This window comes from Hippopotamus amphibius, chromosome 4, assembly GCF_030028045.1.
Source record: "Hippopotamus amphibius kiboko isolate mHipAmp2 chromosome 4, mHipAmp2.hap2, whole genome shotgun sequence".
Classification (NCBI taxonomy): Eukaryota; Metazoa; Chordata; class Mammalia; order Artiodactyla; family Hippopotamidae; genus Hippopotamus; species Hippopotamus amphibius.
Genome location: NC_080189.1, coordinates 53,720,608 through 54,874,040, shown reverse-complemented (window position 1 = coordinate 54,874,040; position 1,153,433 = coordinate 53,720,608). Strand labels below are relative to the sequence as shown.

The 1,153,433-nt window shown below is 35.9% G+C and overlaps 2 protein-coding genes, 2 non-coding genes and 1 pseudogene across 4 annotated transcripts; 1 reads left to right on the top strand and 4 right to left on the bottom strand.

Moving 5' to 3' along the window:
* Positions 1 to 583,597: 583,597 nt before the first annotated feature.
* On the bottom strand, positions 583,598 to 1,071,871 carry ZNF804B (zinc finger protein 804B). Its single transcript, XM_057732211.1, has 4 exons — positions 1,071,764 to 1,071,871; positions 674,526 to 674,669; positions 592,786 to 592,916; positions 583,598 to 587,258 (listed from the first exon to the last, which is right to left on the bottom strand). The coding sequence occupies exons 1-4, from the start codon at positions 1,071,869 to 1,071,871 to the stop codon at positions 583,598 to 583,600; spliced, it is 4,044 nt and encodes a 1,347-aa protein (XP_057588194.1).
* Positions 860,415 to 860,525, bottom strand: LOC130852721 (U6 spliceosomal RNA). Its single transcript, XR_009053448.1, has one exon. It is a non-coding gene; the product is annotated as a U6 spliceosomal RNA (small nuclear RNA).
* LOC130851641 (S-phase kinase-associated protein 1-like) lies at positions 983,077 to 983,901 on the bottom strand (annotated as a pseudogene).
* Positions 1,030,482 to 1,031,335, top strand: TEX47 (testis expressed 47). Its single transcript, XM_057732212.1, has one exon. The coding sequence runs from the start codon at positions 1,030,577 to 1,030,579 to the stop codon at positions 1,031,333 to 1,031,335; it is 759 nt and encodes a 252-aa protein (XP_057588195.1). The 5' UTR covers positions 1,030,482 to 1,030,576.
* Positions 1,071,872 to 1,111,704: 39,833 nt separating the features above from the next.
* On the bottom strand, positions 1,111,705 to 1,111,777 carry TRNAG-CCC (transfer RNA glycine (anticodon CCC)). The gene has a single exon. It is a non-coding gene; the product is annotated as a tRNA-Gly (tRNA).
* Between the last annotated feature and the right edge of the window lie 41,656 nt (positions 1,111,778 to 1,153,433).

Here is a 1,153,433-nt window from a genome sequence, read left to right as displayed (position 1 = left end):
GAGTATTTAGTTGATTGACATCAACCAACTTACTTATCTTTGAGGTCTTTGTTCTACTTACCTGGTCTCCAGTTGGATCTGGACGTGCTGTACATTTACTGTTGTTTTATAATATTTCCTGTCTTCTTTTCCTCAATGTGATAAGATTATCAAAATGTCTTTTGGACATTTACCATAAAATAAGTACATTCTAGATGATAAAAAACAATAATTATGTTTATGTCTGCTTTATATTGTAGAAGATTTCTCATACATTACCAGTTTAAACCTCATAATCATACTACATTGTAACTTATGATACATTCATTTTATCGATGAATAAAGGGAAATTTAGAGAAAGAGGTTATGCTGCTGATGCATGGGTTTCAAACTCAAATATTCTGACCTCTATTCCAGTGTATCCTCAACTACTACTTCACCCTCTGAACAAGGCATTGTGCTAGCCTTCAAGAAGCTTCCTGCTTATGCTGAATGAATAAAATGAACACAGTATAACTACATAATTAGGATGTGATAAGTGCTCTCCAGAGGTGTGGCAGTGCAGTGGAAATTAGAAGGTATGGTGTGTAATTGTGTGTCTGAGTGCTAGTTCAAAGCAAGACGTATAAGAAAGTCATTGATATTTATAAGGAAGATGTATCTTAAGAAATAGGCTTTGGTATGTGTAGTATTTGGAAAATAGATACTGAGTGAAATATGATGGCAGACAGAGGCATAGCTTGGGGAAACAAAGATTGTACAGTTTGATACAAAGTACACATGGGGATTTGTGAGGGATTAGTGGAGATTTATGGTATATATCAAGGAGAGCTGTGATTACCATGCTGAGGATTATGTCCTTAAAACTGTTTTCTGTTTATGGGGAACTTGGTTTAATGGTGAAAGGTGGAATTAGATATCATGTTTTAACGAATTCATTTTTTTCCTTGGTTGAAGAAGCGGTGAGATTGACATGTAAGCTTTTTCGCTGGGGCTGATATTAATTAATTTGTTTTTGATTGTGATGTTCCAGGCAGCATTTGTTTATATGCTGGTGTATGGGGAGTTTGGAGATTTCTAGTTGTTTGTGTGATCCAATACTCTTGTTTCCACTCTAGATACAGATTCTTTAAAAATAGTCACTGGAGAAAAGATCAGTAGTGCTATAAAGACCCCTCACTGGGATTTTAATTAAAGATAATGTATTTATGCACCAAGAAGAAGGTTATTAGAAATTATTAATAACACAATTTAAACTCCGGAGGAAGAATTTTATATTTTTCAGTAACTTGTCTTTAATATGGGTGCAATTTACACCATTTTCACTTTCATTTTATCTAAAGCTTTGGTAATTTTCTTTTGTTTTTCCACTCAATGATTATATTGACCAGCTTCTTACTTTAAAGATTTGTCTCTTTAAGACAAATCATTACGATCAGTTACTTGACTAGCTCCTTGGTTGATCTGTTAACTCTGTAAAATGAACTGTTTAGTCCCTTGTAGAAAAAAAAAACCTACAATATCTAAAATATGAATTAGCCCTCTTTTTCTTCCTCTCCATTTTTGTGGGTGCACTAAATGTGCAGAGGTTGTTGCCTTTGTCTTATCTTTCCATAAGACTTTAAGGATTAAGCAATTCCTAGCAAAAAAACAAGCAAAATCATCCTACTCCTCAAAGAATTCAAATGAAACCTGGTAATGAGATGAAGTATAAGCCCAGGACAGTGGGGAAGAACCAAACTAGGATTGTAAAAAACAGCCCACGTGATGGTGAGCATTTTTGTGCAGTATTGAATTCAAGCTAGAAAGGTACTCTGAAAATATTTTGACGCAGTTTTTTTTTAAAGAAAAATGTCAGGTACTGAAGCTTTTAAACTTTTATTCGTGCACTGAACAAAAAATTTAGAAATATATATATGTAGGCTATGGGCTGTTTTGAACTAGGAATAAAATCTGAAACATTTTATTTGATGGAGTACTTTTATAATCAAGTTTCCAAATTAGAATAAACCTTTCAAAGCTCAAATAATCCTTGGACTATGATTGGGTTTAGTTCTATTGGTACCTAATATTTTTAAGCTTTAGTGGATAATATAAAATAAACTTGATTTTCTCTATAAGTCACTTTAAATTTTGAGCCATGGCTTTTAGTTTTTCTAAGAGCTAAAATCAAAAAATACATCATGCACCTGTACAGTGCTATCTATCCCTGTTTAAGAAGATTTACAGAGAAACTTTGTGTCTTCTTATTATAGCTAGAAGCACCACTTTTGCATTATTTGCAAACAAAAAATTATACCCATATCCTGTTGTAAATTCACTGTATGATTCTATTAATTTGTTACTTTCCAAAATACAGTTTTCTTGAAAAGTGAAAAATTTTTATCTAAATTGTCGTGTCTTTCATAAACAGTCACTTAAAGGTTTATTTGTGTTTAAATATTGTCTCTAGTTCCTTGCAAGTGTCAGACAATGACATCTCTGAATTTTGTTTTCCATCTATTCACTGATGATCTCAAATTTGTATCTCCCGAATTACTCTCCTCAGCTCCGCAGTGACATAAACAGCATCTTATTTGAGATCCTCATTTGGAGATCTAATAGGCATTTCAGACTTAATGTGTCTAAGTAGAAGTATAGACGCTCTAGTCTCTCACCTCAATCCCAAACCTAATTTCTTCTAAACTATTATATCTCAGATTATATGAATTGCTCAATCAAAAGACCAAAGAAGAGAAAAATCAAGAAGTCATTCTTGGCTCTTTACTCTCTTTCATATTTGCATACAGTATGTCAATAAGCTATACCCCACCTCTTCTAAAATAACTGTATTCAAAGTCTGACCTCTTCTCTTTATTCACCTTGCCACAGCCAGTCCAAGCAACCATAATTCTTGCCCTGATTTCTACAACAGCCTCCTGTAAACATTCTTCTGAAAGCTTTCCAAAGACTTCACAATTGTGCATGAAAAAAACCAATGCCCAAGAATCTTAGCACTCACCAATATCCTAGTTTCTTTTTTTGAAAGAACAGAAATTTATTTCTCATGGTTCTTTTTTTTTAAATTGAAGTGTAGTTGATTTACAATCTTGTGTTAGTTTTTATATATATAGAATATATATGTATTCATTCTGTTTCAGATTCTTTTCCCTTATAGGTTATTACAAAATATTGAGTATAGTTCTCTGTGCTATACCGTAGGTCCTTGTTGGATATCTGTTTTATATATAGTAGTGTGTATGTATTAATCCCAGACTCCTAATTTATCCCTCCCCCCTACGTTTCCCCTTTGGTAACCATAAGATTGTTTCCTATGTCTGTTTGGGTCTATTTCTGTTTTATAAATAAAGTCATTTGCATCTTTTTTTTTTTAAGAGTCCACACATAAGTGATGTCACATAATATTTGTCTTTCTCTCTCTGGCTTACTTCACTTAGTATGATAATCTCTAGGTCCATCCATGTTGCTGCAAATGGCATTATTTCAGTCTTTTCTGTGGCTGAGTAATTTTCCATTGTATGTATTTACCACATCTTCTTTATCCATTCATCTTGGACATTGAGGTTTTTTCCATGTCTTGGCTATTGTAAATAGTGCTGCTGTGAACACTGGGGTGCATGTAATTTCTTTTTCTTTTTTGGGCATGAGGCTAAGCTACATTTTCCACCTACCTTATGGAGATGGACTGAGTTTGGGCAATGGAATATAGGCGGAAGTAGTGGACATCACTTCCAGGTCTGGCCCATAAAAATCTCCCATACAGGATCCTCTACTCTCTCTCCCTGCTGTGTGGCAAAGTTGGTGACCATGTGTTAAAAGGTGGTATTCCCACAAGATGAAAGGAGAATGGGTTCTTCAGTGTCTCCATGGAGCAAATCACCCCATCCTAGCCAACTCTTACTGGAATGTAAAGCGTGTAAGACATAAAACTTTACTTTGTTAAGTCACAGTTTTAGTCCCCATGTCATTCAGCTTCTGTCCAACTCTCCAACCTCATTTTTTTTTTTTTTAACACTCCCTCCTTTCTCACTAGGCCCCAGTTACTCTGGATTTCTTCCCATCCTATGAGTTCACACAGATGAGAACCTTAGCACTTGCTATCCTTCTGCTTGGATTGATCTTCCCTTCACATCAAAACATGACTACTTCCTTCTCTTCAATCAGATTATCATCTCAAACGCCATGTCTTCAAAGAGGCCTTCTCTAACCACCCAATCCAAAACAGCCTCTCATACTGGTCACTTTCTATAACATTACACTAATGCATCGTCTTCTCAGCAATTATGAGTACCTGAAATTATCATATTTTGTTTGTGTTTTGCTCCTCAATTCCTAAAATGTCAGCTCAATGAGAGGAAGCATTCTTTTTTTTAAACTGAAATGTACAGTATTATGTTAGTTTCAGATGTACTACCCAGTGATTTGACATTTGCATACATTATGAGATGGTAACCATGAGAAATCTAGTAAGCATTAGTCTGCTTACAAAGTTATGGTGATATTATTGACCATAAACCTTCCATATGCTATGTATTACATCCCTCTGGCTTATTTATTTTGTACTGAGGTTTTGTACCTTTTAATCACTGTCACCTGTTTTGCTGCCCTCTTCTGGATAATCATCCATTTGTTCTTTGTATCTATGAGTCTGTTTTCATTTTGCTTTGCTTGTTTGTTTTTTTAGATTCTACATTTAAGTGAGTTCATGTGGTATTTGTCTTTCTCTGACTTACTTTATTCTCTGTCTGACTTAATCAGTTAGTATAATACCCTCTAGATCCATCCATGTTGTTGCAAATGGCAAGTTTCATTTTTTATGGCTGAATAATATTCCATTGTGTGTGTGTGTGTGTGTGTGTGTGTGTGTGTGTGTGTGTGTGTACACAAGGGTGAATCAAAAATTATCCACACTCTGGCTGTAGAATTTATTTTAATTAACTTTTAGAAAAGATAAATACATCATTTTTTGACATAATCTCCTTGCTTTTCAATACACGTTATCCATCTGTCAACAAGCTTTCGTATTCCCTCGTTAAAAAATGTTCTAGATTGAGCTGCAAGCCACAAATGTATGGCTGTCTTCACTTCTTCATCAGAAGTGAATCTTTGTCCTCACAGGGCTGCTTTCAGGGGCTCAAACAGGTGAAAGTCCAGTGAAGCAAGATCAGAACTATAGGGAGGATGCTTTAACACCTCAAAACGAAGTAATCCATGACAGACTTAGGTTTCGAAAAGTTTGTGCGAGGTGAGTACCTAAACAACTCACAGAAGAGCATAAAGAGAAGTGTTTAGATATCTGCAAACAAAATTTGGACTGATAATCTAAGGAAGATGAATGTTTCTTAAAGAGAATCATTACTGGTGATGAGACATGGATTCACCACCAGAAGCCTGAGAGTACACAGCAGAGTATGAAATGGAAACATCCTCAATTCCCGACCTAGAAAAAGTTCAAAAGTCAACCATCAGCTGGCAAATCGATGCTTACAGTTTTCTGGGATTCTCAGGGGCCAGTATTGGAACGTTATCAGGAGAAAGTTCAGTAATCAACAGTGCTCATTACAGTGAGTTGATTATTGAAGAGCTGAAGCCTAAACTTCAGATTAAATGCAGGGGACTGCTATCCAAGGGCATTGTGATCTTGCATGACAGTGCACGTCCGCACACTTCTGCCCATAATGTTGACACTCTGCCAAAACTTCCTTTTGAGGTGTTAAAGCATCCTCCCTGTAGTCCTGATCTTGCTTCATTGGACTTTTACCTGTTTGGGCCCCTGAAAGCAGCCCTATTAGGATGAAGATTCACTTCTGATGAAGAAGTGAAGACAGCGGTGCATTCGTGACTCACAGCTCAGCCTAAAACATTTTTTAATGAGGGGATATGAAAGCTTATTGACAGATGGATAAACAAAGGAGATTATGTCAAAAAATGATGCATTTGTCTGTTCTAAAAGTTAATTAAAATAAATTCTACAACCAGAGTGTGGATGATTTTTGACTCACCCTCATATATATACACACATACATCTTCCTTATCTATTCAGTAAGCAACACTTAGGTTCCTTCCATATCTTGGCAATTATAAATAATGCTGCTAGGAACATTGGTGTGCATGTCTTTTCAAATTAGTGTTTTTGTTTTCTATGGGTAGATACCCAGAAGTGGAATTGCTAGATCAGATGATAGTTCTATTTCTCATTTTTTGAGGAACGCTATACTGTTTTCCATAGTGACTGTACCAATTTATAATCCCAGCAAATGTGTACAAGGGTTCCCTTTTCTCCACATATTTGTCAACACTATTTATTGTCTTTTTGGTTATAGCCATTCTGACAGGTATGAGGTGATATCTCATTGTGGTTTTGATTTGCATTTCCCTTATGATTAGTGATGTTCAACATCTTTTCATGTCTTTGTTGGCCATCTGTATATCTTTATTGGAAAAATGTCTATTCAGGCTCTTTGCTTATTTAAAACTGGGGTGTTTGTTTTTTGATATTGAGTTTTATGAGTTCTTTGTATATTTTGGATATTAATACCTTATTGAGTATATTGTTTGCAAATATCTTCTCCCATATTTAGTAGGCTGCTTTTTTGTTTTGTTGATGCTTCCTTTCACTGTGTAAAAGCTTTTTGGTTTGATCTAGTCCCATTAAAAATATTTGCTTTTGTTTCCTTTGCCTTAGGAGGCAGATCCAGAAAAATATTAAGAACAACATCAGAGAGCATACTGCCTATGTTTTCCTCTAGGGATTTTATGACTTTAGGTCTTACATTTAAGTCTTTAATCTGTGCTGAATTTATTTTTGTATGTGGTGTGAAAAAGTAATCCAGTTTGATTCTTGTGCATGTAGCTGTCCAGTTTTCCCAACACCATATATTGAAGAAACTATCTTGTCCTTATTGTATATTCTTGCCTCCTTCGTCATAGATTAATTGACCATATGTGTGTGGGTTTATTTCTGTGCTCTTTATTCTGTTCCATTGATCTACATGCCTGTTTTTATGCCAGTATCATACTGTTTTGGTTGTTATAACTTTGTGGTGTACTTTAAAATCAGGTAGCAATGATACCTAAGAGAAGGGATTCTAAATGTTCATTGTTATAGCCTAAAATATTACATTGCATGTAGTATGCTCTCAATAAATATTTTAAACTGATTGACTGCTATACAAGTATATGTTATTTGAAGATAGGAATTGTATCCTGTAGCTCAAATGTGTATAAAGCATATATCTCATATAAATCATAATATTTCATGTAATTGCACATAAATAAGGTAATAATATAAAGGCATAGGATTTGGATACAGAAATATGCAATTCAAATTTTGAACCAATTGTGTGATCCTAAGAAATTCTTTCTTAGGCTCTATTTCCACTATTTACACATGGAAATACTATAGTATATACCTCATTATGATGGCAATTTCATGATATATAAAGTTTGTTAATAAACAATATCAACTGTTAAGGGTTTTTACATTGTAAGAGTTAAGGCCACAAAGCTGTTTTTAAACATATGCAAAATATTTTGTGTGCTGGCTAGACACCTTGTATGTATAAATACTTTGTGGGTAGACAGTGCTGATAAATTATATGTATTTCAATTAGAAATATTATCCCATATTATTAAAATACAAAGTTCTCGGAGGTGTGTAACAGTCTCTCTCAGTCATCACAGTTTCTTGGGACTTTAAAAGGAAGAAATTGCTTTCCATTCAATGTGTATTTCTGTAGTTCATTTTTTTCTTTAACATGCTATTATTCCTGTTTGGTGAGGGTGAATGAAGTGTCAATACATGGATGAAAACTTGAAATTTTTTTCTGGTAGACATTAAAATTTCTTTTCAGTGGTTCTATTTAGCATTGTTCTTAGGGGTCCATGCTCAATTGTCCTTTATTGGCCTCAAATCTTCCCAGATTCACCAAAGCAGGGGAAAGCAGCATCATGGGATCAAATATTTATTGTTCATAAGCAAGATTTAGAATCAAGCTTTTATCTGTGCATACTTTCCCCAGGAAACAGCATATATTATAGCAAATAGAACACATAATGACTGTTAAATTCCTATGAAAATGTTCTTTGAGAAATTAGGCTTTGTTGCTGGTAAACACTACTATTGGAAAGAAGGGAGACTTGTCCCCTGAAACTGCCTCATTGAGGAAGTGGGTTATGCTTGGTTGTTTTCACTCTTTGTAGTTTTGCTCTGGAGTTTGTAATAAAATGATCAGAATATTTCTGCCTCTCAAGAGGTCCCCTGTTTGGCCCTCAAATGAAGTTGTAGGTTATAGGTAGTTCTCTGTGTATCTGCTTCATAAGACCAAGTGGCCATGCCAGCTCAATTTTGGGACTGGAAAAAGCCTTACATTACTCAGATTTTTCCCTCTTCAGCAAAGGGCTGAAATGCAATGCAAGGTATATTTTAATTGAATTTTTTAAAAGCATTGCCTTAGGGGAAGGAATAAAGGAAAGAGTAGAATATTCTTTTGACTGGTTTCTGTCTCCAGGTGTGCTGAAATATCCATCTTCTTGTGTATTAAAAAGACAATCAAATAGGCCTGGTCTTGAGAAGAGATCATTTGTGATTTTCACAAGGCTCCCAAACAAAGTTGTTTTTAAATGCCGTTATGCAGGTTTTCACAAAGCAAGAGTTAAGAGCTTTGTCTCACTTGGTAACACTGGCAAAATTTTTTTCTCCATTTTGTTAATGAAATCTACAAATCAAGGAACATTTGAATAGAGACTTAGGAGGACACTTCTAATAATGTTTTATGATACTTATTTAAAAGAACATAAAGGAACCTGAGAGATTTCATGTCAGGTGGAATTGAAATGCATTATTGCATATCAGTGAGAATATACAGGAGGTTTTTTCATAAATTGGATTCCAGCTAACCTAATACCTTGCTATAAGAGGGCTTTTACCTTATGGATGTGTATTATTAGCAAATTTTATGGTGCTAAGTATATTGCATTTATAAGTCTAGTGGGGCCTGATCCAGCTTTTAAAAATTGTGCTTAATTAAACACCAGCGCCTCATTGAGCATGCTTACTCTGGAGGTAGGAAAAGAATGTGATCCCATGAGCCAGTACTGTGGATATCTTGTGGCTTAGGTATGTGAGTTTATGGTTCATTTTGAGCAAAGAAGCCCTATCATGGCTAACTTGATCTGTTTCTTTCATACATGACAGTTCTTGCTGCATTAAAAAATTAACTTTTACCAGGAAAAAAAAAAAAACCAAAAACAAAATTCAAAGTGGTCTCAAATCCCAGCTGCTAGGATAAATCCCACAGACATTTTGGAAAATGTTTGTGAATGCACATGGTCAAAATATTTAGATGGTATAATGTGCTCTAGGAAACATCTAGACAGACTTAAATGTGTCTTGAGGTAGTCAGGAGAAATTTTTCTTGATATCTGCCATGATTTTTGAACTATTTTCTAGCCAATTCATTTTTGTTTATTTTTATTCTTAACCTTTTGCTTCAAAGGAAATTGCTTATTATAGCTACTAGTGCTTGATGTATTTTCTAGTCTTTTCTTGATAAAGTGTCTAGCAAAATAAGAATAACTCTATACCAACAGCTATGAAATACAGGAGAGCTTTACTGAAATTTATTTTACTCCATGGTATTATTTCAAAGTGGGCATAAAATCTTTCCTTCAAAATTGGATGGTCTTTGAATTGTTCCATTATCCAAACCTAATTTCAGTGGGGAATCTGATTCTGGATGATTGTATAGTCATAAGATAGTTCTTCATTCTGGGAAGGTTTTCTTTTTATTATTTTCTGCTTGTGTTTGTTCTAATTTAATTACTGGAAAAAGAACAGCAACTATCATTGTGACTTTTTCTTTTCAAATGTTTCCACTACATCCAGGTAGCTAGTGGGGTATTAAGCTATTTCTCCTTAAGCTAAATGAGTTTCAGGGTCACTTTTATCTCTAAAAATGGTGATATTATGAAAAGTTTCATTTTGGATTTTCTCTCTACTTGGAAAAAACTGCTTTCATGGGAAGCATTTGCATTTCAATCACTTGGAGGGTTAGCCTGTGAGAACCACCTTTTGTTCATGGTTAATTTTAGTGGCTTCTTTCATTTGCTGTTATCTAGACAGGCATTTCCACTTGGCTGGCTTCTATCTCTTCTCTCATCTGGTCTTTCATGAGGGCTGGTTGACCTGAATGGGTTCTGTTCTCTGTCTTTTATTTTGCACATGCTCCCATGACTCCCTCTGTCAGTTGGTCTTGGTGGTGGGCATTTTTTTTGTTCTTGGCAGAATTCCCCATGTGCAGTTGGGGTACATTGCACATATCTTACAAAGACAATGCTGAATCTCCTCCTGAATCTTTTCAGCTCCGCTTCAGCCAACCTTCACTTCAGGCCAGCAAAACTTTTATTCAGTGGCAGCTGGGTCATTTTATAGCAGGGATTGCTTTTTAAAAAATTTAGCTCCAAAAGTCAACTCTAGTGTTGAAAAAAATAAGATGAAGATTCAACTAGTTAAATTTCCATATTTTCTGATGTCTTTGGCATGCATAAAATTTAGTATTAGACCTAGTCTTTGATGAAATAAAATGAAGCTAGAAAATATCTCTTCTTCTGAGGATAATATTTCCTCTAAATATCAGTTATCTGCTTTTGTTTCCTTCAGGTTTTACTGAAGTGTAATGACAAATAGAAACTGCATCTATTGAAGGGTTATAACTTGATGTTTTGATATATGTATTCATTGTGAAGTGATCACCACAATCAAGCTATTAACATGTCCATCATCTCACATAGTATTTTCTCTCCCTCCTGCCTTCATTCCTTTCTTCCTTTCTTTTTCCTTCTTTTTCTTTTTCTTTTGGTGGTGACAGCACTTAAGAGCTACCCTCTTAGCAAATTTCAAGTATCCAATACAGTGTTGTTAACTATAGTCCAGAACTTAATCATTTTGCATAATTGAAAGTTTGTGCCCTTTGACAGACATTTCCCTATTTCCCCTCCCCTGATCCCTGGCAATCACCATTCTTCTCTCTGCTTTTATGAGTTTGACTGTTCTAGATTCCACACATAAGTGAAATCATTTGCCTTTCTGTGTCTTGCTTATTTCACTTGCTGTATTCCAGGTTCACCTATGTAATAAAAAATGGCAGGATTTCCTTCTTTCCCATGGCTGCATAATATTCCATTGTGTGCATATATATGTATATCATATTTTTTAGGCATTAATCTGCTGATGGACATTTAGGTTGTTTCCATATCTTGGCTTTTGTGGGTAATGCAGCAGTGAACATGGGAGTGCAGATATCTCTTTGAAATACTGATGTCATTTCCTTTGGATGCATACCCAGAATTGAGATTGCTAGATCATAGTTCTACTTTTAAGATTTTGAGGAATCTCTGTACTGTTTTCCATAATGGCTGTATGAATTTACATTCCCACCAATAGAGCACAAGGGTTCCCTTTTCTCCAAATTCTTGCTAACACTTGTTATCTTTTGTTTTTTTGATGATAGCCATTGTAACAGATATGAGGTAATATTGCATTGTGGTTTTGAGTTGCATTTCCCTAATGATTAGTGATGTTGAGCACATTTTCATATAGCTGTTGGCCATTTGTATGTCTTCTTGGGAGAGCTGTCTATTCAGGTCTTTGGCCCGTTTTGAAATAAAGTTATTTGTTTTTTAACTATTGAATTTTATGGGTTCCCTATATATTTGGATATTACACCTTATCAGATGCATGGTTTGCAGATATTTTCTCCCATTCCGTAGGTTGCCTTTTGACTCTGTTGATTGTTTCCTTTGCTGTGCAGAAGCTTTTTAGTTTGATGTAATCTCATGTGACTATTTTTTTTTTTTCTGTTGTTGGTTGTATTTTTTGTGTCATGTCCAAAAAACTGTTGCCAAGACAAATGTCAAGAAGCTTTTTTTCTATATTTTCTTGTAGGAGTTTTACCACTTTATGCCTTACACTTAAGTCTTTAATTCATTTTAGTTGTTTTGAATATGGTAAGGGTTGAATTTCATTCTTCTGTGTATGGATATCCAGTTTTTTCCAAAACCATTTACTGAAGAGAATATTTTTTCTTGGCCAGTTGGCCTTAATGGCCTAGATTGATTTCTGAGCTCTCTGTTTTGTTCTGTTTATCTGTATGTCTGTCTTTATGCCAGTTCCATACTGTTTTGATCTCTGTACCTTTGTAATATATTTTAAAATCAGGAACTGTAATACTTCAGCTTTTTTGCTCTTGTTAAAGATTGCTTTGACTGTAGGGAGTCTTTTGTGTTTTCATATGAATTCTAGAATTTTTTTTCTATTTCTAAAAAGGATGTAATTGAGATTTTAGTAGATTTGCATTGAATCTGTAGATTATTTTCAGTAGTTTAGACTTTTTAACAATATTAATTCTTTCAATCCATGAACAAAAGATGCTTTCTATTTATCTGTGTCTTCTTAATTTCCTTCATCTATGTCATAATTTTTAGTGTGCAAGTCTTTCACTTCTTTGGAGAAGTTATTTTCCAAATTTTTTGTTCTTTTTGTTGCTATTGTGAATGGGATAAAAGTGATGTTTTTTGGATGGTTTATTGTTAGTGTATAGAAATACCACTGATTTTTGAACATTAAATTTATATCCTGCAACTTTACTGGATTAGATTTTTAGTTCTAAGAGTGTTTGTTCTTATTGTTGAGTCTTAAGGGTTTTCTACATATATAATCATGTCATCTGCCAACATAAATAATTTTATCTCTTCCTGTCTGATTTGTATGCCTTTTATTTCTCTTTTTTTTCTTATTTAAGTTCTCTCACTAGGATTTCCAACACTATATCGAATAGAAATGATGAGAGTGTGCATCCTTGCCTCGTACCAGATCACTGGGGAAAAACTTTGTTTTCCTCATTGATTATGATGTTAGCTGTGGACTTTTCATATATGGCCTTTATCATGTTCCTTCTATACATATTTTCTTGAGAGTTTTATTTTTGTTTTTGTTTTTATCATGAACAGATGTCATATGCTTTTTCTGCATCTATTGAGATGATCATGTGGTTTTACTCTTTTATTCTGCCACTGTGGTGTATCATATTAATTGACTTGCATATGTTGAACCATCCTTTCACTCCAGGAATAAATCCTACTCAGTTAGGCTCCATAATCCTTTTAAAGTGCTATTGATTAGATTTCATTTTTGAACATTATTTTTTTTAATTTAGAAGTTTTTTAATTTTTATTTTTACTCTTTTTTTGGCTGTGCCAGCATGCAACATGTGGGATCTTAGTTCCCTGACCAGGGATCAAACCCACACCCCCTGCAGTGGAAGTGTGGAGTCTTAACCACTGGACTGCCAGGGAAGTGCCTTTAAACATTACTTTTAATTCTGTACTGAGATCTCTTTATATATATCTCTATATACTTACTTACTCACCATCTATCACAATTCAACATGGTGCTCACTTCAGTCTCATTCCAAACAGTTTATTGAAAGATGCTTCTTTCCAAAAAGATGCTTTAAAAGGTGCATTAAGGATACTTTAAAGTCTCTTCTATAAAGTGACTTAGTTTTACTTGAATTTGAGTAACGATCATGTCACTTAGTAGATAATTGACCCTGGGTAAGCCACTTAACTTCTCCATTTCCTTATCCATAAAATGGGGACAATGGTCCTAATCAAGTGCTTTTGAAAGTACCAAATGGAATAACATATGTGAAAGTGTTTTATAAATAAGAGTGCTGTATAATGTTAACTATTATTGTTATTTTGGAGCAGATTATAGGATTTAGAGCTTTATGTTTTTAAATATCTCCTAAAAATTGCTTGCACGTTGCAACAGGAAAAGCATTCACCTGTGTAAATTCTTCAGTTCTTTTAAGTTCTTCTATTGTTTTAGACTTTATCCAGGAAAAAATGATTAGCTATTGAGAGATTTGAAACAAGAGAGTGATGTAATTAGTCCTATGCTTTTGAAAGTTCACTCAGACTGCAGAGTGAGAATGGAATGCGTGGTAGTGGGAGTGGTGGCAGAAGTGAGGATACCATGTGGGAAGCTGTTAGAGTCATCACACAAGGGGATAATGGCATTTTGAATTTAGCAGCAAAGACCAATGGAAGTGCCAGCTTTGCAAAATTTTGAGGAGGTGGCACCAACCAGATGAGGAAGAAGAAGAGTTATAAACAACATACAGGTTTTTGGCTTCATCAGCTAGAGAGAATTTTGCAGCTTTTTCCTGGGATGGGAAATGTAGGAGGGTTTTAGTTGGCAGGAGTTTGCTGCTTTTCACAGGGAAGGGAAATACAGAAAGAGGAACACATTTGTGGGATCAGTTATTGGTTCATTTTTGTACAAGTGGAGCTTGAGATATTTAAATGGATAAATGTCTTTACAATTGCATAACTTTTCTGGAACTCAGGAGGACACTGAACTAGTGTGGTAATTGCAGTCATGAACATGAATGAGGTTATTTAGGGAGAGAGTTTGTAGACTAAAAGAGTAGAGGGTAAGAGACCATGAACATTTAAGCAATGAATAGAAAAGGTCCATTTTCTGCATATCCCATCTGAGAAAAAGTAGCCAAGATCATGAGGAAAATGTGGCACCACTTACATCAAGGTAAGATAGAGTTTTACATAAAATGGAGTGCCCAATACTGTTACGTGCTGTGGAGATGTCAAATAAGACCTGCACATGACTATTGGATTTACTGAAATGGAGGTCATTGGTCAGCTATGTTAGTGAACTGATGGTAGACACCTGACACAAGTGGGTTGAAAAGTAAATAGGAGGTGAGGAAGTGGAAACAAAATAAGTGGACAACTCAGAGAACTGTGGCTGTCGTATAGTATGTTCTTTTTTGTTGAATAAATGAAGAGAAATGACAGACAAGGCAGATGTGGAGGGAGACATAATCTTTTTTTTTTAATATAACAGAAATATAAGCATGTTTAAATTTTCTTTGGATGAATGACAGAACAAGAGAAAATAATAGTAAGGAAAAGGAGAGAGGGGATAAACAGAAAGGAGGAACCTGTGGATGGATCCAGAGCACGGAGAGAGGCATTAGTCCAAGGAAGTTCCTCTTCACTGTGAGAGGAAGAAAAGAAAAAGAGTGAGCATGGTTGCAAAGAACTGAGGTGATTTCCTTCCACTGGCTTCTATTTTTCTCTGTAGAGGAGAAAGGAATGATGAGGGAATTGGTAGCATTTGAGGGTAATGGAGAGGTTTGAAATACATGCTTTGAAGAGTGAATGAGGAAACTTTTTGATGAAGAAGATGTCAAAAAGCTTGGCAAGCAGCAGAAGCACTTTGTTAACATTGGAGATCTAAAATGTGTTGTCAGGGAGATCAACTGGATGACTGGTGATGACCTAGAGGGGTGGATAGGGAGGGTGGGAGAGAGGCTCAAGAGGGAGGGGATGTGGGAATATATGTATAAATACAGCTGACTCACTCTGTTGTACAGCAGAAACTGGCACAACAGTGTAAAGCAATTATATTCCAATACGGATTTGAAAAAAAAACAAAGAAAAAACTAAAATGTGTTGTGATACCAATGTACCTATTTGTGCAGTTTTTTTATTGAAGTATAGTTGATTTACAATATTTTATATTAGTTTCAGATGTACAACATAGTGATTCAAAAATTTTAAAGGTTATACTCTGTTTATAGTTATTATTAAATGTTGGCTATATTCCCTGGGCTGTATTCTTACAGCTTATTTATTTATACAAAGCAGTTGTACCCCTTAATCCCCTGCCCATATCTTCCTTCTCTTCACTAGTAACCCCTGGTTTATTCTCTATATTTGTGAGTCTATTTCTTTTTTGTTATATTCACTAGTTTGTTTTATTTTTTAGATTCCATACATAAGTAATAACATCCAATATTTGTCTTTCTCTGGCTTATTTCACTAAGCATAATACTCTCCATGTCCATCCACATTGTTGAAAATGGTAACATTTCATTCTTTTTTTTTTTATAGCTGAGTTGTATTCCATAGTATTTGCATACCATATCTTCTTTATCCATTTCTCTCTTAAGAATATTTGGGCTGCTTCCATATCTTGGTGATTGTAAAAAAAAAATGCTGCTATGAACATAGGGGTGCATTTATCTTTTCAAATTAGTGTTTTCATTTTCTTTGGATATATACCTAAGGGTGGAATTGCTGGATCATATAGTAGATCTATTTTTAATTTTTTGAGAAACCTCTGTAATGTTTTCCACAGTGGCTGTACCAATTAACATTCTCACCAGCAGCATGCAGGGCTAGTGGTCAGTGAAGTTGGGGTCAGGAGGTCCTGGGACTGGTGTCTGCCCATTGGTGGCTGAAGCCAGGTACTGAGCCTAATGCCAGTGTACTAGCAAGCAGAGCCAAGTCCTGGGGTCTGGCTGCAAGGCTTAGGGGTCCCAGAGCGTGTGTCTGACCACCAGTTTGTGGGGCAGGTTCCTGAAACAGGTGGCTGCAGGGTTTGGGGTGTCTTAAAGCTTGAGTTGGCCTGTTGGTGGGCAGGTCTGGGGCCCAGCTAGTCCTATGGCTGGTGCTAGCTGGTCGGTGGTTGGGCTGGGTCCTTCCAGGGCAGGCTGTGGGGCTGTATTTGTCCTGGACCTGGTCTCTGCTTGTTGGTGGGTTATTCTGCTTCTGAGGCTAGAGCAGGGTTGCTGGTGGGTGGGGCTGGGGCCTTCCCACTGATGGGCAGAGCTGGGGTTCAGGGTTTCCGGCTGCAGGACCCTCAGGGTCCTGGGTCTAGTGCCTGCACCCAGGGTGTGGGGCCAGCTCCTGGGCCCTCTGTTGGGCAGGGTTGTATCCAAGGGTGGCAGTGGGCTCAGGTGGTCTTAAGGCAGCCTGTCTGCTGGTGGGTGGGGCTGTGTCCCCACACAGTTAGTTGTTTAGCCTGAGGCTCCCAGTAATGTTGCCTACAGGCTGGTAGATGGAGGTGGGGCTGGGTCCTGAGGCTGATAATCTAGAAGGAGGATTCCAGAATGGTGCTTCCCAGCACCAGTGTCCACATGGTAGAATGAAGCTCCCCAAATGGTTGCCACCAGTGTCAATGTCCCTAGGTGGGCTCCAGTTGCCTCCTGCCTCTCTGGATCACTCTCCAAGATTAGCAGATAGGTCTGATCCAGGCTCCTTTCAAATTATCGCTTCTGCTGTGGGTCCCAGAACATGTGAGATTTTGCATGTACCCTTTAAGAGTGGAGTCTCTATTTCCCACAGCTCTCTGGGACTACCAAAATTAAGCTCCACTGGTCTTCAAAGTCAAATGTTCTGGGGGCTTGTCTTCCCAAAGCAGGACTCTTGGGTAGGAGAACCTAATGTGGGGCTCAGACCCCTTGCTCCTTGGGGAGAACCCCTGCAGTTGTAATTATTCTTCCATTTGTGGATTGCCCACCCAGGGTTATGAGTCTGGACCATACCACTACTCCAACCCTCCTACCCCTTCTTGTGGTTCCTTCTTTATATCTTTAGTTGCAGAAGATCCTTTCCAGTAGGTTCTGGCCTTTTCACTAATAGTTGTTCTTTTGATTTCCATTTGCATGGAATATCTTTTTCCGTCCCCTCACTTTCAGTCTGTATGTGTCCCTAGGTCTAAAGTGGGTCTCTTATAGACAGCATGTATACAGATCTTGTTTTTTGTATCCATTCAGCCAGTCTGTGTCTTTTGGGTGGAGCATTTAATCCATTTACATTTAAGGTAGTTATTGATATGTATGTTCCTATTGCCATTTTCGTAATTGTTTTGAGTTTGTTTTTATAGGTCTTTTTTCTTCCCTTCCTCTTTTCTCTTCTCTTGTGCTTCTTGACTAGGGAAGTTCCTTTAGCATTTGTTGTAAAGGTGGTTTAGTGGTGCTGAATTCTCTTAGCTTTTGCTTGTCTGTAAAGCTTTTGATTTCTCCATTGAATCTGAATGAGAGCCTTGCAAGGTAGAGTATACTTGGTTGTAGGTTTTTCCCTTTCACACTTTAAATGTATCCTGCCACTCCCTTCTGGCCTGCAGAGTTTCTGCTGAAAAATCAATCGCTGATAACCTTATGGGGATTCTCTTGTATGTTATTTGTTGCTTTTCCCGTTGTTGTTTTTAATATTTTTTGACATATATACACTACTATATATAAAATAGATAACTAATAAGAACCTGCTGTATAGCACAGGGAACTCTACTCAATAATCTGTAATGGCCTGTTGGGAAAAGACTCTTAAAAAGAAGAGTAGATATATGTATAACCGATTCACTTGCTGTATACCTGAAGCTAGCACAACATTGTAAATCAACTATACTCCCATAAAAATTAATAAGAAATAGTTGTTCTGTAAATAGTTGTGATTTTTGGTGTGACTGTGAGTGGAGGTGAGCTCAGGGTCTTCCTACTCTGCCATCTGGGGAACTCTTTCTCAACTATTTTTTCAGTTTTGCTTGAAATGCCTACCAGTCTCTGGGTGCAGGCATAGGGAAGATGAGAAGTTGGATTGATCCTGTTTTGGCATTTAGTTAGGAACAATTGAAAGAAGGAAACTAAGAGATAGCTGTTATGGATAATGGCAAGAGAGTTGTTGATGTTCCATGAAGTCTCGGGAAGATAGAGAAGAAAGTAAAGGCTGAAAGTAAGAGATAGGTCCCCATTGAAAAAATCAAGGACTAGTGGTCTTGATAAGTCAAAAGAACAGATGCTTGGATGTAACTTGTGAGAGATCCTAGAGGAAAGCAGGCTGAGGTCAGACAGAGTAACGTTTTAGTTTAAGAAGTTTGTGGTAGACCAGTATCTTACTAGGTACTGGTGAACCTGGACCAGGGATGAGGTCCTGGATGTGACTGTTGGAGTGAAGAGGAAATGGATGTTACTGGAACTGAGGACGTTAAGAAATGATAGGATTAGAGTGATGGGTAAGAAATTCTTTCCTTTTTGCAGCTACCAAGAATGATGGCAATGCTCTGGATATATAGGGAGACTGTGATGAACCCTAAAGTTTTATTGTATCAGACAGAGTTACCAGTAGTTAAAAGATGCATAGAATTAGAGAGAGAAATAATGGTATAATTCAAAGTAGGGAAAATGGAAGTCTTGGGTCAAATTTGGACCATAAATATGCTTTATTTGGTTAAAATTGTTTTTTAAAAATTTGATTAAATTGTTATAATTTAAATTTAATTTTCATACATATGCACACACACACACACAAGCACATGCTCATACAGTCACCAGGTACACACACAGTGAATTTCTAGATTTGCTTACAAATTAGAATAATCTGGCAACAAGAGCTAATTTTCTTAAACGGGAAGGTAAGGTGGGTGCTTGATAAAAACTTGAATAAATTAAAAATCAATTTAGCAGTTAAAGAATGTTTTCCATTTTGCTCTTTCTTTATCAATAGGAACATGCAGTAAAGTTAAAATTAACTGGACTAATCTAATTGCATAGATTTGCATAAGACATGAGAGTGGAGGTCTGCTAAAATATGGTAGAATTTTAAAGATATAACATTATTTCATTTTCATATTATATGCTATACAGTTGACCCTGGAACAACATGGGATTGAAGTGCAGAAGTCTACTTATATGCAGATTTTTTTCAACAAATATATTAGAAAATTTTCTGAAGATTTGTGACAATTTGAGAAAACTTGCAGATGAAGCACATAGCCTAGAAACATGGAAAAAATTAAGAAAAAGTTAGGTATGTCAAGAATGTGTAAAATACATGTACATAGTAGTCTATCCTTACATAGGCTTAAGGCAAGTGATATTGAATATAAAATTAATAATGTGGTAGTTTTATTACTGTTTGATAACTTTGCTTCCAAAGAATTACATTACTGAACAGTATCCTCCCCCCGCCCCCTTTCTCTTGTAGTTGAAGAAACTGTGTAGCAGCCTATCATCATGCAAGGAAGTGTATTTTTTTAGTGTAATAATGTTTCCAATACTGTATTGTGAATATGACTGTATACTGTATGCCATAAAAATTCTGTGACAGCTTATTCACTAATGTGTAGGCTAGGCTACCATGCAGCAATTATATCAATTACACTAGGTAATCAGAAAGCAATCATATGGCTAGTTCTTCACTATCAATGGATAAATCATTATACCTGTAAACAAATATGAGTTTTTTCACATTACATTTTCATTTTTGATGTCTAGTGTTGGTAATGGGTATGATATCTACAGCATTTTATATCATTTAAGACAATACTGATGCAGGTGTTGACAGGTGATCTTGTAAAGAGAAAACATAAACTTATGGTATTGATAATTATAGTACAGACTGTAAGTGTATTTTCTCTTATGATTTTCTTAATAACATTTTCTTTATCTAGCTTTCTTTATTATAAAAATACAGTATATAATACATATAACATACAAAGTGTGTGTTAACTGTTTATGTTATCAATAAGGCTTCTAGTCAACAGCAGGCCATTAGTAGGTAAGTTTTCGAGGAGTCAAAAGTTACATTCAGATTTTCAACTGCACAGGCAGTTAGTGCTCCTAACCTCCACATTATTCAAGAGTTTCAACTGTATGTTCTATATATTATAATATTATCTTATGATTTCTTAACAGATCATTGGCAGACTTAAAGAATTTTCTCCTTCAATGCCTTTGATAATATTGTTCCAAAAGAAATTTTGTGCTCTTTACTAGAATATTTACCATTCTATTTTTGAAAGGTCATAGGTTTCTTTGCTGCTACTGGACTTGTTTCCTTATGGACAGAGAATTTCAAGAGGGTTGGTTTTGTTTTGTTCCTTCAAGATAGTCCCTTTTCCATCATGAATGCATCCTAAAAGGAAATTTTGTGTCTGATATAAGATTTAAGGATTCAACTTTTGTTTTTCTGACTTTTTTTGGAAACATATTTCTGTACTCTTCCTGTATTCCAAAATTAATCATTTTTTCTGCTTTTCTAACACCGGAGAAATCTTGTCCATAACTTTCCATAAGGGAAACATTAGTATTTCACAAAAATTTAAAAGTTATCTATATTTATTTGGAATGATGCTGTGATGGTTAATTTTATATGTCAACTTGACTGGGCCGTGGGGTGCCCAGATATTTGGTCAAAGATTATTCTGGATGTATTTGTGAGGGTGTTTCTGTACGAGATTGATACTTAAGTCAGTGAACTAAGTAAGATAGGTTGCCCTCCCTAATGTGGGTGGATCTCATCCAATCAGTTGAAGGCCTGAACTGAACAAAAAGGTTGACCCTTCTTTGAATAAGGGGGTACTCCTCCTGCCTGACTGTTTGAGCTGGGATTTTGGTCTTTTCCTGCTTTCAAACTTCAACTGAAAAATCGGCTCTTCACGGGCCTGCAGCCTGCTCGCTTTTAGACTGGAACTTATGCCATTTGCTCTCCTGGACCTCAGGCCTTTGGACTTGAGCTAGAACTACACCACTGGTTCACCTGGGTCTCCATTTGCTGACTGCAGATCTTGGGACTTGTCAGCATCCATATCATGTGAGCTGATTCCTTATGATAAATTCCTCTCTATATAGATATACTGGTTTTGTTTCTCTGGAGAATCCTGACCAATATAGATGTCAAATGAATGTAAGGCACTCACCCTTTCAAAATATGTATGTATGTATGTATGTATTTAGAGTGGAAGGCAGGGGAAAGCAGATATTTGTGGAAACAGAGCCTGAACATAGATGCTATTTTATGTTTTACAGAACCAGTTCTCAGCAGGTGTCTTGAGTGGTCCGCATTAAGTGAGACTACATAATAGATGCTTACATTTTAAATTTGAACTTTGACTTATTCCTTTTACAATGTAGAGATAACTATCTTTTATATTCTAAAGATTTACTGTCTTATTGAACTATTCAGTGTGTTTTGTTATAAATGGTTGCTTCAGATAAATGATTAGAAATTATTTTGATAAAAACCATACTTTCTTTTTTCTAATCTATCAAACATTTATGTTTTTTCTAAGAATCATGACAAACACGGAATTCAGTATTGAGATTAAAGTGCTTCACTTCTTTTTGGATCAGATGTCAATGAGACTACAATGTCTTCCTTAAAATTTTTTTTGATCTTTTGTGATCAAATAGTATTCTCAATAGTTTCAAGAAAGGCCTTGCAATATAACTTATTTACTGGGAAACAAAGGTATTCCTTTAATAAGTAAGTAGTCTGACAGATCCAAGATAAGCCTTTCTCAGACTGATAATAATTTTATTCAACCTTTCACCCAAGTCAGAATCTTCTTGTTTTTGAACTACTCTGCGAATTTCAAGTTGTATGAATTTTTTCTAGGTGGTTTACTAGTTCACTAAGGAGATAAGTTAACTAATGATATCTCTAACACAAATTTAAAAGGGATCATGGTGCTTTTGAGAATTTAATTTTGTTTCATTTTTGTTTTTGGTCCTGAGGAGTGATATATCCATTTGTTACTTGGTTAAAAAAGCGGTGCAAGTATATAGAAAACATATGTTCCAATAATTTTAAACAAATTCACAAATAAAGATGTATCTTTGGTTCTGCTCCTTTTTCTGTAATTGTGTTTTTTAGAAAAATTTCAGCTCCGATCATGAGCATTGAGTTGTTCGTTTGATCCTAAATTTTTTCTTAAGCATATGATTTTGCCCAAGTGTTTCCTCACATTTTGTGGTGCTAGATGCTGAATCGCTTATGGAGACCACTTTTAGCTTTGAAAACCTGGTGTAGCTTGATGTTCAGATGCCATTTTAACCTGGAAAATCTGTTCTGTTTTTTTTTTTTTATTTTCAAATTCCCTACAACACCCTGGAAATATTTTTATGGCTGCCAGATTACAGTTATTAGATGGTGCTGAGGTATCTTGATTTGATGTAAAAGGAATGTTTTTAGCAAGGTTGTCCCTAGGTGTATAGGGTCTTATGTGTTGTGGACTGAATTGTATTCCCCCAAATTCATATGTTGGACCCCTAATTACCAATGTGGCTGTGTATGGAGATAGGACTTTTAAAGAGGTAATTACAGTTAAATGAAATCATAAGTGTGGAGCCTTATTTCAATATGACTAGTGTTCCTCTAAGAAGAGGAAGAGACACAGGGGGTGCACTTACAGAGCAAAAGCCCTTTGAAGACACAGTGAGAAAGTTTGATTAGTTCCCATTTATTTTTTGCTTTTTATTTCTATTGCTTTGGGAGACTGACCTAAGAAAACATGGGTACAATTTATGTCAGAGAGTGTTTTGCCTGTGCTCTCTTCTAGGAGTTTTATGGTGTCATGTCTTATATTTAAGTTTTTAAGCCATTTTGAGTTTATTTTTGTGTATAGTGTGAGGCTGTGTTCTAACTTCATTGATTTATGTGTGGCTGTGCAGCTTTACCAACACCGCTTGCTGAAGAGACTGTCTTTTTTCTATTGTATATTCTTTTTTTTTTTTGACAGACATATTATGCTTTCCTGACTATTCTTTTTTTTTTTTTTAAGCTCTTTATTGGAATATAATTGCTTTACACTCTTGTACCAGCTTTTGAGATACACCAAAGTGACTCAGCTGTATTTATACATATATCACCATATCCCCTCCCTCCCGCGACTCCCTCCCACCCTCCCTGTCCTGGCCCTCTAAGGCATCACCCATCATCAAGTTGATCTCCCTTTGTTACACAGCAACTTCCCACTAGCTATTTATTTTTACAGTTGGTCCCAGCTTCCCCTTCACCCGCCCCACCCCCCCCAACCCCTTGTTCTCCAGTCCATTCTCTGCGTCTGCATCCTTATTCTTGCCCTGTCACTGGGTTCATCAGTACCATTTTTTCTTTTTTAGAGTCCGTATATATGAGTTAGCATACAGTATTTGTTTTTCTCTTTCTGGCTTATTTCACTCCGTATGACAGACTGTATGTCTGACTATTCTTTATACTTAGCAAATCACAAGATATTTGAGATACTGGAATAATAAATTTGTGTTCTCTGTAGAAAAATAAAAATTTCTTAAAACTTATTACCTTCCCATTAACAGAAATGGAGATTTCTTTCTTAACATCATTTACTAGATCTTCCTTTTCATTACTTTGTTGGCATTCTTTGTGAATAGAAGAAATTATATAAGGTTTGGTGACATCAAACAGTTCAGATTGAAAAGCATGTTTTTGTACGAACATTTCACAATTTCCTCTGTCACCATTCTCTGGCTGAGTGGTAAAAGCAATAAGTGTAGCAGAGGCTCCAAAAGAGGAAGTAGAATCCACATGGAGAAAACCAAGGTGAACAGAAGTAGGCTTATTTTTACTGCAGCAACGCTCGATGCTGGTGAAGTTCACAGCTTATCTTGTTAATGAAAGAAAGATGATCCAGTAACCATCCTGGGGATAGCTCATGTACCACAGACATTCTCTTCCTCACCGCCTTCCTTGTCAGAAAAGTGCACACCGCCGTCCCACACTTGGCTCGTGAAACAGCACCCATCTAAACAGTGGTCCTGAGAGACATTCCTTTCAGGGCAAAGGAAAAAAAAATTCTCCTTTCTAAGAGTGAATGGGAGTGGCCATCTTGCTGTAGGGAAAAAGCGTTTCCAGGGCTGCCTGGAGCACTCTGCTCTGGGGACACAGAGCACTCGGGTGGCCACAGCTAAATTTACGGGTCGGATCAGACTTTACAGGGTACGCTTACAGCGTCCAGGAGCCGCCTGTGGGCCCCGTGAGGCAGCCTCCGTTGTATATTCTTTAGGGTGGCAGAATCTTTACACTGTTTAGAGTGCTTCCCCTCTAATGACATCCAAAATCATGCCTAAAGACTTTGATCATTTACAGGTAAAGAAACGAAAGAAAAGTTTATGCTCTATGCTTACTTTTTTTTTTTTTTTGATTAAAAGATGTGAATATATGACAAATGGATTTTTCATTTTTGTTCCCTGTGATACAATTTAAGTGATGTAATATCAATAATCATTGTTGGTACTTTCCTTTTTATTCTGTGAACTGGAAGGTGCCATTGTTGACATTTGTTTAGTATTTAGTCATGTTTACAGATAGATTAGAGTCTTAAAGTTACCACAGCCCCCAAACCGAAAGGAAAATTTCAGCCTCTGGCAAGAAACTGTTTATCACCTGAGATATCTTGTTGACTTGAATTTTGGATCATGAGAAAGAGAGTAATGGTGGCCTCAAATGCCTCAAACACGGGCTTCCAGGGTCTGGTTGATTGGAAATGTAGCCCAAAGAATGTGAAAATTTTTAGCTGAGAAATGAGAAATGTCTTTCAGTGTCTTGAAACCATGTAGAAAAAATGCTCTGATGTCATGAATGTGCTATCCTGTGATATAATTAATAAAATGCCCTTAACACTGGACTAGTAGTCAAGAAATTTTTGTCTTGACTTTGTCCCTAACTTAAATATATCACGTGCTTCAGCCGAGCCTCAGTTTCCTCCTAAGGGTAAATGAGAAACTTAAGTGAGACTGTCTCCAAGGTCTCATTCAGTTTTTGCATTTTGTAATTACCTATTTTAAAAAAGAAATTGTCTTGGAATATACTTTATATCAAATTACAATTTTAAAAGAATTAGTCCCAACTCAAAATTCAACCTCCTTCGAACCTAACAGAATAAGTGCTTGATATTCCCACTTGTGTGTTACCATAGCAACTTGCACATGTGTCTAGAATAACCATCATGCTGCATAGCCATCTGATTTATGGGTATCACTCTCTCCTGCTAGGCCCTCTGCTTCTCTAGGGCAGGTACCTAGTCCTTATTCATTTTGTCTGTGGGATTCAGAACAGGGATCATAATGTAGTAGGTCCTCAATAAATACTTTTTGAATAAATTCATTTAATAAATGCACTATTTCTCACAGTATGTTCTGTGTACATAATAGTCCACTGAGATACTCTGCAAAAGGGGTTCTGTGATATCAAGTTTGTTAAATACAACTTTTCTTTCTGTATGAATATTTACGATTAACTCTTTGAGGAGATCTGCAGAAAGAAAAACAACTTAATTCTGTGTAAGCTGGAATTTTGCACACATTGGACTATGAAATTATTTAAAGTGAAAACAATGATCCATGCAAGATGCTTTGTGATGCAGTACATTAACGAATTAAAACTCAGTTAATATGTTCTTTAGTAATCCTGAAGGAAGTCCGTATTCTTAAGTGATGTACAACATCAGCTATGATACGATCTCTGGCCTATCTCATATCAAAATGTTCTCTCTGGGCATTATTACTCTAGTTTCACAGGACTTCTAAAATCAGCAAATAACTTCTGCTCAAGGCCTTTGCACAAACCTTCCCTATCTTCTCAGACTGTTGCTAAACACATCATGTGTCTAATAACCACTCATTTTTCATTTCTCTATTGAAATTTCATTTCCTGAAAAAATTCATTGTTCTCTCTTATAGAACCCCTTTACTTTATAGAATTTATCACTATTGGTGCTTCGTTTAATGTTTGTCTTCCTCATTAGACTCTGTAACAATATTGGTCATATATATTTTGTTCACCATTTTTACCCAGCTCCTAGTCCGTAACATGAGTTTAATAAATACTTTTTGAATGAGGATAAATACATATTTTTTTAATGATAAATATTTCTCTCCCCCTTTAGATGATAATGTGCGGGAGGTTAGGGGCTGTGCATGTTTGTTTACTGCTGTATTGCCAAAAATATGAGTCATGTTTGATAAATACTTGCTGAGTAAACTAGTTGTTTTATTCCATCAGTTTGAGTAAACTAAGTTGAATGATGAACTTTTTTCTCCAGTTTTATTGGGGTGTAAGTGACAAAAATGTAAGGTATTTAAAGTGCACAACAGGATTTGGTATATGTGTACATTGTGAGATGATTCCCCCATGAAGTTAGTTAACAGATTCATAACCTCACATATTTATCTTTTTGCTTTTGGTGAGGACATTTAAGTTCTAGTCTTAGCAAATTTCAATTAGACAATAGAGTGTTATCAACTATAGTTACCATGTTATATGTTGGATCCTTGGAGCTTATTCATCTTATAATAGAAAGTTTGTACCCTTTTGCCAACCTCTTTCCCTGTTTCCTCCATCCCCTACTCCCTGGCAACAACCTTTCTACTCTGTTTCTGATTTCAACTTTAAAAAAATATTTCTTTAGAGTCCTCATATTAGTGATACCATGGGGTATTTGTCTTTTTCTGTCTAGCTTACATCACTTGGCATAATGCCCTCCAGGTTCATCCATGTTGTTGCCAATGACAGACTTTCTTTTTTTTAAAGCTGCATAATATTCCACTGTGTGTAATTTTCTTTAGCCATTCATTTATTGATGGACACTTAGGTTGGGCATTCTGAATAATGCTGCTGTGAATATGGGAGTACAGATATCTCTTTAAGATAATGGTTTCATTTCCTTTGGATAAATACCCGGAAGTGAAATTGCTGGATCTTGTGCTAGATCTATTTATAATTTTTGAGGAACCTCTATATTATTTTCCACTGTGGCAGTACCAGGATACATTCCCACCAACAGTGTACGAGGTTTTCTCCATAACTTCACCAGCATTTGTTATCTCCAATGTTGAACTTTAAATGGTGAAATTTTGGTTATTTTTTATTCTTTAAAATATTTATTTAACATTCTAACTGATAGAATACTAGGAAACAGGATTTTCATGGGAGGGTGAGAAAAGAAAAATGAAGCAAAACAAATTGTCTGGTTTATAGTTTAATAGAGTGGAATTTTGTCACTAGAACAGAATTTAAATAGAAACCCAAATTTTGGAATTTTATGCTATTTCTATACTAAGAAATTCCTATATGAAGCTGAATGTGCAGGAAGTAGAAAAGAATTCAGAACTGTGAGAGCTTTATTAGCTTATCAAATATTTGTTGAGACCACAAAGACTTTTACAGTGTGTTCAGATGGATTGGGTATCGGGGTGAGTGTCAGAACTACAAAGGATCACAGTTTGTTTTTCATTATTAACAGTGATAATAATATAAACACCAAAGTATCAAGAGACTGGAACAATTTTCTCAACTCTAAGCCTCAGGAATTTCACTGTTTCTGAGGCGGGTGGGGATGAACAATGGATTAGCCCCTTTGAGGAAGAGGGAAGCTTGGCCCCAGTGGAATGGTGACAGCGCAGTGCTTACGGGTACAACTGGAAATAGCCCTGTATTTGCTGATCTCTTCTTTTTTTGCTGTAATGATGAGTTTCTCTCCCTCTCCAACCCCTCCACCTCCTAACCTTTCTTATCAGCTTGGTACTTCAGAAAATATTTTAGTCTAATTTTTTAGTCAGGGTAGAAAGTTCAGGAGCTCTTATTTCAAGATTTATTTCCTGGGGAAAAAATGGAATTAGTGTGTTAAATTTCTCTAGGCAAGTTCTCTTGAAACAGGGGTGGGGTGGATGCCATTCCATGTGCTTTAAAGCAGTCATTGCTAATGAGAGCACTTCCATGATCATATATTAAGCAGTTTCTAATACCCAAGATGAGTAAATTGCAAAGAAAATATAAAAAAGTATAGATGCAAGAGAGGTTAAAGTCAGTCTATTTCCCATTTCTGGGGAATTATATATGTATAATTTCTGAAGGCTTTTAGTTGTCTGCCAGTCCTGAAAGCTCCGAATGCCCTGTGAAAGAAGAAATGACCTTTTCTTTAGGGGTTTCTTTTGTCTAAAGTGTGAGGTGCAGAGAGCATATCACTATTTTGCTGTAAATCACACCTTATCTGGGTTGTTTTCATTTAACCAGTTTTGGTTTAGAACGTACTTAATGCTGATGTTCACAACTGATGTCCCATTATTGGCTCTTAGATGCTGACTCAAAGCCTTTTAGCAGGGTTTTTCGTTACTTGAAAGCATCACTTGTTTTTTTAGTAAACATTTCTTGAACTCTGGCTCTGTGACAGGTACTCACTGCTCTGAACGAACAGGCAGAAAGCCCTGTCCTTGTGGAGCCAAATAAAGAGAGAAAGTATACTATACGTTGGATAGTGATTATCGCTTAGAGTCTACATCAGGGAAGGGATCTGTAAAATGTCAGGGGTGGACAGTGAAGGGGTCACTGAGAAGTAGACTTTTATGTCAAGACCTAAAGCAAGTGATAGAGCTAGCTTTCCTGGGGAGAGCAACCAGGAAGATGGAGGAGGCAGTGTGCTGGCTGAGATGGGAGCTTGTCCCTTGGCTTCAAGGAACAGAGCGAGAGGCAGCCAGTATGTCTGAGATGGTGTGAGTGAGGAAGCACAGTAAGAGATGAAATCAGAGGGAATGTGGATCTCACATTGGGCCTTAAGGTCTGTATATTAGAATCACTTGGGGAGCTTAGGCCGCATCCTGGACCAATTAAATTATAATCTTTTGGGGATGAACTCAGGCATTGGTGGTTTTGAAGTCACTCAATGTGCAACCATGGCTAAGAAACACCATTATTAGGAGTGAAGTGATATGATCCGAATGGCATGGTGGGATATCCATTTAAAAAGGTTCACATTAGCTGCTAGCTTAAGTGTATTCTGAATGGAAAAGAGGAGGAATTGTTACTTGGGAGGTTATTGTGAAATTCCAGGCAAGAAATGGTAGCAGTGTGGGGGTGGCAAGAAGTGGTAGGACTCTGGGTATACTTTGCGCTCAGTGATATATAAATTGCATCCCCTAAAACTTCTATATGCTAGTCTGCAATAAGTAGCTAATATGACGAAAGTATGTGAAATTGCCTGGCACTGACTCCTTGGTATCTAGCGTAGGTACGATGGTTCCAAATAAGGGGAAATGGCCATTGGAGATTCTGGCAACATTCTGATTCTTGATCTGGATAATGATCGCAGGTGTATCAGCCTGTGAGCATCCGTCAAATCATACATTCAGGATTTCACCACTTTTCTGTGTATATTTTATACTTCTACATTTAACAAGGTGGAGGAACCTATCCTAGAATAAAAGAGACTAAAGAGACTAAAAACGCATGGGTGATGCCTCTCTCTTGTTCGGTACCTCTAGGATGGCGCAGCTGATTATGGACATTTGGGCATCCTTGCTTTCCAGCCCCCTGATGAGCGACACCTTTCTGTGTGCCAGTTTTCTACAAAGACCTTTGCCATAATCGCAAACGTGTAAGACTTCTGTTCTGTTGTGACGAGGTTACTCAGATGAAGATCTTTCCCTCGTTAGTAGTGGATCTGGTGGGATTGAGATCCTTGTGGAAGTGAGATGAGTCTTTGACTTGGTGGGAGGGAAAAGGGGGGCATATATAAGGTCACCAAAAGAGCAGAGAAATCAGTTAATTTGAGAATCTTGCTCTCTTGACTACTGACTTTGCCATATGACCTTGCGCTTTACTAATACTGCAGTCTTAAAAAGTGACTCTGTGCTTTGAGGGAGTTCGGCGAAAGTTAATATTTAAAAAGAAGCGATACACCTCAAAGACTCAACTAGTGCAATTGGACCACCTTCTGGAATGCACTAATGTGCTTTTTTTGAATAGACTTAAGCAAAGTTTGCGTTTATAAACAAAAATGAATAGAGTGAAAGATTCCTCTCTTGTAGAGAGAAGTTAACATGCCGGACATAATTCATGGGGACATTTATTTGTTGGCGAATACAATGCATTAAAAGAGAGCATTTGCAAGAAGCCAAGTCACAACGCATACCTTGGCATTATTTCATGGCTTTATACCTAGAAAGAGTAAGCTTGGAGGGACCTGCCAGCATTTGCTTGGCATTGTGAGTAGGACCCTTGAGGGGACAAGTTGGATGTTAGTGCCTTGTGTGATATAACAGAGAGAATCATTTGGATAATGACACTCAATTCTGTTCTGTTCTCTATTCAAGTACCTTAAGAGCTGGTTTTGAAGGTAGAGTTTTTCAGGGCCTGAAAGGGATGCCTGTATATGCCTAATTACCTTCCAGTGTAATATCTGATAATCATTACATGTCAGCTAATCAGCTTAAAAACAGTCTCAAAAAGGATTTTTCTGCTGTTTGTTAAACCCTGCCTTTTAAAGGTTAAGAGGAAGCAGAGAGGAAATCTTTTCTATACTGAAAGAGATACAAAGGTACCAATCATTGGCTTTTGCTGGGCTGACAGTGCACTTAACTTCTGCTGCAAATGCATTTTATTGTAATAGGATGATGGGAAAAAGATGTTTTGCAACACACATGCAGGCAAATATTACACCACAGGGCTTGTATTAATTGCCATCCAGACCATATGCTCTGCTTAATCAAATGCATTGTCTTGTGAAAATTGCTTTCCCTGGTAAACCTAGTGTAGCCATCTTTCATTTACTTCCTTTTTAGGATTTAGTCTAGACACTCAAGCTAACCAGTAATACTAACACTTAATATATTAAAAACATTGTCATTTTCTAGTTCTTCCTAGACTTGAAACATATAGTAAAGAAAACATTGGCGGTTTTGAACATTGTTTATATTTTTGCTTAATTGAATGGAATTCTGTGGGCTTTAAGAATGTGATCATCTGTAACTTTCAGGTTTAAATTAATTTTTTTAACCCTTTACCTGCTGAATAAACTTTAGATCGTTATAAGTAAAATTCAAAATAGAAACAGGATTTTCCCCTTCAGTTCTCACTCAGCGGTATCAAATGCGGTCAGTGTTTTTGGAGCTTCCATGGGAACAGAAACTTGAAGATAGGATATCTGTACTGGTTCTGGATTATCTGAAAGTATTTTTCTGATCTCATGAAATTCAACAGCATTAATGACACCATTGCCAGTGATAAAGTGGACGCTGGTGGTCCATGGCACGCTATGGCAAGATGCTGATGCTTGATATTGGAAAAGGCAGTTTGATGTATGAGTCTTTTGACTCCCATTCCACCTCTTCAAGATGTGCCTTTGGCCTGGGACACTTTCTCACTGGGAGAAAGAGCTCACACAGCCTGTGCCAAGCTTATCATTTTGCACGGGGATATCTTTCTCTGTTGTTAGCCCAATGTATGTTCTTTTGTTCTGCTTAAGTGTGAGCATCATACAGAACCTGGCTCACCCCAAAGCAATGTCTGTCCTCTAAGAGGAGGGGGTAGAATCCATCCACTGAGGCATGAGAGGGATGCATGTGAGCCAAATGTCCTGCGTCAGCTGGCAGGAGAGACCCTTTGGCCATGGGTGACTGACGTCCACTATTGAAGCTGATCTTGCTGTGTCTCTTCTCTATATGAGTAAAGCATTGTTCCAGGCAGTGCCTGGCTCTGTTGTATTCTTCCTAGTCACTTGGATACTAAGATGCAATGCGCGCAAGTGTTCAGAGCCCTCCCCTGGGACTGGTAACTGGTAACCGGTGTTCTGCTAGACGCTGGGCTATGTCTAAGTGTAGGGGAGAACTTGAAGAAAGAAAATGGTGGTCTCAAATCTCAAGATTCAGAGACTAGACTAAAATATGTTTATGATTGCCCTAAAATTAACTTTTACTTTTTGTAAACATAGGGCTAAGCTGTCTGAAAACCAAACCTAAAGTCTAGTGCTGAAGTTGCCTAAATTTCAATGCAAATTGAATTCACAACCTTGCAAAATTTCTTTTCTTTTTTTTAATTTTTATTGGAGTATAGTTGATTTAAAATGTATTAGTTTCTGCTCTACAACAAAGTGAACAGTTATACATATACATGTATTCACTTTTTTTAGATTCTTTTACCATATAGGTCATTACAGAGTATTGAGTGGAGTTCCCTGTGCTATACTGTAGGTCCTTATTTGTTGTCTGTTTTATGTATAGTAGTGTGTAAATGTGAATCCCAATCTCCCAATTTATCCCTTCCTCCCCTTATGCCTGGTAACCATAAGTTTGTTTTCTATGTCTGTGACTCTATTTCTGTTTCATAAATAAGTTATTTGTATCATTTTTTTTAGATTCCACATAGAAGCAATATCAATGATATTTGTCTTTGTCTGACTTATTTCGCTCAGTATGACAATCTCTAGGTCCATCCATGTACAGCCTTGCAGAATTTCTTATGTTGATTATATTGATTTGGAAGAAGTGGGAACCAAAAAATTGAAATGAGGGCATATGGACAAATCCTGATAAAGCGGAGGACATTGGACCCTTAGATTCTGCTGAGCCTCCTTTGCTAGAAAAAGAGGCTCTTTATCCATTGTCTGTGGAGGGTAGTCTCTACTTGTCTGAAGAACATGAACCTCCTTTGAGGTAAAAGCCTTGCAAAGCACTGCTGATTCTTCCTCCATCCACTACCTCCTAGATCTGTAATCAGACTAAAAATCCTGGTGCCAGCCTAGAGGGTTAGGTACAAAATATGGCACATGAAATAGTGCCACACACACCAAGATAACTGCGATTTTACTAATTATATTGACAGAATCCTGGAGCACATGTGTGGGAATAATTCTAAGGTAGTTGAAACAGCATGAGAGAAATATAATCTTGTTTTGGGCTGAATTTGTTGATCTGGATGAACTAAGAAGAGATTCTGGATTTAACATTTCAGCTTAAGTAGCTAGGATGACTCTAAGAATTTGCTTGGTTTGTGTACTGAAACGGGGGCCTAAAGATGACCTACACTAATTGAAGTCGAAATTTCAGGAGTCTCTTGATGTACTGTAGAGAAAGAAATTCAAAGGCTTAGAAAGACCGTTATGCAAGATTGCATTTGTTTTGTAAGACCTATGTACCCAACCCTGAACTATGTCCCACAGGAGAGTCCAGAGGACACTCACATCATCTAAGCTCTAAGAAATATATTTGTAAAGGAGCTCAGTATCCCTGGAGAGCTCTGTAGTGGCAATTCTCTATAGGTCAGGACTGACAGTAGGATGCTGTCATCAAAGTGCACTCCTCGAATTCAAAGGGGATGTTGAACTCCCTGGAGGGCAGGGACCAAAAGGTGGCACTTGATTGTCAGAAGTAAGGTGGTGTAGTTACCATACTGGACAACAGAACTAAAGCAGTAACCAGAATTTGACCTGGAAAGAGAGAGAAGGATCTTTGATGATCATGGTATCTATAAAATGGACGTATTTTTACAGGCTTCTGTAGTGTTACTTGAATTGTTTAAGTGGCAAACTCTAGGTCTAGAAACAAAGATCTGTCTTGAATAACAACAATAGAGTCATTCCTCTCAATCCAAGCACGAGCCAGTTTCCAGACCCAGATTACCTTGAATGAAGAGAAGGCCAGGTCTCCTTGAGGAAGGATCCCTTGACATAGCCAGCATTTTTTACTGGAAATCTTCTCAACATTCCTCAAGGGGACCTATTGCTATTTACCAGGGTGGTAAGTTGAAGAAAGGGAAATAACCAGTATTTGGTGGGGATGACTGGATAGTGGTCTCACGACAGACACATTCCTAGAAACCCCAAATGCCACTGTGGTCCACTAGTCAGAGAAGGGGCTTATGGATGCAGTGTAACCAATGAAGTTTTGATTTGGATATTGGTGGGACCATGGGTCCTTGAATCCATCTTGTGGTTATTTCCCTGGTTTGCGAATGCATAGTAGAAATAGGCGTACTCAGCACTGGCAGAATCCCCACATTGGTTCCTTGACTGATGTGGTAAGGTGGCTATTTTGATAAGAAAGGTCAGGTGGTAGCCCCTAGAACTTCTTCTGTCTACCAAAATCATAAATCAAAGACAATAGTACACATTTGAAGTGACTGTAGAGAATATGGCCACCATCATGTGCTTGAAAAATGGTGACTCACATCCCCACAACTAGCATATTGGCTCAGCTGACAGATGGATCTTGGAGAATGTCAGTGGATTAGCATCCGCTTAATTGGATGTTAACTCCAATTCTAGCTGCCGTTCCAGATGTGGTTTGTTTTTGGAGTAAACTGCCATTCCTTCATAACTTGGTATGTTGCTATTTACCAGGAAAATGCTTTTTTTTAACCCTCTATAGTAGCTAGAAGAGGCCAGATAGAATGGTGAAACTGTCACTGCACCAGCTAGCTGACAGTACACGGCAGGGCTGGGGCAGTATCCTCCATGATGTGGAATATGCCCTACATCACTGTCCGATACATGGTCCTGTTCTTCTGAAGTCAGGATTTGTGGGTCTTGGAATCAGAGGGTGAAAATGAGAGTGGGTCCTCTCATAGTTCTCCTGGTGATCCATTAGCAAAATGTTGGTTCCCTGTCCCAGTGATTTTAGGCTCTGCTTGTTTAGAGGTCTGAGTTCCCAAGGGAGTAATGCTTTCACTGGTGGACTTGTGCTGGTTCCCTTAATCTGGAAGTTGATACTGGCCATTGGGGTCTTTCATGCTAGTGAATCAACAGGCAAGGAAGAGGGTGCTGTCCTGGCTCGGGTTGTTTATCATGGTTATGAAGAGAACAAATGTGTTGCTATCATGCTGTGGGGGCTTGGAGGAGTATGTCTGGAATACAGACATCCTTGGGGTGCCTCTTTTCTATCACCTGTGATAACAATGAGAAAACTATAATAATCTGATACAAGTGGCCCAAATACTTCAAAAATGAAGGTTTGGGTCATCTCACTAGGTGAGGAAGCTTGAGCAATCAGAATGCTTTTGAGGCAAAGGGAATATCTAATGGCTAGTGGAAGAAGGAAGGTATAAAACCAGTTACAACTACATGACCAATAAGGAATGAGAACTGTCATAGTTATGGTAATTTCTTGCATGTCTTGATATGAATTTATTTGCATATTATCTTATCAATTGTAATATACATATTAATCCATTCTCTTCCACTGCTTCCTCTTCCATGCCTTTGCTGTCTAACATAAGATGTATTCACAAGTGGTTAACCTATACCACAGAACATCAAATAGGGAGAATGATGCTGATCTGCTGGCTCATCTTGTGGGAGTAAGACATCATCTGTGCTTGAAGATTCTCCAGATTTCCTCCTTTACTGTCTCTGAGTCCCAGCCCAGGCATGTGTGTAGCTCTGTGATGAAGGGTACCAGCTTCAACTGTAGGTCGCCAGTGAGATTGAGGTTAGAAGCATTGAGAGACAGACACACATTCCACTGGCTTCACTGATCTACCTTCGTCCTTGCAGATTTCAGTCTGTCTTGTTCTCCTCCTTTTTGCATCCAGCTCTTCTTCCCCATGGTGGGCCCTGCTGACCTACGGCGACATTGGTTTCATCAGCACATACAGAGTCAACAGTCATCCGTAGATTTCTTCATTAGGTCCCTTCCTGTTCAGTGGAGCTGGGCCCAACCTTTGCCTTCTGGACTTATACTTCCGTCTTCTCCACAGTTGGGTAAAGTCTCTTATCTATAATAAATCCTCTAATTAATAATACTCAGTTTGCTGGAACCCTAATAGCAGTCATTCTGATTGTTAATATTTACCATGTTACCAGTGTTGCTATAGTTTAACTCTTCCTAAATCTGAAATTTAAACTATAAAAAAATGGATGTTTTGAGTACTATATTAAGATTATGGTTTAATTACAGAAAATACTGTTGACTTTAAAAAATGCTCAACATTTATAACTGTGAGGCTCAAATTAGGATTTTATTGATTCTTCATCCATCACCTGCTAAACCAAACAGACCATCCTGAACAAAATTCAAAATAGAAACAGGATTTTTTTTTTCTTTAATTCTCACTCCCTGCAGCCAACTGTGGGTTGTGATTTTCTCTCTTAGTTATAGTGATGACTTTTGGGTGAACCTGTAACTCCCGTGCATATGTTTTTTGAGGTTGACATTGAGTCCAGTATTATAGGATCATACGGAGAAAGTGTCAGCTTTGCTGTGGTGGCTTTTTGTGCCTGAATTGTTAGAACATATTTAAATGTTAGTAGTTCTCTTAAGTACATGCGTTTCATTGTGCCTGGAGCATAGTATTTTTGCTAGGCCAAAGACCACACATTAGAAAAAGAAATGAAGAGAATTTCTTTATGCTTTTAGCCACTGTAGATTTGATGTATTACATTACATGCTTTAAAATTTAACAGAGTGTAATGCTCCCCTTCACTGTATCTTTCACCTAGCAAGAAATCTAATAAATAGACTTATTCTGGGCCAGGTAGTTTCATCACAGCAGAATCCACTTTTGACTCAAAACTAGTGTATTCACATTATGCTGCAATAAAAGAATTGGGCTACGTGAAAGCTGTTAAGTAAATGTTATAATGGAGGGATCCTAATGGTGATCAGAGTTGTATCAAAAAACTTATTATAATGATATATTTGCATTAAACCTCATATGTTCTCTGGATATCACTGTGAATCATCCTTGTTCATATGAAATTTTAAAAAATTGCCTTATATTGCATAGAGCTTTAGGTAACATTATATCTTGGAGTATAAAAAAAAAGATTTTTTATTTTCCTAAAAGGTAAAATTTGAGACAGTTTTTAAGAGGTCAGGGAATGTATTATTTTTGCCATACATATGGGAAAGAAAAATGTCTCCGCACATTTGGGATGGAAGTCCTTCAAAAGTCAGAAGTAGAGAGGAAAAGCATTTCTTGAGCTTTGGCCTGATTAGATGCAACTATCATTTGATGTAGCATTCAACCATTTACTATGTGAGCCAGGCTGGATGGAATTCAGCTAAAAAACAATAAAAGTAAAAAAAAAAAACCACCATAATAACAGTTGTCTGTAATGTTTATTAAATTGGTCAAGGACTTGAAAGTAATATCTTTGATAGATCAGGTCATAAATTCTTTAAATTTGACAGTCTACTCAAAAGAAAAATGCAGGCTTTCAGACAGCTGCCAACTGTTAAAGAATTTTTATCACTGACTAATCTTACCTTGTGATTTAGGAGATGCTAGGGATTACATGAGGCTTAAGTCAGACCAGCTTCCATTACTTTATCCCCAGTATCTTCTTTTCAGTATTTTGCTGCCATCAAGAAGTTACATAAATATTCCCAGGGTATAATCAGTCAGGCAGCCCATCTTGTCCTTTCAGCTGGCTGTGAGGTCATTCTGGGGAAAATGAAGGCTTTAGAGGATAAGGCTATGTATTGCAGAAAGCATTAAAAAAAGGTATCTCCTCATGTGCTAAAATATATTTTACTAAAATGATAAAAATCATTTCTCAAATTGCAGATGTTGGACTTTATCCCATCTGGGCTTATAAAGATGGTGAAAATATGGTTATGTTTCTGGACAGATTCTTGCTTTCTGTTCATCTCTTCAAGCTCCAAGATGATGAGAGGAAAATGAAAATCTTGTTCCGTTTTCTTCCCATTTCAATACTAATAGTATATGACACAGTTTCCTTTAACTCTATTTATACTTGAATTGGTATTTTATTTCCTTTATGATAGGCCAAGTTATTTTTATACCTAGATTCTCTCTGTTTTACACACACACATCCTTTTTTTTTTTTTTCCTCAAAAGCAAGCACTGGGAAATCTTCATGTGTACTATCTTTTTGAATATAAGAGCAAATATACATGGGCTGAAAGAGAGTCCTAGTGTTTACTGCATCTTCTTTAAGATACGGATAGCTTCATAGGTAGGACCTTGTTGTTTATCTGTTTTATATATAGAAGTTTGTATCTGCTAATCCCAAACTCCTAATTTATCCCTTCTCCCCATTTTCCCTTTGGTAACCATAAGTCTGTGAGTCTGTTTCTGTTTTGTAAATAAGTTCATTTGTATCATATTTAGATTCCACATGTAAGTTATATCCTATGACATGACTTTTCTGTCTGACTTACTTCACTTATTTTAGTAATTATGAATAAAGCCATGAGAAGTATTTGTGCAGGCTTTGGTGTGAACACAAGTTTTCATTTCTCTTGTTATAGAGTTTGTCATAAGTATTTCTCGTGATTTTTTAATTAATTACATTCTACCTTCAAATAATACTATACCACTTTACATGTAATGTAAAGATCTTCCAACAGTGTATCCCCAATCTTCCCTTCCATCTTTCGTGCTAGTTTTGCCACACATTATACTTTTATCTATGCTGGGATCCCACAAAACATGGCTACCATTTTTGCTGTAGACAATCATTGGACTTTGGAAACATTTGAAACTTGAGTTTTAGATTAACTTTGTTTATGCCAATGTTAGTGCTTTTTATTTCCTGTGTAGATCAAAGTTTCTAGCAGTATTACTTTTACCCGAAGAACTTTAATCTTTCCTATATTGTAGGTCGGCTAGTGATAGACTTTGTTTCTGTTTATTTGAAAAGTCTTTATTTCGCCTTCATTTTGTAAGATATTTTCATTGTATACATGATTCTGTGCTGACAGTTTTTTTTTTCCCCTTCAGTACTTTAAAGATGTCACTCCATTAGCAGTTATATTTGATACAAAAAAAAAAAATTGACTTGTAGAAGTGTTTAATAACTAAAATGAGTAGAAAAGTGACTCTAAGGAATATAGAACTTGCTACTACCGTAAAGCCCAGGGAGCGTAGCCAAAGAAGGAGTAAGGAATTTGGAAGCCATACCTTCCTACCACAAGAGGTTCAAACATTATGGGAAAGGGTGTGGGTGTGGATTGCTAGATGGTGGAGAAGTTCTCTCTGGCAACGAGAGGTGAAGCTGGTCTGCAGAAGGCTGCCCTCTGGAGTGACAGGGAAACTGGCTGGAGAGTGAGCACCCATGGGGCCAGCTGCCATACCAGAGGAAGGGAGAAAAATCACCCTGCAACCGGGTAAATCTGGGCTGTTTCTTCCAGTGTCCCTCTCACCCTCTCTGTTGGCAAAACCTAACATTGTGCCAGCTAACAAAGGAGAGATGTTCATAGGGGTTTTGCTTTACTTTAAAAACATGGGACAGAGAATTGTGGATTTGGAGTTAAGAAGCAGTATGTTGACAACCAGCACACATGCCGAAATAAACTATGATACCTTATACAACGAGGTATCATATGAGACTTGTCCACATAACAGCTAGAAAACTGGACATAGAACAGTCTTCCCTGAAGGCCTCAGTGAAGAATCTTCCCTTGCCTCTTCCAGCTCATACCTGGTGGCCCCAGGTCTAACTCCAGTCTCTGCCTCCATCTTCACGTGGCCTTCTTCTCTGTGTGTGTCTCTGTGTCCTCTCATCTCCTTATTAGGAAGCCCACCTTAAATCCAGAATGATTTTATCTTTGGAGCCTTAACTAAGGCAAATATCCTATTTCTAAATAATGTCACGAGTTCTGAGCGGACACAAATTTTGGGGGGCCACTATTCAACCCACCATAATCATTTTACAAAATTCAACTGCATTTGTATGTACTAACAGTGAACAATTAGAAAATACAGTTTAGAAACACTTATAATCACAATTAAGAATAAATTCAATAATGAATGTGCAAGTCCCTTATGCAAAAATTTACCAAACATTGGTGGGAGAAGTTAAAGAAGACCTGAACAAATGAAGAGATACACCATGTTCTTAAATTGAAAAACCCAGTATTGTTAAGATATCAACTCTCCCCCACATTGATCTGTAGATTTATTGCAGTTTCGATCAAAATTCTGGCAGGCTTTCTGGCAGAAATCAACAATTTGATTCATCAACTTATATAAAATAAGCAAAGGCTTGGAATAGATACAAGAAAATAAGAATCAATATGTACATGAAAGGATGCTCAACATCTTTAATTGTCATGGAAATGCAAGTTCAAACCACGAGATACTGACAGACATCCAGTAAAATTGATAAAATAAATAAGCAAGTAAATAAATGAATATATATAATAATGTTTTCGAACCCAAGTTTGTGTGCCCAATGCACAGTGAAACTAAACAAACCAAAATATTGGAGTTTGGAGCAGAGACAGGTGTATTGCAAGGTAGAGCAAGGAGAACATGGCAGCTCATACCCAAAAGATCCAAACTCCCTGATGGGTTTCAGGGAAGAGTTTTTAAGGGGAAGGTGAGGGAGAGGAGTCTCAGGGGTGTGATCAGCTTGTGCACAATTCTCTGATTGGTTGATCGTGAGGTAACAGGGCTGTGTCACAGGGGTTCATGTTATCCGTCCTTAGGCTCCAGTAGGTCAGGGGGCTACGTGCTTGTGATCATCCAGGAGTTAACGTCTTCCATTTGGTGGGGGTTTTAGCATCTGCAAAACAATTCAGGAAATGTGCATCAGAAAACTGTTATCTTGGTACTTAAGGGAGGAACTTAAAGATTCTGTGACTGATACATGGCTGATTACTGTTTATATTGTTACCACTTCTCCCGGCCCAAGTGCTACTTTTGTCACTACATGTTCACATCCTTTCAATCATTAATTCTTTTTTTAATAATATTTATAAGATTCTTTTTTTAATTAATTAATTTATTGGCTGCATTGGGTCTTCATTGCTGCACATGGGCTTTCTCTAGTTGTGGCGAGCGGGGGCTACTCTTCGTTGTGGTGCGTGGGCTCCTCGTTTCCGTGGCTTCTCTTGTTGCAGAGCACAGGCTCTAGGTGCATGGCCTTCAGTAGTTGTGGCACACAGGCTCTAGAGTGCGGGTTCAGTAGCTGTGGTGCACGAGCTTTGTTGCTCGGCAGCATGTGGGATCTTCTTGGTGCAGGGATCGAACCCACGTCCCCTGCATTGGCGGGCGGATTCTCAACCACTGCGCCACCTAGGAAGTCCCTCAATCATTAATTCTTGACCTATGCTTGTGTGACTCAGGAGAAGCTCGGGAGACTATAGCTTTTCTACAAATAAGAGGGAGGTGGAGGACATGGGGAGAAGGGTCTGTCCCAGGAAAGCCCCAGCGGGTCCTTCTAGGTTACAATAGCAATTGTTGGTCAGGATGTGATGCAGTTGGAACTCTCATAAATTGCCGGTGGGAATGTAAAGGGTACAGCTTTGGAAAGCCACTTAAAGTGGGTTCTTAATGAGTAAACATACACTCATCATATAAGCAGAGGTTTCACTCTTAGGCATGTAAGAAAGAGAAATGAAAATGTATATCCATCTAATAATTTGTATATAAGAATGTCCAGAGTAGTTTTATTCATAAACTCCAAAACTGGAAACAACCCAAAGGTCCCTCATTAGGTGCTTTGATAAATAAACTTGTACATCTGTAAAACGAACAACTATTCAGCAACGAAAAGAAATAAAATATTGAGACTAGATAGCAAAACAAATGATTCACAGAAACATTATGCTAGATTAAAGAAGTCAGACATACAATGCCTACTGTATGATTTCACTTATATGATAGTCTAGAAGAGAGAAAAATAACCTATAGGGTTAGAAATCACATCAGTGGTTGCCTGGGGTGATCATATTGATGGTTGACTAGTGGCATAAGGGAATTTTTTGGGGTGATGTAAATGTTCCATGTTTGATGGATATAGTAAATAAATATATGTGTATTAAAATCTCATTGTTCTATGTACTTAAAATAGGTGCATTGTATTTTATGTAAATTATAGGATTACGTGGTTTATTAAAAAAAATCCAAACAACCTGAGAATAATTTCAGCTCAGTGTTGAGAATGAATGCCAGGTTGCATGCTCTTCACAAGAGAATGGGGCTTGAAAAAGTGGGGAAAGAGACACTTTTATCTCCTTAGTAGGGGAGTGTGGCTGGAGGTACATAGGACTCCAGTTTGGGTGATGCTGGAACCCCCTCCTGCCGCCAGAGCCCATCCTGAGTACATAGCACTGTGCGCTATGCTCCCTCTTTTCCAGATGGTTTCTTCTTGCACATCACGTTGTAATTTACATCTGTGTCCCTAATAGGCTGTGAAGCACTCTTTCATTTATCTCTTATTGTAGGCACCTGAAGTGGTTGGCTCTAGGTCAACGTCTGTGAATGCATGAGCTCACAGGCCAGAAAGATCAGAGCTGCGCTTAGAATTTCAGATTAATAACTGCACGACCTACTGGCTGTCACACCACTGTGTTCTCATAATAGGGTTTCTAGCAGAACATTCAGGTCAAGTTGAAATAAGAAAGAGTCAAAGTAACAGTGGAGAGAGTAAACTGTTTAAATCTCAAGCTGAGTTATTTCTGGTTCAGTTTTGGGTTCTAGGGGATGAAGTCTATTAGTCCTTTGATATAATCTAAACTGGCCATTCCTTTTGGGGGAACAATCAGTGTTTAACTTGCCAGCACAGAAATTCTTTGCTGCAGTTAGCCTCACCTTTGATGACCCTTGATCAGATTATAGCAACCAGTTGCACTTAAGCTGGAAAACGTCTCAGAAGTAGAAGCTACTAGTACGTATTTGTTCTCTTTGGCAGTATTTTACCCTGTAACTCTGTGTTCTAGACTCTGCAGTGATTGCTTTTGCCCTTCTGGGGAAGTTCAGAGAGCTGACTTAAATCTGAGGAGTTGCACTTGACTAGGGGTTCTAACCACCTTGGAAAGCACACAAGCACCATTTCCTAATGCTTTATTACGTCAGCAGGGAGGTCACCCAGGGAGCTGCTGCTTACAATTGTAAAGCTGAAACTCTGCATTATTTTGGGAAAAAGGAGAAATTACTTTCCTTGAAATGTTCTTTTGAGCCAAATCTTTTGACCTCCGGTATAAAAAGCGTAGTTGTGGCAGACACTTTTTGTTGTCTAACAGCATTCTCTCTTTTGTTAACAATCCCCTGATTCTATTCAGGCCGCAATTAACCATCCTCAGGTGAAGCTGGTTTGTCTGAAACAGCGTGGCAATCCCATGCCCTTCACCACTGATTGGGCAAAGCATGAGCATGTGACCCACTTCTAACCAATGAGAAATAACGGGGAATCTGCTGGGGGTCGGATTTAAGGAAAACTTATTTTCTCCTTGATAAGAGAGAGCGCTGCCTGAGGTGGGGGTGTTTTTCTTCCCCTCTTTCTTCTTGCTTTGGATGCCAGCACCTGAAATGCATCCCCTGCCCCTGTGCTCCCTTAGGGAGACCATGTACTCACACCTCATCTCTCAAGGGGATATGCTGCTTGGAGATGTCAGCCAGCACCTTGAGGCTGTAAGGAGAAGGGTAAGAAAATCAATCTCTTGGACCCAGTGGTTTGGCGTCTTTGCACTATTGAACCAATCCTAGACTTGCTACTTCAAGTTTCTTGTTACATGAGGAAATGGGATAGCTTTATCATTTAAGCTTCATATGATCAAGCATTTTGTGACTTGCGGTGGAAAGCGTTCTGACCGCTGATTCATTGTTTAATACAGACGAGTGGTTTCCTTCTCTCCTTCCCTCTTTGTCCTAAACAGAATGTCATCCTCACTCTACTGCTTACAACTGAGTTTCAGTGAAAAGTTAGAGTTGCTGCATCTTTATTCCTTTGAAGTTTTTAATATTCTTGGGAGTCTTTAGAAGATGGAGTCGGTACGAAATAATGATCTAATTATACATTTCTTGGTGTCTATTATCACTCAGTGAAGATATGTTCAAATGACAGGCCCTTAAGCCATTGTTTATTTTTCATGCTTATATTTAAACATTGCTCTTCATGCCCTTCCAGTCTACAGTGACAGGGAAGAACTAGAGAACTGAATAATTAGAACCTGGTGTTTCTCTTGGTGTTTAGCAAGAATGTGTGCATGTGTGTTTTCCAATCGAGATGACCTTTAATACTTAGAATATACCTTTACTTTGCCCCTATTTCATGTGATACTTGTTCCAGGATTTCCTTTTCTCTTATTTTTAAGGAAATGCACCAACTTTCCAGAGCCTTTGGAGACTGCTGTAAATCATTTACACCTTGACAAATGCCTGCCTGGTGTGCAGGGAGCAGAGCATGTGGGGTGGGGCAGGGGGTGGGGCCACTCTTTACTCTCACTTGTTGGCAGCCCAACGGCACCTGGAGGTAGAGGGGAAAAATCCTTGTCCCCTATAACATATGCTTAAACCAGGACAAGTACCTTTTGAATATTTGGAAGATTTATTTTTCTGCCAGGCATAGATGGCCGCCATGGATATGTTAAACCCTGGCCAGAAAGCTACACGACCCTTGGTACTGCTGTTAAGGCAGAGTTATTTACATTGAGATGCATTCTGTTTTATTTCCCCCTTTTTTGGTATACATGCCCTTTCTTCAGGTAGCTGGAGTATTTCTGCGATATGCAGTGTGTCTCTAAATACTTCATTATTGCAAACAAAAATATCCAGTGGCCTTTCCGTGGCTCAGGGTAACCAGTGGCTTTGTGTGGATCCCCAGATCTCCTAAGGATAGTTGGTTAATTAAGGAGTTGAAGTAGAGTTCACAGTGATGTTGGTGTGACACTTTTTTGCTCAGGTTTCATTTGGGAAAAACCCTCAGGATTATTAAACATGTACTTTAGTCCTAGTCTCTGATTGCATGGACGTCTATATTAATTATGACTTGGAGGCATGTGCTTATAAATCACACACAGATTAAAAATACAAAATATTTTTAAGAGATAATTTTTTATTACTCAGTAAAACATGCAAAGTAAATTATCCCAGATAAACTTGATATTTTTATTTTAGTCCCTTATCTCTAAAGAGTAATTATTATATGGAGTGCAATTTGACTATCATATTGATTTTTTTAAAGCTTTCATTGACTTTATACCTGAATATTACTACTTGAGGCTAAAATAGAATGGTAGTCTTTATTTCTGATAAATGACATCTTTTCATTTATAAAGGGGCCGTGAGTTTCCAAATGAAGTGGTGGTCAAGGCTGAGATCATGATCAAGCATCTCCAGTGACCTAAACATGATGAATAATGTTGTTTCTAATGAAGTTGGAGAGGCTGTGCCAGTGGTTTTGGAAGGAAAATGGAGAGTTGGGTTTTACCAGGAACAAGGAAAGAATGTAGTAAAATGAGAAAGAAGTTCGCAGAGATGATATGATTTAAGAATTTTTACTTTTAACGATATTTTTCTATATAATTCGATGCTTAACACAATCCCTTGTGGGGGCTTGAGACAGAGGCTATTTACTAAAGAGTGTGGAAGTATTTCAGAAGTCCATATGGTCATTCCAGTGAATGCCAGCTAAATAGTTGCACTGCCTTCTTGTAGTAAGTCTCTCAATGCTGAGAGCTCAGAATAGCTGTTGTACTCTTGGGGTACAACAGAATACAGGGTGCTGGTGCCTCTGCTCTACTTGAGTCTCTTTTGGTTCCTGAGCCAATAAATGCATTGTTTTAGCCTCCATTATTACTTCTGTAGGCCCCCTGGTCTACACAAAAGTTTATTTTGGTTTTTGTTTTGTGTTGTTTTTGTCATGGTTATAATTATTTAAAACTATTAAAGCAGAGTTGGGTAAATGCTTAAAGTATAAATTCAAAAATGCCAAACTCAATGGAAATCTCTTGACTGTATCTTTCTATTATAAAATACTGTCTTTTCTGTCGGTGCTGTGTGTTAAGGAAAAAATCATTTCCCAACTCAGAATCAACTTAACCTGAAGTCTCATTCTCTCCTTAGACCACCTCTATTTTGCTTCCCTTCTCACTACTGCACCAGAATGGCCGACGACCAAAGACTCCTGTCTCCAAAGCCAACACACAAATTTGTCATCTTCCTTGACTCTCGGCAGCATTTCACCAGTTGACTTTCCACCCATCCTCAAAGTGGTCTCTTCTCTTAGCTTTTGAATACTGTGATCCCACTTTTCTTCCTTCTTACTGTTCATTGTCACCTTCTGCTTCTGTTCTGACCTCTAAATTTTGGACGGTTTCATAACTGCCCTTTTGTTGCTCACTCTGCATTTTTCCCTAGGTGATTCTAATTTACTTCCTCAGCTTTCAACAATATATTCTCATACCTCCCAAATTCGTATATAAGTCTTCTGAGCTTCACATTTTTTAGCTAGCTGTGTGACATCTCTGTTTAGGTGGCTCCAAATAACTTTGATCTTAACATAACTGAAACTGAACTGTTAATTTTTTGGTTGTGAATTTATTCTTCTTTCAGTTTTCTGTACCTCAGCAAATTCCAGTAATACCTTTGCATTTTCTCTTGTTAGAAATGAAGGAATTAACTTCAATACCAATTTTCCCCACACTCTCATATAAATCCATCACCAAATTCCAAAGGTTTTGCTGCCAAAGCATATGTGGAATCTGACCCCTTTGTCCACTGTCACCACTAGGGTACTGAAAGCTAAAAGCATGTCCCCTTTAGCCACTATATTAGCTTCATATTTGGTTTTTCCACCTCTAATCTTGCCAAATTGGCATCCATTCTCCACAAAGCTAGGCAAATAAATCTACTTAAAATAGAAATCAAATTTTGTAGTCCTTTTCTGGGTTACTCTGTGTTCTCCAAGTGGTAGGTACCAAGGTACGACTAAATGTGGAGTTTATTAGGGAAACTCTCAAGAGAAAAAATGGAATGGAGCTGGGGAAGGTTAAAGGGTCATCAGACTATGATGTAGGCTGATTCCAAGAGAAGGAGAGAGGGAAAGAAGGCTGGGTGTTAGCATCTAAAGACAGTGGTCAACTAATGTGTCAAGGCTGTGGAACTGTCTTTGAGTCAAAATAGCCCATCAAGAGTCTGTGTCTCCCAGGAATTGATTTGCTTTGTACATCTGCTGCATTCAGTCACTGGCTTAAAGTAGCCTGTGGAAAGTGTGGCCTTGGGATATACGCTGCTGTGGATATCAGAACATCATAGCTGAGGTCTTTGGCCAATGATGCCACCTGTAGTTGGAGAGCTGTGAGGCATATTCTTATGGGCACCTGTATTGGTTCTCTAGGGCTGCTGTAGCAAATGACCACAAACAGACTTAAAACAACAGAAATTTATTCTCTCACAGTTCTAGAAACCCAAGATCAAGGTGTTGGCAAAGGTTGGTTCCTTCTTGAGGCTCTGAGGGAGAAACCATTCCACTCCCCTCTTCTAGCTTCTGGTAATTGCTGGCAATCTTATGCATTCCTTCACTTGTAGATGTATGACTCTAACATTTGGCCCCATCTTCACACTGCTCCTCTCCCTGTTTTTGTGTCTGTGTGTCCTCTCATCTTCTTATAAGGACAAAAGTCATTGGATTTAGGGCCCACCCTGGTCCCGTATGACCTCATCTTAACTAATGAATCTACAAAAACCCTCTTTCCAAATGGGTCACATTCTGAAGTTTGGGATGGACATGAATTTATGGGGAAACTCAGTCAATCTATTGTATTGACACACCTCTTTAAGTCTTAAGTAAATAGAGCACAAACAGATGAAAATGAGTGAGTTTTAATAAAGGTGAGTATTATATAAAAGATGAATTTGGGGTGATGTAGGAATGAAAGGGAATGCCTCAAGTCAGTGGGAGCACCCAAAAAGAGGCTCTGGGAGTCCTCAAGATAGAGTATGAAGTTCTGAATGGCATGGGAGAGATGATTTAAAGTGAAAATATACAGAACCTGATAGCTGACTAAATAGAGGAAGTGAGGGAAAGGTGTAAATGCTTCATCTGATTGACACGCAATAGTGGTAGAGGAAAGGATGTTGAGTAGGACAGCAAACAGATGAGTTCTCAGCAAACAGATAAGTTAAATTTGGGGTATTTTGAATTCTGGAGGTGGAAAGATACCTAGGGGGAAATACCTAAGAACAGATGATTAACATGGGCTAAGGTTAAAGATGTTGAAGTCATAAGGAGCTCCCCAAGAAAGGAGGGGTGGGGGGCTACCATGCATTGTTAATCTTAGCAGTCTTGGATTAGAGAATAGTTAGTATCCCTCTTCCCTAGACACATAGGTACATTTCTGAATGGTGAAAAGTCATCTTTGCCCTTCTGTTTATCGCACATCTATTAAACAAGGCAAAGCAGCAAACATGAACCAGTCACTAAACTGGGGATAAAAGCTGAGGGTTTTTACAAAACAGTGAAATGTATTCCTGTTCTTGAAGAGCAAAGGATCCTGGGCAGAGATCTTTCTTTAATTCCTTATGTTTCTGCACTACAGAATAATGCAGACTCTGATGTACAGTGCAAAATCCTAACATAGATCCGTTCAGTAGATTTCAAGCGAAGCAAAGCTCTGTTGGCCTTCGTGTGTGTATTTTGCACAGAGCTGAGCTGTTCTGCAGCGTTTTCTTCCACAGTACTTCTATATTCTCAAGCAGGGCAAGGTCTAAATCAGTTTCTCAACCTTGGCACTATTGCTGTTTTGTTGTGTGTGGGTGGGACTGTCCTATGTGTCATAGAATGGCTAGCAGAATCCCTGCCTCTACCCAGTAGCTGCCATTAGCACACCCCCTCCCCTAGCTGTGACAGCAGTATCATCTCTAGACATTGTCCAATGTCCCATGGGGACAAAAATCATTCCTCGTTGAGAACCTTGGGTTTAAATCATGGCTGTCACACTCAAGATATACTTGGTCTGCAGTGTTAGAGCTCTTAACATGTTAACATAATGAAGGAAATGGGCTAAATACATTACGTATCGGGTAAGGAGGATTTGATTTAAAAGCTCTGGATACTGCCAGCTTTGCTGAGGACAGCTGTAAGGCCGCCACGGTGCAGTAGTTATACTTGAAGTCTTTTGATCACCAGCAAGTTTTGCTAGAAGGACACGACAACAAATGGCCAATCCTTTCTCATCCCCTGGATTTTAGCCAATCAAATGCCTAAGAACTGTCAAATTAGCCTATTTCATGTGTCATCTTGTTTGTAGTTTGCTAAATGTCTTGGTTAGAATCTCTGAAGGCTAGAAGAGCCCAGGAAGGCTTTTAGATTTACTCAGCTCTCCTAATGCTCAGTCTCATTAACATAAATTATGTAATTGACATCTTCTACCTGTTAACAGTATCCATTGCTGGGTTTCTGAAACCTTTTCTGAGTTGCAGTTGGGATTTCTTGGCGAGATTTGTTGATATTTCTTTGCTCTCACTTAATAGTCTCATCACGGCAGGTTTTCTCTCCCCCCCCATTGTGAGTTCAGCAGAGCTAGCACCCCGGCAAAGCATGCTTTCTCATTCCTAATTCTCTTTTAGCTTTTATTTGTAGCTTTATTCTGTGGGGGATCCTGAACCCACAGCGAATAAAATGTGGCAGATATCAAAACTGCTGACACTCTTTCAAAGCAGATTGAGAGAGCAGCCAAATTTCAGGGCTGTGCTTAATTTGAAAAATTGGGGAGGATGTCTTGCATGCAGGGAAGCATCTGGGATGTTTGAAAAATGGCCTTGGTGTTCCTAGCTGGAGAGAGGAGGTTGTTGACCAGTGTGGGATGAGGTGGGCGTGCTGCTCTGCCTTCAAGCATTTTTTTTTCATTCTCTTTCTTTTTTTAAAAAAAAGTATGTATCTTCTGCTTCTGTCATTGAGAAGCTTTAAAATATCATCATGTGTCTTCCTACCTCTGTGGACTTGCTGGAAGGAGAGTAGCTGGAGTGGCTCAGATGCAGGGGTACCTGGCACAAGGTGCCCGTCGTCCATCACACTCATTCCCCACCGCTGTTACAAATGCTGAATGGCAGCCTCGAAAGAACTCTCCCCATGGTGTCTCCAGCAGGAGATTCCTTGACTGTATAATAATCAGATCTGACCAGATGGTGATGAGTCCGGGAATGCTTTCTGAATGGATGCTTTTTAATCATTTCTGCTAGGCTTCTTCATTCTAAGTGGACCAATCTGCCTTAGGCTGTGCAAGTTATAAGAAATCTCATGATTTGGACTAAAAGACTGCTACTAATTGTGATTTCCTATAGTTCAATGGGAAGATAATTTTCCCTGTCTGCACTAATTTTATTTAAGTGGCTGAAGTGAAAGATTGTGACAGATTGACAGCCACTGTCTAAAGACCTGATACCATAGACTCAGACCCTCTCAGTGCCTTTGTATACATCTAGCCTATATCAGAAAGATCACTGCTAGGGTCTCAGGTCTGTATGTCATTCCCATACCCTCTGAGGTTTGAGCTTCTGAGTGAGTGAGTGAACTTCATGTCTGCGGGTGCTGTGGGCATCACTCAGGTTCCTCTTCAGAGTCTCATTTGCAGAGCTGTTGGCTGCCCATGGCTCACAGCTGGGTCCCCTCCAGAAGGGGATCACCCTCACCTCCCTCAGCAGAAGGGGACTGCTTCCACCAAGATCACTTTACCCCCCTCATCTCCCTGAGGCACCCATCTCCAAGGATTGGGCTAGGCAGGGTTCACAGGTCCTTTGCATTAATCCTGAACAGCTCTAAAGCCCCACCTCTGCTCCAGAGTTCCGTCAGGGGTCCGCTGAGGCCTCTGTGGCAACTGTCCAGCAGTTTGTCTTCTCCCCCCTGCCCGATCCTGCTGGCCTTACTCTAGCACAGTTTTACCTTTAGACACTCCCCAACTAACTTCCTGCGCACACATCTCTGTCTCAGAATCTGCTTCTGGAAGCCAAACTAAGGCAGCCAGTTAGAGAAGAACAGCAGTAAATGTTGTGTCCTGTGTTCGTTCCAGGGACGTTTCTCTGCTGCAGCCTAGGAATGGTTTACCAGAACAGGCCGGTATTTTTCTTTTAATACTGGAGGTAATGATTTTTCCCCATTAAGTGAAAGGTTATGAAAACCATGCAGCAGACATTAATCGAGCATCTTATTCATGCCAGGTATTGGGCTGGACATAAAGATGACAGAGTGTCTGCTCCTGAGGAACTCACAGTCTAGGGAGAAGACAGTAAGGCCCTTTCCCCCCAGACCTATAATGGACTGTGTCAAGAGGTAATGGTGAGGCGGGGAAGACAGGGCAGGAATACACACAGAGCCAGATGACATAATCACAGCCTGTAGCCACCCTACGCCCCACGCGTCTCACCCCTCTCCCCACCCCTTCTCAATCCCTCCCCCCTCTCTGCCATGCCCCCACCCCCATCTGCAGTGCACTCTCTCAGAGCTGTTCAGGATATGGTGCTTGCCATAGTATAATTCTGCTTTTATTACTTGGAAATAAACTAATTTTGTGCTGGCTGGTCTTAACTTACTCTAGATGACAAAAATGCCATTATGTGCTCTACATTTTTTTTTTTTAGAGAGATCTGCTCTATACTGGAATGAGCATAGCATTGCATTTCAATGCAAATATTTCCTCTACTCTGGTCCTTTATTACCAGAACTGGTTGAACAAAAATTCTTATTCCTTTTGGTTATGCACAATGCTCACGTCTTTATGAAAATAGTTGTCTACATTTGTGTTTGTCTTAAATTGAAGTTTGGACATTTGGAAGATGTGAATAGAGCAAGTAGGATTCTTCAGAACATTACATCTGTTTATCATCTATTTTATATCATTAACTTCATGATGCTTTCAGTGGGAGTGAGACTTAAAAATACTAAAGGCTATTTAGGATGAAAACTGTTGATTCTAAGAAGTTATAACTCCCCTCAGATTCTACTGCAATTCTATTCCTAAACTAGTTACATGAATGCATTTGAAAGCAAATTGTGTATATTTAGGATATTTAATGTAGGTGACATATAGTCTACTGAATATGGCAATAAAGAAAAGCAGAAAATATAATTTTGTCAGAGATTAGTGAGAAACAAAAAATGCAAATGAAATCCTTTAGATTTCTTATTTTTTTTGCCAATGTAACTCGACCACACATGATAAATAAGAATCATTTTTAACTCCATATTAAAAGGGGTAAGGTGTGTGGAACTGATGGGGTAGAAGATGATCAATCACCTTTGGAACAGTAAAGCAAGAGAACATGTTTTATGCAAGTGCTTACTCACAGCAGAGTCTGCATAGTGATCTAAGGCACTCAGTTTTTATTTCAAAGTAAAGCAGAGCAGGGTGGAGTCATAGAGCAGTGAGGATTCATAGTCAGTTAAGGCTTCTGTATTTTTTATTATCTCCCCCATGATTTTTCATCATGCTGTCACGTTTTATGCTGCCTGCCTTGCTTCTGCCTTTTTATGACTGGCAGCTGGTCAGGGCACATAGCCCTTTATTGCAGGAGACATCCTGCTGATTGGGAGATTGTGGTCAATTGTGAACAATCCCCGCAGGTAAGGGCTCTGACACCACACTCGTAATGCATTCCTTTACTAGAGCATCAGGCACAGCAAGAGGGTGGTGGGCTTGGGTCGGGGACAGGGAAGAGAGGACAAAATGTTGGAGGAGAGAGAATGCTAGGTCCAGGCTCAAATTAGTCACCTGATGGGCAGCACCTACAACATCTTTTAGCTTCCTGCAGTTCCTTTGACCACAGCTCAGGAGCATGTGACTCTGCTTCTTCCTTTGATTTATCACCTAGACCATCCTGAACATGCTTCTAGAAAACCCAGACCAACCTTTCTGTACTATTGGACGCTATTCTGTATAATTCGATACTGTCTATTCTGTGTCCACTGATACAGCTCTCCTTTACTCTGATGACCTCAGAACATAGGTGTGGACCCAATTCCTTTGTCTTTCCTGTAAAGCAGAATTTTTCCTGATTGTGGGCCATGTCCCAAAGGTGGCACAGGAGATGACTCACAGAACATTAAATAATATCCCATCACATGGTGAAAATTCTATTGTATCTCCTTTTATAATTATTTTTAATTTGTATTCTAGATTGAGGCAAGTTTTTCTTTACAATCTTGCTGAAAAAGATATGTTTTCACAAAGAAAGAACAGCTCTCAAGAGCTGAAGCACATGCTGAAGTTTCACAGGCAATAGTGAAATATTTGATTGGATTAAATATAAATGTTTAAAATTGTATTTACTTATCTAAAGACTTTATTTTTTAGAGTAGTTTTCGGTTCACAGCAAGTTTGAAAGGAATGTACAGAGATCCCCCCTCCCCGCCCGCCCAGGCCCGGCCTCCCCCACCATCAACACCCCCCACCAGGGTGGTGCATTTGTGACAACTAATGAACCTACATCGACACATCATTGCAATTTAACTTTATGGTCATTTTCCATTTATTATGACGTGTAGTATAGTTTTTTTTTTTTACAGTAGTGATATAAAGTTTTGTTTCAAAATAAGGTAAAAAGAGGCTAGTTCAAAAAGAACTATTAAACAAACAATGGTACAGGTGGTACACTAACATGGCAAAAGTCCTGAAGTCCTTGAATAACTGAAGTTTGAAAACCACTGATGTTTTTTGTTTGGTTTGGTTTTTGCTTTTGTTTCTCTGCATAGGATTCTGGAGTGAATCCTGTTTGTCTCCATGGCTTTAAATACTGCCAATATATTGAAGTCTCTCAGATACACGTCTGTCTTCTGAGATTCAGGGTCATTGTTGTATGACAGAGTGTCCACAGGCTCACCTGATCAAATGTGAACACACTTTCTTCGTTACGAAACTCTTCCTCCTCTGGTGTTCTCACTCGGTGGCATCCCTCCTCTCCTGCACACCGCCCCCTCCCCCCCCCAAGTCAGCAACCTGAGGGATTTCCTTAACTCTCCCTCTCCCATCCCTGTGCTTCCCATATGGAATCCCTTTCCAAATTCTATGGCTTCTTCCTCTTGAGTCTCTTTTGAATCTGTTCTCTTTAATCCATATCTATCAGCAATGCCACAGCTTTGGCCCCCACAATCTGTCTCTTGAACCAAAACACTTGCTTCTTAACCGAATTCTCTGTCTCCTTTTATTGACTCCCCTCCTGTCCACTCTGCTCCCCACTGCCTAAGTTATTTTTGAACTGTAGAAATCAATCCATGTCACTCCATTGTTTAAAACCCTTTGTTGGTTTGCACCTTCTTACTTGAAAATGGTATAAACTCCATTCCTTGATATGCGAAGCCCTTCATGGTCTGCCTTTTGACCAACCATCCATCTTCTCTCATCTCCTGATAAACCCTTCTGATTTTCCTCCTCCCACCATATATTATAGCAACATTTATGGTTTCCGAGTATACTAGGTTACGCTTCTTTGCCTGTTACACATTAGTCCATCTACTGAAGGAGAAGTCTAGTGTTTCATCTATTGAAGAAATAGTTTAGAGCAAACTATTTGGGTTTGCTGCCTACCACTGTCATTTACAATTATGCAGTCTTGGCTGAATTACTTAACCTTTCTATGTGTCAACTGCTTTATGTGTAAAGTAAGGATATGTGCTAAGGATCTCACAGGTTTGTTTTGAGGATTCAATGATTTAAAAATATGAAGTGCCTTGAACAGTGCTTGAAATAGGAAGTGATATATATAAATAGGACTTACTACTGTCACTCTAAATGCCTTTTCCTCAAGTCACCTGAGTGAACTACCATAAATTCTTAACGACAGATCTAGTGTCACCTCCTCTCTGCAGTCCTGATTTATATCTCCTGGGGTATGTCTTTTCCCTCACACTGAGCCCCTACTGTAACAGTAATGCACTTATTTGAGCAAATATCATACTTCATTGCACTTTTTTTTCCTATTTCTCCCACTACTAGATTGTGAGCTCCTTAGGAGAAAGGTTTGTGTTTTACTTATTTTGGTTTGCAAGGGGTACGTGTTCAAGTTGTCATATGAGTGAATAGCTAAATGATTGTTTAAACATATTCTACCATGGAAAATTTGAAACCCACTCAAAAGTAGAGATTCTCATACAATGAACCATTGTATATCCTAAACCTAGCTCCAACCATCTACATACTGCTATTATTTTTTTGTCTGTTCTCTCTTCTTTATTGGTAGAGTATTGTAAAGCAAATTCCAAATATATTTTTATTCATAAATAAATCAGTAGGTATCATTAATAGATAAAGAATTAATTTAAACTTAACCATGATGAACAAATTGACAGTAATTCCTTGATATCATCTAATACCCATTCCATACTTAATTTCCTCAATTGTATCCAAAATGTCTTTGAAGTACTGGTTCAGTTGCATTAAGATTCTGCGCATCAAAGTATATATATTGCATTTAGTTAATGTGTCTGTAAACTCTTAAATTTAAAGAGGATCTCCTCTCATATCATTAAATTTCGAAAGAAACTAGATCATCTGTTCCTTAGCATTTCCCACATTTTAGATTTAGCTCATTATATCTTTATGCTGGTGTTTAACATGTTCCTCTGTTTCTATATCTTGGAAAGTTATACCTAGAGGATTGATTAAATTCAGGTTCCATTTTTTAAAGGTGAAGAATACTTCATAGATTCTAGTGTACATTTTCTATCACATCGTATCAGTGGTAACATAGTATCTGTTCAATTTTAGTGATGTTAAAACTTATCAGTGGGGACTTCCTAGGTGGCACAGTGGTTAAGAATCCGCCTGCCAATGCAGCGGACACGGGTTCGATCCCTGCTCCAGGAAGATCCCACATGCCCAGAGCAACTAAGCGTGTGCCACAACTACTGAAGCCCACACACCTAGAGCCTGTGCTCTGCAACAAGAGAGGCCACTGCAGTGAGGAACCTGCGCACCACAACAAAGAGTAGCACCCGCTCACTGCAACTAGAGAAAGCCCGTGTGCAGCAACGAAGACCCAACAAGCCAATTAAATAAATAAATAAACTCCACTGAGAAGTTTTTTTTATAAATTTAAGTGGTGTCAACCTCATTCATCTGTTTAAAAAGACCCTCCTCATCCTTTAACTCAATGTTTTAGTAGTCTATGAATGACCATAACCTCGAGCCATTATTTTATTAGGAATTGCAAAATTGTGATTGTTAATTCTAACATATCTTTTGCATGTATTAGCTGTGATTTTTGTATAAAGATAATCTTTCCCTTATTAATTATTCTGTTACCTTAAAATACAGTTCATAAAGGAAGGGAAGAATAAAGCCATCAAATCTTCCTTTTGTAAATTTTCACAGTGATGGCATGGTGCTCTGATAATTCCATGTCAGTGTTAAAGGTGATCAGTACAGTTTTGGACCATGATTTTGATGTGGTTCGTTCCATTGTAATCAGTATTTGTGATAATTGTTCCACCTTTGGTCTATGGGAGCTGTTCAAGGTATTCCTGGTTCCTTTTGACATGTCTTCAGAAGTCTTACCTAGTTTCGGGTACAGAAAGATAACATCTTGTTCATTTCTTGCCCCAGACCTAAAATGATTGGTTTCTCTAAGGAGATTTACTTCCCATAAGTAAGTTCCCACATTGTTCAAGGGTCATCTCTGTTTTTACTGTTGAGTTTTGAGTGTTCTCTGGATGTTGTAGGTATGAATCCTTTATGAGATGCGTATTTTGTAAATATTTTATCCCACTCTGTAGCTTGTCTTTTCATCCTCTTAAGGGTGTTTTGCAGAGTAAAAATTAATTTTTATGAAGTCAAATTTATCAGTTTTTTCTTTTATGGATTGTACATGTGGTATCACATTTAAGAACACCTTACCTAGCTCTAGATATCCAAATTTTCTCGTATATTTTTCTACATATTTTTATAGTTTTAAATTTTAGATTTAATTATGATCTGTTTGGGGTTAATTTTTTTTTGTACAAAGTGTGAAACTTAAGCAAAGAGTTTTTTGTTTTTCAATTTGATTGTTTTTTGCTATAGATGTCCAGTTACTCCAGAACCATTTGTTGAAAGGGCTATCTTTCCTCTACTGAATTACTTTTGCATTTCTGTCAAAAATCAGTTGTGCATATTTGTATGCATCTATTTCTGGGTTCTTTATTTTCTTCCACTGGTCTGTGTGTTTATTCTTTGGTCAATACCACATCACCTTGGTTCCTATGACTATGTAATAAGACTTGACATTGGGTAGACTGACTCCTAGCACTTTATTTCTTTTTGAAATTGTTTTAGCTATTCTAGTTCTTTCACCCTTCTATATAACATTTAAACTAATCTTGTCTATATTTACAAAAATCTTGCAGAGATTTTGATGCAAATTGCATTAAACCCATATATAAATTTGAAGGAGAATTCACATCTATGCTATTTGAGTCTTCTAATCCATGAACACATATGCTTCTCCACTTATTTGGCTCTTCTTTGATTTCTTTTATCATTGTGTTGTAATTTTCAGCATACAAGTTCCACATATGTATTACATTTAAATCTTTTTCGTTTTTTGGAGGAGTGAATATAAATAGTATATTTTATTTCAATGTTCACATGTTCATTGTTGATAGAAATACAATTGATTTTTGTATGTTTATCTTGTATCCTTTGACCATGTTGAACTCACTAGCTGTAGAAGGTTTTTGTGTGTTGATCTCTTGGGATTTTCTACATAGACAATTATGGCACTTACAAACTGGGACAGTTTTTTTTTTTTTCTTTCTTTCTGTTCTATATGCTTTTTATTTTATTTGACTTGCACTGGCTTGAATTTCCAGTACTATGTTAAATAAGAGTGGTGAGAGTACACATCCTTGCCTTGTTTGCATTGGGAACAAGGGAGAAAATGCTCTATCTTTATTGACTATAATGTCAGCAGTAGGATTTTGTATGTATTCTTTATCAAATTGAGGAGGTTCTCTTTTTGAACTTTTCAGCGTTTTTCTCGTGAATAGAATTTGCAAATTGTCAAGTGCTTTTTCTGCATTGGTATGATCATGTGTTTTTTCTCTTTATCTTATAATTTGGTATAATACATTGATTTTTTTTTCCCCCAAATATTGAGCTAGACTTGCATGCCTGGAATAAACCCACTTGGTGATGGTATGTAATTATTTTATATTTTGCTGAATCCTATGCATTAATATTTTATTAAGGAATTTTGTATATATACTGAGGGACATTGGTATATCTCTTTCTTTTTTCATACTGTTTTTCTGATTTTGGTTGCAGAGTAATACTAATTTCATAAAATTAATAAAAGTGTACCCTCTTGAATTTTATGAAAGAGATTATGTAGAATTGGTGTTAATTCTTTAAACATATATTAGAATTGTGGGGAAAAATACCAATGTGGGCCTGAATATTCCTTTTGGGGGAGTTATTATTTTTTATTTTTTTTCTTCCCGTTTTATTGAGATCGAATCAACATACAGCCCTATGTAAATTTAGTGTATACAGCATAAGGATTTGACTTACATACATCATGAAATGATTATCACAAGTTTAGTGAACATTCATCACCTCATAAATACAATAATAAAGAAATAGAAAATTTTTTCCTTGTGACAAGAACTCTTAGGATTTACTCTCTTAACAACTTTCATCTATAAAGTGTTATACAAAGCATTAATTATATTTATCATGTTTTACATTACATCTCTAGCAGTTATTTATCTTGTAACTGGAAATTTCTACCTTTTTTACCACCTTCATCCAACTCCCGATCTCCCCATCCCCTGCCTCTGGTAAGCACAAATCTGATGCCTTTTTCTGAGTTTTTTTGTTTTTTGAAGTATAATTGACTTATAACACTGTATTAGTTCCTGGTATACAGCCTAGTGATTTGCTATTTCTGTACATTGCAAAATAACCACTATAAGTCTAGTTATGATATATCACCATAGAAAGGAATTAACATTGACTATATTCTCCACACTGTACACAGACATATATATATACATATATATATGATTATTTCAAGTTGCTGACATCTTAATTTCAAATGCGTTTTAACAATCCTGCATTTTTACTCCTTATTACATCTTTACTGTTTTTGTTTTGTGTATTCCTTAAATACTTACTGTGGATATTGATGATTTTACTACTTCTGTCTTTGAACCTTCTTACTATCTTTATATATAACTGATTGCCTGCCTTTATTGTATATTTGCCTTTACCAGTGAGCTTTTTCCTTTTCATGTAATTTTCATGTTTCTGGTTGTGGCCTTTTCTTTTTCACTTAGAGACGTCCCTTTAACATTTCTTATAATGCTGGTTTGGTGGTGCTGAACTCTTTTAGCTTCTGCTTGTCTGTGAAACTCTTGATCTCTCCCTCAAATCTGAATGAGAGCCTTGATGGGTAGAGTATTCTTGGTTGTAGCTTTTTCCCTTTTATCACTTTAAATATATCCTGCCACTCCCTTTTGGCCTGCAGAGTTTCTACTGAAAAGTCAGATGATAGCCTTATGAGAGTTCCCTTGTATGTTATTTGTTGCAGTTCTCTCTCTGCTTTTAATATTCTCTTTTATCTTTAATTTTTGTCGTTTTAATTTACAGTGTGTCTTGGTGTGGTCCTCTCTGGGTTGGGTCCTCTTGGGACTCTCTGTGCTTTCTGAACTTGAGGGTCTGTTTCCTTTCCCAGGTTAGAGAAGTTTTCAGCTAACATGTCTTCAGATATGTTCTCTGTCCTGTTCCCTCTCTCTTTTCCTTCTTGGACCCCTGTAATGTGAATGTAATATACTTGGTATTATCTCAGAGGTATCTTGAACTGTTCTCATTTTTTAAAATTCTTTTTTCTTCTTTCTGTTCAACTTCAGTGATTTCTGCTACCTGTCTTCCAGCTCACTGATCTGATCCTCTGTATCATTTGGTCTGCTGTTGATTCCTTCTAGGGCATTCTTCATTTCAGTTATTTCATCCTTCACCTCTGGTTCTTCTTTATATTGTCTAAATCTTTGTTGAAAACTTCTCACTTCCTCTGTCACCTCTTCTGGCCTGATTCGCTGTTTTTATTTCTATGGATCTGGTAGGTTGGTTACATTTCCTGACCTTGGAGAAGTGGCCTTTTGTAGGCGAAAACCTGTGTCCCAGCAGTGCGCTCCCCTCTGGTCACCAGAACTACAGACTGTAGGCGTGCTACCTATGTGGACGGTGTGGGTCCTTCTGTTGTGGCAGAATAGTTACTGTGTGCAGTCTGGTAGGCCTGGCTGGCCCCGCCCACTTGGTTGCCAGGCCCTGCCTTGTGCGGAGGCTGCCAACCACTGGGCTGGGTTATGAAGCTGCTGGCTGTAGGCCTCTGTAGGGTCCCAGGGCTAGTGCTGCCTCACTGGTGAGCAGAGCTGAGTTCTGGAGTGGGTGGTTGTGGGGCCAGGGTTCTGGATTTCATGTTGGCCTGCTGGTGCACAGGGCCTGTTCCTCACATGGCTGGCTGTGGGATTTGGGATGTCCTGAAGCTGGTTTGGCCTGCTGCTGGGTGGGCCTGGATCCCAGGGTGGCTGGCTGGGGGGACCCAAGGTCTCCCAGAGGTGGTGCCAGCTGGCTGGTGGGTGGGTTGGGTCCTGGTATGGCAGGCTGCAGGGCTGTGGTAGTCCTGGGGCTGGTGACTGTCTGCTGGTGTGTGAGGCTGGTGCTAGTCCACTGATGGGTGGAACTGAGTTCCCAGGTCTCTGGCTGCAGGATCCTAGAGGTCCCAGGGCTAGTGCCAGCATACTGGTGTTGGGGGGCATATTCTGGGCCCTCTGGTTGACAGGGCCGGGTCCTGGAGTGGCAGTGGTTCAGAGGGTCTTAAGGCAACAGGTCTGCTGGTGGGTGGGGCTGTTTCTCTGCCAAGCTGGCTGCTTGGCTTGAGGCATCCCAGTACTGGTGCCTGTAGGCTGATGGGCAGGACTGGGTCTTGGAGCTAATAAACTGTGAGGAGGATTCCTAAACTGTGCCTGCTGGCAGCAGTGTCCACATCATAGAACGAGCTCCCAGGAAGGCCCAGGGAGTGCCAGTTGCCTCCTAGAGTTGCTCCAAGATCAGCAGGTGGGTCTGCCACAGACTTCTTTCAGATACCTGCTTCTGTCCTGGGTCCTGGAGTGTGTGAGATTTTGTGTGTGCCCTTTAAGAGTGGAGTCTCTATTTCCCACAGCTCTCTGGGTGTCCTGAAACTAAGCCCTGCTGGTCTTCAGAGCTAAGCATTCTGGGGACCTGTCTTCCTAGTGCACGCCCCTGAGCTGGGGAGCCTGATTTGGGGCTCAGACCCCTTGCTTCTTGGGGAGAGCCTCTGCAGTTGGAATTATTCTCCTTTTTGAGGGTCACATATTCAGGGGTATTGATCTTGACTATACGACATCTACACCCCTCTTACCTGTCTCATGATTTCTTCTTTATATCTTTAGTTGTAGGAGGTCTTTGGTGTTTGTCTTCCGGTTTTTCTCATCAATGGTTGCTCTGTAAATAGCTGTAATTTTGTGCCAGTGGTAGGAGGTGAGCTCAGAGTCTTCTTACACTGCTACCTTGGCCACTCCCTCTCATCCCCCTTTTAGAAGTTTTTAAATTACAAATTTAACTTCCTTTAGCATTCTTTTAGATTAGGTATACTGGTAACAAGTTCTTTTAGTTTTCATTCATCTGAAAATGTTTTGATTTCCCCTTAATTGCTGAAAGCTGTTTTCACTGGATATAGGATTCTGTATTGACATTTCATTTCTTTCAGCATTTGAAAAATGTTGTGGCATTTCTTTCTGGGCTCCATCTTTTTTGATAAGACAGACACTGTCATTGAAATGCTTTTCTCCTACAACTAAGGTGTTATTTCTCTCAAGCTGTCAAGATTTCTCATTTGTTTTTCTTTTTCAGATGTTTCACTACAATGTTTATTGGTGTAGATTTCTTTGAGTCTGTCCAAATTTTAGACCTAAACTTGACTTCTTGAATATGTAGCTTTATGTCTTTTACCAGTTTGGGGGAATTTTCAGCCATTATTTCTTTGAGTACATTTTTAGCCTCGCTCCCTTTTACCTCTGCTTCTGAGACTATGACTTCTTGAATGTGAAATGTTTTGTTATAGTCCCACGGGTTCCTGAATATCCTTGTTTCCCTTCCTTTATTTCTCTATGGCTCAGAGTTAGTAGTTGCAGACAACAGTCTTTCCCAGTTTCTGAGAGAGAATTTTTTTCACAGAATTGTTGCAAGGACTAGAGATACAAGTTCTAGGTTAAGCTCCCAGAACCACTCTCAGATTCACGCTGCAGTTTTCATCCCATTCATGAAGTTATGGTTGTTCTCTGACCTAAGAAGCCACATAGTATTTGATACTTCTGTACTAGCAAAATACATGCCCCATGTCCATCATGTGTGCCCGTGTAGCTTACTTCTGAGTCACAGTCTCGTACTAGTTCATTTGATTAGTAGGCTCAGACCTGTATCTGCCCCCATGCAGCAAGGGCATCTGAGAAACGTAAGCTTTGTGGTTTTTTTTTTTTTTTTTCAGATGTATTGAGATATAATTGACATATAACATTGTGTAAGTCTAAGGTGTACAATGTGTTGGTTTGATAGGCTTAAATGTTGCAAAATGATTACCACAGTATGGTCAGTTACCACCTCCATAACCTCACATAATTACCATTTCTTTTTTGTGGTGAGAACATTTAAGATCTATTCTCTTAGTAGTATAGAATATAATATATAATACAGTATTAGAATATAAGTATATATATATATACTTATAATATATATACAGTAATATATACTTTTAATATATATACTGTAATAGAATATAAGTGTATAAAACAGTATTGTTAATTATAGTTACTATGCTGTGTATTACATCCTTAGAACTTACTTATTGTATAACTAGGAATTTGTACTGTTTGACCAACATCTCCTTGATTTCTCCCACTCTGCTCTCTCTCCTGGCAACCACCATTCTACTTCCTGGTATTTGTCTTTCTCTATCCGACTTACTTTGTTTAGCATAATGCCCTTGAGTTCCACTTACGTTCTCGTAAATGGCAGAATTTCTTTTTTTCTTGTGGCTGACTAATATTTCATTGTACCACATTATATCATATCTTTTTTTGTCCAGTCTTCTGTAGATGGGCATTTAGGTTGTTTCCATATCTTGGCTATTGTCAATAATGCTGCAGTAAACCTGGGAGTACAGATATCTCCTTAAGGCCCTGACTTTCTTTGAAGATATACCTAGAAGTGGGATTGCTGGATCATATGGTAGTTTTATTTTTAATGTTTGAGGAACTTCCATGCCACTTCCATAGTGACTGCACCAATTTAGATTCCCACAAACAGTTCACAAGAGTTTTTTTTTTTTCCATAGCCTTGCTAACACTTTTTCTTTTTGATGATAGCCATTCTAAGTTGTGTTTCTATGCACTAGCAAAGAAATACTTGAAAAAGAAACAAAGAAAATCCCACTCAAATAGCATCAAAACCAATAAAATGTTTAGGAATAAATGTAACCAAGGAAATGAATGACCTGTACATGGAAAACTATAAGACCTTTATGAAAGAAATTGAAGACAGAAGTAAATGGAAAGATATATCATGTTCATAGATTGGAAAATTACTATAAAAATGTCTATATTACTCAAAGCAATCTATAGATTTAATGCGATCCTTTCCAAAATTCCAAAGCCATTTTTCACAGAAATAGAAAAAAAAACTTAATTTATGTGGAAGCACAAAAGACCCCGAATAGCCAAATCCATCCAGAAAAAGAACAACATAGTTAAGGGGGCCACACTTCTTGATTTCACACTATGCTACAAAGGTACAGTAATCAAATCAGTATGATACTGGCATAAAAATAGACACTTTGACCAATGGAAGGAAATTGGGAGCCTAGCAATAAACCCTCACATATATGGTCAACCGGTATTTGACTAGGGTCCAACAATATGCAATGGAGGAAGGATAATCTCTTCAATAAATGGTGTTGGAAAGACTGGATAATTACATGAGGAATAATGAAATTGGACTCTTATTTTATACCACTCACAAAAATTAACTTGGAATGGATTAAAGACTGAAACATAGCACTTTTAAAAAGTATTTTTTCCCTCTGTTATTCAGATTGGATAATTTCTATTGCTTTATCTTACAGTTCACTGATTCTTCCTCTGTCCCCTCCATTCTCCTGTTCCACCCAGCCCTCAAGCTTTTTTAGTTTTGATTATTGTACCTTTAAGTTCTAAAATTCATGTTTGATTCCTATGACATGCTGTTTAAACATGGAAATTCATTCTTTTATTTCAGGAAAGTTTCTTTGCATCATAGTTTTTGGCATTCTATTCCACTGATTTTGTTTTCTTTTAAGAACTCCTTATACATCTATGTTGGTTTATTTTTGCCTGTCTTCCATATTTATTATTCTCCAATTATAAAATTTTCTATTTATATTTTGCTCATTTATTCTTTTTTCCCCCTCTTTATTTCTACAATTGTTCGTACTGTGGTGTCTTTCTTGTATTCATTCTAGCTTAATCTTTTTTTCTCTCCTCTTATCTACATCTGGAGCTAACTGTCCTTAAATGTCTCAACATTTATGATGTTTTAAAATTCAAGTTTGTTTTATTTGGCAGCTTCTATAATTTTCCTTAGGTTTTTTTGGATAATAGTAGGTTCTGCCTTTTGTTCTATAGCCATATTTTTCTGTTGTGACTTCATTTTCGTAAGCATATAATTTAGATTTTATTTATCCTTGTTTGTCATATCTTAAATTGGGTTTAAGTGTAGTTCTTCTAATTGTTAATTTTAAGTGAGAAAGACTTCTTTACTTTTAGGAGAAAGTGCCTGTTTAGCAGAACTGAAAGTCAGTATTGCTTTTCTGACTTCATAACTAGGTTTCCTCTTTTGTTTCACTGTGATATGTTAAAGATTTATCTACATACCTGTATTGCTAATATTTTGAGACTCACCTCTTCTGCTTTCTTTCATTAGAATCTTTATCTCTTCTCTGTTTTACACCCAAGAGTTGTTACCCTGAACAAGTGGTTTTTGTTCTGACCAGATTCTCTTCATTGTAGGGTTTTGACTGTTTTTGACATCCCGGAGGGCCAGGTTGCCCCAGTAACCCCAGAAGTCTCCCAGTTACTGTGACTATCCTAAGTTTGGCCATTTGAGTCCACCGCTCTGAATGGAGACCTCTTTTTGAAATGAATTGCTGAGTTTCTTGGCTTTTAGAGCCCGCTGGAATTCCCTTTGTATTCCCTTTGCTTATTCCTGCATAGCTGCTGCTCCTCTAGAATCTTGCTGCTGTCAGTGTTTTAAATACACTTGCTCTTATACTAGGATAGATGGAATAATTTATCACCTTGTTTTGCAATCTATTCTGTTTCCTGCTGCATAACAAATGTGCCCAGAGCGTATTGCCTTAGAACAACAATTTATTATTATATTTCATGATAGTTTTGGGTCATGGATTCAGGCATGACACAGTATGGGTGTCTCAGTTTCACAGTGTTGCAACCTCAGGTGAGATGACGTGAATGGTTGAGAGTTGGAACATCTGGGGCTTGCCAAGCATCTTTTTTTTTCCTCTTTCTTTCTCCACATGGCTGACATAGGCTTCCTCAGACTAGGGTGGCCCCAAGGTATTTGAAGTTCTTCCAAAACAGCTAAAGTCTCCAAGACACCAAGATGGAAGCATCCAGTTCTCTTAAAGGCTAGGCCTGGCAGTGGCATAGTAGCACTTTCACCTACTCTATTTTTCAAAGCTGTCACAGGCCAGCCCAGATTCAAGGGCAAGAGAGATAGACCCTGCCTCTTGATGGCAGAAATGTCTAACAGCTGTGGCCTCTTTTAACTCACCATAATATGCTAGTTACTCTGTTAGTTTTTTAAGAGTAAGAGTTCTATTGAGATACAATTCACATATCACACAATTCATCCTTTTAAAGTGTACAATTTAATGACTTGTATATGAACAGAGTTGTGTGACTTTTGTGCAATTTCATAACATTTGTTACCCCCACAAATAAACCCTGAACCAATTAGCAGTAGCACCCCATTTCTGTCAGCTTTTTCAACAGCATTGGGGAGATTGAAAAAAACATAACACCAGCCCCACCACCATTTTGCTCAAACTCGTTAAGATTTTTTTAAAAGGGAATATTTCTGGTTTCTGAGATACGTATTATTGAAACCAAGGCAAAGATACCATTTTGAAATACAGCAGTAATATGAAATTTTATTTTCCCTATTACCTACCACGTTATAGGGAACAAATGAAATGAAAATAGTTTTAAAAAGTTAAATCCACTCTACATGTATTATTTATTATAACTTAAATATTAAACACAAGAGGAAAATGAAGTGTTTCGAGAACATTACCACCGATTTTGTATATTTCTCAGTAGTTATAGTATCAGTCTTCCTGTATTAAGTTATGAATATACATATTCCTTATCTTTAAAGCAGTGAATTCGAAAAATTTTTCCATTATGGTGAATGTTCATCCATACAGTTGTTTTCCCTTCTGAACCAGTTTGAAAACTATAAACTTAAAAATCTAGAGAACAGGGAACTAGAATTAGAGAGTATGAGCTGTGCAGCAGAGCCTTGGCAATGAGAGCGTGGTCCTCTAGTGCTGCTGCTCCTACCCCACCTCTCTCCTCTACACCCCCTTCCTCATCCTGGCCTGGACCCCTGCAGCAAGCCTACCTGGGTCACAGGTGTAGATGAGGCTGTGACTGACACCTTTCCTAAATGAGGGCCCATCAGGAGGAGAGATTTTTCCCTCACCTATGATTAGGGTGATCATATAATATATCCTACCAAGTGTGACGCTTTTGTCATAGAGAAACACTGAACAGAACGGGCCACTGGACTGGCAGATACACACTGTGCCCATCCTGAGCCATCAAGATGTGTGGTTCCTGCTTAATGCTTGATTTTCCTTGCTTTTAAACTGCCTCTGAGTTGCTTGCTAACTGAAGAGTTGGGTGCTCTTCTCTCTGGGTACATTCTTTCAACAGAGAGATAAGTCAATTTCGGCAGTGGCAGCTGGGAAAGAAAATGGGTTTATGGAAAGTCACACCTCCATCGATATGTACTGTGAGTAAGAGCATATATTCAGATATTTACTTACTCATTTGAAGATAAAGGGTCAGTGATATAGTCATTAGATAAACTATTTGGCTAAGCTTGGAAGGTGCATTTTTGTTATTGAATTAACATGTAAGTTATTTTGTGTTCTGTAAAGTTATCCATAAAAAAATCTCCAATAAAACATGAATGAGTATTCACTGTCAACATTCAGCTAAAAGTCTCTCTCCAAACCTTATTCTTCATTTCTCTCTTGTTGGAAATGATCTTGGGCTCAGTATTTTTCTTTAGTTTCCTTTAAAAATGAGGATAATACTGGTCCCTAATTCCTAGGGTTAAGTCATACAAGGTGAGGTACAAAGCACCTTCTATAAACTCGAGTCTTAGGTAAATGCTAACCACATGAAAGGTGTTATTGTTCACTAGTGAAGCATGTGAGCCCTGAAATGAGGAGTCTTGGGCCTAAATTCCTGTTTCATAACTTATTTATTGTGTACCTTACAGATGACTTAATCTCTCTAAGCCTCAGCTTTATCTATAAGCTGATAAAACCAATAACTTCCTCATATGATTGTTGTAAGATTACTGAAGGAGATAATATATGTAAATACTGCAGCCTAGTGCCTGGAAAACCTAAGCACTCATAGATGTTACCTGTGGTTATTAATGGGGTTGTTAGTCCTATTAACAAAAAGTGGGAAACAAGATAAGAACATTTCATATTAATTTCAATGAGGTTTAATTGGGGTCATTCTTGTCAGCGTGTCATTTTAGTCCAGAGAAGTCTCACAAAGATTTGAGAGTCGTCCCCCCCACCCCCAGGCTTTATTTCTGTCCTTATCATGTGTAAATATGGTTTTCTTTGCTACTTTATGGGCTTAAATTCCGGAGTAGTAAAAGACCAGTAGGTGAAAAAAGGATTATCTGTTTGTTCTGTCAACCTGTGCGACATTCAACACTACCATCAGGGAAACTGGGCTTGTCGGATGCACCAGAATAGAGGACAACGTATTTGCTCTGTCTCCACCCCTGGCCCCAGCATACTTTTGGCCACTAAACCTGCAAGAGCCTGGACCCTTGGCCCAGATAGGATTCAATTCCCAGAAGGAAGAGGTGGCCTCCTGCCACTGACCTAGAATTGTGGCATTGTAATGTTCTACTATTTGATCTTCTGATTTCTCAGCCACATAGTGATCACTTAGCGTTTGACACTCATTACCGCAGTGTGGTTTCATCTGTTTCATACCACTGACCTAAATCCTCTTCAAAACAGACTATAATGTCAGAACTCAGTTTTTAATTCAAGATTAAAGACTTATTTCATAGCTGGGTTGAGGCTAATTTGAACTCCTTTTTCTATAAAAGAATCTGTAGATAACTAGAGAGATAGTTCTTTATTTTACGTTTGTTTAAGCACTCAATGTATGTGTTACAAAAAGTCTCTACATTCAGATATATAAAGAAACAGCTTGTTCATTTCTTATAAATGATCTGATCTTTGTCACAAGCTACTGACTGGGTTAAAACAGTCCCCTTCAGTGGTTCAGTTTTTCAGAATTCTGCTTCCTTCTCATATTTCACCCTAAGGTGGAGTCTCAGTATACAAAGGAGCTCACAGTCCTCATTGGCTCCAAAGAAAGGGCCACAGCTCTCTGTGTGTCCTTGTGCTGTTCTCTGGATCTTTATCACATTCTGCAGCAATGATGTCTCTTAGCCTGTCATATCTCGATTTGTTGGCATCCTCTGCTGAAGTTTGAGGTTGAAGGACGTGGAGTCTCTCCTCTCTTGGCTTGGACAGGACTTATGGTCCCATCAGCAGTCTTGATCCCACCTTAGCTCTTCCAAGTACAGTGGCTGCCAATGAGGTCTGGCTGTGATTCCTCTTCATCTCCAGCCTGCATGGTCTGCAGCCCTCAGATACAGGTGTCGACCCCTTGTTTATCATTCCTTCAATTAATTACCAGACATCCCATCAGTTAGCTTCCACAGCCCTCCTTAGGGCATATGAAAATTTCTGGATTCCTTCTACACCACCGTAGCCAAGCTGCAGAGCTAAACTCAGGCTCTTTCTCTGCTTAACAATACTATGCCACTGACTTTCACTCTAAAAGAGCTTCCCTAGGTTGCCTGGTTTCCTCCCTAAAGTGGTGAAGCAAAAGTTGGGGAGAAGCCCTCCTCAGCTACTGAGAATGGAGGAGTAGGATTTTTCTTAGCTCCTGATTAATGGATATAGACTATTTTCTTTCCCTTCGAAAGAAAGAAAGGAACCCTGAGTTCTGAATCTCCTGTTAGCACACTCTAGCACTCATTTTTTCTTCTTTTTGAAGTTATCTACTGCCCGTATTTCACTTCTCATTTCCCGAAAAATTGAGCTCCTGTATCAGTTTCTTCCTCCTACACAAGAATTATCACAATTCCTGGTGATGTCGATATCTATAAGGATCATCCATCCAATATCCTAACCTCTCACGACCTTGGCCTTTTATCCTCCAATAATACTGGCCCTATTTCTACCACTCGCTCTTGTTTATAGCCTGTATTTTGTCATTATTATTAACTACATCCCAACTATCATTTCAATTTCTAGCTTCCCATTCTCTGACCACCACTTCCTGCCTTTCTAGCTGACCCTCTTTAATAGTCCAACTCAACAATCCTTTTATACTCAAGGACTTGTAATTAGCTTATCTACCACCTTTCCATATCCTTAACTCAGCAAATGCCCTCACACCCCTATTTATACAATGAATAGTTCATGTTTCATTATTAGAAACATTCCTATAAAACCGCAGGTTACTTTATCTCTTGTTTTACTATACTGCCATAACTATAGTCAAATCCAACTGTCTGCCACGTGCGTGCCCATATCGGACAACTTGAACATGGCTGGAGAAAAACTTACCATCATGCTCACTGGTCTCGTTTTAAATGTATGACAACTAACCTCAAGTGGGTCCTCGTGATGCCTGATAGCCATATTATATTTCCCTAGTATATTCACCCCCTCAGTCTTTAGATAACTTTTCAGACCTTTTCCTTTCCTCTAAAACTTCTATCACCTCTTCCCTCATCATCATTCTCTGCTGCTGATAAAATGAAAGCAATCAGAAGAGAATTTGCCTCAGTTTACTCAGTCTAATCTCTCTACCTACGCTCATCTCTTCTGCCTTAACACATTTTTTCTCCCAGTTTTATTAAGATACAATTCATATATAGTAGTGTATACATTTAAGGTGTATAGCATAATGATTACCTTACATGCATCATAAAATGATGACCTTAATAAGTTTAGTAAATATCCATCATCTCATACAGATACAAAATTAAAGAAATAGAAAAAAAATTTTCTTTGCAATGAGAACTCTCTCAACTTTCATATATAACATACAGTGGTGTTAATTATTATCTTTGTCACATTGTACATTACATCCCTAGTTCTTGTTTATCTTAGAACTGGAAGTTGGTACCTTACTGACTGCCTTCATCCAATTCTCCTACTCCCCTCCCCCACCTCTGGTAACCACAAATGTAATCTCTCTTTTTTAATGAGGTTTTTTTTTTTTTTTTTGGAAATATAATTGACCTATAACACAGCGTTAGTTCCTGGTACACAACATAGTGATTAAATATTTCTATACATTTCAAAATGGTCACCATAAGTCTAGTTACCGTCTTAACTCTGTATGAATGAACTGTCTAAATTCCTAGCAAAGGAAACCCATCTATTTGTACACAAGATCTCATTCCCTTATTCTCTTAAGAACTTCACTCTAGCAATTGTCATCTTCTATTCTTGCATCATCAGATTTCTGTCTTCATTGAACTTTTCCATGAGCACATAGCAGTTTATTTTAACAAACCAAACCAACTGCTTCTACTTCTTCCAGCTATTACCTCTATTCCCTTTCACTTATATCAAAGCTTCTAAAAAGATCTAACTCTATGCATCAACTATTTTTTTTCCTGTTAGATTGAACCTATTCCAGTCAGATTTTATTTTATACGCAGAACTATTTTAAGAGCATTTGTGGAGGTCACCAATGATCTCCAAGTTGCTAAATCCCGTGGCATTTTTTAGTCCTCATCTTATCTGACCTCTCTACAGGATTTGAAACAGTTAATTACTCCCTCATCCCTGCAAAACTTTCTTGCTTTGGTTCCCAAGATACTATACATTTTGTTTACCTCATATCTCAACAGCTGCTCCATTTGAGTCTCCTTTGCTGATGCATCTTAATCTCTCAAACTTCTCCAACCTCCAGGGCTGAGTCATCTGACCTTTTCTCCATCTATGTAGAGTCCTTTGGTGATATCATCCTACCTAGTGGCTTTAAATGCCATCTATATGCTGACAGTTCTCAAATTTATATATCTTGAGTGAGACCTTCTTCTTTACTTCATAATCATACATTCAAATGCTGACTCATTTGGATGTCTTACAGACAATTCAGAATTAACATTATCTCTTACTCTGAACTCTATCTCCTGTTGTTCCCAACTCAAAAGCAACATCCTCCTTTCACTTCTTTAAAGTAACTTAGGTTCATCTTTGGCTCCTCTCTTTCCCTGTTAATGAATGTCCAGTCTGGCAGTACATCAAACAGGCTCAACCTTAAAATTAGCTATCAAATACAGAAAATTTAAACCACCTCCACTGCCACCGTTGTGCTCCAAGCCACATATCACCCATGCTTTTTGCAGGAGCCTCCTAACTGGTTTCCCTATTCATGTCCTTGACTCTGCAATCCTATTTATGGTGAATCTGCCAGACTGAGACTGTGAAAACACATAGATCACTATTCTGTATGGTTCTGGAGTGATGGATATATGACTCTATATATTTATTAAAATCTGTACAAAATACATTTCACTCTATGCAAATCCAAAAAGCAAAAAACAATAAAAATAAAAACACAGATTGTCACTTCTGTCTCCAAAGTTTGAGCCGAAGTCCTTATAATGGCCTCCATGTTCATTCTGCTTCAGTCACACTGAACACTTGATGTCTTCAAACACACAACGTATGCTCTAGCTTCAGGATCGTCACACCATAGTTAAAGAATGTAAATCCTAATATTGTTAGTTTAAAAAATTCGTTTTTATATTTCGTCTAAAATGTCAGTTTTTATAAATGGTCAAGGGACATTTAAAAACGAGTATTATTTCTTTGCAGGTCTATGCATAAATCTCTAAAACCAATCTTATTAATTATATAATTTGTTACCAGTCATTATCTCCATAGACTCATTTTACTTATGACTAATTAATCTGTCAAATACCAAGGAAGGAGTATTAAAATATTGCACAACAGGAAATGCTGTCTCTCTAACGTGATCAGGACTGGAGCAAATAATTAATCCAAAATGTCTGTTAAGACAGAGGATAAAGAGAAAAAAAATACAAAAGACCTTTTATTTTGACTTAAATAAAACATGGATATACATTTAGTTGCTAATCTTTTGATACACATTTAGTTGTTAATCTTTTGTTCAAAATCTTTCTTAAAAGTACGGGCCCTATATTGGCGTTCTATTATTTGCCTGGTTTAAACCACACCCACTATGTAAGGTCTATCACTTTTAATTGCAGATTTTTAAAGTGGAATAAGAGTTTAGAGACATTTTTGAAAGTGATTTGAGTGTAGAATAATGTGTAGGTTTTTAATGTCTGGTCTCCCAATAACTTACATTTGTGTCCCCACACCTAATTTTACAGGATTTTTAGAGAGTCACATTGATAGAGGCTTTGCAAACTGTTTGTTTTAATTAAGTATAAACTATTTTCACATTTTCTTTAATCATGCTATTTAATACAGAATATCAGGTCCAATGTCAATATCAAGTACAACAGATGTAAGCATGTTTGAGAATAAATATAACTGACCCTTGGTAAGCGTACAACTCAATTTGTGGGAGTAGAAAGGTGTGAGCATGCAGCAGGGGCTGTGCGTTGGTGGTCAGTGTTGAGACGCTATGGTTGTGTCAGCATGTTTTGCAGAGGAATGGAAATTGTCACTTAATCTAGAGAGTCAGTTAAGAGAGCTCTTACTGTATTATTATGTTTCTGTTAAGGTCAACTTTTACTTCCAACCCTTTTCTGTTTGCTTTATGTTTTATGTTTTATTTGATGCATAAAAGTTGATGACAGTATCGCCTTCAAGTGTTGTCCTTTTGTTCATAAAAGTAACATTCTTTGTTCTTTTGCAGCTTTAACCTTAAACTTGAAATTGTCTCTTAGTGCTGTTGCAACTTTCTGTGTGTGTGCGATGCTCCTTACCTCTTTGCTTTTTCTTTTATGGCTGGAGTTCCTTTGATATTCTTCTCTTCTGTAATTTGGAAGGCCTCCAAATTGATAGAGATCGATATTAAGACTTGAAAAAACTTTCAGGATTCTGTGTTACTTAAGATACCAACTTCAATAACTATCAATTTCTCTTTTATAAGATGAAGTGTTGAGAAACTTCCAATTTCTTCAGTCTCTTATTTAACTTGTATCTTGTAACGTATTTTCCATAATTGCTATGATTCTCCACACTTACACACACGTGTGTGTTTATATATTGAATATATATTTTTAAAATTTTTATATGCTGAACTTTTAAAGTTTTTTTTGAGTATAGTTGCTTTACAATGTTGTGTTAGTTTGTGCTGTACAGCAAAGTGAATCAGCTATACATATACATATATCCCCTCTTTTTTGGATTTCCTTCCCACTTAGGTCACCACAGAGCATTGAGTAGTGTTCCCTGTGCTATATAGGAGGTTCTCATTAGTTATCCGTTTTATACATAGTAGTATATATATGTCAGTCCCAATCTCCCAGTTCATCCCACCCTCCTTTCCTCCCTTGGTGTCCATATATTTGTTCTCTGTGTCTGTCTCTATTTCTGCTTTGCACATAGGTTCATCTGTACCAGTTTTCTAGATTCCACATATATGTGTTAATATGATATTTGTTTTTCTCTTTCTGACTTACTTCACTCTCTATGACAGTCTCTAGGTCCATCCACATCTCTTTAAATGGCACAATTTTGTTCCTTTTTATGGCTACTGTGTCGTCTTTATCCATTCATCTGTTGATGGACATTTAGGTTGCTTCCATGTACTGGCTGTTGTAAATAGTGCTGCAATGAATATTGGGGTCCATGTGTCTTTTGGAACTATGGAGTCAGGTTGCTGGGTCATATGGTAATTCTATTTTTAGTTTTTTAAGGAACCTCTGTGTGTTTATATATTTAATGCCCACTATGAAATTCCTCATTCATGGGCTGTTTGTTTTGATTCATTTTTGTTTCATTGGTATATATCTCCAAATAGCTCCCTTCCAACCCCCACCCACAGCAATGGCACATAAATGATGTACTTTTCACATCGTGTTTTTATCTGAATGTTTTTCTTCCTTTGCCTGTTTTTCAGAATGACAACTTATCAGACTGTAGATTTCATGAGTTGGAACTCTTCCATTTTAATATTTGCAAATGTTGGTAGAAGTTATATAGCATTTAATACAGTCAAGGAGAAAAAAACCTATGTGATCAAATTGCTTCTCTTTTTCCTTATAGGTGAGATTTTGCCCCCCTAAAGGCTTGCAGGCTTTTTTTCCTTGCCCTTAAAATTGAATATTTTCACCAGATTGAAACAAGATGACAGTTCTCACTTAATAGTTTCACCTAGTGCAGGGTGAATACTTTTTAGTTGTAGATTTGATCAGAAACATGTTCTTTCAATACACTTGTTATTATTTCCATTCCATCTGTTCTGTTTTTTTCTGCACGAAATCTTATTCCTAAATGTTGGATTTCTGCTGTCTATTCTCAGTGTCTCTCATTTTTTTCCTTACACCATATTCTGGGTGAATTTTAAAGCCTCTCATCCAAAGCAGTGATTGGATTTTTGACATTGTTGATTCTACTTTTCTTTTTAATGGCTTCTAAGCTTATATACTTTCCAATACCACTTAAAACTCTTTGGAGATTAAAAAAGTTTTTTTGGCTTAACCCTATCATACTCCTTTTTATGTAAGTTTATTTGCTTATCACTCATTGAGTCTGTTTATTTAATTTCCTTGAGAGAGCAAAGCTTTTTTTGTTTAAAGTTTTCTTTTTTAAAAAAATTCATTTCATTGAAGTATAGTTGATTTACAATGCTGTTAGTTTCTGCTATAGAGAAAAATGATTCAGTTATACATATATATACATTCTTTTTCATTCTTTTCCTTTATGATTTATTGCAGATATTGAATATCATTTCCTGTGCTATACAGTAGTATCTTATTGTTTATCCATTCTATATATGTTTAAAGTGTTCTTCTGCTGTCTTTAACGTAACTTCAAAAGCATACTTTTGCACCTGTACTTTGCATGTTATGTTTAGTTTAACTTTTATGTTGCAGGTTTTCTACATGAGTTTTTGTAGGGCTGATGTTCTACTGGGGAAACTCTATTTAGATCTGCCGTTTGCTCCAGAATAGTAGAGATGAGGTGGATTCTTCTCGGTTTTCCTTTTTCTTTATCAAGGTCTCATAATTATGCCCTTTGAAATTTAACTGAAATGCCAGATTTTATAGGTAAATGTTACACGTTTAGTTATTAACTAGCCTGAGGAACTGTGGGAATATCAACATTTGTGATGACTTTGTTTATAACATTTGTGATGACTTTGTTTCTGTACAGTTTACTTTTAACATCTGTTGAAACGACTAAACTAAGGGCCAATGTTCCTTACTTTGTCTTATCGTCATTCTGTCCTCAATTCCAGAATTTGGCTCTGGAGTTTGGCTCTGTATAATCCTTCTACTTGTTTTTCAGCTCGCTTAGTCGAGGGCCTGCTACATTCCTCATCCCTCTGGGGACGTGGTTGAATACCTTCACTGTAAATCCCCCTTCGTGGCCTTAGAGTCCTGTGAGGAAGGGAGCAGTGGTACATCTCATGTCTTTCTCATGGAAGCACAATTCCTTCAGCCTTTACTGCTTCAAATTAAAGCAGTTTGACAAATTGTTTACTTCTTGCAGCACTGCTCTGTTTTTGTTGGCTTGTTAAAGGAGTTGTGCTCCAGCCCATATTTTCTTTTATTCTGTTTGGATTATATCTTGCTGGCATTCCTATGTTGGAGTTTGGTACCGTCCCTTGTTATTAGGGTTCTTGTATCTCTTTGGTTATCACAACTGGTTTCTGGCTTGGGGAATTGGAATATACTCATTGATTTCTAGTGCATTATCTTTCCCAGAAGACACCTTCAATAGGAATTTTGTTGCTATCTATAGATCATTTTTATTCACCATCCTCCTTCGCCTGTTTCATCAACTAATTAGTTTTCTCTTTTCTCCTTAATGCCTAATTCCTCTAGATTTCTTGTAGAGAGTCATCTCAAGCTGGTAACTTTCTTTCCATACTTTTGAATATATCGTGACTGCCAACCCATTGAATAACCACTATTGAGGGAAATTACGTCCTACAATGAAAGCATGAAGCACAGTGCTTGCTGTGTGGGACTTTCTCAGTAAATGTGAGTTCCAGTTCCCCTCCCTCCCCAGGTGCTTTCATTGTTTAGCTCTTCTCCAGTTCTCTACATCCTGAAAATAATTGCTGACTAATTCCCTCTAAGCAAAGCTCTCTTGGGCCTTTGCTCTCTTGGTACAGAACCACTAACAAACTAGTGAAAAATTGTTTCTGCTTCTTCATCGTCTACTTGATTTCTTTGTGCATTTCTAGATGACATATAGCCAGAACGGTTATAAGAATAGAATAGATACTCAGGAATAGAATTCAGTAATAAAGTAGGAGTAATCTTTGCCTTTTTGATTACTGTGTTATTCTATATCACTATTTCATCCTCCATGGCATTTGTCTTCCTTCCACTCTTCCTCATGTCTTGGGAGGGGGGTTTGAGAGTACCTAAGAAATATTGAAACTATTTTTTGAAAAGGAAATCCCATGGAAAATTAAAAGTAATGTTTGCTTGACATTTTGGGGTTTCATCTGAGATTTTTTTTCAAATCTGAGTGAAATATTTTCTGCCATTTTTGAATTGTGTGTGGAAAGGAAAATACACTTGTTCTTTAAAAAGTGTACTGAATCTTTTAAAAAATTCTATATGCAGAAGGCAATTAACAGTTACATTTCAAAATTGCTTTAGGACAGAAAATTAATCTGGAGTTAAAGAGAAATGATGCATTATCTTATAAAAGATTAAGTAATAATGTCTGTGTTAGCAAAAAAGTATATCGTAGTTTAACACAATCTCCATGCCCTAGTTAATGCTGAAATTGTTGAACTCGTAAGTCTCAACTTAGATCAGAACAAAGTATATAATGAGTCAGAAAAGGGATCTTGTTTTGCTAGTGAGAAATGTGTGTACTCCAAAGTGTTCTTCCTTTCAAAAGTTCTCCCTTTTCAGTGTGAAGGATTATTTTTTCAATGATTTCTTTGTGATCTAAGCTAAACTACTCTTACAGCAATTTAAAACTTTTTCCTATACTATCCTAATTCTGTGGAATTGGAGATGTCATTTGACTCCAGTAGCTGCTGTCTGCCCAATCAATGGATGCATTTAAAGGAACCTGAGAAGAATACCACACAAAATGCCTTTCCGTAGGACTTCTATTCTTCTCTTCTGGTTAAAATTGGAGACTATTTTTTCTTCCTTCCTTTACTCTCTCCTGCTTATTTTAGAATCTTCTTTCTTATGTAGTTTAATACAGATAACCATATATATCACAGGGAAGAGTTCAAATTAACTGCAGAATAATCTTTGTTAGGGATACAAACTTCATAAAATCATCACTGCATATTGATCATGATTTTTATTTATTTTGAAGTGTGTCTAACTTTTTTCCAAAAAGCGTCGGTATGGACATACCAGTAAATTCTACATATTAATATTCTGTCCTTATATTATCAAACATTTTAGAAAAATATAAGAAAGACAGGATTCAAAAATTTTAAGCAAGACCACTACAATTTTCATTAATGAGTATTACTACCTCTGATTTTGGAAATTTCAAGCAAAAATACTGTACTAACAGGGTCTGGTGGTAATAGAGGCAAGTCCAAGTTTCTGTTCATTGTAGTTACATGATCATGGTGAAATTTAAGAATTTAAGTCTATGGGCTTTGTGTAAAATATATTCAAAAATGAAATTAATGTGTTTAGAAAATATTTGTAGTTACATATACTATTGTATCATGATACAAGATTTTTAACAAGTACTATTTTAATAATAAACTTAAAATATCTTGAATGTTTGGACATCTCCTGAAATCTTTTTAATGAAAGAAGCCTTTAGTTGTGTCATGCAGAGTTTCTTCCTATTTAGCATCTTTTTCTATTCTTGTGGTAATATAATCTTTCATGGGAGAAAATCCTTAAGATTCAGGTTGAAGTCCTTGGCTCCCAGCGACCACAGGTGGTATACATGCCTTAGGTCTGGACCACCAGAGCATTGCACTCTGCACTCCTTACCAGCTATGGTGATTCATTCAGAGGTGGACATGTGACCCAAGCGCAAGCTCTCCCTAGGACATTTTTTGAAATTATAGATGAAGAGGAGGGGCACTTCTTGCCTGAAATTGCAAGTATAAAAAACCATTAATTATGAAACTTGTCGGGGGTGCATTCTTGCCACTTATTGGAAGAGGAAGACAGAATGGTCATTCCAATGGCTTTGTTTGAAAGCTGGATTTCAATAATCCACCCAATAATCCATGGACTTCGTAGGTATACATAACTATGCTTTTTTTTTTTTAAGTTGCTGCCGTGTTTTGCTTGAATTAGTTGTTTGTTTCTTTCACTTGATTAATAAAGTTCTAAGTAGTGCAAAACATGGCCAGCATAGTGGTTAAAGAATTCAGATTCTGGAGCAGTTGGCCTTAGTTTGAATTCCAGCTCTGTACTCAGAGCTGTGTGACCTTGGCCAGGTCACTTAGCTTCTCTTCCTCTGTTTCCACACCTGAAAAATAGACATAATCATAGTACCGACCTCAGAGGGTTGTTACAATTTTGATAGAGTTTCTATTTATAAAGTGCCTACAAGAGCTCCTGGCACATAGTATGTACTGTATAATATTTGTTAAATAAACACAAATCATTGAATAGGTAGGTTCTTCATATTATAGAAGGAGGGTTGGCATTGTTGTCTTTGATTTTGTAATTCTTTTAAAAAGGGCCGAGAATATGCAGAGAACACTGCATTTTGTTGTTGTTGTTGTTGTTGGCAGCCAGATTCCTCATTATCGTGATAAAATTTAGGCTCAGCACAATCTATAATGATTCTTTAGATTCATCACATATGCTCTTTTTAAAGTATCATTTTTGTTACTTTAGTGGGCCATTTGGTTATAAGACTTGGGGCGCCAGCTAAAAAGACTTTCACTTCATGAACATTAGTTTTCTCAGTCCTTTGAATTAAAGCAGGTTTCTTACAGCTCTAAAATCTGGTACAGATACACTTAAAAATCAAAAATCAGGTCCTTGGCACATACCACGCACTAATACAAGTAGTCTGTGTCTCTGCTATTGGTCGACCACGGTGCATTGGATCCATTCTGCTGTAAAGAGTGCATTCAAGCATTTTGAAGGGAAGCACATTGTGACAAAGACTTTAAATAGCAAAGTCCCTCTCTTTCAGTGCATGTACTTTCTTGTTATAGCTATGGATTCTTTATTTTCTGCATGTCCTTTGACTGTAACATTTTTAATAAATAAGGGAAATGATTGTAAATATATATTTTTTGAAACTGAGAGAACTCAATTTAGTTAATTTTTTAGTCTACTTTTTTTTTTCATGGCTTCTGTTGAAGTAATTAAAGTTTATTTAATAAAGCTTGTGAAGTTGCATTCTACACCTTTAAAGAAAAGTAATCATTTTATGTCTGTAGGTAGGAAGCAATGTAGCTTTGGAGATATTAATCATTGCATTTCATGTCATGAATAATATATATAAATTCTTTGTTGTACTTTATCTGATAATGTATGTAAGCAGCATGTTTACCCTTTGCTTGAATTAGTTGTTTATTTCTTAATGCATATCATAGCTCTTATGATGTATTATGTACAGGCAGTTCTGTTTATTCTTTTAGACCTTATGATAAAATCCTGCTACAGTGAAATGAAAAACTGGTAGTCATGCTCAGGGATATTGGAGTCTCTATTAAAAGACAAGCCTGGTCCTGATCTTAACTTTTGCTGGGCTGGAGGTACAACTAACAATAGAGATTGACATACCATATATCTAAAGATGTAAGTGTTACAAATGAAGCTAACAAAATTACAAGAAAATATGTGCTATCTTCCTACCTTGATGAATACGCCTTCACAGTGAATTGCAAGATCAGTTAGAACTTGAAATTCTTGGAATACTTGGAGCTTCTAGGAAGAGCCAGACACATGGCCTGTGGCTTCTTACTCATCTCACCAAGCTCTCCATCCTGAATCACAGGGTGCTTGGTGCCTTGTGCACACATGTGCACACTCCATTCCCCATAGACAAGCTTCCTCTACAGCTGCCTCCTTGCACACACGTCTTTTTGGCCACTTTCTGGCTTTGCAATGGTGGTTTCGCTTACCCTCTGGTAAGAGGCCTGTGCAAGTCCTGGAAACATGCTAAGGCTGTTTCATCAGCTATTTCCAGGGTCCCAAGGCCCCAGAGCCTTGGCCCTGCAGGGCCCTTATCTGTGTGGGGACATAGCTGGAGGAGGTTAAGAGCAGACTGCAAAGACACTAGCTCAGACCAGGGCCCCTCTTGTCTAAGAGGTACTTCTGAGAGTCCAATCTAGAAAGTTAGTCTTCATTTACTTTACTTGATTGTTGCATTGTTTTGAAGGTTGAACTTTTGCAATCCAAACAGAAAAGAGAAGCTCTGTTCATTTACTCACATGCAGTTATTTTAGAAGTAAAAGTGGGTTACCAAGGAAAATATGAGCTGGGCTAATATACGTAATAAACCATATTTAAGGGACTTTTATCATGACAGTAAATACACTTCTTTGTTTTTTGTGCAGTGTGGGTTTTACTTGAAATCGAAATAGCAAAATTCAGCATGATGTTCTGTTACCTGTGAGTCATTGGACATTGGTAGTCTTCACAAAATGCAAGTTTTTATGTGTGAGCATATATATTTTTTCACTTATAAATTTTTTTATAGAGGTTTTAGGTATTAAACTGCCAAGAAGATTCCCTTTGATATGTAATACAAAAGTCAATTCCATAGATGAGAATAAATAACCAAAAGAATTCAATAACTCTGCATTTAATTAGATATTCGATTCACTTGTCTTCAAACCTAAACATATATTTAAGTAACTAAAAATAATAAATCAATTTTTAAAGCTGCCAGTAATTTTGCAATAGAGAGAATAACAATACCCTTTCTAGGATTATACCATAAGAAGAGGCCACATCCTTCCTTTTTTTTTAAACTTTGCTGGAATATTCTATCACCACTGTTGCCTAATCAGTTTGAGAGAAATATTTGCTCAAATCAACTATAGATTACTGTACTCCATTTCAAAGTGAAAATTTTATTACAAGTATATAGTCAAGGATTTAGTCTTCCTCGCTCCTGGTATTTTATCAAACCACATTTAATATGCTCATTTGAAAACATCCCTTATTAAATAAGAAGGATGCTTTTTGCTTTATGTTTTATAATTGTCAAAGACAAAATCAGGGACTTCCCTGGTGGCGCAGTGGTTAAGAATCTGCCTGCCAATGCAGGAGACACGAGTTTGATCCCTAGGCCAGAAAGATCTCACATGCTGCGGAGCAGCTACACCCGTGCGCCACAACTACTGAAGGCCACGGACGGAGAGCCTGTGCTCCGCAGCAAGAGAAGGTGCTGCAACTAGAGAAAGCCCACGTGCAGCAACGAAGACCTAATTCAGTCAATAAATAAATAAATAAAATAAATAAATAAATTTATATATATATAAAAAGAATTTTCTGTCTGGTCGGGCAAGGGCTCTTCATATGGCTGTGTTTAGTAAGAAGGCAGACGGGCAGGTTACTTGAAGGCAGGTTGTAGTTTCACCTGTGTAAGATATATAGACAAATGTATGAAGTGAGATCCTAAGGCATAGAACCCTTTGCAAAAATTATTTTGGTGAGATATTAGGTCATTTTTTCTGCATCAGTTTTGCTGTATTTTGGTGCTTACTGACTCCAAGTCATAGAAGCTTCTGCTCTAGGCATGCAAAAATTACTTCGAAAAAGTGCACTGTTTGCTTCTGCAGACTTGGTTTTAAAGAACCACTTGTATCATTTGTGAGAGTATCCCAGAAATCAACGTTACGGCAGGAACTTGGTCTCAATAAAGTCCTGGCCTCATCTCTTCAGTCAGAGGATTACATGGGGGAATTTCTCATTAATAATACACACTGATTGGTGCCTCAGTCCACGCATGTGCTGGGAGAGGGAAATTTTATTATATTTGGAAGGTAAAATCCCCACTGACTAGAATCCAGAAAGGATATACTCAGCTGTCATTAAATGCATTGACAGTGCAGTGACATTTATGTGCACACATTTCGATCACTGAAAGTAAAATAAATTACATGAAGTAATTTCAATTACTTTATCAAACACATTTGCAGGATTTCATGACATTTAAATAATTACACAGGGCTGTAGTAAGGAACATGTGTCTGAAATGAGATTCAGTCCTAAGGGAGTCGCACAATTTTTTCTCTGAAGAGTTTCTGTACTGAGAGTGAAGATAAGTGTTCAGTCTTTTGGAATCTTGTTAAGTGCCATTAATTTTCAGCAATAGGCCAGGCATCGTGGATTATGGGTTTTTTTTATAGGAACTACTATATTTTGAGTATTAGCAGATCAATGACAGTTCCTCTGATTGCAAGTTATTATTATAGAATTTTTCTTCTTTCATTAAAATGATTTAAAAAATAACTGGAAACTATGCATCAGATTTTTGATTTATGAGGCCAGAATTGGATAAATTTTCTGGGCCATTATGGTGGTGGGATGAGTCTAAGGGTCAGCCTTGAGAAATTTGGGGCCTTCTTGAACAATTTTTTCCTGTTGAATCTACGTTGTGATGCACACAGAAGGTATTTTGAAGTGAATAAAGTCAGTTGCAAGAGTTGTCTGGAGAGGAATGGTAATAGTGGTGATGGAGGGTCAGGAGTGGCTTTGACCATTTGGAGCATCAGCAAAGAGATGCTGCATTATGTCTCTCAACTCCAGGAGCTGATAATCAGGCCCAGCCCAGAGACCAGCCCCAGGCTGCATGCTACCGGCCACACCTGAAAGACTGCTTGGTTGACGACTTTCACTCTTTTCCATTGATGATGATTTTCTTAGGGTGTTCTTTATCTAAATTTCAATTTTTATAACAGCCTCCAAAAGAGACTCCAGTAGACATTAACAGAACCCTTAGCTTCGAACGAGTGGTTTTAGAATATCAGCAAGAAAAAAATGAAGTAATGATGTTATACACAGGAGTAGAGTTTAAATAAATATCCAGTTAGAGTGAGTCATGGTGAGCAGAGGGGTTGCAAAGGCAACTTTAGGAGAAGAGTTGGATAATTATTCATGAAAGTTTGCATTATGGGCTTTGGATTCAAGAGAGATCAAATTCCAGTTTTATATCTCACTAGTTTTTACAGAAATAAAGAAAACTGCTTTCTTTGAACCTCAGTTCCCCTCAAGGTAGAACAGGGATAATGTCATTTCTCAGAATTTTTGTAAAGTTTGTAAACAATATATCCAAAATTACTAACATAGTATCTTTTATGTGAGCACTTAGTGTATCTGTTATATCAAAATGCTAAGTGAATAGAAGAGATTCAGAAAAAAAAAAATGCGGGTATGGTGGAACTTAAAGAAGAAAGAAGCATTTGTAATGAAAAACCCAGATGGCTATTATATATGGGAATTCAAGATAAAGGTAGGAATGCTAAGATTTGGTAGAGAGATATTAGGAGGAAATAGATAATAATATAGGCTTGAAATCCAAATTACTTGTGTTCAAATCTGAGTTCTACCATTTAACAGCTGTGCTTTGTTAGGCAAATGACAAGCATTTTGTATTTCAGTTTACTCATCTGTAAAATGGGGATAATGGTAATCATACCTACTTGATATGGTTGTTCTGCAGTTATTCTTAGCAATCCTGGAAAAGCAAAAAAGAAGAGTATCAAATAGCACCCAAGAGTGCTATTTGGGTGCTATTTGATATTGTTCTTTTTTGCTTTTTCAGACATAGTAATAGGGGAGATTGTCTTATAACTATAAAAAAAATTGTTCAACAATTTATTGTTGAAATAAATATCAATATTTATTGATATTTATAAATATCAATGAGTTGATATTTATAAATCTAAATCCTAGCACTTAGAAAGCACTGAGTAAACATTAGTCTTCAGCATGATTGCTTAGACTCTTGGGAAGATTGTCTTGTAACTATAAAAAAAATTTCACCAAAAGGTTTTTAGTTTGAATGTAAAAAGTTGTAACAGACCATCAGTCTCTAACAGCCAAAACAAACCAGATAAACTATAAAAATCATAGTTAAAAAAATCTGTCATAAAACTGAGCACATAAAGAAACACAAACAAATAAAACAGAGTGTGAGGAGCCCTTTATAGGATAAAAGAATTACCACTGCTCTCATCCCTGGAGGAAGTATCTACCAAAGATAGGAGAGGGGAAAACCAGCTGAATTGCTAACATAGCTGTGTATGGGCGGTTGTAATAGAACTACAAGGGACCCCCACCATAGAGCAAGTCTTCACTCACCACCAATTGGAAATAACATTTTAAAAATGTGCAATAGCTTAAAAAAATCAGATGAGAAAAAAATGAACTAATGATATTTAAGATTGCCATACTAAAAACTATAAAATATTACTAAGTTAAATAAGATCTAAAAAATGGAGATATACTGCATGGTTCTAGATTGGAAAATGAAATATTGCTGAGATGCCTATACTTTCTAAATTGATATATACATTGAATGCAATTTTTATTATAGTTGAGCTATTCTGAAGAAATAGACAAGATGGTTCTAAATACATACAGAAATGCAAAGAAAATAGGATAGCTAAAACCATCTTGAAAAAGAACAAAAGTTGGAGGACTTTACCTGGTTTCAAAATTTATTATAAATATACCGTGATCAATGCAGTGGTATTGGCCTAAGCACAGACAAATAGAATAATGGAACAGAATAGAGTCTAGAAACAGACCCATACATATTCAATCAACCGACTTTTCTTTTTTTTTAACAAAAGTGCCAAAGCTATTTTTGGGAGTTGTTCCAATTTTTGCAAGTTGTTCCTGCAATATCTGTTGAAAGGACAGGTATTGCAGGAACTACTTGGTATCTGGGAGAAAATATGTTTTGATTCTGATTACATACCATACACAAAAATTAATTCTAGGTGGATCATAGATCTAAACCAGATTAAAAGTTTCTAGAAGAAAACAGAAAAATACATTCATGACCTCAGGTTAGGCAAAACTTTCGTGTATAGGACACAGAAAACATAAAGCATAAGTTGATTGTTAGACTTAGGCAAAATTAAATTCTCATCAAAAGACTCCATTAAAAAGTAATACATACACCATGAACTAGAAAAATTTATAGCATCTTACAAAGGATACAGAATACTTAAAGAATTCCTGCCAGTCAACTATAAAAACAAATAATCAAATAGAAATATGTACAATAAACTTGAATAGATAATTCACAGAAGTACATTAAAGTATTTAGTGTTATTAGTTATGAGGCTATGCAAGCTAAAACAAGAATAAGGTGCTACTAAACATGCCCTGGAATGGCTAAAATAAAAAAAGACTGAAAACATCAAATTTTGGTGAAGATATAGAGTGATAGTACATCTCATACAATGGTGATGGGAGTGTGAGTAGTAAAACTACTTAGGAAAACTGTTTGGCAGTTTCTTAAAGTTAAACATACACCTCCCCTATGACCCAGAAATAGTTCTCAGAGGTATTTACCATGACTTGTAGAAGAATGTTTATAGCAGCCGTATTTACAATAGCCTTATACTAGGATGAACTCAAATGTCTAACAACAGGAGAATTGATAGACAAGTTGTAATATATCCATAGAATTGAATACTGCTTAGTAATAAAAGGAAAAACTAAAGATACACAGAACAATATGGATACATGTCTGTGTTATATTGAACAAAAGCTACACACAGAAGAGCACATATTGTAGGACTTCATGTGTATGATATCCAAATACAGACAAAAGTAATCTATGGTGATAGAAATCCCATGTTAGATGTAGGAATAGGGAGAGAAATGACTGGAAAGGAGTGCAGGTGAACATTTGTTCTACTATATATTTTTTGAATGGTAGTTGCATGGCTGTATTTAATTGTTAGAGTTCATCAAACTGGACATTTAAAGTTCACACATTTTATTGAATGTTAATTATATTTCAATAAAGTGAAAACCTGCTGAGAAAAGTATCACATTGTTGGTTAAAAAGAAATCACAGAACAGTCAAATGATTTTCATCTCTGAATGATGAAAAGAGTTTTCCAAGGATAACATATAAAATCACAAAAATGATTATTTGCTTTGTTAGCAGAATAGAATCATCCCCTAGTACAAAATCCTTTTTGTCCTGAAATGTTACTACCTAAGCTCAACCTTCTTGAGTTGTGTCTCTTGTTCCAAGTGTATTCTAATCTTCAGTGTAGCCAATTCATATAGCTAAATTATTAACATTTCTGCTCTCTTTGTTGTAAATAAAACAAATGTTGCAACAACTTAACATTTTATGCATCTTAGGTTTTCATCAGAAAGCAATTCCTTGCAATGCAACCTGTCATGTTTTTATTATTTGGTACCTTGCTTTGCCAAATGTGTAATGATGGCTTTGTGTGTGTGTGTGTGTGTTGGCAGGCAGTTAGGAGGTAGAAAGTGAGAGCTTATTGGACTTCAGCGAGGTTGGATGAAGGATATTTGAGTCCCTAAATAAGGAAAAGCCTAATGGAAGGGATTTCTCTACTTAATGGAATACGATAAATTCTCTGAGTCTAAGATGTTCCCTAATGGATTGATAAATAATTTTATGTACTCCCCTAACTGAGAAACACAGTTTTCTGCTGCAGTTTTAAAGAACTATCAGATCTACTACAAAATATGTACATCCTTCATCGTCAACCTGTTTTAAGAGCATCTAATTGTTCAAGTGCTTTGTAATAATTTTTGTTACTGTCTTATAATGATGTGGAGTGCTGAAGTCAGGAGTGATAGCAATGGGGGCACCTCGGTAAGCTTTTTTTATGCTGCTTGTCACTCCAATTCAACCTTGAGCCTGATGAGAAGATATTCTCCTTTTCCTAGTTTAGCTGAAAAGCATCTAAATATATTCTAAATATGTAATTTGTGGTGCTGTGCTCATTTAAATCAGATCACCTTGAAATTCAAGTTACATATAGCTCTTAGCAAGATTTTTTTCTCACTGGAACTTTGGAGAAAAAGGCATAATGAGTTCTGATGCATTGTTGGATTCAGTTCCTGTAGTGATTTAGGATGTAGCAATTAGGTATTGTGGAGCCACGTACATTCTGAGGGAGAATTTCTTGTTTGGGAGAGTATTCTGCCGTGGGATCATAACAATGGGTCAGAAAATATAACAGATGCCACTTGTATCTATTACGTCTTTGTTCATTACCACCTCCCCCAAGTGGGTCTCTTCCCTTTTTTGAGTGCCTGATGCTCAGTGGTGGATGGGTTAGGATGGATATGGGCATAAGAGGCTTCCTCCCTAATTTATCTAACTGATGCTGGGTGGCCTACCATATACCTAGATAGTATAAAAAGTATGTGTGTGTTTCATACATATATTTCAATATACTTTTTATACATTTTTATATATATGTATGTGTATATGTACAGATATGCCCATATACATGTAGATGGTTGACTGACCAGGTAAGAATTATCTTTCAGCATCAATGGCCAGTTCATAGAACATTTTTTGGAGAACAAATTAGGAAGCTCAATCAAATTACAAATCTTTGACCAAATAACTTTACCCCTAAAAATCTACCCTATGGAAATTTTTGTACATTCTTAAAGAATTGCAAGCTTTTTATAATGCCAAACATTTGAAAGCAACTTAAATGTCCATCAATATGTTATGCTACATTCCTTCCATCAAATATTCTGTGGTTACAAGAATAATCATGTAGATTTCTATGTTGGAAAGAGATCTTCAAGACATTGGTAAAAGGAAAATGTAATTCCCTGGGTGCTGTGTGTAGCGTGATCCCATGTATGATGAGCAAAAGGATCATGTAACCACTCTTCATGTGTGCACAGCATGTTCCGAAAGGAATTTTAAACTGTCTTGTGTTCAAGAAGAGAGGAATTAGGCAAGGAATGCTAAAAAAGAATAATTCTTTTTTCTTTTATGTTGAATTTTAAGATTGTATATATGTATTACTTGTTTAAACAGGAAAAAATGAATCATTTGCGAGATTTCTTTTACAGTAATGGTGATCTATTAAAGAAGAAGTGATTTCCCAAATTAGAACATGGTTAACAGGAATGAACATTAAATGATAACGTAGAAGATATCGAAAAGATTGCTATTTAAACTTATAACTCCAGAAGGTGTATTATTTTTTTAAGCTCTTTATTGGAGTATCATTGTTTTACAATGTTGTGCCAGTTTCTGCCGTACACCAAAGTGAATCAGCTGTATTTATACATATATCCCCATATCCCCTCCCTCCCTTGACTCTGTCCCACCCTCCCTATCTCACCCCTCTAAGTCATCACCCATCATTGAGTTGATCTCCCTGTGTTATGCAGCAGCTTCCCACTAGCTATCTATTTATTTGGTAGTGTATATATGCCAATGCTACTCTCTCACTTCGTCCCAGCTTCCCAAAAGGTGTATTAAAACATCTTAAATTTTTCATTGAAAAGCTATTTTTTGTAAAGAGTTGAAAAATTTGATATTTGACTATTTCCTTTTCAGAGTGAGAGGTATCTGTACTACCTATGTTTTATAAGTGAGTGAGTGTTTGTAAAGCGTTCTGTAGTGGGTTCAATGAGGGATCTCCAAAAGATACATCCAAGTCCTACCCTAGAACCTGTGAATGTGATCTTATTTGGAAGTAGTCTTTGTACATGTAACTAACTGGATCTTGGGATGAGATTATCCTGGATTATCTAGGTGGGTCCTAAATCCAATGACAAGTATCCTTATAAGAGTTAGGCAGAGGAAGATTTTATAGACGGAAGAGAAGACACACAAAGGAGGAAGCCATGTGGAGATGGAAGCAGAGATTGGGGTGATGCGGCTACTAGCTAAATAAGACCTGAGGTCACCTGAAGCTGGCAAAAGCAAGGAATGTTTGTCCCCTAGAGGCTTCACAGGGAGTGTGGCCCTGTGGACACCTGGATTTTAGGCTTTTGGTCTCCAGGGCTGTAAGAGAATAAATTTCTGTTATTTTAGCTTCCAGGTTTATGGTGATGTGTTACAACAGCCACAGGAAGCTAATATACCATACATCTCCTAAATAAAAACATTCAGAAGAGGTGAGAATTTTAAAACTTAGATTATTTCAAATTTCCTCTTATATTTTGAAAAAAAAAAGAAAAAACCCATCAAGTCATTATGATTCAGGGAAATAATGTTCAAGGAAATGAACATTATTCCATGTGTTTCCTCGGGACTACTAAATATTGGAAGATTCCTTAGGGATCAAGTAGCCCAGCAATCGTGCACAGAAGAGTCCATAAGGTGTCAGGAAGGAGTCTTGGGTGTTGGAATTGGGCTGGGTTAGGGCAGAAGTGAGTAGTAAGTGATAAAGTGAAGTGTCTAGTCTACCCAAAGGCACTACAAATCAAACAATTAAAAACCCTGTGAAGGCAAAAGAGAAGTATCTGGCTCCTGTGTGCCCATTAAAACTCGGGGGGATCTCCTTCCAAAATGAAGAAAAAGAAAATGAGAACTGGAAGACAGTAGGCTGTCCCTGCCATGACCTAAGCTAGCAGCTGAGCTGGGATAATAATCCCTGGTTCCTCCCTCCTACTCTAGGGTTATTCCGACTCTTGTTCTCTTTATCTCTGCAAAGCAGATGGAAGGAAACTAAGATGTATTGACCAGCATGTGTCAGACACCATGCCAGGTTCTTTCACATATGTAATCTCATTTAATTCTCACAACAGTCCCCTGAGGTTGGTTGCCTAAGATCCCTCAGCTACTAATGCAGGCCCCTCTGGTTGGGGAAACTCATGCTGTTTCTAAGACATAACACTGCTTCCAAAGGAGGGCATAACCAGCCGTGAGACTTTGGGGGAAATACAAGTATGTTCTCTTTCCAAAGATATGTCATAGTTATTTTTAATGATCATATTAATTTTGAATATGATTGAATTAGGAAAGTGTAATTATTTTGCTGCAATACAGTTACCTCCACTAATTTTTTTCTGTTACATATCATGTAGGTTTTTCTCTTATCTTTTTGGCTTTATAAGAATTTCCTTTCCCTTCATAAATCCAAGATAGCACACGTATTGCTTAATTTTTTTCCTTGATTATTCTCCAGCTGCTGAAATCATCAGATTACTTTTGGAATGTGATCTAATTTCCTCTGTACTTGCTAAATGCAGCAATTATTTTGTATATCTGCCTTTTTATTTAAACAGTTTTACCTTTAACAGCTTTGTCTTGTGGATTTTACACATGCTTAAAGAGCTAAGCCTGGATCTGCTGGAAGACAGTCATTTTTTTGTTGTTGACACATGGGGAAAATGTACTTTTAGATAATGTATTTTGGGAAAGGCGTCTTTTGCCTGTAGTCATCCTGCCAACGACATAGGAATTTTCTAGTCATTGTCCTCATTTAGTTAACCAATAAATATTTATTCATGGCCTATTTTGTGCTCAGCATGTTACTTGTAGACCATTTTAGATGTTTTAAAAGAAATAAAGAAATATAAAATATGATTGCAGTCTTGGTACATTTGCAACTTAGCTATGAAAATGAGACTAACCAAGAATCAGAGATGTGGTTGCCTAATTGAGCATTAGGAACTCAGAAATTAAGCAGCCCAGTATGAACTAAAGTAGTTAGAGATTTCATGGAGATTGTGGAATTTGAGCTAGATGTATAAAAATGAGTAGAATGAATTGGAAGGAGATAAGTTTGTTTTATTTATTTACTTTTGTGGAAAGAATAGAATTAAAAAGGTGAATGTGAAAGTTTGTGTATTTGGAGCATAGTGAATGGATGGTTAATCACCAAAAAGAAATAAGGAAAGTAAGGAATAAGGGGAATAAGAAGTTAGGTATGGCAGCCAAATGGTAAAACAAATGCTTTAAAAGCCAGTCTAAGGAATTTAGATTTGAAAGCAGTAGAGGATAATCTTCTTATGCTGGAAAATGAAAAAAATGAAAGGAATTTATAAAGGAGATTTAGCATCAAAACATATGACAGATGGATTAGAGTAGAAGCAGGGTCAGTGTTAGAGTTAAGTAAGTTTAGCAGCTAAAGTACTGCTGTGCTAATCTGGTTGTGGTATGGGGGGGGGGGGGTTAGATTAGGGTGGTGGTAGTGGGGATGATGGGATAACAGAAATTCTTCCAGGAGGCATTAAAGGAAGAAACAGTGAGCCTTGTTTAGAGATTAGAGAATGGAGATGCCTGAAGGCAGCTGGAAAGGACCTATGATTGAGTAGGGGAGGAAACGCAGGCCTGATAACAGATGACACAGCTGAAGTAGTGAGTGGGTATCAGCCCAGGACCTCTGTACTTAGGAACCTCATAGAGAAAAGGAGATGTTGCATAAGAGATGGAAGGAGCCTTTAAGTAATGTACCAAAGATGCCAAAGGATGAGAGAATTTCATGAGTGGGTGCTTTGTAACATCAAACATTATAAGATGTTGAAGAATATGTCTGAGGATTGATTCCTGCCAAAGCCATCAATTTAGCAGGAATAGATCATTGGTAGTCTTCAGGGAAATAGTTTCTGTGGAGTGGTATGCACTGAAGTAGATGGTAAAGGGAGAAAGAAGGAATGAGAATCATTAAAAAGAGGAGAGGAGAGAGGTAGATCAAATATTTGAATAGCCTGGCAGCAAAATCAGAGTGGGGCATTTGTTACTAAGTAAATAGATTGGAATAAAAGAAGGCTTTTATGATAGCTGACATCCAGGATGTTACCCAGTGATCCTTACTTCCTGCTATTCATACCCTTGTATAGTTCTCTCTTACATGAAATGATGCTGACTTGAATGACCAATAGTATGAGGGTGAGTCAAAAATTATCCACACTCTGGCTGTAGAATTTATTTTAATTAACTTTTAGAAAAGACAAATGCATCATTTTTCGACATAATCTCCTTGCTTTCAATACACTTTGTCCATCTGTCAGTAACCTTTTGTATTCCCTCACTAAAAAATGTTTTAGGTGAGTTGCAAGCCATGAATGCACTGCTGTCTTCACTTCTTCATCAGAAGTGAATCTTTGTCCTCGTAGGGCTGCTTTCAGGGGACCAAACAGGTGGAAGTCTGATGGAGCAAGATCAGGACTACAGGGAGGATGCTTTAACACCTCAAACCGAAGTATTTGCAGAGTGCCGACAGTGTGGGCAGAAGTGTGCGGATGTGCATTGTCATGCAAGATCATAATGCCCTTGGATAGCAGTCCTCTGCGTTTAAGCCGAAGTTTAGGCTTCAGCTCTTCAATAAGCGTCTCACTGTAATGAGCACTGTTGATTGTTGAACATTTTTCCTGATAATGTTCCAATAGTGGCCCTTGAGAATCTCAGAAAACTGTAAGCATCAATTTTTCAGCTGATGGTTGACTTTTGAACTTTTTCTTGGTTGGCGATTGAGGATGTTTCCATTCCATACTCTGCCATGTACTCTCAGACTCGTAGTGATGAATCCATGTCTCATCACCAGTAATGCTTCTCTTTAAGAAACTTTCAACTTCCTTAGAGTATCAGTCCAAATTTTGTATGCAGATATCCAAATGCTTCTCTTTATGCTCTTCTGTGAGTTGTTTAGGTACCCATCTCACACAAGCTTTTCAAAACCTAAGTCTGTCATGGATTACTTCATTTTGAGGTGTTAAAGCATCCTCCCTAGAGTCCTGATCTTGCTCCATCAGACTTTCACCTGTTTGGTCCCCTGAAAGCAGCCCTATGAGGACAAAGATTCACTTCTGATGAAGAAATGAAGACAGCAGTGCATTGATGGCTCGCAGCTCACCTAAAACATTTTTAAATAAGGGAATACAAAAGGTTGCTGACAGATGGATAATGTGTATTGAAAAGCAAGGAGATTATGTCAAAAAATGATGTATTTGTCTTTTCTAAAAGTTAATTAAAATAAATTATACAGCCAGAGTGTGGATAATTTTTGACTTACCCTTGTGTATTGCAAAAATAATGGTGTGTGACTTCTGAGGCTGCGTCATAAGAGACATGGTTGGTTCTGCTGTGTTCTCTCATAGATTGCTCATAGTGGGGCAAGCCAACCATCATGTCATGATGACACTGAAGCAGCTCATGGAAAGGAACCTGAGGACTCCTCCCAACAACTGGCACCAGGTTAGTGAGCTTTCTTAGGGACATATCCTTCAGGTCAAATCAAGCCTTCACGTCTGCAGACATGGCTGACATCCTGACTGCAACCTCATAAGAGACCTGAAGTCAAAACCACCCAGGTAAGCCACAGCTGAATTCCTGACCCATAGAAGCGATGAGATGATAAATGTTTATTGTTTTGAGCCACTAAATTTTGAAGTGATTTGTTATGTGATGTTAGCTAACTGATACAGATTTCTTTAGGTACTTTCCTTCGTGTGTGTGTTCATCTTTTTTTTTTTTTTGGTTGTTTTGTTTTTGGCTGGTGGAAACCTGAATGTGTTTTAAGGTCCTTATGGATACTGGAATAATTCAAGATGAGAATATCAGGAAGAGAATTGCAAGACTAAGCTTTGAGTGGCTGAAAAAATTGGGTGACTAAAAGCTGGGGAGCTGATTTTCAAAAAGCAAAAGTGGCCTATTTTCTGAAAGTAACGGGAAGTTTAAAATAGATGTAGGATAGACTCCATTGCATTCTGAGATGAGGACAGGAGTGCCTGAAATAATTCACATAAGATCATTTCAACTTACTAAGCCCTCTATGTGTATGCATTTGTGTTTTTATGCTATGCGTTTATGTTTTTACCCCATGCATTAATGTTTTTACCTAAAGAGGCTAGTAGATAATTTACTTACCCATAAAAAGACATTCTCTGTGATGGTATGCTTTTAAGGAGAATGGTGAGAATGTTAATCATTCCTCACAAAGGTCAGGAATTGAAGTGATCCACTGAATGCATATGCAACACTTTATAATGAAGCAAGTTGTTTTACTTTTGGTTATCTCCATAATTTTTCTACAGAGGTTGCTTATCATTTTTTTAACCCATTAACTTACCTTGGCATCAGGAAAGTATGTGCATGAATTCTGTAGCTCTTCTTTGCCATCTAAAGAGCAAATGGACTTTTGAACTTGTGTCTGTGTTCTAAAAGGATACTAAGCTGTTCGTCTAATAGAGGGGGTTGAGGAGCAGCACAGATGAGATGACATAGATGAGATTTGTGACTTGATTTTGACCCTGTACAGATTCTCAGATTCTGCTGTATGCTCTTCAATATTGATTGAACATAATCCATTTGTAGGGTGCTGTATGAATACCTCTAAAGGTGAAAAATATCGATCAGAATGGAATCTTTCCCCAAGTAGTTTATGGTCAAATATGATTGTTATAGGCAGGGATGGTCTGGATGTCAGAGAAAAGGAGTAAGAGTGCACATAGGCCCTGAACGTCTCACATGATTATTGCATAGGAGTTCCTATGACAGGGTTCTTTAAACTTAGAGTGCTCTTTGGGATGAGGTGAAGAAATGAGGGAGTGTGTTATCGTTCTAATGTACATTCACAAGCAGCACTTTACCATAAGAAATATTGTTATTGATGACCCAGATGGCCTCAACACTCCCCTCAGCTTGACTAATTTAGACTAAACTTTAAACTTCCTTGCTACAGGCTGCTGATCTCCATTTTCTTAGAGCCTTTAGTTTAGAAATATTGAAATTGTACAGTAGTGCTCTGCCCCTTTGAAAATTATGTAAATCTTCTCCCAGCCTTTTGCCACTTTAATAAACTAGGAAATGTCTTAAAGACCGCGGGGACTATGGCTTTGAGATGTAAACAGCAAAAGATCACCTCTGTATCCCAGTAGGAGAGAAAGGAGCCTAAATTTGATGGGTACCAACTAGCAAACCCAGATGGCCTAATCACAGGCACTGGAAATCTTGTTGCACACATTTCTTTGGTCAGCTTACCCCCTCACATCCTCCAGTGCTTTGCTACTAGTTTACCTCTTCACTTAAAAATCCATCTGCCTTTTGTCTTAGTGGGACAGAGTCTTTCTCGCCTATTGCAATAGCCTGAATAAAGTCTTTGCCTGCTCAGCTTTGGTACAGTTTTTGCTTTAGTAGCAGTTTTTGCTTTGGAAATCCTGATGTCGTCTGGCCTTGCATACCAATCTTAGTGAAAATGACATTTAGATGAAATCTTCTTAATCCAACTTCTTCGATGTGATGAGAAACAAATAAATGCTCAATTAAGTATTTAGATATAAATTGGGATAAGAATTTCCAGGAGTCTGGAAATTGAATATTGGACATTATTTCAATTGACAAAGTAATAATTTGGGTGAAAAACAAAAAAGCAAACTTCACAGAAAGGTAAACAATGAATAATGAATGTTTCCCCTATTGCTCTTCTCTAGTTCACTTCTCAGATATAGCACTTTCAACTGTTTTTAACTTTTGTTATTATCATAATGCTAAATAATACATGTCTATCAATGTTATTTAATTTATCAACCCTTGGTATTATTTAATGACATCCCATAAAAACCAACAATTAATGTATTTCAATACCTTCTTCTCCTTCACATGTTCTACTCTTGGTTTTCTTATATATATATATATATTTTTTTTAATTATTTTTTTGGGGGTACACCAAGTTCAATCATCTGTTTTTATACACATATCCCCGTATTCCCTCCCTTCCTTGACTCCCCCCCCCTCGAGTCCCCCCCACCGTCCCCGCCCCAGTCCTCTAAGGCATCTTCCATCCTCGAGTTGAACTCCCTTTGTTATACAACAACTTCCCACTGACTATTTTACAGTTGGTAGTATATATATGTCTGTGCTACTCTCTCGCTTCGTCTCAGTTTCCCCTTCACCCCGCGCCCCCTCCCAAACCTCGAGTTCTCTAGTCCATTCTCTGTATCTGCGTCCTTGTTCTTGTCACTGAGTTCATCAGTACCATTTTTAGAGTCCGTATATGTGAGTTAGCATACAATATTTGTCCTTCTCTTTCTGACTTACTTCACTCTGTATGACAGATTGTAGTTCTATCCACCTCATTACATATAGCTCCATCTCATCCCTTTTTAGAGCTGAGTAATATTCCATTGTATATATATGCCACATCTTCTTTATCCATTCATTTGTTGATGGGCATTTAGGTTGCTTCCATGTCCTGGCTATTGTAAAGAGTGCTGCAATAAACATTATGGTACAAGTTTCTTTTGGGATTATGGTTTTCTTTGGATATATGCCCAGGAGTGGGATTACTGGATCATATGGTAGTTCTATTTGTAGTTTTTAAGGAACCTCCAAATTGTTTTCCATAGTGGCTGTACCAACTTACAGTGCCACCAACAGTGCAGGAGAGTTCCCTTTTCTCTACACCCTCTCCAACATTTGTTGTTTCCAGATTTCGTGATGATGGCCATTCTGATCGGTGTGAGGTGATACCTCATTGTGGCTTTGACTTGCATTTTTCTGATTAGTGATGTGGAGCATCTTTTCATGTGTTTGTTGGCCATCTGTATGTCTTCTTTGGAGAAATGCCTATTTAGGTCTTCTGCCCATTTGTGGATTGGGTTATTTGCTTTTTTGGTATTAAGCTTCATGAGCTGCTTGTATATTTTGGAGGTTAATCCTTTGTCCGTTGTTTCATAGGCAAGTATTTTCTCCCATTCTGAGGGTTGCCTTCTAGTCTTGTTTATGGTTTCTTTTGCTGTGCAAAAGCTTTTAAGTTTCATTAGGTCCCATTTGTTTATTCTTGATTTTATTTCCATGATTCTAGGAGGTGGGTCCAAAAGGATCTTGCTTTGATGGATGTCATAGAGTGTTGTGCCTATGTTTTCCTCTAGGAGTTTTATAGTGTCTGGCCTTCCATGTAGGTCTTTAATCCATTTGGAGTTTATTTTTGTGTATGGTGTTAGGAAGTGCTCTAATTTCATTCTTTTACATGTTGCTGTCCAATTTTCCCAGCACCACTTATTGAAGAGGCTGTCTTTTTTCCATTGTATATTCGTGCCTCCTTTGTCAAAGATAAGGTGCCCATATGTGTTTGGGCTTACTTCTGAGTTCTCTATTCGATTCCATTGATCTTCCTTTCTATTTTTGTGCCAGTACCATACTGTCTTGATCACTATGGTCTTGTAGTATCGTTTGAAGTCAGGAAGCCTGATTCCACCAACTCCATTTTTCCTTCTCAAGATTGCTTTTGGCTATTCGGTGTCTTTTGCGTTTCCATACAAATCGTAAGATTTCTTGCTCTAGTTCTGTGAAAAATGCCATTGGTAATTTGATCGGGATTGCATTGAATCTGTAATTTGCTTTGGGTAGTAGAGTCATTTTCACTATGTTGATTCTTCCTTATAAAGAAATTCTTTTATAATTATTCTAGTGGTTACCTTTTTCACCTAAAATAATTTTACGACCTCAATTTCTTGATCTGACAAGTAAAGATGATTGGTTCTCAAACTTTAGTATGCATCAAAATCACCTGGATGGCTTGATAGAACTCAGGTTGCTGCCCCCCACCCCTAGAATGTGATGTCGGAGGTGTTGTGACTGTTAAATTAACAATTGGTAAGTAGAGCCCAGGGCTGAACTGTTGGGCTCTTGGATGTTGAGCCAAGATTCAACAAAAGACTAGAAGGGAATTGGAATAGAGAAGTTTATTACTTACAAGTCCTAAAGGAAGTACATGGGATGCCTCAAGCGACCACAGGGGAGGTCAAGGCAGCCAGAGAGCATGGCAGGAGCTGGGAACATACCTTTTTTAGAGTGGGTAGGTGGAATGCTTCGGGATTCTTGGGTTAAGGCCCAACTGGTCAATTCAGACCCGAAGGAGCAGGGTTTTGGTAAGCTTTTCAGGGGGTCTTATCTAAGGGGTGCACAAGAGGAATGATCCCCTGGGAGGTGGGGGGGTGCTTATCACAGGAGCGGTTGAGGGAGTCACATTTACTTGTGGCTCTGCTTTGTGTTTTTCAGGGCATTTGCTTAGGGAGGGGCTCGTGGCAGTTCAAGGCCACTTGGCCTCACAAAATGAGTGCTGAGCAGCAGTACCATGGCGTCGTTCAGCTGAACTTTCAACAGCAGGTCTGGGCTGAGGCCTGAGAACTTGTGTTGCTAACACTGCCTTAGATAGTATTTACTGAGTCACTGTCATATAGGATGAAGAAATTTGTGCATCTACACTTCTTTTTACTCTTCATTCCTTTTCTGCATCAACTTCTGTCAGCTCTACCATCACTTCCAGATTGTCAATATGTGTAAAATTACATTATTGTTATTATACTTATGTGTCCTGTTATTTGTATATACTTCAAAAATCTGAAAACCAATCAACAGTATTTACAATATAGTAATAAAGTTAAATAGTGATATTTGATCCATGAAGAAGAAAATATAAGCTATGTATATAGGATCAAAATTATGAATGTTTGGAGAGTCTCTATTTCATTGCTACCTTCACTTTCACGTGTTGGTTCTGGCTCTGAGCCTTGAGTACCTTTTCCTCCTGCACCTCCTGGGGATGTTCCAGGTCGTGCACCAGGTCTGGGGCCTTCGTGATGCAGAAACTAAAGGAAAGGAGAAGAGTTATAGGTCAGAGGGCTTGTTAAGGCTGGGAAAGAGTTTTAGGAGAAGTTTGGAGAGAAAGAACAGAAATAATTTTGTGTATAAGGGAGTTATCTGGAAGATTTATAGAGTTTGAAGAAGAATTGTTGTGTATACAGGGTGCAAGAAGTGCCGAGAAAGATTCTGACAGTGACTTTTTAATACAGGTTTTTTTTTTCAAGTTCTGTATTTCTCTTTCTTTGTCTCTTTTGTCGATTGAAAGGTCAAATGATTTTGATTTCTTTATTGAGAAGTTCCAGACTTTTAATAAACATAATTTGTATACTGAAATTTAGCTGCTTCTTAAGGATGCTTGAACTCTGAATTCCTTTTCTCATATTTTATTTTTGATGAAGGAAGTCTTTTTAATTCAGAGATGTAGATTTCTTCCTCAGATGTTGTTCTTAGGAATGCATAAAACAGGAATTATAAGTGTAGTAAATTGGTTAATATGATTCTTCTTGGTCTCAGGGCCATTGTATACTCCTAAAAACTGCTGAGGATCCCTAAGAACTTTTGTTGATATGAGTTCAATCTATGAGTATTTATTGTATTAAAATCACAACTGAGAAAATTGAAAAATATTTACATATTAATTCATTTAAAAATATTAATACAAAAACTATATTGTTAACATAAACACTATTATAAAAGTTAACTACACTTTTCCAAAATAAAAAATACTTATTAGAGTGGAATTGCTTTTCATTTGTGTAAACAGCTTCAATATCGGGCTTGATAGAAGATAGCTATATTCTCATATCTGATTCTGCATCATTCTGCTGCCATATATTGTCTTGGTAGCAATACACAGAAAAAAAAACTGTTTTTACACTTATGTAACTGGAAAAGGGAGAAGTGTTTGAATAGATTTTTTAGGTACTTGTGAATATTTTTTAATACTATGCTGAAATTTAATAAATAGTTTCTTAAAGTTTAGGTGCAGTGTGGAATCTGAAACTATGCTGTATTACCACAGGCTAAGTGGTTGGCAACAGAATTTTATTCTCTCACAGCTGTGGAGGCCAGAAGTCTGAAATCAGGGTGCCTATTGGGTGGCACTCCCTCTGAGGCTCTAGGAGAGATTCTGTTCTGTGCCTCTTTGATCTTTTCATGATTGTTGACATTCCTTCGTTTGTGATCTCATGACTCCAATCTTTGCCTCCATGGTCACATTGCCTTATACTCTACTGCCGATAAAAATCTTCCTCTGCCGAACTCTTATAAAGATCAGTTTCATTGGATTTAGGGCCCACCCAGATAATCCAGGATAAGCTTCTTCTCTCAGAAACTTTAATGTAATTATATCCTCTGACATGTAATTCACTTTTTTAATCATATAAAGTCCAGGTGCTTGGGATTAACACATGGACATATCTTTTGGGGGGACCGCCATTCAACCTGCTACACAGGTATCAGTGACCTATTCCTACTCTATCGCATTAAAATTCGTTGGTTTATCCTGCAATCTGAATTCTTTTACCATGCATGCTATTTTAACATCATACATTAGTCATTTGGAAAAATACTCATTCATGAATTACGAGGATCTTCCAAATATTGACACATTTTATTATGTAGTATCAAAAACCGCTGCTTATTAATATCAACACAGAGCTTATCAGAAAAGTGTTTGAAGATTGGGAACATTCATAGTGGCAGATACAAGTTTTCCAATTCTAATTTTCACTTGGAAGCACCAATTTTATCGCTGGCAACAAATCTAGTCAGTTCTTTTTCCTTGAAGTGGCAGGCTTACTTTGCTCATTTTTAAAAAATGTTCTACCAATTATCTCCAAGCCGAATAACTATCATTTGTTTGTCTGTCATTCTTTGAAGCAAAAATAGTATTCCGTGAGAAAGTAGCTAGTTCAGCTCACAACTCAAAACAATTGCATGAGTGCTTTTCCCAAAAGCAACCATCATACTTGGATGCAGCGAAGTCCTTTATGTATAATTCCCCCATATCAAACAGAATAATTGAAAGGTGCATACCAAAGAGTTGAGATTTAATACTATTGATTATTTCTACTGCTTCTTCAAGGATATCTTTAGTGAAATTGGCTTTTCTCCCTTATTATTTTGGTACTCTGTGTGGGAGTGAAAAATAATACTACCGGTACAGCTTGATGCCGCCTGATTCATGTGAAGGTGCCAGCAGTTTTACCCATAATTGCTCGGCACATGTCAATGTAGTGAAATAAGGCAAATAGTACATTAAAATGATGAAAATATTGTTTTGACCTTGCAGAACACTGAAAGGTCTCAGGGACCCCCTGAGAACTTCTGAGTTGAGGTGTTCTCAAACCTCTTTGCATTCAGACTCTAGCTTTGTAAGATTTAAGGTTTTTGATGCCTTTTTTCTATACAGAGTTATACTCTGTATCATCAATAGCATTAATAGTATAGCATTTCTGGAAGGGATGCTCTACTGTATCCTCTGCAGTTTTTTCCCAAACTAATGATATCCATCCAATATATTTTGACATTAAACTCTTTCTGTTGACACTTTCTGTAAATAACATGAGAATTTCAGACGATAAGCAGGATACATATTCCTCCCTTACATAGTTCCTAAGTTGTTTATGATGGACAGTTAAGGGGTAGCAGTTCTCTAGTCTTGCCACTAGGGCTGGAAACTGAGGTCATGCTTATGCAAGCAGTGATTAACATTCATGTGATATTGAATCATGTGTACAAATATGGTATGTTGTCCCTTTTGTTCTAACTGCTTCTGTGCCTTTCAGGAGCATTTATAGCTTTCCTCACATAGGTTTGGAACATTTCTAAACTTGAAAATATTATCCTAATGGGGTCATCTCTTTCATTATATCCTCTACTTGATTTTCAGTTGTATTTTTATATATTATATTCCTTCATAGAGAGATTTAACATCATATAAATTAATATTTTATAAATTAGCAAATTAATGCAGTCTCGGTGGAATTATCTGTTTTTTGCTCTCTGGGGGTAAACATGTTGATTAGCCATTTCATTTGGAAAAACAAATAAGCAAGTACAGCCATGAATGTCCTGATGAAGAGTAGTGGTATGAGGAGTGAAACAGCTCTATCAGATACTAAAACATATAAAGACCAAAATAGTGTATTATGACGTTCAGACCAAGAGAAGGGAATAAGAAAATCTGTAAATAGATTCTAATCCTTCTGAAAATTTGTAAAGTCAGCATATCAAATCACCAAGGAAAAGATCCATATTTTTAAATAAGTGATGTTGGGATAACTGATTAGACATATAGAAAAAATAAAAATTCAATTCATTCTCACACCATACTTAAAGAAAAATTTCAAATGGATGAGAAATATAAACTTAAAAAACGAAGTACACACAAGTACTGGAAGGAAACCTTGAGTGTGTTCCTCTGTAGCTTAGGAGTAGAGAAATTTCTTAACTATGATTAAAAGACAGAAGCAGCAAAGACTGATATATTTGACCACTTTAAGAAAATTTGAATGACAAAAGACTTTTAAACAAAATCGAAGATAAATGATAAACTAGAGAAATATTTGCAATTTACTTCAAAAATGAAGAGGTTCTGAAAATAGAGAAGAGAAATTACTGTAAATGTAGAGAAAAGTTAGCAGTTCACGGAAGAGAGGTTAAATGGTTCTGAAACGTAGGAAAGGTTTCTCAACTTTGCAAGAAGTAAAAGGCAAATTGAAACTACAACGAGATTCCATTTTATTAGACTGACAAAAGTTCAAATTTGATAAGAGGCCTGTGGGGAAATAGGTGTTCTCACATGCTACTAGTGGGAATACAAAATGATAAAATAGCTATTATGAAGAGAAGCTTTGCAATGTTTAGTAAAATCATGTGTGTCTTTAATTTTTGACTCAGAAATTCCTCTGATTGAAATCTATTGCAAAGATACTCAGGCAAAAAGGTGCTTGCGTAAGACCCCTCATTGTAGGACTGTTAATTTTTCCAGTCCCCTTTGATGTATATTTGGATTTAATACTATGTAAAAGAAAAAAAAAAAAAAACTCTTAAAGCCACACAATAGAGTTTTATTCAGTTGTAAAAGAATGAAAAAATTCTCTCTATGTAGCTATGAAGTAAAATAACAAGGTAGAAAAAAATGTATATAACATTATTGCTTATATATATATTTAGATATATAAATACATATACATATAAGCCTATATACATACACATGTATATATGTATGTTTATACACATATGCATATGTATATATATATAAATCTTATATATTATATAAGCTTATGTATGTTATCTAAAAGTTATAAATATGTGTATGTATAAATATGTATATATAAGTTTTCTTATAGTAAAACAATGTTTGAATAAATCAGAACATTTTTTAAAAGGTGAACAATATGTGGGGGGCACATAAATAGACGCCAAACTGCTTTGAATATACCACATTTTATGGATTTGACTTTGAAACCAGGTAAATGTATTAATTTTCTAAACTCCTGTAAAAATGTATACAAAGAAATGCAAAAGCATTACACAAAATTAAAAAAAAGAACTAATGAATCTAATTTTGATTCATGATTATATAAATCAAATAGGAATTATTATAAGTGATTTTAAATTCTGGCAAATTTACCATAGACCCTAGTAGATTATATTCTAAGGAAAAAAATTATATACTGTTGACCTTTGAACAATGTGGAGGGTTGGGGCAAGTGTCACTTGAGCTGTGGAAATTTAGGTATAACTTTAGTCCACCCTCCGTATCCACAGTTCTGCATCCTCAGATTCAACCAACTTTGGATCCTGTACTATGGAGTATTTACTGTTTAAAAAAAAATTTCGTGTGTCAGTGGACCTGTACGGTTCAAACCTGTGTTGTCCAAGGGTCAGTTGTACTTGAAAATTGTATTTTTTTTAGTAGTTGTACTATTCAGTACAATACTATGTTTGTTATTCTCTTATTAGTTGAATAAAAGAACTAAGGAATACGTTAATGCTACAAGGAACCAAAGTTTTTCAGAATGAGGGAAAAGCAATAAAAATAATTTAAATTTGAATAGAAATAACATGAACTCACACTTCATGCTGCATTTGCTTTTAGGAAATACACATCTCATTGCTTTGTCTACTGAAAGGCCTAGAAATAATGAACTCTGTAGCAATAAACACCTGTAGTACTCAGATTACTGTCTCTAAATACTATTCCCTATCTTTTAAAAAAAAATTTATTTTGTTGAAGTATAGTTGATTTACAAAGTTGTGTTAACTTCTGCTGTGCAGCAAAGTGATTCAGTTATACATCTATAGACTTTTTTTGTATTCTTTTGCATTATGATTTATCATAGAATATCAAATATAGTTCCCTGTGCTATACAGTAGGACCTTGTTTATCCGTTATATATATAATAGTTTGCATCCGCTAATCCCACACTCCTAATCCATTCTCCCTCCTACCCCTTTGGCAACCACAAGTCTGTTCTCTATATCTGTAAGTCTGTTTCTGTTTTGTAGATTTATTTGCATCATATTTGAGATTCCACATATAAGTGATATATGGTATTTGTCTTTCACTACTTACTTCACTTAGTATGATAATTTCTGTGTCCATCTGTGTTGCTGCAGATGCCATTATTTCATTCTTTTTGATGGCTGAGTAATATTCCATTGTATATATGTACCACATCTTCTTTATCCATTCCTCTGTTGATGGACATTTAGGTTGTTTCCATGTCTTGGCTATTGTGAATAGCACTGCCATGAACATTGGGGTGCATGTATATGACCCTGAACGTGCCTGATCTTGTCCCTATCTTTTTAAAAACTAAAACATCTGGGAAAAATGAGAAGCTTGAGCATAGAGCAAAGAAAGCTGTCAAAGACTTCTGTTATAGTTTTCTGCTTAGGATACACTGTGTTTCTTGGATGTCTTGATGTATATATTTCTTTCTTTCTAGAATATACTCAGGCTTTATTTAGTTCTTAAATATTGCCTCTTCTGGGCTTCCTAGGTGGCACAGTGGTTAAGAATCTGCCTGCTAATGCAGGGGACACGGGTTTGATCCCTGCTCCAGGAAGATCCCACATGCCGCGGAGCAACTAAGCCCGTGAGCTACAACTACTGAAGCCCACGTGCCTAGAGCCCATGCTCTGCAACAAGAGAAGCCACGGCAATGAGGAGCCCGTGCACCACAACGAAGAGTAGCCCCCACTTACCGCAACTAAAGAAAGCCTGAGCATGGCAAAAAAAAAAAAAAAAAAAAAAGACCCAACATAGCCAATAAAATTAAAAAACAAAAAAAGTTAAAAAAAAAATTGTCTCTTCTCCATTTACCTTTTGTGATTCCAGCAAATGTCTGATTCCTCATTCTGTCCTCCATGTCTTCTAATCTTTCACATTTTTCATCTCTTTCTCCGTCTCTTGTTTCATTCTGGATAGATCATTTGTATGTGTCTTTTAGCTGGCGAATTCTCTTTTCTTCTGTATCTTTCCTGCTGTTTTAAACAGTCATTGAATCATTTATTTCAAATTCACTTCTACAAATCCTATTTTGTCAATTTTATGTATTTATCTCAGAGTTTCTTGATTTATGCTTATCTTTGCCATTGCCCAGTTCATTTAAACATTTCATGCATGGTTCTTCTGAATGCTTGGACCGACCATTTAAAAAGCGTCAAGGACTGCAAGTACTAATTTTTTTTTTTTTTTTTTTTAAAGAGACCGGGTCTCGCTTTGTTGCCCAGGCTGGAGTGCAGTGGCTATTCACAGGCGCGATCCCACTACTGATCAGCACGGGAGTTTTGACCTGCTCCGTCTCCGACCTGGGCCGGTTCGCCCCTCCTTAGGCAACCTGGTGGTCCCCCGCTCCCGGGGGGTCACCATATTGATGCCGAACTTAGTGCGGACACCCGATCGGCATAGCGCACTGCAGCCCAGAACTCCTGGGCTCAAGCGATCCTCCTGCCTCAGCCTCCCGAGTAGCTGGGACTACAGGCGCGCGCCACCGCACCCGGCACAAGTACTAATTTTATGTTAATCTATGATTTCTTATTTTTGCTGGATTTGACTTAAAGTGGCTTACTTTCTTACATGTGTGGCAATCTTTGTAAAGTTAGGCATGCTTTTTTCTCTGCAAACTTTGCAAGCCTACTCGATAGCCTTTGTGCTTCTTAAGGGTTTTGGGTTCAGAGCAGATAGTTCAGTCTCGGCTTCTCTTCCAAGAGTCAATATCCCCAAAACTGTGTTGCTGGAAGGCTTGTCCTCAGGGCTTGCTTGCTTCTTCCTGCTGCCCCACATCAAGGCCAGCTCACTCTTCCTTACTGTTTGCCTCTCTGGCTCTGAAGTGCTGACTCCACGGTTCCCACATGGTCCTCCGGGGCATAACTGCTCTAGTTCCCAGCTGCCAAAGCCTTGGTGTTAGAATTTTAGGACATTAGAGCACTTTAGTTCACATCTCTGCTTCATCATTTACATACTGGTGTTAGCCAATACTCATAATTTTCTGTTTAACTTCATAAATGAGACAGTATAGTCATAATTACTTTATCTAGGCGCTAACATTTTTTACACTCATTATTTTTTCTTGTGTAGGTCCTGATGGGAAACGTGGCTAATTTGGGATATATAAAACATTTAAAAGATTCTAAAAGACTTTGGGTCCTTATGGAAGTCATTGCTGCCTTACACATTAATGGATATTTTTCTAGTATATTTTAGTAAGTAAACACAGTAAAATCTTCTTGCAGTGGGTCTGCAGGGGACAGGAAAATTGTATGCCAGATAGAGGATTTTGCTTCATGCCAGGGGCCTCTCCCATAGACTTTATTTCAGTGATGAAATCATGGCCTGTAGCTTGAGCCAGCAGTTTACAGATTAGTAGACAAGAAGATTTATTGAATGAAACAGTAAAAAGAAAAAGCCGTTTTATAATATGTGATAGAATAGTCTAACCAAAAAATTGTTGTCTCCCCTAGTCTATACATAAATCAGTGCCTTATCATTTCTGTGCAGTCATGCTTAATATTTTCTGCCCTGGAATTATGAGCAAAATCTTTGTAATACCGGCCCTAGAACACATTTTTTTAAGTCACATCTAATGAGCATTTAAGAAAATGCCATTCTCCAATTTTTTTCTCGCTTTTATTCTGACTCTCTCTGTTAGAAACTTCCAATCCAGTAACTCACTGTGTATCATGAACAGAATCTAAGCAGCCCTGCGCAGATGTCTCATCCTCAGCTGTGACACATGAGTCTGCATGGAGGAAGTAGGAAGGTCAAAATCAGCACTCCAGCCTTAATGTTACCAGGACCTGTGTTCTGTTGCAGGAAGTAAAATTTTAGTGGTGGTTATTGTTAAGACTGGGTTAGATCTGTTTGAGGCTGCTTTGGTTTTGTTCTTCTCAAACTGACCCTTAAGGGGTAAATATTTTTCTGTTGTTCACAGTTCCGGTCTTCATTCCCATCTCCTTCCTTTCTCTGTTTCTCCTGCTGCTGCAGTCTCATTTCAGAAATTGCTGTTGACAGGAAGCAGTGTGTGTAACATGAATTATCTGTCTGGGTCAGATTGCATTCCCATCATCAGTAAGATGGCTTAGAATCAGTTTAATGTTCCTTTAAAATTGTGAAAAACAGTGGAAATGGAAGATAGAGACTATTCAGGACTCTAATATTGAATATGTTAGTTCCTTGGTGTGGAAAAAGATCCTATGTTCGGGCCAATATTTCTAAAGGAGGTGATGTTTGAGAGAGAAAGTCGTTTTCTTGTTAGTAAGGCAAGTGATAAGTAAAGCAATTAATTTAAAAATGAAAGCAAAGAAGCCATATTTATACCTCAAATTTGTGAACTATTTCATATAAAAAAGAAACTTGTGTAAGTATAGAGGATAAAAAGTATTAAGAGGTAAATATACAACTTGAAGACTAAATACATCCCTATTTTCTCATGACCCAGGCTAAGAAATAGAACATTATTAGCACCATAGAAACACCCTGGATGACTTTCCTTGCTTCCTTCCCCCTCGTAGCTTCCAGGAGGACATCACCATTCTGAGATTCTGAATCTGTGATAATTAATCTAACACATGTCTTTATAATTTTATAGGAAACATGTCTCCTTCAACAATGTACCATTTTGCCCTTAAAAAATTGCATGTATGGAATCATATTGTATGTATTCTGTGAGTTGCTTGTTTGTTTTTTTCCTATTAATGAGCTAGTTCATTTTTTTTTTTACTATCCCAAAGTACTGTATGTTTATCTGAGTATACATGAAAATATACATATGTGCATACACATATTTTCATGCACATACGCACCATGATGGTTTATTTATGCATTCCACTGGTGATACATATCTGCAGTGTTTCCAGTCTTTTTTGGTGATGATTAATAATCCTGCTGTGAATAATAATAACAGCTTTATGCTATAATACCTCCTATGAGCCAGGGACTGTTCTAAGCACTTTAGGTGTATCAACGCATTTAAATATCAGCACAAACCTGTAGGCTAGGCTCTATTACTATTGCAGGAGGGGAGACCCCTTCCAGAGCCCGAGAGGGGGCTCTTGTCTAACACTTGGAAATGAATTGTCTGAGGAGACACATGTGCTGACAAAGCAAGAGACTTTATTGGGAAGGGGTGCCTGAGCGGAGAGTGGGAGGGTAAGGGAACGCACGAGGACTCCTGCCACGTGTGGGTTCTGTGGTGATGGGGTGGGTTTCTGTGTTGTCTCTGGCCAATCACTCTGACTTAGGGTCCTTTCTGGGGACTCACACATCTCTCAGTGAGAGAATTCTGGGAGGTGGGTAGGACATGTGGACTGGCGTTTCCTTTCGACCTTTCCCATATTCTTCTGGTTGGTGACCACTTGTTAGTTTCCTGTCGTAAAATATCTCATCCAAGTTGTTACTGTCTGCCTGGCCAGGGTGGGTGGTTACAATCTGTGTTTCCCCTGACATTACCAATTTATAGATGAGGAGACTGAAACATAAAAATGCTAGTAAATTAACTAAGATACAGTTGCCAAACAGCAGAAATGAGATTTCAATGTCGAGAGCCTTGCTACATAGTCCGTTGTCTTAGCTACCGTGCTGTGTTGCTTGATTCTAGCAATGCTTCTGAAAAACATGTACAAATACGTCTCTATACGTGACACACAGACATGGGACTGCTAGATTGTAGGGCCTGCACACGCTCTGTTTTATGAAGTAATACCACGCTTTCCCAAGGGATTGTTCTAATTTACCCTCCTACTAGCAGTGGATGAGAATTTTTGTTAATGCACATCCTTGCCAAAACTTGTTATTATCTGGCTTCTTAAATTTTACAACCCTTGAGGGTATGAAGGGGTATTTGATTGTGATTTTCATTTTCTTTTTTAATAAGGCTCGATATTTTCCATATGTTTATGTAGGGATTTTGTGTTTTCTTCTCTGGGAAAAGTCATTTTTTTAAATCAGTGTTTTTCTAACTGTTTGTCTTTTCCTTATTGATTCATAAGATTTTTTTTTTGATAATATGCCTTTGTAGTTTATGTATGTTGCTAATATCTTCTCTTAGTTTATGGTTTGCTTTTTTAATTTTGGTGAACAAAAGTCTTAGTTTTACTGTAGTCAGATTTATAATTTCCTTTTTGGTATGCATTTTTGTATTTTAAACTCAGACTTATTTTTCTTCATGGTATTCTAATAGTTTTTTTTAATAGATTTTCCTTTCAATTGTAAGTGTTTAAACTTCATTTTTTGTTTGTGATAAGGTAGAAATCCACTTGTATTTTCTTTCTACATGATAACCAATAACCCTAGTACCATGTATATAATGAAGAGTCCATCTTCCCCATTGAACAATGATATTACATTATTAAAAATCCCGTGTATACTGAGTAGGTGTGCATACATGCATGTGCATTATGGATTCATGGTCTCTTTCCCTTTATATGTTTTCTTTATTGTCTATCCAAAATTGATAATTTTCTTTACAAGTCTTATCTAGTTTTTGTTAAATTTATTTCTGGGTACTTGGTATTTTTTGTTGCTATAGGAAAGTGATAACATTAAAAATTTATATTTTCTGACTATTTTATGTTGATATATAGAAATACAACTATTTTATATTTTTATTTAAAAAACTTTGTTTTGATTTCCAGCAATATTCTGATGTTCTTATTAATGCTAATAATTACCTGTAGGTTATTTTGTGTGTTTTAGGTAGATAATTATATTGTCTGAAATAATGACTTTTCTTATTTTTTCCAATTGTGATTTCTTTTAATTTTCTTCTTTTGTATTCTACTGGTCAGAACCTGTAATACAAAGCTGAATAGGAGTGGTGTAGCAACCATTTTTGTGTCTGAAGAAAATTATTTTATAATGTCACTAGTAAGACATTTACTAAAGATTTTCATAATGCCACCAATCAAATTTAAAACATTTTTTCATTTTTAAGTTTATCTTGAGTGAATATTGAATTTTATTGACTGATTTTTGTGTAGTTATTGAAACTGTTTTATCACTTTTTTTCTCGGTCGGTGGTAAATTATGCTACTTGATTTTATAATATTACACTAACTGTGCATACTTAATGTTAAACAGTATATTTTCTTTCTTCCAGACCAATTCATATAGATGTACCAAATAAAATGCAGGACACACAGTTACATTTAAACTTTAGATAAACAAAATGGATTTTTATGTGCTAAGTCTGGCAACCCTATAAATTCATGAACATAATACTTTTTTTATCCAACAGATACTGTTGTTCTGTGTCTAGCTTATTTCACTTAGCTTAATGTCCTTCAGATTTATCCATATTATCACAAATGGCAGGATTTCCATCTTTCTTATGGCTGAATAATATTCCATTGTTTGTGTATGTCACAATTTAAAAAAACCTATCCATCTGTGGATGCGTATTTAGGTTGCTTCCATGTCTTGGGTGTTGTGAATAATGTTGCAGTGAACTTGGGAGTGCAGATGCCTCTTTGAGATCCTGATTTGAATTCCTTTGAATATACACCCAGAAGGGTTGCTGGATGACATAGTAGTTCTATTTTTTAAGTTTTCCAGGAACGTCTGTATTCTGTTCCATGTGACTGCACCCATTTACATTCCCATCAGTAGTATACAGTGATTCTCTTTTCTTCAGATCCTCACCAACACTAGTTATCTCTTGTTTTTTGTTAATAGTTATCCCAATTGGTGTGAGATGATGTCTCACTGTGGTTTTGATTTGCATCTCCCTGATGATTAGTGATATTGAGCACCTTTTCATAAACTTGTTGAACATTTGTATGTTGTCTTTCAAGAAAGATCTATTCAGTTCCTTTGCCAACTTTTTATTTTTTGGTTTTGTTTTGGTTTTTGTTTTTTGAAGGCTGAAGCTCTATTGATGACTCTTTACAAAGTTTAGATTTTTAAAAATAGGTAATTTAAATCATTGTTATTTCTGCATTCTTTTTTTAAGAACTTTTATGAGATATAATTGACATACAATAAACTGCATATATTTAAAGTGTACAATTTGATATATTTTTTTTCTTATTAGTAATGTGTATATGTCCTTTGCCAACTTTTAAATGGGTTATTTGGTTTTGCTATTGAGGTCCCTATATAGTTTGGATATTAACCCTTTATCAGATGTGTAGTTTGCCAACATTTTCTCTCATTTTGTAGATTGCCTTTTTATTTTTTATCGCTTTGCATAACCTTTTAGTTTGATGTAGTCCTGCGTGTCTATTTTTGCTTTTGTTGCATGTGTTTTTGGTATCATAACAAAGAAATCATTGCCACAGTCAAAGTTTAGAAAATTTTCCTTAAGTTTTCTTTTAGGATTTTTAGGATTTCAGGCCTTATATCTAAATCTTTAATCCATTTTGATTTAATTTTTGTGCAGAATGTGAGAGAAGGGTCAAATTTTGTTCTTTTGTATGTGGATAATCCAATTTTCCTAGCACCACTTATTGGAGAGATTACACTTTCCCCATCGTTTAATACTTGAGACCTTTGTGGAAGATCTGTTGACTGCATATGCATGGGTTTATTTCTGTGCTTTTTTGTTTCATTGACTTATATGTTTTTTTATGCCAATACTATACTGTTTTGAAAACTGTAGTTTTGTAATGTATTTTGAATTCAGGTAATGTGATGTTTCCAGCTTTTTTTGTTCTTGCTTAAAATTTCTTTGGCTCTTTGAGGTCTTTTGTGGTTTCATGTGAGTTTTTTCAACTAATGAATTATAACTGACAAAATTGTATGTATTCAAGGCATACAACTTGATGTTTTGATATATATACATATATATTGTAAATGATTACTGCAGTCAAACTAACATATCCATCATCTTGCACAGTTAACATTTTCTCTATTTCTCACTTTTTTTGTGTGCTTAAAGTTTACTCTTAAGTTTATAATACAGTGTTGTTAACTATAGTTATCATGCTGGTACATTAGAACTCCTCAATTTATTCATCTTGCATCACTGAAACTTTGCACCCTTGGACCAACATCTCTCCATTTTCTTGTACCTGCCCCTAGTTCCTTACACAGTTGTCTCTTGGTACCTGAGGGGCACTGGTTCCAGGACCCCCACAGATGCTCAAGTCCCTTATATAAAATGTGGTACAGTTGATCTGCCATCAGTTGAATCTGCAGATGTGGAACCCACAGATATGGAGGACTGACTAGATAATTTGGATATTAGTCACTTATCAGATGTACTGTTTGCAAATATTTTCTCCCATTCCATAGGTTGCCATTTCATTTTATTTGTTTCCTTTCCTTTGCTGAAACACTTTAGTTTGATATAGTCTCCCTCATTTATATTTGCTTTTTTGTCTGTGCTTTTGGTTTCTTATCCAAAAAAATCATAGCCAAGACCGTCAAGAAGCTTTTTCCCTATTTATGATTTCAGGCCCTATCTTTAAATCTTTAATTCATTTCTTTGAAGTGTATTTGTGTTTTTCCCCACAGCTTTATTGAAATATTATTGACATATAACATTGTGTAAGTTTAACGTGTACAGTGTGTTAATTTGATGTCTTTATATGTTGCAAAAAGATTATTACCAGAGCATTAGCTTACACATTCATCACATTACATAATTAGTATCTCTTTTTTTGTGGTGAAGACATTTAAGATCTACTCTCTTAGCAACTTTCAAGTATATGATAATGTATTATTAACTATAATCACCATGCTGTACATGGTGTTTGTGGGTGCATTGTTCTGTTTTTACCCCATGGAAGAACTCATTCTCTGAGGGGATCTCTCATGTTCCAAGGGGATCTTTGTTAGAACTGTGCTTTGCCAGGTTGGAGGAGGGGTGATACAGATAAAGTGAAACTTTGCTTCTTAACATTGGCAGTGCATTTTTTTCCCCTTCATTTCTATGCTTTACTGAGGGAAACCTCTTACTTGGATTCTGGAGTTCTTGTAAAGGTATTTTCATCCATGAATGATTGTTAAATCAGTGTTTCTGTTGGGGGAAGAGTACTGAGTCCTTCTATTCACCATCTTGCTAATATCACTGCCCTGTTTAATATTAATTACAATGATAATAGCTAACATCTGTTGACTACTGTGTGCAGACACTAGGTATTATGTAATATAATCTTTGCAGCAAACATATAAGATGCTATTTTTATCCTAATTACCAGTGATAACATTGAGATTCAAGGTCACATAGCCTTACATGGTGGAGCAGTAACTCTGACCTTGTATGACTTTAAAGCCAATAGTTGTAAACTATATGATGTATCAACTCTATGTCTTCTGTAGTATCTCTAAAACTCTGTGGCAAAGTGAAAGTGTTGCACATTGCTTTTGGGTAGGGAAATATTTCAAACCAAGTATCTTGGAAAAGCTCATAGATTAAATCTACAACCTTTATAGTTAGAGTATATGTGTTTCCGAATGGTTACTTATTGTCAAAATAAGTTTTTTCTTTGCTGGTTTTATATATTGATATATTTTAAAATTACACTGTTAAGAAAAAGTTGGTGTTTCCCTCTAAAATGATTTTAGAGGTCATACTGTGTATATGTGGTGGGGGATTCAGAAATAAGGTACTTTAAATCTGGCGTTGAGTTTCTGGTTGTAAGGTGCCTAATAGAACTGCTGATGGAATAGGGAATATGTTCAGTTTATATTTTCATTATATTTCTTTGAGGGAAGCCTCCTATTCTAAAACAGTTGTTTAGATGTACTATACAATGTTTTCTTTCTCTAATTAATTCCTTTAAGTAAAATTCTTTTATTTTGAATTACCGTCTTTACAGAATATGAAAAGATATTAACTCTTGGGAGGAAACTTCCTGACTAATGTGAGATATTTGTCTTTTTTAAAAGCATTTATTACGAAGTATTTAGCTGAGAATAATGTCATAAACATAGCAAGTTTCTGAAGTGGTTAGCCCCACTAAAGCTGGAAAAGGTTGGTGATTCATAATCTCAGAGAACACAGAGGATGGGAATGATTAGTTCATCTTTCTTCCTTGATGAACTCGTTCCATAGAGCATCAACGAACAGATTATTCAAAGTTTGAATTACAGCTTTTCCTCTTGTGTAAAGAAATCCTTATATACTAAGCATATCATGGTATTTTTTTTTTCCCTTTTGGCCACTAACTTTTTGTCTCAAATGAAATGGATGGTTGCATTCTGGTTTGTTTTCTAGCATCAGTGTAGGTAATTGAAGTGAGAACAAACTGTGTGGTCCTGGCAGTTCTGGATTAATCAATTAGCATCTGATGCTTGGGATAAAAACGTTAGTGTTAACAAGCCCAGGCCTCAAATACCTTTCTCCCTCCCACAACCAGACACAGCTAAAGAAACGGCCATCCAAGGGTAATGATTATCCATCACCGTCGGCCTGGTTTGAGTCCAGATGGCTGCCCTGGAAGGAACATTGCTGTGCACTATTTACTGCCTCCCCACCGCTCCATTTCCTCTCACTCATGTGGTTTCCATGCCATCGTGCCTTTGCTGGCTGTAGCATCTATCTCTAGGAATCTCCTAAATAAATAATTACGTTTGCTCTTAGGTTGTCTCTTATTGATGCTTCTAAAATGTTTTCATTCCTATACCTTCAAGGTTTAGCTTTTAGTAGTTGTAAAGAAGCCTTTTCACTTATGAAGCTTCAATTGACTTCAGTACTTACTCATTTAGAGGGTGTATTATCTTGTTGCTTTTTTATTGTAGAGCCATTTATCATATAGTCAAATTATTAGTAACTTCTGGAATTGAGTGTGAAATGAGGATTTTGAAGGCTCTCCCCAAGCTCTTTATATTTATTTATGAAGAACTTTCCCCAACGAATGTTATTAAATATATGTCCTTTCGCCTTGAAGTACCATAAATAATCATTGGTGCTGTCATGCTGTTTGGAGGACAAACAAGTGGTGCTCTTATGTGTTTTTCTGAGAACACATGGATGTAATTATTTACAGAAAAATGATTGGAGAAAATAGAGACTTGAGGCAGAAATGTTTTAGATGTTTTAAACCCTGGGTCTAAATGTTTGCGTATGTTTTATGTGTTGTACGTATGGTGTGGTGTCTAGGGAAATGCAGCTCTGGAAAAAGAGAATATCCAATGTAGGATTTCTTTGGGGGCATCTTTATTGGGGTTGCCATAAATTTGCTCTCCATATTGGCCAAGAAGGAGGAAGTAAGTACAGATTTTTGGACTTAGTAAAAATCTTTTTGATCGACCAGAAATACTTCATTTGATTGTTCTTTTTATCATTAAGTCAAAAAAAGAATAGTATTTGTTAAATTAGGAACAGTTGGGGCACAAAACACAATGTCACTGTTCGACAGTAAGAACGATGAATGGTAAACTATGTAACCAAATTTTGTTGTGAGTTGCACAACCAACACGTTGATCACGTGCATGGTTATGTTAGCAGGATATTAATTCATTAGCGCTGCCAAAGGGACTACATTCTGTGAGAGAGCTGACAGGTTCCTTACATGTGGTGGAAATGCAGGTGTTTGCCATTTGTTATATTTTCCCCATTTTACTTCCTTGACTTGTTGAGAAGCGTTTTCTAACTTTATTTAGAAAAAATGGATTCTTAATACACATATGGAAAGAAATATCTTAGAGCTGTTAAACTGAAGGGGAAATAGAGTCTGAAAGAAATCCAAGCGCCCCTCCACTGCCAGCAGAAAGAAGACTATCACTGATATTTTTTCCTTTGGGAAAGAATTAGGAAGCAGAATGCTTTTAAAATGTGACATGACATAAATATGGCTCTACTTTGTCTTATCACATTATTCTGGGCAAACATTTTACTACATCACAAGAATTGTCAACAGAGCCTCTAAAGACTATATAAACAGAAAGCAGAAATATTGACTAAGAGGCAGAAACAAAAATAATAAAAATCCTGCAGAGTGAATGCATTAGATTTGTTACTTTTTTTTTTTTCCCCAGTCAGGAGCTTCTGAAGGTGAATGTATCTTGTTTGTTTAGTGGGATCTAGAAGAGATCTAGATACTTTAGATTTTGGAAGAAAACCAAACTAAAGACGGAATTAGACTCAGGAGTCAAAAGTTAGGAAGGAGCAAATGTTCTGGAAAGAAGTGGAAAATGAAGATTTTTTTTTTAAAATGTCATGGAAATGATGCTGTGTGACTTTGGCTAGTTGCTTGTCTTCTCTGGGTCTTCAACTTCTTTATCTGTGTAAAGAGCAGTGGTGATCCATGCGGGAGTGGGTAGTAATCAGAAAGTTCTGCTGGGTGCAGGCTATAAGGGGATGTATCAACTGTAGAGAATTTAAACTGAAATTCAGTTTTTTTTTTAATCGCCTTGCACAGTCAATTCTAAATGATATTAGTGAGAAAATACCCCTTACCACAGGGGAGGGCCACTCTTGCTGGCTACCCTCCATCTTTTTTATTTTTTTAATATTTATTTATTTATTTTTATTTGGCTGTGTCGGGTCTTAGTTGCGGCATGCAGGATCTTTTCATTGCGGTGTGCGGGCTTTTCTAGTTGTGGCTCATGGTGTCTCTTGTTGTGGCATGCAGGCTCTCTAGTTGTGCACGGGTTCCAGAGCGCACAGACTCAGTAGTTGTGGCATGCAGGCCTAGTTGCCCCTCGGCATGTGGGATCTTAGTTCCCCAATCAGGAATCGAACCTGTGTCCCCTGCGTTGGAAGATGGATTCTCAACTACTGGACCACCAAGGAAGTCCCAGCCCTCCATCTTGCTATGCCATTTTCTTTTCTACATCTCATTTATGTTGGTCTTGGTAGTAGAAGCAGTGTTGAATATTCATAATTTTGCTGCTAAATCTAAAGAAATGAGAGCTAATGCCTTTCTATATTAATGATAAAACTACAGCATGACAGAAACAACAAGGAGTATTGAACAATTTTGATATCCTGGGTACTGTACATAAATAATTGCATTTCTCTTTACTACAATCACAAAACAATTGTTACTACATTTTCAGTTGAGAAATTGGAGAACTTAAGAAATTTGCCCAAGGACATATACTTTATTGATATAGGTGCTGATATTCATGTTCAGATCTGTCTGATTTCAAATCCTACATTGTTTCCATTATAAATACATGGTTTCCTACTAGCTTGGTCATCCTTGGAGAATGCTTTTTGAAAAAATTTTATTTTATATTCTAGGATGGTTGATAAACAATATTGTGTTAGTTTCAGGTGTATAGCAGAATGATTCAGTTATACACTTACATGTACCTATTCTTTTTCAAATTCTTTGCCCATTTAGGTTATTATAGAATATTGAGTAGAGTTCCCTGAGCTAAACAGTAGGTCCTTGTTGGTTATCTATTTTAAATATAGTAGTGTGTATATTTCAATCCCAAACTCCCAATTTATCCCTCCTCCACCCCACCTTTCCCCTGTGGTAACCATAAGTTTGTTTTCTAAGTCTGTGAGTCTGTTTTCATTAAGTAATATCATATGATACTTGTCTTTCTCTGACTGACTTCACTTAGTATGGTAATCTCCAGGTCCATTCACGTTGCTGCAAATGGCATTATTTCATTTTTTTAATGGCTGAGTAATATTCCATTGTATATATGCCTCATCATCTTTATCCATTCCTCTGTCAATGAACACTTAGGTTGCTTCTATGTCCTGGCTATTGTCAACGGTGCTGTAATGAACGTTGAGGTGCACGTGTCCTTCCAAACCATGATTTTCTCTGGATGTATACCCAGGAGTGAGATTGCTGGATCATATGGTAGCTCTATTTTCAGTTTTTTAAGGACCCTCCATACTGTTCTCCATAGTGGCTATACCAATTTACATTCCCACCAACAGTGTAGGAGTGTTCTCTTTTTGGAGAGTGCTTTTTAATGAAACTTTGCTAATAATTCTGTTCTTTTTCTTCTAGCTCCTATTCCCCTTTCATTTTTCCATTCTCTTAAGAGGGACTCTAATAGTCTCTTTATCTCTTGACTCCTTTGGCAAGTACCTCAGCTTGCCCTAAGCCAGATGTGGCTTTCTTGACAGATCTTGTAAGGCACTTGTGGCAGTTTGGGAAATAGACATGCAATGCACAAGTTGCTCACCTGTCCATTTGAGTGGAAAGTCAATGATGAAAGTGGGTCTATGGGTATAACCTAGTTTCCTCTTGTTAATCCTGATAGGTCTGGTGTTACTTGTCACCAAGGGCACCTTCTTGCTGAATCCCAGTGCCGCTTGTCGTGGACTGCATGTTTGTGTTCTCCCAAAATTCATACATTGAAAGCCTAACTCCTATGTTATGGTATTTGGAGATGGGGCCCTTGGGAGGTAATTAAGTCATGAAGGTGGAGCCCTTATTGTGGGATCAGTGATCATGTAAGAGACATAAGAGAGCTTGCTTCTCTCTCTGCTGTGTGAGGAGATAGCAAGACAATCACCATCTCCAACCCAGGAAGAGGGCTTTCATCAGAACTTGACTATGCTGGCAGCCTGACCTCAGATTTCCCAGCCTCTAGAACTGTGGGAAGTAAATTTCTGTTCTGTAAGCCACTCGGTCTATGGTATTCTGTTATGGCAGCCTGAATTGACTAAGACATCACCCAATGGGATTCTACCTGCATGGAGAATCAGCATCAAGGAGGATGGAGGAAGGCTGTCATTACTCTTTTTTGACTTTACTTTTTAGAGAAGTTTTAGGTTTACAACAAAGTTGAGAAGGTGATACAAAGATTCCTCATAGATATCCTGCCCTCACATATACATAGCCTCTTCCATTACCAATATCACTTACCAGGATGGTACATTTTTACTTTTTGTTTTACATTATTTGTTTATTCAGTCTGAATTCAAATCCTGATTTCACCACTTCCTAACTGTGTAACCTTGGACAAATTCTTTGATCACTCCAAGACTTAGTTTCCTAGTTTGTAGGATAATAAGAGTAACCATAAATGAAGCAATCTGTATAAAATGCGTAAACCTGGAACACACTAAGTGTTCAATAAATATTATTTTTATTTATCTTCCATACATACAAGCCAATTACAGCTGCTTTACAGAAAATTCTCTAAGGCTTAACCTTTATATCAAATGGAGTTTATAGAACCTGCTGCAACTTACTTGCCCAGTGTTTGCAATTTCCTTTTAGCCTACATTCTACTGACTGCAGCATCTCTGCACATAAAAGGGATGTCAGCCTGATCCCAGGATAGAGCAAACATATGGATGGCCATTATTAAGCACCTAAAAAGACAAACTTGTAATAAATCATTCCTTGAAACAAGCCTTGTTTTGTGCACTGAAACTCTAGATAGTTGCAGAGATGAGGTTCTGCCTTACATAACAATTTTTGACTTGTACTTGACCTTGCTGAGCTTTACTTTTTTTCTCTTATAAGAGAAACAGAGAGAAAAATCACACCTCCTTCCCCAAGGCCGATGCAAAGGGACTAAAAATTAGAACTTGGACAGCTGTACCACTTCTCGGCACTAGTGCAAAAATTCGTAATCTTGAAGAGAACCAGCTTCTACTGGATCCCAGCAGAGTTAGGGGTAGAAAGAAGAAGGCAACCCCCCTGCTTTCCTAGAGCAGTGCTAGCCAAAGCATCTTGGAATTCCCTCTCTCCTGTGATCTTCTGTAGCATTTCACCTATATTACTCTTAATGCATTCATATACCTTACTTTGTAGTACGTTATTTGTATATTGATAGAAATCTCTATTTGATGGCAGACACCTTGAAAAAAATGTCTCATTCATCATTTTGTTTTCCAGCAGTGGCTAGCACAATAGCTTCTACATTGTCTAACGTGTAACAGTAACTGAACAGAGATTTGTAAAACAAATGAACAAAATAAGCAAAAAACAAAAAAAACAAACCAAAAAACCCCCACCGAATAAAAAGACTATACATTTTAAGAAGGATCAGAGAAAATCTAGGGATGAGATGGGTGCCAGAGACCACTGGGCATCTCAGGTATATGGGGAACAGAACGTCCATTATAGTCATCATAGGTTATACCTGCATATTGTTTACATTTTCTAAAGCACCTTTACATTTGTGATAGCTTGTGATACTCAATAAAATCCACGAGGTAGGTGAGACAGATAGAGGGAACTTCTTTTTAAAGATGAAGAAATGGAAGCGGGGAAAGGTTAAATGATTCTCTCAGTGTTATACAGCTAGTAGCAGCTCTGGGGTAGTCCTAAGGTTCTAGAACACCCAGTTTTGCAAGGTTTCTGCCTTAGGTAGGGGCAAGGCGAAGGGGGGTTCACCAAGGACTCACGTCAGGATCGCACCATAAATATAGGTCTCTGAGTGGGCCATGATTTTACACTAAAGGTCTTGATAATGAAGTCAGGAGGCGCTAGCATGAGCATCAGACAGCCCTTCTAGCCAGCAGCTCATGAGAAGCTTCACCAACATGCCGACCCGGGAAGGTGCACCACAACACATCCGGCTCTTGGGAGTCTCTTTCTCCCCTAGGCCATCGGCCTCATCTTCTGAGAGTTTTGACCACTACAGACTTCTTCCAGATCTTTCACATACCTTCTCTCCTCCTGAGTGTTATCCGCTGTTCCTTCTCCTATTCCCTTGTTACCACATAGAACAATCGAATCCTTTGCCCACGTGCCCCTTGATTTACGTGCAGACAGCTCTCGGGACCGCTTCCTGCCTTGAGTTGTAGCCCAGTTTTTAATTTTTAATTTCAAGAATTCTTTGTGTATTTTCGATAACAGTCCTCTGTATCCTTACCTTTTTTAAAAATATTAAGGGGAACAGGAAAATGATCGTATTGATTTTATTCCTTCTAACCATGTTTTGGACTACAGTGTGATCTGTGGTCCCTGAAGAATGTAATAGGCTGAACTGCAAGTCTAGGCTGTTGTTTTAACTTTAACTTGAATTGCAATGGATTAGCAACTATGAACCATGATTAAATAGTGATTATATAATGAATATGTGATGTTACTGAATAATCACTTAAAATCTAATTTTGAATATTTTAAAATATTCTTTACATAATTAAGGAGATAACTGCTTTTGCATTTCCTAAAACTGGTACAAAAGAATCCCTCCGTCCATCACAATAATGGCTATTTAAAATTAGTTTTAATTTCTTCCAACTATTTAATTGTGACTATTTTAGGTCTTTACGAATGCAAAAATCCCCAATCCCTATGCTGTCAGCCTCATGTGACCCCTAATATTCACAATGGTGACACAATCAAAATGCGTGACCAGATAAAATGGGGTTGGAAATAGCAGTTTCCAAAGGGCATAGAAAATGTGTTCTGCATCTAAGGCTACATGTTGTGATGCATAAAGCAACTTGCAAAGGGCCAATAACCAGTATCATTCAGGTGAACGATTACTTCATAACTAATTTTGTTACTATGTATCGTATGAGATATCACCCTGGTTTGCTATCTTACAATACAAAAGATGATTAGACCAAATGCAGTATTTTCTCAAGCTGTGTTTTTGTCTATATTTGTATCCATTTGTCTGTCTCCATCCATCCATCCGTCCTGAGTTAAAATATTTCGTAGAGAAAACAGGCTTATATGCCTTTGTTATCCATGGACTACACAACACTAAAGTGAGAAAAAGAGGTTGATATCTTGTAAAAGTGGAATGCAAATTATTTGTATGTACTATTTGCGGGAAAAGACAAATATATTTAATAAGTGGAGGAAAACAAATGCGGACTATTAACCTATATGCTGCATACTCTCATTGATTCTTTATTTCATGTGACTTTGGGGAGTGGAGAGTATCATCTTACTCCTCATTTTTCCTAGCAGAGAGTTTCTGCTAGCTTTAGGACTACTGGCTCTTTTGCTGACACACCACTTACCCCTTCTCACTGACTACAGGTTGGAGAGAAAGAATAGAGAAAGCCAGCCCAGCACTTTTCTTTCTTTTTTTAGGAGTAGCTTCATCCAATTTTGTTCTTTTCTCTCCTGCACTCAGGTGAAGCCCCATGGATGGGAAAAGCCTGCAAGTCCTGCCTGTTACTTGGTGTTGAGTCTGTCTACTTCAGGGATGGAGTGCTGGGAAATCCTTTGGGTACAGATTTAAAGCTACATTCCCTAATCTGCTTTTTCAGTGACAAAGCTGTCATTTAAATCCCCATCTGTCTATCTCCTGTGCTTTATTTTTAATTGGTTCTGAACCTAAGATGGGAAGAAAGGAATATTATATATTGACCTCATAAGAGCCCAAAGGTGTTACTTTGAAATCGCTGAAGCGTATGGTTCTGTGAAATGTGGGAAATAAGGCCACCGTGTTGGAAATTTAGATGAAAATATGACTGAATTACGTTCAAATTAACACCATTGTATTTCTAAAAAATCCATTTAAAATTTCTACAATCTGAACTAATTGAATATAAAATCCAGAATCTAAAATACATTTATTTTGGCATTCTTCATCCAGATCAGATATAGAGAAACTATTCAATTTCAGTGTATAAATCTCATGAGTTACTACTTCGAAGATAGTGATTTAGGCTTTAGCCTATGTTGTGGTTCATTATACAGTTTGTTTAATCATTCAGAAAAGACATCCTATGAAAGCCCTTTCCTATTGGTTCAATCTTATTGCCTTTTTCTCTAATACCAAGTTAATCTAAGAACTAGTGCATGGTATTTTTGTATGAAAAATTCCAAATAAAAAAAGACATAATTTTGTTAGGGCTTTTAAAAGTTTTTACACTTATTTAAAAAATCAGGGAGTGTTTAGACTCTTGAGAAGGACATTTTACAGTATGTTTCACATCTTAACAATACTTAAGGAGCTTAAGACAACTTTATTAGTATTCCTCATTTAATTAAATTTCTTCAATTTTTTTGTTACCTATTTTTAACATTCTGGCAACAAATTGAACTTTTCACTTTTATGGTCAAAGAATTGAAAAAATCGAGGAATTGGATTGCCTTGCCTTTCAATATTTTGTGTATTTGGTATTTCTCCTAGTAAAGGAATATTCTTGAGATGCCAGATTTTCTGATTATATTTACCAAATTACATATGTGTTATTGCAAAGAAGTTCTGCCACAAAGAATTTCTGCCACAAAGAAATCCGCAATGAAAATATCAAAGGGAATTAAAGTGCTGTTTATAACACGAGCTAGCTCCATTAATCTGCGGGCAAAGGGATTGAGCCATTATGTTCCCAGATGGCATCAGGCAATGAATGAACAGTCCTTGCTAAAGTGTTAAGTAATTCTTTTTTTTTCCTGAAGGTTAGGTCTAGGAGCAACAAATTGATGCTGTTTAATTGAAGTCCCTGAGAAGCATTTTAACTCGTTTAAATCTTTATGCCCCAAGTCATTAGGTCCCTGTTAACTAGCAGAAAATGTTTAAAGTTTTAAAGAGATACATCCTAAGCTGTCTTCGGGGGTGAAAACAAGAGTTAAACTAAGTCTATATACACATTTGTTCCGCAGATTTGTAGGCACAGTTGATTTTTCTTGAGTGTTTAGTCTCTCACGTGGATATTTTGTGAGGTGAGCATGTGATTGTGATTGTTACAAATGCCAAATTTTCAAAACGTATTATGTTTCCTGACCAAAAAAAAAAAAAAAAAAAAAGTATGACCATGCAATAGGAAGTTCCTTTTGTCTATCCCTGTGAATTCTCTTAGCATTTTTTTCTTACAGTGATTATTCGACCCTCAGAATGTACTACCTTACCACATTCATATTGTGCAGCAGAAAGAGCAAAAGCTTTGGAATCAGACAGACCTGGGGTATGTCTAGCACATGTGAGGTATTAGACTTGGACTATTTTCTCTTAACCGATGTGAATCTCAATTTTCTTAGCTGTAAAATAGAACAATAAATACATCACAGAAAAGTTGCAAGGATTGAATACATTATATGATGTCCCTAGCAAAGTTCTTGACATGAAGTAGGTGCTCATTTAAAAATAATAAAAGTCTTGTATTTCCCACTAAGGCATCATGTGCTTGAGGAAAGCAACTGTGCTGCTTTTTTAGTGTTGGAATAACTATCTGTGGCTGTGGCTGTGTTCCCTTCAGGAAGATGCCTTTCCTGGCACAGGCAGAGCTCTCATAAGGGTTTGCAGTGACTGAGGAGATAGTGCACATCAGACTTCACTGTAGGACTGCCTTGTGTTCTTTGATTTGCCTCCTTTGGCTGTAGATGGAGAAGAAAAAGATGATGTTGGAGAGGTTTCCTGTCTTACGGGCACCCTGGGCATCCTGCAGACCACAGTTCTAGGACTCCATTGCCTGCAGGGTTCTGGTTACATCCTGGCAATTAGAGGCTTTCATGAAGCTTCAAAATGCGGAATGGGAGAAACCGTTTTCCAGATGCATCAGGTCAGGCACACGGCATACACCGATGGCTGACATGGGTTTTGCCTGCAATTTGGGGGCCTATTCCTCAAAATCTCTACTTTGATGATGCAGGCAGATGAGATTACTGATGACAGCTGCCTTCTAACCCTGAAACTCTGATTTTCTGGGAGAGCTCACAATGTCCAGAGTAGCTTTTTTTCTTCTGATCAAACTTTAATAGATACCTAGTACTACCTTCTTTCAGTTTAACAGCTGACATAGGCAACTTGTTCTCCATTTTTTATGAGCCAACAAACTAAACCTAAGCCTGATGGGTGTACCCAAATTCATTTGAAAGAAAAGGAAAGCTAACAATTTATTACCTTCAATTTTGAACTGATTATTTTGATGATAATATCTTGTTCATGGTAAAACTAAGTGAAATTTTGAATAAATTATTGGAAATAATCAGTTTCAGGTTAATAAGGCATTTGACTTTGGTATCCTCTGCTCTCCCATGAATTGATTTTTAGTGAAAAGGAGAAAGGAAAAAGTTATTAATTTGAGGAACTTATTTTGGTAAACAGAGAGAGAAGGGATGGTTCAGACTGCTTTTTTTTTTCCCCCAGGATTGGGAGATACTTCAATGCATTTTTGGATGCTGTAGCTTGTAAATACTTACTTGTATAAACCATGCTAGAATGTTTTCTGGGAAATACACATAGAATTAAAAAAATAAATGAGTGACTTCAGTAATTATGTTTTTCAGACCATAACATACAATTAGAAATTGGTTAATGTAGGAATATTCATAAGCATTCTACTTCTGAGTTGGCTATCCATATCTGATAGCTGTACCATTACAGGCTGATTTTCAGCCAGAGTTGAGGGTAGAGTGATGACTTGGCTAAAATCTCTGATTCTGAAAACTACAGTCTTCTGGGGAGAAAAACTTTAGTGTAGATGTTGATATCATATTTATAAGAGTGTTTTTAGGACCTGTTATTTGGGAATGATAAAGACTGAGGGTAACAAAATGTCAAAAAAAATTTTAATACCATCCTTCCTAAACATCTCATAAAATTGTTCACATTATACAATAATTTTTAGATCAATCTAAGATTAAAGCAGATGTTTATGAGATTATGGAATTAATAGTTCCAAGGTGTGCTGCTGAGCTGCTAAATGAGTTGGTCAGTGTCCGTCAATCCATGATGCCATTGTCTTCCAATACTGACCCAGGTGTCACAGTGGCCATCCAGAGGGGTAAGAGTATGTTTGCACGTAAACCCATGCTCATTTGAGACTTCATACCTGCTTGTGAAGAGTCAGTATGATGTTCTTCATAACATATAACTTTAAAGCATTTTTTATAACACTTTACATCACACCTATACATTCATTATTTTATGTTTCTCAATCACCTTGCAAAATAAGCAAGAAAGATATTTTCATCTTTATTTTAAAAGATGCAGAATCCAAAGATCAAAGCACATCAGTGTCTTGGCCAAGGTTATCTAGGAAGTTTAAAGGAAGGACGGAGGGTGGAATCTGGGTGCCCTGATCTCTAGGCCATTGCTTTTTCTACTGTCATCTGAGCAGCAGTGATTGGTTTATTTTAATTTCGGGGACTGGGAATCTCAAGTGTGAGAATGACATAGCTCTAACACAGAATATTAATAAAAAAAGATATCACTAGTAGAAAATAATTGCAGGTACTCTAAAAGATATGAAGCCCCATATTTCAAATTTTCTCTCAAACTTCAGTGTCATAGCTTTTTGTTCAGCCAAGAATGTGCTATTAGTCATCCATTGTTGCCGGAACGAGCAACTTCAAAGAAACCATCAGCCGTCTGGCAAGGCTTTCCCCCCAGCACTGATCCAGTGAGTCTTTGCCAGGCTATTTGCACCATCTGTTGGGCATGAGTCAGTGAAGGGAGGATGGGTGGACAGCTGGAGCTGTCAGCTTTGAAATGCCACTTACTGGGGAAATACCAGAATTCACAGCAAAAGGCATCAACGCAAAGTCCCCTGCTAGTCCAACAGTAAGACTGGTTAAATATGGTGGCATTTCTGAGGAAGTTCTTCTCCTTCCAGACTCTCAGGTCCCTTTTTTATCCTCCCAGTCTCCTTCTGAGGGAAGGTTTTGTTGTGCCTTATGAAAGAGATGTGAGCAGAGACTTCATGTGAGTGTAGTAGGAAATTGGGAAGCAGAACATCTGAAACCTCTTTGATTTTGCATTAGAGGAAGAGCTCTCCATTCATACTTGTGTTCATTGACCTTTTAACTCATTCACTGAATGCTTGCTGTACTCCAAGTGCTGATGGAGGAAAGAGTGATAACTACCGTTTACTACCAGTGTACTTACCATGTGCAGTGTGCTTTAAATACGATAATTACTGTTGGCAAGAATACAATGGTACAAGAAGTGTTGTCTCATTTTTCCATGACCAGTAACCAGTTCTGTGACTGTAACCAATTTTTAAAATATCCCAGGATTTCAATCCCTGGTAAGTCTCTTTCACTTATCTGGTGATTTGGCACAAATTTACTTAAGAGAATTCTAAAAATTAAGAAGTGAGAGAGTAGCATTTGCATATATACACTACGAAATGTCAAATAGATAGCTAGTGGGAAGCTGCTGCATAGCACAGGGAGATCAAATCGATGATGGGTGATGACTTAGAGGGGTGGGATAGGGAGGGTGGGAAGGAGTTGCGGGAGGGAGGGGATATGGGGATGTATGTATAAATACAGCTGATTCACTTTGTTGTGCAGCAGAAACTGGCACAACAGTGTAAAGCAATTTTAAAGATTTTAAGCTCCTATAAAGGGCTTAAAAAAAAAAAAGAATTGAAAGTTCTCTGCCCCTCAAACTTCACTCTTTGGAAGTCACCACCATTAATAACACAATATCTTACAATAAATTATTTTAATTAAAATGGAATCTTAACAAACATAATGGATTGGAGGTTACTTTTATTAAAAAATGTGTTATAGACATCTTTCTAGGTCACTAGATTATATTTACTCATTCTTTTTTACGGCACACTTAATATTCCATAGTGAGGTTATATCATAAATTTATACTAGTTTCATTTTGATGGCCATTTCAACTGTTTTCAGTGTATTGCTTTTACAAAAAAAGCTATAATGAAAATCATGTTTTTATGGCATTCATAGTAATTGATTGAAACATAATTAATGAAAAATACCAAATATTCTAATGCATGAAATTATTCATTCAAGTCTTTATTCATTACTGTGAAAGGTTGGCCTGCCTACTCTTCCTTTCATAGGGTTTTGCCAATGTCTTAAGGAGAAAAAGTTGTGTTGATTTGCATTTACAAGGGGCTCTGTCCAATCATGGTGCTCTCTTAAATGAAAGAGCCTTGTATTTCAAAAATTAAGTTATATAAAAATAAATCACCCAATTTTGTTAATTCTATTGGCCATACTTACATTAAAATGAAAGCTAGTCATAAGGGAAGAGCAAACAGAAAGACTATACAGTCCTGTTAGCATTCTTGTATTTGTTAATATCACTGAGATGGAAATTGATGAGTTTAATCACACAGGAAAATCAAATCCTAGACAAAAACCTCTTTACGATTGCTTGTAAAAAGAGAATTTCAGTGGAAGGATTTATATCCTAAGAAATATAGTAATTTTAATGGAAAACATTTCTCAGAAAATCAAAATACGTAGTTTAGAATATTTTTAACTTAGTGTAAATGTCTAGTCAGGCAGATCTAAACTACATTCTAGTAATCTCATCTGAATCAACTGTTTTTTTCTATGTCATTCAATTAATGATAATGTTGCTTTTTAAGTATTTATGATAAGTCCACGCAACATATTTGGTACACTTTATAACATAGCTCATAATTTGCAGGCTATTCTGTATGACATCACTTAGCATAATAGCATTGCAAAAACTGTACAACATATACTTGTCATTTTAAAATCTTTTAAGCCAAATCCTCTTATAACACAATTTCATTTAGTGTTATTAAATGTCTATTAAAAGTTAAGCTGCATTAATTCAGTCACCTCAGAAGGTATTTAGGTTAGTAAGATTCTAGATTAAACAAATAGTACCTTCATCTTTGAAATAAAAACTATTTTTTTTGGTCATAAAAGCCAAAAAGAGTTTCAAGTACAAAAAAAGTCCTATTATTATTCTTATCCTTACCTTTTTCGTGCACAATTTTGTAGTTTTTAGTCTTACTCTGTGAGTAATTTGGATTTGGATCCTAGTTTTCCTATATATTTATAGCATAGTTTGCCTTGTCTGTTGGTTTATGGTATTCATGAACATAATTTTTAATTATTGCGAATTTTTTGTTATGTGTTCATTCATCAGTAACCTAAGTCATTTCTTTATTGTTGGACATTCATTTTGTATTAATTTTTCACTCATAAGTAATGTTGAGAGGGTGAATGCTCATGTATATGTGGTTTAAACTATTAGGAGTTATTTTCTTAGGACATATTCCTTGAAGTTAAATGTCTAGATTAAATGGAATTGACATAAGTAAAATATTCTGTTTTATTTTAACAGTGTAAATATATAAATCCACCATTAGGTATCAAATTGCCCTAAATATGTGTGTGTGTGTATATGTGTATGTATATACTTGTGTGTATATATATGTTTGTGTGTGTGTATATATATATGTTTGTGTGTGTGTGTGTATGCACATAGCCAGTGTTGACTATATAGCTTAATACTCAATCTAGAATGTATGAAATATTAAAGCCTACATGGGGCAAAAAAAAAAAAGCCTACATGGGGGTTCAAGATATAGAGTTGGATGTCATAGAGTCAGTCAGTCTTTCATGCATCAACATTTCACCATACAAGCATTCCAAAGAACAAAGAGATTTCCATGGAGTGGGATGTGGCCAAAACCACCAGTGTCCTATTGCTGTTACGAATACTTCTCTACAAGAAGTGATAGTTAGATAATTTTGTATCTGTTCACTAGCCATATCCAAAATATTTTGCTTTCATTAAAAGAAGGAAGGTGAAACAAAAGAATTGAAAGATTTCTAAAAATTCTTTTATAGTGACAAGAGTAAGTGACAATTGATATTCAGTTTTCTTTCTCTCTCTTAGCACTGCAGGTCTCTTAATTACTCACCACCCCCTAAACCCCAAAGCTCCAAACAAATCAAGCACATCTATACACCCATCCACATAGGACCTAAAACACCATCTAAGGCTAAACCAAAGATATGAGCAGTAATTGGAGAAGAGAAGCTTATAGGGTGGTGAGCTCATTATACTTTTCTCCTTTTCCAGTTGGGTTTGAAACATTTCTTTTCACTTATTAATTCAAGCCAGAGTAGCCACCCATCAGCAGGGGTTCAGCTCAAGCTCCTTTGACTAGGGGTACGATTTCTAGCAATATACTTGCAATAACAAAATTTAATTAAAGCAAAAGCAAATTACAGATCCATTGGAGTTCATTATAATGGGATTGTACCCATGTTTGTATTTTACCAAGAATATAAATCAACCTGGTAGAGGTTTCCTTCATCCTCCCTTTCTGGTAGCCACCTGCCAATTTAATTTATATATTCTGATCTCATGAGAGGGTACTTAGGAAAGCCAGTCCTGTCTGTGTGTAACAGTATTTCATGACAGATATGAAGTGTTTGGTACTTGTTTGATAAGATCTTCACAAATGAGAGGAGATACGATGGTGTAATTTTTCTGTTATTATGCTGTAACACACTTTGAACTAGGAAAATACTTTTGAAGAGGCTATCCTTTGTCTGCAGCATGGAAATCAGAATTTAGCTTGCAAGAGACATTCAGGATGAATTTATTTTCCAGAGGAAAGATAATAGGCAAAATAATCACTCCCTGGACAGATGAAGAGGGCTTTATGAGTTCAATCTGCCTTAAATAATAATAAACAAATATAGCTCTTATTATATACCACATGCTTTTTAGGCTCTTGTATTTATATTAATTCAGTTGATCCTTTCCACAGCTATGTGAAATGGAGATTTTGTTTTGGATGAATAAACTGAGGCACAGAGAGGCTAAATAAGTTACCTGAGGTCACACAGCTATCAGATGGTAGAGCTGAGAACCAAATCCTGGCAATCTAAGTCAATGCATCCTCTTAATCACTGCTCCCATTGGGAGGCTGAAGAGATGGAGTACAGGGAGAAATGGTACTGGAATGTCTAGGCTAGCTGCTTGCTATTTTCCAAATGCAAATTATACCTAAGAAAGTATGAGGGACCAATGTCTATGTCATAGGCCAGTGAAACAGGTGCATAGGGCTGTGCTTCTCAAAGTTCAGCATGCACAGGAATCATCTAAACAGCTTGTTAAAACACAGATTTCCAGGCTCCATTTTCAGATATTCTGCTTTACAAGATTGGGCACAAAGATTTGTATGTCTACTAAGTTCTAGATGATGCTGATTCTGGTTTAGGGGTCACATTTTTAGCAGCACTGGTGTAAAGGACACCTGGAACCTGGGGATCCCAGACAAGTGGCATCCCTAATGGGGTGAGATACGACGCTGGCTAAGAATTCAGAAGTCATCCAGTGAATAAAAAGAATGGCAATGGCTGACGAGATGGCCTCTGTTTTTGCAATAGAGATTATTTTACACATTCAGTCATTTTAATTTAACAGGGCTTTCCAGAAAGTGGGGAGTGAGTGAGGAGTTCACAGCCCAGTAACAAAGGAGTAGAGTCATACCAGTGAAGGGATGGAGATTCAACATGACAGAGTCAAAAAGGAACTTCTGGGTCCTTTCAAGATTTAAGGCAGGCCAAAGACTCCTAAGTCTTACACTCTTTCTCAGGAAGTGTTTAGGTATCAGTCTTTATGATTTGAGGTGAATGTTTGCTAACTGAGGGTTTCAGAATGCTTGTGAGTTAGTCTTGCTACTACAAGTTTGTTAAAGAGTCTCTTATGTTCATTATACTTAGTGTTTTATGGCCAGAAGTTTCTTTTTTCCTTTCAACTTTCTCTCATTTCCTTGTTTTTAGAAACATTTTGCAGAACAAACTAGGATGTGCTAGACTTTGCAGGTAGGTAGTGAGGCTCACGGAGTCTGTGGTCAAGCAAGCACTAAACACACAATGTAGCAAGTGCTCCATGAATTAATTACAATAGTGATCAGCTCTGAAGGAGATGCTGGGGATGGGGGTGGAAGGTTGTGGTGGGACATCTGTGAAACACTGGACATCATTGCTTATGATGCCACATCTACTGCAGGGAAATCTCCATATTAGACAAGGTCAGGCTGCCTTTCTCTGTGGTATCTATCACATGATTACATTGTAAAGAGACAATTTGTTGTGACTTGGGTTTGAATTATTTCACTCTTGAACAAGAAAGAGGCCATATTTCAATGGACTTGTGAATGCTCATCTTAAATTCCCTGCCCAACCCCCCCAAACACATGTGAATGTCTAAACTCCTCAACGATTACTGTTTATTACATTTCTGGTGGCCATATAACCTACATACACATGGCTCTGTTCTGTTGTCTGTTTCGATTGTAAAACTGCGACAGGTCAGGGGCCCAGAGCTATGCAATTAATTTTCTCAGCACCGAGAGCTTCATGCACGATTAGGTGCTTAAATGCTTTTTCATTCTAGGGATGATGCTCGTTGAAGTTTTTCTATGAATTTGATTGATGGCCTAAATGATGCTTGGTTTTACACAGATAATATTAATGACTGTGTTTAATACAGTGTTAAGATGATTGTGCTTATAAGCCAAAGCTTCAAAAACTAGTGAGAAAGCCATAGGTGGCACACATTGTCCTTTTGTTATGTTATAGGGCCATGTGTTTATGTAGAGTTAGTTATTTTTGATTAAATTTCTGGGTTGTGCTGGAGGGTGAGGGATAAATGTGGAGCATGGCAAGATGTCACAATAGGTTTGTTAAATAGACATTAACATTAAACTTTACTAAATATCACAAATAGAAGTAAAATCATGTTCTAAAGTGGCATGATTATCTGTATAGACATTGAATCTTTTCTCTATATAACTGATAGAGTTGTAATCATTTTTATGGCCCCTAGTCCTCTGATAAATACTACATATTAATATATAATAATATGTAATATATATTAAAAACTGTGTTAATTAATATATTATGTATTGAAATCAGTATGAAAGTGCAAACTTAGTTCTCTAGGAAAATAAGCAAAAATCCTCCTTTGAGCAAGAATTAGATAAACAGAAACATTTTGAAGACATTGAAGGTGTTCTATAAATTTTATACTTTCTTAACTATTGCTTTTCTATTATATTTTGTGATGCATATTAAAATTCCAAAGAACATTTTCTGGGACTTTTGAAACAATGCTGAGTCTTGGTGTTCACTTAACTATAATCTGCTAGGAGCTTGGCATAGCGTGTGTCAAGCTGCTTTAGCCTACAGAGGCTTGGAAGGGTCTGCATTTCTAGAATTGCTCTTTTTGCAACAAGAAACTGTCTTGTCTGGCCATTCAGAAGGTGTGAAATCTGATCATTCAGTGTTCTTCTTTTTCCTTCCAGTACTACGTTTTCCCTTATTTCCTTATTCTATTTCTTAGCTAACACCCATATCTGGGACAATTTGCTGTCAAACTTGGAAAGCACCACAGCTACTTTATTTAGAGTAGTGCCTAAAATACACATTTGTTCAGCTTTTCCTCAAGGGTGAATCCAGCTCAACTAAACCTAGACATTGTGGATAAATATTTTCCTTTTTTGATGATTCTCTACTAAAACTATCAATCCAAAATGAGTCTGTCCCACGTTTGCTGCTCATTTACTTGATTTCGTTTTGCATACCTAGAGCTTGTTAGCTTGGATTAGGTCTTGATTTTTCCAGCTCTGTGATTTTTGGATTTTCTCAGTCTGAGTCCTTTTGCTGACATTTATTTTGTACAATAAGCTTTCACGACTCTCAATTCTGTCATTTGTAAAAAATAACATGTTCTTATAGGTTATTGTAAGGACCAAATAAAATTAATGTGTAAAAAAGTGCTTATCACAATGATTGTCATAGAGCATAAGTATTCAGGAATTTTTTTATTTAGTTAAATAAAATATATGTGATTTGGGAATCATAAAGGGAACATTCAGATAAACATTGAAGTCTCTACCTGATAGAGTAATTAAGAGTCAAATTTGTAGATGTACCTAAATTTTAAGAAGTAGTAAAATATGGAATGTCAAGTAGGAATGAAAAGTACATAACAACTTGAAGGGTAATATACTAAATATTTAACATCTAACATCACACTCAATGGTGAAAAGCTGGAAGCTTTTCTTCTAAGATCAGGAAGAAGGTAAGGATGCCCACTCTTTTATTTAACACGGTATTGGAAGTCCTGGCCAGAGCAATTATGCAAGAAAAAGAAGTAAAAGGCATCCAAATTGGAAAGGAAGATGTAAACTGTTTATCACTATTTGTGGATAAAATGGTTTTATATGTAGAAAACCCAAAAGACTCCACCAAAGAACTGTTAAGAGTAATAAATGAATTTAGTAAAGTTGCAGGATACAAAATGAATACAAAAATGTACAGATGTTTGTATATTCAGTTGCATTTCTGTATACAAACTATTAGAAAGAGCAGTTAAGAATACAGTTCCACATAGGGTCAGTGGGAGGGAGGCTCAAGAGGGAGGGGATATGGGGATATATGTATACATATAGAGGATTCACTTTGTTGTACAGCAGAAAATAACACAACATTGTAAAGAAATTATACTCCAAAAAAAGATGAAAAAAAATACAGTTCCATTTGTAGTTGCATCAAAAGTAGTAAAATACCTAGGAATAAATTTAGCCAAGAAGGTGAAAGACCTGTACACTGAAAACTGTAAGATATTGATGAAAGAAATAAAAAAGTATTCTATATATTCTATATTTGTGGATTGAAAAAATTAATACTGTTAAAATGTCCATACGCTCCAAAGCAATCTACAGATTCAGTGCAATCCCTATCAAAATTTCCACTGGCATTTTTCATGGAAATAGAAAAAAACCTATCCTAAAATTTGTATGGAAACACAAAAGACCACAGATAGCTAAGGAAATCTTGAGAAAGAAGAGCAAAGTTGGAGGCAACACACTCCTTGATTTCTAACTATGTTACAAAGCCATAGCAATCAAAACAGTATTGTACCACCAGTATTGTACTCCCAGGTAAGCAGATCAACGGAACAGAACAGAGAGCCCAGAAATAAACCCACTCATATACAGTCCATTAATTTACAACTAAAGAGGCAAGATGATACAATGGGGAAAGGACAGTCTCTTCAATAAATGGTGTTGGGAAAACTGGAGAGCAGAATACAAAAGAATGAAACTAGACTACTGTGTTATACCACATATAAAAATTAAATCAAAATCGATTAAAGACTTGAAAGAACTGAAACCCCAAAATGCCTATAAGAAAACATAGGCGGTAAACTCCTTGACATTAATTTTGGTGATGATTATTTGGATTTGACTCCCAAAGTAAAGTCAAAAAATGTAAAAATAAATAAGTAGGACTACATAAAACTAAAAAGCTCCTATGCAGCAAAGGAAACCATCAGCAAAATGAAGAGGCCGAAATGGGAGAAATTTGCAAATTATATATCTGGTAAGAGGTTAATATCCAAAATATGTAAAGAACTCATACAAGCCAATATAAAATTGAAAAAACAATCTGATTTAAAAAATGGGCAATGGATCTGAATACGGATTTTTCCAGAGAAGACATAGAGATGGTCAAGAGGCACATGAAAAGATCTTCAACATCACTAAACATCAGGGAAATGAAAATCAAAACCATGAGGGGATATCACCTCACACCGGTTAAATGAATGGCTCTTATCAAAAGGACAAGGAAATAACAAGTGTTGGCCAGGATTAGAGAAATGGTAACCCTTATGCACTGTTGGTGGGAATGTCAATTGATGCAACCACTATGAAAAACAGTATAGAGGTTCCTCAAAATATTAAAAATAGAACTACTATATGATCCAGCAATTCCACTTCTGTGTATTTATCCTAAGAAAATGAAAACACTAATTCAGAAAGATATTATGCACACCCATATTCATTGCAGGGTTATTTACAATAGCCAAGACATGGAAATAATCTAAGTGTCCATCTAAGGATGAATGGATAAAGAAACACAACATACATATGTAATGCAATACTATTCAGCCATAAAAAAGAATGAAATTTGCCATTTGTAACAACATAGAGCATTATACTAAGTGAAATAAGTCAGAGAAAGACAAACACCATGTCATCTCACTTATATGTGGAATCTAAAAAACAAAGAAATAAAACCAAGGAGACTTCCCTGGTGGTCCAGTGGGTAAGACTCTGCGCTTCCACTGCAGGAGGCACCAGTTCAATCTCTGGTCGGGGAACTAGGATCCTGCATGCTGTGTGGTATGGCCCGAAACAAAACAAAACCAAGGTAATAGATATAGAGAACAGATCCTGTCGCTGCCAGAAGGAAAGGGAGTAGACGGAGGGTGAGATGGTTGAAGGGGGTCAAAGGGAACAAACTTCCAGTTGTGAAATAAATAAGCATAAGGATGTAATGTACAGCATGGTGACTATAGTTAATAATACTGTACTGCATATTGCAAAGTTGCTAAGAAGAGAGTAAATCTTAAAAGTCCTCATCACCAGAAAAACATGTTTTTAACTACATAAGGTAACAGATGGTAACAAGATTTATTGTAGCGATCATTTCACACTGTATACAAATATTGAATAATTGTGTTGTACACCTGAAATTAATATAATCTTATGTCAATTATACTTCAATTAAAAAATTTAAATCACATGTTTGCATGATTTAACATTCATATAGTTAAATTTGTAAATCAAAAGTTTTCCTAACACATTTCATTTTGAAGGGAAATTTTCAAATTTTAATTATTTCAGCAAATAATTATTACATTCTCTTTATGATAAGCTAAATATTGTAGATAGGGTTAAAATTCTTTCTTTATTCAAAATCAATTTTCAGTTCCTTCCCTAGAGTTAAAATAATATTTTTTCTGTTTCATATGCATTCATCCTTCTATTGTTTGTGTATATGCAGAACAAATGGAAACATTAACTTAAAATGTATATAAATGGTATTGTGCATATATTTTGGGAACTTAAATTTTTTTACCCAACAAAATGCCTTGATGAGTTTTCCATGTCAGTACATAAAGATAGAGCTTTTAAACTGTTGCTTACAATGGATATACTACTGAATTATATTTTCTTTAGTAACCCAGGGGAAAAAGGGCTCCTGACCTTGGCCTCATGTATAACAAACTCAAATAATACATTGATTTAGGAACTGAAGGACACTTGACATTTTGGATCTGGTACTCAGGGCTAGAAATAACAATTGTAGCCCTCAACATGCATTTCGTGACTAACCCAATTCAGGCCCCAGCAAAATGCCTTTCTAGCTCTTCACCTATATCCACGAACAAAAAGTAATATTTCTGAAGGATATAACACTGTGAGTGGTTCCTCTGCTAATATTAGAGGTGGACACTGCTCCAGAGTGGGAGAGGCTTTTGTCCATAAAATCGCTGACATAAGAGAAAATAAATTGACATATCCAGTTCTTCTCAGCATATGCAATAGATTTTTGCAAAGTAAAATATCATTTCAAACAGTTGAGAATGCGTATTTTGTGCTATTACCATTCATCCTGTTCCAATTCAAAGTACTATAAAGTAGCATTCACAAATGTGCTGCGTGGTGCCTGGGAACATTTTACAGGATTAAACAATTCATATTACTATTAAAAATCCCAATGTATCATGGGTGAAGTAGGATACTAATTGTTTACATTGAAAAGATATGGAAGTTAAATCACAGAGTTGAAAATTATTTTATTTTTCTGATAGTATTTATTGAGATATAATTAAATTTTCAGAACACCAGATTTATTGTTGGTTTTATTTAATTTTGATTTAAAAATTAGTTAAGTTACAATTTAAACTTTACCTTTTTAGTATTTAATTTCAAATATTTTAAAAGTAAAATAACATTTTAAAAATAGAAATTTATATTTTGATGTTTTTACGTTTATCTTTATATTTGGGAGGAAAACATACTAAATTTTTTTTACTCTATAAATACAACTATTTCATTTTTAATACTTTCAAAAGAATAAAGGTCAAGATAATGGTGGAAAAAATGAAAGTGGAGTTTAGAAAAGAAACAAAACTGGAAAGAAAAGAAAAATCTTCAAAGAGTCAGTGTGATTAACTTACTAAAACTTGGAAACAATAGGGTAAGCATTTTATGCTATTAAACCAAAATTACATAAAATTTGCTAATAGGACACTACAGACTTGTGATTTGTTGAAAGTAAGTATTGAAAATCTCACCAAATTCAAACCTGCAACTTGAGCAGGTCAGATAAAATCCCTGCAGCTTATATCTGTTACTGAATGAAGGTTTAATTGTTGATCAAAATCATAAGAATAGAAAAAAGAATTATTCATATTGAATTCCCAAATGAAAATAAAAAATGCAGCTCTCCCCAGCAGAGTTTCTTCTTTCAGAAAAAGAAAACCAGTATCATAAAGTTGGCAACTTAGAGAAGAGAGAGAAGGCCATCTTACTCTGCTTCCTGGAAGATGGTCCTGGAAAATGGGTGTCATAGTTTTCTGACAGCGTGAGGATATTTATTGCAAAACATAGTCTGAATAAAATCAGTATTCATAAATTTCTGTTGAACGTGGCAGGAAATTCATATTTAATTTTGTACATATTTTGTAAATGGAGAAGTAGAAATAAATTAGAAACTGGCTTTTCTGTTTTCAGCACAAAAATAGTGTTTTGTTATGGTGTTGCTCGTTTCATAATTAATCTTCAGAATAAGCTTTGTTCAATGATGTAGAGGTGACTGAAAACAATTCATTTCTCAATTAAAAGAACATAAAATATTATTTGCACATGAAAAAGCACATGTGAATTTAGAGCTTAGAAAGCTAAACAAAGAGCAAATAATAGTATTCAGCCAGTAAACACTGATAAGGAACACTGGTGTGATGTTCCTAAAAGGATAACATATATCCAGTATTTAGCTAAGAATAATGATCCTTTTTGTAGCACTAACAGATTGGAAAATGTCTGGGTGTAGTAGAAAGGATTTCAAAACTTGCTAGAATGGCTGAACATGAAGGATGGATTAAAAAAAATAATAAAACAAATGATTGACTATTTAGGATGGAGAAATCAAAATGAGATGGTTAATTTGGTAGTATATCAAGTGAGACATGAAATTAAAGATACAAATGTTTGTAAAGCAAATATACAATCAATGAGAGTGTATCATTAATAAAACTTATGCTTAACCATGAACTTTTATTATGCACGTGATCTAATTTCCAAGAGAGGAAAAACAAGGAAGTCAAAATTAATGACTTGTTCATTGATTGTACATCTGTTATAAAAAGTATAATTTTCAGCTTAAGAGGAAAATTGCAAAAATGGTTTTGAATATTAACTATTAAATCATGATGAAGAGTAAGTTTCCATGATGCTAACAACTTTGGTAAAGAAAAAGGTGTACAAGAATCTTGGTCAAAATATTTGTAAATATTCTATGGCATATTTGGCAACATAGGATAAATTTATTCCCATGAGATGTGGCTCAGCTGTGCTAAGAACAAGTTGAAAATCATACCTGATCTTTGTGCCCAAACATTAAATGTCTTCATGAATCACATGACAGATATGACATAAAATCTGTTGGATGCATGGTGAGAATGTCATCATCCTATTGAATACTGACAAAACAATTTAATTTAGATAAGATGTGAATGAAATGCAGTAGAATAATTGTGTGAAACAACAGCATATCTCCAAATAAATGCTGAATGGTCTTTGATGAAAAACTTATTTTGAATGTGTACTACCCACAGTCATTTGATTATGAACTATTGCATATTATTAAAAATGTTAGCAAAAGTGTACTAAATATCTAAGTGTGGATATTTCAACCTTTTAAAGATTAGATTTTTTTATTTTAGAAAAAAACCTTTAATAGAAAGAAGCAAACTGATATATATAAAAGTAACATTTGAATTAAATATAACAAAAATGTGTGTACCTATAAAGGAGGAGATGTATGAACAAATAAACCTGAAACTAATTTCTCCTGAGACCATTTCTATTGTCAAGGTATAGTCTCAAAAAGGTACTTGAACAAATTTGAGCAACATGCTACTATTTTTTGATTTTCAGAAAATAATGTCTTAGCATTGACAACCTTGAAGAAAGGATTTAACATTTTATGGGCCTAGATATTGATTTAAGTGATGTTAAAAGTCATGCTGTGGTAGTCATTTACACAACTAAATTAAAATGTTTTGTAATATACTCTGCAACAATGATAATTTATCATTGTTGTAATTCATTAGTGTTTGGATACCATATACATATAATGTAATATCTGTAATCTACATATAACTTATCAGTTCTGTTAATAATTCCAATTTATATCTCCTCAGCAGTGAGAAGTGTCTCCTACTAAAAATAAACAAAAACTGTGTAAGAACTACACTAACTCCAGAAGCCTATCTACTTTGATATTAATGTCAATAGAACAAAAGTTTTGTGAAAATCTGGATTATGGCGTAGTCTAGTTAATGACTTAACTGAAAAAAAATCAAAGGTCAGTTTTATAGAAAAAATGTGTAATAATTCATGGACTATCACATCTTTGTTTAATGCAAATATTACTAGCCTATTAAAAGACCTTTTAGACAATGGCAGTAATAACTACACCAGTCACTTGTTGATATTGTACTAACTTTCAGTAATATAAAAATTTAACTCTACACATGGTTTTCAGTTTCGAGGTTATGATGGTCTCTATCAAGACAGGAGGGAAGAGCGTATTTTATTAAAAGTTACAATCTTGGTTAAAACGTTTTCTAAGATGTAAGATGAAACCTTTTCAGATTGCATAGATACTGCTGAACTGCTCTTATTTTAGTTTCCTTTCCTCCCCCACCCTGCCCAGTGGTGCACAGGAACACCTTTGCCAACGCTCAGATAGTCAATCATATCTTCTGCATCTCTTCCTTGCTAAACTTTATTATCTTTTAATTGTATGTTAGAATCTACAGAAAGTTGTAAAATTATAGTCTGCTTTTAACTTTATCGGGAATGTTTCCAACATTATACTATACTTTAAGTTTCTGATAGATATTCCCAATCAATCGAGAGAAATTTTCTTCATTTTTCTTAAATTTTAAGTTGATGCTTGCTTGTATGTTTATCTTTGCATTTGAGCTTTACACTTAGGGGAAGTTCTGAGATGAGTTGAAGCAGTTTTTCTCCAACCTCTGCTCACAGAGATTCAGAGAGGACGAGAAGCCCAGACAGTGCTGGTATTGGATAGCTTGCTGTCTGCATGTTTCCCTTTTTTACTGACATATAAATAAGTGTATTGAAAGTTTAATTATGGATGGGATATTTACATAGTTTCACAGTTATAACCCTCCCCCCCCAATATTTATTAACTGTAAAGGGGAGAAAGAGTAACTTTTTAGTGGAGAAGCCTGGTAGACACCACCTAATAAAATGATCAAAGTTACCATTCCTCTAATAAGGCCAATCAAAATGTGTATAAATTTATAGGATGCAATGGAAAATACAGTGTTAACTTCTATGATACTCCTCCTATAAAGATTCGTAACCTGAATCTGATTGTGAGAAAATGTCAGACCAAGCCAAGTTGAGGAACTTCTTACAAAATAATTGAACTGTAATGTTGAAAAGTGTCAAGGTCATGGAAGTCAGGAAAAGGCAGAGGATCTCCGCCAGATTAAAAGAGAATGAAAACAAATGCACATGTGATTCTGAACTACTTGCTTTGCTGTAAAGGACATTATTGAGATGAATGCTGACCCTTGACTGAGGTCTGAGGATTAGATGGTAGCAGCATATCATTGTTACATTTCTGATTTTGATGGTGGTTTTGTGGTTATGTAGGAGAACGTCCTTGTTTTCAAGAAAATACTAAAGATATTTAAAACTTTAGTATATTTTTGTGTGCATTTAAAAATTTTTAAAGTATTTAGGGTAGAATAGGAAATAAGGATGACACCTTATTCTCATATGGTTCAGGAAAAAATAACAATTCTATTTTTTTTTGCAACTTTTCTATAATTTTTGATGATTTCAAAACAAAATAATTTTAATTCTGTTGTATTCATATGTATAATTAAAGCTAATGTTTATTAAATATTCCTTTAAGGGTTTACCACATAGTAAGTTATTCAGTCTTTGTAGCAACCTTGTGAGATAGATATGATTATCAACCCTATTGTACAGAATGGGAAATCAAAGCATGGAGTCAGATAACTTCCTCATATTTATGTGGCGATAAGTGTTTGGAACCAAGGCATCCTCATGGCTAAACCCTCCTTTGTAACTACTAACCTTCCCTGCCCCCTGACAATTCAGACTTTGTTTCTATAGTCATGTCAGTCATCTAAATTTTTTTTTCTATAATTTGGGTCTGGGGAAATTCCCCTTGATCTGAAATTTTTTTAAGAGCTTTGTTTCCATTTATGAATCCCAACGTTTCCTAAGCCAGAGCCTCCCAACTCATGTAGCATGAATGGGTCACACATGCATTGAGGCAGTGACCCCTCAGCCCTGGGTGGGGCGACTAGTAAGACCAGGGGCAGTCACACCCCGATGGCCAGGTCCTGTGGCCCCTGAGAAGTCGTGCAGACATATCATTTGCTAGGAACACCATGATCTGGGATAGGGAAGTGTTTTTAGGATAGCATTCCTCTTCCCTTCAGCCTTTTGCTATATTGGATGATGAAAACATATTCACCTCTCTGAAGTGAATTCACTTCATCTGTCTATAGACAAACATTCTTCAGGAAACCCATACCAAGTAGAATAGAAAATTAAAGGCAGAATTGATTTTTATTTCCCATTAGATGTTCTGCTTTCTTCTCATTGCACAGACACTATTTTATTTAGGTGCTAAAGATTTAAAATTGTTATTTTCATCCCTCCTGTTGCTGTCTATTAGAGATGTGTGCAACCCATGTACTTGTGGTGTCTTTGTTTAATCAAGATTCAGTTTTGTAGTTGCAGCAGGTTGAATCACAATGCAATTGCCAGTTGACAAGCAGTAATGTAGTACTCTGTAGAACTGAAAAAGTACTATAAAATACATTTTCATACATAGTATTTGTTTTCATAGACTGGAAAATGTATTACTGCACTGTGGTGAAGAAATGATTACCTTTCCAAAATATAATTTGGTTGATAATCATAATCTCTATTAAATAAATATTCAGACAATCCTGCATCCATCACCTTAAATCCACTTAAAAAGCCTTCTACAATTCCAGAATGTGTGAATAACTTTTATGTTTAATATAGAAACTAATGTTGATGTCTCCCCTGATATGAAAATGAGAAGTCTAATTTTAACTAATTCTGTCAGCGTTATAAAGTGACTAAAAGAAGGCTAGTGCTACTGGTTTATAATGAATGTGTTACTCAGGGCTGCTTCTGAGTGGAAAAGTGATCATTAGAGTAAGGAATATTTTCCTCATAACTTAAATGTTAATGCCTTCTTTTTTTGCCCCTGAATTTTCTGGTAAAGCATTATATTTGAGAAGGGCAAGCCAATTTTAGAAGAGTTATATTACGGAGATAGAAGACAGATATACTGGCAATTAAATACAAGCATTGAATAAAGTATTTTATTGATGACTTGTATAATCATTGATCTGCCAATTATGATTGGTAACTGACAAAGGATAAGGAATCACTTGCCTTTAATTTCTTGCCAAAAATAAATTTCTCTTCAAGCGAATAAGAAATAGGGATTAAGCTGCAAACAAATAGTCAATACATCTGTTCAAAGGCAACAGCTAACTTCAAAAATAATAAATTGTGGAGAAATTAGTAAGTAATGTAAACGAATAGAGACTAAGAAAGTTACACATCATGTTGTCATTTCTTTCCTAAGTACTCCTTATAAATTAGAGAAATGTGCCACTTTGGAGTCTCCTTCCTTTACAAAGGCTGTGTCTTTGTGACCTAGAGTGTGAAAAGCAGAAGGAAATCAATTAACTGATTCATTTGTGAAATACTGCCTCAGCCCCAACTATGAGTTAGGTGCTAGGAAGGAATTCTAAACAGGACAGCCAGCCGTAGTCCCTATGCCCATATATGCTCAAGTAACCTAAAGATTGGTGGAAGATAGAGACATGTTGTCAGACAGCTGATACAGGGCGATAAATGCTAGGCCAGAAAGAGCACTAGGAGCCCTAGGGAGCAGCATGAGAGAGGTATTCAACGTTGAATGGCAGTGTTGCAAGTGTCTTGTTAGGAGGTCACAGAAATCTTTCCTTGGAAAGTGATGGCCAAGCTGAGTCCTAATGTATAAATAGGAAATAGGTGAAAAGGGGAAGTAGCATATGAGATAGCCTGCAGGCAAGAAAAAACACAGCATGTTTAGGAAGATAAAATAGCTTTGGCCAACTGACTTTACATTTCTTGAACAGTCTCTACCTCTCCATATTTCTTCTTTGCCATAGGTTTATTTTCTCACTGGATTTATGCTCTAGACCTTTTCTTCTCATGGAAGATGTCTGGAAAGATTTCATGGCTTTTAAATGTAGCTCTGGTGTCAAGAGATCAGGTTCACCTTCATCCAGGTGAAGGTTTTGCATTTTTGTTTGGCCAGTGTGTATCAGGATCCTTGAAACGGCCGCAAGATACACAGAACGCATACCTCCGTGTTGGGGGGATACTCTGTTGTCAGGCTCATGCCCTCCTCTGTCTCCATGATAACCACACTGCTTGTTACTGGATATGTGGTTAGATGATAGCAGGGAGATGAACTGCAAAGGATATTGACAAGATACTGTAATATGAAATAATCTATATAAACTTCTACTAAAGCGTGATTCATTGACCTGAACTTGAGCTGAGATGCTGTTTTTTCCTAGGGTGCCATGAAATACACTATCACCACAGCACCTCAAGAGGCTGTGGCTCCTAAGACTGGTGGCAGTTGCATTTCAGCATCCTTTGTTTCCCAAATAAATTCAGGGGTCTTCAGAGAAGGGTCTCAACTTCCTCACACTTCTGTTGGTTTCCATATGTATTTGACACCTTCCTATGTTTCTGTTCCATTTTTTAGTTTCGGTATTGCTTGATTCTGCTCAGATGTCAAACATGCCAGTGATGGCACGAATGTTAGCTGGAGACATTACTCTTGCTTCCTCTGCTCATTGATGTTCATGCCAAAGATGCAGATGCCCAGCTATGCTGTTACTTATTAGAGCAAAAGTTGCAAGAATTTTCTTCTGTCATTACATAGGGAGGAAATACACTGTTAGTCTTAAGGTCCCATTAGGTATTTTGGTTGCCCACATCAAGCTCTTGCCTTAAGACTGACTTATTGTTGATTTAAATTTTTCTTTTTATCATTTGGGTGCTGCTACTAATCCACACCTCTATGATCTATTGTGGTAATGTTTTTTCTGTAGCTTCAGGGCCTTCCATTTAACCTGTTACATTTATCTTGTTATATTTGGCTCAACATTTCAAGCTATTCTGATCTTTTTGAATTCCAAGAGTGAGCCAGTATCTTTGGTATTCTTCCATTCTGTATCACCTGAAAATTTGGACATACATTCTTTGCCTTTATCCAATTTATTGCTTAATAAATTGAGCAGTCCAGGGCCATAGATAGAGTCCTGACCATGGCACCAGCTCAGCTACGGTGGTCTAGTTCAGCTGGAAGCCAATGCCCACTGATAGTGAAACAACTGGGGGATGGAATGTAGATGGCGCTAGGTTTCTGGCTTTGGCTGGTGCTTATTGAGCAATGATTTGTTCTGTATCCACCACTGTGAATGTCTCAAAACACTCTCCCTCCTAGTCTTTCCCTTGACTTTGCTTTAAAACTCTCAGGATAAGGATATTCTTGTTACAAGTTTCTTTCCCTGGAAAATGGGGCAAATCAACTCTCCCTAACCTTTTAATGAGAGTTATTCTCAGTGATTCAAGGCACTTTATCCACCTAAGATTTCTCAAAGTGGGTTACTTTGTTCAGTTTACCCTCAGTAGTACAACTGAGTACAACGTGACCTCTCTCGTTGAACAAGCAGAAACATATCTATGAATTTAATGTCTCATGGTCTGCTTTTACTATGAAGTCTGCTTTTTCTTGCTCACTTGGGTGTACTTAGTTTACTGTGGATTTTCTCATTCACTTAAACTTTATCTGACAACATGTGGGGCTTGGACAGGCTTGGCATAGGAATCCCACATTTAATCCTGAAATTGCCCACTTCTTTAGGATTGGCCAAGGAGCAACATTGTCGTAAGTGACCAGGTAAAGTCCAGGCCAGTGGCTGCGAGCTGACAAGTTGGAATTGTATGGTAGGATGCTGTCCAAGTAAACCATGAGCGTTGTTTCCAGAGGTGATGCAAATTGCCCGACTCTTCTCTTCACTCTCATCCCTGCGATTGGTAAGCCAGCTCACCTGCTCTTTCCTAGGTCAGCCTAGAAGGCCTTTCCTAGAGGCCTTACCAGAGCTGTCTAGTAAAGTGGTTCTTCTTAACACAATATGTGCTGTATGGTCCTTGAACTAAAAAACAAACAAACAAACAAACAAAAAAGGATGCTGATTTAAAAGAGCTGAGGTGGAACCTGAGAATTTTTTATTTTAGACAGCACCCTTCTTGACTGTACAGCTCAGCCATATGAACTACTGCTTGTATATTCAATCGGGGAACTATTTGTGTCAGGTGGATTATGTTTCAGGTATCTGAGAGACTCCCCATAGATTGAAATAGACTTCAGGGGTCCCTGCTCCACACTGAAAACGGTTGACTTGGTTGCAAATTCAGTCACCCATCCAGTGCTCCAGTTTCATGAACGCAACTCTACTAAGTGCTGGGTAAGCCTCTAGGAATAGGAACTGTGTGACCTCTCAGAATATCCTCTTCCATTTTGGCTCTTTCCTTATGCTTATATTACTCTTTTGTTTATACATGTTTGTCTTTTTATCTCTCAGTTCTTCACAAAAATAGTGGTGCAGAAAGTTGTTTAATAATTTTCTCTTCAATGGAATTGAATACCATTGAAGGAAAGTGGGGAGGGGGAGAAGAAAAATAGTTTGTTTCCTATGCTTTATTATTTATCATTAGTGTTAGTGTTATTCATATAATGATTCTCGTTCTCCCTCTGTAAATGTTTTATGTGTTGGGCTGTTGCATAACACTGTCTCGGACCTCGGCCTGTTGCAAGCAGAGGTAGGCAGTAAGGGGATTGCTATAGGAGAGAGAAGCCAATCATCAAATTTATTTTCACTTGAGCAGGATGTAAATACAGATCTCCACGGCTGAAATGATTATTTCTGCTGAGTCATCTAGCCCCTTTTATTACACCAATGAATAAATCTCAAAATAATTTCATTCTTAAGCGTATGATTTTAGATACCCATCTCCAGGGGGCGCCTTATGGAACACTCACTTTGCGTAGCCTGGGAGGGGTCCTGGAAGACCCAGGAGAGAGTTCTGACTGTTTCAGTAGCCCTGTTGCCGGTATGTTTCATCATTTCCGTTTAAAAATCATGCAGTGCCATAGACATACCATAGGCCCCAAACTCAACTTAACATCAGGTTTGCTTTTTTAAAGCCTTAATTAGTAGATATGCTGACGGATTTTATCTTTTCAATATTGGTGGTCAATAAAATCTTTCCTGTGGTTGGAACACAGTGTTTTTGAACTGTTTGATATCTTTGATCTAAAGAAAACTGTTCCACATAAAATAATTACTCTTTCCTTTTTAAGAAGAATGCTATAATTGCAAGATACTCTATTTGGGTTGTTTTACAAACAAATAGAAAGCATTCTCAAATAAATTAAAATCTAGATCAATATCAGATAATCAGCAAATAGACGTAGCAGTGCAGCAGATGGCTCTTATAGCCCAGAAATTAATACAAAATGATAAAGTAGCACTGCTTCTGTCAGGAAATCCAGTCAACATTTATGTCATAGCACCCCTATGGTCAAATAATATTAAAATTGTCTATGGGCTAAAAGAGAAAGAACTCCCTAACAGCTTTGAAAAGTAATGTATAATTGCCCAAAACAATTTTAGCAAAAGACTTTCTGTGCCATGATGATGTTTAGTACATTTTGAACTGGCCTCATGAGATCAACACAAAGCTTCCTAGGAATAATGTTCTTTCATTTTCTTTGTACCATCTTTAAGGGCATATAATACCATTTCTGTGTTCAACAGTCGATTGTGTTTTTTAAGTGTGAAGAAATAATCTCTTCCTATTCCTATCCTTCAAGTTGGTCTGTGGCAAGACCCCTTTAAGTAGTCTTTGAAAGTATTACTTGAATATAACATTTGGATATTTCTAGTTTACATTAATATAACATACCAAGACATGAAAATAAATTTAACCACTGAGACAAATTTTATAATGTAGAGGGGGAGAGACAACCTTATAATATAGTTAAGAGACACTGACTACTTCAAAATAGTAGTCAGTGGGTTTAGCCAGGGCCAAACTCTACAGTTTGTATAATAATCTATATTGGGTATGTCTTAAACTTTTGTACAGCACACAGAAAATAGCAAATTGAAACAGATATGTTTGTATTTGGTATTTTTTTGTTTATTTGTTTGACACTTATCAGAAACACTGAAATACCCTCATATCTCATTAACTCAAAAATGAGAAAATTGACGCTAATCATCTTTGTTTCTGTGGCCTCAGTGATAATAGTAAGTAAAAGCTGTACAGTTATTTACACTGCATTGACTTCCAAATTAGAGCGGGAGGGATGAAAAATACCATTATCCTAGTAGAAAAAATGACCTAGTAGCATAATACAATTTTCTATTAAAAATTATAATCTTTGCATCACCATAAAAATCCATTTCAAAGGTGTCATTATCTTTGAATCACCTGCCTGGTGCCATCAGAGACGATGAAAACAGAGCCAGCCTAATTGTCATTTTATCTGCTCAATGAGTTTATAAAACAATAGAACATAGTTCTTTCCATTGCTCCTGCTGCAGGAGGCCCTGTCATTTGGCAGTAAAGCCTGCATGCTGAGAGAGTTGGTAAGTTGATGTACTGCATCCACCAGATGTGATGCTCGTTGAGCTCGGCTTTTCAGCCAAATCTGGAAGATTATTCATAGGAAATTAGATTGTAAATGCAGATAGAATTTTTAATATTCCTGCTGTCCACATTTTTCCAATTGTATAATGGGATGATAACTAAGCTTGGGAAGGCTGAGTCCTTACTCATCATCATATAGAAAACCTTGAAAATGAGGGCAGAAGAAATCATTTCTGCTCTCTGTGCATCCCCAAGGAGAGTAAGGCAAGTGCAAATGGATTTGCAAAATGGCTCCTGCTACCCCATGCTGGCAGCATAATTGCTTTGGTAGTACTCTTGCAGAACTGTCTGTGATACCTAGGAATTGTGTTCTATCCTCTCAAATTCCTAGTGTATTTTTTAACTACGTCACAATCCAGGGAGAATTAATGCAAAAGCATGGTGGCTGCCAGATTGACCTCCCTCTTTGTTTTACACTTTGCAAATCCTTTCCTGCTCCAATCTTGCATTAGTCTTGCATCATACCTTAGCTTTCTATTGGAAGAAGTGGGCAAATGCTTTCCAGGCTCAATAAGACTATATCATGTGGTCTTTAACCCACATTAACCATGTTGGGTTCTTATAAAGATACAGCCTTATTGAATTCTACCATTCCTGTTATGGGTTCAGGTATTGAATTATAATTTTAGTGTCACGTTTATTCTAACACAGTTTATTACATTTTACAAAATTCTAAGTTATGTTCAACATTCATGGCTCTATTATCTGAATGGTTGTATTCATATATTGAATATATCCCATTGGATAGAACATTGTTACTTTTAAGACCCCCCTTCTTGAAATTCATTGTTATATTTTTCTTTTCTTTTGCTTTTTTTCCCCATTCTCATAGCCTATTTCTTTCCCGTGACAAATTAAAGGGTTAGAAATGTAACCCAAATCCATTTCGTGGCAGGAGTGGTAGTTTGTTCTGCAAGATTCATTTTCCTTCTATTCTAAGGCAGTAGAAACCCCAGTTTTTAGGTTGGTACATAATTGCCCAGAATAAAGATTCTATTTCCCAGCCTCCTTTACATCTAGGTGTGAGCATGTGACTGAAGTATAAGCAGAAGTGTTCTTTAGTGGTTTCTAGGGCTTTAGGTAAGAGATAGTAAGGTTATGTCCTTTCCTCACTCAGCATCTCTTCATTTATCCTGTTGCTCTTAATGAGCAGATGTGAGTAGAATCTGCTGTTTGGAACCACATAGATTAGGTCCTGAGGGATGGTTGGCCATCAGACTTAAAGCAGCTTGGTCTCCTCTGGACTTGGGGAAGCAAAGTATCAGTTCTAGACTGTCTACCTCTAGTAGATTCCATGGAGATGTCTGCATGACTTCTGAGCTCTGTATGGTAGAGGGTTGAAATTAAAATTGAAATTGGGTATACCATCTTCTTCTAGACAGAGAGAAAATAGTATTAAAAGCAGTGGATCAGGGTAGATAGAGATACAGAATGTGAAAACATTTTCTGGACCTGACTGGATCATAGGAGGTTGTTCTGGTCTTGTTTTAGAAGGTAGTATCAGAAGATGATGAATTACAGATAGTTCATTTTATGGTTTGATCAGTCAGGCTACAAAAAGAGTTGTAGCACTTTTGGCATCTTAACATATTTTATGAAATAAATGGTTAATTAAAAGTTTCATTTGATAAGATGATTCTATTTATTCCATTTTTCTTGATGACCTTCTTCTTGGAAACAACCTCTGCCATTCTAATTGCTTTTTAGGTTGGCTGTACAACTGCAATCTGATAAATTTTTTTTAATGTACTACTACATTTGCACTGTTTTGTTTTTTTTTTCATGTCTTTTTTCCCCCCCTGTTTTTCTCTTGTTTTGTTAGGGTACTTGATTGAATAATATCATAAGAAAGAACACCTGGCAGGTAAACATTTTTGGTTCTTTTGATGTCTGAAAATATCTTCATTTTCTCTTTATACTGGATTCACAGTTTGGCTAAATATAAAATATATAATTATATGACCAAAATAATTTTTCCTCAAAATTCTGATACTATCTCACCATCCTATAGTGTCCGATAAAATTGAAAATGTTGTGCTATTCTCATTTTTAATCTTTTGTGAGTCATCTCTCTGTCCCCTTCCCTTTCTCCAGAAGTTTTACTGTCTTCTTATCCTGACTATCCTAACATTTCATGATGAAGTGCCTAGTTGGATTCATTCTTCATTTATTCTACTCAGTGCTAGGTAGTACTTTTTATTCCTTTATTATTTATTTATTTGGAGTTCTTTATTTTATTGAAGTATAGTTAATTTACAATAATAGTTTCTGATGTAACGCTTAGTGATTCAGTATTTTTGCAGTTTGTACTCCATTAAAAGTTGTTATAAGGTAATGGCTGTAATTCCCTGTTATATAATATATCCTTGTTGCTTATCTACTTTATAAATAGTAGTTTGTATCTCTTAATCCTATACCCCTAAAGTGCCCCTTCCCATCCCCTGTCTCCACTGGTAAAATCACTGGTTTGTTTCTTATATCTGTGAGTCCACTTCTATTTTGCTATGTATATTCATTTGTATCATTTTTCAGACTCCACAAATAAGTGATATCATATAGTATTTGTGTCTCTAGCTTATTTCACTAAGCATAGTATTCTCCAGGTTCATCCACTTGCCTGCAAATGGCAGAATTTCATTCTTTTTTATGGAAAAGTGATATTCTGGTGTGTGTGTATGTGCACGCATGCATATATACACCCCCCCCCCCCACCCCGCCACGTCTTTATACATTCTCCTGTTGATAGACACTTGGGTTGCTTCCTTATCTTGGCTATTATAAATAGTGTTGCTATAATCATTGGGATGCATGTATGTTTTCAGATTGGTGTTTTTGTTTTTCTGGATTTATACCCAGGAGTAGAACTGCACCAATTTATATTTTAACCAACAGTGAAAAGTGGTTCCCTTTTCTTCATATCCTTTCCTACATTTGTCATTGGTAGACTTTTTGATGATAGCCATTCTGACCAGTGTCAGGTGATATCCCACTGTTTTCATCTGCATTTCTCTAATAATTAGTGGTGTTGAGCATCTTTTCATGTGCCTGTTAGCCATCTGTATGTCTTCTTTGGAAAAATATCTGTTCAGGTTTTCTGCCCATTTTCTGATTGTGGGTTTTTGTTTTTGGTTGTTGTTGTTTTTTTTTTTTTTTTTGATATTTAGCTTTATGAGCTGTTTGTATATTTTGGATATTAACCACTTATTGGTCATAAAATTTTCAAATTATTTCTCCCATTCCATACATTTTCTTTTTGTTTTGTCTATGGTTTCCTTTGCAAAAGCTTTTAAGTTTAAGTCCCATTTTTTTTTTTTTCCTTTTTCACTTTTCTTTCTTTTGCCTAGGACACAGATCCAAAAAATTACTGCTATGATTTACATCAGAGTGTTCTGCCTATGTTGTCTTCTAGGAGTTTCATGAATATCATTCTTATTTTTAGGTCTCTAATCCATTTTATTTTTATAAATGGTGTAAGGAAATGTTCTAATCTCATTCTTTTACATGTAGCTGTCCAGTTTTCCCAGCACCACTTGTTAAAGAGATTCTTTCTCCATTGCATATTATTGCCTACTTTGTTATATATTAATTGATCCTAGATGCATAGGTTTATTTCTGGGCTCTCTATCCTATTTTATTGACCTGTGTCTGTTTTTCTGCCAGTAACATACTGTTTTAATAACTGTAGCCTTGTAGTATATTCTGAAGTCTGAGCAGGCTATCCCTCCAGTTTTGTTCCTTTTTCTCAAGATTGATGTGGCAATTTGGGTTCTTTTGTGGTTCCATATTTATGTTCTAGCTCTGTGAAAAATGTCCTGGGTATTTTGATAGGGGTTACATTAAATCTGTAGACTACTGTGGGCAATATTAACAATGTAATACTTTGTTACAATATTAATTATTAATAACAATATTAATTCAATCCAAAAGCATGCAATATCTTTCCATTTTTTTGGTATCATCTTTAATTTCCTTCATTAGTGTTTTGTAGTTTTCAGAGTGTAGGTCTTTTGCCTCCTTGGTTAAGTTTACTCGTAGGTATTTTATTCTTTTTGATGCAATTCTAAATGGATTTGTTTTTACTTTCTCTAATAGTTCATTATTAATGTAAAGAAATGCAGCAGATTTCTGTATATTAGTCTTGTATCCTGAAACTTTGTTGAATTCATTTATTAGTTCTAACAGTTTTGGGGTGGAGACTTCAGGGTTTTCTATATAAAGTATCATCTCATTAGAAAATAGTGACAGTTTTACTTCTTCTGATCCAATTTAAATGCCTTTTATTTTTATTTTTTCATGTCTCATTGCTGTGGCTAGGACTTCCAATAGCACGTTAAATAGAAGTGGTGAGAGTAGGAACTCTTGTCTTGTTCCTGAGTTTAGAAAAAAGGAGTCTTTCAGCTTTTCACCATTAAAGATGATATTAGCTGTGGGTTTGTTGTAAATGGCCTTTATTATGTTGAGATATATTCTGTCTGTACATACTTTGATGAGAGCTTTATCATGAATAGGTATTGAATTTTGTCAAATGCTTTTTCTGCATCTGTTGAGATAATCATGTGATTTTTATCCTTTTTTGTTAATGTAGTATATCACATTGATTGATTTGGGAGATTGGACCATCCTTGTGTCCCTTGAATAAATCCAAGTTGATCATGGTATATATGATCCATTTTATGTATTGCTGGATTTGGTTTGGTAATATTTTGTTGAGGATTTTTATATCTATAGTCATCAGAGATATTTCCTACAATTTTCTTTTTTGGTAATGTCTTTGTCTGGTTTTAGTATCAGGGTATTGGTTGCCTCATAGAATGAATTTGGGAGTGTTCCATCAGATTTAATTTTTTGTAATAGCTTGAAAAGGATAGGTATCATTTCTTCTTTAAATACTTGGTAGAATTACCTTGTGAAGCCAAACAGTACTGGATTTTGTTCGCAAGGAGGTGGTTTTTTTTTCCCCCCAAATTCAACTTCATCACTAGTGATTGGTTTATTCAAATTGTCTGTTTCTTCTTGATTCAGTTTTGGCAGTTTGTTTGTTTCTGGTAATTTGTCTGTTTTATCTAAGTTGTCCAATTTGTTGGTATACAACTGTTTGTAGTAGTCTCTTATGATTTTTTGTATCTCTGTGGTATTAGTTGGTATGTCTCCCCTTTCATTTCTTATTTTGTTTATTTCAGTCCTTTCTCTTTACTTCTTAGTTAGGCTGTCTAAAAGTTTGTCAGTTTTGTTTATCTTTTCAAAAACCAGTTCTGGATTTCACTGATCTTCTCTATTATTTTCTTATCTCAATTTTATTTATTTTCTCTCTGTTTAATATTTCCTTCCACTTGCTGACTTTGGCTTTGCTTGTTCTTTTTTGAATTCCTTTAGGTGGTAGGTTAGGTTGTTTATTTGCGATTTTTCATGTTTGTTGAGGAAGACCTGCATCACTATAAACTTCCCTCTTAGAACTGCTTTTGCTGTGGCTTATAGATTTTGGAGCATTGTGTTTCCATTTTCATTTGTCTCAAGATATTTTCTGATTTACTCTTTGATTTCTTCATGATCCATTTGTTTTTTAGTAGCATATTGTTCAGTATCTGTGTTTTTTCTTTACCCATTTTTCTTTCTGAAATTGATTTCTAGTTTCATATCATTGTGGTTGGAAAAAAGCTTGATATAATTTCTGTCCTCTTAAATTTGTTGACACCTGTTTTGTGGCCCAGCATGCGATCTATCCTGCAGAACGTTTCATGTGCACTTGAAAAGAATGTGTATTCTGCTGTTTTTAGGTTGTAATGTCCCATACATATCTATTAAGTCCAACTGGTCTGTTGTATCATTTAAGACCACTATTTCCTTATGATTCTCTGCCTGAATTATCTGTCCATTGATGAAAATGGGGTGTTAAAATCCCTTACTGTTATGGTATTATTATCAGTTTCTCTTTTTATGTCTGTTAGTATTTGCTTTATATATTTAAGTGCTCCTTTATTGGGTGTATATATGTTAATGAGTGTAAAAACTTCTTGTATTGATCCCCTTATCATTATATCATGCCCTTCCTTGTCTTTTCTTGTAGCCTTTGTTTTAAAGTGTACTTTTTCTGAAAGTATTAACGCCACCCCCACTTTATTGTTGTTTTTGTTTGCATGAAATATCTTTTTCCATCCATTTACTTTCAGTCTGTGTATCTTCAGCTATGATTTGAGTCTCTTATAGTCAGCATAAGCATCTGGCTTTTTAATCCAATCAGCCTCAGTAGTAGTTTTTAATAAAAAAAACTTCATGTTACTATTCACTTTTAAGAAAATCCCTTCTCTGTTTCCCCCTGATTATTTACACATCTATTTTCTGTTTATTTTTTTAAATAGCATTCCTATTAGATCTCCTGGATTGACTTCATAAAAGTGTGTCTCATTTTTATTCTATTTCTCTTTTTGCTCAGTGGACTGAGAAAGTTCTGAAATTTTGTTATTCAGTTCAATAATATTTTTCTCTACAATCTTATACGCTTTTAGGCATTTATTTCAAAATGGTTTTCTGTTGCTTAGTGTATTCTGGTTTCCTCTAGTGTGAGTTTTAAATTTTTCTATTTATCATGGTCTATTTCTTTCATGATGCTGTTTTTCTTCATTTATCTTGTGATTATACACAATCGATTTGTATTTTAGAATAAAGGCATTTATTAGTTATTTCATGTGGAAAGTAGGTTACCAGGTCAACTGCCAGGCTTCTGTTGTGGGTGAGTAAAAATATAGTCAGCTATTAATCTGGGAAACCCCTAAGTGACCAAAAAAGACCTTTGGTTCTATATGTTGAGTACCAGTCTAACCTAGTTTTATCTAGGCTGTTAGTTCAGTTTCTATAAAGATGAGCCCTGTGTTTTCAGACCTGGAATTAAATACCTGTTGCCCTTGGTTTGTGTTCTGGGGAGTAGAGAGATAAGGAAATTTTGGCTCCTTATTTCTGTGTGTCTCAAAAGTTATAAAAAGAATGCCTCAACTCACAAATTCTATGGACTATTTCCTACATGCCTCCTAAGAGCATTAACTTTTTTGAATCCTACAGCTAATACCTTAAAACAAATTATCTACTCTTGTTTTGATTAATTCAAAACTAGTGTCATTGACCAGTGTTTCTTCCTGTTCCCAGTATTACAAATGTGGTATTTCTAAAATGACCAAAATTTGATCATTAATTAATTTATCCATTCATAAAATATTTATTATGTTCATAATGTGACAGCGTTATTCAAGCATTTGTTTTTTGTCCTCAAGGAGCTTATTTTCTAGTGATAATGTGTGATGGTCAGATAATAAACAAGTAAACAATAAAACATTTGATTTTATATGAGATGACTCAATATTGCATAGACAGCAATTATTTTTTATATATACTTATACAGTTCATGAAATTCTAAAAATCTTGAAGGTATCTTCTTACCTTACTTTTATTTTTAAAGCTTATATGTAATTCTACAACTTCTACCAAAATCAACATACTGATCAATGGAAAAACAGAGAGGGCATAAACATACTAAATATTATTTATTATAAGATAAAATTGGTATTTTAGATCAGTGATGCAAAGATAATTATCTTCTCTGTAAAATAAAAGCACAATGAGCATTCAGGGAAGAGATTGTAAGATGTATAGAAATGATAAGAGAGATGAACTTATGGACTTCAAGAAGAGGAAAAATAAAAATATGAAATGTCAGGGAAATGAAGACCAAATCAGAATAAGCACAAAGAAAAATAGATAACATTGAAAACATAATAAGAGGAATGAGAACAAAGCAAAAGAAAATAAAAATGAAGAGTTAAAAGGGGCCAGAGACAAAATGATAAGGTTGGAATAGAGGCAAATGAGATTCAATAGATGTGCAAGTGGAAACCCAGGGGGGGGACACAAATAATGGAATAGATAACTATTTAAGCAATTACATAACAAAGCAACCAATCAAACAAAAAAACCCCAAAAAACTGTTAGAGAAATAAAGTGACTTTGCATCTACAAAGTGAAAATGTATACTACTTTTTCGAAACTACATATCTTTGTGACTTTTCTAGACTTCAAATTTAAAAACATAGACATTAGTTTTATATATTTTCCTTGTTTTGCTTTCGAAGTTTTACATTGATTTTGTATTATTTTTAAATTAGAAAAAAATGACTATGGCAAACCAAGACAAATGAGAAAAATGTTAGTAGCTTTAACATGGATTGAGAGATAAGCTGTGTAAATGTGGTAAAGATTGCTCATAGACTATGTACCTCTCAGAAGTTGATGCAGAACAAAAATTATCGACAGTTGTCTTTAAAATGAAAAGAATGTAATCTATTAGGAAAATGATTGGTTTTAGAGAGGATTTTTATACAGTATGAACACTGTGTGATGGAGATATAGTCTTTGCCAGTAAAATGATGTAGAGCAAAGTATTGTTCTGTAACAGCATTTCTGTGAGCAGCTCTTTGATGGCCTTTCTTAATCCAAGGGTAAATAAGAGGACATAGAGAAAGATATTTAACTAAAAATTCTCCAAAATATTAACTCATTCAACCAACATTTTCTTATGTATTTGACGGTAATAAGCTTGCAGGTTTTTGCTAACAAATACATATAATCTATATATTCCTTATTTTTAATATACATTTACTTTAGCTTCCTTTGCTGAATCACCTGGAATCAATGTATATAAAATGCTTGACTGGGTCCAGGTAGTGGTCCATTCAGACTATCAGTTAATCTCCAATGATTTCTCTAAAACCTGCGGTTAGTAACACTGGACCATTTCAGGTTTTACAGACTTTGATGATGTTTGAAATGTTTTGAATTCTTTTGGAAAAGATGACATATAAATATAATTCAAGATAACTTTTATTCTTGCCATCATATAAATTTGATAGCCTTGGAACAGTTATTAAATATACCCAGTCCTCACATGGGACTCATGCATTTTATTTTGTAAGCACTCTAAATCTTTGCTGATACCCTTACAATGGAATTTGATTGTCTGGATATACTTCCTCAGTGTGTTTTGCAGCATTTTCACTTATCCATCCTAACAGACATTTTATACATTGCATGGCAGTTTATTATAGTCTTCTAGCAGTAGCTAAGTGCTTTACTTACTGTTAAATGGTAAGGCTGTATGGGAAGCCCACTGGCATGAACTGTGGAGAGTCAGCAGTTTTGAGCTTGGTAAGTCAAGGCTGTGTCTGAGAGCTGTGAGGAGACTAAATATTTTATTCACAGAGTAATTCAGTGTATGTCTGAGGTTTCTTCCAAGAGTATGCCTATCAGGAAAATGCTGAATACATAGTATTAGCAAGAGGGAAGCAATTTTAGCTGCATGTATCTCTGCCAAAGTGAGTTGGCCAGCATCCTGTAAGATACACTTTATAGAAAAGGGAACAGTGTAACTCGTCACTTAAAGCTAAAAGCTAAAGACTGTGAATTCCATATCTTGAAGTACCCCCCCCCCTTTTTTTTTTTTCAAATTATAGGGTGAGGAATGTTTAGCCGTTCCAGTGACTGGATAGACTAGCTATCTAAAATAATTTTTAGTGCTTTGCAATAGCTGTGACTTCCAGGGCAAATCATATTCATTTTGAAATTTAAAATATCTCTCTCCGTACCCATGTGAAGACTTTGGTTTGAACATTTAAATACTGTTATTTCTGTCATTAACTAAACTCCGAAAGAATTTGCCTATAATATCTGAAATTACATTAAATAAGAAAATAATTATTCTTTTGCTCTCAAGTTCTTGTTACACATTTGGAGACAAGTATTCAATGTCTGTACTTTACAGAGGAGAAAAAAAGGCATAAAAAACTCTCCTAAAATAAATATTAACTTCTGTGAGGCTCAGGTTTTATTCATAGCGTGGTTTTTATCTGTGGGTTGAAACCAAGGCTCAGTCTCCATTTGGTGGCACTTTGGAATCCCTGGGAGCTTTAAAATGTCCTGCCATGTGGAGTCCAGACCCAGAGTTTCTGAATTAATGATTCTGAGGTATGTCCTTGCCATTCAGCAGATGCTTAGAAGAGGAAGCTAAGATGCAGATTCTAGGTGACCCTTCAACTCTTGTGATGATGTTTCTACTGTTTGTCATGACATATACAACCCCAGGTTGTGCAGGGTCAAGAAAGAGCGGATGAGGAAAAAAGTCTTAACTGACTGTAGAAGTGGGACGGATATTTGTCACTAGTGTGAGGTTTTTCCAAAATAGCTTACTTTAAGCTATGCTACAGAATCATAACCTTATATCCATGTCTAAACAGGAAAACATTAGTAAAATCTCGAAGGATTCTGTATACCAACAAAATTTGATTGTATATTGGGTGATAATTCTCTGTGGATCTCTTGTTGTCTGCATGTCTCGAAAGCAGAGGCACCAACTGTCTTTTTTCCAGACTTTGTTTTCTAGGATTATTTAGTGAACAGCCTTGCAAGATAGAGTAGCTCCCTCTGGAGCAAAGGGCCGGCATGCTTAGCATCCACTGTAGAAGAAGCTGGTTCCCCAACTCAAGATTTCTCTCCTATATTACAATATACAATATAATACAGTGTACCGTATAATACAATATAATACAATACACACGCCACACGGTATTCAAGCATTCCTTGGGGCCTATCTGCATCATCCCTGTAGGACGTGGGACAAAAGGAGCTGATACAAATGTGCCAATGCTCATGTTTCTTGCTGTGTCATGAGGAATAAAAGTCCTTTGTTTCTGGTCCAGGATTCTCATGTCTTCTTCAAGCATTCATGAATGGTAGCTGTCTAGCTTATTCATTTCCTAGTGGGTAAAATCTCAGACTCCTCATAGTTCTTGACAGGTAACACTGGTGCAATATTTTTAATGATTTAAAGTTTGAGTCAGGGATTATGTCTGGTCATGGTGTCCTTAATGTATCAAGACTATATAAATTGTTTTAACCAAATAAAAATCAGGGAATACTCTACTCCCTGAGCCCTTTTTGAGGCATCTAGAGACAAAGAGCTTCATTTAACTAAGACATGACTGGGGAAGTTGAGCAAAAAGGACTGGTGGGAATCATTCAGTTTATTTAAGTGGAGATCTAAGAATAAAACTAAGGTGAGGACAAGTGTTAAAGGCCAGTATTGCAATGCTATTGTTGTGATAAATAGAAACACACAAGTAAAAATTTTGAGGTAAATAAAAGGATGAAGGGAAATGTAGAATGGGCTTATTGATTACTAATAGTAAATAGCAGTAAAAGGATATTACTTAAAGTTAATTAACCCTAGCGTTAGATGCCTAATTAGGAAAAGAGAGGGCCTTAGGCATTATAAAATGTACAAGCATAAAGATAACTACTAAAGCAGTAATAAAAACTTTACTGTTTCTGCTTTGTAATAAGCTCATTTGTATCATTTGTTAGATTCCACATATAATTGATATTAAATGATATTTGTCTTTCTCTGACTTACTTCACTTAGTATGGTCATCTCTAGGTCCATCTATGTTGCTGCAGGTGTCATTATTTCATTCTTCTTTATGGCTGAGTAATATTTCATCGTATATATATACCACATCTTCTTTATCTGTTCATCTGTCAGTGGACATTTAGGTTGCTTCCATGTCTTGGCTATTGTAAATAGTGCTGCTGTGAACACTGGGGTGCCTGTGTCTTTTCGAAGTATGGTTTACTCTGGATGTATGCCCATGAGTGGGATTGCTGCATCATATGGTAGCTCTATTTTTAGTTTTTTAAGGAACCTCCATACTGTTCTCCTTAATGGCTGTACAAATTTACATGGCTACCAACACTGTGGGAGGCTTCCTTAGAAGAGAAGGTTTTTTATATTGACTCACAAAACACGGTTAAACTCTAAAATAAAGTGATACAGGGTGGCTAAAAATTAAGTAATGGGCAAGGGTGCAGCAGGTAAATGCAAACAGTAAGGAAGCAGTGTTGTGATACTGATGTCAGACAAAATAGAAAGCAGGTCAAAAGTAACAAATGAGAAAGAGAAGGAGACTATATAAAGTAATGGTTAAAAATCACACTGATGATCAAAGCCTATGGAGCTCTTTAGACCAAACAGACAGCAAAAACTTCATAATGCAGGAAAAAAATAGACTAATATAAAACAAGATTAAGTAGACTTTAACATTCTTGGTTTAACACAAAAATGGGTAAATACATAGAAGGTCAAAACAAGATCACCAATATGGTAAATGTTATATAGATGTGAATCAAATGTCTTATAAGTACATGGAAGATTTATAAAAATTGACCATGGTAAATTCTATATAATAGAAAAAGTATAAATAGCATTTTCATACCATTCTACAATAACTAAAAATTTTGGTTAATAACAGAACCAAAAAACAGGAAGTCCTTTAACTTGAATATTTAAAAATTCTCTGTTAAGTGTAGATAAAATAAAAGCTGAATTTTCATAATTTCTAAATAAAAACAAAGTTGTGTTTTAGAATCTATTGGGTACAACTTAAAGCAGTGATCAGGGGAATATTATTCTAACTTTTTTTGTCAATAAAAATGAAAGAATGACATACATAAGGTATATTCCTAATTAAAACAGTTTGAAAACAAATGAAAGGTAAAGAACAGAATAAATATAAAAACTCAATGAGACAGAAAACAAAAATATTAGAACAATAAAATTCTGGCTCTTCAAGAAAAATTCAATAATATAGATAAAACCTTAACTAGTCTAGTAAAAAAAGAAAAAGGGGGTGGGGATAGGGAGGGAACACAAATATGTAAAATAAAGCATGAAGGAAAACATATCTGAAAAAGAGGGAATTCCAAACACCTCTTTCAACATATATTTGAAATTTTATATAAATTGTATTTTCCTAGTAAACTGTACTATCTTCAAAATTGGCTTCAATTGAGATTGCAAGTTTAAACAGACCAAATTTCTATGGAATAAAGAAAGTAATAAACTATCCCACAAAAAGTTTACCTAAGGTGGTTTCATTGCAGAATTCAAGAAACCATCAAAAACTAGATGCAATTCTATTAAATTATTTCGGTAAATAGAAGAAAGAAAACTTCCAAATTATTTTTGGGGCAAGTATAACACTGTCCCTAAACTGACAAACAATGTTCAAAAAATTAATATCAGTGCAACAATTCTCAATAAAATACTAAGAAAATCTAACAACACATTAGAAGTAATAAACTATGATAAATGGTGAGGCGCTGGATGACTTCCTCCTAAGACTGAAAATGACACAAGGATGTCCTCTCTTGCCACTCCCATTCAACATTGTTCTGAAAGTCATAGTTACTGCAATAAGAGAAAGAATACAAGATACACAGATTGGAAAGAAGAAATGAAACTTTTTGCTTGCAGATGATAAATTGTTTATGTAGAAAATCCCAAATCTTTAAAAAAAAAAAACCTCATGAACTTGCAAGTGTAGCAAGACTACAGGACCCAAAGTCAATATATAAAACCAATTGCTTCCTTATATACAAGGGATGAAAATGTGAAATTTAAAAAATATCATTTCCAATAGTACCAGAGGACCCCCCACTTAGATATAACTTTAAGAAAATAGGTATAGAACCTATACATTAAATGTTACAAACTGTTGTTAAAAAATCAAAGCAGTTTTAAATAAATGCGGAGAGCTAAGTTCATGTAATAGAACATTCAGTATTAATAAGATATCAAGTCTTCTCAACTTGATTTCTAAATTCAACACAATCCCTATGAAAATCCCAGTAAAATATTTTGTAGAAAGCAAACTGATTCTAAAGTTTATATGAAAAGGCAAAAACCCTAGAATAGTAAATACAGTACTGAAGGATAACAAAGTTGGAAGACTCTAGTACCTTATTTCAAGATTTAAAATAAAACCACAGTAATCAAGATGGTTCTGTTATATTGGCAAAAGGTTAGATGCATACATCAGTGGAAGAGGATAGAGAGCTCAGAATTAGATTTACATAAGTGTAGATTTACATAAGTATACTAATTTTTTTTAAGCTCTTGATTGGAATATAATTGCTTTACACTGTTGTACCAGCTTATGAGGTACACCAAAGTGAATCAGCTGTATTTAAACACATATCCCCATATCCCCTCCCTCCTGCGACTTCCCACCACTCTCCCTATCCCAGCCCCCCAAGGCATCACCCATCATCAAGTTGATCTCCCTTTGTTATACAGCAACTTCCCACTAGCTATCTATTTTACAGTTGGTAGTATATGTATGTCTATGCAACTCTCTCACTTCGTCCCAGCTTCCCCTTCACCCCCAACCCCGTGTCCTCCAGTCCATTCTCTGCATATGCATCCTTAATCTTGCCCTGTCACTAGGTTCATCAGTACCATTTTTTTTTTTTTATTTTAGATTCCATATATACGAGTTAGCATATACTATTTGTTTTTCTCTTTCTGGCTTACTTCACTCTGTGTGACAGACTCTAGGTCTATCCACCTCATTACATATAGCTCCATTTCATTCCTTTCTATGGCTGAGTAATATTCCGTTGTATATATATGCCACATCTTCTGTATCCATTCCTCTGCTGATAGGCATTTAGGTTGCTTCCATGTCCTGGCTATTGTAAATAGTGCTGCAATAATCATTTTGGTACATGTTTTTTTTTGAATTATGGTTTTCTCAGGGTATATGCCCAGTAGTGGGATTACTGGGCCATATGGTAGTTCTATTTTTAGTTTTTTAAGGAACCTCCAAACTGTTTTCCATAGTGGCTGTACAAACTTACATTCCCACCAACAGTGCAGGAGAGTTCCCTTTTCTCCACACCCTCTCCAACATGTGTTCTTTCTAGATTTTGTGATGATGGCCATTCTGACCAGTGTGAGGTGATACCTCATTGTGGCTTTGACTTGCATTTCTCTAATGATTAGTGATGTTGAGCATCTTTTCATGTGTTTGTTGGCCATCTGTATGTCTTCTTTGGAGAAATGTCTATTTAGGTCTTCCGCCTATTTGTGGATTGGGTTATTTGCTTTTTTCGTATTAAGCTGCATGAGCTGCTTGTATACTTTGGAGGTTAATCCTTTGTCCGTTGTTTCATTGGCAAGTATTTTCTCCCATTCTGAGGGTTGCCTTTTTGTCTTGTTTATGGTTTCTTTCACTGTGCAAAAGCTTTTAAGTTTCATGAGGTCCCATTTGTTTATTCTTCATTTTAATTCCATGATTCTAGGAGGTGGGTCCAAAAGGATCTTGCTTTGATGGATGTCATAGAGTGTTCTGCCTATGTTTTCCTCTAGGAGTTTTATAGTATCTGGCCTTACATGTAGGTCTTTAATCCATTTGGAGTTTATTTTTGTGTATGGTGTTAGGAAGTGTTCTAATTTCATTCTTTTACATGTAGCTGTCCAACTTTCCCAGCACCACTTCTTGAAGAGGCTGTTTTTTTTCCATTGTATATTCGTGCCTCCTTTGTCAAAGATAAGGTGCCCATATGTGTTTGGGTTTACCTCTGAGTTCTCTATTCTGTTTCATTGATCTTCCTTTCTATTTTTGTGCCAGTACCATACTGTCTTGATCACTGTGGCCTTGTAGTATCATTTGAAGTCAGGAAGCCTGATTGCAGCAACTCCATCTTTCCTTCTCAAGATAGCTTTGGCTATTCGGGGTCTTCTGCATTTCCATACAAATCGTAAGATTTCTTGTTCTAGTTCTGTGAAAAATGCCGTTGTTAATTTGATAGGGATTGCATTGAATCTGTAAATTGTTTTGGGTAGTACAGTCATTTTCATAATGTTGATTCTTCCAATCCAAGAACATGGTATGTCTCTCCATCTGTTTGTATCATCTTTGATTTCCTTCATCAGTGTCTTATAGTTTTCTGCAGACAGGTCTTTTGCCTCCTTATGCAGGTTTATTCCTAGATATTTTATTCTTTTTGTTGCAGTGGTAAATGGGAGAGTTTCCTTAATTTCTCTTTCTGCTTTTCCATTGTTAGTGTATAGGAATGCAAGAGATTTCTCTGCATTAATTTTGTATTCTGCTACTTTACTAAATTCATCAGTTAGTGCTAACAGTTTTCTGGTAGAGTCTTTCGAGTTTTCTGTGTGTAATATCATGTCATCTGCAAAGACTGACAATTTTACTTCTTCTCCAATTTGCATTCCTTTTATTTCTTTTTCTTCTCTGATTGCTGTGGCTAAAACTTCCAAAACTATGTTGAATAATAATGGTCAGAGTGGACGCCCTTGTCTTGTTTCTGTTCTTAGAGGGAATGCTTTCAGTTTTTCACCATTTAGAACAAGGTTGGCTTTTGGTTTCTCGTATGTGGCTTTTATTATGTTGAGGTAATTTCCTTCTATGCCCATTTTCTGGCGAGTTTTTATCATAAATGGATGTTGAATTTTGTCAAAAGCTTTTTCTGCATCTATTGAGATTATCATATGATTTTTATCCTTCAATTTGTTAATGTGGTGTATCACACTGATTGATTTGCATATATTGAAGAATCCTTGCATCCCAGGGATAAAACTCACTAGATCATGGTGTATGATCTTTGTAATGTGCTGTTGAATTCTGTTAGCTAGTATTTTATTGAGGATTTTTGCATCTGTATTCATCAGTGATATTGCCCTGTAATTTTCTTTTTTTGTGACATCTTTGCCTGATTTTGGTATCAGGGTGATGGTGGCCTCGTAGAATGAGTTTGGGAGTGCTCCGCCTTCTGCAATATTTTGGAAAAGTTTGAGAAGGATAGGTGTTAGCTCTTCTCTAAATGTTTGATAGAATTCGCCAGTGCCACCATCTGGCCCTGGGCTTTTGTTTGTTGGGAGATGGTTAATCACAGTCTCAATTTCTGTACTTGTGATTGGTCTGTTCGTATTTTCTATGTCTTCCTGATTCAGTCTTGGAAGATTGTGTCTTTCTAAGAATTTATCCATTTCTTCCAGGTTATCCAATTTCTTGGCATATAGTTGCTTGTAGTAGTCTCTCATGATCTTTTGTATTTCTGTGGTGTCTGCTGTTACTTCTCCTTTTTCACTTCTAATTCTGTTGATTTACATCTTCTCCCTTTTTTTCCTGATGAGTCTGGTTAATGGTTTATCAATTTTGTTTATCTTCTCAAAGAACCAGCTTTTTTTTTATTTTTTGGGGGTACACCAGGTTCAATCATCTGTTTCCATACACACATCCCCGTACTCCCTCCCTTGCCCGACCCCCGCCTCGAGTCCCCCCCACCCTCCCTGCTTCAGTCCTCCAAGGCATCTTCCATCCTCGAGCTGGACTCCCTTTGTTATACAACAACTTCCCACTGACTATTTTACAGTTGGTAGTATATATATGTCTGTGCTACTCTCTCGCTTCATCTCAGTTTCCCCTTCACCCCCCACCCCCTCCCATACCTCGAGTTCTCCAGTCCATTCTCTGTATCTGCATCCTTATTCTTGTCACTGAGTTCATCAGTACCATTTTTAGATTCTGTGTATGTGAGTTAGCATACAATATTTGTCCTTCTCTTTCTGACTTACTTCACTCTGTATGACAGATTGTAGTTCTATCCACCTCATTACATATAGCTCCATCTCATCCCTTTTTATAGCTGAGTAATATTCCATTGTATATATATGCCACATCTTCTGTATCCATTCATTTGTTGATGGGCATTTAGGTTAGTTTCATTCATCTTTGCTATTGTTTCCTTCCTTTCTTTTTCATTTATTTCTGCTCTGATATTTATGATTTCTTTCCTTCTGCTCACTTTGGGGTTTCTTTGTTCTTCTTTCTCTGATTGTTTTGGTGTAAGGTTAGATTGTTTATTCGATATTTTTCTTCTTTCTTGAGGTAGGACTGTATTGCTGTAAACTTCCCTCTTAGAACTGCTTTTGCTGCGTCCCATAGGTTTTGGGTTGTTGTGTTTTCATTGTCATTTGTTTCTAGATATTTTTTGATTTACTCTTTGATTTCTTTAATGATTTCTTGGTTGTTTAATAGCATATTGTTGAGCCTCCATGTCTTTGTATTTTTTATAGTTTTTTTTCCTGTAATTGATATCTAGTCTCATGGCATTGTGATCAGAGAAGGTGCTTGATATGATTTCAGTTTTCTTGAACTTACAGAGGCTTGATTTGTGACCCAAGATGTGATCTATCCTGGAAAATGTTCCATGTGCTCTTGAGAAGAAAGCATATTCTGTAGTTTTTGGATGGAATGTCCTATAAATATCAATTAAGTCGAGATGGTCTAATGTGTCATTAAACCTTGTATGTCCTTCTTTATTTTCTGTTTGGATGATCTGTCCATTGATGTAAGTGGGGTGTTCAAGTCTCCTACTATTATTGTGTTACTGTCTATTCCCCCTTTTATTGCTGTTAGCATTTGCCTTATGTATTGAGGTGCTCCTATGTTGGGTGCTTCGATATTTACAACTGTTATATCTTCTTCTTGGATTGATCCTTTGATCATTATGTAGTGTCCTTCCTTGTCTCTTGTAATAGTGTTTACTTTCAAGTCTACTTTGTCTGATATGAGTATTGCTACTCCAGCTTTCTTTTGACTTCCATTTGCATGGAATATCTTTTTCCATCCCTTTCCTTTCAGTCTATATGTATCCCTTGGTCTGAAGTGGGTTTCTTGTAGGCAGCATATAGAAAGGTCTTGTTTTTGTATCCATTCAGCTAGTCTGTGTCTCTTGGTTGGAGCATTTAATCCATTGACATTTCAGGTGATTATTGACATGTATGTTCCTATTACCATTTTCTTAATTGTTTTGGGTTTGTATTTGTAGGTGTTTTCCTTTTCTTGTGTTTCCTACTTAGAGAAGTTCCTTTAGCACTTGTTGTAAGGCTGGTTTGGTGGTGCTGAATTCTCTTAACTTTTGCTTGTCTGTGAAGCTTTTGATGTCTCTTTAGAATGTGAATGAGATTCTTGCTGGGTAGAGTCTTCTTGGTTGTAGGTTTTTCTCTTTCAGGACTTTCCGTATATCCTGCCATTCCCTTCTGGCCTGCAGAGTTTCTGTAGAAAGGTCAGCTGTTATCCTTATGGGTTTTCCCTTATATGTTTTTTGTTGCTTTTCTCTTGCTGCTTTTGATATTTTTCTTTGTGTTTAATTGTCATTAGTTTGATTACTATGTGCCTTGGAGTATTTGTCCTTGGGTTTATTCTGTATGGGACTCTCTGCACTTCTTGGACTTGATTAATTATTTCCTTTCCCATGTTGGGGAGTTTTTCCACTATAACCTCTTCAAATATTTTCTCAGACCCTTTCTTTTTTTCTTCTTCTTCTGGGATGCCTATGATTCGAATTTTGGTGCACTTACTGTTATCACTGAGGTCTCTGAGACTGTCTTCCATTCTTTTTATTCTTTTTTCTCTTTCCTGCTCTGTGGCAGTGATTTCCCCCATTCTATTTTCCAACTCACTTATTCATTCTTCTGCCTCAGTTATTCTGTTTATACCATCTAAGAATTTTTAATTTCACGTATTTTATTGTCCATTACTGTTTGTTTGCTCTTTAATTCTTCTGAGTCCTTATGAACTGTTTCTTGTATTTTCTGTATTTTGTTATCAAGATTTTGTATCATCTTTTCTATCACTACTCTGAATTATTTTTCAGGCAATTTTCCTATTTCCTCTTCATTTATTTGGTCTTGTGGGTTTTTTTCCTGCTCCTTTGTCTGCATGGTGTTTCTTTGTTTTCTCCTTTTGTCTAATTTATAGGATTTGCTGTCTCCTTTCCCTATGCTGCCTAGTAGTAATTCCTCTTGTTTCTGCCCTCTACGCACTGTGGTGGTGTTTGTCCAGTGTCTCGAGTAGGCTTTCTGGTGGGGGGGAGGGGTCTGGCGTCTGCTTTCCAGTGTGTGGCTCTGTGTCTTTTCTCTCTGATGAGCAGGGCCATGTCAAATGGTGTGTTTTAGAGTATCTGTGAGATCAATATGGCTTTAGGTAGTCTCTGTGCTGATGGGAGGTTTTGTGTTCCTGTCTTATTTGTAGTTTGGTATGAGATGTCCAGCACTGGCAGTTGCAGGCAGTCAGATGAAGCCTAGTCTTAGACTCTGATACAAGGCTCTGTGAGAGTTCTCTGTAGTTAATCTTCCCTGTGTCTGAGGACTCCCTAGTAGTCTAGCATCCTGGATTCAGTGCTCCCTCCCCAGAGCCTCCTACTTGACTTCTAATGAAGTAGTCCAAGATTTAGAGGTTGCTTGTCTTGGCAATAAAGGGGTTTAAAGAAGACTGTCCAAGCCCCAGACTAATGGCAGAGTGTTGAGTCAAACAGATAGTAAGTCAAGGAAACACATACATGTATAAGACACACAAGTACTGAATCCAGTAGAACATAAGGCACTAGAAAGACCTGACAGAAGAAACCCAGTGTGCTATCAGACAATCAAAGAGAAAACCAACAGAAATTCAAAACCAAAACAAAACAAAACAGAAACAGAAACAAACAAGAAAACACCACACACACACAAACACAAATGCAGGGAGATTTTGAAAGCTAGGATGAAATATAATAAAGAGCAAGAGTACCACCAGACAGACTGAAGATTCTCAGAACAAAATCCGACAATTATACTTAGAACTAAGATAAAGCCAAAGCCTAATAATAAAAACCAAAGCAGTGTGTCATCTGGAGAATAAAGCAAGGAAACAGAGCAGACCGATGATATTGCTTATAAGTATATTAAGATGAAAATAAACTAAAAAAGTATAGAAGACAGGGCAACAGAAGAGTGTAGTGTGACTGGAAATATGAAAAGAAAAAGAAAGAAATAGAAATGTATAAAAGAGATGAAAAGAAGGTAGGAGAGATACAGTCAGCACTACAAAAAACTTAGCTAGAAATAGAATATATAAAAAGGCTAAAAATAAAAATAGAATAAAAAATATGTTATAAAACATGTAGATCCCTTAGGACTAAGATCGTAATTAATAAAAATTAAAAATTAAAAAAAAAAAACACCTAGAACTACCCCAGAATGGACCAGAGCAATACAATTGATACTAATATTTCTGTTTCCTTGGGATCTCAGCTATAAGTGTCCCTCTACGCCCCTTGGGCTTTTTGTGTTACTCTGCGACCAGCAGAGCTTCCTTTATTTTTCACCCGTAAGCACTGGTGTGTGGGGAGAGAGAGGGTACAATAGTGGCTCCTTCCCCTGGGAGTGATTGTGCAGTGGCACCCTGCCTGGGTCACGGTGGCTCAGTTGGCCATGGTGGTGCCTGTAGCAGAGGGACACTGGCGGCTCAGATGTAAACAGAATGTCTCCAGAGCTGGGTCACTCTGTGGCTTTTGGCTCTCGGCTGCAGGCACTCTAGGCCAGCCCCACCCGGGGGCCTTTCTTATCCCTGAGTGTGTTAGCTAGGCCCACAGGGTCCTTCCTTTGTCTGTTGTAGGCACCGAGAGAGAGGCTACACCCGCGGCTCCTCCCCCCTGCTTATGAGTTAGCAGTATTGAGCCACTGCCTTGGCTGTGCAGCTTTCCTTGACTGGCATTCTCTGCTGCGGATTTCTTCCCTCCTGTCCTCTCAGTTCGTCTCCCCACTGCAGACAATGTTTCTCACCCTGAACCAGTTCTCTGCTTCTCACATTCCAACTCCCAGGCCCCCGTTCTGTTCGGCTGTGAATCGACGTCTCAGTCCAGACACGCTAAGCTGTGGTACGGACCCTCCGTGTGTTTCTCACTCTTTCCTGTCTGCCACAGCTCAGCCGCTTCACCCTCTTTGAACAGTCCCAAATGCCTCCCATCTGACCCAGGGAAATTCCCCATTGGGAATGGGGTTTCCCCATCAGATAAGGGGGGTTTCCCCGTCAGATAAGGAATGTTTCCCTGAATTCGGCAATCTCCCCTCTGTTTCAGATCCCCGCACCCCAGGGTGTGGGACCCAACCTTTTCCTTTCTTCTCTTCCTCTTTCTCCTTTTTTTTTTTTTTCTCCTCTGTCCTACCCAGTTATATCAGGATCTTTGCAGTCCTTTCTGGTGTCTGAGGCTGTTTCCTGGTGTTGAGCTGGTTCTCTGTGGGAATTGTTGTGTCTTTTGATGTATTCCTGATGCATCTGTGGAGAGGGATGCATTCCATGTCCTTCTACTTCACTGCCATCTTTCTTCCATCAGTATACTAATTTTTGACAAAGACATGTAGGCAATTTCATGGATAAAATGTACTCTTTTCAGCAAATGGTGCTGAAAATACTATGTAACTATATGCAAAAAATGTACTTGGACACAGAGCTCATACTTTATATAAAAATGAACTTGCAATGGCTCATAGACTAATGATACATTAGTAACATAAAATGCAAAACCATACAATTTATTGGAAGAAAATATAGGAAAAAATCTACTGATGAGTTTTCAATAAATCAAAAGCACAATTCATGAAAAATTGATAAGTTGGACTTTATTAAAATTAAAAACTTCTATTTTGCAGAAAAAAATCAGGAGAATGAAAAGACAAGCCACAGATTTGGAGAAAATATTTGTAAATAACATATCTGATAAAGAATTTTACTTAATATATGCAAAATAGTTTTTAAACTCAATTGTAAGAAAAGAACAACCTGATTAAAAAATGGGCAAAAAAACGGGCCTCACCAATGAAATGATAAATAATTATATAAAAAGATGCTCAGTATCATATTAACATGCAAATCAACATCAAAATGAGACATTAACAATATAAATGGTGAGCATATAGGGACTTGGGAACTCTCATACACTGCTGATGGGAATGTAAAGTGGTGGGGCCACTTTGGAAAATATTTTGGTTGTTCTGAAACAGAAATATCATATGACCCCACAATTTAGCATGTCTAAAGAAACAGTTGTACATGAATGCTCATAGCAACATTATTCATGCTAGCACCAATATAGAAACAACCCAAATGTCCATCAGTTGGTCAATGTCAAATGCGGTGTATCTATAGAATTGAATGTCATTTGGCCGTAACAAGGAATGAAGTACTGGTATGCATATTAAAACAGTGAGATATTATTTTTTATTACCTACCTATTTCCTACCTCTATAGGTATTACCTATTATTATTAGCTATTATTACTGTTATTAGCTATTATTGGCTATTATTACCTACCTATTAGAATGGATAAAATCCAGATAACTGAGAATGCTGACTGCTGGTGAGGATGTGGATACATATACACATATTTTCTTGCTCTCTTGGCTGAGAGGGCCTGGAAGAGATAACACTTTGCAGCAGTGAATATACACCTAGCACCCAGATCTTGATTTCTAATATTCTCAATAAAAAGGAATAAGGGTGCCTTGGAGAAATGACTAATTCAAGAGCTGAAGCCAGAAATATACAAGATGAGCCTAGACTATCTTGGAGAGAGAGAAAATAAGGAAGTGCTCAAGAAAACAGTGATGGGGTATGTTAAAGGGACACAGGAGCCAAACGAAGGAGCTTGCAATAGCCAAATTTGAACAGTGTAATTATCATCTTGTTATTGAGTTATATGCAAAGTAAAAAATAAAAATACATGAATCAATTTATGTAGACATTCCATCCTTAAGGAGGTGAATCATAACTCCTTACTCCTTAGAAGGTGGGTTACACATAGTAACTTCCTTCCAATGGGAATGAAAGGGAAAGAGAGTATGGGTGGAGAGTATCTTTACAGTGGAGTAATCTGATAAACACTACTTCAGTGATCAAGGTTACCATCAACATTGATAAATCATAATGATAATGTTTCCTTGACATGATGTCATATGAGAATGGTGTTTGTTTATGTGGTTTTCCTCCTTAAAATCTATAACCCCAGTTTTATCATGAAAAAAAACATTAGACAAATCCCAATTAAGAGAAAATTTACTTTAAAAAAGACAGTCTGAGACTTCAAATTTAAAAAAAAAGGGGGGTAGGGGGGACAACTCTTAATAGCCAAGAGAAATTTAAGAGGACATGACAGCTAAATGTAGTATCCTTACGAAATCCTGGAGTAGAAAAGGACATTAGGTAAAAGTGAAACCCAACGAAATCTGAATGAAGTGTGGAAACTAGTTAATAATAATGTATCAGTACAACTTCATTAATTGTCACAAATGTACCATACTAATGTATGGTGTTAATAATGAGGAAAACTGGGACTTCCCTGGTGGTGCAGTGGTTAAGAATCTGCCTGCCAATGCAGGGGACATAGGTTCGATCCCTGGTTGGGGACGATCCCACATGCCGCAGAGCAACAAAGCCCGTGAACCACAACTACCGAGCCTGTGCTCTAGAGTCCATGAGCCACAACTATTAAGCCCATGTGCCGCAACTACTGAAGCCTGTGTGCCTAGAGCCTGTATTCCGCAATCAGAGAAGCCACTGCCATAAGAAGCCCACACAAAGAGAGTAGCCCCTGCTCACCACAACTAGAGAAAGCCTGCACACAGCAGCAAAGATCCAACACAGCCAACAAAAAATAAATTAATGAGGAAAACTAAGTGAATAAACTATAAAACTATAAAAATATAATATCTTCATGAATTTTCTCCATATGCACATCCTTTGACAAGCAGTTCCATCCGTTTGGATTTACCTCGATGGTCATCTCCACAGATAATAAACAACACATTCAAAGTGTTATTTACTATGGTGTTATTTGTAACCCAAGGATATTGACTACACTTAAACACCTTTCATTTTGGAATTTACATTCATAAAATTGAGTGTGATGCAGCAGTGACAGGGAATGAGGATGCCATGTATAAACTGAAATGAAGTGTGATCTCTAGGATATAATAAGTCAAAAAACTGGCTTCAAAAGAGTATATATAATATGGTACTTTTTTTTTACAAAGAGGAAATAATATATACATATTAACTTATTTCTGCATAGAAAAACACAGTGTTAAAATAGAACCTGAAGAAAATGGGGATAGGTGGGAATGGCAGAATATAGAAGGTATAAGGAGACAATTGAAGTTTCTCTGACTATGCCTGTTTACATAGTTTGACAATGAGTCACGAATGTGTTTCACATATTAAAAATAAATAAGAATCAAAGGAACTTTACAGATACACAAAAATGAATGTACTGAAATGATAATTAATCCAGAGTAAATAATTATTTCAAGGAGCTGTTGAACACAGTACTCTTGCTGTATGCTTCTAGGACATGTACAAAACCTTCCAGCAACTATAAAGAATATTAGACTTTAATTAGTATGTTTGCTGTTTGCTACTGGTATTGGTTATATATTTCTAAAACTATTCTGTATGTATTGTAGGATAAAGTAAATGTGTGTAATATTGTTGGACTTTTACTATGGGTGAAAGGAGATGCAAATATGGAAGAACCGTATGTTGAAAAATATGTATATTCATATATATTCTATATAATGCTTATATACATATGATACTATATACTTCAAAAAATATATATAATTCAGTAGTTATATGTATGTAACTCAACTGTATATACATGTATATACATATATAATTCAGCTGTGTGTATGTGTTCTAGCTCTGTTCCTGAAAGTGTCTAGAAGCCATAACATCCCAATTGCAATGAGCAACTAGTACCATCTAGTGATACATCTGGATTTTTAAATACTATTCACTACTAAAAGGAATTTGGACTCCTTGGAAAAAAAATGATTTTATATCTGGGCAAAGGAAACTACAAGTTGAGTTGGAACATCTTGTGACAGAGGGCATGGAAATACTCAAATTCATGGCAAAAGAATGTCGAAGCCAGGTTAAAGGAGTCTAAATTTGGCAAAATTGAGCTTCAAGAAGAATAATAATGATAATGGATTATAATGTATTGAATGCATAAAAATGAAACATGAATTCATAGTAATGCTGAAGGAAAAAATAAAACAGGAAAGATAGTGTGAGAAAAGAGAGGTGGTGGAAAAGTTTTTACAAAAGAATGCCAGCTAATAAAAATAGAAGGGATGACAAAATTAGAAGATTGCTATTGTTTGTAACTCCCAATTTGATTCAAATGTGGATAATTAGTTCACTCTCCCCACAAATTACTTCTTGATCACAAAGGGTAAATTTGCCTTTATGGCAGAAATCTTAAGTAATCAAACTTTCCATTGCCCATGGTGGGACAGCTTGATAGGTGTCTTCTGATGCAACACAGTGGTACACAATGTCACCAGTGTGGTGTTCTACCCAGAAAACTTTGACCTGAATCTAGATACAACATGAATCAATAATGTGAACTCTTCTGCAGGACAACTGACCTGAACTCTTAAAAGGGTTCAATGGCATCAAGAACAAAGAGAGGAAGGGGAATTGTTCTAGATTCAAGAAGACAAAGGCGATATAACAGCCAAATCGAAAGTGTTAATATTGATTGGATCCCAGATGGGAAAGTAAGATATATTTTGAAACAACAGGGAAATTTTAGTGTAGTTTTTTTTCCTTAGATGGTATTGTATTAATGTTGGTTTTCTTAGATGGAATCATGGTATTATGACTGTATAGGAGAATGTCATTGTTCTTAAGTTCATGGTTAAGTATTTTGGGATGAAATGTCACGATGCCTAAAATCTACTTTAGAATTGTTTGGAAAAGTGGAAGCATCTCTCTTTCTCTCTCTTTGTGTGCATGCTCATTGTGTATACGTATGTGTGTGTGTGTGCACGTATATTATATATTTGTATGTGTTTAGGGGTGTGTGTGTGTATATATGTTTATGTGTATAAAGAAAGGGGGAAGGAGGGGAAGAGGGGAGAGAGACAGGAGTTGGGGGTATGATGAGTTAACAGTTGGTCAAAAATATGTAGGAATTCATCATGCTGTCTTTGAACTTTCAACACTGAAATCTTTGAAAATAAAACAGCAAATTTAAACAACAGCAAAAGAGATTCTCTAACCAACTTCCATATCCTTCTTTTCTCCTTAATGAAGTTTCCACTGCAAGACCATAACCCTTGTCTTTGGTCATTTAGAAACTTATGCTCATGGAAACCTTTGCTCTGTTAATAGCTCTTATAATATTAACTTCTAGTGAATTTTTCATTATGTCCTTGAAAGGAAATAAGTGAATTGCCAGATGAAAGCCCATTAAAGTGATTCCTTATTGCAATATTTAACACATTCTGGAAAGTGATATGAGATCAGTAAAGTGTGGCTTGTCATTCTCTGCTTTTTGTCCATTCTGGATGTTACCTGGGAACACTGGAGAATTCGTGTAATTAGTTATGGTAGAAGTATCAGAGTCTAGAGTTGGCATGTCTAATATGTCTTCATTATATCTCCCAATATACACTGGGTGGTTTTTCAAATACTCTTAAGTGAGAGCCTGGAATATTTTAATTTATAATATCATTTTCCTGTGCAATAAAAATACTCTCAAAACCCCAAAATAGCATTACATTTTCAAACTGAGAATTATTATAGACAACACATTTTCTGATTTCCTCAATTGTATAAAGTCACATTTAGGTAAATTTAAGGAAACTTAATTTCTTAAAAAAATAAAATCAATTAGGCAAGATTTTCTTTTTAGTTATGGTATGCACGTGGGATCCAGTTTCCCACCCAGGGATCGAACCTGGGCCCCCTGCATTGGGAGCACGGAGTCTTACCCACTGGACCATCAGGGAAGTCACTAACATTTTCAATATTTCATGAAAGCACATATGTACAAACTACTAGATGAGGTAAATGTGTTTTTACAAGGAAGAAGAAAATGCAATGCAATTCATAACAGTTAATAGATACTTGATCTTACCTAGTCTTGGGATTTAAAAATTAGAGCCAATTAAATAGAGAAGAATAAAATCCTGAATATTTTGCTTCTTGAGATCTGAAATGATTTCTTTTTGCTGGCATTTTTCCTTATTAATATGCTTAATACTTCTTAATGTCATTATTCTTCTCAGTGAGAGGCAGAGATGTAGCATTTGAAAACAACTTGAAAGATGGTAACTGTCAGTTGAGTGTTGACAATGCTTGTTTCACTTCTTTGGGGACTTGCCTTCAACATCGAGTGTGGGAACATACTTGTCCTTTCAGAGAAACCTCTAAGGAGCTTGCTCCTAGGGATGAGAGAGATGGACGAGCTTGTTCCCTGAGAGATGTCTGATGAGTCCAATGCCTCATGATAGAAATGTCTATGGAATTTATGTCCCTGTTGGCTTTTTTCATAACAGACATTCCATGATCTGGTATGCCTGTGAAACATTAGTAGCCTTGTCAAAAAAATACTAGAGTTATACAGTTTTGGTAATAACTTAAGCAAAGATTTAAGCAAAGATGCTTTAAGTCCGTCAGTCTCTGTCTGTCTTTTTCTGGAAGCCAAGAGATCTTGAAGTTTGGAAGCCACCATACAAAGTTAGACTTTAGTAGGAAAGGTATACAACCTACTGCTGAGTAAGCTTTTCATAATCAAATCTTTCTGCATGTCTGTTGCGTTGTTTAGCAAAAATAGTGCAATTTCGGTAAAGAACTTTCCTGCTATTTAGATATCATTTCCTTGATGGAACCTCTATATATCACAACCAGATACAGGAGAGAATGGAGACAATGCACTGAATTCAAAGGGTGAACTCTGTTTTCCTCAGTGTGGCATCCTTGGAAGTGTGAAGAAGATGTAACTTTGGGTCATTATGTACTTTGTGAGTGCAAAATTCATAGTTTGTTTGTTGCTGAGCACACTAGGAAAATGTTTTCCTTGCGCACTGCTGGCCCCTGTGACATTTATATTGGGTTTCAAATCGTGTGGTCCTTTAACATTGCATTCATATCAACTTGTGGCTTTAGAAAAGGCTAAAGATAGAGATTTGTTCTGTTGTGATAATCCTCCCAACATTGAGCTAATAAAAACTAATTATGTTGTATGGCATTTCTTACATTCCATTCAAGCCAGTGAAAATAGCTTATAATCAGAATCATGAAGATTTAATTTCTTAAAAGGCTGCATTTCTTCACTCGATGAATTTTTATGGTGTCCACTGTGTACCAGGTACTATTCCAAACTGAGTGAAGTCTAAAAGGGAAATGGAAGAATTTTCCTCTGATAGTGAATGTAGTTTTTACTGTACTGTGTGTTTTTAAAGTGAGTGAGTCTTCATTAAGAATTGAAAAAAACCACAATTTTTTGACAAGTCAGGATAAAAATAATCACTGCTGTTAGTGTATATATACTATACCACTAACAACCTGGAATTTATATTGTTGCTTTGTTGACCAGTTTAGTTATTTTAATATAATCTGGTACCTTGACCTCGATGGTTTCAGCATCTGTTTGGTTTCTGCTCTAGACTACTGGCTTTAAATTTGATGTCTTTGTCTAACACAAATCCTAATCATTTAAATAACATTGAGGATTTTCTAGGAATGATTAGTTTTTGTTTCCTAGGTGTGTTCAATTTTCTGGATTCATTGATGGCAATCCTGATGAGATTGACATCACAGAATAAAGTGTGCAATTTCTTAATCTTTGGAGAAATATAGTGATTACAGTCTTATTAGAGAGATGCCACACAGCAGCTACTGAGCAACTTAATATTTGCTGAATTATTTTTCACATGCCATGGTACAGTTGGAAATGGCATTCTTCTTTGTAAAAATGGGATGGAAACTTGTATATTTTATCTATTCATCAGAGAACTTCTCAGTGTAGAAATTGGAAAGTTGATTTTTCTAAAAATGTGAGTGAAAGAATTCTTCTAAATATTTTCAAAATACAACATTAGAATGTTTAAAAAAAATTTTCCCAGAGTTTAGAATATTATTTGAATGTGGCTGTATTTTACATATTCCAGTTTTGAAGTAGGCCCTAAGACCTGATATTTCCACCAATCATTGCCTGACTGGAAGTGATTTCTGAGGGGTGTTCATAAATAAGTATTTAAATCTTTTGGCCAATCTCAATAGAATCTAGACCAGTGTGTGAACATGATTTGGGAGTGTCCTCCATCTTCCTAGGTAATCAATTTGGAAATGAAAGAACTTTTATCAATTTATAAAACTAGCAGAAGAAGTATTTTGAAGTTTAATAAAGCTTTTTGAAGTAAACAGCCCTGAAGATGAAGCAGACTATCTCAATGTGTTTAGCTTCATGGCTAAAAGCAACATTATGTACAAAATTATAGGGTCTGAGCTGTTTTGCCAGAACCATGATCTACTTGGCTATCTAGAGAAATGTTAACAGCTTTTTAATGGCTCTGCTAGCTAGGCAAATCATATACATTTAAGGTAAATGAAAAAAATTTTTTTTCTGTCAGTCATTTCTTTAAGAAACTGCTTTCAAAGGTATTTTGTATATTTGTACTTCCAAATATTAGTCTGAAGCTGAAAAATAACTTTGCTCTCAAGAAATTATCTAAATTTTTTGCCTTCGGTGTGGGGAACTGAGTAATGGAAAAAGGAGAGAGGCATTTGTTTCAGTCATTTTTTTTGTGCCTTTTATGCAAAAGTTCTGTAAATGTGTGTGTGTGTGTGTAAACTAGTAAGGAATGGGTAAATCATTTGGTTGTGGTGACTCATCCACCAAAAGTATATTAATCTAGGTAGTTCTGTTAAAAAGAGAAAAGTAAGATGTTTTCATAGCCAAAAATGTAATTAAAGAATCGATCACTATTTCGTGTGTCTAGAATTCCATTTATTCTTTTTAATATTCAGGCTACCACTGAAATCAATGTCCAATAAGATTTTAGATTTTAAGAAAAATGATTCTCTTTAAAGCAGTGAAAGAATAGTCTCCTGAATGAGTAGGATTCTGAATCAAAAAGAAAAAATGGTCTTCCTGAAGGACAGGCATAGAAGCGTGGTCCACTGTAGCCCCCCCGTTCAAAGGAGGGAAGGATGTTCCCCATTCAGATAGAACCCCTTCTCATGATAGTGGCCTCTGAGGCCCCTGGGATCTGTTGCTCTGCCTGGACTATTTGTAGTAAATTTTGAAACTGGGAAGTGTAAGTCCTCCTTACCAGCCTTCTCAGAAAAAAAATGACCTCTTCCAGCATTTTTGTGAGGCCCACAAAAGTGCTCAACAAACTTAAACATAATGTCACCTGTTCCTGTAATTTAGTCTTCCTGGATCCTAAGTGACAGTTTATTGTGGAGGTTAAAGCTTACTTTTAATTATTTAATTTTACTACTTAATATTTTGATGTGCGCAATTCAAGGACGTTTCGTATGTTTGTGCAGCCGTCACCACTGTCTAATTCCAGAACAATTCGTCACCCCCAAAAGAAACACCATACCCATTAGCAGTTGTTTCCCATTCGTCCCTCACCCTAGTCCCTTGTAACCAGTAATTTACTGTCTCTGTTTTTTTCCTATTCTGGAATGTCATATAAATGAAATAATATAATATGCATCCCTTTGTGTCTGCCTGTTTTTTTACTCAGCATAATGTTTTCAAGGTTCACTTATATTTTAGTGTGTACCAGTACTTCATTTCTTGTTATGGCCAAATGATATTCCATTCTATAGATATACCGCATTTTGCATTCATCAATTGATGGACATTTGTGTTGTTTCCATATTGCTGCTATCAAGAATAATGCTGCTATGAGCATTCATGTACAAGTTTTTCTTTAGACATGTTGAATTGCTGGGTCATATATTTCTGTTTCAGAACTACTAAAATATTTTCCAAAGTGGCCCCGCCATTTTACATTCCCACCAGCAGTATATGAGGATTCCAATGTCTCTACATTCTCGCCACTTATACTGTTAATGTCTCATTGTAATGTTGATTTACATGTCAATAACAACTATGTTGAACATCATTTCATGTGCTTATGGCCCACTTGTATATCTTCTTTGAAAAAATCCACTATTCATATACTTTGCCAATTTTATTTAGGTCTTTATTGTTGAGTTGGAGTTATAGGTGTTCTTTATATATTCTGGATACTAGCCGCATGAGCTAGAGGTTTTGCAAATATTTTATTCCATTCTGTGGGCTGTCTTTTCATTTTCTTAATGGTATCATCTGAAGAACAAACTATTTTAATTTTGATGAGGTTTAATTTATCTGCTATTTTTCCTTTGTTGCTTGTGATTTTGGTATCATTCTAAGAAACCAATAACAAATCCAAGATAATGATTTACCCCCATTTTTGCCTGTGAGTTTTACAGTTTTAGATATTATAGTTAATTCTGTAATCCATTTTGAGTGCATTTTTTGTTTCTGGTACAAGGGAGGGATGTAAATTCATTCTTTGGTACTATATGGATTTCTGGTTGATCCAGTACTATTTGTTAAGGAGCCCATTCTTTCCCTATTGAATTGTCTTGGCACCCTTGTCAAAAATCGATTAATCATAGATGTAAAGGTTGATTCTTTTTACCTCTTAATTCTATTCCATCTATGTCTATCTTTAAGCGAGTACCACCCTTACTGATTACTGTAATCTGTAACTTTGTAGTAAATTTTGAAACTGGGAAGTGAAAGTCCTCCAAAGTTGTTCATTTTTTTTTTAACTTGTATTTTGCCTATTCTGGGTCTCTTCCAACTCCATGTAAATTTTAGGATAAGCTTTCAATTTCTGCAAAAAATGCAGGTAGAATTTTGCTAGAGAAATTAAATTGAATCTCAATTTAGGGAGTACTGCCGTCTTAAGATTAAATTTTCCAATCCATGAATACTAAATAAATGTGTTTACATTTCTTTGATTTTTTTTCCCCAATTTTTTTCCAATATTTTGAAGTTTTTATTGTAGAAGTTTTATACTTACCTGGTTAAATTTATTCCTAAATATTTTAGTCTTTTGTAAATGGAGTCGTTTCTTGATTTTAGATTGTTCATTGCTAGTGTATCAAAATACGACTGATTTTTGTGTATTGATATTGTGTCTTTCCACCTTGCTGAACTTGTTTGTTAGTTCAGTAGCTTTTTGTGGGGGTCTAAGGTTTTGAATGTAATGATAGTACCATCCTCTTTTTTTTATTCCTTCATCTGTGTGCGTGTGTGCGCTCACGCTTATGTGGACTAAACCCACTTGATTCAGTTTTAGCTTTTAAGGTGTAAGGGTTAGATTGAAAAACTTATTATAGCTCACACTGTCCTCTTCTGACTTATGATCTGATTTCCACAGACATAAGGAATAAGCATCTATGGCTTGCCCATTCTCAAGGGCACTGCTGGCAATATTGCGGGGCTCTGGCAGTGGGTGGTGGTTGCAGCCTCAATTCTAAAGCCTGCAGCCTGATGGCTATTTGCAGATGAAGTATCTTAGTAGAGTTTTCAAGTCAGTCATGACTAGAATGATCATATAATTTATCATCACCCTGGGACACTTTTGAAACTTAATGCGGGGTGGGGTGAAACATATGCTATTAACTACTATGCAGTACAACAGGCACAAACTTTGAATATCCTGGGTAAAAAGGTATGATCATCCTGTCATAGCAGATTGTCAACAGATGGGTTTTCAAGTGTAAATTAGACAAAATGAAGAGGGTAAGTCAGGGACAGAAGGTGCCTATGGGTTCATGGTGGGGAACAAGGATTAGAAAGGCCAGATCAAGAAGGATGCTCTACACTGATACCCACTGGCTAAAAGCATGGGCCTTAGAGACTGATTACCTAGGCTAAAGTCCTTCCTCTGCTACCTACTAGCGTGTGAATTTGAGCAAGCTGCTTAGCCACTTGGTGCCTTGGTAGACTCAAATACAGAATGTGTTTAATAGTAACCTTACCTCATAGAGTTGTTATGAGGATCATATGAGTGAATGTATGTAAAGATATAAAATGATGCTCGCCGCATAGCGTGCGTTGTATAAACATTGTCCATTAATATTAGCTAAATACTATAGCAAATGATTTTGTTTCTTGGGTAGGAGTATGGGCTGAGCCAACTCCAGGAGCCCACTAGGTAGTGAGACTTTGGCAAATCCATGTTGCTGACTGGATTACTGCTGAGAGGAACCTGTGGTGAATTTGCTATGACCAACCTCTTCATTGCTGGTCTGCACTGAGCCTCTGCATGCTTTTATTTTTAAAAATATTGTAGAAGCTACTTCTCACTTCCTTTTTAAATACAGCTTTGGGAGAGAGGGTCTAAAAAAGCTTGAAAGGGACTTGAGTTTAATAATGTTCAGCATGGACTTTGTGGTATAAAATTCTCAGCTACCCAGAAACCAGTTCCATGGAGTGATATGTTAATTAATATTCTGAGGTCTAATTTCTGACTGTTAAACTGAGAAGCACTAAGTGTATGTCTCCTCTTTTCCAGTAGCATGTTACTGAAACAGATGCTTTTGGAGGGCTACGTACAAGTTAACTTTTCTTTCCAGGTTGGATAGCTCTTAGGTAATAATCTGGAAAAGTCAAATGCAGTATTTTCTTTCTCAGTTTTAGTACTTTCTTCTCTTCCTTATAGAAGGAATGCTAGCCATTAGAGTGGATAGGGATTCAAAATTTAATATGGGGCTTTTCTCATACTCCAATTGGTGGTATATCTGACATTAGAGGACTTGGGTATTGATTTAGAAAACAGACTTCAATTCTTTATTAGGGCTCATTTTATAATGGGCAGTAACTATTTAATTGGTAAGATTTTTCACTTAATTCTTTGCTCTTATATGACTACTGGTATGCATTGACTTATAACTTAAAAAAACGGCTCTCAGGACTTCCCTGGTGGTCCAGTGGTTAAGATTTCACCTTCCAATCCTGGGGGTCTGGGTTTGATCCTTGGTTGGGGAGCTAAGATCCCATGTGCCTCGTGGCAAAACAAAACAAAACAAAACACAAAGCAGAAGCAATATTGTAATAAATTCAATAAAGATTTTAAAAATGGTCCTCATCAAAAAAAAAAATCTTTAAAAAACAAAGGCACTCAACTTTTATTGAGTTTAAAAATTAGCTGTTGGTCGTTCCATTTGAGATGTTTTTCTCTATAAAGAAATTTTCATAGGACTTCTTTATACCTTGCTTCTATATTCAACATAAGATTTGTTTTATATTGTAAAACAGAACTAGTTTAAAGAGAGTATTGCCACTTCCACCTTAGAGCATAGGGACTTTGTCCTTCGTAAGGCCCCTAGTGTGATTTTATTGGTTGTGAAAATTTTCACTTGAGTAGCCATCCTCGGTCGTAAGGAGAAGGAAAAATTGAACGTTCTACCTTGTGCAGTTTGATAAGAGATTCTCTCTTAAGTATGCTGAAATCTGGGAAGGGGGAGCCCAAATAAGGCAGCTGTGGGGTCTTCTGAGCGGGAGGGGACAAGTATCACAATTCTCTTTCCCCAGGACTTGTGGCCAGGGAGGTGAGCCAGGGAGTGTCCGATGTCCCTGATAGGCCCAGGGATTAGAGGAGAAATGAGTTCCCAGAAGTAAAATCCCTTTGAGGAAAGAATATTTACGCTGACAGCTTGGAATCAGCATAAGAGCTTATGGGGAGGAGTGATTTCAGTTTACAATTTACCTTTAAAAAGATTTAGATTACAATTAAAATTTTCAATAAACTCTAAATGACCGCTGAGCTAGGTTTACCAAGTTTAAAATAACCAACACAGGGCCCAAGCATATGTAATGTACTAAAATTTTTATTTAATTTATATAAATGAATAGACAAATTATAGAATCAAGACTGTTGGAAACTATGGAAAGGAAAACTCTGCTGTTGTTACAGCCAGTTGTATTAGATGCTGTGAGCAGAAGCCAGGTGGCAAAGATTCTCTTCTTGACTAGACTTTAGTCAGCCTCCTCTGAACTCTCTTCCCAGCCAGACCATGCCTTTTGGGCTTCTGTTTTCATCTTTGCATCGCCCAGTTCTAGTAAGAATTCTGCTGAGTCACTAGCATGACTCCCCCGCCCTTGATAACTGATATCTGATCAAATTCCTTATCTCCTACCCTTGTTACCTGATCACTCTGGCCTGCCTTCAGCAGGGATCCTGTCACCTTGGTTTAGCTAGAATCCATCCTCACCCCAGATGTTTCCTCTCAGGAAATTTCTATCCCCTGACCCTCACCCTGCTCCTTGCCTATAAATCCCCACTTGCTCAATACTTGGAATTGAGCCCAGTTCTTTACTGAAATCGTTTCCCCCTTACTGTAATAGTTCCTGAGTAAAGTCTGTGTTTACAACTTTCATTGCTGTCCAACTCTGATTTCCTTTGATGTAGCTAAGGTTGGGAGTAACTCAGTACATATTTGTCAAATATCATTCATTATGTCCTTAATCCATGGAATTAAGTATTATTAGTAAACCGATCCGAATCCTGCCCTTGTCACGTCGTACTTACTGTATTTGCTGTTGATGATGACCATGGACCAGGCGTTAAGTATAAGGCAAGGAAAGGACCTGGAAATGGGAAAGAAGATAATCTAAGTTCTTGCATAAACACCATTTGAAAATTGGTAAATATGTCAGTTGTTATTGCTTAAGTCAGCAGATGTCAACACATAGCAGTTTGGATGTGCTCTCTGTCCACCTGCTTCTGTTCCCTGGGTTTGACTCAGACCAAGGGCCTGGCTCGCCTCAGAGCTGCCTCGGCCTTAGGGGAGAACAAAAAAGCCAAAGGGGGGGTCAGTAAGGGTCAAGAGCTGTCCAAGCTCAAAGCTCTGGGTAGAGAGATGGTTAACAGCCCTCCTGTTTTCATGGCTGAATATAATCAGGGTCCACACTGAAACAGCAGTGGGAATTCTCAGCACAAAATGGTGATTGGCAAGTCAGGAGAGCTCCAAATCCGACTGCAGAATATTTTCGCCAAACCATCTTTTCCCAGCTGTCACTGTAAGCCCTTCCTGCTTGGAGGTGCTCTGGTAGAGTCAGAGGAACAAAGGTTTGGGGGTAAAGAGACCTGTGCCCTCCATATCAGTTCTGCTGTTCATTAAATGCCAGACTAGGATGCATATAATATGCACCTCTGTGCCTCAGTTTTCTCATTTGCAGGCAGGCGGCTGGGTGACAGGTGCCCACAACAATGCCCTCTATTACTTACGCAGCAGATATGACTGAGCACCAACTACGTGCCACACATAAAGCTGGGCACTGGGTGCAGCAGTGGAGCTTGCAGCCTGGTTGGAAATGGACAAGCAAAAGACAAGTGAAAAAGCAGATAATGTAATTTTGAATTGTTTCAATAGCCAGGAAGAAAAAACCGTAACACAGGACATGGATATAGACAGTAACTACGGCGCCTTAAATCACATGACATGATCAGTCTGATCAACCTTTCCGTTGAAACCTAACAGGTAGGCTTTTGCCTTTCACCTCTTGTCCTCAGCCTGTTAGGGAAAGAGAGACCTTGACCAGGTGTATCACAAAGTGAGGATGTTGGGTCAGATTGGGTGTGACCTTACCAGTTATGAAAAGGAATTTGGATTCATATGTAAAGTAGGGGAAGAATGGATTGGCGTGTGGTTAACATCAAACCTGTAATGGTAGTGGTGATGGTTATTATTATTCCTGTTTTAGTTATTATTATTCCAATCTGACTTATGCGGTATCACCCATGTCTTAAAGAAGTAAAAGGGGAACACTGTACACTGTAGATAAAAAAAACAAGAACACCTGAATGAAATTTCACCAAAGAGCAGTAACCCAATTAATATATTTGGCAACAATTTAGTCTGTCAGCAGTTTTCTTCAATTAAAACAAACTGAGATGTAACAAAATAGTGCCTCCAAAGAGATCATTTAAGTTTTATTACACAGCTACCAGCCTTTCCTCTAGTTCTTTAAGACAGGGGGACCCTTTAAAAATGTTGCTTGTATCTACTTGGGGAAATCCATTGGTTGTGGCAGTGCAATTAGATAATACATGTAACTAAACGTTTCTAGGCCTAAAGCAAAAACTACATATATATTCATTCATAATGAATATTCATAATGTGACAAATGCCAAAATCAGGTCCAAAGAGTAAGATACAAACATATAAAACATTCTGTGGATGGTCACGACATGAGAGGAAGCAGGTATGTACACATACACAAATAGAGCCTGAAGAGGTTGCCAAGCTGTAATTTTCCATGTCCAAATTATATTGGCTACAGGTGCATCTGTGGCTCTCAATCTTCAGTATACAGGTAGAAAAAACATTTCTGATTCAACGATTTAAGGGTGGTTCCATTCCTTTGTGCCACTGATTTGAAGAGGAATATGACAGAAATACTTCGATTTCAAGCTCTGGTGATTCTCTGTAGAAATGGTTTGTTTGATGTGACTGTATGTGGCACAGTAGGGAGAGGGAGGGGCAGGGTGGTGTGCAAGGGAGAGGGTCACAACATAGAAATAGGTAGCCAGCTTTGTTAAATCCACATGTCCGTGCATATCAAACATGTATATTCCTTAAGTAACGCGATCTTCCTAGCAACTTTCTGCAGGAGGATTGCAGAACTGATTGACAGATTTGCATAATGAAGAAAAATTCAAGCAGGTTGTTTTGCTTTGTAAAAGCATGTGAGCTGCCCTTACTGACTGCCACATTTCAAACAGTTAATATGAAAAAAGAAAAGAAAAAATAGCACAACATGGAGGACTACATAGATAAGACAAGAGGGAACTACACCCAAGGATCTCTACCAGTCCCAGGATGAAAAAATTTCCTGAAGACCTCAACTCAGAAAGGGTATCGTTATTTTTCTTTTTAAGATCCATTTCAGACAGATATATTGTAAAATTCTGGCTTTTATATATTGTTTTATTTTCAAAGACCTGACTTTGAGAACAAGGTCATATAATTGAAATTTGCAAAACTTGGCATCATGCTGCCGTGGAGAATGCTATTGTAATTTTTCACAATCTATCAGGAAAATGTATTCACATTCGACCCTTAGGTAGTATGCAGAGACCTTGGGATTTCATTGTGACTCTCCTGTTAATCACCAGTGTCTCCTTGGCTTTGTTCCTTTGCTCTTCAACAACACTCTTCGAGCGTCGATAATGAGAAGTTACTAACAAAATGCACACTACACCAGAACATGTTTCTGACATGCAAAGCTTTCAAATAAAGATCGCTTTCAGCCAAGGTCTCTAACTAGAAAACTGCAGTGATGAAGCTGCTGACAGTGACCTTTCTAAACCCCAAATCTGATTATATTGCTTCCCTATTTAAAACCCATAGAAAGCTTCCATTACTCTTTGAGTGACACCCACACTCCTTAACATAGTCTACAAGGCCTCGTGTGCCCCTTGCTTATTTTCCCAACTCATCTCTTGTCATCAAGCCTGAAGCTCTTCCTCCCAGATATACCAGCTGTCTTCCTTTTCTAGTACACCTTGGCTTCACCCCTCTAAACTACTGCAGATTTACTGCGCAGAATCCTCTTTTCCCATTTCCGTGCCTGGATCACTCCTACCTTTGTCCAGGTTACAGGTGCCCTGTCCCTTCCTATAAGGTGCTCTCCTTGATCCCATAGGTAGAATAGACATCTTTCCTATTTGCTTCAAGCCCAGTATTTCCAGTGTCCCTGCACCTTTCACACAGCATTGCACCTGCCTCTTTATTGCCCTATGACGTGTTAACTCCACAGGGGTGGGGGTACTGTCTCTTTCATTCATTCTGGTATCACTGTGTCTAGCCCAGTGCTTTGCACAAATTAGTACCCTATGAACAATGTTTGAGCAAATACATAAATGAAGGAATCCATCTTGTGCAATTCTACTAAGTTTATAGTACACACATAAAAATTCTCATCTGGGTGTCAATTTCCATCAGCCAATAGATGTGTTCTTTGGGGGCTTTGCTAAATTTCTTGAAATAACATCATTTGCTAGCTCCATTTGCTCAGCAGTCTCACTTTTTGCAGCCTGATCTAACAATCTATTGATAGAACTTTCTCACTATTTAACAAGTGAGGTTCTCTTTGATCAATCTAAAGGCCTGTTCTCAGGCCTGATCTAACTTCATACCAGGGATATCTTCCTCTGCGTGTTCCAGATATACCAGATGCTATATTTACTTGAAGGGCCAAATTATGGTAGTACAAACTCCCACTGGCCTGGTTGTCAGAAAATCAACTTCAAAATGTTCCCAGTCATTTATCCCAAAGAGTTGTCTGTCTAGGGATGAATTCAGAAAGCCAGAACTGATCTCTTTGCCTCTCATCTGGTTTTTTCCCTCTTGTTTTGTTTCTCATTTGTCAAAGCGAAGCCTCAATGAAGACTCTATTTTCCCCGTCTGTCTTAAGAAAACTAAAGTTCATTCCAAGTGCCAGTTCCAGATGCTGCCAAATATCTGGTCCTCAGAGAGCAGAAGTACTGGTCAGTTTCAGCAGGAGTAAACAGAAAGGGAAAAATGGTCTTCTCTCCAATGCTACCCATGTGTCACCTGGCTTTGTACTCAGAGCCTCACAAAATCTCTCGGGGAAACTTCTCTCTGTTTCTGGCCATGACTCTTGGCCCAGTATGTCAACTTCCACAGTCTTTCCCAGAAAATGCTATTGCCATCCTTCACAGAAATCCCGCTCTTGTATACATACGAAGCCAAACATATTCCCTATATAAAAATAACCACAATCCGTTGAACCCCTACCCACTCTCTCTTCTGATCTCCCAACCAACTAAATTTCCTTCTTTTCCAAGGGATGTAACAAACACCATAACGCAGTGTTGATAACCACGTGGTATGTGAAGTGGAGAGGGAGGTGTGGTTTGTAGCAACAATATCTAGTCCTCTTTCAGTCACACAGGGTGTTGAAATATACCTGTTGCACACTAACAGTAGTGCAGAAGTTTTGAAAGTGCAGTCCAACTATATCAGACATAAAAAATTCAATATATACAGTTGATCCTCATTGTTCACAGATTCTGTATTTGAGGATTTACTTACTCACTTGAATTTCTTTATAACCCTGAAATCAATATACTCGTGGTGTTCTCACGGCCATTGTCAGCCATGCACAGAGCGAGAAAAAAATTGAGTCACCCAAGGTGTTCAGTTTCCAGCTGAGGCCAAACAAGGTGATGTCTGCTTCTTGTTTCAGCTCTCATACTGTAAGCAAGCGGGGCTTCTTGTGGTCTACTTTAGTGCCATGTTTTTCACATTTCTTGTTGGTGATTTTGCTGTTGAAAAGGGCCTCCAAGCATAGTGATAAAATACTGTCTAATGTTCCTAAGAATAGGGAGGCTATGATGTACCATATGGAGAAAATACATGTGTTAGATAAGCCTCATTCAGGCCTGAGTTATTGTGCTGTTGCCCAGGAGGTCAATGTCAGTAAACCAATATGTATTAAATAAGAGTCATTAAGTGGAAACATACATAGAACAATGTATGTTGCAGAAACTCAACCCTGTGTTTTCACTGGGAGCAGTGGCTTAGTACTTGCTAATTCAAGGTGACTTTATAGGACATAACTGCATAAATACTGAGAATCGATTATTTACATATCCAAAAAAGTGTTAGTTTTTGAAATATGTGCTGAAGCTGCCATTTTCCCTTGGTCTGTATGCTCAGCAGTTGGTGGTTGGCAGTGATGCCCGTGTCAGCCAGTCAGCATTTGGTGACATACTGAAGTCCATGTGTGTCTGATTAAATGGACTTATATGTCACATTATATCACTTTAGTGAAATGAACGCTCACAGATGTGGGCAAACAACTTAACAAATATTCACACCCGGAAGTGAAGGATGGTATGATATTTGTAATACAAGAAATAAAAATGAACAAAAACAAAAAAAGTCAGAACTTACAAATTTATTAGTAGTATGAGCTTTTGGTCAACTCCTTTTTAAGAAGTAAATGAAAATCTTACAAGATTTGACACACGTGGTCTTCTCTAATTAAAATTTGCAAGAAATATTTTACACATATATAAATATATATGTGTGTATTTTTATATACATTTACTTAAAATTACTACCATGTATTTCATGACTTTCACCCTAAGTTGATATTTTGCCTTTGGTATTTGCAAATGATAGTTGTGTATGTTAATCATTTATAGATTTATAAATTATAATTTAAAATCTTTTTACTGACAGGGTAAGAGGATCATTGGAGTAATACAGTTGGAATATTGTTGGAATATATCCAATATATATGCCAGTATATAATATCCAATATATAACAGTATACTAGAATTTAATCTGCCAGTACTGACGATCCAATATATTGGAGTATTATAGTAGGAGAGAAGAGGCCACAAAAATCATGGCTTTTTATAATTGGACACATGATCTACAATTTTGTCTGTAAGTGTATATTTGAACATGAACCCTTATACCTGTTCAAAGTCATTAATTTGTAAAATTCTGGGGAATTTAGTCCTGGTATTGGTGATAGCCCTGGAAACTTTATATTTTTTCTCTTGTGCTCATTTCTGATGTGGAATTCAGCAGTTCAGTTCCAAATGCCAAATTACACTTAAGCCATAATATCTCACCTCTGTGTGTATTTCTGTAGAGAAAAAAGAAGGAAAAGGAAAAACCTTTAAAATTCCTTGGATGGGAATTTGATATTTTGCAAAATACTGGTCAAAACCAATTGATTGGAGGGTAAAACGCATAAAATGGTAGGTTGTTACCAGCTCTGCAGGAAAATGTGAGGGCTTCAAGAGAATCAACCAACAAACCTTGATGTATTTGAGAGTGTTGTGAAATGGATTTTTATTTTCTAAGAACTTCAGGAAGCTCGTGGAGAATGTGTTCTGTGCAATCATTCCCCTGCGTGTTTCTTTACCTTCTACCATATAAGCTGCTTGCCTCATGTGCAGGTTCAGCTGTCTACCCAGCCTCTGCAAATCCTCTCCTGCAGGGCAATTTTAACATACTGAGAGGTACCAATTTGTCTTATTCTTACTCCTGTGGAGAAAAAAAGTTTATATCTCAGTCCCAGTCCAAACACTCAAATTTACATACTCACTAAGACAAAAGACCAGGTATTTCTGTTCTGTAATTCCTTGTACCCTGGGAAATTAACAGCTTTTCTGGTTTTAAGAGCCATCAAGGAGATAGCCTTCAGGGAGACATAGGTCCTTAAGGGAGAAGGATGGAATTTGCAGTTTGGAGTTGAAAACCACATAGGATGAGGGTAATTTCTCCCAGGTGAGGAGGAAAAGATTCAGGTTGAAGGCGTTCTAGTAACCAGTCCTTTTGGAAGCCTTCTGAGAATGGCAGGGCCTACAAAGGGAGCCAGGCTGGTTACCCTCAGCTGTCTTCCTGATACATTTTGTGCTTTTCTGTGCTTCCACTACAAGCTGGCTAAGGGGAGGTGATGGCAGGCAAGAGGACAGGAGGAAAGAGAAATCAAAGTATTCTTTCCTGCTTCCTTCCTCTTTTGGTGCTGTGTCCACAGCTGTGGCTGTGTCTTTCTACCACTCTGTGTGGTCCTTCCTCCATGGTCCAGCTCTCACTGGGCTCCTATAAAACGATTTCCTCCTCTTTTCTTCCTGCACCTTTTGGTCTAGTGGTGGTATTGGCTTTCTTCGGCTAGCCTCTGGGAGCGTCAGCCTCTTTTGTGGATTCCTTTCATTTTGGCCATACCTCTATAAATATTCCTTTCATGAAACTATTTTTAATTGAGTCATTTACCTGCGATTCTGCCTCTTTCTGGCTCCCTCACTGGTATGGTTCCTAGAGAAGTAGGGCACTAGCAGCTTGGGTATGAGGTATCTTGACTTGGAAGCTTGACTGCCCCTTTGCAGAAGCTTGGCACACTCCTGATACTGCCCAGTCCATGAACAAGGAGCAGTGCAAGAGACCGGTAGACTTACAGTCAGCATATCCGGAGTTCTTGGGACACTTTACAATCACAAGGAGTAGAAGAACCATAAAAATGACCAAAATTAGATTTATCATTTGACCTTGATTTGTGATATGTTTTGCTACTTGGGTTTCAAGGAACCAGTGCATGCCTGCTTGACTCATTTCTAAAGCATACTTTTAGCTCTGATGTAGAAGTGGCAATTTGAACACTATGACCAGTCCTTTTCTATGTGTAAGTGAAGTTTTATCGTTAGCGTTTTCTTCACATAATTGTTTATGGCTACTCCAGGGTTTTGAAAGAGATGCCATGTTGTAGTTTAAAGGGCCTGATTGTGAGACTGGCCTACGTGTCTGTGAATATCTGCTCCCTGATTTGTAGAATAGAGGAAATGATATCAAACCTGAAGGATTGTTTTATCTAAAGCTCTCAAAAAGCACTCAAAATATTACTTCCCTTTCTTTTAATTGATATATGTCTCTTTATGCTCCATGAAAATCATGAAGATGAATTGTAGGTGGTGGCTGGATTCACTTGAGGACCAAGGTTGGACACTGGGAAGGATAATTACAATCTGTGGGGCTCTGAGGTGAAGGGAGCAGGTTGAGAGTATGTGCTCTGTTCCCAGGGTGCCTATAAATCCATCTTCAACCCATACTAACAGTGTGAGACTTGGTGAGGTATGCATCTGCCCCTTGGTTTTCTCATCTGTAGGGGGGATAATAATACAGTGGGAATAATAATAGTTCCTACTTTATGGGGTTATTGCAAGAATTGAAAAAGTTAACAAACGTAAAGTGCTTAGAACAGTGCCTGGCTTGACAAATGCTCAGTAAATATTAGCCCTGATTATTATTTCATGGCATCATAGCCTGGCTAGTTGTGCTATTTAAGGCATGTGCCTTGTCACATTATATCTGTCTTCTCACATTTCGTACAGTGCTTGGTATCTGATAGACAGTAAACACATATGAAAAGCATAATGTCTTGTCTGAAAATTTCCAGAACTTCTGCGAACTGTTACATGAACAAGCAGATAATTGCTAGAGCTCTATGGAATCATATTGACTGTAGGACGCATTCTTACTTGCTGCTTCCTAGATGCTTGAGTAGAGAGCCACAAGGACCAGAATATATAGAGAACACAGAATGATGGGTGCTGTGTAATAAAGTCAACAAAAACAGCTCTCTGAGACTTCTTTTCCCCTAACATTCTAGCAGTACACTAGGCACTATACACCAATGTGTTGTTCATAGTTCCAATTTATTTTAACTTGTCTGGCACTCTTCTTCCTGCACGTAAAAGAATATGAATACAAATTGGGTGAATACCAAAAAAAGTATGTATCCTAAACTCCAATTGCAGTCCTGAGTTATATGAGACCATGTAACTCCATTCCTACACAGAATTATAAATCAAGCTTCTGGATGCTACAGTGTCTTAGGGTACAGTGAGGGAACCTGTACAACCTCTACTGACTAAAGAAAAAAGAGAAAAGGGTGTTCCCAGTCAATCATGAAGTAGTCTGCCTATTAATAGATCTTTGTTCTCATTCAGGGACCAGATGAAGATTTATACTCATATCTAGTTGTCATTGCACTTTGTAGGTTACAAGGTCCTGTAACATACATGATCTCACTTGTCTTTCACACAGCAGCCCTGGGGGAGAGACAAGGCAGGCATTAACCTTACTTTACAGATAATGAAAGGGAAAGCTAAGTGACTTAACTGAGGAGCTATAGAAATTGGGATAGAGCACAAAAGCCCAGATTTTTAGACCCCAACCAATGTTCTTTGCTCCCCCACATCACACACTTACCTCACCGTGGCATTGATGTGATTTTGTGAAGAAACAGATGACTTCCTTGTTCATCTGCTCAATAGTAAGCTGTGTCCTCAGATGTATAAATTAAAAAAAAAAAACTTACAAATACAAAGCAAATTTTCACTCTGTTTATCAATAAATATTGAGCACCCTCTATTTGTAAGGCATTATGCTAGATCCTAGGCAATACAGCAATGCATAAGATAGATCCCAAGGTTGCCCTCAGTAAGCTTCCAGCCATTAGAAGATGACAGCATTAAACCATAACAACATTGAAATTGAGAATATTTAGTTCTGTTATTTTCTTTTACTCTTCAGGTTCTTTGAATTTGGAGGAATTTCAAAGATTGAGCTTTAATGTATTATGCAATGTATCTTAGGGATTAAAATATTTATGAAAATATAACAAGTAGATGGACAAAACATTGTTCTAAGAAAACATTTTGTTTCTATTACAGAATCATTTATCATAGTGTTAGTTAATACAATGTGATAAATAAAATAATTCTTAATATGCCCTTTATTTTTATCTACATTTTACTTTAGAAAACTCTATATAGCTCTAAAAATATTCATTTTATTACTGCAAAGGAGAATAAAAGGCATTTAAAAAAGTGATAATATTCCAGTCCAAATAAAAATGAAGTAAACAGAAAACAGCAAATATACATACACTTTAAAAACTTAATCTAGTATGTTCTCACCTATTCCCAAAGAGGATTATCAGTGATGATATGGGAGACCCTGACTAATGGATTTCCTGAGAGACAACAAACCATAACTTATGGAGTGGGGTACATAAAACCTAACAGCTTTGGGACTGTCTTCCCCTACTGACTGCTGCTTCTCTCTTATATCTGTATAATAAAAGAAATAATCACTACCACTTATAAGTATGAACCAGATAATGTGTGAGTGCCTTACATGTATGAAATACACAGTGTATTTTCATATGTAAACTTTCTCAGCAACTTTGTGAGTTTGTCTGGATTAAGCATTATTGTCCCATTTTACAGTGAAGCAAATTGAGGCTCTGAAACTTGTAAATTCTCCAAAGTCAAAGAGCTTGTAGGTAGAAAAGACAACTTTTAACCAAGTTATTATTTCCCAGGCTAGTTTTTTTCACCACATTTTACTACTTGTTTATGTAACATTTGATTTTTTAAAAAATCTCAATAAGAAAAGGTCTGTTTTAGCTATCATCATAATCATACTACAAAATAAAGAAGATTGGCTATGGAAACTAATGTCCTGAAACTCCCAAAACCTGGGATGTCAGTGATTCTGTTAGCAATTACTGTATATGTCTCTTGATTTGAGATGTAACTCTGGTTAATGGAAGAATATGCCATGGAATGCATAGAGTATCAGTTGTCAGACTAAGAAGTACTGACAACAATAGCCTGACTAATTACATCTGTCATGATCTTAGAGGAGACTTGGATTATGAGAATAAATATCGATTGTCATATTATAAGACTGTAGATGAAAAAAAGGCTGTAGATGAATTTGTGAAAATCTAAGATATTACTTGGAACCTTTTTTTTTAAAATATAAGACTATAGAACATTTTCTAATTTACTTGTATATATTTATGAGGCGGAGTCAGTGGTGCAGATGAAGTCTGAAATAAACATTCATTTATACATTTTAGATTCATGATGTTTTAATATAAGTATATATGCATTATCATAATTATTTTGAATATTTAAAATATAGAGTAAAATGGTATCAAATGAAGAATATCTTTAAAAAATCATAACGTGATGAAAGACATCTGGAATGCATTTAATAAAAGGAAATAGATAAAGTTTCTTTTCTAGCATTTCGTGATGTTACTATTTTATGAAGTCTAGGTCAATTATTGTGATGACTTTATGAAATATTTTCCTTTCTTAGAATTTGGTACAAATATATACAGTGCTTTACTTCCTGCATAGGTAATCTCTGTGATCATAGAATGAGATTTCAGTGTACGTTTTGTCATGAGACTCCCAATTCACTTAAGAGATCTATTTTCTGTCTTTCAGTATAGTTTCTTTAACACTGGTACAAAATAAAGTCAGTACATCACAGTATAATGTGTATTAAATGGATTGTTTATCCACTGAAAGTCTGCACACAGGGATTGCTGTTAAAAACCTACATTAGTGCCTTGGATTGAATATTGCATTAATAGTTTTAAAACTCCATTTTAAATGGAGAAAATATTGCTAAAACTTGTTGCTGTTCCTCTTCATAAATGTGTTAAAAATATCATATATTATCAGTTGTATTTTTCATGTTGTTTCTGTACAGATGACTTTCTTAGGTCAAGGTGTGACTGAATCTTATCATATGGACACCATTTACACTTATCAGTGCTGCCGTACCTCACACTCAGAATGTCCAGAATTGAGTCCATCATCTTCCTCACTAAATTGCTTTCACTTCTTTTATGATCATAGTCTTCTTTTGTATTTTTTGTCATTACTTCATTTTCCAGGGCTAAAAATCTTGAAGCTATCTTTGGTATCTTTTCCTCCTTCATTGTGCCTATTTAGGCAAGACCTATTTAGTCAATAGTCAAGACCTACCAAAAAAAAAAAACAAAAACAAAAACAAAAAACAAAACATTTGAAATATCTCCTGGATTTTCCCCTCCTTTCTTTGTCCACAGCTATCACAAAATTCAGGTCCTTATCCGCTTCATGTGTGTTCTCCTAAAGGATTACAGATCTCTCTAGCAACCCCATCCCCAACAAAACACCCATACTACAATCCATCATGCATCTTACTCCTAGAACCAATTTAAAACACCAGATTTACAATATTACTCTTCTGCTATTGCCAACTACATATTAATTTTAAGATCCTCATAACATGACCCTAATTTATTGATATTTATTTGTCACTATTTTAAGCTATTTTCTAACATGTATTTATATTTCCAGTCCAGACTACCCTTCAGTTAAGTCTCCAATGACTCTCTCATAAGCAGCTGATACTTTAGCCACACATATCTGTGTTCCTGCCATTTTCTGAATGGTCCATGGATTCTTACCCATTCATTTATTTGTATATGCTACTTATTCTGCCTAGAATGCTCTTCTCTGCCTCCAACTGTCAAGTTTATAGGCATTAAGAAGCCTTCCCTAAACATCTATTCACTCTCCAGAATTTGGTTTTCATTTTTCTGTGCTCTTCTGTATACAATGAGTGTATTCATATAAAGAGTGTATCTCTCAGAAATAAAAGGAATCCAAATTGGAAAGAAAGAAGTGACTATTTGCAGATGACATGATATTATACATAGAAAATCCTAAAGATGCCACAAAAATACTACTAGAGTTCATCAATGACTTTAGTAAATGTGCAGGATACAAAATTAATATACAGAAATCTGTTGCATTTCTGTACACTAAGAATGATCTGTCATAAAGAGAAATTAAGAAAACAATTCCATTTACCATCACATCAAAAACAAATACCTGGGAATACATCTAAGTAGGTAAAAGACTTGTACTCCATAAACTATAGGATACTAATAAAAGGAAACTGAAGATGGCATGAACAGATGGAAACCATGTTCATGGATTGGAAGAATTAATATTGTTAAAATGACCATACTACCCAAGGCAATCTTACAGATTCAGTGCAATCCCTATCAAAATACCAGTGTCATTTCTCACAGAACTAGAACAAATAATTTTAAAATTCTAATGAAAACACAGAAGATCTTGAATAGCCAAAACAATCTTGAGAAAGCAGAACAGAGTTGGAAGTATCATGCTCTGACTTCAGAGTATACTACAAAATTATAGTCATCAAAACAGTATGGTACTGGCACAGAAACAGACACATAGATAAGTGGAACAGAATAGAAAGCTCAAGTAAACCCACCCACTTATGGTCAATTAATATGACAAAGGAGGCAAGAATATATGGTGGGGAAAAGACAGCCTCTTCAGTAAGTGATGCTGGGAAAACTGGACAGCTACATGTAAAGAATGAAATCAGAATATTTTCTAACACCATATACGAAAGTAGACTCAAATGGATTAAAGATCTAAATATAATACCAGAAACCATAAAACTCTTAGAAGAAAACATAGGCAAAATACTCTTTGACATAAACCATAGCAATATTTCTTTCTGTTCTGTCTCCTAAAGCAATGGAAATGAATAGAAATAAAAGCAAAAATAAACAAATGGAACCTAATTAAACTTAAAACCTTTTGCACAGCAAAGGAAATCATTGACAAAATGAAAAGACAGCCTACTGAGTGGGAGAAAATGTTTGCAAATGATATGACTGATAAGAAGTTAATATCCAAAATATACAAACAGCTCATACAACTCAATATCAATAAAACAACACAATAAAAAAATGGGCAGAAGACCTGAATAGAATTTTTCTGAAGAAGACATACAGATGGCCAACAGGTATATGAAAAGTTGCTCAACATCATTAACCATCCAAGAAATGCATATCAAAACCAAAATGAGATACCACCTCACTCCTGTCAGAATAGCTATCATCATAAAGAACACAAATAACAAGTGTTGGTGAGGATGTGGACAAAAGGGAACACCTGTACACTGTGGGTAGGAATGTAAATTGGTGCAGCCACTGTGGAAAACAGTACAGAGCAGTTTCTCCAAGAACTAAAAATAGAACTACCATATCATAGCAGTTCCACTCCTTTGCGTATATCAGAGGAAAATGAAAACACTAATTTGAAAATAAATGTTCACCCCAGTGTTAATGGTAGCATTATTTACAATAGCCAAGATATGGCAGCAACCTAAATTTCTATCAACAAATGAATGGAAAAAGAAGATGTGGTATATATATATAAGTTTAGATGAAGTCATGAGGGTGGAACTTCCGTAATGGGATTAGTGCCCTTATTAGATGATGAAGAGGCCATAGTTCTCTTTCCACCATGTAAGTATACAACAAGCAGGTGCTTATTTGCATACTTGGAAGAGGAAGCAGATTGGCTGGTAACTTGATATTAGCCTTCTAAACCTTTAGAACTATGAGAAATAGAATTCTCTTTATGCCACCCTGCCTGTGGTATTTTTATTATAGCAGCCTGAATTAAGACATGTAGAGATTTATTTTAAGGAACTGGATCACATGATTCTAGAGCTTGGCAAGTCCAAATCTACAGTGTGGGCTGCAGGGCTTGAAAATCCAAGATAGCTGATGGTGTGTTTCCAGTCTGAAGGCCACCAACCTGGAGACCCAAGAGAGCTGATAATGCAGATGAAATCTAAAGGCTCACAGATGAAAGTTCTGTCAGGCAAATGAAGTCCAAAGGCAGTCTGCTAGAGAATCTCTTGCTTGAGGAATTTGGTCTTTCTGTTCTCATCAGGGCTTCAGCTTATTTTATAAGGCCCACCTGCATTATAGAGGGCACTATGCTTACTCCGAGTTCACCAATTTAAGTGTTAATCTCATCCAAAAAAAAAAATGCTTCCAAGTTGACACATAATATTACCCATCACAATTGATGAGGGATCCTAGTCCTCTGTAACGTGGCAATTTAAACATTGATAAGACAACTTTGAATTGCATACTGTAAGGTCAATGTAGTATTCTCAGTTTCTTGGTGTTAGCAAATGAGTCTAGCGTACAGCCTACTGCTAGTGCCATACAAATGCCTGAGAATTGGGGGATATTAAAGTTCTGGAAATATATTTATCTTAAAAATAAAGGATCTGTTGGATTCAACATGCTTTTATGTAAAAAGTCATGGCTTATATTTTAGTAGCTGTTTTCATCATTTATAGTTACACTGTGAAATGAAGGCAGGAAATATTTATATACTTTAGGTTCCTTCATATCAGTCACTGATGAATACACTTGAAGTTTATATGTAGTAATATGTAGCAAAATTCTTAAAAGAAAATATGTTGATGTTATATTTGCATACAGTTGCTTAGGATCTGAATGTAGGGACTAGAAAATAAGGGTAATGACCTCTCAGGAGAAACGGAAGGAGCTGAATTTTCTGATTTGGCACTGGATAGAGAAATAGTAGGTGAGAAAAGAGCCTCAACCCCACCTCAGACTTGGGGCTTCTCACAGCTATTCCCTGGTAAACAGGCAAAAAAAAAATCCCCAAACAGTTGGTTGTCAAGTGAGCAGGAAAGAGAGCATGTAGGCTGTACTAAGAGAAAAGCGTGTGGTGTGTTGGCTGATGGTGGTGAGAGCAGGGCAACCAAAGGAGCACTTATGGAGAAGATCCCAGGACTGTCTCATGAGACACCTTCATCTTCCCATACTCCCAGCACACCAGATCTTTATGGGCTGTATATACCCAGAGCCTGGCCCCCATCCAGGGGAGGAGTTTACTGTGGAGGAACCTTATCCTGGGCATAGAAGCAACAGCGATGTGGCAGGGCTCCAATTCTCTTGGTGGTGCTGTGAGCAGTGAGAATCTGTCATCACAGTGATGTGGGAGCATGTGAGAAGCAGGGGAAGAAGAAAGAGCAATCTTCCAAGGATATTTCCCACTTGCTACCTTTTTGAGCCAGGAGGAGGAATTTGGAGGCAGTGATCCATCAGAGAGCTGTTACACTGTTGATCTGCTAGCTGTCTCTATTCCTATCCAAGGTGTTCTGGGAAACTACTTGTAGCAATCATTTATTCATTAATTAAATTGTTGACAATGTTAGGATTATCCAAATGGGCATGTATGTTAGAACTCTTTGCTGCATAATATAGAAACACAACTCAAACCAAAGTAGCATCTGTTAAAAAAAAAAAAAAAAAAGGATTTATTGGATTATTTACCTGAAAAATTCAGGGATTTTTCTAGCTTCAGACATGGCTGAATCCAGGGGCTTCTCTCTCTTTCTCTCCACCCCTGCCCCCCAACTACTGACACCACATTCCTCTGAACATTGATTTTGTTCTGAAGAAAGTTTTTCTAGTTTGCTGGAAAAGATGGTTGTTGGCTGCTCTAAGTCCTTCCAGCCCACAGTTAGGACAGAGGTAGGAAAATAGGGGATAGTTGAGATTTCTTGAGAGTTCTGGCTGCAAGCCCCCAGAAAGGACCCCATTTGAAAAGCCTGTGCATATACCCAATTTTGAATTTATTTCTGTGGTCATTCAGTACTGGGTCACATGCTAACCCCAAAGAAGACATTTTGAATGAACAATAGCATATTTCCAGTGGAGCAGGGAATATGTGATTTGAAGATATATCATGTATATTAAATCAGAGCAATACTCTAATAATTATATTCTATACTCAAAATATTAATTCTCTAGCAGAGTGAGTTGACTCTGGAGTAGCTTTGTAAAATAAATTGAAATTTCCTTTGTTTGCCTTTTAAAATTGGACAGTTTTACCCCTAAAGGATGGTTTAAATATAAATTACATAAGATTTAGACTGATGACTTATCTGAATGTATACAGAGTAAACTTCTGCCTTTTATAGTAGCAGTCGCTATAGCTGCTGTCTTTATATTGAGTGATACCAAGAGTTTACCCTGCAGATGAGTCTTAGGCCAGGGAGAAAGGGTACAAGTGTTCCTGTAGATCTTGAAGCTACTAACTATGGCACTTTAATCAAGTAAGAGTGCATATAGAGTACTTAAAATGTGCCAGACTCTGTCTATTCTAAGTGCTTGATGTATGTTGATTCATTGACTCCTTACAACAACCCTATGAGATAAGTACTGTTTCTACACCCCCCCCCCACCCCATTTTATAGATGGGGAAACTAAAGCACTGAGAAGTTGAGAAACTTGCCAAAGATCACATTTAGTAAAAGACAGAAGTGAGACTTAAGCATTTTATCTTCAGAATCCATGCTTTTAACCACTAGAGTCTTTGATTTCTGCAGATCACAGAGAAAGGAAGGTGGGTGTCCTGTACTATTCCTCACTGCCCCCTATCACCTAGCAAAGTCGTTCTCAAATTCTGGGACTCTATGAAACTCTTTGAGTTTCATTTTTAAATGCAATTCATTTGTCTCAAAATGGTTTAAAAATAGGGAGATTTAAAATTGACATATCAAATTTTAACACTTTGGAAACCAAAGTATTAGCCAGTTTTGGGAGATTACCTTGACGTTGCTCAGCCATTGAATTGAAATTTCTGCTATTTCTGTGCTCATAATTGAACTTATAAATGTATATGAATTATTAAACTTTTCACATTGCATTGGTCTTGTAAAAACATTTGGTCTGTGTACATTTGAGTACATGTTAGTAAATGTCCACAATACTCAAGGCTCAGGCATATTTGCATCTGTTTCATATCCACCAGTCATTTATAACCATTTTCTTTTAATAAAAATCAAGTAAGATTTCCCTGCACACATTAAACTTGGAAGTCAATGACTACCACATCCCACTCTTTGGAACACCATAGAGAAAGCAATAAAGTAAGCATTCAGTGAGCAATGTGGAGTTTCCTGATGACTTGGAAAAGGAGAGGGCTTATACCACATACCACACAGAAAATGGCTTGGGATTCCTCTTCAACATTTTGAGTTTCCAAATCTCTTTTAACCCCCACCCCATTATGTATGAGGTCTGGAGGGAGGGAGATGAGATGAGGTAGCATCCCAGCACCCTTGGCTTCAGTATCTTTGCCTCTTGAATTTTCATTGGGCCTTACTAAGGCCTGCCCTCCCTAGAAAGTTACATGGGTTGATTAAAAAAAACAAATAAGACTTTTTCTCCTGCATACTTTTCTCTTAATTTGTATCCAGTACTCTTCTCATACCAGAAAAGTATTTGGTCATGATTACACCTTAAACTTTTAGTTATGATTCTCTTTCCAAAAATATATACTTCGTGACTTAAGAAAAGTGTAAAAAAAATTAAAAACAATCCTTTAAAAACAAACATTACATTAATTCCATTAATCCTGCATGTACATTATAACTGTATCAAAAAGCATGCAAAGGAACACGACTTATACTTACAACTTTCTTTTGGGTAAGGAAGGAAGCCCAGGCCCTTTTTGTTTCAACTGTAGAAGACAGACACACTGATTGCGTGGTCATGGCACTTCCCTGCATGCCAGGACACCAGAATGTTACTGAACATACACACACCAAGCCATGAAAAAAGAGTGACTATCCAGTCTAGGCTGCAAGCAGAATATCAGATCTGGGCAAAATGGGTGAGGGGGTCAACTGCATGGTGATGGATGGCAGCTGGACTTGGTGGCCACTTTGTAGTGCATCTGGATGTTGAATTATAATGCTATACATCTGAAACTTATATATAATAATAATAATAAAAAACCCTTCTAACATCCTAAAAAAAGAAAATCAAATCCTTAGTTAATGCCAATTACATTTCTTTATGTCAACTGATATTCTATTTCATTAATGTTTCACTATATTTGCTAGAGAGTAAAATACAAAACAAATCTAAACTGCTTATCTCTGTAAATATTTGGAGCTATTTTATTCAAATATTCATAGCAGTAAGCAGCAAAATAAATAAATAAATAGTTCTCAGATGTACCAACTGAGAACATGAGTTGGGATCAGACCAACAGAATTCTTCTTACTGTTAGTTTTGGCTACTTCTTCATTAATGATCATAGAAACACAAGTCTAGAATAGTTTTTAATAACAGGCCACAGTGAACACTGATAATGCTTTTTATTATAGGCATCCACTATTTAGTTCTGTGTTTTTGAGATATATTGTAATCCCTGAAGCTAAACTACTTTTTAGTTTTTATCATTATTATAATAAAACTTATAATTTACAGTAAGGGTCATGTTCCTTCTGATAAGCTTTAGCAATTTCTTTGGTTTTCAATCCTATTTGCTGGTTTCTCTCTATTCCATTTGCCCTTTGATGTTCACCTTTTCCCCTCAGATATGCACGTGTTGTGTGTATGCATGTGTGTGTGTGTGCACATAGAAATCTAATTTTTAAAGGGGAGTGAATTTAAACAGAGACTTTTTTTTTAACTTTTTATTTTGTATTGGAGTATGGTTGATTAACACTTGTGTTAGTTTCAGGTGTATAACAGATTCAGTTATACATATACATGTATCTATTCTTTTTCAAATTCTTTTCCCAATTAGGTTGTTACAGAGTATTGAGCAGAGTTCCCTGTGCTATACAGTAGGTCCTTGTTGGTTATCTATTTTAAATATAGCAGTGTGTACATGTCAATCCCAAACTCCCTAACTATCCTCCCCTCCCCACTCTTCCCCTGGTAACCATAAGTTCATTCTCTAAGTCTGTGGATTTTGATTCAGGAAGTCCCTTCACTTTCAAGACTCATTACTTAATACGGGACATGTACACAGCTAAACAAGGACATTTTAAAGACATTTTTGGGCTCAAGATACTGGGGTAAAAAGTGTACAGCAAACTTATTTTAAGTTGATTCCACAGAAATGTCTGCTATTAGAGAATGCTTCCAGGGAATTAAAAAAAAAAAGAAAAGCCTTGTTTTGTTACATTCCAACTGCAAATAAATTCTTACCTTTCTCTTCTCTCTGTTGTATGATGACAATTAAAGGGGCCTCAGGCTGATTACTGGAATAGTAAAAATCGGAGACGAGAGAACTTATCCTGACTATTTCCCAGTGATCTAGAACTTATATTTTAAACCATTCTAGAAAGTTCTATTTCTGGATTTTCTCCATTTTATATTATATGCATAGGTTACTTTTCATATTCTAATTTATTGAATATTTTATGTGTCTACTCCCTCATGCTTTAAATAATTACTAACCACCATTTCTGTGCCAAGTAGTTCTAGGCCCTTTAGATAGATGAATAAAATACAATCCCAACTCCAAGAAAATGTGAGTCTAGTGGAGAAGCTCACAGTTTCACTGTGCTTACAGGGTCAGTTTAACTGCTTGTTTGAAAGGACTTTGAAAAGCACATAATCTTAGCAGGCAGTGTTGAAAATGACCACTGGGGTGTACTAGTTTAGTTCTCACAAGAGAAATTTTGCAGATAAAATAAACAACCCCCTGCGCCCCCACCCTCAGCCTAATTTATGTCTGATTTGAGTTAAAGTCTGGGACATCTGTGTAGATTAAACCAGTCAGATAATCACTAATTCCTGATCCTTTGGCTCTGTATTATAGCCAAAGACAGTTTGTAGGCTGATCAGAGGCCTTTGTTAAAGGTTTGTGCTGAGATACTTGTGATGCATTGCATTTCAAAGTTGGGTCAGAGTGTTCAATAAATTGATTTTTCTGTCCCTTCTATTTCTTGTTCTAGAACTCTGCCATAACCGGATACATGTGGCTTCTGTTCTGTATGGGAAAACCTGTACCTTGAATGAGGCAGGCTTTTGAAGTTTTCATGAAACGGTTGTGTTGATTTCCTCTTTGTTCAGTGTAGAGGGTAGGATGTGTCTGGCTCATCTAATTTAGACACATAAAAGTCCGATCCCAGTTCTACTTTCGAAGACCATCTAGGCAGCTTTTTATTCCCCAAACCCAGGAGCCCTCAGTGAAATCAATGGGGTTGGCAGGAAATATCTGTGAAGAGGTGAGGTTAGCTTGTTGTGTGCAAGACATTTTTCTGAGACCTGGACAAGAGAAAAACAGCTTCCGCAGGTGATATTTTTTACAGATATAAAGACAGACATTTTGAGGGCTTTTGTGGAATGGTTGAGATGTATTCGAAGATAGGACATGTTAAATATTCTTATAAAATGATATAAAAACCAGTATGGATTTAAGTATTTTTCTTTTAGTTTTAATTGACCTCTAGGATTAGAAATGTAAATGACTTGAGACACAGTTTCTATTTTCTTTTTTTCTTTCTAAGAAAGATTGGGGGCAACATGTTGTTATAAACCTTTCTTTATCTTTCAGTTTCAGAAAATGGGGATATGTTAGAGGCTCATACTGGTAAATTGCAAATGCAAAAACTCTTTGATGAATGCTGTTATTCTAAGATAGAATTTGAGTCTAGTTATAGTGAAAAGAAATACAGTTTTCATACAGGGTCAATATATTGGGCAAGGTGATACTATGAATAAAAGTTCAAGTACCTTCAATTGAACCACTAGCTGTTATTTCTTCTATGGTAGTGTAACAATTTTCCAGTCAATAGTGTATAAATATTTTTAGACACTGCACAGTCAGGTACATTCTATTGACCAAAAGTAAAGATCTGCCTGTCATTAGTTCACTAAAGAGCAAGGTGAGTTTCATTAACCATTTTAAAAAATTCGCCAACTCAATAAGTGGTTATTTTATCCATGTTGTTATTTAATATTTATGGTGTCAAACTGAACCTCAGTTATATCTATGCAGTTGATGTAAAGTACAGAACTATTAACTCTTATCAATTTCATCACTGTCACAAGGTTTAGTGTGAAGTAATGACATCAAGGCCCATTCCAGTCCCTGCATCTAACCATCCATCTATAAAAACTAGGGCTCGTAAGCTTTTTTAAATTTCAGGTGCCACAGAACCTGAAACCACTTGTCTGGTCATTGCAGTGCAGTGGTTTTCCAAGTGTGGCCCTTGACCAGCAGCCTCGGCAGGAGCTAGGAACTTGTTAGAAAATGCAGATTCGCAGGCTAAACCTCTGAAGGACTGAATTAGAAGCTCTAAGGGGGAACCCTCCAGCTGATTCTGATGCATGCTAGGAGTAGAAAATGGTGGAGAAATGAACCTTGCCTGCATTTCTCAGCACTCCTGAAAAACATCCTCCTTAGACACGGAAATTTCTGTAATGTAAAGATAGGGAGTATTTGCTTTCACTTTCCCTAGAAATATTTTATTCCTCACACACCATGAGAATTAGATCTGTAGCCATTTGTCTGTTACATTGCTCTGATCTTAAAGGATAATAAAACTTCTCATATCCTCACAAGGGCTAAATGATGACAGCCTAAAGCAGGTCCCTAAGGTAAGCCCTAAGGGCGCTGAGGAGATGGTAAGGCTGTTTTCCTAGGTATTCACATTTCAGAAGAAATGAAGCCCCGGACCTTGGGGACATCTGGAGGTCACAAAAGCTGAGAAACATGAGAGTGTCTGACTCCTAGAGAGATTTTATTTGCATTATTTATTTGCATGAAATTGAGATACAAGGAAGTTAAGTAACTTTCCAAAGATCTTGTGAATAGTGACGACAGAGTTCTCTTACTGAAGCGCATTTTGTTTGCAAGGGAGTCCATGCTGGAGGGGAAGGGGAACAAGCTGCCTTCTCCTTTGCAGAGAAGAATCACTTTTTCCTCATCCCTCATCTAAGGAGTGTCTGGCTATCCATGTAGGAAAACTGACCTGTTTCTCGTGTTGCTCTAGGAGTGAGGACTAAGTGAAGGGGGGGGGGGGGGGGCACACACGTTATTTACATGATTCACTTAAGAATTTTTCTAGATTTCTTTATCTTAAGCCCCATTCTATCTACATTCATACTCATCAAAAGCAGAATATCTGCATGTATACAGTTAGTATTACTAGACAGCACAGAATCTAAAATCTCACTCTGAAGTACCTCTAGTTGGCTACTTCACTGCTTTAAATTTCCCTAAAAAAATTGAGTAAGGACTTCTTCCAATATGCATAACCAGAAATGCTCAAATGACCGATCCTTCTCAGAAAAAGGGTAAGGCCAGTTCCCAGAAGGGATTTGATTTTACCTGTAGGATACGGGGATGGTTTAGGATCATTCCCCTACATCCCATGGCAGTTTGCCTGCTATTAAATTTGAGGATCAAATCTCTATCTCTTGTATTAGGAAAACACTGCCGCCTGCAGCTCTAACACAGCAGTAGGGCTTTACTACAAATACGATTCGTGTTTTCTGGGATATCCTCCATTTCTGTAGATGTTCACTCTAGGATTTCATAATCACATAGAGAACTCTAGAGATGAAGGGCCTTCACTGGATGTATAATTTAGTGCCATCATTTTTACTGGTGAAGAAATTGAGACACATGGAAATGAAGTAACTTTCCAAAGATCTTGTGAGAAGTAACTACAGAGTTAGTTCTAGTTCCAATCTCTTTGACTCTTTATGATCTTCTTCAGTATAATGTACTGCATGTATGAATGGAAAATCTCCTGTGAATTCTGTCTATTCAGAAGTACTTCTATCTGTTTGATTTTCTCTGGATTGGGGATGTTAAGCAAAGGATCTTCCTTACAGGTGCTTTGGACTAACAGTGGCAGAATCGGGAAGGCCTAGCAGTGGTGAGGCTCTCTGCTTATTTATACCCCAGACACCTCTACGCACATCTTCTTTTGGAGGCTTATCCTAGAATTTCTAATTTCAGGTGCCACTGTTGCTTAAGTTTTCTAATCCTCAAAATACCTTTATTTAAAACACAGGGATACTATTTTTTTAGGGTTTGGTAAAAATTCATAAGGGAACACATGTAAAGGCAAAAAGGAGTTTAGCAAATTGGAATTCTCCAAGCCATCTACGAAGAGGTTGTAGAGCTCTGGACACAGAAGCAGATAAACATGACATTATAATCGTCTTAAATCTTAAATGGCACACTGTGGATCTGCAAAGCACACAGAAGCCAAAAAAAAAAAAAAAAAAAAAAAGACTGAATAACAGGTACAGAATTAAATGAATAAGAATGATAACAGATGCATGAATGGGGGACTTCCCTGGTGGCACAGTGGTTAAGAATCCGCCTGCTAATGCAGGGGACATGGGTTCGATCCCTGCCCCAGGAAGATACCACATGCCACGGAGCAACTAAGCCTGTGCACCACAACTATTGAGCCTGTGCTCTAGAGCCCATGAGCCACAAGTATTGAGCCCATGTGCCACAGCTACTGAAGCCTGCATGCCTAGAGCCCGTGTTCCACAAGAGAAGCCACCACAATGAGGAGCCCGCACACCACAGTGAAGAGTAGCCCCTGCTCACTGCAGCTAGAGAAAGCCCGTGTGCAACAACAAAGACCCAACACAACAACAACAACAACAACAGAGTGAATGGAAATAAGACTGTTAAGCACCTACTTTTTTTCTATCCTTTCATGGACTGTAAGCCTTTTAGATAGTTTTCCATGGTTTAAAATAATTTTAGTTCTCAATGTGTTGGTAATATGAACTAGCAGGGACGATAACAAGGACTCAAGATCCCCAAAATAGTCCAAATATAAAAATAAGATATAAAATAAAAATGCGAAGGTTGCATGCAGCCGAAATCTCACGCTATAGCACACCTAGGAAATAGTGTTCCTTTCACTAGAGTTTCGAAAGTAAACAATGACAGGCTCTTAAACCAAGTGATATAAATTTAATATGATTCAAGAACTATACTGTATATGAAATCGGAGATAAAGGCAGTGGAAGAAGGAGCCACTCATTTTTCTCTATTCTAATTATCTTCGTTTCAGTGGATTAGAAAATGGTAAATGTAGAAGTCAAGTTGGAGATGGTCCTGAGCTCAATCGCCTGCCAAGTTAAGTCTGATAAATGGCAAGTGTGTATAATTAATACTGTCATTTTTCCCTAGACCAAAGGGCGACTGCAGTAACCACAGATTGTAATTGCCATCGTTGTCACATAAAATGTGCTATTATTAAGTTCAGGCTGAATTTTATTGCTGGGAATGCTCATAAATTGAGCGGTCAGTCATTTAAATTACCAAGTAGAGAGCTTTGTGGCTTGCTCTAAAACTACTTTCTAAGACAATGTATTTGACTTTGGACCTCTAGAAACTAATTGCATTTTTTGAACAGACAGTAGACAGGCTGTAACCTATAAGTGAAGATATTCTGACAGACATGTCATGTACACTTATGCATGTTCCTAGGAATCTTACATTTTTATTTCCAAAATTTTTGGTTGTAGGGGCGAGAGAGGAATGAGGAGTAGATGTGAAATGACATATGAGTGGGAGAGATCATTTTGAAAGCACACGTATTGCTTTCTTGCAAGATGCCTACTTTCCAGAAGGTGATGTTGATCAAAAATTAAAGAGTGCAGGATGAATATTATGATGGATTTGTTGCTCATGTCTTAGAGAAGGATAGTGGGAGAGAAATTCAAATGGAGTAGCAGGAGACGAGGAACCAGCTAGCAATACGTTAAAAAGATTAATAGTGACTAATAGGATATTTGGTGATTCCATTTAGTATTAGTTCCATTTCTTTGTATATTTAAAATCAATGTAATTAAAACAACATGTATTAAATATATGTTTGCCTAAAATACTGTGCTAAGTACTCTGATATGAAAATTATTGATGAGACACATGACCTTATCTTTGGAATGTTTAATTCTATTTACATTTTTCCATTTTAAGTCTAAAAATAGAATTTTATGTTAAATACAAAAATATTCTAAAAATACAATTTAAAAAAATATGGAGGAAAAAAATACCCACACCTCCTTCATACTGGTACCAAAATTGTTGCTAGTTTAATGCATTTCATATATATATATACACACACACATATATAGATGAAGTTTTATAATTGTAATCAGTACTTAGGCAACTTTTAGTCTGTGTTTTATGGTTTGTGCATCTTTTCTCTGATTTTCTAGATCTTCACACAGCTGTCGATTTCATCCTTATTCAAGTCTCAAATCAAATATCACCTCCCCAAATCATTCCTACTATATAAGCCTACTTTCTGCCCCAGCATTCTATCATACTATCCTTCACAGAATTATTATATTCATAGTACTTAGTTCTATAGTGAATAATTTTGCTTAATCATTTGTTTATCTTTTGTCTTTCCTCTCAAAACATAAGTTCTGTGCAGCAGGGACGTGTCTGCCTTATTCACTACTGTATCCCAGCCATGAAAACAAGGCCTGACATCTATAAATAAATATATATTGAGTGAATAATGAAAAATTTACCTTACCATTCTTCCATTGTTGGGCATAATTTATTTCAATTTTTGTGTTACTATAATTTATGTACTTAGGGATATCTTCCATGAATATAATGATTTTCAAATTTTAGATAAAATGTTAGAAAAAGCTTAGAAAATAATTCCAAATGTTAGATAACAGGTCTAAGAGTCTGAAGGTGTTTGTGTCTTGATGTGTGTATTCACATATATTCAACTTGTTTTTTAGACGGCTTGACCAAATGCCAGTAATCTTATGTGCGTGTTTACTTTTTGTAATGGTTTTACCTCTTCTGTGTATTATAATTTTAGAAAATTTGCTATTAAAGTGATGGTCAAAAACAATATACCCAAACTTGTTTATTTTACTTTTCTCTGATTTTTAGCAAGTTTGCACTTTCATTTTTAATATTTTTAGTATTATTGATAAATAGGATTTTCTTTTATAAATTTGTTTGTAGTCATTCCTCTATTTTAACATTTTTCTCAATCAATATGAGCTCTTGTGTACTTTAACTCTTTGAGTGACAAACTTAGTTGTATTCAATTAAACTGTTACTTAGAAAGGTGACATGCTGTGAGTTTAACTGGCATAATAAGGACTGCGGAAGCTTCTGTTAATATCTCTCACATGGCGTGCTGAAGGAGCTAACAATTACAGCCCCCACTGCTGAGCACCTGTTAGGTAGGTTATGTTGGATTCTGTGGTCAGTGCTATGTATCATTTAATTCTCACAACAAATCTGCAAAGTTGTTAGTTTATACGTATATAAAGATGTGAAATTAAGGCTTAATGACACACCCAAGGTAACAGCATTACTGAGTGCTGGGACCATGATTTAAATTCAAATCTGTTTTCTCCCACAGTCTGCACACTTTCTAGTATTCCAGGAAATTACCCTTGAGGTAGACATGTAGACATCTGACTAGCAGGGCAGAGTGACACAAATATCCCGGGAAAAGATACTGGAAATGAAACAATCTGGGAACACTGACTGATGATATTGAAATGTGCACTTTTTTCAATTTATTTGAATTCTCACATGTTTTATAAGTGCACAAATGCATTAACGCCTTCATTTCTTTAATATGTAAGTGCTAAATTTGTAATAATGTGGTTTAAATTGATAACTAAAATAGTGTCGTCTTGCTAGTTGAACAAAATATTGAAGAATGGTTTAAAGATGTTCTGGTTCAATTGTTTGTACAGTATTTTCACTGAAGTTTACATGGTATTTTAAAAGATGATGTGAAAAATGTTGTTTCTAGGACATATTGACAGTTAAGATCTTGGCTTCAGAACTCCCAGTGGGATTTACTTACTCTCTCACATTCTATTCCTGGATGAATCCATTTAGAGAATATATGATTTCCTGTGCTTACACTGGCAGCATGGGGTTGTTTGAACATCGCTGGCCTGGGTATTATTAGCATTATAGTGACAAACAAATACTAATCAAAGACTCACATGGCATAATCCCTACTTTTAAGACATGAAATCATATACTTGCACAGAAGTTCTGATGTAGGGAATAGAGAAAGTGGAAAAAAAAAAAAAAAAACAACTTTTTTTTTTTAAATGATTGATCTCATGCAGCCAAAGAAAAAATGTCTCCAATAAGACATGCTTTCCCTGAGTTGCTCTGAATATCTTTGTGTTGCTAAAGAGACATAGTAGCATTTTATGTGTTATTTACTGTGGGGGAGAGAGAGAGGAGAATCTCTCAGAAAAGCTGAACTGGAAATGTCTCCCCATGTTCTTTGCCCTTCCCTTTGTGTGTATGGAGGGGGGTGAGTATATGGGCAGACACTTGCAGAATTAAGAAGACCATGATTGCCTTCCTCACATCCTTTAGGTGTCTCTTTTTAAATAACCTGAATTGATAAATTTTTTAAAAAAATCTTATTGGAGTATAATTGCTTTATAGTATTGTGGCAGTTTCTGCTGTACAACAAAGAGCCACATATGTACATATATCCCCATATCCCCTCTCTCTTGAGCCTCCCTCCCAACCTCCTCATCCCACCCCTTTAAGTCTTCACAAAGCATCAAGCTGGTCTCCCTGTGCTCTGTAGTAGCTTCCCACTAGCCATCTATTTTACATTTGGTAGTGTGTATATGTCGATGCTACTGTCTCACTACATCACAGCTTCCCTTCCCCCAGTATCCTCAAGTCCATTCTCTACATCTGCATCTCTATTCCTTTCCTGCCACTAGGTTAATCAGTACCATTTTTCTAGATTCCATAAATATGTGTTCTCATATGGTATTTTTCTCTTTCTGGCTTACTTCACTCTGTATGGCAAACTCTAGGTCCATCCACCTTACCACAAATAGCTCAATTTCATCCCCTTTTTATGGCTGAGTAATATTCCATTGTTTATATGTGCCACATCATCTTTATCTATTCATCTGTCAATGGACATTTAGGTTGCTTCTGTGTCCTGGCTATTGTAAATAATACTGCAGTGAACATTGTGGTACATTTATCTTTTTGAATTATGGTTTTCTCTGGGTATATGCCCAGTAGTGGGATTCCTAGGTCATTTGGTAGTTCTATTTTTAGTTTTTTAAGGAACCTCCATACTGTTCTCCATAGTGGCCGTATCAATTTACATTCCTACCAACAGTGCAGGAGGGTTCCCTTTTCTCCACACCCTCTCCAGCATTTATTGTTTCTAGATTTTTTGATGATGGCCATTCTGACTGGTGTGAGGTGATACCTCATTGTGGTTTTGATTTGCATTTCTCTAATGATTAGTGATGTTGAGCATCTTTTTACGTGTCTGTTGGCCATCTGTATGTCTTCTTTGGAGAAATGTCTATTTAGGTCTTCTGCCCATTTTTGGATTGGGTTGTTTTTTTGATATTGAGCTGCATGAGCTGCTTGTGTATTTTGGAGATTAATCCTTTGTCAGTTGCTTCATTTACAAATATTATCTCCCATTCTGAGGGTTGTCTTTTTGTCTTGTTTATGCTTTCCTTTGCTGTGCAAAAGCTTTTAAGTTTCATTAGGTCCCATTTGTTTATTTTTGCTTTTATTTCCATTCTTCTGGGAGGTGGGTCAAAAAAGGATCTTGCTATGATTTATGTCATAGAGTGTTCTGCTTATATTTTCCTCTAAGAGTTTTATAGTGTCCGGTCTTACATTTAGGTCTTTAATCCATTTTGAGTTTATTTTTGTGTATGGTGTTAGTAGGTAGTGTTCTAGTTTCATTCTTTTGCATGCAGCTGTCCAGTTTTCCCAGCACCACTTATTGAAGAGGCTATCTTTCCTCCATTGTATGTTCTTGGCTCCTTTGTCATATATTAGGTGACCATATGTGTGTGGGTTTCTCTCTGGGCTTTCTGTCCTATACCATTGATCTATATTTCTGTTTTTGTGCCAGTACCATACTGTCTTCATTACTGTAGCTTTGTAGTATTGTCTGAAATCGGGGAGTCTGATTCCTCCAGCTCTGTTTCTCTTTCTCAAGATTGCTTTGGCTATTCGGGGTCTTTTGTGTTTCCACACAAATTGTAAAATTTTTTGTTCTGTGAAGAATGCCATTGGCAATTTGATAGGGATTGCATTGAATCTGTAGGTTGCTTTGGGTAGTATAGTCATTTTCACAATGTTGACTCTTCCAGTCCAAGAACATGGTATATTTCTCCATCTGTTCATGTCATCTTTGATTTCTTTCATCAGTGTTTTGTAGTTTTCTGAATACAGGTCTTTTGTATCCTTAGGTAGGTTTATGCCTAGGTATTTTATTGTTTTTGTTGCGATCCTGAAGGGGATTGTTTCCTTAGTTTCTCTTTCTGATTTTTCATTGTTAGTGTCTAGGAATGCAAGAGATTTCTGTGCATTAATCTTGTATCCTGCAACTTTTCCAAATTCATTGATTAGTTCTAGTAGTTTTCTGGGGGTGGTGGAGAATGGGGCTTAGGCCGAATGAGGCAGAGGTGCCCAGGAATGCCTCTGGTTCTGGGGGCAAAGGACCAGGTCCAAGTACCCAGCAGGATCCCTGGGCCCGAGTTGGTGTGAGAAATACTAGGCACTTCCCCCAGTCCTCCAGTCTCAGAAGGTCCCTCCCCTTTGGCCTCTCTTCTTCCCCACCCCCTCCCTCCTATTCCCCTAGGACCTTCACAGCTGGAGGGGGCACTGGAAGGCAGGAGACCAGACTCTGATGCCCAACAGGCTTCCCAGGGCCAACTTGGCTAGGGATATGCCTGTGGCACTTCCCCAGATCTCCCAGTCTTGGAGGGTCCCTGTCTGCCTCTCTTCCTCTTCCCCCTCCTCCCTCCCTACCACTCGCCTAGGTCCCAAGCGGCTGGAGGGGGCCCTGGAGTATGAAGGACCAGGTCCATGAGCCCAGCAGGCTTCCCAGGGCTAGTGGGCAACAGAAATACCTTCCCCGCCTTCCTCGATCCTCCAATCCCAGAGGGTCCCCTCCCCTGCCCGCCTCTCCTCTTCTCCCCATCTTTCCTCCTACACCCCTAGGATCAGTACGACCTAGAGGGGCCCTTGGAGAACTGAAGATCAGGCCTGGGAGCACAACAGGCTTCCCGGTGCCAAGTGGGTAGGGAGATTTCCCACAGCATCTTCCCTGATCTTCCAGTCCTGTAAGGTCCCCCCCACCACTTTCTGCCTCTCTTCCTCTTCCCCTTTTCTCCCTCCCATGCCTGTAGGACCCACGCAGCCAGAGAGGGCCCCAGAGAACAAGGGACCAGATTCAGGATCCCAGTAGGCCTGCCGGGCCCAAGTGGGCAGGGGAAAGGCCCTCTGCACCTCCCCTGGTCCTCCAATCCTGGAACATCCCACCACCAGTCTGCCTCTCTTCCTCTTCCCCTGCCACGTTCCTACACCCCCAGGACCAATGCCTTTCATAGGAGGCCCTGGAGAGTTGGAGACCAGGCCGGGAGCCCAGCAGGCTTCCTGGGCCAGTGAGCAGTGGAAATGCCTTCAGCTCCTCCCCCAATCATCTGATCCCAGAGGGTCCCTCCCCCCTTCTGCTTCTCTTCCCCCTCCCCATCCCACCACTTCCCTCCTACACCCCTAGGACCAATGGCCCAGAAGGGCCCTTGAGAGGTGGAGGACGCGCCTGGAAAGGAATACCCCGCGGCGCCTTCCCTATTCTTCAGGTCTTGAAAAGTCCCTTCCCACCCCCACTTTTACCTCTCTTCCTCTTCTCCTTTCCCCCTCCCTCCCACACCCCAGGACCCATGTGCCAGAGAGGGCCCCGGGAGAGTGAAGGACCAGGCCCGGGAGCCCAGTTGGCTTCCCTGGCCAAGCGGGCATGGGGAAACACCCTCTTGCCTCCCCGTCCTGCAATCTCAAAGGTTCCCCTACCAGTCCGCGTGTCTACCTCTTCACCCCTCCTCCCTCCCTCCTACACCCCTAGGACCCAGGCGGCCTGGAGGGATCTTGGGGGGTGGAGGACGCCACTGGGGAGCCCAGCAGGCTCCCAGGCCAACTGGGCAGGAGAAACCCAGATGTGGTCCCCAACCCCCCTAAACCCCAAGGGTCTCTCCAGGCAAGAACCTCCCCCTTCACCCAGCCACCCCCCAGGGGTGCCCGTCCTGTCTGGCTTCCACTTCTCTGCTCCCCCCTGACTTCCCTTATGTCCTACCCGGTTGCTCAGGGGTTCCTGTGGTCTCCTTGGGCCTTAGGTCCCCCACCAGCCTCCAGCAACTGATCTAGTTGTGGGGAGACGCGAACTCTGCGTCTTCCCATGCCACCATCTTGATCAAATTGATAAATTTTTATCATGTCCCGAAAAAGTCTGAGGAAAGGAAGTCTTGCTAGTCGTCTGTTGGCCATATCTTGTAGAGCAGCCTTTCTCGGAATTGAACTTTTTTTGCTGTGTTCCTGAAAAATAATGCAATAGCACTTCCATTTTGATAAATTTCTAAACTGCCCTTTTCACCTTTCTTTATCTTTGATGCCTAAACTCCATAATTTCTTTTAATTTGCATATATAGTTGAATTTATTCCTGTCAAATGTACGTGTTGAAATAGAAAGAGTAGTTTATTTTTACAAAAATGTGTCAGTGTTCTGGAGGTAAACAAAATGTGCTGGGATGTGAGGCTAGGATGAGCTGTCTTAACCAAGCGTTGATCTGGGTATCAGATGATGTGAATTTTAATACCAATTATACCATTGTATCTTGGATAAAAAATTTGATCTCTTTGAGTCTCTGTTTTTTTATCTATGAAAGAAGTATGTTAAACTAGGTAATATCAAAATAATCACAGAATCCTCAATTTCTGTGACACCATCACTTCCTTTAGAGAGGTATATGTGGAAACGAGACTCCTGTATTCTGTAGGGAGCAATCATCGTATGTTGCATAGCATAACACCTCTGACCTTTCCCAGTCGTTTTACCTACAGTAGTTCATTACATCAGTATTACAGTGCTGTAAGTAAGGTTGGGTGATACTATTAGCCATAGAAAAAGGTACAGAATCTGAGGCTGAGATTAGTCATGACTAATCCAAGGCCACACAATGAATTCCAACCAGAGCTGCATGCCCTAGGTTCACTAATAAAGGTTTGATAATTTGTAGCATCTTGCTGTGTTAGAATACCTACTGGCTTCCCACTGAATTTGCTTCTGCTCGAGGCAAAAAAATTTCTCCTTAATGTGGTTTGCATCCGTGATTCACTAACTAGCACTTACTAACTCCATATTAGAGGAAATACCTCTTGGTGACCAGAGCATTTATAAGACAATGAGCTGTTAAGATATAAACTGCAGTTTTAGCCTGTAGTTTCTGAAAACATGTCAGTATACCATTTTGAAAATGTTATTTTGCTTTCTTGAAACAAGAATAAGTCCTGTGAATAGACTTGGGTTTTTGTCAAATCTGGATTATGTCAGAAAAAGACATGGCTCAAAGTAGTGGTTTGGTTTATCTACTATGTCATGTGTGTCCTGCTGACAGGAATTTATTTATATGTGTATGATTCTCTTTGCCATGGTGACCATACCCTTATATTTAATGTTTGTTTTATGTATAAAAAGCAAAGCTCTATGCAGGATTAAAATATTAGTAGTAATTATTAGGGATCTCTTTTTCTTAGGGTCATAAACCTCTTGATTAAAAGAGAGAATTTTCTTGTATCTTAACAGCTCATTGTCTTATAAATGCTGTGGTCACCAAGAGATAGTTTACAAGCATTATGAAGAATCTTCTTATAGTTGGTGTGAATTCAGTGTTTTAGCATATGATTTTTCCATATCAAAGGCAAAAGAATAATAACCTCAATTATAAAAATATTGAAATACCCAAATTAATTTTGAGATTTGAAAGAGTTGAAAGCCTCCATGTGTAATAGTTTCTCGGTTTGTATAAATGCAGTTGTATGAAGCCAACTCTTTTATTCCAGGCATTTGTGGTTCTAGAAAAATTAAAAAAAAAGACTTCTGCTGTTTTTTAAAGTAGTGAGAAGCATTGAATTGAAAGCCAGGGTGTTCAAGTTCTAATGCCATCTGTTTGTCCTTGGGCAAACTTCATTCCATCCTATGCTATCGGAGCATTTTGTTCTGTAGCAGGGAAACCAAAAACCAATAAAGTAAAGCCTACGGTATATTTGAGGAACTCGGAAGAAAAATGAAATAGAAATTAGATACCCTCTTACAGGCATGAAAATAAGCACCTTTATTATGCCTGTAAGAAATTTAATGATCTAACTTTTTAATATTCTCTTTATTAACTTTGTAGTGATGGTAAGGAATATGAATTTAAGGGAAATAGACACGGGCGTTAGGCAGGATCTAGATGGGCAGGAGACTAACTGGGATGTCATGAATCTTTATCTAAACATGCCCAACAGATCCAAACAATTTGTCTGACTTGATTAGGGAAAAATCAATCACAATCAGGTCAGTTAGGCCGTTCAGTCAAGTCATGAATTAGTCAACTAGTTCTTGTTGGTCTGAATGGATTAGCTGATATGTTATTTACTCAACCAGCAAATATTTTTTGGAACATCAAATATATGTCAAGTAATGTGCTATGAACACAAAGATGAAACAGACATACTTGCCTTTAAGGCTTTTACAGATTATGGTTGATTCAACTGTAATCCAAGGCATTGAGTTAAATGCCATCAAATTGAGTGCACAAGCAGTGGCAAGTATCTAGAGGATAAGAGACATTTGGTCAAGATAAAGGTAATTCAGGAAAAAGCTCTGCAGAGAGCTTTGGGATTAGGGAAATTTATTGGCCCAATTATTGTTTCCATTCTTCAGTCTCAATCCAGATGGCATTCAGCCAGGACTGAGAATAACAGATTTTGTCTCTAATTTTTTTTTTTTTTTTTACATTTACTAGCCCCAATTGACTAGCTCCCTTTTTGCCCAGTGTCATCTAGAAACTCTTCCTTTCCTTGCTCTTTGATAGACAGAGGACAGAAAATCACGTGAGTAGGGAATATAGTTCACAGATAAGTAACATACTAGGGAAAGGGAATAAAGAACCACTGCTCCATATGTTAAGATGAGATGCATGATGGAGAAATCACATAGTACCTTAGAATGTCAGTGGTAACACTTAAAGTTCATCACCCCTATTAATGAATATATGAATATGAGTCCATGAGGCCCCAACACAAAATGGAACAGTGATTTGAACTTAGGCCTTGGGTGTGTAGCTCACTGATCTTCAGACCACAGCTTGAAAAGCTATGGAAAAATGTTTAAATGCCATTTTTTACTGTTCTTCTTGGAAGTCCCCCTGTTCATATTGGATAGAAATGTGAAGAAGGAGGCATTTGTGTATTTATGATAATTCTGCACTGAGGCTTTGGTGTTCAGTATGATTACCATTTAAAAACTATTCAGTTAAAGCTATGTCTGATGAGAGAGGAAGAGGCCATGCTAAATATTCTGTGCTAACAAAATGCAGCTCTTCTGAAAGTATAAAATCATCCTGGCTTTTGGTGTTTGGATGGTGACACTGGAGATTTGCAGGGACAGCACTTTAATCAAAAGACCAACTCATGGATTGTAATGGCACTGTTGAAATGAACAGTGCAGTACTCCCAGGAAGGCAAGAGATTCTTTCAGATTGTTCATGGAAGAGTGAAGGCTTTGTCTTTGCTCTAAAACAATAGGAAATGCTGAGATTCAGTTTAAAAATTCTGTTTAGTTCAGAATTTTATTTTTAGAATGGGTGTCATATCTGACTTAAGATTTTGCTGCATTATTTTTTCTGCCACAATATTAATATTAATAACCTACATTCAACATTTACTTAGTATCAGTTACTTAGATATTAGAACTAAATATTTAAATGGATTAATGGTAGCTGAATGCTGCTCTAGGAACCATCTGTCATGTTAATGTTTTTTTTTTCCCCTTTAAAAACAGTTTTATTGAGATATAATTGACATACAATAAACTGCATATATTTAAAGTGTACAATTTGATATTTTTTTCTTATTAGTCATCTATTTTATACATACTAGTTGTCATGTTAATGTTTTATTGCTCTTTCTGTCCAGATCTCAATGTGGGTTACATAGTAGAATTGAATTAAGTTGTCAGTTTTTTATTCAATTATACTGGTTTCACCAGTAAGGATTGCCAGAAGATTCTGCCTAGAATTTAATGGAAGGATCTCTGAAAGGTGTGGGGCAAATTGTACAGTCAATAAGCCCGAAGCAAGCATATCTGGAGTTTGAGTGGGCTATGCAGATTTAGTCTCTAATAGCACTCTTTTTTAAGGGACATTTTGGTTTAATTGAAGGGGAGAGCTAAATAAGGGAGAGGAAGTGAGTAACAAGGTTACACAGTCATCATGATACACAATAATTTTGACTTTGGATCTGAATTTTAGTGTAGCAGGGGAAGAGTCTGATGGAGATGGGAAGAGAATGGATGAATTTGAGAAGAGGGGATTAACGAATTAAAGGTTCAGATAGAGTAAGTGGCTTCAAAGGATGCAAAACAAGGAGCGATAAGGGATTCCATTTTACTTAATTTCTTCTTAAACAAGCATTAAGGCATAGAAGCAGAAACCTTGGAAATTATGTTGTATTAACCGATTAAATACTTACTAAGTAGCTTTTGCATTCAAAGTTCAGTTAGGCAGAGGTGATGTATCAAAAGCTTTGAAATCTGATAGTTAAAGGCAGAGGTCTACAAACTAGAGTTCCATGGCCAAATCTGGCCACGACCTGTTTTTGTACCACCTGGGGGCTAAGAAGGGTTTTTGGATTTTTTAATGGTTTAGAATAAAATGAGAGGAATATTTAGTGACATGAAAATTATATGAAATTCAAATTTCTGTCCATATATGAAGTTTTATTGGAATGCATCTACACTCATTTTTTTTTCTAACATTTGGTTAATGGCTGCTTTCCTGCTACAAGGGCAGAGTTGAGTAATTGAAGCCTGTGTAAATCTCCAGGCTCTAACATATTTACTCTCTGGCCCTTGGTAGAAAACGTTTCTGAGCTCTGGTTTAAGATAACCCCAGTTCCACTATTGCTTCATGTGGGATTCAGTGATCTCATAGCTAAGCTTTATTGAGGAATTTTGTGTGTCAAGCATTTTTCTCTGAGCTTTACTCATGTCATTTAGTCTCAACACTTTCATGAGATTGCTATTTTTATGCATTTTTTAAAGGAAGAAAACTGAAGCACAGCAATGTTAAAACCTTGCCCCTAAGTCACATAGCTATTAAGTAATGGAATTGAGATTTGAACCTTGGGCAATCTGACTCCAAAGACTATGCTACATACACTTTCTAATTCTCAATTTCTCATCTTTCAAGTATGGATAGTAATAACTTGTAAAATAGAGTTATTAGGATTGAGTTTGTTAAAATATATAAAGCCTGTGGTATAAAAAATTGATATGTAATATGTTCTTCATTTCTTTCTACCTTGTATGCCAATTTTTTGTAAGGCTCTCCTAGTTTACTTGTTAACATACAAATTTGAGACCCTGGACCCAGAAATTGTGGGATGGACGTTAAAAATATACTTTTTGAAGAGTACCCCCAAGTTATTTCAATGCACATGGTCAGAGTGGCACTTTGAGAAATCCTGGGTCATTGTGGGTATGAAGAGGAAAAGAAGAGAAGATTCTGCCCTCCCAAAAGATCAAACTTGTGTATGTAAATATATAACCATATCATAATGAACATACAAATCCAAAGTTATGAATAGATCCTATAGAAATTCAGATGAGGAAGAGTTTATTGTGGGAATCAGAATTCAAATTATGGAATAGGAAATAGGAAAGTTCACAAAAACACATAAAGAAAGACAGGGAGAACTGGCCAACTATAAGCTGTCCTAAATGAATGAATAAACTAACGTGGAAACTAACTTGAGGGGGCATTCACAAGACATTTCTGAAAAGTCAGGCTGTCCAGGTATCTGCCAGGAGTAGACACAGGGACCCTGCACAAGAAGGAGTCTTTGGGATGCACTCTCAGGGAGTTTACAGTTAAGTCCGAGATGCAGTGACAGAAATGATGGTTACACTATAGTGTTGCAAGTTCAGTAACAAGCATATGATTAACCTTGCATATCAGTAAGGAAAGGGCACCAACCAATTCCACCTTGGGGAAAAAGCAAATAGGTTTCATTGAAGAGTCAGCATTACTGGTGAGAAGACAGATGAAACATGAAAATCATGATATGCAAAAGAGCAAAAATAATCAATGGAGCAATTCATACGATGTCAAAGAACAACACATAATTTTTCTACCAAAATGTGACCTAGATGCAGAAAGCTTAGGTCAAAGTACCTATGAACAAACAATTTTGACTTTAATAGATATGTTAATTGCAAAAGATACACACACACTCTCCCCCCTCCTCCCTTCCCTCTCTCTGAATTGAACATGCATACGTAGTTCATAGTTACCATAGTCACTGGTTTTAGGGAACTTGGTGATATGGGACGGAAAGATACACAGAAGGTCCACTCTCAGGGCATTTTGTTCAAAGCCTTACTACGGTTCTCAGGATGAGCTTCAAAATCAAATATGAACTTTTAAAATAATAGAGATGACTAAAGTTAAACTGACTTTATGTCCAAATTTTCTGGTGTAAGCACCCTGTATCCTTGATCTATTCCCAAGATTATTCTCTTTCACAGTGTCTCCTCCATCTTCCCTCCGGCCCCCTTTCTTTCTGTATTTTGAAATATTTCAAATTGGAATGTAACACCACTTCCCAGTGTCATCAGCGCTCAGCATTTTGCCATATTTGCATCCTATTGGTCGTGACTGTAAGTAACATGTTAAAGATAGAGTAGACCTAAAAGCCTCATTTATATGCCTCTCCAATTTTTTCCCCTTGACTCATTCTTTAGAATTAATCACTATTCTACTATATGACCTTGGCATTGATCATTCCAAAAAGTTTTAAAAATTTTGCTATGGTAGGTAGCAATAAAAGATATAAAGTACTGATGTCATATTTTAAAATTTCTAGGATTATTACACATATAATTCTGAAGAATGCATTTTTATTTAAAACTGTGTTTGGGGATTTATTCTCATTGAATGTCACAACTCCAGCTTGTTAATTTTAACTGCTGTCTAACACTCCATTGTGTGACTGTGCCACAAGTTATTAATCCATTTTCTTAGTAAAGGATATTTGGTTTGTTTCCAGTTGTTAGCTATGACAGGTGATACTGCAATGAGTTTTCTTACAGGCATCTTCGTGTATACCTGTGTGAAATTTCACCTGGGGCAGTGGTCTCAACAATGGCTGGATGTTGCAATCCCTTTATTTTTGAGTCTCATTTTAGAGGTTCTTATTCATTTGTTCTAGGCAGGGCTTAAGTACTAGTATTAAAGATAAAACATAGAAGCAAAAAGCTCCTTAGGCAGTTTTAGTCTGTAGCAGTAAGTGAGATTCTATCTCCAAACCAAAGTGTAGTTGCTGTTTCACAGAATATGCATACTTTCAAATTTGTTAAATGTATTGCCAACTTACTCTCCCTTTAACAGTATATGTGTCCCAGTTAAACTGAATCCTCATGAATACTTGAATCTCTTTATTTTTGTTTGTTTAACTGTGAATCTAATTAATTGAAATGATATACCATGTGGTTCTACATTTTTTATTTCCCAGATTACTTGTGAGATGTTTTGCTTTTGTTTTATTTTATTATATACTTAAATTCCCATTACTGTTGAACTTCCCATTTATTTGTTTTGCTCATTTTTCAATTGGATTTTTAATCTTCTTATTACTTTCTTGTGTGAGTTTTTAATATTATCCAGATATTGTTCATATATCAATTATATGTGCTAGTGATATTTTCCTTAAGTGTATGACTTTTTTCCCTTTGTTTATGGTCAGTTTTTCTCATATTGAAATATTTTATTTTGATGTAATCAGTTTTATTGATGATTTTCATTATGATTTGTGTCATTTGTGATTTATTTTATGAATTCTTCCATATATTGAAATGATATGTTCTCCTGTATTTCTTTTAAAAGCTTAAATTTTTAGCTTGTCACATTTGGATTGTTAATCTATCTGGAATTTAAATTTGTGTATGTTATAAGTGCATTATAGTGGCTAGAGTTTAAATGGAGAACAGATAGTAGTAAAGTAGGCCAGTGTCCTGTGTGCTAGAGGTGGAGAGTATTGGAGGAGAAGCAGATTGCAAATAAGTTGTGCTGCTTAGGACTGCTTGGCAAGGTTTGGGATGTATGTTAGTTCACAAGGGCCACTGTGACCACAGACTGAGTACCTTAACCAACAGAAATTTACTTCTCACAGTTCTGTTGGCTGGAAGCCCAAGATCAAGATGTGGGCAGGTTTGGACTCTTCTGAGGCCTCTTTCCTTGGCTTGAAACTGTCTTTTCCCTGTGTCCTCACATAGTCCTTCCTCTATCTGTGCACACCCTTGGTATCTCTGTGTGTGCCCACATTTCCTCCTCTTAAAGGACAGTAGTCAAATTGGATCAGGCCCCACTCAGAGTGGTGCTTGAGAGTGGACTCTGAACACAGACTGCCTAAGTTCAAATATTGGTTCCACCTCCTCCTGGCTGAGTGACTTTTGGTAGCATATTTAGCCCTGGATGGCCCAGTTTCCTCATCTGAAATATGAGAATAATAAGTTTTCACTTCAAAGGATTACGTGAGGATTAAGTGAATTCACAGATACAAAGCATCTAGAATAGTACCTATCAAAAGTCTTCTATATGTGTTTACTTTTATTAATCATGCAACAAAATAAATCAGGATCAGGGGACCTTTGAATCTTCCTGAATACAAATGCTGTGAAGGACAGTATAAACAGAGGTGGTGCTCAGAGAGGTAAGTTTCAAGTCAGAAACACATTGACTTGGCTGGCATCCATTTAGAAGCAATTGGCATGGACTGCAGTCTCTCCTTGGTGTATTAAAAAAAAAAAAATGCAATTGGCCTAAAATGCAGAATCCCTTATTCTTAAAGTATCCTGGGATCCCAGCGTGACATTATTATATAGTTGTTGCATAACAAGAAATTTGGTAGAACACTTTTTCGTAATAGATCTTAGTCAGCATTACCTTCTTTTACTGGAATGGGCCCAACTATTTACCATCACAGATCCTACTCCAAAAGAGACTATTTCTTAAATTCCTCAAAACAGAATGTGGTCTCGTAGAGTAAAAAGACCTGCTGTCATATCCCTGATTCAAATGATATCCCCTAACTAATGAGTTTTTATAATTATAAAAATTTTGTACTTTTGACTGATTTTTTCATAGTGCTTTTAAACCTAGCACTTGACGTGATAATTCAGAAAGTGACAGCAACATGGAAACTGAGGTCAGGTTTTGATCTCTGACAGATCAAAGGAGGTTTTAAAACTGGGCTTGCCTTATGAGAACGTGCCAACGGTCTAGGCCGAAAGTTCTTCTGTGATTACAACTTACATTCTCTCGTAAGCTAAAGATTTTATTTATTTGTTTATTTTAATTTTTTAATTGAAGTATAGTTGATTTACAATATTGTGTTTCAAGTGTACAGCAAAGTGATTCAGTTATACATACATACATATTTTTTCAGTTTCATTTCCCTTATAGGATATTGCAAAATAATGGAGTAGAGCTCCCTTTGCTATATAGTAGGTCCGTCTTCATTATCTATTTCATATATATTAGTATTGTATATATGTTAATCCCAGCCTTCTAATTTATCCCTGCCCCCCACCCCCCCTTTCCCCTTTCATAACCATAAGTTTGTTGTCTATGACTGTGGGTCTCTTTCTGTTTTGGAAATAAGTTTATCTGTATCTTTCTTCCTTTTGTTTTAGATTCCACATGTAAGCGATATCGTATGATATTTGTCTTTCTGTGTCTGGCTTACTTCATTTAGTATAATAATCTCTAGGTCTATCCATGTTGCTGCAAATGGCATTATTTCAAGATTTTATTTAAATTCATTTAAAAAAATACTGTTTCCTTATTTATTCATTCTCTACTTTTAACTCCGTTCATCTTTCTAACAATGTTATTCACATAAACAGAGCTCATTGTACAATGTTATTTGTATCCAAGCTTTTTCAATGTTTTAGTCTTAAATAGTCCTGCCTAGTGACTGCATGCTGGGAATAGAGGCACAAGCTTTCTCTTGGTGTGGATTCCTTGTACATATGCAGTATAGGGCTTTTATTTGTGTCCTGACAATAACAAATGACTCATGGAAATACTGGATGGTTGAGCAATAGATGCCCTGAATGAGCGGTCCAAGAATAACACAGCACACTCTGAATTACAAAACATTTTAGAATCATGGTGATGAAGGAAAATAATGTACATTTATTTTCGGAATTCATTAAGAATTTTAAGTGATTAGGAGTTGAGATATATGTTCTATTGACTTAGTACCAACAAATTTATCTAACTATCTACCTTCGGAAAAGAAATGTTATGGGAGGAAAAGTTAAAGTAAATGAATAAATATGAAAAATATTGCAGGGAATGCAAAATCGTGCAAAGATGTAATATGTCTCTAAGCCAACACAATTTAGTTTGATACATGATCCTTTTATTTTACAGTTTTAAAATGTATCTCACAGCCCAAACCATTCTTTACTCTTCTCCTTGGGGAAATATGCAAAGACAGGCAGTTGCACACAGGTCTGCCCCACTGGAAGGTTTTTATTTCAATGCTATCAACTTCTATTCTCTGCAGTCATTTTTCTTTTATTCTCAGTATCCATTGTTTCCAGTAATTCACTTGAGTGATCTGAGCACCGCTGAGAACAACTGTGAGAAATCTCTGCCTGCCGACTTTGTTGAGAGTGAATTTTTGAGAGGGAGGTTGTTCCTGAGTCTATTAGACAATAAATATGGATTGAAATTAAATTATCATTATCTCACACAATCACCTTGATAAGAAAATACAATTTCATTTTTTTTTGCTCTACAGAAATGCCCTTAAATCGTATCTGGTAACCTTGATCCCCAGTACTATGTCTGATAATGGTGTTTACTGTTTTCCAATAGGGAGGAAGCAGAGGAGACAGCAGGGCAAGCTCTTACCTCCCTTTACTCATAGCCCAACTTCTCCTTCGTCATCTATCCTGAGATGACCTCAATTTTAATTTCTTTATCAGTGGCTATTCTATTGTATAAGGTAATATGTTCAGTATAACTTGTGAATGAGTTCACAGGAAAAGAAAAGCCCACCGAGTTATAGGGTTGATTCGGTTGTCTAAGCAAGCACACCTGAGACGTCCTCCTGGCTTCTCCCCGATTGTGCCTGTCCTCATCATCGTCAGCATCATCCCCTCATCATTACCACTGGGGATATTTTATTAACTTTACAGCCCTAACTGTATGGTATCACAGTTACAGGTTTACCTAATTCAGTCACCTTCAATACATCAAATCTATCTTCTAAAATTAATAAAGGCGACCAGCTCAGTCTGATTGTTCATACATAGAGCAACTGATGCTTTACCGTTCTCATGCTGATTGGAATGCTGGTCAGTTGCTTTCAGCTAAACAACTTCCACACTGTGAACTTTGTCCTCTGTAGCTTTTTTTTTTCTTTAATTTTTCATAAACTGTATGTGTGCATAGAGTAAGTAACAGGTCTCTGTGCTCTTGAGGTTGGAAGGGATTCTCTATGTTAAGTAGTCTGTCCCTTAATAGTTGTAGTTAGGGTGGCTTTGTCTCATGGAAGTTGTCAACGTACCCCGTAGTCTAGGACTATTTCATCTGTTCATCTATTGAGGGAGCAGTTCCTTGGGCAAAAATCATTCATTTCACCAAGTTCTTCTATTTCAACAAATTAAAAACAAATTCTTGCTATGCAGGTTTTTCAGATACAGCTACTGATTTCCAGTTTGTTTGATTTCCTCAGTCAGTGCAAATGGAGAAAAAGTGCAGATTTAGATCAGTGTGATTTAAAGGAATCAAGTATTATAATAGACATATTTATTAGTACTTTCTCTGTGATAGATAGTAAGTTATTTATTGATACTGACTCATCTAATCTGTACACAACTCTACTTCACTGTTTTCCCACTTTTACAGAAGATTTTGCCAAGACAGAGAGCCCCACGGCGCAGAGCTAAAAAGTGGTGAAGCCAAGAGCTGACCTCGGCCTGTCTTGTTCCCAGGTTTACGCTCATGTACACGACACTACACCCGCTTCTACCCTCTCCCTTTTAAAAAACTGCTCAAATGCAGTGAGATTTTTGCTTCATTGTAGGAAGACGTTTAAATTCGCGTCTTGCTTCTAACTGCAGCATTAAAAAGCTCTGGGATTTGCATGAGGTGGATGATGCAAAGGGAAATATTAACTGAATAGAGAATTTACTGCCTCCCCTTTCATAGAGTCTTTCCTGAAGAAAACTGGAAAAAAAAGTAATTAAGCCACAGTTTTCTTGGTAGAAGAGAAAAATGATAAATATGTAATAAGGGTTAGGGGCTGAACAGGAGACTCCGGAGGCAGCCGAGGTGTGTGAGACAAAGGAAAGAGGAAAGGGGGTTTTTAAGTTTTCTACTTTTTTTCCGTTATGAGTGTGATCTCATTTTTAGCATTTTCTTGAGAGTAATCTCAAGAAAAGTTTTAACTGATTTAACTGATTTTTAATTATTTCTAGGGACCAGACTGAGGTTTCTTGGAATGTAATTGACCCTACAGTTATAAAAGGAAGGCCTAACTAGTATGGTTTACAAATCTTTCGCAATATTACTATGACTGCTAAAAATAAATATAATCACTGCACCTTTTTGTCTAAAATTTTGTTTACCTCATATTTTAACATGACTTATCTAGTCTTCACAATAACTCTGTATTGTTACTACGATTCCATTTCACCAGTTCCCTTTTTCAGACTGGTACATCCAATCAGTTAGTTGCAGCATGATTAATTATTGATGTTAAAATGGAAAACATGGACACCATTAATGGTGTAATAATAATAACTGTCTTTTTCTCCTTTTAAATTTTTTTTTTTTTGTAACTAGGCATGTTCCAGGCAACCTTTTTTTTTAATACTAAGCATTCATTTGTGCAACTAGCACTCTTAGAAGCATTCTCTATGTATGTCTCTGTAGAGAGTGTATCATGCAGCCCAGAGTGGTGAACATAGTACTTCACAGAAATAACACTACACTGATTCATTTCCACAACTAGCACTCTTAGAAACATCTTTTACACAGTTGTCCTTGGAGAGTATATAACATGCCAAGCTAACTTAAAAAATAATCTGTACTTTTTCAACTACTGTGTAAGACCAATATAATTATTGTCATTATGTCCGTGAGGAAATTGAGACACAAAGAGGTTAAATGTCTCACATAAAACAAATGCTTTACCCACTAAGAACAACTGAAAACCCTGGACATTATATAGCAAGCATTGTAAGATTAAAGTGGAAAGAAGGTGGCAGACCCAAGAACCACCATGGTGATAAGGTTCCTGGGCTTCTTGTTGGCTTGTATATCTCAGACTTTCAGTGAACATATAGGCAACTGGTAAATGCCAACAGGCACAGACAAAAATAGTCCAGTAAAAGCCTATGCTTTCAAGTCAGAGGACCAAGAAAGGGGCAGCCTATAAGACAGAAAAATTTTAGACCATAGCCACTCGGCTACATCCAAACACAATAGGAAACACACACACACGCGCGCGCACACATACACGCGTGCACACACACACACACACATGGTGGCCCCATCCCTACCCGTGAAGTTAGTCTAGACTTCAACCCTTGCCCACTGTAATGGGTGCCTCCATCTCCCCATCAGAGATGGGTCTTAGAGAATTCTGAGTGAAACAGACTTTTATCCCTACCTGGTAAGAATGAAGCACCTTTCCCTCTCACCACTGGGGTGGTGTGAGGGGAGGCCCAGTGGAAAGTCAGGACTTTGACTACCACACAGCCATAACAAGGCCATCCTCCACTCCCATGGTGTCAGTGAAGGCTATGTGGGGAGCCATACAGGGTACCCCAAACTATTCCAGCTAGGGAAGCCGGTGGATATCTTTTGGGCAGCCAGAACTGCCATGACCACCCAGTAGTAATGAAGAACTCCCCCCTTGAGGGTAAACAGGCCAGATGGGGAACCTGGACTTCTATTCCACGGGACAGTAACGAAGAGGTGCCCCATCTATCCTACCATGATTTCTACCAAGTTGCATCTTCAACTATTTTTGGCTTTTCAATTTAGGAGCTGCAGTGTGGTGTGTGCCGTAAGTCTTCAGCAGTGCTCTTTAAATCAGGGTATATTCTCCCGGGTATGTACAGAATGATTTACTGGGATGTAGAATTAAACTGTTAGAACTTGTATTAATATTTGGTTACCTCATGCTTTCAAATGTCTGTTGTTTATATTTAATTAAATAACAGTATATGCAATAGTATCCGTATAGCATTAGTATATAAAAACACATGTATTGGGGAGATAGGCTCAGTTTTTTACTGACTGGATACATCCTGCTCATGTTTGGAGACAACTGTTTTAAACCATTAACATATAAAACCTGTGCTGACCTAAGGATTGATCCCTGTAAAAATGGGTTGGTCTCTGGGATTGAAACAGCTACTCAGGAGAGTGAGAAGGGCATGGCCAAAGAGATTTGGAAGGTTCAGGAGACAAATACAGTTTTGCCTGTGATCAGTCTGATTGGACACAGGGACATATCTAGGCGATCACTTACTCTCTGTTGTCTAACGACATTGTTCTGACGGTGACTTTAAAATGTAATTATTTTAAGCCTTCAGGTAAAGGAAGAAAAGCAGTGAAGCACGCGTTAAGTGGGATATGTGCAAAGTGCTGGAATTGCCTATCCCATGGGAAGTCAGTTGGGCTAAGGTGATAATGGAGCAGGTCATGGACAAGGTTCGCTATAGCCTCTAACCCTGGCATCTAACAGGATATGATGTAGGCTGTAACACTGCTTCTAAAACTCTGACAATTGAATCAATTCAATCAATATATAATGTCTCTAAACCCCAAGGGGCTCAAACGTGCATGAAATTTAATCAGTGATATTACCACATCTAAAGAAAGAATGATTGCATTGAAGAAAAGTGGAAAGCGTGGAAAATTGAGATTCAGAAAGTGAAGATCAGCCTAATGTTTTAGTGAGTACTGCTCCACTAAAGAAGACTTTAGATTTGGGAGATAAAAACAAACTTGTTAATTTAACTTTACTAGAAATGGAAGATAATACTGTTACTATCAACACCTCATTGCCGTGGATCTTTCATTTCATCCGTACCAGGCAAGCTTCTGCTGAAAAAAATGTGGGCTCTCAATAATCTTGCTAATAACAGCTCAGAGTAGTTCATCATTCCTTGTGCCAGACAATGTTCTGGGTGCTTTATCTGTATTAGTTCATTTAATTCTTATAACAACACTCTGAAGTGGAAGTCATTATTAGCCTCATTGTACAAATGAAAGAACTTGATTCCACAGAGGCTAAGAAACTTGCTCAAGACCAAGCTGTTAGTAAGTGACAGAGCTGGGATTCACACTGGGCCAGTCACAACTCCAAGTCTGAGATCTTAATCATTCTGAAACACTGCCTTGTTGAATCTGGGACAAAGGAAGCCTTGGAAACAGGGTACAGACTTAATCACTGCAATAATGGGACCGCTGTTTCATATTAAGGGAGGTCATTGAGGTATAATGGTTAGAAGTACATAGATCAGTCTTGTGCACAGTCAGTTAGCAGGACTTCATCACAGAAAGACTAATCTCTCTAGGTTACTAAGAACTTTTGGTCTTTGGACTTGAAATCCTGACTGCTGGCTCTAGAACTATAGGGACTCTAAGGGGATTACCTTTACAAGCCCCTCGCGGATGAAGTTGCCATCAGGATCATCCCATCAGAAATCTAGCCTCTACTTCAAGGAGCTTTATTAGAAATAATGATGCAGGTATGTCCTATAAATATGGTTTCTATAGATGATTTGAGATTTTTCAGACTGAAGAGTATACAGTCTTCTCTCATGTGAAACCATGTGTTTCTTTGTTCATTCTGACTTAATCTTATTTGCTGCTTCTGAGAACTCAGTTACTTTTTAAAATAATCATGTTATTAACAGAGTAATATTGTAAAGATCAGTTGAGGGTTTTTGTTTTGTCCTGTTATTTGAAAACAATAAAACAGCCAGTTATTTTAACAGCAAAATCGGTTTATTCAGGAGCAGTGAAAAATTGCAGTTTTGGACATGCAGCTATGGTGAACCTCATACATGTCTAGTAAAAACACAGGAGAGGAAATGTTTTCATGGAGGAGAAGGGGAAGTTGGGAGGGGCTGTTATAATCAGAAAGTCCATAGGTGGAAACTGGGAGTTTGAAGTATGGTGGCTGTTCATTGGCTGAGTTGTGACAGTTTCTCATTGGCTGAGCTGTTGCCGGGCAAGGGGATCTTTCTTCCTTCTACTGTAGTAGTAAAGTAGGTCACTTCCTGCCAGAGAGGCTAGGCGTGTCTCTTCCTGTTGGGGTCTGTATTAACTTAAGGTGGCACATGATGAGAACGTCCCCTTCTGGCCTCCTGACTCCGTTTCAGTGAGATGTCCCTTTAGCAACTTTCACAGTCCATTTGTAGGACTCAAAAATGTTTGTAAAAGTAAAGTTGATTATTTGGTAAACTCCCAGTTGTGTTGGGCAAGTTCTTCTCCCTGGGAAATTACTCCTGAGAGTTGGCTTATGTCAATTACTACAGGCAGGAACAGCTGTTAAGTTGTTTTTCTTTCTTGGCATTTGCAAAAATAGCTTTCAAGTTGTTGTGGTAGTTTTAAAAGTAACATATTTTCTCTCTCTTCTCTTCTCTCTCCAAAGCCCATCTCGGGTGATCCTGGCACCATGGGCCATGGTGATGTTCTCTTGCAGCCCTTTAGCTTCCTTCTGGCTGAGATGATCATCTGGAGGCCTGAGGTCATCCACAGGCACGTTCATGAAACAACTAAATGCAACTGATCATGGCTGAAGCCTCTCTAGCTCCCCGCGCTCCCCCGTCTAGGCCTCTAATTCTCTCCCATTTCTCACTTAGCTAGAACGTTCTCACAATGAACAGAGCGCAGTCCAACCAGCTTTCCTTGATCCTTCGTCTCGCTTACCTGTTTTTAATCATTTCTCGCCTGCCCGCTCTAGTGATTGACCTTCACCTTTGTCTGCTGCCTTTTCTCGGTAACAGACCAAGCAAGCAGCTTTCCTAGTTCTGCTTACTTCCACTGATTGTTTTCTGGACACCAAAAATGCCTTCTTTTCTCCCCCTTTTATTGTAAAAGAATTTCCTACTGCCTTCCTGTACCCAACTCAGTAAGCATAGCAGAATTTTTTGAAAGGTTGAAGGAAGAAAGATGGAAGGAAAGAAGGTGGACAAAAGGGAGTGAGAGAGGGAGGGAGACATCATTCGTTTGATACTTTATCAAAAATTCATCTGCTTCTCAAATATTTCTTCCTATCTCTTCTCTACAGAATATAGTGAAAGGCCGTTTACTGATGCCTACCAAAGAGAATAGAAGTAATTAAATGAATAATTCTTTGTTTAGTTTTCTAATTGATTTTTATTGATGGATAATTGAAAGACCTAATGTGTTGATTTTAGGCATATATTGTCTTTGGAAGTATTGGTCATATCAGTTATATGTCATACTCTGAGAAAATAAAATATAATCATAGAAACTAAAACTTTTATATATAGATAATAGGAACTTAAATTAGCAATAGCACCTTAGTTAAAGTAAATGGTAATCCTCAATGTTCAGCGGTTAGCCTGACTCCAATTTATGAATTAGATATTTGGTTTATTTTTGGGGGTCATGATTTTGTATTACAATGGAGAAATGAAGATAGAATAACCTGGTCATACAATATCGTCTTTTTCAGACGCTCGAGACAGTTTAGGATAAATAAGCTTCGTCCTCACACCTTTTACATGAGGATTGGTAGAACTAATTTTATTCTATTTTCTAGAAATGAAGAAATTAAAATAGGAATATTCTGTGAATTCACAAAGTCTGAATACCACTTTTAGAAATTGCTCTTCTTTAGAATATGTTTCTCATCGTTAAAGCTGCCATGATTTGAAAGTCCAAATGTGGCAAGAAGTAGCATGTTTGGTCAGAGAAAATTTATTAAGGTATATATGATGGTAAATGCAAACGAATCAAGTTTATAGGAACTGAGTGAATAAAAGGTAAGGTTGCTGAAAGATTTCCTACATTCAAATGTCAGCTCTAGGATTCATTGAAACATAAATAAGTCTTCAAAGTTTGCTCCATTCCCTTGTACCCTATTGAATTTCCAGGGACTTCTAAAGTGATGTTGAGCCCACATCTACCTTCTCAGAGCAGCAATCTTATCCAGAAAATGACTATCCCCCATTCTGTCCCTTAAATAGGCAAAAAAATCCTTATTTATTCCAAATGCCACTGCTCAGGGCTAGTGGTCCCATTGGAAATTTTCTGATCAATTTTTGTGAAGTCTATTTCATAGTGATATATATCTTATAAGGAATAAGTTTTTAACACAGGTGATTCACTATCTAATGCTGAAATGGCAGGTATTGTAACAGATTGATGGGGGAACTTAGGGGTGTGAGAGCTTTGGGGGGTTTTAAGTCAAATAACCTCACTGAACTTACTATACATGCTTCCCAAACTTGGACCAACCAAAGCATTGTGAGCTGATTCTAGAAAGTGATGCTCTGCTGAATCATATTCAGGGCTGTGGTACATTATTACATTAATAATTACAAACAAATGACACCTCCTCTTATCCATGTCCCTGTCTAGTTCTCTTCCACAGTCTCTATGGTCTGGGTCCTATGACTTCATTTGACCAATGAGTCATTAGCAAATATGAACACAAGTAAAGGCTTGTTCGTTTGTTCTTTCTTTTTTCTTTCTTTGTTTCTTTCTTTTAGAATACACATTCCTTTTATTTCTTTTTAATTTTTATTGGAGCATGGTTGCTTTACAATGTTGTGTTAGGTTCTGCTGTATAGCAAAGTGAATCAGTTATACGTATACATATATCCACTCTTTTTTAGATTTCCTTCCCATTTAGGTCGCCAAGACCATCGAGTAGAATTCCCTGTGCTATACAGTAGGTTCTCATTACTTATCTATTTTATACACAGTAGTGTATATATGTCAATCCCAGTCTCCTAGTTCATCCCACCTTCCCCTTCCCCCTCGGTATCCATAAGTTTATTCTCTACATCTGTGTTTCTATTTCTGCTTTGCAAATAAGTTCATCTGTACCGTTTTTTTGGATTCCACATATAAGTGATGTTATACGATATTTGTTGTTCTCTTTCTGACTTCCTTAACTCTGTATGACAGTCTCTAGGTCTATCCACCTCTCTGCAAGTGACACTGTATTGTTCCTTTCTATGGCTGAGTAATATCCAGAGAAAACCGTGATTCAAAAAGATACACGCACCCCAATGTTCATTGAAGCACTATTTACAATAGCCAGGACATGGAAGCAACCTAAATGTCCATAAACAGAGGAATGGATAAAAAAGATATGGTACATATATATGATGGAATTATTACTCAGTAAAGGCTTGTTCGTACACACTTTGGTTTCACTCTTGACCCCAGGATGCCCAGGATAGCCTGCCTTATAGGGCAGGTAGAGGAAAACCAAGGCACTCTGACCAACAGTACCAGCCAACTGCCAGCCATTAGAATGTGGCCACTGGAGTCAACCAGCCCCCAGCTGACTTGCTAATTGACTACGCCTGCATGAGTGAGTCAAGTCAACCTAATACAGAGCAAAGACAACCTCCGCCAGTGAAGCTCTGCCTAAGTTGCCAACCCAAATAAGTGTAAGCAGATAAATGGCTCTTATTTTAAGCTACTGTGTTTTGGAGTGGTTTGTTTCTCAGCTGTAGATAACCAAGCAGTGTCTGCTAAGAAGTGTGCTTGTAATTTACTAAAAACTAGGTAAGTTTTTGTCAGGCTCTACAGAATGATGTTGGGTAAATTATACACTCTAAGACTCAATTGGCTATTAAGTAAAATAGAAATAATATTAGTGTTTTTCTGTTCACATTTCTTAAAATTATAGAGGTCATTTAGTTTGTCCTCTTTCTAGCTGCAGAGACAGAGATTTGTGGGGTTAAATGACTTGCTCAAACTCACAAAAAATACTAGTTGGCAGATATTAAATTAGCTCTGCTTTATATAAGTAATAAACATTTTAGTTTTAAATGCTATGGGATGAGATAGGAGGAGAATTCATATTTAAAAAAAAAAAAAAAGAGAGCAAAACCATTAAATACCCAGGGTTGAACTTGACAACAAAGGAATAAGACTAATAACAGGATTTATCAGAGGATATAAAATGAGACTGGAATAAAAGGAAAGGGCTGTCAGGTTCCTGGGAAGACATGATATTGTTAAGATGCCAGTTATGTCCGAAGTCATACATTTAATTTCAACTGATACTCTATTTTGTTGTTGTTAGAACCTGAAAAGCTGATAGTGCAGCTCATCTGAAAGAATAATGTATGAAAATGGCCAAGAACTGCAATCAGAAAACAGAACAAGGAATTTGTGGAAAAGATAAAAACACTGAGGAAATAGACTGTGAAGCGATTTTAATTGAAATAGTATGGTTCTGGAATCCTCACTCTTAGATAACATTCTTGCATCCTATTTCATTGAGAAAAATAGAAGCAATTAAAACAGAATTTCCATGTGCTCTCACCACTACATATGTCAACCTATCTACATCTGTATCCAGAGTCATTGTCTCCTCTACTATCACTACTGATAAACAGTCCATGTTTTTGTACAATACCAACCCTTTTATTTTACAGTGGACTGTATCTCCTTTGGCCTATCAGACTGCTTTAATAAGTATCTCTTCTTTCTCTTGCATCATCAACTTGTCCTGCTTCCCTGGATTATTTACCAGTATACAATTATGCTCTTATTTTTCTTGGTATGAAAAAAAAGAAAAAAAAAAGTCTGGCTTGACCCCTTATTTTCTTCCAGTTTCTGCCCCATTTTTCTTCTAGCCAAACACCTTTAAAGAAATTTCTGTAATCACTCATTCCATTTCTCTTCTCATTCTCTGGAAATTACTGCAGTCTTTGGTACATACCCCTCCATCAAAATAGCTCTTGTCAACCATATGAAGAACTTCTCTGTTGGGAAAGACAGTGTTCAACTCTGGGCCTTCTATTTAGTCTGTGCAATGCAATCTTTAACACAGTTGATCAGTCCTACTTTTTTGAAACACTTTCTTCCTCTGGATTTTAGGAAATCCCATTATCTTCATAACCATCATTCAGTCTCATGCCTTTAAACGATATATTTACATGGAGATACGTATTTGCATATCTCCAGCTCAGACATCTCATTCAAACTTCAAACTTACCTTTCCATCCATCTATTCAGTATACTTAGTTGAATGTCTAATAGGCATCTCAAACTGAAGCTCTTGAATCTTGACACTCAAAAATACTCCTCTCACAGCCCTCTCAATCTAAAACAAAAATGGCAACAACATTCTTCTAGCTGCTTAAACCCAACATTGTGATATTATCCTCTGTGTTCTTCATGCCTCATAAAGAAAATCCTGTTAATTCTAGTTTGCAAATATTTTTAGAAGCTCCTCCATCACTATCACTGTCATTCAAATGATCATTTTTCCTTTCCTGGATTATTGCAATAAGCTCCTAACTTGCCTTCCTTCTTAAGACTTCCATACAGGTAAACTACCACTAAATTAAAATATCCGTACTAAAAAGGCCCTCTAATAATCAATCTGGCTAATGTCATCTTTCTTGAGGAAGTAGTAGCAGATGTGGGTTCAAACTCAGATTCAGCCATTTACTATCAGTATGACTGTAGGTAGATCATGAAATTTTTTAGCCCTTGCTCCTTTTAAATGAAATATGTATGTCATTTGCTCTCTCTACCCCACAGAGATTTTGAGAGGATTGAACAAATACAAAGCACATCTGTGTATGTGAAATTTTAAAGTGCTACCCAAATATAAAGTGATAATAATAAAGTGATAGTATAATTACTATGACAACTGGATAAATGATTGTTCACTGTATAATATTTCTTCAAGTGTCATGAAGTGTTAACAACAATTTTAGGTTAATAGAAACCATACTATAATAACCACTTCATAGAAGCTGCTGCACAAAACGAATGGGGGGAGAGATGGGGTGAAGAGTATAGCACAGCCACTTTAGATAGGTTTGTAAAGATTTATTAAGCCCAAGGAGCAATCCGCAGTATAGTAAATTGGCATTTGAAGGGTGTCACAAATAATAATGTAATACATCTTGCACTACAATGCACAGGTGTCCAAAGGCTATTACAATCTAAGCATTGCACTAAAATTGTATGAAGTTAATAGCACAGCTACTATGAGAAGGGTACTCAGAAAAGAGCTTTTTAAAAAAATCTATTTAGTACAATCACGGCTACCTTTTGTCCAATAAAACCACAGCAACTCAAGAAATTAAATTCTATGCTTCCAATTCAGCCACTACTTTTTTAAGTAATAACTTCAGAATAAAATAATTGCATATCAGAAGGGCATCTGAAGCTTTAGGCTTATTAGATTCAACCCAGGTGTAAGGGATTGTTGAAAGCTGACTGAGGATCTGGAAGATACTGGGCATCTCCATAGCAGGCTACTTTTAGGAGGAGTTAAATGATCCCTTTCCAGTAAGAACTTTGGTATGAGTTTTTTTTTGGAATATTTGGTTCTGAATATCTTTTAGATCTATTGCAAAGGCATAGCGTATTTTTGTTTTGGTTTTTGTTTTTGTTTTATTTTTCAGATCTTTATTGGAGTATAATTGCTTTACACTGTTGTGCCAGTTTCTGCTGTACAACAAAGTGAATCAGCTGTATTTATACATATATCCCCATATCCCCTCCCTCTTGAACCTCCCTCCCACCCTCTCTATCGCACCCCTCTAGGTCATCACCAAGCATCGAGTTGATCTCCCTGTGCTAGGCAGTTGCTTCGCAATAGCCATTTATTTTACATTTGCTGGTGTATAAATGTCAGTGCTACTCTCTCACTTTGTCCCAGCTTCTCCTCCCCGCCCCCACCCCTGTGTCCTCAAGACTGTTCTCTATGTCTATTTCTTATTCTTGCCCTGTCACTGGGTTCATCAGTACCAATTTTTAGATTCCAGAAAGGCATAGGGTATTTATTTGATGCATACTTTTTGTAGACTGTATCCTTGTATCAGTTCTTGAGTGAAATTTCTATTATGTTCAACTGATTAATTATTTAGCTGAAACTCCCCACACACATAAGTTCAGTTCTGAATACAAAGGAAATAATAAAGCTATAATGTTTTTTCTATGCTATACTCGGTTAAATACAGCATTATATCTTCTACCTAATGAAAAAGATATTTTATAAGTTTAAAAATATTACTCAGATATTGGGATAGAAAATTTCTTTTATGGGCAGAAATTGAGAGAGCCAAACTACATTAAAGATGATATAAAAGGGCATCATAATTATCATTCTTAGAAACCATTTTAGTTTTTATACATGTTCTATACCTGCTAGGAATTATGCTAGGGATTGGAGCCACAAGGATAAGCAGGAAAGATACAGTCCCTGATGTGTTGTTTTTGTATAATGTTCAGCTATATGCCCTCTTATTTTCTGAGATCTCCAAACTCTATTTCCCTCCCCTACTTCTCTTGGACCTTCTCTTGTCTTCAGGCTTACTTTTGAGGTCATGCTCAGTTTGAATTTTATTTGAGGCTGACTCTCTTTAATGTGAGGATTTAGCCCAGAAGGGATTTTCAGTTTGTCAGTCTGGAGAGCTCATGGCATCCTGATGGCTTCAACTCCTGTAAACATTTCAATGGACCCCTGCAATTATTCCTTGACTAGATTTTCAGCTGAAGTGCTCACACCAACTCATCCTTTCCTCTGAGTACCTGTTGATTATTTGAGGTCCCCTTGCTTCCTCCCGCATCTTTACTGTGACACAAAGGTCTTTTAGTTGTCATGATTTGTCCATACTTTCTCATATGTGGGGCTACAGATGTATTTCACATCTTTTTCTTGTTGATATTGTCTGTGGGTTTTGGTTCCTCTATTTTAGTTGCCCTTTTTTTGTTTGTTTTTTAATGGGGAATGCAGAGAGATACAAAAACGCTGTCACCATTGGCACCTTCCCAGACACCTTCAAAACATGTGTTTTTAAACTTGTCTGGACAAGTGGAGAATCTCTGGGGATGGAATAAAGCTAAGAGTTATACACATGCCAGAGGTGATAACTAACAGCACAGCTGGTCTGTACGCAGGACTGGAAACTGTGAATCAGGCAGTTGTTTATCAATCTCAGAGTGTTTTTATTCTTGGAAAGCTTTCTTTCAGGCTGTTAAATCTATACTCACTAGAATTCTATGAATATGTATATATACATGTAGACTGCAGACAAAAACACACACATAATATTTAGGAACTGGGAACCAAAATGGAATGCTGTATTACCACCTGTGTCTAATTAAATATTTGTGGTAATTGAATGTAATTAAAAATGAAACAGCCATTTGGTACAGGATAATATATCATATTTCCTGCATTACTTATGTGCTTCAATATGCTCTCTGGCTGATTGTTTTAACTTGGATTTAATGTTAACAGCTCCTACCATTGTTTGTTCTGGTTTGTTGACTTTCATGTTTAATACGCCCTCTGCTTGCATCTTCTTCCTCCCACTCTCAGGTCTTAGCATGAATTTCACTTTCTCAAAAATACCTTTTTGGCCTACAACACACCCGGCTCCAGTTGAAATCTGGTTCTTCTCTTACTCTTTGTAATGATAATTTGTTCTTTTGTGGTTCCTAAGAAGTATCAACGCTTGAATAAACAAGGGAACAACAAAGCACCATCTCCTTATGATTTTCATACAAGTTTTTGAACTCTGTGATTTTGAAGAGTAAGGTAAACTCAAAACCATTTGTAAAGAAGGTAGAGTCATAAAGCTTCAACTACTTCAGTGTCTGTAGCTCTGTGCGACAGGGCTAAGTTGATGGGTTTGTTATTGGAGGGGGAATCCTGGCCCATATCTTTTCTTTTGAAGGCCCAGCAAGAACAGTGTCATGTAACTTTTAGTGCTGTTATTATTATTTGTCTGCACAGTTCCTCTACTACCATATTAGGAACCACTCCCCTCAAGGCGGGGGTGGGGGTGGTATATTTTTATAACCCGATTCTACTCCAAACTTAGCAGTGGGCAACTAAACCAAGTGGGCCCCATCAGAATTTCCTAAAAGGGCTGTGAAATCAGGATTTAAGCATAACTGGTCTTTTCAATAGAGGATCTATAAACCTCAGAGATATGGTCACCCATGTCCTACCATGTGAACTTTTAATAAGGAAAGGTGGTATTTTATGAGTCAGAATTATGGTGCCGTGCGGCAGAGAGGCAGGAATGAGAGAGAAGTGGTGTTCTGTCGGCATTTGTATCCCTGGTTACAGGTTTATTCTGAGACCTGATTGAAGCTAGATCCTTTAGGTTCTGAAAGACATTTTTATATTCTAAAAATTCTTTCTTTTAGTATAATTTAATTTAGTAGCTTTTTGCTAGTTGCAATCTACAGAGACCTAATAAAAATACTAATCATTAGCTATTGAATGGGCACATGGCACGACTTTTAAGAGTTATAAACTCATGTAGCTTTCAGTTGAGGAAATAAGCAGTCACTATGATAAGAGAAGAAGGTTCATTCTTCATACAGCATTTGATTATGTTATATAGGGCATGCAGAACTATTCAGAAATTCTGTTCACTTGGCAATTAATAATCAGAAGTGAACTTGAGATTCATCTAAGCCATTTAACCATGTCTTCGGCATCTTCCAGGTGTGTCATCTTTCTTAAAGAGAGCCCAGCTAAGTTCCTCGATAAAAGGTGCAGAGCTCATGTGAAGCAGTGGTATTAATATAACTTAGACTCTCCGGGACCCATCTTTGAATAACAAATGCAGTTGTTTAACTTCCTCCTGGCGTATCACGGCACCACTAAGAGGTGGGGTGTGAGGAAAGTACTGGGCCTAAATATGAAACAGTTATCTCTGACTCTGGCATAGAAACCAGCTGGCGTGGGAGATAACCCTAACTGTGTGCAGCTTCAAGGAGGTCTTTTCCTCCTGCTGTCATCACAGAAGCTCCCTGTGAAGGCTTTCTTAAGCCAAAGCCCTTGATAGAGTGTTTGAACCTGATTCTCTTATTGATTCTGTGATCCAGTACTTCCAAAGGTTAATTTTCATACCACGTGCTTGGAACAAGCTGAATCCGAGTCCAAGACAGGATAAGTTGTTAAACTGTACTTTATGAAACTGAGGAAGAACTTTGTTTTAACCGTAACCTCTAGGTGGCATCAGAGTGAGGGAGAAACACAAAGACTAGGGCCTTGGTTAGTAGCTGCTTGGGTAACTCAGAGCCCCGCCAACAATATGGTAGATCATTCTTCTCCCTGCCTACCAAAAAAAGATTGAGGAAGAGATGCCAAATGAATAGATATTTTCCATATAACTTGTACCTATTTCTACTGATCCAGAACAATTCTCAACTTCTGAAGACTGAGCTACTACTTTTTATTTGAATTGTTTGATCATACAGGCAATACCTTATTCTACTCTTTTTCCATGTTTGCATTATTATGACATCAATACTAAATGAAAATAAGGAAGATAGGTTTATAAGCTCATTAATGGACTAACTGCAAACAAACGATATTTAAGTTGGGATCTTGAGGAGCCTGCCATAGCAATCTGCATCAGAGCATTTGGAGTTAAGTGACTAAAGAATTCCAAGGGAACCTGTTCCAGTCATTGCTGATATTTCATGTATTTGTATTTGTATGTCCATATGTGTGAGCAGTCAGATGTTTTTATGATGTTGATTATTGTTTTTAATCCATTTTCACATTTCACATTGCATGCCTTCCTTGTTATGTTTAAAGCCGTTAAGCGTGAAGCCTACATGGTTAAAACTGGAATTGGTATGAGTTTTCAAGTGCTGTCCCTAATTGCTATTACCATGGCTAATGACACCATAGAAATGATTACAATCACACACAAAAAGAGCAAATTGGATATTTTAACCAGAATAGTGTAGATTAAAACAGGACTAACAAGCCTCATGTGGGAAGTCGATATTTAAACAAGAAATGTCTCCTTTCTCTAGAAATGAGATTTCCCTTTAAAGGCGCTATTTGTAACCCTCCATAAGCCCTCAGTGTCTATATATCATGGCATTCAGCATATGGTTGGAGCAAAGGGAAACTTTGTCATAATGAAATGTCATTTCTTCCTGAAAGTCTTGCACATTTAAATCTGTGGAAGTAATGAAGCTGATATCATCAAAATATCCCCTACTCCTGAAAATTAAATGTTTTTTATTGATTTTTCAAGTATGCCAGAGTCAGCATTTTATCATAATTTCTTATGGATTTTCCTCTATCCTTGGAAATAAAGCTATTAACTCAAAGTATGAGCTTTAGCTTTTTTTTTTTTTGACTTTGCTGAAATTTGTTTTATAATGTTGTTCAGTTTCTTGCCAGTTAGTAATTTTAAGCCCTTTGAAATAGTTCTTTACTTTTTTTTTTTAACCCAGGTGCCAGCTGTTAGGGTAAGATGAGAATGATCACAGGCATGTGCAGAATTGGAAAACCTTATTTTGATGAATCTCTGTTTCAGTGTCTGAGGCAGAGGTCAGTATGGCAACAATGTTGCTTAACAGGCAGTGGACAGTTGCATAATATCAGATCTGTTTCATCCGCTCTAGTGGCTACAAATCATGTGACTATGAGAGAGTAACTCTCCTGAGCTTCTGTTTGTCCATGCAGAAAATGTGGAAAATACGGACCCCTGGAAAACCTATCGCTCAAAGAATGTAAGGGGAAAATAGGATAGTACATATGAAAGAGCTTTGTAAATTGAATAAAACCAAAAAAAGGTCCGAGGCTATTGGCATTTCCAAAGCAGACATAATTACCAGAGAACTTAAGTTTCTTGAGAAACTGGTAAAAACTGATAAGATTTTATTTCTTTGAAATAGAGAAGGACTTGGCTCATCTAGGAATGTTCTAAAGCTCTACCTGAGGAACTCTGTCTCAGATGTCCCTGGAAAGAAGGCCTAATAAACTCTGTCTACTGAATGTCTCTTGGGCACCCAGGAAAAAAAATAGGTTGTAGATGTATAAGCTTTAGTTGCAACAAATTCTTTACCTTACTATTGTTTTTATAACTAATGATCTTTTTGGGTTATTGGAGTTATTATAGTTATAATCTTAATTTTAAAGTTTTGATTACAGGTAGAATAATAAGGAACAAATATCTCTCATGAATCATGGTGAAATAAGAGAAACAGTCATGTATTTTCCCTTTCTATCATCCAAGTTTCTGAATTTAATACGGAAATTTTGGAATGGAAACAAAGTGTGAGTATTGTAGAAGTTAAATATATGTAAGTTGAATTATAAAGTTCAAGCACAACTAATTATACATTACATACGTATGTGGAATTTGAGCACCATATTTATGCATTAAGTATTTTGCATGAGATGCAGCTAATTCAGTGGACTCTGCACATGAAATTTAGTAGAAGAAAAGAACATCTGATGTCATGCTAGGGATATGTTATTTGATTAGCCATGCCATTGACATAAAATAACAGTTTTTTGGTTTATAATGGTAATTCTCTCTATATTTCAAAGTTATTTTTAGTTCAATTGCTTTTTGATGACCTTCATGCCCTTGGTGTTATAACCCGATGAAGGGATTCATTCTTAAATGTTAAGAGTGGAGAGGGTCATGAAAATAGAATAGAGCTGAGTATGGCATAGTATACTATGAAATCTTGAATTTACTAAGTGATTAACTAATACGTCAGTTCTAAGTGCCTTCTTTAGCTCATCAACTCTCTTAGGGCACCGTGGGAAAAATTGTTGTAAGAGCCCACCAGTTGTGTGTAGTTTCTCAGTGTCGCTCTGTTGTACACATGTCTAATGCGTATGTTTGAACCTGCTCCCCATCCCAAGACTGGCAACCTTCTCTCTCTGGCATCTTTAGGTCAGACTTGCAGGGCACAGTTGAGGATGAGAAATAGCCTGGACCTACCTCAGAGAGAAGTTTATGCCACCTCTTCTGTCTCAAAGGTTCATTTCCAGCTCTTGCCAGAATGATGGTATTCAAAGTCCTAGCAGAGGATTCGCTATCAGAAATGTTTTCCTGGCAGATTTGAAGTTGAATGAGACTGTTGGCATTTACTTGCAAAACTCTCTTAATTCTGGCAGCTACTAGTCTGTGAGAAAGGGAGTGTGTGGTCTCAGCCTCATAAACTCTGATGTTTAGATTTAGTACAGCAAGCAATATTAGCCATGTTTAAACTGACAGATACAAGTAGGACTTGAAGACAGTGCTGAAAAATAAAAAGCAGTTACCCAGCAGGGCAACAAAGTGGTGATTTTGGTTTTGTAAACACCACTAGAAAAGGTAAGCCTGTTAAATCACATCACTTATTTTTTCTGTAGAGCACAGACTTCCTTCAAGAGAGGATGCAATGATTAATACAGGGAATGCATTGAGATATAGGAGGAGTTAAAAATTACAGATTCCGCGGATGTTATGGTGTTCGTATGACATGACTGTTTTGTAAAGGAAGCGAATAGAATAATACAAACGGGTATATCATTGCGATATTCTAAGTCTCCTTGTTATCCAAAAGTCCACTTTCATACTTACATGTTAAGTACAGATTTATAATCCTAAAGTGTTTTAAAAATAAAGACATTTTTGAATTCAATACTTTAAACAAATTTTTTGTGCAAGGAGCATCTTTTGTCTATGGAGATGAGATTCTGTTATTTCTCAGTTATCAATGGTCATGCTTTAATTCTAGCCTGGCTTTCCCCCACACACAGGTTATCGCTTTCCAGCTTTGTTGTTTTCTGTTCTGAGCATGAGGGCAGAATCATGTTTCAGTATTGATGAGATATCAACATTTCCACCTAGATCCAGACCAGAGAAATAGTGAATTCCCTAGAGCTTTACACACAAATTTAGATTTTCTGTGTTTCAGGAGGTCTTTCCTTAGAATTCTATATTGCTAGCTTCTTAGGTAGAATTTTTTTTTTTTTTTTTTTGCCTTCACTTTTGGGGATAGAAAAACATTAATAATAACAAAATTTAAAACTGCTTTTGCCTTCTTAACTACTCAAGTAAATCATAAGAAAACATAACTTAAGGCTGACCTAAAGCTCTCTTTCTGAACTTTACTCAACAAAGAGCCTATGTTTGTGACCCAAATCCAACCACTGGATGAAACTACAGGTGTGTGCTGCAGAGATAAACAGAAATAACTCTTTCTTTCATACCCACTAGAGTAGAAGCAGTAATATCCTTAAGAATAGAGAAATGAGAACCTCTCTTCATTCTTACTCCTGCTGCCCCACCTAATTTAAAAGAATTAGTTTTGTAACTACCCACAAGATGTGGGATTACCTGTATATTACATATATTTTATAGGAAAAAAAACTATACAGCATATTTAAGGAAATCTGGTATATCATCACTCATATTCTAGACGCCTGATATCAGTAAAAGTTTGCCCTCCTGCCTGTTGCTTTTCAGTCCTGTCTACATGCATATGTAATTTTTTTAAACAAATACACTAAAACCTTGGTTTGCGAGCATAATTCATCCTGGAAACATGCTTGTAATCCAAAGCACTTGTATATCAAAACGAATTTCCCCATAAGAAATAATGGACACTCAGATGATTCGTTCCACAACCCAAAAATATTCGTATAAAAATGATTACAGTACAGTAATATAATACAAAATAATAAAGAAAATACAACATATAAAGAAAAATAAACAAATTAACCTGCACTTACCTTTTAAAACCTTCGTGGCTGGTGTGAGGGAGACAAGAGAGAGGAGGGTTATTGTGTAGGACGACTTTCATTATCACTGACGGAATCACTGCTATCTATTGGCTCAATGGAATCTTTTTCTTTTCTGCAACTTTAACAAGGAAACTATCCAATGACACTTGCTTTTGCTTCCTTTTGAGGATTTCGCGGAAATGTGACATTGCGTTGTCATTAAACAGATTCATTGCTCGCACTGCTACAGCTTTATTTGGGTGCTTTTCTACAAAATTTTGCACTGTTTCCCACATTTTACACATCTCCCTAAACTCATTTGAGGGGTTCCTCTGCCTTTTTCTCCTCCTCCTCTGCAAACGAGATCTCCTCCATAACCTCTTGCTATTGCTCGCGATGCAGTCCCATCAGTTCGTCGGTGGTCAGCTCCACTGGCTCAGTTGTGATCATGTGACGTTCGGCATCACGTACTACTCGTATTGCAAGACGTCACTCGTTTATCAAGTTAAAATTTGATAGAAATGTTTGCTCATCTCGTGGAACACTCCTAGAACAAGTTACTTGCAATCCAGGGTTTTACTGTACACATTTTTGCACCATTTGCTGTTTTCCTCTTTGTTTTTAGTTTTTGTAGAGCATATATATTTTCCTGATTGCTATCTGAATTTCATACTATTTTCAGTGCACAATGAATTGTCCACTTTATTAATGTATAAGTAAATTATTTCTGGCTCATTTAACCTTAAGATTGAGTCTAACTCGCTGTTATACATGATGCCACAATGAAGATACAAGCCTGCCTAAAATACTTGTAGTATATTAGTTTTTAAATAGCAATGGGATGTGTTTATACACATTCTTTTAGTATGTCTGGTGTCCTGACTCTCCATTCCTATGTGACAAACCACTCCACATTTAGTGACATAAAGCCAGAACAATTGTGTTATGCTTATGGATTTAGTGGTCAGGAATTTGAACAGGGCACTGTGGAGATAGAATTGTATTTGGGTCCTCTGCTGGGAAGACTGGAATGGCTGGGGGTAACTTAAATGATGATTCTCTCTGAAGGTTTTGTCACTCACATATCTGGCTGCTGGCCTGGGATGATTCAAAGGCTGCACTCAGCGTAGGACTAACTACCCAAATGCTCACATACAGGCTCTCCGCGTGGCTTGGACATCTCACAAGATGGTGTCTCGGCTCTGAAAGGGAGCGTCCTGCAAGGGAACAGCTGGCACGTAATGTTCCAAGTGTCCAAGCAGACCAAGATGGTATACAGGAAACTAAATCATGTAGGGCTTTGTAGGGGGCAGGCTTCTTTGGACACAACCTCAGAAGTCACAGGAGTTGCTTCCATTCCATTCTATTGGCTTCAAGTGAGTCAATAGTCAGTTGAAATTCAAGGAAATTGGATTCCTCCTCTTAATGGGGAACTGGTAAGGTCGCATTGCAAAAGAGCTCATGGGGTAGAAGATATTTTTCCAGGCATCTTTGGCCTACATGGGTTACTAGGGTATTATTTCTGTTGGGACCATGTATTAAATATATATATTAACTGCTTAGGGGAACTGTGGGAATGAAGTTTCATTTGGGTCAGAGGATTTCTACAAACCACTTTCCCATCCCAGAGAAGTACATGGCTTTAACTCTGCACAGCAAACCATCAACAGAATGCAGACTCCTTCAGCCTTTGTCACTCAAACCTCAGAGACAACTTTTGGGCAGGGCCATAGTGTTCAGATTCACTTCTCTTGTTTTCACTTAGAGCCAGATCTCTTCTCAAAGCTCACTTCTTTTTTCCTATTATAAAAGTAAACATGCCCTGAGACATGCTTATCATCTCCTCTTTCTGAGACGAGATGGCTAGAATTATGCAGAATGCCTGATTAAGTTGATTAAGTAAGTAATCCGTTTAGTTTTTCATTCTTGCATGAATGCGTGGATGCATACAATTATTCCTTTAACAAATGTTTATTGAGTGGTTTCTTGCTAGGTTATGTACATTGTGAATAAAGTTATCCCCACTATCATGGATTTTCGGGCAGCATGAGAAAGACATTAAAAATGCATCTCATAGCACACATACAATAGCACATTGTGATAAATGCTGTGCAAGATGTGATGAGAGTGATGTGTGAAGAATGAGAAGGAGCCAGGCTGGTAAACAGATAGAAGTAAAGCATTTGAGAGAGGAGACAGCATTTATTTGAAAGTGAAATTTGTAGTTGAAGAATGGAAGGAAGGCCAGTTTCACTACTGTAGTGAGGGAAGCAAGAGCAGTGCAGGAACTTGGGGAGATGGACAATGGTCTGAACCAGCAGGATGCTGCAGGTCAGCTGAACAGTCTGAATTCTGCTCTCAACATCAAGGGAAATCATTAAACAGTCTTTAGAGAGAAGTGATGTGATTTGATTTATTCTTTGAGAATTCTTTGGGTGAAGAATAGTCTGAGGGAGGGCAGAGGGATTCCATAGAGAACAGTGAGACAACAACTCAACAATTCAGTTTAGAGATAATCTAGGTTGGTAGGGGAGTTAAAGAGAATTGGAACTCTTTCAGATGTATCCTGAAGTTTAAATTAAGATACATGTACCCCAGTGTTCATGGCAGCAATATTTACAGCAGCCAGGACATGGAAACAATCTAAATGTACATCAACATATGAATGGATAAAGAAGATGTGGTACATATATACAATGGAATATTACCCAGGCATAAAAAAGAATGAAATAATGCCATTTGTAGCAACATGGATAGACCTAGAGATTATGATACTAAAGGAAGTAAGTCAGAGAAAAACAAATACCATATGATATTACTTATATGTGAAATCTGAAAAAAAATGATACAGATTAACTTATTTACAAAACAGAACTAGACTCACAGACATAGAAAACAAACTTAAGGTTACCAATGGGGAAAGCGGGGGCAGGGAGGGGTAAATTAGGAGTTTGGGACTAACAGATACACACTACCACATATAAAATAAACAGCGAGGACCTACTCTATAGCACATGGAACTATGTTCAATATCTTGTAATAACCTATAATGGAAAATAATCTGATAAAGAATACACACACACATACATATATAGATTATATATATGACTGAATTGCTTTGCTGTACACCTGAAACTAACACAATGTAAATAAATTATACTTCAATAAAAAAATAAAATTAATAAAAAAAAGAATATTGGTGACAAATGAGTTGTAGGGGATATGGAGAAGTTGCCCCAAGTGGCTCCTTTGGTGTACCTGTCAGTTCTTAATGATAGACAAAACCATAGAATGATGAATCACACTCGACAGGAGGAGGAGGCAGCTTGGTTTGGGAAGGAAGAGGCCCGCTGTGGGCTGGAGTTTAAAAAAATACTGGCAAATCCTTAAATGCTCCCCAAAGCCCTAAGGCTGTTGTGGCTGGAGGAAATGAAGTATAGGTGAGTAGTAGAAGATGAGGCCAGAGAGATAATAGGGAGTCGCACTGCGTTAGACTTTCTAAGTCACAATAGAGACTTCAGATTTTACTGGGAGTCAGGTGGGATGCTATTGGAGAGTTTTGTACAGAAAATAAATGTGATCTTAAATGTTTTAATAGAATTACTCTGTGTTAAAGCCAAACTGCAGGGGAGAAAGTCAGATTTAGAGTGACAGATTAGGAGAAAAATGTAGTATCATGAAAACAGATGATGGTAACTTGGACCAAGATGTCAGTCTTGGAGATGGAAAGCAGTGGTCTCATTCTAGAAAATCTTTGAAAGTCACTGGCTTTAGAAATAAAGAAGCAGTTTGATAATCATAATTCCTTGTACTCTTCCAGAAAGCTTAGGTGAAAATGGCATTCTGTATTTTACTGAAACAGCTTACCTAGCTGAAAAAGAGTATCATAGTTTGTATTAACGTGTTGAAGAATGATGCTACCACATTCATTTTGAATGTGAAAGTTAATTTTTTCATGAAAGCACTGAAAACAAGTTGCAACTAACTTCCACTCATTTTTGTAGTGCAAATTTTCTATATATGTGTGTTTCAAAGTAGGATGAATAGATTATTGGAGATATGCTACAATATACACTGTCCTCCTTTGGGATAATGTAGACCTCATAATATTCTTACCTGAGATGCTTAGAAGTTCTATATGCATGGTTTGTATCTTGTTGAATCCTGATTCAAACAAACAACTTGAAAAAGTCAGACTGAGAAATATAAGCATCTGATGAATATTTCATCATTTTAAGGAATTATAGTCTTTTAGATATGTTAGTGATATCATGATTATGTTTTTAAAATGTCCTTATCTTTTAGAGGTACATACTGAAAAATTTAATAAAATCTAATAAATCTATATTGAAAACAATCTAACAGAACTATAGAATGTCTAAGATTTATTTCAAAACAAGCCTCTGTGTGTGTGTGTGTGTATTTTGGGAGATGTTGAAGTGGGTGGTGTATATATAAAACAAGGCTGGTCATGAGTTTATAATTGACAATAGTGGAAAATGTGTTCATAAGGTTTCATCCTTTGGACTGCTTGTGTTATTTTGCATATTAAAAACATAACACAAGTGATGTGATAAAGAAATCATATGAGAGCCTGGCTGGCTGGCCAGGAGCATCTTGTAGTATGATAATAATCAAAGATAATTGGTTCAGACCAGGGTATAGCTCGTAGGTTGAGAAATTCAGTTTCTCAAGGCACCCAGAATTGGTTGAACTTGTGTGACTGATTCATATTAATCAAGTTCAGAATCTTGATGTAAAATTGGGGATACTTTTTCCTAGTGATGAGAATCCTTGGGCCTTTCATTTACATGCACCCCTAGACACATAACAGACAGGAAGGTTATAGATGTGCAAAAACAAGAGGAAAAGCTCACGCAGCATTTTGAAGGATGTGTCCTCCATGCCATGGTGAGCCCTCAGCCCTTATTGATCTGAGTTTAAGGGCACTTCTCCAGTGATTGGAGGCCCAGTGTTATTCCTCCAAATCCTTCGTCTGTGCTTAACACCTATGCATTGTCAAAGTCTGTGTTCTTATATCTCATTCTTTCTGATCATATTCTATGGTAAAGTTATTTGAGTAACTTTTGGACAGATATTCTAATTCACTCACTGCCTCTGGGTCAGAGAGCACTCCAGCCATGTGTCTGTTTCCCAAGAGTTTTTTCATAGGTCTCATTCATTAATTTTTGAGTTTTCCTAATATCATCCTGAGGTAGTCTCCATGACCTTTGGTGTAGCCTTGCTATTATCCTATCAGACAGGGATCCAGTGTATAGCTGCCGTTTCCCTTGAGAATTATTTAATGACATTATTGGCAGAGAGGTTGAGTGAGGTACATGTAGTGGTGGGCACATTTTATGTGGCAATATTTGAATGGCAATTTTTTTTGGTGTGTGGGGGGATCACTTAGGTAGTTGGTAATTATATTAATTTTCTATTGCTGCAAAATAAATTACAACAAATTAGCAGCTTGAAATACATTCATTTATTATCTCACAGTTTGATAAATCAGAAGTCTCTGATGGTATGGCTAGATTCTTGACTCAAGGTCTCACAAGGCTGAAATTAAACTATTGGCCAGCTATGTTATTATCTAGAGTTTTGGGTCCTCTTCAAGGTCATTGCTGTTAGTGGCAGAATTTAGTTCCTTGTGATTTGGAATGATTCCCATTTCCTTGTGGATTGTTGAACTGAGGTTGTTTCTCAGCCTCTTGACCCATTCTTCATTCCTTGCATGGACCCTCTCCATCTTTAAAGCTAACAATGGCATGTCAGATCCTTCTTGTGCTTTGAACTCTGACATCTCATTCTGTTGCTCCCTGGAGAAAATCTTTGCTTTTAAAAGGCCTCGTAAGATTAGATAAGACCCACCAGATAATCACCAATTTAAGATCAACTGTTCCACAGAACAGAACATAATCATGGAAGTAATATCATATTCAGTCTTCACAGATGTAAACGGGACATTTTTGGGAAACCATCTGCCTACCATAGTAATTCTGGTCACAGCCCAGCATCTGCATCTAAAATGCTATTCTTGAATTACATATGCAGTTTTATTGAATTTATAAAATGTCTCTCTAGAAAAAAAAAAAAAAAAAAAACCTTCCCAAAGGAAAGAGTTGATATAGTTGTTTCTGTAAATTTGGGTCTTTGGCTCTAAACCTTAAGAATGTATAGGTTATACTATTATTGTTGTCAAAGTGACATATGACTTACTATGTATACACTTCCTTGTAAAATTTACTGTATGTATAATTTTACTATATGATTAGAAGGAAGCTGCATACAAACGCCATCTGATAGAGAAGTGTTATAGAGACAACTTTTATACTCATTTCCAGTTCCCCTCCTAGTTCACCCCTGTCATAAACTCAGTCTAACACCAAATATATTACTCTCAACAACCACAAATTAAATGTACATTTAAGGAATAGTAACAACTAGTCTACCAAACAGTACAATGTGTGTGTCATTATTATATATAAGATTTCTGGGGTGATAAAATATTTCCTCTTTATAAAAGTATAGAAATAATAGTTTGGAAAGAGGAAAAAACTCCATAATTCTAAATCTGGTGAAACCATTTTTAAAATTTTGCATGAATTTCTCTGGGTGTTTCTTCCTATGCATATATTAACATATAGATTTACAGATAGCTATAGTTATATTATTTTAAAATGAGTGACTTTTTAATTTATTGAGGTGAAATTTACATACTGTAAGATTAATCATTTTAGGTGAGCAATTTTAATGGCATTTAGTACATTGACAATGTTATACAAAACCCACTTTCATCTACTTCCAAAACCCTGGAGTTTCCATCACTGAAAAATAAAACCCTATATGCATTAAACACATTCTTTCCAATCCTTTCTGCCAGTCCCTGGCAACCACTAAAATGCCTTCTATCTCTATGGTTTTATTTATTTTAGAGGTTTCATATCAGTGGGATTATACAATACTTAATATGTGTCTGGCTTCTAAGCATAATGTTTTCAAGGTTCATCCTCAGTATAGCATGTATCAGTATTTCATTTCTTTTCAAGGCTGAATAATATTCCATTGCATGTGTATACCACAATTTGTTTATTCATTCACCAATTGATGGACATTTGAGCTGCTGCTACTTTTTGGGGCTATTGTGAATAGTGCTATTAATAAATGTGTGTGAATGTCTTTCTTTAATACCTGTTTTCAGTTCTTTTGGGCATATAACTAGGAGTGGAATTGCTGGGTAATATGGTAATTCTATTTTTAACTTTTTGACAAATGAGTGGCTTATTTTATATAGTTGTGTGATATGCTTTAGCAATTTAACATATATTAAATGTCTTTTGGCACCATTCTGTGCTTACTTTAAAAAAAGTTCCTAAAATTTGGCCAGAAGTGGTCTCTGGTTTTTATTATGACTATAATAGGAGAAATTTTTGTTCTGTAGATTTTTGCAAGCCTGGGTTGCAGAGTAAATCACGTGGAACTTAATTGGAATCTGTTGTAGAAAAAAAAATTGAACACAAACACCCAAATAAATATGACTGTTACCTATTTGATTACACAAGAGAAAAGAGCCATTGAATGCCATTTTATAAATTATCCATTTTCAAGTATTAAATTGAAATAATAAATATCAAGTTTTTTGATGGCTAAACCATTTTCTTCTGTTTAAAAAAAGAAAATGGGCCTAAAGTTATAACACTGTATAAAAATACATATTTTCAGACAGATAAGAAGTCAGTTGAAAAAACTCCAGCTATCTCCCAATTATCATATTCAAGCAGTACTATAAATCAACTCAAGGAGTTAGAGCTCTACATATGTTTGTATATGAAAAAGCACTTACAAAATGCATTCATTTAAACTATCCAAACATTGTTTATTGAGTGTCAGCTCTGTGCCAGATACTTTTCTAGGCGATTGAGGTACATCAGTGATCAAGAGACAAATGTGGTTTCCCCCAAAGATTACATTTAATATTTTTTATATTTTTCATTCTTTACATTATATAACTGTATTATAATTATGAAAATCAATGTATGCTAAGGATGTGGAGTTGGAATTTTCTTAGAAAATAATTCCTTTCATTAATGCAAAAACTTGATCTAACAGCAAATGTATAACCTAAGAATCATCCAACTTTTTACCTCATTTGAGATATCAGTAGCAAATCTGAATAATTCATGAAAAGGACAATTGTATAACATGATTTGTATCTATATTATCCATTATTTCTTGAAATCTTTTGTCTTGTCCTTTTATATCAGAAAATGGCTGGCTGTTGCTCAAGTCAGTTTCACTCTTCTTTGGCATAAACCTGGACCACATTTCTTTATCTCTCTTGTGATTAGTTTTAGTCATGTGAGTAAGTGGATGAGTGGAATATTGGCAAATATGGTGTGCACCACTTCAAGCCATGGTGCATGTAATTCTTCAGTGGGAGATGTTCCATGCTGTCTCCCATCATTTTGGATTGATGCAGATGTGCACAGTAACCTTGGAAACCAAATGGTGAATATGGTGGAACCAAAATAAGGAAAGAGAACAGGTGCTAATTTTCCACGTGGAGGACAGCCATCTGCTTCAGAAGAACAACTATTTTGGACTTTGGTTTGAGGCATTTTTTTGTGTTACAGCAGCTAGAGTTACCTTTCTTATACTTCCCTCCGTGAATAGCAAAGGAAAGCAGAAGTGTCAATGGATTGGAAAGAAAAGAGCTATTTAACAGATTAGGATTGCATATAAAAGAAGAGTTGGTTTTTCTAAAATATCGGTTTTCCTGGGGGGGGGGGTGTGTGTGTGTGAGCGCTCACTTCATTCCCTCTGAATGAAAGCTTAAAGAGGCCAGAAAAATTTAGAAGCTTACTTTTTTACTTTTACTTTTAAAATTTAAAAAATTTTTACTGAACTCATCTAACAGATGAGAATGAGGACACAATGAACAGAAAATACATTTTCTACGCTATTTTCTCCAATTTCCTAGAGGAAAGCAACACTTGTAGTCAGTTTAACCAAGAATTAGACTATGATTTAAACAACAAAAAATATCCAGGACATTCTTCATTATTGTTTTGGTTCTTGGTTAAGTGGGCATTGTATTTGTTATTGGAAATATCTAAAAGGGTGCCATAAACATGGAGATAGACCAAAAATAAAGATTTCCCAAATGAGAGTAAATTAGATTTCAGAAGCTGAGAACTAAAGAGCTTGGTGTTGATTTATATTAACACTTTAGAATGAATTATTAAGCAAATGGTTTGAGTGAACTTAGGAAAGAAAACACCATTAGCTAACATCTTTAGTAACTTCACCTCTTGCCAAATTAACCTGCTATTTCTTTTCAAAGGGTAATTAGGCTGACAGATGAGGAAATTGACAATATTTATACATCTTAGTATAAGCCAGGCATCTCACAAAGATTACTTATATACAAGAAAGAATCATATCCTCTATAATATCACTCTTAAGTAGAATCCTGGTCAGTTTGTAAGTGGATGTGGAGGCAATTAGTGCAAAACTGATTAAACTTTTTTTTTTTAACTTAGGCTCACTTAGCTAGAAAAAACACCCCTTAATTATCTCATATTCACTGGAAAAATAGTTTTTATTTAGCTTGTAAGAGAAAAATATGACTGAATACCCATGATTTCATATTATGAAATAAAGTCTTTAATAAAACTAGTAATTATTCAGTAATTTGTTTTAATATTATGTTGCAGTTTATTTAAATGACAAAATTTGCAAGCAGAACACCACAAATAAAGTGCCATTATGGAAATTATACCAAAATTATATATATATATATATATATTTATATATATTTTACCAGCTTCAGAAATAAAAAAAAAAGTGTGATTCACAGGTAAGCCATGATATATATATACATATATATATATACATACATGTCTTATAGTCTAATTGGAAAATCATGGTTTAAAATATGCAAAAGATTCTACTACTGGAGCTAGGATTGAACCCATGTCCCCTGCATTGGCAGGTGGATTCTTAACCACTGTGCCGTCTAGGAAGTCCAATAGACATTTTCTAAACTGAAGAACAGAGAGAAAAAACACAAAAGAAAAATGAACAGAACCTTAGATGTTCAGGTGGCATGTGGGACAGTGGTCAGGATTCATCCTATGTTAATGAGAGTTCCAGATAAAGAGGAGAAAGTGAAAGAAACAGAAAAATATATTTGAAGAAGTAATGTTACCAAAGGTCCCAAATTTAATAAAAAATGTTGACTTATAGATATAAGAAGCCAAGTTAACCCCAGGTGGAATAAGTATTAATATAACATTGTATCATCTTCTAGACATTAACTTACTCCCTACGTGGGAAATGTTTGACTGACTGCTGTGGCACCAGGTCTTCCATGTTTGACTTGCAGGTGCCATCAGATGTCTTTGTGACACAATATTCCTATTAGTTTCTTTTATTTAAGCCTCAGTTCATGATGATATCTTTGGTCTTCACTTGCAATAAAATTATTATATTATTATATTATTATATTAGTTGTCCATGAAGTCTATTTCTTGTTCTCATTTGCCTAGGGCAAGAATTATCAAATTATCTCTGTAAAAGGCTGAAGAGCAAGTATTTTCAGCTTTGCAGGCTGTACAGCCTCTGTCATAACTACTCACCTTTGTCATTTTAGTGTGAAAGCCACCATAGACAATACATAAACTAACGAGTGTGGCTTATCCCAATATGACATTTACAAAAAATAGGATGTGGGCTACATTTGGGGTGTAGGATGTAATTTGCTGAGCCCATGTTTGGGATAATGCAAGATGTACTACTCGGGCCAGAAAAAGTGGGCAATTTTAGCCCTGAAATGACATGCCTTTATCAAAAAAGATTGTGATTCACATAATTTTGAAAGTGCTTACCTTATGCTTTCAGATGATGAGAAGAAACACACTTCTCTCTTTAAACAAAAAATGATCAAATTTGAGAAACAGTGACCTAGAGGGAGATCTGGTACTGGTTAACTACAAGCTGAACTAGTTCTTTTTCAATAATTTTTATCGATAATTTGGATGAAGTCAGAAAAACTATCTTTCAAAATGGCAGAAGGCACAAAAGCAGTAACGATGTCTAATATTTTGGAGAAGAGAACAATGAAGGCATTCTAATGATCTCTTAAACAGTTTAAGCTGATAGGATATTTGCATAATATTAAGTGAAAACAATAGGAAAAAAATTAAATACAGTAAAATCTCAAGTTTGTTCAAAGCATAGGGGGACAAACACCAGATTATGAACAGCATATGATATCTGTGTAATAACACTTAACTTTCTTGAACATTTATTATATTTGTCTGCCCTTTAAGCAATTTACAGCTTTATCGCATTTAATGCTCACAGCTAAACTATACAGAGGATTTTATCATCTCTTCTTAAAATGAGAAACCTTAGGCAAATAAATTATTTCCTCAAGGTCTATATGTAGTAATTTTTGGAGTTAGATTTAAATTTAGTTTTTTTTCTGACTGCAAAGGCAATGGCCTAATTTGCTAGTCTTAAATGGTGGGATTATGGCTTTATTTTTATTCTTTATATACAACATATTTTTGCATTTTTTATATTATCCTCATTGAAAATGTATTATTTAATTATGATAAAATATATCAGAAAGAAAAGATAGGAATTGTTGACATAGTAAATTGACATCTTACAATCATATTACTATATTAAGATTACTGAATTTATATTTCCAAAAGAAATTCAATAATACAGACCTGAATGGATTTATTTATTTATTTAACCACATAAAAAATAAACTTAATTTTTTTTTATTGAAGTATTGTTGATTTACAATGTTGTGTTAGTTTCAGGTATACAGAAAAGTGATTCAGTTATGTGTGTGTGTGTGTATATATACACATATATATATCTTCCTTTTCAGAGTCTTTTCTCTTATAGGTTATTAGAAAATATTGAGTATAGTTCCCTGTGCTATACAGTAGTTCTGAATGGAATAATTTAGATTAATAGATGTTAATATGAATTTGGTTGACAGAGTCTCAATGAAAGGATATACTTTCAATACTAATACAAGCATGGGCTACACAAACTTAAGTACAGCATCTGTTACCTGGGACAGCACTGCTCAAAGCACAGTCCTTAATTGCTTGCCGACCAATAATATTTGTTACCAGTTTACGCTGAGATAAAAGAAATTGAGAGGAAGCAATTGACTGAGTAGTTTTATGTTAGATGAATCTGATAATAATAAACAGGGCTTATAATTTGTGTCTTTTTTCACTTTTTTACTTATTTTTTTTTTTAAACAAAACTTTGGTCCTCGAGAGAGAGGAGTAAAAGCTCAGTGGTATTTCACTACAGATAGTATGAGAATCGCTGACCTGGGAGGTAATCTGTGGCAAGTGTACACGTGTCTGTGGTATTTACATATACTTGGGTATAAAATTTAATTGGAACTTTCAGAGAAGGGAAGTTAGGATAATTAAAAGCCTGGAAATGACATCATATGATGAATGATAAAATGGAGAGTTAGCAACAGGTAGTCCAATGATTTCAAAATTTGAAGAGTCATCATAGGAAAAAGACCAAGTGCTTATTATGTTTAGACAGAACTAGAACCAAAAGGCAGAAGTGAGTAGAAGAAAGATTTTAACTCAATAATCAAGAAGAAGCCTAATTATCAGTGTACTAAAAATGAGAGTATCCTGCTATAAGATTCCACCACATTAGAGCTATTCAAATAATTTTGGGTGATAACTTGAAAGACATTTGGTATAAGACTGATTCTTGAAAGTTCTTGCTCAGTTCCAAGATTCTGTGACTCTCAAAATGAGATAAATAATCTGATTTGGTAATATTGTCCCAGTTTACACTGGACTTAACTCTCAGTGGGCTCTGAAACCAATAGTGCTGCTGTCCATGTAAGTTCAAGACCATACTAATTAAATGGGTTGATCTTAATTTTGTGTCATGTTTTGATTCCCTTAGATGTAGAGTTTTGGCTATCCTATTTTTTAAAAATCACTATTCTGAAATGGTATTGAGTAATCTACATACATTTTCCTCCCATGTGTTTATTTTTGTTCAATGAGATGCTTTTGGCTATCCAGATATTTTTCTCAACATTACATATCTTACTTTTGCATATGTGTTCTAAAAGAGCAAGCCAGTCCTGAAATATACTCAGGAGCTAACAGTGAATTTGACAGCCATAGGTGTAACAAAGATAAAGTGAATTCATATTTTTTTATGGTGAAATAACCTCCTCTCATCTTGACTCTCATAGGAACTTATTTATATCTTATTTTCTTCATTGCATTATATTTATCATTCTTTTATAATAAATACTTGTCACACCTTAGTTAGACTACTCTCTTCTTGGTCTCTCCTAAAAGCAAAAGGAATGCATAATATTTCCTTTTCACATAAGAAGTGAAAGGAATGGGAAATACTTCTTCCCGTACAATTTTTACTATTTTACTACTCATTGTGACACTAAAACTGTGAATGTTTATTGAACCATTACTATGGTGAGGCTTTGTGCTAAACATACTAATTTCATCTCACCGTTTATCCTTAGTTATGGCTTAACTCTGTCTCTAACATGGGTAAAGCTGGAGATTAACAAGTCTTGGTATTACTAAGATGAAAATGTTTTCAGTTCCTATGTGCCAGGCAAAGGAATTTGGAATATTTTGATTTGCCCTTGGAGAACCATGCATACTTAAGCCATTTACATATGGCTTTAACCTCCTACAAGGCAGTGGTTGTATTGTATTGTTATATTTTCTTACAAGAATAAAATCTCTTATACAGGGACAGCTCAATAAAGGTTTATTTTTATAACAAATTAATTTTAGCCTGTCATATAGATGAGTTGTATAAGATTATCCAAGCCTACAAGAGTTATATTAGAGAAACCACCACTCCACGGACAACTTACAAACCAAAGGTAGGGATATGGAGCAGTAGTGACCATTTTTAAGAGTGGATTGTTAGTAAACAGAGTGTTTGTGAAGTCAGAAGGTTATGGTGAGGAGTAAATGAGGTAATCTAGGCCAAGCATGAACATAGCATCCCGCACCTAGTAGGCACTCAGCAGATGATTGTTTTTTTCTTCCTTCATAACTGATTCTGGAATATTTGTTTGGCTCTGACTTATTGTTCACCCCGATATTACTGCTTATTATAAACCCTAATTCTAATTCTAATGTACATGTTTTTGATTTTTGACCATATTCTTACTTCTCAGATTCATCTACACTCTTGTCTTGGCTCTATCTTTTTCCCCCACTTTGGGCACCTAGCTTCATAGCTATCCATTTCTCACAACTTCATCTCATCTCACATAATCCTCTCAAGAACAGAGAAAGCATAAAGAAATATTAACACAAGCATGAGAAAATAAACAAGATCTGATATTTCCATAGGAAGATATTTTAATCACTTGAATATCTGATGAAATCTGCCTTCTGTGTGTATAAATAATATTTTAACAAGCCTTATGCCAGTTTTACAAAAGTTTGTGTAGTCTTTTTTTTGTAAGAACGTTTTACTGATCAGGAAATGATAGTAATAGAATATGCTTCAGTATCTTTACGTTTACACTGTTGTATCTCACTATTTTTCTATTGCAGAAGAGCAGTAATGACTTAGCCAGGTAAAACTTGCCAGTATGTGAACTTTGAATTTAATATAAATAAATGTCCTAGTTTATGTAGCTATGTAATCATTATAATGTAGAGTTATGGTTTTGTAGACTTGAATTCTGCCTTAGATAAATATTATATTTAAAAAATAAATAAATGTATAACATTCAGAAAAGTACCAAATTAAAGAACCTGAATATTAAGTAGGTTTTCTTTAAGGAAGATGGGATTTACAAAGTGCTATGCAAACTGGTTAGATAAGCCCATAAATCATTCTAGGTTTTCATTGATTTCTTGCATATCCAAAGATTATCTGGATTGCAAAATTGTAATTCTGTCATTGGTTTGTTTATCCTAACCACAAATATGACATATAGCCTCAAATATTCAAGAATATTAAGTCTTTAAAATATAGTATGCATTTAAAATCTGAGTGAAAAAGTAGGTGAACTACATAATCAGTGCTGAATTTCTCTATGTTAAATATTCATGAGACTATAGTAAATAAAATATATATCTGTATTTTTAAGTAAGAAACATTTACCAAAGAGCACCATAATAGACATAATTTATTTTTAAGAATTTACCTTATTTAAAAGTTCAACACTATTAAAGAACTTCCAGGATAAAATGAGTTATGTTGCACGTACTTGTACCTTATTGAATTTAGCGCTTTGTCGCTTTGCTTCAGTATTCATGGTTCATATATTACTGCTAAAATTTATATTTACTACCAGTTCATTAGTACAACAAATTCATCTAATACGATTATCATGGGATAAAAATACCAGACTAAATTGTTCAGTGATTGGTTAGTAGTTTGAGCTGGACTTTGCTGAACAGTTCTGGTATTATCTAGGTTTCCGCATATGTCTTCAGCCATCTGGGAGCTGTTGGTGGCTGCTGGCCTCACCGCAGTGGCTCACTCCTGCCGGCCGGCGCAGGCTTATTCACATAGAGACTCATTTCAACAGCAGCAAGAACATAAGCACTAAAGCACCAGCATTTTTCAGATCTCTGCTTGTATCATGTCATACCCCATTGTTTCATATTATACACTATTGGCCAAAGCAATCCACATGGCAAAGCCCATCCGTCAGTGTGGTATGGCATCAACCACAGCTGAGGACACAGAATGGCACGAGTAAGTTTGGGGCCATACTGCAATAATTACCACAGTGAGGTTTTATGGGATTATTCACATTAAGCAGTCTCTTACTTCATAATAAAATAGTTAAAACACAAAATGTAGATATTGCCTATTCAACTAGAATTTTATTTGCTTGATGCCACAAGAATTTATTTGCTTGATAACTTCCCCTGTAGCAAATGATTTCCTGGTGACTTATATGTCTCCATATTGTTTCTGTGCAGGAAACTTGAATCTTCTTCCCTCCCTTCATCCCACCATCCTTCTTCACTAACCCCCTCAAAAAGTAAATCATGACCAATGTGTTTCTTTTGACATAAAATGAACTCCACACAACAGACCAAACTAAACAAACACAGATCAAAACTCTCAAACTTTGACAAAAAGCAGATAAAGGAATTTTTAGGGAAGGTTTACATATAACACTCATTTTGCATATCCATACTTCAGAATTAAGATTTCTACCATGAAATTAAGATCTACACCAAAGAAATTTCAGAATTTAGAAATTTTAGGTAAATGCTCATATATGGTAAGTGACATACCATATATGTTGATTTGCAACAACTCATCATTAATATGTAGGGTTTGGTGAGAAAGTAGAGCTTATTAAGTACTACGTTAGTCTCTATATAAGAAATATATTTTGTTGCCTTCCTCTAGCAAACTCCTTCTCTAATAGTTGCAATTCAGCTTCTCAATATTTTTCCCTCTTTCTCTTCTTCATTTATTTACAAATAATTTTGATTTTTTACTGACCTGCAGATTTATTAGGGAAAAATCTGTGAGTGACAGCGAATTACAATTTAAGGGAATAATAAGGTCTCTCGAGGGTTTTTCGACTGAATAAACTGAGCATGTTTGTAGGCAAAAGAAACGAATCAGGAGAAGAGTGAGGCTTTGCAAGAGAAAGGGTGTAACGGTGGAATGCATTCACAGGGAGCATAGGTGTTATCCTCGGACAGTGGGATAGGCTTGTTGCTCTTTGAGAGAGAAGAGGGCAGTGTAAGTGTAGACTGAAGAACAAGGCTATGCAAGAGAAAAGAGTGTGACATAAAAGAGACACAGCACATTGGAGGAAAAGAGTTTTTCTCATGCTTCTTAGTAAGAGCACTGATAGGATCACTTACTTAGATTGAAAGTCCAATTCATTTCAGTTCATCTCACATTATTTGAGCATCTCTTATGTGACAAGAATCGTGATAGGTACCTATGATCCAAAGAGGAATAATGCACAGTCTCTGCATTGAAGGACTTTACAATCTAGGTGGGAGACAGCTGCATAAATCCAGTCTAATGTTCACAGGAAGGCTTTCAGAGGAAATGACACCTAAACTTGATTTTAAAGGATGTATAGACATTGACCATGAGAAGATAGAGAAGGAAATTGCAAGCGGAAGGAATAGCAATTGCCAAATCAGCCAGGATGGACAGATAAATGTTCAATATTGATAGAGCTGTTTCTCAATTGGTTTTAACCTACTACCCCTTTGATGAACATGAGAAATGTTCACATCCTTCTTTCAGAGATGCAGAATTGCCTCCCACCAATGAGGACCCAGTTTTCTAGTATAAAACCTGAAGTTTCTTGGTAATGAGAAGACTCTGCCTGAGCAGATTGAGCTGGCAGTGGGAATTCTGTATAGGTCTTTTCATTAGCAATTATGCAAGAGGTGAATGCTGAGGAGACTAGATGTAGTAGAATATAGATGGAAAGGGAGTGAAAGCTAAGATTAGCAAGACTCCTGCTTTTCACCCAGAGGAGCCATAGATGACTAGAAATTGTTCCAGGACAGTCAAACAAGGTGCTTAAAATTTTCTACCAACTGAATTCCAATATAACCTCTAATGAAATACCAATTGATTAGAATAACCAACACTTTAGGAACTGCATTTCTCAGTTCTACATGTTTCAGAAAACTGTTTGTACTGATATTCTTTTTATCTGCATTTAAGTAGAGTCCAACAATTGGGTTGAATTTATCCTTTGGCTAACAAACAAACAAACAAACAAACAAACCAAAAAAACAGATTTCCAAAGTCATGTTAATTAAGTGATCTTAGAAGCTATTTGGGTAATCCACTTGGATTTCTCTAAGAGCTACCCTTCCAATGACAATCTCCCTAGGGGAATGATGTCATTAAGCCAGCTTTGCTTAAAGATATTTATTCCTAATATGATAGGTTAAATTCACTATTACGTTATGATTCAAATACTCCATAGTTTTGTATTTTTACATTTAATAATCCATTCTTAATGTCTTTGGATATATTTTATGGGAGGGATGGATAACTGGATTAAGTGGCTCATGAAGTTGACATGTCATACATATCTGAGACTCCAGAAGTTTTAACATTAAAACTGGCAATAGAATAAAGTTATGGTAACTAAAATATTTTCAGATATTATGGTAAATAAAATATGTTCACATAGTGAGTATCAATGTATGTCAATCTCATAAAATGTTAACTACATAGGACAATGTGATCATGACAAAGGAATCAAGGGTTTTTTAAAAACTTTTATTTTTATTGAAGTACAGTTGATTTACAGTGTTGTGTTAGTTTCTGGTATATAGCAAAGTGATTCCGTTACATATATATCTTCTCCATATTTTTTCCCATTTTTGTTTTTTGTTGTTGTTCTGGTTTTCCACAAGGTCAGGAATTGCTGCAGCACCTTGATGAGAGCGGTCACACTGATGTGTGCCTGGGCCATGCCCAGCTGTAACTACCCTGGTGGGGCCACCCTCACAAGGGGGCCGGTTGGAGCTTCCTGCCTGGCATCCTGAATGGTGGTCCTTTCTTCCCTGTCCTTCCCAAAGGCCATTGGTGGTTCTAGGGGATGGAGAGTAATGCTCCATCTATCATACTAATTATTTTTTACCCCCCACTATTTCTCAGGCCTTCTATCATTAGGTGGTAGAAGCCTCACAGAAACATATGATGTTCTACTCTTTTGGACTTGCCTCCAGCTCTCTCTTCTTGTTAGGGTCTCCCCTGAACGCTAGCCCCCGAAACAGCTAGTTCCTCCTATATATTTATCTGGGTCATGGCCCCCATCATTCCTCCCTGTGCACTGGTTTTTCTTGATTTCCCTTCACACTGCCTTTAGAAAATGGCCTCACGGACCTGATGTTGTTCCCCTAGCCCATGGTTACCGTCTCTGCTTCTCATCTCGTCTTTCACGGTGTTATATACACTGCGGATTATGAGGCATGATTAGCAAAGCAGTTTTCTTTGTTCTCTCATCTTTCCTTTTTTAATACTATTTTTAATTGTGGTAAAATATATATAGCATGCAATTTGCCATTTATAACCATTTTAAGTGTACAATTCAGCAGCATCAAGTGTATTCATAATGTTGAATAACCATCACCACTATTTCCAAAATTTTTCATCACCCCAAACAGAAATTCTGTTCCCATTAGGCAATAATTAAGTCCCCATTTCTCCCAGCCCCAGGTCACCTCTAATCTACTTTCTGTCTCTATGAACTTGCCTATTCTAGATATTTCATATAAGTGGAATCATAGAATATTTGTCATTTGATAACTGGCTTAGCATAGTATTTGTCACTGAGCATCATGTTTTTAAGACTCATCCATCGTGTGTCAGAATTTCATTTCTTTGCAGAGCTGAATAATATTCCATTGTATGTGTATACCATATTTTTTTTCTTCCATTTTCTTTTAAAATTTATTCAGCTGGAGTAATCCTTCCTCTCCCTGGATCAAAAGTCAGGCAGGCTCTCTGACTTCTAGTCATTTGTGGGCAATAGAAAGTCTTAGAATCACTTTATGTTGTGCATTCATGCTCTCAATCCATTTAAAATGCCTTGTGCCATATGATCCAGTAATCCCACTACTGGGCATATACCCAAAGAAAACCATAATCCCAAAAGAAACGTGTACCATAATGTTTATTGCAGCACTATTTACAATAGCCAGGACATGGAAGCAACCTAAATGCCCATCAACAAATGAATGGATACAGAAGATGTGGCATATATATACAATGGAATATTACTCAGCTATAAAAAGGGATGAGATGGAGCTATATGTAATGAGGTGGATAGAACTACAATCTGTCACACAGAGTGAAGTAAGTCAGAAAGAGGACAAATATTGTATGCTAACTCACATATACGGAATCTAAAAATGGTACTGATGAACTCAGTGACAAGAACAAGGATGCAGATACAGAGAATGGACTGGAGAACTCGAGGTATGGGAGGGGGCGGGGGGTGAAGGGGAAACTGAGAGGAAGCGAGAGAGTAGCACAGACATATATATACTACCAACTGTAAAATAGATAGTCAGTGGGAAGTTGTTGTATAACAAAGGGAGTCCAACTCGAGGATGGAAGATGCCTTAGAGGACTGGGGTGGGGAGGGTGGGGGGGACTCGAGGGGGGGGAGTCAAGGAAGGGAGGGAATACGGGGATATGTGTATAAAAACAGATGATTGAACCTGGTGTACCCCCCCAAAAAAAATAAAATAAATAAATAAATAAATAAAATGCCTTGTGTCAAAAAATAAATTTGATTAACATTAAATCTTTTCTCCTGGCCCCTGAGGCCCAGCCCTTTATGCCATATCTGTGCACCTGGCATAGAAGCCCAAATGGGCTGATGCAGCTCACCTGGTCCCTCTGAGGGTTCATCAGGTCCTACCTGTACCATGACTCTTCATTCATCTCAGATTAAGGTTGACAGGAAAAAAATAATAGTTGATTATTCACTTTCTTCTCCCGAGAAGTGTCTACTTTGTCTATCTCCAGATCCAGATTTTTTAATTGCAGTGCTTAAAATTAGTTTGCCTTGAACAAAAATACTTTAGCCCTACATTAGTGCCTATAATGTTTCAGCCTCATTACAGGATCATCCCTGTAGACTAAAGTCTCCTGTCCTAACTTCGACAGCAAAATCCTAACCCTGTTCCTATGGGTATAGTAGAAATGTGTTCTGTCAGAAATATAGCTCATGGACATAACTGCAAATATTTGTCAACATATATGTGCAGGATATCCTTTGTAGCACTGTTTTGTAGTAGATAAGAACTTGGAAACAAATTTTTAATAATATCATAGTGGTTAAATATATTTTAACAATAAAATACAATATCCTGTTGAAAAAAATTGGTAATCTGGTTAGGTTGAGAAATTTTCTTCTGATAGTTTTAATATTAATTTCTTTCACTCTCTACTTAAAACAACTACTTTTTCAGTATCTATATTGAATGGAATCACTAAATCACATTTGAATTCTGATAATTTATCTTAATTTTACCTCCCCTGTATTTGTAGAGGGAATATAAAGTGTAATTAGGAATCTGAACTTGGAAATCAGGCATACCTCGATTTTGGTTGTGCAAATTTAGGAAAATTTTAAATGTGTTAAGCTTGATGTTAGTTATTTCTTTTAATCTTTCTATTTATCTTTATCTATTCATCTATCCATGTATCCTCATCTATAAAATTGACATAATAGTACCTACTTGAGAGGGTTGCCAACATGATTAATGAGATCAGGTACAAAAAGTAGCTTTTTCTTTTCTCTTTTTTTTTTTTCTTTTTTATGGAATAGACTCTCAGGAACTACTACTACTAGAATAATAATGAGTTTTCCTCTGAGGCAAGCATCACTTTGACCTGAACACATTAGGCTCTTTTGACTCCCATTTCCTCCTGCATAGTTGCAGCTTCTTCCTATGTAAATTATAATCCCTTAGATGAGACCCAACCAAAACCCCACCTATTCCATGAGGTCTTGTTCCACGAATGCAGAACACAGAAGTTTCTGAATCTAGATCTAAATTTTGTGTGTGCCCTTTGGTCCTTAATTGGAGTCATGGCCCACTACTGTTGTTTGTTAATTTGCCCATGTAGATCTTATTTCCTGAAGAGATTTAAAATTCTTAGATCATAAATTACATTAACAAGAAACAACAGCCAACAAAAGAAAACAAAAGTACTATCAACCAAAACAAACTCTTCTCACCAGACTCTTCCAGAATATATTTCAAGCTGTCACATATTTACTGAGTGAATAATTGAATGACTGTTTTAGAATATTAGAAATGATTCTCAAGTTCAAAGTGACATTGACTGTGCTCAAAATGAAATATTTTTTTCTTAGAGAAGTTCTTGTCAGCTAAGCCTTTTATTGGTGTAGAAAGGGTGGCAATAGATCACCATGTAAAGTCAACTTTACCTCCTCCAATTTTGGTACTGCATTTTGATTTTGGACCTCCTACAAACTTAATGGTGGCAGCAGAGCTGATATTAAAGATGGGCTGGGGCTGGTTTTCTTTTGCTGGCTTGCTTCAGATCTCTTTTTATTATCTCTGGTTACCTAGCAACAGATAATGTTGAGCTAAGTCCAGATGATGCCATCTAGGCTCATTCTTGTGCTATGATTTTGTGTTTATTCATTAACCATAGTTCTTTGATGTTCACGTAAAGGCCCATATTAGTGTGAAAAATGGGAAAGAGTGATTTGGCTAATGAAATAGCCACACACTATTTGAGTCTCTAATATAGTGCAAGCTTGTTTTAAAAATGTGCTGAGTAAACTTCTTTGATGATGTGCAGAAAAATAATTTGATGGTGACTTAACTATAGTTTAAAAAGAAGTGGAAGTGATTTCTCTATAGGTGGTTTTTTTCAAATTTCAGGTTTAAAGGTGGCTAATCACAGTAAGGAACTAATTGCCTGGTCTTAACTAGGCTCACTGCTGTAGCAGATCTTGAAAATATTTCTTCTCCTGGTGTTTGTATCACCTTGAGCTTCATTTTAATGATGCCTTACTCTTTTTGTATTGAGTCCCATTTCAACAGAAAATGTGAGCTATTTTCACTTTTTGAAAAGCAGAATTATGTGTAAGATGTTTAAAGCTGCTAAAAAAGTTTCTCATTTGTTTTAAATATTCTGCACAGATAGGTCAGGTTGTCTTGTTATTTTTTCAAGTTTATAATACTGTGACTAGCCACTGTCTCTAATATCTCTGTGATATTTGTCATTTTTACTTCAAATATAATTACCAATGCCAGTGGAGTATAATGATATGACTATTTTGATGGAGAACCATGAGAACCTCAAATTTATGTAATCCAAATTCTAAAATTAACTTTAAGGTGATCTACATAGTTCTATAACTATTTCTTCCATTTAACCAAAATTTAAATTTAGAATGAATATAATCAATTTAAAATGTTAAACATTTTTAAAAAATAACTGACTTCTAATTTAACCCACCAACCCCTACTGTATGTTTATTATGTTTATATGATTGGGCAAGACATTTTAGGTCTTGTAAATATGAAAAAGCATAGTCTTTGTTTTCAGGTAATGTATAATTTATGAAGGAGATGATGGACATGCGAGTAAATAGAACACAAGGCAGAATGGAGTTACAAACAGAAACCCAGGCAGATACGAATACATGTACATACTAGATCTGTTCAAGAGACAATAAGGGCTTACATTTGTCTACCTCAGTAATTCTCAAATGTGCACCTCAGGTTAACTAGCAGCATTAGCATATTTTTTAGAACTTTTCAGAAATGCAAATTCTTGGCCCTCATCCCAGACTAGATACCCAAAAACTCTGGAATAGTGTCCAGTGATCTGTTTTCACAAGCTCTCCAGGTGTCTTTGATGCATGATAAAATTTGAGAACCACTAGAGATGAGCTGTCCCATATAGTAGCCACTAGAAACATGTTGTTACATAATTCAAATCTAAATTAAATTAAATCAGGATTTCAATTCCTCAGCTGCATTAGCCACATTTCAAGTGGTCAGTAGGCATAGGCGGCCAGTAGCCGCCATATTCGACAGGACAGATGTGTAACATTTCCATCATTGCGGAAAGTTTCATTGGACAGTATTGCTCTAGAGCATGGAGACCTCAATAGGAAATTACTGAGAAATGAAAGAAAGATTTAGCTCAAATCACACAGATTCTTAAATGCAATAGTAAGGAATTTCAACTATATCCTCAATGGAGCATGATGCGTTTTTCTAAAAGGACATAGCAGGCCTGGACTTTGTTTATGGAACAACACTCTTGCCGTCAGGTGCCTGATGCTTCCTACTGAGTGAGACTGAAGGAAAGCAAACAACAGAGACTGTACTGAGACTGTAATAGTGGGAAGGGAAAGAAGAATGTGTGCTTATAAAACATTGAGAATGTAGACCCAGTAGGAACTGATTACTCTTTGAATGAGAGGTGGTCAGAGAGATAGAAAACTTAAATAAGATTGGATTTTGAGTGCATGATTGAGACAAGGTTAACTCCATTAGTAGTGAGAAGGAAATAGGAATAGCAGTAGTTTATCAGATTACATGAAAAAAAAAAAAGATTTTGGGTTTGCCACGCAATTATATTAATGCAATAGCTTTTATATTCATCGAGAAATTTTCTTCATTACTCTTATAACACAATTTTATCCTGTTACTTTCCTTTGCTGCCTGATAATTTTTTAGATTAACAGTTTTAATGAAGAAAATGAACATTTTCCCAAAAATTACTTTGAATGTTTTTCAAAGATAGAAGAGCTTTTATCTATCAATGCATCAGATGGAATATGTCAAAACAATTTCTTCTTTTTTGGCTAGAAAATACTTTTTCTAGATGAAAAAGTTATAAAAAAAAAAAAAAGGAAAGAAAAGAAACCAGGTTGTAATGTGTTCTATGAAAATTCTGGTTGCCTCAAGTTCCATCTGAATATTATCGTTGTATTTTGTGGCAAAATTGAAATGATTTTCAGTTTCATGTGAAATAGAATACAGTTGACCCTTGAACAAGATAGGTTTGAACTACATGGGTCCACTTACACATAGATTTTTTTTCACAAATAAATAACTTCAGTATTTCATGATCCCAGGTTGGTTGAATCTGGGATGCTGAGCCATGGATACAGAGGAACCATGTATATGGAGAGCTGGTTATAAGTTCTATGTGGATTTTTGACTGCATGGGAGTTCATCACCTCTAACCCTCAAGTTATTGAGGGCGCAACAGTATTTGTGTTTGAAAATAACAGAGTGCTTAGAGTGTCAATTATTATTGTACCTTTATTATCTTATGAATTTCACAGCAGTGTATACTTGGACACATTAATATACTTATATCTCTGTGGATTAACTTGATTTTTATTTTTGAAGATTTAAAAAAAAATCTTACTGGTTAACATCATACTAGAATGGTTTGTGCATGTTAGCCAGTTCTTTACAGAGATAACGCAATTGGTATGATTTGAGGCATCATAGAAAAAAAATCACTCTTAGGTGTCCAGAATTTGGGGTTGTAGGTCTACTATTTTTAGGATGTTAGATAAAGTGTAAAATTCTATGGGCTAAATTTTTTCATTTATGTAATGACAAGCTTGAACTAGTTTACCTTGGTCTTTCTGGCTCTAAATGGGGCATAGCATGAAAACATATTTATTAGCTGCTATTGATCAAAGAGCATGCCTCGTGGGTGGGGAGGAGGCACAGGGCAAGCAACTTGCTGAGAAGTCGAGGAAAACAAAATGAAGGACAGAGGGTGGAGTTGCTTGTATCAGATTGGACAGTAGCATCCAAGAAGTATGATGGACACTGAAGAAGACTGTTACTTAAGATTGTCAGGAAGCAGAGTTAGACAGGCTTTTACAAAGACTAACTGTTCATATAACTGTTGTACTTGGTCTGCCTCTAGCTTCTGTTTATACTGTTAAATGTGTATATTCAAAATTTGCAGAGGGTGGAAGTGAATTTGGAAGTACATTCATGGGTGATTTCTAATGGGGTAGAAAGAGCACTGGGTGGGGAATCATGAAGCCTTGTTTGGGTGCTAGCTCGTGTAACTAGTGCTGTAGCGTTGCACAAGTTACTTACATTGACACCTGGTTTTATGCCACCTACCCTCCAGGCAGACTTGACACTCTTAGGCATATCTAAGCAGCAGGGAAGAGCAATCTAAACAGCAAGTGGCTAAATTGCTCTGGTTTCCAGCCTGTCTACCTAGTTTACCAGTTCATTGAAATTGGCAGGACACCAGATCAAAACTCTTTCTAGTAACCATGCCAACAAGTAGTCCTAGGCAGACCACATGGATTTGTGAACATTCAAAATGTTGACATTGACTGTATCCAAACTAGAGGAAGAAAAAATAGATACATGCAGCAGTAAGGAGTGATTGAGCATTCACATGAGTTTAATGCCTTTTCATAAAACACTTGATTTCTTTTTCCTCCCATAGTGTAGTCCTTTGTCTCCAGAACCAACACTTACTAAATTTCTCTCCAGACCTTTGCAAATGGGGCTTGCTGATTGCAATTTCTCAGCCTCCTAATTGTCATTAACTTCATTTATGTATTCGTTTCTTGTTGATCCAAGGAGGGATGTCTGTTGTCGGGGAAACCAGAAGGTCAGGGGACAAGAGCAGTTAAATCTATGCTTGAACCTGGTTAGACTCCACCTGTGTTTTCTGCTTTTCCCACTCCACTGTCACCAGTTGTGTAGTGGCAACGCATTGATTCTCACCCTGTGTATTTCATTGACCAGATTTCTCTGTGACCAGAAGAGAGTTTTGAGTGTTTATTACCTCACCAGAGACCTGGAAATAGTTTTTCAAAATCCTTTGCAAGATTTTCCATAAAGTAGATGTTTTATAATTCCTAAAATTAATTACTACACTGATATATTTGCCTTAATGTAATCTTTATTCTCATTTTAATATAACGGTAAGTCCTTTCTTAATCCTCTCTTCTCCCAAAAGCTTAATCTCTTGGCTGTTTTTTTCTTTCCCCCTGCAAATCAAGGAGTTTGTATTTGGTGATCTCTGAGTCCCTTCAAGTTCTGAGACTAAATCTGAAAGTTAAGGATGATAATAGAAGGATTTTCCTAGTTTCTTGAGACTGAAGTCATGAAAAGTGTCTGCTGTGCTGCTTTCTAAAATAGGCTTTAAATTCATTGAAGTGAGGAAACCATTGCAGTGGTCTGACACTGAGTACTGTGTATCTTCTGATTTTACTCAAATGGTTGCCTCTTACTCTTCCATGCAATGATTTTGCAGGCATTCAATCCTTCCAGCAAGTGGCATTTTTCTAATTTTAACTCAGGTCAATCAGCTGGATGAGTATGGATGAACAGCATTTGTTAAAACCATGTCTCAAGTAATGTCAATCTGGATTCAACACATGCCGTGCCATAGAGATTTCTTCATTAACCTGCTGACACTGCCAATGAGAGTTCAATGTTCTTTCAAGAAAGGGTCCCAGAAACACACACCCCTTTGCTATTTTTACCATTGGCACTGGTGTTCCGTGAAAATCATGTCTTTTATGTTTCTTATCAAAGCTAAATAATTTATGAAGACAATTTAAGTAGATAATTTTAATTTTTAAGTGTACTGGTGACTGAAATATTTGAATATTGAGCTCTGAAGGTATTGAGATATAGGAATATCTAGGCACAAGATAGGACTGAATGAGCTCCTTCTATGATTTTGATTTACTTATTTGTTTATTCATTTATTGCTTTTTAGGAGGGTATAATTTGAAGCCACTGATCTGTAAAGGTTTCCCTGGCAATCCTGAGACCCTCTTCCAGGGAAAGGGTATTATAATGCTCATCTTGACATTTTTGAAAGTATACTGTAGCTGCTGCTGTGGCTTTTACTCTGGAAAACCTATTATGTGTCCATTTCATTTTCTGTCAAATTTGCTTAAGTAATAAAAATTATATATTCCACTAAAAGAAATACTATGTTTATCATGGATTAATTAATTTAATAGCATCATCAAAAATTGGATAATTTAAATACAAAAAAAATCCATGAAGTACACTAACGTTAAGGGCCCAGCTTGAAGAATTTTACATATATATATATACACACACACTACCCAGATTAAGATACAGGTTATTTTCAAACTCCATAAGTTTTCCTAGTGTCCCTTCCCAGTCTGATCTACTCCTCTCCCCTGCTGAGGCAACCACTGTTCTGATTTCTATCATCATGACTACTTTTGCAAGAATTTTTTATTCAGATTCAAAGAGACATAAGATAGATGTTCTCTCTTTCTGTACCTCACAATGCGATGGGGGGAGATATGAGCCATGAAGAAATTATCAGAGTACAAAAGTAACCCCTAAGTGTCTTATGTTTGTGAGATTAATAATGCCACCCCAGAGGTTATAGTATTTGGTATTTGTAAATACGTGTGCTCCATAATCACAATTGACCCTCACAACACTTCTGGACAATGAAAGCCATAATCTCCATTTAACACATGAGACAGCTTAAGGTCATAAATGTTAAGTAACATGCTTGTATTAGTTTTCTATTGCAGTGTAACAAATTAACACATACTTAGCAGCTTAAAAATGACAAAATTTATCACATCACTTCCTGCAGGTCAGGAACCCAGACACAAGCTAGGAGGTGTACACCAGTGGACAAGAATCTTTGGGGCCATGTGACTACCTAAATGTCAGTAGCGTCACATAGGTGACAAGAAATGAGCTAAACATGGCTGCATATCTTATGTATCTTTACACTACGCCATGCTTCTGTGTGAACACAGAGCATGAGATGACATTAAAAAAGCTCTTCTAGCCAGCGAAAGCTGTCATTTATTGAATTCTTATGTTCCATGATTAGATTTAAAGCTATTGGTAATCTTATGAGATAGAATTTTAGTTCCATTTTAAAGATATGGAAGCTTGGAGAGTTTAACTTGCTTAAGATCACACAGCTGGTACACGAATGTGTCAAGATCCTCACCTCATTCTTTCTGACTCCAAATCCCCTGTTCTTATCCACACTATTCCATGCCTGAAGGTAATATCTGAACTAGCCTTTGGCAGATCTGTAGATTTTCAAAAGTTTGAGAGAGAATCAGAAATTACCAGTAATAATCAGAAATGACAGTACAGAGGTAGAGATTTGGGAAAGTATCAGATCCGTTGTTTGGACTGTGGGATTCCTGATAGCATAGCTGAATTGTATGAATCAGATTTTCCCCTTCCCTTAGACTAGTTTTTTTTTTTTGGCTAATATTTTATTTTTATACCAAAGACTTACATTCATGAATACTGTAAATGGCCTTGTGGAAATTTGCGGTGTCACATGTAAGGAAAGTGCTCATTTCCTGTGCAGGATCTTTTTCTTGAGGACCTTTGGGAGGAATTTTTTCTAGTTTTCAGATAAAGAAGAGGCGAGTTCACGGAACTGAGTTACAATTATTTTCCTTCTTCGCCTGCTTAGAAATCTCGGTGCTGAATTTGTGGCCTACCCTCACCTGTGTATGACTTTATCATTCATGTGCTTCCCCTTTTTTGGTCTTACCCTCTTTTAATGTATTTTCTGTCTCTAAGGTGCCTTAAATTCCTTTTTGGAATTAGTCAGGGTATGAATAAGCAAATATATGAATACAATTCGGGTAGGTGGTTTCCAGGAACCACTTATGAGTTTGCAGGTAGGCAGAGTTCCTGATGCTCAGCTGTCAGTCCTCCTACACTGGAGGAACTGAACACTAACTCATCAGCGTGGCTGTTATGCTCTTGTCAGTAGATCCCAATGGCAAGGCCCAGGCGTTGCATTATAAAGGCCCGCTGATAAAGGTTCCACTCTGGTGTCTCCTATCTTTAATTTAGACAGTAACTGGATTCAAAGGATGTAAAATGGGCATTGTAAGAAATTAAGGTCCTTCAACAATTACTTCGAAAGCTGTGTCAGCTCAATTTAGATAAAAGTATGCTGGCACAGACTCACAGAATGTGGTACATCAGCAAAGTGATGATTGTTAAAAATCAAAGCATCACACCTCTCTCACATTTTCAGAAATGTAAACTGTATTAGAAAAATGATGCTATCCAGCTCTGTTGCAAATGGGATGTGGGAATTTGTTGTTAACACTAAGCTATTCTAAAGAGCTCATAGCAATAGCTTACAAAAATACCTGATGAGTAAACATTAGCAAAGGAAGTAAGTTTAACAATGTCATAGAAATTTCAGGAAACCAGAAAGGAGGAGGTGGATGAAGAAGTGGATAGAGAATCAAATAAGAGAAAAACATGGGGAAGATGGGAATCACGTAGTATGAGGGTATAGAAGAAGAAGAGGGAAATGTCCTAGAAAGCTTTGAGGGTAGCAGCACAGTGAGAGAGGTAAATAGTCGGGTGACACACAAATCGTGAGGAAGGAGAAAGCAAACAAGAGAGTCAGGAAGACACTAATCTAGAGACAAAAGAGGAATTTCAAGGACAGTAATTGCTGAGAGGTGGCAATTACGTATGCATTTGATGTATGTCCTAAGATGAGTATTGATGCAGCAGGAAAATTGGGTTGAAACAATAGCAACAAGTTGTCTCTTATTAATATTCTTTCTTGTGAGATCAGGGAAATTGAGACTCTTCCCTGTTGAATACATAGAAATTGTGCTTTACTAGATTCCTTTTAACTCTTTGGACCTCACATAGCAAGAAACTAGGGGGCATCTATGTTCATTTAATCACTAATCAGTTCAGAACTAATATACATTTCAGTTCATGCTTGTATTATTTTACTGTGGCTGCTGTAACAAATTGTTACAAACATTGCAGCTTAAAATAAAAGTGGAAGTTAATTTTCTTACAGACCTAGAGGCCAAAAGTCCAAAATCTGTTTTCCTGGGCAAAAATCAAGGTGTTGGCTAAGTCATGCTCTCTCTTAAGGGTCTAGGGGAAAATCTGTTCCTGTCCTCTTCCAGCTTCTGGTGGCTGCCAGGGTTCCTTGGCTTGTGGCTAATCTAATTCTAGATTTCAAGGCCAGTACCTTCAAGTCTCTATCTGTTCCTTCACATCACCTTCTCCTCTCTGTGCAATCTCTCACTGTCTCTCTTGTAAGAATATACTTCATGACATTAAGGGCCCACCTGTGTAATCCAAGATAATCTCCCCAAGTTCCTTAACTTAACCACATCTGCAAAAACCCTTTTTCCAAACAAGGTGACATTCACATTTTTTCAGAGATTAGAACTTGATATCACTGGAAGCCATTATTTAGCCTACAACAATGCCCAGTTTAAACATAGAATGGTATCTTGGCATAAAATAAGCACTTTGGTGTAAATTTGCTCTCTTAACCTCTCTAGGCCTCAGTTTTATTCACCCTTCTTTTGGATATGGTGTGACTTGCATTACTATGTCATTGCAAAAAATAAATGAAATCATGTTTATAACACTGTTTTCTAAGTGAAAAAGCACTATACAAATAGAAGTCAATGTTAATATTTTAATATCAAGTGTTCTCTTTTAGTAAAATATTGGTAATATTTTATTGTGGCCAATAATAATGGTAGTATGATACTATAATGATATGATTTGAGGGAACCTGGGAAGAGTTAGAGAGTCAAAGATATCTCCTCTTTTGTTCTCTGTTTCCTTATTAAATGTGAATAATAATAGCATCCACATCCTAGAGTTGTTTTCAGGATTCAATTAAATGAGTTAATGTATCTAAAGTACTCAGAAAGTGTTAGGTACAGGGTAGAGTTAGGAATAATAACAACGAAAAACCAAAATAATGAACTAAGAGCTCCAGGTAATTGGTCTGGAATTTGGGAAAAGGATGTACCACCTGGAAACGGGAAGGAGACTCTGAAAGATGTGAGTTGACATTGCCAAAGAAATGTTTTGATATAACCCTCAAATGGAAGGTACTATTTTGGATTAGCTCGACCTTCACAAAATTTATTTTCATTTATTATTTAAAATATGTACAACCTATTTTTAGCATTCAGTATTTGTATTAGTTTATTATTAAATAATAAAAAAATGTAGCTCTGAGGAGTGCTGTAAGCAGAACTCGTAGGCTACCACTGGGGATCCATGCAGTATGTAAAATAGGCCATTGAGGGATTAGGGTGGGGAAAGTGTTAGAATTTTTGACCCCTATATCACAGGCCTTTGACTTTCCGTACATGGTGGAACATTGAGCCACACAGAACAAATCCATGAAAATAAATCATTAGAAGACTACCAAAGAAGTCTTATCATAAAAGCATTATGGCAGTTAAGATATGGTAGAAGGGGTCATTAAAAGCTGCATAAAATAGATGATATTTGAGCTGAGTCTAGAAAGATGAGCAGGAGTGTACTTCTTGGGCAAAAATGTAGGAACATGTTTCAGGTTTAGTAAGCAAAATAAGGGGGCATGAAAGAACATAATAGTTTCCAGGGAACTATGACTATTAAAAATAAAGTTTAGTGAGGGTTTGTAGTATTCTGGGAAATGTATTTGAAAAGATTGAGATCATGCTATCAAGAAGCTTGAAATTCTAATGAGTTTGGCCTTTTTTATGAGTGCCATGGGTGTAGTTTACACACACAAAAATATGTTAGTAAGTTTCCAGTTTAAAAATTATAGCCTGGAATTTGAATACACAGATCAAGATGGTATACTGAAGGTATGGATATTTTATATTATTTTTCTCTTTATTTCCCAGAAAGTATCAGTGAATGTATTAAGGGTTAAGGCATTGTATAATTGATAGAAAATAGAGATCTTCCAATCATATATGTGATACTTTCAAGCTTATTGTCAGTTAGTGCTACGCTGAGGAAACTCATCAGATGGAATAGAGACCCCAGTGGAGTAGGTAAAGAGATTCCTCAATCTTTCCCATCTCAAATTCTCTAGAATCCCAATAACATCTTTTAATTCAAAGTAAACTTTGAACAAAAGAATGGGCTTTGGAGCCATGGCAAGGAGTTGGAGAGAGGAATCCCAGGCTTTCAGCTAAGTGCCAGAAGCTTCAAAGTAAAGTATCCCATAGGAGTCACATAAATTTTGTACACAGGCATCCAGAAGCCTGGGCAACCTACTGAATAAAGCTAAAAAACATTGCAGCATTTGACATCTAACTCACACAAATCAATTTCTGTGAAATTGTGGTTTTCTTTCCCTAAAACTCTATCCTGCCTCCCATGGCAGTCATACTGGATCTTGAAGCTTTAAAAAAATAATAAAGTACATTTTATAATTTATATATATATATATATTTTAAAATATTTTCATTTATTTTAGTTGGGACTGATAAAAATGAGATGTGAGTACAGTTTCTGACAGAGCTAATAATTACCAACATTAAACAAGTTAGAATGAGTTAAACCCACCCTGAAGGGCAGCAGTTTGGCCTCTAAGCACTCAAATAATTTTAAATACACAGGTTTAAAAATATTCTATTTGATAATGAGTGACATTTAGAGGGCTTAACACAACACTAGAATGTTCCAAATAAGAGGAGAACTGAAGTTTCTAGAAATTAAAACAATGATTATTAAAATTAAAAAGGTTTATTCCATGTAAAATCCAGTATGTAGTGACAGGATATTATTGTATTGTATTAAACTTGATGGTTAGAAGGTGAGCTTGAAATATGCTAACAGAGTTTAGAATAATAAAGACTTTGAACTTGTAAGGCAGGACTAAATCAATTGTTTTCTAAAAACCATAGGATTTTCCTTATATATTGATTTTCAGAAGCAATTTTTTCCCATATATTGATAACTCTGGAAGCAGGATGTTTCTAGCAATTTTTACCATGTTACAATTCCTATTGCGTTGTTTTGCATTATAATATCTCTGAAATTGAATTAAATCTTATTGTAGATGAGATCAAAATTTGCTAAAAATGAGTACTGTTAGTTCCAGAAGTGTTACAGAACAGCAATATTCAAAGCAGGAGAGTGAGGAGAAACAAAATAACTGAAGAAGAAAACATCTTTACCTAGGAAAAGGCAAGACTTTCCAAACTGAAAGGGCTCTGAAAGCCAGGAAAGAAAAGACCCAACTTAGATTTATTTCAGTAAATGTTCGTCATTTCAGTGAACAAGAGAGAATCATGCAAGCATACAAAGAGAAAAGAAAATGCACACCACACAAAACAAAAGCAAGAATCTAATTTTCATCAGAGATCTCATCTCCTCCCCTTCCCATCCCCCAGTTAGGAGACGTTGTAGAGCCTGACCCTGGAATTGGACCTTGTCAAAATTTCCCTCTAGGCTCTTCTTCCCTCATGCTAAACTGCATCCTCACTCTTTCCCTCACATGATGTCTCGTCAAATGAGCAGCAAGAACACTGGCCTGAGAATTAGAAGATTTGGATTCTGATTCCTGCTCTGTCCCATCCAAACTTCCCCAAGGTAGTATATTCTGTTAATTGGAACTTTTTGAGTTTCTTGCATGTTAACCAATTTGAATTAGTTGATCTATAATGGCTGCTCTAGCTCTAACATTCTTTGATAGTGAGGTGGCCCAAAATATGCTTTACAATTGTTACAGAATTTGAGGAATAACTTTGTAATTTGGAAGCAGAAATCAAATGCCGTGGACATGTGAGACATTATTATTATTATTATTATTATTATTATTTTCAATGATATTGGCAATTTCATTCAAAAGTGTATCCCAGTAACCTTCTAATATGTTCTAGACTGGCCAGTAGATATGGAAACACTTATCATGCTTACCCAGAGTTTTGGCATTATTGCCATAATTTTAACTTGAATAGAAATTTCTTAAAAGTAATTACCATCTGCAATTTTAAGACTCATGACCCCTAGACCAATTAATTAGCAACTTTCTGATTAGTAACATTCTAAGTCAACAGAAAACGTGATGAATAATTTAAAAGAAAGCTGAGAGATCAAAAATATTTTAAGCAAAGTTATATATTACAAGAAAAGTTTGTAGTCTACCTAATCATAATGTTTCAGTACAGTATTCAGTATCCCTTAGTGAAATCAGGAATTTGATATCAACTAGTGTCTTCGTAAAGAACCAAGTCCTTTCAATAACTTTCATTGACTTTGAAAGGAGTGAAAGAATTTTAAAATAGTCATAATCTATCTTGAGATATTACAGAGTATATTTAACAGTGGATCAACATCAATTCTAAGAACATGTAGCAGTCAAGTTTGGAATATAGCAATCTTTCATCAGTGACTAAATCTGAAATAAAGGCTTTAATCATTAAGTTTACAGATTATTTCAAACCTGGTAGAGTAAATAGTAGGACCTAATTATAAAGTGATCTTTATAAATTGAAGAGATGATCAGAACCAGGCAGAATGAAGTTCATTGAAGTTTTAAGTACACTCAAGATATGTGCAATTGGAGAGCTTGTGGTTAAGTATAATAATATTTTACCCTGTGTAGCATATACCACATGTGTGCCACTTGGATTAGGAGACAAGCATATAATTCAATTATTACAGCATGCTTCACTCTGATGCTATGGGAAGCAGTGCAGGGGAAGGACTCTGTCTCAGGATCATTGATTTTAAGGTTTTCAAATGACCTGAGTTCATTTTTTCTAATACCTTAAATGCTTTTGGCTGTAATTCCAAAGGAAAACATGGAGCAAGAATATGTCATCTATAAAAACACACCTAGAATTTGAATTTTCCCCAAATGATTTTGGACTCACAAAGCACAAAGCAAGTCTGTATAATAGTCTAATTTTATCAATAGCCACAGCTGTTAATCAAAGATTTTTTAATGCTTCAAATCAGTAGATGTAAAGTCATCATTTTAATTCTGAGTCACATTTATTATTCCTTAGCCATTTTAATTGTAGAAGAAAGTGAAGTATATGGTATTATATTGGATTGGCCAAAACGTTTGCTTGGATTAGATATCATAGTGTTTTATCAGGTTATAGAAGAATATTATTAATTTATACACCTATATCAAAGCAGAGATTTTAATTAAATATTTGTCATAATATTTATGTATTTTAAATACTGTCTTAGTGATAAATCCATAAAGAATTTATAGACTCTTTTATGATGTGTTTACTAATTTTTCAGAGCTCTTCAAAAATAATAAAATACTCTGAATTTGTGATATAAAGCGTGTAATGAGAATGTCATCCAGCTGCACTTATACATTTTAAGTAGTCATTAAAATGACCTAATATTAGGGTGACATACAATATGAAAAAAAGGAAGACACAATTCTTAAAATCAGGCCATCCACCAAAAGTAATACTTTTTATAGGAGGAACTTGAACACAGACATAAAAAATATAGATGCATATTAAAAGCAACAATTGAAGAGCTTAGGAAAAGAGCTGCTAAACTCATAAAATATAATAATAAAACTCAGTTGGATTAGTAATGATTTTATAAAATGAGATTTTCTTATATGTTAATGTTATGGACCACACTGAATCGAGACCTATATAAATCTTAAGTGCAAGCATATGTTACTTCAATTGGCCATAGAATAGTAGCAAATATTGGCTTATTCAGACAATTCAACTCAGTTTCTTGAAGCCATTGTTAAAGATGAAATCCTATAGATTTTCTAACATCCTATAACTGTAGAAGGAACAAAATTAACCATCTTTTCTTCTTCTGAATTCCATACTCCAAGTTTTCATAGTATGTATGTGTAGGTGATTGTCCTGTGACATCTCTACTCTGTTTCCATATCTGGGGTTCATATATGGCACATAAGAAAGCTCTATTACTGTTGAAGAAATGAATGATCTGGTTCAACAAGCATTGATCAGAAACATGTAAAGTAACAGCATTCAGTTTGGAGATTTAACTGTGCTCTTTTTAGGATTTTACAGCTTAATGAGATTGACATTCAGGCCTCAGGGATTTCATAGCACAGACTGCTGGGAAACTCAGGATTGAAAACAAATCATAACAATATGATGTGATGATTAAAGTTTGTGTAACATGCTGAGCCACAATGGGTGTCCAGCTCTTGCTTTGGCAGATTGAGGAAGAGTTCCTGGGGAGGCTCTTTTTGAATTTCTGTGCCTTAAATGAAACTTAGTTTGATGAGTTTCTAGTAGACTTTAATTTTATTTGAAGATGAGGACCCCTAAGTTAAAGCATTGCATACCCCTTAAGTATTTACATTCATTCATTCAGGTTCCAAATATTTTTGACTGTTTATGTAAAGATGCTTGAGGTATAGTGATAAGACTACTCCCCAGAAAATAGATATAAAAAAATACACTTTTCATGTTCTCTATGAAGCAGAAGGCAGGGGCATAAGTCAATACTGTAAGATGTTATAGATGTATTCACAAGTTCCCAAGGGTGAGTTAACTCAGCCTAGTTATGGAGGAGGTAGTATTGAGTGGTTTAAAAAGGATAACAGGGTAAGATAATGGCTGAAATGGAGCTAGAAGGATGAGCAGGAGTCAGTAGGGTAGATGGACTGTGGGGAGAAGCCAAGGGATGATTTCATGAGAAGGGGACTGCTTTAAAAAACATGTAAACCAGCTGCAGTGTGTTAACATACTTGGATAGCAAGTTGGATTTATATGTTCTTCTTTGGTTGTATTTATTTGGAAAATAGCTAGCAAATGAGGATTTTAAGTAGGTCAAAGGGACACTAAAAGGCACACTGAAAGAAGAGTGGAGAAATACACAGGAGAATAAGTAATTTGGAGGAAGTTAGAAGTATACAAGTAGTATTCCTTGTAGGAAATTATGAGCGTCTAAACAAAGGTAGTGGCAGTGGGGATGAGGAGAAAAAATAATCAACAGGGTTTTTTTCTTTTCTTTTTTTTTTTTTGGTTTCTATTCTGCCTTGTTTCATGAAAAAAAATTAAAGTAGTTTTTAGGAATATATAAAATGCAACAGAAAAACATAGTAGCTCATAGGATTATGTTATGTTACCATCCAAGGGATTAGTGATTGATCAATTAGTAACTGCTCTAGGAAGAGAGAGAAAGAAAGGATAGCGCCTTGGATTTTTTTTGCCTGGAAAAGAGACAAATGCAATTCTTCTTTGCTGAAATAGGAAATAACATGGGGAAATTAGCTTCCTTGGAGAGAAGGTAAGTTCATTTTTATAAATATTAAATTTGAGGTACCCATGCATCTTCCAGATGGGTATATTAAAATGAGTTGGATATTTTTGTTTAAAATTCAGGAGAATGATTTGAGAGACATTAGCAAACAAGTGGCATAGTGGCAAATCCTTGTTTCAAAAATTCTAAATGGAAACTATGCCAAAGTTCAGTGGTTTATAACAAGTACTTATTTTTTGATCCTGGGTCCATGGATGAGATATGGCCCTGCTGGACTAGATAGCACTGTTTTCAGGTGGCAGTTCATCTCAATACTGCTTCATGTGTCTTCTTATCCTGGGGTTAGAAATTTCTCAAGTGATGGTCTTTTCATAGTGGATGATGGCAAAATGCAAAAAGAGCTAGCAAAAGCTCAGGGGGCACCCAGCAAACTGCCCTAATGCTTATAGTCCATTGACCAAAACAGATCACATGGCTAAGCCCACCATCAAAAGGGCCAGAAAGTATCATGTACCCTCCATAGAGGGGAACTATGGAAAAGGTAGGAAGCATTCTGAAGAAAAAATACAATCTCCCATAGGTAGTGTTGGGGTTAACAGGGTTGGATGACATCACTCAGTGAGAGCAGGTAAAAATGGGATGACGATAGCACCCTCAGAAAACACTAATGTTTAAGGAATAACCCCAAGAATGAAAATGAAGGAATGATGGAACAAAATCAGGAAAATAGAGGGTCCCTAAGGCCAAAGAAGGGGAGCTTCAATGAGGAGGAGGAGGAAAACATTATCTCATCCAATGCAGAATTCAAATCAGGATTGGAAGTGTCTTTTGCATAGCAGTTTGGAGGTCATTAATGAAACCAGTTTCTGGATAATGGAGGCAGAGACAAAGTGTAATAAACTGAGAAGCGGCTGGGAAATGAGGAAGTGGAGATCACTGTAAAACTACCCCTTCAAAAACCTTTAAGTGAAGGAAAAAGCAGTATGGGGGTCTGAAGGTGGTAAACTACCTATTTTGAAAAAATGATATTCCTCTAAAACCTCTTAAAAAGTTAGACCAATTGAAAATGATTTCGTACTTGAAAATGATAACCCTACACTTTGATGACTATACCTTGAAATCTACTTAAAATGTTAGCTCTGCATAACCCAATTGATTTATTGCAATTATAAAATTTAGTCAATAAAAATTTTATTTCTGTATGCCAGACATTATTAAGATATAGATGTACAAGTAAGAATAAAACCTAGTTCTGAAATTCAAGAAAATTTCCAGATGAAAGACCTCTGTGTCTAGAGCTCTGGTTGCAAAAGCTGTGTGTGTACCCATCAATTCACCTGAGAAATTCTTAAACTATATTTATGGGGCTTAAAAATCATTTGATTTACTCCAAATACTCATTTTCCAGATTTATTCTAAGGAATGAAAATTTGATTGGATCAATTTTGTGGATTTCCATCGCTATAAGTTTATTATTTCACATCTGATGTCTGTGGCTTTAAAATGCAGAAGTATCAACAAAGATTGCTGCTCTCTTTGGTGGAAAGTCATCAAGATAAGGAGAGAAATGTATAGAAAAGGACAGGATAAAGTTTTTGTATTTCAAATAAGGTCTGAAAGGAGGTATTGAGAAAAATTATGCATGCACATATTTAAAAATCAAGGCAATTGGAACCATTGCTTAGCTAGAAAGACAGGTAATGATATTTATAGAAATTACTCAGTTTTTATATCTCTTGCACTCATTCTTCACTCCTCAGAAGCATCTAAATAGGCTTTTTCCCCTTTAAACCTCTGATACCCTATTTTACCCAATGTTACCTACATTTGCCCATTCATCAGATTCTTACAGAGTGATGGGTAGTTGAAGATTAAATATCCTTAGAGTAGCTTCAGCTCAGTTTCTAACATTATCTCTTTACCAAAGGGCATCAGACCATCAGCAAACAATTTTTAATACTGAAATAGCTAACAACTTGTTCTGATTTTTAATGCTAAATTTTTATAAGTTGTCTACAAATTGACACAGAATAAAAACTTTGGTTTAGGGCCTCTCTCCTTTGTACTCCCATTGCACCTTTATATGCATACCTATTTTACCATTTACTGAATATAATTTATTTTCATGTCTTTTTTTGCTCTGAGAAGTGATTGGGTTATTCATCCATGACCCTAATATAGTTATATGACTTAGAGGATAATTAATAATTTTTGAATAAATAGACAACAGATGAACAGATGTAAGTATGCTAATGATGAAACAACAGGAGGACCAATATAATTTTTCCTTTCTGTATTTTTACCTTTTCGTTTTCATAGAATTGCATGTTAGTAGAGAAAGCTGGATTAGGAGCATATGATTATTTTTCTCTTGCAAGAAGAAATGGCAAGAAAATAAATATAGCATTGTAATTGACAGTGGGCATAAATCTGTGAATGTTTTGTAAGCTAAATGGAACTGTATATTATTGAATATCAATTTTTGCATTGTTCCAGTATCAGCATGTCAGTAAAAAATTGAAGCTCCTCTTTTCATAATTCATTGTAACTAGCAGAGAAGGACCTCTTATGGAATGGAGATCTAAAAGGGGAAGGGAAGATGTATACAGAGGACACCATGACTGTAATCTTAGGCCAAAACTTAAAATTGTTCTGTTTAATTATTTTTAAATTTTATGGAAGAGAAATGGGTGTATTGACTCTTTGTGTGTGTGTGTGTTTAAGAAATTTTACTGAGCTATAAGTGACATACAATGAACTGCATATATTTAAAGTGTACAATTTGATTTTCTTTTCTTATTAGTAATGCATGTATGGCAATCTCAATCTCCCAATTCACCCCCCCATCCGCCTCCCCCCCTCCCCACTTTCCCTGAGTCTTGTCTAGAATTCTGTTCACCCCCTTGAGAATCAGATGTGAGACTGACAAGGAAACACACAGCAGTGCCTTTTGATGAGGTGGAGAAAAAAATTCTGAAGGGGGAAAGATATAAGTATACTAATGCATCTGCTGAGTTTTGTCACTGAAGGAGAAGTAAAGATTGATGTGAAGTAAAGATTAAAAAACAAACAAACAAAACAGCACCTCACTGTGTCTTTCACTACAGATGTAAGAGAAAAGTGTCCTTGTATTTTCTATCTGTCTGATTATGACAGCCAGGATTGAATGGAGGAAGTGCAAAAACATGGAGAGAGGGAGGGAAACAATTTTTGCAATTGAGAAATAACCTTGTAAACAGCAAAGAGCTGGTTTTACTCCAAAAAAGAATCTAAAATTTGAGTTTACAAAAACCTCTATCATAGCATAAACTATCTCATGTGATACTTATGTGAACCCAAGGGAAACCCTGCTAGCCTGAAACAGTGTCCTGTCCTGCTCAATATGAACTTCCTGCAATTAACTGTGCCAGAAAGAACTTTATTAAAAAAGATGAATAGTAAACAAAAAGGAATATGCTTAAGATGAATAACAAACAATTAACAAATCAACACTCATAAAAGAAGTTTTTATGAACCAGATGAAAATTGTGTTCAAATATACAGCTGTGGATTAGAGAAGCTTAAGCTTTCATTTAGAATAATGGTTCAAAGACAAGTGACAGGTAATGGAGAAATAGGTGACAATAGAACATGAAATGAGCATCAAACCTACAACTGAAGGACCAAGAATAATGTAAACCTATTCAGTTGAAGGACCAAGCAGTTACAGTTTCAGAATAAAAAATATTGAAAATCATGAAAAAGTAAAAATGATAGTACCAACATACTCTGAATAGAACTGGAAAAAAAGGGGGGTACAAGTGATGTTTGTACACAGATTGCTTTACCCTTTTAAAACTATAGGTCAAAAGATATTAATGGAAACTTGAAAAAATCAGCAATAGGATGTGAGTATATTTAAATGCATAAGGAGAAACATTGGAAATAATAAGAAAAATAAGAAAAGGAGATAAAATCTACTGGTAGAGGGGAAGAAAGTCTTGTGGAGAGAAAAAAGTGGAAATATGTATGAGGGTAACCACAAGAAAACTCCTGTGCCAATCACCTGCCTGATTGCTTTCATAGTCACTACTGTCCTGTTCGTCTCTGCATCACAGGAGCTCACCCCTGAAGAAATGTTTCCCAACTTGCCAATAGCAGAATCCAAAACATTGTTCCAAGAGATGAGGGGCAGACAACTACCTTGTAGAAGATTGGATACTTTGGACCGCTTTCTTCACTGAGATGAAAAATTTCTTCTCAATGGGATATATACCTATTCTATATTTGTGTTGATGTTACAAGCCTACTATGCTTCTTCCATCATCACCACTACTGGATTTACAGAATGCCTTAGAAGTGATCAGTCTCCCACATGCTTCTGCCCATGTTAATCACTGGTATTATCATAGACCTCACATCTAGAAGCATCTGCCTTACAGAAATTTGGAATTGCTCACTGAAGCTTACAGTAGTTTGGGGTGTGCGACCACTTCCTCAAGAAATGGATGCTATCCTATAAAAACAATATGAACTTTAAATGCACATATCCAGGAACTCAGGGGTAGAAGTGGAAGTGGCCTTCTCTTGTGTCACCTACTTACCCAGTTATAGAATTTTTGTCTTCTGTACTCATAATTCTGCTCTTTACTGCTTTCCCAATCATAATTTCCAGAGAAGAATGCTTATGTCATGGGACACATCAATGGCTTTGTTGAATTTGAAAGTTGAAAATGCCATCTGGACTGTTTTAACCTCAAGAAATTCAGCGGGGTGCCTCTTGTTTACATATTGAATAGTTGAAAGTAGACTTCAGCAACCTAAAAAAGGCAGGGCCATTAAGGAATCAGACACTTCAGGAAAATATAATAGAAGAAAGATTCTTATTTACAAAAAAGACATAAGAATAAATCTAACAATAAAACTGACAAGCTCTCTATGAAGGATTCTGAAATGCTGTTGAAGAACACAAAAGATGACTTGAAAAGACTGCTTTGGATAGGATAGACTCATTATCATCATAATAAATGTTATCTAAATTAATATGTAAATTATCAAAATTGCAACATACCAATAAAAATAACAGTAGAATTTCTGAAGAGCTAGAGAAGCTGATTATAAAATTCATATATTAAAAAGAGAAGTAAAAGTAACAGAAAATTGGGGTCAGGCAGGGGAAGTAATTAATTAGTCTATCCATAACAGTCATTAAAATATAAAATAAAGCCAAAGTAACTAAAATGAGGTAATTGTACAGAAATAGAAAGTAAAAACCAATGAAGAGTGCAAAAATATTTCCACATACATATACAAGTTTAGTAAATAATGATTTCATATTTTAGTAGAGGAATATAGTTTAATAAAACAAATGATCAAAAACCTAGAGTTAAATTACATTTAATGTTGAAATAGTGAATACTTTCCCTCCAAAATCAGGAAAAAGGTACAGATGTTGCCTCTTACTATTCCTACTCGACATTGTATTTATGGTCCTAGCCAGTGCAATATGTCATGCAAAGGAAATAGAAGTCATATATATTAGAGAGAAAGTAGCAGAACTGTATTTATTTGGAAACTACATGTGCAGGTATATAGGGAACTTGAAGGAATCCACAGTGACCTATGAAAGCTAAGGTGACTTTAGTAACTCTATTTCTATATGCTATCAACATATAACTGGAAAAGAAAAATTTTAAATGCCAATTGTAGTAGCATCCAAACACAAGAAATACTTGAGGTAAATGCAACAAAGAATGTACAAGACCTGTTAATGGAAAACTACAAAATACAGAAGATATTAACTTTAAGATTTTAATAAATATATAATAAACATACCATGCTTATAGATTGGCAATATCAACATTAAGTTGTCTGTTGCTCTCAAATTGATATATAGTATCAATGTAATTTTACCCGAAATCTTTACAGTGTTTTTTTGGTTTTTTTTTTAAGAAAATGACAAGCTATTCCAAAACATCTATTTTGGAATATACTGGAATAGCCAGAACATATTTGTAAAAGAAAAACAATAGGAAGACTTAGACTGTTTCAAGTCTTAGTATAGAACTATAGCAATCAAGGTAGCATAGCACTTGTGGAGGATTGATATATACGTCAATAGAATTGAATAGAGTCTAGCAATAGACCCACAAATACATGGACAATTTATTTTTAATAAAGGTGCCACTCCCAATTCACTGGGGAAAATAGTCTGCAAGAAAATGGTGCTGTAACAATTAGATATTTATGGGCAAAAGACAACATCTTCCCCTAACTTAAAACATGGATATTATTTAAAAAGAGATTGTAGACCTAAATGTTAAACCTAAAATTATAAAAATTATAAAGCAAAGCATAGGAGAAAAATTTCAGGAATTTGGAGATGCAGATCTTTTTTGGCTATGACACAGAAAGAACAGAACATAAAAGAAAAATATTGTTTAATCGGATTTCATTAATATTGAAAACTTAACATTTGGTCTTTAAAAAAGTTGTAGGGTTATGAAAAGACAAGCCAGGCTGGGTAAAAGTTGTGTGTGTATGCTTGCTGACAAGAAGCTTGCATTCAAAAATATATAAAGAATTCTTAAAGCTCAGTAAAATAAAGACAATCCAATAGAAAATTTTGAGCAACATCCCCATAAATTATATTACTGGGAAATAAACATATTAAAAGATATTCAGCATATTTACTTATTGAGCATTTCAAAGTAAAACCACAATGAGATACCACTACACATCAACTTGAATAGCTAGTAAAAGACTTACATAACGTAAAGCAACCAGAACTCTCATATATTGCTGGATGGACAGTAAATTTCCGAGCCGCTTTAGAAATAAGTTGGGTATTTTTTTAAAAGGTTAAACATTGTCATATAAAAAAATGAAAACATAAAAACAATGGTCACATGAAGGCTTGAAAATAAATTTATTTATACTAGCCAAAAGCTGGAAACAAATCAAGTGTCCATCAATTGATGAAATGATGAACAAATTTCATATATTCACACAATATACTACTACTCAGCAATAAAGAAGACTACACTACAGATACCATATAGACAAACTCTAAAACATGATGCTAAGCAAAAGAAGCCAGGTAATAGTATATTCTGTACATTTATATAGAGAGCTTTAAAACAAGAAAACTAATCTATAGTTACAAAAATCATATCATGGTTACTTGGGAAGATGAAGAGGAGAGACATGATGAAAAAGGGGAATGAGAATACTGTTTAGGTATTTAGGTGACAGAAATATTCTATATCACATGGTACAACACAACTGTATGCTTAAAATGGGTACATTTCATTGCATATAAATTATGCTTCAGCAAAGCTGAAATAAATATAATAAGCAGTCAAAAGGCAAATGACAGCATGGAAAATTTACATTGTATTTCCGATCTAATTCTTAATTGTTTATAAGAAAATTAATACAATTTAAAACTTTTAATAACCTATCGAAAAATAGGCAAAGACTAGACACAAAAACAGAGATAACAAAGACATTTTCAACATACCCGTAAAGAAAATGTAAATTAAAATAACAAAGAGACGACATTTTCACCTAAATACTTATGGACATCAAAACATTTGATTATACCACTGGTGAAGTTTAGGGAAACATCTTTCCATATATTTTTTTGTTGGATGATATTTTGATGAATTCTATCAAAAGAGTCATGACTTTTGAATTAGAAATTCTGCATCTAGGGCTGTTGTTACTAATAAACTCAGGTATGTCCGTGTTGATTTACATACAGGAATATTCATTGCAGTGTTTTTTGTAATCTAATAATGGAATAACAATGTGTAAAATACATAGCAGGCTAAATAAATTATGTAAAATCCATGCCGTGGACTGCTGCAGAGCCATAACCCAGAATGAAACAGCTCTTCATGAACTAAAAGAGCTTCCAGATCCTGAAAAAATGGTTAAGGGACAAAAACAAGGTGCAGGACCATACACACACACACACACACACATGCACACGCACATATAAATGCATAACTCTATATGCTAGGGGACAATTTTAGATAGAAAAGCTGAATGCTGCTTTTATTTTGACATTCTTTGCTCAAATCATGATAATAGACTGACTTTTAACAAGCGTTTTGAGATTGGAGGAAATCCCATTTCCTAGAAGAATTATACTTGCAATCTTAATTAATTTTTAACATTCAATAATTGTTCCTGTTCACCCTTCAGTATGCACGAACATCAGAACAAGACGTAAATAAATAATGTCTCCTAGCCATCACACATCACCATTTTACCATACTCAGGGACGTTTTCCCTGGATTCAGTGAGCCTTTTGATCTTTTGAGAGTCCAGTCTTGTTAAATCCACTACTTGCAATGACTTTCAACTAATCAGGTCATTTTGTGGCCAGACATGGTAGTCCAATCAACTGATATCTGTTGTGTGATCCAAGCATTGTAATTTATCTCTGAGAAGAGCTTTTGATTATGCCAAAGGAGGAAATGTGCTGATAAATTGTGACTTTTCAGACTGCTATCCAAATTTTAGGTGTTTGATTCTCTTAAATGATTTGCTGAAAAGTATAAATGTGCAAAATGTTTGAATAACTTTTTAGTGCATGCTGTTTGAAGTCATGTGTTTGTATTAAGAACAAAGGGAAAAGTCAGATTAGTGGGAAAAAAGTAAATTTGAGAGATGTAATAATACCAGTTATAGCTATTGTTTCTACCTAAATTAGTTCTGACTCCAAAGGTTAGATGAAAATTCATAGATAAATTATACAGAAATGTGTTTAAAACTGGCAAAGGTTCTGGGTCCTCATTTTTGCCATAAGATTTAATTATGCCAAAATATATTTTGGTAAGGATACATCATAGTGGCATCCTTTTGTATTCAAGTTCACTGAGCTATATAATGGTAGTTGAGTAAAAGTGAAAGGCAAATTAATTTACTCAGAAATTCTAAAAAGAAACCAGAGGTGATATTTTATTCATCTGAGTTTTACAATGAAAAGGAAATGAAATGTTATTCTAAAAAGTACATTCAATATTTAATATTCTCCTTGAGTTTCACAATGCAGTTCTTTAAGGAGCAGATTATAGGCACAGTAAGGAAGAGAGAAAAGGAAAGAAAATATAAATGTGGCATTAATGTGTGTGTATGCAGGGGTGGCTCAAATTGTAGAGACAGACTCAGACAAATTAAGAAGTCAGGGAACAAAACTGTGGAGGCCCTTTCCCAGAATTAAAGAGAATGAATGAAGAGGGGGTGGATACAAGAAGAGAAGGAAAGGCAGGGAGATAATTATGAGATAAAGACTCCAGAGGTTCCAAAGTGCTAGGTAAATTGCTCTTGTCAACTGTCGCCCTGAGGCTGTGACTTCAGGGTGTCATTACTTCTTATCAGTACTGCTATTAAACACTCTCAGATTTCATTTGCTCTTCAACTCAAGGAGTTCCCCAGGTGAAATGTTTTTCTATGACCTCTGGGGGTGTGACCACATCAATTTTAACAGAATGGTAGCCAAGTCTGACCTTCAGATCAGAAATTCCTGCACCTGCTCTCATTTTGCATGTTTCTTTTCCACTTGCTAAAAATTAAGGGTTTTTTCCTTCTCTTTGCAATATAAAAGGAGTCATGTGTAGTAGCGGCGTTATGGATTGTGATAGGACAAAGCTCAACTTGTTACTGCCCAAGATCTTTGAAGCACAGTAAAAATATATTTTTTTCTCTTTTATAGATTTATCTCTTTTATTTAAAGCCACTTTCATGGGCAGTACATTTTAGTGAAAAAATTAAGCTATGCCTGTTAAAAGGCAGGTATAACATTGTCTTATGTTTTAAACGTTAAAAATGACTTCTATTATTCCTTATATAAATAAAACAATAAATAACTAAAAATGAATGATTCAATAATTGGAAGATTGTGACATTTTGAGTTGAGATGGAAATATTTATTTTACATAAGTACTGTCTACTTTTTTTTATTAATTATAATTTATTTTTAGAAAATGCCTTGCTTGTACTAAGTATATTTCACAATAATATTATAGTCTAGACTCTAGACAAATCAAACTTCCAGAGCAGTTTACTCCTTCTGTTGAACTACTTTCTGAAAACCTAAAAGAAACTTTCTCTTTAAACATTCGTTCTGATATAATCATTCCTACGAAAACTAAAGTATTTCTTTAGATAGCTTAAGTCCAATCTGCCACTACTTGGTATAATTTAATTTTATGGTTTGCATTTAGAAGTATTTTCTGTTAAAAAAAAATAATAGATTGAATCCTGTGAAACTGACACTTCTGAAAAGTAAAAGCTTTTTTAACAAGTCAATATCATATGGTCCATTTGTCTATAAAATTACGTTTTGGGCTACATAATTCACACATTCTAGAGGACAATAGTGATTCTTAAGTATAATCATAAAAAATTACAATGTTTTCTGTAGACTAATATTTGTATTTATATTATTTCATGCCTCACCCAACTACCCATGAACAATTTGCTACCATCTAGTTGTGAGATATTTGATTTTAGAAAATTCCTCAAGGATAGCATTTAAAATTTGGAGAAAGACACAGAAATTTTGTTTTGTATCTGAGAACTGTTTCTTGGTTCTTGCTCTTTTCCTTACCACATTTTCTATTTCTTGATATATTCTGCAATTTAAATACTTCAAAATCAAATCATTAGAACTTATGAAATGCACAGATTTACTTCAGGCTTCTATATATAACTTCCCTTAACACCGTTAGTGTTTGTATAGGCAGGCAGACCAATAGCTTTATGCTAAGATATATCCCAATGAATTATTGTTGTATAGAATAGTCTTTATGATTTTTTAAATCTTGATAGTATACATCTGAGAGATATTAGGATTTTTCTAAGATGTGATTCAAATCAATCAAATGAAAACAAGTTGTTTATTAAATGTCTGTTAAAATGCTGCTTTAGATATTGGCTATAAAGGTGGGACAGATGAATCAAATGCTTATAAAGTTACATCTAAAGACAATCAACAAGCATCACAATTGCTAAGATATTTTTGTAGTGTCACAAAAGCCAGAGTTGGAAGATGGAGAATTTAATTTCTTATAATTTTCTCTACCCAAATAGTAGATAGTGGTCTTCAAATGTAAAATCACAAAAGACGAAATGGATCTTGATAGTCTATCTGACTGCTCTATTTGAAACCTCAGATGTTCTAGTTTCCCACATTCAGTTTGTCATGTGATTGACAACCATGTGTATACTACTCAAATGACTGACAGCCAACCATCAGGAAGACAATAGGTGCAACTGAGCTTCAGTAAGAGGAACAAAGGGAACAGATTATTCTGGTTGGTTTCCATTAATTTTAGCACCATTTTCCCTTTCATTTGAAATGTTAAATATGTATGAACTGTTAGCAAATGTACCTTAAGTAAAGGTATTTAAGCCTTTTTTTTATAGTTTGTTCCCATTGTTTAACAACATTTTCCCATAATTTAAAAGACAGATGATAAAAATAAGCAAAAGAATATGTTAAGTGAAAATTAATTTACTTTTTTAACATATTCTAAATTGGCTATACCAACACATTCAAGTCAGACCTCACTGAAAAGAAAATGTATTCAGTTTTTTAATTGTAATGCAAAATAACTGTTTACATTATGCATCTGATATTACATGACTGTTAGAAACCATATGTATATGTGATATAATTGATGATATTAGCTTAGAATTTTCTTCCTCATTCTGACATTGGCCCATTCTCTTGAATGCTCTCATATGATTTTGGGTAGATGGAGACAGTGAATAGGAAAAAGTGTTTCTTTTTCTAACGTGGACAATGAGTAAGGACTCAGTTCAGTAAAACACACTGTGATTGTGTGTGTGGGGGGTGTGTGCACACATTTGCTATATTTTAAAATAAAGTTTCATAAGATAAATGACAGCATCACATCTATAGTCCGGTGACCCTGTATCATTTATGAGAGTTGTTTTTTGTTTTAGAGACTCACAAGTAATCTTAGTGCCTTCAAGTCTAGATAGCACAAGTAGGTTCTAATTCCTCTGCCAGTTTTGATCAGCTGCTAGTGGCTGCTGGTTGTGTTGAGAAGAATTCTCAAAACCAAGCTGGTTCCTCAGGATTCTGTGCGGCAATTGCTTGGAAATGTGTGTTATATGTGTGAGACTGACGGTACCCTTATATCTTATTTGATATTTCTGATCTAACACATTTTTTAAATTTTACATCTGAGGAAACAGGGTGGGAAAGATGAATGATATTTATTGAATGTGTACTATGCTCCAGACCAGGCACTCTGCTAAGCATGTTATCGCTTTTATTTCATTTATTCCTGAGAGAAATGTCATGATGGCATAATCTCCACCTACAGATGAGGCAATTGAGTTTTATAGAGGTTAAGTTATGTGCTTAGGACACAAAAATAAAGTCAGGACTTATGTTCAGTAAGGATAACTCCAGATCTCCCACTCAGAACCATTTCACTGTGCTATCATTACTTTTCCCAGGTCAACAGTATCAGATTTAGAACCCTATTTTTGGATGAGGATCTATTGGTTTTTTTCATATTAATTTTTAGCGATCACAAAGGATTCATAGATAAAATATGGAGGGATACTTATTATTTTTTTTCATTAGAAGTACAATTCTCTGGAAAATTATAGCCATGGACTTTTCCTGCTAAAAGGGACTTCAACTCCCCCAACCATCCTTTTTATGCTCAAGCCCTCCCTGCACTATCACTATTAAAAATCTGTCTAGCCTATGATTAAACAAGTGTACTAACTCCAAACCCACCAAAATTCAAAGAAATAGTATTTTATATACCTATACATTTATTATTTTGAATTAAAGTCATTTGTTATATTAGTTCTGCCAATTACTTCTAATTCCTAGAGATATGTAAATATTTATGTCAAAAAAACATTCAGAGGTGCTGTTTCATGGAAAGAACTTTACTCGGGGTATCAGGTAACTTCTAGTCCTGATTTTACGACTCGTCAATTTTGAACCTTATAAATAGATTACACACTTAACCTAAAATTCTAATTTCTAAAAGATATTTAATATTGGGTTGGCCAAAAAGTTAAAAGCCTGAACAAACTTTTCGGCCTGCCCAGTATCAACCCCTACTCCAGTCTGTTCAATTCAGTAAATATTATCGGGGGTCTTTTGTGTGATGGGTATTATAGAGGGTTGTGATATCAAGAAGAAGAAACCAGAATCTTTACTGGTGTGGGAAACAAAGTATCTGTCTGTCTGTCTGTCTGTCTGTCTGTCTATCTATCTATCTATCTGGTTCATAGTTATTGATAAAGTTTTATTATATAATGTGATAAATATGTTAACAGTGATAAGGGGACATGGAGGAGAAACAAAACTATCAGTATACTTCTGAGCCTCGTTTAAAAATAAATGCTTATGTGCTTTAAGAACAAAATTTCAAAAGACAAGTAAAATGTTATAATTATTATCATTACCCTGTATATGCTTCTTAGTCTCTTAGCCCCAGAAAACAGCAGAATTTCAAGAGGTCTTGAAAACAAGAGATTAATTATTTTAAGGACTTGGAGGTGATTTAAGTAGGAGTCACAGTGAACATAATTCCTTTTTAAAAATACTCTAAAATGATTACTTGTGCCTGATAAAATTATGGGGCTTTGATTGGTGACTGCAGTGGAGCCATCACTCTAGACTGGAGAATTCACACCTTCCAGAAAGTAGAACCTTGAACATATGGATACAGTATTGTAATATTGTTTCTCTGTAATGTGAAACAACACACAAATGAAACAGAAAGCAAACTGCGAATGAAGAAATTTATACAAATTCTATTGTTCCCTGAAAACACATTTAAGTGCAAAGTAGGAACCAACAGTAATACTCTGAATCTCTGGCTGAAAGGGCCTTTCTAAGATCAGATGTAATATTTACTACTGGGGTATGAGGGCAACCTACTATCAAATGTATCCGATTATATTTTCTTGAACAAAAACGTTGATGTTTGTATTGAATGTAGCCATTTTCTTTGTTTCCTCAGTGTAATTCCTATTTAAACCAGCACCTATTTACCATGATATCTAGTAACCTGGAATTAAAATGGACAGATCTGAACACTTCTTACAAACAAAGTGGCAGGTTCATATCCATCAATTTGTGTTTACTTAACTGATTCTCTGTGACAAAGGTATGGCAAAGAATCCATCTCTGCTAGGAAACTTTGGCCATGAAGTCACATATGTGTTTTTTCATGCATGTATCTTTTGTTTAGTCAACCATACAACAATATTTTTTGAGCGCTGACATTGTGTACAGCCCTTGTAAGATATAGGGGTACAAGAGTGGGGAAGAAACTTGACATGGCCTCTGTCTTTATAGAACTTAATTCCAGTGGGAGGGATCTAAATTTAGCTAATAAATAGGCATATCACTACAAATTGTGATATATAGGAAAAGCATATGGGCCATGAGAGAGTATAATAACAGAGGATCTGCTTTAAATTGGGTGGTCACAGAAGGCCTTGATGAAAGTTGCTATTTAATGTGAGATTTGTTGGATAGAAAGAAGCTAATTAACAATGCAGAATGGAAGGTGAAAACGGATTTGGTCAATGTAGGTTGTATAATGGGCAGAGGCGTTTATAAGACAAGAAAAAGAATATTGATTTTGAGTGATTGGAAGATGGTCAGCACGGCTGGGAATCAGTGTAGGGAAGCAGGAGCCAGACAGAAGTGTGTGGAGCCAAGTGACACAGTGCCCTGTTAGCGGTGGTCAGGAGTTGGCAACGTGTTGCCACAGAGCATGTTGAGATCTACAGGCCCCCACAAAAATTGAAGTCATTAAATCATTTGTGTGCCTTATACCACACTTTTAAAACTTGCACCTTTTCATTTTTTCATTCATTTCCTGAGTGCCAAACTTAAATATCAAGAATCAAAGAATTTGTAAGATAGGTCTCTCTTCATCCTTGATAAGAACATAAACAAATGGGGATAGGCAGATTTTTAAAAAGACAAATTGTATCATACTATAAATTCATTAATTTTAGCATTAATAATAAAATTGAAAGCGCAATAATGTCTCATTAAACAAAGTATTTAGGCCTTCAGGGATGGAATCTGGAGAGTTAGGAAAGGCTTATTAGAAAAGGAGATGTGTACCCTGGATGCCCTGAAGAGCTAGTAGACATATGCCAAGTGAGTCAGGCATTCTAATCAGAGGGCCCAAGACTGGGGAGTTTGTTCAAGGGATGCATCTGGCATGTGCTGTGCAAGGAGGAGATGAGGCCCAAGAGATAGACTGGAAACAGATTATGAACATGTTTTCATGCCACATGCAATGTTTTAACAAGTAATCTCTTAAACCAAAGACTTTTCAAGTGGGAATGTGACTCAATAAAGGGGTGGATTTTAGGGTGGCGTTTTTAGGAGAATTGCTCTGGCGTCTATCCCAGGCCACCATTTAGCTCCTACCACTTCCCTTCTAGTGTCTTTGAAGATTTTAGTGGCACTCATTCTTTATCATGAATACTGTCCTTATGGGATCTCTAAGCAGTTGCAAACCTAAACTCATTATAGCATTTGATATGTGCTAATTGGTTCCTGTGTTAGTGTCCTATGGCTGCTGTAGCAAATTACCACAAATTTAGTGACATTAAAACAATTATGTTCTTACAGTTCTAAAGTTCAGAAATCTAAAATCAAGGAGTTGGCAGGGATGTATTCCTTCTAGAAGGTTCAGGAGAGGATCAGTTTCCTTGCCTTTACCAGCTTCTAGGGCCACCTGCACACATTCGCTTGTGGCCCCTTCCTCCATCTTCAGAGCTCAGCACTCCAACATCTGGTTCCATGGTCACATCTCCTTTTTATGACTTTGATCACTTTTAATTACTGTGGCTTACCTGAATAATATAGGATAACCTCTCCATCTCAAGGTCCTTAAGTACATCTACAAAGTCATCTTTACCATGTAAGGTAGCATATCCATAGGTTCTGGAAATGAAGATGTGGACATTTTTGGGGGCGTTACTCAGCTGACCACAGTTCTGCAGACGTCATTGTCAAATTGTGAGTTCTGAGCTCTTTGGGTCCCCAAAACTTGATTGAACATTTTAATCTTCTCAGCAAAGCTGGGGATGACAGAGCTTTAGAGGTGCTGAGTAGGCAACAAAAGGCTATGTGATTTCACTTTACTTTTCTACCTAGTCGCGTTTTGCTAAAGTGACATTGTCCCACTGAAGGGAATCAGGGAGGCTTTGAAATGCTGCCATGTGCAGGACCCTGTGATGCTGAGATCCAGTGGAGCTTTCATTCCCATCTTTCTTCCTCAGAAGGGAGTCTGTCACTCTGCAGGAAGTCTCTTTGAAGCAGCCACAGCTTTGGCATTGCTGAGTGCAGGGACTTCTCAAAGGAAACACTGCTCTTTTCATTTCCTGTCAACGAGGAGTTCAAGTTCAAAAGAATGTGCTCTCTTTTCTTGGTTTTTCATATGTCTATTAATAGGACAGTGCCAAGGCTCTGACCAGGAGTTTATAGTAGATTCATGGAACTAATGAGAATGGAATTAGGTTACTAGATTTTTCATCTCTTTGTGCAGTCATGAAGCAACACAATGGAGACATAATGACCCCTTGCCTTTTAGTGAGATCATATTCTTGAGGACACCAAAAAGCTTTTAAAGGCATTAAGCCACTAATCTCTACGCTTTGTTTAGCAAGAATGTAGGAAAACTATTGCCTTATTTCAAAAAATGAAGGCTACATCTATACAAGTGAGCAAATCAAGCAGCCTGAGGATTTAGTCCTTTTTTTATGTTCATATAGATGATCATTTAGTAACATGTCTGGAAAATGTTTGCAACAAAGAGGGAGTCATTGAGAGGTTCAGCTTAGTTATCAAGTCATTGTGGCATGACCTGTGGGAGCCCAGGTACCTGAGCAAAGCAGTTGATACATCCAGAATAAATGAAGACTGCCACACTTTCTGAGTGTCTAAAGAAAGAGTTAAGGTCCAGAATCTAGGTGATTGAGTAGACAGCAAATATTTAAAAACAGGGAAGTGCCCTAGACCTTGGAGCATAGACATTTACCTCTTTCTAAATATGCCTGTTAAATATAAGTGGTTCTTAAAAAAAAAAAAAAAAAAAATAAGTGGTTCTGAAAAAGTATGTAAGATGGTTCTAGACTTACTAGTTAATGAGAAAGGGCCAGAAGCTGAAGTGAATTTCTCAGATTTACTGGGAGGTGAGTCAATTGATTTCCAAGTCTATAGTTATCTCAATTCACTGCCTTTTCCTAGTTAAATTTTACGCTTTACTACCAGCTTGTTAAAATTTGATCCATTGTCTGTACAGGTACAATTCAGTGGACTATTATTATTAATTTAAAGAGATGTCTATTGATTTAAGCCAGATCAACAATCAGGAATTTCAGATTTTCAGTATTTGTGGCAAATGTCCTTCAATTCTCAGAATTTAATCACGCTCCTCACTGAGGAAATAAAGTCTAATACTTCATTAGTTAAAAAAAAAGTTTTCTTTTTTTTCCTTTTTAACACTGCAGTATGTTTGGAAATCAGAATGGTTTTTTCCAGGAAAAGAGTAAATGATGATTAAGGTGACTTCAGCTTTTTAAACTCACACTTGGCTTAGCTGTAAACCTTCTGAGTCCTTTGAGGTTTTTAATGAATGAAGAGATGAGGTGTGAAGAAATTCTGGTTTCTGGTGGAAGTTGAGAGGGCACTGGGGTGTGGAGGGTTTCTACGTCAAGAGGGACCTGGAAATAGTTTTCCATTTAATATTACTTTTATTTCTTTAATAACCTCTGAGAGTCCAACACAAGTTGTGATATGTGGGTTTACTCACCTTGGTAGATGCTTTGTAGGCTACAGGGATGCTGCTGTGCAATGTAGTGCATTTCTTTTTCTCTTTCTATAAACCATGCTCATTGTAAGGTAATGGGACTTAGGCGTTCTACACTTTGCTAGAAGTATACTTTTATTACATCCTTCTGGAGGGTATTCTGGAACAATATATCAAGGTCTCAAAAATGTATATAATTTTCGAAGTAGGAATTCCTCTTCTAGGAATTTTGTCTGAGGAAATAATCCCAGACACATGCAAAGATTTATGATCAAAGATGTTCTTTGTTGTTTTCTTAATGATAGTGGAAAATTGTGAACAGCAAATACACGTATGTTCACAATACGAACTGGTTAATGGCAATATATCCATCTGGATCCAATCAAGAGAGAGAAACACACAAGGAAGGTTTAAAATAAAGAATTGTTAAACTCTAATAAAGGGAGTAACTTTTATTTATATATATATACACATACATATATGTACACATATATATTTATGTATACACACATATACATACATATACATACCCATATATATATGTTAGAGATTTAGACCTCATTGAAGAAGGTATGGTTGAGCTGGAGACAAGCTGGAGCTTATCTGCCATCATTGGGCAAGCAGGAGGCAACCCTCTAGAATTCAGGCAAGGGGTGGGCATTCAGCAACTGGTAGCAGAAGTGTGCAGAGAGGTGGGAACACTTTGGGCTACAGGACAGCTGTGTTACTAGAGGCTCAGTGAGAATTCCCTGGGGCATGGGCAGGCTGTCCTGCAAGGGCATGGGATCCCTCAGGCTGCAGGCATGCTGCTCAGGGAACTGCAGAAGAAATTAAAGTGCTGATGTGGGTGAGACACCTTTAGAGCAACAGTTGTCCAGGTCAAGTGAGCCATAGAAAGTTTATTTTCAGGCAAGGGCTGTAAGGCTGCCAAAGACTCTTAACTTCCAGGCCCATGGCTACAACAGAGCTCTACTTGATATCCTTGCACCCATATTTCTGGCACTTCCACCGTGTGCTATAGCTGGAAAATACTGGAGGGCCCCTTCTACCTGCAGTTTCCCTCCAGCACTCTGTACAGAGAGAGCTTAATGCTCACATTAAAGGAGAAATACTTAAAAGAATTCCATCTGTTATCATAGAACATATCTTGAATGGTGAATTCAGAGGTGAGAGATGGTAAATTAATAAGTAATATACACATGACAGTGAACCATAAAATAGCATTCTGTAAAGTGATCAGTCTTGGAATATACAGCATATATGTAGAGTATTCCATTGCAGCAGAGGTTTGCTTAAATTCAGTATAAAAATTTTGAGTTTCCTAGGCTCAGAATTTCTCTCCTATAGCACAACTCATTCTGTGTTCATGTTTTACCTGACTCTTTGAGTCACCCTAAGGGAATTGGAGTTTGGGTAGACAAATGCTACAGCTCTGAGTACTATGTACTTTGTCTTTGACTCAGGAGTCTTGTTGTCTGCAAGTAACCATAAAGATATGACAGACTAACTTGTTAAGCTGCAGGTAAAGTAAAATTTCAGATCCACCTCTGTTCTTGACTCACATGAACTAACTAGCTAACTAACTGACTAGGATATTTTCTAGAGCTGGCAGGTGCTATTAAACAAATAAAAGAGAATAACATTAGGGCTACTGCTTTACTGATGTGGGTAAAGAAGCCTGTTTTGAAGAGCCAACTCAAAGCTGAGACATGAATATAAGAAAATGTCACAGTAAAATTTCAGTGAAGAGAATTATGTAAGAGGAGGAGCAAATGCAAAGCCCCTGAGGTGGAATCAGGGTTGGCACGTGAGAAGGACAGCTAGAAGGCCAATGTGATGGAGATTAGTGAATGAGGGAGCCGCAAGAGTGAAAAGAGGAGGGTAAACGGCAGGAGAAAATCCTATAGTATCTATAGGCCTTGGTAACAAAATGGAAGCCAAGTGAGGGATGATCTGATTGCTTTACAAAGATTACTGTGCTCTATAAACAGGTTGGAACACAGGGATTAATGGCAGATACAGGAAACCATTAGGAGAGGACCAACATAAGAAGAGTTTAGTGATTGTGGCTTGGATCAGCATTCTCTTATAACTAAGAAAACAAACAAAAATCCAATAAAAAAAAAAAAAACCAGCATTTAAACAGAAATAATGACTTTCTAACATAAGCTCTGAAATATAATGTCCAAGGAGAAACAAAAGCTTTTATCATGACTCCACAATGTTGAAAGGTGCTTGACTGCATGCTCAAGAGATTAGGAGTGCTTTTGTGAAAGATGATGAATCAGAAATTCCAGTAAAGTCTTACTATGTTCATCCAGCATGGAAAATAGGCATGAAATATCTTGAAGAGCCTACATATCTGTAGAAAATCCCAAAGGGACTTGCTGCCTTAGCATCAGACAAAGAAAAATGTTACAGCTGATAGCACAGAAATACAAAAGATCATGAGACTACTATGAATAACTACATGCCAACAAACAGGATAACCTAAAAGAAGTGGATAATATCCTAGGAATATATAACCTACAAAGACTGCATCAGGAAAAAAATAGAAAATCTAAACAGATCACTGATGAGTAAGGAGATTAATTCACATCAAAAACCTCCAAACAAAGAAAAGCCTAGGACCAGATGGCTTCATGGTGAATTTTACCAAACATTTAAAGAAGAATTAACACAAATCCTTCTCAAATTCCTCCAAAAATAGAAGAGGAGGGAACTCTCCTAAACTCACTTTTTGATGCCAGCATTGCACTGATTCCAAGGCCAGATAAGGACACTACAAGAAAATAAAGCTATAGGGCAATATTCTTGATAAATACAGTTATAAAGATCCTCAACAGAATGTTAGTGAACTCAGTTCAGCAGCACATTGAAAGGATCATACCCACAATCAAGAGGAATTCATCTCTGCAATGCAAGGATAGTTCAACATACACAAATCAATGAATATGATACATCAATTAATAGAATGAAAGGTAAAAGTCATATGATTATCTTAATAGATGCAGAAAAATCATCTGACAAAATGCAGCATCCATTCATGACTAAAAACTAAATTAAACAAGTGGGGCTACATCAAACTGAAAAGTTTCTCCACAAAAAAGGAAACAATCAACAAAATGAGCAGGCAACCTATGGAATGGGAGATAATATTTGCAAACCACATATCTGGTAAAGGGTTAATATCTAAAATGTATAAGGAGCTTGTTCGCATCAATGGCACAAAACCCAAATAACCAAATTTAAAAATGGGAAAATGTAGACATTTCTCCAAAGAAGACATGCAAATGGCCAAGAGGTATGTGAAAAGATGCTCAATATCACTCATCATCAGGGAAATGCAAATCAAAACCACAATTAGATATTATGGCACATCTGTTAAGATGGCTACCATCAAAAAGTCAGAAGATAAAAAGCATTAACAAGAATGTGGAGGAAAGAGAACCCTTGTACCCTGTTGATTGGAATGAAAATTAATAACAGCCATTTTTGATAACATGGAAGCTCCTCAAACTACCATATGATCCAGCAATCCCACTTCTGATTATATATCTGAAGGAAACAAAATCAGTATCTCAAAGAAATATCTATTCTTCCATGTTCACTGCAGCATTATTCACCATAGAAACAACCTGAGTGTCCATTAACAGATGAATGAATAAAGAAAATGTCATCATCTATCTATCTACCTATCTATCCATCCATTCATCCATCCTTCTACCTACCTACCTACCTACCTATTTATCCATCCATCCATACACAATGGAACACTGTCCAGCCTTAAAGAATCAAAGCTTGCCATTTATAACAATATGAATGAACCTGGAGGGCATTATGTTAATTGTAATAAGCCAGATACAGAAAGACAAATACTGCATGATCTTATTTATATGGGAAATCTAACACAAAAAAAGTTGAACTCATAGTAATAGAGAGTAGAATGGTGGTTACCAGAGGCTAAGAGGTGGGAAAAAGGGAGATATTGATTAAAGGGTAAAAATATTTAGTTATAAGATGAATAAGTTCTAGAGATATAATGCATAGCCTGGTGACTACAGTTAATAATAACATACTGTACCTTGAAATTTGCCAACAGAATAGATCTCAGGTGTTTCCACCACACACACACACAAATCTCTGTAAGGTGCTGGATATATTGATTAGCTTGATTTGTGGTATACACGAAAGTGTATACATTTTGTCAGAACACCTCAAAATATATATTTTTATTTGTCAATCACACCTCAATAAGTCTAGGAAAAAAATGAAAAAGAATTATACACTAACCGTAAACTTTATCTAACTTACTATTCTCTTACAGTCTGGACCTTTGGCAATCATTTAAAATTCAGTCCTAGGTCTGATGTTCTGCTTAAGAGATGGAGAACCAAACATTTTTAATGCCATTTTTGTTTCAGTTCTTAATTGTGATTATATAAATGGATGCCAGATATGCGCTTTAGGGTGTGTAGTCCTCTGGAAACAGTGCTATTCCGAGGTGCATTTTCTCTGTTCTGTTCTCTGTAGCTCCAGATGCTGGGGTGAAATATTTAGGCCTCGATATAAGATAAAACAATGACTTTTCTGTCTGAAACATTCACTGCTAGGCTATAAAAGCATTTTTTAATTTATAGTTGTTCCCTGTATCTCATCACTAATGTTTTCACTGCAGAGTTAATCACCTTGACCTATGAGGAGGGTATGACAAGATGAATAAGAATTTGGCATTTAAACCTTTCATAGTCATTGTACTTAGTATTACCCATTTTTTGAAAGAAAAAAGCAAAATAATAAGTTTTATGTTCATGAAAAATAACTTTTTTTGATAAAGGAAAATGAAATAAAATGTTGCACTTATTTTAACTTTTAAAACTTTTTTAACAACAGTATTTCTAAAGTTAGTATCTTATCCACCATCACATTTTAGTTTTTACACGAATCTTTCCTCCAACTATCTAGTACCCTTTGATTTATAAACTTTAAAAAAGATAATAAATCAGGAAAGGGTCAAATCACAAGGGCTGTAGAAGAACGAACAGATCCGAAATATATTCATGAATACCAAAAGAAAAGTTAAAAACAAGTTTGTAATTTACAGCTGCCCTGAGGCAGCAATAACTAATACACTGAAAATTTACCCATTTTATGCATCTATTTTGCTAGTTTTACTACTTTGCTTTTCATAAAAAATACATTTATTTCAGCAACTGTCACTTCTTTTGGCATTTATGTGATCTCTGAGCTATGTGTGAAAATACACATATATCTACTGTACAATTTTTATTGAAAAATTATTTCTTTTACAAATTTATATCAATGCTTTTTTGTTCCATGCTAGAGTTATTTTCATTGTTCTTTGTTTCTTTTTCTATCAGTCACTTCAGAAAATCAGTCTTACAGTTTATTTAGTTTAACATCTGCTTCAAATCTTTTTTTCAATTGCTCCTTGAATGACATTTTATTATTAAGTATAAAGAGGAACAAGTGGAAATTTTCAGAACACAGGTCACACGAAAAATTATTTAATAAGAATAACAATATAAATTACACTTAAATGACACTGCCCTCATAAATACTCTGTGCGATTCACAGCTGTAACCTAATGAGTTTTCGTATTGTTCCTGGGAGTCAGTGGAATAGTGTGAACAAATGATTATTTTCATATATATGGTAGTAATATACACTTGAGCCGAGTAAACAGAAGCAGGTGGTGTCTCAGTACCTGCTTCCCAAAAGAACAGCCATGACGAAGCCAAGGCTTAGATTTCATATTTTATTGAATAAAACTTTAGATAATAAGGCAAGGGAATGGTAGTGTGTATCTCCTGCTTTTGTCTGCTTAGCATTAATTCCAACATCTTCTGGTAAGAGCATCCATATTTTTTTCATTCTTGTATAGTGTATTTCAGATGTGGCTGTCTGTATCCCATTTTAGAGATGGTGCTTTGATGCAGCACTAGTCCTTTAGGACTCTACTTCCTCTTGGATGCAGTAATTGAGTCAGTAATTTACAAGTAACCCAATCTATTTACTGTTCTGTCTACCAGGTCCCTCTCTCTCTTCCTTTGTGACGTACCCCTTGTTGTAACACATTGAGAATTGTGGAGGTTAGAAGGAGTCTCTGAAGAGATCACCTTTGGGATAAGGGAAAGAATGTAACTACCCATCCTAGGTTACTCTGCTTTGCACTTTCTTAGAAACCAAGACTGAAGACATTAAACTGAGTTCTTGATTGGGGAGTTGGCTAGGATGGTGGGTTGGCAAGAACGCAATAGCCTGTTGCTAACAAAAACAATCTCTAGAGTAAGCTATAGATATAGGAATCCTGATTCAATAAGGCCTCTGGGGGGACAAAAAGCAAATTGCCCCAAGTTCTACTCAACTTTGAAGGGGGTAGTATTGACAAGATATTAACATATAAAAAATGGCTATGATTGTTCATACCCTATAGCAATCCCTGCAAAGTAACCTTCCATCCTTAACCCACACCAGTCAAGGAATTATCTGGTATCCACAATGGGTGATTTGATTCCAGAAATTGTGTTTTTAAAACACTTTGAAGATTGTGTCATCACCCAGGCTGGGAAGGTCTGATTAATCCAGAGTTTGCCACACACAAAAAAGTAGGATCCAAAACCCTGGCATGTAATTGTGGTATGACATTAGATTGTCATCTTTGTAAATACGTTTTTAGTTAAATGTAGAACCATTGTAAAAGTTTGAGAAATATGAGCTTGTTGATCCTTGTGGTTTTTTAAAAAACAAACTTATTTCAGAATAATTGTGGGTTTATAGGAAAGTTGTAAAGATAATTGAGTCCTGGTAAACCCATAGCCAGTTTCCCCTATCATTAACATGTTATGGCACATTTATCCCAATGAATGAAACAGTATTTTATGTTATCATAAACTAAAGTCCATGTCTTATTCAGATTTCCTTAGTTCTCACCTAATTCTGTTTCTATATGATCCCATCCAGGAGATGACATTACATTTAATTGTATCTCCTTAGGCTCCACTTGCCTTTGACAGTTTCTCAGACTTTCCTTGGTTTTGATGCCCTTGACAATTTTGATGAGTACTGGTCAGATATTTTGTAGAATGTCTCTCAATTGGGATTTGTCTGATGGGTTTCTTAGGATTAGACTTGGGTTATGGGTTTTGGGGAGTAAAACCATCGAGGTTAAATACCATTCTTGTCACATTGCACCAAAGATAAATACTATCAGCATGATTTATGACTGTTGATGTTGACCTTTATCATCAAGGCTGACGTAGTGCTTGACAGGTTTCTCTACTGTAAAGTTACTCTTCTTTCCCCTTGTCCTCTTTGGAAGGAATTCACTATTGTGCAACACAAATTACATACTGGAGAGTTATGCTCCACCTCCTTGAAAGTGGATTATCAACCTGAATTATGTAGTATTCTTCTGCAAGCGAGATTTGTCTATTCTCTATTTAAGTACTCAATCACTTATCTGTATCAGTATAGATTTATAAATAATTATCTTTTACTTCGAGTTGAGTTATAATCCAATGTCACTTTTTTGTTTATCAGATTGTTCCAGCTTTGGAGATTGTAAGCTCTTTAAATTGGCTCCTTTGTCTCTTGAGATACTCCATCACTGTGGGTTTTTTCTAGAGTACATCTCTACTTTCTGGCATTATAATGTCCCCCAGGCTCATCTTGCAAGTTTCCTGCCCCAGCACAAGAGTCAGCCATTTTTCCAAGGAGGCTTCATTCATTTTATTAGAGAATGGTATTAGAAACAAAGATCTGGGTGCTAGGTGTGTCTGTTGCTACTGGGGTGCCGTTGTTTCTAGGCCCTCCCAGCTGACAGATCAAAGAAATATATTTGCATATATTAACTGGTATATATACACATACCTATAAATGTTTCTAGGTATCAGTACCTATATTAAGGTAAACATGATTCCATACTGGTATTTCCATTACCACATGGATCATTCTAGTCTTTTCCCCTTGCTTTGCTATAACCTTGAATGTCAACAGTGTGAAACTCAGCTCCCATCATTGAGAAATATTGTATGTGGTTTCCTTCTTCAGAAACACTGGATTTATGTACTTGGGATAAGGTTGGGAGCGAACTTAAAAAGCTGCATTCTAAAGGGACTCCCATACCTGTTTCTGTTTGGTCAACGTGGTCTCTGATTAAGTCAGTACTAGAGCCTCTACAAACTCCTGAAGGCTCAGATGATAGCTTTGATGAAGAAGCCAGTCCGTCAGAGGACCGATGGGCATGTGCGGTGCCTGACGAAACTGAAAAACAAAAGGGAATGCAGATGGCTGAGGGATTAAGACCCTCGGCTCCCTCACTTGTGGAGGAGGGCGAACTTCCATCATTCATTTGCTTCATTGTTGAATTCTCGTATAAATGTGTAGTGATTTCAGAATTGTTTACTCATGCCTCCTTTGGAAACAACTTTATCAATTATAGCACAATGCTTATGTGTAGCTCCTTTTGCCTTTAGTCTTATAGAAACCACACACTTCCCAAGTTATTTAGCTTAGCACCTTTTCCTCGCTGCCTCTTTGGATTGTTTCAGCTATTCGTACTCTAGTTAGATTTTTGTGTCAAAGCCTGTATTCCATCTTGGGACCCTCAGCTTCTGAAATATTTTCATATTTAAGGCTCATTCTGTGCACTGTAAAGTTTTAATAGTTTTGACAAAAAGCATAGTGTATATACCCACCATTTAAGTATCACATAAAATAACCACCCTAAAAAATTCCCTGTACCTTGTCTGTCCAACCCTCCAGATCTCTCCTAACCCTAAACCCTTGGCAACCACTGATCTGTTTACTGTCTCTATAATTACTTTTACAAATGCTGTGTAAATGGAATCATATAGTATGTAGCCTTACTTATTTCACTTTTCAATAAGTAACTAAGATTTATTCATGTCTTTGCATGGCTTGATAGCTCATGCCTTCCTATCGCTGAAGGGTATTACATTTTATAAATATGCAACATTTCATTTATCTATTTACCTCTTAGTTGTTTCCTATTTTTGGTGATTATGAGTAAAGTTACTGTGAGCATTCATGTGGAGGTTTTGGGTGAATGTAAGTTTTCAGTTCATATGGGTATATACCTTGGAGTGTGTTTGCTAGATCATATGGTAAGACTATGTTTACTTTTGTAAGAACTGCCAAACTGTCTTCCTAAGTGACTGTAACATTTTGCATTCTCACCAGCAATGAAAGAGAGTTACCAGCGATTGTTATTGTTAGGTTTTTGGATTTTGGCTATTCTAATAGGTATGTTGTGGTATTTCGTGGTATTTTTACTCGGCATTTTCCTAATGACAAATGGTATTAAATATCTTTTCATATGCTTATTTGTCATCTCTATATTCTTTGGTGATACGTCTGTTCTGATCTTTGCCTATTTTTTTAAAATGGGTTGTTTGTTTTCTTATTGAGCTTTAAGTGTTCTTTGTGTATTTTGGATACAAATCCATTATAACATATGCATTGTGCAAAATTTTCTCCCAGTCTGTGGCTTATTCTTTACATTCTCTTATCAATAATTTTCACAGAGCAGATTTTAAATTTTAAAAAGTCCAACCTATCAATATTTTCATTCATGGATTGTGCTGTTGGTGGTGTATCTAAAAACTCGTCACCAAGGTCACATAGATTTCTCCTATGTTTTCCTCTAAAAATTCTATGCTTTTGAATTTTGTATTTATATATAATTTATATAATATTGATTCATTTCAGTCAGTTTTGTGTAAGGTATAAGACCCATGGTCTAAGTTTATATTTTACATATGAATGTTCAGTTTTTTGAAAGACTATCCTTTCTTCACTTAATTGCTTTTGCTCTTTTGTCAGAATCAGTTGATTATATCTGCTGGGGTCTACTCCTAGGATTGACATTCTGTTCCATAGATCTATGCAACTTTTCTTTAGCCAATACCATGCTGATTTGATTACCATAACTTTATAGTAAGTCTTTAAAAATTGTATAGGGTGAGTCATCCACCTTTTTGTTCCCTTATTCTATACCTTTCCATATTAACCTTTTTAAAGTTTCAATTTATTTAAACTCAAAAACAGACAAACAACAACAATTCACTCATTTCTCTTACCTCCTACCCCTTACCTCTGGCAACTACTAATCTGTTCTCTGTTATCTATGAGCTTTTTTTTTAAAAAAAGAAAACATATTTTCAGAGTCCACATATAAGAGAGGTCATAAGGAATTTGTCTTTCTCTGAGTTATTTCACTTATAATGTCCTCAAGGTCCATTTATGTTGTCACACATGGTTGCATTTTTTATACAGTTGAATAATATTTTATATCACAGTTATTTATTCATTCATTGATGGACACTTAGGTTGATTCCATACCTTGGCTATTGTAAATAACATTGCAAAAGCATCAGGTTGCAAATAACTTGTCAAGTTTGTGTTTTCCTTTTCTTCTGATAAATACTCACAAGTGGAATTGCTGGATCATATGATAGTTCTATTTTGTTTAATTTTTTGAGGACTGTCCATACTGTTTTCCATAGTGACTGCACCAATTTACATTCCCACCAACAATACATGAGGGTTCCTCTTTGTTCTCATTCTCTCAAACACTTGTTATATCTAATCTTTTTGATAATAGCCATTCTAACAGGTGTGAGGTGATATCTCATTCTGGTTTCATTTTCTTGTGATTAATGATGTCAAGCATCTTTTCATGTCCCTGTTGGCCATCTGTATGTCTTTTTTGGAAAAAAATTCTATTCAGATCTTCTGCCAAGTTTTTAATCAGATTCTTTTTTTTTAATTTGAATTGTACTAGCACTGTATATATTTTGGGTATTTGCCCCCTTATCAGATATATGACTTGCAGATATTTTCTCCCATTCCACAGGTTGCCTTTCCATTTTGTTTCTGGTTTCCTTTGCAATATAGAAGCTTTTTAGTTTCATGTAGTCCCATTTGCTTATTTTTGCTTTTGTTGCTTTTGCTTTTGGTGTCTGATTTAAGAAGTCATTATCAAGACCTAAGTCAAGGAGCTTACTGCCTAGTTTTTTTCCTAGGAGTTTTATGGTTTCAGGTCTTATATTAAAGTGTATAATTCATTTTGAGTTAATATTTAGGTGTGGTGTAAGATAGTGGTCGTTTCATTCTTTTCCACATGGCTGTACAGTTTTCCCAAGACCATTTATTTAAGAGGAAATCTTTCCCTATTGTGTATTCTTGGCTTCTTTTTTTTTTTTAATCTTTTTTTTTTTTTTAAGATTCTGCATATAAATGATATCATATAGTATTTCTCTTTCTCTGTCTGACTTACTTCACCCAGTATGACAATCTCTAGGTCCATCAATGTTGCGGCAAATGGCATTATTTCATTCTTTTTAATAGCTAATATTCCACTGTATATATATACCACATCTTCTTTATCCATTCTTCTGTCAGTGGACATTTAGGTTGCTTCCATGTCTTGGCGGTTGTAAACAGCGCTGCATTGAACTTTGGGGTGCATGTATCCTTTCGGACCATGTTTTTCTCTGGATATATGACCAGGAGTGGGATTGCAGGATCATATGGTAGCTCTATTCTTGGCTTCTTTGTTGTAAATCAATTGATCATATATGTGTGGGTTTATTTCTGTGCTCTAAATTCTGTTGCATTCATCTATGTGCCTGTTTTTATGCCAATACCAGACTGATTGTATTAACATAACTTTGTAATATATAACTAGAAATCAGGGAGCATGATGCCTCCAGCTTTGTTGTTCTTTCTCAAGATTATGGTTATATCCACATTTTAGGATTGTTTGTTCTGTTTATGTGAAAAATGCCATTGGAATTTTGACAGGGATGGCACTAAATCTGTGTATTGCTTTGGGTAGTATGGACATTTTAACAATATTCTTCCAATTCATTGGCACAGGATATTTTTTCCATTTACTTGTGTCTAATTTCTTTAATCAATATCTTATAGCTTTCAGTGTACAGGTCTTTCACTTCTTGGTTAAGTTTCTTGCTAGGTATTTTACTCTTTTTGCTGTGACTATACACAGGACTGTTTTCTTAATTTCTCTTTCTTTTGGCATATTATTAGTGTATAGAAACACAACAGATTTTTGTTATGCTGATTTTGTATCCTATAACTTTATCGAATTTGTTTATTCTAACAGTTTTTTGATATGGTCTTTAAGATTTTCTACATATAATAGCATGTCATCTACAACTGTCATCTAGTGACAGTTTTACTTGTTCCTTTCCAGCTTGCATGCCTTTTATTTCTTTTTCTTGCTCAATTGCTCTGGTTGAGAATTCTAATACTGTGTTGAATAAAAGTGGCAAGAGTGGGCATCCTTTTCTTGTTCCTGATCCTAGAGGAAAAGCTTTCAACTTTCAGTATTTAGTATTATGTTAGCTGTGGGCTTGTCATATACAGTTTTTATTATGTTGAGATACGTTCCTTCTCTACCTTCTTTGTTCAGTGTTATTATCACAAACAGATGTTGAATTTTGTCAAATGCTATTTCTGCATCTATTGATGTGATCATATGATTTTTATCTTTTATTTTGTTAATGTGGTGTATCACATTGACTGATTTGCAGATTTTGAGCTATCTTTGCATCCCTGAAATAAATTCCACTTGGTCAATGTCTATGATTTTTTTAATGTATTGTTGGATTCAGTTTGCTAATATTTTGTTGAAGATTTTTGCATCTCTGCTCATCAGGGATTTTGTCCTGTTTTCTTTTCTTGTGGCATCATTGTCTGGTTTTGATATCAGGGTAATGCTGGCCTCATACAATGAGTTCAGAAACATTCCCCCCTTCTATATTTTGGAACTGTTTGAGAAGGACTGGTGTTAATTCTTTTTCACATGTCTGGTAGAATTCACCAGTGAAGGCATCCAGTTCTGGACTTTTGTTTGGAGGGTTTTTAAATTACTGATTCAGTCCTTTAGTGGGAATCACTGTGTTCAGATTTTTGATTCCTTCATGATTCAGTCTTGGTAAGTTGGAGCTTCTAGGAGTGTATTCATTTCTTCTAGACTGTCTAATTTGTTGGCATATAATTGTTTATAGTAGTCTCTTATGATCCTTTGTATTTCTGTGGTATCAATTGTAACATCTCCTCTTTCATTTCTGATTTATTTGAATCCTATTTTTTTTTCTTGGTGAATCTAATTGAAGGTTTGTCAATTTGTTTATCTTTTCAAAGAACTAGCTTTCATTTTCCTTTGATCTTTTCTATTGTCTTTTTAATCTCTATTTCATTTATTTCCACTCTATATTTCCTTCCTTCTACTAACATTGGGCTTCATTTGTTCTTTTTCTAGTTCCTTGAGGTGTAAAATTAAGTTGCTTATTTGACATTTTTATATTTTTGTTTCCTGAGGTGGGCATTTATTGCTATGAACTTCCTCTTAGAACTGCTTTTACTACATCCCATAAATTTTGATATGTTAAATTTCCATTTACATTTGTTTCAAGGTACTTTTTTTAAATTGAAGTATACTTGACTTACAATATTATGTTAGTTTTAGATGTATAGTGTCTCAAGGTATTTTTTATTTCTCTTGATTTATTCTTTGACCCATTGTTCAGTAGTATGATATTTAATTTCCACATAATTGTGAATATTCCTGTTTTCTTCATGTAATTGCATTTTTTTTTACTTGTTTTGTGGCCTAACAGATCATTTGTCTTGGAAAATGTTAACGTGTAATTGAGAAGAATGTGTACTTAATTGATTTTAGATGGAATGTTCTATAAATATCTGTTACATCCATCTGATCTAAGGTGTCATTTAAGGCCATATTGTTTTTTTGATTGATTTCCTCTCTGGATGATCTGTTAATTTATGTAAGTGGCATAGTAAAAAGTCCCCTACTTTACTGTATTGCTGTCTGTTTCTCCCTTTACCTCTATTAATACTTGCTTTGTATACTTAGGTGCCCCTATGTTGTGTGCATAAATATTTACAAATGTTATATCTTCTTGTTGGATTGACACCTTTACATTATGTAATGTCCTTCTTTGTCTCATCATAGTCTTTGTTTTAAAGTCTACTTTGTCTTATATAAGTTTAGCTGTTCTTTCTTTTGGTTTCTGTTTTCATGGAATATCTTTTTCTATCCTTTTACTTTCATCTTGTGTATGTTTCTACATCTAAAGTGAATCTCTTGTAAGCAGCATAAAGATAAGTCATTTTGTTTTGTTTTGTTATTTTAGTTGTCCATTTGGCTACTCTGATTTTTGATTAGAGAATTTAGTCCATTTACATTTAAAATAATTAATAGGTATGTGCTTATTGCCATTATGTTTATTGTTTTCTGCCTGTTTTTGTAGTTCCTCTCTATTTCTTCCTTTCTTGTTCTCTTCCTTTGTGATTTGATGACTCTTCTTAGTCATATGCTTAGATTCCTTTCTCTTTATCTGTTGTGTATTTACTATAGGTTTTTTCATTTTGTGGTTACCATGAGTCTTACATATAACAACTGATATCTATTACAGTCTATTTTAAGTTAATAAAAACTTAAGTTTGATTCCATTGTAAAACTCAACATTATTACTCCACCCCCCAATTTGATATCTTTGATGTCATATTTTACATGTTTGTCTTGTGTATTCCTTAGCTAATTATTAAAATCATATTGTTTACTACTTTTATCTTTTACCCTTCATATTAGCCTCATAAGTAATTAATCCATTATCTTTACTATATACTACCTTGTTGCCAATGAGATTTATTCTTTCAAGTGTGTTCTTGTTACTAATTAGCACTCTTTTCAGCTTAAAGAAAGACCTTTAACATTTCTTGTAAGGCCAGTTTAGTGGTGATGAACTCCTTCAGCTTTTGCCTGCCTGGAAAACCCTTTAACTCTCCTTCACTTCTGAATGATATCTTTGCCAGGCAAGGTATTCTTGGCTGGAAGTTTTTATCTTTCAGCACTTTGAATATATCATGCCACTTCTTTCCGACCTGCAAAGTTTGTGCTGAAAAATCTACTGATAGTCTTATGGGGTTTCCCTTATATGCAACAAGTTGTTTTTCTCTTGTTTTTAATATTCACTGCTTGTCCTTAACTTTTGACATTTTAATATAATGTGTCTTGGTGTCGGTCTCTTTGGTTTTCTCTTATTTGGGATTTTCTGGGATTCCTGGATCTGGATGTCTGTTTCTTTTCCTAGGTTATGGAAGGTTTCAGCCATTATTTCTTCAAATAAATTTATGCCTGCTCTTCTCTCTGCCTGCCCTCATGCTAAAGCTCTAGGATAAGCAAAGAGGCCTCCTTCATAGAAAGCCTGGGGGAATGTGCCTTAGTTGTCTCTGCAGCGTCCTGGGAGTGGTTGCCTGTCAAGAACCATCTCTTACATTGCCACAATCCCATGGAATTCCAGAATGCAAGCCCCCTGGCCACTAGAGCCAGGTTATCAAGGGGTGTCTTCTGGGCAGCAGCCACAAAACTCACAAAACTGGGGCACCAGACATAAAAACCAGGGCACAAGATGCATGTAAATCACCCCTCCATGAAAAGCTAGTGCTCTGGGACATGCCAGAGGGTGAGCATAAATATAGTGCCTACCCTCCAAGGTCTCTGGAAAGGATTACAGTCAGTTCTAAATGTGTATTTAATTACAAGACTGCCCCTCAGGCCTCAGTCATCACAACTAGCTAATAGGCCTCCTTCACAGGTAGATCAAGCTTCTTGGTCTGTTGTCCCTTGCTGTGCTCTGGGGGTGATAGTTGTTTAAGAACCTTTTCTTCATTGGTTACCCAAGAATGTTCCCACTGGCCACCAGAGTGAGGAAATGTACAGGTGTCCCCCAGCAGCATCTGTGAAAATTGGAGCACCAGACACATGTATTTTCTGTGGATGAGTTCAGGTAGTTTGTTTTTCAGGAAATGGCATATAATTTATCAGATTTGTTGGCACAGAGTTGTTTGCAGTATTCCTTCATTGCCCTTTTAATTTCCATGGTATCAGTAGTGATGACATCCCTTTCATTTCTGATAGTGGCAATCTTTGTTTTACCTTTTTTTTTTTTTAAGTTAGTTTGGTTAGGTGCTTACAATTGTATTCTCCCCTGCACTTCTCCAGGAACCATATTTTTGTTTAGTTGATATTCTCTATTATTTTCATTGCTTTGCTAATTTTTATTTTTTCTTATGTATGCTTCAGATTTATCTGCTCTTCTCTAGTTTTATATGGTGAAAGCTTGTGTTATTAATTTTAATTTTTCTTTCCTTTTAATGTATGCATTTAGTGTTATCCACCTTCTCTAAGCATTGCTTTAGTTACAGCCTACAAATTCCGAAAAGTAGTGCTTTTATTTTTACTTAGTTCAAAATATTTTTAACCTATAATTTGCCAGTTTTTGTATTCATCATTTTACTGAAGTGTTGAAAAAGTCCTTCATATTAACTTCATTTATCCTCCTACATTTATAATAAATTGTCATAACCTTTCAACTACATACATTTAGAACGATTTCAGTGTGTTCTAATTTTGCTTCAACTGTAAAACAATTTAGAAATAAAGAGGAGAGTCTGTTGTATTTACCCATATTTTTACTTGCCATTTCGTTTCCTCTTTTGTGATGTTCTCATGTTCCTTCTTTATCATTTTCTTTTTGTTTACATAATTTCCTTTAGCTCTTCTCTTAGAGTAAATCTGCTGGTGACAAATCTCTTAGTGTTCTTTACTTCTAGAATGTCTTAATTTCTTTCATTCCTGTAGGATATTTTTACAGATCTAGGATTCTGAGTTAACAGATCTTTTCTTGCAATATTTGAAAAATATCCATTTCCTTTTGGCTTCCATAGTTTTTGATGCAAAATCCACTGTTATTTGTATTTTTTTTCCCCACATAGGTGTGGTTTCATTTCTCTCTGGTACCTTTTAACATTTTTATCTTTGTATTTAGTTTTCAGAATTTTAATTTTTGTGTGGCTTCACATAGATTAATCTCATTTAGGACTTGATTAGCTCTTTTAAGCTGTGTGTTTATGCTTCTTGCCATATTTGAAAAGGTTTTAGCCATTATTTTTTCAAGTACTTTTTCATTCCTCCCCTTTGTCCTCTTCTTCAGAGACCTCAATGACATAAATGTTAGGGCTTTTATTATAACCTCCATGTCACTGTGCTCATTTTTTTCAATCTCATTCTCTGCTTTTAAGTTGAGGAACTTCTATTTTTTAATCTTTCAATTTTAGATTTTTTCCTCTGTTTCCTCCACTCTGCTTTTGAGTCTATCCACTGAGCCTCTTATTTAGTATTGCACTTTACAGTTCTAAAATTTCCATTTGTTTCTACTTCTTTTTCTTTCCTAAAACTTTCTATTTCTTTGCTGATGCTTTTAATTTTTTCATTATTCTCAAGTATATGTGTAACTGCTTGTTGAGCTTCTTTATGATGGCTGCCTTTGTCTGATATAATTATAACAAATTGTTTTAAGCGTTAATATTGAAATCTTTATTTTCCTATGGCTGCTATAGCAAATTACCACAGTGGCCTAAAACAATATAAATTTGTTATCTTACATTTTTAGTGGTCTCACTAGTTGAAAGGTATTGTATTGGAAAGGCTGTATTCCTTTTTAGAGGCTCTAGGGGAAACTTTTTTCTTACCTTTTCAAGCTTCTAGATGCTTGTTGAATTCCTTGAATTGTAGCTCCCTTCCATTTTCAAAGCCAGTAATGACTGGTCAAATCTTTCTTGCATATATCTCTCTAACACTAATGCTTTTGCATTCTTCTTATACATTTAGAGAACCTTGTGATTACATTGGGCCCACCTAACTAGAAGTCAGGTAATTAGCAACCTTAATTGTAACTGCTACCTGAATTAAATTTTTTCATTTAACAAAACATATCCATGAGTTCTGGATGTGGACAGCTTTTGGTGGGGGCATTATTTTGCCTACTACATTATAGTCCCCAAAGATTTACCATCCTACCATACACAAAATGCATTCACCCCATTCAAACATTCCCCCTAATCTCAACTTATTGTAGCATCAACTCAAATCCAAAATCTCATCTAAATCATAGAGTCTCAAGAGTCCCAAATCTCATTATCTAAATAATAAATACAAGATAGGGGTGAGGCTCTAGGTATAATCCATCCTGAAGCACAATTTATCTTTGTTTATGAAACTTTGAAGCTCAAAAATCAAGATATCTGTTCAAAAATATAATGAGGAATGCATAGGGTAGTAGTTACAGATATTCACATTCAAAAAGAGATAAAGGGAAGGAAAAACAAAGTCACTGGCCCTAAGCAATTTTCAAATGTAATTGGGCAAACTCTTTTTGTTGTCTGGCCCTGGGAATAATCTTACAAGGCTTATAGATCTACTCTTTGGAATCATACTTGTGTGAGAAGCTCTTGATTCCACCTTCTGAGTCATTCATCCTTTTTCATGAATAGTAAAATGTGTCTGTAGTTGAATAATGTTATCAACCTGTTATCCTGCTTATAAAGTACTGCAGGTCCAACAGGCATCTTTCATTTTTTCTCTTTCGTTTTCACCCCAAATTGATAGCGTTTCTACTCTTATAACATTCTGAAGCACCTTGTAGATCTCCCATGTATGCCAAAGGGATTTACTCCATTAATCATGAGATTTGTGCACAGATCCTTCTTGAGATAATCGCTTCTATTTTTTTATTTTTAGTGACATAGAAGAAGGGATGAATGAGTCAACCTCTAATTTCTGCTTTTCTTTTCTTTTTTCATTGAGGTATAGTTGATTTACAATATTGTTAGTTTCTGGTGTATGGTAAAGTGATTCAGTTATACATATATTTTTTTTCCAAATTTTTTCCATTATAGGTTATTATAAGGTATTGAATATAGTTCCCTGTGCTATATAGTATATCCTTATTGAATCTCTGATTTCTTTAAAGAGACTTATGTAACTGCATACTGTGAACTTTTGATCTTTTGAAAATATTAGCAAAAAGTTATAAAGCCTCAATCTCAGACTTTTCTGTATAGGATATTTTGACAGTAAATCTCTTAATTTCAGCATCTTTTGCCATTTGTGTAAGGTGAGGATTTCTATGATCATCATACCCTGGTTCCTTTATGTTTAAATGTTTTTCCCTTATCTCTTTCCTCTTGCATTTTACTAAAAGTAGCAAGAAGAAATCAGGCCATAGTATACTTCAACACTTTACTTGGAAATGTCTTAGCTAAATAAGTTTTTTTTCAATCCTAAAATTTCTGTTTGGCACTTCTTTATAACTTTTCTTTGCTTAGACTTTATTTTTGCTTAGTCATTATATTTTGCTCTTTGATTTCAGCATGTGAACAAATACTTGTGAGCATTTATATAATGTCTGCTTTAAAATCTTTGTCAGAAAATTCTAACAATTCTGTCACCCATATTCTTTTCTATTGATTGTCTTTTTTCATTCTTTGAGATCTTTGTGGTTCTTGACATGATGAATGGCTTTTTACTGGAACCTGGACATTTGGAGTACTTTTTTATGAATCTTATATAATCTTATATTAATCCTATTTAGTGGTTTATCTCTGATACTGTTTCTGCTAGGGATGAGGGGTGTTACCTCATTACTGGCTGGTGAATGTAGAATATACTTTCACCATTTGGCTTTCATTGAAATCCAAGGGAAAGTTCTCATTACTGCTGGATAGGAATGGGAGTTTCAGTTATTCATATGGTTGTCACTGACACCACAAATAGGGATACCTGATTACTGGATGGAAAAACAAAAGATCTGGTTCTTTACTTGGCCCTGATAGATCAAGTGTTGTTCCTAGTGTATATTAACTAGAGACACAGGAAGAAGTGATCAGAGATTTTGGAGACACTACAATAATTTTGATGAGAAGATCAAATAATTCCTCTTGACAGAAGATGACTAAGATGAGGTAGAATAACCTGATGTAGGCAGTAAGAAGGTCAGGGAACTGAAGGCTGAGATACTACAACAAATAGTATATGTGGATATTGAAGCTTCCAAGAAATTTTGGTACAGTAATGGAGAGGAAGGCTAAAACATTCAACAAATAAATACGGATGATGGCACAGTCTGAAAGAAAGAGCTTCAGTGGAAGAATAGTTTTGAGGAAATATATAAGAAATATAAACTGGAAGTATCAAAGAGGCACCTAATCCACTCACAGTCTCTGAGGTCTCTCAAGAATAGAGAAGAATGCTTTTGTTTGAGAGTGTTTTAAGAGAAGCAGTGTCTTTAGATTATAGTAAGGTTTTGATTAGACAATAGTATGAGGAGCTTTCAGAGAAGTAGATGACTAGATTGTACTGATATCAGAACATGAATTACAAAGGAAATGGTGGTTGGGAAGTCACAGCCAGGTGGAAAATGGTGTTGATGAGTAGATGTACAGAGGTATGTTGTTTTATATTAGGTCCTGATGGCCTTTCTGGGAGGCTTGAGTTTTTGGCAGTGACTGAGGTGTGCAGCAATGTAAGATACAATGAGGTTAATTTAGTTGGTCTTTCAGGAGATGGAAAAAATCTTACAGTATCTTGGGGTTTCTCTTAGGCAGTTAGTGAGGTATTTGATGTCATGGCTAGGGAAGGGCCACTTTACATGGACCATGGAGATCAATAGTCTTTCTTTGAAAACTTCAGCAGGTGGCGTCCCATTTGGAGAAGGGCATTTTATTCAGAAACCAGAGGAGCTCTACCAGCTTCCTTTGAAACTTGTTAAAGGCTATGTTTCAGCCAGGATTTGGGTAGGATTTACTAAGAGCATGTTGACCTTTAGAGATTCCATTTAAATCCCTTCAATAATTTAAAATCTAATAAGAGAAAATGTAGCTAACACAAGATTTGTGGAAATTGTGATATGAGAGTTACAAAAGTGAGTTACCACTGACTTCACTGAGAAGGGTTCATTGAGATGATAGCCTTTTATATCCAGCTCTAATACCAACACATTAGGCAGAAGGCCATTCTTGACAGAAGTTTCATGAGCAAAGGTGGGAAAGCTTTACTAGAGACTTACTGAGGAAATATCATCTCAAGATGTAATGAAAAAAGAGCAAAAATAGATCACATAAAGAAAGTGATGAAGAGATCCAAGAAAACAAGAAGTGAGAAGAGGAAAAAAATAATAATGGAGAAAAGGTTTAAATTTATAAATAAATAAAATTTGATAAGCAACTTTATGAATCACCTAGGGAAATTTGTTAAAATGCAGAATTTAATTTAATATCTGAGGAGAGACTCAAGATGTTGAATTTCTAATAAGCTCCCAAGGTGATATCAGTGCTGCTGGTTTTTGGACCAAAACTCTGAATACCAAGGGGAGAGATGAGATAGAAATAGGAAAAAAAGAAAGATTAATGATGGGGTAAAGCAAAGAAAAAATACAGTTCATTTGAGGTCATTACTCTATACCTATTCTGCTATATCTTAGTTCTTAGATGGCATAAAATTTCTGCTTCATTTACAGTCATTTTTAGTGTTAATTTTTCAGAGGGAGCTTAAAGTTGCTACTGGTCGAAAAAAAGAGTAGGAAAAGTCAGGCATGTACAACATTTTGAAGGACCAAATGTTATTCTCCCATTTGTGTTCCCAGGTAGCTTCCAGAATCCTAGCATTTCCCCAGCTTGGTTATCCAGCCTGGCACATACTTTCCTTCTCCTTAGCTGGGTCTATTCTACTTGCATGTTTGATGGAAACTCAGTTGGCCTTAGGGAAAGCACTTAAGTCACTGAATTCACCTGGATTTTTATTAACTATCATGCATTTAATCCTGTTGGGGCACTTGCATTTTGGAGAAAGGATTGCTTATTCAAGAGTAATAAATCTTAAATAGTGCATCATATTTGGGGGAGGCTAACTTTCTTAACTCCTCATAAACAATCTCATGGACTACTGTTCTTACTGTTCTTCTAGGAATGGGAGATATAACACTTACTCTCCTGGTACTCTTACATGCAGTGTTCTCAAAGGATTTAAAAAAAAAATCATTCTGAAATTTTACTTTTTTTATAACAATAGTACAAAGAAGTTAAGATTTTGTTGACTTTCACTCAGTATATATTATGTATAGATTCAATTCAACCTAGGTTTAAAAAAAAAACCATGACCATTTCTTTTTGAAAAATGTATATATTTTTGAATTTTATTCCAAGTCTCCTCCAGAATCTATTTTAGCAATGTGAATGAGGTTTGCCATCACTCACTACTTCTGATGATATTAGTGACTTCCATGCTGCACCTTTTATAGTTTTCATTTTTGTTGTGCTTCTGCACAGCTCTATAGTGAGAGGAACAGATGATTTCTAGCTATTGTGTGGCTGCTTCTTCCCCTGGACTATTTGGGTGTGCTCAGTTACAGTACTGTGTCAGATGTCCTCCAGCTAAACAACAATTACATTGCTTATTTATTCTATTCTATGGATATCTTAGTCACTGGCCTGCAACAAAGCTGGAATGAAGTCTCAGAAGTACATTTCAACTTGCAAAGCAATCATGAATGTTGGCCTTGCATTTGCAAAAGGCAACTTGTGTTTTCTCAAAGCAGAGGTCCCTATCCCCCAGGATCTAATGCCTGATGATCTAAGGTGGAGGTGATGTAATAATAATAGAAAAAAAAGTGCACAATAAATGTAATGTGCCTGAATCATCCCCCCACCATCTTCCAGTCCATGGAAAAACTGTCTTTCACGAAACCAGTCCCTGGTGCCAAAAAGGCTGGGGACTGCTGTCTTAAAGAAGTCTCTCTTTTTATCCTCTGCCTAAATGGCTTTGCTTGCCTGATGGGAATCAGCGCTTTATGTGTGTGACTTCACCCAACCTTTTAAGGAACTATTTCTCATTATTTTCAACTTTGGCACTTCCAGGCAAAAATTATCATATATTTTTGCAAAGAAAATATATGAGCCTGCTTCCAAGACTCCTGGCAGGGACTTTGTATCAAAAGTGATAAGGAAAGAAAATGAAGCTAAAATCTTTATGAAACATGGCTACTTGGGTATAGATAGTAAGCAGTCTAGACATCCTGATTCACTTGTATGCATATCATGGGTATTTAGTGCCTACTTTAAAAATTGCAGTAGTTAGCTTTTAAAATCACCACACCCATATAACTCCTACCAGTATTGTTATATCATTGTCCAATGTTATCTGAAAGAATTCATGTAATTCTTTCAATGTTTTCAAAGTTTGTACGTTTTCTCATTAATTTTCTCAAGTTTATGCAATATAATTGAAAGTCATCACCAGATCTTATTTACTTGACTGTTAGTGACTCTCAAAACATATGCAATACACAAAAGTCCTAGAAACCTGGACCCCCTTTATAAAAAAATCTTAGTGAATTCAATTTAAAGTTTGCCAACTTATGCTACTAAACTCTGATCCAAAGGAAAACAACTTAGCTAATATATTTATTCTTGCCTCAATGGTCGAGTTTTATGACTGAGTGGAGTGTTTTTGTTTTTGGTTTTCCTGTTTGCATAATTGCTTGCTTGTTCTATTTTTGCAATTTCCTCTCTTCATCTGTACATACTTGAGAGAAATAGCTGCAAAAAAGGGCTGTTTTCTATTTTTTTTAACAATCCCCTTTTCAATTATTCAGGTTTCCTAGAAGAAGAGCATGAGGTAAGACATACATACTAATTTTATTCAATGAGTGTGTGGGGTGCAGTATTACAGAAACAACTGTGAGGATAAAAGTCAAGCAGGGCAGAGAAGGAGAGAGAGTGGTGCATTGCAGAGCTCACAGTTTTACTGGAAAGTACAGCTGGTTACAAGGGTGATATATCTCCTAGGGGAGAAGAGAAAAGAGTTTATCTGGCTTCTTCCTGTTTCCCATCCATTATTGGTTAAAATTCATCCTAAAGGGCATTAACATTTTCATGTGATGTCATCTGGCCCTTCCAAGCAGGCATCAGGGAAACCAGATTCCATATGAATACACCAACCATGGCTGGCTAGTAAACAGGTATGAGCTAGCAGCTGTCTGTCTGCCTTGTAGCATGGGTCAGAGCTCTACGTGCTTTTCTCCATTGAAGACTGAACCAACCTGCCTCGATGTGGGGAGGAGGGGGGCATCTAAGAATGCCTTCCATTTTTTATTGGTTTTTGTCTACTGAAAACAGTTTGCTAAGGGTTAGTTTTATAGTTCTGGAGTAGTTCAAAGCATCCCATTGTGGTGCCACTTCTCACCTCCTTTTCTTTTTAAGCTCTTTATTGGAATATTATTGCTTTACACTCTTGTACCAGTTTTTGAGGTACACCAAAGTCAATCAGCTGTATTTATACACATAGCCCCATATTCCCTCCCTCCCTCCCTGTCCTGGCCCTCTAAGGCATCACCCATCACTGAGCTGATCTCTCTTTGTTGTACAGCAACTTCCCACTAGCTATCTATTTTACAGTTGGTAGTGTAAATATGTCTATGCTACTCTCTCACTTTGTCCCAGCTTCTCCTTCGCCCCCAGCTCCCCCAACCTCATGTCCTCCAGTCCGTTCTCTGCATCTGCATCCTTATTCTTGTCTTGCCACTGGGTTTATCAGTAACATTTTTTTTTTTAGATTCCATATATATGAGTTAGCATACGGTATTTGTTTTTCTCTTTCTGGCTAACTTCACTCTGTATGACAGACTCTAGGCTTATCCACCTCATTACATATAGCTCCATTTCATTCCTTTTTATAGCTGAGTAATATGGCATTGTATACATGTGCCACATCTTCTTTATCCATTCATCTGTTGATGGGCACAACAAGGCATCTCACATTCAGATTTTTCTGTCTAAAGTACCTTTCTCCCCTCATGGGTTCACAAATACCTTCTCACCTTGCAGAGTCCAAGCACGGATTTTCTGGATGGGGTCAAATATTGTCTTCGTCAGTGCTGGCTGCTTTAACAAAATACAATAGACTTAGGGGTCTCATAAACAGAAATTACTGCTTTAAGTTCTGAGACTGGAGCTCAGATGCTCAGATCAGTTTGTCAGTATAGCCGGGTTCTGGTGAGGGCCCTCTTTATAGCTGCAGACTGTTGAGCTCTCCTTGTGTTTGCATGTGGCAGAAAGAGATTGATCTATATCTCTGACCTCTTCTTATAAGATCACCTACAAATAATATCATAATGGGAATTAGATTTCAACACATGAATTTTAGGGAGACACAAACATTCAGTCTGTAACAAATACTCAGTTTGAGCTGATTGATCTTTTCGGTTACTCCCACATCTGAAAGTCTAAAAAAGGAAATGGTACTGTATTTTTACAGAGTGCTTACCAAATATATAAAAGCCTTATGATTTGAAACTCATTAGAATTTCAAAATATATATTTCCAGTTAAAATCCCTTCCACTTTTATTGAAGGCCTGACTAAAAAGAATGCATTATTATTCTAGAAATCTTGAATAACAGAAAATAATAGAATATTTCCCTATCCTTCTCTTACCTCCCTCCTCCTCCCCAATCCAGAGTCAAAATCTGAGCAAGTCTTATACCTTTTTGTATCAAGGAGAATGGAATTTATTTCCACTTTTACCTGTAGCAAACTGAGGAATCTATTGATATGCTAAGCACTTGTTCTTTTGGACTTTCAGACCACAAAATGTACAAATCAAATCATCTTATCTTTTTAAGATGTCTTTTTGTAGGCAGTTAGGTTACCTTGTGCTTTAACTGACTCCCGTGTGTCACAGGCCCACGGTTTTGCTTCTTTGGCGTGTTCTGATGATAGGAGGAGAGTTGATAGGAGTGGCAATCACAGGCGCACTCAATGTGTCCCTTTGAGAGGATGCTGTTAGACCTTTTCCTTTTACTGAGCAATCCTCTTATGTCTTTGAAGAAAGAAGGCGGTTCTCTCTGCCTGTTGAGCAAGTTCAATTTAAAACCTTGTGGGGAGAATTTCACAGCATGCAAGCAGAAACAGTTTTATTGCCTCTATTTTCAGAATCTCTTTTCAAATTACAATAATATGCCCGAGAAGAATTTGAAAAAAGGCAATCTTTTGGGGCTAAAACAGAGCTTTTACCTTTTAAACCCAAAATATAAGTAAAAGAATCACTTGGCTTATAAGAGTTTATTTTCCAATTTTAAATTCCATACTTCAGGAAATGTTACACTCTCGTGGAAGTGGAGAAAGAAATACTCGTATAAAACAACTCTTTTCTATCAATATTAGATTCATCCAGATTGAAAATCCTCTCATAATTCGCTACCTGTGTGAGTAGATGGTGAATTTTCATTTCCCCAAAAAAGATTTTTAAAAAAATATTGGAAAAATAAGCTATTGTATTAATGTGCACTTAAATGTCTTTAATTTCAAATGCATTATATATTACTCATTTTTATTATTCATCATGCTTAAGAAAAGCTTTTAGTTCCCATGTTTCATAATCCCCTAAGAAGTTTTTATTCACATTCTTGGGGGAAGTTAAAGCATTTATATTTTGATTGGCATGATTGAGGATTACTGTAATCCAAATGAGGATGTGATACAATATACTGTTTTACATAGCATAGCTTATTTTTAGTTACATGCTTCTTACTGTAAAATTAAAGGTTGTTGCTTCTGATATCTACCATGAGAGGTGGGCCTGGGAATTAAAGTTGGATACATCTTTGTTAAACTCAAAAATTGTTATAGGAAATTCACAAATAAAATAGGCAACATGGACGATAACTACTTTTGGATATTTGTGAATTGATGCATTTATCTATTTCCTGAGCGGAGTTCTTTGAGGATTCTGAAGAATGTTTTACACATGCACATTTAATGATGAATTTTGGCAGCAGAAGGAAATCAGGTACTAATGTATCTGGTTATGAGAGCAATTGCTAAGTAGATAGTCACTTCTTTTGTCAGTACATTCTATAGTACTTGCTAGGGTTTCAAGACTGTGGATGAAAGTCTGTATTTAGAGCTCTGGCTAGTTCTCTGCTATTTTATTGCTAAGACTAGTAAACTTGAATATATATATGTGTAGCAATTACAACTTCCCATAGAGAAAAGTCAATCATTATGTACTCGGGCACATGAAAAAGAATGTTCTTAGCAGCATTACTGTAATTGAAAAGAAAAAAAAAGTGGAGAAAAATAAATGGCCATTAAAAATAATGCTGATTATTAATAAAGTAGAGTACAGTCACTCAAGTGTATAATTTAAAGCATTGAAAATAAATTAGAGCTATATGTAAAAAAAGTATACATCTTAAATAATACTGAACAGAAAAATAAGTTTATAGAAGATTAACTATAGCACAATTTCATTTTTATAAAGTTCAATGCAAGCTGAACTAAATAATATAATGGGGTTAGTGTTGTGGCAACATATAGCCACTTCTCCCTTGAGCAACGTGGCTTTAAGCTGTGAAGCTCCACTTATATGCAGTTTTTTTCAGCAGTAAATATTACAGTGCTACACAGTCAGCAGATACAGAACCACAGATACAGAGAGAGAGTGGGCATTCCTAACCCTGTGTTGTTCAAGGGTCAACTGTAGTTGAAACACACTTTGTGAGAAGAGACCTAATTTCACTATATAAGAAGTTTACTTCAGGTGAAATCTCAGATGTAGTTTGCAGGTGAGTTTTTATATGAAAATGTTTCACTTCACTCAAACATTTTTAGCGATGAGAGTTTCCCTGTTCTACTATTAGTTGATAATGAAAGGTTGGCTATTATATTTTAGATGTTCAAGAAACTTATACAGCTAATAAGTTTGAATATATTGGACAGTTTCATAGAAGAGTAAGTAGCAGGAGGTTACGTAGATACTTTTAACAGTTACTTAACCTGCACTAAATTCAGTTTCTTACAAGATGTAACTGACCTTCTAGTATAATAGATTCTCTAATCAATAGCTCTGATATTGGAGATGGTCTCCACATGCAGGTACATGGACCAGTAGAATGAGTAGACACAAAGAGTTGCTAGAGAGGGAGATGGATTTTATCATCTATATTTATTTAAAAAATAACAATGGTGCCCTCCCTTAACGCATAGATGAGATTTTCCTATGCCTAATGTGGCTTCTGAGCTGTGCTGCGTTTCTCATTATACAGAAGGGCAGCTTTCACGACAATGCATTGTGGTTTCTGTCATCTCATCCATGATTACATTAACAACTAAATTCACCCTCACATTACGTATGATACAAATAATGTAAATATTAGGTACCAAGCCTTGACTAAAATGGTGATTCATATAAATTGTAGAATAGTCTCTTTCTTGGGGAGATGATGCAGGTAAAGTAATAAATGTAACAAGAAATCTGTTTAAAACTTCAAAATTATCAAGAAGATTTTTTAGCAGTCTGTGACTAATGGTGAATAATGATGAAACTTGTGTACAGTGCTGAGCTAATGATGATATGAAGTCATCGTGATTAGGGAAATTTTCCAAAGCTCAGTCACAAGAATATAAGTAAAAACTTTACTCTTTATTTCAGTTGGGACATCTGAAATTCAGCACAAAAATGTGTGCTTTTTCACTAAACTTGATAAATGTTTATCAGGTGATTCTGAAATTTCTACTTAGTAAAAGTTAAAACATCAAATATCATTGGAGAAAGAACAGTATGATACCTAACTAGTCACATACCTTGGTCAGGATCTAGTGTTGGAAAACAAAAATTCCTGAAATTTGGATACATTTGCAAACAATGTATTAAAAGAATGCATTCAGTTTGGAAGTTTTGCTATACGGTGGGTTAAAAATAGATTTTCAAAACCAGTCTCAGATTGTTTGACACAGACTATTTTTAGTAATGGAACTTATCATTTCTGGTATTTTAGCATCCTATTGACAATAAATGTTTTCTTTCACAACATAATATTTTAAGGTAAAAACTTGCAAATATCATCAATGTTAGAACTGTTTTATCTGTGATTTTAAAAAGAATTTAGTTTCCAGCTATAACTGCATACCTGAAATACATTCCTTACATCCTGCAGAGAAACATTTCAGAAACAAAGACATGGAAACCCAAAGTGAACGAAATGCTATGGGGTATCATCAATGTGGTTAGTTTTATAAAAATAGGACTTTTAATAGTAAAATCTTTAAATATTATGTAATGGCATGGGTAATGGCTTTGAGACTTTTGTTATTTTAAAAAGGTTACCTGGATGTTAGGGTAAAGAACATAAAAATAATTAGCAGAGTTAGAGATAAATTGAACATTTTCTTTTCACCAAGCCAGGGGTTTTACAGGACTTGATATTTTCTGTGATGTAGTTGTCAGTCCTGTGCTGCTATCTAGTAGATTGTTCTAAATTTAAAAGCAAAACAATGTCCCTTCAAAACATAGCTGTCTTTTGAAGAGGAAATGCGTATATGTGGTTCAAAATGCAAGAATAAAAGCTGAAGTGAATAGTCTACTTTCTCTAGCCAATCTCTTACATATTCTTCCAGACTTTATGATAATATAAGAAAATAATATGTATTTTTATCTCCCCCTCGCTCTCTTCACACAGAATTTAGCATATTATACACACTATTCAGAACAAATTTCTTTTGAAGAACACTAGTCTTGGAAGTCTTTCCATATCAATACATACATCATCATTCTATTTTTAAAATAGCTGCTGGAGATTCTTTACATGGATTTCCCACAATTAATTTACAATTTGCCATTGGTGAATATTTGTGGTAGGCTGTGTCCATGTTCACCAATATCCATTTCCTGACCTTGGAGATCACAATTCTCTATCCCTTTCCAGCCACATGTCTTGATTTGACCAATGAAACATAGTGGCAGTGACACGTCACTTATGCTACAAACTGTAAAAGACAGTGAATATTTTGTCATGTTCTCTCTTTTCTTCCCTCTCCTTTAACCAAGAAAAAGGTACTCCTTCCATGTATACTCTGAAAGGAGAATGGTAATTAGGACCTGTGCTAAACACTTTGTGTGAATGAGAAACACTTAATTGCCAAAATCCACAAAGCATGTGTTTTACTTTGTTACCATAGCATTACCTAGATGATCATGACTGATATGAAAAATACCACCAGAATTTGTGCACTACCATAACATAGACCTATGTGTCATTGTCATCTTGGTTAGGAAATAAAATAATTTTTCTCACAATTTAAGTTGGAAGGATGGAGGTCTACATTAAGCTCTGGAGAAACATGATAAAATTTGTAGTCTGCAATAACTTGGCAAGTCAGTAACATCCTTTACAGTTTGATGAAAAGGTTGGGAAACAGAATACTAGTGGTGTGTGAGTCGTCCACTGTTAGCTATACTTGACGATGAAGAAATAAGCCCAGAGCAGAAATTGCCAGTTTCAAAGGAAAAATGAAAAGGAAGACAGTCCTGAAAGTTAGGACTTGAGGTTTGTAAGAGGAAATTGTGTCTTGATTTCTAACCATAAAAGGTAAAATTAAGAGAAAAAGCCTGTGAAATCAGCCTTGTAGGGAAGATCATATAAAACATATGGACTATAAAATAAGAGCTAAAACATCTGAACAGGTTAAGTGGCTGGCAGTACGTTTTTTTGTTGGAAAGATGGTTTAGTGAGAAAAGACTAAGAATGTGATTTTCTTTAAAATACAACTCTGATAGCTCAAGGTATCTGCAATTAAATATACACAGAGGTGAGTGTCCTTGGAGGAACTGTGCATGTGGCTATTTGTATGTACATAATGCTGATTGAAATCAAATAAATAAGAGGTCAATAAATTGGTTCAGAGATTTATACTATCAAGAGAAACACTTACCTGGACTGAAGTAGACTGTTGTGCCTCTAACTCTCTGTGGGCAGAAAATGGGCTGAGAAAGCATTTCACCACTTAAAAAGTTACATTGTCACATATCTTCTTCAGTTGTAGCCTAGGAAGATAATGGAAAAAGAATTCCCTCTCAGAGGGTGTACTCAAGGACCACGGATAACTGTGGACTGGGAATTACTTTTAGGAAGACAAATCAAAGGCTTATTCCCCACTTTCAGGTCAAACGCTCATTTCTGTATATGGCCAGAGTGAACTGGCCTTCCTAAATATGAGTAACTGCTTTCTGTGTCTTGATATTTCTCCATCCAAATGGACTGTTCATAGCAGGTATACTGTCTTTGCTTCACTGCTGTGTGTCTGGCAGAGGGTGTCCATCTGCACGTGGTGAACTCCTAGAATGACTGAGACCTAGGGCTGAAAGATCAAAGCAGTAAATGGATGTGGTGTTTAGGTGGTTTCCCTTGGTGGGAGGCGAGTGTATAAGTGAGAAAGGGAGGGAACAAAAGATTTGCTGATCTGAAGAAAAGACTGTGGTCAGTCCTATTGCAGTTCACCAATATTTAATTTCCTACCATGGAAGAGAATTATGTTCAAATTCCTTTTCTCAGTGGCCAAAATTGGCTATGTGCCTTGCTTTTGCCAAAAAAAAAAGTAGAGTTCCTGTTCCATAAGCTCTTAGTAGGTGAATAAATTCTCTAAGCAGAATCCATGTGAAGGCCCTCACTGAGCGTGTAGAATGAGTAATAAATAAAACTATACTGTTTTAAACCATTAAAATTGTGGTGTTTGTTACTTCAGCCTAACATAGCATATTCTGATACATGTTTTCTCCAACCTTTTGCTCTAACAGATAAAACTACAATGACTTACACGTGTCCTTTTAAAAGTGTGTAAGGGGACCTGAAGTTTAAATTCTAAAAGGTGAAATTATCAATTTGTGTTTATTTACTGGGAGTTTATGATGTTTATTTATTAACCTGCCAAGAAAATTTTGATAATACATTTTGGCTGGTCAGTCTGGAAAGCCAACATTTTGAAAATGAGCAAAAAACAATGTTTGTGACAGAAACATCCTTTGGAGAAAGCATTTTGTAAAGTGATATTTAAAATGTTTTTATGTGATTCTGAAGCCAATACAGATATAAATGTAGACACTTTTCTAATATAGATTAAAATCTTCCATGCAGAGTTTCAGTGGGTTTTGAATCTAATAATCTGTAACATCTGATTGTCTGAAAAAACTACCAATTTATGTAAGGAAAGGTATACATTTACAAAGGAAATTAAGGTGCTAAAGGAGTAACATCATATGATCATATCATTAGATGTATAAATAGTATGTGATAAAGTTCAGCACTCAGTAAAAAAACTCAATTAACTAGGAATATAAGGTAATTTCTTTAATCTTACAGATGGTATCTATAAAAATATTTGGCAGACATTATTCTTAAGTGTGAAATAATAAAAACTTTCTACTTGAGATTAGGAATAAGAGGATGTCAACATATGACATTTCTATTAAACTTTGTATTAAAGATCTTAACCAGTTCTGTAAGTCATGAAAAAGAAAAATAAGAGTTAGAGACAGATCTGCCATTTTTAAAAGATGACATGACTGTGATGAGAAAATCCAAAAGAATGAACAAATGATTTAATAAGCAAATTTAGCATGCTCACTGGATATAACATCAGTATATAAAACCAATTGCATGTCTAAATATCAGCAACAAACAAGTAGAAATAATATTTTTAAAACTTATCAACTAAGTAGGGAAAATGTTACCATTTTCAATAGATAAAACCCAGCAAACTTCTAGGAATAAACCTAATAAAATGTGTACAATGTCTCCACATCATAATTTTTCAACAGCAGCCACTGCAAACTGCCACAAATGCTACTACTGTATATGAAAAGAAAAAAAATAGTGGCATCCCATCAACAAGAAAAATTAAAGTAGGCCTAAATATAGAAATTTATGATTATTGATTGAAAGATTCAGTACTATAAAGATGTCAGTCCTACATAAATTGATACATAGCTTTACTGTCATCTCAATAAAATGTCTACCTATTTTGCTTTTTTGGAAATTAACAAGTTGGTTTTAAAATTTATATGAAATGCAGAGGAGAATCATTTAAGTAACATAAGATGAATTAGGTCTGTGTTGTTATTCTCACGCTCACTAGAAAGTGCTTTTCCTCCTTTGACAAAATGAGCAAAAATCCAATTTCCTTTGGCACCACAGTTTGTCAAAATACTTTTACCTCCCCTTCTCTATTGACAGTCTCTGCAGTTTCCTTAACGTAAAGCTAAGAACCGCCCCCCCCTTTTTTTTGGCCGAGGAATCTTTAGTTGCTTCAAAACTTAGTCTAGGAAGTGTGGGTAGCTGAATTAAAGCCTGTACGTATTAAATAAAGACCTCCTTGATTCAACAGACAAAAGAACCTGCTTAGAGTTGTACCTTTAACAAAATAATCTTTAATAAAACTGATATGTCTCAGTAAGACCAACTAATTGATATGTCTGCTTCCAAGAATCCAATGGCAATAAACAAAATGCACAAAAAGCCTGGCCTTCAATCTTATGTTCATATTCAGATGACTCTTTCTTACTCTGAGGAGTGTCTTTCCCCGTAATTTTTTATCTCATCAAACTCCCAGTCTCAAGGTACATTTTTGGGAAGCTTTCTCAACCTTCTCATGAGTGAGGTGCTTCTCCTCTGTGTAATCTTGAGACCCTGCTTATTTATCTCTCATGGATCACTGCAGTGTAAATACCATGTTATAGAAACTTTAAACTTGATATATTTGTATTCAGTTCAGCCAAGCTTCAGAATAAAATAGACCCCAATATCTCAAAACCAATACAATGTCTCAAAAACAACAGAGGTTTATTGATCCCTCAAGTAACAGTCCAAGGAAAGTATGTCCAGTTCTCAAGTAGCTCATCCAGGAACTGAGGCATCATCTACTTTTTCTGGGACAGCATAGTCACTTGCATTCAGTGGCAGGAGGAGATAAAACAAAAAACATGCACAGGGAAATTTTTTGTCCAGGTCTGGAAGTGATACACGTCACTCTAGTTATATTCCCTTGCACAGAACTCAGTTATGTGGTTCATTTAACTATAGGGAACTCTGGGAAATGTAGACTGGGTATGTGGCCAGCCCATATGAAAAGCCTCTAACATAAGGTTCTAACCAAATTCATTGTTTCTGGACACCTCTTCCCTTTACTATACTCCTAATGTGTTTGATTATATCTCCCTCCATTCATTCTCTAAATCTATAAAATATAGAGTCTTCATTTTACTCTATTTGATTATGGAGTCAAAGGAAGACCATTCAGCTTTTTGATGATACTATTTCAACATTATGCAAATAGACCTCTCTCCACTCAACTGCATTGTTTTAAACCCATGGCCCTAGTGTAGATAACAATATCTTTTACATAATTGATTTTGAAACTCAAACTTGTCTTACCACCATGTATTGCTTCTTTATTAAGCAAACTTTCCAGAATCTAAACAAGAAGTTTTCAAAATTTATAAATCTGCTATTGATATTCTCTTGAGTCTCCAGTATGGGTTCCCATTTCTTAGGGATTGAAATTAAATTCCAATGTGGTGTTCAGTGCCTTTCATAATCAGAATCTGCTGTCTCCAACAGTATTCCCTCTTCTCCTTACCCCTCTGTATTCAGATACAGGATACTATTCCTTGCCCTTGAATAAAACATGCAATTTTCTGTGGCTGATTCTTTCCTTCCTCTGCCAAAAATAGCCTTTTCCCTTACCCCTTCTCTCATTTTCCTTCTCTGCCTTCTTAATATAACTATCCTTAAAGGTATAACTCAAATGTTATATTTTGCAAGCCTTCTCTTTCTTAATACCCATAATCTCAATCAATCACTTTTTCCTTTTTGCTCCCACAGGAAATGTTTATATTTGTTTTATAGCATTTATCACTGTGGACTTGCATTGTAGTCATTTGTGAATGTGTCTCTTTACCTCCACCCGGGATAGACTGAGCTTCTTGATAGTAGTTATAGCATCTTATCCACCTGTGTCTCCAGTGTATGTACATAAACTAAGTACTTGTGGGATTGAATGATAAACAAGTACCCAGATTATTACAAATGTTTTAAGAAAAAAGAAAAACAAAAACAAAAAAATCCCTTATGTGCTTTTCCTTGATTCTTAGGACTTAAGAGAACATTTTTGTAAAAAAATATAAAAATCCAAGTGTGAAAAGGGAAAAGAAAATTTAATACATGTTAAATGTAACAACCTAAATAAATTGTTTAGAATAGCATTAATCAAGTGTTGTAAATGGATATTGCTTCTATACTGCTATAAAGCCAGATGACCTAAGTCACATGGGCTTCACTAAGAATACACAATGAGTGTTTTAAAATTCTATGTAGGTATACTTCAGGACGTGAGTGATCTATATACCAAGAATATATTTTCTATGGTTATGAAGGAGGGAGAAGAACCTACTAGAAAATATATGGATGAATACAAATTTGCCTTTGACGGGGCTCATGCAAGAGAGACAGCCAAGGCAGTTTATTAGTGACTGACACGTACTTTGCAAGTCAGAAGACTCTTTTTTTGATGCCAGAATTAGAAGTCAGAACAACCTCTGTTCAATGGAGAATGCCAACTTTTGCATTTTTCCAGACCCTCTCAGCTCCTATACACAGACTGACCTAACTCCTTAATCAAGGAATATACAAAGAGCTCCAGCTCTACCAGATGGTAAGTATAGAATACATCTACTGCCAAAGATCTTTTGTGTAGTATATAAAAGTGTGAGCTTTGAATAGCCACTTGACCCTTGAGAATCAAACGTGTACCACCCTCTGCCCCACTGCTTTGCCCTGGGGTTCTTCTTCCGTGACTCTGCCTGGTACTACAGTTGTCTGCTGTAGCTGAAGCCATACCTAGAACTTCAGCTCTGTTGTCTGCAGCTCTAACACTTTAACACTGTCTGAGGCCCTGTCCTCCAGCTGGTGAATCATTTTCTGTATCCTCAATACTAACTAGAATCTTACAGTGATAACCTTTCCACCTCAGACCTGTTTTTCCCTATTACCTGCTTTCTGGGCTCTTTGCCTATGATCTAGATTTCGGTTTGGACTTCAGCTTTTGACTTGATCAAGCCAGAGAAGGCTTTGTCTCTTAAGTCACTAAGCATTGGAGAGCATGACTCCCCCTTTCCATCCTGTTTCCTAAAGAGCTAATCCTACAAATGGGTCCATTTCCCCAGTTTGCTCTTTTATCTTATCTGCCTGCTTCTGCCTAAGTTGAGAAGGTCCCGGTCTAAGTTTTTGATCCAGTTTTGGCCTACAGAAATGGTTACTATAGAACATTGGAACTTTTGTTTATAGCCACCACTGTTCTATCTGCAAATGGACATAATTTTTCCCTTGATTCCTCTTAGGCCAGTGACCCAAGTTTGTGTTTGTGCATAATCGCACTGCATTTTGCAAGTCTCTACACAGCATATGTAGACATATTTATTAGCTTTCATTCCTGTTTCTGCAGCAGAGGTGAACTTGTCTCTTATTCTCTGACATATTTCATGTCTCATTAAGTTTGTAGCTACTTTCTTTTCTCTTCCTTCCTCATTCCTTCTCCCCACAGTCAGCTGGCACAAAGGAAATATCACAGTAGTTAAGAGGGCAGATTATGATGTTTTGTCATTGAATTTTTCAAAAACTGGCTGTGTGTCCGTAGGCAGACATCTGCCCTCTCAACCTCAATCATTTCCCTTATCTGTAAAGTGGGAATAATAATATATTTTATTCTGCTGTAAGAATTTTAAAACAGACTCAATGTGAAGGGCTTGTTGTAATACTCAGCATGTTAAAGGCTTAGTGGATATTAGCTATAATTATGGTAAGCGTTTAAAATGTTTGTTACATAAATAACTGAGACCAAACAAGAAATCATTAGGGTAGGAAAACAAAGGGAAATTATTGTCTATGGAATACAAACTAAGAGTAAGACTACCTGTGCACATAAAATTCAGGAAGATATTTTGATGTAATGATACTTGAAAGCTGAAGATGAGTTATCAGGAAAACATATTTGTTTCTGTTAGCAAGACATTAGAAATAACTAAAACAAAAATGTACAGAAAAGTTTTTTTGGGTAAGATACAGTCAAGTTGGTAAATTAAAGGTAATAATTACAGAAGTGATGTCAGCATTATGATTCCTCTTTTTAGTTCCCCCTTTTCAACAAAAAATTAGACAAAAGTGCCTTTGTGGGAGTTGTGGGATCTAGCACCATATGCCAAGGGATTAAGAAGAGTCTTGCCCATCTGTGTATCCAGCAATAGGTAGACAGACCTTAGTATGGACTGTGGAACCAGCAGAGAAGCAAACTTGCCCTAACCCCTTCTGTTACAGTTGGGAAAAAACCTGAAGAGTGCTGACCTGGGCAGATATCCACAGACAAGAGAGACATCTCAGAAGTCCAGTCCTCCTGAAGGGAGAGTCTAGCATGCCATTGGTACAGTGGAGATGGTAAGAACAACTTCAACAGTGTTGCCCTCACCCAAGGCAAGCCTGCACAGTGCTGAACTATCAGATGTTGTGACTTCTCCCAGAGGGGAAAAGGAGAGCAGTGAGTGAGTGCCCAGCTACCCCAGTGGTGCAGAACTCAGCTGGAGATAACGGTTTCTCTCTAGCAGTACTCAGAGTCCTGAGGACAGGACCTTCATGACTGGGAGGAAGGAGGAAGTCAGGAAAGAGGGAAATAAGAATAACAAAGGATATTAAAGGGAAACAGACCCTGATCCCTGTGCTCAGCAGGAAGTCTGCCTATGAGCATTCAGGAGTACCACACATGTACACACAGCAGGAGTACTGGAGTCAGCACTCACCCCCAGTGCCCTTAGTGCTATCTACACCTCCTCCCACTCCGCAGCCAGCTCCTGAGTGCCGTAATGAGATCAAGTTCCAGTAGACAGAATACGCTCAGAGAAACTAAGCAAAAAAGAAGTCACAAATAATGTCACAAATGAAAGAGGAGACATTACAACCGATACTACAGAAATACAAAAGATCATGAAAGATTACTATAAACAACATTATGTCAACAAATTCGGTAACTGAAAACAAATAGATTCCTAGAAACACACAACCTACCAAAATTGAACTGAGAATAAACAGAAAATGTGAGTAGACCAATAGTGAGTTAAGGGGATTGAATCAGTAATCAAAAAAGCTCCCACCACAGAGGAGCCCCAGACCAGATGATTTCACTGGTGAATTCTATCAAACTTTTAAAGAAGAATTACAGCCAATCCTTCTCAAACTCCTCTACACTTCCAAACTTATTTTACAAGGCCAGGATTACTCTTTTACCAAAGCCAGATAAGGACACTACAAAAAAAGAAAACGATAGACCAATATCCCTGATGAACATAGATGTAAAAATTCTCAATAAAATATTAGCAAACCAAATTCAATAGCACAGTAAAAATAGTCATTCACCAGGATCAAGTGAGATTTATCCCAAGGATTGTTCGTCATATACAAATCAATAAATTTCACAGACCACAATGATGGAATGCAAGATAAAAATCATATGATCATCTTGATGCAGAAAAGTGTTTGACAAAATACATCATTTCCTAATAAAAAAACTTTCAACAAACTAAGGAGAACATAACATAATGAAGGCCATATATGACCTACCCAAAGTTAAAATAGTACTCAATGGTGAAAAAAATGAAAGCTTTTTCTTTAAAATGAGGAACAAGGTAGGGTACCCACTCTCACACACGTATTCATCACAATACTGGTAGTTCTAGCTATGGCAGTTAAGCAAGACAAAGAAAACAAAATGCATTCAAGTTGGAATGAAAGAAGTAAAATTGTCTTTATTTGCGGATAATATGATCTGCAATGATTTGAACTCCCTAAAGACTCCAGCAAATCACGGCTGGAACTAATCAATGAATTTAACAATGTTGCAAGCTACAAAGTCAACATACAGAAATCAGCTGCTTTTCCATATGCTAAAACAGAACACCTGAAAAAGAATTAGAGCAAACCATCCCATTCCCTATAGCATCAAAAACAATAAAATAACTAGGAATAAATGTAACCAAGGAAGTGAAAGATCTATACACTGAAAACGATGAGACTTTGATGAAGAAATTAAAGACACAAATGAAAAGATGTCCTTTGTTCATGGGTTGGAAGAATATTGTTAAAATGTACATACTATCCAAAGCCATTTATGGATCCAATGCAACCCCTATCAAAATTCCAACAGCATTGGAAGAATCACAATTTTTAAAAAATCCTAGAATATTTAAAGGACCACGAAAGACCCAGAATACCCAAATAAATCCTTAGAGAACACAGCAGGAGGCAGCACACTCCCTGACTTCAAAATATACTACAAAGTTATAGTAATCAACAAACCAGTGGAACAGAATTGAGAGCCCATAAGTAACCCCACACACACATTTACAGTCATTTTACAGGAAAGTCAAGAACACTCAATTGGGAAAATAATAATCTCTTTAACAAATGGTGCCAGGAAAACTGGACAGCTACATGCAGAAAAATGAAATTGGACTGGATCTTACACTCTCACAAGAATAAACTCAAACCATATTAAAGATTTTAACATAAGACCTGTTACCATAAGTGTACTAGAAGAATTCATAGGGAAAAAAATCTCCTTGATGTTGATCTTGGCAATGAGTTTTTAGAAACAACACCAAAATATAAGCAGCAAAAGCAGAAATCAACAAGGAGGAATACATCAAACTAAAAAGCTTCTGCACAGCAAAATAAACAACAAAAAAAGGCAACCTATGCAATGGGAGAAAATTGCAAACTATATACTGGATAAGGGGCTAATACCTAAAATGTACAAGGAGTCTATACAACTGAATAGAAAAAAGCCAAACAACTGAAGTTAAAAAGGGCAGAGGAGTTAACCATTTGGATGTCATCAATGGAAAAATGTCTAACAGCTAGCTACATGAAGAGATGCTCAACATTACTAATAATCAGGGAAATGCAAATCAAAACCACAGTGAGATATTCCCACACACCTCTAGAATGGCTATCAAGAAGACAAAAGATAACCAATGTTGGTAAGGATGTGGAGAAAAGGGAACCCTTGTACACTCTTGGTGGGACTGTAAATTGTTCAACCAATACGGAGGTTCGTCAAAAAATTAAAAATAGAACTACCATGATCCAGCAATTATACTCAGGATATATACTAAAAGGAAATGAAAACAGATATTGAAGAGACATATGCATTCCCATGTTTACTGCAGCATTATTCACTATAGCTAAGATACAGAAACAACCTTTGTATCCATTCATCCATTGATGGACAAAGAAAGTGTGGTATAGACACATGCACACACACACAATCAAATATTATTCAGCCATGAGAAATAAGAATGTCTTGCCATTTGCAACATGAATAGACCTTGAGTACATTATGCTAAGTGAGATGTCAGACACAGAAAACCAAAAGCTGTATGATCTCACTTATGTGTGGAATCTGAAAAAGCCAAACTCATGAAAACAGAGTAGAAATGTGGTTAACATGTGCTGGTGGGTGGGAGAACTGGGGAGATATTGTTTAAGGTACAAATTTGCAAACAGATAAATAAGTCCTGGAGATCTAATGCACAGCATAGTTATCACAGATAATAATACTATATTTCAAGTTGCTAAGAGACTAGATCTTAATTATTCCCACCACAAAGAAGAGATGATAATTATGTGATGTGATAGAGGTGTTAGCTAACACTAAGGTGGTAATCATCTTGCAATATATAAATCAACATGTTGTACACCTTAAATTTACAATATATAATACATCAATTTTGTTTCAATTAAAAAAAACATTAAAAAAGTAATAAATGGTATAAGCACTATGTATTGTAGACCAGCCTGCTTAATACAAATTTCTGTGCTGACGAAAATGTTCTTTGTCTGCATGACTTGCAATGGTAGCCTTGAAGTACACTCCAATGTTCATAGCATCATTATTTACAATAGCCAAGATATGGAAGCAATCTAAGTGTCCATCAATACATGAATGGATAAAGAAGAATATGGTATGCATGTATAAATATATAATGAAATATTACTCAGCCATAAAAAAATCAAATTCTGCCATTTGCAACAACATGTATAGACTGGAGGGTATTATGCTTAGTGAGATAAGTCACACAGAGAAACACAAATACTGTATATTATCACTTACATGTGGAGTCTAAAAAACAAAACAAGGAAATGAATATAACAAAACAGAAACAGATTCACAGATTTGGAAAACAAACTAGTGGTTACCAGTGGGGAGAGGGTGGGAGGACGGGCAAGATAAGGGTAGGGAATTGAGAGGTACCAACTACAATGTATAAAATAAACTACTAAAATATATCATATAGCACAGGGAAACAGAGCCATTATTTTATAATAACTTTAAATGGAGTGTAAACTGTAAAAAATATTGAATCACTATGTAGTACGCCTGAAACATATAATACTTTAAATCACCTATACTTCAATTAAAAAAGTGAGTATTTGAGTTATGGCTAGTGACACTGAGGACAAAAATTTTCATTTTAGATTTTATTTAGTAAAGAGAAGTGAGTAGAGTTGGTTTCTCTCGTTTCCATGAGTACGTAGCTGCCAGATATAAAAATACTAATATATAGAATCTCTTAATATAAAATCTGGGCAAAGACAGCATGGTTTCTGAAGGAGAAACCATAACATGGATAACTTTTGCTGTTTTAGAATAGGACCAGTATATATGATGAGACGTATTAATTTATATTTTCCATTAATTTTTGTCACAAATGCTAAAATTTTTTGACATCCAAAGACCCGAGAATTTTGCATTATTATGTTGTTACAATAATCTTTCAATGATCTAGAGAATAATGATACTCTGAATATCCAATGATTTTTTTTCTTTACTTTCCTAGGCATGTGTATGCATTTCATTGACATACATGTGCTGTTTGTTTTCACAAAAATTTTTAATTTTTTAAAAATTTACTTTATCCATTACCTTCACCATTAACAATTACAAATTCTATCCTGTCTATAAATCCTGAATTATTTGTGTTTCCACCACCTAGCCTTAAACCTATTTCCTCCTCTACTACTTTATTTCTACCATGACTTTTGGAACTTCTCACCAAGCTCTTTGCTTAAGTAATTGATATTATATTCTGTTACTCTGTAGGAATTAAAGGTACTCTTAGAATTATATTCTCAGAATGATCTGTTAACACACAATTTTTTTATTACATTCTTAATTGTATTAATGTAGTAAAAGCATTCTTTATCTCAAAAGACTATTTCTTTAGTGCATCAATAGTTTATAAAACAGATTCTAACAGAAGGATTTTCTTAAATTTGTCAAAATTGGGAGTTAAAGTACTTCAATTCTCTGTTGTAGCACAGAACCTTTACACTTGTCTTTGAAAATTCCATTTGATTTCTCACAAGAGCATTGTGTTGATATTTAGATTGTATCAACAGGATTGAAAACGTTAGATCTATAATGCATATTTGGTTTATGACATTTCTCTAATTCATTTATTTTTCCATTAAATCATTTTTTTCTCCAGGCTTCTTCCTTTCATTTTTTTTCAAAGGAATGTGTTCTTTTGACTTTTCAATCATTTATAAACTTTTCATATCTCATGGTTCGGAAAGTTAGAGTTCATTTTTATTTCACAACTCTGTATAGTTCTAATTCTTCTGAAAATAACTAAGTAAAATCTAATTAGATGAAAAGAAAATTGGTAGTTACAATAAAGTATCTTCAGATTTGCCATAACCCTTTTTAATATCAAGTTCATGAACTGAGTTTTCAGTGAGTTCATCATGAATATAAAAAATTTACTCTGACTTTGGTTAAAAAAAATCAAACTCTATGCATTCCTAAGTCTTTTCAATTTTTTAAAAGACAAACATGATTTTTTTAGAGAATGTATTGTGTCTGGAGAGCTGCATATCTTTTTTTTCTTCCAGTTTTCTTGAGATAGACAGTGCTGTATGTCAATTATAAATTTAAGGTATACAGTATAATGATTTGACTTAATACAGCATGAAATGATTACTACAATAAGGTTAGCAAAATCCATCATTTAAAATAGATACAAAATGAAAGAGGTAGAAAAAAATGTTTTCTTGTGATGAGAACTCAGGATTTACTCTCAACAACTTTCATATGTAATTCACAACAGTGTTAATTATATTTATCATGTTATACCTTACATCCCTAGTACTTATTTATAACTGGGAGTTTGTACCTTCTGACTGCTTTCATCCAGTTTGCCCTCTCCCCACCTCCCGCCTCTGGTAGCCACATATCTGATCTCTTTTTCTGTGACTTTGTTTGTTTTTTGAAGTATAATTGAACTGCAACACTATGTCAGTTCCTGGTACACTACATAGTGATTCATTATTTCTATATATTTCAAAATGATCATCACATTATGTCTAGTCACCATAGCATACATTTCTCTAAAGAACCTAAATACTGACTCAATCCAGACAGACACAAATTTATTCAGCTTGTAGTACATAACCCTGTCTATTCAGTCTGATCTATGGTTTAAAAAGTATTTTAGCAAAACATATTAGCAGATCACATTTTGCCACATTCATTATTTTCTTAATATCTCTGAAATTATGGGTTGTTTCAAGTTTATTCATTGGTTAGTATACACATATGACTAGGTAGACATCCATCCTTGCTCCTCTCCAAACTCACATGCACTTGGATGATAGTGTTTCCCAGGAAAGCCTGTCCTTCTGGGAACTTATCACGCTCATCTAATTATACAGAAATTTATCTATGAAGTTTCAACTTAGTGAAATAAGTGAGACCATATGGAAACACAGGTGTTTGGTTCTTCACAGCTGAATTATACCTACATCATGTATTAAATGTATGAGGAAACTTTTACATCATACTAGAAACCTAGGTATAAAGCTACTATGATATCAGGTGACTCTGGTTTTTATCTATAAGTATTATCTTCACTGTAAATACAATATTGGAAGATATTTCGTGGGGGCATCTCATAGAAAAATAATTTTATAAGTTATCAATGTAACAAACACACAAAACTTCTGTGAAATGGCAATGAATGTGTAAGTGTTCAAGTACAGGGTAATATTATAGTCCTTTCATCAAGATACGAAATATTTCAGTTGCAGGAGAAAATGTCAATGTAGAGGAACCCAGCTTCCCCATCTCCCAAACAAAGATCAATGACTGGAGGGACAGCTATTCATAAACAAAAAAGGGTCTGGAAGACCACTTAGGAAATTTTAGCAACACCATGGAACACAGAAACCAGAATAATCACATAAGAAGAGAAGGAAGAAACTTCATTTCACCTGAATTATTACATCGCCCAAGTCAGCATTGCTCAGTGCCAGGAAGGAATTTCCTGGCTAGAAAGAATTTCTCTCACCAGGAAAAGCAGCATGGTGTGAACAACCAGCCTCTCTAAGCACTGTGCAAAGGTCCTACTTTGATTTCACCCCACCCAGACTGGCAAAGCTGAGATGTATAGAGTCAGCAATGAATGAGGAAGAAAAGCAGAGACTATAATTAGCAGTCACACATGGGGCATGTCTCTGGTTCACAGAGACTCTGTCAGTGGTAGAAGCTGCTGTGTTTGTCTGCAAAGTCACCAGGTAGCACAACCACTGCGAACCCCCCTCAGATCTGCAAGCTGTCACCCAACAGATGTTTGCATTTGCTAACGCCAGCCACCTCAGTCTGTCTCTGCCCTTCCAGCTGTGCACCTGCATGCCCCAGCATGGCCCCCATCACCAGCCTCCATGGCAGCGTGCATACCACAGAAGAACACACCAACATCCAGGGCTCCTGCTCGTAGGTCCAGATCACACCTGATGCTTGCTGGCACCACTGTGCCTACCTTGAGAAAGCCTCTCCAGCTGTGCACCAGCATGTTCCCAGCCAAACCTCTGTCACAGGCCTCCACTGCAGTGTGTATGCTCTTGGGAGACTGTGAAGCTACATGTGAGTGCATTAATCCCAGAGTTCATGAAATTGCTTGCAGGCCCAGAGCAAGCCCTCCCTTCTGTCACGGCTGGCACCACTGTGCCAATCTATAACTAGCCCCTGCACATGTGTACCAGCATGCCTGCTTGCCAGATCCCTGTCACAGTCTCCACTGCATTGCACACACCCAGGTGTAGAACGTATGGCCACTGGAGAGCACCCTGACAGCCAGGGCCTTGACAGCTGCAAGGGAGCCCATAGTTGGTACTGGCTTTGCTACCTGCCTTGACCCCCATCACTATCAGTGTGTCTGCACCTGGTCTCTGCCACTACATTGGCACTTTCAGCTGGCCCCCACAGCCAGCTGTGTGAAAACCACTGGCTCTAGACACCACTGCTGTCTGCCCTCGTTCTTAGCTACTGGAATTGGAAGTACCACTTAAGATCCTAAACAGCCTTTGCAGCCACTGTGGACCCACCAAGTGCTCATGAAGGAGAACACAGTTGTTGGTACTGTGAACCCCAGTGGCCTCAGAAACATAACACTCTGCCCAGACTAGGTGCTGCCATGTGTCCCCTTGACACCCTATACAACAAGACCCAAGGTCACAGCATGATGTAGTGTGCTCTTATTCACAGGTAAAAGGCTTCCTTTATTGAAATCAGTCCATGAAGTCTGGAAGAGGTGACTGCTTCTTCAAATATGCAGACATCTACATAAGGCTACAGGGATCACAAAGAATCAGCGAAACATATCTTTACAAAAGGAATATAGCAGGCCTCTAGTAACTGACCCCAAAGAAATGGAGATCAAAGAACTCAGAATAATTGTTCTACATATGCTCAAAGAGCTACAAGAGAACACAGATAAACAAGTTAACATTGGGAATACAATACAAGAATAAAATAGAAGTTCAACAAAGAGAGAGAAAAAACATAAAAGAACCTAATAGAAACTTCAGAGCTGAAGAATACAATGACTGAACTGAAGAATTCAATGAGAGCTTCAATATAAGTCTTGAAGAGAGAAGAAGTAGAAGAGAGAATCAGTGAGCAAGAAGGCATACTGAAACTATCCATTCTGAGGACAAAAAAGAATGAAAAGGAATGAAGAAAGCCTATGAGAATTAAGGAGAGGCCATCAAATTAATAATGTATGCATTATTGGAGTCCAGAATGAGAAGAAGGAGAAAAAAAGTAGAAAGCTTATTAAAGAAATAATGGCTGAGAACTTCCCAAACCTGGGGAGAGATTTGGACACCTAAGTTTATGAGCTGAAAGATCACCTCAAATTTTCAATCCAAAAAGTTCTTCTCTAAGACATATAATAAAACTGCCTAAAACTAAAAACAAAGATTTTAAAAACCTTCAAGAGAAACAAAAAATTTTTCTTATACAAGGGCACCCCAATAAGGTTATCAGCAGGTTCCTCAGACCTTGCAGGCCAGGAAAGAATGGGGTGATATATTCAAAGTGCTAGAAAAAAGGAACTGCCAACCAAAAATACTTTACCCATCAAAGCTGTCCTTCAGAATTAAAGGAAGAATAAAGACTTTCCCTAATAAATAAAAGCTGAAGGAACTCATCACTCCTAAATCTGACTTAACAAAAAGAAATGTTGAAAGGAGTTTTCAAGGTGAAGCAAAAGATTTCTAATTAGTAACATGGAAACATAAATACTGTTGAAGATAAGCACACAGTCAGACTCAGAATACCCAAAGTATAATATGGTGACATGCTAACTTAACTCTAGAATAAAAGTCAAAGGACAAAAGTATTAAAAATTGCTATAGCATGAATAATTTGCTAATGGATACACAATAAAAAAGATATAAATGGTGGAAGCAAATCATAAAAGGGAGGAATAAAGGATTAGAGGTTTTGTTTGTGATTAAAATTAAATTATTATTAGTGTAAAATAGACATGTGTATGTGTAGTTTTTTATGTAAGCCTCATGGAAACCACAAAACAAAATCTGCAACAGATAAACTAAATGTAAATAGAAAGGGATCAAAGCATACCATTATGGAAAATTATCACTTTACAAAGATAGGCAGCAGAAAAAGATGAAAGAAAAAAGGAAGTACAAAACTGCCATAAAACAATGAGTAAGGTGGCATTTGTACGTCCTTAAATACCAATTATATTATAAGTGTAAATGAATTGAATTTTCCAGTCAAAAAATATAGAGTGTCTGGAGATTTAAAACAAAACAAAACAAAAACAAAGAATAACAAAAAACAAGACCCAACTATATGCTGCCTACTAGATTCACTGCAGCTTCAAGGACAGCTGTAGGCTCAAAGTGAAGGAACTGAAAGATATTCCTCGCAAATGGACACCAAAACAAAGCAGGGTAGCTATATAAGACAAATAGATTTCAAGCCAAAATGATAACAAGGGATAAAGAAGGTCAATTCATCAATAAGATATAACAATTTTAAATACATATGCACCAAACATCAGAGGCTTAAATATATTAAGCATATACTAACATCTGAAGGGAAAAGTAGAAACCAATACAGTAAGAATAAGGGAATCCAAATACCACACTTTTAGCAACGCATAGATCATCCAGAAAAAAAACCCAACAAGGGCATGTTGGATTTGAACTATACATTAGGTCAAATGAAACTAACAGACAATTTTAGAACATTTCATCCAATAATAGCAGCATACATGTTCTTCTCAAGTGCACACAGAATATTATAGAGGATAAATCACACGATGGGTCAGAAAACTTCTTAGCAAATAAAGAAGACTGAAAGCATACTAAGTGTCTTTTCTGACCACAGTGGTGTGCAACTGGAAATCAATAACAGGAGGAAAGCTGGAAAATTCACAAGTGTGTGGAGATTTAACAACATGCTCCTGAACAACCAATGGGTCAAAGAAAGCCAAAGGGAACTCAAGAAACATCTTGAAACAAATGACATTAGAAGCACAACCTATCAAAACCTATGATAAGCTACAAAAGCAGTTCTAAGAGAAAAATTTGAGATCAACACCTATGTTAATAAACAAGAAAGATCTCAAATAAACAACCTCACTTTACACCACAGGGAACCAGAACAAGAACAAACTAAGCCTAAACTTGTTTAGAAGGAAGAAAATAACAAAGATCAGAAGAGAAATAAAATAGAGACCAGAAAAGCAATAGAAAATACTAAGGAAACTGAGAGTTGGTTTTTGGAAAGATAAAATTGAAAAACCTTTGGCCGGATTAAGAAAAAAAAAAGAGAGAAGACTCAAAATCAGAAGTGAAAGAGGAGACATTACAACGGATACTAGAGAAATACAATGGATCACGAGAGGCTGCTGTGAATATACACACACCAACAAAGTGTATAACCTAGAAGAAATGGATACATTCCTAGAAGCATATAACCTACTAAGGCTGGGTAATAAAGAAACATAAAACCTGAACAGGCCAGTTACTAATAAGGAGATTGAGTCAGTAATCAAAAATCTCCTGACACAGAAGAGCCTCAGTCCAGATGGTTTTACTGGTAAATTCTATCAAACATTTAAAGAAGAATTAACACCGATCTGTTTCAAAATCTTCCAAAAAAAATGGAAGAGGAGAAAACATTTTCAAACTCATTTTATGAGGTCAGCATTATCCTGATACCAAAACTAGATATGGATACTACAAGAAAATCATAGACCAATATCCCTGATGAATATAGATACAAAAATTCTCAACAAAATATTAGCATACCAAATTGAACAGGATCATTCACCATGACCAAGTGGGTTTACCCCTGGGATGCAAGGATGGGTTAACATACACAAATCAATAAATGTGACACACCACATTAAAAGAAGATAAATTAAAAAATCATATGATCCTATCAATAGATCCAAAGAAAGCATTTGACAAAACAAAACATTCTTTTATTGTAAAAATACTCAATAAGTTAGTTATAAAAGGAACATACCTTATCAAAATAAAGACCATATATAAGAAACTCACAGCCAAAATTATACTCAATGTGAAATGTTGAAAGCTTTTCCTTTAGGATCAGGAAAAAGACAAGGGTGACCATCCTTGCCATTTCTATTCAACACAGCTTTGAAAGCCCAGAGCCATCAGACAAAATAAACAAATTAATAAAAAAAATTTTTTTCAAGAAATGAAAGTCATCCACATAGGAAGAGTAAAACTGTCTTTGTTTGCAAATTATATAATCTTATACATAGAAAATTCTAAAGTCCCCACAAAAAAATGCTAGAATAATAAATGGATTCAGTAAAGTTACAGAATATAAAATAAACACACAGAAATCAGTTGCATTTCTATATACTAACAACAAAACATTTAAAAAATAAAATAATTCCATTCCCTATAAAATCAAAAACAATAAAATACCTAGAAATAAATTTAATCAAGGAAGTGAAAGAATGGTGCAATGAAAACCACAAGACTTTAATGAAAGAAATGCAGGAATGCACAAAAAATGGAAAGAAAGCCCTTGTTCATTCACTGAAAGAATTAATATTGTCAAAATGTCCATATTACACAAGACATCTGAAGATTAAATGTAATCCCATCAAAATTACAATGGCATTTTGCACAGAAATTAAAAAAAAAAAACCCTAATAAATGACCCCAAATAACCAAAGCAATCTTAAGAAAGAACAACAGGAGATGTCGCACTTCTTGATTTCAAACTATACTACAAAGATATTGTAATGAAGACAGTATGGTAGTGACATAAAAATAAAAACACAAACAAATGGAATAGAACTGAGAGTCCAGAAATAACCCCCCAACATACATAGTCAACTAATATTTGACAAGAGGGCCATGGACACTTAATGAGGAAAGGATAGTCTCTTTAGTAAACAGTGTTAGGAAAACTGGATAACCACATGCAGAAGAATGAAATTAGACCCCAATCTTACACCACTCATGAAAGTAAACTCAATATAGATTATATACATTTAAAACCTGAAACTGCAACATTCCTAGAAGAAAACCTAGGGAAAATGTTCCTTGACATTGTCCATGGCAGCAATTGCCTGAACATGACACCAAAAGCATAAGCAGCAAAGGCAAAAATAAATAAGTGGGACTATATCAAACTGAAAAGCTTCTACATAGTGAAAGAAGTAACCAACAAAATGAAAAGTCAACCTATGGAATAAGAGAAAATTTTGGAAAATCATATATCTGATATGGGATTAATATCCAAAATAAAGAACTCATACAACTCAATAGCAAAAAACCCAAAAAGCCCATTTAAATAATGGGCAGAGAAACTAAATAGATATTTTTTCAAAGAAGATATTCAAATGACCAATATGAAAAAGTGCTCAACATCACTAATCACTAAGGAAATGCAAATCAAAAATATGAGCTATTATCTCATACCTGTAGGTATAGCTATTGTCAAAAAAACAAGAGCTAACAAGGTAAGAAGAAAAGGGAACCCTTTTCCCCTCATGGTGAGAATGAAAATTGGTAAACATGTGGAGGTTCCTCAAAAAATTAAAAATAAAACTACCATATGATCCAGCAATTCTACTTATGGGTTTATATATCCAAAGGAAATGAAATCAGTATCTCAAAGAGATATTTGCACTCTAATGTTAACTGCAGCATTATTCACAGTAGCCAAGATATGGAAACAACCTAAATGTCTGTCAGTGGATGAATGGATGAAGATGTGGTGTATACATACAATGAAATATTATTTAGCCATGAAAAAGAGGGAAATTTTGCTGCTTGTGAAAACTAGAATGGACCTTGAGGGCTTTATGTTGCATAAAATAAGCCCAACAGGGAAAGACAAATATTGCATGGTATTGCTTATATGTTGAATTTTTTAAAAACCTAGCTCATAGAAACAGAGACTAGAATGATGGTTCCTAAGGGGGAGGGTAGAGGGGGAGGGTTGGGAGATGTCAGTCAAGGGGTATAAACTTTCAGGTATAAGATGAAAAACTTCTGGGGGATTTGATGTTAAGCATAGTGATTCCAGTTAATAATACTGTATTATATATTTGAATGTTGTTAAAAAGTGGTTCTTAAATGCTCTCATTACAAAAAAGAAATAAAGTGTTAGCTAATCCTATGGTGGTGATCATTTTGCAATATATAAATGTATCAAATCAACACTGTACAACTGAAACTTCACAAAATGTGTCAATTATATCTCAATGAAGCTAGGGGGGAAGACACAAAAGCAAAGGAAAACATAGAACATAATTTTTTAGTGAGATTTATACTATCAAGTATTAGAAATCTACACATTTCCAAAGTAATTTCAAACTTACAGAAAATTTTCAAGAAAAGGCTATGAAATTTTGTATAACTTTTAATTTGGTTCCCCATCTGTTGCTTTTCCCTACATTTTCTTTATCTTTGTATATGTATAATTGAATATATTTCTCAACTATTGGAGAGTAAGTTGCAGATATGACACCTTATCACCCCAATAAGTTATTGTATATTTCCTAATAAAAATTCCTTCTTTTCCATAACCACCATGTTATAATCACAATCAGTAAATTATCACTGATGTTACTAGCCCACAGCCAACATAATACTCAATGGTGAAAAACTGAAAGCATTCCCACTAAAATCTTGAACAAGACAAGAATGTCCACTTTCACCACTTCTATTCAACATAGTGTTGGAAGTCCTACCCACAGCAATCAGACAAGAAAAAGAAAAGGCATCCAAATTAGAAGGGAAGAGGTAAAAATTATCATTTTATGCAGATTACATGATACTCTATATAGAAACCCTAAAGACTCCACACAAACACTATAAGAACTGATGAACAAATTCAGCAAGGTAGCAGGATACAAGATCAACATACAGAAATTGGCTGCATTTCTTTACACTAAAAATGAAATATCAGAGAAAGTAAAGAAGTCAATCCCTTTTAAAATCACGTCAAAAAAACCCCACAAAAAACCTAGAAATAAACCTGACCCAAGGAGGTGGAAGACTTGTATGCAGAGAACTATAAAACATTGGTAAAGGAAATTGAAGATGATTCAAAGAAATGGAAGATTCCCCATGCTCTTGGATTGGAAGAATTAAATAGTTATAATGGCCATATTACCCAAAGGAATCTACAGATTTAATGCAATCCCTATCAAATTACCCATGATATTTTTCACAGAACTAGAACAAATAATCCTAAAATTTTTGTGGAACCACAAAAAACCCAGAATTGCCAAAGCAATCCTAAGGAAAAAGAACAAAGCTGAAGGCATAACCCTCCCAGACTTCAGACCATACTACAAAGCTACTGTAATCAAAACAGCCTGTTATTGGCACAAAGCAGACATACAGATCAATGGAACAGAACAGAGAGCCCAGAAATAAACCTACACACCTACGGTCAATTATTCTTTGACAGGAGGCAAGAACATACAATGGAGAAAAGGCATTCTCTTCAATAAGCAGTACAGGGAAAACTGGACAGTTACGTGTAAAACAACAAAATTAGAGCATTCTCTAACACCATATAGAAAAATTAACTCAAAATGGGTTAAAGACCTAAATGTAAGACTGCATAGTATAAAACTAGAGGGAAACATAGGCAGAACACTCTTTGATGTAAATTGTAGCAGTATTTTTTGGATCTGTCTTCTAGAATAATGGAAATAAAGGCAAAAATAAACAAATGGGGCCTAACTAAAAAGCTTTTAAACAGTAAAGGAAACCATAAACAAAATGAAAAGACATCCTATGGAATGGGAGAAAATATTTGCAAATGAAGCAACCAACAAGGGATTAATTTCCAAAATATACAAACAGCTCATACAACTCAATATAAAACAAAAAACAACCTAATCCAAAAATTGGCAGACACCTAAATAGACATTTCTCCAAAAAAGACACATAGATAGCCAACAGGCACATGAAAATATGTTCAACATCGCTAATCATTAGAGAAATGCAAATCAAAACTACAATGAGGTATCACCTCACACTAGTCAGAATGGCCATCATCAAAAAGTCTACAAAGAATAAATGCTGGAGAGAGTATTGAGAAAAGGGAATCCTCATACACTGTTGGTAGGCATGTACATTGGTGCAGCCACTATGGAGAACAGCAGGGAGGTTCCTTAAAAAACTAAAAATAATGTTACCATATGACCCAATAATCCCACTCCTGGGCATGTATCTGGAGAAAACTATAATTTGAAAAGGTACATGCACCCCAGTGTTCATAGCAGCATATTTACAACAGCCAAAACATGGAAGCAACCTAAATGTCCATAGACAGATGAATGGATAAAGAAGATGTGGTACATATAATATATACAATGGAATATTACTCAGCCATAAAAAAGAATGAAATAATGCCATTTGTAGCAACATGGATGGACCTAGAGGTTATACTAGTTGAAGTAAGTCAGAGAAAGACATATATCATGTGATATCACTTATATGTGGAACCTAAAAAAAATGATACAAATGAACTTTTTTACAAAATAGAAATAGATAGAAAACAAACATGGTTTCCAAAGGGGAAAGGAGGAGAGAGGGATAAATTAGAGGTTTGGGATTAACAGATACATACTATTATATACAAAATAGATAAACAAGGTCCTACTGTATAGCACAGGGAACTATATTCAATATCTTATAATAACCTATAGTGAAAAGAGTGAAAAAATGTGTCTCTGTGTGTGTGTATATATATATATGAATCAGTTTGCTATACGCCTGAAACAGAACATTGTAAATCAACTATACTGAAATAAAAAATAAAAGGAAAAAAAAAGAAATGTTAAGAAAATTCATCAGGTAGGAGCAGTATAATATTAGATAGAAATCTTAATCCACACAAAATACAAGAGTGAGAGAAATGGAAAATGGGTATGTTTAAAATTCAATGCTTCTTTTGATTAAACAATATAAAAGATAATTGTTTAAAATAAAATAGTAACAGTATATCATAGGGTTTGTAGCATAAAGAGAAGTAAAATGCATGACAGTAATAACACCAAGATTAAGTGGGAAGATATAAAAACATGGTGTGTCAGGTTCTTATATTGTATGTGAGTTGTAATAATATTACTTGAAGTTGCACTGTGATAAACTAAAAGTGAATTTTAGGAAGAGATAAAATAGATTGGTAGAAAGTCAAATTAAAGACAGAGAAAGAAGAAAAAAAGGATTAGAATACAGGACAAATAGAAAATAGCAAGATAAATTTTAATTTAACTATATAAAAACTTTTTATTAAATGTAAACCAGCTAAACACTAATTCAAAGCAGAATTATTACACTCAATAAAATACAATACCTAAATAGATGCTATCTATAAGAAATTAACTTTAAATATAAAAATATAGATTAAATGTAAACTGGTGGAAAAATATGTACCATACAAACACTACTCAAAAGCAAGCTGGAGTGGCTATGTTAACATCAGATAATGTAAGCCTCAGAGCAAGAAATATGATAACCAAGAATGAGAGGGACATTACACAATGACAAGAAAAACCAATTTATGAAGAAAAAAAAAATATATTAGATTTATCTGCACCTAACAAGAGGAGCTCAACCTATAGAAGCAAAAACTCATATAACTAAAAGTAGAAATAGATACAGCCATAGTTATAATTGAAGAATTTAAAACTTCTCTCTCAATAATTGATATAACAAATAGTAGAAATCACTAAGGATACTGAAGACTTGAACAACAATTTTTTTTCTATTCCTTTTTTTTCTTTTTTTCCTTTTTTTTTTAAAGCTCTTTATTGGAATATGATTGCTTTACACTGTTGTGCCTGTTTTTGCTGTACAACAAAGTGAATCAGCTGTATTTATACATATATCCCCATTTCCCCTCCCTCTCGCAACTCCTTCCAACCCTCCCTATCCCAGCCCTCTAAGTCATCACCAATAAATCCCAAAACAAGTTGATATTTATAGAAAATCACACCAAATATCAGCAAAGGCATATTCTTTTCAAATGCGTATAAAATAGTTATATATCATATTCTGAGACATAAAATGCATTTAAATTATGTGAATAGACATAATACAGCACATAGGCAGAACACTCTATGACATCCATCAAAGCAAGATCCTTTTGGACCCATCTCCTAGAATCATGGAAATAAAATCAAGAATAAACAAATGGGACCTCATGAAACTTAAAAGCTTTTGCACAGCAAAAGAAACCATAAACAAGACTAGAAGGCAACCCTCAGAATGGGAAAAAATAATTGCCTATGAAAAAACAGACAAAGGATTAACCTCCAAAATATACAAGCAGCTCATGAAGCTTAATACCAAAAAAGCAAATAACCCAATCCACAAATGGGCAGAAGACCTAAACAGACATTTCTCCAAAGAAGACATACAGATGGCCAACAAACACATGAAAAGATGCTCAACATCTCTCACCATCAGAGAAATGCAAGTCAAAGCCACAATGAGGTATCACCTCACACTGATCAGAATGGCCATCATCACAAAATCTGGAAACCACAAATGTTGGAGAGGGTGTGGAGAAAAGCGAACTCTCCTGCACTGTTGGTGGGACTGTAAGTTGGTACAGCCACTATGGAAAACAATTTGGAGGTTCCTTCAAAAACTACAAATAGAACTTCCATATGATCCAGTAATCCCACTCCTGGGCATATACCCAAAGAAAACCATAATCCCAAAAGAAACTTGTACCGTAATGTTTATTGCAGCACTATTTACAATAGCCAGGACATGGAAGCAACCGAAATGCCCATCAACAAATGAATGGATAAAGAAGATGTGGCATATATACACAATGGAATATTACTCAGCTATAAAAAGGGATGAGATGGAGCTATATGTAATGAGGTGGATAGAACTACAATCTGTCATACAGAGTGAAGTAAGTCAGAAAGAGAAGGACAAATATTGTATGCTAACTCACATATACGGAATCTAAAAATGGTACTGATGAACTCAGTGACAAGAACAAGGACACAGATACAGAGAATGGACTGGAGAACTCGAGGTATGGGAGGGGGCGGGGGGGTGAAGGGGAAACTGAGACGAAGCGAGAGAGTAGCACAGACATATATATACTACCAATTGTAAAATAGATAGTCAGTGGGAAGTTGTTGTATAACAAAGGGAGTCCAACTCGAGGATGGAAGATGCCCTAGAGGACTGGGGCAGGGAGGGTGGGGGGGACTGGAGGGGGGGAGTCAAGGAAGGGAGGGAATACGGGGATATGTGTATAAAAACAGATGATTGAACTTGGTGTACCCCCCCCCCAAAATAATAAAAACAAAAACAAAAACAAAAACAAAAGACATAATATAGCATATGTTCTCTATGACAGAATTAAACTAAAAATTAGTAAGGGATCTGGAAAATATCCAAATATGTGCAAATTAAACAATACATTTTTAAATAACCCATGGGACAAAGACAAAATGACAAGGGAAAATAGAAAATAGTTTGAACTAAGTGAAAATGAAATACACATATCAAAATTTTTGTGATTAAGGTAAAGGAGTCCTTAGAAGGAAATTAATAGGACTACTTAAATTAGAAATAAAGGGCCCGAATCACTTGAACTTTTGTTTGAAGAAACTCCCATTTGAAGAAACTTGAGAAAGGAAACCAAATTAAATTCTGAATAAGCAGAATAAAGGAAATGGTAATAATAAGAGCTGAAATTAGTGATTTATAAAACAGCTAAGGAACAGAAAAAATCAATGAAATTAAAAATTGGTTCTTTGAAAAGATCAGGAAGATTGCAAACATTAGTCCGTAGTAACCAAAACAAATCTGTGACAGTGAGAGAGAGGAGAAAAAATAATTACCAGTATCAGGAAGAAAGGCATATCACTTCAGATTCTATACACATAAAAAGGGAAATAAGAAAATACCAGGAATGACTGTTTTTTCAATAAATTTGACAACTTATCATGGACCAATTTCTGAAAGACACAAAATACCACAACTCATTCAAGGAAAAAACTACATGACCAACATTTCCCTTTATCTGCTCAAAAGTTGAAGTCACAGTTAAAAACCTTCCCACAAACAAAATTCCAGGTCCAGGTGGCTTTATTTATGAATTCTACCAAACAAACAAACACATAATGCCTATCATACACAAATTTTCAACATAATACAAGAGGGAAAACATGTTCCATCTCATTTTATGAGGCTAGCATTAACCTTAATACCCAAACCGAACAAAACCACTCAGAAAGCTAGAGACCAATATCCTTTGTGAAATGTCCCTGAAAAATGTTTAGCAAATCAAATGCAGCAAGAGTGTTTTTTAAAAACATAACCAAGTCATGTGTTAGTATGCACAATTATAAGAATAAAGGATATGGAGCCAAACTGGATTCAATTCAAATGCCATGTACATATTTCCTAGTCATATGACCTTGGGCAAGACATGGAATCTCTCTAAGCCCTGGTTTCTCCATCTGCATGGTAATAATGCACACTTTAGAGGATTATTGTGAGGACTAAATAAGTAAAATATAGTGTATCTAACATAATTTCCAGAACATAGTGGGTACATTTTTCCAAAACTACAATTAGATAATAAGTATATTGACGTGTATACTTTAAAAAATTCTGTATGGGGTTTAGCACAGCACGTTCTACAACTAATTGACTATTGAAAACTTGGTAAATTGAAATACAATTTTTAAAACTGTGTTCTGCTGATCTTTTAGTTTTTAATTTGTATAGAAAGTGATCATTTTTAACCTATTGAGAAAACAGGTCAGATTCCTGAGCATACGAAGCAGGAGGAAACAGAAAAAAAATGGGTAAAAGAAATGATCAATTTAGGGACATGAATGTATTACGGAAATTATTTTTTTAAAAAGCAGTTGAGGGGAAGATAGAATACAGAATTAAATTTGAGTACTGGTCCCTTAGCATACCTGGATAGCATTTAGTATGGGATATTATAAAGAAAAACACCAGTCTGATTATTGAGAAAGCATTCATTCTGATGTAAAAAAATAAATAAACAAAAAAAATGGAAGTAGTAATTATTAGAGAAGTAGAAAGAACTTTGACTATATTTTCTGCCTGAATTATGTTTAAAGAGCTTACCTTTATTTTGAGCCAATAGAAGAGAGAGTCACTTCATACGTAGGGCTGATGTTCAACATTTAGAATTATTAGAATTGCTATTACAGGAAAAACCAACCATTTTGTATGTTGCCATAAACAGAATAACACCTAATTCTCACAACTACTCTATGAAATAGAAATTATTATCATCAAAAAATGAGTAGGCTCAGAGAAATTCAGAAAACGTGACAAGCTCATATAATTAACAATTCTGCAGTCAAGACTCAAATTCAAATCTCCACATATTGGCGCTTCTTGTTGATGTTGTTACCGTGTAACTATGTTTTAATTTGGTATAAAATGTTAAAAATTATCTTCATTTATCCTCACAGGACCCTGTTATGTACAGTTAGGCTTTTATCATTTTACAGGTGACAAAACTGAGGTCCAGAGACTGCAGTTCTCCTAAGCAACACTCAGTTGGAGAAGTAGAATTCAAATCTCAGCCTCCATCTCTCTGGCTTCAGTCTGAATAATGACAAAATCGAAGTCTAGGATCTCCCTCTTCCCAAATGCCATTTGTTTGTGAATCTCTATAATTTCAAATGTTATCTTTTATTCTGTTCATACCTGGCTTTTTTCCCCTTTAGTTGTCTAGGAGACAAATGTGATAACTATGAAATGATTGTGTACGTTCACTGCAAAATGAAGATTTCAGAGAGAAGTGATGGAAGTGACCAAGTCCTGATATCTCATTCTCTCTACCCCAGACAATGCTTCTGAGCCACTTTGTAAAGTCCATTTCTCAATGCTGGATGGGACATATGGGATTATAAAAATGTGCTAAAATAATCATTAAGAAGAAATAATTATCAGCAGTGCCACACACAAACCGGAAATAACATTGGCAGTTTTTAGTCTTGAAGGCAAAGTTTGTAAATCTGTGCTTGATGGGACATTAAAAGAAATGAATGATGTCAAAATTCCATATCATAGCAATATAAACATAATGTAATGTCATTTAATATAGATATTTTATTATTTCTTGTAAAATCTTTGAAAAATGTTGGATTACAGTTTTAACTATTAAATAACAATAGTACTGAGAACTCTATTTGAATTTTGACTCTGTACTTTTCCGGTAAGACTTTATGTTAAAATGTTCCTGTCTGAAACTTTAATAGCTTGTTAATCCAAGAGAAGACTAATTTATTGGAGGCTGCAGAAGCAGCTACTGCCTTTTCAATGCCCCAAATCCTTTAAACCTCTTTTCTCCTTCATTTTTAGAAACATGAATAGCAAGGCTCAAATCCAGCAGCCAGTTTTTTACAGGTTATTTTTTCTCTCAACGTTTTAGGTAATATATTTCTTATAACAGTCTTTACAATAAGCAAACGTGTGTGGAAAAGTCAGGTGTTAAATAAAGCCATGCAAATTAGCCATCTGGATTGAAAAACATTGTCTTGCCTAATATTAAGCTCAACAAATTTATAGGTTTATAAAGAATCTTTTAGCCTTTGCAATATTCCGGTATATGTGACCAATCATTATGATTCTTCAAATGGAAATTAAGCTTGAGAGTTGGGAATAAATAGTTGACAAAGCCTTCATATTTCCATCCAAATCTCAAGGCAGTTATTTCGGAAAGAAAGACTAAAATAATAGTACCTAAAATATATATTTGATAAAATATTTGACTTTTACCCAATGCTTTATTTATTTATTTATTTATTTATTTATTTTCTTATATGCCATGCCATGCAGCATGTGGGAACTTGGTTCCCCTACCAGAGATCGGAACTGTGCTCCCTGCATTGGGAGCGTGGAGTCTTAACCACTGGACCACCAGGGAAGTCCCAACCAATGCTTTTTAAAATTTTTCAAGAAATGTCTAGAGCCCACCATTGTAGTTCCATTTTGGTTGTGTGAACATATGCATTTAAGAGCTCTGCTGATGGTAACTGTAAGAAAGGCTGACATGATAGAAACAAATGAACACTGCCATTGATGGTCAGGGAGCTTATGCAAATCAGACAACCAAGAGATCCTACCATTTAGGGAGGAGCCATGGCATTCTTCCTCCCATGGTTTGCTGGAGACTTGTCTAGCCATTTGTCTGAGGATGTCACTCCAAATGTTAAGGAAGGGAAGGCAAGGGGGAAGGGGAGGGCAGACAAATCAAATTGATGCCCCATCATTCATTGGTTCACAAATAATATCTGAAATGTTTATTCTGATGTTTATGACCTTGCATGTTCTAACTCTATTTAACTTTCCAATTTGTGTTGCAACAATTCCTATTCATTTGTCTTTTGTTCCAATCAAATGGAAGTCAGTGCTCCCCACATATGCCATATGCTTTCCTCTCTGGGTGCCTTTGCTCATGAGTTTACCTTGTTCATATCTATTCCCTCTTCCTAGAAGCCAATTAATTTTCACTGAATTTACATCATTGAAGTGTGATTTACAAACAAAAAGATGCACTCATTTTAAATGTTTTAGTGAATTTTTAAAAATTATCACTACATTCAAAATACAGAACATATCCACATGATCTTACTCATGATCCTTACAATCAAATCTACTCTCACCTCCACACCCCTTCACATACACCCTGAAACAAAGGTAAAGACTAATCTGCTTTCTGAACTATAGTTTTGTCTTTTCTAGAACTCCATATAAATGGATTCATATAGTATTTACTTTTTATATCTGGTTTCTATTGCTCAGCATTTTTTTTTTTTTGAGATCCATCTATGTGGTTGCATGGATCAGTGCTTCATTCTTATTTATTGCCAAGGAATAACCTATTGTATAAATATTAATAAAATTTGTTTGTCCACCTACTATTGGATATTTGTTTTTTTCCAGTGTTTTAATATTATGAATAAAACTTATGAACATACATGTGTAAGTTTCTGTATGCATATATGCCTCTTTCTCTTTGGTAAATGTCTAGGAGTAGGATTAATGAGTAACAAGATAAACATTTAAATTTTTAAGAAATTGCAAAAAATATTTCCCCAACTGGCTGTATCATTTAAATTCCTACCAAAAATATTTAAGGTTCTCAATTAATACACATATTCACCAACGCTTGGAATAGTCTTTCTTACTATAACCAATCTAATGGATGCCTAGTGGGTATGTCATTGTAGGTTGTACGTGCATCTTCCTGATGACTAATAATACTGAGCATCTTTCCATGTGTTTTTTTAAACAATTAATGTCATATTTAGTGACGTTTCTGTTCAAATCACTTATAAATTTTTATTTACCTGTCTTATTTTGACCTTGTTTCTTTTTATGGATTCCTTAGAATTATGTTGTTTGGGACTTCCCTGGTGGTGCAGTGGTTAAGAATTTGCCTGCCAATGCAGGGGACATGGGTTCGATCCCTGTCCGGGAAGATCCCACATGCTGCGGAGCAACTAAGCCCACGTGCCACAACTACTCAGCCTACACTCTAGAGCCTGTGAGCCGCACTACTGAAGCCCATGCACCTAGAGCCTTGCTCCGCAACAAGAGAAGCCACTGCACTGAGAAGCCTGTGCACTGCAATGAGGAGTAGCCCCTGCTTGCCGCAACTAGAGAATGCCATTGCGCAGCAATGAAGACCCAACTCAGCCAATAAATAATAAATAAACAAATCTATTTAAAAAAAAGAATTATGTTGTTTATGAATAAAGATAATTTTTCTACTCCTTTTCTACATTCACTCTACTTTTTTCTTGTATTATTGCACTGGCTAGGGCCTCCAATACAATGTTGAATAGAAATGTTGAGTGTGGATACCCTCTATTTTTCCTCTAACCTGGGTGAAAACAATTAGTCTTTCAACATTAAGTACAATGTTAGCTAGTTTACCACAAGTTATTATGTTGTGTTTGTTGTTTATCATCAATGGAAGTTACATTTTGACCAAGTATTTTCTTCTGTTGTGATAATTTAAAGGTTTTGCTTTTTTTTTTTGTCTGCTAATACTGTGAATTACAATAATTACTTATAATGTTAAACTAACCTTGAGTTCCTAGAATTGTACATTTGTCAAAAATCTTTGAACTGTATACTTGGTCATAAGTTACTCTTTTTACATATTGCTGGATTCAGTTAGCTAAAATTTTCCCAAGGAATTTTGTTTCTCTGTTCGTAAAGGATATTGATTTGTATTTTTGAATTCTTTTCTAGCTTTATTGAGGTATAATTAACACATAAAGTTGTAAGATATTTAAAGTGTACAACATGATAATTTGATATGTGTATACATTATGAAAGAATTCCCCCCAACTGAGTTAGTTAACATACCCATCATCTCACATATTTCCTCTTCTGGTTTCTGTAAGAGTATGCATTAAATTGATATTTCTTCTTTGACAGAGTTAACCATTGGAGCCACATGGGTCTGGACTTCTCTAGGTGGAAGGTGTTAAACTAAAAATCCAATTAACATAACAGATACAAATGACTCAGGGTATTTATTTTTTTAGTGTTTCACTAGTTTGGAATTTTTCCATTCCATATATGTAGAATTTATTGACAGTAATTTGTAGTAGTCTTCTATTATACCTTTAACATAGGACCTTTTATTCTGTCTTATCTTTCTTTTCTTATCTTTCAAAAAATAAGATTTTAAGTACACTATTTTTCTCTTTTTACTTAATATCCCTTCATTTAAAAATTTTTATCCTCTTCATTCTGCTTGCTTTGACTTTAATTGGCTCTTTATTATTTTTGAGGTGCAGGTTTAGATTATTTCAGAATTTCTTTTCTATGTAATGCTATAGATATTCTTCTAGGCACTAATTAAAATGCATTCTTCAAATTTGAATATGTGGTGTTTTTTAACTTTTATTTATTTCAAAATGTCTTCTAATTTTTCTTGTAATTTCTCCTTCAACCCGTGGGTTATATGAAACAATAAGACCAAAACAAATGTTATTTGGAACTCCGAGTAATAAATGAAATGGAAAAATCAAGAAGATTGGTTTGAATTTGCCTATTAATAGAAACTACAATGCTTTTTTAGAAAACTGTATTAAACACTCCTTATTAAAGTTACTATTTTTACTCAATGTAAATTCTACATATATTTGTGTCAGAATTTTCACTAGATTTTGGGACAAGATAATTCCTCCTCTCAAGGTGATTTTAGTCTAGTGGAAAGGAAAAAGGTAACATATTCATATAGGGCAATTTTGTACAATAGAAATATTTGTAATTTAAAATTTTCTAGTAGCTACATTAATATAGTAAATAAAAGGAAAATTAAGTTTAGATATATAATGCATTTCAGCATGCAATCAATATAAAGTTATGAATGAAATATTTTGCTTTTTTGGCACTAAGTCTCCCAATATTCAGAGTGTTTTTGACAATTTACAGCATAATGTAATTCAGACTAGTCACATTTCAAGTGCTCAATAACTTCAAGTGGCTGCTGGCTACTTTATTAAACATCCCTGTAGTACTGAAATATACAGAAAGTGCTAATTTAGTCCTCACAGGAATGTGTCTCCATTATATTGGACACATTGCATCTTAAAAAGATTAAATAACTGGTCCACGATCTTTCAGCAAATAAGTAAAAGATACGTGATTTGAACCAAAATTTTTCTACTCCAAATTCTGTGTGATTTGCACGACCCTTAATAAAGCTGCAGTTTCTGGTTTTCTGGCCTCCTTCTAACTGCTGACTTCTCTAAATCATTATTTACAATCGTGTGATCAAAATGGACGTGCTCTAGAGCTACTGAGGAGAGGATTGTAACCAAGTGCAGCTCTCAGTGATGCGAATAAAGGTCAAGGACAGGAATGTAAGGACGCCTCTCTTGCATAGCTGGGAATCAAGTTTCTATCCTTTGTATTTTCTTTACTTGCTAAAAGAAGTATAAAAGTGCATTGCAAAGCTATGGTGGTGTGTTCTGACTGTCCTAGTCCTGAATCTATTTCCCTGCTTAGGGTTTTAAAGAATAGCTGGGGAATTCTACTTGGATAAGAGGAATAACAAAATAGAATGTGTTTGGTTAAAGTCATTAAAATGGGCTTGCCTGTAAACCACTGGATAAAACGTTCTCTTTCCTTATTGACCAAGAAACTCAGAATAACAGATGGGTTTAAGGGTCTCGCATCTAAGCAAAGTTACCTAAACATGCCACTAGTATGTTCTAGACTTATTTTTAAGCCGCTAGATCTGCTTCATTTGGGAATCAACAAATTTTAACATAGTGTGGGTGTGACATGTATAAAACCCACACTAAAAATGAACTGAGTTGTGGAACAAATGTAGATTCGCTGATCCATTCAGTCACCAATACACAGATACATGTTTACTAAGCACAGTGACGTGGGTGTTGGAGTTGCTTACTGAAATCACAGGAGTTCTGCTCTCCAACTCTGTCTGTCATCACAGGTCTAATTAGAGGTCTTAGTCTCTCAGGGCTGCCTTCAGGTACCACAGCCTGACACTGTGAGCCTATGGCTCATGCTCCATTGAGCACGTGTGGAACAGACAACGTGACGTTTCCACAGCAGTCCAAGTAGGTGTGTGGATAGGCACAAGCATTAGATGCCTTACAGAAATTCCATGAGGAGCTTTGTGTGAGATTTCTGTTTACCAGTTCTTAGGTCCTCCCCTATTCCTACTATATCTGATTCTGGGCACTATTTTTTTCAATTCAAAAAATGTATTGAAAGATATTTTAAAACAGCTAAATAGAGTGACATGGTATTTTTGGAGGGAGAGAGTCAATGTAGTTCTATATATATATATGTAGTTTTATAGAGAGAATTTTATACTTTTCTGTAGAGTTTTATATATCTAGATTTGTAATTTTATGTGTATATAGAACATATACATGTGTATATATATAAATTTTAATTTCATAATAGAATTAAAATTTTATTTTAATAAATTTGGGTGGAATTCCAAATAAAATTCCTATTTTTCTTTTTGGCTGACATTATTATAAATAAACTGTTCTTAAAACATTTTTTTAAAAAAGGATTCTGGAATCTGGGGAAAAAGATGGCGGCGAAGTAGAGAGACGTGGAGTGCATCCCTCTCCACAGGTGCATTGGGAATGCACGGAAGGACGCAGTCATTCCCACAGAGAACCAGCTGAACACCAGCAGACGGCCTCGGACACCAGAAAGGACTGCGGGGAGCCCGACATAGCCGGTAGGGAGGCATTTACGAGGGCTCAAAGAGGGTGAAGCTGCGGAGCTGTGGCGGACGGGAGGGAGTGAGAAACATACAGAGGGCCCGCAGCGCAGCTCAGCGTTCCCGGACCGAGACATCGATCAGTGGCTGAACGGAGGGTCCAGGAGCGGGAGCGTGGGAACCGGAGAGCTGGTTCAGGGGGAGAAACATTGTTGCCGGTAGGGTGACGGACCGAGAGGACAGGAGGGAGGAGGTCCGCGGAGAGGAGTGCCGGTCCCTGAGAGCTGCCTGGCCATGATGGCGGCTGGAGGCTGCAGGCTCCCAGGCGGGGGGGAGGAGCCGCGCGCATAGCCTCTCCCTCTCTTTCGGTGCCTCTGCAACAGGCAGTGGAGAGACGCCCTGCGGGCCACCTAAGGCGCTCAGGGATAACAAGCACTCTCAGGCACTCGGGCGGGGCTAGATTAAAACTCCTTGCAATGCCAGCAGCAGGGAGGCTGCCGAGAGAAAGAAAAAAAAAAAAACCAGCATCAAAAAGAAAAAACCCCGAGAGAGGCCCAATTCTAAGACTTTCTGTGTACGCCTGAGCCACCAGCGCCCTCTGCAACAGGCACCTCCAAGCCTGACTGAAACAACAGTGCGCCACTGCTCACTCACTCCCAGGAGAAGGAGCCACTATTGTACCCTCTCCCTCCCCACACACCGAGCCTTACAGACGAACAATAAAGGAACCTCTGCTGGTCACAGAATAACGCAAAAAAAAAAAAAAAAAAACCCAAGGCAAGGAGAAGGACACTTACAGCTGAGACGCTAAGGAAACAGAAATAGTAGTATCAATACCTATTGAACTGGTCCATTCCGGGATGAGTTCTGGATTTTTTTTCTTTTTTTCTTTCTCTCTCTCTCTTTTTTTTTTTTTTTTTTTTGATTTATTAAATACAATCTTAGCCCTAAGGGATCTACAAGTTTTACAACATAATTTTTTAAGGATATTTTTTATTCTTTTTTTTTTTTTTTTTGCCTTTTTATATACTTCTATATCTAGCTAAGTTTTTGGTAGTACGGACAAAATATCTTTCATACTTTCCTTTCATCCCTTTCTTTTATACACTTCTATTCCTTTCTTTTTCTTTGCATATTTCCAACCACATTACGCTCTTCTGTTCCCCTTTCTTCTAGCCATTTTAAGTGTATTTTATCTTAACATACTTATAAGCAACACTATCGGTCTGCTCAGACTCCTTGCTCTATTCTCCAGATGATGCACTGCCTTGGTATTAATATTAGGCTTTTGTCTTTATCTTAGTTCTTAGTACAGTTGTCTAATTACATTCTGAGAATCTCCATTCTCTCTGGTGGTACTCCAGCTCATTTCTATATTTGATCCTAGCTTACAAAATCTCCCTGGATTGATGTTTGTACGTGTAGGGTGTTATTTGTTGTTTGTTTGCTTTTGCTTTTGTCTCTGATTTGTTCTGTTTCAGTTGTCAATTTCTGCTGGGTTTCTCTTTGAATATCTGATAGCACACTGGGGTTCTGTCAGGTCTTTCTAGAGCCTTATGTCCTAATGGATTCAATAATTGTGTGTCTTATACATGTATGTGTTTCCTAGACTGAATATTCGTTTAATCCAATACTTGGACATTAGTCTGAGGCTTGGACAGTCTTCTATAAACACCTCTATCACCAGGACAAGCAACCCCAAAAGCTTGGACAAACATGAGGAAACAAAGAAACCCCATGCAGGCAAAGGAGCAGGAAAAAAACCCACAAGACCAAATAAATGAGGAGGAAATAGGAAAAATGCCTGAAAAAGAATTTAGAGTCATGATAGTAAAAATGATACAAAATCTCGATAACAAAATAGAGAAAGTACAAGAAACAGTTCATAAGAACTCAGAAAAACAAACAGCAATGGATAACAAAATAACTGAAATTAAAAATACTCTAGATGCTATAACCAGCAGAATGACTGAGGCAGAAGAACGAATAAGTGAGTTGGAAGATAGAATGGGAGAAATAAATGCCACAGAGCAGGAAAAAGAAAAAAAAATAAAAAGACTAGAAGACAGCCTCAGAGACCTCAGTGATAACCTTAAACATACCAACATTCGAATTATAGGCATCCCAGAAGAAAAAGAAAACAAGAAAGGGTCTGAGAAAATATTTGAAGAGGTTCTAGTGGAAAACTTCCCCAACATGGGAAAGGAAATAATTCACCAAGTCCAAGAAGCACAGAGAGTCCCATACAGAATAAACCCAAGGAGAAATACACCAAGACACATATTAATCAAACTAACGACAATTAAACACAAAGAAAAAATATGAAAAGCAGCAAGAGAAAAGCAACAAACAACATATAAGGGAAAACCCATCAGGATAACAGCTGACCTTTCTACAGAAACTCTGCAGGCCAGAAGGGAATGGCAGGATATACTGAAAGTCCTGAAAGAGAGAAACCTACAGCCAAGAAGACTCTACCCAGCAAGAATCTCATTCAGATTTGAGGGAGAAATCAAAAGCTTTCCAGACAAGCAAAAGTTAAGAGAATTCAGCACCACCAAACCAGCCTTACAACAAGTGCTAAAGGAACTTCTCTAAGTAGGACACACAAGAAAAGGAAAACACCTGCAAATACAAACCCAAAACAATGAAGAAAATGGTAATTGGAACACACATGTCAATAATCACTTTAAATGTCAATGGATTAAATGCTCCAACCAAAAGACACAGACTGGCTGAATGGATACAAACACAAGACCCTTCTATATGCTGCCTACAAGAAACCCACTTCAGACCAAGGGATACATATGGACTGAAAGTGAAGGGATGGAAAAAGATATTCCATGCAAATGGAAGTCAAAAGAAAGCTGGAGTAGCAATACTCATATCAGACAAATTAGACTTGAAAGTAAAGACTATTAAAAGAGACAAGGAAGGACACTACATAATGATCAAGGGATCCATCCAAGAAGAACATATCACAATGGTAAATATCTATGCCCCCAATATAGGAGCACCTCAATACATAAGGCAAATGCTAACAGCTATAAAAGGGGACATCGACAGGAACACAATAATAGTGGGAGACTTGAACACCCCACTTACATCAATGGACAGATCATCCAAACAGAAAATAAATAAAGACACACAAGCTTTAAAGGACACATTAGACCATCTCAACTTAATTGATATTTATAGGACATTCCATCCAAAAACGACAGACTACACTTTCTTCTCAAGTGCACACGGAACATTTTCCAGGATAGATCACATCTTGGGTCACAAATCAAACCTCAGCAAATTCAAGAAAATTGAAATCATATCAAGCATCTTCTCAGACCACAACGCCATGAGACTAGATAGCAATTACAGGAAAAAAACTGCAAAAAATACAAACACATGGAGGCTAAACAATTCACTCTTAAACAACCAAGGCATCACTACAGAAATCAAAGAGGAAATCAAAAAATATCTAGAAACAAATGACAACGAAAACACAACAACCCAAAACCTATGGGATGCAGCAAAAGCAGTTCTAAGAGGGAAGTTTATAGCAATACAGTCCTACCTTAAGAAACAAGAAAATGATCGAATAAACAACCTAACCTTACACCTAAAACAACTAGAGAAAGAAGAACAAAGAAACCCCAAAGTGAGCAGAAGGAAAGAAATCATAAAGATCAGAGCAGAAATAAATGAAAAAGAAAGGAAAGAAACCATAAGAAAAATAAATGAAACTAAAAGCTGGTTCTTTGAGAAGATTAACAAAATTGATAAACCATTAGCCAGACTCATCAAGAAAAAAAGGGAGAAGATGCAAATCAACAGAATTAGAAATGAAAAAGGAGAAGTCACAACGGACACCTCAGAAATACAAAAGATCATGAGAGACTACTACAAGCAACTATATGCCAATCAATTGGATAACCTGGAAGAAATGGATACATTCTTAGAAAAATACAATCTTCCAAGACTGAACCAGGAAGAAATAGAAACCATGAACAGACCAATCACAAGTACAGAAATTGAGGCAGTGATTAAAAATCTCCCAACACACAAAAGCCCAGGACCAGATGGATTCACAGGCGAATTCTATCAAACATTTCGAGAAGAGTTAACACCTATCCTTCTCAAACTCTTCCAAAATATTGCAGAAGGCGGAGCACTCCCAAACTCATTCTACGAGGCTACCATAACCCTGATACCAAAACCAGGCAAAGATGTCACAAAAAAAGAAAACTACAGACCAATATCACTGATGAATATAGATGCAAAAATCCTCAACAAAATACTAGCTAACAGACTGCAACAGCACATTAAAAAAATCATACACCACGATCAAGTGGGGTTTATCCCTGGGATGTAAGGATTCTTCAATATACACAAATCAATCAACGTGATACATCATATCAACAAATTGAAGGATTAAAACCATATGATCATTTCAAAAGATGCAGAAAAAGCTTTTGACAAAGTTCAACATCCATTTATGATCAAAGCTCTCCAGAAAATGGGCATAGAAGGAAATTACCTCAACATAATAAAAACCATATATGAAAAACCAAAAGCCAACATTGTTCTCAATGGAGAAAAACTGGAAGAATTCCCTCTAAGAACAGGAACAAGACAAGGGTGTCCACTCTCACCACTATTATTCAACATAGTTTTGGAAGTGTTAGCCACAGCAATCAGAGAAGAAAAAGAAATTAAAGGAATCCAAATTGGAAAAGAAAAAGTAAAATTGTCACTCTTTGCAGATGACATGATATTATATATAGAAAACCCTAAAGACTCTACCAGAAAACTGCTAGCCCTCATTGATGAGTTTAGTAAAGTAGCAGGATACAAAATTAATGCACAGAAATCTCTTGCATTCCTATACACTAACAACGGAAGAGCAGAAAGAGAAATTAAGGAAACTCTCCCATTCACCATTGCAACCAAAAGAATAAAATACCTAGGAATAAACCTGCCTAAGGAGGCAAAAGATCTGTATGCAGAAAACTTTAAGACATTGATGAAAGAAATCAAAGATGACACAAACAGATGGAGGGACATACCATGTTCCTGGATTGGAAGAATCAACATCGTGAAAATGACTGTACTACCCAAAGCAATTTACAGATTCAATGCAATCCCGATCAAATTGCCAATGGCATTTTTCACAGAACTAGAGCAAGAAATGTTACGATTTGTATGGAAACGCAAAAGACCCCGAATAGCCAAAGCAATCTTGAGAAGGAAAAATGGAGTTGGTGGAATCAGGCTTCCTGACTTCAAACTATACTACAAGGCCATAGTGATCAAGACAGTATGGTACTGGCACAAAAATAGAAAGGAAGATCAATGGAATAGAATAGAGAACTTAGAGTTAAGCCCAAACACATATGGGCACCTTATCTTTGACAAAGGAGGCACGAATATACAATGGAAAAAAGACAGCCTCTTCAATAAGTGGTGCTGGGAACATTGGACAGCAACATGTAAAAGAATGAAATTAGAACACTTCCTAACACCATACACAAAAATAAACTCCAAATGGATTAAAGACCTACATGTAAGGCCAGACACTATCAAACTCCTAGAGGAAAACATAGGCAGAACACTCTTTGACATACATCAAAGCAACATTCTTTTTGACCCACCTCCTAGAATCATGGAAATAAAATCAAAAATAAACGAATGGGACCTCATGAAACGGAAAAGCTTTTGCACAGCAAAAGAAACCATAAACAAGACTAAAAGGCAACCCTCAGAATGGGAAAAAATAATTGCCTATGAAACAACGGACAAAGGATTAACCTCCAAAATATACAAGCAGCTCATGCAGCTTCATACCAAAAAAGCAAATAACCCAATCCACAAATGGGCAGAAGACCTAAATAGACATTTCTCCAAAGAAGACATACAGATGGCCAACAAACACATGAAAAGATGCTCAACATCACTACTCATCAGAGAAATGCAAGTCAAAGCCACAATGAGGTATCACCTCACACCAATCAGAATGGCCATCATCACAAAGTCTGGAAACCACTAATGTTGGAGAGGGTGTGGAGAAAAGGGAACTCTCCTGCACTGTTGGTGGGACTGTAAGTTGGTACAGCCACTATGGAAAACAATTTGGAGGTTCCTTAAAAAACTACAAATAGAACTACCATATGATCCAGTAATCCCACTCCTGGGCATATACCCAAAGAAAACCATCATCCCAAAAGAAACTTGTACCATAATGTTTATTGCAGCACTCTTTACAATAGCCAGGATATGGAAGCAACCGAAATGCCCATCAACAAATGAATGGATACAGAAGATGTGGCATATATACACAATGGAATATTACTCAGCTATAAAAAGGGATGAGATGGAGCTATATGTAATGAGGTGGATAGAACTACAATCTGTCATACAGAGTGAAGTAAGTCAGAAAGAGAAGGACAAATATTGTATGCTAACTCACATATACGGAATCTAAAAATGGTACTGATGAACTCAGTGACAAGAACAAGGACGCAGATACAGAGAATGGACTGGAGAACTCGAGGTATGGCAGGGGGCGGGGGGTGAAGGGGAAACTGAGAAGAAGCGAGAGAGTAGCACAGACATATATATACTACCAACTGTAAAATAGTCAGTGGGAAGTTGTTGTATAACAAAGGGAGTCCAACTCGAGGATGGAAGATGCCTTAGAGGACTGGGGCAGGGAGGGTGGGGGGGACTCGAGGGGGGGCGTCAAGGAAGGGAGGGAATATGGGGATATGTGTATAAAAACAGTTGATTGAACCTGGTGTACCCCCCAAAAAAAATAATTAAAAAAAAAAAAAAAAAAAAAAAAAGGATTCTGTTCATAGAATAAATTTGTCCTGAACTGGCCAGTTTTGTGAGATTTGACTGTTAAGTTTTATCTCCAGGTCAGAACAAATATTCTGGAGGAAAAATGCTATATGAGAAGCATCGAGTATCCCTGCTTCCTTCCATCCTGGGTAGGGCAACTGACATGAAACATCAATTGATGCCTTATAGTTAGGTTAACTCACTTCTCTGTGCTAAGGCAATCCAAGTTTACTAAGAAAACCAAGCTGGGTGTTAGAAAGGGTAGTTTTAATAATTCATCACTTATAGCTTATTTTGATAATTAGAGAACTTTGCTAACTTGTAAGACTGAATTTCAGCATGTAAAATCCATCATCAAGAAAGTTTCAAGAGCAAGCAGCACATGTTGAAAATTGTGTCTTAAGTAAAATACTGGCATGTGATGCAGGCGAAGGATGGGCACGATCTTGCTAATATTGAAGCATCACCTGACTCGGTTCAGAGTGCTGCTGTTCAAGACAATGAAATAGTTACCTGTGCTTGGGCAAATGGGGGTGAAATGAGGTGTAAAATGTGCTCTGCTAAAAGTCATACCTAAGAGAATGATAAAGATGTGAACATTGAAATGGAGAGCAATAAGGAAGGCAAAGCTTATCAGAGTTGCCTGATCATAGACACAGGTCATAAAACTGCAAAACAGCATTTACAGGTGGCAATCTCACATGGCAGTATCCGTTCAGATATAACCAGAATCACTCACATTTTTACTTCTATTGCAATGATCATCCCTCTGCTAGTTCGAAAGTATGCTTGAAGATGACTAAATTTGCTAATGTGAAGGGACTGGCAACGTAGCAAAAGTGAGGAGCCTGTTCTCTGGGGGTGGGGGAGGAGCAGAGAGGCCTTCTATGGGGGAGTGATGGTGGTAAGCCCAGTATCTCCTTAGCAGAGAATACAGTGGCCAAATATTGACTTTGTTTGCCATGCAGCTGAACCAAGGAAGAAAAAAACTTTAGTTAAAGCTATCCTTAATAATCATGCCTCCCAGGTATACTTCCCTCCTACCTGCCTCACTGTCTCCAAAACAAAACAAACCTTATTAAATATTTCCTCTGTATTAGGCATTGTTCTTGAATCTGAAGCGTCAAGAGTAGACAAAATAGTATTTACTCTGTCTTACAGAGCTTATATTTAAATGAGGGGACATAGACACTGAAAAATAAAATATATACATCTGTGAGTTACTAACAAGAAGTAAAATTTTAAAAGAGGCAAGGGAAAGAGACTGATGGAGGGAGAGTTAACTTTAGAAAAGGTCATCAGGGCAGGAGTCTCCAGTAGGGTGACATCTGACACCTGAATGAAGTGAGGAGTGAGACATAACGTCTGGGGGAAGAGAGCGCCAGATGGAGAGAACATGTATGTCTGACTTTGTTCCCACTAATGTCTATGCCAGGAATGATTCTGTAACTTCTTTGCCTACCAATTTGACCTTATCTTTCAAAGCTGAGGTTGACTAGTCTTCCCTCATTGGAAGCTTTCTCAATTTCAACTAATTGGTAGGAGTTGTTGTCATGTACCAGGCTAATTCAGCCTTTTATTTATATGCTAAAATAGCACCTGTTTAATCACCAAATGGTAAAGTATGTACTAGAGACTGGGAATGGGAAGAACAGGAGTACTTGCCCCCCAGGAGCCAGTGAAATTACATTGCCCTCAAGGACTTTAGGCTGAATTTTAGTTTTCTGTGTTCCTATCCTCCTCCCTTACAAGGCTATAAGCAACTTGAGGAGAGAGACCAGGTCTTGTTCGTATTAATATTACCATATACCTATAGCAAGCCACATGTTGAAAAATGGGTTGTGGTCTAAAATATGAAGTTATATGAATAGAGAGTAACACCAATATTCATCCACTAGTTTGAAGAAGTTGCAGGTCACAGTATAGTTTTAGCTAAGACTCTACTTGTTGTTTCTGCTTATGGAAGTAAAGTTCTGCCTTTACAGTGAAGAAGCAAGACTAGACTGAGGAGACAGTGCTGGTGAGGCAGAGACCCTGTGTAAAAGACAGCACGTAAGGTTTAGCATACGGGAAGCATTTTGAGGAGAATATTAAGGGGATCAGAGCTGCTATAGATATCAGTTGAAAAAGACAGTTCTTAAAGTCAGCTTTGAACAACTGCAAAAGTGGAGACCAGGAATATAAATATAATTACAGAAGGAGCCAAATTTAGTGTAGATAACTGTGAAACAAGCTTTAAAGAAAAAGATGAGCAGCAAGGTTGCTACTTCTGCCTGTGCAGGATGTGTTCACGTGTATAACACGAGGGCAGGGCCTTAACATACAACACAAAGTGAAGGGGCCATTCTGGAGCTGTGCAACGAGGCAGTTACTACCCGCCTTTCCCTAGCACGACCCAAAGCCTCAGAAGCTAGAGCAGAATGTGACTGGTTCCTTTGTCACCCAGGCTAAAGATATTCCCCCTTTTGTCAGAATACTTTGTAACTGGATGTTAGAATTCTGTTCTTTATTCAAGTTCATACATTTTAAAACACATAATAATGCCATTTGCAGCAACATGGATGGACTAGAGAGTGTCATACTGAATGAAGTCAGTCAGAAGGAGAAGGACAAATAGGATATCGCTTATATGTGGAATCTAAAAACATGGTACAAATGAACTTATTTACAAAACAGAAATAGAGTCACAGATGTAGCCAACAACCTTATGGCTACCGGGGATAAAGGGAAGGAGGGCTAAATTGGGAGATCGGGATTGACATATACACCCACCACTATATATAAAGTAGATCACTAATAAGAACCTGCTGTACAGCACAAGGAACTCTCCTCAATACTCTGTAATGACCTCTATGGGAAAAGAATCTAAAAGAGTGGATAGATGTATAAGCACTTTACTCTGCTGTACACCTGAAACTAACACAACATTGTAAATCAACTATACTCCAATAAAAATAATAATTTAAAAAAAACCCATGAAGTTCCCTCTTTTCTTAGTGTGGTTACTGTCAATATCCACAAATAATTTTTCCATTTTTACTAAATTTCAAATTAAATACTCCCTATTGTATTGTCGTAAATTATTTCCTGGAAGAGAGAATACTTCTTTTATTAGTATGGCAAAGATTTTGCTGCTCTTGGTGGTCAAAAAAAGTAAACAACATCCCCAATAGAATGCTGTTTCAATAAAGTTTACTTCTGTCTTGTGAGCTGCTTATTATCAGCAATTCAAGAATATTTGGCAATCCTTGATTTTCCTAATATTCTAGCTGGCTTGTGACCCCCAAACTCAGCCTATGAGCCATCTTTGATGACAGGCTCTAGGCCTTCCGCTGTCAGGACCTGCTTGCTCCTTATACTTCACGTCCAACTAAATGTGCCCATTTTCTCTTTTCACACTCAGGTCACACAGGTTGGGACTTGGTTCTTGCCTTCACAGAAAGTGTCCTGAACTAAAGCCGTTTTGGTGGAGTATCCAAAGGGTAGATTTTCTTGCTGTTGCTGGTGTTTACTTGTGTTCACGGCCCACTTTTGCAGGCTGGATTCTGTCTCCTTCATGGCTGAGATCCTGAGGCCTAGCAGGCCTTCCGTCCTAAACCTTTGAGGTTCTCTGGTTCCTATTAGTTCTGCAGGCTGCATTAAGCATCAGTGACTTCTGGTATCATTAGCGGCTACCCATACTCCAGCTCTGATTCTTTTGGTTACTTGATTCTCAACCCAACCACTATCACCAACTTCCAGGCTTAAGGGCAGCCTTTCCCTGTCTTTCTGGTCCTTTCTCCTAATGCTGGCTCCCCTGTTACCCCTCCTGATGGCTGAGCACATCAGCTGTGGTCTGTGGCCTGGCACCAATGCAGAAGTTGCGCTCTCAAATTGCTGAATATCTTGGTGCTTTCAGATTTACTTCAAAGGCGATTCTGAACAAAACTACTGTTGAGTGAAAAACCTTGGGTCCCTGGGATAAAAATGGATAACCAGTAAAGTTACAGAATTTTGAACTGAGTTGTGATCTAATCAGCTCTCTTCTGGAATCATAGATGAGAAGATGTGATTATGATACAATTTAGGTTAGGAAATTATCATAATTTTTATTGAAATAAGAAACCAAAGTGAATGTTGATTATGGAAAAAATAAAATCGCACAACTATATAGACATTGCGATATCATTTTTTGTGTGTGTGTAAAAAGCTAGACACACTTGTTTAAGGTAAGAGCCAAGCAAGATTGTTATAGCCAAGTGTTGTTCTTAGGTCTCCACGTGTATTATATGGCTTAATCTTTACAGCCAACCTATTAAGTAGACACAATTATCAGCCCATTGCAGAAATAAATTCCTATAAGGAGAAGTTAAGTAATGTGCTCATATTTGCAGAAATGCTAAGCAGAAGGATTTGAACTCAGTCAGTCAGGCTGGCTGCATGGTATGGTCTTAACTGTATTGCCTATTCTCATACTAGTACATGCAAAGGAAAAGGCCAGGAAGGATACACTCCAGGGCATCAACAGTGTGCATTCCTGGAGAGTGGACTGGGAAGGAGGAAAGAAGTGAGAGAAACTTTACTTTTCACTATATGTAATTCTCCATTATTTTCATTGATAATTTTATGCAGTTCAAAAAGGAATAAGATAGCCAGGACATGGAAGCAACCTAAATGCCCATCAACAGATGAATGGAAAGAAAATGTGGCACATATGTACAATGGAATATTACTCAGCCATAAAAAGCAATGAAATTGAGTTATTTGTAATGAGGTGGATAAACCTAGAAACTGTCACACAGAGTAAAGTAAGCCAGAAAGAGAAAAACAAATACCGTATGCTAACTCATATATATGTAATCTAAAAAAATGGTACTGATGAACCCAGTGACAGGGCAAGAATAAGGATGCAGATGTAGAGAACAGACTTGAGGACACAGGGTTGGGAGGGGGCGAAGGGGAAGCTGGGACAAAGTGAGAGAGTAGCATAGACATATATACACTACCAAATGTAAAATAGATAGCTAGTAGGAAGTTGCTGCATAACATAGGGAGATAAACTTGATGATGGGTGATTACTTAGAGGGATAGGGAGGGTGGGTGGGAGTCACGGGAGAGAGGGGATATGGGGATATATGCATAAATACAGCTGATTTACTTTGGTGTACGTCAAAAACTGGCACAAGAGTGTAAAGCAATTATACTCCAATAAAGAGCTTAAAAAAAAAAAGGAAAAAGTCATTAAAATAAGCAAGGTCCTTTCTGTGGCTTAATTCCTACTGACCTTAATGACTGGTTTTTGATAGAGTCATAAATAAATGATAATCTCAAACCTACACAAAAGTCACAAGTGCATTGCAAAGACATTTTTCCCTGGTGCTATTTGAGATTCTATGGCTGACCTGATGCTCTACAACCCTTGAATATTTTAGTGTGTCTTCGCTATGAACAATACATTCTCCTATGTAACCAGACTATAACCATCAAAACCAAGACATTACCATTGGTACATTACTGCTGTCTAAACCTCAGTAGTCATTCAGACTTTGTCACCTCAATAATGTCCTTTTTAGCAGAAGGATCACATTGAGAATCACAACACATTTAAATATTATGTCTACTTAGTTTCTTTCAATTTTAAACAATTCCTTGGTCTTAGCTTTTATGATCTTGACAGCTTTGAAATCACCGACCAGTTATTTTGTAGCATATCCTTCTACTTGGAATAAGCTCACATTCTTCATGGAGTACATGGGATACTGTTTTTTTCCTGATTGCATGCTACAGAGTGATAAAGTATTTTAACTAATTTACTTATTGATGATGTTTGCTTTGATCACTTGATTCATAATTAAGAGCACCATATATCTTATGGTGTCTGCCAGACTTCACTGTAAAGTTATTCATTTTCTCCTCAGAATTAATAAGTATTTTGTGAGGAGGTCTTTTGAAATTATGTAAATATCCCTATCTCATTACACTTCCAATTTTTTCACTTCTCTATGAGAGCATAGACTCATGGATTCTTGTTTTATTCCATGAATTATAACCCATTAATGTTATTTATTTTGATTTTAAATTTTCCCATGTTTGGCCTGTGGGAGCCACTTCAAGCTGGCTCCTATATCCTTTTGACATGTCCCCATCACTTTCTGAGCACTTCTTTACTTTATAGCCTAAGATGTTCTGGGTTCATCTTTTTTCTCCTGTCACAGCCATGCTTCTTTCTATCGAGAAGTAGCACTAGATGCATTTGTTTTTTTCAGGCAAAAGATATGGATTTTTCCTGAAAAACTTATGGAATCAAATTCTGAATGGAAGTTAAAATTGAAATGATAATCCAAGTATAGTCTTTCAAAGATAAGTCCAAAGAAGACTGAGTACCGTGCAATTGAGATTCACTCCAAAGTCCTTCTCAAAATCCCCTTTTGGAAAACTAGTTTTCTTCTCCTTTGTTATTACTAAGACTTTTGGTTTCTGAGAACTCCTGACCTATAGTCACTGCTATTTCAGATCTCAGGGGAAACTGTTGGGCTAAAACATAACTAAAGTAAGGATCCCCAAAGGTGACAGGATGGAACACAGATATATTAAGTCACTGTCCTCTCCTCTGATCTAAACAAAAGAAACTGGCTTTCTATTTATAAATATATATATATGCTTAAATATGACCTCAGGGCGGAAATGCCCAGGCTGGAAAGTAGATTTTCCTTTCTTTTGACTTACAGCAAAATCAATAAATAACATTGAATAAAAATTCTCAGTTCTAGAAAGTATCAGAGTCTGAATTATAAATAGACAAGTAGTCACTGAGAAGCTTTCTAAAAAAAGAAGTTACCAAACACCAAAAAATCTCGAGTGTTAGCTCAGTTGATTCTAACACATAATAAATCTGTAAGATATCACTATTATTTTATAAGCTATCTTACAATTAGATATACTTTATATTAAAGATTCTGCAGTCTGAGTAATAATAGATAAAATACATATTCATATATATTAGCCCATATTCTCCTTGAGAAACCTGGTGAGACAAGTATAATCGGTCTCATATGCCAGACATAGAAGTGAAATCTCAGAGAGTTTAAGAGATTTGGCCCCGATTGATTGCCAAGCTGCTAATGGGTAAAGCAGCATCCTCTAATTCCAAATTCTTACTTCTCTTACAATGATCTCTACATACCCCCTCCCCAACCTTTACCTTTGCTCAGTCAACATTTTTTACTACTTTTTTTAGATGTTTTAGGTTTACAATAAAATGAAGAGGAAAATACACCCATTTCCCTATACTTTCTGCCACCACATATGCGTAGCATCCTCCATTCTGAACATCCCCCACTGGAATGGTTCATCTTTTTAAAACCAAGCATGAACCTTCATTGACTCATCATAATCACCCACAGTCCATAGTTTACCTTAGAATTCACTCTTGATGTTGTACATTCAGTGGGTTTGATCTTTTAATTTTCTCCATAGTTTGTCTTCTCCAGAACATCATATAGTTGGATTCATACAGTTTAGCCTTTTCAGATTGGCTTCTTTCATTTTAGCAAGATGCATTTATGTTCCTCCATGTCTTTTTTTTTTTTTTAATATCACGCCATGATTTATTTCTACCTAAAAACAGATAGGCATGCAGTAACCACTAAATAAATGTTAGCTGACTTGAATGAATTACCAATCTGGAAAACGACCACCTTAAATTTAGTCCTCCATGTCTTTTGGTAACTTGATAGCTCATTGCTTTCCATCACTGATTAATATTTCACTGTCTGGATGTTCCACAGTTAATTTATCCATTCACCTACTAAAGGTCATGTTGGTTGCTTCCAGGTTTTGTCAATTATGAATAAAGCTTTTATAAACATCTGTGCAAAGGTTTTAGGGTGGACATAAGTTTTCAGCTCCTTGAGTAAATGTCAAGGAGTGCTATTGTTGGATCATAAGGCAAGAGGATACTTAATTTTGTAGGAAACCCTCAAACTCTTCCAAAGGGGCTGAACCACTTTGCATTCCTTTAGCAGTGGGTGAGAGTTCCTTTTGCTCCACATCACCAGCATTTGGTGTTGTCAGTGTTCTAGATTTTGGCCTGATAGTTATACAATCACTTTCTAGGAAATCATTTTAGCCTTTTAGTTGGGTTCAGTTGACCAGATTTGACACACAAGTCACCCAAAATTGATCAAAGTGATATTAAAGCATTAAGAGAATTACATTTTTTAAAGTAAATGTGTAATTTTTTTCTAAAACAAATAGAATCAGAAGGCCCATGATTATTTCATATACAATAAATTATGTTTTTATCTCAGGGGGCTTTTTAGTCACAAAAAGTGAAAAATTCTGTTTTGTGGAGCTTTTACTAGCAAAAGAGGGACGAAAAGTCATGATCCAGAGAGGAAAAAACTGAAAATTAGTAAAATGATGATTTCTAATAGGAGTCATGTGACGGACAAGATTCTGCAGACAGAGAAAACAGACTGAGATTTAACTAGCCATGAAATTAGATGTTGATTATTTGTTTATTCTAAGTGCTGTTTCAGCTTCTGTTATATCAAGCACTGTCACAGCTGGTGTAAGAAAGCTCTTAATTTATAGAGTCAAGAATCAATGGGGAACTCAAAAGCTGTTTTGTTTTGGAAATTTTGACTACTTGGACTAGATAATACAAAATGTTTCTATCAACCAGTAAGTTAAAATGTCACATGATTGCCTCTTTGGCCAAATTAGGCCCAAAACAGAAGAGAAGACTTCATAGCCTTTTTTTTAAATTAAGTGATTTTCTTTCATAGCATTTCCAAATATTGAAGAAGCCAAAAGATATATTTTCGGCGTTTGCTCTTTATCCAAATCGTATTTTCTGTAGAAGGAAGACAAATGACAGACATGTTTTTTAACTACCCCATGCTGTTCAGAGCACCACAGTTTGTGAATTTTTAAGTGGAAATGGAAATTGTTTTTATTTCCCTGATTTTTATTTGCAAGTTTCATGCCCCAAACCTGTGTGCCTTCTGATCAAAAGTGACAGCTAGAAGTAGCAACCCATTTAAGAGTGACAAATTGTGTTACGCTCAGCACATCTCTAGTTTAGAGAATTAAAGAACAAAAAATATGCAGCGTACAGAAAACAACCATTTATCTTGATTTTTTTCCCCTCTATATCCAAATGAAAGTAAAAGTAAACCTACATGCTATGACATCACTTATGATTCAAAATAAATGAACAGGGTTAGAAGCTCCTGTGCTCATTCCCTTTATCCCTTTCCTGAATATGCTGCCTCAATTTTGCCAAAACTTCCCCTGCCAAAAATAAAGTAAAAGAAGCCGCACAAAAGATTAGAGGAAGTAGAAAAATTCTCAGAGGGATAACTGATTTGTATTTTCATCTATAAGAAACCAATTGCCTTTGAATTTAATTTCTTTACACAGAGCTACAGAAGCATCATTTATAAAATTTGAAATTATATCAAATACTGCTGACCAGCTCAGTTTACAGACTTGTTTGATTACATTTGATTTCTAAATCTATATTCAAATATATCATTCCTTCATTTACATGAGGAAGAAAAATAAGATTCACCCTCCTCTATTTTTTGTTCTATTTTAAATTAGTTTTTTGGGGACATTTTGTTTCTTCATAAATAAATGCAGAAAAAAAACTTGTTGTTATTATCTTGGAATGTTAGAATAATGCAATTTTGTCTTGTGCATATAAAATAAGTTTTAACAGGGTATCTAACATTAGGTTCTGCTGAAATAAGTCTGAGACAAATATTTGGATACAGGTGATGTTTTGGGGAAGGTAATCCCAGGAAGCCAAACTGATAAATGAGGAAAGTAAAATGCAGAAGGGAAAGCAAACAGAAGGCTGCATAAGTGAGTTGGACATCACTGTGGACAATTAGTACTCTCCTACAGTTGCCTCTGGAAAGTCTTATAAAATATGTCTTAGAACTGTCTACCTGGGTGATGAAATGCAGAAGCCTTTGACCATCAGTTCCTGTACCACTTCTCCAGGTTGGTTCAGGAAGTGTTAATTACCCTGGACTTCCTGGGTACATATGCATGAGTGCTGACCAGGATGCGGCAGGGTTTCATATATAATGGTGTCAACGAAGTACTGTAGCAGAAATCAAGAAGCATTCCATGTGTTCTGAGGTGAGGATCTGCTTATCGGTCTATGCAATATAACCTTTCTTGCAGTTTGCCAGAGGCTCTACTCAGTATCTTATATATGGCTTGGTAACAGAGAAACCTTCACCACAGGCTGGACCTGTGACTTGGACCTGGAATTACAAAGCAGCTTCTTTCTCTGGACCCCACTTTAGACTAGTAGAGTTCCCAATCCACCCATTAATATAAAAGTCTGCCAAACCTGGCCCATAGGTCAAATCCAATCTGCTACTCTAAAAAAAAATACTATTGAACAGCAGCATGCCCATTTGTTTATGTACCATTTATTGCTACTTTTGTGCTATAAACAGCAGAGTTGAGTAGTGGCAACAGAAATCCTTTGGTCTGCAAAGCTTAAATCTTACTCTTCATAGAAAAAGTGTGTTAACTTCAGGAATAATAAATGAGAGAGAGGGAAATTTTCCTAGATGTAGGATATGATGTCCCCAAAATTGGAAAAAAAAATACCATCAAGTGAAGTGCCTTATTACAAAAGGTAGCTGTTGCAATGTGTAACTTTCATTAATGTGGAAGGTGCCATATTAGGGCATTCTATTAAATCCTTTTAATTGATGTAACTGATTTTTAAATACAGTTGACCCTTGAACACCAGGAGTTTGAACTGTGGAGGATCCACTTACACATGGATTTTTTTCAATAAATATGTACTACAACACTACATGATCTACAGCTGGTTGTATCCATGGATGTGGAAGAGTGGATACAAAGGGCCGACTGTAAAATTATAGATAGATTTTTGACTTGGAGGAGTGCCAACTCTCCTAACCCCCACGTTGTTCAAGAGTCAACTGTATAATCTTAAGTGCAGATGTAGTAGATGAGGGGTCTCCTTAAAAGATGACCTAGAAGCTACCTGAATCTTAGAGTTGAGTTGGTAGATAGCGGACTTGATCCTGATACTCCTTTATTCAATGTTTCCATATTAGTTAACAAACTCCAGCTAACTCATAATACACATAATAACTACTTCCCCCATATTGTTCAAGGGCCACAGTTACCACAGCATTGTTCTGCATCATTTCACAATCCCTGGATAAGAATTGCCGCAATTGTGATGCTATCAAGTATCAGGGGATTTCACCATCCCACTTACCATCAAGAACTATGTCCACATTGCTGTCTGATCCCTGAGTGATCCAGCTCTGTAATTTCATCCTAAAGATCTGTTTGCTACAGTCACTTGGGGCATAAACTAAATTAGTATAAGCTTGGGTTGTCTGAAGGCAGAGCTGGAGACAAAGATTTACATGCAGATCATTAACTTCAAAATATGACTCCAAGGAGCAGGAGTGACAAACTTGTGTCCTGAAGTACAAAAGCAAGTAAAAATCAATACAAAATAGGCATTATTGAGCTGACCACTGCTACAAAAAACAAATGGTACTTAGATACACAGTCCCATGGGACTTCTAGGGATATTTTTGAACTGTATTTGGGGTATTACATTTTTAAAATGTATCAGTCATAAGTGAGTATTGAGCCATTTCCATAGGCATTTCACGACATAACTGAAGTCTCAGAGCAGGACATGAGGAGTTCACTGCACGGGTCCAAAGCAAGGGGACAGCAGGTTGCAACTGTGTGAAGCCAGTAACTCCATCACTGGCTTAAAGGCAGAACTGAAGAGCCTAATGGGAGATGCCCAATACATTATTTACCAATTTTGAGTTTACCTGTTCTTGATTTTTGATAAAAATGGCTAAAACCAACACAACAGCTATATATTACACATACAGTTGGCTCTTCATATCAGCAGGTTGTACAACTACACAACCAACCTCAGATGAAAAATTCTGGGAAAAAAATTTCAGAAAGTTCGAAAAATCAAAACTTGAATTTGCCTTGTACCTGGCAGCTATTTACACAGCAATTACAGTGTATTAGGTATTATAAGTAATATAGAGATGATTTACAGTATATGGGATGATGTGCAGTAAGTTATATGAAAATGCTATGCCATTTTTTATAAGGGACTTGAGCATCCATGGCTTTTATTATCTGTGGGAGTCAGGGAACCAATCCCCCATGGATACCTAGGGACAACCATATTTAAAGTTCTGACAATCCAGTTTCTGGTACAAAGATGTAATCCGAAAATAAAAATTATTTCACTACAAATAACAATCATAAATTCTGGAAAAATTAAGTGAGCAAAAGGAGTGGATTTTAAAGGGGAGTCAATTTAAAGGAAGCAATGGAATGTTTTATATTTTTGTAACTGGGCAAAGGAACCAAATAGACATTTTATTCAAAGATGGCATGTAAATGGCCAACGGCTACATAAGAGGCGCTCAACATCTCTAATCAAAGAAATGAAAATCAAAACCACAATGAGATATCACCTCTTGTCAGTTAGAATGGCTGTTATCGAGAAGACAAGAGGTAACAAATGCTGGTGAGGACTTGGAGAAAAATAAACCTGTGTGCATGGTTGGAGGGAGTGTAAATTGGTACAGGCACTATGGAAAACTGTACGGAGTTTCCTCAAAAACATCCAAAAAAAAAAAAAAGGAACTACCCTGTAATCCAGCAATTCCAATTCTGGTTATTTAGCTGAAGGAAAAGAAAAGGTATCTGCACCCCCATGTTCATCACAGCATTATTTACAATAGATAAGGCATGAAAACAATCTAAGTGTTCATCAATGGATGAATGGATAATGAAAATGTGATACACACACATATTAGCCATAAAACAGAAGAAAATCCTATTATTTTGGACAACATGGGTGGATCTTGAGGGCATTATTTTAAGGGAAATAAGTCAGTTAAAGACAAATACTGCACAGCATCATGTATATGAGGAAACTTTAAAAAAAAGGGTCAAACACAGAAATAGAGTAGAAAAGTGGTTGCTGGAAGTTGAGGGTGGGGGAAGTAGGGAGAGGTTGGTAAAAGGATATAAACTTTCAGGTATAGGATTAGTGGTCTGAGAATCTAACATGAAACAAGGTGACTATAATTGATGGCACTGTATCGTATACAACTGACCCTTGACAACACAGGTTTGAACTGCCTAGGTCCACTTACATATAGATTTTTTTCAGTAGTAAACACTGCAGTACTACAAGATCTGTGGTTGAATTTTAGGATCCAGAGGAACTGAGGATCTGGAGAGCTGACTAGAAGTTATACTGGGATTTTTGACTGTGCGAAGGGTCAGCATCCTTAACCCCGGCATTGTTCAATGGTCAATTGGAATTGAAATTTGCTAAGAATAGAAGTAAATGTTCTCACCAAAAAACAAACAAAACAAAACAAAGAAACAAAAACAGCAAAGAAACAAACAAAAAACTAAAACCAAAATGTGAGACGATGGATGTGAAGATGTTGATTAACTAGATGGTGGGAATCTTCTCACAGTGTATTAAAATTTTTTAGAGGAAGCAGTGTAATGTTTTATATTTGTGTAATTTTGCTGCGAGGGCAGGTCCAGTTGTAGAAATGTAGTGTCTAAAACTCTAATAGGAAGCTCATCATCTTTCAGGTTAGAGAATTCACAGGCGAAAGGTGGGAGAAAACAAAACTGTTGAAGAGTGAAGTCAGACAGAGAAAGACAAAAGCTGTGTGATATCATTTACATGTGGAATCTAAAAAATACAACCAACTAGTGAATATAACAAAAAAGAAATAAACTAGTGGTTACCCATGGGGAGAGGGAAGCAGGGAGAAGAAATACAGAGGTAGGGAATTAAAAGGTATAAACTACTAGGTATGAAATAAGCTATAAGGATATACTGTACAACACTAGGAATACAGCCATTAATTTATAATAATTATAAATGGAGTATAGCCTTTAAAACTTGCAAATCACTATATTGTACACCTGTAATATATAATACTGTACATCAACTATACCTCAATAAAAAAATAACAGTTAATAAGTTCAAAAAGTTAAATTGTAAAAAAATGAAATAATAGGAATAAAAGTGGAGCTATATAGCTCTATATATTGCATAGAAAGATAGGATACTTTAGAGAATTTGGAAATTTGAATGCTAACAGGGTATTTGATGATATGAAGAAATTATTCTTAAATTTTTGTGATGGGATAATGGCACTGCGATTTAAAATAAGCAAACTTTTTTTAGAGATACATACTGAAATTTTTATAGATAAAATTATATGATGTCAGTTTTGCTTCAAAATAATATTAAGAGGGGAAGTGACTAGGGTGTGAATAAAGCCTGACTGGCAGTGAGTTCATGATTGTTAGGACTAAGTGATGGGGGTTCATTACACTATCTGGTCTATTTTCATATATGTTCAAAATTCTCCAAAATAAAACTTAAAAAATAAAACAATGAAGAGAGAAACTTCAGAAAGCTGAGCACCAGGGAATTCCAAATATAAAACCTCAAATTGTAAAATTTCTAAAAGAAAATTTGATGGGATAAAATCTTTTTGACTTTGGTTTAAGCAAATATTTCTTAACTACAACACTAAAAATATTAAAAGAAAAACCAATAAATTTGACTCATCAAAAAAACCCATTTTGCTTTTTGAAAGGTGGTATTGAGAATAAAACCCTGAGACATAGACTAAGAGAAAATTTTTGCAAATCATATATCTGATCAAGGACTTGCTTCTACACGATATAGAGTCTCAAAATTCAATAAGATAATTCAAGAGAAAAAAAGGGCAATGCTTTGAATACTCAAAGAATCTATATGAATGGCAAATAAAAAAAGGAAATGATGTTTAACATCAGTTATTAGGGAAAATCAAAACTAAAATGAGATTTTACTACACACAAAGTAGGATGTCTGATACTTTTTAAAAGGACCATCCCAACTATTTGCCAGGATGTGGTGTACCTGAAACCTATATGTACTGCTGGTAAGAATGTAAAAGGAAACGATCCTTTGGAAAATAGTTCTGCCATGCTTAAAGTAAAATACACACCTATCTTAGCACTTTGCCATTCTAGTTACAGGTATTTACCCAAGAGAAACAAAAGCACATATCCATACAAAGAATTGTACATGAATGTTCATAGCAGCTTTATCTGTAATAGACAAAAACAAAAAGATTAATAGGTAACATAACAAAACTGTGGTATAGCCATACAATACAATACTAAGCAGTGGAAAAAAATGAACTGTTGATACTGGTAGTCATCTGGATGAATATCAAAATAATTATGCTGAGTGAAAATCCAGACAAAACAGGGTATATACTGCAGGATTCCTCATATAAAATTCTAGGTAATGGAAATGAATATTAGCAGACAGCAGATCAGCAGTTGCCTTGGGCTGGCGGGGATGGAGTAGAGAGGTGCAGGAGGTAGGGACTGCAAATGGGCATAAGGACATTTTGAAGGTGGGGTATATGTTCCTTGTCTTGATAATGGAGATGATTTCAGGGTATATACAAATACAAAACTCAACCTGTGAAATTTTACATGTTCAGTTTGTTATATTACCATATATTTCAATAAACCTGCTTTTAAAAAAACCAGAGGATTCAAAAGAATAAATCTGGAAAAAATAGAGTTTATGCAATTTGAAGTATAAAAAAAATTTGTAGTTTGCTTACTTTAAGAATCTAGTATAAGAACATTTGTTTAAAGAATAAAATATGGTTTTGTAGCCACCTAGAGGTCATTCCTTCTTGCTTTGATAATGGCATACTGATTTCTGTGTGGGTAATTGACTCTTCCTCATGTGTGCAGTCCCAAAGTGACCCTCAATAAATTTCCCTGACCCCCTTCGTTAAGGAGGAGACACACAACCAAAATAGAATTAGTGGACTCTGTCTCTCCCCAGGCAATGATTTTCTTTCTTTTTTTTATTTTTTTATTTTTTTTGGGGGTACACCAGGTTCAATCATCTGTTTTTATACACATATCCCCGTATTCCCTCCCTTCCTTGACTTCCCCCCCCTCGAGTCCCCCCCACCCTCCCTGCCCCAGTCCTCTAAGGCATCTTCCATCCTTGAGTTGGACTCCCTTTGTTATACGTCAACTTCCCACTTAGGCAATGATTCTTAAGTAAAGAGAATTAAGGAGACTAAAGCAGTTGCAGTTTATTAATCCTGGCCATAAAGATTAAACAAAACAGAAAAACTGCAGATGAGCTACTATAACTAGAACTCTGAAGCTTCCTGCTTCCTATTGTTTTCTGAGCCTGGTTCTGTAGCCCTTTTCAAAAAAAAAAAAAAATTCTGTCAGCTAGTTGATACCTTTCCAATAAATTGTTTTTATGCTTAATTTACCTAAAGAAAGTTTCAGTTACTTACAGGAAAAAAAAGCTGCCAAAAGGGAAAAATATATGAGGAGGAGGAGGTTAATTGTAGTATCTCTCAAGCAATATTATTAAAACATATATTCCATTCCCTTAAAATTTTGCTGAATAAGACAGAAAACATTATTGCTATTTTTTAATAAAAGAATGAAGATTGGTATGTTGGTGGGGAGCTTTCAACCATCCTCAAGTAAGAGTTCTGTCAAAGAGACTGAAAGAACTCTTTCAGACTAAGAGTAAGAATATTTCCACTACTGCGTTCTTATTTTTTCCTTTGTCTTTTTATTGATAATGAGGGAGGTAAAGAGGTTTCATGTATGTTTACCAATCAGTTCTCACCTTGGAAGGCTTGCTTTCCTAGGCTTATTGGAAACAAAGCGGGAGCTCTTACCCTAAATGCATGAGCTCTACTTCCTAGTCTTCTTTGTAGTCATCTTCCCTCACTCATCCCCCTGCAGGCTATCTTTTTTACAGAGTTATCTTAGGCCCCCTTTGTTCTCTCTGTACACACCTTTCTTGTGTGAGCTCATCTATCCCTAAAAGCTTTGGTAACTATCTAGTAGTTGGTGAGCCCTAACTCTACCTTAGATCTCTTACAGCTCTAGATTCATTAAGCCTCCTGCTTGTTAGACATCTTTAAATGCCCCAAACAACTCATCCTCTACCCCCACCACACAACCTTAATTTCGTTCCTACTTTCATGTTTCCTGAATCCACCAAGTTACTCAAGCTCCTTTTTCATGCCCCAACCCAAATAATTACCAAGCATTATAAATACTCTTAATGCATATTTCTATTGCCTGTTGTGATTCACTACTGTATACGTAGTGTATTGCCTGAAATAAAATGACTATTCAATAAATATCTCCTGAATGTGTTAGGGAATGTTCCAGACCCCCATTTTATCTCCTCTGGCCTACTTTCAACAATCTCATAACTTTGTCCCTGCCTGCTTCTAGCCTTATTCTATTCTTGTGGATATTCCATTCTTTTTCTGGAGTGATTTTATGAACACATGAATAAAATCAGTCACTTCCCTGCAGACTTGCCAATTCCCTGCAGATGCTCTATGGCCCCTCCACTCTTTCTCTTTTATCTCTTACCATCTTGACCCTCCCCATTATATAATCTAAACTTCTTGAATTTCTTTTAGTCTCCTAAATGCTTTCTAAATTGGCTTCCTCAAAATCACTGAATATGCAGTTTCTTTGCCTAGAAGAATTGGATTTCCTGGAAAACCTTTATCATCCAGATCTCAAGGTATTTTTTTTCCCATTGGCCTTCCTTGATTTCACTGATTGGTCGAGGTCCATTCAAATTGTACTCCTTTAACTTCCTATATTTCCTTGTGCTTAAATATTTCTGGGATTGACATGTACACACTGCTATGTTTAAAATAGATGACCAACAAGGACCTACTGCATAGCACAAGGAACACTGCTGAATATACTATAATAACCTAAATGGGAAATGAATTTGAAAAAGAATAGATACATGTGTACGTATAACTGAATCACTTTGCCGCACACCTGAGACTAACACAACATTGTTAAACAACTATGCTCCATTATAAAATAAAAATTAAAAAATAAAATACTACTGCCATAAAAAATAATAATAGATGATGTAAAAAAATATTTCCTGTATAGTGTGGGGAAATATAGTCAATAACTAAGTAATATCTTTGTATGGTGATGTATAGTAAACAGACTTATTTTGGTGACCATTTTGAAATGTATAGAAAAAAATCACTATGTTGTGTAGTAGGAACTAACAAGTGTTGTAGAGGTCATCTATACTTCAAAAACAAACAAACATTAAAAAAAAGGATCAGATTTGTGGTTCCCAGAAACAGGGAGTAGGGTAACGGGGGAATTGGACAAAGACAGTGGAAAAATACCGTTATGAGATCAATGAGTACCAGGGATGTGCTGTACAACATGATAAATATAATTAACACTGATGCATGTTATATATATAAATTTATGAGAGTAAATCCTAAGAGTTCTCATCACACACAACATTTTTTTTCTATTTCTTTACTCTTGCATCTATATGAGATGATGAATGTTCACTAAACTTTTTGGGATAATCATTTCATGATGTACGTAAATCAGATCATTATGCTCTATACCTTAAACTTACATAGTGCTATATGTCAATTATATCTCAATAAAACCAGAAGAAAAAAAGACAGTAAAAAAAATCATTTCCAATAACAAGGAAGATCCACGAAGGCAGGGGTTGTGCCTGTCTTATTCCCTGAATGCATCTTGAGGACCTAACAATGTTCAGCACATAGTGGACAGTTTGATATTTGTTGATAAAAAGAAATTAGTTATCCAAAATTATTTTAAAAGTCACATGTTTGACAATTGAAAGTTTAAGAATTTAGATCCTTTGCATTCTTTGATTTCATATGGTCAAAGTCAAAATTAGGCAGTTTTGTCTTTTGTAATAGCTAAGTTTTATTCCAGGAGTTTAGGGAATAAAGAATGGCGAGAGACATAAAAGCAATGTAGTTATGACAAATGTATTTCACAGTGCCTAGGTTTGTGAAAAGTATTAAATAGAGGGGGGAAAATGGCAGCAACTAATGGATGTGGTGCTCCTCATTCCAGTAGCAACATGAACAGATGTTTAGTCCCAACACAGAGTCACTCTCCTTAATAGTATCTCCTCAGTGGTACTTAGGTCAAACCTGAAAAATAACTCAACTTTGAATACCACCATCTTACAAAACAATCTGCAATCTTTTTGATAAACCAAAATGCTTAGAGTTTTATCTGTACAGTATAAGTCAAAGGTATCTCTTTCTTATTGTGTTACCATAAGCTTTTTTCCCTAAAGATCTGTAATTTAAATAATCACAGCTTGAAAGACTCTTTCCATATTAACACAAAGTGGATTACCTCAATTTACTAAAAAGTATACTTATTCTGAGGAACAATATTGAGTTCCTTTTGTACAATTCTGACCTGACAAAAAGCATGCAAAACCATAGTAAGTAAAATACATAGGTTCCTTGCTGATTTCCTTATTAGAGTTATGAATGTGGAAAAGAAGTTGTGAAACTATAGAGTTACTCAAATTTACTCTAATGCCAAATTTTCACTTTGAACTCTTTGACCCCCTCTTCTCCAATGCAAATGGGCTATATTCTACCACAACCATCCCCTACTGTGCTTGTATTAATGGTTGACACCATTAATAATAGGACACCTCCAACATTCCAATTTCAGATTATGACCTTATATTTCTTTCATCTTATATTTCTTTACCAAGGAAAAAAACAGAAAGGAATGATTTAATCTTCCTATAAACAAACCTATAATCTTCTGGATCTGGTAGTTTCTCCAAGCTTTGTCTCCACCTGACACTATGAAGATGTGTCCATTGTCTTACTAACAGCCAATTCTGTGCTTGTGACTTGGATCCTACCCCTTCTTGTCCTCCTATTTCACTCTTTCCTTATCCTCTCTTGTTATCTAATACCAATAATTTCTTCTGTATTATTGAATAATTACCCTGATGTGCTCTGGAATTTTAACCTTACAAGAAAAAATATTTAAAATTCTCACCTTTTATGCTGCATTACATTCCAACATTTGCCTATTTTTCATACCCTTAAAATTAAGTAATATTGCTTTTTCCTTGTCCTCATCTTCCATTTTCTTTCAAGTCCTCTTTGATCAGGTCTTTGTGCTCTACTTTGCTAAAATTCTTCTCATTAGTTTTACTAATGATCTCCAAGCTTCCCAGGAGAATTCAACACAATTGACAACTATCTCATTCCTATTTTTGCTTGTTTGTTTTGTAGATACCACTCTTTCTGCTCAATTTTTGAATACTGAAGTGCCCTAGAACTTGGTTTTAAGCTCCATTCTATTACTTCTCTAAAAAGTATTCCTATACAATCTCACCTAGTTGCACTGCTTGAAATACTGTGAACTGGGCAATAAGTTCCAAACATATGTCCTCATGTCTAATTTTTCTCTTGATCTCCAAATTCATAAACCCAACTGTCACTGGAATGAGTAACAGGCATCTCAAATTAAACACGTCTAAAATAGAACTTTTTGATTTGTGCCTCCCTCCCCACAACAAGATTTTCCATCAATTTTCCCCATTTCAGTAAAGAATGCTATCATTCACTCAGCTGTTCAAACCACAAAAACCCTCTACTCTTTCTCAACACCCTTCCTTCCCTCATCACCACTCTCCTCAACACACACACACATTTCAGTGTGAAATCATGTCAGATCTATCTCTAATACACGCATCAAATTTGATCACTCTTTTACTTCTTCATTGCTGTCACCCTAGTCTAAGACACTATCACTACTCATTGGGCCATGGCACTGACATCTAAACTAAACATTTCCCACGGATTTGAACCTAGTCAGGTAAAATTCATTCACTGATGGCATCCAATCAGTCTTTTAAAACAGATGAAAATTAGATGTTTTCAGCCTTGCTGCATATCTTTGTATAGTTTTCAGGGTACTTTGAAAATCCAGATTATTACCATGTTCTACATATCATTTTGTGTTTATAACCTGACCCCTGACAAACTCTGCCACCTGATTGTTAACTACTAAGTGTCCTATTGGTCACTCTAAGCCAGCATCCTTGTCCCAGCCTCATACCTTTGCATTTGCTGGTTCCTTTGCCTGTAATACATTTCCTCCAAAATATTCCTTTGGTCTACTGCTTCCTGTCATTCATGTCACAGCCTAATTGACAACCATAACTAACGTTGCCCCCTTATGCCCTGTTTTATTGCCAGATTTTGTTTCTGTATGGCACTTTGCAAAATCTAAAATGATCCTTCCGTGTATTTGTTCATTTGACATTTTCCTCCCCGTCCCCACCTACCCCAGGATATAAATGAGCAAGGACTTTGTTTCTTAACCCTACTTTGAGCACTAACAACAGAATCAGAAGCTACTATATACCTTAATAGAAATAAGTTGAATGAATTGTAGGAATTGGCTTGAAATATGCAAAATTATTGAAAGAAGAGATTCTTACTACGACCTTCATTTCAACAACCAAATAATAATAATTTTGAAACTTCTGCAAATTCTGATTTTGAGCTAGCAGAGTTAGCAATTCTACAGTGGTAAATTCTGTAATTTTGATGTTCCACTTACTCCTAATGTTAATGTCATTATTACTAGGAAGTATGGTGCTTACTTAAGAATACACAATCTTTGAGAAATTTCATGCACATGGATACATGCATTTATATTTTTATATAACAATTCTTGATAGAAAAATTCCCCAAATTCTTAATTCTAATAAATAAAGATATTACAGGTATTTCCCCCTTCATGATACATCTTTTCTACAATATTTCAACTAATCTCTGCTACCAGCAATGAAAAAGTGAAAAGGCTTAAAAACAGACTTTTCAGATTAGTGCAAACATACACTTATGTTCTATTTCTATTGCAGCTCATGCCAATTGAAGGACCAACCTAGTAAAAAAGGGAAAATTTGCTTTGTGCTCTTGTTGCTTTAGAAATTCATTGATAAGCTTGTTGAAGGAAAGTCAAGCTGAAGGAAGGCAACAAAGAGAGTTGCCAATCATGAAATATAACCATACATGGATTTTTGAAAATTCCCTAATGGCAAAGTTTAACATATTAAATCATGTCATTTAAAGACTGGAGATAGATGGTATGTTATCTTCTAACTGCCAGCCTATATTGTAGTAAAGAAAAGTAATAAGCTATTTTTAAAATATTCCTACTTTAATTCCTCTTTAGCTCACATTATGCTCATTCATGGATGTCTTTCACTTAAGATCCGAAATGTCCTATCATCCTTTTCCAGTGGTTGAAATAGCTCAGTTCCTTATAGGGACTGTAAAGCTCCAGGATGACATAATCAGAATTCCAATCTATAAGAACTTTTCTCTATAAATGAGTTAACACACATTTGAGACATGAAGCCTTTAATTTTCTGTTTATTTAAAATAGATATGTAAGATGTAGCTGTTTTAAAGTGAAAGGCAGTATATTCAGCTTAAAAATGTATCCTCTGCAACTTTTTTGGTTCCTAGTCCTCAGAATAGTGGAGATATAAATATTCTTGCCATACCAATGGGAGATTTGAATAAGTTAGCAGAGCAAATAAATAAATCTTGGAGAGTTAGACTGTTTCAAGAAAATGCCTCACTTTGTGAAAGATACTTGCACAGCTTCCCTATCAATATTTGTCTGGCAATGGATTCAACCCTTTTTCTGCCAAGTATTAGTTCATACCTTTGTCATCTGTTTCCTTGGCTTATTAAATTATTTTTTCTATATTATTCATTTTAAACTAGGCACTGACCTAGGCACAGGGAATCAACACAGAAGTAAACCAATATTGTTCTAGCTGAAAAGTAGTTTAAAATCTAGTGGAGAGATTCTTAAATAGACCAAACATTGCACAATAATACCATTATTGCTACAACGGAAATGTATATATACAGCATCTCCTAATCTACCTGGAGTAATCAGGGGAGTATCCCAGAATCTGGGATCACACCTATAGCCCAAGATCCCTAAAAATGAGTCTTGTCGGCTCCATTGCAGGCTTATTTGAAAGGACTGGAAATCACTTAATGCAAAGACTGGGTAACAAGAACTTGCAGTAAAACTAAGGAACAAAACTACAAGAACTAGAGATCAAACTATGTTGAGATTTCTGCTGTCCATACAGGTGGGTAGCAATTACATAGTATAGAATAATTGAAAAAGTAGAGTGAGGTCAAATGACTGCAAATAAAGTGGTCTATGACATAGTCCTAGTAGCCAAGGGACCACCAGACTGGTTGGCAATTTGCTGCCTGATTTCATCTGCCTTCTATTTTTTCACACATCTGAGAACTAGATTTGAAGCAATGTGTTCAGGGTTGCTTCTGATTGCTTCAAAACCACTGGAGGGTAACTGTGTAGAAAGAATCAAACTTTCTGGCAAAAGTTTTCTCTACCAGTTTTACAGGAGTAAAATTCGATATCAAAGGCAGACATCAAGTTCCAGAGATGCTGGAGAGGTCCCTGGTCACGGATAGATCCCTATAAATCCCTGTTAGATTCCCAGACGCTCTATATCCTGGCCACCTGCGTTGGACATAGACCTGTTCTTTCTGTCTCATTTTGCTATACTATATTCTATATGATGCTCAGAACCTGAACCTAAACTGAATGTTGCTATTGGTTGATGCCTTCCAAGGGATAGATCTCCCTCCTTCTCTACATCCCAGAGAAAGGGGATTCCTGCCACCAACATAACCTGGGTCCACGTTGACTTTGCTTGCTTTCTTATTCTGATATCTAGAACAAGGTTTTAAAGTTTCTTTGAACTCCCACTCTGCCAATTTTCCATTTCTTCTAATCCTGGCTTTTGGCAATAAGTAAAAGTTTCTAATGTCAAATAAGGATGGGCTGGCCACTAAACCAGCTGCTTGATTATGTACTTTTATATGAATATATGTGTCTATAATATGTGCTTATATTTTGCATATTACATGTATGCATGTCATACACACACACACACACCTTTAAGCAAGCATAGGTAGCCATTACCTTTAGTCTTAACACATATATAACTAAAAACACATTTAGTTGTCTACATTTATATCTATATAACTAAATGCAATGGCTGCCTACCCTTAGTAATAGTGTGTACTATTTTTTTTTTCTTTTATTCTTCCACAAAGTAGTGCCTATATTGCTTATTCTGTATTGGGTCCTACTCTTAACAATTTATATACATTAATTCAATTTCTGTAACAACCTTTCTGGGTTAGCTATCATTATCATCCCTACTTTATACATGGAAACAGAAACCTGAGGCACTAAGAAATTAAATGACTTTCTCCAAGTTCCAAATCTACTAGATAAGAGAGCCAGAATTCAAATCCAGGCAGTCAGGCTTCCTGTTCAAGATTTTAAAGAGTGACTCCATTAGATAAGACTCTTACAAAGTCCTTATGACAGCACTGAAAATGGGCTGGTTTTAGGGGAGAGAGGCTGTGATATGGAAGGAAAGAATGAAGGCCGAGATACCAGTTAAGAGATTATTTATATCAAAGACAGTTTTGACCTTAGGCAGTGTCACTGGAGATGAGAGAAGTGCTGAAAGGAATCAATAGGACACAATGACTGACTACTAATATGGTCTTGACCTGTCCTGACATTCTTGATGGCGTAAGAATAAAAAAGTCAAGTGATTGACAAAATTTCTATCAAGAGTCAAAGGATAATACTTGACTTCATTCAGTTTTCAGAATTATTAAAAATTCCATCTCTCATGTCCTCTAAGAATAGGTTGATATTTTTCCCCTAGGGCTTCAATTCTCCAAGTCTGATTAAATCCTTGAAAATCACATCTAAAGTAGTCTTTGCATTCCAGATTTATGTTGAACTGAACTAAAAAGAAACACATGAACAGTAAATGGCATGGCATTTTACAGTTGTCACTATTAATATATGGTAGACACCATTTGAATACAAGAATTTAAAATTAACGTGCCATTTTCAAACATGCTTGCTTGTTTGATCTCTTTTAGCTTCATATGTTTTAAAGGAAAAGAACCTATACCATAGGTTCTATTATCTTGTAAAATTATGACTAGATAAGAAATTAAATTAGTCATGATTATGCATTTGATTACATGATAACATTATTCTTATAACAGTATTTTTGTATTCTGTGGTTAGGCATTTTGAAAAATCTACTCTCTTAGTTTCTATACATGACACTTTTAATGCAAGTGCTTCTTCCATAGACAGTAACAGTTAAAGAATATCAGGGAGGGACTTTCCTGGCAGTCCAGCAGTTAAAACTCTGTGCTTCCACCACAGGGGGCATGGGTTCAACCCCTGGTTGGAGAAGTAAGATCCTGCATGCTTCAAATCAAGGCCATTAAAAAAAAAAAAAAGAAAAGAAGAAGAAGAAGAATATCAGGGAAATTAACCCATTTTTTGTTGAGCTATGTCATTCAGAGACATTGAATAAAATAATATGAACAGTATTCCTAGCTCACAATAATCACAGCACCATTATTATTTCTATTAAATTTGTTAATACATGTGTATTTTTAGTTCTTAAAGCAACAGCATTTACCAGTAGCCTTCACTCATTTTTCAAAAGGAGGGAACATAGATTCTTTTTAAACAATCTTCATGTTATTCTAAAATCCAAATTTTTAAAAATAAATTTTCTTATTTAATAGCCAAAGCACAGTTTCATAACTTACTAATTAAACAGTAAACATGTTTTATATTTTTCAACATATTACATGCAAATTTTTCATGAGCTTAGTTATAAAAACAAGGTTAAATAAAAATTATTCATGAAATTAAGATAACATAACCATAAAGTAAATTTTACCAAAACCTGTGTTCCTACTGGTACCACATCATTCTCTAGGACCTTAGGCATAGTCACTTAAGCTTTCTAACCTTTCTATGCTTCAGTTTTATTATATTCAAAATGGGGATAATACTACCCACTTTATAGGATTATTTTAAATGAGTTAATGTGTATACAACATTTAGGATGGTGCCTGAGAATAGTTATTGTTTTTATATTATTATGGGGATAAATTTCATCTTGTAAAAGTGCTTTACTGAAAATAGATGGTGGAAGGTATAAAAATAGTTCTTTACAATAGTGAATGTTTTAAAAACTAATTATACAAATGTATATTCATGTATTTTAAGAAAAATCTGTGTTGCTAAATCATAATCACTTTTCAGCTTTTTTTGGACAGAGACAGTAATGAGGGCACTTTGAAAAATAATGCTTGGGTAAGAAAGAGCAAAGCAGTAAGGTATAATAGAAATTTATCCAGGATAATTTAAGCTACTACAAAGTTTTCCAAATGGTACTAGTATACAGACTCATATCTAGTTCTCATGGTAAAGCACATGGGGAGGTCGATAGGAAGGTAGGTGTATGGAAATGTATGAGGGTTAGCAAAGCAAGACAGAAGGAGGAAATCAGAATTGGTATAGTTTCTAGAAGAACTTTCTCAGCCAAGATGAAAAACACAAAACCAGAATACTAGAAATAAAGTAACTGAGTTTAAGATAATCCAAAGAGAAAAATATACATACTATCCTTTTGTCCAGGAAAAGCATAGATTCCTCAGTTTTTAAAAAGGAGCCTTTAAGGCCTAGCAGGATTACTTGCCAGCTATAAATCGAGAAACATATTCTATGGGGAATGATTTAAAAAAAAAAAAAAATCAAAGAAATCATCAGCCACGAAAGTCAGCTGAAGAGGATTCTATAGGCAGAGTGTTTTTTAAACTGGAATTGCATGTAGTTAATTTGATAAAATCCTTTTGAAAGAAAGACAATTTGTAAAGTTAATACATGATCATTTTTTACTTTATAGGAATACTCAAAAGTACGTATTTACTAGTGAGGTTATCCTCCTTGTGCCATCCAGAAACAATTCTATTTTGCATTTGGTGACTGCAGACAGCTTTCTGTGCATTTACACCAAAAAACAAACAAACAAACAAAAAAGAGACAAATATAATTGAACATAGATTGCAGTTTTTATTATAGGACTATATCATTTCATAATTTAATCAATGTAATGCTCAATGAATAGGTAATCAAACTGATTTTCCTCAAAATTTAGTTAATGCTAGTAAATTCCTTGAGTTCCTTCATGTTAGTGAATGCCTAATTGCATTAAAACTTAAGTACGTTTGATTGGATACGATTTTATTTAACATTGTTAAATTGTTTTTGAACATTGTGTACTGATGTTGACAAGTCTGAGGCCAGCTTGATTTTTTTCCTTTGTGACTTGTTTATTATGCCTGGATACCTTAAAATTTACAAAAAGTTTATCTTGAAATTTAACTACTTAATAAGAGTATGTGAAGGATTTTGGAATAACTATGATTCATATGTTAAAGGATTTAAGGGAAAAGATGGATAACACATGAATACAGGCAATTTCAGCATAGAGATGAAAACCACAGGAAAAAGTTAAATGAAAATGCTAGAAATAAAAGCATGCTATCATTGACAAACAATTCCTTCAACAGGATTGTCAGAAGAATAAAAAATGTTAAGAATCAGGGAACTTGAATGTATGTCAATAAAAATTACCCAAAATGAAACATAAAAAGAGTGAAAATAAAATACCAGAGTATCCAAGAGTCATGATACACTATCAAGCCATTTTAATCTAACATATGTACAAACTAGAGACCCAGAAGGAGAAGACAGGGAAACAAAGTTTAACATCAGACTTATCAGAAGTTATGCAAACCACACAGAAAGCACTTAAAGAAAAACAAAATTTCAACCTAAAATTTTATCCCAGCAGAAATATATTTAAAAATAAAGGCAAAACGATGACTTTGCTATAAGGCAAACAAAAGCTGAGATAATGTATTGCCAGAAAGACTGTAATACAAGAAATGTTAAAGGTGGTTCTTCACAGGAAGAGTAGGATCCCAGATGAAAACTTGGATGCACACAAAAGAGAAAAAGAGTGCTTAATCATGGTAAAATTAAAGTAAATATAGAACAACTTTTTTTTTTCCGGTTTACTTGAAAAGGTAATTGACCACTTAAAACAACACTGTCTTGTGATACATGCAAAATTCAAATGTATGACAAACATAGCATAAAGGATGACATGGAAGAATGAGAATACATTGCTGCAAGATTTAAATACTATGTGAAATGATATAATACTGTTTAAAAGTAGACTATGATATATTAATGTTGTATAGTTTAAGTTTAACAAAACCACTAAAATTAAAAAAAAGAAAAATACTAAGGAGCCAATAGTGGAAATAACATGGTGCCATTTTTTTTTTTTTTAAATCACTGTTTTTTTTTCTTTTCACAAGGGAAAAAAAGGAGAAAAGAACAGATGGGACAAACAAAACAAACTCTCAAGATAGATTTAAATTCCATCATCAACTAAGCTATAACAATTATTCTAAATACCCAATAAAAAAACAGATTGGCAGATTTGTTTTTTTAAAAACCTATTAAATACTAAGAGAAATCCACTTTAAATATATGAACAGAGATATGTTAAAATTATAACAGAAAGATGTTTAATGTTTAACAGTAGAGAGATGGACTGGGTACACCAAAATTAAATAATGTAGACTTTTGAACAAAAAGAAGAAAATTCATAAAGATGATACATCAATTCATTAAGATATAACAATTATATAGGTATATACACATTTTCTTCAAAATTTATGAATAAACTGATAGAACTGAAAGGAAAACAGACAAGATTACAATTACGGGTAGAGACTTCACTTCGTCCCCAGAGACAGGAAAACATTAAGGATATATAGGACTTTAACAACACTATCAATCAACTTGGTCTAACTGAAAACTCCAACAAACAACAGCAGAATACACATTTTTAAGCACTCATGAAACATTCACCAGGTGACCATATTTTGGACCTTAAAATAAATTTCAACGGATTTATAGAATTGGAAACAAACTGAAAAGACTAAAATATTAAAAGAGATATCTGGAAAATCCCCCCAAACACTTGAATGCTAAAAACACTGATAATAACATTGTATCAAAGAGAAAGTCACAAAGGAAATTAACAAATATTCTGAACTGAATAAAAAATACATATAAATGTGTGAGATGAAGCTATAGTGCCTAAATGATAGTTTATACATCATATGTTTACATTGGAAAATGAAAATCTCAAAGTAAATCTAATCCTGCATCTTAAGATATTGGAAAGAGAAGAGAATATTAAACCCAAGGGAAGGAAAAATAAATTGGACTGAAAATGAATATAAATGCAAATATGAAAATAGAGAAATATTTGCAAGAAATATTCATAAAAAAGCACACAAAAAATATAAAGAACTCTCACAATTTCCTCAAGAGAACATAAACATTCAATTTTTTTTTAAGGACAAACATTGCACAGACATATTATGAAAGACATGGATATCAAACAAGCACATGAACATGAAGTGACCCAATATCATTAGTCATTATGGAAATTAAAACTAAAATCATAATGAGATCACTACACATCTATTACAAAAAAAATAATAACCCCCTGAAAACTCCAAGTTCTGGCAAGGATAGGTGCAATTAAGGCCCTCATACGTTGTCGTGAGAATGCAAAGTGATACAACTGCCTTGGAAAATTGTTTTGCAATGTCATTTGAAGTAACACACATTATCTTAAGTTTCAGAAATTTCACTCCTTAGGACTATAATGTTTCTTCCATACCACACACAAAAATACTGGTGAATCATTTTAGCAGCTTTATTCATAATTGCCAAAAATGGGAGATATTTAAAATGTTAACCACCTGGTGAATAGATAAATTATGGTACAGCTAAATAATGGTATAATATTCAGCAAGTAAAAAGAAAAAACTACTAATAAATGCAATAACATTGATGAACCTCAATGGCATTATTTTATTTTATTTTATTTTATTTTATTTTATTTTACTATATCCCCTCCCTATTGAGCCTCCCTCCCACCCTCCCTATTCCACCTCTCTAGGTAGTAAAAAAGCACCGAGCTGATCTCCCTGTGCTATGCAGTAGCTTCCCACTAGCTATCTATTTTACATTTGGTAGTATATACATGTTAATACTACTCTCTCACTATGTCCCAGCAATGGCATTATTTCAAATGAAAAAAAAAAAAAAAACCCAATTCAAAAGCCTATATACTAGAGGAGTCCATTTAATAACATTCTGTAAAAGGCAAAACTATTAGGGACAGACATCATATCAGTGGTTTCCAGGTACTGGGCGTGGAGGGGACAGAGAATAACCATAGACTGGCACTCAGGAACCTTTGGGGTAACAGAAATATTATGTATCCTCATATGGTCATGGTTACACAAATGTACTTGTCTATCAAAACTCACAAGACTGTACACTTATATAGGTTAATTTTACTTGAAGTTAGAATTTGTATATTGAAAAAAAAAAAAGGAAATCGGAAAACCTAAGTGGTAGATGTATAAATTTTACTGTACTTTTTTTCAACTTTACTCTGTTATGAAGTTTTTATGTAAAATGGTAAAAAATTGGAAACAAGGTTTTCCTCCCCCAAATAAAATCCTTATAATAAGAGCAGGAGATGAAAATTTGTTATTAAAAGCAAAAACAAAGATATACAAATCAAAACTACAATGAGGTATCACCTCACACTTGTCAGAATGGCCATATTTTTATGTAGCTTATGGTTTATATACTGTATTTTATACACATGATTCCTTTTGATCTAAACAATAAGTACATCAGGTAAGTGATATTACATCACAGATCCAGAAACTAACACACACAGCAGTTAGGCAACTTGCCTTAGGTCTGTAAGCCAAAGCCTGAATTCCAAATTTCATGTCATTTTTTTCTATACCTTTTTATATTGAAGCATAATAGTCAAAAAATGTGCATATAGAAACATTATATTCAGAAAAGTGCACATATAAAGGTATAGTTTAATGGATTTTCACGAACACCTGTGTGATCTGAATTGAGATCAAGAAACAGAATCTCCCTAGCACACCAAAAGTATCTCAATTCTTTTCAAGGGTGATTAGTATAAGAGATACATTTTTATAAAACATTTAATTGTGGTATTATCACCAATATAAATAACCTTCCTTTAAAGGGGGCTTTAAATAGTCAACTATTTTACTGTATTTAAAATATGATATTTATAAAACACTTATTTGCACACAGTTCTTTAGGAACACATATTTAGATAGATTGATAGGAAAATACCCCCAAAATAACATCAATTGGCAGTCACCATTTAGAAAATTATTAAAAGTCTACATAAAACTTAACGTATTGGAGGAAAAAGATGGCGGCGAAGTAGAGGGACGTGGAATGCATCCCTCTCCACAGATGCATTGGGAATACACCGAAGGACACAATAATTCCCACAGAGAACCAGCTGAAAACCAGCAGATGGCCTCGGACACCAGAAAGGACTGCAAGGAGCCCGACATGACCGGTAGGGAGGCATCTACGATGGCTCAAAGAGGGTGAAGTGGCGGAGCTGTGGCAGACGGGAGGGAGTGAGAAACACATGGAGGGTACGCAGTGCAACTTAGCATTCCCGGACCGGGACATCGATCCACAGCTGAACAGAGGGTCCGGGAGCAGAAGCGTGGGAACCGGAGAGCCAGTTCAGGGTGAGAAACATTGTTGCCAGTAAGGTGAGGGACCGAGAGGACAGGAAGGAAGAGGTCCGTGGCGAGGAGTACCTGCCCCTGAGAGCTGCCCGGCCATGATGGGGGCTTGAGGCTGCAGGCTCAGGGGCGGGGGGCGGGGGGGGGCGGGGAGGAGCCGCGCGCATAGCCTCTCTCTCTCTTTCGGCACCTCTGCAACAGGCAGTGGAGAGATGCCCTGTGGGCCACCTAAGGTGCTCAGGGATAACAAGCACCCTCAGGCACTCGGGCGGGGCTAGATTAAAACCCCTTGGAAAGCTGGCGGCAGGGAGGCTGCCGAGAAAACAAAAACAACAATAACAACAAAAAACCCTAGAGAGGACCAAATCTAAGACTTTCTGTTTACGCCTGAGCCACCAGCTTCCCTCTGCAACAGGCACCTCCAAGCCCGACTGAAACAACAGTGCGCCACTGCTCACTCACTCCCAGGGGAAGGAGCCACTATTGTACCCTCTCCCTCCCCACACACCGAGGCTTACAGTTGAACAATAAAGGAACCTCTGCTGGTCACAGAATATTGCAAAAAAACCCAAGGAGAGTAGGACACTTACAGCTGAGACTCTAAGGAAACAGAAATATTAGTATCAATTCCTATTGAACTGGTCCATTCTGGGATCAGTTCTGGAATTTTTTTTTTTTTCTTCTTTTTCTCTCTCTCTTTTTTTTTGTTTTTTTCTTTATTAAATACGATCTTAGCCCTAAGGGATCTACAAGTTTTATAACATAATTTTTTAATGTTATTTTTTATTCTTTTTTTTTTTTTTTTTTTGCCTTTTTATATACTTCTATATCTAGCTAAGTTTTTGGTAGTACGGACAATATATCTCTCATACTTTCCTTTCATCCCTATCCTTTATACACTTCTATTCCTTTCTTTTTATTTGCATATTTCCAACCACACTACACTCTTCTGTTCCCCTTTCTTCCAGCCATTTTAAGTTTATTTTATCTTAACATACTTATAAGCAACACTATCGATCTGCTCAGACTCCTTGCTCTATTCTCCAGATGACGCACCCCCTTGGTATTTAATATTAGGTTTTTGTCTTTATCTTAGTTCTTAGTACAGTTGTCTAATTTCATTCTGAGAATCTCCATTCTCTCTGGTGGTACTCTGGCTCTTTTCTATATTTGATCCTAGCTTACAAAATCTCCCTGGATTAATGTTTGTATGTGTAAGGTGTTGTTTGTTTGTTTGCTTTTGCTTTTGTCTCTGATTTGTTCTGTTTCAGTTGTCAATTTCTGTTGGGTTTCTCTTTGAATATCTGATAGCACACTGGGGTTCTGTCAGGTCTTTCTAGAGCCTTATGTCCTAATGGATTCAGTAATTGTGTGTCTTATACATGTATGTGTTTCCTAGACTTAATATTTGTCTAATCCAATACTTGGACATTAGTCTGAGGCTTGGACAGTCTTCTATAAACACCTCTATCGCCAGGACAAGCAACCCCAAAAGTTTGGACAACCATGAGGAAACAAAGAAACCCCATGCAGGCAAAGGAGCAGGAAAAAAACCCACAAGACCAAATAAATGAGGAGGAAATAGGAAAAATGCCTGAAAAAGAATTTAGAGTAATGATAGTAAAAATGATACAAAATCTCGATAACAAAATAGAGAAAGTACAAGAAACAGTTCATAAGAACTCAGAAAAACAAACAGCAATGGATAACAAAATAACTGAAATTAAAAATACTCTAGATGCTCTAACCAGCAGAATGACTGAGGCAGAAGAACGAATAAGTGAGTTGGAAGATAGAATGGGAGAAATAAATGCCACAGAGCAGGAAAAAGAAAAAAGAATAAAAAGAACAGGAGACAGTCTCAGAGACCTCAGTGATAACATTAAGCATACCAACATTCGAATTATAGGCATCCCAGAAGAAGAAGAAAACAAGAAAGGGTCTGAGAAAATATTTGAAGAGGTTATAGTGGAAAACTTCCCCAACATGGGAAAGGAAATAATTCACCAAGTCCAAGAAGCACAGAGAGTCCCATACAGAATAAACCCAAGGAGAAATACACCAAGGCACATATTAATCAAACTAATGACAATTAAACACAAAGAAAAAATATGAAAAGCAGCAAGAGAAAAGCAACAAACAACATATAAGGGAAAACCCACAAGGATAACAGCTGACCTTTCTACAGAAACTCTGCAGGCCAGAAGGGAATGGCAGGATATACTGAAGGTCCTGAAAGAGAGAAACCTACAGCCAAGAAGACTCTAGCCAGCAAGAATCTCATTCAGATTTGAGGGAGAAATCAAAAGCTTTCCAGACAAGCAAAAGTTAAGAGAATTCAGCACCACCAAACCAGCCTTACAACAAGTGCTAAAGGAACTTCTCTAAGTAGGACACACAAGAAAAGGAAAACACCTACAAAAAAAAACCCAAAACAATTAAGAAAATGGGAATAGGAACACACATGTCAGTAATCACCTTAAATGTAAATGGAGTAAGTGCTCCAACCAAAAGACCCAGACTGGCTGAATGGATACAAAAACAAGACCCTTCTATATGCTGCCTACAGGAAACCCACTTCAGACCAAGGGATACATATAGACTGAAAGGAAAGGGATAGAAAAAGATATTCCATGCAAATGGAAGTCAAAAGAAAGCTGGAGTAGCAATACTCATATCAGACAAATTAGACTTGAAGGACACTACATAATGATCAAGGGATCCATTCAAGAAGAACATATCACAATGGTAAATATCTATGCCCCCAATATAGGAGCACCTCAATACATAAGGCAAATGCTAACAGCCATAAAAGGGGACATCGACAGTAACACAATAATAGTGGGAGACGTGAACACCCCACTTACATCAATGGACAGATCATCCAAACAGAAAATAAAAAAAAACACACAAGCTTTAAAGGACACATTAAACCATCTCGACTTAATTGATATTTATAGGACATTCCATCCAAAAACGACAGAATACACTTTCTTCTCAAGTGCACATGGAACATTTTCCAGGATAGATCACATCTTGGGTCACAAATCAAACCTCAGCAAATTCAAGAAAATTGAAATCATATCAAGCATCTTCTCGGACCACAACGCCATGAGACTAGATATCAATTACAGGAAAAAAAACTGCAAAAAATACAAACACATGGAGGCTAAACAATTCACTCTTAAACAACCAAGGAATCACTAAAGAAATCAAAGAGGAAATCAAGAAATATCTAGAAACAAATGACAATGAAAACACAACAACCCAAAACCTATGGGACGCAGTAAAAGCAGTTCTAAGAGGGAAGTTTATAGCAATACAGTCCTACCTTAAGAAACAAGAAAATGATCGAATAAACAACCTAACCTTACACCTCAAACAACTAGAGAAAGAAGAAGAAACCCCAAAGTGAGCAGAAGGAAAGAAATCATAAAGATCAGAGCAGAAATAAATGAAAAAGAAAGGAAGGAAACCATAGCAAAAATTAATAAAACTAAAAGCTGGTTCTTTGAGAAGATTAACAAAATTGATAAACCATTAGCCAGACTCATCAAGAAAAAAAGGGAGAAGATGCAAATCAACAGAATTAGAAATGAAAAAGGAGAAGTCACAACGGACACCTCAGAAATACAAAACATCATGAGAGACTACTACAAGCAACTATATGCCAATCAATTGGATAACCTGGAAGAAATGGATACATTCTTAGAAAAATACAATCTTCCAAGACTGAACCAGGGAAAAATAGAAACCATGAACAGACCAATCACAAGTACAGAAATTGAGGCAGTGATTAAAAATCTCCCAACACACAAAAGCCCAGGACCAGATGGGTTCACGGGCAAATTCGATCAAACATTTAGAGAAGAGCTAACACCTATCCTTCTCAAACTCTTGCAAAATATTGCAGAAGGCGGAACACTCTGAAACTCATTCTACGAGGCTACCATAACCCTGATACCAAAACCAGGCAAAGATATCACAAAAAAAGAAAACTACAGACCAATATCACTGATGAATATAGATGCAAAAATCCTCAACAAAATACTAGCTAACAGACTCCAACAACATATTAAAAAAATCATACAACATGATCAAGTGGGGTTTATCCCCGGGATGCAAGGATTCTTCAATATACGCAAATCAATAAACATGATACATCATATCAACAAATTGAAGGATAAAAACCATATGATCATCTCAATAGATGCAGAAAAAGCTTTTGACAAAGTTCAACATCCATTTATGATAAAAGCTCTCCAGAAAATGGGCATAGAAGGAAATTACCTCAACATAATAAAAGCCATATATGAAAAACCAAAAGCCAACATCATTCTCAATGGGGAAAAACTGGAAGAATTCCCTCTAAGAACAGGAACAAGACAAGGGTGTCCACTCTCACCATTATTATTCAACATAGTTTTGGAAGTTTTAGCCACAGCAATCAGAGAAAAAAAATAAAAGGAATCCAAACTGGAAAAGAAGAAGTAAAATTGTCACTCTTTGCAGATGACATGATATTATATATAGAAAACCCTAAAGACTCTACCAGAAAACTGCTAGCACTCATTGATGAGTTTAGTAAAGTAGCAGGATACAAAATTAATGCACAGAAATCTCTTGCATTCCTATACACTAACAACGGAAGAGCAGAAAGAGAAATTAAGGAAACTCTCCCATTCACCATTGCAAGCAAAAGAATAAAATACCTAGGAATAAACCTGCCTAAGGAGGCAAAAGATCTGTATGCAGAAAACTTTAAGACATTGATGAAAGAAATCAAAGACGACACAAACAGATGGAGGGACATACAATGTTCCTGGATTGGAAGAATCAACATCGTGAAAATGTCTGTACTACCCAAAGCAATTTACAGATTCAATGCAATCCCGATCAAATTACCAATGGCATTTTTCACAGAACTAGAGCAAGAAATCTTACGATTTGTATGGAAATGCAAAAGACCCCGAATAGCCAAAGCAATCTTGAGAAGGAAAAATGGAGTTGGTGGAATCAGGCTTCCTGACTTCAAACGATACTACAAGGCCATAGTGATCAAGACAGTATGGTACTGGCACAAAAATAGAAAGGAAGATCAATGGAATCGAATAGAGAACTCAGAAGTAAGCCCAAATACATATGGGCACCTTATCTTTGACACAGGAGGCACGAATATACAATGGAAAAAAGACAGCCTCTTCAATAAGTGGTGCTGGGAAAATTGGACAGCAACATGTAAAAGAATGAAATTAGAACACTTCCTAACACCATACACTAAACTAAACTCCAAATGGATTAAAGACCTACATGTAAGGCCAGACAATATAAAACTCCTAGAGGAAAACATAGGCAGAACACTCTTTGACATACATCAAAGCAACATCCTTTTTGACCCACCTCCTAGAATCATGGAAATAAAATCAAGAATAAACGAATGGGACCTCATGAAACTTAAAAGCTTTTGCACAGCGAAAGAAACCATAAACAAGACTAGAAGGCAACCCTCAGAATGGGAAAAAATAATTGCCTATGAAACAACGGACAAAGGATTAACCTCCAAAATATACAAGCAGCTCATGCAGCTTCATACCAAAAAAGCAAATAACCCAATCCACAAATGGGCAGAAGACCTAAATAGACATTTCTCCAAAGAAGACATACAGATGGCCAACAAACACATGAAAAGATGCTCAACATCACTAATCATCAGAGAAATGCAAGTCAAAGCCACAATGAGGTATCACCTCACACCAATCAGAATGGCCATCATCACAAAGTCTGGAAACAACACATGTTGGAGAGGGTGTGGAGAAAAGGGAACTCTCTTGCACTGTTGGTGGGAATGTAAGTTGGTACAGCCACTATGGAAAACAATTTGGAGGTTCCTTAAAAAACTACAAATAGAACTACCATATGATCCAGTAATCCCACTCCTGGGCATATACCCAAAGAAAACCATAATCCCAAAAGAAACTTGTACCGTAATGTTTATTGCAGCACTATTTACAATAGCCAGGACATGGAAGCAACCGAAATGCCCATCAACAAATGAACGGATACAGAAGATGTGGCATATATATACAATGGAATATTACTCAGCTATAAAAAGGGATGAGATAGAGCTATATGTAATGAGGTGGATAGAACTACAGTCTGTCATACAGAGTGAAGTAAGTCAGAAAAGGACAAATATTGTATGCTAACTCACATATACGGAATCTAAAAATGGTACTGATGAACTCAGTGACAAGAACAAGGACACAGATACAGGGAATGGACTGGAGAACTCGAGGTTTGGGAGGGGGCGGGGGGTGAAGGGGAAGCTGAGATGAAGCAAGAGAGTAGCACAGACATATATATACTACCAACTATAAAATAGATAGTCAGTGGGAAGTTGTTGTATAACAAAGGGAGTCCAACTCAAGGATGGAAGATGCCTTAGAGGACTGGGGCTGGGAGGGTGGGGGAGACTGAAGGTGGGGGGAGTCAAGGAAGGGAGGGAATACGGGGATATGTGTATAAAAACAGTTGATTGAACTTGGTGTACCCCCCAAAAAATAATAAATAAATAAAATTTAAAAAAAAATAAAAATAAATGTAACAAGTCAGCTGACTGACTCATTGCAAAAGAGTCATTGTGTTAAAATACCATAATAGCCCACAGATTTTAGCAACTGCAAATGAAATATTGGTTTTCAGACTTAGAAACACTGGAACACTTTCCATCTCCATACTAATAATTCTGACAAATAAAGAGATAATTATTTTAGTTATAAAAAGATTTTTCTTTTCCTCTTAAAAAAGTGATATGACTAACATCCAGTATCACAAAGCCTGGGACTTCTTAGATTTTCAATAAATGTTACGCAAAGTATAAAAAAAGTCATCTCAATATTAAAAAAAAAAACTTAACATATTAATTGCTTTTAGCCATAAACATGGTTAGAATGCACTGACTAATGGGATTCACATCATTGGTCAAAATATTCTTAAGACATTATTAAGCATGATCAACAAAAATAAACTCAAAATGGATTAAAGACCTAAATGTAAGACCAGATACTATAAAAGCAGAGGAAAATATGGGCAGAACACTCTTTGACATAAATCACAGCAATATCTTTTTCAATCCATCTCCTAGAGTAAAGGAAATAAAAACAAAAATTAAAAAATTGCACCTAATCAAACTCAAAAGCTTTTGTACAGCAAAGGAAACCATAAACAAAATGAAAAGACAACCCATAGACTAGGAGAAAATATTTGTAAATGATACAACTGACAATGGATTGGTCTCTAAAATTCACAAACAGTTCATGTAGCTCAATATCAAAAAAAGAAGCCAATCAAAAAATGGGCAGAAGACCTAAACAGACATTTCTCCAAAGAAGACATACACATGGCCAAGAGGCACATGAAAAGATGCTCAAAATTGCTAATTATTAGAGAAATGCAAATCAAAACTACAATGAGACATCACTTCATACCAGTCAGAATGGCCATCATCAAAAAGCCTACAGGCCTTTAATCCATTTGGAGTTTATTTTTGGGTATGGTGTTAGGAAGTGTTCTAATTTCATTCTTTTACATGTTGCTGTCCAGTTTTCCCAGCACCACTTATTAAAGAGGCTGTCTTTTTTCCATTGTATACTCGTGCCTCCTTTGTCAAAGATAAGGTGCCCATATGTGTTTGGGCTTACTTCTGAGTTCTCTATTCTATTCCATTGATCATCCTTTCTATTTTTGTGCCAGTACCATACTGTCTTGATCACTATGGCCTTGTAGTATCGTTTGAAGTCAGGAAGCCTGATTCCACCAACTCCATTTTTCCTTCTCAAGATTGCTTTGGCTATTCGGGGTCTTTTGCGTTTCCATACAAATCGTAAGATTTCTTGCTCTAGTTCTGTGAAAAATGCCATTTGGTAATTTGATCGGGATTGCATTGAATCTGTAAATTGCTTTGGGTAGTACAGTCATTTTCACGATGTTGATTCTTCCAATCCAGGAACATTGTATGTCCCTCCATCTGTTTGTGTCGTCTTTGATTTCTTTCATCAATGTACATGTAAGGCCAGACACTATAAAACTCCTAGAGGAAAACATAGGCAGAACACTCTTTGACATACATCAAAGCAACATCCTTTTTGACCCACCTCCTAGAATCATGGAAATAAAATCAAGAATAAACGAATGGGACCTCATGAAACTTAAAAGCTTTTGCACAGCGAAAGAAACCATAAACAAGACTAAAAGGCAACCCTCAGAATGGGAAAAAATAATTGCCTATGAAACAACGGACAAAGGATTAACCTCCAAAATATACAAGCAGCTCATGAAGCTTCATACCAAAAAAGCAAATAACCCAATCCACAAATGGGCAGAAGACCTAAATAGACATTTCTCCAAAGAAGACATACAGATGGCCAACAAACACATGAAAAGATGCTCAACATCACTCATCATCAGAGAAATGCAAGTCAAAGCCACAATGAGGTATCACCTCACACCAATCAGAATGGCCATCATCACAAAGTCTGGAAACAACAAATGTTGGAGAGGGTGTGGAGAAAAGGGAACTCTCTTGCACTGTTGGTGGGACTGTCAGTTGGTACAGCCACTATGGAAAACAATTTGGAGGTTCCTTAAAAAACTACAAATAGAACTACCATATGATCCAGTCATCCCACTCCTGGGCATATACCCAAAGAAAACCATAATCCCAAAAGAAACTTGTACCATAATGTTTATTGCAGCACTCTTTACAATAGCCAGGACATGGAAGCAACCGAAATGCCCATCAACAAATGAATGGATACAGAAGATGTGGCATATATATACAATGGAATATTACTCAGCTATAAAAAGGGATGAGATGGAGCTATATGTAATGAGGTGGATAGAACTACAATCTGTCATACAGAGTGAAGTAAGTCAGAAAGAGAAGGACAAATATTGTATGCTAACTCACATATACGGAATCTAAAAATGGTACTGATGAACTCAGTGACAAGAACAAGGACGCAGATACAGAGAATGGACTGGAGAACTCGAGGTATGGGAGGGGGTGGGGGGTGATGGGGAAACTGAGAAGAAGCGAGAGAGTAGCACAGACATATATATACTACCAACTGTAAAATAGTCAGTGGGAAGTTGTATAACAAAGGGAGTCCAACTCGAGGATGGACGATGCCTTAGAGAACTGGGGCAGGGAGGGTGGGGGGGACTCGAGGGGGGACGTCAAGGAAGGGAGGGAATATGGGGATATGTGTATAAAAACGTTGATTGAACCTGGTGTACCCCCCCCAAAATAAAATTAAAAAAAAAAAAAAGCCTACAGGCAATAAATGCTGGAGAGGGTGTGGAGAAAAGGGAACCCTCCTACATTGCTGATGGGAATGTAAATTGGTACAGCCACTATGGAAAACAGTATGAAGGTTCCTTAAGAAACTAAAAATAGAGCTACCAAATGATCTAGCAATCTCATTCCTGGGCATATATCTGGAGAAAAACATGGTTCGAAAGGATACATGCACCCCAACGTTTATAGCAGTACTGTTTACAATAGCCAAGACACGGAAGCAACCTAAATATCCATAGACAGATGAATGGATAAAGGAGATGTGGTGCATATATACAATGGAATATTACTCAGACGTTAAAAAATGAAATAATGCCATTTTCAGCAACATGGATGAACCTGGAGATTATCATACTGAGTGAAGTAAGTCAGACAGAGAAAGACCAATATCATATGATATTGCTTAAATGCAGGATCTAAAAAAAAAAGAATGATACAAATGAACTTATTTACAAAACAGAAACGGACTCACAGACTTAGAAAATGAACTTATGGTTACTGGGGTTGTGGGGGGAGGGGGAGGCGAGACAGATTGGGAGTTTGGGATTGACATGTATACACTGCTATATTTAAAATAGATAACTGACAAGAACTTACTGTATAGCACAGGGAACTCTGCTCAACACTCTGTAATAACCAAATGGGAAAAGAACTTGAAAAAGGATAGATACATGTATATGTATAACTGAATCACTTAGCTCTACACCTGAAATACAACATTGTTAATCAACTCTACTCCAATACAAAATAAAATTTTTAAAAAATTCTTAAGGAAAAAAATGAAAAAACCTAGAGGGAAAGTAGGTAGATAGGAATAGAGATAAAATAAGATTGGTCATGAATTAATAATTTTTGAAGCTGGATGGTAAATATTTGGGGGTTCATTATAATATTCTACTTTTTATTTTGAAAATTTTTATAATAAAAGGTAAGAAAAAAAGCAACATGGATAGACCTTGAGGACGTTATGCTAAGTGAGGTAAATCAAGTAGAGAATGGTAAACGGTGTATATATCACTTATATGTGGAATCTAAAAAAGCCAAATTCATAAAAACAGGGCATAAAATGGTGGTTTCCAGGGGCTAGGTGGGGAGTAGGGGATAGAGATATTGTTTAGGGCACACATTTCCAACAAGTAGTAAATAAGTCCCAGAGACTGAATGCACAGTATAGTGAATACAGACAACAATATTGTATTATAAACATCAGACTTGCTAAGAGACGGGATCTTAATCATTCCAACCACATAAAAAGAAATTATAATCATGTAACACAGAGGCATTAATGATGACTACAATGGTGATACTAATCATATTACATATAAACATATATACTGTAATCATATTAAAACAGTAATGTATCAAATTAACATGTTGTACACCTTAAATTTACAGTGTTATATGTCAAATATATTTCAATGAAAAAAATAAAAAACAAAAGATTTAAAAAAGAAAAGATGTACTTGATGTTCCCCTCAGCTTGACTAGACTTTAGACAGGTGTCTTCCTGACCATAGAAATAAGCCCCAAAATAAACCCATACACATAAGGGCAATTAATACTTGACGAAGGAGCCAAGAAACCTCATTTGGGAAAAGGCAGTCTCTTTAATAATAGTTCTGGAAAAACTGGATATTCATATGTAAAAGAATGTACACGGATCTCCTATCTTAGACCACACACAAAAATTTACTCAAAATGGATCAAACACTTAAATGTAAGGTCTGAATTCATAAAACTTGTAGAAGAAAACATAGGAGAAAAGCTTCCTGACGTGTCTTGGAAATGATTTTTTGGATATGACATCTAAAGCAAGAACAAAATTAAACAAGTAGGACTACATTAAACTAAAAGCTTCTGCACAGCAAAAGGAAGGATCAACAAAATGAAAAGGCAACCTACAGAATGGAAGAAAATATTTGCAAACTACACATCTGGTAAGGGATTAATATCCAAAATATATAAGGAATTCATATGACTCAATAGCAAATCAAACAAACAAAACAACAATCCAATTAAAAAATTGGCAAAGGATCTGAATTAACATTTTTCCCAAGATATTCAAATGGCCAACAGGTACATGAAAAGGGGCTCAACATTACTAATCATCAGGGAAATGCAAATCAAATCCATAATGTGATCTCAACTCATGTCAATGAGAATGGCTATCACCAAAAACACAAAAGATAGTAAATGCTGGTGAGGATGTGGAAAAAAAGGACCCCATGTATACTGCTGGTGGAAATTTAAGTTGGTATAGCCACTGTGGGAAACAGGATGGAGATATGATCCAGCAATTCTACTTCTGGGTAACATCCAAAGAAAACAAAATTGCTATCTTGAAAAGATAACTGCATTCCCATGTTCACTGCAGAATTATTTATAATAGCCAAGACATGAAAACAACCTAAGTTTCCATCAACAGATGAATGAAAATAGAAAATGTGAATATGTACAGACACACACACACACAAATACTATTTCAGCCATAAAAAGGAAATCCTGCCATTTGCAACAACATGAATAAATCTTGAAGGCATTACGGTAAGTGAAATAAGTCAGAAAGTGTAAGACAAACACTGTATGATATCACTTCTTATATAGAGAATCTTAAAAACAAAAACAAACAAACAAAAAACAAACTCATAGCTTGTAGATACAGAGAACAGACTGGTGGTTGTGAGAGGTGGGGGATGGGGTGGGAACGGGGTGGGAACGGGGGAGTGGGCGAAATGGGTGAAGGTTGTCTAAAGGTTGTCAAAACTGTCAAACTTACACTTTTAGGATAAATAAGTTCTGGGGATATAATTTACATCATGATGACTATAGTGAACAATATTGTACTGTATACTTGAAATTTATCTTAAAAATTATCACAAGGAAAAAACTGTAATTATATGAGCTAATGTATATTAACTAATCTTATATGGTAATCATTTTACAATATACACATTTATCAAGTCGTTATGTTATACACCTTAAACTTACACAATGCTTTGTGTCAATACTCTCAGTAAAACTAGAACAAAAACTAAGAAAAAAAGACCTGAAAACTCTCTCTTTGAAATACAATCATCAGAAAAGCAAAGCTCCTATATCCCAGTCTCTGGGGAGTGAAAAGCCCAACTTTGATAATTCCAATTACAAAGAGGGCCGTAATCACATTGACCAACCTGCTTCGCCAACATCATCTAGTACTTTTCCACTCACTCACCTCAGTGCTTAAGAACTCTAACTTTTGTTTCAAGACGGTTGAGTTCAATCTCTATCCCCTGTTGCAGCAGTATTGACTAAAGTTTTCCTTGTCTATTTACCTCCCGCTGGTGCAATTCTTCTTTGACCAATGCCTGCTGTACTCTAGGTAATAAACCATCATCTTGGACCCTGGATATACTCAGCTAGATAACTAAGCAAACATAAATGTGTGATAAGCCGTGTTCACATTTACACACATGCCATAAAAAACAGCTAAGGGAGATGTTGTCCCCCTCCCTCTTTCCCCCAGGAGTGTGAGGGGCTTTAAGAAGTTACAGATTAATAACTGAACAATAAAAGATTCAAAAAATAAGTTTGCTTAGTATACATCATATGAAGGGAATTCTAGGCAGACAAAAACAGCATGAATGACAATATGGAGACATGGAGTTCATGATATGTTTGGGGAATAAGAGGTCAAGAGTTGCTCTAAAATGGTGTAAACATGTTGGAGTAAAGACTGACTGCATTCGAGTATAAAAATAATTATAAGTAATCCCTAAGTAGTCTGGACTCTAGGAATTGCGAAATGAATAGAAGCATCAAAAACTGATTAAATGCATGTTTTTGAATATCCCTCTGCCGGCAGTGTAAAGGTTGATGTGCTGGTAAACTGGATCTCTTGCACAACATGGGTGGGGAAAAGCCCTGATGTGTAGAGTTTACAGAATTTCCTGGTGTACACATTCCCAACTGTGGCTGATTTCAAGCTGCCAATGGTTTACAATAACAGCATTTCAGAATTCCTGAATATTTAACAGTGTGTTCTCATGAGCCAGCACAGTTTGCTCTAGCATTTCACTGGTGGCAAGGGAAAAGAATGGCCTTTGTCTAGGTGAAATAAACCATAAAGCCACTGTGGATGTGGCTAGGAGGGAACTTGATCAAGGGACATTACAGAAGGAAAGCTAGCAATCCATATCAGAAGCATTATTCACATTATAAACACCATTCCCTTTAAGGGTCCTTTAAATAGTCAGTTATTTAAAGGTCAAATAATATGTGTCCATGGTCAAGTAATATGCCCATGGTTACCCACTTTGCCAGTGGCAGAGCCTGGATTTGAATCCAGTCTACCAGATTCCAGTGTCCCATACATAGGCTTATGAGTTCAACTCCTGCTCACCTAGAAAATGAACCTAATGGGATTCCTCTGATGATTAAGTAAGAAAATACACATCCACAGCACCTAGGACAATGCCTGACACCTACAAACAGTTATGAAATTACAGCTAGTATTACTAATATTGTCATTACCATTATCCTTCTTTTGCCACAGTCGTCACGTTTAATTGAATTTGTTAGGAGTGATGAAACAGTCAAGCAGGAGGTGCTAACACAGAAAGCAATTTTCTGTGCTTAAAAAATTTACCAGCTGGAGAAAATAATGCATTTCAAATGCTGCGGGTTTCGAGTTGTAATTCTTAATCTTTTTTTCCCCTCAAGTATAGACTAATTCTCATCAACAAATCTATGTGTCTTGGAACAGAGCCTTCTGTTATATCATCATAGTGTAGGATAGGCTTGCCTGGTAATGCTAAGCTCTCTAACATTCCCCCATGTTAAAAGCTAAGATAACCATCCTGTAAACAATCAAACATTATTCTTTCCATTGTTCTGCTAACATCAGTAGTAGAATTAAGTTTTGAATTATGCCGGTAATGATTCATAATCCTAAATAACTGAAAACTCTGTTAACCACTGAGTATTTCACAAGGGAGAAAAATACCAATGTCCAGCCTGTCTCTGATCACTGGAGGTCATACAACATGTTGTCCATGTCACACACCATTGGGTTTTGGCATCTGTGCAAAGAGTTAGCTGCACCTCCAGTGAGATAAACCTTTTCATCTATACACAAAGCAAGAACCTCTTGGCCCATAGCTTTATAGCCTCTGGTGCTTTGGACCCACAAATAAATCACTCATAAGATAGAAAATTTAGCAGAAAAGTTTGAACTCCAAAATAGCCTGAAAACTATTTAATTTAAAAAATTCAATAACTGCTATCAAACACACAGGATGAAGATAAATGTGTCTTGCACAAATTTCACAGTTTGGCACACCAGAGAATACCTGAAAGACAAGGTCACCAGAGCTGGGATTGTGTTCACGTTTTTGAATTTAAGTCCTTGATAAATAAAATATATTCACTCAAAATTGAAACATACATTCATGAACAAGGATCAACACATCATAAAGCACCGCTTCTGACGCCAAACAATTCATAGAGATAATCAGTGCAAATCAAGGCCAAAGAATACATGTCACATTACTTATTGCAGGAAAACTAGTTCATAATATAATTACATTCGTTTTAAATTCAGCATTTTTAACATTTATTTGTCACCTTAAGTTTCAGCCTTGGCATTTATAGTCTCACTGTGAAAGCAAACAGTGAATTGTCTGTTGTTATTTTGTTCTGACCAAAAATATGCATACTGCAGCTTTTATAATAAAAAATCTAAACTGTGTTTTGCATGTGAGCATGAAAGGGATGTTTGCAATCAAGGCGTGATGTTCCAAGGAAAAGTTTATTTAAATCCTCACCCAGAGGGCAAGCTGAATTTCTTCTCTAGGCAGTCTTATGTGGAAGACTCAAATATTTGCTCTAGCTCTGTAACGAACTTTGAGTCTGTTTGCTCTCACATCATGTGAATTATGTGAGATAGAATTTTATAAGGCATCTGTTTGGAATTTTTTTCCCCTTAACCAGCCCAACTTGAAATTTTAATTCAAATCCGTGGAAGTGATTTGCCAACTGGCTTCACACACACTGAGGTATGACTCTTCAGTCCACTTTTTGAATCTTATGTGCACCCTCTTACGAGTGGATTTTTATGGAGAGGTGATTTAAAATACAGTATATTCATGGAAATTCGAGGTATAGTAAGGCCAACAGGTCAAGAAAATGATCGACACGTAAAACAGTAATAAACTGTTACTCACCCTTCCCCAGAGGAGGAGGCAGGCCACGCCACAGGAGGACACGCAGGGAAGCACCAAGGGCTAGGTCGGCCAGGAGGCAGACGAGAGAGAGGAATTGTGGGCAAGGGTCTTGATTGTGGCTTGCTCTGGAAGGAACAGGTGAGGCAAGTAAGCAGGTTTAGCATTGGCTAGTTTGAATACTTACAGTGGGCTCTGGGGCAAAGGGGCTGTCCCAAGTTGTCTCATACTTGGCCCTGGGGGTCATTAGGGCAGGGGTGTAGTGGCCTGGATGGACACAGCCTAATGGGTTGGGGAAGTGGGCTCTGGATTGGTTGGTTTATATTTGAAAAATAGTCCCCAGGAGGAGGACTCTTCCTGAGAAGGGGGGTGGGGTGATTAGGAAGGCAGGACGCCAAAGCAAAGTGATTGAGGTAGATTGTCGGGTTCTCCAGAATGAGGTACAACTAGCATGTGCATGGAGGGCAGATATTAAACTACGATGCTTACAGAGGTTACTGTGGTGGTTAATACAAGAAGGATGACTTAGTATAACTCAACTGAAGCATTTATCATACGTTGTGGGTGTTGTTGGCACCCAGGGCAATGGAACCAACAATACAGTGAGGATCGGCTAAGGGCTCACAGCTTTCTCCTCTGGAGAACTGCCCTCAGCCAGTGGTTCTCAAACCTCCGTCTGCACCAGAATCACCTGGAGGGCTTGTTAAATGGCAGATTGCCGGGCCCCACCCCCAGCATTTCTGATTCAGTAGGTCTGGGCTGAGGTCCAAGAAACCATCACTGCTAACAGGTTCCCAGGTGATGCTGATCTGGGGATCAGACATTGAGAACAACTGCTCTAGATTAACAAGCATCACCTCCCCCAGGGATTCCTGGGAGTTTTTACCCTCCAGAGTCAATGACTGACTGAAATGGAATGTAAAAGTCCAGCCATCTTGCTGCAACTCAGAACAATTCTGTGGTGCCATCCATCCTCCTGAGATGCACCGGAGATGAGGCTGTGGCTAGGCTTCGACTGACTTTACCAAGGTTCCTCTACTACCCAACGCTGTTTCCCTCACTTCCCTACAGATTTCTGCTTGGTAAACCACTTGCACAATACACATCACTCAGTTTTTGTTGTTAGGGAACCAAACCTAAGAAAACATATTTTTACCAAAAGTATCTTTTTATTACCAAATCTACATCCAAGAATTCTTTTGCCATTTTAAAGTTTTATTCACCCTCGATATTCCTATTGCTCCTCAAACACAGCAATGGATTTGAGAGTGGACAGTAATAATCAAAATGCTCAGAAGGATAGGGAGTATTAATAGGGGAAAAAATAACGGTAACTATTTGGAGAGTAGAAGGCAGAAAGGGAGATTAGTTTGTTATCCTTGTTAAAAGAATCCAGTGCCTACTTCCTACTGGCATTGTTCTTACAAGGCAAATTAAAAAGACATGACACTGCCTTCTGGTACTTTACACTATAAAGTATTATCTGAAAACAAATTTACATTTTGGGAGGGGATGAATTCATGCTGTATCATGGGCAATATTTTGATACCTAAACTAACTCCCACAGCTGATTTGTTTCAATTAATGAAATGTAATTAAATCATATGCATGAATGAATGAATTAATATGCATTTAATAATCTAAATATGTCAGATACCAGGCTAGCCACTTCCTCATACATCATTCATTCAATCTAGTTAAGCCTTATGATTAAGGACTCCAGATAAGTTTTCAGAAAACAAAAGGTAATCTGTGTATTTTTAAAAGAGTAAATATACTTAGTAAAGAGCACAAACCCATGTAGTATTGCTATTTTCTTGTCAGTAATATAATGTCAAGTGATTTTAATGAATTAATATATGATTGAAGAAGAATTAATGTCATGCCTACAAATGACTAGGGCAAAACACTGTAGAATGTGGGACTACCTCCCCCTCCCCCTATTCCAAGTTTCTGAACAGAATTTACCATATTTAATTCTGACTCCGGAAGGAAAAAGAACAAACATTTTGGGCTTGTACTTTCTTATCAGAAGCCTGAACATGTGATGGATGAGGTGGAACAGTGTGAAAAAACTTGAGTAGATGCTTCTTAAATTACTACTAAGGACAATTCATGCAATGAATTCATGCATTTCATGCTTGAACCCAGGAGGCTCTCAGGCTTTGGTTTAGGAGGGAGAGTTTTGGTCTCATCTGACTTTTTTTTTTACAATGCAGCATGTTGTAATGGAGAGAATCCAATATCACAGGTTCAAATTCTGGTTTTCCTACTTATTTTCTGTTTGATCTAAATCAAGTCTGGGTCTCGATTTCTTTATCTCTAAATTGATGATAATAACGTTCACCTTGAGAGTGTGGTTGTGAAGATAAATGAATACATGTAAATTTCAATACGCCATGGCCAAAATATCACAGGTTCACAACAAATATTTTTTCTTACTTTTAATTTTATCCATATTTCCTTCTTTTTATTAACACACATTCTGTGCTCCAAACTAACTACTACCACCTGTAAACAAATTCTGCATTATTCATCCCTCATGTCTCTTTATACCTCATACTTTTGAACTAGCTTTTGTGAACTAGCTTCCCTGATTCTCTAATGAAGAGTGGTTTATTCCTCCTATGAATATCCAAGGATATGTCGCTCCTGACATTGAGTCCACTTTGCAGTGTATTATTCTTACACAGATTATTTCTTCAATCCTATTGAGTAGTGTTTAATTCTACCTACAGTAAGTGCCCTTTGTATATGTATGTCCCAGTTGCAATTATCACATAAAATAGCATAAGTATACTAGTAGTCTCCCACACTATATTATAAGCTCTTGCACTTCTGATATGCATTTTGTCTATTTCTCTCTCTTTGCCTCTCTATATTCTATTTTTCTCTATATTCTACCTCAGTGGTATATTGCCAGTGGTACTCTCACTTTTGCAACAATATGAAATTTTCCATTGTAAAGGCATATATATCCAAGTCCGTGGTTTATCCTGCGAAACTCAATGGAAATTTTAATATGTTCAATGATTTAATGACTAACATCTGTGGCTGGTAATCTGAAAGAGGGCCATTTGATAGCAAACCTTCAGACAATGAACGGAGAGACCTTACTGCACCCTGTCTTCTCTATGAGACAGTCATAATTTATGGTGCCATAGACTAGTAGATCCCAAGGGACCTGGAATCTCCAAGAAGTAACTCACAAGCTAGTCAAAGCACCCACTGGATCACTGGAGTAAGGGCTCCCAGGCCACCTCCTCTTAGCTGGTGACCCTTCTATCTTCCTCTTGAATTTCCTCAACCTCTGTAGTTACCCTCGCTGACTTTTGTTTAGTGGAAATGACTCTACTTCCCAGTGTTTCTCATCATGACTGGTTATCCTCACTTGGACCTCTTTACTGCTTTATGTTTTACTCCAGACTGAGATTGGTATGTTTTTGACTCCATATTGATACCTAATAATGCCAGAGTATTTTCCATTCTTCTTTTTTTTTTTTAGTACTGACCACAGCCTGACTGCTCAAACCTTCTTAGCATTACAGTCAAAAGTGATTTTTTTTTCTATGAAAATGACCCTGTAAAAATATGGATGTAGATTTCCCTTTTGTTCCCCATCCAAAACAAAACTTGTGGTGACTTATTCGGGTCCTTGTCATCATTTTGCCACTGCAGGTTATTTACTGTGTGTGCAATGTTGGGGAAGGGGGTATGCTTTTCCATAGACATCTTAGGGAGCAGGGACTCTAGAGTCCTCTCCATGTCCTCACAGCCTATAACTTTAGAAACCAATTCATAAGCAAAATCTAAATCTAAACCTGTCATGTAGAAGCCACAAAGAAACACTAGCATAAAAATTTTGGAGACATAACCACGGCCATGTTTTTTGAAAACCACCTTTAAGGAGGGCATAGGCAATGCTGTCTCCAGCAAGCAGGGTTTCCAAAACTGGAATATTATGATACCTGTAATAACACTTAGAAGTAAGCAGGCAACGTGTGTGAACATGTAATAGAACCCACCTCTTGGCAGAAATGAAATCTGAAAGTAGAAAATATGCTTTTTTTGAGTAACAGTAACATATCAAAGCTTTCAACACAAACATGGTCTGCAAAAGACTATGCAATGCATTGCTGGAGAACATGCTGGAAACAAATCTTCACAAGGGTAAATAAAGAATTCCCTCAACCAGACGTTTCAAGCAAAAGAAACTCAACCCGTTCAAAGAGAATAGGTTACTGGGTTATGTTAACATACGCCAAGGCCAAGACCAAGGCCATGCTCATGGAAAAAAACATCAGGGATGGGAAGAAGGGGTGAGCAGAAGAAGGAGATGGTGCTGTCATGTTCAGTGCTAAAGTATACCACCATCCCACAGAACAAATCTGGGTGTACAAGGAAAACATTGCCAAATAAAACAAAGAATCCCTCTTAGATGACCCCCCACACCCTAACACCTCAACTTCAACAAATAAAGTGACCAATTTCTAATTCTGGATATTGTATGAGCATGACCCCAAACATTGTGGATCGTTCTGCTTCCATTGTTCTGCTTAGCTTTGTCTTTGTTGACAGATTATCTGGGTCCCATTTGAACCTATAGCTCTTCTAATAAACATGTACACTCCAGTCTCTGAAATGCAAATCATTTTCATGATCATTAGGGAAACATGAACTACAAGCAATCTTTCTATTTCATCTCATTTGCAAGAATTCATTTTCCCTTTAGATATAAATATGATGCTTGGTTAAAAAATAAAGGATTCCATGAGATACATATTTGTAAGTTATTTTTGCACTATGATTATTTTTAAATCTAATTCTACTTTCAAAGAAAAATAAAGCATCCTAGCTCTTCATTGAAATATATTTTAACTTCATGAGTTTTTGTCTTTATAGACTAGGCTTGAATGAAACTAAACATGAAAACTAAACTTTACCATTTGTTTAAAATTTGAAATCAAGATGCATTTTACTTTCATCTCAAGCATTAGTAGAGGAGGCAAGAATCATAATTTTCTTAACTCCAAAGTCCAACTGCATGGCCAATCAAGGCTGATTGATTGAAGGTGTCAAAAAGAGTGGCAGCAGATATCCTGCAGTCTGCTGACCTTGCGTTTCAGAAGACAGATTAAACCAGGCTGTCTCTTTCTAAATTCAAATGGATTGGGAGAAAAAGAAAAAAATCTTTGTGCTTTGATCCATTATGGGGCTTGTGCTTAATTGATCTTTGACTCATTACTGCAGCTGAACAAAACTTAGAGACACAGACATGAATACTTGTTTACAAAATGGTAAGCCAGGATAATAGTTTATCTCCAGCTTTGAAATAAGAATGTAATAAACTAATGAAGACAAACTATAAGGAAATTATAAAACGGCCTCAATCAAGCAATATGCTATTCAATTACGACCATTTAAAAGTCACTGATAGAAGTAATAAGTAGCATAAATTGGTAATGTCCTATATCCATATATCTAGCATATTTGTTGATATTTTTTCAGTATTTAATTTCAATATTATTTCCAATATCTAATATCAGCTTTGCTACAATGCAGAAACAATTCCTGAACGTGACCAATGTACAATGACTATGTGTACTGTATAACCTACTATTCTTTGGTAAAATAATGAGTTGTTTGCTACTTCAAGTTACGTAAGACTTTTGATAGCTGTATAATTTAAAATCACTTTCAGTGTCAATTTGTATTATAAAAAACAATTCTTAAATGTTTGAAGGTAAAATTCGGTTGCAAAATCACCATGAACAAAAAGTTGTTAGTGTTGTTCATGGCCATCATTTTTATTTCTAGCAAATTGAAAGTATTCAATAACTTTTATCAAGTTATATCTTAGTTGTGAAATGTATAAGAATTATTGGAAATTATTTGCTTGATAGAGGAGTGAATTGTGATTGGATGGATTTATAATCTGAGCATAATATATTTACCACCAAATCATAAAGCTTACATACAATAAGAAACATATAGATAATATACCATGTTTCTTTAGAATATTCTCCTCCTCAATTATCATATATAGAAACTTGTTTATTTGTTTTCTGTTATTTTATACTAAGAAAATGAAATTTCCCTCATGGGATCTGCAGGCTTTCTCAAGAAACAGTGTTCAAATACTTAATGATGCAAGAGAAACAGACAAGACAGACAGAATATGTGCTGTGTTGTATAATCATCATACTAAATTTCATTAGATCTAAAACAGCATCAATTCTGAGATGCACTATTATTTTAGGTGCCAACATTCAAGAAAAAGTTTGCCATTTAAACTGGGACACAGTTCTAAGATACCATCAATTACAAGATGCATGCTGATTTCAGAGCTCTACAATATGAAAGAGAAACACTAGATGAACTCTGGTAACTTCTTCCTGGTAACACAACCATGCTCTTCCCACAATGATTCCTGTGGCCAATACTAATATGAACAAGAAACACACTATGCTGGCTTTCCTCTTACTTCATGTCTGCCTTGGTCTCCTATGGGGTATCATTCCCTTCATTATTTCTGAATGACAAGGTGCTCCAGAGTTCAGCCCTCAGACCGCTCTTCTCTGTCTACTCTTACTTATAAATGATTTTACCTAATCCTTTGTCTTTAAACATCACCTATGTGGTAGATGGATCAATCTTCAATTTGTAAGTTCATTTCTTTTTTTTTAATTAATTAATTAATTAATTTTATTGGCTGTGTTGGGTCTTTTTTGCTGTGCGTTGGCTTTCTTTTTTAGTTGCGGTGAGTGGGGGCTACTCTTCGTTGTGGTGCATGGGCTCCTCATTGCCATGGCTTCTCTTGTTGCGGAGCACAGGCTCTAGGCGCGTGGGCTTCAGTAGTTGCAGCACATGGGCTCAATAGTTGTGGCTCACGGGCTCCAAAGCTCAGGCTCAATAGTTGTGGCACACGGGCTTTGTTGCTCCACGGCATGTGGGATCTTCCTAGAGCAGAGATCGAACTCATGTCCGCTGCATTGGCAGGCGGATTCTTAACCACTGTGCCACCTCTCCCTGACCCGTATCCAAACTGCCAATATGATGATCCCATTGGCTATGTAAAAGACATCTCAGAACCCTAAATCTAGTACACAACTCTGGATTGCTAGCTCAGTAAATGGCACCAGACATCCAGCGGTTTAGATGAACAATTAAAAGCCTTTCACGAGTGCTTTCTCAGACCCCCGTTCACTCCTATCAGGTGAAACTTCAAAACCGGTTCAAAATCGGTAAACTTTTTGTCACCCTTGCCGGTCTCACTCTAGCCCCAAGTATCCTCAGCTTTCCCAAGCACTGCTGCCCTAGACTCCCAACTGATCTTTCTGCTTCTATAGTTTCTCAAATTCTCCACAGTGTAGCCAAAGGGATAGTCCTACAAAGTAAATCTCATCATGCCATTCTCCTGCTCAAATCCTTTAATTCACTTCTAATTAAACTTAGAAAGGTACAAAACTTTTTCTGTGGTCTATAAAGTCCTACATTATCTGGCTTATGGGTACCTAGCACTGTTACACACACACACACACACACACACACACACACACACTCTCCCTGTGACTTCACTAGAATATGGGATTCATAATTCATGACTGCTTCTGGAACTTGGTTTTATCTTACTCGCCACTCTACAGACAGTGCCTGGAACACTGACCAACATATAGTAGATACTGTGTAAATATAGCAGATGATTGAATGAATAAATGAATGGATGGATGGATGGATAAAACAGAAAAACACTTTGTAAACACTGAATCCTTGTTTTCTTTTCTAATTTCCTGTGATGTTGGGTCTGGTGGAATTCAGAGTGAAAGTGTGTGAAAGACGCTGAGGCTGAAGAAACTTACAGGCTAATGAAGATAAAGAATATTTGGTTTTTGTCCAGGAATAGAGATATTTTGGTTACAGAACCTTCTTGAGACTGTTGGTGTTTTTAGGTCAGTGTTGTTATCATCTTTATGTAATATAATGGTATAATGATCAGTTAGAATATATATTCCTAAAAGTCCTTATGTAACATTAAAAACAAGCTGTTTCAAATCTCAGGCTCTCTTCAGATGATAGTCTCCCTTGTTTGTCAGTATGACAATTCTGAAGTTAATGGTCTGCCACATTATCAAGCACCAAGGCGGAGACGATGTCTACCAGACATCCAAGTAGATTGCTGTCTGGACTGCTGAACCTAAGGCTAGGAATTTGGTGTCAAGGCTCCTCACAGCTGTCTGGCTATTAGGCTTGTGAGCAGCAGAATAACTGTTGTTACTGAAATTCATTGCAGAACGCTCTGTCCGAAATTTACATTGAGGCCGTCAGTGAAATCTGTCTCTGTGGGGCAGAGGGTGATCTGTCATTTTGAAAGAAGCTTGCGTGAGCTCTGGGGCTCTGAAGGGGTGTTACAGTATGAAATATTTATGTGAGAATGGGGATTGAGTGTGACTTTGGGGCCGTGGAGCAAATAATGGTACTATTTTTGCTGAGAGTCAGAATGTTCTGGCGGTAGCTAAAGCCGTCTGGGATTCTGAATCTATTCTGGTCATGTGGTTTTCTGGTTTAACAGCTCCCACTTGATACCGTGGGCTCCTCCTCCACTGCTGTGGGCAGATTATCCTCTAATATTAAGGGTGACCACTAGCAAATGTACTGCAAGCGAGAGATGCCAATTATGGAGACTTCCTGTGATGAAATGGCCATCTTCTTCCCTGGGTGGAAATTATGTCTCTTAATGGTTCTGTGATATTAAGCTATCTTTATATTGAAAATTGTAATTCATTTTAAACCATTTATCTTAGCTGTATCTGAGGATCCTGAAGATGTGAGGAAATGGCTGTAATTAATGACCTAGCTAGGGAGAACTGGGCACCTTGTTGAGACTCAGGGTACCTCAGGCAAAGAAAGAGGAAACAAACGATATCTCAAGAATTTCATGAGTTATTACAGGGGCACCAAGTGATTAAACACTAGTGGAAGCATCAGTTTGACAGAAATGACACGGTGGGCCAGGATTACTACACAGAACTCCTAGGAAGTTCTACACTGAGACATGAATTTAAAGCAATTGGAGGAGAAATTATGTCTAACAAACACTTTCTGATTTGAAACTCGGGGATAATAATAGCTGATTCACAAAACTGTTGTGAGAAATCAAAACAGAAAACACACATAAAATCACCTGGTAAATTGTGAATAGCAAACCAACTTTTGAAAGTATTTTTTTGGTTACTTTTACTGAGTGGGGATGAGCCTCCTTTATTGTCATGGCTTCCAGAGGGTATGCTGAACTTCACCTTAGGTAGAAAATGGCTAATTAATCGAACACATTGGATTTAGAGCAACAAATATATAGTTTATACCTATAGGCATATCTCAGAGGTTGTGGGTTCAGTTGCAGACCACTACAATAAAGCAAATATTGCAATAAAGTGAGTCAACATTAATTTTTTTGTTTCCCAGTGCATATAAAAGTTAGGTTTACACCATATGGTAGGGTATTAAGTGTGCAAGAGCATAATGTCTAAAAAATAATGTATGTACCTTAAAAAATACTTTATTGCTAAAAGATTCTAACCATCATCTGAGCCTTCAGCAGGTCATAATCCTTTGTGCAATAGAAAGATTGAAGATCATAGATCACCATTACAAATATAATAATAATGAAAAAGTTCAAAACATTGTGAGAATTACCAAAATGTGACAAAGAGATATGAAGTGAGAAAATGTTGTTGGAAAATGGTGCCAATAGACTTGCTAGATGTAGGGTTGCCATAAGCCTTCAATTTGTAAAACAAAATGAAGCAAAACAAAAAAAACCCCACAATATCTGCAAAATTCAATAAAGTGAAGCACAATAAAATGAGGTATGCCTGTATTCCTACACTACCTCCCCTTCTCCCCCTCCCTGATGTATACACACATATATTATCTTATCTGTTCTCTTCTTGAAAAATAGTAAGAGATTTCTCGTCACAGATTAGCATGTAGCCTGAAGAAAGAAATTTATGTGAACTCACATGATAAGAAAGGGGGGAGATAAATTACGAGTTTGAGATGAACATATACACACTACTATACATAAAATAGATAACGAACAAGGACCTACTGTATAGCACAGGGAACTCTACTCAATATTTTGTAATAACCTATAGGGGGAAAGAATCTGAAAAAAAAAATATATATATATATAACTGAATCACTGCTGTACACCTGAAACTAACAACGATGTAAATCAACTATACTTTCAAAAAGTAGGAGATATTTGATTACACATTCTTCTTTTCAGAAAGAATTACTGAACGAAAATAGTTTGGGATTGGTAAAATTATGTATTGATAAAATTATGTATTAATTATGATAGTTTTTGCTGATTGAAACATAAATACAAACTAAGAGTGGCTCAAACATGAGAAAAAAAAGGTTTACTAATCCAATTTTAGAATGTATTTAGAATAAAATTTAAACTATGTAGGTAAGTGTTTTAGGGGACACTGATAGCGTGTAGCAATACTTCCCTACTATATTCCTATCATAGGGCACATAAAAAAATGACAATGTTGTATGGCCCACAGGCTTAAAGGATGAGGCTTTTTACAGGTGGAGGCAACTGCTTAGGTGATTAGTGGCATCTAAACTCTGCTTAGCAGCCCAAAAGCTAAGGAGATCAAAATAGTGGAACACATAGCTTAGAGATCTCTGGCTTTAGATCTAAAAACCATCACATCCTGGCTGTATCACTTACTAGCTTGGTAAAGTCACCTAATCTCTCTGAACCCGTATTGCCACATCTGTAAGACTCAGACAATAATCCATTCCTCTAGGTACACTACATGAGGTTCAAATGACACACAGTGTGTGCAAAAGATGAAAGAGTAAAGCATTGTATAAATTTTTGATATTAATACCAAAGGTAATTTGAACTTTATTTTTTTAAGAACTTTTGAGATACAGTTAACTGACAATAAACAGCATATATATAGAGTGTACAATTTGGTATCCCAACCTCCCAATTCATTCCCCCCCAACCCTGCCCACTTTCCCCACTTGGTGTCCATATGATTGTTCTCTACATCTGTGTCTCTATTTCTGGCTTGCAAACCAGTTGATTTGTGTCATTTTTCTACAGTCCACATATATGTGTTAATATATGATATTTGTTTTTCTCTTTCTGACTCATTTCACTCTGTATGACAGTGTCTAGGTCCATCCATGTCTCTATAAATGTCCAAGTTTGTCTACTAACTTTGGGTTTTGTTTGCTCTTCTTTCTCTAGTTTCTTTAGGTGTAAGGTTAGATTGTTTATTTGGGATGTTTCTTGTTTCTTGAGGTAGGATTGTATAGCTATAAACTTCCCTCTTAGAACTGCCTTTGCTGCATCCCATAGGTTTTGGATCATTGTGTTTTCATTGTCATTTGTCTCTAGGTATTTGTTGATTTCCTCTTTGATTTCTTCAGTGATCTCTTGGTTATTTAGTAGCATATTGTTTAGCCTCCATGTGTTTGTGTTGTTTACAGTTTTTTTCCTGTAATTGATTTCTAATCTCATAGCATTGTGGTCAGAAAAGATGCTTGATATGATTTCAATTTTCTTGAATTTACCAAGGCTTGATTTATGACCCAAAATGTGATCTATCCTGGAGAATGTTTCCTGTGCACTTGAGAAGAATGTGTAATCTGCTGTTTTTGGATGTAGTGTCCTCTAGATATCTATTAAATCAAGCTGATTTATTGTCATTTAAAGCTTGTGTTTCCTTTAATTTTCTGTCTGGATGATCTGTCCATTGGTGTAAGTGGGGTATAAAGTCCCCCACTATGATTGTGTTACTGTCGATTTCCTCTTTCATAGTTGTTAGTATTTGCCTTATGTATTGAGATGCTCCTATATTGGGTGCATATATATTTATAATTGTTATCTCCTCTTCTTGGATTGATCCCTTGATCTTTATGTAGTGTCCTTTCTTGTCTCTTGTAACATTTTTTATTTTAAAGTCTATTTTATCTGAGTATTGCTTCTCCAGCTTTCTTTTGATTTCCATTTGCATGGAATATCTTTTTCCATCCCCTCACTTTCAGTCTGTATGTGTGCCTAGGTCTGAAGTGGGTCTCTTGTAGACAGCATATATATGGGTCTTGTTTTTGTATCCATTCAGCCAGTCTGTGTCCTTTGTTTGGGGCATGTAGTCCATTTACATTCAAGGTAATTATCGATATGTATGTTCCTATTACCATTTTCTTAATTGTTTTGTTTTTGATTTTGTAGGTCCTTCTCTTATGTTTCCCACTTAGAGAAGTTCCTTTAGCATTTGTTGTAGGGCTGGTTTGGTGGTGCTGAATTCTCTTAGCTGTTGCTTGTCTTAAAGCTTTTGATTTCTCCATCAAATCTGAATGAGATCCTTGCTGGGTAGAGTATTCTTGGTTGTAGGTTCTTCCCTTTCATCACCTGAAATATATCATGCCACTCCCTTCTGGCTTGCAGAGTTTCTGCTGAGAAATCAGCTGTTAACCTTATGGGAGTTCCCTTGTATGTTATTTGTCATTTTACCCTTGTTGCTTTTAATAACTTTTCTCTGACTTTAATTTTTGTCAATTTGACTACTATGTGTCTTGGCATGTTTCTCCTTGGGTTTATCCTGCCTGGGACTCTCTGCACTTCCTGGACTTGGGTAGCTGTTTCCTTTCCCATGTCAGGGAAGTTTTCAATCTCTTCCAATATTTTCTCGGGTCCTTTCTCTCTCTCTTCTTCTGGGAACCCTATAATGCAAATACTGGTGTGCTTAACATTGTCCCAGAACTCTCTTAGGCTGTCTTCAGTTCTTTTCATTCTTTTTTCTTTATTCTTTTCCACATCAGTGATTATCACCATTCTGTCTTCCAGGTCACTTATTCGCCCTTCTGCCTCAGTTAATCTGCTATTGGTTCCTCTTAGTGTATTTTTCATTTCAGTTACTGTGTTGCATATCTCTGTTTGTTTGCTCTTTAATTCTTCTAGGTCTTTGGTAAACTTTTTGATATTTGCATCCAGTCTTTTTTCAAAGTCCTGGATCATCTTCACCATCATTATTCTGAATTCTTTTTCTGGAAGGGTGCCTATCTCCTCTTTTTTGGGGAGTTTTATCCTGTCCCTTCATCTGGTACAAAGTCCTCTGCTTTTTCATTTTCTCTTTCTGTGGCTGTGGTTTTCAGTTCCACAAGATGAAATACTGCTGATACTGCTTGATACTGCTGTCTGCCCTCTTGTGGAGGAAGCGGTCTAGGAGGCTCATGGGTGCTTCCTGATGGGAGGGACTGATGGTTGGTTGGGTTGGGTGGGCGGAGCTCAGTAAGACTTTAATCTGCTTGTCTGCCAATGGGTAGGGCTGTGTTCCCACCCTGTTGGTCATTTGGCCTGAGGCCACCTAGCACTGGAGCCCACAGGCTCTTTGGTGGGGCTAATGGCAGACTCTGGGAGGGCTCAGGTCAATGAGCACTTCCCAGAACCCCAGCTGCCAGCGCCCCTGTCTCCTTGGTGAGCCACAGCTGCCCCCCACCTCTGCAGGCAACCTTCCAACATCATCAGGTAGGTCTGGTTCAGTCTCCTATGGGATCACTGCTCCTTCCCCCTGGGTCCTGGTGAGCACACTTTTTTGTGTGCCAAGAGTGGAGTCTCTGTTTCCCCCAGTCCTGTGGAGGTCCTGCAATCAAATCCTGCTGGCTTTCAAGGTCTGATTCTTTAGGGATTCCTCCTCCCGTTGCTGGACTCCCAGGTTGGGACGGCTTATGTGGGGCTCAGAATCCTCACTTTAGTGGGTGGACTTCTGTGGTATAACTGTTCTCCAGTCTGTGAGTCACCACCCAGCATTTATGGGATTTGATTTTAAAGCAATTGCGCCCCTCCTACCGTCTCATTTCAGCTTCTCCTTTGTCTCTGGATGTAGGGTGTCTTTTTTTGGAGTTCCAGTGTCTTTCTGTCAATGATTGTTCAGCAGTTAGTTTTAATTCTGGTGCTCTTGCAAGAGGGAGTGAGTGCACGTCCTCCTACTCCATCATCTTGATCCTATCTCTGAGCTTTTACTTATTTATCAAAGTTTGGACGCAACTGGGCAAATTGGAGCCCTAACTGTACTTAAAAATAAAGAAGTTCTATAATGGAAAGTGGTAAAAGCAGATTGGACAGAATGGAAATGAAAGAAAATAAACATCATTTTATTCATACACTTGCCATTAAAGTTGCCACCACCCAAATGAGATGGAATTTTGCCTTCAAAAATGAAAGAAATGTATTTCCCCACATTTCCAAAATATAACATTCTTGTTTTTATTTTACTATCTTATGTTTACATATTGGGTTGGCCAAAAAGTTTGGGTTTTTCCATGAGACATTACAGCAAAACCTGAACGAACTTTTTGGCCAACTCAATATTTAGGCCTTTGAATGTCAATCCAGAATATACTACATTGAAATGTTGGGTCAGTATCTGTACTCTGTGCTCTTCAAAGAGGACAACTTCCAAATCTCCTCTTCAGGCAAATGATACAATGAGGTTTTCTAGAAACAAGTTAAACTTATAGTTCACACATTAAATATTACTGTTAACTTCCCCAGCCAATTACAGTGCTGAAAGCTTTACTTTGGGAGTCATAAAGAAGATTTGTTGAATAAAAGATCTACTTAAATTCCCTCCCTCCTTTATCTACAATACCAGCAAAAATAATAAAACGAGGGAAAAAAAGAAAATGGGAAAAAATTCTGTTTAACCTTCTCTCAAGCTGGCTGAAAATTCAAGCACGGGATGGTCTGATGGTTGAGATTGATGAGTACTGTCTCCCCTGGCTGAAGATCAAGCCTGTCTCATTTGTAATCTTCTCGGTATCCTTGGCTAAGGAAGAAGGTTTCTGAGGTTGAACATACCTGCTTCTACCCTTGGACCCAGTGAGAACAACCTCTGCTCTAACTAGGAAGATCTTCTTTGCCAGATGGGAATAGAGAGCAAAATATATAGAAAAAATAAGAGCTATAGCGTGCTGTAACAGAGACAGCTGAAGAGAGATGACATGCTATTATTACTGCATTTCTAACTTCACAGTGACCCATACTTTAATAAATCAAATATGCACCATCATTAAAATGTAGAAAGGCTCTTTGGAAGTAGGGAGGAACATTTTTACTAGTGAAAGAAATGATAAATTATAATTAAATGAGTAAATGACAAAATGGACTCAACTGAACCTACTCTAAAAGTTATATATATATGTAAAATATACATATATTTAATATTATATTAAATTTATATTAAATATTCACATTGTCACATTAAATAACAGCAAGGAAGAGAACTACCTATGGATTATATGAAATGGACTAGGAAACAGATTATAAAGGAGAGAAAACCACATATGTCAAATATTCAGTCAGGGACCAATATGATGTTGTTTCTTTGGCAAAGCTCTGATGTCTCCCTTGAAAGTTACTAGAGCACAACTCAAACATTGCCATTTACAGTTTTAACAAAATAGAAAGGATATCACATTCTCATGTGATGCACTTCACTTTTTGAAGATGATGCCTTTATTTCCTGTGTGTACAGGTAAGAGTGCTCTAGGAACCTTACTTCACTTGTTGGCATGCTTACTGAGAAGGGTTGTTATTGATTTCCTTAATTTTATGTGATATAAACTTCTTTTAAAAAAACATTATTTGTCTTCAAGTCCCATGCATTGGTAAAACATAATGGTGATATAAACTAGGAAGACATTTCCAATGACCATTCTTAATCTTCCTTTTTTTTTTTTTTTTTTTCCTAATTCTATCATAAAGTATAATTTTAGAAAGATCCAAGAGGAAGTGTTTGGTTACTTAGGGTAAGAGAAGATGAAGAAGAATCTTGGGAAACTCTATAATAGGAATGGGGACCAGGAAGAAAGAAAGACCAGGCACCCAGAATCAAAACATAATAAACATGTTTTTTTCTCTGGCCATTCAGGATTTTTTGCTTGGGCAAGTATATTCTGGAAAATTGACTGTGATTATTTATTTAGTTTAACAAAATAGATATTCACTCTTGGAAAACTGGCAGCCCAAACTGATGGGAACTGCACAGTTACCTGTCTTTGTGAGAAGCTGCATTGTCCAAAGATATGGCACAGAGGAAGATAAGCAAACCCAGGCTCCCTGAAGAATCTAATCACATAACTGACTTAGAGGCAACTCCAAAGCTGCCAGGGAAACTATTTGAAAAGCCTGCCAGTGTGTCAGGTCCTGCTGTTAGTGAGAGGTCTTTCAAAGGCTGGCATCTGGGTTCTGTGATTGTCATTCAGAAAGGGTGGCTGGGACTTCATGTTTTATTTCTGGTGATCACATACTCAGGCTATTACCAGGCTATTTGGACTGTGAAGACTGTTGTCTTCATTCATGATGAAAGCCTATCTTGCAATTTCACTTCTGAATGAGATTCTTTCAAGCTGTCCTTTTTATTTATTTACTGTTCCACATTGACTTCAGCATGTTTGCTCTGTGCTATGAATTGACTAAGAACTTTTTCACAATATGGGGGTAAAGCTAAAAATCCAGCTTTTTGCCCACTTGTGGCTAGCAAATCTCATAAGTAATGAACTTCACATCCCCTGGTTTTAGAATATTGTTCTGAGAAAGTTCTTTCATCAGTGATGGATCCTCACATTTGTTTTATTTGGAAATTTCTTTGATTCACCTTCACAAGGCAAATGGTATCATGCAGCTATTACATATATTTTGTCATAAAAACCCTATCACATCTCCTGTACCCCTCCGGCCATAACTCTCCCAGCCACATCCCATGGTTGAGGGGGTCTCTCATGAAGAGGGTTGTATCATAATGAAATACTTATGCTGCTGGTATTTTTGAAAAGTTTGTAATCTGTCTTGGGCTCCACTTCAGGAGGTTACCCAAACTGCACAGCCCCGGTCACCCCTCATTTAGCCACCGATGGAGGTACATTGCAGCTTAGCCAAATCACCCTACAAGGATCCCTCCCACCTTAACTTTCTTTCATCTGCCTCTAATGATTCTCATCAGACAGCATCCTCCCCTGTTGCACAGTCCATCAGACAATTGCGTATATGTGGAACACCTTTAGAACAGATGCCACAATTCTCCTTCAAAGGCATCTGCCATTAACTATTCAATATTTATATAGTCTCCCTCTTCCCAGGTTTCAGCTTTGTTCTTGGCTATAGATCATCCTCCCTTCCCAAATATTACTCTGCTGTTTTAATCCACTGTGTTGAAGCAATCATGGTCTTAATATTAGCTGCTTTGTGGTTAGTCTCCCTAGTTTGAGGCTCCTGCAATAATCTTCATGCAAGTATATAAAGTTCAAAATAAGACCTACATGTGAAATTGATAAACCTCCACCTGAACACTGGAACTTTTCTGAAGTCCATGCAATTTTTATTGAGAGCATACTTATTATACACAAAAAGAGAGTACCTGAATGGATTTTGAAAGGATTACTGATTTCTAAGATGTTTACCAACCAATATCTGAAGATAAACAATTATACCCATGGGAAGTCTAAATATTATAGCTATAGGCATTTATTTCTCTCTTTAAAATTGTTTGGAGTGTTAACTGAAGTTTGCACACTTATTTAAAGGAGAAATAGGGCTGTGGATGTGGCTCTTGCCACCCCTAATTAAAACTCTTCATATTCTGGCATCTGTGGCTTTCCAATTAATATCCTGATGACTTAGACCTGAAGCAGAACCTAGTAATTGACAAACTACGCCTACTACAAACTAATTTTTTATAGCATGTCTGGCCAAACTTTCCATTTTGGTGTACAGTTGATGAGGGAAAGAAACAAATACACAATGGAGGAAATGCACACCTGCTATTTAGATTAACCTAATTTCTAATTCTTTAAAAATAAACGAATGGTCAAGGATAATTAGACAAATGAAATGCTGATTTCAACATCATAGAAGAGAATGAATAACAGAACTGCTGACCCAAAAGACCAAAAATTACAGAGGTAATTAAGGAAGCAAAAGAGATTTTAAAAATTCTGTTATACACAAATTTATAAAATCAGAAGCAAATGCTCTGAAAAGGTAACATTCTGAAACCAGGAAAGAGTCCTTTGAAATTAAACCACACACACACACAGCAAGAAAGGCAAAGAGGGAAATAGGAAATGGGAGAGAGGGGGACAGGGGAGAGGGGAAGAGAAGAGGGGAGAGGGGAAGAGAAGAGGGGAGGGGGGAAGAGAAGAGGGGAGAGGGGAAGAGGAGAGGGGAGAAGGGAGAGAGAGAGATTTGATAGAGTGCAGAATGCAAAGACTGAATAAAAGGGGATAAAATCTGTTACAGAAGATAAAAAATCAGAAAAAAATTGAGCAGAATATTTTATAAGAAATAATTGAATTAATTTCTCATAGTTTAAGGAAGACAAAATTTTTTAGATTATATGGTCCTGCAGGAATCTGTAGAATAGTCAGTCCCACATAGTGATAAAACCCTTCAACTTTCAGAGCACAAAGATAAGAAAAAACAGAAGATTGTAAGAGGTTTCCTGAGAAATATGACGTCTCCGATAAATATACAAGTGATCAATGGGCACTAGACATTGGTCACTAATGTGACATGCCTGAAAACGAAGGAGTAATACCTTCTGAGTTTTAATAGAAAAGAATTATATACCAATACAATATAGCCTTGGTGACTTCATTTAACAAAAGAGGTAGAGAAGGATTTATGGCTGTTTTGTATAATTATATATAAAATACATGATGAAAGTACTTGGCAGTAGTGAATCTTAGTTGACGTCACAGTATTACCATTGAAAAAAACAAACTTAAGCCTTGGTTATTTCATTTAACCTCATGGTCTTAGTTCCCTTGCCTTTGAAATGCTGGTAGCACCTGTTTCACTAGCTCAGCACAGTTTTGAGAATGCCATGAAGAAATTTGTTGAAAAATTTAATAGCTGTTAGACATAATTTACAGATAAGTTTTCCACCTCTATCTCTTACAACTTCTCACTCAAAAACAAGCCACTCAAATCAGTATCACCATTTTATTTCATGAATACTCTTGGATGTAATATTTCTTTTGAAATTTTGATCTTTAGATGGCAGGTCTTTTGATACCATTAATGGACTGGGAGCTATGGGGATTAGGAGAGAAGGCCAAGTTCTGAAGTGTTCTGGTAATTTTCTGTTTTATATTAAGTAAATTTTGATTTTTGCATAAAAATGTAAGTTGAAATGGACAAATACTACTGTATATATTCTTACTTTTGCATCCACATTCCCAATCATTTTGCAAGGGATTTGGTACATTGGATAAATGAAAGTACAATACTTTCTTGGCTACTGGGAAAATTCAATGGCCTTAGAGAACTTGGGTGCTCTCCTTCTCTGTGAAATATATTCCTGATGGATTCTGGAAGTGATAAGGGTTAAGTTGTTCTGTGAACAGTGAAATATTTTTCCTTATTTTAAAATACTGAAACATTGTAGTTCCTATATACAAATGCCAACTTACTTTGCTCAAGCCTAATGGCCAATTTCTCTCTTTACAGTTGCTCGTCTCTTAAGACTCAAACTTGCTTGTATTGCTTTCATTGAAGCTTCTAATCCATTTCACGTATGAGCTATCCTGCTATCCTGGAAGCTGCTATTTTCCTCTAATTTTCTATTCTTATTCTATTGTTTCAATCCACATCCCTATGGTGATGCCAATTGCTTTTTTTTTTTTTTTAAGGTCTTTTTTAAGGTCTTGGAGTATAATTACTTTACACTGTTTTGCCAGTTTCTGCTGTACAACAAAGTGAATCAGCTGTATTTATACATATATCCCCATATCCCCTTCCTCCCATGACTCCTTCCCACACTCCCTATCCCACTCTTCTGAGTCATCACCAATCATTGAGCTGATCTCCCTGTGTTATACAATAGCTTCCCACTAGCTATCTGTTTTACATTTGGTAGTGTATATATGTCAATGCTACTCTCTCACTTCATCGCAGCTTCCCCTCCCCCCCCCCCCACCCACAATGTCCTCAAGTCCATTCTCTACATCTGCATCTTTATTCTTGCCTTTTCACTGGGTTCATCAGTACCATTTTTTTAGATTCCGTATATATGAGTTAGCATATGGTATTTATTTTTCTCTTTCTGGGTTACTTCACTCTGTATGACAGACTCTAGGTCCATCCACCTCACTACAAATAACTCAATTTCATTCCTTTTTTTATGGCTGAGTAATATTCCATTGTATATTTTGCCACATCTTATTTATCCATTCATCTGTTGATGGGCATTTAGGTTGCTTCCATGTCCTGGCTATTGCAAATAGTGCTGCAATGAACATAGTGGTACATGTTTCTTTTTGGATATGGTTTTCTCAGGGTAAATGCCCAGGGGTGGGATTGTTGGGTCATATGGTAGTTCCATTTTTAGTTTTTTAAGGAACCTCCATACTATTTTCCATAGTGGCTATACCAATGTACATTCCCAACATCAGTGCAGGAGGGTATCCTTTTCTCCACACCCTCTCCAGCACTTATTGTCTGTAGATTTTTTGATGATGGCCATTCTAACCGATATGAGGTGATACTTCATTGGACGGAGCTGGAGGACTCAGACTCCCTGACTTCAAACTATACTACAAGGCTATTGTGATCAAGACAGTATGGCACGGGCACAAAAACAGAAATATAGATCAATGGAACACAATAGAGAGCCCAGAGATAAACTCACACACATATGGGCACCTTATCTTTGACAAAGGAGGCAAGAACATACAGTGGAGAAAAAGCCTCTTCAATAAATGGTGCTGGGAAAATTGGACAGCTACATGTAAAAGAATGAAATTAGAACACTTTCTAACACCATATACAAAAATAAACTCAAAATGGATTAAAGACCTAAATGTAAGGCCAGACACTATAAAACTCTTAGAGGAAAACATTGGCAGAACACTCTATTACATAAATCAAAGCAAGATCCTTTTTGACCCACCTCCTAGAATAATGAAAATAAAAAATAAACAAATGGGACCTAATGAAACAAAAGTTTTTGCACAGCAAAAGAAACCATAAACAAGAAGATAATGCTCAGAATGGGAGAAAATATTTGCGAATGAAGCAACTGACAAAGGATTAATCTCCAAAATACACAAGAAGCTGATGCAGTTCAATATCAAGAAAGCAAATAACCCAATCCAAAAATGGGCAGAAGACCTAAATAGACATTTTTCCAAAGAAGACATGCAGATGACTAACAAACACATGAAAAGATGCTCAACATCACTAATCATTAGAGAAATGCAAGCCAACTGCTTTTTGATTATGAGTTGATGAGTTTTAGATATTTTTGTTTAGAAGAGGGACAATAATATCTTGCTTTGTCATCAGAATTTAATTTCATTATAGGACTATTGAGTGGCCACAGAGCGTTTTTCCTTTGGACGTCTACCATGCAAGTCCAATGCAGAGTCCAGCAAGAGGCTAAATAGTGTATACAAACTGTTACATATTGAAAAGTAATCAGAATAGGGTTTAACTGTTATAGATTGTCCACATCTATGAATATTTTTTGCATATGAATGATTTTCAGTGGGAGTCTATGATTGCTGTACATAATTTTCCTGATTAACTTACATTAAGCTTCAATTGTCTCCTGTGTTTCAGCATTCTGGAAGGGTGTGTGTAGGTGGGTATACATATGTGTACTTGCCCTTTGAAAGAAGTATCATTTAACTAACCACTGCTTTCAAATATAGAAACAGAAACATAATGTTATTTTCAGTACAAATATAAGCTACATTAGAACTGTATTTTTTTATATGGATAGATGTGTCATATTCAAAGAGCTATACTGTTGTTCATCTAAGAGAGGAAGCAGTGGCTACAGGGAAACATTACTGCGTGGTGTCAGCCTTTATTTTATCAGGTGTCTGGAATGTTGTCAATCCCATCTGCTTGTCTTTGTGCAAAACACATGTGCCCAGTCGTGCTTCTCTGGTGGTTACTTTTATTTGAAGATTACAATTTTTCTTTGTAAGTATACGTTCCTTGTTTGCCAACATCTTTGTGTGACTGATATGTTACTGTTTTACCCCTAAGACCTTTGGAAATAAATAATTTAATTTGCATGAATGAATTTCTTATGGGAATACATTAGATAAGCGACTCTAATTTAAAGGAAGGTGACTTGTACATTTAATTGAATCTGATAAAGTGGTTGCAAAGACATTTTCCAAATGAATTCTCCTTATGCATTAATTATTAAATCTCTGCTTCCCTACAAACATCTGTTGCAACTTGACACAATGAGACATTAAACAAGGGTTCAATAATAAACCAATATTGTGTCATTAAATTGCACGATATGTTCTAAAAAAATAGCTTAGATAAAACACATAAAAATATTAACAGTAGTTACCTCTGAGTCATAGTTATGTCAACAATTTTACCTTCCTTCATAATTTCTGCATAAAAATGCTTAACAATGAGTTATATAAGACTTTTATGATCAAGATAATATTTTTAAATGAATAATTTTTAATTTAAAATTTAAATAAAGAAGTATTTGGAAAAAAGAAAGCTTACCTAAACACTGCAAAATATTATGGCTGTGTTAGATCCATGGGATCCTCTACTACACAAATCATAGAAATCATAGCATATTAAAATCAAATCATGAGAATTTTTTTAATAGATGAGTAGAATGAGTACCAAAAATATGATTTTTCCAATGAAAAATCACTTTGCTGTACACCTGAAACTAGCACAACAATGTAAATCAATTATACTTTTAAAAAGTAGGAAATATTTAATTACACATTCTTCTTGTCAGCAACAAATTACTGAATGAAATAATTTGGAACTGATGAAATCATTGTGATGACTTCTTATTAACTTGATTTCCTCTATAAAGACCTGATCACATTCTGGTCACATTCTGAGATCCTAGGGGTTAGGGTTTCACGTAAGGACATGATTCAACCCATAGCATATTCTGATTTAAGACCCAATTGGGCTGTGCCCTTTGATACTTCTGATCTTCAAAGAAGGGAAGTTCAGAGACTTTCAAAACCCAGATTAAGAGACAATTCTCTTCTGCTCTGACTCACATTTGAGAGTAACTGACTCTGTTATCCCAAGGGCTCCCTCTTTGGCCTTTATTTTGCCTTCTCTGTGTCTCATTGCCAGATTGGGTCCTCTCACTCCTTTATCCCTTGCTATTGAGGCTAGGTTCTCCTCACTTCATCAGTTCCAGGCAGGAGTCCAACATGCATGAGTTTTGGGTCTCATTCCTCAGTGAATCCCAGGTGGCTGGTCCTCCTGAGGCAGTTACTCCATTTTGGAGCCCAGTAACTACCTTTGTATCACGTAAAAAATGGATGTTCTGGGAAATCAACCCTACCTGCCAAGGAGGTACTACTTCAAACTCTAATTCCTCTCCCTTCCATTGCCTTCTGGTAAGGAGGGCTAGTGTGACAATTGCTCTGTTCTCTGTATTTTGATCAAGGGTTGCATTGTGCTCTTCCTTGTGCAGCATCCCTCATTCCTATCATTTTGTGAGCAAGGTTAGTCATTTCACTGCCACACGAGCAAGTTCTCAGGCACCCACTGGGGACCAAACCAATTCCACTTGATTTAATTGCCATTCACATGCCAGTTCCAGGAAACAATATCTATTTGCTTGGTGAAACAGATGCTTCACTGTCCTGCTTTGAATTTATCATCTTGCTAAAAAGCTCACACAAGCTAACCCTGTGTACATGTACTCAATTAAACCCTTTAGTAAGAGTAATAGCATAGAGTGGCAACTGTATGCCAGTAACTCTGCAAAATATTTTATAGCTATTGCATCTTTAGTCCACAGAAGATCCTCACGAGTGATGCCTTACTGTTTACATGTTTTGGATGGAGAAACTACTACAATTTATTGAAGGTTTACTATAAACTAGACACTGTACTACATATTTTACATATAGTAACTTAGTTAAACCTTACAAAAAAGTTATGAAGCAGGGATTATTTGTGTCTGTTAAGGTCTCTGCAGGGAAAAGATTGAAACCAAGCAGGACATATGAAAGGCTGCTCAACATCACTAATTATTAGAGAAACACAAATCAAAACTACAATGAGGTTATCACCTCACACCAGTTAGAATGGGCATCATCAGAAAATCTACAAACAATAAATGCTGGAAAGGGTGTGGAGAAAAGGGAACCCTCCTGCACTACTGGTGGGAATGTAAATTGATACAGCTACTATGGAGAACAGTATGGAGGTTCCTTGAAAAACTAAAAATGGAACTACCGTATGACCCAACAATCCCACTACTGGGCATAGACCTGGAGAAAACCATAATTCAAAAAGACACATGCACCCCAGTGTTCATTGCAGCACTATTTACAATAGCCAGGTCATGGAAGCAACCTAAATGTCCATCAACAGATGAATGGATAAAGAAGAGGTGGTACATATATACAATGCAATGCTACTCAGCAGGAGCCTGTGGTGCTCCTGGGCACAAAAGCCTTTTTGCGTCTCCCATTTCTTGATTACAGGAAATAGGCTTCATTCAGCCTCCATGACCTTCCTTGAGTTCCAAAGGGCAGGTTCAAACAGCTGCTAATCAGAGAAGGGAGGGCAAATGGAGACAAGGGAGGAATAGTCAAGAAAAAACAGTGCAGCCTTAGGGCAGGGTCCTGGTTCCCCCTAAAGATATACAAAACAACATCTTTGAGCTGTTTTGCAGATACTAAAATCCCCACCAGGTGGGAGAAGTTAACTGTATGCTGCCCACAAGCACTAGACCCTAGACCAGTTGGAACCAGAAGGTTGACATTCTGACTCCCAATTTCCTCACCATCAACCAATCAGAAGTATGTCCATGAGCTGATCACACCCTCCTCTTTGAACCATTACTATAACATTCCTCACTACGCCCTCCAGGTAGGAACAGTTTTGAGGGCATTAGGCCGCTGTGGCCCCCTTTGCCTGGCAAAGCAATAACAGTTATTCTTTTCTACTTCACCCAAAACTCTGTCTCCAACATTAAATTTGGTGTCAGGGTATAGAGGCCCGATTCAGCATCAGGATGGCGGGAAGAAATCACGAAGAAACAATACTGAGGTACCCAGATCATCCTGAGATGGTAAGATTTATCATCTCCAGAAACAAAGGGACTAGAAAGGAAGATATGTCATGAAGCCAGGAAGCAGCTGGAGCCCCAGTGGGAGCTGGAGCATAATGTAGGGGTCAATTGGCAGGTGCTCTTATCCAGAAGGGATATATCAATCAATATGGACTTAATGTATATCACAAAACTTCTACAGGCCCATGTGTTGGTTAAATTAAGAACTCAGAAGGTAGACTATTTGGGTTCAGCTGCTAACATTATTACCTAGATAAGCAGTTCTCAAAGTGTAGCCCTCTGACCAGGAGTGTCAGCAAATTCTTGGCCATACCCTGGGCCTACTGAATCAGAAGCTCCAGAGCTGGGGCCCAGGAAATTGTATTTTAATAAGTTTTCAGGGTGATGATTATGTACATTCAGAATTGAAAACCACTGGCCAAGTTACTTAGCTTCATAGAAGCTCAGGTCCATTCTCCATCAGAGAAAATGACCATCAGTATCTTGTAGAGTTGAAGAGTTAAACAATGTAACATAGGTAAAGCTTGGCAAAGAGCAAAGGCACAGCACCTTTCAGCAGCTACTTTTACTATAATCAGTAATCTCCAGTCTGTTTTTATTAAGTAAGAGGAGGAAGTATCTGCTAATGAGGTAGTACAGCTAGAAGGTACATTGCCTGAACTCAAAGCCTGGCTCAGCTTAGACCTGGGGAGTTATTCTCTCTTAGACCTCTGTTTCCTCATCTGTAAAGTGGGTATAATAATGAAAGTCCCTATATCAAAAGTTAGAATAGTTCCTATCACATACCAAGATTTGAATTTAAATGTTACCTACTATTATTACCCTTGCAAGTAATTTGGTTTGAAGGAGAAACATTTGTTGTTGTGTTAATTTATTCAAGTACATTATTGCTCTTACGGTGAATTTCTTTTCTCTAATATTTATTTCAAAAATTCTATTTTGTTTCAACCCTTTAAAAACAAAGCAAAACAAAAAAAACAAACAAAAAAATCTCTTCCCTGCTTTTCTTCATAAGCAGTCCTTCAATCTATATACCTTCTGTACTTGTTTACTTTTGAGTAGTTCCTAAGCACTTCTCCCAGGTGAATTAAAGCTGAGGAAGGAGAAACTAAAAATGAAGAGACCTTAAATAATCACAAATAAAAAAGCATCTCTATGCTCATTTTAAGGGCTCAGAACAATCTTAAATCTTTTAAAAATCTAGTTAGTTATTACCTTTTACAGGGTCATGGGTAGTTGCTTCTTGTGCTGAAGAAAATCAGGATTTAGGCTACTTATAAAATACTTTCTTGAACCCCGAAAGCCAATTTAGCATTTCATGTCACTTTCAAAGTTTTTCTCACTTCAACAAGAGCCACTCATGTTGTCTGGGATGTTTGGTAATTGAGTTTCTCAAGGAATATGTGACACATTGTGATGTAGTGTAAAAGGATTTCAGAGTTATCCATTCCCAGACCCTTCATAATCGGCTAAAAATATATCTCAGTGTCCCCTGCCTGTGCGTCAGGAGGCCCTACCAACCTCATATTTCTTAATCTGATCTTATTTTCTGGTCATCAATTTGATTTCTCAGCAACTGGCAGGGCTTGGTCTTTTTTGAATAGCCTCATGTCTATAAATCTTTATTTCTATCTTTTCAATTTTCCTCCCAGTCTCTGTTGATCTCAACCCCTAAATTTTTATCACTTGTAGCCTGAATTACAAGTGACCTTTTCATTGCTATCGGTCAAGTTTCCACTTAATAAGGTTGGAATGGCCCTTGTCATTTAAAAAAGAATAATGAGCAGTACTCAGAATGAAAGGTAGAGAGTAGAAATACAGAGCGAGTGGGGACAGAGAGAGAGAGAGAGAAGAAGAAAAAACCCAGTGCTTTAAAAGTTGAGGGCTTCACTGCCTATACTTTCGTTCTTGTTTATGCTCAACCTATTCAACTCCTTGGTTTTTTGTTTTTTTGGTTTTTTTAATTTTTATTTTTTCAACTCCTTGTTTTAAACGAACCATTGTTTACTTTTTCAGGAAAAATAACTGAATAACTTGAGTCCCATAAAGAGCCACTGTGAATAAACTAAATACTTTATATGATGAATTTATTATTTGAGGGGGAAGAAGGCCAATAGTTTTACTACTGACCAAAATGTACCTTTTTATAATAAGAAAAGGTGAGTCACTTATAATTTTGTATTGTCTGTGTAATGTTTTTAATGATGTTTTCAAAAGAATTTTCCACTTAAATGTGCTTCAAAGAGGTGACTATTTCCTTGTACAAAATATTTGTCTAGTCCCTTCAATCCTCTTTGAACATGGAAAATTTAATCACGATGGTAGAGAGCATCTGACAGACATCCATCTTATGCAAAGTTTTTCTTTTTAATTGTTCACCTTCTCTCCTCCTGATTCTTTGACAAAATATCAGATTTGCATTTTGTCATTCAACATGCATGTAGCAGACATTTCAGTGAGTTGATGGTACCTGCTACAAGAATAAACCACAGATCCCATTGTCTGGGAATTTGGGTCCAAGGGAAATAGACATGTGACTATAAGAGACATTCACCTAGGAGATGACAAAGAAATGTCAGAAGAAAATAAATCCCCTACATGATTCAGAATACTGTGGAAACATGAAAAAATGTGCTAGATTAAAATAATGATAATCAACATAATTTGGAAAGAAAATGGATTTTTGCCTGTGTAAAGAGGAAAGAATAGGTAATTGATTCAGATATGCATTCAGAGGGCCTCAATTTGAATTTTTGTTCTACTGGTTATTTTAGATACAAGGATTGATTTTTTTATAGATGTAATGAAGTGATAAATATAGAAGGGCGATGTGTGTAACAGCCCCAACAAAGGTCCCTCCCGCAACAAACCACGATAGGTTGCCTCTCTTGAGCACTGTAGACACGAAAGTATTGTGTGATCCTATTTAATGGACGTTTATTGAACAACTACTATGTATCTAGGCTTATTTAGGTCTTACAGGTTAATAAAAATGTATTTAAAAAGCCTTTCTAATGAGTGACGATTTGTCACAGATGTTGAGGAAAATATTAACAGTAACCTAGTAACATAGTAATCTCTGTTACTGTGTTAAATACTACGATGTATTAGAATATACATCGGAGCACTGTAACATAAAAGAAGTTGGAACAATATTATCCAAATCATGTTCTAAGGTGTCTCAGTAAGAGGTTCTATAAGAAAAAAATGTGCAATGGTTAAATGTGTGGAAAATCTGCATATTACAATATTATTTTTAAAATTCAACATAAGCATTCACATAGTAAAGCCTTTGAGAATTGCTCCAGATTAATAATTTTTTAATATTTGTAACTTATAGTACTAATATTTAAAATGGATATGCTTGCACTATATAATGTATATAATATATACAATAAATTATACATATATTATTCTCTATTAATGTGTAATATATATTCTAAAATGCTATCAAAGAACATGTCCATTATTAAGGCCTATGAAAGAAGCCCATACTGCCAATTGAACTATGCCATGTTTTCTTATCACAAATTTTACTTTATACTTATTGAAAGATATGTTTTCATGGAATTTTATCACATATTACCTCTGTGCATGCATAAAAATATAAGTGAAATAAATTGGTTAAGATTTTCCTAAAACATTTTTCATGTTTAGAGTTTGAAACTTGGAATCCCTTTTCTATCTAGAGTAATGAATGTCCATATTTTCCCACAAAATATCACCCTCTGCTCCATCAAAAGCATTGGTGGCACAGGACTTCTTAAAATAATCTAATGAGCACTAGGAACCATTAGAGATAATTCCTAAGGTGGCTTTGCAACTGAATACAGCTGGCCTGCTTGTTTTCTGGGTTTGGGAATAAAACACAGCCCTCTGCTTGACCACACTCAACCATCTTACAGCCATGTGCTTCCTAGGAAATAAAAGAGGGCTACAGTATGGTCTTTGGGATTCTCTTCTAAGTCACTGACACCCAATCTACACCTTTTGATCCTGCATTACACACGTGCAGGCAATGACAATCATTACCCCATCATGACTGCAAGAGGTATTTGATTTCAAGAGATGGTAATATGTGGAGGAAAAATGCTCCTCAGAACAAATAAAGCATGTCATTCCTTCTAATGGTCAAGCATGGCTTTAGAAGGAGGACATTTTGGCCCTCGATGAAACATCCTGAAATCAGCGAGTGTGCAAAGGGATGACGGCAAATTTCCTTTAGTGAATTTAACCTCAACTCTTCTGTCCTCCACCTAATGACAAACAATTTCTCTGGCAGGAAGTCAACTTGAGAGCAAAACAGGATATAATCTGTAAGAAACACTGAATGCTAAAAATGGCTTCTTTCATGTATTTATATATGAGTAATCTGTTTCAAATATTCTCAATATCCACCTCCAGAACTGCCATTAGCTTTGGGGGTAGGGAGAGCTCTTTTGAAGAGCTAAAATATTATGTTTAGTGATAAGTTTTTCAAGTTATATAGAATTCAAATTATACTGGCACAAGTAATATCAAAATTAACAGCATTTTGAATTTTTGAGGGCTTTTTGAATATATTGGGTTAAATAAAAGTGACTTCTAAGGAAAAAAGTTAAAAAAATTTTTCAACATTCAATAAATCTACTTCCTAGAAATAAAAAAAATGTGCGTGACTCTAGCCAACTTCTGTTTCTAAGAAGATGTAGTAGATGTACTTTTCCCTCTTTCTCCCACTAAATACAATGGGAAATCCTGGACGTTATATATAAAACAATTATGAGAAGATGCTAAAAGATAGAGGGAACAAGGCAGATTGCTTGGGAAGCTTGCAGCCTGAGGAACAACACAGTGGCGTGTTCCCTGGGTTTTCTTTTTGCCCCATGTAATCCAGACTGACAGCTGAAGCCACGATCTGGGAATGTCAACAGTGCACACTACAAAAGCACCAGAGAAGGCTGCTCTCTTTAGCCAAAGGAACAGTCTAGGACAGTCTAAGCAAAAGAAAACTTTTAGACAATAACCACTTTACTCTGGCCAAACACTGCAGAAAAAAACCCTGTGGACTCCCACACCTACTCATCCCAGCAAAGGCCGAGGGGTGAGCCTAGACCTGCAACCTCATGGAGTTGTAAATGTGCCCCCCAAATCCCTGGGTTGCTGTTAGGGAAGATTAAGTAGGGAGGAAGGACTTTCCCTCCTTCCAGACAATGAGGCTCCCCCACCACGTACAATATCAGTGTCAATCATACGGGGACCCTAAATGTTCACCTGCATCTGGCAGTAAGGAGGTGCCACCATTTGCCCTTCCTTCTTTGCCTTCACAAGTTTCTAAGGGCAGCATTCTTCTCGCATTGCCTCCCTCTCCTCCATCTCTAGTCCTGCAAGCTTTCAAGGCTCTGCCTTTTGGTTCCTCAGAAGCCAGTGCTATGCTTTGTCAAGTTTCAGACAACACCGATGTCAAAGATAAGTAAAGCAGTATGTTCTTTCTTTCTTTGCTCCCTGGTGGTACCTGGATTTTAGAAAGGTTTGTGACTATATAGCATCCAACGGCATTTTACTTTCTTGAGAAAGTAAATGTTCGTTGCATTTTGTTTGATGTCAGTGTAAAATTCTGAAATTTTGAGAATAACTGAGGGGAAAACTTGAGAATGAAAACCACATGCTAAGGCAGGCTGCGCAGAGAGCTTGAAGGAAACTGGATTTTGGTGACTCCATGAGATCAACAGGGGATTGCCTACCTCTTATTTTCAAGAAGAAAATAGACTGATTAGTAATTTAAACCACTGCTTTCCAGATTGTTCGTTACTTGCAGAAAAGTGCAATCCCATTTGATATACTCACCATTCTGTGTTTCATACCCTCGCAGAGGTGTGACTTTTTCACACTGCTTCCTTCTTTCAGCTGTTAAGGCATTAAGTTGTATTTGAGAGTGCCATGCAGGTGTTTAGATATTCAGAGAAACAGTAAGAATAAGCTCTCTGGAATGACCACCACTTTCCACACATGGACTGATATGGAGTATAGTTAAATCAGAAGTGAGATGAGAGCCCTGATCTTGACTCCATTTCAGAAGAGTGCCCTGGAGGCACAGAAGCCTGACATTCCCAAAGAAACACTTCTGTGGGACCTCAGGCTCCATCTCTTGATGTCAGATTGACAGAGAAACTTACCACCTGTCAATCAGAACAGAACTAGGGTGTTGGGGGGAAGATGTTGTGTGGCCTCTCCCCTCTGATTTGCAGCCTCCCACTCAGAGCAGAAATGGGGGAGGGACCTAAGGGTTTCTTAAAGTTGATATTATAAGAATAAAGGATTATTGTGGGCATGTCCATGGGATTAGAGAGCTGAGAAACATGAGAAGCTAAAGTTAAAGGAAATCATAAATCATTCTGATGTGAGTTTAGAAATTTGAAATAGTTTTTCATTCTACAGATTACTTCTGTCATGAAATAGCCCTCATTTCTTAGGAAATTTCTCTTCCTTAGGAACAGTCCTTAGAAAACAGGGTAACTATGACATACCGCTTCATGTTTTGCACTTCTCCTTAGCAGAGGAATTGCTGGGATCCTCATCTGTTGGTTGGTACAGGGTCCAATAACTGTCACTCTTTAATGTCACATGATCATTTCCTTCATTAAACCCGCATATAGAGCACACAGTAAATATGGAAAACTGTGAAAATACAAGTTTCTTTCATGAGGCACTACTTACATGCATATGTATCTGTTTAGCATGTATCTGAAATTATATATATTATATATATATTTCTACTTGTTTAGTGTCTGATTCAGCCAGCTTGAATGTTAATTTTATCAAGGCAGAATTTACACGTAATTTGTTCATCCTTGACTTCCCAAATCTTAGCACATAGTAGGTTCAGGATGCATTTGTTGAACAAATGAAGGTATGTTATTAAGTAAAAATGAAAGTCAGGATTTATGACATGCTATTAATTTCAAGAATAAATGTATAACTTTGGAATTACTGTGAAATGACTTGAAAAATTACTTGAGATCCTGACCTACCTGGTATTATAAAAGCTCATAGAATTCTTACTGGCATAAGAAATGCAACATTCCTGCCTAGTGACCACTATAATCTCTGAATATGCTTTTTTAAAATGTTCTAAATGGTTTAGTAATAGGTTCAATTCTTGTATGTAGTTTCAAGAAACTTATTAAGTTAGCTGGATTTAGCCAAGAAAAGAATGTCATTACAATGGCCAAATATATCTCAGCTGGGATATTTTACCACAAAGCTACAAATACAAAAGATTTAAAGAACTAGAAGTGATAGTATGGCAGAAAACAGTGGTTGACTGATTTTTTCCCTCCCAAATCAATGAAACCATGGATCTGTCTTTTGAACATAGTCTTCAAATCCATCACACAACTTTTTAGTAAAATCGCTTCGGTCTTATTTGAAAACCCATGGTATTTCTGACAAGTTCCAAAGAAAAATAAATCTATTCAAACTAGAATTGAAAAAAGAAAAGAAAAGCAATTCTACAGTCTACATATAGCCACAGATAAAAACACATTAACCAGTAGAGAATTGCTCGTTTGTTAGGCAGAAAATACAATGACAGTATTTTTCTAAGTTAGGTAACAGAAAATCAGGCTCCTGTTCCTTCATCCCACTGAGCCTTGTGGCGGATGTATGGATCTTCATGTGGATATTTTTGGGTAGATCTCCACTCTGACAACATAGGTATATATCCATATTAGAAAATAATTTTGCAAAACAATGAGGCTTCTTTTAAATGAGAGACTAAGTAATTTAGCAAACTCCCATATCTGAGCATTACATACTTTCTCTTATTTTTAAATGTTCCTCCAGTATTAGAATCATCAGTTGACAAATCCTTTTGAAAGTTTGTAAAAATCAGCCTTGCTCTTTTTCAGTATTGCTTTAACTGCAGTGGACATTAAACTCTCATATAGTGCCAATAGTATATATAAAAAACGGTGAAAACATGTTTTTTTTCATGAGGCACTCCTTAAATGCATATGTATCTGTTTAGTAACACAATTTGCTTTCGATGCTGAATGGCTTAAAATATATGACTTACAGTTCTATTAACAGACCTGAAATTGTCACATGAAAGCCCACTTTTAAAATTCAAGTGATAGGGATTCCCAGAGGTGTGTGTTAATATTCCAACATACTTTGGGAATGATAACCTATTCAACCAGCATTCAGCAAATTATGGCCACAGGCCAAATCTGGCCCACTGCCTATTTTTGTACATAAAGTTTTAATGGTACCAGTCTTACCTGTTCATTTACATAGTGCCTAGAGCTGTTTTTGTGTCACAGTGACAGAGTTGAGTAGGTGCAATAGCGACTGTAAGGCCCTAAAAACTAAAAATATTTACTATCTGGCCCCTTACAGAGAAAGTTGCTGACCCTGGATTAAACCATTAGTACCGACTAACTTCAAACTATGCTTATGAGAGTCAATATACTATTGAATACTTTGTAGAGCAGAAGGCAAAAGAGAATCTAAAAAGGACACTATCAACTTCTGTGGCCATGGGTGCTAACATCCTGGAAAGGCACATGAGCTGAAGGCTACCTCAGAGGTAAAATGAGGAAGAAGAGGTGCAATCAGTGGGAGTGAACCAAAAAATCAACTTTAGCTACTCAGTCATTTTGCCAACCAGTGCCTTGCTAAACAAAGGGGTGAAGTTAAAAAAAAAATGGTGGAGTGGGAGGTACAGACTATTGGGTGTAAGAGAGACTCAAGGATGTATTATACAACACAGGGAATATAGCTAATATTTTGTAAGAACTGTAAATGGAAAGTCATCTTTAAAAATTGTATAAAAATTTTTTAAAAATTTAAATGCAGGTTCTTTAAATTTAAATTTAAATAAGTTTCTGAGTCACTTTTAATTACTATGGCTATTTAACGGTACCCTGATTACATATATATTGCTTCCACATCAAGAGCAATGGCACCAAAACAACAAAAGAATACACCTTGTGGTTCTCTGCTGAATAAAATAAGATGCAAAAAACTGATTTTAAAGAGAAATTAAACTACCGTTGTTATACATTTGGGCCATTACACATTTTAGTAGCTTAATCATATCATAAAAATTTTAAGTTGAAGAACAGCTTTAGTTTTATAGAATCTTAATAAGCAGTCCCAAGTGGTTTTAGAGAGTTTTATCATAAAATTTAGTAATACACAAGAATAGCATTTTCTGCTGTAATCAACATATGAAAACACAAGGAAAGCAAGTTCAGAGATGTGGTCTCATTGAAATCCAATTATCAGCTAGGATTTACATTTCCTTTGGGAGAAATGTGAACATGTGCTTATAATAAAGAGATTTTAAAAAATCAAATTATTTGGAAGGAAAAAATTTAATTTCCTGTCTAACTCCTGGAAAAAGAATCAAAAAATTCAAAAATCAAAATCCACAAACCAACTACATATGGGTTTAAAGTGTTTCATATTATTGGCAAAAATTCCTGGAATTGAGACAGACATCATAGCACAGGTGTGCTGCTGGGACAACTGCAGCTACATGTTCTGTAACCCAGCAGGGGATGAAATGGCCAGAGCAGTTAGCCAACAAAAAGTCACACACAACATGAACTTTCAGCCAAGATGGATGAACACCATGAAAGAGTTTAAACTTCTGCCTGGAAATACTAAAAACCAGTTAAATATTTGAAACAATGATTTTTAGATACTGGACAATAGGCAGCACAGAACAGTTCTATCTGGGAGAAGGCAAACAGATGAGCCCTATGACTAGCCTATGTAATCCAGAGGGTTTCCTTTCACATGGTAAGGGATTTTAAAATAATTATCTCAGAAAGTAATAGCTGAATCAGACAGAAAATATTAAAAATATAGAAGAATTCAACAACACAATTAACAAGTCTGATGGACTAGAATGGAACCCTGCGTCATATGATAAGATTAAATATATTTTATAAGAATACATTCTTTGAATCTCTTTCATAATAGCTTGATAAACACTGCTAATACCAACTAATATTATTTGGATTTTCAACCACTTCTCCTAGTGCTACATAATCATTTATATATGATTGGACATTCAAGTTATAGCAGGTGATAGTTTAAGTATTTTGCTAATGTATATGTGAATTGCTACCTTTTTCACTGTCAGGATTCTAACATCATCACCCTATATGCACAAATCAGGACTGGTTTATAATCTTGCAATAACATAAAGAATCAAAATCTCAGTGGGGTTAACACAACAAAAATGTATTTCATGCTGGTGCCACATAACAGTGCAATTAAACATTGAGTCACGGTGATCAGAGACACTTAGCAATGTAAGTTTCATAACAACTGGAAAGAACTGGAAATACTCTGTTAAATAGTGCTGCTGACTACTGCATACAAGGGAAACTTAAAAAAAAATTTAACAAGTAATAGAGTATATAACATATCACAAGAAATACCCAAGACTCTGAGTCACACAGAATTGGCCAAAAGTCAGTTAATTTAAAAGTTAGAAATCAACAGTAGAAAGCTAATATCACATCCACTTCCCAAAATATTTGGATAAAATATAATCATTCAGAATCTTCCAAATAACTCATGGACCAAATAAGTTATAATGGAGATTGAAATATATTTAGAACTAAATGAACAATGAAAATACAACGTGTCCAAAGTTGTTAAATGTAGGTAAAGCAGTAGTTTCATAACATTCTTTGGTCTTAAATGCTTATATCAGAAAAGGATAAACACTGAAAATTAATAAACTTCCCAACTCAAGAATTAAGGAAAAAGAAAAAAAAAGAGCAAACCAAAAGAAGGTAATCAAAATAAAACAAAATTTAAAATAACAAAAATTATTCAATAGCAAATAACAAAAATTAGAGATAAAACTCCAAAACATTTTCTTTGAAAAAATAACAAATGCAAAAGTTTGGTAAAATTGAGTAATAAAAAGGTTGATTATTTATTGAATAAGGTCATAAATGTGAAAAGCCAGACTAACAACTTTCTGAAAAAAGTGGTGAGGGATATCTGTATGATGTTGGGAAGGGATATAATCTTTAAACAAGAAACAAGAAGAACAAACCAAACTAAAAAGAAAATATTTATGAATATGATTACATTACAATGAAAACTTCCTTATAATGAAGTACAGAATAAAAAAGTGAAACGATAAGCCACAAAACACAATACTAACAAATCAATTTTCCATAATTTAAACAAGTCTTTGAAATCACTAAGCAAAATAAAAACAAGAGAAAACTGGATACAGTTATGAACATTCCATGCACATAGAAATAAACCAAATGCCCAATATATAAAAAGCTCAACCTCAGCAGTAAACATGACAATGTAAATAAAAACAAAAATGGAAAACAATGTAGTATCCTCTCAAAAGGCAAAGTGTCATAGTTTCTGTAACACCAAGGGAGAATATGGGTAAAAAAGGAACTAACAATTCTACTGGTAGGTATGGATTGTGGAGAAACTCTTGCATAAGTGCCCAAATTGACATATAAAAATGTTTGTTACAATATTTTAAAAAAATTGAATAAAAATCAAAACAGCATCTTTTGCATGAAAATGGATAAATAAATACGCAATGATGTTAAAATTTATGAATTACATCTGTTGGCAACAACACGGATATTCCTCGAAAACAATTTTGGAAAGATCAAGATGGAGAAGTAGGAAGACACGGGGTGCATCTTCCCTCACAAATGCACCAAAACTAAAACTACATATAAAACGAGTCTCACTGAAATCAACACGGGAACTAGCAGGACAGCTATTCTATAACCAGGGCTGTAAACAAGGACTCACACACAATCTGGTAGGAAGGAAGGTGGAGCAATCTGGTCAGGACTCACACCCCTGGAGGGGGACACAGGAGAGGAAGGAGATATCACAGGGGATCCTCCATGGGGCGCAAAGGGTTCAAGCCACATATTAGGCACCTGACCCTGGAGTCCAACACAAGGAAGACAAGCCCCCTTAGCTGGTTTGAAAACCATGAAAACCAGTGGGGCTTACTGGGGGATTATTAAAAAAGAAAAAAAAAAAAAGGGGAAAAAAGAAAAAAAAACAAGACTCTAAAAGTACAGGCACAGACTTGCTTACTTCTGGTCACAACACAGAGGCAGCAGATTGAAAACTGCCTGGAACTCTGGCCAGCTTGCCAGGACCATGTCAATGTGCCCATCCCCACAAGCCTGCATGAGGCTCCTACTCCAGCCCCTCTTTCTCCAGTGCTGCTCCCCACTAAGGAGAAGGCTGCCGTTGCCAGCAAGCACGTGAGTACACACATCCTGGAGGAAGCTAAACTAACCGCACGGTGGAGACTGTCATAGCAGGAGCACCCGTCCCTACACACACTTGGGAGGATGCAAAGATAGCTCAGTGGTGTGACACCAACTCTTCTGGCCACAACCCAGCCTCTAACCAAGGCACATACACCAGGGGAAAAAGTGAAGCCAGCACAGAATTGCAGTCCCAAGCCCTCAGACCGAGCCATGCCCCAAATCAAGGCAGAGACTTCCATCACACCCGAGAGAAACCCAACTCTCTTATGATTCCTGCTCCAAGCCCTCGGGTCCACCCGGTCCTTGATGAGGCCATTAAGCACAGAAGAGGCCTCAGGGCTTACCCCTGGTTCTAGATCTGGCCCCTCCAACTTTAACCCTACCTCCCACGAAGGCTGCAGTTGCCCAGCACACCCCTGGGGAAGACACAGCCTATGCACACTTCAAATCCAGCTCTCCCACCAAAGCCACTGGGCGCACTTAGACTGCATAGAGACACATCCACACAAGTACACACCTTCAAGACCAGGATAGATGACTGTTTCACATAATTTCATGGAGACAGAGAAAGGTAAACAAAATGAGAAGACAGAGGAATATGTCTCAAATGAAAGAACAAGGGAAAAACCTGGGGAAAAAACCGTAATGAAACAGAGATAAATAATTTACCTGATAAAGAGTTCAAAGCAATAGTAGTAAGAATGCTAACTAAACAAGGGAAAGAATAGGTGAACATAGTGAGAATTTTAATGAAAACTAAAAAGTATAAAAAGTACCAGTTAGAGCTGAAGAATACAATAATTGAAATGAAAAATTCACTAGAGGAAATGAACTGCAGATTAGGTGATACAGAAGAATGCATGAGTAACCTGGAAGATAGAATAATGGAAAACACTCAGAACAGCAAAAAGAAAAGCAAATTTTAAAAATAAGAATAGTCTAAGGGACCTTTTGGGATAACATCACGTCTACTAACATTTGTATTATAAGGGTCCCAGATGGAGAAGAGAGATAAAAAGGCTTAGAAAATATATCTGCTGAAATCGTGGCTGAAAAGTTCCCAAACCTGAAGAAGGAAACAGACTGCCAGATACAGGAAGTGCAGAGGGTCCCAAACAAGATTAACCCAAAGAGACCACACCAAGATGTATCATAATTAAAATGGCAAATGTCAAACATATAGAGAGAATTCTAAAGGCAGTGTGAGAAAAAACGAGTCACATACAAGGGAACCCCCATAAGGCTGACTGCTGATTTTTCTTCAGAAACTTTGCAGGCCAGAAGAGAGTGGCATGATGTATTTAAAGTGCTGAAAGGAAAAAACCTGCGACCTATAATATTCCACTCAGCCAGGTTATCATTCAGAATTGAAGGAGAGAGAAACAGCGTCTCAGAAAAACAAAAACTAAAAGAATTCATCAATACTAAGCTAACCCTTATAAGAAGTGTTAAAGGGTCTTAAAAGTACAGGCTACAAAAAGAAAAGGCTACAATGAGAAATAAGAAATTATAGGAAGGGAAAAATCCCACTGGCAAAGGCAAAAACATAGTAAAAGCTGTGGATCAATCACTTAAATGAACTAGTTTGAAGGTTAAAAGACAAAAATTGTAAAATCAGCTAAAATTACAATAAATAGCTAATGAAAAGACATAAAGATGTAAAATATGATATCAAAAACACAAATGAGTGTGTGAAGGGGGGATAAAAAACATAGAGCTTTTAGAATATGTTTGAGTTTAAATTACTATCAGTTTAAAATACACAGATACCATTATAGGTCAGCATACTTGAACTCCATGGTAACCACAAATTAAAAACCTACAGTAGACACATGAAAATGAGAGAAAGAAACATAAATATAACACTAAAGAAAACCATTAAACTACAAAAGAAGAGACTAAAGGAAGAAAAAAATAACATAGAACTACAAAAACAACCAGAAAACAAGTGACAAAAACAAACAACTGTACACAACTATGAATAATGACTCTAAATGTCAATGGTTTAAACTCTCCAATCAAAAGACAGAGGGTGGCTGACTGGACAAAAAACAAGGCACAGGGAACATAGCCAATATTTTGTATAACTTTAAATGGAATATAATCTATAAAAATATCACTATGTCGTACATCTAAAGCAAATACAAATCAACTATACTTCAAAACATTTTTTTCTCAAAAAGAACAAAGAAGTAAGCTACTAAAGGATACAGAGAACATGATAATAATATAATAACATTTATGCAGGTTTACGCTCTTTAAACAGTAATTTATATTATTTATGGACACGTGAATGTAGTAAAACACAATCATTTCTGAGAGTGATACACCACACCACCTTCAGAGTAGAACTTAAGGTGAGGGCAGGAAGGGTTAGAAAGCATGGACCTGGTGTCTCTAACATTCGATTTTAAGAGAAAATAAGGTATATGAATAAATGTGGCAAAATGTGACAATTTATTAAATTAAATCTCAGTGGTATACGTTAGGTATCAGTTTTATTATTTTCATATTTCTATACTCTATATGTTGGATAATTACAATATTAGTTTTAATAATGATGAACTATATATCAGAAATTGATCAAAATTGATCAAAAAATTGATTGATCAATTGATTGATCAAAAAATTGCTTTCTTGGCAATTTATTCTAAAAATATTGATTAGAAGGGGCAAAATGTATGAAAAGAATATATGTATTTCCTGAAAGTCGCAATCTAACAGCATAATTTATAAATCACCTATATGTTCACCAGTAGAGGAGCAGTTAAATAAATTATGATATATAAATGCTATGAATAGTACACTATGTTTTATTAAAGCAATGTAAAAACATTGGAAAATACTTAACATACAATCTTATTAAACTAAAAGAACAAAATTCTATTATTGCAATTATATGAAACTATAAATCCACGCAGGAAAAAAACGAAAAAACAATTGTGCTTTAATCAGGAAAAAACACATAGAAATAATTAGAACATTAACACTCAAGGGAGTGGGAAAATTATAATGTAGATACACATGTTAAAAGCATATAAAGAGAGGAAAAGATGGCAGCGAAGTAGAGAGACGTGGAGTGCATCCCTCTCCACAGATGCATTGGGAATGCACGGAAGGACGCAGTAATTCTCACAGAGAACCAGCTGAACACCAGCAGACGGCCTCGGACACCAGAAAGGACCGCGGGGAGCCCGACATAGCCGGTAGGGAGGCATCTACGAGGGCTCAAAGAGGGTGAAGCGGCGGAGCTGTGGCAGACGGGAGGGAGTGAGAAACATTCGGAGGGTCCGCAGCGCAGCTCAGCGTTCCCGGACCAAGACATCGATCCGCGGCTGAACGGAGGGTCCAGGAGCGGGAGTGTGGGAGCAGGAGAGCTGGTTCAGTGTGGGAAACATTGTTGCCAGTAGGGTGACGGACCGAGAGGACAGGAGAGAGGAGGCCCGCGGAGAGGAGTGCCCATTCCTGAGAGCTGCCCGGCCATGATGGCGGCTGGAGGCTGCAGGCTCACTGGCGGCTGGGAGGAGCCACGCGCATAGCCTCTCTCTCTCCCCGCCTCTGCAACAGGCAGTGGAGAGACGCCCTGTGGGCCACCTAAGGCGCTCAGGGATAACAAGTACCCTCAGGCACTCGGGTGGGGCTAGATTAAAACCCCTTGCAACGCCAGCAGCAGGGAGGCTACCGAGAGAAAAAAAAAAAAAAGAAAAGAAAAAAAACCCCCGAGAGAGGCCCAACTCTAAGACTTTCTGTTTACGCCTGAGCCACCGGCGCCCTCTGCAACAGGCACCTCCAAGCCTGACTGAGACATCAGTGCGCCACTGCTCACTCCCTCCCAGGAGAAGGAGCCACTATTGTACCCTCTCCCTCCCCACACACCGACGCTTACAGACGAACAATAAAGGAACCTCTGCTGGTCACAGAATAACGCAAAAAAAAACCCAAGGACAAGCAACCCCAAAAGTTTGGACAACCATGAGGAAACAAAGAAACACCATGCAGGCAAAGGAGCAGGAAAAAAACCCACAAGACCAAATAAATGAGGAGGAAATAGGAAAAATGCCTGAAAAGGAATTTAGAGTAATGATAGTAAAAATGATACAAAATCTCGATAACAAAATAGAGAAAGTACAAGAAACAGTTCATAAGAACTCAGAAAAACAAACAGCAATGGATAACAAAATAACTGAAATTAAAAATACTCTAGATGCTATAACCAGCAGAATGACTGAGGCAGAAGAACGAATAAGTAAGTTGGAAGATAGAATGGGGGAAATAACTGCCACAGAGCAGGAAAAAGAAAAAAGAATAAAAAGATTAGAAGACAGTCTCAGAGACCTCAGTGATAACATTAAGCGTACCAACATTCGAATTATAGGCATCCCAGAAGAAGAAGAAAACAAGAAAGGGTCTGAGAAAATATTTGAAGAGGTTAGAGTGGAAAACTTCCCCAACATGGGAAAGGAAATAATTCACCAAGTCCAAGAAGCACAGAGAGTCCCATACAGAATAAACCCAAGGAGAAATACACCGAGACACATATTAATCAAACTAACGACAATTAAACACAAAGAAAAAATATTAAAAGCAGCAAGAGAAAAGCAACAAACAACATATAAGGGAAAACCCATCAGGATAACAGCTGACCTTTCCACAGAAACTCTGCAGGCCAGAAGGGAATGGCAGGATATACTGAAAGTCCTGAAAGAGAGAAACCTACAGCCAAGAAGACTCTACCCAGCAAGAATCTCATTCAGATTTGAGGGAGAAATCAAAAGCTTTCCAGACAAGCAAAAGTTAAGAGAATTCAGCACCACCAAACCAGCCTTACAACAAGTGCTAAAGGAACTTCTCTAAGTAGGAAACACAAGAAAAGGAAAACACCTACAAATACAAACTCAAAACAATTAAGAAAATGGTAATTGGAACACACATGTCAATAATCACCTTAAATGTTAATGGATTAAATGCTCCAACCAAAAGACACAGACTGGCTGAATGGATACAAAAACAAGACCCTTCTATATGCTGCCTACAAGAAACCCACTTCAGACCAAGGGATACATATAGACTGAAAGTCAAGGGATGGAAAAAGATATTCCATGCAAATGGAAGTCAAAAGAAAGCTGGAGTAGCAATACTCATATCAGACAAATTAGACTTGAAAGTAAAGACTATTAAAAGAGACAAGGAAGGACACTCCATAATGATCAAGGGATCCATCCAAGAAGAACATATCACAATGGTAAATATCTATGCCCCCAATATAGGAGCACCTCAATACATAAGGCAAATGCTAACAGCTATAAAAGGGGACATCGACAGGAACACAATAATAGTGGGAGACTTGAACACCCCACTTACATCAATGGACAGATCATCCAAACAGAAAATAAATAAAGACACACAAGCTTTAAACGACACATTAGACCATCTCAACTTAATTGATATTTATAGGACATTCCATCCAAAAACAACACAATACACTTTCTTCTCAAGTGCACACGGAACATTTTCCAGGATAGATCACATCTTGGGTCACAAATCAAACCTCAGCAAATTCACGAAAATTGAAATCATATCAAGCATCTTCTCAGACCACAACGCCATGAGACTAGATATCGATTACAGGAAAAAAACTGCAAAAAAGACAAACACATGGAGGCTAAACAATTCACTCTTAAACAACCAAGGAATCACTACAGAAATCAAAGAGGAAATCAAAAAATATCTAGAAACAAATGACAACGAAAACACAACAACCCAAAACCTATGGGATGCAGCAAAAGCAGTTCTAAGGGGGAAGTTTATAGCAATACAGTCCTACCTTAAGAAACAAGAAAATGATCGAATAAACAACCTAACCTTACACCTCAAACAACTAGAGAAAGAAGAACAAAGAAACCCTAAAGTGAGCAGAAGGAAAGAATTCATAAAGATCAGAGCAGAAATAAATGAAAAAGAAAGGAAAGAAACCACAAGAAAAATAAATGAAACTAAAAGCTGGTTCTTTGAGAAGATTAACAAAATTGATAAACCATTAGCCAGACTCATCAAGAAAAAAAGGGAGAAGATGCAAATCAACAGGATTAGAAATGAAAAAGGAGAAGTCACAACGGACACCTCAGAAATACAAAAGATCATGAGCGACTACTACAAGCAACTATATGCCAATCAATTGGATAACCTGGAAGAAATGGATACATTCTTAGACAAATACAATCTTCCAAGACTGAACCAGGAAGAAATAGAAACCATGAACAGACCAATCACAAGTACGGAAATTGAGGCAGTGATTAAAAATCTCCCAACACACAAAAGCCCAGGACCAGATGGATTCACAGGCGAATTCTATCAAACATTTCGAGAAGAGTTAACACCTATCCTTCTCAAACTCTTCCAAAATATTGCAGAAGGCGGAGCACTCCCAAACTCATTCTACAAAGCTACCATCACCCTGATACCAAAACCAGGCAAAGATGTCACAAAAAAAGAAAACTATAGACCAATATCACTGATGAATATAGATGCAAAAATCCTCAACAAAATACTAGCTAACAGACTCCAGCAGCACATTCAAAAAATCATACACCATGATCAAGTGGGGTTTATCCCTGGGATGCAAGGATTCTTCAATATACGCAAATCAATCAATGTGATACATCATATCAACAAATTGAAGGATAAAAACCATATGATCATTTCAATAGATACAGAAAAAGCTTTTGACAAAGTTCAACATCCATTTATGATAAAAGCTCTCCAGAAAATGGGCATAGAAGGAAATTACCTCAACATAATAAAAACCATATATGCAAAACCAAAAGCCAACATTGTTCTCAATGGAGAAAAACTGGAAGAATTCCCCCTAAAAACAGGAACAAGACAAGGGTGTCCACTCTCACCACTATTATTCAACATAGTTTTGGAAGTTTTAGCCACAGCGATCAGAGAAGAAAAAGAAATAAAAGGAATCCAAATTGGAAAAGAAGAAGTAAAATTGTCACTCTTTGCAGATGACATGATATTATATATAGAAAACCCTAAAGACTCTACCAGAAAACTGCTAGCACTAATTGATGAGTTTAGTAAAGTAGCAGGATACAAAATTAATGCACAGAAATCTCTTGCATTCCTATACACTAACAACGGAAGAGCAGAAAGAGAAATTAAGGAAACTCTCCCATTCACCATTGCAACCAAAAGAATCAAATACCTAGGAATAAACCTGCCTAAGGAGGCAAAAGATCTGTATGCAGAAAACTTTAAGACATTGATGAAAGAAATCAAAGACGACACAAACAGATGGAGGGACGTACCATGTTCCTGGATTGGAAGAATCAACATCGTGAAAATGACTGTACTACCCAAAGCAATTTACAGATTCAATGCAATCCCGATCAAATTACCAATGGCATTTTTCACAGAACTAGAGCAAGAAATCTTACGATTTGTATGCAAACGCAAAAGACCCTGAATAGCCAAAGCAATCTTGAGAAGGCAAAATGGAGTTGGTGGAATCAGGCTTCCTGACTTCAAACTATACTACAAGGCCATAGTGATCAAGACAGTATGGTACTGGCACAAAAATAGAAAGGAAGATCAATGGAATAGAATAGAGAACTCAGAAGTAAGCCCAAACACATATGGGCACCTTATCTTTGACAAAGGAGGCAAGAATATACAATGGAAAAAAGACAGCCTCTTCCATAAGTGGTGCTAGGAGAACTGGGCAGCAACATGCAAAAGAATGAAATTAGAACACTTCCTAACACCATACACAAAAGTAAACTCCAAATGGATTAAAGACCTACATGTAAGGCCAGACACTATCAAACTCCTAGAGGAAAACATAGGCACAACACTATATGACATCCATCAAAGCGCCATCCTTTTTGACCCACCTCCTAGAATCATGGAAATAAAATCAAGAATAAATGAATGGGACCTCATGAAACTTAAAAGCTTTTGCACAGCAAAAGAAACCATAAACAAGACTAAAAGGCAACCCTCAGAGTGGGAAAAAATAATTGCCTATGAAACAACGGACAAAGGATTAACCTCCAAAATATACAAGCAGCTCATGAAGCTTAATACCAAAAAAGCAAATAACCCAATCCACAAATGGGCAGAAGACCTAAATAGACATTTCTCCAAAGAAGACATACAGATGGCCAACAAACACATGAAAAGATGCTCCACATCACTAATCATCAGAGAAATGCAAGTCAAAGCCACAATGAGGTATCACCTCACACCAGTCAGAATGGCCATCATCACAAAGTCTGGAAACAACAAATGTTGGAGAGGGTGTGGAGAAAAAGGAACTCTCCTGCACTGTTGGTGGGACTGTAAATTGGTACAGCCACTATGGAAAACAATTTGGAGGTTCCTTAAAAAACTACAAATAGAACTACCATATGATCCAGTAATCCCACTACTGGGCATATACCCAAAGAAAACCATAATCCCAAAAGAAACTTGTACCATAATGTTTATTGCAGCACTATTTACAATAGCCAGGACATGGAAGCAACCGAAATGCCCATCAACAAATGAATGGATACAGAAGATGTGGCATATATATACAATGGAATATTACTCAGCTATAAAAAGGGATGAGATGGAGCTATATGTAATCAGGTGGATAGAACTACAGTCTGTCATACAGAGTGAAGTAAGTCAGAAAGAGAAGGACAAATATTGTATGCTAACTCACATATACGGAATCTAAAAATGGTACTGTTGGACTCAGGGACCAGAACAAGGATGCAGATACAGAGAATGGACTGGAGAACTCGAGGTATGGGAGGGGGCGGGGGGTGAAGGGGAAACTGAGACGAAGCGAGAGAGTAACACAGACATATATATACTACCAACTGTAAAATAGTCAGTGGGAAGTTGTATAACAAAGGGAGTCCAACTCGAGGATGGAAGATGCCTTTGAGGACTGGGGTGGGGAGGGTGGGGGGGGCTTGGGGGGGGCGTCAAGGAAGGGAGGGAAGATGGGGATATGTGTATAAAAACGGATGATTGAACCTGGTGTACCCCCCCAAAAAATAAATAAATTAATTAATTAATTAAAAAAAAGCATATAAAATATCAATATTACAATGTAATATAGGTGGCTCTTCTGAGTAGTGATGATCAATTTTGGGAATAGACCCTGATATTTTGCTTCTCCGAGTTCTGATTCTACCAGGAGAGGAACAAGGCACTCAAAGCTGTTATTTGTTGAGGTAGGCTGTGACAAAGCAAAATGTTATTTTATAGTTACGTAAATATAATTATTACCTGGAAATATCCTGAAGCTACAAGTGAAGAAGAATGAGTAGAATATCAGTTGCAGGACAAGCATTGCCTAATGTTAACAAATGGAAACGTGGAAAACGGAGCTGCAAAACTGATCTGGCCCCAGGGCCCAGAGCAGAGCCAAGTCAGCTGACAGGCTCCACCATATAATTTGCTGCAACTCTACCCCTGCACAGTTTGCCCCACAGACAATGTGTAGAGCTCTCCTTTCTTCTTCACTCTGCATCCTAAACACAAGTGCCAAATATTATAATCTATACTATCACACAGGAAGAACAAGTTCTTTGGTTTTCTGCCCACACCCTGGTTAAATATCAAAAGCTGTCGGAATACTCTGTAGTACAATGGTTTCTATTGCTGTATTCACAGTCCCTGAAATGGAAACAAACCTTTTCCCTTAAAAAAGAAATTAAGAAGATAAAAATTGAGTTTAAAGTGGACTTAAAATTGAGGCACCTCAGAAACGTTTCGTTATTTCAACTCTGTGAAATACAAAAGCTGAAGAAACATCAATAAAATTTAAAGGAACCATGAGATTGATTTGACTTGATACAATCCTAAGTGGCAGCTTTAAGTAAGCCTTCCTCTTTCTTGTAAATTACCTTGAGCAGAGCTCTTTATGAAATAACTTGCCATTTGCCAAAATCCTGTCTCCACCATTCTGCTTTGCTAGTGAATAACTTCCATTAAGGTTGGGCCAATTACAGAGCACAAATGTTGTTTAAAATGTTTTTCTTTCTGCTGACACAAAGGTCAAATATCTGAGAAACCACTGTTTGGGTGGACTGAGTTTTCTTCTTGGATGCTCCCAATTCCTGGAGAAGGCTTTTGAAGTCCCTGATGTTCATCCTTACTTCCCTCTTCAGGTTACAGCAGAGCACGTAATAAATTAGTTTCAAGGACTTTTGCATGATGTAGCAACTCCTCTAACTAGTGGCACAGTGGGTAGTAACAAAGGGATTTTCCAGCACAAATTGTTGGTTTTGCTTCAATTTCCAAAATTAATTTAGGAGAAACAGTAGCTAGTTAAGGTCAATCTCTTTGCTTAATACAGAACTGACAATTTAATTCTTATTAATAGATTTTCATGCAGTTTTACTCTTAATTACATAACATTCTGTTGCTTTTGACATCTCTTTGGCTAGAGTCTTTCTAGCCAGAATACTTTATAGTGTTCTGACCATATTTTCACATGGTGATTCACTCCAGTGAATCCAGATTTCCATTTTCTGTCTGGATACTAACTTCAACATCTTGAAATGATCAACTTGTTATAAATCCTATCTGAGGGGAGACGAAATAGTGAATAAAAGAATCAATATGGGGGGGAAGCTGAACTGGAAGATTAGCATTGCCATATATACATTACTAATAAGAAAAAAAATCAAATTGTACACTTTAAATATATGCAGTTTATTGTATGTCAATTATAGCTCAATAAAAGTTCTTAAAAAAAGAATCCATACATTTTTTATTCTTGATTAGAGTTAACGTTTCTACTGGGACATGATTCCCAACAGATGAACATTTCCATTTCCACAAATATGAACTAGAACAGCAAGGGTAGGGACGCAAACTCCTGCAGCTGGCAACTTCCCATGATTGATCTATTTTTTTACTCGTTTGTGTACATACAAACTCAGTGTTCCTGTCAGCACTGGATAGTTAGATTCTTAATTATTCAATACACCTTAAGATTTGAGAGTAAATGAACATGCCTCTCAATTTCTAAAGGTAACTTAGTGAAGGCCCTTGAGAAATAAGATTTCAAACACTGCCAGTGGGTAAGATGTGACTTCAGCCCACCCTGCCTTCCCCCTGCTCATGGAGTACAGTGATAGCAGGGATGGTCCAGAAGAGCAGGGATAATCCTTTGTCATACAGATTTGACGTGATGAACATTGTACTTTCAAAGCAGATTTACTTTTCCGGTTCAGTTTAGTTGAGGAGAACCATCAAACCTCTTTGTTCGTTTCTTCTTGGAGAATGGAACCTGAACTTTGTTGGATGCCAGGATAAATGAGCCTGTCATTGCTATATCTGTGGATCACTGTCCACAGCACTGATGGGCTGTATTTGTTCTTAAATGAGAGCAAAATGTATAGTGTGGCTGTTATTAGATGATAATAATTTTTATTAATCTCATTGTTCTTAATATATGGAAAGCCCTTTCAAAATGATTTCAGATGAACCTTTCAATAAATTGGTGAGGGCTTAAACTTGATCATTAAAAAAGAAACAATTTGACAAAATTTTATTATACACTAATGACCATAAAAACATCACCTTTTTGTATAAAATAATGAAGCTTTTCCCTAAAGAGTTCTTCCAAGGATGATACCACTAATGACTATGAGATGGCACAGTGCTTTTAACACTACATGTACTCTGAGATGTTTATAATTGCCACCGCAGAAGTGTCAATGCTCTGCTTGCCAGCATTGTATTGTTATATAAATGGAGGGATATCCTTGTCAGGTACCCACCTGTCAAATCCCTGGGAAGTTCATAATTTATTAGCTATTACCTTAGTCTCCAGTAGGAAGAAGCATTGTTGCCTAGTATGGTAATTATGCCTCCCTGACTTCTCCAGCTAATTTCTGCTCCCTGGGCTGTGCCATTCTGGATTCCCATCATTCCCATGGAGATTAAGTACCCTAATTCCATAGCAACACCTCTCACTGCCTCTGGACCACAGTCGCCAGCCATCACTTAACTTCTCAAAGTTCAGATGCTTCTCTTATTAAGACATTCCGTACCATCTCAATAACAATTTTAAAGTGTCTTCTGGGCTTACTTCATAAAAATAGAAAGACTGTTCCTAGGCATCACAGAATAAATTCATTCTAACGTTCCCAACTCCCTAAGGCTTCTGAGTTTTTCTTCAATATTTTGTCAAAAAAAAAAACCTACTGCATATCTATCTCATTTACTGTAGATTGTTGTCCTGCTCTGGCTTCAAGGAGCCATTCCATAAAATTATTAGGTCCATTTACAGGTATTTTTTGCCAACATTTTGAATCCTGAGTCATGGGTAAATACCCTCATATGAATGAATTCTCTTCTACTTAGCTGTATCTTTTGCATCTTCTGCTCTAATACCTTTATGACCTATGACCAAACATATGTACTCAGTGACTGCTGGTTCATATTTCCAGGTGTCCTCCTCCTTTTACATTTACAGAATTGCTTTCCAGTCCACTTAGGATGTGCTGAAACTTGATTCTGGTTCCCGGGCTGGCGGCAATAGGTGGTGCTGGATTTCAGGAGAATGGCATTTTACTATATTACACCTGCTTAGCTGAGGTCTTTGCAGGGTTTCCATGCAAAGGGGAAGGTCTGGTAAGTGGCAAGGGACTGCCTGTACCAGGCAGGAGGGGTAAGAAGAATTTGAAGAGTTAATAGTCTTGGGTTTATCCACTTGAATTGTCCCAATCTAATCAATTTTTCTATCATGATGCTACATTAACATCAAAAAACCTTTAGAGGCAGCTAATTTAATATCCATGGAGGCTCTGATACCCTTATGGTCATACACCTGGACCTGAATTTAATCATAATCTACTATGTGGCTCCATCATATTGGGATTTTTTTTTTCCTTCTGGGATCTTTTTTAAACTGTAAAGAATCTCTGGCTTTTAGAATATTTGTATGTGTAGCATTAGTATTAAAAATTTCATGAAAGTTTGGTAGAATTCTCCAGTGAAACTATCTGGGGCCTGGAGATTTTTTCAGGGGGAATAAATGGTAGTTATATGAATTAAATTTACTTAATACCTAAGTGGCTAGACAAATTATATATTTCATATTAAGTGAGTTGTAGTAATTTATGTTTTTTGAGGAAGGGTTTATTTCATCTAAGTTGTCAAATTTATGTGCATAGAGCTTTTCATGTCTTTTTGATGTCTGTAAATTCTGTAATGATAGCCTCTGTTTCAGTCATAATACTGGTACACTGTGTTCTCCCCTTCTCTCTCTTTTTGTTCAGCCTTGCTAGAGGTTTGTCAATTTTACTAATCTTTTTCAAAGAACCAGATCTTTATTGCACTGGTTTTCTCTATTATTTTTTGTTTTTAATTTAATTGATTTTTGCCCTTATCTTCATTATGTTTTATCTTTCTGCTTGATTTACTTTTATTTTGCTCTTCTTTTCTATGTTCATGATGTAGGAGTTTAGATTATTTCCTGCTTTCCAATTTTTATATTTAGGACTCTAGGTTTCCTTCTTGTCAATGCTTGTGATGAGTCACATAAATTTTGATATGTTGTATTCTCCTTTATATAATGTATTTTTAATATTTCCTCTGGGACTTCATCTTTTAACTGGAGGTTATTTAGTGGTGTGTTTTTTAAAAATGTTCATTAAATGAATGTATTAAGCTGCAGGTCCTGTGCTCTAGTAGAACTACGACAATGGGACACTGAGTAGTTTCGCATGATATGATGACACTAGGTGGAGTTGATCTGTTGCTAGATTATAGTTCCATTAGAGAGTGATTTTTATAAACCAATGGTAAAGAAACATTCTTCCAGTGGCTAGATCTGTGAGCAGTACACTTGAACATCTACTTCATACTAAGGGAAAATCAATCATAGATAGATAGATAGATAGATAGATAGATAGATACATAGATACATAGATAGATACATAGATAGATAGATAGACAGATAAACACACTAACTCCTGGGTAATATTGAATACCTTGGCTGGTTTGTCAGAAGCATGAAAAAACCAATACTGAAATATTAAAGAAAAAGTGATCAAGGAAAAGTATGTGGATAGACCTACATAAATAGGCAGAAAGACTCCAGATCTTTGTATCCTGAATAAATGACTAGCAGAAAGCAGTCACCATAAAGGAAACTCTCAACAACCAGGTGGACAGGATGACTTGTCCTCTGGAAGTTACTCCTTGGCAGTCTAGTGTTTATGTAATGGATCTTTGAATAGAGTGATCATAGTGGCCTAGTCAGAAGCTATATACATGAATCCAGCTACATGAGCTCCCCTACCCACCCTGACCTAGCTACTGCTACTGATGAATACCCAAACCTCCAGCAGCAGAGATTGATGCTGAACCCTTGATTTGGTATAATTCCTCCATAAAATCATATTACTGGGTGGCAGGCTGATTACACTGGAGCATTTCCATCATGGTGGAGAGAACACTTTTTCTTTACTGCAACTGATACATACTCCATAGACTCCTTTGCCTTTTCTATTTTCAGTGCCAGCACCAGCACCTAAAACTAAGATTATACAAAATACCAGATTTGTTTGTCATAATATCCTACAATACTGATTCAGTTCAAGGAATATTCAATAACAAAGGAGTTATATTAATAGATACATGACCAAAAGATTTACTGGAGAAGCCGCCAGGTAGGTAAACGCATAGAACTGTTTGTTGAAAACCCAGCTATTGTATCAGCTTAGCTTGAACACATAAGATTTTGAATACCGTCTTCCAGGATGTGGTATATGATCTAAATCAATGGCCAATATATGGTTCTATATCTTGAACAGCTAGTATAGATGAGTCTAAAACCTGTGGGTACAAGAAGAATGACCTCTCTATCATAGCTAGTGACCTTATTCATGGAATTTAAACTTTCTCTTCCCAAATCTTCAATTTCAGCTTGGATAAAGGAGTCAATTCTCTGTAAGGTACAGGGCAAATACTTCCACCAGAGAATACAATGAGGGTTTTACTCTGCTGATAGCTGAAACTGTCACTTGATTACTTTTGGCCTCTCATGCCAAGATGCTAGCAGACAACAAATGGAATTACTGTACTGGAAATGAAAATTGACTCTGATTACCAGAGAGACCTATAGTTACAAGTACACAATGGAAGAAGGAAAAGTAGACCTGGAACTCAGGTGATTCACTAGGATGTCATTTGGTATTTCCATGACCACTGAAAGCAGTGAATTTGTACAACTAAGAAACCAGATTCCCCTGAGTTTCAATTTAATATCTAGGTCACTTCAGAAAACAAGCAAACCAGATGAGAGCAAGTGATGGCCAAGGAAGAGAGAAATCTTGAATGGGTAGCAGAAGAGGGAGACGATAAATATCAGCCTTGGCTCTGCCTAGCTGCAGCATTGTAGACTACAGTTTCAGCTTGCTAAAGTTTGTTAATGTTTTTAGAGATAGAACCTACGCATTCCCTGTTAGAAAAGGTACAGTGACACCCTATTCTCAGAGATCCAGATATCATAAGAATCTGCAAATGATCTGAAAGGCACGAGAGAGACTGTACCAGATTGGGTTTGTCTGCCTCTTCAGAAATCAGCCTTTTGCTAACTGGAGAATCCTGATGCTATCGCATCTATTTCCTCTCCTGAGACTACCTACTGTTAGCAGCCTGCTTTGGCTAAGAACGGAAATTTGGTACAGCCCCTGTTGCTATCATCACAGAAGGGGCCAGAGCAACTCTACAATTGAAGTGTCATGAACTGGACATACATGGTCTCTGTTCCCTTCCACCTCTTTCTAACTCTTTGGAAATGCTCAGCCTCGGGGTGTAATAATATCCAGCTTGTCCAGCAATTGCCTGGACAGGCTGGGGAAGACAACCCAGAAGAACAGGGAATTTAATGCCCATAGGGAGAATATTTTAAAATGAGAGAGAAGAGACTCTAGGATCTAGCAGGGAAATATTTTCCCCTTCCTCCTCCCAATGAACTAGACTGAGGCAATGTGACTCTACATGGCTTTTCTGGAAGACTTTTCTCATAACAAACCACCAGCTGGGTTCTCATACACCTCTATGGCCAGATTGCTATCATACTCCAAGATATGTGCTTTCCTTCCTTCTCTCCTCAATTCCTTTTCCCCCAGCTTTTCTGGCCTAAAATTTCACCTCTCAACAAAGCCTTTGTACCTAGGTCATATTTATATTTAAATATATATTTCTTTCAATAAATTAACTTGTCAAAGGGATCAGTGTGAGGCATGTAGCCATTTCGGGAGATTTAAGGAACTGAAAGGGTCTGGACTTTAGGGTCCCAGAATATGAGCTAAATGGGAGTGGGGAGAGCTAATGTTTAATAGGCAAACAGAGGGCAGATTGTCAAATAGCACAGAATCATTTATACCATTTAAGAATTTTAACTCTGCTACTGGGAAATAAAAATGGTGAGAGATAATATATAACGGGCTAAATAAATAAATATTAGGTTTTATATTTCAGATGTATGATAGGACAATTTATAAACCATGAGAAAAAGGGCCCACATCTCCTACTGGGAACCACTGAGGGGTCTTAAGCAATCGGCGATAACATAAATTTCATTTTAGAAAGACCACAGTGACAATAATAAGAATGGACATAGCTTTGGGAAGAGGTGGCAAACCTACAGGTGAGAAATCATTTGGAAACTTACGATAGTCAAACCTAGAGATGACAGGAGCTCGAATGAAGGCTTAGAATGGAGAGCTGAAGAAAGGAATAGCTAAGAGAATGTTGGGCAGATAATATGGTGAGATGTGTAGGACGACTTGGATGCTAAGGAGAATTCTGATATGATGGTCATTACCATCATTAAAACATTACAGAGCGCTTACTTTGTGTTAGCTATTGCACTAAGCACTTTGCATGAATTAAAATGTTTTTGTTTAATCTTGGTTTGGTGACCAGATGGATGGCAGTATCATTCATGATAATTCAGCATACCTGGGAAAAACAAGATGATAGGTAAACCTCATTTATCTCACTGTTACACAACTTCTCTGAATCTCAGTTTTCATCATCCGGCCTATCTTGTAAAATCACTGTGATATTTAAAGGACATAAAAAACAAGAATGCATCAAGGCATAGTAGACACTCAAAAAATATCACTGACTTCACTTCCTTCCTTCTACCCTCTAAACTTAAAAATACATCTACAGGAGAAAGTACCATTTTTTGGCAAAAGTCTTTTGTTAATATTGTACAATGGTTTTCAAACGTGGGTTCATGATGGCAATTCCAGCCACTGCTACTGAATTTTTTCAACTTGTTTTTGGCTAAATTTCAATTGGAACAATAAAGTAAACACTTAATATTGTGCATTTTTAGTTCAAAGCTATCACAAAGCTACTGTAACATTATATCCCAATAGCCATAGGACACATTTATTGTGATTATATTACAGATCTTTTCCCTTTTTTATAAGACAAAGCACAGCTTTGGATTAGTCTAAACCACTATGTATCTAGCCTCTATGCCTTACCGTAATTGTGATTTGTACTTAGTTATCTTTCTCTTCTCTTCCCTTCCCTTCCCCTCCCCTTTCCTTTCTTCCTTCCTCCCTCCTTCCCTTCCTTCTCTCCTTCCTTTCTTTCTTTCCTTCATTTTCTTTCTCTTTCTTTCTTTGATTTAACATCTCATTAGCCAGGTCAGTCACTATTGTACCCACTAAAACTTTCATTTAAATTTACCAAACGGTCTGGCTGTTATGAAAGTATGAGACACTATAAAGCATCCTCACTGGGTGGGTAGCACTGCTTAATTGTGCAGAGCATGGATTCAATCTCCTTGAAAGTACTTCTGCCCTGTCTGTGAGAGTTTGCTATTATCGCCAAGTAAATTATGTCTGTGTCTCTAGTACATGAAAATGTGCAGAATTTAGTACATTCATCTTGTGCTTTATTGCTGAAATGCTCATGACCTTGACCGAGGACAAACTGATAGTTTTTACAAATAATATTCTTTCTTTGTCTATGAGTCTCTGGAGAAGGAGAAAATGTCCTGTGGATTTCCAACTCACCTCTGAAATCTTAGCCATTCCCTCACTGGCTTTTAGCTCTTCATAGATGACTAGAGTCTATGAATATAGCAAGTTTTCACTGAGATTGTAATACCTGTTTTGGAATCTGACCATGTTTGTAGTATTCTGACCACAAAGTGACCCATTAGCACACTCATCATCACTGACTAAATCACACACACAACACTGTTCTGAAAACAACCAGATCTTGGAAATTTACTGAAGGCAAACTGAGTTAGCTACTCCACAATCCTTGAGGCAGACATTCCAGAGGTAATGAGGATTTCTAGGGGAAAGCCCATATCATAAATTGTCAGATATTAGAAAGGAAAATAAAAGCTTGAACTCAATTATTCCTAGAGACTTCTGACCTGCAATGTTTTGCTTGATACTAACTGGAAAATGTCAAGTGTAAACTATCACATCTATGTTAAAAAATACAGGTAGCCTACCTATTTAACATATTTATGCAGCTAAGATTATAAATTTAGAAGTTATAATCCTGATAAACAACTCTCTCCTGAGAAACCTAACCTCATAATTTAACCTATTTTGAGCATAGAATTAGCTTCATCTTACTTTATTCCCAAATTGAAAATAGTTAATCAGATTTTTATATCAAAGATTGGTACACTTTTTTTGGAAGAAAAGCAGAACTCTATATATACTCTAGCTTTTACTATTATTGAATTATACTTAAACATTTCATCAAAAATTTTGTTTTAACCAAGAGTGTCTGATTTATTAAGAATACTTTTGCTGAAGGACTATTAATCTTTCTTTGGATTTTCAATGACAGAGTGAAAGAGAAAGAGAAATATAGTGATCTTTCTGTTTGTACTAGTGTTAAACAAATAGTTGCCTTGTATAGGTACAACTTAAATAACTAATTGTAGACGGTATTGAATGTAGGCTAAGTTCTTGTTTTATTCAATGAGAATTTAGCCACAATAACATGAAGTATATTGTGTTCCTGCTAAAGGAATAATTATGTTTTTGGAAGTGACATGTCATGGAGCACCATCTTGTACTGTCTTTTTTTTTGTTTTGTTTTTGTTTTTTGGGGTGTGTGTGTGTGTGTGTGTGTATAGCAATAACCCTACTACAACGTGCCAGCATGAAACATTAGAGCCAATACCCACAAGGTACATTTTTTCAGCCTGCTTTTTTAAAAAGTGAACTGTGAATAGAAACATTTCTGGGAGTAGGAAGTGGAATCACTGTACATTTATTAATACTGCCATCTTATAAAACACGTCTTCCAACTGTTTAGCCTAGGATAAGAATAACTGATAATAAATATACCCAGCAAATAAATTAATTTTCTTGGTTTTGCAGAAGAGTTCCTAGTTTTGTTAAGAAATAATTACATTTCCAATAAAGTGTCCTTGAACATAATAGACCTTCCATATTGTACTTCTATAATAAGTGCATTTAACTATATTTCACTCAGGTTTATAAAAGTGTAATTAAAACATATACTATAGAGTATAGAGTCTTCATTTTCAAAGTATCACTATTAACTTAAGATGTAAAAGAAATGAATGAGCAGCAGAATTTAGTTCTGCATGTGTCTTGTGGTATGTTTTATATTATTAGCATGTCTACAAAAAGAATACAAGGACACTTAGGGGTAGGAGTGCTAGGGACCTAACAAAATAGTCATACCTACTGGTGAAATGCAATTAAAGCTTTTATATTACATATGCTAAAAATTGGCTAGTAGTGTTGATGTATTACTTTCTTTAAAGATATATTACTTCTTTTAAAGGTATATTATTTTCCTTTCAAGCTATATCATTATATCACCAATACGCTATTTTAACAAGTATACTAGAATCCCATATATCTTTGAAAGAACACCAAATGTAGTTTTTCTGCAGTCCAGAAAAAAGCCTTTTTTAATTTAAGAGAGGTTATAATATAAAATCCATTTCGGAACTGAGGTATAAAAACTTACAGGCCCATATGAGCAAGTTTAAATCAAGCATATATAGAGGGGTCAGGAAAATTGTATTATAGCTTTTTAGGTATTTCAGAGGAGTGGCATATGACACCGTTTTACAAAAATCCTTCCTTTTGGCTACCTTAATGGTGCATAGACTAGTGCATAGTAACTTAGAGGAAAAAAGAGATTTAACTTACTCACTTGTGCAGAAAAAATATTTCTTTGGCTTTGGAATTATGTCAAAGTGCCTATAAGTCTGGTCCCTGCATTGAGGCAGAATCTAGAAAGCCATCTCTTCACTCATCAACAGGTCCTATTCTCTCGGATTCTGTGTGAAGGTCTCCGTTTCCAAAATCCCATCCAATTATTTTCCTCTTGGCAAGATGTGAACCTGTTTTCATTGTCTATGGACCTAGGTTCCTGGTGTTCGTAAGCAAAGAAAAGGAGGGTTTACAACAAAACAGGGTTATGTGCAACGTGCTGGTATTCTGTGTATATAAGATTACGTCACTGACTGGGAAGGAAAGAAAACCCTGAGCATTATCTTCAAAGATTTTGCAAAAGGACTTGACTGGCTCTGGTATGAAGAATTTGTGCTATAGGTTCTGTCATACACAATATAAACACAGGAGGAGATTTGTAAACAGATTCAGGGCCATCATACGAGCCAACATGCGCAATACACTAAGTGTGAGGCAGAGCAAGGGACTTTGTGTCCACATTGCTTGTTATCATAGCTCAGAATCCACTTACTTTTTTAAATATGTAGGAATTTTCAATACAAATAAAGATTTTGCAGTAATCAAATCAAATCAAATTATGGTAATTAAAACGATTTGTAAATTGTAAAGTAATTTATACATTTTAGTTGATATAACATGGGTAAGGATGTAATATCCAATGGTTGACAACCTTGGCTATTTACATCCCTTGCGGAGCTGTGAAAAATACTGATACTTGGGGCCACCTCTAGAGATCCTGATGAGATTAGTTTGGGATACAGCTGAACATCATCAGATCTCCAGGTAATTCTAATGTGGGCTTAAGGGTGAGAACCTAATTTTGAACCTAATGTAATATAGGCTAAGTAATTTGCCTATATTATTTTTAATGCTTGCTATGACTAGAAGTAATTATTATTCTCATTTTTAAGAGTGAGAAACCTGAAAATCAGCAAAGTTAAGAAAAATTTCCAAGTCCACACTGGTAGCAAATACAGAACCAGGATTTGCACCCAAGTGTATTTGTCCTCATATAAAGCTCTGATGTTGTGACAATATCATACTATATATATGAAAACTACGTTTCCTGGGTAAAACAAAAAATCAGCTGTTTAAAAGGGCAAGTCTTTATTTTTATGCATTATTAGTGCAATGTGAATTGCTACAATCATTTTGGAAAGTCATCTGCAGAATCCGCAAGAAGATTCATAATTGGTTTATGATAACTAACAATGATTTCATGCTTAGCCTATGATGATCCACTCCCATGCACTGCATGTGGATTAGCTCATTTACATATCATAAAACCTTTATAATATATAATATAGATGCTATTATTATTCCTATTTTGCAAAAACAAAAGAAAATATTTTACAAAAAATGCTTTGTGGGTTTAATAACTACCTGAAAATAATGCAAGCAATCAATGGCGGAACATAATTCAAACCCATCAGTCTGCAGTTTGACCCTATTCTCTTTTAACCAAGTGATTTTGTTCAGGAAATAATCTTGAATATAAAAAATAAACTATGTACATAAATGTACTTATTGCAATATTCTTTCTTAATGGTAAAAAACTGGGAAAAGACCAAACTATTCAACAGCAGTGGAATAGTCAAGTAAATTATGGTAAATATTTGCAGTGAATATTAAACACCTTTTGAAGACAACATTTACAGCAACTATAAACGTGGACAAATATTTACGAAGTCACTTCCACTGCTGCATAAGATGTAGAAAACTGAAAAGACTGCCTCTTCTTCACTTGCAACAAGAAAAATCCAGATAATCTGTAGAATTATAACTTCACTGAGCCCATGAGAGAGCTAAGGTTAGTAAACCTGCGTTTACTGTTTCCAAAGATAGACAAGCCTTCCCAAGGAGAGACAGGACATACAACGTGTCTCACCCTTAGCAGAGTAGGATAGAAGGAGATGGGTGCCATATAAATGGGTAAGAAGAAATTAACTAACATTTTAATACATTCTTAAAAGTCAAATGTTGCCAACCTGTCAGTTTGGATGTTCTGGGGTGTCAAACAAGGGTAGTTCACACTCACTTGAAAGCACTTCTCTTTGTGTATCTACCAGATACTCATTTAGCAAAATGTATAACACTAGAAAAAGTTCATTAACTTTGGTCATTGTTATTGGATGAGTGGGAGACAAAAGATGGAAATCAATGCAAATGATTATTAGGCATATGTTTTTGCTATCATTAACATTATTATTTATTGTAATATTATATGAATCATATCATACCATGATTTTTTTGTTTGCTCCTATTTTATATCAACTTCAGGTAGCAGACTTAGAGGTACTTGCCTTACCAAAGGAAGAATATTGACTTTCTGTTATAGCATTTTAATTTTTTAGAGCAGTTTTAGGTTCACAGCAAAATTGAAGGGGAAAGTACAGAGATTTCCCATATGCGCCAGGCCTTCACACATGCATAACTTCCCCCATTGTCAAAATCACTCACCATGTAGTAAAGAGGAACCTACACTGACACATGATAATCAGCCACAGTTTACGGTTTACATTATGATTCACTCTTGGTGTTGTATGTTCTATGTGTTTGGACATATAATTATCTTCATCCATCATTATAATATCATACAGAGTATTTTCATGCCCTAAAAATCCACTGTGTTCCTATTCGTCCCTTACCACCCTACCGCCTCCACCCTCTGCTCCCCACATACAACCTTTGGCAGCCACTGATCTTTTAACTGTCTTAATGATTTTGCCTTTTCCTGAGTGTCATATAGATGGAATCCTCCAGTATGTAGTCTTTTCAGATTGGCATTTTCACCTAGTAACATTCCTCCATGTCTTTTCATGGCTTGGTAGCTCATTTATAATTACTGTTCAACAATATTCCACTGTCTGGACTGTGTCATAGTTTAGTTATCCATTCAGCTACTGAAGGACATCTTGGTTGCTTACAAGCTTGGGCAGTTATGAATAATGCTTGTAAAAACAACTGTGTACAGGTTTTTGTATGGATGACAGTTTTCAACTCCTTTGGGCAAATACCAAGGAGAGAGATTGCTGGAGCATATGGTAAGAGTATGTTTAACTTTGTAAGAAAACACCAAACTGTCTTCCAGAGTGGCTGCACCATTTTGCCATCCCTCCAGCATTGAATGAGCATTCCTGGTGCTCCACATCCCAATGAGCATTTGATGCTGTCAGTCTTCTGAATTTTGGCCCTTCTCATAGGTGTATAGTGATATCTCACTGTTGTTTTAATTTGCAGTTCCCTAATGACGTGACGTGGAGCATCTTTTTTATACATTTGTCTTCTTTGAGATGTATTGCCTTTTGTTTAAACTATTTTGATTTAAATCCACCTTGAAAGGAATTAGAGGTACTATAAATATTTTTAAGTATTCATGGACTAGGTTGCCTGATACCATACTCTACAATGGATCTTTGTCAGTTCACAAGGAAAAGTCAGGCAGTGACTAAAACGATTGTTTACTATTTTAATTGTAACATGCATGTTGTGATTTGGCCTTAAAACCAGTTAATTAGCCCCTGAATTAATTCTGGGACTCCTCAGTATAGTTTCAAAGGAACTGCTGTATTATTTTTCAATATGTTGCTTCTACTCTAGTGCTGAATGAAATCATTTAACAAAGCATTTGGCAGTAAGAGCTTCCTTTTAAGAAAGCTAAAATAATATTTTCCATTGTGTTACATGTATGTAATAAGAAAAGGAGATTCGCATATAAACAAATGGATCACCCTAAAGAAAAATCTCTCTCTCCCTCTCTCTCAAACACACACACACACACACACACACACACACACACACACAATATGTCCATACAATGTTATACCAGCATATATATTTTCTTGAGGTAAACCTTCCTTAACATGGAATTTCAATAGTAGTATTTCTGCCATCAGTATACAATATTTAGAGATGGCAAGATGTTACAAGATCACCTGACAGTAAGTTCTAGTTCTTCACACTTATTGCATCTGGGAGACAGGTTTGAATTAATCTTGAGTAGCTTGACTGGTATGAAGTAAATCTTCAGAATAAAAATGAATCGGCTGTGTCTGTGTTTTTGCAGTCTTTTCAGAATGAAATTTGACTTTTTTCCCCTCTCCCAGGGGTAGCAGTTTACTGTTGGCTATCACTGCTATTTAATGAAACTTAGAGATTTCAGATAGAGAAACTAATTACTATATAATTTCAAGAGGTTTTCATTTTCCCCTCCATTTCCCTTCCCCCTCCACTCCCATCCCATATATGTAGGGTGGGAGAAAAGAGTTATGTTCATTTATACTGAATAGAAACATATTTTGGCAGTAAAATATTTTCATAAAGAGCAAAGATAAGTAATTGAGAAGAGCTGTGTTTAATTATCAGTTTCTGAGAAACCTAGGCTTAGGTCCAGTCAGGGAAGGAAGTGAATGACATGGGAGTCTGCCTCCCTGGGTTCCCATATGACATTTTAACTAGCAGAAACCAAATATGCCCTGGGTTTCTTTGAGCTTACAATTTAAATTCTAATTCTGGCTACTCATCTTTGAAAAACAGGAGGCACCCAACTTGGGCCCAGCATGTAACTGGACCTAAGTCACAGTTTCTGCCTGTAATTATGTCCCCAAAGTCAGATGGTTTGAACTGGAAGCCAGGCCAGTTTTTAGCTTCTTACGTGTAGGCTTATATATTTGGAATAACAAATGTTGTTTAATTTCTCTTTTCAATATTTAATTATTAAATGTTTTAGCTTTAAATATTTAAAGCTGAACTGTTAAATTATAATAATTAGTAAATTGGAATCAGAGGTGAGAGGTGTGAAGAATAAACATAGAAAAATAAAAATCAAACAAACTAACCAAAACAGCAACTGTTATCAGCAAACAGTTGTTACTGGATAAAGAAATGGATACAGGACTTGGTTAATATCTAGATACTACAGACTGGAAAACTGTGCTAAAAATGTTTATGCTTGGAATGGTAGGCTGGAGGCTTTTCATGTATGCTGGTGGGTCCTCCCCCTTGGCAATGAATTTCATTAATATTAGATTACACTAAGAAAAATGGATAGCTAGTTCCCACCAGTAGATATTCCAAACTCCAATTTTAATCCATTCTGATATGTCAGAGAAGGGTTCTTACAAAGCCCCAGAAAGAGACTTCCTCTATGTCATTTAGAAAATTCCACACATCAAAACATATCGTACAGTAAACTAAGGGGAAGTGTCAAGGGGGAAATAGGTAATTAACACAGGTAACAAAAAAAAAAAGGATAAAGATGACATATTAGAATTCAAGCAGGGATTGGCATATTTTCTTAGTTTTTGATTTGTTTTTGTTTCTGTTCTTGTTATTGTTGCTGTAATTATTGTCCTTAATTTAATGCCTAGTGAGTACTCATTAAGAAATAATAGGATTGTTTTTCTCTCTCTAAAGTTCAGGATTTTAACTTCTAGGAAGGCAAAACCAGGTGAGCACTGACCATCAAAAAATTCTTCAAGTCAGGAATAAGATTTATGTCTTTATCTCTAGAATCACATGTTATTAATGAATGTTCCCTTCTGAAGGGGTTTATCAGGGTTGCATCATATCTGAATAAAAACAATAATTCTTTCATTGGCATGATCAACTTACGTATTTTCACATACATTCTCATTTTAGTCTAACAGTTGAGACTACTGTTTAAAGAAGTGAACCTTCTTTTCAGAGGTGTGTATACCTTAGATATAAATCTCAACAATATAGTTTATCATGCCCATACATACCTTAGAAAGAGGTGTGTATACCTTAGTGTTCAAGCCAAATAATACCCAGAGAGAGTGATATGATTCCTTAAATGTATTTAATAGAAACTAAGAATCTAATCTCTTCCAAATATCTGGGACAGAGTATTTCAACTCTAATCCACATTAGATCACAGCATATTGCAATACACAGTACGTCAGTGTACTAATCTTAGGGGAAATATCATGACTTAGAGTCCTGCTTATTCTAAGAGTCTTCAGCCTCTCAGATCTGTAGTCTTCTTACAGTCTTACTTTTATCTTTTTAAAAATCTTACCCGAGGCTGTTCTGATTGCTACAAGTACTGAATCTCCTCTATATTTTATTTCTCTTCAAAAAAGAAATACAAGAGAAATCACTGTTGTCATATTCTACATGAAGTATACATATCAGTAAAACAGCCTGTTTTAACTTATTACCTATTTATACAGTTAGCAATCTAATTCACATAAAGTCTTTCTATTTGAAAGATAAAATTTATGGGACACTTGATAGTTTGGGATGTTTACAGGAGTAATTTTACATGAGCAAAGAGAATGTCTACTTTTCACCAAGATGAACTTTAGGTAAGATTTGCATTCAATGTGTTTAGTATTGAAACTTGAGAGCTAAATAAGAAGAATTAAAGTTTCCTGGAAGGGATAAATTATCAGTCACCAAATCAAAATATTTTACACTGATAAAACTATAAAAGCAAAACAGATAAAATAAGGTGTATGAAACAGACTTTTTCCTGGAATTGGACCACGTATTCAGGATATAATCATTTGCTAGCCATAACATAACATAAATGTTAGCAGTGTGGCAAATGCTTGTGTATCTTACTTCAAAATACTTAGGTTTTCAATCTAGGCTATATCACCCATTAAAACACTGACCCGAGGCAATTCATTTACTTCCTTATCCCTCAGATGTATTCATCAACGAAGAGTTTTAATGACAGACATGCCACTTCTACAGAGATACAGGTGAGTGAAATAGTATACGCAAAGTTCTTTGAATTCAATAAATGGAAGAAAATGTGAAATTGTGATATAAATCTCAACAATATAGTTTATCATGCCCATTTGGAGAGACTGGAAAAATAAATCCAATACAGCTGAAACGAGCTGGTCTGAAGTCTGCTAACAGACCAGCAGAGACTTAAAGCTTTGGTCTCTGGACTACGAGCCTGTGACCAAACCATAAACCATTCCCATCTTGTACCCCCACTTACATCACTGCTATCTCATAAAAAAAGCATATTATTTCTCCATAGAGTCCTTGGATGGAGCACTAGCATAAAACAAATATTCCCTGGCTTCTGCTCCTCTTTTCAAATGAAATTCTTAGGCTGAGCAGAATAAAACAACCTCTTTATCAACTAGGCATTTGAGGGAGGCTAGACCAAAGAGAAAGTAAAGGTCAGTCTCCAAGAGAAGTAAGGGGACTAAACTTGACATTGTGCTGTCTATATCACATGGGTGGTATAGGACAGGCTGCAGGAGGGCAGGCATTGTTGCACCTAAAACCTCAGACACCAGATGTTGACTCTTCTTTCACAAAATTTGTAGTTTGAGCAATTCTCAGCTGTTCAGGATATCTGCTAATTTCCTACTTCTCACTAGCCAGAAGGCTATTTTGATCAATGATAGTCCTCGTAGGCTTTAGAGAAGAGAGAAACTACAAACACTGAAAATGTCTGTCACTCTGCAAGTACCTCCACTAACTAATTTAGAGGTGTGAACTACAAAGCAACACCCACTATTTTTACACCTACAATCATACACAAGGTCCCTTTTAATGTATCTGAGATCTGTCTGGAGTACCCGACCATCCCATATGAGTCAGCTAAAGTCAGTGCTGCCCCTGTCTAAACAGGTCAGTCAGGCCTAAGGAAGTTTCTTATTATTTCTGCATACACATTTGGGGTGGAGACTGAGGGGGCAATCAACGTTTCTTCGAGGAAGAACTTGCTGCTCCAGCTGCTGGGAGCACTGACAGCAGACAGCTTTCTGCTGTCAGCTCCTTCAGGGACTGTAACTGCTGCAGGGAGCGGTCCTGTTCAAGCTTATGCCCCTTCCTGGGGTGACCCATGAGCAACGACGAAACAACATGAATATATAAAATTTGGTCATCTCAGGCCAACTCAGAACAGCTCTAAAGGAACATTCCAAGCCCAGGACTCCCCAGGCTGACACCGACAGTAGCTTCACTTTTTCCAAAGCCCACTCCTGCCTTCTTCCTTTTCCTTCCAGGGCTGTTAGTGAATCTTTAGCTGTACGCTTAGCTCTCTCCAAATCTGGTTCCTGGGGAGACCTGCCCATGACTATATCTCACCATCTTTTAATTTATCTCAAGGTCCTTGGGTTAGGATGTACTTTCAAAAGCAATTAGTTACAGCTTCTGGGTAGGATATTAACCTAAGCATACTTGTCTAAGCATCACTGCCCATTGCCTTAAAATGATTCAAAACATGTCCAGTAGAATACAAGAATAAGAGAATATATGCATGTAGATAGATTCTAGAGATTAGTGACAAATTCATATTATTATTTTAGTATAAAATAATAATAAAACGAGTAATCATAATCCAGAAATGGAAGGGTCAGGATTAGAAAATGTAACAATACTAATATCCAAAGTTACATATTAATTTTACTATTAATAGACAAACACCATGTGGTTATACTACAGTTGCAAAAAAAAATCATTAGATTTCTACACTGATTTTTAATTTAAACAATTATACATAAGAAACAGAAAGAAAAGTCTTTACTTTGATAAAATACATTTGTTAAGACCATAAAGAAAACAGCTTATATAACTACATAGCTTATATAACAGTATTTCTAAATATTTAATGTAACTAGTTAGAAATATTTACATTAAAAGTAAAGACAAGTCAATTGTATTAGTTTTCTATTGCTATATAACAAATTGTCACAAACTCAGTGGCTTAAAACAATAATCCTGTATTAGCTCATATTTCTATAGCTTACCATGTTTACTGACTGAAGATCTAATACATTTTAAAAGTGATCATTCTATCCACCAGCAATAATCAATTAAAAATATAGTAAGTGAAAAAGGTATAATCTACAATAGTCAATGTATATATTAACTGGGAAATAAGTAAAGCATGGAGAAATGTACAAAATGCTATTTATGAACATGAAAAATATATAATCTGGGACATACGTCAATTTTTGTAGATAAAAAGATTTAGCCTTGAATTATTTATATTTTTATGAAACTGGGATCAAACCTTCAGTTTTTCACAGGTGTGAAAAAATTATTTTCAAATTCATTTAGAGAATTCAATTTCAAATATAATTAAAGACTGGACCTAAACTAACAGAGTCCTACTTCCTCTTTGGAAGGACATAATATGAACATAGCTATTAATGAGAAACTGGTAAGCATTTCAATAGAAAAATAAGCAGGTAATTAGAAGAAGAAACAAGACTGGCCAATAAAAGTATGAGTAATATAAGACTATGTAGGAGAGAAAAAGATGGCGGCGAAGTAGAGAGACGTGGAGTGCATCCCTCTCCACAGATGCATTGGGAATGCACGGAAGGACGCAGTCATTCCCACAGAGAACCAGCTGAACACCAGCAGACGGCCTCGGACACCGGAAAGGGCTGCGGAGAACCTGACATAGCCGACTGAATATTCGTCTACTCCAATACTTGGACATTAGTCTGAGGCTTGGACAGTCTTCTATAAACACCTCTATCACCAGGACAAGCAACCCCAAAAGCTTGGACAACCATGAGGAAACAAAGAAACACCATGCAGGCAAAGGAGCAGGAAAAAAACCCACAAGACCAAATAAATGAGGAGGAAATAGGAAAAATGCCTGAAAAAGAATTTAGAGTAATGATAGTAAAAATGATACAAAATCTCAATAACAAATTAGAGAAAGTACAAGAAACAGTTCATAAGAACTCAGAAAAACAAACAGCAATGGATAACAAAATAACTGAAATTAAAAATACTCTAGATGCTCTAACCAGCAGAATGACTGAGGCAGAAGAACGAATAAGTGAGTTGGAAGATAGAATGGAAGAAATAAATGCCACAGAGCAGGAAAAAGATAAAAAAATAAAAAGACTAGAAGACAGCCTCAGAGACCTCAGTGATAACCTTAAACGTACCAACATTTGAATTATAGGCATCCCAGAAGAAGAAGAAAACAAGAAAGGGTCTGTGAAAATATTTGAAGAGGTTCTAGTGGAAAACTTCCCCAACATGGGAAAGGAAATAATGAACCAAGTCCAAGAAGCACAGAGAGTCCCCTACAGAATAAACCCAAGGAGAAATACACCAAGACACATATTAATCAAACTAACGACAATTCAACACAAAGAAAAAATATTAAAAGCAGCAAGAGAAAAGCAACAAACAACATATAAGGGAAAACCCATCAGGATAACAGCTGACCTTTCTACAGAAACTCTGCAGGCCAGAAGGGAATGGCAGGATATACTGAAAGTCCTGAAAGAGAGAAACCTACAGCCAAGAATACTTTACCCAGCAAGAATCTCATTCAGATTTGAGGGAGAAATCAAAAGCTTTCCAGACAAGCAAAAGTTAAGAGAATTCAGCACCACCAAACCAGCCTTACAACAAGTGCTAAAGGAACTTCTCTAAGTAGGAAACACAAGAAAAGGAAAACACCTACAAAAACAAACCCAAAACAATTCAGAAAATGGTCATTGGAACACACATGTCAATAATCACCTTAAATGACAATGGATTAAATGCTCCAACCAAAAGACACAGACTGGCTGAATGGATACAAAAACAAGACCCTTCTATATGCTGCCTACAAGAAACCCACTTCAGACCAAGGGATACATATAGACTGAAAGTCAAGGGATGGAAAAAGATATTCCATGCAAATGGAAGTCAAAAGAAAGCTGGAGTAGCAATACTCATATCAGACAAATTAGACTTGAAAGTAAAGACTATTAAAAGAGACAAGGAAGGACACTACATAATGATCAAGGGATCCATCCAAGAAGAACAGATCACAATGGTAAATATCTATGCCCCCAATATAGGAGCACCTCAATACATAAGGCAAATGCTAACAGCTATAAAAGGGGACATCGACAGGAACACAATTATAGTGGGAGACTTGAACACCCCACTTACATCAATGGACAGATCATCCAAACAGAAAATAAATAAAGACACACAAGCTTTAAATGACACATTAGACCATCTCGACTTCATTGATATTTATAGGACATTCCATCCAAAAACAACACAATACACTTTCTTCTCAAGTGCACACGGAACATTTTCCAGGATAGATCACATCTTGGGTCACAAATCAAACCTCAGCAAATTCACGAAAATTGAAATCATATCAAGCATCTTCTCAGACCACAACACCATGAGACTAGATATCGATTACAGGAAAAAAACTGCAAAAAATACAAACACATGGAGCCTAAACAACTCACTATTAAACAACCAAGGAATCACTACAGAAATCAAAGAGGAAATCAAAAAGTATCTAGAAACAAATGACAACGAAAACACAACAACCCAAAACCTATGGGATGCAGCAAAAGCAGTTCTAAGAGGGAAGTTTATAGCAATACAGTCCTACCTTAAGAAACAAGAAAATGATCGAATAAACAACCTAACCTTACACCTCAAACAACTAGAGAAAGAAGAACAAAGAAACCCCAAAATGAGCAGAAGGAAAGAAATCGTAAAGATCAGAGCAGAAATAAATGAAAAAGAAAGGAAAGAAACCATAAGAAAAATAAATAAAACTAAAAGCTGGTTCTTTGAGAAGATTAACAAAATTGATAAACCATTAGCCAGACTCATCAAGAAAAAAAGGGAGAAGATGCAAATCAACAGAATTAGAAATGAAAAAGGAGAAGTCACAACGGACACCTCAGAAATACAAAACATCATGAGAGACTACTACAAGCAACTATATGCCAATCAATTGGATAACCTGGAAGAAATGGATACATTCTTAGAAAAATACAATCTTCCAAGACTGAACCAGGAAGAAATAGAAACCATGAACAGACCAATCACAAGTACAGAAATTGAGGCAGTGATTAAAAATCTCCCAACACACAAAAGCCCAGGACCAGATGGATTCACAGGCGAATTCTATCAAACATTTCGAGAAGAGTTAACACCTATCCTTCTCAAACTCTTCCAAAATATTGCAGAAGGCGGAACACTCCCAAACTCATTCTATGAGGCTACCATCACCCTGATACCAAAACCAGGCAAAGATGTCACAAAAAAAGAAAACTACAGACCAATATCACTGATGAATATAGATGCAAAAATCCTCAACAAAATACTAGCTAACAGACTGCAACAGCACATTAAAAAAATCATACACCACGATCAAGTGGGGTTTATCCCTGGGATGCAAGGATTCTTCAATATACGCAAATCAATCAATGTGATACATCATATCAACAAATTGAAGGATAAAAACCATATGATCATTTCAATAGATGCAGAAAAAGCTTTTGACAAAGTTCAACATCCATTTATGAGAAAAGCTCTCCAGAAAATGGGCATAGAAGGAAATTACCTCAACATCATAAAAGCCATATATGACAAACCAAAAGCCAACATTGTTCTCAATGGAGAAAAACTGGAAGAATTCCCTCTAAGAACAGGAACAAGACAAGGGTGTCCACTCTCACCACTGTTATTCAACATAGTTTTGGAAGTGTTAGCCACAGCAATCAGAGAAGAAAAAGAAATTAAAGGAATCCAAATTGGAAAAGAAGAAGTAAAATTATCACTCTTTGCAGATGACATGATACTATATATAGAAAACCCTAAAGACTCTACCAGAAAACTGCTAGCACTCATTGATGAGTTTAGTCAAGTAGCAGGATACAAAATTAATGCACAGAAATCTCTTGCATTCCTATACACTAACAACGGAAGAGCAGAAAGAGAAATTAAGGAAACTCTCCCATTCACCATTGCAACCAAAAGAATAAAATACCTAGGAATAAACCTGCCTAAGGAGGCAAAAGATCTGTATGCAGAAAACTTTAAGACATTGATGAAAGAAATCAAAGATGACATAAACAGATGGAGGGATATACCATGTTCCTGGATTGGAAGAATCAACATCGTGAAAATGACTGTACTACCCAAAGCAATTTACAGATTTAATGCAATCCCGATCAGATTACCAATGGCATTTTTCACAGAACTAGAGCAAGAAATCTTACGATTTGTATGGAAACGCAAAAGACCCCGAATAGCCAAAGCAATCTTGAGAAGGAAACATGGAGTTGGTGGAATCAGGCTTCCTGACTTCAAACTATACTACAAGGCCATAGTGATCAAGACAGTATGGTACTGGCACAAAAATAGAAAGGAAGATCAATGGAACAGAATAGAGAACTCAGAAGTAAGCCCAAACACATATGGGCACCTTATCTTTGACAAAGGAGGCACGAATATACAATGGAAAAAAGACAGCCTCTTCAATAAGTGGTGCTGGGAAAATTGGACAGCAACATGTAAAAGAATGAAATTAGAACACTTCCTAACACCATACACAAAAATAAACTCCAAATGGATTAAAGACCTACATGTAAGGCCAGACACTATCAAACTCCTAGAGGAAAACATAGGCAGAACACTCTTTGACATACATCAAAGCAACATCCTTTTTGACCCACCTCCTAGAATCATGGAAATAAAATCAAGAATAAACGAATGGGACCTCATGAAACTTAAAAGCTTTTGCACAGCAAAAGAAACCATAAACAAGACTAAAAGGCAACCCTCAGAATGGGAAAAAATAATTGCCTATGAAACAACGGACAAAGGATTAACCTCCAAAATATACAAGCAGCTCATGCAGCTTCATACCAAAAAAGCAAATAACCCAATCCACAAATGGGCAGAAGACCTAAATAGACATTTCTCCAAAGAAGACATACAGATGGCCAACAAACACATGAAAAGATGCTCAACATCACTCATCATCAGAGAAATGCAAGTCAAAGCCACAATGAGGTATCACCTCACACCAATCAGAATGGCCATCATCACAAAGTCTGGAAACAACACATGTTGGAGAGGGTGTGGAGAAAAGGGAACTCTCCTGCACTGTTGGTGGGACTGTAAGTTGGTACAGCCACTATGGAAAACAATTTGGAGGTTCCTTAAAAAACTACAAATAGAACTACCATATGATCCAGTAATCCCACTCCTGGGCATATACCCAAAGAAAACCATAATCCCAAAAGAAACTTGTACCATAATGTTTATTGCAGCACTCTTTACAATAGCCAGGTCATGGAAGCAACCTAAATGCCCATCAACAAATGAATGGATACAGAAGATGTGGCATATATATACAATGGAATATTACTCAGCTATAAAAAGGGATGAGATGGAGCTATATGTAATGAGGTGGATAGAACTACAATCTGTCATACAGAGTGAAGTAAGTCAGAAAGAGAAAGACAAATATTGTATGCTAACTCACATATACGGAATCTAAAAATGGTACTGATGAACTCAGTGACAAGAACAGGGAAGCAGATACAGAGAATGGACTGGAGAACTCGAGGTATGGGAGGGGGCGGGGGGTGAAGGGGAAACTGAGAAGAAGCGGGAGAGTAGTACAGACATATATATACTACCAACTGTAAAATAGTCAGTGGGAAGTTGTTGTATAACAAAGGGAGTCCAACTCGAGGATGGAAGATGCCTTAGAGGACTGGGGCAGGGAGGGTGGGGGGGAATCGGGGGGGGGGCGTCAAGGAAGGGAGGGAATATGGGGATATGTGTATAAAAACAGTTGATTGAACCTGGTGTACCCCCAAAAAAAAAAAAATAAAAAAAAAAAAAAAAAAAAAGACTATGTAGGGAAATACACATTAAATCAATAAAGAGATACTATTTCACACCCACTGAATTACAAAGAAAGTGTAAAAACCTAATAATACTAAATATAGTCAAGGAGGTGAAGAAATAGATAACTGCATATATAAGATATCACATATACAATTGCATACAGACACTGAAGTCTGTTCTGGAGAGCAAGTCCACATTAGCTTACATTTAAATGTGCACAAATGATCACCTAGCAACTCCATTCCTTGGAATAGACTGGAATTCTCCAATACTAGCCACATGTAGCTGTTTAAATTATTTAAACTTATTTAAAATCAATAAAATTGAAAATATAGTTCCTCAGTCTCACTTTATATATTTCAAGTGCTCGTGGCTACCTTATTTGACAGCACAGATTATAGAGTCGTTCCATTATCACAGGAAATTCTTATTGGACAGCCCTGATTTAGACCCTGAAGATACTCTAACATGTGTGTATTGGAAGAAATAGCTAATGCTTTATATTGTGTCTCTGGTTGTAATTACACCAAAAAAGGGGGGGGGGGCGGAGAAAAGAAGGAAGAAATTCATGAAAGAAAAGAGAGAGAGAGAAAGAAGAAAGGAAGAAAGGGGAAAAGGAACCATAGACTGAAAAAGTGGAAGGGGCTCAAAGAAAAGTAAATTTGGGGAGGAAGAAGGAAGATATCAGGATTTCTGTCTTACGAATGTTAAAGTTTGATATACCTATTTACACTGAGTAGGTATGCCGAGTAGAAATTATACAAGGTTGGAACTCAGGAGAAATGTAATTTAAGGCCACAATCAAACAGTTCAACTTATTCAACTGAGCTTTGATGACAAGGAAGTTTTTATGAATGGTTGTTATATCCCAATATAGTTCTTTCAATAAAGTGAAATAAAGGATTAGATATTTTATGACTTTTTCTTCCATCACTAACACTATCAAGAATTAAGGGTGCATATGTGTGTGTGTGTGTGTGTGTGTGTGTGTGTGTGTGTGTGTGTAGGGGGAATGCAAAGTTTTTAATGAGGATATAAAATACATTTTTTTAAGTTGAAATACTGCAAATATCCATGGTATTTTTCACAGAACTAGAACCAACAATTCTAAAATTTGTATGGAATCACAAACTCCGAACAGCCAAAGCAATAATGAGGAAAAAGAACAAAGCTGGAGGTATCATGTGCCTTGATTTCAAACTATACTACAAAGCTACAATAATCAAAACAGTGTGGTGCTGGCACAAAAAACTGACACATATATCAATGCAACCAAATGAAGAGTCCAGAAAGAAACTCATGCTTATATGGTCAATCAACCTCTGACAAAAGAGGAAATAACATACAATGGGGAAAAGAACATCTCATCAATAAATGGTGTTGGGAAAACTGGACAAATATATGCGAAAGAATGAAACTTACCACTTTCATAACAATATACAAAAATAAACTCAAAATGGATTAAAGACTCAAATGTCAGACCTAAAACCATAAAACTTCTAGAAGATAACATAGGCAGTATACTTTTTTACGTTGGTCTTAGCATAATTTTTTTGCATCTGTGTCCTCAGGCAAGGGTACCAAAGCAAAGATAAACAAACGTGACTACATCAAACTAAAAAGCTGTGCACAGTGAAGGATACCACTGACAAAACTAAGAGGCAACCTATTAAATGGCAGAAGATATTTTCAAATCATATACCTGATTTGGGGTTGATATCCAAAGTACACAAAGAACTAATACAACTCAGTAGTAACAAAACAAACAATCTGATTAAAAAATGAGTAGAGACATAAACACTTTTCCAGAGAAGACATACAGATGGCCAACAGGCACATGAAAAGATGCTCAAGATGATTTATCACTAATCATCAGGAAAATATAAATGAAAACCGCAATGAGATATTACCTCACACCTATCAGAATGCCTATAAAGAAATAAATTGGCAAGAATGTGGAAGAAAGAGAACCCACTGTTGATGGAAATGTAAACTGGTGCAGCCATTATGGAAAACAGCATGGAGGTTCCTCAAAAATTAAAAATACAACTACCATATGATCCAGCAATTCCACTTCTGGGTATTTATTTGTAGAAACCAAAAACACTCATTTGAAAAGATACATGTATCCCTGTGTTCACTGCAGCATTATTTACAATAGCTAAGATACAGACATCACCAAAGTGTCCACTGATATATAATTGTATAAAGAAGAGGTAGCAAATATATGTATATACACACATACATACACACACACACACACAATGGAATATAACTAAAAAGAATGAAATCTTGCCATTTGCAACAACAAGGGTGGACCCAGAGGGTATTTTGCTAAGTGAAATGAGTCAGACAGAGAATGACAAATACTGTAGGTTTTCATTTACATGTGAAATCTAAAAAACAAAATAAATGAACCAACAGTACAAAACAGAAACAGACTCATAGATACAGAGAACAAACTAGTGATTGCCAGAGGGGAGGTTGGTGGGGAGATGGGGGAAATTGGGAAAGGAGATTAAGAGGTACTAACTTGCAGTTATAAAATAGTCACAGAGCTGTAATGTATAGCATAAGGAATATAGTCAATAATATTATAATGACTTTGGTGACACATGGTAACCAGACATAGTGAAGTGATCATTTCATAATGTATAAAAATATCGAGCCACTACTATAATATTGCAAGTCAATTATACTTCAATCAAAACTAAATGAAATAAAAAATAAAATTAAGCACTGTTAATACCTTAGTTAAAAAGTAGATATTTTGCAATGCAAATACTGTGAATCTCATTTAAAGAATTTCTTTACATATACCAAACTTACTCAAAATGACTCAAATGTCATATCCATAAAATGAAAGAGTCCATTGTACACTCTTACCAAACATCAAATAATTAGAAATATTTGTTCTTTTTCTTATGAACATGAGGGGGATGAAAGTGATGGGATTATTCTCATGTTAATTTATTTTCAAACATACAGGCAAGACTCAGGGGTCCATTTCCATGAGGAATATATTATTGGAATAAAATCTAAATCACTTTTAACCCTGTTTCAAAGAGTCTAGAATTTTACATCTGCTTTGTAAGGCAATCTTAAAAAGGCATGGTGGCAGTGTGTCTAAATAACATTATAAGAAACCCTGATAAAAGGCTTAGGGATGACTTTTGACTATGAACAATGTTTTACACTGAATAGTTGAATAAAATATAAACCTCTGATGTTTTACAATGTAACTAGAATTGTTAGTTCTCTTGCTGATGTATTCTTTATAAACAGCTTCCAGAAATGTGTTCCCTGAGGCTAGATACTATAGCTTCCCCTTCTTTTCCTAATGATAAACAAACAGCAAGGGCTGCAAAATTCTATGTCCCTTATTCTTATCTAGCTGCAGTCTGATGGGACTTCTGAAAATTTTCATTAGAGCCATGTTTTTTGGGTTTTTTTTTTTTTGGTCATTGTAGTCAAATATCTATTAACATTTCCATTCAAAAGTGCTTATGCTTATGGTTTATAAATTTAGGTCTACACATGTTGTGGCATGTGCCTAATAAGATACCCTCCTGGTTTTCTTCAGATGCTTGCATCTGGTTCTGAACTGTTCAGTGCTAAACACAGTAAATAAACTGTAGTTATGTGCTATGCACAATTCATTATACATCTTCACTTGGAAACATTAAGCTACAAAACAATGTGCCTTCTCAAAGGAACTTGCCATCTGCATTTTGCACTCCGAGTTGGGAACAGGGAATGTTAAAGGTAATATGATGATAATGAGAATGAGAGTTGTTATAGACCTCATAAATTACAGAAATTATCCTCTGGCACTACTGCATTGCTGCTTGTACACAGCATCTTTAGAACACAAGATCGGGAAAGAGATGGGTGCGTGCAACTAGAGGGACAGAGGCAGCCATAAAATGTGGCCTCATACTCCCATCTCCTGGTTTTTGCATATTTTCTTTGCTCTCTTTCCCTTTCAGTTCTCCTCTTTTTGCAGTTAACTTTCACTTATTCCTCATTCTTTATTCCTCAAACACACAACTGCCATGTATTATTTGGAAATGCAGGGTTTTCTGCCCTGACTTGAAGTCCTGGGTCATGGTTGGCAGTAATTTTACAGTTATATATTTGCTCTAAAAATGTTTATCACTTTTTGCTGCAGTGAAAAATCCACATTTGGAAACAAAATCCAGAAATAAATTTCAATAGGAGGAAACATCATCTTTGCATTGTAACTGCTTCCTGTTAGTCCCCTTGTTAACAAATACGCAGCATGCATCTCTTCTTTTAGTCTCCCCTTTGGAAGGTTGGGATTGAAAACTTTGTGGTTTACTGTTGACATAAATTCCAGAAATAATTGAGAAGTGATTTTCTGTTTTTTCCCATATTTGGAGTCCTTCTGCCCATGAAGTCATCAGCTAAAAGTAATTTTCTTATTTTTTAAATTTGCTAATAAATTTAAGGGACATTAGTATATAGGCATAAAAATCTAAACATAGTTGCATTTTAAAGTCTTGCTTCTATGTGCTATTAGAAATGCATTTTCCAGAATTTATGATCTTTCATAGTGTGCAATGCAGGTAACTCTTTCCTACATGCTTCTGGAACAAGATGTTACAAACAGTTTGTCACAGAAGTAGTGAGAGCAAGTAGTGATAAGGTCATTTCTCAAATTTTAAAATATAATCTTTCACTCTTGCTCTTTGGCTCCCAGCTGTCCCTCATTCTGCCAACCAATCTAGTTTATTGCTTTTGGGGAAGGAAAGCCAGATTTTGTATCATTAAACATCTTTATTTTGTCATCTAAGCATTACCTACCGGCTCACATTCTTTTAATATTTTAAGCCAACCTCTTTGAACTCAGAAAATTCCTTTTTTTCCCCTCAAAAACATACACGATTGAAAAATCGAAAAATATTTTAAGCATGGTATCTTGCTATGAGTTATAAGAAATCCATTTAGATTCTCAGCTAACTTTCTTATTTTGACTCGATTACTTTATACCTAGCTATCCCTGGGGCAAATATATGCTTCCTGAAGTGACTAAGGCTTTTATTCAATAGGTGGTGGTTTGAGAGGCAATGGCAAAATTCTATGAAGAAAGAGCTTATAAACTCAGTATTATATTCCCTGCCCCAGTAACACTGTCATAACCCAGAGAGCTAACGGAATCATCCTTTATGAAGGTCTTTTTGCTATTCATCCACAAGGACCAAGAATTCTATAAGTTAGGTAGAGTGAACTCTAAGAAGTTTGGTGGCAAATAATTGCTTTACTTCCAATGTAATTCTTCTTCATATTATACTTATTTATAATAAGTGTTTTTCCAAACAAAATTATATTATTTTAATCCATTAGGGAAAAGAAAAAATTACAGGCTCTTTCTATAGTATGTATTAAATAGGCAATGCTTAATTGCTTTGTAAAGTAGACGTATGTTGTCATGATGAGTACAGTGTTTAAAAATATATACATGCCTGGAATATTCTAATATTTCTCCTGAGGCTGGGGTATCATTTCCAGGTGAGACTTCACAAAGGGTTAGCCATTAAAGAATAATTTCACATTTTTACGTAAATAAGAATCTATTGTTACAAGTCCATGGAGTGAGCAATCGCGCATTTTCTAAGTTCTCATGCTTGTTAATTTTGAAATCTGAAGTTCAGGTGAACAAAATCTTGGTTGTGAAGATTTCCAAAGATCAAATACAGTAGGCCTCCTACTTATATTCATCTCTTACTTGTACATTAGTGGAAAATATAGATTAAACCCCATTTATAAACCTATATCTTATTAACCTTTTTTTCAGAATATTGCTGACAAGTAGAAAAGGGAACTAATTTGAGTTCATTTGACCACTTCTCTTTCCGTCTGGTAGACATGATAATGGTTATTTTATTAAGAAACTGGCAGCAGAGGATGAATACAAGTAAATAATAATACATAAACTACATTGATAAGGAATTTATCATTAAAAGTGAAACTCAGGAGATCCACTGTATGAATTATGTATCTTTTTTAGCTCTCCTCTTTGATAATATATCTAGCTGTCACCCAACAGAGAAAAATACATGATAAAGCATGATTTTACTCTTCCTTAAAAACAAAGGTATTTTGCAGGGACAGAACAGCCTGGGAAGATCTTCAGAATTATGTTTACTTCTGTGAAAAATTTCATTCACTTTCCAAAGGACCTACCCCCACCATCCCATGATTCTTCGGCTCTCAAACTCCATTTATTTTATCTCTATAGTGTTCATATCTGCCTCCCCTTTGTAGTTCTGACACTACAGAGCTCATTCCTCTCTTTCTCATCAATAAGTTATTGCAGTAGCTTCTTAACTAGACACCCCTCCTCCATACTCTTACCACTCTCATCTCTTCCTTCAACAGCATCAACATAATCTTTCTAAAATAGATGTCAGATGACTTCCCTACTTAAACAAGAAAATTTTTTTTTCATCTTCTCCATTAGCTGTGGACTAAATTCCATACTTCTTAGTAAAGGCATGTAAGAGTTCTCTGCAATATCTATTTCATATGCAAACTTTTCCATATAAAGATTTTTGTATTCCCCATTTGTTACAATAGATTAGTAATTTTATCCCTTAGTTACCATTTTTATTCAATTTGTGCTTTACTTTTGTTAAATATCATAGAACACTTTGTATTATAACCTCTTCAGTTATTACATACCATGCCCAATAGATATAACCTGTTTAGGGAAAGATGTTTCTGAATCTGCCAAATTACATGATGAAGGCACTAAAATATGTCTGAATTCTATGTGGGTGGAAGGGGGGGTATGTGTATCCCAACTGATGAGATGAAAAGTTTCATCCAATTTTCACTTTTCTATATTATTTCCCAGAATAAGATTCAGTTATCAATCATAAATGTTCACATTTTATTTAGAGAATAATCCCTAAAAGTCTCTATTTATCATTTAGGATGAGGTTGTTCCTCATGGTGATGTTACAATCAATTTGTACAAATAAGAATTTCCTAGCAAAATTATAGGACTTAATTTCTCTCTCTAGATTTTAAGGCCCTGCATACTACTTATTTATTTAAGGACTTTTATTGAGATATAACTGACATACAATAAACTGCATAAAGTGTACAATTGGATATTTTTTTTCTTTTTAGTAATGTATACATGGCAATCCCAATCTCCCAATTCATCTATTTGTTTATTAATGTCTAATAATCCATTTCAAATATTGAACATCCAACATGTACCAGGGATTATATTAGATTATATGTATATTTTACTTTATATGTATTATATTATATATATTTATATTCTAATTTAATTATTCTAAAAATCCTCCAAAAGATATTATTCCCACTTTTGGATAATGAAATTAAAGCTTGGAGAGGATAAATAACTGTCCTAAGTCAAAGAAGTGGAATTTGAACCTCCATCTGTCTGTTTTCAAAGCTTATGCTCTCTACATTATACCCTCATACACATGCTTTTTAAAAATTTTCTTCTGCTTCTTCCACCCCCCTCCTTCCCCTGACACACATCATGCTTATTTTCAGTTCCCTACCTCTTCCCATTCTATTGTCACTACTTTGAATTTGATTCCTAGTAGTTAAGTCCTTGATTAAGATCCATCTTCTTCAGAAACTTTCTCTAATCTTCTTAGCACACGCAATGATGAAAATGATGGCGACTACAGCTTCACGTTATTTGCTGAGTGCCTATTGGTTGCTAAGAACTTTATATCCATTATATCTTATATATACTTCTTTCTTAGCACTTTGAGAATGACACAAATGTTATCTGCGTTTACAGGTCAGAAAACTGAGGCTTGGGGTGATTTTGTAAGTGCTCGGGTCACCACTATTTCTTCTCTGTCTGACTACAAAGCCTGTATCTAACTACTGTTCATTTTTTATCCCTCTTTTAAACTTGATTATTAATTGTTTTGTGTAATTTTAGTTTGGTTTCCCACAATGAACTGCAAATTATTTTGGAGTTCAGCTGCCCTAGACAAATAGATATTGCATAATTATTTTAAAAGTGGCTAAAAATTCTTGTTTATAGACACAGACTCAAAATTACACAAATACAGATAATTAAAAGTTGTAATTATTGACAGTTTAGATTTTAAAAAATAAGAATATATACTCCTAGGGCTTAATAACATAGAGGTCTAATGACTTAATGTCAGATTTGATTAGTTATTTGACAGAAAACTAAAGCCAATGAAAAATTGTGACACCCTGAGTGATATTTTTTTTAAGACTGTAACTAACTGATGTTACACCCATACCTTGCATAGGTAGCATTTCTTCTAGGTTATATCAAATAAAGTCATCTTTATTTGTTCAATCAGATCTCCAGTAGAGGAAGTAGGGGTGTCTTTGTAAGGGGTCACAATGTGTTGACTGTGAAGAATCTAGTTGCCAGTCTAAGGGTGATTTATTAGTACACAACAAATTATCAGTATTTCCATAAATAAGGTGCTACCAAAAAGCTATTTCAATATCTGTAAGTAGGGTGGGATATGATACAGCAATAATTAAGCCCTAAAATGTCAGTGGCTTAATAAACATAGGTTTATTTCTTGCTCTTATTACATTTAGTGTGGATCCAGTAGCTCTCATAATGTAAATGGTTCTCCTACAAGTGGTGGCTCATGAAGCCAAGCCTCTCCCATGTGTATGCTGCCTGGAACACATGGCCGTACAAGTCACAGCAACTGAGAAAGAGAGGTGGAAGATGCCACAGGATATTTTAGACAGCCAGACTTGGAAGTGGCTTACATTACTTTCTCCCACACACCTCTAATTATGACAAAGTAGTGTGGCCCCGACAAGTTTTATTTGGTAAGCGCTCTTTATGACACCTGTGTTATTTTCTTATGACCTATGTAATAAATCATCATTAGTGGTTTAATCAACATAAATTTATTATCTTACAATTCCAGACAACAAAACTCTGAAATGAGTCTCAATGGGTTTAAATAAGGGGGTCACTAGGGCTACATTTCTTCTAGATCCTCTGGGGGAGAATTCATATCCTTCCCTTTCTCAGCTCGTAGAGGCTACCCACATTTTTTGGCTTATGGTCCCTTTCCTTCATCAACATTGGGGCAAGTCTTCATGCTACCATCTCTCTCTTCTGCCTCTCTCTTCCAGTTTTAAGGACTCAGATTATATAGAGCCCACTCAGATAAACTACATTATCTACTTACTTTAAGATCATTTGATTAGTAACCTCAATTCCACCTGCAACCTCAATCTCCTTGCTATGTAATGTAACATAGTCACAGGCTCTCTGGATTAGGATATGGACATCTTTAGGGTGACATTATTTTGCCTACCACACACACTATCATTTTACCTTAAATTTATATGGTCTAAATATTCCAATTAAATGGTAGAGATGGTCATATTGGATTAAAAAGAAAAGTAAGACCAAAAATATGCTGTCTATAAGAAATATTTGCTTTAGAAAGGTTTCTAAAGGTGTTAAAGGTTTAGAAAGGTTGAAAGTCAAATAGAAAATGATATATCTTGCATACACTAAATAAAAGAGCTAGAAGACTATATTAATATCAAACAAAGCATACTTCAAAATAGAGTATTAGAAAAGAAAAAGAAATTTCAAAATGATGAGGTCTATTTGAAGGATACACAAAAATATCAAATATTAGATTTTTGGTGGTGTGAGCACTGCAGTGTATATAGCAATAGAAACACAATGCTGTACATATGAAACTTATGTAATGTTATAAACCAATGTTATCTCAATAAAAAGAAATGTTAAAATATCAAACATGTATGAAACTAGTAACAAGCTTCAAAGTAAATACAATAAAATCTGATAGAAAAAGGGAAGGTTGATAAATCTATAGTTATATATGAAAAATTCAACACTCCTTACTATAATTGATAGGATAGGAAAAGTAAACACAAAATTTATGAGTATGGAAGACAAAATAAAACACATTTTTCAAATTGAGATACAGAAGTCTATTTTCAAAAGCAGAATATACACTCTTTCCAAGTATGTAATAAGGAGCTTCCAAAATATGTTATGTTTTGTGCCATAAAACAAGCCTCAAAAATGTTATGAATCGCAATCATACAAAGTATGTGCTATTCACACAAAGCAATTCAGCTATAAACCACAAACTGAAAGATACCTCGAAATTTTAAAATGTTTGTCAAGGTCACAATGTAAGTTATCAGGGAAATTACTTACCCTAAATAAATGAAAATAAATATATGTCCTTGCAAAGATGTGTACTTACATGTTCATAGATTCATAGCAGCTTTATTTATACAGCAAAAACTGAGAAGAAACAACGCCCATTAGCTGGCAAATATATAAGCAGTACAGTGGAAATATTACTTAGCAATGAGAAGAAATGAAGTCTTAATACATGTGACAACGTGGATGAATCTCAAAATCATCGTGTTGAACCAAAGTAGCCAGATACAAGAGAGCACATACTGTATGGTTCCACTATATGAAGTTCTAGAAAAGGCAAAGCTAATATATTATTTTAGAGAGTAGATAAGATGTTTTCTGGGACTGGAGTGGGGCAGGGGTTACTAGAATGAAGCATCAGAGAACTTTTTGTGGTTGTGGAAATGTTCTGTATCTTGATTATGGTGGTGGCTACGTGGGTATATAAATTTGTCAAGATTTATTGAAACAGGCTTAAAATGGGTGCATTTCATTACACATAAACTGTACTCAATAAAGTTGTTTCAAAGAGAGATTTAAAGAAGGAAGTTATAGCATCTCTAAAATTACAATATAGATTAACTAGAAATTAAATTTGGCCTTATAAAAATATTTTCACATAGACTTCTACAATATATTGATATGTAAAGAGGTCTTTATAACAGAAATGAATCTGAAGTTGTATCAAATTAGCAACAAAATTAAGAAAGAATCACCATTTAAAAAATCTCTTAGGATAGATGCCCTTTATCTCACAGTAGGCTCACAGAAGCAGTATGCAGTCAGGGAGTATGTTCTGATACCTACATTACAAACAAATACAATGGGGAAGGTAATTATGTTTTTAAATATCACTTGGTGAATTCCAAAGCAATAACATTAAAGAGAGAGAAAAGAGGAGAGAGAGAGAGAATGTGGATATGTTTTGTGGGTGGCTTTTTTTTTAGTCACAAATTTTACCATTAACTAGATGTTACACAATTTTCCCTAGTCTTTGTTACAGAATATTCTTTTCAAATGTTGGTTTTCTTTTTTGCTTCTCCCACAGGACCAAGAAAAAGATAGGCTTCCCCTTAAAAATTTCTCTCAACCAGCCCTTTACAATTCAATTTAGTTTAAAAAAATTTCTTTTAACTTATGGGTAGGGGTTCATTTTTTTGATTTTCAGCCTGCCACTTAGTCTATAGACATCAGCTTAATGGACCTGGAGTTCCAGTAGCTTCTAGTTCGACTCATCCATGGCAAAGCGAACCTCCTCAAATGATTGCTATGTCCGTAAGTGCCCTTATGATTTTGCTGAGAAAAGAAAATAATTGTTTCTTTCAGATGGAGACTTGATTATATGTGAAAACTGCAAGCACTTTGGAAGTATCTTTAAATTCCATGATACCACTAGAGAAACAAAGTACAGTGAAACCTTGGTTTGTGAGCATAATTCGTTCCGGAAACATGCTTGTAATCCAAAGCACTTGTATATCAAAGTGAATTTCCCCATAAGAAATAATGGAAACTCAGATGATTCATTCCACAACCCAAAAATATTCATATAAAAATGATTACAATACTGTAATATACTACAAAATAATAAATAAAATACAAAATATAAAGAAAAACATATTAGCCTGCACTTACCTTTTAAAACCTTTGTGGCTGGTGTGAGGGAGACAAGAGAGGATGGTTATTGTGTAGGATGACTTTCCCTATCACTAATGGAATCACTGCTACCTATTGGCTCAACGAAAGCTTTTTCTTTTCGTGCAGCTTTAACAAGGAACCTATCCAATGACACTTGCTTTTGCCTCTTTTTGAGGATTTCGCGGAAATGTGACATTGCATTATTGTTAAATAGATTCATTGCTCGCACGGCTACAGCCTTATTCGGGTGGTGCTTTTCTACAAAATTTTGCACCGTTTCCCACATTTTACACATCTCCCTGATCTCACGTGAAGTGAGGGATTCCTCTGCCTTTTTCTCCTTCTCCTCTGCAGACGAGATCTCCTCCATAACCTCTTGCTGCTGCTCGCGATGCAGACCCATCAGTTCGTTGGTGGTCAGCTCCTGGCCATGTTCCTCCATCAGCTCTTGAATGTCATCCCCATTCACCTCCAGGCCCATGGTCTTCCCCAAGGACACAATTTAATCGACAACTGGCAGCTGCTCTTCATGAGCAAGCCCCTCTAAGTCATGTCCAAGAATGCAATCAGGCCATAGTTTTCTCCAAGCAGAATTGGAGAAATCCCAGAGAGAGAGAGAGAGAGAACCACTGGCTCAGCTGTGATCATGTGACATATGCTATCACATACTACTTGTGTTGCAAGACATTGCTCATTTATCAAGTTAAAATTTATTAGAAATGTTTGCTCATCTTGCGAAACACACACAGAACAAGTTACTCACAATCCAAGATTTTACTGTATATGGGTGCCGCTGACTTAAATTTCTTTAGCCGTAAGGTAGGAGCTGAGTTTCTATTCTTCACGTTTCTTTTTGGTTGCCATGTGTTCACTTAGGGCTATTTTTAAGCTGCTTTAAATGTTTTTATTGTTTGGAAAAGTTCTAATTTCCTTGTTATTTCAATGAGGCTGCAGTACCACTTAGAATTAAACAGTGGATTTATTTCATGATTTCCTTTTCTTGGGAACCTGTGAAGTCTTTTTATCCTCTCATTAGTCTTTCGCACATAGGTTGGTGAAACTCCACATGAAGATTGCAGTTGCAGTATTAAAGATGCAAAGATTTCAGAGCCGTTTATAATTTAAAACACACACACACATACACACAAACATACATTACCACTACCAGCACCATCACAAACAACAACTAAAAACCTCGGGTTTTGAAAGCTGAAGTGAATTTGCTTATTCAATATTTGTGGTTTGTTTTTATGAAGATATTTTAAGCACAGTTTTTTCACGTTCTCAATGTTTTATGAGTTTCTTTGGAATAAATAACACATTTTAATATCTTTTCAACCATTCACAGATTGTTTTCCATTTATGAAATAAACAAACTGGGAAAGTGATATTTCTTTCTCTGTTGAACTTTAATTTTATTAGGATTTCTGAAAACAAGTATTCAAAAAAAAGACAGACTTTTCCATGGCCAACTGTAACAATATCTATTCCTCGGTCTGCTCAGCATCCCTACCATCCACGTTCTATACAAAGGTCCACAGGTCCATAAGCTGGGGGACATACACACACACACGTATCATTCTCCCCTCTTGACTGATGCTTGAACCCTTTACCTAGGACTTCTCTATGCTATTCCTGCTGCTGTATCCTTATACTATTCCTTGCAATATCCCTAACCCACAATTCCCTAATTAGAAATAAAACCTCATATAGCAACGTATCTGAGAAAGGTAATATATAAAGGCTATCAGCCTTTCCGAGAGAACAGAATCAAGTGAAGAAGACCTAAAATTTCTGAGAATAGGTGGGAGGGTCTAATCTGGACGGGGATATAGCACTAAAATAGAGTCCTGAGGAACCTTGAAACAAACTTTAATTATTATCAGATTTGGTCATGATACAGTCTTCCCTAGGCATGAATAAAAATAGTAGAGGCTTCCTACTGTCTCTCAAAGGGGTTGGATGAAGTGCTTAAATACCACATCACATAAAAATATTCTAGAGTATAGCCATCTTCACCTTATTCTCTCTTCTTTCTCCTCTTCCTCCTTCTGATTTTCTTCCTTTTAATTTTATTCCAGCCAAAAAGATCATGTTATCTAGATGTATAAGATTATAGAGTAACAGATCTCTCTCTATCCATTTCAAATTGCAAGTTGTAATGATTATTTTTAAATAAATATATGCCTGTGTGACTATTTTAAAATATTAAAAAATAATTATAGCTATCACTTATTGACTATCTACCATTCTACATTCTTTATACTGATGAAACGAACTATTTCAACAACCCTGCCAATTAAGTATTAGTACATATATTTTAAGAGTAAGGAAACAGACTTAGATCGTGTGGTTCACTGAAGCTACGTAGCTAGTGCAGGATTAAAATCAGGTATCTTTGGGCCTAAAAACTATACTTTTTACACTTTAGAATTTTAATTACTTTTTCTCAATAAATAGAAGACAAGGTTATTTTTCATCTACTGAAAGTACATATTTTATTAGGGAGTTGTGTTATTTTTGTTCTGTCAGTATGCTGGGCTTAGTATTGACAAGTAATCCTCTCCAGGAACTCTCTCACCATTCATAAGAATCCTTGTGTTTTTAACATTCATGATCAAATTTTAGTGTTTTCTTCTATTATACTTGAATGTCAATGGATTGTGTAATCCACAGAAAGGGAAATGAGGATACCAAAGCATTACAAATGAAGAACTCTGGGTTTTTGATGGAATGAGAAAATGTTTCCCTTGAGAGACTATCCTTTCCTGGTTGTAACAGTTGGTGTGTGAAACTTACTAAACTGATGAATAATGACTCCTTTTTCCATCTGTCTATAGTAAAATAACCAATTTAACTGAGATTAATATTATCCATTTTGTTTGACCAGCTCTATAATTTAAAGTAGAAAGAATTGTACTCTTGATAAAATGTATTACTAAGTTTCTTTCTAATTATCCTAGGTTGTAAAAAAATGCTTCCCATAAAGAAAATGGGGAGGAAAATGGAGAGACAAAGAAAATAAAAAAGGAAAAAGCAGCAGCTATAATTATCTTATTTAATAGTAGTATATTTTTTCCATATTTTAGGCTTGAGGATACTGAAAAGGTGTTGACTCTGGGACCATATTTGAGTTTGCTTTATTTGTAAGAACTAATACTTCTTCTCACAGAGGAAAAGATCTGTGCTGGGAGCAAATAAAAGCCAAGCTGTGAGTCACCTGAAGTCCTAACTCCAGACCTGACCTGACCTGTCATCACTAATCTCCTTGCTCTACCAAGTAGAGCAAAATGAGGAAAAAGCAAATGGAATATGGCTTTTCCTCAAGTTGACCCAAGTATCAAAAAATGAGTGACACATCATTGACTTGTTTCTATTTTGTCTAGGTATCAAGGGAAAATTATATTTTCACAGTGAATGGAATAGAAACAGAATATGAACTCTGCTTGCAAGTTTAAGCCATAGTGTAAAGAGCTTAGAATCTGCCACCCCTATTTTTACAGTAAGAAATAGTCAAAAAAAACTTAAAATCATTGATTTCTTGGACTCGTCAGAGAATTGATGTTATAGGGCAAACTGTCACCTCAAAATCTGGAAAGACAGGCAAGTTTAGAATCACAGAAATGTTTACCTGAAGCAGAAATCCCTGGAGCCATAAACTGCTAGGAACACTTAAGTGGTACTTTTCAGAAACTTGTGGAGCCTGAATGTGGATTAGCCTGAGCCTGAGAAACTCCTAAGGTTCCAGTCTTAGTGGGCATTCAGCAAAGATTCTCTCCAGGCTCTGGTGTGGGGGAGGAAGAGAAATAACTGTACAATATGAGCAAAGTATTCTTTGTTTTAGTTCCCTTTTTCCTTTCACTTTTTCTCTCAGGCTCTATTTTTGAGGAAATTCTAGACAGTGGCCTCAGACAGCATATACCTTTAGGATGGGATATGGAGTTGGATTCTCTACCTGTTTAAAGGCAAAAGTGACAAGGTATCTCATGGTAAGTGTAGGAGGGTATATTCAGAGATATCATAATTGCTAATGTTTTGTCCTGTGGTTAATTAGAATCGAGTACAAGTGGAAGGCAAGGCATTGGATGATCATGTGGTTGTTGCATTAATCATTATGGTGACAGTAATAACTAAGCTTTTGCTAACACTGTAACATTGAGAAAAATAAAAGGATAGGCTTACAACTGCTATTTCCCATGTAAACAAAAGGACCTTTATGAAAGCTTTCACAAGTTTTCCACATATTATTCCTCTGGTAGATTGTGCTGAAAATCAAGTCCAAGGTCTGAGTATAGGATGGTAAACCTGGAAAGAAGACTAAATGTGTCATCTTAATAAGTTTCATAGGCTAAACTAGGGTCTAGGTAGGGGAAAAGGGGGACCCTAATACCTGAGATGGTTATATTTGGACGAATCAACTCGAGAACGTCAGTTTACTGAATCTTCCTTAATCTTCTTGTCCAATAGAGACAACCCTAAAAGAACTTGTCAGCAGAGAACGGCCCGCTTTTTCCTAGGGATTGTGAACTGACTTGACCTAAAACAGGGGTCTCAAAAGATAATGTTTGTTCTCCACTAGGTGTGCCCTTAATATGCCCCATTGGCTCCAGGCCAATCAAGTCTCATCACAGTCCAGGAAGGGAAGAATAAGCTCTGCTCTGGGAAGAAATGGCCTACATCACAAAGAAGTTAAAGCCCTGGTCAACACAAGCCAGCAGGAACCAGGGAACCACTATGGGAGGGAAGCCTAATGTTAATGGTTATGAACCAGGAATGTAAGGCTGGATACATCTGCCATTATACAACAAAGGTAGAGTGGAGTATGCCTGTGTCCTCGGAGACTCACTGGTGCATCTTTTGATGCTTCTACACCCATTGATAATTGAGAATGAAAATTTCAACAGCTAGGACCCAACAAAGGCAAGTTAAGATCTCAAACCCATTAAGAATGAATGCTGGACTTCCCTGGTGATGCAGTGGTTAAGAATCTACCTGCCAAAGCAGGGGACATGGATTCGAGCCCTGATCCGGGAAGATCCCACATGCCACAGAGCAACTAAGCCAATGTGCCACAACTACTGAGCCTGGGCTCTAGAGCCCATAAGCCACAACTACTGAGCCCATGTTCTTCAACTACTGGAGCCAGTGCGCCTAGAGGCTGTGCTCTTCAACAAGAGAAGCCACAGCAATGAGAAGCCAGCACAACACAACAAAGACCCAACATAGCCAAAAATAAAAATAAAATAAAGATAGAAATGATTAAAAAAAAAGAAAAGAATGCTGTGTCACCTCCTGAAACAAGAAACCCTGAGCAGTTGAAGTGTTGGGAGAAGGTAAGGAAAGGCCAGAGAGTTTGGGTGAAGGACGATGAGAAGTATCAATTCTGTACCACCTGCACCAGTTTGAATACAATTTTGTTTTCTAAACCTCTTTAAGTCTTTTTAGGAGATTGCACTGACCATCACCTAAAAGATTAAGATTTACACCTCCCTTCCCAGGGAAGAAATGGATGCAAAATGTTCTCCTGTGAGATCTGAAAATCACTACAGGCTGTGAGTGAATATGAGCTTTTGCCTTCTAAACCTACTTGACTTTACCTCATCCCCAGGGTTCAGCAGTTCGCTCTGTTTCCTGGCTGGAAAGGCTTAGAGATGCCTCATGCTGTCACCCCAGCCATACAGCCTAGCTCACTGTCACTGCCTTCATGCAATCACAACCATCACCAACCAAGTCTCCCCCTCCTCCAGCACACACACACATAAAACCTTGGAGGAGTCTGCCACACGAAGCATTGAGTAGGCTGGACCTCTAGAAGCCCTAATTCCCTCCAAAGTTGCCCAGAGAGTCCAGGTGATACAATCCAGAAGTACAAAGAGTTGAGTCCAAGCGAGGCTTTGACCAGTAGGAAACAAGTGAAAAGAAAGGAACGAATGCTTAATTCACTAGCCTTTCCTCCCTCCTTAATCCCCAATAGATCTATTGATCCAAGCATGGAGTTCTTTATAGCTTCTCTTTAAACAACCCACATAATAGAGCTATCAGCTATGCAGCTCTTGAAGCTGTGGCCTATATGGTAACAAACCAACCTGTGGTTTGTTCTCCTTCCACATGGCCTCCCTTTTGTCATTCACTTTTGCTTCCAGGCACTGTTCCCTTACTAACCCTAGTAACTTATCAGGGTATAACTTTTTGTCTCAGGTTCTGTTTTCTAGGGAATTCAGGCCAATACATTTCCCTTTCAGCCTTGGCCTGAGCAACATTAAATTAGTGTCAGGCTTTCAATACATCAAGAACAACGCCAATTCACTCATAATACTATTTTATTTATTTCTTAACAGTCAGTAGTTCTTCATTTTATACAGTTTAGCACATTTTAAATTTTCTAGTGTTGGCGTATTTTCATACTGGTTTCTGGTCAGCTGTATATCCTGACTTAGATATCTTCATAGATACAGATATCTTAGCTATATATATTTATTGTTATATATATCTGTATCTAGGCATTTCTCTTTTTTCCTTTTAAACTATTTTTAATGATTTTTTTCTGTCACTAGAGTATGAGTATAGCGATTTTAATCCATGTTAGTATAATTTAAAAATGGTTGGTTTTTTAGGTATATGAAAAGATGTTAAACATCACTAATCATCAGAGAGATGCAAATCAAAACCACAATGAGGTATCACCTCACTCCTGTCAGAATGGCCATCATCAAAAAGAACATAAATAAAAAATATTGGTGAGGATGTGGAGAAAAGGGAACCCTTGTTCACTGTTGGTGGGAATATAAACTGGTGCAGCCTCTTTAGAAAATACTATGGAATTTTCTCAAAAAACTAAAAATAGAACTACCATATAACCCAGAAATGCCACTCCTGCATATGTATACTCCTGGATATATATACATACTTCCAAAACACTAATTTGTAAAGATACATGCACCCAATGTTCACAGCAGCATTATTTACAATTGCAAAGATACAGCAGAAACTTAAGTGTCCATCAACAGATAAACAGATAAAGAGGATGTGGCATACACACACACACACACCGGAATATTACTCAGCCAAAAAAAGAATGAAATTTTGCCATTTGCAGCAACATGGATAGACTTGGAGGGCATTATGCTATGTGAAATGTCAGAGAGAGAGAGACAAATAGTTTATGATATCACTTATACGTGAAATCTAAAAAATACAACAAACTAGTGAATATAACAAAAAAGCAGCAGACTCACAGATACAGAGAACAAACTAGTGGTTACTAGTCAGTCGGGGGGAGCAGCAATATAGGGGCAGGGGAGTGGGAGGTACAGACTAGTGGGTGTGAGATAGGCTTAAGGGTGTACTGTACAACAATGGCAATAGAGCCAATATTTTGTAATAACTGAAGAGAAAGTAACCTTTAAAAATTGTAAGAAAATTTAAAAATAAATTTTAAAATGAATTTTTTAAAGATAAAAGTGGATTGGATGATTATTAATAAAATTTTGAAAACTACAGAACTTCCAAAGTGCAAGACACTATTGTTTCTCATGCACACACAGGTCATGAAAGTATAATAAAAGTTTATGATATTTTACAGTTGAAAAGGACTTTAGATGCCATTTTAATCTAAATTATTTTATTTTATATAAAAGGATAATGAGGCCCAGAAATATGACTAGGAGTCAGGACTAGAGCCCAGTGTTGCTAGTTCACTTTTCCCACTTATTGCCTTGGTCCAGCTTACACCCATAAGTTTTTGTTGCCCTTCTTTATTTAAAAATAGGATGGGGAAAAGCCAGAGGCTTATTTCATACAAGTCTGAGACTGAGAAATTGCTCTGATCTGTTTTTGGTGGAACAGCAACTGTTAGGGTAAAACTGAAATGAACAGCTTTTCTTGTGTGGTAGCATTTATTCAGAATATTTAAATAAAAGGCAAATTTAAAGAGGCAAGTTCACGCGGAATTCTTGGGAACATGTGGAGAAGCAAACAGTGCTTCTGGCTGACACAAACATTGTCCTCACATCTACTATGCACTAATGATTTTTTGATAATTGAGGAACACAGTTTTCACCCATTAGGCATATCACTATGTGTCTGTTTATCAGACAAGAGCAGTGCCCAATGCTAAAACCAGGAATCTTTTGATTTTTCAAGGTGTGTCGACTATTTAGGCAGTTATTGACAACATGTTTTAGGCTGTTTTTTCAAGTATCCTCTCTCATTTTTTTCCCCTAGAGTTTGTTTCCTGAAGTAGATTAGAGAGTGAATGATAATATCAAAGCATGGTGAAAAGCTTCGCAAAGTGTTTCACATTATGCTCTTTCTTTTCACCAGCACTGCTATGTAATTCCCTTGAGTTCAGCGATATGTGAATTTTGGATACGTCGCCTAACTTTTTAAAGCTGCTTATTCAAACGATGCCGTCTCCGTCAGCCATGGGCAAGTTCAATCTTTCCTGGTAGTGAAGCTGAGGGAGCATCTAACAATTTATCCTAATTTAAAATCCATGCAGCATACACTGGGATTATTGCCCAGCATGGAAGCTTTCAAAGTGCAGAGGGCATTGTAACACACCAGGAGAAAGGCAGGCAAAGAAATAATTTTGGCAATTGGCTTTCCACCCACTCCTTGGCATCTAGACTGTGCTCTTCCTATGAGCAGTGCTATCTAAACAGCAATTTGTTATGAAATCTATTCATTCTGCAAAATGGACGAATTGAGATGATTACCTGAATATGTTTAGAAAACACCTTTAAAATGATTGCTTTGTGCTGGCTGGGTCCACAAAGCCAAACAATGCTGCCTTGACTGTTTTTCTTCACCTGAGGCTATTAATTTCTTCCCCAGCAAGAAAACTCTACTCGTAGGGCACCAATCCTTGAAATGACAGTTATTTCTCTACTTTGGGGTAATAACTCTTTAGGACAAAAGACTTTGTCTAGTCTTGGGCCACTTGTAGTTCTACAAAGAAATTTTTGTTGATGAAAAACTGAAATGGTGTTCGATAAATGTCTAAATGCCAGTAAGTTTTCAAATGCTGGTAAAGTGACTCCACTTTCACGTAGCAGAACTTCAGGCAGTGACCATTGTTACTGAAGTCTTGGCAAAATTAATTTCGCTTCTTTCACTGACTTAAATGGTCATGAGTATGGGTATCAAACTGACCAACTGCACTGTTTGGCCATTTGTATACACACAGGCTGCCACTCTTGCTGCATATGCAATGAACTGATGTGGAGAACGGCTCCAATTTTACACTCAGGCTCACAGGTTAGCTGAAAATCAAACTCCAAATGTGCATTTCCCCAGAATGTCAGTCAACTTGGTGGGAAAATATTTAATTCATGATACAAAAGAAGCTAAAAATTATTTCCTAGCATTTTAATAAAGATCAGGAAATGGGAACTTGTTCTAGACCCTGAGTTCTCTCTGTTAGAGAGGAAGTATTCACCTAATTTAAATCCCAAGATTTGTCAACCTGGTAACTATCCTCAGTACCTGCGCACAAAGTGAAAGGGAGGTTGACTGATAAAAATAGGACCCACAGTACTTATTACAGAGATGACTTGAGCTAGAGATATAAAATGATAAAATCCTACTGTGCTCTGAGAAAGCTAATGAAAAATGTGCTGGTCTGAAACCTTCTAGATGCTGCATATTTTAGCACCACCATCCTTTAAATTCTCCAGAGGGAAACTCTCCCCTGAACTTCATGCTTTTGAAATAATTCTTTTAACTGAAACCAGTTAAACCTCTGGTAGGCTCTTTAATGCCCAGAATAGCTCCTGGAATGTCTGGGCACTGGTAGGGAATTGGAGCACCAGAGAGCTTATATCTGCTTATGGGAAATAAAATAAATACTACTTATCTTTAAACTTAAATAGAAAGAATCTGAAAAAACATATTAAGGTCTCAGTCACATTATGCAGAAGCATTAGCAATATCTTCTTTCTTTTGACTAAAAAGACCATATCCCTCCCTTAGGCCTTATAGCTTGATGTTCTTGATGTTTCATGTTTTAGTTAGAAATTACAAGAGCTAATGATATGTTAATGTGATATCTTGATCTTGAACGTCTCCCTTATTCCTGAATAGTGGGTACAAGAACACAGTATCATCTAACAATGTATATTATTTTAAAGTTTTAGAAAGAGATGCATAGTTATCTAAATTTGATTGTAAAAAGACTTATGAAAAGGGAAGTTCACATTGACTTTTAATAATAATATCGATAATAAAATAATAATGCTAACAATATTACTTCAAGTACCTACTAGGTACCAAAATATGTATCAGTTGTTTTATATAAGCTATGAGATAGGAGTTAATATTTCCACTTTACAGATGAGGAGACTTTGCCCAAAGCTACACTAACAGTTACATAAAAGAGGCACATTTGAAGCCATACATGTAATGATGCCAATCAATTGTAAATCCTGCCTTGCATAAGGTCACTATTTGCACTTTATTAACTGAATGCAACACAAATTTACCACGCCTGTTAGATGCTCATATATACATGCCCCCAAACCCACGACCAATAACTCCCTAGTGCTGTGTTGTGCTAAGGATTGCTATTTACAATTTGAGCCCTTTTGGTCCCTAACGAATTCTCTGTCTTTCCCCAAGTCTTCCTTGTGCTAGTAACATTCTCCATTTGATGGACATTAACTGTGGAAAATCTACTGATCACACTATTTTCCCAATGCCCCTTCATTCACAGTCCCTCAGTTTCCCTATGGTGTTGGGATATCTTACATACTCATTAATTGCTTTATTATGTTAATAAATTTTAATTTTTCACATTTCTGAGTGTGACCTCTTCTCTGCATATATCTTTTAGAACTCCTTAGATTGCTAATGGTTGCATATTTATATTGGTTTCTAGTTAGCTCCAGTTCTGAATGACTAACATATATCCATGTACATATGTTCTAGTATTTTCTGGAGTGTTACATGTCTTCAGTGTTAGCTTCTGAGCTTTTCCCTCACTGATATTTTCCTAAGATTTACAATGTTTACTAAACTTACCTACCAGTTGTATTTAAAGTCAATATCTTGAGTTTATTCCCATTCTACGTTCAGGTGTGGGAAGCGTGCTGATTTATTCCTATCAGCTTTTATATCTCCAGGTGCTTTGAAGAGAGAGGGAGCAATAAAGATGATGCTAAGTCCAACACACACTCAAAACCTATGGATTTTGTCAATAGGCATGAAGCTCCCAAGCCATATTACGATATGGAAACTCAGAAAGATTTCTTGTTAAACAACTTTTGTTTCTATTGCTGTTATGAGCATAAAATATTACTCTAAGCATATTTTTTTCCTTCTGCTTCCCTTTCAGCTCTTGAGCTGTGCTGTGAAACAAACTAGAAAACAATTAAAAGCATAAAACTTTTAAAAAGAAAACTAACATACGTAATTTTGTCTATGGGAAGCATCTTAATTTGTTCCTGAGATGCTACCTAATTTAGTATTTATGAACATTTGTATGATATGCTTTATGTTCTCTAATTTTACAGATAAGGAAATTCAAGCGCTGAGCGTTAAAGTAACTTCCCCATGGTCATCTGGGTAGTAAATGGCAGAACAGAACAAAATTTGAATCCAGTATTGGATTCAAATACTTGAAATTCCATGCTCTTTCACTAAATCACATTGTTTTACATATCAAGTTAAACTTTGTTGATATCCATTTAATTCACATTTGACTCTCTCTTTTCATTGTACATTGTTTATCAATGTAGTTCTTCTTAAACTTTCCTAAGGATACCTAATTGCATAAGATATTAACATGAAACCCATACCAAAAAGAGATCGGGAAATTTACTCTAAATTGTCCACAAACTTAAACTATCTTTAGGGCTCTCCTGTTACAACTTTAAAACTCATGCAAAATTTGCATCCTACCATGTAACGTACCATGATTCCATGGTTGTTTTTGCAGAAAGACCAAATCCATGGTTATTGTAAAAACTAATATTAAAAGCTAGTAGATTGCTCATGGACTCTCCAGAAGGCAAGATTATCCAGGCTTGGAGGTTAAGCCACCAGGAAGTGTGGAAGCCTCACGGTGGAGATGGTTCAACACACTCCACAACTGCCACCAGAGTCAGATACCACTGTCCACATGCAGATGATACGCTATCTTTGGAACCCCAATTCCTTTGCTGTGGGCTCTGACCTATCAAAACAGCATTTAGAAAAGTACCCCCTCTAGTATTTGCTTCCTATAATTCTTCCAGGACCAAAGTTTTGAGTATGTGCATCTGATTAGTGCATTCTAGGTCACAGAGCTGAGCTCTAGATCAAGGGCGGCAGCAAGACAAGTGAGTTTCAGGTTTCTCATTTGAGAAGTTTGTTTCTCAACCTAGAAAGTCCTCTAGATATAAGAAAACTGTTCAAAATGTGCTCCATGGCCAAAAAAGCAAAGCAAATGTGCATGGCCACTGCATTCCCAGCACCTAGAACAGTGTCAGGCACCCCTGGAGCATTCCATAATAGTTGCTAAGTGAATAAGTGACATATTATGTTCATGTTCCAGGTAAAATTTTTCTCGCTTTGGTGTTACAATATTTTGAAAGCTGAATTTATACAAATTTGTACAAATATGCAATAACAACTTTTTTTCAGTGTTTTCATGATCCAAAGTATTGCCAAAGATATTAAAAAGTGATGTTTTTAGGGTTCTTGTTGGTGAACACAATCTTAGGTGTCATCTTTTTGCTGAGTTCTAATGAATGGTTTGATATGATGGCTGATGTGGTCCCACATAGGCCAGTCAGGCTCTTTTATCATCTCAGGGGAGTCCAGGTCAAAGGTCTTTTCAGCATAGAAAGATGACTAGTGATTCCTATAATTTATTTTACATTAATAATCTGAGCAGGTCAACAATTTCTTTTCTAAATTATTTGGGGTAGATATGTTTTGATATTCAGAATATTCAGATATTGTAATGTTTTTTAGTACATATATACTATATAACATTCTCAGCTGAGTCTAGGACAGCACCCTATAATCAAACCTATTACTATTTCTGTGTTGAAACATATAATAACATATACCCAGTAAGATAAAGTAACATAAAGATTAAAAGTAGTCTCACATCAGTTTTTGTTCCCAAGTAAGTTATATGACTATTTTGGTTTTCAGAAGACTTTGCATTTTGGAATTGAGAATAAGAGATTATAGACCTGTAAATGTGTCAAGTATCAGTGAAAGAAGACATGAGCATATTTACTGTTGCTGTGATCAACATTCTTCATTCAGCTGTTCAATTTATTTTTAATGCTCTGATCTTGACATGGAAATTAAACACATTCACTTCTTTTTTGCCCTTTGATTAAGAATATTCAGCTTAGAAAAAAATGGGTAAATTTGTATTTATTTCCTACACTAATCCCCCTCTCTATAAATATAAAACTCATGTTTTACTGAAGCTTCTAACTACATCCTACCATTTTCACATTGACTAGTTCTGTCTACTTCACCAGCCCTGGTGAGTGTCTCATTGACAACATCATAAACAACTTGATTTTTTCAGATCTATGTACTTAGAATCTCATATTACCTTACTCCATTTGTGATTTTAAGATTGTATTTGAATTTGTTTTTCAACACTTACTAAAGTTCCCAGCTGACACATAATTTAAAGAGATTGTTAAAAGAAATAGCATTCTCAAAATAAATTAAGGTTTCAAGTACAGGGATGAGCAATAAGCCATTCTTGTACCTGATCATTGCCCATCCAGACAGAATCAACTCAAATAACACTGTCTAACGTTCAGAAAATCTCTTTACTAAGTGACTATTTGGCAAGAATTGTACACTGCACCATAGTTACTAACGCTGATTTTCTTCCCTGTACATGTGAATATACATTATTAACTGTCAATGACTAGAAATATCCCTGGATCTTCAGTACCCAAGGTATATATGTTTCACTTACAACAATTTCTCTCAAAATGTATTGAACAATCTTCCCTGTTATTATCTGATCTCTACAAAGTATAGTGTTGTTTGAATAGGAGAAACCAATTTAATTGGAACAATAGGTTTGGATCTAATACTTTTAAACTATGAATAAGTGCCACAGATATTACAACGTATTCTACAATCATGTATAATTTCTAGCTTTCACATGGAGCAAAGCTAATTTGGAGGAGGTTTCCACAATAGTATTGATTACAAAACATTTTTAGTTTTATTTACATTTTACTAATACATCTCCTCTAATTAAAAATTAATAGTTCCATTAATAGGTTCCAGAAATCTTGTAAGTTATATTTTTAGAAGAGAGATGAATTCGAACCTTTCATATGTACAATTTTTGACGAAAAATCTCAAAGAATTCTCCCTCAAGAATTATGAATTCTTTGATGACAGTTACTGGAAAGTTAAGGGAAAATTGTCATCAATTCCACTATCATGCTCTACAATACACTTGAATTCAGAACATCTCAACACAGGCCAACATATCCTATTTCTAATACCACCCACTGTCCTGGACATTAATACGTAAAAAGCATGGAGAGATACAAGCCTACTAACGGTTTTTGATGTCTTGATTAAAGGAAGCCTCTCAATACTAATAATTAAAATTGTCACTTTGTTCTCTAGAAGTTTCTGCACTCCATCATAATGTAACATGGAAAGGTTCTGACAGGCTGGGAAAAAGTGCTTTTCTTTTATAGACTGAGAGGAGACATTTTGAAAGAATAAGTGAGAATAGGAGCCAACAAGAGACCTAGATTGCAACAGTATTTTTAAGAAGTAGTATATAAGGAAAATAGAAATCTGAGTATTAATTATCTTAATATTTATACATGTAAAATTTTTGTGTAACCCACAGTATGCATATCCTAATTTAAAGACCAAACTCTAGAATGACCTTTATCCTACATCTTAATTTCTCCTCTCCCACACAAAAGCCAACTCAGAAGTGTCCTGATTTCAGAGTCCTGAATTTAGATTTTTGACATTAGTGAACTTTATTTCCAGGCTACTTGGCAGGCTTTGTCATGTATAACCCCGGTGTTTTTTGGCCTACAAAGCCTCAAGTCCTCCAGCCACATACAGTCACAATTCTTTTAAAACTTAAAATGAAATGAAATTGATAAGGACTCCAAATTGTAGGTTCCCTCTTGGTGTGATACCCTCCTTCCACTCTATGTAGCCATGATTTCTCTTCCAGGGCAAATCAAATCATCAGGCTGCTTCCTTAGATTCCTTCTGGCATTCTGCTATGTTGCTGAGTGTTTTCTCTCCCTGATTCTCTCGGGTTGTATCAAGAAACTAAAAACTTCTCAACTTTATTCATACTCATTTAATAATTTCTTTATTCCCATTCTGGCTGTGGAGAGGGACACATGTCACATTTAACACTCAAAAATATCCCCCACCAACTTTCCTAAATAAAAAGAATTGTTCTCCTAAGACAAATTCTTACATAAACACTTTCTGTTTAAATCTTATGCTATCACTCTGCCTATTTTTTCTTTCTTTTCCCTCTCATAATATCTTTGGGACTCTTAATATCTTTGTTTTATAGCTGAAATGCTGCAGACCCTATTATCCAGAGAATCTTCCCATATTGCTGTATTTGGAATAATATAAACTTTGTTTTATGTGGATTATTTTAATACATTTCCTAAGAATTTGGACATTTTTAAAATTATTAAATCCATGAAAAAGTTTTTTTTTTTCCCTTTTGATCTATACTGAGATGTTTGTTACACTTAGTTTTGTTTGCCATTGTATACTATCTAGTGATTTTGCTTGTACATCCTTTGATCTCAAAATACTTTTCTTCACTTTTAAACAATTGAAAATTAAAATATTTTGTTACTTTGTATACATTTAAAGACCTGTTGTGGGAATTAATATTAAAATACAATGTTTGATCTTTTAATTAGCCATGTGATGTGGAGAGTCTAAGTCAAAGAAGATGTAAACATTAAAGTCTGGGAATTCAATTTATTAACTGTCATCTAATAGTGTTGCCTATTAATATGTTCTTTTAAATATCTTTATGGTTGCTTTCCTAGGATGTACTTTCCTAGGACAGTATATTTCAACACTGGCTGTTTACTGGAATCCCCAAAACATTACAAATACCTGAACCCTACACCCAGAGATTTTGAATTAATTGGTGTTGAATAGGGCCCAGCTTTTTTGTTTTTTTTTTTAATAAATTAGATATTTCTAACGTGTAGGAGAGTTGAAAACTACTGTCTTAAATTGAGTACGTTTCCATTTTATTTCCCATCATGGCAACTTCTAATTTTAAAAATTGTTTTTCACGGTAGCAATGAATACATAATGAACTTAAACTAGCAAAATGTATGTAAGAACTTTATGTACAAAATTAAAAAATGTTTTTGATGGCAATTAAATAAGACCTAAATTTTACATAGGGAAAGATAAATAATATTTGTGGAGAGGAAGGCTCTATATAATAAAAATTTCAGTTCCTTCCAAGTTGGTGTGCTGATTTAATATCAATTCCCCAAACAAGATTTTCTTTTTGCAGTTCTGAAAGCTAATTCTCAAATGTGCCTGGAAGATCAAAAGACTCAGGTGCAAGACACTCTTAATGAAGACCAGGTAAAGGGATCAAGATGCAAAATACCAATTTTTATAAAATACAGTTTGCATCAGAATGGCAATAGGCCTGTAGACTATCAATTCAATACAATTTAATGTATTTTTTTCAATACCTATTATATTCTAATTTCGTTTAAAGGTTTGGTGATACAGCAGTGATAGAGCAAACAAAACTAAAACTCTGAAGCTTAGATATAGTTGAGAGGAAAGCGATGCATGAGATAAATAAGTAAAATATAGTATATTAGATAGTGATAGGTCCTGTGAATATTAAGCAAGGGAGGCAGTAGAAAGTACATGTTTGTGAAGGAGCAGATGAGATCCAATTTGAGATAGGGAAACCAGAGAATTCCTCATTGGGAAGGTTACACTGGGGTCAAAAATCAATAGAAATGATAAATGATAGAGAGAATGCTGATGTATTACAATAGACATCAATAGAAAAATGATTATTTAATAAGTGATTCTGAGACAATTAGTTAACAATACATATGAAAAGTAAAATATGTCTTCTATCACACAATATTGTTGAAAATCCAATTAAATTAAAGATGTTGTATACATATACAACAGAATATTACAATGAAACTTTGCCATTTGCAACAACATGGATGGACCTGGATGGGGTTATGCTTAGTGAAACAAGTCCGACAGAAAAAGACAAATACTATATGTTTTCACTTATGTGTAGAATCTAAAAAATAAAACAAACAAATATAACAAAACAGAAACAGACCCACAGACACAGAAAGCAAACTAGTGGTTACCAGAGGGAAAGTGGTGGGTGGAGGGGAAAATAGGTGAAAGGGATTAAGAGGTACTAAATACCAGGTATAAAATAAGTAAGTTACCAGAATGTAATGTACAGCATAGGAAACATAGTCATTATTTTATAATAACTTGTATGGAGTATAATCTATAAAAATATTAAATTATTATGTTGTATGCCTGAAACAAATATAATATTGTTAGTCAACTATACTTCAAAAAAAATAGACGAGTGTGAGTGACAAAACCTCAAAAGTATTAAAAAAAAAAACATATTGAAATATGTATTTGGACATTGGAATAGGAAGGATTTTTAAAATAAGACCCAAAAAGGGTCAAATTATAAAGGAAAAGATTTACATATGTGACTACATTAAAATGACTCAAAGATATTATAAGCCACAACTTGGAGAAGATATTTTAAAACATTTTTAATCAAAAAAGAATTCATATCCAGAATGTGTTAAAAATCTTACAAATTAATAAGAAACCAGCATTAAATAGAAATAATTTAATTAGAAAAAGTTAGACCACTCCATGAAGACAAAGGAAAGGAGAAAAAAAAAATACCATGAAGTGGTATTTCACAAGAGAGGAAGTATGAATGTTTAGTCAAAATATGAAAAGATGCACAAACCCATTAGTAATCAAGGAAATTAATTTCATAACAAGATACCATTTTATATCTACTAAACTGGAAAACAAAACTATCTAAACAAAGTTGTGGTCAGGATATGGAATACTGAGAACTCTTAATATACTACTGGTGGAACGAAATATTGATATAATCTATATTACACAAATACTCAAACATCTTTTTTTCATAATAAAAAATAAAAGATAATCATTCACCAGGCCTGTATAATGAGCCATATGTGTTCATATATAATTTTCTTTAATCTTTGCAACAATTCAGTGACATCAGTTGCCCCCATTCTAAATATAAGGCAAACCATGAGTGAGCTAGGAGAAATAAGTAGGAAAGAAGTCTCCATAGTGTGGAGTTTGAGAGTTTGGTAGATAGGGTGTGTAGGTAAGGTCTTTCCAAGTAGGTGGCATTGAGTCAAGACATGAAGGAAGTTGAGAGGAAGACCAAGCAAACAGCCAGTGCAAAGGCATCAAAGCAGTGATGGGTCTTTTCTTTCCAGGAAGCACAAAATGATCAGTGTAGCTGATGCAAAATGAAGTGGGGGACATAGAAGACAAGATGTAATATGGCACTGTTGGGCAAATTAGCTAGGGCATCTTAGATATCACTGTTTCCATTGGCTACAGCATTAGTGTCAGCTTCTCCCAACTAATGGCACTACTTCTGCCCTGACTTTCCTAGAGTGCATACTCAGAAGGGCAGCTGGCCAGCCTGTGCTTGGAAAGCACATGTCAGATTACACCATGCCTCTGCTTCAGGGGAGAAAAGGATTAGAATCAAGGAGAAATGAGATAAAGTGGATCAATTGTTAGAGGCTAAGTATTTTACTGTAAGCACTTTTCCCCCGACCCATCTATGACAAGTCAACTGCATCAGAATGGGGTGCTGTAATATTTTCTTTTATAAAAATAAAACCTTTTGAATAAATGTGAAATCAATATTTAGGCATAGAACCATACTGGGAGTGCAGCCAGTTGGTATTTTGCCAGTGACACTTTACCAAGTCATCACAGCTGATTAGTGCTCTTGTGTGGCTCATTAAAAGAATTTTAACTTTTCAAACCTTCCATACCCGGTAGAACCTAATTTTTACAAATTGCTGATGGCTCCACTTCCCTGAAATTCCTTGACTGCTGCCTGAACTTCCTTACTTTCTTCAGCCCTATCTCATCCATTTTCCACCACAGATTAAGGATCTTTTCATTGTTATCATATTTATAATATTTTGCATGTGAATGTGTGTGTGTGTGTGAGAGAGAGAGAGAGAGCATGCATACATGCCATCCTATTACATATGCTTTATGTGGAACCAGTCATGCAAAGTTTCTCTCCATTTAAAAACTATTCTTTATTGCCTTAAAATTTCATGTTATTTTTGAATAAACACCTTTTTTTTCTTATAATAGATTTTCTCTCAATATCTCATGAATAAAATAATATAAATCCCATCTATGTGGTCCAAACAAAGGAAAAATGAACCTGTTGGCAAGTTTCTCTGGAGGGGAGAGGGGAATCTGAGCTGGAAAGGAGAATGAATCCTTTGTGAAATGATGGAAATGTTCTATATCTTGTTTTGGGTACCGGCCACATGGGTGTATATGATTATAAAACTGAGCTGAACAGTTAATACCTGCATACTCTAATGTAGGTAAATTATACCTTAATAAAATACATTTTAATTATCATTTTCCCTGTTCATTCTTCTGCCTATCAACCCCTATTTAGCCAACAAAATCACTTCTTCAGTTGTCCCTGTTGTTTTAAAAATGTTTCTGCTCTCTGCTTCCTCCAGTTACATACTTAATATGTGGCAAATATAAGAAAGAAGTAGATAATTTAAAGGTAATTGTCAGAGACCAAATGTCTAAAACAAAAGACAAAATTTTAATATTGAATCTTCAAAATACATCTCATAATAGCACATGAGTATTACTGCATATAGAAGTAAAAATCAGAGGGAAACCGACAACAAACATCGTTCTCAATGGCGAAAAACTGAACACATTCCAAGATCAGGAACAAGACTAGGATGTCCACTCTCGCCATTACTATCCAACATAGTTTTGGAAGTCCTTGCCACAGCAGTCAGAGGAGAAAAAGAAATAAAAGGAGTACAAGTTGGAAAACAAGTAAAACTGTCACTGTTTGCAGATGACATGATACTATACATAGAAAATCCTAAAGACGCCATCAGAAAACTACTTGAGCTAATCAATGAATTTGGTATAAAGTTGCAGGATACAAAATTAACATATAGGATCTCTTGCATTCCCATACACTAACAACAAAAGATCAGAAAGAGAAATTAAGGAAACAATCCCATTCACCATAGCAACGAAAAGAATAAAATACCTAGGAATAAACCTAACTAAGGAGGTAAAAGACCTGTACTCAGAAAACTATAAGACACTGATGAAAGAAATCAAGGATGACACAAACAGCTAGAGAGATGTACCATGTTCTTGGATAGGAAAAATCAACATTGTGAAAATGTCTATACTACCCAAAGCAATCTACAGATTCAATGCAATCTCTATCAAATTACCAATGGCATTTTTTACAGAACTAGAACAAAAAAGTCCTAAAATTTGTATGGAGACACAAAAGACCCCGAATAGCCAAAGCAAACTTGAGGGGAAAAAACAGAGCTTGAGGAATCAGACTCCCTGACTTCAGACAATACTACAAAGCTACAGTAATCAAGACAATATGGTACTAGCACAAAAACAGAAATATAGATCAATGGAACAGGATAGAAAGTCCAGAGACAAACTGTGGTCAACTAATCTATGATAAAGGAGGCAAGGATATACAATGGAGAAAAGACAGCCTCTTCAATAAGTGGTGCTGGAAAAATTGGACAGCTGCATGTAAAAGAATGAAATTAGAACACTCCCTAACACCATACACACAAAAAATCTTAAAATGGATTAAAGACCTAACTGTAAGGCCAGACATTATAAAACTCCTAGAGGAAAATATAGGAAGAACACTCTTCGACATAAATCACAGCAAAATCTTTTTTTTTTTTTTTTGACGCCCCTCCTAGAGTAATGAAAATAAAAACAAAAATAAATAAATAGGACCTAATGAAACTTAAAAATGAAATAAGACAAAAAGACAACCCTCAGAATGGGAGAAAAATATTTGTCAATGAATCAACAGACAAAGGATTAATCTCCAAAATATATAAACATTTCATCCAGCTCAATATCAAAAAAACAAACACCCCAATCAAAAAATGGGCAGAAGACCTAAATAGGCATTTCTCCAAAGAAGACATACAGATGGCCAAGAGGCACATGAAAAGCTGCTCAACATCACTAATTATTAGAGAAATGCAAATCAAAACAACAATGAGGTATCACCTCACACCGGTTAGAATGGGCATCATCAGAAAATCTACAAACAGTAAATGCTGGAAAGGGTGTGGAGCAAAGGAAACCCTCCAGCACTACTGGTGGAAATGTAAATTGATACAGCCACTATGGAGAATAGTATGGAGGTTCCTTGAAGAACTAAAAATAGAACTACTATATGACCCAGCAATCCCACTACTGGGCATATACCCAGAGAACACCATAATTCAAAAAGACACATGCACCCTAATGTTCATTAAAGCAGTATTTATAATAGCCAGGTCATGGAAGGAACCTAAATGTCCATCAACAGATAAATGGATAAAGATGATGTGCTACATATATACAATGGAATATTATTCAGCCATAAAAAGAAACGAAATTGGGACATTTGTAGAGACAGGATGGACCTATAGACTGTCAAAAAGAGTGAAGCAAGTCAGGAAGAGAAAAACAAATATCTATGTTAACACATATATGCAGAATCTAGAAAAATGGTACAGATCAATTGGTTTGCAAGGCAGAAATAGAGAAACAAATGTAGAGAACAAACATATGCATACCAAGTGCAGAAAGCAGGGAGGGAGCACTTTGGGGTGGGATGAATTGGGAGAATGGGATTGCCATATATACATTATTAATAAGAAAAAAAATCAAATTGTACACTTCAAATATATGCGGTTTATTATATGTCAATTACATCTCAATGAAGGTTCTTGAAAGAAAAAAAAATCAGAGGGGAACATCTCTTTATAATAATTATATAGGAAGGATTGAAGACATTTGATACCTACAAAAAGCTAAATAAACACGACCAAACTTCCTCTAGAAATGCCCAGCTTCTATATCTATTATACAGATATAGATATCTATAGATGTATCTATATCTGTATAAATGTTTTAAAAATAAGGATTGAGACTTCTGAGTTTAGAAAAATTATTAGGAATTAAATGTCTAAATTATAAACATAGGAATGAGTACCTGAGATGGACTGAAAGTCAAGGTCACTGGAGAAGAGGAGGTCAAGTAACTGAGAAGCCAGGTTATTAGAAACACCTTTTAAACGAATGTGGAAAAGATTCAGACAAGAGGATACACATATCTTTGATGACAGGGGTTCAGATTCTAAAGAAGGCAGCATTATTTGGACCCCACTCCATTTAAAAAAATTGCCAGATGAATATATAGGAATTTTCATAGCAATGTGTGTCTATGGGCATCAGCTAAACTTGATGAATCACATTATAGTGAACCAAGAACCAAAATCAACATGGAATGAATCATCAGAGGTGTTGGAAGAGTGCAACAAGTTGTGTAGTCAGTGTGAGAATGAAGGAGTGATAAACGATGGAGATGAAAGACAAGGGCAAGGTAGACATTTACCTCCAAACTCAGTGAGACAAGAGATGTGAAGGATAAAATAACTTCCACGTGGAAGAACTGTTAGGAGGCGTTATTCTCACAAGAAAACCAGGTTGCAGTTAAAACATTTTCCATGGAGCCATGCCTCCAGAATCCATAGATTCTAGATTTGTTTACCATAGGAATCCTACACTAGGAGCATCTTACTAAAAGCATTCCACAGATAGGGACTTTGGTTTTAGCAAACAAAATCAGTCCATATGATAGTAGATCCACTTAATGTCAAATTTTAAAGACGACTATTCTGCATCACCTGCCCTTTTTCTTCCCCAGAGAGCTTATCTCCAGTAATGGGAAAGAAATTGATCATAAGCAGCTGCTTTAAGGCCTTCCTCTATGACAATTATTATTTTATTGGCACTTTTTCATTTTAACTCTCAAATCTGGTTTTTTCCTCATGATGAGAAATTATAAACAAATATCTGAGAGGCTGTCTAATTATCTCAATATAATTCCCAAGTGAGACCAGCATGAAAGCATAGTTTGGCAACTCCTGATTTGGAGAAAAAAATGAACATGTCATCTCTGCTTACAGTTGAGTTATCAAGAATGACCTGCATTGGAATCTTTGGCAGAAATAAAACTAATTTTACATCAGTTAATAGCTCCATTTTAAGCTTTTGAGAGTTTATTTAAAATAGACTTAAAAGACAAATGCTTATTAATTTATGTTTTATAGAAGTACCTATAAAATTTACGGGAATGACAATGTTGAATTTGTTGAATACACAGAACTGATGGGGCAGAGTTTTATCTACTAAACCAACATGGATAATGTTTCCAATATTTTACAAATATGTTAAATGCAGTTGAAATATTGGAAAACACTTCTCTAATTTTTACCATGTTTCTATATTCTGGTTTAGTTAATGGTTACACAGTTGCTTGGTGGATTTTCTGGCTGAATGTGTATATATGTGTGGTAGCTGCATGCAGGTATGCTAGACTACAGCAACTTCCTTTATAACTTGTAGTTACCTTATTGTAGCCATTTTATTACCATAGGAATAGCTCAGTAACACAAGGGCAGCCACTTAGTTCAATGATGTATATATTACAGTAAGATAAATACAAACTTTTAAATAGAGTTTTACTTAAGAGCATAAATAATCTAAAAGTTTATATACCACATGGCCGAAGTTGTACATTAAAGATCACATTTTCTACCTTAAAATTCCCTGTGTATAAGGAATATCAAGGTAACAATGAGATATGTTTGAAGACGTGGGAAAATGTTTGTCAGAATACAAACAGAGAAGATGAGTTTTCATTTTGGCTTTGACACTGGACAGTTGTGCTTTGTGTCAGTCAGGTGCCTGCATAGCTTTTGAGCCAAAGGTTTTTAGTTGTCGTTCTGTTTCATATTTCAGTCTAAAATTTGAAAGATGTGAACAAATTTGCTATGATTCCCTCAGTCACTAACATTGGTACTCTGACAACCTGGGAAGTACTGTAGCTGGAACAGAGAGACAAGCACGGTTGATCTTAGGAACACTGGGTACACAGCCCGGGTCCTGGGAGGCCCCCTGACATGTACCTTAAGTGTTCTTTTGACAGTCTATTTGTTTGTATTCTCGGGGTTAGGTATGAGTGCTTTTAAAATATAAATATCCCTGAGAACATCATTAGTGTGTATGAATATCTCAGCTTTCTTCTTCAGAAAGGTTCTGGTAGGAGGAGTGTCTGGACAATGAAGGATCATATGGGAGAGAAGTGGGAATGAGAGCTAACCAGGTAGGCAGGAAACAACTCTGTCCCCATCAGACATGTGTCAGGGTCTTCCTGGAGATCTCAGGAGGTGCCAATCCTTAGCCAAATGTGTTTATTTCCTCTGGCTGTAGGGCTGTTGATCTTGACCCACAATGACCCACAATTTAAGTTGTGAATTTCTCTGCTGAGGAAGCAGAGTCTTGGTGAGCAAGCCTTCTGTCAGAGTCAAAAGAATGGGAGCCATCAACTCCTTCAAGGAAAATGATAGTGTCCTATGACTGGCTGAAATGTACCCATCTATATTAGGCTCTCTGTATATGGCAATTTCATCTTTAAAAAAGACATATCAGATCTGTTGATTTTTAGAATCTTGCCATCCATTGTGTGATTCTTTTTGTTCAAGCAATCTCATATGTCATCTGCTCCAAGCTAAAGTAATTGTTGATTCTCTTATTATACTCTAATATGAAGAGTCCAGTCACAAGATGTTGAGCTAGTGATATGATATTCTGCACCTTGAAGAATTTCCTTAATGCAAAAGATTTCCATTGTCTTAGGCAGAGTACAATGCATCAGCAGAAATTTAACTTGCTTAGCCTACTAATGGTAGACTGCTAATGGGAGAAATATGTTAAACTTCTCATTCTCTGAATTCTGGCTAAAGAGTTGATGCATACTGCAAAGATCTAATCAAATGAAAACAGAACAATGAAAGCTCTATAAATTTTGGCAATATCCTATTGAGTTTTAAAATTTACTTAGAATTCATTTAAAAAGTAATTTAGAAGAAGAAAGCATATTTTGAAAATTGCTTTTTTGCAAACTTTGGGAACTCACTTTCAGCCAGTTGAACTGTCTGGGCAAATATCTCTCTGTAAGATAAGAAACCAGAGAGAGGCCAGAAATGTTACTAAATCTGATACTTTAGTTTAATGACATTTCACAGAATCTAAACCTCAAAAGTATCTTTGATAACATCTTGTTCCATGTCTCACTTTAGAAATTTCTTTTTGACATCCTGCTGGAATATCTCATGTGACAAGGAACTTAACACCTTGCAAAGCAACCCATTTTAGACAGAATTTAGCAATTAGAACTATAAATAGAACCTTGTTTTTTTTACATCAAAATCAAGTTGCTTTCTGACCATTTTTTTTACTGATCCCAGTTCTGCCCATTGTAACTGGACAGGATAAATTTTATTCTAACCCCAGACTCCACTGATATTTTTTTTTTCTCTTCCTGAATAAATCTATTTCCTTCATCAGTGGTACACAGGCTATCCAGAATCTCACATTTTCTACTTGTCTTTCTCTGTACACGCATGTTGGCCAAACACCCTTGAAAAATACAGCCTCTAGGAAACACTCCAAAAGGATCCATGTTATGCAAAGTATGATGGGCTCTCAAAAAATTTAAGTTAAAAGATACATTAAATGATTATTATAAGATTATCTTAGAATATTTATCAGGCTCTGTCTCTATTCCCCATTTCAAACTATCTTATACTTTTCCTTGACTTGAATTCCCATTGCCTCTCCCTCCATCCCTATTGATGAAAGGCCAATGGGATGTTTTATATGATTTTCATGAGCAAATGACACTCATGTCCACGTAGTACTTAGTTTCTATACCCCAGATGCATTTAGTGCTCCAGACCCCACTTTTCTGCAGGAGGGATGAGATGCTGAACCCAGAGAAAACTAACCAAAACTAACCTAGATATTGTTTGTCACCTGTCAGTTGAAGCTGTGACACTTGGGCGCTGCTTATGATAGCCATCTGCTTAATTGCCTGCTACAGTGAAAACATAACTAGACTGAGAATCAAGTACCCAGAGTTCTGTTTGACAGAGTGTGACCCCTTTTTAAAAATACATACTCTTCTTCAGAGTCTTTTCCATCATATGTTATTACAAGATATTGAATATAGTTCCCTGGGCTATGCAGCAGGTCCTTGTTCTTTAGCAATTTTCTATTTAGTAGTATGTATCTGTTAATGCCAAACTCCTAATTTATCCCTCACTGCCCCCACTGTTTCCTCTTTGCTAACCATAAGTTTGTTTTCTATGTCTGTGAGTCTATTTCTGTTTTGTAAATAAGTTCATTTGTATTATTTTTTAGATTCCACATATAAGTGATATCATGTGATATTTGTCTTTGTCTGACTTACTTCACTTAGTATGATCATCTCTAGGTCCATTCATGTTGCTGCAAAAGGCATTATTTCATTATTGCATTCTTTTCTATTCTTATCTATGCTTAGTAATGTTCCATTGTATATATACCACATCTCCTTTATCCATTCATCTGTTGATGGATACTTAGGTTGCTTCCATGTCTTGGCTATTGTAAATAGTGCTGCAATGAACACTGGTATGCATGTATCCTTATTAGAGTTTTTGTATTTTCTGGATATATGCTCAGGAGTGGGATTCCTGGATCATATGATAACTCTATTTTTATTTTTTTAAGGAACCTCTATACTGCCCCTTTTCATACCACTTCAGCTCTTACTCATTTCCAATACCATTGTTCCTTCTCTTATTCTTTTTGCCACTCAAGCCTAGAGGAATAATAGCTTTTCACTGTCTTTTTTCAATATTTTATACCTTGTTGGTTTCCTTAACCCTTCCTACACCTCTGTAAATAGTCCCTTTATCTACTTCTTTCAATAATATTATTTGTTTCCTGACAGGGTCCTAACTGATAACCTAAGCCACAGTTTCTTCATCTGTAAAATGATGATAACAGTAATACTTACTTTATAGGATTGTCCTGAGGGTTAGTAAAATGATATCGACATTTAGCACAGAGCCTAGCAATTGTGTCATAATTCTGAGATTCTGTTATTATTATTAGCTTACAGAGGAATTGATATATATTAACTATGAAAAATTTTGTTGGCTAATCCACAGTCCTTTTAGTTCAACAATTAGACATCTCACATACAATCCTTGCTCAACAAATAAACTCTAGTCTCAATATCAAAGCTAAATATAATACTTAGTGATGACTGTTAGTTACATCAGTATCTTGCAATAATGCCAGTAGAAAATTTTAAAAACTTGAGAAAAATTAGCAATTTCCATTCTTTTCAGAAAAATCGATATGAACATTTAGCCAATTTCATAGTCATGTTTTGTGGTAAAGTGGGAATGTATTGCCAATTATATTAATGAACCTATGAAGTGGTATAAGCATTTATAGTCTTCTCAAAAATCCCAATCAATGCTTGGTTCATGTTTCCAAATGGATAGCCTAGTTAAGATTCCAGGTGTTATCACAGAGCTGATGATGGTCTCCTGTGTGTCCCAGCAGTATTACTGGCCCACAGAAAGATTAAGACCCACGGTCCTTTTTGTAAGGTTCTTTTGTGAAGTCTGATAAAGGTCTATAGTTCTTCATCAATTTATATAAAAGTATGCTACTTCCAGTAATATCCACAAAATGTTTGTTATATGCTTTTCTTGTTAACCTGGAATTGCTTTCCTATGTTTCATCCTTTTCATTTTTGTTGTCTGCTGCTATCAGTGCTTTCACTTCTGGCTGCTTTCTCTTTGCTGTTGGGGCAACATATTCTGCTCCCTTTGGCAGGAAGAGCCATTTTTGGTCTGTATGCTGATTAACTGCAGATAGTCCATTGTCCAGGACTAAACACCTTTTGATGTAGCATTATTAAACATTTCCTAAGCAAGAATAGTTTAGGGGCATTCCTACTTAGCCATCATGCCCACTTTTGTGTGTCCTATACTGGATACTGACTACATGTTCACTGCGTTGCCACACATATATGTGGTTATCATAATCTGAGCTACCATAAACATGAGCCTCAGTAACACGAAAGCCCTAAGAAAACTAAAATCTTTATTTATCTTTGAAATACCACCCTCTGTGTTAACTCTCACCTAGTACTCATGGGCTTGTAGAAAGACTACTATAAATATAGTAGTTTCGCAAAGCATTTTACATTAGACCTTCTGAATATAAAGAACTGTTAAATTTCACTCTCATATTATTCCTCAAGATTAACTGATTCAAACTGATATGAACTGCTCAAAGAATAGATTTCACTCTCCTGGTGTCCACTGTAGTGTATTTTAAGTGACACAATGTTAGGAAGAGTTCTTACAAATCTGTATGCTCTGTTCTCAAGGCTACATGTATACATTGACTGCATGTCGCATTCCCCTAGAACAGGACCTAATGACAACATCATTTCGTGTTAGAGGTATTTGGTAACTTATTTGAAAGATAGATATCTTGACTATAAGAGAGGTAGTGTCCACCCAGACAAATATTTCTATAACAGTATTTAGAAGGCTTTGCTTTACTGCCACTGTTTTCAAAATTCATATTTTTATGGAGAAAACAAAATAAGTTACAAATAAATAAATTACCTATTGGAAGGAGAATTATTTCCATATAAACAAATAGTCAGCTTGATCACAAAATATACAATGCTCTTAGGACATAAGCCATTGCCATTACAAAGTAATTGTCCTTTGCCCTTTCCGATGTAATTGAACAAAGTAATCTTCACATCCCAAGCACGTTGGTCACGGCTATCCGGACTTGAATAGACCCCTGAATTTAAGGGCAAGCATCAAGTGGACTGAGTTAGTACGGTTCTTTCCTCTCAAAAGTCCACAAATTAGACCATTGACAAATTCAGTTTTCAATAAGCAGTTAAACTAAGAAGCTAGGATCATAGAGACTCAAAGCCTGGCAATGGTCCTGTACTGATCATGAGGGAATGCGTTCTACATGGGAAAAGGCAGACCTGGACAGAAAAGAGAAGGGGTGTGTGTGGGGGGGAACAGAGAAGATGAGAAACTAATTCTTTCAGATTCAGTTAGAGAGTAACATAATACCAGCCCCAACTTTAATTTTATAAAGCCTAACTCAAGGATCCCTACATTAAACTTTTTATTCCTTTTATTTGCTGAAGGATTAGTCATACTTGACTAAGAGTCAAGTTCTGTCCCATTTTAAAAAGTTCTTTAAAAAAAGGACAAACTAATTTGCTATCAGGAGTACTGGCTGGTTTACTGCAAAACAATTTAAATTTATTTGCTCCAGACAAGAGTCAGGAAAAGTCTCAGTTCCTCATCTTCTGTTTCAAGTTACCTTTACTGTCTTTTAGGTGACCTATACATGACTCTTGTGTCACTCTTGTCTCTCATGAGAAGTAACATTCTTACACCAGGGTCTTTACTTATTTCTCCATAGGATCTTCCTTTAAACACATTTAGCGATCATCCTAATTATTTGTCTTTTCAAAATCGTTTACTTCCTCCAGTGTTCTGGAAAAATGTCTGTCACTGATTATTCACAGAAAATGTTATAGTACAATATACAGAGAGACAAATCTCAAAACATATCAACATGTATACATTTGGCCCTCTATCTTTGCGGGTTTTGCATCAGTGAATTCAACCAACCACATACTGAAAATATTGGGAAAAACAAGAATTCCAGGAAGTTCCAAAAAGCAAAGTTTGAACTTGCCACACACTGGACAACTACTCAAATAGCATTCACATGTATTTACAACTATTTACACAACATTTACATTGCATTAGGTATTATAAGTAATCTAGAGATGATTTATAGTATACAAGAAAATGTGCATAGGTTATATGCAGATACTACATTATTTTATATAAGGCACTTGAGCATCAGTGGATTTCAGTATCCTGTAAGGGGTGAGAGTGGGGTCTTGGAACTAATCCACTGTAGATACCAAAGGAAAACTGTACTGTAAAAATAGCCTCCTTCCCAACCCTATTCTATCACCACTTTTATGCCTTACTCCAGAGGCAACTACCACTATCAGACTCTTGTCTATCCACAGATTAACAATTTCAGTTTTTATAGCTTTTAAATTTTACTATTTTGAGTATATATTGTACTCATGTGGTTTAATTATGTAAAGTTACAAAAAATATACAGAAGTTTATTTGCTCCCAACTTCAACCTCAGTCACATAAGTTCCTCTCCCTGGGGAAATTAATCTTACCATTTTTTGTGTACCCTTTGGAAATATTTTATGCATATACAAGCAAATTTCCCTTAGTGCAACCCACTGTTAACATGAAATAGTGCTGTATTTTGCCTCGTACTTTGCTTTTTCTAATTAATGTATCAGAAGTTATTTCATGATGGTAAAGAGTTTCCTCATTCATTTTTATGGCTGCTTTTAGGTGCTCCCATCTATGGATTACTTACACAACCTACTGACACAAATTTCTTTTCTTCTTTGAGAATTACAAACAGTGCTTCATATGTTCAATTTACACCTATTCTATGTCTATTTGTAACATTAATAGATGTTACTAAATTGTACTTTACAGAGGTTATACCAATTTGGTATCCATATTATCTATCTATATAGTATGTATCAATCAACCATATTATATATATTACTAGATATATTAATTGATTATATAATTATTAGATATGTACATCAATATTAGATCATTTTATCTTTGCTAATCTGAAATAAAATATATTTCATTGAAGTTTTTTTCTATTGACACTTATTTTGTATATAATAAAAGTGTTCAGTTCAACAAAATTTTTATGTGTATACACCTGTTAAACCACTACCCAAATCAAGACTTATAACCAGTACCCGAGAATCTCTCTTTGCTCATTTTCAAGCTAATAGCCAACCTCCCAAGAGACAAACACCATACAGACTTCTATCACAACAGAATAGTTCTGTTTATTCTTGAATATAACTTATAGACTATGAATATGTTCATTTCTAACTTTTTAATCCAACACAATGGTTCCTTCAAATGTTGGTAATTCATTTTTTCAGGTTGTGTGTAGAATTCTGTTGGTGGATATATCACACTTGTCTTTTTAACTTTGTTTTTAAAGTTTCAGAATTAATTCCTATTTAAATGAGGTTGATTTTTTTTTAAAGACTATTTGCAACTTTTAATAAACTTTCCACGGGTAGTCTGGTAGTCTTTGCTCCTTTTCCTATTAGAAATATATATATATATATATATATATATATATATATATATATATATAATACGTATACACACACACATATATATATCTCGTATATATAATTAAACATTATTTATGTTACAGCTATTTTTTCCTGTTTCTCAATTACCTTTTAATTTGCTGTGTTACCTAAATAACTTACCTTTCTTATGTGACTTTTATCAATTTTTAACATTCTTAGAAAGATCTTTTATATTCCAAGATTATTGGAATATAATTGCTTTCATCAATAATTTCATGGTTTAATTTTCTACATTTAAATATCTGATCAACTGAAATAAACTGTACCCTAGCGAAAGCTGTAAGTATGAGTTCAACTCCACCACTCTGGCTATCCTACTCTTTTGGATCCTGCCTTTCAGATCTTGCCTTTGAAGAAAGTCATGTGGATGGTTTTCTCCATGTTGGATACTCATCACATGAAAGCAAAACTGAACTTGAACATGAGATTAGGGCAGGAAAAAGTTCCCCTTTTCCTCAAATGGATTTCAAAACTGTTTAATGCATAATGAGACCAAAAACTAGCACAAGATAATCCCATCTGAATATTTTTTCACAAATCCAACCAAAACTAAACTAGAAATAGGCAAGCTTTCAGTAAGAGAAAAGTCTCCCTGCAAAAGAATCTGTCCTGGCTCCCAAATCACCTCCCTTACGGACAGCGGGGATTTAAAGGAGCAAATCCCCTGTTGTAATGAACAGTGGAGACTTTATCACATATTTTAACACCAAGCCCATCAATTTTCATTCCAATAAAATGTTCTCAGTTATTTCAAAATAAAACCAATAAATAAATAAATAAATAAAAGCTTCTCAGTAGTAAACTCTTCTGTAATCAATAAATTCTCCACAGAAGTAAATCATGGAAGTGGAAGAAAGGAAAATAGATGTAAACCTAAAATTGCACCAGTATCACTGTGATGTGGTTTATCTGGTATAAAATGGAATAAAGATGATACACTATTTTAATACTTAATTGTGATAGTACTCACTTTTTCCAAGCTGCTCTATGTCATATTTAAGTAAGATATAGTATTGGGAAGGTATCATATCATCTAAAATCATTCTGTGGGTATAATAGCCATGAGCCTGCTGTTGGTATTTTGGAGAACGCACAGTATTTAGAGGAAGAGTGAGTCCTGAAATTTAAGAACGCAACTAGCTTGAACGCTGGAAAAAGTATTACTTGACCAGGTCTGTAAAGCATTATTTTAAGGTACTCAGTCTACATTAACATTTCCTATCATACAATCTTTTTGTGGTTCAAAACGAGAGGAAAGACCATTCTATGTATGAGACAGATATTAATGTCTGCCTTTCTTTGAGAAAGCCGAATACATATATAATACTAAATTCCTCAGATAATTTAAGAAATGATTACTTTTAAATAAGCTGACTTCAGAGTTCATCTCAAAAGCAAACTTATTTCATTTATCTTTAGGTCAAATTCTATTACTTTTGGGCAAAGTCTATTACAGAACATAGGGGGCAAGAGGCAAGTAAAGTGCAATCATCAGAAAAAGTTGCAAAGTTAGAGTGAGTTTCTGAGCATGAGTATCTATACTATTTCAGGTTATACTGTAAATAATATTAAAAGAGAAAATTCCCCCCCGTGTCATGTAGATGCCAGTTTTTAACTTACAATATCCAATTATGATTTTTGAGGAAATCAATGAAAAAAGACATCCTATAAAGTTATGCATTTTTCAGTGTAAAGGACAGATGACTTCTGAAAGTGATGATGAATGAAGGCTAGTTAGAATTTCCATATAAAAGGCAGGTGAGTAATGGGTCTAGATTCTGTGCCTAGAAGTTGTACTGTGGCATATTCTGTGATTCAGTAAAGTAAATAAGTGGCTTTGTGTTACTATATGAGTGTGTATTATACTGAAATGAATAGTAATAAAGGGTTGTTTGGTTTTGAAAAAGATAAATTTGACTAAGTATCAAGAGCTATGCTTATTAAACTTTAACTGTATGAAACTATAAAATTCAATTCAGTTCAACGGACATTTACAAGGAAATTAATACATTCCAAGCACTCTGTAGACACTTTAACTTAAAAAAAAAGTTTTCATTATAAAAGTAACAGTATTTTGTACATCCTGATAATGAACTTATGTTCAAATCTCCCTCATCTACATGCAACCTAAAAAATGACAGAAAATATGTGAAAGTTAAGCTTAGTAATACAAATGCCAATTCCTGAAGAGTAAAAGGGATTCACGGTAGACAGGTGCTATAGGGCATGCCTAACAAGTGATGTTTCAGGGTAAACCCAATGCTTCCAATAGGCAAGGCCACCCCAAAAGATGGCACGGTCCACCTGAAAACACTTAGAGGTCCACCATTCCAGGAGGTCACCTTACTGTAGCCACAGAGGAAACAGCTGTAGCTACCAGGCTGGTAAGGATTCACAGAAATTGAGGGGGAAAAATCTGAAAAAGGCCAATATTTTGAGAGAGATACAACAATAACACAAGGAGATCTTATGTTAAACGAAATTAGAATTACTAAAAAATCAGAAAAGAGCTTTAAAATGAGTCTATGAGACAATGAAAGGAATCATTAATGAAATTAAAACAGGATGGTATAAAATAAAAAAAAAGATGACAATACAAGAAAAACAAATTAAAGATCTAATAAATAAAGAATTTAATTGTTAATATGAAACAAAATTTATGGGTAAAGAGCATATTATACATAGTTGAAAAATACATAGTGAACCAAAAGAGAAAATTTAGAAATCCTAACAGAATCAAGCAAAAAAAAAAAACAAAACCCTAAAACAAATAAGCTAAACATAAAATAAAAAAACAAAAGAGCAGAAAATTATAGGGAAGATTAAAGCTTTTTACTTGCAAGAATAACTGAGGCAGAAGAACGAGTAAGTGAGTTGGAAGATAGAATGGTGGAAATAACTATCACAGAGCAGGAAAAAGAAAAGAATAAAAATAATGGAGGACAGTCTCAGAGACCTTGGGGACAACATTGAGCACAACAACATTCAAATCACAGGTGTCCCAGAAAATGAAGTAAAAAAGAAAGGGTCTGAGAAAATATTTGAAGAGATGATAGTCAAAAACTTCCCCAACATGGGAAAGGAAATAGTCAATCAAGTTCAAGAAGTGTAGAGTCTCATACAAAATAAACCCCAGGAGAAACACACAGAGACACATATTAATCAAACTAACAAAAATTAAACACAAAGAAAAAATATTAAAAGCAGCAAGAGAAAAGTAACAAATAACATATAAGGGAAAACCCATAAGGATAACAGCTGATCTTTCTGCAGAAACTCTGCAGACCAGAAGGGAATGACAGGATATATTTAGAGTCTTGAAAGAGAAAAGGCTACAGCCAAGAATACTCTACCCAATAAAAATCTCATCCAGATTTGACAGAGAAATCAAAAGGATTACAGACAAGCAAAAGTTAAAAGAATTCAACATCACCAAACTGGCTTTACAACAATTGCTAAAGAAACTTCTCTAGGCAGGAAACACAAGAGAAGGAAAAGACCTACAAAAACAATCCCAAAACAATTAAGAAAATGGTAATAGGAACATACATATTGACAATTACCTTAAATGTAAACGGATTAAATGCTCCAACCAAAAGACAAAGACTGGCTGAATGGATACAAAAACAGGACCCTTTTATATGCTGTCTACATGAGCCCCACTTCAGACCTAAGGACACATACAGACTGAAAGTAAGGGTATGGAAAAAAGATATTCCATGCAAATGGAAGTCAAAAGAAAGCTGGAGTAGTAATACTCATATCGGAAAAATTAGACTTTAAAGACTATTACAAAAGACAAGGAAGGACACTACGTAATGATCAAGGGATCAATCCAAGAAGATATAACAATTGTAAATATCTATGCACTCAATATAGGAGCACCTCAACACATAAATCAAATGCTAACAGCCACAAAAGGGGAATCTGACAGTAACACAGTAATAGCAGGAGACTTTAACACCCCACTTACACCAATGGACAGATCATCCAAACAGAAAATTAACAAAACACAAGCTTTAAATGACACATTAGACCAGATGGACTTAATTGATATTTATAGGACATTTCACCCCAAAACTACAGAATACACTTTCTTCTAAAGTGCACATGGAATATTCTCCAAGACAGATTATACCTTGGGTCACAAATTAAGCCTCAGTAAATTTAAGAAAACTGAAATCATATCAAGCATCTTTTCTGACCATGATGTCATAAGACTAGATATCAATTACAGGGAAAAAAAACTAAAAATTACAAACACATGGAAGCTAAACAATACACTACTAAAAAACCAAAATATCACTGAAGAAATCAAAAAACACCTAGAAACAAATGACAATGAAAATGCAACAACCCAAAACCTGTGGGATGCAGCAAAAGCAGTTCTAAGAGGGAAATTTATGGCAATACAATCCTACCTCAAGAAACAAGAAAAATATCAAATAAACAACCTAACCTTACACCTAAACTATTAGAGAAAGAAGAACAAAACCCCCCAAAGTTAGCAGAAGAAATCATAAAGCTCAGATCAGAAATAAAAGGAAAAGAAATGAAACAATAACAGAGATCAATAAAACTAAAATCTGGTTCTTTCAGAAGATTAACAAAATTGATAAACCATTAGCCAGCCTCATCAGGAGAAAAAGGGAGAAGATGCAAATCAACAGAATTAGAAATGAAAAAGGAGAAGTAACAAACAATATCTCAGAAATGTAAAAGATCATGAGAGACTTCTACAAGCAACCATATGCCAATAAATTGGACAACCTGGAAGAAATGGATAAATTCTCAGAAAAATACAATCTTCCAAGGCTTTCTATTTCCAGGAAGAAATAGAAAATATGAACAGACCAATCACAAGTACTGAAATTGAGACTGTGATTAAAAATCTCCCAACAAACAAAAGCCCAGCATTTCACAGGCAACTTCTATCAAACATTTCGAGACGAGCTCACACCTATCCTTCTCAAACTCTTCCAAAATATACCAGAAGGAGGAACACTCCCAAACTCATTCTACAAGGCCACCATCACCCTGATACCAAAACCAGGCAAAGATGTCACAAAAAAAGAAAATTAAAATGCAGGCCAATATTACTGATAAATATAGATGCAAAAATGCTCTACAAAATACTAGCAAAGAGAATCCAATAGCACATTAAAAAAATCATTTTTTTGAGATTGGGAGTGTCATATATACATTACTAACAAGAAAAAAAAACATTGAATAGTACACTTTAAATATATGCAGTTTATTGTATGTCAATTATATCTCAATAAAAGTTCTTTAAAAAAAAAGATTATATACCATGATCAAGTGGGGTTTATCCATGGAATGCAAGGATTCTTCAATATATGCAAATCAATGTGATACACCATATTAACAAATTGAAGGATAAAAATCATATGAAAATCTCAATAGATGCAGAAAAATTTTTTGACAAAATTCAACATTCATTTATGATAAAAAAAAAAAAAAACTCCAGAAAGTGAGCATAGAAGGAAACTACCTCAGCATAAGAAAAGCCATATATGGCAAACCAACAGCCAACATCATTCGCAATGGTGAAAAACTGCAAGCATTCCCTCTAAGAAAAGGAATAAGACTAGGGTGCCCACTCTCACCACTACTATTCAACACAGTTTTGGAAGTATTAGCCACAACAATCAGAGAACAAACAGAAATAAAAGAAATCCAAATTGGAAAAGAAGAAGTAAGATTGTCACTCTTTGCAGATGACATATATAGAAAATCCTAAAGATGCCACCAGAAAACTACTAGTGCTAATTGATGAATTGAGTAAAGTAGCAGGATACAAAATAAATGCACAGAAATCTCTTGCATTCCTAGATACTAACAATGAAAAATCAGAAAGAGAAATTAAGGAAACTCTCCCATTCACCATTGCAACCAAAAGAATAAAATACCTAGGGATAAATCTGCCTAGGGAGGCAAAAGACTTGTATGCAGAAAACTCTAAAACACTGATGAAAGAAATCAAAGATGACACAAACAGATGGGGAGACATACCATGTTCTTGGACTGGAAGAATCAACACTGTGAAAATGACTACACTACCCAAAGCAATCTACAGATTCAATGCAATCCCTATCAAATTACCAATGGCATTTTTCACAGAACTAGAACAAGAAATTTTACAATTTGTATGGAAATGCAAAAGATCCTGAATAGTCAAAGCAATCCTGAGAAGCAAAGACAGAGCTGGAGGAATAAGGCTCCCTGACTTCAAACTATACTACATGGCTACAGTGATCAGGACAGTATGGTAAAAAAAAAAAAAGACAGTATGGTACTCTCACAAAAACAGAAACATAGATCAATGAAACAGAACAGAGAGCCCAGAGATAAACACACACACATATAGTCACCTTATCTTTGACAAAGGAGGCAAGAATATACAATGGAAAAAAGACAGCCTCTTCAATAAGTGGTGCTGGAAAAATTGGACAGCTACATGTAAAAGAATGAAATTAGAACACTTCCTAACACCATACACAAAAATATACTCAAAATGGATTAAAGAGTTAAATGTAAGGCCAGACACTATAAACTCTTAGAGAAAAACATAGGCAGAACACTCTATGACATACATCAAAGCAAGATCCTTTGTGATCCACCTCCTAGAATAATGGAAATAAAAACAAAAATAAACAAATGGGACCTCATGAAACTTAAAGCTTTTGCACAGCAAAAGAAACCATAAACAAGACGACAACCCTCAGAATGGGAGAAAATATTTGCCAATGAAGCAACGATGAAGGATTAATCTCCAAAATATACAAGCAGCTTATGTCAAAAAATGTCAAAAAACAAACAACCCAATCCAAAAATGGACGGATTTCCTAAATATACATTTTTCCAAAGAAGACACGCAGATGGCTAACAAATACATGAAAAGATGCTGAACATCACTAATCATTAGAGAAATGCAAATCAAAGCTGCAATGAGGTATCACCTCACACCAGTCAGAATGGCCATCATCAAAAAATCTACAGATAATAAATGCTGGAGAGAGTGAGGAGAAAAGGGAGCCCTCCTGCACTGTTGGTGGGAATGTGAATTGGTACATCCATATGGAAAACAGTATGGCGGTGCCTTTAAAAACTAAAAATAATACTACCATATGACCCAGCAATCCCACTACTGGGCATATACCCTGAGAACACCATAATTCAAAAAGAAACATGCACCACAATGTCCATTGCAGCACTATTTACAATAGCCAGGACATGGAAGCAATCTAAATGTCCATCAACAGATGAATGGATAAAGAAGATGTGACACATATATACAATGGAATATTACTCAGCCATAAAAAAGAATGAAATTGAGTTATTTGTATTGAGGTGGATGGACCTAGAGTCTGTCATACAGAGTGAACTAAGCCAGAAAGTGAAAAAACAAATACTGTATGCTAACGCATATATATGGAATCTAAAAAAAATGGTACTGATGAACCCAATGGCAGGGCAAGAATAAAGATGCAGATATAGAGAACGGACTTGAAGACATTGAGGGATGTGGAAGGAGAAGCTGAGACAAGGTGAGAGAGTAGCATTGACATATATACACTGCCAAAGGTAAAATAGATAGCTAGTGCGAAGCTGCTGCATAACACAGGGAGATCAACTAAATGTTTGGTGATGACCTAGAGGGGTTGGAAAGGGAGGGTGGGAGGAGACTCAAGAGGGAGGGGATATGGGGCATATGTATAAATACAGATGATTCACTGTGTTTTACAGCAGAACCTGGCACAACAGCGTAAAGCAATAATACTCCATCAAAAAAAAAAAAAAAAAAAAGGATTGCAAAGAAGAATCACTAAAAAAAAGAAAAACAAAAACAAAAACAAATTCTGCAACTTAATGAGGGAGCAAAAAGACACTAACTACAAAGAAAAAAAAATAGTAACTAACCACCAGTAGAAAAAAGAACTTAAAATTATATGAGAGCAATGTTAGTAACTTTATACCAGTAAAATTGAAGATCTAGGTAAAGTGATAAAATGGACAAGTTTGTAGGGATGTAATGCCAGATATTATTAAAAAGAAATTTAAAATAAAATTAAAACATACACAGACCTACGCAAAATTACCAAAAGCTGAAATAGCTTTATATACTCCTCAAGGAAAAATAATTATCATTTTCTACAAACTGTTTTAGAACAAAGAACCAGATGGGTTACAGACCAATTAATTTTACAAGACATTACTTAGGGATAAAAGAAAACAGAGGGTTTTTTTTTTTTCTATAAACAAAGTGAATCAACAAATTTAAAATGCATAGAAGTAATAAAATTCAACAAGCTTGCTGTATACAAGATCACATAAAAATTCAACTGTGTTTCTCTACAAAAGCAACAACCAATTAAAACTTGTAATAGAAAAATGATGTATCACAGCAACAAAACTAATGTATTTTACATTTATAAAATGTAAATAGAAATTTTTGTAATTTATAAAAAGGGGTACAAGAATTCTATGGAGAAAATCCAAGGAGGTTTATAGAAAGACAAGAATCTTAAACTCCAGAGTCCTGCTATTTTGGGGATGACGGTGTCAGTTTTATGTAGATATAGATTCCTTTTATATCACTCTATAAATCCAAATTAATACCTTTCAAAATTCCACTAGAGTTTTATGAACCCTCACAGCTGAGTTAAAAAATTGGTTAAATGGGTAATTGTGTTTAAAAAAAAAAAAAGTCAATTTTTTAAAAAGTACAAGGTTGGGTTCACATGAAATCACTGAATATAAAAATCAAGATATGAAGCTACAGTAATTAAACAATAGTATTAGAGCAAGAGTTGAATAATGGAAACTCTGCTGAAATTGCTATTATTATCAATGTGAGGTATATATTGTATGCATATTCACAAACAATTACAAGTGGGCATATTTGTAATCCATATGTGTATCTGTATCTGTCATATACTCTGACAATTTGCCTTCTTTCACTCCTGTAAAAACATATTTCATCACTCTCTTGTCTGTACCCATAGGTCTATTTTACTGCTTTTGATGACAGTATAATATTCCACTACATGGATGCAATTTTACATTAAATAATTTCATTTTTTTATAATTTTATTTTCAGTGAGCAATTTGTCCATTATCTTTCCACCTAATACTAGGATATGATGGGGAAAATTCCATGGAGTGGAACTTTAGAAACAAAGGACATACAAATTTTAAGTTATGTAGGAGAGTGTTACTTTTCCTTTGGAGAAAGCTGTTATTATTATCCCACCAGCTGTGTCTAAAATAGTATATATTTAACATGAGGCTTATTTTTTTCATTTTTTGGCTTCTAGATATTAATATCAGCCTTGAGAAAACTACCATCACTTCTCAAGTCAAGGAAGTGAAAATGTATAGGCTCACAAAGTGGTGGACCACATGTAAATTAATTACATTTCCTTGTTTAAAAATAACTTTTATGCCTAACAAAAGATTGAAAGCAAGTTATAAATAAAGATTACAAACGCTTAGAATGCATGAAATGTCAAAAGCCATGTAATTTGGTGATCATTATTAGTATCATGCTGGGAATAACACTTTAGAGCAAAAAAGTGACATTATTATATACAAAAAAATGTGATGCTTTTATGGTCACTAATACATGTTAAATTTTCTCTCACATTGTTTCCTTTTTAATGGTCAAGCTTAGGGCCTCACCAATTCATTGAAATCATTTTGAGAGTGCTTTCAAATTATGAAGAACAATGGGATTAATAAAAATTATTACCATCTAATAAATTTAGAACAGCCATACTATATATAGTTTGCTCTCATTTACGAACAAATACAGCTCATCAATGCTGTGGACAGTAATCCACAGATATAGCAATGACAGGCTCATTTATCCTGGCATCCAACAAAGTTCAGGTTCCATTCTCCAAGGGGAAACCAACACATTTGACGGTTCTCAACTAAACTGAACCACAAAAGTAAATCTGCTTTAAAACACAATATTCTCAAGTCAAATCTATATGACATACGATTATCCTTGCTCTTTTGGATGATCCCTGCTATCACTGTACTCCATAAGCAAGGGGAAGGCAGGGTGGGCTGAAATCACATCCTACCCACATACAGTGTTTGAAATCTTATTTCTCAAGGGCCTTCACTAAGTTACCTTTAGAAATTGAGAGACATGTTCATTTACACTCAAATGTTAATTAAGTATCTAACTATTCCAGTGCTGGCAGGAACACTGAGTTGGGAAGCTGGGAAATTGCGATCTGCAGAAGTTTGCGTCGCTACCCTTGCTGTTCTAGTTCATATTTATGGAAATGGAAATGTTCATCTGTTTGAGATCATATCCCAGTAGAAATGTTCATCTCCCATCAAGAATAAAAAATATATTGATTCTTTTATTCACTATTTCCTTTGTCTCCTCTCAGATAGGACTTATAACAAGTTGATCATTTCAAGATGTTGAAGTTAGTATCCAGACAGGAAATGGAGACCTGCATTCACTGGAATGAATTCACCATGTAAAAATATGGTCAGAACACTATAAAGTATTCTGGCCAGAAAGACTCTAGCCAAAGAGATGGCAAAAGCAACAGAATCTTATGCAACTGAGTATAAAACTGCATGAAAATCTATTAATAAAAATTAAATTGTCAGCTCTGCAGTAAGCTAAGAGATTGACCTTAACTAGTTACTGTTCCTCCTAAATTAATTTTGGAAATTAAAGCAAAACCAACAATTTGTGCTGGGAAATCTCTTTGTTACTACCCACTGTGCCACTAGTTAGAGGAGCTGGCTACATCATGCAAAAGTCCTTCCAGCTAATTCATCACTTGCGCAGCTGTAGCCTGAAGAGAGATGTAAGGATGAATGTCAGGAGCTTCAAAGCCTTCTCCAAGAATTGGGAGCATCCCAAGAAGAAAACTCAATTCACCCAAAGTTTTTCAGACATTTTACCTTTGTGATGGCAAGAGGAAAAAAATAAATAAAAACAACTTTAGACAGCATTTGTGCTCTGTAATTGGCCCAAGCTTAATAGAAGATATTCACTAACAGAGTGAAACACCAAGACAGGATTTTGGTAAATGGCAAGTTATTTCATAAAGAGCTCTGCTCAAGGTAATGTACAAGAAAGAGGAAGGCTTACTTAAAGCTGACACTTAGGATTGCATAAGGTCAAATCAATTTCATAGTTGCTTTAAATTTTATTGATATTTCCTCAGCTTTTCTGTTTCACAGATTTGAAATAACAAAAATATCTTAGATGTCGCAAATTTAAGTCCACTTTAAACTTAATTTTTATCTTCTTTATTTTCTAAGAGAAAACGTTTGTTTCCATTTCAGGGACACTGAATATAGCAATAGAAATCATTATGTTAAAGAGTGTTCTGACAACTTCTGGTATTTATCTAAAGTGTGGGCAGAAAGTCAAAGAACTTGTTCTTCCTGTGTGGAGGTATAGATTGTAATATTTGGCACTTGTGTTTGGGATGTGGAGTGAAGAAGAAAGTAGGGCTCTACATATTATATATGGAGCAAGATGTGCTGGTGAGAGTTGCAGCAAATTGTATGGTGGAGTCTGTCATCTGACTTGACTCTGCTCTAGGCCCTGGGGCCAGATCAACTTTGCAGCTCAAATTTTTCCTAACCTGCATTTGTTAACTTTAGGCAATCATTGTCCTGCAACTGATATTCTACTTACTTTCCTTTACTTGTAGCTTCAGGATATCTCTGTTACACTACACTGCTTGTAGTTATTATTTATTCAATTATTTTTTTGTCAGAGCCTAACTCATCAAATAATAGCTCATGAGGGCATTGACTGCCTTATCCCTCTCCCGGTAGAATCAAAACACAGAGAAGCAAAGCATCAGGATCTATTTCCAAAGTTTGATTATCACTGCTCAATATGAGCAATGCTGCTGGTCAAGGAAGCAGTGGGAGATACTTCTGTTTGCATTCTAGGAGAACCCTGAAAGCACCCTATATTTGATTCCAACCCCTTTCAGCCACAGTCCATGAGCAGTCCTAGTGGCAAAGAGACCAGATGGGAGACACTCATGTCTGTACCAGAGAAAATTCTTAAAAGGTCCCTAAACTCAGCTGTAGCCACTCCATAATTTGTTAATGGTTACACAATATAAAAAGATATGAAGTGTGACTTCTGTAGCATAAAAAGTGGGGGAAGAAGTTAAAGTACAGAGTTTTTGTATGCAATTGAAGATAAGTAGTTATTACCTGTGAGGTCTATAAGATGTTTCAAGGAAACCTCATGGTTACCACAAAAAAACCTACACTAGTTATACAAAAGAGAAAGAGAAAGGAATTAAAACACACTTTACAAATAATAAATCACAAAAGGAGACAAGGAAGAAAAAAAAAAGTCAGAAAATATTAACAGAATGGCAAAGTTCTTACCTATAAGTAATTACCATAAATATAAATGAACTAAATTCTCCAATCAAAAGACACAAAGTGACTAAATGGATAAAAAATAAGATCCAACAATATGCTCCCTACAAGAGATTCACTTTAGCTTTAGGGACACATGTAGTGCCCCTAAATGAAGAGACAGAAAAAAATATATTCTATGCAAATAGCAAAAAAAGAGAGAGGGAGAGTGTGTGTGAGCGAGCAGGTGTGGCTATTAGTTATATCATCAAAAAATCAGACTTGCAGAAAAAATCAGTCACAAGGCTAAGAGGTCATTACATAGTGAAAAAGGGGTCAATTCATCAAGAGAATATAACAGTCATCCAAAATTTTCTCCATCCAAAACTGAAGTAAATATTTAAAGTAAATATTAATAGAACTTAAGGAAAAAATAGAGAGCAACACAATAGTATGCAACTTCAATGTCCCATTTCAACATTGGATAGATCATTCAGATGTAAAATTAATAAGGAAAGAGTGAACCTGAATAATACTGCAGACCAAAGGACCTTACAGACATATGCAAGACATTCCATCCAATACACCAGAATATGCATGATAGTCACATGCAAAAGAATGAAACTGGACATACATCTTATACCACTCACAAAACTTAACTTAAAATGAATTAAAAACACATGCAGAAAACATAGGGGAAAATCTTGTCATTATTTTTGGCAATGAGTTTTTGGATACAACATCCAAGCAACAAAAAAGTAAAAAATAATCAAGTGGGATTGTATTAAGCTAAAAAGCTTTTGCATAGCAAAAGTAACAATCAACAGAAAGAAAACACAAACTACAGAATGGGAGAAGCTATTTGTAAACCACATATCAGATATGGAATTACTACTTAAAATATATAAGGAATTCATACATCTCATAGCAGAAAAACTCAATCTGATTAAAAATTAGGCAGAGGAGTACTTCCCTGGTGGTGCTGTGGTTAACAACCCACCTGCCAATGCAGGGGACACGGGTTCAATCCCTGGTCCGGGAAGATCTCATATGCCACGGAGCAACTAAGCACGTGCTCTGCAACAAGAGAAGCCCCTGCAATGAGAAGCCCGCACACCTCAACAAAGAGTAGCCCTCACTCGCCACAACTAGAGAAAGCCCATGTGCAGCAACGAAGACCCAACACAGCCAATACATAAAATAAAAACTGTTAAAATTAAAAATTAGGCAGAGGACCTAAATTTTTCCAAAGACATACAAATAGTCAACAGGTATCTGAGAAGATGCTCAATATTACTAATCATCAGAGGAATGTAAATCAAAATCTCAATGAGATATCACCTCACACTTGTTAGAATGGCTATCATCAAAAGAACAAAATATAACAAGTTTTGCTGAGGATGTGAAGAAAAGGGAACACTTGGGCACTGTTGGTAGAAATGTAAATTAGCACAGTCACTATGGAAAATAGTATGGAGGTTCCTCAAAAAATTAAAAATAGAACTACCATATGATCCAGAAATTCTACTTCTTGATATATATTCAAAGGAAATGAAAACAGGATACTGAAAAGATATCTGCACTCCCATGTTCACTGCACCATTAGTTACAATCGCCAAGTTATGGAAACAGCCTATTTGTCAGTGGATGAAAGGATAAAGAAGATAATGTGGTTGTATACATACAATTTAATATTATTCAGACATGGCAAAGAAGGAAATCCTACTATTTGGAATAACATGGATGGAACTTGAGGGCATTATGCTAAGCTAAATAAGTCAGACGGAGAAAGACAAATACTGTATAATCTCACTTAAATGTGATATCTAGAAAGAAACACAGCCCATAGAAACAAAGAGTAAAATGGTGGTTGCCAGGGACTGGGATGTGGGGAAAATGAGGGTACACACTTGCAGTTATAAAATGAATAAATTCTGGGGCTCTAATATTCAGCATGGTGACTATAGCTAACAGCAACATATTATATTCTTGAAAGTTGCTAAGAATAAATCTTAAATGTCACCATAAGAAAATAAAGTTGTAAATATGTGAGGTGATAGATGTGTTAACTAATCTTATTGTGTTAATCATTTTGTAATATCCACATGTATCAAATCATCACATTGTACACCTTAAACTTACACAATGTTATATACCAATTATATGTTAATACAGGTGAGGAAAAACAAAACCCATCATTGTCATTAGGGAACTGCAAATTAAAACCACAAGTAAAGTAACTGCACATATAAATAAATAACTGAAATTAGAACTGTCGGAGATGATACAGGACAAAAGGAACTATCATACACTACTTGTGGGAATTTAAATTGATATAACCAGTCTGAAAAACTGTCAGTATCTACTAAAGATTAACACGTGCATACCATGTGACTTGACTTTCTACTCCTAGCCATATAACCAATAGAAACACGTCCATATTTGCACCAAAAGACAAGTACACAACATTCAGAACAGAGTTATTCTCAATAACTACAGCATGGAAAGACACCAAATAATCATCAAGCAAAAAATATGTAAGCAACTCACGATATATGCATATAAGGGAATTGTACCCGGCTCTGTAAAGTAATGAACTATTTCTGCATGAAAGGCCACGGTGACTCTCACAATACCAATCTTGAGGGAAATATTCCAAACACAAAAGGGTACAAATGATGTTATTGTATTTATAAAAAGTTCAAAATCAGGCAAAATTAATCTTCATTAATTAACTTTTAATAGGAATTAGTGATCATGACAGGGAGGTTCTAGGTGGGGCTTCTGTGGTCTTGGAAATATTCTGTACCTTGATATATTGACCTGTGTGGTAATTACATGGGTATGTTCAATTTGCAAAAAATTTTATTAACCTGTACCTTATAATTTATGGAATTTGTATATACACTTCATTAAATAATTACAATTTGGAATGTTCAACTACATCAAATTTTGCAATTAGTTAAGCAATACAGTAACAGTTAAATCGTGGTTTATATTTCATTTAAAGGGTGGCCTTGGTGACCCTTTCATAAGCTATTTGAAAGAAGTAGTGAGAATGATGCACTTTTGGAATGAAATGAGTACAGATGTTATTGAAGAATTAGGTAGAATGATGTAAGTGGGTACCAATAAGGTTAATGATAAGTATATGATAGAAATATCCCTAGTGCAATGGAAGTCTAGAGTGAAGCCCTTAACTAAGGCTTAGGTGAAGTTATAGAGAAATCATCTTTGAGGAGATGATGTTTAAACTTAGTATTGAAGGTTAAATAAGAGTTAGGAGAGGCAGTAAGAAGGTGGGGTAGGAAAGGTAGGCATTCCAGGTGGCATGAATAGTAGCAAGCAGTTGAGAAACTGCATAGATTAAATAAAGCTGGCTTGGTATTAATATACTGATTGTAAAGTAGAGGGGTTTGGGAAACATGGCTGGAGAATTAGGCAAGGCACCAGCAATGGAGGACCTTATGTGCCATGTTTAGAGGGCTGGACATTTTCTATTGATTCTGGGTAGCTATTAACAGGCTATAAGCAGAAAAGAGTCATGATCAGCTCTCTCTTTTATTAATTGGTTAAGTAATTAAGAACAAATTTACCTATTTATTTATATTTTTCCTTGCAGTTTCATTGGGATATAATTAACACAGCTCTGTATAAGGTTAAGGGGCACAGCATAATGATGTGACTCATACATCATGTCTTTTAGATAGACACCACAGCGTTGACGTGGAGGTTTGAAAGCCATGTGATAAAAACAGAATATGGGAATAAATCAATTTCTTCTTTCCTGAAAATTTATAACAATCTAATATAGGTAAGTCATAAGAAATCAAGAGATATGCACAGCAGCCAGCTCTTGTACGCCTCAAAAGATGATTTTGCTTTGCTTAACTTTTTTTTCCTAACATTTGTCAGTAGTTGTGAATGTTTGCAGTGACTCACCCACACTTTATACAGTTTCCTATTTGGTCAGTGACGTATATTTGTAAATAGTTTGCAATCATCAGCACCTAACACACTAGTTGCTTAATAACTATACTGTTGATTTGAGTGGTTGCCACACATAGTTGAGAGTAAAGCATGGAGCCGTGTAAGAGCTGTGGTTTTTCTCCTCTGTGTGAAGTTAATTGGACCATGTAGAAATTCAATTCTCTACTTGGCCTGAAAAAAATCCTTTTGATCATCTCAGTGGGAAACTCATTTTAGGTTTTTTAAACACACTTGCATGGATTTGATGAGATTATCACTATCATAATCATTATTATTAACCCTCATTAAGTTCCTGGAATACAAGCACATAACCTCTCAAGACAGGAAGCTTTTCAAATAGCCTTCACTATTTTTTAACTGCAATAATTACGGTAAATTCCGAATTCCAAGACTCGTTGCATTGTCTGGGTTAAAATGCTCAGGTCCTTTGGTTACCAGTTCTCTTCATCTTCATAGAGACGTGTTGATAATTTTAAGCAACCAAATGAGACTTTGTTAAACACACGCACACACACACAACTAATAGCTGCTTTGGGAAATATGTATAACGTGTGATATTTAACAGGTCTTAAATAATAGATTTCCTTTAGTTTAAAACCTGTTTCTAGCCTAAACAGCTACTATACTGTACAAAGAAATAAAACTTGGAGCAATATTTTCCACATCAAATATGGAAAAAACAATTGAACATCCTTATCTTTCCTGAACTCTCTGTGCCAGGAGCTCTCTTCTTTAATCCAGACTGCACGTTGCCACCAGTGTAATTTCCCTGAGGCACAGTTCTGGACATGTGACCTCCCATTGCTAAAGAAATTCCAATGAGTCCCTTTTTCCACTCAAAAAAAAAAAAAAAAAATCTAGAGTTCAAAGCTCTTTATTACCCCCTCGGTTAGGCTCCACCAAGTTACCCTTGGCCAGGCACTTGGACATAGCAGTGGAGAGGGATGACAGGAAAGAGGGTATAAGTGGCATTAACATGGCGAACGTGAAGAAACGTAAAATACTGTTCCGTACTATGAAGAATATAAAATAGGCTAATATTATAGAGGGACAGGGAAGTGCTTTAGTCAGGCCGTCAAGGAAGGATCTCTGAGGAGAGGAAATTTGACTTGTGTCTGAACACTGTGAAGAAAAAATTCATGAAATGATATAGGTAAACAACCTTCCCAATAGAAGAGATGACAAAGACCTTGACATGGGACACTAAATAGAGGACAGAAAGGAGACTGCTTTGCCCAAACCTGTCCTTCTAGACAGCAGTTCTTCCTTCACTGAAAACCCAAACATCAGAGTGAAATGTGTTTCCCCTCTTTCCCTAAACGTGTTGTGTGTTGTGTGTGTGTTCCTGTCGGGAGTTTACTTGTGAGCGTCTTTCTGTAGGGTACAATGATCCCTACCTCTACACAGGAAAGCCCTTCCTGTTTTCAGAATCCACTGTGACCTGGCATCAGTAACAATTATTCAAAGCACCTTTAGGAAAAATTTGCACTTAATTTGGTGTCTGAATATTAAATAATGAACTTGGATAAAAGACAAAAAAAAAATACGTAGCAGTGGAGAAATAACAAGAGAGGTGAACTCTTTCAGGTTTTTCAAACACTAAAGCTGTGCCCTGTTCATTAGAGAGAGTCCAGTAAATAAGGGTCCTTGTGAGCATTATGCTAAGTGAAATAAGTCAGACAGGGAAAGACAAATATCATATGATCTCACATGTGGAATCAAAAAAAAAAACACAAAAAATCAAAACCTACAAACTCGTAGATACAGAGAATATATTGGTGGATACCAGAAAGAGGGGGGTACGGGATGGACAAAATGGATAAAGGGGGTCCAAAAGGTACAAACTTCCAGTTATAAAGTGAACAAGTCATGGGATGTAAGGTACAGAATAGTGACTACAGTTAATAGTACTGTATTGCATATTTTCAAGTTGCTAAGAGAGTAGATCTTAAAAGTTATCACAAGAAAAAAATTTGTAACTCTGTGTGGTGATCGATGTTAAATAGACTTATTGTGGTGATCATCTCGCAACGAAATAAAACAAAATAAAAGAATTGTAAATGTAGGGCTGTAAATTTTCCCAGCTATGTCTGGGGGTTATTAATTGAAGAGAGTTGACCCAAAGTGTCATCTCTGGTCCCATGATAAGGGTAGTCAAAGATCCCAAAAGGTGTAGTGTTTTTTCTCTTAAGACACTTGACATGACCTTTTCTTAGTATCATGATTCATTCATTCATTCATTTATTTGATAAACATTGAGGGTTTACTACGTACCAGAATCTACAGTATTTTCTGGAGGTAAGATGCTGACCAAAACAACAGTGGCCTCCTGTCTTTATTTCTGAATGACAAATGTCTTAACTTTAAGAATACAGTTGTATACCTCATTGTAATCCTCTATATTACCAGTTCACACATTCATTTGGCAAGATTCTAATAATTACCTTGAGAATGTTTGAATTAAAAAAAAAAAAAAAAGAAACAAGCACGAACGTGTACTTGGACCCAAATGCTATGGGATAGAAAGCCTAGGGAAAGCTGCAGTCCCGGCATTTGCTGTGGCAAAGCCTGGGCTGTTCTTTGACAAATGCGATGAGATTTGGGGGCAGGGACAAGGACAACTCTGTAAACTCGATGCACAGGGAGGACACATCACGAGGGAAAGCTAATCACACATCAAAAGCCTAGATTCCTAGATGTTTTACTGAAACTCTGATTGGATGTATATTTTGACTCCCAGAGGGAATTGACTCATGAAGAATGTTTTTGCAATCAGAGAAAGAGGCATTTGGGCAATTTGTTTAATTTACAGAAAGATGTCTTCCAACAAAATTACAGAGCCTTGTTTTTACTTTTAGGTTTCTAGTCTTGGGGACTTAATGTAGTTCCACTGTCATTTGAAGCAGAAAAACACCCCCCCCCCAAAAAAAAATTATATAGCTCTTACACGAAAAAGCTAAGACTCATTATGACTAAACAGTTTATGGCATTACTCTGTCACCACAACTGAGATCTTCTGCATGTGACATGTATATATAATACTATTTTCCACTAACTATGTCAACCTGAAAATACAGAGAGTGCTTTGCTACAAAGATTAATCCCCCATCTCTAAGCACAGGCATTTCTTCATGAAAAAAGAATGCACATGATTGGGGGCAGGCTGAACACTGTTACTGAAGACTTGAAGCAAAGGGAAGTGGGGGAGAGCTTCCAGAACGCTTGATTGCAGTAAAAAGAGCAGCAGCAGTTGCTCCAGGGTTGACTCTGGATGAGGGAAGGATTGTCCTGGGTATCAGCTAGTGTGGGGCTGCCACAGGGGCTGCTGCAACTTTTCTATCAGGACACATCCCCTTCTTCGGGTCTTAGGGCACCTGTGATTATCTGGGGCTCCTGGATGCTTCTGTGGGGTATGATTCCCAGAGCTGCCCCCACTGCAACTCTTGGTTCTCATTACATGTAAAGGAAAAATATAGCTTTCATTTTATGGTCTTGTAAGCCATGTCATCCTTTAGTAAGCTACTGAGGTTTTGCTGGTAGGATTTCTCTTTTAAGTCATTGATGTTCTTAATTGGAATCAGGTACTTTGGAGACTGGTCTCACTTGCTGCTTCATTTGCTGGGAGTACCTCCTGAACCTGTATCTCAATACATAACCCAATGTAAACTGTAACTGGAGGGGTTTGCATTTATTTCAGATCTTACTACAAAATTATCAGATTCTTGCATAATTTGCACTGAGTGACCAGACTTTGCTAGAGTATCTGACAGAAGATTCCAGTACCTTACCATCAGTAATTTATTACAGATACAAAAGCAATAATGATATATTCTATTCCGATAATATTTTATGATCTACAAGTCTTTTTTACTTGTACTGTTTCAGATCATATATATGAAAACCCACAGAAAAGAAGATATTTTCTCCATTTTGAAAATAGAAAGGTTCAGGAGTGTTAGGTGTTCACAGTAATACAACTAGTATAACTGAAAAGGACTCAAATTCAGGCTTAAAAGACCGAAGTCTCCCCATTTACCCACACTATACTGTCTTCCTAATATGGGTAGAACCCCATCAGATTGCTAATTACACTATAACAAGCACTACACTTCCTCCATCTGGGCCTACATCCATGAAACACCCTTGAGCACTGTCACGAGGGATGCAGAAGCACACTGGGTCTTCCCCCCGGGGAAAGAAGCACAGAACCGGCCAGCAGGCCATCACCAGAGCAGCCCCAGGTAAATACTGGCATTCTGGACTAGCAATTCTACATCAAGTTGCCTCCCAGAAGCAGTTTGAATGCAGGTTTAGCAGGCCCTTTCTAATTATTTTTTTTTAAGTCAAATGCTGATGGAGCACTGACCACGTCCCAGGACTTGCCAAATGCACTAGGTAAGAGGATGTGATTTTTGCCCTGGAGGAAGCCACAGTTTAGGAAATGAGACCAACATGTCAGCTATGAAATCAGTTCCTAGTGTGGCATCACAGAGAGACAGAGACAGAGGGACAGTGATAGTGACAGAGTGAAGATTTATGAGAGGAATGAGCAGTTAAACTTCCATGCTGCTGTGTCTACAGACCTGCTACTGTGGGTATTGCTGTCGTGATTAGATGCTGTTAAATTCCCAAAGTCTGCATTCCCTCTTTCCTAAGACCTGAATGCGAGAATTTTTTTTCACTTTAAGAAATAAAACTTGAGGAAGCCAATATGATCTCAGATTCCCAAGAGATTTGATATATCCAGCTTTAATTTCAGAGCTGAGTTTTTTATGATAACATTAGATAGCTAGAAAATAAATTCAGCATCGACTGAGTTCAAACAGGGAAAGTTCACAGAAACCTCCTGATTGATGTTAAAAAAGTGCCAACGGTTCAGGAGGTAGAAATAAAGCTGAAGATGGAAATGCAACATTAGGCTTTATAACAAGAGCCTGGGGATAGTAGGCATTTTATTTTAAGTGATAAATATTGAAGAGCAGTTCTCCAACTACACCCTTCTGACCACTATGCTTCCTGGGTCAGGGGCCAAAAGTTGAGTGGCCTCCGGGGGTGCACTGCCTCATTCCCCATATCACCAGATGTCAATTTAGTCTCAACTCCACACCTCTCCTTGTTGGGCTTTAGGCCAGAAAGGAACGTCAGTGTCTGGCACTGAGCAGGGAAGAAGCACAGCCTCAAACAATGGGAGGGCACCTTGAGGCAAGATCTGTACCAGAAGAGTGCATTCCTCTTGAGCTTAGATACCTACACGTGTATCTTTCACCTGGGGAGCTTCCTTTAAAAAGTCAGACCTATTGATTCTACACTTAGAGAGTTGTAGCATTTCACCCCAAGAATGAGGTATGCAAAGCAAATTGAGGAAGCACATATTAGAACTGTCATGATTTTTATTCTATCGTTCTTCAACCTCACAACATAGCATGAAAGTTGGAGTCAGAGGAAAAGCAGTCCAGAGTATCAAAACTGTTTCCCCAAGGCACTGAGGTCCACAATGGCTTAATCAGTAACTCTAAGATCCCAATTTGGCTATGGTGGACCTGGAATTAACCAAGAACAGCAGACCAGGAGGTCACTGTTATGGCAGCTGGCTTTGAGGAACATCCCTGAAACCCCAATTTCACAGCAGATAACTTTCTGTACAAAGGAGGAATGAGATACTGATCTTTGTAAAGAACGCTGGGGATCCATGAGAGAATTTGCAGAGACTGCAGATGGAAAAGAATGGACCTCCAGCTAACCTGGGGGGTAAGGTCATTCGATGATGCTGTGAATTAATACTGTGTTACAGATGTGAGATCTGAAGCTACAGCAATTACTTTCTATCATGGACTGAATGTTTGTGCCCCCACCCCCACATGTTACATACTGAAGCCCTAACCCCCAATGCAATAATATTTGGAGATGGGGCTTTGTGGAGGTAATTAGAGTTGAATTTAGTTATGAGTAGAGGATGGTGCTCATGACGGGATGAGTGCCCTTATAAGAAGAGACACAAAAGGGCTTGCTATCTCCCCCATATTCACAAACAAAAGAGGTCAGGTGAGCACCCAACAAGACGGTGGCCACCTACTAGTTCAAAATAAGAGTCCTCAGCATGAAATCTACCTTGCTGGCACTTTGGTGGTAGACTTCCCAGCCTCCAGAACTGTGAAAAATAAATTTCTGTTGTTAAACCACCTCGTCTGTGGTATTTTGTTGTGGAAACCTGAGCTAAGACACTAGAGAAAAAAAGTGTGATTTTTTTTTTTTTTTACCTTACTTGGGCATGTGGAATTAATAAAGCTAACTGCAAAGGACTGTGGAATTAGCTCTGAGTTTCTCTGTTTCTCTAGCCAGACACTGACTACAAATTTTTCTTTTCATAAATCATTTACAATTTGCTATAAAATTCTACCACATCTGAATGTTTTGAAGTGTTAATAAGAAATGTTTGGCCTATGGACATTTGGAAGCTTGGTAAATTGATTCTTCTTGCTGATTTGAAGTTTGATGTTCTTTTCTGTAAAGTCAGTTTTGTAATTGACTTTATTATTACTCTTGGTTATCATTTTCCATCATTGTTTAAATTAGTAAACACTGATGAAAGTAAAACAAAACTAGAGGGAAAGGTTATTGTTTACAGATTTGGAAAGATTTCAGGATATTTGCGTGTTCATTTGTTTTTACAGTCAGATCATAAGTAGCATCAATGAACAAAGCACAGTATTAATGCAGACTGTTGCCTACACCCTGTTTCAACATTCTGCTCTGCCTTTCTGAGTCCGTAAAGTTTCATGGAATTAGTTCTCTACCACAATTTATCAGTCTTGGTAAAGATCAATAACAACTGGCGATTGTAAATAATAATTCCCAGAGCAAGCACATTTTATATCTCTAGAGTTTGGCTACGAGTTAAACTGAAACAAAAAATTTAAACATCATGGTTGTCTGGGAGTTTACTGTGATACACTCAAAGGCATAAGGGGTGTTCTGGAAATCAGTTGGGATAAAAGAGAAGGCAGAGAGGGAAGAGGATGGGGAGCCAAGATAGTGCCTGAGTACAGGAGGTGGTGAAAACTCATCATTACAGAGAGGAGGTATCATAGAGGAAGAGGTACAAGTATCAGGTGGTTTGGTGGCCATGAAGTATCCTCTCATATATCTCATGACAAGGAGCATTACTGACTGATGGACCCAAGTGATGTACACTGAAATCCACTGATGTGTCTGCTCAGCGGCCATGCTCTCCACCAGGTTGCTCACAGCCAGTGACTGAATGCAACAGGGATATGAAGCCAGGCCATTTCCTGACAGATACGAGACTCCTATGACTGGCGACTCTGGCTTGAGGGCTCCTCTTTGGCTTTGCTAAAACGTCCTTTGAACTGCTCTACAGTCAAAACCTTTTTCTACTCAACCTTCCTTGCTTCTTTCTCCTTCACAGTTATTAGACCTGCATCTTGGTCTGACAATTCTCCCAATCTTTCCTGACTTCTTCCTGAGTTTTCCTCACAGGCATTTTTGCCGATAAATTTCTTGCACAGCTAATCCCAATTTGGCATTTGCTTCTCAGAACACATTGCCTCACCACAGGTAGAAAGTTGGAGATCAATAAAATAATTTTTAATAAGATGTGATCCTTGCCTGCATCAGTAATTTGGAGAGCAAGTTTTCCTATTGAGGAATTTTCTCCAAGATAATCAAAGCTGAATATCCAGGGTATGTCAGAATGTTATTTTATATATTAATACCAGTATGATATATGGTCCAAAGAAGCAGGTATGTTTAGGGTCTGGTCAATCAAGGCAGTTGAGAAAATCAGGGGTTCCATTCTTACCTTACCCTAGAGTCCACAGATAAGCAAAGAGACCAGAAATAAAAGAGCATGAGTGGCTGTGTCCATCTAAGGGGGAGAGAGGGTTATGGTCTTTTGTCTTTATGCCAAACCCCAACTGAGAGTTGTTCCCCCATTTTCATTACCTTGGTAAAATATTTTGCTTTTAAATGGAAGGTAAGCAATCCTACCAATTGGCAATACTAACTAAATCCTTATTTGTGCCAGACTCTAAATGCCTTAAACTACAACCTCATGAGGTAGAAATTATCATCATTATTATTCTCCGATAGAGGAGGAAACGGAGGTTCAGAAGGATAAGCAGTTTCCCATTTCCATAGCTATTAAAAGATGGAGCTAGAATCTGAACTTAGGCTGTAGGAGGCCAAAGGTCTCGTTCTCAATCCTCTATAGCATGCCTCGCAGAAGTTATATTTTCTAAGATAACAAATTTTGGGGCAAAATATTAGAATTTTCAACTATCACATACCAGTTTATTTTAGTCACATTGTGTAACAGAATATTCCATACAATTCATTGTTTTCTGGAGCTTCCTGTAGTACCTGCAGTCCCATTGGTCCCTAGAAATACTGCAGAGACACATTCGTGAGGACAAATAACTGCCTGGCACAGGTTACTCAGACTTGAAGTCAGCCATGACTTGACCTGAATGTATTAATTTTAACTTGTTATATGCTATTAGCATATTATGCTAATTTGCATGGTTTTGAATAGGCTTTTTCTTTGATATGTGGCCCAAATTCATTTTTTTGCTTTGTTTTGTTTTAAAATAATGCTCACATGAACCAGGATGAAGAGGAAACAAAGCTATATGTTATATAAAAGTGCTGGATTGAAAACCCAACGTAACACCAAAATATTCTCTGAGCTGATCTGAATTTGTTCAGTTCAAATTCTTTAAAAAAAAAGTTTCAGTTTTTCTCCCATTGGTCTTTAACTTTCCTTCCACCTTTATATCTGGGTGAAAACAAGACTGTTAGGAAAGAAAATACACTTTACAGCATATCTGTGTATGTGTATAAATGTTTATGTAGATACAGAATCCTAACTGAGAATGCAAAATAAATGCATAAAGAATGGAAGAAATATTGGAGGATTATCTATGACAAATCAAGACACATCAAATGTATACTTTTTCTTTAAGAAAAATATCAATATGAAATGTCATTGCCTTAAATTCCCACCACCTGAATTTTTAACACGTCTCTCTTCTATCAGTTTTTGTTTAAGCCACCATTTAAAGTCTACTCTGAAAACAAGTGGTGGCAATGTCTAATTTTATCATCCAAGTATACACCACTAGAAACCACTGATGGGAAATAATTCTGCCTCCTCCTCCTTCCCTTCCTGGTCTTCCCTTTACATCTGCAGCCTTGATTCCAGATATAAGAGATCTGAAATGATTCTGAGTAATGGTCTACCTAGGATATGCTTACCTCAGGATAGGTCACCTGCTGTGACATCCTAAATGCTCATTTTGGTGTTTCTTTCCTATCTCGATGCAAGAGAGATGAAGTTTTTGTTGAAAGGGAATGCAGTCTATGCTCACGTGCCAGAGACTTTATCAACTAAAAATAAGTGTTATGACCATAAGCAATGTTTGTCTGTTATAAATATGTAATTACATAGATCAATTGGATATCACCAAGCACCTACAGGTAAGAACTTTAATAAAGCCTCTGGTTGTCTATTGCGTAGGCTTTTGAAATAGATCTACAAGTTAGGAATTATGCAGTGAAATACTCTGTCCCTTAATGAACTGGAAGGTGTGATATGGGAAATTCAGTAATAGATGCAATGTTTAAGAAACTCTACTTCCAACAGAACAATGCTAGTTCTTTTGCTCAATTCTTTAAAGAAATAATGTTTTGGAACTAAAAGACAGCAAATGTCAGGAGAAAGGGTGGTGTGAGTCAGAGGTTGCATAACTGACCTGCTATAAAACAGAGGTCTGGATCACATTACATGGTCAGAACAGCACAGTTTTCCATTGCTAAACCCTAGGGTTCTGTAATTGTATATTTCCACAGCCATGGGACTAGAAAATACCATCTCTTTACTCTTTTCTTACCACAAGATTTGGGCCAAAAGAAGAAGGACAAGGAGCAAACATTTAGCTTTATGATAAAAAGCAGAAAAGAAAAAAGGCAGGAAGAATTTTGTTTTTCATTCACTCAGGAGAATAAATGATTATTTAAGATTGCCAGAATCAGACCTATTATTTCACTCTCTTTAAAGAAGTAAAGACACCCAGCACACAGGATGGAGTGTGTATAAATGAATCCCAGCTTTCTCTAGGCAAAGTTATGACAACAGATGTGATGGAGGTTTTGCATTTGCCCATTCCACTTTGTGACCTACCCGCCTATGTTTCTCCCCACTCCCACCAGTGAAAAGACTCAACAAACTAGAGCCAGTAGGAAAGCATCTGATAAACACGTTCTTTCCAAGGTATAAATGGCTGATAACATTTATCCCTGATGATGTAATCTGCATTTTAATAAGGAGTGAAGCCCGAAATGCCTATGGTAAATTTCTACAATGAATACCAAAAGCTTCAAATGTCTATGGTGGGATTTTAGGCAAAAGGGACCAGCCAGTGAAAAAGAATAACATTTTTTCAGTTGTAGGCAAGAGGGTATTTCATTGAAGGGAAGGACTGTAATGAAATAATCAATGGGCACTTAATTGTTATTGACTACTTTCTGCCAGGACTTAATGGGGCTGCAAAGAAGGTATACGAAAAATTAACAATGAAATACTAAACTGCTAATATTGCATTTTCTCTTCTTTCACAGCTATGCTGTATTTCCCAGCCTCCCTTGACTGAGATCTAGTCAACAGAATGTAAGCCGAAATTACTTCCAGGCTTAAACCATATAAACATTTCCTACTTTCTCCCCATTTTTCCCCACCACTTCTGTTAAGCTGAATTGGAGATGACACCCAAGGAAGCTTTAGTAGTCATCACTTGAAGACACAAGAGTCTCTATCAGTTTGGGTTTCTTGAATACCACAAGATGGCAGCCCCATGGATATATATATTCACCCAGTACTTCTACTTTAAAAAAATCTTAATAAAGTTTATTAAAAAGTAAGCATATTGAGTTCGCATTATTTTAATTTCTGGGGTCTATTTGTTATGATACACAGCCAAACATTCTATACAATACAGTAATGAGTAGTTCAATTGTAAGGAAATAGAAGTAAATTTTCCATTCCTCTTCTTTTACCAACAACAAAAAAATCAGGCCAAAATTTTAAGTGATTATATCCACAATAGTTTCTTCTGGAAAATGAGATTCCAGCCTTAGGCTAGAGTAAGTGGGAAAGGCTATATTACATTGTAATAAGGAGCAAAAACTTTTTTAAATGTCCATTTATCACTTACTAAATATATTTCCTTAAACAATTTGGAAAGTGGCTTTACAGAAACACCTTATAGAATGATTCTAAGGGTTCAATAAAACATACTCAGTAAACAATGACTAACTGATTATTACTGCCATAATTATCAGTCATGAAGAACCTGAACCTTTAATTATAATAACGAACACCTGTATAGCATTCATTGCATCCAGTTCCTATGCTAAGCGTTTTATATATGCTGAACCACTTAATTCTCACAATAATGCTGAGATATTGCAATAACTTGTGACAACAACTACCCACAGTTATGACAGACACCACAGATGAAGTGCACAGTCCTCCACAACACTGCCTTCACTTCAGACACCAGTTTCAAATTCAAGGATCTGTAAGCCATCCTCACTTCTGACCAACTGGCTATGAATTCAGAGATTCTTACTACCCCCTCAGGTTCAATGACTCACACAACTTAGGAAAACACTATACTTGTAAGTATAGTTTTATTACAGCCAAAAGTAAATAAATCAAAACCATCCCAAAGAATAGGCATATAGAGCAAGGCCAGGGAGGATTCCAAATGTGAAGCTTCCATTGTCCTGCAGAATCAGGACACAGATTGTTGACAGGGAAGGTACCCTAGCTCAGCTGTTCACAGTTTATACTGGGGTTTTATTATATAAGCATAATTGATTGAATTGCTGGCCATGTGACTCAATCTCCACTCTACTTCTCTTCCCTAGAGGTTGGGCCGATGCCATATGGCTCAAAGCCCCAACCCTCTAAACACATGACTGGTCTCTGGCACAGCTAGCTTCTATCCTGAGTCATTAGCTTAAACTTTCTAGGGTCAGACCCTGAGTCACCTCATTAGGATAAACTATCAGAGTCCACCATGAAGAGTGAAGACACTCCTATTATTCAGGAAATTCCACAAGTTTAGAAGTTACTTCCCAGGATCCCAGGTCAAAGACAAGCCAAATGATATGTGCTATCATTACCTACGTTTTTAAATTAAGAAACTGAGGTTCAAAGTGGTTAAGGGACTTTCCTCAGGTCACATAGCTGGCAAGGAGAGGAGCCAAGTTTTGATATTTGACAGTTTGATTCTAAAGTCCATACTTTAAGTTATTATTACTAATACTCTTCAACCTAGCCATTCATTCAGATCTAGGTGGCAGAGTAATTGTAGTGAAGACCTAATTGTTTTTATTGAATACCAGGTTACCTTGGCAAAGTCATTTGTATTTCTAGAACACACTTTTAGAAAACAGCATGTATAAAATGAAGCCTGGTACTTGATTTATTCATTAATTTAAAAAAATTTACTTAGTGTCTACAAGGTTGTAGCCACCATTCTGAGCCCTATAACAAGCTCTAAATCCTCTTAACTATAAGAATCTGTGATAGAACACTACATGGGAACAGTAGTTTTCCATTATGGATAGCTCTGAAATGGCTAGTTGACATTTATTTTTAGCGTAATTTTCTCTTCTTAAAGGAAATATGGGAAATGCAATGCCAAGAAACAGGATCCTAGAGGAGAATATTTGATTCCTAGTCAGGCAATTACATATTTGGATGGTGTATAAAGTAAAGGCATGCAAGTCAAGGAATAAAAACACGCAGCATGATGATTAAGGTATAGCATTATTTGTAGTCTATTAAAGAACAGGCACTACAAGCTCTCATTTTATGTAAATTCCAAAATGCATAACTAGAACTCTATATACATATACATACATCTATATATTAAGTAGGAACTATGGCCAGGAGAATTGTTACATTTATAAGAAAGGCAGTGATGTCACCGAGATGGCAACATAGGTCATTTCTGACTTTGTGCCCCTTCATAAGAACTATTTATGCCCAAGACGCCACTGAGAGAACCCTAGAACACAAGGGCTGAAGCACCCCCTGCGCCGCGAAGACCAAGACAGACTGCATTAGAAGGGGAAGAGAAGCAGCGCATGCTGACTGCACTGTCTCTCCCCGAGGCAGCACAGCACCACGCTCAGAGCTCCCCCCAAGTCTACAGTTCCTCTAGTGGGATGAGAGCCCAGGGTCACTTCTTGGGAGTCCCCATTCTGGTCTTACCCCATGGGGACTGAAGGGGAATCTGTGACAGAGAGGGGGGAAGGGGTTTGCAACAAACCTGCACTCGAGTCTTGGCAGACGGGAGTTCCTACTGCAGCGCCCACGTAGTCGTCTCAACCAGCAACTTTCTCCTCTGCAGCGCCAAGATGGCGGCACAGCCCGACGAGGAAACGCGGTAGGGTCATCCCGCAATGTTGCTGAGTCATAGCCCGACTCACTGCTAAGTGTAGCTCCCAGGTTTCTTCCCAAAGAGAAAAGCCTGGTCAGGAGGAACTCCTGGAAGCTGCATAGCACAGAAATGCTTGAGTCAAGCGAACAGCAGTCAGAGCTGACAGTCCACAGAGCAAAGCCAGTGGCACCGTTTGGCCAGGGAACTTGGAGAGCAGGTCAGCTCCAGTCAAGACCATAGACTAAAAGCCTTGCCAGGCTTGGAGGGGTCCCTTGCTTCCCCAGGCAGAAGAGCTAATTCATAGCCCCACCCACTGCTGAGTGTAGCTCCTGGCCCTTATCAACCAGGAAGCCTACTTAGGAACACCTGAGAGGTTGGTTGTACCTGGCCGTCCAGTCCTCACTTCACCAGAACACTGTTAGAGCTAATAAACAAATTCAGTAAAGTTGCAAATACAAAATTAATATGCAAAAATCAAGTGTTTCTATACGCTAACAATGAATTATCTGAAAAAGAAATAAAGAAAATAAACCCATTCATAATAGAATAAAAACAATAGTCCTGCAGATTAAATTTAACCAAGGAGGTGAAAGATCTCTTTACTGAAAACAAGACGCTGATGAAATAAATTGAAGACACAAATAAATGGAAAAGTATCCTGTGTTCATGAATTAGAAAAATTAATATTGTTAAGATGCCTATACTACCCAAAGCCATTTATAGATTCACTGCAATCCCTATCGAGATTCCAATGGCAATTTTTACAAAAAAACCAGCCGGTTTCTGAAGTCTAATGCAAATACCACCCACACAACCTCGGCAGTCAGAATAAAATCCCTACTGGTCAGGGTTCAGGATGCATTTGCTTCTTCAAATTTGACACAGTGATTGTGAAAACTCAACTCTGACAGGATTGACATGTGAGGAAAATTGATAAGGGCAGAATATCTAAGAAACAGAAGAAGAGGCATCCAGGATGGGTAGTGTAATGCTTGAAGGGCATGCCAGAAAGCAGCTGGAAGCATTGAAACATCTCTATATGTAGTGACAGAACCAACCTCATACTGCCATCAAGGTGAAATAGCTCAGTTGGAAATAAGGAAGCCAAGGCTGGTGCTGCAATTCAAAGAATGGTCTTTCAAGGAGAAACACGGGTTATGGACCAAAAGACACCATTGCCTGTATAACAGTGTTGCCAAAAAGTCTCATTTATTAGCCAGACTTTATTGATAGTAAATTTCTTTATCATTGGCAAAGATAACCGTCAGAAATCAGGAGGAGACCTTTCCTAGGGAGTTCAGGTTCTCATATGGCATTTCGTTTTTACTATTTTCATTCTGCTCCTAGACTTAGGATAAAAAGGAATCTGGCTATTACTCAAGTGAGTGAGAAAAATGAAATGACTGAGATAACAGACAACAAAAAAGCTTAGTAAAGGGCTGCTGGCTATAAAATATGTAAGAAAATGGCTGCATATCAGAGACATAAGAAACTGTCACATCTTAATAAATATGGCCACTAGTTAAACTGAGTAGTAACAAATTCTGGAGTGCCTAGCCTCTTAATGAAATGAAATTTCTCTGGAAAGTTTGCCAAAAGCTTTAAGTTTGCCTCATGCAAAACTGCTTCCCTAAAACTGAGATCTCAAAAGACAACTTCAGCAGTCATTTTCTGAAATCAGATTTTTCCCTTTCTGGACATGCATTAGCTGTCAATGACAGCAGTAGAGTCTAACCATAGCACCTTCTCATATCTACGTATATATGTCATGAGTCCATATGTCATTATTATCTCTCCCATGCATATCCATCACATTTCATTCAATAGCAACAAATTTTGAACTAGCGTAATTACAGTCTCAAAGTCAAGATGTAGGTGACATTAGGGTAAATTCTATAAAGATTCTCTGCAAGACGTTCAAAAGAGATGGCTTTTCCTCAACTCATCATCCTTCTTTGAAGGAAGCAACCAAACGGAGAAGCGTTATTAATTAACCAGACAGTAATTCCTATCTTATACCATTTCATGTAATAGAAGAAACAGAGATTTGGGAACAAAACAGAGATCTGGGTACACATACAGCCTCTTCCATTATGCACAGGCTGCCATTAATTTTTTAACGTCTGCTATCGCTTATCCTAACACATAGTTTGCTTATTTATTTTGTTTTTTTCTCCTCCAGTAAAATGTAAGCTCCATAAGAACAAAGCTTTTTGAATGTTTATGTACCACTGTATCTGTCTTGCATATAGTAGCTACTGAGTATATATTCTTTGAATGACTGAGAAAACCACTCCCCAGAGAATTTCCAGCTGTCTCATCACTTGTAGAGAGCAGTAGGAGTATTATGTATGGAGGGGTAGAAATACACACCCAGATGATAATGGTTATACTGTCTCTGACCAACAGGATCCAACACAATCCCTGAATTTATAGAGATTATATGATGAATACTTCTACAAATCAATGTAAACTTTCAAGTATGTACTAAGACTCTATGTAGGCACGTAAATTTTACATCTTCAAGAAAATACATCATGACCTGTGGATACTTTGAAAATTAAAATAACTAAACACCACCTCATGTTCACCAAATATTTTACCAATTAATCAAGAAGGATTTTTTCACATCTACTATTTGGTTGAAAATATAGGCTTTAATATTTAAATTATAATTTAATTAATAAATTGCATGGAACTTTGCACACTGGTTCTCAGTAAATTAATATTGCCTCAAATCAACTGACAATCTGAGAATCTTTTTCATCTCATTGTATTACTCAACAAATGTTTATAAGGTCTCTCCTGTGTTCCCAGCATAAGTCTAAGAAATTAAAAAATAGTATTGAACAAGAGAGGAAAAATTCCTGCTCGCATAAAATTTCTCCTCTCAAAAACTTTATTTCTAGGAAGATGGAGTTAAAAAATATATAAACACAAGTATAAAAGTAAATTTATAGTAGAATAGTAGATTCCTAATTGCTGGAAGAAATAATTCAAGCCTAATGGTATGAATAATAAAGTAAATATCCTGTTAGATTGGGTGGTTAAAAAAAGCCTCCCAGAGGCAGAGATATTTGTAAAAACACCTGAGTGAAAAGGAATCATGAGAGTACCTGAGGAAAGAGCTTTCTAGTCACAGAAAACAGCAAATGCAAAGACTCTGCATGGGAAATGCTTGGTCTGTTTGACAAATTGCAAGGTCAGAGTGATCAAAAGACAATGGAAGAAGATGAAGTTGTAGAGAAAGTCAGATGAAATTGAATCTTAAAGACTGTTATAAGAACATTGGATTTTATTCCAAAAATAATGTGAAACAATTTAAAAGATTTCTATTTTTAGGATAGTAGTCTGTCTCCTCTCTGTAAATTAGGCTCTAGGACCATGAGATGCAGGGAGACCAGGTAGGAGGTTGTTGCTATCTTACAGGTGGGAGAAGATGATGAAATATACTAAGATGGTAGCAATGGAGATGAGGATAAGAGGTCAGCTTGGGATGCACCATGAAGGTAGGACTAGAAGTACATGATGGTGAGTTGGTGATAAAGATGTGTGATGTGAGAAGGAGATCCAAGAGGATGCTCAAGAATTAAATATGAGAACCTGGGGAGCTGAGGGAGCTCTTTCCTGAGATGTGGAGCACTGGGGAAGAAACAGATTTATAAAAGCAAACCAAGAGTTCTTTCTGGACATTAAGTTCTTGATTACCAGTAGATATTCAATAGTGATTTTGAGTAAGCTGTTGAACACACAAGTGCAAAGGTTAAGGGAAAGTCACACCTGAAGATACAAAGAACCATCAGTGTATAAAAGATTCTTTAAGGCCTGATACTGAATGAGCACATAGTTTGTATAATAGAGATAAGATGATACCTGAAGAATAAGCCTTGAATTACTCCAACATTTAAACATTGGGAACATAAAGAAGCTCTGGAAGAAAAACAAAATAAGCTACAAAGAAGAAACCAGTCAGACTTAAAGGACAATCAAAGTACATCTGTTTAAGAGTCAAAAATGAAGAAATTGTCCCAAATAAGAAGAGTGATAAATGTTGTTGAGAATAGATTGTTATGGGGCTTGAAAGAGATCTTTCTCAGCAATGTTCTGGCTGATTAGGATGTGATATTTGCATTCTTCTCATGTCCTGAGTACTTTAAATACAATGTATTTGAATTCATTTCTGAAATTCAATTATGCCGTACTTTCCAAAATTGCATACTTCATCTATTGAGCACTTTGAGTCTTCAATTCCCTAAACATCATTGGCTATGGATTAGAATAATAGAATTCAGTAGGATTTATGGAATTTTCACAGTTCTAAAAATTATCTGTATACTTGTATTAAGATTCTAATTAAGTCAAGTTAAAGAAAATTTTTGAGCTCTGAGTGGATAATGTAATTTCTTGTCCTAAATTGAGAGTTTGGTAGTCAATGTTAGTGTATACAGATAAGGATACATGTCCAGATGAAAAAATAATCCAAAATGATTAGACTCATCACATACTTTTTTCCATGCAGTGTTAATTTTGCCTTTGTTTTAGTCAATGCTGAATAATCCTCCTCACAACTACGTAAGGAATGAGTAATTTAAAGAGTGAAGATATATCACAGTTGTTTCCTAATGAACTCTTTCTATAATAAATTGTCTTTACTCACTCAAATTCTCAGAAACTTGTAATAAATCTTTTTGCCTGCAAACTGTGAGTAACTAACGACAAAGGACGAGTGCCTATTAAAATATTTTGTTAATGAATGAAATAGTCTCATGAAGAGCATTGGGGTTTAATCCCTCCTCTGAAGGTGTAATATGCAATAACCAAGCCGAATAACTGAAATGCCATTCTTTGAACTATCTCTCTGATAAAATGGATGTGAAGAAAATATTTAATTTGTAAACTGTTCACCCGGAGATTTGTTTAAGTAGCTTAGCACTCTCATAAGTGTGTCAGGCTGTTGAGTAGCTCTCTATTTATTGCTGAGCAAATTCACAAAATTCTGCTCATTTTATCCCTATGATTCAAAGCATTAACAAATGCCATTTGGGAATTCACTCAATTCTACCAGATGTAATAATAGAACACAACCTCAAGAGTATGTGATACCCATTTTATGTCACTGTCAAATATTTCCATGATGAACCGAAAATTACACAGAAGATAAACAAAGCTCAGACCTGGCAGAAGCTTCACACATGAGGGAGGGGCAGGCACAGAATATACAGACCATACAACACCATCTGCTTCTGAATCTCTGTGCAATTAGTAATATCATCTCCCTTCATTTCAAGAAAAATTGATTTTCCTGCTCAAAGAGAATCCAGGAATTTAGCTAGTGGGGAGAACAGTTGAGCAGGGCCTGGTCCACATAGGTAATCAATAAATGGTGACAAGTTAATTAAGAAATGAGAGTTTCTGTCATGACTCTTGTCAACAGTCACTGTATGTGTGCATATGCATGCGTGTGTGTGAGTGTGTGTTGTGTGAAAGGTACTTCTTGATTACTCAGGAGATTCTAAAAGAGAATCCAACCTAGAAATAGAGAAACTAGGGTAGACGTCTGGGGATGCAGATGACAGGCAGCTGAAACATTTCTCCATTGAAAGCAGGGGCTCGACCACTGGGTTACAGTGCAAAGCAGAGTCCTGTTCCATTAACACACAGGTAGCGACAGGGCATCCAATTAAAGTACAAAAGCAAGGAGCTCTTGGGCTTGGTTAAAACTTGTTAGAGGGTAGAGGAAAGAGTAAGGATTGGTGTGATTCAAGAACAAGAGAGCAACTAGTGGTCATTTCTAGGAACACCTGGTCTGAGTTTTTACATAGAATAAATCATACTAAGATCTAGAAGATAAGGACTCTGTATTGGGAAAGGCAGAGACAAGAAAGTGAGAGGTGACAGTGAAATGGAGTCTCAAGTCATATTCCCACATCATTGGTCATGCTTGATTAGAGAGTTCCTAGTGAGTTGAGTCCTTCTGAGAATATCAGCTTATTGGGGTTATTAATTAAGGTATTTTTCTGAGTTTTCATTAATATTATTGTAATAGGCGGAATGCCACTGCATCTATATTTTATTATTATTTAGAGAATATATTCCAGAAAGTATTTATAGAGCTTTGTTAGAGCATTACAAATTAGTAGTTCACAGTTTTCTTTTTTAAGTAAACAAACAGAAACAGGGCTTCACATAGTATATGTATAATAGTTTCAACAAAGAATACATCTATAGAACTTTTAAAGTCATATTTATTTTCATCTTGAGGAAACAGCTTTATTTTATGACACTAAAATTTTAAGAAATAGTCTAAGAAATCCCAGCCTTTAAATATATAAATATATACAATAATAAATAAAATGTTAAATGCATTTTAAATTCAGCAGTGTAAAATACAGCATATTTCCATACCATTTTGCTTTTGATTTTGTTCTTATATTTTGGTATGCTTTTTGTTAGAAATACATGACTAACACTCTTATCCCATTATGCTTTTTATTGAAAAAAATATTATTGCATTGAACTACAGTCCAAGTAATTTATTGAATAACTAAAAAAGCTGCTTTGCGTGTACAACAGTGCAATTTACTTAGCCACAGTTATAATAAAAAAAGTTTTGTACAGAGGATACAAAATAAAATTATTGGATTGTGTGTAATATTGCCAGATTATCATCCTGTTTAATTACAAAGTAAACACTTTAAATAGAATTAAAGTGAGAATTTGTTTTAAACAGCTACATAACCAGTTTACATTACCAACTATTTTATAATCTCTCACAAATAGGAGCAACTGACAATTCTGCATGGTGGAAAAGAAATCTTTGCTGAAGTTGATTGTTTCAATATGTGGATATGTTTTGAAAAACATTATTTTGAACAAAGATCAAGATCTGTAACTAAAGACTAAAGAGTATATTTTTAAGAACACACACTCACATACACACTCATATGTACACACACATGTATTTTGCACCTTTCCAATTTGCCTGACTTATCTTTCTGTCAAGATGGTCCTGCTCTCACTATTTAAGAAAGGGGGTGGGATGCAAAAGGAAGCAGTGACTTTGGGAAAGGATTTAAGAAATGATTGGGAGGTCTCCCTCTGATACAAGGCTGCATAAAATGAAAAAAGACTCTCTGGCTTATCTCTGTAATATTGGCTTATTCTAAACCTACAAATTCAGCCATGGCTTCCATTTTAATATAGCTTAATCCACAGCAATACAGCAATCACCTTCAAATGTCTACCTAATAGGAAAAGTGGATAATGTTTTGCTGGAATGAAATGATAACCTTTGAAAATCCTCTCGACCCAGGTTTATTGGCAAAACAACATATTTTAGGAGGGAACTTCTATCTTATTGAAGTAGTTTCAGTCTGAGACACAAAAGACAGTCAACTGTTTGCCAGACTACTGTATGGAAGTGGTCACATCCTTGCTTTTTAACACTCTATTTTCCAATGAGAGCACATTTCTTTTCAGGAGTTCTTTCATCTAAAGAATCAAAATTAAAATTCTTCATGAGCCCTGCTGGGCCAGAGATAAGCACTAGATCAATTTTATTTATAAGTACGTTAGCTACATACACTGATGTGGGAGATTTGGATTCTTTCGATATGATATTTACATACTTTTCTCCAGAATGTTCAACCACACTTCTGAAAACACACAGGGAAATTTCTAGGGAAGATAGAAAAATGTGCTACTGGTTTAAGATGATTGGCCATGTCAATTCTTTAATAAAAAGGCAGTGAATTCTCCATACAGCCTGGGGAGGGCACTGGACATTTCATTCATTGACATCTAGAACGCTGGGATACTGAGTGGTACTCAAAGGGGGAGAGCCATCTCCAGTATCTCCAATTACTGTTCCAAATTCTTGAAATACATCATTTTTAGATCAGCTTGAAAGTATTATGGTAAAACTCAGAAGCTGTGTTGCTGCCATCATTGGGAACTTTGTAAGTAACCAAAAGCTTCATGTACTAAAGAGATAGCCAGAGCTGGAAATATGATCCTAATTTTACTGATTAAATATTCCATTTACTGGGAAAATGTTATAGGATTCATTTCTTTGAATATATTTCTAGTCAGAGATAACAGGGAGATTCCATTAAGTCCTGGCAGAAACTGAAGTAAAGGAGTCACCGTCAAATCCATTTTCTGTAAGTAACATACAAATTTCAGGGGATCATTCTGTGAAATGTCTGCCTAAGGAAAAAATCCTGGGAATTGGGAACTTTCCAAACTATTCCCTATATTCTAATTCTTGTCTATATTTTATAACATATATAAAAGTGAACTCAAAGGAAATATTGAAATATACTTTTTATAACTCACTCTATTTTTTCTTGCTGAATATGGCAGGGAATGAAAAAGTAGATTAAGTTTCCCAAATTTACAGTTCTTCATACAAAGCATTTATTTTGTCTGCCTATCCCCTGAATCCAGGGAGGCTAGACTTGTTCTTGATTTCTAAGAAAAATATATAGATAGGTGTGTGTGTGCAAAGATTTTACAGCCTTTCTTAAAACATTTTCAGTTTTTAATTAAGCATTTATAGTCTGAGACACATACAAAAACTTGCCTCTACAAGCCAAGTGTGAAAGAGTAACCCCATAAAGAGAATTATCTCATAAATAGCAAGCAATAGTCATGAAAGAGGTTTGACGCTGATAATCAACTGTTAAATAAATAACTGCGTAAGTGGAAAGAAACAGAGCTGAAAATATAATTCATCACAGAGGCAATTAAAAAATAATCTATTTTAGAATTCAATATATACTTAGAATTATTTCTATTTCATTTTATTCCAAAGTTTGCTTTGCTTAAGTGAAATAAAAAATAAAATGTTTTAGCCCATACTGACTAATTTGTGGGAAGTAAGAACGTAGCTCAGAATGTTCTCTATAGCAAGAATATTTTGAGTATAATCAGAAGAAAAATGTTAATCCAAACTAAGCCCTATGAATGAACCATCTGAAATTCGTAATTTATCCCAGAAAATAACTGGATATGTCATTGATCACATGCAAAACTTCTAGGAAAAGTATTCTGAAAATCCTTAAGCACTTTGTTCATCCAAATGTGCAAAAGTTCTTGAATATTTCAGGATGGAGATTTTATAACTTTATACAAATAACTCAAATTGTTGAGTTATTCTTCATGCTGAGTCAACACCTACCTTTTTGTAGTATTTACTTTTTCTTTCCTCAAGAGAATAATTATGATCTTCTACAGTACACAGCTCTGTGCTACTTTTCTGATATTTAAAGTTAGTTATTTCCATTTATTTCTTTCCTCAATGAGTGTTCTTTTCTTTGAAATGCACATTTGTCTTTATTTTTCACATGGTAATTCCTAGAGTCTGTTCTACAAAACATCAGTTCTGTGAGATGGTGCACAGGCAAAAAAAAAAAAAATCTGTTATCATTACTTTTGGAAATTCAATATATGCTATCCTTCTCCTGGAAACGTCTAGTGGATACTGCTTGTCAAATGTTCTGAGACATAGCAAAGTGAAGAAATAAAACTACTCAACCCAACATTTCTCTAAAATATTTGAAAATTGAACTTGTATTCAGTTAATAATTTTTGTTAATTCACAGAACTCATGTTATTCATCTATGTAAAAACATAAAATTAATCTGGTGGTCTTAATTGGTCAAATCTGCCACTTATGGATCCACTTTAGTCTGCCAATAACCCTTAAATCATGTCCCAGAACAATACATAGTTTTCCACAAGTAGTCTGTTTTTTCCTAAGTTCCAAAAAAAAAAAAAAAAAACCAAAAAACTCTTAAAGAATAAACTGAAGTGCTATCTTATGCTACATAAAAAAATTAACTCAAGATGAATTAGAGACTTGAATGTAAGATCTGAAACCATAAAACTCCTAGAAGAAAACATAGGTGGGAATCTCCTTGACATAGGTCTTAAAATGATTTTTTGGATTTGACATCAAAAGCTAAGGCAATAAAAGCAAAAATAAATAAGCAGCACTACAACAAACTAAAAAGCCTCTGCACAGCAAAGGAAACCATCAAAAAAATGAAAAGGCAACCTACTGAATTGGAGAAAATATTTGCAAGTCATATACCTGATAAGGTCTTAACATTCAAAATATATAAAGATTTCACACAACTCAATAGCAAAAGAAAATTCTGATTAAAAAATGGGCAGAGGATCCGAATAGACATTCCAAAGACACAGATAGCCAATGTGTGTATGGAAAGATTTGCAACATCACTAATCATCAGGGAAATAAAAATCAAAACCACAATGAGATATCACCTCATGCTTGTTAGAATGACTATTATAAAAAAGACAAAAGATAAAAGATGTGGAGGAAAGGGAACCCTCATTCACTGACAGTGGAAATGAAAAGTGGTGCAGCCACTATGGAGAACAATATGGAGGCTCTTCAAGAAATTAAAAATAGAACTACCATATGATCCAGTAATTATACTTCTGGGTATTTACCCAAAGAGAGCAAAATCAAACATACTAATTTGAAAGGATACATGCACCCCTTGTTCATAGCGGTATTATTTACAATAGCCAAGACATGGAAGCAAAGTAAATGTCCATTGATGGATGAATGGATAAAGAAATGTGATATATACACACAATGGAATATTATTTAGCAATAAAACATGAATGAAATCTTGCCATTTGCAACAACACGGATGAACCTAAAGGGCATTATGCTAAGCAAAATAATTCGGAAAAACTAAATACCATATGATCCTACTTACATGTGAAATCTAAAAATCCAAACAAAGCAAAAAACAAAAACCCTAAGCTCATGGATCTAGAGAACAGATGGATGGTTGCCTGGAGCAGGGAGGTGGGGGCCCAGGGGTGTGCAAAATGGGTGAAGGAGGGTTAAAGTTATAATTTTCCAGTTATAAAATGAATAAATCATGGGGATGTAATGTACAGCACGGTGACTATAGTTAATAACACTGAATTGCATATTTGAAAGTAGCTAGGAGAGTGGATCTTGAAAGTACTCATCATGAGAAAAAAAATTTGGAACTATATATAGTGATGAATGTTAACTGGACTGACTGTGATGATCATTTTGCAATATATGCAAATATCAAATTATGGTTTACACCTTAAATTAATGTTATATAAATTATCTATAAAAATAATTTTAAAAACTTAAAAGAACCCCTTTTTTCTAATTCTGCATAATTCCTTTAGCATAACCTAATATTTCATAACTGTGCCAGCTTCTTAACATCATTGGTCACATGGAGCTTGTAATCTACTAAACCCTTCATCTTACTGATGAACTAGAATTAGGCACTGTCTCCCCAACAATCTATATGTACAAGACTCTTAAAGATAAATGTAGAATTTGACATTATTCATGCTAAATTTCACCTTTCAAATTTTGTCCCATTTTTATGCTTTTTGAATTTTTTTCACACAGTATTGTGCTATTCACTACATTCCTGGTCCTCTTGGGTTTGTTTTCTTCCTATGTGATTGACATGTCTTCCATGATTTTGCCTGTGTTTTATGAAAGGTTGAAAATAACAGAGTACAACACCAAGACTTATAACCAGTCTCTACAACCCTCCCTCGAATTTGAAATTAGTCCAGGTCTCAATACTCTTGGGGTATAGTTGTTTAGCAATAAAAGCACATTCATCATATAGCACTGACTATTGTCCATAAAGATATTTAAAAGGATCATAAAATGTCTCTCTATAAAATACCCACACATTTTACTATCTTTTGCCCCCAATCCCTTCACCACAGTGTAGCTGGTCAAGGCAACAAATGAGCACTATGTAACTAAAGGAATACTTAATTTTCTATCCTCTTCTTACCTGACTCAGGAACATGTGACAGGATTGATCACTCTCACTTCTTTGAGTTATTTTCTTTACTTGCTTTACAGACACAAATTGTTCTGCTTTTTTTCCTATGAAATTGGAAGTTCATCATGGTCTTGTTTTTATGGGAAAAAAATCTGAAAAAGAATGGATATATGGTTCCTTCTACTTCTACTCTTAAAGTGATCTAGGGCTCAGTTTCTAACCCTACCTACCGCTATTGGTATTATCCAGGCTAATGGCTCAAATTCTTTCTATATGTTAATAATTTTTGAAAGTATTTGTCCTTTTCATACTTCTACTCAAACTTCAGATTCATATTTCCAACTACCAACTCAATATCTCCACTTCAATATTTAACAGACATCTCAAGTAGAATATTTAAACAATCATCCTTTCTTATCCTTTTCCTCCCACAGTGTTCCACATTTTAGTTGACAGTAAATCCATCCTTCTAGTTGCTTATGCAAAAACTTTATCACCTCTGATTCCTTTCTTTGTCTTATACCTTACACCCAATATGAAGAACATTTTCTCTACCTTCAAAATAAATCCAGATTTGCACCACTTCTCAACATTTCCACTAGACTATCACTGAGCAATTCACTGCATTCTCTGGCCTGAAATGTTGCAATCTACTAATTGGCCTCCATTCTTCAATCTTCACTCCCCTAGCAATTATTCACAATGCAATAGCTGAATGACCCTTGTAAAATCTAATAAGAATCATGTTGCTTATCTGCTAAAATTATCCAGTAGTTTCTCATCTCACAGTAAAAGCAAGCCATTATAAGGGTTGGTGTGATCCTACATGATTTTGCTCCAGAATTATTTCTCTGACCTCATCTCCCATAATTCTCTGAAACCTTCTCTCCCAGCCACAGTGTTCTCATACTATTTCTTAAGTATGACAAGCACATCCACCGAGTTGTTGAAAGCTGGTCTTCTCCTAGCCTAGAACGCTCACTTCCTTCAGGTCTTTGCTGAAATATTACTGTTGCAGTGAAGCTTCTTCTGACTACCCTATTTAAAACTGTACTTTAGCCACTACTCCTGCCTAAGCACCCTTATCTACTTTACCTATTTATTTTCCTCAATAGTGTTTATCATCATCTAGAACAGTATTATTTCCCTTGTCTATTCTGGGTTTTGTCTGCACGACTCAATCAGAATTAAATTCTATTGTGACATTAGTTTTAGTTTTGATTAGTATTATATCCACAGCAGTTAGATTACTACCTAGCACATGGCCCTTAATACATATTTGTTAAATGAGAAAGAAAATAAAGTGAATACAAGAGAAAAAAATACTTTTTAGTATTTGTTTTTATTTGTTTTTAGTATACCTGTTAGACTTACTAGTGATTGTCTTTTCATCTTCATTAAACTGCTTAAAATTTTATCTATAAATATGCTAACTTTTAAATCAGTAATAACCTATATTAAATGTTCTTCCTTTTATAAAAGTAGAGATGCTTGTTCTAACTTGTCTTCCAGTCTGCCTATTTTCTCAAGGACAACTGATGTCATGAGGCCTTCTTTAGGCAATTTCAATACTCTATGGTAAAATTCTTCTAAATGTGAAGATTAAAACTCATTTGAAGTGGCCAGGAAATAATTTTCTCTGTATGCTTCAAATTTCTTATCTATGTTGGTTCTATAATTTCCACTTTGAAGAACTTTCTCTTTTATAGGGAAAGCAAAACAAAATCAGATGTAAGTAAAATTATTATTATTATATCATCTGCCCTAGCAGTAAGCAGAAGCAAAAAACAACTTCTTTAGATTTTTCCCAATAAATGGGATATTTAAAGGCATTAACCTAATCTCTGTTCATTTTTTGATCCATGGCTACTGTCTGTTTATACATGTATGGTACTTTAACAATTACTCTGAATGTTTTCCTTATTCAGTTTATATTGGGTTTTTTAAAGGACTACATTTTTTCTGTCTCATTGGAAACTTTTTGTAATGGTAGCTTTACTCATGTGCTGCTACAAGCTTTATAATTTCCTACCCTGAAGTACAAGTTATCTTTTATTTAAATGGTGAAGTCTGCTTCCCCGTAGTCCAAGACAGTATGTACATCCAGTGAACATTTTCATCACTGATAATACAAGATAGTCATATCTATGCCATCAATTCATATCAATCTATCCTTGTTAGTCAAAATTAAGTGCCCAGTAGAGGTTCTCTGTTCTAACCTTCTGAGAGATTAAATTGTCACCAAGATAATTATAAATATTAATCAGGTGCTGTCTTTTTCATAATAAGATTTCTAGTGAGTTCCCATAATTACTCTGTCTTGGCTCTATGTCAATTTTGTAATCTGTTTTAGGAAATAGTCAACCACATTACTTTTCTTTTTATGCACTGGGCAATTTGTCACCTAAGAAATATTCCATTTATTTCACTTTTTTTTGAATGCATTCAATGTTTATCAATGTTCTTTTATAATTACTTTTATGGAATTCCATACAAGTATAGAATTTCTTGCTATGTGATGCCTTTCTGCCATTTTTCTATTCCTTTTAGATAAACTAGGCTTTTTCACTGCCATACTCCAGTCAAAATTTCCATCCCACAAGTTTCTGGTGATATCTAGGAAACTACGTCATTTCTTTATGTTAAAATTTTTAATTCACTTTATTCTCTCTCTCTCTCTCCTCTCACCATCTCTCCCTCACCAGCATTAAAGATGTCTTTCCTACTGTTGGCAAGTGTTAAGAATTTAACCTTTCAACTTCATTTTCCTCATCCTTATAAAGGAATGATAATACTGATCTCAAAATACATTTGTGAAGATTAAATGAGATAACGAGTGCCTTGTGCTCAGCCTCACTCTCTTGATGCAGAGTAGGCCTTCAGTAAGGACAGCTCTCTTCCCTGTGAAGCCAAGGCTGAATAATCCATCCATCCCATCTTCTCGCGGTAGAGGAGTTTGCATCATCATACACACAGTGTATGACTGACTACCTCCATTTTTGTTTAATCTGATTTTTCTCTGAAACCCATGCTTATGGGGAATGTGTAGCCACACAACTTTTCTTTCCTTTTAAGAACATAAAATAATAAACCTAACGGAAGGGCCACTCAGAAATAGAGATGTAAGAAATGCAAGTTCTGTGGGTTGGAAAGCATTTTGAATGACTGTTTAAAATAATTTGCAAAATTACAGGAATGGTGACTATTCACCATCATTCACTGTATTTTATAAATATCTAGTAAAAGTGAACAAAACACACCACACACTTTTAAGATTTTCTCAATAAATATCATGTAAAATTTTCACATTTCCAAACCTTTACCTCTCCAATTATATATATGTTGGCTGAACACAGATTTCTGCATGGGAGGATAAAGAAAACTTAATGTTTTAGTCTCAATAATACTTGAAAGTTTGACCAATATATTCAAAACATTATTCTGAGTATATTTTTATTTTGCATTATCAAATACTACTGATAGTTTATATACGTTTTCTCACACAAAAAATAAACACTCAATTTTAGATGTTGGCGATTCTTACAATTTCAAAATTCTCTTGACATAGAAGTGGGTGAAATGAAGATAACTCAATTTTCCACAAAAACTCAGCCTTACAATCTGCATAAGATTGTTTTGCATTGAAGAGTAGTTTTCAATCTGAATTAGAAAATTTCTTGTCATCTCTTATTTTCTATGAAAATATAATTTATATTGATTGAAACAGATTATATTGATTGAAAGCTTAGTCAACAGTGAGCCATAGAAACTATTTTTAATACATAATTAGTTCGTTTCACTGACCTTTTATTACCTGATAAATAAAAGCAAATGTGCGTTCATTCATTCATTCACTCATTCAACAAACACCTAGAAGATAATTATGTTCCATTTAATTTTCTTTGTAATATTAATGATCTGCCTAAATTTTTTCTATTTTCATAACATTATGTGAGAACTCATCCAGAAATATCTTTAGCACATTTCCCTCTACCTTCCCATCAAGTTACTTTAAATTTGTCCAATTAGTTTTGGACAAATTCTTAAGAATTCAAAGAAATTCTTAAAATGCTTTAATTTCAATATTGGCAATTCTGTTCATATTTCTATAATGGCCACGTTTTGCATTGGCACTACTATTTTAAATCTTATAATAATCAGACTTTAAATATATCATTTTGTAGGTAGTGACAATTTGTTTTATTTATCCAGAAGAGGGGCTTTAACACCTATTAGTTCAAGTGAGCTGACACATTTAAGGCCTCTTTCATTCCATTTAATGGTTGCATCTGACTGGAGCAAGAATGATGGCAAAGATCTTGACCATGAAACATTGGTTGAATTAAAGGATTCAAGTGGATGATAGAAGTTGTGGCTGGGTTGAGGTGAGGGCCAAACAATGTGGGGATAAATGCTGCAGGGGGCAGGGGCTGAAGGGTTATGTGAGATGGGTGGAAGGGAGTAGCAGTGACCAAACGCAGGGGATGACCCGCTAAGAAAGTGGGGTGTGCAGGGATGATGGCTGGAGTCAGGGGTGAAAATGTGAATGGATTAAAATGTGGCTGGGAAAGGGGATGTAGATGAGCTATAGGGAGGTGACTGCTATGGGCATTTATGGAAGCAGAAACAAAATGCTGCAGAAACGTGTGGTGGATGGTAGTGATAGAAGCCTGCTGGTGACCTGGAACTGCCTGTATAGCGGAGGCCGGAGAGAAGGCAGTGGGCCCTGCAGCAGGCAAAACTCGAAGATGCTTTGATAGGAGCTGTTTCTGCATATGCTGCTGGGCTTGGAGCTGTAGGAGCTTATATTTATCTATTTCATCAGGAGAAAATGTTATGGGCTGTTGAATTAACGGGGGAGAGAGAGATTTATGACACACTTCTAAGTCATCTGCTACTTTGTCATGCTTCTGCATAGTCCTGTCATAGTAAGAGTTTATATTCCCCTCTACCTGATTCATATGCATGCTTACATCCTGTAAGTCTAGATTTATTTGGTCCTCTTTGGTCTCTGTTGAATTAGTGACACCAGTATATCTATTAGATGGAAAAGCACCAGGGAAATCATTTGGTACTGGGTCACAACTTTGAATAAAAGGTTGGACTTCACCAATTAATGATTTTGATTGTTCTTTTGTTGTTGGATTCTTTTTCATGTTTGGTGACTGAGACTCTGCTACTATGTGAATTATACCTTTAGAAAGATGATTGTCACAATCAGTGTCTACTAAAACAGTAAAATCATTTGTCTGGGAACTTTTAACTTCGTCTTTGTCAATAGTTCTTCGCATTGCACTGCTTTTATCATTTCTTCTTTTACTTGTGTTCTGCATTTTTTCAGACAAAGGCAATGAGGGTCTGTTACAGCCTGGTGGTGTAAACTGAATTGTGCATTGGATTTGTGAAGGAGCCTCTGATTCATTTTTACAGCTGTTGGAAGAGGCTTCAAAATGAGTTGATTGTTCCTGACATTTCTTGGCTTGTACTCTTTCTAAAAGACTTTTGGCTGTCAGGTGGGTCCTCTCTCCTTCTATAATGTTCAACTCTGTGGTTTCTGAAGGGCTGCTTGAACAGTTCCTTAGAAGGCAGCTGATATTCCTAGAGTTACACTGTGTGGATTTCACTTTTCCCAGTTCACATAGATGAGGGCTGTCCAAAGACTGTTGACTTCTTTCCCTTTTATTTAAGTAATACATTTTCTCTCTTGAGTAAGAGCCCAATTTGTTGTGTTGATGTCCCTGGCAATTAGGTGGATTTTCACTGTTTCCAGCACAAGAAACCTGTGAACTAGAATCATAATGGGTGATTCTCTTAGATTTTGGCCCTGAAAATTGTTGATTTTTGCCCAGTTTATATTTTTCTCTGCAGTGACCATAACCATGTTTTGAGTATTTTTCATTTTTAACTGATTCCCATAGTTTGCAGCTCCTGTCTCTCTGGGTTTCAGACTGTGGGCAGGCACTCGTTGTTAGCTCATCAGACAAGCAGAGACAACTGTGCTTTCGGCGTTTCCGTTTGTGCCTTTCAACTGAGTTGTGTTCTCTTTTACAAAAGTAGAGCAAATTACCTTTTCCATGACCACTGGACCCATGAGTTGAACAAGTACTTCTCAAGCTGGATGTACTGCTAGGGGATGTGTCAGAAGGACTAGAACGTCTGTTCAGAGACACCTTTGGAGAACTTCTCTTGTGACTTGCTTTTCCACATCCAGAAACCCTGCTGGCCATGCTGATGGGGTTACTATTCAAAATTACACTGAAGTCCTCCCTGTGATCACTGTGGCCTCTTACTGTTTTAGGACTAGAATTCCAGGTGAATTGATTCCCATTTTCAAAATCCACATGTGGATCACAGGAAATCAGTTTATGCTTTTTCGTCCTAGAAATGTAAGGAGAAAAAGATAGGCCCTCATTTGCATCATTTAGAATTACCCTTCGGCAGCTTTGCCAATGGGCCCTTGAAGGTTTCTTAAGTTCATTATCACTATTATTACTGTTTCCTACACAGTTCTTTAGAGAGAGATCATCGTAAGCAGGCACTTCAGGATTTTCCATTTCCAAATCACTTGCACTAAAATTATGTTCACTCATATTGGGCTCGGAATTGCTGTAGCCCAAATTATATTTTCTCTGGAAATTTTCCCAATCTGGATTAGCTATCATCTTTGGTTTTAGAGACTGATTATCTTCCTGGATCAATTTCTGTTGGTCTTTAATTAAACCTGAGACTTGGTTTTCCATTGTAGTCTTCATTCCCGAGGGCTCTTTCAGCAATTCTGTTTTTAAGTCCTCTGGATCACTGCCATCCTTTGTGTTTCGAGAAAGCTTAAAATCAAAATATAATGGGTTGCAGCCATAAGAGATACAGGGCTCTGTTTTTGTAAACAGAAGCAGTTCTGTAGGCCATTGGAGAGTGGTATGGCCATCCTTGCTTTGTACGTGGAGAAAAGGCAGTGGTTTGGACTTCACATCATGGGAACATGCTTCTCTTACCAGCCTTTGTACATTTCTGCTAACTCTTTCTGTTTTATCTAATGATTTTTCTCTCTTCTCCCTTCTGAAGTTAGGATCCAGATGAACTGTACTGCTTTTTTCACTTGGCTCTATTGATGGAAACTCACCCAAACATTCAAACATCCTGGCGTCACTGTGCTTATAAATGTTTGGTGGGCTGGGGGAAACATCTGCTTGGCATGCGTGATTAATGCATTTCTCTGAAGTGTTCTTCAATGTATTTCTAGTTTCCTTTGCTCTGCTAGAAGGAGCAAAATCCACATCTGAAAAACGAATGTTAGATTTACTGAATGAAGCATGAATGCCAATCGAATCTTCTAGTGTTTCATCAACAGAATCATTTTTGCCTTGCAAAATTTGAGAGCTTATGGAGAAGGTATTGTGTAAAACACTTTCCAGATGGCTTGATGAAATGTTTATGTCTTTTTCCTTAGTTAGGTGTGTATCTTCATTTGCAAACCTGCAGCATGTGCATTTCTCTGCAGTTTGTTTTGTTTCATAGATGGGCGACTTGTTACAATCGTGGGTTTCTTCTGTGTTCTCACTGAAAACTGATGCTGAAGACTCTAATTTTAGATGCACTTTTTTGGAAAAAGAAAATGATACTCCTGTCCTGTGACTTACATTGCTGAGATCTGAAGATGTTTGTGGTACCCGATTTCCAAACAAACAACGCCTGTCTGTTTGTAACTGATGTCGATTTGGTGTAGTGGACCGCTGTTTATCAGAAATGCTTCTGGAGATATTCTTTCCTTTAAGGAGAAGAGCACTCTTCATGTATGATACCTTTCTGCCATTTTTAACTGGGAAAATTCCTTGCTGGAGTTGCTTTTCTATGGCTACCCTGGGGGCTTTGTATGCTGGTCCATTTCCAGAAACACTGTAAATAGAATAAATATTTAAATGATTAAGACATCAGATTTGAAATCTTATCTATATGTGAACATTTCATACTGTCTCAATGATGGGTTCTGCTACTATTTATGAACTATGTAGATTGTAATAAAGCCATTTCACTGTGCTTATATAACTCAGTATATCTATGTTTTGTAGTGGCTATTTCTAAAATGCATTATTTAAGTGGATTCTTTTGAAATTAGCAAAAAGCAATAGCAGGTGAATATCTTATGTTAGTGCTGCAAAAGAAAATAAAGTATTAGATTTACATCACAATATGTCCTCTAGAATCTATTAATTCTTTGCAATCTAGATTTAACATTATTTTGCAAAGAGTTTTCCAATCAGTGACTTCACCTAAATAGGAAATTAAATGGAATTACAAGTCACTGCCGAAGCATAAACATATCTCTTTTATTTGTTTTTGTTTGTTTGTTTGTTTAAAGTTCTAGCATTTTATACTCTTTGTTTCCTCAGTCTTAAAATTCCTTCACACAAACGTTTCCTTTTGAAACAGGGTGGTTAGTTATCTTTTTATGACTTGTCAACTAATTTGTCCAATTATAAGAAAGTAATATACATCTATGTTCAATATCTTCAATTAGTCGGAAATCCTTTTTTTAGTTTCTTACTCACCAAAATATTTTCTTTCTATCTTTTTTTGCATATGTAGGTTTTATCTTTTAACAGTTTTTTAAAGATTATTCATTCTGTTAAGCCTAATTAGTAATTCAATCAGAAAATTGGAAACAGCAATACATATGAGACATGAAACTCCTTAGATGAAAATTGTCTCTAATGTTCTATCTATGAAACCTAGAAAACAAATCTCATTGAAGGGAAGACAATACAAATCACGTAATTTTGACTGTTTGCTTTGAGTTGTCTTTCTTTTCCTTTTTCTTTTTCCACATTCTTGGATGTATTTTGTCTTTTTCTATTTTATATTTTTACTTCACTTTTATGCATTTTACTTCATTTTACGCTTCATTTATTGCTTGAGTAAATAGCACTAAAACAACTGATATCTTTTCCACATGTAGCTTAACTTTTAATGGGGAGGAGTCCTTTCCTAGCCCTCAGTCTGAGAATTCTTTCTTATTGCCTTTGCTTGTAACTATTCAGCAAGCTGTCACAGAACTCTGGTGTCACATTCCTTTTGTCCATCAAATTTCATGTACTTTGTTCACTGTCTTTATATGTTTAATATCATAGAGAAATATTATAGAAACATATTTAATTAGTCTCCTTTTATTCATACTGGAACAAATCTGCTTGTGTATTTCTATGATTTTGTAAATTTTCCTTTTAATTTATATATATTTTGTTATATTTATTACATACAATAAATTATGTGTGTGTGTATATATATATATACACACACACACATATATATATGTGTGTAACATTTTACCAAGTCATACTTACAAACTGATCTCTTTTGGTTAATTTCTGCTGTTTTTCTGGGCACTTTCAATTCAACTTTCTTCAGCTCAGATATATTTTCTTCTCTGATTTCTCTGATAATTGCTTCTTCCCTGTCCTAGTTTCTTATCCTGGAATTTATACATTAAATTTATTTTCTCTCATGACTGTATCATTTTGGCCTTACTATTTATCTTAGTACTCTAGTATCTTTAGTCTTTTGTTCTAGTTCAGAAAATTTTTTTTTAAATCTCTATTTCACTGATTCAATTTTTTACAATGTCCAATCTGTTGTTTACTATATCCATATGGATTTTAATTTACAAACAATAATTTTAGCAGCCAGTCTTTAATAATTTCAGATTGTCCTCTATGAACTAATAATGCCTGTAGCTTTTGAGTTGTAGTGTTCCCATGAATCCTGTGGAAAACTAAATTCAGAAAAATGTTTAAAGTGTCTGCTCCTTACAGTAATTATTTCATGATGAAAACTTCTCACATTCATCACATTAATCTCCTTTTTTGAATCACTTTTTACATTCTTTAGAGAGGGTGTTTATGCATATTTAATATGAAAAATGGAGAGAAACACTCTAAGATGGTGTCGAGATTACTGGATTTCATTCAAACATAAAGAAAAAATAGGAAGCATAGAGGTTTACTATAGTTATTGGTCTTTTGAAAAAGTGCCTGCAGCTAGCCTAAGGGTAGAAGGTCAAGGTTTAGAAACATCTGCATTACTAAATTTTGCCTCAGTGCCAAGGAGATTCTTTTCTACATTTGTAGCCACACTTTGGAGCAAGTAGGAGTAACTTAATACCTTCTCCAGGTATTGAAGTTACATTCTCCAGGAACTTAAATCAATCTGATATTATCTGCACTAAACTTAGCAAAAATTATTTCAAAAGTCTGGTGCATGTATATCATCAGTCAACCCCTCCTATTCCATTATGATGCAGATATTTGACTAGTTTTATATTCTATTTTTTTCCTGAATAAATTTTTGCTTAGTATCCTGGCACTGTTTTGTGCATTTTCTTGTTTTGATTTATGTTAGTCTAAAGATTCTTTTCTGTATTGCTGTTTCATTATACCATTTGTCTTTCTAATACACGTAAGCTTTTTCCTTCTATATCCTTTCAAATATTTTTAAACCTCTTTGTTCTTATTATTTTTGTATTACATTTTGCTTTTCTTGTCCTTATTCTTGTTCTCACTTTGCAATTCAATATACATTATGATTATATTTTTCAGAAGTTTAACATTTTATCTTCATTATTAATATTTTATACCTCTTACTTTTTGTGCTTTAAACTTTTTATCTCATTGCTTTACAAACTTTAATTTCCCGTCTTAAATCTAATTTATTTTTATTATTTTTGAAAATCCTAGTTTTCTATCTTTGTGGTATTTTAAATTCTATTATTTTAATTCAAATATATGCCTTATGACATAATTAAAGATTTAATCTTTATAGTCATACCCTCATTTATGATTTCACTATCTCCTCTAGAACATTTTTTAGTTTATTTCTGTATTTTTTGCACAATTATTTTTATTTATAATTTAAAAAAGACATTAGTTAGCCCTTTAGTTCTTACTAATGGATTGTCCATTCCAATAGTTCCCCCCAAATTCTACTTCTTGGTTATTCAACATATGCCCAATTTAATTCTCTCCTGTGCAAGCAGTATACTTCCGAAACAGGAAACAAAGCATATCAAAATAGCGTGATTTCTTTAAGTGATGTAATTTCCTAATGTTCCACATTATCCAGCTCTTATATAAAGAACTTCATATTCTCAGAATCAGTGGTCCCACAATTTTTAAAATTTGAAAACATGTCCATATTAAGATGCACTATACTTAGACTTACACATAGTAGAAGTTTACAGAATGAATCTCTCCCCTCCCCCAATAAAAGAACTAGTTTTGCTGATGAACCGCTTTGGGTTTATCTACCCAACAGCTGGCCAAGGTTGGCTGCTCTTTATAAAATCCATTAACAGTTTTCTGCCATCATTATTTTCATCTGTCTGACTCAAATATTCTTTCTACAAGTAAATTCACCTCTCTTCTTCCTTAGGGTCATGGAAGAATCTTCTTGTTATCTTTGTCATCTTACTAAGAAGCCCTCATTAGGAGAATGAAGGACAAAGGTTACCCAGGGGAGAATTAACACAGATTTTTTTTTTTTTTCACTTGTCAATTCAGCTACCAAAATGAAAATATTTAATAAGCCTATTAAGTGACTTCCTTTAGGCGATGAGGCTACTTAATCAGAGAGAACAATTGTCTGAGGGCCAGATGATGGGTAATTGTAAAAGAATGAATTAATTTTCCTAGTTACAAGTTCTGTATCTGGAAAGCTGAATACCTATCAGCCCACTAACAATAAGATCAGATTGAGACCTAGAGAGACTACCGACTCTATAGAGGATATACCTAGGTTTGTGTTTGTTTAGTTATTAAGATTTCCAAAGGGGAGCTCAACCCAATAGAGTTTGTCTATTAATTCCTTTTAATTTGGAAGACACTTCATGGGTAGCTCTGCAAACTTGGAACTTTTAAGTAAAAGCATCATCATCATCATCACTGTCATCATCATCAAGGATCCTCTGATCCTTTGTTTCTTCCAAAACACAATATGGAATGAGTGAAAAGAAGTGTAAAGTGTGACAACTTGCATAGTAACAAAAGAACTAAAATTACATTTATTAAGGCAACTCAGATTTTCTGTTGTGTGGCCTTAAAGAATCTATTTAAAGGCTGTTCTCTACAGTGAGACTTGCCCTGTGTTTTTTAATCTGACTTTTTGTATCTCATAATTAATCACCCAGAAATTAACATATTCTGTCAATTTTCTCCTGCATGCCATCTTAATGACCATTAGATTCTTCCTTCTAAGTCTTGTTTTGACAAGGACTGTCTGATATCTTATTGACAGTGGGTTTGAATAACTTTTAAGATCCTCACTGTCTTGGCAAGTAAAAAGTTAGTACCGGACATGTGTCCTGTTTCTATGATAATATGCTCCCTAAGAGCATGCATTTTTGTATTAACTTCACCTCTGGGTACATGGTCTTCCAACCTTTATTTTTTCTTTATACCAAATTTGTTACTTATTTTTCATATTATCTCTTTTGTATTTTTATAAGCAAATTAAATTATTCTAAGGTAGTGGTGCAAATACATGAACATTTGCAAGATGAATACTAACTGTATCTTTACTCATAATTGATCCTAAAAAATAAAAATTTTCTTAAAAGTAAACATGAGGTCTAATATTTTATGCAACTATAATTGAGTCATTCACTCGCAAGCTTATTGTACATTGTTTTTCATTTAAACAATAGGGGTTTAAATTCTGGCACAGAGCTATAAATGTCACAATTCACCAGGTTGCTGTCAACTACATTAATTAGCTACATTAGAGTTCTACATTATGATTCATATGAACACAAATCACAATCTGCAAATGTAATTGAGTTCCAGGTTAACAATCTCCTCACTTCAGAACATGCAGCATTTCCAAGCTCATGTAAAACTGCTATTTTTCAGCTACAAGAATGTATTAGTGTAATGCTTGTTATAATTATCAGTTTAAATGGCACTGTGTGGTAAATTTAACTGCATTAATTACATCTTGTTTGTCATCCAGACAACTAGAGTGCCATTTATTCTAGTTTCAGGTGTGTACAGAAGAATGCCCCAAAGATTATTTCCTCCCCCAAAAGATGCATTATTATTTATGGTTTTCAAAATGAATATTACAAACCTTAAAATAATTATACAGAGCTATGTAGATCCATATAAATCACCCAGACAGAATAAACGCTAGTAGATTAGAATCATTCTTGGATCATTCCATTAAAAGAACACATTAACAATATTGGGAAAGAAAAAACACAGATGTCAATCATTAATTTATAGACTTTTAACTATTAGGGACATCTGCCTTCAGATATATCTGTTGATTAATAGTTTGTTTACATTGTTATAATGAACCAAATAAATTTATCCCTGAAATTTCCCCCAGAAGTTGAAGAGAGTTTTGAACCACCTGAGGCACCTTTAATTCTTACCATTCAGACTGTTGCCTTAACTCAGCCAGCTGATGAAGTCGCTTAAGTGCTTTTTCTTGTTTCTTTTCATCTTTCCATGACTTGGAAGCTACATTTCTAGCAAATTCGCGTTGCTTTAATTCTTTCAGTCTCTGTGGATAAAGAAGAAAAACAGAAAGGACACTATGAATAAGTAATGTATCTTTCTCCATCCAAAAGCTTCCTTATTAAACTTTGTCCTAGGTACAAAGGTGACTTTTTGGATAGGGAGAGTAAAAGCACCTTCTCCATCAATTCTATTCTCTGCTCCAAGATAAATTTAGTTGTCAACTGGGTTATTTATCAAAGCTTGTCACAATCACTATAGAAATGTGCTGCAAAGCTGAACCCCAATCCTGACCAGGACCACCCTGGGTATGTAAGTGCAATCATGTGTGTGCCTGTGAAAACATAAATGGGGAAAATATGTAATATATGAATGGGTATAAAGGGAGAGGAAGTTATGGGATGTACTTCCCTCCATGCACTGCCCCCCAGCCCTCTCACTTATAAAACATACTTACTCTTATCCCTGAAAATTGATATGATTAAATACACTGGGTGAAATGCACTTGTAATAAAGAACATCTCTTATGGTGAAATATTTAGTTCAAAGCTCTAAATGCAATTCTTAACTCATTTTTTTTTGGTGGAGATATTTATCCAATTCAAATTTCTATATTGTATCCAGGAGGAAAAAAAACGGGTCAGGGATTTAAACTCAGGGTAGAGGCCTGGCCTTACTTGATTTAAATTTAGCCACCAGTTTTTAAATTAATCTTTTCTCTAAAACAATTGACTTACATGAAGATTGGATGCTACTCATTATCTGTTCGGATTTCTACTTCAGAATCTGCCACTAAGCATATCTAATGATATTGAACAAATTGAGAAACAGTCACAATCAAATGAGCATCTTTAAGTTTGGGTCTTAATCCTGATTTGAGTATATTTGAAGATTAGCCTCTCTTAACCCATTTAAAGTGATTTTAAACTACCTGAAATCTGTGTCCATTTAATCTCCTTTTATTTCCCAAATCAAGTATAAAAAGATGTTTTCCAGGAATGGCAAAAACTACACAGCTATCAGGTGAGGTAATCACCGTGTAGTAAGCTATTCCCCACCCACAGAACAAGGGCCAAGACCTTTAATGATCACTAGCTTCCTTCTTGAAAGGGACCACACTCAGGGGAGATGGTAGCCAAATAACTGCTTCCAGGCTAAGTATTTAAGGAAGGAAGCAGAATATTCTGAGCACAAAGAACAAGAATTTCACAAGAACTAGAAACAGCCACAGGCACAAGAGTGGAGTCAACATGAATTCGATTTTTGACAAATGGTTTTTAAAGAACAGAAGATTTCAAAAAATAAAATTATGGCCCATGTGTTATCAGAAAAAAAAAAAAAGGATCAACAATTCACTAGAGCTGATAACAGCACAGGGTCTAAGCCTCAAAGGATAGTCTTGGTCAGAAGACAGAGAGGATTATAAAAATTCCCATTTCTTCTTATCCTCCTACTCACACTCCCTCAGCCCCCGTACGCATAATAATCTAGTTCTTGGGGTTAAGGCTTATTTTATGAAAAAAGATCTTTTGGAAATTGCTCAAAATTTAAGAGCCCACAGAGAATGCAATTCAACTGTGTGGAAGAGAGACCATGGCTACTTTGGTAAAAAAGGAGAAGGATTTTTTTTTTTAACTTTCAGTTACTACCAAACATAAAATACTCCACAATATATTTATTTAATATTTGATATTACTAGTATATAAAACCTGAATAGCCTTGGAGAGGAAACTGATTCATTTACTCACAACATCTGATACTTGAATCTCATTATTGGAATCTTATTTGAAACTTCCAGGTATACCTGTTTCTTTCATTAGCCTTTCAGATTCCAATACTGTACTCCTATCTCTGAGAAATGATTGAAAATTCGGTCTCATTTATCCAACAACAAATATTATTAACTCCTACTATGTACTAGGGATATAGAAATGTACAAATCAACTATTTTTTCCTTAAGGGAGACAGACAACTGAACAGATACTTTTATAAGATACTATTAAGTTTCTTAATAGGAGTGGACGCAAGATGCTTTGGCAGCATACAGAAAAAGTTAAGATAGATTGAGGGGTAGGGACAGAGAATTCCTGTGTTGAGGAAGTTGGTAAAGTTAAAATACTTTTATGGAACAGAGAAAACTACAAGAAGACATCTAGCCACAGTCTTGGCTTGGCCAATGCTGAGTGCTCAAGACTATACAAAGAACCACAGCCCTTCCTCCCCCACACCCCCCCGCCCTCCCCGAGATCTGCAGAGAGATTCCCTCAAGTTTTCAGCATACTGATCAGCAGTGCATGTGTGTGGGAAAACTATTCCAGGCCAACAAAAGAACCACCTGAAATAACTAAAGGAAACAATGCCTAGCATTCCCATAGAACAAGGAATAGTGCCTGTTCTCACCAACAAAACTGGAAAACCTCTTGGGACATTGAGCAGAGAATTCAGGGAATCTTGCTTCAGTAGAGAATAATTAGCCATAGAGTGAACACTACTTCGCATTTGCCTAACAAAATTTTTATCATTTTATCAAGAAGTAAAAAATATAAATCTGATTGCAAGTAACTTAACTGCATTTCGGAACCAAATTCAAGAATATTTATAAAAATACAAAAATTCACAAACAAGGAAAAGTTAATGACATCCAACATCCAATCAAAGATTTTTAGGCATGCAAAGAAGTGAGAAAACACAGCCAAAAATGAGGAACTCAATCAATTAAAACCAATACAGAACTGACACAGATGCTAGAATTGGCAGAAAAATGCATTAAGACGGTTATAACTGTATACCATATGTTCAAAAAGTAGAAAAGAGACAGTGGACAATTGTGTGACTGGAGTCTCTGAAGAAGGGGAGGGAATATTTGCAAATCTAATAGGTGAAAATATTCCAAAATTTCTGAAAACTATAAATCCCCCTCCCCCCCAAAAAGAAACCTCGAGCACAAGTAACATGAAGACAACCACACCAAGGCTCAACATAATCAAAATTTTCAAAAAGTGAAAATTTTAAAAGCATCCAGAGAGAAAAGATATAATTCTTTACAGAAGAATGAATAATAGGGTGGCAGAATATTTCTCACTGAAAACATGCAATTGAGAATATAACGGAGAAACATCTTCAAATTTCTGAAAGAAAATTTAAAACTTTTCAAAATAAAATTCTCTACCCAGTGAAAATATCCTTTAAAAAAGGTGAAATAGAGATAACTTCAAACATTAAACATGAAAGAATTCAACAGCAGCACACCCACATGATAAGATATGTTAAAGAATATTATTAGGCAAAAGGAAAATATTAACAGGTAGATATATGGGTCTATAAGAAGAATGAACACCAGAAATAGTAACTATAATGATGAATAAGACATATTCTTTACTATTTGAATGTATCTGGACTGTTTAACAAAAAGACAATAGCTATGTTTCTTGGTGTTTATAACAAATTTATAAGTAAAATGTTTGACAATGATAGCTTAAAGCCCAGGAGAGGAGAAATGACATAATATTGATAGGTCTTATTCTACACATGAAATAATATAATACTGATTGAAGGTAGACTGTGATAAGTTAAAGAAATGTACTATATACCCTACAGCAACCATTTAAATAATAAAACAAAGTGTTTTAGCTAATAGGACACCAAAGAAAATAAAAGGAAATCATCAGATTTACTCAACCCAAAAGAAGACATAAAAAAGTAAAAAGGAAATTAAAATAGGTGGGACAATTATAAAACAAATAGCAATATAATAACAAAATCTAAATACATCACTAACCAAATTAAATGTAAATGGTCTAAACACTGGAATTAAGAGGTAGAGAATGTCAGTTTGAATAAAAAAGCAAGGTCAACTATATGTTAACTACAAAAACAGACTTCAAGATAAAGACATGATGGGTTAAAAGAAAAATTGTAAAGAGATATACCATGTCAACACTAGTCAAAAAAAGATGGAAGGGCTCTATCACTATGAAACAGGATAGATTTTAGAGCAAAGATATATTACTAGGAATAAGAAAGAGTATTTCATAATGATAATGAAGTAAATTAATCAGGATAACAAAAAAGCCTAAATGTTTATGTACCTAATAATAGAGCTTCAAAATACACAAAGCAAAAATGGATAAAACTACAGGAGAAAAGTTAAATCCACAATTATAATAGGAGTTTTCAATGCCCCTCCAAAAAACTGCAACAAAATGTTAATTGCAAATACCATTTTTCTGTAACAGGTTACATCAAGGTGATAATGCCTATTCTAAAAGACCCTTCCAGGAGCTGATTTGTCTAATGAAAAGAGGACTGTTTGATACTGGACAGATAAGGAGAACTTCCAAGAATCCAGAGGACAAATTTTGCCAGCCAGGTCATTTAGTTTGGATTTTCCCAAGTTTCTACCTTTCGTCTTGTTTTCTGATTAAAAATTCATTTATTTAATTAATGGCACATACTATAATTATCAGTAATCTTACTGTTTAAAGTGAAAAACATTTGGACAAAAATAAAAGTTCTTTGAGGGTACACAGTAGGTCAGCTCTTATTGAGATCAGCTCCAGACAAGGAAAAATTGCTAGCTCACACATCTACAAAGAAATATAGAAGCTCAGTAAGTTGCATATCTGTAGCAAATCAGGGTAAGTGGGTTAGAGCAGGTGAATGTTTGAAACTCACTCTGAGGAGAAGTAAGGAAGACAGAGAGTAGAATCTAACAATACAGGGAATAAAACAATGTCTGGTTTCCAGAGGTGTTTAGATGGTAGATGACACCCTGTAGGGGTTAAGACAAGGATTCTAAAATCAGTCAGACCTGCATTTGTATCTTGTCTGTGTCACTTACCAGGGTAATAGAGAAGAACAAATTTGACTCTATATTGGATCCATTCTTTAACTTTTGTAGTCTATTACATTTGCTACAAGTTAATCACTAAAGGGATGTTGTCTATAGCTTAAAGTATACATAATGGCCCATATCTGGGAACCCTGCCTCCCACGCTTGAGCGTCAAGCTAAAATACCTTTGTTTAAGGTCACAGGAAACATCCCGACCAGGCCCACCTGTGAATGGCCACAGGAAAGAAGAAATTAACATATCCCCTCTAGAGTCTAACCAGAACCAGGAAATATGTGCAACAATTTATTGCCTTTTTAACTTTACCTCTTCACCTCCCCCTCTCTGTTCTATAAAAGATACTAGCAACCAAACCTGGGCAAGATCATTCTTTGGGACACTGGTCCATCATCTTCTGGTCTGCTGTCTTTTCAAATACATAATAAATAAAGTCACTATTCCTTGTCCCAATGACTCTTGATTTTTTGACCTGTCATGCAGTGAGCAGTATAAGCTTGGATTCAGTAACACTAGCTCTGAGACTCCTAGAAAGTCACTCAATCTTCCCTAACTTCATTTACATTTTTAATTTGGCAAACTATTAGAATTTACCTTGTAGAGTTCTTGGGATTGTTATTTGAGTTGGGAAAGGTAAAACACTGAGCACAGCACCTGATATACAGCAAATGCTCATTGAGTATGCGCTATTATCACTTTACAGGTAAGATTAACGTCAGATTTTATGGAATTGAACAAGGAACAGGATGAACAAGAAGGCCTTGATTTAATTGGCAATGAGGAACCATTAAGAGCATTTGACTCACATTCTTATTGAAAACAGAATGTTTGATTAGTTTTCATCGGGATGGTTTTACAAGATCAGTGGGTGGAGTCTTTTCTAAAGGAAAGGACAGGAAAAAGAAGCATGTTGGGTACATTCCTCACCCTTGTCTTAAATAATTTATAATGTTTAGTGGAAATATTTGTAATTTCTGTAAATCCAAGATCATATGTCACTACTGAGGAAAATAATAAATTTTGAATTAAAGCATGATTTTTTGTCAAACTTTTCTTTGATAAATTTCATTTGAAGCTTGCCCTTGGGTATTAATATTACTCAAAACTGAACTCAATCAGGAAAGAGGGTAAAAGACTAGACATCTAGTATTTTCTAGAGGGAAATAGGGACATCTAGCTCATGTCCTTGCATCTGTAAAAGGAATTGAAGAGAAATAGTGGAGCAGATGTTCTTCATGGTCCTGAATGGAGGCTACCTAACCTGGGCTTTACCCAGGTCAAAAGCAATACAATAAGGACTGTCGCAGAGGTCAAGGTAAAGAAAGAAAAGCAGTTCTCACGTATCTTTTCCAGCTTTCACAAAGCATTTTATTCTCTCTCTGCAATAAGTAAAATAAGGTTTATGGAAATATACTTGCTTAAACACCCTTATGAAATATGTGAGATTTAATTTTTCTCTCAGGTTCATTTTAAAAGTACAAATTAAGCAATCTTTATTTCCCTACCTGCCAACAAGAATGCCTGGCGCATGCACTGCAAGTGGAATTCAGCTATGAGTAAATAAAGAGGCAAATTGATCAGGGAAGTGAGTCTCCATGTGTTTTGAATAGCAATGCTCCCAATATCATTGCTTCCCAGTCAGAACATGCCTGTGAACAGCATCCCACTCCAGTAACCACTCTCGTTCACCTTCGCTGAAGCAGAACACACATGTGAAATGAGTTTACTCAAGCACATCTACTTTTTCCTCTCTGAAACAGAATAACTCCTTCCATTTCTGGACTTCCATCCATATATCCCAGGGCATTTTGCAGGCATTAATGTTTTTCTTCACAGTAGAGCAAAACCCCAATGCAAAAGGTCAAAATGATTAGCCTCATTTTAGAGATGAAGAAACAAACATACAGAAGGTTGAATGAGTTGATCCACATCAAAAGAGAGGCCAAGAAAAGAACTGTGACGTCCTGAAAACGGGACGTTTAAATTTCTTTAGAGTAAGGAAAAATCAGAAGAGTTTATGTAAAAGTCTAGACATTGATAATAGTTCCATTTTGTGAAATTGAAAGTCTGTCCAGTTCTGAAATATGGTTCATTGTTTCGAAATGTTTTGCACCAAAATGATTTGGAAGACATTTATAGATCGTTAAACAGTAACACTTGAGAACAGGAGTGGATATAATTTGAACAATATGATCAAGATATAAGAATTAAATTATATAAAAAGTATTATGTGTCAAAAAATTGTGCATGTTGAAATGGGGCTTTCCTTATTTCCTGCTGTTTTGCATGCCATTATCTTTTCTGCAATCTGGTAGCTGTATGAACACAGATAGTGAAATAAACTAATTTTTTTTTTTTTAAGTTTCCCATTTTAGAAGCTACAGTTCAGGCTTCTGACCAGGAGGAGTTGCCTGGAATGAATGCATCTGAATGCATTCCCTGGAGGGATTCCCTGCTCCAGGGACCAATCGTGCCACAAGCAAGCTAAGAATGGCTGAGAAGAATGAACCTGGGGTTGATACTCTGTCCCCATCCTCTTTTTCACAAGCGCTAGCTTAAATACTTTACAATCCTCCGAGATCTGAGGTATCCTTCCTATGCGAGCTGGAATGTAAATTCCTAAATCTCTAGCCTCTAAATCTAATTGCTGGCAATTAGCCTATTGTGCTTTGACAGACCCTTGGAGATGCCTTACTGGGCTCATTTTTGGTCTCTCTGATGGACTGAGCCTGAAGTTCAGGAGAGATATAGTTAAGGCTGAAGACATCACTGTCTAAGTGCTAGTTTAGGGATGCTTCTAAATTCTAGGACAACCTGCAAATGTGGTTCACATAAAAAGAAAAATATTCTTTGTTACTCAAAGTAGCCTGGGACACCTTCACAGCTTAGGGAGGAGCATATATGTAGGTGATTAAGGTATATGCCCCAAGCAAGTCACCACAGCATCCCCTTCCAAGGCCCAGGATTCCCTGAGAAATCCTCAAAAGGCAAATGGACAGCTCTAGTGTTCTTATTTATTTCTGAGAAGTTTCTCAGATCCTTCCATCCTCTAGGTAGTAAGGTCAGGATCCAAGCAGTAACACAAGGCACAGATTATTATTTGGTTTTAACTGCAAGGTTTATTTGTTTTCTGCACCATGGTATAACCAAAGCTAAAGTTCATAGTGCCTTTGTAAGCCGTATTAAATCAGGCAAGAATATAGTCAATACTATGTAAGCATCTCTAGTGCTTGTTGCTGTGAAATGATTAACAGCATTACCAAGGAAGCGCTTTGGTGATTAGGAATGGGAATTGCTTTTCAGGCTAGTTTAGTAGTAGAAGTCAAAGGGCTTTTAATTTCCACCCTTCTCCATGTTCATAGTGTGAGAACACACCTGCCACATTAGAATAATGTCAATTCCCATGAAGTGTATACAGAGAGTATGTTCAGGTTTGGAGAAATCCACCATTTCTTGAATGAGCCAATGAAAATTCATTAATTAAACATTATGTCTTGAGTCAATATTTGATTAGACTAATACTTAGTTTACAAGACCTCAGAAAAAATAATTTTGCAGTCTATCAAAATCCAGACCATGGAGAATAAGTTCAATGTGAGAAACAAAAGAAAGCTTCTAGACCAGGAAAATCCAGACACTTTTCCTCATGCAGCAAAGTTTCAAAATTATTTCCTTAGAGAAAAAGTGGAAAATGCCAGAGTTTCATACATTCTTTATAGGCGAGTATGTAAATTACTTATATTTTTTCTTAAAAAGTATTATTCATGCCAAAAAATGCTCAAATAAGTTTTCCAAATCTCTTTCTTTTAGAAATATTTCCAAGTATCAAAATATAGAGTTTAGAATGGGTATCAAAACAAACTGTTACGGAGATTTTTATGCATGAAGCTAATTTCTAACACTCCCAGTTACATGTGGAGACGACTAAGGCCTTAAGGGAATCTTTAATTTATCTATTTTTAAAGATAAAGAGAATTAACCACATTCCTTGTGGGGATGTTCTAGGAAATAAATGTTTTTGCACGAGGCCCTAGGAGTCTAAAAAGGAAATCTTGAGAGAATCCCATGGCCAGGTCTGCCCTCTGGGAAGGTTGCTTGGTTGCTGTCATGATGCTATCTTTATCTGGCAGGTTATTATCTGCTCTGCAGCTTTCTTTCCCAGCTGTGTGATGCCTTCATGGTCACCTCCTCCTCGTTCAGTTCATGAAGAAAACGTGACCGAATGCACTCTGACCCAGCTTTCCAGCTGTTTCTTTAAGAGCAATTTCTTGTATTTCAGCATCTTGCACAACCTAACATTATATTGATTTTTAAAAGCTCTTTTAGTTTCCACTCCATCCTCCCACTCTTTCATACCCTAGTTTAGGGTCAGCAACGCCTGCTGAGAATGTTGTAGGCAGAAGTATTTAACCTGAACATACCTGCAAACTAAGACTCTGGTAGCACAGAGAAAGTGTTCTTGAGATTTCCTTAATTCCCTACCTAAATGTTGTTCTGAAATAGAACTGTCTTTGAAAAGAAACTATTAAAACAGAGACAGGAACAGACATGAGAAATCAATGAAATTAGACTCAGGTATAAAATTGAATTTTGGATCATGTGACTCATACAGTAAACAGAATGATGTTTTAAAGCTGAAGATAGCAGTTAGTAATGAATTGAGCTATATGTATCAGAAACTTGGCTACAGTGACATAATCAAATGAGGTTTATTTTACTCTTAACCAACCACCCATATTCAAGCATACCATGGTACTTATGCCTTCTTAAGGAAGTCCACGGCCCAATTTTTTTTTAACTCTTAGTTTCTTGCAATTTTATCCTCCTGGTTGTAATATACCTGAGAAATATCAGGTTTCAAAACTGCATTCCAAGTAGGAAGAAGGAAGAGCTAAAGACAAAAGCTGACTATGATTTTTATCTTAAAGACCACAGTTTTTTGGAAGTCGCGCCAAGTAGACTTCACTGAAACACATTTGCTAGGGGGATGTCACATGCTATTGACATTTGAGTAAGGGGTGTGGGAAATTCAGGTTTTTAGCTAGACATATGGCCATGCCTCAAATAAATCTGGGTTTTGTCAGTAAGGAAAGAGAGTGGATGGACTGTGAGTAGGTAACCAGCACCATCGGTCCTACTGAAGTTGCTAAATGTGGCCAAAAGGAGTGGATGCTTTTAGTGTTCAGTCAGGCACACTGCTTTCAGACATAAAATTCCCCTCTACAGGCTCTAAGCCATTGGGCTGCAAAACAGGATAGTGAGAAATTTTCAGATCATTTTACTCCACATCCTTATAAAGGCCTTAATTTAAAATGACTAATTCTTTCAAAAAGAGTTGGAATTGATTTTCTACTTAGGTATACAGTGTTAGAATCAGGAGTCAGTAAATTAAGGCCCATGGGTTAAAATATGGCCTTCAGCCCATTTTTGTCAATAAATATTATTGGAACACAGCCACACCCATTTGTTCACATCTTATCTCTGGTTTACTTTCAAGCTATAATGGCAGAGGTAAGTCCTCATAACAGACGCTGTTCTCTACAAATTCAAAAATATTTACTAGGTGATCCTTTCCAGAAAGTTTGCCACCCCAGGGAGAGAAACAACCCTGTTCTTGTTAGTTCAAGATGAGGGGGGTGTTAATTCCATATTTACACACCACATAAGATGTTTTCCCAGTGAGAAACAGCCAGGTCAGGGAAAGCAGTAAAGAAGCAGATAGCAGTGGTGGGAGAAAGACATAATGGTATTTGGAGAAATACCCAGTTTTATTTAACTGATAATAAAGTTGAAACTTCAGAATGCAGGACCACCAGTGCTTATGGGATAACTTTTAGTACAGGTCCAAGAGGAAGGGGATATATGTATACATATAGCTGATTCACTTTGTTGTACAGCAGAAACTAACACAACATTATAAAGGAACTATACTCCAATTAAAAAAAAAAAAGAAATATTTGAGTCTAATGAATATTCAGCTCAATGCCTAAAGAATCTATAACCTCAAAATTGTACCTTCTCAGTGCCAGAGCCACATAATATCACAGCTTTTAAAACTTCTATAAAATAAAATAAATTAAAATAAAATAAAATAGAACATCAGTTGAGATGAGGATGCTTTAAGCAACTAAAAATTAAAATTCACAATTGTGAGTCAAAATACAGTGGAAATAAGGACTGCAGGACTTGGTCAGATAAGAGAAGAGAGAGATATAGGCAAGGTTGGATCTTGGCCTTCTATTTCCTTCCTTACGAAGTATTTGACCTGCTTTCACATTCAAATCAAAAAATATCATGAAGATACAACTATAATGGAATAAGATATTTAGTTAATGTGATTATACAATTAACAGAAATTCATAATTCAAGTGAAAAACACTTTCTTTGACATCTGAATTGGTTGTTGATTGGAGATAAATTATGCCTGGAAATGAAATCTGTTTAGATAACTCAGCTATCAACAGCTATTTAATGGTGCTCTTTATTTACCTCTTATTTCATTTAGTCTACTTTTAATCAAATTTCCTAAACCTTATTAACTACGGTAATTTGGAACGGACAAAAAATTATTAAATTTATTAGAAGTGATAAGTTCAGAAGGCTACACTTTTCACTTTTCCTAAACAAAGTCATCTAACCATTAGTTGATTTATAAATTATTAGAATAAATATGATCATAGGTGTAAAAAGGTATGAAACCATGAGTGAATCAATTTCATATGAAGTTCAAATAGAAGTGGGCTGAAAAAAATCTCTTTTTAAAAATTAATATCAGAAATAGGAAAATATGAATATATAAAATAATCTGCTGATATCTGAAGCCTTATTAGCAAAGCCCTTATTTTCCTTGGGAATATACAATATTTATGTTTATCATACTTATTATAATGAAATATTGAAAACAACCCAGAAGTCCAAGTATAGAAAATTGGTTAAATAAATTATGAAAACCATGTCTTTTGCCAAATGCCCCTCTGTAAGTTAACAGTCGATGGCGTCTTGGACTTAGGCTGAAAAACTGTGCTTCAGAAAAAAATCTATCAGTTGCCAGGTCTTTGGGGCTGACACTCCAACTCAACCCTATAGCCGAGTGTTGGAAGTTGGCAGGTTCTGCTTAAATATAATCACTGTAATATGTTAAGAAACAAGTCTGTCTGAAGGCAAACACTGTAAAGAGACTGAACTTTGGTTCCTCTAGATATTTTAGTTAGCAAACATTCTCTTACATACATACAGACACACACACACACCCCCACCTTGTGTTTTCATTTTTACCATAAATATGCTTGTAATATAAAAGAAAAGATTGCCCTGGATAAGCTGAACAAGCAAGGAAGAGTGTATTCAAGAGGACTGCAATAAAGGAGAGACACTGAATGTAACTCTACTGAAACGAAAAGCAGGAGGATTTTCAAAGGCTGGGATGTGCAAATGGAAAAGTACTAGAGGATGCTGCGCGGAGGTCCATCAGTGTGAGTAGGCCATCTGTGTTTACCAACTGTCCCATAGTGAAATTAGCCTCCCATCCTCCCACAGAGACTGGGGCTCTCTCTCCTACCATGATTACATTTCAAACGTCTGAATCGCAGGTCTTAAGAAAGATATTTCTGGATTATAGAACATTTACATCTCAAACTGACAGAAAAAATTTACAATTGCAAGTTTTCCAAAGGAAATGCTCAAAGAAAAGGGAGGTCAAGGGTCTATAATGAGGAAGAAACATATCTAAAGTTTAATAAACCCAAGTGGAGCATTAAGGCCATTTTGATCAATAGAGAGTTTGGAAAATGTATTTGCACCAAGTAGAAAGAATTCAAAATATTCATTAACCTAATTTACTAGAGAAAATCCCTGTTAATGTTTTGGTGTTTGCCCTTTCAAGGTTCATACATCACTTATTTATAAATATAAATGTTGCTCTACATGAAGTTTTATAGTCTTTTCCAACCAATTCATAACAGAGCCATGAAACAAGTAAAATCAGATGATAATCTGTCTATAATGACTACAACAAAACAAGAAGAGCATCTGCCCATATGAATTATGAGATTTTCACATCAGGAGTTACACTAAGCCCTTAACTTAAATAACCTGATTTAATTTCCCCCCAAACCCTGTAACCCACATCTCACTTTTTTTAATATGAGAAAATTGAGGCTAAGAGATGCTGAGTAACTTGCTCAGAACTATACAACTAAAAATAAGTTTTATAGAATTTACTCAAAGTCCATGCTGCTTGACTCCCAAGCCCTGGCCAGTAACCTCTACACTCTATTTTCTCTGATAGATTCTTTATGTACTTTGCAACCCATCATTACTCTCCCTTAGAATCATGACACTGCCATCCTCACAGGACCAAGACTTTTAAATTACATTTCACAAATTATATTTTCCATTCCACTTAAACTGTAGTTTTAAAAACATGTACCTATGAAAGCTTTGAAATGTTCGCTTGTGATTCAGCATCTGAAACTTAGAATATCTGTGGGCCAACAACATGAAAACATCTGCCTTCTCCTTGGATAACAAGAGAAACCTCTGGGATACAATTCAACTTCAGAAAAATTATTATTTACTAGAGTAAGTTTCCAACTCAGGAAATAGCTTTGCTTTTTCCAAATGCATGTGAATTACTAATCAGAAAAGCCAAGTATGTCCCTTGTTATACTTCAGTCCAATTTAGTAATTCCCAATACAGGTTTGCCACAATCCAAGGTCTTAAAGAAAATCTCAAGGATTTTTATAAAATGCTGCCAAAGTCCTCAAAGAAAATCAATTTAAATTCACTTTTAAATAAGTCTGATTCACTACTCTGAGCAGTATGGTATTAAATACGAGATTATCAAGAAATGGTAAAAACAATTGGGAGTCATCCAGGTTGTTAATGCTGTTCTGTGTGAGGCACTGAGCTAGGGGTTATGGATGAGAGAAGTTGAAAAAGATGCTCACACACCTATGAGCACACAAAGGGAAAGGAGACATGGATGTGGCCTCCAACAAGGATGGTTTTATTAGTAACAGAACTCTACTAAAACTACAAATGATTTCATGGAAGGGCATAGGGTATCTCAACTCAGAGACCTGGCAGGAAGTGTGGTTAGGTTACAAAAGAGACTGAGACCAGGAACAAGAAAGCTTTGAACTTGAATGATTTTATCTGTCAATAGATGATTGATTGATCTCCATCTCTTCTTCTCTGGGCACTCAGATGCCATTCTTCTATCTCTTTCCAGCATTCCTTTCTCTATTTTGGAATGTATTAGACCCGAACATGGCCACTGCAGGCTCTGGCTTTACTGGCCTGAAAGTGACAGATTCTCTAACTCTGATTTCTACGTCCAGAAGGAAAAGAATATGCCTTGTAAAACAAGGGCCAGGGTTCCACCCAAGTCCCAATTACCTTTGACAGAGGGGGTGAGAGCTGTGGCTTAACTCTCATTTAGCAGGAGTTGCAGGCACATTTTTGAGAAAAGGAAATACGTCTTCTAAAAATCGGGTGTAGGCCACAGGAGAAAATGTTCAGCACAGGAAACTGAGTGATATCTACACAATCTTAATTCACAGCAGAATGTGATAAGAAGTATGCAAGAGATGAGGACAAATTGTTATGATAGTGAAAATGTAAGAGGTTATTTTTGGTCATATATATGTGTACATGTGTGTGTGTGCACGCAGAATTGTAATATATAACATCACATTTAAGTTGATAGTTCAAACCAATGTCATCAGTTTTTTTTTTAATATAGTTATAGCATTTAAAGTGAGCCTTCATAAAGATATTGGTACCAACCATTAATTTCATGCTTATGTTAAACACTATTATGAAATCTGTTAATGTATTATGCCATTTAATTTTTAGCACAAGACTAGAAGATAGATACTATTATTTTCCGCATCTTAGAGAAAGGGAAATTGGCCCTTGGGAGGAGGTAAGAACTCACTGGAGGCCACATATCTAATAAGTTACAGATGCAGATTCTAACTCATGTTTCTTTGCTAATTCTCTTACTTACTATGCGTTACTGTCATTTTAAGCCCTGATGATGGTAGACTTTTATTCAAGAGATGGGATTCTGATACGTCTTGTTGAAGACTACAAGAACAAAGGCAAAAGGATGGTAAAATTCTGGAGTATCTAAGGAACACTGAGCAGCCATTTTTAGTTGAAATGTGGGATGTATAAGAGATACCAAGCATGAAAGATAAATCTGTTCCTGAGCATTGTGAGTCATGAAAACCATGTTTAGCAGAAGAGAAAATTAATAGAAACTGTTATTGAGGGAACATAAGTGTGATGGTAGTGAAAAGGGTTTACAGGTTGGGTTGGGAGGGGAACAAAATGTCATAAGAATCCGGCGAAGAGACTAGTGCATTGTCCTGACAGGATGATCTAGTGCAGTCCACTTTATTAGGTGATATAAATAATAAGCATCTTGCAGCCATACATGAATGAACTTGGATAGCCAAGAGATCGGCTAAACTCCAATAAGGTGGAAAGTTGTCAAAATAAGTGTTAGGTTTAAAGTGTCTATTACTGTTTCTTGTCTATCAGCTGTTATTTCAGAAAAAAAAAAGAAAAAGAAAAAACTTGAAAATTACTAGACTTTGAAATTCTCTACCTAAATGCAAGACAATTTTCCTCAACTCCCTATCCATCAGCAAGTCTATTTGACTCTATCTCTAAATTATAGCTTATATTAATAGCTTTTTTTATCCAATGCTTCCACTCTAACCCAAACCATCATCATATCCTTTCCGAATATCGTAATAACTTTCTAGCTGGGCTCTCACCTGCCAATTTCATTCTTCCTCACGTCTATCCACTGTTCATAAAGCAAACAGAGGAATCATTTAAAATATCTTTAGATTAAGTCTCTTGCCTGATTAAGACTTATCAGTGGTTAAAAAATGATCTAAGACTAAAATCCAAATCCTTTGAATAGTCTTGATACTACACATGATTTAAATACTCTGTCCCTCTCCAGCTTTACATTTTCTCATTTTCCCTACTCTGGTAGTCCCATTTTATTGCTCTTTAGCTATGCTGGCTTCTTCCTATTATTTTAATACTCCATAATTTTTCCCAACTCAGGAATTATGCCCTTTCTGGACTATCCTCATTTCTCCTTAGATGCTAAATATTCTCATCTTCAGAATCTAGGATGATGCAGTCCAAGAGAATCTAGGATGATGCAGTCCAAGATGTGAACACTACCAATTAAAAATAGTCACTACCTCCTTCCCCTAGTCACTGGTATACCATGGAAAAATATTAATTAACTGGTAAAGGGCAAAAACTGCTGCGGAGTTTTCCAGATCTAAGAAAGAGCACACACAAAGTTCATACACAAATGTGCACCTATAAGGTTAGAATGTAGTTGCCAGCAGAGTAGGAGTGAAAAGTAGGGGAAGGTAAGAGATGAGATAGGAGAGGTAAGATGGGATCTGCAGAGCTTTGTAAGTCAACATAAGGTTAAGCATTATTTTGAACTATATGGTGGCATATGAAAAGGAAGGTAATGAAACGTTCTAAGCAGAGGAGTGTGATATGGCTATAAATGTATTTTAAAAAAATGAAGCTGGTAATTGGGGTGGGGGAGGTGCAAGATGAGAGCAAAGAAAACTAACCAGACTTGATGGGGTCCTGACCTAAAATGAGGAGCAGTGTGAGGAGGGGCTAGCAGAGGGGAATACTTAGGCAGTAGAACTAATTGCTGGGATATTACTCATCTATTAAAGATCAATTTGCCCTCTTGACACTACTATTTCCAAAATAAATAATTTGTTTCAGTAAGATATATTCCTTTGGTTAAGGCTATTAATGGTTTAAATAAACAAGTAGCTTTGTTCTTATAATGAGGAGATATTATAAATAGACTCATACATTTTATTTTTAAGCCCTAAATGGGGAGAAAGCAGTTAAACCTCAGAACCTCAGGGAAAATAAAACTAAACCTTATTATCAGGCACTGGCGATTTTAGAACAGTGCGTCAGGTCACAGGTGTTTAATCCACAATGAAGATTAGATGCTCTCAAAATGAGTACATTGCTGAAGGCACTCAGAATGAAGAAGCTGAGTTTTGTTCTTATTGTTGTTGGAATTTTTGTTTGCATTTGTTTTTTTTTTGTTTGTTTGTTTTTTGTTTTGTTTTGTTTTAAAATGGGATATTTAATGATGGACTATAAAATTCCATCTATTTCCATATTAATAGAAGGCCTAGGACATTACTCTAGTCAAAATTAAAACATTCGGAGTGACCACTAGTATATCACAAACCCAGCACATACAGAACAAGCAAGAGAAGTACAACATCACAAAATTTAATCATACACTTCTGAAATGTGAAGGACAACACCCCCGTGATTCTTCTCTGATGTTACATATTTCAGGATGCTCCTTAAGTGAATACTGGAATTGTCACCGAAACTCCAGTCTGTCAGAAAAGAGTTAACCTTTCTCCCTTTTCCACATTCTTTTTTTCTTCAGATCTTTATTGGAGTATAATTGCTTTACAATGTGGTGTTAGTTTTTACTTTACAACAAAGTGAAGCAGTTATATGTATACATATATCCCCATACCCTCTTCCTCTTTGAGCCTCCCTCCCACCCTCCCTATCTCACCCCTCTAGGTCATCACAAAGCATCGAGCTGATCTCCCTGTGCTATGCAGCAGCTTCCCACTAGCTATGTATTTTACAATTGGTAGTGTGAATATGTCAGTGCTACTCTCACTTAGTCCCAACTTCCCCTTCTCCCCACCCTCCATGTCATCAAGTCCATTCTCTATATCTGTGTCTGTATTCTTGCCCTGCCACTAGGTTTATCAGTACTGCTTTCTTAGATTCCACATATATGCGTTAGCATACGTTATTTGTTTTTCTCTTTCTGAATTACTTCACTCTGTATGACAGACTCCACATTCATTTTTTTTTTTTTTTTTTTTAACTTCAGCTTCTAACAGATCAGTACAAACTCTACTTACTTTTTTTTTTTTTGGGGGGGTACACCAGGTTCAATCAACTGTTTTTATACACATATCCCCGTATTCCCTCCCTTCCTTGACGCCCCCCCCTCGAGTCCCCCCCAACCCTCCCTGCCCCAGTCCTCTAAGGCATCTTCCATCCTCGAGTTGGACTCCCTTTGTTATACAACAACTTCCCACTGACTATTTTACAGTTGGTAGTATATATATGTCTGTGCTACTCTCTCACTTCTTCTCAGTTTCCCCTTCACCCCCCGCCCCCTCCCATACCTCGAGTTCTCCAGTCCATTCTCTGTATATGCTTCCTTGTTCTTGTCACTGAGTTCATCAGTACCATTTTTAGATTCCGTATATGTGAGTTAGCATACAATATTTGTCCTTCTCTTTCTGACTTACTTCACTCTGTATGACAGATTGTAGTTCTATCCACCTCATTACATATAGCTCCATCTCATCCCTTTTTATAGCTGAGTAATATTCCATTGTATATATATGCCACATCTTCTGTATCCATTCATTTGTTGATGGGCATTTAGGTTGCTTCCATGTCCTGGCTATTGTAAATAGTGCTGCAATAAACATTATGGTACAAGTTTCTTTTGGGATTATGGTTTTCTTTGGGTATATGCCCAGGAGTGGGATTACTGGATCATATGGTAGTTGTATTTGTAGTTTTTTAAGGAACCTCCAAATTGTTTTCCATAGTGGCTGTACCAACTTACAGTCCCACCAACAGTGCAGGAGAGTTCCCTTTTCTCCACACCCTCTCCAACATTTGTGGTTTCCAGACTTTGTGATGATGGCCATTCTGATTGGTGTGAGGTGATACCTCCTTGTGGCTTTGACTTGCATTTCTCTGATGATGAGTGATGTTGAGCATCTTTTCATGTGTTTGTTGGCCATCTGTATGTCTTCTCTGGAGAAATGTCTATTTAGGTCTTCTGCCCATTTGTGGATTGGGTTATTTGCTTTTTTGGTATGAAGCTGCATGAGCTGCTTGTATATTTTGGAGGTTAATCCTTTGTCCGTTGTTTCATAGGCAATTATTTTTTCCCACTCTGAGGGTTGCCTTTTAGTCTTGTTTATGGTTTCTTTTCTGTACAAAAGCTTTTAAGTTTCATGAGGTCCCATTTGTTTATTCTTGATTTTATTTCCATGATTCTAGGAGGTGGGTCAAAAAGGATGTTGCTTTGATGTATGTCAAAGAGTGTTCTGCCTATGTTTTCCTCTAGGAGTTTTATAGTGTCTGGCCTTCCATGTAGGTCTTTAATCCATTTGGAGTTTATTTCTGTGTATGGTGTTAGGAAGTGTTCGAATTTCATTCTTTGACATGTTGCTGTCCAATGTTCCCAGCACCACTTATTGAAGAGGCTGTCTTTTTTCCATTGTATACTCATGCCTCCTTTGTCAAAGATAAGGTGCCCATATGTGTTTGGGCTTACTTCTGAGTTCTCTATTCTATTCCATTGGTCGTCCTTTCTATTTTTGTGCCAGTACCATACTGTCTTGATCACTATGGCCTTATAGTATCGTTTGAAGTCAGGAAGCCTGATTCCACCAACTCCATTTTGCCTTCTCAAGATTGCTTTGGCTATTCGGGGTCTTTTGCGTTTCCATACAAATCGTAAGATTTCTTGCTCTAGTTCTGTGAAAAATGCCATTGGTAATTTGATCGGGATTGCATTGAATCTGTAAATTGCTTTGGGTAGTACAGTCATTTTCACGATGTTGATTCTTCCAATCCAGGAACATGGTATGTCCCTCCATCTGTGTGTGTCATCTTTGATTTCTTTCATCAATGTCTTAAAGTTTTCTGCATACAGATCTTTTGCCTCCTTAGGCAGGTTTATTCCTAGGTATTTTATTCTTTTGGTTGCAATGGTGAATGGGAGAGTTTCCTTAATTTCTCTTTCTGCTCTTCTGTTGTTAGTGTATAGGAATGCAAGAGATTTCTGTGCATTAATTTTGTATCCTTCTACTTTACTAAACTCATCAATGAGTGCTAGCAGTTTTCTGGTAGAGTCTTTAGGGTTTTCTATATATAATATCACGTCATCTGCAAAGAGTGACAATTTTACTTCTTCTTTTCCAATTTGGATTCCTTTGATTTCTTTTTCTTTTCTGATTGCTGTGGCTAACACTTCCAAAACTATGTTGAATAACAGTGGTGAGAGTGGACACCCTTGTCTTGTTCCTGTTCTTAGAGGGAATTCTTCCAGTTTTTCTCCATTGAGAACAATGTTGGCTTTTGGTTTGTCATATATGGCTTTTATGATGTTGAGGTAATTTCCTTCTATGCCCATTTTCTGGAGAGCTTTGATCATAAATGGATGTTGAACTTTGTCAAAAGCTTTTTCTGCATCTATTGACATGATCATATGGTTTTTATCCTTCAATTTGTTGATATGATGTATCACGTTGATTGATTTGTGTATATTGAAGAATCTTTGCATCCCAGAGATAAACCCCACTTGATCGTGGTGTATGATTTTTTTAATGTGCTGTTGGATTTTGTTAGCTAGTATTTTGTTGAGGATTTTGCATCTGTATTCATCAGTGATATTGGCCTGTAATATTCTTTTTTTGTGACATCGTTGCCTGGTTTTGGTATCAGGGTGATGGTGGCCTCGTTGAATGAGTTTGGGAGTATTCCTCCTTCTGCTATATTTTGGAAGAGTTTGAGAGCGATAGGTGTTAGCTCTTCTCTAAATGTTTGATAGAATTCGCCTGTGAATCCATCTGGTCCTGGGCTTTTGTGTGTTGGGAGATTTTTAATCACTGCCTCAATTTCTGTCCTTGTGTTTGGTCTGTTCATGGTTTCTATTTCTTCCTGGTTCAGTCTTGGAAGATTGTATTTTTCTAAGAATGTATCCATTTCTTCCAGGTTATCCAATTTATTGGCATATAGTTGCTTGTAGTAGTCTCTCATGATGTTTTGTATTTCTGAGGTGTCCATTGTGACTTCTCCTTTTTCATTTCTAATTCTGTTGATTTGCATCTTCTCCCTTTTTTTCTTGATGAGTCTGGCTAATGGTTTATCAATTTTGTTAATCTTCTCAAAGAACCAGCTTTTAGTTTCATTTATTTTTCTTATGGTTTCTTTCCTTTCTTTTTCATTTATTTCTGCTCTGATCTTTATGATTTCTTTCCTTCTGCTCACTTTGGGGTTTCTTTGTTCTTCTTTTTGTAATTGTTTCAGGTGTAAGGTTAGGTTGTTTATTCGATCATTTTCTTGTTTCTTAAGGTAGGACTGTATTGCTATAAACTTCCCTCTTAGAACTGCTTTTGCTGCATCCCATAGGTTTTGGGTTGTTGTGTTTTCGTTGTCATTTGTTTCTAGATATTTTTTGATTTCCTCTTTGATTTCTTTAGTGATTCCTTGGTTGTTTAGGAGTGAATTGTTTAGCCTCCATGTGTTTGTATTTTTTGCAGTTTTTTTCCTGTAATTGATATCTAGTCTCATGGTGTTGTGGTCTGAGAAGATGCTTGATATGATTTCAATTTTCTTGATTTTGCTGAGGTTTGATTTGTGACCCAAGATGTGATCTATCTTGGAAAATGTTCCATGTGCACTTGAGAAGAAAGTGTAGTCTGTCGTTTTTGGATGGAATGTCCTATAAATATCAATTAAGTCGAGATGGTCTAATGTGTACTTTAAAGCTTGTGTGTCTTTCTTTATTTTCTGTTTGGATGATCTGTCCATTGATGTAAGTGGGGTGTTCAAGTCTCCCACTATTATTGTGTTACTGTCGATGTCCCCTTTTATAGCTGTTAGCATTTGCCTTATGTATTGAGGTGCTCCTATATTGGGGGCATAGATATTTACCATTGTGATATGTTCTTCTTGGATGGATCCCTTGATCATTACGAAGTGCCCTTCCTTGTCTCTTGTAATAGTCTTTACTTTCAAGTCTAATTTGTCTGATATGAGTATTGCTACTCCAGCTTTCTTTTGACTTCCATTTGCATGGAATATCTTTTTCCATCCCTTCACTTTCAGTCTATATGTATCCCTTGGTCTGAAGTGGGTTTCTTGTAGGCAGCATATAGAAGGGTCTTGTTTTTGTATCCATTCAGCCAGTCTGTGTCTTTTGGTTGGAGCATTTAATCCATTGTCATTTAAGGTGATTATTGACATGTGTGTTCCAATGACCATTTTCTGAATTGTTTTGGGTTTGTATTTGTATGTGTTTTCCTTTTCTTGTGTTTCCCACTTAGAGAAGTTCCTTTAGCACTTGTTGTAAGGCTGGTTTGGTGGTGCTGAATTCTCTTAACTTTTGCTTGTCTGGAAAGCTTTTGATGTCTCCCTCAAATCTGAATGAGATTCTTGCTGGCTAGAGTCTTCTTGGCTGTAGGTTTCTCTCTTTCAGGACTTTCAGCATATCCTGCCATTCCCTTCTGGCCTGCCGAGTTTTTGTAGAAAGGTCAGCTGTTATCCTGATGGGTTTTCCCTTATATGTTGTTTGTTGCTTTTCTCTTGCTGCTTTTAATATTTTTTCTTTGTGTTTAATTGTCGTTAGTTTGATTAATATGTGTCTTGGTGTATTTCTCCTTGGGTTTATTCTGTATGGGACTCTCTGTGCTTCTTGGACTTGGTGAATTATTTCCTTTCCCATGTTGGGGAAGTTTTCCACTAGAACCTCTTCAAATATTTTCTCAGACCCTTTCTTGTTTTTTTCTTCTTCTGGGATGCCTATAATCGAATGTTGCTACGTTTAAGGTTATCACTGAGGTCTCTGAGGCTGTCTTCTAGTCTTTTTATTTTTTTTTCTTTTTCCTGCTCTGTGGCATTTATTTCTCCCATTCTATCTTCCAAATCACTTATTCGTTCTTCTGCCTCAGTCATTCTGCTGGTTCTAGCATCTAGAGTATTTTTAATTTCAGTTATTTTGTTATCCATTGCTGTTTGTTTTTCTGAGTTCTTATGAACTGTTTCTTGTACTTTCTCTATTTTGTTATTGAGATTTTGTATCATTTTTACTATCATTACTCTAAATTCTTTTTCAGGCATTTTTCCTATTTCCTCCTCATTTATTTGGTCTTGTGGGTTTTTTTCCTACTCCTTTGCCTGCATGGGGTTTCTTTGTTTCCTCATGGTTGTCCAAGCTTTTGGGGTTGCTTGTCCTGGTGATAGAGGTGTTTATAGAAGACTGTCCAAGCCTCAGACTAATGTCCAAGTATTGGATAAAATGAATATTAAATCTAGGAAACACATACATGTATAAGACACACAATTATTGAATCCGTTAGGACATAAGGCTCTAGAAAGACCTGACAGAACCCCAGTGTGCTATCAGATATTCAAAGAGAAACCCAGCAGAAATTGACAGCTGAAACAGAACAAATCAGAGACAAAAGCAAAAGCAAACAAACAACAAATAACACCCTACACATACAAACATCAATCCAGAGAGATTTTGTAAGCTAGGATCAAATATAGAAATGAGCTGGAGTACCACCAGAGAGAATGGAGATTCTCAGAATGTAATTAGACAACTGTACTAAGAACTAAGATAAAGACAACAGCCTAATATTAATACCAAGGCAGTGCATCATCTGGAGAATAGAGCAAGGAGTCTGAGAAGACCGATAGTGTTGCTTATAAGTATGTTAAGATAAAATAAACTTAAAATGGCTGGAAGAAAGGGGAACAGAAGAGCGTAATGTGGTTGGAAATATGCAAAGAAAAAGAAAGGAATAGAAGTGTATAAAAGATAGGGATGAAAGGAAAGTATGAGAGATATTTTGTCCGTACTACCAAAAACTTAGCTAGATATAGAAGTATATAAAAAGGCAAAAAAAAAAAAAAAAAAAAAAAGAATAAAAAATATCCTTAAAAAATTATGTTATAAAACTTGTATATCCCTTAGGGCTAAGATCGTATTTAATAAATCAAAAAAAAAAAAAAAAAAAGAGAGAGAGAGAGAGAAAGAAAAGAAAAAAAAAAAATCCAGAACTGATCCCAGAATGGACCAGTTCAATAGGTATTGATACTACTATTTCTGTTTCCTTAGCGTCTCAGCTGTAAATGTCCTTCTCCTTGCCTTGGGTTTTTTTTTTGCGTTATTCTGTGACCAGCAGAGGTTCCTTTATTGTTTGTCTGTAAGCCTCGGTGTGTGGGGAGGGAGAGGGTACAATAGTGGCTCCTTCTCCTGGGAGTGAGTGAGCAGTGGCGCACTGTTGTTTCAGTCAGGCTTGGAGGTGCCTGTTGCAGAGGGCGCTGGTGGCTCAGGCGTACACAGAAAGTCTTAGAGTTGGGCCTCTCTCGGGCGTTTTTTCTTTTTGATGCTGGTTTTTTTTTTCTCTCGGCAGCCTCCCTGCTGCTGGCGTTGCAAGGAGTTTTAATCTAGCCCCGCCCGAGTGCCTGAGGGTGCTTGTTATCCCTGAGCACCTTAGGTGGCCCACAGGGCGTCTCTCAGCTGCCTGTTGCAGAGGCACCGAAAGAGAGCGAGAGGCTATGTGCGCGGCTCCTCCCCCCCACCCAGGAACCTGCAGCCTCCAGCCGCCATCATGGCCGGGCAGCTCTCAGGGACGCGCACTCCTCGCCGCGGACCTCCTCCCTCCTGTCCTCTCGGTCCGTCACCGTACCGGCAACAATGTTTCTCACCCTGAACCAGCTCTCCGGTTCCCACGCTCCCGCTCCTGGACCCTCCATTCAGCCGCGGATCGATGTCTCGGTCCGGGAACGCTGAGCTGCGCTGCGGACCCTCCGTATGTTTCTCACTCCCTCCCGTCTGCCACAGCTCTGCCGCTTCACCCTCTTTGAGCCCTCGTAGATACCTCCCTACCGGCTATGCCGGGCTCCCCGCAGCCCTTTCTGGTGTCCGAGGCCGTCTGCTGGTGTTCAGCTCATTCTCTGTGGGAATTACTGCATCCTTCCATGCATTCCCAATGCATCTGTGGAGAGGGATGCACTCCACGTCTCTCTACTTCGCCGCCATCTTTTCTCTCTCCACATTCCTTTTTGTCAAGGTAGACTGAGTTTTTCTTAGGGGTGTAAGGGAGAAATAATGCCTGCCTGTTCCGACCTGCATTTGTTTTTGAAGGTTTAAAGACATATGGATGTTTAACTTTAAACTTTAACTTTTAATTTCTTCCAAAAATGTTTTTAGTTGACATACATGAATAAAACTTAAGGCACAATCAGAAATCAGAATGCCAGCAAGAAGAAAGAAACAATTATTCCAACTTTAAAAATCAACACAGATTTCAAGAGTGACATCACCAAGATGGAGACATAGGAAACTTCAACCTCTGTCCCCCTTACAAACTTCAACAACTAGACTATCCATGAACAAAAACAGCTCTGGAAGAGCTTTGGATTTCACTTAAGAAACTTCAGCAACATGACAGAATGAAAAACTTGAGAATATTGCACAAACAGGGAATGGAGATGGCTTCAATTTGCCTGCAACAGCCTATTCCCCAAGCTGAAGAGGGAACTCCCCAGCTAGGAAGAGTTTCTATCACTGGGAAAGAAAGAGTGGGGTGAGCAACCAGGTTCCCCATCACAGCACAAAGGTTGAGCTTCAATTTCATCTGGCCCAGACCGGTTGGGAGAGAATGGGATAATTTTTTTTCAACTGAAAATAAGAAAGTGCTAAATAAGAATACATCACCCAGCAAAGCTGTCCTTCAAAAATAAAGGCAATAAAAAAGACTTTTCCAAACTAGCAAAAGCCAAGAAGGTGATCACCACTAGACCTGCATTACAAAAAATGCTTCAAGCTGAAATGAAAGAATGCTAACTAGAGACATGAAAACATAAAAATAAACAATACATGGGTAAAGACAAGTATATAGTCAGATTCAGAATACTCTAATACTGTAATATGGTGATGTGTATAAAGATTGAAGTATAAACACTGAAAGACAAAAGTATTAAAATAGCTATAGCTAGTCATTTGTTAATGAGTAGAAAACATAAAAAGGTATAAAATCAGACATCAGACATAAAATGGTGGTGGGGAATAATAGGATAAATATTTTGTAAGCAATCAGTTAAGTTATCATTGGCTTAAAATAGACTACTATATTTATAAGACATTTGAAGTAAGCCTCAGGGTAACCACAAAACAAAAACCTATAGTAGATACAAACAAAATAAAGAGAAGGGAATCAAAATATACCATTATGGGAAATCATCAATTCACAATTGAAAGCAGCAAAAGAGGAAGAAAGGAGCAATGAAATTAAAAGGAACCAGAAAACAATTAACAAGATGGAAACAATAAGCCCTTATCTATAAAAAAATACTTTAAATGTAAAATCTTTAAATGTTTTAATCAAAAGGCATAAAGTGGCTGAATAGATTTTTTTTTTAAAGAACCAACTATATGTTACCTATGAGACATGCACTCCAGCTTCAAAGAAACATTGAGGCTCAAAGTGAAGTAATGGAAGAAAGGAAAAAGATATTCTGTGCAAATGGAAGCAAAAAGAGAGCTAAGGTAGCAACAAAAACATCAGAAAAAAACAGAATTTAAGTCAAAAACTATAACAAGAGACAAAGAAGGTCATTGTATACTGATAAAGGGGTCAATATATCAAGATGATATAAGAATATATTTAGGTGATATTGGATCACCTAAATATATTAAGCAAATACTAACAGGTGTGAAGGGAGTAATAGACAACAATACAATAATAGTAAAGGACCTCAATATCTACTCACAAAAATGGGTAGATTATCCAGACAGAAAATCAATAAGGAGACACTGCATTTCTGCTATACTTTACACAAAATGGATCTAATAGACATATATAGAACACTCCATCTGACAGCAGCAGAACACATGTCCATCTTAAGTGCACACAGAACATTCTCCAGGATAAATCATATGTGAGGTCACAAAACAGGTCTCAGTAAATTTTTAAAGACTGAAATTATACCATATTTTTTCTATCACAATGTTATGAAACTAGAAATTAATAACAGGAGGAAAAGGAGAAAAAATTTAAGTATGTGGAAATTAAATAACACACTCCTGAACAACTAATGTGACCCATGAAGTTGAAATCAAAGGGAAACAAAAATACTTTGAAGTAAATAAAAAAGGAAAAACAACATTCTGAAACTTATGGGATGCAGAAAAGCAATGTTAGGAAGAAAATTTACATTATGAAAATGATAAAGAAATACATTATGAAAATGAAAGATCTCAAATAAACAACTGAATTTTTCACCTCACAGAACTAGAAGACAGAGAACAAGCTAAGCATAAAGTGAGTAAAAGGGAGGATAAATCTCAGATTAGAAATAAATGAGATATAGAATAGAAAAGCAACAGCAAAGGTCAACAGATAGAGTTGGTTTTTTTAAAAAGATAAATAAAATTGATAAATCTTTAGTTAGAATTACCAAGAAAAAGCGATAAGATAAATAAAATCAGAAATGAAACAGGAGATATTACAACTGAAACCAAAAAAATGGGTAACTCAGAAGAAATAAATAAGTTCCTAGAAACATTAAACTTACCAATTCCAAATTCAAAGAAAATCTTAACAGATTAATAACAGGGAGGTTGAATCAGTAATAAAAAAAAAAAAATCTCCCAAAAAGAAAATCTCTGGACCAGATGCCTTCAGGGATAAATTCTACTAAATATTTAAACAAGAAATACATCAAATATTCTCAAACATTTCCCAAAAACCTGAAGAGGAGGAAATACTCATAAACTCTTTTTTTTTTTTAAGGCCAGCATTACCCTGATACAAAAGCCAGTTATGCATATTACAAGAAAGGAAAACTACAAGGTAATATTTCTGACAAATATAGATGTAAAAATTCTCAACAAAATACTAGGAAAATGAATTCAATAGCACATTAAAGGATCTTACAACATGATCATGTGGGATTCATCCCTGGAATGCAAGGATGATTCAATATACACAAATCAAAAAATGTTATACAACCCATTAAATAAAAGACAGAAAATCATATGATCATCTCAACAGGTGCAGAAAATGCATTTGACAAAATTCAAAATCCTTTTGTGATAAAAATTCTCAACAAGTTAGGTATAGAAGGAGCATACTTCAACATAATAAAGGCCATATATGACAAACCCACAGCTAACATCATACTCAACGTTGAAAGTTTGAAAGCTTTCCTTCTAAAATCAGGAACAGACAAGGACATCACTCTCACCATTCTTACAAGACATAGTAATAGAAGTCCTAGATAGACTACCATGGAGGCTGTGGTTGCAACCAGAGAGAAAATATCTTTGAACAACAATTGAAACCACCTCAGTCCCCAGAAGATCTTGCCTGAGTGTGCCAAAGGATTGTCAGAGAGGTCCCCTACTCCAGGATATTCAGAAAACATAGGCCCCTGCTTTTCTGAGTTTGAGAAATATATGGTATGACAACTTCACATCCTTGATCTTCTATGTAAAAACTTAGTATTTGTTTGACCCAACACTTGGCCATTAGTCTGGGGCTTGGACAGTCTTCTATAAATCTCTCTATCACTGGGACAAGCAACCCCAGAAGTTTGGACTTCCATGAGGAAACAAAGAAACACCATGCAGGCAAAGGAGCAGGAAAAAAAAAACTATAAGACCAAATACATGAAGAGGAAATAGGAAAAATGCCTGGAAACGAATTCAAAGTAATGATAGTAAAAATGATACAAAATTTTGATAACAAAATAGAGAAAGTAAAAGAAAAAGTTCATAAGAACTCAGAAGAACTAAAGAACAAACAAACAGCAATGGATAACAAAATAACTGAAATTAAAAATACTCTAGATGGTATAACCAGCAGAATAACTGATGCAGAAGAATGAATAAGTGAGTTGGAAGATAGAATGGGGGAAATAACTGCCACAGAGCAGGAAAGAGAAAAAAGAATAGAAGACAGTCTCAGAGACCTCAGTGATAACATTAAGTGTAGCAACATTCAAATCATATGCATCCCAGAAGAAGAAGAAAAAAAGAAAGGGTCTGAGAAAATATTTGAAGAGGTTATAGTGGAAAACTTCCCCAACATGGGAAAGGAAATAATTCACCAAGTCCAAGAAGCACAGAGAGTCCCATACAGAAAAAACCCAAGGAGAAATACACCAAGGCACATATTAATCAAACTAAGGACAATTAAACACAAAGAAAAAATACGAAAAGCAGCAAGAGAAAAGCAACAAACAACATATAAGGGAAAACCCATCAGGATAACAGCTGACCTTTCTACAGAAACTCTGCAGGCCAGAAGGGAATGGCAGGATATACTGAAGGTCCTGAAAGAGAGAAACCTACAGCCAAGAAGACTCTAGCCAGCAAGAATCTCATTTAGATTTGAGGGAGACATCAAAAGCTTTCCAGACAAGCAAAAGTTCAGAGAATTCAGCACCACCAAACCAGCCTTACAACAAGTGCTAAAGGAACTTCTCTAAGTAGGACACACAAGAAAAGGAAAACACATACAAATAAATACTCAAAACAATTCAGAAAATGGTCATTGGAACACACATGTCAATAATCACCTTAAATGTCAATGGATTAAATGCTCCAACCAAAAGACACAGACTGGCTGAATGGATACAAAAACAAGACCCTTCTATATGCTGCCTACAAGAAACCCACTTCAGACCAAGGGATACATATAGACTGAAAGTGAAGGGATGGAAAAAGATATTCCATGCAAATGGAAGTCAAAAGAAAGCTGGAGTAGCAATACTCATATCAGACAAATTAGACTTGAAAGTAAAGACTATTACAAGAGACAAGGAAGGACACTCCATAATGATCAAGGGATCCATTTAAGAAGAACATATCACAATGGTAAATATCTATGCCCCCAATATAGGAGCACCTCAATACATAAGGCAAATGCTAACAGCTATAAAAGGGGACATCGACAGTAACACAATAATAGTGGGAGACTTGAACACCCCACTTACATCAATGGACAGATCATCCAAACAGAAAATAAAGAAAGACACACAAGCTTTAAAGGACACATTAGACCATCTCGACTTAATTGATATTTATAGGACATTCCATCCAAAAACGACAGACTACACTTTCTTCTCAAGTGCACATGGAACATTTTCCAAGATAGATCACATCTTGGGTCGCAAATCAAACCTTGGCAAATTCAAGAAAATTGAAATCATATCAAGCATCTTCTCAGACCACAACACCATGAGACTAGATATCAAATACAGGAAAAAAAAAACTGCAAAAAATACAATCACATAGAGGCTAAACAATTCACTCTTAAACAACCAAGAAATCACTAAAGAAATCAAAGAGGAAATCAAAAAATATCTAGAAACAAACGACAATGAAAACACAACAACCCAAAATCTATGGGATGCAGCAAAAGCAGTTCTAAGAGGGAAGTTTATAGCAATACAGTCCTACCTTAAGAAAGGGGAAGCTGAGATGAAGTGAGAGAGTAGCATAGACATATATATATACTACCAACTGTAAAATAGATAGCCAGCGGGAAGTTGCTCTATAACAAAGGGAGTTCAACTCGAGGATGGATGATGCCTTAGAGGACTCGGACGGGGAGGGTGGGGGGGAGTCAAGGGAGGGAGGGAATACGGGGATATGTGTATGAAAACAGATGACTGAACTTGGTCTACCCCCAGAAAATAATAAATAAATAAATAAATAAAATAAATAGAAACAAGAAAAATATTGAATAAACAACCTAACCTTACACCTGAAACAATTACAAAAAGAAGAACAAAGAAACCCCAAAGTGAGCAGAAGGAAAGAAATCATAAAAATCAGAGCAGAAATAAATGAAAAAGGAAGGAAGCAATAGCAAAAATTAATAAAACTAAAAGCTGATACTTTGGGAAGATGAAGTTGATAAACCATTAGCCAGATTCATTAAGAAAAAAAGGGAGAAGATGCAAAGCAACAGAATTAGAAATGAAAAAGGAGAAGTCACAACGGACACCGCAGAAATACAAAAGATCATGAGAGACTACTACAAGCAAATATATGCCAATAAATTGGACAACCTGGGAGAAATGGATACATTCTTAGAAAAATACAATCTTCTAAGGCTGAACCAGGAAGGAATAGAAACTATGAACAGACCAATCACAAGTACAGAAATTGAGGCAGTGATTAAAAATCTCCCAACAAACAAAAGCCCAGGACCAGATGGATTCACAGGTGAATTCTATCAAACATTTAGAGAAGAGCTAACACCTATCCTTCTCAAACTCTTCCAAAATATAGCAGAAGGAGGAATACTCCCAAACTCATTCAACGAGGCCACCATCACCCTGATACCAAAACCAGGCAAAGATGGCACAAAAAAAGAACATTACAGACCAATATCACTGATGAATATAGATGCAAAAATCCTCAACAAAATACTAGCTAACAAAATCCAACAGCACATTAAAAAGAGCATACAGCATGATCAAGTGGGGTGTATCCCTGGGATGCAAGGATTCTTGAATATACACAAATCAATCAATGTGATACATCATATCAACAAACTGAAGGATAAAAACCATATGATCATCTCAATAGATGCAGAAAAAGCTTTTGACAAAATTCAACATCCATTTATGATAAAAGCTCTCCAGAAAATCAGCACAGAAGGAAATTACCTCAACATCATAAAAGCCATATATGAGAAACCAAAAGCCAACATTGTTCTCAGTGGGGAGAAACTGAAAGAATTCCCTCTAAGAACAGGAACAAGACAAGTGTGTCCACTCTCACCATTATTATTCAACATAGTTTTGGAAGTTTTAGCCACAGCAATCAGAGAAGAAAAAGAAATCAAAGGAATCCAAATTGGAAAAGAAGAAGTAAAATTGTCACTCTTTGCAGATGACATATTACACATAGAAAACCCTAAAGACTACCAGAAAACTGCTAACACTAATTGATGAATTTAGTAAAGTAGCAGGATACAAAATTAATGCACAGAAATCTCTTGCATTCCTATACATTAACAACAGAAAAGCAGAAAGAGAAATTAAGGAAACTCTCCCATTCACCATTGCAACAAAAAGTATAAAATACCTAGGAATAAACCTGCCTAAGGAGGCAAAAGATCTGTATGCAGAAAACTTTAAGACACTGATGAAAGAAATCAAAGATGACACAAACAGATGGAGGGACATACAATGTTCCTGGATTGGAAGAATCAACATCGTGAAAATGACTGTACTACCCAAAGCAATTTACAGATTCAGTGCAATCCCGATCAAATTACCAATGGCATTTTTCACAGAACTAGAGCAAAAAAATCTTACAATTTGTATGGAAACGCAAAAGACCCCGAATAGCCAAAGCAATCTTGAGAAGGAAAAATGGAGTTGGTGGAATCAGGCTTCCTGTCTTCAAACTATACTACAAGGCCATAGTGATCAAGACAGTATGGTACTGGCACAAAAATAGAAAGGACGACCAATGGCATAGAATAGAGAACTTAGAGGTAAGCCCAAACACATATGGGCACCTTATCTTTGACAAAGGAGGCAAGAATATACAATGGAAAAAAGACAGCCTCGTCAATAAGTGGTGCTGGGAACATTGGACAGCAACATGTAAAAGAATGAAATTAGAACACTTCCTAACACCATACACAAAAATAAACTCCAAATGGATTAAAGACCTACATGGAAGGCCAGACACTATAAAACTCCTAGAGGAAAACATAGGCAGAACACTCTATGACATCCATCAAAGCAAGATCCTTTTTGACCCGCCTCCTAGAATCATGGAAATAAAATCAAGAATAAACAAATGGGACCTCATGAAACTTAAAAGCTTTTGTACAGCAAAAGAAACCATAAACAAGACTAAAAGGCAACCCTCAGAATGGGAAAAAGTAGTTGCCAACGACACAGCAGACAAAAGATTAACCTCCAAAATATACAAGCAGCTCATGCAGCTTAATACCAAAAAAGCAAATAGCCCAATCCACAAATGGGCAGAAGACCTAAATAGACATTTCTCCAAAGAAGACATACAGATGGCCAACAAACACATGAAAAGATGTTCAACATCACTAATTATCAGAGAAATGCAAGTCAAAGCCACAAGGAGGTATCACCTCACACCGATCAGAATGGCCATCATCACAAAATCTGGAAACAACAAATGTTGGAGAAGGGGTGGAGAAAAGGGAACTCTCCTGCACTGTTGGTGGGAATGTATGTTGGTATAGCCACTATGGAAAACAGTTTGGAGTTTCCTTAAAAAACTACAAATAGAACTACCATATGATCCTGTAATCGGATTACTGGGCATATACCCAAAGAAAACCATAATTCCAAAAGAAACATGTACCATAATGTTTATTGCAGCACTATTTACAATAGCCAGGACATGGAAGCAACCGAAATGCCCATCAACAAATGAATGGATACAGAAGATGTGGCATATATATATATACAATGGAATATTACTCAGCTATAAAAAAGGACGAGATGAAGCTATATGTCATGAGGTGGATAGACCTAGATAGAGTCTGTCATACAGAGTGAAGTAAGTCAGAAAGAGCAAGACAAATATAGTATGCTAACTCATATATATGGAATCTAAAAGTGGTAGTGATGAACTCAGTGAGAAGACAAGAATAATGACACAGATGCAAAGAATGGGCTGGAGAACTTGAGGTTTGGGGGGCAGGGGGTGAAGGGGAAGCTGAGATGAAGTGAGAGAGTAGCATAGACATATATATACTACCAACTGTAAAATAGATAGCCAGTGGGAAGTTGCTGTATAACAAAGGGAGTTCAGCTCGATGATGGATGATGCCTTAGAGGGCTGGGACGGGGAGGGTGGGGGGAAGTTAAGGGAGGGAGGGAATATGGGGATATGTGTATAAATACAGAAGATTGACCTTGGTGTAGGTCAAAAACTGGTACAAGAGTGTAAAGCAATTATATTCCAATTAAAAAAAAAAAGTCCTAGCTAGATAATTAGTCAAGAAAAGGAAATAAAAGGCATCCAAATGAGAAAGGGAGAAATAAATTTGCCTCTGTTTTTTGATGACATATTCCTGTATATAGAAAATATTAAAGATTTCACCAAAACACTGTCAGACATGATAAATAAATTCAATAAAGTTTCAGGATACAAAATTAACATATGAAAATCAGTTGCATTATTATACACTAGTAATGCTCTATCTGAACAAGAAGAAAACAATCCAGTTTACAATAGCATCAAAAACAATATAATTTTTATGAATAAATTTAAACAAGGAAGCAAAAGATTTATACACCAAAAACTACAGGACATTAAAGAAAGAAATGAAGGAGACACAAGTGAATGGAAAGATACCCTGTGTTCATGTTCAGAAGAATATCATTAAAATGTCCACACTACCCAAAGCCATCTATAGATTCAATGTAATTCCTATAAAAATTCCAAAGGCATTTTTCACAAAAATAGTAATACAATCCTAAAATGTACATGTAACTACAAAGACCCCAAATAGCGAAAGTATTCCTGAGATAGAACAACGTTGGAGGCATCACAGTTTCTGATTTCAAACTATATTACAAAATAATAGTAATCAAAACAATGGCATACAAACAGACACATAGACCAATGGACACTGGCATAAAAACAAACACATAGATCAATGGAACAGATTCAAGACCTCAGAAATAAAGCCATTCACATATGGTCAACTTAAATTTGATAAGGAAGCCAAGAATATTCAATCAAGAAAGAAGAGTCTCTTTGATAAATGGTGTTAGGGAAAGTGAATATTCACATGCAAAATAATGAAATTGGACTCCTATTCTACACCACATACAAAAATTAACTCAAAATGGATTGAAGACAAATGTACAACTCCCAAAAGGAAACATAGAGGGTAAACTCCTTGTTATCAGTCTTGGCAACGATTTTTTTTTTGGATATGCCATCTAAAACATAAGCCACAAATGCAAAAATCAATAAAAGGGGTTACATCAAACTAAAAAGCTTCTTGCACAGCAAAAGAGAGTCAACAAAATTAAAAGGCAATGTATGGAATGAGAGAAAATATTTACAAACTATATATCTGAAAAAGGGTTAGTATCCAAAATACATAGGAGACTCAAACATCAATAAAAAATGAATATCTGAGAAAATGAGCAAAGGATTGAACAGACATTTTCCAAAGAAGAAATACAAATGTCCAAAAGTATGAAAATATACTTACAATTGTTAAAATCAGGAAAATGCAAATCAAAAATGTAATGAGATATCACTTCAAACCTGTTAAAATAGCTATTACCAAAAAGAAAGAGATAAATGCTGATGAGGTTGTAGAAGGAAGGGAACCCTGATGCACCATTGGTGGGAATATAAATTGGTACAGCCTCTACGGAAAACAGTATGATGATTTAAAATTAAAAATCGAAGTGCAATATGATCCAGCAATATTATTTCTTAGTAATTATCCAAAGAACATGCAATCATTATCTAAAAGTCATATCTGCACTCTCATATTCATTGCAGTATTATCCACAATAGCCAAAACATAGAAACAAGTTAAGTGTCCATCGATGGATAAATGGGAAAAAAATTGTGGTATATACAATGGAATATTATTCCACCATAAAAAGAAAGGAAATCCTTCCATTTGTGACAACATGAATGGACCTTTAAGGCATTATGCTAAGTGAAATAAGTCAGACAAAGAAAGACAAATATTGTATCATCCTACTACTTACACGTGAAACCTAGAAACATCAAATTCATAGAAACAGAGTAGAATGTAATTGCTGAGAGCTGAGGCTTGGAGGAAATGAGGAGATATTGATTAAAGTATAAAAACTTTCAGTTATAAATTCCAGGCTTCTAATGTACAGCATGGTGATTACAGTTGTATTATATTATTATATTATACACTTGAGAGTTACTATGAGCAGAGCTTTTATGTTCCTACCATAACAACAACAAAATGATAATTACATGAAGTGAAGGCTGTAACTCATCTTATTGTGTTAAATATTTCACAATATATATGTGTATCAAATTCACATTGTACACCTTAAAATTACACAATGTTATATGTCAGTTATGTGTCAGTAAAGCTGGAAAATAATAAAGTTTCAACTTCAAGATAACGACATTGAGAAAAAAATAAGGGGGTTATTTTAAATTGCAAAGGAAAACAAATGAATTCTATGACTGGCAAAACAACATATTCCAGATAACTGGTATGTAGGCTGTCTAACCTGATAATAGAACATGACATAGAATTCCCACAATAATGCATGAATAGTTGGTCGAATAGACCATCTTCCCTGAATATCAATTCCTGCAGTTAAACCTGTGATAAAAGTTGAAAAGCAGACAACTCTTAAGATCTTGGACAAGGATTTACAATGCTGGAAATTTATATAATTGATAGATCATAAGGTTTGGAAAACAAGAGAGGTGAAAAGAAGGGCTGAATATTTATTGGAAAATTGGAGAAATTCGACTAGTAATCTCATTAAGGTATGGGGTATTTTCTGTGAAAATGGGCCATAGAGTACCCAAGTAGTTGCTCTGGAATTATCCCAATTCTAAACCAATTTTTTTTTTTAATCATTGATTAATTTTACCTGTTCTAGGACTGACAACTCTCACACATAGCTGGTAGGAATATAAAATGAACCAACCACTTTGGAAACAGTTTTGCCAGGTTTTTGTAAAAGTAAACCTATATTTATCCTATGATATAGCAATCCATTCCTAAGTATTTACTCAAAAGAAATTAAAATATATGTACACAAAAGTAAATTAAAAAGAGCTTGTACAAAATGTTTGTCATAACATTCAAAAAAAAGCAACAGTTTCCCATCAACTCAAACTACTAAATGAATAAACATGTGATATACACAAATAATGAGATAGTAATGTAAAGTATGAACAACTGCTCTCTACAAAAACATGAATGCATTATGTAAAAAGTCATTATGCTGAGCTCAAGAAGCCAAACACAAAATATCACATATTGTATGTTTCCACCTATGAGGAGAACTGAGATGATGGATATATCCTATACATTGGGAGTAGTGCTGATTAGATGCATTTGTCAAAACATTAAATATGTGCAGTTCACTATATAGAAATTTTAGCTCCCCCCCCAAAAAAAAAGAATATAAGTAAATAGATCATGAATTAGCAGTATTTCAGATTAGAGGAAACCGTAAAGATACAGATGAATATAATGTCTGATCCCCAGATTGGATCCAGGTCCCAGGAAACAATAGCTCTAAAGGATACTATTGATATAATTGGTGAAATTTGAATATGGGCATTAGAAAACAGTGTTATCTCAATCTTCAATTTCCTGACTTTGTAACTCTTCTATGTTTACGTAAGACAATGTTCTTACTCCTAGAAAATGCATGCTAACATAGAGTTAAAGGGACATGAGGTCCCCAATTTACTCTTAAATGGTTAGAAAGAAATACATTTGTATTTCTAGAGAAAGAAAATAATAAAGAATATAAACAATATAAATCTAAACAATTGGTGAATCTAGCACATTGGAGTTCTTTGTACTATTCTTGCAAATTTGAAAATATATTCAAATAAAAATACCCCCCACACACCAAAAGACAAACAAAAGAAATAAAAGTGACAAAAGCCCAACTGAAATTTCAAAGTTCTACAGCATATATAAAATACAGCAGAGTTAATTTGGGCGTAACCCCTTTCAGAAACTATTTCACAGTTTAATCTCCGACAAGCTTCTGTGAACTGTGCTTAATCTTATGATTGTACTTCCAGAACTGCGATGTAATTGAAGTGGACAATTTATTTCTGGAAAATAGCTTTCAAGGGTGATTACTACAACTTAGCAGCTTAAGAGTAGGTGATTCTTTTCTATTTAGATATCAAGACCAGTTGGCTCTGGGAATGACTTATAGTCCCTAAAGAGAAAACATTTCATCAACACAAAGAAATGCACGTTTCTAATTTTATTACATATGCAGGATAGCATATGTGCAATTAATTCAACTTAGTATGAGGCCATTAAAAGGGATTTATAGAGAAGGGACATTAAAACATAGTCCTAGCACACGCTATTTGAAATAGTGACTGGCTCAGCCAGAGCGTTTTACCTATACTAATTAAGATGGTATTATAAGATTTAGATTTCATGAAAATATTAACAACTTAAGAGCTATGTTAAGTGTATACGGCTTGGCTCTTAGCCCAATTCTATGCACACAGTTATTTGGCTAATACAAAGCAATTAAAACTACAAATAGTCATATTTGACTCAAGTGTTCTCAGCAAAATGGGTACATAAATCAATATTAAAATACTTTATTTGGAAACTCAGGCTCTCCTCATTTATGTCAGGAGACCGGAGACTCGGGCCAGCAGCTCATTAGGGAGAAAGTTGTGTGGCTCTATAAAGTTAAAAAGAGTTTTGTGCACCCAAACATTCCCTAACTGAAGACATGTCATAAGTGAGTCTATCTTAAAATATACCTTCTTTTTTAGCCCTTGACTGTTACCAAGCATAAAACTTCATAATACTAAAAATTAGATAGAAGGAAAAAGGTCAGGGAAAAATAATGTATATCTAGATAAACTGAGGATGATATTGATAGGTCCAGAGTTTAGCTTGTTTCATCCTGAATAGTCCAATTTTAAAACATTGAGTTAATGAAAAAGAAAGTCTAGTATGTTCTAAAAAAAAAAAAAAAGCCAAATTTTATAATTAAATACATATTTGAAAAACTTTGAGACTGATGCAAATTTTCATATTTAACATAATCTGTATTTTCCATCCTGCCTCAAATCTAATGAAATGAGAGACAACACGATTTTATAAAATATTAAATTATTGATAACAGTGGAAAACAAACAAGCAAGAGACATTATTCTGAGCATTTCAGGAAGATGAGAAATTGAGAGAAATCCAGTAAGAAACTGGAACACAAAACATTTGCAGAAAAGTGAGAAAATTTCATTTTGAAATTTGAAAATTTTTGAATATTTTTAAAATTTCAAGGTGAGAAAATATCCAGGTAACATGCAAAGTCAGAGTGAATAAGAGCTTTACAGAAATCCAAAAAGTGGGTTACTGCAGAATTGTGTTTTGAATAACTGTACTACCCAGCATCTTGTACTGGACAGTGGGCAGCAGTGATATTTGCTCCTACATTAAGGATGGGGTACAGACATTGAGAACAGAGAGATGTAAAAAGAAGCCCAGATAGTTACTGGCATTCCAGAGAAGCAAGAAGCACTCATCTTCAAAATACACACTTTCAGAATTTTCAGATAATGACGCATCTTGATCTCCTACATAATTACCAGAGACAGAATAAGACCCATTGAACTACCATCCACAGTCCAGTCCATAGAAATTTGCAAGCAGAAAAATTACACACTGTCAAGAATCATCATAATTGAGAACTAGTGCCATGAAACTCTTCATGAGAACTTGAAGAAACACAATTCTCATTATCAATATTGGTTACTAGGTGATAATAGAGCAGTATCATAAATGGTCTGAGGGAAAACGATTTTGAATCTCAAATTTTGTACTTTATTAAATTAGCATTCATATGTGAAGGCAAAATACAAATATTTTCAAAGACATTGGAACTAAAATCTAAGATAGACTTCTGGCTTCTGCTCAGAAGGTAGAAATCTGGCAAGGTCATTGTTCTCATTAACTGTGAGAAAAGGGATAGAAAATCTCAGTGAAATAAATTCCCTTTAATTTCATGCTCCATTGGTTTTGTTAGCTGTATTGGCTATTGTATTAGTTTCCTATGACTGCTGTAACAAAATTCCACAAACTTGGTGGCTTAGAAACAACAGAAATATATTATTTTATAATTATGGCAACAAGAAGTCTGAATTCAGTTTCACTGGGCTGAAATCAAGGTGGTGAGAGACCCAGATTTCCTCCACTGGGCCTAGGGGAGAATGTCTTCCTTGTTTCTTCCAGCTTCTGGTGGCTGACAGCCTTCCTTGGCTTGTGGCTGCATCACTCCAGTCTCTGTCTCCATGATGACACAGGAGAAGAAGCTCTTCTCTGTGAGGTCAAATTTCTCTCTGTCTCCGCTTATAAAGTTACATATGGTTGCATTTAAGGCCAAACCCGATAATCCAGGATAAAGTCCCCAAATCAAGATACTTAGTTTAATCACATCTGCAATGGCCCTTTACCCAAATGACATAGCCAGCGGAGGTTGCAGGGATTACAAGCTGACATTTTTGGGGACCATCATTCTTCCTACTACACTTCCCATTTATTTTGTTCATTGTTTTGGCATTTTACTTTGAGTCTCACTTTCAGTGGAAAGTCTTTTTGCTGTTGTTGGTTTCTTTATTTTTGTCAACTCTTTCTTTCATCCCTTTTTAAGTTACCTGTCCCTGGGTTCTCCATGCTAATCAGGTCTCCTGGTTGTAATTGGACTTTCCATCTCATTATGACATTTCCAGTATCACAGGCATATGCACAGTTTCTAGTTATAAGGTTGCTATCCTCCCTGGGAGGCAACTCATTAAAAGCAGTAGCCACAGTTGGTGGTTTGTCACTGTTGAAGTTAAATGTTGTGTCTCCTTTCTTTCCAGTGTGGGAAAGCCTAACTCAAGGCCATATTTCCAGCAGAGTTTTAGACTCTGAGTGCATTACTTTTATTGCTCTTTACTTTGCAATTGTGGCAATATTTTTTCTTGCTTTAGGATTCAGAATCTACCAGGACTTTGCCATGCTTTGTGTTTCTGATCTATTTGTAATCTACTGAGATATTTATTTCGTTTGGAAACCAGCTATATCATTTATTGTTGTTGTTTATATTCATATTGTATTTGGCTCTGCCACATGTTTTAAGCAGAGAGCTGTGTCATAACCCAGGCTTGTCATGTCATCTGGACCAGAAATTCTAGTTGTTTTTATTATCTTGTGCTCTTTACCAGTATTAACTTGAAAAAAAAAAGCTAGTATTATGAATTATTACAAATTACCTTGGTTGAAATACATTCATGTTAATGTAAGATATATATATATATATATATTTCTTTAGATGGTCCACTGTAATTTAGCATTACTTATGGACATTTAAATTGTTTTCAAAGCATTTGAGAGAATAACTGGTGAAAATCCAGTTCTGTAGAAGTTGCTAAGACTCTCACATAAAATAATTAATGTAGAGCTGTTATTTTTTTCCTCCCTTGGGAGCCGAATAAAAGATTACTAATTAATGTTTGCAGCCCAAGTTAGATAATAAATTCAATACCATGCCCAACTATCATTTATAGCCATCATAATAGTATACAGACCTTAAAGGAAAATATTCTACAATACAAATCCATGAGCACCAGGATATATGAGTAGGTCCACAGGACACAATTATGCTGCTAAATTCTCAGCATCAATCATGAAGTGAAAGGTGCAGATGGTCATGATATTTTTGAAGTTTACTACAAGACACTAATGATTAAACAAAGATTAGCTATTATATCACAGATATTAAAATGTAAGCATCTTGAAAAAAGTCTTATATGTTTTTGATGGTGGATCTTAGCATCAGATATGAATAATAACACAAACATACACACTAGTACTAAACTGAAAAAGTCAATTAAATTTGACAACCAACCAAAATTATATTCAATTATTTGAGTGTACATTTCTATTGCCTATGTAAGCACATTCTGGATATATAAACAACCCCAAAATTAAAACATATACACTAAAACAGACATAATAATTTTCAGGAAAAGGGAAAAAAAACCTATAAACACCACTTCTATATTTAGAGAATGCGATCTACATTGTTCAACAGATTGATGTGATAAAAAGACTGAGCGGTATTGCAACACCCCTCGATTCATATTAAGTACAAATACGCGATGAAGTTTTAAAATAAATTCTCTAGATATTTTAATACCAGCTAATTTCAAAATTAACCTAAATATGGTCAAATGTCCAGTTAAGGAGGTATTATGATTATAGTCAAATGTCTTTTCAAAGAGCCTCAAACTCTACTTTAAGTCCTAGATTAAATTTTTATGATTTTATTTTGATTGTCACAATGTGTTTAAAATTTCCCTCTTAAAACATACATAAAATAGCTTTTTAAATATATCTTTATCTCAGAAGTTTCAATTCTATCGTACTCTCAAAAAAGCATTTTTTTGGTAAATTTAAAATTGTTTATGTTTTAGTAAATCTCCTCCATAAAAATACAATACAGCTTTTGGGAATTTGCATTCTATACCAATATAACACTCAACGGATATATACTAGATAGGTATGTACACAAAAAGTATTTTATTTAGACAAGTTATCTATGTAACTACACATTGGGTAATTTACACAAAGCTAAGATGTCAATTTTAGAATGCCTGGTGGGTACAGGTAAACTTTCTAGATGCTGGGGAAACATTAGTAACAGGAACAAAGAATAGTCTTTGTCCTCATGGCAGTTACTTTCTTGTCAGAGGAAGACAAAAAATAAATTCACAAGAAAAATATATAGCACAGATGATGAAAATTGTAAAAAATACCAATGTAGGAAATGAGAGATGTGAAAAAACAAAGGGATACGTTGCAAATTTAATAGACAGTCAGAAAAGGCCCTATTGAGAAAGACAGAATTGGATCGAAGATCTGAAATAAATAAATAATAAATTAGGTGGGTAGATATTGGGAAAGAACAGTCCAGGTAGCGAAAAACTACAAGTGCCAGAGCACTGAGGACAGAGTAGCTAGTGCTTCGAGAGCAATGAGTTAGAAGAAAGGAGTAAGAGAGGTGAATCCCTGTCAGCTTTGGCATCTACTTTGAGAGGGATGCAAAAGAGATGGAGGCTTTGATCCAATGATAAGATTGATTTGACTGTTCTGAGAGTAGACTGAGTGAGGAATGGGCAAGAGCAAAAGCGGGTGGACTGGTTGAAAGGCTATTATAAAGACAAGGCCAGGGTAATAGCCAAGCAGGTGGTAAGTAGTTGTTACATTTTTTATAGTGGCAACATGTTTTCCTGATTTTATATGCAATCAGAGAGCAAAAAAATAGATCTTAAATTTTTTTTAGCTCAAGAAACTGGAAGGATGGACTTTTCACTTTCTGAGAAGGGAAAGCCTTGAAGGAAAGCAGGTTTTTGAGAAGGATCAAGAATAAGGTTTTTTGTCTCTTTTAAGGACATTTTAATTTTGAAATGTCTATTAGAAATCCAAAAGCTGATGTCAGTTGATTAATTTACATAAAAATCTGGAATCAGGAGAGAGATTCATTCTAGAGCTACAAATTCTGAAGTTTTCTATTGTCTGTCTCAATGAGACCAGAAGAAATCACCAAGGGACGACACAAAGGTAGAAGAGAGAGGAGTCCATGGCTTGAGCCCCATGACATTACAACATTTAAAAACTGGGAGATAAGAAAAAATACACAAGCGAGACTGAAAAAGAGTGGTCAGTGAGGGTAAAAGAGGATCAGGGTAAAGTTGTGTCCTGGAAGGAAAACTTGAATAAGCAGTTGAGAAGGAAATAGATACCAAAAGAGAAGTTGATAGAAGACTTTGGATGGATATACAGACTTTTTATAACTGGAGTGAAGGCAGAAGAAATGATTACAGCAGCAGGCAGGTGGGTTATGTTGTGCTAGGAATTTGGGAAATTTCTCTTCTGTGTGTGTCTATTTTCTCACTTAAATAGGAAAAATGTTATAAGCTAAGAACAGTGATTGGAGAGGTAGTGTTGGAGATTTTAGTGAAGAAAAGAGGATGTGAAGTAGCCATCTATCAGAGAGGGAGAGTGCATAAAGACTGGACTTTTAGTATGACTGCTCTTTATGACCAAGATGCAGATTTGGAAGACCCCTATTTAAACTATTAGGCACAGAATGCAGTGACTGACTTGAGAAAAAAGGGAAAATCCTTTATTGAAATTAACTTGTAACCTTATTGATACAGAAAATAACTGCCTCAGATATGTTGTCATTTTTATCATTCTTCAGAGAGATGTCCATATTTTGTTTTGTTTCTTCTTCAGTGTTTTAGTTGTTGGAAATTCTGATGACCTAAGAAATGAGAATTAAATGGGAGTTCTGGGGAAAATTTAAATTTACCACCCAAAACACCCACCATGTATCTGCAAGTCAATAAAATATGAAGTACTTGAGCCTATAATATGTGCTAGGTATCAAGGTGAGATTTACAAGGGAAGCTTAATGAATATGAAAAATATTCTAGAAATAATAGATTAAATCCCATGTATCTTTTTCAGTTGTCAATTTCCTAATTACAGTATACTTTGCAAATGAAAAATATCAAACTGAGCAAACTCTTTGAGAGCTTCCGGAAGTAAATATTTATAAACTGGCTAAAAGTGGACAAATTCCTAATATTGAGTTAGAACCTGACCACTTTAAATAATTTAAATTGGAAATTAATTGTAATAAGATGAAACATTTAACCAATAACCCCACCTAGCCATTTGCACTTGTCTTTTATCTGTAACGCAGGAGATATCTTTTGAAATCCTGATGAAAGTATTCTTTGAAAGAGTGAAAAGAAATTTAGTGCCTTCCTCTCATTAGACTTGGCATGGTTTCCATTTTGATGGCCCTATTGTCTAAAGTTACCTCTTTGTAGTGAGTAGCATGAGGTTACTGCTTTAGTCTGTTGTTTGAAGTTGAATTTTTCTTTTAAACTCTGATTTTAGCAAAACATCCTCAAAACTACTTATAGGGACACAGTGCTTAGGGTTGTTATAAAAATTGAGAAATAGTCTTTTAATCAGTTAAAACATTTTCTAGAATCAAAAGAAAGAACTTTTATTTTTTAAACCTGAAGCTATACAAGCATTTGAAAATCAATTTAATAGTATTTGTTTTTCTCTGCTTCACAAACGCCATCAGAAAGTATGACGGCTGCATAAATACAATGTTTGTCCAAAAGCCGAGGAGTAGATAAATAGAATTGGAGTTGGCCTTTCCAATGTTCTGTCTGAGAGAGTTAATTAAATGCTTGTTTGATTTTCTTGATCTGATCTTGGGTGGTGTATATATTGTTTCTTTAAAGAAAAACCCAAAAACAAAACAAAACAAAAACATTTTACCTATAAATCTGAGAGAGAGAGAGAAGATGAAATATTTTTTTTCCTTCTACAACTCTCAGAGAGTTGCTATGCTACAAATAAAGTTCAAATTTCAAGAAGTGACAGGAAAATGAAGGGATAGCCACAAAATGAAAGCAGCTCTTTTGCCCCATTCCTGTTTGCCCATTTCTGTTCCCCTCTGATCTTGAAAGACCTAATTGTAGGAATGACATCACTAGGCAATTTAAGCTGACTCCTGACTTATGCTCTCTTGAATGCACACCATGTCTTGCCTAACCTATTGATTCTTTTCCTAGATTAAAAGAATGAAGAATTAAATAGTTAAAGAATGACTACCTCTCTGCCCCACAGCCCCCTCAGCAATCTTGCAGGCAGATCACAAGGGCAAGATAACATCTGAAGAGAGAGTCAAGCAGTCTGCATGCAGTGGAGAATGATGCAGAATCCAGCCTCCTGCCTCATTGATTCACTGATATTCTTCCCCTCTTTTTCCCTTTAAAAACTGTCATGGCTGAGCAGAATCTTTGGTGTTAGTCTCCTTGGGACATGAGTCCACCTTCTTTTCAGATTGCTGATTTTTCTGATTAAAGCATCTTTCCTTTCTGTTAACACTTGCCTCTTGATTATTGGTTTCTGAGGAGTGAGCAGCTGAAAGCGAGTTCTGTAACACAAACTCAATAATCATTTTCTGGAATGTACTAAAAAATCACACTCTGAGAAGGCATCTGTTGTTTTGGACCCTGTCTTTAACCTCAACTATTTTTATTTAGAATTATTAAGAACATCTCTCCAATAATTAAACTATAGATGTGTACATTGGTTTTTTGGCTCCTGGTTTATTTGTGTTTAAGGAACAAGTTTACCACATTAGGTATCACATTACCACATGATTACAACATGCATTTTAATTAATAAATTTTAATCGATTTTGAAAAAACCATCTTTATTGTGCCTGTGGAGTACTCATGGCATAAATTATTTTCCCAACTTAGAAAAGATGAAAATGAAAATAAATTCAGTACTATCTAATTCATTTATTCGTACATCCAACACATACTTTTTTGAGCATCTACTATGTGCCAAGTAATTTCTAGGTCCTATGAGTTCAAGGGGGAAGAGTTTCCTGGCAGAAGGAACAGTATGTGCAAAGGGATGGAGGTGTTAAGGAGCATGACACGTTGGAAGAAGGGCAAATATTTTAAGGTGGAATGGGGGCAAGTTGTGGGACTGTAATGAGAAAGGACAATAATTAAAATTTTTGATGTTAAGGAGCTTGAAGCTTACCCTATAAGCAAAAAAGATACATTGAAAATTTTTAACAATCCTCAGTTTCCTAAAAGATTTATCTGGTAGGAAAATAAGTTAGGTAACATTATGCTTGCTCCCTGGAATGGGGGGAGATTGGAGACTATTGACACAATAGGAAGCTATTGAAATAGTTTAAGGAAGTTCTATTGATGAGATTGTTTCAATGTTGATGGGAAGTAGGAAAGAGACTCCAGATGAGATTTGCCAACATTTTGCATGTATAGATGAAAAAGAGAGAAGCCAATATTGAGTCTTATTTTCATAGGTGCTTTAATTGAGAATTTGGAAAAGTCATTTGATCATCTAGAAAGAGAAGAAAAGGGAAAAATTTGGGTTGATTACAAAAAGTCTGATATTTTCTATAGATTGTGCTTTTTGTTTGTACCTATTGATAGGTAGTTGGAAAGACTGGCTTGTACTTCAGGACAGTGTTCACGGCAAAAGATAATGAATTTGGGCCTATTGTCATTTAGGGATAATCAAAGCTACAAAAGTAAACCAAACTTGAAAAGAAACTGCATGTTGGAATAAAATAATAGAACTCTGGGGAACATTTATTTAATGAATAGAGAGAAGAGGAAAAGAAAGAAATTCAAAAGCAGGTACAAGTTAGAAAGTTATGCAGGAGAGAGATGTATTATAAAGGCTAAGAAGCAGTCTTGAACAATACCAAAGATGATGTGATCAAATACCATGAAAAAAGAAAAGCAGTCATCAATTTTAGGAAGGATGATGTCCTCAGTGAAGATAGGAAGAAGATTTTCAGTAGACTTTTGGGTCAAAGGGTCCATCTCAGCATGATGAGTAGCAAGAGTACAGTGAAATGTGGGCAGCGTTTATATGATGAGAGAAAGAAAGTCATTTGCAAAAAAAAAAAAAAAAAAAAGGAATAATTAAATAGGGGGTAATAGAGGAGGGTTGAGAAACAAGCATGTTTAGAGGACTTCTGTTGCCTCCATATTCTTTCCCCTCTTCTTCCAATAAGAAAAACCCTTGTGTTAAAAAACAACTCCTTCCCTATTATCCATTTATTTGATTCTAGTAGAAGATATAACCTAGGGTACATTGGACAACTGGAAGTCCTCTCTTTTCTGAAGGTACTGGCTTGGAAAAGTGAAGTATCTATGTCTATGGCCAGGACCTGTGTGGAACTAGACCATATTTGGTGGCAGCAAGTTTAACTAAAACACAGAGAGAAGCAGAGTGAGGAGATGGAAGAAAGATGTTATTTGAGTCCCTGAATGCAGTTGTTTCTAAGACCAGGTCTTTGGCTTCTCAAATTTGTAAAACAATAAATTTCCATAGGTAATTACATTAGTTTGATCTGTCATTTGCAACCACCAGAATCCTGTCAACATCGGCTAATGTCAAATAGCAACTATAAAGAAGGTAAAATATACAAAACAGGAAAATTACAACGAATGTAGTAAGTTCATAGAGGAGGAGGAGGAGCCAATCACCAGAAGTGGGAAGTATATCTTTGAAAAGAAGTAGGGACATTCCATAGTCGAGAGGGGACAATAAGAGGAAACGAAGTACCTATAGCAACAAAATCAAGGTGGGGAATGCAAGGATATAAAATAGGACTTAAATCAAGATCTGAAGAATGATAAAATAACCAGTGGGCCAAATCACTCCAAGCAATCAACTTCTCAATTATGAAAAAATCCCTTGAAACAGGTAACCTGCCCAATTTAGTAGCATATAACTATTCCAATTGATTTACAAGATATTGATACAACTCAATACATGCAACTTCAGTAAAATTCTTTGTATTGCCCACATCCCTCAAACACACACACACACACACACACAGACACACACACACACAGAGAAATCATGTTACTAAGTTTTGGGAGCCATTTTCCCACCTTTTTTATTTCCTGAAGAGGAAAACTAAATATTTTTTATAATATACCTGATGAGAACTCTACTTATTATAACAGTTATAATTTCAGAATTAAATAAGGAAACATACTGAGAAATGATGGGTGGCTACAGTGGCAAATGAAGCACAGAGTCTGATTCCTCAAAATGAAAAATTAGCTCACCTTTAAGTTCAAAGAGAGATCAATGTTAGGATAACATTTGTAGAAAGGTAATTCAGGGGAGAAGAATTATTTGGACTGTGCCTCTCATTTTGGTTGCATATGTAGATTGTATGTTAGAGAAAAGAATGTTCTAAGTTAAATCAACATTTGTAACTGGATGGGCTCATTGATATGTAGCCCTCTTGCAGTTCTTGCTGAGGTATATTTATTTATTATCACTGCTACTCAGAAATTTGGGAGTCCATATTATTTATAATATGCATTAACATCTGGCAGTGCAGTCACTCAAAATTCTGAAATGTAAATATGACCTTTATCATGAAGAACCGTTCTTTTCTTCCCAGCGGAATATGGGAAAAGAGTAAAAATAAGTCAACCTTGGTGCTAAACTGGTAATACCAGAAATAACAATAGCAGGGGTGTTAGGGCAGCTATTCTGGTGGCTTGTAAAAGACAAATAGACAAGTGGCTCAGAAGAGAAATAGAAATGACCCTTTTCAGAGGTCAGTGAAAGCCCTGAATGATATCTTCAAGAATCTATTTGTAAACCTCAAATTTCTGACAAAGAATGGGAGGAAACAAAAAAATCTAAGTGCAGACAATACTTGCATCAATTCCTTGTGCTCATGGCTGTAGAGAATCTGTAAAACTATCCCTTCTTCCATTAGCCGAGATGTCCGTCGTAAAATGGAATGACCAGAGGTCTCACCCTAAAAGGACTGCAATATGGGAACTTACTTTGAGGCCCTAGTGCAAATTAATGTGACTGCATCCACTCCAGGGCTAGTTTTCATCTTCGGCTGGAACGATTGCCAGGGATCAAGGAACAAACAGATGGCGGGTGACAGTGCAAACAGAAGATGCCTAATTTCTGTTACTCTTATTTCTTAATTAAAGTGGAAAAATAACCTGCATTTTCATAAAATGTTTCTATTATCTTAGAATAATAATTATTATCATTGTATCATTTTATTCTTTCAAATTGCCCTATAAAAGAATGTAAAAATAGCTCAAATGGAATAAAACAATAAATTCCAGCAATGCAAGAAAGGACAGGATTCTATCTTTTCATATTATTTAAAATACAAACTCTTTAACTTGGCATGGATGGCCTTAATCAGTTAGGGCCCAACCTAACCTTCTCCCATCACCTACATTCATACAGGAGCTTCAGTTCTACACAAACTAAGCTTTGAGCTTTTCTTTAGTGTCTCCTTTTTCCCCACCAGTCCTTGCTGGTTTTGTTCCCACTGCCTAACACATCCTTTTGGGGCTCATCCATTTACTGGCTGTAATAATTCATCATAAATCACAAACATACAAATACACACTTGTCCTGTGACTTTTATAATCTATGATCCTGGAAAATAAATTCAGGGTCAGATGCTGCTGGTGTCCCCCGGCCTTGCCATTTTATCTATCTGCCATTAATCGTAGCAGTCGTTCTTCTGACTCTGGAGGTGACCTCACTATCCTTCTCAACCCTCACTTTATGCAGCCCCTACAAATCAATAGGACATGGTACTTGAGATAAAAAAAACAATTTATCATTCTAGATCCGATTCGAACATCCCATACACCAGAATGAAATAATTGCTTAAATCAGATACAAAGGTAGAATATGGGAGGACATGATGTGATTGTGTCATACACAAAAATAAAGAAATACATAACTCCACTAAAAAAAAAAAAAAACATAAGTCACTCTACATAAACCAGAAACTCTAGAGAATCACTGAGAAATAGAAAGCAAAAAGAAAAAAAAGCCACAGAGCAAACCACAGTGGTAAAATATAGAAGCTGCATCATGATAGTCTATACTGGGAGGGTGGGGAGCCCATGAACAGGAGGGGCCTGAGAAGGAACAAACAGAGTTATTAATTATGGTATCACAGGAGCAGTCAGCGAGGTCACCCTTGGCAACAATGAAGGAAAGTTCTTTAGGTAGAAATTGTAAGTAAAGGAGTTTAGAAAAGGGAGGCACAAACGGATCCCAAATGGCTAACAGCATTTGTTTGTGAGCACCCAGTCTTAGAAAACCAACTGCCAAGGGATGCTGCTCTCAGTCGCTAAAACAGAGAACAGCCACAGATCAGCTCACATGCATCCATGAATGAAAAGAGGAGACAGTCGTACAGGATACCTTGGCTACAGAGATAAGCGCACAAATAAGCCACAAATATTAAACAACCCTGAAAGAGAGATGGAAAATCTAATCAATGGAAAACTTACATGTGGCCAACGAATTAATAGCAATCCAAACAGAGTTTTAAAATATATACTTAATATATGTTAATATTAACAGAGAGACAGAGGAGGATATCATACCCACAGCAGTTCTTAATCATTATGCTAAACTGCCAGAGAATGAAAATAATAAGCTTGGACAGGAGGCATAATTGAATAAATGTTAGTAGAGAAACTCTCATAACTGAAGAAAGACACAGAACTTCTCTTGAGAGTAAAAATGATTAAAAAATAAAAGAAACGAAAATGGCAAATGCCCCATCTCTACTCAATTTTTTTTTCTTTTGTAGAGTCCAGGATAATCAACAAAGTTGACAATGGAAGAATGTGTGTTTCTGTGATTCACAAGGTATTTTTATTCCTTTAAAGATTTACTAAAACCATTTTCTTCCTTCAAATTAAAATTAGGGAAAGATCCTTAAATCCTACAGTTGTATTTTTCAAAAATATTTCTAGATAATTAACATGAAAACGTAAATATGAGCATTATAACTGACCTAGAGAGAGCGACTCAGATGGAAAGAAGATTCAAGTGACTAAGCTATGGGATACTATATCTCATTATAAGTATAAGTTTTTTTACTATCTCCACCTGTATTTTGTTCTCCAATTACAAGAGTGTTGCCTTCTCTATTTATTCAGCCTATCTGATTTTTCCTAAATTATTTTGTTACAATGCAACTATGTAGCCAAAATTAATAATCATACCCTGGCATTATTACTCATAGCCTCTCTGATCCTGAGCAACTAAGAGGAAAAATATCATTTAAGGTAGGCAAATTGGGATGGGGTGACTATGAGTTACTGAGGTCTACATAATGTACCTGAAAGACAGGTAGAGCTTCTCATTGAAAAAACTAGTGATTCAAGCCAAAGAGTAGTAACCTGCTACATATGTAAAGGGCATTACTGTTAGCTTAATTTTATGTAACTGTTTATACAACACAAGTTATGAACATTAGCTGATGAAATCAGTATTCAGAGATTTGATATATGAGGCAAAACCAACATGAACTGAAATTGTGATTCTTCTTTCAGTATTCTTCCTGCTACACCATGAAATATAGCATTTTATTTAGGATCAACCATGCAGAACTTTTTATATTTATATAATATGCTGATTTCAAAGCAAATTTTAAAAGTATTCATAGAAGGATATTTGATAATTTCCTTTAGAAATTAATTTCAATATTTAATGTCACTGTGTAATTAAGGGAAATTTCTCCTGCTACAGGAGAGAATCCAGCCTCTTAGTTCAGGTTATTATGTGTATTTTTAATTAAACTTAGCACAGTTGATGAGAAAAAAAATCCTAAAATGTGTTCTTTAATGAGCCATTTTATAGAGCACTAACACACTAGGAAAAGCAGAAACTTGTCTAACTCAATCACCTGACCCACAACGGCATTTTACATTTCATACACATATGCTATAATAAAAAATAAGAATTCTGATATCTATCATAAGTTAAACATGCAGTTGAGAGAATAATTTTAAAAGCACCTATGTAATCACTACCAGACTTAAGAAAGTACCATCAGCTGCCAGTACTATAAAGACCTCCGTTGTACCAAAACTGCACCCTTACACCCCCCAGAGGTAACTACTCTCCTGAAGAGTGTAAATCATTCACTTAAATTTCATTGTCATTTTACCACCAAGGCATGTAAGCCTAGACAATGTTATGGCTTCATATGGTTTGCAGATTTATGTGAATGGAGTTACACTGTATACTTTCTCCAATGAGTTGGCTTTGTTTGGTCAATATTATGAGGTGCATCTGGATATACTAGTGATAGAATGTTTATTTTCCACACTTTATAGCATTTCACTGTACAACTCTTCCTCAGTACTTTTTTGCCGGCCATTTTTGATAGCTTATTGGGGCTGTTTCCAATTTCTTGCCACTGCAAACAATTTTGTTAAGAATATACCCTTATAAATATCTCTTGAAGAAAATGTGGAAGAGTTACTCTAATCTATATGCATGAGAATAGATTTGCTTGGTCACAAAGCACACTCATGCTAAATTATTTTTAGTTAAAATCACCAAAGTGGTTTTTATCATTTAAATGTGTCCCAATATTAATAATGAACAAATTTTTAACTTTTGCAATCTGACAGCTATGTTTTGGAATTGGGTGTGGTTTTAATGTCAAGTTCCCTACTATTAAAGTTTAAGTATGTTCCATAAAAAAAGTTTATGGAACATTCATATTTCCTCTTCTGCAAAATGCCTATTCATGTTTTTCACCCATTTCTCATGAACCACCTGTCCTTACTGCTTGTGTTCTATTAATTTTCTGCCACTTGTAAATATCAGAAATATCTTTTAGACTATTACCTGCATTTTGCTTATCTGTAAAGTGTCTTTATTTTAATTAAGTGTTTTAAATTGTCATACTGTTAAAATGATCAATTTCTTCCTTTAGGCTATGTATTTTTTATAATTTGATTTAAAAATTTCCTGCATCACAATTATAAAATATTTCCCTATAGTTATACATGTAAATATCTAATCTATCTAATATTTATTTGGGTAGAGTGTGAGGTAGAACTCTAATTTCATTTTATTATTCAAATAGATGACCAAGTTTTCCAATATTACTTATTTAATAGGTTCTCTTTTTCCCACTGATTTGCAATGCTCACTCTGCTATAAACCAAATTTGCATTCATGAATGAGATGGTTTCTGGGCTTGCTATTTTATTCCATTTGTTTATTTGCCTATCTGTTCATCAGTACCATTCTCTCTTAATCACTATAGTTTTTAATGAAACTTGAAGCTTAAAAGTAAATTCCTTCACCTTGTTTTTCTTTTTTAATGGTTTCCTGACAGTTTTTGGTCTTTCACTCTTTCATATAGAATCGCTTTACCACATTCCACAGAAAATACTTTTGAGTTGTTTCTGTTGTTGTTGTTGTCTTCTTGAGAGGGTATCCTAAGTTGACAGAGTATTGGCACATATATAATACTGAAATTTTATATCTAAGATCATGTTGTTTCTTTCCTTTTATTTAGGTGATTTTTAATATCTTTTGATAAAATCATGTGTATTTTTCTTCCCAAAGAGCTTGATCATTTTTTGTTAGTTTAATTATTAGGTATTCTATATTTTTGATGCTATTGCAATTACTAACTTTTAACACAACTATATTCTCCAATTGATTTTTACTGTTGTATAACATGTAGTTTCCTTTTACATACTTATATTTCTCCAATAACAAGACTAAATTATTTATTACCTCTATTAATCAGTGTTCAATTATATTATCTAGATATAATGATGGCATTGTCTTTTCCTTTCTAAGTTATCTCTATATTTTGTCTTATCTCACTGCATTAGATTGGATCAATATAATAGAAAATAAAATAAATAGAAATTGTGATATCAAGAACAATTTACTTGTTCCTTATTCCTAATTTTAACAGAGCTTTCAACATATACCATTAACATGATGTTATATTATACATTATATTTTAGGAAGAACCATTTACCATTCTAAGGAAGTTCTCTTCTATTTTTAGTTTCTTAAGAATTTTTATCCAGAAATGATATTGAATGTTAAAATTCCCCCTTACATCTACTATAGGAACAATGAGGTGAACTACATTGATTCATTTTCTAGTAATACATGGACTTTGCACTCTTGGGAAAAGTCCAGCTTAGACTGTGTGTTTTTATTTCATAAGTGGATTTAGATGCAAATAATGTATTTAGCATTTTTGTTTCTGCTCATGAACCATTTTGGTCTGTAATTTCCCTTTTAATTTTTTATACCCTTTTGTTTTCATTGACAATCTTCCTTCCTTCCTTCCTTTCTTTTTTTCTTTCAATATGGTCTGGAAGAACTGGTGTAAATTGAAATCATCCGAATAAAAAAACTTGCCTTTGAAACTACCCGGACCTGGTATTATCACAGTGAGATGATTAAAAAAAAGTGTTTATTTTTTCTTAATGGTGATAAAATCATTCAGATTTACTATTTCTTCTGAAGTCAGTTTAGATGAGTTGAATTCTTATAAAAATTTATTCATTGCTTCTAAGTTTTTATATGTACCGAGTTTTCATAATATTTTATCAGCTGCGTAATACCAATAGCATCTCTAGATATAACTATTTTTTAATTAATCAGCCAGGGAGTAATATATTTTATTCATTTATTCAAATAGACCTCTTGGGCTCTGTTGATCCTCTGATGCACTTTTTTCAATATTTACTTTTTATATTTCCCCGTTTTCACCTTCTTAAATTATCCTCTTTTTTAAAAAATTCAATTTCTGAAGTTGGATATCAAGCTTATATTTTTTAGCCTTATTTCTGTTCTAAATTAAGCTCTTACACTAAAATTTTCCTGTAAGTATTACCTTCGTACAAGCCAGAAATTTGGAAATACACTTATTTTATATTTAGTTATAAATATATATTTTATTTATTAATTTGATGTTTTCTTGGTTTCACAAGAATTTAGATGCAATTTTTAAAATTTCCAAATATGTGAAGTCTTCTAGCTGAAACTTATAATTGATTTCTAATTTAATACCATTGCAATCAGAGACGACCTAGAAAGCTTTAAAATATTAGCCAACCATCTATTACATTCCTGAGTGCCAGATTCAAAGATAATGGATTTTTTATATGCATGTAGTGAGGGATAGCATGGTTTTGTCAAGAACATGTAGCGCTTTGTGCAGACAGAAGTGGGTTTGAATCCCAACTCTCCTTCTCTTCAGTAGTCAGCACTGCTGACCTTTCCCTTTGCATGGAATAGCTCTTCGCCTTGACCCATTGCTGTTTTCCTTCATCTATTCTGGTCACTCCACGTAAAGATTATCGCTGACTCCTGCTGCTTTATCTCAACTTAAAATGTTGGAATTCCTCAAGGCTGGTCCCAGGTCCTCTTTTGACTCAACAGTATCTTTCAGGTGATCTTATCCAGTCTTTTGGCTTAAATCATAGTTATAAGCTGGTGACTTCCAGGAATCTGACCTCATTCTATAGGAGTCATCACACATATCCACAAAGACAGTGAACTGCAGACGGCTGTCTTTGGTCTGTGATATATGACCAGCACAGCTACACATGGAAGTCCTCTCCTGAGATTTCAATCTGTCTATCTAAGCACTCATTTAGCAGATCCACTTGGAATGGTTCATAGGCACCTAATTAGTACTTGGATCTATGGAATTATCTTAGTGTGAGAGTTGTGACTTGGTTAGAGTTTACCAATTACAACTCCCTATTCACACACCCTCCTCCATGTTCCACCATTTACCTTAATGAGTTATAGCCATCTTCCACTTTACTTGGTATTCAAGGAAGAACCTTCTCGTCCCAAGGTACTGTGATTGCTCAGAATGTAAGTTTCCTTTAGTTATCAGTTGAAGTTAGCTTTTCTTACTGGGACTTATTGGGTGGACCAAAAGTCTCTGTCTTATTATGTGTGTAGTAAGTATGCCTTGAAAGAAATATTTAGTAAATGAGTAGCCTGGGCTTCTCGAACCCACGTGTCAGTGAGATCAAGATGGACAAGGCTGACCCCACAGATGTCTCAGATTTTCTTGCTCTTTCCAATCAAAATGTAATGCTGGCCAACATCAGAATCTGAAGAGAATTTGTCAACAAGAGATACAGCTGCAGGAACCCAAAGAGATAAGGAGCAGGGTTGGCCTGCTTTGTGGGTCTGGGATGGAACAGCATTTGGGTAAAAATCTCAGCGCTTTAAGTAACTCTGTTGCCTGAATTTACTCATATCTTAAGCAGTTCACTAAAAGATGTAGAACATTATTGCAACAACCCTTCTTCTTGTACCACCCCTGCTTAACACATCCACAGTCTCCATTTAGATGTTTTTGTTTCCACTCTTTTGGAAGAATTAAAACATCAGTACACAAACAAAATAATAAAGTATTCTCTGCCAGGCAGGAATGTCATTCATTCTGTTCTAAATACAAAAGTCTGATAATGTGCTTCTGTAATTTTTTATACAATGAAATGCAAAGAATCATCTTACAGTGATTTGGCCATTGCTAACAACTATGAAATTAACTGTCCCAAGGGTTTTTTCTAATTTAAAGAGGGTTAAATTGCTCATTTGCATGTTGATTAGCATTCACTTTAAAATGTGGCAAATGTAATTCCTTCGCATCCAACATTTAATGACAAACTTAGCTTATCTAGCCATTAAATGTAAAGGGATCACTGTTCTGTTCATTAGATACTTTTTAGATATTAATGATTAAAATAAACTTATTATTTCAAACATACTGTTTTCAAATATTAAAACTGCTGATTTTTTTGCTTTCTTTGCCGTAAAATAAAATGTTCCCAGTGTGACAGGTATCATAATTTCTTAATAAAGCCCAGCTGTCTTCACAAATACATATATTTAAAATTAAAAATAAATTGTGTAAGCTGACATTTAAACTGGAATTTTTTGCCTTAAGGCAAAAGCAATCACTGGCCTGTGTTCAGTGATATTTGATAATTTTAGTTTTTCTCTTGCACCACTGCTATAATACATAGTTATATTTAATAAGTAAGTAAAGCACATTATTTAACCCTTTATCAAGCTCATAAACTCTATGTTCCAACATTCAGAAGACTGATACATAAAAATTAATTGATAAATTATTATAAACATAAAAAAATGAAATGATGTTACTTTTATGTTATACATGCTTTGGAAACAATATGCATTTTGACATCTAGTTTTCTCTGCTTCCACTTAAGTAGAAATTAAATAAAATCCAAATATTGTATTATTTTAAGTTGTTTTTACTTTTTTTTTTACGGTGGCTTAATGCCTTCTTTGTAACTAGAGTCAAAAATATTCAGAGATTAACCACCAGCAAGTTTAATGTTGGTCACAAATGAGAAACGAAGAAATATGATTAATTGCACATTACCATAAAAATAGGGCTGATAAACGAGAGGGCCAGCAATCAACTGTGCTCAGGCAGTGAGACAGTAAATATCCCATAACTGTATACATTTCATTAAAACCACCTCAATATCTTACAATAACTTATTTCCAACACTATTGATAAGTAGAATTTATTATCCAACAGTTTAGTGTCTATACATGCTAAATACTGTTCTAGGTGCTGGAGTTGCAATAATAAATAATCCAGTCCATTGATTTAGGATCTTGCTAATGGGATAAACAGGAAATTAATAGTTCAGTAGATCATATGCTATGATAGGAATAAATATTGGGAGCTATGGCAGGTTACAAAAAAGGTAACCCAAAAGCTTTGAAGGAGCAGGGCAAGCTTTGTAGAAGACCTATAAATAGAGTTTTACAAGATGAGTAGGAAATAGTCTGGTGAAGAGAAGTTTGTGAAAGTGTGAAAGATCACAGTATATTGTTCTTTTATAGGGGAAAAAAGGAAAAATTAAAAGATAGGCTCTTCCATAGCCTTTCACTGAACTTTATCCTTCTCTTTAGTGTTTGTAGTGATTCAAGTAGGACTGCAAGGAAAAGACTGTTCTCACTGCATGAAAATGTATGACTATTGATGGAATCACCGACATCAATGACAGAGAAATGTGTGAACTCTTCACAGGCAACCCTCAAATTTTGTCACATTGATGACCACTGGGATGGTCCTGTCCACCCAATGTGAAATAACTCATCCTATTGAGATACAGAAGAAACAGAATTATATCTGGGACAGAGTACTCAGCAGCAAAACATGATAGTACTTATTTTAACTAGATACAATATTAGAACATGTACTATGAATTAGGATCTATACATTAATTCTCCCAAAATTTAGGTGTCTTTACTCCTTTATAGATGAGGGAACTGTAACTGCAAGAATAATGCTGAAGCAGATCCTGAGACAAGGACTGGAGGGCAAGTAGTGTATTTAGGAGGACCAGGAAAAACTGGCAGGCAGTAGAGGTGGTGGTGGAGAGAAGGGAAGAAGGCCAATAACGGGTATGCTATGTAACCATTTATCCAGCGAGCAAGTGAATCTTCATCTCAGGGAAAGTACAGGTTCCCCCTGTTATCTGAAAGTAGAATGTTCCTATGAAAACTTTCATCAAGTTGAAATGGTGTAGAGTGTTACCTTAGGACACATCTTGCTAATGGCTGCAATACATTGAGATAAAGTACAGATGTTCACAGACAGTTCAAAGCTGTGCAGGCTTGATGCTGAGATGCTGAGTGTAGTTCCCAGGGAAGGAGTTTGGCGGCGCCACTCTGCTGCTCGGGTGTGCACTGGTTCTATAAGGGCTCACAGCAAAACAAACAATGCTGGACACTATTTTCCCTTTCCATCTTTTTCTGTAAAAGTGGAAATCCTCTTCGGATTTCTTTCAGCAGAAAACAGGTACTAATGTAAGCATTTCATAAAAGCAAAGTGATGTAATGCAAACTTTCAAAAAGCAGGGAATACCTGTACTGGGAAAGAGACGAAACCCATGCTTGGGAATTCTCCTGCCTACAGAGAAAGAGAGTGGGATATTTACAGTCAGTAAAGTCATTTGTTTGGGATCCCTGAGGATGGGGTGGTATTAGTATAGCCTCTTTTATACCAATACATAAGAGTGGGCTTCTGTGGTTTCAGGTAGAGAAACAAAAGCAAAAATTCAGGACCTGTAGGTACTGACAGGAGAAATCCAGAGAACACTGGAAGTTCTGAATGATGAGGACGGGGCACTGATGGCACCTGCTACAGTTACTGTACAGTGTGGAATAGTAATTAAAATTTAAATAAAGACTACAGCACAACTACAAATGGGCTAAAATAAGTCGTCTATCATGTCCTTAAAACAATATACCAAGCACACTTTGAATTACTGAAGGCTTATCTTCTTAATAATCAGTGGATAAAGCAATTATAGGTTACAATTTAATAAGAAAAATTTAAGTGCTGAGTAAGTTATTATGCTCTGCCCCCAAGGTTTGAGACTATTTTTTAATAATAATACTTGGAATAGAGAGTTGAAGAAGATGATTATGAAAGTAAAAAAAAAAAAATCGAGGGTAAAGGAAAAAAACAATAAAAGCAGTTGAGATATACCAAATATGAAATAAGGGTATAAGTGGAAAATGTAAGAATTATGTCAATTATAAATCAAGCAAGAGGTCAGTAAGGAGAAAATTCATCTCTAAATTATAAATAGCAGAGGTTATTTAGGGAGAGATGAGATACATGGCCAACTTTATACTGAGTTTTCACTTAAAAAAAAAGTAACCATAAGACTATGCCAGCATCACAAAACATACTTTTTGTAAAAAAAGAAGAGAGGGGAAAGGCCTTTCACCCCACCATGGGCTTTGTGTAAACAATCACAGGCAAAGCTCACATAATCATGAGGGAATATATAGACACATTCCTTCTAAAAATACTTCAGAATTAATTCACAAAAATTGGAGGAAGATAAAAATTATATTCAAACTAGAAATAAAGGCCAGGTTCTGTCAGTATTAACTAGCAAAATGAGTTAAGAAAATTATTAAACATCTGAAGAACTCAGTTTCTTCCTTATAAATGATAGTTTGAGTATGATGATATGTAAGGTAAAAGGGAACACCTTTAAACATATTAGTAATTAGAAGCCAGAATAGTTTATGCAACATAATATTTATAATTACCAAATTATTTCATCTCTAATGAGTAATTTACAGTTATAAGGATGGAGAAGTATTTATTTTAATTTAGAATAGATCCGTTTTACGAATGTGAGAATGTGCTTGCCCAATATTGAAACTCATAAATAAAAAGACAGTATATGTAATAAGTGATCTCCATAAAACTTTGAAAATTTTCAATAATATTTCTGAAACCACCGGAATAAAAAGTCAATCAGGTTTAAATTCCATATACATGAAGAAATTCCATATTGCTAAAAGCTTAGGAAAAGTATAAGCAAAACTTGTATTCATGTCTCTGTCTCTAGGTATAAATAAACTGATCTGTGTAAAGGAGCCCCTATGGCTAGATGGGCCTATCATTATTGCCAACCACAGAATCAGTCATTTAAAAAAAGCTTACATAGCAGAACACTTTTAAAGAGCTTAATTTGAAATTCAACTGATAAATAACTTACATGTTCACAAGCACAATAAACCAGCCAGTAATAGACACTTGAGGTGCTGTAAAAAGAATAGGATTGAGAGAGCAGCGTTTAGAAAAGTTAAAGAGTTATGTTGTTCTGAGAATGTGGGAAGGGCTGAAAACCTATGATTTGAGAACAAGCTAAAGAACTAGGAGGACAAAGGATGTAAAAGGGTCACGCTTGTGATGTCTGGAGCACCAAAGAGAGGGAAGAGTTCAGATAATGATTCCGTGGCTTCCTCTTTGTTTCATGATCCGCAGTTATGCTTATATTCTGGCCTCTGCTGGTCCACATATGTATTCCATACATTTTGGGAATCCTCAAATCTACCTACCTCTGTCCTGCACAAACCAGCCCCGTACCATGCTTAGAATGTCAACTAATTCCTTGCACCTACCTTTAGGAGGATCTGGGCTTCTGAGGCTCTCAGACTGAGCCCCTACATTTAGACCCAAATTGTTTCGAATAACAGCTATTTTTTCAAATACATAAAACTCCTTATCATACAGAAGTGATTAGATTTATAGTGTGGCACCAGAAGAGAGGACCATAGGTGGTACAAGTAGACCTTAAAAGAAGGTAAACTTGAGGTTCAATGGGAAAAATAATTTGTAACAGCTAAAGCTGTTTAAAAATAGACGATCAGCCTGCACTAGTCTAGAAACTCAGGTCTGCCACCTTAGACCAAGCCTCAGCAGCCACTAGGATATCTTCACTTCACAAACAATTTTGCCTCCACTGGGCCCAATTTCTAACCTTTGATCACCATCATGAGCCCCTTTATCTGTACTTCTGGCTTCCTGGGAACCATTAGAGAAAGGCAGGACATTGTGCTCACTAGCCCAGTGATCTAAATCAGCAAACTGTATCCCAGCTCTATCTGCCTCTTGGCAACATTTTTATTCAGTTCATAGAGATTCTGCAGTTCAGTGACTTTTGGATTTTTTTATTACACTCCACAGAAAAAAAATCTATTTTATGTCATGACCCAGGATACCCATACATATACATTTAACAGCAACAAAATTTCTTGAAACAAAGTCGACTCAAAAAATGTAGTGTATTCTAATATTTTCAGTTTTATTCTTTTTTATTTTTTAACATACAAGTTGCAACCCACTGAAATGATTTGATGACCTGATAATGTCTCATGACCCACTAACTTATCACAACCCTTTGTTTGGACAACTAGTAGTTTCATGATTTAGGCGTGTGTGTTCAGTAAAAGGTTCCAAAAATCAGGATGCTAAGATATAAGCTTCTTCGTCTTGCTCTTCTACGTTTCAAAATATGCATCTCTATAAACAGTCTTCTACTAATGCCCTTGTTCTCAGAGTTCTGCCCCCTCTTCCTTTCCAAATCTGCTTTGCTCATGCTTGGATCTAATGCCACTTTGCCTACTGAAAACTTCTTGTTCTATTTTCCTATTCCCTCATCCCCAATCACCCTTGCATATTGAACCTCACTTCCCCCGATTTGGTTCTCCCCTTTTATAGATAGATACACTCAGGTCAGATCTCTAGTTTTTTTGTTTGTTTGTTTGTTTGTTTGTTTAAAGAGCTTCCTTTGAGTCAGCCTTCTTTGAAAAGTACCTATTTAATCAATTCATCATTTTTCATTTAATAGTTTATTCTTTGTGACACTTGATGAGTGGTTTAAAAGCTTTATTCTTATCACAGTTTTTTTGTTTACTTATCATATCTCTGCCTGGGTTGTAAATGCCTTGAAAGTAAGGATTGCCTATTATAGTTCTTTGGTGCCATAATTTCTCAGAAACACATAGTGTCATGCTGGCAGCAGTCAGCATGCACTGAATAACTGGAATAGTCAGAAAACTTCATGACAGGAAGTCCTGTGGTCCACCTTCTCTGGAGCATCCCCACCTTTGAACCTAAGATTCTGATGATCTGACTTGGGCTTGGAAGCCACTACTTACCTCACCCCAGCTTTTCTGGACTATTCCCATCTCTGTACTTCCTGCCTCGATCTAAGATACTATACAGCTAGATTTGTTTTGAAAGTCAAGATGAGAAAAAGTTTGTTTTTTTTCTTTGGGAGTTGATGGAGGACTTTAATATGCATCAAATTACATCCTCATCATCATATCAACTTTCTCTGGTGGATGGGGCCAGTCTTCAGGCCCCACTTCACTTCTGAGGACACTGAAGGGATTCATTAAGCTTGAAAGACTTGGCTGAAACAAACCTAAAAAGTGAATGAGCCAGGGAACCACCCTACATCTTCTGACTGTGAAAACAAGGCCTTTTCACTGTGTCAGGCTCTTCCACGCTCTTGAGTCAGCTGTAAGCATATTTTCTTCTAGCCAACTAAGATTTTTAGTGTACATTTTGAAAATTACAAGTTCCACATAAATATTGAGCTATACATGTTTTGTTATTCATGTTTACATAACACCTTATATTTTTAGAGCCCTCCTAAACTTCTTCACAATTACTCTTTCCCTATGGGATAAGGGAGACAGGTATTATTACCACAGTTTTCAGATGAAGAACTGAAACCAAGAGGAAGTATGTGACTTTCCCAAATTCTCATGGCTCATTAGTGGTGGAGTCACAATTTTAGACTCAGGCCTGGCAGTCTGCCCACTTTCCACATTACCTTTATGTCCTTAACAGTGTTAAAATCCTTCCTGATGTTTAGCATATAAAGTCTGAAAAATAGATTTGAATTTTAAGAATTAATTAATTAGAAAACAATATCCTAACCCAAAAAATAAGGCTGCAGGATTCTAAAATTACTCATCAGAACATTTCAATGGAACTGCAAAAAAATATACTGTGAGATGTAATTTACTAAATTAAGCCACATTCATTTCCTTATATAATAGCACCAGCTCTGAAATATAAGAAAATATTTTATAAAACTAAAATTATGTATGCTTGTATATAATTATATAATTACATATATGATATATATAATTCTTTTATAATGAATGAATTCATTATATATAGTGAATATATAAAACAAAGATAATTTAAAATCTCACTACAGTCTAGGATCCTGAAAGCCTTGTAGTTCGCCAAAAAATGAATATAATAAAACATGAATTTCTAATAATACTAAGTGACCAGTTAAATGTCACATGTGCTTCAGATAAACTGGAAAGTTCCACTTTTCATCATCTTGAGAGAGAATCAATTCTCTCCTTATATATGAGTGGACATTTGCTGTACAGTAGTGAATTGCCTATTGATCTTGTTCCCCGTCTTTCAATCACCATGGAAAATTTTGTAACTGTCATAATATTTGGCTTTAGTATATTAGAAGTATGTGGATATTTGTCTTACTCACTCTCCTCTTTTCACCTCATTCTTGTAGGCACCTCACAGTTTCTTTTCACCAGTTTCAAAAATGAAAACCAGGATAGCTGGTCATCATGCATACATCAGCTTCCTGAAGACTAGAGACACGTCTTCCTCTGATTTTCGTCTTGAATCAGTTTGGGCAGATATTGGCAAATGGTAGGGGCTAAAAGGAACATTTGTTAAGTTGAATTTCATTCGAAGGCTGAACAATAATAAGAATGTACCCATTAAGGTCACTGGCAAATGCAGTTAGCCTCACAACACATTATAATTTGATTTGTATTTAAGATATTACACAAACTTGGGAATCAGCTTTAAAAATACATATGGTTCCCAATTAATTATTCAGAATGAAAGTTGTTTTAAAGGGTAGCTTTGATTCAAAATATTTAAAAATTTTTACTTTTTAATAATATGCATTTAATACCTATTACTAAACAGTTGTTCTGAGTACACATTGTGGTAAGTGTTAAGAAAATCATTTTATATAGCCAATATTATATATAGCCAATAAGGCCAATATTTTGTAATAACTTCAGAAAAAAATTAAGAAAAAGAAAACCATTTTATTTCAGTCTTGCCAATTGTTCAGTTCTTCAAAATAATTATGTTGGCCCAAATTAAGACAGTCATCAGGTTTTTACTGTATAAGAATAACTTTGTTATCCATAATTGCTAAAAAAAAAAAAAAAAAAAACTGTTCTGAAGAACAAGTAACCATGACTGTTAGTATTATGGCCAATTAAGTTATTTTTTTCAGTTATATGTCTGGATTCAGAATTTTTTTGGTAAAGGGCATCTTTTACACTGTTCAAATTTTGTGCACATTAGCTTATTCAAAATTGAACCTCAAATGTGTTTCAGTTTCTTTAATGATGCATTGAACATATGGACTTCCATAAAGTCTGACGATCATTCAGACTTTCTTATAGATTTAGCCCATATTTATCACCATTACTTAGTGGAAAAATCTCATTTCGTTTGTTAGATTTTGACACTATGAAGAATATCTGGTTATGGTAAAAGAAATGAATGCTCAATACACTGTCTGCTAATGCTTATAAAACTTTTAAGCCTCAAAAGTCTTTAAGATTCAGATTCTTTGATATTTCTTTGGACCTATCAGATAGCAATTTCCAGCAAAGAAAAATTTGATTATCTTTTTGATTTTTAGGTTTGTCATTTGATGATATTTGATGAGCTAGAAAACTGACACTCCCAAAAGAAAAGAGCAAGATTAAGATTCTATTATATACAGATTTTTAAAAAAGCTTTATTATAGAAATTATATTTATTTGGATCAAGCACTGTGTTGAGGAATTTTATTATGATATTTAATTTTTTGGAAATCCTATGAAGTAGGTGTCATTTACTGCTTAAAGAGGTTGAGTAGATTATTAGATCTAGGGTTAGAACTTAGTCTGATTACAAGAATTCTTTTACTCATAGTCGTTTTCATATACTTCCTCCCATTGGACTGATTATTACAAAACAAAAGGACCTAGAAGGGTGGGATCGGGAGGGTGGGAGGGAGGCTCAAGAGGGAAGGGATATATATAAATATAGCTGATTTACTTTGTTGTACAGCACAAACTAACACAACATTGTAAAGCAAACATACTACAATAAAGATCTGGGGAAAAAAATTGAAGTCTTGACATTCACAAAAGCTATTTAAAAGTAATAATCTCTATTATGGACCTAGAGATTATCATACTGAGCGAAGTAAATCAGACAAAAGCAAGTATCCTATGACATCGCTTATATGTGGAATCTAAAAAAAAAATGGTACAAATGAACTTATTTACAAAGCAGAGTTACAGATGTAGAAAACAAACTTATGGTTACCAGGGGGGATATGGGGGGAGAGGGATAAATTGGAAGATTGGGATTGACTTATACACACTACTATATATAACTAATAAGGACCTACTAATAAGCACAGACTACTCTACTCAATACTTTGTAATGACTCTCAATACTCTGTAATGACTCAATACTCTGAAAAGAATCTAAAAAAGAGTATATATATGTATATGTATAACTGATTCACTTTGCTGTACACCTGAAACTAACACAACATTGTAAATCAACTATACTCTAATAAAAATTATAAAAAACAAAACAAAATAAAAACAAAAGGGATTTTACCACAATTTAAAAAAGAAAGAAAAGGGGAAAAAATCCACTACAGAATAATAATTCCAAACAAAAAGCATAAATGTAAGTTTACATACTTCAATCATTAATTGGCTTGTATTTAATAATTCCACTTTGAGAACAAGCTCATTATATTAGCTAGGTATGTGTTTTATAGTTCATTTTGGGGTATAAATCAGAAAGCTATATTATTGAGCTAAAAATTCTAATGGTTATTGACTAAGTTGACTTTATGGCTAAGCTGAAAATACAGTTCACTTTTTACAAACAGATCAGACCTCATTTCTAACACTTTTCTGTCTAAAATTGAGTCAAACTCCCTCATAGAATATTGAGGATTTTACTCTCTGCACTGTAATAGACATAAAACTACTTCTTAAGAAAAATCTTGGCTGTGTTTTTTAGTGTTCCTCCAAACCAACTCCTTAAACAGAAGCCCATCTCCACACTGAGATGAGCTTAATTGTTTGTTTCTTTCACAGGACCAAAGCACAGGGATATGTCTTTAAACTGCAAATGAAATGACTATATTCATACTTACCAAGAACACCTCAAATTTCTGGTTATCGAAAGAAGACTTCACTATCCACTTATTGTTCTGCCCAGAATTACTTTCTGAGTAACACATACAACCACATATATTTATACCCTGCCATAATTTCTTTGGTTCTGCCATAGAATTACCGTCATGAAAGCCATTGCTACAGTTGCTCTAAAGATTCAGGATTGGTGAAAAACCTTTAGAAAAAAAAAAAAAAAAAGGTTATCAAATTTGTAGGCATATACTCGTTGGTAATACTCCTTTATTATCCTTTTAATATCCATGAGATCAGTATAAATGGCTCCTCTTTCATTTTTAATATTAGTAATTTGTGTCTTCTGTCTCTCTTTTTTTAAGTTACTTGGTTAGAGTTGTATCAAGTGTATTGATCTTTTTTAAGAACAAGCTTTAGGTTTTATCGACTTTATCGCTTTCCTGTTTTTAAATTCATTGGTTTCTGCTCTAATTTTTATATGTATTTTCTTTTGTTTACTTTGGATTTAATTTGCTCTTTTTTTCTGTAGTTTTCTAAGGTGGAAGCTTATTGATTTTAGATCTTTCTTCTAATATAACATTCAATGCTTTAATGTTTTTTTCTAAGCTCTGTTTTGGTTTCAGCCCAAAAATTTTGATAAATCATATTTTATTTTAACTTAGGTTAAATATTTTAAATTTTTTCTTTGAGACTTTCTTCTTTGATTCATATTATTTAGAAATATCTCGTTTCATCTCCAATTATTGAGGGGAGGGGGTTTCTAGTATTTTTCCATTATTGATTTCTATTTTAATTTCATTTTGATCTGAGAGCATATTTTGTGTGATTTCTACTTTTTTTTTCAAATTTGTTCACTCATGTTTTATGACCAGAATATGGTCTATTTTGGTGAATGTTCCATGTGAGCTTGAAAAGGGTACTGGTGGATGAAGTATTCTGTCAGATGGCAGTTGAATCTGACAGCATTCAGTTCAACCACGATCTTACTGATTTTCTTCCTGTTCAATATATCAATTACTGACCGAGAAGTGTTAGTATCTCCAAGTATAATAGTGGGTTATCTATTTCTCCTGGCAGTTCTATCAGATTTTGTCTCACATATTTTGATGCTCTGTTATTAGGCACATACACATGAAATATTGTTGTCTCCTTGGTGTTTTGACCTCTTCATCATTATGTAAGGCTGATCTTTATCCCTGATAACTTTCCTTACTTTAATGGAAGCTTTGTCCAAAATTAATATAGCTACTCCAGCTTTCTTTTGATTAGTATTAGCATGGCATATATTTCTCCATCACTTTACTTTTAATGTGTCTTTATATTTAAAGTGGGTTTCTTCCAAACAAAATATATTTGATTCTCTCTCTTTTTTTAAATGAACTCTGACAGTCTCGGTCTTTTAATTGATGAATGCAGAACATTAACATTTAAAGTGATTATCGATATAGTTGGATTAATATCTACCATACTTGAGACTCTTTTCTATTCACTGCTCTTGTTCTTTTTATTTTTTGTTTTTGCCTTTCACTGCTTTTCCTGCCTTCTCTAGTCTTAACTGGGATTTTTATATGAGTCTATTTTTTTCTCCTTTCTTAGCATATCAATTATACTTCTTTAAGTTCTTTCAGCACTTTCCCTTGAGTTTGTAAAAAACATTTACAACTAATCCAAGTCCTTCAAATAACACTCCAGCTACTTCCTGTGTAGCGTAATTATCTTAAAACACAGTATATCCAATTCCTCGCTGCTGTCCCTTACAATATGATTGTCATTCATGGCTCTCATTCATAAGCTATAATTACTGAATACATTATTGATATTATTATTTGAATATATTGTTAGTTGTTACATCAGTTAAGAATAAGAAAATATAAGATTTATTTTACCCTCATTATTTCTTCTCTAATACTCTTCCTTTCTTTATATAGATGGAGTTTCTGACATATATATTTTCCTGCTTTCTGAAGCATTTATTTGAACACTTGTAAGATAGGTCTACTGGCAACAAATCCCACGATTTTGTTTGTCTGAGACAGTGTTTATTTAGCCACCACTTTTGAAGGACAATTTTACTGGACACAGGATTTTAAATTGCTAACTTTTTCTTTCAACACTGCAATCTTTCACCCTATTCTGCTTGTTTGTGTGGTTTCTAAGGAGAAGTCCAGTGTAATTCCTATCCTTGCTCTTCTATAGCTAAAATGTTTCCCACTTCCCCCTGGCTTCTTTCAAGGTTCTCTTTTTGTTCTTGATTTTATGAAGTTTGAAAATGATATGGGGTATGTGTGTGTGTTTGTATTTTGTCTTTGAGCATCTGATTGGTGTCTTTGAGCTACCTGGATCTTTAGTTTATTGTCTAAAATTAATTTTGGAAAATTCTCAGTCATGATTACTTCAAATATCCTGTTTTTTTCCTTTCTTCTCATATAATTATGCCTTTTGTAATTTTCCCAAGATTCTTAGATATTCTGTTTTCTCCTTTTCACTTTTTCTCTTTTCCTTTCAGTTTTGGGAGTATCTATTAGCATTTTTTTTCAAGCTCACTAATTCTTTCCTTAGCTATGTCTAATCTATTGATGAGCCCCCCAAAGGCATTCTTCATTTCTGCTACAGTTTTTTTTTAATTTCTAACATTTCCTTTGATTTCTTATTAGAGTTTTCATAACTTTGCTTTCATTACCCACCCGTCTTTGTATGTTATCCACTTTTTCCATTAGAATCATTAGCAAAATAATCATAGCTGTTTTAAATTCCCAATCTGATAACTCCAACAAGTTTGCCATACTTGAGTATTGTGCTGATTCTTGATCTTTTTTCTTCAAACTGTATTTTTTGTCTTTTACTATGTCTTGCAATTATTTTCTTGAAAGCCAGACATGACGTACTGGGTAAATGGAACTGATTCCTTCAGAATCCCCACACTTCCTGTTTGATTCCCTGTATCTACCTGTCTGTCTCTCTGGTTTTTAAGGGACCAATTTTCCCTGCAACCTTAGATCTCTGACGGATCAAAGAAAAGTTGCTGATTTTCAATTTGTTTACTTTTTTTTTCCGGTTATGTGGATGGGAGTGACAAGTTCCAAGCTCCAGATATGATGGGCCAGAAACTGGAAGTGCTTACTTATTTTTATATTTATAGAATACCCAGTTCCTAGCACAAATGATGTTTGAACAAATGCAAGAAAGAGTGAATTACTGAATGAACGTCATATATGACTGGCAGAATTATATAACTATAGGAGAGGAACAATGAATTAAAACTGATTTACATATAAAGTATTGCTCCCCTTTCTACCTTCTGGTCTCATCATTAGCATGTGTGGGCAGTGAGCTCAGGCCTGACCTACAGCTCTGGAAGACTTTGGCTATTTTATTATACTGGTTATTATTTTATTACTTAAATTACCAAGAGTTAATTCATATTTATATTGTTATAGGGAGGAGCTCCTCTAGTACTAGATACTCAATAGATAATAATACCTAATAGGTAAAGAAGATAATGCTGTCATTTATAAATCTTGAACAATGGGATTCTTAAATATTGCAGAATTAATTTCACGCAAAATTCATTCGGTATGGAACTGTCATAATATGCTGAAATATTGTGTCAAGAAGCTGGAATATAAGTTGAAAAAACTAAAGTATAGGATAGGAAAAGGAAACCTGTAGATCTGCCAACACAAAAAGCATACACAAGGCACAGAACCACGACTCTGCTGCAGAGTTTTTCATGCTGTCTGACATCTGATCTACATCAAAGTGAAGTTGCTAAATTATGTTCAGAAAGTAAAATGTCAGCTAGATGTTATGGCTCCAGGGACCTAATAGCAGTAGCAAATTATTTTTTCCCTCACTGCCTAGTCCAGGCCTAAGATTAAATTAAATGAGAGAAAGTTTTATTTAACTACAAATTTATACGATCATAATTTCAGAGATTAAAGATAAATTAGAGGTTTTTCAGTTTAGTCTCTTTTTGAGGAAAGAATTACTCACACAATATTCTTGAGAAATGGCCCTCTAGCTTCTCTTGGAAAGCATACCTTATAAAATATGCCTCCACCAGCTCTGTTGAGTACTTATGCTAGGCACTGGGTTAGGGGTTATCATGCATTTTTTAATTTAATTGTTACAATATCTCTCTGAGGAAGATAGCATTGGTCCTATTTTACTAAGAAATAAAGGAGGTAGTGGGTTACAGGGTAAAAAAGAAAGAGAGGAAGGGAGGGAGGGAGAGAGAGAGAGGGAGGGAGAAGAGAAGGAGGGGAAGGAAGATACGCATCATAACAGACAAGGTAGACCAGAGGGCTGAGGTGAGGATACACTGACATTAATCCAGCAAAGCCCTGCTACAGAAGCCGAACTGGAAAAGTAGAGCCTGGGACTAGAAATAGGGGAACTGGCTTAGGTATACAAAAGAACAAATGAGCTATCAGGTCCCTAGCCTATTCTGGCAGAAGACGGAGGCTTGCTCTCTAGAGAAAGTAAATCAGTGTAGGATCTAGTCTTAGGAACACCTGATTCATCTTAGGGCTAAACTAGAAGACCATTTAAATGAGGAGATTAAATGGAAATTTCATACTGGTAAGACTCCAAGTTTTCTTTTTGTTTATGTCTTTTGGAAGATCCATAGATGCTGACATTTGGAGGTCACTCGTTGAAAATAATGAATTACTGCCCTAACATACCTGCCAAACTCAACCCACACACATAAACCTTCCAATCAAATTTTTGTTCTCTCAGTTATGAACAAGAAGTCAGATAAACAGCCAAGTACTACAAGATATTTGAGGAAGACCTCTAGCATGTAAACCATAGGTAAAACCAAACCCTCGCTCGTTCTCTCACTCTCTTCTCTCTCTTTTTCTTAACCCCCCCCCCCACACACATACATACAATGTAACAAAATGTTCAGCAGAAAAATTGGGAAACTGTGAAAATCTTTATGTTGATATAAAGACTAATACATAGAAAATTGTAAGATTTGGAAGATTTATGTTGGACTTCTAAAATCCAAATAAGAGGATTTTGAAAGAGAAGAAAGAATAGAGGAGGAGATTATCTAATGAATGATTTTTTAAAACCTCCCAAAACAAACAATATGACTTTCCAAATTGAACTACCTCACAGGGTTCACTGCACAGTAACTGAGAGGTGATTCATATCAAAGCAAATCACTGTAGGATGTTAACCTATTAGGAGTCTTTGGAGCACCATACATCACTTCTCAAACTTTGCACTGGGCATTCCCTCTGCCTGGAATACTGTCCCTCAGATAGATGGCTATAATTGATTGTTCCCTTATATCTTTTAGATTTTTGTTTATTTTTACCTTTTCATTAAGGTCTTCACTGAAACCCTTAATTAAAATCCTATTTGCCCCACAGCACTCAAAGTTTCCTCCATAGCAGGTAGAATCATCCCATGTCCTATATATTTTATTATTTTATATCTTTATTTTCTGTTCTCCCACACTCACTATAATAGCTCCAGAGGATAAATATGATTGGTCGGTTTCTAAACATATTCCTAATATTTGGAGTAGTGTCTGGTACATAGTAGGCACTGAGGAAAGAGGAAGGACTTCCCTGGTGGTGCAGTGGTTAAGAATCTGCCTGCCAATGCAGGCAACATGGGTTCAAGCCCTGGTTCCGGAAGATCCCACATGCTACAAAAATCCTTAAGCCCGTGTGCCACAACTACTGAGCCTTCTCTCTAGAGCCCATGAGACACAACTACTGAAGCCTGTGCGCTTAGAGCCTGTGCTCCACAACAAGAGAAGCCACCGCAATGAGAAGCACACGAACCACAATGAAGCATAACCCTGCTCGCCGCAACTAGGGAAAGCCCACGCAGCAATGAAGATCCAACGCAGTCAATAAATAAATTAATTTAAAAAAAAGAATTTCCATATATTTAAAAAAAATGATGAAGAGGAAAGTCTAAAAGTTTCTGATAAAAAGTATTAAGACCCAAGATGACATACAACTTTTGAACAGCAACACCAGAGGCTAAAACCCAGTTGAAAAACAAAAAAATGTGAGCGTAGAATAGACACATATATATTTACTGATAGACAAAGGCCCCCAAATTTTACCTTGTGTGTATTCTTTCTTAGGAAGCTTCTGGAGAATAGGTTCCCCCAAAAGGAGGAAATAAAATAAGATACAGGAGGTTATGAGATTAAGGAAACAAGGAATACAATCTAGGAGGGAAATAAAAGCATTCATAGGATGATACTAAAGAGAAGTCCCAAAAGAACAGCTGTGCAGCAGGTTTGGAGGGCAACCTGATAACACTGGAGCAGAAAGACAGAGGACTTCACCAGAAGGGGAAGGGCTGTACCAGGACTGATCTATTATTTCATTTATCTGAAGTTTTGTAATGAGATTTTTTCCTTATATATGGTAAATAGTTCAGAGATGAATTAGAAACAGGCAATGATTTTTTTTTTAATGGAGCAAATATAAGAATAAGGCAGTTTCTAACTCCAGGAAAAAACAGGTGTTTTTTCTTGTTTAAGAAAATATAATTACAAAGTAATTATAAAGTAATCATAGTACCTTATGAGGATCACATAAAAAAATATTTACAAGTCACAATGACATAAATACTGAGCACTAACTTAACACAATGAAATACAAATCCCTATGGATTGACAAGATATAAGTGAAAAAAATATGAAGGCAGAATAGCGTGTATAAATAATCACATTTTATGCTTATTTTTTATATGAGTTTATGATTTGATAAGTATTTAGAAACTTATCTAAAAAGATATTGACCAAATTGTAATTAAATACTATTACTCAATGTTCCATACTTATGTATTCTATAATTTTTAATATAAAGAGGTATCCAAGCATTCCTTTTAAGAATTAACTTTGTATAAAATATAGATCCAAAATGTAATTTTAATTTGTACACAGCATTTCAGTTTGTGTGCATCTGCCATTCTCTTTTCATTGTGTGTTTAGATTGCTTCTGGTGTTTTTCTATTTTAAATATCTTTATGTATATATCGTTGGAATTAATGTGATTATTTTCCTAGATACATGCCAGATGGAATTGTTAATAGGAAAAATTCACATTTTAAGTCTTTTGATAAATAATCCAAAACTGAACATCAAAAGATTGAAACAAGTTATATTGCCACAAGCAATGTTTAACAGTATCTATTATCTCACATCATGTAAAGACTGGGTGGTGTCATTCTTTTTGCATATTTGATGCCTTTTTTTGAAAAACTCTCCAAGTTTGTATTTACATGATCACAAGTGATGTAGACCATGTGTTCCTATGTTGTAAGCCATTGGCAGTCTTCTGAATGTACCCCTCTCCCTTCCTTTTCTTGTCACTGCTGTAAATACATCAGTTGTCTCTCTTGGATTGTCAGGCTCTCATCTGACTGCAGAGCCAAGCTCTCTTCCTTGTATTCCAAACCTTAAATTGCTTTTAGGCTTTTTCTTCTAAATCACACATCTGATAATATCATTTGCTTGCTTAAAAACCCTTGAAAACTAGCAATTTCCCGTAAAGTCTAAAATTCTTTAGGTGGAACACTACATTAGCATTAATATGGGCTCAAGTATTTTCTTAAATTATAAAAATGTGTTTTCATGAAGGCTTTGTTCAATAACTATAAAGAACCTGGGATTAGAGAACGAATTTTGTTTCCTATAGTATTCACTCTTATCTACCTAAGAAGTGATTAAGGAATGACATCACCAAGATGGAGGCATAGATGGTTCTTGACTTTGTTCCCCCTCATGAGAAGAACAACTAATAATTATTCAAGAACAAGACACCACTGAGAAAATCCTAGAACACAAGAGTGAGGTTAAATCACCCCTTGCACCACAGAGACCAAAATACTGAATTAGAAGGTGAGAGAAGCAGTTACATGCTGATCGCATTGCCCCTCCCCCAGACCAGTGCAGCACCACACAGAGAGGTCTCCCCTCAGCCTCCAGTTTCTCCAGTGGGCAAAGAGAACCCAGGGGGGACAACCAACCTCTACCCCCAGCATTGTGGGTCACTTTGTGGGAGCCCCTACTCTGATCTTGCCCCAGGTTGGAAGGGGAACCTACAGGGCTCAACCATTGGGAATCTTACTGTGACAGAGAAGTGGAGTCAGGGGTCTTACAATAACCAGCACTTGGATCTTAGCAGACTGAATTCATAGCTTCAGTGCCCAAAGAGTAATTGTAACCAGCAACAAAGTGAAAGGATAGTCTATGAAATGGGAAAAATATTTTCAAGTCATACATCTGATCAGAGGTATCTAAAATATATAAAGAACTCACACAACTCAGTACAAAAACAAATGAGTCAATAACACCTACGTGGTTATCATTTCACAATATATGTAAATCAAATCATCATCGTGTACACCTGAAATGTATACAGTGCTCTATGCCAATTATATCTCAATAAAACTAGGGGGAAAAAGTGATTAATCAATAATGGATGAATATATTGATGTAGAACAGAGTAGCATGGTCAGTTCTAGAAACTCACTTATTCAGCTACTCATTCATCTAAGAAAAATATTTATTGCATCATTACTATGTGCTAGACCTGCTTTAAGTTCTAGAAATACAGGGATATGTGACCAATAGAGCTAACAATGCCCTGCTCTTTTCTTTGTGGAGTTAATGGCAGGGAAGGTGGTAAGGAGAAAAATTTCAAAAAGTAAGTAACTTTTTTTTTTTTTAATATAGTGTTAACAACAGTGTACTGGTTTATCAACTCTATGGAAAAATCAAGTGAAGCATACAAAGCCCTATTTGTAGTGTTTATGGATCTCCCACAATAGCTGATTTCAAGCTACCACTGGTTTAAGAACCAGTTCACAGAAGTCTTGAGTATTAAACAATTGGCTCTGGAGGGCCAGTACAAGTTAACTCCAACCACTATTGACTCAATGGGGTATTAGAACAACAGGATATTAGAATCTGGAGAACTGGCAACTGACTGCTTGAGTTAGGATGCAAAAGGAAGACCCTGCAGAAGATGTGACATTGAGCTAAGGCACAAATGAAGAGAGGAATCAAAGTTGGAAGTCATCTGAAGTAACATCTCTGGTAGAAAGAGATATGGCAAACGTCCTAGGGTAGGAAATCTGACAGACAGAAAGAGCCAGAACATAGATTTTTAATTTATTTTTCAGTTAGGAGCTAACCTTGAGCTCAAAAAGCCTCTTAGCCAGGGTGAAAGCAGTATTTTAGAAGAGTTGAATTATGATCCAGAAGCTAATATCAGTTTTGATTCTTTTGTACTTTTTGCTAATAGAGTTTCCAATTACTGCTGCATAATTCTTGGAGGTGGGGTGGAGATATAGAACTATAAAATCTACCAGAAACCTGGGTTTAAAGAATGAAAAATACAGCAGGAAGTAAGTATTATTCTATTTTACCAACATTTACGGTTCTGAGAGTGTTCATTCTAGACACTGCAGTCTATATTTCTTCTTCAATCTTGCCAACCCTACAAATCAACTATACTTTTAAATCCTGTTGCCATATTAAGATGAGTAGCAGCTTAAATATACTATGCTGAAATGTATCATTGTGCAATATTTGGATAAAATATAAATCAAATTGTAGAAACAAAGCAAGAGTAATTGGATTGAATTCATTTAGCAGCTCTGGGAATCTTTTCCCCTTGGAGTCAAGATGACAAAAGATAATTCTGTTTTACTTATTTTATCTTGAGCATGTAGAGTTGGGGAGAACCCAAAACAATATTTTAAGAATGAATCAGTTGGAGTTCAAATCCAGGCTTGAGAAGTGAACAGCTCCTCCTGAGTGAAAATAAGTCCTATTGTGAAGCAAAGGAAGATTAGGAGGATTAAGTGTCACACGTGGAGGATCTGAAAGTGGATTTGTTTTTTATTATTGAAGGTATTTTTATGGGTTAATTGTGTGGGGATCTGGCTCATTTGTTTTTTCTAAATTGAGATGAGCCAGTGTCTCTAGGGCAGGAGAGACTTGTGCTGCTTGTGAGGATGTGTATTATTTGTTTCAGTATTATGCCTTTGCAGCTAAGAATCCGGAGAAAGGGATTATGATTTGGTAGTCTCAGAAGGAATTAACTGTTACTGACATGTTAGCTGTATTAATAGTTACAATACTCTCTTTATCCAAGCGATTGTAATTTGTATACACAGTCAAATTGCTTTAGTAATAATGCTCAGCATTTACACAGAATTTTAAGAAGTTCAAGGCAATAGCTAAAACAATTGAGTTATTTCCAAAAACATGAGTTACATAGAGAATGTGGTTGTCAAAACTAGAAAAATTCATTTTTTTCTTTGTTGAAGAAATAGAAAAAAAATCAACTTTGTTGCTGATAAGGTGTTTTCTACAAGAAACATATCTCAATTTTTATTAAATTATAGAAAACATTATTAAATGTCCAATGGAATTAGTTTAAAGCTATGAATCCCAGATTATTTTACTTTATTCTGTTAGGTTATGTGTTAGCGTACTTCCCTAGAATTACAATAAATCTTTGAATAATATAATCTTTGCAATAAAACAAACACATAGGACTGCTATATAGACACAAAGCAACACAAAAGCTTTAGAAATCACTTATTAAACTGAAGGATCCTGAGTAATTAAAAATGAGAGAAGGAAAGTAGAGAGAAGAATTCTTATTACCCTGTTTCTAGTTTTAAACTATTTTATTAATGAGTAATAGAATTAATTCCATGTGAATTTGGATTCACGTCTAAGTGTACCAAAAGACCATATTGTTGCAAGTTCAACGGAAGAAGCCAGATATTTACTCTGAATCCACATGGAAAATAAAATTAAGGCAATTGTTCATATTACTTAGGCCAGAAAATACTCTCAGCCGAATCCCCACTGCCACCATTATAATCAGCATCACAACCAAGAAGCACCCTTACTGAAGCAAGAACCAAATAGACATGTTTAGCTTCGGGATCTGAAATTAAAAAAAAAAGACGTTTAGTGCATATTTCCTATTTTTTGTACATAGTATTCAGTTTCATTTAGAAGGCAAATTGTAAACTCAGCTCCATTTATAAATCAGGTAATTTTCAAAATATTTTGGGCCAAAATAAATCTTTAGATGGAATATTTCAACATTCATCCAAGAAAGCGGTCTTATGAGGTCTATGGCAAATTTAATTATTCCAAAGTTTCCCAAAGTGGGCAGCATGTACAAAATTCTGTACAATATTAATGTGTTGATCAAAAGGAATCTGGAAAATGCTGTTAAATCAGCTTACCACGAGAGCTCAGCTTTTTCTGTATCTAGATATAAGTTGTCAGCCTATCTATTAAATCTACTGAAGTATATATTGGAATACAGCCACAAAATGGGAGGGCATCCCAGACAGAGGGAAGACTATGAGCCAAAATGAGCAGGTGGGAAAGCGTAATGAAGCTTTTAAGAAACTAGGGAGATTCTGGGGTTGCAGGAGATAAATCTGGAAATGGATGCCCGTGCCAAACTGTGGACATTTTGAATGACAGACTAAGTAATTCAGACTTTTTAAAAAGTCAGCCATCAGCCATTGAAGATTTCTAAGGAGCGGAGTGATAGAATAAATATGGTAGCTTGGGAAGATCAGTCTGGCTGTAAATGGATAGTTTGGTGTGGAGCAGGGAAAATATTGGAGGCAGGGAGTCCAGTTAGAAGTTGCTAGCAAAGAATCAGGAGTGAGATTAAATATGAATGGTGAAAAGAGAATGCAAAAGGAAGAAGGCGAACAATGTCTATTGAGAGAGAAGAATGGGACGAATGTGGGATACTTTCAAAGATTTTTAAAGAGCTCCCCAGGAGACTGATGGTGGCTTTAGTGGTCAGGGTGAAACTTTTGCAGCTTCTCTGTGTGTGGGTGATGCTTTATAGCTATCCCCATGTCTTGATATAGCTTTTCTACCATAAAGGACTTTCCATTCTTGGTTGGTTAACATGGCTACCTTTTTTTAAATTAATTAATTAATTTATTTATTATTGGCTGCATTCGGTCTTTGCTGCTCCTCAGGCTTTCTCTAGTTGTGGTGAGCAGGGCCTGCTCTTCATTGTGGTGGCTTCTCTTGTTGCAGATCAAGGGCTCTAGGCACACGGCTACAGTAGTTGTGGCACGTGGGCTCAGTAGTTGTGGCTTGCGGGCCCTAGAGAGTAGGCTCAGTTGTTGTGGCATGTGGGCTTTGTTGCTCCACGTCATGTGGGATCTTCCAGGACCAGGGCTCGAACCCATGTCCCCTGCATTGGCAGGCAGATTCTTAACCACTGTGTCACCAGGGAAGTCCCTAACATGGCTAACTTCTAATTCATTCTTTAGGAGTTCTAACTCACTTGTCATCTCATTCTTAAATAATTTTTATATGTTCTCTTAGTATCCTAGATATACAATTTTGACAATATTTAAATCAATGTATTTTAAAGATTGATTAGATAGATTACAGGCTCTCCAGTCAGATTACAGGCCCCCTGAAGTTAGGGATCATATTTGTCCATTTTCCACAACCAGCACAGTGGCACATAGTGGAAACTCAATCACTGTTTGAACAAGGAGCATGCCTAGGAATGTTAGAATGCTAGTAAGCCTAAAGAAAAACAGAAATGGGCCAAAAAGATGGAATATAAAGATTGAGGAAAGGTTGTTTTATCAACATGTTGAAAAGCCAATGGAAATAAGATTGAGGAAAGTGATAAAAAGGGAAATGGATGAGGCAGAATTCCAGAGTGAAAGGCAGGCTATAGACTACAGATGAAGTGTGGAAAATTCACCCTCTGGTAGTCCAATACTTTCTACTGCTTTCAGAAGAGGCCTCCTACTTCTCCATTTCCTCACCTTAGTTCCCTGTGTTTCCACTCTCAAGAATGCCATTCTTTCTTGAGCTTCTTTTTCAACATTTACTTATGCACATTGAAAACACAGATCAAATGTCACTATCCCCTAAGACCTCCCATGGTCACTTATTTCTCTGAATCTCCCGAGTGACTTTTGTCTTAATATTCAGCCTGAAGCACTCCTACATAAAACTCACCTTGGGTGATGCTTTTGGGAAGTTTGCCTTTATAGACATATTCTATCTAATAAATGCAAAAGGATGATAGAATTAGAATCATCATTTTATAATTCCAAATGAAGTAATGGATTTAAGCAAATGATCATCTATGGATACAAGAACCATTAATGGAAAAGGTTGGTGGGGTGCTTAATGATGGGTGGATCAAGGCCATAGTACCTGAACCCACTGATCCAACTTCATGTCATAAAAAGAAAGAAAACTGGACATCATATACCTCCTTATGGAGAGACACAACACACCCTCTAATATATTTTTGCCAATAAAAAAATGTGAACCTGCATTTAACCAGATTTTATCTGTAACAACAAGTTTAAAAGAAATATAGAAGACACAGAAAATGTACAAAGACAACACTGGGTTGTGTACAGCAAAATCTCAAATGTGTAAAATAATCCAGTTTTTTAACGAATAAATTGCAAGGAGTAAAATTTAAAGAGGTTGTGAAAAACCTATAGTTCAAATATATATTAAAAGAAACTTAAAGATGTGTCAACCAAAAGTGTGATATGTTTGCATGCTGATTTCAACAAACCCAAATTTATAAATCATTTATGAGACAAATGAGGAAACAAGACCACCCACTGATATCAAGATACTGTTAAATTTTAGGTGTGATGATGGCTATGTTGTTTAAGCATCATTATACATCCTGAAATACTTTCAGATGAAATGATACATCTGGAATTTGCTTCAAAATAATGCATGGTGGAGGCACTGGCAGGGGAGTGAGTGGTGGTGCTGTAAATGAAACAAGACTGATTGTTGCTGGAGTCAGATGGTAGCCACATAGTTCATTTTTATATGTGATTGAAAAATTCTATTTTGTATCATTTCAAAATACATGCTCCTGGGCCCCATCTTAGAACTACTGAATTAGAATATCTAAAGGAGAATCTGAAAATCTGCATTATTAGCAGGTTCCAAAGTGATGATTATGCACACTAGGATTTGGGAATCACAGTCCTAAACAATTTATCCCATTGTTCTTGCTCTTCTCAGAGACATCCAGTCAATTATACATGCATGCTGTATCTTTAAAGATAGAAACTCTGTCTTGCCTCTCCCAAAGTCGTATATTTTATATGTGCTCAATAAATATTAGTGATGTTAGAATCTGTATTGCTGTTCACTCTGAATAAATACTGTAGGTCTAGATTATAAAAAGACTGACCCATATATTCAAAGATATTAGAAGTGTGCACCTTCTCAGCTCTTAATGACAATCCTCTGGCCATGTATGATTTCTTTCTAGGGAGTATTTAACACTCCTAATTACTAAGGGGCTAATATTCTCATACCTCCTGCAGCAAGGATAAAATTTATCAGATGAGAACCATCACCTCCTCTTTCACAGACAGATAGAAAGAGAGAATCTTAGCTTCTATGTATAGAATATCTACACTGATTTGTGTGTGTGTGTGTGTGTATCCTTTTAAGAAAAAGAAATGAAATGTGAAGTGTTTATACCTGCTATTACTCCTCAGCTTTGCCTTTGTCTGAGATTTTCTTTCTTTCTTTGTTTGCAATGGTTCATTTATTCAGTAACCACTTTGACTCTCCTAAAAGAGTATTCTTGGGAAAATATAACTTTTATTGAGAATTTTTTCCCCAAAGACTTAGTATTCCCTATACCTTGGAACTCTTGAAAGACCTCTATGGTAGATTCTGTCCTAGTACTGGTCCAGTGTTCTAGTTCTGCCACTCAAATTAGCTAGGTGGTTTTGAATCTAGCTCTATTTTACTGGGTCCTGGTTTCCCCACAAATATAATTCTAAAATAAATATCAATCTACTCTTGGATCATCTGTAAGTTAACCTACAATTTTACATTCCTTCTAGGAAAAAGTATTTCACCTAATATTTAAACAGAAAACACAACCTTTGAGAAAAAAAAAAAAACAAAAACAAAAGGTATAAAATGCTTTTATCTCAGCAACTTAGATGAGGATAAATAAGGCCAGTTGCATATATTGTGTCCTGAAGGTATAAATCCAGGACTATGAAGGATATATCCCACTGTGCTTACCTGCTTATGAGCGTGATCATAAGAATTAATATGATTGTCAAACTCCTGGTGTTTGTGGTACTGCTTGTCACATAATTCACAATAAAAGTTCGCCTTTACATCTTCCAGGGCCTTTGCTGTGGACTTCTCCTTTTCTGGAAAATCCTTTAAAAAAAAAGGCAAAAATGTTGGTTATATTTCTCTTTGATAGCATAACCAGATCTCATGTTAATCAAGTTGGTATTTAATTTACTGTGACTAAAAAGATATGGTTAGACTCATTACATTTCAGAAATTCATGGCACTGTGGAAGCAACTTTCAGCTTGGCCTTATCCCTGAGTTAGCAATAAACACATAAGGACTTATCCTAAAGGAGCCCTCTGCTGCAGTATGGTCATTACTCATTCTTCTTCTCACCTCCCGTTTCCAGGTTGGTTCTGCTGACTCACCTAACTGGAATACTCACCCACATTTCCTCTGTCTAGCCAGTGACCCATCTCAAACACTGTACGACCTCTCCACAATATTTTATTGTGACATTGATTGCATTGTTTTATATTGTTCACCTACTGCTTCGTGTATTTTAGCCTTCCTGAGATCATGTGTTGGGACTTACTGTTCTCTCTTCACATAATGCCTTTCCCACCTCGTTAAATTGGTGAGTTTATACTCCTTTACCAACACCCAGTTTTTTGCCCGCTCAGAGAAGCCTTTTCCATGACATTTCAAGGAGGAGAAAGTCTCCATTATGTTGCTTATTACTAAACACATCTACGATCATCTATGACCATTACTTTGTCTTTTTCGTAGACATTTCTTTCTTTGATATTCCCCTTACATTTTTGTATTCCACACAATTCCATCTTCAGCCAACTGATTTATCCACTTCCCACACTCTTGCTGGGTAACCCCATGTATACTATAGTTAGAGCTTTAATATCCATAATCTCTAACTCCAGCCTAAGTTTCTTCTGCAGGCATCAGCTCCTGCTGGACACTGCCAATAAGTGTAATGCACAGTTTTCAAAATTATTAAGCTTAAAATTTTGACTATGTTCTATCTCAAAGAGAATTTTGGGCACATCGTTCCCCTGCTTAAAAATCCTCTTGAATATCCTCTCATTGCCTATAGAATAATAGTGATGAATGCTTACCAAGCGTAAACAATGTGACAGGTATTAGGTTAAGTATATGAATTATCTCATCTGTTCCTCACAACAACCTTATAAAAATAAGTTCTGTTTTAATCTACATTTTATAGTTGCATCAACCAGCACTGAGAGAGATCACACGCTTGTGGTCACAAAGTTAGCAAGTGCAGAAGGGATTTGAATTCAAATAACCAATGCCTCGCACCCTTGTTAACAAACAGCTGTGTTTTACCACCTCCCTTTAAGGCCAGTCCTTTGATATACCTACCATACAAGCTCCTTCCTACCTCATCAGTGTCATTTGTATCAACCCATGCTCCCATATTACCCTCTTTAATTCTATTAGCAGACATGCCACATGATATTAAAGGAGTTGTTTTCATGTCTATGGCTCTCATAAATCTTTTGAAGGCAGGAACTGTTTTATTCATTTTTGTGTCCACTGTGCCAAACATGTTGTCTAGCCCAGAATAGGTGCTTTTTTAATATGCATTACGTAAATTAATGGATAATGTTGGCTTACATATTCATGCCTCCTATCATTCTGCAAGTTCTTCTCTATTATCCCAATGCCTAAATAAAAGGGTGGCTGGCACATGGAGGATACCAAGTAAATATGCTTAAAGAACGGGTGAACAAAATAAAGAATGGATTTTAGCTTTGTTCCTCCAAAATGACTAATCTTCTATAAAAAGAAATTAGGCCATAAACCTAAATCATAGGGGCATCACTGCCCAGACAAGAAAGCAAACACAGGGAATTTAGGCAGATTCTCACAGGGTTGAGAGAAGTGATGGGACAATTAATTTAGACATGGAACATAATGATTCAAGCCCAAGTACAAGAGTCTAACACAGATGGCAAGAAGCAGGAAGGACATGAGTAACATTAACAAAGAGCACGCTAGACTACAATATCGAGATTGCCTATCTAAGAGAGTTGATGTAGAAATGCGGTTACATTCTAGGCTAACGAGGCAAATAAAAGCTACTTGTCAGGATGTATCCAGTGAAGAGAACGTGAGTACTGACTTCAAGACAAAAACCCAGTGGCTCAAAGAACCGAGATAATGTGGTCACTTGATAATTGAGGGAGCAGCATAGCATTGAGGTAAAGCAAATCTTTTGATGTAGTAGGCTCAGAATCAGGGGTAACCGTTATTTTTCATTCAGTCTTTCGCATTAGAAATTTGTTGTGCCCTTCCTCAGCATAATTGCAGGGATTTGGTTGGAACAAGGGACTACTTTGGTTTACCTGTAGTTCTTACTATATGATGACACAGGAACAACAGCCTCAGAAAACTCATCACGTGCCTTGGATATTGAGCAACTCTGCCTCAGCTATGTCAACTGGAGGTGGAGTGGGGTGGTGACTGAGAATTCAGGGTGAATCTGTAGTTAAAAGTGTGTATTCTTTTTATTCCAGATTATGGAGAGGATTTTATGACAATAGCTCAATGGCCAGGAGTGGAGCTTTTCCAGTTACTCTTGGCATCTATATCTAAACATCTTTTATTTCTAAAACTTACAATATTATAATACAGGACTCTCAATGAAAAATCTTATGAGAGTTCTACCAATATTTATTCATGTACCGTCACCTATAAATGTTCACATTTTACAAAGCCAACAGACTAAATTACATACCTTCTTTCTTGCTTCATTTTTCTTGCCAGGAAATGGTGCTGCTATACCTATTTCTCTTCCCTCTAAGGGACTAATGATATTCCCCATGGCATACCCTAGTCCCCTTATTAAGAGAGGAAGGATGCACAGGTGGGATATAAATACCATTAGCAAAACATACAGAGTTCACAATCCAATGTGTCCCTCAAAGCCAGAAGTAAAAGCATAAACCCAGCAGCAGTGACTAGGGAATAGAAATGGGGAAACTGAGGCCTGAGAGTACAAATCTCAAGCAGAGGACACCACAAGCCAAGAGTTGGGTAGGGATAGAGGAATTGTAGAGAAAAAAAAAAAAAAGATTCCTTAAGTATTTTTGGCAAACCTTGAAAACTGAGATTGGAGCTTGAGCTGACTTTTAGTAAAAGAACCATAATCTAGTGGTCTGTGGTATTACTCAGCATAAGGTAGACCTGCTCTCAAGTGTCAACGTGGACTGTCTACAGAGATGGAGCTGAGTTGGTACATGCCAGAAGGCTGGAGGGTAAAGTTCTCAGACTAGTAGGGGAGGCATCACATAGTCTAATCCTACCATTTAGCAGAAGAGGCAACTGATGTTTAGCATTTTCGTGATTTGAATAAAATCAGGTAACAGTAAGGCAGGGGCATACTTTCCATTGTATCACACTGCCCCATCCACTCAAGCATTCATCCATTCATCTAACCACACGTTCATCCCACTATTATTAAGCACTTATACAGTCAAGAATCACTTGTTAAGCAACTTGTAATCATCAGTCTCTTACTAGGTCTTTACAGTCTGGCATGGGGGCATCACATGTGAAGAGGTAAACACTATAAACTGCAACACCCTGATAATCATACATTGTTACAGAGTTTACCCAGTTCATACTAGTTAAGAATAATTGGAAGAAAAAGTCAGATTTTTTTTCCCTTTTTTTTTAACACATAGCATTAGATACACTGTAAGTTCTTGGCATTTCTTGCCTTTTTGTTGAATGACAAGATACCTTTACTGGTCAAATAGCTTTGAAGGCAAATTAAGGTGAGATTTACTCTCTGAAATAATTACACAGTCTTTAAATATATTCATAGATGTGGAATAAACATGAAAGGAGTCAAAATAGCCACCTATTCTCAGTATCAGTAAATTTTAAAATTAAAAGTGAATAGAGTTCATAATAATACATTAGACCTATAACATTTGATGCATAGCTCTATCATTGATTTGCTAGTTATAGAAATTTCCCTTCTCACAGTTTTCCTAGAAGAAGAGACTTTGGAAGCTTATTTAATAGAAAAAATAACATTTATGAAATAAAAGAAAACTTTTTAACCATTCTCAATGATTCATTAAATGTTGAAAATGAATTATAAATTGAAAATGACAGTTATCTTAAAAAGTCATTTTTAAAATATTAGGCATTGCCAGTGGGCATTTATGTTGCAGTTCAGTAAGAATTCCATAGTAATTAATTACTTGTCATAGTTAATGTTTTGGATGCAAAGAGAGAAAATATACTTCTTCACACTAAGAATTTTACATTCATGCATATAACAAGTGTGTCTGTAAAGTGGCAAGTATTCTGACTAGAGTAATGTGTTTAGTTAGAAATATGGATGTTTGCTACCAAATTATTTTTATTATTCTCATGATGCTTAAACACTAAAGCCCACTGCTCTTTCTTTGTAAAACAGACATCTGCCTAGCACTTCACACTTGTTAACTCCCTTAATCTTCACAACAACTTTATGAAGTATCATCTCTTATTATCCCATATAAAGACATGGAAGGCAAGACACAAACCACAGCTAGAAATTTGCTCAACGCTGAAGAACAGAGACTGGATTCAGACTCTGATCTGCCTGCTTCAGAGCTATTAATCACCAGGCTCATGGCTGCTCTAATTACTTAGCCTTCATCCAGATACCGCGTAATTCTAAGCTGTCTCTGCTAACTTTTTTGGTAGATTTGGGATGATACAGAGCCCCTAGCTCCCAGAGAGAATAAGAGGACTGATTATAATTTTAAAAATCTATAAAGCTCTTGAAGCTGAGAGATGGGCACTAGGAAGATACAAGGTGGTAGTCCTGTTTCTGCTGGTTGTGAATATATGCCCTGATTATTGAAAAGGAAGAGAAGAAATCAATTGCTATTCTTCATACCTCCTTAATGGTAATACCAGCTCAGAGCTTTGAGAATTGAACTCATATTCTTTGCATGAAAGTTCACATTTGACCTCTCACTGTTATGTGTAAGAGATTGCTTTAAGAATTCTAATTTCTCTAGCCTGTTCTGATACATTGGCCCCAAATAAAATCCTTTTTCAAAGATAGTGAATTTTCCTCCTCCTTTGATCAAGTGGCTATTGCCAATTCAAAACCCTCTTTTGGTCCCCGTCATCTCCTTGCATCTCTGTAATAGATCAGGTAATGGAAAACTTGCTTTATATGGGTATCTTCATGTATTTATTTTATTTTTGTGATAGAGAAAAAAATTAGTCTTTGAAAACTAATTTGAATCTCAGCCTCTTTCTTACAGTAGTTTAAACTATAAGTTTTCAGTTTTCTCAGTATAAATTAATGGGGATAGTGAGTAGCTTGCAGGATTGTTGTGAGTATAAAATTAGTTCAGTTTCATGGAAGCACTTAGTCCAGTGTATGTTAAAAGTAGCTACTTGATGTTTGGATATCTTGTGTGTATGTGTCTTTGTGTTATGTGTGTGGGTATCATTGTATTCATGTGACACTAAATTAAAAAAAAATAATACCATTCTCCTATGAGTCTACAGAGCAACTTTCATTTCCTGATGAAAATTTGAGCAAGTGACAGGAGTCCTTATCCTCTTCAACCCACCATCTCATATGAAAGCACAGTCCCTGACAGGAAATTCAAATTTGGTTTCCATAATTAGTATTGTCAGATGTTTTTATTTCACAATTTGTTTTTAACATTTGGACTGTTTAGAAATTCCACACATAGGCAAGAGAGTGCTGGATGCCCTTAATTAACATTAATATTACTGATACTGATTTCCCTAAAGATGTCACTGGCTTCTTTTATAAAAGGAATGGTCTTTGCATTCCATAGCATCTAGCATATTACTTGTTACTTAGAAGACACTTGTTGAATAAGTTAAATTAATGAATAAAAAACAGAGAATGCTTTTCCCACTATGTAATAGATAGTGTGACTTACCATGACAATGTTAAATTATATCATGGGGAATTAAACTGTTGAAATGATGGCAGAATAAATAGATGAGTAAGATTCTAAACATATGGAATTTTTGGAACAATCCTTTAAAAAAGTATAGATTCTGAGGTCTAAGGAGCTTACTGAAGAATTATCCTAAAGTAATAGAAGATGGCAACTGCATAAAGATTCACAATCAGAACTACAGATTATTGATGTCCAATGCTTTTCCTGCCTTACCGTAATCAATAGCTCTCCTTACAATTTGTTGAAAATCAAGTGTTGGTTTTCCAAAGTTGAACCGGACACTACCAAAGTTAGACCTTTCCAGCAATGCCCAGGTAGGTATAACATCAGCCACTTCCTGGATCTGAAGAAGAGCTTTTCCCCTCTTATTAGTGATGCATTCAAGCTGCGCAGAGGAGAAGGTGAATATGTGAACAGCCACAGTAAATATGTGAACCTATCACTGGGTGGTGTGCTTTGGGAACATCTCGCATCATTTCCAATTTGAAAAGAATGATGAATTTCTGACTTACTGGCAAGATGCCAGAGTGATAATTGCATTTCTGTTCATGAAGCAACAATTACATATTTAAAGTTTGCTTGTATAACTGCTTATTTTGGAGAAGATTCCTAATTGGCTGCATTTGAACAGAGACTATTTTTGAAAAACACATGCATTTCTATTAGAACCATTGTTCATCAGTATTCTACACCACCAACTTTGTCTTCTTCAGCATAAATTAATATACAGTTCCTCTAGCAGAAAAACACATAAGTATATAATGCAGTCCCAGGTGCACCCTTAAACAATCATAACAGTAGCTATTGCTTTATGACCTAACTATGCAGGTCTGCCATAAAAGAAAAAAGAGGCAGGTATAATTTCCACATTGCTTACCAATGGGATACAGATGCTGCATTGCACAAGTTCATAAGGGTTATGGATTGGTTTTCCGACTATTTTTAACAACCAATGAAACAGTAAAACACACATAAACCCATGAGACTTACTGGACAGTGTGTAGTATGAGCCCATTAAGATCCAAAGACTACCATTCTCTTACAGAGAACATCACAGCCCTCACCAGTAAAAACAGGTAATATTCTTGCGTGGGGAAGAAAAAGAGGGTACATGAAAATACATGTAAGTTTACCCAGGGTCAGGGACAAGGCTGAATCCATTAAATAGCAGTCCTTAGCCTGGAGTTTATGCCCAGCAAACATCCATTAATGGATTCATGAATGAATAAATATAGTGAGTGAAGGAATGAATATATTTAATTTCTTTCTGACTTTTTGCCTGTGCTGAAGGGGAGAGAACTGGAAAGCCTGATACTAGCATGGTGATGTCAAAACCCACATAATTGTACACTTCAAAGAGTGAACCCTAATGTGAACTATTGACTTTAGCTAATAATAACACATCAATATCAGTTCATCAGTTGTAACACACTCACCCACCACACTAAAGTAAAATATCGATAATAAGGGAAACTATGTATAAAATTAGGGGGGAGTATATGGAAGCTCTCTGTATTTCCTGATTTATATTTCTACGAACCTAAAACTGCTCTTAAAAATAGTCTATTGTTTAGAAAATAGAAGTGTACAATGAAATCACATTTTAATAGTCCTACTTTCATTGAACTCAAAGAAAAACAATGCACGGTGTAAAAATAATCTAATCCATGTTATGTAATATACACAGCTGAGCTCCAGGTGGGCCAGATGACAAACAGGGCTCCTTTGTACAGAGAGATCTTGAGCTCTCCAGTTCCGCTCTGTCATTTTCCATGAGAGAGAGCAACTCTCAGAAACCCTTAAGAAAAGCAGGACTATTGACAGATAGTATTTATAATCATTAGATCCACTGGAAATTCAAGGGTAACATTTTTATATTTGAAAGAAAGGTTTTGGAATATGTCTATTGTGTGGTTGTGTAACATATGATAAGAAAAGGGTTTTTTTTTCCTCCAGACAGACAATAGTGTCCCATTTATAAAGGTAGTAATTACCACCTCATCTATTCAGCCCACAGATATGTGTAACGGTAATGAATATAGACATATTGCATTCATCTAAATTGAATACACTTAAATGATTACATCTCTTGTGCATTAGACAGGAAGTATTTTCATTTAGCCATTACTCCTACTGTAACTACTTATTGTAAAAATGCAATTAATAGTGTCTGACATTTTATTTTCTTATATAGGAGAAATCAATGAAAAATATCAGCTAACTAAGTTTTCTGAAAAGTTGCTAGTGACACCTGCTCGGTTACAAACCACTTTTTAAAAATTCAACACCTGTAACAGCTATCTAGGGGAGAAATGGTCATTAAGAGATGCTGACCTAGACACTGCTTCACTTTTGCTTGGGAATTAATGGCAAATATGACCCTTCAAAAAGATTCAGGTGATTGTCAAGTCAGTTCCTGTTCTCAGGCCTTCTCAGTTTGTTCTGGCATTCATTTGTACAGTTCTAAAAAGCCATGTTTCTGTCCTACATGTGCTAAAACAGGCCTGGAAACTCTTAAAATGATGTGCTAAAATAGTATAAAGCCAAAGTCTTTGCTTTTAAAAAAGGACACACAAACCAGATAAATGCCCAAACTCCAAGGACATTCTTTATGTTTTTCTGAACGTTTGCTACCTTGTTTGATAAAAAGTCTGCTACATGTGGTTTACTTGTTCTATAACCAGAGATGTTTAAAACGTGATTGTGCTCACAAAGGCATTTCATTATTTCATACTGGCTACTCCAGGTTCCTATCTATTGAAATCCTTATAGGTAATTTACTTTCAAACTTAGAGAAAATAGCAATTGTGAAAGAAGTATGGTATACTGAAGCTCTGAGTCTCAAATCTTGAAATATTAACTTCAAGCTGGGAAAATGTGTCAAAGTAAGGAAAATCTATTGAAATGCTGGTTTTCTTTGACAGCAAGGAATTCACATGGGTTAAAGGAAATGCTATAAACCACATTACATTCATTTCAAGATCATGAAATGATGTACAAAAGTTTGGCTCTGTTGTCATGTATTTTGGAAGAAATATTGGTCACATATTCTATCTATTAATTATTATTCTCATAGAACTTTTGTAAAACTCAGGTAATTGACTTAAAAATCCTCAAAAAAGAAAGTGTGTATTCCAGTTTTATGGATACACTCTTGCTTTACTGAAAATAAAAACAATTGTCAACTGAAGTCAGAAAGCCTGATGAGCTGGAAGCTGGGACAAAAGTTAATATGTGTCATAATGGCAGAACTGATAGTACAGCCCACCCAGACTGTGGTGAAGAGTTGAAACCAATTTTCACAGCTGCTTGAGCAGCTGGAGGATCCATACTTATTATTAACACTAGCACCAACTCAATAAGCCATATAGCTGTGCCCCAATCTACTGTGTGTGATTGTGTGTGTGTGCACTGTGCATAGAGCCAGTCTAAAAAGAGAGCCAGCCGTAACAGAACAGAAGTTGTGACTCTACTGTAAAAGAAGTGGAATTAAAAAGTCAGAATCTTCATACAGGTATGGAAAGGACTTCAGAAATTCTTTTCTAGTTAAGGAAATTTAATCCAGAAGTTCTTTGGTTTGCCCAGGTTGATGTAGAATGGTAAGTAGCAGATCTGGGCTAATTCACGTCCTTGAGCCCAAACTTTGAGGACGAGAGCAGAGCCGCAAATTCTATGAGGTCTATTTCCTTATTCAGAAGAGGAGATTGATGTAAAGGACTAGATTTTGCATCTATGAAGCTTGAAATGGATAAATGAGTATCTGCAGTGTTTAAGCTGATATAGAGATATATATAGAGAGATTCTCTTTCTTTTCCTAAGTAACACAATCAAAATCTATTTAACATCATATTTAGAAAGTATGTTCTATACTCTTGGAATGCCAGAAATAGAAAATTTTCAGTTTTAAATCATCTCCTACAGAAGGAAACAGGATCACTCTCAGCAGAGGACTTCCTCTTTCCTTTATTCTCCTAAGCTTTAAAAAAATATTAAGAGCTTTACTAGCCCATAGATTGTTAGTTATAGATAGTTACAGTGGCTTGAGCACTGAACTGAACCAGCACTAAAAGTGGCTTTAGAAAGGAGGAAGCTACCTTCTTTTCTGATATTGGAGGGGTACCTTAGATGAAAGAGAAGAAAAAGTAGAAGATAAAAGAATTCATACCTAAAATGATTTTTTTTAACTTCTATGCTGCTCTTGAAGCAATTTAGTGTATGGTGGGGATTTAGTTATATTATAAAGGTTTGGATTAGTTACTGTGTTATTCTACTGTGCAAGATAATAATAACACATAATTCCTGTTTTCAAGAGACTCTCAGACCAGAGAGAATTAATTCACAAATTGAAAGTGACAACAGAAAGGAATATACAGTCATATGGTGGGGATTTAAAGTGCTATGTGTGTTCAGAGAAGGGAAATAATCATGATGCTTTGTAATGTGCCTACATACCTAAGTAGAATAAACCTATTAAGATAGAATTTTATAAGGAGCCTAAGTTATTGGTCTAGTATTTGACTCTAACAATAAAAAAACGAATGGCACTTGATGAGCTCTTTAATTCTGGAGTTTAAGAAGGTGACAAAGTATTTCTGAGAATGAATGAACCTACATTTTGTAATGAGAATAATACAGATTTTATTCCATATAGTGGTAAGCAAGAAGCCATACAAACTTTAGAGAGGATGAATTCCTATTCCCTATCTCCTCTTCTATTACAGCTGGTGTTATTTCTGACCAGCAGCTAACGTACGAATTATGATTCTGCCCGTGTTGTTCCTCTGTGTCCTCCTTGTGATTATTTCTCCAGGACATCCCTCTTGGACTTTCTGCTTCTTGTTTCAGAGTCTTTTCACAAAGTCTGAGTTCACTTTGAACACCAAAGCACAATTAAGGGATTTTAAAAATTGATTCCTATAGAATTTTTTGCCTCAATCCATTATGCCATGGAAAATCTTGACTGGCTGCTGTATGTTTGAATATTCTGTTATAGCTCTAGGCTGGAATCTGTGTTCTCACTAGTTGGATGCATTTGTCAGCAAATCTCTATTCTGTACTAGCTGCAGTGATGGCAGGGATATGTAGGATAAAAAGTCATTATAGTATGAAAAGAAAAGAGAACATTCATTGAGAAGAAATGACAATGCCCTTAAACTTCTAAATAAATACCATTAGGCACTCCCTAAGAGTAGCAGCAAACACTCAAACAGGAGCATCCCTCTTGGTTTACTGCTTGCCCAAATTCCACAATGGCTGCACTTTGGTTGCCCATCTAGGGAGGAACAGAGATCAAGGTAAGAGTCTGAATCCTAGCTCAACAGCTTGCAAACTCCATGGCCTTCAATGCATCACTTAAATTCTGTAAAACGAGGCTAATAATGTCACCTTCACATGATAATTATGATGATTAGATAGGTTCAAACATGTAAGGCACCTAATGCCATTCCAGGTACCACTCAGCAGTCACATTATCTGCTTGTCTATCTGTCTATCCATCTGTCATCTATAGCTATAGATAAAATATATAGTCTTAAATGCTGAAGTAGTGGCCAAAGTGGAAATATGCCAAGAGGAAGGGTGTCTAGGAAGTTCAAAGTTTTGAAATTAGTTATTAAAAATAGATGAGGCAATATGTCCTTGTGGTTAGGAGTATAGTTCTGGATCAGACATACTGAGTTTGAATCAAAGGTCTATTCCTTATGGTGGTGGGAGAAGCAGGGACCCAGCAATTCCATCTTTATCTGTGCCTTCATCCCAAAACAGGAGCACGTGATAACAGTAACTAACTCATAGGACCGTGGTACTGATTGTGGAAACAAATCAAATGAAATACTTGGCATAGTACTAGCCTAATATTGATATTCCTTTATACTTTCTAGGTTTGGTTTCATTTCATTTTGTTTTTACAGAGTTTAAGAGCAAATACGAAAACATGGCATTAGATTTGAATGTGATACACATTGACAGTTAAAGACAGACATCTGACTGTGTTGGGAATGGAGACTTGATGGGGGCGGGGGTAGGAGGAGGACTGCACTAGAAATGCTGGCTCTGCTAGGGAAGCGGGAGCCAAGCTTCCCATAGCTGACACCCAAACGACGTACAAAGAATGGGCCCACAAAGTCCAATAAAAAGCATTTCTTCCCACAGGGAAGAGATGTAGTTATCTGTACCCGACTGAGTGATGTACTATGTGGATGACAAGATTTTATTCCTATGGGACCTGTCTTTGTGTTGCAAACTAAAGAAGAAAAAATCCAGTGCAAAAACAAGCAGAAACCTCAGCCAGACACTTAATCATGCCCCTGTGAGGACACGAGTGCCCTTTATTGCTGACTCTTTTATTTCTAAACTCCCCATGGTGCCTTATTCTGGATAGGTTACTTGTTAGAAATAATGCTCCTTGCATTAAACATGTATTTTTCTTTCTGTAAACAGGCTCTGCTTTCTACTATAGATGGTCAGCTGAGCTGGCTTCCTGACCTGGCCTTTTGCTACTGTATCTTTTGGATTTCTGCCTTTGGCAGGAGTACAGAGGGACCAATTTTTTTAAGCACTTTTTTTTTATTATTTAAGAAAAGAAGCTTTGGATATTTTCTGTTACATTTTTACTACCCTATACAAAAATCATGATTTGAAAGTTTATCAATTTATAGCAGAGAAGACTCTACATCAGAGATTAACAATAAACACTGCATTATGATCTAGTTGATTCTATGTTTTCATTAAAAGAAGAAAAAAATGTATTCTGACAAATGCTACTATTATTGTACAGAAATAAGAACTCAGTCAGGGTGACCACAAAATTGGGAGGTGGTTTAAACATTAGGCATTTTATTATTAATAACAAAATGGCAAGGATAAAATTTTATGGACTCTAACTAAAAAGGCTGTCAAGACCCACATCAATAATTTTGTCTGTTTAGCAAGTAAAAACTTTAAAAATGACTTGTGTATACATGTGTCTGTGTGGTAGCATTTCCAAAAAGTATTCCCATTTAAGCTGTGCCTTGAATCAACTCATGAGTTGATCAAGCTAGTATTATAATCAAACATAAGTTTCTAAAGGTTTAATTATCTGCTGATGCTTGTCAATCCATCTTTTGTTGTCCATTTAGTTAATATTTTCATGAAAATTTGGATAGCCTAAGGTCAGTGTTCTATTCATCAATCTTTAATGACCAGATCTGTATGTCAAAATAAACCAATAATATGTCATTACTTTAAAAGATGTTTAGTAACATCTAAGCATTCAATTTGCTAATCAACTGAAGAATAATTTATTCAGATAAAAATGAGATCATGTTTCTTCAATATTCAAAACTAAAAATGCAGAAAAATTTCCACTTTCTTGTGTCTCCATTTAACTAAATTAAATTTAACTTCACCAACCTATGCATAAACCATCTATTATAATAAGGGGAAAAATTAAGACCATAAGTGGTTCTTATGAGCTAAATATGAATTCCAATGAGTAACCAAGTGACAGGATATTAAATTAATAGCTAAGATTCCTGTTTCTTCAAAAGTAAAATTTCAAAAACATTTCTCCCCTTGTTGTATTAATGCAGAAGTTACAAAATGGAGATAAGATGTGAAAACTTATATATAAAATATGATTGTAATCAAACAGCCAACAGAAGGAAAAAGGGAAAAAAATGGAAGAGCTATTATGCAGATATGTTCTTTGGTAGAAGACAAATTTGCAAAAAGAAGCCATCAACAAATGGAGAGCTGGTTTTGTGACTAAAACTTTTACATATTTTGCATCTGCTTTTTATTCGCTTTCTGTCAGACTTTTGTGGAAACCTGTATTACCTCTAAAGAATTTCTTAAACTTGCTATGTACTGTTTTGTACTGCTTTGTTTGGGCCCTAGGAACTGAAGCATATGAAACTGAATTCTTGATTAAACAACTTATACACCTTACCAAAAAAAACTAATTGAATATTAATGTTTTATTTTTTGTCTATAGAATACAGAATCCAATGGTTTGTATTTCTTAAAATTTTATAAAAATGTATTCTTTTTGTCTGACTTTTCACTCAGCATAATTATTTTGAGTTTAATCTACGTTGTGTATATTGCTTGTTCATTTAAATTGTGGGATAGCATTCCATGGTATGGATATATCATGATTATCCATTCCCCAGTTAATAGGCATTTGGTTTCTTTCCAGTGGTACTCGGAACTGGGAGACAGGTGGATGGGGTAGAAGGAACTATAAAGGGGCACTAGGAAACGTTTGGTGGTGACATATATGTGAAACTATCTTGACTATAGTGATGATTTCATGGGCATATATGTATGCAATAAATGATTAAGCTGTACACTTTAAATATGCACAAAGTGAAAATATTAATGATTAGTCACTCTAATTTATTTTCCATACTCCTAATAAGAATTCTTTATTCTCCCATGTTGGGAAAAGATCCCAGCAGATACTATCCCAAACTGAGGAGCATCAATATTTTTTTTCAGTATATAGCTATTTCTTTATCTCATCTTAAAATGCAACCTATTTTCATAATTTTGCATAAATGATCATTTCGTTGCCTGACAAAGTTTCATTCACACATTTACCTTTCCATAAGTGAGGTACAACTTATGTGAAAAATACGCTTGGTAGATGCACTTCTAAACAGCCAGTTAAAAATTTTCTCCCACCAGTTGGCCTCAGCTTTTTTATTCTGCTCTCTACATAATATCCTCAGACAAGTATTTTTGTCTTTTTTCATGCATTCTGTTTAGTGTGGTGATATAGTTAACCTTTATCTTATAAAGGTGGTAGAGAATGCTTGAGTGCAGGGTGAGAATACAATTGAATGTCATTCACATATTTTTTTAATATAGATTTCATGATTCATTACAGATATTAAAATATTACTGAAATGATAACAAGTGGTTCGGTTGATGAGACAGTTAATTCACACTCTGTAGACATAATCGTAACAGCTGATAAATCATTCAGCATTTAGTCAAAAGCAAATGCAATAATTTGGTGGACTATTCTTTGAACTCTTTCAGTGTTTATGAGGCATTAACAGCCTCTAGGGGACAACCTTCTGTCATAAAAGATAATTTTTTGTACCTATGGCTACTTGACAGTGGTTGCTGAACATCATGGCTACTCAACAATGAATTATATATTGAAATTAACTGCTCACTTGAATATTTTGTAGATTCATAGTAAATACTGAAAATTAAAAACACTGACACATATTTACATTAAAATACTTTTGTGAAATACATATGATAATTTGTTATTTATAAGGAACACTTTACACATTTTGCAAATCTTAATTTATGTTATTCTTGAAAACTTGGTTCTATTTAGGTTGGTTTTTTAAAAATTCTGTATTTAGCAAACATTTATCTTACCTAAGTTGGACATATAATTTTAAAAAGTCACTCATATGAAGAAAACGTAATAAATGGTATGTGACTCTTCTTTTGAGGTAGGAAACAGGGAAGATAGGTAAGTTTATACCTAGCTTTACTTCCAGCTCAATAAGTGTGACTTCTTATCTCTAGTTTCTTATCTCTAGTTTTCCTATCTCTAAAATAGGGGTTTGGTTAATTGACAAGCTTCTTTTGAGCTCTAAGATTATGCCACTAATTTTTGTCTTTGGGGGACAATGTTCTTAATACTGATGTGTAATCTTTGAGGAAAAAAGCAGTTGGTTAATAGAATCTTCCTGACAATAAAATACAAAAGTGAGGAAAGAGTTTGGGGGAGAGGAAGCTGAATTTTTCAGGCCCCCTGGTTTCCACAGTGATTCATTCATCTAGAATGGATGCATACTCACTTGCTTCTCCAAACTTTTTCCACTATAGACAAAGCCCAGGGCATAAGAAGACATTATACTAAATGTCACCTGTCACACATCCCATATCAAAATCTTCCAAATATCTTGACTCAACTTATTTGTGCCAAATGAAAGAGTAATGAAAATAAAAACAAAAATAAACGGGACCTAATTAAATTAAAAAACTTTTGCACAGCAAAGGAAACCATACACAAAATGAAAAGACAACCCACAGAATGGAAGAAAATATTTGCACATAATGCGACCGAGAAGAGATTTAGTCTCCAAAATTTACAAATAGCTCATGTGGCTCAATTATCAAAAAATAAACAACCCAATCAAAAAATGAGTATAAGACCTAGATAGACATTACTCCAAAGAAGACATACAGATGGCCAGGTGGCACATGAAAAGGTGTTCAACATCACTAATTAATTACTAGAGAAATGCAAATCAAAACTGCAATGAGATATCACTCCACACCAGCCACAATGGCCATCATCAAAAAATCTACAAATAATAAATGCCAGAGAGGATGCAGAGATAAGGGAACCCTTCTACACTGCTGGTGGGAATGGAAATTGGTACAGTCACTATGGAGAACAGTATGGAGGTTCCTTTAAAAACTAAAAATAGAGCTATCATATGATCCAGCAACCCCATTCCTGGGCATATATCCGGAAAAAAAAACCCAAAAACATGGTTTGAAAGGATACATCCACCCTGATGTTCACTGCAGCACTGTTTAAAATAGCCAAGACATGGAAGCAACTTAAATGTCCATTGACAGAGGAATGGATAAAGATGTGGTACATGTATACAATGGAATATTACTCAGCCATCAAAAAGAATGTAATATTGCCATTTGCAGCAACATGGATGGACCTGGAAATTATCATAGTAAGTGAAGTAAGTCAGAGAGAGAAAGACAAATATATGATATCGCTTATATGCAGAATCTAATAACATGGTACAAATGAACTTATTTACAAAACAGAAAGAGACTCACAGACTTAGAGAATGAACTTATGGTTACCAGTGGGGAAGGACTAGAGGGCAATGTGGATTGGGAGTTTGGGATTGACAGGTAGGCACTACTATATTTAAAATAGATAACCAGCAAGGACCTATTATATAGCACAGGGAACTCTGCTCAATATTCTGTAGTAAGCTAAATGGGAAAATAATTTGAAAAAGAATAGACATATGTATACGTATAACTGAATCACTTTGCTGTGCATCTGAAAGAAACATGATTAATCAATTATGCTCCAGATAAAATAAAACTTTTTTTCTAAAAAAAGAAAGACATCTGATTATACAATTATAGGTTAGATGTGTGACACTGACTTATTTAGCCTGTTTTTCACTTTGTTTTTATTTGTTTTCAGTTGTTTGTTTGGTGCTCTCTTAGTTTCTACTCAGCCAAGATAAATGACTCAAAGAAATTAATGTAATGTTTTTACTGCTGAACTGTCATATTTGCAACTCACTAATAAGAAAGACTATGAAGGATTGAAATTTGTAAGGTAGAAAATATTCTCTTTCAGTTAAATGAGTTTCTATGTCAGAAAATAAAAGAAAAAGATTGAAAATTGAGAGGATCGATCCCAACCACTAAAAGCCAAGGTTAATTCTCTGCTGATGGTGGTGAATGCAGTGATTAGAGGAGATATATCCTTGCATTTCAAATGTGGAGCCCCACAAGGCAATATTCCAAGTGCAGAGCTAAGGATTAAGACAATCGCCAAAAAAATCAAAGGACTCTGATATTTGTGCTTTTGCAAACAAAATGCTGAGAGTAACTATGGAATTACATTCTAAGACAGTCATCGAGGTTGAGAGAAACTATCAGATCCTGACAGAAAGATTTAGATTAAAAAGTCAGAGTCTTGTCTATCGAGGTCCTCAGAAAGATTGTTTCCTTGGAGATTATATTGCGAAGGGCTCTTATCATTTTCTGAGTGAGAAGAAGAAAAGTGATTTTCTCAGTTTGCCAAAAGATGTATTTAGAAATGCAACACAACTACTAAGCCATATCACTCATAGCTCACGTAGGTGAACAAATATATTGTTTCCTTTTTCTAAACATCATTTTCAATCAAGAAAAGATTACTATGGGGGGGATGGAGAATTACTTATTTCAAAATCAGGTGGTTTGCATAAGGCATGCCAGGATCTATCCCTCAGATATGGACAAAGTCCTTTGCCTTTCTCTGCACAAATGAAGAGCTGGGGTGGAGAATGCAACCTTTAAAAGAAACACAGATACAGGGGAAAATGAACTCTGAAAGTACTTATATTTAGATGTTTGATTTTATACATTTGGCTACATGACAGGAATAGCTTTCTGTTTTCATTTTTTTTTTTTGCTAATAATTTTGGGGATAGTTCTTATAATATCATATAAATATTAGTATACCAAACAAAGACTTCTTCTATATAAGAATAAAAATGTTTTTTATAGTGAGATATCTTCTTATTCACTCAAAGACTTTTAGGTGCCACAAAGTAAACTTTTTTTAAAATTTTTTTAAAAAATTAATTTTCATTGGTGTATAGTTGTTTTACAATATTGTGTTATATTTTCCATTTTCTGCTATGCAAATGATTAATGATAAAATCTAAGTAAACTTGTTTTTTAAAGGTTCACCAAATTTTTTAAAACAGGAATTAGCATTATACTGTGTACAATAATATTTTTAAGATATTCCCATTTGTGGCAGTGGTAATTTGTTTCGTAAATACTTTCACCTTCCTTACATATGTACAAAGGGTGTTTTATATATTTTACTTATAAAATTATTTTATCACTTCACATTGTCAACATATGCATATTTTTATTGATTGTTAAATTTTCATGTCTTTTTTTTCATGCTTTCTTTTTAATGGCTAACTTTTCATTGTATAAGTACAAGGTTCAAATAGTCAGTTTAACATATCAATATGTAGGCACAATAAACTTTAATACAATGAAAGAATCATTTCACATGCCTTCCATAATTTTTAATGAAGCTAGCTTTTAAAACACTAACTAATCAAAATCAAAACTCAAAAATATTCCCAGATTTTCTGGGAAAGTCTTAATGTCAAATATCCTGTTTGGTTGTTCCTAGGACAACCAATTTTAGGTTTGGAAAAGATGTTAATTATAATATTGATATCAAATAGGCATCTAGGTTAATGTATAAGTTGTGGGTTATCTCAAATATGGTTTTCTAGAATCTCTAGAACAACTTGGGTCTTAACCTTTAAACATGGTAATAGGTGGGGAGAGTAGTTTATATAAAGAGGGATAACACAAAGTCATAGAAACCATAGAACTCAATGATGAAATCTATGTTTGTAGAAAAGGAAGAGAGTTAGGAGTATTCTTTAAACACCAGGGAAAAAAATCACCAAAGAAGCATTATTTATAAATATTGAAATTATGAAATATCATGAACACAACTCAAAAAAGAATTTGAGAGAAAGAAATGACATTTAAAGTTAACATACCCTATGTTAAACCATTCATTCTTCTCTAAGACAAGGCTAGGGGAAGAAGAGGCAAAAGACAGGTCATTTATCCTTTTCTAAACTGTTTATAGCATCCATGAAATGAATCTATAAACTGGGATTCCATAAGCTTCTGTACTAGGCAGGCAATGTCTACTCTTGTTTATCAGAAGAAAGTTCAGTACTGTATTTAAAGCAGACAAAAGGGGTGCTGCTTTGATTCAACTGTGTGTGCGTGTGTGTGTGTGTCTGGGTCTATGTATATAGATTGGAGTCCCTGAAACCAAAGGGCTTGTCCAGAGTTCTCTACAGCATCTCTGCACAATGTGAATGCTCAGCTAGGCCATCTCTAAGGGCCCTTCACCTCGCAGACTCAACGATTCCACCATCCTGATCTTATTCTGAACCACCTTCCATACATCTTATCCTTGACCAGACCAGCCTTTGCATGATGGAGGGCCAAGAAGCTGTGTGACCATTTACTGGAATTTGCTTGATTTCATAGTGACTGCAGCTCATAAAAAGGCTAACTGTATAAAAGATTGGAATTAAGGGCCCACATAAAGATTTGTTGCTGCCTGTCATTCCTGCTGGTTTCCGAATGACTCAGGCCTCCCAACAAGATCCTGAATTTGGAAGCTGCATATTTAAATGCCAGAAGGATTTAGATATGAATGTGCAGATGGCTGTATAAATAAAATGACTGTCACTGACTTATTTTTCTTCATAAAATGGGTGCTATGATTCTCGTTAATCTTGTCACAGCCATTTTGCCAATAAGGAAGGCATTATTTAAAAATTAAAAGCATTCCATTTTCTATTCACATCTGAGATTTGCTCTACCTGAGCTTGCAAATGTACTTAGGGATGCAGGATTTGGAGATAAAGGAACAACAGAAAAAATATTCAGCACAAGGAAAGCTTGCTACATCATTCCTTCCTTAAAGAAAAGAAGAAATATTTTTTAAAAGCAGCTGAGTTTTGTAGATTCTTTTTCTGCCAGTCTTTACCCTGACTTTTCTCCTGCATACATGAGCAGACCAAGTTACAACAGTCCCTTGCGGTTTTCAGGGGTTCTTTGTATGCAGTAATGCATACAGTTGCCCAATAAATAATAATGTCATTTGGGTTACTTGCCTAATGAACAAAATACCAATGCTTAATTCCTCCGTGATCTGGCTCCAATACACTTTGCAGTCTTATTTCTCATGGCTTCCTATATATATCTTATGTTCTTGTCACAGTAAATGACTCACTATTATTATTATCCATGCCCTTTATTTTTCCTCCTCCTTTGCTCTAACTCTTCTCCGAGGAATGCCATTCTCTTGCCTCCTTATGTTTATACTATGTCTATGCCATGAAGTCTCCTTTGTCATGCTGGCCAAAGGTAATCTTTTGCCATGAGCTCCCACTGCCCTCTATTCTTTTTATATGACCTGCAGCAATTTCTTCCTTCATATATACCTTATCTTTAGTGCCTATTTCCTGAAAACACAGGTCACACACTCATTTCCATTTTTTTTTAACACATTTCCTGGTACAAAATAGATGTTCAAAGTATATGTTTTTGAACAAATAAATGGAAATGTCTTCACCTCACTAGTGGGCAGAGAAACGAGTTGTAGCTGAAATACAATCATGAGAAGAATTAGATAATTGCTAAATCAAATCAGAGAATATGAATCAGCGATGAAAGTGTTCAGCTCAATTCTGATAATTTCCACTAAACAATAAGTTTCCATAATCATTGCATATTTTCTCTAGTACTCACCATTATGGAAACAGAGGCAGAGAAGCAGTTACAGTGTCTCTCTTAGTTTTTTGGAGGGAAGGGCAAGCTTGTCTTTTACAAAGTAATCAAGAAAAACTGAATTTAACATTCTCTCTTTTATGTCACTTCAAAATTGTGTTTCTGTGAATTAATTTTAAAGTGTATTTCCCCAGGAGTGTTGGTCAACAATAAGAAGAAATTATTCCTTGGGTTTTTACCTAGTACATGCTTATTGAGGACAGTAGCTACCACTACAGTACTCCTTTCTTACCATGTTTTGACATCTGAAGTCTTCTACTGCCACATATAAGTCTCATGAACATCACAGTATGTTGCATTTGCTGAATTTGGACTGCTGATAAGGTTAAGCTCAAATTAGCTTCATCTGACTTTGGAGAATGTGCTTTAACGATACCTCTAGGTGTCTTTTCACATGTTATTTAAATTTTTGATTCATGAATGCTACCCACCATACCATGTTTCTTAAAAATATAATGAACAAAAGCAAATGACTTAGTATTTGTAATTAGGTAGCACACTACTGTAATAGCATCTTTAAGAAAGGGCAATTTCCTATTTGATCTTGTTCGAATTAAATGTCATCTGCTCAAAGTTAATTTGTTGCTGTTTCCTTTTCAATTAATTCTGAATTCAGAAAGCTTATAGGCTGAAATATTAAAACTGCATTCTATTGATTTGTTTGCTAATAGAGAATAAACTGGCACATAACACGCTGCTTAGGAAGTTTCTCTTAGCAAATATGTCTTTTAAAGTACAACTTTTGTTAAAACACAGCTTATATATAGTAAGGGAATGAATCATAAGTTCAGTGAGTTTTTGTAAAGTGAACACATCCTTTTAGCCAGCACTCATATCAAGAAACAGAAAATCATCAGTGCCGGATAATATCATCAACTTTCTCACAACAACTTACCCCCTCAATCATTACCCTGACTTTTAACTCTAGTACAGTCCAGTTTTGCCTGTGATAGATCATGTCTTAGTCCATTTGGAATGCTATAACAAAAATACCATAAACTGGGTGGCTTAAGCAACATTAATTTCTCAGTTATGAAGGCTAGGAAGTCCAGCATCAAGGAACCAGCACATTCAGTGTCTGGTGAGAGCCCACTTCCTGGTTCACTTCTACTTCAGAAGATGTGTTATTTATAACAGTTCTATGAACAGTTCTTGCTTTGTCTTAACATGGGAAGACAAACAAGGGAGCTCTCTGAGGTCTCTTTCATAAGAAGACTAATCCCATTCACAAGGGCTGCACCTTCAAGACCTAAGAACCTCCCACAGCCCCACCTCCAAATAACATCACATTGTAGATTAAGATCTTAAGATATGAATTTGGGGGGGAACATACATGTTCAGTTCATAACAAAGGTAGGTAGATAGAGAGATAATTAGACTCACCAAAACATGAGCTTTTGTGTATTGCTTCTTTTGCTCAAAATTATAGTTATCAGATCAATTTATAAAATTTGTGTAATGAGATCTTGTTCATTTTCATTGCCATTACAGGAATATATTATCATTAATTTATCCATTCCATTCTCAATTTGAGTTGATTTCAGTTTAGGATTGTATTGAATAGAACTATTATAAATATTTTAACATCTCTTCTGAAGGGAAATTGCTGGGTCATAGAGTATACAAGTGTTCAGCTTTGTTAAATATTTCACATATAGATTTAAGGTAGCCAGTTTCATACTTACATGATATTCAGTAGTCTATAATACCTTATGTCAAATTACTCAAATGTTAAAATTTGGATAAATATGGAGAATACAGTTACTGCTATAATAGTTAAAAAATACAGGGAATGGAGGAGATTAGTGTTGATTGGTTGAGGATGGGATATAATGTAAAATTCTATAACTTTGCATTAATATTTACAAAGAGAGCCAGACACATGTTTCACACAGTCAGGGATTAACTTTTTGAGTCAAAGAAGTAATATCATCAACTTTAGGTCCTTTGTTAAATAACGTAGAACAGGAAGAGTTCAAGGGATTAACTGATGCCCCAGGAGGGCTCTTGCAGCAGCTTCAAATTGCAGTCAGTGCCTTGAGTCGTTTCTAGAAGCCCTGGATCTCTATGGCACCACTAGAATCACTCATTACCTGCTGTTTTAAGCATTCTCACCAAATACTGTGACAGAATTAGCTCTACTTTTCAAAGTTTATTGATTTTGAGGACAGATGAGGATGAAATATACACAACTGGTGCATCAAAATATTTGCTTGAACTTTTATTCCATTCAAAGGTCAATTCTGAAGCTAAGATCATGTTTTATTACTTCAAAATGGAGTGGCATGGTGGAGGAGAATAAGCCTGCTTTAAATTTTAAATTATGAGTGAGATACAATTCTCTGAGTTTTGCTTAACCACAATAAATTCTGGTTATTTATAAACAGCTATATTTCAAATACCGAGTTCTACAAATGTAAATTAAGCACATTAAACTTGCTACATTGCTATAAAACATACCTGGTAGGATATCTCAAGTTTATTCTATTTAGGTGGGGGAAAAAAGTGACTCTACATTCAGTAAAACAGATGACAAGGCAAAAAAAATACATTGGAGGGAATAAAATCAACCCTTGTTGCCAAGTGACCTTCTATTTATAAACAGTTGACTGCCATAGGCACAAGCACCCTAGACATGATTTTTGCTTAAATGAAGATTTTGACTGGGATATCTAGCTAAATATTTTGAAAGACAGACTATACTAACTGCTATCACTTCCTCACCACCCATTTACTCTTAATGCAAACTGGTGCTCTCCTCCATCTCCTGCTTAAACTATTCTCTCAAAGGTCATCATAAAATTATATTTTCCAAATCAAATGCATCTTCTAAATCCTCATTCAGATATTCTAGTGTCCTCTGTCTCTTCATTTGTTCTATGAATGTCTTGGTTACCAGTTGCTAATCTATCATGCTTCCTTTTTTTGACTAGTTTTTTTTTTTTTAAATATGGTCTTATGACAGGAGGACTATTTACAATAGCCAAGACATGGAAGCAACCTAAGTGTCCATTGACAAATGAATGGATAAAGAAGATGTGATACATGTATACAATGGAATACTACTCAGCCATAAAAAAGTATGAAATAATGCCATTTGTAGCAACATACTAAGTGAAGTAAGTCAGAAAGAGAAAGACAAGCACCATATATCACTTATACGTGGAATCTAAAAAAAAAAGATACAAATGGACTTATTTACAAAACAAATAGACCCACAGACATAGAAAACAAACTTATGATTACCAAAGGGGAAAAGGAGGGGAAGGGATAAATCAGGAGGTTGGGATGGACATATACACACTACCATATATAAAATAGATAACCAATAAGAACCTGCTGTACAGCACAGGGAATTATACTCAATATTTTGCAATAACATGTAAGGGAAAAGAATCTGAAAAAGGATGTGTGTATATATATATATATATATATGAATCATTGTACTGTATACCTGAACTTAACACAATGTTGTAAATCAACTATATTTCAATACAAAAGGATAAAATGAAATATGGGGCCAAGAACTCAAAGTGCACTTTTAGCACATGGCTTGACAAGACCATGAAACCTTTTGACAACCATCCTATACTGTAGGTCAATTACAGAAGTCCAGTTCGAAAGGATCAGTATTTATCGTTTAAACAGATCTTCCTGTGATTTCAAAACCCTACTGCCTGGAATCTCAGAGTTCCTTCAAGTCTGATATAACTCAATTACTAATTAGGTGAAGCAGTATATTTTAAACTTAAGATCTCAGGCTTTGAAATCAGATGACCCAGATTCTAGTCTCAGTTTTTTGTCATTACTAGCTATTGGACTTTGAGTAAATTAATTCTTTGAAGCCCAGGTTTCCCCATCCAATAATATGGTACTGTTAATACTGCCTCCCACAAACAGTTATTATGTGGAACAAATAAGATTATGAATTTAAGTATGCTAAGTGTATTTATATTCTGTAAACCCCAAATAATCAATCATTATTGTTATTTTTACTGTTTATTTAGGTAGAAATGAACAGCATAAGCACATTTCAAATTACCAAAAACCAGAGTTTAATTCAGGCTAGATTCAGACTAACTTTATTGATCATTCACATAAACATATTTCCTGGTTTATTTTGTCCTATAGCGTTAATCTTAAATAAGCCCAGGATATGATCATGCTAGATTTTCCTGGGTAAATAAAGGGAGATACCCTAGAGGTGTTGGCCCTTGGACTGCCTGTTGAAAGATGAGTTAAAAATTGCTGGGCTCTTGATGAGCGAATGGTTTTTGAGGTAGAGGAAACCCATGTACAGAGATGTAAAGCTGGCTGGCTGAATGCTACTGGCGGTGGTACCTGCAGGGGAGAAAGTAAGAAAGGTAGAGAAGAGCACTGTTTTGCTTTAAACATTAGACTAGGGCTCCTTTACAAGCCTACAACCTTGAATCACAAAGCCTGATTCTACAAGGGACTCAAGAGTCCTTTTAGTAAAGCAATCAGGTTGCTCAACACTTCCTTCTTCAAATCCCCCAACCTCTCCGTTCCTAGCTCACCCAGGTATAAACTGAAAGAAATAAACCTCCATTCTTTCTCAAATCATAGGCTTAATAAAAATGATCAACCCATACTTAGAGAGGTCTGGAGGTGACAGCATCTCTCTTTTCACTATTGTAAAGAACAAGGGCAAAGACACTGACGTACCTATAGTCTCTGCATCCATATGTCCACTACTAAATAAAAAAAAATGATGGACACATTCATTTATTAGGCAAATCATTCTGGGTCATGATACCAAACCCGAGGTATTACTACAGCATGAAAACATAAAATAATCTGTCTTTCCCCATTTTGATATAAAGAATAAAATTTTATGATTTTGGTCATACCTAATTCAACTCAGTATGTGTTTTCACACAAAACTTCGCAAAGAAAATAAAATGTTTAGTGACTTCATTTTAAAGTCAGTAGCTACGATGACTTCCAAAAAACGATTTCATAGATATGTTCTGTCTGGGTCCTAAGTGTACAAACAGAGAGTTGAAGTATATTTGAAGTGCACTAAAAGTTGGTTTCTCATTTTATCCAAAGTCCTTTGAAATTTTTCAGTGAAAGCCCTCTGAACTGATCTCTAAAGAACTGACTTGAAGGCTTACCAGTAACTTCTTGTCCTTTCCAAACCACACTGTCTGAATCCTAGGATTTGGTGAAGGCTTGTCCTATATGCCATGCTTTGGAATTTGAGCATTTGACTTCCCAACACCCAAGCTGTATGCTTTCATAAATTATTCATATTTCTTCCCCAACCTATTCATAGAGCTTATTCTTGTAACTATAATTATATTTTAATTGAATATTTTATATACTAATAAAATAAATGTTTGAAATGAAAGCTGTTTCTATGAAAAACAGGTTCAGTGCTTTGGAAAGACTCAAGAATTGTTGTTATTGAATTACATGTGAGAAAAATGACAACATATGGAGAGAAATATCACACATCTAGAAAGATTTGGCATTCATATTGCTTCACGATTATCAATTAAGTTCTCATTTTATTTTGAATAACCCAAAGAAACTGTGGATGATGAATTAGAATATGTTTCATGTAAAAAGAGACAAAATGCAACTCCACTCCAATAAGCAGTTTCGTGCTTAAAGGAAAGTATTTAGCTCTACTACAAAAGATAAAGAAATATTCTAAATTAAAATTTGTAGACTCTGTATGCATTATGTCTCATAATCTCTGGCTTTGATGGTTCACTTTTATATTAACCAACCACCAACCACAAGTCCCAATAGCATTAGCTAAGAAGGCTTCAACTGCCTATTGGGACTTTCGAGGCACAAAGCAAAGAATATCAAATTCCCTTTTAAATGCATTTAAAAAATTAAGAGGTATTAGCACAACTACCTCTCAACCTTTTACTAACTTTTTCTCTCCCTCAATTTAGCTCTGAGATATGTTAAATAATGTAGTAGAACAGTTTGCTCACATATCTAAAAATAACCACTATAGGTATTTCATTTAACTTCAGAAGGTCTCTGAACAAATACTTATTTTCATGCCAGTGGTTTCTGTTTTCTTAACAGGATTTACTACTGAAAAAGCGTATGATAATCAGTATATAAATACTAAGAAAACTACAAAAGGGAGAAATAAAAGAAAAAATGCCCATCTTAAGAGAGAGTAATGGGATAGTTATTTTCTCAGTGGATAAGGCTATCTCTGTTAATAAGAAAATTGATTTCCCTAATCATTTTATTGAGTGCCACGTTAAATATAGAGTATTGGTACTCCAAGTTAAGCATAATGGACTGATTTTGTTTGAATATGTACTGCATGCTATTATAAGATCTTTGTATATGTGCTTTAATGACAACTTTACTTTACTGTTCTTGCTGGAAAAGGTCTTTTTTGGTGGTTTCTCTAGTTTGTATTTAAGATGTAATAAAAGATGAGGCAATGTAGAATAGTAGAATAATAAGAGAGTTTATGACAAGTTGTATAATTTAATGGTCACCACTTGGGGCCCTCATTTTTCTGTTGGAGATTCAAGCCTGATTTCATAATGAATGTCATAACTTGCAGTTCTACCTGAGCTAGAATATGCAGAGTTCAATGAACTCTAAAACATTTTTAGAGCAAGACTTTTCTTTTATTCTCCTCATAAAAGCCATTCTTTCATTTTGGCAACTCTTATTCCAACTGTTCACAATCTTTTAAAAGCACTGTAGAAGCAAGTACACGCTGCATATGTTCTAACTTCCGTTGTTGGGAATGAGTTGCTTTGTTTAAAAGCCAACTTGGTGATTAAGTCTCATGCTTTTCTGATGCATAGAAATCCATTTCATGTTAGAATTCTCATATACAAAAATGAATATTCAAGCAAATAATGGCCTACTAGGCAGTATATCCTGCCCACATTGCATGTGTGGGGACTAGAGGGCAGAAGGCCAGTCCAGAAACTCTTTGTAAGAATTATGCAAACTATGACGGCACTCTGAAATCATTTCTATGCCAACAAGAGTCACTAGTAATATAAAAATCATTTTATAAGCAAACACAATGTAATTTTCAAGGCATAAAGTAAAATGTTTTATAAAACTAAAACAATTCTAATAACAAAACACATGGGATGCTATGCAGTAGGTCCACACTGACTTGCAATGATTCTATTTAGGAACTCTCTTATTTCTCCTCTAAAATCATCTAACAACATTATTGTATAGTTGGGTTGTTTAACTTCATAGTTCCTCAGAGAAGGTGAGTCAATTGATGTATTTTTTAAAGTCTGAGTTTCTAGAATCTAAGCCTGGCACAGTACTTCACAATCACACAATCTAAACAAAATCTACTGCTTGGAGTGCAAATTTTCTTTATAGGGTGTATATAGAAAAAAAAATTACACTTACAGTCTTTGTAGTAATTTCAGGTGGATATAGGCTAGCCCATAAGACAGGCATTTAAACATGTCTCTATAGATGATTCCAGATTTTTTTTTAAGCTCTTCACTGGCGTATAATTGCTTTACACTGTTGTGCCAGTTTCTGCTGTACAACAAAGTGAATCAGCTGTATTTATACATATATCCCCATATTACCCTCGACTCCTTCCCGACCTCCCTATCCCACTCCTCTAAGTCATCACCAATCATGGAGTTGATCTCCCTGTGTTATGCAGCAGATTCCCATTAGCTATCTATTTGACATTTGGTAGTGTATATATGTCAATGCTACTCTCTCACTTTGTCCCAGCTTCCCCTTCACCCCTCCTTGCCCCCAGGTCCTCAAGTCTGTTCTCTACATCTGCATCTTTATTCTTGCCCTGATACTGGGTTCATCAGTACCATTTTTTTAGATTCCTTATATACACGTTAGAATACAGCAGATGTTGCTTTTTGGTGCCTTTATTCAGTCCTTGTTAGGTTATCTTTTCTTTGGTTTCTTTAAGGAATCTGTAAACAAAATCTTTCTTCAAGTTCCATGCTAAAACTCCTATCTTGGATGACTCCTGAGCTACAAGTTAGAGAGGTTTCTGACTTCCAAATTATTAGAGTCTCCATCATTGGACAAATGTACCCCACAAAAGCTTTCTCATTTCTTTTAATTATTTCCCTCATTCTACATTGTCATTGTTATGTTTTTGTGAAATAAACTTTTATCATTCTACTCATCAGTTCAATCTAACGCTCTTGTGTTTATCACTTTCTGTAACTACTCTGTGTATCCTCCATATCATGCAGAAACCCCAGACACTTCACTACCTGTAGAGTCCATGTCTCATTAGCAGAATTCCTAAAATTCAGCAATAGCTCAGTGGTGGATGGAGTGCCTCAATTATGCATATATTTCAACACTGGAGGAAAGGCAGAAAATACTATAAAAAAACCAAACTAATTCCTTTTGTAGCTTCCTAGTATAGTATGAGGCAGAATAATCAGTTTAGAACACAAGTTTTGAACCTGGTAGACCTGGGTTTGAATCCTGACTATTCTATCCATTGGCTGTGTAATACTGGGTAAGCTATTTGCCTTAATGAAAAAACTTACTCATATTTAAAAATAAGGTAGAAATAATATCATATATAGCTTGTGAGGATCAAGTGACATAACGTAAAATATGTGGGACACAGCCAGTCATATAGAAAATATTTTGTAAATTGTCACTATTAAATTATTACTCTCATTAATTAGCATAGAAACAAATGGTCCTGAATACCTACAGGTTATAGACATTAGTATTAATGTTCAGTACAGCAAAAGAGGGTTTGCTATGGATCTAAACCACCAAAATTATATTATTATAGTCTTTAAGAAAATAGAGAAGCCCACTATAAGTTTTAGAAAGTTTGTCATTAAAACAGTAAAGATAAGTCTGGAATTGAAAGAAACGCATAATGCGAACTTTTTTTCAGTATTGTTTAAAGACATGATGGAGAGAGTTACTGGGAACGTCAACATCAAAAGCAAAAACTATGTTGCTGCCCTTTGCCACACCCCACACCGAAAGCATCACATAAGCTCCTGAAGTCTTCTCCCTGGGAGCTTACCTATGAAAACAGAACCAAGTCTATGAAAACAGAACCAAGGGTGTTTAGCATTCTGCTTGTTTCACAAATTATCCAATATATCAAAGTTAACTTATAATTTTCCGCAATTCCCTATGAAATTTTTCTCAGAAATGTAAAGAAATGAGACAGTTGTGAGATGACATGAATGGTGACATACAACTATAACTGGCGCAGTTCAGTGTTTCCTAAAATGCTATGCCTGGGAAAACAGTGCCCCATGATGTTAATGGGTGAGAGAAAGATATTTTTGCAATTATTTTCAGGGTTATTTATATGCTAACATCAATAAAACTCTTCTAGATGGTTTTATAGTAGACAATGCAATACTCTAAAAACTCATTTGATTACAAAATGAGTATTTTGAGCGGTACATTTTATTTGTTTTTAAAGGTCTATTAGATATAATTGACACGCAACATGGTATTAGTTTCAGGTGTACAACATCGTGATGTGACATGCACGTAAAGTGAAATGATTACAATAAGTTTAGTTAATATTCATCACCTCATATAGTTACATATTATTTTTTCTTCTGATGAGGACTTTTAAGATTTACTCTCTTAGCTACTTGCAAATATATAATACAATGTTGTTAATGTTGAATAACATATTTTAACGCTCTCAAGGAATGCTTGAGGAAGTATTGTGAGAGATACTGATTTAGTTGTTTTAAAAAATCTTTTCAAACTGAGGAAATGCAAAATGGTTATTTCCTTGAGTAAAAATATCAGGTAATAGTTCCCAAGATATCTAGAGGTAAGGAATGAAGGAAGGAAAGAGGGATGGAAGGAAGGAATGGAGAAACTAAGGAAGGAAAGAAGAGAAGAATGGAAGAAGGAAGAAAGGGACAATGAAAGAATAAAGGAAGAAATGAAAGAAGAAAATAGTTCTAAATGATTAAAAAGACAATGTCTGCATGCAATGTTTTTTTTTTTTTCACTTGAAGCTCTATGTGGAAAAGATTTATGAAGAAGTTACAGATTCAAGCCACTGCTCTACTGTCTACTCAAACTCTAGATATTACATTAAAATTCATAAATGATTCATAAAGATTCATTTCTTCTTACATCTAGATAACACTTTCAGTTATAACTGCCTTTTGTTGACTAGCTTTTCCACTGATAACCCAGGAGTGATGGAAATAAATAAGCAAAGGAAAGAAGGATAACATTAAATGACATGGGAGCATTAGCGTTAACTCACTTTTCCCATCTTTCACAAAAGTGTAGAACGTCACTGCATTGGCTGATTCTTTAACATTTTCTCTGCCATAGAGACAACCAATTGATATATTAAGCCCCCCCCCCACCAAAAAAAAAGGAAAAAAGAAAAAGAAAAAGAAGACGAAGACTTTCTCAATTTAAAAAGTGACGTACACAAAACAACGCTTTTAAGTTAAGGAATACTGAGCTCCTATTTTTGGCTTCAAGTGTGAAAAAGTTTTTAAAGCTGCTAGTGGCCTTTATTGGCAGCTGTGGTTTCACTACTAGAAACATTAAAAGGTGTTTGTAAATGAAAAGAATTAAGGATCATTTTTTTTCCAAACTGGAGGGAAAATTTATTTGATATCTACATTACAGTGCATTGAATCAACAATTGCACTGTATTTTCCTAGATTTTATTTTTGGCTCAAAAGCTACTTAGTGGTTTGATTTTGATGCTATAGCTAAAATGCATTTGAAAAACAACAAGGTTAGATGTTATCTTCATAGTCACTTCAAATCCCAACTCTAAAGTTGGGCATATGGTCACAAGATGAATTTCTAATAATAAAGCTTCCAAAGTAATTGGGGAATTGAATGTCTGAAAAAAAGTAAAAGGAGAAGAAAGAGGGCTAGGAAGATATTTATCTATATTTCTTTTTCAAAATAGTATCCAGTTGTAGCAAGTCATATTCACATTCAATAAAACTTATCTCTTTTCCCATAGTAGTGATGTTGTCCACATGCTACAAAGTACACAGACATTAAGCTGATTCCAGAATAATTGATATTATTAAAATGTCAAAATAATACATCATATATTGAATCCTAAATAAGTTCTTCTTAACCATCACCTTATACACGCACTATCTATGTAAGCCATTATCAACATGTTACTTATGAGAAACTGTGTTATATATAATGAATGTGGGATAAAATTCACTATCCTGTGTTGGTATAGAAATTAACATTTATAAGTCACTATGATAATGTATTCTGTAGGTCAGAAAATATGAGTGAACACTTTCATAATTTAATGTCTCTTCAAACTAGAATTAGTGATGTTCATTCACTTTTACCCAAATTTGGGGACATTTTGCCAATTCTCCATAAAAAGGCAAGAAATTCTTCATTAAAAATTTCCTACTCAGAAAAAAAAACACTTAAATGAAAGCAATAAAACTTTTATTTCTTTAATCATTTTAATTCCATTTTACCACCTTCAAGTTAAATACTAATAAAATCATGCATACTCCATGTTGCCTTAGCCATTGTTTCACGTACATCAGTTTATTCCAATAGGAGAGTTGTTTTTAATATAAAATTGTAGAGTGTTGAGTTCATGCCACCTAGGGAATGTTCTGTGGGCTTCAGTTTCAAAGCTTAGCACCAGATTTAGTATATATAGGTTCAAGAAGAGTGTTGACAGGGCTTTCTCTGGATGAATCCTGCTGGGTTTTAGAAATTGCTTGACTTCAGGAGTCATGCTGTGCTGCTAATCAGAGCAGAATTGCACAATATGCTTTCACAGGCGACAGAGGTCTCTCTGCACAGCTGTGGGAGTCAGTCCTCAGCTCTCAGGCAGAAGTCACCAGCTCTTCCCCTCCTGGTGAATGGAATCCTAGCCATGAAGTAAGCTCTCCAGGAAAAGTGATTTGAGTGCCACAGGATATGGTGTCCTGGCAGGATGTTCAGGTTTGTCTAAGGGGACAAGTGAGTAACAGAACTTGGAAATTGCAGTGTTTGCAAATAGCACAAAATATTCGGATTCTAGTCTTCTCTCCGCTACTTATTAGCTATGTGACTTTTGGATCCATTAATTCCAGCCTCTGTTTCTTCAACTAGCAAATGGGAATAATGATACAGGATGGTAGCAAAACTACGTGTTATAAAGTGCTTAACATGGGCAGGGCATTCAGTTTAGAAGCTAGTTCCATAGTATACAAATAATGATTATTTCAGGAGACAGACATCCAAAAGCCAACCAAAAGAAAAAAAAAAAAAAACATACAGATTAAGTTATTTTAATCTATGATAAATGTCTTTATTTTTTCCGATCAGTGTCTTATAGCTCTGGTATCCTCATCCGTATGAAATATGGTATGTCTTTTTTGCAATATTAGATATGTTCCATTTTATACCCCTATGTTATTTAATGGTTATTGATAAGCTTAATGTGAATTTCTCTCAGTGACTTTTGTACTAAAGTCCTAAGTTGATCTTTTCATGGTTGGAGAATTTTATTTTGTAAGGATTACTTGAACAACTTGGAAGTTCACATAAGGTTTTGAAGTCACCGCAGAGTATAATTTTTAAGCATTCTCCAAGTTGTCACCACATATGGTTATTCATCACCACATCTCAGAGCATGTCAAATTTTATTAGTGTGACATGATGGAATGTGACAGGAGAGACACTGTTGAGCCTGATTTATTGCACACATGCACACATACAAAGTATAAACAAAGATATCACAGGAAATGCTGTCTCAAAGTGCAGTTGCCAAAATTTTAGATTGCCCAAGCCAAATTAAACCAAAATAATTCATTATCAATTAAGAACTCCCTCAGAAATATGTTTAACAATGGGATATTGTAAAGGATAGTGTCTGCCTTGGAATTATCAGTTTAAAGGTATCGAGATGAACAGAAAATGATGAGTAGATATGAATGTAACAGCATCATTTGGCCACACAAATGCTCTTACGTCATCACTCAGCTAGGTAGCTATCTTTATAGAAGATATTAGCTTGATTTGGACTTTGCTTTGCTTTCAGTGCTCAAAAAGTGTTCCCATGACCCTATAGAAAGGATGGCTGTCTGAGGACCTTTTCAAATAATTTATATTCTTTAAGTTGTTTCTCCTTCTCAAACCTCCCCTAAAGTGATACAAGATTTTAAGCCATGGATGGAGAGTTCTTATTTTACCCTGAATATTTTCCTGTTAAAGGGTAATTGAGCAGAAGCTATGTAAGTACTTCAAGTCAGCGAGCATAATTCTATGCTCATAGTTAAAGATTTCAGAGTTAAGTATTAGAAGAAAGTACTCATTTATGAAATATCATCAAATGTTGATTCATGAAGTTAGCGAAGATCACTAAAAGTTAGACATAATAGGAGCCACCATTTAACATTTGCTTATCCTGTTCTGTGCTTTACCTTCACCATCTCCTTTAATTCTCCCAACTCTCTATTGCAATGTAATCTTATAACAATTTTACATGTGAAGAATCTGGGGCTCAGACTAATTAGGTAACATGTCCAAGATCACAGAACTAGAAAACAGTAAAGCCAGGCTCTACCCATCTCCAAAGCCCTTGCTCAATTCAGTCTAAATGGAGCTCTTTGATACTACAAAAGTTCTGTGGACCACAGGGTTTCCAGTTGCTCATGCACCCTCAGCTTCAGTAGGCACTAGCCCAAGCTATCTCCAGATCAAGATTGAAGATTAGGGCAGAGTGAAACTTGTAGATGTGAGTGGAGGACTGAATGACTAATGGAGTTCACTTTTTCTTTGGCCAACACTCACTAATGTCCTTTCGTGTACAAGGCAACACACTTGAGGTTGGAAATAAAGAGATGACTAAGCAAATCCATTGTATTCAAGTACTAGAAGTTCTGGGACTCCATCCCCAGAAATAACTCAGAAAGGTAGAGTCCTGGAATGTGTAGTTCTTTTGTTTAAAAAATCAGCACGTTTAGGAACAAGCTACGTACAATATGATAGATAAGTATTTTCTAAAAGTACTGATGAAGTTCATAGCAGGAAGTGATTGATCTTTTTTGGGATTTTAAGAAAATGCATCCCAGAAAAGGAACATTTGAACAGAGTCCTGAAGAAAGGCTATTCACTTGCCAGGTGGAGAAAGACATATGTAAGGTCGTGAATGGGAACTTTTAGTGGAGAAAAATCTTTTTCAAGGACATGGAGAATAAAAAGGCGGATTGGAAAAGAGAAAAAAAAAAGTGTAGGAAAGGAACTTAGGAAAATAGTTTGGGGTCATATTAGAAGATACCATGTGCTTCAATAAATATAGACTATAATTCAACAAAAAATAAGTAGGCATTTTAAGCAAGGGGAGAAGATTTATATTCTGTATAATTATTTTGGCAGCAGTTAGAAGGAGAATTAGAGTGGGAGAGAATAGGACCAAGGCATCAGCTAAAAGGTCATAGTCATAATCAAAGTTAGGAAAGATGAGAGCAGGAACTGAGGCAATGGTCCTGAGCATAGAAAAGAGAAAATGATCTGAGAGGTGTTTCAGAGATGAAGCTACAGAACTTGGCAACAGGATGAGGACAGAGGGTTAAAGACAGGATTCAGGAGTAAAGTGTGACTACCAGATTTTTAGCTGAGGAGATTTTATGGAAGGCAGTACCTTTAATTTAAACAGAATGCTGTACAATGATTTAGTTTAGGGAGACAAGTCCAGTGAAAAACATTTTTGAATTGAACAGCCTCTGGAGCACTTAGCAGCTGTCTGAACCAGAGTCTGGATCTCATAAAGAGTTTGAGGCTAGGGCAAAGAAAAGCATTCAAACTATATTCACCCTGTGAGTTTGTTGAGATATATTCCTTTGTAAGCTCCAAGTTGGAGTAAGGGTTAAATTAGGCCTGTTTTTATAAGAACATCCCTATGACATTTTCAGAAATTAATACATATATTGCAAAATATTGAAAAAATAGGCTATTAACTTCCATCAACTGCATTTTATACTGTTAGTTATTAAGCTAAGTATATTTGGCAAGTTCATCTAATTTACAGTGTTAATTTTATAGTATATTTTCTACTTTAGTTTCGATTATTTATCCTCAGCCTTTTTTGAAAGGAATTTTTTAAATTACACCTGCTTTCCTGGCTCACAGTCAAGTTCACACCTGACCTCTCTTTTACCTTCTCTATATAAGTGTGCACAAACAAAAGAGAAGATGAAAAATGTTTGAACCAGACACGAGAGAAACATTTGGCCTGATGTTCCTCCCATCGATTTAGCTGATGAGTTTATTTTGAAAGTGAGGCACACCTGGGGAGTGAGTGAAGCACAGCATGGTTAAGTCTAGGAAATCTTGATGTTCATCTACACACACTCTACTGTGCAACATCCCGCCCCTTGTTTATGTCAAAGGGTCAATGTCAATTCAGTAGCAGACAAAGGATTAAGCTCTGGAGGTCATTACATGATTATGGGGCTGTGCTTATTTCACTACACACTGTCTTTCAAATGCAGCTTTTTGTACTTGGAAATCTTTCTTCACCAAACACCATGAATATTCTATTCCCCTTAAGTCTGTAATAACATTCACCTTCAGATTGGCTTTTCATGACTCAGAGAAGGATGACTGCCAAAGATAATTACTCCACTGTGATTAATGAATCCTCTTCAAAATTGCAGGCACCAGATTGGAAGTCTGATAACTTTTATAGCATCAAAGAATACTATTATCAAAGACTTTATTCTTTACCATTTTGTTGAAAAATCTGACGTCCCATTACATTTTAGTAGGTGACAATATGTTCATCAAAGAAGTGTTTGAGTACATGTTTTACAGCTTATAAAAAGAGAAAATGACAGCTACAACAATCAAAAGCTTTCTCCCTAATTGTGGAGGAAAAGCGATAGTTGAGAAAGATGAATCACTAATTAGCTTAGGGGATGCTGACATTTCCTTTTTATTACATAGGATGTGTTAATTAATTTGTATTTCAGATAACACTATTTGGGTTTAAAATGATTTGAAAGAATAAGAGAAATTTTGCACTTGACTATGTCCAACCTAATTGTATCCCATATGTATAGGGAACTACTGCAGGTCCTGGTTATCAGCAAGTCATATCTTGTGTGTGTGTGTCCTTGGCTCAAATACAAACAGCAACCCTAGCAGAGGGCCTGTCCCACATTGGTTTTGTTATGCCTCTCCTCCTATATCTGTGCTAGTCTCAAGTACCTGCGGGTGATTAGAGTGCCAGGTGTGTGAGAAAAAAAAGGGAAAAGGAAGAAGGGTAAATCCCACAACGGCCTTTTCCTCCTCTCTCACCGGTTATCAGGTTTCGAGTCACTCTTACTGGAGCAAGGACATGCCCAGTAATTGCCATCTTTGGAGGAGACTGGTAAGGCACAATCGCTTCAGCCATTTTGTCCTTGCCAGGTGTAGAACTTCAGTCTTGATGTATGCATATACCCTCACTTACAACTCTCATTTTTTTCCAAACTTAGAGATAATTTCAAAAGGAAATCTATTTTAACATTGTCTAAGGGAAGTGGTGTAAAGCAACCATTTAATTAAAGAAATTAATAATAATAATAATAATAAAAACTTCATAGAAGGAAAGCTTCTACCAAGGCACAAAGATAAACAGTCAATGCTTTTTTGAATACCTACTGGCATTTTCAGGTAACTTATCTCATTTTACTCTTAGAGCCATTTTCAGAAGTGTGTCATTATTCCCATTTTATAGCTGTGAAGTAGACTATCATAGAGGACTGTAAGTAATATGACAAGTTTATACCATCAGAAAATGCCTGCCAAGACTTCAAAGTCTGGTTCTTCTGCAGATACCATACCACATCTTTTCAAAGAAATGTCATTTTTAACTTATATTCACTCATAAATTTTGTATTAAGTACCTCTAATATACAGGCAAATAGGAATTTACAAAAATGAAAACATGATGCCTATCTGGAAAGGTTACAGTCTAGGAAAGGGGATGAGGCAAATGAACAAACAAGTGTGAAACCCAGGTAAATGTTATAAAGGAAGTAACACTAAAGCCAGCAAGGGAACACATGCCAGGGAAATAAATTCCTCCTGTGAAAGAGGAGGTCAGGAAACTTCTTAGGAAGGGCAATGTTTATAGAAAACATTGGGGGAAAGAAAGAAAAAGGAAGCAAGTGTTCATAATCAAAGAAGGCATTCTAGGCAAAGATCATAGAATGAGAAATGACATAAAGACACAAGAGAGGCTGTTATGTTTACAAAAGTGCAAGGCGTTCAGGGTGGTTAGAGGAGCAGCAGCTAGACTGCAAGGTGGAGGAAGCACAGGGAGAGGAAGCCTGTGACCAAAAAGAGCCAGGTAATGAAGGTCCCCCACGTCACCACATGATGCCTCAACACAGAGTGATTTTATAGAAAATGGAGAAAAGCAGTGGCAGAGAACAAAACAACCAGGTGTGCATTTTAGGAGTCTTGCTGACAGCAGATAGGAAGGCAGATCAATGGCTGGGAGGCTGGAGACTGGGAGGCCAGGTAGGAAGGATTCTTTTGTAATTACCCGAGTGAGAGATGGTGCGATATTCAGCAAGGATAGTAACGTGGAGCATTCAGCAAAGAGAGGAATTCAGGTTGATTCTTGTCTTTCTGGCTGGACAGTCACATGGATGTCAGATTCATTCAGAGTGAAGTACCATAGAGTGCCCAGTTAGAGACATCAAACCAGAAGCTGAACAACTCCACCCCTTTTCCTTTGTGGGACCCCTGTTGGTTTAAAACCTTCCAGAAGTTCAATCTCCTGTCCTCTCTGTGCTTTCCCCTCTTCTCCATCCCTCATTCTACTCAGGCTGTTGTCCCATCATCTGATTGGAGTTCTCCCCAAGTTTCAAACAACCATGTGACTCATGAACTTACAGACCACAGGTAAATTTCATGCTGGTAGTAAAAAATAAGAAGATATGATATTTACAAAATAGTATGCTTTAAAAAAAATTTTTTTTTGCCATCACATTTTTTTATTGTGGTAAAATACACATAGCATAAAACTTACTATCATTTTTAAGTGTTCAGTTCAGTAGTATTAAGTCCATTCATATTTTTGTGCAACCACCCATCTCCGGAACTCTTTTCCTCTTGCAAAACTAAGGCTCTGTATCCACTAAACAATAATCCCATGACACCTCTCTCCCAGGCCCTGGCAACCACTATTCACTTTTCCTTCCTCCCTCTCTCCCTCCCTCCCTCCCTTTTTTCCTACTTTCCTTCTTTTCTTCCTTCCTTCCTTCCTTCCCTCCCTCCCTCCCTCCTTCATCTCCCCTTTTCCTCCACACCCCAGCCTCTGGTAACCACCATTAAACCTGAAGGACCTTATACTAAGTGAAATAGGTCAGATACAGAAAGACAAATACTGTGTGATCTCACTTATATATGAGATAGATAGATATAGATATAAAGCCAGACTCCTAATAACAGAGTAAAATGATGGATATCTAATAATATTAAAAGTTTATAATCTTCATTTAAAAAAAGATATGACATTTTAGTTTTCGTTGCTACTATCTATGCATGCACCCAGCGATGGTATCTGAAATGCTTAATGACTAAGGGACACGGGAAAGGCCAATCAGAACAAATGGCCAATGATCTGGAACACACTCCAGCCTTCACACCCTATGGGTGCTTGTCATCTGAACATTAGTTGGCACAAGCTCAGGACATACACAAAGATGTCAATCAGCAGCAATAGTAATTTAGACTACATTTTGGAACAAGAAAATATTGAGGTGAATTTAGTTTAGTTGACATTAACAGCAAGAAAATAAGTAACTATATCTTATATTTTCTATAAGGAATACAGCTTTTTATTTTCTTGAAAGATTAAGGCATGTTTATGAAAAAATTAAGCAATAGAAAAGACTGAGAATAAAATTTTAAATAAACCAAAACTCAGAAATAATGATCATTTAAAAATGTATGACCATTATTTTGGAATCCTTTTCCCACATGTGTCCAGAATGTTCAATGGACTGAAAATAGGATCATACATAAGTTTTAAGTTAAAATGTTCTAATTTCATTTGAATTTAGCAGAAGAAAAGGAAGTACACTGAAGCTGAAGAAATTGCTGAACACTAGACAAATTTTTTTTTAATAAGATCTATGAGTTCCTAAAATATCTCCCTAAAGAAAGGACAAGTTGAAAACCAAATTGGTAGTTTAAAGAAAAATTTGCTGTAGTTTGAAAGGGTATTAGTTGACTCCTTGCTATGAAAGATAAAGAAATTAGCTCCATATCTCACTTAAAAATATATGGGAAAACTCCATCCCACAAAATATCTGAGACTGTCATCTTGATAATGGGAGATGTACCTGTTGATATTTGGGGAAATGGAAGTGAACTCTTAATTTACTCCATGCAGCCCCCAAAAGATATGAAATATGTGGGTGGTGTTTTGAATGTTTTGGGCTTTAAAGCTCCATACTTTCTAATTTAGAATTTTAGTTGGGATTTCAGCCAATGATTGCAAAACTGGACCCACAGGCAAACTGAGGCACTGACTCAGGACAGTGGATGCTGACCCGGTCCTTCCTGAATCAAGCTCAGATTTGGGAGGCTTCTCAGGGGACTGATGGAGCCCCGGGATACAGGTCCGTCTGGCTGTGAGGGGGTGGTGGTCTCTGTGGTTCTGGTGGTGGTTTCACTGGTTCCGTGGTCTACCAGCCCCAGCTACTGTGTGCATGTGGATGTGTTTATAAACATAAAACCTCTTCCAGCGCTGCAGAGGCCGTGTCAGTGGTGGTCTTATGATTTATGATTATCACAAATATTTTCATGGTGAGAAAATATATGGGAAAACTCTAAATAAAATATCCAAATATACAAATATAAATAATAAATCAATACAAATAATGTAAGCTGTTTATAAATCAGTACAAATAATAGTACACATTGTCCAAGTTGGATTAATCCCAGGAACACCAGGATGGTTTAACATTGATATTTCTACTAGTATAATTCATATGTTAACAGTTAAAAAAGAGACAATAAAAAAAGGATTATCAAAATTAATGGCCCAAATTTTTCATTAATATCTAACACCCATACCTGAAAAACAGGCAAATAAACCAACAAGTGAAACCACATCTGCATCCAATGGTTTCATCCTTACAAAGTGTTCCTCTCTGCAGGTAGATCCTCAACAGTGAAGATGGCCCATGAGTGTGGATTCTCCTGCACCTCCATCTCTCCTGCCTGCCACTGCTCTGGATTTATAGCACTAATCAAAGGCTCTCGAGACAGGGCTCTTGGAACTGTACCACTTATTTTAAGGGAAATTGCTTTTTCAGGAGATCAGAATAGGTTTACTTAGATGCCCAATCTCTATCACATTTTGGTCTATATTCTCAAATACTTAAGAGTTTCACATTTTGTAGTAAATTCATTTACCATCTTGTAGCCAGAAACACATTGTGAATGATGAAACTTAATGAGGGTATTCATGAAAAACACCTGTGGTCTCTCTACTCAATGAAATAAGTTATTTTCTGTGAGCTCAGTTCCACATCTCCACATCAGCAATTAACTTGTTTCTTAGGCAGAGAGACCACTGGTGCTTTTAATAGTTACAACTGTATTTCTAGATCATAGTATGTGTCTTACAATCACATAGGAATGGATGGATCATGGTGCCAATGATAGATGAGGTAGATTATTAAGTAAATTAATAAGATAATAAATTGGATCAAGGAGTTACTAATAGAATAAAAACAGCAAAATCTCCATGCAGTCTTTACTAGCAATGAAGACATTTCAAGGGTCAAGAAATACCATCTTGCTTCCCTGGTGGCGCAGTGGTCAAGAATCAGCCTCCCTGCTAATGTGGGGACATGGGTTCAAGCCCTGGGCCAGAAGATCCCACATGCCATGGAGCAACTAAGCCCAGGCACCACAACTACTGAGCCTGAACTCTAGAGCCCGTGAGCCACGACTATTGAGCCCACATGCCGCAACTATTGAAGACCACGTGCCTAGAGCCCATGCTCTGCAACAAGAGAAGCCACCGCAATGAGAAGCCCGCACACCACAGTGAAGAGTGGCCCCTGCTCACCACAACTAGAGAAAGCCTGTGAGCAGTAACGAAGACTCAACACAGCCAATAAATAAATTAATTAAAAAAGAAAGAAATATCATCTTTTGTTTTCCCCCAATTCTCACCTAAACATCAAATGTAGTATTCCAGATTTCAGATACGGTGGTGGCTGGGAAGGGAGACATTCAACTGAGTCTTCTGTGTTTAATTTAATTACTTTGAAAAATGGATCAAAATAAACATGATTTTTTTTCACAATATAATAATTTGATTTCCACATCTCTTTCATCTAACTTTTTCTTTTCTCTCTAAAATGTCTACTCCAGCATACTCTATAGCAGTTATACTAGTTCTAATATACTAATTTTAGTTTAATTTTTAATAACCTGTCATTTTCTCATTAGACTAACAAACCTTAAGTCCAGAACCCAATTTCTCACCTGCTTAAGGTATGTACTAGCTTCATAAGTAGAAACTCACAGAATAATATTTAAGGGCATCACAATATTGAGACACCATCCAAAGAGCCTTCCATGTACTCCAGAAAAGATTAGCTCCTCAGAAAACTTGATCCAGGCTCTCCTTCCTCCCTTCTTTTCCAGAACACAGTTCACTCTTTATTTTGACTCTTGTCAATCTTTCCCATTTCATCTGTTGGGAGAAACACTTAATTTCCCAACTCCATCTCTTTTTTTTTTTTTTTTTCAAAGCTAAAGGAAATTTTAATTAAGAAAAACAATAGCAAAAATAAATCCTGTAATTTCAACACCTCCACCTTGCCACGTGGCCCTCCACCTGTCTACGTTTACTTCACAGCTGCAGTCCTGATGCACATACCAGGTTTTCACTTAACTTCACATCTTTTTTTTTTTTTTTTTTTTGGGGGGGTACACCAGGTTCAATCATCTGTTTTTATACACATATCTCCGTATTCCCTCCCTTCCTTGACTCCCCCCGCCTGGAGTCCCCCCCACCCTCCCCGCCCCAGTCCTCTAAGGCATCTTCCATCCTCGATGGTTGCTTAACAATGACCCCATATACAAATATCACTTTAGAAATGAAAAGGCTATTAGAAGGATCTATGACCTCTATAGCTCTTACATCTTTTAAACACTCTTAAAACCCTCACTTTCCAGATAAACTGAGATCAGAGATGGTTAAGTGACCTACCTAAGAGCAGAGATTTAACTAGTGCAAAAATTGGCACTGGAGGTCAGGTCAACAGATTCCTAGCTGTGCGCTTCTCCTAACAAGACAAGATGTTTCTCTAAGTGTGTTCTCTAGATCATCTCAATAAGAATGCATTTTCTTATACATTTGTAGCTTCCTGTGCCCTACCACATAATCACAGAATTGGGTTTTCCAGTGGGACAGCAACCTACAGTATTCAAAATATTTAATAATCATTATGGCACAGATACGGACCATTAAGAATGGAGTCAAATCTAGTCCAAAAACATACCAGCTATTGACAATGGATGTTTTGAAGTGGTATTTACCAAATGAACATCAGTGCTGACTTCATATAATGTTGAAAAGTGCTATAATAAGCTCTTTGCTCCTGCCAGCTTGTGTTTCAAAAAGGGGTCTACTATTTTCTTCCTTGTGCCAGGACTGCATGAATTTTTGGAAGGAATGAAAATAGAATTGAGGATTTTTCTCAGTACATGTTAAGTGATAAAACTCTTATCTCAGGTTTTAGATAATGACTATCTTGACATTAAGATTTGAAAAGTGCCTTATCATTTTTATAACAGCTGAGAAGACATAAATTACTGCCTCAGTATACTCACTCACTACATATTAATTATTTACAAAGAAGCAAAATAATAACTTCATTGTTAATTTATTACCAATACTAGCTAACATAGGGTAACTATAATTACTTTGAATGGAATGATATCTTTGTGACTTTATTTATATATTTTTTATATATTTTTTTAACTGAAATTTTCTACCAAGCTTTTGTAGCTTTATTTAGAATGGATCCTACATGCAAAGATGACAGGTAAGTTCATGACTGGCAGCTCAAATTCTGCTCTTTTGGGCTTGTTTTCCTAGGAAGCCCTTGGGAAATTGATTTAAAATACTGAATGGGAATTCAGTGAATAGACACTAAAATTTTACAATGGTCAAATAAGATATGACCCATCCCAGGGAACAAAATGAAAGGTTCGTGCAGTAGGGTCAGTGGGTCTGACTTCAATTTCAGTGGTAACCGTCTAAAGCCTTCTTGTATTAAGTGACAGGATAAGAAGTCAGAAGCAGAAAAACAGCCTAAGTCTCTAGGGCAGAAACTCAGAGTTTCCAAAGATGCCCTGGGAGTGACTCAGAAAGAGCAACATAATTCTCATACACATCTGTTGACTTGATTGTTTATGGCTAGCTTTTTCCTTTTTTAAGGCAGCAACAGAGAGAAAGGGAATGGACTTTAAAGTAAAAAAAAATTCATCAGAGAACAGAAAAAAACTGAAGTTCATTCACATCAATAAATGCAATGCAATCAATACCACATCATTTATTAGATTCTTCTAGATATTGTCCAGCCGACAAGATGGTCTGTGGTATGTGATTATTAAAAGTTCTATTCACAAACCTCTTAAGTGCCTGCATTTCAACTGGGGTCAGGGAGAGGCATGTAAATTAGGCTCTTTTGATTTCTTTAGAGAAAATATTGATTTAATTTCCAAATTAGTTTTTATTTTACTCAGCAGGATACTGATCCTAGTATTTTAAAATAGGTAACATTATTTTGGAATTGCTTCGGTAATTTAATTCACATTTTTATTTGTTTATAGTAGAGAGAGTTACAAGTAAAATACACATAAAATATTGAATTTTACAAGAGCATGAGCATCTTGCCTATTTCTCTTCTCTTTCTTGCTCATATACTCTTATTTGCTGTTTGTATGCTAGAAGTATCTGGAAGCCATACGGTTCTTACTTATACTATACACACTGGGAATACTTCTACTAGCAACTAATATAACTGAATTATAAATAATCCGTAACATAGCTAATAACTGTTGGAAAAGTACTATGTGTGAGGTGCCCTGCTAAGTATATTACAAGAAGTAGCTTAATTAACCATTTATAACAATCCTCTTAGGTATTATATCCTACTTGTGCAGCTTGGAAGATGAAAATTTACAGACATTAAGTGATGTGTCCAAGATTATAGGCATCAAAGGCAGCAGAGCTGGAGTATGAATCCATGGCAGCCCGACTGCTGAGCACCTCCTCTCTGTGCTGCATTTCCTGACGTCGTATGTATGCAAATCTTGTAATAACTGTTACTGTATTCAGGAACTTAAAAAATAAGGCATTTAACTCAACATGACAATGATTTTGATATTTTCCCCATTAATATTAGATCACTTTTTATATCATCTGCTAGTACTTGCTAACGGGAAAATCAACACAGATGGAAGATGAGAAATGGAATCATTATTATTCTTTAGTTGCTCATGGGACCAATGAATCTGATCTTTGCTCTCCAACATCTGGGTGAGAGACTCAGATGACGATTGGTCAGAGGTTGGAAGCATTACATGGCATCCCTATAATGTGATAAATGTTTTTTAAGACTGCTTGCAGAACCACATTGTAGTCATGTATTTTTTTATGCTTTAAATATTTATGCATAAACACTTTAATTATATGATTTATCTTTAACACTTTTAACTTACACAGAGTTCATTTTGTCTTGGTTCATCTGAGCCACAGAATACGTCTGTCCCAATTATAGTTACCATGACTATTCTGATTTCCTTAGTTTCAAAAATCTGCAGGAATTATTTCTGAAATATTTCAAGGTGTACCATTTTGAGAACTATTTATATGGAAGACATTAGGGAGGAAATTCTCTGTTAATGTCTGAACGGCTAACGTCTACAGGACACCTATGGGAAAACTACCTCCAGATTGTCAGTTACACCCATTGTTGGATTTTACATTTAATACAATTTAGATGGCTCATAATTTCAATAAAGCACTCTTAGAAATTCTTGATTGGCAATTTCTATCGCCGTGTTCATTATCCCCACATTTAGATTAATGTAACATCCTAATATGTTTATAAGTAATTCTGTAGTTTCTTGAGTACATTATTGCCTCCAACAAAATGGGCTAAAGCTATAAGGTCATTTTTCTCTGTCTCATTACTGAAAAATGTTCATTGAATTTTTTCATCAACTTTTGAGTATATTTAAATTTACAAAACAGTGGATCCCATCAATATCTTTGACCACGTATTGATGTTTACAGATGTTCCATGGTAATAATGTTCCTAGGGAATGATAGTTTAATGCTTCCCTGTTGGAGGATAATGAGTTTAAACATCACTTGGAAGCTCAAAGATCTCTTTATTCAGAGACTGATTCTGAGCATGCTGAAGAGCCCAGTTCATCTTGGTATCATGCCAAAAACTTTCTGAGAATGGTTAATGTGGCACAGAATTCAGGAAGCAAATGGAAAATATGTCTAATTTTTCTGACTTTAAAGATTAAGGAACAGATTTAATTTTTTTTAAATTCCCTAACCTAAGCTTTACAGAACTAACTGAAAATTTTAAAAAATTAAAAAAAAAAAAAGAGGATTTATCCTCTGGATTAGTGCACTGATCCAGCATCAACTGAAACAAATGTCTCCAAGCATCCTGGGCAAGGAAGCACACTGTAGTCATCAGCCCTGCTCACCAACACGGAGCACAGGGTCTGGCCCACAGTGGGAAATAAGCATATGCTTGAGGAATGAATCAATTAATATATTAAAGTGATCATAATTTATGATTTTGTTTAGGATTACAATTGTATTATAAAGTATCAGCCACTCTTTAAATCAAAAACCTGATGGTTTTGAAGGCTGGGATTTGAACAGACGCAGGTATAATCATGCTCATGGAAGCATTACTCACAACAACCCAAATGTCTACTGATGGATGGATGGATAAACAAAATTTGGTAAGTACCTACAATGAATATTACTCAGCCTTAAAAAGGAATGAAATTCTGATACGTGCTACAATGTGGATGACCCTTGAAAACATGCCAAGTGAAAGAAGTCAGATAGAAAATGACAAATATTGTATGATTTCACTGAAATGAGGTATCTAGCACAGTCAAGTTGATAGAGACATAAAATAGAATAGTGGTTACCAGGAGCTGGGGTTGGGGGGATGAGAAATTATTATTTATGGGTATAGCATTTCAGTTTGGGATGATGATAAAATTTAGGAAATGAATAGTAATAATTGTACAATAATGTGAAGGAAGTTAATGCCACTGAATTTTATGCTCAAAAATATTTAAATACAATTATCAAAAAAACAAAAAACAACTAGTGTTGGTGAGGATGTGGAGAAATTTTGAACCCTTGAACAATGTTGATGGGAATGCAAAATGTGCATTTACTCTGGAAAACGGCATGAAAGTTCCTCAAAATATTAAAAATAGAAATATTATATGATCTAGCAATCCTACTTCTGGGTATTTATCCAAAAGAATTGAAATCAGGATCTTGAAGAGATATTAGCATTGCCACTTTCATTACAGCGTTATTCATAATAGCCAAGATATGGAAACAACTTAAATATCCATCAACAGATAAATGGATAAAGAAAATATGGTATATGCATATAGTTGGAAATACTACTGAGTCTTAAAAAAGACAGGAATTCTGCAATATGCAACAACATGAATGAACCTTAAGGACATTATGCTAAGTGAAATAAGCCAGTTACAGAAAGAAAAACACTTTTATTTAAATACATGATTCCCCTCATATGGGGTATCTAAAATAGTCAAATTCATAGAATCAGAGCGAAATGGTGATTTCAAGAGGCAAAGGGAAGGTGGAAATGGGGAGTTACTAATCAATGGACATAAAATTTCAGTTACGCAAGATGAATAAATTCCAGAGAGCTGTTGTATAACCATTGTGCCTATAATCGACAACACTGCATTCTGCACTTAAAAATTAAGAGGCTAGATCTCACGTTGTGTTCAGAATAAAGTAAAAAGGGAATAGGTTAGGAATGTATAATATGGGCATAGAGAGATTAAAAATTATACAAAAAATTAAAATTATTAAAAAGGTAGATATTATTTACCTTTATCTAAAGGAAATATCAAAATGCCTGGGCTTGTTTCCTCTTCAGTGGAAAAAAAAATGAAGAGTATTTTGATATAACCTTGTGGTTATACCAAAAAATCATCTCATGAATTCTAATGCTCTACATAAAATCTGCTGGTTATGTTGTTATTTCAGGACATGATGTCAGCATGCCACAAATAAGTGGCAAGGTCATACATTTTGAACTATTTTTCAAAGTTTAAAAATTAATTCCAATATAAAAATGGAGTTGATGTTTCTCAGTTTTCTCTTTACTGTGATATAATCTATCAATAAAGAATAGTAAGCCACTTGAGAGCTTCACATTCTGTTAATTTATGCCAGTTTCAAATGTGTTTTAGAACACATAAATCACCAATCTTGTCTTCTCTCTTGGGGTAAACACATCTTAGCTGGTGAGAGGTGCATTCATGTTTTCTGTCAGGCAAGAGTATCTGGAAAGATGTCAAAAGTAGATCGGAGATATGTTATACCTCTTTTCATAACAAAATATATTAAAATATATTAAAATCAAGTCTGATAGGAGGAGTAAGATGACATTGAGCTAAGAAAAATCCTTCATTTGAATACCATCTCTGTGCATCAGATAGGGTATGTGTTATATAGAAATTATAAGAAAGATATAAGAATATAAACATATCTAATGGCTTGTACAGTTAAAGAAATTTACAACCAATGAAGACCTTTGTGATATGAGTCTTAATGGGAAATAGCTACCTGAGATAAAGCAAATGTTATTCAGTTATAAGGCTTCAAAGTCAAAATGTAGCAAATCAAATGAAACTCTGATGCATGCAGAAGAAAATGTGACTCTCAAGAGCTGCTGAGGAGGAGTAAAGAACGAACAGACCCATCGGATGCTCACTTAGAGAAAAGACAGTTGCACAGATACCTTCATGCAGTATTTGGGATATATCCAAGAACAGCAAATACTGAAGCTACTTTCTTAGTTTGTATATGGCTCCACACCTCACATAAATATGCACCAGAGGGTGCTCAACTTTCTTGGGTTTTTCAAATCAGAAAAAGTACCTCAGGGATTAACATTCGTAGAATTCTATCGGAGGTCAGGCATGAAAAAGAATGGTGATGAATGTTTACATGCAGTCCTCACCAACTTCATAATTACCAAATACAACTAGGGTTTTCTAATCACTTTGTAGCTGAGAACAAGGGTTCATGCTGAATGATTTAACAGACCATCAGTGTAGGGTTTACAATCCAAATATCCCTTCTCCACCACTGAAATATATATATATATATACATATTTATATAGTCAATATATATGTATATACATATATTACCTTGAGTATATATATATGTGTATATATATGTGTGTGTGTGTACAAATATATATGTATATACATATATATATAGTCAAGGTAATAAAACTATTTAAAAATGACAAATTTTAATTATTGGCCAGAGATCTACATCCATAAAGAAGGCTATACTCAATAATTAAAAAAATAGTTTCCCTTTGAAAGTGGGCTAATGGGAGAATAGGATGCTCAGCAATAGATACAATCAAGAGCAATGGAAATATGGGATATTATCTCTAGGAATAAAGATCAGACATAATGCGCTTCATTGCTCTACACACAACTTGCCCACAAAGATCACCAAATATGACAAGCATTGGGATCTTCCAGAACTATGCTCTGACTGGAGGGATTCCTGAATCTATACACCTGAGGCAAGCTGGGGGTGATGGGGAGGGTTGCGGGAACGGTGTGCAGAGAAGCAGTAGGGCAGACTCACCGGCTGGGCAGTGAGTGGTAGGTACTGCACGCCTAAATGAGCTAGTGGACATCACTGCAATTTCCTTAGAAACCCTAAGGAAGCGGTCTATCATTCTTTACTGTCATTTCTGGGTGCAGCGATCACGCTCTGGTGAGGGTGTCAACTTGTCACTGAGTAGAGTTGGCCTAATTGAGACAGTGGAGGTCAGAAAAGGGCAGCTCCATTCCTGCTATGTCACACGTTTGCCAAGAAGCCTCAGCTTTCCTACCTTTTTTTCTTAAAAATTTCATCTTTCTCACCAATAACGTTCAGATAACAATGTGGTACATTACTCTAATGGACAAAGTCAGTAGAATATATTCTGTACCTAATTTCATTTATTAAGTTCAAACAAGCCTATAAAGTGTTGCCAAAATACATATTGAAATAGGTTAAGAGGTATTTTTTTGCTTATTTATTTTTAATGGAGAGCTTCAGTTGTGATTTTTTTCTTTCCTTAAATTGAGTCACTAATTTCATGAGACAATCAGCCAATTCATTGAAACAACCCTTTCCATGAAAATAAATAATCCACTTTTAAGCACTAACTAGTCACTTAAATTCCCTGTGACTTAGGTCCTTATACAACAATTGAGGAAAATGATGCTTTTTACATATTTCTCAGAGGTACTCAGGATAGTAATGAGAGAGTATCTTTTGAGCACTTGGAGTTCCCCAAGGAGAGGTACAATATAAACTCAAATTACCACTCCATTATGATTTATCTTTGCTTTATATAAACCGTTTACTGTTAGCAGCATTTTCCTTGTAGAAACCTTTTATATTACCGAAGTGCATTAGTCCTGATGTCTAGTTCTACCCCTTGCTCGTAAATGGTCTGAGGCTTTCAACTGCATTAGGAGCAACTATTGTCTTCCAGAACGACTTTGTCCTTCCTTAAGTGACTTTTGTACAGCAAGCAGCTCAGAAAATGTCAGCAAGAGCCCCCAAGGGGCAAGAGAAACACAACACAGGCTAACAGGAGAGCTAATTCCCAATTTCATGAAGGCAATGAAAAACGGGCCCAGCTAGCATCATAAAAAATATGATGAATGACAGACTCCCTTACCACAGGATTTATGTGAAAGGAATTGCACCTCTCTCCACGTCAGCCCTTCAGAAGCCACCATTCTCCAAGTCCTTTGGACTCCATAACCAAGAGTCACTATAACTTACATTCAGAGCCCAGAATAACATCTTACTCATTTTTTTCTGCTGAAGGAATCTGGTGCCCTGGTTCTGCCGGCATCTCAGTTCCTTCACCCCGCCTTACCTCACGTACTGCCACCGCCACCAGTGGCTACCTGGCTGGTGTTCCTGAATCTGATCTCTTTTCTACCTTGAGCCCATTCTGTACACTTGTGTCTGACCCCTGCCAAAATCTCAGGACTCCCTAAGGTTTAGGTTAAAGCAAGGTAATGCAGCAGTTTAAAACACCGGGATGATGGCCAAAAGACCTGACCTCAAACTTTTGACTGTCCTTCACCAGCCATAGAATTCTTGAGAAAATTGCTTCTCTTAGTTTCAGCTCCCTCACCTGTAAAGTGAGAGAAGTGATATTTCCCTCTCCAGGGGGGTTGCTGGGAACACAAGAGAAAATGCAGCCCAAGCGTTGCGCACAGGGTCCATCACACTGACTGGGACTAGGGGGTAGCTGCTGCTGTCACACAATTTGGTTTCACTCTAGCCGTGAAAATCACATCTTCTAATAGTTCCCAACGACAATAAGGATAGAAATAATAACTAACATTTGTTGAATGTTTTCTTGGTGCTGGGTCCTAGTATAAGTGCTTTACGTATATGAACCCATTAATGCTCAAAATATTCCCTTAAAATGGATGTACGACAAAGGAGGTATGGCACAGAATGATCACATGATGCCTAGGGTTACACCTGCTGGGACTCAAATCCAGGTAAATCTGGCTCCAGAGCCTGTGTTCCTAGTTCCTCTGCTCCACTGGTTCCCTAGTCTAATCTCCTTGCCTCTCCTTCCCTTGAACCTTTGGGCTGCTATTTCTCTTTCTTGAAATATCCTCCCTTTCAATCTCTGAATTTCCATATCTTATACATTGCCCAAGTCCCACTTCAAAGCCTTCCTTCTCCAGAAGATCTTTCCAGTCTCATTACATTAATTTTTTTCTGAATTCTCATAATCCTCTGTTCTATAATATAGTACTGAATTACACATTGCATCATATTGTTTTTAACATTTTTATCACGCATGCTGCCGTTTTTCCTCCTTGATAGCCTCCTAGTACCCTGACAGCTAGGACTTCTTTAGCCTTCCCATGCAGAGCACAGTATTGAGTTCATTTTAATAAGCACTCAATACATATCTTACACATAACATCACCTTGCTGTACGATGCATTTTACATACGCAATCTCATTTGAAATTGTGTGTAATTATTCACATACGAAATTACCCAATTAGGTTTTGATGGGGTCTTAGTTTAACCTTCGTGTTGCCAGACTTGAATGGAAAGCAAATATCTCTCCGGAATCCCTCAATTATCCCAAACTCAGACAAATCCTGAGTCTTCCTCAGAAGCATGAGGAGCTATGACATGTAGCAACAAGTTCTCTACAGTCTGAATATACTAAGCTGGATCTATAGAATGCTCACTTATGTCCACTTTTTATTTAAGGCATTTTGACAACTTACAATTTCTAAGAAGACAATTCCCTTAAGAGTCATACATAAGTAGAGCTCCTACCAAGCAATTTCCTCTGACATTTTCCTTTAAAATTTCCCATCTTTCCCACTTTATCAGATGACTCTTCCTTGCAGCTTTTGCTGTTGTTCTGAGTACTTTCTCCCCAAGTCGTCTGTGATTACAGCCTTCTGACATGGCTCGGCAGTCATGAAGTCTACCCTTTAATCACCATTTGTCCATGTCAGGCATAATCGGTCTTTTCATCTCGTCTAGTTCTCAGTAGTGACGGTGAGCTGCCTATGCAGGCTGGCAATATTTTATTACTTCTCACTAACATCTGCCCTCTAAAAGTGAAATAATTTAATGTTTGGATCATTTAGCAGCTTTTCAGTTTTTCAGATAAATTGTGCTAAATATAAATCCCTGTTTACTGAGAGACCACCCACAGTGAAGATATTTTGATTATCTTTTAAATTAGAACAAAGCAGACTCAGATATTAGTCTTTTTTTAAATCTAATTCTCTATAAAAAGTGCTGCATAAAGTCAATTTCAGTTCTCTGTTGTCTGTAATCAAAGCTCTTTGCAGATATGTGAACTTGCCTTTAACCTTTGCAGGAAGGGCAGACATGAATCCAAAGCCACAACACCTCTGGCTTCGGTACCAGGATTATCACAAGCCAAAGGAGAAACTGATGAGATGTGCTCCCCGGCTTCTATACAGAAAATAGAAATGAGTCAGGCTAAAAGTGGTTGATGGAACAGTTCTTCAAAACTATAGGCCATATCTGAGTTTTATACTTGGGCTCATAAAAGGATTTCGTAATACTTAGTCTCTCAGTTCCTAAAATACAGGAAGCTTGACATAACTTCTCTCATTTTTGTTTCTTTAGTAAGAAAATACCCTATTTCCTAAGGGAAAAGACAAACATGTATGAATGCTACTCTGCGCCAAGCAGTGGGCTACACAGTTTTCATAGGCACGATCTAATTTTATCTTAGATATTTTGGAGGACTTCTAAGCCTACTCTGTGGATTAGTGAAATAGGTGGCTCTCTCTCCCATTGACGTCATTAGAATTTCCATTTTTAATGTCATGTTTTTAAAGGGCCTTCAGAAGATATATACATTTTAACTGTGACAAATTAATGTCACTGCTTTGTTGTAGGTGTTGAAGTAGGTCAGGGGAATACAGAAAAGGACCTGTTCCCTCCCTGTCCTATTCCACCTGCTCTGTAGGTAAAGATCTTCTCTGACCTGGGATGAAAATCACCTTATGCTACTTGGTTTTTCCTGTCACTCAGGGGAAATAGTCTTTTTGTTTTTGAGTTAAAAAAAGAAGGAATCCAGTTCTTTGTTATTAAAAATATTCAATATACTCTTTCAAGTTATGTTTTTCCCTCTTTCTAGCTTGGGCCCATCTCAGTCTGGGAAACTTGTAGTTGGAGACATTATTCATCTCACCTCCTTCTTTCCTTATGATGCTATTTTTGAGCCTCAAGGTCAGAAGCAGGGAAGAGAGAAGATTCATGAAAACGAGCAAAACTATACATGGCTGGTACAGCTGTCAGTTGCATCAGAGCCTTCTCCATGGCAGATACCTCGTGTCTCTGTTTCCTTCTTGGGTGTATCTGTGGTTTTCTCACAGACACATCCTCTAGGTCATCATCTGCAGTTTCCTTGGTGTGGTCAGTGCCTTCCCCAGAAAGCTGCTTTGTTCCCCCTGGGCCGCCTGCTGCTCTCCTGGGTCACTTCTGTTTTCTCAACCTCCTGGGACATGTCTCTTCAGAATGGCAGATGAGCTACCTACATCTTCTCAACATGAGTCCCTCATGTTGCCCCCGGGGTAAAGGCCCCCTCATCTACTTTTCATTTGCGGTGCAACTCCTCTGTCTTTACTCTGTGGCCAACCATTCTAGTTGGTCTTTTGTCTCTCAATTTCTCTTGGTGAGAATCGAACACTAATCTCTGTAACATGCTAAGATCTCCAAGAGGTTCCTTTGAAACCTCTTTCTTGTTTAAGGGGAGGGGAAGGGGAAGAATACACAAATTTTCCCTGAGGGGCTGAAGGGAATAATAATTTTTTCTCCAAATAAATCTTCACTGTTAGTCTTGTGAACCTCTGTACCTTCTCAAATACATATTTCATCTTAGTGGGTTAATGCCACTAGAACTGATTTCCTTATCTCTCAGCCTATAAGTAGGTAGTATGGTTTGGTAGTTAAGAGCACATGTTCTAGAGCCAGGTGACCTGGGTTCAGGCCCTGGCTCTGCCACCAACCTGCTAAATAACCTTGACGAAGTTACTTAAACTCCCCATGCCTGATCTCCTAATCTGCGAGTGGAGATACTAACTGATACTAGCATTTTACCTCATCAGATAATATGGAGGATCAATAAACATAAAGGCCTTACTACAGTTCCTTGAATGTAATAAGCATTCAAAATTTTTAGTTATTATTTACATAATAATCTGACACCTACTATATTATTCTCAGCCTGGAGACCTCAAGTCTAGCTAAGAAGAGAAGATCCCATTCTAATATTCTGTTACATTAGCTTACCTGAATATTCACGTCTACTATTTTTCCTTCCCTGTTTCCCAAATTATTTGTGATAGTTTATAACAAATGATAGAAATGCAATAGCAAAATTAAGATAGGGTTAAAGGCTATAATGTCATGTAACTGATTAAGATAGATCATTATATCAGAAGTGTAAATCAATGGAATTTCCTAAAACTGAGCATTAATTTTAACTTTGGACTTAATGGAAGCCAGAGTAAGCAAAGGAAATAAGATGTTATGTAGTTCTCATCTAACAAAATATAACTTACTGAGTTACTTGAGCTTCTTATAGTAGTAAATATATGTAAGAGGATGTTTTTTCCTATAATGTTTCAAGTATAGAAAAAGGCACATAAAAGGTAAAAAAAATATCTTTCAAACAGCCTTTTTTTGGGATAATAATGTCTTGAATATATGCAGGGATTAATAGTCAAGCATTTATAAAATCAGAGTTCTCAAAATTGACCATGTATAACAAATACCTGGTGACTAAATGCAAGTTTCTAGGCCTGCCCTGGATATAAAAGAATTGCAGAGGGACCAAGAATCAGCTGTAGAGCAAGCATCACAATGAACTCTGCTGCAAGGAGGGCTCAGACCACAGCCAAGGAGCTGAAGAAACTCTCAGCCAAGTATCAGCATGACTGCTCTCCTCTGAGACCAATAATTTAAGAGCCATGGATAAGGCACAGTTATGAAGATCTCATTTCAGTGGGTCAGGCCCTCTTCAGAAGGCCCAGATCCCACTCCCATAGACTTCACTGTCATTTTCAGAGTAAACAGATGTTTAAAATAGCCAAGACATGGAAACAATCTAAGTGTCCCTTGACAGAGGAATGGATAAAGAAGATATCCATTGTGTATGTATACACAATGGAATACTCCTCAGCCATGAAAAAGGAATGAAATAATGACATTTTGAACAACATGGATGGACCTAGAGATTATTATACTAAGTGAAGTAAGTCAGAGAAAGACAAATACAGTATGATATCACTTATCTGCTGAATCTAAAATATGACACAAATAAACCTATCTATGAAACAAAAACAGACTCAAACATAGAGAACAGACTTGTGGCTGACAAAAGGGTAGGGGTAGGAGAGGGATGGATTGGGAGTTTGGGATTAGCAGATGCAATCTTCTGTATAGAGAATGGATAAACAACAAAGTCCTACTGTATGGCATAAGGAACTAAATTCAATATCCTGTTATAAAGCATAATAGAAAAGAATATGAAAAAGACTGTATACACATGCATAACTGAACTGCTTTGCTGTACAGTAAAAAATAACACAAGATTGTAAATCAACTATACTTCAATAAAATAAATTAGGAAAACATAGCATTTACTTTGTAATTATGCATCAAATGCAAAGACAATTAGTTTTTACAGGGATAGAAAAATACAGATAAATGAGAAAGTATCTTTAAAACAGTGTTATTATCAATTAAGAAAATATGAGCAATTCATATATAAGCAAGAAAGAGAAATGTTTGACCTCATTATTAACAACATAAATGCAGACTGAAATACGGGACATCACTTTTTGTCCATGAGATTGGGTAAGGTAAAAACAAGTTTGTCAACACCTTCATCACAATAAGAAGATGGGAAAAAGGCATTTTCATATACGCTTGTTGAAGAGAAAATTGTTGCTTTTATCTAAAAGAGGTTTAGCAATATGTATAAAATTGTAGGAGTGATAAATTTTGACTAGGCTTAACAATTACACACCTAAGACTTGAATCTTAAGAAGTAATCGTCTTATGTGCAAAGATGTTAGTTTAAAAATGTTTATCATAGTAGTTTTTATACTAGGAAAACAAACAACTTAAGTGCCCAATAATTGAAATTGGTTAAAATTATAATATTCATCACAATGGAATACATGAAAGTACTAAATACTATGATGTGTAATTACGATGTCCACAAAAATATTTAAGTGCCAAAAAATTGCAAAAGTTTATATATAGCATGATCTCATCTTTGTAAAGAAAATCTGTTCGCACACGGTAGAACAATATCCTCAGGGTTTTACATCAAATTGGTAATTACAAATATTTTTAGATAAAATAGAAATGTATTTTAGATGATTTTTCTTTACCTTTACCTTTGTTATTGCTTGGAATTTTCATCAGAAAGTACAGTTACATCTTTCTTTTTTAAAATTGAAAAATGTATTAATTATATTTAAAACAGATTTATATGTGATTTGTGTTAACCTAAAAATATATTATTCAGAAGTGTAACAGTATGGCCTTCCACGGGAACAGAAAGGACTATATGTTTGCTGGGTTTACATTTCCTTCCCTTAACTATTTCTGTAGAGATCCAGCTGTTGTAGAAACATCTGGGAGTTATATAAAAATAAAAGTTGAGAGCAAAGACACATTCTGACCTCTATTTTTAAAATCCCTGTATAACTTTCCCAAGAAGAAAACATTCTGCCCATTGAGGCACTTTCAGTATATTTTCTTCACTGCCTCAGAGATTTTCACTTAAAATAACTCTGCCTTGAACAACAGAGTAACTTAAAAAAAGTATTTTGGTGTGTGTGTTCTTCCAATGTTGTTAAAAGAAAAAAAAGTCAAAAACAAACCACTGCGAAACAAAAATTTACCACTCAATTATTTTTACTTTCATAGTTTCTTGAAGAGCTGATTTCTGAATTTTTAGAAAGCTCCTGAAAATCAATACCAATATTTACTTATCTCGTCTACTGTTTTTCCAAAATGAATTATGCTTTGAAGTAAACATTTGCCTTGACAAATTTGTATTTGAGCCAGAGCATGTTTTGCTTTGGTTAACCTATGAGCTGTGCTATCTTGCAGGAACCATCAGGTACAGTTGGGAGCCATGATCATTATCATTATGGACTTTCCTTGTCTTTGTAGACTGCTTTGCAATTTACAAGAGACTTTTACATACAGTGTATTATTTTCATTTTTACTTTCTGACAGCCCTGTGAAGAAGATAGCTTAGGTATCATTTTTCTAGGAGAAATCTGCATTACAAAAGGTAAAGGTATTTGTGTAAGATCTATTTATCATGTTACTATCTCAGTATACTAAGGGTGCTTAAACAGCCTACAGGTTTTCATGTGGGATCACATAGTGTAAAATTTACAGAAGGAACGGAATATCTAAGTCTCAAAAGATCTTGATAAGTAACAAATCTGCGATCCCTGAATCTGTAGAACATGAACACCTGGATCTTTTGTATATTTCAAAAACCATAAGGTCACCAAAAGAAAACCAAACTTAATTTTAAAATCTGCAGAGAACGGAAGGAAAGAATCTTTAAATTCCAACAACGCCATATGAAATTCTGATACTTCATTTTCTAATAACTAATGATATTCTCCTAACTTGTATTCTGATTTTTTAACATGAATAAATTCTAAAACTTAGTACTTGTAACATAGGTAAGCATGATAAATCAAATAAACTCAGTAGTCTGTGTGGGGATTACTTTGTGTTTGGACTGGAGATTGGTGTTAATCCAAAACTGACTTTAGCTCCATTTCCCAGAAGCCTTAAGACTTTCTAATTCAGTATTTCCCAAAGGACATTCCATGACCAGGAATCAACAAGAAACTCCACTTTAAAAAAGATTTGGAGGTGAAAATTTTTGAAAAATCCAGTATATGGCATTATCCTTTTAGACATTTGTAAGGAAAATCAGGATACTACACACTAATAGAAAAGAATTTTATGCAATATGGATTGCCCAGAATTTTTCAATTCCCTCCCCTAAAATCCACTTTCTTAAACAATAACTATTAACAATTCATGGAACCAGAATATCAATATGTTACTTGAGTCAATTTTTGCCCAGAAGCTCAAACCACTTTTGAAATGATTGATGAAAAATATCTGGTATAAAATACATTTTGTTCTATCATAAACATTATGTGATATTCATTTTAAATTATCTTAGATTATTGGAGTTTTAACACAGCGCTTAAAATGAGCAGTTGCAGGTACTTAAAAGCAAAGGACGCATACACAAACGACTGATGGTTATAATTTACTCACTCTGCTCTGTAACTAAATATCAAGACTTGGAGGCAAGCACTGAAGGAAAAAGAGGTACATCCACTACACTGGAAATAATAAAATTTTAGTCTGTAAGCATTTAAAAATAGTATGCTAAATTTTGAAATTTTCTTTGATTAAAAAACTTAAGTTAAAATTCATACCCACATTTCCTTTCTCCTTAATAAGATGCTTATGAATGTTTGACAGTAACCTATACTGGTTACTAAGATGATTAGGATTTTCAAATTAAAACTAAAAAAGTAGAGATTTATCTTGGTAGAAACTGGTTTCTTTGAACTAAAGTATTAAGAATAATAAAAGCAAGAAGTTTTGAAGTCAGTACAAGCATAACATTTTTTTTTCTTCCTATTTTTCTTTTTTTTTCTTTTTCTTTTTTTTTAAGCTCTTTATTGGAACATAATTGCTTTACACTCTTGTACCAGTTTTTGAGGTACACCAAAGTGAATCTGCTGTATTTATACATATATCCCCATATCCCCTCCCTCCTGCAACACCCTCCCACCCTCCCTGTCATGGCCCTCTAAGACATCACCCATCATCTAGCTGATCTCCCTCTGTTATACAGCAACTTCCCACTAGCTATCTATTTTACAGTTGGTAGTGTATTTATGTCTATCCTACTCTCTCACTTCTTCCAAGCTTCCCCTTTGCCCCACATCCCCCACCCCAGCCCCGTGTCCTCAAGTCCATTCTCTACATCTGCATCTCCACTCTTGCCCTGTCACTGGGTTCATCAGTACCATTTCTTCAGATTCCACATTTATGAGTTAGCATATAGTATTTGTTTTTCTCTTTCTGGCTTACTTTGCTCTGTATGACAGTCTCTAGGTCTATCCACCTCATTACATACAGTTCAATTTTGTTCCTTTTTTTGGCTGAGTAATATTCCATTGTATATATGTGCCACATCTTCTTTATCCATTCATCTGTTGATGGGCATTTAGGTTGCTTCGATGTCCATGTCCTGGCTATTGTAAATAGTGCTGCAATGAACATTATAGTACATGTTTCTTTTTGGATTATGGTTTTCTCTGGGTATATGCCCAGGAGTGGGATTACTGGGTCATATGGCAGTTCTATATTTAGTTTTTTAAGGAACCTCCAAACTTTTCCAAGGTGGTTGTACCAATTTACATTCCCACCAAGAGTGCAGGAGAGTTCCCTTTTCTCCACACCTTCTCAAACGTTTATTGTTTCTAGATTTTTTGATGATGGCTATTCTGACCAGTGTGAGGTGATACCTCATTGTGGCTTTGACTTGCATTTCTCTAATGATTAGTGATGTTCAGCATCTTTTCATGTGTTTGTTAGCAAACTGCATGTCTTCTTTGGAGAAATGTCTATTTAGGTCTTCTGCCCATTTGTGGATTGGGTTATTTGCTTTTTTGGTATTAAACTGCATGAGCTGCTTGTATATTTTGGAGATTAACTCTTTGTCCATTGCTTCATTGGAAAGTATTTTCTCCCATTCTGAGGGTTGCCTTCTTGTCCTATTTATGGTTTCTTTCACTGTACAAAAGCTTTTAAGTTTCATTAGGTCCCATTTGTTTATTCTTGATTTTATTTAAACGATTCTAGGAGGTGGGTCAAAAAGGATTTTGCTTTGATGTATGTCATAGAATGTTTTGCCTATGTTTTCCTCTAGGAGTTTTATAGTGTCTGGCCTTACATGTAGGTCTTTAACCCATTTTGAGTTTATTTTTGTGTATGGTGTTAGGAAGTGTTCTAATTTCATTCTTTTACATGTAGCTGTCCAATTTTCCCAGCACCACTTATTGAAGAGGCTGTTTTTCCCATTGTATATTCTTGCCTGCTTTGTCAAAGATAAGGTGTCCACATGTGTGTGGGTTTACCTCCAGGTTCTCTATTCTGTTGCATTGATCTTCCTTTCTGTTTTTATGCCAGTACCATACTGTCTTGATCACTGTAGCCTTGTAGCATAGTTTGAAATCAGGAGGCCTAATTCCACCAACTCCATCTTTCCTACTCAAGATTGCTTTGGCTATTTGGGGTCTTCTGCGTTTCCATACAAATTGTAAGATTGCTTGTTCTAGTTCTGTGAAAAATGCCATGAGTAATTTGATTGGGATTGCATTGAATATGTAAATTGCTTTGGGGAAGACAGTCATTTTCACAATATTGATTCTTCCAATCCAAGAACATAGTATGTCCTTCTGTTTGTATTGTCTTTGATTTCTTTCATCAGTGTCTTATAGTTTTCTGCATACAAGGCTTTTGCCTCCTTAGGCAGGTTTATTCCTAGGTATTTTATTCTTTTTGTTGCAATGGTAAATAGGAGAGTTTCTTTAATTTCTCTTTCTGCTCTTCCATTGTTAGTGTATAGGAATGCAAGAGATTTCTGTGCATTAATTTTATATCCTGCTACTTTAGTAAATTCACCAATTAGTGCTAGCAGTTTCCTGGTAGAATCTTTAGGGTTTTCTATGTATAATATCGTTATCTGCAGAGTGACAATTTTACTTCCTCTTTTCCAATTGGATTCCTTTTATTTCATTTTCTTCTCTGATTGCTGTGGCTGAAACTTCCAAAACTATGTTGAATAATAATGGTGAGAGTGGACACCCTTCTCTTGTTCCTGTTCTTAGAGGGAGTGATTTCAGTTTTTCACCATTTAGAACTATGTTGGCTGTTGGTTTCTCATATACGGCTTTTATTATGTTGAGGTAATTTCCTTCTATGCCCATATTTTTACGATATTAAAAATATCATAAATGGATGTTGAATTTTGTCAAAAGCTTTTTCTGCATCTATTGAGATTATCATATGGTTTTTATCCTTCAGTTTGTTAATATGATGTAACACACTGATTGATTTGCATATATTGAAGAATCCTTGCATCCCAGGGATAAACCCCACTTGATCATGCTGTATGATCTTTTTAATGTGCTGTTGGATTCTGTTAGCTAGTATTTTGTTGAGGATTTTTGCATCTGTATTCGTCAGTGATATTGGCCTGTAATATTCTTTTTTTGTGACATCTTTGCCTGGTTTTGGTATCAGGGTGATGGTGGCCTCATAGAATGAGTTTGGCAGTGTTCCTCCTTCTGCTATATTTTGGAAGTGTTTGAGAAGGGTAGGTGTTAGCTCTTCTCTAAATGTTTGATAGATGTCTACTGTGAAGCCATCTGGCTGTGGGCTTTTGTTTGTTGGGAGATTTTTAATTACAGTCTCAACTTCTGTACTTGTGATAGGTCTGTTCATATGTTCTATTTCTTCCTGGTTCAGTCTTGGAGGATTGTACTTGTCTAAGAATGTATCCATTTCTTCCAGGTTATCCAATTTATTGGCATATAGTTGCTTGTAGTAGTCTCTCATGATCTTTTGTATTTCTGTGGTGTCCGTTGTTACTTCTCCTTTTTCATTTCTAATTCTGTTCATTTGCATCATCTCCCTTTGTTTCCTGATAAGTTTGATTGATCTTTGCTATTTTTTCTTCATTTCTTTTTCATTTATTTCTGATCTGATGTTTATGATTTCTTTCCTTCTGCTCATTTTGGGGTTTTTTTTGTTCTTCTTTCTCTAATTGTTTTAGTTATATGGTTAGGTTGTTTATTCCATATTTTTCTTGCTTCTTGAGGTAGGACTGTATTGCTATAAACTTCCCTCTTAGAACTGCTTTTGCTGTGTCCCATAGGTTTTAGGTTGTTGTGTTTTCATTGTCATTTGTTTCTAGGTATTTTTTGATTTCCTCTTTAATTTCTTCAGTGATCTCCTGGTTTTTTAATAGCGTATTGTTTAGTCTGCATGTGTTTGTATTTTTTACAGTTTTTTTTTCTGGTAATTGATATCTATTCTCATGGAATTGTGGTCAGAGAAAATGCTTGATATGATTTCAGTTGTTTTGAATTTACCAAGGCTTGATTTGTGACCCAAGATGTGATCTATCCTGGAGAATGTTCCATGTGAACTTGAAAGTGTATTCTGTAGTTTTTGGATGGAATGTCCTATAAATATCAAGTTGAGATGTTCTTCTTGCATTAATCCCTTGATCATTATGGAGTGTCCTTCCTTGTTTCTTGTAATAGTCTTTAAAGTCTAATGTGTCTGATATGAGTATTGCTACTCCAGCTTTCTTTTGAATTCCATTTGCATGGAATATCTTTTACCATCCCCTTACTTTCAGTCTATATGTGTCCCTTGGTCTGAAGTGGGTTTCTCCTAGACACCATATGTAAGGGTCTTGTTTTTGTATCCATTAAGCCAGTCTGTGTCTTTTGGTTGGAGCACTTACTCCATTTACATTTAAGGTGATTACTGACATGTGTGTTCCTATTCCCATTTTCTTAATTGTTTTGGGTTTGTTTTTGTAGGTCTTTTCCTTCTCTTGTGTTTCCTACTTAGATAAGTTCCTTTAGCAATTGTTGTAAGGCTGGTTTGGTGGTGCTGATTTCTCTTAACTTTTGCTTGTCTGGAAAGCTTTTGATTTCTCCATCGAATCTGAATGAGATTCTTGCTGGGTAGAGTATTCTTGGCTGTAGGTTTTTCTCTTTTAGGACTTTCAGTATATCCTGCCACTCAATTTGGGCCTGCAGAGTTTCTGCAGAAAGATCCGCTGTTATCCTTATGGGTTTTCCCTTATATGTTATTTGTTGCTTTCCTCTTGCTGCTTTTAATATTTTTTCTTTGTGTTTAATTTTCATTAGTTTGATTAATATGTACCTCAGTGTATTTCTCCTCGGGTTTATTCTGTATGGGACTCTCTGTGCTTCTTGGGCTTGATTAACTATTTCCTTTTCCATGTTGGGGAAGTTTTCCACTATAACCTCTTCAAATATTTTCTCAGAACTTATCTTTTTTTCTTCTTCTTCTGGGATGCCTATGATTCGAATGTTGGTGTGCTTAATGTTGTCACCAAGGTCTCTGAGACTGTCTTCCATTCTTTTTACTCTTTTTTCTTTTTCCTGCTCTGTGGCAGTTATTTTCCCCATTCTATCTTCCAACTTACTTATCCGTTCCTCTGCCTCAGTTATTCTGCTGTTTATACCATCTAGAGTATTTTTAATTTCCATTATTTTGTTGTCCATTACTGTTTGTTTGCTCTTTAGTTCTTCTGAGCCCTTATGAACTGTTTCTTGTATTTTCTCTATTTTGTTATCGAGATTTTGGATCATCTTTACTATCATTACTCTGAATTCTTTTTCAGGCAATTTTCCTATTTTCTCTTCATTTATTTGGTCTTTTGTATTTTTACCCTGTTTCTTCATCTGTGACATATTTTTTGTCATCTCATTTTCCCCTCACTTTGGATGGGCAGGATTTTATTCCTGTCCCACTGGGTGTTTGGCCTGATGTTTCAAGCTCTGGAGTTTGTAGGCTGTTGAGTATACCTGGGTCTTGGTGTTGAGGTGAGAGCCTCTGGGAGACCTCACTCTGATGAATATTCCCTGGGAACTAGGTTTCCCTGTTAGTCCAATGTTTTGGCCTCAGAGCTCCCACCTCAGGAGCTCAGGCCTGACCCTGGGCTTGTGAATCAAGATCCCACAAGCCGGTTGCTCTGGGGTTCCTGCGGTCTCCTTGGGCCTCAGGTCCCCCGCTGGTCTCTGGCAACCTATCTATTTGTGAGGAGATGCGATCTCCGTGTCTTCCCACACCGCCATTTTGACCCATAACTTATTTTTGATAATTTATATTTCTGACAAGCTAATTAATTACACATTATATACATACATTCACACATGAATCATATATAATATATATTATGTGTGATTAATTACCTTGTATAACTATATCATGCATAGATTTTTATATCAATATCTATATAATGAGTTATTCATAAGACCACTTTAGAAATGGACTACTTCTGTTTACAATAATTTTACTAGTATACCATTAAGTTCTAAAAATCTACTTAGCTCTTCTCCTTGGTTCTATTTACAGATGTGACAGCCAGCTCATCACCAGAATCAGGCCTGCTGTTAGACACCCACTTACACTTAAGAGATTAAGAAGAAAGCCAAGAAGTTTCCCTGACATCTGTCATATTGACACACCAAAATTAAATACAGCTAGAAAAAACTAGGAAACAATGTCAGTAGACTTTTTCTCTTGAGAAGAGTGAAGGTCAATCAGTATGCCAAGCATTGGTCTCAGGAAAAATAAAGAACATAACCCTACCCAGCCAATCCTAGAATGTTCTACAAATGTGGACCAAAAGAGGATGCGTGAATGAGAGCAAGTGTTCTGGACCGAGACTGCTCTAACACTTTCATTAAGGACCAGAAAACTGTACATTGGAACTACCAACCAGATCCCTTTGTGCATTTAGTCCTGAACGAACTGCAAATCTCTATTGGCCTTCACCTATAGACCACGTTGTAAAATTATAATCACTGACTTTTGAAACAGACTGATAGAGCTTTACTATTTTCTCTTCAACTAAACTTTGACAAATTGCTTATTCTCACTAAGCTTCAGCCTTCTTATCTGTAAATGAGCAATCACTATCATTTCACAGAGTTGTTAAGTGGTTAAAGGTTATATATATGAAGTGCTTCACACAATTACAGTAAGTACTTCATGGCAGCTGATGTTATTTTATTACTGACACTCAAGTCTACCCCTTGCCCAAGCGGAGCACCAGGAAAACATCCCTCACACCTACTATTTTGCTATGTGCTTTAACCCACAAATCATCAGTATGCTTCCCCTAAACTCCCCGCCCCCCAGCTTTCTCCCTTGCATCCTCATCACCATGTCTACTCCTTCTGTGTATGCCAGGGTTAATTTACAGCTAGACTGGGCAAGTATAGTCTTATTTCTGATGATGCCTGGGCATCTGGCTTTGATTCTTTCAAGATAAGCACAGTAGAGTTTATGATGTACTATTTAAGTCCAGAATGCCCCCAGCTACCTCCAGAGTCAATTTGCTTACAGATGCTTTTCACCTCTCATAACCTGTTAGACAGCCAGGCTTGACTAGTAACTACAAGGGCATAACATACCTGCCAACAACTTCTACCTTAAGCTCTCCCAAAGCCAAGAGAGCTTTTGAGAAGCTCTTGGTGGTACAATGTGGGGGTAAGCCCATCTGGTATGAATAAGGACCTGAGGGGAGTTTGCACCTAGCAGTGTCTTAGGGACCCCCTGCCCCCTCAGTGAGTGCATGTACTCTCTCTTACCACATCACATCTTTTGGGTTAAAATGAAGGTGTAGGTAATTATGCTCTGTGGAGTCTTACAAAACCTTAAAAATATCCACAGTTGTTGCACTATACCTATATATAACCCCAACTCCACTAGGTACTCTCTGTGTGACATTTGGCAATTTATGCATCCTCTCTTTGTCTCAGTATCCTCATAGGCAAAATGGCAATAATGTTACTTCCTACCTCATAGGCTGTTAGGATAACTGAATGAGGAAATACATGAGAAGCCCTTAGTGCTGAAGAATGGTGAGTGCTACATGAACATTAGCTATCATCAGAATAATTATCTTTAATTTTTTGTGTCTTGTTCCTAACAAATAAATTCGCTTCTAAAGGGCAGATAAAGTATCTTAGTCATCTTAGTATCTTCAGTATCTAGCAGAGTGCCCAACACAAAGCAAACCCTTTAATATATGTTTTATACTGAATTGAATAGAGCCATGAAGAGTTTCAGAATACTGGTTTGTAATAGATCATCAATACGCTGGTAATAATTTGAACATTAGGGAGAATCATGACATACACAAAAAAATTTCTTTGCCACATTAACACATCTTCTTAAGTGCTCTATAGTCTTGACAATGTAGCTGACATGCATGCATTTCATTTTAATTGCTGGTCCTCTTGCCCCTACACCTAATTCTCAATTAATTTGTTCAAAATAATAGTAAAACTCCCTCCCTTCTTTCCTTCTTCCTTTCCTTCCTTTCTTGCATAAATATTTACTTAGTGACCTGGAGAAACAAGCACTGAACTGAGTCCTGGGGGCTCAGAATTGAGTAAGAGATTTCTAATATTTTCTAGGAGTTCATGTTTTCTCGAGCATAAGAGACAAGTAAAACCACCTGTCAAGTACCCTGCGAAGAGCAGTATGAAAACAGTATGCACCGATGCTACAGGAACACAGAAGTGGGACAGCGATGACTTCCTATAGACCTTGGGGTGGCTATGACCAGAAAAGTTTTTGTGGAATATAGATTACAATGGAACAAAATGAATGGGAGACAGAGCCATGGAATGCTATTTCAGAAAATCAGAATGTGAAAAGAACTGTAATGGTTCAAAGTTGACTAGAGATACAAGACAAAACCAAGGTACGAAAATGTGAATTTTCATAAAGGTGAGACAGGCTTGCTTAGATTCCAGATGGATTGTCAGTGAGTAAAGGTGGAGAATGGTTGCTGGAGTGTGTTCCATGAGGGCGTAGGGTAACCTGGCAACCAAACCACACTAATCATGCCCTGCATAAAGCTCGATAAGTGGGTGAGGAGAGTTTAACTTGCCACCACATACATGTGAAAGTTTAAGTGAGAGATGTAGAAATGTTCCTGGATCCCTGGAGCAGTGGTAACCCCAGGACAGGCCAGTGAGAATGATGGCCCCCAGAAAAGGCAATGAGGAGTGCATTGGCTGTAGAGAATTTTTACATAATAACACCTACCAAAAGTCAGTCTGATTTGCATCATGCCCTTGCACTGGCAATTCTAAACAATGTCAGTAATAAAGTAGTTTTCATCAATGAAAGTTTGACTGGTCTAAGATTCAAATGAATGCTACCCAATAAAATGTTACCCTGTCCATTACTGCAGTCACAAGCCACGTGTGGCTACTCAGTATCTGAAATGTGGCTACTGTGACTGAGAAACTGAAATCTTAATTTCTTTACTTGTAATAAATTTAATGTTAAGTAGCCACAGGGGCCACTGGCTACCATACTGGACAGCACAGTTCTGAAGAAGTACTGTGGTTACTGTTCTAATTATATAAGTATTTAATATATATTATTTTATACTATTTAATATATGACAAAGTAATTTAAACATGGAATTCCCCAGACTAGATACATTTATTATATAAAATGTATAAAATGTATATATAAAATATACGTATAAAATGTATTATATAAAATTTATAAAAATATACATTGTTAATTAGCATACTTGGTTACCTATCTTTTAATAAACAGTATGTCCTACGTGGATGTTAATTCAGATATTTTTTAGTTATACAGTTCCCTCTTACATACATAGACCCAGTTACACACAATTTGTCTTGAGAATAAGTTCGAAGCAGTTTGGAATCATTACAGTTTGTTCCTGTTCAGTTCATGTCGCTGTGACACTACCTAAATCTCCATTAATAACATAATGATTATAAAAATGGACAAAGAGAAGTTGACTTATTTTAATTCTATCCTTCTGTATAACTCTTAGAAGGCTCTGTATTAAAAATTTAGAAATTGACAGAAGACTAGAAATAGAACTTGTAATGTTATAATCCATTACTATGATAAACCAATATGTAGATATTCTGTTTTTTAAAAATAAATGTATGTAATTTAAAAGTATTACTATTGCTTTTTTGTATTATAACATTTATTTGTTTTCTTGAATTAAGCATGTTTATGTAAAATTTCAGTAAACATTTTTAACTGTATTACTTTTCCGGTCATTTTCATCATTTATTTCATTCCATGATTATTACCAAAAATACTTGTGTACTAGAGAGGAAAATGTTAAAAAATGAGCTGTTGAGTATGCTAGGTACACCTCCATATGGAAGACATCTTAACAATTTACATAGAGACTTCATAGAGTATGTGTTCCCAGGTAAAATCATAGGTAGGACTCGTATGAGTCTTATACATCAATCCAACCCCTAGAGGAAACCTAGAGGCTTTCATAACTTTTTAGCCAGATAGGAATTAGCTACTCTAACCACAAAGCAATGAGCTCTCTACTGATGTGCTATAAAGTCTTGAGGAGCAGAGAGCTTGGTGGTATGAGATTCAACAAGACCTGTGGATTCACATCTTGGTTCTGCCACCTCTTAGGCAAGTTCATTAATCTCCCTGGCTCTCAGCAGCTACCCTGACAAGATGGGGAAATAAAAGCATATTTTGTGATGACTAAGTCAGATAATATATGCAAAATGTCTTGGACAGTACATACCGCATCAATGGTAGTTCTACTTTCACTGAAAAAAGCAGTGGATAATAGTTTCCCAAAGTGCCTCACTCAACATGTTAGTCACTAACAGAGTCAACCGCTTTTCTCTATTGAGAAGCCTACTTTTACATTATAATCATTACCACTATTATTATTGTTTTCTCTTGCAAAATATTTGAAAAGTTTACAAAAAATGTTGTCTTCTGACATATCAACCAAATGGAAGTAAAAAAAATAAACAAATAAAAACACGTAAATTAAAATCCAAGTCATTAAATTAAACTTTAGATGGTGATGATTAACAGTAGTTTGGGGGTTTGTTTTCTGGTTTTTCTTTTTAACTTGGGGAAGAGTAGTGGGTTTCGTTTTGGTTTTTTAGTCTTTGTTTTTAAAAGGATCAAAAAAGCTGCACCTGAGATCATATTATTTTAAGAAAGAATTTTCTGTTTGTGATAGCTCTTCTGTGCCTCATGAGGGCTATTAGTTGGATTTTACTAGTAACTCTATACCTTGTTCCATCTCCTTTTCAGCCCTTGTGATGAAAAAACATGCTAGAGAGGTCGAAGGAAACCAACCCACTCAGAAATAAACTTTGCTAGAGATATCGAACATGTTGGGTAAACAAACAAAAATATATAGAGAAAAATCAATAAAATCTCATATTTTTTAAAATCATGTAATTTTAATTGATTTTATGCCTTAGTTGTTTCCCAAGTTAGGATTATCAAATAAGGTTGGTCCTGCCTGAGTAATTAGCTTGCCAGGTGCTATGTTTCACACTCCCTATTCTAATTTCTAATTCTCTTCACTGGGATTTCCCAGACCAGATACATGTTTTTGACATATAGAAGGAAACAACAAACTGAGTACAAAGAAGATAAACTAAAGGGTATCAGAGTTAGAGGTCACAGTCCTTTGGATAAGTTATTTTATGGTTATTTATTTATTTTGATTATGAGGAAGAATGAGGGAAAGCAAACCTAATTAACACTGCAATACCTCATACTTTACAGAGGTAGTTTTTGTCAGAAAGTTTGTTCAATGAAGAAAGGTCTCCTGAATTTTAGAAACTGACCAAATAGAGGTAAGATGGAATAATATTTTTACCTTGAAACTGATGATCCTTCGGTAACCCAGGTTTCATATTTTAATTCACATGGGAGACTTAGGGAAAAAAAAAAAAAAAACAACTGATATGTGTCTCAGATCTTTTGAAAGATTCTGATGTGATTTTTCTGAAATGATGTCTAGGCCAGGCATCAGTAATTTGCAACATCTCTAGGAAATGCTGACATGCAGCCAGGGTGGGAAATCACTGTTAGTGATACTACAGACCACAGTGGTCATGTGAGGTTGTGCATGCCAAGGGTTCAGTCTAGCACCTGGAACATAATAAGTACCGAAATGTCATATTCCTTTACTCTTTCATTGAACTGAGTCTAAAGATGATGCATTAATGGATGTAATTGGCTCATAAAATTTTAAAAGGGTTTATATATTGAAAAAAATCTAATGTTGACCTGGACATGACTGGGAATGGATCACAGAATTCTCCGTGGCTGAACTTTCTTTCATGTCAGATGTGCCATCATCATCATCACTGACTTCTCATCTCTATACACCCCTTCCTGCAGGGAACTCTAGAGTGATGAATGGGGGATATTGGACAGAAGTATGATAAGGACAAATTTTGCAATTTTTAATGAGGACTTAGAGTTTTATAACTTCCTGCCAAAACAAGTTTGGGCCTGCTTACTTTTTAGTTAACAACTGAAATAATCTAAAAATAATAACTAGCTTGTTAGTGCACTTTGGGATGTCATGATGTTAAAAGTATGAGATCTAGAACCACGTTATGTTATGCTTCTTTTTTTTTCCTTCTGAAAAACTCATTACACTGCACTGTAAAACTCAAGAGGTAACATTTTGCTTTTATTTAATCAAACTAAGCCCTACTTCATTATTTGCTGAATGACATTTTGCCTGTAATTTCTGAGAGAAGATGGATTTTGCAAAATGTGTGGACAGTCAAAATCACATTTCCTATATGCAAATAAAGTTAAATGGTGTAGGAACCATGGGAGTATTATAATAATTAATTAGATGATTGTATTATTAAGGTAATGCTAATAGGAGATAAGAAAGAGCCAGTGGGACCTGGCTGCCAGGCCTGACTCATTACTCCAAGGGGAAGCTATTTAATTGCTTTGAGCCTTAGTATTTTACCTGTAAAATGGGAATAAAAATATTTCATAAAATAATTGTAAGATTACGAGTGGAGCATGTAGTAGCCTTCAAATATGTGTGTCAATTTTCAAAACAATTTTTTTCAGTCCACATATAAAAGAAGGTGTATCCATTTTCTTTCTGGTCTAGGTTAAGATTAGTTGCTCCTTGATTTCAATTTTCTGTTCTCAAATGTAGAAACCTTCTAGGAACAAAAGAATTTTTCCTATTGTACATCAAGCCTAGAACACAATCAAATGTCTGCAGAAAAATGGTACATTTTCCATCACTTTTTTTAAAGGTGGTTGAAATGAAGAAAAAGTATTCATGATCAACCTTGAGAAAATGTCACAAAAAAACTCTAAAAACTTTACTGGAATATTTTTAAAACTTCAAAGTAGGATTTTATATTTATGTGCAAACTCTAAAAGAAAGCATCATGATTACGAGCTTTTAAAGCTTGTTTTTCCAACAGTCACATGGTTTATGAATATGGGAATTTGAATAAGAAATTTTCTCACCGCCAAAAATACCATAAGTTCAATATACCTACAATTCAGTCAAGACAGCATCAACATTATAGCTGACAAGCAACACAATTTGAATCTTTTCAGATTTCACCCCATTGAGTAAATTACTTGAATTTATCCAACTGGGTATCATACTGGGTAATGGCTCTTTTGATTCACAATTGGAGAAAGTCTTCACAAAGTACAAGTTTAATTATTTTAAAAGGTAACCAGGGAGTTAATCAATTACAGTGAATAAGCCATAACAACAGAATATAGTTTTTTGTTTTTTTTTTTTTTTAATGGTAAGTTTGGAAAATTCCTTTGTCTGGGTAATATTCAATTTGAAAGAAACATATGAAAATCATATTGGCCTAATATAACCCAGCTGTTGTCATAAAATATTATTATCTGTAGATAATGCATGGTGCCTGATTTGATTTCTATGGCTGCTGTAATATGTAACTACCAACTTGTTGGCTTTAAACAACAGAAACTTATTTTGTATACTTTGGGAAGCTAGAAGTCTGAAATCAGTATCAGTAGGCCACAATCAGGTTGTCAGCTGGGGCACACTCCCTCTGGAGACTTTAGGGGAGAATCTACTCCTTGTCTCTTCCGGCTTCTGATGACTGACAGAATTCCTGGGTTGATGGCACATTACTCCAGTCTTCAAGGCAAGCATCCTTAAATCTCTCTCGGCTCCATCTTCACATCTCTTTCTCCTCTCTGTGTAGTCCAATCTCCCTCTGCCTCCCTCTTATAAAGATACATGTGATTGCATTTAGGGCCCACCATGGTAATCAAAGATAATATATCCATATTAGTTTTAACTTAATCATATCTGAAAAGTCTTTGCCACAGATGCTAACATTTACAGGTTCTAGGCATCAAGATCCAGTAATTTGGGGACCATTATTCAGTCTACTACAGTGCTCTAATGGAATCCAATCCATTTAAGAGTCTACTCCTGGGAAAAAAAAATTTTTTTCCGATTATTACCTTCAAATTTTGTTGTTAGAGGAAGGAGATACAAGGAACTATGCTGGTAAATCATTTAGAAATGAAGACTAGGACTGTAAGTCACTAACTTTCATGAAAATGAAGTCTCTGTACTATTAACTAGCATAACTGGAGAGACAGTTTCATTATCTCTAGAACTAAAGCTTAATCTTTAAACCCTTAAAAGTTATACAAGAAATAGTTGTTGGGAATTTTATTTTAATCATAGAGATTATGAAGACTCAAAATACCCCATTTGGGGATTTAATGGCCAAATGTAGAAATGGAGACTCACTCTTTTGAGGATTTTTCTTATGAAGCAGGAGATGCCGAATACTCAGTTACAACGAAGCTACCTTATGTTTTCCAGGTCTTTTAATTAAGAGAGTAATGTACATTTTTATAATCACCATGACTGTCACAAATCATATACATATTGAATCATAGACAATACAAATACCTTATACAGGAGTCATGGTCTTTTCTTTCTGTCCTCAATGTTAAAAAAATCATTTTTACTGATTTTTTTACATAGACTAATATTCACAAATGGTGATGACTGTAATTACCCAAAAGCTTGATCTTCTGTTAAGAAATTAGACATGTTCACAATAGGTAAAACCCTGCAAAGAATTTTAATTTCTCATTTAAGGCCAATTTTCTTAAAACTTTTTCATTATTTAAATATGTATAATTTTAATGTAATCCAAAGCATGTCTAATCAGAGAACTATAAAAAGGCTAAGGGAGAGAGAACACAAATATTCTACCGTCTACTGAGACTGTCAAGTCTACGAGTATTGAGATAATCAGAACACTAGCAGTTTAGAAAAATAAAAATGCTTCAGAAATTCTTTACCTATTGTTTCCTAGGACAAAGAGCATATTAAAACTATTGAAAAAACTATAAATAGAGAAAGAAAATGTTGCCATGATGAGATTGCATCACAGCTGGTAGCTGGAAGAGCCTAAATGAAGTGGAAATGGGTGATAGACTAAAAAAATGAAGATTTATTCTTTAAGCCCATTTTTAACCACATACTTGTAGTTCTGTACGGCATAAGCAGAGGTCAAATGGGAATAGAGTGTTTTAAGTTCAACAGAAATACTTTACAACTGTTTTTCCTGAGAATTTGAACTATGAATCTGTATTAATAGTAAGGATTTCTATAGACTTAAGATTTGTGCACATATCTGTATGCATGTTACACTTCAAGCTTATTGAAAAAGCCTCTAGCAAAAAATTATAAGCTTGTAATGCCTTTCAGGTCATTTAAATTATTTTTGTCATTATATTCATTGAGTACTTAAATTTATAATAGGAGTTTAAAGCAATTTTGTATCTGCAATGTAATTGATTTTCTCAAATAAAATATTTTATGGATGTTTGACCTTATGTAAGACAGGATGATGCTATTTGGAGAGCCAAATTATGTGAAAAATAAATAGTTATTTCTGTTTTGCCCATAAAATACATGTAAAGACAAAAATATTTTGAGATAGTATGTTCACTAATTGGTTGATTGAATGCAAAGCACCCATTAAAGCAATTAAAGCATCCATTCAATGCAAAGCATTAAAATTTCAGGAATAGAACAGATAAGCCCTAGAACAAAAGGATTGTTTTAAGTCTCAAATTAGTTTTGTTGTTATTATTAATACTTCATTATTAAGTGAGATTATAAGGATTGAGATTAGGATTGAGACCAAACTCCTCCTCATTTCTGTACCTAGGCCTGGGGTGAAGGTGTGTGATTTAAGCTGCGGGGGATTGTCCTTTATTTTTGCCATTGGGACACTGAGACGGGCAGTGCCCTAATCTCTCATGATAGGGCCATTAAGTACTCAAGGCAGGATGTCAGGTTGAGACAGAGAGAAGGTTTCCACTTGCTCCTGGCCTATGCCAAATAATATAATAACTTACCAGGGGACCCTAGATGGAGACACAAAAGAATTAAGAAAACCTGAACTATGGAAAGAGGCCAGAATTTGAGAGGAAGAGGCCTCAGACACAGGATCTGCCAGAAGGAGAAAATAGTGTCAACTTCAAAAGCTTGAAAGCTGCCTGAAAGATGAGACTGGTCATCAAGCAGGACACCCTCACAGGGGGAGATGGACATTTTAAGAGAAGTCAACACAAGACAACCATTGAATACACATCCCCACCTTGGCCTCCAAACAGCACCAATGGGGGAAAGAGTGTGAGAGGAAACTCTTTGCAATAATAAAATCATTCTTGGGGCTACCCTGGTGGCGCAGTTGTTAAGAATCCGCCTGCCAATGCAGGGGACACGGCTTCGATCCCTGGGCTGGGAAGATCCCACATGTCACGGAGCAACAAAGCCTCTGTGCCACAAGTATTGAGCCCGTTTACTGCAACTACTGAAGCCCACGCACCTAGAGCCCATGCTCCGCAATAAGAAAAGCCACCGCAAGGAGAAGCCTGAGCACCACAACGAAGAATAAGCCCCGCTCACCACAACTAGAGAAAGCCCGTGTGCAGCAACAAAGACCCAACACAGCCAAATAAGTAAATAATAAATCTTAAAAAAAAAAATCATTCTTGATGGATAAATTAAATATTAAATTGAATCAAAGTGATCACTTCAAATTTTAACCTGGTGACCTTTAAACAGAGCATTTAAGCTCCATGCTACCCACAGTCACATTAACAGTGATTAACAGAATTCAGAGCAAGGGAAAAACAGTACAGAAAATAATGTTTCTTTTTTCTTTTTTGCATGCTTTAAGTATAAATTTTGACTCCCCTCCACACTTTTTAAAAGTTTTCTATCTCAGCAGTCTTCAAAGTGAAGTACATGTACATGTAGAAGTTCATACAAATCTCCCAATAAATACAGGATTATGATATTCTTACAGGAATCAATCTTCAGACCCTCAACTTCCATACTGATCTAAAATGTATCTCCTCGAAGATGCGTCTGTGGTCAAGATGTCTTGCTCTTCTTTTCTCCCGTGTTACCCTGTCTCTCACTGCACAATCATAGGTGTAATCTTCCCTAGTGTTATTTGAATCTGGTGCCTCTCCCTGGGGTGGGAAAACTCCAGGACATCAGAAAATAGGCCAGCTCCAAACATCAGTCTCCGTGAATCCTCCTCAGAGTATAGGTTTGTGGCAGATGTCTTATCTTTCTGTTAAGAGTAAAGTATGGCATTAGATACTGAATATTTTGGCCCATGTCTCAAACGTCCTGAATTCAGATATACTATTGAGTGATTGGCAGAAGAGATGGGAATTTTCATTTTAAAACCTCTTCTATCCTATGATCTTATCAAAGAGTGCTTCTAGTGGAAAGCTCATGTTGCCAGTCATAATTCTGTTTGCCCTTGATTCCCTTTCCTACTTCGTGTCCTGCTGTGCATTTTAAGGAAGCCAGGGTCCCTCCTGTAAACTACATTTTACAAATTCCTTGGCTACCTTTTATCCACTAGAGGAACTCACAGGAAAAAGGGAGGCAGCAAGATAGGAAAAAGACCCTCTTGCTGCCAGTGTCTGTAGACATGGTAAAGCTAAATGCGGTTCTGACGCCGATAGCAGAGAACCCCATCCTTAGCCAGCGCTCGGAGCCTCCCTGAGTTCCCAGCACCTTCCTGGGTTTCCCTCTTCTCTCTACACTGGATCCAGGAAATCCTCCAAGATGCTGAGCACTGGTAACCTCATATCTTAGTACTATTCCCCCAGTTTTGATCATTTATCCCTGCAGTTAAAATCTAAGATGTTTCTCTGTCCTGCTCTTCCAAGCGTTTGCATGTCTATATAATCAGTTATCTGCACTGAATTCTCTATGATGGGATCCTGAGGGCCAGAGAGCTAAGCAAATAATAAGAAATATTGAAACTAGAGGCACCAGATTTCATTCAAGGAGCACACTCATGTCCAGACTCCATGCCTCATCCATCTATCTGGGAACAGGACTGTTAAGATTTGTGTAGAGTATGCTGGGAAATACAAATTTGCAACAATGTCTGACATCACTGCATTGCCCTTCCTCTCAGGAATAAGAATGAGCCTGGGGAGTTGCCTCCTTGACTCATGTCTCAATTTCATCTGCATATTTCACACAATTTCAGGGAGAAGGAGTCAAAAATTTCCACTTTGCCTCCAACCAATCAATGCTAAGTTTTAAAGTAGGACATTGGAGGTAAGTTAGTTTACTATTTTCTTGAACATCGATTCAGGATCAGAGGGAAAATTTTGTATTAACTTTTGAAAAATAATGATTAAATACTTAGAATTAATTTTTTTTTCCACTAGAGCCCAAACATAAAGCTTGGTGTCATTCAACCACTTCTCTATTCTATTCATTTATTAATTGCTTGAGAGAAAGTCCTTTATCCAGGTTAATTCCTGCATTTGTGCTTGAAATCACATTCTCTTTCAGCACTTCGGGAAAACATTCTTGTATCTCACCTTCCAAACTTCTGCTAGCTCTTTGCCCTCAATATATAAACATATGACAGTTTATCCCAGCTAAATAATGATGATGGTGATGACGATGGCAATGATGCTAATGGCGACAAGAGTAATGATGATTACTAAAGCTCTCCCTAGCCCCTCCATCAGCTCTCTCTAATTACAATGCTCCCTCTCTCAGGGTAAGCATTTTCTAATGAGTTGTCCACATTCATGGCTGTATCAATTCATGTCTGTGGATTATGATTTTTTCCCTCTCGCTTTTACTCTTTGTGCTATTTTATCACATTTGGCACTACTGGCGAGTTGATTTCTTGAAATTCTTTTCTCTTGTGGCTTCTAAAACAATTTTTTTCTGTTGTTTATTGTTTTATTTCATTTCACCTCTGGCATGTTCACCGTGGTTCCTTCCTGAACAACTTTTCCTACATCCACCCCTAAATTTTCATATTTTCTAACACCTTCTCACATCTCTTCTCACATCGTATGCTCTCCTTAGGCAACATCATGCATACCCATTGATTCAATTATATGTATGCAAAAGATTTCTAAATCTTTACATCCTGTCCAGTCTCCAGTATTTCAGATCCCTTTACTCAACTGCATGTTGTTTGTATCTATCAGGTTTCCCTGTGGAGATTCAAATTCTAAACATTCAATATCTAACGTATCATTATTGTTTCCAAATCTTACTCCCAACACAGTGACAAGACCCAGTCAGGGATCTAGAAGTAACGCCTAATTCCTGTGTTTCTACTTGCCACTTTAAATAAGTACAACTTATAATTGTAATGTTAATAACAATTAATGAAATTGTTAATATTGTTAAGGTGCCAGTTATTTCCAACTTGACCTACAGATGCAACACAATCCCAATCAAAATTCCAGTGGTTACTTTGTGTATACCAATAAACTGATTCTAAAGGTTGTATGAAAAGGCAAAAGACCTGGAATAACCACCACAATATTGAAGAAAAATAATTAAGGGAGGGCTAACACTCCCCAATTTCAAGAATTACTATAAGGATATAGTGATCAAGACAGTGTGGTATTGGTGAAAGGATAGACAAATATATCAATGGAACAGAATAGAGAGCCCCAAAATAGACCTACACAAAAATAGCCAACTGATATTTGACAAAGGAGCAAAGGCAATTCAATGGAGAAAGTATAGTCTTTTCAACAAATGGTGCTGGAACAATAGGACATCCACGTGCAACAAAATGAATCTATACATTGACCTTGTATTTTCATAAACATTACCTCAAAAAAGATCATAGACCTAAGTGCAAAACTATCACAATTCTAAAAGATAATGTAGCAGAAAATCTTGGTGATCTTGGGTATGACAATGAATTTGTGTATGTGTATATTTGTGTGTGTGTGTGTGTGTGTGTGTGTGTGTGAAAATGTACATGACATAAAATTTATTATTTTACACCTTTTAATCATTTTAACTATTTTAAAATGTACAGTCAGTGGTATTAAGTACATTCACATTGTTGTACTGGTAAACAGTTTTTAGGTACAGCACTAAAAGCATGATCCTTGAAAGAAAAACTTGAAAAGTTGGATTTTATTAAAATTAAAAATCTCTGCTCTGCAAAAGACAGTGATAAAAATGAAAATACAAAGTACAGACAGGGAGAAAATATTTGCAAAACACATATCTGCTAAAAAAAACTACTCAAAAGATATAAATAACCATTACAATTCAGCAATATAAAAACTCAATGAAAAATGAGGAAAAGATCTGAACAGACAGCCTATTAAAAAATATATAGATGGCAAGTAAACATATGAAGAGATATTCAAGGTCATATGTCTTTAGAGAATTGCAAATTGAAACAACAAGACACCACTACACACCTATTAGAATGGCTGGAATCCAAAACACTAACAAACCAAATGCTGTCAAGTTTATGGAGCAACAGGAACTCTCATTTATTGCTGATGGGAATGGAAAATGGTACAGCCACTTCAGAAGACAGTTGGTAGTTTCTTGCAACCTAAGCATGCTCTTACTAAATGATCCAGCTATCACACTTCCTGGTATTTATCAAAATGAGTTAAAAACTTATGTCCATACAAAAATCTGCATATTGATGTTTATAGGAGCTTTATTCATAACTTTGGAGCAAAAATCCATAATTTTGCTGCCAAAATTTGGAAGCAACCAAGATGTCCTTCAGTAGGTGAATTAGATAGCAAACTGTGGCACATTCATACAACTGAATATTATTCAACAATTTTTTAAAAATGAACTATCAAGCCATAATAAGACATGGTGAAACCTGAAAAGTATATTGCTAAGTTTAAAGAAAGCAGTCTAAAATGATTACATACTGTATGACTCAAACTACATGACAAAAGGTAAAACTATAGATACAGTAAAAAGATCAGTGGTTTCCTTGGATTTAGTGAGGTGGGAGATGAATATGTAAACACAGGGTATATTTAAGGCAGAGAAACTATTCTGTTATCATAGTGTAATGGTGGACATGATACTGTGCATTCCTGTTGATTCACATCCCATAAAACTGTGCAACACAAAGAGTGAACCCTAATGTAAGCTATGGACTGTAGTTAACAGTAATGCATTGATGCGTTATTCACCAATGGCAACAAATACACCACAGTAATAAAGATGTTCATGATTGGGGAAACTGGGGTGTCAGTGGAGCAAGCCACAGAAATCTCAGTATTTTCTGTTCAATTTTTCTGCAAACCTAAAACTACTCTAAAGCATAAAGTCTATCAATTGAAAAGTTGAGCAGTGAGCTGTCACTTCAATCTGTTCCCTTAATTGTATCCATGCTGGCATTCCCTTCATCCAGACCCATTTTATAGCTCACCTATCTTGCTGTCATAGCCTTCTATCTAGTCAACTTGCCTTTAGTTCATTCAGCTCAAATCCATCTTCCACACTGCTTCCAACATGTCTGCTTCTACACTGAAAAATGTATTATGGTACTTACTGTTTCAAATCATTTAGGTCCTCCTCACTGGCTCATTATTTAACCCATATGGTCTTTCATCACCTGGCAATGTTAACTAATTGCAGCTTTGTGAATGCACTAAATTGTTTGATATTTTTGTTGTGCTATTTTATTTGCTTGGGGCACCCCCAACTCAACAACCACCTGTACCTAGCACCCCACCCACCAGCTTATTTTTCTGAAATATTAACTTGTCTTCTCATCTCTGTGTTCTTCTTCTGAATTCTAATGTTGGAATCATTGGTTTTGTCACCTGCTTGCCACACTAGACAGGTGTGCTCCTCAAGGGCAAATGCCATGGATATTTGTCTTTTCCCCAGCTGCAGAGCCATCTTTATATTACTAGGACCCAGAACAGAGTTTGGTCCAAATAAGTATATAATACTTTCTTTTTTTAGAGGTGACAGATGTGTTTTTTTTTTAATTGTGGTATAGTTGTTTTACAACGTTGTGTTAGTTTCTACTGTACAGCGAAGTGAAGTTCCCTGTGCTATACAGCAGGTTCTTATTAGTTATCTGTTTTATATATATTGGTGTACATATGCCAATACCAATCTCCCGATTCATCCCACCCCACCCCCTTGTTTTCCCCCCTTGGAATCCATACGTTTGTTCTCTACATCTGTGTCTCTATTTCTGCCTTGCAAAATTCATCTGTACCATTTAAGCATATAACGCATTTAATTTCCATGTGTAAATTAATTAAAGACACCACATGAGACAAATGATTTGTGCAATGGTAGGACATACACATTCTCTTTAGGGGCAGAGTAGCAAAACATCATTTTTCATCTGCTAGAAGAGAAATAAAATCAACTAGTGGATAACAAAGGAGGAGCTCAGAGGTGCTAATGATTTTAGCAAAAGATAGTAAAGTGATTAAAGATGTGCTTCAAGAAGACCAACTAGGTACTGGAGTAAAAGAGAGAATAAAAGACGTGACAGGAGACTAACTCCCTGACTTTAGCCATAATGCAAAGATGTGGCAATAAGAGTCTGTGGAAGGGATGTGACCATGAAAATAAAATCAGAAGGTAAAAAGCTGACAAAATTCAATGGTTCCTTGTGACTGGGTCCAAGGGACTGTGTTATGGCCCGGAGCCAGAAGATCAGCAACCAGCACTGGGACAGGTGACAGTTTGCAAAGGCGCTTGCAGAGATAGGTATTCCCATTAGAAACAGAGAGATTTAATTTAAAATAAATTAAAATGATGATCAAAAATTTAATATAAAGTTAGGACGTTTTGGCTATTCTCACAACTCTTTAGTAGTACAGGCAGCCTCCACTATCTCACAGTAGTCTTATTCTCAGGTCAATGTGCTAGTATAACAAATAGACAATAAAGTACATCACAAGCACCATGTTTTCATTTAAAAGAGGTAGATAAATTAAATGGGATCGTGTTGTCAAATTATTTGTAATGATCCAAGTATTCTCCCAGTAATTATACCTAATGCATGATTTATTCTAGGTCTATTAGTGATTAAAAATATTTTTCCCTTTATTGATGCTCTCTTACTAATTACACCCCAACATGATTTACTTCATGCTTATGAATAGATGATAACTATTAGTTGCAAATTTTTTTCCCTACACTAATGAAACAACTCTGCAGGAAAGCATTTATTTATTAAATAGGTCTACAGTTTAAATGTAACAGCAAATCATGAGCTATTTTTCTTCTCTCCCTCCAGGATTTTCAAGCAATAGCTCTCAATTGGAGTCTTCCTTTCTAGCCTACATTTTACGTAAGTTATTCTTTCTAACACTTGCCCTTTTAACAGCCACTTTATTGTGAGCACATATCTTGATTTTCAGCCATTTTTTTCCTCCCCTCCTCACATATTTCTTATAACCCTTTGCAATTTGTCTTCTGCCCATCCTTCTACAGAAATTGTTCCCTAAAATGTCACTATTGACCTAGATCTTGCCACATCTGATAGAATCATCCTCCTTGACCTTCTGTGACCTGTCTGCTGCATTGTTCCTGCACTTCTAAATAACTATGATCATCCTTCCAGAGATGACCTGTAAGATTACTTAAAGAGGATGAAATCATCCTAGAATAGGGAAAAGTTTTTAAAAGTGATGCCCTTTTGAGCCAAGATCTGGAAACTATAATATAAAAAGTATTTAAAATACTTCTTTCTTGAAGTGGTTTACTTCCATATTGTGTGTGGAGATGGCCTTCCATCTTCCTCTTACCTCATGCCTCATCTTCCTTGAGAAACCACTGAACCTATGACAGTTCTTATCCCTCCTCTCCCTAACTGAGAACCCCCTGCAGAATCAGCATTCAAGTCTGTGCTCTTCTCCCAATGCACTTTCTGTCTAAGATACAAGCCACCCATTCCAGCTCTCTGTAGATGGGAAGGAAGAAAATAAAACAACTAATTCATGTCATTATATCTTAACTAATGTCCAGTAATATGTGAAAGGGAGGAAATGGTTAAGTTCTTTTAATCTCAAATTGTTTGTGCTTATATTCCTTCTTTTTCGTGTAGCAAAATTATATTCTAATTATTTACATTGTTCAGATGTTTTATGATTGCCCTTTCTTCCCTCTGTTGACTCTTTGATGTCCTGGCTGGGAGAGTCCTTGGAGACTGAGATGTTTCTTTCTCTAGCCCCAGACATGTGACCCACACCACAACTTTTTGATGCGTAGCTCTTCTCTCAAATCAAGACACTTCCTGGAGAGCATGCATTCTTGCTCTCATCTCAATTTGCCACCCTACACAGCCACAGGCAATTTACAGATCACCTCCCATGCCACTTGGTAATTGTTGAGAGCTTTTGGAACTTGTCGCTGGCCCTCTCCACTTGTCCCTTTTGTGTAGATCAAGTCTGAGATGTAGGTCACAACTCTGCCATGCTCTCGCACTTCCAAGGAATCTGAATCCAACCACCCAGATTCATGGGGAAGGGAACAGAATGCATGATCACATCGAAACTTTCTTCTTCCCCAAATTATCCACCCCCACCCCCCACTTCTCTCCAGCCGACAGGGTCCAATATCTTGTCTAACAGCAAGAAAAATGCTGGGTGTGTTTATTCACCTGCATCCCTTAACCAATTTATAACTCCTGCCTTAAAACTTAGACTCTTAAACATGTAAAAGTTTGTTCTCAGCTATGGATATGTCCTAAGGCACTAGGAATCTTTCCACAGAACTGCTAATAAGGGAGTGTCAGTGGCTGAAACAGGAAGTCTGGAAAAAGCTCATTAAATTATTCTTCACATAGCGCTCCATCATAAAGACCTCAATGTGCAGAATATTCCAGATGTATTTAGTGGCAGTGATTAATATAAATTTTCTTGTAAAAGAATCACTGAATTTATAGTTCATCAGTATATTTTCAAATCAACACACATTAAGAGAATAACCCTCATCAGTAATGGTGCTAAAAGGGGGGAACTCCCTATCAAAAGAATTAAAAATTACTACACTAGTGAAATTTATAAACTTATGACATTAATTATAGATAAAATGGTTTACTTATTAACTAATATTTAAAACTAGCAAGTTAATTTCCATTTGGACTACATTCTTGAAAAGCTCAGCCATTTTTTTCCTTTTCCTTTTCCTTTTTTTTAATAACTCTGCCTATAACAACAATAGTGCCATCTCCATATATGTTCTTTAGCTGAGTTCCAGAACGATATTTACAACTCCTGTTGAACATTTCCAGTAGAAGTCACAGTCATCAAATCCCTTCAGCTCCCTACCAAAGCTATCATCTCCAAAATCAAAATCCTGGTGTCCTCAGTATATTCAACAATATCACTTGCTTCCTTCTTTGAAATATGATCCATCTTTTCTACCCCCTTCTCTAGTCCTTCCTCCATATTCAGTTGGTCCTGTTTTCATCTTATAAAACATAGCACTGAATTACCATTTCACTCACAGATTTCTCCTACCACATCTCAGTTCAGCCTTTTTTTAAACCTCATACCTGCATTGCTACCATGACCTTCTACCTGGTCCTCCCACCTTCCAGCCTATCTTTGTAGAAGTAATGGACTATTGCAAAATATGCCTTTTTTTCCCTACTTTTATTTCTCTTCACTGGGATTTAAAATAGCTTTTAATTGTATTGCCAATTATTCTTTCAGAAGTCTGATAGTCAAGCTTCTCAATAGTGAGGATCCACTTTTCTCATCTAACTCTCCAGTTCCCCTCTTCATGAACCCTTTGCCACAGGTTAGCCTCTGAAGGTATCCATGATCACTTGCCCACCCCACCTTTTAGCTTATGTTATATATCTTGCTTAAAAGCACTTTCTTTGTTTTTTCCTCATTCTATCCCTATGCATTCTTAAAGACTGAGTATCACTTCTCTAATTTCTAAACATTAAATTGAGTGATATAAAGCCAGTAGTCTATGAGTATCTTGCTGTATCACTCTGCCCTCTTGGAACTTACATTTCATTTAGAAATTCTTAAATATGTAGCATTATTCACAAATCAAATGTGAAAAGCAATATAATTTTCACATTGCTTTCATACTAGTTACTCAAAATGAATTACTTCTGACTATACACAAAATTAGTCAATTTTTTGTATACCTTTTCCTCTTTTGTATACTTTTTACTCCTTTTATAAATGTGAGTTAAACTGCTTTATAATTTTAAAAATGAAAAATAATTATATCTGATAATTGTAAATAGATCTGATTTTATATTTTAAAGGAGGTAGCAATTTATGTTTGCCTTTAAAACAACACTGTTTATCACATGGAAAGTATTGTGAGGACAGTTTTCGAAGCATAGCAATATTGTCATAAATGAAATATATCTGAAAATAATGCACAGTAATCACTTCTGACCTGTCTGTTTGAAAGACAACCCTGCCAAACTGGCGATCTGCACACTTAGCTCAAAGCTAAGTTTGCCTGCTGCAGGAGCTGGTATCTGTAATGAATACAGATTATTGAGTTTTGCAGTAGTGACTGTGAGGAAATGAGATGCTTTCGAATCAGTTTGTATGCACTAAAACTGCTACATTAAAGGGTTTCATTCTGAAATTGCATTGCTTTTTGTATTCCATGAATGAATTCTGGTTTGAAGAAAAATGAAAATAGAAAGAATGGGTTCATTTATTTCTAGTAGTAGCTTGATATGAGTCAGATTTGAAGGTTTCTGATGAAACAGAGGTAAAATATATTTCTAATATCAATATAAACCTGATCTATATATACCATACATATGGTATATAACCTTGAAACTACCTTGATAATACGGTTTCTTGTTGTCATTTTCCTGAGGGAAAATGTGTTGGTAAAATACATGTGCTTGAAACACTGGTTTAATTAATCTGAGGTGATTTAAATGCATACTTTTAGCCTCTACCTGGATTCCAGGTTTCAAAATTTACCTCTTCTTTCAAATGAGCTATATGACCCAGCACCCAAAGGTTGAAGCCTCTTCCGAGAGTAAAGATGCTTTTGTGCAACTGTCCGGGGATCTGCATAGGGTCTTTGCAGTTAGTTCAGTTCAGATATCATGCCACCCAGTTACTGTACCCAAGCTGCTTCTACTTAGCATCTCTGCCTGACCCTCGTCTTTATAACTTGTCTAATACTTATAAAACTAGGGGTCTGCCTTATTCTCGGCAGTTCCCCTACCTGAAACTCCCAGTCCAAACCCTACTGAGTTTATCCCCCATGCAGAGATCTCTCAACGGGAAAATCATGGATGTGACTTGGGCCTGAACCCGTGATCACCATGCCCATCCACCAACCACAGCACTTCCATTACAATGGCTTGATCCCCATGACGGCCATCGTCTCTTTAAACCTCCAGCTCCTCTTGTTTGTCACATCTGAATAACATTTTCCTTTCACTGGATTCTACCTTTTCCCAGCCCCTAGGACTGGGTCTATTTCCTAATGGCTGCTGCTTCCCAGTAAGCAGGCAGATTTCAAAACATGCCTCCATACATGTAAGTCATATTTGACATGTAATTTAATATTTTGGGGAAAATACTTTGCTTTGCATTCTCTTCTCTCTTTTACTTTTTTTTTGTTTTACATAACAATCTTTAGATCATCATTTCAAAGAAGGGATGTCAAGCTATGATACAGCAGAAGAGCAGGCACTTTGCAGGTCTTAGCTCTACGATCTCACCTTCTGGGGGTGTCCTCAAGGATTTCCAAAGTGAAGTTCTCATCACAGTGTCCAGCCATAGTCTACTGCTTTGTTCTTGGTATATTTCTAAACAAGGCACTCAGTTTAGAAAAAAAAAGTTTGATTAAACACAGGTTTTTATTAGTAACTATCTCAGCCACAATATTTCCTCACATGTTCCTGTATGTGCTTGATAGAATCAAGGGATCTCACTTAAGAGAGTGTCTCAGCTACATTCAGGTTTTACTATAAGGAAAAGTTGATTAAGCCATTTATGATTAAAACTTTCAGAGGGATTGATTTATCAGTGCTCATTATGACCAGGGGTAAAAATACAAAGTTCAGTGGAGTTTGGACAGGTATCTGAACCAGTAAGCATTTATCGAAGTGATTCATCCTGGCAGTTACAGTCTAGAGCCATAGGTTTTTCTTTTTCTTCCCATTTGGTACCCAAAGGTGGAAAGGTAAGAATCTGTGGATAGTAGGAAGTGTATAGGAAGAGCATGGAGTTCAAAGTTAGACAACTGGAATTTGATGGCCAGGCCATTTAGTAGCTTCCATAACTTTATGATGTTAGTTAACTACTCTGTACCTCAGTTTCTTCATTAGTGAAAGTTACTACAGTGCTTTTTGCTTGTCACAGAATTTGTGAGATTAACATGGTGATTAAGAACACGGGTTCTGAAGGTAACACAGGGCTTGAACCTCAGCTCCCCTTCTGTGCGTGACCGCAGACAAGTTATTTAACTTCTCCGCTCCCCTTGCCCCCCACCCCAGCTTTAAAACTGAAATATAAATTATTCCTTGTTCCTACCTCAAAGGATTTTTGTAACGGATTAAACTTGATAATATATGTAAAATGTAAAGTGTTTGGGTCAGTGTCCAAGCTAGTGCACGATCCGTATTCAATATAATTATTATATTTTATAGAAATTCTGAATGTTTTTAAAATGCTAAGTATATGGCAGCTCCATGATATGATGAAGTAAGCACAATCCTATCAAAGTAGATAATTTTACTGGAAGGTTTTATAAACAGTTTATGCAAAAAGGGGGTGGCGCATTTGTGGTAAAACAAAAGTTCCTGCAAGAAGCTTCATAATAAAGTAAATCAGAGTTTGCATCTTCATGGGACTTCTAACTCAATGAAGTCCTTTACAAATTTCAGTAAGTGAGAATATTTCTACAGTGATATAATCAAGGTTCAGTATTATAATTTTTTCACTGTTGTGATAGGCATCCTATCACTTTCAAAATATAAACCATTATTGTGTTTCTATTAATTTTTTGTTAGGTTTTATTTGAGTTGAAAGCTTTTGTGATTTTCTATAACAATTTTCAAACCATATGCTGATTGGACTGCTGATTCATTATGCTATTTAACAGATAGTCTCCAGCTTGGTTCTTTGCTCCTAAATTATGTAATATTTGTCTTCATTTAAGTTGATTGGGTGCCGTTGGCCCTCTTACTCAAACCCTCTTCTCCTTGAATCAGGTTTCATTGCCCTTCATTACTTTCTCTGCTTCCAATTCCAGCTTCATTTGCAGACTCAGAAATTTTGTTTCATTGCTTTCATCCAGCTCATTTATGTATATTACAAACATCCATGCTGCTGAAATTGATCTGTGGCCCAAATACAAGAAAATTCAGCCTTCCAGTGAAATGAGCCAGCCAGAAAGTCACTGAAACAGAGTGTGTGCTTTGCTGTGAAGCAGTCACAACAGTCCTCCAAGTGCTTAAAAGGCAAGTGAGGAGGACTGAAAGGAGCGAGGGAAGATGAGGTCCATCCGGAGATGCAGCTGCACGTTTCCCATTAAATTCAGTTGGGGACTCAGCATGAACCTGAATACAGGATTTAGCCTGAAGCAATCTGTGAGGCTTTGAGAAAGTTGGTCTTTGCAACCGAAATGACTTTGGTGATAAGCAAAGATTAAGGATCAACAATGCTAGGGATAAAATGTAAGGTGGGAATAATTCAACATTGCATATGTGAGGATAATCTGAGGATCTGTGAACAGTGTCTGCTGGGAAGCTCCAGAGCTGACCAACATACTCAGTTTTGTGGCATAATTTCAACTCGATTTTCTTTTATATAGATGTAGTGCCCTATATAAAGGATGTTTGTCAGTCATCTGGATTAAAAGTAACTAATTAATCAACTTGGAAAAATATACATATAATAAAAATTACTTTGAAGAGGAGTGCAAAAGGAAACCTGAATTGAAAAATATAAATGGAATAGATAATCTCATTTTTAAGGGATATAGAAAATAATTAAGACATCTTTCTGAAATTCCATATCTATCTTTCAAACGAGATTATCTTAAAATCAGGAACTGGGGGAAAAAACCACCCACCCAAGGAACAATTTGGGTCACAATAACAGCAAACAAATGGCTTCTCGTACTGCAAGGCACAGGTCAATTCAAGTCCAAAAAGACCACAAAAGACAACTGAAGAAGGCATTAAGCAAGGCCAACAAAAAGGAGCATTTGAAAAGAATTATTGGTCGACACCTGCCTCAGGCTCAGTTCTCCCACCAAGTGCCCCTTCAATCTGTAGATAACTGTCACCTCCATGGTTCCTTTCTGCCTGTCAAACTTGTCTTATCCTTGCCTATATCACCAGACCTGTCATACTTCTTCCCAGTGTTCAGTTTTGATACTTGTCTGGTCAATCCTTAGATTAATACATTTCTTATTTGCTGGAATATTGATTTTTCAAACTGGGTTCTGCAGGGATAAACTTTTAATGAGTCCTGTAGGAAGTTCTAGGAGAGCTGCAGAAGTTTAACTGAAAATAATTTTGTATATATTTTTAAACAGTTTAAAAACTTGAAACAAATGTAAATGTCTTGTGTATGAAATTTTAACATGCTGGAAATCTCATTTGCTAACTTTTGTGGTTACCTGATAATTCAATTTTGTACAAATCTTCTAACAAAGTTTTCTTGCTTCCCCATGCTTAAACTTCTGTAAATTTATCACTGATTAGGAAGAATGATGATTTACACTGATCTTTGTCTTATTTCACACTTGTGCATGTCTGTATAATCATTGGTCCAACAACAGGCAAGGCTCAGATATAGCTTTCAACATATGCTCTCATTTTGGCACAATTGTCTCTTGTACATACTGTATTGTGACAGTAGCACATTAGAAGAATCTTCATGGGTTTTTTTTGGAATGCCTGCTTTTTAGCTTCTACATTTATGAAAAAGATATAGTCCATGATAGATATTTCTAGAGGCTTAACTTTGAAACAAATATTGTTTACTGTTGCTCCCCTTTAAAGCTTCTCAATCAGATTAAATTGAATCATAAGCGGAGACTACAAGGCAAATTATCTTTTTAGGTCTAGTACCATATGCCCTGACTTTTTAATGTGAATATTAACACCATCAATTCTTATATAAGCAAAATAAAAAGAATTCAACTCATACTGAAATTGATATAAAAGTGCAATCATCATTTATATTTTAGAAAAAAGACACAGACTCAAAAAAGTGTATAAACAAGGTTTTGCAATTAATAAGAACTACATTGTAGGAATGGAGGAAAACACCCATAGTCAGAGTCTAAAAACAACTGCACCTCAGGTACAAATGCATTAAAATTCTAGGCTTTTTTCTTGTTTTGAAAAAATACCTGAGCATACCCATATTATCCTCCAAGAATTATTTTATGAACAGCAGAACAGAGGTGGAGGTGGTCTCTTGGGACAGTCACATAGGGAAAAGAAGACCCTGCAATGCTTAGAAGGGATGAAAACAGTAGACCTTATCATTTAGAAAACTTGAAGGAGGCAATTAGAAAGAGGTACTGCTATGTCATATTTTATGTTTTTTACTGAAGTTTAGTTAATTTACAATATCGTGTTAGTTTCAAGTGTACAGCAAACTGATTCAGTTTATATGTATATGTGTGTGTGTGTGTGCACGTGTGTGTATATAATTCTTTTTCAGATTCTTTTCCATTATAGGTTATCTCAAAATACTGAAGTACAATGTATTTTAAGTGAGGTCAGACATATATTTGGGTTTTTTCCCCAGCTTTATTGAGATATAATTGACACATCATGTTGTATAAGTTGAAGGTTTACAGCATGATTTTATACACATATACATTGTGAACTGATTACCACATAAGATTAGTTAACACATCCATCACTTCACATAATTCCATTTTTTTGTGTGTGTGGTGAGAACATTAAAAATCTACTCTTAGCAACTTTCAAATATGTAATACAATACTGGTAACTACTGTCACCACATTGATTATTAGATCACCAGAAATTACTCATACTATTAATCTGGAAGTTTGTACTCTTTGAAAATTATCTCCCCATTTTCCCCACCCTCCAGCCACTGGCAGCCCCCATTCTTCTACTCTCTGTTTCTGAGTTGGGATTTTTTTGGATTCTATATATGAGACCATACATTGTTTGTCTTTCCCTAACTTATTTCCCTTACCACAATGCCCTCAAGGTCCATCTGTGTTGCTGCAAATGGCAGGATTTCCTCCCTTCTCTATAGTTGAGTAATAGTCCATTGTGCTTATGTGTATGTGTGTGTATATATATACACATACATACATATATATGTATATGTATATACATGTGTGTGTATATATATACACACACGTGTTTATACCACATTTTCTTTATCCATTCATCTGTTGATGAACACTTTACTTATTTCCATATCTTGGCTGTTATAAATAACGTTGCAGTGAACATGGGAGCGTAGATATCTCTTCAAGACAGTGATTTAATTTCCTCTGGATACATACCCAGAAGTGGGATAGCTGGGTCATATGGTAGCTCTATTTGTAATATTTTTAAGGAGGCTCCATACTGTTTTCCATAGTGGCTGCACCAATTTATCAATATATCCCCACCAACAGTGTACAAAGGTTTGCAGGGAATCGCAGTCTTCCTGGGTTGGCGCTGGTTATAAGGGTCTTTGGGCAGTGGAGTCTGCACCTGGTGGGCTTGTTACCAGCCTGGTGGGCATTGATCCTGTTGGCTTCCTGGGTAGATGGGACTGCCTCCAGTATCGTATTCAGTGGGGAGCATGGCACTGGGACAAGTGTCCACTCCAAGGTCCGCAATTGGCGCCTCAGATAGAGGGCCAATTATCAGATGTGCAGAGAGTGTGGCTCCTGCCAGGTCCATGAGAGGGCTGCTGCCTGGTCACTGGATGGGTCCCTGGGTGGGCAGAACTGGCCCTGAGCAATGGCTGAGAGAGTTTGGAGTCAAATATAGGGCCTTTCACCATCTCTGGGGGGTGCATATGGTAGTGTCTCCTATGGGACCCTGGACCCTCAGGACTGCTGGCCGACTGGCAGACTATGGCTATAAGGAAGCTGCTCCTATGTACAGGGCCCTTTCAGCATCTTCAGGAGTAGAAACAGGAGTGTCTCTTACTGGGTCCCTGTGTCACCAAGACTCTGAAGACTATGACTGAGATAAGTTGGAGCCCAGTTACAAGGCCTTTTAAGAATCCACATTCTGACCAAGTTTGGCAGGCTCAGCTTCAGGGGGTCCCAGACCACTGCAGGATGAACAGCTGGACCGAAGTCTGTATGTCTATTACCTATGTAGTCCTCCTGGGTGCCTTGGCTTATGATGCTGGTGACAGATCCAAAGCCAGATGGGGCTGTAGCTGAATTCTCAAGAGTACCAAACTGTTTCTATTTCTGTATCCACCATGGTTGGTGCATCCGCCTAGATAGAACCTGCCTTCTCAACATGGCGCTCTTTGATCTTGAACTGCATTATGGTTTCACCATCTCCTACCTGGATCCCAACGCTCCCTCAAAGGCACTGTGATGGATGCCAAATTATTATTGTTGAAGGGGGATGCTTGTGAGGGACATTGATTTGGCCATTTTGCCAACGTCACCACATACTTTTTTGAAAAGAGGTAAAATAAACATTTGAAAACAGAGAAAGTCACAGTCTTGCTTTGGAAAAAAGAAGGACATATGGGAATTGACAGTTTGTATAGGCATCATGATGATGGTTTAACAGAGTAAAATCTTTGTTAGTTGAGATTTTCAGAACTTTTCTATATGTGATATAAAGGCCCTAGTATGATACCTGCATTTCGATAGCTGTCAATAAATATTAGCCTTGTTTTCTTCTTCCTTTTTCTGCTCTTCCAAATGTGTCAACACCACAGAATGCTTGTAATGCCCTTGACCAAAATATGCCAATATATCTATGGAATCAATGAATAAACAGTAAGTCCCTTACCTGGTGGGCCTCTGAGCCGTGTGAACTTGAGTTAGTTGCCAACCAGTAATGAAAGGAGCTGACTGTCAAAAATTTTAGTGGTTTCTCAAAGAGTGAACACAATTTGAGGTCATTTTGGTTGAGAGCCCAGGTCCTGAGCTAAAATGCGTTTTAATACCTTAACTATTGAAAGACCAACCTTGGACAGGGTGGACCTTTCTATGCCCATGGATGAGCAACCTCCGCAGGAGACCAAAACGACTCGGTGGCACCTTCAAACACATGCTGTGCTTTTGTACACAAATGTATACGTTAAATTCTCTATCTCCCAAGAAAGAACATATTCTTGACTAATGATAGAGTCAACAAATACAAGTCCCGAAGACAGACTTACAAACAGGGCAATGTCAGTATATACACAGGGAATTTTTAGGGCAGTTGCAACTATTCTGCAAAGGTCAATACAGGAAGCTATATATTTGTCAATACTCATAGACCTTTAAAGCACAATAAGTAAACTTTAATGTATAAAAATTAAGCAAATCATTTAGAAGTTTGAGGGATTCCTAGAATGGAATGCAGAATGTGACAAAAGAACCTCACTATATTACAAATTATGAAACAGTCTTACCTAAAGAGTAGAGGGAAATTGTTCTGGCCTAACTTTGGAAAGGAGAGGAGTCCTCAAGACTAAAGGCAAAAGGAACTGTACGTAGCACTGTACTCTAGTTGAAGAAGTTACTCCCCACAGAGGCAGAGATAACAGTCCTGTAACCACTTTTCATGTACACTAGAAGTGGAAAGTTAAGTCAATGGGTTGGAGTCAGTTTTCTCACAGTCGGAGTGGGAGATCACAGGCAAGTGAAAGGAGAAGGCTGGAAAAATCCATGTGTAATAGCTTAAAGTTGGAGAGAACAGAATGAACTCTTTTTCAGTCTTATATAGATACCTACAGTTACATAGAGAAAGATTTATACATCTCTCTCTCTATATATGCATGCGTTAGTAAACACATATAATTCCCTTGCTGTTCCAGCTGAAAGGGCCTGGAAGCAATGACACATCAGTAGCAGTGACTTGGTTTCTAATATCATTCTCCAATAAAAGGGGCCAGGAATCCTTGGAAATATGCAAGATAAGCTGATATATCTTATGGTGCAAGCAAGTAAGGAAGTCCTAAACAACAACAACAACAATAATAATAATGATGATGATGATGATAATGAAACTATGTAAATGGGCCAAAAAGCCAACTGAAAGAGCTCCCAATGGCCAAAGCTGGAACAATTTGAGCCAAAAATAACTAAATATTGGAATATAACCCAAAGTATAAAATAAATATTGTAAATCCATACACACACGAACAAATAGGGAGAAGAGAAATTTTTTCTGTCCCTAAGAATTCTACATACTCTAAGTAGAGACTGCCCACCCAAGCAAGTGGAGCATGAGACTCTGAACAGGCACATGTTGATGAGGAAAAGGAAAGAAAAACATGCCTGGAACTCACGCTTTCACTCATTTACTGAAACCCTAGGTGGGAAGCCATGAGCAGACAGTGTGACACACGAAGGCACTGCATCCTGGTAGCTGGTTTCATTGAAAAGGAGAATGGGCCACAGAGGGGCAGGAAGACAAAAGCCAGCCCATTACTGCTGTGTATTAGTGCTCTCGGCAAAATATATTCAAAATTCCCAGGAATCAAATGCTTATTTATTCTCTTTTGATTATTACCAAGACTATACCATGGGGGGGGATGAATTGGGAGATTGGGATACCAAATTGTACACTCTAAATATATGCAGCTTATTGTCTGTTAACTGTATCTCAATAAACGTTCTCAAAAAAAAAAAAAAGGCTGTACCACATTTTCTTTTTTTTTGTACAATACATACATTTAGTTTGACTGAGGCTAGTTATCTGTGCTCTGTTTTCACTTAGATGTATTCACACAAAGCTGTGAGAATGTTCAGCCTAACAAAAACTGAGGCAAATCTGGTGGAAGACTGTTGTAAAAGAATAAACCATATGCCTTGCAGTAAAGGTGACACCTGTTACTACTAGTTGTTTCTGTTACTGTTTTAGCTGGGTCTCACCGTGTTTGAAAGAAAATTGTTTGTCTCTCTTTAAAATAATGTGTGATTTACATCTAAGTTAGCTAATTTGAGCAACTAACTACTTTTTTTCCTAACTGGCATTACTTAAGGTGATTAGCATGCCTATACCAATGAACTTTTAGTCTTGCTCCAAATTGTTAAAGCCAATCTTTTATAAAACCTACTTATAAAACTATAATTAAATTGTTTTGATAAAAATGAAGTAGAATTCATAAGAAGATAAGATGGAGATAATGAAAATTAGACAAAGTAGTAAGTAAAATCTGCTCTTCTCTGCTCAATGCATATCCAAACGTTCCTCAAAATGTGTTACTTGGTGCCCTTTATTTTGAATGACATATGTGATTCCACAGCATTTTTTTTAGAACTTTTATTGAGATACAGTTAACAGACAATAAACTGCATATATTTAGAGTGTACAATCTGGTATTTTTTTTCTTATTAGTAATGTATATATGGCAATCCCAATCTTCCAATTCATCCAGCTTTTTTGCATTTGACTTAGTCTGTATCAATCTGTTCTCATTAATTGCTTTTTAAATGTTTTTGGTGCCTTTATATTCTGTGTATATAGGTGTGTATTTGTGTGCATGTGTGTGTGTATATGTGTATGCATGTGTTTGAATTCAGTCTACCAAAATAAATCATAGAACTCTTAAAGATCAAAATAGTATCTTTGAATTTTTTGAATGGTAAATGGGGTATGGAAAAGCCTTTGTATTACAAGGGGCTGTATTATGGAGGGTCTTTGTATTATGTGGAACTGGGCAGCCCAAAGTACCCAAATTACCAGATAGGCTTTCTTGGTAAAGTAGACAGTAATGCTAAATGTTCTATTTTTCCCACCTTTATAGTCTAATACTCATCATGAGGCAACTGATTATCCAGAAGTAGTCAAGAAACTAAAACTATACCTATACACAGTGATTTGGTTTAAATTTACTTTATCAATTTTTTTTGATAACACTGCTTTCCTATGTGTGAAACATTTGTACTATCCATTTAGGAGATAAGGAGAAACAAAGTAACCACATTCTGAAAACACATCCTGAGTATCATTCTCCCTGACTCTTTTTGTCCCTTCTTATATTTTTTTCTAACATTATCTGATTTTCATACTTATTCAGGCCACAAATATTTATTGAGCACCAATTATATGCCAGGAAGTCATCTATGAGCTAGAGTTATCGCAATGAACAAAAGAGACAGAAATTCTGTTCATGTGGACCTTTTAGTCTCTTCCTACTTAAATGCTGAGATTTTGATGAGAAAAGTTTAGTATATGAGGCATGAATGTAGTCACTCATCCATTACTAATTAATGATAATAAGAAGAGAAAGCTCAATTGCCCACTAGATATTTAAATCTCAGAATATGCCTTGTGTTTAATTTCTTTTTGTGTTTCACAGTTGTAATGACCAGGTATACTTGTTATACTTTCTCTCAATTTAATAACTACTTTTAAAATCTGAGAAAGTACTCAGGCCTTGTAATTTTTTTTCTAAATAATCCAAACATACAGCTCTCTGGAAGGTTCTTCCTCATATGTTTCAGATAGCTCAGCCTAGAATCCATTCTAGGTAAATACTGTCTAGCTGAGGACTATTTAGTATGATTTTCCATAAGAATCAGTACATGAAATGTCTTTAGAAAGTAAAGTTAGCAGAAAATACAACATCTGCAATTTGAATATGCACTTGCCACCTGCACATTTGCAAGTACATAGTATCAAATTAAAATTACAGTGACCTGAGAATGAATTGAATTTCATTTTAATTATATTTGAATATTTATATTCCAACATATTTAGATGTTTTGTTCAAAGATGTGTCTGCCTTTGTGATAGGCAAGTGTGCTTGTGTGTGTGTGTGTGTGTGTGTAGGTACAATAAATAGTTTCCCTACCTCTTATGAAGCATTTTAAAATAAAAATATTTGATTTAAAGCACCACTCACTTTTACTTTGCAAAGGGAGCTATTAGGAAATTTTCCAGACATTATTTGGTGTCATAGCAGAATACAAATAAAATGACTACATACTTAGGTGTGTAATTCTATAGATACCTATCCAGAGAAATGGGAAAATGTTTCCCAAGACACAGTGATCTATATATAAGCACAGCACTGTTTTAGGCAACTTAAACACAATAAAACATTATGTCTTGTCATATCAAGAGGATAGTAATTTTAACATTGTAGAATTCCTTGTTCAAGAACTAGCACTGAGCTGAGAAATACAGTTTACTATATAAAATATCAATAAACATCAGTGAAGGACAATTCTTGAAGGTCACTGCATGTTATCTTCATAGGAATCAAAGTGCATTGAACTATTATGCTATGCTTTAGCAGTCTTTAGGGTTAGGGTTAGAGAAAAGAGAATATGAGGCAAAAGCTTATGTGATAACACTATCCAGGAGCACAGGGAAGGAGTAGGAATAAAGGGGAGCAAGGCAGGGGAGGAGGGACAGTGAGTACAAAGAAGGAGAGCATGGCTGAGCTGGCCACAGCTCTACAAGAGGCTGAGGGCTCAACCTCACCAGGCATCTTCAGAGAAGCATTACGTAGCTGCTGCGTCTTTGCAAAGTCTAACTAGGGGAAGAAGAGAGAAAACAGCTGCTAGCTCCCGTCCTCCATTGTTCAAGTTCAGCTCCACAAGGTGCTAACGCCTAGTATGTTCACCTTGGGTGGATCTGGTCCAAGGGAACAAGGAAGCCCGGAAACTGGAGACATGAGCCACTGTAGGATTTTGCTTCCAAACAACAAAACAACATTAGAAGCAGCAGCCAGCCTGTCTCCAGGATGCAGGAGTGGTGCAAGTATTACCACGACCATCCTGGCCAGAAAGCAAGGCAAGTGTAAGGACCTGGGGTGAAATATCAGCTCAATCCGCACCATGTTACCTGGGGTCTAACCCACAATATATCTCTTTGCTTTTTGAGAATCTCCTATGAATCATTTTTAAAAGCCAGCAAGAACATGTCACAGGTAAGCAATAGCTTATAATGGATTTTAAGGGACTACCAGATATTCTAGACTTTTTAATGGTTCAAGATCCATTACTGTCTCCTATTGGCACTTTGTATTTTTCAGATTTTCATGGATGGGGATTTTTTTGTCATTTCCCTTTCAGTATTTACCTGATTGATCTAGTTTTCAGATTTTTCCCCTGTCTGTTCGACCTTATTTCTCATGCTTTAACATTAATAAATACCAAAACATAAAACACATAAGCCACAGAATGTTGATCGGAATGCAAATTCTCAAGTCACCTTGACTGAATTGGAATGCTGGCTCTACTTCTTAGAAACTGTGTGATCATAGGGAAAACTTAACTTCTTGTCTATAATATCAAACACGCCTATCTGGAATAGTCATGGTGGGAATTAAATAAGTTAATATATAAAAACACTTAGAAAAGGGCCTGGCACAATATAAGTGCTATATAAATTACAGCCATATGTTTGTTGAGAGATCTTTATTGTGAAAGATTTTCTAATTGGATGTGGCCATCTCCTCTACAATATCTTTTACTTTGGGTTTGGCCAAGAAGAGAGGACTCTGCCCAGTATACAATATATACTTCTTGTAGTAGGTAATAAGAAGAAAACAATAAAGATTTTGGGAAAAGGAAAAAAAATGGAAAATGGAACCAATCACACAGTTGTCTGTGTTACACAGAAGACAAACATAAATGCAACACTTGAGGGTAAATGCCTATGGCCAATGGGTTCCATAATTTAAAATTTTTTACTTAAGTATATTTTAACATTTAAAGATCAGCAGACACTAAAAGATAGAGTTAAATACATGATTTGCACTGAAATACGTGAATAAAAAATATCTAAGTATATATTAGAATTATTTAAGTGAGCAACTGTGCTTATATATTCAATTAATTTTAATATTTATTCACTTTAGATTGACGTTGTGGGTTTTGCTCTTTTAATTAATGTTGATCTTTGTTTCTTCTCCACCTAGTCACTTAAAGGATATGAGATGACTTCTGAGATTTTTAAGCTTAACAGTCACACTTACTACTTAAAATGTGGACCCTTTTTTATAATCAGAAAACAAACAGTAATTGAGATGAATATCATTTTGGCACAACTGCAATTTAAATAAGGGTAAACCAAAAATGGAAAATGATCACTGCTTGTCTTATCCATTTTCACACTTATGCTTTACACCTCTTGGTTACATTACCAAAAAATGAAACCTATTTAAACCTCTGAGCATACATCAATTTTGTCTTGCCACTTCACTGATGCATTCTAAAAATCAATACATACACCGAGTTCTTTGAAAATTGTGCTTCCTTTCATTTTGAGAATCTATGCTCTGAACACTAAGAAGAATAATTTGGCATGGATTCCATTTTATACAAAGACAGATTTCCATTATAACTGTATTGACAAATTACTTATACACAAGCTTCCAGGCAGAATTAACTTGTAATAAAAGCCATGTACTAGATCTCACTTTAGCAAACTTTGAAAAAACACCCATGAAATGCTATATCCTGTAATTCCACCATCTGCTGCATGGTTCAATATCATATAACCTTTGCCAGATAGGATTGTTAAATGACTCAATTGTACTTGCAACTAAGATATGACAATTATATCCCAATTTATTAAGTACAAAAAGGTCCAAATAGTCTATCTTATCTCTCTGTACTACAGACATTTTTTGCATTTTATTATCTTCCATATTGCTCTTACATCAATTAATTTTTCCCACCAACCAAACACCATAATTTACTAATTAGAGTATACCTTATAAAAAAGCTATTTGGTAAATGTACTAGCTATAGAGAAATGAGATATGATCTCAAGATAATACATACTTGTATGTGAATTGTCATTTTCATATATAAGGGATCGTATGCAAGATCTAAAAATGCTCTCTTATAGAATAAATGATGGCTGAAAGTTACATTTTTGCATCATGAAATGCATAATAAACCATTTATACTAACTCACTTCCATGCTATCACTAGACCCTAAAAAGGCTTACAAATATTTTTGTCAGTACCTGAGTCATCTCTTAGGAAACTGCACAGTGAAAGCCTACTGCTTGTAAATTAAAAAAAAAAAATCAAATCACAGCAGGGAAGCAGAACAGGAAATGATAACAGATTCTTTCCTCGCTGCCTCACCAACTAGCTCATATTTAGTTAGTAGATTAAGTCATGGAAGATTAAAGGAGAAGCTTGCTCAGGGCATGTAGAAAATGCAAAATAATTGATGTGCAAAAATGTAAAGTGTAGAGAGTAAAAATGGGTTGGAAAAGCAATCAAGTTTAAAAAGTCCCTGAAGAATCTAAATATCACTCTAGTAAAATTTTTTGAGGGATTGCCATAGTTTGAAGCTAACCCATTAAATCTATAAAAATAACCAACAGGAGGGCAATCCAAATGATAAAGCCATTCTAATGAAATGCAGACAAAGGTGAAAAAGAATTAAAAGTGACAAGTAAAATCCATTAGAGAACAGCCTATAACTACTGTAATCACAAGATTACTTAGCTTGTCAATTAACAGCTGTGTGCCTCCTTTGCACAGAGACAAGAGATCCTACAAAGTGTCACAGAGACACTTGCAAGGCAAAGAGAATGCGGTCACTTGAGTGGTACACAGAGTATTCATGCTTCCAAGTGAAACATCCAAACATCATTGAATCTACAAGCCCACAATTAACTATGCTTCAATGGATGAACACTCACTCTTGCAGAATGAACACAACAGATTTGGGAAGAAATTAAAAGCCAGAAAATAATTACACTTCGACTCATCAACTTCAAGAATGTTTCTCAACAACTAGAAAAGCTCTCCTTAGGTGGGGAAATAAATGTTCCTGCTCTGAACTCTTCAGAAATCATAGGTATCCAAGAAAAACTATAGATGATTCTCTATAAAAACTAAAAATCCAATCATTTCCTCTGGCAAACTACTGTAAACCTTAAAATGTGCAGAAGAAAGGGAAGAAAGTAGAACTTCTCAAACCCAGAAAATATCTCAATTTATAAATGCTCACTAACAAAGGCAGCATTGATTTTTCAAGAGAGCTTTGATTTGAACAAGCATGTTCTAAACTTACAGAATGAATGCTGAACAGGGTTACATGATTTGGAACATTAACCTAAGGAGAGTTCAAGGGAAATGAAATTGTATACAGATTCAATTCATCCCCTTGAAATGAAAAAAGCTACAGTACATGTTTTTCAAAGCCCATATTCATGTTTTTGTTACAATAAAATAATAGTCTAAGTGATTATTTACAGAAATTACCATTACTCCAGGTTTCACCATGATAATTTTATTTAATAGAAAACATTAGTAAAAAAATATTTTATCACAGGTTCTAAAAATCTGGTTTGAAAAAGAAAAATATGTAAAAAGGAAATCAGACATAAATAATTAGTAGTTATTTTAGAGAATCCATTTAATTTAGGGGGGCTATTTTGTTACATAAAACTACTTGCTATTATCTAAAAATTTCAAGGTATTTATGGAGACATTCTAAAATCAGTCTCAGAAATGCTTTCTGCTTACTTGACCTTTTTTGATACAAAAATCTGTCAGTTTCAGCAGTACTAAAATAAATGGTTAGAGTCCCAATACTGATGTGAATAAGCCTATTTCTGGTGTCACTGAGACTGACTTCTCCTGTATAGCAATGCTAAGCCCTTGCCGTGGAGGGAGATACTATCAGAGACCATTGCTGCGTAGGGCTGGCATAGCCTGGGATCCGCTGTGCCTGCGATGAGGATCTGTGATCTACCGACTTCTGCCAACAGCACAGCACAGTTTATTCTGTATCATCCAACCTCTCTTTCAGTGTTTCAATTTGACAATAGTTGATCCTCCTGAGATCTGCGCCTTCTCTTGAAATCCAATCAGCCTGCTAGGGTTCTATCATTCTGTCTCCCACTCCCCAATCCTCTTCTACCCACCCACTCTCAGTCTCTAAGACTGGCAATAGGTACTCACTGGCTGTGAAAATCTCCTAGAATAATGTTCCTTACACAACTTATGGGATTGCGACAGCTGAGTTTCTCCATCTTCTGGGCTCTACCTGTAGATCCAGTTTCTTTGTGTGCCATGTTGAGCAGTGACGTGAATACCTGGACCACTCCCCAAGACCAGCTGGCCTACAAGCTGCTTAGTTATCTTTGTTCTATTTTATCTATGCCCAGCTTCTTCCATTTCCCCAACTGTTCTCACAAGGCTTTATAAAAACCACTGAGGATACAACAACATGGCTGAAAACGTGGTCCTATACCGACACTGGGCCTCAGGCATGGTCACACAGGCCCTACCCACAGCTGAGGTACCTTTGGAGACATTTAACCACCATATCTGCCCATCCTCTTGGGTTCAATACAAAGACAAATAGGAGAAATAAACTTTTCTCCAGGTACGAATGTGCCCCATAGGTTTCAGCTTTTAATTTCTGGAAATAAAAATATCTTCAAAGGTAAAAAGTCTCAAGGTGTGTTGTTTTTATTCTTATGCTTGGATTAAGTTAGAGGGAACTTAGTATTTATACTGGTTGCAATTCTTTTCAAAGCATATGGGTTTTTCTAAGCTTGGAATGTATGAACAGGTCTTATTCAACCATATAAGGTTAGACACACACCCTCAAATATGTGAGTTTCTGAATATTTATTATAATAACTAATTTGGGAAGAAGTGGAAAATAAGAGTATCTGAAGTTTACAATAACACTAAGGGTCATTCTTTCTTGGCTTGGTCTTTTTTTTTTTTTTTTTATAACCTTGGTTTGCCCCCAGATGATTAGAAATTCAGAACTAGGAGAGTTCATTTGGAAAGAAGTCAAAGAACTGAAATTACTAACAAATCTTATTATAAACACCTGTGTCCTACAGCATTCACAATATTTCAGAAAGTCAAAATAATTGCACATATGTACTCAGCAAAACTTTGTAATATTAAATTTTTTATGTGTGTATGCATGTGCGTGTGTTTGAAATATGCTCCACACTATATTGATTTATAGTAAATGTAGTCGAGGATGGAAGATACCTTAGAGGACTGGGGCAGGGAGGGTGGGGGGGACTCGAGGGGGGGGAGTCAAGGAAGGGAGGGAATACGGGGATATGTGTATAAAAACAGATGATTGAACCTGGTGTACTCCCCAAAAAATAAAAAAATTAAAAAAATTAAAAATAAAATAAATAAATTTAAAAAAAATATATAGTAAATGTAGTATATTTACCCTTGCTAGGCCAATTAGCAGAATTTCAAATTATATGGTATGCTAAAAAAAATTGTGTTTAAAATTCTCTTTTTTGTAAAGAGGATCTTTATGACCAGAGTTTACAAAAATAAGATCCCTTTGAAAACTTTTAACTCCAAATATCATTGAACAAAAAGAGCATCAAAGAAAACACAAGCTGTTATTAAAATACTTTTTATGTTAATAGTAGATATCAACCCTCAAATTGCCAATAAAGGTGCTTACCTAAAAACTGAATATCTAGGGAATAGTCAACTGCTGCTAACTTAGTTGAAGAACAGAAATTATCTTCAGAGAGTTAATTTCCTTCGCACCTCAGAAGATTTTTGCACTTATAGATCACTATGAATATTTTTCATTGAAAATTGTGAGATGCCTGGGCATCACATTTTTCCAAATAAGTGCTTCATATGAGTTGGTGACTTATTTTATTTTTAACTTCTTAGATTAGCCTTATAGTTTAGCTTAGAAGGAAAATAAAGGTACAACTTCAAATTCTATAAACTTCAAACCTACTCCTAATCCAAGCCCTATCTTCAACTTGATAATCAATGGCCTTTCACTCAAAGAGTGATTATTTTGCTTTCTTCTTTTCTTTCTTTTTTTTTTTTTTTTTAACTTCATGTGGGTCATGCACCAAACTGTATAATACAGTCTTCTACTCCATGTGAAAAAGATTTAAAGTATTTTATTTTGTTTGGAATTTTGGATTTGAATGGAAAAATATGAAGAGAATATTAGGGTATGAAGAGAATATTAGGTGCTTGTGAGTAAAAGAAATGGTAAGGAATGCTTAAGACTCATTTTTCCCAGTATACAATTTTGAATTCAAGAAAGCCTAACTAGGAAACCTATGTGGAAAAACAAAGAGACACACTGGATCTTATTTTTGATTATTTAAATGATCTATTTTGCATTTGAACATACACTTATATTCAAGTCCCAAAAGAATTTAAGATGATTCATAAGTTGTCTCTTTGCACTTACTCTATTTCACCAGCTCAATCTTATTATTATTAGTGGCATTTACAAATACTCTGCAGCGGCTATTTACCAATGTCCCTTCACGTGTATCTGAGGTATTCTGATTGCTCATGGAGAGATAAGTGCCATATAGATTCTGAACAACTGATATAATATAGGTCCCAAAACGTACAAGCAGAAAGATTGAAAGGTTCACTCCATATTCCATCAAGAAATAATTCTTAGAATTGGATAATGTTAGAGCTTCCTGAAGCTTAGAAATCATTTCATTAAATTCATGGAGTCTGAAGGAAGAGAAGATGGCTCTTTAGATTTGAAGAAAGGAATAAATTGTTTCAGAGATAAGGGATGTTTCAAAGAGAAAACTAAAGTATAGAAAATTGAGTATAGAGTCATTTGGTTTTCATTGGTCATTGACAGAATATTCCATAAGACTAAAATACAGCAAGATGAGCAATTTGTTCAATAGAGAGAGGAAAGTGAGAAGAATGAACACGGATTTTTTTAATAGTGAAGGAATATAAGAAAAATCCATTTTCCAAAGATGTTCATTTTAGAAATGTAAATCTGCAGCCATACCTCAGAATGGTCTTCATGGAATTTCAAATTTATTTGCTTAAATCTGGATCCTCTGATGACCTATTTTCCTTCTTCTCTCCCTCATTTCTTTCAACAGCTGATTGAGTTCATTTATTTACCATAAGCTGAGCTTATGCATAATGTTCATAGTGTTGCACAAAACCAGCCCCGGAGGAATTTATAAGCTCACAGTGGATTGCAAATGAGCAATATTGATCAAATAACTAAAGAAATATAAATTTATAACTATGATAAGGAAATATTCAATAAGTTATGAGAACATCTAATGGAAGGAAGTATATCAAGTGGGAAAGGATAGGAAGGTGTTTCTGAAGAACAGGTGATCCCGCTCAGTTCCTTCCCTGGCTAGTTGCTAATTTGATTTGATTCTATCTTCAATTTTTTTTTTCTTTTCCTAACACTAAGTTTCAAATGTCTGGCCCTGAAATTGGCCAGCGTCCCTGATGAAGGCAGATTTTTTTTACCCCAAACATGAAGAGCAACCTTACCTCTACTAGGTACACAATAGCAAAAGCCAGCTCATCTCTGTTGCTCCAGATTCCTTGGCTAATTGTCCCATTTCTGAAAGTCTAGCTTTGTTACATATAGCATTTGTAGAACCCCTCGTCACATTTTATGCAGCAAACCAAAACATTCAGGAAACATCACACTTTTCACATTTTAGTGAAAAGAAAATCATCAGTTCATTAATTTTTAATAGATTTCTAACTGTGGATGGATTTGAATATCTAATTTACCACCTAGTTATTTTTCCCCAATAAGTTGAAGATGTGTATATGGGGATTCTTTATTATAAAAAAAAATGAAAAATACTATATCACACTTTAGATGTTCCACAAAATGCACTTAAAATTTACAGGAGGACCACTCTTTATCATAGATCTCCTCTCACATTTCTGGGGATTTCTAGATTGGGCATGCTGAAGCAGAACTGAATTGCTCCACTCGTCAAAAGGAATCTTCCTCAGGACACACAACCAACTGGACTGAGGCCAGATGACATGGCTGCCATAGATGAACTACGTAGAGTGTATCCTTGCTAAACAAAATCCTAACAAATGAAAATTAAAGAAATGTTCTTTGGACATAAAGAGCTTACTATAGGGTTTCCTAGATTCAGAAAGGAAGTATTACCTCCTGAAAATGATATAATCCTGCACATTCAGTCTTTGAAAAAGTCTGATTTTAGCTAGTGCAAATGCCCCAAATAACAAAACTGGCATTTATCTAATTCTTACAGCATGTATTTCATAACAATTCTACAAGCAAAAGAGCAAGTAATATGCTCATATTTTTTTAGGTGAATAGACTGAAACTGCAAGAGTCTTCTCATACTCTCACACATACAACAGGCCTTTTTTTGCAAATTTAATTAATTTCAATAGGATTTGATTGAAATATCTTCAAAATATATCGACTTTGACTACTTAACACTGCCACTGTCACCACCCTGATCCAAGCCACCATATTTCTCAATTTTTGTAATATCTCCTATTTGCCTTCCCTGTGTCTGACCTTGAACTGTATTCAGTCTATTCTCAACCCAGCAGCCAGAGGGATCCTGTAAAAATATGTCAAATCAAGTCACGCCTCTGGTGAAAGCCTTCTCTGGTTTCCCATGACCTGTGCAGTGCTCCACAGCCTAGCTCCCAAGTGACTCTGTTTTCATCTTCTCATCTCCTACCACCACCAAACTTGTTCACTGTACACCAGCCATACTGGCCTCTCGCTGCTCCTTGAACATGCCAGTATGAATCACATCTCGAAGCTGTTAACAAAGTATTTCCTCTTTTCGGAAAGTTTTCTTTTCCACTACATATTTGCATAGTTAGTTCACTCAGAAGTCACTTCTGAGAGGAGCCTTCTCTGGGACACATTATCTAAAACATCAGTCCTCTTATATCAGTTCCTGTCCCCATTCTATGTGTGCCATTTTTTTTTCACTTCCACTTAATATCTAAATTCTTAATATCTACATTTTACTTTCTCCTCTTTTTGAGTTGCCTGTCTGCCAACTAGAATGTAAGTTTCACAAGGACAGCTTTATTCACTGCAGTATCTGCAATACCCATAAGAGTGTTTGGAAGAGAGGAAGTGTTTAATCAGTATTTGTTGAATAAATTAAAAAGTGAAGCTCCTAGATGTTGAGTAATTACTTGAAGACCATATGGGCTAAGAGTAAAGGACCCTGTCATCAAATTTGGTCTTTTTCTTATTTCATGATGTTTTACTTACTAATTTGGGACACCTGCCTAACTTTCTTCAGCTGCATTTGCTACCTTCTAATCATAGCACTGCAAAGAGAATGTCCAGATATAAAACCTGTACCTTAGAACTTGATGCTGGGTGGAGAAATGACCAAATAACATTTAATTTCCAGCTCCAGTTAGAACATCTAATATCTATATTCTAGAATGACCGCCAGGACTGCGCTTCTACTCCCTTATCTTCCATTCCAAAATGAAGTCTCTATATCTCTTGGCCTCTACAGAAATGTGTTCTTTGTTAAATGGGTATGTATATTTTGGGAAATTAAAAGAGATTTAGTACACTTGGATGGGAGAAGCGGCAGTTCCGCTTTGAGCCTTCCAAAGCTGAAAGAGTTATGGATTAAAAAATAAACTAAAAATTAAAAAAAATAAAATGGAGAAAAAGAACAAGAGCCACAACTGCTACTTAAGAGTTGTCACAATAAACGGTTAGCCCCATACTCCATCTCCTTCTATCCCTTGAATGAATAAAGTTGGCCTTGTTTTCTATTATAATATCATGGTTTAAATGCAATGGAAAATTTTGAAAACTTAAAATATTTTTTCAAATAGATAATGATAGTAAGAAAAGGAAGCTAGGAAAAAAATTTAAAATCCTACTTCTCAGACTCCTTAATTTCTTCTTCACTTTTCATTCTACCCCACTATAGAGGAGCAGGTAAAACTGGAAACACTTTTGGAAACACCTGAAAAAGTTTTAGGTAGAAAGTAAATATCTAAGATAGATAAACTCTTAAAGCACAGTTTTAGACCAATTGCAATACATTTTTTGTTATATATTGCCCCAACACCTTATTTCATTCATCAAATTACAAAATATTTAGATAATATTATAGGAGGGAGAAAACCCTTACTATGGCAGGCTTTCCTGTTACGGTAAAAATCTCTCATTGATGGGAATAAAATGCCATGAACTCTGTGTATTGGTAGAGAATGGTACCAAAACATAAACTCTCTTCTTCTTTTAACTAGAAAATGTGTTGTATTTTCTCAACAATCTAGTAATTCCAAAGACTGTTGCTTACTGGTCTTCAGAGGCTATAACAAGTTAGAAGCAAGACCAACCATTTCTAAAATTCTTAATTGAGTATTTCCAGTGAGTTCATGCTATGCTAAAGGGAGATAAAATTCGGGATTTATTTTTCCTAGCACAGAATGTACTGATTACACTTTATTCCCCTCAGTGCTGCAGTCATTGAAGCAATAATACACTTTGAGATACTGTGGAAGTCTGAAAAAGTTAGTTTGTCTTCATGGTACAGTCCACCTTACTAATGGGAAACGATTTGGACACTTGAGACATTCTAACTCATTCTTCCGTTAGTAGGTTTGTAAACATTTAATATTAACTAATAAAATCATGTTCTCTTGCCTCTCAATAGCCATAGAAAGCTTCTATTAAAGAGTAATGGCTTCTGAATATAGCTCTTATTAGCCTTATTTGTTTATTACAGAAACTAGTTTAATATGAAAGTGGTTCTAACAGAATGTGCAATTAATCTGAATAAATGTGAAAACAATAGTTCAACCAGATGTCATATAATAAAGTTTCCCTGGTGGCCTTTATAGAAATATTTTTAAGTTGGTTAACACTCTAGGTGCTTTTAGTTATACTGATATAGTTAAATATCTTTCATTGTTAATTCACCTAATTTCTGTTGAAGCCCCTTAACTGGCTTAAGAAAGGGAGAACCTTGTGGAATCTAATATAATATTTTTTCCATTAAAAGAAAAAATAAGTCGTTAGGAAGAAGCAGTGTTTCTAATCTAAAGACATTTTTAAGTACCACACAATCATATTTTCAAATTCATGACTTTTAGAAAGTTATTTTTTGAACGTGAGCAGAATATAAGTTGCTATAGCACCAAGAGCCATGAGGTTTTCTCTTTTCCTTTTCCTGTTATTTCAAAATCTTACTGAGGAATAGTCCATTTCATTAAATCATATCCCTCAAAACAACACCCAATTAAAATAGTTCTAATTTTTAAATGTGTAACTTTTGTAAGTGTGATGTTTTATACCTTATAGAAGTTGGAAAGGTCTACATTAAAAAATTGTCGAGAACCACAAATCAAAACCACAATGAGGTATCACTTCACACTTGTTAGGATGGTAATTCTCAGAAGAGACAAGGGATAACAAGTGCTGGCAAGGATGTGGAGAAAAGAGAACACTTATTTGTTCACTGCAGGTCAGAAGGTAAACTGAGACAGCTGCTATGGAAAACAGTATGTGGGTTCCTCAAGAAGTCAAAGATAGAATTATCATGACTTAGAAAATCAATTTCTGGGTACATATCCAAAGGAAATGAAATCATTATCTCAAAGAGATAATTGTACTCCCATGTTCATCACAGCATTATTGATAACATCCATAACAACAGCCTAAGTTTCCACTGATAAATGGATCAAGAAAATATGGCACATGTATACAATGGGATATTGTTCAGCCTTGAAAAAGAAGGAAATCCTGTCATTTGTTGGAGCATGGATGAAGCTGGAAAGCGTTACGTTAAGTGAAATAAGCCAAAGAGAGAAAGACAAATACTGCTTGGCATTACTTATACGTGGACAGCCCCCCCCCCCCCAAAAAAAAAAAAAAAAGAAAAATGAACTCATAGAAACAGAGGGTAGAATGGCTGGGAGTTGGAGAAATGATGAGAGGTTGGTAAAAGGGTACAAGCTTTCAGTTATAAGATGAATAAGTTCTAAGGATCTAATGTATAATGTGGTGACTATAGTTGACAATACTGTACTACATCACTGAAATTTGCTAAGATCTTAAGCATTCACAATTTTAAAAAGGTAAATATGCAAGGTGATGGATGTGTTAATTAGATTGTGGGTATCCTTTAACAATGTATATGTGTATCAAATCACACATTGTACACTTTAAACATATTACAATTTTACTTGTCAATTATACATCAATAAAACTGAAAACCATTGTTAAACTTCTTTCTTCACTAATTTACTACGATTCTATGGTCCATTATTTCAATCAATAACCCTCCTGCCAAAAATCTGCAACCTCCTACCTCTCTGTTTTTACTCCCACCCTGCCTCTCCATCTAAACTTTTGCAGCCCTTAAGGATCCTATGAAACTGCTTCCCTGTAACTTCTCTGGAGCAGCCAAGTCTTCTGAAGAAAGTGACACAATAGAACTGATTACGGAGTCTGAATTTACAGAGAAAGAAACATCAAAGGAGCATTCTACACCATCTGTACAGATAGCTCTTCCCTGTCACTCTATCAACTATCCTCCATCGTCCTCCTAACTACAGTCCCCACACAGATCCCATGACTCTAGATTATCTTACCTAATATTTTGTAGGAAATTGAAGCCATGAGACAGGACCGTTCTCACTGACCAATACACTACACAAGGCCCTTGTGGGCTGTCCCTAGGCTCTTTTTCCTGTTGCCTTCACCTCATTCTTCCAGCAGCACTTTAATTCCTGAGAAATGCAACATTGCCTGCCGTATCAGTAAACAAAGGATGTCACAGTCCTCAGCAATTGCAGCCACAACCAACAGTAAACTGGTGAGCCCTGAGGACACTCAGGAAGGAAAAGAATACCTGCCATCTAGCAGCCATCAGACTGCAGCCTCTCCCAAAGGTGAGCCCTGAGGAAACTCAGGATTTGAAAACCCTGAGGAAACGGAGGCTGTGAAAACAGGATACTGGGCCCAGATAGCTGAGGTGCATATCAAAGGAATGATTTCAGCGAGCCCAGACTCTTCCATCTTCCCATACATAGAAAAGTGCTATATGCCTTAATTTGAGATTTCTAGTTCTCCTTAATTAATGGTAATCTTTTGTTCCTACTACCTGCCTTTTGTTGCCAAATGACTATATATCCTAGCTCCTCCCTTGCCTCCTTGGAGCAGTTCTCTCAGGGTTACTTGAGATGCTGCCTCCTGGGCTTGAAGTCCTAAAAATTCCCACAGAATAAAACATAACTTCTAACTTTTAGGCTGTGAAATTTTTTTAGTGGATATTCCCACCCCTTCCTGTTCTCAGAAAATCATCTTAGCACCACCTCTTTTTCTCCTACATTCACCCACTCAGAAGTCTATCCTTCCTGTCAGTTTGCAAACATGCTTAAGCCTCTACCATTTTTAATGATTCTTATTTCTATCCCGCTGCTTAGCTACTACATTTCATTTTACACAAAAATTTCTTCTAAGAATCTTTCAGTAACAATCACATTAATTAACACAAGCATATTATCAAAAACTATTTGGACTGAAGTAGTTACACTGCTCACCAGTGTTCTTATGTGTGCAAGGAGGTTCTTTATAACTGATGTTTTCATTTACCTGAATGTGTATGGATGTATTTTTTTTTTCTCCTGGAAAGGGAGTATAGATTATTTTAATCAAATTCTTTGACTGTACAAGATACCCAACTCCAACTAGCATAAAATAATGGGAATTTATTGGCTCACATAAATGAACACTCTAGGAGATAGTTTTTGTTTCAGGCATAGCTGTATCCAGACACTTAAATAATATCATCAGTACTCTACCTTTCTCCATTTCTCATTCTTACTTCCCCTGGTGTTTTGTTTTGTGTTGTGTTGTTTCTCACAGGCTGATGTTTCCCTGTGGTGGCCCCTGGCACCACAGGTGAATAATCCTATTACTAGCGGCAAAAGACCTAGATGGATGCTAAATTCCTAACCGGGATTATATGATCATCTCAGAATCAATCTCTGTAACCTGACAGAGGCAATTGAAGATTGGCACTATCTTGAATACTATGTGGAACACTATCAACAAAGTTAAAATTTAGAAGCAAAGGATAATTTTATAATAATAATTCGGTTACCAGTGGTTAAACATAATAGATAGATTAAAACTATTTAAAGATCTACAGGCAATAGTTATTTTACAGCTGAATTTTATGTAACTTCTAAAAAGTCATTCTGGTATTATTTAAATATCAAACTTTTTCCTGAATTCAACAAAACCAATACAACTGAAGAAGATGGGGTAAAACAAAATAGACTAATTTCGTTTATGAATATAGCAAAACTTCCAGAAAACATTATGAATCTAGCAGCATTTCAAATGCAGAAATGCAAGAATGATCTGATGCAGGAAATGTATCAAAATAAAGGGAATGATCACATCATTATGTCAGTATACTCAGAAAACCCATTTATTAATAAGTGACCTTTTATAATAAAAACTTCAAGTAGAATAGCAAGAGAAGAAATTATTTTTTCTACTAAAAATCTATTTTAGTGAGGATCTTTTTGTTCACTCAGCACATCTGAACACCCTTCCTCTACATAAGGAATGCCTCATCTTATTTCATACCTCCTCAAGGTACAAGCTAAATACTACCCAAGCTGTATTTAAAAAGGGCTATTTTGCAAAGTATACACATAATTTCTACAAAGCAATAAGGGGCTGAATCAAAATTGTCCCTGGGTTACTTTTTTTCTTGCTGTTTTCCAGTGGCTACTATTTTATTTTAGTCAATAACAACTTCTCTTTCAAAAATTCACTTAACATGTTTTGACAGAAATTATAAAAGTTTCTGAAATTTATTATTTTATCAATTTGTATAATGGGTCATCATTTCAGACTTTGGTTCTCTATAATCTCTGATTGAAGACTTTTAACTGCTTCATAATTTCTTGAACAAGCTCTTTGAATACCCTGACCTGAATGCATTTCAAAAATCTACTAGTTTATTACCCAAGTGTACTTCTGAGGCTTGAGTTTCCTCTTTGTGATACATAGTAGGAGAAGATAAAAATAAAAGAGCTCACACCTGCAATTCCCAAGCAAGAGCCTATTCTCTTGTATTCTCTTATGTATTCCCATTTTCTGGATATAGTTGAAACAAGAAAAAATAAAAAAAAAATCCCTAGAGTTCTTCTTAAACAACAGGTTATTCTGTGTTGCCTTTCTGATTATATTTATATATCCTTATGCCACTCTTTTGAATTCATCTTTATTGGGAGTTCCTTATTTATTTTGTGTAGAGTTTTTATTCACACTAAGTCACTTATCCAGATACCTAAAGGGAGGGTGCATGTTTTGGCCCCCTCTGCCGCAGTGCTCCAGATTTCAGGTAATAGTTTTGAAGAGAAGGTGGGTTTGGATGAATTAAAGTTCATTCTCTATCAAATACCCACATGTTTAGGAATTATTGAAAGAATATTTCAAGTATAGTCCAATGCTCATTCTTTCATTGAAAAGCATTGGTTGGGTAGTTAGACAATCTGCTGGGAGTAGGAACTAATAAAAGGAAAAGAAAGCACAGAAGCACTTTCTACAAGCCTGGACTCCTGAAGTTTCAAGAGGTGGCTGCCCAAGTCATTCTAACTGTGGGAAAGGAAATGTTACCAAGGCCTCAGGGAAAACTGGACTCAAGAACATGGAAGACAAGAGTGTTATCCCTCTATCATTTATGCAGATTTCTTCCTCTTTCAGACTAAATCATTTTAAGGAGGGTCAGGGAAAGCCCTTCTCTAAATAAAGCCTCGTATTTGCACCTGCAGAGGAGGTAAAACTTAACCCTTCTCTTTCCAAGTTTAAAACTCTGGAGAAAGGTCTCTGACCTGCCTAGTTTAGGTCAACCTCTCTTCCCCATTCTAATCGCCTGTCATCAGGACATATTGGTCTTTGCTTGACCCAGCTTGGGACAGGTCCCAACTCTGATAAATTAGAGAGCAAATAGAGTTTGTAAGAAAATTACGGACATAAAAGGACTTCATGCTTAGGAAGGGAGAAAGAAGCATTTCTCAGCAGGATGTTCTTGGAAGATAAACATATGTGTGAGTGCATTGTGTGTGTGTAGTGTGTGTGTACACACACACAAATCTCTTCTACATACTTTAAAATTTTTATTTAAAGAAATACTTGCAAATATTTATACTCAGAGAGAAGCATACTTCCTTTGTAAAAATGTGGTCCCGTCATACATTTTAAATTGGAAAAATATAGCAGAATGGACCTGAATTTGAGAATAAGAAAATTGTGATCGAATGAGACAGAAAACAGGCTACAAGCTAGTGCCTAAATTGGCCATTTACTGATTATTGCTGTGAGTAATATTCTATGGGAAGTATTCCTTTCTGATACTACAGTTTCACTTATATATTTCTTGGATAATCATGCCTTTGTCTGAGTCCCCTGACCCCTTCATCACATGAAATGTCCCTATACAAACATTCTTAACTTTAAAAAACACTTAAGTCAAAGATGTCAATTTAAAATTTAACATTTTCATCAAGGAATTATTTATGTACTGAAGTTTCCTGATTAAGCTAATCTTCACAATATTTTGAAATCTTGATAACTAGGAATTGGGATAATGTTATAATATGAGAGCAGTTTTTCTCTTTCTCTACAAGTGGAAACTTGAATACCCACTTGGGAACAGCACATCCTTTAGTTTGAGGGAGGGGGACTGTTAACAGGCTATTTGGCTTTACCAAAGTTGCACCTACAATTAGCCAGTGAGGCTAAATTTTATTAAATTCTTACTATATGCCAGGCACAGTGGTAAGAATTGTTACATGCTATATCTCATTTAGCCCTTACAACAAAACGAGGAGGTAGATTCTCTTATGACCATCAATCTACAGATGAAGAAACCATGGTTTAAGAGGTTAGTTACCTTGCTCCCAGCTCACCCAGTAAAGAAGGAATCGAGATGAAATTAACAGCCTAATGCTAATATTTATCTTATCTTGGGGTTTAAACCCTCCAATGATGTCACACTGCACTCTGGGCCATATCGGAAGCTCCTTATCATGACATGGTGGGGGTGGGGGGGTGGGGGGCATGGGGGGGGTGGTACCTTGAGGTCTGGCCGAGCCCTCCCATCCACACCTGCCCAGTCTTAGTGTGTCCCAGCCACCCGTCAACTTTCTAGTTCTCAAACTTGCTAAGCTCTTTCACAAACCAGGGCTTTTTGCTATTGCTGTTCCCTCAGAAAAAATTGTGTGTGGACATTAAGTCTACAGTACCTAAAATAACTTCTGACTGCCCCCAACCCATTACCACTAGTGAGGTTAATCTCCAGTACACCTTACTGTTTTACTTTCTTCATAGTGCAGAACACAATCTAAAAAATCTTGTTGATTGATGTGTTTACTTGTTAATTATCTGCATTTGGAAGCAGTTAGGCAGGAGGTATCAAACAATAAAATACTCATAACCTTTGGAAACAATAATTTTGCTTCATTCCTAGGGAAATAAACTCACTAATAGTTAACATTTATCAAACACTAAGTGTGTGGTGGCATCTTGCTTCCTGTTTTATGCCTATTATCTCATTTAACTCTCAAACCCTGCCACCAGCAGGCACTGTTATCTTAATCTTCAGATGATGATATTGAAACTTTGTGAAGAGGAATACTTTCCAAGGTCATTCAAATAATAGGTAGCTAAAACTGAGTTTATCCAATTCTAGCATTTATGCTTTCAAGCACAATACTAAATAATGAAAAAAAAAATACCATAAAACAGATGTATAGTGATTATTTCCAATAGTGTAAAGGTAGACTGTAGTGTACAGATCCAAATACAACACAATCACAAAATGGAATATTGTGCAGTCATTAAAATAATTTTGTAAAGATCATAGAAAAACACTCAAAATGCTTATCGAATATCAAAGATTAAAAAGTACAAAATCTTACATGTGATCCAATTACCTAAATGAAAAAAATTAATTGTGCATTAAAAATATTGAAGGGAATGAATCAGTGATCATCTTTGGATGACTGGACTATGCATATTTCTTTTTTCTACTTTAAAAAATGTCCTACTTACCCTTAATGAGCTTGTAATAAACTTCTGTAATGGCGTAGACTTTTAATTTCATATACACAGTCTCATCAGAGACATTTAGACTCTAATACTACATGAGTCCTTCTGGGGGAAAGGCCTTGCCCTTCAAGCCCTTTATACCCCTTCACACTATTTCACTGAATCATTCTGGATAAACGGGCTTAAAGAATTTCTCTTGTTACCTTGCCCAAGGTCATTATGGCAGGCAGGCCTTCACATATAAGTTTCCTTCTTTCATAAATGCAGCCACATGATAACTAAACAGGCCAGCCCTGGAAATTCTCCCTCTTTTGTCCTCTGCCTACTGGGTATTGGCACGTTTCTGCTGGTTTTGTTGCTGTAGGAAAGTGCCTGCCCATCCTCTCTGTTGTCCAATCACAAGTCATGCTCAATGAATCCCAGTCACCAGCCTTGAGCACTGGACTTTAGTCACTTATTTCAGAGGCCTTTCCTCCTGGGCACAAACTCAGCTCAGCTGCCAGAACCATCTTCTTAGTGTCTCTGTGTGTCTTGTTCTGCACAGTGGAAAATTTTCTAGACTAGTTGCGCACAACATTGGCTCTTTTCTCAGTTATACATTTTTGGATGACTTTGGAATTAATCTGTTCACATAGAGGTCAGTGGTGAGATTCTCAGTCACAATGCAGATTTTAAAATGGCAAATTACAAATTTGAAAAGATCCCAGACAGATCTCTTATACTCCATGACTATAACATATCTAGTCTGTAGCTTTATTTCTCTCCTAATACTTTGCTCTCTGTTTCCAATTCAGGGCAATGAAACCTGGCATACGACAGCATTTAGAAAAATGTAAGGATAACTTTCTTTTTAATCAAGTGTTTCTTTTTAATAATATACTAACACTTCTGATCACATTCACCATCCTTGGAGAGAGATCGGTGAATAGAAATTATTTATAAATTGGCAATGACCAGAGGCAAACACTTGTTTTAGGAACATTGTTTCTACTTCGTAAAATATTCATATAACACAACAGGGTACTTAATTAGGTAGAGTATAATAAAAATAGTATCAGGCTGCAGTAATATATACAATATCATTCTAAATATACACAATATCATACTTATATAATGTATAAAAAGTCACAAAATGGGGCATGTTGCCACAACTTAAAAAAGACAGAGTTCACAGTATTTTCCCAATCACCCAACCCTGTAATTATAACTTTCCAACAATAATTATAAAGATTAAATGAAAAGGTATAAATGAAATAAGTATGTTATCTGGTAGAAAGAGTGGATATTTAAAATGCTCTAAATTACCAATATTTTAAGTACTGTGTTATCCTCACAGTGTTTAGCATTTTGCATGGATTATGTCATTCAAGGTTTTTAATTTTTAAACATTAGCTCTCTAAGAAATTATCATGGCTTAGTAACTTAAAGTCACATGCATGGAATGTGATGAAGACTGAACTTAAAGCTAGATCATGTGACTTCAGAGGTCCTGTGGTTAGTTACTGGTATTAACCTGCTTCAATTCCTAAGAATTTACTGGCTGGGATACACATGAAGCTAATAAGGTAATAAGAGAATTTTAAGAGTATGACAGTCTCCCAACTCTCATTGTTATTTTGCCCAATAACACTGAGTATTGCCATGGGGTTTTGATGTGTCAACTTGACTACACTTAGCTATGGGAAAGGAAGGGAGGGTAGCAGTCATTTTGAACCAGACACACACCTTTTCCCAGTTATTCAAACAAACACAAATCTCAGTGGTGCTGTGAAGGGATTTTTGCAGATACAGTTGACCCTTGAACAACGCAGAGGTTAGGGGCACTAACCCTCTGCAAAGTTGAAAATCCATACATAACTTGCAATAGGCCCCCAGTATCCATGCTTCCTCCACAGCCACAGCTTCTAATCTGTGGATCCAGCCAACTGTGGACCGTGTAGGACTATGGTACTTGGTGGGAAAAAATCCACGTTTAAGTGGACCCACTTCACACCATGATGTTCAAGGGTCAACTGTACAGTTAAAGCTCTCAGTAGCTGACTTTAAAGAGATTATCTTGGATGGGCTCAAAATAACCAGTTGAGCCCTTGAAAGGAACTAAACTTCCTGGTGAAAGAGACCCCTAACAGCAGTTTAGTCTACAATTGCTGCCCCTTCCCTGGATTTTCCCTTTCTCACTACCTGCCCTATAGATTTCAGACTTGCTTAGTCAGCCTTCACATATAATCACATAAACCAGTTTCTTATATTACACATCTTCCTATAGATAGGTATGTGGATAGGTAGGTAGATAAGAAGATAGATAGATGATAGATAGATAGATAGATAGATAGATAGACAGATAGATAGATAGATAGATAATCTGCTTTTCTGATTAAATCCTGATTAATACAAGTGTTATCAGTGACAGATTCTGATGCTGTGGGGCCTGAAGCTTACACAGTTTGAGGTGTATGTGGAATATTTACATATCAAAATGACTATTTAGGGTGAGAAAAGACCCACAAGAAATAAATTTTTAACATTTGACACATATCACAAGATCACATAACCCAGAAAAATGGTCTCATATTTTTATTGTGAACTGTTTGGCACAGCTTTAAAATACTTTTTTCTCTAAATTTTTAACTGTTTATTCCTTGATTGTCTCTTCATTTAACAGAAATTTGGTAATACCATTTTCTATAAAGAGAATTAAAAAATTGTCTGTTCTGCACCACAATTGATTGAAATTTGGTTTTTATTAACAATAATTTGACCAGATGTCAGATGAAAAACCAATTCTTCACTTATAATTTTAACATGGTTGCAATACTTTTCCACCGACTGGCTCCAGGCTTCATGTATTCTCAGCCTTATTCTCCCTCATTACCTATATAATAAGAGTGCTGGGTATTCTAGGATGTATTAATGCTGCAATATGACCTTTGGCACAGAACCTTCAAGGCACAATGTTTAATGAGTTGGCATAACAGGCAGTAGGACTCCTAGAAGCCACTCCCACACCTGACAGCCAGCTATACCTCATAAAGACATCCTATTGAAGCCAAACTAAGTGTATTTTCAACCCAAATTAGAACCCCAAATGCCGGCAAGTACTCCAACACTACCAGACTTGAGTTAAAATAGGTTAAAAGAGGAGGCCATCTTAACTGATTGTGTATGAAATATCTTACTTCTACAAATTGTACACAAACATATGATCATATTGTGGTAAGCTGAATAACAGCTGCCCAACATGGTTACCCCCTAATCCCCAGGCCTGTGAAGTCAATTCATATGGCAAAGGAAACTTTGCCTATATGATTCAATTAAGCATTTTGAGGTGGGGAGATTATCTTCGATTATCAGGAGGTGGGTACAATGAAGTCATAAGTGTTCTCCTTAAAGGAAGGCAGAAAATCAGAAAAACAGAATGCAGCATAAGGATGAAAGCTAAAGGTTAAAATGATGAAAGGAAGGGGCCAAGAACCTTGGAACACAGGCAGCCTCCAGAAGTTAGAAAAAGCAAAGAAACAGATTCCTGACCAAGAAGCCTCTGGAAGGAACACAGCTCTGCAGGCATTTTGGTTTTAGACTTCTGACCTCCAGAATTGTGAGAGAATAAATTTGTGTTCTAACTCATTATATGGCCTTTTGTTGTAGCAGCAAGAGGAAGCTAATACACAGGTGTATGCACTGTCAGGCCCCTTCCAGGGCTTTAAACGGAGCTCATGCCAGTGAGGGGTTCTGAAGCATAAGCACCATTGTAGCATGCATGCATACACACACACACACACACACACACACACACACACACACACACACACACACACATAGCTGATGCTTCCACGAAGAAGCCCTAAACCCTGGGAGACAGTCAAGGTGGAGAAATGCCCTGGGCCAGCTAGTAACATGGTGCCCCTCCAAGCAACATTTTGTTCGATATACATATGAGAAGAAAACTCAGTGCTGGTCCCAGCAGGCTGCCTTCAAGGCTGAGAAGAAAGGCAGCCAGTGGCAATACAACTCTGAACAATTCAGTTCTAATTCAATGTGCCTGCCTCATTCCTCTAAACACATGCTCTGCAGCTAATTTACTGGCACGCCTTAGAAGGCAGCTGCTCCAGCAAGCTCCGCACAGAGGATTCTTGCTCTTGTCAGGTGGCTCATTGAAGTATTTCTTTTAACCACATACATTTCCCTGGGAGAAATGATGGTGATTTTTTCCCCCAACTCATTATGTTTCCAGTTATATTTCAGTGGCGTTTGTGATCTGACTTCCTAAGCAATTGCCATTCTGGCCATCTCCTTAACTCTGTTCTGGACACCATCATAGAGGCCTGTGCCCACCTCGATTCTTGCCATTTTGGATGACTCTTAGCTGAAACGAGTGTGGTTTAGAGAATAGAGCAGTATCTTGGGAGTAAACCAGTCGAAACCCGCTTCTGCCACTTACAGGGTGTCTGCTTAACTACCCTGAGCATCAGCAGAACCACCTTCAACTAAGGCTAATAATATTTACCATCAACATTTAATGAGGATTACAAGGACATCTCTAGTTCGCTATAGGCACCTAATGGGTAGAGGACAGGGATGCTGCCAAACATCCTACAATGTACAGGACATCCCCCACCAGAAAGGAACCCTCCCATTCCTTGTAATAGAGCAAAGTTCAGGACTTTTGTCCCCTAGCTGTATGAAGAGACTTCTCTAAAGAAATAATAAACAAACAGCTAGATGTGAGCTCTAGTCCAAACCACATTCACAGTTTACTCAGCTCTTAAATTTTCAGTTAGTTGAGCCAATATTATCTAAGCCAGTTTGAATTGTTGTCAAGTTATTGAATTTGAAAGCTACCTAAACAGACATGGAGTTGGACTGGGCTGCTTTCCCTTCAAGGAAGGACTTGTTGCCCCAGATGTAGGGAATGTTGTTGGTGAATAGTCAGCTGTCACCCCTTCAAGGACTGTTTCCAAAGTAGAGAACTGTGTCACCTAAAGTCAAGCTCTTCTGGAGCAGACATTATGTACCTGGTGACTCGTTGAGGTGCAGCCCTTTGGACCTAACTTGGGATGATGCTGAGTGGTCATTTAAGGTCCAGAGCTCCCTGTTGGGTCAGCAACGGCTGTCGTTCAGGACTGCAGTGCATCTGTACCTCTCCTTCCAAATCCTGTTTCACCCCCTTCCCTAATGAACATCCTGAACACTAAACTCTCTCTCTGAGTCTGCTTCCTGAAGGACATAACCTGTATGGCTGATAAACCACCAACTCTCAACTGTCCAATAAATATTAGAGGATTGTTTATTAAGGGTAATACACAATGTTAGTAGTCCTAAAACAGAATCTTGCTGAGGGCAGAGATTTTTTTATTCTTTAGCTATAATCAGCACCAAGAACACCACCTAGCTACTCACGCATTTATTCAACAAATCATGATTCACTGCCTTCCACGTGCCTTGATATTTAGAACACATTTTGTGAACAAACCAATAAACAAATGGATGATTGAGTGAAATATTAAGCTCATCCTCTGCAGATGCAAATCTTTTGAAAGAAAGGGCAGTATTTTAAACTTTTTCATGGTCTTCTTCTTTCTCCACATGAAGTTATTCTCCATTCTTTTCACTTTCTATAAATCAGGGTGTATAGGGTGGTCTACATATTATTTCCTGATTGCCCACCTTATCCACTACCAGTCTTCCTCCATAATAATTATCTGAATAGTGTGAAACCTCCTCCTGTGAGTCCCACGTGGCATGCAACCTGACAGGTATGTGTTGATTGATCATTTGCTCTGCTGACGTTCCAGTTCAATTTACATTTAAGATAGGTCTCTTCTTTTGCTTCCATCCCACATTCCAACATGAACATTTTGAAGAGGATGAAGCATAGACAATGAGATCCTGGACTGAGGATTCAGTCTTACATAGATTTATACTCTGAGTCTAGCACAGCATCTGATACATAGAAGGTCCCCCCAAATGTCCCAATTTTAATATCTCTTATGATGGTAAAGAGTAGAGAAACTTGCTTAGTTTGACTAGCACTTCTGAATGCTTATTTCCTGTGGGGAGGAGCATGTCTTCTGCGATTAAACAATATTCATTGCTAGTAATTACAAAGCACTTACTTTCATATCCAACACTGTACCAAGTACTATAAATGGATTATTTTTCTCACAAAAACCATGTGAAATAAAGTTTTATTATTATATTAAATGTGAGAATATATCTGAGAAAATTAAAGTATATAACTTAAGATCAAATAACTAGTAAGAGCAAAGTAAAGATGCAAAACAAGTTTGTCATTAGTTCATTCTTAACTTCTAATTATAACAAGTTTCTTCAGATGATGTAAATGTACTGTTTCATAAATGAACCCTTAGAATATCAGAAAGTAGAAGACCATAAAATTTTGAATATATATAAAATATACATATATATTTGAAGTATTATTAATTCTACTCACTTCAGTTAACTTGAGAAATTAAGGGTTGGTTTGATTCTGTCCACTCTATAGGAAATAAGAGGTGAAAAAATCTTTTTTTTCCCACTATTGTAATTATCTCATCATTTTCTCTGACTTATCTCAGATTATTTTATTCACTAATTCGAAAAATATTATTTGAATACCTAATGTGTTCTGGGCTCTACTCTAGGTACCAGGAAACAAAAATTATAAGGTATAACCTTGCCTTCAAGGAGCTTATGGTCATGTAAAGACAAAAATCAACACATAAACAAGAAGTCATAAGATAATATGACAAATGCCAGACTAATTATTCCTCTCTGACTGAAGCACAGAGAGGAATGACTAACTGTTGGGGAATGCAAGGTGGGTTGAAACAGGGAAGAGTTCACAAATAAGCCTCCCCTTTAACTGTTTGGGGGATAAACAGGAAATAGATGGATGGGGAGTACGTAGAAAGTACATTCTGGCAAGGAGTCAACACAGATGAAGGCACAGAAGCCTGATATAACACAGTATATTTAATAATATGAGTTACTTTTCAATATTGCTTAAAACAAGAGTGTCTGGGAGGGATAGAAATGGGGAGGTGACAGGGTCGAACAGGAGGTGGGGGGCAAAAGGCAAGAGACTGCTGAGAAAGTAACCATGAGTGTTGAGCACTTCTCATCAAGAAGTTCAGATGCTTTTCTGTGAAGATTAAAACCTATGGAAGGATCACCGAGCAAGTGATTGGTAGGATTGTATTTATCTGATCAGTATTTCAGAAAGACCTCTCTGCCAACAGTTTTAAGGATGGACTAGAAGGGCCCTTAGGTTGGAAGCAGAGTTCATCAGGAGGTTATTATGGGGGTCCAATGTGGACATGGTATAAGTCCAGCCAGGCACCAGCAGCTGAGATGAAGAGGATGGCATTTTTGATAGTAGGCATAGGAGGCATAACTACTGGATTGAGGAACTAACTAGATGGGGTGAATGTCTGGAGGAAACCAAGGTTCCTGACTTGGGTAATAGTCAATATTCGGTATAGACAGGTAGAGCAGATTGAGCAGAAGGGAGAGATGATGATGCATATTGAGGTGTTTGTGAGACATCCCCAGAGAGATGTACAAGAGGCAGAAGAAATGATATTAATGATAAACAATCATTTATGTGGCACTGTTCTCAGCATTTCATATATATCAACCCTTCTGATCATTACACAATCTAACCAGAAGGAACTGAATCACAAGGAGGTAACTCCTGTGCTCACACAGCTGGTATAAGTTTTGACTAAAACCATCTTGCTCCAAAGTTTACATTTTATCAAGCACTTTTGGAGATTATTGAACTTTTTTACGTAGGAGGTATTCTTTTCAGATTTCTTCTAAGGAAGACTATTTGGTCCACAGTGTGAAAAAACGGCTACATGGGAAATACTGGAAGGAGGAGATGAGTTCCTTCATCTAAAAAGTTAACACACTTGTAAACTGGCAGGGCTTGTTTGTGATGTGTGGTATACAATGTGGTACAAAAGGACAAGTAGAATTTGAGATGGAGCCAAACACAGACCCTGGCACAAAGTCTACATGTAATAAATCTTAGTCTCTCCCCACTCATTTCCTTCTTCTCTCTTGCCTTATTAAACAAAAATAATAAAGTCCTTGCATTATCCACAATAGCACTACCTCTCAGAAATAAGTGTGGGTCTCAGGAGAGAGGCTGAACACTTTGGGATATGTATATTTCAGAATTATCAAATACACAGGTGGCAGTTAAATCTTTGAACATAGACAAGCTGAAATTCACACTCCCTGATGTATTCTTTCCCCTGATACTAACACACACACACACACGCGCACACACATACACACACACACGGAGGTTCATGAGTAGTCTCAATATATTTGAATGGGGCAAATAAATTTAGCCAAAAGAGGATTATTTGGCCTGAAGAGAACCATCCACTGTGAGAGTTCTGAGGGATAATTTTGACTTCTCCTGGTGAAGTACAACTTTCCTTTGTTCTTTGATCTTGTCAGTCAGACCTCCCTGTTCCTCATTTTGCATCCTCAAGGTAAGCCTAGTAAAAGGTAAAACTTTAAAATGCTTGCTTTAAATAAAAGCATAATGTTTATTTAGCAGGAATGTTGTAGCATGCTACAGAGTACACAGTGTATTGCAGTAAAAATACTAACCAGAATTGCGGAAAGTAAAATCCATTAAGATACATTTTTGGTGAATCATTTTATAGTGATAATATCAATATAAAATTATGTTATACCATAAAGGATCTTTCTCAAGCTTGTGCTAAATTTTCTGGTTTATGATCTCTAAACAATTAAAAAGCTATAAAGGTAGAAACCCGGTGACAGTAATTATTAAGATATAACTGAAATCATTATACCTAAGCAGTTTCAAAATGTCCCCGTATTTCAACACATTTTATTTGCAGATCTTTAATGTAAAGGTTGCTTTTCTAATAAATATAAAGAAGCCAATTATAAGGGCAAGTAAGTATCCTTAAAAATGTAATCAAGTCAGTGAAATGGGATGCTACAGTGATGTTGTTTTGATGTTATTAAGCCTGAAACTTGACCTCCCCTCAGAAACTCTTCAACATTTCTCTCCTTTCCTGGGACAGAGTACTGATAAATCCCTCAGTTTCCCCCTTCCCTTCCACACTTAGGTTAGGTCATCATGGAGGTGAGTTTTTGTAATGATGTACTTTACTACCCACCCCTGTATTTCTTTACGTTGGACATGAGGATGCCTTAGCCTAATCCTCCAAGCAGCGTTTTCTCTCAGATCTAGCACTAAACTCAGTCTGGGGAGGGAATCAAGAAGCTTTAGACTGATAATTTAATAGCACAGGATCAAACCACAGAATCAGTATTTCATTCATTCATTTGAAAAAAAAATCCCCACTTGACCCCATCCCAAGTCCACTCCACAGAAACACTCCCACTACTTCCTTCTGTGGCTCTTTATCATCTGCCTCCTTCCCCCTCCAAACAGGCCCATCTCTCTCCAACCCCCACACCCCCTCTCAATGCCCTACTGTTAACCTGGACATTCATGAAGGCAGGGATAATGTGAATTCTATTTATACTTCTCTGTGCCCAGAAGTAAATTTTTTATTAATTAATAATTTAAGAAAATTAAACAAAAAGGGTTCTGTCTTGCATCGTCAGTCCTTGAAGGAGCTGTGGCCCCCCGACTCTGAAGTCCTGCCACTGGCCAGGACTGTACAACCTGCTTCTTGGCCTCCGTTTCTCTTTAATCTTCCCCCTACTGCCCGCTGCTTAGAGGTCTAGTTGGTTTCAGGAAATCAGGCCTATCTGGTCAGATCTAAACTTGTTTTGACAGATAATTAACCTTCCATCTCATCCCATTTAAAGAAAAGTATTTCATTGATTGCTTCTCTGAAATTTGAATGGCGGTGTGCTTTCCTGCATTTCTTCAGTCCCATCTATTTGACTGTTATGACCACAAAGATGCTTCACACAGACACATGGCATTTGCAGGTGGGAGGGTTTTCTTTGCTGTATTAGCAGGCTACTAGTTTTTATCATAGATAGTCTCCTCCTGACCTTATGCCTACTTTCCCTGTGACAAAGAAGACACATGCTGTCTATTTTCCTCAGCACCCCCCTTGACCACTCTTTTGACTTTACTTCCAAATCATGCATGGTATCTACTTTTCTCCATATTTAAGTTGGCATCAGCACTTCTCCTATAGCCAAGCAACCAGGGTGCCTGTCCCTGGGCTCCTAGCTTTACTAGGCCTGCTCTTGCCCACCTCCAGCTCACCCACTCCCTGCAGGGCAAGGAATCGTTGGGGCCAAGCATTCATACCTCTCAACACTCCACAATCCCATGTCTATACGTATTTCCAAATGCGAGGGGACATGGAATTTCCTGCCCAGGTGGCTGGAGTGTTCACTTGTATGTGTGAGGCTGTGCACACAGGGAAAGAGGGTCCCAACAGGAGGGAAAGGAGGTTGTTCTGCCAGGATCCTCCGTGTGTCCTCTTGCCTGAGGACCACACATCTTAGAGGCGGACCTGACCATTCTAATTATGATGCTCATTCATTTCTCTCTCCCCCTAAATAATCTCTCTGCTGCTCCACAACAGTGCTTTCTCAGCACGGCAGCCAACTGCAAATCACATCTTGGCATTTTGCTACTTATAACAATCCACTTGCCTCCTGTTGAACTTATAGTGGCCTTTGAGATCTCATCTTCCACCATCTGTCCTTTACTCCCCACGTTCCCCACAAGGGCCTCCTCCACCAGCTCAGTCCTTCCTCAGGAGTGTTCCTCCCTGTGTCTCAGGTCTTCACAAAAATAGCCCTTCTCTCTTGTTCAAGTTCTGTCCCAGAATACACCTTCTCAGATCGGTCTTCCATAGCCATCCAATCTAACTTAACACTCAAGAACACCCCCATTCCTCTATAACTCATCACACTAATTTTTATAGCAACAATAATGATCTTAAAGTTTTGCATTTCAGTATTTGTTTTTGTTATTTGTCTCCCAGCTATGAAATGTAAGGCTGCACAGTAGAAAGAGTCTTGCCCATTGTGTTCATGGATCTAACTCAATGCCATGAACAGAGTCTAAAGCATGGTAGACATTAGACAAATACTTGTTGAAGGAAGGAAGGAGACAAGGAGGAAAGAAAAGATAAGAGGCAGGGAGAGGGAAAAGTTAGATGCCAGTAGGGAGGGTCTATAATCACAGAGAGGCAGCGATCAGCCTCCCAGTAAATATCTGATGCATGCTCATTCTCCACTGTAAAAATGAATGAATGAATGAATGAATGAATGAATGAATGAACAATTCAGACTAGTCTGTTAAAATAGGCAGGACATTTGTCTTTTGGAAGATGGAGACATCTGGAAAGAAGACTTGCCTTTTCCTAGTGCCCTGTGTCAGCTGAGAAATAACAAAAATGAAAATATATTTACTCAGTGCCTGGTTATTCCTTCTTGGCTCTCATTTCTCGGTTTCCTTCATTTCCATGCCATAACTATTTCCTAAGTGGTGATACGCTCCAGGAATTTCTCCAAAAACCCAGGCTTCAGAAGAAAATCTATTTGCTGTGATTCATATACCCACAATCAATTCACCAAATATTTATCACACTTGTACTATGTGCTAGGCACTATACTGGTGGCTGATTTTTTCCACTCCAGGAGGTCTACATGGCTACGTGGTTTTATTATTACATAGTCACCATACACAAGGTAGCAATTAATTTTATGAAAGACAGCGTGAATGCCAGGAAGAAGGACACTGAGGGAGAGGACCAGGCTAATAAGGACACTTACTCCTATGAAAACCTCCACCTGCCAGGTAAGTCACATCCCCTAGGAGACAGAGAGAGGGCTCTGAACTCTGCATGAAACTTGGTGGGTAAAGAAGAGTTTTTGTTGTTGTTTTTAATTTTTATTGGAATATAGTTGATTTACAACGTTGTGTTCGTTTCAGGTGTACAGCAAAGTGAATCAGTTATACATATACATATATCCACTCTTTTTTAGATTCTTTTCCCACATAGGTCATTACAGTGTATTGAGTAGAGTTCCCTGTGCTATACAGTAGGTCCTTCTTAGCCATTGATTTTATATATGGTAGTGTGTGTATGTCATACTGAGTGAAGTAAGTCAGACAGAGAAAGACAAATATCGTATGATATTGCTTATGTGTGGAATCTAAAAAAGGGGGTACAAATGAACTTACCTACAAAACAGAAGTAGAGTCACAGATGTAGAAAACCAACTTATGGTTACCAGGGGGCGAGGTTGGGGGAGGGATAAATTGGGAGACTGGGATTAACGTATACACACTACTGTATATATATAAAAGAAGAGTTTTAAGGATAAACACTGCATGTTAAGTAGCAGCATGGCTACAATTGTGAAAATGTAACTGTACAGGGTAAGAAGATATTAAAGCCGCACGTGAGTGCTGAAATTGGACAGTAAGTGACATTAACACTTCAACACAGAAGCTATTCCCTACGTTCTCCCTTCTATAACGGTGCTATCAGGAGAATACCAGTAACCAGCATTATGTTGGAACTTCGATTTTTACCTTCAATTCTCATATTACTCTCATATTATTCCCTTCAATAGAAGAGGGTACCTTTACAGCTCTTGGGATTTTTTTTAGAATCAATAGGAGGTATCTAATCTGTTTTATTCAACAAAAGACAGAAAGAACAAGAGAGAGAGGGAGAGAAAGAAGAAAAGCACTATGAAGAAGGGAGGAAGGGAAGAAGGAAATTACAAAGAATGATCCTTAGAACTGAAAAAACGACTATAGTAAAAAACTAAAAACCAAAAGAAAAAAACAAGGTGTAAGCCTCTGTCAAAAATAATAACATTTATGCAAAACTTGTCTTTGATCCCCAGTGGAAAGTTCAAATACAAATTAGTTTACTTTCAGTATTAGTGTTATTCTTAGTATTACTTCAGTAGATGTTCAAAATTAGTAGCTGAAGAGAGAATTCACCCAAATAAACTTTACTCTTCAGTTTAAGCTGCCTATATATAAATATATACATGTATGTATATATATATAGTTTTCTAGATGCTAGAGTTAACATAGAAGTGAGAGCACCTGAGGTAAAGGAAAAGTGACAAGAAACATCGCTGAGTTCAGCAGCAAGATTCCAAGTGTCTGTCAGGTTGGAATTTACGACTTTCTGCCATAAAGACAATGAGAAGGTAAATGCAATAAGGGCATGGTTTTGACTAAAGTAATGTCACTTATGCCTTCATTTGACACAATATCCTTCTGACAGCTAGTATTATAGCAATCACAACCAAAATGTCTTTTACAAAATTCTCCCACAAGAAACAGATTCTATTCAATTTTATAAAATATTATGAAGCTCTTATATTTATATCTAAATTTAATGATTTGTATCAACAGAATTTTTGGTAATGTTTAAAATGTTTCAGTGCTATGGAAGAAATCAATGATTTTGTTAGGCACAGTTGACTTTAAACAATATATTTGAAGAGAAACTTGCAATATCTATTAAAATTCAGATAGCAATAACTCTCCTGGGATTTTTTTTACTGTCGTAAAAGCACACACAGGTCTGTGAGTGGGTGAATGGTTGAAAAAATTGACACATCTTTGTCAAGGAACATTCTGTAGCTAGTAAGAAGTGTATAATCTGTGTCTTTTGACCAAAAATGATACCTATAATATACTTTTATTATATTTAAAGTAAAAATTTTAAGTTGTAGGACAAAGTTTATGCTGCTCTTTCATCTTAATAAAATCTCAAACAAAATAATAATGAAGATATGAATTTGTGTATGTATTTGTATTTATTTTGAGAATGATGTGAAATGACACACATTGTCAAAAATTGTTAGCTCAGGAAGGTAAGAATTAAGAGGAACTGGAGTTATGATTGACTTTTGTTCTATTGTTTAACAAGCAAGTTTTGTTAAATGAAAAATGAACCCTGTTTTGAAAAAGGAAGAAGATTTCCTAATTATTTTATTGAAAGGTCTTTTAATAAGCAATACCTTAGTGGAAGAAGATATTTAATGCACCTTTAAAACATCGGCATTGTATTCTCTATTAAACTTTAAACCATCTCTGGCAAGAAAAGAGCATCATAAATGAGTCCTGATGGACACGTGAATTAATAAAGTGACTCTTTGATTATCCAGGACATGACTCCAAGGCTCATGCACTTATGATATAAGGAACGAGTTGTAAAACAATTAACCATAGAGCGACCATTGGAATTTTGCCAATTTTCCATTTAAATTATACCATAGATTGAAAATGGTGTGACTTTGTTTTACAGGAACAATTATTTTAGACCACTTGAATATTGATTTATTCTAAGACTCTGATTCCATGATTTCTTATGTGGCAGTAAACTATAATCCCCTTTCATCTGGGACTGGAAAGGAAGTCTTACAGAAAGTTCATGACAGTGCATTGATGGATAAAATTCCATATGTAAGTCATTTGGTCATAATCTTTTTTTTTTTGGTCTTCTCCATTAAAAATGTTCTAAAACTTTAATCTATCTTCTAAAATATGCGTTTAAATTGAAAGCATCAGCACTTTGAACCTAGAACAACCAAGCTGTGGTACCCTGTTCAATAATGGAAAATGATATTTATTTCTCCATATATTTACTTCTGGATTTAGAGGGAAATTTTCAACTGCTCAGGGCAGTTATATCCAGAGTAGTATAGATCCTGGCATGTATTTTTAAACCTATTTCACTTGATATTTGATAATAAAGAACAAATATCTCCATCAGGACCCTGTTGGTTTAGGTAATAGCTCAGTTAAACAGAAGCCAGATTTTCTCAATCAACTCCTGATGTCTGCATCTCCGCCTCGTAGGATTAAATTTAGGGCTATGTGGCATTCACTTTTAGTGCTGAAGCTGGGGAAGTGAACCAGATATGCTAATGAATGTTGAACAACAGGATCTCTGGGGGATAGAAGGGCTGAGGTATTTTTATGTATGTGGTATAAATACTTACACTATGGCCAATTTCAAGTTACCAAATATTTAAAAACCAGGTAGCAAATTCCCTGCAATATTAATAGTCAGCTCTTGCAAACCAATACAAGCCAGCTCCAACACATCATCCAGGTGAACCATAAGGTCATTCTGATTTTCCATCAGTGATGATCTCACTGATATGAAGCAAAATGGCAGCCTCCATTTGGTGGAGCATTGGGCTTGGTGAGAAAACTTGATTCTTCCTATCATCTCTCACATAGCTTTCTCATTGACCTTGTACTAACCAAGGTGATTTCTCATTGTTATTTTATATGTGGTACCTCAAGGTGTCCCAGAACCTGGCTAGATAATTATTAAATGCTCACAAGACATGATTATTAATGATATGATAATGATGGACAATAGCTAGTTTTTACAATCCAAAGAGGAGGTACTTGGGAACTCTGACTACAACTATATTTGGTTATTTACTGAGAAACTAAAAATGTTTTTACTTGGTTAGCAAGTGTTTTGTACAGAAGCATAACCCTGAAACTGAAGCAAAAGGCATGATAATTTGTCATACAGATTCCATATTTAAGATCCTACTTTGCTTTACCCAAAAGGAATCCTTATTCTACCTTGAACTTAGCTTTGATTTATCTCATAAAATCTACAAGAAGAGGTCCAGAAAACCATTAGCTAATCCAAAGAAAGGAAATAATTAAGAGCAGTACTTAGGGAATGGTGAGACAGGTACTATAACCAGTTAAGCAAAGGAAACTTTTGTAATAAAAACTTAGAATTTTCTATCTCTAACATCTTTGCATTACACAATTTCTTCTCTGATTTCATGACCATCTTTCAACCTAGTAGCAGGCTTATATTCTAATTAAGTTATCTTCTTAACACAATTGAATTAAGGACTTATTTTTATTTATGATATATTATCACTTATTAAAACAATTATCACAGTAATATGTAAAAAGTGTCAATCGCTATTCTTGATCTTTTAATATACAGTATCTCTAATATTTTTGGTAAAAATGCCAGACAACTGTTATTCTTCCCTATGAGTAAGTAAATTTGAGTTTGGGGAAATTAACTAACATTTAAAATCACACAACCAGTAAATATCACTGCCAGGATCTAAATTCAGGTCTATTTTGATAGCCTACACTACATTTTCCATATTTTTTAAATAAGAGAACTTGCTTTCTGCATTACTGAGATTTGTCTTTCCTTAATTATATTTGATTGTCTAAATCTCCCGATAGTCAACACCACCTCCAATACACCATGAACTCCAAAATTTGAAGTCCTACAAGCGCAGTGTTACTGGTGTTAGGGAATTATCTGTGGCAGCGGATGCTTGTCCGCACAAGGAAGTGAATTGAGTAATGTGAGGTACAATCCAAAACTTGAAGTTAACCACAGGAATTTAACATAATTTTAAACTCAGAAATAAAGGATAAATTCAACCATCTTTAAAAATTACCTGCCCTAAGGAATCGTCAGAAAACAGATAATTTCAGGCATATGAAGAAATGTAAGTTCATTAAGGTATTCAGGATATAGTCTCAAGAATATATGACTATGTCCAAATATATGAAGCTACTAAAGCAAATGAGGAATAATGGTTGTAAGAAATAAATTTCAATTGGCTATAATAAGCAGACTAGACCAGTGATCTAATGAGTTATATTCTATCTTGTGGGTATATTTTCATTAGAATCACTCTCTCTGGAGGCTGAAAAACAGCAAGTAGCAGGATATATCTAACACCTGGGGAACAAGGATCTGTAAGGACAGTCTCAAACTAACTTAAACTTCCCAGTTCCTTCTTTCAAAATTGGTCAAAATAGAAAATCCAAACTGAAATTTCCAAGATCAGAAACATACCTTCTAGATTATACGTTATATTTGCAAAAGCAATAACTTTATGATTCTAACAAGCCTGAATGCTTAAGGGAGATACACTGAGATAGCTACCTAACCATACTATTCACCTACCTAGGCATTGTTTCAGTGTCTAGGGGAGAAGCCTTCATTCAGCCCATCAGAACCCTGTTGTCCCACTTTCACAATTGAGTGTGATGTTATTTGTGGGCTATATGTTGGCATCCCAGTCAGACTTGATGTTAATTATCCTCAGTCCCTTGCAATGAAATGAAATGGGATTAAACAATGAGACATGTAAACTTTGCAGAAAAATTGTTTGCCACTTGCCTCAATGTGAGCCAATACGATATGGGTTACGTTCTCTATGTACACTGGTTTTAGAATGTATTAAAGATCTAGTAAAGTTTGAGAACCACCTGTATTGTACCACCATTCATTCCATAGATACTTAGCAAAATTTAGTACCCTGTGAAGATCCCAGTAGTAAATTAGCATAAAGTCAGAATTACAATCTAGGCCTTCTAATGATCAGTTAGTTTCTTGATCAATAAAATAAGTATTAAACAGGGCGAAATCTAAGTTAGACTATGAAATACAAAGTTGAAAAAGATACTTATTTTGTCTGAGTACAGGAGAGTCAGAAAGGCAATCAATAAGTCATAATACAGTGGGGCAATTAATACAAAACTCTTGTGAAAAGGGAGTCACTAAATACACAAGGAAGAGATTGAGTTTTTAAAGAGCTATAGATGAGAAGTATAATTTGAAATAATTTAAACAGTGGATGTATTACCACGCAGCAAAAAAGAGGAGGTATTCAGGATATACCAAGATCTAAAAGCAAGGAAAGCAACAAATAGCTGAAATATAACAGGAAGGTCAAAAAAGAGCTGAATGAGACAGGAAACAGGGCTAGAACATACATTTGAGAATGCTTTCCAATACTCTTATGCACCATGCCAGAGAACTTGGACTTAATGCTGTGAAAGGGGAAACAATCAAATGTTCAAGGAGACATATTTGAGGCTGTGCACAGGATGGAGGATGGACTGAAGAGAGTCACGGAGATGGAGGCAGGAAAATCACAAGAGAAGAAATAATGACGACAAAAAGAGAAATTTAAGATCTGGATTTGTTAGGATATGGGAGAAGCTAGAAGAGAAAGGACTTCAGGATGACTCTGAAGTTTCTAACCAAACAATTGGATACAAAATGACACCACTAATGAACAAAGCATAAGGAAAAGAAGAAATAATTTGCAGAGGAGTGGGGAGAGGGTGAGGTCATGAATTTTTTCTAAGTCTGAGGGCACCTGGGACCATATCCTTGTAGATACAGGCAACAGGCAGTTCCACCACCATCTTTTCATGTTTTCTTTTCTATTAACTTATTTTAGCTCCTAATATCCCTTAATATGTATTCAGTGAAGCTGGTCTTATTACAAGGATGTCGCTGACCCCTTTTGGAAGGTGACTGATGCTCTGAATTTAAACAACAATCCTACTGTTCTTAAATGTTGTAGTTTTTGGGTTCAGTGAGCACTTTGCCCTTAGCCAGATCAGCAGATAGTGTGAATCATAATAGCTTTTAACTATAAACCACACAGCAATTTTAAATGTAAACCACAGTACATTTGTTAAAATGTTTTCCCATAAAGATTCATAGATTCAAAGCAAGTATTTGCAAAAGTTAATAGAGAAATCCTTTGAATGGCTTTCAGTGAGTTTCTCATCAACCATGACATTTTATGGCTGATGCTGTATTATGCTTCTCAACGACATCGTTTCAGGCACTTCCATAACTAAATGTACTCTATAACCCACTCAGAAAATATTCCATTTAATTAAACCAAAAAATTAGATGTTTATAATTAAAAGTAGGAGTTAGCTTTACTTTGCCATATTGGAAAAATGCCATATTTGATGATGTAAAACGATATAAACACTATTGTGTTTGTAAAATACTTACATTGAAGCAATTTCTGCCTTTCGCTGCAAATATTTGTGATTAAATGATAAGTCTGGGGCATGCATATCTTTAAAATGACCCTTATCTTATGGCAAGAAATTAAGTTTTTTGTTATTTACCCTATTAGTATGCCTCAGAGATTAGTGCCTGGCATTAATCAGGAGGAATGTCTAAATCAACCAAGAGTTGATTTAGAAATCATTTTATTTTTTTTAAAGGAGTATCACAAGTTTCTTCTTCCAACATTTTGACTTTGATTTATTTCACAGCTATCCTTGATTTCCATTTTAATTTTACACATACAATTCCTGTGCAAGAAGTCAATAAAACAGGCATATTTTATATAATGAAGCATAGAAATGAATATGTTCTCATATTTTATTAGCAAAAATTGAATTGCTAATTAAAATTGTCTTATTACATATTCTATACATATTCTGTCACCTCTCATCCAGGTTTTAAAAACCTGCTCCCACCTCATATTTCCACAATACAAATATCATACATTCTGGTCTATGGAAAAAAAAAATGTTTTGAGCTAATTCTTCCTGAGAAGCAGAAGAGGATAAAACTCATTCATAAACTCTAGATTTCAATGTCATCGCGGATTCCCTTGGCAATCTTAGAGGGGATGAGAACTCAATAAGTAGAACATATTTCTATCCAAACCTTCCAAGTAGGACCAGCTCTGTACTGGTCCGAAAATATTATAGCTGAAATTAGAGCTTATTTCACATTGGAACCTTTTTTTCCCCCTAAAACTTAGAGAGAGTGTAACCTAATTATATAAGAAAACAAAGTTTAGGAACCATTAGGAATCCAAATCCTTTAAAACTGCTCAGTGTCAGTAGTGAAAAATGTTTGGTAAACATTTTAAGCCAAATCATTCTATCTCAATCAATACCAAGCAGGCATGTCCTACATCTTATCCGAAGTGAGACAACTTTAACAATACTCTCTATTAAAAATCCTCATGAAATTGCTCAAACAGGTTTTTTTCATCTTCCAAAGTTAGAGAACTTCAAACAGAACTTTCAGAAATATTCTCATTTCTGTATATAGCAAGTACACAGCAAGTAAATATTAAAACCGAGACTAAAGTCCAACTCCTTCTCTGAATCCATAGTCAGAATCTGTGTTCTTTACCAGAACTTGCTACTGTCTACAGTTGAGCTGAACTGGGAAAAATGTAACTCATTTATCAGCCTTCTTCAATCTTTTATCATACTTTGACTCCACTGGCAGGAATAGCTTGCTTAAAAAATAACTCTGAATCTTAAAGTCCTAAAATCACTTCTATGTTCTAGACACACACACTGTAACTATAAAATTTATATTTAAATATTTTGATTCATGTGTTAAATTGATTTGGTTCAATTAGCAAATAGCACAATCAACATCTTTTTCTAGTGTGATGGCATTTATTATATGCTGGTAAAATGCAACTCAAAGCAACAAGCTGGAATCATAGAACAATGTCAACACTAAAATTATACCATTTAGAGGACTGTCTCACCCTTTTAGGTGGTCTGTACTGGTAATCTTAACTGGTCAGTTTTTGACTTCCTTCTAGTATTTTTAGAAGCCAATTCATTCTGGCAGGCCAATTCGAAAACAGTTCAACTGAAATATGGACCTTTTCCCCGGAGTCGTGCAAATTTCTTTCTTTCCTTTTTTTTTTATTTTTCTGTTTTTTTTGGGGGGTAAGGTGATTTATTGATAACATCTGTCCTTACATTTTCTTTAGGTTAAAATTTTCTCATCCATGTAATATGGCAAGTAATTAAATAGATTTAAAGCTCATTTTGCAGGAAAATATGCCTTATACCTACAGGCATTCCAGAGACTCATTGATGTGAGAAAGTAGACTAAACCTCGTAGCAAGAAAACAATTTTGGTTTCCACATCTTCACAACAGCATGCCAAGTTTGGCTCTTTAATGTCTGATAATTCAAGCTTGCAGAACTCACATTAGTCAACAGGCAGAATAGTGCCTCCTCACTTAACAGAATTCAGCTTGGAAGTGACTCCAGCCAAACATAGGTAACTTGAGACTCCTAGCGATTGGAAAGGGCAGCATAATGTGTTCAGCACCCCAAGTTCTCGAAGCTTCACTCCTGTGATAGATTACCAGGAAATCAGGTGTCCACACCATAGTGTTTCAGCACTGTGCCGTTAACAAAGCCTCTTCTGTATTATGCAGTAATATTAAGGTCTCAGTTTCTGGGGAGAGTTGATAAAAAAAAAAAAAAAACTTTCATAGAATATATTCAGGTGCCTTTTTGAATGTCACACTCAAATAAGGAATGTATCATATTAACCAATTTCCCTGCAGTTAATCCTGGCCCTATGTGCTCTTTTGAATGTAGTTATGGTAGCGGGGAAGGGAGGAAGAAACTCCCTATATAAATGATCATACTCTCATTTATCAGACAATACTAACACTATTAATATTCATTGCTAATATTTATTGAACTATACTGAGCATTTGGTACGTGTATAGCACTCTTTTAAGTGTCTTACATGTAGCAATAGCTACAATTCTTACAAAAGGCCCATGATGTAGGTACTATTATTATCCCCTCTTATGCTTGAGGATTAGAGAGGTAGAGAGAAAATAAATAGTTTATCTATAGCTATTAAGTGGATGAGTCAAAATATCAACCCAGGAAATCTAAGAACTATATATCCCAATAGAGGTCACATTCTGCTTTGGTTTCCAGGAAATTCAGAGTTAACAGTGAGTGCTCAACTGCTGTGAGCATTGTAGGTACCTCATACTGTGTTTTGTTCTGTTCCTTTTAGCTAGAATCCTGTGTTTACTTTTACAATCTACATCAAACAAATGTAGAGAGGAAAAGTGTTTTAAGTCACAAATAACAAATAAATTATATATATTTGAATGACTGCAAAGTTTCCAGTGTATCATTTTTCCCATATGCTGTAGGTCCAATGTACTGACAAAAATACTACATTTGAACATGTCCTGTATGCTTGAATCAGTATCTTCACAGATTTTAGAATCTGCTAAACCTTTTCTTTTGTTCACTACATTTTTGAAATAGTATCATGCCAGCTAAGTAACGTCTGGAAGCCTAATTGATTGTTAATTGATCAAGAAATTGCCTGAGGATAAGAAGCGTTCATCAAAAGCTTGTCACTTAGAGCTTTGCCCAGAACACACACTTTGCTCCCAGGCTTTAATTCTAAAGATTTATGTCTCACTCAACTCATATCTTCCTTCATTTGTGAAACATACACACACAAATGCTCCACTATCTTCAAAATAAAAAGCCAATGTAGGTGATTAAAAAATTTGCACCATCTTATTATTCTAATAACACAATTGGCTCCCATGGCAAGAAGTCAGAATAACACCCTCAGGAGGCTTCTGAACTGCAATGAAATGAAATAAAACCCTATTCATTGTTTGTGATAGAACCTACCAAGAGTTTACTGAATTGCCTGTGATATTCCTGCTCACCTAGCATCCCCTCTGAATAGATAATTACAACAGAAATCATGTTTGCTCTTTCTTTTTGAGCAGGTGGGGCTTTTCCAAATAGACTGTGTAACAAAAAACTAGTGATATTTGGTTTAAAGTACTTATAAAAATCCTGTCTTTAAAATACTGCTTTCACCATCGTGTTTCTCCAGAATGTTTATGCACATATAATCTCATCCCCAAATGTTACTGTCTATGGTAATATGTGAATGTGCAATGTACAATTTTAGAAATTCTGTCTCTACCATTCCCTCAATAGAAAATTTAGAGAGTGATAAACTATCAGCCCAGAATTTCCTATATAATAAAAGCAGCAAATAATAAATTAGGCAGGAACTTTTAATTTTAAATTTAAATTTTAAATTTTAAATTTCATTTTCTAATAAATTATATTGTATAAGAGAGGAAAAATTATATTCAAGCATGCTACAGTCGGTTTAGGGGATGTGATTTGATATAGTTAACAATATGTTTTCTAAAAACTTTTTCAATTTGATTATAGGGCAGGGACTGCATTTTATTAATTTCTCTCCAATCTCCACAAGAACTAATGCATGTAATACTCAATAGAGACTTACTGAGTATATCAGACATAAAATGATTTTGAAATTATTGCGCTAGTATTCAATATCAAGTAATACCATAAATACGAATATGTAGGAAGAGATCAATTATACTTCAGAATGAATTTATTTCAACATATTTTAATATGGTTTGTGTTTAAAAAAGAATAATGAAATGGATACTTGTAAATGCTGATGCTATACTAATGATAAATAAAATTTAAAATGATGTAGTGAATGATTTCACAATCAATTCCTTAACTAGTAGTGGTGAGTCTCATAAATGTTATGATTAGAAAATCTGAAGGTTGAAAACAAAAGTACCTCTCATCTGCTTATTAATAAACTTCTCATTATTTCCTAGTTAATATTCTAAAGGCTAACCATAACCAGTCTTTGGATTGATATTTCCTTTCCAGTCTCTTTACTTCTGTTCTTTATCAAAGATGGCATTTTTTTCTTTATTGAAAAAACACTCAAGTAGAAGTTTTATAAATACATGTTCTAAATTTCACCTTAATTTTATTTTATTTTTTGGAGGGGGGGTGTTGAAAGGGATTATTTATTTATTTATTTTAAGAACTTTTATTGAGATATAGTTAACAGACAAAACACAGCATATATTTAGAGTGTACAATTTGGTATCCCAATCTCCCAATTCATTCCCCCCCCACCCTCCCTGCTTTCCCCACTTGGTATCCATATGTTTGTTCTCTACATCTGTGTCTCTATTTCTGCCTTGCAAACTGATTGATTTGTACTGTTTTTCTATAGTCCACATATATGTGTTAATATACAATATCTGTTTTTCTTTCTGACTCACTTCACTCTGTATGACAGCCTCTAGGTCCATCCATGTCTCTACAAATGTCCCAGTTTCATTGCTTTTTACAGCTGAGTAATATTCCATTGTATGTGTGTACCACTTCTTTTTTATCCATTCATCTGTTGATGGACATTTAGGTTGCTTCCATGTCCTGGCTATTGTAAATAGTGCTGCAATGAACATTGCAGTGCATGTGTCCTTTTGAATTATGGTGTTCTCTGGGTATATGCCCAGTAGTGGGATTGCTGGGTCATATGGTAACTCTATTTTTAGTTTTGCAAGGAACCTCCATACTGCTCTCCATAGTGGCTGTATCAATTTACATTCCCACCAACAGTGCAAGAGCGTTCCCTTTTCTCCACGCCCTCTTCAGCATTTAGTGTTTGTCGATTTTCTGATGATGCCCATTCTGACCAGTGTGAGGTGATACCTCATTGTAGTTTTGATCTGCATTTCTCTAATGATTAGTGATGCTGAGCAGCTTTTCAAGTGCCTCTTGGCCATTTGTATGTCTTCTTTGGAGAAATGCCTATTTAGGTCTTCTGCCCATTTTTTGATTGGGTTGTTTGTTTTTTGATATTGAGCTGGATGAACTGTTTATATATTTTGGAGATGAATCCTTTGTCTGCTGATTCATTTGCAAATATTTTCTCCCATTCTGAGGGCTGTCTTTTCATCTTGCTTGTAGTTTCCTTTGCTGTGCAGAAGCTTTGAAGTTTCATTAGGTCCCACTTATTTATTTTTGTTTTTATTTCCATTACTCTAGGGGGTGGATCAAAAAAGATCTTTCTGTGATTTATGTCAAAGAGTGTTCTGCCTATGTTTTCCTCTAGGAGTTTTATAGTGTCTGGCCTTACATTTAGGTCTTTAAACCACTTTGAGTTTATTTTTGTGTATGGTGTTAAGGAGTGTTCTAATTTCACTCAAGTAGAAGTTTTATAAATTCATGTTTTAAATTTCACCTTAATTTTAAAAGGAAATATATTTGTTTTCTACTAAGGTAAAGGGTTCTGCATTCCCAGGGAATTCTAACAATTTCACATCTACCTTCTACTCATTGATGTCCCTTCTATTTTCAAACTGAGTTTCATACTCAAGGTTGCTCAACTTTAAAGTCCCGAGCCTTCTCCCTGACCATGTATGACTATGTATTTGTACTGCTCCTAACACCCAGCTTTAGGTATATTATCATGTTTCTGAATATGACATCTCTTTAAATGTAAACAGTCTTACTAAAGTAAGGCTTATCTCATAATTTAAAAAATATTCTGGAGCGAAGATAAAAAAGGTAAGTAAATAAATCTATATTGTCTGCCTCATACAAAATGAAAAACTCATTACTCTTATTTCCCATGTTAGTTCCTAACATTTAACATTTACTTTAAAACCTAGTCAAAATTTCCCCAGTTAAATATTTATTGAGTCTAAGTTTTCCCCTTATTACATTCCCTCTACTCCCTCCCCTTTTCCCCCTCCCTCCCATGCCCATGCCCACACTCTTCAGGTCCCTGGAATGCATTATAAAAAAACTTTCAGGGAATACATTTCCCACACTGAAGCCACAAAAATTTGAAATCATTTCTGGCCTTTTTTGAAATAGTCATATCACTATGACATAAAAATTGAGGAAAAAAATTAGCCTCCTGAAAATGTTGCAAGATTAGCTAGTCCTACCATATTTAATAGCTTGAGGTTTGTTTCAACTCAAAGTAAAATGGGCTGTGTGATCTTGGCCTGAAACCTAGCTAATATATTATCCACACTCCAAAAACAAAAGCTTGCAAACAAAGGAGACCACAAGAGTATTTGCCTCCAAGTCCCTGAACATGTTGTATCAGGAAAAAAATATATACTAGTGTAGAAATACTATAGCATTGGCCAATGTGAAATGAATTCTAGCTATACCAGACAAACCCACTCCCTTTAGGTACCTCCGCTTTGGAACCACATTGATTTTTTTAAACATTGCCTTTCACCTAAAGATATAAACTCACCTTCAACAGTCCTTCCTAGGAAGTAACTAACTAGTCTTTGGAATATGAAATTTGCATGATATGATACAAATTGTCTGAAAAATAAGGTCACGCATATATTTTAAGAGATATAAAAAGAGTTTATTCAGTTTATCCCAGTGGTCTCCATACAGGCTTAAAATATAATTTTGCTGAAAAGGGACTTGCCTATTATCTATTCAACTCTTTCTGTAAATGTGGGAAAAACAATAGTCCATAGAGAATATCTGCCTTTTCTACATCTTATAAATTTTAATGGCAAAGCAAGGAAAACAAATAGGATGCACTGTTTATGCTCCCATTTATACTATGTTGTTGATGAAGTTTTTCCATTATCTATATTACGTAAGTTGTGAATTAATTTCAACAAAATTTCTACCCTGTGTCAAGTCTTTTGGAAATCAAAGAGAAGAAGTTGAATGTGTTGTGCCCTCAAGTAGTTCAGGGTCCAGTGGTGAAGGTAGTTACATAAACCTATTATGGGAAGAGAGAGTGAGACAACCACAGCAGAATATTGTGCATGGTGGCACAGGGGCAAGAGTGAGTATCTGAGTCTATGTGAGACACAGTCAGGGAGAGTTTAATAGTGGAAGAAATAACTGAGCAGGGTTTTAAAGGAAGAACCAGCATTTGACAAGTGATAAAAGCCAAAGGAAGCACATTCCAGGAAAGGCTCACAGTACATACAAAGGAACAGCAGCAAGAATATATACAAAAGGAACATACGTTTAACAGCTACAACTATAAATGCAGCATAATGTTAGAGGAAGAAACCACAAGTCAATAAGACTGGAGTGGGATCAAAGTTACATCTCCTTATTAAGGGCCATTAATGTTAAGTGAATGTGGGAACCCAGGGGAGAAACTGAACAGAAGTTATGTGACTGATTTCGGTTTGAGAATGATATATTTTATATATTGTGGAAAATAATTCAGGAAAAACACAGGGAAATGGAAACCACTTTTTAAAAGATTTAATTGAGAAATGAAGTTAGACCAAAAGAGGTAGTATTTAGGGTTAGAATCATAGAACATAAGACAGGTGAGTGAGGGAGAAGAAGAAAAATAAGAACAGTGTAGTAAACCATGAGGCTGAAAGAAGTATTAATGGGTCTACTTATTTTTCATCTTGTTTTCTTTGTCATAAACAGCCAGACATGCTAATTAAAAAATAAATATACTAACACTTTGATTCAAGATGGGGAAACCGACTCCCTATATGCAACCCTCACACATTTCCACCAATGCTAAGAATCCAAGAACTGGTTCACTTTCCTCTGGTCCTTGAAAAATACAATTTAAAAATATAACTGGAAAATTCAGACTGCTTACGTATTAATGAGGTTTTACACAGCACTAAACTATTTTTCTCTGAGCTTCCTATTGGTCTGTGGCTTTTCAGAGAGGCTGATCTTGCAATATAGCATCCAACTAGGAGTCAGAGCTTTTTCAAACCCTATGTTATTTCCTGATATGATCACAGTGACTCATCTCATCAGAAGACTGTGTTTGACTTCCTCCTGCACCTCCTTCACCCAAAGAACTTAATTAACTTTTTTGTAACACAGTCATGACTAATGCCTGCAGCTGGTAACTTAAGTACAACCCTGGTATTTTTAGTTGTTTTGTTCCCAAAATAAGTCTCTTTGTATATCAGATTTTGTATCAAAATTGAGCCTTGTCTTTTTGTACAGAATTGTTGCTCCTGTTATTTAAGCAAACATCAGAATAGTACCAACATTGTGCCACCTGAAATTCCTAAGCAGCACCTATCACTCCAACTTCCAGCACTCAAGATAATTACATTACTGGATGCAGAAACTAATTAAAGTGAAAATGAAAGTTACGTTTTAGGAAGTAGAAAAATTACTAAGATGCTCTGTCATAATATTTTAAGTCTAACAATTGAAAGGTAAAAAGTGACATGAGGATGACAACAGTGACCTCAGTGATGAAGCTGGAGATAGTGATGAGGTAATAACAAAACATTTACCTCTTTAGTGAAAGTATGTATAATCATCACTTTGACTCCATGAGTTGAGTACCAGTATATTCATTTTGCAAAAGAACAACTTGAAGCTCAGGGAAATTTAGCAATCTGCTCAAGATCAGCCAGCTAGAAACTCATGTGATTCCAAACCCTGTATATTTCTTTCCTTTCCCTGCATATTATATCTCAAAGTATCTTTCCTCTGTTAATATCAGCTTTTCCAAAAAAATGTATTTATTATCTCATCCACTGTCATTCATTTGTTCAAAAAGCACTTGACATACTTGTTAAGCCCATATTAAGCTCTTGAAAACATAAAGACAACTTTGATAGATAATATACAGTCTAGTATAAGATCAATTCATGTAAATAAATGATGGAAATATAATTAAGTATAATAACAAGAGCATTGATAAATAGGAATATATGTGAGTAATCTTAATTGAGCAGTTAAATTGTGCCAGGCACTGCTTCAGGTTCTTTACATGTGAGAACTCATTTAACCCACAAAACAGCCCTAAGAAATAGGCATTTTTATTATCCATGTTTGACAGGTAGAGAAACTGAAGCACAAAGAACTTAGGAAAATCGCCATAGAATAGTAAGCACATAGGAAGCATAATTTTAATCTTTCTAACAAAGATTTTTAAAATGCTTATGTGTGGTGTTTCTTGCTTGAAAATTAGGAAAGGCCTCACAGAAAATGAAGCCTATGAGTTGATTCTTAAAGGATCAGGTTTCTCTTAACAAATTAATAGAAGTAGCAAAGGGTATTCAAAGCCACAGAGATAGCACCATAAATGCACCAACACTGCACATTTGACAATTGCATTCAGTCAATCAAGTCACTATATCTCCATAGTTTCCAACCTCAAATAGCTTCTGAAGTTACCCAGCAATCCTATTTTTCTTGCTAGAGTGTCCTCTCTAGTGCCATTTCATGCTTTCCCATCATACTGAAACCTACGAATACCCTACTTCCTGCTCACTCTGAGTACATGGCTCTGCTTTCTGTTTCACAGGAGCTAATTAAGTGTAACCACCTCGAATCCCTGCAAATGTTTGGGTTAAGATTATCCATAGAAAATACTCACCCCCTCTGTGTTATTTATGTTATATATTGGTATTTTTAAAATAAGTAGCATGTAATAAACCATTATATAATTATTTGTCACCTAAATATTCCAAAGGTCCCATGATGGATAGACATGATGAGCCCAGGAATCATCGGTTCAGTAAATAAGTAAAGAAAGATATTTGTTAGAAAAATGAGAATAAACAAATTCCAGAGGTAAAAAGTCAAGGGATTAACTAATTGACCAGTCTGATAAGCCTTTCATATTTGAAGACAGGCCAAATGAGGAGCTGACCAACTGCTGAATCATTCCCTATAACAAGAAGCAGAACAAAGCGGTGTCAAGTGAGACAGGCAGGGCCATTAGGCTAGAGAGTCATCTGAGTCTCTCAGAGATGAGATTACCATCTTCATCTGCCCTAACACAATCCCTAGAGAAATGATTTTAGGGTCTTGCCATGCAAAAAAGTGACGCTCTAAGACCAGCTTCTTCCACAACATTCTCTGTTTCTGCATTTCAGTTTCCTATATACCAATGCAGAATCATCTAGAAGAGGTCCTCCCTTCCTGTATCTAATCAAAAAGAAAAAAGGAAAAAAGAGCAATACATGTAATATTTCTTATTTTGGCTGTTGCACCCCCAAAAGTTAGTTTGTAGTTTTAGCAATTGGATGTCAAAATAACAAAGTTTTAATTAGCCTCCTGTATGGAAGGAAGAATTGCTGAGAAATCTAAGGTCAGTTTCTTTTTTCCTTTATAGGCTCTAAACTTACCACCCTAACTACACTTTTGCTTATATTTTATTGCAACAGAAAAAATCTCTCCTCATATTAAGGTCAATCTGTCCACCTCTGTGCAGAATGCTGTCCCATCCAGCATCCTCAGAGAGCTAGCTTTAAAGAGTCTTCTATTCTCTGTATCTTCAAATATTTCTCTCTTCTGGTTCCTTTGCACTGGCAGTTAAACATGTTAAGCTCTATCACTATCATATAGCCAACAGTGATTTGCTTTTTACACAAACCAATGGACACTTCTCAGTGTCCTTTGCTTTATGTTATTTGATCTATCACTCTTTGAAACTTTGTATGTCATGAATTTTCTTAATTTATCATTATTTTCTTTCTACCTTTCTAATTATCTTTTCTTTATTTCACTTGTGAACTCTTTCTTCCTTATTTATGCTTCAAATATTTATACTTCAGATGACATGATCTTAGATGCAGAAAATCCTAAAGACTGCATACACACACAACTATTAGAACTAATACATGAATATAGTAAAGTTGCAGGATTCAAAATTAACATACAAAAGTCAGTTGCATTTATATGTACTAATGATGAACTACCTGAAAAGGAAATTAAGAACACAATCCCATTTAAAATATTAAAATACTTAGGAATAAACTTAATCAAGGAGGTGAAAGATTAGCACACTGAAAATTGCAAATTACTGATGAAAAAAATTAGAGAAGTATCCATTCATTTGTTGATGGGCATTTAGGTTGCTTCCATGTCCTGGCTATTGTAAATAGTGCTGCAATAAACATTATGGTACATGTTTCTTTTGGGATTATGGTTTTCTTTGGGTATATGCCCAGGAGTGGGATTACTGGATCATATGGTAGTTCTATTTGTAGTTTTTGAAGGAACCTCCAAATTGTTTTCCATAGTGGCTGTACCAACTTACAGTCCCACCAACAGTGCAGGAGAGTTCCCTTTTCTCCACACCCTCTCCAACATTTGTTGTTTCCAGACTTTGTGATGATGGCCATTCTGATCGGTGTGAGGTGATACCTCATTGTGGCTTTGACTTGCATTTCTCTGATGATGAGTGATGTTGAGCATCTTTTCATGTGTTTGTTGGCCATCTGTATGTCTTCTTTGGAGAAATGTCTATTTAGGTCTTCTGCCCATTTGTGGATTGGGTTATTTGCTTTTTTGGTGTTAAGCTTCATGAGCTGCTTGTATATTTTGGAGGTTAATCCTTTGTCCATTGTTTCATAGGCAATTATTTTTTCCCATTTGGATACAGAAGATGTGGCATATATATACAATGGAATATTACTCAGCTATAAAAAGGGATGAGATGGAGCTATATGTAATGAGGTGGATAGAACTACAATCTGTCATACAGAGTGAAGTAAGTCAGAAAGAGAAGGACAAATATTGTATGCTAACTCACATATACGGAATCTAAAAATGGTACTGATGAACTCAGTGACAAGAACAAGGATGCAGATACAGAGAATGGACTGGAGAACTCGAGGTATGGGAGGGGGCGGGGGCTGAAGGGGAAACTGAGATGAAGCGAGAGAGTAGCACAGACATATATATACTACCAACTGTAAAATAGTCAGTGGGAAGTTGTATAACAAAGAGAGTCCAACTCGAGGATGGAAGATGCCTTAGAGGACTGGGGCAGGGAGGGTGGGGGGGACTCGAGGGGGGGGAGTCAAGGAAGGGAGGGAATACGGGGATATATGTATAAAAACAGATGATTGAACCTGGTGTACCCCCCCCCAAAAAAAAAAGATTCTGTTATCTTTAGCAATAGAATAAAAGAAAGGATATATTTCAATAATAAAAAAAAAATTAGAGAAGTTACAAACAAATTGGAAGACATTTCATATTCATGGATTGGAACACAATGTTGTTAAAACGACCATACTACCCAAAGTGATCTACAGGCTCAATGCAATCCCTATAAAAAGTCCAATGGCATTTTTACAAAAATAGATAAAACAATTGTAAAATTCATCTGGAACCACAGAAGACCCTGAATAGCCAAAACAATCTTAAGAGAGAAGGACAAAGCTGGAGGTATCATGCTCCCTGATTTTGAAAGATATTACAAAGTTATAGTAATTAAAACAGTGCAGTATTATTGGCGTAAAACCAGACATGTAGATGAATGGAACAGGGGAACCAAGAGTACATAATTTCTTCAAGAAATAGGGCAAAAGAATGAAATTTGACCCTTATCTTAAACTATACACAAAAATAAACTCAAAATGCACTAAAGATTTAAATGCAAGACCTGAAATTATAAAACTTCTAGAAGAAAATATAGGTGAAAATCTTCATAACACTGGGCTTGGCAATGATTTCTTGGATATAACATCAAAAGAACAATCCTCTAAAAGAAAATTAGACAAGGAGGAATACATCAAACCAAAAACCTTCTTCACAGCAAAGGAAACAATCAACAGAGTGAAAGGCAACCTAAAGAATGGGAGAAATATTTGTAAACCATATATCTGATAGAGAATTAATGTACAAAATATCAAGGAACTCCTACAATTCACTATTGAAACAAACAAACAAAAACAAATAACCTGATTTAAAAACGGAAAAAGGACTCAGACATTTCTCCGAAAGAAGATATATAAATGACCAACAGGTACATGAAAAGATGCTCAACATCACTAATCATCTGGGAAATGCAAATCAAAACCACAATGAGATATTTTATACATGTTAGGCTGGCCATTATTTAAAAAAAAAGAAAACGAAAATAACAAGGGTCAGCCAGGATATGGAGAGACCAGAACCCTCATGCACTGTTGGTAGGAATACTAAATGGTGCAGCCTCTGTGGAAAATAGTGTGACGGATGCTCAAAAAGTTAAAAATAGAACTACCATATGAGTAAGCAATCCTATTTCTAAATATAATATAGATCCAAAAAGGGTTGAAATCAGAACCTCAAAGAGATATCTGCATCCCCATGTTCACTGCAGCATTATTCACAATAGCTAAGATATTGAAACAACCTAAATGCCCATCAATGAATGAAGGGGTAAAAAGAATGTGGTGTGTGTGAATATGATTCCCACCTTATAGCAATAGTTTGAAACTGCTCCAAGAAAGAATATAATTTGTCTTATTAAACATATGAATAACCTCAAAGCAGCTTCATTTTCTATATAATGCATTAAATAAGATTATATTTAATTATGGAATGGTGTCCAGACATGGCATCTTAAATATCCAAATAATAGCACATTCACTTTGTAGTATATACTTTAATTAACAGAGAGGTTGCCTTAATTACTTTGCAGCCCGTTGGTTTCATAACAAACGACAGGCCAAGGTCTCAAACTGTAACATGCTTAATTTTGTATTTAGATTTTAACTAACTACAAATAACAAGACCTATATCATGCATCAAGTACAACATCCACCCACTTAAGTTTTATTTATACGCAAAATGTCTTATCTCTATTACCATGATGGAGTTGAGTCTGCAGGTTTAAAACGTCTCTGAGTTCTATTAGTTCAAACTCAGTTTATGAGTACTTGAGAGTAAAGAAAATATTTAAGACTAATCATTCAATGACTACTTTAAATTGTATAGTAAGCACTGAGAAGAAAAGTAAAAAGAACTGAGAAGTTGTAAAAGTGGGCAAATCATATACCATTATAGTGGGTTGTGTGACTATCTCCATAGGAACAGGTGTGACCAGCTACTTGAAAGATTTCATCCCTTCCCGTTCCCTACAGGCCTGAAATGGGCACCATATGCTTCTGTTAAGATGCACTTCTTAATTGGTAGGGTTCATACAGGTATATACTATACATAAGGCCTGTTAGCATTAATCACCAATGCACTTTGGTGCTGGATAGCCATGCCTGGGTGTGGTGCAGAGACCTGAAAGAAAAAAAAAAATTCTTTTCCCAAGAGACAACCCCAAAGCTCAGAATATGTCCTAACGTCTCCTGCCATCAAGGCTTTAGGGGCTCCTTTGAAAGACAAGTCTAAATGGATTGTGCAACGCAGAGGCCAAAGAAACCTGAGATTAGTGGATATTTTGAGATTCAAGCTAAAACAAATGTAGTTTTTTTTTTCACATCCTGGCTAAGGCAATGCTTCTGGTTATTAGTGCTTTTGAGGAAACCCCAGTTCTCTCAGACATTTATTTGTGATTGTTTATTTACACCGAAGGAAATAGTAACCACTTCAGGTATGACTCAATATGTTTGTCTCTGAGCCCAGGGTTGATAGCAGCTGGAAAGCATAAAAGGCTATGCTGACAATTGACTTGGAAAGGTACCAACATTGCATATTTTGAAACACAAACTGGAGAGAAATTTGAGGCAGCACAAATCAAGGTTTCTGGGAGTAAATGTTGTGTATTTTACCCAATTCCAGTTGGCTGTGTTGTAATCCTACACACTGCTCTCAAAGGGACTGTACTGTGCTCCTTACGTGTGCTCTCACAATCTTGAAACTACCTCTGAACTCCTGCTATGAACTTGATAGGAAGAATGGTTTGAAAAGGAAAAGAAGAAAGAAGTGTGGCAGAATAGGGTAAGCCTTTTCCTAGTCTACCTGCTGTTTGGGTATTTTTTGTTGTTGTTTTTCATTTGTTTGATTTCTTCTATTCTGAGGTGCTTATGATTGAGGCAGAAGACTAGCCCCAGAGATAATTCCCCGTCAATATTAACATGTGGGAATCTTTGATACCAGGATATCTGACTGGAACCATGAGGACTGATGGCTGTGTAGATGATGCAGGTACATGGAAAGTGATGTCAACCAGGACCACCTGAAGGACTGAACACTGTTCTAGTTACTTAGCAGAAAAAAAAAAAGACTAAGACCCTTCTCTGAGAGGACTCTGGAAACTGTTTAAAGAAAGAAATAGCTTTCTTAGCAAGTCCCAGAAAACAGATAGTTACAGGGCCTCTAATGACGATGCCACTGCTTACAAATGAATGACTAAGCGTGTGTGAGGGTAGTCAGGGTCCAGACTTTGGAGTGGACAGAGCCCTAGTGACAGTCACATTTTTACCCCAATGTGTCAAACAAATAGTATTATCTGATATATAAAAGGAAGGGTAACCTTAAGTTGGTGGGCTAAATTGTTAATTCAGGAGGGAGAGGCTAAAATTCCATAATGATAAATTGGCAAGAGCTAAGCAATGAAACAGATTTCTCTCCCACCCTCAGTATTGTCACTCAAAATAAATGGCTATCTAATATTGTAAAGGAAAGTATGGGGTAGGCTCTATCAGGAGAAGAAATCACACGTGCTTTCTCTCAACTACAAATAAATGGTTATTCATAGTCTAGTTTCATGAGGGCTAAGTTACATCTCAACTATTCAATGGGATATTATTAGACATGAGAGCTCTGCAGAATCACAGCTGCTTGGCAAAGAAGTCTTCACTATTTTAACGTAAAATATGAAGCGTCTAACAAATGTCATGGGCCGTAAGAAGACATATAGTGAAGGTCAAAGTGCAGGTCCAGATACCTTCCACTTGGCAGAGTCTTAATTACAATTTGGCAAAGTTAAGAATCCTATGTTAGCTTAGTTTCATTGCACTTTATTCTCCACTTAAAACTTCCTATTCCATGGGAAAAAGTGAGATGAACAATGTGAGCCAACAGTGATGCTGTACTATACTCAAGAAAAGTATAGGTACACGAGCTGATGCCTGAAAGGAAGGAGCCGCTGAATTGGGAGTCAATAATCGTCAGACGAGAGAATTAACAAAAAAGCACTGTACAGGACACTACCTCTCTATGGACTGATCTTCTGTGTGTTTCCATGCAAATCTATGTGAATTTTGAATGTTGTTGGTGTGAACACATGTATTTTTCTTTACCTAGTGATTTGAGGAGACATTGATACTTGCACAAGACTGCGTGCCTAGTGAGAAATTATTCAATTGGGTGAAACGTCCGAGTCCATGGAAATGGTTAATGAAGAGGAATTAATCAATGTCAAAACCCAAATGTCACCTTTTGAAGTATTAGTTTAGCTGAACTTCACGTATGATCTTATTTCGTTTCTGCATCATCAATAAAGCAGAATTCTTGAGGTATTATTCCTTGAAGCAGAGGAATAATAATCTGTTCGTGTCAAGACATACTGACCACTGTGTTCAGTTAGGAAAGATGTCTCTCATCTTAACACATTTTCCCACTAGGGACTTAAACACGGGTCTTTAGTTTCCTCAGTTGGGTGTTTGAACAAACTGAGCCAATCAAGTTCACTAGTCAGAAAGACAGAACCACAGGGGAAGTTCATACTATGCTGTTCACTGTTGGAAATTGCATTTGAAAAAATACCTAAGGCAGCTACCTCCTACCTCGTAAACTATCAAAAAAAAAGTGGTAGAACTGGTGAAGGAATACTGGTAAATGCAGAGCAAATATTCCTATCAAATTCTTGTATGGTTCTTTTTTTTGTGATAGACATTTGGTATTTATGGATTTGCAAGTCTGATGTGTGGATACGGCTAACTTCTCTCATTGTCCTTGATGACAAAAATCTGTGGAAGTCAGTTCTTTTGGTGTGCATGCTTATTTACCCACCCAGTTAATTTTTTTCTTAGCATATGTGAGATTTGTTTCATGGATTAATGTGGATTAAAATGGGTTATTATTTAAAACACTAGATTCCTCTTCTAGTTTCTTTCTCTATCTAGCCTCTGTTTTCTTCTATTTAATGTTGCCTTTCTTTACTCACATAGCGTATCCCACATTCTCTTACACTGAGGAGCAATAAGTGGGTGTTAAGAACACTTAAGTATTTCTGTGATATCATGCCCTTATCTAAGAATTAGGGAAGCTTCTTTTCCAAGGAGGCACTCCTGATCAAGAAATCTTCCCTTTAGAAAGTTACAGAAAACACTGCCCCACATGCCTGTATGTCCTTCAATAATCATTGACAGCACAAACAAGCAAAGATATTTAAATTAGATTTTCATCAAAAACTTGGAATTTTAAGAAAAAAGTGAATTTAAAAGAAAACAACAACAAAAACCTAAGACACAGCCTGACAACTAAGACTCTCAGATTTAAGTGCAGAAAGGAACGCAGTTTCCACATAAATGGAGCCCTCACAGTGCACAGATGCCAGCTTCCCACCATCAAGAGAAGATGAGAGACCACGCTGGCAGATTCAACGCTTCATTTTTAAGTGAACGATTCACCAGCTAGAGCTTTTTTAACAGTGAGTACTAGCTTTCTAATTCCCACCTGTTTCTTCTCTCTTACTTGCTCTCAGGAGCATGACTAATTTAAAATTATCTTTCTCTGATAAAATCTTATTACTCTCAGGACAAAATACTGAAATAACTATATTTTTATTCTATCAAAACCTTTTGCCCAATAACAAATTATCTTCATACAACAGAACATCCTGGACTTTTCCTGTGAAGAAGCTTAGCAATCGAAACCTAACATTTTATAGAAGGAACATGTTGCAAAGTGGGATTAAAAAAGCTGTAATTTTATATGACCTTTCATCAGTCTTCAACTCTGGTTTGAAATACACAATAACTTTAGCTCCCTAATGGTGGATGAGAAATGCAGCCCTTAAACGAGAGAGTTTTATAAGAGGTAAAGATAACTCTTTACAGAAAGGATATTTGCTCTCACTGTTTTGGGTGGGAAAATAAAGCAAATAACTCTTAACAGAACTTTTGCTTGTCCAGAGTGGAGTGAAAAAATCCTATTAAATACTTCTGTGGAGACTGTATTTTTAGTAAGCAAATGTTGCCCATTTAGTAGAGAAGATTCTCAATTTTCTGAATTTTTTTTTTTTTTTTTTTACTCTAAGAACCTTCCCTACCACTCCAGGAATTCTCATGCTACCTAAATGCTAAAAGAAAAAAAGAAAGAAGGAGAATCTCTTTACTAAGAAGAATTAGTAACAACAGCTTTAGATTAACAGTTAAATATGGGTTTAATTTTTTTCCAAGTTATATCATTCTAGATGACTAAGTAGCTGATGAATATTAAGAAGAAGCATTGATGCAAATTCAGGCAACACAATTTCCTGTTCTGTCTCTGTTCCTTACAGGCTACGAAACCCTGAGCAATACCCCTTTTTCTCTCTGAGCTTCAGCCATTAGATTACATTAGAAAATAAATAATGTGCTTTGAAAATTATAAAGTTATGCCATATATTATTAATATCTTATATTATTAGTTACCTGAACTGTTCAAGAAAAAGAGATACAATCCTTTTGTTTAGGTGACTTATAATCTAATAGGGAAGTAAAATAAGTGTATACACAAAAACAATAAATATAATACTAATATAAGGATTTGGTGATGGATTTGAAGCTAAGGACATATTTGGGAAATAACATTCAGTAACATTGGTAGGATTCAATAACACTGTATACACAGAATTAAAGTCTTTCTTCTCATGAGATTTGGGAAAATGTGTTAGTATTCTTTGACACTAGTTTGGTCCAAAAGGAACGCCATTTGTGAAGAGATGCAGTGTTTTCGGTTTGAGATGTATTAAGTTTGCCATGAGAAACATTTAGCTTTTGCGAGCAATTAGAATTATGTGACTGGCATTTGAGAGGTCCTGATAGGGACAGAGTAAAGGGACAAAGTAGGTGATTAAATAGTTAATCCCACTAGGGGGTTGTAAATAGAAAGAAGTATGGGACACCCCTATGAGCTAATGATTACTCAAGAAAGCAGGTTTGCTTAACCACAAATCCAAGCAGGCTTGCTTAGCAACAAAACCATGTGACACAAGCAACAGACATGCCTCAAAACAATAAAACAATGGTGGCATGAGACCCACATCCTGCCCAATGAGCTCAGTAAGTTAATGACCCCTAGGACATGCTCTTTGCACACATGAAAAAACAATAACTTATGGAAAGGTGCTTATTGTACAGAGACCTGAAATAATTTTTACAGCCCTGGTTTGACCCTGTGGGGACAAGAAACTCCCCTGCCCGACCTGGAGGAGGAGCTGATGATGGAAGCATGACGTCAATTCAAGAAAGACAAAGAAGATCCTTTCCCCCTCCCCACTTTTCCTTTGATTATAAAACTGTAGCCCACTAAGTTCTCAGCGTGGCACCCTCTTGTCCACCAGCGTGTAAGCCCCACAAGCATCCTATTCTAATAAATCACTTCTTATCTATCACTTTGCCTCTCGCTGAATTCTTTCTGCGCTGAGACATAAAAGACCAGGCGTCTCAGAGCCCCCTGAAACCACACCTATCCGTTTCAGTTCAACCTGGAGGTATATTTTTGGCTCAAGAGTTAAAACGATGAAATTACGAGTATGGCTCCTATTTAGAAAGGGATCAAGAATCAAAGGTAGAGTCTTTACAACAAATGCTGTAATAACCCGGCAAAGAGAGTGGCAATGGGAAGGCAGAGGTTCAGGAGAATGCCGCATCGCAGATATAAGAAAGAAAACTGAAAATCAAGATGCCAATACTACAGAATTTGTGGAAGGATTCTGACACTAGAGGATAACATTTGAGAAAGGATTTTTTAGTAACACAGCGGGCAAAGGCAAAATGCAAACTCCCAAAGTTTAATAATGAAATCAACAATTACCTTGTGGAAGCAGCAAGGATGGGGACTCATCCTCCAGGAGTTCAGCAGGCACACGAAGGAAAAAAGTCTTCACAGTGGGAAAGGTGGCTGAGCTCGGTAAAAATTGTAATGAGAGAAACCTAAACTTAGGTAAAAAGGAAAGCGTCATTGGAAGAGGAATGTTGAAAATACTTAAAAATGAAAGGCTAAACCTGGGATAGGCTCAAAGAGATGGGGATGGAAAGAATAGAAGGATTTACTTGAAAGAGAAAGAAAAGCCTTTCCTCTTAGACTGAGTGGCATTCTCTGGGGTGTGTTCTTAGTAGGACGTAGAAATACCAGAGGGAAAGTATGCCAGGTAGTCTTAACATTTCTTCTTACGTAGAGGGTAAGGTCATCTGGTACAGGTGAGAATGTGGAGAGCAGGAGAGATGAGAAGCTAATGAGAAATTCTCATTCAATAGGGATATGTACCTTTAATTAATTCTCTATTAACTGGACTACTGTGGAAGTTGAAGTTAACTTGTACAGAACTGATTGTCACGCAAATGATTACTGTCCATAGCAATGCAAATGAATTTCATTTGAGATACAATTGATTTCCCTTCTCTAGAAAATATTTTATTGCTTTGCAGGTAATTAACTAGTTTTACATGTATTAGCGAACTTATTTTAATATCCCTGGCTGCCTATATTCTTTAAAATTCTCCTTTTTAGCTGGTCTTAATATCTGAGTCTTTCTTTAATTTATTTGCTTCTATACAACTGCTGTTTCTAAATATTTTAATGCTTTTAAATGTTTATCTGTGTCCCTGCAATTTTTAAAAGCACTACAATATTTTATTTTAAAAAACATATATATATATATTTTTAATTGTATCATGGGTAGCTTTATATAATACATTCAAAGACTGACTTCCTCTTAACAGTTTCCTGAACCTGGTAAACCCAACCCAACCTTATGAACTTGACTAAATATAAACATAAATTAGGTTAACAGCAAGAGACATTTTGTAAAATGCCTTTTACACTTTATAAAATGTAAGTAAGAAATGGAGGCTCATTTAGCATAGATAGTAGATTAAGGGATGCCTCTTCCAGATTCGGTATAAAATCCAACTTTAAAATAATCATGTTCCATCCACTGTAAGCCACTTCTTCCTCCAAAAACTGCCAAGCTCCCCTCTCCCTCTGTGAAGACTGGGAAGGAATTAAAGGGATTTGGGGCTTGGAATGAAATCAAAAGGAGCAACCAGATGAGAGCTATTGCATCTAATGATGAAAACCGTGTTTGGCACAGAGGCCCTCAGCCAGAAGGCGATGGAGGCAGACACCTGTTTCCACTGCCGGCCAAGCCGCCTGTCCTGGGAAGGGCCATTAAGAAGGGCACCTTTTGTCAGCTGCAAAGAAGCATCTAATGGCCTGCGGTGACATTGTTAGTGCATAAGAAAATATATGTGGTCAATCAAAAAAAAAGTCGAAAGATCTACATTTACAGAGGAGCTTAGGTGAGTCAAATAGCTGAGAAGCCACTCCTGAGAAAAGGTACCTCCTTGTGGAGTCTGTCAGCAGAGCTTGATGATCAGAGAACTGTTTTTAGAACTTTTTGTTGTCTCTTATCTCACTCATCTTACTTGAGATAAGTACGTGAATGTGAAAGGAAATTTTGATATGGCCATGACAGCCAACCACTGTAATTTTTGTTATATTATTATTATAAATAAAATAACTACTAATTATCTTATTAAATTTGTTATATTTTCCAAAGTATCCCATATAAGATTGAAAATCAGATAAGCAAAATATTGGTCCTTCACAATGATCAGAATAAATAAGGTTTCAAACTTGATTTATATAAAATTGTTGTACATTCTGCTGGATGCTTTTATATCTGTGACCAGATAAAATATAAAGTGTCTTAAGAATGAAATGTATGAGACTCCTATCCATGATGAAAGGCACCTCAAATACAGGGAATTAAGCAGAGAAGATATATTGGTTTAATGGATGAAAAAAGAAAAAAAAAAAGACTTCTCTGGATTATAATCCAGGAGATTAGGAAAAGACTGTGTAGTAACAAAAAAATCATTATTTTATCTAGTACTAAGTTCTCTTGCCTTGAACCCCCTTTAAATCCAAAGGATTTATTGCCATATTCTAGCACAGTCTGTTCTACTATAGCATTATGTGTGTCCATATAAAATTCTTTCAAAAGTCTAGTTACGGAAATAGTTACTTTCATCACTGAAAACCATTAACTCAAAATTGTTCAGAGATGTCCCCCTTCCTCATCCTGCTAAAGAGCATATCTAGTTCAATTTTCTCTTTGTTTCCTAAATTAAAGAAGCATAATTATGCCTTGTGGAGAACTACCAGGTGTGTTTACACAATAAAAAATCTGGGGCAGAAAAGAAAAAAAATGAGACTCAAAGCTGTTTGGAGGGGTGAGTTTCTGAGGAGTGTTGCAGGTCTGCAATGGGGGAGGTTGTGGGGAAAAAAGAGAATTTTATTAGTGTTATGTTTTGAAACACTTCACACTTTTTAAGACATGCAAGTAAAGACTTTGAACTATTTGATCAACTTTTGATTATTGGACTTTTTTCCTTTGATCATAACACTGCTTTCAGATTCAACCAGTGGCTCTAGATTTTATGAGTAGTTTTCATATAAGTAGAGTATTTTACATCTGCAATAACTAAGTAATTTTCCTCAGCAGAAAACCTCACTAATGAAGGGTTTTATTTATCTTCTTGAGTACTTTGTTGTTACCTGAGAAAAATAAATTGGCTCATCTAAATTAATAGCAAGTTTATTTGCACTTCAATCTACACACTCAGAAGTATTTCAACTGTACGATCACCCTTGACCTTGACCTTGTAGTTTTGCTTACAACCAAATTCATAACTATCAAAAGAATGACAAAAAACTCTGTGATGTACTCTACAAAGCCTCCAAGTACCCTGCCACTCAGTGCTTTGTACCCAGCCAGTGGGAGACCCCCTAAGATCAATTATGCGCCCTACTTAATGAATAACTCATTTTGTATTCACATTAAGCTCCACAGTCTCTGGCATTTGGAGAAATGCCCAATTTTGGAAAACTTTTTGTAAGAGAAAAGATGCTACTTTGGAATGGAATCAGGAGGAATGGAATAAGGCAGAAAGTGTTAGTGAGAACAGATGAAGTCACAGATAATGTTAAGAATGGTGTGAAGCCCAGTCAGAAGTGTATTTCTGTGATCCAGGTATGAGTGGTGAAGGCCTTGTGTCTGTATGAATGGGCTATAAGGGAAGGTTTTTAGCACTCTCATAATAAAGAATAACAGGAAATTAATGATTAGAGCAAGAGAAAGGCTAGCAAGAAATTTTAAGAATGTAAATATTATACCTGGGAAAGGAAGAAGACAGTGGCCTCATTGATAGACATTTATTGTTTAGAGATTCTTGCCCAAGCTTCCTTTTTGGTATTCTATACCTAAGTATCTAAAAGGAGGAAACACTATATAAAATTATGCAAGATTTTTAAAAAATAGAAGTGATTTATAGTTGAGGTTCCAAATTTTAAAAAAGCAAATAATAGAATGACTAAAAATATTCACTACTGCATAAAGCAAAAATTGATGGAACAATAGTGGTAGTCATGGTTACCTGCACGCCATCACCGCACTATGATTATACAATTCATTCCTATGAATAACACAATTACAGCCTAACATAATACAAAATAATCTCACACAATGATAAAAAAAAAAAAAAACCCAAACCAGAAACTATTTAAATCAACAAGGCCCACAGCTTCATAATATAAACTTGCATTCATTGTGTAATTCAACTGTTCTATCTGCATTTCCTTAATTTTATGATCAAACTTCATATTAAAATGACTAGATTATTCATGGGAGCTCAAAGTTTAAAAAGTATTCTTCTGAAGATATATAATGAAATTCAGAAAAGAAACGGAAAAATCACCCTTTCCTAAATAGGTCAGTTTTATTTCAACTGTTTCAATTAATGACAGTTGTTATTTATAAATCACTTAATTTTCATTGATTTGCTTTTCCTAGTACACCTAAAAATCTCTAAACAGATATTACCAACGCCAGATCTACCAATCCTTGCCTACCATAAAAATAAATCTTGAATTGTTTTAACATCCTTTTTAAAAAATTATTCAGAATTTGATTTTCACATTATATTGCAAAGTCCCTCCCATCTTGTTACTTGATAAACTGAACATAGAAATTTATGCCTGAAACTCTATTTTCGGAACAGCCACACAAGATTGTTCCTCCTGAGATGACGGCATTCTCAGGTAGAGTGGTCTCTGCCACATGTTTAAGCATGATTGCTATTATTGAGTTGGCACCATTAATGAATGACTTTTCATTTGCGTGATTTATATCCTGGCTATGAAAACTGAAAACTATTTAAAAGTTGAATAATTGCATTAAATTTGTGAGACAGAGGTAGATTAATATGAAATAGCATGAGGTAAGAAGCTGAATACAGTACTTGGTTTTGAATCTGAAAATTTAGATTCCATCCTGATTCTGACACTCATTTGACTTCAGGCAAGTGACAACTTCTTTGAGTCTTAGTTTCTTCACTAATAAATTGAGGGACTTGATGCTAAATGACTCAGTCTGGTAGTAAAATACTATGATCGAAAGTCCTTCTGTATACTGGTCACACAGCGCTTCAGTTTCTAGGAATGGCATGGAAAAGTGTTGCCAAAATCTTCTCTCCGCCAATTTGTCTCAGCTCTTACATGCATTTGGCAAGTTCCAGATCACCAATTATGCCACTGAGCATTTTGAACCTGGCAGAGTGAAGCGTACTCTTCCAAAATATGTGCACAATGTCCAGCAAAACAACTACAGGTATTATGGGCTTTTCAAAATCCAATGTCTGGGCTGACTCTGCAGTGACTTATTCCCGTATTCAGCCATGGCTCTTTCTCCTTGGGAGAACTCTGTTACATTGCTGCATCCTAAAGAAGTTCATGAACCTCAGAATAAATTATACATACTCTTTCTGTGCTTTTATCATCTAGAAGAACTTTCCCAGATAGGAAATAGTTAGCTGTTACTCTGCAAAGGAAAGTGAAATGCATCTGGGGGTATATCCACTCACTCCAACCCTGGCCTCTGAAAATTGGTAAGGATTATATAAAAAAAAAAAAAAAGTACAGGATAGCAGTGTGAAAGCAATTGTAATTGATGACCTTGTGTAATACCTATGCCCAGCATGGACTCCAGCTGTGCTGATACAGAAAGCCCTGTGATCAGTTGATTTTTTAACAGATGTTGGCTTCATTCTCTGCTACCTTTTTTACGACTATATTGTTCCCAACAACACATTTGGCTCACTTTCCTTTTTTCTCAGCCAATTGTTTATTGTTCATAGAGCTAGCTTGAAGATACCCTCCAACATGAGATGAGAAGGCTACAGCTGATTTGCCCCGCTGAATATCACACAAGGGCTTTTAAGTCCATAAAAGGCAGGGTCAATAAAACATTGAGAACATGGCATTTGGAGAGAAATAATCATGGATTCCAGTCCCTTCTCCAGTATTTATAACAAGGGACTTCATCTTTTGTATCATGATTTTGTTCATCTACAAAGTGTTTTCGCAAAAACTGTACCTACTGAATTGGTTTATGTTATAATTAAATGAGATAATGCACAAAGCACGTAAAGTGCTGAACAGAGTCATTGCTCCATAATATGAAAAGCAAGAGAAATGCAAACATATAACTATTGGAAAATATACAAGTTATGAGATATTAGATTTTGCATATGAATTTCTGAAATAAGATTTGTAAACTGTTGCTCATTGTGAAGCTCACGAAATCTTTCTGTTTTCCTCTTTAGTGTAACTAAATTAAGCACTTAAATAGTATGGCCCCAGCTATACATTACACTCAAAAGTCATTTGTACAATAGTTGCTTAGAAGTGCTTTAAATTTACATATATTATAAAATGTGTACATTTAAAAATTCTAGTTTGCATCCAAAGAAGTTGCCCATTGTGCCTGGTGACTCAGTAAATACTTTATCTAAAGAACAACAGTTAGTATTTTGAGTAAAAAACTTTTATCTTCTCTTTGTCTACAAATGAAATGGCCTCTTTTTAAACTACCACTTCTTTGAGTCAGTGTAGAAATGGTCCCCGGATGTTTCATGGTACATCTACTAATCTTTCTTGGAATTAGCTGGCAAATGGAATTCACAAGAGTAGGGATATGCTTTCTGTGACACCACATGCATTGCATCATTATGTGAAGAAACTCTGAGAACCTTCAGATTCTAGAGAAGAGAAGTGACTTGCCCAAGGCCACAGCAAGCTGTACTGGAACTGAGATCCTCTGGGTCGTGGACCATCCATCCTTCTCATCACCATCAGCCCCTTGCTGCTTCATCACATTTACAAAGGAAAGTGGGATATGATTCATCCTTGCAGAGCATCAAGTTAAAATGATGCTCTCTTCCCATCTCATTTAAATTGGCTTAGGTAGAGCAGAGAAGTAGGCAATCATCTCCTTTCTTTTCTATCTCAGGTGTCTCTAGAGTATGTGAGCTTCTGTTAGAAGGGCATTTTTCTTCTATTTGTCCTCCCTTCCCAGGAGTGTTATAGAGCTGGATTTATATGACTAGATCCACAGAGAGGATCTTCAAAGGACCAAAGGAGAACAGAATTGCCTGTAGAGTCCTGTAAAGTGCTCCAGGAGCAAGTAACAATGGAGTCTTGCTCTTTACTCACTCAGTTACTGTGTTAGCAATAGAAGATCACTTCCTGTATAGAACTTAATGAAAGAAGAAAAGATGGTGGCGAAGTAGAGAGACGTGGAGTGCATCCCTCTCCACAGATGCATTGGGAATGCACGGAAGTACGCAGTCATTCCCACAGAGAACCAGCTGAACACCAGCAGACGGCCTCGGACACCAGAAAGGGCTGCGGGGAGCCCGACATAGCCGGTAGGGAGGCATCTATGAGGGCTCAAAGAGGGTGAAGCGGCGGAGCTGTGGCAGACGGGAGGGAGTGAGAAACATACGGAGGGTCCGCAGCGCAGCTCAGTGTTCCCGGACCGAGACATCGATCCCCGGCTGAACGGAGGGTCCAGGAGCGGGAGCGTGGGAACCGGAGAGCTGGTTCAGGGGGAGAAACATTGTTGCCGGTAGGGTGACGGACCGAGAGGACAGGAGGGAGGAGGTCCGCAGAGAGGAGTGCCCGTCCCTGAGAGCTGCCCGGCCATGATGGCGGCTGGAGGCTGCAGGCTCACGGGCTGGGGGGAGGAGCCGCGCGCATAGCCTCTCCCTCTCTTTCGGTGCCTCTGCAACAGGCAGTGGAGAGACGCCCTGCGGGCCACCTAAGGCGCTCAGGGATAACAAGCACCCTCAGGCACTCGGGCGGGGCTAGATTAAAACTCCTTGCAAGGCCAGCAGCAGGGAGGCTGCCAAGAGAAAAAAAAAAAAAAAAACAACAACATCAAAAAGAAAAAAACCCCGAGAGAGGCCCAACTCTAAGACTTTCTGTGTACGCCTGAGCCACCAGCGCCCTCTGCAACAGGCATCTCCAAGCCTGACTGAAACAACAGTGCGCCACTGCTCACTCACTCCCAGGAGAAGGAGCCACTATTGTACCCTCTCCCTCCCCACACACCTACGCTTACAGAGGAACAATAAAGGAACCTCTGCTGGTCACAGAATAACGCAAAAAAAACCCAAGGCAAGGAGAAGGACACTTACAGCTGAGACGCTAAGGAAACAGAAATAGTATCAATAACTATTGAACCGGTCCATTCTGGGATCAGTTCTGGATTTTTTTTTTTTTTCTTTTCTTTCTCTCTCTCTCTCTCTTTTTTTTTTTTTTTTTTTTGATTTATTAAATACGATCTTAGCCCTAAGGGATCTACAAGTTTTATAACATAATTTTTTAATGATATTTTTTATTCTTTTTTTTTTTTTTTGCCTTTTTATATACTTCTATATCTAGCTAAGTTTTTGGTAGTACAGACAAAATATCTCTCATACTTTCCTTTCATCCCTATCTTTTATACATTTCTATTCCTTTCTTTTTATTTGCATATTTCCAACCACATTACGCTCTTCTGTTACCCTTTCTTCCAGCCATTTTAAGTTTATTTTATCTTAACATACTTATAAGCAACACTATCGGTCTGCTCAGACTCCTTGCTCTATTCTCCAGATGACGCACTGCCTTGGTATTTAATATTAGGCTTTTGTCTTTATCTTAGTTCTTAGTACAGTTGTCTAATTACATTCTGAGAATCTCCATTCTCTCTGGTGGTACTCCAGCTCATTTCTATATTTGATCCTAGCTTACAAAATCTATCTGGATTGATGTTTGTATGTGTAGGGTGTTATTTGTTGTTTGTTTGCTTTTGCTTTTGTCTCTGATTTGTTCTGTTTCAGTTGTCAATTTCTGTTGGGTTTCTCTTTGAATATCTGATAGCACACTGGGGTTCTGTCAGGTCTTTCTAGAGCCTTATGTCCTAATGGATTCAGTAATTGTGTGTCTTATACATGTATGTGTTTCCTAGACTGAATATTCGTTTAATCTAATACTTGCACATTAGTCTGAGGCTTGGACAGTCTTCTATAAACACCTCTATCGCCAGGACAAGCAACCCCAAAAGCTTGGACAACCATGAGGAAACAAAGAAACACCATGCAGGCAAAGGAGCAGGAAAAAAACCCACAAGACCAAATAAATGAGGAGGAAATAGGAAAAATGCCTGAAAAAGAATTTAGAGTCATGATAGTAAAAATGATACAAAATCGCGATAACAAAAGAGAGAAAGTACAAGAAACAGTTCATAAGAACTCAGAAAAACAAACAGCAGTGGATAACAAAATAACTGAAATTAAAAATACTCTAGATGCTATAACCAGCAGAATGACTGAGGCAGAAGAACGAATAAGTGAGTTGGAAGATAGAATCAGGGAAATAACTGCCACAGAGCAGGAAAAAGAAAAAAGAATAAAAAGATTAGAAGACAGTCTCAGAGACCTCAGTGATAACCTTAAACGTACCAACATTCGAATTATAGGCATCCCAGAAGAAGAAGAAAACAAGAAAGGGTCTGAGAAAATATTTGAAGAGGTTCTAGTGGAAAACTTCCCCAACATGGGAAAGGAAATAATTCACCAAGTCCATGAAACACAGAGAGTCCCATACAGAATAAACCCAAGGAGATATACACCAAGGCACATATTAATCAAACTAACGACAATTAAACACAAAGAAAAAATATGAAAAGCAGCAAGAGAAAAGCAACAAACAACATATAAGGGAAAACCCATCAGGATAACAGCTGACCTTTCTACAAAAACTCGGCAGGCCAGAAGGGAATGGCAGGATATGCTGAAAGTCCTGAAAGAGAGAAACCTACAGCCAAGAAGACTCTACCCAGCAAGAATCTCATTCAGATTTGAGGGAGACATCAAAAGCTTTCCAGACAAGCACAAGTTAAGAGAATTCAGCACCACCAAACCAGCCTTACAACAAGTGCTAAAGGAACTTCTCTAAGTAGGACACACAAGAAAAGGAAAACACCTACAAATACAAACCCAAAACAATTAAGAAAATGGTAATTGGAACACACATGTCAATAATCACTTTAAATGTAAATGGATTAAATGCTCCAACCAAAAGACACAGACTGGCTGAATGGATACAAAAACAAGACCCTTCTATATGCTGCCTACAAGAAACCCACTTCAGACCAAGGGATACATATAGACTGAAAGTAAAGGGATGGAAAAAGTTATTCCATGCAAATGGAAGTCAAAAGAAAGCTGGAGTAGCAATACTCATATCAGACAAATTAGACTTGAAAGTAAAGACTATTAAAAGAGACAAGGAAGGGCACTACATAATGATCAAGGGATCCATCCAAGAAGAACATATCACAATGGTAAATATCTATGCCCCCAAGATAGGAGCACCTCAATACATAAGGCAAATGCTAACAGCTATAAAAGGGGACATCAACAGTAACACAATAATAGTGGGAGACTTGAACACCCCACTTACATCAATGGACAGATCATCCAAACAGAAAATAAATAAAGACACACAAGCTTTAAATGACACATTAGACCATCTCGACTTCATTGATATTTATAGGACATTCCATCCAAAAACGACAGACTACACGTTCTTCTCAAGTGCACACGGAACGTTTTCCAGGATAGATCACATCTTGGGTCACAAATCAAACCTCAGCAAATTCAAGAAAATTGAAATCATATCAAGCATCTTCTCAGACCACAACGCCATGAGACTAGATATCAATTACAGGAAAAAAACTGCAAAAAATACAAACACATGGAGGCTAAACAATTCACTCCTAAACAACCAAGGAATCACTAAAGAAATCAAAGAGGAAATCAAAAAATATCTAGAAACAAATGACAATGAAAACACAACAACCCAAAATCTATGGGATGCAGCAAAAGCAGTTCTAAGAGGGAAGTTTATAGCAATACAGTCCTACCTTAAGAAACAAGAAAATGATCGAATAAACAACCTAACCTTACACCTCAAACAACTAGAGAAAGAAGAACAAAGAAACCCCAAAGTGAGCAGAAGGAAAGAAATCATAAAGATCAGAGCAGAAATAAATGAAAAAGAAAGGAAGGAAACCATTAGAAAAATAAATAAAACTAAAAGCTGGTTCTTTGAGAAGATTAACAAAATTGATAAACCATTAGCCAGACTCATCAAGAAAAAAAGGGAGAAGATGCAAATCAACAGAATTAGAAATGAAAAAGGAGAAGTAACAATGGACACCTCAGAAATACAAAACATCATTAGAGACTACTACAAGCAACTATATGCCAATAAATTGGATAACCTGGAAGAAATGGATACATTCTTAGAAAAATACAATCTTCCAAGACTGAACCAGGAAGAAATAGAAACCATGAACAGACCAATCACAAGGACGGAAATTGAGGCAGTGATTAAAAATCTCCCAACACACAAAAGCCCAGGATCAGATGGGTTCACGGGCGAATTCTATCAAACATTTAGAGAAGAGCTAACACCTATCCTTCTCAAACTCTTCCAAAATATTGCAGAAGGCGGAGCACTCCCATACTCATTCTACGAAACAGGATCGAGGGAAATATTAACATTATGTAAACAAAACAAAACAAATATTAATATTATGTAAACAGGGATGCTACAGAGGACAAGGGGGATAAGACCACAGAGCATCTATTGGATTTTGCAAATTAGGAGCTAACTTTTGCTACCACCAAAACCTGGTTTAGTACACTAGTGGGTTAAGGTATGCATGAGACTTGAGCAAGGGAAGGCAGAAAGTGTGAAATTCTTTCCCAAAAATCTGCCCACAAAATGAATGGGAAACCAGTAAAGTTATTGGAGTGGATACCTTATGATGCTGTTTTTCTTTTCAGAAAAGGTTTATTTAGAATTTGATCAGGAAATTGGGGATCTATCTTGAGATCACTTTATAGATATGTGATCAAAATACTGACCTACTGAAATAATCAAATTATCTTCACATTATTCTTCCACAATGCATTGCTTAATGACGTACTGTTGTTGTACATGAAATATGAATCAGTCATAATCACAGTTATCTTGCCTAAAGATAATTAGGCATGTTAATTAATCCATGTTATTATTATTATATAATTAATTAGGCATGTTAATTAATCCATGTTAATAATGTATCTTTCCTCTAGTCAGACACCTATGTGTTTCATAGTATATAAAACTATATTTTTTTAAATAAATTTATTTATTTATTTATTTGTTGGCTGCAGTGGGTTTTTGTTGCTGCACACAGGCTTTCTCTGGTTGCCACCAGTGTGGCCTATTCTTCATTGCGGTGCTTGGGCTTCACATTACGGTGGCTTCTCTTGTTGTGGAGCATGGGCTCTAGGCTCATGGGCTTCAGTAGTTGTGACACACAGGCTTGGTTGCTCTGCGGCATGTGGGATCTTCCCAGGCCAGGGATTGAACACATGTCCCCTGCATTGGCAGGCAGATTCTTAACCACTGCTCCACCAAGGAAGTCCCTAAAACTATATTTCTTGAAACTATAATTTAAGACAAGTATATTTTGAACTTAGATAAACTTCACCACCCTCCAGAAAACGTATCTATCTTTTTTACTTGTGTCATATATATTTCTCCAAAGAAGACATACAGATGGCCAAGAGGCACATGAAAAGATGCTCAACATCACTAATATTAGAGAAATGCAAATCAAAACTACAATGAGATATTACCTCACACCAGTCAGAATGGCCATCATCAAGAAGTCTATAAACAATACATGCTATAGAGAGGTGGAGAAAAGGGAACCCTCCTACACCGTTGGTGGGGATGTAAACTGGTACAGTCACTATGGAGAACAATACTGACGTTCCTTTAAAAACTAAAAATAGAACTACCATATGATCCAGTAATCCCACTCGTGGGCATATAGCTGGAAAAATCACAGTTCAAAAGGATACATGCACCCCAATGCTCATTGCAGCGCTGTTGACAATAGCCAACACATGAAAGCAACCTAAATGTCCATTGAGAGAGGAATGGATAAAGATGATATGGTACATATATACAAAGGATATTACTCAGCCATCAAAATGAATGAAATACTGTCATTTGCAACAACATGAATGGACCTGGAGATTATCATACTAAATGAAGTCAAACAGAGAAAGACAAATATCATACGATATTGCTTACATGTGGAATCTATAAAAAAATGCAAATAAGCTTATTTACAAAACAGAAACAGACTGACTGACTTAGAAAACGAACTATGGTTACTGGGGGTGGGGGGGTGGGGAGGGAAGAGTGGGGTGAGGGGAGGAAAAGATTGGGAATTTGGGATTGACATGCTATACTTAAAATAGATAACCAACAAGGACCTACTGTATAGCACAGGGAACTCTGTTCAATATTCTATAATAATCTAAATAGGAAAAAAAATTGAAAAAGAATAGATAAATATATAACTGAATCACTTTGCTGTACACCTGAAACTAACACAATGTTGTTAATCAACTACATTCCAATATAAAATAAAAGTTTTAAAAAATCTCACGGAAAAAAAAGAAAATATCTTGAATTAGGACAGAATCAGTGAAAGGATATTTAATAACAATTGTGGCAGACCCTGATACCCTTTTGAGCCTTCTTGGGACAACAGGATTGTGTTAAGACAGTGCCATTCCAAGAGTCTTCTAGAACCTTGGATTCTTTCTTAGCAAATAACATATTTCTCACTCTTACTCAAGGAAATGATTAAAGTATTGAATAATCAAGGGATTTCTCATTTATGCATTGAGTTTAAAAAGATATTTTACTGTTACATATCACTGAGATATGAAACAAAGAATATAGTTGTTAACAAACTTTCAAAGGGATTAGACTAAGTTAAATGTTAATTACGAGCCTAAAGAAAATATCTGGAAATAAATGTTTTTTTAGTAAGTGACTGTCAGAATACACACAGCCAAACTTCCCTTCTGCTCATCCCTTTGTAAGTTTTTTGAATTCAGTGTTAAAAATCAAATAAGCTTTTTATGAAGAGGAAAAACATTTTGATATGTTGATTCATTCACCGCCCCCCCATTCTCCATAACAGCTATTCATTTTTTATTTCAAACAGCTATTCATTTTTTACTAAGAAAAATATCAACTATATAAAGCATAAGGCAATAAAAATGCTTTGATTACAATTAATTTTTGTGTGCACTGAATGAGAAATAGAATTCGTTATTAGAGAAGTAATAACCAAATCAGTAGATATTACAAAAGAAGTTACGAAAAGTTCTTTAATTATGAATTGCCCTTGTCCACACTTTTCTCTTTTAACAGTCCAGATGAGAAATCCAACTGAAAAAAATCAATAAAACATGATGAATAAGTGAATTTTTATTAATATCCCTCTAGTGCTAGTCTTTAGGTTAAAATAGGGACAGCACTTTTACATACTATTGGTATAGGAAAGTTTAATACTAATATTATGAAATATGTATTATTTTTAAAAAAACTTTTAGTTAAATTGTGCTTGTTTCAATTTTGTCAGTAAGGAACAGTCTAGGATGATTCTCTGAAAATAAATCGATAGTATCTAAAGCATAAACTATTAGCTTTGTTCTAAAATTGATGGAAATCTTGTGATTTCTCCGTATGTCATTCAAATAATGTTTTCAAGTCCCCTGCCATAGGTTGAGAAACTAACAGAAAAAAGGAATAAAGAAAATTTATGGCTAAATACTAAATAGCAAATGATTGCTTCGGAAGAAGAAAACATCTCATAGTTTCCTATGTGTTTTCCTTAATGGTTAAACATATTTAACAAAATCTTGCTAGCCTTACTGTAAAAGCTTTTTTACTCCTATTTTACTGAGAAGTATTTGCAGCCAGCAGAGTTAATGCAGGCTCATTAAGGAAGCCACAGCACTCTGTGCATTAGGACTGCTCTGCGCCCCTGCTTTTAGCCCAATTATCCCATATTGTGGGATGAGGAAGGCCATTGTTCCTGCTTGCTGGTTCTCTTGACATTTTATGTCTCTGTGAGTTTACCATCAATTTATCCAGTGTTTTTCAAAATTAACCAATCTTAAGGATCACTCTGGAACTTCTTAAACTCAGATTTCCAGACCCTTTCCTCAGGGGACAATGATTTGCTTGGCTTAGGGTGGATCTCCTGAATCTACATTTTAACAAGTGGGCAAGGTACTTTTGAAGATTAGGTCAACTTGGAAATAACATCCACTCCTCTGCTCTTCCTTATTTCCTGAGTAAGATCTCTCTCACCCACTGTGATTCCAGTCCAGGGAATATTCTTTTCTGTGCATATCTGCATCCAGTCCGTCTTCCATCTTTCTTCCCATTCATGCATATTTGGAGCTGGCACTCATATACTTTCATTTTGAAGGACAAATCCCACTTCCCCACTTTCTTCCAAATCCTGTGGGATTAGAGTATATTTTCCCAAAGCTCTGAGGTTTATGGATAGGAAATGTGTAGAGGACTAGCTAGGATTAGATGGACAGGGAACATACTAGAAACAATAGATGCTCAAAACAATAGGACTAGAGAACACAGACCAGGGATAGAGCAGGGAGGTGAGTAGGAAGAGCACAAGTTTACAAAACAGGGTGGAAACATAAGGTTGTGGTCAGTAACCTTACCTGGAAGGCTGAGTGGCCTGTCCCAGGTGAGGACAAGGATGATAAAGGGGCAGATGGTCCTCTCCAGGAGAGATAGGCTAAAGGGGGTATTGGTACCAAGACATGTACAGAAACAACTATCATTCAAAAGGCAGAATATGGTAAAATCTCAAAAGGATACTATTAACAGGTTACCAACGTTCTGAAGAGTGAGAGATCATACATATTTGAGAGGATCAGGATCGACTTAATGGCAAACGGCATTTAATCTAAGTCTTGAAAAGATGGATTAAGTTTTAAGAGATGCAACAGGAGAGGAAGGTGTTTTGGCAGAAGGAATTAATTAAGCAATGGCTGAATGAATCAATCTGTGAACAATTTAAATGAATTAAAGAAAAAAGTGTCACAGATAGAGCCTAACACTACTATGTAGTTGATTCTTTCAAGTTTCTGGGTGGCTGTTCCTGCCAATAGAAATGACAACTTCTGAAGATAATACAGATGTTGATGTCATACAAATATTTTATTCAAAGTTTCTATGCATGCATGACACATGTAAGCATTTGGAATTGCCATTATAATTAGACATAGAACTTTAGTTAATATCAAAAAACAAAGAACAACTTCCAACAACCTCCTTAATAAGGATTCTGTTGTTCTTTTGTTTAAAAAAATCAGGTAGTAGTTTAAATAAAATTCCATGCCTTTCAAAGAAATATTATAATTTTCTTTGAAGGACTTAATGAGGCTGAGCCACAGCTAGGAAAATAAGACTTGCGAAATTAACATCTTTGTGAAATTCAATCACAAACCTTATTAACTGGATGTAATGATAACCACAAAATACGGTCACCACTTGAAATAAATAAGCGATGATAGACAATAAAAAATGATGTTACTTTAGTGGTTGATTAGATGGTCCTTAGGGTATCTCCCAAATCTAGTTTGGGATGGTGGCCCCCAGCTCACATTTGAAGCATACCAAATGTATATCAGTAAAACACATATTACTTTAAAGAAAGTTGTGCAGAGCATTTCTAATCAAGAATTGCATTCAGTATGCCACAGCAGGTCTAGTTTATACAAACACACACACAGACACCCTCCATGTGCACACACCCTTTAAGATGCCCATCTGTTGAGTCAGATGGAAGGAAACTACAGACATCTTCCAACCTAAATGTCATGGTAGTGAGTGAGGGCCTCAGTCCTGGCTCCCTATCTATCCGTTGTATTTTGTATTTCATTATGTCAAGATGTTCAAATTACCCTGGAGGCTGTTCACACACTTCTGCTACTTGATAGAGCTCTGATTTCATGTTCTTCTTTGTCACGCTGTGTTGTAAGTGTTTTAAATAAGGTGATGAGAAAAAAAGCCGCATACTGCTTTGAAGTAAACAGCCTGTGATAACCAGGCTCTCCATATTCGAAAGAGTTTAAATGCTGCTAAATTTACATTGTTACATTTAAACTGTGTTATTTCAGATCCTCCCATTCAGAGTTATCCAAAAGCACAATGTATTGGTTCAGATAGGCATGGTAAAGGTAATGTTAACAGGCAATTAAAAGACCACTTGAGGGAGATAGATAATGCTGTCTGCTCACTAAAATATGTCAGAAGGATACTCCAAGAGCATTAAATATGAGAGAGAATTGCAGTCAAGAGCCCGTAAACAAGAACAACAGAAAAGAACGTTCTGGGTGTGAACACTAGCAATGGGATGGGCCAGCTGAAATGAATGCAATGTTTTCCCCAAAGGATGAAAGGTCTAACCTTATATGATACAAGTTCCTTTACACAAAAACACAATATAAGGTCACTGTTTCTATGCAGAAAATACAGGAGGGAGTTACAAGATGTTTTCTTTGAAAATACATACACTTTGCAGTCAAGAGACTTTCCCTATATCTTCTATTATTAACATCATTTAGTATGATACATTTGTAAAAATTAATGAACCAATATTGATACATATGATCTACCAAAGTTCACAGCTTATTCATATTTCCTTAGTTTTTACTGAATGCCCTTTTCTGTTCCAGGATCTCACGCAAGACACCACATAATATTTACCCATCAAATTTTCGTAGGTCCCCTATGCTGTAACAGTTTCTCAGACTTTCCTTGTTTTAGATGACCCTGACGGTTTTGAGTATTGGTCAGGTATTTTGAAGAATGTCTCTCAACAGTTATGTTCCCCTTCCTTGAGGGCTGAATATCTAAATAAATTATTTGGGATTCTACTTGCACAAGAGATTTGTCTATGCTTTTATTTATTTCTTTATTCAATCGCTTATTTATATCATCAGGGACTCATGGATATTTATCTTACACTTGGGGTTATAATCCAAGAATACTTCATATATTTTGCTGCTCAAATTATTCAGGTTTTGGACATTGGTGACTGTTTCAGTTGACTCCCGGCATACAACCATCAATATGGTGTTTTGTTGTTGTGGTTGTTGTTTTGTTTTTGTTTGGTTGGATTTTTGTGGGTTTTCTTTTTTTTCTTTTCTTTTTCTTTTCTTTCCTTTTTTTTTTTTTTGTGTGTGCTTTCTTGCTTTCTAGCATAACAAGGTACTCCAGGAGATTCTTGTATATGTGCTGCCCAGCCCTAAGATCAGGCCATCAAGCATTTCTCTAGTAATTCTTGGTTTCTTTTATTGGAGAATGATATTAGAAACAAAGACGGGTGCTAAGTGTGCTCGTTGCTAGTGAGGTGTCATTGCCTTCTAGGCCCTCTCCACGGACAAAGCAAGATAATATATGTATGTATACTAATGTGTATATGTATATATGTATATGTTTGTGTGTATGTGTTTGTGTGTATTTCTCCCCTAAATATACTTCTCCCCTTACTTATCTATCATCTTCCACTTCTACAGTAAGAAACCTGGCTCTACCATTTGCCATCCATTGTTTACTTAATTGTTCAACTCCCTACTAATCCATTTTTTTCATCTTTATTGCAGTATAATTGCTTTACAATGTTGTGTTAGTTTCTACTATACAAAGTGAATTAGCTATATGTATACATACAACCCCATATCCCTTCCCTCTTGAGCCTCCCTCCCACCATCCATATCTCACCCCTCTAGGTTGTCACAAAGCACTGAGCTGATCTCCGTGTACTACGCAGCAGCTTCCCACTAGCCATCTATTTTACATTTGGTAGTGTGTATATGTCAATGCTACTCTCTCACTTCGTCCCAGCTTCCCCTTCCCCCTCCCAGTGTCCTCAAGTCTATTCTCTACATCTGCATCTGTATTCCTGCCCTGCCACTAGGTTCATCAGTACCATTTTTCTAGATTCCATATATATGTGTCAGCATACGATATATGTTTTTCTCTTTCTGACTTACTTCATTCTGTATGACAGACTCTAGGGCCATCCACCTCACTAAAATAACTCAATTTTGTTCCTTTTTATGGCTGAGTGAAATTCCATCATATATATGTGCCACATCTTCTTTATCCATTCATATGTCAATGGACATTTGGATTGTTTCCATGTCCTGGCTATTGTAAATAGTGCTGCAATGAACATTGTGGTACATGTACCTTTGGAATTATGGTCTTCTCGGGGTATATGCCCACTAGTAGGATTGCTGGATGGTAGTCCTATTTTTAATTTTCTGAGGAACCTCCATACTGTCCTCCATAGTGGCTGTATCAATTTACATTCTTACCAACAGTGCAGGAGGGTTCCCTTTTCTCCACACCCTTTCCAGTATTTATTGTTTCTAGATTTTTTGATGATGGCCATTCTGACCAGTGTGAGCTGATACCTCATTATGGCTTTGATTTGCATTTCTCTAATGATCACTGATGTTGAGCATCTTTTCATATGTTTGTTAGCAATCTACAGTAATCAAGACAGTATGGTACTGATACAAAAACAGAAATATGATCCATGGAACAGAATAGAGAGCCCAGAGATAAACCCACACACATATGGGCACCTTATCTTTGACAAAGGAGGCAAGAATATACAATGGAGAAAAGACAGGCTCTTCAATAAGTGCTGCTGGGAGAATTGGACAGCTACATGTAAAAGAATGAAATTAGAAGACTAGCTAACACCATACACAAAAATAAACTCAAAATGGATTAAAGACCTATGTGTAAGACTGGACAGTATAAAACTCTTAGAGGAAAACATAGGCAGAACACTCTATGACATAAACCATAGCAAGATCCTTTTTTGACCCACCTCCCAGAATAATGGAAAATAAAAACAGAAATGAACAAATGGAACCTAATGAAACTTGAAAGCTTTTGCACAGCAAAGGAAACCATAAACATGAAAAGATGACCTTCAGAATGGGAGAAAACATTTGTAAATGAAGCAACGGACAAAGGATTAATCTCCAAGATACACAAGCAGCTCATGCAGCTCAATATCAAAAAACCAAACAACCCAATCCAAAAATGGGCAGAAGACCTAGACATTTCTCCAAGGAAGACATACTAACTCATTTTTAAATTTAGAGCCAAATCCTATTGTTTCCAGAATTTTTCTTGTGTGTAAATAGCATCTAACACTTAATTTAAGAAGTTAAACAGAGACATACCTTCCTCTATTCTCTCATGCCTGCATCATCAGCAACATATGTTTTAACAACTAAGCAACTCTTCCTCTGAGGTTTGATCTTGTTTCCTCATCTGGTGATATAACCAGTGGAAACAAAATTACAAATAGGTTATGTTCCAAATGTTTGCTTTCCAGTCAGTCATTTGGAACTTGTGGCTTTTGTTTTAATTGAAACACTTTATAAATAATGATAAGATTTCTAGGCTAGTTCACAAAGGCCTATTTAACCCAGAATACAATTGTAAGGATGTATATTTGCAATTAAAAATAATAGAAAGTAACATTATTAGGTACAAAGGGAAACATTAAAACAATTAAATGAGAAAGAGTGTTGTATTAATCTTAGATACAGTTGTTTAGGCAAAGAAAGGAAGGGTTGAGAGTAAGAAGTCCATTAAATGCAAAAAAAAAAAAAAAAATCTGTGAAGAGGCAAACCAGCATGGTAATTTCTGAGATTGCTGGGACACACAGAGTGTAAGATGCAGAGTGGATTTTAATGAGCCTGGACAGGCAAGCAGAGACAATTATAGTAGGCTTCATGTGCCACACCAAGAAGATGGGATTTAAGTTTAGGGGAATGGGAAGCTAATGAAGAATTGTCTGCAAAGCCATGGCATGATCTGACTTGTGGCTTAAAATCATTACTCTGATGACAATCTTAAGGATGGATAAGGAAGGGGTGACAAAAGAGGCAGGATCAAGTGGGAAAATATTGAAATGGTAAAAAAAAAAAAAAAAGAGAGAGAGATAAAGGCCTGAACTAAGTTAATAATGCAATATTCTTGAGGAACGAGAAGAGTGGTTGGATATGAGAGATGGTAAAGAGACATCCATTCTCAATTACTAGTTGCTATCATTGGGGTGAGGGAGGAATGAGCCTCTATGATTTCCCTTTCACTAGTTTGAGAGATGGGTAAACTAAATGGGCATCTGTTGGTACCATTAATAAAGACAGAGGATATGATAGGAAGAGTACTTTGGAGGAAAAGTTTGTATTTTATTAGCATGATTTGCACCCAAAGTAGCCTTATCTTTAGTCATAATTCAGGTGTTTTTATAGTAATTTATAAGATACCTGCCAGAAAACGGGAAACAGAGAGGGTACAGAGGTGTTACAAAGAATTTATGCGTACTTATAAGAAAAGATTATCAAAGATATACCTTCACAACTATAAGAAATGCCAGCAGAAGAAATGAGGTGAAGACCGCATGCACTGGATCTCCCTGAGAGGGAAGGAAGAAGGTGGGACAAAGATCCAAGGAGTCGCCTAACCAGGCTCTAGTCTGGAGTTGGCACTGTCAATCCAACTGGAGGTGAGCATGTCTGGGATTTAGGGAGGGAATTGCCTATGGGAAGAAATGTGTAATGGGTTGTTTCTTTGTACAAAATCAATCTTGAGTCAGATGCATGTTTTTATGATAGTGGAATAACTCCATGGATTACTTTAGTTGTGATTTCTGCTTACAAAGATTTCCTAGGGATCTCCTTGGGATATAATTTGATAAAAGTAAAACCTTCCTTGCCAATTAGATAGTATATCTATTATATGCTCTATAACTATAGTGTATTTCATGTATGACTTAAAGTTTATAACTACTTATAATATTTTATAACAAAGTTTCAATTTTCTAACCACTTAATTTCATCTTTGCTCATCTATTTTCCCATGTGCAAATCAAAGACCTTCCTTCTATGACACCCCTGTATTCCCTTTGATTATTTCTCATGTTGCTTGCACAACTGTAGGTACAGGGAGAATAGGACCATAGCCATAGGAAAGTAGGTGAGATGCCAGGATCTCTGGAAATTTGAAGCTCTTGAAGGACTAGTCACCACTTAACATTCATTTTTCTTCCAGAAAACAAAATAAAATGAATGACATTATCAACAACAAAATCAAACGATCTAGTCCAGACCATCAGCTGTTTCTTCATGTGTGTTAATTGATTTCAATCTGGAAGCTGGCATATAGCCTAGAATTAATTTTTATAATTTGTTTCTTTTCTATGCAAAATGGATCCACAGGAAACTGATGAAGAGGATAAGTTTTCATACTCATCTCCTATGTAAACCTTATTATACTAATGAATGTGATAAAAATAAATGAATGTGACTAAAACAAAGCAAAAAACAATCTGAGTGTTTTTAAGAAACTGTAGCAACAAATAAATATGCAATGAACCGATAAAGTAGGGAAGATCTCTAAACACAATCGTTATTTTTGAAGGATGGTGTTAAAGATACGAACATTTCTATGGAAGACTCCTGAAGTGTACACTTGAGTCAAATATAATCTGAATAAATACAACAATATCTTAGTTGAAGCTTTTCGCTAACAAAAAAGCAGCCAAAGACTACACTAGTAAAATTAACAGTATCCAAGAGAAAAGGTCAACATTTAGCTTATCATTTGAAAACTTTCATACCAACAAATATTGTCTTCTTTTTAAACCAAATGTATTTTTTCTGATATTTTTGAGGCTTTGTAGATACATTCAAACATAATAAAAGTTATGAAAATGCATTAATTAATTAACTTACTAAAACTTTAGCTCATTCTAATCTGTTATGGGAACTGAGAAGTACACCGGACAAGCAAGAACAGGTCTAACGGGGCTTCCTAGGTGGCGCAGTGGTTAAGAATCCGCCTGCCAATGCAGGGGACACAGGTTCGATCCCTGCTCCAGGAAGATCCCGCATGCCACGGAGCAACTAAGCCCGTGTGCCAAAAAAAAAAAAAAAAAAAGAAAAAAAGAACAGGTCTAACATAAAAGACAGACAGGAACACTGATAACATAGAGTACAATGTTCTTTAGTATCAGTAGTGTTAAGAAAAGATTCCTAAATTACTGTCTTGGGGAAATTATAAATAACACCCTGAATAGAAAACTCAAAGGATGAATAGGAGCCTGGAGAAATAAAGATGGGCAATGGATTCTAGGTAGAATTGAGATAGCAGGATGGATGGCATGAAGGCCTGACAGAGCTGACATGAGTGAGAATCATGAAAAAAGTAATAATAAATCTCACGCTTAGGACACAGGAGAGATGAAATAGCAGTGAGACTAGGCTGGGGATGGATTGTTACAAGATCTTGTACAACAAATTAAAGAGTTTGGTTTTTGCTTTGGGGAAATCCAACCTCTAAGCATTTGAGAAATGACTTTATATGTAACAGTTCTATGACAAGGTCATTTTTGTTGGTAGGTAACTCTGAGTAATATGAGAAATGCACTAAATACTAAATATGGAGAGAAGTGTGGGGAAGGGAAGATTTAGAAAACTTGGAAACTGTGCATCTAGAGCCACTGAGTGACCTATTGCCCTGAGGCTGGTACACCTGGGAGGTCTGAGGAGATCAGACCTTCCCTGCAGTGCTAGAAACTGGCAGGGCCCCATCCTATCACGTTTAGACATTGCTCACACTTGGCCATTGAAGTTTACGTTACACCAGTGAAATTAAATGTAGAGTGAAGCATTACCTATTTTGAAAAACTATAATGGTCTTTTGACAAACTGTAGTATATGAAGACTTAGGAGTACAGAGGCGGCACCTCAGGGGCTGCCAAAGAAACAGAGGGGCAGAGGGCCGCAGAGTAAGCTCTGAGATGTGCAATTCTGCTGCCCTTCCTTCAGTCAATGCAACTCTTCAGCTACTGTTTTTTTATGTAATTTTGTATACAGGGCTTCTGTTTAAGATCCTTATTGTATAAATATTTCTGTTATTAAAAAAATTGAAAACCAATGGTGTGTAATGTCCATATTTCCCAAAGCAGATTTTTTAAAAGTTTCCTTTATATCTAGGTCCATCCACGTCTATACAAATGACCCAATTTCATTCCTTTTTACAGCTGAGTAATATTCCATTGTATACATGCACCATGTCTTCTTTATCCATTCCTCTGTTGATGGACATTTAGGTTGCTTCCATGTCCTGGCCATTGTCCATAGTGCTGCAATGTACATTGGGATGCGTTTGGAATTATGCTTTTCTCCTACAGAGTGAAGTAAGTCAGAAAGAGAAAAACAAATATCATATATCAACACATATATATGGGACCTAGAAAAATGGTATAGATGATCTTATTTGCAAAGCAGAAATAGAAACACAGATGTAAAGTACAAACATATGGACACCAAGGGGGAAAGGGGGGATGGGATGAATTGGGAGATTGGGATTGACATATATACACTATTGATATAAAATATCAATACACTATTGGTATAAAATAGGTGACTAATGAGAACCTACTGTAGCTCAAGGAACTCTACTCAATGCTCTGTGGTGACCTAAATGGGAAGCAAATCCAAAAAAAGAGGGGATATATGTGTATGTATAGCTAATTGACTTTGCTGTACAGTAGAAATTAACACAACATTGTAAAGCAACTATACACCAAAAACAATTAATTTAAAAAAGAATGGGTAAACAACAGGGTCCTATCATATAGTACAGGAAACTATATTCAATATCCTGTGATAAACCATAATGGAAAAGAATATGAAAAAGAATGTATATACATATAACTGAATCACTTTGCTGTAGAGCAGAAATTAACACAACATTGTAAATCAACTATACGTCAATAAAATAAATTAATAAAAAAAAGTTTCCTTTATATCTAATTCCCAAAGGATTCTTGATCCTGAGATTCATTTATCGTTATCTGAATTAGCTTTATGAAACAGCTAAGAATTGTCTTTAACTTTCTCATTTTGCCACGAAGATTTTTCCATGAACCATAACAGGTCTATGAAAGACCTTTGGAAATGCTAGCTTTAAGATAAGCCACATACACACACAGACTCCACTCCCCAATGTGGTATATTTATAGCATGTCCCAATTGTGTGGAGTATGTTGCCCTCAGTATCAAGATGCTTCCAGGAATGCTTTCTGAAAATGGACTTCTTGGGTTTAAATCTTGGCTTTGCCTTTATCCTGGCAAAATTTGGGGGTAAATTAATTAATCCCTGTGTTACTGCAGTTGTGCTAACTATGAAATGTGAATAATCACAGTATCTTCTATCTAGGGTGACCATGAGAATTAAATGAGTTTATATGTGTAAAATATATGGAGCAGGGCCTTTACAGGGTAGGAGCTATATTATTGTCAGCCATTACTATTGGCATTATGTAAGCCTTGGGTCCTATTGAGAAATTGAGCCAGCTTTTGGACTTCCTTTTTTTTCCATTTTTTTTTTAAATTTATTTTTATTGAAGTACAGTTGATTTACAATGTTGTGTTAATTTCAGGTGTACAGCAAGGTGATTCAGTTATACATACATGTATATCTATCTTTTGTCAGATTCTTTTCCCTTATATTGAGTATAGTTCCCTGTGCTATACAGTAGGTGTTTGGTGGTTATCTATTTTATATATACTAGTGTGTATATGTTAATCCCCAACTCCTAATTTATCCCCCCCTTTTCTCTTTTGGTAACCATAAATTTGTTTTCTATGTCTGTGGGTCTGTTTCTGTTTTGCAAATAAATTCACCTGTATCATTCTTTTTTAGATTCCACGTATAAGCGATATGATATGGCATTCGTCTTTCTCTGTCTGGCTTACTTCACTTGCTAGGCTAATATCTAGGTCCATCCATGTTGGATGGCAAATGGCATCATTTCATTCTTTTTTATGGACTTTAACAGCATTTGCTTAGACTAATATACCACCTAGCAAGTAGTTTGCTTATTGTTTGTCTCTCCCTACTGTAATGTATGGTCCTTAAGAGTAGACAATTTCATCTATTTTGTTTGTTGTGGTATTTCCAGAATTTAAAAGAGTGCCTGGAAAATATTGATAATAGGAACTGAATAAGCATTTGTTGAGTGAATGAATGAATAAATTCTTATTCCACTGAACTGGAACTAATTCAAGTGTCCTTTCAATGCCACATGTATTGGTACTTTGATATTTACAGAGCCATAAGGCAACTCCAAAAATACCAAATGTAAGCAAGGGAGATGTAAAATCTATTTATCTTCTCAGAGCTCAGGACAGGTACAGTTTTAGACTCTCACATAGCAATTTGGGGGCCCAATGAAGGTTTTCCAGTTTAATCCCACAAGACCATTCCTGTACCACAAACAGAGCTGACTCAAGGATCAAGAGGAGGAATGAGGCTTGGTGCCCTCTCCAGGGTATGTAGACACCAGGATACATCTGAATCTGTGCTCTATTTTCTATAGGTACTATCCTCATCCACCACAAACTTAGGCATATCTGTGTGTGTGGGCCAGAGGTGGGGGTATTCAATCTATATTGTCAGAGTGCTGCTGAGAGAGTTTAGTTGTGTGTGTGTGTGTGTGTGTGTCTGTGTATATAGAGGAGGATACAAGGTATGAGGGAACCTCACTTCATTGCACCTAAGAGCAGACGTGCCCAATCAGATCCACTGCCTTAAGGAGAAAGGCTCCTTTCTTCTTTGTCCAATTAGGCTTTTGCTGAGTTGATTAGAATCAAAGTTAGAGAATGAAGTAGGACAAAGAAGAGAGAGATTGACTCCCATGAGAAGAGACATGATGATACTTCTGGAAACAGAAAATAAACTAAAAATTCTGGGAAAGCAGGGGGACGTGTTTTAAAGACAGAGAAGATGGGGCAGTGGCCTAGATGAAGGAAAATTTACAGCCAAAATTTGGAGAGTTTTTGAAAAGTGTGGCTGTGTGCAACATGGTAAAATGCTCCTTTTCTCATATCTTCAAGACACTGGTTAAAAAAAAAAAATATATATATATATATATATATATATATATTTTTTTTTTTTTTTTTTTAAGATTTTGGAACTCCTGCTGGCAATCTTTGGAGATACACCCTTGCAGAGCAGGCCACTCTGTAACAGCAGTATGACTGATATTCTTTTCCTCTCTCCTGTTGCTCATGATCAGTTTACATTGAAATTCTAGCTCAAATTCTGCATCATCAATAAAATAAGTATTTACGAACAGTAACTTTAGATGGAGAAACCGAAGGTCTATGAGCTTTTAGGCCTTTTAAATTTTTCTAGGTTTTTGATGACTTTAGCAAAATCAATATCCTAAATTTTCTCTAAAAATTGATCAATTTTGAGGATTGGATATCTAGAGTAAAGTTAATTGTAAATGTCATGAAATAGCTGAAAAAAACTCTTTCACCTGCATATTGTAATGTGTGAAAAGTACGTGAATGCATCACCATCATCTCTGCACATTTAATGAGTATGAAAGAGCTGCTATAGAAATAGGGAAAATACCTTCTTATAATAATACTGTTACTGAATTTTACATAAACACTCTGTCATATATTCCAAAATTTTCTACAACTGAGTGCATTAGGCAGAAGTCAGTTGAATAAAGGAATTAATGGGGGAAGAGTTAGCATATGAGGAAAGAATTAAATCACTCAAATTTAAAGACATTAACTCAAGCACAGTGAAAATTAAGTGTAAGATAATATTATTTCTGATGAAATTTATGTAAGAAGAAGAATCAATGAGACAAAACTGATTTTATGAAGAAACTGTAATATTGAGTGCATAAATCACTGTATATATAGAAAGAAAGCCTGGAACAGACACATCTAATATTACATTGACAGTGAAAGCTTTTGGGAGAGAGCCTGGATGATCACTTGTTTCCCTTTCAAACTTTCTATTTTTCTCCTTTGCACAAAACAAACACTAATTAGTTTTATAAGAATAAAATCAAGTAAACATTTTATTAAATGAATTAAATGAAGCCTTGCTGCAATAATGGCATTGCTTTTCTCAAAACCAACTAGTGAGATCCTATATGTCCATTTATATATTACATAGACGTTCTAGCATGTAAATGAGTTTTACATGTTTGAAATGAGCAGATGCTTATTTCTGATTGCTTTGTTGGCACTTTTTAGGGGGAGTTGCATGATACACTTTGAGGAATATTTGGGAGAGGACAGCAACACTCTTTTTTGAATCACTGACCATTCTTGTTCATTAAATTACGCAGGCCAAGTAGCTAATAAAAAGATATTTCATTTTACCTGTTCTGAATTTAATCAACTTCTATTTTTATTTTTCTTTCATTTACCTTTTTTTGTTGTCAAGTATCAACCTAGTCTCATCTTCACTTTGCAAAATACTACTCTGATCATCAAGGATTTGGTAAGGCTAACATAATCTGCCTCATATTTTCTGAATTTCTACATTCTTAGAAAGTGATTCAAATGATTTGTAGCATAATGAATAAATAAATGGATGAAAAGAAAGTAGTTACTTTTTTATATCTTCTTGAGAATGGCAATAACAATATTTAGTAAAAATAAAGGCAATATGTTTTCTATATTGTGAAAGCATGGAAATTAAACACTAGATTTCAAAACAGAGAAAAGCACACATGTAAAGAATACCAAAAAGCTACATATTTATAAACTAACATTTTACAGGCATACCTTGTTTTATCGTGCTTCTCCTTACTGCACTTTGCAGATATTGTGATTGTTACAAATTGAAGGTTTGTGGCAACCCTGCATCCAGAAAGCCCATCTGCACCATTTTTTCTAACAACATTTGTTCACTTCATGTCTGTGTGTCACATTTTGGTAATTCTTGAAATATTTCAAAATTTTCATTATTATTATATTTGTTATAGTGATCTGTGATCATTGATTTTTTGATGTTACTATTGCAAAAATACTATGACTAACTGAAGGCTCAGATTATGGTACTTTTTAGCAATAAACTATTTCCTAATTAAGGTCTATACATTTTTTTTTAGACATAATGCTATTGCACACTTCACAAACTACAGTATAGTATAAAAGTTACTTTTATAGTCATTGGGTAACCAAAATTTCGTGTGACTCTGTTTACTGAGGTGGTCTGGAACCAAATCTACAATATCTCTAAGTTATGCCTGTAGTTCAGGCATTTCCTTATGTTGTACCATCTTCTTTTAATAAATTATGTGGCCTCTACAACAACACCAACAACTAAGCACAACAAAAAAATTATCCTTATTCTCCCAGTAGAAGTTTAAAAAGTATAAATATTATTTTATCCCTGGAATAATCTTCTCATAGCTTCTATGAACTTCTATAAACAATAAACTCTATTGTTTATAATAAGGCTGTCAGAAACAATAGAGTTATACAGTCCCAAGTTTCAGTTTTCTGATTTAAAATAAGAAGCTATTTTGGGCAGAACTCCAAAAATGACCCACCAAGATTCTGTTCCCTAACCCTTGGGACTGTGAATATGATGAGATACCACACATTTGATTATGTTACCTTACATGTCAAAAGGGAATTTGGAGATGTAATTAAAGTTGCTAATCAGATAACTTTGAGTTAATGAAAAAGGAGATTACCCAATTGAGTCTAAAACAATCCCATGTGCCATTTCAAAACAGAGAGATTTTCTCCAACTGGTAGCAGAAAACAGAGTTAGAGAATTTATCCATTACTGAGATAGATGGGGCCACAAGATAAGGACCTGAGAGTGGCCTCTAGATGCTGAGAGCAGTTCCTGACCAACAGGCTGTAAGAACACAGGCTTCAGTCCTGCAACCACAAGGACCTAAAATCTGCCAACAACCAGAATCAGCTTGGAAGCAGATTCTTTCCCAGAGCCTCTAGGTAAGAGTTCAGCAGTGCTGACACTTTGTAAGACCCTGAGCAGAGCACTCAGTTGAGCTCACCCAGATTTCGGATTTACAGAACTAAGAGATAATAATTGGATGTTGTTTTAAGTCACCAAAATTGTGTCAATTTGCTAAGATACCATAGGGAAGTAATAAAGAAGTATAGATTGTTTAAACCTTGATGGGACCTTACATAAGCTCAAGGTCTAAGGAAAGATAGGTGACAGAGAGAAGATTAGGACTATTACAAAGCATTGTAAGCAGAGGGGAAAAGAGAGTTACTATTTAACCACTAATACATAAAATATAATTTTTAAGCAATATAATATGCTTAAAACCAAAATTTTGGAAGAGAAAAAGAAATTAAGGACACTTTAGCACCACTTACAACATCAATGTCTAGATCTTATGATGGCTTTTTTTTCCCCATACAGTCCATCCTCAAGCTTAACCCTGAAACTGGAGGAGAAAGAAAGAGGAGCTGACACAGAGGAAAAAAAAGAATAGCCAAAGCCCTGAGGACTGTGGGAAAGTGAGGCAGAAGACAGAAACAAAGGTAAAGAGAGAGAAATGTCAGTATTCTCATTTTTTCGCTCTCACTGTGGAAACATTATCTAAAGCATTCTCTATGCTTAGCTCCGTGTTTCAGGCTATTGAATGAGAGGCCCTCATGAAATGTGACGCTCACTGATTGTGGACATATCATACGTGAGCCGGCTAGTGTAGAATATTGAAGCAAAAAGCCCTGATACATAGCACTCCTGACCCACTCTTGGGTCACGTGACCAGTTTTAGCTTTTTCCAGTGACTGTCTTGATTAGGGCTCCAGGCTGCATATATCCGTGATGCTAGTTCATTAATTAGTGGGTTTTTTTTTATTGATGTATAGTTTGATTTACAATATTATGTTAGTTTCGGGTGTACAACAAAGCTATTCAGTTATTTTTTCAGATTCTTTTCCATGATAGGTTATTACAAGATATTGAACATAGTTCCCTGTGCTACACAGTAAGTCATTGCTGCTTATCTATTTTATGTATAGTACTTTGTATCTGTTAATCCCATACTCCTAATTTACCCCTCCTCTCCCCTCCCCTCCATAACCATAGGTTTGTTTTCTACATCTGTGGGTGTGTTTCTGTTTTGTATATAGATTCATTTGTATTATTTTTTTAGATTCCACATGTAAGTGGTATCATATAATATTTGTCTTTGTCTGACTTACATCACTAAATATAATATTCTCTAGGTCTATCCATGTTGCTGCAAGTGGCAATATTTTACTCTTTTTATGGCTGAGTATAGTCCATTGTATATGTATACCACATCTTCTTAAGTCAATCATCTGTTGATAAAAAATAGGGAATGAGTCACAAATTTGCTTGTCATCCTTGTACGGGGGCCATGCTAATCTTTTCTGTCTGTATAGTTCCAATGTTAGTATATGTGCTGCCAAAGCAAGCACTAACTACTGTTTTTTTGTTTATTTTAATTTTCAGATGGCTCACGTCAATGCTGCTTTGATTTCTCCCCAGAAAAGAGCAAAATTATAGGTTATCTATAGATATCACTAGGCAAATGGCCAAGGGAGGCATCTGACTGCAGCTACAGCTACATTCTAAAAACATTGGAAGAGAGGATAAATTGCATTCTTTATCATTCCTGTATGGTTACTCCAAGCCTGAACATACTGTGGTCCTTGGGTGGAGCAACCAGAGCTACAGCTCAGACTATCCCCTGAGAGAAATCAAAGTTTAGTTTGGGGATGATTTTCACAGGTTTTCTGTGTCCCTGAAGAAAAGGCACTAATGCAAAGAGGCCAAGATGTGCCCAATGGTTAGTCATCTTATTCATGGGCAATGCAGGTTGAGATGTACTCTTGATATGAACAAAGTAAAGTTTCCTTTAAAATTACCTATTGCAATGGTTGGTTACACTGAAGATACAGTCATACCTGGGAAACTTACAACTGAATCGGAATCTCTGAGGGTGGACCTAAGCATCAGTATTTTGTAAAAGTTCCCCAGGATGTTTTAAGGTACAATTAAAGTTGGAAATCAGTGGAAATCACTGATTTAATGGAAAGTCTCTTCATGTGTATATAGAGACAAAGCAACATTAATCCTTGTTGTGTGAACCATTGTTAAAGGTTACCGTCTCTCTTTCCTAAGTTGCGTTAGCTGTACTCATATCAACTTTCTTTCCTTCCTACAGAGATATTCTTCTTTGTTTTATGTCATTCCTATTTCCTGTGGTTGCAAAACTCACATATTCAGGGGAATTTAATCAATCAATCAATCAATATTTCTAAAGTTTCCGCATCAACATCCACATCCACATCAACTTGTTATTTTTCGACAATACTAGCAATGGTAATAAAATAATTCCTTATAATTGATATAATTCCTCTTAAATGATTAGTTGTGGATTCTCTACTCCCCTTGTTTGATCTCTGCCCCTTCTCTTACTACATAAAGCTTTGCAATAACTATTGTTATGATTAAGCATTTATGCTGTACACACATCAGTGAAGGCATCATGTTCTTTGCCTATTTGACAATGGTATTTAAAATATATGCTCCCATGTCAAGTATCATTCTATGCAAAAAAGAGCAGCAAATCTCTCTCTTGTTGACAAACAATTCAGGCAATAACTCTGAACATTCAAATCTCCACATTTTCAAAAGAACAAATAAAGCTTTGATCTCTCTCTGGTGATATTTTATTTTCATTCCACAATTTATGTGTTCATCATTTGAATCTATATTCTCATGATATAGAGAGATTTTCTCTTTTTCTTTTTTATGGATGGTAAAAAGCTTTTAGTGTGTTCTTCTCTTTAGGCTACTGAAAGTTTTGTTTGATACACTATTAAGAAACGTGTTCTCATAATAAAATTGAAGTATGAAAAGGGAGACTAAGGATTTCTTACAAAGCCAGACTGTTGATGTTCATGTTCCTATCAGAAATATGTTAGGTTTCCAAGCAACACAAAGATATATGGACACAGTTGATTTCTTTCTTGTGCTTGGAGTCCAGTTGGGAAGATAAACCTTACACTTGAAAATTCTCCTTAGAACAATGTAATAATATAAATTCTATATAAATCAAGCTCCTGCATGTGCACTCTGATATGTGAGGCCACATGGCTGCTGTCATAAGGGTATACTTGACTGCTTATTGAAGGAGCTTGAACTGAAGGACGTTTTAAAAGAGTTATAGATGTTTATTGTATGGAAGAAAATGACATACAAGTGTAACAGTCAAGCATTTGAGGGCCATGTAAATAATTAATTTCATGGAGGAAAAAAATACCAAGTTACATAGAGCTATGTACTACATAGAGCTATTTGATAGAGGATTTTGAATAACAGACTCCATGAAAAGGAATGACTCAAATTGTTTCCAGTTAAGGAATTATCACTATTATTTTAAAAAATGATTTACTTGGAAATGAGGTACCACTAAAAAAAAGTTTAACTATTTAGTAAGCAGTTCAGCATTGTTTAGCTTTAAGCCCACTTTTCTTTTGTAGGATGAAACAGGCCTGACATAGGGTCTCAAGGTTTAGAACTAGGTTTGGGGTAGAAGAAAAGAGAGACATGAAGCTCCAGAAATGGACTGTGATGAGGGCAAGTGCAGATTGCTATCTAAGGTCAGTCAGAGATGAATGCCAGAGGGCATACATCAAGTAAAAGGGAAACAGGGAGTAGGGAGCAAACAAAGAAAAGTATCCTAAGACATAAGATGTCACCAACAGGTTAAAGCAAGCTACAGAGCAGGGCAAGGTGAAAGACTGTTGGAATTTGTTTATGTGTTGGGATCCCTGGAGTTTCTTTATACTGGATACATGGTTCTTAAGTACATTAGATAGAGTGAAATGCTCACCATTTGTGTAGGCAGTAAGCATTAAGCACTTGGGAAGGAATTCAGTTTTACTCCTTTGGATAAGAAGCTAAACACAACAAAAGCAAGAAAATGGTTGGTATTATTTTCAAAAAATAGATTATTTGTGCTGTGGGACAGGAAGGAAATTCCACAATTACTAAAAATAAGATGAATTACAAATCATTCATCGTCATTAGCTCCATCTTTCTTTAAAGAGGTCGGAGATATGAGAAGACATAATTGAGGATGTTGAAAAACAGTTACTACTGGAATAAGGACTAGAAAAATGGAGAAGGAATTTAAACAATCAGGCAGTCGGTTTTGGCTCTATTGCTTTAATATTACATTAATGTATTTTATGATTATCAGAGTCTTTGTTAGAACTTGCGTATGCCCCGCTAGCATTTTATAAATGGAGGACCTATCCAAAGAAATAAACTACTGGAAATTATATTTCCAGCTACGTGGGAATATCTAAGGCACAGGATACATTATATTGAAGGAATACTTGGGTTTATTGGTTCCGATCAGAAGAAAATGTATTCTCCATAATAACAGTTTTGTTTACATCTGGATTTACTTCTGCTTCCAACTCATCTTGGCATGTATGCAGTCAGTTTGTCAACAAGGAAGAATGAGTAAATCACCCATGGTGGGCACAGAACATTTTTATAATGCCAAAGGGTCTGTGGTTCCTGTGCCTGCTATAGTCTTCTAGTATTTTTGATCCTTGCCCTATATATAAGGTATGTTGATTCACATCTTCCCATTAAAGTAGGACATAACTTTTTTAGAGCATGAATTTTTGTGATTCTTACTTTTTCTGTAATGGTGGTCCTACTAAGCCAAAGATGCAAGGTTAACTAACTCAGTTACATGAACATACCAGAGAGGCGCTTCTGCTGTGTGCTGTGTACAGAAGGCCCACAAACAAGGATGAGTCACTAGATTCCCCTTACCACCCTTCATGCATCTACACTACGGAATCTCACAGAAGCCATCCTCTCTTAGTCCATGGACCACTGCCAAGTAGAGTGCTTGGAAGAGAGAGCTTGATGAGCGTAGCATATTATATTTTTTAATAAAAATATATTTGTATTTTCAAATATTGGTTTTTATTTTAGCTTACATCCTTTAAAAATAACCTTCAGAAAATGAGTGAGACAGTGGTTTTTTTTTTTCTTTTTTTCGTTAAACAAACACAAATGTTTAATGGTTTTGCATAGCAATATAAAAATCTGATTTCCAATATTTTGGGGAAAATGTTAGTCCATTAATCCATATACCTAGAAACCACTACTACAGACTATAGGACTTTTGAAATAGAGATATTCTGACATCCCCCAAATGAAAAATTTAACATTATAAAACTTTAAATCTTGGTACTAATCTTGACAGTCAAGCAAAAACTATGAATGAAGGTAAAGGATTTCTCTTAGAGATTTAAAAACTGTTTCAACATTGGGTTAAGATCAAGGCAGACCATTCACTGCATGAATACATGTGCATATATATATATAATGTATATATACTTAATATGTATATACATATATATACACATATTTAATCCCTGTCCTCAAGAGAATCATCTTCTAATCAGAGAGATGAACATGCAATAGACAAATTCAACAAAATTTTTAAGTGATATAATTAGAAGTATTAAAATAAAGGTTATAGGAATTCAGAAGAGAAAGATACTGTCTACTTATTATAGAAAACATCACACAGAGGTACACCAAATGGCTTGAGTCATTTAGCTCCAGAGGGCTGACTTGGAATGTAATAGTCAAGGATTTTTTTCCACTGACAAGCTATCACTTTGCATCATTCCTTTTGTTTGAACCCCTCATAAATCAGAGAGAAAAAGGGCTACTCAGAAGTCTGGCACAAACATAGAAGAAATTGCCAAAGGTAGAGTCCAATTATATAGAAGGAATGTGGCATAATTAAATATTAACCACAAAAAAGCAATATACAACATAGCTAATGATACCTGAGCCTAAGAACAGAACTGAACTGACCTATCAGGAAAAAGCAGTTAGATTCTGACAATGCATTTGAAAGTACTGACATTTGCAACATGAAGAATTACACTGCTCCATTAAGATGAAATGATTGCCGTGTTCAAGAAATAAGCTGCCACCAGACAATCCTATTTACTCTTATGTAAAACTCCTACAGATCACAACGTGTACAAAGTTGAGCAGAGAGTTTCCAGATAATTCATAAGAACACATTTGCACGTGCTGCCGTCCCAGAGTGAAGGCTGCACAGTAAAGTGGAAAAGTGTGGACTTGAAAGTCAGACAAACCTATCCTTGGATTTCACTTGCTGGTAGAGGAACTTCAGTAAATTATTTCTTGGGTTTCTCATTTGAAAAAAAGAAGATAATAATGGTCTGTTCATAGGATTTTTATGAGAATTAAACAAGCTATTATATGTGTAACCCAATAAACTGTAATTTTCCCTGAGGTGCTGAGACTTGTTAGATATGGCATACCAAAGGAAGACGCATCACCAAATAATAAATTTGCAATGAAGGTGACCAAGAATCCATTTCAGAAATCCCTCAGGAACCCCTTAGCCAGATGGAGACCAAAATAAAGAGTGCTCGTCAATAGAAATATAAAGTGAGCCATGTATGTAACTTGAAAGTTTCCAGTAGTCACATTAAAAATACTAAAAATAAAAAGGTGAAAATAATTTAATAATATATTTTATTTAACTCATTAGCATTAAATAATAGCATTTCAACATGTAATCAACATAAAAATAATAAATGTGGTATGTTGCATTTTTAACACTAAATCTGACATCGGGTTTGTGTTCTATATTTATAGCACATTTCAATGCAGAGCACAGTTCAAGTGCTTGATAACACCTTGTGACTGTGGCTGTAGTATCAGACAGTATACGTATAAACACAGTGGTTCTCAAAGTGCGATTCCCAGACTAACAACATCAGCATCACCTGGGAACTTGGCTAGACATGCAAATTCTTACACCCTCCCAGATCTATTGAATAAGAAACTCTGGAGATGGGGCCTAGCATTCTGTGTTTTAAGAAACTCTCCAGTTGATTAGGATACCCACTAAAATTTGAGCACCACTAGTCTAAAGAGTGAGGTTCCAATACTGAGGTGGGTACACATCACTTGGGGATCTTGTTAAGTGTGGAATTTGATTCAATAGGTCTCAGGTGGGGCCTGAGCTGTTCCATTTCTAACAATCTCCCAGTAATGTGGATGCTGTTTGTCCAGATGACACTTGAAGTGGCAAAGGACTGAGCAGCGGTGCTTGACCCCAGTGCAACCCGCAGGGTTGACAACCACAGGTCTAGAATCTGAAACTGGGTAGGGAGAGTTTTATAAGGCTGATTATTGGAGAAGGAGCTACAAGCCCCATCCTCCCTCAAGGCAGGCTAGAGCGTCACTTCTTTCACCTAAAGCTTAGCAAGAGGGACTTTAAGGGGGCCATTTGAAGAGTTTGAGATAGTCCTCCTAGAGTTTGGAGGACTTGGTCTGTCATCAAGTTCCCACCCGTGACACCTGGAGAGTAGGAATGATGGCAGTGAGTTTCTCCGGCAGGCGAGCCCAGTGCTACCCCTGGGAATAAATTCCCTCTTTTAGGTGGGTAAATGGATGCCTGTGGATTTTATGTGGTCCAAACATGAACCCTGCAGGAGAAACCCAACCTCAAAACTCCTTTAGTACTGATCAAGAGGATGACCGGAAAGGTACAAGAGGATTTCACATCAGAGCCTGGGTTTAATGGAGCAGAGAAAACTGTGGGCTGGTGGATGACAGCCTGCCCAACAAAGAGCCCCAGCCAGACAGAGAAAGATAAATATCATACAATATTGCTTATATGTGGAATCTAAAGAAAAAAAAACATGCAAATGAATTTATTACAAAACAGAGAGAGACCCACACAGACATAGAAAACGAACTTATGGTTTCCAAAGGGTAAAGGGTGGGAAGGGATAAATTAGGAATTTGGGATAGACACATACACACTACTTTATATAAAATGGATAACCACCAAGGACCTACTGTATAGCACAGGGAACTCTATTCAATAACAAAACAAACAAAACAAGAGCGCCAGTGCCGGTCTGAGATTTGCAGCTGGAGGGGCCCTGCACAGGAGTCTCTTACAAGCCTATGATAGCACACAGGATGGAAAGAATCAGCTTGAGTATTTTAAATATTATAAAATATTTTATATTTTATTTATACATGATACATATTTCCATATGTGTTAAATATATATTATCTACTTGTGCTTAGTATTTTTAATATTTTTACACACCCAGAGAGGTCAACTAAGAAACAGATCCGATCCCCTGCATTCCAAACTGGGAGGAGTCTGTAATAACTGTTGGCAGGTGGAGGAGATGGCGGAGAGAGAAGGACCAGGTGCCCACTCCCACTGCAGGAAGCCACATATCAGGAGGGGAGACTGTGTGATATCAATCGTTTGCCTTTGGTTTATGGTCAGAAATTAGATATTCAAACTTGTACTATGATTATGACCTAATTGTAAATCCAGGGCTTTATAATTTCTAAGAAAGTTCAGAAAAGTCATGACTCTGGCACTGTTTTCTTACAGGAACAGGAGAAGAGGCTGTGGGGAGTACAAGGATAGTTGTGTCAATGTCATAATGGCATCTTTGGAATCTTGTCTGTTCAATACAAAGACTACGCATTGTATAAAGTCCTACAGACACTATTCGCACTTCTTTTCTTCAAATAAGCAAAGGCTAGATGAAAAGGGAAACCGCTGATCGTGAAGTCAATTACAGACAAAGCTGGATCCAGGAAGTAACACTGCACTTTATCATGGCATCATGAAGAGTCAGTAAAAGATGCATTTTCTCCCCAGATCAAGAGAGTGGGTCACTATAGCATGAAAGTCTGTTAAAATTATTTACTTGGAAGTCTCCTGTTAACAGCATGTCTGCATTTTGTACCTTTGAGTCAGTAACATTTTTCTCACAAAAGAAAAAAAATCCCTTTCAAAGTGCTCTAGAAGAGAACACTGACTGCTAGGAAATTAAAAAGCACAATTAAATAGGCTTGTAGATTTTATTGATGTATGTTGGTTTTTGATCAAAACATATCAACCTCCAGGTTTGAAAAAAAGATACACAAGTAAATATACCATAATTGACCTGTTTTCTCTGAACATATTTCTTGTGGCTTTTGAATCCTATTATTTCAAATCAAAATATTTCCTATTTCAGAGCTTATAATTTCTGAAGCAAACCAACATGGTGATATCTATCACGCACTAAACTTTATGCATAAGGATACATGGTACTTCCCTAAAGATGACCTTACATTGCTTACAGGAAATGATGGATTACAATATGTACAGAAAAACCCCACCATATTATTTCAATGAATACTTGAAAGTGACATATGTGAGAAGCAACTATTATTGGTGTAAAGAGTGGCTGAATTTTCTTCAGGAGAAAAGCATTAAAATACCAATAGTTAGTTTAACATTAAATCAATAATTTCATTAGTCTCTGGGGGATATCTATATGCCAGGCGTTGGCTTTGGAAGATGTGAAAATTTGCTTTTTAAAAATTATGAAATAAGTATAGTAACACAGTTTCATATCCCTTAATAAGGCCTGGTTAGCCTACAATTCTGTAGAAATTCAATCTGCAAGTCTAATTATCACTCATAACACTATATTGACTCAAATATGTCAGCTTTCCCCAACACATCTTCCCTTTTTGATTTAGAGTTAGGTATATTACTAGGATGGAGAATTAGAGAAACCTTAGAATTCTGATTTTTTATCAGACTCAGCAGACTCCAAATATTGTTGACATTATCAATTCTAACAAAATATTTGTTGAAGTGACAAGTTCCAAAGATGATTAAACTTTGATCTAAAAGTATCTTCTTAGATCAGAACCCTCTTCCATTTTTCAAAAGAATGTTGTATTTTCTGGTTGAACATTTGTTTATGAAAACTGATAATGAATGGGGGATTTTTTCTTCAGTCCTACTCTATTACTAGTATTTAGTATTTATTAGGCACCAATGCTATGTCAGGCAGGAAATATGTTGGAGCCTGGGCAGGGGTGAGGGGATGAGTGAAACACACCTTCTTGACCTTTGAAAGCTGACAATTAGGAAAAGAACCTGACAAGTAAATACATAATTCACACAAAAAAATGTTAGGTGTTGCTACCAAGAGGTAAATAACGGGTTATTTTAACACAGAGGTTGGAACAATTAACTCTGCCTGGAGAAACTGGAAAAATTTCAAAAGAGAAGATGTTTTAACCTGGGAAGAAAAGAGGTAGAGGGAGACTGGGACACATTAGTGACATATGAATGATTGAAAGATGGAGAAAAAACACAATTCAAATTCTACTTTTACTGAAGCTTCAGGCTTAGTGTCATCACTTAGCACCTTGCTGGACATGTAATAGCTTCTCAATAAATATGTGATGATTGAATGATTCCAGAGGAAGTAGGATGAGGAAGTACTGTTGCCTCATCCTGTGCTAGTATCTGTTCACCAAGTTTGACCTCCTTTAAAAAAACCTGCAGCTCTCCATCCATAGCTCTGGTGAACTAGGAAAGAGGTTAAAGCAACACCAAGTGAAAGAGAAAGGAGTTCTATTTCATCTCTTGCACTCCAGGCCCCCAGAGCATCCCTTTACTTTAATTAATGCCAAGTGTGACCTCACAGAGACAAAGCACATGCTTCTAGAAGAAAATTCTGGTGCAACACAGTTTCTGTTTAAAGCAGAATAAAAAGGTAATGTTAAAAAAAAAAAAAGAAAGGTATATATCTTGAATTTAATTCTAAAAATATGCATGAAAGGAATAAGGTGGAGGAGGCAAATCCAAAGATGGGAATACTTATTTTAGTAAAACCAATAATAGTCTTAACTTATAGTTATGTGCCCCATTATGTATGAAAATTCTCTGCATATCTCAAGAGGTTTGCAGAACAGTGATTTCAGAAGTTAAAGGCACTGCTTCACTCTTCAGAGAATTACTAATTAGAAGAACTGGAAGGGTGAAGAGACAAATATAACTTTCACTGGATGCCTCACAAACTGGGTAAGAGTGACAGAATGATGGTATCTCTCCCAGGGCTTGGCACATTATATTAAAATTTATAACTGCATATTTCCTTATCATCAAGGTCTATCTTATCAAGTTTTGTCTTTTCATCACCTGGAAAAGTACCTAGCACATAGGAAATGCTTAAGAATGGCTGAATAAAAAATATATGTCTAAATGGTGAATTATATAGTATGAGCTGGGAGCCTTCCAACCAATGATATATGACAACTCATCTTTGACTACAAGGTCAAAATATCAAATTAAATGTATGCTCTAGGGCAGCAGTCGGCAAACTTTTGCTGTAAAGGGCTAGATAGCAAATATTTTAAGTTTTTAGGGCCAGAGAGTAGCTGTTGTAACTATTCAAGTCCACCTTTGTAGTGTGAAAATAGCCAGGAGCAATAGGTAAAGAGAGAGACATGGCTGTGTCTCAATAAAACTTTATTTTAAAGAACAGGCAGTGAAGGATTCCCAAGCCCAACTTATTCTGTACAGTTTTGTTAAAGATATGGGTAAGAAATAAAACTTTAAATATTTAATTTTATATCATTAAAAGCTACTTTGATATTGGGGAAAAACAAAAAATTAATTAATATTAGATCTACAAAATTACAAAAAGAAATTTCAGGACTGGTTTGCTTATGATAAGATGTTAGGAATATAAAGTTTTTATTCCTCTGCTTCTTTGATCTAGAGGAATATATAAGAAAAGTATGCAATATACCACTGAATTTTGTTGCTTGAATATCTATTTTCATTGAAAACAGCAAGGGCTTTGCACTATTACTGCTTTGAGGAAGAAAAATGGAAAGAGGGCAGAAATGAGGAAGGAAGGAAGGAGAGGAGGGAGGTGCAAAGTTAGGGAAGAAAGGAAAGAACAAGAGAAGGGAGAGACCACTTGCATTATTGCTTCAGGTTTTATATCCGTACTCAAATGTATTTGCCTGTTAAGATTCACATTTTCAAAAATAACTCTATTCCGTGTTCTAATACTAAAGCTAAAAAATTTTACAACCCTGATATTTATGCAATTTATACAGAAAGTTTGTATCTTGTTTCCAAAATTGGAAGAAAGTGACTAATGCTATGACACAAAACACAGGTTTAGAAAAAAAAACTCCCTTCTCTCTAAGCAATCACGTATATGACACATACAATTTTAATTAATAAACACAGTGTTTCAGGTGCAAAATACTGGCTGTGAAAATTTATTGGTTGCTTCAGTTCCATAAACATGAGTTTGACTCATAAGCACCAGAATTTAACGTTAGAAGTAAACAGTTTGTCCTCCTTTCTTCCTACCTCTTATTTTTTTCCTAGATTTGACTAGGGATTAAAGAAAAAATGTCACCCTAATGACAGTAATTGTTGCCTAATGGCAAGCATGCTGTCAAATTAGCCTAAGTGTCCATTTAAAAGCAAACTTTTACGCGGTTTGCTAAACTATTAAGGCTATTAGCTGAGACATGGAATTGATTTATTTTACCCATTGCATTAACCTCATCTTGCATACTCATCAGTTTCTTATATAGGGCAAAGTAAATGCACCTTGATGTTTTATAAAATTTAATTTAACATCAAATCATTCACTTTTAAATGCTACACATTGCTATAATAAGAAGAGGTCGACTAAGACAGTCAGAATCTTTATTACTGGTAACTAAATGAAACTTCAGTAAGACTCCTTATGGAAAATGAATTTCATGTCACTGTATACCAAATGTAATTAGCAGCTAGTAGGCTTTATTTTGATGGGGTTATAGGTTCTTTCCCCATAAAAGCAAGATAGTCACTTTTTTACCTAACTGAAGGAAATTAGAGAAAGATCAGCTACTTTAACAAAAACCCAATTTCCACTTGACAGTGTAAAAGAAAATACTCGATCTGATAAAGGGTTAATATAAAAATTGTGTACATAAGACAATATCATTGTAAAATTCTAAAATGTATATTTAATAACAAATATGTGAGAAATCTGTCCAAGAAAAGTGTGTATATTCAGAAATCAAACCTAGCATATGTCATATGGATTGAGGATGTAAATAGGATACAGTCAACTACCCAAGGTAGCACAGTGCTTGTGGTCACCACTCTTGATTAGAAAACAGTTGAGTCTTTATCAGCCATTAAATGCTATGGAGTAATCACTGCTGTAATTAAATGTTATTGAGCAACATTTCCTGTGTGAAGAATCTCCTTATATTTTGAGAACAATTTTTACATCTTTCCTTTCTATAAATTCATTCATTCACTTGTTCGTTTGTTCATCCATAACCTGCCCATTCTAGGCACCCCATTTCAGCGTAGGCACCATGTTCCAGACACTGTGTGATTCTGAAACTTAGCATATCAGTCGAAACTAAACAATCTTGCAGGAAGATATGAAGCAGTAAGACATCAAAGTGTATAAAACTGTGAAAGTAGAGAGAATTAGCCAGATAACAGGAGAGCAAAGAACTGAGAACACCGGAGAGCATTCACATTTACAGAAGAGAGAAAAGGATAACAAATTAGTGACAGGAGCAAAGAAGATGCACTTAGCAAAGGAAATAAGGAGGCAAGGTTTTTTTTGCATCATAGAAGGTGCAATTTGTGCACTGATTTTTGACCATTGAGAGAAATGCTGTTTTAACAAAACATTGCTTTAAAAAGCATAATGATATTAGCAAATTTCAACATAATGTAAGGTCCCCAGCAGCTTAATTATTGCCTTACTAAATATCTAACATCATTTTCTGATAATTATTACTGGTAAAAAAATTAAGGTTGACAATTTTATTATTAAATTTCCAGTATATCTAGAAAGGACTCATCCAATGAACTTATTTTAGAAATATCTGAATAATAAATCCATATTATTATTTTTAAATGTTTTTATTAACTAATGAAGTTAGTATTAGTGAAGGGCCAAAATATTGTGCCATTCTTCTCCAACTTCAGAAACACTTTAGGGTGAGGGTGGTTGTAGAATATTTAAAATTTTCTGTTAATTTCTCTATCTATAATCCTCTTTAAACATGGTTTTCTTGGTTTATCAATTCTAGTCATTATTTATGACTCCCGATTCTTAAAGTTAAGAAAATGTCCGTTTATATCACTCATCAACTGCTCTCTCCTGCCTCAAAAATTTTTTATTATTCTTTTACTACTAATACCATTGGTTACCTTTGCAATGTAAATTGTATTCTTAAATCTCTGTCTCTTATACCATCAACCTTAGATAGGTACATAAAGATGCCTTTCCCTTACCCAACCCCCCATCTCCTCAATTCTCCCCTCCACATCTATTAGCTATACCTTTCCTTTCACACTACTGACATTGAAAAATTTACATGCTATTCTGTAAATTATATGTCAGTCAAATGAAAGATGTTCTAAGTTGACCATTTAGAAGCTTGAAAAGTGTCTCCTACCTAGACTTTGGAGGACACCATGTACTAAGGCTGACTTACATCTGAAAAATCTAGAATGCTGGATTCTGTGGGTGGCAGGCTTCTCTGATATTCAGCAAACAGCAGTTTAATCACCAAAGCTGTGCTGGGGTAAGGGGAGACTTCAACTTCAACAGAAGCTCACTTAGAGATATTTACAATATTATACCTGTCTGGAAATATTAATCACTGAACTGAGAATACTCTGAGTGTGTGTATAACCAGACAACTTTTGTTATTTGAAAATGACTCTAAAAGTCACAGAGACCAACTACCCAAAATTCACACACAGTTAGGAAAACATTGCCCCTTGGCATGAGTTTAGAAGGACAAGAAGGGAAATAAATAAACCCATCTTGTCTCATTTTTTCTACATATGGGTTACAACAGTAACACATATTTTGGGGGGTAATTATCTAATACAGAAACACTGAGGTTTCACTCTTGTGTATAATAGGGAAAGCAAGTGAGAGTTTCTAGGATGAGTTCTTTTAAAAATACAGGTGATGCTTGGCTTTACCCCAAACCCGCCGAAACAGTTTCAGAAACTGAGGTCTGGGCATCTTGATCTTTCAGTCAGTGCCCCTTGTGGTTTTGAGGTACAGTTCTGATTGGTTATAGTAGTTATAGATGAATGGTAGAATCATTTTAGTTAATCAATACCCTTGTTCTCTCTCTCCCGCCCCCCAAAAAAACAAAAAACAAACTAGAAGTTTTATGTAACATATATAAAATTATAAAAACACATATTCAATAAAATTATACATAACACTATATTATATATAAGTATGTATATGTAGATTTGTACAAACACATAATACTAGCTGTTGTTATATATGATATTAACAAGAAATCTCTAAAGAACGTAGTGGACAGAGTTGGATTGTTGCATGGTTGTCATCAGGGTTTAATCTATGCAAAATAATTTTTGAAAGACTTTCTTCCTTGGAAGAGGTTTAATATATATATGAATTCCTTAATTCCCACTTAACAGTAGATAACACAGAGATTAAAATAACAAGATAATTTAAACTCAGAATTTTTGCCTCAAGTTTGTGATCTTCCACCCAGTTCTACTACTTTATAGTTTTGCTTCATTTGTGATTATGCACTTATTATAATGAACATTTGAGAAAAGTCAAATGATTCTAGTTGATTGCCATATCAATCCCTGTTTGCTTTGTATTACTTAAAGATAAATGGCATATTATTAGACACCAAAATTATCCTAAGAAGCAGCAAATACTCTCAATTCAGTGGAATAAGGAAAATATATGGCAGCAATTCACAAATGGCTTATAAGGACAAACTTATGGAACGGTAGACAAACTCTTGGATTTCAATTCACATGATTGACATTTCTTTCAAATGCTCTACAATTCACATAGACAGAAACAGATGGGCCATCTATTTTCAACTTTCTCACCTCTTTATAGCTCAGACATATTTGTGATAGCCAAACACAAAGGGGGAAATGGCAATCCTCATACGTGGCTTGCCATCTCTCACTTCTCCATTTCAAGGTTAAACTTTCTTGTGGAAGAACACCCACCCTTCTAAGCGCAGAAAAGAGCTTCTACTCATACAACCACTCTGTGTGTGGACTTATACAGATTCATGCAGAACTATTTTTGCTTGACAGTGTTAGGAAATTCCATTGATTCCAGCTTTCAAAGCAAACAGAAAAGCAATAGGGAATCTCCTTGATCTATAATGTCTTCAAGTCCTCTGAACACATGATTTCAGCCCACAATGTAAGAAAAAGACGTTATTCCTATAAGAAAACAAGACGCTAGGTCAAGATGAAATTTCTGATTACACCACAATGAAATAAAGGTGGAATGAAGTGGTCTTGTCAAGAAAAAGACCTCTACCCATTGTATTGTTTCTCTCCTTTAGCATTTAAGAGCTCAAGTGTTTACATTCCTTCCTAGTTTATTAAAACAAGATTCTATTCAACTATTGACACCCTGCATGTTACATATCCTGTAAAATCAATGTCTCAAACAGAAAACTCTCACACAAAAAGAGTTCTCTCTGAACTGCTGTGGACATTTAGGTAAATCATGGTCTCTCTACGTGTGAACGATCCACAAATATGCATATATATGTGCATATATGTATGAAATTATATATATGTGGTATGTGTATATATATATATACACACACACACACATTCAACACTCTTCTCTGAAAAGCAGGTAATGTCACACAGCCAATTCTGTTAACTCACACATCTATAAATGAAATAACTTTTAAAAAATATTATTTATATTTTCATAATTAGCTCAAAACTCAGACATAATCTGTAAAATATAACAGTCATGAACTATGCTTCCTCTAAGTATTGATGCCTGGCCATTCTCCTAGGCTCTATTCCTTCTGTGCCTTTAGAAAAATGACCTAAAATGGAGCAATATTGGGCTTAGTGAGGAGAGAGCTCAAATCAGATCATCACAGCCTGCATTACTCTTCTTTTCAGGTACCTGAATAGTGATGTTCTACCGTTATTTTGATACAGCTACATAACCTCTTCTAGCTGTCTGCTTGCTACATACACTGAAGCATTAGATAGCATAGTGAGTGGAGAGAAGAGCCCTACAGATGCTATGTAAAGAAGAGAGACCACAATCTACCAATAGGAAGAATGTTCTATACAAATGCTACAAAAGCCAACTTCCTGGTCCTTAAGGAAGTGAGTACAGAGACAATGCATTTCAGGTCTATAAAAGCCTCAGGACAATGCATTGTAACTACAAGTTTCTTCAATGCAATTAAAGATATTGCAGTCGGATACCACTTTGACAATAAAACTAGACAGCTTTTACAAGGAAAAGCTTTTCCAGGCAGCAGAGTGTGTTTTAATCAAATTCCACACTAAAAGCTTATGGACTACAGAGAAAATTCTAAAGTAAGATTTAAAAGCCACATTCTTTTGAAAAATTTACTGTTTGGTATTCCCTAAGTGACTGTAAGGTCGCCTTTTCATAGGAGATACAACTCAGAAAAGATTGATGAAATGTGGCAGGGCAGCATCAAGGCTTTAGGACCATTAATTTAAAAGGCCTTTGCCTTTCATCCTCTGGTGTAAATTGCCGAGCAATCATCATTTTTCTTTACCTTTTTCTTTTGGTGATATAGTTTGTGTCATGCCAGGATCATAGTTCCCTGACATTAATTATGAACCACCGAGAACTACTTTTTTTTACCTCATGCCCATGAGGGCAAACTCTGTGAGAAGATATGGGATAAACTGAATACTTGAACTCTTGAAGAATTTCATTTCAGTTCAGTGCTTTACAAACCACTGCTTGATTTTTTTTTCCATTTTAAAAGTGGTCACTACTGCATTTAGGGCTACCTATTATTGAAAACTCAAAAACAGAACAGTCATGTAGGAAAAAAAGACATCACCAAAGATGCTGTCCCTTGTGATTACCTCAAAGTCAAGTTCAGGACAAAAATCAACCTTCATCTAGCCTGCGAACATTCACAAATCATACAGCCTATGAGGCATAATGGGAGAAGACCAGCGAACAGCAAACAACCACTTTAAAAATCAGTGAACACAACCAAAGAAAATATGTATTGTCCATTTAATATTATAAGACACTAACCCTTCTAACAATTTTTTAAATGTATATATAAATATTTAAAGATACTTATTCTTCATTTAGGAAACTTTCCTTTGCATTGTAATAGACAAGTTAAATTTCATGCCAAATCTCCTTAGAGTAGAATTGGGCCTTTTCTCATTATTTGTGTCTTAGAGTATATGTGATAGGATGGGGCTTGCGGGGGGGCCGTTTGACACACACAGTTCTGTAATGTCTAAAATATATTTCACACACTAAAACTCTCTGAAGTTACGATCTATTTGGAGGTGTTATATTGAATAAATCTTAATCATCTAAGGCTATGTGTAAATGAAAAAAATCACCAGTGAATTCAGAAGGGAAAGAAAAAGCAAAATTTTTGTTTGCTTTTATCCAAATAGAAAACTGACAGTCAGTTAAATGCTGGGTTTTGTTTGTTTTGTTTTGTTTTTCTTTTTTCGATAGCTACCTATTGTTAAAAATCGACTACACTCTGTCTGAAGGAGATGAAATTTACTCGGGCATACAAATTATATTGTGCAGATAGTTTTTCAACTGAATATATTTTCACAGAGCTCACAGAAGTCAGTGCTAGATCTCAGAAAGGAGAAAGACATCTTGACTCCATGAGAGTAAAAGAAGAAACTTTAAAAAGTCAAAAAGGCAGTATTTTGAATAAAAAGATCTCTAAGAAAGCTAACAGTAGTCTGTATTTTTTTAAGCTTGCTCTTATCTTAGGGTGACCTAAGAGACTATTCCCTGACATTTCTCATCACTCCCCATTTCTACATTTCTTCCTTGTATTCTCCTATTCTCCTCCCTGCTCATGCCCCAATATGTTAGATTACCTCCCTCCAAGAAGTTTTCCCATGACTCCTCTACTTCCTTTCCAGGCTAGACAACACCACCCATGTTCCCATATTAGCTTCGGACAGAGCTCAAGTCACACCACACCTTGCGGGTCTGCTTCCTTCTCCCTCCACCACAGTAGACCACGAACATCCTGAGGGCAGGGCTGAGTCTTAATGCTAGCACTACCTCTCAGAACCTAACACAGATTGTCACCTATAATCTCCACTTACTGACAACCAGCAAATACATTTCTTAAATAACTGATGAATACATACATAAGCTACTATAAGGATGAATGTGTAATAGCAACAAGAACAAAAAATGAGACTGAAAGAGAACTTACAAACGTTTTATGGAAAAGAGAACACATCAATAGTCCTTTAAGAAAACACTTTAATGATATTTTTTGTTTTATTTTGAACAAGTAAGTTAAAAGTCAAAATCTCCATTGTAGAGGTGGGAGTGAGCTAACTTTTGTGTACAAGAGGTATCAAGAATTTTGGTGTCAGAACTTGGAATTAGAGAAGGAGGAAGTGAAGATGGCCAAAAACTGGGGCAAAAGGGAGCACAGCCTTTAAGAGGTTCACCCTGGCATGCAGTGGATGAATTTTTGAGTGATACCTGTCAGTAAATTGTAAGTGGCTGTCTATACTGTTCAGGGCTATAAACCACCCCCCATACCCCAAATATTGAGTAGAACTTTGGCTGTGTACAATTATCATGAATTTGTGCCCCTAGAGGTGGGAGGAGCTTAAGATGTCTATGAGTGTACTGCGTGGGTTGAAGGTAGCAGAGAGCAGATGAGGAAGACACTCAGTGTGACAACTGAGAAATTGGCAGAAACAGAACATCAGAACAAGAGTTGAAGATGAGAAATGACAGCTCTCAGAGAACTCTTGCAGCTATTCTTGAGAATATCCTCAAGTCTGAAGCTTCTAGCTATTTCCTTTGAATATTAAAAAACAGAGTTCCCAGGAGGGCAAAAGATTTAGGGACAGCAAGACTATCTTACAAATATGTAAAAGCTTCTAGTTTGAGAAAAATTTGAATGTCTTAGAAAGTACTTTATCATTAACAAAGCATTGCTGCAAACAATCTGAACCCAAATATTTGTTAAAGTAAGAGCTCAATTGATATATAATGTATATTAATAAGGTAATGTAACAAAGTTGAGTTTTTCTCTTCTCAAATAATACTTGAAAGGGTAAACTTGCCATAACCAGTGACGATACATGAAACATTGTGTACAGGTGACAAGAAAAACCTATGATTGAAGCTGGGATTGAAGGAAAACACTTCAGAGCGAACCATCCTGGTATGCAAATGAGAAGTCAGGAACCAGGCAACCTTGAGTGTGATGGAGTGCCTGAAACAGTGAACAAAGCTCAACACATCAGGCAGGTGAGTAATTCTCACCACAAAAGAGACTGACTGTTTTTTTGTAGTCATAGATGAAGCCAGCCCTGAGAGGATACTGTATCCCTATCTAGGAATCATGATTCCACTTTCAGGGATTAGGTTTAAATCATAATTCCCCTGTGGGAAGACACTATGAAAGAGAGAACATGCAGGCCTCTTCATGTTTTAGATTAACACAGAGTGGAATGGATGCCGTAGAATTCCTCCGGATGCCATCATTAATCAGCACTTGTCTTGAACAAGGGAAAGATCATGAATAACACAGGCATCCTACATCATGAGACTCTGCATCTGAAATGCAAAAGGTTACTGTTGGATGGATGTGACATTAAAACTGAGTCTTCAGAGGTGAGCTGAAGGCCGTACTGTGTGTCTCTAATCTCACAGTCAAAAATATTATGGCTAGATCTATGGTAAGCCACACGTGGCCAGCCATTCTAAGTTACACATACTTTACAATGATCAAAGTGAACAAAATAGAGCAAATGCTATGAAGCCAGTAATATTTCATGGGGACATCTGTGGATAGCTCTGTGTATCTCATACCCGGTTATTTGCTCTTGCATGGAGCAAAACAATTGGTAGATAAATAAAATAAGAACTATGAAAAGGTTTTTGTCTTTGAATAAAACATATAGCAGGAATATTGGAATTATCATTTAAATGTATATTTTGTCATATATATAAACGAATATTCATTTTTATGAGTCATTTTCAGGGTGATAAACCTTTCAGTTATATTGTATGCGTTTGGATCCATTGAATTTACAAAATAAAATATTCATACGAGAGAAATAAAGACATATGAAGACAAATTACCAACTGTCATCATCAATTGAATTTTTAAGGGAAAGTCTGGATCCAGTGGACTTCAAATGTTTAGCTAGTGTTGTCCATGATAAATATTTGTGGTTCCTGCCTTTGAGTTGATGTCTTATTTTTGCGGCTAAGAAATCTAGGATGCCATGATCTTATGTCATTGTTCACTGTTGTGGAACATAATCTGCCTTTAAGAAAATGTTGTCAGCTGTTTTTCCATTCCAAATTGAGTTACATCTATAACTACAGAATATAAGTAGCTCTCTCTTTCTGTATATATACATTTATATGTTTGTGTATATGTATGTATGTATTTATATGAATGAAGAGACAAGCTCAATACTTTACAAGTAAGTTACCAACTTCTCATACAATTTCCTTTTAGGTATATTTCTGTGCTTAGAAAAAGTCTTTTTAAAGAGCTAAGACCAAGAAGAAAATTTAGAGACCTAGAGAAGAACAAACAATTAAATAACTCAATGAAATCGTAGATTAGATTTGAATTTCTCTGTCAATATTACGTTAGAAAAATTTTTAGTTCAAAATAATAGCTATTTTGCTTAAAATCCCATCTGACAAAAAGCCAAATCCCATTCAATAGTGAGAATGATCTAAAAACTTTAAAAAATGTAGTCACAATTCTTTCCTGTTACATAAGAATATCAGAAAAATTTTTATCTGGTTATTACAGACCTTGAATACTTATTTACTTAATATTTTTGATAACTTCTGCATTAAAGAAACACACGCACATAACTACTCTTCAGGTACTATTCATACAGTAATGCTCTGTCAGTGTATAATTGTGCTTGAGGAAGTCTACATAAACTTACTTTAGCCTCTTTATTCTGCCTATAAATAAGCAGACACTGATGTAAAACTATTGTTCTCCTAACAAATTATGGTGTAACTGTTGTTAGTCCAAAGCTTTCTTAATTATTAAATTGGAAGATAGCAAGATTTAGGATAGCTCAATGAACAAAATCTTTGAGCGTGTTCTCTTACTATATAACCACAAAAATTGGTCTTCTGGACAAACACTGACCTGTCTGAAGAGAAAGGAAACGTAAAGCACCAAAGGGACCAGGAGCTTCCCACTTCAAATGGACTTCCTTCTGTAAATACACAACACTGGTGCTGAGTCAGAGCTGAGGAAAGGCAAGGTAACAGGTTCAAAGTCCTATGACTGAGCTTTCATGCACTTGCAGTTCAAGGTGTTCTAAAGGAATTTGTTCATCAACAGAAGATAAAACATCAGAACTCTCATTTTTTAGGCACTATTCATTCACTGAGGAAGAAAAGAAGCTGCTTTAATTAGTGCAGCATGAGTAAGCCAAGGCACATAGTTTGCTGTATCTAAATTGAACTTTCATAACACGAGAAAAGCAGGTGCGACAAAGGGAACACAGTGCCGTTAGCATTTATAGATAATATTAGAGAAACACTGAATGGCATGGAGTCTTACCAGTATGATTTCTACAGTATGGAATAACATGTATAGGTTGGAATCAATTTTATATGAACATGTTCATAATGAATTACAGAGGGAAGTGAAATCAACCACATTTAATAGTTTCTCTTCCTCTGTCCATCAATGTTTAAAAACTATATCCAGGTTACAGGTAGCCCACTTGAGAGCCATTTACTCTGCTTTCAGATTAATTTAGCTTAGAAAATTAAATATTTAGATGGCAGAAATTTCTCTAAAACTCAAGATATTATCCTCTTCTTTGCTTTTAGATATAAGGCTAGTTTTTTATAATATGAAAATAGACTGTCATGAAAATTGTCATTGTTACATTATTAATTTTAAACTTTATGGGCAAGATGATAACAGTGAGGTCAGTGACATACTTTGACTGATTTGAAAGAAATCTACAATGTAGATTTACAGACATTATTTTTCCCTTTAACATCAGATCAAATAATATAGACTATGCAGCATCCTCAAATGAAAGGTTTTACAGACAGCATTCTCTCTACTATTTTTCAGACAAGACTATATCTAATACAGCTGTGCCACAGAAATGTAACTCCAAACAAACAAGCAAACAAAGAAGATGATTCACATAACCACTTTGAGGCTTTAATACAGGGCTCCAGAAGACCAAGAGGGAGCCTAATGGTGAAAAAAATGATTAATTGACACAGTCACCTAATTAAGAAAGCTTATGTCAGGAGAGTTTTGTAATATCAAACTGATGAAATGGTTCTATCCAAAACAACCACAACAACAAAACAAATTAGCTATAACCTGTCACTAGACTATACTGAAGAGACAGATATAGGAGGGAAAAGCCTCCTTTGATTCTTTTTTTAAATTAATAGATGTCATTTCTAGAATAATTTTAGATTTACAGAAAAATAGAGAAGGCAGCACTGAATGTTTCAATATATCACTCTTTCCCTGCACACAGTTTCCCCTATTATGAACATACTGCTTTAGTGGTACATCTGTTACAATTAACAAGGCAATATCAATCACTTCTCATAACTAAAGTCCATAGCTTACATTAAGGCTTGATATTTGTGTTGTACAGTTCTGTGTGTTTTCACAAATACATAATGTCAAGTATCAACCATTAGAGTATCTTCAAAATAGTTTCACCAAACTAAAAATGCCTTGTGTTCCACCTATTCACCCTTCCCTCTCTCCCTCTAAGCTCCTGGCAACCACTGATCTTCCTACCGTCTCTGTAATATTGCCTTTTCTGGAATGTCATATGGTTGGTATTATACACTATGTAGCCATTACAGATAGGCTTCTTGCACTTAGTAATATGCACTTATAGTTCCTCCATGTCTTTTGGTGGTTTGATAGCTCATTTGTTTTTTATCACTGAGTAGTATTTCATTGTATGCATGCAACACAATTTGTTTATCTATTCACTTATTTAAGGTAAGGCTATCTTGTTTCCATGTTTTGACAATTGTGAATAGAACTGCTATTGATTTCTGTGTAGGTTTCTGTGTGGACAGAAGTTTTATTTGGGTAAATACCTAGGAGTGTGATTGCAAGGTTGTATGATAAGAGTATGACCACAAGGCCAAATATTATATGTCTGCCTTCCTTTTTAAGTGAGACATTTCTGGAGTACAATATGATTGGTGTTTCATGCAGGGGAGCGAGTGCATTACATGTCTGCTCATGTCAAGTGGGAAAAAAAAAACCCACAATAAAACCCCACCTACTTTAGAAAGGGTTCTTATAGCAAGGAATTGTCATCCTTTTGAGAGAAAATATAAAGTTTAACTTTTAAGAAAAGAGAGTCACATCCCTCTAAGTAAGCTTAAAGGATTCTGTTTATTAAAACTATGAGCAATATGGATACTATTTTTTTCTGGTATATTTTGAGCCTAGTGTCTTCTGAACTTTATTTATTTAAAGAGTAACATAGTAAATAAGAGAAAGGAAGAGTGACAACTTGAAACCCTTCACGTTCCTATTTTGGCTGAACTGGCTACAGAGTGAGACAGACAAATTACTTTTCTCTAACTCTTCTTCTGGAAAAAAAAATCAATCTTTATTCACTTAAATAATGCAGTTAAATTGAAATTAAAACTAGAAAGTTAAACAAGTGGATTCAAGAATTCTAAACTTTTCTGAAAAGATCTATTTTTTTCCTTATAAGCGTCTCAACCATAAATATGTTAAGAGTTAGATTTTCATATAATGGTATGGAAAATATTCAAGGAGGGGAATACATTTTAATACAGCAAATTAATTTCAGGGAATGTAGCCAAAGGATATAATCAGAATTGTACACAAGATATAGGTACAAAGATATCCATGGAGGTAATACTCACAATACAAAAAAAGACAGATGGAAAAAACCCAAGTGGTCAAAAATAAGGGACTGGTGATTTAAAACGTTACATCCACATGATGAAATATAATACAGTCACTAAAAATCATGCTGTAGTACAGTATATATTTACATTAGGAAGGAATGAAAATTATTCCTCATTTTCTCTGGAAAAGGTGGACAGCCTTTTTGTTTTTGAGGGTGAGATTCCCCCACTGTCCCAAGGGAGTATAAAAAGACCCCTGAGATTCCATGATCTAGAACTTATCCAACAATCACATTCATCCTATGGGATAAGTAGGCTCTAATAACCAACATTCATTCAGCATTTACTTATCAGGCACTTTCTCTGTGCTAGACTCATCTAAACAAGGGAACACATTGCCTATGCTCAGAGAGATCACCTGTGAATCAACCACGAGTGATATAGTCTTAATGTATCTGCCACTCTTTCTTTTATTTACTCACTGTGTGAGGAGATGCTCCAACACAAACCTAGGGACGGAGTTCAAGTCCTCATACTTAGAGACACAACTGTGTTGCCACAGTGTTCCCTAAACTGGGAAAGACAAACAGATCCAGAATATAAAAAATATTTGTGGGAATAAGGGTTGCCGGTAGTTTTGTTTGAGGTTTCTTGCTCCAGTGTTTTTCAAGATTCCTAGGATGACAATATTTCACTTTTGGTAATCAAGAATAAAAGCTGTTTAAAAATCAATCAATAGAGGAAGCCTTTCTCCTTCTTTAACCTGGGTTATTATTAGATCTACGAAATCCTGGGTGTGCCTTTAAAATCAGCGATACCAAAATATTAAAACGTAAGAAGAGATTGTAGCAAATGAAATAAAGAATATCACAAACCAACACTGCACATACAAAAACCAAATTCATTTGGTTCTGAACCACATCATTTTAACACATCCTTTCTATTTCTCCAACTCGGTCCCAGGTCTGGTTATTAATACACTGCTCTTGCTTTAAAAATAAAAAATGGGTATGATCATCCGTTTGAAGCTTCACCAATAGTTAGCTCCTCTAAAAACTCCAAACAGACGTAGAGAACAAGGAGAATGCGTGCATATTAATGAAACTAATGACAATAATTCTATCAGTGTGGATATGGCATAAGCCCAGTCGCATCAGGCTACTGTATACAGCGTGGTCAACAAAGCCGTCGGGACTCGACAAGACCTATCAGTCTGACAACTGAGCATTACAGAGTCTGCCAAAGCACAGCCACATTTCTCTCCCCTGCACTCAGGGACTTCTCAAAATGATATTTCAGAGCTGGAGACGCCATTGCTTGTAGCTAAATGTATATTCCCCTAAGTATTTGCTTTTCAAGATAGGAATTTCCAGGAATGACATACCACCCACTGCCAGCTGGGTATAGATATAAATAAAGAGAAATTTACCCTTGGATAAGGAACCCATTTTTTTTAGTGTTTATATATTTTAAACTTGGAGTTTCATCATTTTTTTTAACTTGTCCTTTTAGAAGTTATTCAGAAATATGTTAAAGAGTGAGGGACTTGCCTACATTTGCATTAATTAGTATTTTTAAAAATGTTTGAGTTGAGTGCACTTGGTGAGTGCTTGATGGTCATTTAGCCTATCTCCAAATGCCAATCTCCTGTGTCCAAGTATATATAGTTCTCTTTTTCCTAAGAAATCTTTTGTAATAAGAAAGGTATCCTGAATTTTTTGAATGTAAAAATAATTTGTCACAGAAAGTTTAAAATTTTCAAATATTTTTGAGACTATCAATAAAAGGTATTATTTTTATCATGACAGAATTGATGTCAAAAGATAATAATAGACGCTATACATAATATGTACTAATACACACATCTAGAGTGTGTGTTTATAAAATCTGTTGCCCTTTGAATTAGCAATATGGATAGAATGCAAATTTATTTTCTAGTGCAAATCAAAATTAGCATGATTATTGACCAAAGGTTCCATCTTAATACTAAATAGTGAAACATATGATGAGTGTATAACTAACTTTTTCTTTAGTTTTCTATTCAAAAATGTTTGCGAGAAGGCAGAGGAAGGATTAAAGCTGGCATAGCAAAGACTGAGCACTAAGACATGAAAGCAGCACCATCCTTTCTATATGTGGTACTAGACACCTCAGACCCACTGAAATCTTTTTGTCATATTGGAGTTCTTCAAATATGTCTTATTCAGCAGAACTTGAACAAATTCCTGCAAAGTGTAAACATTCCTTAGGCACTACGTAAATTGGTTGGATGGCATTTAAAAGATGACACTCAATCTCACAAGAGCAACACCTTCCTAATTGCTTGGTAATTTTTTCAAAAGTATTTTATGTAGTAATAACTAGAATAAAATCATAACAGCAAAAACATAGCTCGCTTTCCTTTTTTCTTAAGGCTTTAAAGGCGCTATGGAAATTTTCTGCATTCCTAAAAGCACCGTCAGTTCAAAAAGTATTTATGGAGTATATACTGCATCCATAAACCATATTAGTAACATTTATTTACTCTCTTATTTATATTTACTACTCTCATCTTACAGCTCAAAATATAATTTTATATACATATGCTAATCTAACCATTATAACAAATATAAGGCTTCAAATATGGCTAGTAATTTCTTGAAACCCGCGAAGACATTAAGGAAAAAAAATATGTTTTTTTTCACACACACATAATTTTCATACTACTTTGACTAAACTTCTGTTGGTGTACAAAGCCTTATCAATAGCACAGAGATTTATGAATGGAAGGAGAGGGCACTGAGTCCTAAATATTCTATAAAGCTGCAGTCTGCATGTCAGCCACTGGGAAGAAATAAAGAATTCTACCTGTGTTTCCATACACTCGAAGTTATGTGATTGCTATTTAGACTCCCAACACAAAATGACATAGTTGGATAAAAAACATTTTAAGCATTGTAATTTTAGAAAGACTCTGGTTATCTACTTTATTGAATGGCTTATTTTTCAAGAATTTCTTTTTGAAAATTATTTGATGGAGGAGAATTTATTGGTAAGGATTAAACAGACAATATGGAAACTACACAGATACAATGTAAAAAATATCTCTACTAGTAATATGCAGATGCATTGTCTCTATTTACAGAAATATGTATTGTTAATAACTATATTTTAAAACTCAGCTTGAGGAGTTTTGCTTCTGCTTAAGATTTAGAAAGCTGTAAGAAAAAGTAGGGTAATTTGCAAAATCATAACTTTTATTAAGCTTATAAGAAAGTTGAGATTGCTAAACAAATATAATTATAATCATACAGAATGCTTTCTCATATTGGAAATGAATTACATTAGCAATCAATAACATCTCTACATGTCTATATACCCATTGGTCAAATGGATATCAAGAGGAAAATTATAACTTATTTAATTGAATGAAAATTAAAACACAACTTATCAAAATTTCTGAGATACATTACAAAGGAGTTCTTAGAGGAAATTTTATGGCATTAAATGTTTTTATCTTGGAAAAAATAAGTAAATGTCAAATTAATAATCAAAGATTTAACCTCAAGAAGTTAGATGAAGAACAAATTAAACCTAAAGCAAACAGAAGGAAAAAAAGAATAAAAGGTAGAAGTCAATGAAAATTGTAACAGAGAAAATCAATGAAACAAAAACTGAATCTTTAAAGAAAAATCAATAAAAGTGGCAAACTTCTAGCTATACTAAGCAAAAAATTACCAATACCAAGAATGAAATATAGTCATCACTGATGATACAGAAAATTATAATAAATAAATATTATGAGTGAATTTCTGCCAATAATTTTGACAGCTAAGTAAAACGGACAAATTATTTGAAAGACAAAATGACAAAAGCTCAGTCGTAAACAAATAAACTGAAAATCCCCATAGATAATTTAAAAAATAGTCAAAAGTCTTTTCATAAAGAAAGCTCCAATCCAGAGGGCTTTACTGGTGAATTCTGAAGAAAAACTTGAAGAAATAGTACCAATTCTACACAATCTCTTACAGAAATTTGAAGAGAAAACACTGACTCACTCTATGATGCCAGTATTACTCAAATACCAAAATCAGAAAGACATTACTATAAAAGAAAACTACAGGCCAAAATCCCTAAAGAAAATAGACTCAGAAAATCCTTAAAATATTAACAAATAAAACTCAGCACTACAAAAAATGTAGTACTGAATTAACATTCAAAATTAATGAATGTTAGTTACCTTACTAAGAGACTAAAACGGCAAAACCATAGTCTCAACAGATACAGAACAGAGCAGATGCAGAAAAAAAAACATTTAATAAAACACAACATTCACCTCTGATCTAAAATTCTCGGCAAGCTAGAGTTTTAGCTAGCTTGAAACCCTCTTCAAGTTGCTAACGGGCATCTATTGTAAAACAAACAACAACAAAAACCCTACCGCTAAATTACACATAATGAACAGAAACTAAATTCTTTACTCCTAAGGTCAGAAACAAAGCAAGAATGTGTACATTCACAATTACTAAGCAACCTTGCATTGGAAGTCACAGCTCAGGGAGCTGCTACTAACATCCAGTGGGAAGGGGCCAGAAATCCTGCTAAACACCCTGCAGTGCCCAGGACAACCTGCACAACCAAGAATTATCTGGAGCAAAATGCCAGTAATTCCACAATTGAGAAACCCAATTGAATAGCCAAACAATTTTGAAAAAGAACAACAACTTTGGACGATTCACATTACCTAATATCAGTGTGACATCAGTATAAAGGTGGGTGGGGATATCAGTAGAACAGAATACAAAGTCTAAAAATAAATCCATATTTATATGACTAATTAATTGTCAAAAAAATGTACCAAGGCCTTCTTGATTCATATTTCACATGATATACAAAATCAATTTTAAAAAAAGAAATTCAAATAGGTCAGAGATCAAAATGTAAAATTTAAACTTATGAAATTTTGGAGAAAAAAATAGGAGAAAACATCTCTGATCTTCAGTTAGGTAATGATTTGTTATTCAGGATTCAGAAATCACACATCTAAAATGAAAATTGGTAAAGAGGACTTCATCAAAATTAAAAACAAAATTAAAAAAAACCAAAACACTTTGCTCTTTGTAAGACACACTTAAAAAATTTAAAGACACGGACAGATAGGAACAAAGTGTGTGTAAACACCTATCTGATAAAGGCTTGTATGCAGAATAGATAAATTAATCTTGTAACTCAATAATTACAAGACAAAAAGATGACAAAAATAGGCAGAATATTCAAACATCTCATAGAAATGACACATATGCCAATAAACATATAAAAAGGTACTCAACCTCATTATTCACTAGGAAAATGCAAACAAAAATTACATTGGGATACCTCTATACACCTTTGTTTTGTTTTGTTTTTTTAATGACAGTTCTAAGCCCTGCAAGGCAAAAACGTGGAGAAATCTGAGCTCTCATATGTCGGTGGGATTGCAAAATACTATAACCCACTTTGGAAAACACCTGGGACATTTTATATAAAGTTAAACATTTACTCACCAAAATCCAGCAATATCTCTCCTGGGTTTTACTCAAGTAAAATGAAACAATTTCAACATAAATTTATTTGTAAATGTTAATAGCTGCTTTGTGCATAAAGGCCCCAAACTGAAAATAACCTATATGTCCAACAAATGGTGAATGGATAAACACTGATACATCACATATCTAAATACTACTCAGTCATAAAAAGAAACAAAATACTGCTACAAATAGTGATATGGATAAATCTCAAAAGTATTTGCTAAGTGAAAGAAGTCAGATACAGAGGGGTACATATGACATTCTAGAAAATTCAAAATTATAGTGGCAGAAATTAGATCTGTTTCCCAAGGGCTGGGGGTAGGGAGGAGACTGACAACACATGAGCCCTAGGGGACTCTTTGGAGTCATGGGGATATTCTATACCTTAATTGTAGCAGTGGTGGCACTGTTTACATTTGCCAAAGCTCATTGAAATGTACCCTAAAAAGGATAAATTTTATTTTATCATAACTCATTAAACCAGACCAAGAAAGCAAACAAAAAGTTAGGCATTGGTTTTCCTATAAAGGAGAAATTAAAGCTCAAAACTTTTCAGTTTATATTCAATTCACTGTTGTATGGATTTACGTAGTCAGAAATTACAAAGAAAAGTATTTCAATATAAGGAAGTACTTGCTCACAGTCCAAGTGTAGTAAATTGCCAACAGGGGACATTGTGGTGTGTTTCTTAAACCACATTTTAATAGCTGTAGCAAAGAAAAAAAATTTATGGTCAAAAAATATTGGGAACTCTTGGTTTAAACAATATTAAATAGACATTGTCCTTTTGGCTTCTGTTAGAGTCTTTAGTGTGTGCAACATGGAATCCCTAAAAGAGACTGTAAGAGCATCATGTAGTGTAAAGGGCATGTTCTAGATGATGGTTAGATTAAATGTCCTTTAAGTTTCTCTTTGAATGCCAAGACTCTTTAAGTCTTCTTAAAAAAAAAAAGTGTATCTAAGATCTTAGGCAGTAGCTTATGAATAAAGGATCATCAGAAATATAAATTCTTAATAGTGAAGACACAGCATTCCTAGTGGCAGGGACAATACATCCTATTTTTTTTCTGTTGCTTATGATACACTGAAATACAGCAAATGTTGACTGGTTTGGGTATGAATAAAAGTCCCATCAATATGGAAACAAACCAAACACTAAAACAAAGCTGTATTGAAAGATTGTGTGACCTAGAATACACTATTCTTGCTATCTTTCCTAAAATATCTTTGCTGTTGTATAAACACTCTGTGCATCTTCCTAGCCCACTTTTTGACTTCGAAAACATGGACATTAATCCTCTCAACTCAGTATGAAGAGATATGGTCTCAGGGAGAAAATGTCAAATTTTCTCACTTCTCAATACCTATGCTGGTAATCACACTCCTGTAGTATATACACCTCTATTTTCTGGGTCCAGAGAGGGGTGGAGGGAACTGCTGCCAGGTAATGGGCTCCCATAGGGATTGTTTTCAACTTCAATTACATAAAATTGAGAAATATCCTTTCTGAAACCACAAAAATCTATTAAATCCTGATAAATTATTTTTGATATTCAGTATTTAGTAAAGCTAAGTGAAAACAGACAGGGAGAAGCTTTTTCCTCTTTATAGCTTGCTCTATTAAAATTATTAAGGATTTTCTGTGATGATTGTTTAAAGCTGGAAAACGCAATGGTAAAATGCATCAGCATGTATGACAGGTCACATCCACATGCTCATGTATACAACTGCCATTCTGGTCTTTGGGAAAGAATGTCACTAGTGAAACTTATTGCATCTAAATGTTGTTACGTGACTCCAAATCAATGCACCTTAATATTGCCCCTGAAGATGAGGTCTGCTATAGTCAGTGCCATAAGATACGCAGTGGTGAATATTAAAAAAGACAATGAAAAAAACACTTAAAGGAGAATGGAAATCCTTAAGAAAAAAATGTCGAGAAGAACCAATATACATTCCTATATAAGAACTCAAGACTAGAAAAGACCTCGTCACGTTTTTACTGGATATCAGCACTTGGTCTAGTCTCAGTACTGTTGGCCTTTTGTCTCCTGTAATTCTTTGTTTACTCATACAGTCATTCAAAATTGTAATTGAGCACCTTGATTACACTAAGCTTTTTTCCCAAGATGAACAGATATACCATTGGGTAAGACAAAGACCTACAATAATTCAGTAACAAAAAAAGCAGAATGAAATGCAAACATCTACCCCAAAACACAATCTCTCTTCACTCTGCTTCACTCTGCTTCAGTCTCTACTTTCCTTTTCACTAACACACAGTGAAATTAAGTTACTGTTTTTAAAGAAAACTCCTACACGGTCTTACACGTGTCAGGAAAAGTATCAAAGCACTGTTGGCTCATCTGGGCCATGTTCTACTGAGCACCAACTGTGCCACTGGCAAAATGTTAGCCAGTATTAGTACAGTGAAGAATAAGATTGATAGAGTCAATGCAGAGGCAGAAACTCATTGACTGTTACGAAATGTTGGTAAGACGATACAGCAATGTACAGCACACTACGGAAGTCAAGAGTGAAAGATATAAAAATAATATCTACTTAATTATGAGGTCTGAATGCAAGATTGTTGATGTGAACTATTTACCTAGAAATGAAAACATACAAAAGTTGCTAATTTGCATAATATTTCTATTATTATGAAATATTGAAACTATTACTATTTCACAATGGATTTGAAGGCATTTGTATACACATGAGTAAACACATTTTAATTGTTTAATTATGGAAATTTTCAAACATATGCCAAACTCCGAAATCTACCCTACACAGATTTAACAAATGTTAACACTTTGCTCAAGGTTTTTTAAAGAAATTAAATATTGTGAAGACAGCCAAAGCGTATATTTTTTATAGCTCTCCATATCATCTCCATTCTATTTCTTCCCATTTCCCTAAAAAGGTAAAGTAACTACTATTGAAATGTATTTATGCTTTTACTATATATATAAAATACAAATTATAATATATAATATACAAATATGTATTTCTATAAACTAGTTTATATAGCTATATATACATACATGCACACATGTAGAGTACATCATACAAGTATTTTGTGAATTAATTTTTTTCACTTAACATTTCTAAATTGTATGTAAATGTAGTCAATTGTATGTAGCTGCTCTATAGCATTTCATTGCATGAAATTTCCAACACACTACTATCAACTATCCACTCACTGCAAAAGGTTTATCTGAAAACGGAACTTGAGTCAGAAGAGGTTGAAGGTAATGGTCTAGTAGAAAATGGAAAGTGGAAAGAAAAGATCTAGTAGAAAATGAAAAGTTGATGAAGAAAGAAAAATAAGGAACTGCTGAAGCAATCACTTGGCATAGGCAAAATTAGAAGGGATCTAATGCAGAGTCGGGGCGATTTTTTTTTAGACGAGAGCACATAATTAGTCTAGGATGTGGGACAAGAGTATACAAGTGAAAATAATCATAGATGGATGAATATTTTGTGGGAGTTTGTAGAGGTTCTCTTTGGATTACTTCAATTTTCTCAGTAAAGTGGGAAAGAAGACTTCCACTTCTGAAAAAACAGAACAGCATCCTCCACTTAATAACAAGTAGGCACCTAAGACACTTTATGTAAAACAAACACAAGGAGACTCTGAAAGGTAGAGATAAGAAACACACTGACCAGTGACTTCAGGACCCAAGGAATGACATGAAGATGAGTTACTTTGTTTGCTTGTTTGTTTGTTTTGCTTCATATATTCCAGACTTGGAGCTGAAGAAGCAGGCGACTCAGAAACGCCAATTGGTACAAACAAAAAGTCACAATACAAAAGAAGAAAAAATGAAGCAGGGGCAAGTTTCCAAGATGGAAATCTCATACAATAACTGCTCTACTTCAGCCAAATCTAAGGGAAAACCTTTGGTCACAACGGTACCTACATCAGCAAAGGCAGAGTGAAAAGCCTAAGCTTCAACACTCTTCAGCCTGTAAAAGGGCACCCCAACCCTTCCGCTAAGTTGTGTCCAAAAAGGCCAAATAGACAGAACTTTCATCCAGCTTCCACCCTCCCCCCGCCCCCAGTGTCACCGCAGAGGGAAGATTGGACCTCCATCCATCACAAAGCAATAAAGAGGCAAACAGGTGCCCATTGCTCACGCTTCCCCTGGAGTGTGTCAAACGAGGCCAAGCGGGGAGCCAGAACTCTTATCCCTGCCCAGTAGTGATGAGGAATCCCCATCCCAGGAGTCAATGGAGGCCAATTTAGGAACCTGGGCTCCTATTCCCACCTGGCAGTAACAAGGTAGCAATGCCTTCATCCCTGCCAGAGTGGTGGCAGAGAAAAGCAGACAAAATATGAGGTTTAAATAAAATCCAGAGTCTAAAAACATAATACCCAAAATGTCCAGGGTTTATTTGAAAATCGATTGTTTTACTAAAACCAGGAAGATCTCAAACTGATTGAAAATGGACAATCAACAGATGACATCATTACAATGACAAAGATGTTAGAATTATTTTCAAAATTTAAAAGCAGCCATCCAAAAAAGCCCCCAAAACATACTTCAAAAAGCAATTATGAGCATGCTTAAAACAAACAAAAAATTAGAAAGTTTCAACAAGGGAATTGAAGATATGAAAAAAATTTCATAGAAATTTTAGAATTGCAAAATATAATAGCCAAAAATTTAAAAGTCAATGTAGGGGCTCAACAGCAGAATGGAGGCAACAGAGGAAATAACCACTCAACTGGAAGGTGGAACAACAGAAACCACCAAGTTTAAAAAACAGAGAGAAAACATACTAAAAAAAAAGAGACAGAAGAAAGGAAAACAACCTCAGGAGCTGAGGGACTGTAACAAAAGATCTAAATTTATGTCATCAGAGTCCTGGAAGGATATGAGAAAGAGGGTAGGGATGAAAAAGTATTTAAAATAATGGATAAAAACTTTTCAATTTTGACAAAGACATAAAGCCAAAGACTCAATAAGCTGCATGAACCAAAGAGGCCAAATACCAAAATGTGTCATATTCAAACTCTGAAAACTAAAAACAAAGAAAAATCTTAGGAGCATCAAGAGAAAAATGACTCATTACATGTAAAAGGACAACAGTTCAAACAACAAGAGATTTCTCAGCAGAAACCATGGAAGTGGCATGAGAGTTTGCAAATGCTGAAAGAAAAATACTGTCACCCAGAGTTCTTTATCCCACAAAAGTGCTCTTCAAGATGAAGGGGAAATAATACATTCTCAGATGAAGGGCAACTAAGAGAATTTGTGGCCATCATATCTGTAGCTGGTAATAGAGGAAGCATGTTGGGAGAAAGAAAAACGAAAACTAGATCAGAAAATGAGTTACATAAAAAAATTGTGGTGGAGTTGTTACTGATAATGAAAACCCTGATGTGACCATGGAAGTGAGTAGATGAAACAGGAAAGAAGTTAAGATTACTTGAGGAGAGCAGGTTAAGGGGATCTGAGCAGTCAGGATATTGGAAGCATCATGTACATGTCCACGTATCCAAGAATTCAGAAAAGAGTATCTTCAGAGACAATGACAGGAGGCCAGAAGTAAAGGTCCTTGAGAAATAAAGGAGATTCACGGACATAATTTAGTATCAGGAGAGTCAAAATTGGGAGTTTCAGGGAGGAAGGGAGTAAAATGTCTGAAAGTGGCATCCTGCACGTGCATTTTGGGGAAAAAAAACACAACTCTGCTTGGTCATAATGTTTTATTGTTAAATATAGTTGTATGGGTATTCACATAAATTGCTGAGTTTAGCTAGTTAATATTTATTTAGGATTTTTACATCTATTATCATAAATGGTATTTGTTTTTTCTTTCTCAAAATGCTATTAATCTGCTTCTGATAGCAAGATTAAAGTAACCATAAAGAGAGTTAAGGATTTTTCCTTTCTTTTTCTTCTTGTAACATTTTTTGTGATAAAAAAATATTACACATCTATGTAGTGATGTATTCTCCTTAACGCTTATAGAAATAGAAGGTTCTTTAATTCTTCATATGTCAATTTTCATGAGTAATTTCATCTAATTTTCACCTTATCAGAATGAGTTTTCCATAGTTTTTAAAACTACCATTGAATCTATAGTTATGTTGCCTTCTTTAAACTTAAATTTTAAATCTTTTTTTTTCATGCCTTATCCCCAAATTTTTACTGGCTTGTAGATATGCTCTATTTTTTAATAGATTTTATTTTTCTAAGAGCAGTTTTAGGTTCACAGCAAAATTGAGTCCCCTCACATTCACAGCCTCCATCATTATCAACATCCTGTACCAGAAGTGTATATTTGTTACAACTGATGAATCTACATTGACACATCATCATCATGCAAAGCCCATAGTTTACATTAGGTTTCATTCTTGGTGTTGTATAGTCTGTGGCTTTTGGCAAATGTATAATGACATGTATCTACCATTACAGTATCACACAGAATAACTTCACTGCCATAAACATTTTCTATGCTATAACCATTCATCCCTCACTCACCCCTAATCCTCGGTAATCACTGACCTTTTACCCATCTCCATAGTTTTGCCTTTTCTGGAAGGTCATATAGTTAGAATTACACAGTGTGTATAGCATTTTCAGATTGGCTTCCTTTACTTAGTGATATGCATTGACGTTTCCTCCATGTTTTTCATGGCTTGATAGTTCATTTCTTTTTAACTTTAAATAATATTTCATTGTCTGGATGTACCACAGTTTATTTACGCATTCATCTACTAAAGGATGGCTTGAATGCTTCCAAATCTGGGCAAAAAAACTTGTGTGTAGATTTTCATGTGTTTTCAATTCATTTTGACAAATACCAAGGAGCATGACTACTGGATTGCATGGTGAGAATATGTTAAGTTTTATAAGAAACTGCCAAGCTGTCTTTCATAGTGACTGAGCCATTTTGCATTCCCAGCAGCAATAACTCAGAGTTTCTGTTGCTCCATTTCCTCACCAGCATTTGGTATTGTCAGTTCTGCATTTTGGCTATTTTAATAGAGGTATAGTGATAGCTCATGGTTTTAATTTGCACCTTTTTACTGACATATGATGTTGAGCTCTTTTTCATGCACCTACTTGCCCTCTCTTTATCTTCTCTGGTGAAGTGGCCAGGGTTTTTGCCCATTTTTTAATTGGGTTGCCTGCTGCTGTGCTAAATATAAACTCTGAGTTGATTACTTTCTCTCAGCACTTTGTATTTTTTTTTCCCACTCTTTTGTTGATGAGACTTCTGCTTCCGCTCCAATCATTATTCCTTTTTAGGTAACCAGGTGTGCTTTGTTGTGTGTTTTTGTTTTTTGTTTTTGTGTTTTCCTCTTTCCTGCAAAGACTTAGGTTTTTCTCCTTTGTTTCAGTATTCTGTAGTTAAATTCAGGTGGTGCTTTGGATTATCCTGTTTGAGACTCACTGTGATTCTTATTATGAAGATGCATATTGACTTTTTATTTCTGAAAACATTATTGACCACTATCCCTTTAACCATGGGCTCTTATATCTTTTTTCTTTTAAGCATCTTACTAGCTATGTTAGATTATTTATGTATAGAAGTTTTATGTGACCTAGACTATGAAAATGCCATTACAAGGAAGTGTGAGACTTGTTTTTGTCTATTGCTTCGATAGTATCAGTTACCCTGGCCCTGTTTTTACATTTCTTATCCTGTAGATTCCTGCACTCTGTAGTTAATATAACTTCAAAACCCTGCATCTATGCACAGCGCAACTGGGCTTTTGACTGACTATCATGATACTCCTCCACAGTGATTCACACCACTGGATTAAACAGCTTCCTTACTGTTCTACAGGTCAGTGAGTAGAGTCTGCCTACTCAGTAAGAGCAGAGAACCATCTCAGACTCCTTTAAACGTACAGATCTAGGTTCTAGTCCATTGTTTGCGATAGAACATTTCTTTATCAAAAATGAGCATTAGACCTCTAGCCCACAGTCCTTTTGGACTATATCGCAGAATTCTGGTGGATCATTACAGACTGGGCCTCTGCATGTCATTCTCTTTTTAATTTCTCTGTTTATGTTTGTTTTTTTTTTTGCTCTTCTTATAATATTTCCACTATTTCTCCGCATTTGTGGCAGGAAGGCAGCCTTATTTGCATCAACTTAGTCTCCTGTTTTGCTGGAATTCTCCTAATCACTCCAATATATCTTTCTATCCATGTCAATAAATACATAGATCTAATTACTTCTATCTCATTTATGAATATTTTTGTGGCTGCATTTTCCAGCCTAGCTTAAATATAATGGACAAAAATTAGAAGTCATTAGCTATTTTCAAAGCTTTTATTCTTCTACTGAAATAACAGTGTAATACTGGGAATATTGCTGCTGTTAAATTTTCATCTTTAAAATGAGACAGTTGCTTTCCAAGATTGTTTCAGTGATAGAATTGTAGGTCCAAAGGTAGCTGTTATGAAACAGAAAGAAAGAAAGAAGGAAAGAAAGAAGGAAAGAAAAGAAAGAAAGAAAGAAAGAAAGAAAGAAAGAAAGAAAGAAAGAAAGAAAGAAAGAAAGAGAAAGAAAGAAAGAAAGAAAGAAAGAAAGAAAGAAAGAAAGAAAGAAAGAAAGAAAGAAAGAAAGAAAGGAAGGAAGGAAGAGAAAGGAAGGAAGAAAGAAAGGGGAAAAAAGAAAGAAGAGAGAGAAAGAGAGAGACAAGAAAAGAAAAGAAAAGCAAAGAAAGGGAAGAAGGGAGGGAGAAAGAAAGTTCAAGTTCTCAGGAGAATTAAAGTCTTGAAATCATAATTAGTTGAATCAACTTCCATGTAGAATGAAAAGAACAAATTTTAAAATAATTTTCATAAAATATATATAATGAAAGCTTGCAACCATATGGTAGTTTTCTATTTTTAGCTTTTTAAGGAAATTCCACACTGTTCTCCATAGTGGCTGTACCAATTTATATTCCCACCAACAGTGTAGGAGGGTTCCTTTTCTCTACACCCTCTCCAGTATTTATTGTTTGTAGACGTATTGTTGTATTGTTGATGACGGCCATTCTGACTGATGTGAAGTGATACCTCATTGTAGTTTTGAAATGCATTTCTCTGATAATTAGTGATGTTGAGCATCTTTTCATGTGCTTTTTGGCCATCTGCATGTCTTCTTTGGAGAAATTTCTGTTTAGATCATCTGCCCATTTTTCAGTTGGGTTGTTTTTTTTTTTTTTTTTGCTATTGAGCTACATGAGCTGTTTGTATATTTTGGAGATTAATGCCTTGTTGTTTGCTTTACTTGAAAATATTTTCTCCCATTCTATGGGTTGTCTTTTTGCCTTGTTCATGGTTTCCTTTGCTGTGCAAAGGCTTTTGGACATATATCTGGAGAAAACCATCATTTAAAAAGATACATGAACTCCAGTGTTCACTGTAACACTGTTTACTGTACAATAGCCAGGACATAGAAGCAAGGTAAATGTTCATCAACAGATGAATAGATAAAGAAGACATGGTACATATATATAATAGGATATTACTCAGCCATAAAGAAGAATGAAATAATGCCATTTGTAGCGCCATGGATAAACCTAGAGATTGTCATACTGAATGAAGTAAGTCAGACAAAGACAAATATCCTATGACATTGCTTATATGTGGACATTTTAAAAAATGGCACAAATAAATTTGCTTACAAAACAGAAATAAAGTCACAGATGTAGAAAACAAATTTATGGTTACCAAGGGGGAATGGGGTAGGGGGAGGGATAAATTGGGAAACTGGGATATTGTGTATATTGTGTATATTGACATATACACACTACTATATATAAAATAGATAAATGATAAGAACCTACTGTGTAGCTCAGGGAACTCTACTCAATACTCTGTAATGACCCATATGGGAAAAGAACCTAAAAAAGAGTGGAGATTATATATATATATACATATATATTTGATTCACTCTGCTGTACAGCAGAAACTAACACAACATTGTAAATCAGCTATACTCCAATAAAAGTCAATGAAAGAAACATAATAATGGAGAGCTAGAGTGAATGCATACACATTTGTTTTTTCCCTTTTCTTTCTGGGAAGCATCAATAGTTCTGGAAATAATCACAGTCTGATCTTTTTTTTTTAATATGGTTCAATTGATCAAGTGTGGTAAAGTGTTTGAAGCTGTTTAAATATTGCATGATTCTTCTTTTTATTCACTCAACAATATTTACTGAGCATTTACTAGACCCGGACAAGGTGAACAATGGAGGGATGGTGATGAGTGAAATTCCGCTCAGTGCTTGTGTACCTGGAGCTTGTGATCAGATATAGAACACAGTCACAGAACAAATGCTTGTAAAATTATAACGGCAATCACACCTATTAAGAAGCTTATGCCAGAATACATGAGGGAGCCCTCTCCTCATCATGTTTTCAAGAAGAAAATATGTATGGACATTTAACCTAGTATTAAAGATTCATAAAATTTCTTTCTATGATGGTGGGATGGCATTCCTTTATGTTCTTCCTATATCATCACCTAAATAAGAAAGTGAGAAGCCTTGTACAATTGTTAAACCGTAGACTCTAATAAATGCAAGAAACAGTAACAGCAACCCCACTTTTAGAAACACACAAAATCTTTGTGCTGAAACACTGAACTTGTCTCAAATATATTGATAGATACCAATTATTTACTTCTCTGAATTATCATGTATGAATTAACCGTGAATTTGAGTTTATGGCCTTCATGCCTAAATTTAGATCTTCTAGGTTAAAATTAGAATTATTTTATGAGTAACTTTAAGTCTTATGGCAAGAAGCATCTCTCCGAGGAAAGTTTACCCTGTATATTCAATTCCTACAACAAGAGCATCAATAAAACTGACTTCCTGAGGCAAAACACATATATCAATTCCCCTGAGCCAGTGACAAAGTAGACAGGTATGCAGAAACCACTGAATTATAAATGTTATGGTTCAATTCCTAAGCTACTGACCAAGAAGAGAAAGCCAATGTAATAGCCAGTGATGGCTGGACTGTATTATCTACTGATGACAGGAAGGACATTTTCTTGTAGTGAAAAAGCCTCTCTATATTATTTCAGCATTTGCAGTATAATCTCATAAGTATAGTTATAAAATTAAAGGAGAACCTCTCTGATTCTGGGTGGTGGTAAGAAAAAGATTCTATAACCCTTAATTTATTTGATGAGTCATTAATGCCCAGAAGCATCCAAAGTTTTCCCTTTCCTGGTGAATACTCTCATCAATAATCCATAAAAGGTCAGCACACCAAGCCATTAACATTCCCTCTCTCTTCTCAACTACCACAGAACATAGTGTCTTAATTCACCTGTGCATACACATCCAATAATTCTTTAATGGTAATAAAAGTTCAATACTTTGAATCATAAAGGTAATTTAAGAGACACGAATTGAAGCACTTTTCAAATACAATCTGAGATTTGTTTTGGAGCATGTCTAGATTTATATTCAGATACTTGTTCAACTAGAAAATATGACTTTTTAAAGATATATTCTCCTTGCCGGCTATCTCTTTCTTAGAGAGGATCAAACAGGTTGCCTTTTACATTGTCAAAAGGTTAGTTGGCTATTTGTGATGAAGTCTGACACAGAAACACTTTCCATCTCTTCTCAAAGATGTCACAGTTCACTTACCAAATGTCAATACTACTGACAACTGTGTCCCAGCAGACAATCAAGTAAATTTCTCTCCTCACTACATTTTTAAATGTGATTTAAAATTTGAGACATGACAAAATATCAAAATAGAAACTTTAAAAATATATAAGTAATATTAAATATTGTTATGACTACAATTTATCACCTAGTGAATTCTGAAACCTAATATTTTGGTTTTATGAACCTTTCAAGTTCTGTGGAGAATAATAAATATGAGAAATTTAAGATTTCTGTAAATTTTTACATGGGTACTCCAACTTCACTGACTATAACCCAAACATACATTTTCCTGAACCTTCTTTCTTTAAAGAGAATCTAAATTAAATGCCTTTTTTTAAATTGGAGAAAAAATCTTGGATCAGCAAAGGCTTTAAATGGTTTTGGAGTCATAAATATACTAAGGAAAATTTATGTGAATTGTGAATAAGTTGATTTTTTTTGCAAATTTAAATCACTGAGGAAAGATAAATCACAAAAGTATAGTATATTGCAAGTACTTAAAAATCACAATTATAATTATGAGAGAATTGCAATAGATTCCCTCAAATAGATTATTTCCAAAATAGAGCTATGTTTTGCCAAATAATACAATCTCTTGAGAAACAGAATCAGGAAATATTTACAGCAACCCAATACTATCACAAAGAAAGAATTTCATGCACATGAAGAGGAGGTGGCAGAGTTTTTAAGAAAGTCCTGAACATCATATGTCATTTTTACAAACTGTAGAAGATGGGACGTGGAGCTGACAAGAAAGCAATGGTTTCATAACCCATAGCAGAAGTGGAAGTAAGAGGTGATAAGTGGATAAAGATCTGTGGATGATCAATACTCACCTTTAGCTAAAAATCTGTTAATTAACAAACTTTATGGTAAGTGCGTACGTTTGAGACACTTCTTAACCCAGAAATTAATCATTTTTTTCTTTTTTTCAGGACCCTAAATATATAGGTAAAAGGTAGGATTTACTAAGAAATCTTAACTGGCTACCCCACCTTTATATGTGAGCACACTCACACTCTCCTTCACTCCCTCCGCTATTTCTATATCTATTAGGAGGTTTGGGGGGATGAATTTTTTCTGATGGCCACAGAAAATTTTCAACCTGAGTTTTGAATATGAGAAAAGGACATTATCTAGGGGCTCGGTGCTGTATTCAACCTGAGAATAGAAGTCAGGAAACATGCTGAGAATTGGTAATATTAGGACTAGAACAAAAAAAACAAATGTATCACAAAATTTTATTTCTCCTTGGATTTCATTCTTTATTCACTGAACTACTTATGACAAGAATTCAATTTCATATACTGTACAAAATACATGTGCCAGATGTGAACCAAACATAAAGAATTTGCTGGAAGGTTTGTAAGGATTAGTTAATAAAAATAACTAAGAAAATAATAATGGCAGTGATAACACTCAGAGCTGTGGCCAAAAAACAAAACACTTTAATGTTACAATCTGTGTTTTATCACTTATAATTGGATATTATATATCATTATCATCCAAAGGTTTCTGATTATCTATGAAATGAGGCTAAAGTCAGGCATTATGACAATTTTAACTTGAAGGACAATGGGAAGGAAGAGAGAAAACTTCATAGATTACCTTATTCACTAAAGGCAGTTGATTCATTTTTGTTTCTTTTTTAGGGAAACACCCCTGGATCTCTTCAGAAATCAAAATACAGACTAAAAATAGGACATCCTAAAAATGTGTGCCAGATGTATCTTATCTAGGGCTTTTCTCACCCCAAGGTATTTGCCAGCTCCCACTTGACACATCCCAAATATTTTTAGCACTTCAAAGTCTCTTACTTATTGCTTGCACAGCTGGTACCTAAAAATACTTACACTGTATAATGCTACTTTATAAGTCAAAGATTGTTTTTCCAAGTATCGTTTATTCAGAATATGCTTTGATAATTAGAGCTCAGGTGGAAGGAAGCAGGATGCCTCAGAGTGGGGAAGATCAGTGCAAGAAGCTCAAGAAATTCTATAAACATAGGAGTAAAGTCAAGGGTCAGTGATTCTGGGACAGACAATTGTGAAAATATAAGGGAAGGTATCAAAATTTAAGAGCATTATACAAGAATGAAGAGGCAGGTGGGACTTATTAGCTCAATTTTCACAAGAATTCTAATGACTGGGCTATCTATTGCAGCCAGAATGGACCTAACAGCTTGGAAATGTGAAGATGAGCAGTGATAACACTGATGAGGTTTCACAGGCGATATCAGGGATATAGTCATGGATAAATTGGAGCTCAGGAAGAGAAAATACAGGCTTGTGGAAGGCTGATTTGCAAAATAATTCACTTATGAGAAGAATTAAGCATGCAGAGCAAAAAATTAAATGCATGTTAATTCAAGGACAAGGTTCTGACAATGTACACCTTCTATTACGGTAAATGAGGAGGTAATGAGAATATGATTGTGAAACTGACAAAGGGGCAAAAGTTACCAGGACATATGCATGTTTGAAAGTGAAGTGGTGACCACTTGGGAAAGGCTAGAAACCAATTACTGGAAACTGTGATATCTAGATCAGAGAGAAACCCAGGGAGAAGGGAGAGGGAACAGGAGAGAAGGAGTCAGAGAAATTCTGCAGTCAGTGAACTTGTGTCCTATGACAAGACTTGTCTCAAGGACTGGGAAAAGATAAAGCTAGTTTTGAGGCTGCCTATGAGATGAGAAATACGTAGGGTCATGGACCTAAGCAGCTCTCTCTGCATGCTTAAATTATGACTCCAAGTGGGCATGATGTCTTTGGCCTTCCACAAAGTGACGCTCTTCACATGTTGAAAGCATTGAAATAAAAATCCCTCAGTTTAAATCACAATATTGTTTTCTAGTACAAGCACTAGCCATTTGTTCCTTTTCTAAGACGACTCTGCTTTCCTGAGAAACGCATCTAATTTTCTGAAACTCTCTCTTTAAAAAAAAAAAAAATTGTGATGTCTATATCTAATTTAATCAAAGTTGTTAACAGCATTTGATGCTACAGAATGAGGATTCACTCACTCACGGCTGCTCCAATGACTGTCTTCAACAGGGCAGTTTGAAAGTTGGCTCTAACTCACCATATCTGAATTATATGTTCTGAAAATTCTAAAAAAACCAAATCTGTCAATTTTGGCACTGCTTTTATGATCAGGGCACACCTGGGAATACAGGAACATTTCCAACAGGATCTTGAAGGACCTAGTTCCTCTTTACCAAATCCCCAGAATGTATGAGCTGCCACTCACATTTTAATTCTTTTGACGAGACCTACACTTGTGTAATAAACTGCAGAGCAGCTGTTTCTTTCTCTTTTTTTTCCTGGCAGACATCTAGCTCTGATCTGTAATTTAGCAGAACCAAAAACATGAGAATAAAACAGAATGTTTTAAGAAAATGAGATCAGAGACACAAAACATTCAGCAAAAATACAAGTTCTGTATAAATGCAAGTTTGGTGTTATCTTGGATTGGTGTTACAGGTAATTCTGAAGCAGGAATTAAGGCAATCATCCAGTAACTGATATCATGTGTGTTTCAATGTGGATAGCAGGAAAGATGGGTTAGGAAAGGCTACATAACAACAGTGGGGTATGATATTACCACCTCCATCTGGGGCTTTGTAAAGAAATCATATGATGTGGACAATTCCTTTGATGTTAAATAAAAGAAGAAAGCAGAATTAAATATGTCTGCCTCAGCTTTCCCAGACCTTCCTCATTGAAACCACAGATGGTTGTCACTTTTTTGCTCAAGCCGTGTCTGCATTAGAAGGTTTACCAGGTGCTTCAGCTTGCTGTCTGGAATGCGGTAATGAATTCTAAATTGTCACATACTGATAGAGTCTCAGTATTTCCTATTTGCTGCTGGCTATTTTAACCCGGTCTAAAGAATGAGGTTTCTGTTTTAAGTTTTGGGCCCAGAAAACCCATTTCTTTCCAGGAACCAACTCTAGTCTGCAAGGTGGGTCCCTTAGCACCCAGCCCAGATTTTCCATCTCCTGCCTCTGATCTGACTGTGCCTCATAGGGAACATGCCACAATTGTAAAAATCACCTAGAATCATAAGCTTGCCGTCTCTGAGTTCAGTCTTTTCTACTTCCAGGGTTCTGGTTTGCCTTGCCTGATGGATCAGAACCCTTGCTATCGACACCTGACTGCTCTGAGCTAACACATCGCATCCTCTCTGCTCTGTGCACGTGATGGCCCAGCTGCTCCTGCAGGGTCCAGCTGCTGCAGCCAGATTGGTTTCCTCAGCTTCTTCGAGAAGGGCATCCAGAAGTGACTTTTTTCTCTTTTCTATTATCCTTGTTTTTTTAAAATTCCTAGTATCCTTCATATATGAGCCATTTCCAATTACAACCAAATAGAGGCAAATAGAGGCAATTCAGTACTCAAATATGTGTTGTGTTCAGAATGGTCATTTTTTTCCCTCCGAAATAACATTTTAATTAGGTATTATATCATACGTTCAATTTATTATGTACCAACCAATATATTAAATCATAAGTATAGATCCCTGGCTGCATCACTAGAGTGTAAACAACCCATACACTTGTCCTTTATTCATGACCCCATGGAGGCTATGCTGTCCTCAGGTGTTATAGCTGCCCCCACAACAAGGCATACTTAGGAAGGACTAAGCTTCCTTGGACATAGATACCATAGGAAACTCAGAGTCACTGAGAATGAGGTTCATAAACACCCCCAGGCATGTGGTTTACATGCAGTGGAAGTGCAGGAATGTGGTACTGTATCAGTCTGCTAGGGCTGCCATAACAAAATGGCACAATCTGGGTGACTTAAACAATAGAAATTCATGCTCTTATCATTCTGGAGGTGAGAAGTTCAAGATCAAGCACTTCTGGTTTTTCCTGAGGCCTCTCTCCTTGCCTTGTAGATGGTCATCATTTCATTATGTCCTCAAGTGGCCTTTCCTCTGAGAGCACACGTTCCTGATACTGTTATGTGTATACAAATTTCCTTTTCTTATAAAGACACCAGTCAGGATGGATTAGAGCCCAACTTTAACTTAATCACCCTTTCAAAGACATTATTTTCAAATAGGAACACACTCTAAGGTGCTGGGAGTTAGATCTTCAACATCTGGACATAGGAAGGACATGATTCAGCGCACAATAGGTAGGAATCACCAGTCTCCTCGCTGGTGGCACAGGCCTTAGAATGGTACATAGGCTTACCTGCATGCTTATTGCCAAAATCTTTACTGATGTGAGACTTAGAAATAGTAAATAAAGAATAATCCATTGGCAGCTCATTGGGAACTAATACGAAGTAGTAGTGGTTATATTACTATACACAAGTTTTGGAAAAGGAGGTGTTTTAACCAAATCTATACCCACAACATAGTCCTAGGTCAAAATTTTACTATAAGTTACCTGAAAGATTTCAGTGACTTCTAATTACTTGTTAACGTTCTAGGCACTATTAATTAAGATGAAAATACAAATAAATAATTTACTTGTCAAATCTAAAGTATTTACTGTAAGTAAGGCAGTTTTAGATGCTATGGGCACAGGAGCAGACAAAACAAAGACATTCCTGTTCTCATGGAGACTGCTGTATCACAGAGTAGACCATGAACAAAATGGTAGATATGTAATAAGTAGTAATGAGAAATACTACTTCTATGAATAAAAATAAAGCTGAGCATGGAATCAGAGTTACAGTAGTGTTATTTCACTCCTGAATAAAATGAAGGAGCCATGTGAACCTCTTGTGGAAGAGCTTTTCAGGCACAAGGTTTAGAGGGTGCAAAGGTTTGGTTGTTTGCAGAACACTCAGGAATATCAGAGCGGCTGCAGGTATGAGTTGGAGGTGGAGAGGTAAGACACGATCTGGAAGAGGTAGATGGTGCCTTATTTCGAAATAACTTACAAGGAAAAAAATATTTGCCAAACATGCAACAAATAAGTGGGTGATGTCTATATACATCAGAGTTCCTATAAGCTGATGAGAAAACTACAAATGAGGACATAAGAGTAGGACAGTCAGGGATAGGGAAATCTAATAAAGTCAAAGAAAGCATGAAAATATGTTCAGATATTGTGCAGATAAGGAATTGAAAGTTCGAACAATAAATGAATAATCTTTCACCAATCAGATTATTTTTAAAAAGGGGAAGAGAAGAAAGGTTAGAAATGACAGTATGTAGAATGGCAAGGATGCAGATAATGGACAATCTCAGAAATAGCTGTTTGGGACGTAATTTGCTCTACCCTTTTCTGAAGATAATCCAGCAATATGTTTTAAAAGTACACATATCCTCTGGCTCAGCAACTCAAAATTCTTAGAAATCTACCCTAAAGTGAAAAGTGTACCAGTTAGAAAGGTACGTTGAAACATTATTTGTAGTAACCAAGACAAAACATAACTAGAAACAACATAAATGTGTATCGCTAGGAGAATGGTTGCATAAATCATAGTATGTTCAACTTAGGAAACACAATACAACTATTTAAAATGATTTCTAGATTATTTCTATGGACCTCGAGAAATAGCTATGCTATCTTAAACAGAGAAAGCAAACAGCTGCTATAACCCTATTTTTGTAAAATAAACTTAAAGATACCTCTGTTTTATCTTTGTCTATACTCATTTCTACACATTTGTATGAAGATAGAGTAAGGTATGAAAAGACATACGATGCTGCTAATATTCATTACTTCAGAAGGAAAACAAGGAAGGTGACAGAATTAATTACTATTATTTTTTAAGTAAGAGAAAAACATGTATTCAAGTGACATTTGTGCTAAATCATATTCTTTCAAGAGATTTGAGAAGGGAAACTTTTCAGCCATATTTTTGTCTTCACAACACCACATAACTAGGTTGGACATTTCAATGAATTTTGAACAAGTTAAATCAGTTACTTTGCCTTTGATAAATGCAACCTTAATCATATAAATAAAAAAAGAGGGAGGCAGACATTACAGACTTTTCCATTCATTCCAACAGCAGAAAGATTGGAAGACAATTGTCCAGAAGTGACCAGTGTGAATTTAATCTTTAAAAGAAAACTCACCAACAAGCAGATTTTTACATGGAAAGGGGCTTGATGGTATCTTTATCCACTGGTTGGAAATTACAATATTATGAGGCAGTACTATGGCAAAGACTCCCAAAACAGCATTATAATGTTCTGTATGGGCTCTGACGTACACATAAACTCAGTAATGACCACTCATATATCTTTATGACCAGGGCCAACTCCTGTCACCCATGATGCTATAACAGAAAGCCTGCATTCCTCTGATCTTTGTTTTCAGATATTAGTAATGAGATTCTAATATGCCGAGCCTTATAATTAAGTAAGAACATAAAATGATGGCAGACAGGGAAGATATGGAATATAAAATGCTTCTCTAAGTTATTTTGTCCTCAGGAAGTACTTAATCTATTAGTAGAATTGGATGTGGTTTAAAATCATATTGCTTTATATGTCCTTTTTTGATACTCGTTTTTTTTTTCCAATTATAGAAATGTAAGATAAATAATTTGTATCTGTCTAATTTACTAGAAGGCCATAAATTGAATTTATTTTTTCCTCCAAAGCAAAGTATAATTGAAAACCAAAGACCAAATGAAGCATTTAGTTTTGATCTTTTTAACTAATCCATTACCATTATGAAAATCAAAACTATATAATTGATTGATTGCTGTCACAATGGTGGTTGTAAAGATCACATGGTACATCCTTTACCAACTATACAATATATTTATCCATGAGGCAAATAAAAATATTAATGTGTTTGTAATTACCTTTTAGTTCTAAGTACTAATTCTTATAATATTTGAGAATCTTTGGTACATAAATATTATTTTATAAATATATGTGTATATATATGAATTACACAGATATCTTAATTTGCTGGCTGTCTCATCATAATAATTTTAGATCTTCAGAAGTCTAGTAAACATTAATCTGACAGTAATTCATAAAAAGTAAAATTTCAAATGCAAAATTTACTGTAAAATTTTGAGTTCAGATGATCACAGCATAAATTTAAAGGGACAGGGATATCTCTTAGCTTAAATTTCATAAAAAGAAACATTTTTAAATCATTCCATCTAACTGAGAAATATGACAGCCCCCAGTAACAGGTGTTGATAAGCTATACTAGTGGTAAAGAATAACAGTGAAAAAATGAGTTATAAATGCACATCTCATGCTTTGCTTTGGGTATGAATCTTAACATACAGACAGACAGCAGCAGGATAGGAAAATGGACAGAGTGAGGAAATTCTGAAATCTGTTGATCCTGAAGATCTATCATAATCTCCTGCCATTTCTTTCTCCCTACAGACTATTTCCAGAAGGCATCATCTAATCATGGATTCTGAACATAAGTATCGACTTGGAATAAAGTATGTTTTCTTTTAGAATGGTTTGCATTTTAAAAAACTTTAACATAAACTCTTCTTTACTCAGTGAAGTTCATTTAATTATATCTCAGTGGAAACCAACCTCAAACAAATTTTTAAATATTGTTACTATTAAAATAGAGCCTTATCTCCAAATTATATTTTCACTGTCATCTTGCTACATCATATTTATTCCTAAATTTACATCTTGTTCCCTGGCAAGAAAGGATTTTAGCAGCTAGTATGAGAACTATTTCTCTACCCATTATTGGGGATGCTTATGAGAGTGAAAGAAGGCAGGTTCCCATAAAACAAAAGGCACTTGATAGTAAGAGAGTCCTAACCTATGAAGTTCTTTGAGTAGCTGGTCTGTGGCTGGGATTTCTGGATTTCTTCTAGGAAACAAACCTAGAATCTATGGATTTATGGAGTATGGCTCCCTATAAATGTCACATAAGCTACATAATTATTTGTGAATAAAATGGAGATGTTTCATTACCTAAAACACTCCCTCCTGCATGAGGTCACCTACACACCTTGAATAAAGACCTCTTCTATTATTCTGGGCCAGAAGGTGTATCTGATGTGAGAAGGTAGGACCTTGAGAGCAAACTTGGAGTCCCTGAGGCCCCCTGGATTCACCCATATCTGTAAACTGCTTATATCTTAGAATTTATTCATAAATATTAATACTTAACTTGACCATCTAGTTCTTCATATTAACTCTCTCATCCTCTTCAACCACCTCTATTTCTCTATGCTTACTTTATGCATCTACCAGGACTCAAATTCCACCTACACATCCTTCCACCTCACATCACCCTTCTCTAAAATAACAGACTCTTAACATTGTAGAGCCAAAAGGATCTTGGAGAAAATCTAATTCAGTTTTCTCATCCAGGAGGACACATATTTCCAGAAAAATTCTGTGAGCTCTGATAATAATTTCAAAATCAGGGCTTTTCTCATGATATTATAGCTCTTGCTAATTACACCACGGACATTGACAATTTTTTCTCTGTTGACTTGTATTGTCATGCAGATATTTACACATCCCACGTCTTTAGGTTACAAAGTCTTAGCAGATAGGAACTATATCTTTAATTATTCTTGGATAATTATATATCTACATTGAAATGTTCAATAATATGCATATACATGGACAAATTAATACTTTTCTGTATGTATAAAATGGTTTTGCAGTAGGTTGTTCCCTATATATTTAAATAATCATCAAAATCCCCTAGTGATTCAATATTAAGGTTCAATTTTCCAGTTTTTTTCTTTCCACCTTCCACCTGCTGGGTGCAATACCTACACACACCGCTCCCCAAGTAGATTCAGATTCAATAGATTGTGGTAAAGTCTGAAATTTTCTAATACCCCGTGATATTCTGATAATGAACCAGGCTTAAGAGCAAAAGAATTAGATGATTCAATAAGCTTACTTCTAAATCTAGATTTGAGATTTGTATAATTTATGGAAGAAATCATTTACTAATATGGGGGGTTTATTCTACTCTGCATGTGTTTATAAAATATGAGGATCTCCTGAAAATCTTCAGGTAAATTGGTATTAGCAAATTTGATTTCCACTGAACTCTTGAATGTTACTGTCCTGTAGAAAATAGGTTATAAACACCATCTTTATATAATTTGCTAAGATTTATAGTAACAAACACAATATAAATCTTTATTATGTTACATTGAGGGAAAGGATTAAAATTTTTCCTAAAAAATGTGGAGTTACACTATTTTACTTTTACTTTATCTGCTATATGTAGAATCAGGAGTGATGTGGTCTTTGCATATCTGAACACATGTACCATATTCCCTAAAGAATTTTACTAAAACTTTGTTAAAATGATAGTTTCCTTTCTATTAGGCCCATAAGAGAAATATCTATGTTTCAGTATTTCTAGACAACTGGTTTGTTTTTATCTAGTGGGTAGAGGAGAACAACTGATCCTGTTTTTTATTCCCATTGTTCCCTAGAGACCCGAGAATCATATTAAAGCTCACCTCCAACAAGAGTAAGCACTATGACAACATGCATTTGGTTTGCCAACCTAAATTCCTTGCTTATTTTTAATTGCTGTAACCACATCCATGTCTCCCCTAGATTTTTTCATGGATTTACTTTTCTCATTTAGAGGGCGTAGTTTTGCAAACTGTGTTGAATACTTTTTAGAACAGTATAAATAAAATCACAGTTACGTAAATGCATTTATTGCTAGAGTCTACTGGACACTATATCTGAAAATAAACTTTTGGTTCAGTTGTCACAATGAACTGCAATCTAGCTCACTTGTCACTCAGCTGCATGGAACACTGACTGCCTTCACCAGACCAAAAGCTGGTAATAGCAAGATGGTACATCTAGCTTGAAAGTTACCAGATGAATGTTAGCAGTAATGTTATATTAGTAGTAAAAATCTCTAACATGATTCCATTTATGTAAAATTAAGAATATGAAACTGAGTTAATTTCTTTTTGAATAATTATACACTTTTATAGACAATACTTTCTAAATTACAAGACAATTATTAAGGAGTGTCCTGACTTACACTGATTTTTAAAAATAGTTCTACATTTTTTAAAATTTATTTGCTTATTTATTGGCTGTGTTGGGTTTTCATTCCTGTGCCGGCTTCCTTTAGTTGCTGAGAGCGGGGGCTACTCTTTGTTGTGGTGTGCAGCCTTCTCATTGTGGTGGCTTCTCTTCTTGAGAAGCACAGGCTCTAGGCACGTGAGCTTCAGTAGTTGTGGCATACGGGCTCAACTGTTGTGGCTCACAGGCTCTAGAGTGCAGGCTCAGTATTTGTGGTGCATGGGCTTAGTTGCTCCACGGCATGTGGGAATCTTCCTGGAGCAGGAATCAAACCCATGTCCCCTGCAATGGCAGGCGGATTCTTAACCACTGTGCCACCAGGGAAGTCCCAACAGTTCTATATTTTGAAGAGTTTTTTTTTTTTTTAAACCTTCTGCACTAACTTCAGTACTTAATCTGGTTGTATTTTGGTGATAAGAACTAATGCCATCCTTAACTATGCTTGAATTATATTTACCTAAAGTTCTTCTTTCTACATCTGTCAAGCCTACCTCATAATATGCAGTCTCAGAGCTCTTGGCTGTTGTCTCTTCTGAACTACTTTCAAGGACAGACCTTCACTTCTAATGGGTTCTGTACTTAACACAACTGAGTACAAATTCAACTATGTTTCTTCTCTACTGATCTGTGTAATGATTAGGATATAGGAGGTCATGACTGACATTCAGAATCAGGCTTGTCTCAGAATTTAGGCTGTTAATCAGAATCATTACAGTAGGGAAACCTATTACTTTTGCAGTTTTAGTAGTGCTGTAATGAAATATACCTGCAACATAGATTCTGAGTCAAGCTAGGATCAGATCTATGTGACCACAGGAAACAGAATAGACTAAAACTACTTGCATTCAATTTTCAAATTTTGGAATCACAGATATTAAAATATAGCTACTAGTGAGCCAATGTAACAAGTCTTTAAAAAATAGAACTCATTTTCCTTAGCAAAATTTTAATGTTGTATTAGAGACTACTTTATTTGAAAGGGACCCAATGGATGTTAAAATGTCTTGCTTTAAGAACACTACCCTTCTCATAAAGAAGATGTGGTGTGTGTATGTGTATGTGTGTGTGTGTGTGTGTGTATATATATATATATATATATACACATATATATATGTATGTAATGGAATACTACTCAGCCATAAAAAAGAATGAAATAATGCCACTTGTAGCAACATGGATGCAACTAGAGATTATCATTATAAGTAAAGTAAGTTAGAAAAAGAAAAATACCATATGATATCATTTAAATGTAGAATATAAAATATGACACAAATGAACCTATCTACAAAACAGAAACAGAATCACAAACATAGAGAACAGACTGGTGGTTGCCAAGGGGGAGGGGGTTGGGGGAGAGGTGGAGTGGGAGGTTAGGGTTAGCAGGTGTAAGCTTTTATATATAAAATGAATAAACAACGAGGTCCTACTATATAGCACAGAGAACTATATTCAATATCCTATGATAAAGCGTAATGGAAAAGAATATAAAAAATGTATATATGTATGTATAAAGGAATCACTTTGCTGTATAGCAGAAATTAACACAATATTGTAAATCAACTACACTTCAATTAAAAAATATTGATAGAAAAGAATGGTATACTTCTCAATATATAGGCTATCAGTACTCCCTTGGTCCAGAGTAGAACATCCTTTTCTGGTTAACAATTGAGCCTGATTTCCATTTTCCCATGCATTTTTAAAATTCCCTTTCCTCTCTATTCCAATGAATGAATCTGTTTCATATTACCCAATAACTAAATCCCAATTATTTTAAGGTATTATTTTCACCACACTTCTTAGTGAACAAGTTCGCCTTAAAAACATCAACAATATATAAGAATAAGCTCTATCCAAGATTCTCTGAGCACAAAAAAGAAGGATCTAGAAATACAGCTTATGATGCTACTTCCACACTTATATTTAAACATGAAGCTTTAAAGTGAACTATAACATATCCAGAAATAATAAATAATATGATTCAGGATCAAATGCTGAGAAATGTAAATACCCTCCCCAAAATAAAGCATTACTTTAACTAACTTGATTTTTCTAGCCCAAGTTAACTAAAAATTGTCATTTTCTGTTTGCCTTTTGCTGAGCCTCATATATTCCTTTTTTTTTTAAAGCTCTTTATTGGAATATAATTGCTTTACACTCTTGTACCAGTTTTTGCTGTGCAACAAAGTGAATCAGCTGTATTTATACATATATCCCCATATCCCTTCCCTCCCGCGACTCCCTCCCACCTTCCCTATCCCAGCCTTCTAAGTCATCACCCATCATCGAGTTGCTCTGCCTGTGTTATGCAGCAGCTTCCCACTAGCTATCTATTTTACATTTGGTAGTGTATATATGTCAAAGCTACTCTCTCACTTCATCCTGGCTTCCTGTTCACACCCCACCCCCACCCCCATGTCCTCGGGTCTGTTCTCTACTTCTGCATCTTTATTCTTGCCCTGTCACTGGGTCCATCAGTACCATTTTTTTAGATTCCATATATATGCGTTAGCATACAGTATTTTTCTCTTTCTGGCTTACTTCGCTCGGTATGACAGGCTCTAAGTCCATCCACCTCACTACAAATAACTCAATTTCATTCCTTTTTATGGCTGAGTAATATTCCATTGTATATATGGGCCACATCTTCTTTATCCATTCATCTGTTGATGGGCATTTAGGTTGCTTCCATGTCATGGCTTTTGTAAATAGTGCTGCAATGAACATTATGGTACATGTTTCTTTTTGGATTATGGTTTTCTCAGGGTGTATGCCCAGGAGTGGAATTGCTGGGTCATATGGTAGTTCTATTTTTAGTTTTTTAAGGCACCTCCATACTATTTTCCATAGTGGCTGTACCAATTTACATTTCCACCAACAGTGCAGGAGAGTTCCCTTTTCTCCGCACCCTCTCCAGCATTTATTGTTTCTAGATTTTTTGAAGGGTTTCAAAGGATTTCCACTCTGTATGTAAGAAATACAGTCAGAGAATTCACTACAAAATAGATGTGCATACACCCAAGCTCACTGGGAAATACTCATTTTACTACAGAATCTGGAAGAATCTATACTTTCTCACTAGGCGTTAGGCATTGAAGCCTTAGAGCATTTTATCAAAATAAAAATTCATCTTGATTTATGAATATATACAACCAGTCTAGTCCCATTTTAGAAACTACTACATAATGTTTGAGAGCAGTGCAATTAATTAATTTCTGAATATGAAGAGGCATGAATGATTCTCACCAAATCATTTTCCATTGTGAAATTTTAAATCTTATTGTACAATTTCATTGCCATGTATACATTTTCTGTAAATGTTTACAATTAAAGTAAAATTCGAGTGAAATAAGACACTTATTTCTCAACTCTGCTCAGCAGATAGAGCAATAACTTATGCAAAGAATCATTATGAAATTTAATGCAACAGGTGTATTGAATGAACCAGCCAATGATGCTTCTGAATTTTGACCTGAGAGTAAGAAACCTAAAATCTCCTAATCATAACTGAACTGAACTCCCCGAACTGCAAATTCCATAGCTTATGTAATTCAAATATTGCTAATAATTTGAAAATTTTATACTTCCTTAAAAGTACATGGCAATGAATTCTCACATTTCTTTAAAAGGATTTACTGATCTGTGAAGCTAAAACTAAGATTTCCTAGCTGCCTATCTTGTTTTTTCTGTACAACATTAGCACCACTGCTGATGGTTTAGCTTGCTGAGTTTCAAAATGCTCTAAGTGAAGAGAACTTCTATTGTTTTTGTATAAGAGATCACACTCTTGTATTACTCAAGTTTCATTACTAAGGTGATTTTTGCTGATAATAATGTCCACATATTCCTTAATTTATTTTTTATTATTTCTAGGTAAATCTCAAATTAATCATTTCTTTCTTTAAATGGTACTTTTCTCTCTTGTGGTTATTGACTCCACATTTCCTGATTTATTTATATATTCTGAATAATTCAGATCTTCACAGCTTCTCTGGATTTCCTTCAATTTGCTCACAACTTTCTTCTAATTAAAAAATAAAATGGAAGAAATGCCATTGGGTTTTCAGAGTAATATTCCAGAATCATGTGGCAAGAAACCACCCACCCTCCCACACAACTTTTGTATTATATATATACACATAATATAATTTTATATATATATTATATAATTATCATCAAAATTTAGTGCTTAGCCATCACATGTAGCCTGGCAATCTTGATACAATTTGCAAGATTCTCAGAAAATATGTTATAATCATTGTTTTCCTAAAGAAATTGTTGAGTGTATATGAGAGTTGTATAATGGGTATCACTCTATTCTGAGAACAGAATCTTGGTCTCCTGATTCCAAAGATACACTTAAAAAGAGCAAGCTGTTGAGTATCTCTTATCACCACTTGAATCAAACAATATGCCAGGAGAAAATGTTGTACACAACCGTAAAAAATCCATAACAGAAATGTTCAGCTATATTTTCTGTAGAATCTTCAGATTCTTTATTATTTTCAACACGTACAACCACAGCCTTTGTACAAATATCAACATTTTAGCAGATCCCAACAACAGCAATACCATTACTGCAGTCAATGTATTCTGATCATTTAAATATTAATTTTTTAAAGCGCATTATATTTCAGCTAGTTTTGTCAGTCGGAGAGCCTAGCCCTGTATATTTGAACAAATAATCTTTCACTAAAAGCACCAAGAACTGTATTATTGAAACTCATAAATACACACATAGGCTTAATATGAGTGATATTATGTTCCTTCCAAAACCACACTGCATAATTTTCTTAAATTTGAGTAGATGTTGGTGATTCATAATATAATATCTGTCTGATAGTATAGAGTATTCTGTTTTATAATGTAACAGATTAAAGTGTGACTAAAGGACTCTATAATTATAACATTTCAATGCTATTATGACAATAATAAAAGCCACAGAGAAATATGATATAATCTAACTTGTATATATTAACTAGGTAGTCCTTTAGATTTCTAAATGTGAGAAAAAAGTCAACAGCACATGATGTTTACATCTTATTCTATTGAGTCAAAGGCATAATCTGTAATTTATCTTTGTCACATGAAGGATCCCAAGATGCTTGGAATCTCCAAAGTAGTTCAGTAGCAACACAGTACAGTGGGGCAATTATGGGCAAACGCAACCACAGGCATGGTTTCATTACCAATATCATTATGACAGATGATAATGTACAAGACTCTCAGAAGACACCTTATAAACATTATTTTACTTAAGAAATCCTTAAGTGTTTATGAGAGTTAGTGATTATCATTCATACACATTTACTGAGTTCAAACTGTTCAAATCTGAGCTGTCTATATCTTCACTCCACATGTGACACAACCTACACATAAAGAAGCTGGGAGCCAGTTCTATACATTAATTTTGAAATAAATAATGAAACCCATAAACTCCATAGCCTCCCATATTCTTCCTACCAAAGTCAAAAGGGTCTTAGAAGTCAATATAGCTCAAGCACATCTCCCAAAAGAGCTTTCATTTTAAATGACCCATATGGTTTTTAAATCAACAGAGATATTTTGCTGTCTTTACAAAACAAGTATAAGATGATTTATAATCTTATATGTGTACATTACAAATATTTGTCATTGGAGCCATTTGAAGCATTTTTGATACCACTAATTAACTAAACCTTTTGTACTATAGGGCTCGGACTCCTTCATAAGATTTTTAATATATAGTTTCTAATATATTACATCATAAGCATTATTACAGTACTCATGTTTTTGTGATGAACCAACAATTTCAGCAAGTGTCTATTTAATTTTGGGGAATGAATCTTAACTACTGCCATTAAATAACTATTCACATTCTTCCCATTCTTCTCTATTTCCAATATAACACTATATTTTCTACATTTTTTAGATCATATTATTAAGTTCTAGCTATTGAAAATAATTCAGTGCCCATTAACCTACACTTTATGGTTCAATTTCTGTAAGGCTATAAAACATAAAGGTAAATATGCAACAAAAAATCTCTTTCTGATTTTCTAAAAAATTCATAAATAGATACCTAATTTTCTTCCATTAATCTTTCTTCCATTTATAAAAGCATGGACCATCTCAGCCACTAAATTCAGCTATGTAATTTGTTCATCATGTGTACTCATTTTTAATTTTCTGGATAAGGTGGAACAGAATCTCTATTGGGAACATTTGTCCAAGAGCATTTCACACATAACCAGAGAGAGTTTTAATATGTCATTGATTCCGTTTGTGACAATATGCACTTTGGGAATTTAGGATTCACAAACCAACATTGCTAATCAGAGCAGGTAAAATTATTGGCAGTATCTAGTGTAAGGACATGGATCTGGAAAATATTTGTATTGTTAGGTAATTGTACTACTAAAATAAAAATCAGTGGTAGTAGATATTCCCATTAAAGATAGGCAACTTATTTTCTCGTAATTCTTGATTAATATTATCAAAATGGTGCGCAGCTACCTAAAAGTATACATACAGTATATCTAATCCAACTCTTATTAGTAAATCAATAAATAATAACTTCTTGCTAAAAGAAGGTAGAGGGAGATAATGTAGTATAGGCCATTCCAGTTTTTAAAAACTGGATTGGGTTAAAATCTAATCTATATACAACTTGGAAATAAGGTTCCCAATTGGAAACACTTTAAATTCTAACTTAGAGTGAAGCATTTTAATCATAAGAATGTAATATTGTGTATGCTAATAAATTTTTAGATTTATATTTTCTTCTGCAACTTAAATTTTTTAATAAACAAACCAAAGACATATACCAAAATAAAAATCACATTTAAGTTAAAATATAATCCATTTGTCAACAATGTATTTTGAAAAATTAAAGCCATATATTCAATTTTCAAAGGATACTGTTTCCATTTTTTATCTATTAATGACAGATATTTCTATATAATTTACAATGAAACATTACCATTAAAACATGTATTAGTGAATTGTGCAAAGAAACCATAATTGAACACTTTCTGGTGTGAAAAGGAATAAAGGGAACCTCATTTAAAATGGAGTTGGGAAGCCCTCAAGGGAAAGCTCTCAGGCAAGTATAACCCACCGCAGCTTACAGACCCCAGCAGGAGGAAAGATTTCCTTCCAACCCAGGTTCAACAATCTGCCTGCCACCTGCAGTCAATGAAGAGTCCCCACAGTCATCCCCAGTTTCCTCCTTTCCTCTATAAAACCCACGCCCTCTCCTCTATTCTTACAACTTGCCTATGGTTCGCCATAGTTGACTTGTTCTGAGTTGCAATTCTCTGCTATTTCTGAATAAACTCACTTTACTAGTAAGACAACAGACTTATTTTTAAGGTCAGTATTGGCCGTTATTTGCATGAAAGATTCTACTAATTACTATGTTGGTGGTTCAGCAGGTGGTCTCTAATGTATCTCAGAGACAGAGCAGGACCTGTGAATAGGGTCAAAAGACCAGTGTTCCATGCCTGGTTGTTGGCCATTTCTCCTCAGGAAAGAAAATCTTTTGAGATCACACTTATCTCATTTGTAATGAGAGGAAGAGTGTTAGCAGGGGTATCAGTGAAAAAGAGAAAAAAACAAAAAACAAAAAAACTAAGGAAAATTGAGAGGGGGTGCCAGACATGGACCCTTCCAGGATGAAAAGCCCTATGAGGTCCGCTATCTAAGGGATTTTAGATTTTTCTTGATTGGAACAAAAGTGAAGCCAAAGTTTGCACAAAAAGAGCTTCAGTTTCAAACTTTGGTTTAATTTGTCACCCTTAGTTACCTGAAGTCCTAAATTTAAAGAGGAAGTAGTGTAAGGGAAGTTGTAGAGGAACAGGGAAAACATCTGCCCACAAACCCAACTAGCATCTAGCAGATGCACATTCAGTGGGAATCAGTAAGTCTTTTTCCCATAACTTAGATCTCAACTACAATCAATGTTTTTGGTTTAGTTTCCCTTTTTGGAAAAGTCTGCAAATTTCCCGTGGCAACTTTGCTCAGTCCGCTCTACTTACAGCCTGCCACTTTAGCCTCTTAGTAATCCTCAGACATTCACAAAGTGAAGTCCGACTTGGAAAGCAGATTATCTTTTACTATTTTTGTTAGAAATGACTACCATTTTGACAGTTAACTAAATGATTTCATCAGCAAGTCCATTTGTGTCACGTAGACAAAAAGACAATAGACTGCTTAAGAGTACAGATGATGCTTAAAAATGCATCAGATTCTAAGCCTAAGAATAGAAATGATACTGCTGTTTGTGCCAGTTCCAGAAAGTGGAATAAGTAATGAATTTAAGTAATACACTTTCCTAAATATGTTACATATGCATTTTTTTCATAGAGGTATAATATTTTTTAAATATTTCAATGATTTCATTAATTTTTTACATTCCAAACTCATCTCTCAAGGAATCTTACAGCACAATGCAAGTTAAATAAATGCAAATACATGCAAAGCACTGAGGTAACTCCATCAGATACTGTTGTGTGCCTGTAAAGTCACTTATTTTAAGTAAAAGAGGAATGCTGTCTTCATTGACCAAAAAACTACCTATACTGTTAATATTACAAATAACGTTATCTAATGTTTTGAAAATATCAAGACCAATCTAATTCGAAAAGGTTATTCCAATAGTTTGAGAGAAAGCATCTAGTAAATACTGATCTTTCCTTTTCTTATAGTTTTCTCATTTTGTTCCATTTACAACTCCTATTACAAGTTGTGATTCATTTTAATAAATGAATCTAGGTAAGTAAAACTAGGCACTTTAAGCCTAATAATAATAATAATAATATTAATAATGCAGACAGCATTTAGAATCATCACTTCAAACACAACTTTTATTTTTAAAAAAGCAAAACACTCCAATGTAAATCTACACCATGAAGATGAAAAGAAATATGAAAAAATAACCTCGGTTCTCAATAGACTTAAAACTGAGTTAAGAAGGTAAGGCTTTCATGTGAAAAGAAGTTGACTAATACAAAGACCAAAGAGCTTATTAACAAATTTGCTTAAAAAACTCACAAGTTTTAATGGAGATAAATGAACTTTGATTTTTATCTCATTCCATAGACAAAAATTAATATGAGATGGCTATGTGACAAAATGTGATGTTTAAAACTATAACCCTTACAGGAGAATCCATAGGAGAATGTATTTGTGGCCTCTGTGTCAGCAAAGTTCTTTTAAGCTGTACATACACAGCGATAACCATAAAAGGAAATCACTGATACACTGTACTTGATCAAAGTTAAAAATGCCTGACCACCAAAAAACAATATTAAGAAACTTAAGAATTTAAGAAAATGAGGAGGCATGCCACAGATTTGGAAAAATATATTCAGTGTATATATAAATATATCTGACATAGATTATATCCAGAATGTATGAAGAGTTCTTAAAAATTGACAACGAAAAAACAAGCAACCCAATTAAAAATAGACTAAAGACTTGAACACACACACACTTAAACACACACAAAAGAAGATACACCAATGATCAGAAAGCATATGTGAAAGTATTCAGCATAATTAGTCATCAGGGAGGTGCAAATTACAACTACAATAAAACAATGCTCTTTCATAACTATTAACATGGCTAAAATCTAAAAGACCAGCAATAATAAATGTTGACCAGAATGTTGGGGAAGCTAGTAAAGTAGTCTTGTTCGGCCTTCAGAGGCAGCACTAGGCCTCTCTCTGATGGGACAATGACGGTAAAGCAGGCTGCATGTTAAACAGCTGAGCTACACCCAGGCCAGCAGGGGTGATGCCAGCACACACAGTAAACCACTAAATAAGACAGGGAGTAAGTCATGGGACTTCTTGCACCTTGAGGGTCTGGCCAGCCCCTGGGGATAATATCATTCCAAAACTTACAAGTTAAGACTAAGGCATTTATGACAATAACCAGAGCTGCAAACTTGCACATAGGCTGACTGTTATCAACCTGCAGCCTAGTGCTAAAAGCTGGGCTCCTTTGAGTGGCAAACTGAAGTCTCACCTGTGGGGTGGACAAAGCACAGCCCAGGACCTTCCCAACTGGGACTCCAAACTGCTGTTCAAAGGACTTCCCAGTGCTGCTTGGATCTGGATATAGGTGCTTCCCCCCCCAATTTGGTGATGTTTAAACCTTTGTCTTTACTACTCTTTCTTAGTTATACTATTCTTTTCTTAATTAGTATACTGTAATCTTTGTTAATTCAATAAACTATCTAAATTTTTGTTTAACTGAGTGTAGAGTGGTTATTTTGCCAGCAACTCCTACAAACCTTGAAACCGAAAGTAAGGCTTTTGGCAAAATAGATGTGGAGCAACTGGAACTCTGACACATTTATGGTGGGAGTGCAAAAGAGCACAACCACCTGGAGAACTGTTTTTGCGGTTTCTTACAACGTTAACATGTACCAGTCATTTTCTAATTGGAAATAACACAAATATGTGATAGAAAAATGGATAAGAAAATTTTTGTATACTCATACAATAAATATCACTTAGTAACACAGAAGAACAAACTGTGAAGCACAACAGCAAAGATTTTTGTTTTCTTTTGTATGTAAATTATACTCAAAAATAACAGCAAAAACAAAAGCCTGCCTCAGAACAGTAACAGATTGTTAAGTGAATGGACCAGAAGAAATATACACTCTGGGGTGGTATAACCTTATAATTTATTATGTGTGTGAGTGTATGTATGTATTAAGCACGTACACACACACACACACAAAAGGAGATACATTTGTGTTGAGCCTTAAAGAAGGAATAGAATTTGAATGGTAAAATACAGGCAGAAGACCTTCTTCAAAGGGGTAAATGAAGTAAGAAATATTCAGATGCTGAAAAGCTTATCATGTTAGAAAAATCAAAGGCATTTTAGAAGAGCAAAATCTGCCACCCTAAAATGTATTTCTTTGGCATGTGGATTATTTCAAGCTGAAAACAAGTACTGAAGGGTGCTATCATCATGGTTAACTATAGTATAATATAAACTGGAAGTGGTAGACAGGGAAGAATCTAGGAAGGTCTGTTTCTTAAAATTCCTTTCTGTGCCCCATCGTTGCCCTACAAACGTGTTTACTGAGAATTTGCTCTTTTTCATCTTCCTGTGAATTGTCTCCCTTCCCTTTGAAGTCTCAAACCCCTACCTCCTTCTCCTTAGTCTAGGATGACATATATACCTCATTTTACCTGACTGCCTTGGAAAACTCTCATGTTCTGATTCCCCCTACATGCATAATTAAATTTGTTTTTCTCTTCTGTTAATCCGTCTCAAATAAATTTAATTCTTAGGGCTGCCAGAAGAACCTGGAAATGGTAGAGGGAAAGTTTTCTTTCCCCAATAGCATCTTTGTATTGTGTATTAAGGTAAAATTCTACTTGGGCTATGATTTTGAACCTTTCTGCAGGTGTCCTTTCACACTTACGTTATTTCCTCTCGTTTAGGCTCAGGTGCCCATTTTAACCTCTCTGCCTCGAGATAAACTATCATCCTGATATTGTTTTTCTGTTTTCTCCTTTTATACTAAAGGATCCATAAATTTCTTCAATCAGGATTAAGACCACAAATTATAGCCTCTAAATTTTCCATGATTAGCTGAGCTTCATGCGACCACTCTTGTACTTTATATAAATGCAAATTAAACTATTGCTTTTATTCCAAAGTTATTTCAGTCATACAGTATTTATTACTCTTCTAGATTTGAAATTTTTTAATTCTAATGATACCTGGAAGACTCAAGTCACGCAGAAAGATCTGCTAAGGGAATATTGTGAGTTTTCACAGCTGATAGGACTACCAGATGTAGAGAGACACTGATCTCATTTTGCAGAACATCTTTCCTTTTGATTCTTGAATCACACTTGCACTGGACCTAGTCTCCACAAATACTGAGCCGATGGTATGATTTTTACAACAGTCTGCTTAAGGTAGAGAGCAGATGAAACATAATCTCACTTAAATAAAAGGAAGAAAAGTATAAAGATTTGTAGTTTCTCTACCTTGAATGAGCATCTACTATTTAGCACCAGCTGAATAGACACTTTGGAGAATTAATTTTCCATGTTTTTAGATACTATAGGGTTACTTGAGTGTTAAAATCTTTATTAAAGTGAGTATGACAGTTTGTGGAATTAAGAAAAGCATTGCTTTAATAGACATACAACCAATTTTCTCAGAAAACTATTAGAAATATGATATACCAAAGAAGCTTCTACTTCACTTTGATGCAATTTAAATTGAGGGATCTTTGCTTCAAACTCTCTGGAATACTGAAGAATTTATTCAGTTTATCAATGCTGTCTGAAATTACTTTCAGAAACAGAGACCATTTTTAGTGACCTAGTTTATTTTTTAAAAATTCACAATGGTGAGAGATAGATCTGATGTGCAGGGTGCGCCTGCTGTGTTCTAAGATAGCCTGAGGCTGTCTCCACAGTCTATCCATATCTACCAACTCAGTCTTTCCCCTGTTTATGTTTTCTAATCTAGTGGAGATTTTTTTAAATAATAGGCATAATGTATCTCATGATAATGTAATAAAATTTTTTACATTCCGAGTTAGAAATAAGCAATTATGAATTCAAATTATTGTCCACCTTGACAGCAAATGTAGGAAACTGCATTAAAGAAGCAACTGTTTACACAAAGTCATTTAATAATAGAAATGTAAAATATGTGGAGAAAACCAAATTTGCATGTGGACATGAAGGTAATTAGCACACTTCAGCAATCTTGCAATATCAACAGGTCAGGAAGTAAATAGCAATCAAGTCAAATTGATTGCTAGGAAGTAGGAAAAACCTCTGCAAATGAAATTCAAGTGAAGGCAACTTACCAGGCTGCATAACAAATATCAATCAAACTAAATTGACTGCTAGGGAATAAGAGCATTAACAAGGCAATCAAGGAAACTCAAAGCCTGTGCAATGTAAAATCTCCTGAATTAGGAAAAGTTGAACAGGAGAATTGGTGAACGACTTTATAATAAAACATAAACTAACCGTGGTATTGGAATGTTTACTAGGAAATAAAACGAAGTCAGCTCTGTAATTTTAGGAGAAGGAAGAAGAAGAGGAAGACAAAGAAAATCACATTCTCGATGTCCTGCCCTGCCATTTTCTGCCTTTTCAGTGGTTATTGATACAAAATGAAATACACTCTAGTAAATCAGCTCTAACATCACTACCTTCACCATCAAGCTTGGAAAATAATTAGCAGTTTGAATATAATAATCCACCCGAGTCAAAGAAATAATATTCTTCACTCCTGTTAATCTTCTCATGTAAAGGAGAAAAGATACTCTTTTCGTCCGATGACCTTTTAATCATGGCCATCTTCCTAAGAGCAAAAACCACGGTTGAAGAAAATACAGGACAGGAGGAATTTGGTTTGGGGTTCTCTAACTGTTCTGGGAATGTTTGGCTTTATTTTGCAACCAGTATCTGCCATGGACTTAGCTACCCATTTGTTTCAATTAGTAACCTCTTAAAAATAAATATTGATTATTTTTGTCATCTGCTTGCACTGAATGGTAATCTTTCTGAGGTCAGGATCCTTGCCATGTTAAATCTTTGAATTTCCCCTATCTGCAGTGGTATGTATCTCAATGAATACTTCAAAAATGATAAAATTTTACACTTTACTGGGCCCAATCCCATCATTTTTCAGATAAATAAATAGAAATGTTCAGAGAGAAGCAGAATTGCTCCTTATTGAACTGTAAGAGAGTAGCAGATGGAGGATGGGACAGATTCCCCATTCCTGAGCTGGTATTATTCTCATCACATCATGCCACTTTGAACGGATAGTGAACACATCTTTATAAATAATCACATGATATTCATAGTAGGTGAAATGCTCCCCTTCTCAAAAGTCTTCTATAAAGTCAATTGGGAGAGGGGAGGATTTGCAAAGTGTAAGTCAGCATAAAAAGAAAAAACTGTTCAACATATATTTTTTAAAACGCCTTAGCACAGGCAAGTCTACTCAATATTCTGTGATAACCTGTATGAGAAAAGAATCTGAAAAAGAATGAATATATGTATAACGGAACACTTTGCTGTACACCTGAAACTAACACATTGTAAATCAACTATAATCCAATAAAAATTTTTTAAAAAGCCTTGAAGATTCTCTAGAGTTCTAACAGATATTCTCTGAAAATGATAGATGACTGCATTAACAGAGGTAAAAGTGTGTTTAATCTGTTTCAAACACATTTTCAGCAACATTTATTCAGATAATAAAAGATGTGCTGGCCGAAGTTTAATATGATTGTTTTTAGCCATCTGTGAAAGAAAAGCTGTGATTTTTTTTTCAAATTATAACATACAGGCATTATTTTCCTTGAAATAAGTATAATTCATATGAAAAACAGGACCCAAAACACTAGAAAGCCAACCAGAGTATAACACATATATCCACTATACTTAGACTACAGAAAAGATCTTTAAAAATATGGTCTGTGAACTGTATCATAATGATCTCAGAATAATATCATCAGTAAAACATCAATTTCAAAGGTTTGGAGTTCAAGACTATAAGCTTCCCACTAGACTGCAATTACTTTTGCACCCAGGACCAAACATACATCTTTTTTACCCTCCCAAAGACTGCATTCAGTAAATATTATTAACTAATTAAGGAATCTCACCAAGGTTGTTTGTTCCTAAGCTTCCAATTCACATTCAAGCAGTTTTTGCATGTAGTCCCAGCCAATTTAGTCATATGGTCAATGCAGTTAAAAAAATTAAATTTAAACCAGCTGTTTCATTGAACAGATTGAGTTTTCTGACTGAGGTCAGTTAACATAAAGATTTATTTAATAGTTGATTAACATTGACCTTGTTAGTGAGTACATGGGTTTGTCAGGGGAGATGTGAAGGCTAAAATTCAGGCACATAGGATTTGGTTTCATGTTTCGTAAAAAAGTGGTAAAGATATTGGTTTAGGGCATGGACTCTGGAGCCAAGGCTGCCTGGTTTTAAATGCTGTCTCTACCACTTACAAGTTTAAAGGCCTTATGACTTTGGGCTAATTAATTAATCTGCCTGTGCCTCAACTTCACCATATATATAACATGGGCATTAATAATACTACCTCACTCATAGTTATTTGAAGGAGTAAATTAATTCTTGGTACATAGTAATGCTATAGTAGAGTTAGCTTTTGTTGTTGTGATTGTTATAGTAGTAGTTCATTATTAATATACAAAAAATGATTCTTTCAAAATCACAAACTAGTTTTCCACATTTGGAAAAGAAAATTCACATTGTTTTATTTGTTTGTGTTGAAAGATAGCAAATGTCATCTTGGGATTTACTGCTTTTGTTTCTTGCTTTGCCTGAAACTCGGAAATAAATACATATCCATGTTTTAAAAGAATATAGCCACACTCTCATGCATTACAATTTATTTTCACTTACAAGACAGAGTATTTAAATTTGCTTTCAGAACTGATGTTTAAAGTAGATAAGAGGTAGGAAGTTACTTTTTCTCTAGGTTTTTTATGTAAGCGCTTGAAAAACATAAATTACCCTTCCCTTAATGGACTGACCACATTAACTTTTACTCAACATGAAAATGCCTCTATTTAATGCAATTACTGAAGGAAGACAAACGGTATTTTTATTGACTAATGCCCACTTATTTCTCCTCTAACTATGTAAGTTATTTTCATCCAAAATCAGTAGCCTCTATTTCCCCAAATTATTTACCATTTATTCTTTTATTGTATTTATAAAATTAAATTAAAAAGTAAAAATATGTACTAGATTGAGAAAAAGGAGTTATAGTGCTATAATATTACTTTGAATGCTTTTAAAAGGCTCTACAAAAGTAAATTACTAAAAAACTTGTCAAAGTAGATTTGGGTTAGACAATCAAGATATCTTTTTGAAAATAATAAAAAATTAGAATTATACCTTAAGATTGCTCTTGAAGACCTTTATTCCACTCTAGTTTAAAGAAATGAAAATTGAATATTTTATATCATGTATGAGCATGCAGCTTAGCCATGAAATGCTGCATGGACCTCCCAAACTCAAGAGAAAGACCTTAGATCTAAATAAAAAGAGTTATGAATGTAGATATATTTATCTAGTTATGATTAATGTTAAAATATCTAAGTTATGCATATATCTTTTTTTTTTTTATTATCCCCTGCTTTGGGTAGCTTTGGCACATTAACTAAATGATTCTGTGCTCTGATCACATTTTATGAAGCTTCTCTAGAATTGCAATGAGAACATAGGCCTAAATAAGTTATTTTAGTCTTTAGTAACATATTAAACTGTTATTATTGGGGATAGATAGGCAAGCTAAGCTTAGCAGAATAAATCATAGCTCTATGTATTCATTATAATTATTCCAACAGTACTAGAAAAACTATGTGAATTCAAAGTCTGAATTTTTGCAACCTAACTCAATTCAACAAACATGTACTGAGTCGACAATTTAAGGCCTGTAGCTTCCAATGTTATCCCCTGAAAATTTATCTTTGAACCAAATCTAACTCAGATTAGCTCTGCCTCCATCCCAACAAGTCTATATAACCATTTCAACACCAATAAATATGTAGATGGATAAGAGTAGAGAAAAATAATTATCAAGATACTTGCAGAAATCTTCTCCTAGTTAAGCCTAAAGCGATGATTAAGGAGAATGGAATGCAAATATTAACGTTGGTTTTGCTATTTCTTATCTGCTGGCTTGATTTATGCTGGTAATATTATACATTTTATGGACTGAAGAACAAACCCTAATTCCAAGATTTGGTGAATTCTATAGACACTGATTATTTAAAACTCCTGGAAATATACCAGTAATTAAACGAGTTGAGAAATGAATTGTTAATACACTGAATGGAAAATAATTTTTTAAGCCTTGGGTTTATACAACTTCATTTCAGACAAGTAAATGGGATTAATGTACTTGGTCCTAAATGATTATTTCTTTGATTTTAGATTGAAATGTTAATGTTGAAAAAATATTGAAAAGGGATAAAAATGTTAAGCTCTGATTCTAACAAATTGTATTAAAAGATAGTTCATTCGTAAAATTTCCATTTTATTTCTGCTGAAGGAAAAAACTCATTAATTCAATATGATTATACCTTTTGAGTACCAAGAGATCAGTCTGGATAAAGGTGGGAAAAGACCACTAACTTGAAAAAAGGAAAGGACAACAGAATATACATATGAAAAATTGAAAATAGGAGGTCACAAACCTCTAGAAATATTTATCATTAAAATTACTTTTTTGAGCCATCTTATAATTATTTTAAACATATATTTTTACCTGTCCTTGCCTTGAACATAAACAAAAAGTAGGACATTTACATGAAGTTTTTCCCCATAGGTCAATCTGTTAATACAGCTGATCACTTTTGCACTTAAAATTATTAGCATTAACTTAATGAGAAAAACATTTGATGACCATCTAAAGTACAAAAGACATTGCATAAATACTTTTTATATAGTATTGTAATTACTAGCTCATATGTCTGTCTAAACCTGGAAAGGGAGCGTATTACTCACGTCTCAATAACAAGGGTATTTTTCTTGGGTTTTTCCCAACATTTAACACAATGCCTGGTGCACACCAGGTGCTTAACAAATGCTCTTGGAATCACCAAATTTAACTGAAATTTATTATCAAGAAGTTCGTAAATGAAAGTGAAAAAAAATTCTCCATTTGTAATATCTGTTTAATTTCAAACTATTTATTAAGTATTCTGGCTTATATAAATCTTCAAATATTTTTTGTTTTATATCCTTTTTTAAAGTCAGTACAATCTAATAGGAATACAATACCCATATCCTTATTCATTTCCATTAAATATATATATTTAAGGTACCTGAATGGTTCATCATGTGTAATGATTTCTAATCCAAGAATCAAATAAAATGATCTAAATAAAAATGTACACAAAACTAAAGGTAAGGAAAGTTGACCAGATACCTGAATATTTATTATTGTGGAAGTTTCAAAAAAATATCATGGATCATTTTGCACATGCTTTTTATTTATTTAAAACACATTGGTTATAAGGCCAGTAAGAGGCCTTTAGTTATAGTCAGGCCTTTAGAAGTATTGTTGCATGAGTTGTAAGTTGACACATTCATGGTTATTAGGTGGATATAAATGTTTATAAACATACAGATGATCCTATGTGTTCAAAGAAAGCATGACAATAAAGAAATGTAGAACGCCGTGCGCAGTCTTTCACTTATTCCATTCATTCCCCAGCTATTTATGGAATTCCTACTGCGTGCTAGACCCATTCTAGACGATAGTCATACAGCGTTGGACAAAACAGCAGACTGTAAGGTATAGAACATGTCAGGAGGTGTTAAATGCTATGGAAAACAAATGAAGCAAAGCAGTTTTCTATTTACATTGCTTCCTCAGGGATGGCCTCATGGGGAGGAAGGAGATGAGAACACTAGCTGTGAGGATGTATGGGGGAAGTGGCTTTCAGACAAAAGACACAGCAAAGAGGCAGGAGTAGGTCTGGTGTGTTCCAGAAACTCCAAGAAGGCCAGAGTGGCAGAAACAGAATGAAGGAAGAAGACAGAAAATTAGGTCAGAGGCAAAAGCCAGACTGAATCAGTCCTGGCAATATTGTAAGAATGTGCACTGTTACTCTCAGTGAAATGAGAAACCACTGAGGAGGAGTGATAGGATTTGACATTTGTTTGTAAAGGATAACCTGCTTCCATGTGAATAGACTATATCATGGAAAACAAACAACAGAGAAAACAGTTCGCACATTGAAGCTGTTAGCACCTTGAACATTTTTTTCTATATTATCATCACATGTAATTAGCTGTCACATGAAATGTTTCTTGTATCAAATCTCTATATGATGTTATATAATAATATGAATACCTCCTATTTTAGAATTTAGATTACACATATTTCATATGTATGAAATAGATATTTCGTTATTGGAGTAGTATATTTTGATGAATTAACTGCACTCATTTAAATTTGTCTCAATGACATAATACCCCCAATTCCCACCACATCTCCCTGTTGTGCACCATTTTCTTGTCTTAGTTATACTGCCTCTCATGAGAGCTCTACCTTCTTATGTTCATGCTACTTACTTCACCTTTGAGCTTGGCTGTCACAAAGGAATTCGATTTATTTCTTTACTCTGAGGAGTCAGTAACTGATGTGACTTAATGTATCACCTTCCAGAATGACATTTTTTCCCCATTTTATTTAAACCAGGGGAAAAACCCATTTGTGACATAAGAAAAAACAGATTCAGCAGACAGATTGGGATGGATGCTTTGGTTGAGTAGGAGGAATGAAGGAAACATGAGGACATAACTCTACGAATACTACTTTTTCTATATCGTTATCCTTCTGCTAACCCAGGATATCAATGCTGTCTCCATATACATCCTTATAATTACATAATATTAAGTTGAACAGAAGTATCATGTCTCTCTATGGCCCTACAGTCAGGAGCACAAATCCTGTGCAGGCAGCTATTTTTGCATTTTTTAAAACTTTATAAAACTATATTATTGCCAGATTGTCCAAAAGTAAACTTTACTTCGTGCATCACAGCAGCAATATATTTCTACAGCTCGGCGGGGGTGGAGGTGGAGGGGAGAGTTAAAACTGTAATCAGCAATAATTAAGAGAAAAATTACTCTGTCTGCTTTTATTTAGTTTCAAATTTTGATGAAGTTCTAACCAACTTGCAAAAAGACGCTATATTGGGGTAAAAAGTAGTCAAAGTTGAGCACAACTGAGACAACTGCTGTGTCTCCATGTTATCAAAGTCACATTTAACTAGAACACTCCATCACCCACACATGTTTGAATGAGTTCCATTATCAGACTATAAAAATGCAAATTTATGAGTCTACTCCAACATGGCAACAAAGATTGAACAAAATCCCCTCAAGAGAAGAGGGACTCCCATTTGTGAGGGCATGACAAGCCAAGTGATTTATGTCTGTATGCAATCTCTGCATGAAAGGTACACACTGAGTATTTTTAACCTCCCTTTACATGAGACCACTGTAGTTCAGAATTGGTTAACTTACTTAAGGTTACACAACTAGACCCAGATCCAGGTCTGTCTATCACTAATGTCTGGATACTTTCCTCTGCACCCCAGTCTGAGTCCATTTGCACAAAAGCTTCTAGAATCCCATATACACTGTGAATAGGCTTTGCCCAGATACTTTGAATTACTTTGAAATTCTAAGTTAAACTCCCTTTGTTTTCTGCCTTCTGTGTCTCAACTTTCACCCTTTATCTTTCTGTTTTCATCTATTCTGCTCCTTGCTTCCTGTGCTTCTCTCTTTTTCTTCCTTATCCCAAAGTTCTCTTTTCTCTTTCCCTTTTTTCTACAATAAGGAAGACCTTGGATGAGATAGTCCAGGTTTCAGTAAGCAGAGCAAATGACTTTTAATGTGTGAGCTGGCTCAACTAATGGAGGCAAGAATTTCTAGAAGGTCCATGGAACCTAGAAGTCCTCTTCTGATTTCTTTCTATTCCCTTGACCTGTTAATTATCTCTGCCTTGGCAGTCTTCTCACAGACACTATGTTGCCTTCCTTTGATCTTTGTTTTTAAAAACATTTTTTCAGATACTAATAAGATAAAAGTATCTCTTATTCTTCAGGGAGATGTGCATATTAGTTATAATACACTAATTCCTAATCAGGGGTAAAAGAATCATTGCTAGCCAATACCAACAAACGGGGAGAAAAGTTATCAGATTTCTTGATGGAGAAGAATTTTTATCTGTTGATCTGAGTTCAGTTACTGGACTATAAAAGAACATATATATGTTCTTTTTCACAAACTTGTGGTTTCCAAGATGAGGGTGGGGGAGGGAGGGATTGGGAGTTTGGGATTAGCAGATGCAAGCTAGTATATATGGGATGGATAAACAACAAGGTCCTATTGTAGAGCACAGGGAACTATATTCAATATCTTGTGATAAATCATAATGGAAAAGAATAAAATATTCTTACTAGAAGTCTCAGACAAAAATATTGAAGTTTTATACTTTATGCACTAAATATGTAGTAAACTTTATATAATTTCTTATGGAATTATGCTCAATTATTCTTTTGTAGTGTCATAACATCACCACATTACGGATAGTACTAAATTTTGAGGATTAAACAAACATATGGGAGAGAGCGATAGGACTAAAAAAAATAGGATTGAAATATGCTGTTCATCTAACACGTATAAAGATGTGCCTGGTAAGAGGCTCTCTGTGACCATCCGTATTAGCTACTAGTATTTTACTTTTTTTTGTTGGAAGAACGACATGGAACTGAGCCAATAAAATTAGACATTTTCAGAGGAGTTTGTTTGCAGGAAAGGGAGAAAGTAGAGTTTGGGGAGAATTTCTGGAAAGGACAGTAATTAGGATTCTGCAGAGAAGGTCTGCATTGAGCCTTGAGTTTCTGCACTACTTGGCCTGTCATTTTCCCTGAGATGAGGCGGTGACTGTAGTGAGTAAACCAGGTGCTCGTGGGTCGACATCGACAGCATGGTCCTTGTCCAGACACCTGTGTCAAGAAAGCCCTGGGCTGAGAAACAGCAAGGCTCACTCTTGAGGTGTTTTCTGTGTGCTGGTTTATGTCACCAGTGACTGTGGCCACAATCTGTCACTCTCCCTGCTTCCTGCTGCTACTAGAGAGTAGCCAGCCTGCCCAGAGGATATGATACAGGGAGTGAACATTTTTTTTTCCACACCAGATAAGCTTCTCCATGTCCATCTCAGACTGCCACTAAGAGCACAGATTTTCCCTGCTTGTTTATCTCCAAGAATATTAATGCATAACTGCATTTACTGATTTAATAAATACTTACACATTTTTTGAAAGTCTAAAATGTCCAGACTGTGTAAATGGGACATAAAGATGAGTTCACAATGCCAACATGATATGTTAAGACATACACCAGTGAGCTGATAACGGCACTTCGAAAATTCAGACAAGGCTTCACTGAGGTGTGCAGTGTAGGAGTCAGGGCCAGTATTTGGGTAGTATAGGAGCAGGATTAAGCCAAAGTGATTAGATAATCATATCATATCACTTCTATGTGGAATCTTAAAAAAATGGTACAAATGAACTTATTTACAAAACAGAAATAGATTCATGGATGTAGAAAACAAACTTAGGGTTACCAAGGGGGAAGGGGGAGAAGGGATAAATTGGGAGATTGGGATGGACATATACACACTACTCTATATAAAATGATAACTAATAAGAACCTGCTGCATAGCACAGGGAACTCTACTCAGTGCTCTGTAATGACCTATATGGAAAAAGAATCTAAAAACAAGTGGGTATATATATATAACTGATTCACTTTGATGTACAGCAGAAACTAACACAACATTGTAAATCAACTATACTCTAATACAAATTAATTTAAAGAAACAAAGTGATCAGATAAAGTGAGAGGCAGAGGCACAAAACATGCACAAATGGCTTGATAAAATAAAAATCCACAATGCCTGCACTACTGGTTCTACTTTCCAGGCATACTATTTGAACTGACCTAATACCATATTGTTTTCCATAGCTGCCCTGGCTTTTCTAGCCATATTCCTTAAATAAGACTGAAATATCAAAACTACATACTCTTCACATTTTATCTGCATTTTTTATTAGACATTCTAGTCTATCTATTATGACCTGAATTCAGGTTTGATTATCCAGTGTGTGACTTATCCAGCTAGCTTCCTAGCTTCTGGTTTTCCTTCTTAGTGAAGCCAGCCATTTGGCCATTCTTCTGTTGATGCATACTACCACCTGAAGATGAACAAGGCACCTAGGTGGATAAACAATAATTTGTAGTTACTTAATTTTCTACTTATTTGTTCCTCACTTAAAAATTCTGGTGGGGTGGGAACTACTAAAAGCTTATAGTTAAAATAGAATTTTGGTTTATCTGCATTTTTCAATTTAAGAATAACAATTTCTGGTCTGATTCCTGGGGGCAATGAAAATATTAATACCTATATTTTACAATTTATTGTCCCAACTAAACCTCAACATTAAATAACATTATTTTTAAAATTTTTACTACACATTCATTAATCTTAACGAGTGACTTTATCCATCTTTCTTATTCGTCACTCATATTTAAATAGCTTATATTTTGTAGGAAAACAAAGTTTTCTCTCTGAGATATTTAGAGTTTAGAATGAGACATAAGTGTTTAATAAGAGAACAAGGCTCAATTAATTAATGCCACATTTACTCTAAGAATCTATCTTCTTTTTAAACTTATTTTTAGTGAATTAATTTGGAGTAATTTACTTCTTAGTGAAGATTAACACAACCAGTTCTTTAAAACCCTTAGCATGTTACTTGGGTGACTAAACAATTCCACTGGGAAGGCACTTTGAGTTATTTCCTAGACTACTTTCTGTAGTAACGTAAATCTATTCAGTGTGCATCTGTGTTTACTCACTGACTTTTGCTGCTCTATTGCATCAATCAAAAGAAATCCAAATCATTACACGTAAAGTGTGTGTGCCAGCTAATATTGTTGCCCTAAAACCAATTTTTAAAACCTATTATCTTGTTGTAATCTCAAAAGAAATTGGAACTCTCAACCTACAATGTTAAACATAGCCTTCGAAAACAAGCTCATTATTTCACTGTACTATTCATGGTGTTTAAATTTTGAGAAACACCAGATACATAATATTTTATGTCATGTAAATCTCAGTGTTTCAACCTGAATTCACTTTAATCTACATGAAAGCCATATGTTAATTAAATCACATAAATAGGTAAGCTAGCAATGTAGAAAGTAAGGACTTACCATTTTTTTCTCCTTTTAAAAAATGGGTGTTGGGCTTCCTAGGTGGTGCAGTGGTTAAGAATCTGCCTGCCAATGCAGGGGACACAGGTTCTATCCCTGCTCCAGGAAGATCCCACACGCCGCGGAGCAACTAAGCCCGTGCGCCACAACTATTGAGCCCGTGTGCTGCAACTACTCAAGCCCACGCACCTAGAGCCCGTGCTCCACAACAAGAGAAGCCACGGCAATGAGGAGCCCGCTCACCACAACGAAGTGTAGCCCCCACTCACTGCAACTTAAAAAAAAAAAATGGGTGTCTACTGAATGCACACACTTTGGACCCATGGCTTTTATGTATATAGAAGATTTGGGTAACTAAGGATGGTAGCGCTGGGCGTTCAGATTGGACAGTTATGTTGTAGCCCATTTCTAGTGCACTTTATATTGAAATTTGTTGAATCACATTGAAATGGATCCCATAAGTAATGAGAAATTTTTTAAAAGAAGGTTTTTAAGCAAAAGAGCAAATAATCCATTATTTTTATTTTGAAGAGAAACGTCAAAGTAGTGGACAGACTGAAAAGGGGAGAGTCTGGATATGAGAAGACTAGTGAAGAGCTGAGGCAATGTCTCAGGTGAAAGGTGATGTAGGCTTGAATGAAGTCTAGGACATTGGATATGAACAAGGGAGGTCAGCTTCGAGAGAGAGATCAGAGCTATGTAATCCAGTGACAAGGTGAAACAGAATGACTAGTGAGACACAGCTGTAGAAATTATGTCTTCTGAATGTCTATACATGGAGGTGTATGTAACAGAGTTTTCTTATTATGAGAGGTTACATAAGATGACTGGGTAACCATTGTCCTCAGAAAGTTTTTATAGGATCATTTCCTTGACTTATTTTAGCTGTTCCTTTCCAATATCTCTTGAGGTACATGAGAGTGTGAGAAAAAACCTAAATACCATATATGTAGAACCCAGACATTTTTGGAATAAAACTATCAGTATTTTAAGAACAAAATATTAATCTTTTCTTCTCACACTACGCAAATATTAGAAACTATGTAACTATGAACAAGGAAGATGTCTGAGGAAAGAAAGGGCCCCAGAATGTAACTTACTGTAAGCTGGTGAATTGTCTTGAGTGCAGATGTGTGTCTGAGTTGTTGACTTGGGCTAAGAACTGGAAATAAAGAGTTGGGATTGGTTGGTTCTGGAAAAGGCTATGGTTAAAATTGCAAAAGAATCTAAAAAAAGAGTGGAGATATACAAGCATGAGTCAAAAATTATCCAGACCCTGGCTGTAGAATTTAATTAACTTTTAATTAACTTTAAGAATTTATTTTAATTACTTCAAAACAAAGTAATCCATGACAGACTTAGGTTTCGAAAAGTTTGTGCTAGATGGGTACTGAAACAATTCACGGAAGAGCAATAACAGAAGCGTTTGGAGATCTGCAAATAATATTTGGACCTTTATTCTAAGGAAGGTGAAAGTTTCTTAAAGAGAATCACTACTGGTGACGAGACATGGATTCATCACTACGAGCTTGAGAGTAAACGGCAGAGTATGGAATGGAAACGTCCTCAATCGCCAACCAAGGAAAACTTCAAAAGTCAACCATCAGCTGGAAAATTGATGCTTACAGTTTTCTGGGATTCTCAAGGGCCAGTATTGGAACATTATCAGGAAAAAGTTCAAAAGTCAACAGTGCTCGTTACAGTGAGATGCTTATTGAAAAGCTGAAGCCAAAACTTCAGATTATACGCAGGGGATTAAATGCCCTGCTATCCAAGGGTGTTGTGATCTTGCATGACAATGCACATCCGCACACTTCTGCCCACACTGTGGACACTATGCAAAAGCTTTGTTTTGAGGTGTGAAAGCATCCTGCCTATAGTCCTGCCTATACTCCATTGGACTTTCACCTGTTTGGTCCCCTGAAAGCAGCCCTACGAGGACAAAGATTCACTTGTGATGAAGAAGCGAAGACAGAGGTGCATTCATGGCTCGCAGCTCAGCCTAAAACATTTTTTAGTGAGGGAATATGAAAGCTTGTTGACAGATGGACAAATTGTATTGAAAAGCAAGCAGATTATGCTGAGAAATGGTAATTTGTTTTTTCTAAAAGTTAATTAAAATAAATTCTACAGCCAGAGTCCAGATAATATTTGACTCACTCGTGTGTGTGTGTGTGTGTGTGTGTGTGTGTGTATCTGATTCACTCTGTTTTGCTGTACACCTGAATCTAACACAGTATTGTAAATCAACTGTATTCCAATAAATTAAAAAAAAAAAACTATAGTAATTAAAAAAAAAAAGATTGCATGTATTCAGGACCCACCAATCTGGCCTAGGTGTACAGTTCTAGGAAACAATATCTGGATATGATGACATGAACCAAGGGAGCCACAACCATGGAGCAGGAGCCCACAGGCACCTGTGACCTGGGCCAGCGGTGATATCATTGCAGAGTAAACAAGCCCACAGGCATCTCTCTGGCAGCAACATCAAGGGCAGTGTGAAGCTTCATCTAGCACTTGGAAGAAAAAGTGACTTTCTTTGAATGGAATCAGTGTCTGGAATTCCTTAACAATTTTAAGGGAAGGTAAGGCCTAAAGAGGGAGACCTTAGAAATACTGGTAATCACAGCAAGAGAGGCTTCTAGATGGTGAGAGGAAGACAGTTGACTGTACCCATGAGATGTGATGCCCATATTTGGATTCCAAATGAAGTATTTTACATGTGAACAGCTAGATCTCTGGAATGTGTGTACCACAGAAGGGGAAGTCGTGAATGACAAGGTTTCTAGCTGGAGGTTGGAAGAGAAGATAAGGTGCAAAAAGTACAAGGTGGATGATGAAACTGTAAGAATACAGAGACTACACAGGAGGTGCCGCAGGTTTGAGAGTTTGGATAATAAGTTAAATTGTGGATGTATTTGGTTAAAAATGACTCCAGACTAAGGTAGATATGAAGATGTGTTGCTAAATACTTAGATTATTTCCTTTACTTCCTATGACAAAACTGTAAGTTAAGTACCATTATCCTACCATTTTGCTGATGAAGAATCCTAGGCAAAATGGAGTTACGATTCCTTCTGAAGATGTTGAGTAACTCTGTCTTGGAAATAATAAAATAGGATTCCAACTGAGGCAGCTTAGCCCCAGGGCCTCGGCACTATGCTGGTGGAAGGGCTGAAAGAGTACAGGCTTCAGAGGAAGAGGAACCTGGCTTCAAAGCTCAGGTTTGCAAAGAGAAGCTGAACACACTCCTTAATTTTGCTAAAAGTAAACCTTCATCTATAAATTGGGGAATCGGAGTCCCAATTTAGAGTTCTTGTGGAATTTCATAACATAATGTATTAGTTTCCTATTGTCAGTATGACAAGTTACCAGAAACTCAGTGGTATAAAACAGCAAAAGTATAATTTCTTAAATTTTGGGGCATCAGAGGACCAAACTATGTGTCAGTAGGGCTGTGCTCCTTCTGGAAGCTTAAGGAGAGGATCTGTTATCTTGTCTTTTCCAGCTTGTAGAAACTGCTTGTATGCCTGCATTCGTGGACCCTTCCTCAATCTTCAAAGTACATCCCTTAACCTCTGATTCCATGGTCACATCTTCTTTTTCTGACTCTGACTCATCCTGCATTCCTCTTATGAGGACCCAGGTAATACAGTGGACCCACCCATATAATCCAGGATGATCTCCCCATTTTAAGATCCTGCATTTGATATCATCTACAACATCCCTTATGTCACATAAAACAATATATTCACAGGTTCTGAGGGTTAGTCCATGGATATCTTTCATTATCCAGCCTACCACAATGTATGTACAGGGGCTGGCAGACTATGAGTAATCATAAAATTAATACTAACAAGCAATAAAAGTTTATTGAACACCTCTCTTGATTATCAGTTCTCTATGCACAGCCTTCACCAGGAGTTGGAAAGTGGTCAGCTTGTGACTGAGCTCATAATAGGCATAAATAAAAAAGTGTAGCTATTATCATCACTGTGGGCATTATTATTCATTTTATAAAGGGAATTAATACGCGTAATTCTCAGAGCATACCCTTTCAAATGCCCTGCCAAATAAATTTCTCACATTGGAAAGATGACCTTTCTAAATTTCCTCTTATAAAAGTACTGGGCACATCACATAATTGCAGTTTCATACTCCAGCTTCAAATCCAAATCAATTATAGCTATAGCATTCCAATTAAATCCATTGGCCGGTTGTGTAAGTAGTAACCTACCCTTAAAATTTCTTCCATCTCTGTACCACTTACTTTCAGGTAATTGTTACTTTTTTGAAAGTTGTAACATATACATACAAAAGGGTTTGTGACGTATACATGAATATTAACAATAATAAAACTATAAATATCACCTACTTAATAAAATATTACCCATCTTCATGAAGTTCCCCATGTGCTTCATTCCTCTGCCAGAGAAAAACACTACCCTGAATTTTGCTTTCAATTTTCCTTTGATTTTCTGTGCAGTTTTAATAAGCTTTTAATTTTAGAATAGTTTAAATGTACCAAAAAGGTACGGAGATAGTATAGGGTTCCCACATACCCCACACCCAATTTTCCATATTATTAGCACCTTATATTCACATCATCTATTTGACACAACTAATGAATCAATCTTATAATCACTGTAAATTAAACTCCATACTTTCATTGGCATTCCTCAGCTGTCTTTCTCATGGTTAGACTAGGGTAGTGGGTTTGAGAGGGGAGGCAAGACCACAGTGATAAAGCATTATCTCAGCTCATCATGTTAAGGGTACATTCTGTCAACATGATGTACCACTAATGATGTTAAGCTTCATCCCCTGAGGTAGCGTTTGTCAAATTTCTCCACGGTACTTACCCTTTCTACCATCTACCTTTTAAATATCCTACTCTTTGCAATGAAACTGCAATGTGCAGTCTGCACACAGCGAGTGGGGAGTTATGATCCACGTGTTTGATGGAATCATTTCTACATAAATTATTTGGCATTCTTCTGCAAGGAAAACTTGCTTATTCTCCCCCATTTAATTATTCAATCATTTATTTATATCAGTACAGACTCTAGATAGTCATGCTACACTTTTGATTATAATCCCATATAGTTTCTTTTGTTGCTCAAACTGTTTCAGCTTTGGTCACTGGGAGCTTTTTTCAGTTGGCTCCTTTATCTGTTCTACACACCCCATCATTTTCTTCATGGAACACTTTCTTATTTTCTAGCACTACAAGATGCCCCAGACTCATCTTGATTATTCCCTGCCCAAGCCTAGAATCAGGCATTTCTTCAAGGAGCTCTAGTTTCTTTTACTGGAGAATGATATTAGAAGCCAAGATCTCAGTGCTGGATGTGCTCTTTAGCTTCTAGGTCCTCTCAGAGGACAGAACTAGGAAATTAGATATGTACACTAACTCATGTGTACATTAACACACAACTATAAATATATCTATATGTATACAACTGTGTCCATATGGAGCTAAATACAGGGTCCTACTGATGCCTCCAACTCCAACCCATTATCACAGGTTCATTCTAGTCTTCCCCCTTTCTTTTTTTAAAAAAAAATTTATTTATTTATTTATTATTTTTGGGGGGGTACACCAAGTCCCCCTTTCTTATCTGTAACTTCCCACTTCAGTCGTGAGAAGCCTGGCTCCCACCATCTGCCATCCACTTACTTATTTGTTCAACCTTCACACATAAGTATAAGGGTTTCAGAATTAAACTCCTTCAGAAACAACTTTATCAACTAGAGTATAGTATTGTGTAAAGTTCCTTTTATCTTTAGTCTTAAGTTTTCAATAATTTCCTAAATTACAGTTCAAAGAAGGTAAAACAAAGCTAAACAAACATGAATCCCCCACTTCAATGAGGTTTTTTTTTATATATACAGTTATACTCTTTCATCATTCTGCATTCAGTCATGAATACTTTAATCCCCAACTGATTTTAAATGCGCACACATTAAGGTTCACATGTTGTGCTATGTAGTTCTAGAAGTTTTAAGAAATGTTTTAGTAGCACATATCCACTGCTTTAGTATCATGCAGAATAGTTCCACAGTCCTAAAAAAATTCCCTGTGCTTCACCTATTCAATCCTCCCCCATCTCCAAACCCTTGACAACCACTGATCTGTTTTCCATCTCTAAAATTTTGCTTTTTCCATATCACATGGTTGAAATCGTAAGCATGTAGCCTCATCAGACTGGTTACTTTCACTTAGCAATATGTATTTAAGGTTCCTCCACACCCTCATGTGGCTTGATAGCTCATCCATTTCTTTATGTCGTTGAATAATATTCTGTTATATGAATGTACCACAGTTTATCCATTCACCTATTAAAGAACATCTTGATTGTCTCCAGTTTGGGGCAATTATAAATAAAGCTGCTATAAACATTTGCCATATGAACATACGTTTTCAAATCCCTTAGGTAAACTTCTAAAAGCATGACAGCGGGATCGTATGATCACATAGTGTGATGTTTAGCTTTGTAAGAAAATGACAAACTGTCTTCCAAATTGGCTGTACTATTCTGTATTCCTACCAGTCATGAATGAGAGTTCATGTTCCTCTGCATTCTCACCAGACATTTAGGTATTATTAGATTTTTGAATTTCAGTAATTCCAATAAAAATCTAGTAGATTTCCAGAGTTTTACAAGGATACATAATTAATATATGATATAGTTGCTTCTTTTCAAAATATGAATGGGATCATATTGTGTGTAAACTTCTGTGACTATTTTTTGGCATAAATATATTTGGCAGAGTCATATAGGTTGGTGCATAAACTGTAGGTTCTTCCTTTTCATTACCCCATATTTATCCCACTGTGTAAAACTCCCATGCATAAAATACAATACCATTTATCTATCCCTTTTGTTACTGAAGACACTTGAGTTCTTTCCAGTTTTCCACTTATTTAAGACACATAGTACTCACAGACAAGTCATGCACATGCAGATTTATTCCTAGACATGGTGATTTTTTGCTGTCATTGTAAATAGTGCCTTTTTCACTGTTTTCAATTTTCCTCAGCTACTGTACTTACTTATCTACCTCCCACTCCCCAATAAGATATAGGTTTCTCAAAGTCAGAAACTGTTCTATTGTTTGTCAATATCTCTGCACCACTCAGAGCGGTGCCTGGCACGTAAGAGTCTTTCAATAAATATTTACTATTGAATACTGAATGATGCAGAAATATAATTGACTTTTCCTGTTATCCTTTTATGTGATCTTGATAACTTTTATTAATCTGTTCTCCCCACTGATGATAGATATATCCATTTTTATTTTAAGCATGTTGAGGCTGCCCTAGTAGGGCATACACATTCATGATTCTTCTCCCTTCCCAGTGAATTTAAATTTTAATCAGTATGTATTTATTCCTAACAAAGCCTTTAAAGTCTATTTTGCCTTATATTAATAATAGCAAAACATATTTTATTTGATGATTATATCATCTCCATGTTTATTCAGACTTTACTGTCCTTATGCATTATTTGTGTCTATTAAAACATCCACGTCTTTTTAATCCAATCTGATTATCTCTGACTTTTACCTGAATTATGTGTTACTTTTACCTTTATTGAAATCATTGATTTAGTTGAGTACAATTGTATTTTTTTTAACTTCATATTTGTCCTCATTTAAGTGACTCTTTTTTTCTAACTTTTGGCCTTCTTTTGGTTAGTTGAGATTCTAAACTCCCTTCTTTCTATTCCATTTTCTTCTCCTCTAATGATTTTATTGTTATTCAATCATTTTCTGTTTTTAGTATTCACCCTAGACATTATAATATGCAAATTTAACACACTAAAGTCTAAAGTTAATCCTGTCTTTACAATCTTCCTTGCCAATAAAAGGTCCCTATAATGTGGTATACACAACCATTCTACTAATAACTTAGATGCTTTCATTTTATTATTGTTTGATACGCTCAGTGTTTATTTAGATTTACATATTTTTTCTAATTTCCTTGATCTGTATTTTTTTCTAGCATCTTAAGCCATCTTCCTCAGATAATGTCTGCACTTCAGGAATAAAGAAAATTATGTGGTACTTTAGGAACTGATAGTATTTTAGCTTTATTCATAAGCAGTTTGTGTCTGTATAAGATCTTAATATCACTTTCATTCTCAACTAGTTTTGTTGGGAGTATATCTCTAGCTTATTAGCAAATTTTTCTCATTCTACCGTCTTCTACCTCCTATTATTTTTGTTGGAAAGTCACTGTCATTTTAAGTGTCAATCCTTTGCATGAAACATCTTTTCCCTCCGACTCCTTTATAAGTTTCACAGCTTCACTGCCATTTGTTTTATTGTAGACTTTAAAAAAATTTATTCTCCTTGGGATTCACTGCACTTCTTATAAAGGTATCATCATTCATTAATTCTGAAAATTGAGTCATTATTTCTTTCAAAATTCACTTTTTTCTTTAGTCTCCCTCTGAAATGTTAACTCTTTCCCCTATAAGTCTCTCCTTTTTTTAATTTTTCAAAATTTTTTGTGTATTTTTTATTGGCTGTGTTGGGTCTTTGTTGCTGCACGTGGGCTTTCTCTAGATGCAGCGAGCAGGGGCTACTCTTCGTTGTGGTGCACTGGCTTCTCATTGCGGTAGCTTCTCTTGCTGCAGAGCACGGGCTCTAGGCGTTTGGGCTTCAGTAATTGCAGTATGCGGGCTCAGTAGTCGTGGCACACAGGCTTAGTTGCTCTGTGGCATGTGGGATCTTCCCAGCCAAGGAATCGAACCTGTGTCGTCTGCACTGGCAGACAGATTCTTAACCACTGTGCCATCAGGGAAGTCCCTCCCCTGTAAGTCTCTTAAATTTTCATATCTTCTATCTGTTTGTCCCTTTGTCCCTGGCAACTCACATTAGTGGGAATACTAATTGGGATCAATCAAATAGGATAGCTTTTTTTTTTTAACTATATAGGTATTGTTACTTCTAGCTCCTCTCATTTAGATGTAGAATTGTGGTCAGAAATTCTTAAGAAAAAAAAAATTTTTTTTAATTCTCTCATTGTTTTCCTTGTCACAGTAATCTTTTAACTAGTTTATTTTCAGGGGAGGTTGCCCTTTGTGGGGTTTATATGGGGTTTTAATGCCGGTTTCAGATTTGACCTGTTTCCTTAGGCTCCAGGTTTTGCTTCATATCCCTCAAGAACTTTGGTCATTACATTCTGTAATCTAGGTCAGCAGCTCTCAAAAGTTACCTCCTGGGGAAATGCGAGTTCTAGCACTTGCTCACCATATGAATTACTATTTTATTATAGTTTCTGTCCTCTAAGGAATATAGTTGCTTTCTCACCACCTAAGCCAAGCATTTTAAAGTGTATTTAAAATATGTCATCAATCATTTTGGGATATGCTTGTCTGAAGTGGCTTAACCTAAACATTTGTCATCCATATTACCTGATTATCTACTTCTTTAATTTCAAAATGATGAACCCATTATTATATAAACCTCTTTAATATTAACTTTAAAATGAGATACATATATTGGCTAAATACAAACCTTGTCTACATCCTGGTTTTTTTTTTTTTTAAGAAAAAACAGCATATAAACTATACAATCATTAAAATATCACTAAAATATCAAAAGCCACATAGTAAAAAGTAAATTAGCATACTAGGAACTGACCCAAAGAATACCTATTAAAATAGTGTGTTCAACTTGATATAATCCAACTTAAAAGTGTGGCCACCAAAGGGTAATAGAAATAAAGAACCATGATAAGAAAAAATACTCAGACATATCCTCTTCTTGACCTTTAGTGTGAAAAGTCATGTGTCACATGGATCTTTATGTGATGAGATACTTTGATGAACAGACTATAGTTTTTGATAGCCTTATAAAATGGCAGCAACAGTAATTACATGGCTATTTCCAATTTTTATTCTCAGTGTCCATTATAATATTTGAAGTCAACATTCATTGCAGGCATTCTTATAAGTCAACTCATTGTGGGTAAAGATGGAACATTCTGATCATTTGCTTTAGAAAAACAACATGGAAAGTTAGATAAATTTAATGTTAGCATGTCCCTGAAATTAGCAGTATTTACATCTATCTATCTATCTATCTATCTATCTATCTATCTATCTATCTATCTACGTATATTCCTATTCTACAAATGGACCTTTTACAGATGTTGAAAAACAATTTCAGATTGAATATTATAGTGAATTTCTCAATTATGGATTTATATGAGTTAAATGGAAAATGCGTTAGCAATCAGATGTTATGAATGTCACTAATCTAATTGGAAAAACATTATGGGAAAAATACCACATAACACTTTTTTGTAGCTTTTCACGTAAAGGTTCTTTGTCTTCCCTTCTAGATTATAGGCTTCTATAAATCAGACACTTGTTTTTATGAGGTCCTTTAAATCCTCCATAAGATTTATATTCTTTGTATTTATATTTTTCACAAAGAAAAATTCAACTAAAAAACTATGGCAAATTACCAATTTTGTATTAGATAATTGAAATATATATCACATGTCCATATCATCATAATTTAAAGTCTATTATTTGACTAAGAATTGCTGCAAAAACACAAAAGTTTATTTCCTCCACTAATTGGATTTACTGTTAATATTAACATAAAAAAATGAAAGGCAGTTATGTGGCTAGCATTTTACCTGCAAAGGTTATTATTTGAAAAATATGTAATTTAAATTAACCAGTTATAAAAATAATGAAAATACAATATATTTACTATCATACTTACCAATAATTTTAACATTCTAAGTTAAAATTAAGAATACTGAAAAATGGAGACAAAAGTATAGTAATTATTTGTGAAGAGTAATTTTGTACCTGTGTGATATTATTGTGAAATTCCTAAAATTACTCCTAATTCATATTGTCATTGTGAAGTTTAATATTTTTAAGTTTATAATAATAAGTTCCAATGAATCCTTTTCCTATTGGGTTAGCCAAAAATTACGTTCGGATTTTTCTGTAGCATCTTATGGAAAAACCCGAATGAACTTTATGGCCAATCCAATCTTTTAAGTAGCGTTCTCTTCCTCACTTCAATTAAAGACACGGTCAGGGGTCAATAACCAACCGCTCCATAATACTATAATCTGTAAGTGAAATAGTGTAGTGTGGCCAAAACAATAAAATCTTTTTCATTACAAAACATTCAAATAGCAGCAGCAACAGAAAAGTACGTCAGTTTTTCCATATGGTTTTTAAATAGTTTTTCTATTTAAGATAAAGTGTTTCAGATGTTAGTTGCTTTTACAGTTTCTAGCACTGATCCTCTTTCAGAGCTAGATTATGGATATAGTATATATAAATATAGAAAACAAGGAATAAAATTATCATTAATATACAAATCACAGGCAATGCTGATTCATTTTATCATTAATGGATTCTCATAAAATGAATTTTTAAATATTATATAGATCATATGGTGTTCTTCAATAGGACTACTGTAGAACTGTTAAAGAAATGTGACAATAGGCATGCACTAGCACTGAAATTTTTCATATTTTTGATTAAAATATAGTCTCAGACATCTCTGTATCTAATATTTTCCTGTATTTTTAAAAGAATATGCATATATATGTATATATAAACTTACTATCAATGCTGTGTGTGTGTTTTTGTGGATCTGGGAAGATTATAGTGAGGAGAAAGGGGAAGAGAGTCTGTGTGAGGTGAATGCAAATCTGTACTCTTTTCTTGTAAAGAACACACAGAGCTTATTTTAATACTCTTTAAAACATAAACTTGGTGTGATATAATTATGATCAATATTCACAACTGGGATTTGTGGAACACCTGAGTTTCTTAAGGAGTGGTATAATGGCGGTGCTACCTACTAATGGCAAGAAACAACAGGGGATTCCAAGGAATGAATGAGGTTCCAAGGAACCTCAGAAGTGGGGCCTGGAGCTGGTACAGACCATGCTCCTCTGTGGGCAAAAAAATATTAGGGTAAGACAGACTTAGGACCTGGTGCATGTGCTGACCTTTGACTTTTTTAGTTTCAGTGTCTAGGTGGGGAGTGAAATGGCGATAGTAAGGAGAGTTCCAATATTTTGTCAGGTATAATAATATTTACATGCTGTAAGCACAATCATTTATAAAACAATTGAATGATTTTGAGATAAGGAGACAGGTTTAAAGGTTGATTAACCATAGGGTACTATGAATAGGTTGATCACTTAATTACATGGTATGCATCTTACTTGATACTTGAGAATACTTCCCACTTTGTGAACCATAAGGAAAGAAGTTTATTCTCTAATAAGGCCTGAAGAGCAGGAGCTTCCAATGCTACCTGAGATGGGAAGGCAACGACAACAGGAAGCAGAGACACTAGGAGTAGGATTATAACTTACCCCAGACCTGCAACATAGAGGGAATCCCAGGCTCCTCACAGGAACAGGTGCAAAGAACTGTGTTAAATCATGGCTTACTGTTTGTCTCAGGTTCTAATGTCAATATAATAATACTGATTGTAAAATATGATTCTGTGAGGTTCAATGTCAAACTAAAGAGAGGACTAAAGCATACTTCATGGCTTAATATAGATGGCAGAGCAAGGGACTGTATAAAAAGAGATAGACAAGTAAATACAACCCAATATAGTAATATAGTAAGTGCTCTAAGTAACAAATTCTTCTGGAAACTCAGATGAACTAGCAGTTAATATGCTCCTGGGTCTTAAGGAAAGCTAAAGTTGGGAGGTGCCCTTTCGTAGGCAATGAGTAAGTGACTGAGAGAAAAGACAGAAATGGCATAAATAGCAGCCCAGAGACATAACAGTGAATGATACATTCCAGGATCAGCTGATAGTACACTGTGGCTATGGAGTAAACTGTGTGCAGAGGAAGAAAAAAAGTAAATAAAGATGTAACTAAAATGGAATTTATGCATGAGAGATTTTCAAGTCCATACTAAGAAATTTGGACTCCATATTTACAGGTAAACAGTGGAGGCTCATAAGAAAAGAGGTAAAGCATCTCTGCTTATATACACAACATCTGTGCCTTCATGGGTCAGAGAATCATGTGGGGATGCTTAGCAGCAAAATGGGAGTCAGAAGGGGGAAGACTGAGATGCAGAAGGTGGAGAGGAGTTACCCTACGTAAGGGAAAGGGAAAGGAGCTCTCATTTACTGAGCAATGCTTCTGTGTCACGGACTGCACTAGGCTTCATGTGAGCATATGTTCATTTGACTTGTGCTACAAACCCATGAGAGCAAATATAATACCCATCTTATAGATTAGTTTAAATGTCATGAAAGTAGAACAGAGAGCCATACCCAAGTAATTTAACTACTGCCAGTTAACACAACCAATTTAAGTGACATGTTCTTCTACTAAGGGATAGGCAATATTTCTTTCCAGGGCAGCAGATTGACTTTTGTTGGATAAACTATATTTCACTGAGTTTAAAAGTTATGGTTTGCAGGATTGCGTTTGGGAAGAATAAAGAGAGCGAAACATCTCTGGTTAGAATCAGAGAGAATTGACAGGTGAGGAGAGCATAGTAAGGGAAGAGGAAGAGGAAGAATGTGATATCAAGTGGGGGATGGAGGGCAATGGACACTAAAAAAACACATCAATGGAAAGATTATCATGGCCTCAAACTCTACACACAAGACTGTTTAATAAGGCTGCCATGCAAAAGCATGTCTTGTGTGAGGAGGCTGGGCAGTTCAAATGAAGGAGTCATGCTCCTTTTCTGAATTTACTTGGAGCAGAAACAAGAGTCATAGAAGAGGCAAGTTGAGATAAGTACAAGGAGAAAGTTCTAGTCAGAAGAAACTGGGAGGAACTTAAGATTCGCAAGAGCTCTCTGAGATATCATAAGGTCTGAGGGATCCCCACTGAGTGTAGTTCAACCCAAAATGCATTCAGCTATCAAAGGAGAGGGCGACTGCCATTAACACCTGGGTTTCCACAGGGACGACAAGGGCAAATATCTAGGTAAATTTACCAGGTAGCCCAGAGCACCAAGTATCTGTTAGCGAGCAGGGCCTCTAACACCCACACTACCCACACTTAGAAATCTCCGTTCCCTCCCAACAGGGAAACTCCAAGGAAAATACCATCCCTGTACCTTCCACCTTCACCACAAAACCTCCCAAATTTTAGCCATCATTTTGGAATAAATGCATACTTTAACTGCTTTATTTGTGTTAACAGCTTATAATAGATTTTCTGTTGTTCTGGATTAACTCATCCTCTAAATTTTTTTAAAATACTTTTTGTTCACGTTTAAGATTTGCCTGTATTTGTGGTTAATGGAAAATTAACAAAGTGCCTCGAGTTCCTAAACAAAAAAGACAGCTACGAGACCAATAAATTTAGACTCCCAACTAAATACTTTTTTCAGTAATAAATTTCAGAGCAAAAGGTTAACTTGGAAATTCAGTAAAGAACATTTTACTTTCTTAGTGACCTGAGTGCTAATATAATTAATAACACATCATTTTATTGCACACAACATATGGGGATTAATTTCCAATTTCATTACAATGTTTCATCAGGTGTAAACAGGATTTTATATGTTACAGATTTAACTATGAAAAAATAATTTAGATATACTGGTAAGTAATCAAATGAAAGCTTATGAAAATTAAAAAATCTAACTTCTGAAAGAGGCAGACAAGAGATATAATTCTTAATAGACTTATTCTTTTCAATAGATTGCCCATATCTAGTATGCTATAAAATTGTCCACAGTTGCTTTTTGTACCTCTGCATTTTTAATATAGTGCAACTTAGGAAAGATAGACTATTCAAAGGGTAAACACAAATTCTCTAATAGGAAATGGTATAAAGTTGTACTGAATTATCTGATGTGGTCCTCTTTTTAACCAGATTTTAGCAGTATTGTATTTTCAACCAAAATCAGATCAATACCTCACTGAATCAGCAGCAGCCACATAGAAAAAAACCCATTTTGTTTTATGAGAAAAGATGAATTAGCATAGTAAATGCAAGCTGGTGATCTCATTTAGAGATTTGGACTCTAAAGCATGAACAGTTCAATACCCTATTGAAGAAAAACAAAAGACAATTTTTATCCAAAATAGAAAGATGGCAGGTAATATAACATGATCTCCAACTATTTTCACTTTGACAATAGGATCCTTAGAACATAAACATAAACTCTGGATTTCACTCAAAATTAAGAATCACCAAATACGGGGTGACTAGACATCGAACACTGCATTTGAAGAAGAGATACAATTATATATGCATTGAAGTGCTTTCTGTTTTGCATTGGCTGATGGATTTAGTGTGGTAATGTATTCAGGACCACTTGGAGCTCAAAGTGGAAAAGCATTAAGAGAAAATTATTGGTAGTATCCTTCTCGGAAGGAAATGTGTGCGCCGTGATTCCATGGATAAGACATATACATAATTGTAGACTGCCTGTTCGGCAACTTCCACTCAACAGAGATAGCATTCTGATGAAAATTCATTTCATAGTAAAATAAGAAATATCTATAGAAAGCTGTTAATTATAAAAGATTTTCTCACAAGCTTTAATATTTTCTAGACAAAAGAAAAGGAAAGAATGTTAAATTGCAAGGCAATTTACTAGGTGAATGATATTGGGCAAGTACGTTTATTACATCTAAACCTTGTTTCTTCATCTTTCATATGAAACATGAATGGATATTTCAAATGTTAAATTTCTATAAATTGCTAAGCTGTTTACCTGAATGTATAATAATTCCTCAACATGCAGTTAAGAAACCACTAAAGGGAAATCAAGGCCATATAGATGTATATAGTATCACAGTTCTTTTTTTAAATTTAAGGAGAAAAAACCTGAAAGTTACTTTTTTAAAAATGCAAAAATAACTCAGTCAGGCATGTAAATAAATAAAGTACCTGCACTTCACATTTGAAAGTCTCAATTATTTAGGGAACTGAATAATGTGCTCTGAGTTTAAAATATATGATATAAATAAAGCATATTTATGTAAAACCCAGGAATTATATTTCTGTAATATTCTGCATTGTTAACATTTATCAGGATGTTGTATGTTGCTCTACTTTTTCAAGGAGGTAAAGGATAGGGAGAGGATTCAGAAAAAAAATCAAGAGAAATGATTATGGAAATATAAAATAGTACTGTAAGGGAATGATTGAAATAGCTGATATTATTTAGTTTGAGATAAAGTGGCTAAGAAAGAGGAAGATTAGACATCTGTCTTCATTACGAGCTAAACTGAACTAGATGATTTCTTGAGATTCACTTTCATTTTTCTGTAATCCATAATGCTACTTTCTTCTAAGGTAAACATAAATCTATGTAGATACAGATATAGTTCAATAGGTGATATATAATTGATAGCAAACATTAACATTAAGAACAATGAATATTCCTAAAACACACACACATACACACATTCAGTATTTCTCAAAGCACAGACTCAGAATCACACATATCAAAATCACCTGGTGATTGTTTGAAATGCAGATTTCTGAGTACCTCTCTGTGACCTACTGAACCAAAATCTGTGGTTGTGGGATTTGAGAATCTAAAGATGTAACAAGCACATGGGATGATGTGTAAGTGCACTGGAGTTGGAGAACCAGTGACTTAGACAAAAATGCTTGGTTCTGAACATTTTTTAGTTGACTTTCAAGGTCACTGTGGTGGTCACCTCCATGTAAGCTAGCTTGGAAAGGGAAAAGAGTTTGGACAAGTGTGTTGAAGATTTATGAGCCAAGACTGATAATTGCCTTCTACTCACATTCCATTGGCTACAATTCACTTAAATGGCCACACTATGTAGAATGTCCTAGAAATCTAGTCCAGTTGTATGCACATGAAGAAGAAACAGGCAGTCTCTGACTAATTCTAACTACATGGAAGATGAGGAAGAAGATTCTTTTTCAATGTTTCTCTAAGTGGGGTATATGTAGTCCCTGAAGTTTCCTAGACCCTGCCCTGACTTAATTAGAATCTCTGGCCATGGGGCCTGGAAATAATCATTTTAAACATCTTCCTCATTATATTCTTAGCCATACTGAAGTTTGAGAATGGTTCCTAGCTAAATATTTTTCCTCCCTCTTTGTCTACCATGTTTTCCTTCAAGTATAATTTTTAAAAAATTCCCATCTGCTTTTCCAGGAAAAGCAGCCATTTGAAAAATTATTTTGAGGACATATTTTAATGAAGAATTGTACCAGTATTAATTTTTGAAATGAAGACTGTCTGCCTATAGACAATCTTAAATGCCAAGTGAAGAAAGAAGTGCCCATGACTGATGCAGAGCACTGAAACTTTTGTTGTTTCCTCCAACAGAGGCTTGCTCTGTGTGAAAGGGAGAAAGGATTAAGAGCTATAGCTTTGTTTCTGTTTTATTGAAACAAAAAAGTTTTAATTTCTACATTAGATTTTTTTTTTCTACTAAAGAACACTTTTAAAACAAATGTTAATGTTCTTTCAGGGATGAGTTTTGAATTCTTCTTTCTCAGAAGAGGCACTTTATAGTTCATTTACTTGGCTATTGGACATATATTTGGCAAGCAGCTACTAGTGACTCATCATCCCTACAACCTAAGATGTGCACAGTAATGCAGTAATTTCCATTCCCTGTTGTCAAGACCAACATCTCCAAAAATGACCAGAATAAATATATAACAGAAAATTGCAAATCCATTATGATCATTTTGGAAAAAGAAATATCCAAGTTTACTAATTTCTTCTTTTTTTCCTTTTTTCCCCACTGTGAAGTGTACTACAAATGCATTTCCCAAGCAATAGGATGAATTAAAAAGAAAAGCATTTGCAACAAATTATTTTAATATGTTCTCTCAATAATCAATAAATATTCTGAAACATGTTCAGATGCCTTAGACTCAACAACTTTCTTTGTGGAAGTGGTAAGATTGGCTAAATCTAAATTCTAACAAATATTTATGGAGAAGCTATCTTATGCCAGGCACCTGGCAGAGAAAATATGTGGGACCGCAGTTCCCATAGGCCTAAAGAGGCAATATATTCTAATAGTGCATTCATAAATACAGAATGAAATCTTTATTCAGACATAGGTTTTCACTGTTCAAAAAATATTATTTGTATGACAAAAGGTGGTTGTATGAAAAATAGCTAATTCTAAATTATCTTTATAATCCATTCATTCCTTTCTATAAATAGCCTAGGGACTTCCTTGAGGTCTCAGTGGTAAAAAATCCGCCTTCCAACGCAGGGGGATGAGGGTTCAATCCCTGCTCAGGGAGCTAAGATCCCACATGCCGTAGAGCAACTAAGCCCATGTGCCATAACTACTAAGCTCGCGTGCCTCAACAAGAGAGCCTGCATGCCACAAACTACAGAGCCCACATGCACCACAACCATAGAGCCCACACACCTTGGGGCCTGTTCACCACAACTAGAGAGCCCACAACAAAGAGCCCACATGCTGCAATGAAGATCCCACATGCCACAACTAAGATCCGACACAGCCAAAAATAAATAAATAAATAATAAAAATTTAAAATAATAGCCTACACTCCATTAAGAATCATTTTATGCCTTTGTTATCATTTAAAATATCTATGATACTTTAGTCATTATAAAGATATTCTTTTATACTTAGAGCACAATTTTAAAAATGGAGATATCAATATACTCATTTTACAACAAGAGGAAACAGTGACGAGATGTCCTTGTTCAATGGTTAGATAACGGTGACACAAGTCTTTAACCTAACAATGTTAATTTGCTTCTATTAATCTCCCTAACTAAATGTTCTAATGTTCAAGGAAATTTCAATTAAAATAATGTTCACTGACCATTAAATTAATGTAGTAAATATTAGAACACTACAAGTATTAATACATGTAAGGATCACAAAAGAAGCAAAATTTCTAATCACCATATTAAAAATGGATAACTTTCTATCCAAGGGTCTCCATCACATTTAACCAAAATATAATTATGATGTCCTTTCTTAACTTGGCCTATATATATAAGCTGCTTCTACCTAGTGTCTGCTCTTAGGTTGCTCTACCACAATTGGTATAATAGGGTGCATAATATTTTAACTCTGAAAAGGCAAAAACAAAACTAACATTAAATTTAAAAGAAACACGAGAAGAACAAAGCAAACTTTTAAAAAGAGCTTGAAATACATATTAGACCAAGTGTTGTTCTCTTTATTTACAAATGCTTTTACATATCAATAAGAAACTGACAATCCAACAGAAGTTGGACAAAGGATTATAATGAAATACGGCATTTCAGGAAAAAAAAACACAAACTAGACAACCTATATAGAAATGAATGCTTAACCTCACTCGGAATTAATTTCAAACAAAACAAAATAGTTATCTAATGTATTTGCAAACACAAAAATATCTCTAATAGGTTTGACTAGCATGTGAAAATGTGATGAAATCTCATAAACTACTATTGGAGGGAGTGAAATTTTGTACAATAATCTTGAGAGACAACATCTATCAAAAGTTTAAATCTACCTTCAAATATATAATTTCATTCTAGGAGATACTTTTGCATTTAGGGAAAGAACTTCACTAGTTTTTGTCTTCCTTTTCCTTGGTTTATTTGCTTGTTTTTCTTTTCTTTTTCTCCGTATTCTGCTGGAGTATATTTTCAAGTAGCTTTCTCAAAATGACTATGTGGGAGAAGTTTTTAGTTCCCAGCATGTCTAAAAATACCTTTGTTTTATTCTTCCAAGGGAAAAATTGTATCACTCAATACACTCAAGGTTAAGGTTATGTTCTTAAATAGATGTAGCTTATCAGCCTGGTGGAATTTCAGCAACTTTTAAAGTGATTTTACTCCCTCATGGGGTTTGGAGATTCTTGTGATATGTGAAAATATTTGAGGAAAGGATATTTTTTAAGAGAAAATATGAGAGAGACTCCCTTGACTTAAGCATGTACTCCATGCTTAAGTATGTACTCCATGCTAAGATTTGGTCCTTAAATTTAATGAAACTTCATAGGCAATTACCATCTGTTGAAGGACAGCCATGTGTTCATGGGCAGAGACCATGGCTGCAGAATCCACATCCTCATTTCTACTTTCTTTTCATCCCCTACTGCTAAGACATGTTAACCCTTCTGCTCCACAGTGCCTCTCCTCTTCTAAAGGCCTGCCTCTTCCTATGTTTTATCTGTAGGGTACTATAGGGTGTATTGGTCAGTCATTCTCCCTGATTCATTCACTTTCCCTGCTGTGTTAGGAGCTGAGAGCCAGAAGATGTAAGAAAGGAAGGACGGAGCTTTCCTGATGGTACTGCCTCAAGTTAAGAATATTGATCTTCTATTAAGTAATTCCCTATAATTTATTGTTACAAAGAGTACCTCAATTTACAAGAGTTGCTTGTATTCATTGTTCCAGTTTCTAACAATTCCCCCCTCAACTCACTCTAATCTGTCTTCAACTCCCCATTTTCTTCCCCCAAACAGCTCTAAGAAAACCAATGATCTCCACTGTCTTAAATCCATTGAACATTATTATGACATTCTTCAAATTCTCAGCCTAATCAGAAACTGTAAAATTCAGTCTCTTATTGGATTTTTCATGCCTCTGCTAGGAAAACATCATATTCGTTGGTGTTCTGAATTATCCTCTTTGGGAGCTAACTCCACAAGGCTTAGTCACAGATCCCTTATTCATTATATACATGTCTCCCCTGGTCAGCAGGTTTTAACCTTGGCTAGACTTAACTCAGAAGACATGAAAGTGGTATTTCCATAGGGTGAGGCCCAGAAAATTTTTAAACAAATCTTGCCAAATGATCTTAATATGAAGCCAGTGTTAGAAATCTCTGGACCTGGTGAGCTCATCTATACATATGCCTTCAGCTCCTGTTTGTACACTGACTCATAGATAGATAGACAGATAGATAGATAGATAGATAGATGATAGATAGATAGATAGATAGATAGATAGATAGATAGATAGATGATAGGTAGATAGATAGATAGACAGACAGACAGACAGACAGATAGGCTAGGTAGGCAGAGATAGATATGTAGGTAGATAGATAGACAGACAGACAGATAGATATGTAAGTAGCCAATCTGAGGAGAATGGAGATATAGTTATAGATATAGATCTAGATATAGATACAGGTATATAAATATATCTGTCTCCCAGATCCAATCTCAGAGCTCCATGCCACCTCAACACCTTCAATCTTTTTTCCATTACCCACCTTTCCCAAAGAGTCTTATAGACCTTTTTTCCTACTTAACCCCTATGACATTTTAATACCATTATATACTATCTGTTTGTGTACCATGTGCCTTTCTGTGCTTTGTGTATAAAAAAGTAAGACTTTTTCACCACTCAAGAAAGAATTTTTACCCCTTTGGGGATGACATCACCTTCATTGAGACTACGTGGATAAGACAGACCATGGGCACCTTAAATTGTACATGTCCAGAACAAATGCCATCATTTCTCTTCAAATATAATCCCTCCAAGGATTTTTGTATCAACAAATGGCACTAATATCCAATGAGCATGATGGGAAGCTGAGTATGATGGGAACTTGTAGAGAGGAAGGATAAGGTATTGGCACAGTTGCATATGTTAAAATACAAAAATAGGAAATTAAATGGTATATTTAGAAGATGGTACAAGCAAAAGATTAATTGAAAAAGAGTGATTTAAATCACTAAATTTAGATACATTTAAGTACTTTCTAGTTCTTATTAGTCAATATCCACACAGAATTTCATTAGTCATCTGGTTTTTTTCAATATTATATTCTCCCAAATGTCCTCTATAGAATTCCCTGTACTAACTCAGATGATGTTTTCAAGGTGAAACTCATGATATTTTCTGTCTAAATTATTCATTTTTAAATGCATATCTCCAACATTCCACTGTAATCAATATTTATTCCACATCCCATTTTAAATACTTTTTTAATGGTGTATCTTTTATTCTCATTTCTAGATTATTTATATCCTGTTTTAAAGATTTCATTAGAGCTAAAGTACATTACTGATATCTCTTGGAAATTTGTTGATGTGCTAGGCATTGCAAGTAATTAAGAAAAAGAAGATACCATGCTCCATGTTCTCAAGGCGCTTACAGCCTCTTGCAGGAGAGATGATTAAAAACATGAACTTAACAGCAAATAATACAAGAAAGAATTCTGCTAAGTGCAACAAGAGAGTAGAGCAATGAGGAGGTCAGTGGATTATAGACCCAGTGGTCAGAGAACTCATTGATAGAGAAGGTAAGTTTTGGCCTGGGCTCACCAGAAATGCCTAGGATTTGGTCACTTGATAAATGACAAAGAGACAGATATATTGGTTTAGGGGATGATAATTGTTAACAAAGGCATAGACACTGGCATAAGCATCACTGGCTCATTTGAATTCAAGAAGCCTAGACTCATTTGAGGGGCAATAGTGCATAAAGAAGGAGTAGTGACATTAATTCAGCTAAATTAGATGCAACCATATTGTAGAGGGTTTGGAAAGAGAAGTTTAGATCCAATGTGACAGGAAAGAGTCAGTCAGGAGACCTGTTCCAGAGAAAGCAGGGCTCTATCTGGCAGATCTGCAAAGACTGGATAGAATGAGAAAGCATTTAGTCAAAGGAGTTGTTAAATAAGCGAAGCCTGATCTGTCATGGTAAACTGGAAAGAAGAAATAGAGATGGACTTGCGGAAAATAAGGGGAAATGATTTTCGTCAGCCAACATGCAAATCAATTCCTCCTAGTAGGAATTTTCAGGTAACATGGTGGAAAGAGCATAGATTTTAAAGCATCAGTTCAATTTTGCCTAGATCCACTACTTGTTATCAAGATAATACAGTATTTGACTCTGCCTACCTCTCTGGAATCTTAATTCAATGTGTTTACCTATTGTTTAGTTTCAATAAAGATAGCCTGCAAAATTCCTAGTTAAGTTTCCATAAGACACTTAAGAAGTGCTGCTTTTTTGTTTCCTAAAAAAAAATTATTATTATTTTTGACTGTTGACTGTGGAGATTTTTCACCATGGAAACCCATTATGTACATTTTGTAAACCAAAAAATCTCTTACATGTTATTTATTTTTCTTCAGTTTTCACTTTTCGTTCTCAAGCAGGGTATTCTCAGATGTTAATTTTGAAATTTGTAACTGAAAAAATCCTAAAAGTAGAATCATATTGTTTAATGAAGTTTAAAAATATATTTTACTTATTTATGTGTTGTTTTACATATTTGCATTTTCTTCAGTTTCACTATGGCATAGTACAATTTTTCTCTTATATATCATTCATGCATTTTATATTACCATTTAACTGCTACTGATGAATTAAAAATTTTAAAAAGCACACAGTTGTCACTTGGTATCTCTGGAGGACTGGTTCTGAGAACCCCCAGGGATATCAGAATTCACAGATGCTCAACTACCTTGTAAAAAATGGTGTAATAGAGTCAGACCTCCCTCTGTAACTGTAGGTGTGGAAACTGTGGATACCAAGGGATGACTGTGTTTCCTTTACTGTCTTTAGTATTTTTATGTTGCTTTCTTTTACTAAAGTAAATTGCAGTTTTAATTCTCTACTATAATAAGTTTTTCCCTCTTCCCCCATAAGTTGCACTGGACCTAGGAGCCTTCTCATCTGCCAGCCATAGGCCTTGGTTAAGATTTCTTTGTATTTGCATAGCTCATTAGAGTTCACAAAGATGGTTCAAATTACCATACTTGATCTTCTTTAATCACCTCAGTGAGAATGAAAAATAGCATATTTTATTTTCTAGGCACCTTTACCTCACTGCAGGAGGCAAGTCCGTATATAAATTATTGATTCCTCAATAGTTCCTGGGTTTATTAAAAAAAATCAGTTTATATTGTTCTCCTGACCTTGCAGAAGTGATCTAGAATTACCTTTCATAAGATATTTTTTTTGAAATATGAAGTTAGACATAGTGAGAAGCAAATGATATTAAATTATATCATTACTGAATCTTACTAAGTTAATATCCCTCCTTATAGAAAGAATGTTAGATATTAATATCTAATTAGCATCAGTAATAAATATAAACAAAAAAAGTCTTAAAAATAAAGTAAAGGCCCTCCTCAAAATGTCCTAGTTTACAACAAACGATTCAGGAATGTTTTGTTTATATATGTAATGCTTTCTTTTGCCATATGTAACTGTTTAAATTGGGGAGATAAAAATGGTTCTTAAGCACTTGAATTTTGAACAAAACATCAAGATTGACTCCCTTTGGCATCTTCTCCAATATCTTTCTGTACTACAGAGTATGGAAAGCTAAGACTCCCTTGCAGCTGGATCTCTGAAAGTGACAGAGATTTTTGGTAAGATTTTTATTTGGATTTAAGTTAAGGTTGGGGATGGAGGCAATGGCTTTGACACATCCATTTTCCGCTGATGTAGCTCTAACAGGATGGCAAGGAAGTTTCCTGATCTCTGAATCTCAGTTAAGACCAATAGGAAGTGGCCACCTTCCAGTTGCCTACCTTTCTGTTGGTGACAGTTAGCAGCATCCATGGAGTGACTGTTCTATACTGAGGTTATGGGGCCAACCTAGGGCTGGTCATTCAGCCCTTCTAACTACTTTGTAATTGTGTATTTCCCTACTTTTAAACCATTTTTCTTAAAATTACTAGGCTGGTTTCAATTATCTATATGTGGTTGAACTCTGCTTGATGCATTCCTCAAATCCAGGGGACAAATAAGTAACAGGAAAAGCCTTGTGACCCTGTGATTTACCTATTCTCTTAAGAAAGACATGAGGGGTTTTGCCTTCCCAACAACACTCTTCCAGTCTCCATATCGATAATACCTTCAGACCTATCCTTGGATTAAACATGCAATTCCAGGAGCCCTTTATCCTCAAAACACTTGCCCACATATTTTCTAATAACCAAAAATATGTTTAAGAGAGGCTAAAACCTTACATTGCCACTTAGAACTTAAATAAAATTAGAACAATTAGAACTTAGAACTTAAAGAAAAATTTTTGATAAAGTACATATTTGGTTCAAAGGCTATTTGTTTTGGCTTATGATTAGACAATGGAAAAATAAATGATCCTCAATATCTGTTTTCCTTGTCTTATGGGATATTGAAGGAAAGAGGAAGTTTTCTAACACCTGAAGGAAGAGGAGGTAATGAGGGAATGTTGAAAACTGTAATAAAGACCAAAAAGGGGCTGATGAATAATTTCTTAGTTTTGCCTGCAGTAAAAATTGTTGACTTGAACAGTGAGGGGTTATTGCTATGAGCTCAGAGACTAAGGGATGGGTCCCAGGGTTTTCCTGGTAGGGGAAGAAAAGGAACTGGAAGAAAGGAGAAGGTGTCTCAAAAACAAATGTTATATTTTCAGTTATGGCTGAGGTTAGACCTATTCTCCAAGGAAATATGATGAAAAGCTTTAAAAAATACTCAAAAGCCAGCATGAACATCTTAATATGCTTTTGCCTCATAATTCTCATTAAGAATTAGTTTATTACCAAGATAGCCTCTAAGATGAAAGCATGTGATTTTTACAAATACATTGCTTCTCTAGTATGTGATAAGGTTGTATTTAAAGAAGGAAACAGGCTAAATATGTGTATATAGCAAAGCATCTTCAGTAGGTAATTCTTCTCACACTACTAAAAAAATAAATATGTTGTACTTGTGATATAACTCGACTTAAATCATTAAAATGAGATTTCCTTCTTTTTCCTCCCACAAGGAACTGACATCTAAGAAAGCTTTTGAGTTTTTTCAAACCTTCATTTCAAAGCTACTTTACTGGTTGAAATCTAGGTTTGGCTTAGCAGATTCAACCACTGAGTTCAAAGACAGTTCTAAATTTGACCCAATATGTTTTCCTGTCTTTAGATATGCTGTAAAGCATCTGAGATTAATGGGAAACATGAATAAAAGGTCTTGGGTCCTGAAAACATCAATAAAGGCAGTCAGCCAATTGAAGATGGCAGTGGTTGGCCATGGTGTGAGTCAAATAAACTACTGATGGCAAAGAGCTGACAGATGGAATAGCATTTGCTATGTTTATGTGGGTATATGCCTGAATGGTTAAAGTCGACTTCTCCAACCCTCCTATTTTGGTCACTGCATATCTTTTAAGAGTAATCACAGAGTAGGTAAGAAGAATGTATCCTACTTGGAAAACTAGGGAATAATGTAGTAGCAATGAACAAATAACAGATTTCACCATATTCAAAATGTCTTTATTCTGTCCTACCATCAGATCCTTACTCTTTAATAATAGATATACATGGACGTTGACTCCTAGGCTGACCAATGAGCAGTAAGTGGAACTTGAGAAGTTTATTCTAATGACAACCTCCAGATAAGGGATGGAAGGAGAAGAGGGGTGGTGTGGTCAGGCTATCAGTAAAGGGTTGCCATTTACCCAGGCTAATCACTACCTCAACATTCCCAAACATTTCAGAATGGCAGTATACATTATTAAAATAAATAAACAAATAATATATACTCATATGCAATCATAGTAGGTTTATGATTATATATACATTTTATATGTTATATATATATACACATCTATAGTATAGATGACTATACAAACAAAAATTACATATTAGTACAGTTATTAGTTAACAGTGAAGGCTGTGGTGTCAGACAACTTTTTAGTCATACTCTAATTCTTGCTGTGTGGTTTGGCACGAATTACTTAACTTTGCTATATTTCAGTTTCAACGACCCTAAATGGATTTATTGTAGTAACTATCTTATATGATTGTTCTGAGTACTAAATGAGATGCTATTTGCTAGGCACATATAAATGCTCCATAAAAATACGTTTTCTTATGGTTATTGTCATTACTACATTATATTGGACAAATTGCTAGGGAGTCAAATGATTTCAAGTTAGTAAGTTTATTCTTAACTATGTCAATGCTTTTTTCCTTTACTTAGAGTATCCTTACCAGTTGCTCTTTTCTCATATGTCTTCTGTACTCATTATTCAACTAATGAGGGTCTACTGTGTGTTTATCACCACTGGGCAAGGTGCACAGTTCTGTTGTGTCCATCTCATAGTACACTCTGTAAGGTTCTACCCACATAAACATTCAATGGACTCTTGTAAATGGAATGACCATGCTTAACTGTCCTCAAAGCCAGGGCCATTATCAGAAATCAGCCTTTTTGGTACTAAGTTATCAAGTCAAGACAGATTTTTTTTTTTTTAAAGGAGGAGCAAGGCTAAAGCTGGTAATTCAATAATCCATTGGTGTGCAACAAACCACCCAACTTTTATGGATTAAAGCAATGACTTGTTATTTCTTTTGGTTCAAAGAGCTCAGCTGAATGGTTATTCTGTTCCAAGTGGCATTATACTCTTGGGTGTATTTCACTTGGCTCCTGGGCTGGGCTAAAAAGTACAGAAGGGCTTCACTCATATATCTGGTGCCTCGGTATTCCTCCATGTGACCTCTTTTCCTCCGCATGACTAGTTTGGTCTTCCTGACAGTATCGTGGTATCAGGGTAGATATACCACTTATATTGCAGTCAAATATCCCCAAGGTGAAAATAAAAGCCATTAATCTTCTTACAGTCACTTCTTCCACATTTTGTTGATCAAAACAAATCATAAATCCAGCCTAAATTTAAGGGAAGAGGAAATCAACACTACCTCCTGATGGGAAAGCAACATACACAGAAAGGGAAATAATTGATCAGGGCCATTTTTAGAGACTCTATCATAGACTAAACATTGCTTTAATAGATTTTTAGAATATTATTTTTTAATTATAACAACTAAAGCCTGAGTTTACTTTATTAGTGTTTAGGTGAAAATAGAAATATTTATTGGCCTTTTTTTCCCAGGTTATACTCGATAAGATAAAAAGATCCATACTGCTCACCAGGATTTTTGGAGATTTAGTCCAACTACTGTAGCTTTGTCTAACCATTTATTTACTGCTCATTTTGAACCAGACATTGAATCAATCAATATATAAATATGAATGAAAAGAGTGAGAGAATTCAATCTTACAATATTTTAGGAGGATGTATAAAATATACCATATTAGACCGACGTGGTAAGTATTATGATTTGGGTAAGGGCAGGATGCCACGATTATTAAGAGAAGCACAACACTCAGACTGAGCTGGGGAAAGGGTCAGCAAAGGTTTCCTGGTAAAGATGCCACCTGGACTGAGTCACAAAGAGAGAAAGAAGCAGAAAAGGCCATTCCGGGCAGAGCTGACAGCAGGATCAAAGAGAGTGAAGCCATGTAAGAGCAAAGAGGACATAGGGAGGCTGAGACCTGGCCCCATACGGTGTGTCGGGTGTGAGACACAGAGAGGCCAGACATAAGTTTGGGCAGAAAAGAGAAAAGTAGGGTAGAAAATTGAAGAATTTAGGATCACAGGTGTTTGTTTCTTTTTATTTTTGTTGTCGTTTTTTTTTGTAGGTTGACTTAAATGTTCTTATGAACTGAAAAGAAGGAGCCTAGGAGGAAATAGTTTGATGATTTCATTAATCACTGCTTATGCACCTTCTCAGAGTCTCTCAGCTTCACCTGCATCCAAGGCGCTTGGCCATATGCTCCATCAACAGCTTCTAGTGCAGCAATGAACTGTGAGTACAGCCACATGTGCTCACTGCCTGAGACCAACACCAGAGCTCTGGTTCTTCCCACTGCATCTCAGATGAAGCACAAGCATGGGATCAAGCTTCCCCAGAGGCTACCATAGAGCCCAGGTGGTCCAGCGGTGTTAATATCAGTACGTTGCCTAATAGGAAACAAGATGAAGGATGATGCCAACAGATAAATTCCTGCCCCACTCCCTCTGTTGAATAGTCCCCTAGGGGTGGATTTTTTCCAGCCCACCTGGAGCTATGTCACATGACCAAGCATCTAGTTGGTCTCCCCGGGAGCAAACTGTGTAACATCATCTCATACCTGTCTCCCATTCTGCCTGCCTCACTGCCCGCTTCCCTGGCCCTGAGACTGCACATCTCAATAACCACACTACAGCTTAAGTCTTACCTCAGATTCTGATTTCCAGGGAACCTCAACCAAGACAAAAATAGGGTCCATAGCAGAGATAGGCGTGTATACATTCATTGTCTCGTTCATTCCAAAAAAAATATGTATTGAATGTTTATGAGCTTATTATAACAAGCATTTAAGCTAGCCATTTGAAATATTTAAATGAATCAGAAAGAATCCCTACCCTCAAGACACTGATGGAAAGGGGAGGGGTATAAAAAAAAAAAAAAAGAGTGCAAGAAAGCATTCTTCCTGTTAAGGAAAAAGTATGAATGCAGTAGCATGGAATTACGAAGGGAGAGCAGTCTATTCAGGGTGAGTATAGGTGTGTGTCTATATGGTAGGGATGGCCAGGAAGCAGAGGTGGGCACAAAAAATTTCCCCAAAGCAGGTAACTGCTGAGCCAAGTTTCAAAATATGATTCAGTACAAGAAGCATCAGAGATGAAGGAGACGGAGCAGTACCCTTCAGACACTCACAGTCTAGTGAAGGAGACAGTCACATGATGGCCAATTTGAGTTAAATCTGCCACACTAACGTGCCTCTTCTTCCTACTGCCAAGCGTGTTTCTGCCTCCAGACATCTGCACTGGCCTTTCCCTTTGCTTGGAAATTCTGTAGCCTAATCCTACTACATCTACTCATGTCACTTGCTACAAAATCATCTTGTTTTATGTTAGGTATAGCAACTAGGACTATGTGAAACTGCATTCAATGTAAGCCCAATGAAAAAAGAGAGTTTGTCCATCTTTCTCTTCAATATAATTCCCGTGTCTGGAACATAGTAAGTGTCTAGTAGATACTTGTTAAAGAATGAATGAAATTATTTTAAAATGACAGAATAATTACAAGTTGAGACTTAAGCTGTGAATGGGCATGGCAAAGGCAAGAAAGATCTCCAGCCTTTCCTGAAAGACAAGGAAGGGGTTCCCTGAGGAAGGGTTTTTTGAGCTGCTAACAGGATATGTAAGCATTAAGGGAGTCAAGAGGTGGGGAGCAGAGGGGCAGAGTATCAGCGCATTACAGGGAGAAGGACAGCATGTGAAAAGCCCTGAGACAGGGATCAGCAGAATGCATTCCTGGACCTGAAAGTAGGTGAGCTTGGCTGAGGCACAGTGAGCAAAGGGAAGGTGGTAGGAGTGAAGCTGGAGGGAGAGGCAGGGATCGGGCCACTGAAGGGCCTTGTAGGTGTTAGAGGTTTTGATCCTATAAGGCCAATGATGTGTGTTATGAAGGGAAGTGATATGATCAGGTTTATCATTTATCATTCCTTTGACTGTAATGAGATGTAGGGTGATGGGTGAAACCACTGCCTTCATTCAGGTGTGAGATGTTGGATTCTCAGAGCGAGACAAGTGTGAGGGCAAAGTGAAAAGCAGTGCAGAGGAGTGAAGTGATATAATTGTCAAGGAGGACAGGGTGAAAAAAAATCACAATATAAACATCCAGGAATCAAGGACAACACAATCTGGTTTTAGAGTTGGCACCTGCTGAGTGCAAGGCGAGAAGTTAGTTTACAAAAATAAACTCATGATAAAAGGATAAAAAAGATAATATGATAAAAAATAAAATAATGAAAATTGGGGAATTACTCTCTTGCCCTTGTCAATGCCACACAAACAAGACATAGTGATTATGTATTTCATAGAAATAACACAAGTTTTGCAACCTTTCATAAGTGGAGTTTTCCATTTTCAAATTAATCATAAGAAGAAGTAATGTAACAAGTAATCTATGAAGGGATGATTTTAAGGCCCATGGTGCAAATTATCACCCAGAACATTCTATGACTTTCAATTTCTTCATATCTATAGTGATAGCTACAATTCATAACATTGTTTTCTATGTTGAGTTTAATCTTCCCTTCTATCCTCTTGTGTTTTCCATCACTCTTCTTAGGCCTGTTGTTCACCTTGTCATGAATAATTAGATGCTTTCTAATCAGTGAAAAGATTGCATCATTGGCTCAGTGGTAAGCTCCCTAAGGGCCTTTCATCTTTGTATTCTTTGTATTCCCAGTGCCAGACATGGTGCTTTGAATCTATGAAGATTTTTTTTTAATTTACGAAGATCTAGAAGGACAGAGTAACCCTAAAGTAGATTTTAAATGATCAAAGAATGCTTAAAATATGAGCTGCATAATTTTATATATTACACGTCTTTCTATCCACTTATTTGAAAGCACATAATTAGGTCTAAATGTTATATTAAGCAAAATATTTGATTTTTTAAAACGTTCCGCTCCCCAGCGATGCCAAATAGTAGTCTGCTACAGAAGCAATGCTGTGTCTGAGTGAGGTCGGCTAATGGGAGGTGCAGGAGTGATTGCAGGTTGCCCTAACTCTCATCTCTCCTTCCCTGACACACCACTGACTCTCCCCCAAAACACTTTGCTGAATTCCTTTCTTGTTCCCATGATTCTAGACTTTTTCTATTGATAAATACCCAAGGGATATTATGCTGGTTACTGGAGCACTTTGCTCCTGTTCTCCCTTTTTCCAAAATGGATATAAAGTGTACTTACTCTACCTACCTAAGATTCTGATGAGAATAAAATGAGAGCTTTTATTTGAAAGTCTACTGAAAATGCAAAGGATGAGTACAGATTTAAGATATAAAAAGGATAGTTATTGAGTGAAAATATGCTAGAGACTGTGAGTATCAAAGATTTTAGGGACCACAGTAGAAAACTTGACAGGTAGAGCTAAGAGATCAGTAACACCCATGCAAAGAAAAATATGTTGTGACTTCCCACTTCTGCTAAGCATAAAGTCCAAAATGCTGAGTATCATATACAAAACACCTTGCAATTACATATTAACTGGTATTTGCACCATTCAGTTTCCAGCCTCCAAGGTCTTCCATAATCTGATTTAAATGTCTTTCCTTAGCAGAAAAAGTTCTCTCTCTAGTGCACTACTCTCTCCTTTCTGAAGCCTCCTGGCCCCAACTTTTTCTTTGATCCCATGGCACTTTGTATCCACTCACACTGTGAAAATGTTAAGAAAGCTAATGAGATCATTTAGTTGTAGTCTGGTATTTGACTAGTGTTTTAAATGGTAACTATTCATGTTAAAAGTCCATGTTTTTCATGTACAGGATTTCTCCTGTAGTAGACTGAGATCCCCATGGAGACAGATCACATCTCACTCATCTTTGTGTTCCTTGGCACTTAAAACAATGTCTGCAACACTATGGTAGATTAATATATAGCTGTTGGAAAAAATAATAAAACTGCAAATAAGGAAATAAGTTAAAGACTCATACTTTAAACTAAAGCAGTCAGCAACCTGGACAGGAATTTAGTGTGATTAACTAGTGTGATTATGAGATAGACTTTGCTCGAACTTTATTTTTGCCAGGAATGAATAATTTACTTTGAATATGGAATGAAAAGTATAAAAATGTGTTACCAGAAACAATATCATGTAATCAAAGTTCTGCTGCTATTTTTTTAAATCGGCATTTGAAGATGCCAGCTAAAGACCAGAAAAAGTCTTGAGGGTCCATTGTTTTAAATAAATTAAACATTCTGATTTCTTTACATCCCACATTAGTTAATGTAGTGACTAATTCCATTCGTGTTGTCCTGTTTATATGAATCAAGTTTCTTTTTCTTCTCATTCTCTTTTCATTTTTCTTTTAACATAATTCTTTGCAAAAGCAATTGAACAATTTCAGACACAGGCCTATAAATATGAACCTTAGATTCTCATTATGCAATATCCTATTGAGAAAGAGTTCACATGAACTTTGGGTAACTTGCTTTGATCTAATTAAGGAGATTATTTATTTCTGAACATGAAAAATTAAAAAATTTACTGAAGCCAAAGATATCTAAACATGGTTTTGCTATCCACCAGGGTATGTATAAAAATATTCAATAAAGCCCACTCTAATTCACTTTTTATATCAATAATAAATGCATTATCTGTAGTACTTTAGAGGAATTAGAAAGTATATTCCAATGTCAAGCAAACAAAATTTAAAACACTAAATATGTTAAATTCCACATGTATAAATAGCTTAATTCAATACCTTTTTTGGTATTTGTCCAAAGAAAATGCCATCAAATACAGCATTATCCTTTAGAATATCTTATACTGTAATAATCTAAAGCCAGATCTCACTGAGCAAGAGACTTTTCTGTCAGATCAGAGGTGGTAAATTTTGATTTTCCAAATAGTAACAAAGTAGAATTAATAATCATATCTGAAGAAGTTAGCGTAACCAGATTTGAAAAGAAATATAGACATAAAATTATGTAATTCAGAGACTTTGTAAACATCAAATATTAATCTTACATTTTTCTATAATTTTAAATAATTATAAATTACTGATTTTCTTAATAGAGAAATTTACACACTTAGTTCTGTGGTAACTATTCTTTTTGAGGTAGACTAAGAAATTTATATTCATTTGGTTATTTCAAAATGAATGCAATAAATATTAGAAAATACTCTTGATTATAAGCACATTTTCTTGATCTGGTTATTCAAATATCTATCACATAATCTTAGTCTACTTACTAGATATTATTTTACGTCTAAATAAAACTCTATTTACATGTGCATGTATGGATATATATGCAAATATTTCCCTGGGATCTTAGTTGCACATAGTTGCTTGTGGAAAATATTTTTACCTTACTGGTCTGATGATTGACAAACTATTTTTCAAATCATCAGACCTAAATTCTAAGATCTAAACCAAAATACATTATTTATGTGTATGTAAATATTGTGCCAGGAGGTTTTTCAAACTAGTAGAAGAGAACATTGAAGAGAAGAGTACATTTATTCTTATTCCCCAAACAAAATTATGCTAAGTCATGTTTGCTTAAAAAATAGGTTGAATTAACTATAATTATACAATGCCTGAGAATATCACCAGTTAGAGAAAAGTTGCGCCCTTTCATTAACACATGGCTTATATGAACTTTTGCAAAACAGATGAAAAATTGGCCTGATCCAATTTTTGTGTTTAATTCATTGATTTTGGTAAGTCATTAAACTGAATTGTTTTGTAAATACTTACAGGTCAAATACCCCCCCATATGATCTATACAGAAACATACTACACACACACACACACACACACACACACACACACACACACACACACACGCGAGCGCGCATGCGCAGCTCTTGATGTAACAATCCTACATTTTCCTTCATCTTATTGATGAAGAGTGTTGCCTGAAAATAAACCCAATGAAGTCTACCGCTCACTGGACAAAGAGGCCCAGTGTTAAGCAAAATATATACTTAAATGACAATATGATTTTTAATGCTTTTATAAGACTATTCATTTATGCATCTATCCCTAGACATTCAGGAAATATTTATGTCTCCCCATTAATATCTCTATCTCAGGCTGTTTGATTTCCTGAAAACACTATTGAAAATATATCCACCTTACAGCTGTAGAACCAGAAAAAAAGAATGACACTGGAAAATATTGGCTTCATCGAGTCCACAGTTGCTGCTGCTACATTTTCCTAAACGCATAATATTAATATTTCTTTTTCAAAGTCATTATTCTTTGCAATATCACTGCATTTTTCTATGCTATAACATTTCTAAAACTCTTTATGAAACGTTAATTAATAATAACATCATTAACCTTATCTTAATATAAATTTAATTCATTACAGTATTACTGTCAAAGATTTCTTACCAGGTCTGTACTTGCCTCAAAGTCCTTCATTGCACTCATTGTGCCCTAGTACTTCAGGGACCACACATTTTGGCAGTGTTTATTGAATATTTTCTGTATTTTTCATCTACTGTAAAATATTCATCAAATTCAGTTACGTCCTATCTCTCATTTTAACTATTATCAGCTGTATTAAAAATGGCCAGCCTTGGGCTTCTAGGTGGTGCAGTGGTTAAGAATCCTCCTGCCAATGCAGGGGACACGTGTTCAAGCCCTGCTCCAGGAAGATCCTACATGCCGCGGAGCAACAAAGCCTGTGTGCCACAACCATTGAGCTTGCACTTCAGTACCCATGAGCCATAGCTATTGAGCCCATGTGCTGCAACTACTGAAGCCCACATGCCTAGAGCCCGTGCTCCACAAGAGAAGCCATGGCAATGAGGAACCCGCGCACCACAACAAAGAGTAGCCCCTGCTCACCGCAACTAGAGAAAGCCCATGTGCAGCAAAAAAGACCCAACAGCCAATAAATAAATAAATAAATTTATACATTAAAAAAAAATGGTCAGCCTTAATCCACAGAAGGAATTATAACTACATCTCTATTCCTTGACTTCAAGTTGTGTGGGGTCTTAGTTTCAATATTTATTTATTTGCTAAAGTTACTTTCTATCTTTTGCAAGAAAGGATCAAAAATGTATCAGATTTAACTCTTACTGCCACAAGAGGTTTTATGCTCAAGAGAAAACCCTGAAGAAGGGAACTCAAGTGGATAAGACCCATCTAGAAAAGGCCAGAGATCATTCTAATGTGAGGAGGAGGAGTGTTTAGATCTCCTTTGCTATTTATGAATTAGACGAATTATGGATCAGGAAGAACAGATAATTATAGGTAAAGAAACACACTACTTAAGAGCACTGCTTCTGGAATCAAACTTCCTGATTTTAAGGGTGGGTCCCAGTAATTTATAAGTGTGTGAAACTGGAAGTGCTTAAGTGAAAATGAAAACTTCACTTAAGCATTTGTTTGGCGTATATAAAATGGAGGTAAAATGGTTAATTAATCAGAGATACTTGAGGTTTAAACAAGGTAACTCCTGGTATGAGTCTAGCACATTGCCTGGCTTAGAGTAAAAATAAATAAATGTTAGTTATTATTAGCTTGGAGGACCCATGAATTATGGAAACTATAAATTTGTTGCACAATTTTAGGATTTTCCTCTTGCAACTTTAGGCGCCCGTGAAGAAGATCAAATAAAACAGTAGGTGCTACAGAGTTCTGGGGTTGAGGATTTGCAAAGCTTATCAAGATATTCAAAAGTTAAATCTGACATTTAGTTTAAAAATAAAAGCAGTTGAATAAACCCTCAAAATGACTATTATTAACTACCTATTCTAAATATTTTCTTCATGGGATTCCATGTTTAAAAAAAAATGCACTAGGTCTAATTCTAACAGCTTTCAAAATGTTTTAAACTCTTTATCATTATCATTATTAAACATACATTTATGAAGTCCCCATGTGTATTTAGAGGTCTGAAAGTTAGAATTAAATGAGAACAATCTATATTCAAAGAGGCCACAACATCTTAATATCTATGATTCTTTGCCTATTCATCTTTATGAGGGTTAGTATATATTGGTCAAATGCTTGGCCAAAACTTAAACTTAAAACTTGAAGAAATATGATATACTGCTAGTTCAGTGAAAACATATACACATTTATGAAATATCTGAGAGGAGAAAAGTTCTCTATTTTCGGGGTTATTGCATTTTAATATGATATAATATCACTTACCCTATATTTTAAATTAAGCATTTTAGTGATAGATAGGGACTCTGCTGAGCTCAGTAAATGTTTGGACAGAATGTGAAAGATTAATGCTAGCATAACCCGGATCTCTCTTAGTCGCAAATTATTTGAAATTGGCACCTCCCTGCATTCCCCAGAATAAATCCATTTTACGATGAACTCTTGGAAAGCAATGTAGATTTTTACTTAAGATTTTACAAAGACTTGACATCACACAACCCTCCTCACATAACTAAATAAATCTTTCACATGTTCCATCTGCCAACTCTGTTGGCTCTGTTTTCAATTGTGTTCCTCCTTATCCACCCTTCTCTTGTCTTAGGAAATCTAAAATAGTCGTAGGGCCACTATTTTAGCTTATTTCAGCATATGTTTGTCTCTTTGATGAAATAGTAATTTTCTAATTCTAGCAGAGAATAAAGCAGGTTTCCTTTTCTCCAGATAGTTGAGTCTTTTAACAGAGACACCAATTCACAGAATATGTCTAAAAACACATGTGCATACGCATGTACACACACATACACACACACCTTTTATAGTATAGTCTTTTGTTCCTCCTGAGATTTGGCTCAAGAGGAGTGCAGGGTTTGCTCACTCCTATGGCACAGAAAGGTGTTGGAGGAAAAGAAAACCATTGTTCAATGACAGTCCTGAGTCCTAAAAAGGCTACATCCTTTCTATTTCAGCAAGAAAAGAGAACCGTTTTATCAGTGTAGTTAAGAGGCAGTCTAGTACATATAGTGTAGAGAGAAAGAGCATAATCTTGGATTTTGCCTGGTTTGAATCTGAGCTCCATCATTTGCTAGCTGTGTATGTACAGTGACTTAAGTGTTTGTCATCTTGCCTGTACAATAACAGTAGCACTGGCCTCATAGGGATTATTTAGTGTGTGTGTGAGAATCAGTAATGCATTATGTGTAAGCTGTTTAGCATCATGACGGAACAGAGTAAACACTAAGTGTTAGCCTTTGTTATCAGAAGTTTCCTCTGGTTCCCGATAAAAACATAACATAAGTTAGGTGTGTATCTTGAAGAATTGGCCAATGGGCCTTTTTTTCTCATAGGGTCAACCCGGTTTAATCTGAGTCTTACTGGGAGTAAAGAGGTAACAAGAGTTGAGCAGAAGAATTGCAGTGTGAGTATTAGGTACCTACTGGTCAGGCTGCCTGAGCAAAAGAAAGGGAGTCAGCCATTCAGGGACTTCATCAATGTAGGCAAAAATCTCCCTCAAATTGTCTTGACACACGTAACTAATGAGTAGAACATCTCTGAAAAAAACACATAAGAAACTACTTACTTGTTGCTTCTCGGAAGGGAAACTACAAGTCTAGGGGATGTGGGAGAGGATTTTTTTTTTGTACATCTATGGAAACTCTAAAATTTAGACCTTGAGAATTTGCTGCTTACCCAGAAAATAAATTAAAAATTCTAAAACACAGCTAAAAGTTAATTGCATGCTTACTTTCAAACATAGGTTAGTTGTCTAAATTCGAATTGCTATGTTGTAATCAATTTCCATCAGCTGTTCTTATTTTAAGGTCAAAGACTTTAACTCCTCTCAGAGCAGTGGCTTTCAAACTATCTGACCCAAAGGAACAAATATATTTTGCATTGCAACAAGGCTATATGTGCTACTTGGAAAGTTAGAGATCAAACAGTGCTTTACTGATACCCAGATTTTACATCAGTGATGCATGTTCTTGGGATACCAAGCCTCAGTTTTGTTGTTTCTGCAAGGACAGCCAGATGCTGAATTGTTCTTTTGACTTTGGCATTCCTTCTTTAAGACAGAGTTTTTCAAACTTCTTTCAGCATGGGACTAATTTCTAACATGATATCTACCATGATAAACTCCCTACCTTCCTACAATCACAGGCTAATTAGACTTGAAGATGCTGTCAGTGGAAAACGAGAGATGTTCCTTTACTTAGAGCAGCCATTTGCATCTCTGAGGTCTTTCATACTGGATGGTGCGCATTCCAAGGAACTGCATGATCACTTGGGGACCCTGCTTCCTACCTTTACTCTCCATTCTTCCACATTTCTCTATGATGCAACTCCTAGCATAGCTCTGAAAGAACTGTATACTGACAAATTGAAAGGACAAAAACAACAAGGAAAGTATCTCAAATAGATTTTTATCTATTAATTGGCCTCTGCTTCCTTCCTTTCACATTTCATAGAGTCAAATATGCTCTGAAAAGTATGAAAAAGTATCTTTTTTTCAGGACTTTTAATCCCTGTTTTTTTGTTTGTTTGTTTTTGTTTGTTTGTTTTAGTATGTAAACGGATGAGACATAAATGTATGGAGAAATTACCTAGTGGCCTTTGTACCATAGTCCAGCGCATTCTCTACTCTAAGGAATTTAGGAAAGTGTTGAAAAATGCACCGTGATAGGAATACAGGCCAGTTACGAGATGCAGACAAAGTCAACCTATAGGAGGAGCTCAGTGCCTGCCCACAGTCCACACGCATAAGGGAGCCTTACACTGATTAGTATGAGTAAAGCACATTTATTATCATCCCTTTACTTTATTATTCTTCCTTTTACTTTTAATCTATGTGTGCCTTTACTTTTACAGTGGGCTTTTTGCAATCTTGAGAAGGAAAGATGGAGTTGGTGGAATTATGCTTCCTGACTTCAAACTATACTACAAGGCCACAGTAATCACGACAGTATGGTACTGGCACAAAAATAGAAAGGAAGATCAATGGAAAAGAATAAAGAACCCAGCGGCAAACCCAAGCATATGTGGGCACCTTATCTTTGACAAAGGAGGCAAGAATATACAATGGAAAAAAAGCCTCTTCACTAAGTGGTGCTGGGAAAATTGGACAGCAACATGTAAAACAATGAAATTAGAACACTCCCTAACACCATACACAAAAATAAACTCAAAATGGATTAAAGACCTACATGTAAGGACAGACACTATAAAACTCCTAGAGGAAAACATAGGCAGAACACTCTATGACATACAAAGCAAGATCCTTTTTGACCCACCTCCTAGAATCATGGAAATAAAATCAAGAATAAACAAATGAAACTTAGAAGCTTTTGCACAGTGAAAGAAACCATAAAGACAAGAAGGCAACACTCAGAAAGGGAGAAAATACTTGCCAACAAAGCAACAGACAAAGGATTAATCTCCAAAATATACAAGCAGCTCATGAAGCTTAATACCAAAAAAGCAAATAACCCAATCCACAAATGGGCGGAAGACCTAAATAGACATTCCCCAAAGAAGACATACAGATGGCTAACAAACACATGAAAAGATGCTCAACATCACTAATCATTAGAGAAATGCAAGTCAAAGCCACAATGAGGTATCACCTCACACCGGTCAGAATGGCCATCATCACAAAATCTGGAAACAACAAATGTTGGAGAGGGTGTGGAGAAAAGGGAACTCTCCTGCACTGTTGGTGGGACTGTAAGTTGGTACAGCCACTATGCAAAACAGCTTGGAGGTTCCTTAAAAAACTACAAATAGAACTGCCCTATGATCCAGTAATCCCACTCCTGGGCATATGCCCAGAGAAAACCATAATCCCAAAAGAAACATGTACCATAATGTTTATTGCAGCACTATTTACAATAGCCAGAACATGGAAGCAACCTAAATGCCCATCAACAAATGAATGGATAAAGAAGATGTGGCATATATATACAATGGAATATTACTCAGCTATAAAAAGGAATGAAATGGAGCTATATGTAATGAGGTGGATAGACCTAGAGTCTGTCATACAGAGTGAAGTAAGCCAGAAAGAGAAAAACAAATACTGTATGCTAACTCATATATATGGAATCTTAAAAAAAAAAAAAATGGTACTGATGAACCCAGTGACAGGACAAGAATAAGGATGCAGATGCAGAGAATGGACTGGAGGACACAGGGTTGGGGGAGCGGGGGGTGAAGGGGAAGCTGGGACGAAGTGAGAGTGTAGCATAGACATATATACTACCAGCTGTAAAATAGCTAGTGGGAAGTTGCTGTATAACAAAGGGAGATCAACTTGATGATGGGTGATGCCTTAGAGAGCCGGGATGGGGAGGGTGGGGGGGAGTCGCAGGAGGGAGGGGATATGGGGATATGTGTATAAATACAACTGATTCACTTTGGTGTACCTCATAAGCTGGTATAAGAGTGTAAAGCAATTATATTCCAATAAAGAGCTTAAAAAAATTTTTTTAATAAAAAAATAAAAGAGATGCAGCAGATACATGGAGACATGGACTGTGAAAACTTTGTATATTCAATAGGTTTATGAAAAATAAGGATAAAAATATCAGTGAACACCAGAAAGCTGCTTTAGTTTTGACCTGTAAAAAGTACCATATTTAAAATTAGAATTTTGCTTGCTAGGCAGCAAACGATAAACTAACATATTTTATAGAAGTAGAAATGCTTTTAACTATAGAAAAGCATAAGATTAACAAGAATTTGGACTACAATCTTTTCACTATTAATTTAAAAAGTAACATGGAGCAACCTTACCATTTAGATCCCACTACCAGTCCTCTTTAGCCTTCTTAAAAACTGTTTGAGGGACTTAGGTGGCACAGTGGTTGGGAATCTGCCTGCCAATGTAGGGGACAGGGGTTTGAGCCATGGTCTGGGAGGATCCCACATGCCACAGAGCAAGTAAACCCATGCGCCACAACTATTGAGCCGGTGCTCTAGAGCCTGTGAGCCACAACTATTGAGCCCGTGTGCCGCAACAACTGAAGCCCACATGCCTAGAGCACGTGCTCTGTAACAGGAGAAGCTACTGCAATCAGGAGCCCGTGCACCACAATGAAGAATAGCCCCCACTCCCTGCAACCAGAGAAAAGCACTTGTGCAGCAATGAAGACCCAACGCAGCTAATAAACAAATTAAATTAATTAATTAATTAAAAAAAATAAAGTGGGCTTTTTATAGGCAGCAGAAAGTTGAATCTTTCTTTTCCAACCTGATAATATCTGCCTTTCATTTTTTTTAACTTTGTACTTAATGTATTATTGATATGATTGGTTTAAAAATATCATCTTACTATATAGGTTTTTTTGTATTTGTCCCAACTCTTCTTTGTTCCTTTTTTCCTCTTTTTCTACCTTCCAGATTGAGAATTTTTTGTAATTCTATTTTATCTTCTTAGCAACAATTTTTTGTTGTGCTATTCTACTGGTTAGTTGAGGTTTATAGTATACATCTTTAATTTAACACAACCTGCTACCAAGAGACCTTATACTACTTCACATATGGTACAAAAACCATACAAAAATATGCATCTATTTCTCCCCTTCAAAACTTTGTACTGCAGTATTTACACAGTTCACTTCGGCATATGTTATAAACTCCATGATATATTATTATTAGTGTTGCTTTAAACTGTTATTTATAAAGGGATTTAAATAATGAGAAAAAAATTCTCTTCATATTTACTCACAGAGTTATTTCAGTAATCTTAATTCCTTTGTGTCAATCCAGACTTCCAACTGGTAGTATTTTTCCATTCTTATAGTGTGGGTCTGCTGGTGGTGAATTCTTTAAGCTTTTGTATGTCTGAAAAAGGCTTATTACACTTTTGTTTTTAAAAGATATACTTACCAGGTAAAGAATTCTAGGTTATGGTTTTATTTCACTATTTCAAAGATGTTGCTGTATTGTCTTTTAACTTGCATTGTTTTCAGAGAAATCTGTTGTCAGCATTACCTTTATTCCTCTATTTCATAATGTATCTTTTTACATCAGCAACTCAAGATTTTCTTTCTTATCACTAGTTTTAAGCAATTTGATAGCAATATGCTTTGGTGTATTTTTCTTCATGTTCGTGTTTGTTGAGATTCTTGTATATGTGGGTTTACATTTTCATCAAATTTAGGAAATATCCAGGTATTATCTCTTGTGAGATTTTATGCCCCTAACCCCTCCTCGGGCACTTAAATTATGCATATATTAGGATACTTGAAATTGTTCCACAATAATGCTCTACTTCTATTTTTTAGTCTTTTTTTTCCCTGTGTTTTCTATTGGATATTTTCTATTCGTGTTTTCAGGTTCAATAATCTTTTGTGCAATGTCTTATCTGCTGTTAATTCCAACCACTATATATATCTCTATCTATACCTGGATATGGATATATTTTCTTAGACATTGTAGTTTTTCATCTTTAAAAGTCAAATTTATATCTTTTATAACTCCATTTAGCATGTTCAACTTTTCCTCTAGCTTTTTGAACATATGGAATATAATTATAACAAATACTTAATAACATTTCACTAATTCTATCATCTGTGTCACTTCTGGGTTAGTTTTGATTAATTGATTTATCTCATATATCTCTGCTTTCTTGCATGCCTTGTAACTTTTGATGTCATTCATTGTAGATTTCAATTTACTGTGCACTGAATATATTTTATTCCTACAAATATTCTTGATCCTTTTTTGTGGCATCGTTAATTCCCTTAAAAATAGTTTGACGTTTTTGGGTCTTGTTTTTAAGCTTCTTAGGCATTTTGTTATGACAAATTTTATACAGAGGCAGGAAGATTCTGAGTACTCTCCCCTGTGACTTACAAGTTTTTCCACTCTGGCTGATGGGAATAGGCACTATTCACAGATGTTCTTTTCTAATCATTTTAGGTGATTGTCTTCCAAATCTCATGTAGTTTTCACATATATGTGTACTGATAAGAACTCTACTGGGGGATTCCTGGGTGGCACAGTGGTTAAGAATCCACCTGCCAATGCAGGGGACACGGGTTCGAGCCCTGGTCTGGGAAGATCCCACATGACATGGAGCAACTAAGCCCGTGCACCACAACTACTGAGCCTGTGCTCTAGAGCCCATGAGCCACAACTATTGAGCCCACGCGCCTAGAGCCCATGCTCCACAATGAAAGAAGCCACTGCAATGAGAAGCCTGCACACTACAACGAAGAGTAGCCCCTGCTCACCGCAAGTAGAGAAAGCCCGTGCGCAGCAACAAAGACCCAACTCAGGCAGTAAATAAACAAATTAATTTTAAAAAAAGAAGTCCACAGAATAATCACAAGGGACCCTGTGCAGATCTCCAGAGTCTTCTGTCTGTGTATCTCTGTATACTTGAGCCATCTTGGCTTCCCTGGACTCTCAGCTCTATCTCCTTAATTCAGGAAAACAGCCTAGCTTTTCTTGGGTTCTTGTGCTGTGCCTAGAAATTTTCTGCAGGCAGTAAACTACCCCATCTCATAGGGCATTCTGTCTTCATTGTCTGATGTAAAATGTTTTGAGAGTCATTGTTTAAAATATTTTAACTGTTTTTTTTTGTTGTTGTTGTTATTTCAGATGGGTAAATCCAGTCTATTGTCTGATGTGGAAATCTCTTCCTTTTTCATCATTTATCTGTCTTGAGCTTGGGAAAAATCTCTGCAATGATGTACACTGAAGTATTTTGCTGGTAAATTTTTATTATATTTATAATGGAAGACAAGAGGATGTTAGATTCTTTTCACTAGTCAAGAATATGAGGAGAACGTAACTTCACAAGTTTAAAATAACCTTGCCTTAACTGCAACTATTATTTTTCAAATGTTTTACTTTAATTGCAATGGCTTTGAATGAAGACTAAAGACAAGCTTATATTTGTAAGAAATAATCTTTAACACAGTACATTTCCTTATTCTTACATTTGTTAATCAGTTATTCAAATTTTGTTACCTGTTCAGTACTTAAGAAAAACTATAAAACATTAAATTGAATCTACCCTTCTTTTTTTAAATCTTCAGTTCCTTAAAATGTGTGTGTGTGTGTGTGTGTGTGTAAAATGTTCCCTTTTAAATATCCTTTCCTCCTGATAACTTTTGATCTGAACTTTATTAGAATACACTGTTCAATCCGAATCACCATTGTCAGTGAAGTGAGATATAGAAAAAACACAATTGGAGAGAATAAAGAGGCAAAAGCAAAATAAATCACTGAAATACTTGGAAATGTACCTGAAGAGGAAAGGCTGAAAGACTAAGTGTACATACCCAAGAAAACTGAAAGGAAACTTAACAGCACCTTTCATGTACGTGAAAGGATATTTTATGGGTGTCAGTGAGCAGCTATTTTGTTTGTAAATTGAGGGCAGAACTTCAATAGTCTCCTAGCTGATCACCCTGTCACATGCCTCATTTTCTTCATGCTATGATCTGTCTAACACAGGGATAGAAAAGCAATATTACTCAAAGGCCATTTTCATTCATCTCTTTCCTATCCAGGAACTTACAAGGACTCTTTCTAACTCTCTGCATTAAACCTAAACTTCCAACAACCAGAATCCAAAGCCCTCTATAAAATAATGTCATGTTTTTCTATTTCATGGCTCAGTAATTCGCATACTAGCCCTGCCATTTATTTAATTTTTTAGAAACTAAATTTATGTTTATGTATTTATTTTTTGGCTGCACGAAGCAGCATGCGAGATCTTAGTTCCCCAGACCGGAGATCGAATCCATGCCCCCTGCAGTGGAAGCACAGTCTTAACCACTGGACTGTCAGGGAAGTTTCCACCCCCTCCATTTAAACCACATTTTTCTATGACATAATTCTTGACATCTCACCCCCAAGACTGCCCATTTTGTATCCATCCACACGCTGCTCCCCATCCTTGTGACTAATTATGCTACAATCTCTAAAGTTAGACACAAACTTGTTTTTTAAAAAACTTTTCATATGAAACAATGAAGAAGCCTAAACTGACTATACCATCATTTCAGCTTTCACAGTTTCTTCTTACTTTATACCTGTAAATAGGTTTCTTCACTGCTACTGGTCGTGGAGGTCATGCCTTGCACAACTCCAAGGGAAACTATATGCACTGTAACCTAGGTAATGCACTCCCTAGATTTGTTCCATACATACCTGAGCAGTTATATGTTTGGATTTGCAGCTCTCCTTCTCTTTTTGTTTCTTCATCCCTGATAATACTCATGCTATTCATTTACTCCTGAGGTTGATACTCAAAGCCACCCCACCTTCCCCGTAATATGGACACTATTTGCCTTATCTCCTATTTCTCCCTCTCTTATCACCTCAGTTTCATGCTTTAGCTAAGGCCTTCTCAAGCCTGGCAGCATTGACATTTGGGGCTAGGTATTGTTTGTTGTGGGGCATGTTCTGTCCATATTGTAGGACGTTTAGTAGCATCGCTGTCCTCTCCCCATTAGATGCTACATCACCCCTGACCCTATTAGAGCCAAAAATGTCTCCAGCCACTGTCAAATGTTCTAGTGGGTCAAAAATGGCTCCTGATGGAGAACCACTGCTCCAGCCAAACCGAATTAGTAATAATTCCCCAAACACTATCTGCTGATTCATGTGTCCGTGCCTCTATCAGCATGATTTCTTCACTCCATTATATTCTTCCTATAAGTGAAAACTTGAATAATTGTATTCACACTTAGAAAACAAACCAACAAGGAAATAAAGCAACTACCAAAAACCTGCCATGACCACCACAACAACCATTGCAATAGTTTAGGTGTCACTGCCTTGATGACGCATAACCATGTCCCTAGGCAGAATTTATCTTTCTCTTCTCATTGCTATTACACATGTAGATCATGTGCATTTTCCCATTGCTGCACTCATCGCACTTCTTTGTAATTTATTTTCTTAAAATCCATCTCACCTGAAGGAATGGGAAAATAATGTGAATCCAAACCTTTCCTGTAGGTCCACACCAGACATGTTAGGTACCAGTTACTGAAGAAAACATTCAATATTATCCTTTCTGCTGATTCTCCTGATCAAACAGCCTGTACACACACTACTCCAACCGTATTAAAAAGTCCTATTTATTTTGTGATTTTAATAACAGTGGTAGGTTAAAAATTGTTTTATTTGTTGTACAAGGATATATTCTACAACACAGGAAATATTAGCCGATATTTTATAATAACTATAAATGGAGTACAACCTCTAAAAATTGTGAATCACTATTTTGTACACCTGTAACTTATACAATATTGTACAGCAACTATACTTCAATAAACAATAAGTGGAAAAAAGAATAAATAAATAAATAAATAAATAAATAAATAAATAAATAAATAAAATAAAAATTAAGCTTAAAAAATCAGTCTTAAAAAAGAAATGGCTTAAAAATTAAGCTTCAAAGTTTATATATCTTTTTTATAAAAAAAGAAAAATTTTATTAAAAGAAACTTTTTATTTCTTAATGCAGCACTGGAGACAGTTTTTGTGCAAATATTTTGACTGAATATTAATGTAACAGAAAAATATTAACTCACAAGAACAAGTCTGAATAATATTACAATAGATAGAAATTTGCTGGAGAGTTTTCTGTGCTTTACTTTTTCACTTCACTTATATATATAAATGCCATTTTATTATACTTGCTAAAATATAATAAGGTCATTTAATAGACTCTACTTTATTTTTTTTTTTTTTGCAAGTTGCTTTATTTACAGTACCAACTTTTAAAAGTCACTATAGTTAACTGGACAGCAAACTAGGCAGAAATTGCTTTACAAAAAGAGGGAAAGCCCAAAATGCCACTTTCTATAGAGAGCCCACAGTTCAATTTTATTCAGAGCAAAGAAAAAAGAACTTTTGATCATACTAGAAGAAATGGGAGCCATGTTTGGAATCTGTACTGAAACTACACATGCAATGAGGACAACATTCTGCTAATACAACTGATTTGCTGCTGCATTTGTTGACTGTTTTTCTAATATTAACAATTATAAACAAAGCAGTGCAACTAGTATTTGGAACAATCCTTACAGTGTTACAGCGTCAGACACAAAATTTCACTTCTCCTCACACCACTGGTTCTCTTTGTGTAGCTGGGCTTCCTCTTCTTCAGTAAAATCATTTATTTTTTTATTTTTTTATTTTTTGGGGGGTACACCAAGTCCAATCATCTGTTTTTATACAGTGAAATCATTTTTGATATTGAATGTCTTTCGAATCTCCTCAGGAGCTTTCCCCTTGATCATATTGGCAACAGTCTTGCAGGTAACATCAAGCAAACCTTTGATGTCTAAGTAGTTTGCAGCCAATATAAGCTCGAAAAGTGTTCCTTGGTCAACTTTCAGGAATTCTTGATCCCAAACAGGGATATCATATCTGTTCGCTTTTCTTTGTTCTCATCATCCTCAGGAGGAGGAGGATCATCCTTGTGGTGGGTGCACCACTGAATGACCTTTTTTAATATTGCTGCATTAACATTTGGCAAGGGGACTGGATCACCATCTCCTTCATCATCCATTCCCAGATCTTCCAACATGGTCTTGATAGTCACAGATTGTTTTGCAATTTCAACATCAACTTCAAATATCTCTCCATCAGAACTCTGCAACTTAATTGAAGGCATCTTCGCCCTGGGTCCACAGGGTCGGCAGGCTCCACGCCAAGGGAGGCCCCCGGCCCCAGCCTGGGCCTTCAGCCGAGTTCCGCGACGGCTGACGGTCGCCGGTGTTAGGTCTCAAGCAGATGGCAGGCCGGAGGCGGAGGAGAGCAGGGCGGCGTCCGCTCCCTCGAAAGTTCGGCTCTATCTCCTCAAAGCAGGAAGGCGGGGCTGGCTGCCGTGCTCCACGGCCTGCAAGGGTCCTGCAGGCGGGGACTGTCCTGAGCTGAATTAAAGACCCCAGTCCTGAAAAGCCGAGAAGCCGCGAGTGAAGGGGAGGGAGGGGGAAGGCTAATAGACTCTACTGTAGACTAAAAGCATCCTCAAGCATTCCAGATCCATTTTCAAATTTAAAATATTACTTTTGTTATAATCTTTGCCAAAAATTGAAGGATTGTTTCCAGTTTCTTTGCCATCATTTTCTATTTTCTTCTAAGTTTCTTGGGCAATATTTGTTAGTGACACATTCTTAAATAATTGTGTGTGTGTGTGTGTGGTCCATATATGTCTACATATGTCTTACATATATTACATATATATATATATTACACACACACCATTTGCTCTTTTTTATCAACCCACTGAACGGAAGGTGAAACTAAAGAGGAGATGAACCTCCATCCTTGCAGTTCCTCCTTGTGCCTTGGGAAAGAAGTGTTGTGAATAGCTGAACTCCAATCCCCGATTATCTGCTCCCAGGTAATACTGGACATCCCCAACTCCAAGGCATCTAAAGTGAGCATGTGAATAAATGTCTGCTCACAGATTCTGACTAGCACATCCCTGAAGACACTGAGGAAATACTAGGTAACATTTGTCTTTTGGAGCTTCTTACCCCTCAGTCCTGGTTCCTCTCCTTTGTGGAGGTGCCATAAACTTTCAGAAAGCTGGAAACTTTCTGGTCTCTTCTTGGGATCCTTCTTTCATGATTAATATTTTTGGGCAGACAGTTATTTCTGCTCAGCTCAATAAGCATATCTAATACCTACTAGTGACTCTGTGAGAGGTTTTATGAATACAAAATGCATTAATTCCAGTATAGCATACTCCAAAGGAAGCTTGTTTGAGAGTTTAAGACAATAAGAGGTCTAGCGGACATCAAGAATTATAGACATTAAGCTAATCTCATAAAGAGTCAAATCAAATGTTGCGCTTAATACACAATGTTATGCCAGTGTCAGCATATCTTTGACCACTGGGGCCTTTCTGCACTGGAAGTTGGTAATATTCCAAACCCAGAGATTTAAATCAGATTTCAGACCAGTATAGTGATTACTACTCTCCTTTTTCCCCTCCTTTTTCCTCTTTACCTCTTTTCCAGTGTTATAGAGGCTTACAATTTTTTTCATTCATTCATTAAACACACAGTATTTATTGTTTACAAGATTCTAGGCACATGGTACCTAACTCTGAGGTCTCTCAATTTAGAGAGAAAAAAAAAGTTACACCAACAGATCAATTGCACATTGGTGAGTTCTGTACTAAGAAGCTAGAAGAGAGGCTCAGGGAAGACCTGAGAGATGAGATGACTTGTGTACTGCTTTTGAAGAATAATTAAGTGTTGTCATAACGGAAAAAGGAGGAAGAACAGTCCCACGAGAGGAAAAAAAAAAAAAAAGCCTGAACAAAAGCCTATAACTTGAAATAGGCAGTCTCATTTGAAAAATGATAAAAGTATGGTATGGACCATGCCTGTGGGTTACATCAGCAAACTTCACATGGCTGTCTATTGCCCCTCATCTTGAGAATGATGCAATGGTCAGGACTGCCAGCTTCTTCCTCAGGGGTGATGCCATCTGAGTGATTCTCAGGCCCCTATACCATGTACTAAGATCTACATGGACAAGAAGTGGCACTGTTTTGTGTAATGCATGTTGTTATGTGAATATGTACATGTTTTTATTTGCCCTGTTTATACCATTCAACCTTAAGTAAAAATTTCCATAGAATCCGAAGTCCAACAGAAAATAGATGAGGAGGGAGGTGACCTGATTTGGCTGAAGAAAGAACCATTTGCTAGTATGATTTTCCACTGAATGACCTCTTGTCTCACTTAAAGCATCAACAACTCACCTCGTCAGTTTTCCAGAAGCAAACCCTGCTCTGTTTGCCTTGTGGAATTATAGAAAAGGAAGAAACTAAGTCCTTTCAAAAATAAACTTACAGAAGAGGATTTCCATGATGGTTCTGCTTTACTGATGGAACTTCCAGCTTGCAAACCACAAACATTATGAGCAGTTTCATATTTTTTGAAGTCTAATAAAATTAGAATATGTCCATAAGCATTCAAGGATGAGCTCCCCATATCTCCTACTAGAAATATCAGAACTATCTGTCAAACAAAGGAAAATGTAAAATAGAATGAATATGGGCATGACTTGGAGCAATTAGCATGAAACTCAAAACTAAAAACATACAGCCTCTAGTTGTATTTTGCACAGCAAGGTCCAGATGAGGAAGGGTCAGGTACAATCTACTATGGAGGATCCAGGATGTTACCATCTGAACCCACAGATCACTCTCAGCAAAATGAATCCTGGGACAAGCAGACGTTGTGTGCACACAGATAGAATGGGATGGGTCTACAGCATCACCTATGAGAGATTCTTCCTAAGATCCAATAACATGTTTACAACCAAGCTGCTAAATACAACTTGTTGTTTATAAGCAAATAATAAAGGGAGTAGAGTAACAAGTTAGATGACACTATGAGGTGGAGGAAGCAATTAGACAAATAGGTGGGTTCTGTTTGTCAATAAGTCAATGTCAAAAAAGGATGGGCAGAGGTTAGAGAAGAAAGGGTGCTGAGTCTAACGAGAGCAAAGAAACATAGCAACTAAAAACAATGCTTTACCTTAACTGGATCTTTAGTTTAAACAAATGAACTCTATAAAACATTTTTGGTTAATTGGTGAAATTTTAAAATGTAATGGATATTAAATTACTTTAGGGAAGTTTTGTTAACTTTGTTAGGTGCATTAATGATACTGTCTGATCTCTTAATGGTAGAAAATGTCCCATTTTAGAGTTGATACAAAAATATTTAGGTTTGAGATGTTATATCTGCAATTTAAAATTATTCAGCAAGAAAATGAAAAAAAAAAAGGAATGTGACAAAATGTTGACATTTGTTAAATCAAGGTAATGGATATATGGGAGTTTTTTTATAATCTACATTTTTCCATATAATTGAAAGTTTTCATAAAAACTGGATTTTTTTAATTGATGCAATTATGTGTGATATTAACTTGTGATGTTAACTTGTATTGTTGAAGAGTTTCTGTGCTTTTTTTATGCTTAGATGGATTAATGGCATCAATAGGAATCTTTTTATATAAAAATGTTTCTAAAACAGCCAAAAAAATTTATAATTGCTATTGTGATTTACATGTAAGATAGAATGAGTTTGACATTGACTTCATTTGTTCACTCATTATTCATTTATTCTCCTCATTCAATAGTCATATCACAGGCAAACCATTCTCCAGAAATCAGTGAATTTTTCATTTTGATGCCCCATAGGTCTACTTCCTCAAGTTACTAAAACCATCAGAGTTTAAATTTTGTCAGCTATAAAATGAGAATATTAATAAATGAGTAACTAAGTATAAGGTGCGAGAATTCAACGAAGTAAATAGCAGCACTGTTATAAATAGTGGTGTCACTGACACTAAAAATATAATTATAAAAGGTTCCATACTACACTATTTTTCAAAAGATTCTTTCTGCTTCAGAGGATTCCTCATCTGCTTTTATACAGTTTTATCAAAGAATTGCAGCAAACTTTATTGCACATGCCAGATTAGTTATTTCTTAAAAAGTAGAATCAAAATCCTAAATTCTTCTTATGATTTAAGGATTATAAAAATTATAAGTATAGACATATTTCAATGAAAGATTTTTCTTCTGTATTGCAGAATCATTCAGATTACTTCTGTTAGTGAGCATGTAAAATACAAATTATAAAATACTCAAGAGCTTTCAGGACTAGTTTGCAAAAACTATTACATTTTAAAAGAGTATACAGATGAGTTTCCCCAATAAACTTGCATTAGAGATTGAATAATTGGTGCAGAGCAGTGCAATCATTTCTTACACATGTTTTTGAAACAACAGGGCCCATGAAATCTCTGGATTATACTTTCTAAGTAAAACAGCATGCTGCTAAAAAGTCTCAGAGTTCAGAAACATTTGATTTCAGAAACAGACTACCTACTTAAATAGATTATGCACAGGGAGATCAAGTGGCCACCTTCCTTAATTGATTTTTTAATAATTCGGTAACTATAGTGCTACCATTTGTGCAGCTGTCGTCAGAAGCTCCGTGTTTCAATTTCCATTCCTCATTTTCTTACTTGTTCATAAATGTCTGCTGCAGGCTGAAGCCCACAGTGCAAGGTTTTATTAATAATAAATTTAAGATAAAACTGTAACAGAATATACGTTCCCCCAACAGGGGCAGTGCCCCACCTCATGGGAGAGCTGGTCTCTGTAACCTCATTTCCCAACAACTTACCATAGCTGAAGCCGAATAAGGGGGAATTAATCAAATGGAACCAACTTGGTCGGTTCAATTTGTTTGTACAATTGATGAGGACACAACAAAATAATTAGTCTTACTATTCTTAGGTCATTAAGACAATGGAAAAATCAAACTGGGAAATAGTGCTAAACCCATGTTTGATTTGTCCCATGGTAAAAAGACAAAAATTGAGATGGATTTGGGATAGGATGCAACTATTCTACAGAAATATTTACAGTGCATCACTAAATGAAAGAGTGTACTGTTTATATTGGATAGTCCAGTCAGAATGCGGAGCATAGCTGAAACTATGACATATCCCTATCAATGAAACATCTGGAGTGATAAAATAATCATATATATTAACTAGACATAGATGGTAGGTAATCAATAAATACTATTATTTGAGTGTTTATCTCTTCCTAAGAAACAGAACATTCCCAAAATAACAGTAAAACTGCACTAAATATAATTTAGGCGAAAAAATTCAGAAGGCAATTAAGGGTTTAACGATGCTTATAATGTTTATTAAGAATGCCTAGAAACAGTCAAACTGTGAAGTGTGGGAGCACAGCCTCCAAAGTGCCCCAATTCCTGACACCAACTGCAAGTTCAGGGAATTCCTAAAACCACCCTCAGATTCAATAATTTTCATAGGACCCCCTGAAAATGTATATTTATGGTTACTGTTTATTATAGGCAAAAGATAAAAGTTGAAAGCAATCAAAGGAAGAGACACATAGAACAGAATGTAGGAGGATTCCAAACATGAAGTTTCCATTCTCCTTTCCTGGAACTGACAAGAAACAATGGGCACAGAGTATTGCCAAATGAGGAAGCTCAACCAAGCTTCTGTGTCTATAGTTTTCTTTGAGGCTTTATGCATCAGCATTCCTGGTTGAGTGCTCACACAGCTGAACCCAGTCTCTAGGTCAATTGATACCACATGAGCCAAAGCCGCCACCCTAGGTCACACTGTTGGTCTTTATGGAGGGACCAGCCCCCACCCTGAAGCTTTTGGGTACGGATGACCTCACCCCAAGATCCAGTGTAGCCAGCCTCCACTCTAAACAAAGATGTTCCTAACAGGTATTAAACAGATGATCTCCCAGAAGTCTAGGGCAAAGGCCAGATCTTTCTCTGGGCAACGCCAAATTCTTTGCTACACAATGAATATTAAAAGATCATTTCACACCTAGGTGTAAAGTTAAAGAAAATATATAGTAGAGAAGTATATTGTGATTCTCTAGTTTTACTCTGTGACTTTTCTTAAGTAGGACAGTATAATCATCCACTCTTAAATATTCTATTCCCTAAAAGTCAATGACTATTCGGTTTATGTAGTTTGATGCGTAACCTTTTCATATTGGGACTTATGAAAGCATTTTAATCTTAAGCCATTTTGGTTTTCTTTTTGGTAATTTTATTTTTTTATTTTTTTCGTCTTTATTGGAGTATAATTGCTTTACAATATTGTGTTAGTTTCTGCTGTACAACAAAGTGAATCAGCTATATGTATACATATATCCCCATATCCCCTCCCTATTGAGCCTCTCTCCCATCAGCCCTATCTCACCCCTCTAGGTCGGCGTCACAAAGCGTCAAGCTGATCTCACTCTGCTCTGCAGCAGCTTCCCACTAGCTATCTATTTTACATTTGGTAGTGTATATATGTCAATGCTACTCTCTCACTTCATCCCAGCTGCCCCTTCCCATTCTGTGTCCTCAAGTCCATTCTCTATGTCTGCATCTCTATTCCTGGCCTGCCACAAGATTCATCAATACCATTTTTCTAGATTCCGTATATGAGGTTGAGTCAAAAATTATCTGCATTCCAGTTATATTAAAACTTCTGCAAATCCTACAGCATACGGTATTTGTTTTTCTGATTTACTTCACTCTGTATGACAAGCCATTTTATTTTAATCAGCAAGTATTTTTATAGATCCATGTCTACCCTGAGCTGTTTTCTGACTCACTAAGAAAGCTTCTCATCACACCCCATACCACCTTCCCCCACCTCCCTAAACATAACCCTAACAATATTAAACCTTGGTTCTCCTTCCATCCAGTCCAGTGACTTCTCAGCTAACTTATTGAGTTCAGTCTCATTTCAGTTTAAAACTATAATTTTTAAATTATTATTTTTAAATTATAGTTAAATATTTTAGGAATCCTAGTTACTGAGTCTGATCAATTCTAATATATGATTACTAATAGTCCTATTCTCAAGGATAATTTTTCATAAGGATTAACATTTTCAAAACTAACAAGATCATCTGGTACCACTCTGAAAATAAATAAAATACAAGGTATTTTTATTTTATGAATATTTGCTGTATAAACAAAACTGTATATTATTACTCTTCTGTGAAAAGTTCCATTTAGAATATATTTATCCCGATGCGGAATATTTATGAGCAGAGAACCTGATAACAGGAAAGAAAAAGCTGCCAATCAAGCAAACTACCCCCATGACAATGATCATCAAGAAGGGACCACTTTAGATGAACTGATTGCGGAGCTGGGGTCAGAACACAGCTTTGCCATGAACGGGGCTGAAAAACACCCCTGTCTCCAGGGAAGACTGCAGGGATGCTGCTTCTGTGCCAGAACTTAGTACTAGACTGTAGGAATATTTCTCTCTAAAGTATGCCTCCTATGCAGATATTAATTCGTACTACACCTCTCTAAGGATCATCTAAAATGATTTGGCATTCACCATGAAGGGGCCAACACATGACCAGCACTTACGGAAATCTCCAGGACAAGTGTTTTTGTTTAAGAGCTCTCTTCTAGTGGAAATGACTATTTGCAGCCAAAGTAAAAGTAGTCCCCAGTATAAAAAGCAAGATGACATATATTGAATGCTTATTATATGCCATGTGCAATGTACAGATTATTAACTCAATCCTCCTGCTATCATATAAGGCGGAGATTATTATGTCTATTTTTATTTTCAGATGAAGAAAGTATGTGCACAAGGGTTGAAGAACCTCCCACAGATGAAGCTGCTAATGTGGTCAGTGAAAGAGTCAATTCCCACTTTATAGTACTCCAAAGACTATCCTTCCCCATACTCTTGTCTCAACTGTTGCAGGATCACTCCAAAATGGCCCACTTCCTCTGGATCTAGTGTTGTGGACAGCTTTATCAATGGATCTAATTATTTCAGTGTTTTTTCCTTGAGGCTAAGAAGGGTAGAGATGCTAATAGCTTTCAGGGAATGAGATGGTTGGCCTGACTTCAAATCTCTGATCTGCCACTTACTAGCGGTGCAACCTTGAGCACATTACTCAACTCTCTACACAAATTTGCCTCTTAAGTGAACTAGGTATGACATACCAACTTCAAAGGTTTTCTGTGCACATTAAATAAGAAAATGTAAATAAAGCACTTAGCACAGTACCTGATATTAACGTGTGGGACAGCTCAGCAGCTTCTCAGGGTGCCAAACATAAGGGACCCCAGTACTAAAACTGATTGGAAATTTGATGCTAAAAACCCAGGTTTTTTGATAAAGCATCTTAAACACCAGGCAAATATAAACTGAACCCAGTATTGCCAAAAAATGAGTGAAGATAAGCTATGCCTAAGTTCATCTATCTGCTCACCATTTTTTTTTTTAAGGCTAACAAAGTTGAGAGTTGCAATTACAACAACTAAAACGGTCCAATGATCAGACACTGAAGGTGGAAGATACAGTTAACTAAACATTTGAACTGAAATGGTACAAGGTCTAGTTACATTTGAACGAAGTACTGAACTCAACAGAGTTCACGGTCTGGTTCTATTCATAAGTCTTTTAGCTCTACCTAAGTAAGTGATATTAGTGACTGCCAAACACTCTTTGGTTATCGTAACAAAAACAGCTAATATGCATTGAAGTTATTAGCGGGGTTCTAAGATGTTTATGTGTATTAATTCAAAGAATTCTCACAGGTTTCTTATGAGGTAGCTTCTATTTTTATCTCAGTTCAACAGATTAGGAAACAGGCACATAGAGTTGAAATGGCTTGCCCAAGGACCCGTGACATCAGAACCAAGGAAATTTGAGCCCCAGCTCTTACTACTACAATGTATTGACTCTCTGAGTCAGGAGTGGCTGAAAATTGTGAAACAAAGACATTAAGTAATATATTAACACCTACTTAATAGTATAGGTAACAAATCCCTATCTAAAGATTAAAAAATAAGCATACACTTTTTGTTTATAGAAAATTACTTTCAATGCCCTTCCAAATAAATATAAAAGTAATATTAAAAACCTCTCACAAGGAGGTCCCATGTGTCTCATCATGACCTTGAACGCAATACAAGCAAGCAGACATCGAAAACTACACTTGCTTTTGTTTCTAATCCTAGTTTTCACATGAAGCTGTCACCCATTGCCAAACTTTATTGTGAAAAAATTCATATGTACAGAGAAGTATACTGAAATGATAGTACAATAACTATCTACACAATCTCCATCTAGATGTATCAATGGTATCATTTGGCCATACATACTTCATTTCTGTTTCTCTCTCCACAGACACACACACACACACACACACACACACACACACACACACAGTGGGTTGGTGTTTTGTTTCCATTTGTTTTGATTTCCTCTACCATTTGAAACTAAATTGTAGACATTGTGGTATTTCACTTTTTAATATTTTCTCATGAATCCTTTAAGAACAAAGAATTCATGTGGTGCTTTCTGTGGAATGGTCTTAACTTGATTTTCTGTATCTTAGTTTTATAAGTGAGTCTAAATCAAGAGATATGCAAGTCTTATATATCTTAACTGATTCAGAAAGTTAGAATATGAGTAGAATAACCCTTGCCTGGAATTGCTAGTGAAAGTATCTGTGAGTCTATAGTAAATTCTCCTGTCACAGTCAAGTACTATCATCACCCTCAAATAAAAACGATGTACAAATCACAGGGCTGCTACATGCTGAATTCAAGTACAGCTCAAGGCTCTTATGTGATTTGCCATCATTTTCACAATTATGTCTGATATCCAGGTGGTGCTCATCCTCAGCACTTCAGCTTTTTGTATGGAGAGGAGTCCTCACTACTCCCTCTACTCGGTTTAACATTCAACATACAAGTCTTAAAACTCCAATCAACAATGAACGTTCTTCAGGCATTAAACAATCACTATTTCTCAATGTTTACTCACTACTAACACAAAAATAAATGACAAGTTGTGAATTTGGCAAGCTATCTCCAACATTTAAAAACTGATTATAAACTTGATAAAACACTACAAATATTTGATTTAGAATACTTCTAATAAAAATTCTTTTAAATATTGAAACAACTGTAAGATTTAGACAGAACATAGCATAAAAATATAGATGTTTCAGAATACAGACTAGGGAGCCATAGAGCCTGTATCAAATTCTGTCCTCTTTCACCAAACAGCTGTATGACTTTGTGCCTCATTTTCCACATCTATGAAAAGAAGGTTATAATAATATTTATTTACGATATTTATCTCATTGTCCTATTGTGAGTTGAGAGTACATTAGCAGAACTTTGATAACATCAGGCATATGGTCAGTGTTTGAAAATGTTAGTTATCTCTAAAAATATCACAATGATTAGAGAAGCAATTCTCAAACTTTCTGGTCTCTGAATCCCTTTATGGAGAATCCCAAGATGTTTTGTTTAAGTTGGTTATGTGTATCAATACTTACCATGTAAGAAATTAAAGTTGAAAATTAAGACAGTAATTCATTTTAAAATAATAATAAATAAATATGTTAAAGTAAATAATATATTTTAGTAGGAAATAACTATATTTTCTCCCAAGAAATAATGAGAAGAGTGGAGGTATTTTACACTCTTGAGCATCTCTTTACCTGACTTCAATAAAGTCAGACATTAGATTCTCGTATTTGCTTCTGAATGCAATATGTTGCAACATGCTCTTTTGATTGAAGTATTTGAAGAAAATCCAGACTCACACAGATATGCAGTTGGAAATAAGAGGAATATTTTAATAGACTTTTCAGAAAACTTTGGGTATTCCTCTTGATACTTACACCAAAATTTGACAATGGTTGTCTGCTAAAACTTCGCTGCAATGTACAATCTGAAACCAAATCAATGAATATTGCTACACTCACATTATATTCTGTTACATTGAACCCTCTGTTTTGCACTTTGGTCTTTTACTCTAATGATTTCCTACACTGATCACCTGAATAATATTGTTTCACTGAGTTATGCCATTCTTTTAAATATTAACATATTTTATAAAAATATATTTGTTAATATCACCACCATCTTTATCAGAAAACTCTGTAAGGATTAGGAAGCTCTCAAGCTCACAGTGGCTATCACACTTTTTCCAAATTCTAATTTTCTCTTGAAAGCTTGAATTTTATCATTGGCAACAAATACTATCAGTTGATTGCCTTTGAAGTGACAAGATGACATTTTATTTTTAAGCAAATGTGTTCCAAATACTCACGCATTAAAAAAAAAAAAAAAACTTTGTCAGTTACTCTTCCAACTGAAAGTTGTGTTCCATGAAAAGGAGGTTGTTCAGCTCTCAACTCAAATGGACAAGTGCTTTTTCTTAAGAAAACCATTATAGTTCAATATGCAGCAAAATGCTTTTAGTATACTTCTCAATTTGTCACACAAAATATTAAACAGACGTGCTCTCTTGCTCCTGGACAAGATGTAGTGACTGGGACAGAAATGATCCTCCCCCCGTGACAACCAAAAATTCAGACAAAATATATGAATCAAATGTCTTCAAAAACACTGGATGTTGGCCAAAAAAGCTTTGATCCCTGACAGATGGGAAACAAATGAAGCCAGCTCTCCAAATGTCCAAATTTACTCCTTTGAGTTTCCAGGTCCTGACACAAAGAGAGGTAATGAGGCAGGGCCAATGGGCTCTCTGAGTTGAGAAGACTGAGAACCCAAGTGGCTAAGTGTCCACAGGAAAGAAGAGTGAACTACGCAAAGAGAGAGGCCTGGAAATCTTTAGAGGGTCTCCCTCAAAGAGAGTTCATTAGGGTCCTGATCAGCCATACATTTATTTTTAATTTGTTTATGTATTTATTCATTCATTCATTCATGTTGTCATTATTATTGTTATTATTATTCCTACTCTTCAGGGTTAGCTTTTTAACTAGATATTTATTTTGAAAAGTCCTAGATTAACAATAATTTTGACCACTTCAAATTTGAAAGAATTCTACTTCGGGTTAAATGCCATTGCTTGTTCTGGCTTAAGGACCAAGTGATTATTGGCATAACTCACATAATTTGATGTGCTGTATCATGGGACAAGTCCAATCCTTGCCGATTATTTCCAGAAAACACTGTTATTTACTTTTAAATGGTCATATTACCTAAGTCATTATTCAGGTATAGTTACCTATACAAATCTTTTATTATGATTAAAAAGGTCTGTTGGCTTTATCTGTAATTTAAAATCATTAGAATGCTCATCCGGAATGAAATAATGCCATCGCAGCTATATGGATGGACCTAGAGATTATCATACTAAATGAAGTAAGTCACATACCATATCACTTATATGTGAAATCTAGAATATAATACAAAATGAACTTATTTACAAAATAGAAACAGACTCACAGACATAGAAAACAAATTTATGGTTACCAAAGGGGAAAGGGGGTGGGGAGGGATAAATTAGGAGTTTGAGATTAGCAGATACAAGCTGCTATATATAAAATAGATAACTAACAAGGTCCTACTGTATAGCACAGGGAACTATATTCAATACCCTGTAATAAACCATAATGGAAAAGAAAGTGATAAAGAATATATATATTAGCACACTCACACACACACATACATGTGTTTATAACTGAATCCCTTTGCTGTACTCCAGAAACTAATACACTGCAAGTCAATTATACTTCAATAAAACCTTTTTTAAAGAAGAATGCTCATCCAGCCATTTTATCTACAAGAAAATGAAGGTTGGAATCTGACACAGTGATTTTTCCCTTTAGAACATCTGGCTAAATTATCATCCTGAAACAGGATGTTAACTAATTAATGGGTAAGACCACTAGAGCTGATCAACTGATGGATAATCTTTCTACCTAGTTATCATGTGCTGGAATTATTTGGTAAACAGGCATCTGCTACAGTGTCCTATCTTGTAGAGTTCTTGGCAGAATTACTATTATAGGGAATATTTGGCTACTCAAAATTAGTCCTCTTCATTCTTTTTTGTAGATTCTCATTACACACAGACACACACATATATAATCTGTATATGCAGGAAAAAGTAAACTCAAAATATTTATATTGGCTTCTTGTAGGCATATGTTGCTATCTTGCTTATCAGTAATAACTATACATATATATGGTTACATATACATACTTAGGTATGCTTATATTTAAGTGTTGGAACAAAGATATATGTATATGTAGATACATGTACACATATCAAAATTATTAAAATCAATAAAAACATTAAAATCAATAAAAACCGACCATCTACCATCTTCCTAGGTTATCCTATTTTTTTGGCATTACAACTACCCCACTGCATATTTTATTCTCACTTTTTTTGAGTCCATTTTGAACTCATGGCCTTTAATAGACCTTAATTATTTCCATTATTTATGATGTCAGGCTTATATTTTCTTCTCTTTGCTGATGACTGCCCCCTTTAGCTGGATTCTTTGTCTATTCCATAATAGTCCTTATATGCTTTTTAAAACTTTTCTACTTTTTGGCAATAATAGAAAGTTTTCTGCCCATTCTGAATCTTCTCTGTCCTAGAATAGAATAAAATCTTCTCTAAGAGACTTCAGTTCCCTTTCTTGTGATTGGGATTAAAAATCAAAATCTTGGCACAAGGAGGTGCATGTGAGAAGTTGTAGCTGCTTCTGTTAACACCTCCAGTTTTAAAGTAATACAAAAATCCATTGACTAAGACAAATAAGCACTGCAGGTCTGTTCAGGAATGACAGGACCCTGAAAGTCCGGGGGTGTTTTCTCTATATATGCATGACTTCCTTTTTCTTAAAAGAAACATTTTCTATCAGCCTTATTTCCAGTTTTTGTTTAAAAGTCTGGACAAACAGCTTCAGGCCACTCAGGCTTGTTCTTACCCATTCAGTGGCCTGAGCAGTGGGGGCACAGACCACTCTTCAGTGGCAGGCTGAGCACCCCCATCTTCCGGAGGGACTGTTGAACAGGCCCCAGGACACCTGCACTTCCAGATACCTCTGCAACCTCAGGTGAGTAGCAGTTAACTCAGGAGCTGGAGCAGTCCATTCACCCTGAGCAGTTCCTCCTCGGTCACAGCCTTTTCAGCAGCAGCTCACTCCTCCTTTTCAATCTCTCCAGGATCTCTGTAGAACTAGAGATGAGGTGTGACCTCCCACGGATGTTACCGTGGAGATGGTACTGAACATGTGCAGAACTTCCTGGACCAGCAATCACCACCTCAGACCCACTGGGTCGGCTCCCTTGTTTCTGCTTGGGATGGAAATGTCCACAAAGGACAGTCTGTGTTACACAGAGCAGTGGTGGGCCAGTTAGCATAAGACATCCCTGTGAGAAGCTGGTGGTCCACCCTGGGATCAGTAACCACCCAAAATAGCAGCTCCCAGAAGGCTGCCAGGATTCAGTGAGTGAAGGTTCCAGATGTGAAATAGCCAGCAATACAAGTAGCTCTAGTGGCAGCAGCAAACATCAGCACAGCTCTCTGGTCAGTATTCCTGGAGGATATGACACTGACACCAGCCACGTTTTCCATGGCAACAATGGCATGAGATGCCAGCAGAAGCTTTTCCCAGGTTCTCTTCAGATTTATGATGTAAGATGCCATCACATTTCCTTTTGTAGATGTACCGTTTCATTTGGAAGTCAAGGTCGGTGCCAGCTCAGTGGTTTCCTGCTGCAAGGAATTTGAGGATATCCTCCTCCTTCATTTTCAGGACATCAAGGACTCTGGACATTATCAAAGTTTCCATTAAGTCATGACAGGAACACAGAACAAGGCCATATGGACTCCTATCTGGGTAGCACTGTGTAAAAATGCTGCTGTGGAACTCCATGGAAAGCAGGTATCTTCCACAGACATCAAAATTTCATCATATATTCTTCTGCAAGTATTTCATCATACATTTTTAAAAACAATTTATTATTTATTTTTATTCCCAAGGGCTGCATTTCTAGTAACCCAAACTATAAGGAGCTAATAGACTAAATAAGGAAAAATAAATTGTTTGGTAAACAGTGAATCTGATGTCAATTTTCAGCTTAATCTTTTATTAAATCTACTTTATTATGGTACAATTTAATGATTTTCATTTCAATTTATTGAAACTAAAAAAACAAAAACAGTTCATTCATTTATCCTACCCTTCACCCCATGCCTCTGGCAACCACTAATCTGTTCTCTGTATCCACAGGCTTGTTTTTTTTTTTTTTTTCTTCAGATTCCACATATAAGAGAGATTACATGATATTTGTCTTTCTCTTTCAAGTTATTTCATTTAGCATAATGCTCTCAAGGTCCATCCATGTTGTCACAAATGGCAAGATTTTATTCTTTATTATGGCTGAATAATAGTCCATATATAATGGAATATTATATACAATATTATATATGCATATATCAATCAGTTTCCTTATCCTTTCATCCACTGATACTTTGTTTACTTGCCTTGGCTATTGTAAATAACGATGCAATGAATATGGGGTGTCTATCTTTTCAAAATAGTGTTTACGTTTTCTTCAGACTACCCAGAAGACGAATTGCTGAAACATATGGTAGTTCTATTTTTACTTTTTTGAGGAACCTCCAGACTTTTTTCCATGGTGGCTATACCAATTTACAATCCCATCAACAGTACATGAGGGTGCCCTTTCTCCACATTCTCTTGAATATTTTTTATTTTTAGTCTTTTTTATAATAGCCATTCTAAAAGGTGTGAGATATCTCGTGGTTTTGACTAGCATTTCCTTGATGATTAATGATGTAGAGCATCTTTTTACGTGTCTATTGGCTCTCTGCACCTCTTCTTTGGAAAAAAAGTATATTCAGGTCTTCTGTCCATTTTCAAATTGAATTGTTTGGTTTTCTGCTTTGAGTTCTATGTGTTCTTCATATATTTTGGATATTAGCCTCTTAGACACATGATTTGTAAATATCTTTTCTCATTCATAGGTTGCCTTTTCATTTTATTGATGGTTTCCTTTGTCATGCAGAAGCTTTTTAGTTTGTTGTAGTCTCATTTATTTTTGCTTTTGTTGGCTTTGCTTTTGGTGTCAAATCCAAAAAAAAAAAAATCATGTCCAGGGCTGATGTTAAGGTGCTTACAGCCTATGTGTTTTCTAAGAGTTTTATGGTTTCAGATCTTACATTCCAGTCTTTAATCCATTTTCAATTTATTTTTGTGTATGGTGTAAGATAGTGATCCAGTTTCATTCTTTTGCATGTGGCTAATTTTCCCAACACCATTTATTGAAGACACTATAATTTCCCCATTGTATATATACTCTTGGCTCCTTTGTTGTAAATTAATTAACATACATGCATGGATTGACTTCTGGGCTCTCTACTGTGGTCTATTGATCTATGTCTGGTTTTATGCCAACAACATGTTGTTTTAATTATATAGCTTTGTAATATAGTTTGAAATCAGAGAGCATGACGCCTCCAGCATTGTTCTTCTTTCCCAACATTGCTTTGGCTATTCGAGGTCTTGCATGGTTTCATATGAATTTTAGGAATGTTCATTCTATTTCTGTGAAAACTGCCATTGGAAAATTGATAGGGATTTAATCTGTGTATTACTTTAATTGAATCTGTATGAACCTTTAGGCTAGATCACAATATAGGCTATATTCCTCTGTCTTTTTTACGTTATTACAATTGCATTTGGTTAAAAAATAATTCTAAAGAATTTTTGTGCATAATTTTTCTTAACAACAAAGATTTTTTTTCACACAGATCTGCCACTTACTCTAAAAATATCTATAATATGTGGAGTTCACATTATTTCTGATTACAGCCTCCCATTTGAATCTATACTTTAAATGACTAGGTTCACTGCTATGTATTAAAAAGTAAATAGATGCTGAACATTAGCCCCATTCATGGAAAAGACCTCTTTCTCTGTAATTTTTTTAAATCATATTATTTACCTGAAAAAGTCTGACCACATTTTCTTAATAGTGTTTCTGACAGAAAAAAAATTCAGCGATTTTGGTGTAACTGTGGAAATGTGTTATAATACATAAAACAACTAGGACCATGGACCTCGCCCTGTTCTTACCACTAAACCCTGAGTGAGTTACCTCAAATCTCTGGTTCTCAGTTTCCTCACTCAAGTGAGAAACTCACAAATGCAGAATTGGCTATTCTTGAACTTTTTGTTTTTCTTTTTGATTTTTATTTTGTAAATAGCACAGACTATTTGAGAAGCTTGGCCTTCTCACATTAGATCAGTAGAATTAAATCTCTTCATTCAAAAAACAGACATTCAAATAGGATAGCAAGAGACTTTTTTCATTATATTATTAGCAGAAATAATGAAACCTAAACTATATTGGCCTCTTAGAACCAGTCTTTTTCAAACCCTCAGACTCTATCTTTCCATATTCTTTATTTGTCCTAAAATTTGTTAAGGCTTGAGTTTCTACCTTCCTCATTTTAATATTGTAATACCCTAGCAACATACCAGGCACATGTAATCACCTAATTTCTCTTATAATTTAACTGATGCACCTCAGTTAATCCTTACTGTCACCTTAAAAGATAAGCTGTTTTCAATCCATTTTATTGATTAGGAAAATAGGATCAGAACGGTTAAGTAATTGCCTTGAAATCCCAGGGATTATAAATGACAAAGGTAAGATTGCATTGTCAAATCTTCTAATGTTGTAAAAAGGTGGCTAACTCTAATTACAGAGGCAAATATGTTTTCCTTGAAATCATTGAAAAGGATTCATTTCACATCACCAATAAAATGTTTTCTTAAGAAGAGAAGACAGGTGAGCAAAAGAAAGCAGAAAGGAAACACTGAAAAAAGGATAGGAATTTTAAATTTGAAAATTTGCATTACCCTAGTCTAAAGTGACATCAGGTTAAAAAAAAAAGCATCAAATAAAAATTGAGTTTAGCACTAAAAAGACTTCACTGTACTAATGATACTGAGATATTTTCAAACTGACAGTCCAGCTTAAATCCCTCAGAGTTCATGGCTAGACACTTAAAGTTCTGTAACGAGTGTAAATCTCATGTTAAAATGTTTTTACTATAATATATTTTTTTTAAAGGAAAAGAAAAGAAGTGGCTAGACCAGATGTAGAACAGCTCTGCTTCTTCAGTCTGGCTATCAATTCTGCTTGTAAGGACAAGACAGTAGGAGAAGGTGGATTTTTTTTGTCCGTATTGTTTTGCTCTGCTTTCCCCACAAGTGAAAAGCAGGCGGGGAGTTGGACTGGGTAAATTTCAAACAGCAATGGCTAAAGGCAGTAACATTCAAGATGACTGACTTAGAAAATGACAGTCAACCCTATTTTTTAGTACTAATCCTTCTCTTGATTTTTTTGTGGGACCAAGATGATCAATATTCTAATTATAGACTGGGAGTTGAAAGGAAAACCAAAAATATATGAGATCCTAAATTAGTAAATGTTTAGTGACGTCATGATTTCAGTAACGTTAAGCAGTAACAAATGCATAAGATAAATTTCAGTATTTACAGGATGTGAAGATGCCAAACAATTTCCACTGATGTGTTTTCTGAGTAGGAATAGTGCATATTTGGGCTCAAATGCATGACCATTGCCTTCTGCAAAGCACAAATGGCAAAACTGGTTAATTAACTGGAGAAACAGAGTTCCACCTAATATTCATGGCAAGTCACTAAATTCCACATATATTAATGGGTAAAAAGAAACAGAAGAATTAGAAAAATGTTTCTTTAGGTATAGAAAGATCAATAAAGATAATTATAAATACTTTAAGACCTATACAACATAAAGAGCAAAAACAACATTAAAAGAGAGGCAACTAGTGCAAGAGAAAAATTGGCAACATACATGACAGAAAAATTGTTATTTTACATATGAACAACTCTTAGGGATCAAAAAGAAACAATCATTTCAATTTTAAAGGGGCAAAGAGCATGAATAGGCATTCCATCATAAAAAAAATACAAATATCCAATAAATGTGGGGAAGAAAAGTTTAGAATCCCTGTTACTCAAAAAGTTAGAGGCATCTTTCAAATAAGATAGTATTTTTTAATCTCTAATTCTATTTTCTGGTAAAGGTTAAAGGACTATCATCCACTACTAAAAAGAGTTTAAATTGGATATATCTTTCAAAATTATGGGGCAAAATGTGACAAAGCATTAAAAATGTGCCTATACTTTAACCAAACAATTTGATGTCTTAAAATTTATCTTTAAGACGTGAATAGAAATCCATTAGGATGTTAATTCAATGTATTATTTTTAATGTGAAAATTTAGAATATGACTTAAATGTTTAATAATCACTGATGGCTTAAATATTGAAGTATGACTACCATGGAATACAATGCAACCATTAAAAAATACCATATTATACAAGTCAATTAAAGAATTAAAAAGAAATTTCCAGAATAGGCAAATCTTTAATGGAAGGAAAGTTGGAGGTTGGGAGTTTCAGGGAGGAAATTGAGAGAAACTGCTAATGGCCATATTTTTTTTTGGGGGGGGGAGGTGATAAAAATGTTCTAAAATTAGTTGTGGTGATGGTTGCACAACTCCATGAATATACTAAAAAACTCTGACTTATGTACTTTAAATGGTGAATCCTATGGTATGTAAACTATATTTCAATAAAGCTGTTATTTAAAAAAATAAGAAAAGTCAAAAGACAAATGACAAACTGGGTGAAATATTTGCAATAAATATTTCACAAATAAAGACTGAATTCCCTAATATTTAAATAACTTAAATTTTGAGGTGAGTTATCTGAAAATCAGAAAAAAATGGGCAAAATACATGAACAGACAATTCACATAAAAACTATAAAAATAATGTTTAAACTTATGAAAAGATATTTGTCATTTACCATAAAAGAAATGCAAATAGAAGCTACACTGAAGATAAAATTTCACAAAACATACACACAAAGTGAGTGCGTGGAAAAACTAGCAAAATCCAAATGAGATCTTCAGTCAGCAGTGTTGTACCAATGTCAATTCCTGCTTTTGATCATTGTACTCTGGTTATATAAAATGTTATCACTGAGGGAAGCTGGGTACAGAGGACACAGAAAAAGTACTATTTTCACAACTTTCATGTAAATCTAAAATCATTCCAAAATAAAACTTTCTTAAAGATGTAAGGAAATGTTAACATGTCGAGTTTAAAAGGAAAGATAATAAGGCATGCATGTAGGATCCCAAATGTTTGAAACGTAGATTCAAACTAAACTAAAGGATAGAAGAAAAAGTTATCTTTAAGAGACTGAATTTTAATGATTTGTATTTGTATGTGTGTGTGTGTGTGTGTGTGTGTGTGTGTACACGGGTGGGTATTTCTATATTTTCCAAAATTTCTAACTTGAACATTTTTGTAATAGGGAGAAATTTTTATTAAAATAATAGGAAAAAGTCCAGTAAGTGCTGTGGTTATAACTTTACCTGCCTGAGAGCAGCAAGAAAGCTGGACAAGACCTTTGCATCTGCTTTTTACTTATTTTTCTACAAGTATACAACATATATTATAGAGTATATTATATAATCTATAATAAACCATTGATACATATTATTTTTAGACAAATCAGAGCTTGCAATTCCTGTTAGAATTTCCAGAAGGAAATTAAATTTACATATAAGATAACATATAACTGACTTTGATGTCCAAAACACTACTTCAGAGAAAACCTGTTATACATCATTCAGTTGACAAGCTTTTTAAAAAATATAATTTTTTATCCTTATTACGGATTACTCTATGCTCTGGTTAACTTGATCAGCATAAACACTTTAATTACATAATTTGAGTTCCCTAATGCCCTTTGGCAATACAAGCTTCAGTCTATTCCTTTTTAATAATCAAGCATGAGCTGGTTTGTAAGAAATTCTCCAGAAGTACCTGCAGTATTTTTTCTTTCCCTCTTAGCCCCATTAGAACACACTCATTAAGCAAATCATGCCACGGCAGTACTGTGCCAAAATGTCAGCAGGCACATGAGAGATTATAGAATCATAAATCAGTGATGAAATAGCAGCTTAACTAACTTTCTTCAAACAATTGAAATATATGGTTTAGAAATGCCTTTAATATGTGAAAAAAAAACCCTGAAAAGATGTAAGAGTAATCAAGATGATTATAATCAACAACATAATTGATAATACTATTAGAATCATTAGTGCAATAACATATATTCATAGTAAAATATTATAGCATAACATGATCAAATAAATACAACTTTTTAACTTTCATCTCAAAGAGGATTTTATATGAAACAATCAACATCTTAACTCTTTAACATTTTAACAAACAAATGACTGTTTTCAGGCTACGAAAGGTCTTTGGGGAACTCATGAATAAAAGTCACAGAAGCCATTAATAACACATTACTAACTTGCTCTCTTTATTTTTTTTTTTTTAGTTAAAACATATTATGGGATATTAGCTCATTTTGTTATATGAAACTATCTTGACTTCCTCAGTAAGGGAAATCATTTAAATTATCAATTACTTGGGACTTCCCTGGTGGCACAGTGGGTAAGAATCTGCCTGCCAATGCAGGGGACACGGGTTTGATCCCTGAACCAGGAAGATCCCACATGTCACAGAGCAACTTCTTATGTGCCACAACTTCTGAGTCTGTGTAAAGAATAGACCCCATTCACTGCAACTAGAGAAAGCCTGTGTGTAGCAACGAAGACTCAATTCAGCAAATAAATAAATTTTAAAAATAAATAAATAAATAAATAAATAAATAAATTATCAATTACTAAGTGTAATCTCAAATTCTGGCTAAATTGAATTTTTCACTTTCCCTTTAAGAGGACTATACAGATTCAGTAGTTACTCCTTTAACTGGTCTTCTTTGAGTTTTATGATTCATTACTGCCGGAAGGGTTATCTCACCAAGGAGGCATTCCTGAAATAATGATTGATATTTAATTAGAGAACAAGCTTGGGTCCATGTGGCTTTGGTAGAATAGATTCAGCACAATGATCAACAGAGCCCTCACAGTGACCTCATAGATCATTTAAAAAAAAAAAAGATAGCTAATCTCCACAATAGATATGTGATAATAGATAAAGAATAATGGAAAAGCCCAGCAAAACAATTACCTCCTCTTCCTCCTCTCTCTATCCTCATAACAATCCTGTAGCTGAGTAAAAAAGAATTATTTGGTGGAGCGGAATACATGTACGGAATATTTAATGTTAGATAATCTAATTTTTTCCCCTAAATTCTGCCTGTGATGATATCTTTGGAAACTCACTGACCAACAACAAACTAAAGAAAAAGTATTCTTCTGGTTTCAGGAACTTGTCAAAATGAACACTGGATCCTCTTCAAAACTGTCTCACTTTGTATTGTTATTATTTGAAAACCTGCCAGAACTGTTACCTGTTTCTCTATTATTTTATTATAGAAAAATCCTATTCTTGAAACTAACATTATTGAGCGAGGGAGAGATATGATGGCATTTGTGCTTCAAGTGTTTATCGATATGACAATAAGAAAAAGAACTTGGAAAAGTATATTGGAGAGATGATCAGGAAGCTATCACACTTGTGCCTAGGAAGGAGGTCAGTACCTTAATCTAAACTTGTTGGCAGCAGAGATAGAAAGAATGGGATGGATTCAAGAGATTCTTAGAAGGTCAGATTAACAGGACTTAGTAATTATTTGGTAGTAATCAGTGGGAAGAACGGCCCCCAGATTTCTGACACACAGAACAAGGTGTGTCATGTTTACTGAGACAAGGCAGGCTGAAGAAGGTGCATGAAGAGGAAGATGGACAATGGATGAAGAAACTAGATTGGGTCACATTCAGTTCAGATACTAACAGATTAAGGGAATTCCCTAGCGGTCCAGTGGTTAGGACTCCATGCTTTCACCGTTGAGAGCCCGAGTTCAAGTTAAAAAGCGGACTTAGAGCTCAGATGACAGGGAAAACTGAAAATGTAACTCTGGGAGACAGATCAGAACATCAAAGGCAAGTGACATTGTCACAAATGTTCTTCTAAATATTTGCCCAAGTGATTGTTAGCTAAAAAATAAACACACACACACATTTGCACAAGTAACTCAAACCACAAATATTTTTAGGCTGAATGCTTTACAACAAATAGAATTTAAAATCTTATACTGATACTCTTTCTTTATAATTATTAAATTATATTTTAATCTATATCAAAATTCTTAGTTTCCCTGATTCAAACATTTATTCAAAATAACTGTGTGCTGTATTACTCCCTCTCTTGGAGACTAACAGGATATAACACACATTAGAATACTAAGGCTCCTAAAAATTCTATAGTTAAAATACAACTTAATTTTGTTTAAACCAACGTTTCCTCAATTTATTTGAATACAATGTCCATTTTTGAGCAATGGGGTTTTGCAGACCTAATGTTCCCAGCATGTGATTTTTGAAATATTAACCTACACAATTTTCAAAATTGTTTTCAGTTTTGCTGCTTACTTCTCTGTGTGACATCTGGCAAGGATAATGGGGACAATCGTTTTATCTTGGAAACAAATTCACTTTTGCTAAAAAAATCCTCCATATAAAATCTTCCAGTTAATGAATCAGGTGCATATATTGCCTTATTTTTAGCATTGCTCCTATACAAGTAAGTCAGCATAAATTTTCCAGGATCCCTTCTGGCTCTAAAATTATGTAACCCTATGCAAAATACATTCAGCATTCTCCCTTTAAAAAATATTCCCCATTGTCAAAGTCTTTCTACACTATGAACTTATAACAATAATTTAGTCTGACTCTATTGTAATGCAAAAATATTGGCTCCATGAAATAAAGATGCTTTGGAATTCACCCAAGCTTAGTAATATTCCTTAAAGCCACCATCCAACTAAATCTCATGAGAAAGACCTTAGTATAAGTTGAATTTATATCTAAAAGCCCTAATTAGACCCCTGTTGAAGCCATTATCATTAGGTTTTCTATTGTGCCTGGCTGCTAAAATAGTTGTTCTTACTGTGTATAATAATTGAGAAGCAACATCAAATCATAACATTTGCAAACTGGAAGGTACCTTCGAGATTAGCCATTTCAACCTCCTCAATTTACAGATGAGAAAAAGGAGGTCCAGTGAGGTTAAATGACTTGCTTAGAAGCAGTTTGCAAAATCAAAATTTGTTACCAGTTTTGAGAGGATATTGTGTGAATTAAAAGGTTTTGAATTATTACAAACCATTTCCTCTAATCAAATACATAAAATCAGTTGTAGAAAAGAAAAGGAAGAAATAGAAGTATTAAATTGGATTTAAGTGTGAGCACTAAGATTAGTGCTTCCTGACAATACGGTATCATTCATTTTCAAGTATTTTTTCACATAGTTCATCTATGATGATTTTAAGTGCATAGATTGTTAAGCCTTGGAGGAATTTTGAATCATTTTTATGAGAAATCTTACTGTTTTATTAAAAAACAAGCTGTCTTGTTCGCAACAAAATATTTTCTGATTCAAAACTGAATTCTCAGAAAGGGCAAATATATATAAAATAAATGCTTTTCATCCTATGTTGATCTGTCTTAGATGAGGCAGGAATAGACCATGCCAGTGTTGATTCAAAGAGGACACTGAGTCAAACAGAACTTTGGTGGACCTTTGTTGAGACGTAAGAAGGGCTTAAGACAGAGATACCATCATATAGGCAGAGAACGTCAGTCAGCAAGATTTTCTCAAAAGATAAAGATCCACAGTTTTGGAAGAAAGGTCAGAAATCACCCAGACTGAAATTCTTCTAAAAGAGATGAGGAAACTAGAGCCAGAGGAAAAAAGTGATTAACTTGGCTTTTATACTAGTCAGTGGATAAATCAGGGTTAGAGGTCTGGTCTTCTGGGATATAATAGAATATTGAATAGAATACTCTATTCTATAGAAAAGAATACTTGACTTCACCACACTGTGGAGAACAGGTATCTGCAGGCCATCACATGTGTAGAGAAGTTAGGGATACAGTGACAGGCCAGGGAGCATGCGGGCTGTAACCTGAGAGTTCCCCTGGGGTCCCAGTGTATCTCGTTGGTACCTCTGGTCCTCTACACACCAGATACTCAGAGGCTAGTACCCTGTGGTCTTTGGATTCCATAAATTAAAGTCATTTCTTTCTCTTGCAGTCTTTTCTTCCTCCGCTGCTTGTTGACGATTGAGAGAGATTCTATAGCGCGTAAACTGTGGTATTATCACTGTCACCAATGGCCAGGCCTGTAGCTCTGCCCACCAAGTACCTGACATTCAGAGAAATGAGATTCTGCAAAATGAGATCAGTATATTCACTTCTGCCCAGGATCAGTTCTCACAGGATCCCACTCAGCTCATCCTACTCTCCCTAATCCATTCTTCCATCTGCTTTTTTTAAATGGTAACCCTTTGAACACAGAACTAGATGATGACAAAATGGTACCAGAAAAACTCTAATCTTTCATTGCCTTTTAGGTCTGGGAATTTCTAAGGCCTCTGTCAAAACCTTGAGTATTGGATTTTCCTTCAGTTATGTGGTTACAGTTGATTAAACTCGCCTTCTTCACTAAGAACTCTTATAATCTGCTAGCCATTTGTCCTAAGCTTCCTTCATAGACCTATTTAATCATTACTGCTGACTGTAAAACTCTGGCTCATATTATTTTGGCAAATCCACCCACTGAAAGGATAGGACACATTTAACTTGAATTCTGGGACAGGGTTCCAGGCTCTGGCATGCATCAGACATAATCTAAAAATTAAGAACAGAGCCAGAAAGCCAATGAAAATGCAGAAGGGCCTGTATTCAGTATCAGCCCCGTCAGTAGAGGATACTGCAAAGAATGAGGCAAAAGATAGAGCAAGGGGCCAGGAACAGGTCAAGAAGTGGTGTTTCAACAATATTAGTTTGCAGGTGCTAGACAAAATTAGGTCCCTACCAGTAGTTTTCTACTGAATCGGTAGTCTTCATTTACCAGGCACTCAAGCTTCTTTTTTGTTTGCTCAAATTCTCTGAGAGTAATGGGGCCTGGGGAGGTGGTCTTCATGCATGAACCAAGCCACACAGTTGGAGTCGGCATAGTGGTCTCTCCGCTGCAGCTGCCTCATTCCCCTTTCCCTTTCGGGCCCTGAGGCGGCTGCCCAAGCTTGCTGGGGTCACCCCTGTGGGATCCCTTGGCTTCTGTTGCCCCTGGGGACTTACTAACTCCATCAGTTTTCTTGTTTCCAGATCTTTTCATCTCATCTTTATCTCAAACCAGTAAAGAAACATCCTCCTCTTCTAGGGTCCAGCCATCAGCAAGTGTATCGGCCCCAACAGCAGAAGCTATCCTATCCATCTAGCACTTTTCAGTCTGCCAGAAGTTCATGCTGTCTGGGGACTGAGAAGGGTTGTGGCCAAGTGTATTCAGCTCCCTGCACTGGAAACCAATGCCATTCCTCATCGGACTCTCCTCCCCACTCCCTTCACACTCAGCATTCAGGCCCCGATCCTAAGTCTGGTGCCCCCTGCCCTGCCGACACCTAACGTTCTCATGGTGACCTTTGGCTCTTAGAAACTTCTTTGTCCCATCCTTGGGGCTTTAGTCAGGGGATACTGAATTTGCCACACATGTCAGTATATCTGTAAGTCTCCAATGTGCATAGATTTCAAATTCTTACATCCCCGGGAAGGACACCTGCCCCAGGTGGGCTGAAATGGTGTAATAGCTGTCATGGAGATGGCTTTTGAGGGTTTCATTTTGAATGCTTTGCACTCTGATGACAGCTCTAATGTGTGCATGTACTATGTTTTTATTTAACTTTTCTAAGTAGACTCATACAGGTAATTCTAACAATGTACCTTATCATCTCTTACACAATTCTTTCCACCAAGTGAATGCTTGATGAGATGATTCTTGATTACTTAAGATAACAGACAGAACTAAGGACGTGACTAAATTAAAAGGGAAAATCATTCATATTATGTTTGTTTATTTTATTTGTATTTAATAGTCATGAACAGAGCTATTCTTGGAATTTATGTCACTTGAAAATTGTGGCACTACTGTCAAGCCTCATTGAATTTTATTATTTTCCACCCCACTTCTCTGTGGGATTACCTCTTTTTTTCTCTCTACAGTATTGATTAAGTGGATCAATTTTGCAATTGAGGAAAAGCATCGGACTAAATAGAACTTTGTTCAATTATTCTCACACTAAAGCTCACTATCCTTTGGCCCATACTTTCCCAGGCTGAAAGACATAATCAAACATTCTAGGATAAAAGGGCTTCCCCTCATCATCAGCTGGCCTGTGGGCAGCATTTAGCGATAACTATAAACAGGGGTGGCGATAACGGTAATGAACTTGAAGCAGAGAAAATGACCAAACAAATCAGGATTTCTTGTGGATAGACTATCACGAGGCTATCTGATCAATGTTTAGTGTCCTCTTTTTTTGTTGTTGTTGTTCCCGTAAAAATAAAGCTTGTTTTTGATGTTTCATTTTTGTAAAAAAAAAATTTCATAAAACTGAGGCTGTTTCAAAAGTCTCAACTCCATTGTGTGTTTGGGACTGACATGTACACACTGCTACATTTAAAATAGATAACCAACAAGGACCTACTGTACAGCACAAGGAACTCTGCTCAATATTCTGCAACAACCTAAATGGGAAAAAAAATGGGAAAAAGAATAGATACATGTATATGTATAACTGAATCACATTGCTGTGCACCTGAAACTATCATAACATTGTTAATCAACTATACTCCAATATAAAATAAATTTTTAAAAAAATCCACTTTAGAAAAACAAGAACAAAAACAAAACAACAACCAAAAATCTCAACTCACAACAATAAAAAACTTTTTCTGAATAGTTCCAATGCCTTGAGAACTCTGGTTAGCACATCACTATGGTAAAACAAAATGAATAGGGCTTTCTCAGTGGTGCAGTGGTTGGGAATCTGCCAGCCAATGCAGGGAACATGGGTTTGATCCTTGCTCCAGGAAGATCCCACATGCTGCAGAGCAACTAAACCCATGCGCCACAACTATTGAGCCTGTGCTTTAGTGCCCATGAACCACAACTATTGAGCCCATGTGCTGCAACTATTGAAGCCCATGCGCCTAGAGCCTGTGCTCCACAACAGGAAAAGCCACTGCAATGAGGAGCCCACGCACCACAACGAAGAGTAGCCCCCGTTCACCGCAACTAAAGAAAGCCCACGCACAGCAACAAAGACCGAACATAGCCAATCAAATAAATGATTTAATTTAAAAAATGAATAAATGTAATACCATTAGTTGGTCTTATATTCACTTAATCTTTCTAAATAGTGTTGCAGCTGGGTTTGGATATCAATCCATATCCAAATATTGGATAGTTCATACTATAACCATACCATAGAGAAAATTTTGGATTTCCATCTATAGCAAACTATTGCATTACCATAATAGGAAAGAACGTTTCCAAAAGCCAGTGATGCTCTAGTATTTCTTCTCATAAAACGAAGAGCCTCAAATAAAGCACAAATAGTATAAATTGTGGCAGGCTAAAATCAGTAGTAGGCCTGTAATCTAAATGCTGTGTATGTGTTGTAGAGTGGATTATGTTATAATACATGTGTTATAATAACATTTTTCCCAACTGGCAAAATAATAGATGTTTTCTTTGAGAACTGTGGGGATTTTCTTTGGTTTTGATAAAAATAATTTAGTTAGAAATAAAATTCTTAAAGAAAAGAAACATTTTCCAGAAGAAATGTTTGACTTTGGTATTTCTCTTTTAGAATTACCCTTGAGTGTTGGTTATGAGGTTGCAATTCTAAATTTTTGCAAGTACCTGATAACATTGCATGTAACTATAGGATATTGTTTAGAGATAAGAGTCACTACTGAGTACTTATCATTGTGTTTGAAGCTGCTACCCCTTCACAAGGCTTGCTAATATTACTTTGGCAATATTATATTTTCTTCATTCCCATTTCCATATACAAGAGACACACTGAGAAATACAAAGTAAATCTATGTTGGAAACATTGGGGATTTATGAACACTGTGGTTGTTGAAAACACAGGAAAATGAGAATATTGTGTAAATTCACAAATGGATTCTTTTTCTCTGGTCACTTTTTAAAACTAATTCTTTCATTCGAAGTAAGATTTCAACAAATACAAATTGCAGTCTTGGGATTAGTATGAGCCCTTAGCGATGCCCACTGGACCTGGACATGTTGACTTGGCCAGGAGTTATCGTGACCAGGGAATTATGGTTTTACTGTAGTTTCTTTGTAAACTCACATTACAAAGGTGGTTCTTGACATTTATACAATAGATACTTCTGTGTATTATAAATCCATGCCCTAAACCACCTTTCATAGGCCAAATACAGAATTTCCCACTAGAAGTGATTGCGAGTGATTTAGAGAAACCCACGGAGATTTGGGCAAGGGAAGCGAGGTCAGCCTTCATGATGTGACCATGGCATTTGTAGACTATTATTTGTAGCAGCACCAGCCAAGCCAAACAATCCAAATGCTTTCTGACCACGTGCACCACAGAATAGCCACAGTGTTTCCCATCCCTTCTCTCTCTTCCATGCTGAGGAGTCATACGCAGATTCCTAGCCCTAGAGGATACCTCAAGTTATCCATCAATGCATTTTCAGCATCCCCGGCGAGAATTACCTCTTACCCCAATGAGTCTCTCCTTTCCTTCCAAACCCTTTCTTCCTCCTCAGTCTGGACTCAACTCCAGGCGATGAGAGTGGCAATAAAGAAGAGGAGGCTCCCGTGGAGGGCAGCTGGGGAGTCTCCTCACCCCCGGGCCCCGCACACAAGTGTGGGCTCTCTGCCCCCTCCCTTCCCTTAGCTGTGCCCCAGAACACTATGAGCATTCAGGCTAGATTTAAAGACTGAAAGTCACCCAACATTCAGATCAAGGCCCCCTGGAAGAGATCAGAGGTAGGAGTCCTGTGAGAGGGAGGGTCACAGTTTGATGTCTCTGGTTCCTAGGAGGGAGCTGACAGGATTCCATCCTGCTGTTGCTTCCCCTTGTGCCTATAAAGGTTCACACCCACCCACTGGAATGCCTGTGGGGATGGCATTTAACAAAATAGTGCTGATTTTTAGCTTTCCAAAAATGGAACACCATACCCGCGCCATTAAAAAAAAATCAAGTATTTTGTTTTTCAGACATTTGATTTCTCAAACATATTTGTTAAGAATGTATTATATAATAAAGCATGCACTGCCTCTACCCTGCAAAAGATATCACCAATTATGAATCTATATGCCCACCTTAGAGTTCTTAAATTAGTTTGGAACTAAAAGGAAAGCTTTCTTCATTTCCGATTGTGCCTGTACTGCTAAAAAAGTGACCAAAAAAAGGATTTGTTACTTGTCCTTACATACAACATTTGGGATAGAGCTTTCATTACAACTTAAAATGACACCAAGTTCAGAAAATTGATGAAAAATATCTAGAGGATCTTCAAAAGTTACTTTTAAAAAGCTTAACAAGACTATACTTCCTGAGCAAAGAAACTTGGATCAGTTTCTTGAGCTTGCCAAAACATAGGGGTCTACCATTTTGAGGAATTGTCAGTAAATGCCACGCTGTCAATTAAACAGGAGGATTGTAATTCCTTTTAGTCTTCAGTCTGTCTTTTGCTAGACTTATTGGTGAACAGGCCTTTTTTAATTTATAGATTTTTATAATGACTTGCTACCTAAAAAACCATGTTCTTCATGTAATTGTTCAGGGGGGAAACTTTAATAGATATTTTCCATCTTTGTAGATTTCTGAAACCTATGAGAAAGTGTATAGCCAAAGCATTATTGTGTCTCTGGGACAAATCAGTAAGGAGAAAGCATTCTAGATGAGTGTGTATCATCTAATACAGCAGGTAGAAGTTGATGAAACCTGTCATTGGGTGATGGTTCTAAAATGCCTCAGGCATCCCACTCTTCATTGGAACCAAGAATAAAACAAGGAGACAGAGAAAGTGGGGATGCCCTTTCATAGGGAATTACAATGGGCAATGGAGAGAATACAGCCAAACACTCTACTATCTCCTGTTGTTGCTTACTTACAAAATCTGTACTTTGTAAAAATTGACATTAAAAACTATGGGAGGAGTCTAAAATGTTCTGATTATGTCAGCCTTATCGTTTCTGACATATATCTAAATACGCACCACAGTGGTGCCAACAATAAGAATCATGATCAGTAACTTTCATTTAACGTTTTGATAGACCTGACTGTTGGCTAAGTGATTTCAGAAGCATTACTTCAGTGGAGATACACAGATGCAATTAGTATCCCCATTTTACAGATGATGCAATCGAAAGTCAGATAGCATGCAGCATCCTGATATTTAGGAGCAAGAAAGTGGCAGAACAGAAAGTCAGCTACCACTTCAGTCTGGGTTTCTTCTCACTATATTCTACTTCTACTGTATTCCTCAAAACAAACTAAAATCGCCAAATCTGTTGGAATTTACCACTGAGTGTATTTTCTACATTAACAAGTCATCATTTCCCATGGTATAGCGTATTCATTCAAATACAGAAAAAGCAGGGAAGAAAAGTAGCATTTGCTGGTCACTCCCCAATATGCTAGGTGGGAAATTTTTATGATAGTCATAGGTATTCTAATAAGCATATTAAAATTCATTCTGATCCCACATTAAAATAATTTCAGCTGGGAAAAAATTAGACATAATTACTATTATCACTTAGCTTTTGAAATTATTGGCTACAAGTTATTCATTTAATTAGGATAAGCTCTGATTTCTCAGCAATCATTTCGTAGAAAATCTAGCCTACAGATTGTTTTCAAATATGACATTTTTATGAATACTAAATTTAACAACTCATGAAGTTGACAATAATGTTATGCTTCACAGACATTTAATAAAACATGTACTCTTTTAGATTTGGCCTTTTTTCATAATTCCCAGGGAACAGTTTTTTTTTTCTTGGTCTCAAAACTATTTTTTCAGGCCACGGAAAAACCTATAGCCCCCTAATGCTGTGTGTTTGGTGCCTGATAAATAAGGTGGCCTGGGCACTGTGTCAGGCACTTTGCAGACCTTACCTCATAAGATTATGTGTCCAGTAAAAAAAGCAAACAAACAAAAAAACCCACACTCAGCTACAGATAATAGGTTGCTACAGCAAAACCCAAGAAAATCTATAAATAAGGAGGATGATCTCCTAGCAATTCCTACCACACCAGCAATTTCAGTGCTCTCTGTTTGAATAACAATCAAGTCCAGTGGGGAAAACTGCAGTGAAAATAAAGGGTAAATTGAAGACACATAGATAAAATTCTTTTTCCCTTTAAAAATGTTACTAGAAATGTTAACCTTGTATGGACTATATTTGATAAAAAATCTATCAACGTCAGTTCATTAGTTGTGACAAATATACTAATGTAAGATCTTAACAGGTAAGATGAGTGTGGGATAAACCAGAATTCTCTGTACTATCTTGGCAATTTTTCTGTAAACCTAAAACTGTTCTAAAATAAAAGTTTATTTTTATAAATAGAATTACAAATAAAAAAGATTTTAAATAGAAAATGGCCCTAATATCTTCTCTTTACCTTTTCCATTTCCTTTCTTCCCCTTCATGGATAATTCAGTCCTAAAGCCACTGGGTGGGGTAGTGCTAACCACCTATGCAGAGGGCAGCTTGTTAAGGAAGGATGGAGTTCAAGTGTGCTGAATAAGTAATCACTTGGGGAGAAGGCACCAGGTGTCTCGCTGTTTAAGAAAGGAGTTACAACTATGGGAAGAAAGAAATGTAGAACACTATCCTGTGGTGATGAATTGGAATTGGAGGTATCAGCAGGAATGGATGGTTTTCAACATACGTATAGAAATATCAGTGTAAGTGTGCACGCACGTGTATGTGTGAGAACTGTCCACCGAGGACCTGGGATCAGTTTCAATTCAATAGCAACTAGTAGACCGAGGGCCCAGATACTAATTTCTGAATATCATTCGTAACTAAAAGAAACCAGGGCTTTTCAGAGAAAAAGCTGGGCAGCGTCCAGTTCATATTTCTGGAGAGGAGCTTGACAATATGATTCTAAACCCTTACAAAATATATAATCATTTCTCCAGATATTTCACATCTGGAATTATTTTAATGAAATTATGAAATGAATTAACAAAATGAAGGTTCAAAGATGTTCACTTAGTGTTGCTTATTTTAACAAAGAAACAGACAATTTAAAATGCTCAAGAGTAAAGGATTTGTTAATAAAGGCATCTGTATATTGCAATCTATGCAGTCATTAAACAATTTTATTACTTTATGTTTTATTAACATATTGTATGCTTTTATATACTTTTATGCAGGTTTTTAAAATATACTTTTTATGTACTTTCGTACTTATTTATGTTGTATTAACACTAAAAGGCACTCATAATATATTACTAAATGGTAAAAGTAAAGTAGAAAGCCATAATAAAATCATGGGGTGAAAATTGTGTGTGTGTGTAACAACACCAGTGATGTATATTAAAACTCATTACATGTGAAACCAAACACATACCCAAACACAACTGCAATTACAAAAGAGAATCACAGAATATGCATAATTGTTAATTTCCCAAATTATGATATTCAGGTAAATATCATCTTCTTGTTCCTTTTCTTTGTTTTCCAAGTTTTCTATTAGAAATGTATATGACCTGGTCATATAAAATAGTAAAGGAGTGGAAACCTGGCCAGAACGCACATGAGCCACGTCTCAGGTTGCTTCATCCTGCTTAGCCTTTGTCTCTGAGAGGCGGGGCTCATCACCCTTATAGAAGATGGCAACCTTCCGCTGCCAGAAGCAACCGAGCTGAGAGGCTGAGAACACCCGGGGCAGGAGGCATTCACTCTGAACTAACTGAAAGTGTTGACTGCTATCTCCTCACATTCTGATAAGGGAGAAGACAAATCAATGTTGTCAATAAAGAGTGTTTCTGTGTCCTTGAGCGAAGATTTTATGCATAGAAAAGACCATTCCTAGGTTTCTTTTGGTTTTAAAGCCTAATATTAAATTTATTCAAGGTGCAAGTTTAAAAGCCTAACTCACCCTTAAGTCTTTAGATCAATTTACAAATTATTAATCTAAAATATTTTAATAGTAATTTATAAGAAGATTTCGATTGATCACTGGTCCAATTTTTAAAAATTATTCTTTTAAAAGCAATCCCTTTAAAAATTGTCTGTTTGGCAAAGTGAATAGATTAGATAGGTAGATGGATAAATAGATTATAGACATATATAAAATCTTAAATGATCCAATACTATATGGAACTTGGTAAGATTTGAACTTAAAGTGAATCAATCTAAAAATCTAAATCATTTACTTTAGTACACATTTTAAGATAGAATTAAAAGCCTGGCCTGTTATTGATAGAGCAAATTCTCTTACACACTAGAAATCCTTAAATAGCAAGTATGCACAGAGCTCTTCTTAACACAAAAATATTGCTGCTAAACATTTAACTATTCTAAATATTTCTACTATAAATTATAAATCTTCCAAAATTAAAAGCCCTTTATCCATGAAGGAATGGATATCACTACAAATAGTTTTGAGGCTACCTTCTCAGCCAATTGAAGCTGTATGTTGGTTGCAGATTTCAATCAAGCTTCTGAGTGGATTTTGGTCAGTGTCATTAAGGGTCACCTTGAGCCCTATTCATAGTCTATAACAGGGGCTTAATGAGGGTTGAGTTCAAAAGCCTTCAAAGTGACGTGGCCCATATTCCAGATTCACTCATACCCTTTCCAAATTAAGTTAGATTACCTTTCATCCTGCTAACTACGCCATTAAATCCAACAATATTGAGTCACTGCTTCCTTCAGTTCTGAATTATTTTTAGATTCTTTCTTTCTATTAGGACCACGATTCCTACGTATACATATATTCCACAACGTGTAACTGAATTTTAGATCTCTCTCACAGTTAGCAGTCACAATGTCTAAAGTCTTTCTCCTGATGAATATGGATGTATGCACATGTATTGTGGAGAAAAATCAGGAGTGAGAAGTTGGTTAAATCACTGGAAAGCTGTTCAATTTGGGGAAACCTCACTGTCTTTTTGCTACCCTACCTTCTATCCCAGACAAGTTTATAACATAACACTTAACTGACAAAGTTTAGGAAACAAGTTCTAATTCTTAAACATTTATTATTTATTATTGATTTATTTTTAACAAATCAGACTACTTCTCCAGGCTACTTTTTGGAAGAGAGAGTGAATTAAAGTGCAAGGTCAAGTGCTTGGCCTGCAGTGTGGTGTCACATGGGCACAGGAGGTCAGCTGCATCAGAGCCGCAGTGCTGCCCCTCACCCTGTAGCTCCCTCTGACAGCAGAGTCCCAACACCCAGAGAGCTCAGCACCTTACTGGAGTCTTTTTCACTTCAGTTACAGGAACACCATTGACTACAGAATTTAATAGTGAAGGAGAAAAAAATGCCGCCACCTTAGAATACCTTACTTATACGCTCCTGAAGGCAGAAAGGTAAAATAGACTTAATTGTGCTCAAAGAGGTTTTGTTTGTTTGTTTTTATTTTTTAAGAACTTTTATTGAGATACAATTGACATACAATAAACTGCATATATTTAAAGTGTACAATTTGATTTTTTTTTTTTCTTATTAGTAATGTATATATGGCCATCCCCATCTCCCGTAGGTCGCTGTGAGACAATACTTATTCCTTAACCAAAGGAGATGGAATGAATTGGGAGATTGGGAAAGAGTTATTTTAAAAACACTTACTGATTCTAAATCCCAAACGAATGCCAAAAAATCAAAAAAGCAGTCCACAATCTTATAGAAGAGTTACAGTTGGAGATCCTTCATGTTGTATAGCTCTCACTGATCTTAGAGAGCTCCAGTTTTATCTGTGCCGTGAAATAAAAAGACACTGGCATCCAGCACCAAGATCATCATTTGCCTGCTCAGAAAAGTGATTAATTTAAGATAAATAGATGCTGGCTTCAGACACCCTGATTGTATTTCCCAGATACTGCTGTAGCAATACTCTCTCACTCAGACGCTATCAAGTATTCAGAGGGATGGCTCTTTTCAACTCACGTAACACAAAGCATTCAAGATTTAATCTAGCTCCCTGTACGCTGTGGTTGAATTTTATTTCACTTTACCATCACCCTACCAATACAAATCTCTTCTTATTTCATGTAACTTTTCATAACATAAACTTTTTTTTGTTCCTTTCATTGCCCACCTTTTATTTCATTATATAAAAATGGCTTAACTATAAAAGGATGATAGTAAAATTATGCCACTTAAAGCAAATCAATAAGTCAAATAGAAAATATCAATCACAACCTGATAATTTTTTTCTAAATTTTGCAGAGCATGCTTTAGTTTTCCCTGAAAAGATTTTATTTTTTCTAAAGATTCCCTTTTTAAAAGTATAGGTTGTAAGTGTAAAGTTGTCTTCAGTCAAAAAAGCTATTGACTTTTTTTAACTCACAGCGTGTTAAAGTTAAAGAGGATATATACGAGGCAAGTATTGTTTATCAATACAATAAAAACATGACCTAGAACAATATTCCTCCTTTTATGAGGCATAGGTCTTAGAGAGTGACCTTATAAAAAATGTAAGACTAGCCTGGTTCTTAAATGCATCACTGAAGGCAAATTCTAACAACTAAGGATGAGTTACTGAAAACAAGTCAAACCATTCACCTCCACATGTGGAAACTTATTAAATATCACTTCCCACAACCCTGTGAGCCTGGATCCAAAATAGGCCTTTGGTCAAGAGTTGAAGCTTAAAAGTATGCTTGCTTTTTGCTGTAGTGCTGTCTTATTATTGAAAAGTTACACACACACACACACGAAATAGACATTGAATATGGGTCCATGGTAGTTAGGTACAATATTTCATGGAGTAGATAGAGATTTAACCTGTCAAACAATGACTAGGCCAGGATATTTTTCTACCTTGTAAAAAGACTCCATAAAACTTCCAGATGTGAAAGTAATCTTACACTTTCAGCTCTGCTTATGTTTGAAACAAAGTTACCCTTCCCAACAAATCATAACCAAAAAGTGCGGCCTCTCTCAAAGTCCAATTTAATAAAAATTATTATTGTAAACAGATATAATCACAGCAAGTGCAACCAGTACTCAAGATCTGGGGCCAAAAGAGTTGAAAATTCTAAGGAGTGGGTGATACAAAGGACTTAATATTTAACCCTAAAACCTACTATATGATTCTGAGAATTTTGCCTTTATAGTTATGCTTTTAGGCATCTTGTATTGATGGTTGGATTTTTCTGAGTATATCACAACTGAACAAAAGTGGTTTAGCCAATTGAAAAGTGAAAAGTTTTTCAAGAATACAAAATATTCACATAGAAATCATAATTATTTCTACTAACTAGATCATTGGGTTAGGAGTTAGTTCAGCCAATGTCTTACAAAATGTAATGCTTAGAACCTCTCAAGGCTAAAAGAGAAAAAATATTTATCAATATTTCAGCACACAAAGGCACACGGAGTCCAGGATAGCTTTGCCTAGGATCCCTCCTGGGCTAAACACCCATACTGAAATGGTTTTTTCTATGAGGTCAACAGTGGCATATATGTAGCTGAGAGGTCCCTGTCATAGAAACAAGGAAGTAGAGTGACAGATGAGGCATGGACCAGAAAGGCATTCATGCATCCCCCACAGATGCCAGCACTGAGAAATGATGATGGAAGACAAGATGTCTATGCTGCCCCCACTGTCATGTTACTTAAGCCCCTGGGAATTTTTCCTCCCAAGTAATGTAGTCACCCTAGAATACTTTCATTATCTGCAATTCACTTCACAAATAAAGTGATGGTCCCTTATAATTACATATATTAAATCAATGATATTTAGTATCCCATGAGGCTCTGAAATGTCCAAAATTGCTAATGTTAGTGGGTGTAGTTTCTGAAGAAATGTGGAATTTTCCTGAATTAGAATGAGCAAAAGAGCTTTGAATTCAGCATAGGCTGGAAAGGTTGAAGGATAATAAAGGCTTGCTGGCTAAATTAATGAAAATCTACTTAGATGTCTAAGACACAGCCAATTTTAAAAAATATTTCACTTTGTTGTTTTTACTACATTGCTTCTCTGGTTACATAAAATAAAAATTGTATAGTTACTTAGACTTGGACTAATAATAGTCTTCCTTTAAAAAGAAATGCTTTTGAAAGTTTCATTCTAACCTAAATCCTTATTACATGTATAGAATACAACATTTTAGCAGGCATTTGACTTTAAAATCGTGCCTTTTCAAACATCTTGAATACAGTTATTAATACCATTAAATGTGACACCCATCATATTACTTCCCTGTGTAAAAACATTTCATGGTTCTCTATTGAGCATCACAAAATTCAGATTCTTATAACTATTTTTTGAACAGCTCTAACACCACTTTACTCATTGAAACATCTATCATACTTCCTGAAAAGTACTCTAGTAAGAAATACCTTCTCCCTCTTTCAGTATTTCACATATATGTTTTCGTCAATTTTGCTATATGGTAAGCAACTGGAGTGCCATATTATTAATTAGCCTCTTTGTCCCATGTCTTCCTTAACAGAAAGATGGATTTGTTATGTCAGTGGTTCCAAGTTCCCTCCCAACACTAAACTTTTCTTAGTTCACTCTTCTCCATTCCCCACAGCACACTGATCAAAGTTAAACCAAAATCAAGCACTGAAATAGATATTAGTTTACTGACGATATGTTCTAGTATGTTACATGGACCAGAGTAGATCTTTCTACTGAAAATAAAAAGACTACTCCAATCATAATTATCTTTGTGTATAGAAAGCAACTTTTCAATTACTCAGAGATTTTTGAAAAGCTAAATTAAGATTTGTTGTGTTGATGTCACATGACAGAAAGCACACAGCCAGTGTGTGAGGGAGCCATACATCCCGAGAGCTCTTCCATCTGCCAAAGAACCAGAAAATAAACATGACAAAGGAGGAAAAGTAGACATAACTCAGAGTGTAGTGTTATTAGCAATCTCCAACATCTCTGTATAGAAGTGATGATCTTAAAATATTTCCAAAGCATTCAAAGCATAAAATAAATGTGTTCCATTCTCAGACTATACCTTCCTGGCGGGACGCAACAGCAATTTAGAAAAACACAGCATGCTATTTTTTAATAGAGAAAAACCTAGGATCACTGAGCCTAATTACCCTATAATCTTCCTCCTCTGTAATTTACTATCAGAATACTTTCATTCTTTACCGCCAAATGTTTTGAAGACTGGTCTACTCTTTGACCACTTATTCTACATTGACTCACTGATCACTGTGGTTTCTCTCAGCTATTTTACTGAATCTTTTTTTTTTTTTTAAGTCTCCAGGAAACTTGTAATTGCCAATATTAGAAGGTCACCTCAGTCCTCAAACTTTTTGGCCTCTCTTTAGAATTTTACCACTACCATCCATTTTTAAAACCTCTCTCCTATATTGATCTTCATGGCCCTGTTTTCTGGGTTCTCCACCTCTGATGTTTTGCCACTTTTTTCACTGGGTTCCATTTGCCCACTTCTTAAAATTAGGTTTATATGGTACTCTTCTCCACCTACACTGTCTCCTTTCCTTTCATTATCTCACAATCACATTGGTTCCCATGGTTTCAACTCTTCCTTCAGTGCAGATGACTACCAAATTTGCATCACAATCCAGACTTCTCCAGTGCTCCAGACTCTAATTGCATATATACCTGCATGTTTCTATGGCAACTCCACTCCAACATCATACATACAAACTATTTTTCTTCCAAAATCTGGGCTTTCTCCTCTACCCTCCATCTACACTTAAAAAACAAAAAAACAAAAAAACCAAATGCATAGACCTCCCAGTTACTGGCATTCAAACCACAGAGTCATCTTTAAACTCCTGCACACCTCCCACATCCAGTTAAGTCATGAATACCTTGGTAATAACTTGCATATCTTCCTTAATCTCAGAAACTGCTTTAGTCCAGATTCTAACTGTCCAACTGGGCTAAAATCTTTAAAGACCAACCCTTCTCTCAGTAGTATGCCTTAGGCTAGTTATACAAAGATCTCACTTCATAAAAGGATTTTCTGGACTGAGGCTCCAGACTGTCTTCATAAGTGCTCCATTGTTCATCTCTATGCCTTCATATCTTGACTCTCAGTCATTAAGCCCAGACACTCCTTGTTGAACCTGATTCAGGATCCACCATTTTACAGGTTCTAACCATCAGCAGGCTGTTAAGCCAGCTACTACCCCAGACTCACAAACAGAACAACACATGCATTACCTTTCTTCAAACCATCAACACAGCCTTATTGGGGGTTTTTTTGTGTTAATTTCTTCTTTGGAACAGAATAATGTAGACAAGCTTAGAATATTTGGAATATACCAAATATCACCACCTAATTCCACCAATTTTAACATTTGGCTACATTTCTCTCTGCTCTGGTTTCTATATTTTTTAAATAAAATTAGGGTCACATGAGACATAATTTTGTGAATTATATTATTTACTTTCAAGAATAACCATTTTTTCCTGCATTTAAAATATTCTTCAGAAATGGTTTCAAAGCACCACAGTAATCCATAATTAATACATCTATTCAATTTTTCAAAGTTCTCTTCTAATGTCTATAATAACCGTCTTTACATTAAAATATTTTGTCAATAATTTTATTTCTTTAGGATATGTACCAGGAAGACACATTACTTAGTCAAAGAGTATGAGATTTTTAAGCTTGTGATCCATTCTCCAACTGCAGAATTCTTAAAAGTGCTCTGGCTACCCCAGCATCTCCCGCCTCTAACTTCCCTGCACTTCACAGGCAACTTTCTAAAACACAGTTATGATTATAGGCGCTCAAAAAATCCCAGTGATTCCCTCCTACCCACAGAGTAAAATTCAAACCTCTAAGTGTGGTGTCCGGGTCCTCCAAACACCGGCTGCAACTTCCTTTTCTCTTCTTTTCCACTCCTCTCCTCCTCGACTCTAAGCCAGCAGTTCTCCTCCAGGTTACACTTAGAATCACCTGGAGAGGCTTTCACAAATATATAGAGTTCCATTCCACACTAATTAAATAAGAACCAGGAGCTGGCTTTTTGAAAAGTTCTACACCAGATGATTCTAATAGCCAAGGTTTAAATCACCACAAGCCAGCCCATTCTGCCTTAAAGTGAAATAGATAGAGTCACTGGGAGAACATGTCAAAAAGGCATGGTCTTGAACCTCACTTTAAGCTTACTAACTCACACCTTTTAGGGCCAGAGATCAGGAATCGGCAGTTTAACAAATCTGCAGATTCTGTGGCATGTGCACTACACTCTAGCCAAACCACACTATAGTCATTTTCTTAATGAAGTGAATGTATGTCCCCTGCCCTTTATGATTCAGGCTTACAATCTGTTCCCAGCCTTCCCTGATCCCCATCTCTGCTCCACCGCCAACCCCTACACACGCCCAGACATGCAAACCACATCTTTTTTTTTTATGCCTGGCTTTGCTTATTCTTCCAGCCACATTTAATTGTTCTGGTATTTATGTTTTCAGTGTTTATTATGTCTTTATTATAGTATTTCTTCTCTCCGGCCCTGTATTAAACATAGTTGTGGAGACTTTAAGCTCCACTAAGAGGACTGAATTTTTCATGCACAGATACAATATCTGATTCACAAGAATGTCTCCACAGTGTCTGGCATATTTTTCTACAAAGAGTAGACATATGTTAAATGTTTATGCTAAAAAAAAAAGTATTTATAGCCTGCACTCTCCTTGATAAATAACTGTTCCACAATGTTTTGGCAAAGAGAGGCAATATTGAAGAAGGTGATCTAGTTTTCTTTTTTTATGTCTTAAAATATTTAGTGATGAGGTAATGAAGCTCGTTCTGGTTTGCTCTGCTAAATCAAGTATATTTTGTCTACTTAATAGTTTATGTATACCTGAACTATTATAAATCAAATATACCTCAATTTAAAAAATAGAAAAAAAATAGTTTATGTATATGCTTAATGAAAGGTTCTACTCAAGTTGTTAGCCATTTATTTAGACCATTAATTCTCTTACACTAATTATTTAAATATGTCAAAACACAGAGAAAGCGGAAGGGGTTTAGAGTTTTCTGTTTTTCTAGTACATGAGCACAAGTGAAAGGTCAGAGTGGGATCTGATATTCCAGGTAGAAATCAAGTTCAGTGAATGCACATCCTGACATTCTAAAGTAATGAATTCAAGAAACATTCACAAAGCCACTCCCCAACTCTGTTTCCCTGAAGGCTATGTCCAAACACAAACTCTCTCATTAAACTTTCTAAGAAATCCCAGCCACCCTTTCTACCTCTGTTTCTAACACATTGAACAACATTTGCAGGGTATTTACTGTTTTTCATAGACATCTCACACTCCTACTGGACTCTAAACTCCTAAAATTAGGGACCAGGTGTTTTCCATGTTTGTGTTTCCTACAGTGCCTATGATGTTACCCAACACATAAAAGGTGTAGATAAATCTGAGATGAATGAGAAGTTAAAGACAGTACATCAGTTTTATTGGATCACAGGTATAATGTAGGAGTTTTCCTTTCAATTTACTTTCTCTAAACCATATGCTATCCTCCATTTCCAGAGGGATTGTCATGTCGTAGAGGAGCAAAGAATGACCCTGTGATCATGAATAGAGAGAGGGAATAATTCATCTTCTCTTTACCCCAGGTAGACAGAGTAGGGAGGTTGTTGAGAGCACATTTGAATTGTGTGCAAGGTACCTATGTAACCCCATACTTTAGTTTCCCCTATTACAAATTGTTGTCAAAATTTCTATCTACCTTACAGGCTTATTATAAAGATTAGATTAATTAATAACTGTAAGAGCATCTAGTAAATGACACATGGTAAATAATCAGTTAATGGTATTTAATCTTTTTAATCTGTTCTATCTGCCTCACAAAGACAAAAGGACACTGGGAGATTGTTTTTTCAGAAACATTTGGTTCCAGAGAATAAAACCAGAGCATAAAGTGTATAGCAAATATTAAGGTGCACTGCTTGACATGAAATACAAATACATGTTGTGTGTTTATGTGAGATAAGTTGGATAACAAGGGTGGGTAGATGGAATAATTGGAAGAGGACTCCTCAGTATAATAAATGTCAATTCAGGTTCTGCCACTTGTCACTTGTTTGAACTTGGATATCTACTCTAAACAGATCTCTCTGGGAGCAAAAACAGTGAAGTCTTTTCATCCCATTGGATAGGTAGAAGAGTTCTGCTTGAGTCAACACATGAGGGTAAATAGCTGACCCTTAATAGACGGAACACAAGGACTGTGGCATCTGGAAACTCAAATGCTAAGGGTCCATTAAAAGGAGAGTGTACAATTATGATTACATATAGCAATCAATCAAAAACAGACCAAACTGCGTGCTGTTTCTATCCCTATCGGCTCAAAAGTTTTCTCTTAACACTTAAAAGTATGATTGATGAAAGGCAAGGAAAAAAGATAAGTTGCCTTTAAATTTTCAGATTGCCACGTGACAATGAAACTAAAATTTGGAAGAAGCCACCCAATAACTAAAAATGCACTGAGAAATGGAAAAATACACTGGGAAAATGTAGACCAAACTATCACTATGGTGGTAAAAAACTGTTGTTTCTAAATGTGTTAGGTCAAACCACACAAAATTGTCAGCATCAGTTTCTTACTTACAGAAATGACAATTTCATATGTTTTAAGGCAACACCGAATAAAAGATCATCACTCTTGAAGAAAGGGTGGCTTAGTGATATTTTATATGGTTTATATGGGAAATTGTAATGATGAGATTATCATTTTTCTAAAAGGTTTATATTGGAAGAACCAAGATGTATGAAAGAAAAGGAAAACACAAAGCACACACGGGGGAAAAAACCCCAATTGAGCTCCTTTTCATATGGGAAAAAAAAGTAGAACAATTGTGCTTTAGTTAAGAATGGTGTCATGAAGAGGAAGAATCTTAACTATGTATAAAAGGTTAATTTAAGTTTGTGTGTTCAAAAGGGGCTTCTGCATAGCAATGCCCTATAAATTATGCCACTGACATTGATCAATGCCAGTGTTAGGTAATAAACCCTGCAGCTGCATGTCCCCATTTTCTCTGTTATAATCCATCACTGTGGACTGGAAGTAAGTGTCAGAAATCACTCTGGACCTGGTAAAGGAAGAAGCTCCCTCTCTCAGCATTCTATGGAAGGGAAATAAATATGAAAGACTTCATAAAATTAGTATCTTCTGAAGTTTATGAAGCAGACATATCATAAGGTCTTACAGTTTCATGGTCTTGGCTGAACAGGTGAGGTAGAAAAGACTAGAAAAACATTGAGGGTAGAAGACTTTTACTATAACCCAAATAAAGAGCTAGGATTATGAAGGAGGCAGTGGAAATCAAGACAAATTTCAAAGTGAGTAAAAAGACTTAGCAATAGAATAAATTTGGGAGGTAACTTTTAGGAAACATGAAAAGACAAGACCAAGGATGTTGGCCTAGGAGATGAGAGGAAAATGTTAAATGAGTCACAAATTGGGGATTTGTAAAGGAAAATATAAAGAAAACAATAGTTAAAATGTTGGCATTTTTAATTTGAAATGGTAGGGGTACATCCACGGAGAAGAGTTGTAAATAAGATTACAAGTTGGGAGTCTTCTGTACAGAAAAAAATACTGGAATGGGAACTCCGTTTTTTTCTTCTTTGTCAACCCCAACAAACTAGCTGTATCTGCCGTGAGCCTTAGTTTGAGAAGAAGTCCAAGTCCATAGCTGGACTTGGCAGGAAAGACTCCACAATCAATCAGTAATGTCAATCATTCTATCTGTAGACAAGCATGGTATCAAGGACAACCCACCTGACCTCACAAAACAGAAACATAGATGGTGCTAAGTAAATAGGCCAAGGAGATAAAGTGAGAGGGGAGCTGTGTGATGGTACAGAGCCCAAGCATTGCCCACATTTGGGTGTGAGAAGGAATTGGGCTTGGCCACAAATCAAGATTTGGGGAGAAATTCAGAAAAGTACAGAGTCATAGAAACCAAGGGAGTAAAGAAGGTTCTGAAGGAAGTTGTCAACATAATTACATTCTGCAAAGCAGAAGGAATGAGGGTGAGAACGATCTCTAGACTAAGCAATGACAAGTTTCTGTGCACCCTGGGAAAGACTATTGATTCAGGGGGTGATGAAGTGAACCACAGTGAGGAATTACAGCCAATTTTTATGTACCGCGCAATTAAGGAATATTAAGTCACCTCTTAGCCTCCACTTTCTGAGATAATTTATCACTGCATATTATTAAAACCAGATCTTTCCTTTGGATAACACAAACATTTGGGGGGAGGAGAAAACATACTCTTAGGTTTAATTTTTTTAATTGAATAAGGGTGTTTTCTAAACTTGTTTTAAAATTATGGTTAGGGGCTCATGTGAATGCAATTTTAAGACATATTGTTAATTTTTTTTGATATATTATTAATTTTTATTCTAAAAAGTAACTTAAGGGATTTCCCTGGCAGTCCAGTGTTTAAGACTCCACACTTCCAATGCAGGGAGTGCAGGTTTGATCCCTGGCAGGGGAACTACAGTCCCACATGCCGTGTGATGTGGCCCCCCAAAAAAATTAATATAAAAATAAAATAAAATAAAAAGTAACTTAAATTCACATTAAAGTAAGAAAAATCAAACCCTATAGAAGAATGTTCTTATAACAGAGTCACAATTACACAGAATCTGGTATGTGTTCTTATAGTCTTTAATTAGTGTATAAATACCTCTTTACTCTAGGTAGCCAGGATAAGGAATTTGTTGAGAGCATGTCTGAATTGTGTCCAAGGTACGTAACTAATCCATGCTTTGGTTTCCTCTTCTATAAATTGCAGACAAAGAGAGAAAAAAACAGAATATGTCTAGGAGGATATCCAGGTCCACTGTCTATCAGAGTTGCCAGTGTGCTGTGGCCCTTTAACAGCACTGACTTTCTGATTCTCAGGGGCTCTATGGAAACCAGAGTAGAACACAGGACAGCTGAGAGTACCCAAGACACTGGCAGTTGGAAGAGTGATGGAGGACAACCGGGACCTCAAGGACAGGTAAAAGAAAGAAGCACTTGAAGAAAGAAAGAAATGTTAAGTTGACCTGCAGGGAAGAGAAGGAGATTGGTAAGAAGACTAAGTTAAAAGTAACAGAATTTTTCATCTGACCCCTACAACAAAAACAAACACACAAAAAAAGCCATTTCTGAGGCTTATTGATAGAAATTTAAAAAAAAAACCCAAAAAACAAAAACTAGTTACTTCAGAAGTTTACAGTAATTATCCAAGCAATACTATTAACTTTTAGTGTGCTGAGTAAACGTAAAATAAGTCATTAGTAGTCAAGAGATCGCCAGATTTTTTTAAAAATTTATTGACCAATTAAATTTATAAAAGAAATTGGGGAATTATCATAAAAATACCTTTTTAAAAAAATTGACCAAAAAAATTCAATGTCTGTATTCACTATTACATAAATGAAAAGACATTTTAATGTAATATTAAGGCTACCATCAGTGAGCATCAGCAGATATATTCCTCTTTGTGTGTGTTTATATGATTCAACAGTGGGTGCTATAAATTAAAAAAGAAAATAATAATGTAAATAACAACATAGTGAACCTATTCTGGAGTAAGTTCTATCTTCTCCCTACCCACCAAGAACATTTTTTCCCTAGGATGTGATGAGTGTTAGTTATTTCATTGTACACTTTAAAACAAAACTCTATAATTTGATTCTTGTTTCAACTTTCTCTTTAATTTCAAAGACATTGTTTATTGATAACACCGGAAAGCATTTGACCAACTGAGTAAACTTTTTTTTTTTCTAGTCAGAAGAAACAAAAATAAGAGTTCACCAATGAAGTGGTAGCCTGATAATGTAAATATTGTAATAAGCTAAAAACTGGAATTACCTAGAAGAATAAATAGGACTCATCATGTCCTCAGCCCATGCCCGAAAGACCAACAAAAAGAATCTTCCACTGGAATCTCTTCTAATGCCACAAGTTCCACGTAGTAATTACTTGCATTTTCAGGAAGAAAAGCAAAGACTACAACTAAAGAAATTTCTTCTTCATAGGATGTTCCTAGTGGCCAGGATAACAGCAAACATAGAAAGAAAAGATATTGCTGAATACTACGAACAGTTGTTTCAATCAATTTTGAAATGTCACCTGGGAGAAGCAGTGACAGGATTATTGCTCTTCTATCCTACCTCCATACTGCACATCCTGGAGTCCTCCAATGGTACTCTTTACCAAATTCTTTTAGATTATCTAAACCATGAAAAGGATGAAACAGGATTTTTTATCCAAAAAATGAAAATTATAGTCACGTCCCACAATATTCCAACAAGGCTCTTTATGCAATGGCATGTTTCAGTAGTAAAAGCGCCAGTCATGTATCTCGATGATGTGACACAGTCACAGTCCCTACAAGAGGTCATGACAGAATTTCTCATCCAAACCCATAAACTAGCACTCTACCTTTTTAAGACTGTGAAAGTGAGCACTAAAGGACCAGGAGATAATTTGCACCAAGCTGCACCTGAATTACTCCTCCCAGAACAAATAATAAAGTACTTATGCAATTCTGCAGAATTAATGGACCCAGAAACTTTCATAAACATGTATAATAAACCCATACATGTCACCTTGGATTCTGAGGTGGTATGGCCCGCTCCTTCCCATTTCTAGGATGAAGAGAGATGATGTGGTCAATGACGTCAAATCTCTTAAGGAATGTACACTACTTAAATAAAAGGAAAGTATTTCTAAAGTTACTTTTCTCTTTGAAAAAGGAAAGAAACAACACGGCAATCTACACAAAGGTAATAGACTAATCTTTACAGAGTATGTTGAGGTAAACTTGAAAGTTTATCTGGTCGGATATTAAGATCAACACGTTATTTTCAAAGGTGAAGGGGTTCAATAAGGTCATAATAAGTTCTCAGGTTAACATCATTTTGATGAAATGATTTAATTTTTTAATGAAAAGTAGAGATGAAAAAGGATAAACATTTGATTCAGACTCTCATTCATTCTCTCAATCATCAATGAGCAGCTGTCACCACACAGCACTGTGTTCTGAGAGTACAAAATTTGGGGGAAAAATATAACACTTGAGTTGCTTGCAACCTAAGGTTGGAGGCGAATATGTATAAATGTAAATATGATGCATGATATGATATATGATTACTATTATAGTAGCAGTGTGTAGGAAAGACTGTAAGAGCACAAGTGAGGGAGTAATCTCTCTACGTAATGTCCCTGAAATCAGAAAACAAAACCTAAACTTTGAAAATAGTTCCAAAGCTCACATATTCTGGATGATATAATCAAGAATGCTGAGGCCATTATAAAGCTAAAGAACACAACAGCTTTTTGAAATGACTAGAAAATGCATTGTCAGAAAGCACTGTATTCTTTCATGCAAAGTCATTTATTGAGCACCCTTCATGGGACAGACATTTGCCAGATGACAGGGATATGTCAGGGTCCAGAGAAGACCTGATCTCTCCTCATTTGGGAAACCTATTTCTAAATGAGTCGCTGTAAGATAAACTGGTTATTTTTTCAATTTAATTCCTAGAAAGCAATTAATTATATGCAATTTCTATATGACCTATTTTAAGTTGATCTCTCCCTCCCTTTACCCAAGATTAATGCTTTTTTTGTTGCACTCTTTAAATTTTTCTAGTTTGTTTAAGCAACATTGTTTTTCCTACTTCAATGATATTTATCCCAAATTGCTTCAATATCCTATGAAATAAACTTTGGCTTGAATAGAAGAAATACTGTTACATCATTTTAGCTTCATTTTTCATTACTTATTTGATATTCAGTCTCTTTGGGGGGAAAAAACCACCTCAGTATGCACCTCAAATTTGTCATATGCAGATAATATCATAATTTGTTCCATATCAGAATTAAATTTCAGGAAAGACCATTTTTATTTTTCAACTTAGTAATATATATATTTAGAAAAAGGATACATTTGTCACTGTAAGCTGAACTTAAGGTTCCATTCATTTAAATTTAGTTAACAGAAAAGAGTCTACTTTAGAGAAAATTAAAATTAACAGAGTATATAATTTACAAACATTTTATCAATTTAGTAAATATTAAACCCCTAATATTCAGCACTGTGCTATTTACTCATTGAACTATGAAAAGGCACCCATTGATAGTAAATGTTTAGTGACAAAATGAGTGGAGTTAAGAGTAAATGTTTTCCAGGCAAAGGGTGAAGGCAGAAAAAACAAGGGAAGGAAGGGAGGGAGGGAGGGAGGAAGGAAAAAAGAAAAAAGAAAAAAGAGAGCGAGTAAGCCTCAGTCTTAGTCTTTGAACATATGTGAGAAAGAGGTTTGGGAGGGCAGATGAGCCTATTTAAGAGAATAGAGAGAAGCAAAAGCACGAAGGACGAAATGAAGCATAAATGTTCACTGGACCAGATGGAATCCATTTAACAGGGTAAATTTTGTTTGGGAACAATATTTTCTAAAGTTAAAGTGAATAGAAGTAGTTTACAAGTAAAACTACATATTTGATTATATAAAAGTATAGTACATTATATTCTCCAAAAATGGCCACTGCAATATATCCCATCTCACACGCTCTTCTTACACAAATGTGACCTTAACACACTTCCCATCGCATGGTAGCTTCTAAATACCTTCCCTTTGATATCAGGCAGACATTTGTGACTGCCTAGATCAACACTACAGCAGAAGTGATCCAATGTGACCTCCAAGGTCATAAAAATGCCTTGCACTTTGCCTTGATCACTTGAATGGGACCTAGACAATATGCCGTGAGCAATCCAACCAGTTTCCAGATGACATTCCCAGCCGATGTCCCAGCCTAAAGCCAGTATCACCACTAGATATGCGACTGAGTGAACATTCAGGTGATTCCAGACTATCCTCCCAGCCAAGCCTGGATTTCAAGCCAGACCAGCTTACACTGTGTGGAGGAGTAGAGTAGAGATGAGCTGTTCCCACTGAGTCCTGCCTAAATTGCAGATATGTGAACAGGAAAAATTATTGTTGCTGATTCAAGCTACTAAGTTTTGGATGAATGTTTATCCAGCAGTCTGGAACACTAATATACAACAGGAATAATTTTATATGTATATTTTATTTATATATGTACATATCATTTTATATCATTTATTTATTCATTCATCTATGCAACTAATATTTTCTAAATATCTACCAGTAAATATTTACTAGGGCACCAAGTAATGTGCTAGTCCCTGGGTATTCAAGCAGAAGTAACATGTGTCCTCTACACTGCCTAGCATAGATTTTTTTTTTAATTGGTCTATACTACTTTCTGCTGTGAGAAATACTGATAGAAAATTAATTCAATGGCCAAAGAAAAACATAAAAAACCTCAGTCATTTTTGGAAGAAGTTATAGAAAATATCTAAATGAAAACATTGATTTACTTAGTAGACTGTTATTTTACATTTAAAGGATTGCAGAAGCATCAACTGTGCAAATAACTGCAAAATAAGCACAAAGTGAGTATAAATAAACTATTTTTTTACTTATTTATTTATTTAACAACACTCTAGAATGAGTTTATTCAAACCCAAGTAGTCACCTTAGGAGGGTTTATATTTATTTCAGTGACAGTATCATTGCTAAAAACATTCTGTGACTTTTTTTTTCTTTGACATACAACTGCATAAGTGACTCCTTTATAGCTGATAAATTAAGGAGGTTTATAAATCAAAGGAAGTTTAAAATATTTTAGTTATATCTAGTTTTTTGAACCACAAATAATATATATTCCAATTTGATTGGTGACAACATTCAACCTTCATTCATAAAAAAGTTTGTTTTTAAATATTGTATTCACTCTCAAAGGAAGACCTGCTGTCACTGAACATATCAAAAGAGTGTGGGCATTGCCTCTAAGGGGAAATACAAGTATGTTTCCAGTAACAGTTGCATTATTGAGAGTCCTATATAGCTCACCAATATCACATCTTTAAAGGGGACAACGCTCATTTAGCTGTGTCTTTTTCAGTATACTGATAAAATGCAGAAATACTATATTCATACATTACAAATGTAATTTAATTTGATCAAATCCAAAAATGTGACTCATTAAACATTAGGAAGCCTCATAAGGTAATTCTCACCCCAGTGAGGGTTACAGTTTCCTTACAATGAAACTTTACATAAAACCAGAGCACAGAAATTAAACCAAATAGAAAATGAGCATATAAATACTGAACATACAACGGTCATTGTTCACATAACAACGACCATGTAACATATACTCGTATATATTCAAGGAACGTATGACATCTAAGTGGCGTGGCCAGCACCACTCTAATCCTTTTGGTTTGATACTGATGTCTTTACAATAGACTGACGTGCTGACGAGCTTACTCTTGTCTCAGTGTAACCAAGCACTTTCAGGAAGCTTACAGTTTTCCTGAAGGACAACTGAAATAATGTTATTTGGAGGGAAAAAACCCTCCTGGGGTGAATTTTAAAATTCGTACTGTCTTCATTTTAATTAAAGGAGCACCTGGATTACTTCCCGGAGAATTATTGCTTAATACAAATACATTGTTACATTCAGTGACTTTATCATAACTTTAGCACCACAAAACCACATTTCAATTCAGTGAAACCTATCTCTAAGATAGAATTCCCCCAAATTCCATGAGGAAGTGGAAATGGGACAGTGTAACACCAACTGAATATAGCAAGAATTTTCAGATTATTTCATGCTGTAGTAAGTGACTTAATGTAGAATTACAGTTCTCCCCCTTGTGGTCAATTATGTAAATTTCCAGATTACCTGCTGATAGGATTTATTCAATAAACACAGAGCACAATTTTTAAGAAAACATAAAAAGAAACCCCAAAGGTACCTGTTAAATGTCTGTTCTACCTGCCCCACCCCTCACTGTTTTGCAGAAAAAGTGCTTTGCCAACAGTAAAAGCAAGAGTTGGTAATACTAGACCCCTATTTCCACTCCATCACTTTAACTGTAGCCATGGTTAGGGGTCTGGATTTAACTCTAAGTGCTCTCTCCACTACTACACCACAACCCTTGTGTGCTCCAGCCCTCACATAATGCCTTTTTGAGACATTCGACTGGATTTCCACAGGCACCTCCATCTCCATGTGTTCTGGGTAGAATGCATCATTCCTTGCCTCTACTACCCCTTCAGTCTGCTCCTCCACATGCACTCCCTGTTGCTGTAAAATGAACCACTCTCCACACAGTCGCCAAGTCAGAACTTAAACATTGTCCTAATTTCCTCCCTCCCTTTTTCTCTCACTGCCTGCCAATCAATCCAAGCCCCACCCATTTCCACAGTAAGTGTTTCTATTGTCTGGCCTTGTTTTGTTCCATCCTTATAGCTCTCCCTCCCTCTAATCTTCTCTTCCTCCTCTCTGTCTTTCTAGTCTATGTAATATTTCTATCAAAGTGAAAGGCAGTATAGCACAAGATGTAAGACTGCCACCTATGGTATGGAATGGCTGTATTGAAACCTGGTTCTGAAAGTCTGTAGAGCTGTAATTTGTTTCTTTACCTTTCCGCACCTTAGCTTTCTCATCTACAAAATGAGTGTGATTAACAGTTTCTACATTATAAGACTGGTTATGGATACTGCATGAAATAATGGTATAAAGACGTTATATACAGTAAACACTAATAAAGGTTATTCCTCTGATCAAAACTCTTCAATGGCTTTCATCTTCAGGATAAAAAGCAAAGTTCTATCACGATCAGCAAAGCCTGGATTCTCTGATTCTTGCTTACTAAGCTACCCACCCTCATCTGTACCCATCATTCCCTTTCTCACACTTTGTTCTTTAATGGTTTCCCAATATTTTCATGCTTTTTGTCTTTAAAACTTCCTTCCTTACTTCTCTTAGCAAAATTCTGCTTATCGATCAACTCTTATGTCCTCTGGGAAGCCTGACAAACTCAAGATATCCTTTTCTGTCCTCATCGTACATGGTCCTCAACCACATTCCAGCAAGTCTTCTGTTTTATTGCTGCTGTTTATTTTTACACTCATTTCCCAGCAACTTGTAAGCAATTACCATGGGAATTTGGGGGTATTGGTATCCTTAGTGCCTCATTTTTAAAAGGAGTCATTTAAAATATCTGTAAGAACTTCTCCATAGGTTAATTTTACTTTTTTTAAAATGCTTGTGAAATTTCAATGTATTAAAATATTCCTAACTGATTGATCAGGGTTTGGCCATTGTCCATGAAGCTCTCTAAAATAGCAAGTCAAAATATAATGCTTGCACCTTCTCTGAAATCTTCAGTTTTACCCACGTAATAATTTCTTCCACCCGAATTTGGAAGGATACCAGGAATATATTCTGGGAGTGATTCAACTGAACTTTTGTATTTATATAATACTATGCACTGAACCAAGTTCAGGAACTCATTCCCAATTCACTGGATTAAAAATACTCTTTCTGAATAAGCTACTTGTAAGGTATACAACTTTTATTCCATATTTAAAGGTGTTTTCTTTATGTTCTTTAAGTCCTTGTTTCACCACCCACACTTATCTGTTCTTTGAGATATGTGCTTGATAAGACTAAAATTTATATTTGCTTAGGTTGTTATAAAAGTATAAATTTGATCCCATTTTAATTATGAGGTTTTCTGATCACATTTCTATCACATTTCTGATCTGCTTTTAAAATACTAAGCTATTTTCAAGCACACTATTTTTAAAACAAGGCATTAAATGTAAAGCCTTGATTTATGAAGGAAGAAACAAATGTCTGAGTATTGAATATATTTACATTTTTACCAAAATGCACACTAATGGAATCATCTCCTCTCAGGGATCTCTCTGATGTAAGTCTCGCCTTTCTCCTCCCTCTCTTCTCAGTTTACACTCTACTTAGCTTTTTGAAAGCAAAAATAATAGAATACTCCACAAAAAGTTGTATTTTAAAAACTACATACCTTGTAACACTTTAATTCTTTGATTATTCACTTTCTATCCTATATAGTGACACTTCTTTAGCATATACCCTATTTCAGCCAAAATCAAAATGAAAAAAAGTAAAAAGAACATTGAAGCAAGATGACTGACCTTTGCTATGTGCTCTCATTATGTGTCTTTGAACAAGTGATTTATTCCTTTGGGGGTCTCTGCTCACCTACATCGTAGAATCTATGAGCATCACAAAGGAAGCCCATGAGGCCTTGAACTTATCCAAAAACATGGTCTAAAAGAAAGACTACATTAACCTACAATCAGGCAGTCAGAAGGTAGGATTAGGTATTTTTATTAAAATTTTGAAGCCTAATATCTGAATGGATGACTAATTCACCCTATCAGAGAGTTACTTGTGGGGAAATACCAACATTTTCCTTTAAAAAAAAAAAATCTATCTTGGTTGCATCCATCTTGGTGAAAAGATTGATGGGAAACTAAAAAGCCAGGAATTGATATACAAGATCATGCCATCTAAATATCAAATTTGTTAGCACTGTGGAGTCAGAATAAACAGTGAAGAATGGGGCATTTTCTTTAAGGCTGACATGAAGCCACTGAAAATTTTAAGCACAGCATAATCAGATTGGTTTGGCTGCCGAGTGGAGAATGGGCCAGCAGGGGACACGTTGTGCAGATAGGTTCCTTAGTGAGTTGTTACAAATCTTCTGGTAGGAGATGATAATAGCTTGAACTAGATTAACAACAGTAGAAATTGATCTAGGGGACCAATTTGAGAGATAATCAGGAGGTAACTGAACATAGGTTACGAGGGAGAGATAAGTGTCAAATATACCAGTTTTCTAGCTGTTTCAATGAGATGGTACCATTCCTGAGGTAGAAAGTATACAAGGAGTATGGAGTCTGTAGGGAAATATTGTCCTTTTATTTACTGATATAGCTACATCAGATTGGAACCACCTTTGATATTTCCATTATCAATATCTTTGGATGAGTTTTAGAGCATATGCATTATATTAATCTCAAACTTTGTTGAAATGGCTAATTATTAATATATATTTCCCAATATAAGTAACTTCTAGGAAAGAAAAGTGAATGAAAACAGTTTGATAAATTAAAAAAGCTAAGCTGAAGGAGAAATTATCCCAAAGATTACCCTGAGTCTGGTATTCACCACCACAGTTCCCGTTAATCTTATATCTGTATTCAGTGGAGCAAAAATAAACTCAACAGCACTTCTTAAGCTTAACTCCTTCCCTGAGCCAAATAAAAGTCATTCAAAAAATTTCATTCAATAATTATTGATTGCCTTCTGTAGGTACAGTCATGTGTTAGGAGCCATGTAAGCCACAAACATATAAAAGTTTCCACAGGGCCCCTTCCAAATCCATTGGTACATCCTTTATTCCATTTGCAATAATTCAGGTGAAAAGGTGTCCTTTGGCATTATATTGAAATGACGTGCCTCTTGCTTTTCTCATACATTGAATTTTATTCTCTCTCTGCATTTTGTCATGCAGCAAGTATGAACTGAAAAACTGTGTCAGGCACTTTATCAGGCATGGGGGCTCAGGGGTGCAATGCAATCATGAGCAAATAAGCATCATTTCTACCTTAGAGAGTATGCAGTCTCTGTCGCCCTCTACCCTGTACACGTAAAAGAAAATGAAACAATTATGATAATTGTTATCATTGCAGATATACAAATTGCAGCGGTTTCCTAACTTTACTTAATTTAGAGGATTAGGGGATGCCTCTGAGGGAAGAAAGATACAAAGATTTCTGAAAGTTAAATAGAAGTGAGCCAAATAAAAGGCAAGGAGTAGGAGGGGAATGTTCCTGGCAGAGGATATATATATATATATACTCTAGCAGAGGGATGTTCTAAAACCTAAAGGCAAGAAGAGCCATACTGGGCTAGAAGAACGGAAAGAATTTCAATAAGGCAGGACCTGAAATACAAAGGGAAATCACAAGAGACTGGAGAGTAGGTAGGCATGGGACCAGATTATGCAGACAGTTAAAGTTACATAAGTACCATGACTTCTCCTCAAGTGAAAAAGGACACAGACATGTTTTAATCAGAGAAGTGCCCTGATTAGACGTTCACTGTAGAAGGAGCACTTTGAATTGAGAGAAGAGATTAGAGCAGAACTAGGTAACTAGAAAGGATAGATATACTAGTTAGGAGGCTATTACAGTAATCAGGGAAAGAGATGAAAAGGATGTAAAGATAATGGCAACAAGAATAGAAAGAGGTGGCAAAAATCAAGAAAGAGTTCAGATATCTTCGTATTTGATTGAAAGTAGAAAGTGTGAAGAAGAGAAAAGGGTCAAGGACAAAACATTTGGCAGCCGGTGGTGCCGTGCCCTGAGACAACAATCCTGGAAGAGCAGCAGGCTGGAGTTGCACAGGGAGTGAGATGAAGTTTTCCATTTGGAACATGCAGAATTTGAGGTGTATGAGAAACATCAACATTAAACTCTCAATAAAAGAAGTAGCTATATTGCCCTGAAGCTCTGGAGATGGGTCTGGCATAGAGATAGAGATTTGACAATCACCCTGGACAGTGATGGATGCTTCAGGAGTAATGCTATCACCTGGCACACTATATGGAGTGGAAGGGAAGAGAGCCTACTTCAAAACCCCAAGGAATGCAAAGGGCAGAAGAATGTGGACCCACAAAGAAATCTAAGAAGTCATTATTTAAATTGCCCAGAAGCAGACAAAAGAAGAGGGCAGTGTCATGGATGCCAAAAGAACAGAACATTTCCTAAAGAAGACAGTACTCATCAGCAACAACTGCTGTCTCAAAGTCAAGTAAGAAAAGGAGTAAAAAGTAGATTTTATTACAAGGAGGTCTTTGGTGACTTGGCAAGAGCGATTTACATAGTGCAGCAGAGGCAGAAGCAGGATGCACCAGGCTGAGGAGTGAATTTTAGGTGAGAAAATAGACCAAGTATATATAATGTTTCCAAAAGCTTGGATATTGAGTTGTTAGTGAACTTGCAGTGTCAACTGGGGAATGTAAAAGTCCCTTTTAAGATTCTAAAATTTTTTTAAAAGGGAGACCACCAATGTAGTCTGGTTTCAAGGAAGGAATCTGTCCTTTTATGTGAGATTAAACATCCAATTGTGGCCCAAGGGGAAAAGAGCTCTACCCAGTTTCAAATGGCAAATATATGGTCTTGTACCATAAAGGTCCTCAAGTGACTATTTGTACAATTCTGGAAAAGAAAGTTTGCTCAATAAACATTTGGGTTAGATAAATAATTTCATTAATCTCCAGAAGAAACCTAGCTGCACAGAAAGTAACTTTAGAATACTTGTGTTCTCTGCTATTACAGCTCAAACTTTGGGTTATTCTATTGGTGTTTCTGAAACTGAGTCCCCCTAAAATCCAGTTACCCTGCCGAGTTTATGATTAACCTCTATTCCTTTTCTTGCCCCACACCTGTTCCGCTCAGGATAGGTGAGTATCAAAGAAAAGCGGGGATCGAAACTGAGTAGGACTGTGAGAGACCCTCCCGGGTACACATGCTTTTCTGTTTATAGAGAAAGGCTTTAGTCTCCTAGACCTTCCCTGAGTTTCAAAGAGCAGATTCAAGCAGTTAAGTGAGGCAACACAGAAACAAAGGAAAAGCAAGCGCAACATAATCTTTTCCATGATTGTTAGCTTAAGCCAATACCTTGATTTATGACCCCAAACATTTGAGACAAGGCCCTGTGGCCTCAAGCATCTGGTCCCAAGCAGGACTTAAAAACTGATAACACAGGGAGGGTCAGTTGAGAACTGAAATTCCTGAATCATCAGGTAGGCCCTGCACAAATAATAAAATGCCTCAACTATTGTTTGTGCTCTCTCCTAGAAGAAAGTTAAAGGATCATCAGACCAGACGAGGAACATATAGAATAACCATAACCTCTGGGAACAAAGGAAGTCACAAGATGGTGTCAAAAAGTCTGCAGCTGAGATCTTACCTGAAATCTGGGATCACAGAGACCCCCTCCACCCTTTTTGCTTTTAAAAATCTTACACCCTGGCCAGCCAGCAAGATGGATTTGAGATGAGTCTAGGTCTCCCATCTTCCAGACTGGTGCCTCCTTGCCTAATAAACTCTGCTCCAAACTCCGGATGTGTCAGCTTGTTTGGCCTCACTGTGCATTGGGCACATGAACTTGGGTTCAACAACAATTTCCATGGTCAAACTTTACAGTTGATCGCAGATTATGTGCTCTATCTACTTTATGTATCAAGCACTTTGCATCTATAAATTTTGCTCTGAAATCTGGCCCTTATCCAGATTGCTTCCCTTTTTTGCCCAGTCAGGGCATGCTAGGAAATTGCAAATTACAATCAAATCTCAATTTTCCAAACTAATGATTTTACAGAGCAATAATGCATAAGCCAAAATGATGGTGAATTCATGAACCATTTATCTCTGTAATGTATATTCATTAAACTTGACTCTAAGTACATCTCATATGGCATTCACAACAAAATGATAAAGCATTTCAACTGAAATGACTCAAGGGGACTTGCAAGGTTTTCCAATTTCTCTTTCTGCTTCCTACTACATTCTATTGCTTTTATCACCTTTCACGTTTAGGTGACTCATGAAAATAAACTAATAAACCATGATTTTTAGGATGAAGATGTTTCATCTACTCCTTGTAGCACTTCCTTATTATTGCTACAATTTTCCATAGCTATGTTCCTCTTTCCCTGTCTCTTTGAAAAGTTACCTTCACAAAAGTAAAGAGAATAGTAAAATGAACCCATATACACATCTTCCACCTTCAACAATGATCAGCACCTCTTTTAAAAATTCACTATTTATTGGGAGTTTCCTGGTGGCCTAGTGGCTAGGATTCTGGGCTTTCACTGCTGTGGCCCAGGTTCAATCCCCAGTCTGGGAACTGAGATCCCATAAGCTGCATGGAAAAAAAATAATAATCTACTGTTTCTTAAGAAACATGACTATTATCTCTCTAAGATAACATAGGTTAATAAAGCATGTGACTACGATATATAAAATAGATAACCAACAAGGGACCTACTGTATAGCACAGGGAACTATACTTAGTATTTTGTAATAACCTATAAGGGAAAAGAATTTGAAAAAAACAGATATAAATGTATGTATAACTGAGTTACTTTGATGGACACATGAAACTAACACAACATTGTAAATCAACTATACTTCAGTTTAAAAAAATCAGAGAAAACAAACAAACGAAAAGAAAGCACATTACTAGAACTAGAAGGAGCTTTTCTAGTCTAGTCCCTCAGTGAGGAAAACGAGCAGGTAGGGACTTAACAAAGCACAGCTCTAACTGATAATAGAGCGAGAACTAGACACTGTTCATACCTATCTTGCTGTTTCTGGTGAAGTCCAGACTACAGCTCTACTGCCTTATTCGTAGCACAGCATACTTCCCACTACTAAATATTACTTTCTAGAGTCTTACAAAGCACAAACAACATGCAAAACTTGGTTTTTTAAAGTTTCACATATTAGCCACATGATTATTGAGTTGAATTTTGAGGCGTGAACTCAGTGATGAGTTGTATGAAACAAAGAAAGTTCTTACCTTGGATGTTTTTAACCAGGACATCATCCAAGAATGTACTCAATATCTACCTTTTTTAGAAAGACGATTTTTACAAAGGGGTGATTTCAGCAGTTTCTGTATTCCTTTCACCATGTACGAGGGAAGGTAATTATGGGTTTGACATTTTCACTTTTGACCTTCTGGTACAAGTAGCAGAAGTTTTTAGAAACTGAAAGTTTAGGGCTTTCATACAATATTAAATTGAAAAGAATGTGATGTTTTCCTCAAGAGTCCCCTTGTCCATAAAAACTGCTTTGGAGGATAATTCTTAGGAGACCTTCATCCATGCCTATTGCTAAAGATGTTTACTCAGAGTATTTTATTATATCGGAGGAGCTGGAAACCCACAGCTGAAGGTCAGCAGGTTCTACTAACAGAAATGCCATTTCTTATCTCTGGCACTACCTGGTTCTTCTTGCTAATATTAACCAAATGATACTTATATAAGCACAAGTAATTAGTTTACAAATGACAATATGACAATGTTTTCCCTCTGTATTTATAAGAGACACATGTCTTTAATGAAGATAACTCTCAGTTGATTAATAAGGATAAAATGCTTGTGTATATAGAATTATGTGCATTTTTGGAATATAATTACATATAGAGAGAGATGACAAAGATACATCTATATCTATCTATATATCTATATACATGTATATACATACACAAACTAGAGAAACCAATTAAGATTCATAAAACTGCTCCCAATCAAGTGGGAGAACCAGGGATTTAACTATCGAAGTTTAACAGTGTAGCACAAAAAAGGCTTTGTAAAAATAATTCAGATCATTTCTCTACCAATTATGTTCTCCTCACCTCTACTCTGACTACCATCTGAGAAACTCTGTGTATGGGTCACAGCTATATGGCCCTGTCACTCTCTCCTCCCCCTCCTCTGTCTCCTTCTGTTCTATTACATGCACACGCACACCGCACACAGGCTGGACTAGTACCGGGAGCAGAGGAAGCTCGTATGTAAGGCAGCAAATGAAGCTCAAGTAAGAAGCAGAGATGAGATGCCTGGGAATCGCGGAGAGGGTAGAATCACTTCAGCTCCCGATTCCATTTCTCAGCACTGGCTGAGGACTGCTGGCGTTTTCTACACCTGAATCCTTCCCAATAATCATTCCTTCTCTTTCACTTAAGCCAGTTAAAGTGGTTTGGCGGCGGAGGGTGGGGGTGGGGGGAAGGCGGATCTTTTTCCTCTTGAATCAAACAATTCCTTAGCAGCATGACAAATATTTATCATAGTGCAAAGAGTTCTTGGTTTCACATTAGAAGATTCATGTTCAAGTCTCCTATTTTCTGCTGGCTGACTGTGACCTTGAAAAAGTTATTTAACCTCTCTGGGCCTCCGTTTTGTCACCTATAAATTGAATGAGCACCCAAATAATTAATGAGATAAAACACACGTGAAAATAACCAGCAGCTCAATAAATGTTTGTTGAATATATCAGGGTTTAGAGTATGCTCTGCAAGTTTGTCATGTCCGTAATGCAGTTATGACAATAAGCTTTGTGACAAGAGCATGAGATGGTTTGAATTCTGACCGACAGCCTCGGGAGACCTCAAGAATGTCGGGCCAATTAGTCAAGCCACTGATACATAATGCTTCTGCAGCAAGGATCCAGTAGTCTAGAGCTATCCTAGAAACTCTCCTAGCAGGGTGGCACAGGGTAAGTGCTCCAGCAGGCTTTTGCTGCTGCACTTAATATCTGCGGGAAGAATCCACGATACCCTTTGATAAATGCTCAAATACCAACTCAGACAACTGGACCTTGATCAGTTAATTAACCTTTATGAATGTGTTGTGAATACCCAATTTATATTCTTCAATAATCATGTGAACATTAAAAATATCACCCACCATTGTAATTAACTGGTTTAATATACTTATGAAGAAATTTTTATTATTAGTATTTCAAAGAGCTCAAATTCTAATAGGATAAAAATGGACTTATGTTGGTTTAATGGGTTTTTGTTTCCATTATATGTTCTAACAAGAAATTGGTTGCTTAATCATATGTACCCAAGGAATAAGGTAATAACCCCACTGTGCCTTGTCACCTGACATACATAAATTGGTGTTTAATATTCTCACCTATGAGCAGAATTAGTATATGACAAAGTAAGAAAAAGTGTATAGTAATAATAATGGAAGCAATGTATATATTTTTATTTTCTCTTATGGACAGAGACAATTTGGGGTTTTCGCCTTGAAAAATTATGTTATTTGCAATTTACGTGAGGTAAAATTTCTGAAAAGTGCTTCACTTTTTAATTATTATGCATTCTTTGTGGGTTCCTGGAAAGTGCTTTATAGTTTTGTGTAATTGCCAATAATGAGAGTTTGTACCGTTAGTTTCTTACTAAAGTCTGAACATTTGTTAATTATACCTACACCTTGCTGTACAAATGAACATTTTATTTAAATTTGCCACAAGTGTAGATACTCAAATCTTACATTTACTTTAAGTTAATATTTTCATTTTGATCTATTATAATCAACTAAGATTGAATGAATGTGTAAAAGACTGACCAAGGGGATAGAGTTTTATTGAGTGCCTACTAAGCCCCAGACCCTGTGGCACCCAGGTGCTGTCATATACCTACATGAAGAAGACACAGGTCCTACTGCCAGGAGACTCAATGAAAGAGAAACAAGCATGTGAGTCAATGACTAAAATGCCATTGTGTTGTAACAAAGGAATGTGAAAATTGTCATGGGGGCATAGAAAGAGAATAATCAATTCTCAGTCAAGTGGTTTCACACCTGGGCTTTGGATTCTGAAGGTCCTGGGTCCAACCACAGCTCTCTGCACCTCCATAGTTGTGAAATGTGGAGCCTCATCTCCTTTGCAGATGGAATAGTGCTTCCAGCTTAAGATCGTTTAAAGAATTAAGTAAGACAACATGTGGAAGTCTTGTCTGGACACAGTACGTGTGATGTAGAATGAGTGCCCCCTACCTGTTCCTACCATTGTGAACTGGGCATTAGAGAGGTGTTTGAACTCCAAGCAAGCATTGCACAGGATTCACATATGAGTTACCAGTGGAGAAAGGAGAGGAAGGTAAGCAAGTCAGAAAACCTTCCTCAGCTCTGGTCTCTGAAATTCTAAATCTAAGGAGCATTGGTAAGTTCACATTGGTTCAATAATTTTACAATATTAATGTATACAACAAACTCATGGGCTGCTTGTTTAAACTGCACATCCAGGCACCTCCCAAGGCATTCTGATTCTTTATGTCCAGGGTGGAGGCCTCAGATCTACAGTTTAACCGCATTTAGACAACAACCAGTAAAGGTGAGCTCTTAAGGCCATACTAGCTTGATTTTACCTCAAGTAACTAAGTTGCCATGTTTGGCATGTGATTTAACAGTCTTATTTTCCCTCTTTATCTTCCAGGATCAGGGGAAAGTAACATACATACACCAAAAGTACTTACTATTGATTGCATTTAAATCAACCAACTTAATGGCCTTTCCCTAGAATATTCACAAAATTTTAATGCCAATTTTTGAAAAATGAATCAAAATCAGAAAGATGAGAAATGTCTTCTTCCAGAATGTATATCATACAGATTTATTTGTTTAATGTGTGTTTTCCACTCTAGACTGTAAATTACATTGGAGGGGACAACATGGGGACCTTATTTGCATCAGTAGCTCTACCAGCTAGCACAATGCCACACAGTAAATCAAGAATTATTTTATTTTCAGGAAAATGGTAAATGCTTGCATTCCAGGAGTGGTGGGAAGGATGGAGAGAAGGAGTAGATTGAAGAAATATTTAGGAGTTAAAATAAGCAGATTTACTAATCTGATGAGGGATTAAAGAAAAACACTCTCAAGATTCAAGACTGTTAAATGAAGATGATGTCCCCAACAAAGAAAGCACAGATTTGGCAGAAGATTAATTTAGTTTCAGATATTATGTGTGTGAGATGTCTATGGGAGATAATAACCAGAGAATAACCACAGATATTTATGAATCCAAAATTGTGAGTTGTGGTAAATGGTCCCCATAGATGCCCACAATCTAATTCTCAGAACCTGTGAATATTATCTTCATGTCAAAAGGGACTTTGCAGATGTGATTAAAACTAAGGACCTTGAGATAAGGAGAGAAGACTGGACTATCCAGGTGGGCCCACTCTAATCCTATAAGTCCTTTAAAGTACAGAGTTATTTCTAGTTACAGAGAATCAGAGAGATGGCAGCAGGGGAAGAACTTGCTGGCTTTGAAAATAGAGATGGGAAACCATGAGCCAAGGAACATAGGAAGCTTCTAGAAGCTAGAAGAGACAAAGAAGTGGGTTCTCCTTTAAAGCCTCCTGAAAGATAGCAGCCCTACCTATACCTTGATTTTAGCCCAGCGAGACCTCAGTGGGAGTTCTGACCTACAGAAATGAAGAATAATAAATTTGTGTTGTTTAAAGGCACTAAGTTTGTGGTAATTTGTTACAGCAGCAATAGGAAACTAATACACATAATGTCTCGGTTGAACATAAATATCCTTCAGATTTCTATATAACAGATGTAACATAATTTCCTCTATTATTTAATGCCCCTCCCTCTTACTTTCTTCAATCTTGAAGTAAGTGGTGTAATTGCAGTGCTAGGTATTTCTCTGTTGGCTATTAGTTCTATCCTCAGCATTCCTTTCTCCTTGGGGACTGGAGCCCATAAATTGTGCATCCCAGGGCTCCTTGCCAGCTGGTTTCTGGTTAGGTCTGCCAATGGAAAGACTGGTGTGACAGTGGAAGTTAGGGAAAGAAAAGAAGCCATGATTTCTTTCTTCTGCTTCTGGCTCCAGCCATCTTGGTACTTAGCTCTCACGGGTTGTGGTAGAGGTGGCAGCAGCACCAGACCACTGCTGGCCTCTGCAGTAGCAGCACAGTGGTGCCAGCAGCCAGCAACTGTAGGCACCAGCCACTCAGACAGCAAATCCACCAGCATCAGTGGGGCTGCAAGCTCTTGGATGACTGCAGAGCAGTGGTGAGGTGGTGTCAGAAGCAGCATCACCACCAGAGTAAGGCTTACAGGGTTCAGGTACCACTTTCCCCTTTGCTTCTCCAACCCTAGGGGCTGCAGTGATTTCCTGCAGTCACTAATTTCTGGATAATAGCATCTTCCCCTTTTCTATCCCTCAGCCTTTTCAACACATTTGTAAAAAATTCCTTGCATTGTACTCCCTCTGTTTGAAAAACCGAGAATAGTTTGTTATCCTGACTATACACTGATACAAATGCTTTTTTGCATCATGAAGTGGCAAATGAAACAAATTGATTGAATATTTTCTATAGTTGGCTAAGAGCAGAATGTATGTGCACAAAAGCATATACCTACACATGGGCCTTAATATTTGCTCATAATGCGAACATAGGTATAACATATACAACCCTTAACTACCTAATATGTCCTCACTTCAAGTATTTTACTATTAAAGCAGGTTGTTGCTGGGGAGAGGAAAACACATTATTGTTCATTAGAATCTTCAAAGGCAGTAAAATAAAGAGATTTAAACACTGTAAGAGGTTGAATGCTTATCATCACAGAGTTAGTAGTTTTAGATTACATATCTGTCTGTCTGGAAAGGAAGAGAAAAATTCCTTCCACATGGCAGCAAGATCATAAAAACAATTCATCTGCTTAACTCAATTTGCTTTGACAAAAACAAGAAAAAATGGAAAAGCCACTCCAAATGTACCATGTCTTGAATTAAAGTTATATCAGGAAAGTAAGGCATACTGAGCATTTTCATTACGAAAGTTGTGAAAATGCAGGGCTTCTATTTGCAACTGTTGTGTTAAATGGAAAGCTAACCAGACCCCATGCCTGTACTTGTCTTCCAAGAAAACACAACTACAGTAAAGAGCCATCTTAAAGTACCATCCAAAATAGCAACAGTTCAATAATTTGATATAAGAGTGCTAAGCAACCAGTCAGTGCTTACAACATTTTAAGGGGTCAAGGAAACCTATTCATAACAGAACAATCCAAGTGTTGTAGGAGTAACCATCAGCTGTGTTTCATTGTACACTTATGATGCACTGGACACTTTGCTAAGCACTTAGCATTCATTAGCTCATTCACATCTTCCAATGGCCCCATAAGGCGACTAGCATCACCAATGAACAAGCTGTGGCTTTTAGTGCTGAAGTAATCATACAACCAGTTAGAGCTGGAGTCAGAGGTCAAACCAGTTCAATCCAACTCAAATCTATATGCTTAACCACTTCTCTATACTTAACACATGAAGGGAAAATATCTCTGCTCTCACCTTAAAAGTATAGGGGTGGGAGGAGTAATTGCATAAAACAAGGCAAAATATGTACATAGACAACACCACAAAAGCCTACTCACATCATGGTTTTTTATCTTAAATTTTTAATTAGATATAAAAACATGCAACCTTTGTCACCAAGCAATATTAGAAGGGACTCTTTTTTTTAGTGGCATTTCAGAGATCCAGAGAGTTACCTCATCTAAAGAAGTGCATATTACTTTCGGTCTTCAATGTTGTTATATTAATGGTGTCTAATACCTTCCAGTAGAATTTTCCTAATAAAGACAAAATGAGCTTTTATAATTGATTCAAAACACTCTAAAAATCCTCCATTTTCTTTTGCTTTCTGGATACAAATGTTATATACCCTTAAAGCAAGAAAACCCTCATTTGGCCAGACCACCCCAGATTACCCTAAAACATCAAAGAGGAGTATTTTGAGTGAATCTTAAATCATAGTATCATTCTTGTGTGTAAATCTATAAAGTTAATTCTTGATTCCTCTCTCTTTATATAGCCTATTTTAATGGATTTACACAAAAAACTAAGATTAATGACAATTCAACTCCAGTACTCTTACTTTCTTGTTTATAAATCATATATGATTTTTGCTTGTAACAACAACAGAAAAAGCCATGGTTCCCTATATCTCATTTGGCACAACCCAGAGGAAGTAATTAGAACTCATGTCAGGACCACAGATTGTTTAGTTCTGTACTAAGATTAAAAGCCACATTTCTACTTGAGACAGTTTCCTTATTTCCTTGTTACAGGACCTACAGGAGCCTACATGGTTGGCCCTTACCTGCCAGTCCTGCCTTCTCCTGCTGCAACTCAGCCCCTCACCCCACATGCAAATCCAAGGTCTGGGAGTCTTTCTTTGGGTCCTGCCTTAGGGCTCTGTGCCAGATTAACTCCCATTCATTCTTCATGTCTCAAATTAGCCATCATTTACTCTGGGAAGTTTTCCATAGTCCTAGCACGATGAGGGTTATCCCTCTTTAGAATAAGTTACTTTTTCTTCACAAGAACTTGTATATTTATAACTAGGGGTAGTGTGAAATAAAAATCTGTTTATTGCCTACCTTCATTCTCTGTCTGTAGTCTTCACTGGTACAGATACCACGTCAATTGTGTTTACCTCACTATCATCAACACCTTGGACAGTGCCTCACATGTAGTCAGGGCCCCAAATGATTTGTGATAACTTAGGATCTGAACTCCATCAGCTTCAAGGCAGAGCTATAATTGCCCTGAGAATTTTCCACTGGGAACCCTGGGTGACAGGTGTGTATATCTTCCAAGCAGGATAGCACAGAGTCCTTCCAACCAGGGCCCTTTAAGTCTTCCTCTTTCTCTTGTGGCCTTCCTCTTGGTGGTCTCCACTCTCTAGGAGCCCCTAAAGCCCTTCCAAAGTAGAACTTTGAACTAAGACCCATCTTTACTGCTCTCTTCCTATGTTTTCATTTCCTCAGTGGTTTCCTTCCTTTTCTTTCAGGGACCTAACACCTGAGTTATTACATTAAGAGAAGAATCTTTTCCAGGTTCTTTATTCACATCAAAAGGTAAATCAAGAGCAGATGACCTCGGACACTAGAAAGGACTGCAAAGATCCCAACATAACTGTGTAGGGCAGGGGGGAAAAAATGGAGAAAGAGGAGGAGAAGAAAGGAAAGGGATGGGTCCCACACCCTGGGGCGGGGGGATCTGAAACAGAGGGGAGATTGCCAAATTTGGGGAAACACCCCTCTCTGATGGGGAAACCCCTTCTCCAATGGGGAATTTCCCTGGGTCAGAAGGAAGGCATTTGGGACTGTTCAGAGAGCGTAAAGTGGCTGATCTGTGGCAGACAGGAAAGAGTGAGAAACACACGGAGTGTCCGCACCATGGCTCAGCATGTCCGGACTGAGACATCGGTTCACAGCTGAACACGGGGTCTGGGAGCTGGAACATGGCAACCAGAGAACTGGTTCAGGGTGAGAGATATTGTTGGCAGTGGGGAGACGGACTGAGAGGACAGGAGGGAAGAAATCCATAGTGGAGAATGCCTGTCGTGGAAAGCTGGCGGGACATGGCGGCAGCTCAATACTGCTGACTCACAAGCAGGGGGGAGGGGCCGCCAGTATACCCTCTCTCTCTCTCTCTCTCTCTCTCTCTCTCTCTCCCTTGGTGCCTGCAATGGACAAAGGAAGGACCTCTCTGGGCCTGGCTAATGCACTCAGGGATAACGAAGGCCCTCGGGTGGGGCTGGCCTAGAGTGCCTGCAGCTGAAAGCCAAAAGTCCACAGAGTGGCCCAGCTCTGGAGACATTCTGTTTACACTGGAGCCACCAGCATCCCTCTGCAACAGGCACCACCCGAGCCACCCAAGCTGTCACAACCCAGGCAGGGTGCCACTGCTCACTCACCCCCAGGGGAAGGAGCCACTATTGTACCCTCTTTCTCCCCACACACCAGCACTTACAGACAAACAATAAAGGAAGCTCTGCTGGTGGCAGAGTAACACAAAAAGCCCAAGGTGGGTAGAAGGACACTTACAGCTGGGACCCCAAGGAAACAGAAATATTATTCTTAATTCTATGGATCTGGTCCATTCTGGGGTCATTTCTAGCTTTTTTTTTTTTTTTTAATTAATTATGATCTTAGTCCTAAGGGATCTACACATTTTACAACACACTTTTTTATTCTATTTTTTATTCTATTTTTATTTTTAAGCTTTTGATATATTTCTATTTCTAGCTAAGTTTTTGTAGTGCTGACTGTATCTCTCCTACCTTCTTTTCATCTCTATCTTTTATACATTTCTATTTTTTTCTTTTTCTTTTCATATTTCCAGTCACAGCACACTCTTCTGTTGCCCTGTCTTCTATCATTTTTTAGTTTATTTTATCTTAATATACTTATAATCAATATTATCGCTCGGCTCTGTTTCCTTGCTTTATTCTCCAGATGACACACTGCTTTGATTTTTATTATTAGGTTTGGTCTATACCTTAGTTCTGATTATAATTGTCTGATTTTCTTTTGGGAACCTTCAGTCTAGCTGATTGTACTCTCACTCTTTACTATATTTGATCCTAGCTTTCAAAATTTCCCTGGATATGTGTTTGTGTGGTTTTTTTTTTTTTAATTAATTATGATCTTAGTCCTAAGGGATCTACATGTATTATAACACATTTTTTAAAATTCCTTTACTCTATTTTTTTCTTCTGTTTTTATATTTAGACTTTTTACATATTTATATTTCTAGCTAAGTTTTTGTAGTGGTAACTTTATCTCTCCTACCTTCTTTCCTTCTCTATCTTTTACACATTTCTATTTTTTTCTCTTTTTCTTTTTCTTTTCATATTTTCAGTCACACTATGCTCTTCTGCTGCCCTGTCTTCTATCTTTTTTAGTTTATTTTATCTTAACATACTCATAAGCAATATTATTGGTCGGCTCTGTTTCCTTGCTTTCTTCTCCAGATGACACACTGCTCTGGTTTTTATTATTAAGTTTTGTCTTTATCTTAGTTCTAAGTATAATTGTCTGATTTCATTCTGAGAATCTTCAATCTGTCTCTTGGTACTCTTGCTCTTTATTAAATTTGATCCTAGCTTTCAAAATCTCCCTGGATTTGTGTTTGTGTATGTGTGGTGTTTTTTGTTTTTTGTTTGTTTGTTTTTTGTTTTTTTGTTTTTGGTTTTGAATTTCTATTGGTTTTCTCTTTGATTGTCTGATTGCATACTGGGGTTCTTCTGTCAGGTCTTTCTAGTGCCTTATGTTCTACTGGATTCAGTATTTGTGTGTCTTATACATGTATGTGTTTCCTTGATTTAGTATTTGTTTGACTCAACACTCTACCATTAGTCTGGGGCTTGGACAGTCATCTTTAAACCCCCTTATTGCTGGGACAAGTAACCTCTGAAGTCTGGACTACTCCATCAGAAGTCAAGTAGGAGGCTCTGGGGAGGGAGCACAGAATCCAGGATGCTGGCCTACTAGGGAGTCCCCAGACACAGGGAAACTAACTGCAGAGAACTCTCATGGAGCCCTGTATCAGAGTCTAAGACTCGGCTTCGTCAGACTGTCTACAACTGCCAATGTTGGACACCTCACACCAAACTACAAACAAGAAAGGAACACAAACACCCATCAGCACACAGACTACCTAAAGCCATACTAACCTCACAGATACCCTAAAACACAACACCTGACCTGGCCCTGCTCATCAGAGAGAAAAGAAACAGAGTCACACAGAGGAAGGCAGACACCAGACCCCACCCCCCACCCCGACCAGGAAGCCTGCTCAAGACACTGGACAAATCCCACCAAAGGGGGCAGAGGGCAGAAACAAGAGGAATTACTACTAGGCAGCATAGGGAAAGGAGAGAGAAAATCCTATAAATTAGACAACATTAGAAAACAAAGAAGCACCATGCAGGCAAAGGAGCAGGGAAAAAACCCACAAGACCAAATAAATGAAGAGTAAATGGGAAAATTTGCTGAAAAAGAATTCACAGTAATGGTAGTAAAGATGACCCAAAATCTCGACAACAAAATAGAGAAAATACAAGAAACAGTTCATAAGGGCTCAGAAGAACTAAAGAACAAACAGTAATGGACAACAAAATAATGGAAACTTAAAATACTCTAGATGGTATAAGGAGCAGAATAACTGAGGCAGAAGAACGAATAAGTGAGTTGGAAGATAGAATGGGGGAAATAATAGCCATGGGGCAGGAAAGAGAAAAAAGAATAAAAAGAATGGAAGACAGTCTCAGAGACCTTGCTGACAACATTAAGTGCAATAACATTGAAATCATAGGCATCCCAGAAGAAGAAAAAAGAAAGAAAGGGTCTGAGAAAATATTTGAAGACGTTATAGTGGAAAACTACCCCAACAGGGGAAAGGAAATAATTAATCAAGTCCAAGAAGTGCAGAGAGGCCCATACAAAATAAACCCAAGGAGAAATACACCAAGGCACATATTAATCAAACTAATGACAATTAAACACAAAGAAAAAATATTAAAAGTAGCAAGAGAAAAGCAACAAACAACATATAAGGGAAAACCCATAAGGATAACAGCGGATCTTTCTGCAGAAACTCTGCAGGCCAGAAGGGAGTGGCAGGATAAACTGAAAGTCCTGAAAGAGAAAAACCTACAGCCAAGAAGACTCTACCCAGCAAGAATCTCATTCAGATTCGAAGAAGAAATCAAAAGCTTTACAGACAAGCACAAGTTAAGAGAATTCAGCACCACCAAACCAGCCTTACAACAATTGCTAAAGGAACTTTTCTAAGTAGGAAACACAAGAGAAGGAAAAGACCTACAAAAACAAACCCAAAACAATTAAGAAAATGGGACTAGGAACACACATGTCAATAATCACCTTAAATGTAAATGGATTAAGTGCACCAAGCAAAAGACACAGACTGGCTGAATGGATACAAAAACAAGATCCTTCTATATGCTGCCGACAAGAAACCCACTTCAGACCAAGGGACACATATAGACTGAAAGTAAAGGGATGGAAAAAGACATTCCATGCAAATGGAAGTCAAAAGAAAGCTGGAGTAGTAATACTCATATCAGACAAATTAGACTTTAAAAATAAAGACTATTTTAAGAGACAAGGAAGGACACTACATAATGATCAAGGGATCAATCCAAGAAGAACATGTAACAATTGTATATAACTATGTACCCAACATAGGAGCACCTCAATACATAAGGCAAATGCTAACAGCCATAAAAGGGAAATTGACAGTAACACAATAATAGTAGGAGACTTTAACACCCCACTTACATCTATGGATAGATCATCCAAATAGAAAAAAAAAGGACACACAGCTTTAAATGACAATTAGACCATCTCGACTTAATTGATATTTATAGGACATTCCATTCAAAAATGACAGAATATGCTTTCTTCTCAAGTGCACACAGAACATTTTCCATGACAGTTCACATCTTGGGTCACAAATCAAGCCTCAGTAAATTCAAGAAAATTGAAATCATATCAAGCATCTTCTCTGACTACAATGCCATGAGAATAGATATCAATTACAGGAAAAAAACTGTAAAAAATACAACCACGTGGAGGCTAAACAATACACTATTAAACAACCAAGAAATCATTAAGGAAATCAAAGAGGAAGTCAAAAAATATCTAGAAACAAATGACAATGAAAATACAACAACCCAAAACCTATGGGACGCAGTAAAAGCAGTTCTAAGAGGGAAGTTTATAGCAACACAGTCCTACCTCAAGAAATAAGAAAAATATTGAGTAAACAACCTAACCTTACACCTAAAACAATTAGGGAAAGAAGAACAAAAAAACCCCAAAGTGAGCAGAAGGAAAGAAATCATAAAGATCAGATCAAAAATAAATGGAAAAGAAAGGAAGGAAGCCATAGCAAAAATTAATGAAACTAAAAGCTGATTCTTTGAGAAGATAAACAAAATTGAGAACCCATTAGCCAGACTCACCAGGAAAAAAAGGGAGAAGACACAAATTAACAGAATTAAAAATGAAAAAGGAGAAGAAACAACTGACACTGCAGAAATACAAAAGATCATGAGAGACTACTACAAGCAACTATAAGCCAAGAAATTGGATAACCTGGAAGAAATGGATAAAGTCTTAAAAAACTACAATCTTCCAAGACTGAACCAAGAAGAAAAAATATGAACAGACCAATTACAAGTACAGAAATTGAGACTGTGATTAAAAATCTCCCAACAAATGAAAGTCCAGGGCCAGATGGCTTCACAGGTGAATTCTATCAAACATTTAGAGAAGAGCTAACACCTATCCTTCTCAAACACTTCCAAAATATAGCAGAAGGAGGAACACTCCCAAACTCATTCTACGAGGCCACCATCACCCTGATACCAAAACCAAGCAAAGATGGAACAAAAAAAGAACATTATAGGCCAATATCACTGATGAATATAGATGCAAAAATCCTCAACAAAATACTAGCTAACAGAATCCAACAGCACATCAAAAAGATCATACACCATGATCAAGTGGAGTTTATTCCTGGAATGCAAGGATTCTTCAATATATGCAAATCAATCAGTGTGATACATCATATCAACAAATTGAAGGATAAAAACCATATGATCATCTCAATAGATGCAGAAAAAGATTTTGACAAAATTCAACATCCATTTATGGTAAAAACTCTCCAGAAAATGGGCATAGAAGGAAATTACCTCAACATAATAGAAACCATATATGAGAAAGCAAAAGCCAACATCATTCTAAATGGTGAAAAACTGAAAGAATTCCCTCTAAGAACAGGAACAAGACAAGGGTGTCCACTCTCACCATTATTATTCAACATAGTTTTGGAAGATTGGCCACAGCAATCAGAGAAGAAAATGAAATAAAAAGAATCCACATTGGAAAAGAAGTAAAATTGTCACTCTTTTGCACATGCCATGATAGTTACATAGAAAACCCTAAAGATTATACCAGAAAACTGCTAGCACTAATCGATGAATTTAGTAAAGTAGAAGCATACAAAATTAATGTGCAGAAATCTCTTGCATTCCTATACACTAACAATGAAAAAGCAGTAAGAGAAACTAAGGAAACTCTCCCATTGACCATTGCAACAAAAAAAATAAAATATCTAGGAATAACCTGCCTAAGGAGGCAAAAGACCTGGATCCAGAAAACTATATGACACTGATGAAAGAAATCAAAGACAATACAAACAGATGGAGAGACATAGCATGTTCTTGAATTGCAAGAATCAACATTGTGAAAATGATTGTACTACCCAAAACAATTTACAGATTCAACGCAATCCCTATCAATTACCAATGGCATTTTTCACAGAACTAGAACAAGAAATCTTACAATTTGTATGGAAATGCAAAAGACTCCAAATAACCAAAGCTATCTTGAGAAGAAAAGACGGAGTTGGTGGAATTAGGCTTCCTGACTTCAAACTATACTACAAGGCCATAGTGATCAAGATAGTATGGTACTGGCACAAAAATAGAAAGGAAGATCCATGGAACAGAATAGAGAACACAGAGGCAAACCCAAGCACATATGGGCACCTTATCTTTGACAAAGGAGGCAAGAATATACAATGGAAAAAATACAGCCACTTCAATAAGTGGTGCTGGGAACATTGGACAGCAACACATCAAAGAATTAAATTAGAACACTTCCTAACACCATACACAAAAATAAACTCAAAATGGATTAAAGACCTACATGTAAGGCCAGACACTATAAAACTCCTAGAGGAAAACATAAGCAGAGCACTCTATGACATACATCAAAGCAAGATCCTTTTGGACCCACCTCCTAGAATCATGGAAATAAAATCAAGAATAAACAAATGGGACCTGATGAAACTTAAAAGCTTTTGCACAGCAAAAGAAACTATAAATAAGACAAGAAGGCAACCCTCAGAATGGGAGAAAATACTTGCCAACGAAGCAACGGACAAAGGATTAATCTCCAAAATATACAAGCAGCTCATGCAGCTTAATACCAAAAAAGCAAATAACCCAATCCACAAATGGGCGGAAGACCTAAATAGACATTTCTCCAAAGAAGACATACAGATGGCTAACAAACACATGAAAAGATGCTCAACATCACTAATCATTAGAGAAATGCAAGTCAAAGCCACAATGAGGTATCACCTCACACCAGTCAGAATGACCATCATCAAAACATCTAGAAACAATAAATGTTGGAAAGGGTATGGAGAAAAGGGAACTCCCCTGCAGTTTTGGTGGGAATGTAAGTTGGTACAGCCACTATGCAAAACAGCTTGGAGGTTCCTTAAAAAACTACAAATAGAACTACCATATGATCCAGTAATCCCACTCCTGGGCATATACCCAGAGAAAATCATAATCCAAAAAGAAACATGTACCATTATGTTCATTGCAGCACTATTTACAATGGCCAGGATATGGAAGCAACCTAAATGCCCATCGACAGATGAATGGATAGAGAAGATGTGGCACATACATACAATGGAATATTACTCAGCCATAAAAAGGAATGAAATGGAGGTATATGTAATGAGGTGGATGGACCTAGAGTCTGTCATACAGAGTGAAGTAAGCCAGAAAGAGAAAAACAAATACCGTATGCTAACTCATATATACGAAATCTAAAGAAAAAAAAAAAATGGTATTGATGAACCCAGTGACAGGGCAAGAATAAGGATGCAGATGCAGAGAATGGAGTGGAGGACGTGGGGTTGGGGGGCAGGGGGCAAAGGGGAAGCTGGGACTAAGTGAGAGAGTAGCATAGACATATATACACTACCAGTTGTAAAATAGATAGCTAGTGGGAAGTTGCTGTATAACAAAGCGAGATCAACTCAATGATGGCTGTCTTAGAGGCCCAGGACAGGGAGGATGGGAGGGAGTCGCGGGAGGGAGGGGATATGGGGATATACGTATAAATACAGCTGATTCACTTTGGTGTACCTCAAAAGCTGGTACAAGATTGTAAAGAAATTATATTCCAATAAAGAGCTTGGAAAAAAAAAAGTAAATCATTAGCAGGATGAAGGGATGTTTCTTATGTATATTTGCATTTAGCAGCATCTAATCTGAAATGTGTGGCATCGGTCACTAGGAAAAGAAGATTCACCACAGAATAGGGACGGGATCTTTCCTACCGGGGTGGCCAACCATGCCTCCCTCACATACAGATCCTGAAGGGAAAGGGAGGCACTCAGGTCCTCACACCACTACACGAAGCCCTGTCTAGTGCACTGATACTTTCTCTCTTCTAGGCACTATGTCTACCACATCCTTTCATCCCTCAGCTGATGATACTTTCAGTGCCAGCCTCATAGGCTACATCCCACAATGTCATCAGCATGATTACAGGAAAACTGCCTTCCGTTGCTGTCATTCCCTTGGTCAGCCAAAGTTTCAAAAAAAATTTACTAAGATCCAAAAGAAAACAAAACAAGAAGGACAAAATGATAAAGTCTAGAGATAAAAGTTTAGAATTGTCTAGGTCAAAATTACTTTTAAACTCTGACCTAAATGCTCAGTGCCATGGGCCATCTGAACCATATTCCCTGTCCATCCATTTCAGACGCCCTACCTCACCTTCTTTCTTCTGCTTTATCCAAAGGAGTTTGGTCACTTACCAAAGCTGGTAGGTAGAACTACTTTCCAGGAGTATTTGGTGCATGAAAACTATATCTTCTTTTTCCTTGGTGTGATTTATCTTTCAGTTTTGCTACATGGCCAACAAGGGTTAGTTACATAGCAGACCCTTACAATACTTGTTAAATATGACTGCATGTTTTGTCTCAATACTATTTCAATTTCCATTTTCCTTGGTTTTCTTTCAGTTACCCAAATCATTTATTGAATACAACATTGATATACTGACTTTGTGAAAGTTCCATGCCTATATTTTCATTCCTTCAGTTGAAATTATCCATTCATTTAAAAAATATATGATTGAATGAATAAATGAATGAATGACTTTGACTCCTCAATGGAAATGTTTTCCTGCTTTCAATTCTAGAAATCTTAGGCTTCTCGCAGACCAGGATCCTATGTCCAGATTTCTGTCCCACACATTGGCTATTTCTCATCAACAATATTTAAAATCTCCTCAGTGACTCAGTTCAGGGAAAAACTTGAGCTTCCTTGAGCTTACGCATGGAGGTGTTATGAAATCACAAGGTCATCTTAATGTTTTTTATAAAAACCGCAAACTTAGAGTGAAAGTAATATATAATCAATATCTAGTGATGGAATTAACTGGCAATGTGTCAAATAGTTAATTGAGTTACTCTGGATAAGATATATGCACTTTAATTATGTTCTGGAAACAGCAGATACTTACCCTTCATGGTCCATCTAAGTGGTATTCAAAATCATAAAGCTCTGGGGCTAATGTCCAGCTGTGTCTTCCCTGCCCAGCATCCCTGCCCAGATACAGAGGAAAAGGAGAAGGCTTTTGCCATCCAAGACCTTCCCCCCACCTTTAGCCAAAGGTTTCATCTATTTTGCCTGGCTCCTAAGATTTCCTTTGAACAAAACATACATGAAAAAATAAAAACAACAACAACAACATGAAAACCACTGTTCAAACATTAGTGAGTTTTTTTCTAAACAGAGTGGTAAGAAGTTGTGAGGTTACATGTTCCTCCCATATTTTATCAAATATTGTGCTCACCACAATCAGAAACTGAATCTTAGAGCTAGCCTCATATTCACGACTTAACGAAGAATTTAAAGTTTATGTACCCAAATTTTTGTCACATAAGTAGATCATAAGTTGTATTCCAGTTACTGTGTTTTGGATCTAATTCTAGGATCTTCAGATTAAGTGATGCTTATAAAAGTCCATGTAAGACCACCCCCATGAATAAGTTTATGCCAATTATAATTTTTCTTCAACTATGCTTTCTCACCTATTCTATCCCTTTTGGAAAACTGATTTTCTCTATCACTTTCAGGGGTGGAGTCTGACGATCACAGAGGATGGAACTGAGTGTGATTTGAAAAAAAATTTACAGCAAAGTGACTTACTAGTGGAAGGAACACAGAAGGAAAATTTATTAGAGTTATTACTTTTCCTTTATAATGCAATTTCACAAATCTTCCTTCTATAATAAGAAAGCAAATCATCAGTGATTGTCACTAAAGTTTCTTCCAGCAACATCATGCAGAACTCTTGAATTCATACCATGTAGCATATAGATATTGGGAAATGAGCATTACATTTAATTGAAAATACATGATCAGCTCCTTAAACATATTTAAATTAATTTAATTTAGGATTGATTAATATAAGCATTATTTGGGTTTTACCTATAATCTTCTTGGCAATAATCCTGTTTCTATAGTAACACAAACTTTTATTTTTATCCTTGTGCATGCGTGAGAAATTATAACAACTTTTGTAATAAAGTTTGCATATCATTTGCACATAAATTTCATTCTTTATGAGAAGTCCAAGCTAGAGGTTTCTTTTCTTTAATCATTTACTATTTTACCACCAAATGCATAATTCACATCTCCCCTCGAATAATGAACACTCAACGGAGCTATTCCTAACCACTTGCAAGAGATATCGAAATCTACATGGTGGTCAAATCTTTGAATTTCAACATGTACTATTAAGGGAGTGATAATGAAATGCTTCACAAACATCACCCTGGATATAATTCCTGTGTTGTATTAGCATAAATCCATTCATTCTTACTGAATCAGTATTCTTTTGTTCATTTGTTTCAAATAGTTAAGTTAGCTGTGGTCAGTCAAAGTAAAGTAGGATAGTAAGCAGCTGAAACATTGTCTAGGTACCTAGCCCCACCCAAAAAGAGGGCCTTGCTGTCAACTAAGTTGCAAGTATATGTGTTTTTTTTACTACAACTCATTTTAATATCATTAAAGAAAAAAGGCAGTTTATAACCTGAGGTTAGGACAATAGTTGCCTTTGGGTTGAGTGGTGCTTGGTAAGGGGCACACCTAGGGCTTTCCAGGAAGTTCTAATATTCTATACTACATCTGGGCATTAAAAAGCTGTACATTTATGATTTGTGACAATTTATAAATTATGTTATTCTTCACTACAAAAGTTAAAAAAAAAGTTTCCATTTAGATATCACTATGTCTAGAATAGGAAATGTTGAGGATTTCATGAAATTATAATTACTATTTCAGCTTATCCCATTACTTTTTATTTATAACTAACATTTTTTGTTTGTTTGTTTTTTATTTCTTTGCCCACTAGGAAATCTGTAGATATCTAATCAAAGACTAAGCAAACTAAGAAAGATAGCCTTAAAATGCGCCTTTAAAATGATCTGGTTTTATGTTCTTAGGTTTATCTTCTGTATAAATGATGTATACGGTATAAAAGGGAACTATCTGGAAAAGAAGACATGATTTGAAAGTGTAGATGATATTTTTTCTAAATATATGATAATATTTTACTGAGTTTACCACCTTTCAAGAATATAAAAAATGGCAGTATATTGTATTTCAAACCATCTATTACATTAAAAAGTGTAATAAAGCATTTTAAGTTGCACAAAGTTCAATTGACATATAAGAAAATAATGCAAGTAATGTACATGGAAGAAGGTTAGTTAGTTCTCACAAATGTTTCAGTCCTTAATGAAAAGTCACCAACTGTCTCTGAATAGTTGAAAAGATATAACATTGAAGAGGGTGTAGATCTATCCTCTTGCTTCCAAAGGGCACACTGAGGACTAGTGAGTAAATGCAAGGAGGCAGAGACATTTGGGGAGGGCAGAAGGAGACATAGCATTAATTTTATTGGTCTCACTAGAGGATGAATCACTTTGGTCAGCAGAAAGGCTCCTTACCACTGGAAATGTTCCCCTATGTGAAGAGTAGTTGTATTCGTTTCCTATGGCTACTCTCGCAAATGACCACAAACTTAGTGGTTTAAAAGACAACAAATTTATTATCTTATAGTCCATTAAGTCAGAAGTCTTACTAGGCTAAAATCAAGGGGTTAGCAGAGCTGTGATTTTTCTGCAGGCTCTCTGGGAGTATCAATTTACTTGCCTTTTCTAACTTTAAGAGGTCATAACCATTCCTTGGCTTGCGGCCCCTTCCTGTATCTTCAAAGCCAGCAGCATAGCATCTCAAAGCTCTCTCTCTGACTCTGACACTTCTGCTTCCTTCTTATAAAGGCCTTTGTGATTCCACTGAGTTCACCTGCATAATCCGGGAAACTCTTCTCAATATCCTTAATTTAGTCACATCTGCACAGTCCCTTTTGCTATGTAAATTAAGAGAGTCAGGAGTGTTGAGGATTATAACGTGGACATCTTTGGGAAGTCATTATTCTGCTATCACAGTGATATATTAAAATATATAATATACTGGCAGACTAAACCAGATTGTTAAGATTCCTTCCAATGTTTATATCCTCTAAATAAGACAAAGAAGTCAAGTATTTGTTAACAACTGTGAAAAAAGAAACCGGCCATACAAAAGACTCACCACTCTGGAGAGTATTACTATTTTTCTGTATGCCCACCAGAGATGGCTGGATATTTTAGCTAAAATTCATTGTTTAGAAGAAGTCCAAGCTTCCTTTGTGGACAGTGACTACATCCTGACTAATCCAAGACCAAAAAAAAAGTACTTACAGAACTTGGTTGGAAAGTGCGTGACTGATAAGTTCAGGCAATTGGAAAGAGTTGGCAATTATGCCACAAGCACCCTAGCTGCTCTAGGATGGTGCTTTCTCAAGGGCTACAGTGGCCAGAGACCAGGAAATTATTGTCTCTTTTTCAAAAGAAAGAAAACTGAGAGTGAGAGAGAAATGGTGTGAGAACCACTGTTTTTCTTCCTTACTACACACTCCTAAGTAGGAAGGGAATGGTCAAGTATTTAACTTGTAATTCATTTCACAGAAGCTGTTAAATATGTGCCAATGAAAAATATAGCTCAACTAATTCAAGTATGAATTTCATCCATTTATATATAGCCAATCTTCAGCCTCTTGTGGCCTTTAACAAAAGATGTTCTGAAATGGTTCCATGGAATAAAGCACTCTGCAATTTGGAATAATAGGAAGTACTAAATCACACTTGAGGCAACTGACCAAAGGATCTTGGTAGACTTTAAAGTAAGAAGCATCACCATGAAAACAGTGACCACTTAATCCTGTAGAACAGTCTGCATTCTGAAAGATTCTGACTAACTAACTTGGGAAAAAAAATTCTCTAAGGAAAAGTTTTCTTCTTGGAGCTACCAGCAGAACCAAAGGGAACATATTTATATCAATTAAATTTTTATTGAAATCATTTGTTTTCTATTGAAATCAATAACAAACCAGAAGCTGTGCTCAGCTCTGGGGATTTAAGGATAATGGCAAACATGACCCTAAGGATCTCACATCTCATGGTGAACTGGAGACCAATAAACAAACACCATTCAGTGGCTATCAAGGCAAGCAATGGATGTGACTGCAGCCTGAAAGAGAAACACTTGACCCATGAGATAAGGGAACTTCGTGTAGACTCACATGAGGACCCAACTCTTTAATTAAGTCGGAAAGAATATATAAGACATGTCCCAACAAACGATGGCAAAAAGAGGATTTGTGGCAGGCAGAACAGCATGTGCAATGACCTAAAGGTCTATAAATACCTGTCATAGTCAAGAACTCTGAGTAGTTCAGTATGGCTGGACCACAGGATCAGGTGGAAGAAAAGAGTTAAAGCTAAAGATGTAGGTAGGGGCTAGATTGTGAAGACTCTTAGATACCACCCAAGGACTATGAACATGTTCAGATAATGTGAAAATGAGGAACATGGACACTTACTTGTCTCTTGACTTCACATTCAGATGAAGCAAATCAACAGGGAGGGTCAGATTTCAGTGGAGCCTCCTCCATTCTTTCCATCATTCAGTAAGGGGTTCAATAGTTATTTTCTCCTTAGAATATGGTATTTATGTCATTCACAAAGAGGAAATGCCTATCACCTTTGCTTGCCAAGGAACATGTGAGGGAATATAATTATTCATAGCGAAATGGAGATCTGAAAAGGACATATGTGGGGGGATATTGACGGTATTTTTCTGCTGCTGGGGAGGTAACATGAGACAAATGACATGCTGCGTAATAGCTGTGGGAAAGAGGTCAGGGGAAGCACACTGGTAGGTGGGTTCTGAATGGAGATACGGGGGAAGCTCTTAAGTATGAGCTAGAGATGAACGTTGTAAGTGGCTGGTGGACAGAGAAGGAACGTGCATGCCTGGGTGGAGGAGCAGACAGAATGGGGTCGTTCTCACCATTTGCAGGGGCCTGTGCCTCTGGAGTTCAAAGTATATGCCAGCATTTATGCAGGAAACACAGGAAATGTTGGAAAAAATAGGAACCATGCTAATGAAAGGAATAAGGACCAATGGCAAGAAGAATAACAAGGAGGGAAAAGATCGTTTAGAAAGAAAACAACAACAACAAATTGGCACTAGGAGTTTCAAAATAAACTATATTCTGCCTCTTACACCCACACAAAAGTGAAATCAAACTTGCCAAAAGGAATTTGCCAATTGTCAAAGCAGCCCTAATTATACTTGCTACAAATGCACAAAATGAATACTCTCCATGAATCACTCTCAAAGCTGTCCAGTCTAAAAGCCTGAGTAGCATCCCCATAGCTAGATAGTTTATATTTTATTATTTATTTACAGCCTGCTTGCTTTCACAACAGACTTAAGTCATCTAAAATAAACTTTATACATTAAAACAGTAAATATAAATTTAAAAGCATGAGAGTCATGGAAATTAAAATTAGACCCGGAATACAAGATAAGAAGGGGTAAGGACATCATGCTGTTTTGAAGGCCAACATCATTCCCCATCACTTTGTGAAGCACAGATTTGTCTGTGGCTTTCCTAACAGCCAAAGAAGAAAGGAAATATAGTTAACTATATAGCTTTCTTTATCTGTGAATGAAAATTGTATTAGCAGTTTTTCAGAAGTTAATGTCTAAATTTTAGGTATCAAATCAGAATGAAAGAAGCATTTAGTTCAATGCATGTTATCAGGGTCATGTCAGGAAAAGTAGGATCATTAGTGAATACTTTTAAAATCCCTTTCCATTTTAAATACTGTATAATATTCCTTTGCATTTTTTGTCTTCAATAAGCTAACAATGTCTTAGTTACAACTGAGAATGCTGTCTAACCATGATGTAATTCATCTTTCTACTGTTTCTTTCCACATCCAATAAGTATTTCCAATGCAAGACAGACTCTACAACTTGGTGATTGATATATTCCTATTATCATAACTCCACATTTCATGAGAACATATCAAATATTTAATTTCTCTCTCTAGACCTTATCCACTAAGTAAGCCTGATTTACAAAATCTGCCTACAAAAGGCTACTGCCTGTCATTTTACAGGAATTACCTGGAACAATACATTTGTTAAAACCAAAAGACATTTTTAAACAAAGTAGCATTTTTATTTCGATTTTGATTCAAATTATTTTCTATAAAATATGTACATATATACTAAAGAATTATTCTGACAATGTATATCCTGACAAACCAAATTCATACTGCAATGCACTTCATAAAAGTTATTTAGAATAAGTATTACTCTTCTTGATCTTTGCTCCCAGTACACCCTTACTCCTACTGACATCTCAAGCCCTACTAATATTTAATGCATGAAAAATGTGTATCTTAGTGCATACACATTATATATAACAAACATTTCACAGTTACAACTAAGGCTAAGATTAAAAAGAAAACAAAAACTACAAATGATTAAGTTCTATGTTAAATACTATCTCCATTTAGACTAAACATGATGAAAATACATTTTATTTTGTTTTCAAAATATGGGGCAGAAACCTAAAACAGAGTTTATCTCAATTGTATATCTAAAAGAAACAAATGAAGCAACTGACCCATCAAATTGTAATTGTGAAATAAATGTAGTATGAGCTAATAAAGTCACAAATTATAGCACCCAAATATTCATTGGACTCTTCCTATCATGGAAACTTTCTGATGTTACAGAACATAAGTCCTAGAGAGTTGAGACTTATTTTGGAAAGCATAATGCCAACTACAAGTTTCCGAAATTGGTTAGTTGGGGAAGAGAAGAAATAGGTTGAAATGGCAACGAGAGGAAAGGAGATTCCTTAACAAAATAGTGGACATAAAGAAAACATGCATTGTAAGAACTGTAACTGAGTCTTCTTTACTGAAAACATCTGAAAGCTTAAACATAAAAGGCAGTATAAGTATTCATGAATTCAAGGAGAGGAGGCAGGTGACTTCTCTATGGGAGAGCATATCTTTATAATCATATTTGGCACATGAAAAGTACATCAGTTTGAGAGCATTTTTGGATGTGTTTAACATGTACTTATTAAACATAAGGGAAATACATACAATTATTATAGGCATTAGAAAAAAGAGTAAGGTTGTAACTGCACTCATTTCCTCATAAGGGGTTCTCTGAATAGATGCATCCTCGAGGTAATTAATCTTTTCTAGAACTTCTTTCATTTATACATATACATTGATAATTTTTAAAAGAGAACTTTCTAGAATTTTTTAGCCCATTTAAAATGCTTGTCTATTGTATGCCACCTCCTTCAATTAGGTAATTTAGTCAGATATATAACTTAGAATAAGATCACTAAACAAAACAAAATAGCAAGTAAACAAGAACACCACCACCACCCAAGCAAGGACCCTGATCTGTTGCTGAGATGAAAATCCCAGGAATTTCCTTCACATCAAATATTTCAGAGGAAGACAACAGACACTTCCAGAAACAGATACTGCTGGGTGTCTATCTATGGTGTTCCCAGGGATAAGCGCTTCTTAAGAAGTATTACGCTGAGCTTCAAAAGAATGGTAATAAGCTAACCATGTACCATAGATAAAATATAAAACTATGATTATTACTAACATTTAATCACTAGCTATCCTGAGTGATAGCCTTACTGTTGACCACACACAGGTTAAGCAAACTATAACAAACCACACTTGACTCTAAATTTGAGACGATATTTTACATTACTCAAGAAAACTAAGAATCTATACAAATATATTTTTGACATTACACAGAGGATATTACTTGTTTAACTGAATTCAAATATGGTGGTAGAAGAACTTTTAAGTTCCTGGATGGTAAGAAAGTTTTACCTTTAACATATCTGACAGTAAAGATTATAATGTAATGTATAGGTATACTTGAGCACAGGTAACAATGTATGTATTTATATCTCTGTCTGTGTGTAAATGCACACACCTGTATGTATGATTTTAAAGTCATCATTCAGTCATAGATTTGGAATATGGTGGGGGATAATATCTTAAAATGTGGGAGGGTGTAAATTTATTTTCTGAAATTGGAGAACAATAAGAAGCACTAAGCAATACTCTCTGTCATTTTTCTTTTCTTTAATCTATCCCTGGATTTAAAGTAATATAAACTATCTCAAATCAATTATTCACATCCTAATTAGGATGAAAAGCAGTAAGCTATTTTTTCATACCAAGTCACCAAAAAGAAGAGAGATGCAACAGATGAAATATTTGCATGTTTTCACTTTGAAGATAGGAACTGAATGTCACTCTAGCATTTTCAACTTAGTAATATATGAAAACTGGGAGTAAAATGCTTTATTTATTTCTCAAGTATCCCATTAAGTATTTATTACAAGAGTTCCGTATAATGATTCAATGTTTTCTAAATGAAATCCTTTGAAATAAAAATGTATATAAATATAATCGTTCCCTTTTTTACTGTTAGTTTAATATCATGTGTTCAGATTCTACAGAAGTGATTTGAATGTGATAAATTACACTACTTTAAATATATAACTGAAGGATTATATCTACAAGACATTGAAATGTTAAATTCATATTACCCAGATATATAAATATCAGATCTACCCAAGAAGAAACTCTTATTACATCAAAAATTAAGTGTGGCTTTTCTCCATTCTATAACAAAGTTACAAAATAGTCCTAATCAATAATTGTGTTCCGTGCTACTTTTAAACAGCTCTTTTCAAACAGAAAAATATGGATTAAAATAGGCAGGACACTCAGATTAAAAAAGTAAGAACTAAAGTTGAAATTATTGTAGAATTTAGTGAAAATGAGTAAAGTTAATGAATCATACCCCAATCTATAATCCTAGATAAACTGAGTTTCAGTGATTGGAAATAACTGTCATTGACCTAGAGGTCAGTTTGAGACCATTCTGGGAAATAAACTTGAAAAAAACTTACTATCAGAGTAACTATATGTTTTAATAAAAAATAAGTGACTATACTATGGATCTGTGAGTTTAATACTTGTGCTGATGAAAAAAACAATAAACGTATGCTAACCTGAAAGTAACTGGGGGTGAGGTATATTTCTGAATATAAAAAAGAAATGATGTATAGCCAGTTATCAGTTTTATGATTCAAATCTCATTAATGAAGAAGACAAAGATAAACTTATCTGGATCAGGAAACTATTACTTAAGTTTGCTAGGGTCCAGAAGATAGTGACCTATTTCAAATTTAGGGAGAAAGACTAAATGTTGTGCAATGTGAAAGCAATTCTGACTCCTCTCAACAACCTGCCTGTGACAGAGAATGAATGAACATCAATTTGCAGATACTGCTCATCTTATTGTGAGAAACTTTTCAAACCTTGAAAGAAAAAGTCATTGGAATTCCATAGTAAAATGTAAAAGAAGACAAAATATATCAGGTTTAGGAAATATATAAGCAGACTAATTCAGATATTTTTAAATGGTGCAAATGTAACTTAAGTACAGTTAAATGTGTAAACATTGGAGAGAACAGCCAAGTGAGTCAAAGTGTGGCACTTAGGTAAAAGTAAATGAAACAGTATTTTAGGGAAAATCAGCCCAATAATGAATAAGAATAGCGTCCTGTGGGTGTGAGTGTCTGGTCAGCCAGAAGAACCATGTGGGTTATGGGCTATCTTCTTACATTCACATTCATATGTCCAGTCCCTATGGGGTCATTTAGGCTCCTGGGAGATGAATGAGCATTTAGTGGGGTGGGGGGAGGGCAGGATACCTTTTGACCATGTGACAGAAATTTCCTCTGCAAACGCTTTAGATTTTGGAAGATTAACACCATATTCTAACCAACTTAAATAGAACTAAACAATGTAAGAACTATGAAGTAATTCTCCCTTTATACTGTGAATAGGTCACTGTAACACTATTCAATTCAGATTCCCACAACCAGAGAGTTTGGGAAGACAGTCACAGAGTTTATCAAAGGGTGGATAAATAATACCTATGAGAAAGATGGAACATTCTAGGTTTTCAAGATGAAATGAGCTTAAAGAAAAATTTGAAGGATTTAAGTCTGCTCTACTGAAGATTCTGACACCATGGGTTGTTAAGCATTAAGGTGATTTGCTGAGACTGCGGAAATTCCAAACCAGAGAATCTTTAAAAATAAGAAGCATTCAGACCAGTTGCTCAGAAGGATTGAATATGGGTTTTATGCAACTAAAACTCTCCAAGACCCTTCTAACCCTATGAATTTAATTGTAAATGACAATGTAAACAATATATTCCATCTTACACTTTTGATTCAATACTAAATACTTGCAGGGGGGTTGCAATGACCTACCTTTTACAGTGCATGAAAGCATGTGAGGCAATAGTTTGTCACAATTAGGAGTCCTAGTGATATCTCCGGGCACATGCACTTTCTGATTTCAGATTTCTCATGCAAATCACATATAGCCCTTAATGACAGCTTTTTATAATATATTGCAGTTTTGAATAATTCATGCTAATGAAGCATTAAACCATGATGAAAAGAAAACAAAAGAATAAATGAAAATCAGACAACTTCAGTTTTCCCTCTTTATATCATTCAGTCTTAAAGCACTGGTTTTCACCTTAAACTGGAAAAATCTTCTTTAAGTTTAACCCTTAGTCACTTACTTAATAATCCAAAACTTTAAAAAATAAATCATGACTTTTTTTCTTGAAATACACTTGAATCCTTAAAAAAAAAAAAAAAAAGACCTATAGTATGTACTAAGGAATGAACTGATAATATACTGAAGTCTTAGATTCTGGTCAAAATAATTTAACAAAAAATACTTAAATCAAGTAGTAAACTAAATTGAATAGTTTACTAAGTTAAATAGCAGTCACTCAAATTTGCATATCAATACATCTGTATATAGTACAAAAAACTAATCTTTCTTTAAAGACCCTACATAGTGAAGTATTATATTTCATCATATCGGCATCCAACACTTTTCCTTTTGCCAGCACCCTGATGCAAAATCTTTAGAGTTTATTTTCTTATAAACACAGCATTATTAAACTAATCCCAACTGGTGACTTCACAAAGTATGGTTATAAAGTGCCACTCAAACTTTCTATACTGCCCAAATCAGCAGAGTCATAACTTAACACAGCACACAGGAGTTACCTTCACAAGCCTGCACTTAACTGCATTCAGTACATATTTGCATACTAGCACTATAGATGCTAATGACTGTGTTGAAAATACACATGTAAACACACACCCCTCACTGTGTAACAGTCTGGCAAATTGTATAAACAGATACAATATACCTATGGGCAAGGTAGATATCCATCACCCCCTCAGTGTGCCAGGACAATTTCTTTCTCTGTTTACACTGATTTTGATTTTGAACGTGTGTGTGTGTGTGTGTGTGTGTGTGTGTGTGTGTGTGTGCAGGTTACCGGAGAAGGAGATCCATTCTTGCAGAGGGGCCCTCTGAAGACTCCTTTAATGCCCCGGTAGTGCCCATTGCTGAGATGTCTCGAACTGATGACCAGGTAACAAGCCATGTGGGTTCCAGGCGGGAGGTGTAGAGTCTCAACTCCTCACCAGGCGACCAGCCGTCGAAATGCGGGCTGGTTTCTCAGCAGCAATAGTGACTGCCACCTCCTGAGAAGAAGCGGCCAGCAGTAGGCAGGGGACGCTGCGACCGCGCGTCCTCGCTCCTCGCCCGGCGCCGGGCTCCTGCTGCCGGCAGCACTTGCTCTGACGGTGGCGGCGGCAGCGACAGCCACTGAGCACTTACGGGACCCGGCGAGCCAGTCCACATGCTGCTCTGGCCAGGAGGCTGCTCAACCGCGGACCGGCGACATATATATGTATATTGTTAAGGACAACTTCCTGGGTCCACTAGGGAATCAGCAACTCCCCCTCTCTTTCCCTCCCGCCCCCGCCTTCGCACTCAGCGCGCGCTCAGCGGATGCTCAGGCGCACGCAGGTCCCCTTCGTCTGGCCCGGGCATCCGCGACCGGGCTGTGGCTGCGGCGCCGCGAATCCGCAGCAGCAGCCTGTGCAGGGAGAGTGGCGGGGAGTCCTCGGAGCGCCAGATCGCTGCCCCCGCTGCAGTGGCGGGGAGGGGACAGGGGAGGCGACGGGCGGGCTGGGATAAGAACTGGAAGTTGGGGACGCGGAGACTTGTGAGTGGGAGCGGTTAGCGCGACGGCTCGGAGCCACCCGAGAGGAGCGGGACACGCCAGTGGCTCAGCGTGGAGATGACAGCTGCGGCGGCGGCAGGAGGCTCTCAGGGCTGCGGGATGCGCAGCTTCAGCATCCCGCCGTCACCAGCCCTGGCCCCGAGGTCCCTCCGTCTTGTCTCTGGGCCAACTTTGCACTGTGTTGGGGGCGGGGCCAGGGATGACAGGAGGGCGAGGCGGAGGAGGTGAGCGGGAGGAGAGCATTTTCTTTACTCTTTCACTGCCTGCTCGCCTTCAGCATTTCTTCCGCGCTCCGGCTGACGGCGGCGCTGGCCTAAGCAACAGCTCCCCAGCTGGCTGTAAGGATGTGCTGTGAAGCCCCAAATAGGGCAGACAGATTAGATGCGCTATAGTAGGTAATGGATGGAGGAGGAAGTAATTTTAGACAGAAAACTTGTATAGGAATAGAAATGAAACACGCATACTTGTGTCTGTCTATCTATCATCTATCTTTCTATCTTCTATCATCTGTCACCAGAGTTATAAACATTCACTTACAAGTCTGTTTCCTTAAAGAGACAGATATTTTTGGTCTATATAGGACATTTGTGCCTTCACAACCCCCAACAATCATTCTTCAGAAGTGTTTTTTTTTTTAATGGACGTTATACCATTTACTGCAAATAAAGCCAGCACGGAGCGAGCTGCACTGAGAATTAAAGACTTGTGCAGAAATGTGCTCTTGAAAGGAGAAAGAAGCCCTTCCAGAGTCAGGAGATAGTATGCCCTCTCCTCCACACTACAGCTTGCTTACCTTATGGGGTTGGGTGATCTCTTTTACCCCCTCATCTGGTCTGTGCTGGGAGAAGATGAAGGGTCACCTTCCTTTCTTTTGCCTTAGCACTGGAATTAATTTCAAGATTAAGGCTAAGGTACCCAATCCTCTCCCCAGTTTTCTCTTCTAACACAATCCCCATTTGCATCCTGGTTGACACTGAGGACCTCTCACAATGACAGAAACCAGCAAAAGAAAGCAGGTAATTAAAATTCTCCTATTCAGGCAACTCATAAAACTCTTAAGCAAAAAAAAACAAAAAACAAAAAAACAAAACAAAAAAAAAAAAGAAAAGAAATTGGTCCACTGAATACAACTTTTGTAACTACCCAATAAAGTCTTGACTTTTTGTTTACATTATTATAATAGCCTATATCCTTAATATTTTAAAGGCTTTAGATTATCTTTTTCAAGTGTTTTTAAAGCATTTACATGCTAGAAAGTGTCAGTATATAAAGTGAAAATGCCAATTTCTTGCAAATGTTGAGTTGAAAATTACTGAGACTGAGATAGTGGGATGTACATTTTGTAGGAATTGTTTAATTACTTTGTAACTATCTTGGTAAGAACTTTTGAAATTAAAGAAAAAGCAGGAACAATAGATACAGCATATCCACCTTTTCCTTTCTACTAAGATGCTGGATGTGTTTAACAATGGCATGTTTATTCAACTTACAGTTGTAAAATGTTTCAGGAAGCTGCGAGTAATATTACTCATATACAGACATTTAGATATACTCTATGCAAAGGAAACAATGTATTTGCAAAGAATGAATTGCAAAATTAAGTGAAATCCTTGCCCCAGAAAAGTGGAATTTTAAAAGGAGAGAATGTGGCTCAGTCTATTATTAACTATCTCACTCTTCATAAATGTAAGTAGCAAACAGCATTGAGGACCTAAGGCGAAACATCCCTGAATGGACTAGAAAAATGAATGATGTCACATGCTGTGAATAACAGTTCCAAGGACACTTTGCCTTCTTCATTAAGTGAATATTGTTCCTAATGATGCTGGGTTATTTTAAAGAATTAGGTATGCTTTTCTAAAATGAAAGGACTGACAAGCAATCAAAAATCATACAATTCAAATATATCTTCCTATTATTATTTTGTTATTCAAAGTATCTGTTAGCTATCCTGATGATCTTGTTCATTTGACAGTTATCCTATGTGCATTTGAGTTTTCCCATAGGAAACAGAGTAATCCCTTTTTACAGTAATGTTTCAAAGGCTAGAGTAATTTTCCTAAATTCTTAAAATTTTTCTAATTTCTTAAAAAGTATTTAATTTTTGAGATCCTTCTTCATTAGAAATGAATGAAACCAATTCTGTTAATTTGCCATGTTTTAAAATCAATTATGGTTGGTTTCTTTGATTTCTCATTATTTTGCCATCCATCTTAAAATATTGAGGCAAAAAAAAGGACACGTTTGTTACTCTCAGCCAATTTTAAGAATATTTTTTAAAACAAACAAAAGAAGAACAATTCCCTTCTTTTCCTGGCCAGATTGTGACTGATGTCTATCAGTGTGATGTCATATATGCAACAGTTCTCCATCATTGCTGGCCTATATTTTAGATGTAGTTTGCCCAATCCAAATAACAGAAATGTGCATTTTTACTTGCAGAGTTGCTTAAATACAAAGTTGATCAGTTGTATTAACTTCTTTATTAAAGGAGATACTTTCTTCCCAACTCCACTAATATAAAATTTTTAGAAAAACAAAGAAATGTAAAACACTTTAAGCCTATATTAAAGCCTATCTTGTTTTAGATATAAATCCTATTACAAAAAACATGAAAAGCAAAAATCATGTGCAGTTTTACAAGGTCCATTTATTTAAAGCAATATCTGATCTAAGGAATTCTCATTCCACAGAAGGGGATGTGAGTGGCAAAAGGCATGGATTTCAGCCTATAACCAATTTAAAATTTCCACATGATTCCAGATTCATGGTGATGTGCCAGATTGTTGATATCATTAGAAACTCTCTCTTTATCAACACATCCCAAGTCAATCCCCTTATCTCCATATCCACTGCCCCATCTTAGCCCAAACCATCATTACCTCTTCTTAAACTATTGCAAGATCCTCCTAGCTAATCTTCTTGCTTCCAATGTCGCCTCCATATACAATTTATTCTCTATATCTAACAGCCATAGTGATATTTTTAAAACATAGAGCATATCTTAACATGTCCCCATTAAACCAGCTGATGGTTTCATATCATAGGTTTACAGAAAAAATGAGCAGAAAGTATAGAGAGTTCCCATATTTTCCCTCCCCGCGTCCGCCTCCCCCGGTTTTCCCTATTATCGATGTTTTGCTTTTGTGTGGTACATTTTTTACAATGGATGAGTCAATATTGATACATATTATTAATTAAAGTCCATAGTTTACATAAGGGTTCACTCTTGGTGTTATATGTTCTATGACTTTTGAAAAATGTATAATAACATGTATCCACCATTACAGTTTCATACAGAATAGTTTCACTGCTCTAAAAATCACCTGTGCTCCACGTATTCATCCCTCCTTCTATCCCTCTGAATCTTATTCAACAATCAGCAACCTTTTCACTGTCTCCCTTTTTTGCCCTTTCAAGAATGTCACAGAGTTGGAATTATATAGCATACCACTTTTTCAGATTGGCTTCTTTCATTTAGAAATATGCATTTTAAATTTCCTTCATGTCTCTCTGTGGCTTGATATCTCATTCATTTAAATTGCTGGAATAGTTTAACAGTATACCATTGTGTTGAATTATGTCCCCACCCTCCCACCCCCAAATATTGACGTCCTAACCCCTTTCAAATATGACCTTATTTGGAAACAGGTTCTTTGCAGATGACCAAGTTAAGATGAGATCATTGGGGTGAGCCCTAATCCAGTGTGACTGTGTTCTTATAAGGGGGGGAAATTTAGACACAGAGACAGAAGCACAGGGAGAACTCCATGTGAAGATTGGAATTATGTTGCCACAAGCCAAGGAATGCAAAGGATTGCCAGCACACAGCTAGCAGAGAGACATGGAAGAGATTCTCACAGCCCTCAGAGGAAACCAATCCTGCCAACACCTTGATTTCAAACTTCTAGCCTCCAGAATTGTACAACAATCAATGTTGTTGAAACTATCCAATTTGTGGTGCTTTGTTACAGCCAGCAGTAGGAAGCTAACACACATTGTGTAGATTACCTCAGTGTATTGATCCATTCACCTATTGAAAGACATCATGGCTGCTTCCAAGTGCTGGCAATTTTGAATAAAGCTGTTATAGACATCCATGAGCAGATTTTTGTGTGGACATTAGCTTTCAACTCATTTGGATAAATACCTGTATCTTATATTTAGTTTTGTGAGAAACTAGCAAACTGTCTTCCAGAGTGGTTGTACCATCTAGCACTCCCACCAACCATGAATGATAGCTTCTGTTGGTCCACAACTCAGCACCTGTTGTTGTCAGTGTTTTGGATTTTAGCCATCCTAAAGGGTATTATGTATTGTTGCTTCAATTTGCAATTCCCAAATGACAAATGCTGCTGAGCATCTTTTCATGTTTTCACATGTTTATTTGCCATCTGTGTTTCTTCTTTGGTGAGGTGTCTGTTCACATCAATTGCCCATTTTTTAACTGGGTTATTTATTTTCTCCTTAGGTTTTAAGAATTATTTGTATAGTTTAGATACCACTCCATCATCAAATATATGTTTTGCAACTATTTTCTCCCAATATGTGGCTTGTCTTTTTATTTATTAACAATGTATTTTGCACAGCAGAATTTTTTACTTTTAATATAGTTCAATTTATTTTTTCTTTCATGGCTTGTACTTCCAGTGCTGTACTTAGAAAGTCACTACCAAACCTAAGGTCTCCTAGGTTTTCCTTTAATCTATTTTCTAGGAATTTTATGGTTTTACATTTTACATTTAGGCCCATGATCTGCCTTGAGTTAATTTTTGTGAAAACTATAAGGTCTGTGTCTAGATTCTTTCTTTTTTTTTCTTTTGTGAATTGATGTCCATTTGTTCCAGCAACATTTGTTGAAAAGATTGTTCTTTTTCTGTTGAATTAGCTTTGCTCTCTTGTCAAAAATTGGTTGGCTGGATTTGTGAGGGTATATTTCTGGGCTCTCTATTCTGTTTCCATTCATCTAATTGTCTATTCTTTCACTAATACCACCCTTTTTCGGTTACTACAAGAATCTATTCTCTGGCACTTCAGACTATTAGATATTTTAATATTTTTTGTGCATTTATATATTGACTATTTCTCATTCTTGAATGATAACTATGAGAGCAGAGAACTTCTCCATTTTGTCCACTTCTGTGGTCCTAGCACCTAAAGCAACACCTTGCCAATGCAGAAGTCCTTATTTGACATTTGGGAAGTGAATGAATAGGTGTTTTCTATTTTAACCTGCTAATAGCACAGTTCACTTACTGCTGTATGATCACATGCATTTGTGTGTACACATACATATATGAGAAACTCTGAAATTTGGTTTATATTAGTTTTAGTTTGCATAGTTTTTTTAGATCTGCATCCCAAGAAACATTTGGTCAAATTCCACTAATTCCTTTACTTAAACTAAAATAATTCCACTATTATTAAACATTATTTGAACTCTTAACTTCTCCTCCCAAATGACATGCTTTATATATCCTGATTCTTGGAAAATTAACTACTGTATAAACTATGTACTCACTGCACTAAAGTCTTTATTATTCAGTGGCCAGATATTTGGCACTCTTAAGTACATGATACCCCAAAGTGACATTTGTTATCCCTTAAATTTATCAAGCCCATCAAGGCAAAAGAGTTCTGGTTAGCAGAACTCAGACTTTAAAAGGGGGAAGATCTTAGAGCAGGGTCCCCTACTGGGTGTCACATTGGGCTGGGAATGTGAACCTGTGAATTATGCTGGTATAGAAAACAACAGGGACCATGGCAGGCATCTCATGTGGGCAGCTACTGAGAGTCTTAGGTATGTGAGATTTCAAGAATGCTGCAGAATCCTTGTAGTAATTTAAGAAAAAAAATAATCCATATTTTTATATAAAATAACCTAGTATTTAAATATTGGTAACTAATAGAGTATATTTTTAATACCGTGGGAGTTTTCAACCAAAATGTTACTGAGCCCAAACTTGCTCTACTCACAGCACAGCAGGCCAACAAATAGGAGACGAGGTGCTGAGGCAAGGAATACAACTTTATTTGGAAAACCAGCAGACTGAGAAGACGGCAGTCTATTGTCTCCAAAAAAACCATCATATCCAGGGTTTGGATGCCAGTTTTTTTGTTTGTTTGTTTGTTTTAAATAGAATCAGAGAGGGAAAGGCGGGGAAGTAAAGTAAAAAGGGTTATCAGTCTTGCAAAACATCTCCTGGAACAACTAGCCTCAGGGAAGGGGTGTGTTCATTTCACAAGTGGGTAGGGTTTCCTGAGGCAGGCCACTGTGTGTGATTAAAGCAAAGAATAGCAAAGATTAAAGTCAAAGAAACAGATCCAACATGGAGTCCAATTTAGCTCTTCCCTGTTACAAAAACACAATATTATGAGTGAAAAGGCAAGTTGCCCTGGGAGAAGAAATAGACAATACAGAGATACAATAAAGAATTTATATCTAGAATATGTAAAGAACTCCTACAAATCAATATAAAGTTAAAAAGTAAGAGAGGGACTTCAATGATACTCCACCAAGGAAGATACTGACATAGTCAATAAACATAAGATGGTCAATTAATTACTTAACAGAGAAATGTAAATTGAAGCAGCACTATACACCCTCCAGAATGACTAAAATTTAGAAAACTAAAGCATAAAATTGTGGCAAGGATTTGGGATTATCTTATACTGCTGGTGGGAATTTCAGTTGGAAAAACCAGTTTGGGAACCTGTTTGGCAGTATCTACTAAAGCTAAATTTATAGTTATGCTATGACCCAGCAATCTTATTCCTAAGCAAATACCAAAGAGAAATGAGTACTTATGTCTACCAAAGACACGTACAGGAATATTTGTAGCTGCTTTATTCTTAGTAGCCAAAAATTGGAACAAAGCAAATGTCCATTAGCAACAGAGTGGTTAATAAAATGCAACATATTAAATGGAATATTACACAGCAATAGAAAAGGAAAAGTGACTGATATGTGTCATAACATTAATATCAATATTAATTAAAATTAATATTATACGAATGTTAATATAACTGGCATGAAAATGAGCAAAAGAATTGAGAAATAAATGACTAGAAACTTTGTGAGTCTATTTATATAAAACTCAAGAATAGGCAGATAATGGAAGTCAGAACAGTGGTTATCTCTTAGGTGGGGTACACTGCCTGAGAATGAGTATGAGAGCCTTCTTGAGACTTGTCAATGCTCTATATCTGTATCTATCTATATATATCTTAATCTGGGAAGTGTTATGTGTATATGAGTCTGTGTATAAAAATTCTTTGAGTTATAAACAGAAGATTCAATGAGATACTAATACACATCCACAAGCATGGCTAAAATTAATGATACTCACAGTACCAAATATTAGCAAGGATAAAGAATAACTGAAACTTCAATATATTATGTACTGAAATCAAAACATGATTCTAGAAAACTGCTGGCAACATCTCCTAGAGTTGAATATTCACATTAACCTATGACCCAGCAATTCCATGCCACATGTACATGTATGTGACCACCAAAATATACACACAAGATGTTTATTGAAGAATTTGTCATAATAGCCTCCAAATGGAAACAAGTCAAATGTTCATCAACTGCAGAATGGATAAAAATTGTTGTACACTCATACAGTGAAATATTATACAGCAATAAATACAAGCAAACTGCTGTACAAAAGAAAATGGATGGACATCCATCTCATGGACATCCAGCTGAACTAAAACAGCCAGAAACAAAGAAGTATGTAATGTATAATTCTATTTACATGAAATTCAAAACCTTGCAAAAACTAATTTATGATGTTGGAAGTCAGGTTAGTGGTTACCTTTGAGGGGCAGTAGAGGAGGGGGAACAAAGGCTGATTCTGGGGGACAGATAATATTCACCATATAATTTGCTCGTTCCTTAATGTATGTTACAAAATCAATTTTTAAAGTACATTTTTAAAAAGTTAAGTCTTCTCATTTTACATATGAAGAAACTAGAGCCCAGGAAAGCTTAAAAATATTCAAGTCACATCAATTGGATATAGAGCTGGTCTCCCACTGCCTGGCACTCTGGTGGATTTTTTTGTTTGTTTTGTTTCTTGGGGCTTTCTTCTTGTAGCCAATCTAAGTTAGTTTGTTAGTTCATTCATTCATTCATTCATTCATGTCAGCTCCTGCACAAGCAAAGGGGCAAAAGCTCAGTACACTGGCCATCACTTGATACAAATAAAGGAGGTGAGCTTAAAATCCCACGCACTTTTCTGGTCCATGTGCAGAATAACAGTCTAAACCACTGCTGTGGTCCCCAGTGCCCAGGTAGCATTCTGGATTGTCTTTATTCACCTTCGTGGCTGGTGGAAAGTGGATTCACATGAGACTTGTGAACAGAACATGGTTACATTTTCCGAGGAAAGGTGTTGGACCTGACGTGGAGATGGGGGTAGGCAATGAACTCAGATGTGATATGCTCTTCAGGAAAGCACTCGTTATGCTCTCTCCCAACTCAGAAGCACCATGATGTAGGTGAAGGCCTTCACCTTCAACCTGAGCCCTCCTCACTGTGGGCTCCACTCCACAGAGCTGACATAGGCCACCCTCTTGTGGCAGGACAGGACTAGCAGCCCAGAAAGCTAGGACCCTGCTGCCCGGCAGTGCTGACCTGGACCACCCCAGAGCCAGGGAGGGAAGCAGGCATGAGTTTCCTAACTTTATCAGATGTACATGTAAAAGAGACCACAGATATACTGCGATTCTCTCATTAAAATGAATTGTTATGATTGTATGACTAACTATAAACTTTCAGGAGTGAAGTCCCATTTATGCTTAAGGCATTCCAAGAAAGAGAGATGGTCAGAAAGAAGAAAAAAAGAAGAAGAAAAGAAGAGGGAAGGAAGGTGAGGAGGGAGGATGAGAAAGCATTCTTCGTCTGCATTTTTAAAACCCTTAAGATAGGAATATTTCCCCCTGAAATGAATCCAAGGGAGTTTAAAACTGGATTGAGAGTGACTAACATGCCCTGTCTCCCTTAAAGCACAAGGTATAATATTTTGAGTATTGCCTCCTAGCAGATCAAATAACAAAGACAGTGATGATTATTTAATCAAAGTCAAGGAAACAATTTAGGGTAAGATTCCCTCGGACTGAGATTCAATAGCTAATTTTGCAAAAAGACATCAGTAAGTCATAGAGCTAAATTTATACTGTGAACAATGAGAATACAGGGCAAAGGATATGACACCAAACAGACCTCGTGGCATTGGTTAGTATTTTCCAAGATATGCCTTCAAGGAAAAAAAATTCAATTCAGTGATCTGAATTAATTAAAACCACATCATAGAGAAACTACTGATACTGACTGATGTTGCCCTGAGACATCAAGAGAAAGACATAGCCTCTCCACAATAATTCAGAGATAGATACACAACCAATCAAACACAACCTATCCAAAAATCTCCAACTGCAGAGCACCCTATTCCATTCCACACTCTTCCCTCTCCTCAAAGAGGAGTGCCTGAAGCCAGGGAGGTGGGAAAAGACTTCAGATGACAGAATCAAAGAAAGGGAAACAGGAATCCCTGCTGCTCACCTAGCATTTTGTTTGTCTCATTTCACTGTTTCCCAAAGCTATGGCGCTAATTTGACGGAACTGTGGGGAAAGAACAGGACCATGCTGCCAGCAAATGCCAAGAAAGACAGCCACCATCATATCTACTTCTGGTAGAGTCTGGAAGGACGGATGGCAGTGTAATTCACTGTAGCTGAGATCCTCTTCTGCTCTTCCTGGAACATGGCCCTGTCACATTCAAGGGCAGGAATCATTCATTTAAACGCAAAGTGCCTTTTCCAAACTTGACTGTTCCTGATTTCCCAGTACCACACTCCTAAAATACAACCTGATTGTATATACTCTTCAAATTTAAAATGAATTTTAGTATACTTGAAATGTTATCAAATCTGTTCTCATCACTTTGGAGATGGTACCAGACATATAGGTTCTTAAGACCAGCAGACAGGAAATTTCCCTTTTTTCTTCTTCCCAATCCCACTCTGCATATTGAAAAAAAAGAAATAATACCAGAATCTCACTATCAGCATAAATTGTGGGAAGGATGGAAAGAGAAAATATTTATGGAGTGTTGTCCACATGCCAGGTACTTTATATTCATTATGCCATTTCATCTTCGCACCAATTGCTTTAATGCGGGTAATACAACTGAAGCTCAGAGAATCTAAAGACTGTATCTAAGGTCACAGAGCTAAGTGGTAGAGCTGGAATTCATGAGCGCCTGACTCAAAGCCCAGACTCTTTACAGCATGTTGCCTTTTATCCTATAACATTCAGCCTCCTTGGATGATCAAAGAAGGATAAGCCATGGGCTCTTACTTTCATCAAGCTGAAAATCCTCTGGAAGAAAATTAGCAAATAAGGATGTTTTTACTAAATTAGAGGCATGAGAGTCAAATATAATGCATGATTCTGGATCGGATGCGAGATTTAAAAAAAAAATCTTTACAGGGTTTTTAGGGATAATTAGAGAAATCTGAATTGGAATAATATTAGATAATATTGTATCAAGTTAAAAATGTCTTGGGTGGTGCTGAGGTTATGCAGGAGAATGTTGTTAGGAGATGCAAGCTAATTATTTAGGTGTGAAGTGTCAAAATGTCTGTAATTTGCTTTCAAATGATTCAGATGAAAAATGTGTGTGTGAATATATATAGAAAGAGACAAAGCAAAGAGTTCGCAAGGTTAACAATCACTAAATCTAGGTGAAGTATATAAGGGGATTCATTGTAATTTTTTGTTGGTGGGAGAAAATATGAGATTATGTAACACAGCTTGCAGCTGCAACAGCATTCACATATTTTCTGAGGGGAAGAAAACTGCAAGAGTTGTCGTCTAAAATCAAAAGTCACATGACTGGTAGGAAAACCATGCTGGTCTCACCCTTGAAAATTTCTCTTTTTGAACTTTAAGGACACAAAAGTATGGGAGAAAAAATAACCTATTTTTGCAGAGGACTGAAGTTTTGCATTAAAGGTAACTGATAATTTAATACAAGGGAGTCTTGGCTATGGTATTTGGTTACAGGCAGAAGAGTTATATAATGTGCAGGGCCCAGTGCAAAATGAAAAGGAGAATCTTGTTGTTCAAATATTATTAAGAATTTCAGAAAAGCAATACCAGAACATTAAACCAAGTGTTAGCTGAGTTTCTTCACAGTGGGGGACCCTGTGTGACTTACATAGGTCACATGCCCATGAAACCCGCCTTTATTACAAGTAAAATTGCTGAGTATGTCACAGTTTGCTTCCCACAATCATAAAAAATCCATAGTCACTCAGCCAGAATAAAGATTGTAGCAAACCACCATACCTTCGTCAACAACCGCAGTTGAAATAAATGAGTCCTACAATGCACTCATTCCATATATAAGTTCCATAATTTTATTAATATTATTTCACACTAACAGTATTCATTATGTTGTATTTCAAATATAAATTTACATATTAGTCATTCATATCACATGACATATTTTATGGAAGGTACGTACAGTTATGCCATTAGCCACATAAAAAGTCCCATATGAGCTGTAAAAGGGATCTGGTCTTCTCAAAGGTGTCCCTATTTTCAAAGGAAAAGAAACAGAGAACGTAATCTAGTAATAGAATAATAATATACCAGAAAAGTTCAGTTTTTACTGTTTATTTTCACATTTTCAATTATTTATAGATGAATTGGTTTGTAATGTTACCATTTGTGCTGTCACATTGTGTTGAACTGGTGATTTGCCTTGTGACCTTGTGCAGTTACTAGAAAGAAGTGGAGCTGTGAGCCTCTGTCCTAGAAAACTCATACCTGGGGTAAACAAATCAAACTAATAAACACGGGCTAATAAGTTTATCTGATTAACATTTCACATAGTTGTTGTATGTCCACAAAATTTCAATGAATCGAGGTTTTTTTGTTGTTGAAATGGTTATCCTATAAAATGTTCTTTTATTAGGGTAATTTTTCATCTCCTTTTACCTATAAGACTGTTTTGTTAGTTATCATTAATCCTACTTCATGCAAATCAACTGCATAGGCAAACTGCCAACACAAAAAGTCTTAAGGAAAATTTAAATATTTTCCCATAAAATACTTTCAGTATGAATTAGACTATGTTGGTTATAAATAAGGTATAATATCTAATTAACTTCCAGATATAAATATAGTTCCATTCCCCACACAGGAAAGCTTCATTTCCTGATTTACTGCCATACTGAACATCTCATTTTAACCCCTGAACTTTGTAAGACATTATATCTAATCTTCTTGTAGGTTTCTAGACTTCCATATTAAAGAAAACCCAGAATGTCAAAACAATGCAGGTAGCATGGATGATTGGCATGCAACTGGTGACATTTCAAGTCACGTAAAATCCCTGCAACTTACATGTATGTTTGAATTTTAAAATAGAGTCCTTCATATACTGCTATGTATTTTAATCTTATTTTAAGCAATAAATAATAACATACTTCTTAGTTCACGTTAAAAATACATTTTTCTTAAATGAAATAAAACAAAGACAAGATCATGGATACAGAAAATAGATTAGTGGTTGCCTGAGGGGGCGGGGGGGGGGCGGCAAATAGATGAAGAGGGTCAGAGGTGCACATTTCCAGTCGTAAATGAATACGTTCACAGGGATGTCATGTCCAGCACGGTGACTATAGTTCATAATACTGCAGTGCGTATTTAAAAGGAGCTAGGGAAGTGGACCTTGAAAATTCTCATCACAAGAAAAAAAATTTGTAACTATGTATGGTGATGCCTGTTAACTAGACTTATTGTGGTGATCATTTTTCAAGGTATACAAATATTGAATCATTACTTGTATACCTGAAACTAAAATAATGTTATCTCAATTATACCTCAATAAACAAAATACTTGCTTTTAAACAAAATACTCCTTGAATAGTTTGATTCCTCTATAATGGAAACAGTGCCCTATTGACGATCACTTTTTAAAAGATGCTTTTACATAAGTTGCTTTGTGGAGTTTGTATGATGCCCATTAAAATAGTTCCCAATTGTTTTCTTGCTGTTAAACAAAACTTTTTTAAAATGCAAAAAATAGATTTTTAGTAGAATAACTGAGGCAGGGCTGCCAACTCAGATATCAAGCCACTTTTTAAAACACCAATAATCAGGCCAGTATGCTACCAGAACAAAGGTAAGTATAAGGAGAATAGAACATAGTAAAAATGTCTGAAAGAAACTTAATAACAAAAAATTTCATTTGACAAGGTAACATATGGAAGTAACAGAGAAGGGAATATTATTTAATAAATGACAATAATTAATCAGCAATTTGTGGATAAATTAATTTAGGCATATAGGTCATACACCTTACATCAGTCTAAGTTCTTGATGAACTGTTGAATTAAGAAAAAACAAATCAAAGAAGCTTTAATTAAATACCGATCACCAGAAGGATAATCCATCAGTAATATATACAATTTACGCAAATGAAGACTCCAAAACATAAGTGAACAAAGATAATAAATAATTTACATTAAAGGAATTTAAACCCATTTGAAACTGATTTAAACTTTAATTTTGATACACAAGAAATGCAATTAAAGTAACTATGAGGTAAAATTTTTTTCTTTATATTTAAAAAATTAATATAAATATCAAAATACAATGATAATGACTTTGGGCCAAATTGGCTTACCCTGATGAGACTGTCTTAACATATTCTTTACAAAAAGCAAACTACAACCCATATGAAAAACTGCAGATTTAGTCCTACCATTTTTCTGAATGCCCACATTTCTGGGAAATTCATAAAAGGAAATAATTTACCTCTGGAAATCTATATGTAGAAAACATTTTTATCACAGCAACATAACAATCAATAATTAGAAGACTATATAAGGTTTAATGATGAAAGAATGCTAGAATTAATAATTTTGCATCAGCCGCAGCCTTAACAATTGCCTTAAGACTTTTTAGCAAAACTGGCAACGTGATTATAATGGTCATGTGCAAGAATAAATATAGGAGAATCTCTAGAAAGTGTTGACAGGCCTTTTCTAATAAATATTAAAATTAATCGTAAACATCTGAGTATAATCTTGGTTGAAAAGCAGCAGGGATAGCCTCACTGCTTAGACTTTGAGAAACGCAATTTAACAGTAAGTATCAAAACTTCTAAAAACAAGTAAATTACTTAGCACAGAAAACCCTAAGAATGTAATGACTCCAAAACAAAAGAAGTTTCTTTTTCAATCCACTAACCCCTGAGGTAAGTATTCCTGGTTCAGTCAAAGGGTAGCTCCGTCCGCATGTTGGCTAAGGGGCACAGCTTTCTGTCCTTCAGATCTCTGCCTCTGCTGTGTACAGGCAGCCTAGGGGAAAGCCAACCTGGAGGAAGTACATCTGCTTGTTAATCATCTTAGCCCACAGATGGCATAAAAGAGGCACACTCTTCTATTCCATTGGCTAGAACTCAGTCACACCCAATTGCAAGTGAGGCTGGGAAATGATTCTTGGTACTATCCAGGAAGCAAAGAAGAATAGAAATTGGGACCGATGACTGACTAGCAGTCTCTGCCACAACATACCACACACTCTATGACCCAACAAATTCATCTATGAGAATTAATCCTAAAGAAATCATTATATACATTTATAAAGATTATACACAATACTAAAGGAGTAATTACACATATTTATAAAGATGTAATAAACAAAGTATGTTTATTAACAGTGTTCATTTTAGTAGTGAAAATAATTTCTAATGATAATTTATAGAGCATCAAAACAATGATGTACGATATATACAGACATATTATATATAAACTAATGATACTATTATAAAACAATTTAAAAAGTGTAATATAACATTAATGGAGAAATGAAAAAATCAGGTATAGAAAAATATGGTATGATTCAAGTTTTGATATAATCAAAATTATAAATAAATGTAGATGTAGCTACAGGTATAGACTAATATACCTATAACAGATATAGATTTATGTGGATATAATTTCATGAGAAAAATCAGGATGCATGTGTTCCAAAATTGGTTATTTTTTTGTGTGTGGTTAAATTCCAAGTGATTAATTTTTCTGTTTATTTGTATTTCCTATAATGATTAAATATGTGCTAATTAACTAAAAATAAAAAATAAAAATAGTGAATTTAAAAATGTTAAAATATTGAAAAGATTTATCATATCTTAAGATTAAGCACAATATACAGCTGTAAGTACATAATGATTACAAATATGTATTTTTACAAATATATGTATACACACAAACAAATTATAAAGGCATTTGTATAAATATATATGAATTTTTATTTGTTTTTGATATTATAAATAATTTTCCCACATTTTATTTTTATTTATTTATTTATTTTTGGCTGTGTTTTGTCTTCATTGCTGCACGTGGGCTTTCTCTAATTGTGGCAAGCGGGGGCTACTCTTCATTGCGATGCATGGGCTTCTCATTGTGGTGGCTTCTCTTGTTGCACAGCATGATCTCTAGGCATGCAGGCTTCAGTAGTTGCAGCTTGTGGGCTCTAGAGCACAGGCTCAGTAGTTGCAGCACACAGGTTTAGTTGCTCCACGGCATGTGGGATCTTCCCTGACGAGGGATCGAACCTGTGTTCCCTACATTGGCAGGTGGATTCTTAACCACTGTGCCACCAGGGAAGTCCACCACATTTTAAAAAGTTATGTTATTTTCACCATTTTTAAAGGGTTGGGGTCTTTTAATGAGAAGACAAACATCACTTGAAATCTAACAGTAATTCACTCTAAAAGCCCTAGAAAGACTATAGAATTATTCTGAGGGATAGAATTACTTTTTCTTCTTTAAATTAAATTGGGAAATTTTGTCTCTTGCTGTGAAGGTTGAGAAAACCAGAATCTGCTTAGATAGACAGTGTAATGGGATGAGTGATGGCTCCCCAAAAGAGATGCCCGTGCCCTAACTCCCGGAACCTTCCTGTGAAGGTTACCTTATTTGGAAAGAGTGTTTTTGCAGATGTCATTAACTTAAGGATCTTGAGATGAAACTGTTTTGGATTACTCAAGTGGACCCTAAATCCAGTGACAAGTATCCTTGTAAGAGACAGAGAAGAGAAGGTCATGTGAAGAAGCAGACAGAAATTGGTGATGCAGCCACAAACCAAAGAACACCAAGGAATGTCACCACCAGAAGCTGGGAAGAGGCAAGGCAAGGAATCTCCTCTAGAGCCTCAGAGGGAGCACGGCCTTGCTGACACCTTGATTTCAGACTTCTGACCTCGAGGAGACAATCAATTTCTATTGTTTTAAGCCACACAGTTTGTGGTAAATTGGTACAGCAGCCACGGGAAATAAATACAGAGTGGTTATACAAAATAAAAGAAATCACTCTGCATAATAAAGTAGCAAGAATATAGAATATTTTCCTGACCACAGGAGGACATGGTTGGGGGTCCCGGCATGAGGAGGTGGAAGAGGAGGATGTGGGAAACAATCTCTTGGGAGAAAATAATCTGGCACAAAACGACAAACAGGACCGAAGTGGGGATGACCAGGCAGCTGTCAAAGGAAACAACTTAGTTTTACTTTGATGCTGTTATCTGTGCTGTGCTGTTCTAAGCTTAATCGCTATCCTTTATGCCCCATTCTTCAGTAAATGTTTTTTTGTTTTTCTTTAGAAAAACAAAAAAACATGGTGCTTTAGGGATTGAGTGAGCATGGCTTGCATTTCATGGCTCTGGAGAGACAGGATGGGAAAAAGAAAGCAGTGCAGGGAAGGGAAAAAAAATAGAGAAGGAATCCAGCCTTCAGCAGCAGCACAGGAATAGTTATAAGCAGTGAACAAAAACCTGAAAATGCTCAAGCGTTTGGAGGAGGCAGGGGACTTTTACAAAGCACATAGGATGGGGCTCCAGTGAGTACACTTGTATAGTAAAGGAAAAATGGCTACAGAATGGCCACACACAGACACAAACAGAGGTTTGGATTACAGAAGACGTTGATTTCAGCCAGAGTTAAATTCCAAGTTTCTTTTAAAATTAGCCAACTAGAGCCACACTCATCTTTTTCTTTCTCTTCTTCCTCCATCTCTTCCATGTTACAATATAGATTATTTTTTACTAGGATGTATGGTGGGAATAGTCAAATTAAATTGAATATAGCCAACACCAATGACTTACTACCCCACCCTAGGGCTGATATCAAGAACAAACTATCAAAACAGAGATGGTGAGGATTCCAAAGGAGGAAAAATAGCAAGTTAAAGTGGCAATCTTTAAAACATCAAAGAGGGGGAGAAAGGTGAAAAAGGAAAGCGATGCAAGCAGAAGGGAGCACTAAAGTAAGAGAAGTTTGTGGAAATGGACAGAGTGATGAAAAAGTAGGTGATATAGGAGTAAAACAACAATAGAAGTGGGGTAAAAATCAAATAAATAGTGAGGTCAGGAAAAGTTGTAAGAGATGGGAAAAGAGTTCAGCAGATAAAAAGAGGCAGAAACAGAGAAGAAAGAAACCAAAGCTTAGAATACAGAATACTATATCAGCAGAATACAGCAGTTTATATTAAACATGAATATTTTTAGAGCCTATTTAAAATCATTTCAACTTTCTAGCTTTTAATCAGAAGTGCAGTCAATTTAAATTTTAATTTAAGTAACACTTTCCAAAGACCATAAAATTTTGGACTTATTATACTCTAGGAGAAATTAGGTACTTTGGAAATACATTAATTCCATTTTGACATTTAGCTTTTGCCACAGAACCAGTTGTTTGTTAAATGGCTCCATGACCTAAAAGAGCTCATTTCTTCCTTAAAGTGAATATTCACTCTTGAGGAGCAACTTTTATATGAGGAGGCTCCAGTGCAGGGTTGTGAAGAAAGGGTGAGGATGAAAGAGTACTTGACTCCTTGTATTTTGAATAAATTATTAGTCTTTTCTAGTTCCAACATTCATTTTGTTATTTATGTGAATTAATATAAACTCTGAAAAACAAACTAGTCCATGTTATGAAATTTGAAAAATGTGACTTTGGAAAACTTATAGTCATCCATTTTAGTTTTATAGGATAGGAGTTCTTTTCAAAAAGACGAGATGTGAAGGTGATGAATATGTAATAATGTTTTCATACACCTGCCAATTTAATGTGTTTGCATAAATATTTAATACATCAATCTTTTCAAGAAGAACATGTTCTGCATTTCAATGTGTCTTTTCCTTTTCACCAGATTGGCCTGTTAATAATGTCCCCTGAGAAGATTTTATTATTTGGTGGACATTTCCAAAACAGTGATCAAACCTCTTTTACGTGTGAGTGTATAAGAAAGGCAATTTTTATTTAGACTATGCAAAATCATCATTACATACATATGTATATATGTTTGTGTGTGTAACTTATATGAGTAAAATGTGCTTTAGTTGATTTGTATTCTAAAATGCATGAAAAGTATATTTTGGATCAAATGTTTAGAATGAAGCAAATTGTTGAAATTATTTTAAATTTCGGTCCAAAGTAGGAAAGTTTTTGGTAAATACCAACACCACAATTTTGTCCAAGTTCAAGGTATGTGTACAAAACACATGAACATTTTTCATGAAATTTAGTTTAGCTCCAAATTATCTATTTAGTTTCTGTTCAGCTAAACACAATTCCTCATTAAATTGATCTCTCTAAATCTCATTCAAATTCAATTATTTTTCCAGTATGCCTTCTCAAGTCATTGCTTGATTTCTCCACAGATAGCTTCTCTCAGGGACACTGCATCTATTAGTCTACTTGTTTACATGTACTCTTTGAGGGTATATTTAACATATGTGTGCTTGCTACTATATAAACCATCACTTTACCACGTGATGTTCCTGCTCTTCCCTAATTTTTTTCCGTACATCTTTTACTGGAGAAAATAATTTTGAAATGTTAAAATTAATGAACAGAAATCTCAGTTAAATAGAGTTGGGAGACCAGAAGGGGAGCTCACACACCCTGCCACAGTAACAGAGCTCAAGAGGAAGAAGAAATTTCCTCTTCTTTCCTGGCAGGGACTCAGCCAATGAAAAGCCACAGACCTTTGGTTTTTTTTGTTTGTTTGTTTTCACAACTTCCTTTTCCTCTCTATAAAAGCTTTCTCCATCCCTTGCCCTGCGGGGACTTGTACATAGCTCGCCATGTTTGCAGACTCCCAAGTATGTTTCTCTGCTGATCCTGAATAAACCCATCTTTGCTGGAGAAACATCTGACAGTCTATTTGTTTCAGGTCAACAAAAACAACACTCAAAATGACTGCAGAACAAAACTACAGACCAGATATCAACTACTGACACTCTTTTCAGTCTTCTTAAGTTTAAGAGGCAGCCCTCACTCAGATTTTAACTTTCCTGCATGTCCTCAAGGTCAGCAAGACAGAGCCCACCCTCCCAGGACTGTATGGGCAGGTGCACCCTACTTTCCCCCAGGGAAATCACAGGTCTGCAAGTGCTAACCCTCTCTCGGAGTGGCAGAGTATTCTTGCTGCCTCCTTCAACAAAGAGACAATTGGGAAGTGGAGAATTGATCAGCATTCAGGCTGCCATTTTACTATGAATCCCTTGGCAAATGGTTTAGTTTAGTAGTGATAAAATTTGAAGACATGAGCAGGAGAAGGGGTGGAAAAGGGAGAGAGAATATGAAGAAGAATATCTACATTTGAATGTAGAATATAACCTCCTCTGAGGATGGAGATTTTCTCTAGTTTAATACTCCTGTGTAGCTAGAAAAGAGTCTCATGCAGGCAAAGTGCTCAGTAGTTAATGGTAAAATAAATAAATCAGAGGAAGGCAATAATTTTAAAAGGAAAACAAATGACCAGTATTGTGATGTGCCATTTATAGGATCAAATAATGAAACAAATCTCCAGTGGGTAAAGTTGATCAGGACTGGACAGGCCTAACTCCAGGGCACGTTTGGTAAAACTCTAGAGACTCAGTCTTCCCTGAAAACATGCTACCAAATAACAACAATCTCTTTTTCCTTGTATTCTAGGAGCTTTGGTTTCCTATCACTCTATTCAACAAACACTTCAACGTGAGATCAGAAGAAAACACAATTCAATTGATTCAAGTTTATAGAACAGCTACTACCAGCAAACATTCTGTTAAAAAAGATATGGAAGATACCTTTTAACACCATTGACGGTAGGGGATGGGTTCATAAAAATAATGGACTTTCAAGTGAGAGCGCAACCTAAACTCTACGTTAAAATGTGACCCTGTGTAAACCCTCTTTCAAAGGATGATTCTATAATCTAAATTTTGTCATGTAGTTTTGAATAAACACAGTAGTTCTGTTCTTGGAACTTAATGAGCACTTAATTGCAGGGACAGGTAAGCTGTATTCACCAAAGCTGTGTAGCAACTTGGTCATCATGCATTCTACATATATTTATGGAAAGCGGCAGAAATAAAATACTTTTTATTTTACCTTTATATTTTATGTTACTTCTAAAGAGTCAGGAGACATAAAAGCCCAAGCATTCAACATGGTTCTATAAACAAGGACTACTTACTAAATAGAAAATTCTCAATTATTTTGTTAAAAGGCTGACAACTTTCCCATAGATTGCTCATAAATCGCACAAAAATGCTAAAATATATAAACTAGGAATTGATCCAAAACATTTATTAAACATGAAAGAAATTGCTGGTGACCAAAATAGGCATTAACATCTAATTCCATAACAGTAATATAATTCAAACCTAATAGGAAATAATTGTTCTTGAATATAAATAAAATATTCCATTTCTTATAGCAGGGGTCCATAAGTGTTTTCTGTAAATGGTCAGATGGTTGATATTTTAGGCTTCTCAGGTCTTAAATAGTTTCTGTTGCAACCACTTAACCCTGTTATCGTAAGAGGAAAGCAACCTAGACTAGCATAAAAGAATGAATGTGTCTGTGTTGCAATAAAACCTTGTTTACAAGGACTATGTTCAATAAATCCCATGTCACGGTATATAGGACTCTTCATAATACAGCAAAAATTTACAGTAAGATTCCACAATTGAAACATTCAGGGCCACACCTAAATTTACTACTTGTTAGCATTTTCTTCCCTCTCCCCGCTAACCCCCTCATCTCTTACTCACCTTTCTTCTCATCTTCTGCAGTAGACAATCAAGGGCAGGGGTCCAAGCGTGCAATGGGAATGACCTATTCCAGAGGGAGGAGTGTTTTTTGACTTATATTGTGTAAACTACCAGCTCACGGTAACAATAAAAGACAGACCACTTTTAGTTCGTTTTATTACTGCCCTGAAATTCTCTGTCATTTTTATTGCCCACACTGTCTGCACTCTTAAGACATGTCTCCACCATGCCCATCCTCCAGTTTAACCAGTTTACTCTTCTATATTTTAAATGGAAAATATAACTGTATACATTGGGCTTTTTTATGAATTAATAAATATTCTTTAATTATTCTCTGGATGTTATAGGATATATCATGACTTATTTAATAAATTATAAATTGGTAAACATTTAAGCTATTTCCAGTGTTCCCTGATACAAACAGTGCTCCACTGAATTTACTTGAACATGCATCTTTGCACACTTGTGGGATTGTTCTGTGTGGATAAATTCCTAGAAATTGAATTGATGACACTTTACAACTTTAACATATATTGCCATATTGTTCTTCAAAAATGCTATGTCAATTTAAACTCTAGCCAAGAATAAGTAATGGTCTTTTCTCCATTCTCTCTCCAAAAGAGAGCAAGTATTTTAAATTTTTGCCAATCTGTTAACTCAAATATGATATTTCAATTTATTTCAAATTGTATTTCTTTTCATAAATTATCAACTGTTTTTCATTTTTTTCTTCTGCAAATTCTCTTCAGTGTGAAATGATATGTAATTTGGGGTCAGGAGGAGGGAATGTCCACAAGGGCAGTCTTACAAACACATAAATAAAGCTTGATATATCCGAGTAGAGTCTGTTAAAATTGTATAGTTTAAGTTGGATCTGTCTTGCTAAGATTGATTATTTATCCTCTTTAGTTGAATGTGTTTAGATATTTCTGTCTTGTTACACTTAAAAATTCTCACATCTCATCAATAAATTATTTGTATTTTTGTCAATAAGAAATAGTCATAAATATTTCTCTTTAGTGTTTAGTACCAGTAACTTTACTCTAATTTGAATATATTTTCCAAATACATACCTCCTGTCCAAGAAGCCATATTTCTCTTCTTTTACTTTGGAATGAAGGTGGGGTGGACCTATCCATGATCACACATAATATTTAATAATAAAATTAAATATTTCTAATCTAATTTCATAAGTACATCATTTGGCCCCTGGTATGAGATGACAAACCCAGACAAGTACATGAAGATCTTGAAACCATGTTGGACATTTGACTTTTATGAGGGAAGCCTTGAGGTGTTCTCTTTTTTGAGTTCTAAAGTACTATTAAACAACATATGTGCACTCAGCCTCCCTGCTTTTTGACAGTGATACAGCCCTTCCCCTGTCTTCCTTCTCCACAACCCTTCCCCTTCCCTTCTACCTGCTGCTGAGACCTCTCCATTCAAAGCAGAGAGCTTTATCTCTTCTTTTGATTTCCTTCCAGTTCCTGTTAAAGGAACAGAGCTCTATTACTATCCTAATTACTATGCCTAAAAAGATAATATTTTACACTAGAAAAAAAATATTCTCTATCCATGTTATACCAACCCAGGCAAAATTCTCATGCTAAGCACTAGACTCCACCTTCTCCCTTGTTGGAATGAGTGAACTGAAAAAGTTCTTATTTAAACTCAGGTGTTCCACTCACTTACTGGATGCCACCCCCTATGGTACCCAGAGAAATAACTCCTGTGGTTGTTCCCTTTCTTCCTCTTTCGTGTCACTGTGCACAGTGTTGGCATGTCTTAGGGCTCTGTCATTGTTATCTTCTCATCTTGATCTACATCCACTTCCTAAATCATCTTTTACAAACCCATCTCTTCAAATACTCTCAATCTACTGAAAATTCCTCCCTTGTATTTCAAAGCTCAACCTCAATCCTGAAAACTTTAAGTTAATATATTTAAATAGCTTATTTAACCTCTCCAGCTACATAAGTAAGGGGCAATCTTTAATTTAACATATTTAAAAGTGAACTCTTGATGTCCCTCATAACATTTCCTCCCCTGGTTCCACATCTCAGTAAATGCAATTCCATTTTTTCAAGTTGTTCAGATCAAAAAATATTGGAGGCATAATTGAGTTCTCTGTTTTCCTTATAAGTAAATACAAACAAAAATAAATATTCTCAACTCTTTCTTCAAAATATATCCATAATCTAATAATTCTGAGTAATCTAACTCTAATTACCTCCATGGCTACTACCTGGTCCAAGTCACTACCATCATCTACTTCAAGTATGTGCACTCTCTCCTTCCATTTTTGTCCCCATGCAGTCTGTTCTTCACACAGCAGCCTTAGCCGCCCTTTTAAAACAATGTGAGGTCATGTCCTGCCTCAGCTTAAAAACCTCCCATGGCTTTCCAGCATCCTCAGAATAAAAGCCAAAGTCCTTGCCCTTACCATCTATCCCAACAAGATCTCTCTCTGAGCCCAACTCTTAACCACTCCCTCTTGTTTACCTCTAGTCACACTGGCATATTTTCCATTTTCTAGAATACATCTGCCCTCACTAATCCCAGGAACTTGTGTTCCCTTGCCTGTGAATCTCCTTTCCACGTAAATCAACATTGCAGGCTTCTTCACTTTCTTCAATTTTCTGTTAACTTATTATAGAGGCCTGACATCAAATAGACTATTAATAAAGACTAGCACATGCATAATAGCAAATGCTTGCTAAACTCATCATTAGATATTATATAGAAGTAGATATTATAGGTACTATAATTAGAGAAATATAGTTTCAACTTACAATAGAAATCTAGCAGGTTTCAAAACAAGGTAAGTATCTTCCATGTAACTATGAAAGAGAAATACTAATAACTAACACTTACTGAATGCTGTTCTCCTGGACCCTGTGTTCCTTGTGCAAATTAAGTCACTTAATCATCAAAATAGCCCTGGGGAGTAGATAATACTCTTCCCATTAAACAGATGAGACATTGAGGTAAAGAGAAGATACGTAATTGCCCTGAATCACATAGGAGGTGTGAGTTCAGTCTAAATGATGGCTTCAGAGCTTTGCCCTTGACCACCACACTCTTAATCATTACCCAAACTACTTCTATAACTTAAGGTTTGTTCACAAAGCTAAATTCCTTGTTTATTTTTGGTAAAGAAAGCAACAACAACAAAACACCATGTACCATTCTGATGAGTGATGTTGATAATGGGGGAGGCTATGAGTGTGTAGGGGCAGGGTTTGTTTTGGTTTTTTTTTCCCAGAAATCTCTGTACCTTCCTGTCAATTTTGTTGTAAACGTAAAACTGCTCTAAAAATAGTCTTTTAAAGGTTTCTAGAAAAAAGTTTAAAGGCCCAAATAAAGTATAAAATAAGATTATAAAAGTAAAGGCAAGTATGGTAGACACAATTTCAGGATGGTCCCCAAATTTCTGCACCTTCCTGTACACTTCTGTATAATCCCCTCTGTGAAGAATAGGCAGGTTTTGTGAATATGATGGAACTGTCACTCCTGTGATTAGGTTATGCTACTTGCACAGTTGACCTGAAGAAAGGGAGATTATCCTTAGTAGGCCTGAGCTGAGGTAAGGATAAGTTAGGTGAGCCTCTTCCTGGAAAAGAGATTCAAATTCTGGAATGCAGAGTTGATGTGCAGGAAGTTCTCCATTGCTGACTTTGAAGACAGAGGGGTTATGTGGCATGGACTTGAGAGCATGAGACTGACTCTCTAGCAAGCATGCATCAAGGAACTGAAATCTGCCAAAAACTTGAATCAGTTTGGGGGAAGAACCTGAGCTTCAGAGGAAAACATGACCAGCTAAGAACCTAGTCTCTCTGTGCCTGGATTTATGACCTACAGTACTGTAAGATCATACATTGGTATTATTTGAAGCCACTATGTTTGTAGTTATTCTTTACTCAGCACTAGAAAACTAATACAATAGGCATCTCAGTTATATCAATGAATATAATTCATTTAAATTCACTCAGCAAACAAAAAGAATAAAACATTTAGGAATAAACCTGCCTAAGGAGGCAAAAGACCTGTATGCAGAAAACTATAAGACATTGATGAAAGAAATCAAAGACGATACAAACAGATGGAGAGACATACCATGTTCTTGGATTGGAAGAATCAACATTGTAAAAATGACTATACTACCCAAAGCAATCTACAGATTCAAGGCAACCCCTATCAAATTACCAAAGGCATTTCTCACAGAACTAGAACAAGAAATCTTACAATTTGTATGGAAACACAATAGACCCCGAACAGCCAAAGCAATCTTGAGAAGCAAAGACGGAGTTGGAGGAATCAGGCTCCTTGACTTCAGACTATACTATAAGGCTACAGTGATCAAGACAGTATTGTACTGGCATAAAAACAGAAATATAGATCAATGGAACAGAATAGAGAGCCCAGAGAGAAACCCACACATATATAGGCACTTTATCTTTGACAAAGGAGTCAAGAATATACAATGGAGAAAAGACAGTCTCTTCAATAAGTGGTGCTGGGAACACTGGACAGCTACATGTAAAACAATGAAATTAGTACACTTCCTAACACCATACACAAAAATAAACTCAAAATGGATTAAAGACCTAAATGGAAGGCCAGACACTATAAAACCCCTAGAGGAAAACATAGGCAGAGCACTCTATGACATACATCAAAGCAGGATCCTTTTTGACCCACCTCCTAGAATAATGGAAATAAAAACAAAAATAAACAAATGGGACCTAAGGAAACTTAAAAGCTTTCGCACAGCAAAAGAAACCATAAACAAGACAAAAAGACAACCCTCAGAATGGGAGAAAATACTTGCCAATGAAGCAACTGACAAAGGATTAATCTCCAAAATATACAAGCAGCTCATGCAGCTCAATATCAAAAAAACAAACAACCCAATCCAGAAATGGATAGAAGACCTAAATAGATATTTCTCCAAAGAAGACACACAGATGGCCATGAAAAGATGCTCAACATCACCAATCATTAGAGAAATGCAAGTCAAAGCCACAATGAGGTATTACCTCACACCAGTTAGAATGGCCATCATCAAAAAATCTAGAAATAATAAATGCTAGAGAGGGTATGGAGAAAAGGGAACCCTCTTGCACTGTTGGTGGAAATGTAAATTGATACAGCCACTATGGAGAATAGTATGGAGGTTCTTTAAAAGACTAGAACCATTGTATGACCCAGCAATCCCGCTACTGGGCATATACCCAGAGAAAACCATAATCCAAAAAGAAACATATACCACAATGTTCATTGCAGCACTATTTACAATAGCCAGGATATGGAAGCAACCTAAATGCCCATCAACAGATGAATGGATAAAGAAGATGTGACACATATATACAATGGAATATTACTCAGCCATAAAAATAACAGAATTGAGTTATTTGTAGTGAGGTGGAGAGACCTAGAGTCTGTCATACAGAGTGAAGTGATCCAGCAAGGGAAAAATAAATACCATATGCTAACACACATATATGGAATCTAAAAAAAGAAAGGTACTGATGAACCTAGTGGCAGGACAACAATAAAGATGCAGATGTAGAGAATGGTCTTGAGGACATGGGGGGAAGGGGAAGCTGGGACGAAGTGAGAGAGTAGCATAGACATATATACACTACCAAATGTAAAATAGATACCTAGTGGGAAGCTGCTGCATAACATAGGAAGATCAACTCGAAGCTTGGATAGGGAGGAGGGGAGGGAGGCTCAAGAGGGAGGGGTATGGGAATATATGTGTAAATACAGCTGATTCACTTTGTTGTACAGTGGAAACTGCACAACATTGTAAAGCAATTATACTTTAATAAATAAATAAATAAATAAATTCACTCACTGAAAGAAACTGATCCACCTGATTTGGTTTAAAGAAATACACCCAGAAGACTTGATTGAACTCTGTCTTATTCTAACGATTCTTAATATTCATCCATAGATAGAAGAGTTGAAAAAGTTTCATCTTTCTCACTTAGAAGTGTATGACCAATAAATCTTAATTTTCATATTTAATAATTATCAGTCTTAATATATGTATATTGTTCTGATCACACTAGAACTAATAAAAATTGTATTGACAGATTAATTATGAAGATATTTCTTAGTACCCTAGAGCCTTATGATTATAGGACATTTAAAAAATAATTTTGAATTATATACATTTTTGTTATAGAGAAGTATAATAGGATGATCAATAAAAGATGTCAAGCATAAAAAATATTACTTTAAGACAAAATTTTTTGAAGGTTGTAGAATGAAACTCAGAGATCTAGGAGAAAAGGTATTATGGGAAACTCCTAAACATAAAAATAATATCCCTGTACTTTTAAAAAATAAATGACCAAGAGCATCAAATCGTGATATTTAGGTTTAATTAGACACATTTTTAAGAGAGTGACCTGGAGATTAATTTTTATGTGAAAATGTTTATAATACATCAAATTGTATTTTTATGACTATTAAAAATTTCAACTAAAATTTTTAGCTATCAACTTAAACCTACATGAGGAGTATGTTTTTCACAATTCATTCACAGGCTATACAAGCAAAGACGTTTCAAGGCATTACCATAGCGCAAAGGGCTTTGGATTTTGGCATTCCTGGGATCTAATCATTTCTGTCCTACTTACTAACCAAGAGCCTAGTTCATCAGCTATAAAATGGAACTAATATCCTTTTCTACGTTGCTGGGAACAAATAAAATAACATTTGTAATTGACTAACCCAGTACTTGGTACCAGAATCTTTCTCGTGTTTTCTACTAAAGGTAGCATGGTGCCTAACCAAAGTACTATTCAGTAAATACGTTGATTTGATTTCAAATAATCAGCTTTAACCAAAGCGATATTCATAGAAAAAGCTTCTTGGTGATGACAAGCAGAGCTGTGGCCTCCAACATCTGAAGACATGGATATCATTAAAATAAATCACTTTTCTTTTTTAACTAATTTATGGTCCACCTAGATGAATTCAATTATCATAAAGAGAATGTCTCAACTCTACATATATTATCCATGTATTATAAAACATACTTGTCATTAAAAACATCATATTTTAGAAGAAAACGCCAGGCTTATTCTATAAAATGGTCCAAGAAAACACTTATTTCCTGGAGTTAGCATATTCTATTATGTCTAGTGGAGACTTAAATCCAGAATTTTTTTTTTTTGAGCCTAATGGGGAAGTCAAAATTAACATATCTTTGTTTTTGGCAAATTTTAAGTTTGGCATCTGCCTGACAAATACAGTGTGTCAGTGATCATTATACAGATAAGAGTAAAGCAAGAGACTGCAAATTTGTAAAAAACATTGATAAAATTCTAGATTAAGGTTCTTAATAGATCCCCAAAACCATGCTTGGCAGTGAGAGGCAGAGCACGCTTCTCTGAATCTTATCCCCCAAGTTAGGAGAAAGAATAAAGAAATTAGTGATTCTCAGAAATGTATTAATAGGAGTCAAGTCTGCAGCAAAAACGACTAAGATTACATAGCAGATAATGGCAGAAATATTCAATAGTGGTTTTAGTCATAACAATCAAGTACAATTTATCAGTTTCTGTAAATTAGAGCCATTTGTTAATTAATCAACCTAAAACGTAACTTCTAGAAAATGGTTCATAAATTAGATTTCTGATTCATCATGACAGCTGAATGTCCTGGGTTTATTTTTGATTCTCACAGAGAGACTCAAATCTCTCTGGTTGAATGGACTCTTGGCAAATAGGAAGGACAGGTTCCGTAAGTATAACTGTGATTTAAACAGACAAAAGACTACTCTTACATTCATATTCCTATTATTCCCTTATCCAAACATAACTTAAGGTTTTTTTCACCATCTCTTTAAATGTTTTTTGATGTAGACAAACGAAATTGGGCTAGAATTGTGAACTTAACTATTTAGAAATATATATATATATATTTAATTTTATTCATTTATTTTTTAGGTCTTCCACCTGTATTTTTTTATATGTAAAAATCATAGCTGGTGGCACCATCCTGGAATATGGCAAGCCTACCATTTTTTTTTCCTTTAAAAAATTCTATTGCAATATAATTGACATACAATAAACTGCATATATTTAAAGTGTACAATTTGATTTTTTTCTTATTAGTCATCTATTTATGCATATTAATGTGTATATGGAAATCCTAATCTCCCAATTCAACCCACCCCAACCCCCACTGCTATCCCCCCTTAGTGTCCATATGTTTGTTATCTACATCTGTGTCTCTATTTCTGCCTTGCAAACTGGTTGACATATATTTATTTGATAAATATATCTGTTTATGACTCAGTCTTAGTAAGCAGATTTGAAAGATGTTTATGTCTAATTTTATTTAATCATTTCTATTCACGTCTCTTCATTACCCCTTGCCTTTAGGATTTCTATAGGACATATCTGCTTATGCAGAAGTGCAAACTTTTTTGAAAGTAGTCATTTAAAACTAAATACAGGCAACAGTGACAATCAAGTGAACCATTCAGTACTAGCAAAAGGTTTATGCCCAAAGATTTTACAACATTCATTTCTTTGAAAAGAAATAAAATACATGTTATAATATATGTTCAGCCTTGAGTTTATGCACATTGAATATTCTAATTATTACAATCTAATTTATAAACAATACATGCTGTGGTTCTGACAGTGAAATTGTGATGAAACACAGAGTACAAATTTTAATTACATACAGTTCTAATACAGTGAGCACTGCAGCATTTCTGTCATCTTTGAAATGGTAACAGAATGAAAAAAAGTTTTTGAAATATGAGCATGAAGGTAATGAGATCAATAAATGTCAGCTAGAAAAAGTAATCACAACTCCTGAGACTCACTGACCTTTCTACAAATTCCAGAAATAATAGAGTAGCTTGGGATGAGGAATTCTTTAACAATGAGAAACTGATACAATTATAAGAAGAAAGGGAAACAGAGATTGCCCTCTGACATCAAAACATTGCCTATAAAGGTAATTTTGACACAATAATTTATTCCCTTGATTTTTTTCTAAGGTCACCACCAACATAGATCACAAATCTTTGGTCTTTACAGAGACAAAATTCCCACTGAAGCCTTCTGAATACTGAAATACTGCTTCATAAACTTTTAGTTTGCTTCACAATATTCAGCATCCTAATAGAGTTTAATCATATAGTTGGTTAATTTAAATGCCCATAGTGAAAAACTTTCTATTTTGGTAGTTGTAAAATCACTCTATCAGTATCTGAATATAATTTTGAAAAATTCCAATTTGGAAAGTATTTGAAGGAGTGTTTGGAAAGATTTAATCATCATGAAATATTCAGCATTTGAATATAAAATGAAGTAACATTATAAAACTCTAAAATATTAAAATATTTTTACAGTCCACAAAATTTTAGAAAATACTGTAAAACCAGGCTTCCATAATAATAGCTAAGTTTCTACAGGACCAGAAGGGATGAGGATGGAGTAAGTTTTCAGTTACTATAGCTTTTAACCTTAGTTAAAGTTGAAGCTGGCACCACAAAACTGGCTAAAGTTTCAATAGAAAACCACAGTCCTTCTATACTAGAAGACAATAGAAAAATTCAGGGAAATCACAGATATTCAAAAATAAAGGTGAAATCAAAGAAATAAGAAAGCCATAAATGTGAGCCCCAAATTCTGCTCGTATACCCTGCTCATATATGTGACTAACCACTGAACTACACGTGTACTGGGAAAAGTCAAATATGTACAGCTAAAGGTAAAATAACTGAATTGATATTTAAGCTGCCAGCCAAGAGGCAGTTTGTAATTTGACTCCAACTAAATGAATGACTTACTAAAACAAATCACCAACACACTTCTGAGAAATATAACAAAATCCAGAGACTCTACAACATAAAATCTATGATGCACAGGACTCAATTAAAAATAACTTGACTCATGAAGAATCAGGAATGTGTAAATAAGATCCTAAAGAAAAAGTCAACTGAGACCCATCCCAAGGAGAATCAGGTACTGAAATTATAAGAAGATTTAAATTAACTGTTATAGCAATACACAATAAAAATATGACCACAATGAGAAAAGAAAATCAAATCCTGGAGGAGAAATAAAAAGCTATAAAAGAGAACCAAATGGGAGAGGATTCTAGAAAGATGGTAAAGTAGGACTCTGTCTCCCCAGTTAGACAAAAATTGCACTTGCAGAATCTGTCTGATATAACTATTTTGGAACTCTAGTGTCTATTGAAGGCTTGCAACTTTCAAGGGAAGGCTTAAATAGCAAATTGCAGTTGATTTCAGCTCTTAGCATGGTAGCAACTACTCAAATCAACCCCAAGCCCAGTGTCAGGTGCACATGTTCCTAAATAAGCTGGCACACAGCTTATGGGAGCCATGATGAGCACATGTAAGGTATCCTCAATTACACTCTCAACAGATTTCTCAACAGAAACCTTGGAGGCCAGAAGGCAATGGCTGATATATTCAAAGTGCTAAAAGAAAACAAACAAACAAACAAATGAAACAAAACAAATAAAACTAAGAATACTATATCCTGAAAAACTACTGTTCAAGAGTGATGGAAAAATTAAGACATTTCCAGATAAACAAAAGCTGAAGGAATCCATTACTACTAGACCTGCCCTTTAAGAAATGTTTGAGAGCGTCCTGCAGGGTGAAATAAAAGGATGCTAGACAATAACTGAAGCCATATGAAAAAGATCTCAAAAAAGGTTAAAAAAATAGGATTACAAAAGCTACTAATATTGTAACAATGATTTGTAACTCTACTTTTATTTTCTACATGATTTAAGAGATTAATATATATTTTTCAAATTAGTCCAAACCAGTGTTATTATAACTTCAGTTTGTAACTCCATATGTTGTTTTCTACATAATTTAAAAAACCAATGCATTTAAAAGAATTATTAGTTTATGTTTTAGGGTACACAATTTATCAAGATATAATTTTTTGACATCAACAACTGAAAGGGGTGGGCATGGAGCTGTAAAGGAGCAGAGTTTTTGTATCTTATTTAAGTTAAGCGTCTACAAATTCAACTTAAGGTGTTACAACTGTAGATATTAAATGTAGTATTCATGGTAGCCACTAAGAAAACAACTACAGAATATACACAAAAGGAAATAAGAATTGAAATGCTCACTAACAACAACAAAAAATCAACTAAACAAAAAAAAGAAGGCAGTAATGCAGGAAATGAGAAACAAAAAAGCTGTAAGGTATACAAAAAACAAATAGAAAAATGACAGAAGTAAATCAGTCCTTATCAGTAGTTACTTTACATAAAATGGATTACACTCTCCAGTCAAAAAATGGCAACTGGCAGAATGGATAAAAACACATGATCCAACTATATGATGTTTACAAGACTCACTTTACTTCTAAATACACAAATAGATTGAAAGTGAAAGGATGGGAAAAGATATTCCAAGTAAAGAGAAACCAAAAGGGAGCAGGGGTAGCTATATTAATAGGAGATTAAAAAAAAAACTTTAAATCAAAAGCAGTGACATGAGACAAAGAAGGATATTATATATTATTAAAAGTTCCACTACAGCAAGAAGATATAACAATTATAAATATTTACATACCTAATGATAGAATAGCAAAATATATGAAGCAAAAATTGATAGAACTGAGAGAAGAAATAGACAAGTCTACAATAATAGTTGGAGACCTCGATACATCACTCTCAAAAATGGATACAACATCAGACAGAAATTAAGAAAGGAAATGAGGATTTAAATAACATAGTAAACCAGTTAGACCTAAAAGACATATACAGGATACTCTACCCAATGACAACAGGATACACATTCATCTCAGTGGAACATGGGGCATTTTCTAGGATAGACCATATTATTAAGCCACAAATTACATCTCAATAGATTTTAAAAGAAAAATATCAGAGAAAGTATCTTCTCTGACTAAACGAATGAAGTTAGAAACCAGTAACAGAAGTAAAACTGGAAAAAAGTGAAAATGAAAACATAACATACCAAAACTTTTGAAACACGGTTAATGTGGTGGTAAGGGGGAAATGTAAAGCTGTGAATGTAGACATCAAAAAATAAGAAAGATCTCAAACTAACAACCTAATTCTACCACTTAAGAAACTAGAGAAAGAACAAACTAAACCCAAAGTTAGATGAAAGAAGGAAATAATACGGATTAGAATTCAGATAAATAGAGACTAGAAAAACAATAGAGAGAATCAATGGAACCAAAAGTTGGTTCTTTGAAAAGATCAATAAAACTTTTAGCAAGATGGGCTAAGAAAAAAAGAGAGAAGACTCAAATTACTAAAACCAGAAATGAAAGTGGAAACATTTTCACTGATTCTATAGAAATAAAAAGGATTATAACTGAGTACTATGAACAGCTGTATGCCAAAAAATTGGATAAACTTGATGAAACAGACAGATTTCTGGAAAGAAAACCTTTGAAGACTAAATCATGAAGAAATAAAATATCTGAATAGACCTATAAATAGCAAGCAGTTAAATAAGTAATCAAAATCTTCTGACAAAGAAAAGGCTTGGGCCAGATGGCTTTGCTGGTAGGTTCTACCAAAAATGTAAAGAAGAATTAAAACCAATTTTTCTCAAACCTGTTCAAAATTGAATAGGAGGGAACAATTCCTAACTCATTTTACGATGGCTAGCATTATCCTGATACTGAAGGCATACAAAGACACTACAGACAAATATTCCTTTTGAATACTGATACAAAAATTCTTAACCAAGTGCTAGCAAACCAAATTCAGCAACACAATAAAAGAGTTGTGCATCATGGTCAGTGAGGTTTATATCTGGAATATAAGGATGGTTTGACAAAAAAAATCTATCAATGTAATACACCATATTAACAGAATGAAGGGGGAAAAGCATGATTATCTCAAGTGATGAAGGAAAGCATTTGACAGAATTCAATACCCTTTCATAATAAAGGCACTCAACAAGCTAGGAATAGAAGGACATTACCACAACATACATGAAAAACTCACAGAAAACATCAAACTAAGTGGTGAAAGACTGAAACATTTCCTCTAAGATCAGGAGCAAAGCAAGGATGTCCACTTTCATCACTTCTATTTAACAGAGCACTAGAAGGTCTATCTAGAATAATCATGCAAGAAAGAGAAATAAAAAGTATCCCAATTAGAAAGAGAGAAGTAAAATTTTCTCTATTCACAAAATATGATCTCATATGTATAAAACCCTAAAGATTCCACCAAAAAATTAAAAGTGTTAGAACTAAAAAATTAATTCAGAAAAGTAGCAGGACTACAAAATCAACACACAACAACATGGGACTCAGTTGCATTTCTATACACCAACAATGAACGAGCTGAAAAGGAAAACATAAAACCAATTTCATTTATAATAGCACCAAAAAATGCTTAGGAATTAACTTAACCAAGGAGGTGAAAGACTTATACAATGAAAACTACAAAACATTGCCAAAAGAAATTTTTTAAAAATATAAACAAGTGGAAACACATCCTATATTCATGTATTAGAATACTTAACAATGTTAAGATATACACAAAGCAATATACAGATTCAATGCAACCCCTATCAAAATGCCAATAATATATTTTGCAAACAAAGAAAAACCCATCATAAAATTCATATAGAGTCTCAAGGGACCTCAAATAGCTAAAACAATATTGAAAAAGAAAAAAACACAACTCAATATCAAAAAAAACCCCAAACAATCCAATTAAAAACTGAGCAGATCAGAATAGATGTTTTTCCAAACAAGACATACAGGTGGTTAACAGATACATGAAAAGGTGATCTGCATCATTAATCATCAGGAAAATGCAAATCAAAACCACAATGATGTATATTACCTCATTCCTGTTAGAATGGCTATGATCAAAAAGATCAGAAACAAGTGTTGGTCAGGATGCGGAAGAAAGAGAACCCTGTGCACTGTTAGTGGGAATATAAACTGGGAATATAAACAGGATGGAGGTTCCTCAAAAAATTAAAAATAGAACGTCTATATGATACAGCAATTCCACTCCTGGGTATTTATCTGCAGAAAATGAAACACAAATTTGGAAAGATACATGCAGCCCCATGTTAACTGCAACATTATTTACAATAGTGAAGACATGGAAATGACCTAAGTGTCCATTGATAGATGAATGAATACAGAAATTGGAGAATATATATATACATATTCTCATATACTATATATATAGTATATATACAGTATTAGTATGTATATATATTCTCATATACTATATATAGTATCTCATATAGTATCCCACCGTATATATATGGTGGAATATTATTCAGCCATAAAAAAAGAATGAAATCTTATTTAAAACAATGTGGGTGGGTCTCAAGGACATTATGCGAAGTGAAATAAGTCAGACAGAGAGAAACAAATACTGTATGATCTCTTTTATATGTGGAATCTAAATATAGATCTCTATCATCTATGTATGTATGTATGTATGTATGTATGTATCTATCTATCATCTGCTTATAGATACAGAGAATAGATTGGTGGTTGCCAGAGACATAAGTCTGTGGTGGGAGAAATGGGTAAGCTGCTTTTGTTTTTGTTTTATTCTGTTTTTTAGTTTAAATAAATAAATTAAATGGGTTTTAAAAAATAAACGAGAGAGGGGTCAATTCTAGAAGGCTCACACCACTTGGAAAAAAAGTCTTAGGGAGTTCAGAAGGAATAACAAACTTCAGAACCTTCATAATAATAGCTGACACTTTATAATATTTGCTATGTGCTAGATATTATTGTAAACACTTGTATATTTTAACTCACTTAAATTTCAGAAGAACCCTCTGAAGTTTGTGCTATTTCTCTCATTTACAGATAAAGAACTGCAACCAGAGAGTTTATGACAGTTACAGTCAGTAGAGCCAGACTTTGAACTACGGGATTCTGTTTCCAAAATCCAAGATACATAACCATAACACTACACTGCTCCTTTGGTTTACCTCAACAGAAAGGCTTCATAAAAGAACCACACTTATTATTTAGGAGAAGTTATCCTAAATGTACTTTGTGCCAAGTTTAGCTCCCATGCATACCTAGAATGGTCCCTTAAGTGGTTGTTTGTTTATTTTAATATCAGCCTTTGTCAGGCACAGTTAGGACAGGGAAATCTGCTACAGAAACACAATGGAATAGGAGTTTGAGGGCTGTGTGCTAATTTTATTTATTGACATCACTATTACTGTCTGAGTACTCAGATTCTTTAAGAGGTAATGCTAGGCACTTCACATACCTGAAGACTTAGATCGTGGGCTTTAGTAGTACTTCTGATAGCAACAAGGGGAGGATTACTCAAGTATCTACACTGGGGTCTCCTTTCAGGTCCCTAAATTGTCTCAAAGTGAGATATCATTAAAACAACCCCTGTATTCATCCACTCAACACAATTACTGAGCATTTACTGGGTTAGGAACTGGTGATGATGTATACAAACCTTTAGGATCTTTCAAGGAGGAGGAGGAAGAGGAGGAGGAGAAGAATGAGGAGAAAAGGAAGGAGGAGGAGAGAAAGGGAGGAGGAAAAACAACAACAATAATAAAAAAAAGCTGGGACACTGACACTGACACTGACCTGATTCTAAAACCTACTACAGGGCTACAATAATCAGAACAGTGTGGTACTTCCATAAAGGTAGATACATAGACCAATGGGATAGAATAGAGAGGCCAGAAATAAACCTTCATGTATATATTCAAATGATTTTTGACTTGCCAAGACCATTCAATGGGGAAGGGAAAGTCATTTCAACAATGTGCAAACTAGATATTCACAGGCAAAAGAATAAACTTTGACCTTTATCTAACACCACAGAAAGCTTAACTTAAAGTGAATCAAATACTTCAATGTCAGACCCAAAATAACAAAACTCTTAGAAGAGAACGTAGGGCAAAAGCTTCATGGCATTGGATTTGGCAATGATTTCTTGGGTAAGACACCAAAGGCACAGGCAACAAAAAAGAAACAAACTGGACTACTTGAAAAGTTCAAAATTGAGTGCATCAAGAGACACTATCAATAGAGTAAAAGGGCAATCCAGAGAATGAGAGAAAATATTTGCAAATTATGTATCTGATGGGGGTTAATATCCACAATATAGAGAGAATGTCTAAAACTCATCAATAAAAAAAAACAAACAGCCCAGTTCAAAAATAGGCAAAGGATTTGATTAGACACTTCTCCAAATGAGACGTACAAGTGGCCAATAAGCACATCCCTAATCATCAGAACAATGCAAATCCAAATTATAATGAGATAACAATGCATACCTATTAGGATGGCTACTATAAAAAAAAATAACATAACAAATGTTAGCAAGGATGTAGAGAAACTGGATCCCCTGTGCGTTGTTGGTGAGGGTATAAAACAAAACAGTATGTAATTCCTAAAAAAATTAAAAGCAGAATTACCACATGATCTAGCAATTCCATTTCTGAGTATTTACTCAAAAGAACTGAAATCAGGGTCTTAAAGAGACAGTTGTATACCCCTGTTCATAAAAGCATTATTCACAGTACCTATAACATGGAAGCAACCCAAGTGTCTGTCAACAGATGAACGGATAAGCAGAGTATGGTATACATGTGCAATGGAATATCATTCAACCTTCAAAAGGGAGGCAATTCTGACATATGCTACAACATGGATGAACCTTGAGAACATAACAAACATAATACTAAATGAAATAAGCCACTCACAAAAAATTAAATACCACATGATGCCATTTATCTGAGGTACTCAGAGTAGTCTAAGTCACAGAGACAGAAAATAGAAGTATGACTGCCAGGGCTGGGGCAGGAGGGAATGGGGAGTTAGTTTAATGGGTATAGAGTTTCAGTTTTACCAGATGAAAAGAGTTCTGTCAGTGGATGGTGGTAACGGAGAATATTAACTGATGTGAAATGCATTTAACACTTACAAATAGTTAAATGGTAAGTTTTCCATTATGTGTATTTTATGACAACAAATTGTTTTCTTTGATGAACCAAATGAAATTCTAGAACTAAGGATAATATCCGAGATTTTTTAAAAACTAGATTTACTGGAAAGCAGAATGGAGATGACAGAAAAGTCACTGAACATAAAGATTGCTCAATATGATCTAATTACCTAACGTAAAGAACAGAAACAAAAAAGATTGGGAAAAACAATGAGCTGTAGCTCAGGGAACTCTTGGACAAAAGCAAAAGGTCTAACATACATGTAATTGCAGAACCGGAAGAAGGCGTGATAAAAAAATGAAGCAGAAAAAAAAATTAAATACTAGCTAAACATTTTCCAAATTTGGTAAAAGATAAATTTATAGATTCAAGGAGCTAAGTGAATCCCGAACAACAGAAATACACACGTATAAACCAGGCCCAACCACATCACAGTCTAAGTTCTGAAAGAGAAAAATCTTGAAAGCAGCCAGAGAAAAATGATAAACAACAATCTGAATGACTAATACCTCTTCATCAGAAACCACCGAGGCCAAAAGGCAGTGGAACGGCATCATTACAGTACTGAAAGAAAAACCACCAAACCCGAATTCTATATTTAGTGAAAATGTTCTTCAAGAATAAAACAAATATACTCTAAGATAAAGTAAAACCGAGAAAGTTCATTGTCAGCTGAAATTCACTACTACAAGAAATGTTAAAGGGCTTCCTTCAGGCTGAAGGGAAATCACACCATATGAAAACTCAGATCTTCAACAAGGAATGAAAAGCCTAGAAAAGTTTTTTTTTTTTTTTTTTCAAAGCGGAGGAGGCCAATATAAAAGGCTGCATTTCCTTTTCACTACATTAAAATCCATAGGATTGTTTGAAACAAATATTACATATATATGATATAAATGTAATACATAACAGCCATAGCATAGATGATGATGAGAGGGAGGAAACCTATATAGTTTACAAATTTACTACATTTTACATTAAATAATACAATATTTCCCTCTTTTTAAAAAAATATTTATTTATTTATTTATTTGGCTGCACCAGATCTTAGTTGCAGCTTACGGTATCTAATTCCCTGACCAGGGATTGAACCTGGGCCCCCTGCATTGGGAGCACAGAGTCTTAACCACTGGACCACCAGGGAAATCCCTGATACGGTATTATTTCTAAGTAAATCCATATGGGAATCTCTAGAGAAACCACAAAATACAATGCAAGAGGTATAGCTTAAAAAGTCCAGGGTTAATAAAGTATGTAAAATTCTTTAAATAATCCAAGAGAAGGCAAGGAAAGAATGGAGGACCCAAAAAAAGAGAGGCAAACAGAAACAAATGAGCTAAACATGCCAATTAAAAGGCAGATATTATCAGAACAGATTTTTTTAAGAGTAAGACTCAAGTGTATGCTCTCTATAAAAGACACTATTTAATATAAAAACATATATAGCCTGAAGATAAATAGAGGGCAAAACATACCATGCAAGCAATAAGCATAAGAAAGCTAGTGTGGCTATATTAATATCAGACAAAACGGACTTCAAGATAAAGAGTATGACCAGAGATAAAGACTAACATTTCATGATAATGTTAGGAAAAATTCATCAAAAAGACATAACAATCATAAATATGTATGTGCCTGAAAACAGAGCTTCAAAATATATGAAGCCAAAAGCCATAAAACAAATCTTAAATTTTGCAAAATTATATACCACTCAACTGGGAGCTAAGACACCTGAATTCAGCCATTTACCAGCTGATTGACATTAAGCAAGTCATACTATCTCTTTGAGATGCTGTTTATTCATCTTAGAGATAATAATACTATAACCAAAGTTTGTTTTGAGGATTGGCAATAACGAAAGTAAAACACCTAGGAGAGCTTTTGGTTACCTCAATGGAACCTAAGAAACAATTATTACATTTCTTGAATCAGAATTCTTTTCTATTCTCATCAGTGCCTAAATAAAGGTGAGAAATGCACACTGCTAAAATAGTAAATGGCATGTTAGGAAATTCCTTGGCAGTCCAGTGGTTAGGACTCCATGCTTCCACTGCAGGGGGGCCTGAGTTCGATCCCTGGTCGGGAACTAAGATCCCACAAGTCATGTCCCATGGCCAAAAAAAAAAAAAGAATTTTTTTTAATAGCATGTTAAACAGTAACACTGCTGAAACACTTGCTAGGGCAGAGGAGTCAATAGTCTTTAATAGTATTATTACAGAAGCAACATGGTCCTTTGCATCCATTCCTCAGCTGAGATTTCAACATAAAAGGAAATTTCCCAAGGAAAGGATCTTGGTCACATTTGTCTATCAGAAGGTAAAAAAGAGCTTGCATTTAAGAAAAAGTGAAAGCACAGAGTCTGACAGATAGAAGCCAATCCTGCAAAACAGGCAGCCAGCATTTTGCAGAGCATTAGTAGGGAGCAAAATCAATGTAGAATTTATCTAAGTTATGATGTTTAGAGTCAACTTTGAATACTTCTTAATGCAAAAAAATGAGAATTTTTAGGAGTTAATTACAAATAATGACTATCACAGTATCAAAATGTGGTACAATGACATGGGACATATATACATGGTTGAGAAGGCTAGATTAATACAAGGAGAAATGCCATCTATAAAAAATAGATTTTATGGCTTTGGTAGTACCACATTTGAAAGCTAAGAGGAAGACTGGGTATTGACATCAGAAAGTGCTCTATAACATTTACACTTTATTGCATATGTTTTCAAATTATCACTAAATACTAAAGATCATATAGTTTTATTCCTAAATACATTTTGTTCTCAACTACAATTTTTGTTCTTCTAAGAAATTCCCAAGAAAGAGAATTGAGCCTATTATTGATATATCTGGATATCTGACTTGGGTGACCCTCTACCTGAAAACAGTAGGTAGAAGTCTGATGTTCAGAGTGGTCAAGAATAAAACAGAGCATCTTCATGATGTTTCTTTCTTTCTGAGGGTGCTGCACATGACAACTGCATTTTCTAAAAATGATGTTGCTAACGAAAGGCAGTACATACATTCCTATTCCAGAGTCATGTCTGATATCCCCTACTTGAGTAAAATGATGAAAATGCAGCAATAATGACAAGAAACTAAGACTTACACATTAGCCAAATATTCTTGGTGTTTCAAGAAACTTAAAAGTTTTCATAAGGAAATCTCTACTTTTCTATGAAAAAGATAATTACCTGACATACATGCAACATCTGAAAGACCTCAGAAAAGAAACACATACATCAACCTGTCATATTCTGATTTCTTAATAGGTCAAATTTTACTCCCAATGTTTGGCAATGTGCTGAGCATATTACCACCTGCTATAAAAGTGTAAAATAACATTAGCTTCAGTAATAATTCTGGCTCCACCTATGACTATGTAAAAAATCAAGCCTATGACAAATTCTTCATGAATCTGAGTTACTTATTCAATGGAATAATTATAATTCTACCATACAGAATTTTAATATATATTACTATTATATTATTTACTATTATATTACTATTACTATTATTTATTTCCTTGTAGTTAAAAAATACATGCTTAAGTGAATAGTTACAAGCAAAAAAAAGAATGTAGTTCTGTCATCAGGCCTTTATTGTTTCTGCCATATGTCAGCAACTTAAAATTGTCTTTGAAATTAGTCAACAGGTTTCCATCTAATATTCACATTGGCCATTGTGATTGTCTACCTCAGATGCAGGTCCAAAATTACAAAAAAAATCCCTTAGAGATACTAATATAAGGCAAAAGGTGAGTGATGACACTCAGCTGCTGAGTGATCCTTTAAAGAGGGATATCCTAAACATGGTCAATGGAGAAACTTTAAATTTTGCTTGACTTAAAAGTCTACAAAAGAATCACTTGGTCTCATTAAGATGGCTTCTAGAAATTTCATAAAAGTGGCACTAATAGACTAGAGTGGCAAGCAGTAACCATAAATTGGATGGCTCTGTTTGATTATAAATATCAGGCAACCTAAGGGGCAGAATCAGTACCATGTTAATAAGGACTCCATAGGTATGAGTGACATTCACTGAGCAAAGGGCTAGATTATAGGTCACTCACTGAGCACTTTAGACAGACCTGCAGGAAATATCATCAATAAGGGCATTTCTATACATAATAGCATGGCTTACTCATAGATAATATGCTATAGAGTTTTATAATTGTCATTTACAACATGGAGGAATGAGGTGAAGAGGGTTAAATGACTTGTCCAATTTTACACATAAAGGGAGTTATGAAGCTGAAACCATAGACCACAAGAGAGAAAACTTACAGCTTTAAAATGCCTGAAACATATCTGATGTGGTATACGGTAATTACTTCATGCTGAGTTGCCATTTTTTTCTTATTGTGAGACCGAAAAAAAAAAACCAAACCACTAAATGCATTACAGCCTTTGGATTTTCTTAAGAAAATGTGTATTTCAGCATAAACATGGTACTTTTCTTTATGTTCCCACTGCTTTTGTTTTGAAAAAGCCATACATTTTATGATAGATGAGCCCTTAAATGAAAGAAAATACACACACTTTCCTTTTTTATTTCAAGTGGCATTAGGTATATAATTACTCAAAAATACTCTGCTACTGCACATTCTCCAGTAAATGTTCTCTTAATATTCGTCTGAAAAAAGTCTATACAGAATTCTTTGTATTTAAAAAAGTGGAAGTTCTTTTCAAAGAAAGATATCTTTGAAAAGATAAATAAAATTGACAAACATTTGGCCAGACTCATCAAAAATAAAAATGAGAGGGCCCAAGTAAATAAAATCAGAAATGAGAAAGGAGAAGTTACAACTGATACAACAGAAATACAAAGGATCAAAAAAGATTACTATGAACAATTATACACCAATAAAATGTACAACCTAGAAGAAATGGAAAAATTCATAGAGAGGTACAATCTCCCAAGACTTAATCAGAAAGAAATAGAAAATATGAACAAACCAATTACCAGTAATGAAAATGAATCAGTAATAATAACAGCAAAAAAAATTTCAACGAACAAAAGTCCAGAACCAGACAACTTCACAGGTAAAGTCTACCAAACATTTACAGAAAAGTTAACACCTGTCCTTCTCAAATTATTCCCCAAAAATTGCAGAGCAAGGAATGCTTCTGAACTCATTCTATGAGGTCAGCATCACCTCGATACCAAAAAAGAAAAATTCAGGCCCATATCACTGCTGAACATAGATGCAAAAAATCTTCAACAAAATATCAGCAAACCAAATTCAACAACATAGTAAAAGGATTATACAACATGATCAAGTGGGATTTATCCCAGGGATACAAGGATCTTTCAATATCCACAAATCAATCAATGTGATACACCATCCATATTAACAAATTGAAGAATAAAAGTCATATGACAATCCAAATAGATGCAGAAAAAGCTTTTGATAAAATTCAACATCGATTCATGATAAAAGCTCTCAACAAACTGGGTATAAAGGGAAGATACCTCAACATAATAGAAGCCATATATGACAAGCTTATAGCTAACAGCATACTCAATAGTGAAAAGCATTTCCTCTAAAATCAGGAAGAGGACAAGGATGTGTACTCTCACCACTTCCATTCAACATAGTATTGGAAGTCGTACCCACAATAATCAGACAAGAAAAAGAACTAAAAGTAATCCAAATTGGAAAGGAAGAAGTAAAGCGGCAAACAATCTGAATTGTTTGCAGGTGACATGAACTATACGTGGAAAATCCTAGACACCACCAGAAAACAATAAGAACTCATCAATGAATTTAGTAAAGTTGCAAGATACAAAATTAATACATAGAAATCTGTGGCAGTTCTACACATTAAAAATGAACTATCAGAAAGAGAAATTAATAAAACAATCCCATTTATCACAGCATCAAAAAGAATAAAACACCTGGGAATAATTCTAACTAATAAGGTAAAAGGCCTGTACTCTGAAAATTATAAGACACTGATGAAAGAAACTAAAAAGACAACACAAACAGATAGAAAAACATACCGTGTTCATGGATTGGAAGAATTAATATTGTTAAAATGACCATACTACCCAAGGCAATCTACAGATTCAATGCAATCCCTATCAAAAATAAAATGACATTTTTCACAGAACTAATAAATCTAAAATTTGTACGGAAACCAAAAAGATCCTGAACAGCTAAAGCAATCTGGATAAATAAAAACAAAGCTGGAGGTATCATGCTTCCTGATTTCAAACAATACTACAAAGCTGGAGTAATCAAAACAGTATAGTACAGGCACTAAAACAGATACATGGACCACTGGAACAAACAGAGAGCCCAGAAATGAATCTACACTTATACAGGCAATTAATCTATGACAAACATGGCAAGCATACACATTGGGAAAAAGCTTCTTCAATAAATGGTGTTGGGAAAACTGGGCAGTGATATATAAAAGAATAAAGCTGGACTACTTTCTCACACCATATACAAAAATAAACTCAAAATGAGTGAAAGACTTATTACGCAAATATAAGACTTGAAACCATAAAACTTCTAGCTGAAAATATAGGCAGTACACTTGATGACATTGGTCTTAGCAATGTCTTTTTGGATATATCTTCTCAGGCAAGGGAAACAAAAGCAAAAATAAACAAATGGAGGTACATCAAACTAAAATGCATTTGTAGAGTGAAGGAAGCTATCAACAAAATGAAAAGGCCCCCTACTGAATTGGAAAAGATATTTGTAAGTAATATATCTGATAAGGAAATAATATCCAAGATATATGTAGAACTCATAAAACTCAACATCAAAAAAAAAATAAAATAAAAACCAAACCCTCAATTAAAAAATTGGCAGAGGAACTGAATAGACAATTTTTTCAAAGACATACAGATGGCCAACAGGCACAAGAAAAGATGCTCAGTGTCACTCACTAACCATCAGGGAAATACAAATCAAAATCATGAGATGTTACCTCACATCTGTTAAAATGGCTATTACCAGAAAGACAACAAATAAGTGTTCACAAGTGTAGAAGAGGGAACTGTCATGCACTCGTGGTGGGAGTGAAAACTGGTGCAGCCTCTAGGGCAAAAATAAGGATGCAGATGCAGAGAATGGACTTGAGGACATGGAGTTGGGGTGGGGGGGTGGCGAAGGGGAAGCTGGGATGAAGTGAGAGAGTAGCATAGACATATATACACTACCAACTGTAAAGTAGCTAGCTAGTGGGAAGTTGCTGTGTAACAAAGGGAGATCAACTTGATGATGGGTGATGCCTTAGAGGGCCAGGACAGGAAGGATGGGAGGGAGTCGCAGGAAGGAGGGGATATGGGGATATATGTATAAATACAGCTGATTCACTTTGGTGTACCTCAAAAGCTGGTACAAGAGTGTGAAGAAATTATATTCCAATAAAGAGCTTAAAAAACAAAAACAAACAACAGTATAACATCCCTCAAAAATTAAAAATAGAACTACCATACATTCCAGCAATGCTACTCTTGAGTGTTTATCCAAAGAAAATAAACACATTAATTCGAAAGGATATGTGCACTCCTATTTTCACTGCAGCACTATTTACAATAGCCAAGATATGGAAGTAACCTATGTAATCATTAATAGATGAATGGTAATGCAGATGTGGTATATATAAACAATGGAATATTAGCCATAAAAAGAAGGAAATTTTGCTATTTGTACCAACATGGATGGACCTAGAGGGTATTATGCTAAGCAAAGTAAGTCAGACAAAGACAAATACTGAACAGAAACAGAGTCGTATATACCGAGAACAATCAGGTGGTTGCCAGCAAGAAGAGGAGAGAAATTGGTGAGGGAGATTAAGAGGTACAAACTTCCAGTTACAAAATAAATGAGTGATGGGTATGAAATGCAGTGTGGAGAATATAGTCAATAATTATGTAATAGCTTTGCATGGGGACAGATGGTAACTAGACTTATCATGTTAATCATTTTGAAATGTACAGAAATATCAAATTACTATGTTGTATACCAGGAACTAACATAGTGTTGTAGGTCGATCATACTTCAAAAACAAACCAAAAAATAAACAAACTCTAGAAAAGAGATGAGATTTGTGGTTACCAAGGCAGGGGGAGGGAAGGATTGGATGAAGGTAGTAAAAAGGTACAAACTTTCAGTTATAAGATAAATAAGTACTAGGGATGTCATGTACAACATGATAAATATAATTAACGCTGCACATTATATATGAAAGTTGTTATAAGAGTATGTACTAAGACTTTCCATCATACAGGGGAAAAAATTTCTACTTCTGTAATTTTATATCTATATGAGATAATGGATGATCACTACACTTGTGATAATCATTTCATGATGTATGTAAGTCAAATCACTATGCTACACACATTAAATTTATACAGTGCTGTATGTTGATTACAGCTCAATAAAACGAAGAAAAAAATTAAAAAAGAAAAAAATGAAAGCATCTGTTTTTTTTTAGAAACTCAACCAATACAGTCTTGCTTATAATGAAAATGGTCAAACCAGTTAGATTTAGAAATGAATTATGATACTCTGACCCTCTAAATCCACTTTTTTGTATTGCTTTAGTTTACTACAATTTTAAAATAAGTAGTCAAAAGAAATATAATTAAACATAGAAGTAAAAAATAACTTTCTTATAGTAGCAGTATTGTATTTAATGATTAGATCATTTTAGGTGTAAAAATGAGACCTTATCCCCTTTACCTTACATCCATCAACCATGTATATGGTTGCTCTTCTCTAATTCACTAGTCAGTAGAGAATGACATTATAGTGCTTTCTCCTTAAATTAGTCCCTTAATGAAAACTATTTTGATTTTTTTTATTCTACCTGATGTAGCATATGCAAAATGGAAACCCACTATTTTCAAAAAGAAATCATTTTGATTAATGTGCATAATAGAAGCATGCATTATGTTTATGGCTATCCACTTAAAACATATATTTTTAATTACCAGAAATTTATTATATTTTATAATTTATAATTAAAGTTTCCAGGGTCATTATGTAACCCAGATTCTCAAAAAAATTGTCGTTGACTTGATATCTCTAAAAATCTTGAAAAATGATGAGTAATTAATGTAAATATTATTTTATACAAGAGATGATGGAAAAATGTTCAGCATTTTGCAAACCATTAGTAGTGAAGTTTGACCTATTAAGAAATCAAAATATGACAAGTTGATGCATGTCTTAGTTTCTTGAGTTAGTCAGTATTTATTTCATAGCAATTAGGCAAATACTATTCATGACTGATCTATGTAGTACACTGTATCTACTCCTTTCTTGTACAAAAACATTGTTTTTATTGGCCTAATATTCTATACATATTTATCATTTTTCATCCCCAAACAATGCCTTGATTATGTAAATCTTCACTCAATATATTTGAACACCTCAGAAATCCTAACAATTCCATCTTCACAGAGACATCTTTCCTAGGCACCTCTGAACTGCTCAATCTGGTCAAGTTGCTCTGTAGTTATCTTCCTTATAAACTCTTTTGCCATCATCCTGGGGATTCCCTTCACCTCTCCCTTGTACTAGATCTCCCATTTCCAGGGTTTTCCTTGGTTTACTCTCTGCTTTGGGGAAAGTATATCCTTCAATAGTTTCCTAGGGAAATATGCATAGAAGTTTTTTTTTTTTCATATCTTGCAGGTCTGAAATGTCCTATTTTTACTCATACGTTTGATTGATAATACGAAAAATTCTAGATTAGAAGTAATTTTCACTGGGAATTTTCAAGACAGTCTTCCAGCTTCCAGCACTGCTAAGAAGTTCAGTATCACTCTGATTCTTAATCTCTCGAGGAAAACATATGTTCTTTCTCTCCAGAAACTTGTGCGACATTCTGATGGCTCAGGTCTTCTCACTTGGACAGGTGAAATGAGCAGAACATGGAACGTCAAAGGGTCTCTCTAGCCCATGACTTTACCTCTTTCAGCCCTCTCAAATTGCTTATGTACTTAAAGGGAGAAACCAAAGAGGTTAATTCATGTCTTAAATATCTCATAAACAAAAAATTAACTCATCAACCAAAAAAGCAGCATTCTCAGAAGCAATATATCTTGGCTAGGGCTTTATTTAGAATGTTCCCCAATTCTCCTCACCATCAAAATCATGGCCTGTTCTTCATTGGTTGACCTCCCACTAGGTTGTTACTGTGGAGCAGCGACTTCATTTCACTGATTTATTTAATCTTAAAACCCAGTGAGAGGAATAGAAGTCTATTTGTTTTGAGGTGAACATTCATTGTGCTGGAGACATAAAGCTTAATAATACTGGAAGCTAATATTTTAGTGGCCAGGTCATAGTAACCAATAAAAAGTATCTCAAAATCATTATAATCACAATATGCTGATGATGAGTTTCAGTGCACCTTTTTCCAGAGAGAAATATTCAAAAAGACTTTAAAAAAAAAAAAATACACACAGAGGAATCACAAAGAAGGTCACCTAGATAAAGGCCCAGGATATTTGTTTATACCATCCTTTTCTCAATTCTGTCTCTAAAATTATGGACTTTATTCATGGTTTCAGTAGCTACACAAATCGATCAATGCTTAAGGTAATGAATTAAAAGATAAACAAGACATATCTTTCAGATTCAATGTATTTTATTTGCTTTATTAACAGTATTCTTTTAAAAATTCAGACTAGAGGTTTGAAATATACTTCAGAAATTATAACCAGTGTTGTCTTTATTATCTAGCATAATTTAAAGATATTAAACCATATCATCTTCTGTGTATATTATTATTGTCATGATAACTTTAAGGGCAAAACAATGAACCCTGTTTTCTTTGCAGATTTGTGCAGAATTTTCTATATACTTTTCCTGCAAGATTTTCCTCATGCTTCACTGACATCTTTGTGTTTATGAGGTAATATTAAAGGAACTCACATTGGGGAATTTTTCCAGTTATTTGAAGAAGAGGGTTTTTTTTGTTTTGTTTTGTTTTTTGGTTGAACAAATAGGCACTATAGAAGTCATCTTCATTGGTTCACCTCATAATATTTAATTATTACTTGAATACTGCACAGTAAATATCCTTATCAACATTTTGACAAATTTTAAAAACTGAAGCTCAGAGAGATTCAGTAACTTGACCCACTTTCCAAAGTTATAAGTGGCAACATCAAAATTTACATACAAGTTTTCATTTAACTCAAATTCTTATGCTTTCCCAGTTTTGATGAGTAGATTTAAATAGACTGTGATGATGTTTGTTTGGTTGCCACTAATAGAACATTCAAATGTTTAAGACATTTTCCCTCTAATGGGAAAAAGGGCACACGTTTAATAAAGATAGGTTTAAAAAACTTCACAGCTGTTATGAAAATGTAGAAAAGTCACTCAGAATATGAAATGGCCAGATATATCACTTTTGTGACAGAAAGCATTTCTGTTTCAACCTCAGCTTCTAAAACTGGGGAAGCAGGTAGTTCAGATGAGAAGCTGACTAAATAAAGATCCAGTCTCAGAATAAGCATTTATTTCAGAGATTCTAATGAAATACAAGTACTGAAGTAATCATCAGGAATATGGGTGTGGGGGTGTCCCCAGTAGGTCAAGAAATTCAAAACATTTCTGGAAGACAGAAATCATATTGCAGCAGTTCTGTGGATAAAAACATGAGAGAGAGAGAGCATACTATATGGGACCACAGGGCCGGAGTTGCTCAGTCCATCCATTGAAACCCCAAAGGCAGCAGACATAATGGAGGATAGTATGAGATACAGGTCTGAACACAGTGAAATTAGCTGAAGATCTATGAATCCATGTACAGAACAAATGGGGCAGATATTCTCTCTCTTCTCCCCATCCCAAATCTGGGCACAAGCATGTGGCATTTATTCTAGTCTTATCCCAATCCTAGGTGGCCCCTCTCTTAAAAAATTATCAAGAAATCTAGTATAAGCTCCCCACAATAATCTTCTCTCCTTTCTGACATTTCAGGGCCTGTAGCCTGATCCCCAACTCCCCGCTTATTCATTCTGTCTGTCTGGAGTCAAGAGAGGACTAGAAAGCACTCTGGGTTTCTTTGTTTTGTTTTGATTTTTTTTTTCAAGCACCACAGGATTAAACAAAGGGAATTTGGTGATTCTAAAATCAGTGGAAGTGATAGAGCAGCAGGATCTACAGTCAGGTTTTAGACATGACTCTCAGAACAGTACAGAACTGATCATTAGAACAGTTATTACTTCTGCAAAAAGCAGAACTCTAGAAACGATTGAGCTGATGAACCTACAGATCAGAAAACAGGGATCAGGAAAGAGCTGCTGCCTACAACCTGACAACCTTCAGAGAACTGGAGATGAGACTCTGAAACCTTCCTGCAGAAGCACATCTCCAACGCCTTTATTTCCAGCAGAAAACAGCCAAGAGACAGTATAGAAAGGTCTTTTTTCTAATGCGCAGAACCTACTTCACTCCCAGAATCTTCATTGCTGGGGGGTCTAGGTTATATAAAGTCTCTAGCTTTCCAGTCACTGCAAAACAATAAAGCTCGTTAGAAGGAGGTGGATCTCGATGCTAGAAGCAACTAGACCTCAACCACCACTCACCCCCAAAGAAGAGGCTTGTACATGCACTGGTATTCTATGTCTTACCCCACAGAGAGCTCCCTGTCAGAACACCAATAAGGGCAAAGATATGAAAGGAAAAATACACCTGTTTACACAATAGCAAAGAAAGCCCACACCACCTACTCATCCCTTCATCTCATCACCATTAAAGACAACTAATAATTACTAGGCATTAGAGGAGAACCAACAGTGTGAAAGAGAACAATGACAAAAATTTCACATCACTCAGGAATCAGAATAGAAACCTCTGACATGATCGAAAAGATGAAATAAGGCTAGGATTCTGAGTAAAGTGTCACCTACAGAATGTGAAAGCATTCTTAGAGGTTTATGTTAAAATTGCTCAAATTAAACAGCATAAAATATCTTAAAGTTTAGAGAAGAAAATATGGACAGAAAATATGGATGAAAAGAGGCAAATCCAATTCAAGAGATACAGCCTCCAAACAGCAGGAGTTCCAGAATAAGAGAACACACTCAAATGCAGCCAACCCAGTGGCCATCCAGTAGAGACTGGAACAATAGGATACAGGGCCTCCAGGAGCAGACAGTTCTGGGAAAAGGAGAACTCCACATACTAGGTAGTAAAATGTAAAATTCAAGAAACTAGAAACATTTCTCCCAATAGCAACCCAGGCATGGTGACATTGTTCCTATAGAAAGGAAATCGGATCCTAAGTCACTATTTGACAATGGCCATGACAATATAAATGCTGTTCAATGATTGTTCACTTTTAGAGTCAACCAGCTTTTAAATGTTGGCTCTAATGTGTAAAATATTCCATAGGTCAAATAAAACACACATACAGGATGAGTCCAGCCACAGGCTCCAACTGACAACCACATTAGAAACCGTCAGCTGACAGAACCTCCAAGATGGTGGTCTTCAGCCAGAGATTTTCAAGAGTTTAATTTATTTGAGCAGTTTATAGCTATTATTACATTTGATCCTGACAGTCAGGCAGGGGAGGAAAAGCACTAGATAACATGGTGTGGTTTCAGAAAAAGAATATAAAAGGTCCACACACTGAACAATATAAAAGTAAAGCTGTAGTTGATGGATGATAGGAGGCAAAAGGTGGGGAGAGGTAAAGGAAAGTGTAGGGAAATCAGAGTCTTTATCTCATGAATGGGAGCCAAAGATATGTTGGTAGTTGAGAGCTCACTCGAAAAAAATAGAAGACTAAACATAGTATTAGAATTGCAGAGACCAGTAGAAGAACTTAAAATATTTGAACTATAAATATTTGAGAGGAGGGGGAGAGAAAGTGAGCCAAATCCCCATCTTTCAGTAACGGAGCCAATACATGTTTATTAAACACCTACTCTGTGCCAGGCACCATGCCAGGTGCTGAGGACACAGCAGCGCACGTGGGAGAGGGAGGAGGAAACTGATGCTTGAGAGCCATCTCATTGTTGTTCCCCCTCTCTCCTCTGCCTAGAACATTCTTTTTATTTTTATCTTCTGGCAAACACTTATCCCTCCAACACAAATACATGCTTAAAAGCGTGACACCTGACCATGACTGAAGAAATAGAGGTAAAAGTATATAATCCAGAGCTCGGGAGTAACCACTAGAAAATACCCAAACAGAAACCATAAAACAAAGTTGCCTGTGGGTAGTAGTACTGGTGATAGGGACAGAATGGAGGAGGAAACTGTTCCTTTTCCTGAAATGCTCTCTGTACCATATATAAAGAAATAGTACTGGCTGCTGGGAGGGCTATTGACAGACTGCCATTGACTGTCAGCCCCTTCTGCAATTCTCAGATGCAGAAAGTCATTTCTTCCAAAGTAATGCAGTTTCTCAGGAAGCTCAGATTTAATGATGGACTGATTCTGAAGTTGGGCTTGGCCATCTCAACCCAACTTGAGATAGATAATTCTTAAGGGCAATTCTAGCTCCTGAAGGTCAGCTGATACGGCCTTTGGGCCTACATCAGAGCTTGGCTTCTCCTTCTGCTTTCTTCTATTCCCTTCCACAAGGCTTATTCCTAAGAATGCTCAGTAATAAACAAGCTGTGTCTGTTTCCAGGAAACCCATCCTATGACAACCACTGTGGACAGGCATTACATTGATAAATACAAGTTTAAACGCTAGAAAAGTACCAGTGATGTTTTATTCAATGCAATGCACAACAAATGAATAATTAGCCAGTAAAACAGAGAATATATGTGACAATAGAATTAACTTTCACTCTCATTAACATAGGTTTCTCTTCATTTTATTCCACTTTGTTCTTCTCTTATTTTTGTATTTTTTGTCAAGGATGAACTGCTTTCTACCTAATATTTACCCTCAAACTTGAAATTAAGTGTTTTAGATATACAGAAAATATTATTAGTTGTTTATTGCTGTGTGTTTCCTTCATACTATACACTTTAATCTCATCAATACATTCATCATGGGCAAAAAATACATTTCAGTTATGAAATCTATTAACTCATATATATGTATGCTACTTTATCACCAAATGAGAGTAAATTCTTTTACCTACCTTACTTAAAAAAAAAAAAAAAACGATTCCTGACATGCATATATCATAATCAATAATGGAGATTTGATTAGTATAAAAAGTCCTTATTTAGAATGCTGATAGTATGCCAACAGAGATAATTATCTGATTTTATTATCTAGGTTTCAGTTTACAGGCTTTTAGTCTTAGAAATGCTGCCAATAAAAGTGATAACTTCTGTGCCTATCTTCTTCAAAGCATTTGCTTGAAATATTTAAAGTGTATCTCTGCAAGGCAGGGATTCTAGCTCTATTATTTATATACCTGATTCTTAAATATTTTAGATAATAGTCATCAATAAATGTTTAAAGAATGAATGAATGAATGAATGAATGAATGAATGACTTGCTTCATACAGTATTTCATCCAGAAATCTTTATCCACTTATTTGCATATACTGACTTCTTGCTACTTTCCCATCATATTCTAAGTTCCAGGTATGTCAATCTCCTTGCCATTCCTGTACACTCCAAGTCTCAGTCATTAAATTCATTAACATTTATTAAATACCTACTCTGTGCCAGGCAGCATGTCAGGTGCTGAGGATACAATAATGTATAAAGGTGGAAGGACCAATGCTTGAAACGCCATTGCCTTGTTGTGCACCCTCTCTTCTTCCTGGAATGCTATATCATTTTGGTTTTCTGTTTACCTACTACTCCTCCAACTCAAAACCATGGTTAGTTGCACAGAGTCAGACAACCAGCATTCAAATCCTGGCTCCACAATTACTAATTATGTGACTTTGAGAAAGTTCCTTAACCTGTCTTCAGTTTTTTCACATTTAAAGTAGGGAACATAATGATATCTACCTCATACAGTTGTTGGTGGTATAATATATGAAAAGATCTCAGGTGAGTTCCTGGTTCATAATTGTTCAGTAAGTGGCACCTATGATTGCCAATTACCCTGCTGTTAGAAAAACAGTTGAATCCTGACAACATATGCTAAGATATACTAGCTGCCATTAAAATAGAGTGACTTTAGAGGGAGGGAGGGAATATGGGGATATGTGTATAAAAACAGATGATTGAACTTGGTGTATCCCCCCAAAAATAATAAATAAATTAAAAAAAAAGAACATTAACAAAGCCCCTTTAATCACTATTTTCAACAAGAAAAAAATTTTAAATCTGAAAAAAGAAAGATCTGCAAAAAATAAGACATTGTCTATATGTATAATACAATAGAAATTTAATAATTAAGTTACTTCACCATATTATCCAGCAATGACTATAAGGCTGTGAAAAGAGTGGGAAGGATAGCAAATCTGGAAGAGAGTGAAGGAAGAGAACCCACATTGTTCTATGTTCCAGGAAGCAAGTTTTTCAAAGCATATTCATGTTACTTTATTTGGTTCTCCCATCACTCCTATGAGGCAAGTAAAGTTTCCATAATTGTCCTCATTAGAACACTGAAGACTCAGACTCGGAAAGATTAAATTGCGCTCATGGTTTCCTTTCATTATGGAATAGAACCAGTAGTAGAAACCAGATTCTACAGCCTCTTGTCAAATGTTCTTTCTACTACCCAAAGTTCTCATATATGCACCTGGGTGTTTAGATCAAAGCCTTAAAAAGTCCATTCCTGGGTCAAGGTTAAATGATCTACAGGGTCGATGTGGTATTGCTGATGTGAGTGCATGGATGGGCAGTCTCCCCATCAAGATGGCACAGAGCTACACCAGAGGGATTTTGTGGGAAGATGTGTTGCCAGGAAGATAGTGGGTTGCTACCTCTTCCAGCCTCCTCTTGCAACCCAATCGAGCAACCAATCAGCAGCACGCATTAAGCACCAATCATATAATTGGTTGATAGGTAACCCAAGATACTGAACCTGATCTTAATTAGCCTGCAATTTAATTGAATGCCAACACTCTGCCCATGAAACAACGAAAAATATTTGACTGAATAACGGTTCTTCACTTCAGGGTCTTGAACTCAAGTTCCTTATCTGTAGCAATATCTAACTTCCAGAGTTGTGAGGATTAGTTGAGATACCCAATGAAAATCACTAGTGCACTGCCTAGCACATAACGGGAGCTCAATAAATAGTAGCTAGTAATGTGGCTAATGACAGCGGTATCTGTAGTGGTGGACAGTTAAATTTTGAATAGTTTAAACTTTATGGGGTCAAATGAAAGTAACATGTTCATGGAATAATTAATCAATATTAGTTTGATGTCTATTTTCAGAGGTAGAGCTAGTATTAAGTTCTTTTGTTCTCCTAAATTAATCTTTTGTACTCATTTTCTAGGGCCGTCATAACCAAAAACTACAGTGGTATTAAACAAAGAAATATATTTTATCACAGTTCTGGAGGTTATTGGTCAAAGATAAAGTTGTCCACAGACTTAACTCCTTCTGAGGCCTCTCTCCTCAGCCTGCAGATGACTGCCTTCTTCTGTGTTTACTTGATTGTCTCTGTGTGTGCATGTGTCTGGTGTGTATGTGTCCAAATTTCCTCTGCATATAAGGGTTCCAGTCATATTGGATTACGGCCCACCTTAAAGACCTTGTCTTAACTTAATCACCTCTTTAAAGACCTTACCTTCAAATATGGTTACATTTTGAAGTACTGGGGGTCAGGACTTCAACATATGAATTTGGGGAGGATGCAATTCTGCCCATAACATCTTTGCATGAAGATACAGATTCACAGAGATAAATTATGCACAACAAGCTTTATTATTGCTTAGCCCAAGGACACAAGTGGAGAAGAAAGGAAAAGATCCTTAGTTAAAATGATGGAGTTAAGGGAACAGTCTCTGATCATCACAGAAGAATCTGGAACACACCAAAAGTACAGAAGGGTGGACTGACACTCTATGGATGGATCTGGAGGAGACTTAGCCCAATTTTACAGGGGAAGGAGGAATGGAATTTTTCTCAGTAGGTCTCAGAATATATAACTACAGGACACAGAGTGCATGTCCTAATATCTCAGTGTCCAGAGAAATGATCCTCAGAACAAGCCAATCTCCTTCTTATAGGCTCTTTACAACATTGCTTTCTTTTCAGAGTCACAAGGTAACAGAGAAGAGGGTGCGCCTAATGATATTTATGGTGTCTATGCACTCATTGTCTAGAAATGCCCAGGCAAAATAAATAGGCTGACACTTGAAAAATACACTTACATTTCTGAGAATGAATGATTATAAAAGTATCTTAGTAGTTATCACTATCAAGTATATTTTCTGGATCAATCTTAGGCACCGGTAGAAGGCTGCTGCTCCACAGAAGCTATAGTAGGTAATGGTTAAGACTCCCTTGTATATATAATATGTAATACAGGATGCATAAACAACAAGGCCCTGTCCTACTGTATAGCACAGGGAACTATATGTATAACTGAATCACTTTGCTGTACAGTAGAAATTAGCACAGCAATGTAAATCAACTATACTTCAATTTTTTTTTTAAGTTGAAAAAGTTAAAAAAAAAAAAAAAAGACACTCAAAGCTCTTGCTTCAAAGTTGCTGGCTCTGAGTCAGAACTGATACTTACTAGCTGGGTGACTTTGGGCAAGTTTATTGACCATTGATTCTCAACACCTTCATGTCTAAACTGGGAATAATATGGATTCTTACATCATTGGATAGTTCTTAGGATTACCTGAGTTAAGATGTGTAAAGTGCTAAGAACATTGTATTTTCATCAAGAAATCTAGAGTGAAGCACTCAATCTCACTAGAGGGAAAGAAAGTTCCAAAACATTCTTTGCCAGATATAGCAAATAAAAACACAGAATGCTCAAATTTTATTATCATATAAATAATGAATACGTTTAGAATAAGTATGTCCCAAATATTGCATGAATACTCTTATACTAAAAAATTGTTGTTTATATGACATTCAAACTAATGGGACATCCTGTATTTTATCTGTCAATCCTAAGGGAAACGTATTAAGCAATACTAGAGAGGGATATCAGGGAGCACAATTCCTTGAATGTCACAGTTGTTTCATAAACACGTACTATGACTGAGTGACTTGGTACACTCAAGGGGGATATAATGTAGAGAACTTTGACAGAAATGAAAGCATTTGGATTGACTTGATGCATTAGGAAAACTGAGTAGCTACTTAAGAACTGAGTAGAAAAGTGAATTACTAAGCCCCATGAAAGTAGCAACTGAATTATAATCTCAGTTCTCTTACAGAATTTATGGCATTTATAAGATATTCAACAATACTTTTATATTTGAAAAATTAGTGGATGATTAAACAACAAATAGGGAATAAATATCGGAATGTAAAAAACATTTGAGATGGTAAATTAAAAAGTATGGGGCAGGGCTTCCTAGGTGGCGCAGTGGTTAAGAATCCGCTTGCCAATGCAGGGGACAAGGGTTCGATCCCTGCTCCAGGAAGATCCCACATGCCGCGGAGCAACTAAGCCCGTGCGCCAAAAAAAAAAAAAAGTATGGGGCAAATGAAAGGGATCATGAACTCAGAGAAAGAAATCAGGAATGATTTGTAATCCAGCTGGAGGGAATGAGAAACAATCTAGAAATAGATGGAGTTGAAATGGAGATGAGAGAGAAGGTTCTAAAAATATTTCAAGACAAAAGTCATGAGCTAGGGGAACTGCACAAACTTTATTGCCATCATCCAGCTGTGTGTGATACTCTCCTCAGAAATGGTTTGGTTTGGTTGCCTCAGCCATTGTATAAAATATATTCTAGATTTTGTATAAAATATATTCTAGGGGGAAAAACACCTCATTGTGAAGTCATCAAGGCTTTCCATTTCAAGGGTAGAGTATAATAGCAACAATAACAAAAAGTTGTTGCTGTTTACTTTTTTTAAGCAGAAAAAAGGAAGTTTAATCATAAACTAAAGTAAATATTCTTTCTACAGAAAAAAGAGTCACATTGCCTCCAAGACGGCGTCTAAAAAGATAGGATATACACGCAAGCATTTGAGAGTCACAGTATAAATAATTTTCGTCTGAGATCTCTACACATTCCAGAACACTTCCAAACACTCCCTCCTCTTAAATATAACACAAGAGAACAATACAATTCAACCCACTCAAACTGGCAAATCACAAAAGATTTTCTCTTTGAACAGGTACACATTTAGTGCTTATTGTTGCTCTAGCATCACAACTGCTAATACATAAACCGACAAAGAAATAGAGAAAGAATTAAAAGAAAGTGAAGTTATAAGTTTTATTTATATAAATGAAGTTTGTCTCTCACAAGCACAGAACGTACTTTCAAATTGGTCAAAAATTATATGTAACATTTTTTAAAAATTTCACAGCTATGGAAAATCTGGAGTAGGAATTAACTTTTATTATTTTTATTAAAAATAAGAATTATTGATATGTTGACTATTTTAGGATTCATGGAGGAAATACAGGGATATATGTTTTTCAAATATTTGATGGGTTTGGCACATCACAAAGCAATTTTTAAGAAGTATTATTCTATAATTTTCAAACTCATGTATTTCAGAAGAAATGGAAGCATGTGTTTCTGATGCAATTAAATCTAACTCTATTTTTTTTACTTTAATTGATCTCATTAGCATAGATTTTTTTCCCTTCAACTCAGAGGGGTACCAAAGCTTTGTCTGAAAATCTCCCAGTTATAGGTTTGAACCTTGAAATTTTCTCTATGGAAGTCCTAACAGGAAAGTGGGTTGTCTAATACCACACATTTAGTTGGATGGTATAAAAGTAATTATATTACAATCCTCCAAATGATCAGGCCTTTCATTCACACAATCCCACTTTCATCCCCCTCACAGTTTTGCCAAAGAATGTTGTTCTCTGTTGCACATTTAGAAATCCAGTTTCATATTTTTTGAATAGTCTATAATCCAACACTTTAGGAGTATAATTGCAATAAATGTAGAACAAAATTAGAGCAGAGAGCAAAATGTAGATACGAGCAAGACTGTATCCACTTCTAATTCTCCCTCCAAATTTAAGCCAAATCAAAAGTCTCTAGCAGTGATGCGGAAGTGGAAAGTTCAAATTCAGCCTATAGTCTATGATAAAATTAAATATTTCCTGCTAATATTAGTCAAATAATCTTAGCAAAATTCAAAATGAGCAGCTAAGAATCAAAATAATACAAAGCTTTTTTTTTTTTTTTCAAATCCTTACTCTTGTTTTAATCTTACACTTGGACACTCAAAAATGATTGATAATATTGTTACAAGTGATTCAAAAGGTAATACTAGCAATAAACTAAAATTTATTTTTATTTATTCACTATTTATGAAACCACAATTCAATATTCCAGGAATTACACTAAGCAATATTCCAGGAATTACAATATAGCATACAATTAAAATAAATGTATTAAATATGGTAATAAATAAGTCTCCAATGTGGTTTCAAGAAGCTGGTACTACTGTAAGAACTCTGGGTAGAAGTACACATATGATGGTGGCCATGAACGCCATGCTGTGGGTGAAGATGCCATGTACTTACTTCCACAAAGTTTAGCTCTGAGACTGCCTGTGATAGAGTAGGAATCAGTTACCTAAATTGTCTTCCCAAATTAAACAACTTACCTTTCAATAGAAATATTAGGTTCCTATGATATTATGGAGGACAGGCAAACATAATAGGTCACCAGAGATAATAAATAAATGAAGCATCCTCAGCTTGGGGGGAAAAAAGGTTAACATTCAGTATTACTTTAAATCAGAATCATAAGCCTTGCTTCAAATGAGTGCATAGTCTATCAGGAAAAACGACTGATATCTAAATAGCTATAATACAAGATAAAACATGATTAAATGCCATAAAAGAGGACTAGAATATAAGATTATAGTACAAAGAAGAAAGAAGATAACCAGTTAGGAAATCTGCCATATTCCATGGGGGCGGGGGGGTAAGTATTTGAATTGAGCTGAGACAGATATTCTACATAGAGAGAATATCATAAGCAAAGCTGTAGAAGTGATAAATTCTGAGACATATACTAGCCCCAGAGAATGCCTCCACTGGCAAAACCCGCTATATATGAAGGAGAAACTTGAGTGATAATAGTAGGGGGACAGTGAGAGCATGTTGGGGAATTAACATTTCCTGGATTTCTCAGTGCTACTGTAAAAAGCCCTAACCTCCTGACACATGGAAATATAAAAATGTTTGTTTTCACTTTCCCCAGTAACATTTTTACTTTCTACATCCCATAAGGGTTAGATCTATACTTACAGTTAATTGCTCTAATCCAAAAGTATGATAAAACTTCTCTTATTTTCCCCAGAGGGCAAATGGTTACAGTCTGAATTAGGGCCCTACGTTAAGTCATCAAGGTCCTACCAAGAAGAGTGTCTCTCTAGGAATTTATAATTCAAAAGGGATGAAGCTCAGACCTTGAATACATCTCTAGGTCATAAAAGCTATAGACCCCAGGGCTAACTTGTTCCTGGAAAGATATATTTACATTCCAAAGGTTAGAGTGAATGAGAACCAAGGATCCTTTCCATCCCATTTCAAAAGATCAAAGGGTTTTTTTTCTCTCCTTTGAGAAGGGGAGAGGGGCAACTGTCTTTCTGCTGAATAAATCCATTGTGCTCCATTTCTCCTCTACAGAGTGAAACTCACCACTTCCCTTGAAAGTTTCCAAAGGAGCTCATTTTGCTGCCTGTAGTCTAGCACTGGGGAACCAATGCTGCAATGTTACAGTTGATCTAGCTGTGAGCATCAATACAGAACTCTTTTTTTCCTGACCCAGACACCTTCTATTTCTGCAGAATACACACACACACACACACACACACACACACCCTTTAGAGTTTCTGACAAAACAGAGTCAGCATGAAGAACATTCCCTGGCAAGCCAAAGGTTTTAATTTTAAAATGTTTCATTTGGAACTGTGTCTGCCTCTTCCAAAAACGGCAGGAGAGTGGTACCTTATCCCTGCAAACGTTACAACTGCTTCCAGCATAACATCAACTTGGTAAAAGAACAACACTATAAAATGTTGCTGCAGCAGAGAATGTGGAAGCAGTAAAAATCAGAACAAACGGAGGCTGAAACCTGGGACAATTTAGTTCAAAAAACTTAACTCTATTCAGTTAACCCTCCTCTTGGGAATTTGAGGATATTAAAGAAAAATATTATCTAGAAGACTGCCTTCAAAGAACTGACTTTTTCTCTTGTGAGACAAGACAAAAATATACACCCAAACTAGACTAGTGTTAAGATTTTTAGATCAGATACTAGTCACTAAAGATGGGTAGGAAAAGAGAACTCAGTGTGGTAGGATCATATCTCTGAATGAGGGGTGTTCACAAAGACTCTCCTCTCTCACTACTTAGTTATTAGTAACTTTGTTATTTTGTAATTCCCCAAATGGATCTGATAATTCCATAATAATGCCTGCCACCCTCAACACTTTCCCAAAGTGCTAGATGTCAAAGAGCATAGGATAGGAAAGGCTGGTTTGACCAAGCTTAGAAATCATCTAGAATAGTGTCTAGAATTCTCTTGCATTTTCTCATTTGAAATCCTTGCACCTCTTGGCTTTGGAGTGAGATAAGCTTGAGTTTGCTCTCAGACAGCTTACTTAATCTCTCTGACACAAAGTGATGCTGTCTGTGAAATAATGAGGCCATGAGGATGAAATGAAATACCAGATACAAGATGCCCATCACATCGTCTGACTCACAGACACTCAGCAAATATTGTTTCCTACTCTTCTGAAGCCACTCCTCCCATACAGCCCTGATTCTGCAAAGTCTTCAAAGTGAAATGTGGCACAATAGGGATGTCATTGTTCTGAGCAAAGGTGGATAGTCAGCAGTTTGGAAGAACATAAAATTGCTTGTGATTTTCGGCTTCAGTCATAAATATGGAAGGTGACAGACATAGAAAAATATTAAGAGAGAGTTCCCTGAGGTATTGCAAGCTGCCAAATCAGGGAAAAGATGGAAAACAAATGTTTGATTGAATTGTTTCTCCTCACTGAAGAAGTAATAGCAATGACAGACACATGATTGGGGGAAGACAGGGATCTGAGTTTTTTAAATATGTAAACAAATAGGGATGTGTTCAGTTATAGGAAAAGTATCACCATCTCATAGGGTGATCAAACACATTTCTAGGCTAAAGGGCAAAAAATAATAAATCCATGTCTCAGATCTAGTTTTGAAAATTTTAATAACTTAATTGGCTCTGATTTTCAAGAAATTGCAAGGGCTTTCTAGAAAAGAAATTAATTAGATACCAGAAAGTGAAAATTACATTTAGTTGAACAGCACTGGATTTGAAAATATGCTGGAAACTCAGGGAAACCTGATTCACTATCAAATTTCTTGAATGATTGAACCTGGGTTAATGACCTTTTCTGATAATACTTGTTGGGTCTTTTCAGGTTTGGGATCACTCTCATCATTTGATGGAGAGAAAGTTTCTAATTGTAATAAATTAGTAGGTTTTCATAGTGCTGCATGGTTGCAAATCTGAGGTGACATCAGACTTTCTTTATAAACCTTAAAGTTTGGAGGAGGTACAAATCTAATTTGGTTTGAATATTTTAGTTTTGTTTTTCAAGAGAGACTGTTGCTGTTTAAGACTTTCTGTTTGTTTGTCTTATATGTCTCTTATAAAAATCAATTGACCTTAGTGATTTGATACCAAGATTTTGCTTTCCAAGTAGGGATATTTTACACATCACCTTTATCATCTGATTACAGTTTCACCTGTTGAGGACAGGAGTTTTGTGCCACACATTTTCCCCTCCATACTGAACTGTATCTCCAGTTCAATACAATTCTTGGTCAATTTCCCTTTTAAGGCTTCCAGTTCCCTTAATACCCAGAATGTACTCACTGTTTCTAACTTGGAAGATAGAAATAACCAAATCATTGTGTTATTTATTCTCTTAAGTATATGTACCAATTTATATTGAATAAATTTCTTAGAAAAATAAAATTTATTTCAGTAAGCTCACAAAATTCCAATTAGAAACAATTTGTCAAAAATAGTGCTAGGCTGCTTTTAAACGGTATTATTAAAGAGCAGAGGGGGACTATTTATTGAAGCTGTTTCAAATGAAGTAACGAAATTATGTTTAGATAATATCAATGCCAAGGGAGGCTATGAGAAAACTTAAAACACCTGTTCCCACCTCTGCCATGTTCTTACATTTTTACTGAAGTATAACACATACAGAGAAATACACAAGTCATTAGAATATAACTCAATGAATTGCCATACATTTAACCTGCCTGTACAATAGCAAGAAAGGGAAAATCACCAGCACCATAGTAGCCTTTTGTGAACTGTCCTGGTCAGTGCTCCCAAAAGAAAAATCACTAGCTAAACTTTTAAACCACAGGTGGACTTTGCCTGTTTTGAAGTTTATATGAATGGAGTCACAGAGTACATGCTCTTGTGTACAATTTATTTTGCTCAATATTAGGCTTATCAGATTATCTATGTTGTTGAATACAGTCAGCCCACCTTTTAGGTACCAAACTGGTTGTGCACAAATCTATATTTTCTGCCTCCCAAATGGGTGGACATTCCAATTCTGCCACATCCTTGTAGAATGCGTAAACCAGTGAAGCCTTAAATTCCATACACTTGTCAACTTATTATGGAAATTAATATGCATATACAAAAGTAGAGAGACTAATATAATGAACCCACATGTAGCCATTACCTACCGTCAACAATTTTATTAACTCAGGAATTCCTGTTTCATCTGCAATTTTTACTTCCTTCCCCCTCTTCACTCCACAATGTGGGATGATCCCTTCATCTTTTATAAATATTTCAGTGTTCAACTCAGAAAACAATGACTCATCTTGAAATATAATTTTAATGCTATCATCATACCTAAAAAAAGAATTTCTTATTTATTTACTGTTTGCTCTTTTCTCATTTTTCCCAGTTTTATATTTCTTGTTTGGTTGGCTGCTTGCTTAAGGCAGTGTTCAAATGAAGTCTTCGTATTTTAAATGGTTAATAGGTCCCATTTAACCATCTAGCCACCACTTGCTTTGTTTTTTCTCCTTGCAATTCTTTGTTTTTGTATTTGTTTGTAGAAGTGCAGCTATTTTTCCTGAAGATTTTAGCAAAGTATGCATTTTAATGCTTGCTTTCCCTTGGTTCCAATTTTTCTTTTTTTTACAGATTAGCTAGTGGTTTATCTGTTTTGTATATTTTTCTCCCAAAGAAACCAGCTTTTACATTTATTCATTAGTTCTATTGTTTTTATGTTTTCCAACTCATTAACTTCTGTTTTATCTTCATTAATTCTTTCTACTTTCTTTTAGTTTACTCTTTTTTTAGCTTGTTGAGCTGAGTGTTTATTTCATTTATTTTTGGTTTGTTGTACTTACATAGGTATTGATTTTTCTTTATTTGCTGGTTGTTTTGCTTTGCCATAGGTTATTTTACATATCATGCTGTATCATTAGTTTGAAAGAATTTTAAAATTTTATTCTTCATATTTCACCCATAAGTTTCTTAACATTTTTTTCTTTCAATTCCAATTATGTAATGTCCCATATAAATATTACTCTGTTAAGCTTATTGTGATTCATAGCCTTTAAGATTATAAAGTAAACTTATTTGTCTCTTTGATTCTTAATCTGTCTTCTGCCTTGAAAGGTATGATTGTGAGCCCTGCTTTCTTTTAATTTGTAGTCACCTAGTAGTATACCTTTGCCCACCTTTTATTATTTCTAAATAGGTTCAAGACGTAATTCACATACAGTAAAATTCACCCTTTCTAGGTGTACAGTTCTATGAATTTGGACAACTATTGTCATGCTGCCACCAACACAATCAAGATATACACAGAATAGTTCTATTACCACAAAAAGCTCCTGATTTTAGTCAATTATTAACCCACCTTCATCCACTGTCAGTTACTGATCTGATTTTACCCCAAGGTTTTCTTTTTCATTGCTTCTGTAACTTAGCATAAAGCTTTTGACAGTTATCCATATTGTTTATGGATCTTGGTTCATTCATCATCATTGTTTTGTAGTAACTGTTATATGAATGTACCACACATATGCATAGTTCACCAGCTGAAACATTTACATTGTTTCCAGAATTGGGCAATTGTGAATAAACTTGTTGTAAATATTCACATAAAAGTTGCTGTGAGAATAAATATCTTCATTTTCCTTTAGTATTTACCTAGGAGTGGGATAGCTGGGTCATATGGTAAATGTGCTTGGTTTTACACAAAACTATCAAACTGTTTTCTAGAGTGTCTATACTACTTTGCATTTTCATAAGCAATGAATCAGAGTTCCAGGTGCTATCAGTTGTATTTCTTTTTCTTTTTCCCTTCCCTTCTCTCCCCTTTCCCTTTTTCCTTCTTTCTTTCCTGCCTTCCTTCCTTTCTTTCAACAATAATAATAGAGGCAGTGTAATCAAATTGCGGTTTTAATAGGATTTCCCTATTGATCAATGATGCCGGATGAACTTTTCATGTGTTTACCGGCCATCCATAGCTCTTTCATAAAACATATGTTCAAATTTGAGGTCTTAGGTCATTTATTTTATGTTGAGTTGTGACAGTTCTTTATGAGAGGGTGAGTCAAAAATTATTCACACTTTGACTATAGAATTTACAGAAGTTTTAATATAAACAGAGTGCAGAAAATTTTTGACTCACCCCCATATATTTTAGACACCAGATCTTAGGTATATGTTTTACAAATACTTTCTTCTAATCTGTGGCTTGTCTTAATTTCTTAACAGTGAGTTCAGAACAGCAGATGCCTTTAATTTTGATAATGACAAATTTATCAGTTTATGTTCATTCAATGCATGTGGTTTTGTGTTCTATCCAAAAATCTTTGCTAAATCTAAAGTTACAAAGATTTTATCATGTTCTAGAAATCATACAGCTTAATTTTTACATATAGTTCCAATTCATTTTGAGTTACTTTCAATATATGGGTGGGAAGCATGGGTCAAGATTCATTATTTTTTTGCACATGGATGTCAGATTGTTATGGAACAATTTATTAAAAGACCTCTCCTCCTTCACTGGATTGCCCTGGAAATTTGTCAAAGTTAATTGACCATATTAGTGTGGGTCTATTTCTGGATGTTCCATTCTCTTCCATTGTGTCTATCTCTTCTCTGTACCACAGTCTCTTGATTATTGTTTCTTTCTAATAAGTGTTGAAATCAAGTAGGTTGTATCCTCCAAATTTGTTCTTCTTTGGGATTGGGATTGCATTAAATCTATGGATCACTTTTGGAAGGATTAATTTGTTAATAATAATGAGCTTTCCAATGCACAAACACAATATATTTGTTCATTTTTTCCATGTCTTCTTTCATGTCTATCATCAAAACCTTATACTTTTTAGTATAAAATATTTCACGTATTTTGGTAGATTTATCCCTAATTATTTTATGGTTTTGGTACTATTGCAAATGGTACTTTTAATTTCATTTTTAATTGTTCAATGCTAGTATATAGATTTGATTTTTCATATGGTGCTTATACCCTCAGACCCTGCTGAAGTTACTACTTGTAGTAGTTTTTGAACATCCTTAGGAATTTTCTTAATCAACAATCACATTGTCTACAATATGTCTACAAAGGTAGTTTCATTTCTTCCTTTCCAATCTGTATGCTGTTTATTTCTTTTTCTTACTTCATGACACTGGCTAGGACCATCTACGTGATGTTGAATAGGGATGTTGAAAGAGGACATCCTTGCCTTATTCCCAATCTTGGAAGGAAAACTCACAAATGAATACAAAGTTAGCTGTAGGGTTTTGTAGATGTTCTTTTACAGGTTGAGGAAGTTTCCCTAGTTTTGCTAGTTTAATTTCATTGTGTTCAATGGAATTAAACTAGTTCCATATTTTGTAGGATTATATTCTTTTATAATTATTTTTAATGGTTCAGAATATGGTCTATCTTGGTGAACATTCCATTGTATATGTGAAAAGAATGTGTGTTCTCTTGATATTTGTTATTCTATAAATATCAGTTGATTGATAGTATTTTTCTATATCCTGAATGTATTTCTGTTTATTTGTTCTATTGATTACAGAAAGAGAAATATTATATACTCCAAGTATAATTGTGGATTTGTATCTTTTCCCTATCAATACTATCAGTTTTTTCTTCATGTTATTTGAAGCTTTATTGTCAAGTGCAAACATATGTAGTGTTAATATGTCTTCTTGGTGAATTAGTCCATTCATCATTATTTGCTCTTTATCTCTAGTAATACTTGGTATTCTGAAGTTTACTTTGCCTGATATAAATATAGACACTCCAGCTTTCTTTTTAATAGAGTTTGCGTAGTACACTTTTTCCATATCTTTTAAAAATTCTTACTTTGAAATACTTTTAGGCTTACTGAAAAACTGTTTAAAAAAGTGCTAATGGTTCCCTTCCCCATCCTCTCAAAATGTTAATACCTTATAAAACCATAGAATATTTATGAAAAATTCAGGAAATTAACATTATACAATACTATCAACTACTCTACAGCTCTATTCTTTTCTTTTTCTCATTTTTCCTACTAATGCCCTTTTACTGTTACAGGATTCGATTAAGGATCCTGCATTTCATTAAACTGTTTTCTCACTATTCTTCACTCTGTGGCTTTTCTTAGCCTTTCTTTTTTGTGTGAGATATTGACACCATTGAAAAGTACTGGCCACTTATTTTGTAAATATCCCTCAATTTGAATGTGCAATCTTTTCTCATGATTAGACAAATAATGCTTATTTTTGCAAAGAAAAACAAAGAAATAATATTGTGCTCTTCTCCAACATCAAGTAATAAATGATGATATGATTTATTACCAGTGGCATTATCACTGATCACTTATTTGAGATGGTGGCTCTCATGCTTTTTCCACTGTAAAATCACTCTTTTCACTTTTGTATGCTTTAAGAATCTGGTGGGAAGCTATTTTATTTATGCAAATATCTTTTTCTTCAAATTTTGACTATTAATTTTAGCATCTATTTACAATACTTGTCTATAACTATAATTACTGTGGTGTTTCCCTAATGGCAATTTTCTATTTCCACTATTCCATCTACATTTAGTAAATGTATTCTACTATTAAAAGAAGCTGCACCATTTATTTATTTATTTATTTAGTCTGTCTGTATTTATATCAGTATGGACTTGTGTACATGCATTTTTTTCCATAAGTTATAATCTATAACTATCATTTTTTAAATTTTGTTGCTGAACTTGTCCCAGATTTGGCCATTGGAAGTTTCATCCTTTATCCTATACAGTATCTGTTCCCTCATTATTTTTTAGCCCTTTTTTATTTCCTGAAAACACAAAGTACTCTAGACTCTTGTAATTTCCCTCATGCATCCCTTGAATCTCCAAGGAGCCCTGGCACCTTTTATTGAAAAACAATACTTAGAAACTGTCCCGGATATAAGTTTTGCTTATTATTATTTTAATTAGGTCAATTCTGATAACCTGTATTTCTTTAAGAAATTATCCACTTCATCCACATTTTCAATTCTTTTTTCAAAGATGCCTGCAAAGTAATCTCAAGATTTTTAAGAAACTTTTATCTAATACAATTCTCACTCACTCCTTTTCATTTCTTAGTTTCTATTTTCTTGCTCCCTTCATTTCTTTCTTGATCAAGTTAACTAGTGGTTCCTTTTTTGTTGTTGTTCACTGTTTTTAATAAATAGGATTTTTGAGTTATTAACTAGGTCTACTTTTTTTCTCTTCTTGGCCTTCTTGGCCATTAACTTAAATTTATCATTATTATTTCCTTCCTTGAGTTTTTTTTTAAATTTATTTATTTATTGGCTGTGTTGTGTCTTTGTTGCTGCATGTGGGCTTTCTTTTTAGTTGTGGCGAGTGAGGGCTACTCTTCATTGCAGTGCGTGGGCTTCTTGTGGTGGCTTCTCTTGTTGCGGAGCATGGGCTCTAGGTGCATAGGCTTCTGCAGTTGAGGCACGTGGGCTCAGTAATTGTGGCTCATGGGCTCTAGAGCGCAGACTCAGTAGCTGTGGTGCACAGGCTTAGTTGCTCCATGGCATGTGGGATCTTCCTGGACCAGGGATCAAAGCCATGTCCCCTGCATTGGAGGCAGATTCTTAACCACTGTGCCACTTTGAGCTTTATGGCAGGCAGAACAACGTCTTTCTCAAAGGTGTCTATATCCTAATCCCCACAATCTGTTATGCTACATGGCAAAAAGGAATTAAGGTTGTAGATGAGATTAAGGATGCTAATTAACTGATCTTAAAACAGGAAAACTATTCTTGGTTTATCTGAGATCAATTTTCTACCTGGTTGGTTTCTTTTGAAGACTTCTGGTGTTTTGCTGGTGATTTTGGCATTCCCAGTCTGTGCCTTTATTTTTATATGGCACTCACCTAGTGTGCACGGCTTTGTCCAAATTTCCCCTTTCTATAAGAATAATGGTCATTTTGGATTAGAGGCCCACCTTACTTCAATATACCCTCATCTTAATTAACAAATTACATCTGCAAAGACCTTATTTCCAAATGAGGCCACATTCAAATTTACTGGAGGTTAGGACTTAAACATGTGAATTTGGAGGGGGGACACACAATGAAAGCTAACTTTACTTTCAATTTAGTCCAGTTTTGAAGTTTTACCATATATATTACTTGCAGGGTAATTGTTAACAATTGGATATAAATCTGAGTAATTGATTTCGATCTTTATTACAAACCAATTTGATTATAAGATGCATTCTGCTATCTTCTCGGTTCAGAAGTATTTAAATTATAAAATTAAAGGATCAAGTTGGTTCATAAACTTCATAATGCTATGTTGATTTGCATTCATGACCTTAGAGACAATGAGATAGTTTAAGGAAGATTTGCCTAAACTATTTTCTAAGCAGAAACATATATAATACCCAACCAGGCATCCAGAGTTAAAAATAAACATTCAATAAATTATATTAGTTCATTTAAATTAATTTAATATTAATATAAATATTAATTTTATATAAATTTAGGTACCTATAATTAAATTGAATTAATTTTAAATTTGATAAATTATTTAAATAAATACTAATTTAAAAATACATATTAAAAACTAATATTAAGAAATCTTTGTGTAATTCTGTATTGCCTATAAATATCTGGAAAGGATACCTGAGAATCAATAAAATTAGTTAAGTTTTCTCCAACTGCTTGGTGAAAATGTGCATAGAAATGTCCAAACTGCATTCCTTGTTAAGGAAAAGTAAATTTGTGTCATGAAACATGTATTCTGTCTTGATTCTCTGTAATATGGATACTCCAGCCACTGTTGCCTGTGTAGGTGAAGGGTCAGGGTAAATAAATCACTTAATGGTTATTATATATCGCACTGACTTTAAAATGTCCTCCTCCAGACTCAAACATACGAAGGTGAGTCAAAGTTATCCACACTCTGGCTGTAGTTTAATTAACTTTTAGAAAGGACAAATACACCATTTCTCAACATAATCTCCTTGCTTTTCAATACACTTTGTCTATCTGTCAACAACCTTTTGTATTCCCTCAAAAAATGTTTTAGGCTGAGCTGCAAGCCATGAATGCACCTCTGCCTTCACTTCTTCATCAGAAGTAAATCTTCATCCTTGTAGGGCTGCTTTCAGGGGACCAAACAGGTGAAAGTCCGATGGAATGAGGACTATAGGGAGGATGCTTTAACACCTCAAAACAGAGTTTTTGCAGAGTGTCGACTGTGTGGGCAGAAGTGTGTGGATGTGCATTGTCATACAAGATCACAACGCCCTTGGATAGCAGTCCTCTGCATTTAATCTGAAGTTTAGGCTTCAACTCTTCAATAAGCATCTCACTGCAATGAGCACTGTTGACTGTTGAACTTTTTCCTGATAATGTTCCAATACTGGCCCTTGAGAATCCCAGAAAACTGTAAGCAACAATTTTCCGGCTGATGGTTGACTTTTGAAGTTTTTCTTGGTCAGTGATTGAGGATGTTTCCATTCCATACTCTGCCATTTACTCTCAGGCTCATAGTGATGAATCCTTGTCTCATCAGCAGTAATGATTCTCTTTAAGAAATTTTCACCTTCCTTAGAGTATAAGTCCAAATTTTGTTTGCAGATATCCAAATGCTACTGTTTATGTTCTTCTGTAAGTTGTTTTGGTACCCATCTTGCACAAACTTTTCAAAACCTAAGTCTGTTGTGTATTACTTCAGTTTGAGGTGTTAAAATATCCTCCCTATAGTCCTAATCTCGCTCCATCGGACTTTCACCTGTTTGGTCCCCTGAAAGCAGCCCTATGAGGACAAAGATTCATTTCTGATGAAGAAGTGAAGGCAGAGGTGCATTTGTGACTCACAGTTCAGCCTAAAATATTTTTAATGAGGGAATACGAAAGCTTGTTGACAGATGGACAAAATGTATGTAAAAGCTAGCTGAGAATGTTGAAAAATGATGTATTTGTCCTTTCTAAAAGTTAATTAAATTCTACAGCCAGTGTGTGGATAATTTTTGACTCACTCTCATATATACCTATGTGTGCAAGGGTTGGTTATCCTTTAACCATCTTGAAGCAATTGGTTAATATATGGAAGTAATATAAGTAAGTAAGGATACAATGGGGTTGTTTGGTCATTTGGTCACTTGTATTTGAATGTCATTGCTTCTATCTGTGCTTCAAACAAGTTCTGGTACAAACAGAATCTGTGGCCTCCCATGATTATAAGCAACCATGCTTACTCAATGTAAAAGTAACACGATTGTTTTGTACGCCCTTTGAGTCTTGCAGAACTCCCACACATTGTTTACTCATGGGAATTCTGTGTTCACAGGGCATAGTGAACACTGTATATGAATGGAGGAGCCAGGAACATTAGACATGCTATATTGTGTGTATCGCCTCTGCTCACATGCATTTTCCCACCATTCTCTAACAAAGCATAAATACAAATATAAAATTATTAAGAATGTCAAAATGGCAACAGTAAAGCATTAAACCAAGCATGGGGTCTTTCAGATTGTGAAGAGTCTTGTGCGATTGCTTAGGTCATTGCCCAGGAAACCATCTCTCCTCCCAATTGGCTATCCCTTCATCCTGATTACATACCCTCAATACCTTATACTTTTATCCTCTTCAATTACCCTCATATGGTATGACACCATATGGGACACTATCACTCTTACTCCCAGGTAGGTGCTTCTGTCACACAAGTTCACACACGACTGTTTCTGACTTGCCAGTTAGACCCACTGCAGTGCACCTGAGCATCAATTTTTATCTTCACCCCAAATATCTGCCAAAAGCTTAGAACGATGACCACTGTACTTGGGGCTATAGAAGTGTTGTAATCTCCCCAGATCCTTGAGTTTTCCCTTCTTCTCCCCCAAAGGCTTATTCCATCTGGCCCTCTAAGCACACACTGATTAACAAACAAGTCCATCCATCCCCACCTGAGAGGGATATTAAATTGCAAATTGCCCATTTGTTCCATGGGAATACCATTGTTTTGCCATGACAGTTTCTTTAGGTTGGCAAAACTGAGCCAAAGATACAGACAACTTTCTCTAAAAATAGAGTGAGAAGAGAAAGAGCAGTGGTGTTTTGCTATGTGTTCAACAACAATCTCTGGGGAAATAAAAGACCTGATTTGTTGTGTTTTCCAGTGCCTATGAAATAAACACTCCCATCAGGAGTGATTTCAAGCTACCAAGGGGATGTAAACTAGCGTGCAAAATTCCTCAAAATGTAACAGTGACAATGTATAAAAATTCTGATTTGGAAAGCATTTCATTATGTTTACAAATACTTATTATCTGTCATTACCAAAATCATACCATTCCTGGGCAAGTAATTTCACCTTTTCCTTCTTTTTCTTTCATTCTACAGAGCATTCCTGGAGAAACAAGAAACTGATTTGACTCACTGCTAGCTTTTCTAACTTCAAATGGACACCACCCCTGCTACTTAGCAGAATTTTACTTATCTCTAAGAGATCATCTATTGTTCATTCCATCAACTGTTCAAAATCCTTTCTAATCAAGTCAAGTCTTCAATTCCATATTCAACACAAGTGGTTTTGGATGGTATCCTTACTTCCAAAATGAAATGGAATGGAACGGAATGGAATGGAATGAAAAAATAAAATAAAGGAAATATAATATGTGTCTTCTTTCTTGCCATTAATTCCATTTCAAGCTATATCTGACTCACTCTCATTCTTCCCTTAAATATCAGAAACATGGGTGTGCCTTTTACTTAATGTCTACCTGACTATTTGTGCTGTCTGTTAATTCCTATTACCAATTTATTTATATGTTCAGTTGCACCATTCTCTTTTATTATTTTAGTCTCCTCCACTGGAACTTTTCTTTCTTAACCAAATGTACACCTTCCATATTTAAAAAATCATTTTTTACACCCAGTGGCCAGTCTTGGTTTCTAGTACCATTCTCCATTTCAAGAAACCACAGCTCCTTGGTTGAGTGTAGGGTTGAACAGCAAAAATACAATATGAGCCTGGAGTATCTCAAAGTATCAAAAAGTAAGAAAGTGCTCAAAAAGTAATCCCATAGGGATTACTTAACATGGGTTAAGGAGACACAGGAGCAAATCTTGAAAGAGCTCTTAATATCCAAAGGTGGTGAAAAAATGTAGTATTGGATTATAGCCTAAATTATAAAATAAATATACATGAGTCTGTATTTATTAAATAAATAAATGTATGACTGGTTGAATAAATAAATAGGAGGCAAGGAGACAAATCTGTCTTATTAAAAGTGGAGTTTAATTCTCCCATCCCCACTTCCATTGAGTATAGGCTGGACTTAGTGACTCATTCCCAAAGAATAGAATTTGGAAGGGGAAAAATAGTTTTACGGTGCAAAAATCTAGCAAATACTACCTTAACCAAGTAATCAAGGTTAACATGACCAATGATGTCATGTGAATATCATGTACCCCTGATACGAAGTGATGAAAAGGCACATCATTTCTACAGTATTCTTTCTGAAAGTACATAACCCTCGTCTAATCATAAGAAATATATCAGACAAACCTAAAATGAAGGAAACTCCACAAAATACTTGACCAGTACTCTTCAAAATTGTCAAGGCCATCAAATATAGCCATGACTGAGAAAATATTAAAGTCCAGAGGAGACTAAAGAGACAAGATTACTAAATGGCATATGTTACACTAGGGTGGATTCTGGAAGAGGAAAAAAAAGTGTTAATGGGAAAACTGGCAAAATCCAAATAAAGTGAAGTATAGAGTTAACAGTAAAGTGCCAATACCAGTTTCTTGTTTTTCACAAATGTACAAGGCAATATAAGCTATTAACATTAGGGGAAACTGAAACGGGATGAAGGGCATGTAGCAAGTATAGAACAAAGAATGTGGCCCACCACCCAGTTCTACAAGAATGAAGTTATTAGCCACATCAGTCACTGACCTACAAGACACCCTGAAAGGAAATTAAGGCAAAGATGAGGCACTCTGGGTCCAGACACAACAGACCCTTAGACAGTTAGAAATATTTCAGGAGAAATTTATTTATGAACCTGTATTCCTGTATCATCCCATATAAGAAAAGCACTAAAATCATTAGCTGAGTTCCTTGTGATTAGCAGGAACCTCCTACTGAGATGTGTGCTTGACTGCACGTACCCCTTCACCAAAATCACATGTATGCTGGCCTTTCCCCCTATCTTTTTGGAGCAGTTTCTCAGAGCTATCTGAGAAGCTGTCACCTAGGCTATAGCCCTCAGTAGGATCCCCAAATTAAACTGAAACTCACAGTTCTCATGTTGTGCATTTTTATTTCAGTCAACAGATGGCTCTGCTCCCTAGGCAATTTTTCTGTAGATCTTAAATTACCTCCAAAACAAAAAAAAAAAAAATGTTTTTTGAAAGTTACTTTATTCTACTATTCCCTCTAGCTATTATCTCTACTCTCCACCTGACAAATTTGAATCATGGTAATGATGATATTATATTTTAAAATGAATTTTTCTCAGAATAATTTTAATGGCAACCAAACTACTAAATGGGAATATAAATTTTAAAAGTAATATCAGGTTAGGCAGAGAAAATGATATATCACTGAAGGAAATTTCCCAAAAATTTAGCCTTCAAGACTCCCCCAAATAAAGTCAAATATCTTTCAAATATCTTAGTTATAGAAAAAATAGCATTTATGCAGGCAGCAATAAGTTCTGTAGAGGTAATAACTTCAGGTCTGCAGCAAATTTTGGAAATTCACATTACTCATTATTTAGCAATCTCCATCTTTGAAGCAGGATATTTCATGTTAATATCAAAATGCATTAACAGTTCCTTAGACCATTTTCATCTATTTTTCAATAAAAGCTATTGAGATAACTGTAGTATACAAAGAAGTACTGTTCAAGGTTAAGATGAAAAAAATGTGGGACGAGGATAAAACCTTTGTGTCACCAAGTTATATAGCTGATAGCAGCTAGAAAAATACTGTGCAGACCTTCTCAAACTGGCATCTCAGAAATCCTTTGTGTATGACTAACTGCCTTGATAAACTGCAATTACATTTGCAGCAAAAGGTCCTGGAGAGGAAAGGTATTGACCCAGTGAAAATGAAAAAAATCCCAAGGCGCTCTTTGAAGGCTATTTGTGTCCATACTTAAATAAGAATAGCATGAGCCTAGCTCCTTTAACCATAAAGCTCTTGAATTCATGTGCTGAACCACAAGTGTGTAAGGCAGGTTAATTCATTCTCAGTAAGATATAGAAAACAATTCAGTAAAAAAAAAAAAAAAATCAAACTGCTTTGTAAACATTGTACAAGTAAAGTATTTAAGGTCATTATAATGGGATAATGTTAAATAGTTACCCTTTTGTGATGAGGTTTATAGGTGATCATTTAAAAGTTTCACTCAAAGTTCACTATTATCAAAATTATATACATAGTTTCAAGAGTCAAAGAGATATACAAGACTTGTAATGAGACCAGCAGGTCGCTGCCTGACTCTACCTCTGTTAACCAATCTTGAAATAACCAAATTCAATTGTTTTAGATGATTCTTATAAGTTTTTATATCTATAAGCATTTATTTTATCCTAACAGTAAACACTAGGTTTCTGTATCAGAGGCAGATCTATTATTTCCTACAGAATATCTTGCCTCAGTTCTCCACACTCCATTTTCACCCACAGGGCGACGAGATGATGTAAGATATCACCTTGTGGTATGTGGAGGTGGGGTGGGTGTCTGTATCTCTGATTCCAGAAATTATGAAATTGGGAGACATAGGAGCTGTCACATTCATACCTCCTCTCCACCAGCAAGAGACACAGAGAGAGACAGTGACAGAGACAAAGAAGCTTTCTTAGGAAAACAGGGGAAGGTATCTACCCTTAAATGTAGGTTCTTGGCTCTGGGGGAGATGAAGGTTTTATTACCCTAATTGCCCTTTAGTGGGAGCAGATGGTTCCAAGATGAAGGTCAAGTGGTTACATCCTCAAGGGCGAGAAGAACAGTCTGGGGAAAGAAGCTATCTCTATCTTTATAGCATGTCAATTTCCATTGTTCAAAAAGCCTTGAACATGCAGATAAATGAACATTTTCACATTACTTCCTGATGTATTCCATATTTCTTTTTTTTTCTTTAAGAACTTTTATTGAGATACAACTGACATACAATAAACTGTATATATTTAAAGTGTACAATTTGATATTTTTTTTCTTATTAGTAATATATATATGGCAACCCCAATCTCCCAATTCATTCCCTCCCAACCCCTTCCCCCTGCTTACCCAACTTGGTGTCCATATGTTTGTTCTGTACATCTGTGTCTTTGTTTCTGCCTTGCAAACCAATTGATTTGTACCATTTTTCTATATTCCGCATATATGTGTTGATATATATTTGTTTTTCACTTTCTCACTTCACTCTGTATGACAGTCCATGTCTCTACAAACGTCCAAATTTCCTTCTTTTTTATGCCTGAATAATATTTCATTGTATATATGTACCACATCTTTTTTATCCATTCATCTGTTGAGGGACATTTACATTGCTTCCATATCCTGGCTATTGTAAGTAGCACTGCAATGAACATTGGAGTGCATGTGTCTTTTTGCATTATGCTGTTTTCTGGGTATATGCCCAGAAGTGGGATTGCTGGGTCATACGGTAGTATTATTTTTAGTTTTGCAAGGAACCTCCATACTGTTCTCCATAGTGGCTGTATCAATTTACATCCCCACCAACAGTGCAAGAGGGTTCCCTTTTCTCCACACCCTCTCCAGCATTTACTGTTTGTAGATTCTCTGATGATGCTCATTCTGACTGGTGTGAGGTGACACCTCATTGTAGTTTTAATTTGCATTTTTCTAATAATTAGTGATGTTGAGCAGTTTTTCATGAGCCTCTTGCCATCCAAATGTCTTCTTTGTAGAAATGCCTATTTAGGTCTTCTGACCATTTTTTGATTGAGTTGTTTGGTTTTTTTTGATATTGAGCTGGATGAACTGTTTATATATTTTGGAGATTAATCCTTTGTCTGTTGATTCATTTCAAATATTTTCTCACATCCTGAGGGTTATCTTTTTGTCTTGCTTATAGTTTCCTTTGCTGTGCAGAAGCTTTGAAGTTTCCTTAGGTCCCACTTATTTATTTTTGTTTTTATTTCGATTATTGTAGGAGGTGGCTCAAAAAAAGATCTTTCTGTGATTTGTCATAGAGTGTTCTGCCTATGTTTTCCTCCAAGAGTTTTATACTGTCTGGTCTTACATTTAGGTTTTTAATCCATTTTGAGTTTATTTTTGTGTATGGTGTTAGGGAGTGTTCTAATTTCATTCTTTTACATGTAGCTGTCCAGTTTTCCCAGCACCACTTATTGAAGAGGCTGCCTTTTCTCCTTTGTATAGACTTGCCTCCTTTGCTATAGATTAGCTGACCATAGTTTACCTCTGGGCTTTCTATCCTGTTCCATTGATCTATATTTCTGTTTTTGTGTCAGTACCATATTGTCTTGATTACTGAGGCTTTGTAGTATAGTCTAAAGTCAGAGAGTCTGATTCCTCAAACTCCATTTTTTCCCTCAAGATTGCTTTGGCTATTTGGGGTCTTTTGTGTCTCCATACAAATTTTAGGATTTTTTGTTCTAGTTGTATAAAAAATGTCATTGGTAATTTGAGAGGGATTGCATTGACTCTGTAGATTGCTTTGGGTAGTATAGTCATTTTCACAATGTTGATTCTTCCAATCCAAGAACATGGTATATCTCTCCATCTGTTTGTGTCATCTTTGATTTCTTTCATTAGTGTCTTACACTTATCTAATATAGGTCTTTGACCTCCTTGGTTAGGTTTACTCCTAGGTATTTTATTCTTTCTGTTGCAATGGTGAATGGGATTATTTCCTTAACTTCTCTTTCTGATCTTTCATTGTTAGTGTATAGAAATGCAAGAGATTTCTGTGTGTTAATTTTGTATCCTGCAAATTTACCAAATTCATTGATTAGCTTGAATAGTTCTCTGGTGGCACCTTTAGGATTTTCTATGTATAGTATCATGTCATCTGTGAACAGTGACAGTTTTACTTCTTCTTTTCCAATTTGGATTCCTTTTATTTCCTTTTCTTCCCTGATTGCTGTGGCAAGGACTTCCAAAACTATGTTGAATAGTAGTGGCAAGAGTGGACATCCTTGTCTTGTTCCTGATCTTAGAGGGAATGCTTGCAGTTTTTCACCATTGAGAATGATGTTTGCTGTGGGTTTGTCATATATGGCCTTTATTATGTTGAGGTAGGTTCCCTCTCTGCCCACCTTCTGGAGAGTTTTTATCATAAATGAGTGTTGAATTTTGTCAAAAGCCTTTTCTGCATCTATTGAGATGATCATGTGGTTTCTATCCTTCAATTTGTTAATATGGTGTATCACATTGATTGATTTGCATATATTGAAGAATTCTTGCATTCCAGGGATAAATCCCACTTGATCATGCTGTATTATCCTTTTAATGTGTTGTTGGATGCCGTTTGCTAGGATTTTGTTGAGGATTTTTGCATCTAAGTTCATCAGTTATATTGGTCTGTAATTTTCTTTTTTTGGTAGTATCTTTTCTGGTTTTGGTAGGTGGTGATGGTGGCCTCATAGAATGAGTTTGGGAGTGTTCCTTACTCTGCAATTTTTTGGAAGAGTTTGAGAAGGATGAGTGTTAGCTCTTCTCTAAATGTTTGATAAAATTCACCTGTGAAACCATCTGGTCCTGGACTTTTGTTTGTTTGAAGATTTTTAATCACAGTTTCAATTTCATTACTTGTGAATGGTCTGTTCATACATTCCATTTCTTCCTGATTCAGTCTTGGAAGGTTATACCTTCATAAGAATCTGTCCATTTCATCCAGGTTGTCCATTGGCATATAGTTGCTTGTAGTAGTCTCTTATGGTGCTGTTTATTTCTGTGGGGTCTGTTGTAACTTCTCGTGTTTCATTTCTAATTTTACTGATTTGAGTCCTTTCCCTCTATTTCTTGATGAGTCTTGCAAGAGGTTTATCAATTTTATTTATCTTCTCAAAGAACAAGCTTTTAGCTTTATTAATTTTTGCTATTGTTTTCTTTGTTTCTATTTCATTTATTTCTACTCTGAACTTTATGATTTCTCTCCTACTAACTTTGGGTTTTGTTTGCTTTTCTTTCTCTAGTTTCTTCAAGTGTAAGGTTACATTGTTTATTTGTGATTATTCTTGTTTCTTGAGGTAGGATTGTATTGCTATAATCTTCCCTCTTAGAACTGCTTTTGCTGCGTCTCATAGGTTTTGGATCGTTGTATTTTCGTTGTCATTTGTCTCTAAGTATTTTTTGATTTCCTCTTTGATTTCTTCAATGATCTCTTGGTTATTTAGTGGAGTATTGTTTAGCCTCCATGTGTTTGCATTTTTTGCAGTTTTTTTTCCTGTAATTGATTGCTAAACTGATAGCACTGTGGTTGGAAAAGATGCTTGATATGATTTCAATTTTCTTAAATTTACCAAGGCTTGATTTGTGATCCAAAATATGATCTATCCTGGAGAATGTTCCATGTGCACTTAAGAAAGTATAATTTGCTGTTTTGGGATATAATGTACTATAGATATCTATTAAATCTAGCTGGTTTATTGTGTCATTTAAAGCATGTGTTTCCTTATTAATTTTCTGTGTGGATGATCTGTCCATTGGTGTAAGTGTGGTGTTAAAGTCCCCCGCTATGATTGCGTTACTGACGAATTCCTCTTTTATACTTGTTAGCATTTGCCTTATGTGTTGAGGTGCTCTATATTGGGTGCATATATATTTATAATTGTTATCTCCTCTTCTTGGATGGATCCCTTGATCCTTCTGTAGTGTCCTTTCTTGTCTCTTGTAATATTTTTTAATTTAAAGTCTATTTTATCTGAGATGAGAATCGCTACTCCAGCTTTCTTTTGATTTCCATTTGCATGGAATATCTTTTTCTATCCCCTCACTTTCAGTCTGTATGTGACTTTAGGTCTGAAGTGGGTCTCTTGTAGACAGCATATATATGGGTCTTGTTTTTGAACCCATTCAGCCAGTCTGTGTCTTTTGGTTGGAGCACTTAGTCCATTTATATTCAAGGTAATTATCGATATGTATGTTCCTATTATCATTTTCTTAATTGTGTTGTGTTTGTTTTTGTAGGTCCTTTTCTTCTTTTATGTTTCCCACTTAGAGAAGCTCCTTTAGCATTTGTTGTCGGGCTGGTTTGGTGGTGCG

Coding starts and splice junctions, on each gene's coding strand:
- TEX47 (XM_057732212.1), top strand. CDS start 1,030,577: ATGTCCTCAGCCCATGCCCGAAAGACCAACAAAAAGAATCTTCCACTG.
- ZNF804B (XM_057732211.1), bottom strand. CDS start 1,071,871: ATGGCTTGTTACCTGGTCATCAGTTCGAGACATCTCAGCAATGGGCAC. Junction 674,670..1,071,763: donor AGAATGGATCTCCTTCTCCG/GTAACCTGCACA, acceptor TTTTTTTTAAAG/GATTTTCCAGAAAAGGAGAA. Junction 587,259..592,785: donor TTAAGGCAACAGTCTGAATG/GTAAGAATTAAA, acceptor TTCTATTTACAG/TGTTTCTGGAAATGGACCAG.